General features: G+C 41.7%; 25 protein-coding genes across 29 annotated transcripts in view; 21 read left to right on the forward strand and 4 right to left on the reverse strand.

The window, feature by feature from the left end:
- Positions 1-79153: 79153 nt before the first annotated feature.
- LOC307058503 (UPF0415 protein C7orf25 homolog) lies at positions 79154-80794 on the reverse strand (the record flags this gene model as incomplete). Its single annotated transcript, XM_079712000.1, has 1 exon — positions 79154-80794. The coding sequence occupies one exon, from the start codon at positions 80792-80794 to the stop codon at positions 79529-79531; it is 1266 nt and encodes a 421-aa protein (XP_079568126.1). The 3' UTR covers positions 79154-79528.
- A 5774-nt stretch (positions 80795-86568) lies between these two features.
- Positions 86569-97159, reverse strand: PSMA2 (proteasome 20S subunit alpha 2). Of its 2 annotated transcripts, none has more exons than XM_079711645.1 (8): positions 97104-97159; positions 93235-93311; positions 92064-92196; positions 90502-90624; positions 89680-89761; positions 88104-88177; positions 86938-86995; positions 86569-86850 (listed from the first exon to the last, which is right to left on the reverse strand). In XM_079711645.1, exons 1-8 carry the CDS (start codon positions 97142-97144, stop codon positions 86734-86736), a joined length of 705 nt encoding a protein of 234 aa, XP_079567771.1. In that variant the 5' UTR covers positions 97145-97159; the 3' UTR covers positions 86569-86733. The 2 variants fall into 2 exon arrangements, with proteins under 2 accessions (XP_079567771.1, XP_079567770.1); XM_079711644.1 differs by having other exon boundaries at positions 90502-90609; positions 97104-97153.
- Positions 97160-97383: 224 nt separating this feature from the next.
- Positions 97384-102496, forward strand: MRPL32 (mitochondrial ribosomal protein L32; the record flags this gene model as incomplete). Its single annotated transcript, XM_079711997.1, has 3 exons — positions 97384-97513; positions 99111-99292; positions 101721-102496. The coding sequence occupies 3 exons, from the start codon at positions 97384-97386 to the stop codon at positions 101973-101975; spliced, it is 567 nt and encodes a 188-aa protein (XP_079568123.1). The 3' UTR covers positions 101976-102496.
- Positions 102497-194985: 92489 nt separating this feature from the next.
- Positions 194986-815969, forward strand: HECW1 (HECT, C2 and WW domain containing E3 ubiquitin protein ligase 1; the record flags this gene model as incomplete). Of its 3 annotated transcripts, none has more annotated exons than XM_079711607.1 (28): positions 194986-195042; positions 572619-572943; positions 583114-583221; positions 608698-608792; positions 645229-645304; positions 654221-654390; positions 702021-702163; positions 705160-705260; positions 706891-708222; positions 713265-713366; positions 718268-718418; positions 726079-726221; positions 728296-728417; positions 730573-730758; positions 743458-743592; positions 752270-752375; positions 753304-753400; positions 759347-759430; positions 759832-759941; positions 764760-764880; positions 765647-765760; positions 766586-766738; positions 799450-799548; positions 800226-800355; positions 804831-804977; positions 806566-806680; positions 808876-809074; positions 815858-815969. In XM_079711607.1, the coding sequence occupies 28 exons, from the start codon at positions 195013-195015 to the stop codon at positions 815967-815969; spliced, it is 4806 nt and encodes a 1601-aa protein (XP_079567733.1). The 3 variants fall into 3 exon arrangements, with proteins under 3 accessions (XP_079567733.1, XP_079567732.1, XP_079567734.1); XM_079711606.1 differs by lacking the exon at positions 194986-195042 and adding an exon at positions 196375-196497; XM_079711608.1 differs by lacking the exon at positions 194986-195042 and adding an exon at positions 498042-498086.
- On the forward strand, positions 227693-229210 carry LOC307057906 (germ cell-less protein-like 1; the record flags this gene model as incomplete). The annotated part of the gene is made up of 1 exon (XM_079711212.1): positions 227693-229210. One exon carries the CDS (start codon positions 227693-227695, stop codon positions 229208-229210), a length of 1518 nt encoding a protein of 505 aa, XP_079567338.1.
- On the forward strand, positions 235844-237361 carry LOC307057907 (germ cell-less protein-like 1; the record flags this gene model as incomplete). The annotated part of the gene is made up of 1 exon (XM_079711213.1): positions 235844-237361. One exon carries the CDS (start codon positions 235844-235846, stop codon positions 237359-237361), a length of 1518 nt encoding a protein of 505 aa, XP_079567339.1.
- Positions 243996-245513, forward strand: LOC307057908 (germ cell-less protein-like 1; the record flags this gene model as incomplete). Its single annotated transcript, XM_079711214.1, has 1 exon — positions 243996-245513. The coding sequence occupies one exon, from the start codon at positions 243996-243998 to the stop codon at positions 245511-245513; it is 1518 nt and encodes a 505-aa protein (XP_079567340.1).
- LOC307057909 (germ cell-less protein-like 1) lies at positions 252149-253666 on the forward strand (the record flags this gene model as incomplete). The annotated part of the gene is made up of 1 exon (XM_079711215.1): positions 252149-253666. One exon carries the CDS (start codon positions 252149-252151, stop codon positions 253664-253666), a length of 1518 nt encoding a protein of 505 aa, XP_079567341.1.
- LOC307057910 (germ cell-less protein-like 1) lies at positions 260296-261813 on the forward strand (the record flags this gene model as incomplete). The annotated part of the gene is made up of 1 exon (XM_079711216.1): positions 260296-261813. One exon carries the CDS (start codon positions 260296-260298, stop codon positions 261811-261813), a length of 1518 nt encoding a protein of 505 aa, XP_079567342.1.
- On the forward strand, positions 268443-269960 carry LOC307057911 (germ cell-less protein-like 1; the record flags this gene model as incomplete). Its single annotated transcript, XM_079711217.1, has 1 exon — positions 268443-269960. The coding sequence occupies one exon, from the start codon at positions 268443-268445 to the stop codon at positions 269958-269960; it is 1518 nt and encodes a 505-aa protein (XP_079567343.1).
- On the forward strand, positions 276591-278108 carry LOC307057912 (germ cell-less protein-like 1; the record flags this gene model as incomplete). Its single annotated transcript, XM_079711218.1, has 1 exon — positions 276591-278108. The coding sequence occupies one exon, from the start codon at positions 276591-276593 to the stop codon at positions 278106-278108; it is 1518 nt and encodes a 505-aa protein (XP_079567344.1).
- On the forward strand, positions 284739-286256 carry LOC307057913 (germ cell-less protein-like 1; the record flags this gene model as incomplete). Its single annotated transcript, XM_079711219.1, has 1 exon — positions 284739-286256. One exon carries the CDS (start codon positions 284739-284741, stop codon positions 286254-286256), a length of 1518 nt encoding a protein of 505 aa, XP_079567345.1.
- On the forward strand, positions 292884-294401 carry LOC307057915 (germ cell-less protein-like 1; the record flags this gene model as incomplete). Its single annotated transcript, XM_079711221.1, has 1 exon — positions 292884-294401. One exon carries the CDS (start codon positions 292884-292886, stop codon positions 294399-294401), a length of 1518 nt encoding a protein of 505 aa, XP_079567347.1.
- On the forward strand, positions 301029-302546 carry LOC307057916 (germ cell-less protein-like 1; the record flags this gene model as incomplete). Its single annotated transcript, XM_079711222.1, has 1 exon — positions 301029-302546. One exon carries the CDS (start codon positions 301029-301031, stop codon positions 302544-302546), a length of 1518 nt encoding a protein of 505 aa, XP_079567348.1.
- Positions 309173-310690, forward strand: LOC307057917 (germ cell-less protein-like 1; the record flags this gene model as incomplete). The annotated part of the gene is made up of 1 exon (XM_079711223.1): positions 309173-310690. One exon carries the CDS (start codon positions 309173-309175, stop codon positions 310688-310690), a length of 1518 nt encoding a protein of 505 aa, XP_079567349.1.
- On the forward strand, positions 317318-318835 carry LOC307057918 (germ cell-less protein-like 1; the record flags this gene model as incomplete). The annotated part of the gene is made up of 1 exon (XM_079711224.1): positions 317318-318835. One exon carries the CDS (start codon positions 317318-317320, stop codon positions 318833-318835), a length of 1518 nt encoding a protein of 505 aa, XP_079567350.1.
- Positions 325467-326984, forward strand: LOC307057919 (germ cell-less protein-like 1; the record flags this gene model as incomplete). Its single annotated transcript, XM_079711225.1, has 1 exon — positions 325467-326984. The coding sequence occupies one exon, from the start codon at positions 325467-325469 to the stop codon at positions 326982-326984; it is 1518 nt and encodes a 505-aa protein (XP_079567351.1).
- Positions 333612-335129, forward strand: LOC307057920 (germ cell-less protein-like 1; the record flags this gene model as incomplete). Its single annotated transcript, XM_079711226.1, has 1 exon — positions 333612-335129. One exon carries the CDS (start codon positions 333612-333614, stop codon positions 335127-335129), a length of 1518 nt encoding a protein of 505 aa, XP_079567352.1.
- LOC307057921 (germ cell-less protein-like 1) lies at positions 341761-343278 on the forward strand (the record flags this gene model as incomplete). Its single annotated transcript, XM_079711227.1, has 1 exon — positions 341761-343278. One exon carries the CDS (start codon positions 341761-341763, stop codon positions 343276-343278), a length of 1518 nt encoding a protein of 505 aa, XP_079567353.1.
- On the forward strand, positions 349906-351423 carry LOC307057922 (germ cell-less protein-like 1; the record flags this gene model as incomplete). Its single annotated transcript, XM_079711228.1, has 1 exon — positions 349906-351423. The coding sequence occupies one exon, from the start codon at positions 349906-349908 to the stop codon at positions 351421-351423; it is 1518 nt and encodes a 505-aa protein (XP_079567354.1).
- Positions 815970-837131: 21162 nt separating the features above from the next.
- STK17A (serine/threonine kinase 17a) lies at positions 837132-875727 on the forward strand. The gene is made up of 7 exons (XM_079710892.1): positions 837132-837429; positions 847613-847825; positions 859410-859554; positions 870924-871050; positions 874205-874253; positions 874341-874520; positions 874965-875727. The coding sequence occupies exons 1-7, from the start codon at positions 837230-837232 to the stop codon at positions 875287-875289; spliced, it is 1239 nt and encodes a 412-aa protein (XP_079567018.1). The 5' UTR covers positions 837132-837229; the 3' UTR covers positions 875290-875727.
- An 11180-nt stretch (positions 875728-886907) lies between these two features.
- Positions 886908-896363, reverse strand: COA1 (cytochrome c oxidase assembly factor 1; the record flags this gene model as incomplete). 2 transcript variants are annotated; one of them, XM_079711371.1, is made up of 5 exons in its annotated part: positions 886908-886937; positions 888042-888143; positions 889004-889080; positions 894046-894194; positions 896279-896363. In XM_079711371.1, the coding sequence occupies 4 exons, from the start codon at positions 896361-896363 to the stop codon at positions 888044-888046; spliced, it is 411 nt and encodes a 136-aa protein (XP_079567497.1). In that variant the 3' UTR covers positions 886908-886937; positions 888042-888043. The 2 variants fall into 2 exon arrangements, with proteins under 2 accessions (XP_079567497.1, XP_079567496.1); XM_079711370.1 differs by lacking the exon at positions 886908-886937 and having other exon boundaries at positions 887840-888143.
- A 103795-nt stretch (positions 896364-1000158) lies between these two features.
- BLVRA (biliverdin reductase A) lies at positions 1000159-1060156 on the forward strand. The gene is made up of 8 exons (XM_079710970.1): positions 1000159-1000201; positions 1014889-1014921; positions 1037065-1037186; positions 1039963-1040082; positions 1041612-1041709; positions 1054115-1054222; positions 1056285-1056456; positions 1059795-1060156. Exons 2-8 carry the CDS (start codon positions 1014910-1014912, stop codon positions 1060051-1060053), a joined length of 891 nt encoding a protein of 296 aa, XP_079567096.1. The 5' UTR covers positions 1000159-1000201; positions 1014889-1014909; the 3' UTR covers positions 1060054-1060156.
- Positions 1060157-1117710: 57554 nt separating this feature from the next.
- Positions 1117711-1125818, reverse strand: POLM (DNA polymerase mu; the record flags this gene model as incomplete). The annotated part of the gene is given in 18 exon segments (XM_079711814.1): positions 1117711-1117797; positions 1118028-1118069; positions 1118072-1118258; positions 1118260-1118426; positions 1118526-1118615; positions 1118755-1118763; positions 1118766-1118902; positions 1120229-1120273; positions 1120276-1120348; positions 1122128-1122199; positions 1122834-1123000; position 1123003; positions 1123139-1123237; positions 1123966-1124036; positions 1124039-1124148; positions 1125452-1125735; positions 1125737-1125796; positions 1125798-1125818. Coding segments are annotated over 18 exon segments (1722 nt in total).
- Positions 1125819-1145480: 19662 nt separating this feature from the next.
- AEBP1 (AE binding protein 1) overlaps positions 1145481-1153433 on the forward strand; it is a gene marked incomplete at its 5' end in the record, with an annotated part of 9556 nt that continues 1603 nt past the window's right edge. The window contains 18 exons of the mRNA XM_079711696.1: positions 1145481-1145733; positions 1147372-1147713; positions 1148249-1148311; positions 1148439-1148510; positions 1148666-1148800; positions 1148878-1148943; positions 1149637-1149714; positions 1149837-1149920; positions 1150038-1150085; positions 1150725-1150834; positions 1150912-1151051; positions 1151387-1151471; positions 1151571-1151715; positions 1151819-1151904; positions 1152063-1152186; positions 1152454-1152650; positions 1152740-1152919; positions 1153132-1153433. The exon at positions 1153132-1153433 is cut by the window's right edge and continues 50 nt beyond it. Of these exons, the coding sequence (XP_079567822.1) occupies positions 1145481-1145733; positions 1147372-1147713; positions 1148249-1148311; positions 1148439-1148510; positions 1148666-1148800; positions 1148878-1148943; positions 1149637-1149714; positions 1149837-1149920; positions 1150038-1150085; positions 1150725-1150834; positions 1150912-1151051; positions 1151387-1151471; positions 1151571-1151715; positions 1151819-1151904; positions 1152063-1152186; positions 1152454-1152650; positions 1152740-1152919; positions 1153132-1153433 (2510 nt within the window). The remainder of the gene's footprint in view (positions 1145734-1147371; positions 1147714-1148248; positions 1148312-1148438; positions 1148511-1148665; positions 1148801-1148877; positions 1148944-1149636; positions 1149715-1149836; positions 1149921-1150037; positions 1150086-1150724; positions 1150835-1150911; positions 1151052-1151386; positions 1151472-1151570; positions 1151716-1151818; positions 1151905-1152062; positions 1152187-1152453; positions 1152651-1152739; positions 1152920-1153131) is intronic.

A 1153433-nucleotide genomic window follows, 5' to 3' on the forward strand; every position in this document is an offset into this window, starting at 1 on the left:
GCCTGTCGGAACTGTGGAGTCCTGTGGAACCTACATTGTGATTTACATTTAAGGACTCATCTATGGCCACTATCTTGCACAGGTAGCTCTGAGCATGGCAGAATCGAGGTTCCAAGACATTCAGATGCCTCCATTTCTTGGGGTGGCTGACATACTTGCTCAGGGGTTACTAGTACCTCCCTGCCTGCCTGCACTCAAGCCCAATGTTCTGCTTCCTCTCAGCACTGATCCTATACCTACATGCTGCAACTTAGAAAAAATTTTACCTCAAAAGGTTTGAGCTTTTAGGTCAACCTTTGTATAACCTTCAGGGAATTATAAAATATCTTTGTTCTTCTGATTTCAATATTTCCTTTTTCATGCCCTCTAGGATTCAATCAGGAAGTATGTGTGGGACACTAGATTGCTAGGGTCAAAGTTGTTTCCTCTTGTTAACCATGAACAACAAAGCAAGGGTTATGGAGATCTATGTATATACATACACACATACATATACATTTTCTCCTTATTAGATTGTGTTCACATCTTTACAGATTTGGACTTTATTACTAAAGAAGACATTACTATACTGAAATAAATCATAAATCCCTAAATTTCAAGTGCTTACTAATAAAAGTTTATTTCTTGTTCACATCACAGTCTGACATGGCTCTGGTGACTTTCTTTGCTGCTTACTGTCCAAGTGGTGATTCAGCAGTTCAGACTGCTTGCATTTTATAATTCTAGCATCTTAGAGTCCTCCACTTCCAGCTACACAGGCAAGAGAGAGTGTGAAGAGTACACACCTACTCAACTGCCTCAGACAGGAAGTAGCACATCTCTTCCTTTCACATTCCCATTGGCTGTAACACAGTCACATGGTCCAAAATTACTGCAAGGAAGATTGGAAAATGAAGTCTTGTGTACTCAAGAGGGACACATGGATGGGTGAGCATCATGCCAGTCTCTGCCCTCAAATTGTATAACCTCTGGCCCTTTAAATCCTAGAACCAACTCTGCTAATTCCACACATCCATTCACACAGGAATTTCTCATGTCTCTACCTTCAAAATATTGAGAATATAACTCTTGATCACCACTTCTATTGCCCTCGCCATGGTCCCAGCCTCCATCATCAATCTCCCTGACAACTGCTATAGGTTCCTTACTGGCTTTGTTGCTTCCACCCTTGCCCCCCACAATCTGTTCTCAAAACCAGCCAGAGTAATCACATTAAATCGGAGTCAAATTATGTCATGCCCCGTTTCGCTGACAGTGAAATGTTCTTCAGGGTCAACATCATTACCATGGCTCCAAAGTCCTTCACAATCTGCTCCCCCTTTACCTCCAACCTTATCACCTACACTTATTCCCTTTATGTTCCTCTAACACCCAGTATGCTCCCACTGGAGGACATTTGCACTGGCTGTTCCTCCTTCCTGAAATGCCTTTCCCCTGGATATCTGCATGGCTAATTTCCCCTCCTCTTTCAAGTCTTTGCCCAACTGTCACCCTCTCAATGAGGGCTGCCCTGGCATACTCAGCCCCCATGCTGTTACACTCCCCATTCCCATTTCCATACTTTATTTTTTCATGGTGCTTATCCTCTTCCAACATACTATATAACTTATATATTTATTTTACTAACTGGCCCACAATATTCACTAGAATAATTGCCATGAGAACAGGGAATCTTGTTTGGTTCACAAGTCCCTAGAACAGCACCTGGCACATAGCAAGAACTCAATCAATATTATCAAATAAATAAGTGAATGAATCCTGGTACCTAATGGGCCTAGTGATGGATCCCAGAATCTCCTTTTCAATATTTCTACTAGAGGATGTAATACAGGAAAATAAATCTCCTTCCCTAATATCCACGAATTCCCAGACTAGATATGTCAATTAGACTTTTACTATGACTTTCACTAAAATTCATCAATCATCCATGATTGTCACATTGCTAATGTCATTTTGTAGGTTTCTGGAGTTTTTAAAGTTCTTTTTCAGTTTTGACTTTGACTCTGCCAGTGTAGCATATTTAGATGTTAAGATGTTCAAGGCAAGGATTAAGGCTTTCAACTTGATTAGTACATAAAGGGATTTAATATAATTCGTAGGATACCAGTGTTGGTGATTTTTTAAATAAACATTTTAGCATTTCTCTTAGCCTTTATGTCTACGCAGATTCTCTTCTATATATAGACCCAGGCCAACCAAACAAAAGGGGTAAGCTCAGGAGAGTGGAACGTTTTCTCACCCACCCAAGGTCCCCTGTGAACCAGCCCTGGAGAACAACCCTAGCCATACTGGGCTGCGAGAACCTCATAAGTGAGCCTCCTTTTATCTGGAAGAAAGTTTGAAAAACAGACCAAATGGTTTCAAGACCATTTCTCTCTCTTTTCCCAACAGGCTGGGTCGCTAGTGTCTGGACACAAGCTGAGCATTACAGTCATTGTTTTAAATAAGGGGCCCCTTTGATCTGGTTTAAAAACACAAACAGAAGGACCTTTGTCCAATCTGAATTTGACATGTGTCCTTTGATTCTGTAAATAATCAAATTTGAACATAGTGTTATAACCACAACTGCAAAGTGTGGCATGAGGCAAGTTTTTATTATAAGAAGACAATTTGCATCTATTAAGCAATATTTTTCAACAATACAGTCTTGTTTCTGAGACTCTTAACATTCATCAGTACAATTTATTTCTTTTTCTTTCCCATTCCCATAATTCTCAACAATAAAGGAAAATCTATTTTAAAAAGTTCATTTTCCACAGAGACAAAAAAAATATTTTCAAAAGAAACCAAAAAACCAAAGTTATTCAGATCAGTTCAATCTGCGTCTTCTGGACAACTTGACTATTGAGGGCAGAATGATTAGTTAAAAGGCTTTTCGTGGAGTCCAGAGGTTAGCACTGTCTGGATATCATCATGTATGTGAGACACTAGGCCCAGGGAAAGAAAAGCATTGCTTCTGTGGGAAGTTAAGAAAGTGTCTACTTTCAACCCTCTCAGCAAAGGTAATGCAGGCCAGTAAGCCTACTTTCTGGGGTCTTTTGGTCCCTGGATTTCTAAGCCCCAGGGCCCAAGAGAGGTTACAACCTTGAGCCCAAGCTCCCCAGAGCACCAAGGTCATTTCTAAACTTGCAGGGTGAAATGTATTTAAAGCCCTTCCCCAAAGGGAGCTGCAAAAGTTAGAAGTTGTTTTACTGTCAGGGTCAATTTATATTCGAAAGAGTGCAGGAGATGGGGTCTTTGCCCAAGGGACTTCCTAGGAAAAATAGAATTGACCTATTTTTAAGGAGAATGAATTCCAGAACTCAGTCCTTGGGACCCACTCCCCTCCCACATCCGTTCTCTATTCTTCCAATGGAGGAGAGAAGTTTCTGCAAACCACTTCTGCTAATAACAATTGTCACCCTATGTACAAGGAACTGCCAGGAACCCTGGCGCCCTTAACCCACATCATTAACTCCAACCAGACAAAGACCCTCACTGCTTTCCAGTGCAAGAGTTTAAATCTCAAACGTAATTATGCATGGGGCCTTGGCTGACTCAGGTATCAGTGTTAGCTCTTATTATTTCTATTTTAATATTAACCTTTAAAATGTTTCTGCCTTCCTAAAGTGCTTATTCATATAGAATAATCATTTGATATAGCTTAGACGGGGACATTGCAGCTTTTTTTAACACCAGAAATTCTGAAACTTAAAGAATTAGGCTTCCCCATAAAGGCTACGAAGTGTGAACCAGTCCAGGAAATAGGGAAACAAGACTTAGATGTTTCATTGCACGTAAAGCCAATCACAATTACAGAAAATATGATCCTGAATAACACAGTATATGGTTACCAATAAGACAAATACGCTAGAACCATATGGGCCTGCTACAAGTTTAATCATGCAGGAGATTTTATGAAGAGGTGGATGTCTCAATTCTTTACCCCATTTTGGAATAAAGAGCTCATCTAAACAGCTTCAGTATGTGTTGCTTTCTTTTATACTCCAACAAGAGAACATGTGATAATACTTCGAAACAGTAAAGACCAATCTACATAAAAGTATGTGAAAGAAGTCTACCCACCTCTGTTCTTTCAGTAGCCACCAAACTTTGAAGCCAGTAAAAGGAATATTTCTTGCAAAGAAGGTAAATTACTATGTGTTTCTGGAAATCTTCATCGTGTTTCTTTTAAATCCTGGAGACCCAAGATCAGCTTTGTGTCCCTGGGGATTTACTTCTATTTGCACTAGAAAAACACAGTGGTCATCTGTGATGCTTGCCCTTTTGGACAGAATAAACACAGCACCACTGATCCTTTGAACACTTGATGGAACCCAATGAAACACAAGTTTTAAATATATGCCTCACTTCCTTTTTTAGTATTAGATGCTTAGTACAAGGGTCAGACTTCTACAAAGGATACAGAGTAATCTTCTGAACTGTTTAAGGCATCAAACTCCCCTGTGGAATCCAGCTCTCCCCTTTAGCTCACTACTTCTGTGTACATGGATCCTCCTTCTCTGTGCCCTAAGGAGAGACTGGCATAGTCCATCTCCTTATTTTAGTTGTTAATTGGCCAACCTGGGTTCTAATCCCTGTTTGGCCACTAACCAGCAGCATTCTGGGGTCTGTCAAGTTTGCTTTTATGGGTATCAGTTTCTTCCTCTCTGAGATAGCAAAATAGAGCCAGATGAACATGAATAACGCCTCCGGAACTGATGGTCTGTGGTTGTTTAGACAACTGTGTGCATGTGTAATTAATTAGTTCTTAATAAGGACATGGACCAAATTAATGAAATCCATGGTCAGTGAAGTCATTTCGGAGCTGCTCTAAAAACATTTGTCCAAAGGTTTCCTGTGTAAGAAAGAAAGTAGAATGTTCTTATTTTCTTTCATATAGAAAATGATAATATGAAAATACATGAAATTCACAATTACCTAGAAACTAGTTTTGTTTTATTAATGTGGCTCAAATCTGAATCACAGATTAAAAATGTATCCATTTGGTGAAAGGATTTATCCCATTATGAAGTAAGGATATCTCCATGAGAAATAGTCATTTATCCCTTAGAATGAATAAGTTTATCAGTTCATTTTCTAAGAGAAACTTCAGAGACAAAAAAAAGCAAGAGAGAACTTTCTAGGTAAGAGAAAATCCACAGGAGTGCAGACTAGTGTGACCTGGGACCAACCTGGCCTCTGCACAATTTTGCCTGAAGTTGGTTTGAATCATAGGAAAAATCATAATTTCCATTTGTTTCTCTTTCTTCTAAACTAAATGATTGTCCTGTCATTTTGTCACTAGAGCAGGGACATGAATATGCAGCTTCTGATTCAAATACAGTCAAATTGACCCCAGGTTAAGGCTTGCATGAGATTCTTAGCAAAATAACCTCTTACCTAATTAGCTGGTACACGTAAACTAATTAGAACTTTACCCCCTGCCAGTAGGAAATTTGAGAAATTTGGTCCAAACATGGAAAATCTGATTTCACTTGTGGGAGTTGAGATGCCAGCAATGGAGGGAAAGAGACGGATTGATTCAAGTCACATGAGAAGGCTGGTGTGCCTTGCTTCCATTACATCATCCATTAAGAGGGCTGCACTGCAGACTTGACAGGTCACCCTCCCCGCATGATGAAATGGAAGAAGTGATCAGACAGAGAATTAATTGGTGCACGTGTGCTTGGCCATAGCGTTAAATGTTTATGGAGTGTTTAGATGACATCAAGGTAAAAACAAATGGTTGGAGTCACATGGCTAAGCCATGGAGTCACTGAAGTGAGTAGCAGAGCTGCTGCCTTGTATAAAAGTCTTCTGGGGATGGAAGGACTCTGAACTTTTCATGAGTAAGGATTATGGGCAGGACATCAAGCTTCACACCATAGGCACTGGAGTCCAGATATGTGGCCAAATAAATTCCAGATCTGCCCTCTAATTCTGCCAGTCTCTGTCTGACATTGGGCAAGTTAGGTTATCTAGTGCAAGTTTGACGTGGTTATCCTGAGACTCCATTGAGGCAATGAGTAAAAGTGCTTTTTTCCTTTCTTTGTTTTTACTAATTTCATTATTACTTTTATAAAAAGTATGCATGTGTGTTACATACATTTCAAACAATATAGAAAATTTCAAAAATAAAGCAACACATCACCCAAATTCTTATGTTACAGAAATGATCTGTGTTAAACTTTGGTAAACATTCTGTGCCTGTATGAACAGCTTCATTTTGTTTACTAAGTTAATTACTAAATTAGTTGCCCAGAGAAGAACACAGCATTTGCTTTAATCTAAATTGTCTGGCTCTGTTGACCAACTTTACAAAAGTGTTGCTAAATTGCTGTCATATATTTAGAGTAAAATCTGTCACAATGCCCAGTAAGATAGTTTTCAAGTAGCATCTCTGCCAACCGTAAGGTTCCACAGAAGTACTTCCACAAATACTTGATTCAAGTTTCACTTTTTAAATATTTTTCAATTTTTTTTAGAACCTTCATTTTAAAAACCCAACTTCAAGATTTACCTACCTGTTACCATTCAGGTAAGTTAACTGGATTTTCCTAAGACTAAAGAGTAAAGTTACTTCTGCCATCACTGTTTAATTGAATGAAGAACATTCCAAGATTGAAGGTGAACAGTTGCAAAGTGTACAATTTTCATTACTAGATTGTGTGAATACAAATTTTCTCAACACTCTGTAGCCCCTCAAAATGTAAATATTTAAAGTACTTTATGACTGCAACTTGCAAGCATAATATCCAAATATTAACTTTTGTTATTGCTATCCTTGATCAATGTGATAATTTGGAAATGTTTTTAATTGTACTAAAATAACTTTATGCTAATCAAAATTTGGCAAACATCCTTCTAGATATCTCTCAAAGATAAAATGATGGATGGATGCAGGAATGATGCCCCAGTCATAGGCTATTTTTATGTATATGTAATATTTCATTTAATTCCCTCAAATTTAACACATAACAAAGGGGAATCTAAAAGGATTCTAAAGGAATCTAAAAGGATTCCTTCTAAAGGAACCTCAGATAAATTTTTGAAAATGAAATGTATAAATTAATCTGTGTATTTTAAAGAATTATACTTATGTCAATATATCCACGTGATATCACCCAGGTTAAGAGATTAAAACTCTCTGTGGGGCTTCCTAGATCACATTCACATCACCTTCATTACTTTTGTAATGATCATTTCCTTGTTTTACTTAGTAGTTTTACTGTATATGGAAGCATCTCTAAACAATATTTGTTTAGGTTTGCCAGATTTGAATATAACGTACATGGAATCATACTGTATGCACTAGTTTGTGGCTTACTTCTTTTGCTCATTATTATAATTCTAAGATTCATGTATGTTTATATGGATAGTTGTAATGCATTCATTTTTGATGTTGTATATTATTCCATTATATGAACATACTACAATTTATTTTTCCATTCCTCTGATTATGATCATTTGGGTTTTCAACTATTGGCTAATATAAATCATGTTTCCATGGACATTTTGAGTAGTCTCTGGCCTATGAGTCCAAGAGTGTCTCTAATATCTATTCTTCAGGGTAGAATTGCTGAGTTGTTTGCTGTGCAAACATTCTACTTTTCTAAGTAATACTGACTTCTTTTCCAATATTCATCAATATTGGATCAATATTCATCAATATTGGACCAGTATTCACTCCCACGAGCAAAGAATAAGAGTTTCCACTGCTTCCCAACCTCACCAGCACTTGGTATTGTCAATCTTTTAAATCTATTGCAACCAGTAAGTATACAATACTGTTGCTCTCTGTGGCTTTAATTTGTACTTGTCTGATTACTGAAATTGAGTTTCTTGCCATATACTTATTGGTCATATTTTTCCTCTTTTGTTAAGAGCTTGTTCACCCTTTTGTCTATTTTTCTATTGGGTCGTTGGTACTTATTACTTATGAATTTAAAGAAATATAGATAGATGATTAAATGATTGTTTTATAGATGGCTAGATAAATATCTCTCTCTCTCTCTCTATCCCTCTCTGTATGTATAGAGAGATTCTAGATACTAGTTTTACCAGTTATTAAGCTATTATCTCTTATTTTCAAATCTATCTTTTAATACTTTGTGAATCTAGGGCTATGTATTAGTTAGCTGCTGCCATGTAACAAATGAGTCCAAAATTTAGCAGTTTTAAATAACAGACATCTATTATCTCCTAATTTCTGTGGACCAAGAATCTGGGCATAGCTGAGCTGCATGTTTCACTGTCTCTCACAGAGCTGCTAGCAATGTGTTAGCTCAGGGTCTGGGGTCTCATCTCATGGCTCACCTGGGGAATGGTCCAATCCCAATCTCATTCAGTGGTTCCATTTTTCACAGGCTATTGAACCACAGGTCTTATGTCCTCACCTGCTCTTGGCTGGAAACCAATCTGTTATTCAACATATGGGTTTCTCTCACATGGCAGTTTTCTTTATTAAAGTATGAGAGCCAAGAAGACAATAGATAGATGGAAGTCCCACCAGAAATGATATCGGGTACCTCTTGCCAAGTTCTAGCAAGTCACTAGGTCCAGCCCACACTCAAGGAGAGGGTATTATACAGGTGCATGAACACCAGATGCAGGGATCATTGGGAGACATGCCAGAAGCTCTTATCCCAGACTGGGATTCTACATTTCTTCATTGTCAGTTGGTTCCTATTAAGGTCCATCAATATAGGGCCCTAGAGGAGGTAGGAAGGCCAAAGTGGGAGAGAATCTTGCACCTTTCGATCTCCTGCCGTTCCTATTAGTGTCACTGCAGCAATGGCTCTTCATCTTGGAAGCAGCAGTTAGAACGAGTAGCAGTTAGTTACAATCTCTAGACTTTTCTATACTCCCAGAACCAGTCTCATCACACCTTCTCTTATGTACTAACACCAGCTGGGCAGCATCCTCTCATTAGAGGGTAGAACTCTAGCACCATGAAGCCCCTCTTCCAAGCACCAGCTTGAGAGCCCACCTCTTCAGAGGTCTGAGTTCCACCTTCCCCAGCCCCTTCTCCCAGCTCGTAGATTCTGATCATCCTGCCACTTCCCTGGATCCCGCTGCCCTAAGGGTGATAGCTGCTTCTTGCAGTTACTACCTCTACATCACCTCGGTATTCCCTTTTTCACTTCTTAGGTCTCCCATACCTATTTAATCAGGTCCCTATATTAAACAATTTCTGTTAAAACATCGAGTGTGGTTTCTGACTGATACCCTGATATCTTCACCCAGTTTGAGGGATTTGAAACAGAATTCAAAGTGCCCCTTTTCTTCAAAGACTCACAACTTAGTGAGGAAATAATGCATAGGCACAAACATCTATAATACAAACAGAAATTGATTGTTGCCATAAAAAATCTGTAAGTAAAGAGTTTTAGGGGTTTAGAGGAGGAAAAAGGTGCTTCTGGCTAGGAGAAGCAGATAATCTTCATAAAGAAGGGAGGATTTTAAATCCTAAAGTGTGGGGGCTTCCCTGGTGGCGCAGTGGTTGGGGGTCCGCCTGCCGATGCAGGGGACATGGGTTCGTGCCCCGGTCCGGGAGGAACTCACATGCAGTGGAGCGGCTGGGCCCGTGAGCCATGGCCGCTGAGCCTGCGCATCCGGAGCCTGTGCTCCGCAACGGGCTCAGGCCACAACGGTGAGAGGCCCGCGTACCGCAAAAAAAAAAAAAAAAAAAAAAATCCTAAAGTGTGGTTAGTCCTTAAAAGGAACAAAAAGAGGAGGGAGGAGCAAGAGAAAAGCAAAAAAGAAACCATAACAGGAAATAAGGTTTGGAAGTTAAGTATAGAGAAAAAAAGAGAGCTTGGTCTCTACACCAGTGTTGTCCAATAGAAATATACTGTGAGCCACAAATCCAAGCCACAAAACTAGTTTTAAATTATCTAGCAGCCAAACAAAACAAAAAGTAAAAAAATAAATAAATTGAAAGGAATTATATGTTATTTAATTCAATATATGTAAAATATTATTTCAATTGATAATTAGTATAACAAGCACTAATGAACTCTACATTCTTTCCCTTATACTAAGTCTTCAAGATCCAGTGTGTTTTTACATTTACAGCACATCTTAGTCTAGACTAGCCACATTTCAAGTACTCATAACCACATGTGGCTTTTGGCTACCATACTGGACAATGTTGATCTAAACAACAGGGAACTGTGGAATGTTTCTGACCAAGGAACCACTATAATCAGGGAAGCGCTTAGAATTTTTAGTATGGAAAAATGGTTTATTCAGTGGGCAGACATTTACTGAGTACCTGATATCTAATAACAACACTAAGAGACCTACTATTTACTGAGTGCATAGATGTGTTTAACAACCACTAAATACCTTTAAGTTTTTTATAGAGAGAAATTAGATGCCCTGCTCTAACAATGTCTTCAGTTATTTTCTTTAAAACGTTAGTTGAATTTTATAAATGTAGTGAGAGGCTTGTCAAATTTCTCAAAATAATTAAACAAGAAACCTTGAGTTTTCCAAAGAGTGTTCTCCTTAGCATTAAGGTTATAAAGCTGCATTCTGGATTTATGCTTCCTGAATATTGTAGGATCTGTCTATCCTCCTACTAATCCTCTCCTCTAGGGATCTTTAATATGGTGATTACTGACATTCCTACTAAAATGATAAAAATACAGGAAATGTCATTTTAATGATTGTGGGTTTCAGCCTTTCCAAGTTACAAGATATAAATGAGAATTATTTACAAGTGGAGTGCACTTCCCCCTAGGAATTCATTTGGTTCACCTGGATTTATGGACTCAGTCTGTTTTCCATTTCATTTTATAAACGTTAAGCTAGCTATTAAGATAGGAAACACATCCAGGTAATGCGGGGAGTGAGGTCAGAGCCAGCTCTGTCCATAACCGCAATGCTCACGTCACTGATTTCATTTAATCTTGGTAGATCAGTCACGAGACTCTGTGTCTTATCTTTTAACATTTGCTATTTATTGTTCTCCTACAAAAGGAATAATTCCATAATTTTCCTCAAATCCTTTTTGGAATCAAAACAGGAATAAACAATCCCCAAACTTCTGTAAGTATTAATGGCATTGCCCTCATACTTTCAGTCTGTTTGAGGATTCGGTAAATGTGTTCTTTCCATGTTTGGGGTCAGGTCACCTGGGATTGTGATAGGACAATGGAATCTGGGTTCCGAGTGCAACTTCACTATCGTAGGCTTTGCTAAATAACTCTGGACCTGGCCTTGATCATTGGTGGCAGAGAGGAAGGGAAGCAGAAAAGGGAATTGAAAGTATTTCTAAACTGCAAAATGTACCATATATGTGAGGTGTCAGTTAATATCAGTTCTTTACTTTTAAGTACATTACAACCTGCATGGGAGAAAAGTCTTATTTGTGTGGGAGAGAGTAAGACTGCAGGAGGGAGACCTACTGAGGAGGGAGCATTATTGATAAGAGCTTGAACTAATGCCTGTGAGAGTGGAGAGGTGGGGTCGTGCTAAGGACAGCTGACCTTGATACAAACTCAGCAATGGATATGATGCTAACAGACAGTGTGGTGGCTTCAAGGATGGCTTCTCTCTAGGTTTTCTCACTTTGGCAACTGGGTACATAGTTGTGCCATTCTCCAAGAGAGAATCATGGAGCAGGAGTGAATTTGGAGTCTAGGGGTGAAGAGGGAGCATCCGTGGACATGATGGATTCAACATTGTGTAGGGTGAGATGCCCAGGGGACACACAGGAGGAGACTGCCACAGCCAACTGGATATATACGCCTAGAATTCAAGGGACAGGTCTGGGCAGAAAATACTGGGTGGGCTGAAAAGTGCTTTCAGTTTTTCAAGTAAAAATAAAAGACACATTTTTCATTTTCACCAAGAACTTTATTGAACAACATATTCACCCTTTTGTTCCACTACCTTCTGCCATTTTTCAGGCAACTTCACAATTCCATCTTCCCAAAACTTTTTATCTTTTTGAGCAAAGAACTGTTCCAGGTGCATTTTATAGTCTTCCAGGGAATTGAAATTTTTTACATTAAGACAATTTTGTAAAGACTGAAATAAATGGAAGTCTGAAGGTGCAATGTCTGCTGAATATGGCAGACGAATCAGAACTTCCCAGCCAAGCTGTAACAGTTTTTGTCCGGTCATCAAAGAAACATGCACTCTTGGCATTATCCTGATGGAAGATTATGCATTTTCTGTTGACTAATTCCGGACACTTTTCATTAGTGCTGCTTTCAGTTGGTCTACTTGGGAGCAGTATTTTTTGGAATTAATCGTTTGGTTTTCCAAAAGGAGCTCATAACAGAGGACTCCCTTCCAACCCCACCATATACACAACATCACCTTCTTTGGATGAAGACCGGCCTTTGGTATGGTTGGTGGTTCATTTTACTTGCCCCACGATCTCCTCCATTCCACATTGTTGTACAGTATCCACTTTTCATCACCCATCGCAATTTGTTTTAAAAACGGAATGATGAAGCTTCCCTGGTGGTGCTGTGGTTCAGAGTCCGCCTGCCGATGCAGGGGACACGGGTTCGTGCCCCGGTCCGGGAAGATCCCACATGCCGCGGAGCGCCTGGGCCCGTGAGTCATGGCCGCTGAGCCTGCGCGTCCGGAGCCTGTGCTCCGCAACGGGAGAGGCCACAACAGTGAGAGGCCCGCGTACCGCAAAAAATAAATAAATAAATAAATAAAATAAAAACGGAATGTTTTCATTATGTTTAAGTAGAGAATCGCATGTGGAAATATGGTCAAGAAGGTTTTTTTTTTGCTTAATTTATGTGGAACCCAAACATCAAAGTGATGAACATAACCAAGTTGGTGCAAATGATTTTCAACACTTGATTTGGATATTTTGAGTATGTCGGCTATCTCCCCCGTGGTATAACGTTGATTGTTCTTAAATATTGTTTTGATTTGATCACTATCAACTTCAACTGGTCTCCCCGACCATGGAGCATTATCCAGCGAGAAATCTCCAGCACGTATCTTTGCAAACCGCTTTTGACATGTTCTATCAGTCACAGCACCTTCTCCATGCACTGCACAAATCTTTTTGTGTATTTCAGTTGCGTTTTTACCCTTCTTGAAATAGTAAAGCATAATATGCAGAAAATGTTGTTTTCTCTTACATCTTCAATATTAAAATGGCTACACAAAAATTCACCAATTTTGATAAGTCTTTTTTTAAATGCATGCTGATATGAGAGCTGTCACATACAATCTAACAAAATTGTTTCAAATGAAGTTAAAGACAACTAAGTGCTACGAGAGCTATGTGACGGAAAAAACCGAATGAATCTTTTGGCCAACCCAATATATACTTCAGAATCAAGAGGTGATTGAAAGCATGAAAGTGGATAAGCACTCCTGGGAGATACATGTAGAGACAGAGAAGAAAATGGAGCAAGGACAAAACACTAGCAAACCAGTATTTTAAGGGAGGGAAGAGAAAGAAGAGCTCACAAAGGATTCTGAAGCTGTTAATGCCACCTCTTCCCCTGCCCACCCACACCTGAGTTCATTTTCCTGTTGAGCTGGCCTCTTCCCACCTCTTGCTTCATTGTCTGAGGGCCCTCTCTGGTGCCAGAAGAACTGACTCAGCTAGCACAGGGCATCTCACAGGTGCTGAGAACTTAATGAACTCAGGTAGAGAAATAATCCAGATTCCCATCCTTGGTGGGTCAATTCTGACATGTGTTCCACAGGGTTCACCTAAGGCCCATGGTGCCCACTGCCCCAACCTGACCACTAACACCCCTTTCATTGACTTGTTTCCTGTCCTATTTCGCTTTCCCCATTTCCTTGTTTGCACTTCCTGGGATCACTTCCCAAATAAACAACCTGCATTCTCCCTCCACCCACCCACCCCCATCTCAGAGTCTTGGAGGGAAAAACTAAACTAAGAGAGAAGGAGAGACCAGATAGATAGGAGAGAATCAATAGAGTCTGGTGTCTTGGAGGGGGAAAAGTGGAAGGACAATTTCATGAAGAAATTGATGAATAGTGCAAAATAGTGCAGAGATACTGAGCCAGGGAAGGACTGAAAATTTTCTCTGAATTTAGCAGCTGGAAGGTGACTTCACCAAGAGCATTTTCAGTAAAACAGTGGGAGTAGCAGGCAAATTTGGGGCACCATTGTGTGACTGTGAGTTGAAAGAGAGGAGACAGCCATAAAAGGAGGAGAAATGGTAGGAGCTGGAGGGGAACGTGGGTGAGGGGGGGAAGTCTTGTTAAGTTGTTTAGGATGGTATGGATGGAGTGTGCCCAACAAGAACAGGGCACTAGCAATGGTGCCAGTAGAGGAGCGTGGGCCATTAATAGAGCACAGAAGGCCCTTTGAGGAAGAGTGAAAGGATGGAATCCAAAGTGGAAATCATCCATCTTGGACCTACCTTGCCTCCAACACCAGACCAAATTATAGATGTACACAGAGAAACTTTGCAGTGGGTAAGAAATAGCGAAAGTTCCTAACCTGATTTCTATGTTCTCAGTAAAGCAGAAGACCAGTCATCAGTCAATATCTATAGCAGAGATGATTAGAAACGGAGCTTTGAAATCAGTGGTGAGGTTTGAAAAAGCACGTGTGGGAACTCAGTGCTGCAGACTGTATAGATGCACAGAAGGACAACCAGGAAATACGGTAAGTCCCCTGAATCCAAATCTCCAAGTTGCGAACTTTCAAAGATCCAAACGTGCCCCTGGATGCCAGCTGTTATACTGCACTACTGTACTTTTCAAGGTACTGTACTGTAAGATTAAAAATATTTTATTTTTTTGTGCTTGTTAGTCTTTTATGTATTATTTGTGTGAAAAGTATTATAAACCTATTACAGTACAGTACTATACAGCAGATTCTGTTAGTTGGGTACCTAGACTAACTTTGTTGGACTTATGAACAAACTGGACCTACAAATGCACTCTCAGAACAGAACTCGTTCATATGTAGGGGACTTACTGTACTGAGATCCTTGCAGGGCTGAAGAATGTGAAGGCCTGGTGGCCTCGATTCCTGAGGTTTGGTTCAGCAACTGAGAGACAGAGCCTAGAATCCTAAAGGATGTACTTATTCAAATGGGCATAGAAGTATATGGTTGTATTAGGCTTCTCCACAGAAACAGAAACAAGAGCATATGTGTGTGTGTGTGTGTGTGTGTGTGTGTGTGTGTGTGTGTGTGTGTGTATAAAAGAGAGAGAGAGAGAGGGACCACATTTTGCAGGGCAGGCCAACAGGCTAGAGACCCAGAGGAGAGTTAATGTTGCAGCTCCAGTCTAGAGGCTGTCTAGAAGCCGAATTCCTTCTTCCTCTGGGGTCCTCAGTCTTTTTCTTTTAAGTCCTTCAACTGATTGGTGAGGCCCATGCACATTATGGAGGGTCATCTGCTTTACTCAGTCTACTACTGATTTGTTTATTTATTTATTTAAAAAGATTTTTTTTGATGTGGACCATTTTTTTAAACATCTTTATTGGAGTATAACTGCTTTACAGTTTACAATGGTGTGTTAGTTTCTGCTGTATAACAAAGTGAATCAGCTATATGTACACATATATCCCCATATCTCCTCCCTCTTGCGTCTCCCTCCCACCCTCCCTATCCCAGCCCTCTAGGTGGTCACAAAGCACCGAGCTGATCTCCCTGTGCTATGCGGCTGCTTCCCACTAGCTATCTATTTTACATTTGGTAGTGTATATATGTCCATGCCACTCTCGCACTTCGTCCCAGCTTACCCTTCCCCCTCCCCGTGTCCTCAAGTCCATTCTCTATGTCTGCGTCTTTATTCCTGTCCTGCCCGTAGGTTCTTCAGCACCATTTTCTTTCTTTTTTTTTTTTTTTTTAGATTCCATATATATGTGTTAGTATACGGTGTTTGTTTTTCTCTTTCTGACTTACTTCACTCTGTATGACAGTCTCTAGGGATGTGGACCATTTTTAAAGTCTTTACTGACTTTGTTACAACATTGCTTCGGGATGTGGACCATTTTTAAAGACTTTACTGACTTCGTTACAATATTGCTTCTGTTTTATGTTTTGGTTTTTTGGCTGCGAAGAATGTGGGATCTTAGCTCCCCGACCAGGGATTGAACCCACACCCCCTACACTGGAAGGCGATGTCCTAACCACTGGACCACCAGGGAAGTCCCTACTACTGATTTACATGTTAATCTCATCTAAAGAAATACCTTCATAGTCAGACAAAGACAAATATTGTATGATATCACTTATATGTGGAATCTAAAAAAACTAACACAAATGAACTTATTTACAAAACAGAAATAGACTCACAGACACAGAAAACAAATTTAAGGTTACCCAAGAGGAAAAGAGGGAAGGGTAAGTTAGGAGTTTGGGATTAAAATGCACACACTACTATGTATGGAGAAGATAACCAACAAGTATAGCACAGGGAACCATGCTCAATATCTTGGAATAACCTATTATGGAAAGGAATCTAAAAATGTATATATATATGTGTGTGTATATACATATGTGTGTGTGTGTGTATAACTGAATCACTGTGCTGTACACCTGAAACTAACACATTTTAAATCAACCATATTTCAACAACAACTTTAAAAAAGAGATAATAGAAAACATTTTTAAAAAGTGATTAGAAAAAAACACCTTCATAGCATCATCGAGACTGATGTTTGACCAGGTATCTGGGTTCTGTGGCCTAGCCAAGTTGACACATAAACTTAACCATCACAATGATTATAGTAAGCGAGTGATTGAAATTACGCCTAAAAGCCCACACTGATTACATGTGAGAGTGCAGCAGGAGAAAACTGACACCCTGAGGGAAAAAGTAAAGGGTTCAAGCAGTTTCTCAGGGTTGTCTGTGGGACCTGGACCAGAACCACCTGGAGGTCTATGAGGTGCAGACTTCTAGTCGCTGCCTCCATACCTAGGCAACTGAAATCTATGGAGGCAGGCTTTAGGGAACTGCATTTTTCCAAGCTTCTCGGGTGATTGTTACCATCATTGAAGCTTGAGAACTCCAGGATTAAAGGGGAATTGCTCCTGAAGCTGCCAGATAAGCGTGATGGGAATAAAGGAATTAGGAGAGTTTTTTACATGAGACACTGTGTCCAAACTGCAGGATGTTAATATTAAAGGTTGACAGCCTGTCCAGTTCCAGGATGAGGCCGTGGCTATGCATGCCTAAAATGAAGGTGAAGTTCAATGTGGCTGCCTTTGTCAAAGAATTCTGCTGCTAAGTTGTTGCCTAGGTCATCCACTGGCCATTGGAACTGGCCTGGTTGATGGCAGGATTGAGGCTGGAGGATGGATGACCAACGCATTAATAAAGAGAGAAGAGGAACCTAAAGGGATGCCTTATAGCTACAAGCACAGAAGGTGTGCTACACCATCTTCTCTCCTGACCTCTCACTGTGCTAGCCATGGGAAGGCGAGCCCCGCTGAAAAATCAGCAGAGGAAGCAATGTCCTTGGGGAGAGCCGATGACAGTAAAGAGTCAGCAGACAGCAAGGGAGTTTGTTTCTATTGGAACAGGGGTGACAGAAGGCACCAGGGAGAGTTTGGAGGGAAGTAGGAAGTTAAGAGGAAGGAATAGAAAAGGGGGTGTCTGGAGCATTAGGAAAAGCTAAACAACCAGTGGGTCTTTGGGGCAGAGGTGAAATATGACAGGATTGGGGGTCTGCAGGATTAACTGCAGTTGCAGTTCCAAATGGAATTTGGGATTTAAGAAAAGTCGATGCTGCGTAAATCCTCAGATTATTTCATTAAATGATGGTTACGTCAAATTGGCCTTGCCCTGGGTTCCAACTAGAAGAAGCTATTTTGGTCCCCGGGGTAAACCCTCTCCCAGGTGTGCAAGTGAAGGTGATGGTTAGTCCCCAGGACTTGGGAAGCTGGCTTTGGGAAGAGGGATGAGAAGAGAACTTCAGACGGATGAGGAAAAAAAAAAAAAAAAAAAAAAGCATGAAGGTGAGAAAGAGCAAAGCACGTTTAGACCATGGGGCCAGATATTCAATAGTTGGCCACAGACCCTGCCATGCTTTGTCCTCATTAGATTCTCCTTTTTCTCTTGGATGGTGAACGCTGCCTGGCACGGGTAAGGCAATTTCCTCAGAACTGCCTGTGTGCACAGAGTGGTGCAGGGCTGTCCTCGGTATCCTGGGAAAGGGAGAATAAAAAGGAGACCTCCTTTCTCCACTGGTTTCACCTCTGAAGAATGATGAGCCCAGAGAGGCTGAACAGGACTCTGGGGAGGCCATGTCCCCAGGACGCAGCCACATACCCAGCAGCGATGCCTGATGGCTTTCCCAAAAGTCTTGGCTGTTTCTCAAAGCATGAGAACACCAGTGTGAGCTCATTTGAACCTGGCTGAAGGGAAACGATGTGCAGAAGAATTTAGGCAAGTTTTTTCTTTTCCTCTGCCCCAGAGACAGCGATGTTGGCATTATCAACTGTGAAAAAGGGAAGTCCATTTGAGAATTATTATTTATATTCATCTCAACCAAAAGGACGGTGGAAAGGACTCATGTTGCTTTGATGTGTAATATAAAAGACTCAAAAATAGTTTTTAAAGAATTTTCATCAAATTCTTTAAATAATAAAACCGAATAATTATTTGGTTCTCCTGTGAAGGAAAATATAAGGTACTGAGTTTTAGTTCATTACACATCATCCTTCAACTAAGTTCACTTGGGACCCAAGAAAACATTTTTAGTTTTCCTATATTGTGAAATCTGTGATATATGCACCTATTTAACATGCCTAAGTAACTCAGGAATGCGTGTGTGTGTGTGCGTGTGCATGCACATGTGCATTTACACTTTAACAATTAAAGAAAATGCATTTGAACAATGTTTATCAAACAGTTGAATGATACATTTCTTTCTGGGGCCCTAAACCAGATAACCAATGGGATAGGAAAGTCACAATGGATCTGAGGCCCCTGGTTGGACTCCAGCTCTTAACAAGGGCTGATGATGCTGACAATAGTGATTTATGTATCACTCGAGATTTGTTAAATCAGATCATACGAAGGAAAGGAAGGTAATAAAGAATGTGTGTGTAAAAGGAAGCAGAATCAAGGGAAGTTTTGAGACAAGTAGCTATGTAATTCTTTCCTTAAAAATTCCTTTTGATGTAAAAGGAATTTGTGACCTCCATCTGCACTAATCAAATTACTCCAAATAAAACTGCTCAGGCACTGTCTTAAGGGCCCCTTATTAAACACCCAACCCCATGAATATAAAGGGAGCACTGAATTTTAAAATGGGACGTGTGGACAAGGAATCGGAGACATGAATTGCTACTAGCTATGCCAGTGACCATTCTGCACAGCCTTGTAGGCCCTCATCTGTAAAAGAGAAACAACGGTGTGCATCTTGCCTCCACTACAGGGTTGTTCTCAGAAATAAGTGAGACCTCTTTTAACTTCTGAAGCACTCTGCAAATGGAAGGGATTGTGGTTATTCCATTATTCTTTGGAGTTGCACTTATCATTTGCAGAAAAAGGCACTGGGCATGAGCTGAAAGATAAAGTTGCAGTCCTCCTAAGCATCGGAGCTCTTCTCTGCTTGGCCACCTTTTACCACTCCTGCAGCTAAATATAGAAGAAAAGACTCCAAGGCAGAAGGTGGAGACAAATTCTTAGGCTCCTCTTCTAACTTCAAGATTCTTGGCTTTCTTCTTCATCCCCATGTTTGAATTATTAGGTAGCAGACATGCTGTCAAAAGACTGGGTAATTATCTGTCATTTCCCATGTCTGAAGGCAGCCTTCCACCTCTGCGGCTAGATGGATAATCTGTGCTTGCATTCCAAAATTTATTATATTTGGATTTTATGTGGGTGTGCATGGTCCCTCGAGGGAGAAACCTCAAGAAACCTCTCTTCTCCCCCCCCAACCTCCCCCCCGACCCACAGCCCCCCCCCCACAGACTCACATGTACCACACACACACACACAGACTCACATGTACCACACACACACACACACACACACACATGCACACACACTCCAAAGCAGGGCTCTGTGGACCAACAACTGACCCCAAAACTTTGGATATTTTTTCATTAATCTTTCAACTATACATCTGTGTTTGTACTCTCATTTTCACATCATTTTCTAACCCAATCAATGTTTGGTCATATGCAATCAAGTGGAAAAACAAAAGCCCAAATACTAATGGATCTCTTCCTTAAGCTACCATTGCTCTTTGCAAAAGATTATCTCATTCTTTAGAAAATATTATGGTAATAGCTTTAGAGCTGAAGATGTCCTTTAGAGACCTGTTCATTAAAGGCAAAAATCAAAAGGCTGATTCAGTAGAGACTACGTGTTGACTTGTTTTCCCACCTGTAGAAATGGATTGACAATGATGTACCTCTGCCTCTAGTCTGGTTCTCTCTGGGACCAGTAGCATGCCTTTTTAAGACAACTTGTAGGTGTTGGAAGGAAAAGTCCCTCACTCATTCTGAAATTCTATCCAGATAAAGTCCCTCATTCATTCTGAAATTCTATCCAGATAACAGGAATCATGAATAGCAATCATGTATCTACTTAGAACAAATAATGAATGTATCCTCTGAACCAACTATTGAAGGCTCAGAGTGTGCTAGGCCCTGAAAAGATACAGATGAAAGATGAAGTCACTGGCTGTCCAAGATGTACACACGTGGACAGTCAGCACAGTGATTGCTGATGTACAGCAGAGCAAAGGCACCTCTCTGCTTAAGAGCAGGAGGAGTGGGACAGGGGAAAGAAATATTGAAGGGAGAACCAGAACTTTTCCTGCAGACACAAGAACTGCAGCTCTTGCATGAAGGTATAACAGAGCATCAGAAATTTGAGAAATGGTTAAGAGTTCCACATGGCTTGAGTATAAGACTCCATCATCTGGAGGCAGGCAGAGGTCAGATCATAAAGACAATGCACACCATATAAGGACTTGAAGCTTCATCCTTTAAGTCAACAGTTGTCACAGTGTGGTTCTTAGAGCAGCAACACCACCTGGGATCTGGTTAGAAATGCAAAATTTACTGTTTGCAGATGACATGATACTATACATAGAGAACCCTAAAGATGCTACCAGAAAAATACTAGAGCTAATCAATGAATTTGGTAAAGTAGCAGGATACAAAATTAATGCACAGAAATCTCTTGTATTCCTATACACTAATGATGAAAAAGCTGAAAGTGAAATTAAGGAAACACTCCCATTTACCATTGCAACAAAAAGAATAAAATACCTAGGAATAAACCTACCTAAGAAGACAAAAGACCTGTATGCAGAAAATTATAAGACACTGATGAAAGAAATTAAAGTTGATACAAACAGATGGAGAGATATACCATGTTCTTGGATTGGAAGAATCAACATTGTGAAAATGACTCTACTACCCAAAGCAATCTACAGATTCAATGCAATCCCTATCAAACTACCACTGGCATTTTTCACAGAACTAGAACAAAAAATTTCACAATTTGTATGGAAACACAAAAGACACTGGATAGCCAAAGCAATCTTGAGAAAGAAAAAAAGAGCTGGAGGAATCAGGCACCCTGACTTCAGACTATACTACACAACTACAGTAACCAAGACAGTATGGTACTGGCAAAAAAACAGAAATATAGATCAATGGAACAGGATAGAAAGCCCAGAGATAAACCCATGCACATATGGTCACCTTATTTTTGATAAAGAAGGCAAAAACATACAATGGAGAAAAGGCAGCCTCTTCAATAAGTGGTACTGGGAAAAACTGGACAGCTACATGTAAAAGAATGAAATTAGAACACTCCCTAACACCATACACAAAAAGAAACTCAAAATGGATTAAAGACCTAAATGTAAGGCCAGACACTGTAAAACTCTTAGAGGAAAACATAGGCAGAACACTCTATGACGTTAATCACAGCAAGATCCTTTTTGACTCATCTCCTAGAGAAATGGAAATAAAAACAAAAATAAACAAATGGGACCTAATGAAACTTAAAAGCTTTTGCACAGCAAAGGAAACCATAAACAAGACAAAAAGACAACCCTCAGAATGGGAGAAAATATTTGCAAATGAAGCAACTGACAAAGGATTAACCTCCAAAATTTACAAGCAGCACATTCAGCTCAATATCAAAAAAACAAACAACCCAATCCAAAAATGGGCAGAAGACCTAAATAGACATTTCTCCAAAGAAGATATACAGATTGCCAACAAACACATGAAAGAATGCTCAACATCATTAATCATTAGAGAAATGCAAATCAAAAGTACAATGAGATATCACCTCACACCACTCAGAATGACCATCATAAAAATCTACAAACAATAAATGCTGGAAAGGGTGTGGAGAAAAGGGAACCCTCCTGCACTGTTCGTGGGAATGTAAATTCATACAGCCACTATGGAGAACAGTATGGAGGCTCCTTAAAAAACTACAAATAGAACTACCATACGACCCAGCAATCCCACTACTGGGTATATACCCTGAGAAAACCATAATTCAAAAAGAGTCATGTACCACAATGTTCATTGCAGCTCTGTTTACAATAGCCAGGACATGGAAGCAACCTAAGTGTCCATCATTGAATGAATGGATAAAGAAGATGTGGCACATATATACAATGGAATATTACTTAGCCATAAAAAGAAACAAAATTGAGTTATTTGTAGTGACGTGGATGGACCTAGAGTGTGTCATATAGAGTGAAGTAAGTCAGAAAGAGAAAAACAAATACCGTATGCTAACACATATATATGGAATCTAAAAAAAAAAAGGGTCATGAAGAGCCTGGGGCAAGACAGGAATAAAGATGCAGACCTACTAGAAAATGGACTTGAGGACACAGGGAGGGGGAAGGTTAAGCTGGGGCAAAGTGAGAGAGTGGTATGGACATATATACACTACCAAATGTAAAACTGATAGCTAGTGGGAAGCAGCCACATAGCACAGGGAGATCAGCTCGGTGCTTTGTGACCACCTAGAGGGGTGGGATAGGGAGGGTGGGAGGGAGAGAGATGCAAGAGGGAAGAGATATGGGGATATATGTACATGTATAGCTGATTCACTTTGTTATAAAGCAGAAACTATCACACCATTGTAAAGCAATTATACTCCAATAAAGATGTTAAAAATAAATAAATAAAGTTTTTAAAAGTCTACAGAAGAACTTATCTACAAAACAGAAATAGAGTTACAGATGTAGAAAATAAACTTATGGTTACCAGGGTGAGGGGGTAAGGGGGGAGAGGGATAAATTGGAAGATTGAGATTGACACATACACACTATTAGATAAAAAACAGATAACTAATAAGGACCTACTGTGTAGCACAGGGAACTCTACTCAACACTCTGTAATGGCCTATGTGGGAAAAGAATCTAAAAAAAGAGTGGATATATGTATATATATAACATTCACTTTGCTGTATTCCTGAAACTAACACAACATTGTAAATGAACTATACCCCAATAAAAATTTAATATATATATATATATATATATATTCCATATTCAACAAGATAAACACAATGCACAAACATAAGGCTCTTGACTTGGAATCAAATTAAAAAAACACAGCTACACAAGTTGTCTTAAATATAGACTTATAAAAGGAGATTAGTTGAGATTAGTTGAGAATATACTCTGACTTGATCAAAAGTGTGTTGCTCATTCTTGATCTGGCTTTCAACCTGGCTGACACTGCCAAATAGGGCAGCAATGGCCAATGAGCAGAGGAGAAGCCCTGGCTCACACATGGCTCTGGCCCTAGCCCCTCCATCTCTAGGCCCACCTGCTACCAAGGTGATTGCTGCCAGCACACCTGGGGAAAGTCATGACTTGTGTTCACATCAAATCCAGATCTCCTACCAAAGGCACTGGGCACACACAGACTGTATAGGACACTCCTACATAAGGACACCCCTTCTAGACCACAATAGGTACCTATTTCACCTAATTTCATACAACAAAGAAAGTTAAGAAAATGAGAAGACAGAGGAGTTTGTCTTATCGAACGAGCAAGAGAAAACCCCTGAAAAAAACAACAAATGAAATGGAAAAACAATTTACCAGATAAAAAATTCAAAGAATTAGTAATAAGAATGCTAACTGAAATAGGGAAAAGAATAGATGAACATGGTGAGAATTTTAACAAAGAACTAGAAAATATGAAAAAGAAACAGTACTAAAGAATACAATGCCTGAAATGAAAAACACACTAGAAGGAATTAACAGCAGACTAGCTGATACAGAAGAAGGCATAAGTAATCTGGAAGACAGAATAATGGAAATCACCCAATCAGAACAGAAAAAAAAATTTTTTTAATGAGAACAGCTTAAAGGATTTCTAGGGCAACATCAAGTGTACCAAGTTCACACTATAGAGGTCTCAGAAGGAGAAGAGAGAAATGGGGGTTGAAAGTGTATTTGATAAAATTATGGCCGTAAAACTCCCAAACCTGAAGAAGGAAACAGATATCCAGGTACAGGAAGCATGGAGGATCCCAAAGAAGATGAAACCAAACAGATACACACTAAGACATGCCACGAAAGTAAACTGAATTGAAAAAGAGGAGACAGACAGGATCTCAGACTTTCTTCATAGGCAGGACATGGGGACACAGGTAAAGTTGTATCAGTGGTTCTACACTTCAAGTCAAGTGAGACAGACCATGGGGCCTCCCAAGCTCTCTCCAGAAAGCTGCATTTATAGTGAAGGAGGGAGCAGTTCACAAGGCTCTGAATGACAAGTCCTCAAAATGTTTGCTCCATTTCTGCGGCTTAGTAAGCAATCCCTTGAAAGCAAATTTGGTTCCCCAGGCAAGTTCGTACCAAGAAAGGGGGGCGTGGGCACCACTGGGAAAACACTGTCTCTTTGGCTTACAAACTTGGGGTTAGCCTGAACCACTTCCCTTGAAGTGAACTACCTCTGGGTGAACTGATAAATTGAGTGAACGAGCCTGGGGCATGAGTACCTCGTCCCCCAGACCCTGGACCCATCAAGATGCTGCATCTCTAAGGCTCTGATAGACTGTCATCCTCTTTGCATCCCTTTACAGCACTCGTGCTGATGATTTCCTCATCTTAGGGAAAAGGGATGTTAACTTCAAGATGATGCATGAAGGAGGCTGGGAGAGTCCTATTAAATTCAGCATCAAATGGATAACTTTTGGATCCCTTTGCCTTAGCAGAACAACTGCTTCTTTGCAGTTCATTTGGTTGAGCTTGGAGTCTCTGCATCTGGTTTGGTCCGACTTTAGCTCATTTGATTTTCTGTTGTTCAAAGATCACATCTGTGCACTTGACATCCGCCCACCGAATGCTACTTCCAGCTCTGGGTCCTGCGGGAGACAGTGTTCCTCCTAATCAGAGCTGATGCTTTGATGGTGAGAAAAATGGGCATCGAATATTCAACAAATCTATTCTTTGGCACCTCTTTTAGCCTTTATTAAGCCTAATGTGAACAAGGGTAATGTGAAGTCTAATAAATACAGAGGACAGGGAAGGCTCTTGTTGGATTATGGCCAGCCTTGCTTCCCTCTGTAATAGGGCATTTAATTGCTTGTTTATTGATTACACTGTGTGTGCCACAGTGGCCTAGCTTGCCAAGAAGATAACATTATGTGAATCCAGTCTTTTAAAAGAGAGCAGGGAAGGCTCAAGGAGTAATATGCAAGGAAATTAAAGATATTTTCTTCAAAATCTTTTCCACTGAATACCATTTTTCTCAATTTTGGAAACGAAATTTTTTTAACTATCCCATGTTTGCCGTGAATTAAACTTAGCCTTACAAATTGGGTGCCTGAGCATGTGGTTGTGGGTTTGACTATGTGTATGCATCTGTAGCATCTAATTCTTTTCCTTGATTGCTTGCTGTTCTGGTCATATTTTCATCCATTTCTTACCCCACAGACTTTTGTGGTATGTAAATAGTTCCTACTGACTTCAAGTGGAAATTGTCATTTTAGAGCTAAATTCCATTAGCATTGGTGATTAAGAGATTCACAGGCCCTTGCACAACAGACTTCAAGAAATCAGAGATATTCCAATTTCAGGACTATTAAAAACTAAGATTAATCTCTATAAAGAACTGTTCTCTTCCATAGTAAGTATTTGGAGCTTAATGATCATGTATTTATTATTTAAGTAGCTTTTAACCAAACACTGGAATGGTTCCATTCAAAATGTTTGGGGCTAGTTTAATACATCATTTATTTAATCCAATGACACAAGCATGTTCTTAACAGGTATATATTTTATTCCCACCTCAAGGCACAAAGGAAAGAGGGAGACTTGGCTGATCTCTGCCCTGGAGCCCAAAGGCATGGACCAATGACACATGGGCCTGTTTGGTATACATTTGGTTTTCATCTTCTTGAAATAGTTTTGTAGCCTAATAAAAAAAAAGAAACTACATTTTTATATCAGGAAGTTAACTGGCTGTAGTGGAACAGAAAGAGGGTTTTTCATTTTTCACTCAGTTATTTTAAGGGCATTAGAGCAATAATGTCCAACACTCCGTTAGAGTGATAACAAAAAGCATTGATTTGATTCAGTATCTCTTATTATTCATCATCTAAAATACCAAAGGCCGACACCTACACATGGTTTCATGACATATGTAAAGGAAGGAACCATTTTCTAGAAAGCAATAGGTCTTCCACAGTATAATGTGCCCAGGTGGCCATGATACCTTAACCAACACCTCAAGAAGAAAAAGTAAATGGTCAAGGTTGCTTTCATGTATAAACTACCATGAACTCTAATCTGGATGCTTGCTTAAGGATTTGGAGTCCAGGATACCTCCCACACAGAATAAACTTAAGAACCAGTTTGAGTTCTTGAGAAAGGGCAGCCCACAGGTCTTGCCCACAGGTTTAGCTCAGGTGGGCAGTCACAAGTTCATACCTTCTAGGCTTATGTCTGTTCCTAGGAGTCCACAACCACAGGTGGGATAGGTCTAAATACTTGGACTAGATGTTAAGCTCTTTAAGGTACCAGCTAATAAGTACCATTAGAAGCATTTCTTTTTTTTTTTTTTATTTGAACAGATGAATAGCTAGTGACTTTAAAGCCATTGGCACCAAAATCTTTGTTTTTTTTAAATTTATTTTATTGAAGCATAGTTAATTTAAAATGTTGTGTTAATTTCTGCTGTACAGCAAAGTGATCCAGTTATAAGTGTATATATATATATATATATATATATTCTTTTTCATAGTCTTTTCCATTATGGTTTATCACAGGATATCGAATATAGTTCCCTGTGTTATATGGTAGGACCTTCTTGTTTATCGATTCTATATATTATAGTTTGCATCTGCTAATCCCAGATTCCCAACCCATCCCTCCCCTATCCCACCTACCCGTTGGCAACAAGTCTGTTCTCTCAGCCACCGTTCCTTCTCCAGAATTGTTCTTGTTTGGAGAGTCTGGAACCCATGATCAGTGCTCTGACCTAGAAGCAAAACCCATCACGCTCACAGGTCACTGGCCAGAACTAGTCACGTGACCCCACTGAAGTCCAAAGGACCAGGACGTGCAAACTGCAAGGCAGTCGGGAATATTTGGTGAATTACATGAATGGCGCCATGGAAAGTTTGTTGCATTAGAAGTATTTCTTCATTCATGAGTCCCAAATACAACCCAGAACTTGGCATTCAGAACCCCCATGACCCAGGTATTTAAAAGGCTTGCCACTTCTCTGCTCAATCAGACATCACCTTTACAGAGGTTTCTTTATTTGAAATAGAAAAGTTGATGTCCAGGAGAAAGCAGATGTCTCAAGAAAAAACCATAGTGACCTAATAACAAGAAGGTAGTATTATGTAGACTGTGTGTATCTTTCTTATTTGGGGGAATCCCAACAATGCCAGTGCCTCTCCGCCATCCCCTTTGGGAGTGTTGTAAATAAGAAAGGAGACAAGAGATTCTAACACCCTTGGAGAAAGATGTTCTACCTCCATAAAATGATGGCTACCAGTAAGTACTTTGTGTGTGGCCAGGCACTCTTCCTGTTGTCTCCCACCTTTACAGTGATACCAGAAGGTAGCTAGTATTCCCATTTTAGAGGAAGACACTGAGGCTCAAAGAGGGGAAGTGACTTGTCAAGGCCACATGGACTAGAAAGCAGAGGATTACAAGTCCACCTGAAGATGATTCTAAAGAACAATAACAGTCATTCTCTGTGAGCTTCATTCTCACCTTTGTGCCTGGAAAAAGGGGAAAGAAACCACCCCGCCTTTCACAGATGGTCCCCTCGAAGACTATTTTTTGTTTCCTACTAACTCCTGACCCCACCCATGTGGCAAAAGGATAGGCTAGATGGAGCTGAGTGAGAGCAGGAGTTGGGAAGCAGGTGAGTGGGGAGAATCTCCTCAGTCTTGGAATTCACGTGGCTGCTTTGGGGGAGCTCCAGGTCTCTCCTCACAAGACCTGATGCCTCAAAACATTCGACAGTGGTACCCAGTAAGTTCATACGCTGTGGGCCCCCTAGTCCCTTGTGAGGTGCCCTTTGAGCACAACCTGTTGGATGACAGTATGGGAGATTCTGGTGTTGTCATCCGCACGTATTGTGCACAATGCTCTGTAACGTCAGGATTGATCAGGAATAGCCTCGTTAACTGTGGAGCCTGTGGGCTTTGTGTTTCTGCTTTTATTTGGAGGTTACTGTGATCTTGCCCCTTCTTCTCTGCTGGAAAGTAAGGACCATGAGGGGCCAGTTACTGACTCTGTGTTCACGCTGCAGCCCCCTAACTGCCCCTGACACACAGGAGGCACTCGCTACCTATTTTTGGATTCATGAACAGATAAATGAATTTATCCCATTGCTTAGCCCAGAGAAAGCAGGAGCCAAAATGCTTGTTCTATAAGAGAGTAAGCAGTTGGAATAGGCTGCTGGTTAAGAAACAGCCCAGTGGTCTTTTTTTTCTCATTCCTAACACATGGTCCTGGTGGGTCAGCAGGAGACTGTGCTTGTTACGGTCACTTGGGACACCAGGCAGAGGAGCAGCCACCATTCCTTCTCCAGAATTGTTCTTGTTTGGAGAGTCTGGAACCCATGATCAGTGCTCTGACCTAGAAGCAAAACCCATCACACTCACAGGTCACTGGCCAGAACTAGTCACGTGACCCCACTCAAGTCCAAAGGGCCAGGACGTGCAAACTGCAAGGCAGTCGGGAATATTTGGTGAATTACATGAATGGCGCCACTGAAAGTAAATGAAACAGTAACTCAACCGGCATCAAAGCGCAGTATGGAGATTCAGACAGAAGGCCATACCCATGGATGTGGACGCAGGTGAAGATGTAAGAAGGTCAGATGGGCTGCATTCATCCCAGCTTTCTCTGTAAGCTGTGCAAAGGCAGCGATGTCTCATGGCAACAGCCCCACTATGGAGCCCAGTAACTGATACTCAGGAAGAACTCAAGTATTTGCTGAATGAATGAGCACACAAAACAAGTGAATTCTGCAGATGGAGTAGAAACAGAGAAAAGTTGAAATGGTGTTGTTTCATGGGAGGACCCAGGGGTCATGCATCAGCCACATCAGAGAGCTCATTTTCCCTGTCCCAGAGTCAAAAACTATGGCTCCACGGGGTCACACACACAAGGCTGCAGAAACCCAATATCCTGGATAACAATAGGCTGCGATCCCAAGTCCTGGGCTGGCTGCCAAGGGAAAACCGCCCTTCCATCCTGGAAGCTGTTCTGCCTTCTCAGATGGGGGCTGGATCAGGTGCCCCCTCCCATCTCTTTCCAGCTTCAAGATGCTGTGATTCTCTGATCCTGGTTTTGGCTCTAGCACGGCGTTGTATTCTTTTGCTGAGGTCATTGTTTGTCTTACCACATAGCTGTAGCAGCCTCGTTTTATAAATGAAGGAACAAAGAACAAGAAAGTTCACAGAGAGTCCAATCTCACACCATGGATTTATGACAAGGGCAGGACAGTGAAACAGGATTCGGAAAGTTAACCTGAAGTCAACCCACAGGATGTCCTAGGCCTTGTCTCTCAGCATCAAACCACCACTTGGAAGGTGCTGGTGAGAAGCTTTGAACACATGCCTCAGATCTGGAATTACACAGGCCATTCGATGCACCAAGCCAGGTTGGGATTTCAAGTTCAGCCAGGCTGCATGAAAATTCATTCTAAAGTTTTAAAAGGGGAGAGGCTACGGATCCATGCAGCAAATTTGGAGGCAGTTCAGTTTGGATAGAAAGCTCCCTCTGCTGGTTCAGAGTCCTTATTCTTTGCCTGAGAAGAGTCCAGTATATTCCACCTGGAGGTCTGTGTCCAAGGCCATGGGATCATTAGGATGGTGATGTAACAGGGAAGAACAAATCTGACTCCTATTAGATCTGTTTCTTTTACTTTAACCTTTGCTTTCTGTTGCTTTTGTTACAAGTTAGTCACTAAAAGGATGTTGCCTAGAGCTACAAGCATACATAATGGCCCGTCTCAGGAAACCCTGCCCCCTCTGCCTGAATATTAAACTAAAATACAGTAAGTCCCCTACATACGAACAAGTTCCATTCTGAGAGCACGTTCGTATGTCCAATTTGTTCATAAGTCCAACAAAGCTAGGCTAGGTACCCAACTAACACAATCGGCTATATAGTACTGTACTGTAATACTTTTCACACAAATAATACATAAAAACAAACACAAAAAATAAAGAAAACATTTTTAATCTGACAGTAGAGTACCTATTCTACTGAAAAGTACAGTAGTACAGTACAACAGCTGGCATCCAGGGACTGGCATCAAGTGAACAGGCAAGAAGAGTTACTGACTGGAGGAGGGAGAGGAGGTGGGAGATGGTAGAGCTGAAGGATCGTCAGCAATAGGAGATGGAGGGTGAGCTGCAATTTCACTGATGCCTGACGTTGATGGAACGCACGTTCTCATTTGTGAAAGTTCGCAACTTGAAGGTTCGTATGTAGGGGACTTACTGTACCTTTGTTCAGCTCCCAGGGAAACATCCTTATCCTGCCCACCTATGAACAGCTGCAGGAAAGAAGAAATTAACACATCCCTTCCCTGAGTCTGGCAAAACCAGGAGATATTTGCAAAACTTATGGCCTTTTTACTTTACCTCCTCACCTCCCCCTCTCTCTGTTCTATAAAAGAAACTAGCATCCAGACCCCAGTAAGATGGTCCTTCGGGACACTAGTCCGCCATCTTCCTGGACTCCCAGCTTTCTGAATAAAGTTGCTATTCCTTGTCCTAACCCCTTGTCTCCCGATTTATTGGCCTGTCAAGTGAAGAGCAGAACGAGCTTGGACTTGGTAACAGCGAGTGTGTGCTGGATTAGCAAGTCCTGGAATGATGGGTGATGGGTCAGAAAGAAAAGCCAAAGGAAAAAGGAGCAAGTAGACATTGGCCAGGGAAGAAAATGCTACTGATGTTGCCTGAGCTGCTTCTAAAAAACATCTTTTAAAAAAGACATGAATATATGTCGACCGAATGTAAAATAGCTAGTGAGAAGCAGCCGCATAGCACAGGGAGATCAGCTCGATGCTCTGTGACCACCTAGAGGGGTGGGATAGGGAGGGTGGGAGGCTCAAGAGGGAGGGGATATGGGGACATGTGTATGCATATGACTGATTCACTTTGTTGTACAACAGAAACTAACACAGTATTGTGAAGCAATTATACTCCAATAAAGATATAATAAAAAAAAGACGTGATATGGTATTTTTACAGATTTAACACTCAAATCATCTCTTCCGTCCCACAGCTCACTCCAACTGAGGCATTTTGAGCACAGATTATGTTCTCAAATAATTTTCTTAGGAACTTATAGTAAATAAGAGCCCAAGCTAAAGTTCGTTCTGGGAATCTGTCAGCCTTGCAGTGTTTATCATGGTGGGGATAGAGACCCTGGCTCAGAGGTCTGGCAACGTCCGAGGGATCTGGAGGAAAACAATCTGTTTTGTGGTTGAACAGAAGGCTTCCATCACCTGCACTGCTGTTTCAGCAGAGGTCAAAACCTGCCACACACACACACACACACACACCTCACATACACACATACCATATACACACAATCACACGTACGCCACACGCCACACACTCATATTCACACCTATCACTCACTCACACACACTTGTACACACAGGCACACCACACGCACACACACAAACAAGCGCCTTGATGTTTTCCAAAGTTTTTAAGTGAGCATTCTCCAGTTAAAAGCTGGGATTTAGTCTGGTCATTATTCCGCACCCCTCCCTGCCCGAAGATCTTGAATGATGACTTCTGAAAGATCTGTCACTCCTGAATAACTCATTTCTAGGGAGGTCACTCTAACCTCCGAAATGGCTTGTCTGGGGAGGAGGATGCTAGAAATCACTGGGTCTAGTGAGGCCGGTTTTGCAAGTAGACGGAGAAGGTGCATAACAACTTGGGTAGAATTTCCAGAGTCCCCACGAGGGTCTCAACCTCTCCTGCCTTCTTCCTAACGCCTGAAATACGGAATTTAAGCTCCATGTTTTTGACCTAAAACCATGTATCCCTTTTAAGTATTTTTTTATGTTTAAAGTTGAGGAATCATTCGTACCTAGAGCATTGACTCTTAAAGTTTAGGGCACTGAGAATCAGCTCAAGAGTTCGTTAAATATACATGCTGCTATATATAAAATAGATAACCAACAAGGACCTAGTGTATAGCACAAGGAAGTATACTCAATATTTTGTAATAAGCTATAAGGTGTAGAATATGAAATATATATATATGTATAACTGAATCACTGTGCTGGACACCTGAAACTAACATGATATTGTAAATCAATTGTACTTCTGTTAAAAATTTTAAAAATAAAAGAAAATAATAAAGAAGACTTTAAAATATAAAAAAGAGTCTGTTAAAACAAGAACCTGATCCAAGTCTTAACTGGGACTGAGGGACCTCAGTCTCCTAAGTGCCCTGGATGATGCAGTTATACGCAACCTGTGGACTGTTGTCCAAGACAGTGCTTAGAGCAAGAGTTAAAGCCCTGAGATTCTCTCTTAAGAAAGGGGGGAGGGGGGAGGGAGGGGAAGCAAGGGGAGGAATGAACCTAAGACAGTGGGCATCTAATCAAAAGAGAAGTTGGTGAGGGGGTGACAATCCCAAGTGGGAGAGAATTTCTGGAAAGGAGAGCCATAAAATTGCTAACCAGAGCCCTGGATCACCTTGCGGTCTTGCTGAGAGAGGACGGGGTTTCCTGCTATTGGTGATTAGCAGCCACTCTTCCTTTTTGCCATAGTACACTGAGCATTGTGCTACGAGTCAGCTTTGGGCTAAGTTCCTGATCACTGGCTCCTCTGAGGAACGATGAATCCGGCCACCTCACAGTTAGGACACCGAGGTTCAGCCTCTTCTCCAGGGCTAAGTATGTTTGCTCTGAGAAGAAGTCTGTGCCATCTAAATGTCCTAAACTGGGGCTGCTCACACAGCTGTAAATGGAGTCATTACAATTTTTCCCCTGCTTTTACCACCAACAGGGACTATTTCTGAATAGTAAACCAGGTTTTAAACCGCAGAGCAGTATCCTATGAATGCCAAGACATCCTTCCGAGGTTATCTTTAAGCCCTCCCTTTAAAAATGAAGAATCCAAAGCCTAGATGGGGCAAAAGACGGAAGCATCTGACACACCACCCCGCCCCACCCTTTGTGAACGCTGGACCAAGAACCGAAAAGCACATGCATAGAAGACATGAATTTTCACAATTTCAATGAGGAAAGAGGCACATATTTGTAAACATAATTCCATTAATTTTTATAACAAGAATACTCATCGATATTTTCACTATATCGTTTAGTTTTTTCCAATGAATACATTTATTTTGCTCATAAAACCAGTTCTACAGTTAGAAGTTTCCAGAATCTATAAAATAGATACAAATCAATTATTTTAAAAAAAAAAACAACAATGACATTCTAAGCCAAATGGATAAAGTCTTACTCTGAATTTTTCATGAACGATACATTGATTTAGCCCTGTCCTCAAGACTGAAGTTTTCAAAGATGAAGGCCTGCCTTTGCTTAAATAAAGTAGGAAATATTCTGAGAAGCATTTATAGCCACCACAATAGACTCTTTAGAATCAACTGTGAAATACATTAACTTCATAATTGCTATTAAGAGTTGCTTCGCTGTTTTGATCTTTGAATGGGGAAACTCATCCCAAAATTTCTGAAAGAAGAGAGCAGAGGAGGAAACACAAAAGTGCTGAAATACATTATTGATCAAAATATTCCATTTGATTTTTTTTCTTTCAATTGAAAAACGTAAGCTCCTAATTTGGAGAAAGGGTATGAAACTTCTCTGTCCTTTCCTAAATGCGTCTGCCTTCCTGTTAATTACACACGGAGAGGCTTTTGCTATTTCATGAATGACTTTGAGGCTTTGCAGGTGGGTAGGGGTATCAGGCAAGAAGTTGACTGAATTCTAGCCAGTGACCCCAGTGGGCCACCTTTAACCACAGGTACAGATTATAAGGGAGACTTCATAGCGTAGTGAAGGGGTTGACATCACAGAGAGCCTATGTCTCTTAGATTCGTTTCATCTAACTGAATTCTTCTCAGTGAAAACCTGCTACCCCCATTCACTTAGATGAATTTTCCATTTCTTTCCTTCATACAATATTTAAATGTCTTCTCACAAGCCATAAAGACCTTGAATTGACATACTTCTGCATCTTTTTCATATTCTCCCTGTTAGGACCACATTACTTTTATGAATAATAAGATTGAATCGAATTGAATCCTAGTTATAGCATAGTTATTAAAAAACAGCCTTTGTAACCAAATTTCCATGAGTTGGAATCCCAGCCCTACCATTTCCTGGTTGGGTGACCCTGGGCAACACACTTAAGGCCTCAGGGCCTCAGTTTTCTCATGTGTATAAGCCATTATTGGGGGATTACTGTGAAGCTTAAGTAAGTTAATATAGAAAAAAGTCCTTAAAAATAGCCCCTGGTACATAGGAAACATCTATAAGCAGTAGCCATGATTGTTAATCTTTCATGAGGTCCCAGGTTGAAAGGCCATTCTACTGATGGAACATCTGCACATTTTTTAATCATAAACCATCAGCCATAGATGGGCCTGGTGAGAGATGTCTTGTATAGGCTTTGTATATTTCTCTAGTGATAACTAATCTTACTTATGTTGGTAGAAAAGAAGCAAATTATCATGAAGCAAAACTATTCAGGAGAATTGCCCTGCTGTTACAAAAAGCTCTAATGGGCCTTTTGGTTTAGCCAAAGTTCAATTTCTCCAGGTGTAGCTGCTACCAGGGAATTCTGAGGCTTAGGGGAGGGGTGGACCTATGGACGGCCCCACTCTATGTCCATTACACACTCTTCTAGAGAGCCTTTCCTTCACTGAGGTGACACGCATCCATACAAAGTTTGGAAGGTGGCAGCCAAGATCTTCAAGTACAGTGGCCCTTACTCTGCAGTGGCTGAAGCAGAGATCCCAGCACCTTGTCCCTGACTTTGTCGATGTCGAGATTCGACAATCGAAAATGTTGCTTTCTTCCTTGCTCCACTCAAAAGTTTTTTCTGTTTGTTCCCCAAGCCATGCACAGTCTGGAGCAGTGGTTCTCAACCAGGGTGATTCCCCATCCCCCAGGGGACATTTTTGATTGTCCAGAACAGTGTCCGGCTGGAGGAGAGGGGGGAGCTGGAATATTACTGCCATCTAGTGAGTAGATGCTCTTAAACACCCTACAAGATGGCCCTCCTCAACAAAGAATAATCCAGTCCAAAATGTTGAGAAACCCCAGAAAATCACACACTGCGCTCAGTATCTGCTTGTTAAGTGGCTCTTCAGTTCTGTGAGTTGTTTGTATTTAATCTACGAGGTGAAGAGATAACAAGTATGAAAGTGGGATTTGGTGGTGAGCATGAGAGTATTGTAAGGAGCAGAAAAACTTCTGGGGTGTCTGTATCTTATTAGTTTATTGATCAGTTAATTGGTCAGTGGTGTCCATTTCATTCGAGTGAGTGATTCTAATTTTTGAACGCTATGATCTGTAGGGGAAAAAAAGTGGTCCTAATCTGTTCCAAGAGAGGAACAATGGAGGAAATTTCGATTCTGTTGAAAGGTTCCCTAGACCCTCACCACTCAAAGTGTGGTCCAGAAACCAACACCACTGGTACCACCTGGGAGTTTGTCAGAAATGAAGATGCCCATTCCCTCCCCAGAGTGCATTTTAACAAGATCCCCAGGGGGCTGGTATGCACATTGGAATGCACCGCATAGGCAACACCAGCAGGTGTGTATGGACTGGAGAAACAACTTTTCATTGGCAGGTCCCTAGATATAAAATTGCATCATTTCATTCTTTAGCTCCCTGGCCAGTAAAAGGCAACATTTCAAAATCAGACACATAAATCAGTGTAACTTCAGATCCGATTTGTTTTTATATCTGATTGCTGCTTAAACACCAGTGGCCCAGAGCACATCCATTATTTCTTTCTCCCTCTATTAAGTATTTAATGATTTGCAAAGAAGCTCCCAAGAAGATGCCACTTAAAGAGACCCTATGGTCCTATTGTAATGTGAGTCATTACACCCATTATTGTTTCAACATTGCAAGATAAATGTTTAGATACCAATGTTAGGTGTACTGTTCAGTAATGTAAAAGGCTGTCCTATAAGAGAAAGGTTATATTTCCTCCTCAGCAGAAATATTCCCAGCACCATCACGCACCCACACACACCTCCTCAACACCACTCCTTGCCTTCCTGCCCAGTGGGATTTTGTGGGTGGCCCTTAGCATCCCTCATAGCACTTTGTACCTTCTGATCACACAGGCTGTGGTTCCACAGGTCACTAAGTTACTTCTGCAGGGATTCAGCAGGAATGTCTACAAAGGGGGTAAGACCGCGCTAGAGGCAAATGGGTGATTGCATACTCTTTCCCAGAGACCAGGGGTTTTATGGAGCAGTCTCATGAGTTGAAGGGAAGTTGAGTGGTAGGGCTTACAGGACTCTCCACTCCCGCTCCAACCAGAGCACTTGTATTTGTAGCTGTTCTAGAGACTGGAGTGTGTAAATCTCATTTGAAAAGTGCATACTACTGTGATTAAAAAAATTTGAAGGACACTGGACCAGATGATTGCTAAGATCTAGTCAAGATCCATCCTTCTATAACCTAAAGAAGAACAAGTAGTTACAAAACATGAAAAACTGCTTATCCTCAACGATAACCAAATGCAATTCCATTTTTCCCAAGAGTTTAAAGAAAAACACCCGCATTTCACCAAAGTGTGGTGGAACAGATATTCATGGATAAGAGTGACGGGGTTATAACATGATATAAAATTTTTATGAGTAACTGGACAATATGTGTCACCATCCATAAAAATATTCATATCCTTTAATAGAGAAATTCCATATCTTTAACTTTTTCATGGAGAAATAATTCAAAATTCATTTAAAAATTATATGCACTAACATATTTATTATGGTGCTATTTATTATTTTCAGAAAAACAGGAAATAATCTAAGTTTCCAAAATAGTGCAATTATTTAAATATAATTATGGTAACTATGTAACAACATAATGTTTATGACACCATGTTAGATTAAGAAAAACACAGTACTGAAAATGTGTAAACTATACTTTCTAAAATTTCATTATGTATAGGAAGAAAGCAAAATGCTCACAGTAGTTATACAGGTGATGAGAGGATCGTTTATCTTTTTTCTTGTCATTATTTTCTAAATTTTGTACAATTCAAATATGTTATTTTAAGATGAAAACAAGTCTTTTGGAAGGAATCTAAACAGATTTCAGTGACCACCATTAAAGAAGTATCTTTAAGCTTTCATGTAACACCACTGCCACTTAATATTAAAAAAAAATAGTCCTTGCTCTCAGTCAACTAAACGAAGAATGCAGTGTGGTGAGGTAAGTGTGAACAGATATGTGTACACAGCACTGCATGTAGGGGTCCCACAGTTGAGCCTCAGAATATATTACCTGCATTTTGATGATGTGATACACAAGAATACTTCTACCTGCATTCATTTCTTCCTTTGGGATCTTTGATTTTTTTTTTTTTTTTCAAAAGGCATAAGAGTGCTGGTCACAGGCTTGATTTCATGTACATATATTTACATAGGCAATGGTCCCAGTCCTACTTCTGGGGATTTTTATGAGTGTGAGAAATAGGGTCAAAGAATAGAACTTTGGATAGTAAGGAATCACTGCACTGGGCCAAACTAGAAAGGTAAAACAGGGGTGGAAGAAGGTACCTTCCCAGAGGGGAATAAACATGACAAAACAGGGACAAAGATGGCACCATGTTGGAAACTTGGAAATCTACTGGTCTCAGGTGCCCTTCCATCTGGACATGGCCCTTTTAGGTTCATACTTATGAAATGGACTCCTGCCTGATTTCATAAATTGAAGGTTTATTATATGCTTACCACTAATGTATTGAGAGATGAGAAGTGGGAAGGTGTTTACCTTAACAAATTTATCTGAAAACAGAAATGTTTTAGACGTTAATCTAATGGATAAAACCAGACCAGCGAACAGCTCACATGTTCCCTTATTTGGACTTCTTCCTCATTATTTGTTTGTTTTCACAGCGGCATGATGCTTGATTTCATTAGAAGTAGGGTATCTAATTACTATCTAGGATTAAAATGATCATCCCCAATTTACTATTTTAGGGTGTGAGGTAATGGCCTATATTAATGTGTATCTGGTTCTATGCTAGGCTCTTTATGGGTTATCTGTAAGCTAGAAAAGATCATCCATTTTAATCTCCATAAAAAATGTATTAGATAGATGTTATTCATTCCATTTTACAGATTAAGAGACAGAGGCTCAAAGAGTCTAAATAACTAGGCCATGGCTCAGAGCTAATAAGTGGCTGGCCATGAGCTGGATTTAGGTTGTCAGTGAGCTTGATGCCCTTGCTTCTTTCCACAATGTCAGGCCACCCTCTGTAGTTGAGTTGGCCTCCCCTTAGGTTCCATGAGGAAACAAGTGCATCCAATGCCCAGACTGAGCAGAAGTCACCAGTCCCTTGCTGACTGCACTGTCCCAGCAGTACTGGTTGGCCATACGAAGAAAAAGATGCAAGGATAGAACAAGGCACACTGCTGCTGGATCTCACCAGCACATCTACAAGTGGGTTGATAATGCCCGGTCCTCTTCCCCTCATGACTCAGGACATGAAAAGCATAAAATGTCTGGCACACCCAGCTTATGGCCTTAAATATCCTTTCTCACCAAAGGAACCAGGAGTCCAAGATGAGCCTGGGACATCTTGCCTTACCAAATAGCAACACAGCTCTTGGTGACCACTAAGATCGTGACAGAAGTCAACCTGCATAAGCCCCCACCTGGCAAAGATAACGCAATAACTGCAATGGGTTGAAACAGATCAAATATGTTTAAAATCCATAATTCATAGCGATGCAACAACATAAACTTTATTGGTCACCTTTGGTGGATGCTATGGAATGAACACATTGTTGAGAAAAGTGGTAAATAGAGAGAAATCCTCCACCATTTACCCATCTTTTCTGTATGATCGAACCTAAGTGAGCCATGTAGTTGATGAGGGGCACAGTCTCTTTGTAGAAGTATTCCAGCTAATAAACAGAAAAAGAATTGCAGTATCATTATTTAGCAACTGCTCAGTATTAATGAATCCAGGCTATGGTCAGAGAGATAATTTGCATCTAACCAAGCCTATAACTCTAAACTCCCAATAGGAATTGTAGGGGATAGGAAAACATGTGAAACAATACAAGAACAAAAGTCAAGTCAAGAACAAAATCAAAACTGTGGGAAGTTCTCCAGGACGAAAGACCCAGTTTATTTAACAACAACAGAAAGGACATATAGATCCTAAGAGACATAAGAGAAATACCACAACATATGGACTATATCTTGATTGTGATTAAAACAAACTATTAAAAAATTTACAAGACAAACAGGAAACTGTGAGCACTGACTAGATATTTGATATCCAGGAATATTAAGGAATTAATGTTTATTACTTGGGTAGAATAAAATATTATGACTCTCTTATAGAGGTACATAATGAAATATTCAGATGAAATGAGAAGGTTTGGTCTGGACTTGGGTTCAAAATAACATTGAAGAAAGTATAGTTGAAATAAGATTGTCCAGGTATTGATAATTACAGTTGCACAGGATATACATGAATAAGTAATGATCCATCAGGTTCACTGTACTGTTTTCTCTGTATATGTTTGAAATTTTCAATAATGAAAAAGTTTTCAAAGAGCTCAAGAACCCTTATAAAATAGCGTCTTTTCCCCCTTCCAAACTTGGCGACAAATTCTATTTACTGATCCTGTAAAAACAGAACATATGCAGTCTGGGATGTACTTGCAAATTTTCTTCTGCTTCAAAGATGACCTGTTCCACACAGGCCATTTCCACAAAGCAATCTTTGCAATATCTGCATTGTCTTCCTACGTATCTTTAAATTGACACTGATTTCTAGTGACACAGCCCGTCTCAAATGACCATCTGGTGTACTTGTTAGAAGAGGGGTCATCCATTTGGTTAAAATGTGGTTCTGGTCCTGGAGCCGCCCAATTAATATTAGAGGGGCAACTAGACTAAGCAGAAAAGGACTAAAGCGCCCCCGTGTGGCCAGTACAGGTTAAAGCAAGCCGTGCCTTGCTTAACACATAAAAGCGGCTGGATGCCTCCTTATCCCTTTCTGTCCTAAGACGGCAGATCTTGTACGAGAGCGCACTCTGCCAGGTCTGATACACTATTTAAAAAAAAAAAAAGATTTATTTATTATTTATTTTATTTATTTTTTGATGCATCGGGTCTTAGTTGCGGCACGCGGGCTTCTCTCTAGTTGAGGTGCAGGAGCTCAGTAGTTGTGGCGCGCGGACCTAGTTGCCCTGCGGCCTGTTGGTTCTTAGTTCCCTGACTCGAGATCGAACCTGCCTCCCCTGCACTGTAAGACGAATTCTTTACCACTGGACCACCAGGGAAGTCCCAGGTCCGATACACTCTTAAATGTTAACCAAGATCTCCCATCCTAATTGTAATCAAAAATAAATTACCCTCCTCACGGATACACCAGAAATACAGCTACACGTGGAACAACTCCTACAGAACACCTACTGAACGCTGGCAGAAGACCCCAGACCTCCCAAAAGGCAAGAAACTCCCCACATACCTGGGTAGGGCAGGGCGGAGAGATTCCCGCACAGAGGATCGGTGCCGAGCGGCACTCACCAGCCCGAGAGGCTTGTCTGCTCGCCCGCCGGGGCGGGCGGCGCTGGAAGCTGAGGCTCGGGCTTCGGTCAGAGCGCAGGGAGAGGACTGGGGCTGGCGGCGAGAACTCAGCCTGAAGGGGGCTAGTGTGCCACGGCTGGCCGGGAGGGAGTCCGGGAGAACTCTGGAGCTGCCGAAGAGGCAAGAGACTTGTTCTTCCCTCTTGGTTTCCTGCTGCGCGAGGAGAGGGGATTAAGAGCGCTGCTTAAAGGGGCTCCACAGACGGGCGCGAGTCGCGACTGAAAGCGCGGAGCCCAGTGACGGGCGTGGGACGCTGGGGCTGCTGCTGCCGCCGCCAAGAAGCCCGTGTGCGAGCGCAGGTCACTGTCCACACCGCCCTTCCGGGAGCCTGAGCAGCCCGCCACTGCCGGGGTCCCGGGATCCAGGGGCGGCTTCCCTGGGAGAACGCACGGCGCGCCTCGGGCTGGTGCAACGTCACGCCGACCTCTGCCGCTGCAGGCTCGCCCCGCACTCCGTGCCCCTCCCTCCCGCCCGGCCTGAGTGAGCCAGAGTTCCCGAAGAGGCTGCTCCTTTAACCCTTTCCTGTCTGAGCGAAGAACAGACGCCCTCCGGCGACCTACACGCAGAGGCGGGGCCAAATCCAAAGCTGAGACCCGGGAGCTGTGAGAACAAAGAAGAGAAAGGGAAACCTCTCCCAGCAGCCTCAGAAGCAGCGGATTAAAGCTCCACAATCAACTTGATGCACCCTGCATCTGTGGAATACATGAATAGACAACAAATCATCCCAAATTGAGGAGCCAGGAGTCAGTACTGTGCCCCTGAGGTGGGAGAGCCAACTTCAGGACACTGGTCCACAAGAGACCTCCCAGCTCCACATAATATCAAACGGCGAAAATCTTCCAGAGATCTCCATCTCAACACCAGCACCCAGCTTCACTCAACGACCAGCAAGCTACAGTGCTGGACACCCTATGCCAAACAACTAGCAAGACAGGAACACAACGCCACCCATTAGCAGAGAGGTGGCCTAAAATCATAAAAAGTCTGCAGACACCCCAAAACACACCACCAGACGTGGACCTGCCCACCAGAAAGACAAGATCCAGCCTCATCCACCAGAACACAGGCACTAGTCCCCTCGACCAGGAAACCTACACAACCCACTAAACCAACCTTAGCCACTGGGGACAGACACCAAAAACAACAGGAACTACGAACCTGCAGCCGGCAAAAAGGAGACCCCAAACACAGTAACATAAGCAAAATGAGAAGACAGAAAAACACACAGCAGGAGAAGGAGCAAGATAAAAACCCACCAGACCTAACAAATGAAGAGGTAATAGGCAGTCTATCTGAAAAAGAATTCAGAATAATGATAGTAAAGATGATCCAAAATCTCGGAAATAGAATAGACAAAATGCAAGAAACAGTTAACAAGGACCTAGTAGAACTAAAGATGAATCAAGCATCGATTAAAAACACAATAAATGAAATGAAAAATACTCTAGATGGGATCAATAGCAGAATAACTGAGGCAGAAGAACGGATAAGTGAGGTGGAAGATAAAATAGTGGAAATAACTAATGCAGAGCAAAATAAAGAGAAAAGAATGAAAAGAACAGAGGACAATATCAGAGACCTCTGGGACAACATTAAACGCACCAACATTCGAATTATAGGGGTTCCAGAAGAAGAAGAGAAAAAGAAAGGGACTGAGAAAATATTTGAAGAGATTATAGTTGAAAACTTCCCTAATATGGGAAAGGAAATAGTTAATCAAGTCCAAGAAGCACAGAGAGTCCCATACAGAATAAATCCAAGGAGAAATACGCCAAGACACATATTAATCAAACTGTCAAAAATTAAACACAAAGAAATCATATTAAAAGCAGCAAGGCAAAAACAACAAATAACACACAAGGGAATCCCCATCAGGATAACAGCTGATCTCTCAGCAGAAACTCTACAAGCCAGAAGGGAGTGGCAGGACATAATTAAAGTGATGAAGGAGAGAAACCTGCAACCAAGATTACTCTACCCAGCAAGGATCTCATTCAGATTTGATGGAGAAATTAAAACCTTTACAGACAAGCAAAAGCTGAGAGAGTTCAGCACCACCAAACCAGCTTTACAACAAATGCTAAAGGAACTTCTCTAGGCAAGAAACACAACAGAAGGAAAAGACCTACAATAACGAACCCAAAACAATTAAGAAAATGGGAATAGGAACATACATATCGATAATTACCTTAAATGTAAATGGACTAAACGCTCCCACCAAAAGACACAGATTGGCTGAATGGATACAAAAACAAGACCCATATATATGCTGTCTACAAGAGACCCACTTCAGACCTAGAGACACATACAGACTGAAAGTAAGGGGATGGAAAAAGATATTCCATGCAAATGGAAACCAAAAGAAAGCTGGAGTAGCAATTCTCATATCAGACAAAATAGACTTTAAAATAAAGACTACTAGAAGAGACAAAGAAGGACACTACATAATGATCAAGGGATCGATCCAAGAAGAAGATATAACAATTGTAAATATTTATGCACCCAACATAGGAGCACCTCAATACATAAGGCAAACACTAACAGCCATAAAAGGAGAAATCGACAGTAACACAATCATAGTAGGGGACTTTAACACCCCACTTTCACCAATGGACAGATCATCCAAAATGAAAATAAATAAGGAAACACAAGCTTTAAATGATACATTAAACAAGATGGACTTAATTGATATTTATAGGACATTCCATCCAAAAACAACAGAATACACATTTTTCTCAAGTGCTCATGGAACATTCTCCAGGATAGATCATATCTTGGGTCACAAATCAAGCCTTGGTAAATTTAAGAAAATTGAAATTGTATCAAGTATCTTTTCCGACCACAATGCTATGAGACTAGATATCAATTACAGGAAAAGAGCTATAAAAAATACAAACACATGGAGGCTAAACAATACATTACTTAATAACGAAGTGATCACTGAAGAAATCAAAGAGGAAATAAAAAAATACCTAGAAACAAATGACAATGGAGACACGACGACCCAAAACCTATGGGATGCAGCAAAAGCAGTTCTAAGAGGGAAGTTTATAGCAATACAATCCCACCTTAAGAAACAGGAAATATCTCGACTAAACAACCTAACCTTGCACCTAAAGCAATTAGAGAAAGAAGAACAAAAACATCCCAAAGTTAGCAGAAGGAAAGAAATCATAAAAATCAGATCAGAAATAAATGAAAAAGAAATGAAGGAAACAATAGCAAAGATCAATAAAACTAAAAGCTGGTTCTTTGAGAAGATAAACAAAATTGATAAACCATTAGCCAGACTCATCAAGAAAAAAAGGGAGAAGACTCAAATCAATAGAATTAGAAATGAAAAAGGAGAAGTAACAACTGACACTGCAGAAATACAAAAGATCGTGAGAGATTACTATAAGCAACTCTATGCCAATAAAATGGACAACCTGGAAGAAATGGACAAATTCTTAGAAATGCACAACCTGCCAAGACTGAATCAGGAAGAAATAGAACATATGAACAGACCAATCACAAGCACTGAAATTGAAACTGTGATAAAAAATCTTCCAACAAACAAAAGCCCAGGACCAGATGGCTTCACAGGCGAATTCTATCAAGCATTTAGAGAAGAGCTAACGCCTATCCTTCTCAAACTCTTCCAAAATATAGCAGAGGGAGGAACACTCCCAAACTCATTCTACGAGGCCACCATCACCTTGATACCAAAACCAGACAAGGATGTCACAAAGAAAGAAAACTACAGGCCAATATCACTGATGAACATAGATGCAAAAATCCTCAACAAAATACTAGCAAACAGAATCCAACAGCACATTAAAAGGATCATACACCATGATCAAGTGGGGTTTATCCCAGGAATGCAAGGATTCTTCAATATACGCAAATCAATCAACGTGATACACCATATTAACAAATTGAAGGAGAAAAACCATATGATCATCTCAATAGATGCAGAGAAAGCTTTCGACAAAATTCAACACCCATTCATGATAAAAACCCTGCAGAAAGTAGGCATAGAGGGAACTTTCCTCAACATAATAAAGGCCATATATGACAAACCCACAGCCAGCATCGTCCTCAATGGTGAAAAACTGAAACCATTTCCACTAAGATCAGGAACAAGACAAGGTTGCCCACTCTCACCACTCTTATTCAACATAGTTTTGGAAGTTTTAGCCACAGCAATCAGAGAAGAAAAGCAAATAAAAGGAATCCAAATTGGAAAAGAAGAAGTAAAGCTGTCACTGTTTGCAGATGACATGATACTATACATAGAGAATCCTAAAGATGCTACCAGAAAACTACTAGAGCTAATCAATGAATTTGGTAAAGTTGCAGGATACAAAATTAATGCACAGAAATCTCTGGCATTCCTATATACTAATGATGAAAAATCTGAAAGTGAAATCAAGGAAACACTCCCATTTACCATTGCAACAAAAAGAATAAAATATCTAGGAATAAATCTACCTAAGGAGACAAAAGACCTGTATGCAGAAAATTATAAGACACTGATGAAAGAAATTAAAGATGATACAAATAGATGGAGAGATGTACCATGTTCTTGGATTGGAAGAATCAACATTGTGAAAATGACTCTACTACCCAAAGCAATCTACAGATTCAATGCAATCCCTATCAAAATACCACTGGCATTTTTCACAGAACTAGAACAAAAAATTTCACAATTTGTATGGAAACACAAAAGACCCCGAATAGCCAAAGCAATCTTGAGAACGAAAAATGGAGCTGGAGGAATCAGGCTCCCTGACTTCAGACTATACTACAAAGCTGCAGTAATCAAGACAGTATGGTACTGGCACAGAAACAGAAAGATAGATCAATGGAACAGGATAGAAAGCCCAGAGATAAACCCACGGACATATGGTCACCTTATCTTTGATAAAGGAGGCAGGAATGTACAGTGGAGAAAGGACAGTCTCTTCAATAAGTGGTGTTGGGAAAACTGGACAGGGACATGTAAAAGTATGAGATTCGATCACTCCCTAACACCATACACAAAAATAAGCTCAAAATGGATTAAAGACCTAAATGTAAGGCCAGACACTATCAAACTCTTAGAGGACAACATAGGCAGAACACTCTATGACATAAATCACAGCAAGATCCTTTTTGACCCACCTCCTAGAGAAATGGAAATAAAGACAAAAATAAACACATGGGACCTAATGAAACTTAAAAGCTTTTGCACAGCAAAGGAAACCATAAACAAGACCAAAAGACAACCCTCAGAATGGGAGAAAATATTTGCAAATGAAGCAACTGACAAAGGATTAATCTCCAAAATTTATAAGCAGCTCATGCAGCTCAATAACAAAAAAACAAACAACCCAATCCAAAAATGGGCAGAAGACCTAAATAGACATTTCTCCACAGAAGATATACAGACTGCCAACAAACACATGAAAGGATGCTCAACATCTTTACTAATTAGAGAAATGCAAATCAAAACTACAATGAGATATCATCTCACACCAGTCAGAATGGCCATCATCAAAAAATCTAGAAACAATAAATGCTGGAGAGGGTGTGGAAAAAAGGGAACACTCTTGCACTGCTGGTGGGAATGTGAATTGGTACAGCCACTATGGAGAACGGTATGGAGGTTCCTTAAAAAACTACAAATAGAACTACCATATGACCCTGCAATCCCACTACTGGGCATATACCCTGAGAAAACCATAATTCAAAAAGAGACATGTACCAAAATGTTCATAGCAGCCCTATTTACAATAGCCCGGAGATGGAAACAACCTAAGTGTCCATCATTGGATGAATGGGTAAAGAAGATGTGGCACATACATACAATGGAATATTACTCAGCCATAAAAAGAAATGAAATTGAACTATTTGTAATGAGGTGGATGGACCTAGAGTCTGTCATACAGAGTGAAGTAAGTCAGAAAGAGAAAGACAAATACTGTATGCTGACACATATATATGGAATTTAAGAAAAAAAAAGGTCATGAAGAACATAGGGGTAAGACAGGAATAAAGACACAGACCTACTAGAGAATGGACTTGAGGATATGGGGAGGGGGAAGGGTAAGCTGTGACAAAGTGAAAGAGCGGCATGGACATATATACACTACCAAACGTAAGGTAGATAGCTAGTGGGAAGCAGCCGCATAGCACAGGGAGATCAGCTCGGTGCTTTGTGACCGCCTGGAGGGGTGGGATAGGGAGGGTGGGAGGGAGACGCAAAAGGGAGGGGATATGGGAACATATGTATACATATAACTGATTAAATTTGTGATAAAGCAAAAAATAAAAAAAAAAAAAAAAAAAAAAAAATAAATTACTTCTCTTTGGAAGAGAACAACAATCTCCAATCATAATATTTCTAAAAGGTTTGGATATTTTGTCTGTTTGTGGTCTTACGCGTTAGCTCCTGCAAATGTCTTAGGTGATTTCTACCTCTTTGGCATATAAAAAGGTGTAGACACTTTGTTCTGCTTCATAGTAAATTATTAAGGGGTCCAAATAGAGAAGAATCCTAAAAAATAATAGTGTAAAGGATCTGACTTTCTCCGAGAGGGCACTCCATCCACATACATGAATGGGGCAACCTCAAGGCAGCAGAAGGAGCACGGGCCTGGGGATTAGAAAGGGAAAAAAGAGGGATTGACCGCTCTGGACTCAGTCCCCACAGCAGCTCCAGGGGGCCGATGTTTCTGTCTTTGTGGTACAGACGGGATGTGACCCGCCCAGGAACACACGGCAGAGCAGACATACAAGCCCAGCTTGCCTCACCCAGTCACATCCCTTCTGCATCTGCTGCCAGGGAAGCTCTCTCGGACTGTGAGGCCTTGGGCAGGTTATGAGCACCCTCGGCCTCCATTCTTTTTTGCAAAATCGGGGCATCGGGCTAGATGAGCATTCCATTCAAAGGCCAAACCTTTATCGTTTCTCTAATGATTGAAACTGAAATGTGCTCAGAGCCAAAGTTTAGGAAAAGCTTGTTCGGTGGCCACTTTCCTAGTCTTGCGACAAATGCCAGGGCAAAATTCAGACTGAACACACGCCAAATGGGGTGAATGTGGGTGCCCTTCCATCCTTGTTCTTTGGGTTCCGCCTCCAGCAAAGATCCTGTTAGGTCGGTTTAGCCAGAATCCCCTTCATCCCCGATGTTTCCTCTTAGTAATTTTCCATCCACTGGCCCCCACGCTGCTCCTTCACTAGAAATCCCCGCTTGCTCTCACTGTGTATGGAATCAAGCCCGCTTCTCTCCTGAGGTCACTTTTCCCCTTTTGCAATAGTCCTGAATAAAATCTGCTTTTACACTTTCACTACTGCCCGGCTCTGACACAAGCCTCTCCCCTCAGATTGCTCTGTGCCAAGGGGAGCCTCCTGCTCAAAGTGATGTCCCTCTTTGGGAAAAGATCACACCAGTGACCCAAAGAGGGGCACAGAGACTGAGCCCTGGTGCCTCATGTTGGGCAATTCTGAAGGGCTGCCACTGCACCAGGCTCCCCAGCCTCAGCTGTGCATTGAATTTTAACTAGACACTCTGCAAAACCCTACTCTATTCACTCCGTGCAGTATTGACGCCAAGGGCACCCCCCAAGAGACCTCCACGGGCCCACAAACCTCCATCTCTGGCAGCACTGAGGGAATGAAAGCCAGGCTGCGGGGTTCCAGGAGCCTGGTGTCTTAGTGGTGTGTGTGAGACCTGTATCTCCCTGGCAGGGGTCCGCATCTCTCAAGTGGGAGTAGTATCCAGGGGTAGGTTTCTTGTAAGAATTATTGATAAATGGGACTTTGTCATAAGGGGTTTAGCTTGGTGCCTAGCACAGGGAAAGTGGCTCCGTAACTTTCTGTTCTTATACTATTAGCATTAGGTGTTGATGATGACAATGATGATGATGATGATGAATGAAAGTGAATGGCTTCATGTTCCACCCCAGCAGATTCACGATCTCTATTCTATCCAAGCTTGACCTAACCCAGTGGTTCTCAAGCTGTAGCAGAATCACTGGGGAGGTAACGGGTGTGGGGAGGAGATGCTTGTGACCAGTGCAGATATTGGAGCCTAAATGTCTCTTTCAGTGAGTCTAGACAGCCAGGGTGAGAAAACGGCCTCAGGAACACACCCTCCTTTGGGTGAGACCACCCGACCCCACCTACAGACTCAGCTGGCCCGAGGATCTAACCTCAATCTGGAGGGGACAAACTGGTATTTCCATACTACCAGCCAACGGACAACCTTGGGCTCCATTCTAGAAAGTGGGCTTCCACATGATTCTAGATACAGTGAAGAGAAAATGCATTTGTTGGCAGCATAGGTAAGTGTAGGTAGGGAACGTAATGGAGTACAGTCACTCTGGAGTTTAATACGCTCATCCTTCGGGATCCAGAAATCCCCCTTCTGGGATGTACCCCAAGAAACTCTCATGAGTCGGTTCTTAGGCACATCAGGATTTTTATCTCAGAGTTACTTGTATTCATGGGAAGTTGGAAGCTACCTAGAGGTCCATCGCAGGAGAAGAGATAAGGAAGTAGGACAGATGCCCTTAGAAGCAATAAACTAAACGTGACTAGAGCAACACGGATAGTTGTTTAATGGAGTACTGAATGAAAACAGCAGGAAGAGAAACAAGAGCTTTCACCTAGTTTTAGTCATATTTCCTAGAAGTTCGTACACACACCAGACAGCACAGAAGCAAACCTGACTGAGCTCTACTCAGGCTGCTCCCTTCCCTTCGAGAAGGTACCTTCTCCAAGGACCCTCTGTGAGAGCACTCCTGGCCGTCCATCCATGCCCAGGGTTGGCGATTAGGCCTGCCCAGCTCCAGGTCTGAGAGTTAACTAGTAAAAATGATACAGATCTGTTCAAACATGCCTCTCTTTTTTTTTGCGGTACGCAGGCCTCTCACTGTTGTGGGCTCTCCCGTTGCGGAGCACAGGCTCTGGACGTGCAGGCTCAGCGGCCATGGCTCACGGGCCCAGCCGCTCCGCGGCATGTGGGATCTTCCCGGACCGGGGCACGAACCTGTGTCCCCTGCATCGGCAGGGGGACTCTCAACCACTGCGCCACCAGGGAAGCCCCAAACATGCCTCTTAAAAAGCATGCCATTTCCCAAGCAGAATCGGGAGAAACCAGGCTAAGAAATGAAACAAATGACCAAACAGAAAAGAAAATATACTCTAGTTAATCTGAAGAAAGGCTGGGTGAACTAAAGGAATGAAAAGCAGCCCAGGGCCCAGGATTTGTCTCCCGTACCCCTTGGGGGAGCCGAGGGAGCCGTTATAAGTGTCCAGGTAACTCAGGTGCCCTTGCTCCTAGGTGAGTTCCAGGGTCTTTGGGCTTCCTGGGTGTCATCATCCCCCTGATACCATATGATCAGCTGACAAAGCATTCTGGCCGGCGAAACAGTCACAGGCTTTGATAAAGACTAATACAAGTTATCTGTTTTAAATATAGTAGTGTGTATATGTCAACCCCCAAACTCCCAATTAATTCCTCCCCTCACCTTTCCCCTTTGGTAACCATAAGTTTGTTTTCTAAATCTGTGAGTCTTAAAATGAACAATTGTTTTCATTTTATTTTTAAATTGATTGTATAGCACAGGGAACTCTGTTCAGTATTTTGTAATAACTTAAATGGGAAAAGAATTTGAAAAAGAATAGAGGGATTTCCCTGGCGGTCCAGTGGTTAAGACTTCACCTTCCAATGCAGGGGGTGTGGGTTCAATCCCTGGTCAGGGAGCTAAGATCCCACATGCCTTAGGGCCAAAACACCAAAGCATAAAACAGGAGCAATATTGAAACAAATTCAATAAAGACTTTGAAATGGTCCACATCAAAAAAAAAAATCTTTAACAAAAAAAAGGATACATATAACTGAATCACTTTGCTGTACACCTGAAACTAACATGACATTGTGACTCTACCCCAATATTAAATAAACATTTTTTAAAAGACTAATACGAGAGGTTCCCCGTCATTGTTGTCTTGTGAGTTTTGCTTATGGCAATTCTGCCCATCTCTGGCTCTTGCCACAGACGGGACAATCTACAGATTAACAGTGTTGAGATCCAATGATGGGCCATGGCAACAGGATGCCTGGGGCCAGGATGTCTCCTTTACTGCATCAGGTACCACCCACCTTTATTGGATTCATGGCCATCCCCCAGACATTTCCCAAGGTCCTACTGTTTTAGAACTTGACTTACTCATTTCACTTTTCTAGCCAAGAACAAAATCCGCTTGCCTCTGAGCTGAGACTCAGTAAGAATGCCAGGCCATTTTTTCTTTCTAGCAACATTTAACCAACCAAATCATTTAGAAAGATTTACTTGGGATAATCTCTTCACATTTTCTAGCCTTTTTTTGGAACAACATTCGTCATATTGTGGGCACTTAATAAAGAGTTATTGGCTGTTTATGCCTGATTTTGATTATTTTCCCATTTTCTATGTCTGTCTCCATTCAACTTTGCCAAGGAACCTCTTCCCCAAAAGCGCTGTAATTTCACTGCTCAGCCCTATCATCACATGTTCCCTGCCTTCCTTCCACCCTCGAGATAATCTGGAAATAATATACTGTTTTGTTTAACTTTGTTTCCCTTGCTATCCCGGTATGACTTTTTCTGATGCTTGGTGATACACCTAAGGGTTGACCACCTACGCTCTCTATCGATGTTGGATCTGGATAAATTTCATTACTTGGTGTCCTTTGGCCCAACGTACAATAAGCACCTATGAATAAGAAGGTTAAACCTGAAGAAGATAACACGCACCAGAATCTCTTAAAAGAAAACGACATGCCTCTTGGAGGTGTAAAAACCATTGAGGAGGAACCAATGTTAAAATTTCCTAAGTTCATACGTACATATGTACGGTATGAGTCACCCTCTTCTAAATTTGCAAAAGTTCCAATGTGCACTCAACTTCTTAAATAAGAATATCTCGATGCCCTGTACCTTGTAGACTTAGCTTTTTCAGTTTCTTTCCTTTCACCTCCTAGAGCTGGATATACCTACTGATTTGTCTACTGACTGATGTGACCAGGATTTTAAATCAAGGTGATGCTGTTGAATTGTCCACAAGACACACATGCGCCTTGTAGATCAGTGGCTGTTTGCATACGTACGGCTGTGAAATAACCCCCTCCTCTCTCGAAAGCCGAAGAGGGTCTCCTGCCTGGCCCACACCCTGCTAACCTACCTACAGACTCAAGCCCACCCTCACCTGTCACCATCCTTACACTTCTTTGGTTCTGACCCCCAGGTCCTGGGCCAGGTGCATCTAGTCTTCTGAAAGCATATCTGGTGGAAAGAGGGGAGAGGAAGAAAGAGAGGAGACGATGAAAGGAGAGAGGGAAGGGAAGCCCCTCCCCATTCCCCTTCTCTGACCCCCACTTCAGTGCTGTCCTCAGTAGCAGCCAGAGGAAGAGAGGGGAGGGAGGAAGGCAAATAGGAAAGAGAGCTGCACCCACAGAGGAACTCCTTTGAGCCCCATTCTCTGCAGCCTCATCTGCCTGCCCCTCACTTACACCTCTAGAACCCAGCCAGGCCCAACCCCGGGACCCCCAACCAGTGTTTGGGCATGAAAGTGCCCGCGCCACCCCTCTGCCAGGGAAGATGTCCTCCCGCTCTCAAGGCAAACCTCCCAGCACAATCTGCAAATGACCTTTTGGAACAGTGCTTTGTATTGTAAATAGGTACTATTTATATTCCTCCTTAACTTCTGGTATGCATATTTTTATACTTTCATTCACCTATTATGTAGAGCTATTTGAGTCCATCAGTGTCCTTATTTACTTTTGAAGACAGGCTCCATCATTTTAACCATATTTCTGTTTTTAAAAACCAACTGTCTTTTTTCTATCTACATTTTTATAATAACATTTGGATAATTTTATTGTTAATGTTCTTACTATTACAAATGTTCAAATTACCATATATATATGTACATATAAAACACAGTGATCTTCATATATATGAAATTTACATATAAGAGGTTATGTATATTACATATATTTTTTATGTATATAATATATATTATATTATATATGTAATGTACAAAAAATGACACAGAAAGACTGGAAGAAGGTACTAAAATGTTAACTATAGGAGTAGAACTATGGAGTACTTTGAAGTCCTTTCTACTTTATGTGGTTTCCAAAGTTCTTGTTAATACACATGTTACTTTTATACTTGGAAAAATAAAAATAAACATAATAAATATTTTAATGTATGAATGTCTGTTAACGATGAAATCTTGGTTGAAACAAATAAAACCAGGGCACTTTTAGAAACAAAATTTTCCAAATTTGGATTTTCAGAAACAGAGTTATCTATTACTATTACAATGCTTTTAAATATGACAGGAATTTAGAAACTGTCAGAGTAGTAGAAACCTATAATTAAAAGACAAAAGAAGTTATCTTTCCAGGGATTATCTGTAGTAGTAGGAAAAAAAATCTAGCTAATTCTTAGAAAAACAAACCCTTGTCTAGATAGATCTCTCAAGTAATAGGAAGTGTCCGTTGAAGTCTTACATCTTGGTGAATTTCCTGATTTAAAGATACATGTACATTTTCATCATTTCTGAAGCGTATATGTGTTTCTAACTCAGAATCATGAGGGTTCCCATCCTGCCTGGTTATACCTGTTTGCAGCAGAGCTGTGTTTGCAGCAGATGGTGAGATTGGGAGTGAGCAGAAAAGAATTAGGAGAGCTGGTCCCTAGTCTAGCTACGGGACCAAGGACCCTGTCGCTGTGGGTTTGTCACTTACCCGCCCAGAGCCCCAGCTTCCTCATCTGAAAACTGAGTCCACCGTACTAAACATCTTGGTGTGTTGCTGTGAATCCCACACCTGTTCCAGGGAACCATCTGAACTGGTGACCGTGGTGTGTGGCCATAACTTCTCTGTCCCTCTCCCTGAGAAGTACACAGTTCTACGGGAGAGTGCAGAGGCACTGGGAGCAGACAGTACCCTCAACAAGCTTTGGGAAAATGCTTCAAAGCACAGAAGAGCCACAGAGGGCAACCATATCATGTGATACGAGGGGCTCTGACAGATGCAAAAGGAGAGACTAGAGAGAGGGAAATGTCCTTGGAGGAGACATTTATTGGTCTCCTTTCCCAAAGTCATGGGCAGTTGAAGGAATAAAGTGACAGCATTACACAAAGAAGTGCCCATTAAGACCAGGGATGCGCTAGGGCTGGTCATGGTGTTTGGGGAAGCTAAGACAGAGAGGTGGCTGGTGAAGCCCCCGGTGAAGATCTTAAAGAGGCCTGCTCAGGTATAAACTATTATATATAGAATGGATAAACAACAAGGTCCTACTGTATAGCACAGAGAACTATATTCAATATCCTGTGATAAACCATAAAGGAAAAGAATATGAAAAAGAATGTATACTGTACAGCAGAAATTAACACAACATTGTAAATCAACTATACGTCAATAAAATAAACTAAAAATAAATAAATAAAATAAAATAAATTTTTTTAAAAAGAGGCCCACCCAGAACATCGGCCCAGCTCCTGTTTCCTCTCAGTGATGCAGAGGGGCCGTGGGACATGATGAGAGTTTCCGGTTCATGGGCGGGTGAAGATCCATAGCGGCTGTTGGGTCCTCAGACGCCCTACTAAAATATTGTGATAGGAAAGCTGCTGGTAGAGAGATCCGGGATGTAGGTGGTATATATTTTCCCAGGTGCAGGATGGGATTAGAGCAAAGAGAAACGTGAAACCTTTCAATAGAGCACACTGGGCTGGTCATGGCAGGGACATCTCCAACCAAAGGGTTAAAAGGTTGCTATTATGTCTACAGAGCAAGACAAATCCCCTAACAACTGAGATCCTGTAGAGGGATCAGATGTACATTAGGACCTGCGGATGTCAACAATCATCTTTCAAAGGAAAAATAAAGTGCTCATAAACCAAATTCCCTCACTCACATTTCCTGAATATCTAATCCAGAGGGCTAATTGGTGAGCCTTTTCACAGCGCCTGTCTCCATGCCCTTTTGACTTTCCTTTTGTTTATTTAAAGATGTCTTGAATAATCTTCCTAAGGTGTTCTCTGACAGAATCAGCAGGATCAAGTAACAATCTCACAGGCTAAGGGATAGAACGATTTGGTTGAACAGATAACAAAAGCTTCATCAAGGAAACCAAAATTACTTCGGTGGAACAATGATTCTAAATTCATTCTAAGTGAATTCTTATGGATTTCTTTTCATGTATGTGACAAAGGAGACAGTCTGGGGTTTTTGCTTCCTGTCTAGTAAAGTGAGAAATAATTAAGGATCACACGAAAGTTTATTTATTAATATTACAAATTTTATGGAAAATAGATTGCTACTTTGAGACTGGACCACAAAATTTCTTCAGTGGTATTCTAAAATTTCAAGGAAAGAGAACTCATAAAACTTTCAGAAATGGGCACCCACTGGTTCTAAGGGTGGTAGTGGGGTTTGTCTTTAGAAAGGCTCTTGTTTTATCCTTGGTTAGGCCTCGTTCTTGTAGAATAAAAGGCAGATACACAGTGTCTTCACTTGGCATGAAGGTAAAAATCTCTGGAAAGGAAAAGGTACATTCCTACAGAAATAAATTATAAATAAATAAATAAGGAAAAGGTACATTCCTACAGAAATAAATTATAAATAAATAAATAAATAAATAAGGAAAAGGTACATTCCTACAGAAATAAATAAATAAATAAGGAAAAGGTACATTCCCACAGAAATAAATAAATAAATAAGGAAAAGGTACATTCCCACAGAAATAAATAAATAAATAAATAAATAAGGAAAAGGTACCATTCCCACAGAAATAAATAAATAAATAAATAAATAAATAAATAAATAAGGAAAAGGTACATTCCTGCAGAAATAAATAAATAAATAAGGAAAAGGTACATTCCTACAGAAATAAATAAATAAATAAATAAATAAGGAAAAGGTACATTTCTATAGGAAACAAACCAACATTTTTCTCCTGTGAAGAAACTGGCCCTTTGGTCTAGGATGCCTGAAGACAGGTTTTCGGAGCTGATATGATTAATGCTCAATGTATATGTATTTTAATGGGGGAGAGGGAGGAGGAAGCAAATTCCTAAGCGATGTCTGTAGAGTTTCACTCTTTTGCCATGATAATGTAGCATCTGAGATGAAAATACCTAGAGGGATGTATAACCAAATGGTTGACAGAGAATATCCTTGAGGGTGAGACTAAGAAGGTCTTATTTTACATCTTTCTGTAAAATCTTCAATTTCTGCCCCCTGGACTGTGCATCTTAAAGCCCAGTGTGCCTCGGAGCCTGGGCCATTGGGCCACTTGGGTGACAGAGGTGACCAGGTCCAACAAGGACCCAAGAAGGTGAGCCTGCTGTCCTGAGAGCCCGATCGCTGCAGTTGAGAAAATGCTCTGAGCACTGGGAACAGTCCAGACCCCAGGTGGCCTCGGGAATGTACTAACTAAGGCAGGAGAAACTATGAACTAGATTTTGGAAGAAATATGCAGTTTAGGGAAGAAGTAGGAATGGAGCGTAGCTCAGAAGACACACCTCATCTATTTCCCTCACACCTCTGCCTTCTGGACACATGCTCTCAGACAGAATAAATTTGGAGATGGTTCCCCCATGCCTCACGAAGGAAAGATGGAGGGAAAGGTGGGTGATGAATGATTGCCCGGGCTGTGTCAACTGAAAAGAAAAAGCACCATGTGAGAGTTGTGAGTTAAGTTTTACTTGGGGCAAAATGAGGACCAGAGCCCCGGAGACTGCATTTCAGATAGCTCCGAGAAACTGCTCCAAAGGGGTAGGGGGGAAGGTCAGTGTTATATATGGTTTTAGTGAAGGGCGCACGCGCGCATGTTTTCGCAGAGGCTTGTTGCTGGTCACGAGGAACAGATTTGCCGTGAATGATTTTAGTGCTTTTCTAGATATGAGAAGATGCAAGAATTGGGCTCATAAAATCCTCTCCTGCCCTGTAATAACCTATATGGGAAAAGAATCTAAAAAAGAGTGGATATATGTACAAGTGTAACTGATTCACCGCGCTGTACAGCAGCAAGTAACACAACATTGTAAATCAACTTTACTCCAATAAAAATTAAAAAAAAAAAGATTCACCCCCCCCCCCAAAAAATTCCTCTCCTGAAAATATCTAACTATCTAAAGGCCTGTTCTGCCAGTTTTTCCCAGAGCACAGGGTGCCTCATTCCTGATCTCCACCCTGAACTCCTTTCAGGGTGTGTTGAAAGTCAGCAGCTGCAGCAGTTTGTGACCTAGTCCTTTTAGAGGCAGATGGCAACTGCCAGTTTGTAGTTGGCAGCTGGCTGAAGTCACAGGCATTATGAATGAAACACAAGATTAATTATCAGCTGCTGGAGCAGGATGACTCAGGGCCGCAATCCCTCCAGCCTGCATTTGATGTCTATATCATTTCTAGCTCAGCACCTGAATTGAGTTGCTTTCCAATTTGAATTTGAGTTTTCTCTTTCCTAGTCACCCCAAACCCTCTGGAGAAGCTGACATTTTCAGAGCGAATGAATTTATGTTCGAGTTCTTAAAAACATAGTGCTTTTATACTCTAGTTGACGTTTGGCAGCCAGACATCTTAGCATGTATTTTGCTTGTATTTTGCGATGATGATTCTGCAGTTGAAAAAAAGTTTTCTATACTTTCCGACTTAGGAGTTCATCGATAATAAAATTTGTTCAGTATGACTTTGTTTCTTCCTTAATGAAAAGATTCTTCTTGAATGAAAAGTTTATTCTCTGTGTTGCTGGCTCGCAACTGTCCCATCCCTGGCTAAGCATAGAACACGTCAGTCATCTGAACCACTGTTTGGAGAGATGTGAGCAAGGAAAAGCAAGCATGGTAAAAGAAATTTCTTGAAATTTAAATATGTTGGGTTGACTATCATGTATTTCTGTTGATTTCTAGTTATAGGAAAGATTATTTCCCCTCTCAGGACACATTCAGATACAAGTGCCGTATTTATGGAAAGACATTGCCTTAACATAACAAATGCCTTACAATGTACAAATTTGGTAAATTCATTATTTTCCAGACCTGGTTATCTGATCACTTGTATCAACATTTAGAGGCCAAGAGCAATTCTTATAAAAGGAAATGGAGGAGGGCGTGCATTAACTGGACCATGTGATGCAAGCATGATTATTTTTTTATTATTGAAGTATAGCTGATTTACAATATTGTGTTAGTTTCAGGTGTACAGCAAAGTGATTCAGTTATATATATATTCGGATTCTTTTCCATTACAGGTTATTACAAGATATTGAATATGGTTCCCTGTGCTATACAGTAGGTCCTTGTTCGTTATCTATTTATATACAGCAGTGTGTGTCTGCTAGTCCCAAACTCCTAATTTATCCCTCCCCCCTTTCCCCGTTGGTAAACATAAGTTTGTTTTCTATGTCTGTGAGTCTGTTTCTGTTCTGTAAATAGATTCATTTGTATTTTTTTTAGATTCCACATATAAGTGATAATCATATAATATTTGTCTGTCTCTGTCTGACTTACTTAGTATGATAAATCTCTAGGTCCATCCATGGCAATATTTCATTTTTTTTATGGCTGAGAAATATTCCATTATGTATATACATCTTCTTTATCCATTCATCTGTTGATGAACACTTAGGTTGCTTCTGTCTCTTGGCTATTGTAAATAGTGCTGCAGTGACCACTGAGGTGCATGTATCCTTTTGAATTAGAGTTTTCATCTTTTCCAGGTATATGCCCAGGAGTGGGATTGCAGGATCACATGGCAACTTTATTGTTAGTTTTTTAAGGAACCTCCATACTATCCTCCATAGTGGCTGCACCAATTACATTCCCACCAACAGTGCAGGAGGGTTCCCTTTTCTCCACACCCTCTCCAGCATTTATGATTTGTAGACTTTTTAATGATAGCCATTCTGACAGGTTTGAGGTGAAGCTGTAGTTCTGATTTGCATTTCTCTAATAATTAGCAATGTTGAGCATCTTTTTATGTCAGGCGTGATTTTTAGTGAAAGCAAACTTTTCCTAAAATAGCTTGTCATTGTCCCTTTTCTCTGACTTAATTGCCTTGATTTAGGAATGGGATAAATGCAATTGAATGAAGAAAATAATCTAATAGAGAGTCATGTTTCATTTGTTGCTGTCATTGTTATTTTTCAGCATTATCTCAAACTCTGCCACCTGAGAACCTAAGTCCAATGCTTACAGAAGAAAGCACTATTCCATCTAGGCAAGGCTCAACAGATGATTACACTGTGGTTATGTAGCCAGCTGAAAATGAAGCAACCACGGATGGACCATCTGCCCTCTCCCCCAGGAGGCCAGTCAAGAGTCAATCCAGCAACCAGACGTCAGCAATGTCATCGACCTGGATGACATGATGGCTGCTCAGAGGCCAGCAGTGCCACTGAGGAAACACCAACAGACCCACCTGGGAGTTCCATTGCCTGTAAGCACACGCTGCTCCCTGACTTTAGGTAGGGACTCCTGGTTGACACTCTAGATTTGTTCTGATCACCCTATTTTTGTCGGTTTTCCCTCTTCATTCATGTATCTTTTACAATCCACCAGTCTGCTTGGCTCCCACCCTACCATCCTTGATAAAGATGGAAACAAAACAACCACTCTGCTGTGGTCAAGCCATCACCTCACCCGGTTCTCAGAAATTCAAAAATCAGTAGGATTTATTAGCATCTCCCATTTGATTTTCTTCTTGCTGAATTTTCTTTAGAGCTGTAACCTTGCTCTACTGTCACATTCTTGTCTTTGGAAAGAATGTTCTATGTTCTAGAAATCAGGCAGGCAGAATATATGTTCCCTATCTCCAATACACATTGTGCAAAACAGAAAGAGAAAGGGACACAGCAGAGAATGCATAGGTCCCTTTTTAGGGGCAGAAGTAAATTCACTTTCTGCTCCTTACTCACACGATGCCCATTTGTTTATCTTTTATAGACTAGGATCACGAGAATCTTCAACAGAAGAAATGCCAAGAGGGCTAGAATCTCACCAGATGGTGGCATTAATAATGGAACAAACTAGAACTGACGACAGAGACATCAAGTCTGAAAATGACAAAGAATATGAAGACTGTGAGATGGCTCCCCCCTCCCAAATTCTGCCTCTTGCCAAATCGTTTCATTTCTTCCACGTTATCCGTGGTAAAATACGGAACACAGAATCACGCATCATATCCAAAAATGCTCTGCTAGTGACATTGTATGGTTCACTCCTTTTTGTCATACATGACTTTAAATAATAAATTGATGGGTATTAAAATCACAGAACATTTAATAGGAGCTTATTTTACTTGTATCACCACTTTGATTCAAAAAAGGATTTAAGGTGGTTTATAAGGTGAAAAGGAAAAAGGGTAAACAAAGGCCAGAACTTTACCTAGAATCAGAACTGAAGTAGATCTCTAGGAATGAATGCCATGTAGTTCCCCTTGACCCACCTGGGTGACTCTAATGTGTGTGGCATCTCTCCCACCACCATCTAACCCACGCACTCCCCTGTGGTTGGGCAGAGGTAAAACTCAGAATTTAGTTAGCAGATGGCAAGCTGCACACATGTAGATGAACAGTCTTGAATCTGGAGACCAAGATCCATTTGTACCTCTCTGAATTGTTTGCCATCAGCATTGTAACTCCCCTGACCCACATACAACTTTCCTGCCCACAAAAGTCCCAACTTCCCCCAGACTCCACACTCCCCACCCCCAAAGACACACAGACATATAGGAAAGGTATCCCAAGTCCATGTACTCGTCATCACAGACACTGAAAATGACCCTCATCAAAATTGTTAGGATCCCCTAACAATACCTACCCTGTTCTGGAAGCTGTGTGGTCATGCAGTGCCATTCCCAAGGTCCTCTACTTGCCATGTCTGAATTATTGCCAGAATTATGACCAGGAGTTAAGGAAAGGGGAGTAATTAGTTTAGGATTCAAACAAAAATCAGAAGGAATTGGAATTCTCAAAATGAAACGTAGTTGAGGTGCAAAACAATAAAGGGTCGAATGATGCAAAAGAAAGGGTTCCAAAAGTTTGGGTGTGTGCATGCACACACACGTGTGTGTGTAGCATATGTAGTATATATAAATGTATAAATTATTCCAAAAAGAAATGATCAGCATGAAAATTCAAAGCAATCATATGTAAAATATACAAAAAGTATGACAACTAGCAAGAACTGTTGGTTACTAGGCCTTATTATGTGTCAGATTCTGCTTTAAATGCTGTCCATACAGTGTCTTATTTCATTTTAATCCTCGTAACAACCCTGTAAAATAGATACTATTCTTATTTTTCAGATAAGGAAACTAAAGCTTGGTGAGGTTAAGTCACTTGCTCAGGGTTCACGCCAAGAGTAGCAAAATGAGGAATCAAATCAGGGCCTGCCTGCCTCCCAGGTGAGGTCTGACCATTACCTTGTGCTGCCTCCCAGTGGCAAGAGCTGGTAATTACCAAACATGAATTCTAGCTGTTCCTCCTTCCTTTCTCTAAAACTGTTTCTACCTATCAGATGAGATGGGTTGGGCAAAAATGATCTCCAAAGTCCATTTTTTATCCATTCTTCACTGCACCAGATTTGCAAAAATATGTCCACGTATCAAATCGATTCTTAAGTATCCTGACCTCATGACCAAACTGATGGCAATTTATTCAGCCCGGAATTTATAAATTACACATTATGACTAATTTGTGTCACCTTTGCATTCTCGGCACTGGGAACAGTTGTCTTTCACACCAGAGGGTCTCAGAAACGACTAGCACATCCACAGGGACCTATGTAAGACCATTAAGCAACCTCCACACTTGTCTTTTTTGGGAAAAGGAAAGAAAAACTGGGGAAAAAATGGAGCTAATGGAGCTAGAATTGAAGTTAAAGATAATTTATTGAGTTCACTCTGTTTTATAAGTGATTAAATTAGGCCCAGAGATGACATCTTTGTTATATCGATATTGGTATTACCAGTATTATTATTACTATTGTCATCATTTTCATCTTCTAAGGGTCCTACTGGCTGAGAATTCTTCCTTCTTTATTCACTGTGAAATATCCCAGGAGAAGAAGTGTCAGAGGCTCTTGCCTTTTTTTTCTGAGCTGGAGGTTTAGGAACCACAGCCCTCTACCCTCTTTTAGTCCCCACTCCACACACACACACACACACACACACACACACACACACAACTCATTCAGGAATTCCACCCTTAATCTTTAGATTATGGACAATTATTTTCCTTAGTGTATACAGTTTTGAGAAAAAATTACTCACAAAAACTTGGGGTGGGGGGACTTCCCTGGTGGCGCAGTGGTTAAGAATCCACCTGCCAATGCAGGGGTCACAGGTTCGAGCCCTGGTCCAGGAAGATCACACATGTCACGGAGCAACTAAGCCCCTGCACCACAACTACTGAGCCTGCACTCTAGAGCCCATGAGCCACAACTACTGAGCCCGTGTGCCACAACTACTGAAGCCCACATGCCTAGAGCCCATGCTCCACAACAAGAGAAGCCACCACAATGGGAAGCCCACGCACCACAACAAAGAGTAGCTCCCACTCATCACAACTAGAGAAAGCCCGCATGCAGCAACAAAGACCCAATGCAGCCAAAAATAAATAAATAAATTTATTAAAAAAAAAACTGGGGGGAGGTTTTGTATTTAAAGGAAAAAAACCATGCAACATGTACACAAACGTGTGCGTATGTATAATTGCTATGTCTGTGTTGTAGGTATGTGTTGTCTTTGCTATACACCTCACTGGTAGAAAGAGTTGTCATCAAAGAAATAAGACAAAATGCTCCATTTGAAATTAATTTTACTTTGGACTTGTAGTCATTTTCTATGACTCCCTAAACCCTCTGGTAACATATCTGACAGGTGGAGGAGAAAAAAAAAGATTATTTCCTGAAATGAAATCTTTTGGATTAAAAGTGTTTATCTCCTGGGATAATCCTAGTGTCTAAATTGGAAAATCTTTTATACTGATGTCTGTATTGCTTTCTTCTTAGAAAGATCCAAAGAACCAGCCAAAACTCTGCAAAGAGATTGAAAAGAATAGATCACATCCAAAGAAGTCCTTTCAAAATACAATGAAATGAGAAGATAATGCCCCTAAAACCTGCATGGAGTTCAGTAATGAAGAAAAAATGGGAGAGTCATTTAGTTAGGCCTGGTGGAATTGCTCCCAAGCTCAGAGTCCTCCACAGGATCTTTCATATCTGGTTATAGATGAGAAAAAGTGTGAGAAGGATCACACAAGAAATTTTGGAACCAAGCCTGGAAGTGGTGTATATCACCCCCACCCATATTCCATAGCCCTGTCTAACTTCAGAGGAGGCTGATAAATGTGCTTCCATTGTGTGCTCAGGAGAAAAAGTAAATAGGGTTTGATAAACATAATAGCATTTTCCCAGTCACACACACACACACACACAAACAAGTTACAAAGTAGAAGATTTAGCAATACATTATAAATAAAGGACTAACGTCCATCATATACAAAGAGTACCTATAAGTCGATTAAAAAAAATAGAAAAACATAACAAGAAAAATGCTCAAAAAATGTAAAGTAATTCAAAGCAAATGAAGTATAAATGGCCAATAAAGCCATCAACAATCTCACTCACAATTAAATGTATATTCCTTTAGAATATTTAAAAAGTTTTAATCAGATTTATTAAAAATTTCAAAAGTATAATACTTTGCATTGATGGGTATGTGGTGGGTTAAAGACACCTTCAGAAACGAGTTACACAATTGTAAACTGGTACAATTTATTGGAGGACAATTTGGCAATAAGTTTCCATTTCAGTTTTAATACTTTCAATTTATTTTGGCAATAAAATTCAATTTCAATTTTAATACTTTAATTCTATTGTTAGGAATTTATGTTTAGGGCAAGGTAGGGTGTCCAATTTGCCCAGGACAGCCTAGTTCAACAGGGACATCCCTGTTCTCTTACCATCTTCTTTTATTTTCAGACGTTTCTCAGCTTAGACAATAAGTTACATGACACTAGCCCTATCAAACCAAAAACCAAACATGGACAGGATCAAGGTAATTCACAAGTAAATGAACTGCCTACCAAAACAAAATTGAACAGTTTTTAGAGGAAGAACCTCTATAACTCATAATCTATAACGTCCAGCAAAAAAAAAAAAAAAAATCAGTAATTACTAAGCAAGTGGAGAAGCAGGAAAAAGTTACAGATAATTGGGAGACAAAATAATCAATAGAAACACATCAATAGAAGGTCCAGATTTGGGAGTTAGCAGACAAGGACTTAGTTAAAAAATATTTTTACTGGATTAAAATATGAGAAATTTTATCATATATCTGTATATATTATATATATGTATTGTGTGTTTTCCCTTCCCTTCTTTTGAATGTATCTTTTTGGATATATTCATCCACATGCATATAAATTACACATAGGACATTTACCACAGACCATATTGTAGGCTCATATAGCAAGTCTCAACAAATTTCAAATGATTTAAATCATACATTATATATTCTTTCACCATAATGGGATTAAATGAGTACTCAATAACAGAAAGTTAAATAGAAAAAGAAAAGGAACACTTGGGAATTAAAAAATATTTTGAGCTAAAAGATAAAGAAAATACAGTAAACCAACACTTATGGGATGCAACAAAGGGTGCTTCAAGGAATATTAATAGTTTTAAATACATATAAAAAAGAAAAAGATTGGAAATCACTCATCTAAGCCTCCAACTCAAGAAATGAGGGAAAGACCAGTAAATTAAACACAAGGATAAAAAAAGGAAGGAAATAATAAGTGTAAAAGCAAAAATCAATGAAATATAATATGGAAAGTCAACAAAACCAAAAGTTGCTTCTTAGAAAAATGTAATAAAATTAATAACCCCTAGCTAGACTAATCAAGGGAAAAAGAGAAGAAAATACAGGTGATCACTATCAGGCATAAAATAAGAAATATCACACCATCTTACAGATATTAAAAAGATAATACAAAGATACTGTGAAAAACTTCATGCCAATAAATGTGACATTTTTATGTCAATAACTTAGATGACATGAAAAAAATCTTTGAAATCCCAATTTACTGTAACTGGCACAAGGTGAAATAGAAAATGTGAACAATACTGAATCTGTAATAACACATATTTTTATTCAAAAATCTTCCCACAAAGAAAACTTTAGGCAAGATGGCTTCACTGGTGAATTCTCTAGAATATTTAAGAAAAACCTAAGACCCATCATAACCAAACCCTTAAAAGAAAGAGAGAAAATAAAAAGAGGTAATCCATTCCAATTTATTTTATGAGGCCATCAGAATGCTGATTCCTAAACCTGTAAATAAATACATTATAAAAAAGGAAAACCACAGGCCAATATATTTTGTGAACATAGAACACAACTTTAGAAAATCAAATGCAGGTATATGTAAAAAGAATAATACATCTTGACCAAATGGGGGTTATTCCAGAAATAAAGGACTAGTTTAACATATGAAAGCCAATGTAATTAATAACATTAACAAAATAAATGAGAAAAATCAATAAATGAGAAAAATGAGCAAAATTCAAATAAACCTACAAACAGACTATTGATAATTAAGAAATTTATCAAGGGTCCTGGATCACTATACAAAAATCAGTTGTATTTCTATATGAGAGAGACAAACAAGCAGAAAATAAAATTTAGAATTACCATTTACCATAGCATCAAAACATAACATATCTCTAAATAATCTAGTGAAAGATGTATAAAATGTCTACACTGAAAACTGCAAAGCATTAATGGGAATTTTTTTAATAGACTTAAGTAAATAGAAGGGTGTACCCTAATCATTGACTGGAAAATTCAATGTTGTTAAGATATCAGTTCTCCGAAAATTGATTTATAAATTCAGGGCAATTCCAGTAAAATACTAATCGTTTTTCTTTTTTGTTGGGGAGCTGGGTAGAAATTGATAAGCTGGTTCTAAGATTTATATGGAAGTGCAAAGGACCTAAAATGCCCAAGGAAATACTGAAGAAGCAGAACAAAGCTAGTGCATTTAATCCACTAGATACAAAACATACTAAAAAACCACAGATATTAAGACAATACAGTACTGTTACTAGAATACACAAAGAGACCAATATAATAGAAATAAGAGTTCAGAACAGATGCACAAGTCTCCTGCATCTCATTTGTGAGGGAAAAAACTCCACTGCAATTCAGTGGGAAAAGGTACATGGGGCTGGGTCAGTTGAACAACTATACAGAAAAAACAAACAAACCTTAACCCCCTACCTTATACCAACCTAAATATAAAAGTTGAGGCAACTTATAAAAGAAATATAGGAGAATAATACAGGAGAATATCGTCATAAGAGTAGGCAAATATTTCTTAAACATGCAACAAAAACTACTAATAAAAAATAAAATATAATTAAATTGGACATCATTAACAGAACATGAATTCATGAAACAACACCACAAGACAGTGAAAAAGAAAACCACAGAATGAGAGGAGATATGTGCAATACATGCTTTAACAACAGACTCATATTCAGAATATATAAAGAATTCCTACAAATTAATAAGGAGACACAGACAAGCCAATTAAATGATAGGCAAAACACTTGAACTTTACCATAAAAGAATATTAAAGTGGCCAAAATAAGCACAAAAGTTGCTCAATATCATCAGTAAGAAGAATTACAAATTAAAAGGACAATGAGTTAACACTTTCCATTCAGTAGAATGGCTAAAATAAAAAGACTGAAAATACTGGGTGTTTGATAGTAATGTGGTATAACTAAAACACTTACATTGTTTCTAATAGCATCAATGTATATAACCACTTTGGAAAAATGCTTGGTGGTACTTTGCAAAACTAAACATGCATATACTCTGCAACCCAGCAAGTCCTCTTCTAGGTATATACCTAATAGAAATGAGTGCATATGTCCTATAAAATACACATAAAACAACATTCATAACAACTTTATGCATAATAACTAAAGGCTGGAAACAACAAATTTTCATCAATATTACAATGAAAGTAAATTTTGTGTCCATACAATAGAGCCCTAGAGAAATGAAAGATAACTACTACTACATGCAACAATATTAATGAATCCTGAGGAAAAAATATTGAGTAACAGAGGCAGAAACAAAAGAATACATAATGTATTACACCATTTATATAGAATGAAAAACAAATAAGACCTATCCAGGTCAGAATAATGGTTACTTCTAAGGGTAATGTTTCTGATTGGAAAGAATAATTAAATAAGCAATTGGAGATATTAAACAACATCTCAGAAAATAGATAAACAATAAGAAGAAAATAAGAACTGACCTAATTCGGTTAAGAATTTGAGATAAAAGACAAAACATCTCAGAAATAAAGATTAAATTACTAGGTGCCTAAGGGAGAATAGGATGACCAAAAAAAACATCATAAGGGACATCGCAAATAGAAATCACAAGTAGGAATGAGAAAAGCCAAGAAAACGGAGGCAGAGAGAAAAGAATGCAAATCAAATCTAACACAAATATAAGTAAAATACCCGAAAAAGAAAAATGAAATACAAGAAGTAGAATTAATATGTAAAACTATAATTTAAGAAAGCTTTCCTGAAAAAAACGTACTAAATCTATATATTAAAAAGGTATAACACATATATGAAAACAGACTCCAAGTCATAACCAAAGAAATTATTATAATTTATAGAAAAAAATCTTATGAACCTCCAGGGAAAATGACCAAGTCACTTACCAAAGGAAGAAAATCAAGCTGGCATCAGGTTTCTTGACAGTAACATTTCCCGCAGGCATATAATGGAGAAACATCTACAATAAAACAAGAAAAGAAAGTGTTAAATGAGGCTTTTATAACCAACCAACCTTCCTTCACATATCAAAGCTACAGAAAAACAGTTTTGAACACGCAAAACTCAGGGGATATGACCCATGAGCTCCTTTTGAGGAAGCTCATACTTGGAAAAACTGGTAAAAGGAAATTAGTAGTGAGCATTAAATATATTTAACTGAAGATCTAAGACTAAAACAAAGGTGAGAATAAGGGAGAAAGAACAGTATGTAAACATTAAACCACCTGACAAAGTAAAAACAGCACAACTTAAAAAGGAGCAAAAAAGAAAGGAAAAAGTATGATTAGTTCCTTGATTTACTTGTAAATAAGTGTTGGGAAACAGATTATATCATTTCAAGCTAAAAAAATAAAAGAACAAGAGCCAGATAGCAGAAGGAGGGGGAGAGGGGAGAAAGGATGGAAAGGAGGGGAGGGGAAGGGGAGAAGAACTGAGGGGAGGGGACGGGGAGACAAGGAAGAAGGGGAGGAAGGAATGAAGGAAGGAAAAAAACATGAAATGAGTAAAAACGGGTTTCTATTGGGGTGGAGGGAAATGATGTGAGAGAGAGAGAGATAGAAACAATATTTTTCTGATGACACATTTATATAGTTTTCACTTTTGAACCAAAATTTACATATTTTAAAGAATAAGATTATTATTATTATTTTTTTTTTTTGCGATACATGAGCCTCTCACTGTTGTGGCCTCTCCCGTTGCGGAGCACAGGCTCCGGATGCGCAGGCTCAGCGGCCATGGCTCACGGGCCCAGCCGCGCCACGGCATGTGGGATCTTCCTGGACCGGGGCACGAACCCGCCTCCCCTGCATCGGTAGGCGGACTCTCAACCACTGCACCACCAGGGAAGCCCTAAAATTAATTTTTAAAACTCTAAAATCAATAGTAAATGATACTAGTGAACCTAACTAGATATGTAATTAGTAACATAACACTGCAAGGAAAAAAAATAGTTACATGACTTTAAAACAGTACTTTAACCATATCTCTTTAATAGGCTATAAGGACAAGAACTACAAAGAAATATTCACATTTATTTAGTGACTTTATTATAATCAGTAATAATAGAATTTTGAAATTTTTAATGTATATTGTAGCATAAGTCAAATAAGCAATCTTGTTAGGAAGAAAAGATCTTCAGAGCAGGAGAAAAGAGTTTGAAATTAATATTAAGTAAAATCTTATAATATTGATTTAATTTGATGACATCAATATAATTACTCTGAAATATGTAAACATTTTCATCTTTATGCTTTGAAAGTGCCCAGGAGAAATGATGCCCTAGCCATCAGAATATTGTTTTGAAATGCCATTGGTTATCTCTGGTAGAATAGTACAGGTAATTTTGAGACATCTCATTCTGCCAGAAAGCAAGAAAATGAAGATAATGTAATTATATCAAAAAGACACAGGGAACTCAAAAGGGTTCCTACTGGCCAAAGTTTGAACAACTTAAGCATCAAAAAGCATAATAAAAGGGCAACATGAGAAATCCTGTGGTGATGGATATGTTCTATATCTTACTATGCTATTGTACTATAGTTTTGCAAGATGTTACTACAGTATTGGGGGAACTGTGTAAAGGGTACATGGATTCTGTCTGTATTATTTCTTACAACAGCACATGAATCTATAATGATCTCAAAATTTAAATTTCTATTTAAAAAAGAATAATAAAAATAAGAATAGAGCAGAAATCAATGACAGTGAAAACAGGAAATCAACAGAGAAAAATCAGTAAAACCAAAATCTGATTCTTTGAAAATATCAACAAAATCAATCCCTCTAGCCAGGTTAACTAAGAAAAAATGGAGGAGTTCACAAATTAACATCAGAGATGAAAGAGGAGACATTACTACAGAACCCATGGACATAAAGATAAGAAATGAACACAGTGAGCAACTCTATGCCACAAACGTTATAACCTAGATGAAACAGACTATTCCTTGAAAGATACAATCTGCCAAAATTCTCACAAGAACAGACAACATGTATAGGCATGTATATATGTATGTATATATATGTGTGTATATATATATAAAATAAATTGCTTCAAGAATTAATAACCTTCCAAAACAGAAAACACCCAGCCCAGATGGGTTACTGGTGAATTCTATCAAACACTGATGGAAGAAATTATGTTAATTCTCTACAATCTTTCAGAGTATAGAAGCAGATGGAACAATTCCTAACTCATTATATGAGGCCACCTTTATCCTAATACCAAACAAAGATAAAGACATTATAAGAAAGAAAAACTGCAAACCAATATTTCTCATGAACACAAATGCAAACATTCTCAAAAAAATTAGCAAACTGAGTCCAACAACATATAAAAAGAATTACACACAATTACCAAGTGGGATTTATCCCAGGTGTGCAAGGCTTGTTTACCATTCAAAAATCAATTAATATAATCTATCAATACACTAAAAAAGAAAAATCACATGATTATATCAATAAGTGCAGAAAAGCATTTAACAAAATCTAACACCCATTTATGATAAAAACTCTCAGTAAACTAGGAATAGAGGGAAGCTTTCTCAACTTGATAAAGAATAGCCAAAAAAATCCCACAGCAAACATCATACTTAATAATGAGAAACTCAAAATTTTCCCAGTAAGATCAGGAACAAGCCAAGGATATATCCTCTTCTTTTCAATGTCATACTGGAAGTCCTAGCTCATGCAATAAAATAAGAAAAGGTAATAAAAGGTACACAAACTGGGAAGGAAGAAATAAAACTGTCCTATTTCTCAGGTAACATGATCATCTATGTAGAATATTTGAAAGGATTAGCAAAAAAAAAAAATCTCCTGGAAATAATAAATGATTATAGCAAGACATCAGAATACACTTTAATCTACAAAAGTCATTCACTTTCTTATATATCATCAATGAACAAGTAGAATTTGAAATTAAAAACACAATACCATTTACATTAGCACCCACCAAAATTAAATACTCAGGTATAAATCTAACAAAATATGCATAAGATCTATATGAGGAAAACTACAAAACTGATGAATGAAATCAAATATCTAAATAAATGGAGGGATGTTCCATATTTATAGATAGGAAGACTCAATATTGTCAAGGTATCAGTTTATATCAACTTGATGTATAGATTTAATGCAATCTCATTCAAAATCCCAGCAAGTTATTTTGCATATATCAACAATCAATTCTAAAGTTTATATAGAGAGGCAAAAGATCTAGAATAGACAAAATATTAAAGAAGAATAAAGTTGGAGGACTGAAACTACCTGACTTCAACACTTATTATAAAGCTACAGTGATCAAAACAGTGTACTATTCACAAAGCAAAAACCTAGACTAGATACACAAATGATAAAGAGAAAGGAATCTAGGCACACTACTACAGAAAATCAACCAATCACAAAGGAAGAGAGCAAAGAAAGAAGAAAGGAAAAAGGAATTACAAAACAGTCAGAAAAATTAACAAAATGGAAATAGTAAGTTCATACCTAATAATAATTACTTTAAATATAAATGTACTAAATTCTCCAATTAAAATATATAGAGTGGCTGAATGGATAAAAACAAACAAACAAACAAACAGAAAATCAAGACCAAACTATTTGCTGTCTACAGGAGACACAGTTCAGCTTTAAGTACACACAGAGCTTGAAAGTAAAGATATGGAAAAATATATTCCATGCCAACAGAAATGAAAGAAAGCAAGGGTAGCTATACTCATATCAGACAAAATAAACTTTAAGCCAAAGACTGTAAAAAGATACGAAGAAAATCATTATATAATGATAATGATATCAAGAGGATATGACATTTGCAAATATTTATGCACCCAACATAGGATCACCTAAACATACAAAGCAAATATTAATGGACCTGAAGGGAGAACCAATCACACTCTTTGGTATTTGCCAAAAGGAGTTGAAAATTTATGTCCAAACAAAAACCCACACATGGATGTTTATAGCAGCTCAGTTCATAATTGCCAAAAGTGGTAAGCAACGAAGAGGTCCTTCTCTAGATGAATGGATAAACTGTGGTATATCCAGGCAATGGAATATTATTCAGCACTGAAAAGGAACCTGCTATCAACTCATGAAAAGACAGGGAGGAACCTTATATGCCTAATACTACGTGAAAGGAGCCAGTCTGAAAAGCCTGGATGATTCCAATTATATAATATTCTGGAAAAGGCAAAGCTATGTAAGCAGTAAAAAGATCAATGGTTGCCAAGAGTTTGGGGGAGGTTGGAAGGAGGAATGAATAGGTGAGGCACAGAGGATTTTTAGGGCACTGAAAACACTCTGTAATACCATAATGATGAATACATGTCATGATACATTTGTCCAAACCCATAAAATGTGCAACACCAAGAGTAAACAGTAATATGAACTATGGACTTTGGGCGATTATGACATATTATTGTAGGTTCATTAATTGTAGCAGATGTACCATGCTGGTGGGGGATGATAATGGGGGGGGTTGTGCATATGGGGGTCAGAGAGTATGTTAATCCTTGAACAACACAGGTTTGAACTGCACGGGTCCACTTATATGCAGATTATTTTCAATAAATAGGAACTGCAGTACTACACGATCTGCAATCGGTTGAATCCTTGGATGTGGAACTGCCTATAGAGAGTCCCGACTATAAAGTTATACATGGATTTTTGATTGCTTGGGGCTCAGCACCCAAACCCTTGCATTGTTCAAGGGTCAGCCAGCTATGGGAAATCTATGTACTTTATTAATCTCTGTATCTTTACCCTCTCAATTTTGCTGTGAACCTAAAATTTCTCTAAAAAAACATAAAGTCTTAGTGAAACCGAGCAGGACCCTGTGGGGCTCCTGGGCACAAAAGTCTTTCCATGTCCCCTGCACAAGTCTTTCCATGTCCCCTGTTTCTTATTTGTATGAAATAGGCTTCCTTCAGCCTCCATGACCTTCCCTGAATTCCAAAGGGCAGGTTCAAATAGTTGCCAGAGTAGTGAGGGGTTGAGGAGACAAGGGAGGAGCCGTCAAGAAAGAAGAGTGCAGCCTTGGGGCAGGGTCCTGGTTCCTCCTCAAGGGATACCTAACACTACCTCAAGGATACCTAACACTATCTTTGAGCCCTTCTGCAGAACTAAAACCCCCACCAAATGGAAGATGTTAACTACTTAATGAAGCATTCTTTATTCCAGAGAGAAGGTCACAGAAGACCATCACAAAACCACCTGAAGCCAGATGACCTCTGGATTGAAGGAATGCAGGCCTTGCAGGCACCCTGATCCTTATCAGCAGCCCTGCTCCTTGACTATAATACTCCCCACAAACCCCCCTGGCTCGGGACACACTGTTTTGAGGGCATTAGCCCGCCTTTGCCTGGAAAAGCAATAAAGTTATTCCTTTCTACTTCATCCAAACTCTGTCTCCGAGATTCAATTTGGTGCCGGCATACAGAGGCCAATTTTCGGTATCATTAGTAAAAAATAAAATAAAATGAAATAAATTATTATAACAAAAAAGAAGTGTAATTGATTTGGGCACATTTAAATATATAATAATTCATGAGTCCAATATGGTACTCACAAAATAGAATCTCCCTCCAAAAAATTCATTGCTGTTATTGAAGGTGACTATTATACCAATCCCATACTCTGAAAACCATTAATTAGAGAAAAGGAATTAAGGATACCCTGACATTCAAGAAGAAACTATATTTCAGAGCAACCAAATGGCCCCAGCTCATACGGAAATCTTTCCAGTACCCTTATAGAAGAATGATACCTAATAAGTGTAAAGGAAATGGTAAAAGTGGGAAAATCACCATTTTGTCACTCTGAACGAAATAATTGATTCAAGGTTATAATGATTAATGCATGCTAAAATCATTAGGTGAAAGGACAATGGGGAACTGAATATTCACATAATGCAAAAGTATTATTTCATAGTTAATTTACTAGTCCCAAGGGGAAAAACATCACTTTACAATGGAAAGTTCTGGCTGTCACCACTTTATTCAAAGGGACAATACTTAACATTACTAACAGTGGAACAACCAGATATGATATGACCCCTGGTGTAATGCTAATGAAGAATACAGTATCACCTATAAAATATTTAATCCAGCTTTTAGATCTCATTTCCAGTTTACAGGAAATAAAATTTACCACCAGAAACAATTAGATAAATCAAGAATATAGGATATCCTGTAAGACAACAGTCCTGGTATCTTCAAAAGCCAAAGTCATGAAAGAGTGAGATTATGTGTTAAATCAAAATAGAATTATGAAATATTAAAGCCAAAAGTAACGCCTAGTGTTTGACTGGATCCTGGTTAGACAGAACCCCTGACATCAGAATATGAACTGGGCATTAGATGATGTTCAGAATTATTGCTAATTTTCTTAGGTGTGCTCATGGAATCATCGTTGTGCAAAAAAATGTTCTTTCTGGAACTGAATACTGAGGGAGGTATAGGTAAAACACCATGGTGTCTGTAATTTATTTTAAAATATTTCAGCAAAAGAAAAACTTAAATAGGGCAAAATAATAACACCTGTTTAACTGAGGTGATGGGTATATGAATGCTCATACTCTATTCTAATTGTTTTTCTGTACATTTGAAAACTGTATTTATTGCTTCTCTCCCATTTTGTCTATTCTTCCTTTTGGGGACAAATAAACCATAATGGCAGTTAGAAATATTTTCTAATACACGAAAGGAAAAGCCAACTCCAGTGGCTTAAATAAATCAGGGTTTTATATTTTCTCTCAGCAAGAAGTCCTGAGGGAAGCTGACATCAGCACCAGAGTCTATGATGTTCCCTCGGCCTTCCTCTCATCCTTGTAAAATCATTTATTCAGTCACAAAATGGTGATTTCCCCGACTCTACTGTTTCCTTGGCGCACTAGCTATCATTCCTCCACGGAACAAGCCTGGCCATTGCCCAAATCAAACCAGGAAAAAGACGGAAGGAAGAGGAAGTAGAACTAACAGACTTCCCCCGGGTCTCACTGGCAAGGATTTCAGGCTGAGAGAGCAAGGATGTGGGTGCTTCCCGCCCCTACAGGACAGACAGGCAAAGGCAGGGAGAACTTGGACCAGGTGCAGTCTGCCGGCCCCTGCTGTCTGCTGTGACCTTTGTGGACCTCACTATTTGTCCTCCAGGTCTCAGCCTCTCGGATTTTTCCATCCTTTTACTTCTTTGCTGCATTCTGGGAAATTTATTAAGAGCTATGTTTCAGTTCAGAATCTTTTCTTTAGTTTTGTCTGATTGACTTTTTTGAAGTTTTTTTCTGAACTTCTCATTTTAGTGAGGCTTTTTCTATTATGAGAACTCCCGATTGCTTGTATTCTCTCCTTATGGTTTCTATACTTTACCTTCTTAAAACATTTTTTATTTATGTGGAGACGGATTTCTGATTCCATAATGCCAGGTCGGGGGAGGTCTTCCCCACAGTGCACTCCTGGCCCTTCTCCCCTTCTGGGAACATAGAGTCATTTATTGGACCACCTGGGATGCTCCGCTCATCTCTGCCCTTTTCCTCTTGGGAACAAGCTTCCCACAAGTGAGGTGTCCTCTGCACCAGACAAGCTCTCCCATCACACGCCCAGCATTACTTGTGCCTGGGTGGGTAGCGTCTGCCTAATTCTGGGGTTCAGCCCACTTTCTGCAGATATAAACCACATCCTCCATCTTAGCTACATGCAGTGTTTTGTCACAGATGGTATTTTAGCCTCTATCTGCCTCTTTGACTCATTCCTCTTTTTTTTTCTAATAATATACGCGAGAAACACGTCAAAACCCCCCATATTTACTTTATATTATTTATCAGATTATTTTACTATGACCTTAAGTTGTTGAGGAACTTTGTGTTGCTGACTCACTGGTGGTGGAAGATTTCCTCACATGATTTCACAATGTCTCACTGAAAGCCCATCCAAGCAAAGCTTCATTTCCATTGGACTCTGTGAAGCTTGGGAAACTGAAGTGTCCCACAAGTCACGAATGATGCCATGAGTGTTTCTGTGAGGTATCTGAATGATAGTACTTACCTGGGACCCATTTTTATACTAATTTCACACGCCTGGGCCTTCCCCATGACGCTCCTAGCAGAGCACAGGCTGGACTTGACATCCCTCAGGCTCCTTTTCTTCCACTCAGAGCCACTGGAGTCACATTTCCTTGCTGTCGCCCTGGGCAATGTTTACAAGATCCTTTTTCTCAGGGACTTCAGCCTTTCCAAGATTCTGGCTTCATGCAGGGAGGAGTCTTGGGGTTACCTCTTTACCTCAAAGTAAGCCTCCTGCCTCCAATTTTATTGCAGCATGGAGATTAATCCCCAAGTCCCTAATATTTAAGTTGGGGGGTTCGTCTCTGTCTTTTATCCTCTGGCAAACAAGATTCCCACAGGGTGAGGTGTTCTTTGCCTGGGATTGAAATTTTCAGGCAACTTTCTTTTTTAGGATATCTTGTTTTAGTATCAGAATCATGCTTATATTCCACAAAATGAATTTGAAAACATTCCCAATACAGTAATGATCTGAGACAACCAGCTTGCAATTACACAAATTAAGATACAGCCCCCTGGCTGCACACCTTCACAGGACCCTGTCCTCAAGCAGGAGCAGCCCAAGTCCTCATTTGGGGGTAGGAGAGGGCGAGTAAATGGAACATCACATCCTACCATACTAAATATTTCCACCCCACTTATGGGGTATTATTTTTTTTAATTGAGGTGAAATCCACAAAACATAAAATTAACTGACTTAAAGTGAAAAATTCCGGGCTTTAGTACATTCGTAATGTTGTGTAACTACCATCTCTATCATATAGTTTCCAAAACATTTTCATCACCCCAAGTTGTTTAGGGCAGAATTGGCATGATACTTATGTGTCAGATTCAGTTTGACCATATTATTTTTTAGAGCAAGGAGATTATTTGATATTTAAATGTAAGCAAAAACTTACCTAAAGAAGTTAATTGGACCTGGACATTTTTTGGAGGTCGTTAATTAACTGCTTGAACAATCTTCTCAAGGACTATGGGTTAAATAGGTTTTCTAGTTCTTCCTCAATTTTAACTCATATTTCCTAAGAATATCATCTGTTTCACTGAGGTTTCTAAACTTACCAAAATAGTATCTAGCTATTGTATATTTCCCTATAATTAATTAGGGAAATTATAGCTTCTCCAAAGCTGTTTTATATCCTTCTTGGTCTTACAGCTCTCTTATGTTGTGCTTTCTGGTTTTTATGCTTCCCTTGAGAATTCTTTTGACTTGTCTTCTCTTATATGGACCACATTTATTCTCCACCCTTGCCCCTCATTTGGAAGTGATTCAGCTTGGTTTCACTTCTAGTATCAGTAATATTTCCTGTTTGATACCTGCAACTATATTGCTCTATGGCAAACTGTGTTTGACATGACAGGAACTTGATAAATGTTTATTAAATGAGTGAGTATCGCATCAATTCTGCCTTGAACACACCCAGCATATACTACATTCCACCATATTGCACTAACTATCATTATAATCCTATCTTTCCTTCCATTAATTCTTCCTCCACACTACAGGTCTTTGTTGTTTTACTAAGAGATTTATGACCCATAATCATGACCCACCCTTTCTTAAAAATGGCCAATGGCTCTCTAATGCCAAACTCTTCAGAGAACTTTGCCTGCTTTTCTACTTCACTTCCAGTTTTATAAACTGTCCACATGAGCCCTGTCTCTGAACAGGCCCTCATATTCACACTTCTGTACCTTTCCAATCCACTCCCTGTACACTTCCTGTTGTCTCACACCCAACCCCTCAGAGGTCACTGCCTCTCTGACTTCCTGTCCCCATAGCACGAATTACTCCCTTACTCTGTTCCCAGTCTTTTAAACGTAACTCTTTTAGAAAATTTAGCACATTAATTATACTTCAATTGTTTCCTTCCATTTCAGACGAAGAACTCCTTAGACCAAAGAGCAATTATTCATCTTTTATACCAATAACTGTTAAAATGCTTGGTACATAATAGTACCAAGTAATTAGTACTTTAATAGGTGCTTGAAAAGGCCTAAGCCCAATTTCTAACACTAGACAATTTCTGCTGCAGTGAAAGTTAAATCTACCTCTCCACACTAACTTGGAGCCCCAATCGCAGCCTTTTCCCCTAGGAAATGTGTTGAGTTAGTTATAGAATCTCTCCCAGGAGAAACCCCCCTATACAATTAATTTTGTGTTTCATTTCATGGGCCCCGACAATCAAGTTCCACCTGCTCAACATTGTGGCTGGAAATTGAAGTTTCCCTACTCACAGAAGAGGGGCTGGCTCAGTGGAAAGGCCAGGCTGTGAGAACACAAAATCAACTTCTAATAATGGCTCCCACACTTAGCACAAGTTAACACTTCAGCTTTAAGACTCAATTCCCAATGTTTTAAATGTGAATACGTGCCTACTTTGCTAATTTCTCCTCACTGCACATTCACGAAACACCTAGCACAATACGGACACAAAAATTTCTTTTTAATTACAACTGTGTCATGAAACAGGCATGGAATCTCCCTACCACTGTTTCACGAGAGAGACGTAATAATGCAGCTGTCCCTTCCCACTTGCAAAAGGAATGAGAAAAGTAGTATTCATAATCCAAATACTGCTAATGTGGGGGCCATTTATATCTAAAAGTAAAACCTATTATTTTATATAATTCTTTTTCAATATATTCAAATTAATATTTAACCTTAAACACCTTAGGTTTGTAGTAGTGTGACTGTTGTCTATCTTACCACGATGGTGTATCAAGAGATTCATGGGACTCCCATGATCAGAATTCCCTTTATTTCCTTCTATATTAATGTCCTCTTTGTAAACATAACCACCAGACTGCACCTGACAGATAGCAATCAAATAAGTGTCTTTTCAATAACAGCCATAACTTTGGAATCTAAAATCAATGGAAAACTATTACCTCCCAGCCTCAACCCATATCGATTGCTAAATCAATATAATGAAAAACAAGCTTCAGAGGTTTCTCCAGATATTTAATGCAAGATGCCATGTAGCCACAGTCCAAGAGATGCGGTTACCATTAGGGGAGTGGTAGCCCTACTGAATGAAACAAATCAAAACACTGTGATACAGCTACAAGCCTTATATAGATGTATTTCTGTTCTAATTATAATGTAGCCAGTTTGATAAATAAGGTTGCCTCTTGTGCTTTTTTCCTACTTTAGGTTATATACCTTATAGATGAGACAGACAGTCAACCTGACTGGTTTAAGAGCTCTAAAGAGTATTATTTTTACTATAGACCTTTTTTTTTTTCTTCCAATTAAGAATGGGAAGACACAGCCTTTGGTATAAATAACTTATTCCCATGACAGTATTTAAAGGATATCATCAGTGTTTGTTGGCAGTTGTGCAGTCTTTTGGTAAGGGGGTAGCTAGGGCCTCTTTGCTCTCCGTAAGTGCTCTGGGCTGATGGATAAACACACTGAACTTAACACCCTGGTTGTTGGCAGCTCTGACAAAACCACTATTGGCAGTCATTGTGATGGCTTTTAGGGTGTCTCCTGTCCCAAAAATCGTTAATGAGCGGCTGTTGATTTTTGAACTGGACACTAGTTTCAAGGCACGCTCAGAAGGCTGGTCTGGGACCACATTAATTCGCTTAATTAGCATAGCAGCCCGCTCTCTCTCCCCGGGTCCTCCTAAGGTATCTAGGATAGACTGAAAGTCCTTGACTGCAGATTCGCAGGCAAACAACTCCTTGTCCTTCATAAATGCCTCCAGCTGTGGCAGAACCTGCTCTTTCCTCTCTTGCTCTGCTTGTTCGGTGAGCACTTTTTCTCTGAAGATAAAGCGGCAGCCTCCGTAGCTGAGGGCGGATACATACGTGATTAAAGTAGTAATGTCCAGGTTGGCTCTTGTGCACACGTCAACCTTGATCTCTGTTGGAAACGCGACACTTGCTAGGATGTTTTCTCGGTCTACTCTGGTCACCCGCAAAAGTTCGGGGCCATCATCATCTGATTCGCTCTCACTGGCCTGGAGCTCTTCACGGGGCTCTAACAGAGAGTTCACGGCTACTATGTCTCCCCTCACAGATACACCCATTTCTTTCAGCTTCTCGGCCATGGGGCTGGAGACACTGTTGTAAAATGCGAAGACGATGTGAGGGTTGCTGTACTGTACCGGCTGCTGGTGACTGGCCTGGAGGAAGTCTTCAGCCTGCTCAACGATGCTTTTGTCGCCATACTGCCCCCGGCCCAGCCAAATGTTATGTAGAGCTTCAGCCTTCCGGCCAATGGCTTTCACCCAAGTATGACCACCATTGGCAACGACATCCACCACAAGGGTCTGCTTTTCGCCCAAGGTGTCTGTGTAACCAAAGACATGGAGAACGCTGACCACGTCTTCCAGGTTTTCTGCCGATTCCACGATGGCTCTTAGGTGTGTCAGGTTAGTGCTCTGTAGATGGGACTCCTTAATGGCTACTTTCCCAGCTTCTACCTTCTGTAGGAATTTTAATTCTGCCTTCAGTTTGCTGCACAGCTTGGCACTACCTTCGATGCCACCTTTTCTTGACCTGGAGAGTGATTCTGCTCTCTTCATCAGTTCCTTGGCTATGGCGATCCGTTCAAAGAGCATGGAGTGTGCAGACATGCTGACAGCATTATGCCTTTCCTATGAAAAGAAACAAATCAACCGCAAGCAATTCTTTGCTCAGGATTCTAAGACTTCAATCGGACCACAAAGATTATGGAGGCCGGGTCTATGAATCTGGGATTCTGCGTGTCTGATTCTGGAGTGACTCCCTCCTCTGAGAGCTAAGGAAAGGATGATAGCTAGACTTCTGAACTGCTCCTTACGTCCGCTGGGTTCTAACACTCTTTGCGCCTTCACTTCTTCAGCTTGAAGGTCATGGGATCCACAGTATATCCCGGGTTAGGATAAAATGCAGGGGGCTGGCAACCTGCTACATAAAGAACTCCCTTATAAGCAGCCTTACTGTTCGGTTGTCGAGAAATTTTAGTAGAAGGGTCAAGATAAAAATGATTAAAATAAAAGTATCCACACAGACGAGCTGGTGAACAAACTGTCCAAAACAGGAGACTCTCTCCTCAATTGACCACGCTAACCTTCCATGAGTGGGTCTCCTTCAACCTGCTGCCTCGTGATTTCCCAGGGGCACACGGTACACACGCCCAGGAATCCAGACCGCCTCGTACCTGCATGTGACGTCAACCCAGCCCATTTCTAAAGACCGAAGGCGCCCACCAACTTGGCTCCCGCTCCCACTCCGAGGAAAACGCCCGAAGATAAACTCCACGGAGCAGCCCGCGGCGGCCCGGGAGGGCGGGCCTGAGGTCGGCGGGGCCTTCCGGGCGGGCATCCGGCCCTGCTCGGTCCACCTGCAGCGCTGGCCCCGTCGGGCAGGCTCGGGCTCCAAGAGCCCCCACGGCCAGCGCCGGGACGGAGGCGCGGGCGGAGGGCGCTCGGCGGCTCGGCGCCCGCCACCCACCCCGCCGACCCGGCCCAACCCCCTCCCGGCCTCGGAAGGGGCGCCCGGCCCCCCCACCCCTCGCCCCTTCCCCGGCTCCTCACCTGCTGCGCCCAGGACCACGAGCGCGAACAGGCGGGCACGTGCGCGCGAGGCCGGGACCCGCAGAGTAACCTCACTGGGCAGCCCCCAACCCACTCCGGCCTCCGCTGCTGCTCCGCGGGCGCGAGCTCCGCCTGCGCCAGCCCCGCCGCCTCGGGCTTTTCCCGCGTCACGTGGCCCCGCGCCGGGTGACGCCGAGCCCACTATTCCCAGGCGGCAGCGCGGCCTCCAGAGCGGGGCTGACGCTAGCGCGGCGGCCATGTTTGTTGAGGGAAGAGGCTTCTTCCACTCCTGCCGCGAGGCGAGCGCGGGGCGCGCGGCCCCGCCTGGCCCCAGGAAAGATGATCTCCCACTGGGGCACCGGCCGCTCGATCCCCAGCGAGCCAGGCAGGCTGAACCCGTATCCTAGCATCTAATCATGGTTAGACTTTGCCTGGGGCGGCAGTCGGTGCATTTTGGTGGAGAAAGCCTCCCGATCGCGCCCACCTCCTCTCCGCGGGTCAAGTACACCGTTTTGCTATCAGGCTCAAACCCCTACGAGTGCCAGACAGTGGTTGTCGTCTTAGAAAAAGTTTGGCTCATTTTAACAGAAAACTGGCTGGAGAGGCTTGTCAAAGTTTTCACAGCTGATAAGTGCTGTAGCTGGGATTTCTGACCCCACCCCAAAGCACTTGCCACTGCGCCATCACGGGCTCTCTCCATTAGAAAGTGTCATATTAGAGACGCGCTACCTTTCTGAAGAGGACAAACGATGGGTGACTGGCTTCTGAAGGGCTGGGAAATTGATATTTAGCTTTAGTAGAGTGTCCAGAGTCACCCATAAAGTAAGGCTAATTTAAAAAATTTAAGAGGACTTTAAAATTAATCCCATGTCTGCCTGCTCCTTTCCTAAACCTTACTTAAATGACAGGAAAGGAATAAACCCACAAGACTAAAAAGAACAAGAGATGATTGCACATGAGATATGTCGATACATTTTTCAAGACAAAGAGCAATAATGACACTTATTTAATGCTTATTATGTGGCAGGCATTGTTCCAAGTGCTTTTCAACATATTTATTCAATCCTCTGAGCCTAAAAGATATGGTTTAGAGTTAAGTCCGCCAGAGAGAGGTTATTTGAAGCCAGGAAGCCTCTCTGTGGAAGTACTTAGCAGAGAGAAACTGCATCAAGTGATTCACAAAGCAGGACCCCAGAAAGGCGCTGAACTACAGATGCCTGGAAGGAAGGGGTGGGGGGCAGTGAGGAAGGGCTGAAAGTGGGCGTTGCTTACATGTTGTATAAGGAACAGACACCAAGTCCTCTCTCCCGTCCTGTGGAGCTGGGACAGTTACCCATCCTTCTCCAGGCAGAAGTCGAGTTTATGATGTTGAAGACAGGGAATCAAGAGGGGTTCGAGATACATTATGAAAAGAGTTTAAGTTACGGTCCTGAACAGTAATATGCTGTCGGAACGCTGGCACTCCTGTCCCACTCCCCTCATCACCCTCTCCCTCAAACCCTTTTTCTCTGGAGAAACAGAGCAAATGAAAGACCACAGAGAAATGGTTTATAGGTGCTGATATTCGGCATCCCCCAGTAGGTAGGTTTGGGATTCACAAACACAGCACTTCCAAACATTTTTGTTTGGAATCTAAAGGAAACAGAAAGCAGAACAAAAAAAACATTTTTTTTTAAATATCTTTAACTAGCATCCTCAGATAGAAGATATTTCAGCCATAAATCAAAGAATTTTGTTTTTAAAGGGGAGATAATGGAGTATAGGAAAGAGTTCTTCAAAATTAAAAATATCCCAAATCTTAAAAACATCAATGGAAAAGAAGAGTGTAAAAATCTACTAAAAAGTAGAATTTAAAAAATAGGTGAAAAATATAGCAAAAACAAAAGGCTCCAGTATCCAATTAATAGGAGTTTAAATGTGGAGACATTTCTTTCTAACCTAGAATTTTTAAACCCAGCCAATCAAGAGACAAGAGGAGAAGAAAGAGTTTCAAAGACGCAACCAGCTTGGATTAGAGCAGAAAGAGAGAGTTTCAAGAAACTTCTTGGAATGGTGCTGGGGGAGAGGGGCTGCGAAGGGTTGGGTGAGAACTGTCAGATTACCTTGTATCTGACAGTGAGGAAAACTGTGCAGAGGGTTTTGCAATGCCGTTAGGGGGTAACTGGCAAGAATTAGTGACAGCTACAGAGAAAACAAAGCAAAAAAGCGAGGAAAAGCAATCACAGTATACTTACATACCCCTAATAAAAATCTTTTATGCCAAACATTGTGATCTAATTAAAGCAGAAGGGAAGTGAGGGTGGTATAAGAGTTCTAAATTCTATTCTTGCAGAATAAAATGGTTATATGATGGCTGACCTTCAGGAATCCAGAAATAACCATAATAAGCCTACTGTTTTGAAACACAGGAGTACCTGATGGAATACTTAAAATGGGAAAAGTGATGAAACTCAGGGACAGGGCCTCTGATCAAGTGTTAAAAGTTATCTGACTTTTAAAATAGGCTCATGCTTAGGAAGCTATCACTTAGTTGGCAGGCAGGTATTGCTGGTTCGATAATAAGGTCCTTGAGAGCAGGGTCAAGGGAGGAGTCTGAACTGAAGGAACCGTGTGAGGCAACGTGACATTAATACAGGACCACTGGACTGGGTTTCAGGAAATTAGGATTCTAAACCAAAGGAGTTACCAACTGTTACATGTTCTCAGGCACTTCACTGAGTATCAGCTTGTGTTTCTTTACAACAGGGGCTCAGAGCTTGCCTACATTAGCAAGGAGACGCGTGATAAAGAGCTGAAGTTAAGGCTTAGAGTTGGCGGTTTCAATCCATGAACATAGTCGAGCAATAGATGAAAAATCCTTTGATCACCTTTCTCACCTAATCAGTGCCCACTAAGCCAGCACTGGATAATTATAAAGATCAATATTACTTTTCTTCCTTATTTCCGTTTCCTTTTCAACTCCCTCTTCCCCCCCACATGTGTGAATTTTAAACATTTCCATGTTTCACCGCTAATAATTGTTTTGCAAACTTGGATTCACGGTTCAGTGGAGGAACTGGAAGAGAAAAACAAGTGGAGGCAAATTTTTTAAGATACAAAAATATTGGACCAAAAATGGAGAGGGGAATGTATATTAGGAGCATTATGATACTTAAATAAGATTAAAAGAAGCTAGAATCCACTGGCTAGAAATGACAGAAGAGTCGGAGAACATTCAGGGATGCATAATGGGTTCTCAGACCAAAAACCTGAGTTGCCCAAGAACTGGAACAAAAGGGGACAACTGAAAATTAAGGTCAATGAAAAGAACAAACTGAGAACCAAGGAAGTTCTAGGCAGCTTCAGCTGAACTGGGCTTTGTACTTAATGGGGCAAGAGGCAGAGAATAGAACCTGGACACAGATCTGCTTCAGCTAATTCTTCCTCTCTTTATTCCATAGGACTTACTGTGTTAGCACCCAATAAGAACCTCCACGTGCTTTCTTTTTGTCCTAAATAAAAATGCCTTTACTCTTCCCTTCTTTGATTTGTAGAATTTTGGCATTCCTCTGGTTTCTTAATATTGGACATTAGAGAGAGCCTAAACAAATTCAAAGGAGCTAAAACTTATGGGGTACTTAACCATTAACCTCGCCAGGCCTTTCACTTGCATAATCAAGTTTAGTCCTGAGAAAACACTAGAGATAATTACTTTGTGCAGTCACTCGGCCAGTTAAGTGGGAGAGTTGAGACCTAACTCCAAAAACCATTCCTTTTTAACACTAAGTTCTCCTTCTAGTGTGCTGGATTCACAATGTACCAAGGGCCGACGAGGAGAGACTGTTATGTTAAATGAGGCCTTCAAGACAAATGTCTAGAAATAGGTCAAGTTGGTATCTCCCATCATAACGCTTCAGCCACTACAGGGGTGTTACAGTGACAGCGGGTAGAACTGGGAATCCCGACAAAAATGCTCCAAGATAAGGCTCTTGCCTAAAGAGCCAAACTTGGCTAGATCATAATCAAGATCTTTTGAGCCACATTTAAATCACAGATATACCCACGATCTCTTTGTTCGTAAGAACAGTGACATTCATAAACTCTATGTTCTGTGAGCAAGACTAATGACATGATTTCTCTTATCCTATGATGCCTTAAAAACAAAAAAAGAAAACTAAGTGCTATGCCCTCACATATAATGAAAACAGGCTTCAGGTACCCCATTATCTGCTTGCTTCTATGAGCCTTAATTTGCAGTGAAGGTTCTGATTACACTGAGATTACATGAACGAGGGAGAGACTTAAGCCATAATTTTGACATTTAAGTATTAGTATTTTATTTCCAGCACTCATGTTCATCCTTGAGTTAAAAAGATTTAGTAGATTCTAGGGGGCTCTTTTTAAATACATTTACCTACTTGCGATGGAAAAACCAACAGGAACTAGCACACCATTTTTTATGTATGTACATAATAGATCTCCTATAGGAGACTGTTTGGCTTAGCACTCTTGGCAGCTCCAGAGCAATCTCACAGAGTATGCTAGGGTTTCACTGACCCACACTTAATGGTGCCTGAAAAACATCTATGCTTCCACCTTGTCTCAGAATCCATGAAAGTCTGCAGATTCTCCCAGCTCTAAAAGCAGTGATGTTTACCGAAATCAGCGTTTTGCTTTACTGAAGCAGATATCTGACAGCAAAGAGAGTAACAAGATTTGACTTAACCCAAACTGCATGAGGACCAAAGACAGTTTCACCATTCTGCTTTGTAATGTAGTTTCCAGAAATCAACTGTGATGAAAAGCAGGATATAACTATGTTAAAATTTTACTAATTTCTAAAAAGCAGGAAGTTGAATTTAACGGTTTATTATGATTTATAAGTCTCATTTTAAAAACATCAGTCCATCAAACCATGTAGAAATAAGTATGCAAAAAGTCTGCAAAACAAAAACATACTTTAAACATGTTTCAGTAGAGAGGTTATCTGAAATTCCAGATTTTCAGTCCCTTCACTGTTATGCAATGGCAGCCAGGTAATCCTTAACTTCAGTGGGAGTCAGCCTCCTAAATCCGGCTTCATTGCAGATGCCAACTTCTATGTTATCTTCTGTCATCTGCCCTTCAAAGCTTTCCTGATCAAGAGGGAGGGAAAAATTTCAATTTTCTAAGCAGCTAATTATACAACCACTACAAATCCAACTGTTAGATAATGAACTAACCTTTAGGGTTAATATGGCTGTATGAATGGCATCTTCAAGTTCCAGATCTTCATTATATCTGAAGAATTTTTTGAAAAAAAAAACCCAATGATTTACGGCACTGTTAACATTATTTATGACTATGTAAACACAATGAGAGCAACAGAGTAAGATTTCTTAAACATCTAAAACACTCTTAAAAATATTAAGTTACAGATGAATTCTTTTCGTCACCTCACTGAGCTAGCTGCCCCGATAAGAAAGTGACAATTATTTGGTGTGCATTCCCGACATCATGAAGAGCGTAACCCTAACGTGAGTTTATTTTAGTAAACTTCCTTAAGTATAAACATTTTAATACAATCAGAGTGTGGTGGCAATATTATAACAATTTATAAAAATAAAGCAGAGAAATCAGACTTTTGCTAAAATTTCGTATGTTTTTTATGTTTGGAAGACTCACTAATATGTAAAAGGAAAAAAAATTGCTTTAAAATCCTAAGCTTATTTAAATTTACCAATTAATCCCGAGTCTAAGATTTTTAAATAATCTTAACATGAATATTATGTGAAAATGTACCGAGAAGGTTCATTTGGTGGTTAAAATCAATTGCGAACCCTTCCCATTCAAAATGTAGGACATTTTTTGGTGGGCTACAATAATGCTGAGACTAGAATACAGCTGGAAGTAAGTGAGAGCAGCCTGCTGTGCTGAGAGGACAGATTTTTACATATCGCTCCACTTTTTATCAAGTATATACATCACAACTTTAATCCACCATCAACACCGGGTTTGGCTTCGCAATTTTTTTTTTTGTAATTGTCAAAATGTAAGCTGTTATCACTTACATCATTTAGAAATTTTCCTCCCCAATTTTTTTACTCCAAATCCAATGGTCTTTTTTTTTTTTTTTGAGATAGGAGGAAAAATGAAGTAAAAAAATAAAAATAATATTTAGGAAAAAAAGCATGAGAATGCAGAAAGAGAAGTTCATAAGAAATGAATATTACCACTTAATATATTGAAGGCCGGGGAGCCAGAGTAGAGAAAAGTTTGTTTGTTCTATCAGGTAAATAGGCTTGAATACACAGTCATACAACAAATTTGTTTAGATTCATGATATTATTTAAAGAGAGCTGAAAACTGTAAAGTAAGTTTGCTAATGAATCTAGTTTTATGAGCCCACCTTTTCTCAAGGAAAGTTTTCCCATTCACATAGTTCTTTCCCATTGCTGTGGCTTTCCAGGCAAAGTAAGCTCCCTAGTCAGGAAGGGAAGAGGAAAAGAACATTTTAAATCATTAACCTAATTACTTAGGATGCTGACATTTATGTCTCAGTTCAATAATTCGTCTCTAACTTCTAAGGTCACAAAATATTTACTGGAATGCAACGGAATACGTCATAAAATACGTTAGTGGGATAAATAACAAAAAGGCATGAAGGAACTTTTGGAGGTTATGGAGAAGTCCAGCATCTTCACTGTAGTGATGGTTTTCTCAGGCATTTACATACATCAAAAACCCATCAAATTGTACACTTTAAATATGTGCAACTTACTGTACAAAATTTATGTAAAAAAAAAAAGAAACTGAGGTTAACTTAGAGCAAATAATCAAAAGTAATATTGTAGCTTACTAGGATTGAAGGGCTCTAGAAATCTGTCATATATATCTGAAAAATGGTGACCAGTTCTTCATCAGCAGCAGCAAATAAATTAAAAAGACACAGCTTTGCATTAAAATTTTTCAAAGGTGTTGATATTTTGTAATCTAATGTTGAATGAAAGCAGCAGCAGTATGTCCTATATAACATGACTCATCTATTGAAAAAATACATACACACACGTACACAGAGACACTGAAAGAAACAGACCAAACATATTTTAAAAGAAGCAACTGCCTTTTAGACACAACAGGGGAAAAAGGGCAAAAGGTGAAAGCTGGATGCCAGTGATGCTGGCTCTGCTACCTCCAGGAAAGGAAGGTAAGAGGGCATGTCATTTAGCTTCAGAAGCTCAGATATGGGGTAACAGACACTGTCAAAGTTCCCTAAATACTTAATTCTTCTGATTTAAGTAATAACCAATTTATCTTTTTTTTGCCTTTTCAGATTACAAAGCCAGTCTGAATTGAGTGAACTTGCCATTATCTACTGACCTATAAACTATGAAAGATCAGTTTCTAAGCACGAGTTTTTTCTTCCAGGTCTCCTCACAGCAAACATGAGTGACAGATGTGAGACGTGTGGAGGAGTGGTACCCTCTACGGACACCTGCTAACCTGAACACCAATCTTCTGCTTTAGAGCAGACAACTCACCCGTTTTGCAAAACATCGAATTCAAGATGGACATCAATATTTGTACAGGAAGAGTCACACTGAAGTCAGCCCCAAGATTAAACTGACTGCAAAGGGCACTGCCCCCACCCAGACCCTTACCTTTAATTATAATTTTTTAAAAGTAAAAGAATTCCACAGATTTAAAGAGACTTGATAACAACTATTTCAACTAATCATTCAAGGTATGTGAAGTCAAGCAACATACCAGAAGAACACGGGGAGCAGAACTAAAGTAGCTTCCTTATCAGAAGACTGAATTACCAACCTTTTAAACGTGCAAGTGAATATATACTACTTCTAAAGCCCAAATGAAAAACAAAAAGAGAAAATACTCTACTTTTTAAGCTTTTTATGGCTTCTATTTTTACTAGATATTCAAAGAGCCCTTCGACAAATCCCTCAAATACATCTAATGATACTTACAGATGGATCTGACTGAAATAAATATGGTCGTCCCTCATTCCAACCACAAATAAGTAAAGAAACTCCAAATGGACGAACACCACTGAAGAGAGAGAAATGAAAATTACTTGCCATCTTCATGGTGTTAAAGTCAACCTAAGCTAAGAATTTATTAATACCCTCAAGTAAAGCAAGTGATCAGGTAAACCGAATTAGACTTCTATAAGTTCCTTAAAACGTATTTAACACCATTCTAAACAAATCAATTCAAAATGAATCTTCTTTATGGCACTGAGGAAAGACAGTCAAATCATTTTGGTAAATGGAGTGATACAAACATCGGGGTTAATAAGTGTGGAGTAACAGTGTCCTAACAAAATGACACATTTCAACAAACGCAGCTTTTCCACCGGCTTTACAAATCACCAGCTACCTCATCCGTGTTCACACCCAAGCTGAAGAACACTGGAATTAAATAAACACGGATGTGTCAAAGAGTTATTGCTTTCATCATGTGCTTATAATCATTTCTGGTTAGAAGATAAATTTGGAAGCAGCAATGACTGTCTGCCCATACAGAAATGTTTTAATTACTAGCAAAAGGACTTTATCTAGAAGTTGGTTTCTGCTACTATACGAACAGCAAGAAAACATTCCCATTTTCTCTTTAAAAAAATATTGCGGGTCCAGTTAAGATCAGAAATGTTCATCATAGTGATTTTTTCCACTGAGTAAGGAAATATAGGAATACTAAGCCCTCTTTTAAAAAAAAAAATACGTCTACTCATAAAATGATTTTTTTTTCTAATTCATGACACATTTCAAGTAATAAAATCAACCTACCCTGACTGGGTGTATTCTTGCATCACGGAAGCTACTCTCTGTACCAGCTGAGCTGTGGGAATGGGCTCTTGGTAAACGAGATAGTATTGTTGAGCTAGTTTTCGAGCTCTGTGCACAAGCACTCTGACAAACAGAAAAGAAATAAGATTTAATTAAAATTCAGATGCTTTACTATCTAAAGACTCATTCTCCTTCTATAGGCATATACCTATAGCACAAGTTTGACATGTATCTCTAATAGCAGCTCTTAGCTCTAAGCCAGTCTTGTTCTTACATCTGATTATGGTTAATTTACAAGAAAATATCAGAGCGTCACTGAGGAGACAAACCATAGATGAACAAGAACAAGGCAAAAGGAAGGAAACTATGGACTGGGGGGTACCCATTAGCTTAGTAGCCACGGCTCTAGCGTATGCAAGAACTTTATAACTCGCCACAGCGTCTTCAAGATTGTGCCCCCCTTATCCCAAGGGCAGGCACCCTGCCTTTTTATATTTCACTCCAGGCAACAGGCTAATACGCACACACACACGCGTTCAGGCATATTTTTCTCACTCGGCCTCAATCTTGTTCCACAGACTGGAATTCAAACAGATTATGAACAATAATTCCAGAGATTAATGAACAACGTGAAACTAATTATAACGTAAAATAATGTAAAATTTGTCAAAAGTGTAACAATTAAATATACTAGCAAGAGAAGTAGGATTTACCTTTACCTGCTCGTGTACTAATCTGAGCTCAGCACATTATCCCTCTGAACTATTCTCCTGTGGTGTCAGTTTATTCTGTGAGTGCTAGTGCACTGCAGTCTCCCTTCCGTGCAGTGGTAACAGAACCCACTGTAGTGAATCCTGATCACGTGCCAGTGACACTGGTGCTTTTCCTAACTCATGAAATTTTGACTCTACCTATCTTACTCCACAAAATCAAGAATGAAGTAATAATATTCCTTTTGCTTCTTAAATGACAAACAGAAAGCTGCCAATCTCTTTAAACCTGCTGGTACCCTGATGTAACAGGATTACTCTCTTCCTGTGAAATATCAAAGGAGTGATTATATAAACATCTGGATCCAGACTGGCTGTCATACTCCACAACTTTCAGTGGCCTTTTGAGAATTCTGTCCCTTTGCTAAAAACAGAACTAAATAAAATGAGGTTAACTCTGGATGGTATGCTTTCTTTTGCTGTCAGACAACTTTTTAAAAATATAGCTTATTATGACATGTATTGCTTTTTTTGTTTTTAAAATACATTTAGAGAACAGCAAAGCCCTTGCTGAGCCCTTGGATGGTAGAAGAGGGATTATGATCAGAAGGGAAAATCACTGAACAGAGATGAGAGGGGTAAGTATCCATCTCCTCTTTTACAACTGAGTGGCACTGAGTTCTTCTCCTTCAAATAAGCCCCAGTCTGTCTCATACTGGCAAACTAAGTTCAGCTGCCAACAATGAGAAGTTGGGAGATTAAAGGAAAAACATCCTTTGATTTTTCCCCTCAAAGTATAGATTACAAGGAATTCACGAGATGGTGAGAAAAAGAACAAAGGGTACAAGGTACCTGTAATCTGGGCCCATGCCGCTATACACCAAACCTATATGCTTGGTGATTGGTTCCACTTTGTGGACACTTCGCTCGTCATACAAAATGGATTTCTGTTTCTTCTCAGTTGCCAAGACCACACCATTTGCAGCTTTAAAAAAAAAAAAAGACTTAAATGTTATTTAAAGACTCTGCTTCAACAGTTTTCTAGTTGTGGAAGCATTTCAGCCAAACTCCTTTATTTCTTCTTAGTTATAAAACCTTTTCTTCTGGATTTCCATATTAAAATTACCCAAGGAAAGGTAAATCACCTTTCCCTCACTGGTCATCTCTATCGCACTAAGACATCCCTCAGCTACAGGTATTACACAACTTTTCTCAAGAAAAGTCCATATGTTTTAAGATAACGGAATTCTGCCTACTTGGCCTACTGTTCTTATAATCTGAAATTTTACAATCAATGATATGTTTTTTATAAGTTATCTTTAAGTTTTATGATTAACCTTTTCTAAGTTATGGAAAGAGTAAAAACTGCCAGAGAACAGTGATACATAATCAGTGGAAAAAACAAAATACTCAGTTTTCTGAATAGGAAAGACTGTTTGTGGGTTATCACAATAGATAAAGGTGCTATATTTATTTTGAAAAAAAAATTAATCATCTTCTTTGGCTTATTACTTTCTTTAAACATCAAAATACTGTAGATTAACAAAAAGAACTGTTGGAACTTCCCTGGTGGCGCAGTGGTTAAGAATCCGCCTACCAACTCAGGACAGGGGTTCAAGCCCTGGTCTGAGAAGATTCCACATGCCATGGAGCAACTAAGCCCGTGCACCACAACTACTGACCCTGCGCTCTAGAGCCCGCGAGCCACAACTACTGAGCCCATGAGCCTAGAGTCCGTGCTCCGCAACAAAGAGAAGCCACCGCAATGAGAAGCCTGCGCACCGTAACAAAGAGTAGCCCCCGCTCGCTGCAACTAGAGAAAGCCCGCGCACAGCAACAAAGACTCAACGCAGCCAAAAATAAATAAATAAATAAATTTATAAAACAAAAAACCCCAAAAGGAACTGTTAAAAAATTATGCTACCACAGCTTTTTACTTTTACATTAATTACCTACTAATTCCAAAAGAACACATTATGACAACTAATAACAGTAATCTGAAATGAATGAAGCATTTAATTACCTTTAATTCCCACTGAAGGGGCTCCTCCAGCTACAGCAGCCAAAGCATATTCAATCTGGACAAGTTTACCAGATGGGCTTAAAGAGAAACAAAGGTATTGCTAAATTCACATTCTCAAATACTTATTAGAGGAACACCTCTGAGAAAGGGCAGGTAAATAGGCCAAATCCATTAATCAGCACCAAGGAATAGCTGGGCTTTGAAAATTTATCATGAAGTTGTACGGAAACTAAGTTTATTCATAGTGTAACATTAATCTCTTTCCTTAGGTTGTTTTTTCTTGTCTGCCACTTAAAGCAGCATCATTACTGTTGCCTTTCACCACTTACCAACCTTGTGACTTTGGGCAAATTACTTAATCTGTGTCTCAGTTTTCTCATCTGTAAAACGGGGATAATAGTAGTATAGTAGTTACCTATCAATATTTCAAAGGTTGTTGTGAAGATTAAATGAAGCGATGCCTTTTGTTTCTGGCACAAAATTAGCAGCAAGCAAATACCAAATAGTAATATTATTAAGAACATGTATGTGTCTGTTAAATACCAAATAACAGCAAACAATCCATGTGGGTGGAGTTAAACATTTTATAAAGCAGACATGGCCTAAGACATAAAACCTAGATATCAGTCACAACAAAGCATTTGCTATATATTACAAAACTATTTTGAGATGCCATGAGCTGGTTAAATACCAAATAGTAATATTATTAAGAACATGTATGTGTCTGTTAAATACCAAATAACAGCAAACAATCCACGTGGGTGGAGTTAAACATTTTATAAAGCAGACATGGCCTAAGACATAAAACCTAGATATCAGTCACAACAAAGTATTTGCTATATAATACAAAACTATTCCGAGATGCCATGAGCTGGTTATACTTAACATTTCTGGTTCCATGAGTTTGGCAGCCAAATGCTACTAGCTAGGCCCAAACTGGCTTTTTAGGTCACATTTTATTTCGATCTAGCTGTTGAGTTAGAACAATTACTATAAATGTCACCAACCTTTCTATTTTATTGACAAAGTCCTTGAATGAAAGTAATTTGTCCAAAGCGACACACAGCTAGGTCCACATCTCCAGTCTACTACTGAAAATATAATCTTCAGTTTCAGAAGGTCATCTATTTTATCTTCACAAAATTATAGATACTCTCTTTGTCACTCAAGTCTCAACTCACACCATCCCACCTTGCTCCAGACACACAACTACTCTTAACATTCAAAGACCCCTCTGACAAGCTAACCCCTCTGTCTGCAATGCACTTCACCACTGTCTGGTGAACTCCTTCCAAGTCATCCTCCACCCCTTAGTAGAAATGTCATGTCCTCAGGGAAGCTGCCCTGACTACCCAGACTAGGTTGAATCCCACACACTCACACCTATACTGTCCTATGCTTCCTCTTTGGCTAAGATTCATCATACTTGAATTATTTTTTCAACATTTACAAAGTGTAAGCTCTGTTCAGTCAGTACTCCAATACACAGCCTATGACCAGGTTCCTTTGACTGACAGACACACATCTAGACCTATTTAAGGAATAAGCCTATAGGGGCGGCAGTTTAAAGACTGTTAAATGACAAAATTAGCTGACTTGAGCAGAATAACAGCAATAAGCATTTAAATTTTTTAAATTAGGTTGTACTTGTTTTCCTTTAATGGTCCCTATTTTGATAATCATATCATGACTTTCTGGGTCCATCCAGCTTTCAATTATTCTTCAAGACCTAGTTCAAATACCTTTTGGGACATTTTAAAGGATTAGGTAAACTTAAAAGTTAGCTTTTCTTCTGTGGCCATAATCACACATATACACTTCTATCATTGCATCTTTCTGTATGAAAGCTCACTAACCTGGGAGCTCACCGAGCTATCAACCGTCCTTGTATTCAATCATGCCACTACCCAATTCCAAAGCACCAGCATCTCTACCAGGGATAACTGAAATAGCCGTCTAACTAGTTTTCATCTTTTCCATTCTTACTTCCCTTCCCTCACCCGGAGTTACTTTTGTACCATGTCATTCCCCATTTAAATCCTATAATAACTTCTTGGTTCACTTACAATAAAAGCTCCTTACTCTGGCCTACAGGGCCCTGCAAAATTGGCCTGACCCATGCTCACTCTCTGCTCATTATACTCTAACACACTGGCCTTCTTATCAGTTCGGTCCTTCTCAACTTTGGCACTTTCATACATGCTCTTCCCTCTGTCTGCAACTCTCTCTACCCTAAATCTTCGAACAGTTGGCTCCCTTTCATCTTTCAGTCCCCCAGCACACTGGTCTTTCCTGACTACCCAGTCTGAAGTTTTGCTCCTTCTTTCTCCCTCTCTTGATAAAAATTCCTGAGTAAAGGAAAAACATTCTTCAGAATGCATTAGTAGGCACCCATATGTTTATCCACTTATTGTCAATATCCCCAACTAAATGTAATCCACAAAAACACCTCCTACAGTATAGTCTCTTGTCATTCCACCTTTAGTAGTTTAACTCTGAGTACAACAGGCTGGAAACAAATCTTTTAATCTAAAACAGAAATGCACTATCATGTTAAAAAACAAAAGAGTGTGTTTTAATAAGGAAATTTACTATAGAAAGATTCAGTCCCTGCTAACATATGGTTGTTTTATGTTTCGGCTCCACTAGGATTACACTCTCTTAAAGACAAAGGTCCAGGTTTGCTTTGTTCACGAATATGAACAGTAACTACTTGGCAAACATTGCTCCCTATTGTTGTATATGATGAGACCTTTTATTAAAAGAAAGGTATTTTAGCATTTTAAGAAGACGTCGCACAGTAATGGAAAGTGTATTAAATTTGTCGTCAGAAAGAACCCAGTCTGAATGTTAACTCAGCTACTCACCTATGACCAGGGACGAGTTATTTAATTTGCCTGAGCTGTGGTTAGCTCATCTGTAAGGTGCTGAGATAATTTATCACAGATGGTAGTCCAAAGAGATGGACTAAGCTCCACCCACACAGAAAGTCCTCAACAAGTCAGATGCGGCCCGCCTTCAGCAGTCAGATAAGAATACATTTTAATTAAACGGGGCATCACTGGTCTGTAGGAAAATGGCCAAATTGAATCCTTCCCCAGTCGATTTATTAAATCCTTTGGTGACGGTCTTCTTACATTGGGAATGATGATAGTTTAACTCAAGTTTACTTTGAAAAATATACTTATCTACCTGTTCTAAAATAAAAAAGCCTACAATCTTTTTTTAAAATAAATATAACCCCTTCCCAAAATAATAGCCAAAACGCAAATGTAGCCTAGTAGTTTGGCGCCTACAAAAACTAGAGAATAGAAAGATAAATAACGCTTTCACTTTCAGTCCTTAAGCTTCCAGTAGCGGCACCAAAGAAAACGAAAGCGGGAAGAGGTTTCGAGAGACATTAGTGACAAACGGAGACTAAGACTCGGACCAAACTGTAAAGTTAGGGCTTTCCGAGAAAAAGGGACCCCATAGCTCTGACCAAGATTCCGAGCTCCGAATCAGGCCTACTTCGGTCAGAAAGGAAATCTTGAATTCTGAACGGGACACCCGGAGACAGCTAATGCAAAGCTACTTTCTTCCCTAATCTCCAAAGCTAAAGAAAATCCCTGGGTGAGGGCCTCAACCTCCAGCAGCGTCAAGGTCGGTCGCCCCGGACCCCCCAACTTGCGTTCCCACGGCCCCCAGGCACTACTGCTCCCCAGGCCGCGGGAGGGCCCTGCAAATGACTTTGCAAAGTTGCATTTCCACCCCCATTCCCTACTGGGCCCTCCGGAACCACCAAGCCAGAGACCAGGACGGTAAAAACCGGGTCAGCAGAGTTCCTGCAACCTCGGTTACGAGGAGGACCTCCGGGGCCCCTTCCATACCTGAATGTAGTCAGCGAAAAGCTGTAACCACGCTCCGCCATCTTTACCCGAAGACCCAGCGCACCTCCGCACACATGCGCACTGCGGCCCGTTTCCTTTCATTTCCCCTCCCCGCGCCTTCCTTTCCCTCTCTCTGATTGGAGGAAAGTCAGAGACGCTCCAGGGGCATGCTGGGAGTTGTAGTTCCAGGTGCGCGTTTGCCCGACTCTGCGTCTGTGCGCATGCTCGACGTAGGGGCGGGACCCAGCGGTCCGGTGGGCGTGGTTTACGGACGAGCAACATGGCGCCTGCCATGCTGATGCTGAAGATTCCGCCGTGGCCCGCAGCCCAGGGACTCCTCCGGAACTTTTGGGAGCAACTGCAGCGGAAACTTCGGCAGAGCCGGCCAGGCTTTCCCAGTCCTCAATGTGGTACGTAAAGAAAGCCTCCGTGGATGGGCTTCCCTGGTGGCGCAGTCGTTGAGAGCCCGCCTGCCGATGCAGGGGACGCGGGTTCGTGCCCCGGTCCGGGAGGATCCCGCATGCCGCGGAGCGGCTGGGCCCGTGAGCCATGGCCGCTGAGCCTGCGCGTCCGGAGCCTGTGCTCCGCAACGGGAGAGGCCACAACAGTAAGAGGCCCGCGTACCGCAAAAAAAAAAAAAAAAAAAAAAAGAAAGCCTCCGTGGAGAGGGATGGTGCGGAGGGGACCCCAGGCAGAGTGGTGGGCACCGCTCGTACTCTGCCCTGCTCCCGCGTCCTGATATTCGGCCACGCGTAGGGGACATTGTCCCGGACATGCACTTACTTAGAAACAAGAGACACCTGTTTTTGCTCCCCAGTCCCCTACAACTAAGGGGAAAAAAAGTCCTCTGATCGTCTCATTCGTACACAGAATGTAGCCGAAGCTCATTAGCTTAACATCAAGGGACGCCACTATCTAGATTCTCTTATCTTTCCTTTCCAGTCATCCCACCCCCTAAAGCAATTTGCTCTCTGTGGCGTTTGAGCTTTGTGCAGTTGAATCCGGATCCCATGTTTTCCCCGGAAACTGATTTTAAAGGGAAGTGTCTTGTTTGTTAAAATTGTCATTGCTTTGACATTTACATTCCACTCGATTTCCAAGGTATCCCAAACATAATAATGATAATACCCAGGCAGTCTGAACCGTGAGGCCCCTATATGTCAAAGCCTACATATGCTTCCTGAGATAATCTCCACAACCATCCCATTAGGTGTCTCCACTTTTCAACTGAAGAAGTAGGCTCAGAAAGGCCTCAAGGTCACACAGACCTTCCAGAGTCTGCGCTATTACATCAGGCTATGCATAGCAATACTTTTAGATATATTGACAAGGAATACCAGTTGTTAAGTGTTAGACAGCTTTGTATATTTTTAAGAGTTCCTAAAGTCAAAAGAACTGTTGCAAGTCTGAGGAATATAGCAAAGAGAGGGTAAAGGAATCTCTCTGATTTTATAAACAATTTTAAAAACAAAAGTGAAATGTTGATGGTCACATAAATAAATTAATATTCTACAAAGAGTGATGAGCTAGTTCTTTTCCTTAGAGAGCTGACGGGGATTGAGATTAAATATTATGAAGAACGAAGTGACTTAAAGGGCCTACCAGGATATGACTGAGGAGCTAACCCCATTTGAATGTAATATAAAACGGCAGTCAACAGTTATCTCAGTGCCAGTAGGAAGTGGATTTTGGAAATCTCAAGCTTAGATTTATTCATGTTTACTACTAAACCCCTGAGTTCTGTATTATGAGAAACTCTTGGTAGAATTTAACCGATTCATTTAAGCAGGTGCCACTAAGAAAAATTCTGTGTTCTTTAAAATTACTTTATGTATGAGCTTTACTATATTTCAGTAGCTACTAAGGTTTCCTGTTAAATGCCTGTTGAATGTAATATTTTATATGTGCCTTTTGATATATCATTGTTGATTGTTAAGGAGAATGATACCTGTAAATGGTCATTTAGAAGTTAGAAACTGATTCTGTATCTCCGTGTTTGTTTTGTAGAACCAGCATTAGCGGTCCAAGGTCCAGCTATGTTTACAGAAACAGCAAATGATACCAATGGAAGTAAGGAGATTTCCAGCTTTTTGGAGAACATCTTTTGGATGGCAGCTCCCAAAAACAGACGCAGCATTGAAGTTAACAGGTGTAGGAGAAGAAACCCTCATAAGCTTATTAAAGTTAAGGTAATATGGTGATTTTTGTGGGTGTGCTTTTTCTCATGTCCACCACTGCATATTCTCTTGTTTTATTCACATAACTCATGAGTGAATTATTTTCAGATCTTACATGTCTACCTTCCTCTGGCCTAAATTAAATACAATATTCTCGTTATGTATGTGTGTGTATCTACTGTCTTGTAGCCTAAGTCTTAGGAACATAGTCACGGAGGGAGTTTAGAGTCTGGACAGAGGACTGGGCTGTTAAGAGTCTATGTGACTTTTGTATTGTGAGCTGTGCCAGTCCTAATCTGTGTGATTTTGAACCATATATGAATAAACATTTTAACTATGGCAGACCCTAAAATTAAAGTCAGAAGCATAGATCTATTCGATTATGGGGTTTTACTAGCCCTTACAGATTTATTCTTTTCTTCACTGTATCCAGTAAGGTACTGTGAAGGAAAATCCTTAGATAAGTAATAAAAATAGCTAATATCTATTAAGTGCTGATGATGTATCTAAGCGCTTTACATGAATTTTCTCATCATATCCTCACAACAGCCCTCCAGAGTAAATATTGTTTTGCTCAGTTTTAGGATGAAGAAACTGAGGCAAAAAGAATTTGCCTGTGGTCCCAGACTTAAAAGGTGAAGCCAGGATTTGAACCCTAGCAGTCTCCTATTGAAGTCACATTCTTCTCTTGAAACTTAGTGTGTGTTCCGATCCTCAGACAGTTCTAGATCTCAGTGCTCCCTCTCCCTCACCCCACCCACCATGTCCCATGGGTACACTTTCTTCATTGATCTAGTAACAAAAATTTTAGCGTTTCTTACCCTTTTTGTTTTTTTTTTTTTGAATTTTATTTATTTTTGGCTGCGTTGGGTCTTCGTTGCTGCGCGTGGACTTTTCTCTAGTTGCTGTTGTCTTCATTGTGGTGCTCCGGCTTCTCATTGCGGTGGCTTCTCTTGTAGCGGAGCACAGGCTCTAGGCACGTGGGCTTCAGTAGTTGTGGCACATGGGCTTAGTTGCCCCACGGCATGTGGGATCTTCCCGGACCAGGGCTTGAATCCATGTCGCCTGCATTGGCAGGCGGATTCTTAACCACTGCGCCACCAGGGAAACCCAGCGTTTCTTACCTTTGATCTGTTAATTTAAGGCTTTAACAGCCGTGATTTGAGTTCCTGTTTACTCCACGGCATTCCCCAGCAGTGGGGCAGTACAGATGGAACTCAAGGACAGAAAATGGACTTTCATGAGCCTCCATGTTCAGTATTAAACCAAACCCTTAGAACTTAAGCTCTAAAGTATTATTGATTCACAGTTGGGACCAGACTTAAAATGTGCAACTGAAAAATACTTCATTAATTGAGGCACCAGTAATTCATACAGTTTGAGAGAATTTAAGAGTTTAGGAATGAGATGTTACATAACTTCCCTGACTTTGTTTTTTTCTGAGGGAAAAGAATAGCTCTCGTCTTGTGCATTCATTTGCTTTGGTGAATTGTTTTCTGCTACATATTGTGTGTTAGGCTGAGGGATTTGTTAGGAAAAGGGCACCAAGTGACAGTGGGTATTTTTTCCATACCTCGAAGTTGGATGTGCGATCCAGTTTCCAGGTATTGGAGTAAGATGAGAAGTCGGTGAGGCAAATGATTTGCAAGGTTTTTTGTTTCTTTCAGAAAATGGAGTTCTTTTTGTCGTCTGCCTCACAGATGTTTGTAGATTAATCTTTGGAAGTGCTCAGAGTTTCTTTGATGTTCCCGTTTACTATTTTTCTTTATATTTCAAACCTACCTTTAGAACACAATGAAAGGACTTCTTTAGAGGTTAGAATTGTCTTATTAAAGTTGGGTAGACATATAAAACTCATGAAAATACCCTCAAATTGTAATATATAGGGAGTTTTACATTAAGGAATAATCAGTGTTCATTTATAGGAAGAAAACTCACACTGCAGACCAGCTATACTTCATATAGGAATTTGAATTACACTCTGATGACCAGGGGAAGCCAACTTGTAATGTGTTTACCATCTTGTTCTTCCCAGGATAGACTGAAAGAAAAAGTGAATTCCCTTTACCTTGGTGTCTTATTTAAGATGCTGGCTGTGTGGTTCACCCCAATGTGTTGATGGGCTCCTTATCAGATGTTTAGTTTTTGAGGATGGGGGAATGGAGTACCGTTTCACATAATAAGACTGTTGTATTTAAGTAAAAATGTACCAGATTCAAAGTCGGTAGACCTGAGTTCTAGTCCCAATTTTTCTACTAATTCAAATCAGTGTGTGTCCTCAGTTTCCCTATTAAAATGAGGTTGAACTGGGTGGTCCTGTGACCTTGTGCGGCATGGACATTCCAAGAAGGTTTACATATAAGCCTCATTCCTGTCGGTGATGTGTGTGTTATGTTGCCTCTTGTTAAAATGTTGTTGTTTGGTTGGTTTTTTTTTTAAGAACAATATAGACGTTTGTCCTGAATGTGGTCACCTGAAACAGAAACACGTCCTCTGTGGCTATTGCTATGAGAAGGTGTGTAAAGAGACAGCGGAAATCAGACGACAGATAGGGAAGCAAGAGGGAGGCCCTTTCAAGGCTCCTACCATGGAGACCACGGTGCTGTACTTGGGGGAGACACCCTCCAAGCAAGACCAGGGCAAGAGGATCATCGAGCGAGACCGGAAGCGGCCATCCTGGTTCACCCAGAATTGACAGCAAACGTGTTTCGAGAGGATAACTTCATAAGACATTTCTCCTGAAAAAGAGGAAAATTCTTTGTTTTTATGTTGGTTGTGTGCTTGTTTTTAAATCATCAGCATAGCCTAAAACATTCTTTATAAGCAGTTAGTTTTCTGCGGGTAATTTGAAGAATGCATCAGGAGTAAAGTCTGAAAATGTTTGTTTATGCAGAGGCTCAATGGATTTATGTGTCTGTTTCTAATATACTATGAAGTTTTAGTGAACAGAATTTTCAGGACAGAAAAATAAAACATAATTTAAAATTCATAGCCAGAATTATGCGTCTGGGCTCTGGTTTTGTTTGTTTGCCACTGGTTTTACTTACAAGAATACTTACACAAATGCTTTTGTTTAAGTAACACCTGAAAATAGGTTATTTAAATTCTGGGTATCACTTTTTTAAGACGGTAGATGTGTAGCAGTAAGAAAAAGTTCGTTCTGTTTGGTTTTTTTGTTTGTTTGTTTTAGCAAATTAAAATGGCCTTTGTATGGCACTTTATAGGAGACATGTTCATTTACTTAGAAGTAGTTCTTGACATTTCACATTAAATCAAGGTATCATTCAGAATTCATTAGATGGCTCATGAGATCTGTAATTTGTAGTCTGGGGAGAGAGATTTTTTAAAGGAGATGTGAGTGAATTCAGTAGCACACAGAAAACGTGCTGAGGGGGTTGCCCTTGCATCTTCCTTCTAGGATGACCTTTTAGTTTATTTCACATTTCATCATATTTATCTCTATAGCAATGGCCTTTTTAACTTAACGCAATTCATTTCATATTTCCATCTCCTTCCCCCATTCCTGTGTCCACCCTGAGTCCAAGGTTTGCTGTTTCCTGCCTCGTTGAAAAAAATAATAAAAGTGAGGTAGCGTATTAAAACACAAAGTAAGAGAATTGTAGTTGAATGGAAAATTAATAGACAAAATAAGATAAAGCCCAGGGATATATTCAAAACAAAATGCATGCTCCAGTAGCCTGAGTACTTACAAGAATTAGGCAGTGAATTCAACCCTGAACTTGCTTTGCCTTGAAAAGGACGTCCATTGATAAGTCTCCACAAGAGACATAATCCAGAAGTATACCTCTATCCTGGTACTGAGGCCTAAGGTAAGTTTTGCCCCTGGGACTTCATGAGGACTCTGATGGGGTCATCCATGTTAACATTCCTAGAAGTAAAATGACCAGTATCATGTGGTACAGTACAGATCGATGATATATTGGAGTGCAGTTCAGTGAAAGCAAATCCTTAAATCTTCCAAAGTACCGGAGTCCCAGTAAATAGCTCTTTAAGACTTAGCTCCACCCACACATAAAAAAAAAAAATTCTGCAGGAATTGTTGTCTGCCTATTCTTATTAAGGCAATCCTCTGCACATACTGATTTTTCCTCTGACAAGCCTTAGAAATGCCTAGTGTCAAACTTGAGGCAGGTATACTTGGAAGCTAAGGCTAAAAAGTACACACCTGAATCTTCCACCACCTACTCAGCATCTCAGTTGACTATCTTAACAGGTTGCGAAGTGTATGTCTGGGTAACGTATTGTCCACTGATTTAGCAGAAAGCTACACAGATGAACCTACTGAGAATGTGTGGGCAGGTCCACTTTTCTGTTTGCTACTCATGGGCAGATAAACATCAAATGCATCCCCAAATTAGCAAAGCCAGATATCTGGTTCATGTCAGAAAGCCATGTCATTAGGGAAAGTGCCTATCCCTTTTTTTGAAGAGGTTGTCCCCACAAAGTTATCTTTATAACAGATTATATCACTTAATACCTCCATTTTTTTTTACTCTCAGGAAAAAGAAAACACATGAGTTTGAATAAAATCATTTACATAACCGATTCGTTCATGTTCTGAACAGTAGAGATGAACTTCATCCCTACCTGTCTGCGTCGTCAAGATGTTGAGACATTACTTTTGGAAGGAGGGGTCCAAGTTCTGTTTGGGAGAGGTGGGTCAGGAGGTGATGTCCCCTCTGAGCTTGGTGACAGTCCCCTCCATCTTCCTGTCTCCTTTAGCCAGTTCCTAGCAGATTGCCAGATGCTGAAGATCTAAGCGCCTGACTTCACTGCATCTCCTAGCCAGGGTCCTCCTTCAAACCCTAATCATCTCTTTTCCGAGCTGTTACAATGCCCTTTCCAATTACTGGTTTCCAGTCTTCTCATATTTCTCATTCATTTTAATAGTTTTTCAATTACAAAATTAATACACCACTATAGTTAATGAAGCAATGCACAGTATATAAGCGAAAAGTGAAGAATTGTTACTCTACCGCTATGGAGTATATGCTTCTAAATGCCACACTCTGCCACGTGGTGGTTTCTGAAACACTTCTGATCGTATCGCTCCCTGGTCAAAACCAGACTCCTAATGAAACCCTCTCTGGTGTCCTCACGATCTGTCCCAGTCTTTGTGCCCACCTCCCAACACAGCGAGGTACACACCCCACACCTCAGTTTGTTGAAATCATAACCACGTGTAGCAGAGCTTGTGACGCCCTCCTCAGCACGCATCACCCCCCCCATCCCCATTTGGGCCCACTCTGTCCCACCTCACTGAGTCTCCCTCTCAGACCCCCTCACTGATTGCTTCTCTCCCCCCCAACCTCTTGAGAGTGCCCAAGGCTCCATTCTTAGGGGTCTCATACACTGTTACGACTTTAAACGGCAACTCTATCTTGACGCCTTCCAATTTGGTGTGGGCCAAATTTCTGGCACGGGCCTCTCCCCTGAACTCCAGATTCATATTCAATTGTGTACAGTAAGCCCCCTACATACGAACCTTCAAGTTTCGAACTTTCAAAGATGCATCAGCGCGTTCCATCAGCGTCAGGCGTGAGCGAGATTGCAGCCTGCCCTCCATCTCCTGTTACTGACGATCCTTCAGCTCTACCACCTCCCACCTCCTCTCCCTCCTCCAGTCAGTACTCTTCTTGCCTGTTCACTGGATGCCAGCCCCTGGATGCCAGCTGTTGTACTGCACTGCTGTACTTTTCAAGGTACTGCACTGTAAGATTAAAAATGTTTTCTTTATTTTTTGTGTTTGTTTTTTTATGTATTATTTGTGCGAAAAGTATTATAAACCTATTACAATATACTACTATATAGCCAATTGTGTTAGCTGAGTACCTAGGCTACGTTTGTTGGACTTAGGAACAAATTGGACTTATGAATGTGCTCTCAGAACAGAACTCGTTCGTATGTAGGAGACTTACTCTGCTTGGCCTTCCAGTCGAATGTCTAACAGATGTCTTCACTCAGTGTCTACACTCAGAATCTTTTCTCTCCAGGTCCTACAATTCCCTGCCCTCCCATCCTGACCACAGTCTCCTTCATCTTGGTTGATGGCAAGTCCATTCTCCTAGTTGCTCAGTCATCCTTGACTTTGATGTCTCTCTGTCTCTCTCTCTCACCCAATCTGTAAGCACATCCACAAATCCCACTGGTTCTACATTTAAAATATACTTAGATTCGGACCATTCATCACCACCTGCACCACTACCGCCCTGATCACAGCCCCCATCATCTTGCCTAGAAAACCAAAGTACCCCACTAACTGGTCTCCCTGCCACCACCTTGATCTCCTATAGTCTATTCCCAACACAGCAGCCAGAATCCTTTCAAAACAGGTCAAATCATGTCTCCTCTCTCTTCAAATTCCTTTATTCAAAACCTTAACTCAGATGAAACATGCAGATACATACATGAGGATTTTTGCTTTACGTGATCAACACAAACACACACACAAACATATGTATATATACAAATTCCTTGTAAGTTTTGGTAAATCAAAAATATTTTAGGTATTTAGAATGACCTCTATTTAAAGAAGTTGTGATAAATCTTTTTAATATATGAATGATTTTTTTCATAATTCATGTGGTATGACTTAAACTCAAGATTTCCTCTCAAAAGAAGTACAAAGAGTAGGGGCCTTGCATACATCCCCGGTATGGAGATCATTTTAACACTCTCCTCAGAGAACTAATTCTTATCCCTACTGCTACCCTCCCATACGCAGTTGTTATGTTTCAGGGACAGGATTAGTCCCTCAATATCTCTAAATCTGTGCTTTGGGACTCTACGGTCTATGATTAGCGTTTCTTTTCCTGGCACACACACTGAAATAGATGATCTGTCTTCACTGCAGCTGGTAAGAAGCAATGTCATCCCGTGGCCTATATCGGTGCCTGGCATCTGAATTTGTGCCTCCGGAACAGAACGGTGTCTCTTGCAGGAGCTGTCCTCACTCGTCTCGACAGCAGAGGGCGACCGAGAGAGAGTATGTTCCTGGTGCCCTAGCGGCTGCCCCAGCCCACTTTTCGCCGGGCTACTTTTACCGCCTGGGAAGCACTTGCAGTGGTCGAGCCTTTCCGTCACCACCAACGCCCCCCGCCCACGCTGTCCCACTGACGTCCTGTGCCGTCCACTTCGCCACGTTTGGGAAGTCGCTAGTGACTGTTAAGGATGCTATTTGGAGCAAGGACGGAAGGAAAGCTAGAAGGCCAACCTGTTCCGGTCTCCTGGATCCTGTTTTTTTGTGTTTTGGGTGCTTTTTTTTTTCCTTTTTTTAACTTTTTATTTTATATTGGCGTATAGCTGATGAACAATGCCGTGTGCGCTTCAGGTGCACAGCAAAGTGATTCAGTCATACATACAGGTGTATCTATTCTCTTACAAATTCTCCTCCCATCTAGGCGTCACATAATACGGAGCAGAGTTTCCCGAGCTACACAGCAGGTCCCCGCCGGTCATCCATTTTAAATACAGCAGTGGTACATGTCGATCCCAACCTCCCTAACTATCCCTCCCCCCACTCCACCCCGCCCCCCACGACCACAAGCTCGTTCTCTAAGTCTGTCTGTTTCCACCTCGCAAATAAGTTCACCCCCGTCACCTCTCTTTTAGATTCCGCACATAAGCGACACCACCTCGATCTCTGTCCGACCCACCCCACCCAGCACGACAATCCCCAGGTCCATCCATGTTGCTGCAAACAGCACCACCCCTGTTATTCAAGCTCAGAGCCAGCTTGGCAGTTCAGCCTGGACACGCAGTTCGGGAGGTACCACAACTTACCAGGCATCCCGAGCCGCCTCGCTAGGGGGCAGCAGGTGAACTGTACTGAGTCAGCTCCAATGAGATCAACACCCATAGGGCTCGGCAATGCTGGGACCTGCCTGCTTCCACCAAAGCCATCCGCGTGTGGAGAGCAGCCAGGATTTCTTCACGGGGAGACAGCGCTGTCTGCAACGCTGAGCCCAGGTGCTGGCTGCTGTCCTCTGCCCTGGCCTTTAACGATGCTCTCCTGCGTGGGAGCGCGCCTCCACCCTCTTTCCCGACCCCACGCCCTCGCAGTGCATGCAGCCTGCTTCGTGATCAAATTCTTTCCAAGAGCTTTTTGCAGGGTAAAAGCTCAGAACGCCACTACTTGGTAGTTATCTCTCCAGTATTCTCTAATATTAACATTTCAGTGGCTAAAAAGAAGTACCGATTTTCTCATTGCCATTGCTGTAATCCTGTAGTTCTCAACGAGGGGCGATTCTCTCCTCGACCCTGGGGATGGGAAATGTCTAGTGACATTTTTGGCTGTCACCACTTGGAATGGAGGAAGAGGGGAGCTACTGGTTTCTAGTGGGTAGAAGAAAGGGATGACACTAAACATTTCCCCATCAAACTCAATAAAACTAATTTTATTTTGAATAAATATGTGAAAAGAAAATAGTTTCGTTTTCTAGAAGTTCCACTTTCATCTTATCTTTTCCGTACTTTAAACTCTCAAGATAACCCTCAGCTCTAAGCCTCCAGGTCTAATTTTCTTATTGCTCTCCAGGCCCATATATCCAAATAATACCAGGGATTTCCATTAGAATGTTACCTCCCAGCCTTACCAACTCTTCCAAATCTTTCCCCCAGAATTTGCTTCTCTGGTAGCCTAGTTTGGTTCACTTATTCATTCAACAAACATCTATCCTGTCTAATATTTCTTTGCAACTATAGCACACTCCTGCTTGGCTAAATGACATCTCGGGATTAGCACATGGAAAAACTATTGATCACCCCTCCAACCCATCCCCATCAGCCAAACCTGTACCTGACCCAAACTTTCCCATCTTGATAACAGTCATTGCCTCGTGCAAAATTGCTCAAGCAAAACCCTGGTCATTCTTGATTTTTCTCTTCCCTTCTCATTGGACCTACAATTCAAAAGCAACTCCTCTTGACTTTACCCCAATGACATATCAGAGACCTGAGGCAATTGGTTTGGAGCCATAGGCAGGGATGCAAAGAGAATGATTAGGGAGGGGCAAGAATGGGTCTTGGGCAGTAATCTAGGTCAGAGATGATATAGTACAGACCAGGATGGTGGCAGTGGACATAGAGAGAACGAGAGGAAGTTGAGATGTATTTCAGAAACAGAATAGATGGGACTCTGATTACGAATCAAGGATGATTCCCAAGTTTCTAGCTTGAGCAACACAGGAGATGTGATTAGGAAACCTGTGTGAGGTGAAGGCAGGTTATGGGGGAAACTGAAGATGCCCATTTTTGACAAGATTTTTTTTGAAATACTATTGGACCTCCAAGCTGAGATATAGGGGCAGCTGATGGACATGTGAGTGTGTAAAGTCAGAAGCAGTCAGCACATGGAATTTTCTTGTGGGATCTTAGTTCCCCAACCAGGTATCAAAACCGGGCCATGGCAGTGAAAGCCCAGAATCCTAACCAGAAGGCTACCAGGGAACTCTGCCAGATGGGATGTTTTTAAAGCCATGGAAATGAACGGGATTATCCAGGGCAAGTATTCAAGAGAGAGAAGAGAACCATAAACTGAGGGGGAAATCAGGAGATGTTGTCCTGCCACAGATCCCAAGAGCGGAGAGCATGTTGAGGAGAGGAAGCCATCCATTCTGTCAAATGTGCCTGGAATGAGGATCGAAAAGGGCCCAACGATTGCGGCAAATGGAATTGGTTTGTGACATGACAAAAGCGATTTCATTTGTGTGTTGGTGGCAGAAGCCAGATTGGAGTGGGCTGAAGGCTAGATGAACTGAGGATATGGAGGCTGTGTTCCTAGACAGTTCTTTGCAACAGTCATCCTCTGCAGGGGAGTAGAGAAGTGAGGCAACAGCTGGAGGAAGGGTGGGGATGGAGGGGCCAGTGTGTGCGTGTGAGTGTGTGTGTGTGTGTGTGTGTGTGTGTGTTTTGAAAACTGAGAGAGCAAACATATATTTATGCTCATGGGAATTATCCAGTAAAAGAGGAGACTGTTAGGGCTTCCCTGGTGGTGCAGTGGTTGAGAGTCCGCCTGCTGATGCAGGGGACACGGGTTCGTGCTCCAGTCCGGGAAGATCCCACATGCCGCAGAGCGGCTGGGCCCGTGAGCCATGGGCGCTGAGCCTGTGCATCTGGAGCCTGTGCTCCGCAATGGGAGAGGCCACAACAGTGAGAGGCCCACGTACCGCAAAAAAAAAAAAAAGAGGAGACTGTTGGCAAAATGATGGAAAGAAGACAGCCAGACAGACAGATAGAGGGAACTAACTGTCTTTAATGAAGTGAGAGGATGGGTCCAAGGCTCACTCTTCAGAAAGAGGAATGCACCCTCTAACCTAACATCTGAAGGTTAAACCAGGAGGAAGACCTGGGACAATGTTGCACCAAGTTCGTATCAAGGAAATGGTTTTGCTCATTAAAAATAATGAGTAGAACTATATAAAAAATAGATAATCAACAAGGACCTACTGTATAGCATGAGAATTCTACCAATGCTCTGTAATAACCTATATGGGAAAAGAATCTGAAAAAGGATATATATATATATATATATATATATATATATATATATATATATATATATATGACTGAATCACTTTGCTGTATTCCTGAAACTAACACAACATTGTAAATCAACTATACTCCAATATAAAATTAAAATAAAAAAATGAGTAGAGAGTAGTTGTAGTATTAATGGGGAGAAACTAAAAATTGGTTTTGCAAAGGAAACAACAGTTGCAGCCTAACTCTTTTGAATCCCCAGGCTGGGAGCCACATGTATGATAACTTTTCTTAGGTTTTATTTTTATGCTTATGACCTTATTCCATGTTGTCAGATTAACAAAAATCATTTCTTCAACTTTCCTATGATTTGATTTTTTTTAATAGCAAAGCTCTACTACATCTGGAATTAATTTTGATATGTGATATATTGACAGAATCTAAAATGATTTTTTTTTTTAACCCTCGGGTGTATCACTGATTTCATCTTTAGAGAAATGTCTATTCAAGTCCTTAGCCCATTTTGAATCAGGTCGTTTGATTTTGTTGTTGTTGTTGTTGAATTGTGGGAGTTCTTTATATATTCTGGATATTAACCCCTTATCAAATATATGGTTTACAGATATCTTCTCGTGGATTGCCTTTTCACTCTATGGATGGCATCCTTTGATGCACAAAAGATGAATACCATTTAACATTTACACACTTTTCTAGTATAAATTCTTACATATGGTAGGGTCTGTCTCAGGCTATTCCTTCCCATTTCTGTTCGTGAACCACAACCATGCCATTTTAATTACTGCCACGTTATAATGCATTTTCCTGCATGGTAAAGGAGGTATCTCCTCCTTACTCTTCACTGTCTCAAAAAAAAATAGCTCTATATTTATTTTTCAGAACAGACTTTAGAATCACTTGGGCCAGCATTATATTCATTGGGATTTTGCTTGGGATAATATTAACCCTAAAATTTAATGAATTTGGCATATTTAGTCTTTCTACATAACATGGTATTTTCTATATTTATTTCATCTTATTTCCTACCCTTAATTAAGATTCTCTGGTTTTCCTCATACAGATCCCATGCATTCATTGCAAGGGTCAGTTCAATGCCCTTGACCCAAAATGCTGGCAGTGTAGAGGAGACTGTATCTTATTAGTCAGCCAGTGGAGCTTCCACCTCCATCAGAGACGTCCTATTTACCAGAGTAGCCGAAGAAGCCAAAAGAAATCTGAGAAGCCTGTTGCATTTCCATACTTTTCTGGAATATGCCTAGAAGTCTGGGTCTCTGAATCTGCCCTCACAACAGCCCAATCTATAATTTTGCTTTTCCCATTTTCCTGCCATTAGACTTAGATGAAGCAAATAATTCCATTTGGTCAATATATTGATGATTTAATGGCCGGTGTTATGTGTCATGTGTCATTCCAGAGGCTTAATGGTTATTTCTGCTGATACAATCTTCCAGAATATGAAGGCCAGGGACATCTAAGTGTATACTTTGAGCTAGCATCGGATGTGGTTGACAGGAGATAAAAATGAGGACGAGGAAAGATAAATTCTCAAACCCTTTTAAAAAATTATTATTTCCAGTTAACACTATCATTCGAAAACAGTATCAGTCTTTATATTAAACTCAAAACCATTTTCTTGTGACTTCCCTGGTGGCACAGTGGTTGAGAGTCCGCCTGCCGATGCAGGGTACACAAGTTCGTGTCCCGGTCCGGGAAGATCCCACATGTCGCGGAGCGGCTGGGCCCGTGTGCCATGGCCGCTGGGCCTGCGCGTCCGGAGCCTGTGCTCCACAGCAGTGAGAGGCCCACGTACTGCAAAAAAGGAAAAAAAAAAAAACCATTTTCTTCACTATGATGAGGGACATTTAATGAACATCTATTATATGTCAGACATTTTACATACGTTATAAATATCTTTAAAATAACATTGCAGAGTAGATATTAATCACCACAGCTACTGTTTGTTGAGTGTCTACAATGCATGAGGCCCAGTGCTAAGTGTTCTACATAGATTACTTATTAAACTTTTATATGGCATATATTGCTGGAAAATTCTAACTGACATTTTTTTCTGTGATATTTCCTTGTGTCTGATCCAGAAAGCCAGATATTTTAATTTCTCAAGGAAGGAAAAACAGAGAGAAAAAAAGGAAAGCTTTTAAAAATCCTGGTCTTTAAGGAAGAAAGCAAAGAACTGATTTGGGGAAGGCACATGTTAGTAAATAAGATTCCTCGTCCCAAGGACTTGATAAATGCCCTGGGCCAGAGAGCAGGAGTCTGAGAAAGTTCCCTGTGCTCTGCGCCCCAGCTCCACCCCATCCCCAGTCAAGCTCAACCCTTGGAGGGAGGCCTAGAGTCTTCCTTTTTGGGTGCAGACTCAGGGAGGCTGAAGGGCTCCAGGGAAGAAGAGAGGAGCCACAGAATGTCTGGTCCTGACTGTGTTGCCAACAGCAACCAAGGGTGATAGTCCAGGTCACGTGGATGGAAGACCAGAGGGCCAGACAGGGTGACGGCTTCTCAGTGGACACTGAGAGCCTGTCTGCCCTGTCTCCCGTCACTTGTTACTAGGTAAGGCCTCCAAAATCTCAAGGGAAAAAAGGAAAGCACCCCTGAGAAAGATAGGGTGCTGCGTGTGTATGGGGTTGGGGGGGACCTGTGAACCCTGAATCAGCAGCCGGGTCTGTCCCCTGGCGGAATGGAGCCTCACCCTGTGATGTGAGGTAGACTCAGGTGCAGAAGCAAGGCCTGGCCAGTGTCAGACCAGCAAAAGGGCTACCATTTGAACCTCAACTGGTTCTAAATCCAAAGCCCTAGGGGCTTATTTGCAGCAACATGGATGCAACTAGAGATGATGACACTAAGGGAAGTAAGCCAGACAGAGAAAGACAAATACCATATGATAGCACTTATATGTGGAATCTAAAATACGACACAAATGAACCTATCTATGCAACAGAAACAGAATCACAGTCTTGGAAAGCAAACTTATGGTTACCAAGGGGGAGGAAGGTGGGGAGTGATGGGTTGGGAGTTTGGGATTAGCAAGTGCAAACTATTATATAGAGAACTGATAAACAACGAGGTCCTACTGTATAGCACAGGGAACTGTATTCAATATCCTATGATAAACCATAATGGAAAAGAATATGAAAAAGAATGTAGGTATATATATATATGTATGACTGAATCACTTTGCTGTACAGCAGAAATTAACACATTATAAATCAATCATACTTCAAAAATAAAAAATAAATAAAGAGAGGGAGAAAAGAGTGCAATGTTAGGGGTTTATCACTGTGATAGACCGCCCTGGGGTTTACAGACAGCAAAAATGACACACACGGGCTTCCCTGGTGGCGCGGTGGTTGAGAGTCCACCTGCCGATGCAGGGGACACGGGTTCGTGCCCCGGTCCGGGAGGATCCCACATGCCGTGGAGCAGCTGGGCCCGTGAGCCATGGCCGCTGAGCCTGTGCGTCCGGAGCCTGTGCTCCGCAACGGGAGAGGCCACAACAGTGAGAGGCCCGTGTACTGCAGAAAAAAAAAAAAGACACACACTTACCCACAGCCTGGAGCTCACAGTGGGGAGGTCGAGTCTGAGGCCAGCTTGGGCTCCTCCTCGCGGCCTCCACAGAGTTTGTGTGTGCACATCTTAAAGCTGCACCCTCTAATTCTTAGAACAAATGTTGGCCAGCTTCCCAGATGGCATATGGATATTTATAGTAGAATTTGTTCAAGCTTGAAAGGAAATGCTGTGTCTAATGGCTTCATTTGGAGCTCACGACATTCAAGCCTAGACTTACCCGAGATCACAAAGCTAATGAATGTTACACGTGGGTCTAGAACTGTTTACCTGGATCATGATCCCGGCCATACATGACTTTTCAAATGTTCATTCTTTTAATAACACAAATACCAAACGTCATCAGAAATTGAGGTGATGAGACATTCTCACTGTAGCTTCTGGAGGTAACAATACTTCTTTTCCCATGGTTATGATACCAGTTTATACAAAGAGTAGTAGGTATAATAGACCTGGTGATTTCCTTCTAACACTAGGTTTACCATGTTGAATGGTGCAGGTGTAGAACATTTCCGTCATTTCAGAAAGGACCATGGGACAGCACTGCTCTACAGAAAACTGATCAAGGAGTAAAATGGATTTGATGGAGTTCACTCTGAATACTGTCAATTTTCAAAGTCTCCTTAATGTCAAAATACTGGGGTTAACACACCCTCTACCCTTCTCTGTATTTTATACTTAAGACAATATTAGTTAAATGAATGATAATTTACAATTCCCCAGGCTTACATGTGAAAATCCATCTCACTGTGACATCACCAACACTGAAGACATTTTACAGATGTGTTTCTATTTTATGATCTTTTCTTCAAAAGAAGCAACTTCTGTACTTATTTATAAATTTTACCCTCTTTTCCTTGTTCAATTCATTAATCAGAGTTTTGCCTTTATTATTTCATAAATATCCATTTATCTAAATAGAGGAATGGATAAAAATAAAATTAGTCAAATCTAAGTATGTTTTTCATCTGTTGTCATAGTGTAGGAGTAATGAGTTAAAGCTTTCCATGACAATTGAGTTTTTGAAGTTTTCTCCTTGTGTTTTGAATATTTAAAAATTTCTTGTAATGAAATGCTATTTTTCACATGGTAAGAAACAATAGAGAGATCATACATATACTTTAACTCAGTTTCCCCCAATGGTAACGTTTGTAAAACTGTAGTGTAATATCACAACCAGAATATCAACATTCAAACAATCCATAGATCTTATTCAGATTCTTCCAGTTTTACTATACTTGTGTGTGTGTGTGTGTGTGTGTGTGTGTGTGTGTGTGTGTGTGTGTTTAGCTCTAAATAATTTTATCAGAGTCAAGATACTGAACAATTCCATCACCACAAGGACCCCTCTCCTGATTTATATTTTAAATATGGAAGATAGTTACATGATTCAAAAATGAGTACTGTATATTAAGACATAATTAGAGAAGTCAGCCTTCCATCCATATCCTCTTAACTCTATTTCCTCTCTTTCATTATCAATAATTTTTTAAAATTTTGTTCTTGTTTTATTCTTTCACTGTTTTTCTGAAAATGTAAGCAAATACCTATATCTCTCATACTTCTCCCCCTTCTTTCATGTAAGAACACAGAAGAAATAAAGTTTTCTTAACACTTGACTTTTCTGCTTAATAATTGTATCTATTGGGATAGGCTAGGGTCTGCCTATATTAAAACAGCACTGAAATCTCAGTGGTTTGAAACAAACAAACAAAATCCACTCTTGTTTCTACATTCCCTCATTTCCCTGATTACTGTTTGAATCTGCCCTTTGGAGCTCAGGGAAGGTCTAGGAGGCTGAAGCCTTTTTCCTGCAGACAAGAAACGGGGGACACAGAAAGGCTTTTGTGCCCAGGAGGACCCTGCAGCACCCTACTCAGCTTTATGACCACAAAGCGCTGCTTTGGGGTTCTCAGAGTTTTTAGTGAATATCTGGGTAGATGGCCCAAGGTCTTATAAACCATTTAGAGGTTTAAAAAGGAGGGAGTCTATATTGTCCTAAATGTTATAACTCACTAGCTCTGAGTCTCAATCACCGATTGTTGTGGTTTTACAAGATGTCTACAATTCTTTGCCAATCTCCCCCTCAGAAGGTGGAGCTCAGTTCCTCTCTGCATGGGCATGAGTGGGACTTAGAGATTTAATTCTAGCAAATGGAATGTGCAGACGTGACAGTAGGTGACTTCTGAAACTAGTCATAAAAAGCATCATGGCTCCTTCTTGCTGTCCTGAATCACCCATGCTGGGGGAAGCCAGCTGCCACTGCATGCAGTGGCCCTGCAGAGGGGTCTCTGTGGTGTGGAGCTGAGGCCTCCTACCAACAGCTGTGTGCCTGAGCCGGATTCTGGATCCTGCAAGATAGTCAGTGTTTATTGTTTTAAGCCACTAAGTTGTAGAGTAATTTTTACTCAGCAATAACTAACTTTACCCCAGTGAAGAAGTATTTTTCAGGGGGAAACAAAGAAAGACAGTGGGTCTGCCTGGATGGGGGTCAGGATTGGGTCTGAGAGGAGAAGGCCATGGAGAGGTGGCCCTTCACTGGTAGAACCACTCAAGGACGCCACCATGGCCGAGCCAGTTTCTAAGTCAGGCTTTCTCAGTTCCTTCAACTGCATTTTCTTCATAACCCATAGATGATCAGATTCTCAGTCCTGGTGGACGGATGGTAATGACAATACCTCTCATTCACTAAGCAATGACTCCATGCTCAGCATGGTTCTGAGCACATTATGTGTATGAAGTCACTTACTCTTCACCCCAACCCTCTGAAGTAGATTTGCAGGTGTGGAAATGCAGTTACAGAGGCTTCCCTGGTGGCGCAGTGGCTAAGACTCCTCGTTCCCAATGCAGGGGGCCTGGGTTTGATCCCTGGCCTGGGAGCTAGATCCCACATGCATGCCACCACTAAGAGTTTGCATGTTGCAACTAAGGAGTCTGCATGCCACAACTAAGGAGCCTGCGAGCCACAACTAAGGAGCCCACATGCTGCAACGAAGACACAACACAACCAAATGCATAAATTAAATAAATATTTTAAAAATAAGTAAAATAAAGAACAAGTTAAAAAAAAAGAAAGAAACTGAGTTACAGAAAAGTCAAGTCATTTCTTCCACATCACAGACCCAGGATGGGTAGGTTCCAAGTCCGGTTAGACAGGCAGCAGGGACCATGCTCAACCATAGTTCTGTGCAGCAAATGAGACTAATCTGTCTATAAGAAGAACAGCAATTTAGTAATTAGTGATGATCGTGATGGGAGCCCTGTTTCCAATGATCCAAATACTTCTCCTGCAATTTAGGGCACCCCTCTTTGCAGGAACAAGATACTAGATGTTCAAAAAAGAGCATGGAAGCTCTGGGGGTGGTGGAATCGCTCTGGGGATGTGGAATCACAAAAGAGCATGGAATCACAAAAGAGCATGGAAGCGCTGAGCAGTGGTGGAATCGCTCCTCCCTACACAGGAGATCACCTTTCCAGGGCCATCCCTGTCCTCACAATTAAGGGTCTTTCCCTCTGGGACTGAGCTTCTGTTCATGTGGATCATCCTTTTATGCTGCAACCACCTGCTCTCCCTGAGTGTCTGGGAGTAACAGCCTGTACCCGCCGAGTGAAGGTTAGACCAACTCTTGAAGTTCAGAGGTCAGATCTGAGATCTGAATTTGAACACATGGAGCCTTGAAGAGGTGAAACAGGGTGAGATTATTCAGAAGCTTAAATGCCAGCCTGACAAGTTCAGCCTTTATTCTATAGGCAACTACTTTCCCCAAAAGAATCTTTCACATTTCTCAAAATGTGAAGGCTCTCAGTCATACTGTGTAAGTGGCCTATGAGGGGGTAATCAAGACACAATTTAGAGAGGAGGAATTTGCTTTTCTTTTGTTTGGAATTTGCTTTTTTTCTGAAGAAGTGCTTGAGTTCACACGCAGCACTCTGGGAATACTTGGTTTGTGGGATGGGGACAGGGGAATTCAGAAGGTGTACTCTTGAGAGGAAATAAAAGGATGTGAGGATAAGGGAAGAGAAAAAGAAGGAACTAAACTTCAGACATAAACAAAGACTCAAACCTAAGGTTAGCTTGATATATAGATGACAAAAGAGGCTGGGCTTATATCTGCAACCTAACCTCAACTCTGAACTTCATCTCCACCTACAGATCCAACAACCTTCTCTAAGCTAGTATGTCCGAAAGAAAATCCTTGACTTTTTTCTCCTTCTGTCTGATCTTCTCTTCCTTCAGGCTTCCCTCTTTCAGTAAACACTAGCATTATTCATCTAGTACGTCCCCCACTCTTGAAGTTATCCTTGTCTCCTTTCCTACCACATGTCCAGTCTTTCAGCAAAGCCTGTTGGCTTCACCTTCAAAGTACAGCATGAACCTAACCTTGCCTGTCTCCCCTCCACCACTCCTATCCTGGTCCTTCACTGGCTTACTGTGATTAACTCATAACTGGCTTCCTGGTTTCTACTGTTACCCCTATAGTCCACTCTCAGTTGGAGTGACTCTTTTGAAACAGAAGTCAGATTATGCCCCCTCTGCTCAAAACCTCCCTGTGGTATCCATACCTTATCAGAATGAAATGTAAGCTGCTATTTTTTTTAAAGTAAATTTATTTATCTATTTATGGCTGCTTTGAGTCTGAGTTGCTGCATGCGGGCTTTCTCTAGCTGCGGTGAGCAAGGGCTACTCTTCGTTGCGGTGCGCGGGCTTCTCATTGCGGTGGCTTCTCTTGTGGTGGAGCACGGGCTCTAGGCGTACGGGCTTCAGTAGTTGTGGCTCGTGGGCTCTAGAGCACAGGCTCAGTAGTTGTGGCGCACAGGCTTAGTTGCTCTGCGGCATGTGGGATCTTCCTGGACCAGGGCTCGAATCTGTGTCCCCTGCATTGGCAGGTGGATTCTTAACCTCTGCGCCACTAGGGAAGTCCTAAGCTGCTATTTTTGACCCACAAGGCCATACCTAAGTCTGTCCATCAGCCACCTACGCTCTCAACCACTTTCCCTTTGCTCCCTGTGCCCCAGATTTTGTGTCCTTTTTGTTCCTCACACATGCCAAACCTGCTCCATCCTGGGCTTCGTGACATGCACTGCTCCCTCTGCTTGGAAGGCTACCCAGAAGTCTGCCCTAAGACCTCTAAGAGAGGTGTTCCCGACTCCTGAGACCTCAGTTCCCTTCCATGGCTCACAAGCCCTTTGCCTACTGTCATCCCCCTGGATGTATTACAAACAGACTGTTTATTGGTCTGTGAGCCTTCCTGCCCCTAGCTGGCTAGCCTCTTGAGAGGCAGGATTTTGCCTGTCATCTCCCTGTTGTTGCCCGTGGACCTTGACTAGTAACTGACACATAGAAGGCAACTTAATGAACCTTGTTTGAATGAATGACTGAATGTCATCGTTTTGCACTGTGAAGCATAATGAATGTGAAATGATGCAAGAGAATGAAGACTCACAATAGGTCAGCTTACTAGCTATTCTCTTAATTCCCTGATCGATGTCAGACAATGAAAATTTCTGGCTGATCAGTTGAAGCTACTGAATGTCCTTCCTCTCAAGTCTTGTCCTAATCAACTCATTAAACTAGGGGAGGCACGTTGTACATCTAACTGAATGGGTGCAAACCAGACATGAAAGGACACAAATGTATAGCATGTGGGTTGCAGTTAATGCAGAAAAGGGTAGTGTTAAGTAAAGACAAGGGAACAATGACACATTCTCTGCACTGGCAGATCTATACACAATTACAGGGCATGAGGAATTTCATTTCTGGCAAAAGAGAGATCAGAACAAAATGGAGAGGGCATGACTGGCACTCTTTAATTCTATGCCTTTATGTTTTACCTCCCAACTGTGACCTAAGGTTATAAATCAAGATAATAAAAGCTGATGAAGGCATCGCCCTAATTTTCCCCACAGGGGAGGTAAAGGAAGATGGAAGAAAGCACGAAAACAAAACCTCTCTGGCAGAAACTCCTCATTACTTTTCATTTTATTTCCTGTCATTCAAAGACAACTGCAGTTTTTACTTGTCTGAGAGGTTACAGAGGAGATGGAGCCTGGGATCAGATCATAATGATGGAAGCCACAAAGAGAATGTATCTTTTAGAAAGAGGTGTTCAGAAGGGTTCTCAATGATGCTGCAAATCTTGTGCACGGGACCATTGTGCTTAAAACACAACTATCTGGGACTTCCCTGGTGATCCAGTGGATAAGACCCTGTGCTCCCAATGCAGAGGGTCCGGGTTTGATCCCTGGTCGGGGAACTAGATCCCACATGCATGCCGCAACTAAGAAGTCTGCATGCTGCAACTAAAGATCCTGCATGCAGCAACTGAGACCCAGAGCAGTATAAATATTTTTTTTAAAAAAGTAAAATTAAAAAGCACAACAATCTGGGGTTCACACCCGGCTCTTAGACAGGAATGAACATTCCTAACAACTTTACTTTTGGAGGTTTAGATGGAGGGGTCAGAAATTAAACCAAAGTTGGAGGGAATTAATCTCCAGCTTAGCAGATTCCTTGCTAAATATCTACCTTCTGAGGTTCTACAGTCAAAAGGGAAGGCATTCTGGAGACTTAGCTTTTCCCCCTTTCTTATTAAAATGATAGAGATATTTTAAAAAATAATAGTAAGATATTCTCTACAACAGATAACAATAGGCCTTTATATCCAGAGATCTCCGGAGTGTGCTTATAAGTCACTTTTATCTGTCATGAGAAATAGGAGGCAGATGCGTAATACAGGTGATCTCTTCGATGCCTTCAAAATAGGAAATTTGGGACTTCCCTGGTGGTCCAGTGGTTAGGTCTCCGCACTTCCACTGCAGGGGGCAGAGGTTCGATCCCTGGTCGGGGAAATAAGATCTTGCATGCTGCTGTGTGGCCAAAAAAAAAAAAAAAAAGGAAATTTTAAGCTTCTCTGAAGTCAGAAAGTCACTCTATAAAATTAACTTAAGCAAATAATTTCTATCTGCAAAATTTCTCCAGAGCTTCCAATGAAGAGTAAAATCCACACCAGAGTTCTCCTTCCTTGTCCTGCCTTTGCCTCCCTGGGTGGAGGTCATAGTAAAGATGAAGTAAGAGGAAAACAGGCAAATTAAGAAGCCAGGGCTTGAATAATGCACAAGCTGGAGCGTCCACTTTGGAGCAAACAGGAGCTAGCTGTGGCTTGTGGGTCTCCTTCTGCTTCAAGAGCAGGAACCAGGGATCCCTCTCTCATTCATGGCCAGCAGGCTGCTGATGCTTTGAGAAGCAGACCACGGGGTAGGGCGTGAACTCAGTCCTGGCTCTTCCCTTGCTTGTTAGTTCAGTGATCACGAGCCTCAGTTTCCTCGTCTGTCAGTTACATAAATTGTTTAATTAAATAATGCATAAATGTACCTACTGCATAGCAGGTGCTCCATAAATGCCTGTTTTCTTATCTCCTTATTACCTTTACTAAGACACAGGATGAAGGGCGCTGTGGACTTGGCGTGGTGAATTCACCCTCAAAAGATCATAAAGCACGTTACTAGTTGTACCATAAAAAGATTCTAATAGGGAGATTAAAGGAGGAGACACCAGCTAGAGAAATCAAAGGCTTCCCGGAAGTAGTTTTCCAGAAAGCAGCTCGGGGCCCCTGTGCCTGGTCTCTCATTCACATTCTCTTGCCTCCCAAACTCCAAGTTCAGCTTTCATCTTTTTTTTTTTTTTTTTTTGCGGTACGCGGGCCTCTCACTGTTGCGGCCTCTCCCGTTGCGGAGCACAGGCTCCGGACGCGCAGGCTCAGCGGCCATGGCTCACGGGTCCAGCCGCTCCGCGGCATGTGGGATCTTCCCGGACCGGGGCACGAACCTGTGTGCCCTGCATTGGCAGGTGGACTCTCAACCACTGTGCTACCAGGGAAGCCCTCAGCTTTCATCTTGATGCAGTTCCACCTTTACTCCCCCAAGCATTTGATGCTCACATTTCCTTTATGAACTCTGGATTCTCCAACTATTCTATTCCTTGATTTCTCCCTTTCTCCCAGGTGGCAGTTTCCTCTCCCAGCCCACAATCTGAGACCCAACCTCACTCTGGCCACGTGGCCCTGCTACCACCTTCCCTTCAGAGAGAATAATCTCTTCCAGTAGTTAGAGGCAACTAGAAGTACTAGGTACAATAGAACGAAAGCCAGGCTTCCATCCCCATATCATAAATTTGCCTTTGTATTGGCTGCTGTGGCCATATGGGTATAAGGCCTAAAATGTAAACACCTTATTGGGGATTTGAGTGATAACTAAATCTTGAAGATGTGATTTGAAATCATCACTGTCCTTTGAGTGCTTCAGAGTTTAAGAAAGCGTTCTGTTAGAATCTGGTAATATTAACTGAGGCAAGAGCTTGTCTTCAGTCAGATGCAGAAACTGTCTTTTGGAGGAACCAATATTGTTACAACTCACACATGCAAAACTGTATCAAGTCAGCAATCTTTCGACTGCTTCAACTTAAAAAATTAATTCTATTTCTCAAGACCTGTGAGGAAGATAAAGAAATAGAGAATAACCTTGCCTTGCCAAGAAACTGCTGTTCAGTATTAGATGTGGTAGCAAGTAAAGGGGAAAAAAAAAATAAAAAGAGAGAAAACAAATGCCTGGCTGATAAAAAAAAATGAAACTTTGCCATTTGCAACAGCGTGGATGGACTTGGAGGGTATTAGGCTTGGTGAAATAAGTCAGACGGAGAAAGACAAATACTTTCTCATATCACTTATATGTGGAATCTAAAAAGTAAAACAAACTAGTGAATATAGCAAAAAAGGAACAGACTCACAGATATAGAGAACAAACTAGTGGTTACCAGTGGGGAGAGGGAAGGGGGAAGGGGCAAGAGAAGGGTAGGGGATTAAGAGATACAAACTACGAGGTATAAGATAAATAAGCTACAGTACAGGGAATATAGCCAATATTTTATAATAACTATAAATGGAGTATAACCTCTCAAAATTGTGAATCACTATGTCTTACACTTGAAACTTATATAATATTGTAGATCAACTGTACTTCAGTTTAAAAAAACCTGCCTGGCTGAACAATGTTAAATTATTTACTACACTGTGCTCACTCAGTGGGAGTCTGTATGAAACATCGTGCTATTTTTAAGCCTAAAGTAATTTAGTGATTAACATAAACCCTTAGAAATTCTCCCTACCCAATATCAAGAAAATAACCCAACTTTCTAAATAAATCTCTATACTGAGAATTAAATGTGCATTAAATTAAAAGCCATGGAGAAGCCTGTCTCTGGCACTAGGGCCTACCACCCTCCTTTCCCCTAATATTGAATATATCCCAAATATAGTTCTCGAATCTCTGGTCCTCTCACCAAAGCATCCTAACCTAAGATCTGCTCTACCTTTGCGGCCCCATGTTCAGACCAATCACCCTCCTGATCTGGGTCAGCTTTTCCAATTGCTTTTTAGACTTGGACAGCAAACCACACTCAATGTCTACCATTGAGAATCTCTTCCTAACACTGGTGTTTCTTCCTGGATACCACATCTGCCCTCTTGCATAACACCAGAATCTTGACTCCTTTATCATTTATGGTAGAAAGGGAGACACTGCTAGTTTCCATCCACTTGGGAAATTCTCTCTCCCCTAAATCCCCTTTGCTCTGGCCATTTCTAGGTCACACCACTGGGCACCCCCAGAAAAAAGCCATGGCCCAAACTCCCCTCTACGTTTCGGTACTCATGCCTAATTTTCAGTACTCAGTATAAATAAATCGTAGAGACCTCATTTTTCCAGTGGCTACATATTACATTCATTGATTTTGATGTCTTTTTCAAAAATTTTATTTTTAGAATTCTAAAATATACACTCTTGGAAATAAAAAGGCAAAGGTATTTGGGTATGTTCCAGTAAAATATTCCCCACTATAAATTTTTGGAAGACTGAGTACTTTTCCATAAGTATCTTCTTTTCAAAGCTCCTTTTGGTTTCCTAGGATTAGTCTTACATTGAGAAAAGGCATCAGTCCCTTTCTGTCATAATTGGTAAAGATCTAATATTTAGGGTTTTTGTAAATCTCAGAGATTATGTAGACTTTTCATTGTTTTCCATTTAAACTTTTTACTTTTTTTGCCCTGTCTAGTTGTGAAATGAACTAATGTTATATGAGACTATGCCCTTAAATGCTGTCAGCACTGGACTGAATTCCAGCAAATGAACACTTAAAACTCAGTAACTCTTAGTAGTAGATGGGAAATAATTTTTTTAAAAAACACAGAGTCATTAAGAGAGATATATATAGGCAAGAAATCCCAATCTAACCCCCCCCACCAAGTTTTTCTCTTTTTAACATCTTTTTAAAATATTTATTTACTTATTTGGTTGTGTTGGGTCTTAGTTGCAACAGGTGGGCCCCTTAGTTGCAGCTTGAGGGCTCCTTAGTTGTGGCACATGGGCTCCTTAGTTGTGGCATGCATGTGGGATCTAGTTCCCTGACCAGGGATTGAACCCAGCCCCCCTGCTTTGGGAGGGCAGTGTCTCAAGCACTGCGCCACCAGGGAAGTCCCTTTTTAACATTTTAAAATACATAGACAACTGATTGTAAATGAATTCACTTGCTTTCATCAGTTGTGTTCGCTGGGAATCATTTTCATTGTAAGTCAAGAAGAAGAGAACATTAAACGCTGAATAAAAAGTAAATGTTACTTTTCTTGCATCAAAGTCAGGAGTATTTTGAGGGGCAGGGGGCAGCTAGAGCATTGATACTTCAGTGATTTGGGAGAAGGGGAGCCGTAGAGCTATTCTGAACATCAAAGGAGTTATTCCTAATAAACTTTACTTTGTATTAACCCACATTTAACAAGACTGGAGCTACTGAAGAATGACACTGTAAGAAGATGCTGAAATTCGATTTTGATCAGCTACATGCTTTCACGACTCAACTAAGAATATCTGTAGAATTAAATACTCATGCACGTAATTGATATTCCTAACAATTTACTCTCAAGGACACATTTCTGTTGATAAGAAACCTTCTCTCCCCCACCGAAAGAAAGTGGAATTGCCCCATGAATTATGAATAGGCTTCCTCCATGTTCAGCTCTTTGATAGTATCTGATGGGACCACTGCTCTGAAGCACCTTTTAATGCATTTGCTCCTGAATTAGTAATAGGTTTCCAACCTCAACGCACTTGCACCCACGTTCAACCTTTCATTGTACAGCAGACTGAGTCGAGATTTGATATATGACTAACACAGCTCCCCTTTTCTTTATTCCTTTATTTTTAAAAAAATGTCACCAAAAGATGCAACATGAATGTATAATGAAATGAATGCTTACAGTACTTTAGCATGACAAGAAATGCTTTTATTCTCCCCTGGAGTCTTACTTTGAATTTACTTTAATGTTAACTAGGCTGATACAACCCGTTCACTGAACCATGTCGTTTTCGGTTTCCTCTCCTGCTTCAGAATTCGTTTGCTCTTGAAAAACATCCAGATGAAATTTGAGAGAGAAAAGCTGATTCTTTTGTCATTTAGAAGGGAAGAAAAGTATTGGCTAAAAACAGAACTGGCTTTTAGAGCCTGAGCATAGACTACAGTCATTAGGTAGTTCTCAGCCAAACCTGGAATAGTGCTGGAAAAGAACCGTGTGAATCACCTTTGGCATGAAAAGAATGTAGGGATGCTTCCATCCACCTTGAGATTCTGACTCAGGAAGCCCAGAATGCAGCTCAGGCATCCAACTGAGGGATTTTTATTAAAAACAGACATATTGGCTACTTCCAGAAGAAAAATTTGTTCTCCTCTCAAAAGAAAGAATGACATTCTGGAACAAGGAAATATTGTTTATGGAATGTTTTGGATCATGGTCCTCTGCTTATACAACTATTACTGTCCAAATTAAAATTCACCTGTAATGTGGGATATAGTGTCCTAGCCAACTTTATTTATTTATCTTTAACCTCCCTCTATCTTTAAATCAACAAATACATCTATTTAGTTTTATACTTAGATTTCCCCTATTCTGTAGGTTTGGCAATACAGATACTGTAACTGGACCCTATGCCATTTTCCCTTCTGTTCTACTTTATATTTCCTACATTTAAAATACTGTTGGTTTCATGTTAATGATCTGGAATGTGTTTTTTTTCTACTTTAATCAAGCCCCTGAACCTTCTATTACTCTATGACTTACTGGAAAAGTTTTATAGAAGGAAAATTTAGGGAAAAAAAGAGGGAGTATCGCCACTCTGTGCTGAGGGCTCATCTGCCATCACCTCCCTGTTTATCCCAGGAAATTAGAGAAACAGCAGATCACCCCTCATGGTAGTAAATGTCCATTGTCTTCAGGGGTTTTCTGTTTCAGTCCTGGGTATGATATTACAGCAAAGTTGTGAACTTAACCAGCTGCCTAGAAGTAACTTGGATGAGTGAGAGTCCCAGGCCACTGGAACCTGCAGGGTAAATGTCTCCCAGGCTACTTCAACCTTGACTGCAAAGAAGGGTGAAAAAGGAAAGTCATTTCTCAGGAACACTGGCTCTCCCTCTTTCTATTAAATGTCTTTGCACTATGGAAAATGATATGAAAAACGTAAGAAAGTCTGGAGCTCTGAGGCCTTAAAATATTTCCCTTTGATGCTCAGTATAAGTTACCTAAAGGCCATATGTATTTTAGACCTAGATTTCTGAAAACGAGTGATCACCAGTGTGCTATGCATGGTCGACCCTATGAAGAGAAGAGCTTGATTTCCTTACCGTCATTTTATTTTATATTTGTTTCCCTTTACTAAAAGTTTACTTGGATCTCACCATGATGACTCTTACACATCTGATTGTGAAATTAATAAGGACCAAGTTCAGATTAATATTTTGAAACATCAGTCAAATAATGCAAACTCTTTTCTCGAAAGCCTGTTACCCTCGATGGGATTCCTCAGCGTGAGCTCCACGCTGTAAAGTGACTCTGTGGGAACTCCCCTCCCTTCCTGTTTCTCCCAGTGCGTGTTTGCTCTGGATGCTCTGCCGGTTTTGTTTTTCCACGGGTCTCCTTGAGGCTTTGCTCCTTTTGGATCTACTTTCTCTTACATCCATGTATCTAAATTAGAAACGTAAAATTCCTCATGAAAATAATGCCCATGAGAGAGAGAGAAAAAAATCTTTAATGAGAACTTTTGGAAAATACGGAAAAATCCAGAATCAGTTAGTGCAAGTTATTTTTCTTTGCTTTTGTTCTGATTTTTAATTTAACTATGTTGATGTTTTATGTACCACTGTAAGCCACCTTAAATAAATTTTGGGATGAGGTAAGGAGAATATATATACAGTATATAATTGTAAGAGCAAAGATTTACATAGTACTTGATACATGCCAGTCATTGACCTACGAGTTTTCTACATATTAACTCATCTACCTTGCTACTGCCTCATGGACTAGGTGCAATTATTACAGGGTTTCTACAGATTAGGCAGTAGAGACGTAGAGCATTCAGTACCGTGTGCACGTCATACAGCTAGTAACTGGCAGAGCCAGGATTTGGACCTGAGCCATGTAGCTATGGCACTGACATCCTGACCACTAAGCCACACCCCCAATTCACAAATATAATACTCAGTTAACAGCGGAACTCAGACATGGAGATCTGGGGCCTTTTCGACTAACTGTCAAGAACTTCGATATAGTTTTAGTAAAATGAATTGTCAAAATCTCAGCAGGCTGTTTTGGTAGAGATGAACAACTAATTCTAAAATGACTTTGGAAAAGAGTAAGACAAATATCATATGATACCACTTATATGTGGAATCTCTCAAAATGATACAAATGAACATATCTGTAAAACAGAAACAGGCTCATAGACATAGAAAACAAACATGGTTACCAAAGGGGAAAGGCGGGGAGGGATAAATTAGCAGGTTGGGATTAGCAGGTACAAACTACTGTATATGAAACAGATAAACAACAATGTCACACAGTATAGCACAGGGAACTATATGCAATATCCTGTAATAAACCATAGTGGAAAAGAATATGACATTTATATATATATATAACTGAATCATTTTGCTGTATACCACAATATTATAAGTTAACTATATGTCAATAAAAATAAATAAAATATAATGACTCTGGAAATGTAAAAGACCTAGAATATCTAAAGCATTCTTGAAAAAGAACAAAACTGGAGGACTTAGACTCCTTGACGTCATGAATTACTATGAAGCTACAGTAATCAAGGCAGTATAGATTTAGACAATTTTATTGTAGTCAAATTTATCAATTTTTTATAGCTTGTGCTATAATGCATATAATATAAAAATATGTCCTGTCCAAGAATTCTTTGCCTAGATCAAAGTTGCAAAGATTTTCTATGATGCTTTCTTTTGGAAGTCTTATACTTGAGCTTTTATGTTTAAATAACATGCCTATCCTACTCCTTGACTTTATAAGTTTAGTCCTTATTGATTGACTGCCTAACGATTGGATATTACAATTTAGACCTTCTAGCCCTCGAACCCTTCCCCACTACCCCACACTCTCTCCCGCTCCTTCCACGTTTCAGTACAGTTTCATACAATATTTGGTTGAATCTATACTAATTATTTTTCTTTCACTGTTACATTTCTTTTCTTATATATGTTTTTGTTTTCCTGGATTTAATCATTACCTTGTTTTTTCATCTGCTTAATTTTCTGTATGCTATTGTTAAATCTTGCCAAAGCCCCAAAGCTTTAAAAGCTCTAGAATTCCTCAATACATTCACCAGTCATCAGTTAGGAAATCTACCAGCTCCTGGTTTCTTTTCCGACACACTCCCAGGACCCTTTGTTCACCTCCTGTCAGATCTGTCTTTTTCTCTCTCAGCACTGATGGCAGCCTGGCTCTCTTCTTCAACCTCTTCCTGAAATTGCTCTTGCTCTATCGCCTTGAATCCTCTCTCTTTTGCATCAGATGAGGTATCACTTTGTACTAACTCATTTTAGGAAGGATTAGTTCAGTTTCTGAGAAAGAATACAAGGAAGCAAACTGAGACTTCACAGGTCTAAAATTCTGTGTTCCACCCTCACACTCCATTGACAACATAGTTGGGGTAGAACTAGAAGGTGGTAATAATGTTCCAGAGACAGGAAGGCTTCCAGCATTGCGGTCGTGAAGCACAACAGGATTCTGATCCCTGTTCCTTTACTTAAGCTTATCTTGTTTGTTTGTTTCCAGGAAACTTCATAATCTTCTCTTTACCTCTTGTGTTCTGAAATTTCACGGTAATGTGCCTTAGTGTGGGCTATTTTGAAGGGGCCCTTGTGATCTAAACGTCCTCCCATTCTGGAAAACTATTTCATTGTCTCTTTGTGAATATGTTCCCATGCACTTTCTCTCTTTTCTATTTTCAGATTTACTAACCATTCAACGCACACCTTCATGGTTGATCCTCTATCTTATTTATTTTCTGTTTTCTATTTCTTTGTCTTTCTAGGAAATATACTGGACTTTATATTCCAGAGTTTTGTTTTTTTTTTTGGAATCATATTTTGATTTTCTAAGACATGTTTTTATTCTGTGATTTTTTCCTTTTATTAAACTTTATTAAGAATTGTAAAGCAACACATGAGAATAAGTGTATAAATAATAAATGTTCACCTTAATGAATCATTATAAAATAAGCCCCCTATACCTACCAGTCTAAGTAAGAAATAGAACACTGTCAGCTGCCCCCGTATGCTCATACATACTCCTCCCCAGATATAATCTCCTTTTACTCCCTAAATGTAACCACTGTCGTGACCTTGGGAACGGCCATTTCCTTGCTTTCTTTAGAGTAATAGTCATCACATCATGCATTCTTAAAAACTACAGCTAAGTTTTGCCTTTCTTTTTTTAACATTATATAACTGGAATTATACTATATATGTTATTTTTAGTCTTTTGCTCTACATTATGTCTGAGAAATTCATCCATGTTGCGTGTAAGTTCATTTTTAGTCTTTACAGCATTCTATAAATATGCTAGAATGCATGAATCCTTTTTATAGTTAGCTATCACTAACTATTTTATAGTTAGCTATCCTTTTTATAGTTAGCTATAGTTTATCTATCAATGGGTAGATATTTATGTTAGACATATACCTAGGAGTGGGATTTCTGGGTCATAGAGTCAGCACATCCTCACTTTAGTAAAGAAAATCAAAGTGTTTGCCAATATGTTCTCCCAATTCCCACTCCACCCAACAGTGTGAGTTCCAGTTGCTCCTCACCAACTCTTAGACTTGTCAACTTCCTAATTTTAGCCATTTGAGGAGTGTGAGATAGTAATTTATTGTGGTTTTAATGTATGTATTCTTGATGACAGATGATGTTGTGATTCACTACCTTTTGTTCACGTTTCAGTTAAAATTCACTAGAAATTGATACTATAGATCGTGTGAGGGCAAGGTCAAGTTTTTTTAAATGAGGATATCCAATTATCTCAGAGCCATTCATTGAAATCTGTCCTTGTTTTCTGCTCTGTAGTACAGTTTTCATTACAGTATAAGTCAAGTGTTCATGCATACATGCTTCTGTTTCTGGGCTTTTGATTCTGTTGCATTTGTCTGTTTGTCTTTCCATGCAGCAATTCCACTCTATCTCAATCACCACACCTGTATTATGTCTTCATATTCGATAGAACAAGTATTCCCAAACTCTTCATAGCAATTTTGAAATCTGCTCATCAAGTTTCACCTATGCACACACACGCAGAAACAATACTTTGGTGTTTTTATTGGGTTTGCATTGAATCTCTCAATTTGGGTGAGATATTTGCAATACTGAATCTTCCATTTCATGAACACAATCTATATCTCTATTATAAATTAAGTTTTATAATTCTTTCGCAACACAGTATTATTAAATTTTTGCTTAGAATTCTTCAAAACTATTTTAAAAGATTAATTCCTAATAATTACTTTATTTTGATGTTGTTGTATATAATATCTTATTAAAATTTTATTTTTCTGTAAAATGTTGCTAGTATATGGTGTTGCTATCATATATATTTTCTACCTGGGCTGCTAGTATAAGGAAATACAATTAGCTTTTGTATATTGGCCTGTGTCCAGCAGTCTTTCTAAATCCATTATTTTTTAAATTAATTTTTATTAGAGTGTAGTTGCTTTGCAATGTTGTTAGTTTCTGCTGTACAGCAAAGTGAATCAGATATATATATATATATATATATATATATATACATATATATATATATACCCCCTCTTTCTTGTACTTCCTTCTCATTTAGGTCACCACAGAGCACTGAGTAGAGTTCCCTGTGCTGTACACTAGGTTCTCATTAGTTACCTATTTTATACATAATAGTGTATATATGTCAATCCTAGTCTCCCAATTCATCCCCCCCCCACCCCTGGTACCCATATGTCCATTCTTTATGTCTGTGTCTCTGTTTCTGCTTTGCAAATAAGTTCATTTGTATCATTTTTCTAGATTCCACATATAAGTGATATTATATGATATTTGTTTTTCTCTTTCTGACTTCACTCTGTATGACAGTCTCTAGGTCCATCTACGTCTCTGCAAATTGCACAACTTCATTCCTTTTTATGGCTGAGAAATATTCCATTGTATATATGTACCACATCTTTATCCATTCTTCTGTTGATGGACATTTAGGTTGCTTCCAGGTTCTGGCTATGGTGAATAGTGCTGCAATGAACATTAGGGTGCAGGTATCTTTTTGAATTATGGTTTTCTCTGGGTATATGCCCAGGAGTGGGATTGCTGGGTCATAGGGGTCATATGGTAGTTCTATTTTTACTTTTTTAAGAAACCTCTATACTGTTCTCCATAGTGGCTGTATTCATTTACATTCCCACCAACAGTGTAAGAGGGTTCCCTTTTCTCCACACCCTCTCCAGCACTTATTGTTTGTAGATTTTTTGCTGATGGCCATAATGACTGGTGTAAGGTGATACCTCATTGTAGTTTTGATTTGCATTTCTCTAATAATCAGTGATGTTGAGCAGTTTTTCTTGTGTTTGTTGGCCATCTGTATAAACCCACTATTGATTCTAATAATTTATCTACAGATGATTCTGAATTTTCTACATATTCAACCATATCATTAAGTATGATATTAGCTCTAGGAGTTTGTAGATATTCTTTATCAAACTAAGGAAGTTCTCTTTTACTTTTAGTGTGCTAAGAGTTTGTATTATAACAAAATGTTGGATTTTACCAAATCCTTTTCATGTATAATATCAGTCAGCCAATGTCATAATAATGCTGTTTAGCAAACCACAGCAAAACTCAGTGGCTTGTGACAACTGAACAACTGATCTACACTGGGCTTTGCTGGGTTTGGTTGGTCTCAGAACTGACCATGAATTGGGCTCGAGTCTGTTCCTCATGTTTCTCATTCTGGAAACAGCAAGCTTTTGGGGGCATATTCTTAGCATGATGACGGCAGAAATGCAGGAGGGCAATTCCAACTGTTCAAGCACATTTTAAGTCTTTTCTTGTATCACATCTACTAATATCATATTGGTCAAAGTAAATCACAAGGCCAACCCCACAATGTGGCAATGACAATAACTAATCGTGGCAGATGAGTACAGAATTGAGATCAATAAATCAGTCTACCATAATCATTTATTGAGATTATTACACAATTTTGTTAATGTGGCAAATTACATTGATTTTTTTCTAATGTTCAGCTATCTTTGTATTCTTGGAAAAACTAAAGTTAATTTTGATGTTTTATGATTTTTTATATTTCACTGAATTTGGTTTGCTAATATTGTATTTAGGATTTTTGCACTGATGAACATGAGTGGTATTAGTTTATAATTTTCCTTTCTCATAATATCTTGGTCAAGTTTTCGTAACATAGATATGTTTGCTTTATAAAATGAATTGGAGACTATTTCCTCTTTCCTTATATTCTGAAAGAGTTTACATAAGATTGGAATTATTCCATACATAAATGTTTGAAGAATTCCCTTTGAAGTCATATGGCCCTTGTGATTTGTCATGAAAGGTTCAAGTTACACATTCAATTTCATTATTAGTTACAGAATTATTCAGATTTCTATTTCTTCTCATTTCTGTTTTTTTTAAGATGGAACTTAAAAAATAATTTCCCGTTACATTTAAAATTTTAATAATATTCATTTATTACATTTATTTTGTAGGATTTATAGTGATGTTTGCCTTTCCCATCCTTGACATTGGCTGTTTTTGTACTTGTTCTCTTTTTTAATTTAATAAGCCTCCTCCAGGGATATATCAATTTTACTTATTTTAAAGAAATGAATTGTTGTCCATTAATATAAATAAAAATCAGGTTAAATTAATCTATGGTGTCAGAGGTCAGGCTAGTAGTTTCTCTTGAGAGAGTAGTATGGTAGACATCAAAGATGCTGGTAGTACTCTTTTGACTTTGGGTGTTGATTACAAGAATGTTCACTTTGTGAAAATTCATTGAGCTGTATAATTATAATATGTGAACTTTTCTGTGTGTATAATATTCTTCAATAAAAATCAACTTGAGGGCTTCCCTGGTGGCACAGTGGTTGAGAGTCCGCCTGCCGATGCAGGGGACACGGGTTCATGCCCCAGTCCGGGAAGATCCCACATGCCGTGGATTGGCTAGGCCCATGAGCCATGGCCGCTGAGCCTGCGCATCGGAGCCTGTGCTCCGCAACGGGAGAGGCCACAACAGTGAGAGGCCCGCGTACCACAAAAAAAAAAAAAGAAAAAAAATCAACTTGAAAAACAACTTTTGGTTTGTTGAATTATTTGTATATTTATTTTCTATTTTATTAATTTTTGCTCTTATCTTTATTACTCACTTTTTCCACTTTTTTGGTGTGTTTTCTGATTTATTGATGTAGTTATTTATTATTTTCTAGCATTTAGAGTTAAAATCTTCCTTTTATGCACAGCTTTTTTCTCACAGGTTTTGATGTGGACTATTTAATTAACATTTATCTTGAAATATTTTCTGATTTTTATTATTATTTTCTCTTTAATTTCAACTTGATTTTAATTCCTTACTGCCTTTCTTTCTTTACCTTTAGATTATTTATAAACTTTTTCTTAATTTCAAAACACATGATGTTTTGCTAACTATATTTTATGTTTTATTTCTAGCTTAATTGCTTTGTGGTCAGAGAAGGTACTGTATGCTTTTAATCTTTTGTGATTTGTAGAGGCTTGTTGCTTTATGACTCAATATATGATCAATATCTGTAAGTGGTCCATTTGCTCTTGAAAATGATGCTCATTCTGCAGTTGTTGGATGCAGTACTCTATAGATGTTCTTTAGATCTGATTTGCTGATTATATATTCAAATCTAAATTTTTACTGGTATTTTCCCTATTTGTTTTATCATTTATCACTAATTGTCTATTTATCCTTGTAATTCTCCCACTTTTTCTTGTATGTATTGTAATGCTATGTAATTAGATATTTTATTATTTTGAAGTGCCTCTCCTCCTATCTAGTAATATCACTATGAATTTGCCTTGAAATCTACTTTGATATTAATATTGCTATTTCATTCTACTTTGGTTTATGTTTACATGAAATATTTTTCCTATTCATTTATTTTCAATTTCTCTGTATCCCTGTGTTTTAGGTGTCTCCCCTAAATTGCATATAGACTTTTTTTTTATCATACTTATAAGCTTTGTCTTTTATTTGAGCTATTATTCTTTTATATTGAGTATAAGATACAAATAGTACATTTGTATATTATATTACATTTGAATATAATTCTCTATATAACCCTTATAATGTCTATTTTTCTTACTTATTCCATATTCTCTTGTCTCTCTTTTCTTAACTTTTATTGGATTAAAAAATTATTTCATTATTTTGGCAGTGTGGAAGATATGCCCTCTTATGATTCTTTTAGCAGTTCTTCCTGAGATCACAGCATGCATCCTGACTCATCAGAGTTGTACATTACTCTGCAGTTTTACCCTCTTCCTGGGTACTGCAAGAACATTAGAACACTTTAGTTCAGTTTATTCTCCTGTTGTGCAATTTTAAGTCTGCCTACAATAGAAACCTTATGAAAATAATAACATAAGTCAGTATTAGTTTTGATTAATCTATATATTTATTATTTTCATTTCTGCATCTTAAACTTTCTATCTGGAATAAGTCTTCTTCTGCCTGAAGAATATCCTTTAGTTTTCTCTCTAAAACTAGATCTGCTAGTGATGAATTATTTCAGTTTTTGTTTGTCTGAAAATATATTTAATTCACCTTCATTTCTGAAGGACATTTTTGCTGCAAAATCGGATTCAGAACGTTGCAGATACTCTCCCATTAACTTTAGACATCCTTGTTCTTTGGAAAGTAAATTTTCTGACTGCTTCTATGATATTTTTTCTTTTATTTTCCCTTGTCTCTCTACCCCACCCCCCCTCGGCCACCACTGCCCCTGGTGTTGCTCTGGTATTTTTAGGTATGGATTTCTTTTTATTTTTCTGGCTTGGGTTTTGTTTGAAATTTTTGAATCTGTGAATTGATGCTTTTCATTTGTCTTGGAAACTTCAAAGCCATTATGTTTGTTAGGACTTTTAACTGTATTCCCTGTGTTTCTTATCCTCTCTTTTGTGTTTTCCATCCTTTTATTTTATGCTTTCTTCTGGATATTTTTCTTCTGATCTTTTAACCAATTCACTAATTTTCTCTTCAAATTTTTCTAGCCTTCTGTTAATTCTAACATTGAGTTCTTAATTTTAGTTATTATATTTAAACTTTTTTCTGTAATTACATTTTGTTGTTTTTAAAGACATGTTATTTTTTGTTTTCTAGATCTATGAAGAAATAGTCAATCCTGTGGTTTAGCTCCTAATCCAGAATAAGAAGACTGATTTTAAACCTAATAGTTGCAATGTCTGGAGCTACAGAGCTGTTTCTACTGCAGTTTGTTTCTGCTGATTCTCCTTTATGTAGTATTGACTCTGATTGTGACTTATTTATTTTTTTGGAGATGGAGAGGGGCATTTCAAGAATTGTATTTAAAATTTTGTAGAAGTAACTTGAAACCTGGGGTCATATCATTTTCCTCCAAAAACAATTTTTATTTACTCTTGCCATGTCCCTGTAGGGTCCTAGCAATCCAGATTACATCAATTCATTTTCAGAATTGGCATTTCCAGGCCACTCAGATGATTTGAAGATGGGATGCAATGTGAATGAGCATTTTCTTCCAATTCTCCCTCCCTAGGGTACAACATTTTAAGACCCACCCCAGAGCATGTGGAGTTTACCAGGGACCTCAGCTGTAGTAGTCTTGAGCTCTTACTTCTTCCTGAATACTTTCTTCTCTCAGACTCTGTGAAAAATGCTGTGAAAAATGCTGATTAGACTGTCAGGTACCTTGTGTACATTGGCAATGGTCCCTGGGCAGAAAGGTATTCCAAATGATGGGCTTATCTTTCTTGTTTTCTGGTTTTAGGTTTTTTTTTGCTTGGTTTTGGCTGCCTTCTCTGAGACTTGACTTAATTATCTTTACCTTCTTGTCAGGCCTCTGATAACTTCAAGCAGATTTATTTTACTGTGGTAAAAATATACATAACATAAAACTTACTATTTTAAATATTTTGAAGTGTCCAGTTCAGTGGAATTAAGCTCATTCACACTGTTGTGCAACCATCATCACTATCCATTTCCAGAACTTTTTTTTATCATCCAAAAACTGAAACTCTGTGTCAATTAAACAATAAGTTCCCATTCCCTCCTCCCCCAGCCACTGGTAACCACCATTCTGCCTTCTGTCTCTATGAATGTGACTATATTTTGTACCTCATATAAGGGGAATAATAATATTTGTCCTTTTATATTTGGCATATATTTCACTTAGCATAATATCTTCAAGGTTCATCTATGTTGTAGCATGCATCAGAATTTCATTCCTTTTTAAGACTGAATAATATCTCATTGCATGTATACCACATTTTGTTCATCCATTCATCCATCAATGGACATTTTGGTTGCTTCTACCGTAGCTATTATGAAGAATGCTGTTATGAACATGTTGTAAATATCTCTTTGAGACCCTGCTTTCACTTCTTTTGGGCATATACCCAAAAGTGGAATTGCCGGATCATGTAGTAGTTTTATGTTAGTTTTTGAGGAACTCCCATATTGTGTTCCACCGTGGCTGCACCATTTTACCTCCCCGTCAACAATGCACAAGAGCTTCAATTTCTCCACATCCTTCCAACACTTGTTTTCTGGTTTTGCTTTTTAAAAAAAAAAAAAAAAAGCCATTCGAATCGATGTGAAATTGTACGTCATTGTCATTGTCATTTGCATTTCTCTAATGATTGATGATGTTGAGTATCTTTTCAAGTGCTTATTGATCTTTTGTATATCTTCTTTAGAGAAATGTCTATTCAAGTCCTTTGCCCTTTTTTGAATTGGGTTGTTTGTTTTTTGTTGTTGAATTTTAGAAGTTCTTTATATATTCTGGTTATTAATTCCTCATTATATATGTGGCTTGCAAATATTTACTCCCATTTTGTGGGTTGCCTTTTTACTCTATTAATAGTGTCCTTTGATATACAAGTGTTTCTTAAATTTGAGGAAGTCCAATTTATCTATTTTTTTCCTTTGTTGCCTGTGCTTTTGGTGTCATAAACAAGAAACCATTGCTACATCAAATTTCATGAAATTTTTCCCCTACGTGCTCTTCTAAGAGTTTTATAGTTTTAGGTCTTACTTTAGATCTTTGATCCATTTTGGATATGGTATAATGTAAGGGCCCAACTTTGTTCTTTTGTATATGGATATCCAATTTTCCCAACACCACTTGTTGAAAGACTGCCCTTTCACTATTGAATGGTCTTGGCACTCTTTTCATAAACTATGTGTGAAGATTTATTTGGGGATTTTCTATTGTATTCCATTAATCTACATATTTGTCTTTATTCCCGTACCAAACTGTTTTCATTACTGTAGCATTATAGTAAATTTTGAAATCAGGAAGTGTGAGCCCTCCAACTTTTTTCTTTGTTCTCAAGATTGTTTTTGCTATTTGAGGTTCCTTGAGATTCCATATGAATTTTAGGATGGAATTTCTATTTCCAGGAAAAAAAGTCATTGAGATTTTGATAGAGATTGCATTGAATCTGTAGACCACTTTGGGTAGTACTGGCATTTTAACAATTTTAAGTCTTCCAAGTCATGAATATAAGATGCCTTTCATTTATCTTGTCTTTTTCAATTTCTTTCAGTAATGTTTTGCAGTTTTCAATGTACAAGTCTTTCACCTTCTTGGTTCAGTCAAGCAGATTTTATGTATTTCTTTTCCAGCATTCTAATTCTCTTTAATGTAAGAGTTTGAATAACCTCTAATTTTTCTTTTTTTATATAGCACTTTATTGATATTTCATGATATTTTATTAAATTTCTGTCTGGAACACACACTTGCATATACACACCTATGTGTACACATATGCATGTAACTTTCACATGTTCCTTGTGTTGTCATTATTTTTTCTGTTTGGTTTTCATCTCTGTTTTTAATTAGAGAATTATTTTCTCATATGACTAATTCTCCTGGACTGTGCATTGTTACTTAAGAGTGAAGCATGTAAAAACTGATTACAGTATTTTTATGTGGTCATATCTTGTCATTTATTTCTAAGTGGAGTAATCTGGCATGACACTTGCAGCTTTATGGAAGGTGGCTTCAGAAAGGACCTTACAGGCTGAGATGTGCTATGACTGGACAATTGATCTTCAGTCTATCCAATCTTCTAGTAAAATTTCAGGGATATATTGGGTTTGCATTTCAGTCTTGACTTATACCTGGTGATCATGTGGATTTGTAAGAAGTTTGCAGAACGGTGATGTAGAACTGGGTTATAAGAAGGGTAAACCCTGTTAGGAGAACTGGGTCGTCCTTCCCTCATGCATGGCAAGTGATAACAGCAGCAGCATGTGACCTTTTAAAGAACACTTAAGTGTCCCAAGAAACTTTCATTTCCATCTGAACTCATGCTATATTGTCCTTTGCTCATGTAATTATCTCTCTAATTTTTCATATTTGCCAAATTTTAATGAAATTTTACATCCTCTAACTGTGTCTCTCTATCTTTATATCAATCATGCTGGCGTCACCATTTAGTAAGTAGATTTTCTCTTAATCTTCCTGCTTCATTGTGCCCCTCACAGTTACCTTCTGCCACACCTGTTGCCTCTGAGTTCTGTGCCACCTGTGCTCTATTCCTTCAGAGAGTACATTTCCCTTCTTATGCTGGGGTAGGAGAGGGGAAGTCACCTGACTGTGTGGGGATACGAGTTAGATCTATGGGTCTAGACATTTCTTGCAAAGGCTCTTCATAAATCCTCCTGTATTTAGTGTACTCCCCACCCATGGCTCCAGTTCCTGGGTCTTTCTGGAGTTCTGTGACACAGTCTGCTTACTTCTCAGCCTTCTTCAAACACATAGGGTTTAACTTTCTCTGCTAGGTAAGTTGCCACTTTTTCTTCCCCATTTCATCTTCCAAAAAATGTATTGATATCCCTCAACTGCTACCCTTTTCTTTCCCATTCTGTTTTCCCTTATGGGTTTATATGCTTTTACTTTATTTCTCCCATTCTGATGGGGTCAAAGAAGAGAGTAGCAGTAGTGTGTGCTTAAGCTCCCAGGTTTAAACTGAAGCCTGCTTAGTTCTCTCAACAGCACTAAGAATAACTGTGCTAATTTTATATATGAAATTTCATGGCCACTCAATTAGTAGGGGGTGAAGCTACATTTGGAACATGTCTGTCTGACGCTAAAACGTATGCTATCATTGTATACATAATATCCTTGCCATTATAAGACAGCTTCTCCTCTAATTAAGCAAAGATTGCATTTAAAGAAAATATACCCATTAACTTATTGCAGAACAGCCTTAGGCAAAATCAAAATATTTTACTTTTTTCTCCTGTTAAAGAAGGAAACTTATGCCAAAGTCTTCGAGTAATAATGCATATCTCAGAAAAAATTCTTTTAACTCACATGGGTTTTACATCTTCATTGTTGCATGTAAGAATTATTACTCAAAATAATACCAATAATGGAAAGTACATATCTGTTTATTAAACTCAGTATGCATCCCAACTTTCAAAGAGTTGATATCTTGCATAATCACTAATTATATTGCAACCTCTCTCTCTCTCTCTCTATCTCTAAAAGAGAATGTGTATTTCTTTTAGTTGATGTAATGTCAGAAGGCAAAATAGCAACAATTAATTCTTGGAATGCATGTGCTTTGTCCAGTGACAGCAGCCACTGGAACTATTACCTAAAAGTCAAGAACCAGAAGGTTATGTGGACATTTTTCATTCATGAAGACTCATTGTCTAAACTGTACCTTCTAGGTTTTAGGTAACAAAACCAAGGCTGGCAGTGCAGGTGATTACTAATTTGTTATTTATTCCACCAGGAAAGAGAATGATGGTCTCTTATTCTACGCCTCTCAAGACAGGAAATAATAAATTATAATGTGGTGGTTGATTGCATGGACTTTGGTACTTAATTGAAATTTGTTCAAATCCTGGGGCCTACTAGTTGTGTAACCCTGGTGAATAATACATCTCTAAACACAGAGCTGCCTTATTTAGAAAATGTGGGCAATAAGAATAGTGTCTACCTCAGGGAGTTTTTGTAAATATTAAAAGAAGAAATGCAGGTAAAGGATTTAGCATGGTGTCAGGTACATAATCAGAATGTAGTAATGGGCAAGGGCGATTACAAAAATCAAACGTTTTCCTGGATAGACCCTTAGAAAAGCTAGTGAAATGAAGATAAACAGAAAAAGTAGAAAGTGGTTATAGGAGAAACAAAGATCTATTGAGGACTACTGCACACCAAACATCGTACTAGTTACATAGCTTAATAATTTCAGTCCTGCAATAATTCTGAGTTGTACGGTGTCTCCCACTCCCCAGAGAAGGAGGAAAGTAAACTGGGCTCACGTGGAAGTGGAACTGGACTTCAGGTTCCTGCCTGCCTGACTCTGACATCTGTTCTGATCCTTTACGTCATGCGCTTTGCTAAAGCCGGATGCTAAATTGACTTGAAGTCAAGTCATCTGTGTATTTGTAATCTATTTCTGGTTATTTCACTAATCATATGTTATTATGTATACAGTACAAAATTAATTCCTCCTTCTTTCTTTATTCATCCTTAAGGAGGGTGAACAATAGTTGTCCCTTTCTCACGGGGTATTAAAAGTAACAATTTCATGAGTTATTTTAGAGGACAAGTCCCTAGATAAAAAGAATAATCAAAATTTAGAACAAGAAGCGCTTTAGAGATTGCTGGGGAGAACCTGCTCAGTCCACAGAGGAGGAGGCCTAGGTTTAAAGACAAAAGCATTTGCCCAAGTTCTGAAAATGAGTATTTGGAGGGTGGTTGTCTTCTCTGCTGGTGAGGCTTGGGCTGAAGCAGAGAAATAGTTTTCCTCGTGGAAGGCAGAAAGACTGGCTGAGAACAATAGGTCATACATTCTTGTGACTCTTTGAAACAACCACTCATCTTCAGGCATCCTTCCCTCTACCTGGAGGAGAGAAGCAGCGTAGCTCACGTCTGTGGTCACCGACATGTGGTTGACCTCAAGATTTTCCGATCCATTCTTGCAAACCTTCCTCTAATCTCACCCATAGCTAACCAAAATAGTTTCTAATATTTACAGTGGACTTATTATGAAGTATTTATAACATATAAAATGTATCTAGTGCATGGTAGTTCTTTTATTTTATTGATCCTTTCCTCTATTCTTTAATATTTCCCTTGGCCAGCAGAGCCTAGGCAATTGGGGTTTCAGTGCATCCACAAAACTGCAGAAGAGACGTGTAATTATCAGAAGGTTGGATGTGCAGTAGATAGCTGTTGAGAGATCACAAGACCAAAAACCTATCCTAATGATGCCCCAAACCAGATATGTGTCTTCTTTTCCAATATCTACAACCTCTTATTTTTTATTGAAAAGCAAAATAAGCAATCCTGTTAATTCTTTCAACAGATGCCTATTCTACTTTTAGCTTTGAAAAACAGCCTGTCAGCCTTACTAATGATCACAGTGGAAACAGAATATGATTTCTTTGATCACTTATGGATGGGGAAGGAAACCGGCTCCCAGCCCTGCTTCTCCAAGCAGGATATGCTGTTCACAGTGCACAGGGGAGGAATTACGCTTCTTTTTGTGCCCATAGTAGAAAGTGAACGGGTGCCAGGCTGTGCACACATTAGCAGAATACAATAAACACAAGTTGCTGACTCGACCTATTGTGCTGAGTGCAGCAGAATCAAGATAGGACCATTACGATGGGTCCTATGTTCAAAGATGAGGAGAACTGTGAAGACTTACATGCTACATTATTTTTTAGTTCTGTAAATTTGAAACTAATTTACTCACACATACATAATCCTATCATTAAACACTAGGAAAACACATCTTAAAAACCCATCTAACCCCAAAGTTAGATGATAGCCCACAAAACACATTTAATTGTCAATTCCAGGCTTAGAAAAAGAAAATGCATGGACATATATACACTACCAAACGTAAGGTAGATAGATAGTGGGAAGCAGCCACAGAGCACAGGGAGATCAGCTCGGTGCTTTGTGACCGCCTGGAGGGGTGGGATGGGGAGGGTGGGAGGGAGGGAGATGCATGAGGGAAGGGATGTGGGAACAGATGTATATGTATGACTGATTCACTTTGTTATAAAGCAGAAACTAATAAAAAAAATTTAATTATAAAAAGAAAAGAAAATGCAATAAGCAGGAAGACATTAAATAAAGAGTATTGTAAATAGGTTTCACAGCAATCACTTGAAAAGGTAATTATTTTCCAAAGCAGTTCACATTGTATCCCTTCCATTAAGGACATCACAGCGGGGAGTTGTGACATCTTTCTAACAAAGTCATCCTAGGTATTCAAGCCATTGTTTTCTAATAGCAAAGCCCTTAATCCTGCCAACCTATTTTCTAATCTTGAATGGCAATACAGTTAGTTTGTAAAGCTGGAAAGAAATCTTGCACAGTTGACTAATTATCTAGGACGCCAGGGCAATTCTTAAAGGAAGGAGTGTTAATTCTCAGGCCCCTCTCAGTAAGCCTCTGCTGTTGTTTTTCTTGCATCAAAGTAAACAGTTCATGTATCACTATAGGTTAGAGTCTCTGAAGACATTTTCCTTCTCAAAAAAAAAAATGCCTTTGAAGAATTTAGGCTACACACAGTCCCCTTAATGGTGTATTGCACAAAGTGATTATGCACACAGAATCATTACCTTTATAAGGAAGTTTGAATATTTTTGGAATGAAGGTTGTTGGTTTTTATTTTGTTCTGTTTTTAGTTACTCCAGGTACTATTATGATAATGCCATGATTGAAGATAGTCTTAGGATTTCACCATTCGGGGTTAATTTATTATCTTTTACACCCAAAAGGCCAGTTAAAATTAAATTAATAAAGCATAAGTCATTTCTATCTCCGTCCACCCCACAAGTTTGGTTAAACAGGACCAAAGCTGACAGTTAGGGATCAGAAACTTTGCTACTTGCCCACCAGGCAAGCCAGGCACCTGTAAGTGTTTTGGTAGTAGCAGAAATGGGGAGGCTGTACATTTTCTTACACACTTTTAGTTAATGACTGATTGCATTTGGGGGAGTATAATATTTTGCCTCATTTATCATGGCATTTTAATCAGTCAGTCAATAATTAATAGATATTCATTGAGATAATTTACAAGGCACTATAGGAAATACAAATCATGAAGAGTAATTCCTACCCTCAAGAAACTCATCATCCCTTGTTCTAACCAATGCAAAAGAAAATAAATACTTTGTACCCTTCAGGTTCCAGATCAGGTCAACAGTCTTTTGGAAAATCTAACCAGAATTAATCCAGAAATGGAAAAGAGAAGCTGGTTTTAGCAGACAGGGGGAAATAAGCAGTTCTGGATGCATTTATTTGAAGTGAGGGAGGTGGAGCCATCTAAATGGCAATATCCTCGAAGACGCTGAAAATAGGAAATTGGTGATCACATGTGTCTATGGACTGGATACGTACTAATCAGGATGGAGTGATCAAAGTGCAGGGGAAGAAAGGCTTTCCTTCTCCCTTCCTAACTTCTGTAGCTGGCTCTATAAAAGAAACTGACAACAGGTAGATGAACAGGAGAAAAAGTAGACACATTTATTATTTTTTAATATTACATACAAGGGGCATCACAGGGGAAAAATATGAATATGCAAAAGAGATTTGAGAGTTTATATACCTGTCTCAATAGAGGAAGGAGAGAAGAGATGTAGGCAATTTAAAGGAGGGGAAATGATTTTTAGGAAAGATGAATGGCCCTTAACAGAATAGATGGGAGGTATGACAGCATGTGACAAAGCGTGTCTGGATGTGGTGTCAACTTCTAGTCTCCTCTCTGGTGATTAGTTCATCTTCCCTCGTTGATGAAACTTCCAGGGAGGGGCTTTATGACAATTGAGTTCCTTTTGGAGGATCAGGTTTTAGGCAGATGAGGGGAGTTTAGAAAAAGAAAGCCTCTCCCTGCATTTGCTGTTTTTCAAGTGTCTTCAGCTCAAAATAATCAATATACCAAAGTGGCACATTCAGGGGTGGCATGTCCTGAACTCCTCCTGAAGAAAATAAGAAAGTGGACAAGGACCTTGAGCAGCCAGGTACAGTGAGAGAAAAACAGATGCCCTCGGATAGGGCTGCAGGGCAAGGCTGTGGCTAGGGGGGAGGAAAGAAGAGAAGGCAGAGAAGTTAAAGAAAGAATAGTTGTTTCCATGCTGGGCTTCCAATTTCCCTCGAGTTCTGATTAGTCATAGAGCCCTTCGATGATGGTCGCCATAGTTATACAAACAGTGTTTGAGAGATTCAGAAGATCAAGGGCCAAGAAGTTATCCACTTAACCTTAGTGACCATAGTGAAACAAATAAAGGACTTCTCAATTACTAACTGTAGCTTTGCATCCGTCCAAGATGTTGGTTATTTCCATGGGCAGAGGTACTAATGAGACCATGATTAAAGATGCAGTCTCTGAAAAGGATATTTATTTGCAGAGTATTCTCTAAGCTTTGGGTAATAATTAAATAAGCAAGTTAAATAAATTCAAAGCTCTGTGACATGGTTATGTGGGATGCTGGAGAAAGAGGCAGATGAAGGAGTTAAGTACAAATCCACTCCAATCAGGAAATAAAAGACACCTCCAAATATATGTCCTTGCATGACTTTTTAGCACGTTCACTTAAACTATAGAAAGAAAAGATGTTCTCTGAGTGCAGGATGGCATTTTATTTTGGTGTCTATAAGCCAGTAGTGATTTCATGAAATTTACAACTCTTTCTGTAAATCTTCCAGCAGCTCATTTTTGAAGGGATGTTTCGATTTCTCAGCCTTCTTGCCTACTTCTTTAGATCCAAAAAAATGAGGTCTCTATCAGAGTGAATATTTTCTGGGGCACTGTGGCATAATTTTAAGTCGGACAAGTTAAGCCACAGCAAGCTGTGGGAAGTCATTTCGGAGGGATATGGAAATGGGGAGAATCTGGCTAAATGTCACCATGTTGCAGTACCTGAAGTAGCCCAGGAGACCATGCACTGGGATACATTCTGCCGTCTATCCCAAGCAATACTATGTTCTGCCTTTTTAGGTGATGTACACTGCATGCCCCGGCCACGTCTTTGTGCTTCACTGCTTGCTTTTAGTCCCCACTCATTCTGCTCATCTCAGAGTACAAAACACCACAAGGACTTTACCAATTGGAAAACACTTTAATTAATCTGGAGGAAATTACATTTTCACAGATTGTATTTATCACTGTCAAAAGAATAAGCCAAAATATTATTTAACAACTTTGACCCACCAATTAACATTTCTCTGAAAGAGAAAAGGATTCTTTCCACTCTATGCAAGTGCTCCAGTGTGGCCTTTCATGATGTTTTGAGGTTAAAAGTGAGGCTTTTGAAATTAAGGGGCAAAGGAAGGAGACTCCCGTTTTTAACTACATGCTCTGTGCTAGATGTTGTAATTGATGCCTCAGAGATATCATTTCTATTTATTCCATTTGTGGGGAGATTTAAGTATATTTCTGCAGTTGGCAGAAATTTCACTTTTATTCAGGGAAGTAATCAATGGATTGGAGATGACCGGAAGGACAGGGTGGCATTGAAAAAAATAATTGGAACCAAGATACATTTGACAGGCAGCATAGAATTGATGAAGGTGAGAGGCATCGTAGGTCAACATTCACAGTCATCTCTAAGAGCAAGCTTGTTTAATGAGGAAATACAGTAGCAAATGTTGGTTGGCCAGATCCTAATTAGGTAAGAGGAAACGCAATTAAACCTGCATTAAAGAGGACAAGGAGAGTAAGAAATGAATGATGTAAAAGGAAGATTGACAAATTGAGAACGTAGGCATTGTCTAGCTGCTCTCCAAATGGCTGTGTAAATTTACACTTTCCCCAGTTGTGAAAGAGAAGCCTTTCCCCCAATTTTGTCATTGCTTGATGTCATCGAACTTGAAATTGTTTACCAAACTCAAACTTTATCTAGGCTGTTAGAAGTCAGTTGCTTCTGCTGAGGAATAGCTGGATGAGGCTCAAAGCGGGATTCTGGGGAGCTGGCATGGTTTTGCTCTTGATCTGGCTACTGGTTACACACTGAGGTTCAGTTTATGGAAATTTGTCAGGCTGTACAATTAGGATATGTACATATATTATACTTCAAACAAAAAGTTTAAAATGCTTGACAACCTAAAGTATCATGTTACAGTTTTAATCTGGGATCCCCTAATTACCACTGAGATTGAACATCTTTTAAATTTCATTGGTCTTCTGTATTTCCACTCCATGCATTGATCCAAAAAGATCTCAACAAATCATAGTGAAATTTTGATGTTCAAAGTTAAAGAAAGACTTTAGCAAAGCATTCAGACATTCACACACAGAGACAACACACACACATACACACAAACAACCCCACATATAAATTAAAAATTCTACTTCAGCCTAGGAAAAAAACTCACTTAACTTACCTACAATGAAAAAAAATCAAGCTTATTTCAGATTTCACCTTCACAATATTACATGATATATAAAAATAAAACCAAGAGAAAACAACAGAGATATGATCACATATGAAATAATTTTGAAATATACCTCATATGTAACCTTCCTATAAAGATTTATCAAAACATATTCCAGTTCATTGAAAAACTAATAAAAGAATAGCAAAATTTTGGTATAAGTAAATTGCAGGTTTATATAAATGTTGTAGGCACAACACTAGCAATGAAATATAGAATTTAAACTAGTGCATATATCAAAAATCATTCTTATAAGTAAATAAGCTCCAGAGAAAATAAACTATAGAGAACATATAACAAAAGATACAAAACAAACTAAAACGGAGAAGGAAATTTAAAAAGCGAAAGCAAAACCAAAGCAGGAGGAACAACAGTAAATTCAAAACTTGGCATTGTGGGCCATCGGCATGAACGCGAGAGTCACTGCGGACAACGGAAGGTTGATAAAAAAAATATTGAAAAGTTTCTTAATTATCCAACCTCAGGGTTTCCATTCCAAACTGGGTCCCTGGTAAGGAGAGAAGGGAAGAGGAGCATTTGCAAGAGAGTCACAATCCTCTTAAATAATTGGAGGTCAGTGGAGAAAAGAATGTGAGCAGGTGTTCCAGGCCCTGGTGGCTTGTCCAGCCCAGCACAGCCCACCCCCGACCCCATGCTGACATTTGCTGCTCTAGTAAGTCATTAGTTAATATAAACCAGGCACCAGTTTTGCAGGTCTAGGAGGCAGGACACAGCTACAAACTGTAACACTATTGAAAGACCAGGAGCTGAAGAAAGGTTTCTAGATTCTGTTGTGGAATTTGGCCATCCCAGTTGAATCTCCATCTCTTGGTAGAGCAGTTGGAGATCCATGGACAAAATGCAGGGAAAGGGAGTATGGGCTCTATTTAAATGGCTCAGGGAAATTATCTGTAAATGGTAAAAGGACATTTAACCTCCTTAGGCTTACTTGGTGGGCAGAAGAAAGGCACTCCTCAAAGTGAATTTGGGGTTAACTGTGTCAAATCCTTCCTAAAAGGTGGATAGTGAGGACGAGGAATTGTAACTGAGCAGGACCCTATGGGGTCTTCCTGGGACAGGTCCCTCCCCCTTATCCTCTGCTTTTGCTCCTCTCTGAAGTACTAGATAACAGTATGTGATGCACATCCCCTGAGTTGTTTTACAGATGCTAAAACCCCCCACCAAATGGAAGAGTTTAACTACTTGATGACCATGAGCACATAGCCCCCAGGCCTCCTGGAGCCTAAGGACTGATAAAGTTAACCCCTGTGACAATGCCCTGTTCTGATTGACCATCAGCCAATCAGAGAATTGTGCAGAAGGTGATCACATACACTGCGGACCCCACCCCCAACCTGGCTTTTAAAAATGCTTTGACAAAACCCTTCAGGGAACTCAGAGCTTTTTAGGGCATGAGCCACCCATCTCCTTACTTGGCCCTGCAATAAACCTTTCTCTGCTCCAGACTCAACGTTTTGGTGTGTTTGGCCTCACTGTGCATCAGGCACACAAACTTGCGCTAACAGAATCAAAAGCAGAATTTGAGAGCTTGAGATGGTGCTGAGAGCCAGCCCTTTCTTCCCCACAAAAATTAATGAATATATGATGGTATTCCGACATTTTGCTTCTCACAGTACAACCCCAGAGGTGTCTGAAACAACAAAGTCCCAAGACTGAAGGATTCCTACGTCTGGGAAAGGTGGACTCTGATTACCAGTGTGAGGGCATGGAAACTCATTCTGAGATACGGAATATTTCCTGCCATATCAGTAACCAAAGAATGTCACAGTCATCAGTGATTGCAGCCACAGCCTATGGTGAGCTGGGGAGCCCTGGGAGAAATCAGAAAGGAAAAAAATACCTGCCATCTAGCAGCCATCAGACTGCATCCACTCCCTAAGGTGATCCCTGAGGAAATTCAGGTTGTGAAAACACAGGATACTGGCCCCAGAGAGCTGAGATGCATATGAAAGGAATGATTTCAGGAAGCCAGACTCTTGCATCTTCCCATACATAGAAAAGTGCTAAGTTCCTTAACTTGGGATATCTGGTTTTCTTTAATTAACAGTAATCTTTTGACATTCAGACTACCTGCCCTTTGTTGCAAAACTCCTATATATCCTAGCTCTCCACTCACCTCCTCAGAGCCGGTCTCTCAGGGTTGCTTGAGATGCTACCTCCCGGGCTTTAAGTCCTAAAAATTCCCTCCGAATAAAACATAACTCTCAACTTTTAGGTTGCGTGTATTTTTTAAGTCAATGTTTCTGTAATGCATTTTCTTTGCTGCTGGATTATTTCTGAGTACAGACCATGAATGGGGGTACCATTCATGTTTATTGAAGCTATTTAGAGTATTTTGGAGTCCATATCCAAAGACCATTTATGGAGTTCATGGCTGAAAGGAACAAACTAAAAACTAAAATCAACAATATGACACCTGTCAATTTTCCAGGGAATCCCTGGTCAAGAAGATGCAGATCTGGTGGGATGAGAGAAGGAAACAACCATAACAAAAGCTTACAGTAAAAATGTTCGGGCCTGAACATACTCCAGAAGAAAAGTGAGATCTGGAATGAAAGAGGATGGTCCCAGAGAAGGAACACGCAGGAAGGAGAAATGCCAGGACGCCAGCTGCAGGCCAGAACTCTGAAAATGTTAGGGGGAACACTGACTAAAACCACCTGCCCTGGCCAGACCTGATAGTTAGCACTCACATGAATTATCTTAAATAGGAGGTCCTGGTAGAACTAACAAGCTACCACCAACTGGTAGAATTTGATAAAGGTCAAAAAGAGAGAGGAGACGCCAGTCCATATGTCCTACCAACTTCCCAGAATCCTTCTTACTGGAATGCATCTTGGCTGAGCAATGCATGCACCACCAGGAAGGACCCTGAGTCAGAATGATTGGCCAGAGACAACGTGGAAACTAATCCCATCACCATAAAACCCAAGACTGTGAACCATATGGCAGAGCAGTTCTCCTGGGTTCCCTTACCCTGCTGCTCTCTGCTAGGGCGTGCCTTCCCACTAAAGTTTCTTGTTTTGTCAGCACGTGTGTCTCCTTGGACAATTCATTTCTGAGTGTTAGACCAGAGCCCACTCTCGGGCCCTGGAAAGAGTTCCCCTTCCTGCAACAGAAAGAATGCTGGAATATACTCATTTGTGGAATGCATCTCTAGGAAAGAGAGCAAAAGAAGTTGCCTAAGATGATGACTGAGAATTCTGTTTACAGCAGGCCAATGTCAGCAGCTTATTCTTAGTTACAAAGGAAGAGATCATATCCATCACACAGAAGCTCAGGTGCCACAGAGAAATGGGTCTGCAGAGTCCATGAACAGCCCAAGTGTGCAGGTGATGTGGGGGCTGGGAATCCAGACTCCTTGAGAGCCTGTAAGCACCATCTCAGCAGCCTGGGGGGCTAATAGGCCACACCTCCCTGCAGTGATGCCAATTTGCAAGACAGCTAAAGTCATACACCTTTCTCCCTGCCTCTTTCGAACCTTGCAACCTTCCCAAATGTGCTAGAACAAGAGACTTAGATGGAAACTAGAATATCAGTGAAAAAGACAGTGGGTTGAAGTTCTGGAATAAGGAAATTCAGAGTGTAAAAAACAGAGCAAATGAAGCAAAAACAAAGAAATAATAGAAGAAAGTTTTGAGAATTCAAATAACAGAGTGTGGTTTTGATTTATTATTTGCCTTGAAAACAAAAAGAGACTTACATCTAAATGTCTTGGTGACATTTCAGATTTTTAAAGATCAAGGACACAAACAGTAAAACCAAGTTAACTTCAGGCTCTAGCTCCCATCTTCTGTGTAATAGAATCATGCCAAAATAGTGGAACAAAATCCACAGAGTTTTGAGGGAAAAGGGAGTGGCCCAGAGTTCTAAACGGAGACACTTTATCATCCCAGCACTAGGAAATGATAAACATATTCTGATACATGCCATAATTCAGAAAGTGGAACACCCTTGTCATATTAAAAATGTCCAAGAAGGAAGTAAAGGAGATGAACACTAGCAATACCAATGAAACAAAGTCCTCATTGAATAATTGTTGTTTGGATGGTTATATGTAATTAAAATGTCAAAATGTTTTGAAAGAGAAACTACAGAGTGAAAAGCCTAAGTGTAACACCCTAGTTTAAAAAGCTGAGATAATTCTAACACAATCTGGGAGGTAAGGAAAAAAGAAAAAGTGTAACGCAAGTTAAATTCCTCATATGAGACACTGAGGCTTTATTGATAATATTAACAGGGCAAGAAGGGTTTACATATTTTTAATGAAAGATGCTCTTGAATAGACTACGAGTAGAATGTATATTCTCCAGATCAGTAGAAAGATAAAATATGGTACACCTCCCCCAAGCCCCCACAAAACCACAGGAATAGTGAAGAACAGAACAACAGAGAAGCATGACACACAATTGCATTAACTGAGATAAAGTGCAAATGGGTCAAATTCCATCTTTAACAGAGATTGGTTTCCAATTTGGTCAGACAAACAAAATCTAGTTAAATATTATTGTCAAGAAACTTGTAAAACAAATTGAAGCAAAAAAAATATTTTAAAGAGATGGACAAAGATACATCAGAAAAGCACAAATAGAAAGTAGCATGACAATATTAATATCAGACCAACTAGAATGAAGGGAAAGGGAAGCACTGGAAAAATGGGGGCCATTTCATAAATCAAAGGCAGGACCAAAAATAAAGACATAATTGTCAAGAATAATGAAAGGGCCAACCAAACACAGCACTAAAAGATACAGAGCCAGTTCTCCTAGTAAATCTCCTCAGATGAGCAAAACTGGAAACAGTGGAGAATTACCTGCTCTTAAATTAAACAATTCTATTATTTGGGTTTTTTTAAAGAAATTATTAACATTTAATTCTATTTTCTTCTTTATGTCATCTTTTATCCATTTGCATTTTCTACATTGTATTTCTGAATGCTTAACCAAGTGTTTTTTTTCTTGTTTAATAATAAGAATATTTAAAGTCAGGAATTTTCTTTTAAGTATGACCTAGACCATATCCCATTACATTTGTAAATGTAGTATATTATCTAATAGTCTGTGATTTGATTTTAATTTTCCTTTTTCTTCAAGCTTTATTTAGAAGAGTCTACTTTTAATTCCCTACTAATTTTATTTTTTGAATTAATTTGAGTTTTTTCATACTGTACTCAGAGATGGTGACCTGAATAATTTTTATAAATAGTTCATGTAAATTGAAAAAATACATTCTCTACTTGCAACATGCACCATTCTTGTTTATCTGAATTTTCTTAGTTTTCCACAATGAGCATGTACTATTTTTGTCAAGAGAAAAAAGATGTTTAAAATTTAATTGACATAAAAATCCTTTTGGTCATATTTAAATGATAGGTCTGTCAGTGGAAAGAGATGTTGTAGTTCTTTACTTTTTGATCTAAAAGTTCAGAAACAATTCAATGAAGGATATAGTGCATTACAGTTTTATATTGCAGGAATTAAACCCCAGATGTCAAATTACACTTTTGGAATATATTATAGGAAAATTCCCCTCCACACAATCACAGAAAAACTACTTTGGCTATATAAAATGTCCAAATTTTGTTGTTTTGATAAAACAACTATGAATTGACATGTTTAGAGCTATATTAGGTCTCTTTTAGAAAACAAAGCTGAAATCAGTGTGATCTTCTGCTTCTCTATTCTTTTTCCGTGAAACACACCTTGAATTGTTGGGCTTAGTACAATGTCCTTTGAAAACCATTTACCATTTCAAGACAATGCTTTTCCAAATCACGCAACTGGTATATTGGAAAAAGACTGCATAGAATATCAATCATTACATACAATATAATTGCACATGCGATGAATACTACTTAAAGTCTTTCAAATATAAACTGCATATGTATAAACACGATATGGGAGAAATACTGATAAACAATCCCAGAGACTGTCCATTACAATTATAACACATTAGAAGAAATGAACAAATCTTTAGTTACATTTGATTGCACTCTAAGTTGCTTGTTTGAAATGCAAAATGAACTTTTCCATTTAAGAAAAAATACCTTCAGGCAAGCTCAAGAAGCTCATTTAACCCACAGTTCACTGAGCCAGGTCAATAGATGAATGAGAGCAGGTTTCAGGGTGTTTCTACTGGAGAACGTGCTTGACTGGAGACCAACTGGAAGAGAGGGGGTGACCTATCGCAGCTCTGGTGGGCTCCAGTGGGCAGGTCCTGGGAAGACCTAAATGGCTTCTCAGGAGAAGCTCATTCTCTGTTGCACCCCTTCCTCACCAAAAGTTTTGATGCTCTGCTTGTTTCTCCCTCATCCCTATCTATCAGTGGCTTTTCCATGGCTCGAGGTGGAAGCCAGTTGTGATCAACTTCTCTTTTGATCTTTCTATTTTTTTTAATTTTTAAATTTTTTTATTTTTGCGGTACGCGGGCCTCTCACTGTCGTGGCCTCTCCCGTTGCGGAGCACAGGCTCCGGACGCGCAGGCTCAGCGGCCATGGCTCACGGGCCCAGCCGCTCCGCGCCATGTGGGATCTTCCCGGACCGGGGCACGAACCCGCGTCCCCTGCATCGGCAGGTGGACTCTCAACCACTGCGCCACCAGGGAAGCCCGATCTTTCTATTTTTAAAAGAAGCATAGAAACATTCTGTTTTCTAAATAAATGTTTATGGGGATGTTCACACATATGTAATTCAGAATAGAAGTCTGCCTGATGTTATATATTCAGCTATATGAGGTATATATATATATATATATATATTGTTTAATTTATTTTTTTATTTTTGGCTGCATTGGGTCCCCGCCCCTGTGCACTAGCCCCCCTCCGGTTGCAGCGAGCGGGGGCCACTCCTCGCCGCAGCGCACGGGCTTCTCATGGCGGTGGCTTCTCTTGTTGCAGAGCACGGGCTCCAGGCGCACAGGCCTCAGCAGTTGTGGCATGCAGGCTCTAGAGCACAGGCTCAGTAGCCGTGGCACACGGGCCTAGCCACTCCGCGGCACGCAGGATCTTCCTGGACCAGGGCCCGAACCCGTATCCCCTGCATTGGCAAGCGGACTCCCAACCACTGCGCCACCAGGGAAGCTCCCAATGAGGTATATTTTTGAGAGCCCTTTCCACCTGGATGTGTGGAGCAGAAGTGGAGCTACCAGCCTATCTTCAGGAAAGTCCAAGGGAATCCTACATCATGAGTGTGAGCCTGGATAAACATGTCCTCAAAATATACTTAAACTTACTCAAAATGAAGCTAGACATGAGACAAAGGGCCCAGTAGCACACCTTCATGAGAACCAGGCCCTCTCCCAAGGCAGGCAGGGTTCCAGGGGAAGCCAATCAAAATGCTGTGTGCACCTGCCTCTGTGCCCTTCCTGTGGGAGGACAGGGCGCTCTCCAGGTGTCACACCAGCACTGACCTGCACCTGTTGCCCGAAGTCAGATGATATGCATGCATGTCCCATTCTAATCACGCTCATGGTTCTAGAACGTTGACCCTCTTGCCAACACTCAAGCTATCATGTCTTCTCCCTTGAGTGTTCTCCTTTCTATATGAATCGTTTCCCTTCTTAAGAGTTCCCATTACAGACCTGGTCACCCTCCACCTCTTCAATGTACCATGTTAACAATGTACCACCTTAAGTGTCACAGGGTCTTCCTTCCCACTGCATCTTCTCTGTGCTTTCATTTTTGAACTATGTCACCTCTTTCTTCCTCTTTCATCATAACGCCTGATGGAGGTGAATGTCTAAGGCCACAGTTCCCAGGAAAAGAAGAGGGGATGGAATATCCATGCCTGGGGGCAGTGCAGGGTCTTGTCCAGGGTAAGGAAGCCCACTGCTTGCAGATTATGTACCTCTCTTCTTCCAGCCCCCTGCCTCTAACATCTAGGCAGAGATGTTGGTGATGGCAGAAGTCAGAGGCTGGCTGAGAAGAGAGGAAGGACATCAGGAAGGAGACCAGGACTGAGGAAAGAATGGAAAAGTGATAGAAGAGAGGGGATGAGCTAGTGACAGTGAGAGAAAGAAACCAGCGTTCCTTCCTGCTTGCAAAATAGAAGGGTAAGGAGAACAGACAAGGTAGTAGTCGCCCAGGCAGCCACATCTAGCAAGGCTTGAAAACTGGTGTCAGGAAAAGTGAAAACTGGGACAGGAGGGCTGCTGCAGTAGCAAGGTGTCAAGATGGAAGAACCTTCATCTTCAACTGTTCTTCTCTAGTGACAACGGTCATACTGAGTGTGGCCTTGTGAAGGGAAAACACCAAGCCACTGGGTTCGTGCTACCTTGAGTGACTCGTGTATATTAAATTTACATAACCCTCTGTCCATTGTAAGAAATGAGTTTGGGACATGATTGTCACTGCAGTTAATGGTTAAACGTGATACATATTCCCTGGTGTAATCCACAGTCAAGGAAGATTTGTTGTCAAGGTCTTTCAGGTCAGTGACAGTAGGAAAGAATCTTACAAAAGAAATTGCTGACTCAAGATGGCTCTTTCTGCTTCTGAAGAATTAGGTTTTCCATTGCTGATAAGAAGAACTCTTGATGCAGGTCTTGTTGAGATTATCCTAGTTGTTGTTTAAGTAACTGTGAAATTTGAAAACTATCCTAATCATTGAATGGAGTTTGAAAAATGATGCATTCTTTTCATATTTTTAAAATGATATCTAAAATTTTTCATGTTAAATAGTTGCAAAGATGTGATTTCTGACATACTGTACGTTGACATTTTAAAATAAAACTGTTACATTGCTCTGATAAATATGGAATATACTATAAAAAATGAAATAAAAACACTTGCAGTTTGATACCCAACAACATTCATTTTTAAAGCACTTGAACATTTCTTCAACAGTCAGAAAATTTACAGCAGCCACTTCCCTCTTAAAATCATATTTCTATCACAGTTCCCCCACAGAATTGTATCCTAATACAATTTTTATGCTTAAAAATCTTTTATCCTTTACGCCATCAGATTTCTTTGAAACAAAAATAGGTTCACATATTAAAATTTATTTTTAGTATCCTATATTAAAAGTCCCTAGAGTTAAACTTTCTATTTTAAATGGAGCAATTATTATAAGTCAAAATACCTTAAACCTATAATGAATTTTTAAAAATATTTATTTATTTATTTATTTGGCTGCATCGGGTCTTAGTTTTGGCCCGTGGGATATTCGTTCCGGCATGCGGGATCTTTCATTGCGGCTCGTGGGCTTCTCTCTAGTTGTGGCGCGTGGGCTCTAGAGCACTTAGGCTTAGTTGCCCCGTGGCATGTGGGATCTTAGTTCCCCGACGAGGGATCGAACCCGCGTCCCCTGCATTGGAGGGTGGATTCTTCACCACTGGACCACCAAGGAAGTCCCTATAGTGAATTTTGATAAATAATTTTTAAACATGAAAAGAAAAATTTATTAGAAATGCAGATTTTAATGAGATGGGTTGGAGGGAGCTTATGAGGCCTTCGTTAAAGGTGACTTTCCTAAGAGATATTTGTGATTGTTCCTTTGCCTGGAGCCCTAGAGATTTGTACACCTTGAGCCACTGTACCAGAATCAGATTCCAGATGGGTGAATCTTCTGTAAGATACATGAAAGGAAATCTTGATAGGGGATACAAGAAAACATTGATGCTGCAGGTGAGTTCAGAATTGGGAAAGAATTCATATGAATGTTGAGGTTTGAAAATTGATTCCTTTGAAGTCTTCATGGGAGCCCAGAGGACATGAATCTCAAAGAACACAGCTGCTCCAGGCTAAGGGTCCCCAAGGCAAGTGGGATACGGCCCAGTGGGGAGTGGAAGGAAAGTATTACAACTCTTTATTTTTTAAACTCCCACTTTTAATATTCCACTTTTTCTACAGTGTAGAATATTTTGAGTATAATTTCTAATATATTGATAGAATAGAACATGGGAGAAAATGTGAAAATCCCTTCTCTGGGGCAAGTCAGTCATGAGCATGATTATAGAGTCACATGAATCCATCTTAATCTGAAGAAATATCTTGCTTATGGCTGAGGTCTGTGGGGCAGGATTTCTCAAATAAAGGTCCACAGACATATCATGGGGTCTGTGAATTCTCTAGTATATAAAGTGTGTTTTCATTTAATGACAACTTGGAACAATGTAACTGCAGTGCAGTCTGGACAATCTGGATGATAACTTTCTCCCAAGACCTCTGCAAGATTTTGGTGAACATGTCCTCCATGTTATAAGAGTCATGATTCTTGGTCCTGTTTTTCTCTATCTACACCCACTCCCTCATGTCTCATTCTTTCAGCCTCTTGGTTTTAATGACCATCTTTACACGCACCAACTCCTAAATTTATATCTCCAGGCTAGGCCTCTCTCTCAAACTCCAGACTCTTGTACCCGGGTTATTCTCCTCTTGGAAACCTACCAATGGTCCTAAAGTTAATTGGATCAGGACCAAATACTTTATCTCTCTCCCCACACCCTAAATCTGCTCTACCTGCAGCTTCCCCACCTTGGTTTCATGGTTATAAAAGAGCCAAACCCATAGGGCATTTATACCTAACTTCATGTTTGTCATAAAAACTGGATCCCAACAGTCTTCATCTGTCATCTATCGTGCTTTGGGACAAATTCCACAAGGAAAAAGATAAGGAATAGGCTTTACTGAGAAAAGAAAAAAAACTAACAAGACCAGATTAACGCAAGAGAAGTCATGGGATATCCCACCTTCCTATGCCCCATGGAGAGGAAAGCCCAGGCACCCTCTGGAGCTCGTGTCCCAATAGAGGGACCTTCCTTATGTAGGTCTTCCTCTTTATATGGCAAGTATGGGATGCAGACCCTCAATGGGGATAATCAAACCATTAGTGGAGATGTGGGTGCAGGCTGTCTGCAGGAGTGGATCTGCAAAGGACAGCCCAGGCCCTGCTGTCGGGAGAAAGGAGCTGCCAGCCACAGGGGAGAAGGGTCCCCCAGTCCCTGCTTGCTCATCACCCAGGCAACCCAGTGTGTACACACTACAACTCTGCTCAGTGCATCACAATGTTCATTGTGTTTTAAATAACAGTATAAGAAAAATAATTTAAATCAATAACGGGTGTCTGTTACTTTCCTTTGATGGCTTCTATACAATACTCAAGTTTTTAAAGTGCTGCCCAATGAGCAATGTTGTTTAAAATAGCCTCACCTACCAAGATATTTTAATTTACTATTGACAAATATTTTAGAAGACTTGACCACTACACAACACCAAGTAAACCCTCCACTGCAGGGAACTGCATTTCTGGGACCTGGGATGAGTGTATAGTAGAAGTAAGCCCCTGCCAACTTTCTCCTTCAAGGCAGTGCTATTTTCCTTGGAGAGTTCTTCTGGGGCTTTGAGGTTTTCCAAAGATCAAGCTAATGCCAATCAAGGACCTTGTCAGATAGGAGTTGATTCACCTCTGATTTCATATTCAGACATAACCATCTTACAATGCAGTCCGCAAAGAATGTTTTTTTATTTGTTTGTTTTTAAGGTTTTAGAATGTGTTTATTAGTTTGTATGGATTATTAACTTTCCTATCATTTAGGACCTATTTACTACAATACTGTGCTTGAAACATACTATGTTATGCCATAGTTCATAAATCATTTGACATAAAAAAACTCATGGGGAAGTTGCAAATGAACAAGGAGAAATTTACCTGGGAAAATAAAAGTAATGACTAGAAAGCCATAAAAATCATAACATCCATTTTCTTCCACAAAATTGGGCTCACGTATGATACATATTACTTTGCTCCTTCCTCCTGTTGTAACTGAGTTTTCAAAAAAAAATCGACACTATTTGCATGCTCTCTTATGAGTTCATACAGATCCATCTAAGAACGTTTTCTCCTCACCACAGGAATTGCCAGCGGCTTAACTGAAGACCTGACTTTTGTATATCACCTGCTCCATACATCTTGCACCAAACAAGGGCAACGAAATCAATGAAACTTGCATTCTCTGAATTAAGGGTTTTTTCAAAAAGTAATTACTCTTCAAAAATGGTGTCTGTTTACCTGATGGATGAAAATTCTAAAGGATAATTTTATCCCTTTGGTTTTCCCCTTAGATATGTTAAGGGACTATTCCAGTCTCCAATATGTAGGATACTTTTAAAGTCAAGATGACCCATTGCTCGTCCAGTTAGTTAGGATGTATTCCCTTGGTTCCCAGGAATTGGTGCAAATATTGCATTTCCTGAAGAAACAATTGTCTTCTCCATGGGGCATATTTCCGTTCCTTTGTTCATTATTTTGACGCTGCCACATCAATGAAAATCTTGTGCAGTTAGCTAGAGTTCACCTGAAGTCTGTATACCTTTCTCAGGAAGCTTTGTTGCAAGTTACTCTTTATGATTACTTTGCATTTTATAAGCATAAACTTTTCAATGAAGGATTTGCTTTCACCATCCCTTTATCTGGGTAGTGTGTTTTAGAATAACATGCTACAACTGAAAATGCAACCTAGCTGGTAGATATTCTCTCGACTTCTGGCAGAGAAATCAACCTCAGCTCCATCAGACAGACACTCATCAGCTCTGTGGTTGAGCATTGATCAAGGCAATAACTCATTTTATTTGTAAAGCCCTTTGGCAGATTACAAAGCACTTTCCCCTATGATTCAATTTGTTCTTTCCAATAGCCCTGGGAAGAATCTATTGTTATTTCTATTGAAAGGATGTAGTTAATCAAGACTTAGAGAAGTTGAAACTTACCCTGGTAATAAGTGACAAATGAGGAATCAGTGGCTTCTGATTGTGAATCCTGTGCACTTACCCTGTGTCATCTTACCTTGTGATACAAGCGAGGCATAAAGTGAAGCACAAGCTTTCTACCAGCTGCTCTACACACACAAGCTAACACCGATGATGACCCCCAATTGGCAAAAGTTTGAAATATACCTCAGATACACCACCATGCAGTAATCTCATAAACAAGATGATTATCGTTCTACTTAGAAAACCTGTTGGAGTGAAAAATAATGCCAATACTTAAACACCCCCTGAAGGTTTATAGTGCTTGAAAAATCTATTTTAAAAAAATCATTTATTTTTTTATTACTAATTTATTCTAGTACTATTCAATTCCCCCCTGAAGGATTTCTGGTGGAGAAGAAGATTGATTTACAAAGCCCAAATAAATCACATGCAAATTCATATTAAATATCGTCAATGCAGTTTCTGATATACGGCAATTTTGTGCCCTTGGGCCATAACTACCTTCGACAAGTAGGCAAGAGATGAAAGGAAACAAAATGGATGACCTTAAAATCCAGCAGCTCTCAGCAAGGTTGGAAGTAGGATGAGGTGAGTGAAACACTGGCCTTGGGTTCAAAGTTTAAGGGATGCTAAAAGACTCAGTAATGAAGAAAAATAATACTTTAATGCAATCTTCTGAAAAATCAAATGAATGGTAAATGTCCATGATGAATAAAATATTAAAAATTTAAATAAAACCAGAGTCAGCATTCCTGGTTTTCCCTTTTGCTGCAGGCTCCATTATGGCTTGACACTTGGTGAGACACCGTTACTAACCCTATCTTCATTTACAGTTTTGACATTTCATTCATGATGAATTTTTTGTATACATTTTGAGTTTTCAAAAATAATGCACTAAGGACTTCCCTGGCGGTCCAGTGGTTAAGACTCCCTGCACTTTCAATGTAGGGGGCGTGGGTTCAATACCTGGTGGGGGAACTAAGATCCCACATGCCATGGGACATGGCAAAAAAAATAATGCATTAAAATATTATTTACAAAATTTTCACGCAAGGCCAGTGTCTACCTACCTTACCCTGATCCTACCTCTCAATATTCAAACACTCTCTATCCCTGGATACCAACATCAGTAATAACCCTTGGTCTGTGCATGTCGTCATGAGCATGGAGATGTTAGCACCTCCCCCAGCATTTTCAGAGCCCCTCCACTCACCAGACCCTTCATCGCAATTGAGACTGTGTTCTCTTAGATACAAACAGTTGAGGAAACCAAGCAAGCAGCAGGCATATAACAAATGCCCCGCCCACAGATTCCCAGTGGACCACAGAATGGGTAATCACACAAACTCGAAGTTTCTCCTTGCTCAGCATGTATTTCTTTCTGTGACTTCACGAATGAAATGCAAACACACTATGGACTAAGTACACAAGATTATTTGCAGCTCTGCATATGCAACAAAAAGGCCTTTAAAAATATTTCAGCTGAAGTTCTGTCCTTTAGAGTCTCTAAGGAATATTCAACACAAACAGTCTCTCAAAGACCAAACAGCTCACAGGAGAATCTCACACAGGGACGTGTGTTGAGTACCGCAGAGCTGTCAAGATCAGGCCACACAGACTGAGAGGCAGGAAGCCAGAAGAGCATTATTGAGCCCCTGCCACACAGGTGCCCAGCACTGTAGGAACCCTCTGTCTGTGAGGGTATGTGACTAAAGTGTGCGGAGGTGGGAAATTAGAGAATGCAGTTAAGAGAGTAGGGTGAACAGGATTTTAAGAGCCAAGATGATAAGTATGAGAACCTTGACTGAGGAAGCTCTTATAGAAGATGTTACCCAACCAAACTTGTGTCTCCAGCAAAGCCAATCTACTGACACTTGGTTGTGGTGAAGGAAAGTACAGCATCTATTGTAGGGCCAAGCAAGGAGAATGGGCAGCTCATGCTCCAAAGACCCAAATTCTCTGATGGCTTTCAGGGAAGGGTTTTAAAAGACAGTGTGAAGGAGAAGGTCACAGGGTGTGTGATCAGCTCATGAACAATTCTCTGATTGGTTGATGGTGAGGTAACAGCGTGATATTTTGGGGATCTCAGTCATCAACCTTCTGGTTGCAACTGGTCTAGGGTCTACACACTGGTGGTCAGCATGCAATTAACTTCTTCCACCTGGTGGGGGTTTTAGTATCTGCAAAACAGCTCAAGGGTATTGTTCAGAATATTATATATAGCTCTTAAGGAGGAACTAAAGGTCTTTGACTTTGTTTTATGGCTAAACTATCATTTTGTCTTGCTTGAATGTTTTCCTTTGTTTCTGCATTTTCTCACTTCTCTGATTAAATTTGCTCTTTGGAACTTGGGGAAGGCCTAGGAAGCTTAAGCTTTTCTACAGACAAGAGGCTGGTGGGAGATACAGGGGGTGTCTGTCCCTGAGAAGGCCCCACAGGGTCCTGCTCAGTTTCAAAGATGAATGGCAAACTTGACAAGAAGAGGGGTCATGCCACATCTGATTGCTGGACCTCAGTGACTGCAGACCACGGGCTGGTCTAGGTCTACGGGACATTGAGGGACTTGCTTCCTGTACTCCTGGGCCTTTTCAGACAACACACTCCCCCTCTTTTATAATCATGAGATAGCGATGAGCATGAGAGAATAAGGTAACATTTGACACCTGTGCTGAAGGAGGGATTGCACAAGACCCTAAGAGGCCAAGGAGTCATGGCCCTGTCAGCTCAGGCACCATGCAACCAGCTGCAGAGGGGCTGTGCTGGAGACCTGGGTGATTGGACTGAGCAGGCTTGGGGTTTGTGCATCTCCAGTGACCCCAAGTGAGAAGGAGGCCAAAACGCTGGGTAACGTGACAGTCCAGATGGGGAGCCTCAGGGTCAGCTCATGCAGCTGCCTCATTTCTTTCCCACAGCAAATAGAGAGGTGGGAATTTTTATCCCTAAATTACAGAGAAGAAAGCAAATTCAGATAGGTTCATCAGCTTGTTTAAAGTCATGCAATGAATAAGTGGTAGAAGTGAGACCCAAATACATCCATTTGACCTCAAAGACCATGATCTTTACACCATATGACACAGCCTTCAAAACTTCTGCTGCAAAAGTGCTTAAAAAATAAACAAATCCGGGCTTCCCTGGTGGCACAGTGGTTGAGAGTCCGCCTGCCAATGCAGGGGACATGGGTTCGTGCCCCGGTCTGGGAGGATCCCACATGCTGCGGAGCTGCTAGGCCTGTGAGCCATGGCCGCTGAGCCTGCGCGTCCAGAGCCTGTGCTCCGCAACGGGAGAGGCCACAGCAGTGAGAGGCCCGCGTACCACAAAAAAAAAAAAAAAGAAAGAAAGAAAAAAATAAATAAACAAATCCTTAAAGCAGTAAGGCCATTTTAAAATAGAGAATTACTGTCAGCAAAGAGCAACAACAACAAATAATCAAGCTCCAAACTGGCAAAAGGTCAGTAAGAATCAATGGCCTCCAATTAGACTGATGAAGTAAAAGATATCAATGAGGCTTGACAATGCTTTGAATTCATAATGACCTTGTTTTCAAACAATGGAAAGACACCAACTTTGATATCAATTCAAAAATACCAACTCAAGATGCTTAGAAGAAATAAAATACTATTAGGACATCCCAGAAGCTTTCCTCTATAGTCTATATTTTTCATGCAATTTGCTATAAAAGATTTTTAAACTTTGCTCTTTTTTTGCAAATACATTTCATTGCCATTAGGTTAGCATCAAGCACTGAATATATAAACCAGAAATAAGTTTAGGTTTTGGACTGAAATACCAGATATTTTAGGGATTTTACAGTAGAGTTTCCAAAATCTAATTCTACAGAACAGAATCAACATTTTATGATTTTGGCATAAATGGGATTCCATTTTTTTGTTCACTATCAGTCAGGAAGTCAAATTAAAATAGGTACTGTTGCAATAAGGATATGAACAGAGCCTGTGGCAGCCATGAGAATGCCTCTCACAGCCTCTAAGTGCAAGAATTATAGCTGACCAGTAGCCCAGCTACTTGTTCGGAAATTCATTGCCTTGTATGAGTCAAAGCCATGCTTCCCATGGGATGTTTCCAGCCAGCAAATGAGCACAGCAGGAATATTAAAGTAGGCCCATTTGGGGAGAAACGGGACTCCTTTGACAGGCAACTGTCCTTTAAGTTCCCCACCCCGACCTGGACAGTCTTGCTGCATGTTCTTTATGCTGGATGCGCCAGGGTCTGGACCGGGTCCCACACAGTCTTCCTTCCCTCTCTCCTCTTAGAGGACAGCCTTGCAATGCAATCTGATAGCTCTCTTAGTTTTTCCAGCTCCCTCTCCATTTTCTGTCTATTTCATCACCGGATAAAATCTTCACGTGTTTAATCCCGTCTCGGTGTCTGCTTCTCAAAGGACTTGGACAAACAGAGAGCATAAACATGAGGGGAAACCAGGATAGCTTTTTTTTTTTTTTTTGCATTGATTTCTAAAGTTTTAGAACTCAATATAGTTCCTCCTGCATAGTAGGTACTCCATCAAATTTGTCAAAAGAACAAATGAATGAATGAATATTATGGTAAAAATCGCATGGAATGCATAGCTTCTAATTGCTACCCACCCTTATGTAGTTGCTACACTGTTTCATTCCTAGGGGATAGTAAATATGTCTAATGAAATCTTTGGTTTAGAAAAGTGTCCTAATACTAGCTGGACACCAAATACATTTTAGGCATTAGATTAAAAAGTGTTTCAGTTCACTGCTTCAGTATTGATAACATATCAATCCATGTTACTAAAAAAGAAGTAACAACTACTTCTGTTCTCTTACTTTTCCTGGTCACTTGGAATATTATCATGTCCTGTATAGGAGGCTTGGAAACTATGCTTCATTTCCTAAAATAGCGTGAAAACATCAAATCTATGTTACCACCAACTGAGTGGGTGCCTTGGAAACCATGCTGGAGATTTTGCTCTCCAGTAATGATCCTTTTATTCTCACTGGCAATTCTTAGGAGTCTCTCAAATCCAAATGTTATCACAGTTTAGCCTGAGCAGAAAATAAGAGTCCCTTGAATGATTATCTTACGGTTTTTAATAAAGTGCTTTCTCACTTTCATAGAAGCTAGACAAAGTTAATTATCTTGGATTGGAGAAGCCATTCTCTGTCCTCTTTCCCCTCCAAACACTAATTAATATTAATGAGTAAAGGGATAAAATTACTGAGTACTTATATAATTGTGCTAGTGGATCATTTCCATAGGATGATCCTGATATCCAGATAAATAGAAATAAATGTGGACCATCAACCAGGAGAGGGTCGACAGACTTTGGTGTCGATTTCACCAAAAACCCAAAGAAGGCCCTCCCCATGTTGAGGGATGGATTTAAGAAGATAATTGTACAGGACCTGATTGATTTACTAAAACTGATGTTCCCCTTTTCTCTTCCTCTTACTGCTTGCTTTGGTTTTTTTTTTTTTTTCCATTTGGCAGGAAGAAGCAGTGGGATTTGATATTCTGCCATGCAGATTGTTTTAACTCTTTCAGACGCAAAGCCTTCAGGCTTTTATCTCAACACTTCAGGAGGCCAGGAAGACAAAAAAGAGCACTATATTTTTTCAAGTTCTTCAAAGGGAGATGTCAAAGAATGCAAAAAAGATGGAAAGCTGTTTGGAAGTTTAACAATCACATCGAGATTTTTTAAAAATGGGGCCCAAGCTCCTTTGGCTGCTCCCGTGGGCAACTAAAAGTCATCTTCTGAAAATGTCTCAAGCCTGATTTGAGTTGAGAAGGTGTTTTCAGCATATTAAGTAGGCTTGCTGTGCCTTGAGACAAAGGAAACCACAGTCACTAGGGAATTACATCACCCAACTGTCTAACCTTCACTTGCTACTTCTGGTACCCCAGGTACCGAAATCTGACCCGGAGATGTTTCATAAGTGTTACACATAACTACTCTCCCACCGAATATTTAAATAAGGCATTTGGTAGAAGTGTTAAGTCTGAAAAATGAGAAATGATATAAGAAAACAAAGAGAAAGGCGTCTTCTAAAAGGAAATCTATTGTGTTAGGATAAAAACAATAATAATTTGTAGTGAAATGTATACACATTCATAAAAGCTATAATTGTATTTAGTAAGAAGCTTTATAAAGAGAGGGAAAGTTTTGTGTGGAGATACATACTTAGAGGGTTTAAGTATCTTTCTTGGTGAACAAGATAAATAGAAAGACTATATGGTTCACTGACAGAGGAAAAAGATTTTCAATTATTCTTACAACTAGCTAAGAACATGGTCAGAGCTCATCCAAATAATGGGGTGGAAACTCCTCTACAATATTTAAGCTCTACAAGTCTCCCTCACGACTGTCTTTGTTAGATTCTAGCCTCATTGAGAGAGCCAGTCATAAATGAAGAGATTCTAAATAGGGTGGGGACCGAGTTTAGGAAGGGTTTGAGGGATGATCTCGGGGTTATAAATAAAAAGAGTGGAGTGAGGCTTGAGTAACACAGATCTGCTGTGTATCCCACTGACCTAGACAATCAGGGCAAATTGACAACCACGTCGCTGCGGGGGAGAAAACCTACAGGAAGGTGTTGGAAGTCTTCTCCGATGAGATGGCCTTTGTGAACTGTGCTAGCAATTTAGGAAGCTTGCTACTTTGACAGTTCTCCTTGTCCTGTATTTTTTCCAAAAGGGTTTAGAACAGGTGAGCCAGGGAGTTAACACTTCATCTCATTTTTCTTTTCTACCCTCTGAATTTCTATTTAAACAAAGTTGGACCACAGGTCACAAGTCAAGTCTAACCCCAAAAAGTGTTGAAAGAGAAAGAAACTATACAGAACCAGCATTCGTTTTCATTAAATGCTAATGATACCAGCATTCTGTTTCTGAAAAAATTTTTTTTCTCTATGCCATGCTATAAGAATTCATAATAATTCCCTTGAGGTCAAGGTTAACAGAATAAGTGAACAGCAATAAAGAATAATTTCAGGGGCTCTAGAATTGTTTTCTGGTCCTATTACCCTTTATTCCACAATTAAAAACAAGGTTTAAAAAGTGATTATTTCCAAGAGAGACAATATTAAATTCATACTAAGTCAATGACAAAAAAGTCTCCACTTTAAAAAATAAAAATATGAAAAAGCTCTTCACGTGCCTCTATGCCTTTGTTCATGTGTTGAAATTCCCTTCCTTCTTATTGTTTCCCTGTTGAAAGCTTGGCTCAATTCTGAGTGAAATATATGAAACCTACACTCAGTTGATCCTTGTGTTTCACTCTCCAATCCATTGCCATCTGATCAAGAATATATATATGAATATATATATATTCATATTCATAATTTGTAACTGATGGATCAAGAAAAGAGAAAGGGAGAGAGATAGAAGCACAAATAAACAAAATTAGGAATGAAAGATGGAAGAGGAGAATAACACTGCACAAATTAATGCCAACACACTTTAAAATGTAGACAAAATAGACAAATTCCTCGAGCAATATGACTTAACCAAACTAACTCAATAGAAAGAAGGAATATTTCTATAAGCACTAAAGAAACTAAAGTCTTCCTATAAAAACATCAATCTCAGATGGTTTTACAGTCAAGCTCTACAAAATATTCAAAGAACATATCTCTTCAATCTTATACAAACTTTCCAGTGAATCAAAAAGAGGGAAAATTTATTTCCCAATTAATTTTGATACCAAGTTCAGAAAATGGCACTGAGAAAAAAGATTTATAACCTAATGTCATTCATAAACCTAGATGCAAAAATCCTAAACAACTAATAGTAAGCAGAACCTAGTGATGTACAAAAATAAATAATACAACACAGTCAAGTGAGATAAATTATTCTAAGAAATGCAAGGATACAATTAAGAAGTGATTTCATGGAATATTACTCAGCCATAAAAAGAATGAAATAATGCCATTTACATTGGATGGACCTAGAGATTATCATACTAAGTGAAATAAGTCAGACAGAGAAAGACAAATATCATATGAAAGGGGCGGAGGGATAAATTAGGAATTTGGGCTTAACAGATACATATTACTACATATAAAATAGATGAACATCAAGGACCTACTGTATAGCACAGGAAATTGTATTCAATACCTTGTAATAACCCATAGTGGAAACAAATCTGAAAAAGAATATATATATATGTATAAATGAATCACTTTGCTGTACATCTGAAACATTGTAAATCAACTATACTTCAATTAAAAAAAAAACCAGCAACAATGATTTGTTATTTCAAAACGTGGGAAATAACCCAGATATCTACTGACTAGAGGATGAAAAAGATTATTGTGGAATAGTCACATGAAATATCAGTTAGTGAAAAATGAATATTTTGCAGCTAAATGAAACAAAATTAGTGAATCTTAATAATTATTTGACTTAAAATGATGGGCAAATACAAATCAAATTATAGAGAACTATATTAAGTATTATAATATTTTTTTAAGGCTCAAAAACAAGTAAAGGTGAACAGCATCATGTTTAAAGATCTATGTGTACATGGAAAACTAAAAGATTTCAGGGTAGTGGCTACCTGTGGTGAGGGAGGGAAGAAGTGGGAGAGTGAAAAATCACACTCATAACTTCAGTGGTACCTGGGAAGGTCTTAGTTCATAATATGAACACTGGACTCATGGTGTTCATTTTATTGCTATGCTTATAGCTTAAATAAATGTTATTTAAGTTAAATTCAATTATTGTATGATAAAAGTAAGCCAGTGAGTGAGAAACTATTTTTTAAAAATATAGCATCTGGTTTGGAAAAGAATTTACTAGTTTTGGGTTCTAAAATACCTTGAAAAAAATGTTTAACACTTGAAAATGAAATTTAAATTTGCATTGCATAAAGACTATTTTCTCCCTTTTAGTTGATAATTTTCCCTCTGAGGATATCAGTGCACATCAGGGTGGTAAAAATTTGCAGAAGCAGTTTCCTTTTGAGATTGTATTACAGTGCTCTGAGCACTTTTAGAGGGATATAAAGAGAAGATGCCTTCTTTTTGAGAGTATTAAAGTTGCTGTGTTAAAACTATGGAAAACAATCTTCTATGTCCTTTTTTGGAAGCATTGATGCTTTAGGACATAATTATCATTCCCCTTGCACTTCCCATTTCTTAAAATAAAGTTTTTTTTTTTTTTTTAAATAAAGATTCACCTGTTGGTCCAGATCTGTCAAATCTGGTTTAATTTTCTTTTCAAATTCATTTTAGTGCCATGGTTACTATATGGACCAATGAGTATAACAGATTAAGATGAAGTTTGTATAAACTGTATCGTCATTGAGATTTTTAAAAAATCATATTTCTGTGTGTTGGGCAGCAAAAGAAGACAGCTACATGATCTGACACAATATAATTAAGATTATTAGTGGTATACTTTATAGATGTTTGACACATTTTTTCCTCAACATGTTCGGTATTTTTATTGAAAGTATCTGGTATCCCAGTTGCCAGCCTTGTTTTCCTTTAGCCCATATTTCCTTACCTAGATATTTAAAATATAATTTTATCTTATTTATTGATATTATATTTGTGAGTATCCTTAAACGTCTTTTAAGATTTCAGTAAATGAGTAAAATAACTGATAAAATACACTGTATACCTATACCTATATCTATATGTATATTTTAAATCAGCAACTAAAAATAATTAAAGTTGGCAGAGTCATTTTACCTAAGGAAAGGGGAGCCCCTGTTCTCTCCTGGGGCATATCTAGAGTGAATTCCAAGGTGTGGTTGAGAAAAACAGGATGGCTGAGTAGCCAACCCTTGGGACCCAAGCCTGACCAATGGATAAAATGATGAAGAAACCCCACCAAAATACTGGTGTACTGCATAACTGCATGGTTGTAAACTTCTATAAAAATGAACATGGGAGAATATAAATGCTTGACAGCAAGGAGGACCTTAAAACAACAGAGAACTCAGAGGGCAGCTGGCAGGAGAGAACCCATACTGACTGAGCATCGTGTGCTGAGACCCACTAGTTAGTCACCAGGCACATACAATCATCAGTCTCCAAAACAACTCTACAAGGTAAGCATTGCTGTTCCGATTTTTCAGATGAGGAAACTGAGAATTAAAAAGGCAAAGTAACCTGCCTAAGGTTTCAGACCATGTTTTGTCTTATGAATTTTACACTATCATACAGGGTGTAAGAAATATAATCTTTTCTTATTTTCTAAATCAAATTGAATTGCAGTGCTGGCTCCCTGACTGCCCTAGGCTCATACAAAAGTCCCAAGGGAATTGTGCCATCCAAAATAATTCCTGTGGTCTTTGATTCACATTGCTAACCAGAGATGAGCTACTATTTGAAGCCTCATGATGTCTTGAAAGCAGCATAGCAGTAAAAGTTCTTTCCATAGTCTGGGAACCTCGGTGTCTGATAATTAGTCTCCCCAGGGCCCCACACACCACTTCTTCTGAGCAGCCCTTCCCTGTCCAAGCTCCCAGGCATTTCAAGAGAAGGAGCTGGCTTCTAAGCCCCTTGCTCTCTAAGATGGTCTTAGCCCTTCCACTTGAATACTGTTCCCCAAACTCTGCATGCATTCAGAAATCGCACTGTTTACAATAGCCAGAACATGGAAGAAACCTAAATGTCTATCAACAGAGGAATGGATAAAGAAGATGTGGTACACATATACAATGGAATATTACTCAGCCATAAAAAAGAATGAAATAGTGCCATTTGCAGAGACATGAGTAGACTTAGAGACTGTCATACAGAGTGAAGTAAGTTGGAAAGAGAAAAACAAATATTGTATAATATCACTTCTATGTGGAATCTAGGTAAATGATACAGCTGAACTTATTTGCAAAGCAGAAATAGAGATACAGACGTAGAAAACAGATGTAGAGAACAGACGTATGGATATCAGGGTGGGGGGGAGGGGGGTGGGAAGAACCGGGAGATTGGGATTGACACATATACACTACTATGTATAAAATAGGTAACTAATGAGAACCTATTGTATAGCACAGGAACTCTACTCAATGTTCTGTGGTGACCTAAATGGGAAGGAAATCTAAAAAAGAGGAGATATATGTATATTATAACTGATTCACTTTGTTGTACAGCAGAAACTAACACAACATTGTAAAGCAACTATATTCCAATAAAAATTAATTTTAAAAAAAAGAAGAAAGAAAAGAAGAAAGAAAGGAAGGAAGGAAGGAAGGAAGGAAGAAAGAAAGAAAGAAAGAAAGAAAGAAAGAAAGAAAGAAAGAAAGAAAGAAAGAAAGAAAAAAAAGAAAGAAAGGAAGGAAGGAAGGAAGAAAGAGAGAAAGAAAAAAAAGAAATCACAGCCACAAGAGAAACCAAAATGCAGGAAATGGGAGTATCATAGTGGCTGCGTTCTGGTAGGTATTGTTCCCACAAATTAAAAATGTACTTCAACACTACTGCACTCTAGATATGATATTATAGTTTTATACAGAGTCGTTTTGCCAGATCCTATCCATGGGTTCAAAGATTAAGAGCAAGAAAGTTTGGGGAAAATGATACATTAATGTAATCCCAGAAAAATGTCAATTGGGCAGGGTAAATTGGCCTCACAGGTGTTGCCCATCACCCAGCCTCTGCTGTACATCTATCTGTGGGGTGGGTTTCATCCAATTACATCAATATATCCAAAAGTACAGTTTCAGGAATCTGATACTATCCCACTGTGTCACAACCTGTTTGGCAGTTGGTCAGCATATTTGCTGGGTACATTGTGTAGGAAATACAGATCAATAGATGGAGAATATATAGGGGAAATAATGTGATTATATCTATGCTTCATTAAGATCATTCATTGGGTTGGATGGACTTGACGTGGTAGATACTGAAAGCAGAAAGACCAGAAAATCTTTTAAAACATTCACAGTTGTTCCTTATTATTTGCTGATTCCAAATTTAGAATTCACCTACTTCCTAAAATTTATTTGTAACCCCCAAATCAATCCTAGCAGCACTTTCGAAGTCATTCGCACACATGTGCAGAGCCACAAAAAATCTGAGTTTCCAAACATGCATGTTCCCAGCTGAGATTGAGTAAGGGGGTGCCCTATCTTCTTATTTCAGTTCTTATACTGTAAACTAGTCCTTTTTGCAGTCTATTCAGTGAAACGTTTTGCATGTGTTGTGTTTTTGATGGTGATTTCTTTGTTTAAAGTGATCCCAAGAGTAGTGCTGAATTGGTGTCCAGTTTTCCCAAACATAAGAAGGCTCTGGCGTGCCTTATGGAGAAAATATGTGTGCAGATAAACTTCATTCAGGTATGAGCTATAATGCTGTTGGCCATGAGTTCAATGTTAGTGAATCAACAATAAATGTTAAACAAAGTATCTTTAAACAGAAAGTCACATAAAACAAGGCTATGTTTGATCAGTTGACGAAATGTTGTACCAGAAGTTTGCAGGGACACGACCCCGTACTTCCGCTAGGAGCAATGGTTTAGGATTTACTAATTCGATGTCAAGGGCAACTTTATAAACATAACTACTGTGACTAACAAGAACAGACTTATGTCCATATAAAAATTTCATCTGTTATTTTTATTTGAAACTCTGTTTAAGAGATCTTTTTCTTAAACATCTGAAATTTTAAAAAAAAAGAAAAAAGAAAGTCTGGCAACAACACCTATGGACAGTGAAAAGGGTCAGAAAGCAAGTTAACATACCCCAGTCTGCAAATACCCCTTACTCCAGGATGAATTCAAACTATCATAGGGGTAGGGAAGGGAGTGCTAAGGAAAAAGTATGCAGAATCCAGCAAATGGAGTAAAATCACAAAGTCTCAGAAGAAGCTCATATCATTGAAACCCTTTTACTCAGGTATCTTTTATATCAGGAGATTTTTACAAAATTTTCTGTACCCTCAAATCAAATTGAAGACGTGATCTCTAAAATAAATCCATAAGGAGAGAACAGCCTGAGAAAATTTTAAAGGTGCAGAGTGAGATTGTTAAGGTAGGAAAGTCATGCAAGGAAACCCAAAATACATCAGAAGAATTAAAGCACGTGTGATGGCAGGAAATGAAGAAGGAAATGTGTTACCACAGAGTAAATAACATGAGGAGCAAACCTGGTTAAATCTCCCAGAGTGCAAGACAAAAGGAGAAAAACATAAACATTACAAGGGACTGTAGAGTCTGTATATGATATGCAGAGAACAGAGATCCACCTAAGGAATTACAGTTCCCTTAAGCAAGAAACACAGACAAGTGAAAAAAGCAATTAAAATTAAAGACATCATTTAAGAAAACTTTCTTTAGCTGATAAAACATTAAATTATAAATCTTTTCCTCACAATATTCTAAGCAAAAATCAAAAGAAAGAGACTTATATCTAGACAATTCTTAAGAAAAAAATTTGAAAGTTGAATCATATATATATATATTACAGGCACACCTCGGAGATATTGCAGGTTTGGTACCAGACAACTGCAATAAAGCAAATACTATAATAAAGTGAGTCACACAAATTTTGGGGATTCCCAGTGCATATAAAAATTATGTTTACACTATACTGTTGTCTATTAAGTGTGCAATGGCATTATGTCTAAAAAGAGTGCACCTACCTTAAATTAAAAATACAAAAAAAATTGCAATAGTAACATCAAATTTAGGTCACTGATCACAGATTACCACAATAAACATAACAATAATGAAAAAGTTTGAAATATTGCGAGAATTACCAAAATGTAACACAGAGACAAGAGGTGAGCAAATGCTGTTGTAAAAATGGCCCCAAAAGGCTTGCTTGATGCTGGGTTGCCACAGACCTTCAATTTGTAAAAAACATAGTATATGCAAAACACAATAAAGTGAGGTTTGCCTGTCTATTATCAATTTATGTTATATTAATAAAGAAAGTAACAAGAATTGCATGGGATGGGAAGGAAAGAAACTTGAAACTTTACAGAGTCCTCAGCTTAAGTAGCATGGATAAAACATGCTCTCCGTACAATATTAGAGAAACGTAAAGAACACTTGATAATTGAAGGTAACTGTATTAGACTTAGTAAGCAACAGGTTGCTGTAGCAAAATCACAGTAGCTTAGCACAGCAGAGGTTTATTTCTTTACTCACCCAAAGGCCAATGCAGATCTTCTGGTTGGATGGCCCTGCTCGGGAATTTGGGCTTCTTCCAACCATCCTGGAGAACATCACTTCCAGCCATGCAGAGGAGGAGAGAGAATGTGCATGAGGAAGACAGTGCTGGCTATTTCATGGCCAGGGCTGACGTTCGATGGGTAGTCACAAGGTCACAGCTGATGTGGGTTGGGGGAGGGACAGTTGCTTGAAATGCAGTTAGTTTCGAGTCCAGGAAGGAGAGTAGAACTAAATATTGGTAACCCTGGCCTTCTTTGTCACAATAATCAATACAGTACATGTTTACCTTCCAAAATACTACAGTAGACAAAGAAAGGTTAAGAAAGTGTGGTCCATATAGCCACCCATAAAAAATAGAAAGGACAGTATGCTCTGTAATCACATTTTTTAAAAAGCCAAGTTTAGGGTACTGGAGGGTGAGAAGCCATGAAGAGGAAGGAGACCAGACAAAAGCCTTTACCAATAGCCAAACATATGAGTGAGGTCTTTCTGGCCCAGCCAGCAGCCAAATTGCCAGTTGACTTCAAATGCATGAGTTAGCACAACTGATACCATAGTGAGCAAAAGAATTTTCCAGTTGAGCTCAACCCAAATTGCCAACACATATAACTGTGAACAAATAAGTAGTTAAGATATTAAACTACAAGTTTGGGGGAGGTTTATTGCACAACATAGGTAACAGATATGATGATTATATAGACTATTCATCTCAAAACCAATTTCTGGAGAGCTTTCTGTTGCCAACCCCAGTGGAGTAATGAGGATCAGATTTATTCTCCTTTCTTAAGTATTTACAAAGACAGACAAAATATAGGAATCAAAGATTTTCAAACAGCTGATAACAAGCAGCACAGAACCCGACAGAAGAGAAATAAATGAGATAAGCCCAAAGATTGTCTCATCTTATTGCCCAGAGAGAGTTTCCAGACTGCAGTGCAGGGAAGGGAATAGGACCTGGAAGTCTCCCTAAGGTAAGGAGATAGACTGAGAATTCAAGATTTGAGAGAGGCTAGAATTTACAGAGCAAAGTACCAGAGAGTAGGGACCTGCTTAGAGAAGAGAGAGCTGTACAAAGAGGGAGCTCTGGAGATCTACAGAGGGTTTCCCTCAAATCTCCAGCTGAGCACTAATCTGCACACATGTGTGAGGAAACTACCCAAGGTAGCTGATGAAACAACTAGGTGCTGATGAAACACCTACCCAAGGGGATTAGAAGGGACAATCCTGGGAATTCACAAAGGGCCAAGAATAGTTTGCATTTTTACCAACCAAAGTAGAACAACTATATTTCATATGTTCAAGTAAGAGGAACAAAGAATGAGCATGTGAAGGAGAGACATGGTAAGTGTAAAAAAAATCCCAAATTAAGCTTCTGAAGATGAAAAATTCAATGTCTAAGTTAGAAAAAAGAATATAATGGAATGAACAGCAAATTGGACACTGCAGAAGAAGATTTAGAAAAATAAATGAGGCACCAATAATATGTGGTAGCATTTCAAGCTGCCAAGTACACATGTAATGAAATCTACAGAAGGGTGGAAACTTGTATTTGAAGAAACAATGGCTGAAATTCCTCCAAATTTGGTGAAAGTATAAACCCACAGACTCTAAAAGCTCAGTGATTCAAGCATAAGAAATATGAAGAAAACTTCGCTATGGAAGATCATATAATCAAATTGCTCAAAACCAGTAATAAAGAGAAAATTTTGAAAGCAGCCAGAGTAAAAACAGATATATTGTGTACAGTGGAACAAAACTTGTGGGTGACAGTGGACTTCTTATTGGGAACAATATAAGCTGTTACAAACCAGAACACAGTGGAACAATATCTTTAAAATACTGTACACACTGTTATATTTAAAATAGACAACAACAAGGACCTACTGTATGGCACAGAGAACTCTGCTCAATACTCGGTAGTAACCTAAATGGGAAAAGAATTTGAAAAAGAATGGATACATGTATACGTATAACTGAATCACTTTGCTGTACACCTGAAACTAACACAACATTGTTAATCAATGATACTCCAATATAAAATAAAAATTTAAAAAGATACATTTTAAAATACTGACAGAAAAACAACAAAAGCAGAAAACACTGTCAACCTAGAATGCTATACCTAGCAAAAATGTCTTTTAAAAAACAAAGGTGAAATGAAGAGTTTTTCAGATGCACAAAACCTGAAAGAACTCACTAGTAGACCTACAGTTCAAGAAAATGAGCAAAACAGCTAGAATGCATACAATCAGAAGGAATAAAATAAGAAGAGATGGAAGACTCTCTAAGAGATCAATGATTTATAATTGATGTAAATGTTTTAAACTCTACAGTTAGATGACAAAGAGCCTTGGATTGTGTCCCCAAACAAATTCCAACTATTGTTGTATATGAGATTTTATCACAGTTTAAAAAGAGGTTCACAAATTATTTAATACTTCTTCCCAAATGTGGAGACTAATTCTCCTCCCCTTAAGTGGAAACTCAGTGATTTGCTTCGGTGAATAGAATGTGGCAGAATCAATAATGTGTAACTTCTGAAACAAGATGTCAAGAGGCTCTGTGACTTCCTCCCTGCCTGTCTCTTGGATCAGTCCCAGCAGTGGAAGCCAGCAGCCATGCCATGAGGATACACTTAAGCACACTTATGGAGAGGTCCAGTGGTGAGGAACTGAAGCATCTTGATGGCAACCAGCACTAACTTGCCTGGCATGAGAGAGAGCCATCTTGAAAGCAGATTCTCCAGCCCTGGACTAGCCTTCAGGTGACTGCAGCCCTGGGTGACATCCTAACTATAACCTAATGAGAGACCCTGAGTCAGAACCACACAACTAAGCCACTCCTGAATTCCTGACACACTGAAACTGTGAGATAATAAATGGGTACAGTTTAAGCCACTAAGGTTTGGGTAATTTGTTGTGCAACAATAAGTAACAAATACAAAGTTAAAGCAAACAAACCTCAAACAAAAGGATACATTAAACCTATTACAATGGCTAAAGGCACATCAGGGAAATGCAAACCAAAACGTGTTTGGGATCACGTTAATGTTAGTTGCTGTAGTCTTCAGGTCAAAATCCAACATCCCCTTTATATCTGAATCTGGAAAGGAGATCTAAACACTACCTAAGTGGGGTTTAGTCTGTGATGTAATTCATCATTGTCCGAGACAGGAAAATGTATATGGAGAGAAAGGGTTGGTATTCAAATTTTCTCAGATCTAGAAGGCTTGCTTCCTGCTGCTGCAGGGTGAGGTGGGAGATACGCTCAGAGAAAGTTAGGTAAATGTATGCTACTTGTTAGTAGTCAGGGTCAAATTGGATCATTTTTCTTTTGTAAAAACTGAAATTTAAAATGAAGGTGTAATAGTGAATTTTGATGTGCCTAATAATATGTTGGGAAAGTATATAAAGCACAATTAGAAATACAAGGAGACTTGACGAAAAATACAAGATTAGTGGTAAACTTTGCCCAATCCAAAAGGCAATTGGAGCAACCTAAAAATAGTTGTCTTGGAATGACTTACTGTTCCAACAGTTTATTAAAGGAAACTGGCCAGCGATTGGCCATTGGAGAGGTCTGCGGAGCTCAAGGCCAAGACCTAGTGCTCTCATGGGCCCTCTCTCCCCTGAGTGGGTGAGGCTACTTCACATAGACAGCTTCCTGGGCCCAAAGCAAGGTGTCTGCAAGCACTTTGGCAGAAGAGGTTTTTGGAGTTTCCCCAGCTAAGCATGAAGAGTTTTTTCCAGCTAAGCATGAAGAGTGCCACTGTTATACAGTTTCTTTTTATGTTGTTCCCTTTGGCATCTGTTTTGGTTCAACCCTCTGTTTGGGTGAACTTGGCCACCTTGCTTTAAGCATCTCAGCCAACTCTTGCTTCTGTACATCAATGGTGTTCTATAAAAATGAGTAATTATATAAAGTAATATATGTGTGTGTTATGCATCAAGAAATTAGGGGGAAAAGGATAGTTATATCTAAATATAAAGCTATCCATAAAATATTGTCTATGATGAAAAACAACTGGTAAATCTAGGTGATGGATAGATGGATTTTTTCATTGTACTAGCCTACAAACATTTTTTTATAGGTTTGAATTTTTAAACTAAAATTTTGGGGGGAAAATTCTACATGTTACAAAAATAATAATCCAAGATATGGGGGGGGTGGAGGAGGTGGAGAAATGAAGGTAGACTTTGAACCAAAATTGACCTTGAACTGATAACTGTTAAAGCTCCGTGGTGGGTACATAAGGATTCATTATAGTATCTTCTCTATTTCTATATATGTTTGAGATTTTTCCACAATACAACCTTAAAGGAAAAACAATTTGTTGACTGAGTATAGTAGGAGTCCATGTCAGTAAAAGCAAGCAAAGATACAAAGAAAGAATATATGTTTCAATGAGTATGTATGAATAAGGTATATAGCATGCTGTTAATACTGGTTACCTCAAAGGGATGGGTAAGGGGTCAGGGCGAGAGCTAGCTTTGTTATACATATTTACATATGTACATATATATACAATAATGTTACTATTTGACTCATTATGCAACATGCATGTATTATTGTTATAATTTTCAAAGCTCAAAAAAAGAATTAAAAAATGGTGCCATAAAGGGGAGCGGACCTAAATGTTTGCAGGGCTTTGTAGACGATGTGAATGTGTGACAAAGCCTGGGAATTTGAGAAACTGTAGCAAACAAGAATGAACCAGCTCAGTTAAGAAGGAATCTACCCTATATGTCAAAACAAACACCACCAGTTTTCAAGCTCTGGACAGAGGCTTTCTCCATATATCCAACATAGGTAACAACAAACAGTGTGACAGCCTTACTAAGCTGAAAGGGCTTCTCTCACACACCCTCTAAAGATAATTCATTTGCAATCTCTATAACTTATGTTCATGGACCAGAAATCAGTTCTAGCTGGCATCTCACAGCTTTTAACATACTAACTTCAACCTTTGACATTTTCTAAGATGTTCACTCCAGAAGAGACACAAACCTGAATAGATCAATAATCATGGAAAACTTTGGGAATATTGCCAAAGAACTGTCCCAAAATATGCTGGACCAGGCTGTTTTATTGGTCATTTAGTCCAATCCCTTCAAGAACAGATGATGTCTCTGTTACATGAGTTTCTCAAGGACCTAGATAAAATTGGAAATCTTCCCAACACATTTTGTGTAGCTCTGAAAACCCTGACAGAGTTAGCTCAGAAAACTACTGGCCACTCTTGATGATAAATATAGGTACATATGAACAAGTTGAAACTCAGGACTATATTTAAAGAATAATGCACCATAGCCAACGAGAATTGACTTTCCAGAAGAGCAGTATTGGAGACTCTAATATATATATATATATATATTTCTCTTTAATAGATTAAAGGAGACAACCCATTCAATAATTTTAATTAAAGTGGAGAAGCCAACTTTTTGACTGTGTGTGGGTGACCACCCAGCATCAAAACCATTTTCATTGGTTTGGCGAATCCTGTACCTTGTGAGTATTGGTGTGAGGACGAAGACGAAAGCAGCTTCTCCTGCATCCAGGGCATGAGTACATGTCCTAGGATTAGCCATCCACACTGACACTGGGTTTAAATCAAAATTAAGTAGGTAAAGCAAAGAAGTAGGGGCAGTGTTGGTATCATGCCCCAGCTCTGGGGCTGCAGGGTAGCTGTGCTGGGAATATCACCTGGGTCATCTGGCATTCAGAAGTGATCTTATTGCACTGGTTCATGCAATGATTTGGGGGTCATCTTGGTGATGTCCCCCAGTTCCTGAGGACTTTGCAGGCCTGGTTCCCTTCCCTGGGCATGGTTGGGCTACCCAGGATCAGTCAGACTTAGTTTTACTTGGACCTGAGATCCTTGAGTCACAGAGGTTGAAAAAGTATTTGTAAAATTATTCATCTATACTGATTTTAAAATAAATACATAAACTTTAATAAAACCAAAATTAAAAGTGGCTTGTTTAATGCAATAAATACCTACCACCTATATTGTAATTAATAGGGAAATACTGAAAATATTCCTAGGTAAGCTGGGACGAAGTGAGAGAGTAGCACTGACATATACACACTACCAAATGTAAAATAGATAGCTAGTGGGAAGCAGCTGCATAGCACAGCAAGATCAGCCAGATGCTTTGTGACCACCTAGAGGGGTGGGATAGGGAGGGTGGGAGGGAGATGCAAGAGGGAGCGGATATGGGGATATATGTATATGTATAGCTGATTCTCTTTGTTATACAGCAGACACTAACAAAACATTGTAAAGCAATTATACTCCAATAGAGATGTTAAAAAAATAGTCAGGACAAAGACCAAGCCTGCTGTCACTGCAGTTCTCAATGTGTTTGAGAGGTATTAACCAATGCAGTAAGAAACTGGAGGGGGCTTTCCTGGTGGCACAGTGGTTAAGAATCCACCTGCCAATTCAGGGGACACAGCTTCAAGCCCTGGTCCAGGAAGATCTCACAGGCCACAGAGCAACGAAGCCCATGAGCCACAACTACTGAGCCTGCGCTCTAGAGCCCGCGAGCCACAGTTACTAAGCCCGTGTGCCACAACTACTGAAGCCCGTGGGCCTAGAGCCTGTGCTCTGCAACAAGAAAAGACACTGCAATGAGAGTGGGAAGAGAAGGGGAGCAGGCTGAGAGCGCATCTCCCATTCTGGCTCAGACCTTCCCAAGAATTTGAATTCCAACTCTTGTGTCTCAGGTCCTCAGCGAGGCATATTTGTTCATCAGAAAGATGGAACATATTTTACAGAAGAGTTGGCTTGATTTATGACTAAAATGTTTAGACACATATATATGAGTTTCCATTTGAAATCTGCCTTGTCCCTTGTACATTACAGGTAGACAGATAGCTACCCAAAACCCAAGTGGTAGAATGAGCTTGAGGCTAGAATTGGGGGTGCCTCTTCCATTGTCATGAGAGAGAATTAAGCAGCTGTGGGTGTAAGTCAGGAAACTTGTAGGTGTCACGATAGAAGTGGAGAGAGGTCCCGTCTGGCAGATTCTTTTCCGTTAAAGAGTTGAGAATTGTCCCTGTGGATGAATAAAGTGTGTTGGCTAGGGACTTTGAGGAGTGATGAAGGTTTGAATCATGTTAAGAAAAGAAGAAGTATGACTAGGGAGATAGTTTTCTCACCTTCATTCTCCCTTAAAAATGCCATAAATATTTTTTCGTATCTTACATAATCTTTATAAATTATCATTTTCTGCTTCAGCATAATAGTCCATTTTAAGAATGTGCCATATTACTTTTAACAAATCCACTATTTTGGATTTTTAGGTTGTTTATAATTTTTTTCATTACAAAAAAATACTCCCTTAAGCATCGCCAGAGATAAGTAGTTAAATATAGCTTAGATATGTTTCCTACAAGGGAAATTTGGGAATCAAAGGATAAAATTTTGAATGCATTGCCAATTTGCCTTCTACAAAATTTGAACCAAATTCTCCTCCTTCTATTCTATACTATAAAGAGTGTCAGTTTACCACCCCCATCACCAAAATCAAATATTTTTCTTTTTACTTTATCATTAGTATCAGCAAATTTCTTAGGCAAAATGATCTATCATTATTGTTTTGTGTTTTTTTAAAAGATTTATTTACTTACTTATTTTTGGCTGCGTCAGGTCTTAGTTTCAGCCCCCGGGATCTTCGTTGAGGCATGCAGGATCTTTCACTGTGGTGCACAGGCTTCTCTCTAGTTGTGGCATGTGGGTTTTCTCTTCTCTAGTTGAGGCGCGGGAGCTCAGTAGTTGTGGCACGCGGGCTTAGTTGCCCCGTGGCATGTGGGATCCTAGTTCCCTGACCAGGGATTGAACCCACGTCCCCTGCATTGTAAGGCAGATTCTTTACCACTGGACCATTAGGGAAGTTCCATCATTATTGTTTTTAAATTTGTTTATCTTAGATTACTAGTTAGGTGGAACATTTTTCATGTTTTTTAGTCACTTGCAATTCTTTCATATCTAGATTAATTTTTTTCTTTAATAGATCACTCTTTTTTCTCATCAATTTGTAACCTTTAAATATGGATTTCTCCATCATATGGGTGACCAAAAAAGTTGCCTAGTTTTTCTTACCATATGCATTTTGCATTTATGCTCAACTTACAAAATTCACTTTGCAAGATGAAATTTGAGGGAAAAAGAAGGTTTCTTGAGACTGTTGTTTTTAAAAAGATAGTGAGAACATAAACTTTTTTCCCCCAAGGTTTTAGAAAATTATGCTCTTCAGGGAAAAAAAAGCATAAATTCCAAAATTAATCTTTGCATGCATATTTCTAATTATAAGAGTGCTATTTAAGACACATTGCTTGTCTTCTCCATTTGACAAAGGCAAATTTTGAGTATAAGTCACTTCTGAGAGCCAAAGAAAAAGAGGAGCGTGGTTCCCCAGGAAGGCTCTGCCAGGACGTTGGCAGTACATGCTCCCAATATTCCCTGGGAGAGAAAATGTGCTGTTCAACATGCATAGAAACAGGACTGTCACAGATGGGCTTTATGTCTAAGAGGAAGCTCTGAAATCTGGATGTTTTTGAGGCATGGCTAGAAAAGATGTCATGTGGATCTTCTCTCAAATCTCTCTGATACTATCTAGGCTTCTCTTTTCATACATTGTGTATATATAAGTGTAGGTGTATGTGGAGAAAACATGGGACTCAGTCTATTTTGATAGTCTCTAGCTAGAGAGGTATTAAATTAAATATGGAGTCAGAAATTAGGAACAAAATGGGATTTTGTAGGGAGTTCTATTTTAATCCTGCAGTAGGGTTTTCAAATAGCCCCTGTCCAGCCCCTAGCTGACATTCTGTGACATTATGCTTCTTTACTTTATTCTTTCTGGCAACTAAGAGACTCTTGGGCCTGTATATGATAAGTATAATGAAAACAAAAATGATTAACATACACTGAACACTTATTTGTGCTCGGTAGACATTGTTCTAAGTGTATTTGTTTAATCATCGTTACAAACTTTATGCTGAGGACAGTATTATTATTCTCATTTTCAAATGAAGGAAACTGACACAAAGGTTGAAAAACATACCCAAAGTCACTTGAGCCACTTTTGTTGGAAATAATTAGAAAAAGAAGGAACTGGGCTTTAGGGCTACATAAGGTGATAAAGTATGGCAGAATTTGAGAAGTTTTTACCATGGGATAAATAAACCTTGACCTTTGAAGAGTATTCTTGCATCGTCATAAAAGATTTGGCAGAATGTGCTTAGGAGGTACATCTCTGGGACTACTGGAAGATAACAAGAAGTCATAAAATCAGAAAAGTGTAAGAGAAAAAAGTTTTTATTATTTACAATCTGTGTAGTTGATAACAAAGGTTACGAGTTGAGTAGCAGCCTTTCCGGTTCGGCTGAAGAGTTTGTGTGGGAAAGTTCGGGAGTAAGAGTTAGCAGAAAGCTGAATTGCTGTCTACAAAGGTGAGGAGAAAAACTTTTGGTTTCCAAGGCAATCTGGGTGGGAGGAAGCGCAGAACAGAGGGAAGAGAAGAGTCAGTGGGATGGGGCAAAGCTCCTGTGACAGGGTACCCCAAAAGATTATTTTTTATTTATTTTATATTGGACTATAGTTGATTTACAATGTTCTGTTAGTTTCAGGTGTATGGCAAAATGATTCAGTTATACATATACATGTATCCATTCTTTTTCAAAGTCTTTTCCCATTTAGGTTATTATAGAATATTGAGCAGAGTTCCCTGTGCTATACAGTACATCCTTGTTGGTTATCTATTTTAAATATAGCAGTGTGTACATGTCAAAAAGAATTTTAACAAAGAGATTGTTAAATGTTGATTCAGGAAATGTTCACAATGCCACCTCTCCTTCCCACAACCTACCCCCAACATCCAGAAATACTTTTGTCAGTAGATGTTTTTTGTTTGTTTGTTTGTTTGTTTCCTTTTCGGTTATGTGAAGAACAGCATCACATCTGTGCATTATGAAAACACACGGAAGAAGTTGTCCATGGCCAGAGATGCCTGTGAAGATGCAAGCACACTAGCAATTTGAAGAACCCTTGAAAAGGCTTTGAACTTTCTCAGAGTGTGGAATTAGAGTTTGAGCCAATCATGAAGATATAAAGAACCATAATGAACAGAGGTTCCACATGACATCTAGGTCACGAAGGTGTTGAATATTTGGGTGAAGATGATGGCAGTGAAAGAGGATGGGTACCTTTTTGGATACACACTATTTGCAATGAAGCAAAACAAATGTATAACCCTCTCTTTGTAGGTGCACAAGAATGATATCCTGGGGCTTCCCTGGTGGTGCAGTGGTTGAGAGTCCGCCTGCTGATGCAGGGGACACGGGTTCGTGCCCCGGTCTGGGAAGATCCCACATGCCGCGGAGCGGCTGGGCCCGTGAGCCATGGCCGCTGGGCCTGCGCGTCTGGAGCCTGTGCTCCGCAACGGGAGAGGCCGCAACAGTGAGAGGCCCGCGTACCGCAAAAAAAAAAAAAAAAAGAATGATATCCTGGCTGGGTTTTTTAATTGCTTTGGAATTCTTTAACAAACTATCCACTTACAGCACACTACAAAAAACCAGAGGTCTCTAGGCAGGGTTTTGGGAAACCCTTAGGTCTTTCAGACGCAGGGCCGGCGCTGCTGAAAATCAGACCTAGGATCTTATTGTAAGATAGTGATGCAGAGGATCCTTGATAGGTCCCTTATGTCAAAGTTAGGTCTCTGATAAGAAAACAGTGGGACCCTGAGAACTGAGAATGAGATATTTGGTTGATTGCCCTAAAAGTCCCAGGCATGGGACAATGTCCCTTGTTAGAGGAGAGAAGCTTCCCCAGCTTAAGGCCTTGCAGAGGTTCACCTGACACGGGTTACAAGATGACGCTTATCCTTCATCTCCTGTCCTTGTCTCCACTCTGATAAATTAGGGTCAAGTACTAATGATCACTGTCTATCTTCCAGAAGGAAATAGGTTTCACACTGAAGGAATTGCAGGACCTGACTAATGTGTACCAGCAAGATCTGAGATTTTGCAGTTGAGACCTAGGAAGAAATAACCAGAAAATATTTATCCTGTGGAGGAAAATGTGAGGGAATGCGAAAGTTTTCATATAATATGTGGAGTATAAAATGTCTTACTTTAGATGTTCTGGAGGTTTACTTTGTAGCCTGGTATATAGTCCATTTTTATAAATGTTTCATGGCTGGTTAAATAAAACACATCTGTTTGATTTTTAAAACATTTGATATATGTCTCCTACTTGAGATTTTCCATCATATTTTTCTAACCATATGTACTTTAAATTTCCCTGGGCAGTCTACCTTGATGGCTGGAGACATGTTAAAGTCTCCTAGAAAAACATATTAGGAACAAATATCTGTGCTTAACACTTGTAAACATTTTGATAGAAGGCTACTCTCTACATTTTGACTTTTAAAACTTCTTATAGATAATTCATATCGATGTAAAATTATTTATTATGCATTTTTTTGCTTTGTTGGTATTTTTAAGGCTGGAATTTTGCCTGTTAACAGGGTCACAAATGTTATTTTAATGTATTCACTTGCTTATCCTAATTTGTCTACTGTTCGTTTTAAATTTATGCTAGCATTTTTAGGCTTTTAATATATGCATATATAATTTATATATGTGATATAGTTTGTTGTATTTTGTTTTTGAAGAAGTTTAATAGGGGAATTTAACCCATTGGTTTTAAATGGGGTAACTTCTATCAGCCCAAAACAGTATGCTTAACCTCAATTCTGTCATTGTTTTATGTTGTTAAGAATATGACCTATTATTTGTTTCTATCTTCTGGATGAAGAAACAATTAAAATTTTGTTTTAAATTCTACTATTTATGCAGATAAAATCCTGTTTTAAAGTCCACATTTAAGTAGTCGAATCCCAACTTTATTTTTTATTTTTTAATTATTTTTGGCTGTGTCGGGTCTTCGTTGCTGCACGTGTGGCGAGTGGGGGCTACTCTTCGTTGAGGTGTCCAGGCTTCTCATTGCGGTGGCTTCTCTTGTTGCAGAGCACAGGCTCTAGGTGCGCGGACTTCAGTAGTTGTGGCACATGGGCTCAGTAGTTGCTCCGCGGTATGTGGGATCTTCCCAGACCAGGGCTCGAACCCGTGTCCCCTGCATTGGCAGGCGGATTCTTAACCACTGCATCACCAGGGAAGTCCTGAATCCCTATTTTAAATTCTTCTATGATTTGCCAAAAAAATTTTGATTAACTATGTACTTTTTTAATTATCAGAATCAAAACAGGAAATACAGTATATCATTACCTCCCACCTGACGTTAATTTTGTTGTCCTTATCAAGCTAATTTATCATCACACAATTGTTATTTTATGATTTTTTCTTACAGATCTATTTCAATAAGAGGTTTAAAAAAAATTTTTTTGCATTTGATGTGATTCTATTTACTGAAGTCACACGGAACTCTACATATTTATTTGGGTAGTCCTGCATTTCTTCATTTTCACTTAGATCTTGCTGCCTTGATATGTCTTAGAGGAATTATTTTGGGAGGGGAGAACATGAGTGTTATGTTTCTGAATTCCTCTGTATCTTGAGATAGCTTCTGTCACTTTTGCAAGTGAATAACTTGAAAAGATAGAGAATTTTTATTTACAAAATATTTTGCCCTCCCCAATGCTCTTTCATTGTGTTTTAGCATTTGATGTTGCAGAGTAGAAATCTGAGTCCAGCCAGACTTTGTTCACTCCTTTGTTTTACTTCTGTTTCTAATCTGGCAACCTGTATAATTTTTTTCTGTATTGATGATGATTTAAAATTTAGCACATATTTAGGTGTAGGATTTTTATTCTTTTGAACAGAAGAATCCTCTAGATTTGTAGACCCAAGGATTACTTCATCCTGGGAAAGATTGCTTCTAAAATGTTTTTGATTTTTTGGTTCAAGTGTTTCCCCATTCTCCCAAGGAATACATAACAGTTTTAAGGGTGGAGCTCCTTTACCTGCTATATATGGCTTTCATTTTTTTCCTCTCATTTGTTTCATTGTCATTTCCTCTAGAGTTTGACACTTTTCTCAGGGTTATCTTTTATATCATTATATCAATCTTTTTTTTTCCTGTAGTGTCTTTTCTCCCCTTTCAGTCTCCAATATGGATTTTCAGTCTGTACCTGCATTTGAAGTTTTCTTACATTTTTATTGTTTCTCACTCTCCTTTTTACATCTCTACCTGCATCAGATTTTTTCTCTTTTTATTTCCTTTGTCAACTTCATGAAGGTACCTAGCTTATACCTTCTAAGTGTGAAAAATGTTTTTTAAGTAGAAAGTCATTTCATAGATATGCTTTTTAATTTCTAAGAACAATGTTCTCTCTTTCTTTCACTAAAGTATACTTTCAGAACTCCCATTTTTGTTTTCGGATTGTTTGTCTTGTGGCCAGAGGCTTATCCAGTTTCAGTGGACATGGGTTGGCTAGAACATTCTTAGCCCTGTCATTGCTCATTTGATGGTTTCAGGATATAAACCTGAAAGTCAGATGTGGGTGCACAGTTTCCACTTAATATTCAGAAACTTGCAGGTGACCTGGGCGTGCAGGATTGTGGTTAAGTGTATGCTTCCTTTGACAGCTCATGTTATTTAACTAAATTAGAGACTCAGTTTTCAGTTTTGTTGAACAGCATGGTTTATTTTAGTCTGTACTCCTACTGCAGAATCCACTGTTTCCACAGCTTATCCTGGCTCAAGCTTAGATTGTAAAGCTTTTATCATGGATAAATAAGCATTCTGGAGAGCAATGCATTGATGGCTGGCCATTCTATTCTTTGTTATGTCTATTTTGTGAAATAGAGATCTGAATAGATGCATAGAGGAAAAAAAAAAGGAGGCAGTTGCAAGATTTTCTTTAGCTAGTTCAGAGACTGCAGAAAAACGGGGGAGGGTCCAAAGTTTTATCTTACTTTATTTGGTGTCATATGATCTATGCTAAAGGATGGAACTTGTGAAGTATAGTCCAAGAATGTACTTCTCAGTCCTTCATATCAAGGATGTACTTGTTCAAATCCAAGATCTTGGTCAATGTGGTCTTGTCTCTTGTTTCTCATAAGTCACTTTTTGGGCCTCAATTCTCAATCTTTCTTTATATTCATACCCTTTACAATGGGACCTCACAGTTCCTCCCATCAAGGGGTGGGATCTATTTCTGTTCCCCTTGTGCCTGGGCTGGCCTTGTGATGGGCTATGGTCAATGGGAGCCTAGACTTCAGAAGCTTCATGTATTTCTGCCCTCTCTCCTCAGCCCCAGCCACTGCCATGAGAACAAGCCTGGACCAGTTTGTGAGAAGATGAGGGGTCACTTGGAAGAGAGTACCGTTGCCCCAGACCAAGTTGTCCGAGATCAGCCAGCTCTCAGGAAACCTCCCAACTGCCCATATAAATGAGCCCAGCTGAGATCAGCTTAGTCTGGCCCAGAGCAGCAATTTACAGCCAATTTATAGACTCATGAGAAATAATATATGGTTGTTGTTTTAATCAACTAAGATTTGGGATGTTTGTTTTGCAGCAACAACTAACTAATACACCCACATTTAGACACATGAGTTGTTTAAAGATCTGTGAAATAAGTCACAAATTTCTCTTCAGATAAGTTGGAACGATTTACTTTCTCACCAGCAGAAATACACTGCACCCTAAGTAGCAATTATGCTAAATGTGTACTTTTTTTTTCTTTGACTGCCCTGCGTAGCATGAGGGATCTTAGTTCTCCAACCAGGGATCAGACCCGTGGCCCCTGCACTGGAAGTGCAGAGTCTTAACCACTGGACCACCAGGGAATTTCCTAAAGGTATATTTTTTAGGTGCAACCTAATTAGTGAAAATGGTCTGTTAATTTGCACTTATTTGATTCATAGGGGTATTTTAAATTTTTTTATGCATTCATTGTTAATTTTAAATCATCTGTCAAAGTTTTTGAATGTCCTTTGTCCCATTTTTCTCTTATACAAATTGACTTTTAAAAATCTTTTTGAACAACTCTTTACATATTTTGAATATCTAACTTTTGTGCAAACACTTTAAAACTTAGTCATATGCATTACAGCATGCTGGAATCTTCAAATGGATTTATAAAGAGCTTTATTAATAGATCAAGCTAAGGAACATTAAATACTCATGTATGTTAAGCACAATGCTATGAACTTCACATTTGTTATCCCACATAACCTCAACAATTTTTAAGGTAAATCATATAAATAAGTCAATTTTATACATAAAAGAAAATTGAATTTAAATAAATTTTTGAAGAACACAGAACAAGTAAATAGTAGAATCACATTTTAAAACCAGATCCTTGGAGAGTCCAAACTCTTCACCACTATCCTCCTTTCCTAAATGGAGGCATTGCACTTCTGAGGAAAGGGAAACCAGTCATATCATTTTTTTTTCTGTCTGGCTGTGTTTCAGTGTCTAATCCATGTTTCCTAATCCATGAAGGATTAGTGAAAATCCTTCTGGAGTGAGATAACTTGTTGATAAACATTCATACCTCATAATGGTCTGCCACTTTTCTATGTCTTGTGCTCTTTAAGAAGTATTTTGATAGAAAGGTGGGTGAAGGCCAATTAGTCAACTGCCATCCTAATCTGACACTTCTGTTATCAAAACATTACAAACTTGAAGTCACAATGTAAATTTTGCTTTGCTGTATATATAAATTAGAAATATTGTTATTTTACTTCCTGACTTTAAAATCCTTATGGTTCTTCATCACTTACAAAATTAATTCTAAAATCTGGAGCAGGGCATGTTTGACCCATTATAATCTGTCCCAAATCTTTCTTTCCAGTTATCCCTGACCCTACTCTCTCTTTTCTCCAGTTAATTTGAGCTCTTCTTCACCATTTCTCAAGTATATTCTATTCGTTCGGTCTCTGTGCTGTTCTTTCTTCTTAGGATGCACTTCTCCTTTTGGTCTTTAAACAAACTCCTGTTATTCCTCTAAAAGTCTCTTACTGGAGGCATCCAGTTTCCCTGGCCATAATTAGCAAGCTCACTCTTGTTACACTGACAGCACACATCCGTCTTAGCACTTACATCATATTGTACTTAACTATTTAACTTGACCACACATTTTTTGCTCTTTAAATATTATTCATCTTCCAACTGAAGCTCAGAAAATAATGAATTATTGAATGAATTAATAACATTAAAATATATTCAAGAAATAGAAAAGGTAATACAAAAAAAGAAACAAACAAAAGGCATATGGATTGAAAAAGAAGAAATAAAATTCTCTCTATTCACAGACAACATAATGTCTATACTGAAAATTCCAAGAGACCTACACAAAAGCTCCTAAAACTAATAAATGATTTTAGCAAAATCACAAGATACTAAGTAAATATACAAAAAAAACCCCCACATTTTTTCCCTGTTCTAGAAATGAACAAGCCTGTATTAATCATGTTTTTTATTTTCTGTATTTCATGATGTTTTGAAATCTTAGGGGCCTTTTTGTCTGGGGAGAGATCCCCTCCCAGGACTAGTTAATTCCTAGAGACAGCAAACAACTTTCCTATGAGTACATCTTCCATATACAAACCAACTAATTCTGAGTCCATGCTCCCTGCCACCTCCTATGTCTAATTCTCACACATCAAGCCAATATTTTTCCTGCCCTAAGTCACTCCAGGGCCAAGTACAGAACAACCCAAGATTACCCCTCTAGCCCAGAGCCCTCTAAAATTATTCACACTATCAAATCCTAAATTTGTTCAAATTTGCGTGGTCTGATTCTTCTACCCTTTCCTGCAGAGAACAAAATAGATGCTCTGGACCATGCTCTCCTCTTGCCCCTCTGCCTCCTGATTGAACCCTGTGCTTCCCCACGTGGCCCCTCATGGCTCCTGTTTCTAGGGATCTGTGAGTATAAACTTCTGCCTTCTTGAAAATCATTTTTGTGTCTGCATGTCTGCATGTCCATAACTGATCAAAATAAATCCCAGATACATTTTAATACAAGTCAAAATTCAAAATTAAAATCAATGCCTTTTACAATAGCACCAAATAAAAGAAATTCTTAGGTATATGTCTAACAAAAAAATGTGTAAAATCTGTGCGCTGAAAACTCCAAATACTGATAAAATAAATCAAAGAACCTAAATAAATACAGAAACATACCATGCTTATGGATTGGAATACTATAAGAATTTGGAAGATTGTTAAAATTTCAATTTTTCTGATATTGATCTATAAATTTAACACAATCACAATCAAAACCCCAGCAGAAATTTTTTAGTAGATATTGAAAAACTGATTCTAAAATTTATATGGAAAGGCAAAGATATAAGAATAGCCAAAATAATTTTGAAAGAAGAAAAACAAAGTTGGAGGACTCACACTATCTGATTTTAAGGCCATATAAATCTGTGTAATTAAGATAGTGCAGTATTGGCAAAAGGATAGACAGATCAGTGGTACAGAATAGAGATTCCAGAAAGAGATCCATACAAATTTGGTCAATTTAGTCTTGAAAACTTACAAAGGCAATTCAATCAAGAAAAGATAGTCTTTTCAATAAATAGTTCTGAGATAATTGGACATCTTTATGCAAAAACAAAAAAAAACCCCATGCCTTCACTAAAAAATAATGAACCAAAGACCTGAGTGTAAGATATAAAACTGTAAAACTTGTAAAACAAAACATGAACAAAACTCTTGGGTTATTCAAAGGGGTTTTATAATAGATATGATGCTAAAAGCTTGATTCATCAAGGAAAAAAGTTGATAAATTTAACTCCATCAACCTTAGAATCTTTGCTCTGTGAAAGATGCTACCAAGAGAATGAAAAGGTATGCCACACACTGAGAGGAAATATTTAGAGATCACAGTCTGACAAAAACCTATATCTAGAACATAGAAAGCACTCTTGAAACTCATAATATGAAGGGAAATAACTCATTTAAAAATGGGCAAAGGTTTTAAACAAACACTTCAGCAAAAATGGAAAATAAGCACTTATGAGGATGTTCATCCTCACTGGTCATTAAGAAAATGCAAATTAAAATCACAGAAAGATTCTACTACACATATGCAGCTGCCTGCATTTCAATAGGACAGAAATTTTCTTGAATATGCTACAGACATTTCTGGCTGCCTTCTGACGTTGCCATATTCATCTGGGGTGCCCTTCCTTCACTCTCCTCACCTGCCAACTGCTACTGATCCTTCAAGACTCAAGGTGGGCACCATTGATTCCAAGAAGTCTGCCCTTGGAACTCCAGCCTCACTCCCTTCACCTGGGTCTGGATTAGTGGCCTTTGTAACCTGTGATGATGGCCCTCCATTTGACCTACCATTTCATCTATCAAATATGTGGTGCTAACTGGTTTAATTAAAGATGTTAATATTCTCAACTCTGATCTCCATGGTCAGAGATTCCATCTTTAAAGTTACATCCCCAGAAATTAGCATATTACAAATGGTAGACTGAGTGAATAAATTCACATAAGAAAAGTCCAATGCTTCTTCATGTAATCTCCGGCTCTGCTTGACCTCCCTGACCCAAAACCACCCCAAGGTTTTCATAGCTGCCAAGACAGCCACTGCCACTCCTCAGCCATGTGCAGGTATAATCACCCTTCAAAATTAAAATCCTTTCATCAGAGGAGGCCTGCTTTCTCTGGTAACTTGCTCAGCTGACCAAGTCAGACACCTGCCCTCTGGGTTATTATCCTAAGCCTTAGGACCAGAGAGGTCTTCAAATGATAACTTGGTATCATTGGCTAGAGTTAGTCCTGCGTCGATAGACTGTGTCAGACTTGACAGCAGGAGTGCAGTTCCAACAGCTTGGTCCTTTCCCTCCCTTAGCCACAGGGTATTTACTTCTGACATTATGATGAAGGTCTGTTCCCCAAGGTGAAACCCCTGGTCAGCCCAAGTCATAGCTTTCTCAGCACAGTAGGCACCACTTGCCCTGTTTGCTCGCCTTTCCCTGCATGTAGCCTGAGATGGGCAGGCATGCCAATCCCTCCCTGCATCCTGCTGGACCCTGAGTTACAAAAGCTGGGAACATGGGGATGTACTGGCATCATGATAGTACACGGCGTTTCTATATGCTTCTCCAAATGCCCTCACCATCTTTTTTTTTTTTTTTTTTTTTTTGCAGTACGCGGGCCTCTCACTGTTGTGGCTCCTCCCGTTGCGGAGCACAGGCTACGGACGCACAGGCCCAGCGACCATGGCTCACGGGTCCAGCCGCTCCGCGGCATGTGGGATCTTCCTGGACCGGGGCACGAACCCATGTCCCCTGCATCGGCAGGCGGACTCTCAACCACTGCGCCACCAGGGAAGCCCCCCTCACCATCTTATGCCATTATATGAGGTTAGTATTGTTGGGGGCATTGGGACTGTGACATTACTATTGTATTTTAACAGTTTTTGGAGTATCTCAGAAGCTTGATAAATGTGATTAATAAATGGATGGCTTTAAAATCCATGGCAAGTCTTGTCATTTCTCCACCAAATATGCCTCACTTTAAGGTTAGGGTAGCTGAAGTCAGTTAACTTTAGATTTGAGGTCTTCTGCCGGCAATGAGACCTTAAGGAAATTATAGAGCCCTATGTAGCCTTGCTTTTCTCCTCTGTAAAATAAGATGATGCTATTATTCCCGGACTGCAGTGGGACCGTGAGGAATAAATGAGACCATGTGAGGTGAGAGATAAACAGGACAAAACACAGGAGTGTACGTTGCCATTGCACTTGGCACGTAGGAGGCGCTTGACAAATGTGAAACTTTGTGTACTTCTGCTTTCATATCTTTTGCCTTCAGTATAAGAAAAGAAACTCTCCAGAGGAAAATAAAGCCCATCTCAGGATTGTTACATCAATAATCTTTAGGAGAGACGTTGACTTGTCAAGTTATCTCTTTGATAGAGAGAACAGAGAGAAGGATCTCTGAGCCAAGTTGATGCTTCATCACTGAAAACAATGAGGTGAATATCCTGGCAATTAATTGACATAAAGAATTACCCTTTTTCTTTTTAAATTTGGGAAGAATAACTTACTAGTCTTTTCCAAAATCTTGTCATTGGTCTTTTTTTTTAATTATACAATTTTTAAAGGTTATTTTCCATTTACAGTTGTTATGAAATATTGGCTTTTTAAAAATTAACTAAAGCCTTTATTGTGGTTTGGTGATCCTGTGCCAATTTAGAAACCATGGATGCTGATTAATGCAGAGTTCTCTTTTTCATGCAAGTCTCTGGTTGGAAACATCACATGGTTGGTTGATGCTGCTGTTCACTGCTTCAGCCTGCTCTAGTCTATTCTTGGAGGGTTTTCTTCATCTAGGAGTTGATAATAATTGAAGTGTAAAAATCTCTTGGAGAAATGTGTGCCCAGCTTTCTGCATGGATCCTTAGCTGAGGTTTGAGATCTAGGGGCATCAGGCAAAGAGATGGTGTCTCTCAGGGAAGGCGGAGGCCTGGGCACCCCCATCGCCAGGGGAATGTGCGGAAAGGGAAGGCTTGATGATGTGTGTGCCTCCTTGGAGAAAGGGGTACAGCTGGTGAAGCTGCCTTCACATCTTCCAAGGTTTCCACTTCTGGAAAGTTCTGGTCATGAGAGAGAAATCAAAACCAAGAGGCAGGTCAGTGAAATGAGAGTCACTGAAAAGCAGCCCATCATACAGTCTGGGACTTGGGAGGTCTGTCCTCTGGTGTTCAGTCAGGAGTCTGGAGTCAGGGTCTTTTGTTTAGTTTAGAGATTGCATTTGGCATATGGGAATAAAGATAACTTCTCAGGATGTGAAAGACATCTACTGTAAAGGATGCTGGGCAGGAGATGGAAGAAATAAAAAAAAGCATTGTGAAGAATGCAGTTTGGTCAGGAAACCACAGACTGTGGAGGTTATGTCTTTCCAGTTGCAGCATTCTGACACCGTGTGCAGTTTAATGTAGAACCCAGTTTGAAAGCTAGTCTTGCCCAACAATAGATTTTCGGGGGGGGAGGGCGGGGAGCGATTTTCATCCTTTGCCTTTGTAATTACCATGTATCGTGTGTTTGCGGTGCAAATACAGGACGGTGCCCAGACATGTGTGAGTGCTCACAACGGTGCATAACGTAGATAAGGAAAGTGTGTAAGACAGAGGCCAAGAACACCTGTCATAGGGTACCTGCTGGGGTGTCTCTACCACATCCTTTCTGAAAGCACTGTTTGCACACACACAAAAGGGCTGGGGCTGGGGCTGGATATGCCCAGTACGCGTGCTGGGGGTTGGAAGGATGGGACCTGCGGTAACAAGAATCAATATATATTTACGGCGGGGGCGAGGGAGGCGGGTGCGCGGAGGCTGCAGGGCGGGGCAGCGCTAATGAGCGCAAGCCCGTCTTGTGGTTGGTTCGGGAGTCTGGTACCCACAGAGGAGCAGGCAGAGAGGGAGGGGATGCGGGCGGGAGGATAAAGCGATGAAGTGCGCCGCGTTACCGCGCATCAGGCGCGGTTGTTGGAGCAGGAATACGGTGCGTCTCTGACCCAGCCGGCCCTCTCCTCGCGCACACACTCACCAAGTCATACGCGCCCCTCCGCCGTGGCCGTGGACGCCGCTCTCCCCAGGCACCAGGAGCTTTACGAGAGCGGGTGAGCGCCCGGGTCATCCCCGCCCCCGGCAGGTCCCCAGCGTCCGGCGCGCCAGGCAGGGCACGTGCGCCCCCCGGCTCCAACCTGCGCGCGGATGGGAGCATGATCTGTGCCCAGGCCGGGGCTGCCAAGGTAAGCGGGCTCCGGGCGGGGACTCTACCTACCGCCCCTTCCCCCGCCCTCCTCTGGGCGGCTTCCCCGCCGCTCCCGAGGCCCCGTCAGCGACCTCCCTCCCTAGGGCCCTGGATCCACCCTCCTCCCCACCCTCTTGCTTCTCCCGCGAGGTTCAATTGTCAGCTTGGGGCGTGCCGCCACCCGGGCTGGGCAGGCATCCCCGGGTGGCGACCCCGGCTTGGGTACGGCGGGCACACCGGGCCCTCCTGCCGGGCACGCAGAGAAACAAAGAAGCCCCCAAGCGGGTTCGCGGCGCCTCTCCCTCCCTCCCTCCCTCCCCGCCGGCGCCCTCCCAGTGGTGAGGAGGTATCAGGGGAGGGGGCGGAGAGACGTACGTAATCCCCCTTCCCAGCCCACACCCACCCCTTGTGAACCAAAGCCCTGGATTTGGGGTTTGCCTCGGGCTCCCTTTTGGGTTGGACAATTGTGTCCCAGGCAATGCCCTGGGTTAGCCGAGCGAGCGCCCGCAGCCCCGCAGGTGCTCGCTGGTGCTGGCTCAGGGGGCGCGTGGCAGGTGCGGCCCCTGCTCCCCTGGGTGGTGGCAGGCGGGGAGGTTGTGCGGCGCATCCAGGCTGCTCCAGCGCCGCCCCGTCCCCGGCCGCTCAGCCGGGCCTGCCAGCCGAGTTTCAGCTGGAGCTGCCGGTCATTTCGCCTACCGTATTGCGACCTGCACACAGGCGGGGAGGGAGCCGCTGGGAAAAACGCGTCCGGTTCATTTTTGGCTGGAGGTGCGTTTGTTCCTGCCGCTACATTCCTGGATCGTGACAGTGCAGCAAAATCCGAGGGCTCAAACCTTGTGGCCCCTCCGTCACCCGTTTCTCCAGGGCCTTCGGATTGCTCTGCCTCTTTGATGTCCCGGCCCCTTGGCAGATTTGCAGTGTGTGGGTGCGTGATCTGTCTGTCTGTCTTGCAAACAGAGGCTGGGCATCCTAAGTTCTTCCTGCCGAATTTCAGCGCGTGGGGTGATCTGGCAGGGACACAGGCTGCAGAGCTGCCCGGCTTCTTGTGGTTCCAGGCACAGCGCGCCCCAGTCTGCATTGGGCTGACACCAGCTAGCGTGTGGGGATTTTCCTAGTTGCTGAAGATATTATTTGACGTTGCTGTAGTTGTGTGCCTACTTCTCTTGGGATCTGCAGTGGTGCAATTCTCCTCTTGTTTTTATTTTTTTTCTCTTTGAAGAGGGAAAGCTGTGTTCAGCAGAAATGGATACAGGAAGAGCAGCATAGCTCAAAGACCAAGGGAGGCATCGTCTCTCTTTTCCTGGAATTTAAACGCGATTTAGGAGGGCAGATGCCCTACCCGAAAAGGCCAGCCTTTAAAGACCCCGGCAGTGTCGTGGCCCAAGGCATCTCAAAGCAGGTGGCCAGATCTGCGTTTCTCATCCGCGGACTAGCTCCGGCTGTGGCTCTTACGGTAATTCATCCTAGATCGGGGATTCATTTTGAAAATGTGTGTTTTCCACTAAGAAGGGATTAGAGTCCACATGTCTACCCGGTATGATGTGTGTGTCTGTTTGGTAGAGAGATAGAGTGTGCTAGAATTTCCTGTTGTCCTCTCCTGTTTCCTCCCTCCTCTGGAGTGTGGCATTGAGAAAACATAGCACTATTTTAATTCCTAGACCTACAGGCATGCCAGACTTCAGAGTGTTTTGCTTAATAAACCATGTTCTGACTAATTCTGGGATCCCAGGCTAGTGCAAGTTGGCAGCTTTGTGGAATGCTGGTTGTTTTTGTCTGGGGTACTTATTTCATGAAGGCGAATCACCTAAGTTTGTTCAGACTGTGACATTACTGGCTGGGTAAGGAGACCACATCCCAAGCTGGAACAGCCTATCAAGGCATCAGTATTGAGGGACTGCAGCCGCTGAGATGTGTGCGCAGAGCATCACTTGGTTCCTTTTACACTTCTGGCTTATAAGGATGGGTGTTTTCAAAGATTGTTTTAAGTTTTACCTTCTACGGTACTTGCATCAGATATGACTGTTAATATAGGAAATGCTAAAAGGCCAGATGTGACCATGGGAGGGCAGGCCTCTGCCGTCCCCTTCTTATCTGTAACGTAAGTTGGACTAGTTGATTTCTGTGGTTCCTTCCAGTTCCAGCATTGTATGATAATGGTAGAGAGGTAAGAAAAGTCACCCAATTTAGCAAGGCTAACTATAGCCCAAAACTATACGAGCAAACCACGGGTTGATTATAGAATGTATGGTTTATTTTGACACCTACATTTTTTTACCCCAGCATCTGCATTTTCCCCATAAATGCAATTAGCCAACAATTCAAACAGGTCATTTTTCTTTCCGCTATATCAAGAGATTTAATGGGGATTGGGGGGACAGAGAAGAATGTTGAATTAATTGGATAACAGATTTTCTCCTTATTGTGGCTTCATTATCGATTCCTGTCCCATCTCTTGTGGATAATCGAGAATGTAGCTTATTTCCGATCATTGATTTTGTTTGTCTGCTTTGAATGAAAGACTCTGGGTAGCTGTTTAATCCTACATAGCAATTGTCAGTAGCATCCAACTTACTTTCCCTGATCGAATTTGGTGTTGCTCATAAAACTTGCTAGGACTGTTGGCTGTTATAAAAATGATAAGGCAACAATTATTTTAAACAGGCAAGCAAAGTGTTTTCATGTGCTTATAGCAATTTTTACAATTTAGGGGTAGTTGGGGGTATTTGGTTAATGACATATGCTCATCCACACAATTTTCCCCAGTAGTGTGCTCTCTTTTTTTTTTTTTTTTAAGTTACGAACAAAATAACATCCTGGAATAACAGTACCTGCCGAGCGTAATGTATCACTTCCGGTCTTGTTTTTCCACAGCCTTTTCATCCACACCGCTAAGGCATCACCTATCATATTGCAGTTACATGAGTTGTGAACAGGCACAGTCCCCTGGTGTCACTCCTGGTGAGCTTCTTGAGGACAAGGGCGTTGTTAAATTCATCTCTCATCTCTCTGGCACCTCAGACTTTGCCCTGAGCACGGTGTGTTCTCAGGAATATTGACTGAGTGGGTTTCAGGTCAGGAAAATATCCTCTACTTGTTTAAGCAGGAAGTAGGTGGGAATTCTTCCCTTCGTGAATCAGATGGACGAATCAGAGAGGTTATGTAAGACGCTGAAGGGAACCAGTGAGCCGGGACTCAAATCCAGGCAGAGAGAGGTTCCAGCCCCACCCTCAGTAAAAAGCCATGTAGACTGCAAGTTCAGATCCTGCAGGTTGGGGCTCTTTATTTTTTGTTTTATTTTTATTTTTTAAATCTTTTCTTTTTTACTTATTTTTATTTTATTTTTTAAACTAAAAGCATTTTTTTAAAACTTTTTAAGACCTGGATTGTCCATTTTGACAAATCGAGCTGAGACAGAGAGAGTGGGGAAACCCCAAGCTGACCACTGCTCTGTTCTTGGTGTAGCCTTAGAAGGAAATGTGTCCAGCCCAAGCACTTTGTCCTCTTACCTGCATGTACACAGAAGGGATGAGCACCCCTCAGCCCTCCTTCTCTCCACGTCTTGGTCCCACCACCCAGAGCTTGCCAGGATGATGGAGTCATCCAGGGAAAGCCACTGATGGACCCATTGTTTGTTCAAATCACATTTAACCACCTTCAGCTGAGCTTCTGAAACAAACCAGCAGTTAGCCCATAGACAACCCTTGTTGCTGGCCAGCCCACCCTGACGGGATCTCCCATCAGAGAGACCCCTGCTTCTCTCCCATCACCTCCTTCCTTTCCATCTTAGAAAACAGGACAGGTTATGGTTAGGAAACCAGGAAGTTAAGTGCCCACGTGTCATTTCTAAAATTCAGTCCTGGGCATGTTTGCTGTTCATAGACTTTTAGAGGAAAAGGTGTGATATATTCAGAGGGGTGTTTATCAAGACACTTTTCCTCTCTGAGGTTTACTTTCTTCTTCCTTAAAAGTAGGGAGTTGAACCAGGTAATCCCAAAGGATTAACGCCATGATTCTGTGATTGTTTTTCTTGGTTTATGCAATTGTGTCAGTTGGAGAGCAAAAAATATCAGCGAGAATTTAACTTTGCGATACATAGAGTAGAAATACTTAAGGCCACATATGTCAGCTTCTGGTTATCTCATAATCCCTTTGAGCCCTCTGTTAACACTCTTCTTTATAAGTATAGTAATTCTTTCTTATTTGTAAAACTTGCTGTATTAAAGGCAAAGGTTTGTGGCAGTTCCTGATCCCAGTGAGGAGGGCAGTGGTGGAAGAACACATCATCTCCAAATCCTGGATCAAATTTTAGAGTTTTAGGGTTTGATGGTCAAATGTTCCAAGAGCTACTGTAAAAGCATTTTTATTCTGGTCATTGAGTGTGTCTCCCAGCTGAGTAACTAACTCTTGCATTCAAAAGTATTCCCTTTTTATGGCTGAGAAGAACCTAGGGGTAAGACAGGAATAAAGACACAGACCTACTAGAGAATAGACTTGAGGATATGGGGAGGAGGAAGGGTAAGCTGTGACAAAGCGAGAGAGAGGCATGGACATATATACACTACCAAACGTAAGGTAGATAGCTAGTGGGAAGCAGCCGCATAGCACAGGGAGATCAGCTCGGTGCTTTGTGACCACCTAGAGGGGTGGGATAGGGAGGGTGGGAGGGAGGGAGACGCAAGAGGGAAGAGATATGGGAACAGATGTATATGTATAACTGATTCACTTTGTTATAAAGCAGAAATTAACACACCGTTGTAAAGCAATTATACTCAAATAAAGATGTAAAAACAAAAAACAAAAAACAAACAAACAAACAAAAAAGTATTCCCTGAGGGCTTCCCTGGTGGCGCAGTGGTTGAGAGTCCACTTGCCGATGCAGGGGACACGGGTTCGTGCCCCGGTCCAGGAAGATCCCACATGCCGCAGAGCAGCTGGGCCCGTGAGCCATGGCCACTGAGCCTGCGTGTCCGTAGCCTGTGCTCCGCAATGGGAGAGGCCACAGCAGTGAGAGGCCCATGTACCACACACACACACACACACACACACAAAAAAAAAAGTATTCCCTGAGATTCATCCAACAACGTCCCTTTCCACTTCTGTCTGCTTCTCATTTTGCTCTTTCTTGGTTTTTTTCCTCCTTAACTCTGCTGATCTCCTATCCCACCCATAAAACATATGCCTCTAGTAGCACTGCCCACCCTGCCCCACCAAATGCAGGTGTCGAAGCCTCATAACTTTCCTCCTTGTCGCAGCCTTTCCTTTCTTCATGAGTTTTGCTTCTCAAGTTAAGATACAAAGGGGGGTAGAGGCAGACCTGCTCGTCAGCTCATTGGGCTTATAGTAGTTGTGTGTGCCTCACAGACTTTCTGACCACCGGGTCTTTCTGTCTTAAAGCCTCCTTAAGCACTTCAGGAAACAAAGCACTAGATAGATGTTTTATATATCTCACTCCATAATATTTGGATGTGTGGGTATCGGTAAGTGGCTGTCACGTTCTATAACATGGGCACTGTAGGGAAAATAAGTAGTTGGTGTGGGATGACAATAATACTGCTGCTTCTTGGCCAGACATCCCAAGGACCACTAAGCTCCCAGGTCACTGGAGAAAACATCTGGATTCCATAGCAACAAGTGATGTGCGCTGTTCACAGGATTAGTTCAGAACCCACCTGATTTATTGGCCCCAAGTTTGAAGCACACGGGAGGACTGAAAAATGAGGAAATACTGTACAGTTGGGCTCTGCTGGTGTTATCAGGCACCTATGGCATTGCAATATCTTGGGGAGAATTCAGTGGCTGGAGCTTAAACCGGTATTGGAGGGGGGCAGGTGGGGAGAGCTGGGAAAGGACGCCATCTGTGCCCATGATGACGAATGTTATCATGGAGACTTCATGCGGGGTCCCTTTTATATATTTAGTAGAGCAGATTTTCCCTTTCACACTTTCTAGATCTATTTGTATGGCACAGATGTCAGGGAAATATCATGCGTGTGAAAGAAAAAAAAAAAAAAACAAGGACCAGAATTCACATCCACGGCCGCGGATTGTAATTCAATCACTTTGTCCTTAAATCGACACCCATTTAACTTGTACAAACATTTCCTGCTTTTGTTTTCAGGGTTTAAGGCACAGCAGTTTCAGAAACAGAAATCTCAGTCCTACACATTATTGAAATTCAGAGATTCAGGTTAAGGGGAGAAAAAGATGGGGAGACTAGAAATAAACACATTAGACCTTGCTTGCTTACTGTCAATAGCAAAGCTAATGGACCCACGAGCTATTCATCATCTTCCTTCCTGTAATACACTGACCAGCCGAAAAACTACAGAACACAATCAATAGATTTTTATCCTTAAAAGGACTTCCCTTTTTCTTTACTGTTATTCCTAATCGCCTTTGCCATAAAAACTTAAAACTACTTAATTAACAAATGTTTCCCTCTATTCTGAGCACAAGTTATTTTTGTGGAAACATGGGTTTTCTCCACTCTCTCCATCTCAGGCTGTTAAGACACATTTTAATGTATAATGTTTGATTTAGACAAATAACACATTTAACACACATGTAGATTATGAAGCAAAGCAAAACAAATACCCGCCATGCAGCCTGAGACCAGAGCACCGTCCGTTCCTTTGAGGCTCTCTTGGTGCCCCTGTCTCATAGCTCCCTCGGCCTTTCTCGGCAGCACCCCAGCCAGGCTCCTGTCCCCATCCATCCCTTCCACTCTTCCCATGACAGTCACCAGTGCTGTCTGCCCTGTGGAGGACAAGACGGTTCTCCATCTCTCAGCCGCATCTCGCACCGAGGACCACTCCCTCTTTCTCGAGCCCCTGGCTTCTAGGACACTGGGTTCTCCAGGTTTTCCTGCTGCCTCTTTGGGTCTTCTTTCTCAGGCATTCTTGATGGCCCCTGAAGTTTTATCCCTACTGACCTACTGAATTTTGATCTCTACATGATGGAATTCTGCAGGACTTGGCTCTCAGGTCTCTTCGTACCTATATATTCCCGCCTTCGGTCTCAATACTGCCTTTATGCTGATGACCGTCAGGTTGTTTCCCGAGTCCTGACTCATTCCCGGAATGCCCGACTTGAATATGCCACCACCAGCACCTCCCCGTGAATGCCACGCATTCTTAAATTCATAGTGCAAAACACAACTCCGGATTTTCACTCCCCAAACCTGCTTCCCCTGCAGTGATCTCTGTAAGCGGCAGCTCTGTTTTTCCAGTTGCTCAGGCCAAATGCCCGAGTCCCCTGATTTCTCTCTCTCTCTCTCTCTCTCTCTCTCTCTCTCTCTCACCCAAATCTAGTTTTCAGTAGATGATTCTTCTTCCACCTCACCCACTCCATCCAGGACCACCACCCCTAACTAAGCTACCACGATTGCTTGACTTTTGCACTTGACTCCTAACCAGTTTCCTGCGTTTCTTGCCCATCTGCAATCTAGTCTCTATACAGCAGCCCAAGTGATCATTCAGTCACTCAATAAATATTGACTAAATATCTTCCATGCATCAGGCATTATTTTAAATGTTGGCATGTAACGTAAACATGACACAAACAGTCACAAATCCCTGTTATATCTTTGCCCACAATCCCCCAGTGGTTCCATCCTGCTCAAAATGAAATCTGGACCCCTTACTTGGCCTCCAAGGCTCTATATACCTGGGCCTACAGCTCCTGCCTCACTCTCTCTTCATCCTGCTCACTGGGCCCAGTCTCGTGTTCTTCCTAGAATATGCCAGGCACATCCTCATCTCACACGCTGTTCCCTCGACCGAGGGGATCTCTCCCAGCTCCCTGAACTTGCCCCCTCAGTTAATGAAATAGCAAACCTTCAGGAAGGCTTTCCTTGACCCTCTGTTTACACTGTGCCATCTACCTCCCCTCTTTCCTCACACCTCTTAGGACCACCTGCTTTGTTATGTATTTTCTTTTTATTTTTTGAATTTTATTTTATTTTATTTTTTCAGACAGCAGGTTCTTATTAGTTATCTGTTTTATACATATTAGTGTATATAAGTCAATCTCAGTCTCCCAATTCATCCCACCACCACCATCCCCACCCCCGCCTTCCCCCCTTGGTGTCCATATGTTTATTCTCTACATCTGTGTCTCTATTTCTCCCTTGCAAACAGGTTCATCTATATGATTTTGCTAGATTCCACCTATATGCGTTAATATACGATATCTGTTTTTCTCATTCGGCCATACGTCACTCTGTATGACAGTCTCTAGATCCATCAACATCTCTACAAATGACCCAACTTCGTTCCATTTTATGGCTGAGTAATATTCCATTGTATATATGTACCACATCTTCTTTATCCATTTGCCTGTCGATGGGCATTTAGGTTGCTTCCATGACCTGGCTATTGTAAATAGTACTGCAATGAACATTGGGGTGCATGTGTCTTTTTGAATTATGGTTTCCTCTGGGCATATGCCCAGTAGTGGGATTGCTGGATCATATGGTCATTCTATTTTTAGTTTTTTAAGGAACCTCCATACTGTTCTCCATAGTGGCTGTATCAATTTACATTCCCACCAACAGTGCAAGAGGGTTCCCTTTTCTCCACACCCTCTCCAGCATTTGCTGTTTGTAGATTTTCTGATGATGCCCATTCTAACAGGTGTGAGGTGATATCTCATTGTAGTTTTGATTTGCATTTCTCTAATGATTAGTGATGTTGAGCATCCTTTCACGTGTTTGTTGGCAATCTGTATATCTTCTTTGGAGAAATGTCCATTTAGGTCTTCTGCCCATTTTTTGGTTGTTTGATTTTTTAATATTGAGCTACATGAGCTGTTTATATATTTTGAAGATTAATCCTTTGTCCATTAATTTGTTTGCAAATATTTTCTCCCATTCTGAGGGTTGTCTTTTCATCTTATTTATAGTTTTGTTTGCTGTACAAAAGCTTTTAAGTTTCATTAGGTCCCATTTATTTATTTTTGTTTTTATTTCCATTCCTCTAGGAGGTGGGTCAAAAAATATCTTGCTGTGATTTATGTCAAAGAGTGTTCTTCCTATGTTTTCCTCTAAGAGTTTTGTAGTGTCCAGTCTTACATTTAGGTCTTTAATCCATTTAGAATTTATTTTTGTGTATGGGGTTAGGGAGTGTTCTAATTTCATCCTTTTACATGTAGCTGTCCAGTTTTCCCAGCACCACTTATTGAAGAGGCTGTCTTCTCTCCATTGTACGTCCTTGTCTCCTTTGTCATAGATTGTTGACCATAGGTGCGTGGGTATATCTTTGGGCTTTCTATCCTGTTCCGTTGATCTATATTTCTGTTTTTGTGCCAGTACCATAATGTCTTGATTACTGTAGCTTTGTAGTATAGTCTGAACTCAGGGAGCCTGATTCCTCCAGCTCCATTTTTTTCCCTCAAGATTGCTTTGGGGTCTTTTGTGTCTCCATACAAATGTTAAGATTTTTTGCTCTAGTTCTGTAAAAAATGCCATTGGTAATTTGATAGGGATTGCATTGAATCTGTAGACTGCCTTGGGTAGTATAGTCATTTTCACAGTATTGATTCTTCCAATCCAAGAACATGGTATATATCTCTCCATCTGTTTGTATCACCTTTGATTTCTTTCATCAGTGTCTTATAGTTTTCTGAGTACAGGTCTTTTGTCTCCCTAGGTAGGTTTATTCCTAGGCATTTTATTCTTTTTGTTGCAGTGGTGAATGGGATTGTTTCCTTAATTTCTCTTTCTAATCTTTCATTGTTAGTGTATAGGAATGCAAGAGATTTCTGTGTGTTAATTTTGTATCCTGCAACTTTACCAAATTCATTGATTAGCTCTAGTAGTTTTCTGGTAGCATCTTTAGGATTCTCTATGTATAATATCATGTCATCTGCAAACAGTGACAGTTTTACTTCTTCTTTTCAAATTTGTATTCCTTTTATTTCTTTTTCTTCTCTGATTGCTGTGGCTAGGACTTCCAAAACTATGTTGAATAATAGTGGTGAGAGTGGACATCCTTGTCTTCTTCCTGATCTTAGAGGGATTGCTTTCAGTTTTTCACCATTGAGAATAAAGTTTGCTGTGGGTTTGTCATATATGGCCTTTATTATGTTGAGGTAGGTTCCCTCTATGCCCACTTTCTGAAGAGTTTTTATCATAAATCGGCACTGAATTTTGTCAAAAGAGTTTTCTGCATCTATTGAGATGATCATATGGTTTTCATTCTTCAATTTGTTAATATGATGTATCACATTGTTTGATTTGCATATATTGAAGAATCCTTGCATCCTGGGATAAATCCCACTTGATCATGGTGTATGATCCTTTTAATGTGCTGTTGGATTCTGTTTATTAGTATTTTGTTAAGGATTTTTGCATCTATATTCATCAGTGATATTGGTCTGTAATTTTCTTTTTTGTAGTATCTTTGTCTGGTTTTGGTATCAGGGTGATGGTGGCCTCATAGAATGAGTTTGGGAGTGTTCCTTCCGCTGCAAATTTTTGGAAGAGTTTGAGAAAGATGGGTGTTAGCTCTTCTCTAAATGTTTGATAGAATTCAGCTGTGAAGACATCTGGTCCTGGACTTTTGTTTGAGAAAGATGGTGTTTGCTCTTCTCTACATGTTTGATAGAATTCAGCTGTGAAGATATCTGGTCTTGGACTTTTTTTTGTTGGGAGATTTTTAATCACAGTTTCAATTTCGTTACTTGTGATTGGTCTGTTCATATTTTCTATTTCTTCCTGGTTCAGTCTTGGAAGATTATACCTTTCTAAGAATTTGTCCATTTCTTCCAGGTTGTCAATTTTATTGGCATAGAGTTGCTTGTAGTAGTCTCTTATGATGCTTTGTATTTCTGCAGTGTTCGTTGTAACTTCTCCTTTTTCATTTCTAATATTATTGACCTGAGTCCTCTCCCTTTTTTCTTTCTTTCTTTTTTTTTTTTTGAGGTACGTGGTCCTCTCACTGCCATGGCCTCCCCCGTTGCAGAGCACAGGCTCCAGACGTGCAGACTCAGCAGCCATGGCTCACGGGCCCAGCTGCTCCGTGGCATGTGGGATCCTCCCGGATGGGGGCACGAACCCACATCCCCTGCATCGACAGGCAGACTCTCAACCACTGCGCCACCAGGGAAGCCTGGTGCATATATATTTATAATAGTTATATCTTCTTCTTGGATTGATCCCTTGCCTTGATCATTATGTAGCGTCCTTCCTTGTTTCCTGTCACATTCTTTATTTTAAAGTCTATTTTGTCTGATATGAGAATTGCTACTCCAGCTTTCTTTTGATTTCCATTTGCATGGAATGTCTTTTTCAATCCCCTCACTTTCAGTCTGTATGTGTCCCTAGGTCTGAAGTGGGTCTCTTGTAGACAGCATATATATGGGTCTTGTTTTTGTATCCATTCAGCGAGCCTGTGTATTTTGTTTTTTTTTTGTTTGTTTTTTGTTTTTTGTTTTTTGTTTTTAAAATGAATAACCAAGTGTTTTAATGGACATCAGATGATCAAAACAACAAACCCTGGGAACATAGAAAAAATATAAATAAAGATATGAGCTGAACTTAATACAACAGAAAACGTATAAAATTGAGGTGATTTAGTAAGTCCAAAGAATATTCTTTGAAAAGATTTAAAAGACACACTTTGATTAAGGAAAACAAAAACATAAGTAAAGAATATACAGAAAGAATCAGGACAATGTTATAGCAGAGAATATATGAAATGCAAGTAAATTTGAACATTTCTGTAAAGGGGACCATTTCCTAGCTACTAAAGTTGACCAAAACTGACACAAGAGGAAATCATTGAAGGTCATCATGTCTGCCCTTGGCATTCTCGGAACGCCCTGGCCTCAGAATGCAGCATCGGTAGTCCATGGTAACCTTTCCACTCAGGCCGCACTCTTTGTTGAAGTGTGTGTGGAACGTGTCCTCGCAGTACACCTCGCTGCACAGCTAACCATAGGACTGGGCATCGTACCTTCCTGCCAGGTGACCGAAGTTCGCAGGCAGATGGGTCCCTGGGACCAACGCGGAGAGACTCCTGCCCTGACCACAGTTCGACCACAGCTGCTGCCCCAGATCGGGGGCCGCAAAGCAGCCCTGTCTGAATCCCCTCCCTCTAGAGGGAGTATTGGACCAACACTTCTAAAAAATGGGGTCCTTGCGGGCAACTCATCGGAGGGACACAAATAAATCTTTGCCGACTTTCTCCTGAAGCTTACGAGCGTTCACACTTAAGCCTGTTACAATGTCAGCTGTTTAGCTAAACATGAGCTCATGATCTAAATTTACACAATAATGAAGAAATCAGCTACAAGTGGAGACAATCAGCAAAAACAATCAATATGAGAATTAGTTTCCCAAGGCCATCCATCAGATGTTGGAATAATCAGGTGCAAGGCAGAAAATATACATAAAACTGGAACTGGAACAAGGAACAAGGATGTTTTCAAAGACTGGTAGGATCTCTAAAACATTTGTAAATTACATGTCATTGATAAAGCTAAATACTCAAAGGTTGTGTAATACAACAGATTAATCATTGAGAAGAGTGAAATTATGCAGTTTTGAAAACTATGGCAGGTCAGATTTTCTGCCTAATGATATAAGAAGATTTCTCTCAAAAATACACATTATTTCAAAGACTTATTGGCTGTGAAATAAGTTAAGGGTATTTCAAATGGCTTGTCTGCAAAGAAAGGTGAGATGTAGGGAATCACAGAAAGTCGAGGGGAAAATATGTCAATATATACATTGCTATATGGTGAACTAAGCCTTAGGCCAGCAACAATGGAGAGGACCTGACTCTTAGAAACTTACAAGTAAGCTGGAATCTTCAAAAGTTCAAATCTTTCTAAGTAAAAAGATTTATTAAAATGAATAACCAAGTGTTTTAATTGACATCAGATGATCAAAACAACAAACCCTGAGAACATAGAAAAAATATAAATAAAGATATGAGCAGAACTTAATACAACAGAAAACGTATAAAATTGAGGTGATTTAGTAAGTCCAAAGAATATTCTTTGAAAAGATTTAAAAGACACACTTTGATTAAGGAAAACAAAAACATAACTAAAGAATATACAGAAAGAATCAGGACAATGTTATAGCAGAGAATATATGAAATGCCAGTAAATTTGAATATTTCTGTAAAGGGGACCATTTCCTAGCTCTTAAAGTTGACCAAAACTGACACAAGAGGAAATCATTGAAGGTCATCATGTCTGCCCTTGGCATTCTCGGAACGCCCTGGCCTCAGAATGCAGCATCGGTAGTCCATGGTAACCTTTCCACTCAGGCGGACCTCTTTGTTGAAGTGTGTGTGGAACGTGTCCTCGCAGTACACCTCGCTGCACAGCTAACCATAGGACTGGGCATCGTACCTTCCTGCCAGGTGACCGAAGTTCGCAGGCAGATGGGTCCCCGGGACCAACGCGGAGAGGCTCCTGCCCTGACCACAGGTCGACCACAGCCGCTGCCCCAGATCGGGGACCGCAAAGCAGCCCTGTCTGAATCCCCTGCCTCTAGAGGGAGTATTGGACCAACACTTCTAAAAAATGGGGTCCTTGCGGGCAACTCATCGGAGGGACACAAATAAATCTTTGCCCGAGCCTGTGTATTTTGGTTGGAGCATTTAATCCATTCATATTTAAGGTAATTCTCAATATGTATGTTCCCATTACCATTTTCTTAATTGTTTTGGGTTTGTTTTCATAGGTCCTTTTCTTCTCTTGTGTTCCCCACTTAGAGAAGTTCCTTTAGCATTTATTGAGCTGGTTTGGTGGTGCTGAATTCTCTTAGCTTTTGCTTGTCTGTAAAGCTTCTGATTTCTCCGTTGAAGCTGAATGAGATCCTTGCTGGGTAGAGTAATCTTGGTTGTGGGTTCTTCCCTTTCATCACTTTAAGTATATCATGCCACTCCCTTCTGGCTTGTAGAGTTTCAGCTGAGAAATCAGCTGTTAACCTTATGGGAGTTCCCTTGTATGTTGTTTGTTGTTTTTCCCTTGTTGCTTTTAATAATTTTTCTTTGTCTTTAACTTTTGTCAACTTGATTACTATGTGTCTTAGCATGTTTCTCTTTGGGTTTATCCTGCCTGGGACTCTCTGCACTTCCTGGACTTGGGTGGCTATTTCCTTTCCCATGTTAGGGAAGTTTTCGATTATAATCTCTTCAAATATTTTCTTGGTACTTCCTCTCTCTCTTCTCCTTCTGAGACCCCTGTAATGTGAATGTTGGTGGGTTTAATTTTGTCCCAGCGGTCTCTTAGGCTGTCTTCATTTCTTTTCATTCTGTTTTCTTTATTCTGTTCCATGACAGTGAATTCCACCATTCTGTCTTCCAGGTCACTTATCCATTCTTCTGCCTCAGTTATTCTGCTATTGATTCCTTCTAGTGTAGTTTTCATTTCAGTTATTGTATTGTTCATCTCTGTTTGTTTGTTCTTTAATTCTTCTAAGTTTTTGTTCTTTAATTCTTTGAGGTCTTTGTTAAATATTTCTTGCATCTTCTCGATCTTTGCCTCCATTCGTTTTCCGAGGTCCTGAATCATCTTCACTATCATTATTCTGAATTCTTTTCCTGGAATGTTGCCTATCTCCATTTCATTTACTTGTTTTACTGGGGTTTTATCTTGTTCCTTCATCTGGTACATAGGCCTCTGACTTTTCATTTTGTCTATCTTTCTGTGAATGTGGTTATTGTTCCATAGCCTGCAGGATTGTAGTTCTTCTTCCTTCTGCTGTCTGTCTTCTGGTGAATGATGCTATCTAAGAGGCTTGTGGAAGTTTCCTGATGGGAGAGACTGGTAGTGGGCATAGCTGGCTGTTGCTCTGGTGGGCAGAGCTCAGTAAACTTTAATCCACTTGTCAGCTGATGGGTGGAGCTGATTTCCCTCCCTCTTGGTTGTTTGACCTGAGGTGACCAAGCACTGGAGGCTACAGACTCTTTGGTGGGGCTAATGGTAGACTCCAGGAGAGCTCATGCCAAGGAGTACTTCCCAGAACTTCTGCTGCCAGTGTCCTTGTCCCCACAGTGAGGAGAGCCTCCAACACTAGCCGGCAGGTCTGGTTCAGTCTCCTATGTATTCACTGCTCCTTCCCCCTGGGTCCTGATGCACACACTACTTGTGTGTGCCCTCCAAGAGTGGAGTCTCTATTTCCCCAGTCCTGTCAAAGTCCTGTAATCAAATCCCATTAGCTTTCAAAGTCTGATTCTCTGGGAATTCCACCTCCCCTTGCTGGACCCCCAGGTTGGGAAGCTTGACATTGGGCTCAGAACCTTCACTCCAGTGAGTGGACTTCTTTGGTATTATTGTTCTCCAGTTTGTGAGTCACCCACCCAGCAGTTATGGAATTTGATTTTATTGTGATTGTGCCCTTCCTACTGAAACTGTGCACCTCAGATTTGGACTTGAACCCACAGGCCGGGACTTGAACCTGACCAAAATCCTGACTGGGACTAGAACTGACACGGCTGGGACTCAAAGCCAGCCAAAACCCACAGTCTTCCAACTGAGATCAAACACCTTGTTTCATGACTTAATGAAGCTCAGGTTCTTGATGTCTCATTGAAGAAAGAATTCAGTGAGAGACAAAGTGATAGGTAAGAAGTGGATTTATTTAGAGAGAAACACACTCCACAGACAGAGTGTGGGCCACCTCAGAAAGTGAGAAAGGCACCAGGGTATGGGGTTGTCAGTTTTTATAGGGGTGGGTAATTTCATAGGCTAATGAGTGGGAGGAATGTTCCAGCTATTTTAGGAAGGGTTGGGGATTTCCAGAAATTGGGCCGCTGCCCACTTTTGATCCTTATGGTCAGTCTTGGAACTGTCATGGCACCTGTGGGTGTGTCATTTAGCTTGCTGATGTGAGCTTGCTGATTCTGAGGCTCAAGGTGTAGTGGTAAAAGTTGACTCATCCACCATCTTGGATCCATTTGGTTCTAATCAGTTTATGTCATGTCCTCTGTCTATGTCATTCTTTCAAAGGTTGTGCCCTGCCTCCTTCCCTCCTGTTTCACTACCGTCTCATTTCAACTTCTCCTTTGTCTTTGCATGTGGGGTATCTTTTTTGGTGAGTTCCAGTGTCTTCCTGTCAATGATTATTCAGCAGATAGTTGTGATTCTGCTGCTCTCACAAGAGGGAGTGAGCACATGTCCTTCTACTCGGCCATCTTGAACCAATCCGTTGTTATGTATTTTCTTTCTTATGTGTCTATTGTCTGTCTCCCCTTCTAACTTGTAAACTCATTCAGTCAGGGACCTGTCTCTTTGCCCAGTGCCTGGAACAGTGCTTGGAATATACTGGACATCCTTTACAGGATAAAAATCCCTTTAGAATCTGCTGGATTCGAGTTTGGATGGTATTTTTAGGCTTCTGGATCCTCTGAGAATACTTTTTCTTTTCCGTAACTATTTCCCCCACTCCTCAAGGTGGGCATTTTGTTGGTACTGGGTCTCTGTGTTGTTTATCCTGGCCAGTGTTCTCTGACAGTTAGAGCTCCAACTTGTCTGTCTTTGCTTCCTCCTCAACATCCAACAGGCAGCCACTTGTCACTCAGTTATTGTTGAATCGGTCCCTCCTATTTTTTTTTTTTTTTTTCGGTACGCGGGCCTCTCACTGTTGTGGCCTCTCCCGTTGCGGAGCACAGGCTCTGGATGCACAGGCTCAGCGGCCGTGGCTCACGGGCCCTGCCGCTCCGCGGCATGTGGGATCTTCCCAGACCGGGGCACGAACCCGTGTCCCCTGCATCGGCAGGCAGACTCTCAACCACTGCGCCACCAGGGAAGCCCCCTCCTATGTTTTTGTTTTGTTTTGTTTTTTAGCATCTTTATTGGAGTATAATTGCTTTACATTGTTGTGTTAGTTTCTGCTGTATAACAAAGTGAATCAGCTATACGTATACTTATATCCCCATATCCCCTCCTATGTTGTTATTGTTGTTGCCAGGACTTGATAAAACTGCTCTCTGCCCTCTGGTCTCTGCCTCCTCTGGGCCACTTGACTTTGTCATCTTCAATGTGAGCCTGCCATTCCTGTGTTCAAAACCCTGGGAGCCACCAAAGTCTATGCAATAAAGAACCAGCTCCCCAGGCTGGCCTCATAGGTCTGTGGGTTGTGGCCTGCCCTGTGCCCAGTGTACCATTTGACTTCAGCGACAGCGAAATGGATCTTTTTTCCATTTCTCTAAACATGCTCTGTGCTTTCCTATAATTACGTACCTTTTTCCTTATGCTTTTTCTACTCTTAGATTCCCCACTCCTCTATAAATCTACCCATTTTTAAGATCTATCCTAAACCTCACCTTGTAACAGAAGCCATCACTCAGTCTCCCAATAGATATGACTCTCCCACACTGAGCTTCCTCTGTGATGGGTATCATTGTATGCTCGTGACTAACTCTCCTGCCTTTTAGTCTCCCTACCAAATGATGACTCCCCAAGGTTAAGACTGTGTCACATTTATCTTAGTATCCTAAAGACACTTGTCCCAGTATCAGCCACTGCAGGTACTTCTCTGAACGTTAAATGAATGAGTTGAGAAGGTCTGTATTTTATTACTTCTAGAACAGCATTATACATCATGTGTGCATCCATGGAATGCGTATCATAATGGTAAGTAGAACAAGGAAGAGGTGAACTCTACAGGACAGGAATTTCTATCTGCTTTGTTCATTGATTCTCCTAAGTGCCAAGAACAGTGCTCGGTAACAGAACACAATAACTATTTAAAGACTGAATGCAGTTTACAGCTGGATGGCATCTTCAATTTCCAATATCCTTGTTATATGAATGAGCAAAACTGTGGACTGGAGAGGCTCTCCTGAGATCACACAGCTGGACAGGGAACTTGTTTTCTTCCATGAATAGTGTCAGAGCTGAAGTAAGAATGCCTGTTATCCTTTTCCAACACTGGTGATGCTCACCACTGTTGCTTCCTTACCAATACTGTGTGAGGGACTTCCTTCTTCAGAAGAAGCCTAACTTTTTAGATCATTTGAAAGAGGCAACAAAGTAGAAACAGCAGAATTTCAAAGGACTCGGAGACAACGTGTATTTGTTCCCACACTGGTTCTCTTTCTGCTTCTGTGGTCCATTCATTTTGCAAATGCAGATACCTGAGCAGATGTGGACCCTTGACTTTGGTGGGCTGTGCTTGGGACTCTTGCTTAAACTTGGATCGATGAGGTGGTCAGTGTGTCTCAGAATCTCTGCAGTGGTAGAAATAATTGGCAGTGAAGTTATCCACTCACAATTTCAATGGGGGCCTTATTGGCAATGCTACTCCCCATCTTTACAAAACTTCCAATGGCAATCTAGCACAGTTTCTGATGAGATATCTCCCACAGGAACTTTGTGAACATTCACCATCCTTTTGTTGCAAGCAAGTAAAATTTATCTTTCTTAGAAACATACATTCAAATCATAATGTGACTTCCCTGAGAAAAAGAGTTGAAAGTCACAAATTGTTATTTTCATCCTTTTCCCAGGATAGAGGAAAAATATCACCATATGCATACTGTCACACAGAGTGAAGTAAGTCAGAAAGAGAAAAACAAATATTGTATATTAACGCATATATGTGGAAGCTAGAAAAATGGTATAGATGAACTTATTTGCAAAACAGAAATAGAGACACAGATGTAGAGAACAGACGTGTGGATACCAAGGGGGAGTGGTGGGATGGATTGGGAGATTGGTATTGACACATATACACTACTATGTATAAAATAAGGAACTAAAAGAACAGACTGTATAGCACAGGGAACTCTACTGAATGCTCGGTGGTGACCTAAGTGGGAAGGAAATCCAAGGAAGAGGGAATGTATGTATACATGTGGCTGATTCACTTTGCTGTACAACAGGAACTAGCACAACATTGTAAAGGAACCATACTCCAATTAAAAAAAGTTAAAAATTAAAAAAATTTAAAAAAAGGAGGCTTTAGGCTTCTAATGAGAAATTTGACCAAGTGACTGTTGGATCACAAACAAAAATAAAAATTCATTATATGTATGTATACACACATTTATATATGCGAATATATAGAAATATATATGACAGAAATATATGTATATATATTTTTTAAATCCTTGTAAACTGTTTTCCAGTAATTTTCAATTACTCATTCACTCAGAAGACATTTCTTAAGCTTCTGTTATATGAGTATTTATGTTGTGTGTATAGTATAATATATACATACTATTATATGAGTATTATAAAAGTGTTTTTGTTGTGTGTGAGATTTTTCCATCCAGGCAAATCTGTTTACAGTTTAAGGTGAAAATGTGCAAAAGACGGGCTTCCCTGGTGGCGCAGTGGTTGAGAGTCCGCCTGCCAATGCAGGGGACACGGGTTCGTGCCCCGGTCTGGGAGGATCCCACATGCCACGGAGCGACTGGGCCTGTGAGCCATGGCCACTGAGCCTGCGCATCCGGAGCCTGTGCTCCGCAACGGGAGAGGCCACAACAGTGAGAGGCCCGCAAACCGCAAAAAAAAAAAAAAAAAAAAAAAAAATGTGCAAAAGACAAAGCAGAATTAAATCCCTGACATGGAGAAACATCTAGTTGTAGAAGGCAAACTGAAAAAGTTGTGTCCTTTAAGAGTGATTATTTTATTTTTCACACTATTAATGGAGCACCTATTATATACCAGACAGTGGACTGGGAACTGGATTACCGTGGTGAATAGATACACAGTCACATTCTTAGAGTGAGGTCCTCAAATTTACAGTATTGCTTCCTGGTCATTAAACAGACATCACCCTTGTCAGGGCCTTAGAACTTACTTACTATGATATTCTTTGATTAAGCTTAGTTTTACCAAAATTGAATGCTCCTGTCATTGATCTCAGGCACCTTAGGGCCAAGACACTGAGTCTGTTACCTGAGAGCTCACTGTTGTAGGAACATGCTCCCCTCCTGACTTGAAGCTTTGCCACAAATTTTCCTTTTCCCATTGATCCAGAGAATCTTCTGGAACAAGAAACACTTTTCTTTTCTTATCATACTCGCCACATGCTCTGGACCCACAGGCTCCCAGGACCAGGTGAAGTGAATGGCCTGGCTTGGTGCACAAGTGGTGTCTGATATTCACAGACTACACTGAACGCCAGGCCCCAGCCTGCTTGCCTACCTTATGCTGTGAAATAGTGATATCGAAGCTCTTCAGGTGGGGTGGGATGCTGGTTGGGAGAGGAGTGGAAGCAAGATGACCAAAGGCCAGATGCTTCTCTCTAGAGGTCTGCGTCTTGCTCTTGCTTTAATGGTGTAGATGATGCTAACCTGGCATCGTTTTTAGTTTCTTGGAGAAAGCATTGAATGAAGCATTTCATCTGGATAGAGAAAGTTCAGGGTTTACAGCAAGAGAAATAAAACAAATCTAAACCTACATTGTATGGGAGTGGGAGTGATTGGGGAGGGTAGGAATTGGGTAGGAGAAGTGTCAAGCGCACCCATAGTTCTGTGGTCCTGACCTCTCCCCTTTTCCAGGGTTCATTTTTCTCTACTGAATAGTGTAATGGATGTGCTATTTTTACAGAAACATTAAGCTTTGGGACAGGATTTTTTTCTTAATTTTTAGAACTCTCGCCTTTGAAATTTCATTTTAGAGGCAAAAGAGTGAATGGCTTTGTTTTTACATTTAGCATGTCTTGGTATGAATTTGCAAATTGCTTTTGAGAGATCCAGATATTTTATTTTTCAAATCTATTTTGTTTCAAAGTGTTATTAGCAGGTGGAACTCATGACTTCAGGCATTTTTCAGGCAATGAGCTCAGTGAGATTTGAAAATTAGCTAAGCCATTTATAGATTCATGGAATGCTGGCTGGGCAAGGAACCTAAGCCATATCCCACTTAACCCCCTAATATTTCACGTGATGAAACAGCCAGCTCCAGGGTCACAGAACTTACACGTGTTAAACCTGAGATGGGAAGCTGTCTCTGGGCTCCTGGCTCAGTGTTCTGCAGCATTCTTTGCTAGCTCATCTAGATCAGAGCAGGAAACTTGGATATCCTTGGGGTCTGGGCAGATGTGGGTTTCAGGGTTGGGGGGGGCGGGTAGGGGGACTGGACCAGGAGCTCATGCTTGTTAGTCAGCTTCAAGCCAACTGTTGGCATGTGGATGGTGATCCAATGTTAGTAATTCTTCTGATTTTTCTAAGAAAACCAAAAGACTAGATATTTAAGAGAAATGTTATGATTTCAAGATTTTTTTTACTAAGTGAATTCAATGATTTTACAATACTCAGTGGGCCCATCCAGGCATAACTGTAAATCTCCAATTTTCAACTTCTCCTCTAGGAAAACTGTGTTTTGAGGATTTCTAAGGTGGAAAGAAAGGACCATGATCATGGCTTCAAATATTTAAAATCTGAAAGGTGGCAAAGGTACTTGCTCCAAGTCCAGAAAACAACTAGTGGGCAGAGGATATTGGCTCAATCATAAGTATTTTCTGTTACTCAGAATTATTATTTTTTTTTTGCTTTATAACAAATTTAATCAGTTATACATATACATATGTTTCCATATCCCCTCGCTTTTGCGTCTCCCTCCCACCCTCCCTATCCCACCCCTCCAGGTGGTCACAAAGCACCGAGCTGATCTCCCTGTGCTATGCGGCTGCTTCCCACTAGCTATCTACCTTACGTTTGGTAGTGTATATATGTCCATGCCGCTCTTTCACTTTGTCACAGCTTACCCTTCCCCCTCCCCATATCCTCAAGTCCATTCTCTAGTAGGTCTGTGTCTTTATTCCTGTCTTACCCCTATGTTCTTCATGACATATTTTTTTCTTAAATTCCATATATATGTGTCAGCATACAGTATTTGTCTTTCTCTTTCTGACTTACTTCACTCTGTATGACAGACTCTAGGTCCATCCACCTCATTACAAATAGCTCAATTTCATTTCTTTTTATGGCTGAGTAATATTCCATTGTATAAATGTGCCACATCTTCTTTACCCATTCATCCGATGATGGACACTTAGGTTGTTTCCATCTCTGGGCTATTGTAAATAGGGCTGCTATGAACATTTTGGTACATGTCTCTTTTTGAATTATGGTTTTCTCAGGGTATATGCCCAGTAGTGGGATTGCTGGGTCATATGGTAGTTCTATTTTTAGTTTTTTAAGGAACCTCCATACCGTTCTCCATAGTGGCTGTACCAATTCACATTCCCACCAGCAGTGCAAGAGTGTTCCCTTTTCTCCACACCCTCTCCAACATTTATTGTTTCTAGATTTTTTGATGATGGCCATTCTGACTGGTGTGAGATGATATCTCATTGTAGTTTTGATTTGCATTTCTCTAATGAGTAAAGACATTGAGCATCCTTTCATGTGTTTGTTGGCAGTCTGTATATCTTCTTTGGAGAAATGTCTATTTAGGTCTTCTGCCCATTTTTGGATTGGGTTGTTTGTTTTTTTGTTATTGAGCTGCATGAGCTGCTTATAAATTTTGGAGATTAATCCTTTGTCAGTTGCTTCATTTGCAAATATTTTCTCCCATTCTGAGGGTTGTCTTTTGGTCTTGTTTATGGTTTCCTTTGCTGTGCAAAAGCTTTTAAGTTTCATTAGGTCCCATGTGTTTATTTTTGTCTTTATTTCCATTTCTCTAGGAGGTGGGTCAAAAAGGATCTTGCTGTGATTTATGTCATAGAGTGTTCTGCCTATGTTTTCCTCTAAGAGTTTGATAGTGTCTGGCCTTACATTTAGGTCTTTAATCCATTTTGAGCTTATTTTTGTGTATGGTGTTAGGGAGTGATCTAATCTCATACTTTTACATGTCCCTATCCAGTTTTCCCAGCACCACTTATTGAAGAGACTGTCCTTTCTCCACTGTACATTCCTGCCTCCTTTATCAAAGATAAGGTGACCATATGTCCATGGGTTTATCTCTGGGCTTTCTATCCTGTTCCATTGATCTATCTTTCTGTTTTTGTGCCAGTACCATACAGTCTTGATTACTGTAGCTTTGTAGTATAGTCTGAAGTCAGGGAGCCTGATTCCTCCAGCTCCATTTTTCGTTCTCAAGATTGCTTTGGCTATTCGGGGCCTTTTGTGTTTCCATACAAATTGTGAAATTTTTTGCTCTAGTTCTGTGAAAAATGCCAGTGGTAGTTTGATAGGGATTGCATTGAATCTGTAGATTGCTTTGGGTAGTAGAGTCATTTTCACAATGTTGATTCTTCCAATCCAAGAACATGGTACATCTCTCCATCTATTTGTATCATCTTTAATTTCTTTCATCAGTGTCTTATGATTTTCTGCATACAGGTCTTTTGTCTCCTTAGGTAGGTTTATTCCTAGATATTTTATTCTTTTTGTTGCAATGCTAAATGGGAGTGTTTCCTTGATTTCACTTTCAGATTTTTCATCATTAGTATATAGGAATGCCAGAGATTTCTGTGCATTAATTTTGTATCCTGCAACTTTACCAAATTCATTGATTAGCTCTAGTAGTTTTCTGGTAGCATCTTTAGGATTCTCTATGTATAGTATCATGTCATCTGCAAACAGTGACAGCTTTCCTTCTTCTTTTCCAATTTGGATTCCTTTTATTTCCTTTTCTTCTCTGATTGCTGTGGCTAAAACTTCCAAAACTAGGTTGAATAAGAGTGGTGAGAGTGGGCAACCTTGTCTTGTTCCTGATCTTAGTGGAAATGGTTTCAGTTTTTCACCATTGAGGACGATGCTGGCTGTGGGTTTGTCATATATGGCCTTTATTATGTTGAGGAAAGTTCCCTCTATGCCTACTTTCTGCAGGGTTTTTATCATAAATGGGTGTTGAATTTTGTCGAAAGCTTTCTCTGCATCTATTGAGATGATCATATGGTTTTTCTCCTTCAATTTGTTAATATGGTGTATCACGTTGATTGATTTGCGTATATTGAAGAATCCTTGTATTCCTGGAATAAACCCCACTTGATCATGGTGTATGATCCTTTTAATGTGCTGTTGGATTCTGTTTGCTAGTATTTTGTTGAGGATTTTTGCATCTATGTTCATCAGTGATATTGGCCTGTAGTTTTCTTTCTTTGTGACATCCTTGTCTGGTTTTGGTATCAAGGTGATGGTGGCCTCGTAGAATGAGTTTGGAAGTGTTCCTCCCTCTGCTATATTTTGGAAGAGTTTGAGAAGGATAGGTGTTAGCTCTTCTCTAAATGCTTGATAGAATTCTCCTGTGAAGCCATCTGGTCCTGGGCTTTTGTTTGTTGGAAGATTTTTTATCACAATTTCAATTTCAGCGCTTGTGATTGGTCTGTTCATATTTTCTATTTCTTCCTGATTCAGTCTTGGCAGGTTGTGCATTTCTAAGAATTTGTCCATTTCTTCCAGGTTGTCCATTTTATTGGCATAGAGTTGCTTATAGTAATCTCTCATGATCTTTTGTATTTCTGCAGTGTCAGTTGTTACTTCTCCTTTTTCATTTCTAATTCTATTGATTTGAGTCTTCTCCCTTCTTTTCTTGATGAGTCTGGCTAATGGTTTATCAATTTTGTTTATCTTCTCAAAGAACCAGCTTTTAGTTTTATTGATCTTTGCTATCGTTTCCTTCATTTCTTTTTCATTTATTTCTGATCTGATTTTTATGATTTCTTTCCTTCTGCTAACTTTGGGATGTTTTTGTTCTTCTTTCTCTAATTGCTTTAGGTGCAAGGTTAGGTTGTTTATTTGAGATGTTTCCTGTTTCTTAAGGTGGGATTGTATTGCTATAAACTTCCCTCTTAGAACTGCTTTTGCTGCATCCCATAGGTTTTGGGTCATTGTGTCTCCATTGTCATTTGTTTCTAGGTATTTTTTAATTTCCTCTTTGATTTCTTCAGTGATCACTTCGTTATTAAGTAGTGTATTGTTTAGCCTCCATGTGTTTGTATTTTTTACAGCTCTTTTCCTGTAAGTGATATCTAGTCTCATAGCATTGTGGTCGGAAAAGATACTTGATACAATTTCAATTTTCTTAAATTTACCAAGGCTTGATTTGTGACCCAAGATATGATCTATCCTGGAGAATGTTCCATGAGCACTTGAGAAAAATGTGTATTCTGTTGTTTTTGGATGGAATGTCCTATAAATATCAATTAAGTCCATCTTGTTTAATGTATCATTTAAAGCTTGTGTTTCCTTATTTATTTTCATTTTGGATGATCTGTCCATTGGTGAAAGTGGGGTGTTAAAGTCCCCTACTATGATTGTGTTACTGTCGATTTCCCCTTTTATGGCTGTTAGTATTTGTGTTATGTATTGAGGTGCTCCTATGTTTGGTGCATAACTATTTACAATTGTTATATCTTCTTCTTGGATCGATCCCTTGATCATTATGTAGTGTCCTTCTTTGTCTTTTCTAGTAGTCTTTATTTTAAAGTCTATTTTGTCTGATATGAGAATTGCTACTCCAGCTTTCTTTTGGTTTCCATTTGCATGGAATATCTTTTTCCATCCCCTTACTTTCAGTCTGTATGTGTCTCTAGGTCTGAAGTGGGTCTCTTGTAGACAGCATATATATGGGTCTTGTTTTTGTATCCATTCAGCCAATCTGTGTCTTTTGGTGGGAGCATTTAGTCCATTTACATTTAAGGTAATTATCGATATGTATGTTCCTATTCCCATTTTCTTAAGTGTTTTGCGTTCGTTATTGTAGGTCTTTTCCTTCTGTTGTGTTTCTTGCCTAGAGAAGTTCCTTTTGCATTTGTTGTAAAGCTGGTTTGGTGGTGCTGAACTCTCTCAGCTTTTGCTTGTCTGTAAACGTTTTAATTTCTCCATCAAATCTGAATGAGATCCTTGCTGGGTAGAGTAATCTTGGTTGCAGGTTTTTCTCCTTCATCACTTTAAATATGTCCTGCCACTCCCTTCTGGCTTGTAGAGTTTCTGCTGAGAGATCAGCTGTTATCCTGATGGGGATTCCCTTGTGTGTTATTTGTTGTTTTTGCCTTGCTGCTTTTAATATGATTTCTTTGTGTTTAACTTTTGACAGTTTGATTAATATGTGTCTTGGCGTATTTCTCCTTGGATTTATTCTGTATGGGACTCTCTGTGCCTCCTGGACTTGATTAACTATTTCCTTTCCCATATTAGGGAAGTTTTCAACTATAATCTCTTCAAATATTTTCTCAGTCCCTTTCTTTTTCTCTTCTTCTTCTGGAACCCCTATAATTCGAATATTGGTGTGTTTAATGTTGTCCCAGAGGTCGCTGAGACTGTCCTCTGTTCTTTTCATTCTTTTTTCTTTATTTTGCTCTGCAGCAGTTATTCCCACTATTTTATCTTCCACCTCACTTATCCGTTCTTCTGCCTCACTTATTCTGCTATTGATCCCATCTAGAGTATTTTTTATTTCATTTATTGTGTTTTTAATCGATGCTTGATTCATCTTTAGTTCTTCTAGGTCCTTGTTAACTGTTTCTTGCATTTTGTCTATTCTATTTCCAAGATTTTGGATCTGGGAAATAGAATCTTGGATCATCTTTACCATCATTATTCTGAATTCTTTTTCAGGTAGACTGCCTATTACCTCTTCATTTGTTAGGTCTGGTGGGTTTTTATCTTGCTCCTTCTCCTGCTGTGTGTTTTTCTGTCTTCTCATTTTGCTTATGTTACTGTGTTTGGGGTCTCCTTTTTGCAGTCTGCAGGTTCGTAGTTCCTGTTGTTTTTGGTGTCTGTCCCCAGTGGCTAAGGTTGGTTTAGTTGGTTGTGTAGGCTTCCTGGTGGTGGGGACTAGTGCCTGTGTTCTGGTGGATGAGGCTGGATCTTGTCTTTCTCGTGGGCAGGTCCACGTCTGGTGGTGTGTTTTGGGGTGTCTGCAGACTTTTTATGATTTTAGGCCACCTCTCTGCTAATGGGTGGCGTTGTGTTCCTGTCTTGCTAGTTGTTTGGCATAGGGTGTCCAGCACTGTAGCTTGCTGGTCGTTGAGTGAAGCTGGGTGCTGGTGTTGAGATGGAGATCTCTGGAAGATTTTCGCCGTTTGATATTATGTGGAGCTGGGAGGTCTCTTGTGGACCAGTGTCCTGAAGTTGGCTCTCCCACCTCAGAGGCACAGCACTGACTCCTGGCTCCTCAATTTGGGATGATTTGTTGTCTATTCATGTATTCCACAGATGCAGGGTACATCAAGTTGATTGTGGAGCTTTAATCCGCTGCTTCTGAGGCTGCTGGGAGAGGTTTCCCTTTCTCTTCTTTGTTCTCACAGCTCCTGGGTCTCAGCTTTGGATTTGGCCCCGCCTCTGCGTGTAGGTCGCCAGAGGGCGTCTGTTCTTCGCTCAGACAGGACAGGGTCAAAGGAGCAGCCTCTTCGGGGACTCTGGCTCACTCAGGCCGGGCAGGAGGGAGGGGCACGGAGTGCGGGGCGAGCCTGCAGCGGCAGAGGCCGGCGTGACGTTGCACTAGCCCGAGGCGCGCCGTGCGTTCTCCCAGGGAAGCCGCCCCTGGATCCCGGGACCCCGGCAGTGGCGGGCTGCACAGGCTCCCGGAAGGGCGGTGTGGACAGTGACCTGCGCTCGCACACAGGCTTCTTGGCGGCGGCAGCAGGAGCCCCAGCGTCCCACGCCCGTCTCTGGGCTCCGCGCTTTCAGCCGCGACTCGCGCCCGTCTGTGGAGCCCCTTTAAGCAGCGCTCTTAATCCCCTCTCCTCGCGCACCAGGAAACCAAGAGGGAAGAAAAAGTCTCTTGCCTCTTCGGCAGCTCCAGAGTTTTCCCGGACTCCCTTCCAGCTAGCTGTGGCACATTAGTCCCCTTCAGGCTGAGTTCTCGCCGCCAGCCCCAGTCCTCTCCCTGCGCTCTGACCGAAGCCCGAGCCTCAGCTTCCAGCACCGCCCGCCCCGGCGGGCGAGCAGACAAGCCTCTCGGGCTGGTGAGTGCCGCTCGGCACCGATCCTCTGTGCGGTAATCTCTCCGCTTTGCCCTACCCAGGTATGTGGGGAGTTTCTTGCCTTTTGGGAGGTCTGGGGTCTTCTGCCAGCGTTCAGTAGGTGTTCTGTAGGAGTTGTTCCACATGTAGCTGTATTTCTGGTGTATCCGTGGGGAGGAAGGTGATCTCCGCGTCTTACTCTTCCGCCATCTTACCCGGAAGTCTCCACTCAGAATTATTTAAGAGGAATGTGGCATGAGTGTGCCAGGGTGCCACTGAGCAGAGGTCACTGGGCCCTTTGTTGGGATGCTGGATGGAGGCCTAGGGTACCGGTACTTTCCACGACCGACTTGGTGATAAACTCCAAGGTTGTTCTCTAACTGGCTTTGCAGTCATCCTGGGATTCTCCTGCTGGCTCAGTATGCCATGGGAAATGGGTCAAAAGCTTTCAGGGCAAATCCAGTGAGATAAAATTATGTGTATATACCTCTCATTCTTTCTTTTTCATATAAAACCCCATCAGCTTGATTCCTTCTACCAAGGGATTACTTTCTAATTTCCCCATAATTGCTCTGTTCTCTCTTGTCCATGAAACATTGTGCAAGCCTTCTTCTCCTTCTACATCCCCACCCACCATTAGGAAAATTCCTCTTTTCTTGATTTTTGCTACACCACCTCAAAAAAAATTTTTTTTAATACAGCATGTATTTATCATTATCTAGAGCAAGGGTCTGAAAACTAGGGCTAGCTTGCCTCCTGTTTTTGTACAGTTTTATCAGAGCACAGTCACATCCATCATTTATATGTTTTCTATGACTGCTTTCTCTATAGCAGAGCTGAGTAGTGAAGACAGAGATCATAAGGCCTAAAAAGCCTAAAATATTTACTAACTGCACCTTTAAGAAAAAGTTTACTGACCCCTGATCTATATGAAAATGATTATACCAGATAGATAATCTGAAAACAAGAAAGTGTACAAAGGATAAAATAACAACCACCTGCAATGACCAGATGTAACAACCGTTGGCTTTTCAGTGTATTTTAATGCATATATACATTATAAAATTGAAACCACACTATAAACACAATTTTGTGTACATTTAACAGCAGATGAATTTTCTCGTCATACAATTTTTAATATTCTACATCTATGCTATATTAATTGACTATATAATACTCCATGTATATATCTATTATGCAACGATTTTTTTGGGGGACTGCACCACCACCAGCTTCTGGGACCTTAGTTCCCCGATCAGGGATTGAACCCCAGCCCTGAGCAGCGAAAGCACAGAGTCCTAACTACTGGACCACCAGGGAATTCACTATATTATGCATTATTCTTATTGTGGTATTTGAGGTATGTTTTACATATAAAATTTTATTTAATACGTCTAAGTGCTTATGTGGGAAGTATTATTAACTCCATTTTACAAATGAGACCTGAAGTGTTTCTGTGGCCAACTCACACAGCTCTCTGATAAACGACACTGTATTTTCAACCACTCAACGCTTACAGGACACTGAAGTTAAGTTTATACTTTTGTTTTGTTTTTGTCAGGGGATTGCATATTAGAAATATTGCATTAATGAATATCAATGAACATAAACCATTCATTGCATTTCACATTATTTCCATAGAAATGATTCCCCAAAGCAGAACTGATGAATCTAGAGGTACATTGAGGTTTCCTTAAACACACTGAAGAGTTGCTTTTCAGAAAAGTTGTAACAACATATGCCATGTACCAACGGTCTGTGAGGTGCCAATCTCCAAATATTAAGTACCAAGTACTATGATTTATCCATTTTATTTTTGCTCTTTTGTCAAGGAAAGAGGGGTGCTGCAGGCTGTCTCTCTGTAGGTAGTTGTGACCAGGTGATTCCTCTGAGAGTGACTTCTGGGAAAGATGTTTTTTTCTGGATGAAAAATAACAGGCTCGGTTGGCACAAGTCTTTTCCCTTTGCCCTTCCACTTCTTCCAGCCGAGGACAGGAAGCTGCAGGCTAGGAATAGCAGGCAAAAGGAAAGTGGCCTGGGGTCCTGGGTCCCTCTGCGTACCTCACGGGAAAAATACCCCAGATTATGAAGTGTCTGATGCTGGGGTTCTCATGCTCAGGCAGGTGCCATCCTATCCACTTCCAGTGAAGGGACAAAGGGACAGTCAGGCTGTTTCTGTAAATCCTCTATACCTGTATTTTACCAACACCTCCTCCCCAGGCAAGGTCTTGGTGCTTCATTTTCCAATTTGTATGAAGTCTTTATTATTATAGATATTAACTCTATCATATTTGATGTGGTTGTAATGTGTCTTTTAATTTTATTTATGATGACTTGCTGGTTAAGCTGGTGATCTTCAGATGTCTGCAACAAAAGTTACAGTTGGTCTTCACAATTAATAATAGGGACAAATTCCTGTTTCCCAATAACCTGTCACTTAGTTGTTTTATCCTCCACTGTTTCCTTCTCAGAATCCGTTATCCACCGGGGACTGCAAATCCGTGACTTTCCAATGATCTAATTCCTTCCACGTTTATTAGAGGCCATTCTTCTGTGAAAAAGAGCTTTCCCTTTTTTTCTGCTCTCTTCTTTTGGGAGGAGAGAAATCACTGTGTCCTAGTAGATTTTTATTTACTCAGTGTGATATAATCAATTACATTTGTGATTCTTTTTGATCCTCAAATTATCCCAATTTTGGCCGGTGGGAGCTTTTATGTTATTTCAAACACAAGAATTGAATTTCTTGTGTAGACTCCATATATAAGTGATATCATATTTGTCTTTCTCTGTCTGACTTACTTCGTCTAGGTCTATCCAGAATATATTTATGCTTAAACATGAACAGAATGAGTTTCCTATTCATAGATTTGGAAGGAAAACATATGTTTAAGCAAGTTTTTAAGTGGCTATTTTCTGAGTCTTTTGATTTCTGGGGGGTATATTTCTGTTACTTCTATAAATAGTTTTTGGACTGTGACTATTATTTTTGTGTAATAACTTTTGCCCCAAGAACCTTGAGATATTATTTTGTGATTCTCTACTTTTGGAGATCATGGATAAGCTTGAGGATAGCCTCAATTTATATTCTTTCTAGATAATCTTTTTTTTTTAAATTTTATTGCTTGGATACTTTTAGGATTTAAAAAATAGAATTAGAGCCTTTTGCCAAGATATCCAGGAATATAGGTCTTTCTTGCTATTGTTTTTATTGGACTTTACTGGAAACATGTTGAAATCTTCTGATTTGCATTGGAAGAAATCAGCACAGGACAATCTTCATCTGTATATTTTTGTGACTTGGCACTGCTCCTTTGTCATTCATCTCAGGAATTTTGTTATAGGCTGCTCTTTGTCAACGGATATCCCCTCTCTCCTTTTTCTTTACTCATAGAACACTGTTTTAATTTTGGAATGGTCTCAGTTTAAAAGCTCTATTTCCCAGTCTTCCATGCAGGTAAAAGTAGTTATATGACATAACTGAGTCCAGTGAGATATATTTGGAAGTCATTGGGTGGGGGCCTCTGGGGAAGCTCTGTAAGGGAAGCCGACTCATTTGGTGTGCTGCATTTGCTCTTCCTTTTCCTCCATATTCAATCTGGAATGTGGTTATGGTGGCTGGAGTGCCAGCAGCCATCTTGCAAGCTGGGGAAGAGAGCCACACACTAAAGATTGTGTAACATTAAAGATGGAGAACAGTATGGAGGTTCCTTACAAAACTAAACATAGAACTACCATATGACCCAGCAATCCCACTACTAGGCATATACCCTGAGAAAACCATAATTCAAAAAGAGACATGTACCAAAATGTTCATTGCAGCTCTATTCACAATAGCCCGGAGCTGGAAACAACCTAAGTGTCCATCATCGGATGAATGGATAAAGAAGTTCTGGCACATATATACAATGGAATATTACTCAGCCATACAAAGAAACGAAACGGAGCTACTTGTAATGAGGTGGATAGACCTAGAGTCTGTCATACAGCGTGAAGTAAGTCAGAAAGAGAAAGACAAATACCGTATGCTAACACATATATGGAATTTAAGAAAAAAAATGTCATGAAGAACCTAGGGTTAAAACAGGAATAAAGACACAGATCTACTTGAGAATGGACTTGAGGATATGGGGAGGAGGAAGGGTAAGCTGTGACAAAGCGAGAGAGAGGCATGGACATACATACACTACCAAACGTAAGGTAGATAGCTAGTGGGAAGCAGCCGCATAGCACAGGGAGATCAGCTGGGTGCTTTGTGACCTCCTGGAGAGGTGGGATAGGGAGAGTGGGAGGGAGGGAGACGCTAGAGGGAAGGGATATGGGAACAGATGTATATGTATAACTGATTCACTTTGTTGTAAAGCAGGAACTAATAAAAAATATAAAAATAAAATTAATTAAAAATAAATAAATAAATAAGAAGTTAATTATGGAAATTAAGGTGCCTAGAGGACAGGGCTGGGACCAAGATGTAGTTCTCCATAAAGGACTAATCACTAACTGTTTTAGATGGGCAAGAGCGAATTGTGTTCTTGAAATTAATGGGTAAAATTCGCACACAAAGGCCTCTGTTCCACCATCATCCTATGAAGGGAGCCCGAGAACAATCATCCCAGGAGGGAAAGATAAACAGAGTGGAATCCCTGGTACGGAGTGCCCTTACCCGGCGGGGTGGGGCCTAGTGGGTGTGGCTTAGCGTGGCGTCGTCCTCTGGAGAGACCGTTAGAGCAAACGTCATAGTACCCAGCATCACTCTGGGCTGAGCTCGTGCCCGCGGCAACGGCACCTGGAGAGGAAGCTTGGCCACTGCACCACTGAGGTATAGGCCATGGGAGCACGAAGCAGTCGGATGCCATGGCACTGGTGGGGGCGTGCCCCAGAGGAGCCAGGTGCCAGTGCGGGGATGGAGGAGGCCGAGGAGGCAGTAGCGGCAGAGAGAAAGGAAGGGAAGGAGAGTGAAAAGGCCAGACCCGCCGCCCGTCAGAGGAGCCGCAAGCGGAAGACAGGCCCAGGGGGGCCGCTCACAAAAGAGCCCCGCCGGAAACGTGCTAAAGATCATTCAGGGTCCATTTATGAGGCACTCTTCCTGAGAGGAGAAGGGAGCGACGTGCGGATCTGCGCACTGGGGGAGGAGTGGAACTTGCATAGGGTCTACTTGTGCCAGTCAGGGTTCTTTGCTAGCATGTTCAGTGGCGCTTGGCAGGAGACAAACATGGATACTATAGAGTTGCAGATGCCTGACGAGAACATTGATCGCGAGGCACTGCACGAGGCTTTAGGTTCCCTGTACCGAGGCTCCATTCTCATCCCACCCGGTCGAGTCGTCGCCATCCTGGCCACAGCCAGCATGCTGCAGCTGGACCAGGTGATTCAGCGGTGCGGGGAGGTCATGAAGGAGACTGTCAGTGCCCAGACCGTGTGCAGCTACTACTACTCTGCTGAAAGCTACGGACTCCAGACCATCAGGACCGTGTGTCTTCAGTGGCTGCTGGACAACATGATGAGCCTGTGTAGTGAGGGGCTATTGCGAGAAGTCCGCCTGGATCTGATGAAAGAGGTCGTTGCCTCTTCACGGCTCTTTGTGATGGGGGTGGAGATGAACGTGTACATCGTGCTGAAAACGTGGACGTTCTTGCAGCTGCAGCCGACATGGAGGGGCCCGCGCAGTGCCCTATTGCCTGACACCAACTCATGGTTTGCCAGGTCCAGGAGGGATTCGGAGGGCACCCCTTTCCTGGAGACCGAGCAGGGCAGAGCCTTCGTGCCAGTGTTCCAGCAGCTGCGGCTTGCCTACATAATGTGCGACCCGATGTCAGCACACGTCATCCACCAGGATGCGCTGATCCCTCCCTCTTGGTTGTGTCCCTTGTACAGTGAGCATTGCCTTGGCCCCCTCCGGGCTGAGCAGACCAGAATTGTCCGGCCCATGGGCGTCTACGTGTCCGACCCCCAGGGGAGAAGCATGCGGTGCGGGAGCCAGCTCCACAGGGACGAGCTGTGCAGCTGGCGGTGGGAAGGCTTCAAATTCTTCTGGGACCTGGTGCTGCGCTACGCCAACCAGCGCATCATTTGCCGGTGCAGCGCACGGAAAAAGTCCCGCAGCTTCGGGGTCAGTCTCCTCGGGAGGAGAACGGTCGCGTTCCGCCTGCGCCTGTTCTCCTTGGACAGGGATGGGAGAGCCGTTTTCAGGAAGGACACAGAATACCAGTTGCTTTCCCTGAGACAGAATCAAGAGCTAGAGGTAATGAACCTGGAAAACCAAGACGTGGTTTTCCCCATATATGTGGCCTGTAACTTCCTGTACCTCCACCGAGGGGAGCGTTTCCCAGGGCGTTTGCCCCTGTAAAGCAGCTCAGAGAACTGAGCAGCTCTTTCCTGGGGTCAGGGACAACCAGCTTGGTCCAGATGCCAGCTCCTTCTGTGGGACCAACCAGGCTTGCCCATCTCTGGTAACCAATTCTGTCAGAGGCTTTGTTGAACTGTAGCTCATAATACTTGAGACTGTTTACATGAGCATATGAAGAGGACAAATTTTGAAGCCCCCCAAACTCCTCGAGGACTCATTTGGGCTGTTAACATGGCAACCTGTCCTGCTGGTTTAGGATCCATGGGCACCAGCCCCCGCCCTGCCCATCATTTCTGTGAAGACAAAGAGCTATTGACTTTAAAGAGAAACTCTGAGCCTACCTACTCTACTACTCTTAGTGAAACTCTGTTAATATATGTGTTTCCTTTAGTTTGATTAAGTGACTGTTAAAGTAAAAAAAAAAGAAGTGTACAATTTAGTGGTTTTTATTATATTCACACTGTTGTACAAACACCACTACTAATTCCAGAATATTTCATCACCTCAGAAGGAAACCTCATACCCATTAAAGGTCACTCCTCAATCTTCCTTTCCCCCAGCTCGTGGTAACTACTAATCTACTTTCTGTCTCTATCAATTTGCCTACTCTGGACATTTCATATAAATAGACTCATACAAATATGTGTCCTTTTTTGTCTGCCTTCTTTCTCTTAGCATAACTTTTCAAGGTTCGTTCATGTTGTAGATATGTCTGTGCTTTGTTCCTTGTATGGCTAATAATATTCCATTGTATAGATACACCACATTTTGTTTATCCAGTCATCAGTTGGTGGACATTTGTGTTGTTTTCACTTTTTAGTTATTGTGAATAATGCTGCTGTGAATATTCATGTACAAGTTTTTGTAAGCTACTATATGTAAAATAGATAACCAAGAAGGACCTACTGTATAGCACAGGGAACTATATTCAATATAGTTGAATATAGTTGTAATAACCTATAATGGAAAAGAATCTGAAAAAGTTTTATATATATATAACTGTAAAAGTTATATATATATATATAAAACTAAATCACTCTACTGTACACCTGAAATATTATAAATCAACTATACTTCAAAAAAAAGTTTTTGTGTATATACCTAGGAATGGAATTGCTGTGTTATATGGTAACTTTATGTTTAGGTTTCTGAGGAATTGCCAGACTTTTTTCCCAAGTGGCTGCACCATTTTACATCCCCCCACTGGTGTATGAAGATTCCAGTTTCATCACATCCTCACTAATATATGTTACTGTCTTTTGAAAAAATGTAGCCATTTTACTGGGTGTGTTTACTGCAATTTCATTGTGGTTGTGATTTGAATTATCTAAATGACTAGCAATGTTGAGCATCATTTCATGTAATTATTGGCCATTTTTATGTAGTCTTCAGAGAAATAACTATTCAAATCACTTAACCATTTTTAAGTGGGTTATTGTCTTTTTGTTGTCAAGTTGTAAGAGTTGTTTATGTGTTCTGGTTAATTTCAAGAGTTCTCGAAAAGTTGATTTAGAATATTTGTCAGTGTTCTCATGGCTTTTACGAAGGAAAATATTTTCATAGGCCCTAGCTCCACCATTCCCAAAGGCCTTCCCTAATTAGGTACTTTTTAAAAAATAAATTTATTTATTTATTTATTTATTTATTTATTTATTATTTCTGGCTGTGTTGGGTCTTTGTTGCTGCATGTGGTTTTTCTCTAGTTGTGGCGAGCAGGGGTTACTCTTGGTTGTGGTGCGCGGGCTGCTCATTGCAGTGGCTTCTCTTGTGGCAGAGCATGGGCTCTAGGCGTGCAGGCTTCAGTAGTTGTGGCTTGCTGGCTCTAGAGTGCAGGCTCAGTAGTTGTGGCTCATGGGCTTAGTTGCTCTGCGGCATGTGGGATCTTCCCAGACCAGGCCTTGAACCCGTGTCCCCTGCATTGGCAGGCAGATTCTTAACCACTGTGTCACTAGGGAAGTCCCACTAATTATATACCTTTAATAACCAATCACTGGAAGATAATTTGCAAGCTATATAACTGCCAAAGGATTCATAACTAGAATACTAACAAACGGATCAAACTGTATGGTAAATATTTAAAAACCCAATAGAAAATAGATAAAAGTCATGAACAGACATTTCACAAAATAAGATATAATAATGGAAAAGTAAAACATGAAAAAAATGTTCAATATCATTAGCCACTAAGGAAAATGCAATTAAAACCATAATGATATGCACCTATCAGAATGGCTAAAATAAAATAGAATATTGACAACGGCAAATGCTGGTGAAGATGCAGAGAGTTTGGATCACTATATGTTTATGGTGGAACCTATAATAATACAGCCATGTGGAAAGGAGTGTGTCAGTTTCTTTTAAAACTAATTATCATATGACCCAGCAATTACACTTGTGCATTTATCCCAGAGAAACAAAAACCAACGTCCACACAAAATCCTGTATGTGAATGTTCATAGCAACTTTATTTGTAATAGCTGAAAACTGGAAGCAACACAAATGTAGTTCAGCAGGTTGATAACTAAACCAACTGTGGCACATCCATACCCAGAAATACTACGCAACAATAAAAAGGAATGCGTGTAACAACGTGGATGAATCTCAAGGGAATTTGGCTCAGTGGGAAAAACCAATCTCAGAGTGTTACATTATGTATGATGGCATTTATGTAACATTCTTGAAATAACAAAATTATAGAAGTGGGGAACAGACTAGTGGTTGCCAGCTTTTATGGATGGCGAGGATGACAGGGAAATGGATGTGACTATAAAAGAACAATACATGGGATCTTAGTGGCGATGAGACAGCTCCATATTGTGATCATGGTGGTAGTTACACGAATCCATACATGTGATAAAATTACAGGGACCTTCACACACACGAGTGCATTGTAAAACTGATGACATCTGAATAAGCTCTGTAGATTGTACCAATGTCAATTTCCTTGTTTTGATATTGTAGGATAGTTCCCATTGGGGAAGTAGGTAAAGAGCACACAAAGTTCTCTGTACTCTCTGCATCTTCCATGAATCTATAATTATTTCAAGACAAAAATATAAAGAAATCAACCAGAGAAGACTTGTGCTTAGTCCTACAGTTGTAATGTTGCCCTCTACATTCTGATAGCTTCCCTAAAGTGGAGAGAAGAGGTGAGAAGGAGTCAGAGCTAGTAATCAGGAAATTGAAGGGAACCACAATAGATCCATTTGAGTGAATAGCATGGCAGAAAGAAAGGTTCAGAAACTCCACCTTCTGTGATCAGAGAGTAAAGTACAAGGATAATGGAATAATGGGGGAGAGTTGGGAGACTCTAAGTTTGCTTATTTATGTGTCTTTGTTGTTAAAATTTTACCTGTAAATGTTTTAATAGTGGATTTCAAAATGACAGTCTCTCAACCTGAATATCAATGTACATAAACCATTCATGGCCTTTCACATTATTTCCATAGAAATGATTCCCCAAAGCAGAACTGATGGATCTAGAGGTACATTGAGGTTTCCTTAAACACACTGAAGAGTTGCTTTTCAGAAAAGTTGTAACAACATATGCCATATACCAACGGTCTGTGAGGTGCCAATCTCCAAATATTCAGTACCAAGTACTATGATTTATCCATTTTATTTTTGCTGTTTTGTCAAGGAAAGAGGGGTGCTAGAGGCTGTCTCTCTGTAGGTAGTTGTGACCAGGTGACTCCTCTGAGAGTGACTTCTGGGAAAGATGTTTTTTTCTGGATGAAAAATAACAGGCTCGGTTGGCACAAGCCTTTTCCCTTTGCCCTTCCACTTCCTCCAGCCGAGGACACGAAGCTGCAGGCTAGGAATAGCAGGCAAAAGGAAAGTGGCCTGGGGCCCTGGGTCCCTCTGCGTACCTCACGGGAAAAATACCCCAGATTAATGAAGTGTCTGATGCTGGGGTTCTGACACTCAGGCAGGTGCCATCCTATCCACTTCCAGTGAAGGGACCAAGGGACAGTCAGGCTGTTTCTGTAAATCCTCTATACCTGTATTTTACCAACACCTCCTCCCCAGGCAAGGTCTTGGTGCTCCTGTTTCCAATTTGTATGAAGTCTTTATTATTATAGATATTAACTCTATCATGTTTGATGTGGTTTTAATATGTCTTTTAATTTTATTTATGATGACTTGCTGGTTAAGCTGGTGATCTTCAGATGTCTGCAACAAAAGTTACAGTTGGTCTTCACAATTAATAATAGGGACAAATTCCTGTTTCCCAATAACCTGTCACTTAGTTGTTTTATCCTCCACTGTTTCCTTCTCAGAATCCGTTATCCACCGGGGACTGCAAATCCGTGACTTTCCAATGATCTAATTCCTTCCACCTTTATTAGCTGCCATTCTTCTGTGAAAAAGAGCTTTCCCTTTTTTTCTGCTCTCTTCTTTTGGGAGGAGAGAAATCACTGTGTCCTAGTAGATTTTTATTTACTCAGTGTGATATAATCAATTACAGTTGTGATTCTTTTTGATCCTCAAATTAACCCAATGTTGGCCAGTGGGAGCTTTTCTGTTATTTCAAACACAAGAATTCAATTTCTTGTGTAGATTCCATATATAAGTGATATCATATTTGTCTTTCTCTGTCTGACTTACTTCGTCTAGGTCTATCCAGAATATATTTATTCTTAAACATGAACAGAATGAGTTTCCTATTCATAGATTTGGAAGGAAAACATATGTTTAAGCAAGTTTTAAGTGGCTATTTTCTGAGTCTTTTGATTTCTGGGGGGTATATTTCCCTTCCTTCTATAAATAGTTTTTGGACTGTGACTATTATTTTTGTGCAATAACTTTTGCCCCAAGACTCTTGAGATATTATTTTGTGATTCTCTACTTTTGGAGATCATGGATAAGTTTGAGGATAGCCTCAACTTATATTCTTTCTAGGTAATCTTTTTTTTTTATTTTATTGCTTGGATACTTTTAGGATTTAAAAAATAGAATTAGAGCATTTTGCCAAGATATCCAGGAATATAGGTCTTTCTTGCTATTGTTTTTATTGGACTTTACTGGAAACATGTTGAAATCTTCTGATTTGCATTGGAAGAAATCAGCACAGGACAATCTTCATCTGTATATTTTTGTGACTTGACACTGCTCCTTTGTCATTCATCTCAGGAATTTTGTTATAGGCTGCTCTTTGTCAACGGATATCCCCTCTCTCCTTTTTCTTTACTCATAGAACTCTGTTTTAATTTTGGAATGGTCTCAGTTTAAAAGCTCTATTTCCCAGTCTTCCATGCAGGTAAAAGTAGTTATATGACATAACTGAGTCCAGTGAGATATATTTGGAAGTCATTGGGTGGGGGCCTCTGGGGAAGCTCTGTAAGGGAAGCCGACTCATTTGGTGTGCTGCATTTGCTCTTCCTTTTCCTCCATATTCAATCTGGAATGTGGTTATGGTGGCTGGAGTGCCAGCAGCCATCTTGCAAGCTGGGGAAGAGAGCCACACACTAAAGATGGTGTAACATTAAAGATGGAGAACAGTATGGAGGTTCCTTACAAAACTAAACATAGAACTACCATATGACCCAGCAATCCCACTACTAGGCATATACCCTGAGAAAACCATAATTCAAAAAGAGACATGTACCAAAATGTTCATTGCAGCTCTATTCACAATAGCCCGGAGCTGGAAACAACCTAAGTGTCCATCATCGGATGAATGGGTAAAGAAGATGTGGCACATATATACAATGGAATATTACTCAGCCATACAAAGAAACGAAACGGAGCTATTTGTAATGAGGTGGATAGACCTAGAGTCTGTCATACAGCGTGAAGTAAGTCGGAAAGAGAAAGACAAATACCGTATGCTAACACATATATATGGAATTTAAGGAAAAAAATGTCAGGAAGAACCTAGGGTTAAAACAGGAATAAAGACACAGATCTACTTGAGAATGGACTTGAGGATATGGGGAGGAGGAAGGGTAAGCTGTGACAAAGCGAGAGAGAGGCATGGACATACATACACTACCAAACGTAAGGTAGATAGCTAGTGGGAAGCAGCCGCATAGCACAGGGAGATCAGCTGGGTGCTTTGTGACCTCCTGGAGAGGTGGGATAGGGAGAGTGGGAGGGAGGGAGACGCTAGAGGGAAGGGATATGGGAACAGATGTATATGTATAACTGATTCACTTTGTTGTAAAGCAGGAACTAATAAAAAATATAAAAATAAAATTAATTAAAAATAAATAAATAAATAAGAAGTTAATTATGGAAATTAAGGTGCCTAGAGGACAGGGCTGGGACCAAGATGTAATTCTCCATAAAGGACTAATCACTAACTGTTTTAGATGGGCAAGAGCGAATTGTGTTCTTGAAATTAATGGGTAAAATTCGCACACAAAGGCCTCTGTTCCACCATCATCCTATGAAGGGAGCCCGAGAACAATCATCCCAGGAGGGAAAGATAAACAGAGTGGAATCCCTGGTACGGAGTGCCCTTACCCGGCGGGGTGGGGCCTAGTGGGTGTGGCTTAGCGTGGCGTCGTCCTCTGGAGAGACCGTTAGAGCAAACGTCATAGTACCCAGCATCACTCTGGGCTGAGCTCGTGCCCGCGGCAACGGCGCCTGGAGAGGAAGCTTGGCCACTGCACCACTGAGGTATAGGCCATGGGAGCACGAAGCAGTCGGATGCCATGGCACTGGTGGGGGCGTGCCCCAGAGGAGCCAGGTGCCAGTGCGGGGATGGAGGAGGCCGAGGAGGCAGTAGCGGCAGAGAGAAAGGAAGGGAAGGAGAGTGAAAAGGCCAGACCCGCCGCCCGTCAGAGGAGCCGCAAGCGGAAGACAGGCCCAGGGGGGCCGCTCACAAAAGAGCCCCGCCGGAAACGTGCTAAAGATCATTCAGGGTCCATTTATGAGGCACTCTTCCTGAGAGGAGAAGGGAGCGACGTGCGGATCTGCGCACTGGGGGAGGAGTGGAACTTGCATAGGGTCTACTTGTGCCAGTCAGGGTTCTTTGCTAGCATGTTCAGTGGCGCTTGGCAGGAGACAAACATGGATACTATAGAGTTGCAGATGCCTGACGAGAACATTGATCGCGAGGCACTGCACGAGGCTTTAGGTTCCCTGTACCGAGGCTCCATTCTCATCCCACCCGGTCGAGTCGTCGCCATCCTGGCCACAGCCAGCATGCTGCAGCTGGACCAGGTGATTCAGCGGTGCGGGGAGGTCATGAAGGAGACTGTCAGTGCCCAGACCGTGTGCAGCTACTACTACTCTGCTGAAAGCTACGGACTCCAGACCATCAGGACCGTGTGTCTTCAGTGGCTGCTGGACAACATGATGAGCCTGTGTAGTGAGGGGCTATTGCGAGAAGTCCGCCTGGATCTGATGAAAGAGGTCGTTGCCTCTTCACGGCTCTTTGTGATGGGGGTGGAGATGAACGTGTACATCGTGCTGAAAACGTGGACGTTCTTGCAGCTGCAGCCGACATGGAGGGGCCCGCGCAGTGCCCTATTGCCTGACACCAACTCATGGTTTGCCAGGTCCAGGAGGGATTCGGAGGGCACCCCTTTCCTGGAGACCGAGCAGGGCAGAGCCTTCGTGCCAGTGTTCCAGCAGCTGCGGCTTGCCTACATAATGTGCGACCCGATGTCAGCACACGTCATCCACCAGGATGCGCTGATCCCTCCCTCTTGGTTGTGTCCCTTGTACAGTGAGCATTGCCTTGGCCCCCTCCGGGCTGAGCAGACCAGAATTGTCCGGCCCATGGGCGTCTACGTGTCCGACCCCCAGGGGAGAAGCATGCGGTGCGGGAGCCAGCTCCACAGGGACGAGCTGTGCAGCTGGCGGTGGGAAGGCTTCAAATTCTTCTGGGACCTGGTGCTGCGCTACGCCAACCAGCGCATCATTTGCCGGTGCAGCGCACGGAAAAAGTCCCGCAGCTTCGGGGTCAGTCTCCTCGGGAGGAGAACGGTCGCGTTCCGCCTGCGCCTGTTCTCCTTGGACAGGGATGGGAGAGCCGTTTTCAGGAAGGACACAGAATACCAGTTGCTTTCCCTGAGACAGAATCAAGAGCTAGAGGTAATGAACCTGGAAAACCAAGACGTGGTTTTCCCCATATATGTGGCCTGTAACTTCCTGTACCTCCACCGAGGGGAGCGTTTCCCAGGGCGTTTGCCCCTGTAAAGCAGCTCAGAGAACTGAGCAGCTCTTTCCTGGGGTCAGGGACGACCAGCTTGGTCCAGATGCCAGCTCCTTCTGTGGGACCAACCAGGCTTGCCCATCTCTGGTAACCAATTCTGTCAGAGGCTTTGTTGAACTGTAGCTCATAATACTTGAGACTGTTTACATGAGCATATGAAGAGGACAAATTTTGAAGCCCCCCAAACTCCTCGAGGACTCATTTGGGCTGTTAACATGGCAACCTGTCCTGCTGGTTTAGGATCCATGGGCACCAGCCCCCGCCCTGCCCATCATTTCTGTGAAGACAAAGAGCTATTGACTTTAAAGAGAAACTCTGAGCCTACCTACTCTACTACTCTTAGTGAAACTCTGTTAATATATGTGTTTCCTTTAGTTTGATTAAGTGACTGTTAAAGTAAAAAAAAAAAGAAGTGTACAATTTAGTGGTTTTTATTATATTCACACTGTTGTACAAACACCACTACTAATTCCAGAATATTTCATCACCTCAGAAGGAAACCTCATACCCATTAAAGGTCACTCCTCAATCTTCCTTTCCCCCAGCTCGTGGTAACTACTAATCTACTTTCTGTCTCTATCAATTTGCCTACTCTGGACATTTCCTATAAATAGACTCATACAAATATGTGTCCTTTTTTGTCTGCCTTCTTTCTCTTAGCATAACTTTTCAAGGTTCATTCATGTTGTAGATATGTCTGTGCTTTGTTCCTTGTATGGCTAATAATATTCCATTGTATAGATACACCACATTTTGTTTATCCAGTCATCAGTTGGTGGACATTTGTGTTGTTTTCACTTTTTAGTTATTGTGAATAATGCTGCTGTGAATATTCATGTACAAGTTTTTGTAAGCTACTATATGTAAAATAGATAACCAAGAAGGACCTACTGTATAGCACAGGGAACTATATTCAATATAGTTGAATATAGTTGTAATAACCTATAATGGAAAAGAATCTGAAAAAGTTTTATATATATATAACTGTAAAAGTTATATATATATATATATAACTAAATCACTCTACTGTACACCTGAAACATTATAAATCAACTATACTTCAAAAAAAAGTTTTTGTGTATATACCTAGGAATGGAATTGCTGTGTTATATGGTAACTTTATGTTTAGGTTTCTGAGGAATTGCCAGACTTTTTTCCCAAGTGGCTGCACCATTTTACATCCCCCCACTGGTGTATGAAGATTCCAGTTTCATCACATCCTCACTAATGTATGTTACTGTCTTTTGAAAAAATGTAGCCATTTTACTGGGTGTGTTTACTGCAATTTCATTGTGGTTGTGATTTGAATTATCTAAATGACTAGCAATGTTGAGCATCATTTCATGTAATTATTGGCCATTTTTATGTAGTCTTCAGAGAAATAACTATTCAAATCACTTAACCATTTTTAAGTGGGTTATTGTCTTTTTGTTGTCAAGTTGTAAGAGTTGTTTATGTGTTCTGGTTAATTTCAAGAGTTCTCGAAAAGTTGATTTAGAATATTTGTCAGTGTTCTCATGGCTTTTACGAAGGAAAATATTTTCATAGGCCCTAGCTCCACCATTCCCAAAGGCCTTCCCTAATTAGGTACTTTTTAAAAAATAAATTTATTTATTTATTTATTTATTTATTTATTTATTATTTCTGGCTGTGTTGGGTCTTTGTTGCTGCATGTGGTTTTTCTCTAGTTGTGGCGAGCAGGGGTTACTCTTGGTTGTGGTGCGCGGGCTGCTCATTGCAGTGGCTTCTCTTGTGGCAGAGCATGGGCTCTAGGCGTGCAGGCTTCAGTAGTTGTGGCTTGCTGGCTCTAGAGTGCAGGCTCAGTAGTTGTGGCTCATGGGCTTAGTTGCTCTGCGGCATGTGGGATCTTCCCAGACCAGGCCTTGAACCCGTGTCCCCTGCATTGGCAGGCAGATTCTTAACCACTGTGTCACTAGGGAAGTCCCACTAATTATATACCTTTAATAACCAATCACTGGAAGATAATTTGCAAGCTATATAACTGCCAAAGGATTCATAACTAGAATACTAACAAACGGATCAAACTGTATGGTAAATATTTAAAAACCCAATAGAAAATAGATAAAAGTCATGAACAGACATTTCACAAAATAAGATATAATAATGGAAAAGTAAAACATGAAAAAAATGTTCAATATCATTAGCCACTAAGGAAAATGCAATTAAAACCATAATGATATGCACCTATCAGAATGGCTAAAATAAAATAGAATATTGACAACGGCAAATGCTGGTGAAGATGCAGAGAGTTTGGATCACTATATGTTTATGGTGGAACCTATAATAATACAGCCATGTGGAAAGGAGTGTGTCAGTTTCTTTTAAAGCTAATTATCATATGACCCAGCAATTACACTTGTGCATTTATCCCAGAGAAACAAAAACCAATGTCCACACAAAATCCTGTATGTGAATGTTCATAGCAACTTTATTTGTAATAGCTGAAAACTGGAAGCAACACAAATGTAGTTCAGCAGGTTGATAACTAAACCAACTGTGGCACATCCATACCCAGAAATACTACGCAACAATAAAAAGGAATGCGTGTAACAACGTGGATGAATCTCAAGGGAATTTGGCTCAGTGGGAAAAACCAATCTCAGAGTGTTACATTATGTATGATGGCATTTATGTAACATTCTTGAAATAACAAAATTATAGAAGTGGGGAACAGACTAGTGGTTGCCAGCTTTTATGGATGGCGAGGATGACAGGGAAATGGATGTGACTATAAAAGAACAATACATGGGATCTTAGTGGCGATGAGACAGCTCCATATTGTGATCATGGTGGTAGTTACACGAATCCATACATGTGATAAAATTACAGGGACCTTCACACACACGAGTGCATTGTAAAACTGATGACATCTGAATAAGCTCTGTAGATTGTACCAATGTCAATTTCCTTGTTTTGATATTGTAGGATAGTTCCCATTGGGGAAGTAGGTAAAGAGCACACAAAGTTCTCTGTACTCTCTGCATCTTCCATGAATCTATAATTATTTCAAGACAAAAATATAAAGAAATCAACCAGAGAAGACTTGTGCTTAGTCCTACAGTTGTAATGTTGCCCTCTACATTCTGATAGCTTCCCTAAAGTGGAGAGAAGAGGTGAGAAGGAGTCAGAGCTAGTAATCAGGAAATTGAAGGGAACCACAATAGATCCATTTGAGTGAATAGCATGGCAGAAAGAAAGGTTCAGAAACTCCACCTTCTGTGATCAGAGAGTAAAGTACAAGGATAATGGAATAATGGGGGAGAGTTGGGAGAGTCTAAGTTTGCTTATTTATGTGTCTTTGTTGTTAAAATTTTACCTGTAAATGTTTTAATAGTGGATTTCAAAATGACAGTCTCTCAACCTGAATATCAATGTACATAAACCATTCATGGCCTTTCACATTATTTCCATAGAAATGATTCCCCAAAGCAGAACTGATGGATCTAGAGGTACATTGAGGTTTCCTTAAACACACTGAAGAGTTGCTTTTCAGAAAAGTTGTAACAACATATGCCATATACCAACGGTCTGTGAGGTGCCAATCTCCAAATATTCAGTACCAAGTACTATGATTTATCCATTTTATTTTTGCTGTTTTGTCAAGGAAAGAGGGGTGCTAGAGGCTGTCTCTCTGTAGGTAGTTGTGACCAGGTGACTCCTCTGAGAGTGACTTCTGGGAAAGATGTTTTTTTCTGGATGAAAAATAACAGGCTCGGTTGGCACAAGCCTTTTCCCTTTGCCCTTCCACTTCCTCCAGCCGAGGACACGAAGCTGCAGGCTAGGAATAGCAGGCAAAAGGAAAGTGGCCTGGGGCCCTGGGTCCCTCTGCGTACCTCACGGGAAAAATACCCCAGATTAATGAAGTGTCTGATGCTGGGGTTCTGACACTCAGGCAGGTGCCATCCTATCCACTTCCAGTGAAGGGACCAAGGGACAGTCAGGCTGTTTCTGTAAATCCTCTATACCTGTATTTTACCAACACCTCCTCCCCAGGCAAGGTCTTGGTGCTCCTGTTTCCAATTTGTATGAAGTCTTTATTATTATAGATATTAACTCTATCATGTTTGATGTGGTTTTAATATGTCTTTTAATTTTATTTATGATGACTTGCTGGTTAAGCTGGTGATCTTCAGATGTCTGCAACAAAAGTTACAGTTGGTCTTCACAATTAATAATAGGGACAAATTCCTGTTTCCCAATAACCTGTCACTTAGTTGTTTTATCCTCCACTGTTTCCTTCTCAGAATCCGTTATCCACCGGGGACTGCAAATCCGTGACTTTCCAATGATCTAATTCCTTCCACCTTTATTAGCTGCCATTCTTCTGTGAAAAAGAGCTTTCCCTTTTTTTCTGCTCTCTTCTTTTGGGAGGAGAGAAATCACTGTGTCCTAGTAGATTTTTATTTACTCAGTGTGATATAATCAATTACAGTTGTGATTCTTTTTGATCCTCAAATTAACCCAATGTTGGCCAGTGGGAGCTTTTCTGTTATTTCAAACACAAGAATTCAATTTCTTGTGTAGATTCCATATATAAGTGATATCATGTTTGTCTTTCTCTGTCTGACTTACTTCGTCTAGGTCTATCCAGAATATATTTATTCTTAAACATGAACAGAATGAGTTTCCTATTCATAGATTTGGAAGGAAAACATATGTTTAAGCAAGTTTTAAGTGGCTATTTTCTGAGTCTTTTGATTTCTGGGGGGTATATTTCCCTTCCTTCTATAAATAGTTTTTGGACTGTGACTATTATTTTTGTGCAATAACTTTTGCCCCAAGACTCTTGAGATATTATTTTGTGATTCTCTACTTTTGGAGATCATGGATAAGTTTGAGGATAGCCTCAACTTATATTCTTTCTAGGTAATCTTTTTTTTTTATTTTATTGCTTGGATACTTTTAGGATTTAAAAAATAGAATTAGAGCATTTTGCCAAGATATCCAGGAATATAGGTCTTTCTTGCTATTGTTTTTATTGGACTTTACTGGAAACATGTTGAAATCTTCTGATTTGCATTGGAAGAAATCAGCACAGGACAATCTTCATCTGTATATTTTTGTGACTTGACACTGCTCCTTTGTCATTCATCTCAGGAATTTTGTTATAGGCTGCTCTTTGTCAACGGATATCCCCTCTCTCCTTTTTCTTTACTCATAGAACTCTGTTTTAATTTTGGAATGGTCTCAGTTTAAAAGCTCTATTTCCCAGTCTTCCATGCAGGTAAAAGTAGTTATATGACATAACTGAGTCCAGTGAGATATATTTGGAAGTCATTGGGTGGGGGCCTCTGGGGAAGCTCTGTAAGGGAAGCCGACTCATTTGGTGTGCTGCATTTGCTCTTCCTTTTCCTCCATATTCAATCTGGAATGTGGTTATGGTGGCTGGAGTGCCAGCAGCCATCTTGCAAGCTGGGGAAGAGAGCCACACACTAAAGATGGTGTAACATTAAAGATGGAGAACAGTATGGAGGTTCCTTACAAAACTAAACATAGAACTACCATATGACCCAGCAATCCCACTACTAGGCATATACCCTGAGAAAACCATAATTCAAAAAGAGACATGTACCAAAATGTTCATTGCAGCTCTATTCACAATAGCCCGGAGCTGGAAACAACCTAAGTGTCCATCATCGGATGAATGGGTAAAGAAGATGTGGCACATATATACAATGGAATATTACTCAGCCATACAAAGAAACGAAACGGAGCTATTTGTAATGAGGTGGATAGACCTAGAGTCTGTCATACAGCGTGAAGTAAGTCGGAAAGAGAAAGACAAATACCGTATGCTAACACATATATATGGAATTTAAGGAAAAAAATGTCAGGAAGAACCTAGGGTTAAAACAGGAATAAAGACACAGATCTACTTGAGAATGGACTTGAGGATATGGGGAGGAGGAAGGGTAAGCTGTGACAAAGCGAGAGAGAGGCATGGACATACATACACTACCAAACGTAAGGTAGATAGCTAGTGGGAAGCAGCCGCATAGCACAGGGAGATCAGCTGGGTGCTTTGTGACCTCCTGGAGAGGTGGGATAGGGAGAGTGGGAGGGAGGGAGACGCTAGAGGGAAGGGATATGGGAACAGATGTATATGTATAACTGATTCACTTTGTTGTAAAGCAGGAACTAATAAAAAATATAAAAATAAAATTAATTAAAAATAAATAAATAAATAAGAAGTTAATTATGGAAATTAAGGTGCCTAGAGGACAGGGCTGGGACCAAGATGTAATTCTCCATAAAGGACTAATCACTAACTGTTTTAGATGGGCAAGAGCGAATTGTGTTCTTGAAATTAATGGGTAAAATTCGCACACAAAGGCCTCTGTTCCACCATCATCCTATGAAGGGAGCCCGAGAACAATCATCCCAGGAGGGAAAGATAAACAGAGTGGAATCCCTGGTACGGAGTGCCCTTACCCGGCGGGGTGGGGCCTAGTGGGTGTGGCTTAGCGTGGCGTCGTCCTCTGGAGAGACCGTTAGAGCAAACGTCATAGTACCCAGCATCACTCTGGGCTGAGCTCGTGCCCGCGGCAACGGCGCCTGGAGAGGAAGCTTGGCCACTGCACCACTGAGGTATAGGCCATGGGAGCACGAAGCAGTCGGATGCCATGGCACTGGTGGGGGCGTGCCCCAGAGGAGCCAGGTGCCAGTGCGGGGATGGAGGAGGCCGAGGAGGCAGTAGCGGCAGAGAGAAAGGAAGGGAAGGAGAGTGAAAAGGCCAGACCCGCCGCCCGTCAGAGGAGCCGCAAGCGGAAGACAGGCCCAGGGGGGCCGCTCACAAAAGAGCCCCGCCGGAAACGTGCTAAAGATCATTCAGGGTCCATTTATGAGGCACTCTTCCTGAGAGGAGAAGGGAGCGACGTGCGGATCTGCGCACTGGGGGAGGAGTGGAACTTGCATAGGGTCTACTTGTGCCAGTCAGGGTTCTTTGCTAGCATGTTCAGTGGCGCTTGGCAGGAGACAAACATGGATACTATAGAGTTGCAGATGCCTGACGAGAACATTGATCGCGAGGCACTGCACGAGGCTTTAGGTTCCCTGTACCGAGGCTCCATTCTCATCCCACCCGGTCGAGTCGTCGCCATCCTGGCCACAGCCAGCATGCTGCAGCTGGACCAGGTGATTCAGCGGTGCGGGGAGGTCATGAAGGAGACTGTCAGTGCCCAGACCGTGTGCAGCTACTACTACTCTGCTGAAAGCTACGGACTCCAGACCATCAGGACCGTGTGTCTTCAGTGGCTGCTGGACAACATGATGAGCCTGTGTAGTGAGGGGCTATTGCGAGAAGTCCGCCTGGATCTGATGAAAGAGGTCGTTGCCTCTTCACGGCTCTTTGTGATGGGGGTGGAGATGAACGTGTACATCGTGCTGAAAACGTGGACGTTCTTGCAGCTGCAGCCGACATGGAGGGGCCCGCGCAGTGCCCTATTGCCTGACACCAACTCATGGTTTGCCAGGTCCAGGAGGGATTCGGAGGGCACCCCTTTCCTGGAGACCGAGCAGGGCAGAGCCTTCGTGCCAGTGTTCCAGCAGCTGCGGCTTGCCTACATAATGTGCGACCCGATGTCAGCACACGTCATCCACCAGGATGCGCTGATCCCTCCCTCTTGGTTGTGTCCCTTGTACAGTGAGCATTGCCTTGGCCCCCTCCGGGCTGAGCAGACCAGAATTGTCCGGCCCATGGGCGTCTACGTGTCCGACCCCCAGGGGAGAAGCATGCGGTGCGGGAGCCAGCTCCACAGGGACGAGCTGTGCAGCTGGCGGTGGGAAGGCTTCAAATTCTTCTGGGACCTGGTGCTGCGCTACGCCAACCAGCGCATCATTTGCCGGTGCAGCGCACGGAAAAAGTCCCGCAGCTTCGGGGTCAGTCTCCTCGGGAGGAGAACGGTCGCGTTCCGCCTGCGCCTGTTCTCCTTGGACAGGGATGGGAGAGCCGTTTTCAGGAAGGACACAGAATACCAGTTGCTTTCCCTGAGACAGAATCAAGAGCTAGAGGTAATGAACCTGGAAAACCAAGACGTGGTTTTCCCCATATATGTGGCCTGTAACTTCCTGTACCTCCACCGAGGGGAGCGTTTCCCAGGGCGTTTGCCCCTGTAAAGCAGCTCAGAGAACTGAGCAGCTCTTTCCTGGGGTCAGGGACGACCAGCTTGGTCCAGATGCCAGCTCCTTCTGTGGGACCAACCAGGCTTGCCCATCTCTGGTAACCAATTCTGTCAGAGGCTTTGTTGAACTGTAGCTCATAATACTTGAGACTGTTTACATGAGCATATGAAGAGGACAAATTTTGAAGCCCCCCAAACTCCTCGAGGACTCATTTGGGCTGTTAACATGGCAACCTGTCCTGCTGGTTTAGGATCCATGGGCACCAGCCCCCGCCCTGCCCATCATTTCTGTGAAGACAAAGAGCTATTGACTTTAAAGAGAAACTCTGAGCCTACCTACTCTACTACTCTTAGTGAAACTCTGTTAATATATGTGTTTCCTTTAGTTTGATTAAGTGACTGTTAAAGTAAAAAAAAAAATAAGTGTACAATTTAGTGGTTTTTATTATATTCACACTGTTGTACAAACACCACTACTAATTCCAGAATATTTCATCACCTCAGAAGGAAACCTCATACCCATTAAAGGTCACTCCTCAATCTTCCTTTCCCCCAGCTCGTGGTAACTACTAATCTACTTTCTGTCTCTATCAATTTGCCTACTCTGGACATTTCCTATAAATAGACTCATACAAATATGTGTCCTTTTTTGTCTGCCTTCTTTCTCTTAGCATAACTTTTCAAGGTTCATTCATGTTGTAGATATGTCTGTGCTTTGTTCCTTGTATGGCTAATAATATTCCATTGTATAGATACACCACATTTTGTTTATCCAGTCATCAGTTGGTGGACATTTGTGTTGTTTTCACTTTTTAGTTATTGTGAATAATGCTGCTGTGAATATTCATGTACAAGTTTTTGTAAGCTACTATATGTAAAATAGATAACCAAGAAGGACCTACTGTATAGCACAGGGAACTATATTCAATATAGTTGAATATAGTTGTAATAACCTATAATGGAAAAGAATCTGAAAAAGTTTTATATATATATAACTGTAAAAGTTATATATATATATATATAACTAAATCACTCTACTGTACACCTGAAACATTATAAATCAACTATACTTCAAAAAAAAGTTTTTGTGTATATACCTAGGAATGGAATTGCTGTGTTATATGGTAACTTTATGTTTAGGTTTCTGAGGAATTGCCAGACTTTTTTCCCAAGTGGCTGCACCATTTTACATCCCCCCACTGGTGTATGAAGATTCCAGTTTCATCACATCCTCACTAATGTATGTTACTGTCTTTTGAAAAAATGTAGCCATTTTACTGGGTGTGTTTACTGCAATTTCATTGTGGTTGTGATTTGAATTATCTAAATGACTAGCAATGTTGAGCATCATTTCATGTAATTATTGGCCATTTTTATGTAGTCTTCAGAGAAATAACTATTCAAATCACTTAACCATTTTTAAGTGGGTTATTGTCTTTTTGTTGTCAAGTTGTAAGAGTTGTTTATGTGTTCTGGTTAATTTCAAGAGTTCTCGAAAAGTTGATTTAGAATATTTGTCAGTGTTCTCATGGCTTTTACGAAGGAAAATATTTTCATAGGCCCTAGCTCCACCATTCCCAAAGGCCTTCCCTAATTAGGTACTTTTTAAAAAATAAATTTATTTATTTATTTATTTATTTATTTATTTATTATTTCTGGCTGTGTTGGGTCTTTGTTGCTGCATGTGGTTTTTCTCTAGTTGTGGCGAGCAGGGGTTACTCTTGGTTGTGGTGCGCGGGCTGCTCATTGCAGTGGCTTCTCTTGTGGCAGAGCATGGGCTCTAGGCGTGCAGGCTTCAGTAGTTGTGGCTTGCTGGCTCTAGAGTGCAGGCTCAGTAGTTGTGGCTCATGGGCTTAGTTGCTCTGCGGCATGTGGGATCTTCCCAGACCAGGCCTTGAACCCGTGTCCCCTGCATTGGCAGGCAGATTCTTAACCACTGTGTCACTAGGGAAGTCCCACTAATTATATACCTTTAATAACCAATCACTGGAAGATAATTTGCAAGCTATATAACTGCCAAAGGATTCATAACTAGAATACTAACAAACGGATCAAACTGTATGGTAAATATTTAAAAACCCAATAGAAAATAGATAAAAGTCATGAACAGACATTTCACAAAATAAGATATAATAATGGAAAAGTAAAACATGAAAAAAATGTTCAATATCATTAGCCACTAAGGAAAATGCAATTAAAACCATAATGATATGCACCTATCAGAATGGCTAAAATAAAATAGAATATTGACAACGGCAAATGCTGGTGAAGATGCAGAGAGTTTGGATCACTATATGTTTATGGTGGAACCTATAATAATACAGCCATGTGGAAAGGAGTGTGTCAGTTTCTTTTAAAACTAATTATCATATGACCCAGCAATTACACTTGTGCATTTATCCCAGAGAAACAAAAACCAACGTCCACACAAAATCCTGTATGTGAATGTTCATAGCAACTTTATTTGTAATAGCTGAAAACTGGAAGCAACACAAATGTAGTTCAGCAGGTTGATAACTAAACCAACTGTGGCACATCCATACCCAGAAATACTACGCAACAATAAAAAGGAATGCGTGTAACAACGTGGATGAATCTCAAGGGAATTTGGCTCAGTGGGAAAAACCAATCTCAGAGTGTTACATTATGTATGATGGCATTTATGTAACATTCTTGAAATAACAAAATTATAGAAGTGGGGAACAGACTAGTGGTTGCCAGCTTTTATGGATGGCGAGGATGACAGGGAAATGGATGTGACTATAAAAGAACAATACATGGGATCTTAGTGGCGATGAGACAGCTCCATATTGTGATCATGGTGGTAGTTACACGAATCCATACATGTGATAAAATTACAGGGACCTTCACACACACGAGTGCATTGTAAAACTGATGACATCTGAATAAGCTCTGTAGATTGTACCAATGTCAATTTCCTTGTTTTGATATTGTAGGATAGTTCCCATTGGGGAAGTAGGTAAAGAGCACACAAAGTTCTCTGTACTCTCTGCATCTTCCATGAATCTATAATTATTTCAAGACAAAAATATAAAGAAATCAACCAGAGAAGACTTGTGCTTAGTCCTACAGTTGTAATGTTGCCCTCTACATTCTGATAGCTTCCCTAAAGTGGAGAGAAGAGGTGAGAAGGAGTCAGAGCTAGTAATCAGGAAATTGAAGGGAACCACAATAGATCCATTTGAGTGAATAGCATGGCAGAAAGAAAGGTTCAGAAACTCCACCTTCTGTGATCAGAGAGTAAAGTACAAGGATAATGGAATAATGGGGGAGAGTTGGGAGAGTCTAAGTTTGCTTATTTATGTGTCTTTGTTGTTAAAATTTTACCTGTAAATGTTTTAATAGTGGATTTCAAAATGACAGTCTCTCAACCTGAATATCAATGTACATAAACCATTCATGGCCTTTCACATTATTTCCATAGAAATGATTCCCCAAAGCAGAACTGATGGATCTAGAGGTACATTGAGGTTTCCTTAAACACACTGAAGAGTTGCTTTTCAGAAAAGTTGTAACAACATATGCCATATACCAACGGTCTGTGAGGTGCCAATCTCCAAATATTCAGTACCAAGTACTATGATTTATCCATTTTATTTTTGCTGTTTTGTCAAGGAAAGAGGGGTGCTAGAGGCTGTCTCTCTGTAGGTAGTTGTGACCAGGTGACTCCTCTGAGAGTGACTTCTGGGAAAGATGTTTTTTTCTGGATGAAAAATAACAGGCTCGGTTGGCACAAGCCTTTTCCCTTTGCCCTTCCACTTCCTCCAGCCGAGGACACGAAGCTGCAGGCTAGGAATAGCAGGCAAAAGGAAAGTGGCCTGGGGCCCTGGGTCCCTCTGCGTACCTCACGGGAAAAATACCCCAGATTAATGAAGTGTCTGATGCTGGGGTTCTGACACTCAGGCAGGTGCCATCCTATCCACTTCCAGTGAAGGGACCAAGCGACAGTCAGGCTGTTTCTGTAAATCCTCTATACCTGTATTTTACCAACACCTCCTCCCCAGGCAAGGTCTTGGTGCTCCTGTTTCCAATTTGTATGAAGTCTTTATTATTATAGATATTAACTCTATCATGTTTGATGTGGTTTTAATATGTCTTTTAATTTTATTTATGATGACTTGCTGGTTAAGCTGGTGATCTTCAGATGTCTGCAACAAAAGTTACAGTTGGTCTTCACAATTAATAATAGGGACAAATTCCTGTTTCCCAATAACCTGTCACTTAGTTGTTTTATCCTCCACTGTTTCCTTCTCAGAATCCGTTATCCACCGGGGACTGCAAATCCGTGACTTTCCAATGATCTAATTCCTTCCACCTTTATTAGCTGCCATTCTTCTGTGAAAAAGAGCTTTCCCTTTTTTTCTGCTCTCTTCTTTTGGGAGGAGAGAAATCACTGTGTCCTAGTAGATTTTTATTTACTCAGTGTGATATAATCAATTACAGTTGTGATTCTTTTTGATCCTCAAATTAACCCAATGTTGGCCAGTGGGAGCTTTTCTGTTATTTCAAACACAAGAATTCAATTTCTTGTGTAGATTCCATATATAAGTGATATCATATTTGTCTTTCTCTGTCTGACTTACTTCGTCTAGGTCTATCCAGAATATATTTATTCTTAAACATGAACAGAATGAGTTTCCTATTCATAGATTTGGAAGGAAAACATATGTTTAAGCAAGTTTTAAGTGGCTATTTTCTGAGTCTTTTGATTTCTGGGGGGTATATTTCCCTTCCTTCTATAAATAGTTTTTGGACTGTGACTATTATTTTTGTGCAATAACTTTTGCCCCAAGACTCTTGAGATATTATTTTGTGATTCTCTACTTTTGGAGATCATGGATAAGTTTGAGGATAGCCTCAACTTATATTCTTTCTAGGTAATCTTTTTTTTTTTATTTTATTGCTTGGATACTTTTAGGATTTAAAAAATAGAATTAGAGCATTTTGCCAAGATATCCAGGAATATAGGTCTTTCTTGCTATTGTTTTTATTGGACTTTACTGGAAACATGTTGAAATCTTCTGATTTGCATTGGAAGAAATCAGCACAGGACAATCTTCATCTGTATATTTTTGTGACTTGACACTGCTCCTTTGTCATTCATCTCAGGAATTTTGTTATAGGCTGCTCTTTGTCAACGGATATCCCCTCTCTCCTTTTTCTTTACTCATAGAACTCTGTTTTAATTTTGGAATGGTCTCAGTTTAAAAGCTCTATTTCCCAGTCTTCCATGCAGGTAAAAGTAGTTATATGACATAACTGAGTCCAGTGAGATATATTTGGAAGTCATTGGGTGGGGGCCTCTGGGGAAGCTCTGTAAGGGAAGCCGACTCATTTGGTGTGCTGCATTTGCTCTTCCTTTTCCTCCATATTCAATCTGGAATGTGGTTATGGTGGCTGGAGTGCCAGCAGCCATCTTGCAAGCTGGGGAAGAGAGCCACACACTAAAGATGGTGTAACATTAAAGATGGAGAACAGTATGGAGGTTCCTTACAAAACTAAACATAGAACTACCATATGACCCAGCAATCCCACTACTAGGCATATACCCTGAGAAAACCATAATTCAAAAAGAGACATGTACCAAAATGTTCATTGCAGCTCTATTCACAATAGCCCGGAGCTGGAAACAACCTAAGTGTCCATCATCGGATGAATGGGTAAAGAAGATGTGGCACATATATACAATGGAATATTACTCAGCCATACAAAGAAACGAAACGGAGCTATTTGTAATGAGGTGGATAGACCTAGAGTCTGTCATACAGCGTGAAGTAAGTCGGAAAGAGAAAGACAAATACCGTATGCTAACACATATATATGGAATTTAAGGAAAAAAATGTCAGGAAGAACCTAGGGTTAAAACAGGAATAAAGACACAGATCTACTTGAGAATGGACTTGAGGATATGGGGAGGAGGAAGGGTAAGCTGTGACAAAGCGAGAGAGAGGCATGGACATACATACACTACCAAACGTAAGGTAGATAGCTAGTGGGAAGCAGCCGCATAGCACAGGGAGATCAGCTGGGTGCTTTGTGACCTCCTGGAGAGGTGGGATAGGGAGAGTGGGAGGGAGGGAGACGCTAGAGGGAAGGGATATGGGAACAGATGTATATGTATAACTGATTCACTTTGTTGTAAAGCAGGAACTAATAAAAAATATAAAAATAAAATTAATTAAAAATAAATAAATAAATAAGAAGTTAATTATGGAAATTAAGGTGCCTAGAGGACAGGGCTGGGACCAAGATGTAATTCTCCATAAAGGACTAATCACTAACTGTTTTAGATGGGCAAGAGCGAATTGTGTTCTTGAAATTAATGGGTAAAATTCGCACACAAAGGCCTCTGTTCCACCATCATCCTATGAAGGGAGCCCGAGAGCAATCATCCCAGGAGGGAAAGATAAACAGAGTGGAATCCCTGGTACGGAGTGCCCTTACCCGGCGGGGTGGGGCCTAGTGGGTGTGGCTTAGCGTGGCGTCGTCCTCTGGAGAGACCGTTAGAGCAAACGTCATAGTACCCAGCATCACTCTGGGCTGAGCTCGTGCCCGCGGCAACGGCGCCTGGAGAGGAAGCTTGGCCACTGCACCACTGAGGTATAGGCCATGGGAGCACGAAGCAGTCGGATGCCATGGCACTGGTGGGGGCGTGCCCCAGAGGAGCCAGGTGCCAGTGCGGGGATGGAGGAGGCCGAGGAGGCAGTAGCGGCAGAGAGAAAGGAAGGGAAGGAGAGTGAAAAGGCCAGACCCGCCGCCCGTCAGAGGAGCCGCAAGCGGAAGACAGGCCCAGGGGGGCCGCTCACAAAAGAGCCCCGCCGGAAACGTGCTAAAGATCATTCAGGGTCCATTTATGAGGCACTCTTCCTGAGAGGAGAAGGGAGCGACGTGCGGATCTGCGCACTGGGGGAGGAGTGGAACTTGCATAGGGTCTACTTGTGCCAGTCAGGGTTCTTTGCTAGCATGTTCAGTGGCGCTTGGCAGGAGACAAACATGGATACTATAGAGTTGCAGATGCCTGACGAGAACATTGATCGCGAGGCACTGCACGAGGCTTTAGGTTCCCTGTACCGAGGCTCCATTCTCATCCCACCCGGTCGAGTCGTCGCCATCCTGGCCACAGCCAGCATGCTGCAGCTGGACCAGGTGATTCAGCGGTGCGGGGAGGTCATGAAGGAGACTGTCAGTGCCCAGACCGTGTGCAGCTACTACTACTCTGCTGAAAGCTACGGACTCCAGACCATCAGGACCGTGTGTCTTCAGTGGCTGCTGGACAACATGATGAGCCTGTGTAGTGAGGGGCTATTGCGAGAAGTCCGCCTGGATCTGATGAAAGAGGTCGTTGCCTCTTCACGGCTCTTTGTGATGGGGGTGGAGATGAACGTGTACATCGTGCTGAAAACGTGGACGTTCTTGCAGCTGCAGCCGACATGGAGGGGCCCGCGCAGTGCCCTATTGCCTGACACCAACTCATGGTTTGCCAGGTCCAGGAGGGATTCGGAGGGCACCCCTTTCCTGGAGACCGAGCAGGGCAGAGCCTTCGTGCCAGTGTTCCAGCAGCTGCGGCTTGCCTACATAATGTGCGACCCGATGTCAGCACACGTCATCCACCAGGATGCGCTGATCCCTCCCTCTTGGTTGTGTCCCTTGTACAGTGAGCATTGCCTTGGCCCCCTCCGGGCTGAGCAGACCAGAATTGTCCGGCCCATGGGCGTCTACGTGTCCGACCCCCAGGGGAGAAGCATGCGGTGCGGGAGCCAGCTCCACAGGGACGAGCTGTGCAGCTGGCGGTGGGAAGGCTTCAAATTCTTCTGGGACCTGGTGCTGCGCTACGCCAACCAGCGCATCATTTGCCGGTGCAGCGCACGGAAAAAGTCCCGCAGCTTCGGGGTCAGTCTCCTCGGGAGGAGAACGGTCGCGTTCCGCCTGCGCCTGTTCTCCTTGGACAGGGATGGGAGAGCCGTTTTCAGGAAGGACACAGAATACCAGTTGCTTTCCCTGAGACAGAATCAAGAGCTAGAGGTAATGAACCTGGAAAACCAAGACGTGGTTTTCCCCATATATGTGGCCTGTAACTTCCTGTACCTCCACCGAGGGGAGCGTTTCCCAGGGCGTTTGCCCCTGTAAAGCAGCTCAGAGAACTGAGCAGCTCTTTCCTGGGGTCAGGGACGACCAGCTTGGTCCAGATGCCAGCTCCTTCTGTGGGACCAACCAGGCTTGCCCATCTCTGGTAACCAATTCTGTCAGAGGCTTTGTTGAACTGTAGCTCATAATACTTGAGACTGTTTACATGAGCATATGAAGAGGACAAATTTTGAAGCCCCCCAAACTCCTCGAGGACTCATTTGGGCTGTTAACATGGCAACCTGTCCTGCTGGTTTAGGATCCATGGGCACCAGCCCCCGCCCTGCCCATCATTTCTGTGAAGACAAAGAGCTATTGACTTTAAAGAGAAACTCTGAGCCTACCTACTCTACTACTCTTAGTGAAACTCTGTTAATATATGTGTTTCCTTTAGTTTGATTAAGTGAATGTTAAAGTAAAAAATATTAAGTGTACAATTTAGTGGTTTTTATTATATTCACAAAGTTGTACAAACACCACCACTAATTCCAGAATATTTCATCACCTCAGAAGGAAACCTCATACCCATTAAAGGTCACTCCTCAATCTTCCTTTCCCCCAGCTCGTGGTAACTACTAATCTACTTTCTGTCTCTATCAATTTGCCTACTCTGGACATTTCATATAAATGGACTCATACAAATATGTGTCCTTTTTTGTCTGCCTTCTTTCTCTTAGCATAACTTTTCAAGGTTCGTTCATGTTGTAGATATGTCTGTGCTTTGTTCCTTGTATGGCTAATAATATTCCATTGTATAGATACACCACATTTTGTTTATCCAGTCATCAGTTGGTGGACATTTGTGTTGTTTTCACTTTTTAGTTATTGTGAATAATGCTGCTGTGAATATTCATGTACAAGTTTTTGTAAGCTACTATGTGTAAAATAGATAACCAAGAAGGACCTACTGTATAGCACAGGGAACTATATTCAATATAGTTGAATATAGTTGTAATAACCTATAATGGAAAAGAATCTGAAAAAGTTTTATATATATATAACTGTAAAAGTTATATATATGTATATAAAACTAAATCACTCTACTGTACACCTGAAACATTATAAATCAACTATACTTCAAAAAAAAGTTTTTGTGTATATACCTAGGAATGGAATTGCTGTGTTATATGGTAACTTTATGTTTAGGTTTCTGAGGAATTGCCAGACTTTTTTCCCAAGTGGCTGCACCATTTTACATCCCCCCACTGGTGTATGAAGATTCCAGTTTCATCACATCCTCACTAATATATGTTACTGTCTTTTGAAAAAATGTAGCCATTTTACTGGGTGTGTTTACTGCAATTTCATTGTGGTTGTGATTTGAATTATCTAAATGACTAGCAATGTTGAGCATCATTTCATGTAATTATTGGCCATTTTTATGTAGTCTTCAGAGAAATAACTATTCAAATCACTTAACCATTTTTAAGTGGGTTATTGTCTTTTTGTTGTCAAGTTGTAAGAGTTGTTTATGTGTTCTGGTTAATTTCAAGAGTTCTCGAAAAGTTGATTTAGAATATTTGTCAGTGTTCTCATGGCTTTTACGAAGGAAAATATTTTCATAGGCCCTAGCTCCACCATTCCCAAAGGCCTTCCCTAATTAGGTACTTTTTAAAAAATAAATTTATTTATTTATTTATTTATTTATTTATTATTTCTGGCTGTGTTGGGTCTTTGTTGCTGCATGTGGTTTTTCTCTAGTTGTGGCGAGCAGGGGTTACTCTTGGTTGTGGTGCGCGGGCTGCTCATTGCAGTGGCTTCTCTTGTGGCAGAGCATGGGCTCTAGGCGTGCAGGCTTCAGTAGTTGTGGCTTGCTGGCTCTAGAGTGCAGGCTCAGTAGTTGTGGCTCATGGGCTTAGTTGCTCTGCGGCATGTGGGATCTTCCCAGACCAGGCCTTGAACCCGTGTCCCCTGCATTGGCAGGCAGATTCTTAACCACTGTGTCACTAGGGAAGTCCCACTAATTATATACCTTTAATAACCAATCACTGGAAGATAATTTGCAAGCTATATAACTGCCAAAGGATTCATAACTAGAATACTAACAAACGGATCAAACTGTATGGTAAATATTTAAAAACCCAATAGAAAATAGATAAAAGTCATGAACAGACATTTCACAAAATAAGATATAATAATGGAAAAGTAAAACATGAAAAAAATGTTCAATATCATTAGCCACTAAGGAAAATGCAATTAAAACCATAATGATATGCACCTATCAGAATGGCTAAAATAAAATAGAATATTGACAACGGCAAATGCTGGTGAAGATGCAGAGAGTTTGGATCACTATATGTTTATGGTGGAACCTATAATAATACAGCCATGTGGAAAGGAGTGTGTCAGTTTCTTTTAAAACTAATTATCATATGACCCAGCAATTACACTTGTGCATTTATCCCAGAGAAACAAAAACCAACGTCCACACAAAATCCTGTATGTGAATGTTCATAGCAACTTTATTTGTAATAGCTGAAAACTGGAAGCAACACAAATGTAGTTCAGCAGGTTGATAACTAAACCAACTGTGGCACATCCATACCCAGAAATACTACGCAACAATAAAAAGGAATGCGTGTAACAACGTGGATGAATCTCAAGGGAATTTGGCTCAGTGGGAAAAACCAATCTCAGAGTGTTACATTATGTATGATGGCATTTATGTAACATTCTTGAAATAACAAAATTATAGAAGTGGGGAACAGACTAGTGGTTGCCAGCTTTTATGGATGGCGAGGATGACAGGGAAATGGATGTGACTATAAAAGAACAATACATGGGATCTTAGTGGCGATGAGACAGCTCCATATTGTGATCATGGTGGTAGTTACACGAATCCATACATGTGATAAAATTACAGGGACCTTCACACACACGAGTGCATTGTAAAACTGATGACATCTGAATAAGCTCTGTAGATTGTACCAATGTCAATTTCCTTGTTTTGATATTGTAGGATAGTTCCCATTGGGGAAGTAGGTAAAGAGCACACAAAGTTCTCTGTACTCTCTGCATCTTCCATGAATCTATAATTATTTCAAGACAAAAATATAAAGAAATCAACCAGAGAAGACTTGTGCTTAGTCCTACAGTTGTAATGTTGCCCTCTACATTCTGATAGCTTCCCTAAAGTGGAGAGAAGAGGTGAGAAGGAGTCAGAGCTAGTAATCAGGAAATTGAAGGGAACCACAATAGATCCATTTGAGTGAATAGCATGGCAGAAAGAAAGGTTCAGAAACTCCACCTTCTGTGATCAGAGAGTAAAGTACAAGGATAATGGAATAATGGGGGAGAGTTGGGAGAGTCTAAGTTTGCTTATTTATGTGTCTTTGTTGTTAAAATTTTACCTGTAAATGTTTTAATAGTGGATTTCAAAATGACAGTCTCTCAACCTGAATATCAATGTACATAAACCATTCATGGCCTTTCACATTATTTCCATAGAAATGATTCCCCAAAGCAGAACTGATGGATCTAGAGGTACATTGAGGTTTCCTTAAACACACTGAAGAGTTGCTTTTCAGAAAAGTTGTAACAACATATGCCATATACCAACGGTCTGTGAGGTGCCAATCTCCAAATATTCAGTACCAAGTACTATGATTTATCCATTTTATTTTTGCTGTTTTGTCAAGGAAAGAGGGGTGCTAGAGGCTGTCTCTCTGTAGGTAGTTGTGACCAGGTGACTCCTCTGAGAGTGACTTCTGGGAAAGATGTTTTTTTCTGGATGAAAAATAACAGGCTCGGTTGGCACAAGCCTTTTCCCTTTGCCCTTCCACTTCCTCCAGCCGAGGACACGAAGCTGCAGGCTAGGAATAGCAGGCAAAAGGAAAGTGGCCTGGGGCCCTGGGTCCCTCTGCGTACCTCACGGGAAAAATACCCCAGATTAATGAAGTGTCTGATGCTGGGGTTCTGACACTCAGGCAGGTGCCATCCTATCCACTTCCAGTGAAGGGACCAAGGGACAGTCAGGCTGTTTCTGTAAATCCTCTATACCTGTATTTTACCAACACCTCCTCCCCAGGCAAGGTCTTGGTGCTCCTGTTTCCAATTTGTATGAAGTCTTTATTATTATAGATATTAACTCTATCATGTTTGATGTGGTTTTAATATGTCTTTTAATTTTATTTATGATGACTTGCTGGTTAAGCTGGTGATCTTCAGATGTCTGCAACAAAAGTTACAGTTGGTCTTCACAATTAATAATAGGGACAAATTCCTGTTTCCCAATAACCTGTCACTTAGTTGTTTTATCCTCCACTGTTTCCTTCTCAGAATCCGTTATCCACCGGGGACTGCAAATCCGTGACTTTCCAATGATCTAATTCCTTCCACCTTTATTAGCTGCCATTCTTCTGTGAAAAAGAGCTTTCCCTTTTTTTCTGCTCTCTTCTTTTGGGAGGAGAGAAATCACTGTGTCCTAGTAGATTTTTATTTACTCAGTGTGATATAATCAATTACAGTTGTGATTCTTTTTGATCCTCAAATTAACCCAATGTTGGCCAGTGGGAGCTTTTCTGTTATTTCAAACACAAGAATTCAATTTCTTGTGTAGATTCCATATATAAGTGATATCATATTTGTCTTTCTCTGTCTGACTTACTTCGTCTAGGTCTATCCAGAATATATTTATTCTTAAACATGAACAGAATGAGTTTCCTATTCATAGATTTGGAAGGAAAACATATGTTTAAGCAAGTTTTAAGTGGCTATTTTCTGAGTCTTTTGATTTCTGGGGGGTATATTTCCCTTCCTTCTATAAATAGTTTTTGGACTGTGACTATTATTTTTGTGCAATAACTTTTGCCCCAAGACTCTTGAGATATTATTTTGTGATTCTCTACTTTTGGAGATCATGGATAAGTTTGAGGATAGCCTCAACTTATATTCTTTCTAGGTAATCTTTTTTTTTTTATTTTATTGCTTGGATACTTTTAGGATTTAAAAAATAGAATTAGAGCATTTTGCCAAGATATCCAGGAATATAGGTCTTTCTTGCTATTGTTTTTATTGGACTTTACTGGAAACATGTTGAAATCTTCTGATTTGCATTGGAAGAAATCAGCACAGGACAATCTTCATCTGTATATTTTTGTGACTTGACACTGCTCCTTTGTCATTCATCTCAGGAATTTTGTTATAGGCTGCTCTTTGTCAACGGATATCCCCTCTCTCCTTTTTCTTTACTCATAGAACTCTGTTTTAATTTTGGAATGGTCTCAGTTTAAAAGCTCTATTTCCCAGTCTTCCATGCAGGTAAAAGTAGTTATATGACATAACTGAGTCCAGTGAGATATATTTGGAAGTCATTGGGTGGGGGCCTCTGGGGAAGCTCTGTAAGGGAAGCCGACTCATTTGGTGTGCTGCATTTGCTCTTCCTTTTCCTCCATATTCAATCTGGAATGTGGTTATGGTGGCTGGAGTGCCAGCAGCCATCTTGCAAGCTGGGGAAGAGAGCCACACACTAAAGATGGTGTAACATTAAAGATGGAGAACAGTATGGAGGTTCCTTACAAAACTAAACATAGAACTACCATATGACCCAGCAATCCCACTACTAGGCATATACCCTGAGAAAACCATAATTCAAAAAGAGACATGTACCAAAATGTTCATTGCAGCTCTATTCACAATAGCCCGGAGCTGGAAACAACCTAAGTGTCCATCATCGGATGAATGGGTAAAGAAGATGTGGCACATATATACAATGGAATATTACTCAGCCATACAAAGAAACGAAACGGAGCTATTTGTAATGAGGTGGATAGACCTAGAGTCTGTCATACAGCGTGAAGTAAGTCGGAAAGAGAAAGACAAATACCGTATGCTAACACATATATATGGAATTTAAGGAAAAAAATGTCAGGAAGAACCTAGGGTTAAAACAGGAATAAAGACACAGATCTACTTGAGAATGGACTTGAGGATATGGGGAGGAGGAAGGGTAAGCTGTGACAAAGCGAGAGAGAGGCATGGACATACATACACTACCAAACGTAAGGTAGATAGCTAGTGGGAAGCAGCCGCATAGCACAGGGAGATCAGCTGGGTGCTTTGTGACCTCCTGGAGAGGTGGGATAGGGAGAGTGGGAGGGAGGGAGACGCTAGAGGGAAGGGATATGGGAACAGATGTATATGTATAACTGATTCACTTTGTTGTAAAGCAGGAACTAATAAAAAATATAAAAATAAAATTAATTAAAAATAAATAAATAAATAAGAAGTTAATTATGGAAATTAAGGTGCCTAGAGGACAGGGCTGGGACCAAGATGTAATTCTCCATAAAGGACTAATCACTAACTGTTTTAGATGGGCAAGAGCGAATTGTGTTCTTGAAATTAATGGGTAAAATTCGCACACAAAGGCCTCTGTTCCACCATCATCCTATGAAGGGAGCCCGAGAGCAATCATCCCAGGAGGGAAAGATAAACAGAGTGGAATCCCTGGTACGGAGTGCCCTTACCCGGCGGGGTGGGGCCTAGTGGGTGTGGCTTAGCGTGGCGTCGTCCTCTGGAGAGACCGTTAGAGCAAACGTCATAGTACCCAGCATCACTCTGGGCTGAGCTCGTGCCCGCGGCAACGGCGCCTGGAGAGGAAGCTTGGCCACTGCACCACTGAGGTATAGGCCATGGGAGCACGAAGCAGTCGGATGCCATGGCACTGGTGGGGGCGTGCCCCAGAGGAGCCAGGTGCCAGTGCGGGGATGGAGGAGGCCGAGGAGGCAGTAGCGGCAGAGAGAAAGGAAGGGAAGGAGAGTGAAAAGGCCAGACCCGCCGCCCGTCAGAGGAGCCGCAAGCGGAAGACAGGCCCAGGGGGGCCGCTCACAAAAGAGCCCCGCCGGAAACGTGCTAAAGATCATTCAGGGTCCATTTATGAGGCACTCTTCCTGAGAGGAGAAGGGAGCGACGTGCGGATCTGCGCACTGGGGGAGGAGTGGAACTTGCATAGGGTCTACTTGTGCCAGTCAGGGTTCTTTGCTAGCATGTTCAGTGGCGCTTGGCAGGAGACAAACATGGATACTATAGAGTTGCAGATGCCTGACGAGAACATTGATCGCGAGGCACTGCACGAGGCTTTAGGTTCCCTGTACCGAGGCTCCATTCTCATCCCACCCGGTCGAGTCGTCGCCATCCTGGCCACAGCCAGCATGCTGCAGCTGGACCAGGTGATTCAGCGGTGCGGGGAGGTCATGAAGGAGACTGTCAGTGCCCAGACCGTGTGCAGCTACTACTACTCTGCTGAAAGCTACGGACTCCAGACCATCAGGACCGTGTGTCTTCAGTGGCTGCTGGACAACATGATGAGCCTGTGTAGTGAGGGGCTATTGCGAGAAGTCCGCCTGGATCTGATGAAAGAGGTCGTTGCCTCTTCACGGCTCTTTGTGATGGGGGTGGAGATGAACGTGTACATCGTGCTGAAAACGTGGACGTTCTTGCAGCTGCAGCCGACATGGAGGGGCCCGCGCAGTGCCCTATTGCCTGACACCAACTCATGGTTTGCCAGGTCCAGGAGGGATTCGGAGGGCACCCCTTTCCTGGAGACCGAGCAGGGCAGAGCCTTCGTGCCAGTGTTCCAGCAGCTGCGGCTTGCCTACATAATGTGCGACCCGATGTCAGCACACGTCATCCACCAGGATGCGCTGATCCCTCCCTCTTGGTTGTGTCCCTTGTACAGTGAGCATTGCCTTGGCCCCCTCCGGGCTGAGCAGACCAGAATTGTCCGGCCCATGGGCGTCTACGTGTCCGACCCCCAGGGGAGAAGCATGCGGTGCGGGAGCCAGCTCCACAGGGACGAGCTGTGCAGCTGGCGGTGGGAAGGCTTCAAATTCTTCTGGGACCTGGTGCTGCGCTACGCCAACCAGCGCATCATTTGCCGGTGCAGCGCACGGAAAAAGTCCCGCAGCTTCGGGGTCAGTCTCCTCGGGAGGAGAACGGTCGCGTTCCGCCTGCGCCTGTTCTCCTTGGACAGGGATGGGAGAGCCGTTTTCAGGAAGGACACAGAATACCAGTTGCTTTCCCTGAGACAGAATCAAGAGCTAGAGGTAATGAACCTGGAAAACCAAGACGTGGTTTTCCCCATATATGTGGCCTGTAACTTCCTGTACCTCCACCGAGGGGAGCGTTTCCCAGGGCGTTTGCCCCTGTAAAGCAGCTCAGAGAACTGAGCAGCTCTTTCCTGGGGTCAGGGACGACCAGCTTGGTCCAGATGCCAGCTCCTTCTGTGGGACCAACCAGGCTTGCCCATCTCTGGTAACCAATTCTGTCAGAGGCTTTGTTGAACTGTAGCTCATAATACTTGAGACTGTTTACATGAGCATATGAAGAGGACAAATTTTGAAGCCCCCCAAACTCCTCGAGGACTCATTTGGGCTGTTAACATGGCAACCTGTCCTGCTGGTTTAGGATCCATGGGCACCAGCCCCCGCCCTGCCCATCATTTCTGTGAAGACAAAGAGCTATTGACTTTAAAGAGAAACTCTGAGCCTACCTACTCTACTACTCTTAGTGAAACTCTGTTAATATATGTGTTTCCTTTAGTTTGATTAAGTGAATGTTAAAGTAAAAAATATTAAGTGTACAATTTAGTGGTTTTTATTATATTCACAAAGTTGTACAAACACCACCACTAATTCCAGAATATTTCATCACCTCAGAAGGAAACCTCATACCCATTAAAGGTCACTCCTCAATCTTCCTTTCCCCCAGCTCGTGGTAACTACTAATCTACTTTCTGTCTCTATCAATTTGCCTACTCTGGACATTTCATATAAATGGACTCATACAAATATGTGTCCTTTTTTGTCTGCCTTCTTTCTCTTAGCATAACTTTTCAAGGTTCGTTCATGTTGTAGATATGTCTGTGCTTTGTTCCTTGTATGGCTAATAATATTCCATTGTATAGATACACCACATTTTGTTTATCCAGTCATCAGTTGGTGGACATTTGTGTTGTTTTCACTTTTTAGTTATTGTGAATAATGCTGCTGTGAATATTCATGTACAAGTTTTTGTAAGCTACTATGTGTAAAATAGATAACCAAGAAGGACCTACTGTATAGCACAGGGAACTATATTCAATATAGTTGAATATAGTTGTAATAACCTATAATGGAAAAGAATCTGAAAAAGTTTTATATATATATAACTGTAAAAGTTATATATATGTATATAAAACTAAATCACTCTACTGTACACCTGAAACATTATAAATCAACTATACTTCAAAAAAAAGTTTTTGTGTATATACCTAGGAATGGAATTGCTGTGTTATATGGTAACTTTATGTTTAGGTTTCTGAGGAATTGCCAGACTTTTTTCCCAAGTGGCTGCACCATTTTACATCCCCCCACTGGTGTATGAAGATTCCAGTTTCATCACATCCTCACTAATATATGTTACTGTCTTTTGAAAAAATGTAGCCATTTTACTGGGTGTGTTTACTGCAATTTCATTGTGGTTGTGATTTGAATTATCTAAATGACTAGCAATGTTGAGCATCATTTCATGTAATTATTGGCCATTTTTATGTAGTCTTCAGAGAAATAACTATTCAAATCACTTAACCATTTTTAAGTGGGTTATTGTCTTTTTGTTGTCAAGTTGTAAGAGTTGTTTATGTGTTCTGGTTAATTTCAAGAGTTCTCGAAAAGTTGATTTAGAATATTTGTCAGTGTTCTCATGGCTTTTACGAAGGAAAATATTTTCATAGGCCCTAGCTCCACCATTCCCAAAGGCCTTCCCTAATTAGGTACTTTTTAAAAAATAAATTTATTTATTTATTTATTTATTTATTTATTATTTCTGGCTGTGTTGGGTCTTTGTTGCTGCATGTGGTTTTTCTCTAGTTGTGGCGAGCAGGGGTTACTCTTGGTTGTGGTGCGCGGGCTGCTCATTGCAGTGGCTTCTCTTGTGGCAGAGCATGGGCTCTAGGCGTGCAGGCTTCAGTAGTTGTGGCTTGCTGGCTCTAGAGTGCAGGCTCAGTAGTTGTGGCTCATGGGCTTAGTTGCTCTGCGGCATGTGGGATCTTCCCAGACCAGGCCTTGAACCCGTGTCCCCTGCATTGGCAGGCAGATTCTTAACCACTGTGTCACTAGGGAAGTCCCACTAATTATATACCTTTAATAACCAATCACTGGAAGATAATTTGCAAGCTATATAACTGCCAAAGGATTCATAACTAGAATACTAACAAACGGATCAAACTGTATGGTAAATATTTAAAAACCCAATAGAAAATAGATAAAAGTCATGAACAGACATTTCACAAAATAAGATATAATAATGGAAAAGTAAAACATGAAAAAAATGTTCAATATCATTAGCCACTAAGGAAAATGCAATTAAAACCATAATGATATGCACCTATCAGAATGGCTAAAATAAAATAGAATATTGACAACGGCAAATGCTGGTGAAGATGCAGAGAGTTTGGATCACTATATGTTTATGGTGGAACCTATAATAATACAGCCATGTGGAAAGGAGTGTGTCAGTTTCTTTTAAAACTAATTATCATATGACCCAGCAATTACACTTGTGCATTTATCCCAGAGAAACAAAAACCAACGTCCACACAAAATCCTGTATGTGAATGTTCATAGCAACTTTATTTGTAATAGCTGAAAACTGGAAGCAACACAAATGTAGTTCAGCAGGTTGATAACTAAACCAACTGTGGCACATCCATACCCAGAAATACTACGCAACAATAAAAAGGAATGCGTGTAACAACGTGGATGAATCTCAAGGGAATTTGGCTCAGTGGGAAAAACCAATCTCAGAGTGTTACATTATGTATGATGGCATTTATGTAACATTCTTGAAATAACAAAATTATAGAAGTGGGGAACAGACTAGTGGTTGCCAGCTTTTATGGATGGCGAGGATGACAGGGAAATGGATGTGACTATAAAAGAACAATACATGGGATCTTAGTGGCGATGAGACAGCTCCATATTGTGATCATGGTGGTAGTTACACGAATCCATACATGTGATAAAATTACAGGGACCTTCACACACACGAGTGCATTGTAAAACTGATGACATCTGAATAAGCTCTGTAGATTGTACCAATGTCAATTTCCTTGTTTTGATATTGTAGGATAGTTCCCATTGGGGAAGTAGGTAAAGAGCACACAAAGTTCTCTGTACTCTCTGCATCTTCCATGAATCTATAATTATTTCAAGACAAAAATATAAAGAAATCAACCAGAGAAGACTTGTGCTTAGTCCTACAGTTGTAATGTTGCCCTCTACATTCTGATAGCTTCCCTAAAGTGGAGAGAAGAGGTGAGAAGGAGTCAGAGCTAGTAATCAGGAAATTGAAGGGAACCACAATAGATCCATTTGAGTGAATAGCATGGCAGAAAGAAAGGTTCAGAAACTCCACCTTCTGTGATCAGAGAGTAAAGTACAAGGATAATGGAATAATGGGGGAGAGTTGGGAGAGTCTAAGTTTGCTTATTTATGTGTCTTTGTTGTTAAAATTTTACCTGTAAATGTTTTAATAGTGGATTTCAAAATGACAGTCTCTCAACCTGAATATCAATGTACATAAACCATTCATGGCCTTTCACATTATTTCCATAGAAATGATTCCCCAAAGCAGAACTGATGGATCTAGAGGTACATTGAGGTTTCCTTAAACACACTGAAGAGTTGCTTTTCAGAAAAGTTGTAACAACATATGCCATATACCAACGGTCTGTGAGGTGCCAATCTCCAAATATTCAGTACCAAGTACTATGATTTATCCATTTTATTTTTGCTGTTTTGTCAAGGAAAGAGGGGTGCTAGAGGCTGTCTCTCTGTAGGTAGTTGTGACCAGGTGACTCCTCTGAGAGTGACTTCTGGGAAAGATGTTTTTTTCTGGATGAAAAATAACAGGCTCGGTTGGCACAAGCCTTTTCCCTTTGCCCTTCCACTTCCTCCAGCCGAGGACACGAAGCTGCAGGCTAGGAATAGCAGGCAAAAGGAAAGTGGCCTGGGGCCCTGGGTCCCTCTGCGTACCTCACGGGAAAAATACCCCAGATTAATGAAGTGTCTGATGCTGGGGTTCTGACACTCAGGCAGGTGCCATCCTATCCACTTCCAGTGAAGGGACCAAGCGACAGTCAGGCTGTTTCTGTAAATCCTCTATACCTGTATTTTACCAACACCTCCTCCCCAGGCAAGGTCTTGGTGCTCCTGTTTCCAATTTGTATGAAGTCTTTATTATTATAGATATTAACTCTATCATGTTTGATGTGGTTTTAATATGTCTTTTAATTTTATTTATGATGACTTGCTGGTTAAGCTGGTGATCTTCAGATGTCTGCAACAAAAGTTACAGTTGGTCTTCACAATTAATAATAGGGACAAATTCCTGTTTCCCAATAACCTGTCACTTAGTTGTTTTATCCTCCACTGTTTCCTTCTCAGAATCCGTTATCCACCGGGGACTGCAAATCCGTGACTTTCCAATGATCTAATTCCTTCCACCTTTATTAGCTGCCATTCTTCTGTGAAAAAGAGCTTTCCCTTTTTTTCTGCTCTCTTCTTTTGGGAGGAGAGAAATCACTGTGTCCTAGTAGATTTTTATTTACTCAGTGTGATATAATCAATTACAGTTGTGATTCTTTTTGATCCTCAAATTAACCCAATGTTGGCCAGTGGGAGCTTTTCTGTTATTTCAAACACAAGAATTCAATTTCTTGTGTAGATTCCATATATAAGTGATATCATATTTGTCTTTCTCTGTCTGACTTACTTCGTCTAGGTCTATCCAGAATATATTTATTCTTAAACATGAACAGAATGAGTTTCCTATTCATAGATTTGGAAGGAAAACATATGTTTAAGCAAGTTTTAAGTGGCTATTTTCTGAGTCTTTTGATTTCTGGGGGGTATATTTCCCTTCCTTCTATAAATAGTTTTTGGACTGTGACTATTATTTTTGTGCAATAACTTTTGCCCCAAGACTCTTGAGATATTATTTTGTGATTCTCTACTTTTGGAGATCATGGATAAGTTTGAGGATAGCCTCAACTTATATTCTTTCTAGGTAATCTTTTTTTTTTTATTTTATTGCTTGGATACTTTTAGGATTTAAAAAATAGAATTAGAGCATTTTGCCAAGATATCCAGGAATATAGGTCTTTCTTGCTATTGTTTTTATTGGACTTTACTGGAAACATGTTGAAATCTTCTGATTTGCATTGGAAGAAATCAGCACAGGACAATCTTCATCTGTATATTTTTGTGACTTGACACTGCTCCTTTGTCATTCATCTCAGGAATTTTGTTATAGGCTGCTCTTTGTCAACGGATATCCCCTCTCTCCTTTTTCTTTACTCATAGAACTCTGTTTTAATTTTGGAATGGTCTCAGTTTAAAAGCTCTATTTCCCAGTCTTCCATGCAGGTAAAAGTAGTTATATGACATAACTGAGTCCAGTGAGATATATTTGGAAGTCATTGGGTGGGGGCCTCTGGGGAAGCTCTGTAAGGGAAGCCGACTCATTTGGTGTGCTGCATTTGCTCTTCCTTTTCCTCCATATTCAATCTGGAATGTGGTTATGGTGGCTGGAGTGCCAGCAGCCATCTTGCAAGCTGGGGAAGAGAGCCACACACTAAAGATGGTGTAACATTAAAGATGGAGAACAGTATGGAGGTTCCTTACAAAACTAAACATAGAACTACCATATGACCCAGCAATCCCACTACTAGGCATATACCCTGAGAAAACCATAATTCAAAAAGAGACATGTACCAAAATGTTCATTGCAGCTCTATTCACAATAGCCCGGAGCTGGAAACAACCTAAGTGTCCATCATCGGATGAATGGGTAAAGAAGATGTGGCACATATATACAATGGAATATTACTCAGCCATACAAAGAAACGAAACGGAGCTATTTGTAATGAGGTGGATAGACCTAGAGTCTGTCATACAGCGTGAAGTAAGTCGGAAAGAGAAAGACAAATACCGTATGCTAACACATATATATGGAATTTAAGGAAAAAAATGTCAGGAAGAACCTAGGGTTAAAACAGGAATAAAGACACAGATCTACTTGAGAATGGACTTGAGGATATGGGGAGGAGGAAGGGTAAGCTGTGACAAAGCGAGAGAGAGGCATGGACATACATACACTACCAAACGTAAGGTAGATAGCTAGTGGGAAGCAGCCGCATAGCACAGGGAGATCAGCTGGGTGCTTTGTGACCTCCTGGAGAGGTGGGATAGGGAGAGTGGGAGGGAGGGAGACGCTAGAGGGAAGGGATATGGGAACAGATGTATATGTATAACTGATTCACTTTGTTGTAAAGCAGGAACTAATAAAAAATATAAAAATAAAATTAATTAAAAATAAATAAATAAATAAGAAGTTAATTATGGAAATTAAGGTGCCTAGAGGACAGGGCTGGGACCAAGATGTAATTCTCCATAAAGGACTAATCACTAACTGTTTTAGATGGGCAAGAGCGAATTGTGTTCTTGAAATTAATGGGTAAAATTCGCACACAAAGGCCTCTGTTCCACCATCATCCTATGAAGGGAGCCCGAGAGCAATCATCCCAGGAGGGAAAGATAAACAGAGTGGAATCCCTGGTACGGAGTGCCCTTACCCGGCGGGGTGGGGCCTAGTGGGTGTGGCTTAGCGTGGCGTCGTCCTCTGGAGAGACCGTTAGAGCAAACGTCATAGTACCCAGCATCACTCTGGGCTGAGCTCGTGCCCGCGGCAACGGCGCCTGGAGAGGAAGCTTGGCCACTGCACCACTGAGGTATAGGCCATGGGAGCACGAAGCAGTCGGATGCCATGGCACTGGTGGGGGCGTGCCCCAGAGGAGCCAGGTGCCAGTGCGGGGATGGAGGAGGCCGAGGAGGCAGTAGCGGCAGAGAGAAAGGAAGGGAAGGAGAGTGAAAAGGCCAGACCCGCCGCCCGTCAGAGGAGCCGCAAGCGGAAGACAGGCCCAGGGGGGCCGCTCACAAAAGAGCCCCGCCGGAAACGTGCTAAAGATCATTCAGGGTCCATTTATGAGGCACTCTTCCTGAGAGGAGAAGGGAGCGACGTGCGGATCTGCGCACTGGGGGAGGAGTGGAACTTGCATAGGGTCTACTTGTGCCAGTCAGGGTTCTTTGCTAGCATGTTCAGTGGCGCTTGGCAGGAGACAAACATGGATACTATAGAGTTGCAGATGCCTGACGAGAACATTGATCGCGAGGCACTGCACGAGGCTTTAGGTTCCCTGTACCGAGGCTCCATTCTCATCCCACCCGGTCGAGTCGTCGCCATCCTGGCCACAGCCAGCATGCTGCAGCTGGACCAGGTGATTCAGCGGTGCGGGGAGGTCATGAAGGAGACTGTCAGTGCCCAGACCGTGTGCAGCTACTACTACTCTGCTGAAAGCTACGGACTCCAGACCATCAGGACCGTGTGTCTTCAGTGGCTGCTGGACAACATGATGAGCCTGTGTAGTGAGGGGCTATTGCGAGAAGTCCGCCTGGATCTGATGAAAGAGGTCGTTGCCTCTTCACGGCTCTTTGTGATGGGGGTGGAGATGAACGTGTACATCGTGCTGAAAACGTGGACGTTCTTGCAGCTGCAGCCGACATGGAGGGGCCCGCGCAGTGCCCTATTGCCTGACACCAACTCATGGTTTGCCAGGTCCAGGAGGGATTCGGAGGGCACCCCTTTCCTGGAGACCGAGCAGGGCAGAGCCTTCGTGCCAGTGTTCCAGCAGCTGCGGCTTGCCTACATAATGTGCGACCCGATGTCAGCACACGTCATCCACCAGGATGCGCTGATCCCTCCCTCTTGGTTGTGTCCCTTGTACAGTGAGCATTGCCTTGGCCCCCTCCGGGCTGAGCAGACCAGAATTGTCCGGCCCATGGGCGTCTACGTGTCCGACCCCCAGGGGAGAAGCATGCGGTGCGGGAGCCAGCTCCACAGGGACGAGCTGTGCAGCTGGCGGTGGGAAGGCTTCAAATTCTTCTGGGACCTGGTGCTGCGCTACGCCAACCAGCGCATCATTTGCCGGTGCAGCGCACGGAAAAAGTCCCGCAGCTTCGGGGTCAGTCTCCTCGGGAGGAGAACGGTCGCGTTCCGCCTGCGCCTGTTCTCCTTGGACAGGGATGGGAGAGCCGTTTTCAGGAAGGACACAGAATACCAGTTGCTTTCCCTGAGACAGAATCAAGAGCTAGAGGTAATGAACCTGGAAAACCAAGACGTGGTTTTCCCCATATATGTGGCCTGTAACTTCCTGTACCTCCACCGAGGGGAGCGTTTCCCAGGGCGTTTGCCCCTGTAAAGCAGCTCAGAGAACTGAGCAGCTCTTTCCTGGGGTCAGGGACGACCAGCTTGGTCCAGATGCCAGCTCCTTCTGTGGGACCAACCAGGCTTGCCCATCTCTGGTAACCAATTCTGTCAGAGGCTTTGTTGAACTGTAGCTCATAATACTTGAGACTGTTTACATGAGCATATGAAGAGGACAAATTTTGAAGCCCCCCAAACTCCTCGAGGACTCATTTGGGCTGTTAACATGGCAACCTGTCCTGCTGGTTTAGGATCCATGGGCACCAGCCCCCGCCCTGCCCATCATTTCTGTGAAGACAAAGAGCTATTGACTTTAAAGAGAAACTCTGAGCCTACCTACTCTACTACTCTTAGTGAAACTCTGTTAATATATGTGTTTCCTTTAGTTTGATTAAGTGAATGTTAAAGTAAAAAATATTAAGTGTACAATTTAGTGGTTTTTATTATATTCACAAAGTTGTACAAACACCACCACTAATTCCAGAATATTTCATCACCTCAGAAGGAAACCTCATACCCATTAAAGGTCACTCCTCAATCTTCCTTTCCCCCAGCTCGTGGTAACTACTAATCTACTTTCTGTCTCTATCAATTTGCCTACTCTGGACATTTCATATAAATGGACTCATACAAATATGTGTCCTTTTTTGTCTGCCTTCTTTCTCTTAGCATAACTTTTCAAGGTTCGTTCATGTTGTAGATATGTCTGTGCTTTGTTCCTTGTATGGCTAATAATATTCCATTGTATAGATACACCACATTTTGTTTATCCAGTCATCAGTTGGTGGACATTTGTGTTGTTTTCACTTTTTAGTTATTGTGAATAATGCTGCTGTGAATATTCATGTACAAGTTTTTGTAAGCTACTATGTGTAAAATAGATAACCAAGAAGGACCTACTGTATAGCACAGGGAACTATATTCAATATAGTTGAATATAGTTGTAATAACCTATAATGGAAAAGAATCTGAAAAAGTTTTATATATATATAACTGTAAAAGTTATATATATGTATATAAAACTAAATCACTCTACTGTACACCTGAAACATTATAAATCAACTATACTTCAAAAAAAAGTTTTTGTGTATATACCTAGGAATGGAATTGCTGTGTTATATGGTAACTTTATGTTTAGGTTTCTGAGGAATTGCCAGACTTTTTTCCCAAGTGGCTGCACCATTTTACATCCCCCCACTGGTGTATGAAGATTCCAGTTTCATCACATCCTCACTAATATATGTTACTGTCTTTTGAAAAAATGTAGCCATTTTACTGGGTGTGTTTACTGCAATTTCATTGTGGTTGTGATTTGAATTATCTAAATGACTAGCAATGTTGAGCATCATTTCATGTAATTATTGGCCATTTTTATGTAGTCTTCAGAGAAATAACTATTCAAATCACTTAACCATTTTTAAGTGGGTTATTGTCTTTTTGTTGTCAAGTTGTAAGAGTTGTTTATGTGTTCTGGTTAATTTCAAGAGTTCTCGAAAAGTTGATTTAGAATATTTGTCAGTGTTCTCATGGCTTTTACGAAGGAAAATATTTTCATAGGCCCTAGCTCCACCATTCCCAAAGGCCTTCCCTAATTAGGTACTTTTTAAAAAATAAATTTATTTATTTATTTATTTATTTATTTATTATTTCTGGCTGTGTTGGGTCTTTGTTGCTGCATGTGGTTTTTCTCTAGTTGTGGCGAGCAGGGGTTACTCTTGGTTGTGGTGCGCGGGCTGCTCATTGCAGTGGCTTCTCTTGTGGCAGAGCATGGGCTCTAGGCGTGCAGGCTTCAGTAGTTGTGGCTTGCTGGCTCTAGAGTGCAGGCTCAGTAGTTGTGGCTCATGGGCTTAGTTGCTCTGCGGCATGTGGGATCTTCCCAGACCAGGCCTTGAACCCGTGTCCCCTGCATTGGCAGGCAGATTCTTAACCACTGTGTCACTAGGGAAGTCCCACTAATTATATACCTTTAATAACCAATCACTGGAAGATAATTTGCAAGCTATATAACTGCCAAAGGATTCATAACTAGAATACTAACAAACGGATCAAACTGTATGGTAAATATTTAAAAACCCAATAGAAAATAGATAAAAGTCATGAACAGACATTTCACAAAATAAGATATAATAATGGAAAAGTAAAACATGAAAAAAATGTTCAATATCATTAGCCACTAAGGAAAATGCAATTAAAACCATAATGATATGCACCTATCAGAATGGCTAAAATAAAATAGAATATTGACAACGGCAAATGCTGGTGAAGATGCAGAGAGTTTGGATCACTATATGTTTATGGTGGAACCTATAATAATACAGCCATGTGGAAAGGAGTGTGTCAGTTTCTTTTAAAACTAATTATCATATGACCCAGCAATTACACTTGTGCATTTATCCCAGAGAAACAAAAACCAACGTCCACACAAAATCCTGTATGTGAATGTTCATAGCAACTTTATTTGTAATAGCTGAAAACTGGAAGCAACACAAATGTAGTTCAGCAGGTTGATAACTAAACCAACTGTGGCACATCCATACCCAGAAATACTACGCAACAATAAAAAGGAATGCGTGTAACAACGTGGATGAATCTCAAGGGAATTTGGCTCAGTGGGAAAAACCAATCTCAGAGTGTTACATTATGTATGATGGCATTTATGTAACATTCTTGAAATAACAAAATTATAGAAGTGGGGAACAGACTAGTGGTTGCCAGCTTTTATGGATGGCGAGGATGACAGGGAAATGGATGTGACTATAAAAGAACAATACATGGGATCTTAGTGGCGATGAGACAGCTCCATATTGTGATCATGGTGGTAGTTACACGAATCCATACATGTGATAAAATTACAGGGACCTTCACACACACGAGTGCATTGTAAAACTGATGACATCTGAATAAGCTCTGTAGATTGTACCAATGTCAATTTCCTTGTTTTGATATTGTAGGATAGTTCCCATTGGGGAAGTAGGTAAAGAGCACACAAAGTTCTCTGTACTCTCTGCATCTTCCATGAATCTATAATTATTTCAAGACAAAAATATAAAGAAATCAACCAGAGAAGACTTGTGCTTAGTCCTACAGTTGTAATGTTGCCCTCTACATTCTGATAGCTTCCCTAAAGTGGAGAGAAGAGGTGAGAAGGAGTCAGAGCTAGTAATCAGGAAATTGAAGGGAACCACAATAGATCCATTTGAGTGAATAGCATGGCAGAAAGAAAGGTTCAGAAACTCCACCTTCTGTGATCAGAGAGTAAAGTACAAGGATAATGGAATAATGGGGGAGAGTTGGGAGAGTCTAAGTTTGCTTATTTATGTGTCTTTGTTGTTAAAATTTTACCTGTAAATGTTTTAATAGTGGATTTCAAAATGACAGTCTCTCAACCTGAATATCAATGTACATAAACCATTCATGGCCTTTCACATTATTTCCATAGAAATGATTCCCCAAAGCAGAACTGATGGATCTAGAGGTACATTGAGGTTTCCTTAAACACACTGAAGAGTTGCTTTTCAGAAAAGTTGTAACAACATATGCCATATACCAACGGTCTGTGAGGTGCCAATCTCCAAATATTCAGTACCAAGTACTATGATTTATCCATTTTATTTTTGCTGTTTTGTCAAGGAAAGAGGGGTGCTAGAGGCTGTCTCTCTGTAGGTAGTTGTGACCAGGTGACTCCTCTGAGAGTGACTTCTGGGAAAGATGTTTTTTTCTGGATGAAAAATAACAGGCTCGGTTGGCACAAGCCTTTTCCCTTTGCCCTTCCACTTCCTCCAGCCGAGGACACGAAGCTGCAGGCTAGGAATAGCAGGCAAAAGGAAAGTGGCCTGGGGCCCTGGGTCCCTCTGCGTACCTCACGGGAAAAATACCCCAGATTAATGAAGTGTCTGATGCTGGGGTTCTGACACTCAGGCAGGTGCCATCCTATCCACTTCCAGTGAAGGGACCAAGGGACAGTCAGGCTGTTTCTGTAAATCCTCTATACCTGTATTTTACCAACACCTCCTCCCCAGGCAAGGTCTTGGTGCTCCTGTTTCCAATTTGTATGAAGTCTTTATTATTATAGATATTAACTCTATCATGTTTGATGTGGTTTTAATATGTCTTTTAATTTTATTTATGATGACTTGCTGGTTAAGCTGGTGATCTTCAGATGTCTGCAACAAAAGTTACAGTTGGTCTTCACAATTAATAATAGGGACAAATTCCTGTTTCCCAATAACCTGTCACTTAGTTGTTTTATCCTCCACTGTTTCCTTCTCAGAATCCGTTATCCACCGGGGACTGCAAATCCGTGACTTTCCAATGATCTAATTCCTTCCACCTTTATTAGCTGCCATTCTTCTGTGAAAAAGAGCTTTCCCTTTTTTTTCTGCTCTCTTCTTTTGGGAGGAGAGAAATCACTGTGTCCTAGTAGATTTTTATTTACTCAGTGTGATATAATCAATTACAGTTGTGATTCTTTTTGATCCTCAAATTAACCCAATGTTGGCCAGTGGGAGCTTTTCTGTTATTTCAAACACAAGAATTCAATTTCTTGTGTAGATTCCATATATAAGTGATATCATATTTGTCTTTCTCTGTCTGACTTACTTCGTCTAGGTCTATCCAGAATATATTTATTCTTAAACATGAACAGAATGAGTTTCCTATTCATAGATTTGGAAGGAAAACATATGTTTAAGCAAGTTTTTAAGTGGCTATTTTCTGAGTGTTTTGATTTCTGGAGGGTATATTTCTCTTACTTCTATAAATAGTTTTTGGACTGTGACTATTACTTTTGTGTAATAACTTTTGCCCCAAGACTCTTGAGATATTATTTTGTGATTCTCTACTTTTGGAGATCATGGATAAGTGTGAGGATAGCCTCAATTTATATTATTTCTATGTAATCTTTTTTTTAAATTTTATTGCTTGGATACTTTTAGGATTTAAAAAATAGAATTAGAGCATTTTGCCAAGATATCCAGGAATATAGGTCTTTCTTGCTATTGTTTTTATTGGACTTTACTGGAAACATGTTGAAATCTTCTGATTTGCATTGGAAGAAATCAGCACAGGACAATCTTCATCTGTATATTTTTGTGACTTGACACTGCTCCTTTGTCATTCATCTCAGGAATTTTGTTATAGGCTGCTCTTTGTCAACGGATATCCCCTCTCTCCTTTTTCTTTACTCATAGAACTCTGTTTTAATTTTGGAATGGTCTCAGTTTAAAAGCTCTATTTCCCAGTCTTCCATGCAGGTAAAAGTAGTTATATGACATAACTGAGTCCAGTGAGATATATTTGGAAGTCATTGGGTGGGGGCCTCTGGGGAAGCTCTGTAAGGGAAGCCGACTCATTTGGTGTGCTGCATTTGCTCTTCCTTTTCCTCCATATTCAATCTGGAATGTGGTTATGGTGGCTGGAGTGCCAGCAGCCATCTTGCAAGCTGGGGAAGAGAGCCACACACTAAAGATGGTGTAACATTAAAGATGGAGAACAGTATGGAGGTTCCTTACAAAACTAAACATAGAACTACCATATGACCCAGCAATCCCACTACTAGGCATATACCCTGAGAAAACCATAATTCAAAAAGAGACATGTACCAAAATGTTCATTGCAGCTCTATTCACAATAGCCCGGAGCTGGAAACAACCTAAGTGTCCATCATCGGATGAATGGGTAAAGAAGATGTGGCACATATATACAATGGAATATTACTCAGCCATACAAAGAAACGAAACGGAGCTATTTGTAATGAGGTGGATAGACCTAGAGTCTGTCATACAGCGTGAAGTAAGTCGGAAAGAGAAAGACAAATACCGTATGCTAACACATATATATGGAATTTAAGGAAAAAAATGTCAGGAAGAACCTAGGGTTAAAACAGGAATAAAGACACAGATCTACTTGAGAATGGACTTGAGGATATGGGGAGGAGGAAGGGTAAGCTGTGACAAAGCGAGAGAGAGGCATGGACATACATACACTACCAAACGTAAGGTAGATAGCTAGTGGGAAGCAGCCGCATAGCACAGGGAGATCAGCTGGGTGCTTTGTGACCTCCTGGAGAGGTGGGATAGGGAGAGTGGGAGGGAGGGAGACGCTAGAGGGAAGGGATATGGGAACAGATGTATATGTATAACTGATTCACTTTGTTGTAAAGCAGGAACTAATAAAAAATATAAAAATAAAATTAATTAAAAATAAATAAATAAATAAGAAGTTAATTATGGAAATTAAGGTGCCTAGAGGACAGGGCTGGGACCAAGATGTAATTCTCCATAAAGGACTAATCACTAACTGTTTTAGATGGGCAAGAGCGAATTGTGTTCTTGAAATTAATGGGTAAAATTCGCACACAAAGGCCTCTGTTCCACCATCATCCTATGAAGGGAGCCCGAGAGCAATCATCCCAGGAGGGAAAGATAAACAGAGTGGAATCCCTGGTACGGAGTGCCCTTACCCGGCGGGGTGGGGCCTAGTGGGTGTGGCTTAGCGTGGCGTCGTCCTCTGGAGAGACCGTTAGAGCAAACGTCATAGTACCCAGCATCACTCTGGGCTGAGCTCGTGCCCGCGGCAACGGCGCCTGGAGAGGAAGCTTGGCCACTGCACCACTGAGGTATAGGCCATGGGAGCACGAAGCAGTCGGATGCCATGGCACTGGTGGGGGCGTGCCCCAGAGGAGCCAGGTGCCAGTGCGGGGATGGAGGAGGCCGAGGAGGCAGTAGCGGCAGAGAGAAAGGAAGGGAAGGAGAGTGAAAAGGCCAGACCCGCCGCCCGTCAGAGGAGCCGCAAGCGGAAGACAGGCCCCGGGGGACCGCTCACGAAAGAGCCCTGCCGGAAACGTGCTAAAGATCATTCAGGGTCCATTTATGAGGCACTCTTCCTGAGAGGAGAAGGGAGCGACGTGCGGATCTGCGCACTGGGGGAGGAGTGGAACTTGCATAGGGTCTACTTGTGCCAGTCAGGGTTCTTTGCTAGCATGTTCAGTGGCGCTTGGCAGGAGACAAACATGGATACTATAGAGTTGCAGATGCCTGACGAGAACATTGATCGCGAGGCACTGCACGAGGCTTTAGGTTCCCTGTACCGAGGCTCCATTCTCATCCCACCCGGTCGAGTCGTCGCCATCCTGGCCACAGCCAGCATGCTGCAGCTGGACCAGGTGATTCAGCGGTGCGGGGAGGTCATGAAGGAGACTGTCAGTGCCCAGACCGTGTGCAGCTACTACTACTCTGCTGAAAGCTACGGACTCCAGACCATCAGGACCGTGTGTCTTCAGTGGCTGCTGGACAACATGATGAGCCTGTGTAGTGAGGGGCTATTGCGAGAAGTCCGCCTGGATCTGATGAAAGAGGTCGTTGCCTCTTCACGGCTCTTTGTGATGGGGGTGGAGATGAACGTGTACATCGTGCTGAAAACGTGGACGTTCTTGCAGCTGCAGCCGACATGGAGGGGCCCGCACAGTGCCCTATTGCCTGACACCAACTCATGGTTTGCCAGGTCCAGGAGGGATTCGGAGGGCACCCCTTTCCTGGAGACCGAGCAGGGCAGAGCCTTCGTGCCAGTGTTCCAGCAGCTGCGGCTTGCCTACATAATGTGCGACCCGATGTCAGCACACGTCATCCACCAGGATGCGCTGATCCCTCCCTCTTGGTTGTGTCCCTTGTACAGTGAGCATTGCCTTGGCCCCCTCCGGGCTGAGCAGACCAGAATTGTCCGGCCCATGGGCGTCTACGTGTCCGACCCCCAGGGGAGAAGCATGCGGTGCGGGAGCCAGCTCCACAGGGACGAGCTGTGCAGCTGGCGGTGGGAAGGCTTCAAATTCTTCTGGGACCTGGTGCTGCGCTACGCCAACCAGCGCATCATTTGCCGGTGCAGCGCACGGAAAAAGTCCCGCAGCTTCGGGGTCAGTCTCCTCGGGAGGAGAACGGTCGCGTTCCGCCTGCGCCTGTTCTCCTTGGACAGGGATGGGAGAGCCGTTTTCAGGAAGGACACAGAATACCAGTTGCTTTCCCTGAGACAGAATCAAGAGCTAGAGGTAATGAACCTGGAAAACCAAGACGTGGTTTTCCCCATATATGTGGCCTGTAACTTCCTGTACCTCCACCGAGGGGAGCGTTTCCCAGGGCGTTTGCCCCTGTAAAGCAGCTCAGAGAACTGAGCAGCTCTTTCCTGGGGTCAGGGACGACCAGCTTGGTCCAGATGCCAGCTCCTTCTGTGGGACCAACCAGGCTTGCCCATCTCTGGTAACCAATTCTGTCAGAGGCTTTGTTGAACTGTAGCTCATAATACTTGAGACTGTTTACATGAGCATATGAAGAGGACAAATTTTGAAGCCCCCCAAACTCCTCGAGGACTCATTTGGGCTGTTAACATGGCAACCTGTCCTGCTGGTTTAGGATCCATGGGCACCAGCCCCCGCCCTGCCCATCATTTCTGTGAAGACAAAGAGCTATTGACTTTAAAGAGAAACTCTGAGCCTACCTACTCTACTACTCTTAGTGAAACTCTGTTAATATATGTGTTTCCTTTAGTTTGATTAAGTGAATGTTAAAGTAAAAAAATATTAAGTGTACAATTTAGTGGTTTTTATTATATTCACAAAGTTGTACAAACACCACCACTAATTCCAGAATATTTCATCACCTCAGAAGGAAACCTCATACCCATTAAAGGTCACTCCTCAATCTTCCTTTCCCCCAGCTCGTGGTAACTACTAATCTACTTTCTGTCTCTATCAATTTGCCTACTCTGGACATTTCATATAAATGGACTCATACAAATATGTGTCCTTTTTTGTCTGCCTTCTTTCTCTTAGCATAACTTTTCAAGGTTCGTTCATGTTGTAGATATGTCTGTGCTTTGTTCCTTGTATGGCTAATAATATTCCATTGTATAGATACACCACATTTTGTTTATCCAGTCATCAGTTGGTGGACATTTGTGTTGTTTTCACTTTTTAGTTATTGTGAATAATGCTGCTGTGAATATTCATGTACAAGTTTTTGTAAGCTACTATATGTAAAATAGATAACCAAGAAGGACCTACTGTATAGCTCAGGGAACTATATTCAATATAGTTGAATATAGTTGTAATAACCTATAATGGAAAAGAATCTGAAAAAGTTTTATATATATATAACTGTAAAAGTTATATATATATATATAAAACTAAATCACTCTACTGTACACCTGAAACATTATAAATCAGCTATACTTCAAAAAAAAGTTTTTGTGTATATACCTAGGAATGGAATTGCTGTGTTATATGGTAACTTTATGTTTAGGTTTCTGAGGAATTGCCAGACATTTTTCCCAAGTGGCTGCACCATTTTACATCCCCCCACTGGTGTATGAAGATTCCAGTTTCATCACATCCTCACTAATATATGTTACTGTCTTTTGAAAAAATGTAGCCATTTTACTGGGTGTGTTTACTGCAATTTCATTGTGGTTGTGATTTGAATTATCTAAATGACTAGCAATGTTGAGCATCATTTCATGTAATTATTGGCCATTTTTATGTAGTCTTCAGAGAAATAACTATTCAAATCACTTAACCATTTTTAAGTGGGTTATTGTCTTTTTGTTGTCAAGTTGTAAGAGTTGTTTATGTGTTCTGGTTAATTTCAAGAGTTCTCGAAAAGTTGATTTAGAATATTTGTCAGTGTTCTCATGGCTTTTACGAAGGAAAATATTTTCATAGGCCCTAGCTCCACCATTCCCAAAGGCTTTCCCTAATTAGGTACTTTTTAAAAAATAAATTTATTTATTTATTTATTTATTTATTTATTATTTCTGGCTGTGTTGGGTCTTTGTTGCTGCATGTGGTTTTTCTCTAGTTGTGGCGAGCAGGGGTTACTCTTGGTTGTGGTGCGCGGGCTGCTCATTGCAGTGGCTTCTCTTGTGGCAGAGCATGGGCTCTAGGCGTGCAGGCTTCAGTAGTTGTGGCTTGCTGGCTCTAGAGTGCAGGCTCAGTAGTTGTGGCTCATGGGCTTAGTTGCTCTGCGGCATGTGGGATCTTCCCAGACCAGGCCTTGAACCCGTGTCCCCTGCATTGGCAGGCAGATTCTTAACCACTGTGTCACTAGGGAAGTCCCACTAATTATATACCTTTAATAACCAATCACTGGAAGATAATTTGCAAGCTATATAACTGCCAAAGGATTCATAACTAGAATACTAACAAACGGATCAAACTGTATGGTAAATATTTAAAAACCCAATAGAAAATAGATAAAAGTCATGAACAGACATTTCACAAAATAAGATATAATAATGGAAAAGTAAAACATGAAAAAAATGTTCAATATCATTAGCCACTAAGGAAAATGCAATTAAAACCATAATGATATGCACCTATCAGAATGGCTAAAATAAAATAGAATATTGACAACGGCAAATGCTGGTGAAGATGCAGAGAGTTTGGATCACTATATGTTTATGGTGGAACCTATAATAATACAGCCATGTGGAAAGGAGTGTGTCAGTTTCTTTTAAAACTAATTATCATATGACCCAGCAATTACACTTGTGCATTTATCCCAGAGAAACAAAAACCAACGTCCACACAAAATCCTGTATGTGAATGTTCATAGCAACTTTATTTGTAATAGCTGAAAACTGGAAGCAACACAAATGTAGTTCAGCAGGTTGATAACTAAACCAACTGTGGCACATCCATACCCAGAAATACTACGCAACAATAAAAAGGAATGCGTGTAACAACGTGGATGAATCTCAAGGGAATTTGGCTCAGTGGGAAAAACCAATCTCAGAGTGTTACATTATGTATGATGGCATTTATGTAACATTCTTGAAATAACAAAATTATAGAAGTGGGGAACAGACTAGTGGTTGCCAGCTTTTATGGATGGCGAGGATGACAGGGAAATGGATGTGACTATAAAAGAACAATACATGGGATCTTAGTGGCGATGAGACAGCTCCATATTGTGATCATGGTGGTAGTTACACGAATCCATACATGTGATAAAATTACAGGGACCTTCACACACACGAGTGCATTGTAAAACTGATGACATCTGAATAAGCTCTGTAGATTGTACCAATGTCAATTTCCTTGTTTTGATATTGTAGGATAGTTCCCATTGGGGAAGTAGGTAAAGAGCACACAAAGTTCTCTGTACTCTCTGCATCTTCCATGAATCTATAATTATTTCAAGACAAAAATATAAAGAAATCAACCAGAGAAGACTTGTGCTTAGTCCTACAGTTGTAATGTTGCCCTCTACATTCTGATAGCTTCCCTAAAGTGGAGAGAAGAGGTGAGAAGGAGTCAGAGCTAGTAATCAGGAAATTGAAGGGAACCACAATAGATCCATTTGAGTGAATAGCATGGCAGAAAGAAAGGTTCAGAAACTCCACCTTCTGTGATCAGAGAGTAAAGTACAAGGATAATGGAATAATGGGGGAGAGTTGGGAGACTCTAAGTTTGCTTATTTATGTGTCTTTGTTGTTAAAATTTTACCTGTAAATGTTTTAATAGTGGATTTCAAAATGACAGTCTCTCAACCTGAATATCAATGTACATAAACCATTCATGGCCTTTCACATTATTTCCATAGAAATGATTCCCCAAAGCAGAACTGATGGATCTAGAGGTACATTGAGGTTTCCTTAAACACACTGAAGAGTTGCTTTTCAGAAAAGTTGTAACAACATATGCCATATACCAACGGTCTGTGAGGTGCCAATCTCCAAATATTCAGTACCAAGTACTATGATTTATCCATTTTATTTTTGCTGTTTTGTCAAGGAAAGAGGGGTGCTAGAGGCTGTCTCTCTGTAGGTAGTTGTGACCAGGTGACTCCTCTGAGAGTGACTTCTGGGAAAGATGTTTTTTTCTGGATGAAAAATAACAGGCTCGGTTGGCACAAGCCTTTTCCCTTTGCCCTTCCACTTCCTCCAGCCGAGGACACGAAGCTGCAGGCTAGGAATAGCAGGCAAAAGGAAAGTGGCCTGGGGCCCTGGGTCCCTCTGCGTACCTCACGGGAAAAATACCCCAGATTAATGAAGTGTCTGATGCTGGGGTTCTGACACTCAGGCAGGTGCCATCCTATCCACTTCCAGTGAAGGGACCAAGGGACAGTCAGGCTGTTTCTGTAAATCCTCTATACCTGTATTTTACCAACACCTCCTCCCCAGGCAAGGTCTTGGTGCTCCTGTTTCCAATTTGTATGAAGTCTTTATTATTATAGATATTAACTCTATCATGTTTGATGTGGTTTTAATATGTCTTTTAATTTTATTTATGATGACTTGCTGGTTAAGCTGGTGATCTTCAGATGTCTGCAACAAAAGTTACAGTTGGTCTTCACAATTAATAATAGGGACAAATTCCTGTTTCCCAATAACCTGTCACTTAGTTGTTTTATCCTCCACTGTTTCCTTCTCAGAATCCGTTATCCACCGGGGACTGCAAATCCGTGACTTTCCAATGATCTAATTCCTTCCACCTTTATTAGCTGCCATTCTTCTGTGAAAAAGAGCTTTCCCTTTTTTTCTGCTCTCTTCTTTTGGGAGGAGAGAAATCACTGTGTCCTAGTAGATTTTTATTTACTCAGTGTGATATAATCAATTACAGTTGTGATTCTTTTTGATCCTCAAATTAACCCAATGTTGGCCAGTGGGAGCTTTTCTGTTATTTCAAACACAAGAATTCAATTTCTTGTGTAGATTCCATATATAAGTGATATCATATTTGTCTTTCTCTGTCTGACTTACTTCGTCTAGGTCTATCCAGAATATATTTATTCTTAAACATGAACAGAATGAGTTTCCTATTCATAGATTTGGAAGGAAAACATATGTTTAAGCAAGTTTTTAAGTGGCTATTTTCTGAGTGTTTTGATTTCTGGAGGGTATATTTCTCTTACATCTATAAATAGTTTTTGGACTGTGACTATTACTTTTGTGTAATAACTTTTGCCCCAAGACTCTTGAGATATTATTTTGTGATTCTCTACTTTTGGAGATCATGGATAAGTGTGAGGATAGCCTCAATTTATATTATTTCTATGTAATCTTTTTTTTAAATTTTATTGCTTGGATACTTTTAGGATTTAAAAAATAGAATTAGAGCATTTTGCCAAGATATCCAGGAATATAGGTCTTTCTTGCTATTGTTTTTATTGGACTTTACTGGAAACATGTTGAAATCTTCTGATTTGCATTGGAAGAAATCAGCACAGGACAATCTTCATCTGTATATTTTTGTGACTTGACACTGCTCCTTTGTCATTCATCTCAGGAATTTTGTTATAGGCTGCTCTTTGTCAACGGATATCCCCTCTCTCCTTTTTCTTTACTCATAGAACTCTGTTTTAATTTTGGAATGGTCTCAGTTTAAAAGCTCTATTTCCCAGTCTTCCATGCAGGTAAAAGTAGTTATATGACATAACTGAGTCCAGTGAGATATATTTGGAAGTCATTGGGTGGGGGCCTCTGGGGAAGCTCTGTAAGGGAAGCCGACTCATTTGGTGTGCTGCATTTGCTCTTCCTTTTCCTCCATATTCAATCTGGAATGTGGTTATGGTGGCTGGAGTGCCAGCAGCCATCTTGCAAGCTGGGGAAGAGAGCCACACACTAAAGATGGTGTAACATTAAAGATGGAGAACAGTATGGAGGTTCCTTACAAAACTAAACATAGAACTACCATATGACCCAGCAATCCCACTACTAGGCATATACCCTGAGAAAACCATAATTCAAAAAGAGACATGTACCAAAATGTTCATTGCAGCTCTATTCACAATAGCCCGGAGCTGGAAACAACCTAAGTGTCCATCATCGGATGAATGGGTAAAGAAGATGTGGCACATATATACAATGGAATATTACTCAGCCATACAAAGAAACGAAACGGAGCTATTTGTAATGAGGTGGATAGACCTAGAGTCTGTCATACAGCGTGAAGTAAGTCGGAAAGAGAAAGACAAATACCGTATGCTAACACATATATATGGAATTTAAGGAAAAAAATGTCAGGAAGAACCTAGGGTTAAAACAGGAATAAAGACACAGATCTACTTGAGAATGGACTTGAGGATATGGGGAGGAGGAAGGGTAAGCTGTGACAAAGCGAGAGAGAGGCATGGACATACATACACTACCAAACGTAAGGTAGATAGCTAGTGGGAAGCAGCCGCATAGCACAGGGAGATCAGCTGGGTGCTTTGTGACCTCCTGGAGAGGTGGGATAGGGAGAGTGGGAGGGAGGGAGACGCTAGAGGGAAGGGATATGGGAACAGATGTATATGTATAACTGATTCACTTTGTTGTAAAGCAGGAACTAATAAAAAATATAAAAATAAAATTAATTAAAAATAAATAAATAAATAAGAAGTTAATTATGGAAATTAAGGTGCCTAGAGGACAGGGCTGGGACCAAGATGTAATTCTCCATAAAGGACTAATCACTAACTGTTTTAGATGGGCAAGAGCGAATTGTGTTCTTGAAATTAATGGGTAAAATTCGCACACAAAGGCCTCTGTTCCACCATCATCCTATGAAGGGAGCCCGAGAGCAATCATCCCAGGAGGGAAAGATAAACAGAGTGGAATCCCTGGTACGGAGTGCCCTTACCCGGCGGGGTGGGGCCTAGTGGGTGTGGCTTAGCGTGGCGTCGTCCTCTGGAGAGACCGTTAGAGCAAACGTCATAGTACCCAGCATCACTCTGGGCTGAGCTCGTGCCCGCGGCAACGGCGCCTGGAGAGGAAGCTTGGCCACTGCACCACTGAGGTATAGGCCATGGGAGCACGAAGCAGTCGGATGCCATGGCACTGGTGGGGGCGTGCCCCAGAGGAGCCAGGTGCCAGTGCGGGGATGGAGGAGGCCGAGGAGGCAGTAGCGGCAGAGAGAAAGGAAGGGAAGGAGAGTGAAAAGGCCAGACCCGCCGCCCGTCAGAGGAGCCGCAAGCGGAAGACAGGCCCAGGGGGGCCGCTCACGAAAGAGCCCTGCCGGAAACGTGCTAAAGATCATTCAGGGTCCATTTATGAGGCACTCTTCCTGAGAGGAGAAGGGAGCGACGTGCGGATCTGCGCACTGGGGGAGGAGTGGAACTTGCATAGGGTCTACTTGTGCCAGTCAGGGTTCTTTGCTAGCATGTTCAGTGGCGCTTGGCAGGAGACAAACATGGATACTATAGAGTTGCAGATGCCTGACGAGAACATTGATCGCGAGGCACTGAACGAGGCTTTAGGTTCCCTGTACCGAGGCTCCATTCTCATCCCACCCGGTCGAGTCGTCGCCATCCTGGCCACAGCCAGCATGCTGCAGCTGGACCAGGTGATTCAGCGGTGCGGGGAGGTCATGAAGGAGACTGTCAGTGCCCAGACCGTGTGCAGCTACTACTACTCTGCTGAAAGCTACGGACTCCAGACCATCAGGACCGTGTGTCTTCAGTGGCTGCTGGACAACATGATGACCCTGTGTAGTGAGGGGCTATTGCGAGAAGTCCGCCTGGATCTGATGAAAGAGGTCGTTGCCTCTTCACGGCTCTTTGTGATGGGGGTGGAGATGAACGTGTACATCGTGCTGAAAACGTGGACGTTCTTGCAGCTGCAGCCGACATGGAGGGGCCCGCGCAGTGCCCTATTGCCTGACACCAACTCATGGTTTGCCAGGTCCAGGAGGGATTCGGAGGGCACCCCTTTCCTGGAGACCGAGCAGGGCAGAGCCTTCGTGCCAGTGTTCCAGCAGCTGCGGCTTGCCTACATAATGTGCGACCCGATGTCAGCACACGTCATCCACCAGGATGCGCTGATCCCTCCCTCTTGGTTGTGTCCCTTGTACAGTGAGCATTGCCTTGGCCCCCTCCGGGCTGAGCAGACCAGAATTGTCCGGCCCATGGGCGTCTACGTGTCCGACCCCCAGGGGAGAAGCATGCGGTGCGGGAGCCAGCTCCACAGGGACGAGCTGTGCAGCTGGCGGTGGGAAGGCTTCAAATTCTTCTGGGACCTGGTGCTGCGCTACGCCAACCAGCGCATCATTTGCCGGTGCAGCGCACGGAAAAAGTCCCGCAGCTTCGGGGTCAGTCTCCTCGGGAGGAGAACGGTCGCGTTCCGCCTGCGCCTGTTCTCCTTGGACAGGGATGGGAGAGCCGTTTTCAGGAAGGACACAGAATACCAGTTGCTTTCCCTGAGACAGAATCAAGAGCTAGAGGTAATGAACCTGGAAAACCAAGACGTGGTTTTCCCCATATATGTGGCCTGTAACTTCCTGTACCTCCACCGAGGGGAGCGTTTCCCAGGGCGTTTGCCCCTGTAAAGCAGCTCAGAGAACTGAGCAGCTCTTTCCTGGGGTCAGGGACGACCAGCTTGGTCCAGATGCCAGCTCCTTCTGTGGGACCAACCAGGCTTGCCCATCTCTGGTAACCAATTCTGTCAGAGGCTTTGTTGAACTGTAGCTCATAATACTTGAGACTGTTTACATGAGCATATGAAGAGGACAAATTTTGAAGCCCCCCAAACTCCTCGAGGACTCATTTGGGCTGTTAACATGGCAACCTGTCCTGCTGGTTTAGGATCCATGGGCACCAGCCCCCGCCCTGCCCATCATTTCTGTGAAGACAAAGAGCTATTGACTTTAAAGAGAAACTCTGAGCCTACCTACTCTACTACTCTTAGTGAAACTCTCTAAATATATGTGTTTCCTTTAGTTTGATTAAATGAATGTTAAAGTAAAAAAATATTAAGTGTACAATTTAGTGGTTTTTATTATATTCACAAAGTTGTACAAACACCACCACTAATTCCAGAATATTTCATCACCTCAGAAGGAAACCTCATACCCATTAAAGGTCACTCCTCAATCTTCCTTTCCCCCAGCTCGTGGTAACTACTAATCTACTTTCTGTCTCTATCAATTTGCCTACTCTGGACATTTCATATAAATGGACTCATACAAATATGTGTCCTTTTTTGTCTGCCTTCTTTCTCTTAGCATAACTTTTCAAGGTTCGTTCATGTTGTAGATATGTCTGTGCTTTGTTCCTTGTATGGCTAATAATATTCCATTGTATAGATACACCACATTTTGTTTATCCAGTCATCAGTTGGTGGACATTTGTGTTGTTTTCACTTTTTAGTTATTGTGAATAATGCTGCTGTGAATATTCATGTACAAGTTTTTGTAAGCTACTATGTGTAAAATAGATAACCAAGAAGGACCTACTGTATAGCACAGGGAACTATATTCAATATAGTTGAATATAGTTGTAATAACCTATAATGGAAAAGAATCTGAAAAAGTTTTATATATATATAACTGTAAAAGTTATATATATATATATAAAACTAAATCACTCTACTGTACACCTGAAACATTATAAATCAACTATACTTCAAAAAAAAGTTTTTGTGTATATACCTAGGAATGGAATTGCTGTGTTATATGGTAACTTTATGTTTAGGTTTCTGAGGAATTGCCAGACTTTTTTCCCAAGTGGCTGCACCATTTTACATTCCCACCACTGGTGTATGAAGATTCCAGTTTCATCACATCCTCACTAATATGTGTTCCTGTCTTTTAAAAAAATGTAGCCATTTTACTGGGTGTGTTTACTGCGATTTCATTGTGGTTGTGATTTGAATTATCTAAATGACTAGCAATGTTGAGCATCATTTCATGTACTTATTGGCCATTTTTATGTAGTCTTCAGAGAAATAACTATTCAAATCACTTAACCATTTTTAAGTGGGTTATTGTCTTTTTATCGTCAAGTTGTAAGAGTTGTTTATGTGTTCTGGTTAATTTCCAGAGTTCTCGAAAAGTTGATTTAGAATATTTGTCAGTGTTCTCATGGCTTTCATGAAGGAAAATATTTTCATAGGCCCTAGCTCCACCATTCCCAAAGGCCTTCCCTAATTAGATACTTTTTAAAAAATAAATAAATTTATTTATTTATTTATTTATTATTTCTGGCTGTGTTGGGTCTTTGTTGCTGCATGTGGTTTTTCTCTAGTTGTGGCGAGCAGGGGCTACTCTTGGTTGTGGTGCGCGGGCTTCTCATTGCAGTGGCTTCTCTTGTGGCAGAGCATGGGCTCTAGGCGTGCAGGCTTCAGTAGTTGTGGCTTGCTGGCTCTAGAGTGCAGGCTCAGTAGTTGTGGCTCATGGGCTTAGTTGCTCTGTGGCATGTGGGATCTTCCCAGACCAGGGCTTGAACCCGTGTCCCCTGCATTGGCAGGCAGATTCTTAACCACTGTGTCACTAGGGAAGTCCCACTAATTATATACTTTTAATAACCAATCACTGGAAGATAATTTGCAAGCTATATAACTGCCAAAGGATTCATAACTAGAATACTAACAAACGGATCAAACTGTATGGTAAATATTTAAAAACCCAATAGAAAATAGATAAAAGTCATGAACAGACATTTCACAAAATAAGATATAATAATGGAAAAGTAAAACATGAAAAAAATGTTCAATATCATTAGCCACTAAGGAAAATGCAATTAAAACCATAATGATATGCACCTATCAGAATGGCTAAAATAAAATAGAATATTGACAACGGCAAATGCTGGTGAAGATGCAGAGAGTTTGGATCACTATATGTCTATGGTGGAACCTATAATAATACAGCCGTGTGGAAAGGAGTGTGTCAGTTTTTTTTAAAACTAATTATCATATGACCCAGCAATTACACTCGTGCATTTATCCCAGAGAAACAAAAACCAATGTCCACACAAAATCCTATATGTGAATGTTCATAGCAACTTTATTTGTAATAGCTGAAAACTGGAAGCAACACAAATGTAGTTCAGCAGGTTGATAACTAAACCAGCTGTGGCACATCCACACCCAGAAATACTATGCAACAAGAAACAGGAATGCGTGTAACAACGTGGATGAATCTCAAGGGAATTTGGCTCAGTGGGAAAAACCAATCTCAGAGTGTTACATTATGTATGATGGCATTTATGTAACATTCTTGAAATAACAAAATTATAGAAGTGGGGAACAGATTAGTGGTTGCCAGCTTTTATGGATGGCGAGGATGACAGGGAAATGGATGTGACTATAAAAGAACAATACATGGGATCTTAGTGGTGATGAGACAGCTCCATATTGTGATCATGGTGGTAGTTACACGAATCCATACACGTGATAAAATGACACGGACCTTCACACACACGAGTGCATTGTAAAACTGATGACATCTGAATAAGCTCTGTAGATTGTACCAATGTCAATTTCCTTGTTTTGATATTGTAGGATAGTTCCCATTGGGGAAGTAGGTAAAGAGCACACAAAGTTCTCTGTACTCCCTGCATCTTCCATGAATCTATAATTATTTCAAGACAAAAATATAAAGAAATCAACCAGAGAAGACTTGTGCTTAGTCCTACAGTTGTAATGTTGCCCTCTACATTCTGATAGCTTCCCTAAAGTGGAGAGAAGAGGTGAGAAGGAGTCAGAGCTAGTAATCAGGAAATTGAAAGGAACCACAATAGATCCATTTGAGTGAATAGCATGGCAGAAAGAAAGGTTCAGAAACTCCACCTTCTGTGATCAGAGAGTAAAGTACAAGGATAATGGAATAATGGGGGAGAGTTGGGAGAGTCTAAGTTTGCTTATTTATGTGTCTTTGTTGTTAAAATTTTACCCTGTAAATGTTTTAATAGTGGATTTCAAAATGACAGTCTCTCAACCTGAATATCAATGTACATAAACCATTCATTGCATTTCACATTATTTCCATAGAAATGATTCCCCAAAGCAGAACTGATGGATCTAGAGGTACATTGAGGTTTCCTTAAACACACTGAAGAGTTGCTTTTCAGAAAAGTTGTAACGACATATGCCATATACCAACGGTCTGTGAGGTGCCAATCTCCAAATATTCAGTACCAAGTACTATGATTTATCTATTTTACTTTTGCTCTTTTGTCAAGGAAAGAGGGGTGCTGGAGGCTGTCTCTCTGTAGGTAGTTGTGACCAGGTGACTCCTCTGAGAGTGACTTCTGGGAAAGAAACTGAATTCTGGATGAAAAATAACAGGCTCGGTTGGCACAAGTCTTTTCCCTTTGCCCTTCCACTTCTTCCAGCCGAGGACAGGAAGCTGCAGGCTAGGAATAGCAGGCAAAAGGAAAGTGGCCTGGGGTCCTGGGTCCCTCTGCGTACCTCACGGGAAAAATACCCCAGATTATGAAGTGTCTGATGCTGGGGTTCTCACACTCAGGCAGGTGCCATCCTATCCACTTCCAGTGAAGGGACAAAGGGACAGTCAGGCTGTTTCTGTAAATCCTCTATACCTGTATTTTACCAACACCTCCTCCCCAGGCAAGGTCTTGGTGCTTCATTTTCCCATTTGTATGAAGTCTTTATTATTATAGATATTAACTCTATCATATTTGATGTGGTTGTAATGTGTCTTTTAATTTTATTTATGATGACTTGCTGGTTAAGCTGGTGATCTTCAGATGTCTGCAACAAAAGTTACAGTTGGTCTTCACAATTAATAATAGGGACAAATTCCTGTTTCCCAATAACCTGTCACTTAGTTGTTTTATCCTCCACTGTTTCCTTCTCAGAATCCGTTATCCACCGGGGACTGCAAATCCGTGACTTTCCAATGATCTAATTCCTTCCACCTTTATTAGCTGCCATTCTTCTGTGAAAAAGAGCTTTCCCTTTTTTTCTGCTCTCTTCTTTTGGGAGGAGAGAAATCACTGTGTCCTAGTAGATTTTTATTTACTCAGTGTGATATAATCAATTACAGTTGTGATTCTTTTTGATCCTCAAATTAACCCAATGTTGGCCAGTGGGAGCTTTTCTGTTATTTCAAACACAAGAATTCAATTTCTTGTGTAGATTCCATATATAAGTGATATCATATTTGTCTTTCTCTGTCTGACTTACTTCGTCTAGGTCTATCCAGAATATATTTATTCTTAAACATGAACAGAATGAGTTTCCTATTCATAGATTTGGAAGGAAAACATATGTTTAAGCAAGTTTTTAAGTGGCTATTTTCTGAGTGTTTTGATTTCTGGAGGGTATATTTCTCTTACTTCTATAAATAGTTTTTGGACTGTGACTATTACTTTTGTGTAATAACTTTTGCCCCAAGACTCTTGAGATATTATTTTGTGATTCTCTACTTTTGGAGATCATGGATAAGTGTGAGGATAGCCTCAATTTATATTATTTCTATGTAATCTTTTTTTTAAATTTTATTGCTTGGATACTTTTAGGATTTAAAAAATAGAATTAGAGCATTTTGCCAAGATATCCAGGAATATAGGTCTTTCTTGCTATTGTTTTTATTGGACTTTACTGGAAACATGTTGAAATCTTCTGATTTGCATTGGAAGAAATCAGCACAGGACAATCTTCATCTGTATATTTTTGTGACTTGACACTGCTCCTTTGTCATTCATCTCAGGAATTTTGTTATAGGCTGCTCTTTGTCAACGGATATCCCCTCTCTCCTTTTTCTTTACTCATAGAACTCTGTTTTAATTTTGGAATGGTCTCAGTTTAAAAGCTCTATTTCCCAGTCTTCCATGCAGGTAAAAGTAGTTATATGACATAACTGAGTCCAGTGAGATATATTTGGAAGTCATTGGGTGGGGGCCTCTGGGGAAGCTCTGTAAGGGAAGCCGACTCATTTGGTATGCTGCATTTGCTCTTCCTTTTCCTCCATATTCAATCTGGAATGTGGTTATGGTGGCTGGAGTGCCAGCAGCCATCTTGCAAGCTGGGGAAGAGAGCCACACACTAAAGATGGTGTAACATTAAAGATGGAGAACAGTATGGAGGTTCCTTACAAAACTAAACATAGAACTACCATATGACCCAGCAATCCCACTACTAGGCATATACCCTGAGAAAACCATAATTCAAAAAGAGACATGTACCAAAATGTTCATTGCAGCTCTATTCACAATAGCCCGGAGCTGGAAACAACCTAAGTGTCCATCATCGGATGAATGGGTAAAGAAGATGTGGCACATATATACAATGGAATATTACTCAGCCATACAAAGAAACGAAACGGAGCTATTTGTAATGAGGTGGATAGACCTAGGGTCTGTCATACAGCGTGAAGTAAGTCGGAAAGAGAAAGACAAATACCGTATGCTAACACATATATATGGAATTTAAGGAAAAAAATGTCAGGAAGAACCTAGGGTTAAAACAGGAATAAAGACACAGATCTACTTGAGAATGGACTTGAGGATATGGGGAGGAGGAAGGGTAAGCTGTGACAAAGCGAGAGAGAGGCATGGACATACATACACTACCAAACGTAAGGTAGATAGCTAGTGGGAAGCAGCCGCATAGCACAGGGAGATCAGCTGGGTGCTTTGTGACCTCCTGGAGAGGTGGGATAGGGAGAGTGGGAGGGAGGGAGACGCTAGAGGGAAGGGATATGGGAACAGATGTATATGTATAACTGATTCACTTTGTTGTAAAGCAGGAACTAATAAAAAATATAAAAATAAAATTAATTAAAAATAAATAAATAAATAAGAAGTTAATTATGGAAATTAAGGTGCCTAGAGGACAGGGCTGGGACCAAGATGTAATTCTCCATAAAGGACTAATCACTAACTGTTTTAGATGGGCAAGAGCGAATTGTGTTCTTGAAATTAATGGGTAAAATTCGCACACAAAGGCCTCTGTTCCACCATCATCCTATGAAGGGAGCCCGAGAGCAATCATCCCAGGAGGGAAAGATAAACAGAGTGGAATCCCTGGTACGGAGTGCCCTTACCCGGCGGGGTGGGGCCTAGTGGGTGTGGCTTAGCGTGGCGTCGTCCTCTGGAGAGACCGTTAGAGCAAACGTCATAGTACCCAGCATCACTCTGGGCTGAGCTCGTGCCCGCGGCAACGGCGCCTGGAGAGGAAGCTTGGCCACTGCACCACTGAGGTATAGGCCATGGGAGCACGAAGCAGTCGGATGCCATGGCACTGGTGGGGGCGTGCCCCAGAGGAGCCAGGTGCCAGTGCGGGGATGGAGGAGGCCGAGGAGGCAGTAGCGGCAGAGAGAAAGGAAGGGAAGGAGAGTGAAAAGGCCAGACCCGCCGCCCGTCAGAGGAGCCGCAAGCGGAAGACAGGCCCAGGGGGGCCGCTCACGAAAGAGCCCTGCCGGAAACGTGCTAAAGATCATTCAGGGTCCATTTATGAGGCACTCTTCCTGAGAGGAGAAGGGAGCGACGTGCGGATCTGCGCACTGGGGGAGGAGTGGAACTTGCATAGGGTCTACTTGTGCCAGTCAGGGTTCTTTGCTAGCATGTTCAGTGGCGCTTGGCAGGAGACAAACATGGATACTATAGAGTTGCAGATGCCTGACGAGAACATTGATCGCGAGGCACTGCACGAGGCTTTAGGTTCCCTGTACCGAGGCTCCATTCTCATCCCACCCGGTCGAGTCGTCGCCATCCTGGCCACAGCCAGCATGCTGCAGCTGGACCAGGTGATTCAGCGGTGCGGGGAGGTCATGAAGGAGACTGTCAGTGCCCAGACCGTGTGCAGCTACTACTACTCTGCTGAAAGCTACGGACTCCAGACCATCAGGACCGTGTGTCTTCAGTGGCTGCTGGACAACATGATGAGCCTGTGTAGTGAGGGGCTATTGCGAGAAGTCCGCCTGGATCTGATGAAAGAGGTCGTTGCCTCTTCACGGCTCTTTGTGATGGGGGTGGAGATGAACGTGTACATCGTGCTGAAAACGTGGACGTTCTTGCAGCTGCAGCCGACATGGAGGGGCCCGCGCAGTGCCCTATTGCCTGACACCAACTCATGGTTTGCCAGGTCCAGGAGGGATTCGGAGGGCACCCCTTTCCTGGAGACCGAGCAGGGCAGAGCCTTCGTGCCAGTGTTCCAGCAGCTGCGGCTTGCCTACATAATGTGCGACCCGATGTCAGCACACGTCATCCACCAGGATGCGCTGATCCCTCCCTCTTGGTTGTGTCCCTTGTACAGTGAGCATTGCCTTGGCCCCCTCCGGGCTGAGCAGACCAGAATTGTCCGGCCCATGGGCGTCTACGTGTCCGACCCCCAGGGGAGAAGCATGCGGTGCGGGAGCCAGCTCCACAGGGACGAGCTGTGCAGCTGGCGGTGGGAAGGCTTCAAATTCTTCTGGGACCTGGTGCTGCGCTACGCCAACCAGCGCATCATTTGCCGGTGCAGCGCACGGAAAAAGTCCCGCAGCTTCGGGGTCAGTCTCCTCGGGAGGAGAACGGTCGCGTTCCGCCTGCGCCTGTTCTCCTTGGACAGGGATGGGAGAGCCGTTTTCAGGAAGGACACAGAATACCAGTTGCTTTCCCTGAGACAGAATCAAGAGCTAGAGGTAATGAACCTGGAAAACCAAGACGTGGTTTTCCCCATATATGTGGCCTGTAACTTCCTGTACCTCCACCGAGGGGAGCGTTTCCCAGGGCGTTTGCCCCTGTAAAGCAGCTCAGAGAACTGAGCAGCTCTTTCCTGGGGTCAGGGACGACCAGCTTGGTCCAGATGCCAGCTCCTTCTGTGGGACCAACCAGGCTTGCCCATCTCTGGTAACCAATTCTGTCAGAGGCTTTGTTGAACTGTAGCTCATAATACTTGAGACTGTTTACATGAGCATATGAAGAGGACAAATTTTGAAGCCCCCCAAACTCCTCGAGGACTCATTTGGGCTGTTAACATGGCAACCTGTCCTGCTGGTTTAGGATCCATGGGCACCAGCCCCCGCCCTGCCCATCATTTCTGTGAAGACAAAGAGCTATTGACTTTAAAGAGAAACTCTGAGCCTACCTACTCTACTACTCTTAGTGAAACTCTCTAAATATATGTGTTTCCTTTAGTTTGATTAAATGAATGTTAAAGTAAAAAAATATTAAGTGTACAATTTAGTGGTTTTTATTATATTCACAAAGTTGTACAAACACCACCACTAATTCCAGAATATTTCATCACCTCAGAAGGAAACCTCATACCCATTAAAGGTCACTCCTCAATCTTCCTTTCCCCCAGCTCGTGGTAACTACTAATCTACTTTCTGTCTCTATCAATTTGCCTACTCTGGACATTTCATATAAATGGACTCATACAAATATGTGTCCTTTTTTGTCTGCCTTCTTTCTCTTAGCATAACTTTTCAAGGTTCGTTCATGTTGTAGATATGTCTGTGCTTTGTTCCTTGTATGGCTAATAATATTCCATTGTATAGATACACCACATTTTGTTTATCCAGTCATCAGTTGGTGGACATTTGTGTTGTTTTCACTTTTTAGTTATTGTGAATAATGCTGCTGTGAATATTCATGTACAAGTTTTTGTAAGCTACTATGTGTAAAATAGATAACCAAGAAGGACCTACTGTATAGCACAGGGAACTATATTCAATATAGTTGAATATAGTTGTAATAACCTATAATGGAAAAGAATCTGAAAAAGTTTTATATATATATAACTGTAAAAGTTATATATATATATATAAAACTAAATCACTCTACTGTACACCTGAAACATTATAAATCAACTATACTTCAAAAAAAAGTTTTTGTGTATATACCTAGGAATGGAATTGCTGTGTTATATGGTAACTTTATGTTTAGGTTTCTGAGGAATTGCCAGACTTTTTTCCCAAGTGGCTGCACCATTTTACATTCCCACCACTGGTGTATGAAGATTCCAGTTTCATCACATCCTCACTAATATGTGTTCCTGTCTTTTAAAAAAATGTAGCCATTTTACTGGGTGTGTTTACTGCGATTTCATTGTGGTTGTGATTTGAATTATCTAAATGACTAGCAATGTTGAGCATCATTTCATGTACTTATTGGCCATTTTTATGTAGTCTTCAGAGAAATAACTATTCAAATCACTTAACCATTTTTAAGTGGGTTATTGTCTTTTTATCGTCAAGTTGTAAGAGTTGTTTATGTGTTCTGGTTAATTTCCAGAGTTCTCGAAAAGTTGATTTAGAATATTTGTCAGTGTTCTCATGGCTTTCATGAAGGAAAATATTTTCATAGGCCCTAGCTCCACCATTCCCAAAGGCCTTCCCTAATTAGATACTTTTTAAAAAATAAATAAATTTATTTATTTATTTATTTATTATTTCTGGCTGTGTTGGGTCTTTGTTGCTGCATGTGGTTTTTCTCTAGTTGTGGCGAGCAGGGGCTACTCTTGGTTGTGGTGCGCGGGCTTCTCATTGCAGTGGCTTCTCTTGTGGCAGAGCATGGGCTCTAGGCGTGCAGGCTTCAGTAGTTGTGGCTTGCTGGCTCTAGAGTGCAGGCTCAGTAGTTGTGGCTCATGGGCTTAGTTGCTCTGTGGCATGTGGGATCTTCCCAGACCAGGGCTTGAACCCGTGTCCCCTGCATTGGCAGGCAGATTCTTAACCACTGTGTCACTAGGGAAGTCCCACTAATTATATACTTTTAATAACCAATCACTGGAAGATAATTTGCAAGCTATATAACTGCCAAAGGATTCATAACTAGAATACTAACAAACGGATCAAACTGTATGGTAAATATTTAAAAACCCAATAGAAAATAGATAAAAGTCATGAACAGACATTTCACAAAATAAGATATAATAATGGAAAAGTAAAACATGAAAAAAATGTTCAATATCATTAGCCACTAAGGAAAATGCAATTAAAACCATAATGATATGCACCTATCAGAATGGCTAAAATAAAATAGAATATTGACAACGGCAAATGCTGGTGAAGATGCAGAGAGTTTGGATCACTATATGTCTATGGTGGAACCTATAATAATACAGCCGTGTGGAAAGGAGTGTGTCAGTTTTTTTTAAAACTAATTATCATATGACCCAGCAATTACACTCGTGCATTTATCCCAGAGAAACAAAAACCAATGTCCACACAAAATCCTATATGTGAATGTTCATAGCAACTTTATTTGTAATAGCTGAAAACTGGAAGCAACACAAATGTAGTTCAGCAGGTTGATAACTAAACCAGCTGTGGCACATCCACACCCAGAAATACTATGCAACAAGAAACAGGAATGCGTGTAACAACGTGGATGAATCTCAAGGGAATTTGGCTCAGTGGGAAAAACCAATCTCAGAGTGTTACATTATGTATGATGGCATTTATGTAACATTCTTGAAATAACAAAATTATAGAAGTGGGGAACAGATTAGTGGTTGCCAGCTTTTATGGATGGCGAGGATGACAGGGAAATGGATGTGACTATAAAAGAACAATACATGGGATCTTAGTGGTGATGAGACAGCTCCATATTGTGATCATGGTGGTAGTTACACGAATCCATACACGTGATAAAATGACACGGACCTTCACACACACGAGTGCATTGTAAAACTGATGACATCTGAATAAGCTCTGTAGATTGTACCAATGTCAATTTCCTTGTTTTGATATTGTAGGATAGTTCCCATTGGGGAAGTAGGTAAAGAGCACACAAAGTTCTCTGTACTCCCTGCATCTTCCATGAATCTATAATTATTTCAAGACAAAAATATAAAGAAATCAACCAGAGAAGACTTGTGCTTAGTCCTACAGTTGTAATGTTGCCCTCTACATTCTGATAGCTTCCCTAAAGTGGAGAGAAGAGGTGAGAAGGAGTCAGAGCTAGTAATCAGGAAATTGAAAGGAACCACAATAGATCCATTTGAGTGAATAGCATGGCAGAAAGAAAGGTTCAGAAACTCCACCTTCTGTGATCAGAGAGTAAAGTACAAGGATAATGGAATAATGGGGGAGAGTTGGGAGAGTCTAAGTTTGCTTATTTATGTGTCTTTGTTGTTAAAATTTTACCCTGTAAATGTTTTAATAGTGGATTTCAAAATGACAGTCTCTCAACCTGAATATCAATGTACATAAACCATTCATTGCATTTCACATTATTTCCATAGAAATGATTCCCCAAAGCAGAACTGATGGATCTAGAGGTACATTGAGGTTTCCTTAAACACACTGAAGAGTTGCTTTTCAGAAAAGTTGTAACGACATATGCCATATACCAACGGTCTGTGAGGTGCCAATCTCCAAATATTCAGTACCAAGTACTATGATTTATCTACTTTACTTTTGCTCTTTTGTCAAGGAAAGAGGGGTGCTGGAGGCTGTCTCTCTGTAGGTAGTTGTGACCAGGTGACTCCTCTGAGAGTGACTTCTGGGAAAGAAACTGAATTCTGGATGAAAAATAACAGGCTCGGTTGGCACAAGTCTTTTCCCTTTGCCCTTCCACTTCTTCCAGCCGAGGACAGGAAGCTGCAGGCTAGGAATAGCAGGCAAAAGGAAAGTGGCCTGGGGTCCTGGGTCCCTCTGCGTACCTCACGGGAAAAATACCCCAGATTATGAAGTGTCTGATGCTGGGGTTCTGACACTCAGGCAGGTGCCATCCTATCCACTTCCAGTGAAGGGACAAAGGGACAGTCAGGCTGTTTCTGTAAATCCTCTATACCTGTATTTTACCAACACCTCCTCCCCAGGCAAGGTCTTGGTGCTTCATTTTCCCATTTGTATGAAGTCTTTATTATTATAGATATTAACTCTATCATATTTGATGTGGTTGTAATGTGTCTTTTAATTTTATTTATGATGACTTGCTGGTTAAGCTGGTGATCTTCAGATGTCTGCAACAAAAGTTACAGTTGGTCTTCACAATTAATAATAGGGACAAATTCCTGTTTCCCAATAACCTGTCACTTAGTTGTTTTATCCTCCACTGTTTCCTTCTCAGAATCCGTTATCCACCGGGGACTGCAAATCCGTGACTTTCCAATGATCTAATTCCTTCCACCTTTATTAGCTGCCATTCTTCTGTGAAAAAGAGCTTTCCCTTTTTTTCTGCTCTCTTCTTTTGGGAGGAGAGAAATCACTGTGTCCTAGTAGATTTTTATTTACTCAGTGTGATATAATCAATTACAGTTGTGATTCTTTTTGATCCTCAAATTAACCCAATGTTGGCCAGTGGGAGCTTTTCTGTTATTTCAAACACAAGAATTCAATTTCTTGTGTAGATTCCATATATAAGTGATATCATATTTGTCTTTCTCTGTCTGACTTACTTCGTCTAGGTCTATCCAGAATATATTTATTCTTAAACATGAACAGAATGAGTTTCCTATTCATAGATTTGGAAGGAAAACATATGTTTAAGCAAGTTTTTAAGTGGCTATTTTCTGAGTGTTTTGATTTCTGGAGGGTATATTTCTCTTACATCTATAAATAGTTTTTGGACTGTGACTATTACTTTTGTGTAATAACTTTTGCCCCAAGACTCTTGAGATATTATTTTGTGATTCTCTACTTTTGGAGATCATGGATAAGTGTGAGGATAGCCTCAATTTATATTATTTCTATGTAATCTTTTTTTTAAATTTTATTGCTTGGATACTTTTAGGATTTAAAAAATAGAATTAGAGCATTTTGCCAAGATATCCAGGAATATAGGTCTTTCTTGCTATTGTTTTTATTGGACTTTACTGGAAACATGTTGAAATCTTCTGATTTGCATTGGAAGAAATCAGCACAGGACAATCTTCATCTGTATATTTTTGTGACTTGACACTGCTCCTTTGTCATTCATCTCAGGAATTTTGTTATAGGCTGCTCTTTGTCAACGGATATCCCCTCTCTCCTTTTTCTTTACTCATAGAACTCTGTTTTAATTTTGGAATGGTCTCAGTTTAAAAGCTCTATTTCCCAGTCTTCCATGCAGGTAAAAGTAGTTATATGACATAACTGAGTCCAGTGAGATATATTTGGAAGTCATTGGGTGGGGGCCTCTGGGGAAGCTCTGTAAGGGAAGCCGACTCATTTGGTATGCTGCATTTGCTCTTCCTTTTCCTCCATATTCAATCTGGAATGTGGTTATGGTGGCTGGAGTGCCAGCAGCCATCTTGCAAGCTGGGGAAGAGAGCCACACACTAAAGATGGTGTAACATTAAAGATGGAGAACAGTATGGAGGTTCCTTACAAAACTAAACATAGAACTACCATATGACCCAGCAATCCCACTACTAGGCATATACCCTGAGAAAACCATAATTCAAAAAGAGACATGTACCAAAATGTTCATTGCAGCTCTATTCACAATAGCCCGGAGCTGGAAACAACCTAAGTGTCCATCATCGGATGAATGGGTAAAGAAGATGTGGCACATATATACAATGGAATATTACTCAGCCATACAAAGAAACGAAACGGAGCTATTTGTAATGAGGTGGATAGACCTAGAGTCTGTCATACAGCGTGAAGTAAGTCGGAAAGAGAAAGACAAATACCGTATGCTAACACATATATATGGAATTTAAGGAAAAAAATGTCAGGAAGAACCTAGGGTTAAAACAGGAATAAAGACACAGATCTACTTGAGAATGGACTTGAGGATATGGGGAGGAGGAAGGGTAAGCTGTGACAAAGCGAGAGAGAGGCATGGACATACATACACTACCAAACGTAAGGTAGATAGCTAGTGGGAAGCAGCCGCATAGCACAGGGAGATCAGCTGGGTGCTTTGTGACCTCCTGGAGAGGTGGGATAGGGAGAGTGGGAGGGAGGGAGACGCTAGAGGGAAGGGATATGGGAACAGATGTATATGTATAACTGATTCACTTTGTTGTAAAGCAGGAACTAATAAAAAATATAAAAATAAAATTAATTAAAAATAAATAAATAAATAAGAAGTTAATTATGGAAATTAAGGTGCCTAGAGGACAGGGCTGGGACCAAGATGTAATTCTCCATAAAGGACTAATCACTAACTGTTTTAGATGGGCAAGAGCGAATTGTGTTCTTGAAATTAATGGGTAAAATTCGCACACAAAGGCCTCTGTTCCACCATCATCCTATGAAGGGAGCCCGAGAGCAATCATCCCAGGAGGGAAAGATAAACAGAGTGGAATCCCTGGTACGGAGTGCCCTTACCCGGCGGGGTGGGGCCTAGTGGGTGTGGCTTAGCGTGGCGTCGTCCTCTGGAGAGACCGTTAGAGCAAACGTCATAGTACCCAGCATCACTCTGGGCTGAGCTCGTGCCCGCGGCAACGGCGCCTGGAGAGGAAGCTTGGCCACTGCACCACTGAGGTATAGGCCATGGGAGCACGAAGCAGTCGGATGCCATGGCACTGGTGGGGGCGTGCCCCAGAGGAGCCAGGTGCCAGTGCGGGGATGGAGGAGGCCGAGGAGGCAGTAGCGGCAGAGAGAAAGGAAGGGAAGGAGAGTGAAAAGGCCAGACCCGCCGCCCGTCAGAGGAGCCGCAAGCGGAAGACAGGCCCAGGGGGGCCGCTCACGAAAGAGCCCTGCCGGAAACGTGCTAAAGATCATTCAGGGTCCATTTATGAGGCACTCTTCCTGAGAGGAGAAGGGAGCGACGTGCGGATCTGCGCACTGGGGGAGGAGTGGAACTTGCATAGGGTCTACTTGTGCCAGTCAGGGTTCTTTGCTAGCATGTTCAGTGGCGCTTGGCAGGAGACAAACATGGATACTATAGAGTTGCAGATGCCTGACGAGAACATTGATCGCGAGGCACTGCACGAGGCTTTAGGTTCCCTGTACCGAGGCTCCATTCTCATCCCACCCGGTCGAGTCGTCGCCATCCTGGCCACAGCCAGCATGCTGCAGCTGGACCAGGTGATTCAGCGGTGCGGGGAGGTCATGAAGGAGACTGTCAGTGCCCAGACCGTGTGCAGCTACTACTACTCTGCTGAAAGCTACGGACTCCAGACCATCAGGACCGTGTGTCTTCAGTGGCTGCTGGACAACATGATGACCCTGTGTAGTGAGGGGCTATTGCGAGAAGTCCGCCTGGATCTGATGAAAGAGGTCGTTGCCTCTTCACGGCTCTTTGTGATGGGGGTGGAGATGAACGTGTACATCGTGCTGAAAACGTGGACGTTCTTGCAGCTGCAGCCGACATGGAGGGGCCCGCGCAGTGCCCTATTGCCTGACACCAACTCATGGTTTGCCAGGTCCAGGAGGGATTCGGAGGGCACCCCTTTCCTGGAGACCGAGCAGGGCAGAGCCTTCGTGCCAGTGTTCCAGCAGCTGCGGCTTGCCTACATAATGTGCGACCCGATGTCAGCACACGTCATCCACCAGGATGCGCTGATCCCTCCCTCTTGGTTGTGTCCCTTGTACAGTGAGCATTGCCTTGGCCCCCTCCGGGCTGAGCAGACCAGAATTGTCCGGCCCATGGGCGTCTACGTGTCCGACCCCCAGGGGAGAAGCATGCGGTGCGGGAGCCAGCTCCACAGGGACGAGCTGTGCAGCTGGCGGTGGGAAGGCTTCAAATTCTTCTGGGACCTGGTGCTGCGCTACGCCAACCAGCGCATCATTTGCCGGTGCAGCGCACGGAAAAAGTCCCGCAGCTTCGGGGTCAGTCTCCTCGGGAGGAGAACGGTCGCGTTCCGCCTGCGCCTGTTCTCCTTGGACAGGGATGGGAGAGCCGTTTTCAGGAAGGACACAGAATACCAGTTGCTTTCCCTGAGACAGAATCAAGAGCTAGAGGTAATGAACCTGGAAAACCAAGACGTGGTTTTCCCCATATATGTGGCCTGTAACTTCCTGTACCTCCACCGAGGGGAGCGTTTCCCAGGGCGTTTGCCCCTGTAAAGCAGCTCAGAGAACTGAGCAGCTCTTTCCTGGGGTCAGGGACGACCAGCTTGGTCCAGATGCCAGCTCCTTCTGTGGGACCAACCAGGCTTGCCCATCTCTGGTAACCAATTCTGTCAGAGGCTTTGTTGAACTGTAGCTCATAATACTTGAGACTGTTTACATGAGCATATGAAGAGGACAAATTTTGAAGCCCCCCAAACTCCTCGAGGACTCATTTGGGCTGTTAACATGGCAACCTGTCCTGCTGGTTTAGGATCCATGGGCACCAGCCCCCGCCCTGCCCATCATTTCTGTGAAGACAAAGAGCTATTGACTTTAAAGAGAAACTCTGAGCCTACCTACTCTACTACTCTTAGTGAAACTCTGTTAATATATGTGTTTCCTTTAGTTTGATTAAGTGAATGTTAAAGTAAAAAATATTAAGTGTACAATTTAGTGGTTTTTATTATATTCACAAAGTTGTACAAACACCACCACTAATTCCAGAATATTTCATCACCTCAGAAGGAAACCTCATACCCATTAAAGGTCACTCCTCAATCTTCCTTTCCCCCAGCTCGTGGTAACTACTAATCTACTTTCTGTCTCTATCAATTTGCCTACTCTGGACATTTCATATAAATGGACTCATACAAATATGTGTCCTTTTTTGTCTGCCTTCTTTCTCTTAGCATAACTTTTCAAGGTTCGTTCATGTTGTAGATATGTCTGTGCTTTGTTCCTTGTATGGCTAATAATATTCCATTGTATAGATACACCACATTTTGTTTATCCAGTCATCAGTTGGTGGACATTTGTGTTGTTTTCACTTTTTAGTTATTGTGAATAATGCTGCTGTGAATATTCATGTACAAGTTTTTGTAAGCTACTATGTGTAAAATAGATAACCAAGAAGGACCTACTGTATAGCACAGGGAACTATATTCAATATAGTTGAATATAGTTGTAATAACCTATAATGGAAAAGAATCTGAAAAAGTTTTATATATATATAACTGTAAAAGTTATATATATATATATAAAACTAAATCACTCTACTGTACACCTGAAACATTATAAATCAACTATACTTCAAAAAAAAGTTTTTGTGTATATACCTAGGAATGGAATTGCTGTGTTATATGGTAACTTTATGTTTAGGTTTCTGAGGAATTGCCAGACTTTTTTCCCAAGTGGCTGAACCATTTTACATTCCCACCACTGGTGTATGAAGATTCCAGTTTCATCACATCCTCACTAATATGTGTTCCTGTCTTTTAAAAAAATGTAGCCATTTTACTGGGTGTGTTTACTGCGATTTCATTGTGGTTGTGATTTGAATTATCTAAATGACTAGCAATGTTGAGCATCATTTCATGTACTTATTGGCCATTTTTATGTAGTCTTCAGAGAAATAACTATTCAAATCACTTAACCATTTTTAAGTGGGTTATTGTCTTTTTATCGTCAAGTTGTAAGAGTTGTTTATGTGTTCTGGTTAATTTCCAGAGTTCTCGAAAAGTTGATTTAGAATATTTGTCAGTGTTCTCATGGCTTTCATGAAGGAAAATATTTTCATAGGCCCTAGCTCCACCATTCCCAAAGGCCTTCCCTAATTAGATACTTTTTAAAAAATAAATAAATTTATTTATTTATTTATTTATTATTTCTGGCTGTGTTGGGTCTTTGTTGCTGCATGTGGTTTTTCTCTAGTTGTGGCGAGCAGGGGCTACTCTTGGTTGTGGTGCGCGGGCTTCTCATTGCAGTGGCTTCTCTTGTGGCAGAGCATGGGCTCTAGGCGTGCAGGCTTCAGTAGTTGTGGCTTGCTGGCTCTAGAGTGCAGGCTCAGTAGTTGTGGCTCATGGGCTTAGTTGCTCTGTGGCATGTGGGATCTTCCCAGACCAGGGCTTGAACCCGTGTCCCCTGCATTGGCAGGCAGATTCTTAACCACTGTGTCACTAGGGAAGTCCCACTAATTATATACTTTTAATAACCAATCACTGGAAGATAATTTGCAAGCTATATAACTGCCAAAGGATTCATAACTAGAATACTAACAAACGGATCAAACTGTATGGTAAATATTTAAAAACCCAATAGAAAATAGATAAAAGTCATGAACAGACATTTCACAAAATAAGATATAATAATGGAAAAGTAAAACATGAAAAAAATGTTCAATATCATTAGCCACTAAGGAAAATGCAATTAAAACCATAATGATATGCACCTATCAGAATGGCTAAAATAAAATAGAATATTGACAACGGCAAATGCTGGTGAAGATGCAGAGAGTTTGGATCACTATATGTCTATGGTGGAACCTATAATAATACAGCCGTGTGGAAAGGAGTGTGTCAGTTTTTTTTAAAACTAATTATCATATGACCCAGCAATTACACTCGTGCATTTATCCCAGAGAAACAAAAACCAATGTCCACACAAAATCCTATATGTGAATGTTCATAGCAACTTTATTTGTAATAGCTGAAAACTGGAAGCAACACAAATGTAGTTCAGCAGGTTGATAACTAAACCAGCTGTGGCACATCCACACCCAGAAATACTATGCAACAAGAAACAGGAATGCGTGTAACAACGTGGATGAATCTCAAGGGAATTTGGCTCAGTGGGAAAAACCAATCTCAGAGTGTTACATTATGTATGATGGCATTTATGTAACATTCTTGAAATAACAAAATTATAGAAGTGGGGAACAGATTAGTGGTTGCCAGCTTTTATGGATGGCGAGGATGACAGGGAAATGGATGTGACTATAAAAGAACAATACATGGGATCTTAGTGGTGATGAGACAGCTCCATATTGTGATCATGGTGGTAGTTACACGAATCCATACACGTGATAAAATGACACGGACCTTCACACACACGAGTGCATTGTAAAACTGATGACATCTGAATAAGCTCTGTAGATTGTACCAATGTCAATTTCCTTGTTTTGATATTGTAGGATAGTTCCCATTGGGGAAGTAGGTAAAGAGCACACAAAGTTCTCTGTACTCCCTGCATCTTCCATGAATCTATAATTATTTCAAGACAAAAATATAAAGAAATCAACCAGAGAAGACTTGTGCTTAGTCCTACAGTTGTAATGTTGCCCTCTACATTCTGATAGCTTCCCTAAAGTGGAGAGAAGAGGTGAGAAGGAGTCAGAGCTAGTAATCAGGAAATTGAAAGGAACCACAATAGATCCATTTGAGTGAATAGCATGGCAGAAAGAAAGGTTCAGAAACTCCACCTTCTGTGATCAGAGAGTAAAGTACAAGGATAATGGAATAATGGGGGAGAGTTGGGAGAGTCTAAGTTTGCTTATTTATGTGTCTTTGTTGTTAAAATTTTACCCTGTAAATGTTTTAATAGTGGATTTCAAAATGACAGTCTCTCAACCTGAATATCAATGTACATAAACCATTCATTGCATTTCACATTATTTCCATAGAAATGATTCCCCAAAGCAGAACTGATGGATCTAGAGGTACATTGAGGTTTCCTTAAACACACTGAAGAGTTGCTTTTCAGAAAAGTTGTAACGACATATGCCATATACCAACGGTCTGTGAGGTGCCAATCTCCAAATATTCAGTACCAAGTACTATGATTTATCTATTTTACTTTTGCTCTTTTGTCAAGGAAAGAGGGGTGCTGGAGGCTGTCTCTCTGTAGGTAGTTGTGACCAGGTGACTCCTCTGAGAGTGACTTCTGGGAAAGAAACTGAATTCTGGATGAAAAATAACAGGCTCGGTTGGCACAAGTCTTTTCCCTTTGCCCTTCCACTTCTTCCAGCCGAGGACAGGAAGCTGCAGGCTAGGAATAGCAGGCAAAAGGAAAGTGGCCTGGGGTCCTGGGTCCCTCTGCGTACCTCACGGGAAAAATACCCCAGATTATGAAGTGTCTGATGCTGGGGTTCTCACACTCAGGCAGGTGCCATCCTATCCACTTCCAGTGAAGGGACAAAGGGACAGTCAGGCTGTTTCTGTAAATCCTCTATACCTGTATTTTACCAACACCTCCTCCCCAGGCAAGGTCTTGGTGCTTCATTTTCCCATTTGTATGAAGTCTTTATTATTATAGATATTAACTCTATCATATTTGATGTGGTTGTAATGTGTCTTTTAATTTTATTTATGATGACTTGCTGGTTAAGCTGGTGATCTTCAGATGTCTGCAACAAAAGTTACAGTTGGTCTTCACAATTAATAATAGGGACAAATTCCTGTTTCCCAATAACCTGTCACTTAGTTGTTTTATCCTCCACTGTTTCCTTCTCAGAATCCGTTATCCACCGGGGACTGCAAATCCGTGACTTTCCAATGATCTAATTCCTTCCACCTTTATTAGCTGCCATTCTTCTGTGAAAAAGAGCTTTCCCTTTTTTTCTGCTCTCTTCTTTTGGGAGGAGAGAAATCACTGTGTCCTAGTAGATTTTTATTTACTCAGTGTGATATAATCAATTACAGTTGTGATTCTTTTTGATCCTCAAATTAACCCAATGTTGGCCAGTGGGAGCTTTTCTGTTATTTCAAACACAAGAATTCAATTTCTTGTGTAGATTCCATATATAAGTGATATCATATTTGTCTTTCTCTGTCTGACTTACTTCGTCTAGGTCTATCCAGAATATATTTATTCTTAAACATGAACAGAATGAGTTTCCTATTCATAGATTTGGAAGGAAAACATATGTTTAAGCAAGTTTTTAAGTGGCTATTTTCTGAGTGTTTTGATTTCTGGAGGGTATATTTCTCTTACTTCTATAAATAGTTTTTGGACTGTGACTATTACTTTTGTGTAATAACTTTTGCCCCAAGACTCTTGAGATATTATTTTGTGATTCTCTACTTTTGGAGATCATGGATAAGTGTGAGGATAGCCTCAATTTATATTATTTCTATGTAATCTTTTTTTTAAATTTTATTGCTTGGATACTTTTAGGATTTAAAAAATAGAATTAGAGCATTTTGCCAAGATATCCAGGAATATAGGTCTTTCTTGCTATTGTTTTTATTGGACTTTACTGGAAACATGTTGAAATCTTCTGATTTGCATTGGAAGAAATCAGCACAGGACAATCTTCATCTGTATATTTTTGTGACTTGACACTGCTCCTTTGTCATTCATCTCAGGAATTTTGTTATAGGCTGCTCTTTGTCAACGGATATCCCCTCTCTCCTTTTTCTTTACTCATAGAACTCTGTTTTAATTTTGGAATGGTCTCAGTTTAAAAGCTCTATTTCCCAGTCTTCCATGCAGGTAAAAGTAGTTATATGACATAACTGAGTCCAGTGAGATATATTTGGAAGTCATTGGGTGGGGGCCTCTGGGGAAGCTCTGTAAGGGAAGCCGACTCATTTGGTATGCTGCATTTGCTCTTCCTTTTCCTCCATATTCAATCTGGAATGTGGTTATGGTGGCTGGAGTGCCAGCAGCCATCTTGCAAGCTGGGGAAGAGAGCCACACACTAAAGATGGTGTAACATTAAAGATGGAGAACAGTATGGAGGTTCCTTACAAAACTAAACATAGAACTACCATATGACCCAGCAATCCCACTACTAGGCATATACCCTGAGAAAACCATAATTCAAAAAGAGACATGTACCAAAATGTTCATTGCAGCTCTATTCACAATAGCCCGGAGCTGGAAACAACCTAAGTGTCCATCATCGGATGAATGGGTAAAGAAGATGTGGCACATATATACAATGGAATATTACTCAGCCATACAAAGAAACGAAACGGAGCTATTTGTAATGAGGTGGATAGACCTAGGGTCTGTCATACAGCGTGAAGTAAGTCGGAAAGAGAAAGACAAATACCGTATGCTAACACATATATATGGAATTTAAGGAAAAAAATGTCAGGAAGTACCTAGGGTTAAAACAGGAATAAAGACACAGATCTACTTGAGAATGGACTTGAGGATATGGGGAGGAGGAAGGGTAAGCTGTGACAAAGCGAGAGAGAGGCATGGACATACATACACTACCAAACGTAAGGTAGATAGCTAGTGGGAAGCAGCCGCATAGCACAGGGAGATCAGCTGGGTGCTTTGTGACCTCCTGGAGAGGTGGGATAGGGAGAGTGGGAGGGAGGGAGACGCTAGAGGGAAGGGATATGGGAACAGATGTATATGTATAACTGATTCACTTTGTTGTAAAGCAGGAACTAATAAAAAATATAAAAATAAAATTAATTAAAAATAAATAAATAAATAAGAAGTTAATTATGGAAATTAAGGTGCCTAGAGGACAGGGCTGGGACCAAGATGTAATTCTCCATAAAGGACTAATCACTAACTGTTTTAGATGGGCAAGAGCGAATTGTGTTCTTGAAATTAATGGGTAAAATTCGCACACAAAGGCCTCTGTTCCACCATCATCCTATGAAGGGAGCCCGAGAGCAATCATCCCAGGAGGGAAAGATAAACAGAGTGGAATCCCTGGTACGGAGTGCCCTTACCCGGCGGGGTGGGGCCTAGTGGGTGTGGCTTAGCGTGGCGTCGTCCTCTGGAGAGACCGTTAGAGCAAACGTCATAGTACCCAGCATCACTCTGGGCTGAGCTCGTGCCCGCGGCAACGGCGCCTGGAGAGGAAGCTTGGCCACTGCACCACTGAGGTATAGGCCATGGGAGCACGAAGCAGTCGGATGCCATGGCACTGGTGGGGGCGTGCCCCAGAGGAGCCAGGTGCCAGTGCGGGGATGGAGGAGGCCGAGGAGGCAGTAGCGGCAGAGAGAAAGGAAGGGAAGGAGAGTGAAAAGGCCAGACCCGCCGCCCGTCAGAGGAGCCGCAAGCGGAAGACAGGCCCAGGGGGGCCGCTCACGAAAGAGCCCTGCCGGAAACGTGCTAAAGATCATTCAGGGTCCATTTATGAGGCACTCTTCCTGAGAGGAGAAGGGAGCGACGTGCGGATCTGCGCACTGGGGGAGGAGTGGAACTTGCATAGGGTCTACTTGTGCCAGTCAGGGTTCTTTGCTAGCATGTTCAGTGGCGCTTGGCAGGAGACAAACATGGATACTATAGAGTTGCAGATGCCTGACGAGAACATTGATCGCGAGGCACTGCACGAGGCTTTAGGTTCCCTGTACCGAGGCTCCATTCTCATCCCACCCGGTCGAGTCGTCGCCATCCTGGCCACAGCCAGCATGCTGCAGCTGGACCAGGTGATTCAGCGGTGCGGGGAGGTCATGAAGGAGACTGTCAGTGCCCAGACCGTGTGCAGCTACTACTACTCTGCTGAAAGCTACGGACTCCAGACCATCAGGACCGTGTGTCTTCAGTGGCTGCTGGACAACATGATGACCCTGTGTAGTGAGGGGCTATTGCGAGAAGTCCGCCTGGATCTGATGAAAGAGGTCGTTGCCTCTTCACGGCTCTTTGTGATGGGGGTGGAGATGAACGTGTACATCGTGCTGAAAACGTGGACGTTCTTGCAGCTGCAGCCGACATGGAGGGGCCCGCGCAGTGCCCTATTGCCTGACACCAACTCATGGTTTGCCAGGTCCAGGAGGGATTCGGAGGGCACCCCTTTCCTGGAGACCGAGCAGGGCAGAGCCTTCGTGCCAGTGTTCCAGCAGCTGCGGCTTGCCTACATAATGTGCGACCCGATGTCAGCACACGTCATCCACCAGGATGCGCTGATCCCTCCCTCTTGGTTGTGTCCCTTGTACAGTGAGCATTGCCTTGGCCCCCTCCGGGCTGAGCAGACCAGAATTGTCCGGCCCATGGGCGTCTACGTGTCCGACCCCCAGGGGAGAAGCATGCGGTGCGGGAGCCAGCTCCACAGGGACGAGCTGTGCAGCTGGCGGTGGGAAGGCTTCAAATTCTTCTGGGACCTGGTGCTGCGCTACGCCAACCAGCGCATCATTTGCCGGTGCAGCGCACGGAAAAAGTCCCGCAGCTTCGGGGTCAGTCTCCTCGGGAGGAGAACGGTCGCGTTCCGCCTGCGCCTGTTCTCCTTGGACAGGGATGGGAGAGCCGTTTTCAGGAAGGACACAGAATACCAGTTGCTTTCCCTGAGACAGAATCAAGAGCTAGAGGTAATGAACCTGGAAAACCAAGACGTGGTTTTCCCCATATATGTGGCCTGTAACTTCCTGTACCTCCACCGAGGGGAGCGTTTCCCAGGGCGTTTGCCCCTGTAAAGCAGCTCAGAGAACTGAGCAGCTCTTTCCTGGGGTCAGGGACGACCAGCTTGGTCCAGATGCCAGCTCCTTCTGTGGGACCAACCAGGCTTGCCCATCTCTGGTAACCAATTCTGTCAGAGGCTTTGTTGAACTGTAGCTCATAATACTTGAGACTGTTTACATGAGCATATGAAGAGGACAAATTTTGAAGCCCCCCAAACTCCTCGAGGACTCATTTGGGCTGTTAACATGGCAACCTGTCCTGCTGGTTTAGGATCCATGGGCACCAGCCCCCGCCCTGCCCATCATTTCTGTGAAGACAAAGAGCTATTGACTTTAAAGAGAAACTCTGAGCCTACCTACTCTACTACTCTTAGTGAAACTCTCTAAATATATGTGTTTCCTTTAGTTTGATTAAATGAATGTTAAAGTAAAAAAATATTAAGTGTACAATTTAGTGGTTTTTATTATATTCACAAAGTTGTACAAACACCACCACTAATTCCAGAATATTTCATCACCTCAGAAGGAAACCTCATACCCATTAAAGGTCACTCCTCAATCTTCCTTTCCCCCAGCTCGTGGTAACTACTAATCTACTTTCTGTCTCTATCAATTTGCCTACTCTGGACATTTCATATAAATGGACTCATACAAATATGTGTCCTTTTTTGTCTGCCTTCTTTCTCTTAGCATAACTTTTCAAGGTTCGTTCATGTTGTAGATATGTCTGTGCTTTGTTCCTTGTATGGCTAATAATATTCCATTGTATAGATACACCACATTTTGTTTATCCAGTCATCAGTTGGTGGACATTTGTGTTGTTTTCACTTTTTAGTTATTGTGAATAATGCTGCTGTGAATATTCATGTACAAGTTTTTGTAAGCTACTATGTGTAAAATAGATAACCAAGAAGGACCTACTGTATAGCACAGGGAACTATATTCAATATAGTTGAATATAGTTGTAATAACCTATAATGGAAAAGAATCTGAAAAAGTTTTATATATATATAACTGTAAAAGTTATATATATATATATAAAACTAAATCACTCTACTGTACACCTGAAACATTATAAATCAACTATACTTCAAAAAAAAGTTTTTGTGTATATACCTAGGAATGGAATTGCTGTGTTATATGGTAACTTTATGTTTAGGTTTCTGAGGAATTGCCAGACTTTTTTCCCAAGTGGCTGCACCATTTTACATTCCCACCACTGGTGTATGAAGATTCCAGTTTCATCACATCCTCACTAATATGTGTTCCTGTCTTTTAAAAAAATGTAGCCATTTTACTGGGTGTGTTTACTGCGATTTCATTGTGGTTGTGATTTGAATTATCTAAATGACTAGCAATGTTGAGCATCATTTCATGTACTTATTGGCCATTTTTATGTAGTCTTCAGAGAAATAACTATTCAAATCACTTAACCATTTTTAAGTGGGTTATTGTCTTTTTATCGTCAAGTTGTAAGAGTTGTTTATGTGTTCTGGTTAATTTCCAGAGTTCTCGAAAAGTTGATTTAGAATATTTGTCAGTGTTCTCATGGCTTTCATGAAGGAAAATATTTTCATAGGCCCTAGCTCCACCATTCCCAAAGGCCTTCCCTAATTAGATACTTTTTAAAAAATAAATAAATTTATTTATTTATTTATTTATTATTTCTGGCTGTGTTGGGTCTTTGTTGCTGCATGTGGTTTTTCTCTAGTTGTGGCGAGCAGGGGCTACTCTTGGTTGTGGTGCGCGGGCTTCTCATTGCAGTGGCTTCTCTTGTGGCAGAGCATGGGCTCTAGGCGTGCAGGCTTCAGTAGTTGTGGCTTGCTGGCTCTAGAGTGCAGGCTCAGTAGTTGTGGCTCATGGGCTTAGTTGCTCTGTGGCATGTGGGATCTTCCCAGACCAGGGCTTGAACCCGTGTCCCCTGCATTGGCAGGCAGATTCTTAACCACTGTGTCACTAGGGAAGTCCCACTAATTATATACTTTTAATAACCAATCACTGGAAGATAATTTGCAAGCTATATAACTGCCAAAGGATTCATAACTAGAATACTAACAAACGGATCAAACTGTATGGTAAATATTTAAAAACCCAATAGAAAATAGATAAAAGTCATGAACAGACATTTCACAAAATAAGATATAATAATGGAAAAGTAAAACATGAAAAAAATGTTCAATATCATTAGCCACTAAGGAAAATGCAATTAAAACCATAATGATATGCACCTATCAGAATGGCTAAAATAAAATAGAATATTGACAACGGCAAATGCTGGTGAAGATGCAGAGAGTTTGGATCACTATATGTCTATGGTGGAACCTATAATAATACAGCCGTGTGGAAAGGAGTGTGTCAGTTTTTTTTAAAACTAATTATCATATGACCCAGCAATTACACTCGTGCATTTATCCCAGAGAAACAAAAACCAATGTCCACACAAAATCCTATATGTGAATGTTCATAGCAACTTTATTTGTAATAGCTGAAAACTGGAAGCAACACAAATGTAGTTCAGCAGGTTGATAACTAAACCAGCTGTGGCACATCCACACCCAGAAATACTATGCAACAAGAAACAGGAATGCGTGTAACAACGTGGATGAATCTCAAGGGAATTTGGCTCAGTGGGAAAAACCAATCTCAGAGTGTTACATTATGTATGATGGCATTTATGTAACATTCTTGAAATAACAAAATTATAGAAGTGGGGAACAGATTAGTGGTTGCCAGCTTTTATGGATGGCGAGGATGACAGGGAAATGGATGTGACTATAAAAGAACAATACATGGGATCTTAGTGGTGATGAGACAGCTCCATATTGTGATCATGGTGGTAGTTACACGAATCCATACACGTGATAAAATGACACGGACCTTCACACACACGAGTGCATTGTAAAACTGATGACATCTGAATAAGCTCTGTAGATTGTACCAATGTCAATTTCCTTGTTTTGATATTGTAGGATAGTTCCCATTGGGGAAGTAGGTAAAGAGCACACAAAGTTCTCTGTACTCCCTGCATCTTCCATGAATCTATAATTATTTCAAGACAAAAATATAAAGAAATCAACCAGAGAAGACTTGTGCTTAGTCCTACAGTTGTAATGTTGCCCTCTACATTCTGATAGCTTCCCTAAAGTGGAGAGAAGAGGTGAGAAGGAGTCAGAGCTAGTAATCAGGAAATTGAAAGGAACCACAATAGATCCATTTGAGTGAATAGCATGGCAGAAAGAAAGGTTCAGAAACTCCACCTTCTGTGATCAGAGAGTAAAGTACAAGGATAATGGAATAATGGGGGAGAGTTGGGAGAGTCTAAGTTTGCTTATTTATGTGTCTTTGTTGTTAAAATTTTACCCTGTAAATGTTTTAATAGTGGATTTCAAAATGACAGTCTCTCAACCTGAATATCAATGTACATAAACCATTCATTGCATTTCACATTATTTCCATAGAAATGATTCCCCAAAGCAGAACTGATGGATCTAGAGGTACATTGAGGTTTCCTTAAACACACTGAAGAGTTGCTTTTCAGAAAAGTTGTAACGACATATGCCATATACCAACGGTCTGTGAGGTGCCAATCTCCAAATATTCAGTACCAAGTACTATGATTTATCTACTTTACTTTTGCTCTTTTGTCAAGGAAAGAGGGGTGCTGGAGGCTGTCTCTCTGTAGGTAGTTGTGACCAGGTGACTCCTCTGAGAGTGACTTCTGGGAAAGAAACTGAATTCTGGATGAAAAATAACAGGCTCGGTTGGCACAAGTCTTTTCCCTTTGCCCTTCCACTTCTTCCAGCCGAGGACAGGAAGCTGCAGGCTAGGAATAGCAGGCAAAAGGAAAGTGGCCTGGGGTCCTGGGTCCCTCTGCGTACCTCACGGGAAAAATACCCCAGATTATGAAGTGTCTGATGCTGGGGTTCTCACACTCAGGCAGGTGCCATCCTATCCACTTCCAGTGAAGGGACAAAGGGACAGTCAGGCTGTTTCTGTAAATCCTCTATACCTGTATTTTACCAACACCTCCTCCCCAGGCAAGGTCTTGGTGCTTCATTTTCCCATTTGTATGAAGTCTTTATTATTATAGATATTAACTCTATCATATTTGATGTGGTTGTAATGTGTCTTTTAATTTTATTTATGATGACTTGCTGGTTAAGCTGGTGATCTTCAGATGTCTGCAACAAAAGTTACAGTTGGTCTTCACAATTAATAATAGGGACAAATTCCTGTTTCCCAATAACCTGTCACTTAGTTGTTTTATCCTCCACTGTTTCCTTCTCAGAATCCGTTATCCACCGGGGACTGCAAATCCGTGACTTTCCAATGATCTAATTCCTTCCACCTTTATTAGCTGCCATTCTTCTGTGAAAAAGAGCTTTCCCTTTTTTTCTGCTCTCTTCTTTTGGGAGGAGAGAAATCACTGTGTCCTAGTAGATTTTTATTTACTCAGTGTGATATAATCAATTACAGTTGTGATTCTTTTTGATCCTCAAATTAACCCAATGTTGGCCAGTGGGAGCTTTTCTGTTATTTCAAACACAAGAATTCAATTTCTTGTGTAGATTCCATATATAAGTGATATCATATTTGTCTTTCTCTGTCTGACTTACTTCGTCTAGGTCTATCCAGAATATATTTATTCTTAAACATGAACAGAATGAGTTTCCTATTCATAGATTTGGAAGGAAAACATATGTTTAAGCAAGTTTTTAAGTGGCTATTTTCTGAGTGTTTTGATTTCTGGAGGGTATATTTCTCTTACATCTATAAATAGTTTTTGGACTGTGACTATTACTTTTGTGTAATAACTTTTGCCCCAAGACTCTTGAGATATTATTTTGTGATTCTCTACTTTTGGAGATCATGGATAAGTGTGAGGATAGCCTCAATTTATATTATTTCTATGTAATCTTTTTTTTAAATTTTATTGCTTGGATACTTTTAGGATTTAAAAAATAGAATTAGAGCATTTTGCCAAGATATCCAGGAATATAGGTCTTTCTTGCTATTGTTTTTATTGGACTTTACTGGAAACATGTTGAAATCTTCTGATTTGCATTGGAAGAAATCAGCACAGGACAATCTTCATCTGTATATTTTTGTGACTTGACACTGCTCCTTTGTCATTCATCTCAGGAATTTTGTTATAGGCTGCTCTTTGTCAACGGATATCCCCTCTCTCCTTTTTCTTTACTCATAGAACTCTGTTTTAATTTTGGAATGGTCTCAGTTTAAAAGCTCTATTTCCCAGTCTTCCATGCAGGTAAAAGTAGTTATATGACATAACTGAGTCCAGTGAGATATATTTGGAAGTCATTGGGTGGGGGCCTCTGGGGAAGCTCTGTAAGGGAAGCCGACTCATTTGGTATGCTGCATTTGCTCTTCCTTTTCCTCCATATTCAATCTGGAATGTGGTTATGGTGGCTGGAGTGCCAGCAGCCATCTTGCAAGCTGGGGAAGAGAGCCACACACTAAAGATGGTGTAACATTAAAGATGGAGAACAGTATGGAGGTTCCTTACAAAACTAAACATAGAACTACCATATGACCCAGCAATCCCACTACTAGGCATATACCCTGAGAAAACCATAATTCAAAAAGAGACATGTACCAAAATGTTCATTGCAGCTCTATTCACAATAGCCCGGAGCTGGAAACAACCTAAGTGTCCATCATCGGATGAATGGGTAAAGAAGATGTGGCACATATATACAATGGAATATTACTCAGCCATACAAAGAAACGAAACGGAGCTATTTGTAATGAGGTGGATAGACCTAGAGTCTGTCATACAGCGTGAAGTAAGTCGGAAAGAGAAAGACAAATACCGTATGCTAACACATATATATGGAATTTAAGGAAAAAAATGTCAGGAAGAACCTAGGGTTAAAACAGGAATAAAGACACAGATCTACTTGAGAATGGACTTGAGGATATGGGGAGGAGGAAGGGTAAGCTGTGACAAAGCGAGAGAGAGGCATGGACATACATACACTACCAAACGTAAGGTAGATAGCTAGTGGGAAGCAGCCGCATAGCACAGGGAGATCAGCTGGGTGCTTTGTGACCTCCTGGAGAGGTGGGATAGGGAGAGTGGGAGGGAGGGAGACGCTAGAGGGAAGGGATATGGGAACAGATGTATATGTATAACTGATTCACTTTGTTGTAAAGCAGGAACTAATAAAAAATATAAAAATAAAATTAATTAAAAATAAATAAATAAATAAGAAGTTAATTATGGAAATTAAGGTGCCTAGAGGACAGGGCTGGGACCAAGATGTAATTCTCCATAAAGGACTAATCACTAACTGTTTTAGATGGGCAAGAGCGAATTGTGTTCTTGAAATTAATGGGTAAAATTCGCACACAAAGGCCTCTGTTCCACCATCATCCTATGAAGGGAGCCCGAGAGCAATCATCCCAGGAGGGAAAGATAAACAGAGTGGAATCCCTGGTACGGAGTGCCCTTACCCGGCGGGGTGGGGCCTAGTGGGTGTGGCTTAGCGTGGCGTCGTCCTCTGGAGAGACCGTTAGAGCAAACGTCATAGTACCCAGCATCACTCTGGGCTGAGCTCGTGCCCGCGGCAACGGCGCCTGGAGAGGAAGCTTGGCCACTGCACCACTGAGGTATAGGCCATGGGAGCACGAAGCAGTCGGATGCCATGGCACTGGTGGGGGCGTGCCCCAGAGGAGCCAGGTGCCAGTGCGGGGATGGAGGAGGCCGAGGAGGCAGTAGCGGCAGAGAGAAAGGAAGGGAAGGAGAGTGAAAAGGCCAGACCCGCCGCCCGTCAGAGGAGCCGCAAGCGGAAGACAGGCCCAGGGGGGCCGCTCACGAAAGAGCCCTGCCGGAAACGTGCTAAAGATCATTCAGGGTCCATTTATGAGGCACTCTTCCTGAGAGGAGAAGGGAGCGACGTGCGGATCTGCGCACTGGGGGAGGAGTGGAACTTGCATAGGGTCTACTTGTGCCAGTCAGGGTTCTTTGCTAGCATGTTCAGTGGCGCTTGGCAGGAGACAAACATGGATACTATAGAGTTGCAGATGCCTGACGAGAACATTGATCGCGAGGCACTGCACGAGGCTTTAGGTTCCCTGTACCGAGGCTCCATTCTCATCCCACCCGGTCGAGTCGTCGCCATCCTGGCCACAGCCAGCATGCTGCAGCTGGACCAGGTGATTCAGCGGTGCGGGGAGGTCATGAAGGAGACTGTCAGTGCCCAGACCGTGTGCAGCTACTACTACTCTGCTGAAAGCTACGGACTCCAGACCATCAGGACCGTGTGTCTTCAGTGGCTGCTGGACAACATGATGACCCTGTGTAGTGAGGGGCTATTGCGAGAAGTCCGCCTGGATCTGATGAAAGAGGTCGTTGCCTCTTCACGGCTCTTTGTGATGGGGGTGGAGATGAACGTGTACATCGTGCTGAAAACGTGGACGTTCTTGCAGCTGCAGCCGACATGGAGGGGCCCGCGCAGTGCCCTATTGCCTGACACCAACTCATGGTTTGCCAGGTCCAGGAGGGATTCGGAGGGCACCCCTTTCCTGGAGACCGAGCAGGGCAGAGCCTTCGTGCCAGTGTTCCAGCAGCTGCGGCTTGCCTACATAATGTGCGACCCGATGTCAGCACACGTCATCCACCAGGATGCGCTGATCCCTCCCTCTTGGTTGTGTCCCTTGTACAGTGAGCATTGCCTTGGCCCCCTCCGGGCTGAGCAGACCAGAATTGTCCGGCCCATGGGCGTCTACGTGTCCGACCCCCAGGGGAGAAGCATGCGGTGCGGGAGCCAGCTCCACAGGGACGAGCTGTGCAGCTGGCGGTGGGAAGGCTTCAAATTCTTCTGGGACCTGGTGCTGCGCTACGCCAACCAGCGCATCATTTGCCGGTGCAGCGCACGGAAAAAGTCCCGCAGCTTCGGGGTCAGTCTCCTCGGGAGGAGAACGGTCGCGTTCCGCCTGCGCCTGTTCTCCTTGGACAGGGATGGGAGAGCCGTTTTCAGGAAGGACACAGAATACCAGTTGCTTTCCCTGAGACAGAATCAAGAGCTAGAGGTAATGAACCTGGAAAACCAAGACGTGGTTTTCCCCATATATGTGGCCTGTAACTTCCTGTACCTCCACCGAGGGGAGCGTTTCCCAGGGCGTTTGCCCCTGTAAAGCAGCTCAGAGAACTGAGCAGCTCTTTCCTGGGGTCAGGGACGACCAGCTTGGTCCAGATGCCAGCTCCTTCTGTGGGACCAACCAGGCTTGCCCATCTCTGGTAACCAATTCTGTCAGAGGCTTTGTTGAACTGTAGCTCATAATACTTGAGACTGTTTACATGAGCATATGAAGAGGACAAATTTTGAAGCCCCCCAAACTCCTCGAGGACTCATTTGGGCTGTTAACATGGCAACCTGTCCTGCTGGTTTAGGATCCATGGGCACCAGCCCCCGCCCTGCCCATCATTTCTGTGAAGACAAAGAGCTATTGACTTTAAAGAGAAACTCTGAGCCTACCTACTCTACTACTCTTAGTGAAACTCTCTAAATATATGTGTTTCCTTTAGTTTGATTAAATGAATGTTAAAGTAAAAAAATATTAAGTGTACAATTTAGTGGTTTTTATTATATTCACAAAGTTGTACAAACACCACCACTAATTCCAGAATATTTCATCACCTCAGAAGGAAACCTCATACCCATTAAAGGTCACTCCTCAATCTTCCTTTCCCCCAGCTCGTGGTAACTACTAATCTACTTTCTGTCTCTATCAATTTGCCTACTCTGGACATTTCATATAAATGGACTCATACAAATATGTGTCCTTTTTTGTCTGCCTTCTTTCTCTTAGCATAACTTTTCAAGGTTCGTTCATGTTGTAGATATGTCTGTGCTTTGTTCCTTGTATGGCTAATAATATTCCATTGTATAGATACACCACATTTTGTTTATCCAGTCATCAGTTGGTGGACATTTGTGTTGTTTTCACTTTTTAGTTATTGTGAATAATGCTGCTGTGAATATTCATGTACAAGTTTTTGTAAGCTACTATGTGTAAAATAGATAACCAAGAAGGACCTACTGTATAGCACAGGGAACTATATTCAATATAGTTGAATATAGTTGTAATAACCTATAATGGAAAAGAATCTGAAAAAGTTTTATATATATATAACTGTAAAAGTTATATATATATATATAAAACTAAATCACTCTACTGTACACCTGAAACATTATAAATCAACTATACTTCAAAAAAAAGTTTTTGTGTATATACCTAGGAATGGAATTGCTGTGTTATATGGTAACTTTATGTTTAGGTTTCTGAGGAATTGCCAGACTTTTTTCCCAAGTGGCTGAACCATTTTACATTCCCACCACTGGTGTATGAAGATTCCAGTTTCATCACATCCTCACTAATATGTGTTCCTGTCTTTTAAAAAAATGTAGCCATTTTACTGGGTGTGTTTACTGCGATTTCATTGTGGTTGTGATTTGAATTATCTAAATGACTAGCAATGTTGAGCATCATTTCATGTACTTATTGGCCATTTTTATGTAGTCTTCAGAGAAATAACTATTCAAATCACTTAACCATTTTTAAGTGGGTTATTGTCTTTTTATCGTCAAGTTGTAAGAGTTGTTTATGTGTTCTGGTTAATTTCCAGAGTTCTCGAAAAGTTGATTTAGAATATTTGTCAGTGTTCTCATGGCTTTCATGAAGGAAAATATTTTCATAGGCCCTAGCTCCACCATTCCCAAAGGCCTTCCCTAATTAGATACTTTTTAAAAAATAAATAAATTTATTTATTTATTTATTTATTTATTATTTCTGGCTGTGTTGGGTCTTTGTTGCTGCATGTGGTTTTTCTCTAGTTGTGGCGAGCAGGGGCTACTCTTGGTTGTGGTGCGCGGGCTTCTCATTGCAGTGGCTTCTCTTGTGGCAGAGCATGGGCTCTAGGCGTGCAGGCTTCAGTAGTTGTGGCTTGCTGGCTCTAGAGTGCAGGCTCAGTAGTTGTGGCTCATGGGCTTAGTTGCTCTGTGGCATGTGGGATCTTCCCAGACCAGGGCTTGAACCCGTGTCCCCTGCATTGGCAGGCAGATTCTTAACCACTGTGTCACTAGGGAAGTCCCACTAATTATATACTTTTAATAACCAATCACTGGAAGATAATTTGCAAGCTATATAACTGCCAAAGGATTCATAACTAGAATACTAACAAACGGATCAAACTGTATGGTAAATATTTAAAAACCCAATAGAAAATAGATAAAAGTCATGAACAGACATTTCACAAAATAAGATATAATAATGGAAAAGTAAAACATGAAAAAAATGTTCAATATCATTAGCCACTAAGGAAAATGCAATTAAAACCATAATGATATGCACCTATCAGAATGGCTAAAATAAAATAGAATATTGACAACGGCAAATGCTGGTGAAGATGCAGAGAGTTTGGATCACTATATGTCTATGGTGGAACCTATAATAATACAGCCGTGTGGAAAGGAGTGTGTCAGTTTTTTTTAAAACTAATTATCATATGACCCAGCAATTACACTCGTGCATTTATCCCAGAGAAACAAAAACCAATGTCCACACAAAATCCTATATGTGAATGTTCATAGCAACTTTATTTGTAATAGCTGAAAACTGGAAGCAACACAAATGTAGTTCAGCAGGTTGATAACTAAACCAGCTGTGGCACATCCACACCCAGAAATACTATGCAACAAGAAACAGGAATGCGTGTAACAACGTGGATGAATCTCAAGGGAATTTGTCTCAGTGGGAAAAACCAATCTCAGAGTGTTACATTATGTATGATGGCATTTATGTAACATTCTTGAAATAACAAAATTATAGAAGTGGGGAACAGATTAGTGGTTGCCAGCTTTTATGGATGGCGAGGATGACAGGGAAATGGATGTGACTATAAAAGAACAATACATGGGATCTTAGTGGTGATGAGACAGCTCCATATTGTGATCATGGTGGTAGTTACACGAATCCATACACGTGATAAAATGACACGGACCTTCACACACACGAGTGCATTGTAAAACTGATGACATCTGAATAAGCTCTGTAGATTGTACCAATGTCAATTTCCTTGTTTTGATATTGTAGGATAGTTCCCATTGGGGAAGTAGGTAAAGAGCACACAAAGTTCTCTGTACTCCCTGCATCTTCCATGAATCTATAATTATTTCAAGACAAAAATATAAAGAAATCAACCAGAGAAGACTTGTGCTTAGTCCTACAGTTGTAATGTTGCCCTCTACATTCTGATAGCTTCCCTAAAGTGGAGAGAAGAGGTGAGAAGGAGTCAGAGCTAGTAATCAGGAAATTGAAAGGAACCACAATAGATCCATTTGAGTGAATAGCATGGCAGAAAGAAAGGTTCAGAAACTCCACCTTCTGTGATCAGAGAGTAAAGTACAAGGATAATGGAATAATGGGGGAGAGTTGGGAGAGTCTAAGTTTGCTTATTTATGTGTCTTTGTTGTTAAAATTTTACCCTGTAAATGTTTTAATAGTGGATTTCAAAATGACAGTCTCTCAACCTGAATATCAATGTACATAAACCATTCATTGCATTTCACATTATTTCCATAGAAATGATTCCCCAAAGCAGAACTGATGGATCTAGAGGTACATTGAGGTTTCCTTAAACACACTGAAGAGTTGCTTTTCAGAAAAGTTGTAACGACATATGCCATATACCAACGGTCTGTGAGGTGCCAATCTCCAAATATTCAGTACCAAGTACTATGATTTATCTACTTTACTTTTGCTCTTTTGTCAAGGAAAGAGGGGTGCTGGAGGCTGTCTCTCTGTAGGTAGTTGTGACCAGGTGACTCCTCTGAGAGTGACTTCTGGGAAAGAAACTGAATTCTGGATGAAAAATAACAGGCTCGGTTGGCACAAGTCTTTTCCCTTTGCCCTTCCACTTCTTCCAGCCGAGGACAGGAAGCTGCAGGCTAGGAATAGCAGGCAAAAGGAAAGTGGCCTGGGGTCCTGGGTCCCTCTGCGTACCTCACGGGAAAAATACCCCAGATTATGAAGTGTCTGATGCTGGGGTTCTCACACTCAGGCAGGTGCCATCCTATCCACTTCCAGTGAAGGGACAAAGGGACAGTCAGGCTGTTTCTGTAAATCCTCTATACCTGTATTTTACCAACACCTCCTCCCCAGGCAAGGTCTTGGTGCTTCATTTTCCCATTTGTATGAAGTCTTTATTATTATAGATATTAACTCTATCATATTTGATGTGGTTGTAATGTGTCTTTTAATTTTATTTATGATGACTTGCTGGTTAAGCTGGTGATCTTCAGATGTCTGCAACAAAAGTTACAGTTGGTCTTCACAATTAATAATAGGGACAAATTCCTGTTTCCCAATAACCTGTCACTTAGTTGTTTTATCCTCCACTGTTTCCTTCTCAGAATCCGTTATCCACCGGGGACTGCAAATCCGTGACTTTCCAATGATCTAATTCCTTCCACCTTTATTAGCTGCCATTCTTCTGTGAAAAAGAGCTTTCCCTTTTTTTCTGCTCTCTTCTTTTGGGAGGAGAGAAATCACTGTGTCCTAGTAGATTTTTATTTACTCAGTGTGATATAATCAATTACAGTTGTGATTCTTTTTGATCCTCAAATTAACCCAATGTTGGCCAGTGGGAGCTTTTCTGTTATTTCAAACACAAGAATTCAATTTCTTGTGTAGATTCCATATATAAGTGATATCATATTTGTCTTTCTCTGTCTGACTTACTTCGTCTAGGTCTATCCAGAATATATTTATTCTTAAACATGAACAGAATGAGTTTCCTATTCATAGATTTGGAAGGAAAACATATGTTTAAGCAAGTTTTTAAGTGGCTATTTTCTGAGTGTTTTGATTTCTGGAGGGTATATTTCTCTTACATCTATAAATAGTTTTTGGACTGTGACTATTACTTTTGTGTAATAACTTTTGCCCCAAGACTCTTGAGATATTATTTTGTGATTCTCTACTTTTGGAGATCATGGATAAGTGTGAGGATAGCCTCAATTTATATTATTTCTATGTAATCTTTTTTTTAAATTTTATTGCTTGGATACTTTTAGGATTTAAAAAATAGAATTAGAGCATTTTGCCAAGATATCCAGGAATATAGGTCTTTCTTGCTATTGTTTTTATTGGACTTTACTGGAAACATGTTGAAATCTTCTGATTTGCATTGGAAGAAATCAGCACAGGACAATCTTCATCTGTATATTTTTGTGACTTGACACTGCTCCTTTGTCATTCATCTCAGGAATTTTGTTATAGGCTGCTCTTTGTCAACGGATATCCCCTCTCTCCTTTTTCTTTACTCATAGAACTCTGTTTTAATTTTGGAATGGTCTCAGTTTAAAAGCTCTATTTCCCAGTCTTCCATGCAGGTAAAAGTAGTTATATGACATAACTGAGTCCAGTGAGATATATTTGGAAGTCATTGGGTGGGGGCCTCTGGGGAAGCTCTGTAAGGGAAGCCGACTCATTTGGTATGCTGCATTTGCTCTTCCTTTTCCTCCATATTCAATCTGGAATGTGGTTATGGTGGCTGGAGTGCCAGCAGCCATCTTGCAAGCTGGGGAAGAGAGCCACACACTAAAGATGGTGTAACATTAAAGATGGAGAACAGTATGGAGGTTCCTTACAAAACTAAACATAGAACTACCATATGACCCAGCAATCCCACTACTAGGCATATACCCTGAGAAAACCATAATTCAAAAAGAGACATGTACCAAAATGTTCATTGCAGCTCTATTCACAATAGCCCGGAGCTGGAAACAACCTAAGTGTCCATCATCGGATGAATGGGTAAAGAAGATGTGGCACATATATACAATGGAATATTACTCAGCCATACAAAGAAACGAAACGGAGCTATTTGTAATGAGGTGGATAGACCTAGAGTCTGTCATACAGCGTGAAGTAAGTCGGAAAGAGAAAGACAAATACCGTATGCTAACACATATATATGGAATTTAAGGAAAAAAATGTCAGGAAGAACCTAGGGTTAAAACAGGAATAAAGACACAGATCTACTTGAGAATGGACTTGAGGATATGGGGAGGAGGAAGGGTAAGCTGTGACAAAGCGAGAGAGAGGCATGGACATACATACACTACCAAACGTAAGGTAGATAGCTAGTGGGAAGCAGCCGCATAGCACAGGGAGATCAGCTGGGTGCTTTGTGACCTCCTGGAGAGGTGGGATAGGGAGAGTGGGAGGGAGGGAGACGCTAGAGGGAAGGGATATGGGAACAGATGTATATGTATAACTGATTCACTTTGTTGTAAAGCAGGAACTAATAAAAAATATAAAAATAAAATTAATTAAAAATAAATAAATAAATAAGAAGTTAATTATGGAAATTAAGGTGCCTAGAGGACAGGGCTGGGACCAAGATGTAATTCTCCATAAAGGACTAATCACTAACTGTTTTAGATGGGCAAGAGCGAATTGTGTTCTTGAAATTAATGGGTAAAATTCGCACACAAAGGCCTCTGTTCCACCATCATCCTATGAAGGGAGCCCGAGAGCAATCATCCCAGGAGGGAAAGATAAACAGAGTGGAATCCCTGGTACGGAGTGCCCTTACCCGGCGGGGTGGGGCCTAGTGGGTGTGGCTTAGCGTGGCGTCGTCCTCTGGAGAGACCGTTAGAGCAAACGTCATAGTACCCAGCATCACTCTGGGCTGAGCTCGTGCCCGCGGCAACGGCGCCTGGAGAGGAAGCTTGGCCACTGCACCACTGAGGTATAGGCCATGGGAGCACGAAGCAGTCGGATGCCATGGCACTGGTGGGGGCGTGCCCCAGAGGAGCCAGGTGCCAGTGCGGGGATGGAGGAGGCCGAGGAGGCAGTAGCGGCAGAGAGAAAGGAAGGGAAGGAGAGTGAAAAGGCCAGACCCGCCGCCCGTCAGAGGAGCCGCAAGCGGAAGACAGGCCCAGGGGGGCCGCTCACGAAAGAGCCCTGCCGGAAACGTGCTAAAGATCATTCAGGGTCCATTTATGAGGCACTCTTCCTGAGAGGAGAAGGGAGCGACGTGCGGATCTGCGCACTGGGGGAGGAGTGGAACTTGCATAGGGTCTACCTGTGCCAGTCAGGGTTCTTTGCTAGCATGTTCAGTGGCGCTTGGCAGGAGACAAACATGGATACTATAGAGTTGCAGATGCCTGACGAGAACATTGATCGCGAGGCACTGCACGAGGCTTTAGGTTCCCTGTACCGAGGCTCCATTCTCATCCCACCCGGTCGAGTCGTCGCCATCCTGGCCACAGCCAGCATGCTGCAGCTGGACCAGGTGATTCAGCGGTGCGGGGAGGTCATGAAGGAGACTGTCAGTGCCCAGACCGTGTGCAGCTACTACTACTCTGCTGAAAGCTACGGACTCCAGACCATCAGGACCGTGTGTCTTCAGTGGCTGCTGGACAACATGATGACCCTGTGTAGTGAGGGGCTATTGCGAGAAGTCCGCCTGGATCTGATGAAAGAGGTCGTTGCCTCTTCACGGCTCTTTGTGATGGGGGTGGAGATGAACGTGTACATCGTGCTGAAAACGTGGACGTTCTTGCAGCTGCAGCCGACATGGAGGGGCCCGCGCAGTGCCCTATTGCCTGACACCAACTCATGGTTTGCCAGGTCCAGGAGGGATTCGGAGGGCACCCCTTTCCTGGAGACCGAGCAGGGCAGAGCCTTCGTGCCAGTGTTCCAGCAGCTGCGGCTTGCCTACATAATGTGCGACCCGATGTCAGCACACGTCATCCACCAGGATGCGCTGATCCCTCCCTCTTGGTTGTGTCCCTTGTACAGTGAGCATTGCCTTGGCCCCCTCCGGGCTGAGCAGACCAGAATTGTCCGGCCCATGGGCGTCTACGTGTCCGACCCCCAGGGGAGAAGCATGCGGTGCGGGAGCCAGCTCCACAGGGACGAGCTGTGCAGCTGGCGGTGGGAAGGCTTCAAATTCTTCTGGGACCTGGTGCTGCGCTACGCCAACCAGCGCATCATTTGCCGGTGCAGCGCACGGAAAAAGTCCCGCAGCTTCGGGGTCAGTCTCCTCGGGAGGAGAACGGTCGCGTTCCGCCTGCGCCTGTTCTCCTTGGACAGGGATGGGAGAGCCGTTTTCAGGAAGGACACAGAATACCAGTTGCTTTCCCTGAGACAGAATCAAGAGCTAGAGGTAATGAACCTGGAAAACCAAGACGTGGTTTTCCCCATATATGTGGCCTGTAACTTCCTGTACCTCCACCGAGGGGAGCGTTTCCCAGGGCGTTTGCCCCTGTAAAGCAGCTCAGAGAACTGAGCAGCTCTTTCCTGGGGTCAGGGACGACCAGCTTGGTCCAGATGCCAGCTCCTTCTGTGGGACCAACCAGGCTTGCCCATCTCTGGTAACCAATTCTGTCAGAGGCTTTGTTGAACTGTAGCTCATAATACTTGAGACTGTTTACATGAGCATATGAAGAGGACAAATTTTGAAGCCCCCCAAACTCCTCGAGGACTCATTTGGGCTGTTAACATGGCAACCTGTCCTGCTGGTTTAGGATCCATGGGCACCAGCCCCCGCCCTGCCCATCATTTCTGTGAAGACAAAGAGCTATTGACTTTAAAGAGAAACTCTGAGCCTACCTACTCTACTACTCTTAGTGAAACTCTCTAAATATATGTGTTTCCTTTAGTTTGATTAAATGAATGTTAAAGTAAAAAAATATTAAGTGTACAATTTAGTGGTTTTTATTATATTCACAAAGTTGTACAAACACCACCACTAATTCCAGAATATTTCATCACCTCAGAAGGAAACCTCATACCCATTAAAGGTCACTCCTCAATCTTCCTTTCCCCCAGCTCGTGGTAACTACTAATCTACTTTCTGTCTCTATCAATTTGCCTACTCTGGACATTTCATATAAATGGACTCATACAAATATGTGTCCTTTTTTGTCTGCCTTCTTTCTCTTAGCATAACTTTTCAAGGTTCGTTCATGTTGTAGATATGTCTGTGCTTTGTTCCTTGTATGGCTAATAATATTCCATTGTATAGATACACCACATTTTGTTTATCCAGTCATCAGTTGGTGGACATTTGTGTTGTTTTCACTTTTTAGTTATTGTGAATAATGCTGCTGTGAATATTCATGTACAAGTTTTTGTAAGCTACTATGTGTAAAATAGATAACCAAGAAGGACCTACTGTATAGCACAGGGAACTATATTCAATATAGTTGAATATAGTTGTAATAACCTATAATGGAAAAGAATCTGAAAAAGTTTTATATATATATAACTGTAAAAGTTATATATATATATATAAAACTAAATCACTCTACTGTACACCTGAAACATTATAAATCAACTATACTTCAAAAAAAAGTTTTTGTGTATATACCTAGGAATGGAATTGCTGTGTTATATGGTAACTTTATGTTTAGGTTTCTGAGGAATTGCCAGACTTTTTTCCCAAGTGGCTGCACCATTTTACATTCCCACCACTGGTGTATGAAGATTCCAGTTTCATCACATCCTCACTAATATGTGTTCCTGTCTTTTAAAAAAATGTAGCCATTTTACTGGGTGTGTTTACTGCGATTTCATTGTGGTTGTGATTTGAATTATCTAAATGACTAGCAATGTTGAGCATCATTTCATGTACTTATTGGCCATTTTTATGTAGTCTTCAGAGAAATAACTATTCAAATCACTTAACCATTTTTAAGTGGGTTATTGTCTTTTTATCGTCAAGTTGTAAGAGTTGTTTATGTGTTCTGGTTAATTTCCAGAGTTCTCGAAAAGTTGATTTAGAATATTTGTCAGTGTTCTCATGGCTTTCATGAAGGAAAATATTTTCATAGGCCCTAGCTCCACCATTCCCAAAGGCCTTCCCTAATTAGATACTTTTTAAAAAATAAATAAATTTATTTATTTATTTATTTATTATTTCTGGCTGTGTTGGGTCTTTGTTGCTGCATGTGGTTTTTCTCTAGTTGTGGCGAGCAGGGGCTACTCTTGGTTGTGGTGCGCGGGCTTCTCATTGCAGTGGCTTCTCTTGTGGCAGAGCATGGGCTCTAGGCGTGCAGGCTTCAGTAGTTGTGGCTTGCTGGCTCTAGAGTGCAGGCTCAGTAGTTGTGGCTCATGGGCTTAGTTGCTCTGTGGCATGTGGGATCTTCCCAGACCAGGGCTTGAACCCGTGTCCCCTGCATTGGCAGGCAGATTCTTAACCACTGTGTCACTAGGGAAGTCCCACTAATTATATACTTTTAATAACCAATCACTGGAAGATAATTTGCAAGCTATATAACTGCCAAAGGATTCATAACTAGAATACTAACAAACGGATCAAACTGTATGGTAAATATTTAAAAACCCAATAGAAAATAGATAAAAGTCATGAACAGACATTTCACAAAATAAGATATAATAATGGAAAAGTAAAACATGAAAAAAATGTTCAATATCATTAGCCACTAAGGAAAATGCAATTAAAACCATAATGATATGCACCTATCAGAATGGCTAAAATAAAATAGAATATTGACAACGGCAAATGCTGGTGAAGATGCAGAGAGTTTGGATCACTATATGTCTATGGTGGAACCTATAATAATACAGCCGTGTGGAAAGGAGTGTGTCAGTTTTTTTTAAAACTAATTATCATATGACCCAGCAATTACACTCGTGCATTTATCCCAGAGAAACAAAAACCAATGTCCACACAAAATCCTATATGTGAATGTTCATAGCAACTTTATTTGTAATAGCTGAAAACTGGAAGCAACACAAATGTAGTTCAGCAGGTTGATAACTAAACCAGCTGTGGCACATCCACACCCAGAAATACTATGCAACAAGAAACAGGAATGCGTGTAACAACGTGGATGAATCTCAAGGGAATTTGGCTCAGTGGGAAAAACCAATCTCAGAGTGTTACATTATGTATGATGGCATTTATGTAACATTCTTGAAATAACAAAATTATAGAAGTGGGGAACAGATTAGTGGTTGCCAGCTTTTATGGATGGCGAGGATGACAGGGAAATGGATGTGACTATAAAAGAACAATACATGGGATCTTAGTGGTGATGAGACAGCTCCATATTGTGATCATGGTGGTAGTTACACGAATCCATACACGTGATAAAATGACACGGACCTTCACACACACGAGTGCATTGTAAAACTGATGACATCTGAATAAGCTCTGTAGATTGTACCAATGTCAATTTCCTTGTTTTGATATTGTAGGATAGTTCCCATTGGGGAAGTAGGTAAAGAGCACACAAAGTTCTCTGTACTCCCTGCATCTTCCATGAATCTATAATTATTTCAAGACAAAAATATAAAGAAATCAACCAGAGAAGACTTGTGCTTAGTCCTACAGTTGTAATGTTGCCCTCTACATTCTGATAGCTTCCCTAAAGTGGAGAGAAGAGGTGAGAAGGAGTCAGAGCTAGTAATCAGGAAATTGAAAGGAACCACAATAGATCCATTTGAGTGAATAGCATGGCAGAAAGAAAGGTTCAGAAACTCCACCTTCTGTGATCAGAGAGTAAAGTACAAGGATAATGGAATAATGGGGGAGAGTTGGGAGAGTCTAAGTTTGCTTATTTATGTGTCTTTGTTGTTAAAATTTTACCCTGTAAATGTTTTAATAGTGGATTTCAAAATGACAGTCTCTCAACCTGAATATCAATGTACATAAACCATTCATTGCATTTCACATTATTTCCATAGAAATGATTCCCCAAAGCAGAACTGATGGATCTAGAGGTACATTGAGGTTTCCTTAAACACACTGAAGAGTTGCTTTTCAGAAAAGTTGTAACGACATATGCCATATACCAACGGTCTGTGAGGTGCCAATCTCCAAATATTCAGTACCAAGTACTATGATTTATCTACTTTACTTTTGCTCTTTTGTCAAGGAAAGAGGGGTGCTGGAGGCTGTCTCTCTGTAGGTAGTTGTGACCAGGTGACTCCTCTGAGAGTGACTTCTGGGAAAGAAACTGAATTCTGGATGAAAAATAACAGGCTCGGTTGGCACAAGTCTTTTCCCTTTGCCCTTCCACTTCTTCCAGCCGAGGACAGGAAGCTGCAGGCTAGGAATAGCAGGCAAAAGGAAAGTGGCCTGGGGTCCTGGGTCCCTCTGCGTACCTCACGGGAAAAATACCCCAGATTATGAAGTGTCTGATGCTGGGGTTCTCACACTCAGGCAGGTGCCATCCTATCCACTTCCAGTGAAGGGACAAAGGGACAGTCAGGCTGTTTCTGTAAATCCTCTATACCTGTATTTTACCAACACCTCCTCCCCAGGCAAGGTCTTGGTGCTTCATTTTCCCATTTGTATGAAGTCTTTATTATTATAGATATTAACTCTATCATATTTGATGTGGTTGTAATGTGTCTTTTAATTTTATTTATGATGACTTGCTGGTTAAGCTGGTGATCTTCAGATGTCTGCAACAAAAGTTACAGTTGGTCTTCACAATTAATAATAGGGACAAATTCCTGTTTCCCAATAACCTGTCACTTAGTTGTTTTATCCTCCACTGTTTCCTTCTCAGAATCCGTTATCCACCGGGGACTGCAAATCCGTGACTTTCCAATGATCTAATTCCTTCCACCTTTATTAGCTGCCATTCTTCTGTGAAAAAGAGCTTTCCCTTTTTTTCTGCTCTCTTCTTTTGGGAGGAGAGAAATCACTGTGTCCTAGTAGATTTTTATTTACTCAGTGTGATATAATCAATTACAGTTGTGATTCTTTTTGATCCTCAAATTAACCCAATGTTGGCCAGTGGGAGCTTTTCTGTTATTTCAAACACAAGAATTCAATTTCTTGTGTAGATTCCATATATAAGTGATATCATATTTGTCTTTCTCTGTCTGACTTACTTCGTCTAGGTCTATCCAGAATATATTTATTCTTAAACATGAACAGAATGAGTTTCCTATTCATAGATTTGGAAGGAAAACATATGTTTAAGCAAGTTTTTAAGTGGCTATTTTCTGAGTGTTTTGATTTCTGGAGGGTATATTTCTCTTACTTCTATAAATAGTTTTTGGACTGTGACTATTACTTTTGTGTAATAACTTTTGCCCCAAGACTCTTGAGATATTATTTTGTGATTCTCTACTTTTGGAGATCATGGATAAGTGTGAGGATAGCCTCAATTTATATTATTTCTATGTAATCTTTTTTTTAAATTTTATTGCTTGGATACTTTTAGGATTTAAAAAATAGAATTAGAGCATTTTGCCAAGATATCCAGGAATATAGGTCTTTCTTGCTATTGTTTTTATTGGACTTTACTGGAAACATGTTGAAATCTTCTGATTTGCATTGGAAGAAATCAGCACAGGACAATCTTCATCTGTATATTTTTGTGACTTGACACTGCTCCTTTGTCATTCATCTCAGGAATTTTGTTATAGGCTGCTCTTTGTCAACGGATATCCCCTCTCTCCTTTTTCTTTACTCATAGAACTCTGTTTTAATTTTGGAATGGTCTCAGTTTAAAAGCTCTATTTCCCAGTCTTCCATGCAGGTAAAAGTAGTTATATGACATAACTGAGTCCAGTGAGATATATTTGGAAGTCATTGGGTGGGGGCCTCTGGGGAAGCTCTGTAAGGGAAGCCGACTCATTTGGTATGCTGCATTTGCTCTTCCTTTTCCTCCATATTCAATCTGGAATGTGGTTATGGTGGCTGGAGTGCCAGCAGCCATCTTGCAAGCTGGGGAAGAGAGCCACACACTAAAGATGGTGTAACATTAAAGATGGAGAACAGTATGGAGGTTCCTTACAAAACTAAACATAGAACTACCATATGACCCAGCAATCCCACTACTAGGCATATACCCTGAGAAAACCATAATTCAAAAAGAGACATGTACCAAAATGTTCATTGCAGCTCTATTCACAATAGCCCGGAGCTGGAAACAACCTAAGTGTCCATCATCGGATGAATGGGTAAAGAAGATGTGGCACATATATACAATGGAATATTACTCAGCCATACAAAGAAACGAAACGGAGCTATTTGTAATGAGGTGGATAGACCTAGAGTCTGTCATACAGCGTGAAGTAAGTCGGAAAGAGAAAGACAAATACCGTATGCTAACACATATATATGGAATTTAAGGAAAAAAATGTCAGGAAGAACCTAGGGTTAAAACAGGAATAAAGACACAGATCTACTTGAGAATGGACTTGAGGATATGGGGAGGAGGAAGGGTAAGCTGTGACAAAGCGAGAGAGAGGCATGGACATACATACACTACCAAACGTAAGGTAGATAGCTAGTGGGAAGCAGCCGCATAGCACAGGGAGATCAGCTGGGTGCTTTGTGACCTCCTGGAGAGGTGGGATAGGGAGAGTGGGAGGGAGGGAGACGCTAGAGGGAAGGGATATGGGAACAGATGTATATGTATAACTGATTCACTTTGTTGTAAAGCAGGAACTAATAAAAAATATAAAAATAAAATTAATTAAAAATAAATAAATAAATAAGAAGTTAATTATGGAAATTAAGGTGCCTAGAGGACAGGGCTGGGACCAAGATGTAATTCTCCATAAAGGACTAATCACTAACTGTTTTAGATGGGCAAGAGCGAATTGTGTTCTTGAAATTAATGGGTAAAATTCGCACACAAAGGCCTCTGTTCCACCATCATCCTATGAAGGGAGCCCGAGAGCAATCATCCCAGGAGGGAAAGATAAACAGAGTGGAATCCCTGGTACGGAGTGCCCTTACCCGGCGGGGTGGGGCCTAGTGGGTGTGGCTTAGCGTGGCGTCGTCCTCTGGAGAGACCGTTAGAGCAAACGTCATAGTACCCAGCATCACTCTGGGCTGAGCTCGTGCCCGCGGCAACGGCGCCTGGAGAGGAAGCTTGGCCACTGCACCACTGAGGTATAGGCCATGGGAGCACGAAGCAGTCGGATGCCATGGCACTGGTGGGGGCGTGCCCCAGAGGAGCCAGGTGCCAGTGCGGGGATGGAGGAGGCCGAGGAGGCAGTAGCGGCAGAGAGAAAGGAAGGGAAGGAGAGTGAAAAGGCCAGACCCGCCGCCCGTCAGAGGAGCCGCAAGCGGAAGACAGGCCCAGGGGGGCCGCTCACGAAAGAGCCCTGCCGGAAACGTGCTAAAGATCATTCAGGGTCCATTTATGAGGCACTCTTCCTGAGAGGAGAAGGGAGCGACGTGCGGATCTGCGCACTGGGGGAGGAGTGGAACTTGCATAGGGTCTACCTGTGCCAGTCAGGGTTCTTTGCTAGCATGTTCAGTGGCGCTTGGCAGGAGACAAACATGGATACTATAGAGTTGCAGATGCCTGACGAGAACATTGATCGCGAGGCACTGCACGAGGCTTTAGGTTCCCTGTACCGAGGCTCCATTCTCATCCCACCCGGTCGAGTCGTCGCCATCCTGGCCACAGCCAGCATGCTGCAGCTGGACCAGGTGATTCAGCGGTGCGGGGAGGTCATGAAGGAGACTGTCAGTGCCCAGACCGTGTGCAGCTACTACTACTCTGCTGAAAGCTACGGACTCCAGACCATCAGGACCGTGTGTCTTCAGTGGCTGCTGGACAACATGATGACCCTGTGTAGTGAGGGGCTATTGCGAGAAGTCCGCCTGGATCTGATGAAAGAGGTCGTTGCCTCTTCACGGCTCTTTGTGATGGGGGTGGAGATGAACGTGTACATCGTGCTGAAAACGTGGACGTTCTTGCAGCTGCAGCCGACATGGAGGGGCCCGCGCAGTGCCCTATTGCCTGACACCAACTCATGGTTTGCCAGGTCCAGGAGGGATTCGGAGGGCACCCCTTTCCTGGAGACCGAGCAGGGCAGAGCCTTCGTGCCAGTGTTCCAGCAGCTGCGGCTTGCCTACATAATGTGCGACCCGATGTCAGCACACGTCATCCACCAGGATGCGCTGATCCCTCCCTCTTGGTTGTGTCCCTTGTACAGTGAGCATTGCCTTGGCCCCCTCCGGGCTGAGCAGACCAGAATTGTCCGGCCCATGGGCGTCTACGTGTCCGACCCCCAGGGGAGAAGCATGCGGTGCGGGAGCCAGCTCCACAGGGACGAGCTGTGCAGCTGGCGGTGGGAAGGCTTCAAATTCTTCTGGGACCTGGTGCTGCGCTACGCCAACCAGCGCATCATTTGCCGGTGCAGCGCACGGAAAAAGTCCCGCAGCTTCGGGGTCAGTCTCCTCGGGAGGAGAACGGTCGCGTTCCGCCTGCGCCTGTTCTCCTTGGACAGGGATGGGAGAGCCGTTTTCAGGAAGGACACAGAATACCAGTTGCTTTCCCTGAGACAGAATCAAGAGCTAGAGGTAATGAACCTGGAAAACCAAGACGTGGTTTTCCCCATATATGTGGCCTGTAACTTCCTGTACCTCCACCGAGGGGAGCGTTTCCCAGGGCGTTTGCCCCTGTAAAGCAGCTCAGAGAACTGAGCAGCTCTTTCCTGGGGTCAGGGACGACCAGCTTGGTCCAGATGCCAGCTCCTTCTGTGGGACCAACCAGGCTTGCCCATCTCTGGTAACCAATTCTGTCAGAGGCTTTGTTGAACTGTAGCTCATAATACTTGAGACTGTTTACATGAGCATATGAAGAGGACAAATTTTGAAGCCCCCCAAACTCCTCGAGGACTCATTTGGGCTGTTAACATGGCAACCTGTCCTGCTGGTTTAGGATCCATGGGCACCAGCCCCCGCCCTGCCCATCATTTCTGTGAAGACAAAGAGCTATTGACTTTAAAGAGAAACTCTGAGCCTACCTACTCTACTACTCTTAGTGAAACTCTCTAAATATATGTGTTTCCTTTAGTTTGATTAAATGAATGTTAAAGTAAAAAAATATTAAGTGTACAATTTAGTGGTTTTTATTATATTCACAAAGTTGTACAAACACCACCACTAATTCCAGAATATTTCATCACCTCAGAAGGAAACCTCATACCCATTAAAGGTCACTCCTCAATCTTCCTTTCCCCCAGCTCGTGGTAACTACTAATCTACTTTCTGTCTCTATCAATTTGCCTACTCTGGACATTTCATATAAATGGACTCATACAAATATGTGTCCTTTTTTGTCTGCCTTCTTTCTCTTAGCATAACTTTTCAAGGTTCGTTCATGTTGTAGATATGTCTGTGCTTTGTTCCTTGTATGGCTAATAATATTCCATTGTATAGATACACCACATTTTGTTTATCCAGTCATCAGTTGGTGGACATTTGTGTTGTTTTCACTTTTTAGTTATTGTGAATAATGCTGCTGTGAATATTCATGTACAAGTTTTTGTAAGCTACTATATGTAAAATAGATAACCAAGAAGGACCTACTGTATAGCACAGGGAACTATATTCAATATAGTTGAATATAGTTGTAATAACCTATAATGGAAAAGAATCTGAAAAAGTTTTATATATATATAACTGTAAAAGTTATATATATATATATATAAAACTAAATCACTCTACTGTACACCTGAAACATTATAAATCAACTATACTTCAAAAAAAAGTTTTTGTGTATATACCTAGGAATGGAATTGCTGTGTTATATGGTAACTTTATGTTTAGGTTTCTGAGGAATTGCCAGACTTTTTTCCCAAGTGGCTGCACCATTTTACATCCCCCCACTGGTGTATGAAGATTCCAGTTTCATCACATCCTCACTAATATATGTTAATATCTTTTGAAAAAATGTAGCCATTTTACTGGGTGTGTTTACTGCAATTTCATTGTGGTTGTGATTTGAATTATCTAAATGACTAGCAATGTTGAGCATCATTTCATGTAATTATTGGCCATTTTTATGTAGTCTTCAGAGAAATAACTATTCAAATCACTTAACCATTTTTAAGTGGGTTATTGTCTTTTTGTTGTCAAGTTGTAAGAGTTGTTTATGTGTTCTGGTTAATTTCAAGAGTTCTCGAAAAGTTGATTTAGAATATTTGTCAGTGTTCTCATGGCTTTTACGAAGGAAAATATTTTCATAGGCCCTAGCTCCACCATTCCCAAAGGCCTTCCCTAATTAGATACTTTTTAAAAAATAAATTTATTTATTTATTTATTTATTTATTTATTATTTCTGGCTGTGTTGGGTCTTTGTTGCTGCATGTGGTTTTTCTCTAGTTGTGGCGAGCAGATGTTACTCTTGGTTGTGGTGCGCGGGCTGCTCATTGCAGTGGCTTCTCTTGTGGCAGAGCATGGGCTCTAGGCGTGCAGGCTTCAGTAGTTGTGGCTTGCTGGCTCTAGAGTGCAGGCTCAGTAGTTGTGGCTCATGGGCTTAGTTGCTCTGCGGCATGTGGGATCTTCCCAGACCAGGCCTTGAACCCGTGTCCCCTGCATTGGCAGGCAGATTCTTAACCACTGTGTCACTAGGGAAGTCCCACTAATTATATACCTTTAATAACCAATCACTGGAAGATAATTTGCAAGCTATATAACTGCCAAAGGATTCATAACTAGAATACTAACAAACGGATCAAACTGTATGGTAAATATTTAAAAACCCAATAGAAAATAGATAAAAGTCATGAACAGACATTTCACAAAATAAGATATAATAATGGAAAAGTAAAACATGAAAAAAATGTTCAATATCATTAGCCACTAAGGAAAATGCAATTAAAACCATAATGATATGCACCTATCAGAATGGCTAAAATAAAATAGAATATTGACAACGGCAAATGCTGGTGAAGATGCAGAGAGTTTGGATCACTATATGTTTATGGTGGAACCTATAATAATACAGCCATGTGGAAAGGAGTGTGTCAGTTTCTTTTAAAACTAATTATCATATGACCCAGCAATTACACTTGTGCATTTATCCCAGAGAAACAAAAACCAATGTCCACACAAAATCCTGTATGTGAATGTTCATAGCAACTTTATTTGTAATAGCTGAAAACTGGAAGCAACACAAATGTAGTTCAGCAGGTTGATAACTAAACCAACTGTGGCACATCCATACCCAGAAATACTACGCAACAATAAAAAGGAATGCGTGTAACAACGTGGATGAATCTCAAGGGAATTTGGCTCAGTGGGAAAAACCAATCTCAGAGTGTTACATTATGTATGATGGCATTTATGTAACATTCTTGAAATAACAAAATTATAGAAGTGGGGAACAGACTAGTGGTTGCCAGCTTTTATGGATGGCGAGGATGACAGGGAAATGGATGTGACTATAAAAGAACAATACATGGGATCTTAGTGGCGATGAGGCAGCTCCATATTGTGATCATGGTGGTAGTTACACGAATCCATACATGTGATAAAATTACAGGGACCTTCACACACACGAGTGCATTGTAAAACTGATGACATCTGAATAAGCTCTGTAGATTGTACCAATGTCAATTTCCTTGTTTTGATATTGTAGGATAGTTCCCATTGGGGAAGTAGGTAAAGAGCACACAAAGTTCTCTGTACTCTCTGCATCTTCCATGAATCTATAATTATTTCAAGACAAAAATATAAAGAAATCAACCAGAGAAGACTTGTGCTTAGTCCTACAGTTGTAATGTTGCCCTCTACATTCTGATAGCTTCCCTAAAGTGGAGAGAAGAGGTGAGAAGGAGTCAGAGCTAGTAATCAGGAAATTGAAGGGAACCACAATAGATCCATTTGAGTGAATAGCATGGCAGAAAGAAAGGTTCAGAAACTCCACCTTCTGTGATCAGAGAGTAAAGTACAAGGATAATGGAATAATGGGGGAGAGTTGGGAGAGTCTAAGTTTGCTTATTTATGTGTCTTTGTTGTTAAAATTTTACCTGTAAATGTTTTAATAGTGGATTTCAAAATGACAGTCTCTCAACCTGAATATCAATGTACATAAACCATTCATGGCCTTTCACATTATTTCCATAGAAATGATTCCCCAAAGCAGAACTGATGGATCTAGAGGTACATTGAGGTTTCCTTAAACACACTGAAGAGTTGCTTTTCAGAAAAGTTGTAACAACATATGCCATATACCAACGGTCTGTGAGGTGCCAATCTCCAAATATTCAGTACCAAGTACTATGATTTATCCATTTTATTTTTGCTGTTTTGTCAAGGAAAGAGGGGTGCTAGAGGCTGTCTCTCTGTAGGTAGTTGTGACCAGGTGACTCCTCTGAGAGTGACTTCTGGGAAAGATGTTTTTTTCTGGATGAAAAATAACAGGCTCGGTTGACACAAGCCTTTTCCCTTTGCCCTTCCACTTCCTCCAGCCGAGGACACGAAGCTGCAGGCTAGGAATAGCAGGCAAAAGGAAAGTGGCCTGGGGCCCTGGGTCCCTCTGCGTACCTCACGGGAAAAATACCCCAGATTAATGAAGTGTCTGATGCTGGGGTTCTGACACTCAGGCAGGTGCCATCCTATCCACTTCCAGTGAAGGGACCAAGGGACAGTCAGGCTGTTTCTGTAAATCCTCTATACCTGTATTTTACCAACACCTCCTCCCCAGGCAAGGTCTTGGTGCTCCTGTTTCCAATTTGTATGAAGTCTTTATTATTATAGATATTAACTCTATCATGTTTGATGTGGTTTTAATATGTCTTTTAATTTTATTTATGATGACTTGCTGGTTAAGCTGGTGATCTTCAGATGTCTGCAACAAAAGTTACAGTTGGTCTTCACAATTAATAATAGGGACAAATTCCTGTTTCCCAATAACCTGTCACTTAGTTGTTTTATCCTCCACTGTTTCCTTCTCAGAATCCGTTATCCACCGGGGACTGCAAATCCGTGACTTTCCAATGATCTAATTCCTTCCACGTTTATTAGCTGCCATTCTTCTGTGAAAAAGAGCTTTCCCTTTTTTTCTGCTCTCTTCTTTTGGGAGGAGAGAAATCACTGTGTCCTAGTAGATTTTTATTTACTCAGTGTGATATAATCAATTACAGTTGTGATTCTTTTTGATCCTCAAATTAACCCAATGTTGGCCAGTGGGAGCTTTTCTGTTATTTCAAACACAAGAATTCAATTTCTTGTGTAGATTCCATATATAAGTGATATCATATTTGTCTTTCTCTGTCTGACTTACTTCGTCTAGGTCTATCCAGAATATATTTATTCTTAAACATGAACAGAATGAGTTTCCTATTCATAGATTTGGAAGGAAAACATATGTTTAAGCAAGTTTTAAGTGGCTATTTTCTGAGTCTTTTGATTTCTGGGGGGTATATTTCCCTTCCTTCTATAAATAGTTTTTGGACTGTGACTATTATTTTTGTGCAATAACTTTTGCCCCAAGACTCTTGAGATATTATTTTGTGATTCTCTACTTTTGGAGATCATGGATAAGTTTGAGGATAGCCTCAACTTATATTCTTTCTAGGTAATCTTTTTTTTTTATTTTATTGCTTGGATACTTTTAGGATTTAAAAAATAGAATTAGAGCATTTTGCCAAGATATCCAGGAATATAGGTCTTTCTTGCTATTGTTTTTATTGGACTTTACTGGAAACATGTTGAAATCTTCTGATTTGCATTGGAAGAAATCAGCACAGGACAATCTTCATCTGTATATTTTTGTGACTTGACACTGCTCCTTTGTCATTCATCTCAGGAATTTTGTTATAGGCTGCTCTTTGTCAACGGATATCCCCTCTCTCCTTTTTCTTTACTCATAGAACTCTGTTTTAATTTTGGAATGGTCTCAGTTTAAAAGCTCTATTTCCCAGTCTTCCATGCAGGTAAAAGTAGTTATATGACATAACTGAGTCCAGTGAGATATATTTGGAAGTCATTGGGTGGGGGCCTCTGGGGAAGCTCTGTAAGGGAAGCCGACTCATTTGGTGTGCTGCATTTGCTCTTCCTTTTCCTCCATATTCAATCTGGAATGTGGTTATGGTGGCTGGAGTGCCAGCAGCCATCTTGCAAGCTGGGGAAGAGAGCCACACACTAAAGATGGTGTAACATTAAAGATGGAGAACAGTATGGAGGTTCCTTACAAAACTAAACATAGAACTACCATATGACCCAGCAATCCCACTACTAGGCATATACCCTGAGAAAACCATAATTCAAAAAGAGACATGTACCAAAATGTTCATTGCAGCTCTATTCACAATAGCCCGGAGCTGGAAACAACCTAAGTGTCCATCATCGGATGAATGGGTAAAGAAGATGTGGCACATATATACAATGGAATATTACTCAGCCATACAAAGAAACGAAACGGAGCTATTTGTAATGAGGTGGATAGACCTAGAGTCTGTCATACAGCGTGAAGTAAGTCGGAAAGAGAAAGACAAATACCGTATGCTAACACATATATATGGAATTTAAGGAAAAAAATGTCAGGAAGAACCTAGGGTTAAAACAGGAATAAAGACACAGATCTACTTGAGAATGGACTTGAGGATATGGGGAGGAGGAAGGGTAAGCTGTGACAAAGCGAGAGAGAGGCATGGACATACATACACTACCAAACGTAAGGTAGATAGCTAGTGGGAAGCAGCCGCATAGCACAGGGAGATCAGCTGGGTGCTTTGTGACCTCCTGGAGAGGTGGGATAGGGAGAGTGGGAGGGAGGGAGACGCTAGAGGGAAGGGATATGGGAACAGATGTATATGTATAACTGATTCACTTTGTTGTAAAGCAGGAACTAATAAAAAATATAAAAATAAAATTAATTAAAAATAAATAAATAAATAAGAAGTTAATTATGGAAATTAAGGTGCCTAGAGGACAGGGCTGGGACCAAGATGTAATTCTCCATAAAGGACTAATCACTAACTGTTTTAGATGGGCAAGAGCGAATTGTGTTCTTGAAATTAATGGGTAAAATTCGCACACAAAGGCCTCTGTTCCACCATCATCCTATGAAGGGAGCCCGAGAACAATCATCCCAGGAGGGAAAGATAAACAGAGTGGAATCCCTGGTACGGAGTGCCCTTACCCGGCGGGGTGGGGCCTAGTGGGTGTGGCTTAGCGTGGCGTCGTCCTCTGGAGAGACCGTTAGAGCAAACGTCATAGTACCCAGCATCACTCTGGGCTGAGCTCGTGCCCGCGGCAACGGCTCCTGGAGAGGAAGCTTGGCCACTGCACCACTGAGGTATAGGCCATGGGAGCACGAAGCAGTCGGATGCCATGGCACTGGTGGGGGCGTGCCCCAGAGGAGCCAGGTGCCAGTGCGGGGATGGAGGAGGCCGAGGAGGCAGTAGCGGCAGAGAGAAAGGAAGGGAAGGAGAGTGAAAAGGCCAGACCCGCCGCCCGTCAGAGGAGCCGCAAGCGGAAGACAGGCCCAGGGGGGCCGCTCACAAAAGAGCCCCGCCGGAAACGTGCTAAAGATCATTCAGGGTCCATTTATGAGGCACTCTTCCTGAGAGGAGAAGGGAGCGACGTGCGGATCTGCGCACTGGGGGAGGAGTGGAACTTGCATAGGGTCTACTTGTGCCAGTCAGGGTTCTTTGCTAGCATGTTCAGTGGCGCTTGGCAGGAGACAAACATGGATACTATAGAGTTGCAGATGCCTGACGAGAACATTGATCGCGAGGCACTGCACGAGGCTTTAGGTTCCCTGTACCGAGGCTCCATTCTCATCCCACCCGGTCGAGTCGTCGCCATCCTGGCCACAGCCAGCATGCTGCAGCTGGACCAGGTGATTCAGCGGTGCGGGGAGGTCATGAAGGAGACTGTCAGTGCCCAGACCGTGTGCAGCTACTACTACTCTGCTGAAAGCTACGGACTCCAGACCATCAGGACCGTGTGTCTTCAGTGGCTGCTGGACAACATGATGACCCTGTGTAGTGAGGGGCTATTGCGAGAAGTCCGCCTGGATCTGATGAAAGAGGTCGTTGCCTCTTCACGGCTCTTTGTGATGGGGGTGGAGATGAACGTGTACATCGTGCTGAAAACGTGGACGTTCTTGCAGCTGCAGCCGACATGGAGGGGCCCGCGCAGTGCCCTATTGCCTGACACCAACTCATGGTTTGCCAGGTCCAGGAGGGATTCGGAGGGCACCCCTTTCCTGGAGACCGAGCAGGGCAGAGCCTTCGTGCCAGTGTTCCAGCAGCTGCGGCTTGCCTATATAATGTGCGACCCGATGTCAGCACACGTCATCCACCAGGATGCGCTGATCCCTCCCTCTTGGTTGTGTCCCTTGTACAGTGAGCATTGCCTTGGCCCCCTCCGGGCTGAGCAGACCAGAATTGTCCGGCCCATGGGCGTCTACGTGTCCGACCCCCAGGGGAGAAGCATGCGGTGCGGGAGCCAGCTCCACAGGGACGAGCTGTGCAGCTGGCGGTGGGAAGGCTTCAAATTCTTCTGGGACCTGGTGCTGCGCTACGCCAACCAGCGCATCATTTGCCGGTGCAGCGCACGGAAAAAGTCCCGCAGCTTCGGGGTCAGTCTCCTCGGGAGGAGAACGGTCGCGTTCCGCCTGCGCCTGTTCTCCTTGGACAGGGATGGGAGAGCCGTTTTCAGGAAGGACACAGAATACCAGTTGCTTTCCCTGAGACAGAATCAAGAGCTAGAGGTAATGAACCTGGAAAACCAAGACGTGGTTTTCCCCATATATGTGGCCTGTAACTTCCTGTACCTCCACCGAGGGGAGCGTTTCCCAGGGCGTTTGCCCCTGTAAAGCAGCTCAGAGAACTGAGCAGCTCTTTCCTGGGGTCAGGGACGACCAGCTTGGTCCAGATGCCAGCTCCTTCTGTGGGACCAACCAGGCTTGCCCATCTCTGGTAACCAATTCTGTCAGAGGCTTTGTTGAACTGTAGCTCATAATACTTGAGACTGTTTACATGAGCATATGAAGAGGACAAATTTTGAAGCCCCCCAAACTCCTCGAGGACTCATTTGGGCTGTTAACATGGCAACCTGTCCTGCTGGTTTAGGATCCATGGGCACCAGCCCCCGCCCTGCCCATCATTTCTGTGAAGACAAAGAGCTATTGACTTTAAAGAGAAACTCTGAGCCTACCTACTCTACTACTCTTAGTGAAACTCTCTAAATATATGTGTTTCCTTTAGTTTGATTAAATGAATGTTAAAGTAAAAAAATATTAAGTGTACAATTTAGTGGTTTTTATTATATTCACAAAGTTGTACAAACACCACCACTAATTCCAGAATATTTCATCACCTCAGAAGGAAACCTCATACCCATTAAAGGTCACTCCTCAATCTTCCTTTCCCCCAGCTCGTGGTAACTACTAATCTACTTTCTGTCTCTATCAATTTGCCTACTCTGGACATTTCATATAAATGGACTCATACAAATATGTGTCCTTTTTTGTCTGCCTTCTTTCTCTTAGCATAACTTTTCAAGGTTCGTTCATGTTGTAGATATGTCTGTGCTTTGTTCCTTGTATGGCTAATAATATTCCATTGTATAGATACACCACATTTTGTTTATCCAGTCATCAGTTGGTGGACATTTGTGTTGTTTTCACTTTTTAGTTATTGTGAATAATGCTGCTGTGAATATTCATGTACAAGTTTTTGTAAGCTACTATGTGTAAAATAGATAACCAAGAAGGACCTACTGTATAGCACAGGGAACTATATTCAATATAGTTGAATATAGTTGTAATAACCTATAATGGAAAAGAATCTGAAAAAGTTTTATATATATATAACTGTAAAAGTTATATATATATATATAAAACTAAATCACTCTACTGTACACCTGAAACATTATAAATCAACTATACTTCAAAAAAAAGTTTTTGTGTATATACCTAGGAATGGAATTGCTGTGTTATATGGTAACTTTATGTTTAGGTTTCTGAGGAATTGCCAGACTTTTTTCCCAAGTGGCTGCACCATTTTACATTCCCACCACTGGTGTATGAAGATTCCAGTTTCATCACATCCTCACTAATATGTGTTCCTGTCTTTTAAAAAAATGTAGCCATTTTACTGGGTGTGTTTACTGCGATTTCATTGTGGTTGTGATTTGAATTATCTAAATGACTAGCAATGTTGAGCATCATTTCATGTACTTATTGGCCATTTTTATGTAGTCTTCAGAGAAATAACTATTCAAATCACTTAACCATTTTTAAGTGGGTTATTGTCTTTTTATCGTCAAGTTGTAAGAGTTGTTTACGTGTTCTGGTTAATTTCCAGAGTTCTCGAAAAGTTGATTTAGAATATTTGTCAGTGTTCTCATGGCTTTCATGAAGGAAAATATTTTCATAGGCCCTAGCTCCACCATTCCCAAAGGCCTTCCCTAATTAGATACTTTTTAAAAAATAAATAAATTTATTTATTTATTTATTTATTATTTCTGGCTGTGTTGGGTCTTTGTTGCTGCATGTGGTTTTTCTCTAGTTGTGGCGAGCAGGGGCTACTCTTGGTTGTGGTGCGCGGGCTTCTCATTGCAGTGGCTTCTCTTGTGGCAGAGCATGGGCTCTAGGCGTGCAGGCTTCAGTAGTTGTGGCTTGCTGGCTCTAGAGTGCAGGCTCAGTAGTTGTGGCTCATGGGCTTAGTTGCTCTGTGGCATGTGGGATCTTCCCAGACCAGGGCTTGAACCCGTGTCCCCTGCATTGGCAGGCAGATTCTTAACCACTGTGTCACTAGGGAAGTCCCACTAATTATATACTTTTAATAACCAATCACTGGAAGATAATTTGCAAGCTATATAACTGCCAAAGGATTCATAACTAGAATACTAACAAACGGATCAAACTGTATGGTAAATATTTAAAAACCCAATAGAAAATAGATAAAAGTCATGAACAGACATTTCACAAAATAAGATATAATAATGGAAAAGTAAAACATGAAAAAAATGTTCAATATCATTAGCCACTAAGGAAAATGCAATTAAAACCATAATGATATGCACCTATCAGAATGGCTAAAATAAAATAGAATATTGACAACGGCAAATGCTGGTGAAGATGCAGAGAGTTTGGATCACTATATGTCTATGGTGGAACCTATAATAATACAGCCGTGTGGAAAGGAGTGTGTCAGTTTTTTTTAAAACTAATTATCATATGACCCAGCAATTACACTCGTGCATTTATCCCAGAGAAACAAAAACCAATGTCCACACAAAATCCTATATGTGAATGTTCATAGCAACTTTATTTGTAATAGCTGAAAACTGGAAGCAACACAAATGTAGTTCAGCAGGTTGATAACTAAACCAGCTGTGGCACATCCACACCCAGAAATACTATGCAACAAGAAACAGGAATGCGTGTAACAACGTGGATGAATCTCAAGGGAATTTGTCTCAGTGGGAAAAACCAATCTCAGAGTGTTACATTATGTATGATGGCATTTATGTAACATTCTTGAAATAACAAAATTATAGAAGTGGGGAACAGATTAGTGGTTGCCAGCTTTTATGGATGGCGAGGATGACAGGGAAATGGATGTGACTATAAAAGAACAATACATGGGATCTTAGTGGTGATGAGACAGCTCCATATTGTGATCATGGTGGTAGTTACACGAATCCATACACGTGATAAAATGACACGGACCTTCACACACACGAGTGCATTGTAAAACTGATGACATCTGAATAAGCTCTGTAGATTGTACCAATGTCAATTTCCTTGTTTTGATATTGTAGGATAGTTCCCATTGGGGAAGTAGGTAAAGAGCACACAAAGTTCTCTGTACTCCCTGCATCTTCCATGAATCTATAATTATTTCAAGACAAAAATATAAAGAAATCAACCAGAGAAGACTTGTGCTTAGTCCTACAGTTGTAATGTTGCCCTCTACATTCTGATAGCTTCCCTAAAGTGGAGAGAAGAGGTGAGAAGGAGTCAGAGCTAGTAATCAGGAAATTGAAAGGAACCACAATAGATCCATTTGAGTGAATAGCATGGCAGAAAGAAAGGTTCAGAAACTCCACCTTCTGTGATCAGAGAGTAAAGTACAAGGATAATGGAATAATGGGGGAGAGTTGGGAGAGTCTAAGTTTGCTTATTTATGTGTCTTTGTTGTTAAAATTTTACCCTGTAAATGTTTTAATAGTGGATTTCAAAATGACAGTCTCTCAACCTGAATATCAATGTACATAAACCATTCATTGCATTTCACATTATTTCCATAGAAATGATTCCCCAAAGCAGAACTGATGGATCTAGAGGTACATTGAGGTTTCCTTAAACACACTGAAGAGTTGCTTTTCAGAAAAGTTGTAACGACATATGCCATATACCAACGGTCTGTGAGGTGCCAATCTCCAAATATTCAGTACCAAGTACTATGATTTATCTACTTTACTTTTGCTCTTTTGTCAAGGAAAGAGGGGTGCTGGAGGCTGTCTCTCTGTAGGTAGTTGTGACCAGGTGACTCCTCTGAGAGTGACTTCTGGGAAAGAAACTGAATTCTGGATGAAAAATAACAGGCTCGGTTGGCACAAGTCTTTTCCCTTTGCCCTTCCACTTCTTCCAGCCGAGGACAGGAAGCTGCAGGCTAGGAATAGCAGGCAAAAGGAAAGTGGCCTGGGGTCCTGGGTCCCTCTGCGTACCTCACGGGAAAAATACCCCAGATTATGAAGTGTCTGATGCTGGGGTTCTCACACTCAGGCAGGTGCCATCCTATCCACTTCCAGTGAAGGGACAAAGGGACAGTCAGGCTGTTTCTGTAAATCCTCTATACCTGTATTTTACCAACACCTCCTCCCCAGGCAAGGTCTTGGTGCTTCATTTTCCCATTTGTATGAAGTCTTTATTATTATAGATATTAACTCTATCATATTTGATGTGGTTGTAATGTGTCTTTTAATTTTATTTATGATGACTTGCTGGTTAAGCTGGTGATCTTCAGATGTCTGCAACAAAAGTTACAGTTGGTCTTCACAATTAATAATAGGGACAAATTCCTGTTTCCCAATAACCTGTCACTTAGTTGTTTTATCCTCCACTGTTTCCTTCTCAGAATCCGTTATCCACCGGGGACTGCAAATCCGTGACTTTCCAATGATCTAATTCCTTCCACCTTTATTAGCTGCCATTCTTCTGTGAAAAAGAGCTTTCCCTTTTTTTCTGCTCTCTTCTTTTGGGAGGAGAGAAATCACTGTGTCCTAGTAGATTTTTATTTACTCAGTGTGATATAATCAATTACAGTTGTGATTCTTTTTGATCCTCAAATTAACCCAATGTTGGCCAGTGGGAGCTTTTCTGTTATTTCAAACACAAGAATTCAATTTCTTGTGTAGATTCCATATATAAGTGATATCATATTTGTCTTTCTCTGTCTGACTTACTTCGTCTAGGTCTATCCAGAATATATTTATTCTTAAACATGAACAGAATGAGTTTCCTATTCATAGATTTGGAAGGAAAACATATGTTTAAGCAAGTTTTTAAGTGGCTATTTTCTGAGTGTTTTGATTTCTGGAGGGTATATTTCTCTTACTTCTATAAATAGTTTTTGGACTGTGACTATTACTTTTGTGTAATAACTTTTGCCCCAAGACTCTTGAGATATTATTTTGTGATTCTCTACTTTTGGAGATCATGGATAAGTGTGAGGATAGCCTCAATTTATATTATTTCTATGTAATCTTTTTTTTAAATTTTATTGCTTGGATACTTTTAGGATTTAAAAAATAGAATTAGAGCATTTTGCCAAGATATCCAGGAATATAGGTCTTTCTTGCTATTGTTTTTATTGGACTTTACTGGAAACATGTTGAAATCTTCTGATTTGCATTGGAAGAAATCAGCACAGGACAATCTTCATCTGTATATTTTTGTGACTTGACACTGCTCCTTTGTCATTCATCTCAGGAATTTTGTTATAGGCTGCTCTTTGTCAACGGATATCCCCTCTCTCCTTTTTCTTTACTCATAGAACTCTGTTTTAATTTTGGAATGGTCTCAGTTTAAAAGCTCTATTTCCCAGTCTTCCATGCAGGTAAAAGTAGTTATATGACATAACTGAGTCCAGTGAGATATATTTGGAAGTCATTGGGTGGGGGCCTCTGGGGAAGCTCTCTAAGGGAAGCTGAATCATTTGGTATGCTGCATTTGCTCTTCCTTTTCCTCCATATTCAATCTGGAATGTGGTTATGGTGGCTGGAGTGCCAGCAGCCATCTTGCAAGCTGGGGAAGAGAGCCACACACTAAAGATGGTGTAACATTAAAGATGGAGAACAGTATGGAGGTTCCTTACAAAACTAAACATAGAACTACCATATGACCCAGCAATCCCACTACTAGGCATATACCCTGAGAAAACCATAATTCAAAAAGAGACATGTACCAAAATGTTCATTGCAGCTCTATTCACAATAGCCCGGAGCTGGAAACAACCTAAGTGTCCATCATCGGATGAATGGGTAAAGAAGATGTGGCACATATATACAATGGAATATTACTCAGCCATACAAAGAAACGAAACGGAGCTATTTGTAATGAGGTGGATAGACCTAGAGTCTGTCATACAGCGTGAAGTAAGTCGGAAAGAGAAAGACAAATACCGTATGCTAACACATATATATGGAATTTAAGGAAAAAAATGTCAGGAAGAACCTAGGGTTAAAACAGGAATAAAGACACAGATCTACTTGAGAATGGACTTGAGGATATGGGGAGGAGGAAGGGTAAGCTGTGACAAAGCGAGAGAGAGGCATGGACATACATACACTACCAAACGTAAGGTAGATAGCTAGTGGGAAGCAGCCGCATAGCACAGGGAGATCAGCTGGGTGCTTTGTGACCTCCTGGAGAGGTGGGATAGGGAGAGTGGGAGGGAGGGAGACGCTAGAGGGAAGGGATATGGGAACAGATGTATATGTATAACTGATTCACTTTGTTGTAAAGCAGGAACTAATAAAAAATATAAAAATAAAATTAATTAAAAATAAATAAATAAATAAGAAGTTAATTATGGAAATTAAGGTGCCTAGAGGACAGGGCTGGGACCAAGATGTAATTCTCCATAAAGGACTAATCACTAACTGTTTTAGATGGGCAAGAGCGAATTGTGTTCTTGAAATTAATGGGTAAAATTCGCACACAAAGGCCTCTGTTCCACCATCATCCTATGAAGGGAGCCCGAGAGCAATCATCCCAGGAGGGAAAGATAAACAGAGTGGAATCCCTGGTACGGAGTGCCCTTACCCGGCGGGGTGGGGCCTAGTGGGTGTGGCTTAGCGTGGCGTCGTCCTCTGGAGAGACCGTTAGAGCAAACGTCATAGTACCCAGCATCACTCTGGGCTGAGCTCGTGCCCGCGGCAACGGCGCCTGGAGAGGAAGCTTGGCCACTGCACCACTGAGGTATAGGCCATGGGAGCACGAAGCAGTCGGATGCCATGGCACTGGTGGGGGCGTGCCCCAGAGGAGCCAGGTGCCAGTGCGGGGATGGAGGAGGCCGAGGAGGCAGTAGCGGCAGAGAGAAAGGAAGGGAAGGAGAGTGAAAAGGCCAGACCCGCCGCCCGTCAGAGGAGCCGCAAGCGGAAGACAGGCCCAGGGGGGCCGCTCACAAAAGAGCCCCGCCGGAAACGTGCTAAAGATCATTCAGGGTCCATTTATGAGGCACTCTTCCTGAGAGGAGAAGGGAGCGACGTGCGGATCTGCGCACTGGGGGAGGAGTGGAACTTGCATAGGGTCTACTTGTGCCAGTCAGGGTTCTTTGCTAGCATGTTCAGTGGCGCTTGGCAGGAGACAAACATGGATACTATAGAGTTGCAGATGCCTGACGAGAACATTGATCGCGAGGCACTGCACGAGGCTTTAGGTTCCCTGTACCGAGGCTCCATTCTCATCCCACCCGGTCGAGTCGTCGCCATCCTGGCCACAGCCAGCATGCTGCAGCTGGACCAGGTGATTCAGCGGTGCGGGGAGGTCATGAAGGAGACTGTCAGTGCCCAGACCGTGTGCAGCTACTACTACTCTGCTGAAAGCTACGGACTCCAGACCATCAGGACCGTGTGTCTTCAGTGGCTGCTGGACAACATGATGACCCTGTGTAGTGAGGGGCTATTGCGAGAAGTCCGCCTGGATCTGATGAAAGAGGTCGTTGCCTCTTCACGGCTCTTTGTGATGGGGGTGGAGATGAACGTGTACATCGTGCTGAAAACGTGGACGTTCTTGCAGCTGCAGCCGACATGGAGGGGCCCGCGCAGTGCCCTATTGCCTGACACCAACTCATGGTTTGCCAGGTCCAGGAGGGATTCGGAGGGCACCCCTTTCCTGGAGACCGAGCAGGGCAGAGCCTTCGTGCCAGTGTTCCAGCAGCTGCGGCTTGCCTACATAATGTGCGACCCGATGTCAGCACACGTCATCCACCAGGATGCGCTGATCCCTCCCTCTTGGTTGTGTCCCTTGTACAGTGAGCATTGCCTTGGCCCCCTCCGGGCTGAGCAGACCAGAATTGTCCGGCCCATGGGCGTCTACGTGTCCGACCCCCAGGGGAGAAGCATGCGGTGCGGGAGCCAGCTCCACAGGGACGAGCTGTGCAGCTGGCGGTGGGAAGGCTTCAAATTCTTCTGGGACCTGGTGCTGCGCTACGCCAACCAGCGCATCATTTGCCGGTGCAGCGCACGGAAAAAGTCCCGCAGCTTCGGGGTCAGTCTCCTCGGGAGGAGAACGGTCGCGTTCCGCCTGCGCCTGTTCTCCTTGGACAGGGATGGGAGAGCCGTTTTCAGGAAGGACACAGAATACCAGTTGCTTTCCCTGAGACAGAATCAAGAGCTAGAGGTAATGAACCTGGAAAACCAAGACGTGGTTTTCCCCATATATGTGGCCTGTAACTTCCTGTACCTCCACCGAGGGGAGCGTTTCCCAGGGCGTTTGCCCCTGTAAAGCAGCTCAGAGAACTGAGCAGCTCTTTCCTGGGGTCAGGGACGACCAGCTTGGTCCAGATGCCAGCTCCTTCTGTGGGACCAACCAGGCTTGCCCATCTCTGGTAACCAATTCTGTCAGAGGCTTTGTTGAACTGTAGCTCATAATACTTGAGACTGTTTACATGAGCATATGAAGAGGACAAATTTTGAAGCCCCCCAAACTCCTCGAGGACTCATTTGGGCTGTTAACATGGCAACCTGTCCTGCTGGTTTAGGATCCATGGGCACCAGCCCCCGCCCTGCCCATCATTTCTGTGAAGACAAAGAGCTATTGACTTTAAAGAGAAACTCTGAGCCTACCTACTCTACTACTCTTAGTGAAACTCTCTAAATATATGTGTTTCCTTTAGTTTGATTAAATGAATGTTAAAGTAAAAAAATATTAAGTGTACAATTTAGTGGTTTTTATTATATTCACAAAGTTGTACAAACACCACCACTAATTCCAGAATATTTCATTACCTCAGAAGGAAACCTCATACCCATTAAAGGTCACACCTCAATCTTCCTTTCCCCCAGCTCGTGGTAACTACTAATCTACTTTCTGTCTCTATCAATTTGCCTACTCTGGACATTTCATATAAATGGACTCATACAAATATGTGTCCTTTTTTGTCTGCCTTCTTTCTCTTAGCATAACTTTTCAAGGTTCGTTCATGTTGTAGATATGTCTGTGCTTTGTTCCTTGTATGGCTAATAATATTCCATTGTATAGATACACCACATTTTGTTTATCCAGTCATCAGTTGGTGGACATTTGTGTTGTTTTCACTTTTTAGTTATTGTGAATAATGCTGCTGTGAATATTCATGTACAAGTTTTTGTAAGCTACTATATGTAAAATAGATAACCAAGAAGGACCTACTGTATAGCTCAGGGAACTATATTCAATATAGTTGAATATAGTTGTAATAACCTATAATGGAAAAGAATCTGAAAAAGTTTTATATATATATAACTGTAAAAGTTATATATATATATATAAAACTAAATCACTCTACTGTACACCTGAAACATTATAAATCAACTATACTTCAAAAAAAAGTTTTTGTGTATATACCTAGGAATGGAATTGCTGTGTTATATGGTAACTTTATGTTTAGGTTTCTGAGGAATTGCCAGACTTTTTTCCCAAGTGGCTGCACCATTTTACATCCCCCCACTGGTGTATGAAGATTCCAGTTTCATCACATCCTCACTAATATATGTTACTGTCTTTTGAAAAAATGTAGCCATTTTACTGGGTGTGTTTACTGCAATTTCATTGTGGTTGTGATTTGAATTATCTAAATGACTAGCAATGTTGAGCATCATTTCATGTAATTATTGGCCATTTTTATGTAGTCTTCAGAGAAATAACTATTCAAATCACTTAACCATTTTTAAGTGGGTTATTGTCTTTTTGTTGTCAAGTTGTAAGAGTTGTTTATGTGTTCTGGTTAATTTCAAGAGTTCTCGAAAAGTTGATTTAGAATATTTGTCAGTGTTCTCATGGGTTTTACGAAGGAAAATATTTTCATAGGCCCTAGCTCCACCATTCCCAAAGGCCTTCCCTAATTAGATACTTTTTAAAAAATAAATTTATTTATTTATTTATTTATTTATTTATTATTTCTGGCTGTGTTGGGTCTTTGTTGCTGCATGTGGTTTTTCTCTAGTTGTGGCGAGCAGATGTTACTCTTGGTTGTGGTGCGCGGGCTGCTCATTGCAGTGGCTTCTCTTGTGGCAGAGCATGGGCTCTAGGCGTGCAGGCTTCAGTAGTTGTGGCTTGCTGGCTCTAGAGTGCAGGCTCAGTAGTTGTGGCTCATGTGCTTATTTGCTCTGCGGCATGTGGGATCTTCCCAGACCAGGCCTTGAACCCGTGTCCCCTGCATTGGCAGGCAGATTCTTAACCACTGTGTCACTAGGGAAGTCCCACTAATTATATACTTTTAATAACCAATCACTGGAAGATAATTTGCAAGCTATATAACTGCCAAAGGATTCATAACTAGAATACTAACAAACGGATCAAACTGTATGGTAAATATTTAAAAACCCAATAGAAAATAGATAAAAGTCATGAACAGACATTTCACAAAATAAGATATAATAATGGAAAAGTAAAACATGAAAAAAATGTTCAATATCATTAGCCACTAAGGAAAATGCAATTAAAACCATAATGATATGCACCTATCAGAATGGCTAAAATAAAATAGAATATTGACAACGGCAAATGCTGGTGAAGATGCAGAGAGTTTGGATCACTATACGTTTATGGTGGAACCTATAATAATACAGCCATGTGGAAAGGAGTGTGTCAGTTTCTTTTAAAACTAATTATCATATGACCCAGCAATTACACTTGTGCATTTATCCCAGAGAAACAAAAACCAATGTCCACACAAAATCCTGTATGTGAATGTTCATAGCAACTTTATTTGTAATAGCTGAAAACTGGAAGCAACACAAATGTAGTTCAGCAGGTTGATAACTAAACCAACTGTGGCACATCCATACCCAGAAATACTACGCAACAATAAAAAGGAATGAGTGTAACAACGTGGATGAATCTCAAGGGAATTTGGCTCAGTGGGAAAAACCAATCTCAGAGTGTTACATTATGTATGATGGCATTTATGTAACATTCTTGAAATAACAAAATTATAGAAGTGGGGAACAGACTAGTGGTTGCCAGCTTTTATGGATGGCGAGGATGACAGGGAAATGGATGTGACTATAAAAGAACAATACATGGGATCTTAGTGGTGATGAGACAGCTCCATATTGTGATCATGGTGGTAGTTACACGAATCCATACATGTGATAAAATTACAGGGACCTTCACACACACGAGTGCATTGTAAAACTGATGACATCTGAATAAGCTCTGTAGATTGTACCAATGTCAATTTCCTTGTTTTGATATTGTAGGATAGTTCCCATTGGGGAAGTAGGTAAAGAGCACACAAAGTTCTCTGTACTCTGCATCTTCCATGAATCTATAATTATTTCAAGACAAAAATATAAAGAAATCAACCAGAGAAGACTTGTGCTTAGTCCTACAGTTGTAATGTTGCCCTCTACATTCTGATAGCTTCCCTAAAGTGGAGAGAAGAGGTGAGAAGGAGTCAGAGCTAGTAATCAGGAAATTGAAGGGAACCACAATAGGTCCATTTGAGTGAATAGCATGGCAGAAAGAAAGGTTCAGAAACTCCACCTTCTGTGATCAGAGAGTAAAGTACAAGGATAATGGAATAATGGGGGAGAGTTGGGAGAGTCTAAGTTTGCTTATTTATGTGTCTTTGTTGTTAAAATTTTACCTGTAAATGTTTTAATAGTGGATTTCAAAATGACAGTCTCTCAACCTGAATATCAATGTACATAAACCATTCATGGCCTTTCACATTATTTCCATAGAAATGATTCCCCAAAGCAGAACTGATGGATCTAGAGGTACATTGAGGTTTCCTTAAACACACTGAAGAGTTGCTTTTCAGAAAAGTTGTAACAACATATGCCATATACCAACGGTCTGTGAGGTGCCAATCTCCAAATATTCAGTACCAAGTACTATGATTTATCCATTTTATTTTTGCTGTTTTGTCAAGGAAAGAGGGGTGCTAGAGGCTGTCTCTCTGTAGGTAGTTGTGACCAGGTGACTCCTCTGAGAGTGACTTCTGGGAAAGATGTTTTTTTCTGGATGAAAAATAACAGGCTCGGTTGGCACAAGCCTTTTCCCTTTGCCCTTCCACTTCCTCCAGCCGAGGACACGAAGCTGCAGGCTAGGAATAGCAGGCAAAAGGAAAGTGGCCTGGGGCCCTGGGTCCCTCTGCGTACCTCACGGGAAAAATACCCCAGATTAATGAAGTGTCTGATGCTGGGGTTCTGACACTCAGGCAGGTGTCATCCTATCCACTTCCAGTGAAGGGACCAAGCGACAGTCAGGCTGTTTCTGTAAATCCTCTATACCTGTATTTTACCAACACCTCCTCCCCAGGCAAGGTCTTGGTGCTCCTGTTTCCAATTTGTGTGAAGTCTTTATTATTATAGATATTAACTCTATCATGTTTGATGTGGTTTTAATATGTCTTTTAATTTTATTTATGATGACTTGCTGGTTAAGCTGGTGATCTTCAGATGTCTGCAACAAAAGTTACAGTTGGTCTTCACAATTAATAATAGGGACAAATTCCTGTTTCCCAATAACCTGTCACTTAGTTGTTTTATCCTCCACTGTTTCCTTCTCAGAATCCGTTATCCACCGGGGACTGCAAATCCGTGACTTTCCAATGATCTAATTCCTTCCACCTTTATTAGCTGCCATTCTTCTGTGAAAAAGAGCTTTCCCTTTTTTTCTGCTCTCTTCTTTTGGGAGGAGAGAAATCACTGTGTCCTAGTAGATTTTTATTTACTCAGTGTGATATAATCAATTACAGTTGTGATTCTTTTTGATCCTCAAATTAACCCAATGTTGGCCAGTGGGAGCTTTTCTGTTATTTCAAACACAAGAATTCAATTTCTTGTGTAGATTCCATATATAAGTGATATCATATTTGTCTTTCTCTGTCTGACTTACTTCGTCTAGGTCTATCCAGAATATATTTATTCTTAAACATGAACAGAATGAGTTTCCTATTCATAGATTTGGAAGGAAAACATATGTTTAAGCAAGTTTTAAGTGGCTATTTTCTGAGTCTTTTGATTTCTGGGGGGTATATTTCCCTTCCTTCTATAAATAGTTTTTGGACTGTGACTATTATTTTTGTGCAATAACTTTTGCCCCAAGACTCTTGAGATATTATTTTGTGATTCTCTACTTTTGGAGATCATGGATAAGTTTGAGGATAGCCTCAACTTATATTCTTTCTAGGTAATCTTTTTTTTTTTATTTTATTGCTTGGATACTTTTAGGATTTAAAAAATAGAATTAGAGCATTTTGCCAAGATATCCAGGAATATAGGTCTTTCTTGCTATTGTTTTTATTGGACTTTACTGGAAACATGTTGAAATCTTCTGATTTGCATTGGAAGAAATCAGCACAGGACAATCTTCATCTGTATATTTTTGTGACTTGACACTGCTCCTTTGTCATTCATCTCAGGAATTTTGTTATAGGCTGCTCTTTGTCAACGGATATCCCCTCTCTCCTTTTTCTTTACTCATAGAACTCTGTTTTAATTTTGGAATGGTCTCAGTTTAAAAGCTCTATTTCCCAGTCTTCCATGCAGGTAAAAGTAGTTATATGACATAACTGAGTCCAGTGAGATATATTTGGAAGTCATTGGGTGGGGGCCTCTGGGGAAGCTCTGTAAGGGAAGCCGACTCATTTGGTGTGCTGCATTTGCTCTTCCTTTTCCTCCATATTCAATCTGGAATGTGGTTATGGTGGCTGGAGTGCCAGCAGCCATCTTGCAAGCTGGGCAAGAGAGCCACACACTAAAGATGGTATAGTAAGGGCTAAAAAAATGTTGGGTCCTGGTAAGGTAGCTGCCCTACCAGCCCAGATTTGTCATTTCTGGACTTCTTGCTACAGGAGGGAAAAATAAACTTTTCTCTTGGCCAAGGCACCATTAGTGGCTTGTTTTGTTCAATGTGTTTGAACAAAATCCTTCTCTGATAAACAAATACCTCTTTCATAACGGTAAACTGTCTACAATTATCATATTTTCACACATTGCTTTTTCTTTTGACCCTATCTTTTGTATTCTTAGAGAGCTTTTTGTTTCTTTTTTACCTCTCTAATTTGAATTTTCACTCCAAAGCAGACTTTATTTCTATTGTTGACTTTTCGTTTTTCTTGCTATATTTTTGTTGTTATTTCAACTTGCATTTCATTCTGTTTCTTCTTATCTCCGAATTTAAGTTTCCTCTGAAATTAAGTTTCTTATGTTCTTTTCCACCTCATCTTTCATCTGGTCTCACAAGGCCTTTCATGAATTTATGACATTTATTCAGAATGCAAAATACACTTTAGACTTTCCTATTATTTGCTGTAGCTCAAAGTATGCTTTTCCCTGAATCTTTAGAGTCATACTCCCTTTATCTACCTGTTACACATTTTTGTTTCAGTTTATTCACCCTTGGACAGTAGAACCATCCAGGCTGATGTTTACCAGATGACTAGCGGCCCATGTTCCTGTCAGCTCTTCTCACTTCTATGTGAGTTCTGCCAGAATCAGAGGAGTCCCAATGTTAACTAGGGGTGTGCTGAGATACATAGCTCCAGCCATATTTTAGTGCCTCCTTGGCATTTCTCTACTGGAGCTTATCTCGTGGGACTTACTTTGAATAAGTAGCTTCCCAGCATTGCTGTATGTGGTTCTTTTTTCACTGGCATTGGGTTTGTCCCCACATAACAATTCCCGGGATGTACTTGCAAGGATTTTCCTCTTCCTTCCCAAGGGAGGCCAATTCCCATCCCAGGGTAGAGCCTTGGTGATGCTACTCCTATAACCAGAGGAGGCCGGTACTGAACCCAAGTTCAGCTGCTTACTGCTCAAAAGACCAGTACTTGAGAGACAACAGTTGGTGGGAAAATTTACTTTATTCAGGAGGCCGGCAACCTGGGGAGATGGTGGAATAATATCCTAAGACCACCTCCAAGTTGCTGGTTAGGAGGTTTTAAAGGCAGTATTGAGGGTGCATGATCAGCTCGTGCACAATTCTTAGATTGGTTGGCATCAAGGCGAAGTTTCAAGCATCTTCTGGTTTCAACCGGTGTGGGGCCTACATGCTTGAGATCAGCAATTTTCAACTGGTGGGGGTCTGCTTCCTATAAAACAACTTGGGAATGTGTGTCAAACCTTTATCTATATTGTTCAGGGAACCGGGAGTTCAGTGACTCTGCTCTGTGGCTGGTTTATAGTCTAAATTGTTACCAGTTTCCCCGCCCAGCAAGGGTACTGTGTTTCTACATCTTCACATTTCCTTATCATTAAATCTTGAGCCAGCCTTTTGAGACTCAGGGGAGGCCTGGGAGACTAAAGCTTTTCTACAAACAAGAGGCAGGCAGAGGACACTGGGTGGGGTGGGGTGGACGTCTGACCTGGGAAGGCCGCAGAGGGTCCTGCTTGGTTATGCTTCTTTGTTGAGGAACTGCCCTTTCCTCCCTTTGACCTGTGATATCAGGTTCAGCCACCCTCCGTGGTTGAATTCCACTCATCCACCCAGTGTTACTTCCCTCTGCTCACCAAAATGGATACTCAGCTCAGTATATCTTCCTCACGTCCATTCTATACTCAACCTCAACTCTTAGATTATATTTATGATGTTTTTACCTGCTTGGAATGCTTTCTGCAAGAAAGTTAGATCTTTCACCAAGTTAGATCTTATATGCCTGATGATGCTCCCTCAGCTGGGTTGAAGTATAGGGAGGGAGGTGACCTCATCTCCCAAAAGACGTAAAGAGAGAGCACTCAGGGAAGAGAGCCAGTAAAAACAGATGACCTGAGGAAGCAATTCCTCCAGTGCTGGAGGAGCCAGGCACATTTTCTGGCAGCGTGTGGCTCTTGCTTCATCTCTGACATTGGGTGGTACGCTACAGGTGGAAGCTCCCTCTGCCTCCCCCGTTTTCTTCAACGTTACCCCCTGAGCAGATCACAGTTTTGTAATCCAGCTTATCCACACTGCAGCTAAGAGATATTTCTTCCAGGGAGCTAAAAATATTGGTCAGTATCCTCAATACCCAGGGCTGTACTTTCAGGACCATTACCCTCAATGGAAGTCCACACTCACCTCTGTTTTGGTGGTGGCCAAATCCAGCCCAGGATTTTGCTGACCTAAGCCTAATCCCACTGAGATTTCAAGGCATTTCATCTGAGAAATCCTCTTATCGTTTCAAGTTTAATACGTCTAAAGCCCAATTTATGACCTCCTTATTATGACATTGTAATTCTCCCATCCCTTAAAACTTGACCCATGACCAAGTTAACATTTTGGAGTTAAGCATCAGACACAAGAAGTATCACTCTCTAAATGCCGTTGAGATTGTTCCAGAATTTCACTTTCCATCTTTTACATTCTCATTGCTTTTCCATTCTCATTCCATTCTCATTGTGCAGGATTTAATTACTTCATGTATGAATCACCGAAGGAGAATTTCTGCTCATCTCCTTCCTAATGTCTCTTCTCCCCTCCCTCTCAAGAGACAGATCAATTTCAGGTTGATCTTCTCTTAGGCAGAGCTTCAGTGATGCTACTACTTTGCTGAGGAACTGCCATTTCCTCCCTTTGACCTGCAGTATCTGGTTCAGAGACCTTTCATAGTTGAATTCCACTCATCCACTCAGTGCTACTTCCCACTACTCTCTAAAATGAATACTAAAAAATAAAATATAATAAAATAAAATGATACTCATCTCATTAGTCTATTCCACATGTCCATACTATACTAATCATCAGATCTTAGATTTTACTTATGACTTTTTTCTAGCGGAATGTTTCCTGCATTTTTTATCACCAGATTAAATCTTACCCCTACTCAAAGACTCAGCTCAAATACAGCTGTCAGTTTGGACTGACCGCTACTTTTTTTTTTTTTTGTAATGATTCTGGTCATTATAAACTAAATAAGAGAGATGTACACATTTGGAAATTATTTCAGTGGATTTGTATGTGACTTTTTTTTTAACATCTTTATTGTATAATTGCTTTACAATGGTGTGTTAGTTTCTGCTGTATAACAAAGTGAATCAGCTATATGTATACATATATCCCCATATCTCCTCCCTCTTGTGTCTCCCTCCCATCCTCCCTATCCCACCCCTCTAGATGGTCACACAGCACCGAGCTGATCTCCCTGTGCTATGCGGCTGCTTCCCACTAGCTATCTATTTTACATTTGGTAGTGTCTATATGTCCATGCCACTCTCTCACTTCATCCCAGCTTACCCTTGTATGTGACTTCTTTCACATCACGCTCACCTAAGTATCTTATTTGTGCTATTCCTAAAAAGAATGTGCAATAAGTAGGCCTTTCCCCCCACTAGCTATAAGTGAGAATAATAACCATCGCACTTTGAGAGGTAATGTAAGAAGATGTTAGTCTCTGCAGTTGAAATTGTGCTGCTCAGGTTGGCATAACCCAGTTGCACAGGGACTATTGGGATGTGGGGTGAAATCATTTTATGCTTTATACTTTTTCAGCACACGTGTGCAATGGTTGAATCTGTGCTGAAGATTAAATATTTCTTTATTAAAAACACAAGTTTCTGGGGGTTTTCATTTCTGTTTGTTTGTGGGGTTTTTATTGTTGTTTTGTTTTCTTTCTTTTGTTTGTTTTGTGTTCCTAAAGCACAGATTGCTCTATCACTGCTAGTAAATTAATCACAAATGACCAAGTGGCTTTTCTTCTGGAAAGCAGGACTTTAGGGTCGCTTTGGTGGAGTTCGTTTATCATGTCCTTTTCCCCACATTTCTGGTTCCTGAACTGCTGTTACAAAAGGCCTAACTTTTCTGTCTGCATATGTACCTGCCTGCAGAATATATTTACCAGCCACACAGAAGCATCATCTTCCTGATTTATGTCTATAACATTTGCTTTTAAATAAATTGGATAACTCGGACAGTGGTCTGTGCTATAGTAAAAGACCGTCCTCTCTCTTAGACCAAGTGACCCACTGTTAGGACAGCATTTTCCAAAGCCCTTCCCATAAAACTGCTTTAGGATAAAAATAGAGCTTATTCATTGTGAAAAGACGGGGCGGGGGGCGTAGGATTTCCGAGGTTGATAAAAGGCGGTGTGAACAAAAGGAAACAGGTTTCTGTGCTGCAGGACTTCTCAGTGCTTTTGGCAGACTGGTGCAGGTACTATTGGGGAACTGTGCATCTGGGAGGGGTCCAGTGAGGTGACCACAGAGGGTACTAGAGTGGCATTCCAGAAGTACCTGGCATGAGGCTTTTTTCCTTAAAAGAATATCTTTCAGAGATAGTGTTTAATGGAAAACACCGGGTCAAACCTCAGCCTGGGCTGTTACAAATCCTGTCATCAAGGGAGAATTAGAGATTTGCTAGAGTTTAGCCTCTAGTTTGGCTCAGAAATGCTCAGAGGACCCTCTTCATAGCATACGTGTGTTGAAGATTGCATGTTAGTCCTGTGGGCAGACCATGCTGGGGGAACCCATTTCCTGCATAGACACTCCTGTTTTGCTATGTTATTACTGTCACATTTTCTCTTTCATAACACTCGGTATTTCAGTTTAGAGGAGGGACCTTACAATATTGAAATGCAGACCTCTTCGGAGGAAGATTTTATTCAGCTGGTGCTGTGAGCTTGGAGGAGGGACCCCATGGGCCCCAAGGGGACTTCTGAGAAATGAGCGCTAATTGGTTACTGATGGTTCACGGAGGGAGGAAAGGTCAGGCTGACTCTTCCTGTGTTAGAAAAAAACCACAAACTGGATTCTGCTGCTGCAAAGGTGAAGCACTGACGCTGCAGTTGGAAACAGTTGCTGGGCTAACGTGGACCGGCACAGGAAGCAGAGAGGGCGGAGCTAGTCCCTTCTTCTTTCAGCCTCCCTCTTCCCCTCTGGCATCTCCTATTGGCAGTGCCTGCGCAGGCGCCAGGTGGCAAAGCAGAGACGGGGTGAGCAGTCTCCGCTCCAGCACCACAGAGTTTAGAAGGGTGGGAATGGAGTCGAAAGACAGCTCAAGACCTGGCAGATCACCCCGGTGAGTTCTCAAACTTTTGCTCATTGCCAACGGGACAGGTGAAAACTCAGAGCTTGTTGTACCTTTGATTAGCATTTTTTCTCATTGGGGCCAAGGTTGAATACCTCCTCATTTTTAGAATTGTTTGATTTTCCTTTCTATGAACTATCTTTTGATATGCTTTGTTCAAGCTTCTTTTTCTTTGGTCGTCGTTTTTATTTCTTAGACATGAAAGGAATTAGGGTTTTGAATATAATATGAGTTGGAAATACTTTTCCAGGTTTGTCATTTATCTTTTGATATAGGGTGGCTGTTCCACGTGTGCATTTTTATTTTTACAGAGTTGAGTTTTATCAGTATTTTCTTTTGTGACTTCGAGGTTTTTCTTCACCTGTAGAAAGACCTTTCCAACTTTAAGATTATAAAAATGTTCTTCCATTTTTTCCCCTAGTGCTTTTATGGTTTTGGTTGTAAAATTTAAATATTTGATCAATTTGGAATTTTTCCTATTGTATAATGTGAGATATTAATCCAAATGTGTTTCCTTCTTCCTGATTTACCATCCAGATGTCCCAACATCATTCATTGAATAATCCATATTTTCTCCACCAATTTGAAAATTCACCTTTATTATGGTTTAAAAAAATTTGGGGGGGTCTATTTCTGGACTTTACTCTGTTTTTCAGCTATGGCTACTCATGTATTAGCACCGCACTCTTAATTACTCTAGCTTCATAATATGGTTAAGTATCTCCTACAGCAGTTTTTTCCTCATTATTTTCCCCTTTTAGAATCTTGTTTGTTCTTGATTTTTCTTCTGTAGGAGAATTTGAATCAGCTTCTCTAATTTTAAATCCTATGGGTAGTTTCATTGGGATCACATAAAAATACAGATTAAGAAAGTGCTGAAATTGTTATCATGTTTATCATGTTGAAATTGTTTTCATGTTAAGAACATGGTATACCTTTCAATATCTTTTTATTCTTTTGCATATTTCTTCAGTATATCTCAAGGTGCGTGCCCTGCCTTTTTTCTCCTCATTTGCAGTCGTGTGCATCTTAACTTGGTGTCTTCCCACACCCCAGTTTTACCTCCAGTGCATACGGTGGCCACACTTCATATATTGTGCTCAAAGTTATAGATATTTTGTGGTTTAATTGAAGATGGAGTTTGCCTTTTTGTTTCCTTGTTGCTTTTGGGTGACTCATGAGAGAATAGAGGGAACAGCTTTTTCCTCTCATTTGAAAATCGGATGCTATTTCATTTACATGGTTAAACACTCTGGGATTCCTTCACATTGACTGCAAGAAATCCGGTTTTTATCACCAACTATTTCTGGGAATCTCTGGAATGCGAAATAGTTCACAAATATGCTTGGAATATCATTGCCTCCTCAGCTGGGCCTCTGTCTCTCAGGTACTCAACCATCTGCAGTTAACATTGCTCTATCTCAAAACCAGGTGTTACCCCTTTCACCCATTCCACCTGATATCAGCCTGTTTTCAGCCCTCAGGTAAATATTTCCTTGAGGGTACATGTTGGTATTCCCAGGAGTAACAATGATTCCAGATTCTTAGTTTCCATATGTTTGCTTTCCTGAAATTGATCTGCCTGAGAATTGCCAGTGGTCTGTAGATTCTCGCTTCCAACTTCTCCTTTCACCCTTCCTCTTTCACATGTAATTAAGGAAAGGCATCTCTCTCACCCATTCTAGATCTTACTATGTGCATTGGCTTGGGAGTGGAAAAGCATCTAGGGAGCAACCAAGCGGGCACTTCAGGATCCTGGTGCTTGTTGAGAAAGCAAATGGCTGCAGTGATTGCCGTGATTGCCTTTTGCGACTCAGGTGTTTCCAATTCCTGGCTTTTATTAAAGCTGAAGGAAGACTTAAAGAGATTGTCCATGGATAGGCAATTTAAATTAATCTGTTGATTGAATACTATGTTTTTTGTTTTGTATGTAGCTTGTAAAGAATTAAAGAAAGTGAAGGATGTTAGTATAATTAAGCTCCTTGCATTTGCACCTACTTCTATATATGAACAGTTGTCTCAAATGCTTCATAAAAGCGTAAAATTGATGATAAATTGTCTCACTTTAGTAATGCAAAATGTTCATCTCTGTATATATAAACTAATTTCTTTTATGAAGTATAGTTAATTTACAATATTGTGTTAGTTTCAGGTATACAGCAAAGTGATTTAGTTACATATATATATTTTCAAGTTATTTTACATTATAGGTCATTACAAGGTATTGAATATATTCAATAGTTCCCCGTGCTATACAGTAGGACCTTGTTGTTTATCTATTATATCAATATATATTAGTGTGTATCTTTTAATCCCAAGTTCCTATTTTATCCCTCCCTGTCCCTTTCCCCTTTGGTAATCACAAGTTTGTTTTCTATTTCTGTGAGTCTGCTTCTGTTTTGTACATAGATTCATTTTTATTATTTTTTAAATTCCACACCTAAATGATATAATATTTATCTTTCTCTCCCTGGCTTAGTATGATTTTCCCTAGGTCCATTCATGTTGCTGTAAATGGTAATATTTCATTCCTTTTTATGGCTGAGTAATATTCCACTGTGTGTATATATACTACATGTTCTTAAGCCAATCCTCTGTTGATGGGCACTTGGTTTGTTTTCATGTCTTGGCCATTGTAAATAGTGCTGCTATGAACATTAGGGTGCATGTATCTTTTCAAATTGGAGTTTTTATCTTTTCTGGATATATACCCAGGAGTGGGATTGCTGGATCATATGGTAGCTCTACTTTTAGTTTTTAAGGAACCTCCATACTGTTTTCCACAGTGGTTGCAGCAATTTACATTCCCACCAACAGTGTAGGAGGGTTCCCTTTTCTCCACACCCTCTCCAGCATTTATTACTTGTAGTCTTTTTGATGATGGCCATTCTGACCAGTGTGAGGTGGTGCCTCATTGTGGTGTTAATTTGCATTTCTCTAATAATTAACAACATTGAGCATCTTTTCATGTGCCTATTGGCCATGTGGATATCTCCTTTGGAGAAATGTTTATTTATATCTTCTGCCCATTTTTTGATTGGGTTGTTTGTTTTTTTGATATTAAGTTGTATGTGCTCTTTGGATATTAACCCCTTATTGTGTCACGTCATTAAGTCTTTAAGCCATTTTGAATTACTTTTGTGTATTGTGTGCAGGAGTGTTCTAACTTCATTGATTTGCATGCAGGTATCCAGCTTTCCCAACACCACTTGCTGAAGAGATTATCTTTCTTCCGTTGTCATATTCTTACCTCCTTTGTTGAAGATTAATTGACCAAAGTGTATGAGTTTATTTCTGGGCTCTATTCTGTTCCGTTGATCCATATGTCTGTTTTTGTGCCAATTCCACACTCTTTTGATTACTATACCTTTGTAATACTGTCTGAAATTTGGGAGGGTTATGCCTCCAGCGTTGTTCTTTTTCCTCAGGATTGCTTTGGCAATTCTGGGTCTTTTGTGGTTCCATATAAATGTTAGAATTATTTGTTCTAGTTCTGTGAAAAATATCATGAGTAATTTGATAAGGATTGCATGAAATCTGTAGATTGCTTTGGGTAGTATGGCCATTTTAATAATATTAATTCTTCCCATCCTAGAGCATGGGATATCTTTTCATTTCTTTGAATCATCTTCAATTTCCTTTAAAAATGTTTTATAGTTCTCAGCATACATCTCTCACCTCCTTGGTTAGGTTTATTCCTAGTTTTTTTTTTAATTAATTAATCTATATTTTATTTTTGGCTGTGTTGGGTCTTCATTGCTGTGTGTGGGCTTTCTCTAGTTGCAGTGAGTGGGGGCCACTCTTCATTGCAGTGTGCAGGCTTCTCATTGCAGTGACTTCTCATGTCGTGGAGCATGTGCTCTAGGCTCGCGGGCTTCAGTAGTTGTGGCATGTGGGCTCAGTAGTTGTGACTTGCGGACTCTAGAGTGCAGGCTCAGTAGTTGTAACGCACAGGCTTAGTTGCTCTGCGGCATGTGGGATCCTCCAGGACCAGGGCCGAACCTGTCTCCCCTTCATTGGCAGGTGGATTCCCAGCCACTGCACCACCAGGGTAGTCCCCCTAGGTATTTTTTAAATGAGATTTTAAAAGGGATTTCTAAAAACTTTTTGATATTTCATAGGTAGTGTAAAGGAATTCAACAGATTTCTGTAGGTTAATCTTGTATCCTGCCACCTTACTGAATTCCTTTATCAATTCTAATAGTTTCTGTGTGGAGCCTTTAGGGTTTTCTATATAGAGTATCATGTTATCTGCATGTAATGACAATTTTACCTCTTCTCTTCCAATTTGGATACATTTTATTTCTTGTCTGATTGCTGTGGCTAGGACTTCCGATACTGTGTTGAAAAGAAGTGGTGAGAGTGGGCATCCTTGTCTTGTTCCAGATTTTAGCAGGAAGGTATTACGCTTTTCACCATTGAGTATTATGTTGGCTGTGGTTTTGTCATAAATAGCTTTTATTATGTTGAGATATGTTTCCTCTATACCCATTTTGGTGAGAGTTTTTATCATGAATGGGTATTGAGTTTTATCAAATGCTTTTTCTGAATCTACTGAGATGCTCATGTTGTTTTTGTCTTTTCTTTTGTTGGTGTGGTGTATCACATTGATTTGCATTTGTTGAACCATCCTTGTAACCCTGAGATGAATCCAACTTGATCATGGTGTTTGATCCTTTTTAGGTGTTGTTGGCTTCAGTTTGCTAATATTTTGTTGAGGAATTTTTGTATCTATATTCTTCAAAGATATTTTCTTTTTTGGTAATGTCTTTGCCTGGTTTTGGTATCAGGGAGATGTTGGCTTCATAGGATGACTTTGGGAATGTTCCCTTTTCAATCTTTTGGAAGAGTTTGAGAAGGATTGGTATAAGTTCTTCTTTGTATGTTTGGTGGAATTTCCCAGTGAAGCCACTGGTCCTGGACTTTTATTTGCAGGAGTTGTTTTTTTGTTTTTGTTTTTTAATTACAGATTCTATTTCACTTCTAGTGATCAGCCTGTTTATATTCTCTAGTTCTTCTTGATTCAGATTTGGTGGGATGTATGTTTCTATAATTTCTTCTAGGCTGTCCAATTTGTTGGCATGCAATTGTTCATAGTATTCTCCTATGGTTTTTTGTATTTCTGTGGTATTGCTTGATATTTGTTCGCTTTCATTTCTTATTTTGTTTATTTGGGTCCTCTCTCTTTCCTTCTTGGTGAGCCTGGCCAGAAATTTGTCAATTTTATTTATCCTTTCAGAAAACCAGCTCTTGGTTTTATTGATTTTTTTCTATTGTTTTTTAATTTCTATTTTATTTATTTCATCTCTGATCTTTATTATTTCCTTCCTTCTGCTGACTTGAGGTTTTTTTTTTCTTTTTTCTAATTCTTTCAGGTGGTAGGTTAGGTTGTTTGAGATTTTTCTTGTTTTTTGAGGAAGGCCTGTATTGCTATGACCTTCCCTCTTAGGACTACTTTTGCTGCAACCCATATGTTTTATATGGTTGTGTTTTCATCATCATTCGTCTTGAGGTATTTTTTAATTTCCTCTTTGATTTCATCATTAACCCACTGGTTTTTTAGTAGCATGTTGCTTATTTTCCATGAAATCATTTTTTGCCCCCTTGTTTCTCTTTTTGTGGTTGATGTCTAGTTTCATGCTGTTGTGGTCAGAAAAGATGTTTGAAATAATTTTTATCCTCTTAAATTTGTTGAGGCTTGTTTTGTGTCCTAGTGTGTGGTCTGTCCTAGAGAATGTTCCATGTGCACTTGAAAAGAATATGTTTTCTGGGGTTTTTTTTGGATGTAATATTCTTAAAATATCACTTAAGTCTAACTGTTCTATTGTGTCATTTAGGATCTCTGTTGCCTTATTAAGTTTATGTCCGGAAGATCAGCCCATTTATGTCAGTGGGGTGGTAAAGTCTCTTACTATTATTGATTTCCCATCAATTTCTCCCTTTATGTCTGTTAGTATTTGTCTTCTGTATTTTGGTGCTCCTATATTGGGTGCATATATGTTAATGAGTGTATGCTTTTGTTTCTTAATGTGTGTCTTGGATACCCTGCATCAGAATCACTTGGGGGATCCTAATTTAAAATATAGATTCTGCCCTCCAGTGTATGTCCCTGGGATCTGCTCCCTGGGAATTGGACAGTGCTGTGGATATTGCCTAAAATCAGCATTTTAAAACAAGTTCCCATGGGTAATTCTTGCACACACTTCAGTGTTCCTCTAGTACAGCTTTGTATCCCATATAGAGACTTCTTAGAAATTTATTTACACAGAGAATCCACTTCAGGGAAGGGAGCACAAGAGACTAGCCTGGGGGAGTTAGCTCCTCCTTGTGCCAGGATGATGGGCTGTTTTTCTAAGGAAACCACCCTGCCTCGCTCTGTTCACACACAGAGCCAATGAGTCCTCTTAATTTCAGCCCAGGAATGACACCAGCCTAGCTCCCCACCATCCCACATCCCCTTCCTAAAGGCCTGGCTTCTCTTCCCAGCAGATGTGCCTTCCACCTTTCTGTTTTACCCTTGGAATTTGAAAATCATCTTTTGGATGATCTGTCAAGCTTAAACGTTACTTCTTTTAGGACCCAAATTTCAGCATCCTCTTCTTCACTTTGTGTGCCTTGTGCTCAGAAATGAGGGGTCCTTGCTTGTCTGGATCCCATTCCCATCTGTCAGGGGTGTGATGGAGACAGAGGACCAGGTGCTGAGGGTGAGGTCCACTTAGGATGATGGATGCTGCATTAGCTATACTTGGGCTCAGCAATGTGTGCTTCAGACTGGAGAGTGGAAGGACATTTTCAGATGCCAGGTCTCACCTCCCAGTTTGAATCTGGGAATGTGATTGTAGGAGCCTGGCCCCTGCACCCTTATGCAGCTGTTACTTCAACTGCCTGAAGAACTTTGGGGAAAGTCTTCCTGGCCACTAACTGCTTGTTCGATCTGCAAAAAGTGCATGGCCATTCCAAGTACACTGACAGGGGAGACTGAGTTATTTGCCTTATTTGATTGCTACCTTGGGGTGAGCAAAAGACCAAGCACTGGCCTCTCGCCACTCCTCCCCCTGCAAGCTCAGCATGGATGATGATATTGCCACATTGATGGTTGACAGTGGCTCCAGCATGTGTAGGGCCAGCCTTTCAGAAGATCATGGCCCTGGAGCCATCTTCCCTTCCATCATGGGCAACCACAGCATGACTGTGGGCACGGGACAGAAGGACTCCTAGGTGGGTGATGGGGCCCAGAGTAAGAGGGAACTCTACCCTGAATAGCCCATCAAGGAGAAGGTCTAACATCACATTATAAAGCGAGTGTATGTGGCCCCCGAGGAGCACCCCATGCTGCTGACTGAATCCCTCCTGAACCCTGAGGCCAACCAGGAGAAGACCCAGATCATATTGAAGACCTCCAGCACCACAGCCACGTACATGGCCATCTAGGCTATGCTGTCCTTTATGTCTCTGGCCTGTGCCACAGGCATGTAATGGAGTCCAGCAATGAAATCCCATACTCTGTGCCTATCTACGAGGGCTATGCCTTTCCTCACACCATCCTGTGTCTGGACTTAGCCAGGACCTGAGGAACTGCCTCACAGAGCTTTTCCACATGACCAAGCAGGGAATTGTGCAAGACATCAAGGGAAGCTCTGCTATTTTGCCCTGAACTTGGAGAGGAGATGGTCACTGCAACCTCCAACTCCTCCCTGGAGAAGATCTGTGTGCCTTGAAGGCCAAGTCACCACCATTGGCAACAAGTGGTTCCACTGCCCTGGGGCCCTTCCAGCCTTCCTTCCTGAGCATGGAATCTGGAAGCATCCATGAAACTACCCTCAACTTCATTGTGAAGTGTGACATTGATGTCCACAACATGTGACATCTTTTCCAACACAGTGCTCTCTGGTGGGACCACTGTGTACCCAGGCTTCGCCAACAGGATAGAGGAGATTCCCACTCTGACTCCCAGCATGATGAAGACTGAGATCATCACACTTCTGAGTGCCCTGCATGGGTTGGTGGTTCCATCCTGGGCTCACTGTCCACCTTCCAGCAGATGTGGATCAGCAAGCAGGAGTTCCATGAGTCTAGCCATTCCACTGTCCACCAAAAATGCTTCTAGGTAGACAGTGTGTTACAATCTTTCTTGACAAAACCTGACGGGCAGAAAATGAGATGACATTGGCATGGTGTATTTATTTATTTATTTAAATTTATTTTTACTGTTGGTTGACTCAGGATTTAAGAAGTTGAATGGTGAAGGTGATAGCAGTCAGTTGAAGTTGCATCCCCCAAAGATCTGCAATGTGGCTGAGTGTTTTGACTGTCCTTTTTTAAAGAGTCATTCCGAATATCATGAGATGCATTGTTATAGGAAGTTCCATACCTTCTCAAACACCTCCTCATGTCTCCCTAAGGAGAAAGGCCCAGGCCTCACCCAAGTTCACTCAGGGGAGGGTGATAGCATTGCTTTTGTATAAATTATGTAATCCAAATTTTTGAATATTCTGCCTGAACACTTGCTCTTTTTATTTTGTTTCAGTTTGAATGATCAGTCATCATGACCCCTATTTTGTCATCCAACTTTCAGTGTATGAAGATTTTTGGTCTCCCAGGGAGTTGGCTGAGACTTTTCAATAAAAGTACACACCTTAAGGGAAAAGAAAGACTTGACCAGGGTCCTTTAGCTGTAGTTGGGGGCAGGCTGCTCCAGGTTCTACCTCATAGTCACAGCTAAAGCAGAATGAGTTACCTCTATCATTGCCCCCATATTTAAATTTAATTAATTAACTTAATTAACTTAATTAACTTTAATTAATTCTTACAAAATTAATGGGTCAGGGCACCTGAAGCTTCTGTTTTTTTTCCCAGCCCTCCCACCCCTGCCCCTGCCGCCAACCTTTTATTCTGTCCACCCACTTGGACCTGTATTTTCTCCCTTACAATGCCTCAGCCTGGACTCACTGCCTGGCAGAATGGCTTCACATGCCCTGGGGTAGGAGTGGGTTTTGCTTTTCTCCACAAAAGCCTGGCATGTTGAGTGACCACACCCTTCCCACCGAGAACTGCAGAGGACTTGCTCAAACCCCTCATTACACATCATTCCCAACTGGAGAGACAAAGTACCACATCCCTAGTGCTTTGAGCAATGGGTGCAAGTCTCAGGGTTGAGATCAGGGTAGATTCAGGATGTAATGCAGTGTTTAGCCAAGTTCTGGTCTGACCTGCCCCACTGCCTGCTTGAACCTAACCTGCCTTCATGGATATGGAGATGGAGGCAGCTGCTGTGTGGCCCATGAGCCATACATCCACAGTATGTGCCCAGAGGTGGAGCTATGTTTCATTGCCCATGATGTCCCTGGCTCCTGGTCTTTCTTTCTTGTAAACCCTGAGCCCCTACCCTCATCGGGAAGCCCCACACTCTGCCTTGTCTCAGTGTTGTCACCAACATTGACTCTGAAATCCCCTGAAAGCTCTCTTCTCCTTTTTGTATCTCCACAATTCTTGTCTGATCTGCTACCCCCAGGAGGGGTCTTCTGCCAGGGTGGAGGGGAGAGGCATCCTGTAAGGAGGGAAGCTGTGAGACAGAGCTCCTAGGTGCCCTTGTTATCAAGCCAAACACAGGCACAAACACCGATGCCACCTCATGTGGATTCACCAAGCCCCACCTGATCACAAAGAAGGAAACAGGACACTTTGCTAGGACCAGCTGCTATTTCTGCTTGCCCAGGGTGTCGATCTTCATGGAGCTGGTAGCCCACCTGCTGCTCTATCCACAACCATCGTGCCCTCAGCTGGCTCCATCACCTGCTGGGCTGGGAGGAAAAGCAGCCCATGGGAGCACAGTAGGGCCTCCCCTTGCACTCACTGGGGAGTCCTCTCCCTCCCTGCTGGTTCGGGGTAGGGAACTGTGAGGAGTGGTCTGGCTCCTCTACTTTAGCCCTTTCAGTGCAGTCAGTGGGAAGTACAGGACTTGCCCCCAAGGAAATAGTGGTTACTCTGTCACCTCCCTGATGCCTCAGCTTCTCCCTCCATCACCTTGGATGATGCTGACATGTCGGCACCTGGGACATCACTACCAGCTCTATCTTTCCCTTTGGCAGTGTCCACTTCTCTGATAATCTTTGAATGAGTGACCTGGTTTTGGACTTTCCACCCCTTTGTGGGTCCCTCACTCCTCCCTGGTTGCCTCAGACTCTCTTCATCGGGTCATAGACCTCAGCACTGTTACAACGTACAGATCTGTGAAGCAGCTGTCAGAGTGGATGAACGTGGAGGTCAAGAGTGTGAACTCTCCAGCCATTTTTAGCCATGGGCCTTGGGCAAGTTTAAAGCTTCAGTTTCTTCCTCTGTAAAATTGGAATGATTCTTGCACTCATTTCCTAGGGTTGTTATTGGCTTAAATGAGGAAATACATGTAATGTGATTAACATTGTGACTGGCCCTTTAATAAGTACCCTTTAATAAGTATCAGTAATTGTTCACTATTACTAGCAAGTGCTCATTCTACGCTCATCTTAATTTACACACACGTGTCCTGAAGCTCCTTGGACACAGGCTGAGAGGAAAGAAAGTGTCAGATCCAGTGGGAGACTTGGTGCTCTCTGAAGAGCACTGAAGCTGACGTCAGGGCTTTCCCCTTTTATCTCCTAATAAGTTAAGGTTTTATCTACTGCACCTTGAGGTTTATCTTCCAGTTCCTAGTTTGAAAAGAACTGTTAATGAGCTCAAACACACATATCCTCACTCACCCCCCCAACACACACCCCGAAACACAATGAACCACTTAGTGATAGAACATGTGAATCAGAATTTGAAGAGGGTACCACTATTTCTTAGCAAGTTTAAATCTTTCTAAAAACTTTTTGTAACTTAATAAAAACACACACACACACACACAAAACATACATGAATTTGGGAGATGCAGTGTTTGGCTGAGAGCAGTGGTTGGTCCTGGGCTGGCCCAGATCTGGTTGACAGTTTAATTTTTTTGTCACTTTATAACTCAGGGAAGATGCTTCTGAATTTTAAAAATATTTCTCAGCTTTCTCATCAAAGGACAACTCATTCATTTAAATATTGTAGACCTCACTTTCCTTTCTGATTAGGTGTCAGTAACTTTGCCTTACTAGCCTGGTTAATCTACAAAGTAGATAGAGGAGCACGTAAGGGATATGTGGAGACCTTCTGCTATTGGCAGTTTCCCAGGACATTCTGAGGGTTGGTTTATTTATCCTCATTAACCCTGAGAAGGCATGGCCCTGGGGCTATATATGCATAGTGTGGCTTATCCTATTTGTTAAAAGGAAGCCCCTTATGCTGAAAACTCAGCCTCTGTGCACTGGTGCCAAATTGAATCTTGGAGATAGAGTTTTGGGTGAAGTAGAAAAGAATAGCTTTATTGCTTTGCCAGGCATAGGGAGACACAATGGTCTCGTGCTTCTCAAAACTGTGTGTTCCAACCTGGGAGGATTTGGTGCGGAGTTTTATAGCAATGGTTCAAGGCTGGGGTTGCTAACAAGATTAGGGTGTGTGCAGGGCCTGCACTCCTTTAATCTGGTCTCAGTAGGTCTCCTGATGAGCTTCTCTGGTTCCTTTATTCTGGCTTCAGGTGGTCTTCTCTGGAATGAAGGATGCTAACATCTTCCATTTGTTGGGGGTTTTAGTTCTATAAAAAGCTCAGAGATATTGTTATGTGTATCCCTTGAGGCAGAACCAGGACCCTGCCCCAAGGCTGCACTATTGTTTCTTGGCTGCCCCTCCCTTCCCTCATTAGCAACTGTTCAAATATGCCCTTTGGAACTCAGGGAAGGTCATGGAGGCTGGAGTCTATTCCCTACAAACAAGAAATGGGGGACACAGAAAGGCTTCCATGCCCAGGAGCCCCACAGGGTCCTGCTCGGTTTCACCCCCACACCTCCATTCATCAAGCCCAGGATACAACATTGCATTCAGTCCATTCATGCCTTCTTAGGCTCCTCTTCTTGTGACAGTATCTCACTTTCCTTGTTTTTGATGACCTTGACAGTTTTGAGGAGTACTGGTCAGGTATTGGTAGCATGTCCCTCTGTCTGAACTTTCTCCTCATGATTAGCCTGGGGGTATGTTTTTGAGTTGGAAGACCACAGAGGTAAAGTGCCATTTTCATCACATCATATCAAAGGTACATGCTGTCAGTGTGACTAGTTTGTCACTGTTGATGTTGACCTTGATCAACTGCCTGAGATGGTGCTTGTCAGGTTTTTCCACTGTAAAGTTCCTCTTTCTTCCCCTTTCCACACAGTGCTTTTTGAAAAGAAGTCACTATGCACAGCTCACACACAAGGAGTCGGGAGTATGCTTCACCTCCTTGTGGGCAGAGTACCTACATAAATTATTTAGAATTCTTCTCCACAGATCTGTCCCTTCTCCCCCACTTATTAGTTGATTCAATCATTTATGTCAGTATGGACTCGTATATTTATTTTATATTTCAAGTTATAATCCAGTGATGCATTATTTTTTTTGTTGCTCCAATTGTCCCAGATTTGGCCATTGGGAGCTCTTTCAGTTGACTCCCATGTCCTTTTGACATGTCCACCATTGTGTGCATTTTTTTGTGTTTTTTTTGATCATTTCCTTACTTTCTGGCACTATAAAAGACACTCAGGGGGCATCCCTGGTGGTCCAGTGGTTGAGACTCCATGCTTCCGAGGCAGGGGTATGGGTTCAATCCCTGGTCAGGGAACTAAGATCCCACATGCCACATGGCGCAGCCAGAGAAAAAACAAAAAAAGGCACCCAGGCTCATCTTGAGTCTTTCCTGTTTCAGTCCTAGAATCAGCCACTTCTCCAAGGAGGTGGTTTCTTTTATTGGAGAATGAAGTTAGACATTAAAACCTGGGTCCTGGGTTTTATGGCATTTTTGATGCATTTTATGGCAATTAAGTCTTATTTAATAAAATTATCAATATTTTACTTACTACTTTCTTGCTTTGCAAGAAGCACAAACTTGAAATGCCTTCTTTCTAAGAATAGATGGATGGATGACATGAATTTTGACATAAATAATATGCACATATGTCCTTTTAGTTATTTCTTGGCTTTATTTTTTAACATTTGAATCATTAAATATATGAGATGTGTTTTTGGTGCATGGCATAAAGTAGATATTCTACATTTTTCCAAAATAAATTACTAGTTTATCCTCAATAGGATTTATTTTACACTTTTTAAGTAATTTTCACTTGGCCTTTGAATCTTGAGATGTTGATTGACTGGATTATGGGTTAAGCTGTGTGAACTCAATCTAATCTCCTTTTTTCTTATATCTTAATGAACAGTTTCTAGATGCAATGGCTGTGTGTCTTCTTGCTGTGAGTGTCCCTCGTCTTGCTTTAGCCACTTGTGAGCTCTTTCAGTTGACTCCTCTGGAAATCCCTTAATGGAAAAGTCTATTCTAATTTATTGCCACAGAAGATAACTTCAAACTCTCCACTGCCCAAGCGTTATCAGGGTGTGGTTGTGAGAAACAGGGCACATAAAACATTTCCTGAAAGATCTATGGTCTACTCAACACCTGTTATTCTCCAGGTTACCCCAAGGGCAGAAAAGAGTAAAAGAAAACTAAGTAGATGTGGACCTTGGGTCTACTGATTTTTGTCCTTTGTAGACTTGATCTTATGTTGGTTTTTGTCCCATCCTTGCACTGTGGGCTGCTGTGAGAACTAGCCACACTGAAACACGCTTGGATTTATCATTTGGGGACTTTAGGAAGGAAGATGGGGTCCTCTCCATTACTCTGTATCTCCTTCCTGCTGGCCTCTGGAAGAATTCTTGTCAGGCTTGTGGTCCAGCAGAAACTTTCCCAAGGTGGTTGGTGATTTGTTTTTTATCTTATGGTCAGTTTCCTCAATCACACAGTATGTTCCTCTATGGTTTGGCTGATAGGAAACTGAGAGCCACATCTGTGGTCCATTTACAGCAAAATATTTGCCTCTGACTGAATTTTACCATCTTGCTTCTAATGTTTGGATTGTCCTTATTTCCTTTTCCATTCAATGTTTTTTAAAAATATTTTTTTTATCTCTGGCTGCATCAGGTCTTAGTTGTAGCACGTGGGATCTTTCACTGTGGTGCACAGGCTTCTCTCTAGTTGTGGCACGCAGGCTCTAGAGTGCATGGGCTCTGTAGCTGCAGCACGCAGGCTTAGCTGCCCTGTGGCATGTGGGATCTTAGTTCCCCGACCAGGGATCAAACTTTCGTCCCCTGCATTGGAAGACGGATTCTTCACCACTGGACCACCAGGGAGGTCCCTCCATTCGATTTTTTATAATGTTGGATTTAGGGTTTCTCTAACTCAGTACCATTGACATTGTGGGCCAGATAATCCTTTCTTGTGTGGATCTGCCCTACGCTTTGTAGGATGTTTAGCAGCATCCCTGGCCTCTGCCCACTAGTAACAACCCCACTCACCCCCAGTTGTAACAAATAAAAATTTCTCCAGACATTTCCAGATGTTTCCTGGAGAACAAGATAGCCCCTTGGTTGAGAACCATTGGATTATATGTATTTATGTCATCACTAAAATATTTTTGGCTATAAGGCAATGTACAAAATGCTAAATTAATAAATAATGAAATAAGCATTAAGCAGGTGGAAAAAAGCAGGGAATGGTGTATTTACATATGGACCTAGAAATTAGAGGCTTAATAAGTGGCCCCAGCGTCATTGCAACAGTTCCGAACCCCTGGGGGTATATTCACCTGGTGGTTCCAGAGCAGAATTTGGTGCCGTGTTTTTAAAGAGAGAAGCTTCTGAAGTAGAGAAATAGGAGCAGTGTAATGGACAAGCTTCTCTGGGTACAGCCACTCCACTCATTTACAAACCAGGAAGACAAGTGGGGCAGATCAGCAGCCCTCAGTAGCAGGGTACTGGCCAAGCCCCACGTCCACACACGGTGGGGAAAAACCAGGGCAGAGAACATGAGTTGGTCATAGAGATGATCAAATCGGGATACAGAACTGGGTTATTTGGCATTCTGTGGTCAGGGGCCTTATTGCTTCTAACGACTATGTTAAGGCTGCTTTATGTGCTAGTAGAATGGGGTACCCCTTGAGGAACTTGCCTCTGGCCAGGAGTAGGTAATGGAAATTTTGTACTTTTAAAATTTTCTGTGAAAGACTATTTAGGTTGCCTGTCAGCCAAGGAAATCTTTAGTAAGCTTTCAAAGCCAGGGCTCCAGAATAATAGGTAGTGCCCAGGTGAGCATTTTAACGTGCCTGTTCTGATTTTTCTCATGTTAATGAAGACTTAATCATGTAGTAATGTGGTGTGGGTGTGTGTTTTAACAACACTTCAGGCTAAGAGAGCTTTCATCAGAGTAAATAATTGAGCTTTACACAATTTCTGCCTGTTGAGATAGTGACAGAGTGCAATTTTGCCCTTTTCTTGAAGAAACATGATTTCACTTGGCTTTCAGGCACATTCCTTTGCAATAGAAACACAATGTAGTTTTCCTTTTGTTATCACAGAGAAACATTTAAAGGTGCTTTTAGAAGCAGGGCTGTAAAACTCAATTTCACATTCTTTGTGATTTGGATGTCTGGAACTTGCTGACACCTATCTGTGGACCTTTTTGTATCAAGGGTAAGCAAAGCGTTGTCCAGGAAACAGCTGTTCAATTTCTTTAGTTTAAAATCAGGTCGTGTCTTTATATTTTTTTGTTGTTAGAAAGCAACTGGTGACCTTCCACCTCCCAACTCCAGGGTTCTCCACTGATGGGTAGTCCTTGATGGCACTGTATCAGGATTCAAATATTAGGAGAGTTTGGATTGAGAAGGGACCAGCCACTGGCAACAGTAATTTTGCCAAACTGGTGTTTTGGTTAATTGCACAGTCTTGTTTAGTTTTCAGTCTTCCCTATTTGACAGCAAGCATTGTTTTGCTGCACTCTACATTTCTATAACTAGCACTGTGCCAGATGCATTATAGGTGTTTAATACATATTTGGGTCAATTTGTATTTAGTGATATGGACAGTATGCAAAGGTTATCCCCAAAGCATAGCAATCATATTCATAATAGTTGTTCCTGATTCTTAAGAATCTATTTTGTATCATATGGCAGTTTGCACCCTAGAAATGGACTCTGAGATGGAATTGGGTGTTTAGGATGTTTAGCCGAGTGTGCCTCTGGAGCTGAAGTGGTTGTCAGCATTGTAATGTGGGACCAGAATGACTGGGCCTTGATATTCCTGTCTTTGGATACGGGTCACCACTGGAAGGGCCTGACCTTGGGTGAGGCAGCTCTCTACCACCGAGACAGACCCTGGAAGGGCTGAAGACACAGCTGAAGGCGTGTATGGATAACACCCCCAACAGCTGGGCCACATCTGCATGCACATCTGGGTCTGTCAGGTGCCAGCTTATTCCACCAGGTGCTTTCCACATGCTATCTCTTGTCTTCACTGTTATCCTTAATGTAATTTAATATTTCCATCAATTTACAGATAACAGAAACTGAAGTTCAGAGAGGTTGACTAGCTTGCCTAAGAATGAATAGATAGGTAGGTAGATAGGTAGGCAGATAGATACAACAGTGTTAAATATTTAAATTCAGCTCTGAGCTCAAAGCCTGAGTGCTCTCGATTTCTTTTGGGAATGGGTCAACCAAGTTAGAAGAGGAGCATGAATTGGGAGTCACGAGACGGAGTGTTGGCTGCCTCTGCCACTCATTCCAAGTGTGACCTCAATTATCAAGTCCATTAATGTGGAGCTAAAATGAGCTTTGAAGCACATGAATCACTCAAGAATCTTGTTACATGAATCACTCAAGAATCTTGTTAAAATGCAGAGTCTGTTCCAGTAGGTCCCGGTGGGGCCTGAGATTCTGCATTTCTAACAAGCGCTCAGGTGATGCCAAAGCTGCTGGCATCTGAGATCTCAGAAGACCCTAAGTCTCCTCCAGCTCTGAAACTCAGTGGGTCTCAAACATGTGGGGACAGCTCTTCCTTACAGAAGAATTCCAGTCGGTAAATATAGAAGAAATAAAGGAAAGAGAATATCACCGAGCATCCCAATAATAATTGTTTCGGGTAGGATCTGTGGATGGATGCTAAAATTAGAAGGTGAAAGTTTGAGGAGGAACATGATATTTGTATACTATCAATGCATCTCTCACCAAGTATTTACTGATTACAGAGGGAAAAAAAATAAGTTTATAGCAGACATCACCTTAATCAAGTGATCAAAGTTGATATCACCACTAGTAAAACATGTTGACCTCCCCATAGGATGCACTGAGAGGAGTGCATCACTAGCAGGCATACTTGTGCAAAACACACAACCTCAATCTAATCATGAGAAAATATTAGACCCAAATTGAGGGATATTCTACAAGACAACTGACAAGAATTCTGTAAAAGTGTCAAGGTCATGAAAGACAAGGGAAGATGGGAGAATTGTTACAGATTACAGGAGGCTGAGGAGACATGACAAATAAACTGGGGGAGGGGGGCCTCAGATTGGATCTTGGAACAGAAAAAGGACAGTAAAACGTGCAAATGAATTCTTTAGCTTATAGTATTGCACAAATACTTAGTTTTGACAGGTGCATCATGGTAATAGTGTAAGATGTTAGCAGTAGGGGATACTTGCTAGAAGATAAACTGGAACTCTGTTCTATTTTTGCAACTTTTCTATGTGCCTAAATTATTTAAAAATAAAAAGTAAAAAAAAAAAGAACAAATCTATGGGTATACTCTTTAAAACTTTTTTCCAACATTTTTATATACAAAAATGCTCATACAGTAGATTTGTTTAGACTTTAGATTTCATTATCATATCACTTGCAAATGATGATGATTTTGCTCTTAAGTTTCTATTTATACCTCTTTTTCCCCCAAAAAAGCTAGAACTCAAACAATTCAAAACCATTGTGGCGATCTTAGATACCTTGGTAGCTTTACTGACTCTGGAGACCAGTCAAAAATAATAACAAACATCTATTGTGTTTACTGCAAACCAGGCACTGTGCTAAATGCCTCAAATGCCTTATCTCATTATTCTTCTCAACAACCCTATTATTATCTTGAATTTACAGAAAAGGAAATATTTAGAGAAGTAAAATAGCTTGCTCAAGTTCACGTAGTAATTTTTAAAGCCAGGATTTGAAGCAAGGTTATCTTAGTCCAGGACCTAAGCTTTTAGTTACATGTCCTGCTTAATAATATTAACAATTGATTTCAGATATATTTATTTTTAACATGGAAGGGTAGCATCACTGAACCACCATTTTAAAGATGAGAGCAGAATGACCAAGAAGTCAATCAGTGGCTTTTGATCCTCAGACTAGTACAGGCCAAGCAGGGAGTCCAGAGAAGATGGGTGTCCTGGGTGACCCTGCAAACTCCTGCCCTTGAGCCACTGAGGTTGGGAGGGTGCGGTGGGAGAAGAAGGACTTTGATAGTTGTCCCTGAGCAGCCCCCATGGACAGCTGTAGTCTCACCCCCAGCTTTACTTGGTGGCTGCCTGGCTAGGTACATGGACATGGGTCTGGGACCTGGCTGGCTCCCACCTGGGTAGAAGACAGGAGGTCTCCACTGACTCAGCACTTGCACAATAAATACACAGAGGGACTTCCCTGGTGGTCCAGTGGTTAAGACTCCATGCTTCCACTGCAGGGGGTTCAGGTTGCATCCCTGGTCAGGGAACTAAGATCCCACATGCCACAGGGCACAGCCAAAAATTAAAAAAAAAAAATTAAAAATAAATAAATACAGAGAAAAGAAAAAGAAAAATTGGTTCTTGGTCTCTTCCCAGACTTCCTCTGGGTACCCACAGCTCTGACTGCACAGATGAACCTGTGGTCCCAATCAGGCTAGGGGAGCCAGTGGGGTTGAGAGGCCAAAAAGACCTCAGCAATTTGGACAGAATCCCTAACTCAGCACAGCAACCTATGTCTTTTCACCTCCAGGTGACACTCAGGGAGGATAACAACATTTATCTCAGATTATTTTGGGGTTTACATGACAAACTTTATATTATTTAGCACTGTGCTTGGCACAGAGAAAGATTGCTTTACACTTTCCTGTGATAAACATGGGCAAACAATAAGGAATCTTTTCTTTTTTAAACTGGAAGGTTTTTTTTAACTTTTTATTTTATGTTGGAGTAAAGTAGCAGGGCAAATTGGTGGGGATGTTGATTGTTCAGAGAAAATGCATTAAATAGAATTAATCTAACCAGAAGAGACATTTAAATACACCCCAATTAGCAACCTCGAGGAAAGTTGAGGGGGATATTGTGCCAAAAAAGTAGACTGCTATGAAAAAGGAAATTGAAAATTTGATTGCTGAAAGAGTCCCACCAATATTGGCAACAAATACCAATTAAACACTGCTAAAAATTGAAGTGGGGATTTAGAAACTAATTTGAGGAACATTCACAGAACATAGAGTGAAAATATAAATAAGTAGGAATTATAAAAGATAAGTGAGAGGATAGATTTAGTGTATCTAACATATGTTTATTCCCCTCATCCACTCTAACTTGGAGCAGATGGGGAAGTAGTAATATTTAAAGATATATAAAAGAAAATTTATCTGTACTAAAGAAAGATTTGAGGTTTCTGGTGAAAAAGTCCTCCCAAGCCTATATAAGGTATTGAAAAAGACAGATAACATATACATATCCTAACAATATGTTCTAATTTCATGGGTAAAGAGAAAAATGCTATCAACATTTAAATTTTTAAAAAATGGAAGAGACCAGTAGTGTTGTCAGATAGCTCATTTGTCACGCTGCCTGCTGACAAAGGAACAAGATTCATCAGGATTGTGGACCTAGAGTACTTCATAGAGACAAGCCAGTACTTGTACAGCACAAAAGAAATACACCTTGTGACATGTCAATTCTTAGGAAATAGTCTATCAATGTATTATTTCTGGAAAAAATGTTCATTAAAATCCATTGGAATATAGAACCAATGAAAGGGAAAGTGCATGCAGGAAATAGGTATAAGCACTGAAACTGGTAATCTCATAGGTAAGCCAAAATATGTTTTGAAACGTGTGGAACTTTAATATAACTATGAACAAAAAAATCCTTAAATAAGACACATAAATTAACATCATAATAACAATCTGGAACTGAGGCTCCATATGATTTTTTTAAAAATTACATGGTGGAGAGGCAAATATTTCATTTTTAATTTTTGAGAGCTTTATTTACTGTACTGTTACTTTTACAGACTCTGTTTTTTTAATAAAGATTTATTTATTATCTATTTTTATATTTGTTCTTCTTTCATGGACCAACTCTCTCATATAAAGGCATACCATTACTTTTTTTGTTGTTGTCATTAGTTTTCTTCTGCTTCTTGATGTTTGTTTCTTCCAAGTTCTTTTAACATGCCTATTTGTTTTCATCTCTGTATTTCCTGTTAGAAGCTTGCTTAAAATATCTGGTCATCCTTGGTTATCTGGTCACATTTAAGAATGAGACAGTCTATCAGTTGGCGAACCTCACGTTTGGAAGAGCCCGCTAATCCTAACATCTGTAGGTATTTCCCTCGGGCTGGTCATTTTCTCCTGGAGAAGAAGCCTCCAGACTTCTTTCTATGGGTCAGAGCTTGACTTCCAGAGTTCTGGGAGCTGGGACAGACAGAGGTCAGCATCCTTTAGTTCAGTAATGCACCTCTCCCCTCTTCTGTGCCTGGTGCCTCAAAAACTGGGGGTTCTTTTCAAAATTTCCTCTGAAAATAAACTTTCTACTTATTGCTGTGGTGGGGAAGAGGCCGTCTTACTCTACATACACTTTCCCCTGTTATTGGCCCCCTCTTCTTCTCTCCCTTTCAGTTCGGGAACTTTCTTTGATTCTGTGATGTGAATTGGCTTGTTTCCTACTGACTGCCCTTTCTTTGGGCTAGTTCTTTGCTCTCTGCATTTTATTTTTTAAATCACTTATCCCCACACTATCCAGTATTCAAAAAAATATGTGGATTATCTCATTCATTGTCGTTATCTCTTGTATTGTTCCTGTGGCTTTATGGCTTTTAAAGTCTTCTACTGCTTTCTCATCAGCTTGGAAGGGGGGGGCAAAGCTAAGATAGTGCATTCATTCCCTATTTATGCATATTGATGAATTTAGGAGTAACATTTCCACAAAAAAGCTACCCCCCTCCCAAAGAAAGTCCCATTGTGATTTTGATTGACATTACATTAAATCTGTATGTTATTTTGAGAAAAAAAAAAGATTTCTTTTTACTATCCAGTTTTCCCATCTGGGAACATTGATGAATCTATATTCAGCTCGAGCATCCTCTGCAGCATCTTGCAGTTTTCTCTGTATGGGTCGTGCTGATCAAAGGATGGTGGGGACTGAACAGACTTTGAAGAGGCTTTGAAGAAGGACAAAGGTTCCTGGCCTGACTCTGCTGAGAGCTGTGTCATCTGACGGTTTACTCAATTGTCCTGACCTCATTTTCCACTGGTCCCAGTGGGGCATAACAGCCACCTGGTGGAGTTGTGAGAATTAGGAGGAGTCTGTGTAAAAAGCATACAGAATTGAGATAAAAAGTAATAGTTCTTTTTTTTTCTTTTTTTTTTTTTTTACAGCATGGTCTCCTTTCTCCATGGATGCAGTACTCCCATTTTTTAAAATGTTTATTTATTATTTATTTCTTATTAGTCATCCATTTTATGCACATCAGTGTATACATGTCAATCCCAATCTCCCAATTCACTCCACCCCCACCCCCTGCCACTTTCCCCCTTGGTGTCCATACGTTTGTTCTCTACATCTGTGTCTCGATTTCTGCCCTGCAAACCAGTTCATCTGTACCACTTTTCTAGGTTCCACCTATATGCGTTAATATATATTTGTTTTTCTCTTTCTGACTTACTTCACTCTGTATGACAGTCTCTAGATCCATCAACATCTCTACAAATGACCCAATTTTGTTCCTTTTTATGGCTGAGTAATATTCCACTGTATATATGTACCACATCTTCTTTATCCATTCGTATGTCAATGGGCATTTAGGTTGCTTCCATGACGTGGCTATTGTAAACAGAGCTGCAGTGAACATTGGGATGCATGTGTCTTTTTGAATTATGGTTTTCTCTGGGTATATGCTCAGTAGTGGGATTGCTGGGTCATATGGTAATTCTATTTTTAGTTTTTTAAGGAACCCCCATACTGATCTCCATAGTGGCTGTATCATTTTACATTCCCACCAACAGTGCAAGAGGGTTCCCTTTTCTCCACACCCTCTCCAGCATTTGTTGTTTGTAGATTTTCTGATGATGCCCATTCTAACTGGTGTGAGGTGATACCTCATTGTAGTTTTGATTTGCATTTCTCTAATAATTAGTGATGTTAAGCAGCTTTTCATGTGCCTCTTGGCCATCTATATGTCCTCTTTGGAGAAATGTCTATTTAGGTCTTCTGCCCATTTTTTGGATCGGATTGTTTTATAATTTTGAGCTGCATGAGCTGTTATATATTTTGGAGATTAATCCTTTGTCTGATGATTCATTTGCAAATATTTTCTCCCATTCTGAGGGTTGCCTTTTCGTCTTGTTTATGGTTTCCTTTGCTGTGCAAAAGCTTTTAAGTTTCATTATGTCCCATTTATTTATTTTTGTTTTTATATCCATTATTCTAGGAGGTGGGTCAAAAAAGATCTTGCTGTGATTTATGTCAAAGGGTGTTCTTCCTATGTTTTCCTCTAAGAGTTTTAGAGTGCCCGGTCTTACATTTAGGTCTCTAATCCATTTTGAGTTTATTTTTGTGTACGGTGTTAGGGAATGTTCTAATTTCATTCTTTTACATTTAGCTGGCCAGTTTTCCCAGCACCACTTATTGAAGAGGCTATGTTTTCTCCCCTGTATATTCTTGCCTCCTTTATCAAAGATAAGTTGACCATATGTGCATGGGTTTATCTCTGGGCTTTCTATCCTGTTCCATTGATCTATATTTCTGTTTTTGTGCCAGTACTGTACTGTCTTGATTACTACAGCTTTGTAGTATAGTCTGAAGTCAGGGAGTCCGATTCTTCCAGCTCTGTTTTTTCCCCTCAAGATTGCTTTGGCTATTCGGGGTCTTTTGTGTCTCCATACAAATTTTAGGATTTTTTGTTCTAGTTCTGTAAAAAATGCCATTGGTAATTTGATAGGGATTACATTGAATCTGTACATTGCTTTGGGTAGTATAGTCATTTTCACAATATTGATTTTTCCAATCCAAAAACATGGTATATCTCTCCATCTGTTTGTATCATCTTTAATTTCTTTCATCAGTGTCTTATAGTTTTCTGCATACAGGTCTTTTGTCTCCGTAGGTAAGTTTATTCCTAGCTATTTTATTCTTCTTGTTGCAGTGGTAAATGGGAGTGTTTCCTTAATTTCTCTTTCAGATTTTTCATCATTGGTGTATAGGAATGCAAGAGATTTCTGTGTGTTAATTTTGTATCCTGCAACTTCACCAAATTCATTGATTAGCTCTAGTAGTTTTCTGGTAGCATCTTTAGGATTCTCTATGTATAGTATCATGTCATCTGCAAATAGTGACAGTTTTACTTCTTCTTTTCAAATTTGTATTCCTTTTATTTCTTTTTCTTCCCTTATTGCTTTGGCTAGGACTTCCAAAACTATGTTGAATAATAGTGGTGAGAATGGACATCCTTGTCTTGTTCCTGATCTTAGAGGAAATGCTTTCAGTTTTTCACCATTAAGAATGATGTTTACTGTGGGTTTGTCATATATGACCTTTATTATGTTGAGGTAGGTTCCCTCTATGCCCACTTTCTGGGGAGTTTTTATCATAAATTGACACTGAATTTTAACAAAAGATTTTTCTGCATCTATTGAGGTGATTGTATGGTTTTTATTCTTCAATTTGTTAATATGGTGTATGACATTGATTTGCATATATTGAAGAATCCTTGCATCCTGGGATAAATTGCACTTGATCGTGGTGTATGATCCTTTTAATGTGTTGTTGGATTCTGTTTGCTAGTATTTTGTTGAGGATTTTTGCATCTATATTCATCAGTGTTATTGGTCTGTAATTTTCTTTTTTTGCAGTATCTTTGTCTGGTTTTGGTATCAGGGTGATGGTGGCCTCATAGAATGAGTTTGGGAGTGTTCCATCCTCTGAAATTTTTTGGAAGAGTTTGAGAAGGATGGGTGTTAGCTGTTCTCTAAATGTTTGATAGAATTCACCTGTGAAGCCATCTGGTCCTGAACTTTTTTTTTTTTCTTTCTTTCTTTCTTTTTTTTTTTTTTTTTTTTTTTGCTGTTCGCGGGCCTCTCACTGTTGCGGCCCCTCCTGTTGTGGAGCACAGGCTCCGGATGCGAAGGCTCAGCGGCCATGGCTCACAGGCCCAGCCACTCCACGGCATGTGGGATCTTCCTGGACCAGGGCACGAACCCGTGTCCCCTGCATCGGCAGGCGGACTCTCAACCACTGCACCACCAGGGAAGCCCTGGTCCTGAACTTTTGGTTGTTGGAAGATGTTTAATCACAGTTCAATTTCATTACTTGTGATTGGTCTGTTCATATTTTCTATTTCTTCCTGGTTCAGTCTTGGAAGGTTATACCTTTCTAAGAATTTCTCCATTTCTTCCAGGTTGTCCATTTTATTGGCATAGAGTTGCTTGTAGTAGTCTCTTAGGATGCTTTGTATTTCTGTGGTGTCTTTTGTAACTTTTCCTTTTTCATTTCTAATTTTATTGATTTGAGTCCTCTCCCTCTTTTTCTTGATGAGTCTGGCTAATGGTTTATCAATTTTGTTTATCTTCTCAAAGAACCAGCTTTTAGTTTTATTGATCTTTGCTATTGTTTTCTTTGTTTCTATTTCATTTATTTCTGCTCTGATCTTGATGATTTCTTTCCTTCTGCTAACTTTGGGTTTTGTCTGTTCTTCTTTCTCTAGTTCCTTTAGGTGTAACATTAGATTGTTTGAGATTTTCCTTGTTTCTTGAGGTAAGCCTGTATTGCTATAAACTTCCCTCTTAGAACTGCTTTTGCTGTATCCCATAGGTTTGGATCGTCATGTTTTCATTGTCATTTGTCTCTAGGTATTTTTTTATTTCCTCTTTGAGTTCTTCAGTGACCTCTTGGTTATTTAGTAACGTATTGTTTAGCCTCCATGTGTTTGTGTTTTTTATGTTTTTTCCCTGTAATGGATTTCTAATCTTATAGCATTGTGGTCAGAAAAGATGCTTGATATGATTTCAGTTTTCTTAAATTTACTGTGATCTCTCCTGGAGAATGATCTGTGCACACTTGAGAAGAAAGTGCAATCTGATGTTTTTGGGTGGAATGTCCTATAAATATCAATTAAATCTATCTGGTCTATTGTGTCATTTAAAGCTTGTGTTTCCTTATTAATTTTCTTTTTGGATGATCTGTCCATTGGTGTAAGTGAGGTGTTAAAGTCCCCCACTATTTTTGTGTTACCATCAATTTCCTCTTTTAGAGCTGTTAGCAGTTGCCTTATGTATTGAGGTGCTTCATATATATTTATAATTGTTATATCTTCTTCTTGGATTGATCCCTTGATGATTATCTAATGTCCTTCCTTGCCTCTTGTAACATTCTTTATTTTAAAGTCTATTTTATCTGACATAAGTATTGCTACTCCAGGTTTCTTTTGATTTCCATTTGCATGGAATATCTTTTTCCATCCCCTCACTTTCAGTCTGTATGTGTCCCTAGGTCTGAAGTGGGTCTCTTGTGGACAACATATATGTGGGTCTTATTTTTGTATCCATTCAGCGAGTCTGTGTCTTTTGGTTGGAGCATTTAATCCACTCACGTTTAAGGTAATTATTGATATGTATGTTCCTATTACCATTTTCTTATTGTTTTGGGTTTGTTTTTGTAGGTCCTTTTCTTCTCTTGTGTTTCCCACTTAGAGAAGTTCCTTTAGCATTTGTTGTAGAGTTGGTTTTGTGGTGCTGAACTCTCTTAGCTTTTGCTTGTCTGTAAAGCTTTTGATTTCTCCATCAAATCTGAATGAGATCCTTGCTGGTTACAGTAATCTTGGTTGTAAGTTCTTCCCTTTCATCACTTTAAGTATATCATGCCACTCCCTTCTGGCCTGTAGAGTTTCTGTTGAGAAATCAGCTGTTAACCTTATGGGAGTTCCTTTGTATGTTATTTGTCATTTTTCCCTTGCTGCTTTCAATTTTTCTTTGTCTTTAATTTTTGCCAATTTGATTAGTATGTGTCTCAGCATGTTTCTCCTTGGGTTTATCCTGTATGGGACTCTCTGCGCTTCCTGGACTTGGGTGGCTATTTCCTTTCCCATGTTAGGGAAGTTTTCGACTATAATCTCTTCAAATATTTTCTCTGGTCCTTTCTCTCTCTCTTCTCCTTCTGGGACCCCTATAATGCAAATGTTGTTGCATTTAATGTTGTCCCAGAAGTCTCTTAGGCTGTCTTCATTTCTTTTCTTTCTCTTTTCTTCATTCTGTTCCACAGCAGTGAATTCCACCATTCTGTCTTCCAGGTCTTCTGCCTCAGTTATTCTGCTATTGATTCCTTCTAGTGTAGTTTTCATTTCAGTTATTGTATTGTTCATCTTGTTTGTTTGTTCTTTAATTCTTCTAGATCTTTGTTAAACATTTCTTTCATCTTCTTGATCTTTGCCTCCATTCTTTTTCCAACGTCCTGGATCATCTTCACTGTCATTATTCTGAATTCTTTTTCTGGAAGATTGCCTATCTCCATTTCATTTAGTTGTTTTTCTGGAGTTTTATCTTGTTCCTTCATCTGGTACGTAGCCCTCTGCCTTTTCATCTTGTCTGTCTTTCTGTGAATGTGGTTTTTGTTCCACAGGCTCCAGGATTGTAGTTCTTCTTGCTTCTGCTGTCTGCCCTCTGGTGGTTGAGGCTATCTCAGAGGCTTGTGGAAGTTTCCTGATGGGAGGCACTGGTAGTGGGTAGAGCTGGCTGTTGCTCTGTTGGGCAGAGCTTAGTAAAACTTTAATCCACTTGTCGGCTGATGGGTGAGGCTGGGTTCCCTCCTTGTTGGTTGTTTGGCCTGAGGTGACCCAACACTGGAGCCTACCTGGGCTAATGGTGGCCTTTGGGAGGGCTCACGCCAAGGAGTACTTCCCAGAACTTCTGCTGCCAGTGTCCTTCTCCCTTGATGAGTCACAGCTGCCCCCCACCTCTACAGGAGACCATCCAACACTAGCATGTAGGTCTGGTTCAGTCTCCTATGGGTCACTGCTGCTTCCCATGTGTCCCGATTTGCACACTACTTTGTGTGTGCCCTCCACGAGTGGAGTCCCTTTTTCCCCCAGTCCTGCTGAAGGCCTGCAATCAAATCCCACTAGCCTTCAAAGTCTGATACTCTAGGAATTCCTCCTCCCGTTGCCAGACCCCCAGGTTGGTAAGCCTGACGTGTGGCTCAGAACCTTCACTCCAATGGGTGGACTTCTGTGGTATCAATAGTTGTTTTTACTATTTATTAGCATAAGTACTTCCAGATCCGTGTGTACTTATTCTATGTTTTTGTTTTTACAGTAAGTGGGAAGTTTACTTTTAATATTGTTAAGTGTTCTTTGATAGTTGTTAGAAAAGCAATTTCTCTTTGGAGAAATACCTTTAATCCTGATGTGTTACTTGAATTCTGTATCAATTCTAATAGCATTTTTTAAAACAATTCTTGGGTTTGCATTATGATGAGGAAATGCATTATAATGAGGAAATTTCCAGAACGCCCTCTATTTGAGTGCAGGCAGGCAGGAGTGCAGGCACCCAGCTATGCTGGGGTGTTTGTTAATCACATCTCCAATCAAAGGCCAGGTCACAGTCCTGCCAAAGGTCTCTCTCTTCTCTCACAGCTACTGTCATTGGTTGGTTCTCAGATGTATTTTTGCAGAGTAATGTTTCTTACATAGTGAAACAAGTTGAATGATATTCTGTGGAAATATTAGGGGTTATCTTTTTTCTTTTTAAAATTACATAAATTTTAACATGTAAAAGAAGGAATTTAACCTCTGAAGTAGAATATTAGAACACCTCTGAATCTACCTGGGTGCACCTGTTCCTGACCAGGGTTCTTGGACTCCTTAATCAGTAGCAACTGATAAGGTGCCAAATGATAAATTTAGGCAAGGCTTTACTGGGACTCATGATGCAGCACAAACAAGAAATCAGTTCCCTTGCCCACTCTCTGAGGTGGGGAGGGCATGGCTGGTCCCTTAAATGGGGTGAGTGTAGGGGCAGATCCATGGTCTGGGCCAGAGGGGTGGCTTGGATTGTCTACTCATCCCTTTGATGGTGCTGGGTGCAGGAATCATTCACAGTACCCTGCTTTTGCTCCGGACCCCTCAGAGTTGGCAGTTGTGTTTTTGGTCTTTTTGTGTCTTGTTGTTCATAATTTGCCTCGACTGTGCATGTACACAGTTACTTTTAGTCCCTTAAAGGTTCTTTGGATTCTGCTGCTGGAGGAGGTGTTTGTCCTGGTGTAAGCATTGCAGCAAAGGGTTCAAGGTCCCGGCCTGTCTCACAGCCCCCTCCCGTCTGGTCCTGGAGGAGTTTTTGTTTTTCATGACCTTCTAAGGGGTACAGACTGCAAACCAGAGGCTGTGGCTTGAAGTCCTTAGTGAGTCTGCCTTTTGCTTTCAAACCATGAAGTACATCCATGTACCTAACAGCCTCTGGGTGGCTGGTTAACTGTTAGCATAACCTTCAAAATAACAAACCTGTATGTTGCTCTACCAAATGAGATAACATAGAGGAAAGTTTGTACAAAGTATGAAACTGCACATCAGTGTAAACATCCTTATGAAGATGCGCTGTACTGACGTCAAACTTAACAGCTTTTTCAAATGTCCTCAAGGGCATAAAATTGTTTTAAATAAACAATAAACAAAGAACACACCAAGAGAGTTAGGATCCATGGCAATTGGAAATGGGAAAAACAAAGAGGACTTTGGGCACCAAAAAAGGTTTAAAACTCACTGGGGACATTTTTTTTGGGTAAAACACAGCATAAAAAGAACACATAGAAAGTGTAAAGTAAAATTAGTGAACAGGGAAAACAAATCTATGTTTTAAGAAATCTGAGTTTATTAAAAATGGCTATGCAGTGTTTATGGAAATTGAATTGTATTTTGGCAAAAGAATTGTAAATATATATTATTTAAACGTGTGAAGATAATTTAAACATGCTGGTTGATAGATTTATTGGGTCTGTATTCCTATGAGTCTGTATTCCTATATTCGTTGAGTATTATTGTTTTGCTCTTTCTCTATGATAATTTTTATTATCTCCAAGATAATAAAAGCGGGCAGGCATTTATCATGGGATACAACAAACACCTGTTTTATGAAATGGACTTGGTAGCAACCCTTGCACTCCCTGGCTTGCTGTGCTCAGATAGGTCCTGCCAACCTTGTGTGCCTGGCATCATCTCACAGGTGTGACGGTTAATAAATTTATGAATGAGCAGGAGAAGCATGTGCTCAATAAAGTCCTTTTTTAAAAAATAAATTTATTAAATTTATTTCTTTTTGGCTGCATCGGGTCTTCGTTGCTACGCGTGGGCTTTCTCTAATTGTGGCGAGCGGGGGTTACTCTTCGCTGTGGTGTGCAACCTTCTCAGTGCGGTGGCCTCTCGTTGCAGAGCACGGGCTCTAGGCACGTGGACTTCAGTAGTTGTGGCATGCGGGCTCAGTAGTTGTGGCTCACAAGCTCTAGAGTGCGGGCTCAGTAATTGTGGTGCACGGGCTTAGTTGCTCCGCAGCATGTGGGATCTTCCTGGACCAGGGCTCGAACCCATGTGCCCTGCATTGGCAGGCGGATTCTTAACCACTGCGCCACCAGGGAAACCCTCAGTAAAGTCTTTTATTCATGGATGAAGCCACTTGAACTGGCAAGAAACATTTCACTTGTCCCTTTCTTGTTTAAGTGTTTAAAACATTAAATCCAGAATGAATCCTATGGCAGCTAGACAAGAAGAAAATTAGCAGCTGCAGTTAAGTACCTAAGAACATTTAATTAGGGAATGTAAATTATACCAATTCTGAGCTCTGATGAAAAAGATAGATAATTAGAGAGGTTTTCTTTAAAAATTACTTTTTAACAAAGTTATAAAAGAAACACATGATATCAAAAGCCTAATACATGAAAGACTACCATATAAAGAAAAAATTTTATTCATTCCAACACTCTAATATTTTGGTGCACTTTCCTTCAGCCTGAGGCCAGAATCTATGGCTTAGTCATCCTCATAACCCTAGCATCTCTCAGGTATCTGGGCCAGATCAGGTCTCAGTAGAGGTTCACTGAATCAAGTGAATGAATTATGGGGTGCCCTCGAGCCATTTTTTCTTCTCTCATCTTTCTTATTGGCCATTACTAATCAATGGTTATTTCTTTTGTCTTTGTACCTATGGAAAGATGAAACTAGGGAATAAAATTTATAATAAATATGGATTAGCCACACATGATGAAGTAGCAGTAATAGATAGTTCAGCAGTGACACAACTGTAGTGTCAGGGAGATATATAAAACGTATCTATTTCTCTGTTTGGTTCTTGTTAGTACCCAAAATGATAAACTGACATTGTAAACCATCATCAGTGAGGAAATGTATTAACAAGTACTAACTAACAACTTCATGATTCATTCTTGAAACCTTTTGTGGCAGTCCTTAATGTAGTCCTCAGATATTTCTTGCTTTCCATCTCCCAGGCCTGGGGTAGGATTGTACTTCCCTGCCCGCGGAAGTTAGGTGTAGCCATATGACTTACACTGGCCAATGGGATATGAGTGGAAGTGATAGACATTACCTGTAGGGTGAGATTTAGGAGGCTCTTCACCACATTCTCTTCCACACAGAGGTATTTGGGAAAGCATATGTCACTCAGAAGCTACCATCAGTGTCTGTTCCTGATAAAGAGACCTCCCCTGCCAACCCAGATTTGACATGCAGTGTGATTCAGAAAAGAAACTTTGGTTGGATTCAGCCAATGAGACCTGGGGTTGCATGTTATTTGTTACCACAGTGTGATTTAGCCTGTCCTCACTGATACATGTTCATTCACAGCTAATACACACCCATTCACAGTGGGCATTGTGCTAGGCATAGCAGAAGCCCATGCTAGTAAAATATGCATCTTTACTTTAAAGGAGTTTACCTTCAAATAAGAGAGGCAGATGCACAAAAAAGAGCCAGTCAGCCTATATAAGTACAATAAGTCAAACATTTATAGGATGGATTAAACGTTGTGGAAGATGTTGCTTCAGGTACAGTGGCTTGAATTAAACATCTTTAAACTCATAGTTTCATAGTTGAAAACAAATTCTTACCAGTAGCTTCTGTCAAATACTCAGAAGATATTTTATCAGCAGATTCATTCCTCTGGCTGTACTAAGACTAGAGTCAGAAAAAATGGAAATGTTTTCATATTTGATATATAAATTTTCTCTGGACTATTAAAGTAATAATTTTCACTTACCTCAACATGAAACCATCATCTGCTCTTAAGCTAATTAATTACTGTGTGAAATTATGCAGTGAACTGCTCTGGCACAGGGTTTACTTTTATAAGGATAGAATTGATATGTTCTTTTAAAAATCAAATTCACTCGCATCGGCAGATATGTAGAGCACAGATTTTGGCCTTTTTCTGATCTGATGCTTGCTCCCCCACTGATAAGATGTGAAGTCTTAGGCTAGTTACTCTCATGTGTAAGACTTTTAGTTTTCTTATTTGTACAGTAGAAGTAAAGCTCCCATCTTTGAAGCTTCTTTTGAGGATTGATTAATTTAAGGCAGGAAGCACTGTGTTCACATGATTTATGTATAGTAGTCACTCAAGAAATTTTATTAAACAGTACTAATTCGTATTGTTACTCATTACATTTTCTCTTTCTATAGTCACATTGTTTCCAGCATTCCTTAAAGTTAAAAGGCAATAAATATTGACTCATATGGGTGTGTATTATTCATAAACAATAAAGTCAGGTATTAGAAAGACATACTGGTTTTCTAATGTTCTTTGAGATTCCTTTATTCATGATTTTGTTTGAGTGCCTTAACTTTTATTCTTACATGTTTATTATAGAACTTTTAGAAAATATAGGCAAGTAAAAAGAATCAAGTAACAAGGAAATAGAGACAAGCAAAAACAATCAAGTAATAAGAACTTACCCATTATCTCAAGACCTAGAAATAACTACTATTAATACTTTAGTAGATGTCCTGCAAGCATTTTTTCATGTATATCTGTGGGTATACACAAAATATGTATGATATATATTTTTAATGAAAAAGGGATCATATTCTGCGTTTCAAAAATTTGATATTTCATAAACACCTTCCACATGAGTATTTTGCATAATCCTTTTCCATGGCTGCACGTGCTGCGTATCTTCAGTTGCCCCTCCAAACCCTCCTCTACCCTTTCATCCTGCCTGTGCCTGGGGACTTGCTGGAGTGGACCACATCAGTGGGCTCCCCTACCTTCTGGGTTCATCCAGTGGGGACCCCCAGCAGGAGATCAGCAAGAGGAAAGCAAGCAAGGCAGAGGTATTTTTTCTACTGCTACCCTGCTATGGGGTCCCTGGGGGTTTGCTGAGTCCCCCACCTAGGTCACAGTCATTCCCATCCAGCTACCTCTCTCTGGGTTTAGTTACATCCCCTCCAGGCATAAGAATGCAGCCCCACTCTTATCAGTCTCAGCACCACCTCTTGTGGTTAGCTCACTTTTGTAAATGGTCCCTTTTAAAAATTCTTCAAACTACCCAATTTGAGTGTCCCATCCTTTTCCTCCTAAAACCCTTGATTTACACACAGCAAGAGGTTCTCAAACTGTAGTGTGCACATATCAGAATCACCTGGAATATTTCTTAAAACAGAGATTGCTGGGCATAACCCTCGAGATTTTGTGATTCAGTAGGTCTGGGAAGAGCCAGAGAACTTGTATTTTTAACAAGTTCCCAGATGTTCCTTGGAGGGGCCACATTTTGAGAACCATTGCACTAAACATTTGTTCCACTGTGTGAATCTGACAGTTTACTTAACCATCCATTTTCCCTTATCAAGTAACTCTGACATTCATATCCTTTTAGGTAAATTACACACAGACCTGTTAGTTTCCTTCAAAAATTTTCCTAAAAGCAGAACTTGGGTCCATGTGTATGCAAATTTTTTTTGGTCTTTACTGCCAGGTTGCCCATCGGAAAGTTTTTATAAACTTAAAATCCTACCAATATATAAGAAAGTATGCATTTCTGTGTATCTTTGCAAATACAGTAGAGCATTTTTATCATTCATTAAAATCCCCGCCAATTGATAAATGAGAAAATGAAACTATTGTTTTACTTCAAGTTATTTTGGTAACCAGTGAGATTAATCGGTTTTTCATATACTTTTGTCCATCTGCACTTATTGATTTTTGGGTGGCAACTTCATGACCTTTGCCCATTTTTCTGGGTGTCTATTTGTTTTATAATTTCAGATACTCTTTATTTATAATGAATATCAACCTTTGTCTTTTATACATGTTTTCAGAATTTCCCCCAGTTTCGTGTTTGGCTTTAGATTTTGTTTATGATTATATTTCAAAGAATTTTTTCCTTTCTTAGAGCTCTCAATCCTTCACTTTATGGTGTTGGGTTTTAGCCTTATGGTTAGAAAACAAAAACCACCTTTACCCCCAACAGGATGTAATTATCTCCCTGTGTTTTTTACTAATACTTTTGTTGATTTCTTTTTATGTTTCAATGTTTAGACTTTATTTTGAGAAGACAGAGATATAGTTTTCCCCCCATAAATGTCCTAGAACCACTTGTTGGATAATTCATCCATGCTCCATTATTTGGAAATGCCACTTTTATCAACTACAAGGTCTTAAACGTATTAGGGTTTGTACTTAGAATTTCTTTTTGTTCCATTCATTTGTCGACCCTGTCTCACTTTTAACTAACTGACATTTAAAATATTTTAATACATTTCATTAATTTCGTTTCCTTCCCCCGCTCCCCAAATATCTTTAGCAATTATAATGGCTTACTACTTCCAAAGAAAATGTTATTTTGTCTCACCTCAGAGAATCCAAAAAACTGTATCAAATGTCACCTCAATAACAAGTTCTTTCTTTCATGAGTTTCAACTCTTCAACTGTTCCGGATCAGGGTTCTGCCCCTTTGTCCATTGATTTCATTTGTTTTATTGTGTTTACCTTATCCAATTTATTTACCTTATTTAATTTTTGTAACTTGTCTCTCCCTCACTTATATAGCTAATTTTTCCTTCTGTATCTGCAGTTTTCTTGAGGGGATGTGGGCTCCGGGTGTGTGTGTCCCCTGACCCAGGTCAGGGGGCGATGCAGGGCTGGAGGGGTTGGCGGGGCCTTTGAAAGCTTGGGATCCAGGGCAGGGGTCTCTCATACCAGGTCCAGGTGGGGCTGTTTGTCCTGACTGATTGAGAATAAAGATTGGGCATGAAGGGTGACAAAATAATTTAATGTAGTGTCACCTTTTCAAAAGGTGCAGTCATTTATTGGTTTCTATGATATTGTTTTTTGAGATTACTTTGGGTTTTTTTTAAATGCTATTATACAATTATTTTCTCATTATTCTGTTTAATGGCATTCATATCAATAACGTTTTAGACTTCGCCTGTGAATGAGAAGAGCGAGCTGATGAAGGGAAGGTTGGCTAGACACTGTCAGAGGTGCTGAGGGCCAACCTGGAGGCTTGGAGGAGAGAATAGTCAGCACGTGGTTTTCCTTGGGCTTCTCCCTGGTTCACTCTGCTCAGCTAAGCACGTCCTATTTATCATCAACCTCTCCACCCAAATACTCTCTGGCCCCTTTTTCTGCTTTACATTTTATTCCATTGCACTTGCCATCACCAGATAGACAATATATTTTCTTAGTTATTTTGTTTATTGGTCCTATTGTCAACAATTTAATTTATTGTCTGTGTCCTTTACCAGAATGGAAGCTTCATGAGGCTTGGGTGTTTTGTTTCCTTCTCTGTGTATCCTCAGCATTGAAAACAGCACATATAGGTGGGCTCAAACATATTTGACTCAGTGATTGAAAGCCTGGACCCTCTCCTGCCAAGAGGTGCCCTGTGTTTTCTACGCACACACACGTATACACAGAAACACATACACACACTCCCTTCATCAGGCTGAGACTTCATCAACTTTAAGGACTCAACGAATGGGCTCCCTCTTCCGGGAAACTCTCTGTGTTCATCTCCTCCTTCAGGCTGGTTTCCCCTCTCAGATGTCCTGTCATAACTGTGTGAGCAGTGCTGCCTTGGACCTTCTGCTCACTACCTGCCTCACCCTGTGTGGCTGGCCCATCCCTGAGAGCAGACTGGTTCTGGAGCCTCTAGATCCTTGTGTATTATAGTGCTTCGCTCATAGTCCTGGTCACTATCTGTTCAATGAACTAATGCAAAACTCTGTAAAGTTCTTAAATCGAAACCATCACCAGTGGATGAATGATGCAGGGAGATATATTTTCTCTTGTTTTGATTAAGAAGGAGCTTTCAAAGACAGCTTTCAGGTAATGCAGGCTTGTGAGGTAGTGAACTCCCTGTTCCTGGAAGTATTCAAGCAGAGGCTGAAGAATAGCTGTCAGCGGGTTTTGTGGACGTGATTCCTACCTTCATTCTCTTGGAGGGTGAGGTCCCTGTGTCACTAAGATCCAGTGATTCTGTTATTCCTGGCTAATTAAGTTTATGTTTTAAAAATCTTCCCTTCATTTTTCTCCTTGCCCTAGTTCCCTTTATTCATTACTCTACAGAGCTTGTTTGTTGTGTTGCTTGAGTGCGTGTGTGTCCTCTAAATTATGAGTGCAGCTACCATCCATCTCCTGGTAGTTCCTTGGGAAATGCTGCTGCCTTTCATCTGCTTGCAGCTTGCGAAGCCCATTTGTCTTTATTGAATATGCAAATGTGATGGAACCATCTGCCACTTGCTCTGTGATCTCTCTTTTTTCATAAACGATGCAAGGAGAAAAGTGATTCCACGTTATTAAACACCACAAACAGTTGGATGTCCATTTCAGCGAGCGTCAAGATTTATCAATTAGGATGTTTACCTCTTTTATGATTGAATCGCTTTTTGCTAGTTTTTGTTTGCTTCATTTTGTTTTACAAAACAAATTAAAATTTTAAAAGGAAATAAATCCAAGATAATTTAAAACACCTATAAATGTATTGGTTTCCTATGGCTGCCAGAATGAATTACCACAAACTTGGTGGCTTAAAAATGACAGAAATTTATTCTCTCAAAGTTCTGGAGGCCAGGAGTCTGAAATCAAGCTGTCACAGGGCTGTGCTTCCTCCCAAGTCTCTGGGGAGAATCAGTTCCTGGCGTCTTGTCACTTCTGATGGCTTGAGGAGTTCCTTGGCTGGTGGCTGCATCAATCCCATCTCTGTCTCATGGTCACATTGCATCCTCTTCTCTCTGTTTCTCCTCCCTGTGTTTCTTACAAGGACACTTGTCACTGGATTATGGCCCACTTGGATAATCCAGGATGCTCTTCTCATTTCAAGATCCTTAACTTAATTACATGTGCACCTTTTCCCCCAGTATGGTCACACTCACCATTCCCATGGATTAGGATTTGGACATATCTGTTTGGGGGACCACCATTCATGCTACTATGGCAATAAGCCAGGAGAACTTGTGGGGAGAAAAGGAAACTGAATGAGGTCTCACTTGGAGATCCTGGGGATGCCACTTTCTACTGAGTTAGTGGTCTCTATTAACAAAGATCCCATATGACTGTAATAGTAATGTGATAATAGCAGCTATAATTTATGGAGCATTTGTTATGTGCCAGGCACTGTTCTGACTCACTTTACTAGCAACACCTCAGCTAATTCGGGTCTGTGAGGAAGCAACTATTATTCGTGCTGTCTTATAGTCTTAGAGAAGTTAAGGAACTTGCCCAAGGTCATGTGAGCAGTAGGTGGGCTAGTCCCATTTGCTAGATTCCAAGTCCTGTATTGGTAACCATGACCGTTCAGCACAGTAACAGATGCCATCCAGCCTCCCCTGTGACCTGCACATGCAAAGGCAGGGGAGGAAGTAGACTAGGAGTGGGGTGGCCCAGATTATTTAGAGAACAATCTCGAAGCCTTCTACTGTGTCCTGTCCCTTGGGAAGGGCTCCCAGTTTAGAGGAAGCAAAAAAACCCAGCTGAGTTTCCAGAACAGTTTCCTTCCATTGCCAAGCTATTGGAGAAAGAATGCAGAGGCCATCAGATTTGTCATTGGTTTGGGGATACCAAATAAATATGGTCTTGGGGAGGGCTGTGAACCAGATATGGAAAGGAGACACACACACACACACACTCCTGTCCTGTGTGCAGTGACAGGACTGCGGTCTGTCTGCCAGCCACCTCCCTCGTTCTGTGTGGAGGGAGATGCCAGGAAGAGTTGGGAGATGGAAGCAGGTACTGCTCCAGTCTGCATCCCTAACCCACCATGACCGAGCTCTGGACCTCCCATCTGAAGGTCAAGGCCACCGGACAGCCTCCCCTGAGCTTGCTGTGGTCACCACTGACCCGTGGACTTGCACATGCTCTGGGTTTTCTTTCCCTTCCTGGAAGGGAGGCCACGGACCAGGCTGGGCTGTGAGGGGCAGTCAGCATGGGCATCTTGTCCGTAAGGACTGGAGACAGGGATTTGGCAGTGAAGGCAGGAGGAAGAATGGCTGCTCCATTGCCATTCATTATTTCTCGTTTGTTTTTGTGATTGATTTATACCTCAGTTACTTAAAAAAAAAAAAAAAAAAAAGAGTGGCGCCATCTGACAAAAGGTACAGCAACAGCCAAAGGTGGAAGCCCATTTCTGAACAGTGAGGCACATTTCGTTTCCGTTTGCACAGAGGGGGAGCCGGCCCCCAGGGTCTCCTGCATGTGCCACGACCTTGGTCCAGTCTGGTGACCTTGGCTGAGCCTAGCGTGGAAGGAGGGAGAAGAAGTGATGGAGGAGGCTAGAGGAGGAGAAGGCACGCCATAGTGTGGTAGAGTTGGGGGCCAGGCACAGACCCTTCTTTACAGAGTCAAAAAAGATGCCGAGAGTGCAGCAGCACTTACCTGCTGCTTTATTTCGATGCTGTCACACAGTCCGCGGGTCATGACAATAAGAACTCATTATCAGGGGGTGTCTTAGGAGTGAGGACTCCTGGTTGGTAGCAGAAGAAAGAACTGGCCCCTTCCCGTCTGTGAGCTGGGAATATATCTGTCTATTTTTAACCACTCACCTGCTTTGGAACCTTTCCACTTTTTGAGAAATACCATAAATTAGTCTAGTTTGAAGTTTGGCTTTAACGTCAAGGGTTTCTCAGTCCCTAAATAATGAAAAGAATGAAATAATGAAAAGGAAAGATTTTCATTTTTCACTGGCACGTATTTCAAATGTGGCTACAGGTCATTGCTGAACTGTTTGTGATGTTTATTGTGTATATATGCGTGTATATATAAAATTAATATGTATATTTTTTTCCTTTTCTGAAGTTTGCAGACTCATGTGTCCAGAGTTGGAGATTTCCAAAACACATTGGTAGCCACTTATATGAAATTTCTAATTTTAATACACTATGTATGAATTATGTTAGAATATACATACCATGAGGTTACAAAATTAAAAAATAATTTCAAGGAGTCTGGACTTTTGGAAATGTGCGTGTGTGTGTGTGAATGAATAAAGCATCTTCTGACATCCAGTCTTCTTTCACTATCACAGGTTATTAATAACAACTCAACTGATTATCCATAAAGGTATAAGAGGTTTATTCTGTGAAGTTTAGATTACTTTGAGAACATTGGAATGTTTTTCCTTTTGCTCTTCGTGTGTTTGAAAAGGACATGGCTTTCCTGTACAGGATTTTTTGCATTTCTTTGAAGTTTTTAATCCACAGACAAGAATTGTGAGCGTAGTATAATCATTTAACTCTTTTGGTAGTGGTTTCCCTATCAATAAATCATGCCAGCAATTATGAAAGCATGTTATGAGCTTTATATTCAGACAAATAAAGTTAGAGACTATGTCTACCAATCAATTGTGCCAGATGTAAGAAACCATGTTGTAAGCCACTGACATGTGTTGAGATTCTGGGTCCCAAAAGGAGACCTCCCTTCTAACTCCTTGCCCATTCATTCATTCAGTTTTTCAACCAGTGTTTATGAGCACCCACATGGTTCAAAGCACATTTACAGTCACTGGGACACAAAGATGAATGGTACATGGGCACAGGCCTTACCATCTGGTGAAGGAGATTGGCAAGGAATCGGATGATTTTAATATGCTAAGTGTTAAGCTAGAAGCTGCCCAGGATATAACATTATCTAGTCTAAAAGAGGGAAGAGATATGGGGATATATGTTTATGTATAGCTGATTCACTTTGTTGTACAGCAGAAACTAACACACCATTGTAAAGCAATTATACTCCAATAGAGATGTTAAAAAAAATAAAAGAAACACCTAATCAAACTGCAAGGCAGAGATGCATGATGGAAGGTTGCCTGGAGAAGCTGACATCTGAGCCAAATCTTCGTTATTATTGATATTTTTAGAAAGGATGGCAGTTAACCACATTTTTTTTAAAAAGCTTTCCTTTACCAAAAAATGTTAATAATTATTTAATTCACATTACAGATTGTATATTACATTTCAGATTATGTTTTATAGATTATTATAGATGGTTAGTTACTTGAGAGAAAGTATAGTAGGAACCTTTGCCCATTAGAGAGTAATAAGGAATTAAGGTGAATGAGCTTAATGGTTCTGTAGTCATTCTGTGTTGAGTGGAGCTATTCATTTGAATTTTTTTTTAATTGAAGTATAGTTGATTTACAATATTATATTAGTTACAGGTGTGCAACACAGTGGTTCAATATTTTTATAGATTATACTCTATTTAAATTTATTACAAAATATTGGCTATATTCCTTGTGCTGTACAATATATCCTTGTAGCTTATCTATTTTATATGTTTGTATCTCTGTTTTCTTTCGTTCTTTTTTTTTTTTCTTTTTTTTTGCGGTACACGGGCCTCTCACTGTTGTGGTCTCTCCCATTGCAGAGCACAGGCTCCGGACGCACAGGCTCAGTGGCCATGGCTCACGAGCCTAGCCACTACGCAGCATGTGGGATCTTCCCAGACCGGGGCACGAACCCATGTCCCCTGCATCAGCAGGCAGACTCTCAACCACTGTGCCACCAGGGAAGCCCTATTTTATATGTTTGTATCTCTTAATCCCCTACCCCTATTTTGCCTCTCTGCTCTTCCCTCTCCCCACTGGTAACCACTAGTTTGTTCTTCATATCTGTGAGTCTGTTTCTTTCTTGTTTTATTCATTCGTTTGTTTTACTTTTTAGATTCCATGGATAACATAGAGTATTTGTCTTTCTCTTTGTCTTATTTCTCTTAGCATTATACCCCCAAGGTCCATCCATGTTGTTGCAAATGGCAAAATTTCATTCTTTTTTTTATGTTCAGCAGTATTCCATTGTATGTATGTGTATACACACACACACACACACACACACACACACCCAATGTATCACATCTTTATCCATTCATCTGTTGATGGATGCTTAGGTTTCTTCCATATTTTGGTTATTGTAAATAATGCTGTTATGAACATTGGGATGCATGTATCTTTTCGAATTAGTGTTTTCATTTTCTTCGGATATATACCCAGATTTCTTGATCTTAGAGAAGAGTAGAAGTTACCAGATGCCAGGCTGGGTGGTGGGGCCAGGAAAGGCAGCACAGGAGTGTCTGGTCAAGAGTGATGACAGGAGCATCTGCAGAGTTCAGAAATGGCCCAATAGGAAGGCCAGAGGTTCTGGGCAGCCACTGAAGGATGCTAGACAGGCAAGAGGCATGATCAGAGAGGGGTGTTTCAGAAAGATCCTGGTGATTACACTCTGATGGATGTGGATTAATTTCCTAGGGCTGCTATAACAAATTTGGTGTCTTAAAACAAGAGGAATTTATTCTCTCATAGTTCTGGAGGCCAGAAGTCTCATATCGAAGTATGGGTAGGGCCATGCTCCCTCCAGAGGCTGTAGGGGCGAATCCTTCTATATTGTCTTCCAGCTCCTGGGGCCCCCAGGCGTTCTTTGGTTTATGGCAACATCACTCCAATCACTGCCTCTGTCCTCACATGGCCTTCTTCCCTGTGTCTTTGGGGCACTTCCCCTTTTATAAGAACACTAGCTATTGGATTTAGAATCCACCCTAAATCCAGGTTGATTTCATCTAGAGATCTTTAGTTAATTCATCTACAAAGACCCAGTTTCCAAGTAAGGTCACACTCTGAGGTTCCAAGAAGACAAGAATTTGGGGGCACACTAGTCAATCCACTACAGATGGGAAGAGGTTGGAAGAGATTCAGATAATCAGATTCTAGAAGGACCTGGGAAGATATTATAAGGAGGCACCTACAAGGGGAAGGAGTGAGAGCTTGGGTAGGCAGGTTTCAATAAGAGTGTGTTTAGGTAGAATGAGGGAGGAAAGTTTAAAAAGAAGGATGAATGCTTATGGATTACAAATACAATCTTCACAAAATTTGCTGTCTACACATCTAGGTGTTTTCTGTCATTTAAGTCCTAGCTCATATGCCACTCTCTCTAATACTTTTTATCCCTCACTTTATGGCTAGCACTGTGCTAAGAGTGTTGCTAGCATTATCTCATTTAAGTCTTAAACATTCTTCAGAAGCAGGTACTATTGTGATCACCCACCCCATTTTAAAGATGAAAACACTGAGTCTTGAAGAGGTCAGGTGACTTGCTAGGAAAGAAATGTTGTAACTGGGATTTGAACCAGGCAACGGCACTCCAAAGCCACGGCTCCCAAAGACTCACACATCACATGTTACCACAGCCATCCCTACCCCCCACTGGTAAAGTTAGTCTTCCTTTCTTTGAACCCTCATGCCATGTGGTCTGTAGTTCTCTTTGGGCCTTTGTCAATTTCTAGCTAGTTTATTTTTATATATAGATATGTGTACATGTCCTGAGGGCAGGATGTGGACCCATTTCACTTTTGCCTGGTGCCCCCAGTGTCTTACACCCTGCATTGCACAAAGATCATATTCATGAGTGTCCACTGAATAAAGGAATAATAATAATCCAGAATACAATTAGATGTCCTGCCTGTGTGAGAGAGAGACAAGGAAACATAGAGTTATTGAACGGTATGTTGTGTGCCAGATAGAGGTGAGCATAAGGACCTTGAGATGTGCCTAAGAGGGGGGCACTTACCTCAGACTTGCTGGGGAGGGAGAGGGTAGGTTCAGAGAAGGGCAGGTTCCTGGGCCCTGAGGTCTGAGCTGCACCTGGAGGGGTGGGTAGAGGTGGCCCTGGATGGTTCCAGGCAGAGAGAGCAGGGTCTGTTTGGAGCCCTGCATGTGGCTCAGTATAGCTGAAGGCAGGGAGGGAAGGATGGTGGCCAGAGATCAGCTTGGTCGGGTAGGCAGCGGCAAGACCATCAGAACTTTTTCTTTGTGCTGAGGAGTTTGACCTTTATTCAGAGGAAACAGTGGAAAGACTTTAAAGAGTGGAAGAGTCAAAGGATCAAACTCAAGTGTTGGTGAGAGCTCTCAGGCATCCTCATGGTGGAAGATAGGCTAAAAGGGGATGAGACTGGAGGAAGGAGGGTCAGCTGAGAGCCAGCTGTGTATCTAGGAGGAGAGTATGGGCAGTGAGAAGCCAGGGGTGACAGCCCAGGTGTAGAGAGGGGACGAGAAGTGGTGACCAGGGACTTTCCCGGTGGTCCAGTGGTTAAGATTCTGCACTCCCAATGCAGGGGGCCCAGGTTCGATCCCTGGTCAGGGAACTAGATCCCACATGCCACAACAAAGATCCCACACACAACAACAAAGATCCCACATGCCACAGCTAAGACCCAGTGCTGCCAAATAAATAGATTTTTTTAATTAAAAAAAAAAAGTGGTGACCATTAGAAAGTAGGATCAAAAGAACTTGGTGGCAGAAGCGGAGTGGGCCTGGAAGGGTTCTCAGAGCAAAAACACATCAAAGTAACTGAAAGCCCATTCAAACATCAGCAAATTCATTGTTTCAAACAGCAACTTTGTGTAAATCTATTTTAGAAAGATTTCTGTGAAAAGATGAGAACACTTAACTAGTTCTTTCCAATGTCCAAGCACTCTTTTGAAGTCATGTCTTTCTATCTAATTAACAACTTGTAATGATTTTATCTTGGCCATGACCTTGCATGCCTATCCTGTTTCATCAGCCATGTCTCCATAAGGCTTTAGCTTAATTGAAGGGTATAGGATTTGAGTTTTTCTCACTGAGCTTCGAGGTCTCAGGAAAATCAAGGATTGTAGCTAAATATCAGTTTCTGTGTCTCTGAACGTTTCAAATATAACTATGTTGGCTCTGTCTATCCAGACAAAACCATTGACTGTGGGAAGGATGTGGAAGGCAAAAAACGACAACCGCACAAACTGTCTATGAGAGTTCCATGTTAACCCAAGTAATATGTTGTGGTACATATAAGTGACACTGTATCATATTATAAGCATCCTTTTAGTTAATGTTTGTCATTTTTTCTCCTTTCTGTATGTAAGAGCTGGGAGAGATGGTAGCAGGATTCCCACATTGTCAGGTTATGACTGTCCAAACACTACTAATTTTTATGGGACTGCAAGAAGTGTGACAAATGACGTTGTTGCTACATATGTGCAAGTCACTATGAAAAAAAAAGTGGGGGTGGGGAAAAGGAGGGGTCAAGATTGACTTATGATGTGGGCCTCAGGGGAGCAGCATTTGGGAGAAAGGGAGTTAGTGCTTTGGCTTGGGGCTTGGTGAGCTTGCAGCTCTGTGTGCAGTTGTCGGAGGGGCTGGGTTTTGCATCCTGGGCTCCCTGAATTGGAGGAGCTGTCTGAATAGTAGGAGGCCTTCACTCTGAAAGAATGAATTTTAGAGTTTGGGGCAGTTTTGGAAATCACCGATTTGGGAAGACCTTCTTAAACAAAACACAAAAGCTATACCTTGAAGGGAAACACTTGGCAAATTTGACTTATCAATATTGAAAGCTTCTGTTCAAGAGAGTGTAACAAAAATAAAATATAAGCAAAGAAGAGGGACGTTTTTTCCCCAGAGAGAGTCTGGGAGAGACTACTTGCAGTACATACGCATGTAATTGTCAAGTTATTTATGTACTATTCAATGGGGATAAGGGACACATTTGTATATAGAGATACAAATGAGCAAAGGAAATGGAAAAGCAATTCTCAGAAGAAATAAAAAGAGTCAATGATCATATACTCAATATTACCTGTAATTAACAATATGCAAGTTAAGCAAAAAGAAATATTATTTTACTCCCACCAGATTGCTGAAATAAACAGTTTAAGGAGGGCAGGAAATTTGTGTTATCACCACAGAAAAATACAAACCAAATTGAGAATAAACTGAAATGGTTATTTCTGAGGGCAAAGGGAGGTGGTTGTTAGGGAAACCCTATTTTTATCTGTAATGTTTAAATTGTTTTACTAGGAGAATGTGTTCATGCATTACTTGTCTATTTTAAATTAATAAAGAAAGGAATCATTGCCTCTCCTCATTTTGTGTTATTGGATAATTACAAGGAATCATGATTTGTGTTATTCATTGTTAGATTCACAGCAGAAAAATTAGGACTTTCATTACCAATTCTGTTATCTTTCCATTCCATTTTAAGGATTGGTGAGATGGAATCTGGAAATAAAGGAAATACCAGTTTCCGGAGGGGAAATATAGTGTCTAGAGCAGGGTTTCTCAAGAAGAGTACTATTATTTTGGACTAGGCATTTCTATGTCATTGGGGGCTGTCCTCTGCAATGTAGGATGTTCATCTGCATCCTTGGCTTTTGCTGATTCCCAAACCAAACGGGTCTGCTTGACTGCACGCAGTAAAGCCAATCTACTGACACTGGGTTGTGGTGAAGGAAAGTGCAGTGTTTATTGCAAGTGCCAAGCAAGGAGTCGGGGCAATTAATGCTCAAGAGACAGAACTCCCTGATGGGTTTCTGGGAAAACCTTTTAAAGGCAAGGTGAGGAAGGGACGTTGCATGGTGTGTGATCAGCTCATGCACAATTCTCTGATTGGTTCATGGTAATGGGCGTGTCACAGGGGTTAATGTTATCCATTTTCAGGTTCCAGCTGGTCTGGGGGCTACGTGTTCAAGGTGATCATGTAGTTAACTTTGTCCATTTGGTGGGGGTTTCAGTATCTGTAAAACAACTCAGAACTGTGCATGACTGTTATCTATGTCCTTCAGGGAGGAACTAAAGATTCTGTGATTGCTATATTGGCTGATTTACTGTTTAAATTGTTATGAGTTTTCCTGGCGCAACTGCTATTTTTTTGTTACTATATGTTCACATTCTTTCAATCATTAATTCTTGAGCCAGGCTTTTGTGACTCAGGGGAGGCCTGGGAAACTAAAACTTTTCTACAAACAAGAAGCAGGGGGAGGACATGGGAGGGTCTGTCCCAGGAAGACCCCATGGTGTCCTGCTCAGTTACATACCCATCTCCCAATTTGGGACAACCAAAAATGTCTCCAGATATTGACAGATCTCCCCTGGGTGACACACCCATTCCTCCAAGGAAAGCCACTGGTCTAGGGAAAGCCCAGAAAAAGAACTTAAGCATCGCACTTAGCCCAATTCCATGTCCACAAGAAAAAAGTATAATGGACTTAATTTTTGTATACAGTACTTTGCTATTCCCTAAAACAACAGCTGTTATACATTCCTTGACAAAATTATATTTATTGCTTTTTTATCTTTGTATCTTAGATACACTCCCCACGCCCAGGTAGGGGCAACTTTCCACTTGCCAAGGCTTGGTAGGTTTTCACCCTCCAGGGTAGCTCAGAGTGGTGCAAGTACAGAGAGGAAGTGGTTATTTTGTCTGCTGAGCATCATCAGAGCCTCAGGACAGATGGTCATTCCAGTGGACACACTTGGCTTCTAGTCATATATGCATTCAGGATCTCGGTTGTAACAGAAACCCACACAAACTAGTTTAAGCCAAAAGATGGGGTCAGCCACCATAAGATTACAGCTTGTGGACAGACCCTGAAGGGAGAAGGCACAGGCAGAGATCAGAGAGCTGGAAAACAAAGTCAGTGATAACAGGGGAACTTGTCAGCGGCATTAGGGATTGTGTGTGATTTGTCCAAAGGGAAGAGAAGGTGTTAAGTCTCGGATCTTCCAGGCCTGGAGGCTGGGTCGGGGAGCAAGAGCAGGGTGAGGAAGAAGCCACTGAGGAGATGCCAGCAGCCAATGAGAGATGAAAGTAGTTCTGATCATGGTGCCAGTGGGGACACAGCAAGTGTGCAGATCCCAAGGAAATCAGACGATGGGTTCAGCTGGAAATGGGGCTGGAGCAGCACATATGCAGGACAAAGGTCCTTTTGCACACAGGGAGGAAAGGAGAATATTCCTGCAAAAGATTACGCAGTAAGGGGAACATTAATGAAACCAGCATCCTTTAACTTAGAGAATGTGATACCATCAGGGATTGGTATGCATTCACACCCATTTATAAAAGGTTGGCAGGTGGGCTAGACATGAGAGTGCAAGCATGAAAAGCCCATGTATTTGTATTTGATTCTTCCTTTCCTCAAATTTTAGTTTTAAAATAAAAACACATGAAAGTCTGTGATTTTATTTTTAAAAATTAAGTGGTTGACTTTCTTATATGGGATGAAAATTATGACTCTACAATCAAGGAGTTCCAAAACGATCCTAAGTGATGGGAAAGGTAATTCACTCAGTGTTGAGCCACTCTAAATCACTAGTTATACACACACACACACGTTTAAGTTCTGTTATGTTGTTGTTATAAAATCTCATTTTTCAAGTCATATTTCTTAAGGTCCTGCTCAAAGTTTGAGTAAACATTTAAAATTTAAGCATCATGCTTTCAGTAAAGCCACTATGCGCTGGCCAGGCCACATGGATAGGACACTTATGAGCCCCGCTCAGACAACCTGGTGGGAAAATGCAGTCTCATAAAATATAATTCAATGCAATGGACCATAACAGAGATATGAGAAACAATGGAAGGAAAAGGGAGGGAATTTTAGCTCATATCCTAGAAAAATCTCCAATTCTGAAATTTTGAAGAATTTCCTGTGAATGATAAACTATCATACTTGAAAGTGTTTAATACAGACTCTTCCTCAAAGGCTCTTACCCTTCTCCCTGTTGTCAGCTGCACTGCAGGAAATCATTTCCAGGAAGATGGCTCTTGTAGGTAATAAAAGTAAAATACTTTTTGGGTATTTCATCTGACAGCTTTTGAGATTAGTTTAATGTTATTTGTGTGCTGTGAGCTTTAAGTTCCAATGAGTTGAATATTTGAGCAGCTGCAAGATTTTTACAGTCACTGAGTGTTATTTATGTCCATTACAAGTGAAAAACAAGAAAACTACAACTCTTAGTATTTTCATTATGGGCTTTAGAGACTTAGGATTTTTTAAATAAATTCTTTCACATATGCCTGTGTTTGAAATCAAACACATACATACACACTTACAGACAGGGTCAAATTATACTTATGTACTAATTAAACTATTATTATATTCACTTGAATGTAATGTGTTCATTAAGGTTCAATGTTACTTTTATACACATGTTTTAGGTTTGAGGAAAATAAACAATCAAAAGAGACATGAGATGCTTAGGGCTCAGCCCTTCTCACCCTATTCCACTCTCCCAGAGCTCAGAATCCTCTTAACTGGCACAGATCCCTGTAGGGAACCAATGTGACAATTAGAAAGCTGCCCTCGTTATAAGAGGCTCAAAGGAATACACGGTGTTGGGAAATACTTATTTTCTCAGCTGCATTACAAGCAGTCCTTGGTCACAGCATGAAGAGATTCTGTAGAAAGCCATGTGTGCAGTGAAAAGGATGTTTTTTAACTCAGGATGGAACAGATGAGTAGTTGGAGGACACAAACAACTAGACCATTTCACTCCTACCTGGGTTGTTTGTTTGCTCTTGTTAAATCCCGAACTGGGCCTTGAAGTACCCACTGTTTTGGGTTCTTAACCCTGATTCCCTCCAAGGCAGTGATTCACACTCTATATTCACAGAAGTCTCAGGTCCTGGGGAAGAGTTCAGATCTCCCACCCCTTACAGCTGAAGGTTCCCTAGTTCTCTGTTTGATATATTTTGGTTTTGTGTAAAATTTAATCTGAAGCTAGGGTTCTCTGGGGAAAAAATAAAGACAGCAAACCCCAGATTTCAGATGTAAGTGACCACCATACCTGGGCCACCTGAGAGTGGTCCTCAGGTTGGCGATAAACTAGGCATGGAGTGGAGCTCTTTATGTAGTGAAGAAAGCAATAAATCTTGGGACTCAAGAAGACACTAGCCTTCTTATGGACAGTCAGATGTAAAGTTCTGATATGATTGTTACTCCCTTGGCACCAGTGACCATATGTTGCCTTCCAGAGGATGTCCACTCCTAACCTTGTGTCAGGAAAACAATCAGATTAAATTAAGTTACCCAGGGTGTGGATGACTCACAGTATAACGACCACCACCTACCTCGATGCCTGTTATTTTAAAAGAATCCTGATAAGTGGAATTTCAGGTAGGCTCAGAAAGATGGCATAAATGTCCTACTGCATAGGGAGGTGGTTTTTATCCTAGTGCCTGACAAAGCCCCAGTGTCTGAAGCATCATCTTTGCCACTGGAGAATCCATGGAAATCTCTTTTGAAGAAGCTGGAACATTATTAATCTGGGTTTCCTGGGTCATGATGGATAGGTGGTCTCAGAGCAGTGCCCCCTCCCAGCCCACTCCCCAAACACTCTCTCTTCCTTAGCTTCTGCAACTGTTCTGTTCCTCACTCCAAACTGTCTTTGTTCTGTGTACTGTTGATATGACCAAGATATGACCCCCAATTCCTGCTCTCCTGCCTCAGTCTTCTCCCAGTGTCAGCCTGGACCAAGAAATAACTCTCCAGCCCTACCTTGGACCTTCTTAGGTGCTGAAATGAGCCCTCAGTCTTCAGAGCTTTTTTTGCTCATAAAACAAGATTTTCAGCTCACAATAACAAAAACACCTCTAGAGAATTTTGTTTCCTTATTGCCAGATGCACAAAGTTTTTATTTCAACCAACTCAATGACACATGGGGAACACTATCAAAATGCCTCTTCTGGGCTGTCCATGGATAGTAAGTAAAATAGAATGATTTAAAATAGTTGACATTTGCTCTGACCTCAAAGCAACTCAAATGGTATACACTTAATTTCTTGTGATCATGTTCTGTTGTTGTTCTGTTTAAAATTTTTATTTTATAATCTTTGGGAAAAAGAAATGTATGTATATGTAAGTGATGAGGCATATTAATGAAACCAACCCATCTTGCAATTTAAGAATTAGAACAGCTGAAACCGTTACCAAACTCAGGTTCAGCTGCTCCCACTTGAAAGCCAGTACTTTCAAGAGACAAGTGTTGGTAGGAAAGGAAAGTTTGCTTTATTCAGGAGGCTGGCAACCTGGGGAGAAGGCGGACTCATGTCAAAAAGCCAACTTCCCACTGTTGATCAGGGGGCAAGAGCTTTTAAAGGGGAGTTAAAGGAGTGTATAGGCAAAGGCAGGGGGCTATGTGCAGAGCAGCACAGTCAGCTCTGACAGTCCCCTTGAAATTAGTCATGCAGTAGTCTGATCAACATCATATTGATTGTTTTAAGTACAGATAATCTTCAGTTCTAGGGTCAGTTTGTTCCCATTTTCTTGAGGCCAGTTCTGGGAATTTTGTAAGATGAAGCAGCTATGTCATGGCTACAGTCTGGTCATCATGTAGTTAACATCTTCCACCTGGTGGGGGTTTTAGTATCTGCAAAACAGCTCAAAGAACATGGCCCAGAATATTATCTGTAGCCCTTGAGGAGGAACTAAAAGTCCTTGACTTTGCTTAATGACTAAACCATTATTGCTTTGTCCTGTTTGATTGCTTGCCTTTGCTTCTTCATTTTCTTGCTTCTCTGATTAAACTTATTCTTTGGCTAAAGTTCTTCTACAGACAAAAGGTAGGCAGAGGACATGGAGAGGTCTGTCCTGGGAAGGCCCCGTAGGGTCCTGCGCAACTGGGTAGTTTTCACAACTACCTATGTGCTCTCCTCGCCCATCCTCCTGATTTCCTGACATCATTTCCCCAATATTTTATTGTGAAAATTTCCAATCACATAAGAAGGTTAAAAGAATTTTAGTGTGAACATTTCCATTTTTAAAGTAAAACTTCTTCTGGAATGTTAAAGACTGAGTTTCAGTAACAAAATATTCTATCAATACTGGTCGATTCTTGTTCAAGTAGGTAGGAGATTCCTTCACCTTATAGATTGTGAATTTTCAGATGAAAGCCTTTTTATAAACACAATAAATCACTGCCAAAATGCTACTGATTTGAAGGCAAGCAGAGTAAATCTACTAACATTTGCCAGATCTCCTCCATGGTGTAAGATGAAATATTTTAGGAAGATCATGAAGCTTTTATGTAACAAAGAACTCATGGGGGTGCTGGGGTGGCAGTTTACTCACTTCCTTTCCATAAACTGTCCATTTTGATAAATGCAGTCCTTTCCTGGAGGGTTTTTTGATATTCTAGTCCTTCTTACAGTCATACCTTATTTTAACAGTCTCTGAGCTCTGCTGCCTTTTCAATATCTAATTATGTCTCAAGTTTTATTTTTCCCTTGTCCCACCAGAGCACATTGCCTCTTAATATTCACAGTGGCTAATGGCATGCTCACATCTGAGTAACCTTTTAGATAATTCTTCTCAGGGAGCCACATAATATTTTCTTGGCATAATATTTATGTATTTTGCAAGTATTCCTTGAGGAGGAAAAATGGATTACCTGATGGAGATGGTATTTGCAGATAGAGTGGCAAAGTGGGCAATTACTGATAAATGACAGTGGACCTTTTGTAACCCTGGATTCAATTCTGGAGTCCATTACTGTGTGCAAAGTGCTTTGTGCGGGCACTATAAAAGAGACCCCCAATGTCTCCTTTTGCTCTGCCATATTTTTTTTCAGGAAGAAGAGACAAGCTACAGCCAGAAGACCTATACAATGGAGCTATAGTGAGGGGCTGTGAAGCAGCTGTTGTTTTGTATTTGGGGGCCATTTTTCAGTATGTGTGTGTGATGCTGTAGAATAGGAGTTCTTCCTCTGGGGTCTGGGGACCTCTAGATCAGAGTTTCTGGAAGTTTGTGTAGAGGCCACTTGCATTAGAATCACCTGGCAGTGCCTGTCAATAGGCAAGTTCCTGGGCCTCACCCCAGAGCTCCTGGATTACTATTTTGAGGGCTGGAGTTAGGGAATTTGCATTTTAAACAAGCCCTTCTGGCTGTTCTTTATTGTACAATGAAGTTTGAGAACCACTTCTTTAGAGTTCCAGGGTCGGAAGTTTCCTGAAATTGTATGCAAATATTCTGGTGATTTGCATCTGAACATTTTTCCATGATGATTAAAATATTTGGAACTACTACTATAGAAAACAGAATGCTTGGGCCCTGAAGGAATTAATACTACCTTTTTTTATGATTTGGGGTTGAGTGGCTTGACTTCCATAGTAAATGGCACCCAAAGAGGCTTAATGGCTCAGAGAACTTGGCAGAACCAAGCCCTAGGGCTCCCCTCTCTAGTCCATAGGTGATGAGGATTTTCCCAGTTATTCTACCAGTTCTTAGTTCTTGTCACGTTACCCCTCATTCAAAAATTCCCTGTGCTTCCCACTAAGTAATGAGTGTTTCACCTGATACAAGAATCGGGCTGGGCTGGGCTGGGCTGGTCCCTAAGCAAGTTGTTCAGTATATTCCGCCCTGCCGTCCTCCATGTGCTCTGTCATCCACTTTATTCTGCATGTATTGCAGTGTCAGACAATCCTGAGCTCCAGCCATGGCACTGCCATGTGTCAGCTGTGTGATTCCAGGCAAGTAACTTAATCACACTGAGCCTTAGTTTCATGGTTAGTAACATGAGAATGATTGCACGTGCCTCAGCAAATCTCTGGGAGTATTAAACAAGTCCATGCAAACATGGAGCTTAGAATGCTGTCTGGCACACAGGGAAGAGCACAAATGCTGGCACCTTTGCTCTTGCCCCTCTGCCTTTCCTCTTCTCTGCCCCCTGCCTGTCCATCTCCTTGAAGTCTTCTTGGATCTCCCCATTACTCCCCCCTGCAGGAGGTGCTCTCTCCCTCTCTTAAATACTGGTAACATTTTATTCTTATCTTTCTTTGGCATTGACCACTCCCTACTTTGTGTGATTTTTTTTTTTTTTTGCCATTTTTGTACTCAGCAACTTTATTTTGGAATAACTTTTTATTTTAGTTTAGTTTTTAAAATAAAAAAACCGTGACATGTTTTTCAAAATTCTGTTGAAAGTATAAATAATTTTTTCATTTAAAATTATAGGATGGTGTGATGGGGTACTTATTATCTCATCACTTTGATAAAATGTCTGCTCCATACATATATGTCATTGTTTAGAGTAGAAGATATCAGATTTCACAGGAGAAAATTTTTTATTTGGAAAACTTAACTAGACATTTAGTTCTTGACAGTTTGTATCAAATGTGCTGTTTCCTTTTGGTGGGCCGTTCAGGTAAATGGCACTTGAAATGCCTTTTGAGATATCTGAAGTTAAGTGAAAAGAGGAAAAATAAGTCAAAAGTTATCACAAGGTGTGTGACTTTTATGTACCTGTCTTATCTCCCCTGCTCCCTGTGGGCAGGATTCCTGTCTGATTATCCCCAGGGACACAGCCAAAAGCCTTCTTGCACATAGAAAGTACTGAATTGGAAGTTGGTTTGTTTTTTTTTCTTTTTTAATTTTTATTGGAGTATAGTTGATTTACAGGGTTGTGTTACTTTCTGCTGTACAGCAAACTGAATCAGTTATACATACACATATACATATAACCACTCTTTTTTAAGATTCTTTCCCCATATAGGTCATTACAGAGTATTGAATAGAGTTCCTGTGCTATAGAGTAGGTCCTCATTAGTTATCTATTTTATATATAGTAGTGTATATATGTTAATCCCAATCTCTCAATTTATCCCTCCCCACCCCTTTCCTCCCTGGTAACCATAAATTTGTTTTCTACATCTGTAACTCTATTTCTGTTTTGTAAATAAGTCCATGTGCACCATTTTTTTAGATTCCACATGTAAGCAATATCATACAATATTTGTCCTTCTCTGTCTGACTTGCTTCACTCAGTATGACAATCTCTAGGTCCATCCATGTTGCTGCAAAGGGCATTATTTCATTCTTTTTTATGGCTGAGTAATATTCTATTGTATATAGTACATCTTCTTTATCCATTCCTCTGTTGATGGACATTTAGGTAGAAGTTAATTTTAATGCTAGTCATAATAGATGGGAATTTAGCATGTCTTCCATGTTGCCCATGAATTTGGTGGAGTAAATGAGGGACTTTGTAACCCAGAAGACATTATCAAGTATCAAATGATTCTACAGCTTGGCCTCCAGACATCTGTCTACCAATCATCTGTCTTATATAATAGTTTATGTCTATTGAATAGCTGTTTGGTGTTTATTATGCACTGGTCACTCTAAAGCTCTACCTCATCTAATCCTTACAAGAGCCCTTTGACACGGGTTCTCTTACACCTGAATTTAAAAGTGAGAATGTGGAGGCTTAAAGAGGTGAGGAAGAGGTGCCCAGGTTCCCACAGTTAAAGATTGTACAGCTGTTGACTGAAAAAAAAAAAAAAGAAAAAAAAACCCCCAAATAACCCAAAAGTTGAGAACTAGGGAGGGTGGGATGGAGGCTCAAGAGGGAGGGAATATGGGGATATATATACGTATAACTGATTCACTTTGTTGTACAACAGAAACTAACACAACATTGTAAAGCAATTATACTCCAATAATGATGTAAAAAGAAAAAAAAGTTGAGAATTATGTTTTATTTAGCAGACTTTCTGAGGACTTAAGCCCGGGAGACAGCCTCTCAGTTAGCTCTAAGGGACTGCTCTGAAGAGGTAAGGGACGAGCTAGGATATCTAGGAGTTCCTGAAAAAAGAAGAAGAAGAAAAACCTCAGGTAGTGGGAACATCAAAAGATTACTGTTAATTAAAGAAAACCAGACACCTCAAGGTAATGAATTTAGTGCTTTTCTATGTACTGGAAAATGCAAGAGTCTGGGTTCATTGAAATCATTCCTTTGATGTGCACCTTAACTATTTAGGACCAGTATCCTGTTTTCCCCTCAGGGTGTACAGTCAGTGGTGGCTGCAGTGGCTGGTGGCTTGATGGCTGCAATATCCTTTGTTTACTGATATGGCAGGCAATGCTCTTCATCCACACAGCCAAGCGTAGCTCACGCTTTGAACTGCTGCACCACTCTGATGCCCCCAGCCCTGTCCTGGGCCACTCTGACTAAGTCCTGCAGAGGTCCTTTCATTGTATATTCTTTAAATGAGAGAGGGCTCAGTGAAATGGAAAGCTCAACTGAAAAAGTGGCGTTTTCAGAACTCTTTCTGAAAATATCTTCTTCCTGGAGCATAATACCTGACTTAAATTAATGAAACCATGAACATAATATTGTCTAGAGGATAAGGCCCCAGAGAATAGCAACCAGTTTCTTGGAAGTGCCAGGCCTTTTACAGATATCACCAAGAGAACAGAAAGCATTTTCTCCAGAATAATTCATCCACTTTTCTCCTGCAATGAGAAGCCATCAAAGTTGTTGGCACTCAAAAGAGATTCTTGCTTTCCATGGAAAATAATACATGGAAAATAGCCATCCTAGGATGCTGGAGAGAGTGGCTGACAGCTCCACCGAAGGGCTCCAGTTTGAATCAAGCTGTATTATTTGTGAGACATCAAAGGTGAAGCTGAAATCTACTGCGCTGAGAGCAAAGGAGATTGTAACTTCACGTTCTTACTCTCAGTCTTAGAGCTCCAAGTGCGTTATTAATGCCAACCTTAGCTTGAGTTGTACTGTGCTTCAGTAGAAGTTCCCTGTGTGTGAGAGCCTAGGTGTGATATTCAAATTGAACAGTTTTTATATTTTATTAGTACCCGAACCCCTTAGTGTGGCTATGTTCACCCATTAAAATGAAGACCAGAGGTTACTTGGGGAAATTTTATATATGCTTTGTTTGTTTGGCTGAGAGATCAAATATATCTACATGCAAAAATGATACTTCCCATTTTAAAAACAGATGAATATAAAAAGTGTGTTTTTCATATATTTAGTATTGTGTATTGTCCATATTAAATACTGCAGCATAGACTATGATTACCTTATTTATATCTTAGAGAAGTTAGGTCACAACCAGATTCTCCTAATCAGAAGCCCATACCTCAGGGTTGTGTAAAAGCACAAAAGTTCTTTACCCGGAGCATGGCTGAACTTTATTTATCGCCATCCAAATCAGTCCTAAAAGATTCGTTAATTAGCACAAGGGATGTTAGGAGTAATTGTTCATTGGTGAAATGAGTAAAGGTCCAATTTGACCTGGAAGGTTTTACAGTCACCTTTGCCTGCAGAGGGTAAAATAATCAGACAAAGGCTGGGGACATGACCAGTGTACAGAGCAACTTGTATGACTGTGTGAGCCTGTGGGTGATGAGTGCTTGCTTCCAACTGAGATGGAGCTTTCCTACCACTGCACCGTGGCCCCTGGTACAAGCCTCCCTGGTTCCATCCCCTCTGATGGCTAGAGGCTATCCAAAGGACCCAACAGTTTTGAGTATCCAAATCGACTTAGGCTTGTTTGCACCAAATATATTCTTCTTTCTGTATGTTTTCAGTGCCACTTTGGCTGTAACTTTCAAGGGCACCTCCCCAGACATCCCTGAAGTTCACATACAAAACCCCTGCCAGTAGTATACAATTATCAATTATAAAGTGAAAGCAACTCTCACTCCATCTTTATTTTAATACAGGTTTCACCAAATATTTATCAAGTGTCTACTAGGCTCTGTGAGGGTGGGTGCTGGTTTGTGAAGCAAAGGATGTAAGATGTGGTCTTTGTGTACAGGTGCTCACCTGTCATTTACATTTGGCCTCACTGCTTAGGTTACAGTTGAGGTCACAGTAACACTGGCCTCCTAAATCTTTCCCCTGTGAAAACAGCTTCTGCCACAGGCCCTCCATCCTGCAGATCTGGATGGATCCTGTAGACCCATCTGCCTGGAGACTAGATACCTGGTTCTCCTGCCTTGTTCTTGTGCTCCTGCTCCTGCCCTCGGGTAAAGATGCCCTAACATACCTGCCCCTAAGCATAGTCCCTGCCAATCAGTGTTGGTTTATTTTTAAGAAAAATAATTTACGTATCGTAGTCAGCGTTAGTTAGTGTCACTGGTATACTGATAAATGTTTAAAAACTGCCTGTTTTTTAAATATACACACATTTATTGAAAAGTTTACTGATATAAAGGATGTGTAGCAAACATCTTACAAATTATAATGAAATATACAAGCTTCTTGTTGTAAGTTCTATAAAGTCAATTGATTTTCATGGAAAGTTTATGTTCATTTTTGCCAAATTTTTGTATCCATAGTCAGCCTATGGTTACACCTGACAGATGAGTGAATATTGTTTGATATTTTCATTTAGTTTAACTAGAAAGACAAAAGTGAAACAATGAAGATGTGTATTAGACCCTCATTCATTCATCCATGATGAACTGGATAAATTTTTTTGAATACTGGGAGAATATTTCCTCAGTTTTGCGCTATTCCAAATGTAGCAAGTATAGAAAAGACACATTTCAATCGGCATTATTAACATCTTCTCCATCACTTTCTAAAGAATAGACAATTTTTAAAAAACAATAAACCAAGTCCTGATTTGTAGCATTTATCAATTCCAAGGGTGTAAACACTCCCACCATGGCTGATTTCCAGGTACCAGTGTGATCCCACTGAACAAGCATTTGGGAAGAGGTGTACACTGTCAGATCATTAATTAGAATTTCTACCGTATAGATTCAATACACAAAAAGTACCTCAAAAGCACAGATAACAGCATAAAGTAGTAAAATAATTAGGATATCATGAATGTTCAGTATTTATTGCCTGTTTTTTTTTTTATCATCTTTATTGGAGTATAATTGCTTTACAATGGTGTGTTAGTTTCTGCTTTACAACAAAGTAAATCAGTTATATATATACATATGTGCCCATATCTCTTCCCTCTTGCGTCTCCCTCCCTCCGACCCTCCCTATCCCACCCCTCTAGGTGGTCACAAAGCACCAAGCTGATCTTCCTGTGCTATGCAGCTACTTCCCACTAGCTATCTATTTTACGTTTGGTAGTTGTATATATGTCCATGCCACTCTCTCACTTTATCACAGCTTACCCTTCCCCCTCCCCATATCCTCAAGTCCATTCTCTAGTAGGTCTGTGTCTTTATTCCCATCTTGCCCCTAGGTTCTCCATAACCATTTTTTCCCCTTAGATTCCATGTATATGTGTTACCATACGGTATTTGTTTCTCTCTTTCTGACTTATTTCACTCTGTTTGAAAGACTCTAGGACCATTCACCTCACTACAAATAACTCAATTTTGTTTCTTTTTATGGCTGAGTAATATTCCATTGTATGTATGTGCCACATCTTCTTTATCCATTCATCTGTTGATGGACACTTAGGTTGCTTCCATGAAGCAACTTAGGTTGCTTCTGCATACAGGTCTTTTGTCTCCTTAGGTAGGTTTATCCCTAGATATTTTATTCTTTTTGTTGCAGTAGTAAAGGGGAGTGTTTTCTTAATTTCACTCTCAGATTTTTCATCATTAGTGTATAAGAATGCTAGGGATTTCTGTGCATTAATTTTGTATCCTGCAACTTTACCAAATTCATTGATTAGCTCTAGTACTTTTCTGGTAGCATCTTTAGGATTCTCTATGTATAGTATCATGTCATCTGCAAACAGTGACAGTTTTCCTTCTTCTTTTCCAATTTGGATTCCTTTTATTTCTTTTTCTTCTCTGATTGCTGTGGCTAAAACTTCCAAAACTATGTTGAATAATACTGGTGAGAGTGGGCAACCTTATCTTGTTCCTGATCTTAGTAAAAATGGTTTCAGTTTTTCACCATTGAGGATGATGTTGGCTGTGGGTTTGTCATACATGGCCTTTATTATGTTGAGGAAATTTCCCTCTATGCCTACTTTCTGGAGAGTGTTTGTCATAACTCGGTGTTGAATTTTGTCTAAAGCTTTCTCTGCATCTATTGAGATGATCATTTGGTTTTTCCCCTTCAGTTTGTTAATATGGTGTATCACATTGATTGATTTGCGTATATTGAAGCATCCTCGCATTCCTGGGATAAACCCCACTTGATCATGGTGTATGATCCTTTTAATGTGCTATTGGATTCTGTTTGCTAGTATTTTGTTGAGGATTTTTGCATCTATGTTCATCAGTGATATTGGTCTGTAGTTTTCTTTTTTTGTAGTATCTTTGTCTGGTTTTGGTATCAGGGTTATGGTGGCCTCGTAGAATGAGTTTGGGGGTGTTCCTCCCTCTGCTATTGTTTGGAAGAGATTGAGAAGGATAGGTGTTGGCTCTTCTCTAAATGTTTGATAGAGTTCGCCTGTGAAGCCATCTGGTCCTGAGATTTTGTTTGTTGGAAGTTTTTAATCACAGTTTCAATTTCAGTGCTTGTGATTGGTCTGTTCATATTTTCTATTTCTTCCTGATTCAGTCTCAGAAGGTTATGCATTTCTAAGAATTTGTCCATTTCTTCATGGTTGTCCATTTTATTGGCATAGAGTTGCTTGTAGTAATCTCTCATGATCTTTGTATTTCTGCAGTGTCAGTTGTTATTTCTCCTTTTTCATTTCTAATTCTATTGATTTGAGTCTTCTTCCTTTTTTTCTTGATGAGTCTGGCTAATGATTTATCAACTTTGTTTATCTTCTCAAAGAACCAGCTTTTAGTTTTATTAATCTTTGCTATCATTTCCTTCATTTCTTCTTCATTTATTTCTGATCTCCTTATGATTTCTTTCCTTCTGCTAACTTTGGGGTCTTTTTGGTCCTCTTTCTCTAATTGCTTTAGGTGTAAGGTTAAGTTGTTTATTTGAGATGTTTCTTGTTTCTTAAGATAGGATTGTATTGCTGTAAACTTCCCTCTTAGAACTGCTTTTGCTGCATCCCATAGGTTTTGGGTTGTCGTGTTTTCATTGTCATTTGTTTCTAGGTATTTTTTAATTTCCTCTTTGATTTCTTCAGTGATCTCTTGGTTATTAAGTAGTATATTGTTTAGCCTCCATGTGTTTGTATTTTTTACAGATTTTTCCTGTAATTGATATCTAGTCTCATAACGTTGTGGTTGGAAAAGATACTTGATAAAATTTCAATTTTCTTAAATTTACCGAGGCTTGATTTGTGACCCAAGACATGATCTATCCTGGAGAATGTTCCATGAGCACTTGAGAAGAATGTGTAGTCTGTTGTTTTTGGATGGAATGTGCTATAAATATCAGTTAAGTCCATCCTCTTTAATATATCATTTAAAGCTTATGTTTCCTTATTTATTTTCATTTTGGATGATCTGTCCATTGGTGAAAGTGGTGTGTTAAAGTCCCCTACTATGATTGTGTTACTGTTGATTTCCCCTTTTATGGCTGTTAGCAGTTGCCTTATGTATTGAGGTGCTCCTATGTTGGGTGCATAAATATTTACAATTGTTATATCTTCTTCTTGGATCGATCCCTTGATCATTATGTAGTGTCCTTCTTTGTCTCTTTTAATAGTCTTTAGTTTAAAGTCTATTTTGTCTGATATGAGAATTGTTACTCCAGCTTTCTTTTGATTTCCATTTGCATGGAATATCTTTTTCCATCCCCTCAATTTCAGTCTGTATGTGTCCCTAGGTCTGAAGTGGTTCTCTTGTAGACAGCATATATATGGGTCTTGTTTTTGTATCCATTCAGCCAGTCTATGTCTTTTGGTTGGATCATTTAATCCATTTATATTTAAGGTAATTATCAATATGTATGTTCCTATTACCATTTTCTTAATTGTTATGGGTTTGTTATTGTAGGTCTTTTCCTTCTCTTGTGTTTCCTGCCTAGAGAAGTTCCTTTAGCATTTGTTGTAAAGCTGGTTTGGTGGTGCTGAATTCTCTTAGCTTTTGCTTGTCTGTAAAGGTTTTAATTTTCCATCAAATCTGAATGAGAGTTAATAGAAACATTTCAGACATTACATGAAATTTCTAAAAATCTTATATGTTCTGGTATAATGTTATAAGTCATAATTCTAGTTATTACTTTAAAATGTATATCTCAGAAATAACTAAATTTTCTTGTCAATTGCATTATTATGAACTTTCATCAAATCTTTAACCATAGTCATTTTTAAGTCTTTTGTCATTTATAGACAGTGTTGGGTGTACTCTGATGCTTTTGCAAATATGTTCCTATAAAAGGGTTTCATCTTCAAGGAATTCGTGGAAAAGACTCTGACAGTACAGGTTTCTGGTAACTGACTATACTGCTGAACTGAATGAATAAGCATTTTGAGAACTCTAATGGAAAACTGATGAACTCATAAAAGTGCTAACAGAAGATCAAGATGAAAAAAAATCGATTACATGGAACTGAGTGAACTGATGAGGATGATTATAATTTTTTTGACTTTCTGTGACTCAGAGGCAAAAAATATACAAATCAATTTTCACTGCAAAAGTAAAGGAGCTGTTACAATGGAGGATTACTGGACTGAATGTCAATATTATGACATAGTATGAGTGTGTTTCGTGTTTGGTAATTGCAATCATTGTTGCTTTTCTTGTGGTCATCCATTTACAATGCTTGGTGTCAGTCTGTTTATCTCTTGTAAAAATAAAATACAGTGTGTGTGTGTGAAAAAAAAAATCTGAATGAGATCCTTGCTGGGTAGAGTAATCTTGGTTGTAGGTTTTTCTCCTTCATCACTTTAAATATGTCCTGCCACTCCCTTCTGGCTTGCAGAGTTTCTGTTGAGAAATCAACTGTTAACCTTATGGGGATTCCCTTGTGTGTTATTTGTTGTTTTTCCCTTGCTGCTTTTAATATTTTTTCTTTGTATTTAATTTTTGATAGTTTGATTAATATGTGTCTTGGTGTGTTTCCCCTTGGATTTATCCTGTATGGGAGTCTCTAATGCTTCCTGGACTTGATTAACTATTTACTTTCCCATATTAGGGAAGTTTTCAACTATAATCTCTTCAAGTACTTTCTCAGTCCCTTTCTTTTTCTCTTCTTCTCCTGGGACCCCTATAATTTGAATGTTGGTGCATTTAATGTTGTCCCAGAGGTCTCTGAGATTGTCCTCAATTCTTTTTATTCTTTTTTCTTTATTCTGATCTGCAGTAGTTACTTCCACAATTTTATCTTCCAGGTCACTTATCCGTTCTTCTGCCCAGTTATTCTGCTATTGATCCCTTCTAGAGCATTTTTAATTTCACTTATTGTGCTGTTCATCACTGTTTGTTCACTCTTTAGTTCTTGTAGGTCCTTGTTAAACGTTTCTTGTATTTTCTCTATTCTGTTTCCAAGATTTTGGTTCATGTTTACTATAATTATTCTGAATTCTTTTTTAGGCAGACTGCCTATTTCCTCTTCGTTTGTTAGGTCTGGTGGGGTTTTGCCTTGCTCCTTCATCTTCTATGTGTTTTTCTGTCTTCTCATTTTGCTTAACTTACTGTGTTTGGGGTCTCCTTTCTGCAGCTGCAGGTTCGTAGTTCCTGTTGTTTTTTGTGTCTGTCTCCAGTGGCTAAGTTTGGTTCAGTAGGTTGTGTAGGCTTCCTGGTGGAGGGGACTAGTGCCTGTGTTCTGGTGGATGAGGCTGGATCTTGTCTTTCTGGTGGGCAGGTCCACGTCTGGTGGTGTGTTTTGGGGTGTTGTGGCCTTATTATGATTTTTGGCAGCCTGTCTGCTAATGGATGGGGTTGTGTTCCTGTCTTGCTAGTTGTTTGGCATAGGGTGTTCTGCACTGTAGCTTGCTGGTCATTGAGTGAAGCTGGGTCTTGGCATTGAGATGGAGATCTCTGGGAGATTTTCACCATTTGATATTACGTGGAGCTGGGAGGTCTCTTGTGGACCAGTGTTCTGACCTTGGCTCTCCCACCTCAGAGGCTCAGCCCTGATGCCTGGCTGGAGCACCAAAGGCCTTTCATCCACGTGGCTTTTGGGAGGTCTGAGGTCTCCTGCCAGTGTTCAGTAGGTGTTCTGTAGGAGCTGTTCCACATGTAGGTGTATTTCTGATGTATTTGTGGAGAGGAAGGTGATCTCCACGTCTTACTCTTCTGCCATCTTGAAGGTCCTCTCAGTCCTTCACTTCTCTAGGAGTTCTTCAGCAGTCCAGAAACCTGCAGACACCATCTTCACCCGCACCACTGAGGATAGGGGAAAACTCACTAAAACCCTATTACCTGTTTCTTTAATACAAAAGATTTAATTTTAATTTTATATAATTTAATTTTCATAGTGATTTCATGGTTTTAATTAACAACTGGCATGCAGAATTCCTGAAAATTTGACAGTCTTCTCTCACAAGCCAGTGTGAACTGGTTCCAGCAAGCCAGAATGGCATATGGGTTAAGTCATGCATTTAAGAGTCCTCACACATGTTTGCAGAAGAGGATGGGCTTGCTCTAATTGATAGGTCCTGGATAAGGAGCAGTTGCCAGGGCTTCCCTGCTCAAAGGTCAAGAGTAGGATCATCCTCAGAGAGCTTCTCTGGGAATTTCATGCTTTGAGATCCTATCTTTCTTGAGTGAGAGGGTCCCATTAGAACACTCCTTATTTGACTTCTTTCTATCCTCTACAGATGATGTATTTGCTTATTTTAAAAATAGGTCTAACAGTTTGTGTTCATTATCTATTTCTGCTTTATATATTGCCTAAAATTTCGTAACTTAAAATAATAAATACTTATCTTCTCACCCAGTTTCTGAGAGTGGCTTAGATTAGATGTTCTGGCTCAGTTTCTCATGAGGTTGCAGTAGAGATGTCAGCTAAGACTGCAGCATCTGAAGCCTGGCTGGTCCCAGAAGATCCACTTCTGAGATGACTCATCACACGGCTGCTTCCCTTGTTGTTTAGACCTCTCCATAAGGCTGTTTGAGTGGCCACTGCTTTGGCCAGAGAGAGAGATCCCAGACAGAGGAGGCAGGAGGCTGTGACGACTTCCATGACCAGGTCTCACAAGTCACACACCATCACATCAGCTTTATTCTGTTCATTAGAAGTGAGTCATGATGTTCAACCCACTCAACGAAGGAGAAGTTAGGCTACACCTTTTGAAGGGAGTGTGAAGGAGTTTGTGCACATATTTTGAACCACCACATACCATAGTTTTAGATAACTTTAGTCCATTTTGTTATTCTAATCTATGCTTTCAAATTTTAGGATTTTTATTTTACTTTTTAATAGTTCATTGCATTATCTGTATTTTGTTCTTATAGACACTGTTACCTTTTATTCATTCTAAAGTCTTGTTTATGACTTTTATCACTAATACTTCTAACTCCTTATACTTTCCTTGTTTATCTCCATTAGTCTGTCTTCTTGATTTGAAACTTCCAACTATTTTAACTGTTGCAGACAGACCCAGTTTAACCAAAACAGGTTCTTGTGATAATTGTCAGGTCTTTGATGGTTATGGGTAACCTCTGACACTTAGAGGTGAGTAGGAGCTCTGGTATCTCCAACAGGCACACTAAGGAGTGATGTTACGACAAAAGGAAGTCTTAGACTGAATTGGGCCACATGTGCAAACATATATGAGCAAGCAGGCACAGGTACAAAACAGCTGTATGTCCTGTCTGTAAACTCAGTGAAGACTCCACCTGCTGCCCTTTCACAATTCTAGCACACACCTGGCAAGAAAGACTAATTCTGGTGCAAGCGTAGCATATATCCTGATGACAGGATGAGCTAACCTGTGGTGGGATCAGGAGAGAGAATGCTCTGTGGGCACAGGACTGAATGGAGTTCTAGACTTAGGTTGTCTCCCCCAAGGGGTTTGTTTTCCTGGCTTCTTGGATTCTTCAGTCGCATTCATGCCAGGTTGGAAGTGCCTGAACAATACTTCCGGTCAATGAACAATTGTTTCCAAATCCCATAGACCAATTAATCATCTTTCTAATGCAGATTCAGGGATTTTTGAAGAACAGTCATATTCTGAAGACTCTTCATTACAACCCTTCCAATGCTAGCTAACTGCTTCTTTTGAATGGGAAGCGGGGACTTTGAGTCAGGGAACTTCAGGTGTCAAATAACTACCCCTGGGTTATAGATTAAACTCAAGCACACCATCTGTACTGAGGTGTGTTAAAGTTAATTGCTGAAACATAACATAAAATTTAGTTTCTTAAATTTATTTTTACCTTACATATTAATCATTCCTTTTATTCTCTTTATTGGGTTCTTCCTACCTTTAACTTTGCAGTCACTTGTTTTTTGTTTTGCATGTTTTTAATCTCACATTTACTTAATATAGGATTTATTATCTACATTTTACTTTTACTGTGAAATTGTTTTTGTAATCACAGGCAGTAAACATGGAAAGCATAGGCCACACTATAAACTGTAGAACCTGAAATATTTCTTTCTTTTCTCTGTCTCTGCGGCTGCCCTCAGAATCTCCTTAATGAATTTAATCAGGAGAATTAAACAGAGATTCTCCCAACACTCCCCCCCACCCAATTTCATCATATTTAACCATGGAGAGCTACAGATTTAAAAGTTTGTAGGCCGATAAAATTCTCCCTTTGTCAAACATTTATTTGAATCATTGAAGTTTTATTATGTGTCATGTTTCACACCTTTTATCATCTAAATTCTGTAATGTAGTCACAGTTCTCCAGAGAAACAGAACTAATAGGATATATATAGATAGATATAAGAGGAGATTTATTATAGGCATTGGCTCACACAGTTACGGAGGCTGAGAAGTTCTACAATCTGCCATCCAAAAGCTGGAGGCCCAAGAAAGCCAGTAGTGTGATTCAGCCTGAGTCTGAGGGCCTGAGAACCAGGAGCTCTGGTGTCTGAGGGCAGGAGAAGATGGATGTGTCAGCTCACAAAGAGCAAGAATTTGCTCTCCTCTGCCTTTTTGTTCTATTCAGAGCCCCAGCTGGTTGGCTGATGCTCAGCCCCATTGGTGAGGGCTGATGTCTTTACTCCATCTGCTGATTCAATGCTAGTCTCCTCCAGAAACACCTTTACAGACACACCCAGAAATAATGCTTTACCAGTGATATGGGCGTCCCTCACCCAATCACGTTGACGCATAGAGTTAACCATCTCGGTCACCAAATTACCGCTAACTCTACACTCAGAGTAAGAACACTGTCTTGGTCAGAATGGACTATGTTCTGCTGCAATAAACCTCAGAATCTTAGAATGTCAGAGGTGTCTCCTCGCTGGCTGAGTCCCTTTGATGTCACTGGTCTCTGGGCCAATGGGAAAGAGAGTGCTCTGGCAAGTCTCACACTAAACATTAGATGCTCTTGCTGGGAATGACATGTGTTATTCCTCACAACTCATTGACCATAGGAGCCTTCTGCCTCCATGCCACAAGCGGGCCAGAGCCATCCTGCAGGTGTCCAGAAGCAGGAGAATTGGAGATGTCTACCAAAGGCACAATGTCTACCTCTGTGCCCTCTTACGATGTTGTTAGGGTTAAAAATCATTCACAAAAATTCATCAGTGAATAGTAGTTATGATGGCAGTACTGGTGCTTTTAAACAGTCTACATTTAAACCACTCCCTGGTTTAGTAGAAGTTCTTTCTTTCCTCTGTCATACATCCTGAGTGGTGCCCACAGTGTGATGAGCACTCAGCTAACCACACTCACTTGCGTCCCTTCCCACTGGTTGAGTTGAATGCTTCCAAAGAGTCAGCTGAGTGTTCTCCCAAACTTGCCAGTTATGCTTACTTGTTATAATTACATGTTCAGTTATATAGTACATAATACTATAAAATATGAGGACAGAAAGAAGCATGGATGGATCTCTTTAAAAATTGCTACTGAGATATGTAAAAGCTACATCAGTGCTGATCAAATTTTAATGTGCATACAAATCACCCAGAGATGGTGTTAAAAGGCAGATTGATCCTGCAGGTTTGGGTGGGGCCTGAGACCTTGCATTTCCAACTAGCTCCCAGTCGACAGTGATACTGCTGGTCCACAGATCACACTGTTAATAGCAAATTATGAGACAGTTACAAAAGCTAATTGGAGCATCATTAAAATCTGGAAGGATATGATTTTCAGGTTACCCTTCTTGTGCTTGAAGTTCTCTATGATCTTGTTGCACTTTATAGAAGCTGGACGTGGGGAGCATGGAAATTGCATGAGATCTGGCTGTGCCGCAAATGTTGTGTGAACCTCACTCCGGAGAAATAGTCAAAGAAAAGACCTTGACCCTATTATGAAAAAATAGATGTTTGGGGTTAAGAATAAAAGTTTCTGGTGCTCATTTGTTTTTCAGTAATTCCCTACTCAAAACACTTTTCCCACTAACTGACCAGTCATGTTGGAGAAGAGAGCTTCTACCATATTACATGGAGTGCACGGTTACCAATGGAAGGTACTAAGACTTTTCAGCAGTCAACCAGGCTCCAACCAGATGCATCTGACAAAATCTCAGGCAGGACCACCTCATTGCTGAGTTCCAGGGGTACCTTTTCCACAGAATATGATAGCAGACCTGCAACATGCCTTGAACCTTGGAGCTTTTTGTGTATTGCTTTGTTTTCTAATACAGGGAAGATTATTAACTGTGGTAGATATTCAACGCTTCAGGGTTACTCTGAGGATAGAAGGAGCTGAGCTGAGTGGATTCAAAGCAAATAAATGCTTTTCACCCTGACATTTCCTTCACCCTGACTTTGCCTTCACCCACCCATGGTCACTGCTGGGGAAATGTATTTCATATTTTCATAGTTAGAGTAGGAAGGGGAGGGAGAATGAATTTTACAAGTAAATCCTGATAAGCCTGAGGGATTTTCAAAAGAATAATGACAATGAAATGCATTAGTGCGGGGGAGCCATGGGCTGAGAATTATTTCTCATAAAGTATTCAGTTGGTCAGTGATGTATTTACAACAAGAATAATTTCAGGTCCTCATCTTCTAGAGTGTGTCCAAGGACCAGAGAGCTTGTAGAATAAATTGAGAAATGTCCCCTCTACCGCCCATCCCAGTTGGGGTAGTCTCATGGCTTACAAACAAACCCATCTGCACACACAGCCTCCTCCCATGATACTTACCCTCCATATTCCAAACTCTGCTCTACCTTGTTCAATTCCACTAAGTTTGGAAAGGATCATTCTACACAAACTGTTTATTTATTCCTGATCTAGGTCCAGTCTTGGTTTCTGACTGCTGATTGGTTTACTGTGTGAGTTCACATCAAATCCCAAACTTGAGTCTGTCTCAACTATCATTCTTGAGACTAGACTAGACTAGAGGAGAACATTTCCCTTTCCGTATGTCACGCAGGAAGGGACCTCAAAGCAAGTACCTACCAGGCAAGATATTCCAGAAGTCACAAAACAGAAAGGCTCAAAGACCGAATTAAGATGCTTGAATCCCCCCAAGTTTAATAAATCTACTTAAAACACAAACAAGGGGAAACGATGGGGTAGATTAACATTCTTGGGGTAGGAAATCAGCAGATAGGGCTACACTACCTAAATCCTGGACTAGTAGAGCTGATGTGTCCTGTCTCTCTATCAAAGCAGCCTTCCCCAGTGGTGCCAGAATTGGGCTTGAGCAATGGGGCCCACAGGCTGAAGGTGCCTGGGAACATTGACGCACCCTTGCTCTGTGGGAGAAACATGGGAGCAAGTATGGCTAACCCATGGCTGTAGCTTACCAGTTAGCCACGAAACAGGAAGTTTCTAATTGTACTTCTTGGGCAAAGCATGTGTGGAACAAGAGCAGGGGCACAGTGGGTGTCACCAATGGACGGTTGATGTCAGGGGTGACCTAGGTGTCAGCTCTTGACTCGGTCTGTCCATCCATTCCTAACTTTGAGTAACATCTACGTTGGTGCCATTATATATTCCATTTTCTATGCATTTTTAGCATTATGGGTTTCTAACTTACTGTATTTAGCACATGCTAAGAATTCTATCCATGCCTCATGAGCCACTTGCTTAATCATCCTCTTTACTTAACATATACTATGCGTTTCTCCTATAGCTCACAAGCCACTTGCTAACTCACCCCCTATGCCTTACATTGCTTATGCATTTCATCCATTTTATTTGCTTTTCTTGTCTCTTTAGCTGAACTGAATAGTCTCAAATGAGACGGCAAATTCACATAATGCAGAAACATAAGAGAACTGATGGAAAAGCACAATGTGAAAAATACATTTGTGATGGCTTAGCCTGAAATTGCTGCTGCTTTAACAAATGGTCCATTAGTGAAGATTCTTTTTAAAGAAGTTCTTCAACTAATTCTCCTAATTGTAAGTGAGACATGTTCATTTTAGGAAATTGGAAAATACAGAAAAGTATAAAGAAGAAACAAAAATCATCCTTGATGGCACTGCCTTGTGATAACCAATGTCAACTTTTGGTGTGCTGTATTTTTTAGTCTTGTTTTAGTAGACATCTTTCCTCAACTGTTAAGATTTTACATTTATTTCTATATCCTGACTTTTCCCTACATATTACAACATACGCATATTCCTATCTTACTATATATAAACTCTTGATAAGTAATTCATCTAGTGCAAATATATCTTTTTTAGAGGTTGTAACTCAATAAATCATGTCCTTCTTTTTGGATTTATTGAGTGTTTTGGGTTTTCTATAATGTACGTAGCACTGTGTGAATGGATTTATGAATAAGACTTTTTTGCTCTTTCATATTATTTACAAAGGATGGTGGTAGGATAACTAGTTGAAGGCGCCTAAATATTTTTAAGGCTCTAGAGATAGATATGCAAAAATTACACTCCATTAGGGTGTTGCAGTTTACATACCCATGTAATAGTTCCTAAAGCTAGAAAGGTTGGGTTGAGGACATAGTCTAATTTCTGCGCTTAGTGGGAATTTAATCTTGTGTTAAATGCTGACCTAACATGAGATTTGTCTCTGTCCTTAAGAATCTGGGGTACTCTGTCATTCTTCTCTGATCAGAAACAGTACATGAAACACTACAACCCCAGTGTGTGTGCCCCCCGCCCTGCTCTTCCTTTGTTCCACAAAACCTCACCGAATTCAGAGATGATGTCTTTTCCTTGGTTAGCTGACCTCCACCCCTGTTTTTTAAATTCATTATGGTGACCCAGCTCTGTGGGTACAACCAGGCAAATGCTTCAACAGGAGGGGAGGTGGTGTTTTAACCTATTATTACTTTCCACGAGCCAAAAAGGTGGGCTGTGGTAACCAGCATTCAACCTTCTGCTGGCTCTCGTGAGGGGGGTTCAGTGAGGAAGTTTTCTCTGCAGGGAACATTGAAAGAGCAGCAAGCCTCTTTTTTTAATGAGGGAGAGGGTTTTTTTTCAAAGGAGTTTGGAAATCGCTGTATTCCCCTTGTTTGTTGCAACAGGTCTGATTTGTTCTCTAGGTAGAGGGACAGGCAGATGGTAAAAATGACTTGAGAACAATAGATAACTGTCACCTGTTGTAGGTGATATGCTGGGCTGCTGGTGTACTTGGTGACTTGAACCCAGGGCCCCTGGGTGGAGCCGAACCCTTCTCCTCCCTGCTTCACACTCTGCTGCTTCAGAGGACAAAGCCCTGGGGGATGAGTTGCTCCTCAGGCTGGCACCATCAGTGCTGTGATTGTGGGAATCATTCCTAATGACAAATGGGTGGCTGTTTCCCTTCCTCCCTGATACTATTAGGAGATAGTCCTTTCTGTTTGTTTCTTAATTTTGACATTTTGTAGCACTTCAATTTTTTGTATTTTAAAGTTTTTGGTATTTTGTGGGTATTTTAATTCAAAAAATAGACTGGATCTCTATCTTCACCTGATTTTATCTTTTTTTATTAATTTTTTATTGGAGTATACGTGATTTACAGTCTTGTGTTAGCTTCTGCTGTACAGCAAAGTGAGCTAGTTATACATATACATATATCCACTCTTTTTTAGATTCTTTTTCCACATAGGTCATTACAGAATATTGAGTAGAGTCCCCTGTGCTATATATTAGGTCCTTATTAGTTATCTATTTTATATATAGTAGTGTGTATATGTCAGTCCCAATCTCCCAATTTATCCCTACCTTTCCCCCAGTAACCATAAGTTTGATTGTATCTTAACCCAAACGTGTCTTACTATTTCTAAGACAATTATTTTATTAAATATCTAGGGCCCAGATGGGATTTTTCTTATTCAGTTGTTTTGCTTTGCAGGGAGTGAATCACACTTTGATGACAAACGGCCAGCCCCTCAGTGATGACCTAATTCAGCATTTGTGCTGTCCAAGGAAGGGACTGCCACACGTGTCCTAGCTGTTTGGCTCTGACTCTTGGGGGTAATTTTTTGTGCACGAAGTCTCTTGCCTCCTTGATTCAACACCCTCAGAGATGCAGCTGCCCACTCAAGGGTCAGAGCCACCCTGAATCAGAGATGTGACTGGGCTCAGATTGAGATGCTAGGAGTGTGGGTTCAATGGCTTCTTTCACCATACACATCAGCTAGGAAGTCACTTCTGCTGGTTTTTAGTTAAGTTTTAGAGTTAAATTGCATACCTTTATTTGTTGAAAATGTAAACCCACGGTGGTTTTAAAAGTCACATAAAGAATAGTTTGTGAGGGCTTCCCTGGTGGTGCAGTGGTTAAGAATCTGCCTGCCAATTCAGTGGACACAGGTTCGAGCCCTCGTCTGGGAAGATCCCACATGCCATGGAGCAACTAAGCCCATGCGCCACAACTACTGAGCCCGCGTGCTACAACTAATGAAGCCCGCACGCTTAGAGCCCATGCTCCACAATAAGAGAAGCCACCACAATGAGAAGCCCGTGCGCTGCAACAAAAGGTAGCCCCCGCTCGCCGCAACCAGAGAAAGCCCGTGCACAGCAATGAAGACCCAATGCAGCCAAAAATGAATATATACATTTATTTTAAAAAAAGAATAGTTTGTGATAGTTTATATACACATACATGCATTCATAAGAAATTACTTTTAAAAGAGTTTTATTTTTCCCCTCCACTTGAGCTGTTTTTTTATTATTTTTTTATTTATTAGTTTCTGCTTTATAACAAAGTGAATCAATTATACATATACATCTGTTCCCATATCCCTTCCCTCTTGCAAATCCCTCCCTCCCACCCTCCCTATCCCACCCCTCCTGTCAGTCACAAAGCACCGAGCTGATCTCCCTGTGCTATGCGGCTGCTTCCCACTAGCTATCTACCTTACATTTGGTAGTGTATATATGTCCATGCCTCTCTCTTGCTTTGTCACAGCTTACCCTTCCCCCTCCCCATATCCTCAAGTCCATTCTCAAGTAGGTCTGTGTCTTTATTCCTGTTTTACCCCTAGCTTCTTCATGACATTATTTTTCTTAAATTCCATATATATGTGTTAGCATACGGTATTTGTCTTTCTCTTTCTGACTTACTTCACTCTGTATGACAGACTCTAGGTCTATCCACCTCATTACAAATAGCTCAATTTTGTTTCTTTTTATGGCTGAGTAATATCCCATTGTATATATGTGCCACATCTTCTTTATCCATTTATCGGATGATGGACACTTAGATTGCTTCCATCTCCGGGCTATTGTAAATAGAGCTGCAATGAACATTTTGGTACATGACTCCTTTTGAATTATGGTTTTCTCAGGGTATATGCCTAGTAGTGGGATTGCTGGGTCATATGGTAGTTCTATTTGTAGTTTTTTAAGGAACCTCCATACTGTTCTCCATAGTGGCTGGACCAATTCACATTCCCACCAGCAGTGCAAGAGTGTTCCCTTTTCTCCATACCCTCTCCAGCATTTATTGTTTCTAGATTTTTTGATGATGGCCATTTGGACTGGTGTGAGATGATATCTCATTGTAGGTTTGATTTGCATTTCTCTAATGATTAATGATGTTGAACATTCTTTCATGTGTTTGTTGGCAGTCTGTATATCTTCTTTGGAGAAATGTCTATTTAGGTCTTCTGCCCATTTTTGGATTGGGTTGTTTGTTTTTTTGATATTGAGCTGCATGAGCTGCTTATAAATTTTGGAGATTAATCCTTTGTCAGTTGCTTCATTTGCAAATATTTTCTCCCATTCTGAGGGTTGTCTTTTGGTCTTGTTTATGGTTTCCTTTGCTGTGCAAAAGCTTTGAAGTTTCATTAGGTCCCATCTGTTTATTTTTGTCTTTATTTCCATTTCTCTAGGAGGTGGGTCAAAAAGGATCTTGCTGTGATTTATGTCATAGAGTGTTCTGCCTATGTTTTCCTCTAAGAGTGATAGTTTCTGGCCTTATATTTAGGTCTTTAATCCATTTTGAGCTTATTTTTGTGTATGGTGTTAGGGAGTGATCTAATCTCATACTTTTACATGTACCTGTCCAGTTTTCCCAGCACCACTTATTGAAGAGGCTGTCCTTTCTCCACTGTACATTCCTGCCTCCTTTATCAAAGATAAGTTGACTATATGTGTGTGGGTTTATCTCTGGGCTTTCTATCCTGTTCCATTGATCTATCTTTCTGTTTTTGTGCCAGTACCATACTGTCTTGATTACTGTAGCTTTGTAGTATAGTCTGAAGTCAGGGAGCCTGATTCCTCCAGCTCCATTTTTCATTCTCAAGATTGCTGTGGCTATTCTGGGTCTTTTGTGTTTCCATACAAATTGTGAAATTTTTTGTTCTAGTTCTGTGAAAAATGCCAGTAGTAGTTTGATAGGGATTGCATTGAATCTGTAGATTGCTTTAGGTAGTATGGTCATTTTCACAATGTTGATTCTTCCAATCCAGGAACATCATATATCTCTCCATCTATTTGTATCATCTTTAGTTTCGTTCATCAGTGTCTTATAATTTTCTGCATACAGGTCTTTTTTCTCCTTAGGTAGGTTTATTCCTAGATATTTTATTCTTTTGGTTGCAATGGTAAATGGGAGTGTTTTCTTGATTTCACTTTCAGATTTTTCATCATTAGTGTACAGGAATGCCAGAGATTTCTGTGCTTAATTTTGTATCCTGCTACTTTACCAAATTCATTGATTAGCTCTAGTACTTTTCTGGTAGCATCTTTAGGATTCTCTATGTATAGTATCATGTCATCTGCAAACAGTGACAGCTTTCCTTCTTCTTTTCTGATTTGGATTACTTTTATTTCCTTTTCTTCTCTGATTGCTGTGGCTAAAACTTCCAAAACTAGGTTGAATAAGAGTGGTGAGAGTGGGCAACCTTGTCTTGTTCCTGATCTTAGTGGAAATGGTTTCAGTTTTTCACCATTGAGGACGATGTTGGCTGTGGGTTTGTCATATATGGCCTTTATTATGTTGAGGAAAGTTCCCTCTATGCCTACTTTCTGCAGGGTTTTTATCATAAATGGGTGTTGAATTTTGTTGAAAGCTTTCTCTGCATCTATTGAGATGATCATATGGTTTTTCTCCTTCAATTTGTTAATGTGGTGTATCACGTTGATTGATTTGCATATGTTGAAGAATCCTTGTATTCCTGGAATAAACCCCACTTGATCATGGTGTATGATCCTTTTAATGTGCTGTTGGATTCTGTTTGCTAGTATTTTGTTGAGGATTTTTGCATCTATGTTCATCAGTGATATTGGCCTATAGTTTTCTTTCTTTGTGACATCCTTGTCTGGTTTTGGTATCAGGGTGATGGTGGCCTCGTAGAATGAGTTTGGGAGTGTTCCTCCCTCTGGTATATTTTGGAAGAGTTTGAGAAGGATAGGTGTTAGCTCTTCTCACTTGAGCTGTTTTAAGCATGTAAGTGTATGAGCATGTTTGTGTGCGTGTATGTTCATTTCATAAAGGCATCTGCTCATTGTAGGATAGCAGTGAGCTATTTAGAGGACAAGTTCATCTATCTTGAACCCATTCATATAGTCCAATAGATCCTTAAATAAAAGGAACATGTCTTAAATAAAATGAAAATGTATTATTAATTGGAACATAAAGACATTTCATCCCTGGCCCCAGTATACCTTTCTATAAGGTGACATAATCAAAAGTACAACTTTTAGAAAAATATTTCTTACCCTGTGTACATTCAAGAAAATTAGGAAGGAAGAGAAAAGAAGAAAGAAGAAAACAGAAAAGCATTTCTTTGGGTGGGGTGGGTATCGGTGAGGCTCACTGTCTTACGATGGGAGGCACTCGTTAAGTGAGGGGGTGGGAGCAGAAAACCCCTTACACACATTTTCTGTATAATGACTTCATGCAAATTAGAGCAAGGCACTGTTTCCTGAGAGCTCTTTCCTGCCATTTGTGGGAGGGTAATAATAATATGCTTCAAAGCCTTGATATCTGCTGGGTGAATGTCTCCCCTGGAGGTATGCATGGACATCTGGGTGGCTGCAGGCGATGGTCCTGAAGAGAAGGCAGAGGGGTCAAGTCACAGAGCAGTTGCTATGAGTCTTCTCTCTGGTCTTCCCCAGGTCCCCCAGCCCTGAGCAGTTGCTCCATTTTCTGAGCTCCTAAATCTATGTAGGGCTCTGCCCAGTGAAGAACAGGTGGGACACATGATTGAAGAATCATCAGCAGGACTGGTGGTCACTGGGAAATGATGGGGCAGGATGGGGAGGTGGGGACCCTCTCATCAGGGCAGCTCCTTCCAGGACTGGCTCTGTAATTTGTGGGAGCCAATAAGACATGAAAATGTGGGGTACCTTGTGAAAAATTACCCAGAATTTCAAGGTGGTGATGGCAGAGTGGGGTTCTTCCAAGTGCAGGTGTGGGTCCCACATCCATGAGGTCTGTCCAGGATCCTAGTGCTCCCTTTCAGCTGTCACTGCCTCATGCAGTCTGAGCAGCAAAACCCACATCTTCATGGTTCTGCCCCTGGGCCGTCCTGACCCTCAACATACACACACTCCTCCCAAGGTCACTTTGGGCCACAGAGGATTGTAAAATGGAACCACACTTTTCCAGCAGTCTTGCCGAGAAGACCCAGCTGGGTATTATCTCTCTAAAGGTTCTAACGGTGTGCTTCCTCCCTTGTGTCTGTTCAGTAATGTTAAATGCTTTCCCTTCCCAAATCCAAAGCCCTGCATGGCTTCATAATGTCTCTAGAACAGAGTCCAAGCATTCCACCTCAATGCTCACAATCCTGCAGAACCTCATTCCATACTCCCTCCCTCTACTCCCTTCTCCAGAGAAGCTAAACTACCTCTCACTCAGGGACCATCTCTGTGCTTTCCTTCTGACACTCGGAATGTTCTGTGATGAAGGTGTGTTTGCCTGTCCTCATCTCTCCCTTCGGCTCACAAATGTTTTCAGCCCACACTGTGTATCTCTTACTGAGTATTCTCTGCAATAGTGCTCTTTCACACAAGTCCTCCCTAACAGAATTTTTTAAACTGTGAACTCTTTTGCACTTTTAAATTGGCATTCAAAAAATGTTCTTCATTGTCTAAACAATTGCAAGGTATATCATTTCTTATTTTACTGTTGAGATTTTACAATAAAACTCTTATTTTGTTTTAAAATATATACCCATTGGAATCTAAATATTATAGTACTTCAGTAGTCATCATCATGATTTATAAAATACTTGTAAAGTTTTCCTTTAACAGTTGGACATCTGCATTACTCTTTGCTCTCTGGAACTCATATTTCTAATTTCTTTGACTTCATTGAATTTTACTCTAATATAAATATAGTTTTATGCAGGGAAGTCTTATTGATCATTGTGTCATACTTTGCTGCAACAAAACTATGTACATAAGTAGGAATTAAGTTTCCTTAAATTCCTTGTGAACATAAAGTTTTTCTATGTGTTAAAAATATATGAGTTGATATATTGTTACAGTTATTAGTACACAGTAGATCACAACATAAATGTATTATAAATCTTTATTAAGAAAAATATAAAATTGTATTAGAACTGCATCTCAGTGAGTAGGAAACGGTGTGTATCTCTCCAGTGTTCTTGTACCCATGGATGAATATTATCTCAGTGCTAACTGAGACAGTCATCAATCCTGCACATTTAAACAAATTTTCCAGAGTTAAAAGTAATGGGAACAATTTTCAGCTTTAATTCTGTTCAGTTTTAGAGACATGGTTATAGTAATAATCTGTGAATGACATAGAGAAGAAGTCACTCAATGTTACTCAGTGTTTTTAAACTCCTTCTAGGGTCCATGGCAAATATCACAAAAATTATTTTTTTTTAATTTTTGTTGGAGTATATCTGATTTACAGTGTTGTGTTAGTTTCAGATATACAGCAAAGTGAATCAGTTATACATATATCCATTCTTTTTCAAATTCTTTTCCCAAATAGGTTATTACAGAATATTGAGTAGAGTTCCCTGTACTATACATTAGGTTCTTATTAGTTATCTATTTATATATAGTAGTGGTTCTATTATCTGATATTTGGATTAGATTCTTCTTCAATTTGTTTCTAAAGGTATAGTCCTTTCAAAAGGACTTGAGTGGCCCAGTCATCAGAGTCATTTATTTCCCCAGTTTCTGGAACGTGTAACAAAAAAGGCTTTCCTAAATGAGTGTTAGTTATACCAGTTACTCTTTCACTTAAATGCACCTTCTATAACTCGATCTGTATAGTTAGAAAGGGTAAGATTGAAATATTCTTAACTTAATGTGCATCTGATAATGTGATACAGTGTTTTTTACTCTTATATTTTTAATGTTTTTATCAAAAACTTCAAAGTTGACAATTTTAGCTCACTAATGTTGTAGGAAAAATGGGGCTTGAGAAGATGGTCATGTCCCAGGTCTTGAGTGAGTCCCTGGGATGGGCCACTAAGTGAGGGTCCTTGGCTTCAGGCAGGAAAGAATTCAAGAGTGAGACATAATAAAGTGAAAGCAGTTTTATTCAGAGAGATGCACACTCCATAGACAGAGTGTGGGCCTTCTCAGGAGAGAGAGGCAGCCCCAGGGCATGGGGTCATCTTGGAAAGTGAGAGTGGCCCTGAGGTATGGGGGTGGTTAGTTTTGGGGGGCTGGGTAATTTCATAGGCTAACGAGTGGGAGGATTATTCCAACTACTTTGGGGAAGGGGTGAGGATTTCCAGGAACTGGGCCACTGCCCATTTTTGGCCTTTTATGGTCGGCTTCAGAACTGTCACGGCAGTGGGGGGCGGGGACCTTCCAGATGGTGGAGGAGTAAGACATGGAGATCACCTTCGTCTCACAGATACATCAGAAAAAAATCTATATGTGGAACAACTCCTACAGAACACCTACTGAACACTGGCAGGAGACCTCAGACCTCCCAAAAGTCAAGAAAATCCCCATGTACCTGGGTAGGGCAAAAGAGAAAAGAAAAAACAGAGACAAAAGACTAGGAACAGGACCTGCACCTCTGGGAGGGAGCTGTGAAGGAGGAAAGGTTTCCACACACTAGAAGCCCCTTCAGTGGCGGAGACGGGGTGTGGGTTGGGGGGAAGCTTCAAGCCACAGAGGAGAGCGCAGCAACAGGGGTGGGGAGGGCAAAGCGGAGAGATTCCTGCACAGAGGATCGGTGCCGACCGGCACTCACCAGCCCGAGAGGCTTGTCTGCTCACCCGCCGGGGCTGGCAGGGGCTGCGAGCTGAGGCTCAGGCTTCGGTTGGATCCCAGGGAGAGGACGGGGGTTGGCGGCGTGAACACAGCCTGCAGGGGGCTAGTGCGCCACAGCTAGCCGGGAGGGAGTCCTGGAACATGTCTGGACCTGCCGAAGAGGCAAGAGACCATTTTTTCAGGGTGCGCGAGGAGAGGAGATTCCTTCGCCATCTGCCCACAGAGGGCAGAGCACCGCCTAAACGAGCTCCAGAGATGGGCACAAGCTGCAGCTATCAGCTCGAACCCCACAGATGGGCATGAAACGCTAAGGCTGCTGCTACTGCCACCAAGAATCCTGTGTGCAAGCACAGGTCACTATCCACACCCCGCGGGAGCCTGTGCAACCTGCCACTGCCAGGGAGACAACTTCCCCAGGAGAACACATGGTGAACCTCAGGCTGTTGCAATGTCACGCCAGCCTCTGCCACCGCTGACTTGCCCTGCATTCCAATTATGACTACCGTACCCCTCCCTCCCCCTGGCCTGAGTGAGCCAGAGCCCCATAATCAGCTGCTGCTTTAACACCCTCCTGTCTGGGTGGGGAACAGATGCCTGAGGGCAAACTACACGCAGAGGTGGGGACAAAACAAAAGCTGAACCCCAGGAGCTGTGCAAACAAAGAAGAGAAAGGGAAACCTCTCCCAGCAGCCTCAGGAGCAGCAGATTAAATCTCCACAATCAACTTGTACCCTGCATCTGTGGAATACCTGAATACACAATAAATAATCCCAAAATTGAGGCAGTGGACTTTGGGAGCAACTGTAGACTAGGAGATTGCTGTCTGTGACTGATTTGTTTCTGATATTTATATTTATCTTTGTTTAGTTTCTAACACTGGTTATCATTGGTGGATTTGTTTATTAGTTTGGTGGCTCTCTGCTTTTTAAAAAAATTATGTTAATAATTTTTTTTAGTTTTTTAATTTATTATTTTTAAAATTTTTTATTTCTTTCTTCCTTTTCTTCTGAGCTGTGTGGCTGACAGGGTCTTGGTGCTCCAGCCTAGTGTCAAGCCTGAGCCTCTGAGGTGGGAGAGCCGAGTTCAGGACATTGGTCCACCAGACACCTCCCAGGCCCACGTAATATCAATTGGTGAAAGCTCTCCCAGATATCTCCGTCTTAACACTAACACCCAGCTCCACCCAATGGCCAGCAAGCTGCAGTGCTGGATGCCTCATGTCAAACAACTAGTAAGATAGGAACACAACCACACCCACTAGCAGAGAGACTGTCTAAAATCAAACTAAGTTCACAGACACCCAAAAACACACCACTGGAAGTAGCCCTGCCCAGCAGAGAGACAAGGTCCAGCCACACCCACCAGAACACAGGCACCAGTCCCCTTCACCAGGAAGCCTACACAAGCAACTGAACAAACCTCACCCACTGGGCAGACACCAAAAACAACAAGAACTATAAACCTGCAGCCTGTGAAAAGGAGACCACAAACACAGTAAGTTAAGCAAAATGAGAAGGCAGAGAAACACACACCAGATGAAGGAGCAAGGTAAAAACCCACCAGACCAAACCAAAGAAGAGGAAATAGGCAGTCTAACTGAAAAATAATTCAGAGCAATGATAGTAAAGATGATCCAAAACCTTGGATATAGAATGGAGAAAATACAAGAAACGTTTAACAAGGACCTAGAAGAACTAAAGAGCAAACACACAATGATGAACAGCACAATAAGTGAAATTAAAAATTCTCTAGAAGGAATCAATAGCAGAATAACCAGGGCAGTAGAACGGAAAAGTGACCTAGAAGATAAAAATAGTGGAAATAACTACTGCAGAGCAGAATAAAGAAAAAAGAATGAAAAGAATTGAGGACAGTCTCAGAGACCTCTGGGACAATATTAAACACACCATCATTTGAATTATAGGGGTCCCAGAACAAGAAAAGAAAAAGAAAAAGTCTGAGACAATATTTGAAGAGATTATAGTTGAAAACTTTCCTAACATGGGAAAGGAAATAGTCAAGTCTAGGAAGCATGGAGAGTCCCATACAGGATAAATCCAAGGGAAAAAATGCCAAGACACATATTAATCAAACTATCAAAAATTAAATACAAAGAAAAAATTATAAAATCAGCAAGGGAGAAGCAATAAATGACATACAAGGGAATCTCCATAAGGTTAACAGCTGATCTTTCAGCAGAAACTCTGCAAAGTAGAAGGGACATTTAAAGTGATGAAAGGGAAAAACCTACAACTCAGATGACTCTACCCAGCAAGGTTCTCATTCAGATTCAACAGAGAAACTAAAACCTTTACAGACAAGCAAAAGATAAGACAATTCAGCACCACCAAACCAGCCTTACAACAAATGGTAAAGGAACTTCTCTAGGCAGGAAACACAAGAGAAGGGAAAGCCCTACAAAAACAAACCAAAAACAATTAAGAAAATGGTAATAGGAACATACATATCGATAATTACGTTAAATGTAAATGGATTAAATGCTCCAACCAAAAGACATAGACTGGCTGAATGGATACAAACACAAGACCCATATATATGCTGTCTACAAGAGACCCAATTCAGACCTAGGACACATACAGACTGAAAGTGAGGGCATAAAAAGATATTCCGTGCAAATGGAAATCAGAAGAGCTGGAGTAGCAATTCTAATGCCAGAAAAAATAGACTTTAAAATAAAGACTATTACAACAGATGAAGAAGGACACTACATAATGATCAAGGTATCAATCCAAGAAGAAGATATAACAATTATAAATATTTATGCACCCAACATAGGAGCACCTCAATACATAAGGCATGTACTAACAGCCATAAAAGGGGAAATTGACAGTAACATAATCATAGTAGGGGACTTTAACACCCCACTTTCACCAATGGACAGATCATCCAAAATGAAAATAAATAAGGAAACACAAGCTTTAAATGACACATTAAACAAGAAGGACTTAATTGATATTTGTAGGACATTCCATCGAAAAATAACAGAATACACTTTCTTCTCAAGTGCTCATGGAACATTCTCCAGGATAGATCATATCTTGGGTTACAAATCAAGCCTCGGTAAATTTAAGAAAATTGAAATCATATCAGGTATCTTTTCCAACCACGACGCTATGAGACTAGATATCAATTACAGGAAAAAACCTGAAAAAATACAAACACATGTAGGCTAAACAATATGCTACTAAACAACCAAGAAATCACTGAAGACATCGAAGAGGAAATCAAAAAATACCTAGAAACAATTGACAATGAAAACACAATGGCCCAAAACCTATGGGATGAAGGAAAAGCAGTTCTAAGAAGGAAGTTCATAGCAGTACAATCCTATGTCAAGAAAAAAGAAAAATCTCAAATAAACAACCTAACCTTACACCTAAAGCAATTAGAGAAAGAAGAACAAAAATATCCGAAAGTTACAGAAGGAAAGAAATCATCAAGATCAGATCAGAAATAAATGAAAAAGAAATGAAGGAAACATTAGCAAAGATCAATAAAACTAAAAGCTGGTTCTTTGAGAAGATAAACAAAATTGATAAATTATTAGCCAGACTCATCAAGAAAAAAAGGCAGAAGATTCAAATCAACAGAATTAGAATTGAAAAAGAAGTAACAACTGACACTGCAGAAATACAAAGGAACATGAGAGATTACTACTAGCAACAATATGCCAATAAAATGGACAACCTGGAAGAAATGGACAAATTCTTAGAAAAGCACAACCTTCCGAAACTGAACCAGGAAGAAATAGAAAATATAAACAGACCAATCACAAGCACTGAAATTGAAACTGTGATGAAAAAGCTTCCAAAACCAAAAGCCCAGGACCAGATGGCTTCATGGGCGAATTTTATCAAACATTTAGAGAAGAGCTGACACCGACCCTTCTCAAACTCTTCCAAAATATAGCAGAGGGAGGAACACTCCCAATCTCATTCTATGAGGCCACCATCACCCTGATACCAAAACCAGACAAAGATGTCACAAAAAAAGAAAACTACAGGCCATTATCACTGATGAACATAGATGCAAAAATCCTCAACACAATAATAGCAAACAGAATCCAACAGCACGTTAAAAGGATCATACAACATGATCAAGTGGGGTTTATTCCAGGAATGCAAGGATTCTTCAATATATGCAAATCAATCAATGTGATACACCATATTAACAAATTGAAGTTTAAAACTATATGATCATCTCAATAGATGCAGAAAAAGCTTTCAACAAAATTCAACACCCATTTATGATAAAAAATCAAACCCTCCAGAAACTAGGCATAGAGGGAACTTACCTCAACATAATAAAGGCCATATATGACAAACCCACAGCCAATGTTGTTCTCAATGGTGAAAAACTGAAACCATTTCCACTAAGAGGAGGAACAAGACAAGGTTGCCCACTCTCACCACTCTTATTCAACATAGTTTTGGACGTTTTAGCTACAGCAATCAGAGAAGAAAAAGAAATACAAGGAATCCAAATCAGAAAAGGAGAAGCAAAACTGTCACTGTTTGCAGATGACATGATACTATACATAGAGAATCCTAAAGATGACACCAGAAAATTACTAGAGCTAATCAATGAATTTGGTAAAGTAGAAGGATACAAAATTAATGCACAGAAATCTCTTGCATTCCTATACATTAATGATGAAAAATCTGAAAGAGAAATTAAGGAAACACTCCCATTTACCACTGCAACAAAATGAATAAAATACCTAGGGATAAACCTACCTAAGGAGACAAAAGACCTGTATGTAGAAAAGTATAAGACACTGATGAAAGGAATTAAAGACATTACAAACAGATGTAGAGATATACCATGTTCTTGGATTGGAAGATTCAACATTGTGAAAATGACTGTACTACCCAAAGCAATCTACAGATTCAATGCAATCCCTATCAAACTACCACTGGCATTTTTCCCAGAACTAGAACAAAAAAATTCACAATTTGTATGGAAACACAAAAGACCCCGAATAGCCAAAGCAATCTTGAGAATGAAAAACGGAGCTGGAGGAATCAGGCTCCCTAAGTTCAGACTATACCTCAAAGCTAGAGTAATCAAGACAGTATGGTACTGGCACAAAAACATAAATATAGATCAATGGAACAGGATAGAAAGCCCAGAGATAAACCCACACACATATGGTAACCTTATTTTTGACAAAAGAGGCAAGAATATACAATGGAGAAAAGACAGCCTCTTTAATAAGTGGTGCTGGGAAAACTGGACAGCTACATGTGAAAGAATCAAATTAGAACACTCCCTAACACCATACAGAAAAATAAACTCAAAATGGATTAAAGACCTAAATGTAAGGCCAGACACTATAAAACTCTTAGAGGGAAACATAGGCAGAACAGTGTATGGCATAAATCACAGCAAGACCCTTTTTAACCCGCCTCCTAGAGAAATGGAAATAAAAACAAAAATAAATGGGACGTAATGAAACTTAAAAGCTTTCACACAACAAAGGAAACCATAAACAAGATGAAAAGACAACCCTCAGAATGGGAGAAAATATTTGCAAATGAAGCAACTGACAAAGGATTAATCTCCAAAATATACAAGCAGCTCATGCAGTTCAATATCAAAAAATCAAACAACCCAATCCAAATATGGTCAGAAGACCTAAATAGACATTTTTCCAGAGAAGATACACAGATTTCCAGCAAGCATATGAAAGGAAGCTCAATATCACTGATCATTAGAGAAATGCAAATCAAAAGTACACTGAAGTATTACCTCACACCAGTCAGAATGGCCATCATCAAAAAATCTACAAACAGTAAGTGTTGGAGAGGGTGTGGAGAAAAGGGAACCCCCTTGCACTGTTGGTGGGAATGTACATTGATACAGCCACTATGGAGGACAGTATGGAGGTTCTTTATAAAATTAAAAATAGATCTACCATATGACCCAGCAATCCCACTACTGGGCATATACCCTGAGAAAACCATAATTCAAAAAGAGTTATGTACCACAATGTTCATTGAAGCGCTATTTACAATAGCCAGGACATGGAAGCAACCTAAATGTCCATCAGCAGAAGAATGGATAAAGAAGATGTGGCACATATATACAATGGAATATTGCTCAGCCATAAACAGAAACGAAATTCAGTTATTTGTAGTGAGGTGGATAGACCTAGAGTCTGTCATACAGAGTGAAGTAAGTCAGAAGAGAAAAATAAATACCGTATGCTAACACATATATATGGATTCTAAAAAAAAAAAAAATGGCTCTGAAGAACCTAGGGGCAGGACAGCAATAAAGACGCAGATGTTGAGAATGGACTTGAGGGCATGAGGAGGGGGAAGGGTAAGCTGGGACGAAGTGAGAGACTGTCATGGACATATATACACTACCAAACATAAAATAGATAGCTAGTGGGAGCAGCTGCATAGCAGAGGGAGATCAGCTCAGTGTTTTGTGACCACCTAGAGGAGTGGGATAGGGAGGGTGGGAGGGAGACACAAGACAGAGGGGATATGGGGATATAGGTATACGTATAGCTGATTCACTTTGTTATACAGCAGAAACTAACACACCATTGTAAGGCAACTAAATTCCAATAAAGATGTTAAAAAATGTTGATAGCAAAATTAAATTAAATTAAATAGAATTGTCATGGCACTGGTGGGTGTGTCGTTTAGCATATGCTAATGTATTACATGAGTGTATAATGAGGCTCAAGGTCCACTGGAAGTCAAATCTCCTGCCATCTTGGTCCTGGTAGGTTCTAAGCAATTTTTGTCATGTCCTGTTCTTAATGGTTGTGTCATTTTTTTAATGGTTGTGCCCTGCCCCCTTCCTTCCTGTCCCAATGTTACTTAATTGGTAAAATAGTCACTTTTAACCAAATATACCAAACAATTAGCCAAGTCAGATTTACTCTGTGTCAGAAAATTTTATCTTCCTATTTTTTTAGATTCACACAGTGTGTTTTCATACATGTTGCTGAGACAGCCATCTCACTTTTGAATTCTCCTTCAGAGATAATTACATAGATAAGACCCCGAGCTTTGCTACCAATCTCTTGTTGATGAAATAAAGCCCTTCTGCCACCAACATTTTGCATCAGGCTCTTTGCTTTGCTCTTGTGGGAGTCTCTCTCAGGAGTATCATATGTAAAATAGAAGAGGCAGGGTCTTTAAAAATTATTACCACTTTGCCTCCCATTCGATAGTACATCTTATTACCGAGTGTGGCAGCATGAGCTAAAATACTCATTTCTGACTCTGTGTTTCTGTGCTTTGACCTTAACAAAAATAGTTATAAAACCTTACCAAAGCACCTTGATTGAAATAAGCTTCAGGAATATGTTCACATTAATCCTTTGTTTTCCAGGAGGTTTTATATCCACAGTCAATGTAAGATTCATGGTCGGAGACAGATATACCTTTGGTTTTTTGGAACATGGAAAGAGTGCATTTGTGAAATGGGAAGTGTGTGCAAACCCAGTTTGAAGACTGAGAACATGCTGTGACAGCCTTACTCTAGACTGGACTCAGATTCATTACACACTGGTTCCTTTTCATCAAGATCTCCTTTGACTCGCCTGTTTGAGTCCCTCCTTCGTGCTGTGCAGAGTTAAGGGAGTGGTTACTTAGAGGGCAATCCAAAAGGAAGAGACGGTTACAGTCACTGGTCTCCAATGTAGGGGGTTTTGGAAGTTACAAATGCAGATTTCTGGGTCTTTCTCAAGGGGGTGATAGGTGAGGTCACAGCAGTCCACGGGTCTGTAAAGGTGACGTGTGGTGAAGAGACCCTGAATGTGCAGGGCAAAGTGTGCTTTGTGTACACCATGGAGGAAGGACACCTCCTTTCTATGATGGGGGTCTTTCTGTAAACCTGTCATATTGTTGGGATAATTATTGTAAGAAAAATAGTAAGGCCAGCATTAATTCATCTTTATGTTTCCCATGGTAGATTTGTGACTCGTAGTACATAATTGGCTAAAGTTATTATTTTCTTCACAAACTTTCCAAATCTTTTTCCTACACAAAGTCTCCAGAAAAAACTCAGCAATTCTCCTAAATGCTAGGCTAGAGAATCTTAGAGCATTTGTTTTCCATGACTTATGTCTAGAGAACTGTCTTGTGTGGAAAGAAATATTTATGCCAGATTCTTGCTACTAGGTGGAAAATGTGCATAAAGATTTCACTAACATTGTAACATAAAGGCAAAAAGAAAACGCCAAAGTGTCCAAAAATATTTAGGAGATTAAATTACGGCACATGTGAAATGAGTGTAGAACTCTGGGATAGAAGCTTTATTTATGAAAGCTTCAGAGAGATTTGTAACAAGGCTTCTATGTAAAGAAGGGTTTTAATAATAATAAAAATAATACTTAGCCAACATTGAGCTATTCGTTATGCTCCAGATACCATTTTAAGCACTTACTCATTTAATCTTCACAGTAACTCTAAGAAGGAAAAGTAGGTGCTGCTAAGATTACCATTTTACAGATGGAGAAATCAAGGCATGGAGGTTAAGTAATTTGCCAAAGAATACCTAGCTTGTCAGTGGCAGAGCCAGAATTTGAACACTCAGATTCTGGTTCTAGAGTCTGTACTATGCACACTGCCTTAGCAGATTTTTCATACGTTTCAGTGAAGATCTGTACCCTACAGGATCCTTCTCTCATCTTTAAAAAATTGTGTGCATATTTTGGAGTTTTGTGGGTACTAAAAATACTATAGCATTAATGACAGTGATTACAGAATTGAAAAGTATCTCTAATTTTCTATATTCCTTTCTAGGTACATATATACTCATAATTGCTGTAAGATTATAATTATAGGATAGATAAAATTTGGCTCCCTACTTTTTCTACTTACTTTATTTCAAATACTTTTATTTTGAAACATCATCTTTTAATCATTCTGATAGTTGTAAATTGCTTCAGTAAGTTGATATTCCATAATCTATTGAGACTGTCTTCTCTTGGTTTCCTTTTTTGTGTGATATTGCAAATAACGTTGCAGTGAACATCTCATACATTATTTCTTTTCTTTCTTCTGGGTTGCTTCGTAAGGATAAATCCCCAGGAGGGAGATTACTAGACATTTTTAGACTTTTAGATAAGAACTTTTTTGTTGCTTGCAAAAAAAGAAGTCCCATTACTTTTCAAATGGATGGCTATATGTAGTCATCAGTAATGTAGTGTGCTATCCATTCCTCCACAATCTCACAAGTGTTCATGTATTTTAATGTTACAATCCTTTTGCAAACTGTACCCCATTTTCTTAAGTTACACATACTTTAATAGCCTACATGTTTGACTAACACATAGTAATAGCTTGTATTCATTGTTTTAGGTGTGTATTGCTGAAAAAAGCACAAATTGAATTATTAATAAAGTCTCTTTGTCTTACCCAAAGGATTTATTTTGAAGTAATCACAAATGAAGTTTCATTTAACGAGAATACTGATTGTGGCTATTTAGTTCAGGGTATGAATAATTCCTGCAGTTCTTGGCAGATTATGGTTAGAAATCTTTTACCTACCCCTCCATCACAATAAATATTTTTGCTTTCTTCCACAGTAGGTGTCAAAGCAGCTACTTTTGTTGCTCTATCATTGTGTAAGTCCATCCTTATGACAAGGAAATCATTGAAAAAGGCTTGAAACTAAAAATCATTTTGCACGAATCATGCATAGTTTATTGAATAAACAAAAGAAATCTAAAGCAGTGAGATCACTTCATTTTTTTTATTTGCTGATTTTGTTTGAGAAACGCTAACTCATGTCCTTTGTGGATCAGTTTGTCCAACACTTTATTTTTTGCAAGATGACAGTTAAAGGAAGCAAGTCACTATCAGAGTCCAAATGAAATGAAAAAGAATATTATACTCATTTATTCAGTATGCAAATATTTATTGAGCACCTTCACTCTTCTGATAGCCAATTGTACAAGACAGGCATGGTCTTGCCCTGATGGAACTTAGAGCCCAGCTGGGGCTGTCAAAGAAAAACAGAGCTGGACACTAAAGGCAGTGAGACAGATTTTATTCAGTACTACGGCAGTAGGAGAGAGACCTTAGTGTAACCTGAGCTCAATTTTCTGCCAAAACAAAAGGCAGAAGGCCTTTCGAACCTGGGATGTGCTAAAGGAAAGGTAATAATGATGTTAAAGGGGGTCGGGCTATATGATTAGGCCCCTGGATTTGTTCATTGGTGCTTATGTGGAGGAGAAACAGCTTCCTCATCTCTTTAGGGCAGGAGGTAGTTTTGCAAATTGGAGCAAGGCAGCCATAGAAGTTAGGGTCTTAAACCCTCCCACAGAAACTGGGAGAAAGGAGTATCTCCCAGCTCTCTGAATTTCAAAGACAGCTTCTAGGATCTCGAGGAGACATTTCTGGGTGGTAGAAGGTTTACATCTAAAAGAGGCAGGGATAAGATTTAGAATAGCAAGCTTTCTAAAGAAGTGCTTTAGGCTAGAACAAACAATAAATTATTTCCGCCACATTGTGTTTTCTCAGGCAGGCATTTAAAGGGGGCTGGAGTCATCATCATAGGAACACAACCTTGAGGTGATAGGAACTGTGCTAGTGTTTGTTCAGATCTCTTAATGTTTGTGTGTGGGAGGGGGTGTGGTGACAGTGGACAAAATTGTTTGTGCTGAGTGTTGCACTTCTTATAGACCAAGGTTGAAGCCTAGTGGAGAACTGGGCTCAGGAGCCTAAGTAAATTTTGGTCAAGGAAAGAGTCTTTTAAAGAGCCAATTAAAACAAGGCTTATTGTGTCAGTGCCAGGAATGGTGTGCAAGTTGTACACTGCACAACTCTAGGAGTTCCACTTATTTCATAGCCTTTGTGAATGACTACCTACCCCTGAGTTATTCAGTGCACAGCCTGCACGGCCACATGCAGCAGTCCTGTGAACACAGCTTCTTTTGATGGTAAAAGAATTCCCAGTTGGTTCTTTTCAGTCCCGTCTTTGTCTGTGGGCAAGGTTCCTCCTGTCCTATCTCCACCCATGACATATAAGTCCCTCATTCTCTTTTGAGGGCATTAGACTGTTGGGCTATTTGTGGTTCAAACTACTGGGTGGGTGGGTCCATTCACTGAGCACAGTTCAGCCCCAACTTCCTTTCATCCTGTCCCTTGGTCCTCCAGGGAGAAGGTCTTTACTTACCTTCCCATCCAGGACACCCCCTGCCCCCTGCCCTTTCTACCTGGAGAGTAAAATCTCTATAAGCAGACATTGTCTGACCCCTACAACTGGGCCTCCTTCCTATCTTCTCTTCCTCTTTGCAGTGGCGAGAGCAAATTAAAGAACACAGGAAATACATAGATAAATACACCTAGATAAGACTCTGCTAGAAGCACTTACAAGGAACAGATTTAAGGGTTCTGGTGAGAAAGTAAGGGAGCTCTGGAAGCAAGGTACCGGGACACATCAGCCAGTCTGCAGCAGAGACACAGGAGTCTTCCAGGAGGCATCGGTGCTTCCACTTCCGTAAAGCAGGGGTAGGTAGGCAGAAGGGAGGAAGGCACAGTGCAAAGGGGAGGGCTGGCTGGAAAAGCCTGTCATGCTTGTTTTTGTCTTCCTTCCTTCTTCTTTCTATTGAATCAGTCACATTTTCTTTATAGTTTTCTCCCCTCCCCCCCAGGAAGTAATGTGTTCTGTTTCCGTTCTTTGATTGGTTAACTTTACATTTTTAAGAGGCATGGTTCACTTTACAAACACTAAAACTCATTCATCTCTGCATTGTCCTCTAACGACACAAAAGCCTTAAAATGCCCAGCTCCCCTCCTCTGTCTGCCATATTTGGCACTGCTTTTATTTTCTTTTTTCATGAACTTCCAAGTCTGGTCAATTATCATTATTTTTAGTCATGTCACATTTAGATGAACCAAAGTGTTTGCCAGTTTCTGTGATTCGTGCGGTGTCTTAAATCCAATTCACTTATAGATTCAATATCCTGTGTGCTGGTATCATCTGTAAGCTATTTAGAATGGGAAAAAACTCTGTTATATCTGAAAGTTAACCCTTGCTCTTGAATTACAGACTTGCTAAGTATATAATTCTAGGCTAGCTGCTCTATTTCTCCTTGGCACTTTGAATATATCATTACATTATCTTCCAGAGTCTTTTGTTGCTTAGGGGAAAAAATGTACTTTTGTCTAATTGCCATTACACTGTAGATAATCTTTCTTTTTCCTTTTGGTGATTTTTAAATTATTTATTTTTGCACTGCAGATTCACTGTGCTGTATCTGTAGATTAATTTATACTGATTGGGACTCACTGTGCTTCTGCAAATTGTAGGAATTATATCGTTTTTCACATCTGGAAATTTCTCCACTGTCGTTCTTTCAAATATCACCCCTCCCCATTTTTATTCTAAGTTTCTGGAACTCCTGTTAATACATAGTATTATTTTCTTTCTCCGCCCCCCCCCCATTATTTAAACCTTATTTTCCATATCTTTGCTTCTTACTGCTGCTTTCTGGGCGATTTTCTCATACCTTTCTTCTAACAGACTGATTCTCTCGGGTCTCTTCAACCTGTGTGTTGATTTATCTGTTTTCATGACTAGATATTTCATATGTAGAGTTTCTTTGCCTCTTTTGCAAATCTACTTGTTCTTTTTCTGTAGGATCCTGTTATTATGATTTGTACCTTCCTTTATCTCTTTGAATAGTTTAAGGTGACATTCTTAATTTGTTAAAAAACAAGATTCAACCAAGTAAATTTGAAAATCTAATTGGCTTTATTCAATCATTCATGAATCAGGCAGCATTCTACCTAGCAAGCAGAGGGCACTCCAAGGAGGGGTACAAAATGGAAGGTTTTTCAGAAAGGAGGGTGGGACAAGGGAATTATTAGCAAAAGAAAAGAAAGGGTTATTTCGGGCCAGGTCATCTCTTTTTGGGGGGAAGGGAATGGCACACATTTTATCATACAGAAGGCCCACATGACAGGTTACCTCACTGGTGCTGACCAGACAATTCCAAACTGGTTGATTAAGATTGCATTTCTGGGGAAAGTTGAAACTACAGTTAGGTTAGGTATTAAATCTAGGTTTGGTATCATGAGTTTTAGCACAAGTGATGCCATTTTGGGCCCACGGTTTTCCTCTTTAACAATTCCCTCTTTTGATCAAAGCTTTCAGCCTGAAAGATGTGATCAAAATTTAAGGTATGAGTGCCACTCTCAGCTAAGGTTCTCACAGCTTTGTTGATCTTTGGTGAGGTATCCAGAGGTCATGATGTTTTTGCTTAATCCCTGGGATGTTCACAGGTTACAGTTTCAGGTTCACGTCTTTAAGTCAATCATTCTCTCTGTTCTTTTTCTGATGTTCCAGTCTTAGGGAGATCATTTGCTTGGTAGTTAGCAGCTGCAAACATGCATTTAAAGCTTTTGAGAGAATATAATGCACCAGGGGGATTGTTATGATTATAATAAACAGGATAATTCCCAATGTTTATAGTTATCAGGGAGGAAATTTTCCTCTCTCCTTTTTGGTTGTTCTGGCTGGTGTAAGAATTAAATTGACATGACACAGGTTAACAAGAGAAAATCAAACAAAAGTTTAATAACGTGTGTACATGGGAGAGAGGAAGGAAAACTGAATAACTCACCAAAATGTCTGAAACCTGTACCTTAAATACTATCTTCAGCTAGAGACAGAAGAGGATGTTGGGGGTAGTAGTTTGGGACCTCAAAGGGGAGAGAGGCAATTGACATGGAAGTGGAAAAGCAAATGTTTGGTAAAAAAAATATTTGCTGGGCTATGCAGAGACAATGGGACACATAGGAGTTTTAACAAACAGACTTTGCTGGGTTCCTCTTAGTTCATACTATAGGTATCTACACACCTAGTTCATACCATAGGTATCTATGGGGATAGCTCCCTTCCTGGAACAGGTCCTCCGTCTGCATTTTTAGGCAGTTAGGGGGAAGGTCAAAGGATCTTCTTGAGTCTTTTGGGCCTTGTTTTCAGCTTAAAATAAGGTTAAAATAAATCCACATGCTAAAGAGACATTTTGGGGTGGCAAATTTTGTTCCCCTACAGAGTTCACTCCAAAACCATGGTCCCCAAGACCAAACCAATCAAAGAAAGACCCTGTTGAAAGGAGTCACCCTTTCCAGCCAAGTGGCTTGCTCAATGATCTTATGTAGCTGAGTTTCAATTTCTCCAGGAGTGTTAATGCAGATAGAGCAGGCGATGTTGACCACAGCACAGACACCTCCTTGCTTGGCTAAAAGAGAAACAAGAGCTATCCTATTACCAAGAACAGCTTTGACCAGAGAGTCTAGTGATTTTTGCTGGGCAGCTAATACTTTAGCAGCAGATTCTGCAATACTTTTAAGAGTTAAGAGTCAGGATCATATTCTCATTTGTATTTATTCCCCAACAGGGAAATATGGCCTTGCCAAAGGATGTGGGACCTGAACAGTGAATGCCTCCTGGTAGGTCCTTTCTAGAACAGGTAGGGGCACAGTTAGATAATCTAAGAGGCATTGTCTGGTTATGTGACAGCCATTTAGGCATTTATAGGCCCAAAGAAAATGATAGCCACACAGACAATGGCTTGTCAGGGCACAAGACATTTCTTTGAAAGTGGCACTGTTAATGGATTCACAAGAATTTGTTGCATTTGCCCATTCAAGCTAGGTGTCAGTTAGATTTTTATCCTAACCTGAAATTAAAAGTTTTTATAAATTCCAGAGATTATCCCCCTGAGCCGGAGAGTTATGGATGATGACATTATCTTTCCAGGTCAATGCCAGAGGAAAGGAAAGAAAGAAAAGAAGTTTCATGTTTAACTAAACTGTAAAGTCTTGATCTGCCATTTTGAGCGGAAGCAGTCTACCTCAATGTCAGCCAGTTTTCTTCCTAGTCATTTGTACTTGGAGGCCTCCAGGTTTGTGTAGGACCAAGGGTCAGGTGGAGTCCTCCTTACCTGTGAGGTGTGCACCCAAGGCTCAATACCTTCTAGTTTTGCAGCAGGATCAGTGGTCAGAACGGGACTTGAGGGCTCCCTTTGTTCTTAGTGATTCTAAATCAAAAGGGTGGGAGAAAATTGGAAACATAAATTTTGTGAGTTTTAGCCAGATATGTGAGGAAACTAGAAGAATTCAGGATCCAGTCCAGTTTACAGGTATATAACAAAACCTCAAAGACAGTTAACAGGACTAGAAGCTAATGTCTACAAAGGTACGAGCATAACTCTTCTCTCCTCAATTACCCCGATCTTTTACCAGAGATAATCACAGTAAAACTGATTTGTTTATATTTAACTTGGCCTGATGATTTATATAAATGCAGTAAGACTATCATTGACTGTGTAAGTTCTTTTTAAGACTGCTTTGTTGGAACCCCATAGGCAAGGTACCTACCAGGTCAATTTTTCCAAGTGTTTCCTCCAAGCTGTCTGGTCATATCTGAGTCTATGCACACCTCTCTCAAATACGACATTCCAGCCAAAGCCTTGGTAATATAGCCAATGTTTCTAATTGTGTCCTATTAACAAGGAGCATGACAGTAAGAATGAATACTCACTAAGAGTTTCTGAATTCTGGAGGATCAGATAGGGAGAAAAAGTAAATGTTTCATCTTTGTTCACAAAGGTATATCTTACCATATTACTGATAGCTTAAGAGGAAAGATTTCTTCAAATCTGGGAAAAACATTAAAGAACCAACAATATTTGAAAGACAAAGTCATAAAAATTATAATTATCCTTATCAGTTAATTCTTATCAGTTACATTCATCCTTATCAGTTACATGTTATTCATTCTTGTTCTGCTTGAATCCAGTTCTCTTGATCTTGCCTGATGATGGAGAGTGATAAGGGTAGCGATAATTCCTACATTTGCAAGGTTTTTGCTAAAACTCAGATGATTTGCCCAGTGAAGTGGGTGCCTCGATCACTGGAGATTGTGGAAGAAACACCCCAAGTGGGAAATACATTTTCTAACAATTTCTTTACTACTGTGAGGGCATCAACCTTGCGGCAAGGGAAGGCTTCAACCCATCCAGAAAACACATGTACAATGGCAAGAACTTATTGATAACCCATCCTGGGTGACAGTTGAATGAAGTCCAGCTGCAGGTGCTCAAAGGTTCCAGAGGGAAGAGGTCTGGGGACAAAAATAGTTTTTCCAGGGTTAGGGACCTTACAGGTCAAATATTGCTGGTAAACTGTTTTCACAATCTTATAGACATCTCCCCACCAACATCTATTCATAATTTGAGTCATCCTAAATGCATTATGGCAGATGAAAGAAGGCAAAAACAAAAAAATGGCATTTCCCAGGAAGCTGGGATGAACCAAGTGGCTGTCTTGAGTTTCTGAACTAGTTATTGAATTGCAGCCATTGTTTGCCCACCTTAATTTCTCTGATTCAGTAGCAGACTGTTTCTATGTTACAAGGACATCAGGACAGCTAAAGTCTGGCAATGAGGGGCCATTTTTTTTTTTTTTTTTTTGCAGAAGCAGAATGAACTTCATCCACACATGCTGCAATCTTTATAGATTCTGTTGCTGCTATCTTTGCATGAAAGTCATCCAGGGCATTTCCCTGACACTCAGGTTCAGCCCTCTTAGTATGAGCCTCAATTTTGATGACAGCAATTTCAGCAAGTAAGAGAACAGCAATAAAAAAAATCTTTTAACTTGTTTCACATTTTTGATTGGAATTCCGGAGGATGTAAGAAAAAACTCTTTGTTTCCATAATATCTCCAAATCATGGATGACCCCAAAGGCATATTGGCTGTCAATATAAATATTAATAGTTTGTCTTCTGATAACGGGCATGTCCTGGGTAAGGGTATGCAGCTCTGCTTGTGGGGTTGATTTAACTTATGGGATGTTTCCCCTTTTGAGTAGGTCATATCGGGTAGTAATAGCATAACCAGCTTGAAAATTCCCTTTTTTGTTTCTACAGTATGACCCATCAGCAAACAAGATTAAATCAGGATTGGTTCAAGGGGTGTCTCGTAAATCAGGATGCAGTGTCACAAAATGGGACGTTGTTACCTCGCAGTCATGGGGCTTCCCTTCACCAGGGAGAGATTGTAACATAGCAGGATTAGGAATGCTGCAACATTTAAGATGCAGATTAGGAGGTGGAAGCAGAAGGATTTCACGGGAGTTTGGTCTGCTTTCAGAGAAAAGTTGAGTCAGTTCAGAGTTAAGACTTTGGACAGTGTGAGGACTGTATAAATAAACATCATTTCCTAGGGATAGATCTGCCGAGGCTTCTACTAACTTTGCAGTTGCAGCAATAGCCTTAAGACAGCTGGGAGAGGCGTGAGCCACTGAACCAAGCAGAATGCTGCAATAAGCAACAGGCCTATGTTTATTGCCATGTTTTATCACCATGGTCTTGTGAGCATTCCCAGGGTTTGGGTATCTCTTCCATCCACAAATCGGGTTAAAGGTTTTGAATAGTTAGGTAGCTCTAAAGCAGGTGGTTCTTGGAGTACTTGTTTTAGTCTTATAAAAGCCTGCTCATATTTATCTTCCTAAGGAAAGAGTTCAGGGACTGAAACTTTAGTAAGTTCATAGAAGTTAAAAGAAAGCTAATAGGAAACTAATAGAGAAAAATTAGGAACCCATAGTCTGCAGTAACCAGCCAGACCTAGAAATCCATGAAGCTGGCACTTAGCTGTGGGTCTAGGAAATTCTTGGATTGGTTCATTTCTTTTTGGAGATAGCTGGATTTCTTCAGCACTTAGTTGATGACCTAGGTAATTAACAGTGCCTAGAGATAATTGTAATTTTCCTTAGAGACTTTGTGTCCTTTTACAACTAACTGTTGCAATAAATAAATGGAATCTTTTATGGACAACTTTTTGGTTACTGAGCACAGCAGAGAATCATCTACATATTGTAAAAGGGCCGATTTCTCAGGGACTGGAGGGTGCTTACATCTTAGTGGAGCACTTGGGAGAAATAAGGGGCCTCAGTGAGTGACTGAGGCATGAGTGTCCAGGTATATTGTTGATCCTTCCAAGTAAAGGTAAATAGACATTGGCTGTTGGGATCTACAGGGATGCCAAAAAGGGCAGGACAAAACTTTACAGCAGTGAACCCTTTTGAGTCAGGTAGATGATTAGCCCCTGGGCGATTAAGTCTTCTACTGTGGGTGTGAGGCCTTATGTAACCTCAGGCTTTAATGGGTATTGAGGTAATTGACAGAGAATTTAATCATGTGTATCTGAATCTTTATAGTTTTTTAACTTTTTACTCTTCAAATATCAGTATTAGAAGTAACCCACAAATTTTGGGGTACCTCAACTAAATCAGGAGACTTTTGTTGAAATTCTTCTTCTACATCAAGGACAGACAGTAAGGAACATAAAAGAGCAGGTTCAGGTTGGTGAAGTGAATTCTAAGGTTAGAATTGGAGGTAAAACACATCAGTCTTTTAAATTTAGACAGGAGACCTTTGCCTAATAGACTGACTGGGGCTGTTTCACATAGTAAAAAAGGAATTTTTTTTAACATCTTTATTGGAGTATAATTGCTTTACAGTGGTGTGTTAGTTTCTGCTGTATAACAAAGTGAATCAGCTATATGTATACATATATCCCCATATCTCCTCCCTCTTGCATCTCCCTCCCACCCTCCCTATCCCACCCCTCTAGGTGGTCACAAAGCACCAAGCTGATTTCCCTGTGCTATACGGCTGCTTCCCACCAGCTATCTATTTTACATTTGGTAGTATATATATGTCTATGCCACTCTCTCACTTTGTCCCAACTTACCCTTCCCCCTCCCCATGTCCTCAAGTCCATTCTCTACATCTGCGTCTTTATTCCTGTCCTGCCCCTAGGTTCTTCAGAACCACTTTATTTTTAGATTCCATATAGATGTGTTAGCATACGGTATTTATTTTTCTCTTTCTGACTTACTTCACTCTGTATGACAGACTCTAGGTCCATCCACCTCACTACAAATAGTTCAATTTCGTTTCTTTCTATGGCTGAGTAATATTCCATTGTATATATACCCTGAGAAAACCATAATTCAAAAAGAGTCATGTACCACAATGTTCACTGCAGCTCTATTTACAATAGCCAGGACATGGAAGCAATCTAAGTGTCCATCGATAGATGAATGGATAAAGAAGATGTAGCACATATATACAATATATACAAAGGAACGTGTTTTTAGTAAAAGGTCCCAGAGTCATTTGTGTTGATTGAGATAAAAATTCTCTCTGAACTTTATTAGATACCCCCAGAAACCTCCTTTTTTACTTTTAGGAATTTCTTGTTCTATTAGTGTGGGGTTTAAAGTAGAAAGCATAGCTCTGATATCAACTAGAATCTGGCAAAATTTCTCGTTAATTTTAATTTTGACTTCCCCTTGGCTGTTTAAGGAGATTACTGGTAATAATTTCCCAGAGAACCCCTCGGAGCCCTGTCAACTGTGGGAGGAGCCCACATGGAGGCCCTCTCCTGGAGATAGATGTGAGGGCATTTGAGAGGAATTTGTATAGGACCTTTGAGGTCTATCTCTTTTTCCAGCGTCCCAGTTGATTACAATTGAGACACCCAGTGTTTTGATGATGGCCCCCTGGGGAATGCAGTGCAGAAGGCCTACGCGTTATTTTGGGTCTCTGGCCCTGGTAGCTGTAGAGCTATTAGCCTGGCGGATTTTTGTTTATGATCCTGCTCCAGGGTCCTTTTAAAACGCTCATCCATAGTCATGAGTTTGGTCAGGCCCATGGCTTCCCATCCTATTTTCTGCCTTTTTATTGATCTATTAATCTCAGGAGACAATCCATTTACAAGGAGGGCATCTAGAGCAGCCTGGGTAACCTTCTTTATTTTTTGGAACCCAGGATGCCAAAAGAAGAGGGCTTCCAAGGGGCCTTTAAAGTTGGCCAGTTTCATCTCTCTTTTGTTTGCATGTTTGAATGATAGACCAGTCAGTGCAGGCAGGGAAGACTCTAGGAACGGCTTGTAGAAGTTACTTGCTATTTTTCGAACCCTTTCCAGTTGAGGATCTTGAATATCATCCTTGGGGGCTTGCCATCTTGCTTCCTGAATCCATTTTGGGGGCCTTCTCCAGGTCCTACCAGCATGTGCACAAGCTGATAAAGATCTGGCAATCTGGAGGCATAGCCCTGATTGATAATAACTCTAAATTCTTCAAAAAACTTTAGGGGTTCCTCCCTAGGTTTAGGAAATTCTTTAACTATTCTCTTAGTTCAGTCTTTGACCAAGGTATGCAAGATACCTAAGGAGGTTTGTCTGTGACCTTGGGGAGTTTTTTATTTTAAATGCCAACTCTCTAATAGTCTCTTTGGAGTCGAAAGGCAGTTCCGACAGAGAATTAGTAAAATGTGAGTACTCCAGTACTCTGGTGAAAAGGAATGGGGAGGGAGCAGCAAGAGTCACATAAGTCCTATCATCTTTTGTTTTTGGTACCTCTTGTGCCTTTCATTTTTCATTAGCCTTTGGTAATGAGTCTTTTAATGAAGCTGTTTTGGAATCTTGAAGGCTTCTGTAAGCCTCTGCATACCAATTAAAGTAGGCATCCAATCTATCTGTCAAGTTTGGGATTCCTTGCTCTCAAGTGTACTTCCTTTTTTTTTTAACTTTCAAACATTTTGATAGTGACTTGAGAGTCAAGGTTCTTTTCCTCTGAAAATTATATTCTCGGTCTGGATTAGGGAGAGCACAGGCATGGGCCCGCACCACCCTGGGCTAAGTGAAATGATCACGAGACACTAACACCAACTTCAGTGTCATGTCAGAATGCACAGGGTAGCCCAAGGAGACCTCGCATTTGGAAAAATCCAGACAAGGCCCACTGCAGTTCTTGTGGTACCAGTCGCCAGGTCCTAGACATCACTTGAATATCCCATGGGGAATCTTGAGAAGGAAGACATCTGAACATAGTGATTCCCTATAATTGCTTTTACCTGTTGCTGGCCATGACTCCATTCTGTCAAAAATGGGTGACACTTCTGGTTTTTGGTAACAAATAGTTGAAACTTATGAGAACAAAAGTAAAATAAAAATACACAATAGAAACTGACATCCCCTAAAGCAGGGTTTCATGGAACTATTGACATTTTAGACTGGATAATTCTTTGTCATAAGGGACAAATGTGTTATAGGATGTTTAGCGACATCTTTGACCTCTATCCAATAGACACCAGTAGCACCCCACAGCTATAACAACCAAAAATGTCTCCAGACATTGCTAAAAGTCCTCTGGGAGCAAAATCACTCCTGGTTGAGAACAACTGCCCTAAAGAATGACATGCCAATGGCAGTAAATTAGGATAGGCTTTTTAGTACAGCAAATTCTTATCTCACATAGTTATCTACAATGGTCATGATTTCATGCAGCTCTTCTTTCTGTACGAAATAGCTTTTAGACACATGATGATTTTAAGTTGGGAACCAAATGGAGCTGGTTTGTTTGGTGTGGCTTCACGTCCTTGGGTCACGTGCAAAAATATATCCTATCAGCTCTCCAGGTGTAGCTGAAGACAGGAAGGTTGAGCTATTTATCTTTGTTTTTAACCTCTTTATTGGGGTATAATTGCTTTACAATGGTGTGTTAGTTTCTGCTTTATAACAAAGTGAATCAGCTATACATATATCTATATCCCCGTATCCCCGCCCTCTTGTGTCTCCCTCCCACACTCCCTATCCCACCCCTCTAGGTGGTCACAAAACACTGAGCTGATTTCCCTGTGCTATACGGCTGCTTCCCACTAGCTATCTGTTTTACATTTGGTAGTGTATATATGTCCATGCCACTCTCTCACTTCATCCCAGCTTACCCTTCCCCCTCCCTGTGTCCTCAAGTCCATTCTCTATATCTGCGTCTTTATTCCTGTCCTGCCCCTAGGTTCTTCAGAACCTTTTTTTTTTTTAGATTCCATATATATGTGTTAGCATACTGTATTTGTTTTTACAGTTTCTAGGTCCATCCACCTCACTACAAACAACTCCATTTTGTTTCTTTTTATGGCTGAGTAATATTCCACTGCAGATGTGTGCCACATCTTCTTTATCCATTCATCTGTCGATGGACATCAAGTGCACTTCTTAAATGAACAATCCTGTCTAACTGAAATGTTTCCCAAAATGACATTGTAATTCTAGGTTTTTAGTAAAATCTTGCCCTCTTGTTAGATACCTGCAACTTCCAGGACTATAATTGTTAAACATAAAATAAGCAGATGTGTTGGAAGGTGCCGCTCTCAACTCTTTGAATATAAAGTGTCCCATTTCTTTAGCAAGGCCTTTATCTACTATCTCCCTGAAGCCTCCTGCTGGACCTAGTACAGTCCAAACCAGACCCAGTTCCAACCCAGACCCAGTCCAGTTCTTAAATCAGACTCAGTTCAGTTCTCAAGTTGGACCCAGTCCAGCTCTGCCAGTAACCACCACCAAATCCCATGTAACTTTGGACTGGGGAAGGGGTTGAACCCAGCATACCTCAAAGTATGGTGACAGCAGACTGATTCCGAACAAATGGAGACCTGCAGCTGCCACCAACAGTTCCCAATTATGTGGAATTGGGAAGGATTCCTAACAAATGGGGAACTACAGCAGCTCCCAACATGGAATCTAGGGACAGAATTAAGGCCTGAGGTTTTCCACTCAAAAGCTCAGGAATTGTGGTCTGAAAAGGCAATTAGATCCAACACTTGAATGCAAAAATAGTGGGGATCAACTGAGAGAAACTTACCAACAGCCCTTGGAAATGGTGAAAAAGACAGTGACCTCGAGCACGGATTCAAGGGCACCATGCCTGCATTTCTTATTGTCCCCAAATGTCATCAGAAGTTTGATTCAGTCCTGATCCTGCCACCAAGCTGTTAAAAAATAAAATTTAATTGGATCGTGTAGTGCTGTAATATTTACTGTTGGAAAAATCTGCATTTCAGTGGGCCAGAGCTGCTCAAACCTATGTTCTTCAAAGGTCAGCTGAATTTTTTTTTAATGTTTCTCATTGTGGGTTTTTTTTTAAATTTATTTATTTTAATTTATTTTTGTTTGGCTGCATTGGGTCTTCGTTGCTGTGTGTGGGCTTTCTCTAGTTGCGGCGAGCGGGGGCTACCCTTTGTGGCAGTGTGCAGGCTTCTCATTGTGGTGGCTTCTCTTGTTGCGGAGCACGGGCTTCAGTAGTTGTGGCATGCAGGCCTTGGTAGTTGTGACTCGCAGGCCCTGGAGTGCAAACTCAGTAGTTGTGGCACACAGGCTTAGTTCTGTGGAATGTGGGATCTTCCCAGGCCAGGGCTCGAACCCGTGTCCCCTGCATTGGCAGGCGGATTCTCAACCACTGCGTCACCAGGGAAGTCCTGGTCAGCTGAATTTGAAGCAGGTAGGGCAGCATCAGGAGTGGGAGGCAGGGGCCTCTCATGTCAACTCAGCTGGCCCTGTTGCATGAGGCCTCAAACTGTTTTATGAAGCTGGCATAACATTGACATCAAAGCTGCCAAGGCTTCCTGATAATCTTGACCACAATGCTGTCGTGATGAATGGTTTCACGATGGCGTGGGGCACACTGAAGATGGATGCTTCCCTGTCACTGCTGCTGACTCAGAGCAGATGACCCCTCCCAGGCAGATGTCCTAAGTCAGTGACTGTGGGTATGTGACGTTCTCCAGACACAAGAGGCATCACTCTGCTTCCTGAGTGGCTCCTTCTGGATTCCAGTTCTCTGTCTCTTTCAGGCTGATGTGTGTTTCTTTCTCAGGGATATGTCAGGGCTCCTGTCTGCTCTGTGAAGCCCTGTAATATGTGTGAGGGAACCTCTCCCCCTCTCTCCTGTGTCATACAGATTGGAATTAGCAAGAAGAAGCCCCCACCCCACTTTTTTTCTCTATGAGAGAAGTTTCAGTTGGAGGGTGAGTTTGCAGCCAGGATACAACTGGGAAAATTTTGAGGAAGATGTGGAGAAGTGAAGCCCAGAGTATAAATATCTTTCTACAAGTCTGCTGAGAAGGGAAGAGGATAAACTGATTATTAGGGTGAGAGGAACGTGGGAGAGGAGTGAACATGTTTGAAGGCAGATGGGAAGGAGCCAGAGTAAAATAAGGCTGAATTTCCAGGCGAGTGAAGGACTAATAACAACACAAAGTCACAGAGGAGGACCAGGACTGGTGTTCTGCCGTGGGGTGATCTGACGTTCACAGCCCCATGGCGTCTCCATTTAGGGTGATGTGGTGGATGTGTCGGGGGCGGGGGGGTGTGACTGCATTAAAAGAACCGCCTCAGCTCTGACTATGGGCTCTTCTCCCAAAGGGGTGGGCAGAGTTGAGAGAGATTTGAAATCACTGTCTTTGATTTTTGACTTTATGGAGCCAACAGTCCCTGGCCTGGCTGGAGTCAGCCTCCTATGGGGTCTGATTTGGGGCTTTCCTCAACCACAGGACCCCTGCAGCCTGTTAGTCTGCCTGGGTCAGGAGACCCAGTTCTGGAGGCTGGAAAGGCTAAGATCAAGATGCCGGCTGATTTGATTCCTGGGAAGAGCTCCCTTCCTGCTTTGTAGACGGCTGCCTTCTTGCTCTATCTCACATGGCAGAGAGAGAAAGGGCTCCGATTTCTTCCTCTTCTTCCTACAAGAGCACTAATCCCATCACAGAGGCTCCACCCTCATGACATCATCTAAACCCAATAGCCTCCCAAAGACCACACCTTCAAATACCAACATTAGAGATTGGGACTTCAACATATGAATTTGGGGGGAAATACATTCAAACCATAGCAGAGTGAGTATAGGAAACCTACAAGGCCCTGGGACAGCTCTTGTAGAATATTAGAGACTCGGACCATCTAAAAGACAGAATTTGTGCATGCTCGGGGAAGGCTCATAGGGGACTCAAGAAGTATTAAATAGTGTGTGTGTGTGTGTGTGTGTGTGTGTGTGTGTGTGTGTGTGTGTGTGTGTGTGTTGGGAAGGCAGGTAGGCTAAAAATCAGGATGGAAAAATCTAACCTTTACACTTTTATATGAATGCAACTTGCTTTTGGCTTATTCAAGTAGTTCCCACTTTTTAAAAATTTTTATTGAAGAAGAATTGATTTACAATGTTGTGTTTCTGATGTACAACAAAATGATTCAGTTATGTATCTATTCTTTTTCAGATTCTTTTCCATTATAGGTTATTACAAGGTATTGGTTGTCATTCCCTGTGCTATACAGTAGGACCCTGTTTATCTCTTTTGTGTATAGTCGCGTGTATCTGCTACTCCCAAGCTCCTGATTCATCCCTCCCCCTCCTTTCCCCTTTGGTAAGTGTGTTTTCTATGTCTGTGACTCTGTTTCTGTTTTGTAAATAAGTTCATTTGTATCGTATTTTAGATTCCACATATAAGTGATATCATATGATATTTGTCTTTATCTGACTTACCTCACTTCGTATGATAATCTCTAGGTCCATCCATGTTGCTTCAAATGGCATTATTTCATTCTTTTTAGTGGCTGAGTAGTATTCCATTGTATATAAGTACCACATCTTCTTTATCCGTTCATCTCTTCATAGACATTTAGGTTGCTTCCATGTCTTGGCTATTATAAACAGCACTTCAATGAACATTGGGGTGCATGTATCCTTTCAAACCATGTTTTTCTCCAGATATATGCCCAGGAGAGGGATTGCTGGATCATATGGCAGCTCTAGTTTTAGTTTTCTAAGGAACCTCCATGCTGTTCTCCATAGTGGCTGCACCAACTTACATTCCCACTAACAGTGTAGGAGGGTTCCCTTTTCTCCACACCCTCTCCAGCATTTATTGTTTGTAGATTTTTTGATGATGGCCATTCTGACTGGTGTGAGGTGATACCTCATTGTAGATTTGATTTGCATTTCTCTCATACTTAGCAGTGTTGAGTATCTTTTCATGTGCTTGTTGGCCATCTGGATGTATCCTTTGGAGAAATGTCTATTTACATCTTCTGCCTATTTTTTTTATTGGGTTGTTTTTTTTTTATATTGAGCTATATGAGTTATTAAGCAGTCCCCACTTTTAAGTCCCTTCTGAAATGTCCCACCTTTCTTTTCTGCAAATCAGTGAACTAATCCTTTCAGTAAATGTTTATTTGTGATGCTTTGTGCCAGGAGGGACCACAGATGCGGGGGTGGCTGAGATTGTCTCTCCTCAGGGAACTCACAGTCTCATGGAACAGTTGTTCTCAAATTGGTAAACATGATTCAAAGTGGGGGTTAAAGAAGACTTTCCAAGGAATACTCAAGCATGAATATTTTACAGAATTCTGTTCTCATACCATCAACTTCTCTCTATCCTTTTCTAAAATTAATCTGCTTGGATAAACGTGGGTTCACAATGTCTTTTCACAAAAAGGAGGCATTCCCCACACCTACCTCAGATCTCTTACCCTGGTGTATAACCCATAGACTGTAAATTTCAAGGGCATCAAACAGAAAGAAAACCTTTTTTAAAATAATAAATCAAGACATCATAAACCCTCAGAGCATCCCCCCGCTATTGCTATCTTCTAAGTTTCTGTTAAGAATGAAGTGTGGTTTTGGAAAGGGGATGCTTGGCCCTGCATGTTTGCGGGGTTCTGAATGCATCAGATACATGGTCTGTGGAGTAAGGGTAGGTTTCATTTTAATGACTTTTTCTTTTCCATTCTTTGCCTGTAGTGAAAGAAGTTCTTAAGGGAGATTTACTGGGGATCAAAGCAAAAAGAGCTTCTGTACAAAATAATGAAACTAAAAAACAGGCCCACCCATATTTAAGTGTAATCACTTCTTCACATCTGTCCTCAGTACTCACCCTGAGAGCCAGGCATTCATTCCAGATGTTTCCTGGAACAATCAGCATTTTCAAGGCTATTAAATAAAATTCCTGAATGTAACTTTTACCTGGCTTCTCTCATATTAGCAAAATGTTATTAATTAAGGCAGTCAAAACCTAGTTTTTCAAATCATATCATACTCTTTCTTTACAAGTGTTTGTCATGTTATGAAATGTTTACTATCTTCTTCCTGTTACTAGTACTACAAAATTTGAATATATGCTAGCTGCTAGACTGATTATTTTTAGCACTGCATTCTTTTCACTTTTTAAAATAGATGTAAAAATTTTAATAACTATGTCTAATGAAATTATTGCAGTTATTTTGGATTTTTGTAATAAATGAGACTCATTTAATTGTCCTTCAGAGCCAAATCATATAACCACAATTACAGAAAGAATGCCAAGGCTATGATCATACTCTACTCTTCTCCAAGAACTGGTCATTTCAGCTGCAAATTACATTGCACTAGAACAAATTAAGAAAGGAGAATAATTTAGTCTCTTGTTTGTATAACTTACTTTAAAAAGGCTAAATATATTAGATCTATATCATTTTAATCTTACTGGAAGTTTTTAGTAATCTAACTTACAAATTGCATCTTTCAACTTATTTCTACTCATGTTTATAATATTCTTTGAAATGTACATTAGCACATAGATTTCAAATTTTAAAATGAGGTCAGACATTTTTTGGACCAAAAAAATCTAATTTGGGTAATTGGTTTGACAAAGAGAACTGGCTTTACCACTTATGTTAGATGGTAGATATTTTCCATAAATAGAATGATCGAAGGTATAGCTCGAAGATGATGACAAAAGTATATTTAAAGCATAGATTGATATAAAATAATTTTTTTCTTTTTATTTATTAAAAAATTTTTGTAAACATCTTTATTGGAGTATAATTGCTTTACAATGGTGTGTTAGTTTCTGCTTTATAACAAAATGAATCAGCTGTGCATATACATATATCCCCATATCTCCTCCTTCTTGCGTCTCCCTCCCACTCTCCCTATCCCACCCCTCTAGGTGGTCACAAAGCACTGAGCTGATCTCCCTGTGCTATGCAGCTGCTTCCCTCTAGCTATCTATTTTACATTTGGTATGTATATATGTCCATGCCCCTCTCTCACTTTGTCACAGCTTACCTTTCCCCCTCCCCATGTCCTCAAGTCCATTCTCTATGTCTGCGTCTTTATTCCTGTCCTGCCCCTAGGCTCTTCAGAACCTTTTTTTTTTTTTTTTTTTTAGATTCCATATATATGTGTTAGCATATGGTATTTATTTTTCTCTTTCTGTCTTACTTCACTCTGTATGACACTCTCTAGGTCCATCCACCTCACTACAAGTAACTCAATTTTGTTTCTTTTTATGGCTGAGTAATATTCCATTGTATATATGTGCCACATCTTCTTTATCCATTCATCTGTCGATGGACACTTAGGTTTCTTCCATGTCCTGGCTATTGTAAATAGAGCTGCAGTGAACACTGTGGTACATGACTCTTTTTGAATTATGGTTTTCTCAGGGTATATGCCCAGTAGTGGGATTGCTGGGTCATACGGTAGTTCTATTCTTAGTTTTTTAAAGAACCTCCATACTGTTCTCCATATTAAAAATATTGTATTGGTAAAAGTGTAATGAAATTAATAATATGTAAATTTCCCCAACTTTTCATGAGTTAATCAATTATACCTCTAAGTGAAAGTGTAATATTGATCCCCTGATAAATCTTGGTAAACTTTTTTGTATACTTCCCAGAAAGTGAATAACTCTGATGAACAAATCTTTTCCAAGTCAAGTGTTTTCCAATTCTTTACTTTCACCAACCTGAAGGAGGAACTAATTGAGTTGTTGGCATATGATAATTAAAGATAATTTTGAAGAGGGATGACTATGAGATTTGGAGTATAAATCTTGGGAATAGTTCAAATATGTGTAATATTGCTATAATAAAATCATTTTCACTCATCTATGTATATTACTAATATATGTTATTGCTTAATTCTATAGTCATAATAATAATAATAATTTTTAAAAGGAATTACATTAACTTGGAAGCCTGACTCATTCTAGCAATGTCATATTAGTCATGGATACTTGAGCTTCTTGAAGAGAAATGACCCTATTTGTATGATTAAGGGATGCATTTCTGATAATGTTTTAATGTTAGTAATTTTAAAAATCAAATTTATAATATATTTATTTGGATCAGCTGTATCCTGCTGATAATAATTTTAACAACAATAATAATCAATTACCCAACCTGGAAGAAATTATTTAACAATTAGGGCTGGGGATCATAGGAATTTTTAAAATTAAATTTAAATTTATATACATACTTTGTTACAGAAAAGCATAATTAATAAAAGAGTTTACATCATAAATATATAACATTAGGATTAAATTATTTCAGGGAATTGGAAGGGGACTAACAAAAGGTGTAAATTTTCCATGTTTTAAGCATCAAATGAATATGTTTGATTCTGCTGGATACATTTAAAAGAGAGATATAACTATTTTATTTATAAATATCAATAATTATAATATACCAGAAATAGGATCCTTTGTAATTTAAATTTTTGATGAAAAATTTTCTATTTCAACCTAAAAATGTCCACATGATTGCAGTTTTTAAAAAATTTTATTGAAGTATAGTTGATTTACAGTGTTGTGTTAATTTCTGCTGTACAGTAAAATGACTCAGTCATACATATATATATGTATCTTTTCATATTCTGTTCCATTATGGTTTATCACAGGATATTGAATATAGTTCCCTGAGCTATACAGTAGGACCTTGTTGTTTATCCACACTATATATACTAGTTTACATCTGCTAATCCCAAACTCCCAATCCTTCCCCCCCCACCCCACCTTGGCAACCACAAGTCTGTTCTCTATGTCTGTGAGTCTGTTTTCATTTCATTAATAAGTTAATTTGTGTCACATTTTAGATTCCACATATAAGTGATATTATATGGTATTTGTCTTTCTCTTTCTGACTTACTTCACTTAGTATAATAATCTCTAGGTCCATCCATGTTGCTGCAAAAGCTATTATTTCATTTTTAATGATTGAGTAATATTCCATTGTATATATTATATATATACCACATCTTCTTTATCCATTCATCTATTGTTGGGCATTTAGGTTGTTTCCGTGTCTTAGCTGTTGTAAATAGTGCTGCTGTGAACATAGGGGTGCATATATCTTTTCAAATTATAGTTTTGTCTGTGTATGTGCCCAGGAGTGGGATTTCTAGATCATATGGCAACTCTATGTTTAGTTTTTTGAGGAACTTCCATACTGTTTTCCATAATGCTGCACCAATTCACATTCCTACCAACAGTGTAAGAGGGTTCCCTTTACTCCACACCCTCTCCAACATTTATCATTTGTAGACTTTTTAATGATGGCCATTCTGACTGGTGTGAGGTGGTACCTCATTGTATTTTTGATTTGCATTTCTCTAATAATTAGCAATGGTGAGTATCTTTTCATCTCCCTATTGACCATCTGTATGTATTCTTTGGAGAAATGCCTATTTAGGTCTTCTTCCCATTTTTCAATTGGGTTGTTTGTTTGTTTTTTACTGAGTTGTATGAGCTGTTTGTATATTTTGGAAATTAAGCCCTTGTCAGTAGCATCATTTGCAAATATTTCCTCCAAATCTGTAGATTGTCTTTTTGTTTTGTTTATGGTTTCCTTTGCTGTACAGAAGCTTGTAAGTTTGATTAGGTCCCATTTGTTTATTTTTGCTTTTATTTCTATTGCCTTGGGAGACTGACCTAAGAAAACATTGGTATGATTTATGTCAGAGAATGTTTTGCCTATGTTCTCTTCTCAGAGTTTTATGGTGTCATGTCTTATATTTAAGTCATTAAGCCATTTTGAATTTATTTTTGTGTATGATGTGAGGGTGTGTTCTAACTTCATTGATTTACATGTAGCTGTCCAACTTTCCCAACACCACTTGCTGAAGACTGTCTTTTCCCCTTTGTGTATTCTTGCCTCCTTTGTCAAAGATTAATTGTCCATAGGTGTGTGGTTTATTTCTGGGCTCTCTATTCTGTTCCATTGATCCACATGTCTGTTTTTGTGCCAATACCACACTGTTTTGATGACTGTAACTTTGTAGTATTGCTGAAGTCTGGGAGGGTTATGTCTCCTGGTTTTTTCTTTTTCCTAAGGATTGCTTTGGCAATTCTTGGTCTTTTATGGTTCCATATAAATTTTAGGATTATTTGTTCTAGTTCTGTGAAAAATGTCATGGATAATTTGATAGGGATCGCATTAAATCTGTAGATTGCTTTGGGTAGTATGGCCATTTTAACAATATTAATTCTTCCAATCCAAGAGTATGGGATATCTTATCATTTCTTTGAATCATCTTCAATTTCCTTTAACAATGTTTTATAGTTCTCAGTGTATAAGTCTTTCACCTCCTTAGTGAGGTTTATCCCTAAGTATTTTTTATGAGATTTTAAAAGGTGTTTTTTGACTTTTTCTTTCTGATATTTTATTTTTAGTGTAAAGAAATTCAACAGATTTCTGTATGTTAATCTTGTATCCTGCTACCTTTCTGAATTTGTTTATCAGTTCTAGTAGTTTTTGTGTGGAGTCTTTAGGGTTTTCTATATATATTATCATGTCATCTACATATAATGACAATTTTACCTCTTCCCTATCAATTTGAATACCTTTATTTCTTTCTCCTGTCTGATTGCTATGGCTAGGACTTCCAGTACTTTGTTGAAGAGAAGTGGTGGGAGTGAGCATCCTTGTCTTGTTCCAGATTTTAGCAGGAAGGTATTAAGCTTTTCACCATTGAGTATTATATTGGCTGTGGGTTTGTCATAAATAGCTTTTATTATGTTGAGATATGTTCCCTCTATACCCACTTTGGTAAGAGTTGTTATCGTGAATGGATGTTGAATTTTATTGAATGCCTTTTCTGCATCTATTGAGATGATCGTGTGGTTTTTGTCTTTTCCTTTTGTTGACGTTTCACATTGATACACAATCAATGTATATTACATTGATTGATTTGCATATGTTGAACCATCCTTGTGACCCTGGGATGATTGCATAGTTTTTAAAAAATACATTTAATGGTTATGTGACCAGGATGTTTGAAAAAAACAAAGAAATTGTAATAGAGCCTACACAGAAATAAAAAACTTTCACATGGTTCCTTAATTAATGTAAACACCATAAGTGTATAGCACATATCTCAGCCAGTAGGTAAATGAAAGCTTCCCATAGTCACTAATAACTGAACTGGGACTAGAAAAAGGAGGGGAGGGGCCAACCCTAAGCAGATGATGAAGCACAGAGAGTAAGACCCTTTTAGGGGAGCTGGAGGTGCCCAGTAATATTTGCACTGTGTAGGTATGCAGGTACGGTGCAAGCAAAGTTTATTCAGCAGCATCCTATACGTGGTCACTGAGGTAGTCTCCAGTGTTTTGTAATTACAGTGAGACTGCAGTGGATACCCTCATGCATCTGTATTTTCATATTCTGGAAGCAAATATTCAGTTTACTTTCCTAGAGGTGGGATTGCCGCATGGAAGAGCAGTGGATCCTGGAGAGCACTCACTCAGACAGCGGCTCATAAGAAAAACTGCTACTCTTTCAGGAATTTTTGGAGCCTGTTAAACCATTGATAATGTGAAATCAATATGGTAGGGACTTTACACCCCAGAAACCAGCTAACACCACCTGCCACCCCAGAAAGCCAGTTTACCAGCACACCACCGGGGTAAAAGTGCCAAACTCCCCTCCATTCATGTATTATTTTTCTTTAAACATATTTCTGGATTCATTTTCTGTATCTTGATTTAGAATTTTTGCATAATTTACCTTAAGAATGCATAGACTTTAATCTTTGAAGGAGGGTATGACATATACATTGCTTTTTAAATAAATTAGGAAACTATCTTGTACCTTCTGAAATAGAGAAATTATATAATTATTAATTCCTTGAATTTATGAAATAATTTTTCCGGAAGCAAAAAACACTTGAAAATTGTTTTGAGTTTCTTCCATATTTACAAGTCTCAGTATTATTTATTTCAGAAGGAAAGTGTTTAGAAGAAAAGTCAAATTTTCAGAAAAATTAACCATTTCATCAGGATTTTGGAATTTATTTTATTAGAACTTTAGGTGCCTTTCTTTTATCATTTCAAACTACTTTTCCTACCAACAATAGTAACTATAATCTCCTTTCATATTACTAGTTTTGCATATTTGTTTTTTCCCTCTAATTTTTCTTTTCTCAAGTTGTGTGTGTGCATGCTTGTATGTGTGTGTAATTCACATAAGTATATACACACACATATTTATTTCTCTAGCATTTCTAGTTTTTCATATATATATTTCTAATTTTTCTAGTTCCTTTTTAGTTTTTCAAATATATTCTTTTTTGTATACATATATGTACATATAAAATTAAACAGAATAAAGCAGACAAACAAGATGAGTGATACGAAAGGAAGTTATAACTACCACTGATAGGGAAAACAGCTTTTAAAGAATAAAAGAAAGCTATCTAAAGGTCTTGGGTAATTTATGTATTTATCATAAATAAATAACATATTCAGGAAATGATATATTCAAGTAAATTTCCTGAATAATGTATATGCAAAACACTAGACAAACTGGAGTTGGGCTGTTTAATTTTCCTGCCCACATTTTCCTTTTCATTATTCTGTTGTTATCATTGTTAGTGCATCAGTCAGGGTCCCATCAGGAAATGATGGCAAACTCAAAGCAGGCAATTTGAGGAGACTTTAGTAAAGGGACTGGAGGAAACCACTCCATGGCCGAGTGAGCACAGGATCCAATGTGGGAGGAACGCAGAGACGAGTGGAGAGGGTCCCCTGAGGGGGCCGGGACCTCGAGCCAGCTCACAGCTGGCAGTGAGGGGTCTCAAGGACACCTCTAGCCTCACACTTCTCCCTCCCTCCAGGCTCTTGCAGTGCTCACAGTTGGCTGAACCGACTGGACCACAGAAGGCGAGGGAGACCATTAGTTCCTCCACTCGGTCAGGCAGAGGAGGTGGGAGAAGAGAAGCAGACAGAAGATATCCCTCACATTTGTGGTCCTCCTCAATTCATTTTTCCTGCTCTCTTTGGGTTGACTCTTGCTTTTTTCCCCTAATTTTAAGAAGTGTGAGGATTGAATGCTCAGTTCATTTACTTATCTTTTTTTTGTTTTATCACAAAAGCAATTAAACTATACAATATTTAATTACCAATCCTGTATAGGAACTGACCAATCAGAATTGAAGGATTGGTAATCCCAGGGGAGAGGCTCAGAGTGGTGCTATTTGCCAACCCACTGAAAAGTGTTCCCATGTTTTGACAGTAAGATGGCCAAACCAGTAAGTGTTGGCTGGATGCCAGTCCTATTTAATGCTACTCATTCTCCTCTTGAGAACAGTTCTGTTTGTGTTCCTTTTCATCGTCATTCATTTCTAAAGTCTGTAACTGCAATTTAGAATTCCTTTTTCACCAAGAAGCTATTTGAGTTCTTAGTTTTAAATTGGTTGAGGTATCGTTAAAATTCAAACTTGGATTATCAATATCTAGCCTAGTTGCTTTGTGGTCAGAAAATGTCATCCATACTCATGCTGCATTTTGTAATTTATCCAGTATTTGTGTACGACCCTTGTATAATTGATTTTGGTAAATGGCCCACAGATATTAGAAAACAATGTCTGTTCTTTGGTTGTCAGGATCTTGAAAGCTTTCCTCCATAGCTGGTTGTGGTCTTTGCTGTCTCAGATGACATGTAGGGACAGTGTGGGAGATCCGGGAAGAGGAGGGGGTTAAGCAGAAACCACTGTGGTTTCTTCAAAATGCCTGACGCCCATGAAGGAGAAATGTTTTTCCAGTGTTTTATGGGAGTAGACTTGGGCCCTCTGAGTCAGAGAGAAGGCAGACTTGGAAGTCACATGGGTGGGTCTCACCATCATTTTGTGTGATCTTGGTTTTATGAGATGAAATTTGAATCTGGTGAGATGAAGCAGGTTTTTAAGACCTTAAAGTTCTCAGCTATGGCAGCAAGCAGTCCATCCAGCTTAGTCATCAGCACTGTTGCCTTTTTCTATGTTTTCTGGGCCACAATCAGCTGAAGACATTGCCAGGTCCTGCTTTCCAGATGCTTTGTCAGCCCAGAGACAAAGGTCTCAGCACACATCCTGCTTGCCTTTAACAGAGTGACAAACACTGTGCATTTGTCACACACTTAAAGCATCCCTGGACTAAAAGCATCCTTGGACTAGCTATCAAGGGAATACTGTTCAAAATCTGGTCACAGTGGAATTAGAGTCCTTTATGGCACCTTCTGAACACTCCTACCCTGATCACACTTTCCTGTTTGTGTCCCAACCCTAGACCATGCACCGGTTTTAATGATAGCAGCTTATTACCAATTACACTATCAAATTGGCCCCTGATCTAATAAAAAGAAATCTTTAAATTGACTAGAAAAATTTGAGACTCACTTACTTTTATCTTCTTTCTGTGTTTTGCTTCGTAGACAATTTATGCCTGAATTCTGATCCAGAACCCAGTACTATAAATTGTAGTTGAGTCTCAGATTTGTAAAATATATTCTTGGCTCTAGCTAAATGAAGTCCCCCCCTGGAATGGAGATAAGAAATAAGAAACATGTTTCTTCCTACTTTAAAATGCATGTGTTCTGTTAAATAGGATCAGTGTTGGATTATGGTTGAATGTCTATATCAAATTAATGAGATCTATTGCAGCTTCTTTCCATTTGTATGTGAATCTCAGTGTGCTAGAGAAGAAGGTATGTCTTATTCCCTCTAGAATCATTGCTTTCAAGGAAGAGGAACCTATTTAAATTATGAAAAACAAAGTAGAGAAGGAACGGTGTTGTAAAATCACATGACAGATTCCCTTGCAAAATCATAATGGGCATAGGTTCCTTTCTAGTTTTCTTTCTGGACTGTATTCCTTTGCTTGTCCCTGTACATGTCCTTGTACATGTCCCTGTACATGGCCCTGAGGTTTGGATGACCTCACAGAACACCCACCACTCACGTATCTTAGAATTGTCAGGAAAGGAACTCTTGCTGGTTACTGACCAGCCAGTTAATTAGTTGGTGCCACGTCCATCTCTGGGAGTCAGTGTTGGTCCAGGAGTGGTGTCATCCAGGGCAAACCTGGCTTCCAGCAGCTGCTCCTCATGGGCATGGAGAGGGAGGAACTTCCCAGAAGAGGAGAGTCTGAGCTGGAAGGGCAGGCAGGGAGGCTTGTGCAGTGTACGGGCAGGAGAGGCAGAGTACCACCAAGCCCTAGGAGGAGCTTTATCTTCCTCTCTGGAGAAGACCTGTGTAAATGGCCCAACAGATTCTGTGTCAAAAAGGGTTGTGAAGCTTTCAGAACAGAATTATGCAGGCGAAAACTGATAAGTCATCTTGTATTTTTAACTTAAAAAAATCAATATCATGATGTTGGACCATTCAACCTAAGGTATATTTAGGTCGCGGATTGAATTTTTGTTTCTGAGCAGCAACATGATCTGAGAGAATGGTGAGAGGAGTCAGGAGGTCCTGGTTCTTCTTTTTCATGCAGCGGCACTGAGTCACCTTGAGAACCCTGCTCTTAACTTCTCTAGAACTTGGGCTATTTTTTCCAAATAAGAGGAACAGATGTGTCATGGATTTGAAAATGCCAGTGACTCAGGATAGCACGTCTTGGTGGATGGCCTTATCCTAGGAGCACCTGGGACCTGATGTGTTTTGGTGGAGAAGGAAAAGAGGCAGGGAAAGGGGTGTGGCTGGGCTCAGGGAAAAGCCTGGCTACAGTGTGCCTGTGACACTGCACACATCTCAGTGTCCCCATAGGCATTTTACTGATGGGCTGTTGCAGCCTAAGTCATTGTCTGGATTGATGGTACTTGATGAGCAAAGTTCAAGGTGAAGAAAATGTCATGTTCAGTAGCTGGGAGAAAATCCCCAGCAGGGCTGGGAGGTGTATAGGGGAAGGTTCTTTTGGATGGAGGACTTTGACACAGCCTCAGTCAGTCAGACAGCCCTCCAGGGCAGTGCTTCTCAGGAAACTGAGACAGACTCCGGCAGTGAGTTCTGACACCAACTATCTGGAGCTGGGTCACACTTCACATGTTACGGCCTCCATCCACCACTACCACAAGCTTGGGACCCCAAGGTCACTTACACTTATGACCAACTAGCTACAAATTCAGGAGTTCTCACTACCTCTTCCAGTTCACTGATTCACAAGAATGACTCAGAACACAGGAAAGTGCTATCCCTAAAATTAGTGTTATTACAGCAAAAGGATACAAATCAGAACCAGCCCAAAGAAGAGACGTATAGAACAAGGTCTGAGAAGATGACAAGCACAAAGCTTCTAGTGTCCCTTCCATGTGGAGTCACGTTGGGTTACCCTACCAGCACATCACTGTGTGACAATATGCAGAGTACTGCCAACCAAGGAGGATCACCTGAGCTTTGCTGTTCAGAGTTTTTATTGGGATTTCATTATTTGGCAGGATGGATTGAATCGTGGGTCCTGTAGTTGAACTTAATCTTCAGCTACCCCCACCTCCCCAGATGTCAGGTTGATATCACATGACTCAAAGCCCCAGCCCTCTAATCACATGGTTGGTCTTTCTGGTGTGACCAGCTCCCATCCTGAGTCATCTCGTTAGTGTAAATTATCTGGGGGGCCACCATCAGTAACCTCGTTAGCATAAACTATCAGGGCCTACCACGAATAGCAAGGACAGTGCTGTCACTTGAGAAGTTTCAAGGATTTAGTGTCTTCCTCCCACAAGCTGGAGACAAGGGCCAGCCACATTCTTTATTACACAGGAACCCCTAGTCATTTTTGGCTGAGCAGGCAAATGAGGGAGTTTGTTGAGGTGCAGGTGACAAGGTATGGTCCCAGACAACCAGATATTAGCTTTAAGGCAGCAAACAACCCTTCCTTCCCCCAGGCCTTACCCTAGGATGAAGGAGAGGGGGAGACCAGCTTCTTACGCACTTCCCATTATGGTGCCCCTTGTCTCTAAACATGGGCAGTGCTGGGCCATAAACTCACAGGCTTCACTGTGCATAATCAGATGTGGCTGGTCTCACAGAAGGAAGTCATGAGCAATGCATATTCATGTCAGCTCCTACACCCCTAGAGGGACATTTGTGTGCATCATTTGGTGGCCAGCTATCCAAGATGCTGTGGGCTTGCTGAATGCATTAAAGAATCTTTCTTCAAGGGCCTGGAAGCACTTGGAGCACTGTTTATAGGTCCCCTATCAAATAGAGGGGTTAGTGGTTAATTACGTTGACTAAAAAAATATGCACAACCTAAAAGTCGAGAGTTATGTTTTATTTGGCAGGAATTTTTAGGGCTTCAAGCCCAGGAAGCAGCATCTCAAGTAACCCTGAGAGAACTGCTCCAAGGAGGTAAGTGGAGAGCTAGGATATATAGGAGTTTTGCAACAAAGGGCAGGTAGTCGGAACATCAAAAGATTACTGTTAAATAAAGAAAACCAAAAGTCACAAATTAAGGAATTTAGTGCTTTTCTGTGTATGGGAAGATGCAAGAATCTGGACTTGCTGAAATCATTCCTTTGATATGCACCTCAGCTCTCTGGGGCCAGTACCGTGTGTTTTCACATCCTGAGTTTCCTTAGGGCTCACCATAGGGAGTGGCTGCAGTCTGATGGCTGCTAGATTTCAGGTATTCTTTCCTTCCTGAGTTTCCTCAGGGCTCACTGGCTCACGTTGGAGGGCTGCAATCGCTGGTGACTGTGACATCCTTTGTTTACTGATACAGCAGGCAGTATTTCATTTATCAAATACCTGGGCTTAAAGGCTAAGGGAATTTGGACAGACAGTTGCCAGGGGTCCCATTTCATGTGCCCTAAAGAATGTAATGGCACTTGGTACCACCTTAGAGGATTAAGGAGAGTCTGTGCTTTCTGATGCTGAGTTTCCAGGTCATTTTATATTTTGCTGTCTTGGGACAAGGATGACATATATACCAATCAATCAGAGAAGATACTCTAATTGAAGCCTGTTTGCCTCCCTAACTCTGGTGAGAACCATGACTTTTTTCTCCCCTTAACCTCTGTATCTCTTGAAGCCTCTAAGGCCAAGCCTCATGCATAGTTAAGTGCTCCGTAAATATTTGCTAAATAAAATGTCTGGAGAACTAGCTTTTAATAGTCGAGTTGACTGCATTTTATCATCACACATGATGATGCCAAACGACTTTTGTAGAGATGATTATACAGTATAGATCCTTGCTGCTTGAAATGTGGTCCTTGGACCAGATCCTGTCTTCACCTGGGAGATTATAGCAATGCTGAGTCTCAGGCCCCCACCAAACCTACTTAATCAGAATCTACATTTTTACAGTTCTGTGGGAAGTTCATATGCATTTGAGTTTAAGAATCCCATTCTAGAACAGTGTTTCTCAACCTTAGTGGCAATTAGAATCCCAGAACAATTAAGTCAGACTTTCTGTGGGTGAAAGCCAGGCTTCAGTATTTTTCACGGTTCCCCAGGAAAACCACTGGGGTAGAGCATTGCAGGTTAGGGGGAAGCAGCCTTGATCAGTTTGGACAATCTGGTGTTTTGATCTGAAATCAGATGCCACCATGATGAACTGAGTCACCTTTCTTTCCAATAAAGTCTGGTTCCATCTCTGTATCTCACACAACTTGTAAAATTATAGAACATTCATGTCTAGAAGGTGCTTTGTGTATGAGGGATTGCACTGGGGGCATGTTTAAGATGAGCTATTTTCGGGCTTCCCTGGTGGCGCAGTGGTTGAGAGTCTGCCTGCCGACGCAGGGGACACGGGTTCGTGCCCCGGTCTGGGAAGATCCCACATGCCATGGAGCGGCTGGGCCCGTGAGCCATGGCCACTGAGCCTGCGCGTCTGAAGCCTGTGCTCCGCAACGGGACAGGCCACGACAGTGAGAGGCCCACGCGAAAAAAAAAAAAAACAAAAACGATAAGCTATTTTCAAAATGTGGACTTTGAAGTGGGTGGTTGAAGTGATTTGAGGAACAGCACAAGAAATTTGAAGTGCCTCTGTCTAGGGTCAGATCTTTTAATAATGCTTTCTTCTGCTGCCACTCCTGAATTAGAATCTGGAGAAATTGTTTTTCTTCTATAAACAGCCAAGTTCAGTGGGGGGCAGCTTGCACAGATGCTTCAGTTTACCAAATTAATCTGGAAACCTGATCTGTATGAGGTTTGTGACCTTCAGTTTATCTTCCTGTAGCCACGGAGTGACCTTCCCAGCCACCTTGACTTCTGTGTCTCCTTTGCAGATTCTTCCTCCTTCCCCTGCACTAATGGGGGTGCCTCAGGGCTCCATCCTTGACCTCCTCTCTTCTCTGCACCACCCTGATGATCCCATCCAGTCTTCGGACTTTCAGTTTCACCTATGTACTGATGACTTGCAAATTTTTATTCCCATCTCACGCCTCTCCCCTGAATGCCAGAGTTGTTTTTCTTTCTCCACCTGGATGTCTAATAAGCATTTTCAAACATAAAATGTCCAAAACTGAACTCCTGTTTTCCCCTCAAACCCTGCTCTATGCCCTTCCCCATCTCAGTTCCTGGCAGATCCATCCTTATAATTTTCTCGGGTCAAAAAATGGAGTCATCCATCTCTTGCTCTCACACTCCATGTGCAATCCAGCAGCAGACCCTTTGCTTCTCTCTTCCAGGTATGTCTAGAATCCAGCAACAACTTCTCATCACTGTCCTAGTCCACACCAACATTTCTCACTGGAATTATTGCAGGGGCTCCTAGTTGTTCTCTTTCCTTTTCTTCTTGGTCACCTTCAGGCTGATCATAGCACAACGCTCTGAGGGGGGCCATTACAACTTCTCTGCTCAGATCCCTTTGATGGCTTCCTATCTCTTAGGAGCAAAGGCAGAGTCCTTACTGACTCATGAGATGCTACCTGAGTGCCTCCCTCCCTCCCCTCTCCATCTGCATCTCCAGCCTTCTTCCTCAGTCTCTGCTCCAGCTTGCCTCCAGCACAGCGAGCTGGCATGCTCCCTCCTCTGGGTTTTTACTCTCGCCATGACTTTTGCCTGGAAAGCTCTGCCCCTAGACAGTCATATGGCTCTCTCCCTCCTTCCTTCCCATCCATCGTCCTCCACTGCCCCTTCTAGGATTCAGCCCTATCCCAGCACACCCCCGTGCCCACAGTCCCTATCTCATGTCTGTGCTCTCTTTCCCTCCATAGCTCGCATCAATTCCTACAACACTACATTAGTCAATCATTTTTGTTCATTATCCGTTTTCTCGCTCTAGAATGTAAGCGCCATGATGGTGGAAAAATGAGTTTCCACTGTTTGATTCACTGTTGTGTTCCTAGAATCTAGGAAAGGCACATAAAACAAATGAATGGAAGTAATATTTGCTGTTCAAAGAAAACTAAACCCATTTAATGTAAAGCATCATGTGTGGATCACCCAGTATTCACCAGGCCCTACTCCAGTGGCATAGGTCAGTAAGACATTAGCCATGCATCTATGAGCTAGAGACAGCACCCTGTGAAAAGGGACACAGGTAAGAAGTGTTTGTGGAGTCACTGGACAGCAGGATGGAGTGTGGTATGCAGGCAGGAGTAGCTGGGATAATCCTGGAAAAAGAAGGGTGAGGCCAGCCGGTGGAGGGTGTTTGTAGTGCTGGCAAGTTTGGATTTGATCCTTAGGCAACGGGGGACCATTAAGTGTTTTAAGCAAAGAAGTAACATGATTAAGTTGGTGGTAGGTAAATACCTCCAGTGGAATTGTGGGAGGATGAGGGAGAATGAAGGCCAGCTGCTGAGATGCTGCAGGTTTGTCTAGGGCCTGGCAGTGGAGGGAGGAGGATCAGGGGACTTGCAGAGATACTAAAGGGTGATGGGCCTGTTTTTAATAGCCAGAGTCCTGACTGGGGAATGAGTCATAAGCACTAGTAATATGAGAAATAGAAATTAAACCCACAGTGATATGCTGTTTCACATCCATCCAGTTAAAAACAAAGAAGGCTGACAGTAGGAAGTTTGGCAAGATTGTAGGAACATGGGAGCTACCCAGACAATGGGAGAATAAACTGGTTCTGCCCCTTGGGTGAGCACCAGGGCCCCATCTGGCAAGGTGTGGGATGAGAAGTCTTCCTGTTCCAATGAGCCCATAACCGTGTATGTTCTCGGGAACTTCTCATACATGTGCATGATGGGCTGTGGGTAAGAAAGTGAGATTGCTTGTAATAGCAAAAGAAAAAAAAATGGAGACAACCTAAGTGCTAGTCAGGAGGAGACTAGATAAATACATTTTGGAATACACATCAATGAGATATTATAGAATGATTAAACCGGAAATCGACAGCTATGTATTAATATAGGTAAATATTCCAAATATAAAGTTGTTATTTCTAAAACGTGAAGAACTTCTTTTCATACTAATGTGAAATCATTCATGCTACCAAAAAGGTTAGTTAAAAAGCATGAGTAATAATAGAAAATTCTGTCAATTTTCTATGAGGTCAATGTAGAATATGCATAGGATACAGTGATTACCAATAGAATATGCCTCTGGTTTGCATTATTAGATTATTTTTCTATGCAGACATGAAAAGTCAAAACGCTGCTAAATATCATATTTTCTTTTGTAAACCAGATAATAAAAATAACATGTTTTATGTGAATTTAGGGAACATTAGGGTTAAAATGGAAAGGGTTTTGAATAAAAATTAAAAAGCTATAAGCTCTGTCCCTGGTTCTGTTCTTCTTCTTAATGCAACTTTGCTCAGATTTATAAACTCCCCAGTATTTCTACTGTTTGTTGTTTGTTGTAAAATGAAGACAGGAAAACTTCCCTGACTCCGATGGTATGACGGTGAGACAGTATCCAGGCTTGTAAAGTACAAGTGCCTCTATGCTTGTTGCCATTAATTCACTGCCCAAATGCTGTTGTTGTTTTTAATCTTACTGAAGTAATAGATTTCAAAATAACATTGTCACTCAACCGAAAGGTCAGTAAAACAGTCTGAATTTTTTATGCATGGACCAAAACAATTAATGTCTGTGTTACTCTGGGTCCTCTGAGCAGCAGGTGCCGTGGTGGGGAGGAGCCTGGGGGGTGGCGCCATGGGGGGGTCTGGAAGGCAGAGGGACCATCGTGAGCCACAGTGTGACGCTAGGAGTCACCTTTCAGAGGAGCCTTTCCTCTCCCAAGAATGGGCCCACCCTGGCATCCCCTGCCATAGCCAGTCCTTGGTGGGAGTTGCTTGTGGAGGCCTGGCCTTGGGACTGTGTGAAGGTCATGGGTTCCACCTCCAGCTGTCAGAAATCTGAGAGCTATGTTTTCACGGCTGCTACAGTGTCATGAAAACTACCTATGATCGTGTTTTGTGTTTGATGACCATAACTGCCCTTCCTCATAGCAAAATGGCATTAAAAATATATTCATCTAGATGTTATAAGATGGAACTTAATGTCTATTTCAAACTAATGGCCAGTGGTTCTGCTTTATGTTAAATACATTCCTGTCACTGTCAGAAACAATGTAAAATTGATGGACCACCATTTTTAGTGATTATTTAACATTGATCTTGAAGTTTTGGCTAATGAAGTAAGATATAGAGCCAAAGCTCTAGATGCTACTACAAAATTAAGAACAAAATGATAATTATTTTTAGAGATATGATTGTATACCTGTGAAATGAAAGAGAAATACCTAGTTAATTGAATTATTAAGACAGTTTACAAAGTTAATACTCAGAATATAAAATTAAAAAGTCATTTAAAAGCCTCTTATTCATAGTGATAATGAAAACATAAAATATCCATGCACACTCATGAAGAGCAGAAAGTAAAACTCTAAAACTGTAATGAGAAACACAAAAGATTTAATTAATCTACAGACACCCTGTGTTCTTTCGTGAGAAAACTGAGTATTTTAAAGTTGTTGATCTGTTTCATGTTAATTCATATACTGGTCACAATGTTATAATTAAAATATACTCCATTTTCCTGTTAATTAAAATATTTTATTGATTTAAATTAATAAAATTATTCTAAAATATTCTGAAAGAATAAACAGGCCAGGAGAGGTGGATTTTAAGAGGGCGAAAGAGGAGGAATGAAGTGAGATGAACATTTCCATATTTAAAGCTTCAATAATGAATACAAATGTGGTCCCAACTCCAGGAAAAACAATAGCTCCATGAAAGTGCGTAACTGAGAGTCAGTTCTAACACATGGAAAATGTGATACATGATAAGGAGCATCAGGTGTCAGTAAGGAAGAGGAATGTTATTCCCATGCTCCCAAATAAATTACAAAGAGCTGAGGTTTTCACAATAGTGCCATAGTATACTAGGTGGATGCAGGAGGGACAGAGGGGAGGGCTTTCTAAGATTAAAGGCGTTAGAAGGAATCAGAAAGAAGAGTTTTAACTACATAAAATTGGAAATCTTCCATTAATATGCAAATACACAAAATTCAAAGGTAAATAATACACTGGGAAAATATTTGCAACACATTTGTTGGACAAAAGCTGAATATTTTAGGGTGCACAGAGCTTACATTCTTAAGTAAAAAATAACACCCCGCTTCAGCAGATGAGCACTCAAAGAGCAAGATCAGACAGTTAACAAAAGGGCAATAGAAGGCTGAAAGTATAATCAGGAGATAGAACCATGAGAACACCCAGTGTTGGTAAGTGTGTGTGGAGACAGCACTCTACGGACTGTTACTTGGGATATCAATTGGTGAGGCCTTTGCATAAGGCCACTGGCCAGTACGTAGCCATGGACTTTAATCCAGCCATACTCATTCAGGCCATAATTTTTCCTGCACAAATAACGCAAAATGCAGAAAATATTTTTTTGTGCATGCAAAGATGTTTGTCCCATCATTATTAAATAGCAGAAATATAAAAACCACCTAAGTGTCCAAAATAGGGAGCAAGGAACTAAATTACAGTATCTTTCTCAAAGACATCCATTAAGATTTATTTATGAAAAAATCTTAACAGCATTGGAAATGCTTATATTTTATTGAAAACTTGGAATATAAAATGATATAGACAATATGTCTTAAGACAAAAGAAAAGGGAAAAAATAACTGCAAAGAATATACTAAATTGGTTAACAGTGATAGACTCGGGATTATGGGGGTCATTTTTTCTTCTGTTTTCTGCTTTTTATAGTGTTTGGATTTTTCCACTATAAAAATGACTTATAATTTTTTAAAAAAAGGAAGAACTAACAACGCTGTGTTGAAATCAGGTGTAAAATGGCTATAATTTAAACTCAAGAGGAATTTAATTTTTACTCACTTTCTGGCAAATAAGCTGCATTTCCATCATTGATTGTTCTCACCTTCCTTAAAATGAAGTCTTTGCAACCAGCTGACACCAGGCAAGAGCTCAGTTTTTACAAATGTGCTTTACAATGTAGTGGCATTAGTGAGACTCATTATAAAATCCACTGCCATGGAAAATATTCCTCAAAAGACAAAATTCAAAACTTCTGTTAAGAAAGAGGATAGGACCATGAAAACAATAACTGATTCAGGCAAAAATAATTAATGGATGCTATAGGAAGTGGGTGAAAGTTTAAGTAGTAATAGTGTATTTACATAATCTCAAAGTATCTCTCCACAAGGTACTTACAATTACAAAAGATAAAGTAGTAACTTCACAGTGGAGAAACCTGGCAGACACCACCTTGACTAAGTAATCAAAGTTAACATCACCAGAACTGGGACTAGTGACAGCATGTGCATCAGATATGGTGCACAGAGAGTGAGCATGGCTTCCCTGGTATTCCCGCCCAAAGTGCATAATCTGAATTCGAGTCACAAGGAAACATCAGACAAACTCAAGGTGAGCAACATTCTACAAAATCACTGGCCTGTACCCTGGAAAACTATCAGTGTCCTGAAAGACAAAGAAAGACAATTGAGTGTAACATGTGATCTTGGATCTTGGATTTTGCTTTGCCATGAGGGACATTACTGAAAAAAGTGGAAACATCTGAATAAGGTCTGTAGATCAGATAATAGAACTATGTCAATGTCAACTTCCTAATTTTTATAATTGTATTATAGTTATGTAAGGGAATTTCTTGTTTTTAGGAAATATACACCAAAGTATTTAGGAGTAAAGGGGCATCCTGTCTACAGATTCCTTTTTCTGAATGATTCAGGAAAAAAATAGATATGCACACATATGTGTATATATAAATATGCACAATCATATAAATTATATATGTGTATATATACACATATATGCAGAGAGAGAAAGGAAAAACAAATATATCAAAATATTAATGTTTGGAGAATCTGTGTGAAATATTTTAGATCATTCATTGTAATATTCTCGTGACTTTTCTGAAAGTATTTTAAAAATGTCAAAATTAAAGCAGAAAGTGGCCAGTTGATTGCCTGCTCAGCCAAGCGTTAGTACATCTTCAGGACCCTGGCGGGAGTATAAAGACCCCTTATCTCTTAAACTTGACACACCTTTTTCTCACTGAGCTCTCTCTGTCTTGTTAGACAATAGGTGCCATGTGTCTGGTGCTGTTAAGGCCTTTCTTTCAATTTTCCCACCCGTATCTGTTGACAGGGCTAGGGAGTAGTTACAGTTATAATCCTCATGTACAAGTAAGAAAACTACCATTTAGAAAGGTTAAGTAACTTGCTCGAGAACCTAGAGCCAGAAGTGACAGAATGAGACTGAACTTGGGTTCCTCCACCTCCCTCTGCTCTTCTGTCTGTTCCACATCTGGAAATCATCTGTCTCTCTCATCAAAACCCTTTCAGTGTAACTCTTTTTACCAATCTAAAAACATCTGCGTGGTCCCTGCACACAACGTGGATTCCCAGCGTTGATAGGTACCAGGGCATGTTACCTCACTTTGCTCAGTGTCCCACCACTAAAATCACGTTGAAGTCTTGCCCTAAAACCCCTTAAACTATTGGATTTTGGATAGGGAAAATGAAGCAGTGAGCTATTTTGTTAAGTCTGTAGATTTGAGATCCTTTGAGCTCTTTGGCTTGATATGAGCAATCTCTAACACACTCTGGCTCTGTTTTGTCAGAAGCCTCTCCTGGCCATGGTAGACGGTGAGAAGAGACCAGACACTAACCTCTCCTGGCAGGTCTCCTCTTACTCCCTCCCTATTCCAGCTGCTATGATGTGAGACTGCTCTTCATTCTGAAGTATAAATGCCTCCAGGAGGACCCAGTTTAAATCTGTTAAACTCCAATATTATAATTGTGTTAGTGCCCTAATTCGGACTTGCTGTTTGCCAGCTAAGAGATTGAAAAGGACTCAAGACAGCAGATTCAAGGAGGAGAAGTAGACCTTGGATGGGGCTAGAGGCTTACTTCCCCTGGTTTTCTATGCTTTGGCATAAAAACTTAATAAAATACAAGAATTTAACTTATGAGCCCTTAACAACAACACAGCATTGCAGCTGCAGAATTGAGGCCAACCTTCCTCTCTTATGAGCAGAGAATGCTCTCCTTGTGGGAAACATCGAGGAGGAGATAGACTATGGGTCCTGACATGACAACTATTGGAAGAAATTTGATCTGGGAGTTGACAGTAACTGGGGAAAAATGACCATAAAGAGTTTGGAGTTTCAGTGAAAGAGAGAAACCGGCCAAAAACAAAAAGAAAAAAGAAAAAGTAGAGGTCTTGGTTGATTGGGGTGGTTTGAATGGGACACAGGAGAGAAGAAAGATGCCTCTTAGATCGTTGCCACCTTGCAAGTCTATATTTATACCGAAATCTCTCCCCAACTCATGAAATATAAGAAGACCTTTCTTTCAAAGAAGGTCAGTTTAGGGAAATGCCAAGTGCTGGTTGGCATAGAATCATCAGGATGAACAACCTCCCACTGAGTAGTAGGGTTCAATTCAGAAGAGGGGTAGAAATGGAAGCTGGGTGTGCACTGCATTAGCCTGTTTTGCTGGTTATGTTGAGAAGCACACATCCATAGAACTTTCTTCTGCTGCTTGGGCTGTGAAATAAACACGCACAAGATCTCAAGGGCTTCCTCCACAAGGGTTTATTTCTCACTCATATCACATTTAGGCTGTGGGTCAGCTGCAGCTCACCTTCACTTTGTGGGTTGGGTTCAGATGTGCTGCATATGTCTTCTTTCTTCTGAAGTGTAGGCTAAAGGCACAGCCCAGTCTAGAAGTAGAACATGCTGCTGTTGCGGGAGAAGCAGTAAGAGCAAGAGGCTGGTGTAAACTCATGATGCCTCTTAAAAGGCCTCCTGTGATGCTCAGAAGTGAATATCACAGTTGGTTGGCCGAAGCATATTACATATTACATGGCCAAGTCCAAAACCTATGAGGTGGGTGTGTATACTCTCCCCACAGGCATCACGGGCAAGTCCCATGGCAGGAGGGATGTATGATGCCCCTGAAGAGGAGAATGAAATGATTGATGGATGGATTATGATGATAATGTGCTGTATAATAGTGAATGGTACTACTGTCACAGCCAGCTCTCCTTTTATTAAGTTATACCTCTACTTGTATTTATTTATTGTGACAGAAAACATGAGGTTTCCAGATCAGAAAACAGACTGTTTACCATAGCAATCTTATCATCATTTCCCCATGCTCAGTTCCCCATGGGGTGAAGTGATGGGAGCCAGATGTTCCCTGTACATACGGGGGTTTGTGCCACAGGAGAGAAACCTGGAAATTATGACTCTCAGAGATTATACAGGAGGTGCAGGCACATCTGGCCCTCTTACCCTCTGGAGAGAAAAAGGAAGGACCTTTGTTCTGGAATATAAGGAAATCTTCTCTGGGAAGACAAGGCAAAAGACTCTGGGTTTACAACCCCTGGAATGTAAACAGATGTCTCCAGAGGAGGTATGACTGTATCTTTCCAGAGATCTCTGTCCTTGGGGTAACCACCTATAATCCTTTAACCCAGATGCCAGTGCTCTCTGCTCAGAAAGTTGAAAATATTCATAGAGCGTTTTTCCTGGCACTCGAGCTTTTTAACCTTCTGACTTTTGTTGCTTAGTTTTAGTAGACCCAAGCTTTCAGAGTTGTGGAAATGAGTCCCCATCGGTTCACAGTTCTCAGTGGGTAAATATTCCCTTTGGCTGAAATACTGAGACCAGGTCCAAAATCTAACACTCCTTCTCCCTGCCCAGCTGGTTGGCATTACGGTGTTGGATATTACATTTGGAAACTCTTTTTATGTCTTTGTACATCATCAGTGTGGGCACAGTACAGTTGGATATTATCATTGCCTCAGAAGCCCTCAATACCTTATTATCGAATGATTTATTTACATTTAGCCCCCAGGAGTTTTGAGATGCTATTGTGGAAAAGACAAGGTTTGGCCACACGCAGTCACATATATCTGGGTCAGCGTATGCCTGTGGATTTTTTATCTTTAATGGATTATGTATTCAAAGGAAAGCTGCTATTGTTTGTTTTTCAGTGTCTGAGAAACTCATTTATGTGTCTGTGGAGTCTTAAAATATTAGCCAGTGGAAAAAAACAAGACTGAAAAAAATGGGGTGACATCCAGTTACCAAGCTGACTGATGGGTCGTGATAGATTTTACTGGATGCCTCTCTCTCCTCCCAGAACAAGTTCCATAAAAATAATTCTATGAAAAGCTTCCAAAAATGATGCAAAACGATACTGTCCTGAAACCCAGGAATGGTGATCAATATATCTGACTCCAAGACTGATTTCCAGGATACAAAGTGGGACTGGGACCCTGAAGACCAGGGCCAGACCTCTGCCTGCCTGCACACTCCGCCTGTCCTCGGTAGCTCCAGGCCTGTACCAACCAACCTCCTAGGCTCCATTTGCTCCACTCTTCCTGTTCTCCTTTGCGGTCTTCCACTCCCAAAAATGAGCAAAGCTGGAAGTGTTTATACAGATACAATGGGCATAATAAGAGCTATGATGCCCCCAGTAAGAAAAGGCAGATTCAGAGATAGATGTGAAACAGATTATAGTTTCTGGCAAGAGGAGGAGAAGCTGCTTCAGATTATCCAGAAATCAGCTTCATTTTAGGAGTCCGATGAGCAGGTAAGGAACAGCTAGCATCCTTCCTCAGCCTGCCAGAGCAGGTTGTGCTAGACAAACACAAGGTTAGTTAGAGACGTTACAAATTCAATGCAATGCAGCCTCACCAGTAACAGCTCTCCTCCAGCTACAATCCTGATCAAATTCTCATGGCCCCCTCTGCCCCCACCCTGATCGTGCTACCTTTACATCTTGCCTGGATTCTTGCAAGGTCTCCCAACTTCTTCCCTTGGCCTCTCTTCAGTGTGTTCTTAAACCAGCAGCCAGAGATACCCTGTTCATTGCCAGCCAGGTTGTGTCACTCCCTACTTAGAGCTCTCCAGTGACTCCCCACCTCGCTTTGTGTGGACACCAAAGCCCTTCCACTGAACTAGGAAACTTACCACCAGCCAGCCCCTCATCACATCTTCAACTTTATTTCCTACTATTCTCCCCTCTCTTCTTTTCACTCTGGCCACATTGGCCTCCTTGCTGTTTCTCAGAAGACCCAGGCACTCTCTACCTCAGGACCTTTGCACTTGCTGTTCCCTTTACCTGGAATATCCTTTCCCTGGACGTCTCATTGGTCACTTCCTTTTCTTCCTTCCAGTCTTTACTCAAAAATCTCTCCATTTTTGAGAAACCCAGTCTAAAATGTCACCTCCTACCTACATCTTAACACTTCGTTTCTCATTTCTTTCTTCTTAAAATTTCCTACCACCTAACTTGTATCTTACTAATTTATTATGATTTTTGTTGTTCTCTCCCTCAAACATGAGCTCCACAGCCAGGGCTTGTAGTCTGTGGTTCACTAACATTGCCTCATTTCCAGGGCCAATCCCCTGCCAGACCCATGGTCCAGGCCCAAGTCTTGACCACACTTGTCTCTCCAAGGCCTGGCCACAGGACACCTGCCTCAGAAGACCTGGACAGGGAGAGTGCTCACCTGGAACTGGGCAGAGCCTTGCCCAAGGGCATGCAGAGCTATGCCCCTTAAAATGCTGCAGGAAGAGGCAAATCCCATCCCCAAGGGCTCCTCCCTGGAGGGGGACCCCACAGAGACCCACTGCCCCTACTCCAGCCCTGGCTGCAGGAGAAGGAGATTTGGGCCCTCCCTAGAGAGGGGCATAGGTGGGATTCTGCCCTGCCTGGCTTTTGGTGGTCCCCAGACCATGCTCCTGGATGGGGTGACTTAATGCATAAAACCTTCTCATATTCATCTGTTAGTTTAATCCAACTAACAATATCCATGTGATGTTTATGTTCTAGAAAGTGGCACTTGAGTGTAAGTATGAAGTTCCACTGAATCTTGGGCAGGGATTGTGGCCAGCACTCCCTGGGCCCCCTGCCTTGTAAACCCATGGTTGTAACCATGATGCTCTCATAGGTGTCTTCCATGTCCCATTGGGGCCATAGCAACCCAGCTCTCCAGATTCTAGACAGATAAAAATGCAAGCACAGCTAGGAGATTTTTGAGAAGAACTTACTTCAAAAATTAATGAAGGAGGTACTTGTGCTACCCAATGAGATATATTATTATAAATATTAACACATAAGTTTATATGTTTTAGTCTATGTAAACTGATGCACACCTGAAAACTTTGTCAGTATATGAGTAGAAAAAAAACATAGAAGAGATTGATAATCCTGAAATACATGTGAGTTTGTAACAAACTTAGTATATTCTAGCATATTAAATAATTGCTTAACTAATAGCACTTGCAAAACTATTGGGGAGACAGAAGCCTAAAATGAAAGAGATAGTAAATAGAATAAGCCACACACAAAGGTAACTTTCAGAAAGATTAGGCTATAAAGAGGAAACTTAAAAAGCGAAAAAGGGTGTCTGTTTACCTGAAGGGAGGCTGGGGCTTCAGAGGTGACAGGAAGAGAGAGAAGGTACATTCTCCTCAGTGTCTTCACGGTATATATGACCAAAATAAATTTTAAATCACTGAACAGAAACTGCCTGGACCCTCCTTGGCTCTTCAATTCAGTGACCTGAGGCATGCTGTGTATTCAGTTTATCTGTTCAGTGTTTCTTAACAGATACACTAGGATGTTGGTTCCTTGAGAGCAGGGACCAGGTCTGTCTGACCTCTGAAGCCCGGTGCCTGGGTCTGAGTCCTGGCTCTGCTCTGTACGCTATGTGTGACGTTGAGCACATGACATAACCTCCCCATACCTCAGTTTCCTCATGTGTAAAATGTAGACAATACTAGCACTGCCCTGTGGGGTCTTTGTGAGGACTGAGTGAATTAGTATACATAAAGCACTTCAAATGATGCCTGGCACATGGAAAGTTATATAAATGCTGGATGTTAGCTTTCATCACTGTATTTTCCAGTGCTGAAGTGATGCCAGGTACATGGTGAATGGTCAGTAAGCGCTGAATGACTCTGAGCCTGCTTTGCTATAAGGCACGTCTCTGACTGCCTCAGGCTACAAGCACATCCCACCCCTCAAAGACAACTGGTGACAGATTTTGAAAATAGAGGCAGAAAAGCAGTTCACCAGCCTTTTTGTTTTTCTTCTGCCACTTGGAGCATGAAAAAGCACTGAACAGGACAAAGTCTGTTTGCACACCCGTGATGGGTAAGTTAAATGAGTTATTGAATCCAATGGAAGCGAGTCCCTAGTTGCTGAGGGCAGACTTAAGCCCATATGTTTTGCATAATTCTGTCCCATCATACTGCTTACAGTACAAGGGAAATGTTTTGATAGTCTGTCACTGAACTCTGTTTTTAATGAAAACATCCTGGGATCAGCTATTATTCTTAGAAGACGGCTTTGTTGTGGTCAGTCAAGTATGGAGTTCTATTCTGAGCGTTGCCTCATCACAGATGTCCTTCGATGCAACGTGAAGGTTGGGGAAGAGTGAACAGCCCTGGCTGAGCAGCAGCAGGAGCTCACAGCACTGGGAGGGAGGGAGTAGTGGGGAGAGGACCCAGCCCATGGCCATGAACGCTGACCCTAGCAGAAGGGCTGGCTGCGGGCTGCCCCGACCCTGCCCTCCCCACCTTGGCTGTAGGACTCAGCTTTACTCCTCCTCCTGGCACTGTCCCCTCTGCTGCTCAGAGTTGGGGTCTGAGGAACAAGGTACGGGGACGGGGGAGGCCGCGCCCACGCGTTTATGTTGCCTGGTCACAGAGCTGGAACTGCCTCTCTGAGGACACACTGGCCATCTTTGCAAACAGTCTTCCTTAGAACCAGCGTGAGTCTATCAGGTTGGGAAGAAAATGTCAGATGGGAAGTTCTGATAGTAATAATGCATTATGGTTAGTAGAGATTTAGTCAGGGGTAGGCTGCAGAACTAGAGAAATATATGAATAAATGAAAAATTAAAATATGTTAAGATGAGTGTTAAGAAAATGAATAAATACCTCACTGGCTATGACACCAAGTCCATGCTCTTCAAGTAAAGCCTGACCTGTTTGGCAAAGCCTTTTTCTTCAATTTAAGAGAGATGATCTATAAGAAAAGAGGGGCCTAAGAAATTGGAAGACATTGTAAGTCAGTAATGACAGAAAATGATGCTCTTCAGTACTGGCTCATGAAGAGACCTCCTCCCGGGAAAACAAATTCGATGATAATAAAACCCTTAAGGTTATGTGATAGTAAATCTTATGTCTCCTGAGCATTTAACTGAGATCCAGACAAGGGAACAAAAGAGATGAGTTCGGGATGAAACAAAGCCAGTCAGATGGTAAAAACAGTAGTGCTGATGGGCTCATGGTCACAAAGTTGAACACAGGACCAAACAGCCGTTTGTTTCAGCATCCTATCCTCATTGTTGTCAGCTGATGAGTCCTTGCGATGCCAACAAGAGGGGGTGATCTAGTGAAACTACTGAATACTTGTTCTTGAGATCTCCCAACAAGAATCGTTTTCTTGGCTTCCCTGGTGGCGCAGTGATTGAGAGTCCGCCTGCCGATGCAGGGGACACGGGTTTGTGCCCCGGTCCAGGAAGATCCCACATGCTGGGCCCGTGAGCCATGGCCGCTGAGCCTGCGCGTCTGGAGCCTGTGCTCCACAACGGGAGAGGCCACAGCAGTGAGAGGCCCGCGTACTGCAAAAACAAAAAACAAAAACGAAACAAACAAAAAAAGAATCGTTTTCTTAAATTAGCAAATGTAATTTTTCTGGTCTCTAAAAAGAAATAAGTTTTTTATAGTCTCATTCAAAACATGTACAAGGGAATGAATTCATCCTTCCCAGGGAGTCTGGTGTGGTATACTGGGAGATTCCCCCAGGGGCAGGAATGCATATGCACGTTATTTCTTCCTCTATTGATCTGCTCATTCACTCAGTCAACAAATATTTATCAGATGGTGGTCACTGGGCTAGGGTGTTTGCAGGTGATAAAAAGGAGGGTATTAGATTTTCTTGAGGGCTTGAGGCTTCTGAAATGGAAACTGTAGGTCTTTAAATGTCTCTGCAACTTGGCATCCCTCATTGGAACTCAGCAGATCCTAGGTGTCAATCATCCATACTGAGGAGGAGTTAAAATGATTGATAGTCATGATGGTGGGGTGATTGAACTAGCTGACCGGGTTTCTGAAGATATGAGATACATCCATTTAAAGGTAGTGTAAATTCTTTTTCAGTAGCACAAACCTCCTTTGAGGGCCAGCAACTCTGGGGCTCCTTTCCCGTGATGCCCACCTACAGGCCAGAAGGACCCGCAAAGACCTGGCCACCCAGAAGGTGGCACCTTGGTTAGACTTTCCTCAGAGGGCTCCTTAGAAATGAGGAACCCAGTGCCAACCAGAATCTCTGGCTTTCTTCAGGGATGAAGTTATGAGTGACTTTTCTTTGTATTATCTCTATGGCTTGGCTTTTTAAACAGCAAATGTACACTGTTTCTATAATTACAAAAAAAGTTTTAAAACTATGTCATCTTGTATGTTGCTCACTTTTATCCATTCCACCTGTGAATGACCTTGATCTCTTCCTCAATAATCCCCCACTTATCAGATGCTGACAGAACGGAACAGGAGGGAAGCAAAACTAAAACAAGTTTGTTTTAGCACATGATAAATCACCGTGTGGTCTGAGGGCCAGTGTCATGCTTTCTGGATTGGGTTTTTAATCTTAGCCCATTTGGATTGGGGCAGGATCAATATTGGCCCTGGAGTAATATCTTAACTGGTTTATTTGATTTTTAATGATGGTGACTTCTACCCGGGTGACATAGTAGCGGAGGCACAGTGTCCCCACCTTTCCATATTTCACAGCTTTTGCCACCTTTCAGCCTTGACCGATAGAATGGCACTGTCGGAGGTTTTTTAACAGGGTGCTAGTGTGGATGCCAGGGGCTTGGAGAGCTGACACAGGGACCCATGAAGGAGCAGCTCGTCGAGCACTGTCCTTGCGATGCAGTCCCTGCTCTCCTGGGGCTTCTACTGCAGGCACTGCTGCCGGGGTCTTCATATGTGTCCTTCCCACTTGACTTTCCTGCCACTCTGTGCGCTGGGCTCCAATAGTGTTCCCCAAGGGTCACAGCCCCTGGAGAGCAATAGAAGAAGTGGCTAGAGCTGCATTAAATCACTGGTGCGTTTGAAGGAAGAATTGTCTAATCTCAGGTTATTTATAAGGTACAACTTTGCTGATCACTAATACGTTCAACTGTCATTTCTTGTGGGGTTTTCTCTGCTTGAAATCTTTGCACTCATTCAAGGGAAGAGCCCCTGTGGATTTGTAAAGCTTAGGCTAGTTGAAAGCAGAGGATAGAGACATGTCTGGTTGCTTTCATGTAGACAGGTCACTTGGTGCCCATTTCATTCCTTAATTTCCTTGAGCTCCAGCTTATTCCTGAGGGGAGAGGGTTCTCTCTGGGTCCTCTTTGGTAGGGTGGCATGGAATTTGGGGATCTAGAGATGGGTCCTTTTTCATCTCGTTCACTCTGTTTATAAAGTCTCCACTTCTGCTCTCTTCCTTCTTTGCCAGAGTCAAGCTTTGCAGTTACACAGTTAGTAAACTGTAAGAAAACAATTTACGGTAAACTGTAAAGTGAAATACACCAGTATCTCCAGGGCTAGGCGCTAAATAGGTAATGTCTAATTTGAATGGTTTTTTTTTCTTTTCTTCTTAATCTCCTAATGTGTGTGTGTGTATGTGTGTGTGTGTGTTTGATTAATTGGATCAACATTTGGCTTAGGGCAGATGCAACAAAAGCCTCCTTTTATACCTTCTAAAGTCTAGACTGTGAGTTCCTCAAGGGTGGACACAGTCCCTGATCATTCATTCATTCATTTGTCCAATTCTCACTGCACCTAGAGAGCACTCCTTGGACAGCCCCAGCTCTGAGAATTCCAGGTCATCTTTGCAAGACAGATGTTAAACAAATTACATACCTAGTTCTTTGGAATTATTTTCAAACCTGCTAAAATAAATACAGAATTCTGTTCCAGCGGCATATGTTCTGGCCGGGTGTGAGAGGTGGGGCAGGGTGGTCCCAGGGAGACCAAGACCTGAAGGTTGTGGAGAGGAAAGGGCTGAGGGAAGCATGTTTCAGACAGAGGGAACAGCATGCTGCAGCCTCCAAGAAAAGAGAGGCGAGTGTCTCTGAAGGCTATGAAACTCCCCGAGTGGCCAGAGGGTGGGGAGAGGGGGAAGCAGCGGGGCTGGGGAGGAAGCAGGGCCAGATCCATTTGGCACGTTTGTCTGCAGTTAAGTCTCGAACTGGTATTTAGCACTTTAGCCTAAAAGAAGTGTGAAGCCACTAAAGCAAGGAAGTGGCGTGGTCAGATGTTCCCTTTTTAAGAAGCATTCTGCCTGTTGCAGAGAATGTCTTTGGGGTGGGGTTGGAGACCAGTTAGGATCAACTGAGCCTGGGAAGGAAAGGGAGGCTTGGGCCATTACGGAGGAGGTAGAAATGGTGAAAAGCAGATGGATCTAGAATGGTTAAGAGGAACCAGTGAGTGAACTGGGGGCTTGGTTGGATGTAGAGAATGGTCTGGGGGAGAAAGAGGACCTGAGGTGGATGCCAGAGTTCCCAACGGGAGACCCAGTGGATGAGGAACCCTTACTGAGTCAGGCTTGAGAGTAAAGATCCTGAGCTCCTTTTGCCCTGTGTTGGGAGGGCTCTGAGAAGTCCCAGTGGATGCTGGGTTTGGACTTCAGATGAGAACACTGAACTGTCAACGAAACGTGGATGTTGTCAATATTCACAGAGTAATCGAGGCCAAGGGTGGGAATAGGGGCCCTCGTGTGGATATAGGAGGGTCTGGGGACTTCCAGCATGGGAAAGACTGCAGATGCAGCTCATCTGGGAGCAGCCTAAGGGGCAGCTGGGAGGCCAGTGGTCATGTCAGGGGAAGGGGCCTCAGCCACGCAGAGCCCAGGAGCGCCCAACGTGACGTTGGCATAGAGCAGAATCTTAGAATATGGAGGATGAACCTCTCTCTCTTTCCTATTCACATCTGCTTGGACCAGGGACGGGAAGATAATCCAGGCACACAAAATGCAAGCTTGCAGCTCATTTCTTACATGAACCATTTATCAGCAAAGCTTCAGGTTTCACTGGGGTTTTGGAAAGCTGGATCACATATCGCTTTCTTCTGGAATAAGGCCATATTGATTACTCTGACCACAACTTTACCTTCAGAGGAAGATGAGTGAATAAAATGAGAATTTAAAACTCAGGAACCAAAATGATACCCAGATTAAGAGGACCCTGGTGGAATACCAGCAGCAATTTTCCTACACCTGGCATCTCTCTGTTTAAGTCCTAATTGTTGACGTGGTTTCTCTATTTAAAGTGCTGATGGCGTGACGAGTGACTGACATTTGGGGTGACACGCTGCAAGGGGATGGGGCTTCCTCTTGAGTCTTTCACATCTGAGTAAATGCCTGAGTGACTAAAGGCGCCTAGATAAGTCAGTGACATTTTCAGCAGTTTAACTGCAGATCTGGTTGTTTTCTGGTTGAGGGGGTCTTACGAGTGGAACGTATCTAAGGATGCTTTTAGGTAGTTTTCTCAGAAGGCTGGGGGAACAGAACTTTCCCTCCCTTCAGATCCCACATCCCCAAATCCTTGTTTCCTGAAAAGGAAAAATAATGTTTTTTTCTAGACTCATGATTCTTACCCCTTAAATTTTAAAAATCCAAGTCAAATGATTCACGGCATAAAATAAGGCTGCTTGCTACAATTTGTCCATTTTTTTTTTCAAAATAAGTATGATCTTCGTGTAATCTTTCCTTGTACATGTCCGCTGCCCAAACCAGTTCTCTTGGCGGGGGGCGGGGGGCGGTGGCAGAGTGTTCTTCACGCGGGTGATATCGCTGATTTTGTTTGCTTGGGATACACGCTGAGTTAACCTCGTTGGACTTTTCCCCAGGAATTGATGCGCGTACACGTGGTGGGTCATTATGCTGCTGCACCTGTGTAGTGTGAAGGTCAGTGTGTTTTTCTGATTATAAGAACCCATCCATGTCATTCCATTATAAACCCACTCCACTCATAATGGAATGTGCCTCAACCCGGAGCCCTTCGCGATTGCCCCAGCCCAGGAGTTCTCTCGAGTGCAGCCCTGACATTTGAGATCCATCACCCACCCGCCTCCCCCACTGCCTGCACCCACCTCGACTTTGACTGTGCTCCATTCTGAGATGATGTGGTTTGCATGTCGAGTTCCTCTTGTGTGATGTGAATGTCTAGTTGTCACAAGTGAATTTGTACCTGGAAGCGAACACTCTCTGATGGTCCTTCCAAAATCACAGCTGAGAACTCTGCTGGGCTGTGGGTCATTACCTTACAGTTGATATGGACACAGAGAAATATGCCTGGAGACCAGAGCAACGATTTCTCCTGCTGACTCAGAGTCGGGCCAGCTGCTGGGAGGTTGTCAGGTCATGGCAAGGGGCCTCGAGCAGCTGGTGGCTCTCCCAGAAGGACCTTCCTCCAGCCCCCTCAGACTTCCCTCCAGGTCCTCTCCTAGCACCGCACAGTTTTATAATTTTCAGTGGCAGCCCTGGTTTGTAATAATCACAGCTCACATTTACTGGACACCGTGCATCATGATTTGTATAGTATGCTTTTCTTGCGTGACTTCCTCTCCACTCATAACAATCTGAAGAGGTAGGTACGACCGTTGTTCCCATCTTATGTATGAGAGAACTGGGTCACTGCTCTAAGTCTCCTGGTGGGTAAGTGAGGAACACGAACTCAAATGCGGCCAGCCTCTCTGAGCTGGACTCCCGGCCCCTGATGCTGCTCTGGGAATATGCACACAGCCAATCTTTAGATGAGGCTTTAAAAAAAATAATAATAATAAAAGCTCACATCTGCATAGCTCTTCACAAATTTACTAAGCACATCCACACGCGGATTCAGCTAATCCCTGAAATAACCATGCGGTAAGGAGAGGGAAGTGGGGGATGTTTCGTGAGCATCCTGGTCTTGCCCAGCTCGCAGGAGGAAGAGAGAGCCTCAGACTCAGCTCTTCTCTTCCACCCCACCCCCAGGGCACCACTTCCAGAGCACCCAGAGGGGAGCTTTCTTAATTAGTGAGTTTTGAGGAACGCACTTAGAGACAAGCATTTAATGTGTTGTATTCAGGAAGCATTAAATTAGGGCTTAATCATGTGCTGCGAAATGTCCAGGGGCGGTCACAGTGCAGTGACTTTAAATGCCCTTTTCTTATTGCACGTCCCAGTTGGTTGTGCTGTCAGCACAGTTGCTTTCTCGAAGTTCACTCAGTTATTCCCGCCCCTCGTCTTCCCCAAGTGGAGAACACTTGACTTTTGCTAAGAGAAAATTTTCCCCGATGCGCAGCTCTCTCACCCGTTTACATTCCCCTGGGACTTCTGAATTTTCTTTTTGGCTGTGAAGACATAGTGAGAAGTATTTTTAAAATATCACATAGTTCCTTTGGGTGCATTTAACATTCTGGGAGAATGCCCCCCCACCTTTCCTCTTTCCAAGACTAATGTCCTTGGCAAGTGGAGGGCTTCCCTGTCCTAGGGAATCTCAGTTCCTGTGTGTCTTCAGATACAAACCTTGCCTCGAAAAAAACCTCTCTGAATCCAATAGCGAAGCTACATGGGATACACACATCATCTCAGGGGATTTTATTCAGTGATGCAGGAAACACAAGAGTCGAATATTCTCCCCTGACATTTATGTGAGTGAGCTGTCCCTGATTAACAGGGGAGAGAAGACAGCGATCACAACTGATGCTCCCAAGGGACTTAGTTTGTGAAATGTGAGCATAGCCACAACCTCCTGCACAATGGTGACGCTAGAAACCTGAGGGGACAGACCAGCTGCCTTATTTCCAGTTGCCGTGGAAACTCACTTTAAAATTCCCTGCCCCAAACGCTGCAAGATAAAGGAAATCTTATGGCCCCATAACTTTTGCCTTCTTCGCTTAAATCTTCAAAGTCGAAAACGATCCTAAGGTTTTCTACACCTCTCTATAATATTTTCCAAGAAGATTCACCATGTTGCAAAATGAGTCTGCAGCATTACTGGCTGGATTTGCCAAAATATCTGGAGGTGAACTAGGGATCATTTAATTGAGCATTTAATGTAGATATGCTTTTCAGCTTCTGGAATGGTCCTCAGCAGGATAAATGCTCATCTCTGGAAGAAGATGAAGCATTCATGCTAAAACCAGTGGTTCTCAACCAGGGTACCTCTCAAACCACTAAGTATAGCTTTGCATGTAGACTCTGGGCATTTGCATTTTGAAAATGTCTTATAGGCACCTCTGGTTGAGAACCACTGGTTACAGCTGGTGGGAACTAAGTCTCTCTGTGTCTGTGAATAAGAGAATGGGAAAGAAATCTACACTGCCTATCTTTATGCTACAAAGAGGATCTTCTTGCTCAAAGATAGCCTGTCAATGTTCCTTTTCAGAAAAACAAACAAAAAAACCTCAGGCTTTACACGTTACAATGACTAGCATCTCTGCTTGTCAGGTCCACGGGGACGTAGATGCTGGTTGTTCAAGAGAGAAGTAAAGCCTGGGAGAGAAGAAGGAAGTAGAATCAGGCTGGGGCCGCAGCCTCACAGTCCTTTCCAGCCTGGTGACCCCTCAGGAGCAAAGCCTGCCTGTTTTGAGACACCCATGTTGTGTGGGATCAACCAGGCCCTTGTACACTCTCATAGCTCAGGGCCCCCTAAGAAGACCACGCACACCCCAAGGCTGAGGTGGGCCTGAAGGAGTTGTCTAGGTGTCCGTTGCCACCCTCCTAGCCGCCGGGCGAGGAGTCCTTTCTTAAAGGAGTATCAGAGCGGCTCATCTGCAACGCTCTCCAAAGACTCCAGAAAATCTGTTCTTCTGGGCTTTTCAGAATTTGGTCAGAAGCAGCTGGAGTAGAGACAGCACTGAGATATGGTCCTTTGCTGGAATTTACTGCCTTATGTGGAAGGTTGGGAAGGGAATGGAAGAAATAGGGAGAAAAGCATGGCTCATTAGATTTCTCTCTGGATCAGGGCATGTGCTAGGTGGACAGACTTAGAAGAACAGGGCATTAAAATTCCAGGGATCTTAAAACTTCTCCTGCCGAAACTGAAGCCCAGAGAGGTTGTGTGTTATCCAGGATCACCCAGAGATGGCAGGGCCCAGGGGCGCCCCAGGCTCAGTCCCGAGCTCCACTCAGCTTCCTGTCTGTTCATGACTGCACACCCCACAGACCCGTGTCTGCTCACGACTCCTGATATGGTATGTTCCTGACCCACTGCTTCTCCTTGACCCCAAATTCTGTATGATAAAGGACACCTCATGGCTCCATAACTTTTGTGTTCTTGTTTACATCTTCCAAACTGAAAAGGATCCCAGGATTTCCTACAACTTATCCCCACCCCATCATGTCCACAGGGGTGAGCTCCGTGTCTAAAATGTATTAGTAGACAAAGGTGTGAATCCTTGGGCTTCTGAAGCCCGCAGCCGGCTTCCTTAAATTTCCTCTATATCTCTGTCTTGCTTTTCAGTTACGGTATCACCCAGGCATAAAGCGAAAAAGTCATCAGAAGCCTTCAATTCCACCCCACAATTTGTCATCTTGACACCAGTAGAAACTCAGTAGATCATTCATTCTCTACACGTATTGATTTGGAAACTCAATTAAAAAGCTGACTGTTGCCCTCCCCCTCCCCCGCCTGCTTCTCAGTTCCTCCCCTACCCCAACCTACCCCATTCCACCCCAAAATAGCCTTCAATTTCCAGAGTCCTAAGCCACTGTATTCCAATGACTACTGTAGCTAAATCTCCCTGCATGTGAAGCCGCAAACTTTCAACTTCACTGAGTTTCAACTTCACTGAGACCACCATGGTCTCCCCTCTAACCTTTCTCTGGTCACTGCCTTCAGTTCAGCCCTCCTGGACTATGAGAGATAAATAGTGTGATGCCCACTGCTAGTGAGTGAGCTGGGTCATGTCCTTGGCAGAGTCAAGAAACTATGACAAGGAGACCAATAGCCTTGGGTGAGTCTGGAAGGGGTCTGACCTGACAAAGGATGTCTTCTTCAGGGACTGCTTGCCTCTGCCCAACAGGTGATGGGCGCCCCTCCCTCCCCCAAAGTCAGATCATCTAGGGAGCCTTGGTTCTCCCTGTACCTGAAGGGAGAGCTCTACCACCAATATTTTCCCATTAGGAAGCAGTAGCCTCAGCCCAGAGATAAGACTGCCATGCTGACTTGCTCACAGCCTGTCCCAATGATTGTTCTGAGCATCATCCTGATGCAGCAGCCCCAGAGGACCAGACCATGCAGGCTCAATGCCCAGCAGGGCCGGAGCTGCAAGCACAGAGTGAGGACAGGGCATTGAACAGCTTTTTGGTCTGCTCTATAGAAGGTGTCTTGTTTTGAATACATAATCTGTCCTGTTCTTTTGAAGTAAGTGTTTTTACAAAAGGTCTGGACTGCCCTTTAAACATATTTTTTTCTCACTGAACAGGAAATATATTTCTAGTCCTTTTGTGGATTCAACTTTAGAAAGGGAAATTGGTAGAGGAAGGATGCTTTTGTGTGAAATTCAAAGACTGGTTTAAACTAGGGCATGCACATTGCATAGCTATTTTCCTCAGACGGCAGGTGGCCAAAAAACATGCACGTGTGTCTGTTTTGAGCTTTGTTTATTTGAAGTAGTGTATAGTAAGTGGTTTTGTTCAAGCAAAGGAGTGCCAGCTTTATAGGCAGCCACAGATGAGATGCCCCTCTTGCTGGGTAGTGCCAGATTTAGAGCCAGAATTTTCTTTTTCAGAAAGAACTAGAAGTTCCCCAGCATTGCTTTTTATCCCCTCATGTCCAGTTTGTGTTGTGCAGAATTCTTAGAGAATGCAGCGTTGCTAATGTCCTGCTTCAGTCTCAGTACAGCACTGTGTGTCAGCAGATATGGCTCCTGGGTCTGTTTGTTCATCTATGCTTTCTTAATGAATGTTCTTGTTTTACACGATTTCAAATAATAAGTCAGTATTTTCATGATCACAGCTAAATACACATCACAAATGGATGTGTATTTGCTTTTCTCTCTTGCAGATTTTTTAAAACAAAGTAGAAGTAGGATTGGGAGTATTTTATTCTCCTTCAGATTTTCGGATAGACGTTATCCTGGGTCACCCTGGCCGAAAGCAGCCTCATGAACCACTAGTAATTGGACGTCAGACTCTGGAGTAAAGGCCCTATGCCACAAGTTCATCCTGGCTTCGATGTTTTAGATGGAGGCATGTACCAGTCATTTATTATTCACTGGGCACCTATTAAGCAAGCACCTACTACGTACCAGACATGGTAGAGGTGTGGAGGAGACAGCCAAGAACAGACAGACAAGCCCCAGCCCTCATGAAGCATTCATTCTAGTTGAGGGGAGGCGTTGTCAGAAAATGAAGGTCACAAATAAGTTTATAACATGATGTCAGGAATGGACAAGGGCTAAGAAGAAAGAAAGAACAGAGTAAAGATGGATGGAGAAGAGAGGGCTTGGGGACACCCTGTGTTCACCTGCTCTGCTACTGCATCCTACCTCTGGGTTCAGTCTCTGAAAACCCATGCTGTCTCTGAACTTGTGTAAAAATATAGCCCCATGGTCACCACCTCTACACTCCCTAATGACATTATTTTTATTTAGCTGCCAGTGGCTTTATTTATTTATTTTTTGGATGTGATTTTGTTGATGACTTTAAAAAATGGATAATTTTATATAAAATTTTCGAATCATAGCTCCTTTTGAAACAAAGCAAAAGCTCTTGCAGCCCTGGACTCATGTTCTGCTTGGCAGTGGTGGGCAAGAGCTAAATGAGGGGGTCCCTGTTAGGACCTTCTGATCGTCATTATTCTCACTTAGCTCGCCTCCTGTTGGCCTCTGAAGGCAGCCATGGTTCCAGCCCGTTTTGTTGCCAGCCCTGCACATGTGCAGGGCAGTGATGTCTCCAGTATCAGGACCCTTCCTTACTGGATGGGCACTGTGAAACTTTCTCTTCCTTCCTTCCCCACCAATCACTTTCTGTAGATTTAACTCTCTTTGCCTGCTGCAAGGGACTGTCAGGGTGTTGCCAAGCTCACATAGTCCCAGGTTAAGTTGGAGAAGCCATCTAGTCAAAGAATGAGCCCCATCCTTTTGCAATCCCAGAGTGCTTTCATTTGGCCCATCAGAGCAGGAGACTTAATGCAAGTCACCACACCTAGTATATTTTCACTCTGGACAGTCGCAGGTCTTAGAGTTACGGTTTCATTACACTTCCGCCTAGTTAAAACGCAAGCTCATTCTCTGGTTATTTCATCTTTTGTCCCTTAGACAATTCCACCAACAAAACCTTCCCCAGACTTGAACAAAATGCATTAACCAAAGCACATGCTTTGTTCCAATTGTTGTTTATTTTCATTTCTATGTGGCTTTTCAGAGTACCATGCCATTCATCACCGGACAGGTAGGGATGTGACCACAGCAACTACAACAAGCAGTGTCCCCTGAGCTAGACGGGGCACGTGCCATGGGAGCCTTGGCTCATGGGGTCCTCCCAAGAAAGTCAGCGTTCAGCAGCACCCTCCTTCTTGTTCCAGCTGATCAACGAGTGTTGGCCTAGAATTCACTCATTTGACTTATACAGACTATTTCCAAATGTATATAAATAGCACAACCGTATGTTTGTAAGCCCTCTAATCAATGTTTAAATGTACTTTTTACTTAAATGAATAACCTTTCCCTACTCCATAGTAGATAAAAGAGTCTTTGTTGGGCCATGCGTCCCCTATGTTGCTTCTCTCATGTCAGAAGCATACCTCTGAGTGTCCTTCACACTCAGTATCCCCATCAGTGACGGGCAGTCTGAGGCCTCACTCATCAGGCCTGTGCTCATTCTTCTGAGTGGATCTCCTCATAGCCACCCTACGGTTACAATTGCCTATACCCAGGAGCCAGCAGCTTTAGCACCCTCTGGGAGCTTAGAAATGCAGACTGTCAAGCCCACTCCAGAAATACTAAATCAACATATGCGTTTTAATACAATTCCTGGGAAATTCACGTGGACCTTTAAGTAGAAAAAGCATAGGCTTCCACTACTGCCCTGGGCCCCATCCACTTCCCCTCACAGCCCCTTGTACAAAACTCCTTCAGTACCAAATGGACATTCTCTGATCAATGGTTATGAGTTCCCTGCAGTCAAACACAGACCCACACATTTTGTGATCTTAATTTTTATTAGTTATTACATTCAGCTATAGGTAAATGCTACCATATCATTAGCAACTGGCCACAGTATAAAATATCCTTGGGAACTAAGTCATTCATATGAAACATTTAAATGGTCATTAAGGGAAAAGTAATCTTGCAGTATAGTTTAATAGTGGAGGTAGACAATTAAAGTCATTAAAAGACAGTTGTTCAGTTAAATAGATTGTTATTGCCAGGCAGGCAAGACAGAAAAGTGCTTAAGAGCTGACGGATTTCCAGTGGCTAGCCTGGGTTAGGGTCCAGCTTTGCTCCCAGCTATGCGACCTTGGGGAAGTTACTTAGCCCAGTCATTCACAAGTCTGCCTGCTCAGGATAACCATCTGTAGAGCTTGAAAACAAATTTCCAGCTGCCTGGGATCCATCAGTAGAGTCCCTGCTTCAGTAACTTTTATGTGAAACCCAGGTATCTGCATTTTTGAAAAGTCCTCAGGTCATTTTGATGCACAGCTGAGTTTGAGAACCACTGGCAACTTCATGGAGCCTGTAACCCCTCTTTTCTCAAAGGAGGATAATAAAAGAGCAGTCTTGTGGGTTGTTGAGAGAATTTAATGGTAGCATGAAGGGAAAAGTCCCGTCTCATGCCTGACGCACAGTGGTGGTCCAACAGCAATAGTGATGATAATGATGATGACGGTGATGCTGATGACAATGATAATGAAGGTGCTGGTGGTAACAGTGATGATGATGCAGGCTGCATTTACACACCATCTGGATATGTACAAATCTACATTCTTTATGAGCTTCACTTTATATATGGGCCTGTATAGAGGTCCATTAACAAATTGCCAGATTAAATATGATTATTTTATTATGGCTGCCGGTAGTTCTGCAGCAGGCTTGAATCTACACTTTTAATAATTCTGTTTTACATTTGTTCATTACTTTCAAATTTCCAAGTGCTTTAATGTCCATGACTTTCCCTCCAATCATAAGCGGTGGACAGAGCTGTCACAGGAACGTATCCTCATTTGATAACTGAGGAAACAGGCTGAGGGAAGCAAGGGGCTTGCTTAAAGCTGCCCACTGAACAATCTGGAATGGAGTTCAGGTCTTTGGACTGAGGATCTGTGTAGAAAGATCGCCGTCTCTCTACCAAAAGCTCATGTTAAGGGGAATTTTCCAGGCAAATCTTGACCGACTGTTAATAAGTCTCCCCAGGTTAGATTAACAATTGTCTGGGAATATCTTTGTTTCCTAAGTCAGGTTCCAATTTCATCTTATCTTCGGGTCTTTTCAAATCTGAGGAGACCAAACACAGAGGATCCTTTTTTCACTGGAGAATCAGTGACCACGAAGGGTAAACTAATAGAGTCTCACTTAAGTGAAAAATAACACAATGTAGGCAATTGTTAGAAGAAAATATGACATGGTCCACTAACCTTATATTGTAGCACGTGTATCTGCAATTTTTCATGAATTCCCTCAAGTAATTAATTTTATGAAATATTGCCAGGTGTTCTTTTCTGCTTTCCCAGCCCTCTTGAAAATATCTGACATACCAGACAAGCACTCTCGCTGGAAAGTTATGTCAAGGAATTCAGCAGAATATACTAGAAAATGCACATGTCAACATTAAGTCAATATACAATCTAATGACATCATACACACAGGAACTCAATAAAAACCTCCTTGTCTCCTCCACTGCTTTCTTCAGCAGACAGTTCAGGCCCCCAGCTGCCCTGGAACATGCTATGTGAAAGCGGGCGGGGATCCAGGCCCCTCTCAGCTCTACCTCCATTGAATTATCATTTCTCTCCTCCCACTTCCGACACTGGTCTCCCTCCCCAAGAAAGAGTCACACTCTACTTCCTTGCAAACCACAGAACCAATGGTACCTGTTGTCTGTCTACATTTGTCTCCACCACAGTCACTTATACCCCTAAGATCCTTAGGTGTTACTAGAAGGAGGGGTATTTAATTGCTTTCTCTGGGATCACTTTGTCTTTCTTCACTGGGCTGCTCAATAGCATCTCTATTCACTCAGTACAGTAACCCACTCCCTTCTTTATTGCAGACATGTGTGGAAAAGTACAATGACAAGTCAAGAAGGAGAAACACAGTGTCCTATTAATCAATACAATGAGTTAAAAATTAGAACCCCAACTCTATATTATTTAAGAATTAGGGCATCTAAAACCTGAATAAGTTTGCCCAATGGGATCCAAGTTGCTAGCTCATTTGTATTCATTCCTTATCTGGAATTCTACTTCCGAGGAAAAAAGTTTGAAATAATAACAACTGAGGAGTCAAGTAGTGTTTCAGATACTACATTGCCTTGAGAACTTCAGTCACCACTGTATGCAGCAAGATTTATTCCACAAATATGTACTATTTAACATGTATTATTTATTCATAAATATTTGTGGAGTGGCTACTATGGGGCCAGATGCTGTGCTAAGTGCAGGTGATAAAATGGTGAGCAAAGCCAGCCCTGACTTTCCAGGCTTACAGTCCAGTGAAGGGGAAACTCATTCAAATCATAGCCAATAAGGGTTTTCTGAAGGCAAAGACCATAGCTCTGTGAGCACGGACAAGGGGAGAACTTTACCTGGATTTAGGAAGTGTCCTTGAGGAAGGGATGCTGCCTTGGAAACGGAAACATGAATTGTAGTTGATTAGATAAGAGAGGATAGTATCTCTTCCTTATTACAAAAATTGATGTCATCTGCTTCTAAGAAAATCTGAACCTCATTATTTAATATAGACAGGTATAAAAATAAGACAAGCAGTACTTTTTGGTTGGTCTTTTCTAGAACCATCTTTTTAATTTTCAAAGTGTACTGCTCATTACCTTGTATACCAGCTCCTATTATTAGATAGGTAGATTTTGACTCTTTGCTCTGGGCAATTGCTTTTCAAGTTATTGCATACTCTAGGTCCATAACATAGTAGGCGCTCGTCAATATTTTGAGAGTTTTCAAGGAAAAGAATAATGACTTTTTATGTGCTTTATCATACTACCCAAAATAGTGAATGGGAAGGGTGAGTATGTTGGTCATAAAGCTATATGTGGTGTAAGAGGCCTACTGAGCACTGTAAAAAGGAAGAATTACAGTTCAAGCCAAGTAAGAATATAATAGAATAAAAGATGAGCACCAGAGTAATTTCTCCTGATTAATAATACCATAGTAAAATACTGGAATAATTAGTAAGTAATACATTAGCCTAACATGTACCAAGGGAGTGATTAGTTCAGTAAGAGCTGCTGCACTAAAAGCAACATTTCCTAGGACAGATCCTCCTTTATCTCCCTTCTCTCTGTGGTTTCTCTTTCCCCCCCAAAAAGGAAAGAAGTGTATGTAGATAATGTATTGTGAATTGCTTGTTTGGTTCCATTTGTGCTATCTAAGGCTTCATTTCAACCTGAGTCTAAACATTTTAGTATACTTGATACAGAAGTCAGGAAACAAAAAGGAAAAATGTCTACTCTCTTCCCCCTCCAGATTAGCAATTTGTGTTACAATGATTACTACTAGGTGTTTGCTCATTCTTTCCATTATTCATGCATTCTGTGAGCCTTTACTGATTTCTGCATTAGGGGCTGTGAGGCATCCAAGGGAACAAGACACAAACAGATGTTTACATAAAGACAGTATATGTGTTAACACTTCAAGGTGAGGTATCAACAGTTGTTCAAAAAAGGGTTCCATGTTCACGTAAGCCTGGGAAACACTAGGTCGAACCAACTTCATCTGATTTCTTAGCTGAAGGACCTCTCAGAATGTTTAATATGTGACGAGAAGGGGTTTTAGAAATGCAGCATTTGTATGGCATTTTTTTAAACATACCATCTACTAACATGATTCCTTGAGTATGCTCTGGGAATGTTCATCTAAGCAGTTGAGTGAGACTCTACCTTCTGAGTAAGGAAACTGATATTAGCAGGGCAGGTTAGGGCCTCAAGCAAGAGGCATGGGGTATAGGTCAGAGTTCTAACTCTGATGCGGGCTTAGCAGCAAACCTCTAGTGGCTAGGAGGTAGAAAACTAAGATAGAGCATAGTCATCTAGACCAAGTCGACTTAATGGGGATTTACTTTATTTACATTATTAATTTTATAATTTTAATTAGTAAAAGTAAAAGCACTGTGTTGAGGGTCAGTAAGTTCCAGGAATTTCAGCATTGTGGATAAAGACTCCAGGCTCTTGATTCAGATATTTTTTAGGTTTATATCCATGTTTTACCACTGCTGATTTATATGACCTGAGGCAAGTGACTTTACCTCTTTAAAACTCATTTTTCATAAGTAAATGGAAATAATGATAGCAATATGAATTGTAAAGAACATTGTGGCATTTAAATGAGATAACATGGGAAAAGCACTTAGCTCAATACCTGGCACATGACAAGATTTCATTCAGTGCTCATTACTTACTAAATGCTCATTAATCCTCCCAATTCTCTGAGGCAGATATTGTCTTCTCTGTTTTATGGATAACAAAACTGGGACTCAGAAAGTTTAATAAGACGCCAGGATCACACATATAAGAAGTAGTGGGGCTAGCATTTAGCACAGGGAGATTAGCTTAATGCTTTGTGACAACCTAGAGGGGTAGGATAGGGAGGGTGGGAGGGAGGCTCAAAAGGGAGGGGATACGGGGATATATACATGTAGCTGATTCACTTTGTTGTACAGCAGAAACTAACACAACATTGTAAAGCAATCATACTCCAATAAAGATGAAAAAAAGTCACAACTGAAAATAATAATAATAAAAAAATAAACTCAAGTTAGTTTAACTCCAAATCCCATGTCTTTTCTAGTATAACGTTCTAATATGAAGCGCAGGGGCATACAGATACTGGGACTAATTATAGACTTCATTTGCAGCTGGATATTAATCAGGAATGGCTCCAAAACTGGACTAAGCTAGCATAATTGAATAGGAATATAGACAGGCAGGACAGACCCAGACTCTTTTTGGTGTATTGGCCCAGGAAATCTAGAAACACTCCACTTGTCCAGTAGGAGTCAAGTGTGATTGAAGGTGTCATATTTACTTGTTAAACAATGTATGCTCATAGAGTTGTCATTGGCACTGACCTAACTTGTTGGCAAAAATAGTTGTGTGTGTGTGTGTGTGTGTGTGTAATCAAAATTTGTGAGCTAGGCAGCAGTTATATTGTTGAGGGTGGGAAGTGGCTTCTGTAGGATGAAAGCTAGGATAGAAAATCCATACATCTAGCCATGGGAGATGCAGCACAGCTTTAAATCAGCTCAGCTCTTAGCAAAATATGAATGATCCATTCCTCCTCTTAACCTCCAGATATAGGAAAGAGTTGGAACTGTAATGGGAAAACAAACAGACAAAAAAATAGTATACTTTAGGCTCCATTGTTCTTATATAAACAGTGTTCCATAGATAATTTGGAAGATTATAAAACATGCAAAGAAGCAAGAAAATGTGATAAATCAACAAAAAAATCTATCAGTGGAAGCAGGCCCATAGATGAACCAGGTATCAGAACTAAAGATAAGGATTTTAAAACATCTATTGTGAACACATTCAAGGATTTTCTGAAAAAGAAAGCTAGAATGGATGAATAGATGAAGAATTTCAGCAGAGTAATGGAAAGTATAAAAAAAGAACCAAATAGAAGTTCTAGACTAAAAATATCTGAAATGAAGAAATAGATTAAGTGGGTATCTCAGTCTGCTTGGGCTACTAAAGTAAAATACTACAGAATGGGTGGCTTATAAACAACAAAAATTTATAGCTCACAGTTTTGGAGGCTGGGAAGTCAAGACCAAGGCATGGGCAGATTTGGTATCTGGTGAGGGGCTACTTTTTGGTTCATAGACAGTTATCTTTTACTTGTAACCTCATATGGTGGAAGGGATGAGGGACCTCTCTGGGGCCTCTTTTATAAGGGCACTAATGTCATTTATGAGGGCTTCACACTTATGATCTGATTGCCTCTCAAAGGCTGCATCTAATACCATCCTACTGGGGACTAGGTTTCAGCATATGAATTTTGGGGGGACACAAACATTCAGTCTGTGGCAGTGGGCCTAACAGAAGAATAGAAACTGTGAAAGAAAAGATCAGTGAACCTGAAGGCTGGTTAGTAGGTATTGTTCAAACCAAAACACAGAGAGAAAAATATTGTAAAACACTTTACAAATCATCAGTGACCTGTGTAGTGGCCTAACACACATGTATTCAGAATTCCAAATTGAAAAGAGAGACAGAGAAAATGGACCAGGACATATATTTGAAAAAATAACATCTGAAAATTTTCAGATATCATGGGAAAATATCAGACTACAGATCCAAGATTTCAGTGAACTCCACACAGTAGAAATATAAAGGAACCACACCTAGGCACATCACAGTCAAATTTCTGGAAGCCAAAGATTGGGAAAATATCATGCAAGCAGTCACAGGAGAAAAATAACACATTACATACAGGGGAACAATGACAACAAAAAAAAGATGGCTGACTTTTTATCAAGAACAATTGAAGTCAGAAGACAATGGAAAGGGATCTTAAATTGAGAAAGGTTGTGTGGAGGAAGAATGCACAATGCTCTGGGGACAAATAACAGACAGTATGACCTAGTCAAGGGGTCAAGAAAGGCTTCCTCAAGAAAGTATCATCTGAGCTAAGATCTGAAAGATGAGATGTTAAGTAGGCAAGAGTAGGGAAGATGTTCCAGGTATGTGCAAGTTCCTGTGGCAAGAGAAAACATGCTGCATGGAAAAACTGAAAGGTCCAAAGTAGGTGGAACACAGATATCAAGGAAAAACATAGGAGCCAGGCTAGCTGTTGCAGGCCACAGTATTGACTTCTGTTTTCACTTTAAGAAAAAATGGGAAGATCTTAAAGAATTTTAAGCAGGAGGGATTATTTAAACATTATTTAAACATGTCTGTGTTTTGAAAAACTCTTAGAACGCTGGATAAAGTAGAAAGACACAGATGTGGCTGAGGAGAGATCAGGGGGCCATAAGAGTCATTCCAGTGAGAAATGGTGGTGGCTTGGACTTGGGTGGTATTGGTAAAGATGGAGAGAGATGACAGTCTGACTCCAGAGAATGTGTTCCTGACCATTATGCCAAGTTGCCTGTGAGACAGCATAAAGATAATGAGTGTCAAGGGACTGAGGCATTTATTGAGTGGATATAGGGAGGGAACTCAGAAGAGAGATTTGGGCTAGAGGTGAATATTTGAAGCTTATTGGCATTGAGTAGGTAGATTGTCTTGGGTGTAGGTGAAATTGCCTTTTCTCCTTAAAAACCTTATGTCTAGAGTACCAGTTTTGCTGCTGGGCTCTGCATAGCATCCCAAGTATTCTCTCTGAATGGGGCAGAACAAGCAGCATTACTTGAATGTCTTCTTGTCATCACGGTTACAAGTCTGCACCTGTCTGCTTCCCTCTAGTGACCCTTGGAAGCTCTACCCCACGTGCAAGGCATTTTAACCCCTTGTGTCCCGGCTGCTTCTGGTGGGGCCTCAGGACCAGGCAGCTTTGTGACTCTTGGAATATGTGGCACAGGTTACAACTTCCACACCAGTTACACAGCATCTTCATTAAACAGGAGGGATAACCACACCAGCAGGCAGACAAGCCAGAAAGTGTTTTCTTCCACACCAATGCTGTAGTTTTTTAACAAGTTGCTGTTGACAGAATTAACACTCAGATTTCATGAATTTTAGCCGTACTAATTATATCTTTATTGTGATGGTGAGGGGCCCATCACTAGTGCTTCTGTTTTGTAACAAATCAGTAACTGGTAGATTTTTATTTTTCAGTGTTATTTGTTTATTCCTTGCCTAGCCAAATTAGCCAGTAAAAAATCTACAAATCTAAGAAATTGATAAATATTTGAAGGTACAAGAAAGTTAGAAAATAATAGCTATCAGTGACTGAATAATGTCCACACATCAGCTATGTTATTTTATATGATGTAACATTCACAGCAACCAACAAGTTGTCAATGATATCATCATTTCATACATGAAAAAACAGATTCTGATAAGTCATGGCCCTTTTCCAAGAACCCATAACTACTGAGGTAGAGGTGAGGTTCAGACTCAGGCTTTGTGGGGTCCAAACCTGAGGTTCTGTTCCCTATGTTATGATGTCGCCAAATAAATCTTGTAGTTGACCCTTGAACAATATGGGGGTTAGGGGTGCCAACCTTGTGTGCAGTCAAAAACTTGTAGTCGGCTCTCTGTATCTGGGGGTTCTTCCATATCTGCAGTTGGGTTCCTCTGTATCCACGGTTCCCCATCTGGGGATTCATCCAACCATGGATCATGTAGTACAATAATATTTATTACTGAAAAGAATCCGCATGTAAGTGGGCACACACAGTTCAAATCCATGTTGTTCAAAGATCAATTGTATAATTAGTTAGCAGTTGTCTTATCAGAACTAAGTTATGAAAATATAAGACCTAGTTTTCTCCCCCAAAGAGTCTTCAATCCAGTAATGAGGTTAACATGCATTCTTAGGAGAAGTAGACTATTAAAAATAATTACTTCATAGTTAAAAATGCCATTTCCTGCTTTGTTTTCTCTGAACAGCTTCTATAGGTAGAGCAAAAAGACTGTATAAGTAACTGCCACCAGCCCTGGGAGATAAGCAGGACCAGTATCTCTGTTCATGGTTACATGGACTTTCTCCCCACCCCCAGCTCCTCCTGCCATACATTCACATCCATACCCTCCGATGCAACCTCTTATATACGGTTACATTATATGTTTGTTGAAAAAAGCAGATTACACATCTGTATGCAAAAGTTGCACTAAAAAGACTAGACACCAAAAGAACAAGAGTGGTTATTGAGGGTTGGTAGGGTTTTGAATAATTTTTCTCATCTGCATGTCCTGATACTACTTACCTATGTAATAAAAAGAAAAGAATACAATTTAATTTCCACATTCTAAAGAGGGAAAATTTATTTTTTCCCTCAGAGAGGAAATCGTAATTTCACTAAAGCATCTAAAAACATTAAAGAGACCTCTGCCTCTTCAAAGAGACGTACAGGTGTGGATTTTCATTAATTTACTAGTAAACACAAAGAATTATAGGAAATTACAAATTATTGTCAGGAATAGTACTCCAGAGCAAGTCATCTATTGCTAAAATATTCTGAGCTCTGTTACCAATAATGAAAACAGGGAGAAATACTAGGGAAGAGGGAAGGGAGGGAGGAAAAAACGAGAGGAAGAGAAAGAGGCTCTAGGATTTATTTTATTCTTTCTAGTATCATTTTTTTAAGCTTAAGCTCATATTTTTCCATAACTTACATTTCTTTTTCACTATTTACCATTCACAAAATACAAGAAAATGATAAAATGCATAAATCTAAAAATTTTGTTCTTTGCTTTTCTTAAGGTATCTGCCTTCAATAAGAAACAATTACTATTATTAAGAAATAAATATATCTAAAGTCTGCTTTCCTTTCATGAAATATATTATTATGAAGGTAATTAGTCTAAATGACTTGGTATATTAAACTCATCTCTCCATTTCTTCTTATTTACCATGAAAACTTGAGCACATAGAAGCAAAATTATATTGTTCATATAATAAAGAAATTGGGAAAACAAAGTGGACAGAAAGTAGGTCAGGATAAATAGGCTATTTGTGGTAACAAACAACCCCCAAGGTCTCAGTGGCTTAAACAAATATTATGTTTGCTCACCGTATTCCTAGTCCATGGTTCTACTCTGCTCGTGGTAGTCACTGTGGGTCATGGGTGGCAGACAGCCACCATCTCCAGTGTTGCCAGCTGCCATCTCAGAGGAGAGAGAATTCTGAAACGTTTTGCAGAGACATTTAAACACCTCAACATGAAAGTGACACACAACTCCTTGGAGGTTATTGGTCCAGTGGCCCTCCTAACCACAAGGGGACCAGGAAATGACATCCTACCATGTGCCTGGACAGCTGAGGAAAGACATGTTTGGAGAAGGGCACAGATTTTACCACTGAAAGGAAGCATACTAGATAGAAACCCTAGTATCAGGTAATATGTGTTGAAATGTACATAATTGTTAATATTCTACTTTAACCTACAAAAACGGCAATTTCATTAGACTCACACTAATAAGATTAAAACACATTGTCTTTCTCCTGACACAAATTCTGACACTAAATATGTGCTTTTCCCATACCAATTCTCTGACACCAACTGCGTGTCCAAAAGTTCTTCAATTGTGACACTCCTGGAGAAGTGCAGACCCTACAGACTCAGTCCTACCTCAGGCCCCACTGACAAATGGCATACCCAGGGTACCCTTCTGCAGGCCAACTATAAATTCTGCCAGTGAAGTATAAATTTTGGGGTTCCCACAACTCCTTCCCCTGGGGTTCGATAATTTGGTAGAATGACTTACAGAACTCAGAAAAGCACTATACCTATTATTACAGTTCATCATAAAGGATACAAGTGAACATCCAGAGGTACATAGGGCAAGGTCTTGAAAGGTCCCAAGCATAGGAACCTCTGTCTCCATGGAGTTGGGGTGCATCACCCTCCTGGCATGTGAGTGTATTCACCAACTTGGAAGCTGCCCTGAACCCTGTCATTTAGGTGTTTTAATGGAGCCTTCATCATGCAGGCATAATTGATTACATCATTGGCCATTGGTGACTGAACTCAATTTCAGCCCCTCTCACCTCATTGCAATCTGAAACTTTCAACTCTCTAATCACATTTTTGGTTTTTCTGGTGACCAGCCCCCATCCTGAAGGGGCCCACCAGAGTCACATCATTAGCATAAATTTGGCTTTTGTTGAAAGGGGCTCATTGTGAATAACAAAAACTTCTATCATGCAGGAAATTACAAGGGTTTTAGTTGCTCTGTGCCAGGAACTGAGGACAAAGACCAAATATATATATATATTTTTTTTTATTAAACCACAAACCTCTTACAAGAATTAACATAAATAAGTATCTCCTAAGAACAGAAAATTCTCAAACTGAACCAAACTACAGAATTTATCTATATTGTATTTAAAAGAGATGGGTATAAAAATAAAGTTGAGAGAAAAGTGAGAAATTAAAATAAAATCTTATATCAAATCAAGTACTTTTTGATGGGAAAAAGTCCTTAATGCAACAACAATGATAATATTTTATTGATAAAAGTTAATCTCTATGCTCTGAATAATATCGCCTTTAAATAGCTAAAGCAAAAAGTGCACAAAATGAGCAGATATGTACTTCTTTTGAGAGTTTTAACTCATTCTTTGGCATACTAATATGAAATGAATGATATTGCATAGAAATCAAATGTAATATATAAAATTTTAAATTATACCAGTTTCCAGTTCTGTGTGGCAGTTTCTGATTCCACATTTAAGGAGCTTGGAAGTTGCCACCCTATCCTAACAAATAAAAACTGAACAGACTGAAAAATCAGCAAGTCAGCTTGGATCTTTAAGAAAAGGGAAGACACAGGGCAAACCACTGCCCGCAAGACCAGAGAGACAGACTGGTAAATACAGGGAGTCATGGCTTACCAGAGTAAATGGAAACAGCCACAGCAACCAGTGCTGGGGTAGAAAAACCTGAACTGATGCAGGCTCAGTGTGGATGACTCTGAGAATTAGAAACTCTAGGGACCTAGTCTTAGGGGGACACCAACAATTTTGTGAGATTTGTCTCCAGGAGCTCAACCAGGTTCTGACAGTAAATATCATGGGAAAAAAACCCTTGTGCTTCTGGCAGGAGCAGTGCAAAAAGAACCAACTTGAATTATACCAGAGCACTTTGTTCTTCTTAACAAAGGCCTGCTCTCGGTGGAAACTACTTAACCAGAGTCTAAGCTGCTGAGGTGTTATCAGAGCCTAACCGACCTGGGAGAAGAGAAATACCCAACTTCAGCCCACTCTAGCCATCCTGTCCCACCTAAACGGGGAGAAAAATAGAAACATTTGTGAAGTTCACATTTCAGAGATGCAGTCTCCCTAAAGGCTGAGACCTAGTCACAGAACTATAGAGCATGTCCCCTCTCCACATACCTCGCCACTATATTACTAAAGGCCTGTTAACGGCAGTTACTTGTACCCAGCACATCATGTCCAGCTCTGAAGAGAAAAAGGACAAGTCATACTAAAAGCCAAAAGCTACAATTTGAAGAGACTGAGCAAGCATCAGAAGCAGACATGGCAGGAATGTTGGTATTATCACACCTGGAATTTAAAACAACTGTGACTACTATGCTAAGGGTCCTAATGAATAAAGTAGACAATATGCAAGGACAGATGGGCAATGTAAACAAGAGATGAAATCTTAAGAAGGAACCAAAAAGAAATGTTAGAGATCAAAATCACTGTAACAGAAATGAAGAATGCCTTTGACAGGCGTTTTAGAAGACTGGTCCTTGCAGAGGAAAGAGTCTCCGAGCTTGAGGATATCTCAATGGAACCTCCAAAACCGAAAATAAAAGAGAACAAAAACAAATAAACAAAAAACAGAATATCCAAGGACTGTGGGGCAGCTACAGATGGTGTAACATATGCGTAATGGGAAACTGGAGAAGAAAGAGAGAAAGGAAGAGAAGAAATTCCATTGTCATTGTCACTGAAATAATAATGACTGAGAATTTCCTCAAATTAATGTCAGACACCAAAGCCAAAGATCCTGGAGGCTCAGAGAACACCAAACAGAATAAATGCCAAAAGACCTACACCTAAGCATATTATATTCAAACTATAGAAAATCAAAGATTACTCTGAAAGAATCCAGAGGAAAAAAAACACCTCACTTATAGAGGAACAAAGAAAAGAATTACACCCAGCTACTTCTCAGAAACCATGCAAGCCAGAAGAGAGTGGAGTGAAATATTTAGTGTTGAGAGACAAAAGCCACCAACCTAGTATTCTGTACCCTGTGAAATTATCTTTCAAAAATGAAGAAGAAATAAAGACTTTCTCAGACAAACAAAAATGGAGGGAATTTGTCGCCAGTGGACCTGCCTTGAAAAACATGTTGAAAGAAGTTCTTCAGAGAAAAGGAAAATAACATAGGCCAGAAACTCAGATCTACATAAAGAAAGGAAGATCTTGAAAGAAGGAATAAGTGAAAGTAAAATAAAAAATTATTTTTCTTATTCTTAATCGATCTAATAGGTAACAGTTTGTTCAAAATAACAACATATTTGATTGTATATGCTTATGTGCATATCTTATGTGTGTGTGTATACACATGCACACACCTACATGGTTCTGCTTATGTATGCTTATATACAAGTTAATGAATGACAGTAATGATAGAAGGGAGGAAAAGGAAGAATTAGGATTATTTTGTTATTATAAAGTACTCACACTACCCATGAAGTGGTATAGTGTTATTTGAGAGTGGATTGAGATTAGTTGAAGTGTACATTGGGAACTCTAGGACAACCAAGAAAATAACTGAGAAAAAGAAGTGTAACCAGTAAGCTAAGAAAGGAGAAAAAAATGGAATCATACAAATTGCTTAATTAAAACCACAAAAGACAGAAAAAGAGTAGAACACAAAAGTAGGAACAAAGAACAGGGCAACAAATATGGTAAATATGAATCCAGATATATCAGTAATTACTTTGAAGATCAGTGAGCTCAATTTACCACTTAAACGTCAGAGATTGCCAGAATGGATCAAAAAACCAGACCCAACTATATGTTGTCTACAAGAAACCTACTGTAAATATAATTGAAATGTAGATTGAAAGTAAATGGAGAAAAATATAGCATGCTAACACTAATCAAAAGAAAGTAGGAGGAACTGTAGTAACTTCAGATGAGCAAACTTCAAAGCAAGGAAAATTATCAGGGATAAAGAAGGGTATTACATAATGATAAAGGGGTCTATTCTCCAAGAAGACAAGGCAGTCCTTAATGTTTATGCACTAAACAACAGTGTATCAAACTACATGAGACAAAAACTGTTAGAACTACACAGAGAAATAGATTAATCTACTCTCATAGTTGAAGCTTTCAACACCACTTTATCAGAAATGGACAGATCCAGCAGGCAGAAAATCAATAAGGGCAGAGTCGACCACAATAACACCCTCAGTCAACTGGATTTAACTGAGATCTATAGACTACTACATCCAACAAAAGCAGAATACACATGCTTCTCAAGCTCATATGGAACATTCACCAAGATGGCCCACGTTCTGGGGCATACAACAAACCTTAAAAAATATGAAAGAATAGAAATCATACAATATGTACTCTCAGACCACAATGTAATTAAAATAGAAATCATGACAGAAAAATAACTTGAAAATCTTAAAATGCATGGAGATTGATAAGCAGTTCTAAATAACATGAGTCACAGAAGAAACCTCAGGATAAATTTTAAAATATTTTAACTATTTGAAAATGAAAACCAACTTATTAAAATTTGTGGAATACAGCAAAAGCAGTGCTTACAAGGACATTTATATCATTGAATGAATATGTTAGAAAAGAAGAAAGATCTAAAATTAATAATCTCAGTTTCCACCTTATGAAACCAGAAAAAGAAGAGCAAGTTGGGCTTCCCTGGTGGCGCAGTGGTTGAGAGTCCGCCTGCCGATGCAGGGGACACAGGTTCGTGCCCCGGTCCAGGAAGGTCCCACATGCCGTGGAGCGGCTGGGCCCGTGAGCCATGGCCGCTGAGCCTGCGCGTCCGGAGCCTGTGCTCCACAACAGGAGAGGCCACAACAGTGAGAGGCCCGCGTACTGCAAAAAAAAAAAAAAAAAAAAAAAGAAGAGCAAGTTAAATCCAAAATAACAGAAGGAAAAGAAAGATAGAAACTAGGGCAGAAATCAGTGAAATTTAAAACAGATAATCAATTGAGAAATCAATGAAACCAAACGCTGGTTCTTTGAAAATATAAATCAGTAAGATTCTAGCCAAGCTAACTAAGAAAAAAAGAGAGAGAACACAAATTACTAATATCAGAAATGAAAAAGGGGGCATTATTAAAGAACACAAGGACATTAAAAGGATAATAAACACTATGAACAAATGCCTACAGATTTTATGGTATTTGTTCATACTATTCCTTTATTATCTTTTTAATACACAATCTGCACCCACAAATTTGAAAACATAGATGAAATATACCAATCTATTGAAATACAATTTTCCAAAACTAACACATGAAGAAATAGACAATCTGAATAGGCCTGTATATATTAAAGAAAGTGAATCAACAATTAATAACCTTCAAAAACAGAAAGCACCAGGGCCAGATGGATTCACTGGTGAATTCTACCAAACAATTGTTTAATTTAATTTTTATTTTATATTGGATTATAGTTGATTTACAATGCTGTGTTACTTTCAGGTGCACAGCTAAGTGATTCAGTTATATATATACATATATCCATTCTTTTTCACATTCTCTTCCCATATAGTTTATTACAGAATATTGAGTAGAGTTCCCTGTGCTTTACAGTCGGTCCTTGTTGATTGTATATTTTATATATAGTAGTATGTATATGTTAATCCCAAACTCCAAATTTATCTCTCCCCCCGATGTTTCTCCTTTGGTAACCATAAGTTTGTTTCCAAAGTCTGTTTCTGTTTTGTAAATAAGTGCAATTGCATCATTTTTGTTTTAGATTCCACCTATAAGTGATATATTTGTCTTTCTCTGACTTACTTCACTTAGTATGATAATCTAGGTTGCTGCATGTTGCTGCAAATGGCATTATTTCATTCTTTATATGGCTGAGTAATATTCCATTATATATATGTACCACATCTTCTTTATCCATTCCTCTGTTGATGGGCATTTATGTTGCTTCCATGTCTTGGCTGTTGTAAATAGTGCTGCCATGAGCATTGGGGTGCATGTATCTTTTTTGAATTATGGTTTTCTCAGGGTATATGCCCAGTAGTGGGATTGCTGGGCCATATGGTAGTTCTATTTTTAGTTTTTTAAGGAACCTCCATAATGTTTTCCATAGTGGCTGCACTAATTTACATTTCCACCAACAGTGTATGATGGTTCCCTTTTCTCCACATCCTCTCCAGCATTTATTGTTTATAGATTTTTTGGTAATGGCCACTCCAACAGTGTGAGGTAATACATCATTGTAGTTTTGATTTGTATTTCTCTAATAATTAGTGATGTTCAGCATCTTTTCATCTGCTTTTTGGCCACCTGTATGTCTTCTTTAGAGAGATGTCTATTTAGATCTTCTGCCCATTTTTGGATTACGTTGTTTCCTTTTTTGATATAGAGCTGCATGAGCTGTTTGTACAGTTTGGAGATTAATACGTTGTCAGTTGCTTCATTTGCAAATATTTTCTCCCATTCTGTGGGTTGTCTTTTCATTTTGTTTATGGTTTCCCTTGTTGTGCAAAAGTTTTTAAGTTTAATTAGGTCCCATTTGTTTATTTTTGTTTTTATTTTCGTTACTCTAGGAGATGGATCCAAAAACATATTGCTGCAATTTATGTCAAAGAGTGTTCTGCCTATGTTTTCCTCTAAGAGTATTATAATGTTCGGCCTTACATTTAGGTCTTTAATCCATTTTCATTTTATTTTTGTGTATGGTGTTAGAGAACGTTCCAATTTCATTCTTTTACATGTAGCTGTCCAGTTTTCCCAACACCACTTATTGAAGAGAATGTCTTTTCTCCATTGTATGTTCTTGCCTCCTTTGTCATAGATTAATTGACCATGGTGCATGGGTTCATTTCTGGGCTTTCTATCCTGTTCCATTGATCTATATTATTGTTTTTATGTCACTGCCATACTTTTTTCATTACTGTAAGTTTGTAGTATAGTCTGAAGTCAGGGAGCCTGCTTCCTCCAGCTCTGTTTTGCTTTCTCGGGATTGCTTTGGCTATTCGGGGTCTTTTGTGTTTCTGTACAAATTTTAAGAACTTTTATTCTAGTTCTGTAGAAATACCATTGATAATTTGATAGGGATTGCCTTGAGTCTGTAGATTACCTTGGGTAATGTAGTCATTTTGACAATATTGACTCTTCCAATCCAAGAACATGGTATATCTTTCCATCTGTTTGTGTCATCGATTTCTTTCATCAATGTCTTATAGTTTTTAGAGTACAGGTCTTTTGCCTCCTTAGGTAGGTTTATTCCTAGGTGTTTTGTTCTTTTTGATGCGATGGTAAAGGAGATTGTTTCCATAATTTCTCTTTCTGATCTTTCATTGTTTGTGTATAGGAATGCAAGAGATTTCTGTGCATGAATTTTGTGTCCTGCAACTTTACCAGATTCATTCATGAGCTCTAGTAGTTTTCTGGTAGCATCTTTAGGATTTTCTATGTATAGTATCATGTCACCTGCAAACAGTGACAGTTTTACCTTTTCTTTTCCAATTTGTATTCCTTTTATTTCTTTTTCTTCTCTGGTTGCTGGTCTAGGACTTCCAAGACTATGTTAAATAAAAGTGGTGAGAGTGGACATCCTGATCTTAGAAGAAATGCTTTCAGCTTTTCAACGTTGAGAATGATGTTAGCTGTGGGTTTGTCATATATGGCCTTTATTATGTTGAGTTAGGTTCCCTCTGTGCCCTCTTTCTGGAGAGTTTTTATCATAAATGGGTGTCAAATTTTGTCAAAAGCTTTTTCTACAAAAATTTAAGGAAGAAATTATACTACTTCTCTACAATATCTTTCAGAGGGTAGAAGTAGAGGAAATAATTCCCAACTCTTCCTATGAGGCCAACATTAGCCTAATACCAAACCCAGACCATGACCTTATAAGAAAAAAAAAACTTACAGACCAATTTCTCTCATGAACCTAGATGCAAAAACCTTCAACAAAATTGAATCCAGCAATGTATAAAAAGAATTATACCACAAAAGCAAGTGAGACTCATCCCAGGTATATAAGACTAGTTCAACATTTGAAAATCAATTAATGTAATCTATCACATCAACAGACTAAAAAGGAAAAATCACAAGGTCATATTAATAGATGCAGAAAAAGCATTTGACCATATCAAAAATCTTTCATGATAAAAACTCTCAGTAAACTAGGAATAGAGAAGAACTTCCTCAACTTGATAAAAGAATATCTACAAAAACCTACAGGTAACATCATATTTAATGGTGATAAACTCAAAGCTTTTCTACTAAGATTGGGAACAAAACAAGCACATCCCCTCTTATCACTCCTTTTCAGTATCATACTGGATGTTCTAACTTATGTAACAAGACAAAGAAAGGAAATAAAAAGTATACAGATTGGGAATGAAGAAATTGTCTTTGTTCACAAATGATGTGACTGTCTATGTAGAAAAAAATCTACAACAACAATAAAAAAAATCAACAACAACAAAAAAACTGGAACCAATAGCAATTATAGCAAGGTGGTAGGATACAAGGTTAATATGCGAAAATTCAATTGCTTTCCTATATACCAGCAATGAACAAGTGGAAATTGAAATTAAAACCACAGCGTCATTTACATTAGCACCCAAAAAATTTAGATGTAAATCTACAGCATTGTACAAAATCTATATGAGGAAAACTGCGAAACTCTTACAAAAGAAATCAAAGAAGAACTAAATAAATGGAGAGCTATTCCATGTTCATAGGTTAGAATAGTCAATATTGTCAAGATGTTAGTGCTTTCCAACATGATCTATAGCTTAATACAATTCCAATCAAATTCACTGCAAATTACTTTGTGGATACTGACAAGCTGATTCTAAACTTTATACAGAGAGGTAAAAGACCCGGAATAGCCAACACAATATTGAAGAAGGAGAACAAAGAGGACTAATGATACCTGATTTCAAGACATTTTAAAGACAGTATAATTTTGGTGAAAAAATAAACATATAGATCAATGGAATACAATGGGGAGCCCAGAAAGAGACCTACATACAGGCAACTGATCTTTGACAAAGGAACAATGATAATATAATGGAGCAAAAATAGTCTCTTCAACAAATGGTGCTGGAACAACTGGACATCAACCTGAAAAAAAACAAAATGTACCTAGACACAGATCTTACATCTGTCACAAAAATTAACTCAAAATGGATCATAGAACTAAATGTTAAATGAAAACTATACTCCTAGGCTGGACCAGGAGGAAGATGGCGGAAGAGTAAGACGCGGAGATCACCTTCCTCCCCACAGATACATCAGAAATTCATCTACACGTGGAACAACTCCAACAGAACACCTACTGAACGCTGACAGAAGACCTCAGACCCCCCAAAAGGCAAGAAACTCCCCACATACCTGGGTAGGTCAAAAGAAAAAAAGAATAAACAGAGACAATAGGATATGGACGGGACCTGCACCAGTGGGAGGGAGCCGTGAAGGAGGGAAGGTTTCTACACACTACAAGCCCCTTCGAGGGCGGAGACTGCAGGTGGCGGAGGGGGAAAGCTTCGGAGTAGCGGAGGAGAGCACAGCAACAGGGGTGTGGAGGGCAAAGCGGAGAGATTTTGGCACAGAGGATCGGTGCCCTCAGGCACACACCAGCCCGAGAGGCTTGTCTGCTCGCCGCCAGGGCGGGCGGGGCTGGGAGCTGAGGCTCGGGTATCGGCTTTCAGTCGGAGCGCAGGGAGAGGACTGGGGCTGGCGGCAGGAAGAGAGCCTGAAGGGGTTAGTGCTAGCCCGGAGGGAGTCCGGGGAAAGGGTCTGGAGCTACCGGAGAGGCAAGAGACTTTTTTCCCTTTTGTTGCCTGCTGCGCGAGGAGAGGGCATTCCCCTCCCTCCCCCCTGCCTGAGTGAGCCAGAGCCCCCGAATCAGCGGCTCCTTTAAATCCTTTAAACCCGTCCTGTCTGAGCGAAGAACGGACGCCCTCCGGCGACCTACGCGCAGAGGCGGGGCCAGGTCCAAGGCTGAGACCCGGGAGTTGTGAGAGCAGAGACAGGGAAATCTCTCTGTGCAGCCTCGGAGGCAGTGGATTAAAGCTCCACGGTCCATTTGATGTGCCCTGCGTCTGTGGAGTGTATGAATGGATAGCGAATCATCCCAAATTGAGGAAGTGGACTTTGAGGACAAGATTTAAGACTTTCCCCCCTTTTTACAACGAATTATCCCAAATTAAGGAGGTGGACTTAGCAAGATTTCAGACTTCTCGCCCTTTTCCTCTTTTTACAACGAATTATCCCAAATCGAGGAGGTGGACTTGGAGAGCAAGATTTTTGATTTTTCCCCCTGCTCTCTTTTTGTGAATGTGTATGTGTAATCTTCTGTGTAAGATTCTCTCTGTATAGCTTTGCTTCCACCATATGTCCCAGGGTTCTATCGGTCCGTGTTTTTTTGTTTTTTTCAATAATTACTTTTTAATTTTAATAACGCTACTATATTTCATACTTTATTCTATTTTACTTTACCTGCTCTTTCTTTTTTTCCTACCTTCCCTTCCTCCCTCCCTCCCTCCGCTCCTCCTTTCCTTCTTTCTTTTTCTTTCCTCCCTCCCTCCCTCCCACCCTTCTTCTTTCCACTTTCTTTTTCTTTCCTTCCTCCCTCCCTCCCTCCTGTCTTTCTTTCTTTCTTTCCTTCCTCCCTCCCTCCCTCCCTTCTTCCATTCACTCTTCCTTTTGCTTTCATTCCTCCCTCCCTCCCTTTCTTTCCTTCTTTCTTTCCATCCTTCCTCCCTCCCTCCCTCCCTCCTTTCTTTCTTTCTTCCTTCCTTCCTTCCTTTCTTCCCTTCTTCCTTTCTTTCCCTCTCTCTTTCTTTCTTCTACTAATTCTTTCTTTCTACTTTTTCTCACTGTTATTCTGAGCCGGGTGGATGAAAGGCTCTTGGTGCTGCAGCCAGGAGTCAGTGCTGTGCCTCTGAAGTGGGAGAGCCAACCTCAGGACACGGGTCCACAAGAGACCTCCCAGCTCCACATAATATCAAGCAGCGAAAATCTCCCAGGGATCTCCATCTCAACACCAGCACCCAGCTTCAGTCAATGACCAGCAAGCTACAGTGCTGGTCACCCTATGCCAAGCAACTAGCAAGGCAGGAACACAACCCCACCCATTAGCAGAGAGGCTACCTAAAAACATAATAAGGCCACAGGCACCCCAAAACACACCACCAGACGTGGACCTGTCCACCAGAAAGACAAGATCGAGCCTCAACCACCAGAACACAGGCATTAGTCCCCCCCACCAGGAAGCCTACACAACCTACTGAAACAACCTTAGCCACGGGGGACAGACACCAAAAACAACGGGAACTACGAATCTGCAGCCTGCAAAAAGGAGACCCCAAACACAGTAACATAAGCAAAATGAGAAAGCAGAAAAACACACAGCAGGTGAAGGAGCAAGATAAAAACCTACCAGACCTAACAAATGAAGAGGTAATAGGCAGTCTACCTGAAAAAGAATTCAGAATAATGATAGTAAAGATGATGCAAAATCTTGGAAATAGGATAGACAAAATGCAAGAAACAGTTAACAAGGACCTAGAAGAACTAAAGATGAATCAAGCATCGATTAAAAACACAATAAATGAAATGAAAAATACTCTAGATGGGATCAATAGCAGAATAAGTGAGGCAGAAGAACGGATAAGTGAGGTGGAAGATAAAATAGTGGAAATAACTGATGCAGAGCAAAATAAAGAAAAAAGAATGAAAAGAATAGAGGACAGTCTCAGAGACCTCTGGGACACCATTAAACGCACCAACATTCGAATTATAGGGGTTCCAGAAGAAGAAGAGAAAAAGAAAGGGACTGAGAAAATATTTGAAGAGATTATAGTTGAAAACTTCCCTAATATGGGAAAGGAAATAGTTAATCAAGTCCAGGAGGCACAGAGAGTCCCATACAGAATAAATCCAAGGAGAAATACGCCAAGACACATATTAATCAAACTGTCAAAAATTAAACACAAAGAAATCATATTAAAAGCAGCAAGGGAAAAACAACAAATAACACACAAGGGAATCCCCATCAGGTTAACAGCTGATCTCTCAGCAGAAACTCTACAAGCCAGAAGGGAGTGGCAGGACATAATTAAAGTGATGAAGGAGAGAAACCTGCAACCAAGATTACTCTACCCAGCAAGGATCTCATTCAGATTTGATGGAGAAATTAAAACGTTTACAGACAAGCAAAAGCTGAGAGAGTTCAGCACCACCAAACCAGCTTTACAACAAATGCTAAAGGAACTTCTCTAGGCAAGAAACACAACAGAAGGAATATACCTACAATAACGAACCCAAAGCAATTAAGGAAATGGGAATAGGAACATACATATCAATAATTACCTTAAATGTAAATGGACTAAATGCTCCCACCAAAAGACACAGAGTGGCTGAATGGATACAAAAACAAGACCCATATATATGCTGTCTACAAGAGACCCACTTCAGACCTAGAGACACATACAGATTGAAAGTAAGGGGATGGAAAAAGATATTCCATGCAAATGGAAATCAAAAGAAAGCTGGAGTAGCAATTCTTATATCAGACAAAATAGACTTTAAAATAAAGACTATTAGAAGAGACAAAGAAGGACACTACATAACGATAAAGGGATCGATCCAAGAAGAAGATATAACAATTGTAAATATTTATGCACCCAACATAGGAGCACCTCAATACATAAGGCAAATACTAACAGCCATAAAAGGGGAAATCGACAGTAACACAATCATAGTAGGGGACTTTAACACCCCACTTTCACCAATGGACAGATCATCCAAAATGAAAATAAATAAGGAAACACAAGCTTTAAATGATACATTAAACAAGATGGACTTAGTTGATATTTATAGGACATTCCATCCAAAAACAACAGAATACACATTTTTCTCAAGTGCTCATGGAACATTCTCCAGGATAGATCATATCTTGGGTCACAAATGAAGCCTTGGTAAATTTAAGAAAATTGAAATTGTATCAAGTATCTTTTCCGACCACAATGCTATGAGACTAGACATCAATTACAGGAAAAGATCTGTAAAAAACACAAACACATGGAGGCTAAACAATACACTACTCAATACGAAGTGATCACTGAAGAAATCAAAGAGGAAATTAAAAAATACCTAGAAACAAATGACAATGGAGACACGACGACCCAAAACCTATGGGACGCAGCAAAAGCAGTTCTAAGGGGGAAGTTTATAGCAATACAATCCCACCTTAAGAAACAGGAAACATTTCGAGTAAACAACCTGACCCTGCACCTAAAGCAATTAGAGAAAGAAGAACAAAAAACCCCCAAAGTTAGCAGAAGGAAAGAAATCATAAAGATCAGATCAGAAATAAATGAAAAAGAAATGAAGGAAACAATAGCAAAGATCAACCAAACTAAAAGCTGGTTCTTTGAGAAGATAAACAAAATTGACAAACCATTAGCCAGACTCATCAAGAAAAGAAGGGAGAAGACTCAAATCAATAGAATTAGAAATAAAAAAGGAGAAGTAACAACTGACACTGCAGAAATACAAAAGATCATGAGAGATTACTACAAGCAACTCTATGCCAATAAAATGGACAACCTGGAAGAAATGGACAAATTCTTAGAAATGCACAACCTACGAAGACTGACTCAGGAAGAAATAGAAAATATGAAAAGACCAATCACAAGCACTGAAATTGAAACTGTGATTAAAAATCTTCCATCAAACAAAAGCCCAGGACCAGATGGCTTCACAGGCGAATTCTATCAAACATTTAGAGAAGAGCTAACACCCATCCTTCTCAAACTCTTCCAAACAATATCAGAGGAAGGAACACTCCCAAACTCATTCTATGAGGCCACCATCACCTTGATACCAAAACCAGGCAAGGATGTCACAAAGAAAGAAAACTACAGGCCAATATCACTGATGAACATAGATTCAAAAATCCTCAACAAAATACTAGCAAACAGAATCCAACAGCACATTAAAAGGATCATACACCATGATCAAGTGGGGTTTATTCCAGGAATGCAAGGATTCTTCAATATACGCAAATCAATCAATGTGATACACCATATTAACAAATTGAAGGAGAAAAACCATATGATCATCTCAATAGATGCAGAGAAAGCTTTCGACAAAATTCAACACCCATTTATGATAAAAACCCTGCAGAAAGTAGGCATAGAGGGAACTTTCCTCAACATAATAAAGGCCATATATGACAAACCCACAGCCAACATCGTCCTCAATGGTGAAAAACTGAAACCATTTCCACTAAGATCAGGAACAAGACAAGGCTGCCCACTCTCACCACTCTTATTCAACCTAGTTTTGGAAGTTTTAGCCACAGCAATCAGAGAAGAAAAGGAAATAAAAGGAATCCAAATTGGAAAAGAAGAAGTAAAGCTGTCACTGTTTGCAGATGACATGATACTATACATAGAGAATCCTAAAGATGCTACCGAAAAACTACTAGAGCTAATCAATGAATTTGGTAAAGTAGCAGGATACAAAATTAATGCACAGAAATCTCTGGCATTCCTGTACACTAATGATGAAAAATCTGAAAATGAAATCAAGAAAACACTCCCATTTACCATTGCAACAAAAAGAATAAAATATCTAGGAATAAACCTACCTAAGGAGACAAAAGACCTGTATGCAGAAAATTATAAGACACTGATGAAAGAAATTAAAGAGGATACAAATAGATGGAGAGATATACCATGCTCCTGGATTGGAAGAATCAATATTGTGAAAATGACTCTACTACCCAAAGCAATCTACAGATTCAATGCAATCCCTATCAAACTACCACTGGCATTTTTCACAGAACTAGAACAAAAAATTTCAAAATTTGTTTGGAAAAACAAAAGACCCCGAATAGCCAAAGCAATCTTGAGAACGAAAAATGGAGCTGGAGGAATCAGGCTCCCTGACTTCAGACTATACTACAAAGCTACAGTAATTAAGACAGTGTGGTACTGGCATAAAAACAGAAAGATAGATCAGTGGATCAGGATAGAAAGCCCAGAGATAAACCCACGCACATATGGCCAACTTATCTTTGATAAAGGAGGCAGGAATGTACAGTGGAGAAAGGAGAGCCTCTTCAATAAGTGGTGCTGGGAAAACTGGACAGGGACATGTAAAAGTATGAGATTAGATCATTCCCTAACACCATACACAAAAATAAGCTCAAAATGGATTAAAGACCTAAATGTAAGGCCAGAAACTATCAAACTCTTAGAGGAAAACATAGGCAGAACACTCTATGACATAAATCACAGCAAGATCCTTTTGGACCCACCTCCTAGAGAAATGCAAATAAAAACAAAGATAAACAAATGGGACCTAATGAAACTTCAAAGCTTTTGCACAGCAAAGGAAACCATAAACAAGACCAAAAGACAACCCTCAGAATGGGAGAAAATATTTGCAAATGAAGCAACTGACAAAGGATTAATCTCCAAAATTTATAAACAGCTCATGCAGCTGAATAGCAAAAAAACAAACAACCCAATCCAAAAATGGGCAGAAGACTTAAATAGGCATTTCTCCAAAGAAGATATACAGACTGCCAACAAACACATGAAAGAATGCTCAACATCATTAATCATTAGAGAAATGCAAATCAAAACTACAATGAGATATCATCTCACACCAGTCAGAATGGCCATCATCAAGAAATCTAGAAACAATAAATGCTGGAGAGGGTGTGGAGAAAAGGGAACACTCTTGCACTGCTGGTGGGAATGTGAATTGGTACAGCCACTATGGAGAACAGTATGGAGGTTCCTTAAAAAACTAAAAATAGAACTACCATATGACCCAGCAATCCCACTACTAGGCATATACCCTGAGAAAACCATAATTCAAAAAGAGACATGTACCAAAATGTTCATTGCAGCTCTATTCACAATAGCCCGGAGCTGGAAACAACCTAAGTGTCCGTCATCGGATGAATGGGTAAAGAAGATGTGGCACATATATACAATGGAATATTACTCAGCCATAAAAAGGAACGAAACTGAGCTATTTGTAATGAGGTGGATAGACCTAGAGTCTGTCATACAGAGTGAAGTAAGTCAGAAAGAGAAAGACAAATACCGTATGCTAACACATATATATGGAATTTAAAAAAAAAAAATGTCATGAAGAACCTAGGGGTAAAACGGGAATAAAGACACAGACCTACTTGAGAACGGACTTGAGGATATGGGGAGGGTGAAGGGTAAGCTGTGACAAAGCGAAAGAGAGGCATGGACATATATACACTACCAAACGTAAGGTAGATAGATAGTGGGAAGCAGCCGCAGAGCACAGGGAGATCAGCTCGGTGCTTTGTGACCGCCTGGAGGGGTGGGATGGGGAGGGTGGGAGGGAGGGAGACGCAATAGGGAAGGGATGTGGGAACAGATGTGTATGTATGACTGATTCACTTTGTTATAAAGCAGAAACTAATAAAAAATAAAAAATAAATAAAAAATAATTAAAAAAAAGAAAACTATACTCCTAGAAGGTAGCATAGGAGAAAATGTCAATGACCTTGGGTAATGTGAGGATTTTTAGATGTAAAACCAAAGGAATGATCCATGAAAGATATAATTAATAAGCTGACTTTATTAAAATTAAAATCTTCTGCTCTGTAAAAGACAATGTCAACACTGAAAAGAAAAGCTACAGACTGGAAGAAAATATTTGCAAAAGACACATCTGATAAAATACTGTTATCCAAAATACACAAAGAACTCTTAAAACTCAACTATGAAACCAAACAACCCTATTTAAAAATGGGTCAAAATCTTAACAGACACCTCACTAAAGAAGTTTTACAGATTGAAAATAATCATGTGAAAAGATGCTTCACATCATATGTCACTAGGGGAATACAAATTAAAACAATGAGATACCACTACACACCTATTGGAATGGATAAAATCCAGAACACTGACACCACCAAATGCTGGTGAGGATGTAGACCAGCAGGAACTCTCATTCATTGCTGTTGAGAATGCAAAATGGTACCTTTACTTTGAAAGACAGATTGACAGTTTCTTTCAAAACCAAACATACTCTTACCATAGGATCCAGTGATCACACTTCCTGGTATTGAACTTAACCAGTTGAAAACGTATATACATGCAAAAATCTGTACACAAATGTTTATAGCATTTTTATTCATAATTGACCAATCTAGTGGGGAAAACAGACATACACAACTAACTACAAATTAAGTAGAAGGAGATACACAATAGGCTATGACAGTGTGTAACAAGGGGCTCAGTAGTTAAGAGATGTAGTTTAGAGCCAGACCCCTAGGATTTGTATCAAAGATCTGCTGCTTTATTAGCTAGGAAATCTTTAACCCAGTGGTTCTCAACAAGGAGTGATTTTGCCCCCGTGGGGATATTGTAATGTCTGGATACACATTTGGTTGTTACAACTGGAGAGGCTGCTACTGGCATCTAGAGGGTAGAGGCCAGTAATGCTACTAAACATCCTGCAGTGCACAGGATGGTCCCCCAAATAATTATCTGGCCCAAAATATCAATAGTGCTGGTTGAAAAACCCTAGCACATTATGTGAATCTCAAATCTGTTTTTCTAGAGGAGGACTCTGAGAACCAGAGCCATATCTAACTGTCCACTATACCTTTCCACTTCAAACTCAATATGTGTCATCTTCCCCTGAAAACCTTGCCCCCTCCTGGGTTCATTTTTTTTAAGTAAATGACAACACCATCTACCCACTTGCTCACACCAGAAATCTGAGTGCCATTCTTTCCCTCACCATTGAAATCCTATATTTAATAAAATTCTGACAGTTTATCTCTTAAATATCTCCTGAACCCATCTACCATGCTCCTTGGTGGGACTTCTCCTTACTCTTCCAGCCTTCTTGCCATTCATGCTCCCACCCCCTCCTGTAACAAGCATGCTGGGAACATTTCATGTATATATATATTTTTTATTGACATATAGTTGATTTACAATGTTGTGTTCATTTCAGGTGGACAGCAAAGTGAATATATATATACACACATGTCACCAGGGAAATGCAAATTAAAACAACAATGTGTGTGCATATATACGTGTGTGTGTGTGTGTGTGTATTCTTTTTCAGATTATTTTCCATTATAGGTTATTACAAGATATTGAATGTAGTTTCCTGTGGTATACCATAGGGCCTTATTGTTTATCTATTTTATGTATAGTAGTGTGTATCTGTTAATCACAAACTCCTAATTTATCCCTCCCATTTTCCACTTTGGTAACCATAAGTTTGTTTTCTATGTCTGTGAGTCTATTTCTGTTTTGTAAATAAGTTCATTTGTATCATTTTTTTAGATTCCACATACAAGTGATATCATATGATATTTGTCTTTCTCTGTGTGACTTACTTCACTTAGTATGATAATCTCTAGGTCCATCCATGTTGCTATAAATGGCGTTCTTTCTTTCTTTTTTATGGCTAACATTTCATTTTATATATGTGTATATATATATACACACACACACACACATACCACATCTTTATCCATTCATCTGTCAATGGACATTTAGGTTGTTTCCTTGTCTTGGCTATTGTAAATAGAAGTTGAAAGATACAAATTAATATATAGAAATCTGTTGCATTTCTATATACTAACAATAAAAATATCAGAGAAATTAAGGAATCAACCCCATTTACCATTGCATCAAAAGGAATAAAATACCTAGGAATAAACCTACCTAAGGAGGCAAAAGACCTGTACTTTGAAAACTATGAGATGCTGATGAAGAGAATTGAACACTACATAACAGATGGAAAGATATACTGTGTTCTTGGATTGGAAGAATCAGTATTGTTCAGATGACTCTACTACCCAAGGCAATCTACAGATTCATTGCAATCCCTATCAAATTACCAATGGCATTTCATATTTTAGTCGCACTAAATCCCTTACAATTGGAATGTGTCATGCTTCACTGGCCACAGAGCACTCCTGTATTCTCCTCTCTTTGCCTGTAGCAGTCTGGCATTGTCTATGACCCACACACTTCACCTGATTAGCTCATTCCCATCTCGGTGTGGATGCCATTTTCTCCAGGAGGTTTTCTGTGATACTCCAGGCCTGGACATCCATCTCCTGCTCTCCCTGGCACTTCCCTAACATGCACAACACTTTATTTTAGGGTTACATGAAATTGAAACTTGGAACAGATTTGGGTTAGGAAGACAATTTCAATACAGGAGTGAATGAAGCTGGAGAGGATACTGAGAGAGCTAAAGAAAATTAATGGATGGAAAGGACAAGTCATCTGTGAATGCAGCAAATCTAAGGAATAAGCAGTATATAGAACACTGGGGTGTTTCTGGAGCACTTATAAGTGTGGTCAAAATCTAAAATGTCTTACAACATGCAGTTGGTCTAATGTAACTAAGAGAACAAAGCAGTGGTTCTGAGCAGGGAGATGGAGGGTGAGTTGCCCAAAGGGGACAATTGGCAATGTTTGGAGAAATGCAACTTTCTAGAAACATACAGCCCACCAAAGTTGAATCAAGAAGAAACAGATAGTCACTGTTTGCAGATGACATGATACTATACATAGAGAATCCTAAAGATGCTACCAGAGAACTACTAGAGCTAATCAATGAGCTTGGTAAAGTAGCAGGATACAAAATTAATGCACAGGAATCTCTTGCATCCCTATACAATAATGATGAAAAATCTGAAAGAGAAATTAAGGAAACTCTCTCATTTACCATTGAAGCAAAAAGAATCAAATATCTAGGAATAACCCAACCTAAGGAGAGAAAAGACCTGTATGCAGAAAACTATAAGACACTGATGAAAGAAATTAAAGATGATACAAACAGATGGAGAGATATACCATGTTCTTGGATCGGAAGAATCAACATTGTGAAAATGACTCTACTACCCAAAGCAATCTACAGATTCAGTGCAATCCCTATCAAACTACCAATGGCATTTTTCACAAAACTAGAACAAAAAATTTCACAATTTGTATGGAAACACAAAAGACCCCGAATAGCCAAAGCAATCTTGAGAAAGAAAAACGGAGCTAGAGGAATCAGGCTCCCAGATTTCAGACTATACTACAAAGTACAGTAATCAAGACAGTAAGGTACTGGCACAAAAACAGAAACATAGATCAATGGAACAGGATAGAAAGCCCAGAGATAAACCCACGCACATATGGTCTCCTTATCTTTGATAAAGGAGGCAAGAACATACAATTGAGAAAGACACCCTCTTCAATAAGTGGTGCTGGGAAAACTGGACAGCTACATGTAAAAGAATGAAATTAGAACACTCCCTAACACCATACACAAAAATAAACTCAAAATGGATTAAAGACCTAAATGTAAGGCCAGACACTATCAAACTCTTAGAGGAAAACATAGGTAGAACACTCTATGACATAAATCACAGCAAGATCCTTTTTGACCCATCTCCTAGAGAAATGGAAATAAAAACAAAAATAAACAGATGGGACCTAATGAAACTTAAAAGCTTTTGCACAGCAAAGGAAACCATAAACAAGACCAAAAGACAACCCTCAGAATGGGAGAAAATATTTGCAAATGAAGCAACTGACAAAGGATTAATCTGAAAAATATACAAGCAGCTCATGCAGCTCAATATCAAAAAAACAAACAACGTAATCCAAAAATGGGCAGAAGACCTCAATAGAGATTTCTCCAAAGAAGATATACAGATTGACAACAAACATGAAAGGATGCTCAGCATCACTAATCATTAGAGAAATGCAAATCAAAACTACAATGAGGTATCACCTCACACCAGTCAGAATGGCCATCATCAAAAAATCTACAAACAATAAATGCTGGAGAGGGTGTGCAGAAGAGGGAGCCCTCCTACACTGTTGGTGGGAATGTAAATTGATACAGTCACTGTGGAGAACAGTATGGAGGTTCCTTAAAAAACTAAAAATAGAACTACCATATAACCTAGCAATCCAACCACTGGGCATATACCCTGAGAAAACCATAACTCAAAAAGGGTCATGTACCACAATGTTTATTGCAACACTGTTTACAATAGCCAGGACATGGAAGCAACCTAAGTGTGCATTGACAGATGAATGGATAAAGAGGATGTGGCACATATATACAATGGAATATTACTCAGCCATAAAAAGAAACAAAATTGAGTTATTTGTAGTGAGGTGGATGGACCTAGAGTCTGTCATACAGAGTGAAGTAAGTCAGAAAGAGAAAAACAAATACCGTATGCTAACACATATATATGGAATCTAAAAAAAAAAAATGGTTCTGAAGAACCTAGGGGCAGGACAGGAGTAAAGACGCAGATGTAGAGAACGGACTTGAGGACACGGGGAGGGGGAAGGGTGAGCTGGGATGAAGTGAGAGTTGCACTGACATATTTACACTACCAAATGTAAAATAGATAGGTAGTGGGAAGCAGTCACATAGCACAGGGAGATCAGCTCGGTGCTTTGGGACTACCTAGTAGGGTGGGATAGGGAGGGTGGCAGAGGGAGACACAAGAGGGAAGGGATATGGGGATATATGTGTATGTATAGCTGATTCACTTTGTTATACAGCAGAAACTAACACAACAATATAAAGCAATTATACTCAAATAAAGATGTTTAAAAAAATAGTAAAAAGAAAAAATTTAAAAAGGATCCTGACTCATAAAAAAAATAATACTGATGGAATAAAAATCTCTTTGAGTAAAAAACATATTACACAATAAATGCTACTGATATTAACTACTTTGAAAAACCCTAATATATATTCCCTCCTTTAGCCACACACCAGGCCCTAGTAGATTTCAGTTAAATATAAATGTGAAATCATAAAAAGTCAAAAGGCAATATGGTTGAATATTATCTTGAGTTGGGGAAAGAGAGAGGGAGTGATTCCAAGCATAAAATAACAGAATGATAACAATGGAAAAGAAATCCAGATATTTGCCAATATAACAAACTCTCTGTAAGTTAAAATAAAAATACACCATACACAAAATGAAAAGACAAGTAAATACTGGGGAATTTTGTCATATGTATTGAAAAGTCTGGATAGTAGTAAGTATGCTTTTACGATAATAAGAAAAGCAGTACAATCCTATTTCAAAAATAGGAAAGACATGAGTCATCTTTCCATTGGTTATTCGTTTGATATATATTTATGTATCACCTACGATGTCCCAGACACTGTGATGGGTTTGAGTCACACATGTGAAAGATGATTAAAGCAGTGAGAATATCTTTAGCCATACTAAAAAATGAAACACAAATTAATGAAAAATACTCTGCCATTTTGCCTACCAAACTAAAATTTTTATACGATACTACTCAATGCCGTTGAAGATGCACTGGGACAGGCACTCAGAAAATGCAGAGGACGTGTCAGTGAGCCGAGTTCTGCCAGCCTTTAGCTGGCAGTGTGGCAGGACACATCAAGGGTATGGCTGAGTTACTGGGGTCCTCGGAGAATAACATAACAAAATGCTCAGATACTGGTACAAAAAATAAGCTGTAAGTTGTTTATTTGCAGTATATTTACAATAGTGAAAAATTAGAAATATCTTACAGAATCCAACAAAAATATTACTTAAAGTAACACCATAACATGGAATAATGTATAAGCTTTATAAAACAGATTTCCAAATAATATTTAATAGAATAAAAATTGCTCATGACATGTTACATAAGTCAAGCACACTATTATTGCTGTATGCAGCACAATGTTTTTTGGCTGAGAAACACATATGCTTGCATTGAAAATAGTTGGGAAGGAAATCCCTGATGTATCAAGAGTATTTACTTATCTCGGGGTGATGAGGCTTGAGGTGTTATTTTGTTCTCTGTATGCTTTTGTTTGTAAGCTATTTATAATTAACTAGCATTGTTTTTATCATAGAAACTGTGAATATGGAAGAAATAGTATTAAGTTTTGGAGAGGCAAGAGGAGGAAGTAATGTAGATGCAGGAAACATCTGCCTATATTATGGAGCTGCCTTGCAGCCTGGTCATTAGTTCATCCCTCCTGATTACTTAAACAATCTCTTTCTTTCCCCCCACTCATCCCCACCCATCACTTGCACACACACACACACGCACACGCACATGCGCACACAAATCCAGTCATTGTTCTTTCACTGAAGAGGTAGCTTTAGGCTTATTCAATCAAATGCTTTATAGCATTTTTGCCAATATCCTGCTAATTGATCCAAGGAGCCATTTCCTCTAGGGATTTATAGCATTTTATGGTGTCAGATTTTATTGAATTTCATTACTGGATTTTTGTTGTTACAATTGTTTCATAGATTGAGATCTGTTCTAGGGAATGGCATTCAGTACTGCTGCTGGAAGGAGGCAGAGGCAGTTTTCAAGAACTGATTGTGCATAAGACCCCTTGTCAAAGGGCTCGCTCTAGTTCCAGTTGATGGAGACCCTGTGGTGAGAAGTGACCCTTTATTTATCTTGTTGTCTGTGTAAAGGATAGCAGAAACAGTGGGTAATCATGTTACATAACAACCATGCGATGAACAGCTTGTTTGGATCAGTCTAACAGACTGACTTACTGCCTGGCCTGTTCTTTAGAGGTGTCTAAAGGCCAGCAATATTGATTGCCACGTCAAGACTCATAACTCCTGGTACAAGTGACTCCCCTGAGAATTCCCCTTTTGTCCTAGCAAGTGACTAGAGACCCCCAGTGTTGCTGCTCACACTTTGTCACTGATTTAAAAAATATTCAAGTGTCTCACACAGTGGCATGAAGAATTTAAGTAGATGTTAAATTTAATTTTTTTTTAATTTTATGTTATCACATGTTATTTGAAATAAAATGTAGGCAGAAATTCATATGACTTTTTTTAAAATTGTGATAATTAGCCCTTTCTTCTCCTATATGAAGGAGAATTCTATCATCTTTATGTCATTATAAATTTTATTATCTTTTTATAACTTTTTATTTTATATTGGAGTATAGTTGATTAACAATATTGTGTTAGTTTCAGGTATACAACAAAGTGATTCAGTTATACATATACATGTATCTATTCTTTTTCAAATTCTTTTCCCATTTAGGTTGTTACAGAATATTGAGCAGAGTTCCCTGTGCTTATACAGTAGATCCTTGTTGGTTATCCATTTTAAATACAGCAGTGTGACAATGTCAGTCCCAAACTCCCTAACTATCCTTCATTATAAATTATTAATCCTAATAAAATGTGGGAGTTTTTTGGATGATGCTATTTATTTTTGTATAGCTAGGTGCCTTAAGCCAAATGTCTTAAGGGAACAGGCCAAGAATGCTAGGAATGTGTGGAAGTGCGGGAACGTCTTCCAGGAACACACGTGTCTACTGACATATTTATTCCACATTTGAAGTAGACCTCAAACTGAAGCCAATTAATATTTGATAGTATGTGCAGAATTATTTGCTGGGGAGTGATTCCTATTCTTGGCACATGTTCCAGCTTTTCTATTTTCTGTTTTGCTTTCCCTAAAGTGCAGTCAACTAATCTGAGATGCACAGAATTCATCGTAGCCTTCCTTTGCCCACGGAGTAGAAAGTTCGTTCAGCAGAAACACAAATATCTCTTATCCCACTTTGTCAAGTTCTCTTTGTCTCTCAGAAAACATCAGTTAGATCTTCTGAGTGTTGGCTGGAAGCTTCATTTGGGGTTTCTCTTGGGTTCTCAGGATGCTCAGGGCTCTTTTTTCTCCTCCTCTTCTGGTCCTGCCCGTCTTCTCTCTCCATATAATGTAGGAACAGAGTTTATATTTGTAAAAGGAAAACCAATCCATTAATTACTTAAAATGTGACAATGAATAAATCTCCATCATCTCCTTCCCGTCCTCCTCAGGTGATGGATGACCCCGCGTCATACTTTCTTGAGACAATTGAAAGGATCAGAAAAACCTTCCTGCCTTTTATGGTAGAAGAACTGCCCATGGTCCTCTCTAAACCACTTGTGCACTAGACCCTTCCCTCTGTCGCCTGCTGAGGACACCACCCCAGCACGCCCCTCCATCTCTGTGAGATCACTCCCAGCTCTTTCTCTCAAATCTCATCTCATCACCCACGTCCCTCTCCATTTCCCCACCATCTCCTCCTCCCCCTTTCAGCAGAACTTCTCCAGTCAGGTGTCTGGATTGCCTGCAGCTTCCCTCCAGTTTTCTGCTCAAGCTTCCTTAACTCAAGCTCTTGTTAGTCATCACTAGTCTCCACTTTGGAAAATCCATTGGTCAACTTTCAGTTCTCACCTTCCTGCACTTGACACAGTTGACATCACCTTTCATGAAATGCTGCTTTCTCCACTTCCAGGAAAACATCCTTTCCTGGATTTTCTCCTAATTTGCTGATTGCGTCTTGGGCTCTTACCCTGACTCCCCCAGACCTTGAACTGTGGGCTGCCCCAGGGCTCAGACCTCAGTCCTCTCCTCCTGTCTATACACACACGTCCCCCTTTGTGGTCTCATCCACTCTTACGACTACAAAAACATCTGTAGGCTAGTGGCTCCCACGTTTCTAAGTCCATTTCAGACCTTTCCCCTGAACCCCAGACTTGAACTCAGCTCCTGCTTGAGATCTCCAATAAGATGCCTAACAAACACCTCACATTTAAACTCTCCAGCCGACATCCTCATCTGCTCACCAACCTCCTCTGGTCACAGTCTCCCTGGTGTCAGTTGATGGCAATTCCATCCTTCCTGTTTCTCAGGCCAAAAACTGTGGAGTCATCCTTGACTCATCCTTTCTCTGCACCCCACATCCAAACCTCTATCCTCAAAAATAGATCATTTCTCAGAACGTCCACTGCTACCCACCCTGGCCATCAGCATCTCTACCCTGATTACTGTAGCAGCTTCCTAACTGCTCTTCCTGTTTCCACCTTTGGCACATATGGCTACACATCCACCAGCATGTACCTTTTCAAACCTAATCTGGAGCATGTCGCTTCTCTGGTTGAGCCTCCCATGGCTCCCAAAGCCGGTTCAATGGCCTACGAAGCCCTGCATGATCTGGCCCCCTTTCCTTGCTCACTGTGCTCCAGCCACATGGGCCTGCTTGCTGTCCCTCCCACACTCCAGGCCTACCTGCCTGCCTGGGGGTTTTTGCTTGGTCTCCCCTCTGCCCCGGATGCTCTTTCCCCTGATGTCCAGGTGGCCTGTTTCCTCTCCTCCTCAGACACCACCTCCAGGAGGTCTTCTCAGACCACCCCATTTAAAATTGAAACTACCCTCACTCCCTTTCCCACCTTGGCTTTCTCCACAGGCCTCGTCCCTTTCGAATATGGTCTATAGTTTATTTGTCTTACTTATGGTCTCTCCTCCATGAGAATTTAAGCTCTCTGAAGGCAGAGGTTTTTCTCTGCTGTTTGCTGCTGTATCTAGTATGCCTAGCACAGTAGGCACTACCAAAATTAGTTGCATGAATGAATAAATCCAACGGCTTTCAGTGATTAAGAACGAGGACATGGGAGTAGATACAAATTTTATTCCTTTGAGTTGGGTCTAGACTACATTTCCTACTCATTTGTCTCAGATGCAACATTTACAGTGGACTCAAGGTGCAGGTATTCGATTTGAGGTCTAAATAAGGGCACTTTCTTTCCAGCTGAGGGGACTCTGTGTTAATGAGCTAAGTTCCATTTTCATGAACTCATTTTTTTTTTTTTTTTGCGGTATGCGGGCCTCTCACTGTCGTGGCCTCTCCCGTTGCGGAGCACAGGCTCTGGACGGGCAGGCTCAGCGGCCATGGCTCACGGGCCCAGCCGCTCCGCGGCATGTGGGATCCTCCTGGACCAGGGCATGAACCCGTGTCCCCTGCATCGGAAGGCGGACTCTCAACCACTGCACCACCAGGGAAGCCCTTCATGAACTCATTTTGAATAGCAGGATAGTCTTAGGCTTTTGTAGTGCTGCCTTTTTCTTCCTTCCTTCCTCCCTCCCTCCCTCTCGCTCCCTCTCTGTCTCTTCCTTCCTTCCTTCCTTCCTTCCTTTCTTTCTTTCTTTCTTTTTCTCTTTCTTTCTTTCTTTCTTTCTCTACTTAATGCATGAGACAAATTCTAAAATAAACATTTGTATAAGTACTAGCAGCAAACTGCTTCTTTGTATCCTTTTTTTTTTTCTGGTGTGGGAGGGATTATCTCCCACTTTCAATTAAGTTGAAAAAAGCATTTCGAAAAAACTGTGATTAGTTCATCACCAGAACCCCTGGACTTCCACTGGATCATGTCTGACACCCTCAAAGGCTTTCCCACTGATTTAGAACAAACTGCAGGTCTTCTCAGCGGTCCCATACCACCTGCCCCTGCTCACCTCTGCTCTAGGGCTCTTTTCTTTGTTCACTGTATGTGGCCTCACTAGTCTTCATTCAGCTCCTTGAACTGTCAAGAAATCCCATCTCCTGCATCTTCACCCGTGCTCTGCTTCTGCCTAGAAAAGCATCCCCTTCCTGATTTACCTCGTTCCTTTGCTCTTAGGTCTCAGATGATGTGTCACCTCTGCAGAGAGGTCTTCTCTGCCACTGTCTCCAAGGCATCCCTCATCTTGAATCTCTTAGAGCAACTGATCTTCCTCCTTTGTGGCACATTGCAATTCCTAAGTGTATATTTATGTGTGTGTTTATGTTTATGTTATGTTTTATAGCTTAGGGAAGGCTTGACTGCCTTCCCTAAGCTATAAGTTGCCTGAGGATGGGGCCATGCCTGTGGTGTTCAGCCGTGTAAACCCAGCAGCTGGGTGACTGTCACAGTGGATGCTCACTGGGCACTTGACCTTGATCATGAGTCACCAGCACTCTCTCCACTGGGTGTGCGCAGCCCATCGGGGATGCAGAAGAGAAGATCAGAGTGGGGTGGGAGTGCATCAAATACAGAAAGGGAGTGGTGAGTGCAAGGACTCTGGCTCCTGGGATGAGTCTATCCCAGATGCTGAGTCAGGACTGGGCCTCTCTATCCCCTCTCCCCCAAGGAGACAGATGCTTAAAGGAGAGCACGCCTCCTGTAACTGACACCCCCAGCAACAGAGCCCACCTTGTTTTCTCTTTCATTGATGAACTGTAGCTCCTAGTGACTGTAAATACAAGGAGACCGGTTTCACAAATTTAACCAAGTAGTAGAAGAGCACGCCCAGAAGACTTCTGGGAGAAGGTGCAACCAATCATGCTAATTCTAGTAAAATGAGAAAGCCAGTGCCCCCTCTCTGGTATCTGAACTGGGTCATCATTTCACTTCACGTGAAGTCTTGGTTCATTCCTTTTACGTCTTAGTTGTCAGAAAGACCATAAACACCAAAACCTGAGGACCCTGAAATTCTTGAAGGAAAAAACAAAAAACCCAGCCAACTAGTTCCCTAATCTGGAAAATTACAGTATTGGTCATGAGGACTAAATGGTTTTGAGGAACAGGCAGAAGATATATGAAAGGGGGAAGAAAAGCCCATTAGAGGAAGACTGGACATGTAATCCAAGTGCTGGGCTTTCATGCATCGTTGATGCAGTATTTTCTTTACCCCATTTTGTTTGAGGCTCAGTCTGTCCCCTGAAAATCGGCATTTAAGATTGCTGACAGCTCTGAGATTCTGGGATCCCAGGCTGAGAGAATGGAGGATGGGAGATTTCTGACCCTCTTCTCTCGTGCTGGGATAGATTTGGCTGCTCCTTTGGCACAGCATTTCTGCACCTCCTGTCTGACCAGCTGCCAGACCATCCCCCGATTGAGAGAATAGCAAAGAGTGATGTTGAGAGTCTCTTCACAAGCCTTTGGCCCCCTCCACGGCAGAAAGCTCCAGCTGAATAACTGGCATCGTGCATCACCATCTCAGGCTCAGCTCTGATCAGTGCATCTCATGCTCCCTGACTCCCGGCTTCCTGTTTCCTATAGAACTAGTCCCTCCCCTTAGCTTGGTCTCCAGGCTCTCCACCACCTGTTCCAACAACAGCTGACATTGACAGGACACCTGCTGGGTACCAAGCTCTATACATTAGCCCTAATTTTCAAACAACCTTATCAGGGAAATAGGATTTTTTCCCCATTTAGAGATGGAAAACCTGCTCTTCAGGATGATAAATAACTTGTATGCTACAGAAATAGTAAGTGCAGAGATGGAATTTAAACCCAGGTTGGACTCCAACATCAGCTCTTTCAAGTTCGCAGCTCCCTTCACAGCCTCAGCTCTTGAGCTGTACCTCTGTCTGCTCTCCCTCCAACATACCACACTCTACCAGCCAGACTGCTCACTGTGCCTGTTCTAGGTCTGCCTGTAGAATGTGGCTCAGACCTCATCCTGCATGTGCAGTGTATTCAGAGCCCTGCCCCACCAACCCCTCTGTCCATCCTTCAAGGCCCAACACGTATGACACCTCCCCCATGGAGCCTTCTATGATTTCCTCTGTATCCCATCCTTTCCCTTCCATCTGTCATTGAACAATGTGACTTTTCTACTGCTCTCTGCCTCAGATTATGGTAGTGTGATTACGTAGTTACGTGTTAATGTCTACTGCTAGATTGAGGGACCTTTATTTAAAGCAGGAGCCATGTCTTACTCAGCTTAGATACCCCACATCCCTCTCATGGATGTTTGCGTGTCTCTCATGCCCTTCTAGACAGGATGCCTGATGGCCACACCCCGCCAATTGGCAGGCACATCACCTCAGCAAACAGAGTGGGAGGGGCGTAAAGGCAGGTGGTGTGAGAAGTCATACAATCACAAAGTGACGCTGCTGCACCACATTCTGTCTGGCTGATTTCACTGATAAGCTGAGATCTTCCTTCCCTGGCTGCCACCCAGACCTCGGGAAGCTGTCAAGAAGGGTCAGGACTGCCTCCCTTACAGTTACTGTCTACCCCCGCTGATGTGCTTCTTTCCTGGTTTTTAGTGTTCATGAGCATCTCGAATCCGACAACTTGCCCACCCCAGAGCCCAGCAAGAGTCAGAATGGAGGCCCACATACCATATGGTTAAACGTTTGGAAGTTATAAAGCTAGATGCAAAGGGTTCAATATAAGAAAATGAATAAATATTATTAAATGTATGTTTTAAATTGTTAAGTAAAATAAATATCAAATGTATATCAAAGTTATCTAAATAGAGCTGATTTTAAAACTCTCAAAAATTAATTACATTTCATTAAATATTTTACAAGGCCATCTGCCGTTCTAGCCTTTAATGGTTATCTAATTGCCAATGGAAAGAATCATATCATGCTTCACACATGTTATATCTAGAAAAGAAGTACTCACAGTATGGTCTGGGGGACCCCAAGGAGTCCTCAAGAGCCTTTCAGGGGGTCTTTCAGGTCAGTACTAATTTCATAGTAATATCAAGACTTTATTTGCCTTTTTTACCTCACTCCTCTCATATGTGCTCTGGAGTTTTTCAAAAGCTTCATGATGGATGATATCAGCAGTCTGAAGTCAGAATCAAACATGAGAATCCAACTGTCTTCTATTACTCCAGACCTTAAAAAGAGTAGCAAAAATGTAAACCGCCACAGTTTCCACTATTTTTTATTTTGAAAAATATAATTATTTTGCATAAAATGTTATCCATGTTAATTTGTTTGTTATTGTTGTTTTAATGAGTTAATACATATACTTAAATATTTCTCAGTTTTAATTTCATATATAATATGATAAATGTTGATAGGTATAACCCACATAAATAAAAGTCATTTGGGTTCCTCAATAATATTTGAGGGTGTAAAGCGATCTTGAAACCAAAATACAGAACTGTTGAATTAGAGCTACAAGAATACCATTTTAAGAGTAACAGGTATTGTTTAATGATGTGAATGTCCCACAGACTCTATCCTACTAGGTCCTGAGACCCCTAGGACACTGAATTGGAACAGGAAAAGAAGCAAGAGCTTGACCCTGCTGGGAAAGGATCCTTTATTATGCAACAATCTATGTTCTTTATGCTCTCTGATAGACACATTTGACAAGTTAATGAAATCTTCTTCACCTCTTATCTGAGCACTTCCCTGTTCAAATCCTCCCCAAAGCAGAGGCTACTTCCGGGTCAGCAGTGGAACAACCACCTGCCCCCTTCCTGGTGCTCAGACACAGTGGCTACCCTTAGAGTGAAGGACCTGGGGAATACAGGTGGGGAGCATGTCCCTGGGGTCTGGGGTCCCCAGCAGTAGGGACTCTCCTGTGTTTGGGACTTGTGACTTCTCTAAAGCAGAGTCCCAAGACTCAGAGCCTTTCTTTTGGGTCTGCAGGCTTGCCTACTCATAGGTCATCTTACTATAAGAAGTGGGAGGACCGTTTTCCCCAGGATCTGAAATAATTTTCATTCTATTCTGAATTAAACAATAACTTTATGCGATACATTCACAAGCACTATTCCGTTTTCTTCCCACCTGAGAAGTCATAGTATTTATGTTTTGATGTTACAAATGAGGAAATGGAGGAGGTAAGAGAGGAATAGATTTGCCCAAGATTGCAAGTCTAGCAGGTGGTAGAGCAGGGACCTTAGCAGGCTTTATCATTCAGAATCTTGAAAGGCTCTGATCTTGTTCAAGCTGTGTTTTATTCACATTTGTCTTTTTTGTGTATGGATTTTTTTTCTTCTTTTAAGGCTCTGATTTTTATTTAAATTTATTAAACTTAGTTATATGAAGTTAGTATAATTTTTTGTTACAAAATGAGCTGGCTCTTTTTAAAAAGAGCAGGTTTACCAGTAACTGGGAATTGCTGGGAAAATATTTATAGACATAGTGTAATTAATTCCTTGAGCCTTTAAGACAAAGGCAGGGGATGGGGTTCAGGGAAGGGATATAGGTCATTGTGAGAGCTTCCCAGGATTAGATGTTTAGACAAACTGAATCAGAGTCTCATATGGGGAGCTTTGAAAAAGTGGGATGCCCAGGCCAGTTAAGTTCGAATATCTGGGGGTGGGAGCCAGGTATGAGCCCCTTAGGCTACTCCAAGTGCTTTCTGGATTGACAACCAGTGGACTAGAAAGTCAAGAAACATCCCTGCAAAGATCACTGGGGTTCCCTGAAGTTCACAAGTCATATGCTGCTTGGATTCTATTTATTGGAAGTACAGTCAGGAATGAAGTTACTCAGAGTCACAAAAAATAAAGGACTCAGAGTAGGCTGGAGAAAAAAACAAAACAAAAAAAAAACAACAAATACTGTGGCAGCCAACTTTAATCTCTTTAATCCCAGGAAAATGCTTAGATGTGGAAGAATAGATTGCACTGAAAGCACCAGGAATCCAAACTGGCAAAGGTCAGTGGTCTAAATGCAAGAACTGGGGAGAGGTCTCTTAGTCTATGGTCTGTAAGTCTATACTTACACCCTGCAAATTAATGAGGGAGCACAGAGGTGGGATGACAGAGACCTTGAAGCTGTGTCCAGGAGGGAAAGGACAGACCAAGGGCAAATATATAATTGCCCTTGGTTCCAAGGGAAGACCCTGAGGAGTGGGGGGGGTCAGGGAGGGCAGGTAGAGAAGCAAATTGAACAGAGATGGGGTGAGAAATCAGCACAGTCCAAACAGGCTGCACTGGCGCTGACTGCATCACAAATTATGAAGCCCAGTGAAGATGCTGCCAAGACCAACCCATCCTGCAGCCATGGGGAGCCCATAGGACACCTTCCTTTAGACTGCAGCTTGGTTGGGTCCCCTGAAGAGTGTAGCACAGCAGGAAGGCTGGCTGTGGCATTTTCTGCTCTTGCTTCCTTTCTCCTGATTGTTCAGTTGATCACAGCTCAGTTTCTGCCCTGGAAAAAGTAAAGTCAGTTTCATTGTACATTTATATTTATATTATTTGTAGATTTATGTATTTCATTATATGTATATTTATAAATATTTAAGAATATTTAGCAAAAATGTTGACAAACTGTAGGCTCTCAAAAATTGTAGCTGCTATTTTTTCGTTACTATTCCTATTGGCAGATACACAGAGTTTCTGTTTGGCATTCTTAAAATGTTTTGTATCCAATAGAAATCCAAACTGACACCCCTAAGAGGAGCATCACTAGCCATCGTCACCCAGAATCACACCGTTTAGCTCTGCTGGATAGTTGTGGTGTTCTGGCTGCTTATTACAATTAGAAGGTCATGGACAGGGTTTAGAAAATTCCATGATGCTGCACAAATGCCTGGCGTGAAGAACCGTGAACTTCCTAGGGTGGTCCTTTAACGTCTCCATACTAATTAAATGGGAAAGACAACAGATCTGCAAAGGATTTACAACCATGCTGGCAGTAACACTCATTTATTTACCCACTCAAAAGTTATTGAGTGATTTGCTGTGTCCCGGGCAGCAGGGAGATACAGGAGTGAACAAAACAGTCCTGGCTCTCAGGAAACATGCCTTGTCATGGAAGAAGGTGGACAATGAACAAATGGATGCATATTTGTTGGTCAGCAGTATTAAATGCTATGAAGAGAGCGCAGGGGGAAGGGGAAAGTGAGTGAACGTCGGAAAAGGATGGTACTTGCTGCAGGGAGACTAGGGATGAGCATATGAGTAGGTGATGAGTGATGCTGGAGTGGAGCCCTGAGGGAAGGGAGATGGAGAGGTGTAGATCCTGGAGGAAGAGTATCCTGGCCAAGAGAACAAGAAGGGTAGAGGCCCTGTGTCACAGCTGTGATTCGTGGGCTGGAGAAATAGTCACGAGGCCGGGTCTGCTGGAGCCCAGGGAGGAGGAGGAGAAGGATGGGAGCTCAGGTTGGGGACTTAGGGTGGGAGGATACATCATGGAAACCCTGAAGCCGTGGTAAATGTTTTGGATTTAAACTGTGGTAGAAGGAAACTATTGAGGGTTTGGCAGAAGGAGACGTGATCCAACTTAAATACATCGTTTAAAGCTTGCTCTGGCTGTTGAGTGGGAAATAAAATGTCAGGTGGAAGGAGAGAGACCCATTAGTCTGGAGGAGACCCTGGCAGCTGAAGTTAAGAAGATGGCAATTGGGGGACAGGCTGAGAAGTTGCCGGTGGCAGGGCCTATTCTGAAGCGAGCATTGTTGGGATTTGTGCCGAGCTGGATCGGAGGTGTGAGTGGGAGAGGCAAGGATGCCTCCAGATGTTCAGCCTGAGCACCTGGAATAATGGAGTCACCACCTCCTGAGATGCAGAAGAGCAGACCAGGGCCTGGGTTGACCAAGAACTTGTGTTTGGACATACTGTGCTTGAGATGCCTATTAGAGATCCACGAAGGTGTAGCTGGTTGGAAGGGAGGACCCACCAGCATTAATTGGATGATTTTCTGCATGTTACACATGGGGACATTCTCCCCAAGTCTTTTCTCATGGGGAGTGTTGTATTAACATCTCTCTCTTAGGGCTTACACAGCTGAAACCACCGGGACTGAGCTTCGTCAGTGAAGGGAGGGGTGGGGGATTAGTGGACAGGCCATAGTGAAGGCTGATAGATGCTAGAGTCACAGGATCTCTGGCAAATTACATGCATTGAGGTGACACTGTCAGAATCTGGGGGAAGAGCAGGGAGGGAGGAACAGGGTGCCCGTATGTATTTGGAAAAAAATCCCCAGGGAGTTCTGGTAGTATTTCTCTTGCTTGCTCTTTTTCTGGGAACATTGTGATAAAGTTTTCCAAATCTTCTTCTTGATGAGAAAATATGCAGTGTGTTTGGAGTAAATGAAAGTTTAGCTGGGAAAGGAAATACACAGACTAGAAATCGAGGAGTCGCAAGACTGAGGTCCGAGGCTCCACTTTGCTGCTCTTTGTCTCTGGGACCCCAGGCAAGTGCCACCCTCAGAGCCCAGCTCCTCCTCTGATGGGGACTATGATCTGTCTCCCTGGCCACCACCACCGGGAGAATTTTTAGACATGATGGCTGAGGAAGCCTCTTATAAGTTGGCAAATGCTGTGTGAAGGATTGCTATTTCTTTTCACCCACCTCTTCTATCAGACTGGTTTTGCTAGAAGTTCACGGTCATCTTGTTACCGTCCACCCTGCCTGAAGAATGTGTAATGGCATGTTCTTCCCCACTGGAGATAATGAATCCCAAAGACAAACTCCCCTGCCCACATTCGAGGCTCCCCAAACCTGGCCGCAACCTGTCTCTCCCGCCTTATCCTCACCTTCCAACTAGGTCAATACCCCACTATGCTGGGCTTGATCGGATGTCAGCTTCACACGGGTGGAGCTTTCTGTCTCTTTAGTTCACTGGTTTATCCCATTGCTCACAACAGCGCTGGCTAATAGCAGGCATTCAACAAATATTGTCCAATGAAGGAATGGGGTGCAGTCTCCCAGTAATGCTGTTCCTATGTGAATGGTAGCACCACCCAGTGGGATTGGGCTCTAGCCCCTTTCTGAGACCTCCTCGATGTTCTCACTTGCCACGAGGTCATGGGCTAGAGCAGAAGAGAAGGAGAACATGGAGACAGTTATTAAACCACTGTTGATGCATCAGGCATGTGCAGGATTGATGGGGCCCACAGGTGGTGCAGGAGAGGTAGGTGGAAAGGTCATAATGTCCAGAGCCCATAGTGACAACTGGCAGGTCCATGCAGGTAGACTATCCTTGAAACCCAACAAGGAGTAACCGGTGTGTGAAGCACACAGGGAGTCTAGGGAGGCCACATTTGGGGATCCAGGCTGGCTGTTGACATGGTAGAGGTCTGAGAGCTGATGGTGAGACTGAACTTCCCTGTCCAGGGAGAATGGCAGGACAAGACAGGGACCCAGTTCCAGAGGTTAAAGGAGAGGGATAAGGTTTCCATCAAGACAAGAGGTAAGAATACTCAGTAGTAACATGTACCATTGCCAGGAGCCCCCCTGGACCCAGTACCTCACCTCAGTTCTCTTTACTTCTTATAACCATCCAGGATAGTTGTCCAGCTGGTGAAACTGAAGCTCAGAAAGGAAGGAAACATTAGGACTTTCTGGCTGAGCATAGCTGGCTTATGACCGCATCGCTAGTCAGTGATAGAGCCACTGCTTTGCACAGGTGTGTCCTGATCCAAAGCAAGTGCTCTTTCCTCTGTATCTCATGTGGCTCCAGGGAACCAACCACAGTCACAGGGGGCCAAAGTAGAGATAAGCTACAAGACCAACCAAAGCCCAGTTAATAAGCAGGTCACAAGGTCACAGCAGAATAGAAGCAAATTGGAATTCACGCTGCGTCACCAAAGTTCCCCTCTAAGGACTAAACACAGGGGTGGCCCAGAGCCTGAGAGGGAGCTCGGTACCACCAGCAGCAAGAGGAGAGCTGGAGGACAGAGCTGGGCAGGTTTCGAGCTTGGATGACACCCTCCTTCACCCAGCACTCCCCACACCGCCCTGCACTCTTCTGTGACTTTACCATGAATGCAAGGAAACGTTTTCCAGGGAGCTGTGGGCGCTGTGCATTCAACTCAGCTCTTTTGATGGTACAAGGCAAACTCTGGATGTTTGTATCAAATAATGCTCTGTTGCTGGCGTCTGGACCTTCCCAAAGTCCAGTCCTCAACCTTGGGCATCACATGCTTTAGGGCGCTCTCAGATCTAAATGTGTTTTCTGGTGTGGCAGTGGGATTTTGTTTCTCTAAGTTAGAAACAACTTTAAGTGCATTATATAACCTTTAAACCCAGAGGGAAAAAGTCTAACGTACATTAAAGGAGAAACCTCTCAGTGCCAGCTGGCCAAAACTTACTGCTGCATCTCCTGTGGCCTCAGATGCCCTAGTATTTCCACATGTCCCTCACCTCTCTTTGAGAGCAATGTACGCACCCACACGGGTGACCACAACAGGAAAAACCTTCAAGACAAGGGCAACAGTCCTACAACCAGCCTTTCTGAGGCCTGGGAGTGGGTGGTGGGAGGGAGGGTATTTCTGAGAGAGCATTTTCTGGGCAGAGAGAAGTGGAGTGACTCAGAGAAATCCTAGGGGATTGGCTGCCACTGTTGCCGTAAAACTAGCTCCTTCCAGTCCCACAGGAAGCAGTCTTATATAAAGCCAAGCAAACACAGAATATTCCCTTCGCTAACACCTGGCTCCTTAATCCACATTCCAGTCCAATTCTGGCTGTGGCAATGACTCTCTGAGGAGAAGGAGGTCAGGTCTTATTTTGCTGAGTCAAAGGAAGCTTGGAGAGAGCCAGTGATTTGTTTAGGATCACACAGCAGGTAGAAGAGTATTTATGCCCAAGTTTGACTTCAGAGGCATTCTCCCCCAATCCCTTGCATTTATACTACTGGGAAGGATGTTCCCTTGCTCTGCCATCCTAGATGCTGGCAGCAGGACTCACTGAAGACCATACGGGCACTGGACCCAGATCAGCCCCCTCTTGGAGGTGAGGCTTTCCATAGAATACAGGGAATACCAGAGGACAGGGAGGTGGCCAGAGGCAAGAGTGAGGCTGGGTGATTAATGGAGGAGGATGTCTACATGACACATATATTTTCCAGCCCCTCTGAAGACTCTCAAATCAAGCTTTGTTTCTATCCAATTATCTCTCCATCTCATAGCCCTAATCAATAGTTCTTACATCATTGTGGTGAGAGAAAAACAAGTGATGGTAAGCCCATTCATAGCAGACAAACAAAAAAAGATTCACTAAATTGGTTTTAAATATTAATGGCATCTGTGACATCACTATATTGTTTTTAATTATTTTTAAAATCTCAAATCTATAAACAAAATGCTGCTTTTAACTTGAATATTTTCACTGATATGTGGTCATGCTAGCTTAACTAGCATTAATTATAATAGAGAAAAATCAGAACAATCTAAATTTCTAAAAATAGAATTTGTGTGATAATTATTATAAATATATATGTGTTAAAATATTGTAGTTATTAAATTTTATATATTTTCATAACAAGGGGAAATTCTTATATACTGTAATAGATAAACCTAAAAAGCACAATACGAAAAAGACTCAATAGTTTTCCAGGGAGGACCTCCAAGATGGTGGAGAAGTAAGATGTGGAGATCACCTTCCTACCCACAGATACATCAAAAATACATCTACATGTGAAACAACTCCTACAGAACAACTACTAAACACTGGCAGAAGACTTCAGACCTCCCAAAAGGGTCTTGGTGCTTCAGCCAGGTGTCAAGCCTGAGCCTCAGAGTGGGAGAGCTGAGTTCAGGACATTGGACCACCAGAGACCTCCTGGCCCCATGTAATATCAATTGGCAAGGGCTCTCCCAGAGATCTCCATCTCAATGCTAAGACCCAGCTCCACTTAACGACCAGCAAGCTCCAGTTCTGGACACCCCATGCCAAACAACTAGCAAGACAGGAACACAGCCCCACCCATTAGAAGAGAGGCGGCCTAAAATCATACTAAGTTCACAGACACCCCAAAACATACCACTGAACAGGGTCCTGCCCACCAGAAAAACAAGATCAGCCTCATCCACCAGAATACAGGCACCAGTCCCCTCCACCAGGATGCCTACACAAGCCACTGAACCAACCTTACCGACTGGGGGCAGATATCAAAATGAACGGGAACTATGAACTATGAAGTTCATTTTTATGAACTATGAAGTCTGCGAAAAGGAGACCCCAAACACAGTAAGTTAAACACAATGAGAAGACAGAGAAACATACAGCAAATGAAGGAGTAAGGTAAAAACCCACCAGACCAAACAAATGAAGAGGAACTAGGCAGTCTACGTGAAAAAAAATTTGGAGTAATGATAGTAAAGATGATCCAAAATCTTGGAAATAGAATGGAGAAAATACAAGAAACATTTAAAAAGGAGCTAGAAGGACTAAAGAGCAAAGAAACAATGATGAACAACACAATAAATAAAATTTAAAATTCTCTAGAAGGAATCAATAGCAGAATAAACGAGGCAGAAGAACAGATAAGTGACCTGGAAGATAAAATAGTAGAAATAAATACCATAGAGCAGAATAAAAAAAAAGGAACGAGAAGAATTGAGGACAGTCTCAGAGACCTCTGGGACAACATTAAATGCACCAAAATTCGAATTATAGGGGTCCCAGAAGAAGAAGAGAAAATGAAAGGGACTGAGAAAATATTTGAAGAGATTATAGTTGAAAACTTCTCTAATATGGGAAAGGAAATAGTCAAGTCCAGGAAGCACCAAGAGTCCCATACAGGATAAATCCAAGGAGAAACATGCCAAGACACATATTAATCAAACTATCAAAAATTAAATACAAAGAAAAAATATTGAAAGCAGCAAGAGAAAAGCAACAAATAAAATACAAGGGAATCCCCATAAGGTTAACAGCTGATCTTTCAGCAGAAACTCTGCAAGCCAGAAGGGAGTGGCAGGACATATTTAAAGTGATGAAAGGAAAAAACCTACAAGCAAGATTACTCTACCCAGCAAGGATCTCATTCAGACTCGACAGAGAAATTACACCTTTACAGACAAGCAAAACTTAAGAGAATCCAGCACCACCAAACCAGCTTTACAACAAATGCTAAAGGAACTTCTCTAGGCAAGAAACACAAGAGAAGGAAAAGACCTACAATAACAAACCCAAAACACTTAAGAAAATGGTAACAGGAACATACATATCAATAATTACCTTAAATGTAAATGGATTAAATGCTCCAACCAAAAGACATAGACTGGCTGAATGGATACAAAAACAAGACCCATATATATGCTGTCTATAAGAGACCCACTTCAGACCTACAGACACATACAGACTGAAAGTGAGTGGATGGAAAAAGATATTCCATGCAAATGGAAATCAGAAGAAAGCTGGATTATCAATTCTAATACCAGAAAAAATAGACTTTAAAATAAAGACTATACCAGGGCTTCCCTGGTGGCACAGTGGTTGAGAGTCCACCTGCCGATGCAGGGGACACGGGTTCGTGTCCCGGTCCGGGAAGATCCCACATGCCACGGAGCGGCTGGGCCCGTGAGCCATGGCCGCTGGGCCTGCGCATCTGGAGCCTGTGCTCCGCAATGGGAGAGGCCACAACAGTGAGAGGCCCGCGTACCGTAAAAAAAAAAATAAATAAATAAATAAAATAAAGACTATTACAAGAGACGAAGAAGGACACTACATAATGATCAAGGGATCAATCCAAGAAGAATATATAACAATTGTAAATATTTATGCCCCAACATAGGAGCACCTCAGTACATAAGGCATGTGCTAACAGCCATAAAAGGGGAAATTGACAGTAACATAATCATAGCAGGGGACTTTAACACCCCACTTTCACCAATGAACAAGTCATCCAAAATGAAAATAAATAAGGAAACACAAGCTTTAAATAGCACATTAAACACGGTGGACTTAATTGATATTTATAGGACATTCCGTCCAAAAACAAAAGAATACACTTTCTTCTCAAGTGCTCATGGAACATGCTCCAGGCTAGAACATATCTTGGATCACAAATCAAGCCTCGGTAAATTTAAGAAAATTGAAATCATATCAAGTATCTTTTCTGACCACAACGCTATGAGACTACATATCAATCACAGGAAAAAAATTGTAAAAAATACAAACAAATATAGGCTAAACAATATGCTACTAAACAACCAAGAGATCACTGAAGAAATCAAAGAGGAAATCAAAAAATACCTAGAAACACATGACAATGAAAACACAATGGCCCAAAACCTATGGGAAGCAGCAAAAGCAGTTCTAAGAGGGAAGTTTATAGCAATACAATCCTAGCTCAAGAAAGAAGAAAACTCTCAAACAACCTAACCTTACACCTAAAGCAATTAGAAGAACAAAAAAAACCCAAAGTTCACAGAAGGAAAGAAATCATAAGGATCAGATCAGAAATAAATGAAAAAGAAATGAAGGAAACAGTAGCAAAGATCAACAAAACTAAAAGCTGGTTCTTTGAGAAGATAAACAAAATTGATAAACCATTAGCCAGACTCATCAAGAAAAGAAGGGAGAAGACTCCAATCAACAGAGTTAGAAATGAAAAAGGAGAAGTAACAACTGACACTGCAGAAATACAAAGGATCATGAGAGATTACTACAAGCAACTATATGCCAATAAAGTGGACAACCTAGAAGAAATGGACAAATTCTTAGGAAAGCACAACCTTCTGAGACTGAACCAGGAAGAAATGGAAAATATAAACAGACCAATCACAAGCACTGAAATTGAAACTGTGATTAAAAACCTTCCAACAAACAAAAGCCCAGGACCAGATGGCCTCACAGGCGACTACTATCAAACATTTAGAGAAGCACTAACACATATACTTCTCAAACTCTTACAAAATATAGCAGAAGGAGGAACACCCCCAAACTCATTCTACCAGGTCACCATCACCCTGATACCAAAACCAGAAAAAGATGTCACAAAAAATGAAAACTACAGGCCAATGTCCCTGATGAACAGAGATGCAAAAATCCTCAACAAAATACAGGCAAAGAGAATCCAGCAGCACATTAAAAGGATCATACACCATGATCAAGTGGGGTTTATCCCAGGAATGCAAGGATTCTTCAATATATGCAAATCAACCAATTTGATACAACATATTAATAAATTGAAGGATAAAAAACCATATGATCATCTCAATAGATGCAGAAAAAGCTTTCAACAAAATTCAACACCCATTTATGATAAAAAAACAAACCCTCCAGAAACTAGGCATAGAGGGAACTTACCTCAACATAATAAAGGCCATATATGACAAACTCACAGCCAACGTTGTTCTCAATGGTGAAAAACTGAAACCATTTCCACTAAGAGAAGGAATAAGACAAGGTTGCCCACTCTCATCACTATTATTCAACATAGTTTTGGACGTTTTAGCTACAGCAATCAGAGAAGAAAAAGAAATACAAGGAATCCAAATCAGAAAAGAAGAAGCAAAACAGTCACTGTTTGCAGATGACATGATACTATACATAGAGAATCCTAAAGATGCTACCAGAAAACTACTAGAGCTAATCAATGAATTTGGTAAAGTAACAGGATACAAAATTAATGTGCAGAAATCTCTTACATTCCTATACACTAATAAGGAAAAATATGAAAGAGAAATTAAGGAAACACTCCCATTTACCAATGCAACAAAAAGAATAAAATACCTAGGATTAAACCTACCTCAGGACACAAAAGACCTGTATGCAGAAAATTATAAGACTCTGATGACAGAAATTAAAGATGATACAAACAGATGGAGAGATATACCATGTTCTTGGATTGGAAGAATCAACATTGTGAAAATGACTCTACTAACCAAAGCAATCTACAGATTCAGTGCAATCCTTATCAAACTACCAATGGCATTTTTCACAAAACTAGAACAAAAAATTTCAAAATTTGTATGGAAACACAAAAGACCCCAAATAGCCAAAGCAATCTTGAGAAAGAAAAACAGAGCTAGAGGAATCAGGTTTCCAGACTTCAGACTATACTACAAAGCTACAGTAATCAAGACAGTATGGTACTGGCAAAAAAACAGAAATATAGATCAATGGAACAGGATAGAAAGCCCAGAGATAAACCCACGCACATATGGTCTCCTTATCTTTGATAAAGGAGGCAAGAACATACAATGGAGAAAGACAGTCTCTTCAATAAGTGGTGCTGGGAAAACTGGACAGCTACATGTAAAAGAATGAAATTAGAACACTCCCTAACACCATACACAAAAATAAACTCAAAATGGATTAAAGACCTAAATGTAAGGCCAGACACTATCAAACTCTTAGAGGAAAACATAGGCAGAACACTCTACGACATAAATCACAGCAAGATCCTTTTTGACCCACCTCCTAGAGAAATGGAAAAAAACCCCAAAATAAACAAATGGCACCTAATGAAACTTAAAAGCTTTGCACAGCAAAGGAAACCATAAAAAAGATGAAAAGACAACCTCAGAATGGCAAAAATATTTGCAAGTGAAGCAACTGACAAAGGATTAATATCAAAGGATTAATAATGCTCAATATCATTAATCATTAGAGAAATGCAAATCAAAAGTACAATGAGGTATCACCTCACACCAATCAGAATGGCCATCCTCAAAAATCTACAAACAACAAATGCTGGAGAGGGTGTGGAGAAAAGGGAACCCTCTTTCACTGTTGGTGGGAATGTAAATTGGTACAGTCACTATGGAGAACGGTATGGAGGTTCCTTAAAAACTAAAAATAGAACTACCATATGACCCAACAATCCCACTACTGGGCATATGCCCTGAGAAAACCATAATTCAAAAAGAGTCATGTACCACAATGTTCATTGGAGCTCTATTTACAATAGCCAGGACATGGAAGCAACCTAAGTGTCCATCGACAGATGAATGGATAAAGAAGATGTGGCACATATATACAATGGAATATCACTCAGCCATAAAAAGAAATGAAATTGAGTTAGTTGTTTGTAGTGAGGTGGATGGACCTAGAGTCTGTCGTACAGAGTGAAGTAAGTCAGAAAGAGTAAAACAAATACTGTATGCTAACACATATATATGGAATCTAAAAAAAAAAGATTCTGAAGAACCTAGGGGTAGGGCAGGAATAAAGACACAGACATAGAGAATGGACTTGAGGACACAGGGAGGGGGAAGGGTAAGCTGAGACGAAGTGAGAGAGTGGCATGGATATATATACACTACCAAATGTAAAATAGATAACTAGTAGGAAGCAGCCGCATGGCACAGGGAGATCAGCTTGGTGTTTTGTGACCACCTAGATGGGTGGGATAGAGAGGGTGGGATGGAGACACAAGTGGGAGAGGATATGGCGATATATGTATATGCATAGCTGATTCACTTTGTTATACAGCAGCAACTAACACAACAATGTAAAGCAATTATACTCCAATAAAGATGTTTTTTAAAAAAAGCAGAATACAAAAATGTGTGGTCTCAATTATCTAACAAAATGCATAAAGAGAAATGGAAGGAAATATTGGCAGGTGACCACTCTGGTAGCCTCTGAGTGGCATGGTTATGGGTGTGTGAATTTTTTTTAATTTTTAATTTAAATTTAATTAAATTTAGTTTTTAATTTTTGTGTATTTTTCAACATGTTAGCATGCATCATTTTTATACTCAAAAGTCCCAACTCTGGGCTCCCTCAGGTCCTCGGAATTTGCAGAATATGGCTTGACTTTTCTTGATGCCCAGGAAAGGCTGTGGCAGTGTCTGCCGAGTGGTGAAGGCACGGTCTGCGGCCCTTACAAGAGACACCCAAATGTTCAGCTCTGAGGTCAGCAACGCAGCCTGAATCTGAGGTGGGGCGATTGCAGCTAAAAGAAGTGCTAGGGACAGTCTCTGCTTTCCTCCACCACTGGTGCTCTCAGGTCCAGAGCAAACTTTTCCATGTCACTTTCACTTGACAGGTTTATGGCCCTTTCGACCACTCTAGATTGAGAAATGAGCCCGGATGTGAACTGAGGCTGGTGAATTCATTTAGAAACGAACCGTTCCAAGGTTCTTCCTGGCACCTCTAAAGAGCAGCCTTCAGGGTGTACTTGGCAGCCTCTGTAGCTCTGCCTCTGGCTGGAAACCACCTCCTTCTGCGTCCCCTGCCTCCCTAAGTCTGATGCATGCTTTCAAGGCACTTAATGCACAGTTGTTAAAATATCCCAATGGCCACCTCCTCTTTGCAGCTTTCTGTGACCATCACCCATTAGAGACAGTGTTGGACCCTTTTGGGGGATGGTTAAATTACAGTTGTCTGAGCCCCACCCCAGTCTGCTGAGTTAGAATCTCTATGAAGCCAGGCCATTTGTTTTATTTTTAGTTTTGTTTTCTTCTCATACAGTCAGCTTTTACTGCCTCAGTTATATTGACCAGGGATCATGTGTTAAACAGCTAGCCCAGAGCTTTGCAAAGACTAGATATTCAGTGGATATTGTTAAACAGAATTGAATCATATACGATCAAAGCAAGGGCACAGTTCAGTCCTGGTATTCAAGTCCTTGTCAAAATGCCACAATTACTTTTGTTTATTTCTGACACTTCCTAATCAGCAGATGGAAACATTAATTATAGAGACTGCTTTTTATCATCTTTCAGATGGTTTTTGCATCCTATAAAATGGAGGCTATGTGGAATCGGTCTCCCTTTGCTGTGTGTGGCCAGTATTCTCTAGGGATAGTGCTGATGTGGCAGCCAAGAAGAGAGATGGCTCAGAAAATACGCAGAAGGAACCATTCACCAAAATGGTTTGCAAGGCTTTCTAGTCACCAGTCCCAGCAAGGATCCTTCCCATACCTCCCCCTTCCCTATAGGTAAAAATGACAACTGCTACCCAGATTTCGATGGGTATCCCAAGACAGAGAAGTATTTTCTGAGCTACATGAGGTAGCTACATTTGGTTTGGCTCTAAGCATCCTTTTTCAGTGTGTTGATAACATGTCCATTGAAACACATATAAAATAGAGTCACTAGAAAGCGGTGATTGCAGTATTTTTCTTAAAAACCTAAATTGGGTAGGACTTAAAGTACGTGTCCTGGATCCTCTATATTATGTTTGGGCAGGCACCATTCTCCCTGTCAGGAAGACCCATCCTACTCCGGCCCTGCATTTGTGTTTCTTCTTGGCAACGCTTACTTTGGCAGCTGGGGAGATAAGACTCCAGAGAATACCCTGGGCTGCTGTTAGTTTTTCATACGAGTGTGACCTGGCTTTCCAGGGCAGATATAAGCCATAGTTATACTCTGATTCATTTTCCAGTGTTTGACACGTTCATTTGTTGACTGAATGAATAAATAAATGAAGATGGTCTGGGAAATGCAGTCTTAGCAGTTAAATGCCACACTGACATGTGGCTTTAACGACCTTGGAGTAATTTTAATGAAGAGTAAAATGCTGGCCTCTGATGGGTGGGTCCTAATTAAGCTGCTGACATGGAGTGTGTCATCTTCCCAGGACTAGTGGGGCTGAGACTGTTGCCTGCAAAGAACAAAGCTAACATCTTGGAAATGGATGCATTTAAGACTCATTACCATGAGTCTTTCTTCCTCAGAACTAATGTTTACCATGTGGTGCTTTCTTCCTCAGAACTAATGTTTCGTCTTGAACAGCCTTTCAGAAACCTGAATTACTTCATTTTTTCATTTTCCTTTTAATTCCGCTGTCTCTTGGGTCTTTGCACAAAAGCTTAATGAGCAGTTTGAATGGCAACCCAGGCAGATGACAGATTCTCTGTCGCTGTCGCCCCACGAAGTGAGAGCTGTGTCTGCTGCTCCCACATCCCTGGAAGGATACAAAACTTTCATCTCTGATGTTTTCTGCCTGCGAGGGAAAATGGAAAATTAGAGATGTTATCTGAATAATTAATTCCAGCCTCAAACGAAAAGAAATTCTAAAATATCTAGATCATTGAGACTTCTGAGTTTCTATTTGTCCCAGTGTAGGAGCCTTGTCTTTTAAGTAATTGAAACGGCAGTGAGTGCCCTGGAATATATTACCATATCATTGAGACCCTCGACTTCTAGGCATCAGCTTCAGAGTGAAAACTGTCTTAGCCAGTTGATAATCATCTAGTTTGCCTTCTGGTGATGGCTATAGAGAGTCTAATTAACTTGTATTAAATTTTATGTAAACCCATACCATAATATTGAGCAAAGATTCCCCCAGGAACTGGTGGGACAGGCAGTGGCGTGTGTCATTCATTGTGGCAGCTGCATCTTTTCTGTATCACAGACAAGCTCAGGTGATGGTCCCAGGCATCCAAGCGAAAGAGATGACTATGAGAAAATCATTCCTTTTCTGTAGTCTGTAAAACTGAAAATACTCTCTAAAATCCCCAGCAGACTACAGCTCTTGCCCATGAGTTCAAAGGCTCCAAGCTGCCTCGATTGATTGTCCCTTCTCTTTAGTTCTGAAAAATCCAAAAGATTAATTGGTATGACAAACATCAGAAGGGACTTTCTGTGAAGGCTGTTCAAGAATTTCAGTAGCGAAAAAAAAAAAAAAGAATTTCAGTAGCAAGTGTGACGTGAGCATGTTTAAAAGGTAGTAGCTAAGTTTCTTTTCTCCGCTGGGTTGATTTTCCTCCCTATCATTTCATCACCTAATTCCTTTTTAATAGCACCAGCTGTCTCTTATTTCCTTCTTCTTCCACAGATAACCCTTGATTTAAGCCATCTCTGCTGGTCCTCATCTTATAGCCTCGGTGCTGAGTTGGTGCAGCGTGCAGTGGATAAGAGAATGAGTGACAGCTAGAATTGGAATTGAGTAATGTGGGCTACAAATATCACAGAAGTGGCCACAAGAATGACAAGGAAGGAACTTGGGAAGGAATGTATTATCCAGGATATGAACTGCCTTTTTCACTTCTCAAGGGAGGCAGAGGGAGGGATATGAAACAGAAATAAAGAGAGACCAGATGCATTTCATTTATATTGCCAAATGCTATTTATGTTTTACTCTTCATTTCTGCCCTAAGTTGTCTTCCAAAAGTGGTCTTAGGTATTGAATTTATATCAGGTCTGGATGTGTTCTTCCTGGGCATGTTGATAACAGAAGCAAAGTGCTGCTGCTAGTTCAGTTCCTCTGTGTCCTGATAATGGGTCTTTATGGTCCATGGTCCTAGTGACTGGCACCTTTGTTAGAGCTGGAGTCCAAGATGGTGCCTTCCTTTGTCCTGATAGGTGATCTGAAAAAGGAAGTGCTGACAACCTCCCGTACTCCTGCGGTGACAGCTGTGCAATATCCATCAACCCTCCCAGTAGCTTCCCCTAGTAGCTTGGCAGAAACTTCTAGCAAGTTGCTCCTGAAGAAAGTTGTTCAGTAACATTTTCACAGCATTTGTGGAAGCACAATGTAGGTGACCCCGCTACTGGATCTTCTCCTATCTTCAGAAGGTCTCACTCTCCCCAGAAGAAATGCCCCTCTCCTTACTTTGTCATACAGGGCCTCCAAATCAGTCTTGTCTCTAGTCCAGCCTCATCCCTCCCACTGCTCCTGCCCCAAGCATCCTGGCTCTGACACACTGGCCTTCTTCCTGTCCCCTGAACACGCGTGGATGGGCTTTATAACTCTCATGCCTTTGCATATATCCCTTCTGCCTAAAATATACCTTCTCCACTTCTCCCTAAAGTCTTAATTTCCTTCCTCATCAGACAAAATGAGTAGTTCTCTCCCTATCCTTTGTATCTTCCCAAACTTGTTGGTTTGTCACCCTGTGCTGAAATTATTGCTCATGCATCTTTCTTAGCACTAGATAGAAGCTAGACCAAAGCCTCATTCCCAGTGTGGTACAGATCACATTGTAAGTATTCATGTGTGTTAACATACATATTAATTGGCTCTGGTCACCACTGGTAACATTACTTTGCTATATAACCAGGAAGGATAGCCTTTGTACTGAATTCTATGGCAAGATAAGGTTACAAATACAATATGTTCCACAAAGTTGGTCTAATTCACTCTGTATTGATGTGTTGGGCAAGTTTTGCAAATGAAGAGTGCAAAAATCCTGAAATGTACTTCTCCCAATTAGTTCTGAGAAGCAGAGTATTCTGGAACGCATGCTACTAAGTGATGCAAAGTTTTCTGACAGTGAAATGGGACACAAGTGCCATTTGTCTTAGAATGCGCTGCGCGGTACGTGACACTGCCGTACTCCAGGGTGACGGCAACGGTGGTGAGATCCCAGTAGAAACAGGCCATGTGTGGTACCTCCGAGGTCTCCATGACTGTGCCTTCAGATTGCCCTTCATTTACACACCCTTTCAAGGACCCAGGATGCATGTTGTTCCTTTACTTCTCCTCCTCTCACAATGCGACTTAGTGCCTACGTTGCAGATGGTACTGAGGGTTTAGACTTCAGGGACCATCTGACTGGTGCAGCTTCTCCCTCCACATGGACTTGACTTTCAGAGTTGCTTTAGCACGAACTCCCCCAGACACAGCAGGCTTCTTGCGCTCCTCCTCATTGCTGCAGGGTGATGCTTCTAAGGTGAGCGAATTGTTGTGTTTCCCAGATCAACTCTCTCCTGTGGCTCCCCATCCTCCAAGGGAGGAGGTCTTTTGTCTTGTGTGGTGTGGGAGACCCGCCTCCCACTCTTCCAGCTGTGCTGCCTGATTCTCTGGCAGGCAGCTGGGAGAAGCTCTGCTCAGCCCAGGAGCACACCATGCTTTTCTGTAAAGCTGTGCCTTTACACACCGAGTTCCCTCTGCCTGAATTGGATCGCCCTCTGCCCTTGCCCAGCTGGCAACCTTCTTACCCCTCCTTCCAAATACTGCTTCGCTGTTCCGCCACCTGGGAAGTCCTTGCCAGCATCTGTCTCCCTCCCACGCGGGACCTTGCCGCCCCCGTCACTGCCCTGGCCACTGTGTCATAGTGGACTGCCTAGATGTGCGCCTCCTGCACAGGACCCTTTGAGGAGAGAGCACCGTTTAATTCATGTCTCCTCCATACTCAATCCTGAGCACAGCGTCTGTTACATACTAATGGCTCAATAAACATTTGCTCGTTGAACGGGATAAAGGAAGGGAGAAGAAAACCAAGAGTTTACTGAAAAATCCACCCAACTATGCTGGGTCCAACCTTCCAGGGGGAGGAAGAATTTAAAAGAAAGCATCTGTAGAGCACCCCGAACCTCCACAACAGATAATCACTTACTTTTCAGTATTAAGTCCAATACGTGTGCAAACTTAGCCCCTCATTTGAAATCCTCCTGAAAGGTCCTTCTTACAGCTGTATTCATTGTCTGGCCGCATTACCGATTAGCTGGCAAATCTGATCAGGATCCTGAAAATAGGAGGGAAACACACGGTGCCTCACGTTCTCCACAAGCCCAATGTCCCTGCTGAGGGAGGCAGGCCGTGGGCCTCGGGTTCCCTCGAGACTCTGCTGCTCACTTGCTGTGGTCGGTGCTGATGCTGCCCTTTGGGGGGCCTCTGCTTCTAGCGGGCAGGAACAGGGCTGGGCAGGACCTCCCACGACTCACTCTGGGAGTGTGCATGACTCTGTTTTTTGGGTTAGGTTTGGGAGACAGGACTGTCACCAAGCAGGCGCCCTGGGTATGGGAGAGACTCCGTCACCCCAGTGTCCTGGAACCTTGCTGAGTTCCGGGAGTGGAGCTGCTGGGGGTCGGGATGTTCCTCATAGCTGCCCAGTGCTGGATGCCAGGAGGAGGACACTGGTGACATGCAGACGTTCCGCTCCCCTGCACTCCCACCAGGGGCCTCCCTAGTGGTCAGCAGGGTCCCTGAGAGCTTGGGTGCCCTGACCTGGCCTGACCATCACTGTGGTTCTGGGAGATGAAAGTATTTCCTTTTCTCCTGCAAGTGTCAATAGGTAAAGAAGGAACTTTACCAACATCCATCAGGATGGGACCCTCTTGAGGAAGAAACAGACCTCTTTAACATTGAAAAGGCAAAGACAGGACCTTTTTCGTATCTGGGCGTGCCGATTCATTCTCTGTCTGTCATCTGTCTGTCTGTCTCTCACAGACACACGCGCACACACACACACACACAGGAATACCACTTTCAGGGACCTTTCCTTTCAACGTAGAACAGAAGGAGGTGCTAGGGATCAGGGCTTTTCTCCTAACAAACATGGGAAGGCCCCCTACCTCCCACCTTCCTATCTCCCCTCAACTCCAGCCCCTGCCCACTGTTCCGGCTACACAAACTGCCCAGATTTTGACAACTTGGTTCTTGAACACCTCCAAGCATAAGCCTCCAGAGCGACCCAGAGCTTCACCAAGAAATTCCATACTTGACCACAGCGGTGAAAGGCACCCACCCAACAAAGCCTGGCAGGGCGTCCTGCCCACCCCTCTTAGGTGCTCTTAGGTGTGAGCAGAGAGAAGTCATCTGACCCACAAACAAAGACTTTCCTCCCCGTAAGTGGGGCCCAAGGGAAGAGGGGTGGGGCTGAGCAGCTCTAATAGACGTATTGGGGGACTTGGTCCTCAGTGAGAAGGCTCTATGTGTTCCTAAAATAATGTGTTGACTGTCATTTTAACAAGTCCCATGTCTTTTAAATCCTGACCTCCTAGGCGGATATTCCCTGGCTTGGCTTGCTTTGCTTATTAAATTTTTCTCTGCCTAATGTTCCCTTTCAGCCGGCAATGTGTGGGATTCTGTTTCTCCTTCAAAGAAAAGGAGCCCACACAATTTAGTTTATGTAACTCCACGATACTCTTGTGCACAATGGCCAGCATAAAAGACAGGGTTTTCAACACATGGCTTTGAGGCTAAAAGCACGGTTTGGAGGCACAGTGTCAGGGACGGGTGCCCAGGAGCTGAAGAGTTGGACAGAGATGATGCTATCATAGCCTCCTCCCACTCTCCTCCTGAGACGTACACAGCCATCTGGTGGGGTCACCTCAGCCCCTCACACCGACCTCTGTCCCACAGTCTCACTCACAACAGCAGAGATAGGAATGTACGGACGGGACTCAGATCTCAGGATGTGAGGCGGAGAAGGGGACCAACCAGGGGCGGTATTACACCTTGTCCTCAACTCTCCCTTCTGACCAGTGTCATTCGGGAACTGGTAACTCGGGGGATTCTGGGCACCGAAGTCATGTGCTTGAGCCAAAAGAGGCACTGAGATGGTTTCCTGAGGTCAGGGAACAGAGCATCACATGGCGACCCCGAGACAGAGGAGGCGGGCACACTCCAGCCTGCATCCCACACACGCCCACTCATTCATTCATTCACCGAACATTCACTGCATCCTTGCCCTGCACTACTTTAGCTGGAAATGCAGACCTAAAGGAACTAGGCAGGGACCGCACTCTCTTGGCGCCTGCGTCTTAGTGGGGGGACACTGATGAGAAGTGGTTAACAAGACAGTTGCAGAGAGAGCATGTCCGTCAGGCTCTGGTTTACTTGCACTGTCAATGAAAATAATCAATAAACAATCTCTAGTAGGAATAGAGAAGAATTTTATATGAGCCAAACTGAGGACTATAGCCCAAAAGGCAGCCTCTCAGACAACTCTGAGGAACTGCTCCGGAGATGGTTTTCAGCACAGTTTTATGTCTTGTTAGAACAAAGAACACCAAACAAGTCAGGGATACATTCCTTCAAGGTTTCCAGGAAAACAGATCAGCAGGTACACAGAGAGTCAGTATGGCCTTGGCACCTGGGAAGGGAGTCTTACCATGGAAGGAGGATCAGCATTGGCATCCAGGAAGGGAGGCATTTAATCTTTATTTTAACACAGGCATTCTTTACTTCTGGTCAATATGCCTTTTTCTTTAATAATTAAAGCAGATGTACAATGTATGTTTGATAGGCCACAAACAGGCTGTTCTGGTTAGCATAAAATTCAAGTTAACTCATGTACAAGCCAGAATGACTTCCCCGCATCTCAATATGTGAAAATTTATTTTATCAGCATCAAGGCCAGAGAGGGAGATTCAGGATTGAGAACAGAGTTGAAAGCAGAAGGTTTGGGGCATCAGTGGTGCAATAAGCCAAGGGGACTTTTGAATGTGATCAGAGGCAACAGTATCTGAACCCATGCGTTCAGCCCCTAATAAACTCTCTTTGTATTATGACCTCAGCTTTTGTCAAAGACTTATCCAAGTAATCAGCCACTACATTTGTGATTTTAGAAAAAGATATTCTTTTAAGATATTGTTCACCACATCATGTAGTGTCTGTCCCCTACATAAAGTTAAAAATGAAGCATCTTATTACGAACTTGGAGGGAGAAAAACATTCCAATATTCTGATCATGAGAATTACATTTTCCTTTATCTTTTTGGCTGCCAAGAATCTCAGAGGAGAATCTGAGTCTCAATTATTGCAACTTTATCTTCCCGTGTTTTAATTTGGAGAGAGTGCTTACAAGTGGTCAGAGTGCCCACTTATAATCACACAGAATGGCTCAAATCCCTATTTCCTGCTGCAAGAGGCATGATCTTGGGAATGTTTATTAACCATCTGAGCTGGGTTTCTCACCAACATGGGGAGAGTGATAATTGATAGGGTTTTAATAAGATAATGTACCAAGTTCCTTGCATAGAGTAAATGCTCCTAATATTATTACCCTTTTTCTTATTGCTACTTCCCGATTTTTGTCTGGTTTATATTTCTCTATTTCCTTGTACATTTCTTTTGTTGTAAATTTTCTCAAATCCACTGTAGAAAGAGACAAGTTATATAATTTTTTTAAGTTCCATTACCCCCCTGTTGGCATAACAAGATCTGAGTGTAGGATAAGAAAGCTTCAGGCAGCTATTTGCTCAAAATAAAATCTGTCCATGAACTCAAATAACTCTTATGTTCTTTCTCCTGCTAAATAATGCCAGTTTCTACAACCTCGTCTTGTATGCTTTAATGAAGTTTCCTTCAGGGCCTATGTTTTCCACTCACAGTTTTTGATTTCTGAGTGTAGAGGCAATTTTTAAGAATCACTTTCTCTATTCTAGATATGCCTTCTGTCCACTTTCTTTTCATTTCTGAGACAGCACTCACTCACAGCTTTATATTCCAAATCAGAAACGCTTTTAATGACTCTGTCAGTTAGAAATGGACACAGCCGAATCTTTTGTCTCCCTATGTTCCTCAAATTAACAACAACAACAAAAAAAAAGGATATATATAGCAACTTGTTCCTTTCCTAGAAGTGATGGGTTTTTTTTGCTTTTAAGATTCTATCTCCTTCTGGAAGGTTTTGTTTTTGCTAATATACTATAATGCATACTAAACAGATTAAACACACAGGCCTATTCCAAGATTTAAAAAAATAATCAAAGAACATATCACTTAGTTCAAAACATTTCCACAATTACAAGTTATTTAAGTCAGAAAGCAAAACAAGTAAACAAAACATCATTGTTGGATCCTCAGAGACAAATAGGAAACAAACCAGCACATGGAGTCTCACTTCCTAGTAAGCAGAACACAATGTGATCAGATTGTTTCCAGCATCTCACACGTTGGTTCACTCACTGGACCTACTTTTTCAAGGGTCAATTAAAATCTATGCCCAGCATAGCCCATAACTAGGTGCCCTTGATTACAACCAATAATTAGACAATTATAATGTTACTGAAACTGTTACTAATATTCTTGTGGTTTTCTTATCCATGTCTATTACCTATCACCAGTGTAAGAGAAGATAAAGGGCATTTGAATTACTTGATGGGATGGAGAAAAAACTGGGAAAACTTTAATGATACAGTTAACTTCTTCTACATCCATCAAGTGGGAGAGCCTGGAGAAAGAAGGGAGATCTCTGTCAGACAAGATTTGCCTGAGAGATGAAGAAGAATTGTGAGGTTGTAAAACATTGGAATCACTGTCTAGGAAGAGAGTGGTCTTTTGTCCAGGGCTATTTAAAAGCAGGACAGATGCTCATCTATCTTCCACAATTCAGATGTGAAGGGAGAATGATTCAATTGCTTCTTCCACCCGGATGAGTCTATAGTGTAAACTAAACACGTGTGAAGACCTGGGGGAAACATGGCCACAAAGGAACCATGCATTGGGAACCAACTATCCGCCTGCTGCATTCCAGAAGCAGCTGTTGTGAGCATTTGACAATAACACCTGTTTAGGACACGACAGCTTAAAGTTTGATGTTAGCCTTCTTCCTAGGTAACTTTTTTCTATTTTTTTCACCTCTGCACCATCTACTACTAACTTATCACATTGTTCTGTATCTTATCTATTTGTATTAGTCATCTTAAGCCCTTTCTGGACCAAGAAGGGACATAATTGAATAAAATAAGTTCTATGAATTAAACTTTTTAGCGCTTTTCTCTGTGTGTGCCAGATGTCATGCAGTTCCAGCAGGAAACACTGGCCTCAGGGCCTTCATGGTTTAGGGAAGAACACAGACAGGTCAACTAGCAATAATACAATGAGAATCCTTGTAGGGCAGTGGGATTCCTGTGGGATCATGGAGCATAAAGCCCCACTCTCTTGGGAATGGGAAAGGATGTAAGGAGAGGTTATAGCAGAGCTGGTGCTGGGGCATAACCTCAAAGCAGAATATAAATCCTGCCTGCAAGTATGAGTGGGGAGGATGTGGGCAAAGCTGGGGTGAGGTGAAGGGAGGGTGGTCTTCAAGGAGCAGCACTGAGGCCGCCCTTCCAATACCAGGCAAATATCACTATTCCAGTCTAGTAAATTACTGACAAATGTCTTCCTTGACTCATGTTTCCTTCTATGCTTTTGTTCCCACCATGTGGACAGTGTTCACTGGTGTAATTTGACAGCGTCTGGTTTCCACGGAATTCTAATAATAATACCATGGCAGAAGTGTCTTCAACAAAAGAAAAGCGCTCTGTAGTCTTTTTTGAGGCCCTGACTGACACGACATGGATAAAAATCTCTCAGCCTCAACATGAATGCAAAAATATCCCACTCAGGCAGTAATCTGACAAATAAAAGGTTTATTTACCCAAAAAGCAAAAGGAAGATTTATCAAAAAACTGGTAGATAGGACACCTTTCCAAACATGCTAGCCTATTCAATGTTTGCAACTTCAGTTTTGTAAGAGGAAACCTGGAGGGTCATGACTAGGAATGATTTGTAGGTTTGCTGTTGAATGACTTCAAATGTGAGTCTCTGGGGACAACATGAGGAGACCCTTGGCCATTGAGGGAGCCTGGCTGACTGCCCAGGACCTCTGTTTCAGTAGTATTGAATATTTTAGTAGTAGATTTTTATTTATTGAGCACTCACTATAGTAAGAGCTTGGCTTGCATTATCTCATTAAATTCTGACAGCAACCTATTTACAGATGAGGAAATAGAGAACTAGAGAGATCCAGTAAGTTGTCCAGGGATACACAGCTTGGAAACTGGGAGGTGCTGCTCCAAATTTGCCCATAGTTTGGTCTAACTCATAAGATATACTTGATTATCTCATTTAATCCCAAGTAGTCATTTTTAATCTCCATGATAATACTGTAAGATGCTACTAGTGCACATAAAGTACGTGTAAACTGAAGAAAGGTTATGCTCTAGCAACAGCCTTCCTTGTTTTGGAGGTTTTACAAAGGTCTCTGAACAAAGCACCCTGGTGGATGGTCAGGTTACTGGGATCCTCCTGGAGCTGCCCTGAAAAGGCAGGATGCCTGTCAGGTGGCTGGGCTGTCCGTATTTCCTGGGCTCAAGGCTGTGCCTGTCTTCCTGAGAGGTGGACTGGTTTCCAGGAAACACCGTGGTCCGTCTATTTTCATACTGTTGCAGTGACGAGCATTTTTTTTTTTAAACATAGGACATATGGTACCAATAGTGTGATGAGATGCTTTCTGAAGTCTGGCTTTTCCACCAATAGTAATTCCATGGTTACCACCAGTGGGGCTAGAAAAATTCCTAATGAAAGACTCAGATAATGAATGAATAGGCCCGCCATATGGCCATTAAGGCCCAAGACTCCAAATGCCAACGCTGTGCTTAATCAGGTTAACAGACTCTTTACAAATGCCCTGGTCTTGGAAGTTGGAAAAAGTATAGGCCTAAATTACTGCTAAATAGACTTATATAATCTGAAGAGTAGACTGGTGCTGGGGTCTGCTCCTTGTGGCTGGTAAACAAAAAGTCAATAACTTGCATTTGATTGATGTGTATAATTAGTTACAGTCTCTGGGATCTAAACTGCATGATTCAACACATTTTAAGGCCTTAATCTTCTCTTCTTGAAAACAAAAGATTTATTGTTGTACAACAGCATGTACTTTTATAGCCAGGAACCCCAAAAATGTACATTTAAATCCCAATTGTAGTATACTTTGATGAAGTCAAAATCACCCTTGCTTGTTTCAAAAAAGAATCCCTTGTTCTAATTCCATAGGATGCCCCTTTCCCCATGTTTTCAAAGCTTTCTGCCTCCAAAACAATCGAGTCATTGCTCTGCATCAGCTCAGCTAGTTTTAAGTGCTCCATGTTGTAAACAATAAAAAAACATGCATTTTTTCCTCCACAGATGCAATGTTTTCTACAATAACATTGGCTCTGAGGGAGACATGGTCCTCTGAGATTGGGTTTTAGTGAAAACGGTGGTGTTGGAAGATTACTAGGATATCTGAGATCCTTATATGAATTTCAGGTGGTCCAGAGACATTCTATAGAGTGAAAAAGCTGTAAATGGAGAAAAAGTGACTGCCTCACCCAGCAGGGACCGCCTCTAATTCTGAGCTATGTGTAGGGTCTTGAATGCCGCAGGGGTCACTAAAATGTGCAATGGTAATAACCATCATTTACCCTAAAGAAGGGTAAAATTGGATCCAATTGAATTTATGCTGGAGAACTCAAGAGATGGCACTTTGATTGGGGGCAGTCACACCTCCAGGGCCATTCTGCAGACATTCCTGACCTTCTAGTACTAAGCAGGCTAGAGGAGGCTGAGACCCCAGCAGAGCGCAAATGCACGGCCCCTTGGTGAGTGTGCATTTAGTTCTTGCCTTCCCCGCGTGAACCAGAGCTACAGCATTGGCCCCGAGGAAGATGCTCTCTGTCTATTTCAAATCTTCCTAAAAGGGCTGCTCTGTCCCAGCTGGCTTCCCCTCAGCACATCCTCCCTTCCCTATGAAAACAGTGACTGACAGTGTAGCCGGCATCTCCCGCCCCTGCTGACTGTCTGTTTACCCCGACAGAATCTGTACCAGAACAGGTTCTTAGGCCTGGCTGCCATGGCATCTCCATCCAGAAACTCCCAGAACCGACGCCGGTGCAAGGAGCCCCTCCGCCACAGCTACAACCCGGGCCAGTTCCACAGCATGGCCATTAGGACCGGCCCTCATGGCGCTGTCACCATCCCCCGCTCCACCAGCGACACCGACCTGGTCACCTCAGACAGCCGCTCCACACTCATGGTCAGCAGCTCCTACTACAACATAGGGCACTCGCAGGACCTGGTGATCCACTGGGACATAAAGGAGGAAGTGGACGCTGGGGACTGGATTGGCATGTACCTCATTGGTGAGTAGAACAGCACTTAGTGCCACGGAAATAATGGTCTTAGCAGTGTGGTTTGGGCATCCAACAAGTACGTTAATTCATAATTCACTTTTAAGGATGCTTTACTATTTCAGCAAACTCGATCATTTCATTAAAACGCACAATTCACAATCAAACGTGTTATACACCACATTCTAACACACAGAGGACCGCACATGAGGCTTCACCTGCCAGCTCTATTCAATGGAAAGGAATCATGAGATAGCAGGACAAGGTGTGGCTGAACACAAACGTCATTACCATTTGCAACTATAGAAGCTCTTCTGCTTATGAGTAAGTTAATATGAGAAGCTTGTTTTTAAATCCATGTGTCTGTAAGACCAAAGCAACACCGTATACGCAACCAAGGTATGCACATGTATGTGGGGTAATTTCACTTTAGTTTTCAACATAATCGTAGACCTCTTTTCACCTGCTCTTTCAAGATTCTTACTGCTTTGTATTCCAAAAACATCATGGATGATACAGACAGTGAGAGCAGGCACACCACAGGCTAAGGAACAGTTGTGCTGGCTGAAAGGAGAGTGACTGGAGAAAATAAATCTCACAAATTTGAAATTATGAAGAGAAATTGACTTGAAAATGTATTTCATCTATTTTACTTGGTGGAATCAGATGTGGTGAAAATGGACACATCCACGCTGGTAAATCCACAAGTGAAGGTTGTAACTGTTGGTGGGGTGAGGGGACGGTTCAAGTTCAACAGAGGCCAGGCCTTCTGCATTCAGTCTGTACAACGAAACATTTGCACATTCAGACACACAATACCAGATTTAACATCATTGACTATCAAAGACACCAGAGGATTGTTATGAGTATTTTACAACCCGGGTCATTTTTATGATAAAATTCGGGGGCTCTAATCTGACTAACTAGCTGTCAGGGAAATTTCTTTGGCTCTTTTGAAGGTTTTGCCATCAGTTTGGTTAGTGTATTTACAATACACACATTACTGTAAAGATGGAAAAACATAATTTTTGAAATTGTTACACAACTAGTGGTTACTCAACTAAATTGGACTTCCAAACAGGTAATATTTAATTGGCTTTAAAAAATAGTTCTGGAATCGGTGTTTGAGTACCATCAATCTCAAACAGAGCCTGCAAAAGAACAGACCACCAAGCACATTTTGTTTAGTCCATATTGTTTTAAATTTGGTTAGTTGTCAGTATTTCAAAAAGTAGAGATTTCTCGCTGAAGTCCACCTTTCTAGCTTTTTGTGCAAAAGCTCTCAGTTTGGCTGACTGAGCCCATAATTCCTGTGGCTCTAGTGGGCTGGGTCAAGCATTAAATTCCCCCTTTAAACTAGCCTGCACCCTTCAGTTTTGTCACAGGCTCCTTGCCACCTATCCCTACTTTAATGATGATGGTTACTTGTTCAGCACCTTAGGCAATTATATTTTTGGCCCCAGATCTAGTTTTGAAGCAGCTCTTCACAGCTGTACCTTCCTGCAGTGGTGTCAGTGGCATTTATTTCTCAAGTCAAGGAATAGCTGGAGTACAGCGTGGCGGGGGAAAGGTGGATACCTTCATCCATGGGGAAGGGATGGATGGATCTTGAGCTCAGCCCTAGATCCAGGCTGGGGTGTAGATCTGGGATAATTGGCCCTGAGAGTAGAAGAATTCACTCGTGGATTGAGTGTAGAAAGAAAGCACCAGAAGGTCCCTATCAGAGAGGGGGCAGAAGAGGAACTCAAAAAGGAGATGGGGGTGAGATGGAGAGGTAGGATGAGAACCAGGGGACCATGTCATAGAAGACGAGAGAGAGGGTGTCTGAGGAAGGAAGGGGTGGTCGGCGGGATGAAGTGTCCGGAAGCTCCATGAATGAACAAGATCTGGTGTTCACATGACATTTTGACTGAGACAGAAGTAAACACGGTTCATCCTCTGAGAATCTCAATTTGACAGTGTGTTCTTCTCACAGTAGCTGCACATATATAACTGTGAAGTGATTTAATGCAAAATGCCAACACTTTCGGCAGAATAGCATTTCAAAAGCAACTTCCAAATCCAAAATTCTCCGTGAATCTTAAAAGTTCATCATTGGTGGGTCCTTAGTAACTCACCTTCCAGATTTGCCATGCCTTGCTAAAGAACAAATCATAGAGCTCTGTGATTTCATCTGATCTGTCATTTCACAATTGAGGAAATGCCAAGTCAGTGGTTCCCAATGCCACACAGCTGCCTACCCTGGCGGCAGACCCCACAGTGACCTTGAGGACGTCTTGGCACATTTGGGTGCAATATCACATATGGGCCATTCCACATCAGTGGGCAACCTAAATGTCCCCGTGAGGCCCGATTTATGATGCTTTCAGCCCTAAATGTCCCCGTGAGGCCCGATTTATGATGCTTTCAGCTCTGCCCTTCAGAGCTCTCCGGACAAATGTGACTTTTCTCCTGCCATAGTGAGTGAGATATCTAGATTTGGAAGGGGATGTGTGGCCCTGCTCACTGACACTGTCACCGAGTCACCAGTGCTGTCTTCAGCCAGGAACCCAGCAATGGGACAATAAAAGTATTACCATTACTTTCACAGTGAGTTTGCATTTGGTTGCCCTCACTTATGGAGTGATTCCTCAATTGGAGGAGCATGATGAAGTTTTCTCTCCCCTAGCGACACAGAAAGGGGAAAGATCCTGGGGTTTCAGTGACAGCTTGACCTGGCTTAGAATCATACTCTGACACTGTCTGGATGTGTGGCCTCAGCCAGGTAGTCATCAGAACTTCAGGCTCCTTATCTTCAAAACAGAGAAATAACTTTCTCAGGATCAATGAATGGAATTGATGAGATACTGTGCATTTACTGCCTGTTGATCAATAAATGTGTCTTGATTTAACTTGTCAGGTAGCTCTAGTCTCTGGATGCATTATGGCAAATTGCCCTAATTCCCAGGCTTCATTCAGCTTAACCATGGCCCTTAGACGTGTGCTCAGTTGTTTCAGTTGTATGTTATAGACAAAAGCTTCTTACCAAATCCACAGGGACCTGGAAAGAGATCTTAATTGTCAATAAACAGGCAGAAGCTTGTGATTTGGTCAAAAACAAGTACTTAGTGGCAGATTTGCTAGTCATCAGTATTCCTAGGAAATAGTTTTACAATTATTCATTTAGTGATGCCTACTTGAATTTGACAAGTAAAAGCTAATTATTTGTGAGTCCTATACTTAGTGTTAAAGATTCAGCACACTGAGGGAACAGTATTGTATAACTGGGTTAGGATACATAAATTGAAGAATACAATTAAGACGTCTAACCATAAGAATGCTAAATTAATTAGAGCAGATCTATTCAAGTATTTTTCACCTCTTCATTTTACGTTCCAGTATTTTAAAGACTTTAATATCTTAAAACCCTCTTTAGGATGATCAATTTTTTTTAATAGCCATTCCTTTGACTCTGTTGGAAGGAGCCCTTATTAAAACTGCTGAAACATGAAGCAAGTATGCAATTAAAATTATGAAAATATAATTGAATAGGTAAAGTAGGCATAATATGCTCATAATTCGCAAACCTTCTTATAAATTTAGCATTTTAATAAATCATATCATTATTATACCATGCTATACCATGCTACCCCTATACCATGCTAGAATTTGCTCAGTAATTTAAATCATAATGAAACTAGAGTACATTCATGCATTTAAATTTCAACAAATCAAGAGGTGATAACTCAGAGCAAAATTAAGATTTAAAATTTCCTAAAATGGCATCTTTGAAGGATCGCCATAGACTGGTGCCTGAGGACATATATTCCCTTCCATACCTTTTGGTTGCCTTATCTGTGTGAGGTTAGAGATTATGGTCTGTAACAAACTGATTATTTTTTAAAATTTTTGAGACTTCTTCTGTGACCTATCCCTGCTCAATGTTTATAAATATTCCATGTATGATCATAAAGTGTATTTTTGTTGTGAATAAGCTTCACTCTATCTATCTACCTATCTGTCATCTATCTAGAGATAGAGAATATCTTATATATAGAGAGATATAGATATCTTATACATAGATATCAATATATACAAAGGTTTAATATACGTGTATATAATATTTATATATAAATATTTTTGTTATATAAATATACAGTGGTAACAGTCCCCATAGAACCATGCAAAACAGGACACAATTCGGATATGTACAAGTTTCAGTTCATAGGGTAACTCACAAAGCAAGGATCCTCTCTCTCTCTCCCTCTCTCTCGTGTGTGTGTGTATTTAAGTTCAATCACATAAATTGTATATTCTAATTTTCTGTCTCTTCCATTTTTTGAATGGAGTGTCTCAAAATCACTAGCCAAAAATTTTGTTTTAATTGATTCATCTATTTCTACCTTTGCTTCTGTAAGTTTTATACTGTGCAGATTTGATGCTGATTACTAAGTGCATGAATGTTCATGATATTTACATCTTTTTCCTCTACAGTTTCTTACAGGTTATTATTACAGATCTGCCTGTGCCCCTTGTGCTATTCTTTGCCTTGAATTTTGTTGGGTTTTTTTTTTTTAACTATTTAAGGCTGCTAGCCTCTCTGTTTTCTTCTGCTTCATATTTACTGGATCTGTCTTTTCTTTATTTTCAACCTGTATCTTTTTTTAAGTGTAGCTCTTTGTGTGTGCTTTTTTATTCTGATCTGGGTGTCTCTGACTTTTAATTGGCTAGAATAGCACATTTATATTTATTATATTTACTGTTCTATTAGGACTTATTTTTGCCATCTTTCTTTAGATTCTTTATTTACTGTGTTTTCTTTTTCTTTGATTCTTCTTTTCTTCTTTCCATTAGATCTGTTGATTTCAAAGTTATACATTTTTTATTGTTCTTATGGACTCCTTTTAATCATAGTCCAGTGGGTCTCAGTCAAGGATAATTTTGCCTCCCAGTGGACATTTGGTAATATCTGAAGACATTTTTGGATGTCACATTGTAGGGGGTGTTTCTGGCATCTGCAAGGTAGAAGCCAGGGATGCCACCAAACAGACTATAATGCACAGGACAGCTCCCCCGCAACAAAGATAACAGAGTTATCCAGCCCAAAATATCAACAGTGCCAAGGTTGAGAAGCCCTGTCTAGACCACCATATTCACCCCCATTTATTTTTTTAATCTCATCAATATCTCTTTTTCCAACAGACTAGTAGTTCATCCTAGTAGTTTCATATTTCTTTGGTCTTCCAGGACTTTGATTTTCCAGATATGGACACTTTTCCTTTTATCCTCAATATCCCTTAGTCTTTCTTGTATATTTTTGAACTTTTTTTCTAGAAGTGTTTCTCAATCAGATCTCCAGCTTCCTAATCCATTTTTCACCAAAACTCATACACTATAGTAGGATAATGCAGTGATGGATGAAGGCATGAATATAATAGCCACATGAATAGCACTCATATCCTACACATTAGTTTCAGTGGATTTCAGTTATCACTCCATGGGGAAATAGTTCTATGGTTAAATAAGGATGGAAAAATCTGCCTACATTGCCCCACTTTAGAGACTCACAATATATGTTAAAGGTTTGAGAAGCTTGGAGTAAGCAGCACACTTTACTTGGTGTAACCCAGCATTTCCTATACTTTCTTGAGCAAGAAACACTTCCTTATTTCACAATATTTGCCTGTCAGGTGTTCCACTGTGGAAAACCACACATTAGGAGTTATGGGAATTTATAGAATAAGTACAGAAACCCAACCCTTGCCCTTAAGAAGCATTTAATGTGCTGAGCCTTAAAATGTAATGATTTAGGATGAAAGCTAAAATTTTCTCTCTGGCTAGGCACCTGCACACAGAAACTCCCAGAATGCTTCCTTACGGACATCAACTCTTGAAGAACTGAAGTTTTTCTTGTACATCAGGCACTCTATTAGCATATAGAAGAGCTGAGGCTGTGCTTCCTAATTATGGCACAACCAGTGAGAATACTTGTGTTCAAAGAAACAATCTGAGGGAAAAGCCACAGAAAACAGAGTGGCACTGATTTTTCGGGCCTCCCCTGCCATTTATCCTTAGATTCCCTTCCTCGTACAAGAGAACAGAGATTCTACATCCTTGGCTTTGTACTGTGAAAGGCAAGTAGATTCTCCCCAGATCTCCTGGCCTGCTATTTGGTAAATCCATAGTCTAGAGATAGTGGGAGAATCCTTGGAGATTTTTCTGAGATTGGTTATCAGAAGGCACAAGTTCCTCTGCGTAATGGAAGCAATGTTGTATTTTTTTCTGTTGGGCTTAGGTAGTGGATCAATTCTTCCTTTAATTGCTTCTGTGCTCACTTGCCCATTCTGTTCTCAACAGCAATAGTCTTTGTTGTATACCTTTCTATTATAGATTAAAGTGTAGGAAGCAGAGCTCTAGTTTTCATTTTGAAAACAAAGCAAGAAAAATAATCCTGGTTTCTTAGATGTGCTTGTTTCTGTAAGCTTCACTAGAACTTTGTGATTCAAAATTTTGCAAAGATCTTTTCTCTATTGTAAACTGTGGAGCAGGAGGTAGGATTCTTCATACTGGAAGAAAAAAGTATCATCCAGCAAATGCAGTCTTTTTTTGAGAAACTTAATACATCTCTATATGTTTTGTACAGAATGAGTAATGTGAAAACTTTAAATAGTACTGGCCTAAGCTAATATTTCAGGTTACTAGTGGTTTTGCACAGTATCATGGAGCTTTGCCATAGAGGGCCGTATTTTTAGCCCATACTATAAATATAAATAGCTGCTTATTCGATGTCTAACACTGTTCTGAGACCATTACCTGTACTAGTTCATATATTGCTCACAACAGACTTTGAGGTTGGGATTAATACTATCCCCATTTTGTGGTGAGGAAGCAAAGACACAAAGGGATTAAGTATAATGCCTAAGATCACATATCTAGTAATGGTACCCTAACTACTTCTCTCAAGGCGGCTGCAGGTATCCCTGTAATCACATAAACATTGCTCCTACAAAAACTTGTACCATGACAAAGGATGCAGAAAAGGGAACCTCGCAGTAGGGAGCCAGGGGGCTGCCATTCCTCAGTGTGATGGAGGGCAAGGCTTGGTCCCCATCATCCATCCCAGTCCTCTTCTCTTCTCCAGTGCCTTCCTCTAGTGTAGACTCTGGTCCCTGAAAATTAGGTCTCTCAGACTCCTGTGCAGCCATGTTCCAGATGCAAATTTGGTCCCTTCATTTAGATGCACCTGTGCAAGTTTGGGAAGCTGGGTCGTTCCTCCTGATGTTTAGCCTGTGGTTGCCACAAGCATGGCTCTGAGAAATTAAGCTTTTCTATCACGGTGTCCTAGCGTCCCCTCACTCGCTTCCTGGCTGTGAACAGGCAGCCCTGTGTTGGTGGCAGGAGCCTACTCAGCTTGTCACTAGCTGGTCACTCTCTTTGTGGGTGGAGAGGCAGTTGCTGAGGCTGTGCCTAGCATCCATTTATCTAGTACCTAATTCTCTGCATAAAATCCCTTAGTGCATAAAATATCTGGTCTGATTCTGTTCCTGCATCTGACCCTGACAATACACTTGGATTCCCAAGCAGATTAGTAACTTCTAACAATTGGCAATACATGCCTTGGGGGAGGGAGCTGGCCTCTCAGCACAGATGGTCCAGGCAAGAATACAGACTCTTCTATTTTCTTGTGTGATATTTGCTATGAAGTGTTACTGTTATAATAAAGGAATGGGATACTCATTAGGACCAACTGGCAGCCTCTGAAAACGTGCTTAAACCTGTACAGAGAAATGCATCTTGTTGTCTTTAAAATGTGTGTTACTTTGCCATTCTCTTTGGTTTTTTCTGATTCCTCCCACTTACTCACGCCCATCCTTTTTTCATTTGTGCCCTTGTGGTTCCTTGATATTTAACCCATTCTTATACCCACTATCTTCTAATGAAATTGCCTGTTTTCTTGAATAAATCCTCAAATCTATTCAGAACTTCCTGAGAACATAGGCCCTGTCTTGTTCAGCAGTATATCCCCAGGGTTTAGCATAATAACTAGAGTGGAGTATAAATACTCAATATACATTTAGCTAGTGCATGAATGAACACCCCTTTCTAGGTGTTACTCTATATGGATACCTGACCGTGACTATTAAAGTGAATATTCTGGTGATCAGAGTGGATAAATTCAGGAAAATACCTCTCCTTGGAGAATTGCCATAATGAGGTAAATTTCTATCTGGGTACTGAAGACCTAGAGAGCTAGGAAACATTATGCCTTTTCTTTGCAGAAATGAGGCAATTACTGTAAAAGACGTATTATGCAATCATCTTAGCAACCCAAACAGGGCTGTGAGCACACACTGTGATTATAAAGACAGACAAATTTTGCAAACAAGTGATTTTCCAAGGGATACAAACAGTTCCTGCTGTTAATGAGGCAGAGACGGTGTTACTCTGCCTGATCGTCTCGGCCAGAGAAGAGGCAGCCAAAAATGTGCAATCGACTTAGCAGGTCACAAGCATGTTTACCAGTCATCTCACGTAATCCACGCCCCCCACCCCCATGAGGTCCCAGTTATTACCACCCCCCATCTCGCAGATGAGGACCTGCAGCTGTAGAAATGACAGTATTGGTAAATGGCGCAAAGGTCCTTGGAGCTGGGTCCTTTCTCTATAAGCTCTGCCCTCTTTCACCTCCTCCTCTGTTTTCCAAATCCATCCAGATGCAGGAAGTAAACCTCAGAATACCTCAGCTGCAAAGAGGGCAACCATGACCTAGCCCCTCTCTGCAGAGCTGGGGCTCTGGGCCTCCCCTCGGGAGCTCCTGAGTTCTGGCTGTCCCCCCAACCAGCGCAGTGGATTTGGACTCTCAAAACATGGTTGTCTCACAGCTTCAGATCCATTTAGCTCAGATGGTTCCTTTCTGGGTGAAGTGGGAACTGCAAGGGCCCCATCGAAGATTAAGGTAAAATTCGTATCCCTGTCTTCGCCTGCACTGAGAACATGAGGTCTGGAACCAAGGGGGAGGCAGTCGGCTCGGTCTTCACAGATCTGTCCTCTCTAAGGATGCTGCCTTGCTCTCTGGGCACCAGCTTGAAGAAGGACATTGATGGGTTGCAATGTGACAAGCAGAGAAAGGGCAGGAGAGGGGAGGAGCACAGTCCCCACCCCCCGCAGCTCCTCTCAGCGCTCGCACAGGATAAGGTCTGCCCCCCTCGGGCCTTGGACACCCCATGGGGGCCTTGCTCCACCCTTCACACACCCACCCTCCATCCCCACCCCGGCAGCGCCTTCTCATCCCTCAGCTCTCCCCTGACCCCCTGTTGGCCTTTCTACTTGTAGCTTCTTGTCAGAGCAGTCCGTTCTTTTCCTTCCTCTCCCCTCTTACAAGTTGTAATAATGCACTTATTTCTTTACTTAGTGTTTAAAGTCCGTGTCCTCAGTTGTTTGTGGTTTTAGTTCAGAAAGGTTTTGCCCAACACCGTGGCCCCTGTACCTTCCCAGCGTGGCAGATGGTTGGATCTCGATAAGTGTCTGTTGAATGAACAGATGAATGCATGGCTGCATGAAGGATGGATGGATAAATTCATGGATGGTTCCCAAGTGTTGGATGTTGATGGGTGTCCACACTGGAGAAGAGATCATATAGGATGGAACCCATGAGAACAGGGCCCCAGATAGAAAGTACAATTGGATGTTTTCTTTATACCTCGTTCTCACACCCAAATAGGGACCAGTTAATGAAATATTTAGGATGGAGATTTTCACACTGAGATTCCTCAAGTGTAAGAGCTATTCAAAAGTGAAATGAGGGAACTCCCTGGCGGTCCAACAGTTAAGACTCTTGAGCTTCCACTGCAGGGGGCTTGGGTTCGATCCCTGGTTGGGGAACTAAGATCCCGCATGCTGCGCAGTGCAGGCAAATAAAGAAAAAAAGGGAAATGAACTGCTGTAGCAGCAATTTTTTCTGTTTCTGGAGGTGTTCAAGAACCAGTTAGATGATCACTTGCCAGGAGTGTTGAGGAGAGGGGAAGAGATTCCTGCGTTAAAATTCTAAAATTAGAATCCTCTGATTCTATGATTCCAGGTGCTTTTTCTTCTGTTGAGCTGGAGGTGGCATTAATATCCTTTGCTCTTTTATTATTTTTTCCTAAATCTGCTGTTAGCTGATGTGTTTCTCTACTCTGCTTTCTTTCTTTCCTGGGAATATAGATGAGGTCTTGTCGGAAAACTTTCTGGACTATAAGAACCGTGGAGTCACTGGTTCTCATCGGGGCCAGATCATCTGGAAGATTGATGCCAGCTCTTACTTTGTGGAGCGTGAGTACCTTTCCCATTCCTGTTGCTCGGGATGAAGCGGAATTCAACTGCTTTTTTCTTGTGCTGCATTGCCTCACTTAGAAATGTGCCATATGTAAAAGATGTGGATTGAATGAGGTGCTTAAAAGACAGTGAGTAGTGAGCTGTAGAGCAGTTGGGTAACAGCCATCCACACCAGCCCGTGGCCCTTAACTTTCTCTCCCTGGCTCCTCCAGGCACTTTCCAACTTTGTGATGCTTGTCCCTTCTGTATCCTGTTGTCCAGTTTGGGCTTTGCTTAACGCAGTTCTTCAAGGCTTCTTGTTCCCCAGTGTGTTGGGGAATTCCTCGGGATGGGAATGATACATTACTACCACCAATCTGTTTCTTTCATTCCTGATCTACTGACATTTCTGGATGTATAAACTCATCATCATGTATCTTATTTTATAGTTTCTAAAATTTTCCGCTCTCTTTGAAAATAAGTCATTTTTGCAGTTATGAAAGGAATTTTTCATAGGTCCCATACTGGTGCATGAGGAAATATCTACATGGGCCTCATATTTGCCACCCAAAGGAATGCACGGACTACCTATAATGTACCCTTTCCCCTCCCACATGGGTACTGGAGAGTGCTAAGTGCACAAATCCCTTCATGCATTTTCTGGTTCATAGCAGGTATTCATTCAGCATAACACTTCTGAAAGGAAATGGAATAGTCTATTGTTCCAGCTGCCTGGTTCTCAGAGGAAATGACACATGGCCAGGAACCTAAAGTTGTCTATTTTTTAAAAAATATTTTATTTATTCGTTTATTTATTTGGCTGAATCGGGTCTTTAGTTGTGGAACGCGAGATCTTTTGTGGCGGCATGCAGGCTTCTCTCTAGTTGTGGTGCGCGGGTTCCAGAGCATGCAGGCTAAGTAGTAGTAGCGGCACGCAGGCTCTTTAGTTGTGACATGCAGGCTGAAGAGCTCGTGGGCTTAGTTGCCCCGTGGCATGTGGGATTTGACCAGGGCTTGAACCCACGTCCCCCGCATTGGAAGGCGGATTCTTAACCACTGGACCACCAGGGAAGTTCCCCTAAAGTTGTCTATTATCATTTGACTTGTAGCTCACGAAAAACTATCCTCTAGCATGTTTTGCTCCCATTCTTTTCCAGATGAAAACTCTCATTTTCATTCACTTAATAAACATTTTATAAGACCTACTGTACTCCAAAGAATAGAGATTGGAGATGAAAGCCTCAGTGTCTGTCCTCTACTTATGGTGTCTCTGCTCTGGGAAATGACAAAAATGCCCCTTGTTTTGCATTCGCACGTGCAGAATGAGTAGACAGTCAGGAGGTTTGATACTATCAGATGTAGAGGCGACAAGACTTTATGTTATGTGGTTGCTGACCCTTGACTTTGTGTTAAGCATGATGAAATTCCCAACAAGAGAGTTCCTTTTCCTTAATACTTACCTCCCCAACTCTGGCTCTTCTGCACTCTAATCCATCCTGCATGCTGATTCCAGACAAAATGCCTTAAACGCAATCCTGCTACCATGTGCCCCCAAGCCTCATGGCTGCGCTTTCATGCTACATCAGCTGAAACCTCTCTGCCCAGCTGCCAAACCCCAACAAAACTCACCACATCCCTCAATCCTACTTCTCCATCCTCCCCAGCTGGCCCTCCTTCGCCCTAGTCATGCCAGCATCTTCCCCTATCCCACAGATGGCATCATTTATCACAAAGAACATGGCCAGGCTTGATGTGGGGATAAAGAGATGGGCTCCAGCTAGTGGTACCTAATATGACTTCCCAAATGCCAGTAAGAACAAAAGAGGTGAAAACTTGCAGTAGCGATGAATATTAGACATAATTGTTGACTGTATGCCCCAGTCTACACTGGAAGTTCAGTGGGAGAGTCCTTCCTTACTACATACCCATTTTGTTCTTTTGGGTTTTAACTAAATGAGAAATAGACATAATTCAGGGTCATAATACAGTATCAGCTCAAAATGGTGCAGGCATAAACACACCTTGAAGGGTTTTTTTTATCTTTTTAGAGTCAAGGAAATAAGTATTAAGGATAATATGAAACCTCATGACTCTGTCTTCATTCTGCATGAGCCAATGTGAAAAAGTGGGATTTGTGTGTAAATTAATCTAGCACTAGTACCATTCCTTTCAAGGCAGTTCTCCAAGATTTCTGGGACATATAGAGCATTTCCTGTACATTCAGCTCAAAAAACAAGCCATTTAACATAATTATCTTCATGAGCAGTATGAAGACACACTTTAAATATCATTAGACAGGTATTATAATGTAAAATCAGCTCTGTAAAATACATAAAATGTTGTCATAATTGAGTGAAAGTGTATTCAAAGTTGGTGAAGTTCCAACGTCTTAGAATAAACAGATAGTTTGCCAAGTCATATTCAAAATAACTAAAAGGGGCTTCCCTGGTGGCGCAGTGGTTGAGAGTCCGCCTGCCGATGCAGGGGACACGGGTTCATGCCCTGGTCCGGGAGGATCCCACATGCCGTGGAGCATCTGGGCCCATAAGCCATGGCCGCTGAGCCTGCGCGTCCGGAGCCTGTGCTCCACAACGGGAGAGGCCGCAACAGTGAGAGGCCCGCATACCGCAAAAAAAAAAAAAAAAAAAAAAAAAAACTATAAGTTCAGCGCTTTAGAAAACTGACATGTTTTCAATATACCTCTTGGACTAGCGATACCTCAGTGCTTTCAGAAAATGGATGAATTTCCATTTTTGCAAATGTATCAAATGAATGAATAATATACTAAGAATGTATTTCTGTACAAATGTAACAATTTGTCAAAAAGTAAAAATTCATTGAGACAAAGCTTAATTGAGTTTGCAAATGATTGGACTGTGGACTCAGGGCACACAAAAAAATCCGATAAATTAAAACAATAGTGAATTATAGGAGTCTGAATGCATTAAAACTGTATATAATGCTTTTGAGTCTGAACGCATTCAAACTATATAATATGCTATAAAAATTTATATTTTTAATGTGAAATAATTTGCATTTTCAAACCTGTTTGATAGAACAAGTACCAAATTAAAGAACAGGAAGAGACTGGATGTACAGAATGTTCTAATGTAGCTATCAAAGTGTATGCAAATCAAAGCATCAAAGATCCTCTTGCTATAGTATAAAAATGCAGAATTCAGGCCATTATCCAGAAGGTTAGAGAAGTTTGTTACGAATCACAAATAAGCTCTTCACGGTCTCTAGGTAGTAATAAACACATTAATCTAATTGGTAAATTAGACGTTCTTAAAATAAAAATAATTTTATAAACTTTGAACATTAAATCTTGAAGTACAACAGAAGATCATTCTAAGTGGGATTTAAAATAATAAATGAGGTTTTGTTTTGGTTTTTCCATTTTTCTCTTTATTTTTACCTTTTATTACTTCCTTTTATGAAAGTAGAGGTATATCACTGATTGCCTGGGATCTATTCTAATAGCACATTTCTTTCAGAGTTATGACTCAATTTAGAATTAGGTAATTGCTATTGATTTATATGATTTTTTAAAGGTCTGATTAAATCAGATTTTGAAAGTACCCCCAAATTAGAAACATTCAAAACAGATACTTTCTGTATTCTCCAAGAAGCTACAAGCATGATAAAATACAAAAGAAAATAACTCCTGACTCGTTTCCTATAGTCCCTGCATAATTTCTCCCTGGAGGGCACTTGGCTATTTGACTATAGTAATAATTGCTGTAATATGAGAACTGTAAAGATGCAAATTTTAACACTGACAAAAGAAAGAACTAGTGAAATTTTAGCTTTACCTATCCTGACAAAATCTTACAATGTTGTATTGTTATAATAACTCACATGTTATATTCTAATGCGTGCAGTTGGGCTCAGCGGGCCAGTCTCAAGCCTTCAGGAGCTACCACAGTCTTTGTTGACTGTGTGCTCCCAAAACAAACTTATGGTTACCAGGGGGTAAGTGGGGGGGAGGGATAAATTGGGACATTGGGACTGACATCTACACACTACTACCTATGAAATAGATAACTAATAAGGACCTACTGTATAGCACAGGGAACCCTACTCAATACTCTGTAATGGCCTATATGGGAAAAGAATCTTAAAAAGAGTGGATATATGTATATGTAAAACTGAATCACTTTGCTGTACACCTGAAACTAACACAACATTGTAAATCAACTATACTCCAATAAAAGTTAAAAAAGAAAGAAGTCCTTCAGAATCAGGGCTTGCCTTGCAGAGAGGTATTGATTCTGCCTGGAAGGTATCTTTATTTTGATCTCTGGCCCAGACCTGTTACGTGTAGTTCCCTGTTCATTGTCACTCCCCATTGCTAGCAGAAACAATAGAGTAGTGGGTCTGGAAGGACAACGGATTATGGCCAAGAGAGTTTCTCCCAAAGGGACCACCTTTCTCTACCCACCCTTGTGTCAAGTCATGTAATCACGGTCATGATCGCAGCCTTCTCACAGCTGTCCCGGCATAAACCAGAAATCTGCAATCATTTTGACTGCTCTGTTTTGCCGTGGCTTCCTGCCCACTCCGTACCACTGGTCGTGCATCGCCTGCAGCTCAGACCCTCAGGTTCAGCCCCTTCCCCATCTCTTCCCTCGCTTCCAGGTTCACACTCTGACTGCTACCTGCTCTGATTTCATCACTCCTTGCATTTGTCAGAAGAGCGAACCTCAAACCCCTTCTCAGTACATCATTTCCCAATCCTTTTCCATCACGTCCTCCCAAATTAAAAAATAAAACACAGTGGCCCCTGATTACACATAACAGCAAATCTAAGCACCTAGTCCTGCTGTAAGTTTTTTTTTAATTTTTATTTTATATTAGAGTATAGTTGATTAACAAAGTTTTTAACAACACCCCTTGAGAGTGGCAAGGTGAAATATACACAGGTCAGGGGGCAGAGTTTGCCTCCTTTCCCCACCCTTCAGCAGGTGGCTTCCCAGTGAGAGGCCCGTGGGCTCAGTATCTACCTGGTGTGGCCCTTGGACTCCAAGGCTCTGTTTCTTCATCTCTAAAAGGAAGTTAATGTACAATCCCCACAGGTGACCCCGTGAAGACTGAGAAAGCACACGTGAAGGGCCAGGCACGTGTCTGGTACAGCCAGGTGTGTGGTATAATGAGAAGGCTTTGAATTAGGGATTGCAGTGCATTTCTCCTCTGGGAATGGACATGGTGGTGTCTTGGTGACAGCCGTGAACTGAATGGCTTATTCTGGGAGTTTCCTGTGGGGAAATCCTTTGCAGGATTTTTTTTTGCAAAAAAAAAAATCCTTTGCAACTCCTTTTTGCAAATCCTTTTGCAAATCCTTTGCAAAAATCCTTTGCAACTCCAAAGTTGGAGACGGATGGGCACTGAAGGAAAGCAAGGCTCCAGGAGAACTAGCTGACTCCCCTGGTTAGCACTTTTGGCTGGTGCTTTCTCCTCTGCAGCAATGCAGCAGAGCCAGGACAAGCCGTGCTAGAGCCAGAAGGCCACCCAGATCTGCCCAGAGCAGCCGCAGGGATCCCGTCACGTCAACAATCCAGATGGTTCAGGTGACACGTTGGTATAGCTTTTTATTTGAACCTGGACATATTTCCACCAGGACTGCTCTGGTTTTAGAACTGGTATGGCTAAGAACTGCACTGTGGGCTGCCATTTTCAATCACTGTTTTGTTGTTCCCGAGGATCTATGTCTCCTTTTCTACTGCAATATATGTTTGAGTCATAGGCTCTGTGAAAGTCTACTTGGAGAGACTAAATTGAAAATGTGTATCATAATCTTATGACAGTCATACCACTTCACAAAGGTGTTCCTTTAGGAACAAGTGCGCCTCCATAAATATTTGCATGATAATGGCTATTTTATTGTTATGCCATCTTAATTTTACTATAGAATTCCCTGGAAGCCATGACTACCCCCATCGCTTATCCAGGTTCACACTATCCTAAAGAGAAACCATGGTCAAAATTGCACTCTACACAATCATAAAGTAATTTCAGTATTGCTTCTGTTCTTACTTGTCTTTCTTAAATCTTGAGAAAAGAGTCTACAGTTCACAGCAACACTCCTAAAATGCATTTCCTCTTTCACCTGTGTCCTTTTGCCACACAATTCCCCTGGTGTTCTTCCCCGCTAAACTTCTCCATAAACCTTCCTCACCACATGCCAGTTTTCTTCCTTCCTTATTTCCAGCACATTTTGCTTTAAAAGCCTAAATGAAGCAATCTTGCTAGAGAGAAGCCTCCTGGAATGGTAGAAGGAGGAACCCAAGCCACCAAATACACAATCACTCACACTTTAGCAGACCAGAGTGAAATGGTTGGAAATATTCATACAGTAATAATGTCTGGGCTGCCAGAGGCCAACATAAAGGTGCAGTGGTTCTGACTGAAAGGGACCAATGAGAAAATGGAAGTGTTGCAGTGGGAGGGCAGGGGTCCAGGTGGGAAGACAGGACATAGGAATGAGGGGACACACACAGCAGGCTCATCCTCAGTTCACCCAAGGTGAGGAGCCCAACTGTTGTGTGAAACCATCTCTTACTAGGTCAAATAGTCCATTACATCTGGGGCATCAAAATGCATCTTTAGTCCATAGATTAAATATCAGACCATTAAAGAGTGACTAAGAATTTTTACAGAAAACAGCTAGAAAGATACAACCAAATCATTCAGTTCAGATTTGCAGCAATATAGATAGAGCTGACTTCTAGTTTGATGTGTGTCAGATTCTCCCAATGAGATGAAACCTCTAAACCAGCATAGAAAAAGGGTCAAAGGCCTAATAACCCAAACTGAGACTTTTCTACATTTACCTTGAGTTTCCATTTCAGTAAGAGAACATACAGCCTCACCTGCCTCTCTGAAGCCTACAGTGCTGGAGGCCTGCTGGGGACTGTGCTGGTCTCCAGGGACTCTGATCTAGAGGTGAAGGCTTGGTCCCTGCCCGCCGAGGCTCTCACATTGCAGGAGGGGGAACAAGCACCTCCTTCTTTTTGTCCTGTGTCAGTGAAGGGGACCACCAAACCTTGCTTTGGGGCCCAGAGTTGATCACCACCCACGGATAAGAGGAGCCAGTAGGTGGACTTGGCCAGTGGGAAGGAAGGACTGGCATTGGGGGCCAAGACGTAGAGAGATCATTCTAGGCAAGGAACAGCACTTGCAAAGGCATGAAGGCATGCAGAGGTGAGAGTTGAGGGTGGAGTCCTGAGAAAAAGGAAGAGAAGGAGAAGGAGGAGGAAGGGATAGAGGTTGAGGAAGAGAGGTCATTGAGTGTGGAGGGTTAAGTATGGCCACAGGTTCCTTGGCATTCCTCTCATCAAGAGGCCCGGTCCCTGTCCCCTCCCCTTGGGCCTGGGAGGGCTCTGTGACCCTGCCCTGGTTTCCATGCTGAAGTGATGCTGTGTAGCTTCCAGGCCGGGCTTTCAGAGACTGGTAACTCCCACTTCCTATCTCTTAGAACACTCGCTCTTGGAGCCCTGAGACAGCTGTGCTTTCACAGTGGCCATGTGAAAGTTTGCATGGAGACAGCTGCTCCAGCCATCCCCACCCAGGGCACAGCAGAGGGCCAGCCCAGCTGTTACCCATGGCAACAGCATGCAAGACAGCAAGGGAAAGCTGCCCAGCTGAGCCCAGTCACCCCACAGAACTTTGAGAGATGATAATACAGAGATGTTACGTTTGGGGTTTGATTGTTACACAGCAGTAGTAACCATAGCATCAGGGGATCCAGATGAACAGGGCCATGGAAGTCAAAGGTGGGAAAGCTATCAAAGGGAGCATCGTCAACAGGACCTGGTGAGTGCCATCAGAGGACTCACGGGACATGTGGTCTAGCATTGCATGGCGGAGGGTTGGCACATGGGGCTTGTGGTGATGTATGCCAAAAAAAATAATTTAAGGAGCTGATGAGAAAGACTGCAGGCTGAAGAGTTAGAATGGCCAGTTCAGATTGATTCTGGTCTGGGCCATGAAAGTCCCTAGTCCCAGGAAACCTCTCACACAGGAACAGTGAGGGCCCCCCAGTAAATCTGTGTCTACAGAGAAGAGGCAAAGTGTGTGAAGCATCCTCCAGGACGGGTGGCTGTGAGAGTGACTCTGAGGGGGCAGCATGAGAAACAGAATGGAGATGGGCTTGAACATGTGTAAGGACTGAATGCAATGAGCCTACAAGTAAGTGCTCTCCTTTATTTAGGATATCCTGTGTCCACTTCTTGGCAAGGATCTTACATTCTTTAAAATTTTTTTTTATTTTTATGCAAGTTTTGAAGGTTACTTTCCATTTGCAGTTATTACAAAATATTGGCAATATTCCCCCTGTTATACAGTACATCCTTGAACCTATCTTATACCCTATAGTTTGTACTTCCAACACCTCCCCCCTATATTGCCCCTGCCACTGGTAACCACTAGTTTCTTCTCTATATCTGTGAGTCTGCTTTTTTTGTTATATTCACTAGTTTGTTGTATTTTTTAGATTCCACATATAAGTGATATAATACGGTATTTATCTTTCTCTGTCTGACTTATTTCACTTAGCATAATGCCCTCCATGTCCATCCATGTTGCTGCAAATGGCAAAATTTTATTCTTTTTTATAGCTGAGTAATAATCTATTGTGCATGTATATATATGTATACCACAGCTTCTTTATCCATTCATCTGTTGATGGACACTTAGGTTGTTTCCATGTCTTGGCTATTGTAAGTAATGCTGCTAAGAACATTGGGGTGCATGTATCTTTTGAATTAGTATCTTTATCTTTTTCAGATATATACCTAGGAGTGGAATTTCTGGGTCTTATGGTAGTTCTGTTTTTAGTTTTTTGAGAAACCTCCATACTGTTTTCCACAGTGGCTGCACCATTTTACATTCCCACCAACAGTGTACAAGGGTTCCCTTTTCTCCACATCCTTGCCAACATTTGTTATTTGTAGACTTTTTGATGATAGCCATTCTGACAGGTGTGAAGTGATATCTCACTGTGGTTTTGATTTGTATTTCCCTGATGATTAGCAATGTTGAGCATATTTTCATGTGCCTGTTGGCCATCTGCATTTCTTCTTTGGAAAACTGTCTATTCCATTCTTCTGCCTGTTTTTTAATCAGATTGTTTGGGCTTTTTTGATGTTGAGTTGTATGAGCTGTTTATATATGTTGTATATTAATCCCTTTTCAGTCATATCATTTGCAAATATTTTCCCCCATTCAGTAGGTTGTCTTTTTGTTTTATCAATTGTTTCCTTTGCTATGCAAACCTAATTAAGTTTAATTAGGTCCCATTTGTTTATTTTTGCTTTTGTTTCCACTACTTTAGGAGATGGATCCAAAAAAATACTGCTGTGATTTATGTCAGAGTGTTCTGCCTATGTTTTCCTCTAGGTTTTACAGTATCCAGTCTTACATTTAGGTCTTTAATCCATTTTGAGTTTATTTTCATATATGGTATTAGAGAATGTTCTAATTTTATTCTTTCACGTGTAGCTGTCCAGTTTTCCCAGCACCACTTATTAGCTGCCTTTTCTCCATTGTATATTCTTGCCTCCTTTGTTGTTGATTAATTGATGTGGGTTTATTTCTGGGCTTTCTATCCTGTTCCATTGATCTATGTGTCTGTTTTTGTGCCAGTACCATATGTTTTGACTACTGTAGCTTTGTAGTATAGTCTGAATACAACCTTTTATTTTATGCTGATAAGAGCACCATGAGCTGGGTGCCATCACCATTGCATTTGAGGAGAAAACAGTCTCAGAGACATGGTAGTCTTTGTGGCAGGTGGTGGAGCTGAGATTTAAACCAGGCTTATCTGCTTGTGCTCGTCAGCCCAAGGGAAGGGTCTATGGGCATGCTGGAGATGCGGGACACAGAAGGGACGTTTAATGAACTGAGGCCCATGAGGAGTTGGAAGGAACAGGATGCAGAGAACAGTTAAGGAGTCCAACATTTCCTGGAAGCCCTTGACCCACTATGGACTGCCAGTCTGAAGTGTGGGTGGGGCAGGATGGGGACAGAAGAGAGGGAAGGAAAAAAATGTGTTATGCTGACCACTCTATGGTGCCCCTTTTCCTAATCAGAAGGTAAAGAAGATGACACAGGAAGAACTCAGGAGTGATTTTCACTTATACAGATATGGTGGGGTCAAATTAGAACTCTACAGAACAGTTTCTCTCCATCCCCCTCAAAGCCACTCAATACATAGAATGAATCTCTTTTACTGTAAGTTGCAGACACATGGAGCTAGAAACAACCAGGGCTGCAGAGGCCCTCCATATCTCTGCCTCCAGAGAGGGCTTCAGCAAAATAAGGAGGGAGTATTGTGCCCATTTTAATCTTCATGAGATGGGGACAAAAGCTCTCTCATAAAGGCCTGTGGCAGGCCAGGGCAGACAGAGGCCAAATTGGCAGGAGAGTATGTGGGGCAGACAAGAGAAACTGACCTAACTAAGATGCCGTGTCTGGACCTACAGTCAGGTATCTGAAGGGCATAGCAAGCTCATTGTCATATGTCCAATTAGACACGGCAGATGGGAATGAGGTGGCTGCAGCCATCCCAGGAGGGTGGCCTGTGCTTGTCCCTGGGGAATCTGTGCGTGACTCACAAGATCCCACACCTGGGCTGTCATTTGGGGTAAGGCTGCTGTCCTGAATAGAGGACTAATAATAGTAATAGCAGCAACTAACTATCTCTGAGCTCTCCCAATGTGCCAGGTACCATGCTGAGTGCCTCATACATCTTGCCCCATTTAATCTTCATGAAAACCCTAGGTGGCAGGGGGTTTTTTTTCCCCTTTTTTAATAAGGAATCTGAGGTCCAGGAAGATAAATGTAACTGGTCTAAGATTCACAAGTAACAAACAAATGGTGGGGTCAGGACTTGAACCCAGGCAGTCTGACCTCTGAGCCTGCTCTTTAGCCACCATGATGTCCTGATAAGACTAAAGTTGGCCAGAGGGTCCCCACCACTAAGGTGGAGATTCGGTGCAGAGTTCTGATCCCATGGAGGGCTGGATACCAGGTAATACATTAGATAGAATTCTGAAGTTGGAGTCAGTGCTGGGGGCTTTCCTCCCGGAGTGATTGGCAAGGAAATTATCTGGGCATCAAAGTGGGAACCCATTTGTCACTGGGCTAGCAAATCCTTAACTAGAGGAAGGAAAGTCAAGATGGTTAACATGGCCTTCCTCCCCTCCAGATGAGTCTGAGTGGGGGGCTCCATAGTCCCCACCATAAAGAGCTGTGAGAAAGTCAAACTAGAAGACAGAGGCTATCCAAGGTTTCAGTCACTTCCTCCCACACAAATCCAGAATCTCCTTCATTTCAATGTATTTGTTAGATGTGTATAAATCCAATTTGTGTACACATTTTTTAAAGTATTACTTATTCCCTCTAGAAACTTTGAGGAAAGTATCAAACATCATAATTTCAGCAAAAATAACATTTTTAAAGATTTTTGTTGTTGCTGGTAGCACCTCCCCTTAGAGGGGTTTAGTAAGTATTTATTCAGTTAATGAATGAATGAATGAAGCTAGTGCTCAAAACACCTGTGCAGGAAGCAGGAGACTTGTGCTCAAGGGCTACAACCATCATGTCTTATCTTTCCCACCGATGGCCCCTGAGCCATCAGGACAAAGAGGCAGAGAAACACAGATGGAGGGCAGAAGCCAGGAGGTCTCTGGTCAGACCCACAGCAAGAGGGTACCACAAAGAGAACAGAGTCAACTAACCTACCCAGCTTCCTGGAGTATGGAGGTGGCAGAGAGGTACCACCTTTCAAAGCAGAGGACTCTGCTCTCTAGTGAACACAGCCCAGTCCACACTGGAAATCTCACCAAACACTGTAGCACCTCCTCCCTTGATTCGGGCCCAGGAACTGGACGCTAGAAGAGCCGTGGGAAGGGGGAATCTTCCCTTTTTCCACTTCATTCTTCTCTTTTGACCCCCTGAGCCTTTCAGCCAAGTCTTTGGTCATGCACAGCTGCAGAGTTCTTGGTGAGGACAGAGAGCCACAGAGGTCAGGGTGGTCCTGCCTGCACACCGTGTGGACCTTCCCGGACACTCATCACTGCCCCCATACGTACCTGGAGCCAGTTCAGAGGTCACCCCCAGGAGTCTCTGACATTAGCCAAGATAGGTCTCTAGTCAACTCCAAGGCCATTTTCAAATGGTGACAACTATACTGTCCACACCAGCTTTGGACAGCCAGGAAAGAGTTCAGAATCCAAATAATATGGAAAAAGTGAAAACTCCTCACAAATTCTCATGTATCACACTTGCCCAAAATTCCAGAGTTGACATGGTACCCAAGAATACTGCAAAACCCACCAACACCCACAAAATCGAGAAGATGCAAGCAATGCCTCATCCATTGCAGCAGCTGCTAATCTAAGCCATGTTTCCCTCTTTCCAAGCAAAACCAGAGTCTGCAGCAGCAGCTGGTCCATATTTATGCCCACATTGCTATTGCCAGCTGTTACTGGAGGGAAGAGGGCAGACAAAACGCAGAAAGGAAAAAGGAGCCAATTGTCTTTAACCTTCACCAGAATGAATGCCAGTTTCTCCCAGGTTGCTCAAGGCCAGTGAGCTGAAAATCCAAACCAGAGAACTCGTCTAATAAGTGGGGAATTGTGTCTTATGCTTCCATCTCCTTGGGAAAAAAATAGAGTTATAAATACTGCACCCTCTACCAGAGAATGACATACAGGAAACACTCCTACTTTTATACAAAATCTATAAATTTGAGCCCATAGACTTAAAGCCTTTTCATGGGACTCCTATTCCTTATATTTAAGACCTGTTAGTCTCTTTCTCTCTCCATGAATAGTTACCCTTTGAAAAATAGAGATTTATTTTACAGTGTGAGTTTTCTGTAACAGAGAACACAAATTTCTAGTGAAAACTAAACCTTTAAGACCCAGCTGAGCCTTTAACAAAGGAAAAGATAAGTAGTAAAAGAATATGAAATATTTTTCAGAGGGGGAAGAGTGGATTATGTCAAACTTAAAAAATAATAATAATAGAAGGGAAACAGTAAAAAGAGTACGGGAACATGGAAAAGAAATAATAGTTAAAATAACCTACGATTAGACTTCATCCTTTTCACTAGCCTAATCATCGGCAGTTCCCAAATTGGAGAAAAATACAGGCAAACTCAATGTTAAGAAACATCAAGACCAGTTAAATGGAAGTCCTGGGTACTTGACACAGATGAAGTGACCACAGTGACCTTACAACAGTACAAAGGACATGCTTACAAGGGTTGGACTCTTGAAAAAAGACCCAGCCCGCTCTCCGGGATGGAGATGGGCAAGACTTCCTTCCGTCTCCATCTTTCGGCTCCAGCTCAGCTCCCGGCTGGACCTCCGGTGGGGTTTCCGGCTGCGCAGCCCCTGCAGCGCCCTCTGTCGGCAGGTCCCCGGAGGCCAAGCGAAGAGTAGCAGGAAGAGCATCCTCAGCGTGCTGCTGACACCGGCTGCGGCTGGACAACAGGCAGGAACATGGAACTCAGCAAAGAGATCAGGAAAGGTGTCCTGAGAGCCCTCATACGAAACACGGGAGGATGATACGAAGCTTATAGGACGCTCCAAGTTGTCAGTGGGCACCAAGCTAAACTGAGTGCATGATGGGAATAATTTCATAAAGCCTTGTTTTTGTACCTAGAGGAAGGGTAGAAGCGAGTAAGTGGTAGAGTCAGTACCATACAAGCAACAGCCTGAATTCGGTGTGCAGAGGGTCGTCTATCACCTCTTCCACCTCCACACACTTTCCTCCAGGACGGTTCTTGGTCATCTGGTATAGACACATCGCTGAGCCTACCCAGAAAAAGATGCTGAAATTTCCAGTTCAGCTGAGTGGCCTACACATTCTAGACAGAAAGGGAGCCCCTGCCAGCTGAACAAAGGCAGCACCGTTAACCTGCGTTAATAGTTCCCAGGTTTTACAGGATGGCATCTGTGCCTCCTTCATCACTTTTCTTCTCTAACAGCCCTGACACTAACCTGCCCAGTCAAAGCATCTCATGTCGGCAGACCCTTCCCGGTTGACCTCCACAAATCAGCCAAATATTCAAGATCAGTGCCTCCACTCAGACATGGTTTTTTTCTCAAGAGGCAACAATTCCAGTAAACTCCAAACCTGCAAATGTTTTTTTTTTTTTTCATGAAACCCACACCAATGGAGTGCAGTGTTCCTTTTTCAGAAAAGGAACTTGCTTGTTGTAAAGGCTGCTTTTTTGGTGTCAGAGATCCCTTAGAGGGACCCAGCATCCAGTTAGTGTATCCCAGGTCAGAATTGTTGACCTGAAACAAATAGACTGCCAGATATTTCTGCAGCAAAGATCATTTATTCAGGATCAGCAGAGAATTGCACCCACATTTCAGGGTCTGCAACCACAGTGAGCCACTTGCCAGTCCCCCTACAGCAAGGGCAGGAGAACACTTTTATAGAGAGGATAAGGAAGTCAGAAGGGCTGTAGTAAACAAAGAGTCCATGGCTTTTCATTGGCTGAGTCCTTGCCAGGAAAGCAGAGGAGGCTTTCTTCTTCCTGTTGGGCTCTGCTATCACCACAGGGCGAGACAGCTCCCCTTTCTGGTTTCCTAACTCTATTTAATGTAGATTTCTGTTTATTAATTTTTTATAGAATCAACTGCAGCTGAGAAAAGCAGCAGCCAATCCGATATGCAGCATGCCAGATGGCCTAGAATTTTTATATGTGCTTTGAGTTACCAAGTTCTACGTGCCAGGAAGCCAAAATGGTGGGTGGGTGGGTGCTCTCGGGGCCCAGAACTACAGGTTTGAGTGTTCCCAGGCTGCAAAATTCTGCCCATAGAAAACTATGGTCATTCAGCCCCATCTGCAGCTGACCACGTTAGTCCCAACTGAGCATCAAATTGTGAGAAACTTTAACCATGTCTCCTAGATTCCAAGGGAAAACTGGGCAGGGAGAAAAGAGAGGCACCCTGAGAGGAAAGGGGGAATCCAGGTAAGAGCAGTTTTTTCCCACTAGGATGGACTCCTATACTTCTTGCCAAGGAAGCCTACCCTTGAGGATTTCACCTTGTCATGCAGCCCATTCGCAAGATTAAAGCATGGTTGCCTGCTACATAACTCCAGGAGAGCCATTTCCATAGACTTCTGTGTGAATGGTGCCCTTGGAGTTGGTAACACCTCAGTCCTGTTAATAAGGTCACAGAATATCTGGTGACCACATATCAGAAATTATACCCTGCCTCGTACTACCATTCCTAAGATCTGTGTGTGGCCAAGGATATACCTGGTTAGCCCAAAGGGTTACTGGAACCCTCCCAGCCTCCTGAACAGCCATGAGTTTGAGCTCTGCCCTTCTTTACCATGAAATTGTGTTGTATCTCATGCTCCAATATCATGAAACCTGTTCATCAGTTACATCTTCTAAAATAGCCACCTGACATTCATTTGTGGCTCTCACTTCCATCCAGTTTTAAAAGGTGATATTCAAAATCCTCTCCCTGACTATAAAGGGTTCATTTAAAAGTCATGCTGAGATTGCATGCCCCCTCCACCCCACACTCTCAAAAGCCCTACTCTTCATACATCAGACCGACCCCCCAGTATATCCTCACACTTCTTGGCACCCAATCTGGAAAAGGTTGGCTAATACCTAACAAAAGTATGTACTTCCCAGAAACACCTCTGGAACACCCTCTAGCAAGTCAAGAGCTGACTCAAGACATATGTAATCAGCACAGGATATGGGGAAGGGTCTCCGTATGGCCCTCTGCCTTCACGCTAGGAGCCATACTTCCTACCTTCTGGAGCTCTTCAGTATGGTAGTCTGTCAGTCTACAGCCTTCTGGTTTGTGTCCTATCTCAGTTCCAGGCAACTCAGTCCTCCACCGTCTGACCAGCCATGACCCTCCCCTCCACTTGGACTGAAAAGCAGAGACCCACCCCAGTAAGCCAGGATTTGGGACAAAAATGTATGACAGAGAAGGCACTTGACTTTATGGTCTGTATTTGGCCTTGGAGGATATGTTGGGAACCCCCACCTCAGCCTGAATGCCCCAGGGCAGCTCCGAGACAGCTCAGCCCACTCCATCAGGAGGGAGGACTGCTAAGAGTGCCAGCAGCTGTGCAATACCCTGTTTCATTTCACATACACGTTAATCCTCTATGCTTCACTGGGCAGGGATTTTAAATTTTATTAGTCTTTTCAACGAACCAACTTTTGGTTTTCTTGATCTTCTATATATATTTGTTTTCTGTTTAATTACTTTCTGCTCTTTTTTTAAATTATTTCCTTCCTTCTACTTTCCTTGGGCTTAATTTGTTGTCCTTTTTCTAACTTCTTGAGATGGATTCTTAGCTCATTTTTTTCTTCTCTGTGTATGCATGTAAGGCTGTAAGTTTTCCCCTTAGCAGTTTGTTTGTTTGGTTTTGCTTTGTTTTGGTAAAATCCTAAGTGAAGCACAAAACACACATAGAAAAGGGCATAAATTTAAATGCAGAGTTTAGTGATTTTCAGAAAGTGAACACATCCATGTACACAGCGCCCAAATCAAGAAGCAGAGCCTAATTCACATGTCAACCTGTTCTGTTTGCCTCCTTCCTTCTCTCTGGGATCATTTTCCTCCTAACAGAAAGAGCTCACTTTTAGTATTGCTTTTAGTGAAAACTTACTGGTGATAAATCCTCTCCATTTTTGTTTGTCTGAAAACCTCACTATTTCACTTTCACTTCTGAGCAATGATTTCATGAGATACAGAGAATTCTAGGTTAGCTGTTCTTTTCTTCAGCACTTAGGAATGTCATTTCTCTGTCTTCTGAAAAATCAAGTTTAGTGTTTTTGTCTTTCCTTTGAAGATAATGTAGGTTTGGGTTTTTTGTTTGTTTGTTTGTTTTTTGCTCTGATGCTTTTAAGACTTTTCCCTTAGCCTTTGGATTTCAGGAGTTTAACTACGACATGCTTACAAGGGATTCTTGTTTTTATCCAGGCTTGAAAATAAGTTATTGTCTCCTCAAAAGTTGCCTTTGCCCCACCCATTCCACTGTGTCCCTTATTCTCTCCTCTGTCCTTTCCATCCTCTTTTCTCTCTCTTTCTTCAATCTGGATATTTTCAATCAACCTATGCTCCACTTTACTAACCCTCTTTCTGCTGTATCTGATCTGCGGCTAACCCCATGTATGGAGTTCTTAATTTCAACTCTTCGGTTTTTCAATAATTAAATCCCCATTTGATTCTTTTCTGTTGGTTCTAATTTTCTGACAAAGTCTGCACTTCATTTTCTGCATGTATAAATCATAGTTTCCTTGAGGTCTTTGTCTAATGACTTCAATATCAGGATCCTAGTTCCATTTTCTTTCTTGCTTTTGGTCATTTGCTTCTGTCTCTTATCATACTTGGTAATTTTCAGTTGCCGTAAACTGGGTGTGGAATATTGTAGATACTTTGGCGATGGCATCTTCCCTCAGAAGATTTTGCTCTCCCCTCAGTGAGGTTGTTGGGGTGCTGGTGGCCTTGACCCCATAAGAGGATGAGCTTAGTGGAGTGCAGTCCAGTCTTGGTAAGCCTCAGTCTCCCTTTAGCTAGCCCTCTTCCTAGAGATCCCTCTCCAGGTCTTTCATGGAGAGCCGAGGGTTTTCACCTGGGACCCTTCCCTGACTCTCCTTGCCAGGTCTCCTCAGTACCAAGAGACAGAAGATTTCGGCTCACTTTTCAGATGTTTTCATGATGCAGGATTCAGCAAATGTCTGAGGGGAAACCAGCTGGCTACTTGAGGTCTCAGATCCTTCACTCTGGCCCCAGAGGGCCACAGCAGCTCTCCCAGTTTCCCTGCCACCAGGGCAAAGGGACTGCAGGTAATCAGCTCGTCTCACCAGTACTCCCTCAACTAGAATTTGTGGTCCTTGTTGCTTCCATTATTCTGCAGTGCTTTAAATATTTTGTTTTAAAAAAAAGCTTATCTAGTTGGCAGCAGAAACATTAATCTGCTACAATTACTCTATCCTAGCAGGAAGAGGAAGGCTCTAATTGCCTTTTAGCAAACACTCCATATGTGGTGATCCCAGAGAACAGAAACACTGTCTAGGGGGTGATAATAACCAGCACTGAAATAGAAAACAAAAAGCATTTATTGGATTGTTTTTGAGTTTGGATTTGGCCTTGTAACACCCGAAATAAGTACTTCCCATAAAGTAAAGTTCTAGCATCATTTCACATAATGATTCATTTTCATCAATCTCCCACGTTTGCTGTGGTACCATATTTGAAGCATTAACATAGGATTTATGCTGCTGTTCTAAATAGGAAATTAGTCAAATAATATACAGTTCTTGATATTAAAAAGATGCACCAGTTAACACAATTGAAAAAAAGTTACAATTAACCATTTTTCATTCAAATAATCATAAGTTAACTATTAGAGAAACATGATTTTATCACATGGCAATTTTTATGTTAGGCAAATGTGGAATACCTAAAGATGCAAATATCTTCTCTGCTCATTCCAAATTTATGACTTTATTTTCTTCACTTATTTTCCAATTTTGTACAAAGTGAATATAATTAGTCCATAATAAAGCTTTCTATATCATTTCTGGAAGTGCAAATCCAAGTAAGATTATATCTTTACCAAATTACAAAATTTTGACAAATCAATATGATATTCTCTAATCTAATAAGGTGACTTTTTCTGTTAGAGTCATATATTACTTTAATGAGAATTTTACTACAAAAGATATCATCTGAGAACCAAATAGAAACACCATGTCTTTCAGGGCTGCTTATAGGAGAGCAAAGTTTTTTTGGTAAAACTTAATGTGGCTTATACACTTATATAATGCTCTTCTTTTGAATGAGGTATTGGATTCAAGTTGCTGAGATTAAATGTAACAGAACAAACGTGTGTAAAAGGTGACTGCTTCATTTTGGATTTGGTCTAAAACCAGGGCCCCCTGCGTGAAGCGCTTTAAAACTCTACCTTAATGAGATCCAGCAGGCAATATCAACTTTAAATTAAAATACCTTTCCAATGTTATATCTTTACATATGTAGTAGAATCTGCAATGTTAGATGCCTTGTCAATGCACTGACAAGTGCATTCCATTTGTTAAGAAGCCCTTCACCCTTCCTTTTGTCTTGATCAAAAGTCACAGCCTTTCTCTAAGCTGCTTATTTCTTAAAACCCATTTAATTCATATTTTTAAATAAAAAACCAAGTACAAACGAACATACTGCCATGTAGGATAGACTGGGAGGACCTCAGGTTTTATACTATTAATGTTGATTATTTCTTTGAAAGAACTGCTCTTGCTGTTTCCTCTTACTGAAGCTAAATGTCCTTCAGACTCAAAGTTTAATTTATATCTTATTATTGTATTGTTTCTTGATCTTTTTGATCATTTGAAGATATTGTACTTTCCATTACTCCTTCTAGATTACTACTGAAACTGTTTCTTTCACAGTGATGATAGCTTCTTGAGTTAAAATTGGGTTTCCTGGATTTTGAGGATGTGGTTTACATTTGTCTCACGTCTATTTTGCAAATGAAATATTCATAGACTTCGGTTCATTGTTCTTGCTAAAGAATGTTACTTACATAGATAATTTGGTTCCTTTTACACAAATAAGTGATTCACAATGGAAGACATTTTGCTAATGCACTGATCCATATGTCTGTCTAGGTCATCAACTCTGATCACACTTCCGTTCATGAGATTTGGGCATTTCTGCACTGCAGACATTGTAACGTATGGATAGTTAAAAACTTGCTATGAAGTTCAGATATTCGTGGTGCTTCAACCTGTGCAATGTCTGGATAGCAACAGGAGTAAGCACCTTATTCTTAACGAATACTTTTACCAGTTGCAGAATTCTCTGTTGGCAGTTATTTTCTTTCGACACTTTGAAGCTGTCATTCCTTTCCCTTCCATTGTTTCTGTTTATGTTGAGAAGTCGTCTGTCAGTCTAACTGTTGCTCCTGTGAAGGTAACCTAGCTCTTTTCTTCATTGGCTGATGAAGTGATCATTTTTCTTCTTTTTTGAACTTTTACAGTGATGTCTGGATGCTGTGTCCCTTCTGGATTCATAGGGCTTTTTGTATCTATAGCTTGATGTCTTTCATAAATTTTGGAGAATTTTTAACTTTAGCACTACTGTCTCTCTCTCTTCTCCTTTTGGATTACAATTTACAGATATTTTAGACCACCCCCTAGTATCACGTATGTTTATTATTTCTCTTCAATATTTTATATCCTTTTTCTCTGCATGCCTTATTCTGGATTTCTTTTTCTGACCTATGTTCCAGTTTCCTAAGTTTTCTCCTGTATTTTTTTAAATCTGCTTTAAACCCACCCATGGAGTACACTATTTCAAAATTGTAGTTTTATAGATCCAGAATTTTCTGTTTGGTTCTTTTTTAGAGTCTTCATTATTTGCTGATATTTTCAATCTTATATTTTATTTCTTTGAATGCTTTAAGTATATGATCATTAAAGCTTGTGTCTGATAACTCCAATATCTGAAAACCCTATAAGTCTATTTATAGTGCCTGGTCTTTCTATTGGTATTTTTACCAGTAGAAAAATACTCTGCATGTGCCTGATCAATTTTAGTTGAAAACTGGACACTGTAAATGAAAACTTATGGAGATAATTTGAGGCTTAGAATGGGTTATTTTCCTGCTGAGAGGATTTGCATTTCCTTCTGGGCTATACCTAGCAATCCAGAATAACCTCAATTGAATTTCAAGACTTAAAATGATTTGAAGAGCCAGGGCTGGTGTATTTCTCTGGTATCTGTTCTGCTGTTCAGGGCTCCAACTTGAATCATGAAGGACTCAGCCGAGTCCTCCTCTTTGGCAGGCTCTGAACTCTTTAAGTTTTTATCCCCTTAGCCCTGCAATCTGTCAAAAATTCTTTTCACCTTCCCAGCCTCTCAGTGCATTTTTCTGGAATCAACACAGGCCCCCCACCAAGGGAAACAGCAGAAGTTTTCTTCTTCTGGATCTTGTCTTCAATATTTTCCATTGTCTTTCTAGGTCTCTGATGTCCTCAGGCAAGGATTTCCAGTTTTAGGAGGAAACAATTACTGATTCCTAATAAAATTTGAATTTGAGATAAACAGTGAACACCTTTTTTAGTTTTTTGTCCATTGTAATAATTGGGACAGACTTATACTGAAAACTTATTCCCTGTTTATCTGAAACTCAAATTTAAGTGGGTGTCCTGTATTTTATCCAGCAATCCTACTTCAGGCAGATTTATTTCCATATTTTTCCAGCTTGTCTAGATGTTCTCTGAATTACCTAGTACATCATCACTCGAAGTGGGAGTTCACTTGTGCTAGCTGGTCAACAATCTAGCATTATTAAAAAAAAAATTTTAGAGACAAATTACCAAATGAAAAGTTAATATGTTTGCTTAAATCCTAGCTGCCATGAACTACATGTGTGACCTTGTATAAGTGGCCTTACATTTTGGCTTCATTTTCCTTAGATATAAAATAGGAATGATAGATGACATTTATTGAGGCCTTGTTATATGCCAAGTATTGTGCTAAGCACTTTTTTAAAAGGTTAATAATAATTACCTGTACTTCACAGGGATTTTATGAGGGCCAAATTAGAAAATAGTATGAATGGTCTGGTGCATACTAAGAGCTAATTAACTGTTAAGACCAATTTGTTATAATTTTTAAACTAAATCGAATATTATACTTACACCAGGGCTACTACCATCCTTACATACTGATGTCTCAAGTGCTACAACAGGCCTACTAATCCCTAAAAAATGGAGAGGAAGAAAAACAATAGTTTTCTTGTTTCTTTAAGTGATACTATAAGTAAAGTGAAACAGTCTATACTTTTTGAATACATGCCCACCCAATAAAAATTATAGTTGTAAACACACAGATTTGTAGAGGTAGAAACTTCAGTATTATGCCACTTTGTGAATGAGCTGGTCACTCGTGCCCAAATCTGAAAACAAATCATGTGCCAGGCAAAAGTAACCAAAATGTCATAAGGAGATTTATTTCAGGTCCACCATTAATCCACGAGATTTTAAGATGTCAACCTCTTCCTCTGGAAGGGCAAGGACTACACCCATTGGTGAGTGGAGCATGGGCTGGATTTCAACCCCCTACTCACCCCTTGGCTGGACAACTTTTGTAGGACGTACCTGAACAACTATACAAGACAGTTCTGTTGATCGTAAATGAATATACAATGAGGAAGGGCAACTCTTATGTGTTGACTACTTCATGCATACTAGGCTTCACACATTATTCCATTTGCTGTGTACAACAGCCATACATGAAACAATACATACAAAGCTGGCAATGGTATCACCATTCTACATTAAATCTAAGGCTCAGAGAATCTATATAACTTACTCTGTTAATAACGGGTAAGTCAAGAACTGGACTTACATCTATTTGTTCCCACATTCCTACTCTTTCCTTAGATCACTGTGCCTTCTTAAACTTCTGTTACTACATACATAATGACTCAAATAAGCAATAAAAACTATTATAACAGAAATGCCTTGTGTTCAGACTTTGAGAGGATTTTTGAATTATTATTATTTTAACTAGAGAAGCAGAGGAAGATAGAAATACCTACCATCGGTCCCATTAGATGAAGTATCTGAAATAATAACCAACAACCCTCTAATATTTCTTGGCCTTTGAACCTTGATACTTTTCTCAGAGGCAGCAGTAATAGCGAAAATGTAGCAATGTCTTTATCTATACTTGAATCTATTCCAAAAGTCATGTAATATTAGGCCATAGAAAATTCTTTATGAAGAATTAGGACCCACCAGGACACTGTACCTGCTCCTGCATTAACAGTAAGGTAGTGGAGTCAATCAAATGAAACCAATAGTTCATCAGTCATTTTTTAACAGGCATTTATAGAGAATCCCTACACTACATGACACTGGAAATATAAAGATAAATACCACCTAGTCTCCTTCTTCTGCAAAAACTCAGTGTGGGGCTAATCAAACAGATGAGTTGAGTGTAACTGTCACCAAAGTAGCATGGAGTTTTGCGAGATGAAGTAATCTTAATCCATAAAACAAATCACTTGTATATTATATTTTTGCATGTGTTTTAACATTTGTGGGTGACTTCCCTTCAGAGCCCATCCCTAAATAAGAAATTTTAAATAATTTAATATCTCTTTCAAGTCTGAATAGGAAATCATTTTAAATTACAGGAGATATTTAGATTAAATAAAAGGAAGATCCATTAATAATCAAGTTGCTAAATACTGGAATAGACTCTTAAAAAGCTTAAGAAAAAAATACAACCTTTGCCAGTGATTTTTCAGAAAAAGATTACAATACTTTGAAGGTTTCCATGCATTCTTGGCTCTAAACATGAACTGACCTGCTCACCTAGCAAAAGGATTCAATACAAGACTGTATATAACTTCCCTGACCTTTTTTACTCCAAGGCACTGGAATAATTTTCTTTGACAGGAAAGCTAGTACTTTCTTTCCAGGATGCCTGTTATATATAATTTCCTTCTGTGCAACTAAACTTGAGGTGAGGTCATTCGGCCCCTCCATGCCGATCTTGCTGGCACCTACAGGCACAGTAACTCATATTCTGAACTGCACTGACTCGGTGTGGTTACCTGGCCATATGGCTCACTGCTCATGGTCCCTCCATGATCCCTAACCTACAAGTACCTGCCTCTCAGGCTGAGACACTAGTAGATCTAGGTCTGTAGACCTAATGTGGGGTGCCTTGGAGAATATGGAACTGTTATAAGATTGTCCACCAAGAGCTTAAAAGGCAACCACAGATATGCAAAATCACTGCAGGGAAAGAATGAAGGGAGGAAACAAAAAGTATTGACATATGTAAAGTAAGAATATGTCCACTAAAAGGTAAACACCCAGGTATCATCCAGGCAGTGGGAAGTCTTAACAACTACAATTCAATAGATTAAAAAAAAAACTAAATACAAATGTCTAATTAAAATCTGATAAACAATGTTTAATCTCACTAGTAAATAAATGATATAAAAATGAGATGCCATCTTAAAGTATATTTAATTGATAATGTTCAATGTTATCAAGGATTCAAGAGATGATCAGAGTTACATTTTCTGGTGGATGTATACAGCGCTTTTTGGAAAGCAGTTTGGCCACGGGAAGGGAGAATCCTTAAAATAGTCCTATCTTCTAAGGAAGAATATTGCAATTCTCATATCATTGATATGATATATAGAAAGAAACCTTTCCACATTAGCTAGGTTTAGGTTCAACTACATATAATAGAAAATCCAAAATAAGAACAACAAACAACATAACTGTGATCTATGAGGGAGGCTACAAAACGTAGTTCTTTATCTGGGCATTACCACCCAAAATAAAATTGAGATTCAGTCATTAAGGAGGAAAGGGAGAATGAGTTTTGATAGAGAAGTAGCAATTTTTGCTCCATTATCCTAGAGAGCAAACTTGAACTTAAAAATAATTTTCAAAAAGGCATTAATTTTAAGGGAAAATCCCAAATTTCCAAGATCAGGGAAGTATTTCCAAGTTACAAATTGATTCAATGATTCCATAGAACAAGCAATGTTATCTACAAAGTTTGGAATTAGTAGTTGAACATGCTTATTTAATAATGTTAACTTCAAAAAAAGATTAAAATTCATTATTAAAGTTCATACACTCACGTATGCAAAAAAAATACCCATAGAAGATTTTTTATACTCTCCTGCATTGTCCATATTTTCCATAATGAACATTAAAATGCTTGCTAAGAAAATTGTAGACATTAGTTTTAAAAACATTATAATTGGAGACAAATCCCCATATTTGAGAACCAGGACCTCTAACTGGAGATTCCTCATGTTGTTTCAAACAAAATTAATGTAAGGGACTAAGACAAAGCCTGGTAAATTTTTCAAATTTAAAGAAGAACATACTATAAACAGTAAATTTGGAAAAGCAGGTCACCTTTCAATGAACCAAACTCAGGTTGGCCACAGATTCTTTTCTGTACAAAATGCCAAAATGTTATGGAGTTTCAGCATTATTGTCTAGTCATCATCATCAGAAAATATGCCTCTCATCCATGTATTTCTGTAACTTCTGAGTCTTCCTTCAGATCACCAAGATGCTAATCACAGTGAATTCAATAACAGAAAATTACAGAAGAAACAGATTGGTACCACCTGAAATCTTAGAACTGAGAGTTTAAAAGCAATAACTTCTAATGGGATAGGATGGATGCTGAGAAGTCTAAATGATGGATTTAACTTGGGTACAAAATGCTAAAACCAAAACAATTTTGGATGATGGATTTTCAGAAAGAAGTTGGACCTGTTCATGAAGCCACAAGTGAAGCGGGGTTATCAGGTGTGGCTGCCTGGCTCATGGGAGGAATTGGGTAGAAGTTCCTGGGGGAGTCCTCTCTGGCCATGGCTTCTCTTCCTGGGTTATACCCTACTTCTCAGTACCATTTTATTTTTGTCTTTCAGCTGAAACTAAGATCTGCTTCAAATACTACCATGGAGTGAGTGGAGCCTTGCGAGCTACCACCCCCAGTGTCACCGTCAAAAACTCAGCAGCTCCTGTAAGTCCTGTGTCCTCCTCTTTGGTCAGAACTAACTCTGGTGCTTCTTTACTTTCCTGTTCTGTTCGTATGTTTTAGTGTGTGTGAGCGTTGGGCGTAGGGGTGTGCACACACATATGGAGATACGTTGATAGATTATAAATAGGTAGACAGACAGACAGATAGAAACGCATCTCAAAATCCTGAAGAGGAATGAGATCCAAAGTAAACTTATTAGAAGGCACGCATGCCAGTTTTTGTTAGAGAAATGTCAGGCTTCAACAGATAGCCAGATATTTCTAATAGACTCATGTGTAATAGCAGTGAATGATAAGTCTCTCTTTGGAACACATTTTTTTTTAATTCCTTTGTGTTAAATATTTGATTTTCTGTATGTTTCAAATTTTTTAGGCTTTTAAGTAAATTTCTGGAATACAATTTATGATTTTAGACTGATTTTAGTCATAGAATTATAAAATGACAGGCTTAGAAAAGACTAGAATCTCTGATCCTTTTTTTTCTTTATATAAATGAGGAAAGTGTGCCCAAAGAACTCAAGTAATGTACCTAGGGTCACACAGTTAGCTAGCTATAGATCAGGGATTTAAATCACACCTTCTGTTCCCTACTTTGTGGCTCTGCTTAGTTCTATGGTGATAAATGCCATCTCTTCCTCAATCACAGTCTCGTTTTTACCTCTGTTGTGCTTCTTACCTTAGTTCTCCATACATCAGATGAGGCTAGCTGAAATCTCCTTACAAATGGCATTCCTTTTCCTTTCACGTAACTTAAAAATGACTGACTTGGGTAGGCTGAACAAAAACCACTGAAGACTTTGTCACGCTAGTGCAAGTAAAAAAGATTTGGGTCTTTCTCCTATGTAAAAGAGAGAGAGAGAGAGAAAAGAAAGAAAGAGAGAAATTCAAATGAAATATGAATGATTCAGAAAGAACTTCGGCTCTAAAAGATACTATTTGCTGTTTCACAAGTCATTTCTTCCATGTGCTGAAGAGGATTGCATTGAGTCCTTGGTGGGAACAGTAAGACAAACAGGCTTGAGGACCAGGAGCCCATCTGCTTCCATTCTGACAGATGGAGCAGAAGTGGACACCGAGCTGGAGCAGAAGGAGGGTGGGAGTGGACAGGGCTTCCCGTGAGGGGACACACGGCGGGAGGGGCAGGGAGAAGAGAGGGAGGGACCAGCCACACTTTTCCCCGGCCCCACCATTTCTCCCTACGCTCCCCCTGCAAACTGGAACGTGATGTCTGTCATTTTACTGGGTGGGTCAGGACTCTGAGTGTGAGAATCTGAGGCAGTATCCCCAGAGTGCCGGACCCCTGTTTCCAGACCCATTTGTAAGGCCCATCTTCCAAAGAGCGTACACAGAAAAGCTGAAGCATGTTGCCAGTTGTTCAGGTAGGAGCGAGGGCTAAATGGAGGCAGTGAAGCTGGGTCTGAATCGAGCCAGAGGCAAGGTGGATTGAGGTGGACAAAGCAGGAATGCACTGAACACACAACAGAGAAGGAAGAGGCTGGAAGTGGAGTCTAGCTGGTTCAGACGCAGGCTTGGCCAGCTTTCCCCTGGCAGGCTTGGCCGGGGCAGAGAGTAATCTTCCCACTGCTTCGTCGGTGATGAGTCCTGTGGCAGAAGAGAGCATGCATTTTCCTGCAAGAGAGTATTTTAATGTGCATTTGGGTTCTGTAATAGTTAAACTCTTGGTGGCCCTTATTGCTTTGTACCATGGTGTACTTTTCAAAGGCATTTTACTTGCATTATTCTAGTTGATTCACAGCACAGCTGTGAGACAGGCGGGAAGCATTTCTTGGTTAAGTGACCATTGGCTATATGCTAATGGAGCTTAATTAAATCTAGCCTTTGCTTTCTGCAACTCAGTTCAGTGACTGATATAATGTAGCAGACTTCCAGGTTGAATAAGCCTTTGCAGTTTGGTCTGGGACTTAAGCTCACTGTTTCTAAGAGGAAATTGCTGTTCAAGTTTTCCAAAATCAACTTGTCAATAAACTTTGAGTATCCATTTTTAAATTGAGGATGGCTGGTGCTGCACTAATCTCTTATGAAGAGTTGTTTCTCTATGGCCATTATATCATGTCCCAAAAGTCATTGTGTTAGTTTGTGGCACTATGCTAAAACCGTAATTCTTTGAAAAGGAAGGAAAAGATTCCAATTTTCCTTTAGTATAACAAGCACTTCAATGCTTTGAGCAGAACTGGGTCTCAATATGTGTGTTTCTTTTCTCATTTCCCTTTATCTTTCGCCTTTGTTCTACTGACATCTGTTGAGGTCCCTGTGATAAAAAGAGGTTGTCATTTATCTTTCAGCGACTCTCATTTATTTATTAGTCTTAATTGTATATCAGACACTGTGATGAGTAAGGGTCATAGAGATCCATGTCATATAAGCTGTGTCATAGAGGAGGCATAGTTATTCTGTTATAAATGATTATACTATCTGAAATGTCCAGTACTGGAGTATGAAAACCCACTGTGCTGTGTGCAGAGAAATCAGTGAGTTGGTGCCTGCAACCACTGGGAAGGCTTTCAGAGGAGGTGGTGTGCAGGCTGAGTCAGGCAGCATGAATAAAAAGCACTTTGCCAGGTTTGGAAGGGAAGTAAGGCCCAGGCTGGACAGCATGTGCAAGATCACAGGGTTATGAAATGTCACAGGCCTGGTGGGGAACAGACCTAATTGTGTCAGGTCTAAAGAACATATCACTTACTTCATTTTCTCCATATATCACCCTGCATTTTGTTTTTCATGGATTTTGTATCTTACTGGGAGCACTTAGCATGTGCTTTATATTTTTCTTCTATTTTCTGTAGAAAATCATTTTCAAAAGTAAGCTCTTCCTCTCAATACTTTTGTCCAGGCTCTCTTCCCTTTGTGCTTCACAGTCTCTGAATAAGCCTCCTTTTTTCTCCTCTCCATTTATACATCAAGGGACAGAAATCTATGCATAAATAGTCCTCAGCTCAGTGCACTCTCCACTGTGAACCTTCAAGCTTCTGCCTCCAGGTCTGTGTCTCGACAGGAGGTTGTTATATCCGCCCTTCCCTCTGTGAGACCATCACACATCCTCCGATAGGTGGGTATCTTCTGGACGGGATGAGGGCGCTCCCTCTGCCTGCTGGGTTCTCCCATAGTGCGGAGACTCAGACGCATCCGTAGTTGTTCTCAGTATAAGTTCAAAGTCCTGAGCCTCGTTTCCAAGACTTGCTCTGAGGAGCAATCACTTGGCACTGCAGTGGCCACCACGTTTCCCTTGCCCCCAGAAGTGCTGAGACCTGGTAGACCTCTGGACACAGAAAATAGGTGGCTGTTGGAGTGATGACACCTGCAAGCCCAGGGGGCGGGGCCCAAGGAGCAGGGGAGAGACCATTAGAGTGAGGGGGCAGGCAGAGGATGAAATGTTCCTACCTTCTTTGGGGCCAAGTGTTGAGGGTCCCCCAGATTGAGAGGCCAGACCAGGTGTAGCCCAAGAATGTATTTCCTACTCTGTCTTCATCAATGTTAAAAATTGTGGAAATCCCTTCAGGATTTCATTATTCTGGATGGTTCTTTTCCTTCACATTGCTATTGTCTATCTATTTACATAGTCTGTACTTCTAGAAATTGGAAGTGAATGTTTCAAGTTTTTCTTCTTCTTCCACCATTTTAATCCAGTGTCTCTGAAACCAAGCTTTTGATAATAATTGAACAGCATAAAGTTCAAAGTAAAGTTCTCTGCCAAAACTTGAAATATCTTTCTGTGAGTTCATGTTCACAGGTTCATTTGCTTTGTCAGACCCCTAAGCAAAGGTAGAGTTGATATACTCAAAAAAAAAAAATCAACTCAATAGGACATTTCCTTGGGAATGTAGGTTAAATTCATACTCTAAGGTTTTTCTCCACAAATAGTCTGGGTCTCCTGCAACAGACAAATAGGTGATTAATAACCCCCAAACTCTAAGTCATTAAGGTTGGCAATAGTAATATTTGTCTTGAGAGTTTTAAAAGCAGATCTTTCAAAATGTATTTTAAATCATAATAAAGCAGCTGTGGAACAGCTAACTTAAAGTTATGAAACCAGCTGGAAAATACTCCAACAAAATTAGTTGCAAAATTAATTCACAGGTGACTGATGTGATCAGCCATCTAGAATTGTTAGAACATAAGCCAGTGAATTTGGAAGGCACCTGGGTTTTGTAATAAATTATCTTGTGCCCTTGTATTTGGCAGAGATTAAGTGGCAAGACCTGTTGCCAATGGAAGGTGCTCTTGGTAAGCATCGATCACAATGTATCATCCATTTGGGGTGAAGGTCTCCCAATTTACCAAAGAGTCCCCTTCATCCTGTGTGTCCACATAGAGTCTCAACTTCACCCCAAAATGTGTCAAGAGGGAGAATCAAAAAAATTAATGGAGGAGGGCTTCCCTGGTGGCACAGTGGTTGGGAGTCCGCCTGCCAATACAGGGGACACAGGTTCGTGCCCCGGTCCGGGAAGATCCCACATGCCGCGGAGTGGCTGGGCCCATGAGCCATGGCCGCTGAGCTTGCGCGTCTGGAGCCTGTGCTCCGCAACGGGAGAGGCCACAACAGTGAGAGGCCCGCATACTGCAAAAAAAAAAAAAAAAAAAAAAAAAAAATTAATGGAGGAGCAGAGAGTTTATCTTCTCTTTTTTTTTTTTTTTTTCGGTACGCGGGCCTCTCACTGTTGTGGCCTCTCCTGTTGCGGAGCACAGGCTCGGGATGCGCAGGCTCAGCGGCCATGGCTCACGGGCCCAGCCACTCCGCGGCATGTGGGATCTTCCCGGACCGGGGCACGAACCCGTGTCCCCTGCATCGGCAGGCGGACTCTCAACCACTGCGCCACCAGGGAAGCCCTATCTTCTCTTTTTAACAGGGATGCACTGTACTACTCTAGGGAAGGGGGCCCCAGCATTGAGATCTTCCAGAGACTGGCCAGTGATCTTCACAGCCCCCCAGTCAGAGACAGCCTTAAACAAACTTCTGGACAGAAGCATTTCCTAACAGTTATTTTTTCACCATTTCAGTTTTTAATGAGTTATGCTATGTAAAGAATCGCCTCTACACAAGGAAAGAGGAACTTGAGGAAAGTTTAGATCCATTTTCCTTAAATCATCAGACAACAGTGCCTGGTAAGGATTTAGTCAGAATCAAGCCTTTCGTGATCTCACCAGATTCACGCCCTACAATCGTATCATATTCTTAAATCTGCCCTCATTTCCAGTCCTGATCTGGAAACCTGGTCCCATGACATTTTGGGAAGATGACATGATATTTATTTTATGACTTGGATTTTGTAATAGCCATAGGAGCCTTTTATGAACTAATTCTGTTTTGCCTGTTGCCTCGCCAACACATTCATAATTTATTTTTTGCAGCATGTCAAGCCAGGCACTAAAAAGGAACTTCACCAGCGATCCTATGATAAGACAAAAGTCTAGGACTTAGCCCCTAATATTCTGAAAATTGGTTTCTGAATGAAATAATCCGTTACACTAAGACTGCAAGAAGTCTGAAGCAATTGCACAGTATAATATTCTATTTTTTCATTTCTTTCCTTCGTGTATATTTCTGTTAGACTTTCCTTAGGGGAGAATTTAAGGGAATATTTTGATTTGTAGAAGCTATCAATCATATGCTACAGATAAAACGTGATCAGTGTAAAGTCAAGTGCTTAAGCTAAAATTGCACACAAGATTTATTTACATGCAAGGGATCAGTGTTGCCCGGACATTTACTGGTGAGCCTTAGAATGGTTTTGTGAGGCAGTATTTGACAAGATCTCCTGGCTATTGTAGCTTTAAATTCTGTCTCCATTCCACAAAGCTACGGGTGGAATGGGAACAGAGTTTCTAAGGGAGATAGAGAGGTTGACAGTTAGATATTGACATAACATATAATTTCTTCTAGCTGAGAATCCACAGCCCCATTTCATCCCACTCCTAATTTAGCAAATTGATTTATGGTGCTCAGAGTCTCCTGCCTCTGATATTCTTTCCCCAGAACCCACTCCCACTTCCTCAGCACCTACCCCCCTGCCAGTACATGCAGTACTATGATCCCCCAACTTTGGAGGTCTGCTTAGCACATAGTTATTTTGTGCATCTTTGTGTAGCCTGTGGCTTCAATAATTTTTTTTAGTGAATATGTGTGAGTGAGCTCCTCTATGCTAATTACTAGGTATAGAAAACTGAACAAGATAAATCCCCATCCACATGAAGTCACCTGCCTGAGATGGGACAAGTGAGTAGTGGGGAGAGAGATGAGAAAAGAGGCAATGACAAAGGACTCTTCCATGTGCCGTGTTAGTGGATGTATAGGACACTTTGGGAAGAGCAAGGATGGGTAGGCCCAGAACATGATGGAGGGCTTTCTAGATGGAATAAACCCAATCATCTGCACACCATAGCCGTGATTCCTGATCAAGCCCTTTATTTTTTCTATGCCAATTTAACCCAGAGTGTGAGAATCTGCTATTCACATGTGTAGCTTCAGCAAAAGTCCCTTGAGGTTTTGATTAAACTAAAGCAGGGTGATATTTAGATGCTTGTATTTTGGTTAACACATCAGATGGACTCACTCTTCTAAAAGAGAAAGAAGGACAAGGGAAGTCACAGCCACAATAGGCATCCTCTCTTGGAGGATTTACCCAGGCCCTGCCCACAGTCACCCCTCCCTAAGAGGCACCCCAGACGTTCAGATCCCATCCTGGCCCAAGATTAAGAAATTTGTTCAGTTTTAGGGGAAGAGGTTCAAAATTCACTCTAACGTGGCATTTTGGGGTCTTGAGTCTGGAGTTGTTGTTTCCTGATAAAGTTTCCCCACCAGCCTCATTTCAGCTTAAACAACAGATGTTTATTTCTCACAGTTTTGAAGGCTGAAGTCTAAGATCAAGGTGTCCATAGGGGTGGTTTCTCCTGAGGCCTCTCTCCTTGGCTTGCAGACCACTGTCTTCTCACTGTATCCAGAAATGTCCTTTTCTCTGTGTGTCTGCATCCCTGGTGCCTCTTCCTCTTCTGATAAGGACACCAGTCCTATTGGATTGGGGCCCCACCCTAAAGACCTCATTTAACCTTAACTACCTCTCTAAAGGCCCAGTCTCCAAATACATTGGGAGTTAGGGCTTAAATATATGAATTTGGTGGGGGGACACAATTCAGTCCATAACAGAGACCCACTGTCTCCTTGGGTTGACTTGACAAAGTCTACCCCAGCCATCTGCTGCAGTCTCTGTGCTCCAGGAATAATCATTCATCTATCTATCTTTTAATTGTTATTAGACAGACAGACAGACACACACACACACACACACACACACACACACAGAGGATTTGATTCTAATTTTCTGGGACTCTTAATGAAACAACACTGGAGAAGACCCCTGATCTAAAAGAGCCAGTCCTGTCTCCCTGGTCATATAAATATAAATATACACATACTTATATATACACATATATGTTTATATACAGTTATATATATTTTATTTTATTTTATTTTTATTTACATGAACTTCATCATTTCTACACAATCCAACAAACCAAACATATACTCATCCATTACAATACTTAACCATGAAACACTAGAGATTTTTTAAACTAAAATGAGGACCAAAAATAAGTATATAGGATGTCACCATTTTTAACACTTAAAAAATACGCAAATAATATATCCTCTTTGGAAATATTTATAAACAAAGAGAAAAAAAATCACTCATAATCCTACCACTCAAAGAACCTCAGGAACTTGCAGAAAGGAAGGACTTTTGATTGACTCTGGCCTTAGAGCCAGCATTTGGAATAAGGTTAACAAGTGTCACAGTGAGAGGGTGGCCAGCCAGTACCTGGCTCCGTGGACCCTCCGGGCCACTGGCACAGTGGCTTTTACACAGAAAGTGTCCGATAAATGGCCATCAGGTTGACAAAAGTCTGGCTGAAAACACTCTGGTTTAAACCCTAAATAGCCTTTCTAGAAAAACACTTTTTATTAACATTTCACTGAAAGATAAGAAATCTCAAATTATAAAGATGCTGATTCCAGATTTGCGTCTTTCAGCTCAAGTGTTCAACTCAGCAGTCACACTCTGGGAAAAACATTCCTTCAGGGAAAGAGTCTGAGAGAAGGTAAGTTCTTCCTTCCCAGGGACCTCACGGAGCTGACATAGTAAATTAAATCTGACCTGTGAGCAGAGAGAATGAACGCAGGGTATCAAGCATCCAGTAGGTCAGAGATACTACCTGGGATTGGCAGGTAGGCCCAGGTCCTCCCCACCTCAAGCAGGAAAGTAACCCCCTGCCCACACGGGTTGAGATGCCAGCTGGAGAAAAGGGCAGCCCAGGTGGTCTCCTCCCCACCCCCAGAGGGCCACCCTCCATTACACCCACCACATTTCAGACCTAATTAAGAGTTCCACAGTTATCCTGTACAGCGAACTGACATCAGTGCTTTCGTCTTTCTTGGTCTATGAGGAGATCAAAGTTCAGGTTGACTAACAAGAAGATTAACACTGCTCTCCTCATTTCTTTGGTTCAAAACACATGACCTACAAGACTGGCCTGAGGAACAGAGCCATCAAATGTGCTTACTCAAGGGTTCGGCGCTCTCCCTGCCCCTCACAATAATTAATCTTGTGTCTGGTAGATCATTAGGTCCTACCCCTTTCAACCACCTGAACTGGGCCCCAGATTTAAGGTACTTTGGCTGCCCGGGGAGACAGGGCCCACACTTTTAGATCAGGGGTCTTCTCCAGAGCTGTTTCATTAAGGAGTCCCCCAAACTCAGGAGCAAACCCGTGCATTCTGATGCACAGAGATAATTTTTTTCTCCTTTGGAGTTTTCCTGGGTTGCTCTTAACAAAGGTAGCAGAAGCCCTTAAATGAGTGAAGTCCTCAGGCATATGCCAGGGTGTAAAGGCCCCTGTCTGTGTTCAGCCAAGGGGAAGTCAGAATTATCAGGCAGCCCTAGGATCCGAAGCAGAGTCTGACCCTCGGGATCTTCTTATACCTCTCCCAGGGCTGTGGACCATTTCCCTGCCCACGTTTCTGACTGCAATTAACTTTTACGAAAAATGGCTGCTCTGTCAGAACCTAAAGAGGACTGCATTTCAGAGGAGGTTAGTAGAACCTTAGCATTAATGCTTCAGTTTATGGGTACGGCTATTTGTGCACCCAACTAGATTCATTTACACAGTCACTAACAGGTTGTTTTAGAGAATTCCCTGAGTTTAACTGGAGTCTTTCTAATTTTATCAGCCTATTTGCATGTTACACTTTCAGATTAAAAAAAAAAGCTTGCTTGCTTAAAATTGGCAACATTAACCTAAGATTTTTTTTCTTAATCTAGCTACTTGAAGTCATTATTCTTTTTCTTTCTAGACCCTTCCTAGCAATTGCTAAGTCTCCTTAGTTGCCTTTTTTTAACGACTTAGCCAATCTGAGGTGATTTTGCTTTCCTGGGTGCACAGTGACTACTGGTGAGGAAAGGGGGAGACTTGTCAAGGAGGAGGTTTATTCAAGCAGGAGAATCAAACTTTTCAACGAGTTATTTATAACCTGAAACAATCCTGTGGTTTATGGGTGGAGCTCCCTCAGATAACCTGCCTTAGGAAGATTCTGCATTGCGCCCTCAGACATCCCAAGTATGCATTGTTGAAATACTTTGAACTGAAAAGAAAGTATGGACAACCTCCATTCCAGGTGTAGGACATGGGGGTAATTATTGCTTATGGGTGGGGGAGGGCATGCACACACACAAACATGCTGTCTACCTTGTTGGACGTTAGTCCACCTTGTAGGACTAATAAGAGTAGGAAGTGAAGATCACACTGAAGTCAAACAGAACTGGATTCAAATCCCTGCTCTCGGATTTCCTAGCTGTGGGCATTTGAAGGGGGAGAAAGGGACCGTTTCAGGCCAGTTGGATACCCAAACCCAACAGTTACATGGGCATTTTTTGCCTTATTCCTTTTTACACTCAGTTGTCACTCTTAGAATCCTTTCTTGAATAATACAGAAAAAGAATGGAATAATGTAATGGGTAATACCATTTTCTCATAATCTTTCTTCTTACTTGGGTTGTGCAAATTAAAATGGGACTAATGGCATTTCTCATTCACTTAGCGAGCATTTGTTGCCAAATGTTAGAGAAAATACCCCACTGCCCTGTATTTCCCAAACAGTAAAGCAGAGATACCAGAAAATGAGTTCATCCTCCTGACCATCAGGATTACTCATGTAGAATTAAGGTCCAGAAGTAGTAGTTATGGGTCCAGAGTCCTGTCCTCCACAAGTCTAATCCTGTATATGAGCATAAGCAAAAATCAGTGACTACTGTTCTTATTACCCAGACTGGTACTATAATATGCAGCTGAGAGATAATTCTCTTATGATTCTTGATGGCTTCCGTATTCATATAAAAGGGACGATCCATCCCACGCTCTGGCTTCTCAGTTCCTAAGGCCAACCTACCTCAGCCGTCGACTCCCGTGGTTCTATTCTAGGTCTTCCCAACACCAGTGACTGCATCGCTTCCAAACTCTCAGATCCAAGTACACCACTCATGGACCATCATCTCTCCCCTTTGAAGCTCACTTCTTTGCCCACAATCTATTGATCTTAACTACACGACTGCACCCATGTTTCACCTCCCTCCTTAGCTGAGATTCCTCCATATATAACTTGCCCCTTTATATCTCTGTCACTCTCACCTGGCAAAGTCCAACGTTGGTTAAACCCATTCTGTCTACCCTTTACTTGTTCTAGGCAGCAGAAGAGCCTTTCTGACCACAAATCTCAAGGGCCCTTTAGCACTGCCAGGAAGCACTCACCTTTCCCACATTGAAAGAAGGCTCTTTCATAGTTTCTTCTTTTTCCTCAAACCTATAGCACTTGTCCCCTCTCCACCATCAGCTGATGACCTGCCTTCCTTTGCTGAGACACTGGAGGCCATCAGAACCCAATCAACTTGCCTCAGCACTACCCACTCTGCTAACCTGTCTGCACGTGGACTCACAGGCTCTGTTCTTTCTTGTTCCCACCGTCTCAGGTCAACCTCTCTATTTGTGTGCAGGATCCTAGCCTATCTTGCCTTCTAAGAAACTCTGGTCCTGAGATCTGTCTCCTGCATAGTCAATTCTCCTCTCTGCTGGAACTTTGCCATCTCATCACGTGACATTTCTGCTCAAAAGTGGCTTTTTTCATACAACATTCTTTCCATAGCCTTCAAGTCCTAGATGGCCTGCTCCCACCCACTGCTGTCTCCTCCTTTTCCACTTATTTCCAGCCTCACTAGTTGTCTTTCCCACCCCTGAATACAGCAAGCAAGTCTGCCCTCAGGGTCTTTGTATTTCATGCTGGGAGCATTTCCCCCAGGTACTGAAATGGCTTACTCCCCCTCTTCATTTAGGATTTTTCTCAATGTCAAAGGCCTCCTCGGAGTGGCCTCCATAACCACCCAATGTAAAACAGTCTCCACCCACCTGCAGTCACTCTCCAGGCTCCATTATGCTTTGTTTTCACTCATGGTGCTCATGGTGTAATTTCTGTGTGTTTGCTCCCCCTATTAAAGTATAGCCTCTAAGGTCAAGGATGCGCCTGCCTGTCCTATTCAGAGCTGTTTCCCAGCACTGGCTAGAACAATACCTGGCATGTGGTAGGCCCTTCATAAAACATTTGTACCCAATAGGCATGGGTCCAGACCCTGGCTTGGCCACTTAACTTGGTGGCCTTTAACTTCTCTGAGGCTCAATTTCTGAATCTACAGCAATATAGATGGGTGATAAAAATAGGACACGCTTCATCAGGCTGTTAAAAGGTTGTCTGAGGATGAGACGAAATGATGCCATGGATGCTCTCAGCATTTGCCCAGCATGCAGTGAGGATACAGTAAGAACTGATTTGTATTATGAGTCTCATTAGCTGACCCTGTAACTGTTTGTGGGTCTCCTTCACCTCTCTGGTTGCAAAATACATAGATTTCAGTGAAGCTAAATGCATATTTAAACAATATACAGAAACGTTGAAAGTGCCAAAAATAATGAGTTACTACCCATAATTAAGGGTTTAATTCCTTCATTCAAGATGTTTTCTTTCTTTTTTTTTAACATCTTTATTGGATTATAATCAAGATGTTTTCTTTAAAGGAATTCACTGCCCCAAGAATAGTACCTGTGAGATGGATGGATGGATGGATGGATGGATGGATGGATGGATGAACGAGAAGTAGTTCAAAATGATGCCTGAACTGTGGATTGTAGTTTAACAAATATATGTGGGAAAAGAACTAGGTCAGAAGTACTACAGATTATTTCTAGTGCCCAAGTGAATCTTTTGCTTAGAGACCTTGTCTTAGAAAATCACAATGTAACCAATGGGAGGGTGGACCTCGGCTTCCCACACAGCCCCTGGAAAGACAGAGGGCATCGGTATGAGGTTCTTGGATGCTGACCAGTATTTAAGGAAACAGCAAGAATTTTCCTGCCATCTGAGAGAAGGGGAGGTACCCACTCACCACGTGATCCAGCAAGTTGTAGAGGGCAGGAGCCTCCACGATGCATTTGGAGGTAAGGCAGCTGCTGCTGTGAGGGGATGAGGGCCCTGAGATGGCAGCATGCCTGGGGGCTAACAAGCCCATCTGTGGACCTTAGTGGGCTTGGCTTAACTTCTCATGGAAGATGAGTATCCCTGTGCCATGTCACGGGACGACAGACATTGCACTAGAGAGAGACACACATTTTGCCTAGAACCTAGGTATATTTTTCCATGGGAATACATCTTAGAAATTTTAAAGCAAGTCAGTGAGGGGGGAATGGTTTGTATGAAAGCAAAATCATTCTATAGGCATCTTTTCAGGAACATCTTTCATTCTGTGAGGAGTAAATATTGTTGCAGTCTCACCACACACTCTTGTGGGTGAACCCTGTGCATCCCTCCCCGGGCGATCCCTCACGTTGCCTGTCTATTCAGACAGAGGGAGTGGGTGGCTTCAGAGAGCTCTGTGCAAAATGCAGACCTTGTCTTTCACTGAACAGACTCTGTGATCCAGATGGAAAGGCAGCTGACATACTTCATATGATCTAACTTACCCAAAGGTTTTGCAGTTCATTAATTTAAAAGCTGTTTTTAAAAAGTAGAATTACAGCAGTTTTTCTTCTCTCCAACCTCATAGACTTAGATGCAAAGACCTAACTCTTGTCACTCCTCCATCCTTAGCTGGACTTGCTGGTGGTAAAGGACAAAACCAGTGTCTGAAGGACAGTGATTTTGAAGAAGTTCATAATTTGTAAAAAAAAAAAAAAAAAAAGAGATGCTAAATTTAAAGAGAGTACAAAGAAAGAGATTGGCCAAAGGGCTCCTTTCTTTTCCTCAACACCCTCTTCCAATCAGTCACCGAATTCCATCCATTTACCACGCAATGGTACAAGCCTCTGCTCTGCCCTCCTAACCATACTGTCAAGACCCTCTTTAGGGTTTGTCTGGACCGTTACAGCTGTCTCCAGATTAGTCCTCTGCCTCTATCTTGTGCTTTCTAAATTCATGGTTCTCAGCCTGGGGTCCACCCTGGACTTGATGTCAAAAACTCGGCCTTGTGCACTGGTGCTGAATCGAATCTCAGACAGAGTTTTGGGTGAAGTAGAAAAGAATAGCTTTATTGCTTTGCCAGGCAAAGGGGGACACAGTGGGCTTGCGCCCCTCAAAAACTGTGTCCCCCAACCTGGGAGGATTAGGGAGGAGTTTTAGAGCAGTGGTTCAAGGGTGGCATTGCTGACAAGATTAGAGTGAGTTGCAGGGCCTGCACTCCTTTACTCTGGTATCAGGTACTCTCTTGATGAGCTTCTCTGGTTCCTTTAATCTGGCCTCAGGTGATCTTCTCTGGAATGAAGAATGCTGACATCTTCTATTTGTTGGGGGTTTTAGTTCTGTAGAAGAGCTCAAAGGTATTGTTATGTGTATCCCTTGAGGGGGAACCAGGACCCTGCCCCAAGGCTGCACTATTGTTTCTTGACTGCTCCTCCCTTGTCTCTGCATCCCCTCTCTTCCCTGATTAGCAACTGTTCAAATCTGCCCTTTGGAACTCAGGGAAGGTTATGGAGGCTGGAGTCTGTTGCCTATAAACAAGAAACGGGGGACATGGAAAGGCTTCCATGCCTAGGAGCCCCAAAGGGTCCTGCTGGGTTTCAGACTCACCTGGAGAGCTTTCAGGATTGATGCTGGTCCACCCCCACAGGGTCTGCCTCCCCTGGTCTGGAGAGGCCCTTTGCCCCTACAGAAAACCCCTGCACTGTGGTCTCTAGGCTGTCGTGCAGTGAACCTTCAGAGCACAATCTAAACATTGCAGTCCCCTGTCCAGAGCATCTCTGATTATCTTAAATGAGTACATGTTACTTCTTAAATTTTATCTTTTTTTTAAATTGGGGTATACATGTTCTACAATGCTGTGTCAGTTTCTGCTGTACAACAAAGTGAATCAACTATGTGTATACATATATTCCCTCCCTCTTGGACCTAACCACCCCCCCCCATTCCACCCATCTAGTTCACCACAGAACACTGACATGAACTCCCTGTGCTATACGGCAGCTTCCCACTATCTATCTATTTTACACATGGTAATGTATATATGTCAGTCCTAATTTCCCAGTTCATCCCACCACCCCTTCCCCCACTGTGTCCACACGTCCATTTTCTATGTCTGAATCTCTGTTCCTGCCCTCCAAATTGGTTCATCTGTACCATTTTTCTAGAGAAAGCAATGCTGCCCTGCCTCAAACAGCTTTCCTCCCCCATGAGCTGACAAGTACTTGCCCTATATTCAGCCTGATCCCTAACTCCCTACCTGCTTCCCCTGTCTTCTGATGGAACTCCTCAAGAAATTCTGCCCACCCCCACCTCCCTGCCCACATCAGCCCTGTGACCCCTCATCCCAGGATCTCTAACCATGGCCACCCATTCCAGGATCTCTAACCATGGTCCCTCATCCCAGGTCCATGGGCCCTAAGATCAGCTCCGAAGTGAGCTGAGGGAGATGCACTCATCAGCTCTCTCGTCTGCCAAATGAAGGGTGTAGACGTGAACATAATGTGGAAACTCACTGCACTGTTGCTTTTATTTTTTCTTTATTTCATTAAGGCTAGGTTTTGCTTGCAAAATCATTAAAAGAGCAGATTGACATGAATTTGTTGGAAAACTGAGGATAGAAGAATATGGACAAGACTCCAAGCGTATTAAGTTAATCCAGATGAATGTGGCACAGCAGACAGTGCATTTGTGGTCCTGAGGTGTATATTTATAATACAGTCTGCCTTAGCAGAAAAATGATCTAGCCATAGGGAAAGGGCTGAGAGAGCCTCCAGAACTACCTTTTGGTCACATCTCTTTCTCACAGCCCGCCAAGCATGTTCCTTTATTGACCTCTTTGTGCTTCATGTTTCTGGTCGGTAAAGTAAAGAATCAAATATTAGACAATCTGCTAACATAATTCTTAATAATAAAAGGTCAGAGGTTAAAAAACAACTAACAATATGAATAATAATTGGCCTAAGTTAGAGCACTTACTATGTGCCAACCTTCATGCTAAGTGTTGTACATGCTTCATCTCATTTAGTTCTCAGGAGAACTCAGTGAAGTAGTTCTATTCTGGCCTCCATTTGTTAGAAAGGAAAACTGAGAATTAGTGGAATTGATTGCCTGTCTCTGGGCTTCATGGTATGGCGAGGAGCTGGTAGAGAAAGGGGAGTACCAACCAGCTCGAGTTCTCAACACCATATTGTATACCTGCCTATCACAACCTCCATAAATGCCCAGACTGTCCATCTGTTCACTCCAGATTCAGGAAACTCAACATCCATTCCTGAATTTTTCATCTCTTTTCAAAGTAGGAATAAACATTAATTGGTTATTATACTATATAAAATCATCCTTAAACCAATGGCTAAGATCAATTTTTGGTTAAATACCAGAGTAGGAAACAAACTGTGAGAATGACATCATCAAGATGCTGGTATAGGAGACCCCATCTCTGTCCCCCTACAAAGATCAACAATTAGACAGCTATCCACTAACAAACACAGCTCTGGGAGATCTGTGGAGTCCACTTAAGAAACTTAAGCAACATAGTCAACAGAAAACCTGAGAATAATCACACAAGAAGAGAAGGAAGACAGCTTCATTTGCCTGCATCATCCCATTCCCCAGGCTGGCACTGCTCAGCACCAAAAAAGAACTCCCCAGCTAGAAAGAGTTCTCCTCACTAGGAAAGGGAAAGCAGAATGAGCAACCACCTTCTCCAGGCTTTGGGGGCATCACACAAAGATGCTTCTTGGCTTTCACTGCACCCAGACAAGCAAAGTCAAGATGGCTAGAAGCAAGGAAGAAAAGCAGGATCTACCAATAGCCGCCATGAGGTGGGAGTGATTGTGGTTCACAGTGGCCTCCTCTATAAACAAACCCAGAAGCTTTTACCAATGAAGAAGGAACCAATGACCAGCACACCTGCAGTGGAACCACTGCAGATTTTAGCAGCTTTTGCCCCACAGGTATTCGTGTTTTCTCATGCAAACTATCTGGGTCCCTCCCTGCCCCTGCCAGAGCCTGGGAACCACAACAGGAGCCAGCCCAGGCCTCTGAGGATGCACAAGTGTAAGATGCCATCCTCTACACCCTATGGCTGACCACCATCGTGCATGCACTCGAGGCTGGCTCCTCCAGCTGTGCACCTGCATGCTGCCAGCCTGACCCTTGTTATCAGCCTGCACTGTGTGCACACACTCAAGGGGAGATCATACAGCCACAGGAGAGCACGACTAACAGCCAAAGCCCCCACAGCTGCTTGTGGGCCCAAATTAGGCACTGGTTTCTGTCACTGGCCTGCAACACTGTGCTTACCTGAAGCTAGCCCCTCTAGCTGTGCACCTGTACACCCCTCGCTTGACCCCCCATCTCCTGCTTCCACTGCTGTACACTCGTGGCAAGATTCAGCAGGAACAGTAATATGTACTGAAAGCCACAGCACCCACAGTTGGCCCAAGCCCTTGCTGCCTGCCTTGGCCCTCACCACTACATGTGTGTCTGCAACTGCCCGCTGCCACTACACAGCACCTGCAGTTGCACCTCACAGTTGAGTGTGTGCACACCACTGGCTCTAGCCACCACCACTGTGTGCCCTGGTCCCTAGCTGCTGGACCTGGAGAGACTTCTGAAGACCACAATAGCCCTGGCAGCCACAACAGATGCCCCCCCAACAGTGATCAGTGAACCAAAAAGTTGTCAATGCTGTGAACCCCAACAGCCTGGGCCAAAGAGACACTGTGTCCCCCTAGACTCAGAGCTTCCAAAAGCCCCTGCAGTTACCACCCTGCAACACTAGACCTGAGGTCACAGCATGCTCCAGCATGTTCCCACCCACAGGTGAAATTCTTCCCTTACCACAGTTAGTCTATAGAGTCTGGAAGAGATGATTGCTTCTTAAATTGCACAGACCCCTATGCAAGGCTACAGGGATCATGAAGAACCAGGGGAATGTGATTCCACCAAGGGAACACAGTAAACCTCCAAACTGGCCCCAAAGAAACAGAAGTCTAAGAATTACCTGGCCAAAATTTCAAAATGATTGTTCTAAAGATACTCAGATACAAGAGAACATAGATAAGTAATTCAACAATATCAGGAAAACAATACAAGAATAAAGTAAGAAATTTAACAAAGACTTGGAAAACATAAAAAAGAACTAAACCGAAATTTTGGAGTCGATGAATACAATGACTAAACTGAAGAATACAATAGAGAGCAGACTTGACCAAGCAGAAGAAAGAATAAGTGAGCTTGAAGACAGATCAACTGAAATTATCCAGAGGAGCAAGAAGAAAAAAAGAATGAAAAAGAGTGATGAAATCTACATGATCTATGGGATACCATCAAAAGAACCAATTTACAAATTATTAGAGTTCCAGAAGGAGAAGAGAGAGAAAAGGCAGCAGAAAGCTTATTTAAAGAAATAATGGCTGAGAATCCCAAATCTGGGGAGAGATTTGTATTACCAAGTTCATGAAGCTCATCAAACAAAATCAACTTTAAATGATCCTCTCTAAGACACATAATAATAAAACCATCAAAAATCAAAGACAAATTGAATTTTAAAGCAGCAAGAGAAAAACTTGTTAACTTATAAGGGAACACTCATAAGGCTATCAGCAGATTTCTCAGCAGAAACTTTAGAGGCCAGTAGAGAGTGGGATGATATATTCAAAGCACTGAAAGAAAAAAACTGCCAACCAAGAATACTTTACCTGGCAAATCTGTCCTTCAGAAATGAAGGCAAAATAAAGACTTTTACAGGCAAACAAAAACTAAGGGAGTTTATCACCTCTAGACTTGCCTTACAAGAAATGCTTGAAAGGAATTCTTTAAGCTGAAATGAAAACATGTTAATTAGTACCATGAAAACATATGAATATATGCAACACACTGATATGGGTAAGTATATAGTCAGATTCAGAATAGTCTAATACTATAATATAGTGGAGGGTTAACCAGATAACTTTAGGATAAAGGAAAAGGACAAGAGTATTAAAAATAACTGTAGTTACAATAATTTGTTAATGGATACACAATATAAAAAGAGGTAAATTGTGACATCAAAAACATTAAAGACAAGGGGAGTAAAAGGGTAGAGTTTTGTATACAATCAAAGTTTAGTTATCAGCATAAAATAGACGGTTATATCTATAAAATATTTTATGTAAGCCTCACGGTGACCACAAAATAAAAAGTTAAATTGAATTCACAAAAGATAAAGAGAAGCTCAGAGCATACCACTATAGAAAATCATCAATTCACAAAGGAAAGCAGTAAGAGAGGAAGAAAGGAACAAGGGAACTTCAAAATAGCCAGAAAACAGTTCATAAGGTGGCACTAGTAAGTCCTTATCTATCAATAATAACCCTAAATGTAAGTGGATTGGATTCTCCAATCAGAAGACATAGAGTAGGATTTTTTTTTAAGGCACATCTTATGTGGCCAACAAGAGACTTAGCTTTAAGGACACACATAAGCTCAAGATAAAAGAATGGAAAAAGATATTCTATGCAAATGAAGCCAAAAAAGGGCAGGGGTAGCTATAATTATGTCAGACAAAGTAGACTTTAAGCCAAAAACTCTAACAAGATACAAAGAAGGTCATTATATAAAGATGAAAATGCCTATTCATCAAGAAGATACAACAATTATAAATGTATATGTACCCCCAACATTGGAGCCCCAACATATATTAAACAAGTACTAACATATCTGAAGAGAGCAACAGGCAATAATACAATAATAGTAGGAAACTCCAATTCCCTAATTTCAACAATGGATAGGTCATATAGATAGAAAACCAATAAGAAAATGTTGGACTTGAATCATACTTTAGATCAAATAGAACTAATGGACATATATAAAACATCCCATCTAGCAGTAGCAAAATATACATTGTTCTCAAGCACACATGGAATATTCTTCAGGACAGATCATATGATAGACCACAAAGGTAGCTTAGCAAATTTTAAAAGATGGAAATCATACCAAGTATCTCTCTTCCAACCACACAGGTATGGAACTAGAAATCAGTAACAGAGGGAAAGCTGGAAAATTCACAAATACATGGAAATTGAACAACACATTCCTGAACAACCTCTGGATCAAAGGGAAATCAGAAAATACCTTGAGACAAATGAAAATGGAAATATAACATACTAAAATCTATGGGATGCTGCAGATATGGTATATATATATATAATGGAATATTACTCATCCATAAAAAGGAATGAAATTGGGTCACTTGTAGAGATATGGATGGACCTAGAGCCTGTCATACAGAGTGAAGTAAGTCAGAAATAGAAAAACGAATATCATATATTAATGCATATATGTGGAATATAGAAAAATGGTACAGATGAACCTATTGCAGGGCAGGAATAGAGATACAGACATAGAGAATGGATGTGTGGACACAGTGGGAGAAGGGGAGGGTGGGATGGATTGGGAGATTAGGTTTGACATAAATACACTACAATGTGTAAAATAGATAGCAAGTGGGAACCTGCTGTATAGCACAGGGAGCTCAGCTGGGTGCTCTGTGATGATCTAGATGGGGAGGATGGGAGGGAAGTCCAAGAGGGAGAAGATATATGAATACATATAGCTGATTCACTTCATTGTAGAGCAAAAACTAACACAACATTGTAAAGCAATTATACTCCAATAAAAAAAAATCTGTGGGATGCTGCAAAAATGGTTTTAAGTGAGATGGTTATAAAAATAAATGCCTACAGTAAGAAGAAAGAAATATATCAAATAAATAAGCTAAATTTATATTTAAAGGAACTGACCAAAAAAAAGAGCAAACTAAGCCCAAAGTTAGGAGAAAGAAAGATATAACAAAAATCTGAGCATAAGTAAACCAGAGACCAGAAAAACAATAGAAAAGCCTAACAAACTAAAAACTAATTTTTTGAAAAGATAAACAAAACTGAGAAATCTTTAGCTACACTAAGAGAAAAAGAGAGAAGACTCAAAATCAGAAATGAAAGAGGAGACATTACAACTGATACCACAGAAATACAAAGGATAATAAGCCACTACTATGAACAATTTTACACCAACAAATTGGATAACCTAGAAGAAATGGATAAATTCCTAGAAACATACAACCTACTGAAACTGAATCATGAAGAAATAGAAATTCTGAACATATCAATAATGAGTAAGGAGACTGAATCAGTAATTGAAAAACTCCCCAAAGAAAAGCCCAGGACCGGATGATTTATCAATTATTTCAATCAAACATTTAAAGAATTAATGTCAATCCTTTGCAAACTTCAAAAAAAATTGATGAGGAAGGAACAGTTACAAACTAATTTTACAAGACTAGAATTACCATGATACCAAAGCCAAATAAGGACACCACAAGAAAAAAAAGCAAAAAAAAAAAAAACTACAGACCAATATCTCTGATGAATATAGATACAAAAATTCCCAACAAAATATTAGCAAATATAATTCAACTGTACATTAAAAGAATCATACAATATGACCAAGTAGGATTTATCCCTGGGATGCAAATATGCAACAGTATGCAAATCAACATATGCAAACCAATCAATGAGAAACACAAACAGAATGAAAGATAAAAATCAAATGATTATGTCAACAGATGCAGAAAACACATGATGATAAAGAAAATACAGCAAATAGGGCATAGAAGGAACATACCTCAAGGTAATAAAGGCCATATATAACAATCTCAGAGCTAACATCATACTCAATAGTGAAAGGTTGAAGGCTTTTCCTCTAATATCAGGAACAAGACAAAGGTGCCTAGTCTCACCAACTCTATTCAACATAGTACTGGAGTCCTAGCCAGAGTAATCAGGCAAGAAAAAGAAAAGACATACAAATTGTAAAGAAAGAAGTAAAATTGTCTGTTTGCAATAACATGATCTTACATAGAGAAAATTCTAAAGACTATACCAAAAAACTATTCGAACTAGTCAATTAATTCAGTAAAGTTACAGCATACAAGATCAACATACAGAAGTCAACTGTGTTTCTATATATTAACAAAATATATAAAGAAAGCAAAAAATCCCATTCACAGTAGCATCAAGAACAATGAAAAACTTAGAAATGTATTTAACCATGTTATAATTATATATTTCCTTAGTGACCCATCTTTGATTCAGTAAAGTTATTCAGAAAAGAAAAATACATTTAACTAAGGAAGAAAAAGATCTAACTGTACGCTGAAAAGTACTCAATTTTGATGAAAGAAATTAAGACACAAATAAAAGACATTCCATGCTCATGGAGTGAAATAATTAATTTTGTTAAAATGTCCACACTACTGAAAGCCACTTATAGATTCATTGCAATCCCTATCAAAATTCTAATGGCATTTTTCTCAGAAATAGGAAAAAAAATCCTAAAATTTGTATGGAGCCACAGAAGACTCCAAATAGCCAAAGCAATTCTGAGAAAGAACAAAACTGGAGGTATTACGCTTTCTGATTTCAAACTATACTACAAAGCAGTAGTAATCAAGAGTATGGTACTGGCATAAAAATAGAAACAGACCAATGGAACAGAAATGAGAGCTCAGACATAAACCCTTGAGTATACAGTTAACTAATATTAGACAAGGGAGCCAAGAACACTCAGTAGGGAAAGGATGGTGTTTTCAATAAATGGTATTGGGTAAACTAGATAGCCACATGCAGAAGAATGAATTAGACCCCTATCTTACACCACTCACAAAAATTAACTTGAAATGGATTAAAGACTTAAATGAAAGACCTGAAACCATAAAACCCCTCAAAGCATACATAGAGAAAAAGCTCCTTGACATTGGTCTTGGCAATGATATTTTGGATATAACACCACAACAACAAGCCACAAAGTAAAAATTACTAAGTGGGACAATAATAAGTCCCACATACGAAAGAGTTCCATTCTGAGAGCACATCTGTAAAGTCCAGTTGCTTGTAAGTCCAGCAAAGCTAGCCTAGGTACCCAACTAACACAATCAGCTATATGGTACTGTACTGTTTTAGGTTTACAATACTTTTCACACAAATAATACACAAAAAACAAACACAAAAAATAAAGAAAACTTTTTTTTTGGCTGCGCTGCACAGCATGTGGGATCTTATCTCCCCAACTGGGGATCGAACCCACGCCCCTTGCTTTGGAAGCAGGTAGTTTTAACCACTGGACCTCCAGGGACATCCCAAAGGAAAATTTTAATCTTACAGTACAGTACCTTGAAAAGTACATTATTACAGTACAACAGTTGGCATACAGGGGCTGGCATCAAGTGAACAGGCAGGAAGAGTTACTGACTGGAGGAGGGAGAGGAGGTGGGAGATGGTAGAGCTGAAGGATCACCAGCAATAGGAGACGGAGGGCCAGCTGCAATTTCACTCACAACTGACATGGATGGCACAGGTTCTGGTTTCTTGCTGGATTCAATTCTATCTACCCTCTTGAAAAACCGGTCCAGTGATGTCTGGGTAGTAGCTCTATTTTTCTCATTATAGATGACACAGTAGCACTGGATTGCATTCTGAACGGCTGCTGTAACCTTCATGTACCATTCTACATTCAGGCCCTATGCCTCAGAAACTAACAGTGCCTCCTCAAATAAAGAAAATCCCCTTGCTATTTCCTGCATCATGAATCTCTTCCATTCTTCAGTTACTTCTTCCTCTTGTCTCTCTTAGTCCTTTCTCTGGGCTGCCAATTCCATCAGGTCTTCATTAGTAAGCTTCTCATGTTGCACAACAAGGAGTTCAGTGAAGTTGTCCTCTTGCAGATCTAGCTCCAGCTTCTTGCTGAGTGTCACTAAGTTGCTGAAGATCTCTTTGGACTCATCTACCTTCTGAAATCCAGGAAAATCATGAACAAACTGTGGGCAAAGGTTCTTCCAAACCCCATTCACAGTGATGGCCTCACTCCACTCTCGATTATTTTCACTTTTGTTTCCATCATTATCGTTTGGCACTTCTTAGCAGTACCAGCTACATCACTGCTGCTTTGATGCTTGCTTCCAGACATCCTGGGCTTGAAATAAAGATACTGTACTACTGTACCCTATACAATACAGCAAAGTACACAAAGCACAACCACTTGTAGAGGATGCATGCACGTGACAGTGTACGCCAGACACGTGAACTAACTTACGTGATTGGACATGTGAATGCACGTTCGCATCTTTGAAAGTTTGCAACTTTAAGGTTTGTATGTAGGGGACTTACTGTAACCTTATATACTCTTCCGCAGGCCACCAACAGATTATGGGGTTTTTTTACGTAAAAAAAAAGAAAGTATTTTTAATTTCTGCAAGGTGTTTCACTAATGAATACATTGTAATTTATCTAACATTCCCTTATTGATTAACCTTTAATTCCCCCTCCAATCTTTTGCTTTATATAAACAAAGCTACAGTAAATTCACTTTTATACACAGTATTTCACACACAAATAAGTAAAGCTGTGATAAGTTCCTAGACGTGAAATTAATGGTCAATTGCCAGCTTTCTTGGGTGTATGCGTGTGTATCAATTAACATTCTCCCCAATAATGTATGAGGCTACCTGTGTCTCCACACCTTTATTCACTGTACCAGTTAAGAGCCAATTGGACGCCATAACAATTACTTAGAGTTTCATATGAATAATTGTTAAACAGGTATAAAGCTGTTAAGAAAACAAGAGAATCCTAAGGTATCAGGGAGGTAGCAATTGCAAAAAGCAGCCTCCATCTGTAAGGCGGGAGGAGCAAGTGAAGAGATTGAAATAATCAACTTAGAAGCTTAGAGGAGGGACCTCACAGTATTGAAACGCAGACCTCTTTGGAGGAGGATTTTATTCAGCGGTGCTGTGAGCTTGGAGGAGGGACCCCATGGGCCCGGACATGACTTCTGAGAAGGTTACTGATGCTTCACTGAGATGGAAAAGGTCAGGCTGAATCTTAAAGTGCTGGAAAAAAACCCAAAACTGGATTCAGCTGCTGCAAAGGTGAAGCGTTAACACTGCAAGTGGAAACAGTTGCTGGGCTAACGTGGACCGGCACAGGAAGCAGAGAGGGCGGAGCTAGTCCCTTCTTCCTGTTTCAGCCTCCCTCTTTCACTCTGGCATCTCCTATTGGCAATGCCTGCGCAGGCGCCAGGTGGAAAAGCAGAAACGGGGTGAGCAGTCTCCGCTCCAGCATCACAGTTTAGAAGGGTGGGAATGGAGTCGAAAGACAGCTCAAAACCTGGCAGGTCACGCTGGTAAGTTCTCAAACAATTTGCTCATTGCCAATGTGACTCAGAGCTTGTGAAAACTCAGAGCTTGTAGTCTTGATTAGCATTTTTTCTTATTGGGCCTGAGGTTGAATACCTCTTAATTTTGAGAATTCCTTGATTTTCCTTTCTGTGAACTGCCTTTTGATATGCTTTGTTCATGCTTCTTTTCCTTTGGTCGTCGTTTTTGTTTCTTAGACATGAAAGAAATTGGGCTTTTGAATATAATGTGAGTTGGAAATACTTATGCAGGTTTGTCATTTATCTCTTGATATATGGTGGTTTTTCCATGTATGCATTTTAATTTTTCCCAGAGTTGAGTTTATCAATGTTTTCTTTTGTGACTTCAGGGTTTTTCTTAACCTGTAGGAAGACCTTTTCAACTTGAGATTTTAAAAATGTTCTTCCACTTTTTCCCTAATGCCCTTACGATTTTGGTTTTAAAATTTAAATATTTGGATTTTTTATTATATAATATGAGATATTAATCCAAATCTGTTTCCTTCTTCCGGATTTACTATCCAGATGTCCCAACACCATTTTAATATTAAATAATCCGTATTTTCTCCACTGATTTGAAAATTCACCTTTATTATAATTCCTGTGTGGTTTTTAAAAGCATTTTTGGTCTATTTCTGGACTTTCTAGTCTATTTTGTTGCTATGGCTATTCATGTACTAGTACCACACTGTTTTAATTACTCTAGTTTCATTATACGGTTAAGTATCTTCTATAGCATTTTTTCCTCATTATTTTCCCCTTTTAGAATGTTGTTTGTTCTTGATTTTTCTTTCTCCCATAGGAAAATTTGAGTCGGCTTCTCTAATTTTGAATCCTATGGGTAGTTTCATTGGGATCATATAAAAATAAAGATTAAGAAAGTGTTGAAATTGTTATCATGTTGAAATTGTTATCATGTCAAGAACATGGTATACCTTTCAATATCTTTTTCTTCTTTTGCATATTTCTTCAGTATATCCCCAGGTGCATGTACTACCTTTTTTCTCCTCATTTGCAGTCCTGTGCATCTTGACTTGGTGTCTTCCCACACCCCAGTTTTACCTCCAGTGCATACGGAGGCCACACTTCATATCTTGTGCTCAGAGTTATAGATTATTTTGTGGTTTTATTGAAGATGGAGTTTGCCTTTTTGTTTTTCTTTTCCTTGTTGCTTTTGGGTGATTCATGAGATGATAGGAGGAACAGCTTTTTCTTCTTATTTAAAAGTTGGATGCTATTTCATTTACATGGTCAAATACTCTGGGATACCATCATATTGACTGCAAGAAATCCGGTTTTTATCACCAACTATTTCTGGGAATCTCTGGAATGAGAAATAGTTCACAAATATGCTTGGAATATCATTGCCTCCTCAGCTGGGCCTCTGTCTCTCAGGTACTCAACCATCTGCAGTTAACATTGCTCTATCTCAAAACCAGGTGTTACCCCTTTCACTTATCCCACCTGTTTTCAACCTGGGGTAAATATTTCCCTGGGCATATATGATGGCATTCCCAGGAGTAACAGGAGCAATGATTCCAGATTCTCAGTTCCCATATGTTTGCTTTCCTGAAATTGATCTGCCTGAGAATATGCCAGTGGTCTGTAGGTTCTCTTTTCCAACTTCTCCTTTCACTCTTCCTCTTTCACACATAGTTAAGGAAAGGCATCGGTCTCACCTATTCTAGATCTTATTATGTGCATTGGCTTGGGGGTGGAAAAGCATCTAGGGAGCAGCCAAGCAGGCACTTCAGAATCCTGGTGTTTGCTGAGAAAGTGAGTGGCTGCAGTGATTGCAGTGATTGCCATGTGCAACTCAGGTGGTTCGAATTCTTGGCTCTCATTAGAGCTGAAGGAAGACTTAAAGGGATTGTCAGTGGATAGGCAATTTAAATTAATTTTTACTGATTGATTACTATGTTTTTGTTTTGTACATAGCTTGTAGAGATTTAAAGAAAATGAAGGACATTACTATAATAAAGCTCCTTGTATTTGCACCTACTTCTATATATGAACAGTTGTCTCAAATGCGTACATAAGAAGGAATAAAACTGGTGATAAATTGTCTCACTCTAGTAATAAAAAATGTTCATCTGTGTAGATATAAAATACTTTTTTTTATTACAGTATAGTTAATTTACAATATTGTGTTTCAGGTATATAGCAAAGTGATTCAATTATATATATATTTTTTTTCAGATTATTTTCCATTATAGGTTATTACAAGATATTGAATGTAGTTTCCTGTGCTATACAATAAATCCTTGTTGCTTGTCTACCTTATGTAGTTTGTATCTGTTAATCCCATACTTCTAATTTATTCCTTCCCTCCCTCCCTTTCCCTTTTGGTAACCATAAGTTTACTGTGTCTGTGAGTCTGTTTCTGTTTTATATATACATTCATTTGTATTATTTTTTAAATTTCACATCTAAGTGATATATAATATTTGCCTTTCTTTGCCTGACTTACTTCACTTAGTATGATATTCTCTAGGTCTATCCATGTTGCTGCCAATGGCATTATTACATTCTTTTTTATGGTTGAGTAATATTCCATTGTATATTAGTACACCACATCTTCTTAAACCAATTGTCTGTTGGTGGGCACTTGGTTGTTTCCATGTTTTGGCTGTTGTAAATAGTGCTGCTATGAACAGCGGTGTGCATATATCTTTTCTAATTAAAGTGTGTGTGTTTTTCTGGATATATGCCCAGGAATGGGATTGCTAAATCATGTGGTAACTCTATTTTTCGTTCTTTTAGGAATCTCCACACTGTTTTCCATAGTGATTGCACCAATTTACATTCCTGCCAACAGTGTAGGAGGGTACCCTTTTCTCCACACCCCCTCCAGCATTATTATTTGTAGACATTTTGGTAGTCATTCTGACCAGTGTGAGGTGATACTTCATTGTGGTTTTGATATAAATTTCTCTAATAATTAGCCATGTTGAGCATCTTTTCCTGTGGTTGTTAGCTATCTGTATGTCTTCTTCGTAAAAATGTATATTTAGGTCTTCTGCCCATTTTTTGATTGTTTGTTTGTTTGTTTGTTATTGAGTTGTATGAGCTCTTTGTATATTTTGGATGCTAACCTTTTGTTGATTTAATCATTTGCAGATACTTTCTCCAATTCCATAGGTTGTCTTTTCATTTTGTTGATGGTTTTCTTTGCTGTGCAAAAGCTTATAAGTTTGATTCAGTCCCATTTGTTTATCATTGCTTTTAATTCTTTTGCCTTGGGAGACTGATCTGAGAAAACATTGCTATGATTTATGTCTGAGAATGTTTTGCCTACATTTTCTCCTAGGAATTTTATGGTGTCATATCTAATATTTAGATCTTTGAACCATTTTAGGTTAATTTATATATTTGGTGTGAGGGAGTGTTCTAATTTCACTGATTTACATGTAGCTGTCCAGCTTTCCCAACACCACTTACTGAAGAGACTGTCCATTTTCTCCATTGTATATTCTTGCCTCCTTTGTCATAGACTAGTTGACCATAGGCGTATGGGTTTATTTCTGGGCTCTTTATTCTGTTCCATTGATCTATATGCCTGTTTTTGTTCCAATGCCACACTGTTTTGATTTCTGTAGTTTTCTATCATTGTCTGAAATCTGGAAGGGTTATGCCTCCAGTTTTGTTCTTTTCCCTCAGTATTGTTTTGACAATTCTGGGTCTTCTATAGTTCCATGTAAATTTTAGGATTATTCTAGTTCTGTGGAAAATGTCATGGGTATTTTAATAGGGGTTGCATTAAATCTGTAGATTGCTTTGGGTAGTATGGCCATTTTAACAATATTAATTCTTCCAATCCAAGAGCATGGGATATCTTTCCATTTCTTTGAATCATCTTCAATTTCCTTTATCAGTGTTTTATAGTTTTCAGCATATAGATCTTTTACCTCTTTGGTTAAGTTTATTCCTAGGTTGTTGGGTTTTTTTAATGTGATTTTAAATGGGATCTTTTTTTTTTAACTTTCTCATTCTGGTATTTCATTGTAAGTGCAAAGAAATGCAACAGATTTCTGTATGTTAATCTTGTATCCTGCTACTCTGCTGAATTTGCTTATCAGTTCTAGTAGTTTTTGTTTGGAGTCTTCAGGGTTTTCTGTATGTAGTATCATGTCATCTGCAAATAATGACAGTTTTATCACTTCCCTTCCAATTTGGATACCTTTTATTTCTTTTTCTTGTCTGATTCCTGTGGCTAGGACTTCCAATACTATGTTGAAGAGAAGTGGTGAGAGTGGGCATCCCTATCTTGTTCCAGATTTTAGCAGGAAGGTTTTCAGCTTTTCACTGCTGAGTATAATATTGGCTGTGGGTTTGTCATAAATGGCTTTTATTACATTGAGATATATTCCCTTTATACTCACTTTGAATTTTATCCAATGGATGTTGAATTTTATCAAATAGTTTGTCTGAATTTTGGATGTTGAATGGATATTGAATTTTATCAAATGGTTTGTCTGCACCTCTTGAGATGGATCAAGAATGGATGTTGAATTTTATCAAATGGTTGAATTTTATCAAATGGTTTGTCTACATCTCTTGAGATGATCATATGGTTTTGTCTCTTCTTTTGTTACTAAGTGTTGTATCACATTGATTTGCCTTATGTCAAACCATCCTTGTGACCCTGGAAAGGATCCAACTTGATCATGGTGTATGGTCCTTTTTATGTATTGTTGGATACAGTTTGCTAATATTTTGTTGAGATTTTTTGCATCTATATTCATCAGAGATGTTGGCCTGTAATTTTCTTTATTTTTAATGTCTTTGGTTTTGGTATCAAGATGATGGTGGCTTCATAGAATGACTTTGGGAGTTTTCCCTCCTCTTCAATCTTCTGGAATAGTTTAAGGATTGACATAAGTTCTTCTTTTAGAATAGTTTGAGAAGGATTGGTATAAGTTTTTCTTTGTATGTTTGGTAGAATTCCCCAGGGAAGCTATTTGGTCCTGGACTTTTGTTTGCAGGGAGTTTTGTTTGTTTGTTCATTTTTTGTTTTGTTTTGTTTTTACAGATTCTATTTTGCTTTGTGATTGGTCTGTTCAAATTATCTGTTTCTTCTTGACTCAAGTATGGCAGGCTATATGTTTCTAGAAATTTGTCCATTTCTTCTAGGTTGTCCAGTTTGTTGTCATAGTAGTCTTTTATGATTTTCTATATTTCTGCAGTATCAGTTATTATTTCTCCTCTTTCATTCCTTATTTTGTTTATTTGGCTCCTCTCTCTTCTTGGTGAGCTTGGCTAGAAGTTTATCAATTTTTTTTGTCTATTCAAAAAAGCAGCTCTTGGTTTTATTGATCTTTTCCATTTTTTAAATTTCTATTTTATTTATTTCCTCTCTGATCTTTATTATTTCCTTCCTACTGCTGACTTTGAGTTTTGTTTGTTCTTTTTCCTGTTCTTTCAGGTGTTAGGTTAGGTTGTTTATTTGAGATTTTTCTTGAGGAAGGCCTCAAGATTGTTTCTTGAGGAAGGACTGTATCGCTATGAAGTTGCCTCTTAGAACTGCTTTTGCTGCATCCCATAAATTTTGTAGGGTTGTGTTTTCATTATCATTTGTCTCAAGGTATTTTCTGATTTCCTCCTTGATTTCATTGTTGATCCGTTGGTTTTTTAATAACATACTGTTTAGTCTCCATGTGATTGTGGGTTTTTTTCCTCTTTTTCTTTCTGCGGTTGATTTCTAGTTTCATACCATTGTTGTCAGAAAAGATGCTTGAAATAATTTCTATCCTCTTAAATTTGTTGAAGCTTGTTTTGTGTCCTAGTATCTGGTCAATCCTAGAAAATGTTCCATGTGCACTTGAAAAGAATTTGTATTTTGAGTTTTTTGGATGTAGTGTCCTGCAGATATCAATAAGTCCAATGGCTCTGTTGTGTCTTCTAGGATCTCTGTTGCCTTATTGATTTTCTCTTTGGAAGATCTGTCCATTGATGTCAGAGGAGTATTAAAGTCTCCTACTATAATTGTATTCCTGTCAGTTTCTCCCTTTACGTCTGCTAGTATTTGTTTTATATATCTAGGTTCTCCTGTACTGGGTGCATATATGTTAACAAGTATAATATCCTCTTCTTGTATTGATCCCTTTATCATTATAGAGTGTCCTTCTTTGTCTTTCTTTCCAAACTTTGTTTTAGAGTCGATTTTGTCTGATGTGAGTGTTGCTACCTCTGCTATCTTGTTGTTTATATTTGCATGAAATATCTTTTTCTATCTCCACTTTCAATCTATCTGTGTCTTTTGGCCTAAAGTGGATCTCCTGTAGGCAGCATATTGTAGGTTCTTAGTTTGTTTATCCAGTCTACCATTCTGTGTCTTTTGATTGGGGTATTTAGTCCATTGACATTTAAAGATATTATTGATAAGTATGTATTTATTGCCATTTTAAACCTTGTTTTCCAGTTGATTTTGTAGTTCTTCCTTGTTCTTCTTTGAACGAAATTTTGTTCTTTTCATTTTTCCTTTTGTGGTTTGATGGTTTTCTTTTGTATTAAGCTTGAGTTCCTTTCTTTTTTATTTTTGTGAATCTATTGTATATTTTTGATTTGTGGTTACCTTGGTTTTCAAGTGTAACCCATAGCTATATCTACTTGATTAGACTGATAGTCATGTAAGTTCAAACACGTTTTTTTAAAATCCATATTTTTTAACTCCCTTCTCCCACAGTCTGTGGTTTTGATGCCCTATTTTACATCTTCATGTTTATCCTTTTACTATTTATTGAGGTTATGATCACTTTTACAAAAATGTTTTTTTTTTAATCTATGTACTGGCTTATTTAAGTGATCTTTTGTCCTTTTATTTATTTGCCTTTCCTATTGTGATTTTTCCCTTTCCTATAGATTTTTGCTTCTTTTCAATTTAGAGAAGACCTTTCAATATTTCTTTCATGATAGGTTTAGTATTACTGTATTTTTTAGTTTTTGCTTGTCTGAGAAATTCTTCTTCTCTCCTTCTATTCTGAATGATAATCTTGCTGGGTAGAGTACCCTAGGTTGCAGGTTTTTCCCTTTCAGGACTTTGAATATATCATGCTACCCCCTTCTGGCCTGCAAAGTTTCTGTAGAGAAATCAACTGATAGGCTTATGGGGGTTTCCTTGTAACTGACGCTTTGTTTTTCTCTTGGTGCTCCTCTCTTTATATTTAACTTTTGCCATTTTAATTATGATATGTCTTAATGTGGGTTTGTTCGTGGATACCTGTTTCCTTCTTTAGGTTTGGGAAGTTTTCAGCCATAATTTCTTCAAATACATTTTTTCATTTTCTATCCCCTTCTCTCTTTCTTCTCCTTCTCAAACCTGTATTATGTGTAAGTTGGCACACTTCATATTATCCCATAGATCTTGTTCATTGCTTTCATTTTTTCATTTGTCTTTCTGTCTGCTGTTCTGCTTGAGTGATTTCCATTATTCTGTCTTCCAGATCACCTATTCATTATTATGCACTATTTAGTCAGCTGTTCATTGCTTTTAGATCAGTTTTTATCTTGGCAATTGAGTTATCTAATATTGATTGGTTCCTCTTTATAGTTTCTAGTTCATTGTTACAGCGATCTGCATTTCTATTGGTAATATTTATTAATTCCTTTAGTGTTTCTGTTACTTCCTTTTTCAACTTGGGCTCCAGTAGCCTGGAGAGGTATTTCATTTTTGTTTTTTCAGGGGATTTTTCTTGTTCTTTTAATTGGGAGTAGTTCCTCTGCTTTTTCATTTCTCTGTCTCTATGAAGTTAAGAGAAATAGTTATCTATTGTGGTCTTGAAGTGCTGTTTTTATGTGGGAGCATCCCTGTGTAGATTGTGTCAGTCCAATATTTTTGGGAGCATCCCTGTGTAGATTGTGTCAGTCCAATATTTTTGGTGTGAGGGCTATTTCCTCAGTGTGCTGACCATTATCCCCTTGATAGGAGGTGTGATTCATGTGGTATCCAGAGCTGCAGATATTGGGTGGGTCCTCCTCTTTGCTGCATGGCTGTCACAGCCTTGTCAGGGGCAGGGTCTGCTCCCTAGTTGTTGGAGTAGAAGCCCTGAGGGTTGGGTTTCATAAGGTTCCATTGCTGTATGTCCTATGTCCCCAAGGAGGTGAGCACAGAATCCATTGAGGCCCATGTGGTCACAGCAAACCTATGCAGTGCCCATGCAGGTATCTGAGGTTTTGCGCATAAGCAGCCCAAGGTCACATCCGTTTCTCTGTTGTATTCATCCCAGACCCTAGTGCTAGGCTGGCAGTGGGGCCGGGGCATTGTGACTGCAGGAATTGAGGTGGTTGTGCTGCTACCTGGGACCCGGGCTGCCTCTATGGTAGGGCTCTCCCTGGACCTTTTCACCGAGATCTGGCTCCAACCTGCCATGTGAGGAGTGCACCCACCAGGAAACGAACCTCTGCATACTCCTCCCCAGGGGCTGCCCACCAGGGAAACTGACATCTGAGTCCATTATCAGCCTTCCACAAAGCCCACCAACAGTCAGAGTCGCACTTTGCGACTGACAGTGGGGCTTCATTGGCGGACCCGTGCCCCACCCGGCACCACTCTGATAGTAGGGCTCCAATGGTGAATGCACATCCTATCTCAAGTGCACTAACCATGGCAGCCTGGACCACACTCCAGGCCCTCTAGGCTGTCTCCGCGCAACTAGACCAAGTCCTCTCCCAGGGTTCTTCCACCCGAGTTTTAGTGCCTAGCTGATGCGTGTACTAGCAGCCCCACTCAGCATGCATTTTGGGCTGGGAGGTACAGAGAGGTGGCAGCCATCAACACCAGTCTCTCTCTGCCCTTATTGCTAGCAAGCCAGCACACAGACACTCCTTGCAAGTGGAGTACAGGCTCCTCCAGCTTCCTATCTGTCCCAGCAGACCTCCCAGCAGACAGGGATTTCTCAGAGCAAGAGCCTTCCTGTGCGGACACTCCCTCCTTCACAGATCCCTTCCAGGACCACCAGTCCCATCCTGATGCCTTTTATTTTTATCCTACCCAGCTACATGGGGATCTTTCTTGCAGCTTTGGTTGTATAAGGGATCTTCTACCAGTTTCCAGTTGGTTTTCTGTGAGAATTGTTCTGCATGTAGATGTAATTTTCACTGTGCTTGTGGGGGAGGTGAGCCCCACACACTCCTGCTCCACCCTCTTGATCCCCCCTTCCCAGAAGATTCAGCCTTGAATCTGTTAAACCATTTTCCAAGTAGGCTTGGTTGTGGAAATAAGTTGTGTGCAAAACACGGTGACACTGTGCACTGCGTCTAAGAGGGGACATCAAGACCCAGTGCCCAGTGCTTGGAATAACAACTGGGCATCAGACAGGCTGAAAAGCCAAGGGAATGTGCAGCCCTGAGAAGATGAGCAATTCCCTGATGTTCCCCTCAGTCTTAGGTTGTTCCAGGGTGAGACTATTTTTCCTGAGTTTTCACACCATTTTCACAGTCAGTAAATGGTAGAGCATATCTCTGTAATGCAGCAGATTTCTGAACCTCAGACCAGCCTCTGGAACTCATCTTGAGCAAAAAGCCAGGATGCAAAACCTTCTCAAACATCTTTACTTCCTGGAAAATGTTTATCATCTGTTGCCTCCCCCTTTGTATCATCAGTCTGGCGCTGAGATGACTTGATAAATAATGTTAGCAAAAAGCCATGAGTTAGGGAAATGTTTATGAAGTTTTAAATGTGTGTCTCCCCTCTGAACTTAGTAGCTTCTGAAAAATATACATTATCTTTTTGTCTACAGGCTTGTTTTGATGCAATAAATATGAAGGACCTTTTTGTAAATGCCTTGAATTTCCAGCAGAAAAATATTTAAATACGAGGGATCAAAATTATGTTTTAAATAAGAAGGAACAGATGTACTATTCTTTGTTATCATTGCAAGTTTAAGCTCATTTAGACTAGCATGAAATGTGCAGTTTAATCCTACCTTTTAAACAGTGTAAAATCAAGGCTCTATTAAAAGTATACTTTTTGTTGTGCCCTCAAGGAATTTATATTCTGAGATGGAACAAGCTAGATGTTGACATCTTTAAACTAGAATTAGGAAGTGTCAATTGTAATTGTCCCACATAGGCAGGTACATCACTGGAAGGGAGTGTGGCCAGCCTGCCCAAGTCTCCCATGACCTTTGCTCAGGCATAGATTTGAAAATGAAGAAAAGTCCTCAACATGAAGGAATTTTGAACCCTGATTAGGCCCATGCACATTGGCCACTTTGAGAGCTAAGAGAGTTGTCCAGCCTGAGGATGCAGTCTCTGTACTGTTGACCTCTGCTGCTCGGGGTCAGCCAGGCAAAGAGCAGAATAAACACAGACTGGGAAGGAGCAGGCTGTCCATTGTGAAGAGGGCTGATACTTCAGCCCAACCAGCATTCTGACTCACCCCATTCCATATGTCACCCACATTTGTTCCCTCTGCTGGGCAGCCCAGCATCCCTGAAATGCCTCCTGCACGTGGGCCTAAAAGCAGACATACTGAGAAGATTGGCACACGAGCTGCAGCCGAGCATGTAGGCCCACCAGGGGCACCTGCTTTATGAGGAGGTGTTCTAATAATCCCTTTGTATTCTTCTTGGGAGAAAGCTGTGAGCCCTAGTGATGCCCGGTCATTACTCCCAGTCTCATATAAGGCAAGATGATGGTCACATCCAGTCACAACTCTTCCAGCATCAAAAATACTGAGAGGCAGTAGAAAGAGAGCAAGCCCACAGAACCTCGAAACAGAGAGACTTTGAGTAAGAGGTCATCGAGTTCTCCATTTTTTGCTTCTTCAGTGCAGATTATCTTCTAAAAAGTGGACACTGTATGGATTTGCTTAATGCTCAGATTTGTATATTATTTTCTGCAAATATATAACATATGCAAAGGTAACTCTGCCTTTGAATAAATACTCAGAATCATTTCTAAGTAAAACTTGCCTAGAAGAGAATGGAAGCAAGGACTCTAGCTGCTTTGATTAATCCATTAACAGATAAATATTGAGCAGTGATGGAAAGTAAAAGATTTTGGCAACCTGGTTTGCAAATATCTACTAGACGAAGATAACCCATGTAACAACTGTGTTCTGAAACATCCCAGGAAGGCAGTTAAATAAAGAGACCTCAGAATAGCTTCTTAATGCCATGCTCGGTCTCCTCCCTAATAAACAGAATTTCCTGGAAATCTCTAGGTAGTAATACAGATCAGAAGGAATGAAGATACAGCAGTTTAACACTATTCTTTGCTAATGGAAACGTATTGTAATTACAACAGTAAACATCTATTGACCTATCATTCTACTGCCTTAGGGTCTGCTTTAATAAATACCTTTTGCAAATTTGAATGTGAAAAGGCCTTGTTTACATAAGTGGTTATAAAGGGGCTCTAATATTAAAGTAATTATTTTTGTTGATTTCCATTTCTCTGAAAAGTACCCCTCATCCCCACTAGCATTTCCCACTCTATTACTGGGAAAGACATTAGGTTGCTAAAAGCTTCTTTTAATCAGTAGTAGCCTAATGAAATCACAATGCTACTGTCTTTGTATTCTGTAGCTACAGAAATAACTGTGATTAAGCATGTTTGTATTGAAGTGTATCTATTTCAATGCTTTCTTTGCTTGTCTCCCATTTTCTGTCTTCTTACAGATTTTTAAAAGTATTGGCTCTGATGAGACTGTGCAAGGGCAAGGAAGTCGGAGGCTGATCAGCTTTTCTCTCTCAGGTATGTATTGCTCATATGAAGGCCTTGTGGAGTGAATAAGAATGTCAGTCAACAGTCAGGAGACCCCTTCAATTTGACTCTTATCTGTAAGTTACTCAACATCTCTGTGCCTCAGTTTCTCCATCTGTAAAACAAAATTTTAAAATATCCGCTCCATTCCCCTGTTGCTAAAAAATATGCACAACCTAAAAGTTGAGAGTTATGTTTTATTTGGTGGGAATTTTTAGGACTTCAAGCCGGGGAGGTAGCATCTCAAGTAATCCCGAGAGAACTGCTTGGAGGAGGCAAGGGTGGGGCTAGGATATATAGGAGTTTTGCAACAAAGGGCAGGTAGTCTGAATGTCAAAAGATTACTGTTAAGTAAAGAAAACCAGATGATCTCAAGTTAAAGCGTTTAGTGCTTTTCTATGTTTGGGAAGATGCAAGAGTCTGCATTCCTTTGATATGCACCTCAGCTATCTGGGGCCAGTATCCTGTGTTTTCATATCCTGAGTTTCCTCAGGGCTCACCAACTCACTATGGGTGGTGGCTGCAGTCGCTGATGACTGTGACATCCTTTGTTTACTGATATGGCAGGAAATATTCCATTTCTCACCCTTTGACCTCATAAGGGTACAAGAGGATTCAATAAGGAATAGATGCATTCCTTAGATGAGGTGAGATGATGAGAAGAGAAGCTGCCATTCTACTTTTCCTTCATGGCTAACTAGCAGTAATTGAGAGTTTATAAAGTGGAGGTAGGGGCAAGAAGCAGCTAGCAGACCCTTGACCTAAATAAAATCTCACATGAAATCCAGTTGGTAAAACAGATTAAAAACTGAGCTGCTCAAAAAAGTACACTTGTGGAAAGATCAGTGAAATCCAAAAAAAACCTGTCATTTAGTTAATCATAATTAGTTAATAGTTAAGAGTAATTTAGTTTATTTTTTAGTTTTCATCATGTACCTTATTTCTATAACCTGTTAACAGTAAGGGAAACAGGGTAGACTCTTCTTTGAATCTAAAATAATTTCAAAATTAAAACTATAAAGAAAAACTGAGTTGCTCTGGCTAAAATGATATACAGAGTTCAGAGCCCCATGCACTCAATTTCACCCTAAGTGGTCTTTGTGAAGACACAGTGGCATGAAACTGTAGGACACAGAACTGTTCAGCACAGTTTGAAAACTATTGCTTAGCTTATTATCAAACCAACAAATATTGTAGGCCATAAATATCAGAGATCTGAGATCACAGAAATGAAGTTCATGAGTGTCCTTGGGAGATGGACGGTCACCTGAGGCTTTTCATGTCTAAGTGAGCCCCCAGTAAAGCAAACGTGTGTCTAAAAATCCATTGATAAGTGGTAATAACAAGGTTAATATACAAAAGGTCAGTCTCTTTCCTATATACCAGCAATGAACAAATGGAATTTAAGTTAAAAACGCAATACCATTTACATTAGCACCTCCCCAAAATGAAATACTTAGGTATAAATCTAACAAAATGTTGATATGTACAAGATGTTTATAGGGAAAACTACAAAACTCTAATGAATTAAATCAAAGAACGAAATAAATGGAGATATATTCCATGTTCATGGATGGGAAGACTTAATATTGTAAATATGTCAGGTCTTCCCAAACTAATCTATAGAATCAATGCAATCCCAATCAAAACTCCAGCAAGTCATTTTGTGAATTCTGACAAACTGATTCTAAAATTTATAATGAGAGGCAAAAGACCCAGAATAGCCAACACAATGTTGAGGAGAATATCAAAGTTGGAGGACTGATGCTACACAACTTCAAGACTTACTATAAAGCTGCAGTAATCAAGACAGTGTGGTACTTGTGAAAAAAAGAAAAAAAACAGAAAAATAGATAAATGAAATAGACTAGAGAGCCCAGAAATAGACCCCCATATAGTCAGCTGATCTTTGAAATATGAGCAGAGACAGTACAGTTGAGCAAAATAGTCCCTTCCACAAGTGGTGCTGGAACAACTGGACATCCACATGCAAAAAAAAAATGAATCTAGACACAGACCTTATACCCTTCACAAAAATTAACTCAAAGTGGATCATAGACCTAAATGTAAAACACAAAACTATAAAACTCCTAGAAGATAACATAGGAGAAAACCTAGATGACCTTGGGTAGGGTGGGGCCTTTTTAGATACAACACCAAAGACACAATGCATGAAAAAAAATTGATAAGATGGACTTCATTAAAATTAAAAACTTCTGTTCTGCAAAAGACAATGTCAAGGAAATGAGAAGGCAAGCCACAGACTCAGAGAAAATATTTGCAAAAGACACATCTGATAAAGGAAAGTTAATCCAAAATATACAAAGAACTCTTAAAACTCAACAATTTGAAAACAAACAACCCAGTTGAAAAATGGGCCAAAGATCTTATGATCTTGTCAGACATCTCACCAAAGAAGCTATACAGATGGCAAGTAATCATATGAAACGGTACTCCACATCATATGCCATTAGGGAAATGCAAATTAAAACAACGACTAGATACCAGCTATGTACCTATTGGAATAGCTAAAATCCAGAACACTGAAAACACCAAATGCTGGTGAGGACGTGGAGCAAAAGGAACTCACATTTATTGCTGGTAGGAATGCAAAATGGCACAGACACTCTGGAACACAGTTTGGTAGTTTCTTTCAAAACTAAACATTCTCTTACCGCATGACGCCATGATCACATTCCTTGGAAATTACCCATATGGAGTAATTTTCATACAAAAACTGAACACAGATGTTTATAGCAGCTTTATTTATGATTGCCAAAACTTGGGAGCCATCAAGATGTCTTCCAGTAGCTGAATGGATAAATAAACCATGGTACATTCAGATAATGGAATATTATTTGGTGCTAAAAAGAAATGAGCTATCAGGCCATGAAAAGACATGGAGGAATCTTGAACGCATGTTACTCACTGAAAAAAGCCAATCTGCAAAGGCTACGTACTGTATGATTTCAACTATATCACACTCTGGAAAAGGTAAAACTATGGAGATGATAAAAAGATCAGTGGTTGCTGGGAGATAGGGGAAGGAGAGATGAATAGGCAGAGAACAGAGGATTTTTAGGGCAGTGAAAATACTCTGTATGATACAGTAATTATGGATACATGTCATAATGCATTTGTCAATGCCCAGAGAGTGTACAATGCCAAGAGTGAATTGTAATGTAAACGATGGATTTTGGGAAAAGAAGTAAAGTATCTCTCAACTGTGATTATGATGTGTCAATGTGGGCTCATCAGTTATAACCAATGTACCACTCTGGTAGGGGATGTTGATAGTGGGGGAGGCGATGCATATGTGGGCAGGCAGTATATGGGAAAATCTCTGTACTTCCTTTTAATTTTGCTATGAATCTACAGCCACTCTAAAAAAAATTAAGTTTTAAAAGAAACCCACTGACAACATTAGCATGTGTCTGTCTAGGTTTAAGAAGAAAAGAAAAAAGAAGAAACAATACTTTTGTATTACTAGGACAGAAAACTAACAACTCCTGATTTGTCATTCTTATGTTCCCATTGAAATGCTTGATAACAATTATTTGTACAAACCTTCAGAAACAGTAGAAACAAGGAAAACTACTCTACTGTCTGCCAGAAATGAAGAATTTTCACTAACCAAAGCTCACTAAAATCCTAAAGCCTAAGAGGGATGCCATACAGGATGGACAGCATGGGGCTGGGGAAGGAGATGAAATATCCATTCACTGGTTCCCATTTTGGCTCTACCATGTAGACATGGGCTCACAGACTCACCACAGGAAAGGAAACCACATCCCCCCCCCACCACCAGCTTGGTTCAAAAAGCTACTTTATAAGGTGATCAGGATGGACTCATCACCTACAGCCCCCAATATATCATTTTTCTTACACTTATCTCAAGGAAAAAATTGCCAGCAATGAAATGTGACTGGAGATGTAAAATTAGCAACTAAAGAAGCAAGCCTGGAATGGTCATGGAAATATAATACTTAGTAGTTGAATATGTATATGTTTAATTCACTACATCTGTGAAGGAAAAATAAAAGTAAATACTGCTTAAAGTAGCATAATAAATTCCATGCCTCAAAGAAAGATGAGATAAAAAGATCATCAAATCTACAAAGCCCACAAAGTATCAAAAAGTTGACTAGATGCTGGTCATCTCCAGGTGTAAAAGTAGGGACGAGGATTCCAATAGCATCTCGTTGGACAACCAAACTAACTAAAGATGGACAATACCAGGGGTACACAACCTACTCATGGATAAAGAATAGACATTGTAGCTTGAAGAATGTGTGGAGAATAGATTGTACCTTAAAAAAAAAAAACGTTGAAGGACATAACACTCAAGTGGAATAAGACAAGTATTTTGTGGCAAATATCTGCTCAAGAGAAATAAGGGATTTATCACTTGTCTGCTTGTACTCTCTATAAAATACAGGAAAGTGCAGGACCTATTAAGTAAGAGGTCTAGGATGAAGAAAAATGGTAAGGGATTTCTTTGAAGTTCTTTGAAGCTAAAAGAAAGTCAAGTGTATCTGTTTGCTGTTGCTGCTGTAATAAACTACCACAAAGTTAGTGGCCTGAAACAAAACATGTATTCACTCAGTTCTGGAGATCAGAATTCCAAAATGAATCTTAAGGGACTAAAATCAGGGTGTTGATAGGCAGGGCTGGTACTCTTCTGGGGTCTCCTGAGAAGAATCCACTCCTCATCTCTTTCAGGTTCTAGAGTCTACCTGCATGTTTTGGTTCGTGGCTGCATCACTCCAATCTCTGCTCTGTTGTCACATCACTTTCTCCTCATTTTGCCCCTCCTTCCTCCATTTTATAAAGACTCTTATAATTACATTGGGCCTAACTGGATAATCCAGGCTAATCTCTCCATCTCAATAAAGATCCTTCACCACATCTGCAAAGTCCCTTTTACCATGTAAGGTGACATATTCACAGGTTCCAGGGATTAGGTTATGGTCATCTGTGAGGGACCATTTTTCTGTCTATCATAGTCAAGGAGAGATTTAAAATAAATTCTAAAAGGTGCAATCACAGAATTCAAAGTGAGCTTTGAGAGCTTTTAGAAAGCAGTAAGAGCATACTCACCACTACAGAATTAGAATCAATGATATGGTAGACTGACTTGAGATTCACTCCTAGAAAACATAGAAGGGTCAGACATAAAAAGGATAAGGAAGTAAAAAGATGGATGACATATACAGAGCCAATACATAGATATTTAATGCTTTTGATGAAATGATCAGAACAAATTGAAAGGAAATAATAGGAGAAAGGTTTCTTGAGTTGAATGTGATTTTGAATCTTTAAGTTAGACTATAAGGTGCTAAGAAAAAAAATGTATGTACAGAGACCAACATCTAGACAAATGCCAATTTTTTTAAAGAAATTTTCAAATGCAGACACAGTAGACATCTGAGTGGAAAAAGCATGATACTTACAAAAGAATAAACCTCATGTTAATCTCAGACTTGTCTTCTTATCATACAGAATGCTAAAATCATGAAACAAAGGCTACAGAGTTTTAAGGGTAGCATGTTTTAGCCGAAGATTTCTGTGCCCACCAGGTTGTCATTTATGTAAGAAGGCAAGAGAAACACATTCTCAGGTTTGCTAGGGCTCAAAGAACTTCACCTTTGCATCTTATCTGAAAGTAATATGTGAACATCCACGCCAGCATACAGAGAGATAAATTTAAGAAAACTCAAGAACTGGAGATGCTGCATATAATTGGACTGCTTTTCTTTTTAGAATTTAAAATGAGAAATAACCAGAAAGATAGATCTCGGAATTGTCTCCTCTGGAAATTTTCCAGAATGGAGTAGCATGTCAAAGCAAGATTGTTGATGCAAATGCTTTACTTCTCAAATCTGTTTATATATTCAGTTTTTTACCACTCCTTGGTGGTAATAAATTTCCTGTGTAACTACTATCCCTTTAATTTTCAGTGAATTAACACTACAACCTTAAAAATCATAAATGCAAATATAGATTTTTTCACAAGTATTTGAGACAATTTAAATATTCAAAATTACCACGGAGCCAAATAATTAAATACTATATACTGTTCAAGAATTATGTATACAAAATGTTCTAAAAGACATGGGACATCCTTATGGTATAATCCAGGCAAAAGAAAAAATTTAGGGTACAAGTTTGTATATACAGTATGGTCGCAACTATGCAAAGAAAATTACTGAAAGGCAATAAAGAAAAAGTCTAGCAATGGTTGCCACTATGCAGTACAATTTGAAATAATTTTAAAATTCTGTTTCTTTTCCTTCTATGTTTAAAAAAGTTACAGTAGGCATCATGTTTATCATCAGAACAAAAAACAATGCAGGAAAAAATGGGGGGAAATTAAGTATTTTCCCATTAATATATCATTTACTGTTGGAAAATCACAAAACTCTGTGTTCTTATAGACATCCATTCCATTTCTTCATAGTTGAAGAAATTGAGGCCTGAAGAAGTTTTTTTCTAGAGTTACAAAGTTCAATAGAGAGTGTTCCAGAACTAAAATCTGGATATACTGATATACAGCCAAATGCTCTTTTAACTCCTAATTAACTCCTTATTGCAGCAGTTTTCAAACGTTTTTACTCCGTGAAACATATATTTTTATAAGTATACAAATTGAACTTAAACTATAAAAGCTCACTGAAGGGCATGAAAGGAGGCATGAAAAAGTGAAGAAACATATGTTCTTGAATAGGAAGTATTGTAAAGTTACCATTTTTCCCAAAATTAATCCATAGATTCAATGCAATTCCAATCAAAATCTCAATTTTTTGGAGGGGAACTGATTAAAAAATTAAAAGATTAATCCAGAAGAATAAATGTGTGACTGGTAAAGAAAGATGTTTTCTTTTGGGAAGAAAACAAGAACAATAAAGATAACTAGACTTATCAGGTATCAGATGTATGATAAAAACATTATGCAGATTTAGACAAGTTGTTTGATGGAAGAGAATTTTTTAAAAAGACCCATTTATGCTTGAAAATTTGACCTATGCCAAAGTTGTCATTTTTATAAAAAGGTAATATCACATAATGGTTATAAACACAGACTTTGGAATCAAAGAAGCAGGTTCAAATTTCATTCCTGACATTGACCAACTCTGAAGACCTGGTCAAGTTACTTAACTCAGAAACCTCTATTTTCTCTTGCTCAAATTAGGGATGTAATAACTCTCTTGTAGGGTTTGTGGTTACGATTAAATCAGATAATGTATTTGAAGGGCATAGAATGGTCCCCAGAATTTAGTAGCTAATCAGTAAATGACAGGCAGTAATGGTGGAGGTGATGAAGGTGATGATAGTCATTATTTTATGATGGGTAAATCTATGTCTGTCACACTCTGGGCCATATTCCCCAACACCACCCCCAGATTTGATGGTTTACTGGGAGAACTCAGCATGTAGTCATACTCGTGACTATAATCAATAGTCAGTTACATTGACTATAATCAATGTAATCAATTACATTGAAAAGATACACAGCAAATTGCGGAGGAAAAAGGTGCCTGAGATGAAGTTTGGAGGAAACCAGGCACAAGTTTCCACCAGTCCTCTCTCACTGGAGTCACACAGCTAGGGTTTATTTCTCCCAGCAACAAGTTGTGAAATACTATGAAATACTATATACCAGGGGAGCTCATTACAGACTCAAGAGCCCAAGGTTTTGATTGGGGGCTGGTCATACGGCCAAAGTACTCCTAGCACCTACCAAAATTCCAGACTCCCAGAAGAAAAACAGGTGTTCAGCATAAACCACATAGTTTGCACAGACACTTGAGGCACAGAGAGCCACTCTTATCAATTCTTTGCTCTTTTTTTTTACCATCTTTTTTTTTTTTTTTTTTTTTTTGGCGGTACACAGGCCTCTCACTGCTGTGGCCTCTCCCGTTGCAGAGCACAGGCTCCAGATGCACAGGCTCAGTGGCCATGGCTCACGGGCCTAGCCACTCCGCGGCATGTGGGATCTTCCCGGACCAGGGCACGAACCCTTGTCCCCTGCATCAGAAGGCGGACTCTCAACCACTGCGCCACCAGGGAAGCCCTCTTTGCTCTTTTAATCCTCACCTTTCTCTTTATTTCTTCTGATGCACTGTCTCCTTGCTCAGTGAAAATCATATTTATTGTGAGGCTAGAGCCCTTGTTTTTCTGTCTTCACTTTGAAGAAGTGGTTCCTGCTTCCCTGGTGGCACAGTGGTTAAGAATCCGCCTGCCAATGCAAGGGACTTGGGTTCGAGCACTGGTCCGGGAAGATCCCACATGCCTCGGAGCAACTAAGCCCGTGCGTCACAACTGCTGAGCCTGCACTCCAGAGCCCATGAGCCACAACTACTGAACCCATGTGCCACAACTACTGAGCCCATGCACCTAGAGCCCGTGCTCTGCAACAAGAGAAGCCAACGCAATGAGAAGCCCACGCACTGCAACAAAGACCCAGTGCAGCCAAAAATAAAATAAAATTCACCTGGACCCACTGAATTTTCCAAGTTGGATTTCCTCCCTCAGTGTGCACCAGGTTTCCCGAGGTGACCCTCAGCCCCTCACCCCAACCTGCCTGAGGAACGCCAGAAGCCCAGACCACTAGGGGCCAACGGTCCTCTCTTGAAAAGCATAGCGACCACTATGCCAGTCTTGACTTATTACAGGCACTTCTTAACCAAAACAATTTAATACAGTAAATGTTCATTTAAATCAGTAGATGTTCAGTGTAATGGGTTCTGGAGACATATCAGTCTATATTTGTAATGAGGTGGAAAATGGTCTAAAGTTTGAGAAACTTTTTACATGTTTCAGATGGACTCTTCTCCTTGTGTGAGGCCTAATATAATCTTTAACCTTGCTAAAACACATGAAATTAAAATATCCTCTGTTTTATAGATTTCCAGGCCATGGGGTTGAAGAAAGGGATGTTTTTCAACCCAGACCCTTACCTGAAGATTTCCATTCAGCCTGGGAAGCACAGCATCTTCCCTGCCCTCCCACACCACGGACAGGAGAGGCGATCCAAGATCATCAGCAACACCGTGAACCCCATCTGGCAGGCCGAGGTGAGTGCCCGGGCCCTGAAAAGGAGCTTAAGGGACAACAGAACGGTGGACCCTGAAGCCCACATGCTACTCCCTCCCTCCTTGGAGCCCCAAACTCTGCTGCTAAGTTCATGGTTCTCTTGGTCCTGGAAAGTCACCATGTTCTCTTTGGATTACAACTCCTAGAGATCTTGATTAGTCTCACAGCGTGGGACAATGAAACTATTCATTGCAGCTGCACTCAGTAGCCATACACAGTCAGCCTTCTGTATCTGCAGGTTCTGCATGTAGGGGTTCAACCAACCTCGGATGGAAACTATTTGGGGAAAAAAAAATTCCAGAAAGCAAAACTTGAATTTGCTGCACACAGGCACTATTTACCTAACATTACATTGTATTTTCCACTATTTACACAGCATTTACGCTGTATTAGATATTGTAAGGAATCTGGAGATAACGTAAAGCATACAGGAGGATGTGTGTAGGTTATATGCAAATTCTACGCCATTTTATGTAAGGGACTTGAGCATCCATGGATTTTGGTGTCCTCAGCGGGTACTGGAACAAGTCCCCCAACCTACCGAGGGACAACTATAATAGCCTCTTTCTCTGATCCTGAGCTTGCACCTGAAAGCAGGACAGGAGAAGGAAGTGATGTGTTTTAATCCAAGCATTCTCATTCTTCCCACGCGTGTGGTCCTTAAGCAAGAGTGCCAAATTTGGGCTTCCCTGGTGGCGCAGTGGTTGAGAGTCCGCCTGCCGATGCAGGGGACACAGGTTCGTGCCGCGGTCCGGGAGGATCCCACATGCCGCGGAGCGGCCGGGCCCGTGAGCCATGGCTGCTGAGCCTGCACGTCCGGAGCCTGTGCTCCGCAACGGGAGAGACCACAACAGTGAGAGGCCCGCGTACCGCAAAAAAAAAAAAAAAAAAAAAAAAAAAAAGAGTGCCAAATTTGAATTGTGTCCCTCTGGACCAGTTCCAGAGATTCTGAAACTGTCAGGTTTCCTAGGACAGGTAAATCAATAAGCCTTAAAATAACACTAAGATATGGGGTTGCATATTGTTTGATTTAAATAGACACGAAGGCTGATTCTTCATGCCATCTTTCTGGTTTACACAGTGCTAGGCAACTTGCTGGAGTTTCAGATAATTTGTTTTATCTGATACAGGCCCTTCTCCTCTCTTACGTGTGTCTCCACCACCAGGTGGGAGCTAGGAGGTTCCTCAACAAAGCCTCATCAGGCTCAGCCTCACAGTGACTAAGTCCTGTCCTAGAGAAACAGCAGAAAGTTGTCACACCCATTGACTGCCTAGCTCCCTGCTTTAGCTTGAGAGTATAACCTGCAAACTTCATGGCTTGGGAGACAGTGGGGTTTAGGGCATGGAAATGCCACAGTATATAATGTAGGGGTTAAAAGTACAGATTTGCAGTCACACAGACCTTGGTTCAAATCCCAGCTCGGCCAGTTGTATAACTTTGAGAAATCAGTTATCCTCAATCTGAGCATCAGATTATCCTCATCAGGCTGGTGCTGATGGAAATGTGTTACTACTACCCTGGGCACTCGCTTTGGGCAGGGTTCCTTCCTTTATTCTTCAAAGTAGCTCATATCTGATGCAGAACTTTCAAGCATCCTTGACAAGAAAGTGTAGATATTTGGGGCCAAAGCTTTTTCATTGTCTCTTAAATTATACCACCTACTTCCCAGGCTTAATTTAGCCTGGCCCAGGTTTTACAGAAGATCAACATTAGAGCTTTTAAGTGGCCATCAGGGAAATAGAGTTGTATTTGAACTTCTTACTACTTCGGTTATCAACGGACTCTAAAGCACCCACAGGACCGCTAGCATGGAATCATGAATCTTAAATTATTTGTTTCTTCAGTCCTGGCTGTTCTTGCCAATTATTTATGGACTTCTCACTCCATTCCTGGAGATAATACAAGATGCCACAGGAATTTATAGCACATGGAAAAAATAAAAAAAGAAGAAGCCTCTCCTGAAGAACTTTAGAGCAGTTTGTACTAAGACATTTAGTCATAAAGGTATTATAAGTCTCAGAGAACATTTATAAAATCCAGCACCATCAAAATATGTTTTGGCTAAAAATGTCAACTAGAATCCACTTTAAGTTCTGAAATTATTTCCGAATCTTTAGTTCAGATATACTTTGCTCTGCAAGGACACAGGCCAACTCTCCCTCTCCCTCTGCTCTTGACCTCCTTGTTCTTTCCAGTGTGCTGTGGCAAAGGTCAGCATCCTAAGATAAGTTTCACCACATGTCTCCCTGACAAAGCTCAGACTGAGGATAACTGATTTCTCAAGTTAAACAGCAAGTAACTGGCTGAGCTGTGATTTAAACCACAGCGTGGTTTGTGTGATTGCAAAGCTGTACTTTCAAACCCCTAAATTAGCTTACAGTGCCCAGAGCTCAAATGTGGGAGTCTCAGCCCCTAGGCAGAACATTCGAGGCCTCAATGACCCAGCATTGCTTACCACTTGTGTCAGTTAGGGATGCCTCAGGCTCTAAGCTAGAGGAAGCCTGGTCACCTGTGATATTTCTCACAAACCAGAAGTCCAGAGGGAGATGGTCCAGGCAGTGCAGCTACTGAGTACGGCCACCAGGGACCCAAGCTCTCTGGGTCTTGCCACTACACCTTAGCAGGTGGCTCTCATCTTCCTGTCTTAAAGCCTCAAACCCAAGTTCCAGGTAGGAAGAAAGCAAAAAGGCCAAAGAAGCTTTTCCCTTGAAAGGCTTTGAATTACTATCCTGTAAGAGAAGCCCTATTACCTATCACAGGACCTCACCTGGTTGGGAAAATCTAGTGTTTCGCTTCCCTGACTCTCTAGTCGGGAAGGCCGGGGACTAGACAGTTGAACATAGGTGTTGAATAAACCAGTTTATAGTGTCTGCAATGTGCTTCGGCTTTACTCTCCATCACCTTTTACCTCCAACATTACACTAAGACCACTCTTAGTAGCTGCTGTCCCCCAGTGCCCCTTGTGCTTTCACATGGCTGCATAAATTGTGTCTTTGCTTATATCTACCTAAACTGTACATCCTCAACTAATCCAACCAGAGATTCCAGTTCATCCATCAATTCTCAGCTAAAATACCACCTCCTACCTGGCACCCCATCCCAGGCCTCAGAAGGAAAGTGCTTCCTCCTCTTTGCTCCTTTGTCCAGACCTCTACGTAGTGTCTTCTATTTGCACAGCTGTCTTCCTCACGAGACTTTGAGCTCTTCAAGGAAAGGACTCACATCCAATTTATCTTGATACCGCCAGTTCCTGGACCTAATACTACTAGGTTCTATAGGGATTACTATGCCAAGCAGTGTTTGAAACATTTTATATAATTAACTCATTTCATCCTCACAACAACCCTATGAAATATGTACTATTATTATCCCATTGAAAGATGAGGAAACCAAGGCACAGAGAAGTTAAGTGAATTTCCCAAGGTCACACAGCTGATAAATGGCAGAACCAGAATTTGAACCAGTTCAGAGCCTGATACTGGTCAGTTTTGTGCACAGGTGGTTGTGAGTAAATTCTGGAGAAAGTATCCATAGCTTATATCAGATACTCAAAATGATCATTATACCTCCTCTTATTTCAGGTTAAAAAAAATCAGTTAAAATTGACAGCACTGTCATACAGAGTGACGTAAGTCAGAAAGAGAAAGACAAATACCGTATGCTGACACATATATATGGAATTTAAGAAGGAAAAAAATGTCATGAAGAACCTAGGGCTAAGACAGGAATAAAGACACAGACCTACTAGAGAATGGACTTGAGGATAGGGGGAGGGGGAAGGGTAAGCTGTGACAAAGCGAGAGAGAGGCATGGACATATATACACTACCAAACGTAAGGTAGATAGCTAGTGGGAAGCAGCCGCATAGCACAGGGAGATCAGCTCGGTGCTTCGTGACCGCCTGGAGGGGTGGGATAGGGAGGGTGGGAGGGAGACGCAAGAGGGAGGGGATATGGGAACATATGTATATGTATAACTGATTCCCTTTGTTATACAGCAGAAACTAACACACCATTGTTAAGCAATTATACTCCAATAAAGATGTAAAAAAAAAATTGACAGCATTGAGTGATAAGGCCAAAGGCAGTTATCAAAAGCTTAAATTGGTCTTTCTAGCTAATCACATGAGCCCCTCCTTCTGGAAGATAAGTTTGAAGGATAAATGAATTTTTTTTTAAATGGAGGAAAGCAAGGTGAAGTTCTCATGGCTGATTATTAATTCATTTAAGAAATATTTATTGTGCATGTACTCTGTAGTAGAAATGGAAGCAGCAGGAAGGACACAAAAATGATTGATAGATAAGACCCTGCAGGCTAGTGGAAGGAGAAAATACAATGAAATAAATGTCCTAATCAAGGTGTGGACAGGACGCTGGGAAGCACTGAGGGAAGATCTCACAGAGGGTGTGCTCTTGGACTTGGGTCTTGACAAGTGGCAGGATATTTGGGGGAGGGGGAGGGAATTCCAGGATGGAACAACATATGCAAAGGTACCAAGGCATCCACAGACACTTAGGGGACTGTTCAGAAATGTCATGTGGGTGGAGCTTGTGGTGTTCTCAGATAAGAGATGGCAACTGGGCTGGGCTTATGTCAATCATGCATATCTGGCGTGGTTTCCTGATTCCTTACAAATGGAAGCTAATGTTGGCTCTGGGGTCTCACATTGCACCGTAGTGAGTGAAATGAAGATTCCCTGTTCCTGCAAGATTCATGCAAGTCTTTAACTCTGTATGCAAGAAGGTAAATGAGAACTAAACTGTCCTGCTTTCCGTATTTGTTGATTAACATACCAAGGATGTTCAGTGAGAAATAATCGAAGTAGCCTGCACTTAAGAGCAAGAATACCCTTGAATGTATAGTTTAAATGCTCAATTTATTTCTTTGATTAATGTTGCATTAAGGTCTTACATGGTTTTTTTCAAATTTATTCAAGTTCAAACTGGAAACATTTTTGCTAATTAAAACATGATAAATCTGAGAAAAAATAAAGTTACTGTCAGAAGTTTTAAATGAGGAGGGAAAATGGAAAGAAATACATGTTAAACATAATGCAAACTAAAGAAATTTAAAAGAAGACTTCCATGGTGATTGATTTATCTCCTCATTTTTATTACTGTAATTAGAAACTGTTTTCACTCCGGGAACACTGTCCTTGACTTTTAGGTCTGTTTACTCTCCAGTATGGATATAATGAGCATTTATAAGATTATAGCTTCACAGAGAAGTTAAACAGAAACAGCAGCAACTAAAGTGTCTCGGTTATCTGTTCAGAGTGCTTATGTAGACTGTATATTTGTACCTCTAAGTAAAACAGGGAACTCCTAAAAGCAGAGTCTCAGAAACATCAAGCAGATCGAGAAAATATTAAAATCAGGCCTGGGGCCCTGGTGTATAGTAATCTCTACCCCATTCTCCCTGTCTCTGCCCTCAGAGCTGGGTGGATTAATCCCCATACATGCACTATCGGCTACTCCAGTCTGGTCATAAGATTAGAAGATTAGGTAGATAAGGCCTGGCCTTGTGGAACTTACATTAATGTGAGAAAAGCAAAACAAAATAAATAACAAGATAATTTCAATGGAAGACAAGTAACATGAAGGAACCATCACATCATAATATGATGTGTTTGATGGAAAAGAGCTGCCTTAGATAGCGGTGGTCCAAGAAGGCCTTTCTGAGTTGCTGTCATGTGAACTGAGAAGCCAGACATACAAAGACCTGGCTGGATGTGCATTTCAGACAGAGGAAGCAGCCAGTGTGAAGTCCTGCATATAACGAGTTTGGATGTCTAAGCAGGAAGGTTACGGTGGCTGGAGGATGGCAAGTGCGGAAGGGATGGGGTGGAGTCTAAGACGAAGTTGGAGAGAGAGGCAGGGACCAGCATCTTGTCAATTCTGGAAAGTGGTTTGGATTTTATTGTAAATGTGGTAAGAAGCCATTGGAGCAGGGAAGCATCACACTGATTAAAATTTTATAAAAATGGTCCTGCTGCTATGTGTGGATTGGATTATAAAGAGGCTAAGATGAAAGCAGTCGATTTCGCTTCTGGCTCTCATGGAGCAGCATGTTGGCACACTAACACAAAAACACCTAGAAAAGCCAGATAAAATACAAAACTTAAAAAATGGTGATGACATCTGAGAATGGTTTAAACAACCAGAACTCATGTAGTCAGGCTCCTGGAGAGAAAGGAATTGCAAGTGAGCCAGCTTTCTGCTACTACTTTTTAGAAGAGGGATAAGAAAGTAGGCAAAAAGCTACTGAAGGTCAAAGAGGAGTTTGCTGTAATCTCACAGTACTGAAAAGGCAAACTAGGAGTTCTGGATCCTCCAAGGAGGAGGTGGCCTAGAAAACCCCAGATTCTCACGTGGACCCCTGGCTAGCTAAGTACAAGATCAGGGCCAAGCTATGGTAGAAAACTTTAAGACAGCTCAGACAACTCAGTCCCTGATTAAATAAAATAATCTGACCCAATAACAATAAAAACAGACACATGGAGATTTATTATTGGAGTTATTAGACATAGATTTTAAATACTTTTTATGTGTTTTTAAACTTAAAAAGCTAGACATAAACAATAAAACAGTAACTATAAAATGCCCTAAATTAAAAATTAAGCAGGAAAAGCTCCTTAAAAATCTGACTCAAAGAAGAAATCACAACAAAAACTAGAAAATATTTTGAGCTAAATAACAATGAGCATATGACATATCTAAACTTGTGGGATGCAGCTAAATTAGAAAAGAAGAAGAGCTGAATATCAGTGTTCTGAGTTTCCATGTGAATAAGCTACAAAATTAAGAACAAATCAAACAAAAAGAGCAGAGGGGAGTATACTAGTATAATGAAGATAAGTGCAAAAATCACTGAATTAGAAAACAAATGCATAACAGAAAATTAACAAAAATCAAAATGTGTTCTTATATTTATTAAAAAGATAAGAGAATATTATAACATTTATGCTAATAAATTTGAATGGAAAATTCCTAGAGCACCATATCTTACTAAACTGATAGAAGAATAAACAGAAATGCTGAGTAGTCTTTTATCTCTTAAGGAAATTTAGTATGTAATTTAAAACATTTCTACAAGGAAATTCCTAGGACAAGGATTGTCACTATTGAATTCTCCCAAACATTTAATGAAATAACAATGATCTTGTAGAAATTCTTTCAAAGAAAAGCAAATTGTTTTAAGAGGTCAGCTTGTTTTATAAGACCAACAAAACTTTGATACCAAAATCTGACAAGGTCAATACAAAAAATGCAAATTACAGTCCAAGCTCTCTCATGAAAATCTGTGCAGTTATCCTAAATAAAACATTGGCTTATTGAATCCAGGAATATAAAAAGGCTAATACTTTACCAAATTGTGTTTATTCCAAGAATACAAATACTAAAAAAAATCAATCACTGTAGCAGTTTCTCTCTGGCACCAGTGAACTCATCATTTGCTGAACTCCAGCTGAACAAAAAAGGGAGTAACTAGTTGTCTATGCTATGGTTTATAACGGGCAGACTCCCCACAAATCTGCCAATGGTAAAACACCCAGGAAGCAATTAGACACAAGACTTGTTCACAAAAGTGTGCCAATGTTACCAGAAGTTCACCTAATTTCTAGTTCATGAACTTCCCTCCAGTATCTGGTATAATAACTGCTTAGGACTCCAACCAGATCTGCACTTCCAGATCACTGCTATTGATTTTTTGTTCAAAGTCACCAAGTTGTGTGCTCCACACAGCAAATGTGCCAAATGATAACCAGTTAGGAAAATCACATGTGGAGAATGTGCTTAAAAACTATTGATACCATAATGGTAAACATTTCATTCTCTAAAAAAAAAAAAAAAAAAAAAAAAACAGCAATCTTCCTGTTATTGGTAATTGTGAGTATCAGAATTTTTGTGTGTGTGTGTGGTATGCGGGCCTCTCACTGTTGTGGCCTCTCCCATTGCGGAGCACAGGCTCCGGACGCACAGGCTCAGCGGCCATGGCTCACGCGCCCAGCCGCTCCGCGGCATGTGGGATCTTCCCGGACCAGGGCACGAACCCGTGTCCCCTGCGTCGGCAGGCGGACCCTCAACCACTGCGCCACCAGGGAAGCCCAGAATTTTTTTTCTTAAGTATATAACTGCAAATAGGAAAAAAGTGCACAGACGCAGGCTTTGGCATTGTTTCTTTGATTTTTCAATTGTAGTTTTTTTGTTTGCTTTTTTTTGTCTCTAATATGCCTTTCATGATTATTTTTATCTTTATTATATTTATTAGGAGATAACTTACATAATAAATACAATTAATTACATACAAGTGAAAAAATGCATTCATTCAAAACAATTTGATGAGCTTTGACAATTTTAGATGCCCATGAAACCACACCACATTAAAGACACAGAACATTTCCATCGTTCCCAAAAGATTACTGGTACCATTTCACAGTTCCGACCTGATTTCATTCCTGGCCACTGTCAAATTCTGAACTATTTCTTTTATCATAATAGATTAGTTTGCATTTTATATGAATGGAATCCTACAGTATACATTCTTTTCTTTCTGGCTTCTTTTGCTCAGGATAATGTTTTTGTATTCATCTATGCTGTTGCATACATCAGTAGTTTGTTCCTTTTACTGCTGAGTACCATTCAGTTATATGGCTCTGCCATATATTGTTTCTCCACTCACCTGTTAATGGACATTCAGACTGTTTACAGATATTGACTATTGTGAACAAAGCTGCTGTGCACATGCAGGTACAGTCTTTGTCTCAGGAAATACCTAGGAGTGGAATGGCTGGATCATTTTGGTAGGTGAGAACTTGCCAAAAAGTTTTTTACAGTGCGATTGCACCAGTACACATTCCCACCAGCAGTGTTTGAGAGTTCTGATTGCTCTGCATCCTCATAAACACTTGGTATTCTCTTTTAATTTTAGCTCTTCTAATAGATGTGAAGTGGTAACTTACTGTGGTTTCACTTTGCATTTCTGTGACGACTAATGATATTGATCATCTTTTCATGTGCTTATTGGCCACTTGTATATCTTCTCTTAAGAAGTATTTGGAGATGTCTAACTTACTGAGATTTGAGAGTTCTTTATGTATTCTGATTCAAGTTCTTAGTCACACATATATTTTACACATATTTTCTCCCATTCTGTGCCTTGCCTTTTTGTTAATGGTGTCTTTCAAACAGGAAATGTTTTTTATTTTTATAAAACCCAGTTTATTAAGTAATTTTCTCTTATGATTCATGCTTTCTTCATTCTATCTAATAAATCTACCAAAGTTAGCAAAGATAACTACTAACTTTCCTCTAAGGGTTTCATAGTTTTAGCTTTTTTTTATATGCCTCTAGGATTCATTTCCAGTTAATTTTTGTGTATGGTATGATGTAAGGATTGATGTTCATTTCTTTCCATATGGATGTTGAGTGGTTCCAGTACCCTCTGTTGACAAGACTTTCCTCCTCCTTGGACTGTGTTGGTACCTTTACCAAATTTCCATTGAACAAATATGTGTGGGTCTGTTTCTGGGCTCTCTATTCTATTTCATTGAGCGATCTGTCTTTCATCATTATGACTCTGTCATGATTACTGTAGCTTTCTGGTAAATCTTGAAACCAGTAGTAAAAGTCTTTCAACTTTGTTCTTCATTTAAAAAGTTATTTCAGCAACTTTCGGTCTCTGGTTCCACATGTAAGGAACTTACAAGTTGCCAGTCCATCCTAACAATGATGAAAAGCTGAACAGACTGAAAAAATCAACATCTCTGCTCGGATTTATAAGAGAGAGGAGGACACAGAGTAAACTGGTCCCCAAGACTGAAGAGACAGAAAGGCAAATACAGGGAGTCATGGCTTTACCAGAGCAGAGACTCTCGGCAGAAACTACCACAGGAATCTGTGTCAGGGCAGGGAAACCCAAACTGTAATTCATGAATGGCTAGAGGCACATTGTGCACAATTTTGACAGTTAAAACTTCCAGGGGGATCCAGTTGTAGGGTGGAGATTTACAATATTGTGATATTTACCTCCAGGAGCCCGACTAGGTTCTCATAGTAAATATCAGAGAAAAATCCCCTCATGCTTCCAGCACGGGGAGGGGACAAGGAACCATTTTTTAAAATAAATCACAGCACTGTGTTCTTCTTAACAAGGCCTGCACTAAGGAAATTATTTAACCAGAGCCTCACCTGCTCAGGTATTATCAGAGCCTAACTGACCTGGGGGAAGGGAAATACCCAGCTCCACTCTACTCTAGCCATCCCGTCCCACCTAAGAGGGGAAAAATCTGAAAAACACTTGTGAAGTTCACAGACTAGATGCTTAGCTTCACTAGAAGACTGAGACCTAATCATAGGACTTGGAACACTTCCTCCTTCCCTACACCTTACCACCACTTTACTAAAGGCCTATTTACAGCAGTTTCTTTTATACAGTACATCATGTCTGGCTATCAAGAAAAAATTATAAGCCATACCAAAAGGCAAAAAAAAAAAATTGAAGATACACATCAAGCATCAGAACCAGACATGACAGGGATGTCATAATTATCAGACCAAGAATGTAGAACAACCATGATTAATATGGGAAGGGCTCTATTGGACAACATGCATGAACAAATGCGCAGTGTGAGCAGAGGGATGGAAATCCTAAGAAAGAACCAAAAGAGAGGATAGAGGTCAAAAAACCTGTAACCAAAATGAAAAATGCCTTTGACAGGCTTATTAGTGGGCTGGACACAACTGAGAAAAAACTTTGAGCTAGAAAATATATCAGTAGAATCCTCAAAAACAAAAACAAAGGCTGAAGAGAACAGAACACCCAAGGACTGTGGGGCAACTACAGTAGGAATAACATGTACATAATGGGAATACCAGAAGGAGAAGAAAGAGAGAAAAGAACAAAAGAAATATAAGAAACAGTTATGATCAGAATTTCCCCAAATTAATGTCAGATACCAAACCACAGACCCAGGAAGCTCAGGGAATACAAAGCTGGATAAATGCCAGAAAATGACACATAGGCATATCATTTTCAAATTACAGAAAGTCAAAGATAAAGAAAAAATCCTGAAAGAAGCCAGAGGAAAAACCACCTTTACCTACAGCGGAACAAAGATAAGAATCATATCTGAATTCTCACAAACAAAGCAAACAGGAAGAAAGTGGAATGAAATGATGTGAGAAGTGGTTGAGAGGAAAAAAAAAAACAAAAAAACACCAACCTAAAATTCTGTACCCTGCAAAATATTCTTCAAATGTTAAGGAGAAAAAAGACATTTTCATAAAAACAAAAATTGAGGGAATTTTGTTGTCAGTAGACCTGCCTTGCAAGAAATGTTGAAAGATGTTCTTTAGAGAGAAGAAAAATAAGTCAGAAACTCAGATCTATATAAAGGGTATCAAAGAAGGAGTAAGTGAAGATAAAATAAAAACTTTTATTTCTCTTATTTTTAGTTGATCTAACAGATAACAATTTGTTCAAAATAATAGCAATAATATATTCAATTATGTATGTCATGTATATATGTATTATATATATATGATTATGTATGGTATGTATAGATGAAATAAATGACAGCAATGATACAAGAAATTGAAGGAAGGAATTAGGATTATTTTGTTATAATAAGGTACTCACACTACCCATGAAGTGGTATAGTGTTACTTGAGAGTGGACTTAAATTAGCTTTAAATTTGTATTGCAAACTCTAGGGCAACCACTAAAAAATGCAGGGAAAAGAAAGAACAACTTAATGCTAAGAAATGAGATAAAATAAGTCATACAAAATACTGAATTAAAACCACAAAAGGCAGAAAAAGAATGGAAGACAAATGTAGGACTAAAGAACAAGTGAAACAAGTGAAATAGAAAACATTAATGAATATGGTAGATATTAATCCAACTATATCAGTACTCACTTTAATGCCAATGGTCTAAATGTACTAATTAAAAGACAGAGATTGTCAGAGTGAATAAACAACACAATCTAACTGTGTGTTGTCCAAAGAAACCCACTTTAAATATAAAGACACATATAGATTAAAAGAAAATGGATGGAAATAAATGTACCATGCTAACACTAATCAATAGAGAGGATGACTAAATACATTAATTTTAGACAAAGCACACTTTAAAGTAAGGAAAGTTATCAGAGATGAAGAAGGACATTACATTAATGGTAAAAGGGGTAAATTCTCTTAGGAGACATGACTCTTTTTATTTATTTATTTATTTTTAATGTGAAAAGATTTTACATTTTATTTTAATTGAGATATAATTGACATTATACTTCAGATATACACATAATGATTCGATATTTGTATACATGGCAAAATGAGCACCACAATAAGTCTAGTTAACATTTGCCACCATAACATAGTTACATACATAGTAGTGTTTTTTAATATAAGAGAAAAAAATGGAAAAGTAAATGTTATTCAGAGGGAATAAATTGTGGTCTAGTCATATAATGAAATATTATCTAGCAGATAGATTTTAAAAATAGGTTGAATGAAGAAAACTGAGTTGAAGAGAACTTTACTACAGTATGGTAGCATTTATGCAAAAAAATTAAAAACATAAAATAATACAAATATGTATATAACAAAAAAATAAAATATTAACTTCAAGGATATATGACATTTTTGAAAGCAGCTGGCTCTGGGGAGAGAAGAAAATGGATCTGGAGAGGGAGAATTTAAAGTACTTCCATTTTATTTATAACATTTTCTTCATAATATGCAAAAACCCACAAAAATGAGTTGGACAGAGGTATACTAAAATGTTAATAGGCAGTGACTATGGAAGGTAACATTTGGGGCAATATTATTCCTACACTTCATATTTTTCTCCATTTTTCAAATTTTCTAAAATAACCAAGTATTACTTTTGTAGTTATCTCCCCATTTTTAAAAACCATACATGTTATAGGCACAATCATGGCAGCCTCCATTTTAGAAGAAAAGCTGGGTAGCAGTCAGCATGGGACATGAGGAAAGCATTGTCACCTATACCTGATGTTCTTTCCTAGTCAGGTGAAAGCCAGTGGGCTTGAGGAAAGATGATAATTTAAGATGTTCTGACTTCAGCACTGCTTATGATTCTCTCCTTATTTTGTACTCAGTGCATTGAGAAAAGAGCATCTGGAGTCATGATTTTCATTAGAATTTTCCCTGGGTCACATCCAGGTTAATAAGATATGTGGGTGAATCCCCAATGATTATGTACATATTTAATGTACATGGTCTGTTTTTAGCCATGTTCAAAAATAAAGCTTTTTGGTACTCTTTCTAAATGTGTTATGCCCTATTTTTTTTCCCTTCTCAAAATCTTCTCACTCTCCCACACTTAGATCTCTTAAACAATTTCTCTGTTTCTACATGTCGTCTTTCTCATTCATAATTTTTTAAACCAATCAAGCCAAAAGGCAGCATATCACAATGTGAGCAATATGAACTTTGAAATTAAAAACCATGGGTTTCAGTGCAGGCTCTGCTTGCAGTTATTTGCATGACTGAGCAAATGACTATCTTTCTGACCTTCAGTTTATCTCTCAGTTGGAGACTGTATTGCCTGGACCTCAGGTGAATGACGTCACCAGAATAACCAGATCACAGGTGTCAATGTGATTTGTAAGCTAAAAAAATGCTGAAGTCAAGGTTTACCAGCTTTCTTGCACTAAATGGGTGGCTCCAGGATATCTAAGAGGGAGGAAGGGTCTAGACATGTCCTGGACAATCAATGAGCCAAACGATTTGTAGCTAGGTGTCCTTTGAAGCAAATTACTAATTAATCTGTGAGTATGTACATAGGACACATGGATGCTCAGGTGACCCATAACCATCCAAATCCATGGAGCAAGTCAGTGGCACTGATACTTATTCTTTTATAGCTTTATATTCTTCTATTCTTGGACTTCTTGACCCAAGTCCCATGGATTTAGTTGCATACTGCCACAATCCAAACCTATTGGAAATATAGCAATATTCATTCATTCATTCATTCAATTTTAAATTGAATTTTAAAAAACATTTTCTTACACTCCTGGCACTTGTCCTTGTGCAAAGAAACAGGCAATAAACCCAGCCAATCAGGAAACTATGTAAATTGTTAGAAAGTGATCTTTGCTATGTGATATGAGTGTAATAAGGCAGGGGGAAGGCTAGGGAGTAAAGGGTTGGACTGCCTTTCAAAAGGATGGTGTGGAGGCCTGGAGAAGGTGCCTCAGGCCTCCAGCTATAGGAAGTGTGTATTTGTTTTCTTTTGCTGCTGTAACGAGTTACCCCAAACCTTGCAGCTCAAAACAGCACACACTTAATATCTCACGGTTTCTGTAGATCAGAAGCCTTGAGTTGCCTTGGCTGGTTCCTCTGGTCTAGGTCTCACAGGGCTGAAATCAAGATACAGGCAGAGCTGGACTCTTATCTGTGGGCTCTGGAGGAGAATTTGCTTCCCAGCTCACTCAGGTCTTCGGCAGAGTTGGTTCCCTGTGGTTGTAAGACTGAAGTCCTCATTTCATTACTGGCTGTCAGCTGGAGTTCTCTCACCTCCTCAAGACTGCCTGCAGGGCTTCCCTGGTGGCACAGTGGTTGAGAGTCCGCCTGCCGATGCAGGGGACACGGCTTCATGCCCCGGTCCAGGAGGGTCCCACATGCCGCGGAGTGGCTGGGCCCGTGAGCCATGGCCGCTGGGCCTGCGCGTCCGGAGCCTGTGCTCCTCCCCCCACAGCGGGGGAGGCCACAACAGTGAGAGGCCCGCGTACCGCAAAAAAAAAAAAAAAAGGCTGCCTGCATTCCTGCAACAGCACAGAGAATCCTTCTCATGCTTTGAATTTCTCTGACAACCTTCTGCTACAGTTCTTCTGCCTTTAGTGGGAGAAACTGATTTGCTTTTAAGGATCCATGTGGTTAGATTGGTTTCTTTTCTTTCTTTTTTTTGCATTTTTGAATTTTATTTTATTTATATTTTTATACAGCAGGTTCTTATTAGTTATCCATTTTATACATATTCGTGTATATATGTCAATCCCAATCTCCCAGTTCCTCACACCACCACAACCACCTGCCACTTTCCCCCTTTGGTGTCCATACGTTTGTCCTCTACATCTGTGTCTCTGTTTCTGCCCTGCAAACCAGTTCATCTGTACCATTTTTCTAGGTTCCACATATATGCGTTAATATATGATATTTGTTTTTCTCTTTCTGACTTACTTCACTCTGTATGGGAGTCTCTAGATCCATCCACATCTTTACAAATGACCCAATTTCGTTCCTTTTTATGGCTGAGTAATATTCCATTGTATATATGTACCACATCTTCTTTATCCATTCATCTGTCAATGGGCATTTAGGTTGCTTCCATGACCTGGCTATTGTAAATAGTGCTGCAATGAACATTGGGGTGCATGTGTCTTTCTGAATTATGGTTTTCTCTGGGTATATGCCCAGTAGTGGGATTGCTGGGTCATATGATAATTCTATTTTTAGTTTTTTAAGGAACCCCCATACTGTTCTCCATAGTGGCTGTATCCATTTACATTCCCACCAACAATGCAAGAGGGTTTTCTCCACACCCTCTCCAGCATTTGTTGTTTGTAGATTTTCTGATGATGCCCATTCTAACTGGTGTGAAGTGATACCTCATTGTAGTTTTGATTTGCACTTCTCTAACAATTAGTGATGTTGAGCAGCTTTTCATATGCTTCTTGGCCATCTGTATGTCTTCTTCAGAAAAATGTCTATTTAGGTCTTCTGCCCATTTTTTGATTGGGTTGTTTGTTTTTTTAATATTGAGCTGCGTGAGCTGTTTATATATTTTGGAGATTAATCCTTTGTCCGTTGATTCATTTGCAGATATTTTCTCCCATTCTGAGTGTTGACTTTTCGTCTTTTTTGTAGTTTCCTTTGCTTTGCAAAAGCTTTTAAGTTTCATTAGGTTCCATTTGTTTATTTTTGTTTTTATTTCCATTACTGTAGGAGGTGGATCAAAAAAGATCTTGCTGTGATTTATGTCAGAGAGAATTCTTCCTATGTTTTCCTCTAAGAGTTTTCTAGTGTCCAGTCTTACATTTAGGTCTTTAATCCATTTTGAGTTTATTTTTGTGTATGGTGTTAAGGAGTGTTCTAATTTCATTCTTTTACATGTAGCTGTCCAGTATCTCCAGCACCACTTATTGAAGAGACTGTCTTTTCTCCATTATATATCCTTGCCTCCTTTGTCATAGATTAGTTGACCATAGGTGCATGGGTTTATCTCTGGGCTTTCTATCCTGTTCCATTGATCTATATTTCTGTTTTTGTGCCAGTACCATATTGTCTTGATTACTGTAGCTTTGTAGTATAGTCTGAAGCCAGGGAGTCTGGTTCCTCCAGTTCCATTTTTTTCCCTCAAGACTGCTTTGGCTATTCAGGGTCTTTTGTGTCTCCATACAGATTCTAAGATTTTTTTTGTTCTAGTTCTGTAAAAAAAATGCCATTGGTAATCTGATAGGGATTGCATTGAATCTTTAGACTGCTTTGAGTAGTATAGTCATTTTCACAGTATTGATTCTTAGAAGACATAACTCTTGATGTGTATGAACCCAAGAACAGAATGTCAAACTACATGAGGCAAAAACTGGTAGGCCGCAAGGAAAACTAGACGAATCCACTATCACAGTAAGAGACTTCAACACAACTCTCTCAGAAATGGACAGATTCAGCAGGAAGTAAATCAGTAAGGACCAAGTTGAACTCAGTATCACCTTCTGTCAACTGGATATAGTTGACATTTATAGACTATTTCATCCAACAACAGCAGAATACACATATTTCTTAAGTTCACATGGACTATATACCAAGACAGACCAAATTCTGGGCCTTAAAACACACCTTAACAAATTGAAAAGGATATAAATCACACAGTGTCTGATCTCAGACCACAATGAATTAAACTATAAATCAGCAACAGAAAGATAACTAGAAAATCCCAAAATACATGGAGATTAAACCACACACTTCTAAAATAAGACATGGGTCAAAGAAGAGCTCTCAAGAGGAAATTTTTACTGTTCTGAAATAAATGAAAATGAAACCACAACTTATCAAAGTTTGTGAGATACAGTGAAAGCAGTGCTTAAAGGGAAATGTATGGCATTGAATGGATCTATTAGAAAATAAGAAGATTTAAACTCAATAATCTAAGACTCCACCTTAATAAAGTAGAAAAAGAAGAGTAAATTAAGCCCAAAGGAGCTGAGGAAAAGAAATAAGAAGAATTATGACATAAAGCAATGAAATTGAAAATAGGAAATCAATTGAGAAAATCAATGAAACCAAAAAACTGGGTCTTTTAAAAGATCAATAAAATCAATAAACCTCTAGCTAGGCTAACTAAGAAAAAGAAAGAGAACAAAAATTATTAACATCAGAAATGAAAGTGGGGACATTACTACAGATCCCATGGAAACTAAAAGGATAATAAAGGAATACTGTGAACAACTCTATACCCACAAATTTGATAATCTAGATGAAATTGACCAATTCCTTGAAAGACACAATTTTCCCAAACTCACACAAGAGGAAAGAGATAATCTAAACAGGCCTATATCTGTTAAAGAAAGTGTATTAACAGCTAATAAACTTCCAACACAGAAAACAGCAGGCCCAGATGTGTTCATTGATGAATTCAAACAAACATTTAATGAAGAAATTATACTAATTTTATAATCTCTTTCAGAGGATAGAAGCAGAGGGAATACTTCCCAACTCATTCTGTGAGGTCAGCATTCCCTAATAACAAAACCAGACAAAGATATTACAAGAAAAGAAAACTGCAGACCAATATTTCTCATGAACATAGATGAAAAACCTTTAACAAAAGATTAGCAATTTAAATCCAAAAAAGCATAAAAAGAATTATGTGCCACAACGTAGTGGGATTTATACCAAGTATGCAAGGCTGATTCAACATTCAAAGGTCAACTAATGTAATCCGTCATATCAACACACTAAGAAAAGTCACATGATCATATCTATGGATGCAGAAAAAGCATTTGACAAAATCCAACTCCCATTCAGTATTAAAACTTAGTAAACTAGGAGCGGAGAAAAACTTTCTCAACTTGATAGAAAATCTCTACAGAAATCCTACAGCTAACAAAATACTAATGGTGATAATCTCAAAGCTTTCCCACTAAGAGCAGAAATAAGGCAACAGTGTACCCTCTCACCACTCCTTTTCAACATTGTACTGGAAATCCTTGCTAATGGAACAAGGCAAGAAAAAGAAGTAAAAGGTGTACAGATTAGGAATGAAGACTTAAAATTTTTCACAGATTATATGATTGTTTATGTAGAAATTCCAAATAATCAACAAAAAACTCCTGGAACTAATAACTGATTATAGCAAAATTGCAAGGTACGGGGCTAATATAGAAAAGTCAATTGCTTTTCCATATACCAACAGCGAACAAATGGAACTTGAAATTTAAAATATATGAATGAAATACTTAGGTATAAATCTATCAAGATGTGTACAAGATCTCTATGAGGATAACCACAAAACTAATGAATAAAATCAAAGAACTAAATAAATTGAGATATATTCCATCTTCTTAGATATGAAGATAATATTGTAAAGATGTCAGTTCTTCCCAACTTGACCTACAGATTCAAGGCTATCCCAATCAAAATCCTAGCAAGTTATTTTTATAGTATTGACAAATTAATTCTAAAGTTTATATGGAGAGGCAAAAGACCCAGAATAGCCAACACATTATTGAAGGAGAAAAGAAAAGTTGTAGAACTGATGCCACCCAACTTGAAGACTTACTATAAAGCTGCAGTAATCAAGACAATGTGATATTGCCAATAAATACATACGTACATACATACAAATAAGTCAATGGGACAGAATAGAGAGCCCAGAAACAGACCCCCTTATCGTCAACTGATCTTTGACAAAAGAGCAAAAGGCAATATAATGTAGAAAAGAAAACCTCTTTAACAAATAGAGCTGGAATGACTGGACATCCTCATGAAAAGAAAATGAATCTAGCCATAGACCCTACACTCTTCACAAAAATTAACTCAATATGGATCATAGACTTAATGGTAAAATGAAAAGCTATAAAACTCCTAGAAGATAACATAGGAGGAAACCTAGATGGGTTTCCTGGGTAGGATGGTTTCTTGGGTAGGATGATGCCTTTTTAGGTACCACACCAGAAACAGTCTATGAAAGAAATAACTTATAAACTGGACTTCATTAAAATTGAAACTTCTGCTCTGTGAAAGCCAATATCAATAGAATTAGAGGAAAAGCCATAGAGTGGGAGAAAATATTTACAAAAGAAACATCTGGTAAAGGAACATTATCCAAAATATACAAAAAACTCTTAAAACTCAACAACAAGAAACCAAACACCCTAATTTTTAAATGTGCCAAAGATCCTGACAGACTACCAAAAAATATACAGATGGCAAATAATCATATGAAAAGATGCTCCACATCATATGTCATCAGGGAAATGCAAATAAAAACAGTAATGAGATACCACTACACACCTATTAGAATAGCCAAAATCCAGAACACTGACAATACCAAGTTCTGATGAGGATGTGGAGCAACAGGGACACTCATACGTTGCTGGCAGGAATGCAAAATGGTACAGCCAATTTGGAACACAGTTTTGCGGTTTCTTAAAAGCTAAACATACTCTTATACCATATGATCCAGCAATCTAACTCCTTGGTATTTACCCAAAGGATCTGAAAACTTATGTCCACACTAAAGCCTGCACATGAATGTTTATGGAAGCTTTACTCATAATTGCCAAAACTTGGAAGCAACCAATATGTCCTTAGCAGTTGAATGGATAAATAAGCTGTTTTATATCCAGACAGTGGAATATTATTTTGAGCTATCAAGCCACGAAAAGACATGGTGGAACCTTAAATGCATATTAAGTGAAAGAAGTCAATCTTAAAAGGTTACAGACTGTATAACTACAAATATATGACATTCTAAAAAGGACAAAACTATGGAGACAGTAAAAAGATTAGTTGATTCCAGGGGTTTATGGAGGGGAAAGATGAACAGGCAGAGCACAGAGGACTTTTGGGAAAGTCAAATCCTCTGTATGATATTATAATGATGGATATAAGTCATACATTTGTCCAAACTAATAAAATATACAACAGCAAGAATTAACCCTAAGATAAGCTACTGACTTTGGTAATTATGATGTGGATTACATTTTATGATTCTTCATATGCTGAGTAATTCTGGATGATATCTTGAGCATTGAATGCCATGTTGAAGAGATTCTGCATTTTGTTATATTGCTTCAAAGAGTATGGAATTAATATGGCTTAAGCTCACATTTTCATGCATATGGTAAGCAGTAGCTCAGATCACAGTTCAGTTCTTTAAGCCCTAAATGCAAGCTGGCTTCATTTGCCTTCTGCTTTTATGGTTCTGGGATTGGCCAGAAACTTGGGCTGAGTTTATATACAGAATTTGCCTCTCTTCTTTCTAGTGTTCCACTTTCATTCTCTGGTAACACCGGTTGCCCTGGGCTCCTTTGCCTGGTTCTTCCAGCCAAAAAGATGATAGAATTTTTATTGGAGTTTTATCTCCTCTGCACCACTGTTACAGTGACTATAGCTTCATTCAGGCCAAAGACCCCAAATAAGGAGAACTTACTCCATGCCAGTTTCTTGTTTCAGTGAACAAATGCCCACAGTTCAACTGTAGAACAATTACAAACAATTCTTTTACATTTTTCTAGACATTGCCAGTATTTGGACTTTTTTTTTAAAGCAAGTAACAATAGTTGTCTGTCTTCTGTTCTTTATGTGTCCTATTAAAGTATAAACTTAAAGTCAATAAGAGAAACCACATTGACAACATAAGGAAAAAGATTGTATGTTTATTTCAGTAGATCCAGAAAAAATAGTTGATAAAATTTAATATTCATTCCTTATTTTTAAGAACTCTCAGAAAACTAGAAAATAAAAGGGAACTTCTTCAATCTGATACAGGATTTTAAATAATAAGAATAAAATTCACAGCATACATCATACTTGATAAAATGTTGAAATACTTTTCCTTGAAATTGAGAGCAAGACAAGGATGCACCCTTTAGCCACTTAGATTTAATAATGTACTAGCGACCCCAGCCAATGCAACAAGGCAAAAATAAATAAGTAAAATACATCAGAAGTGGAAAGGAAGACTGTGCTTACTCCCAAATAACATTGCTGTATAAGTAAACAGTGTAAAAGAATCAACAAAGTATTCAAATTAATATGTGAATTTAGTGATGTCACTAAATAAATAAAGGTCAATGTAAATTGCATTTCTCTAGGCAAATAGAAATTTTAAACAATTTAAAGATACCACTTACAATTGCATCAGAAAACATCAAATACCTAGCAATAGATCTAACAAAAAATGTGGAAGATCTCTATATTGAGCACTACAACATTTCTATGAAAATTAAAAGCAGTCTAAATAAAAGGAGAGATATTATATGTTCAAGGCTTAGAAAATTCAAATTGTTAAGGTGTCGATTCTTCCTCAGATTGATCTGTAAATTCAATGAAGTATCAATCAGAATCCTAAGAGGTATATTTAATCTTATTTGACATGCTAATTCTAAAATCTATACAGAAATAAAAAAGACTAAGAGTAGGCAAGAGAATCTTGAAGAAAAAAAGCAGAAGGACTTACACTACCAGATGTCATGACACATACAAAGCTGTAAGAATTAAGATGGTATGGCATTGGCACATAATAGACAAACAGCTAATAGAATTGATTATAATCCAGAAGTAGATGCACACACATATTGCTATTGTTTTATGACAGTGGTAATATTGCAATGCAGTAAGGAAAGGATGGCTTGTTCAAAACTTGGCATTGGGTCAGTTTGCTATCCATATAGAAAACAAATGAACTTTCAATGCAGTCTCACAAGATATACAAAAATTCATTCCAAATAGATTGTAAACCTAGATATGAAATAACAATAATTAATATAACAATAATTCATTTCTAATTCATAACAAAACATATGAGAATATTTCATAAATTGTGGAAGCCAAAATATTCTTTTTTTAAAATTGAAGTATAGTTGATTTACAATGTTGTGCTAATTTCTGCTGTACAGCAAAGTGACTCAGTTCTACACAGGTATACATTCTTTTTTTGTATTCTTTTCCATTATGGTTTATTGCAGAATATTGAATATAGTTCCCCATGCTACACATTAGGACCTTGTTGTTTATCCATTCTAAATGTAATAGTTTGCATCCACCAACCCCGAACTCCTATCCCGTCCCTCTCACTCCCCCCGACCTTGGCAACCATAAGTCAGTTCTCTATGTCTATGGGTCTGTTTCTGTTTTGTAGATAGGTTCATTTGTGCCATGTTTTAGATTCCACATATAAATAATATCATATGGTATTTGTCTTTCTCTTTCTGATTTATTCCCCTTAGTATGATAATCTCTAGTTACATCCATGTTGCTGTAAATGGCATTATTTCATTCTTTTGCTTATGGCTGAGTAGTATTCCATTGTATATATGTACCACATCTTCTTTATCCATTCATCTGTCTATGGACACTTAGGTTGTTTCCATGTTTTGGCTATTGTGAATAGTGCTGCTATGAACATGGAGATGCATGTATCTTTTTGAATTATAGTTTTGTCCAGGTATATTCCCAGGAGTGGGATTGCTGGGTCTTTTCTGAGGAACCTCCATACTGTTTTCCATAGTGATTGTACCAACTTACATTCTCATCAACAGTGTAAGAGGGTTCCCTTTTCTCCACATTCTCTACAGCATTTTTTATTTGTAGACATTTTAATGATGGCCATTCTGACCAGTGTGAGGTGGTACCTCACTGTAGTTTTGATTTGCATTTCTCTAATAATTAGTGATGTTGAGCATATTTTCATGTGGTTACTGGCCATCTGTATGTCTTCTTTGGAGAAATATCTATTAAGGTTTTCTGCCCATTTTTTGGTTGGGTTGTTTGTTTTTTTATTGTTGAGTTGTATGAGCTGCTTGTATATTTTGGAGATTAAGCCCTTGTCTGTCACATCATTTGCAAATATTTTCTCCCATTCCATAGGTAGTCTTTTCATTTTTTTTGTTTTTTGTTGTTTGTTTGTTTTTTATGGTTTCTTTTGCTGTGCAAAAGCTTGTAAGTTTGATTAAGTCCCATTTGTTTATTTTTGTTTTTATTTCTATTGCCTTGGGAGACTGACCTAAGAAAACACTGGTACAATTTATGTCAGAGAATGTTTGGCCTGTGCTATCTTCTAGGAGTTTTATGGTGTCATGTCTTATTTTTAAGTCTTTAAGCCATTTTGAGTTTATTTTTGTGCATGGTGTGAGGGTGTATTCTAACTTTATTGATTTACATGCAGCTGTCCAACTTTCCCAGCACCACTTGCTGAAGAGACTATCTTTTTCCCATTTTGTATTCTTGCCTCCTTTGTTGAAGATTAACTGACTGTAAGTGTGTGAGTTTACTTCTGGGCTCTCTATTCTGTTTCATTGATCTGTATGCCTGTTTTTGTACCAATACCACACTGTTTTTATTACTGTAGCTTTGTAGTATTGTCTGAAGTCTGGGAGAGTTATGCCTCCTGCTTTGTTTTTTTATTCCCTCAGGATTGCTCTGGAAATTCTGGGCCTTTTATGGTTCCATATAAATTTATGGATTATTTTTTCTAGTTCTGTGAAAAATGTCATGGGTAATTTGAGGGATCACATTAAATCTGTAGATTGCTTTGGGTAATATTGCCATTTTAAAAATATTAATTCTGCCAATCCAAGAGCATGGGATATCTTTCCATTTCTTAGAATCCTCTTCAGATTCCTTTATTAATGTTTTATAGTTCTCAGTGTATAATTCTTTCACCTCCTTCGTCAGGTTTATTCCTAGCTTTTGTTTAGTTTTGGGGGGTTTTTTGGTATGATTTTAAAAGGTATTGTTTTTTTACATTCCCTTTCTGATATTTCATTATTAGTGTAAAGGAATGAAACCAATTTCTGAATATTAATCTTGTATCCTGCTACTTTTCTGGATTCATTTATTAGATCTAGTAGTTTTTGTGTGGAGTGCTTAGGGTTTTCTATATGTAGTATCATGTCATCTGCATATAGTGACAGTTTTACCTCTTCCCTTCCAATTTGGATACCTTTTATTTATTTTTCTGGTCTGATTTCTGTGGCTAGGACTTCCAATACTATGTTAAAGAGAAGTGGTGAGAGTGGGCATCCTTGTCTTGTTCCAGATTTTAGCAGGAAGACTTTCAGCTTTCTGCCACTGAGTATTATATTGGCTGTGGGTTTGTTATAAATGGCTTTTATATGTTGAGATATGTTCCCTCTATTCCCATTTTGGTAAGAGCTATTTTCATGAATGGATGTTGATTTTGTCAAATGCTTGTTCTGCATCTCTTGAGATGATGTGGTTTTTGACTTTTCTTTTGTTAATATGGTGTACTACATTGATTGATTATCATATATTGAACCATCCTTGTGAAACTGGGATGAATCTCACTTGGTTGTGGTGTATGATCTTTTTTATGTGTTGTTGGATTTGGTTTGCTAATATTTTGTTGAGATTTTTTGCATTTATGTTCATCAAAGATATTGGCCTGTACTTTTCTTTTTTGGTGGTATCTTTGTCTAGTTTTGGTATCAGGGTGATGGTGGCTTCACAGAATGTCCTTGGGAGTGTTCCCTCCTCTTCAGTCTTTTGGAAGAGTTTGAGAAGAATTGGTATAAGTTCATCTTTGTATGTTTGGTAGAATTCGCCTATGAAGCCATCTGGTCTTTGGCTTTTGTTTGCAGGAAGTTGTTTTTTTTTTCACAGATTCTATTTTGCTTCTAGTGATTGGTTTGTTCAAATTATCTATTTCTTTCTTTTAACATCTTAATTGGAGTATAATAGCTTTACAATGTTGTGTTCATTTCTGCTGTATAACAAAGTGAATCAGCTATATGTATACATATATCCCCATATCCCCTCCCTCTTGCGTCTCCCTCCCACCTTCCCTATCCCACCCCTCTAGGCGGTCACAAAGCACTGAGCTGATCCCCCCGTGCTATGTAGCTGCTTCCCACTAGCTGGTGGTTGGTAGCTTTGGTAGTGTATATATGTCAGTGCTACTCTCTCACTTCTTCCCAGCTTATCCTTCCCCCTCCCCATGTCCTCAAGTCCATTCTTCTTGTCCTGCCCCTAGGTTCATCAGAACCTTTTTTTTTTAACATTGCATATATATGTGTTAGCATATGGTATTTGTTTTTCTCTTTCTGACTTACTTCACTCTGTATGACAGACTCTAGGTCTATCCACCTCATTACAAATAACTCAATTTCGTTTCTTTTTATGGCTGAGTAATATTCCATTGTATATATGTGCCACATCTTCTTTATCCATTCATCTGTCGATGGACACTTAGGTTGCTTTCATGTCCTGGATATTATAAACAGTGCTGCAATGAACATTGTGGTACATGACTCTTTTTGAATTATTGTTTTCTCAGGTTGTATGCCCAGTAGTGAGATTGCTGGGTCATATGGTAGTTCTATTTTTAGTTTTTTTAAGGAACCTCCATATTGTTCTCCATAGTGGCTATATCAATTTACATTCCCACCAACAGTACAAGAGGGTTCCCTTTTCTCCACACCCTCTCCAACACTTATTGTTTGTAGATTTTCTGATGATGGCCATTATGACCGGTGTGAGGTGATACCTCCTCATAGTTTTTGTTTTTGTTTTGTTTTGTTTTGTTTTGTTTGCAGTACGTGGACCTCTCACTGTTGTGGCCTCTCCCATTGCGGAGCACAGGCTCTGGATGCGCAGGCTCAGCAGCCATGCCTCACGGGCCCAGCCGCTCCGCGGCATGTGAGATCTTCCTGGACTGGGGCACGAACCCGTGTCCCCTGCATCGGCAGGCGGACTCTCAACCACTGCTCCACCAGGGAAGCCCCTCCTCATAGTTTTGATTTGCATTTCTCTAATGATTAGTGTTGTTGAGCATCCTTTCATGTGTTTGTTGGCAATCTGTATATCTTCTTTGGAGAAATGTCTATTTAGGTCTTCTGCCCATTTTTGGATTGGGTTGTTTGTTTTTTTGATATTGAGCTGCATGAGCTGCTCATATATTTTGGAGATTAATCCTTTGTCAGTTGCTTCATTTGCCAATATTTTCTCCCATTCTGAGGGTTGTCTTTTCATCTTGTTTATGGTTTCCTTTGTTGTGCAAAAGCTTTTAAGTTTCATTAGGTCCCATTTGTTTATTTTTGTTTTTATTTCCATTTCTCTAGGGGGTGGGTCAAAAAGGATCTTGCTGTGATTTACGTCAAAGTGTGTTCTGCCTATGTTTTCCACTAAGAGATTTCTAGTGTCTAGCCTTACATTTAGGTCTTTAATGCATTTTGAGTTTATTTTTGTGTATGGTGTTAGGAAGTGTTCTAATTTCATTCTTTTACATGTAGCTGTCCAGTTTTCCCAGCACCAGTTATTGAAGAGGCAGTCTTTTCTCCGTTGTATATTCTTGCCTCCTTTATCAAAAATAAGGTGACCGTATGTGCGTGGTTTTATCTCTGGGCTTTCTATCCTGTTCCATTGATCTATATTTCTGTTTTTGTGCCAATACCGTACTGTCTTGATTACTGTAGCTTTATAGTATAGTCTGAAGTCAGGGAGCCTGATTCCTCCAGCTCTGTTTTTCTTTCTCAAGATTGCTTTGGCTATTCGGGGTCTTTTGTGTTTCCATACAAATTGTGAAGTTTTTTGTTCTGTAAAAAACTAGTTCTGTGAAAAATGCCATTGGTCGTTTGATAGGAATTGCACTGAATCTGTAGACTGCTTTGGGTAGTAGAGTCATTTTCACAATGTTGATTCTTCCAAACCAAGAACATGGTATATCTCTCCATCTGTTTGTGTCATCTTTAATTTCTTTCATCAGTATCTTATAGTTTTCTACATACAGGTCTTTTGTCTCCTTAGGAAAGTTTATTCCTAGGTATTTTATTCTTTTTGTTGCATTGGTAAATGGGAGTGTTTCTTTAATTTCTCTTTCAGATTTTTCATCATTAGTGTATAGGAATGCAAGAGATTTCTGTGCATTAATTTTGTATCCTGCTACTTTACCAAATTCATTGATTAACTCTAGTAGTCTTCTGGTAGCATCTTTAGGATTCTCTATGTATAGTATCATGTCATCTGCGAACAGTGACTATCTGTTTCTTCTTGGTTCAACTTTGGTGAGCTGTATGTTTGTAGAAAGTTGCCCGTTTCTTCTGGGTTGTCAACTTTGTCAGCCTATAATTGTTCATAGTATTCTCTTACTTTTTTTGTATTTCTGCAGTATCAGTTGAGATTTCTCCTTCTTCGTTTCTTATTTTGTTTAGTTGGGGTCTCTCTTTTCATCTTGGTGAGCCTGGCCAGAGGCTTGTCAATTTTGTTTACCCTTTCAAAGAATGAGCTCTTGGTTTTGTTGATTTTTTCTATTGTCTTTTTAATCTCTATTTAATTTATTCCTCTCTGATCTTTCTAATTTCCTTCCTTCTGCTGACTTTAGGTTTTGTTTGTTCTTCTTTCTCTAATTCTTTTAGATGGTAGGTTAGGTTGTTTACTTGAGATTTTTCTTGTTTTTTCATGAAGGCCTGTATCACTATGAACTTCCCTCTAAGAACTGCTTTTGCTGTGTCCCATAGATTTTGTATGGTTGTGTTTTCATTGTTGTTTGTCTCAAGGTATTTTATTTCCTTTTGGATTCCCTCATTGACCCATTGGTTTTTTAGTAGCATGTTATTTAGTCTCCACATAATCATTTTCTTCTCATTTCTTTAACTGTGGTTGATTTCTAGTTTCATGCCATTGTGGTCAGAGAAGATGCTTGAAATAATATCTATACTCTTAAATTTGTTGAGGTTAGTTTTGTGGCCTAATATGTGGTCAATCCTTTGAAAAGAATGTATATTCTTGTTTTTTGGATGTAGTGTCCTGAAAATATCAATTAAGTCTAACTGTTCTATTGTATCATTTAGGACCTCTGTTGCCTTATTGATTCTCTGTCTGGAAGATCTGTTCATTGATGTGCATGGGGTGTTAAAGTCTCCTACTGTTATTGTACTCCTGTCGATTTCTCCCTTTATGTCTGTCAGTATTTGTTTTATGTATCAGTATTTGGGTGCTCCTATATTAGGTGCATATATGTTGATGAGTGTCACATCCTCTTCTTGTATTGATCCTTTTATCATTATATAGTTTCCTTCTTTATCTTTCTTTATAGCATTTGCTTTGAAGTCTATTTTGTCTGATATGAGTATTGCAACTCCCACTTTCTTGTCATTTCTGTTTGCATGAAATATCTTTTTCCATCCCCTCACTTTCAATCTATGTGTGTCCTTTGCCCTAAGGTGGGTCTCTTGTAGTCAACATATTTTAGGCTCCTGTTTTTTTAATCCAGTCTGTCACTATATGTCTCTTGATTGGAGCATTCAGTCCACTGACATCTAAGGTAATTATTGATATATATGTATTTATTGCCATTTCAAACCTTGTTTTCCAGTTGATTCTTTGTTTCTTCTTTGTTCCTTTCTTTTTCTCTTTATGGTTTGATGATTTCCTTTTATTTTATGCTTGTGTTCTCTTCTTTTAGCTTTTTGTGAATCCGTTGTATGTTTTTGATTTGTGGCTGCCCTATTTTTCAAGTATGTTAACCCCTTCCTATATCTGCTTGCTTCAGACTGATAGTCATATTAGCTCAAACACATTCTAAAACAAAGAAAAAGAATCTGCATTTGCATACTCTCCTTCTCCACATTTTATGATTTTGATGTCCCTTTTTACATTTTTATGTTTATCCTTTTGCTGTTCCTTGTGTTTATCATTGCTTTCACAAATAGGTTTTTTTTCTTTTTTATCTGTATACTGGCTAATTTAAGTGATTTACTTTCCAATTGGGATTTCCTCCTTCTTATTTCTTCTTGCTTCTTTTCTCTTTAGAGATGACCTTTCACTATTTCTTTACGATACGTTTGGTATTGCTATATTTTAGTTTTTGCTTGTCTGAGAAATTCTTTATTTCTCCTCCTATTCTAAATGATAATCTTGCTGGGTAGAGTATTCTAGGTTGCAGATTTTTCTCTTTCAAGACTTTGAATATTTTTTGCCTCTCCCTTCTGACCTGCAGTGTTTCTGTAGACAAATCAGCTGATAGCCCATGGGGGCCTCCCTTGTAATGAACTCTTTGTTTCTCTCTTGCTGCCTTTAGAATCCTCTTTATCTTTAACATTTGCCACTTTTATTTAATAGGTCTTGGTGTAGGTCTGTTTGCATTCATCTTGTTTGGGACCCTCTGTGCTTCCTGTATCAGGATATCTGTTTCCTGCTTTAGGTATGGGAAATTTTCAGCCATAATTTCTTCAAATACATTCTTAATCCCCTTTTCTCTTTCTTCTCTTTTTGGAATCCCTATTATGCATAGATTGGCCCACTTTATATTATCCCACAGGTATTTTATATTACTCTCATTTTTTTTTCATTTGGCTTTCTGTCTGCTGTTTTGATTGGGTAATTTCCATTAGTCTATCTTCCAGATCACTTATTCTTTCTTCAATTTTATTCATTCTGCTCTTCATTGCCTTGAGCTCAGCTTTCATCTTGGCAAATGAATTTTCTAATTTTTCTTGGCTCCTCCTTATAATTTCTAGTTCCTTTTTACAGTACTCTGCATTTCTGTTGATAGCCTGTCTTAATTCCTTCAGTATTTTCATTACCTTCTTTTTGAACTTGGTGTCTGTTAGACTGAGGAGGTCTGTTTCATTGTATGTACCTTCAGGGGAGTTTTCTTGGTCTTTTAACTGAGGATGGTTCCTCTGCTTCTTCATTTTATTTATATTTCTCTTAGTCTGTGAGTTTAGGAGAAACAATTATCTACTGTAGTCTTGGAGGGCTATTTATCAGCAGGAGCGTCCCTGTGCAGCTTGTGTGCATTTAATATTTCTTTGGCCTGAGGGCTGTTTTTGGTTTGGATGCTTGCCATCTCTTTCCTCAGTGTGTGCTGGCTGTTATCCCCTTGATAGGGGGCATGCAGGTGCACAGGTGCATGGCTTGCATGGGGCTCCCAGGAAGGCAGGGGCAGCAGTTGGCTTTCAGTCAGGTCACAGGTCCCTCTGCAGTGTCTGCAGTGGGTTGCATGCCCCCGTGAAGGAGGAAGCAGTGGTTGGCACTGGATCACGGGACCCTCAGCAGTGGTGGACTGTGCAGGCTCCTGGGAAGGTGGGGGCAGTGACCTGCACCTGATCATAGGAACCTCTGCAGCAGCAGCAGCAGTCCGAGACTGCCTCTGGAGTCCAAGATGGGAACAGCAGCTGCCGCCTGCCCCTGGAACTCGTGTAGGCAGTGCCCTGCCACCTTAAGTGCCAGGAGAAAGTGGCCTATAGTGGGTCCATCCCTCTCCTTGTCTGCCTCCCAACAATGGCACCTTGCCTCTCTGGTGGGCCCAGACTTCTTCCCAGACTCCCTCGGTTGTGGAGGACCACACCCTAGCCTCCTCAGGCTGTTTTCACCAACCCCAGTCCTCTCCCCAAGGTCTGACCTCTGAAGCCTGAGCCTCAGTACCCAGCCCCCACCTACCCCAGAGGACTGATCGGACAAGCATCTCAGACTGGGGAATGCTGGTCAACACTGACCCTCTCTGCATGTCTCTCTCCACTTTACCCTCAGCACACCTGTTGCTGTGTCCTCCAAGGCTCCAAAGCTCCCCCTCCATCCCCACCAGTGAGGGGACTTCCTGATGTATGGAAACCTTTCCTCTTTCACAGCTCCCTCAGAGGCACAGGTCCTGTCTCGATTCCTTTCTCTTTTTTTTTTTTTCTTTTTTCTTTTGCCCTACCCAGTTACATGGAGATTTTCTTGCCCTTTTGGAAGTCTGAGGTCTTCTGTCAGCATTCAGTAGATGTTCTGTGAGAGTCGTTCCACATGTAGATGTATTTTTTATGTATATGTGGGACAAGGAGGACTCCACATCCTACTCATCCTCCATCTTGATCCCTCCCTCAAAAATTCTTCAATTGAGCACAGAAAACATTAACCATAAAATAAAAGATTGATTAGTTGGACGACATTAAAATTCAGAATGTCTGTGCATCAAAACTCTACATTGGGGGCTTCCCTGGTGGCGCAGTGGTTGGGAGTCTGCCTGCCGGTGCAGGGGACACGGGTTCGTGCCCCGGTCCGGGAGGATCCCGCATGCCGCGGAGCGGCTGGGCCCGTGGGCCATGGCCGCTGGGCCTGCGCGTCCGGAGCCTGTGCTCCGCAGCGGGAGAGGCCACAGCGGTGAGAGGCCCGCGTACCGCAAAGAAAAAAAAATAATAATAATAAAAAAAAAAACTCTACATTGGGAGCAAGCCACAGAAAATATTGAGCTATTTCTAGATAGCAAAGAACTAGTATCTAGAATGCACATACTACCCCTACTACCCCTACAAATCCAAAAGAAAAGGGCAAAAACTAACAGAAAAATGGACCAAAGACTTGAACAGGCACTTCACAGAGGAGGATGTCCAAATGCAAATAAATATATAAAAAGATGCTCAACCTAATTGGTCATCCAGGACTAAAAATTAAAGATACTGTTGTGATACCACTGCACATCCCCCAGAATGACTAAAATGAAGAAGATCAATATCTAATGCTGGTGAGATGTGAAACAAATAAGACTCTTGTGCTGCTGATGCATGGTGAGGGGTGTGGGCACGTAGGTGGAGAAAGGGCATCAGTTAAGAGGCAGTGGAAGAAACTAGGTGGGAGATATTGAAGCTTGGACCAGAACAGTGACAGTGAATATGGAGAAGTGTAGATGTAACTTTAATTAGCTCTTATTACTCACTTTTGTCTACTGGGTCCCTTCAGTATCCCCCAGCTACAGTGCACTTAAAATAGGGCTCTGGTATGTGAGAAGAACAACAGTGCAGGTAGATCAGGGCAGCTTCTAGTGATGGGACTGGCTGTGAGTAGACACCAGTAACCCAGACATTACCGTACAGTTAACCAAACCACAAGCCACTGCCCTGACAACTTGAGTCAAGCATGAGCATAAACTCACAAGGGTCAGGCTTAGAGTATTCTTCTATATAGCCAGTAATATTAGGTTGTTTACCAGAGTTATCACATTTAATCATCCCCACATCATCATGCATAAATAAGAATGAGACCTACTGGGTGGGGAAATTGCCAAAACCTGATTGACTGAGCAGAGCAAGCAGACCAGCTTAGGCTAAAAGCATCCCCATCCTCCAGAGATAAATACAGGTGCCTGGCCAAGGCCCTTGATCCCCAGAAAGTAAGCACAATTGCTAAATGATTACTGTAATAAGCCAACCCTAATGAGCTTTAACCAAACTGATTGGTTTGAAATAGATTGTTAACTTCTGTCCTGATTGATTAGAAATTAAGAAGTAATTTAATCAGAAATTAAATTGCACTTTGACCTGGACAAGGGAAACAGGATCATAAACCCAAAATTCACTTTTATGGAAGAAAAGCATTCTTCAACATGCAAAGCTGGCACTGGCAGTGAGTGTGCAAGAAACCCTAACCAGCAGCCCTGCGCCAGGATAGTAGTTTTTAAAAAAAGATTCTTGAAGTTCCTTGATATAGACAACCATTATCTAAGCACCAAATCATTTCTTCCATTGGCTAAACTCTTATGAAAGGAACTCATGAATGGAACACCAACTTAAAAACATAAGGCATGCTACTCCAGTGGTACTGCCTCTGGTTCCCAGGTGATGCCTGCTACTGAACCTAGGACTCAGAGAGACACATAGTTTGATGTCCATTGGCTAAAGTATTCTTTGTACTTGTCTGTTAGCATCATTTTGCAGCCTCTGAAGAAATAAGATGGAAGTGGAGGTTCTGAGAGCAGCAGTAAAACCAAGTGCCTCCTAATTTCTCATGGAGGAATAGAGTGAACTGGATGAGGGGTTGGCTTAGGACACCATCCATGGGGCCAGTGATGTGCCGGAGGTGACTCATGTGGGCTCCCAGGAGCCACCATGCACATCTCTTCCCAGCTCCACATTTAGTGAAGTCAGCCAAGGTGTGAGTACTTACACCAAGAAAACTGGCAAACACTGCAAATCAGAGCTGGGTAGTGCGTCTCTCATTGACTGAAATTTGTTAAGCTAAAGACCAACACCAGAAGCGACATCCTATTTTGGCTGATACCAAAAATCAAAGGTAGGGCTAGAGTCAGGGAGAACCAATCTAAGTGGATTTCTGAGCATGCAGTCTTGAGAAAAATACAAGCCAAGCACAGATGAGCCAAAGAGGAGGATTTAGGAACCAGGAGAGACAAGGGTCAGGAACGATGGGGCAGGCAGGTGGGAGACGACCCAAGGAATTTCAGAGGAGGTATGCAGTTGCCCTTGGCATATCTACACAAACTGACCACATTTAAAGAATGAAAAAGAAATAGCCAATGGGGATTAAGTCATAGAAATGGCCAAATCCTTTGGACTCTATTTCCTTACACATTAGAAATTCCACTTCAGCAAGGTCCATTTCTGACTATGATTCCATCCTTCTGGGGGGTCTATTAGCAGGTTCTCATCTTTTTCTCCATCAGGATTGTCTTGCGGGAAGTAATGGCTGTGCCCAGTGAAAAATCTCGAGTTACATCAGGCTTTAATGTATTTAGCTTTCTCAGCTTTTTTCAGTGCTTTGGATAATTAGCCTAGAATAAAGTTAATAAAGAAATATGAACAAAAACCAACATAAACAGCAGCATTTTTAAGTTAAAAATATCAGGGAAAATCAGTAGGGTTCTTGTCATACTATCAATGACTTTAATTTGCAATTTTGTAATGACTGAATTTTTGTTTAGGTTATTGATTTCATATATTACAAAATTATTTTTATAGTAACACCATGATTAATTAGCTAATCTCATATTTTCTGAAATTTTGTTTATATTTGTAAAAAGCTTATGGTAAACATTTAGGCTGTATCCGTCTTTGGCTAAAAGAACATTACATTTGGGCTTCCGTTGTGGTTGAGAGTCCGCCTGCCGATGCAGGGGACACGGGTTCGTGCCCCGGCCTGGGAAGATCCCACATGCCATGGAGCGGCTGGGCCCGTGAGCCATGGCCGCTGAGCCTGTGCATCCAGAGCCTGTGCTCCGCAGCGGGAGAGGCCACAACAGTGAGAGGCCTTTGTACCACAAAAACAAAACAAAAAACCAAAAAAACAAACAAAAAAAAGAACATTACATTTAAGGGAGGCATTTAATGGATATGGGTATAACTTAGTATATTTGTGACAGAAACATACAGACAGAAGAAATACAGCACAAGTCCAATGACTTACAGTGTAATTAAAAGGGAATATTGTGCAGCCCACAGATAATATGGAACAGTGGATGGCAGATCCATAATGATTAAGTTAGCAATAAGCTTTCAAACCCAGCTAAAATAACCAAGAGAATATTTGAGAAGCAGATATTTTATATGCCTGCCAAACTACACACTATAGATTGGTGGGTGGATAGGTAGGTAGGTAGGTAGTGTAGGTAGATATATAGATAGATAGATAGATAAATAGATATTTGCTTAACGATGGGATTACATTCCAATAAACCCATCATAAGTTGAAAATATCTAAATACACACTGCCATATTTAAAATGGGTAACCAACAAAGAACTCTGCTCAATATTCTGTAACAACCTAATTGGTAAAAGAATTTGAAAAAGAATAGATACATGTATATGTATAACTGAATCACTTTGTTGTATACACTGGAAACTACCACAACATTATTAATCAACTATACTCCAATATTAAATTAAAAGTTTTTAAAAAAGAAAATAACATCATTTTTAAAAATGCATTTAATACCCTTAACCTACTGAACTTCATAGGTTAGCCTAGCCTATCTTAAATGTGCTCAGAACACTTACATTAGCCTACAGTTTGGCAAAATCATCTAACACAAAGCCTACTTTATACTAAAGTGGTGAATATCTCATGTAATTTGTTGAATACTCTATTAAAAGTAAAAACCAGAATGACTGTTTGGGTACAGAATGGTTGTAAGTGTATGGGTTGTTCACCCGTGTGGTCCAGTGGGAGCTGTGGCTGCCAGTGACCAGCATAGCGACAGAGTATCATTGTATCACACCTCACTACCCAGGCAAAGATCAAAATTCAAAACTCAAGGTATGGTTTCTACTGAATGCATATCACTTTCACACCATTGTAAAGTCAAAAATTCTAAGTTGAACCATCGCAAGTCAAGGAATGTCTGTATATACCATGATTTTTTTTTTTTTTTTTTTTTTTTTTTTTTTTTTTTTTTTGTGGTACGCGGGCCTCTCACTGTTGTGGCCTCTCCCGTTGCGGAGCACAGGCTCCGGATGCGCAGGCTCAGCAGCCATGGCTCACGGGCCCAGCCGCTCCGCGGCATATGGGATCCTCCCAGACCGGGGCACGAACCCGTATCCCCTGCATCGGCAGGCGGACTCTCAACCACTGCGCCACCAGGGAGGCCCTATACCATGATTTTTTATATTGCTACTGTATCTCTTTTTCTTAATCTGATGTCTTGACTTTTAATTATAATTGTAACCTGTGTCTGAAAAAAAGTCCTGAAAGTTTATGGATGGTAAACTCTCAAAGTCATTTTATATTTGAAAATGGCTTTATTTTTACTCCACTCTTTTTTTGTATGGTGATGTATCTTTTTTTAAAGTGTGCAATAGCATTTTTTTTAATTGAAGTGATTTGCAGTGTTGTGTTAGTTTCAGGTGTACAGCAAAGTGATTCAGTTATACATACATACATATTTTTTTTCAGATTCTTTTCCTTTATAGGTTATTACAAAATATTGAGTATAGCTCCCTGTGCTACATAGTAGGCCCTTGTTGGTTACCTATTTTATGTATAGTATTGTGTATAGGTTAATCACAAACTCTTAATTTATCCCCCCTTACCTTTCTCCTTTGGTAATCATAAATTTGTTTTCTATATCTGTGGGTCTATTTCTGTTTTGTATATAAGTTCATTTGTATCAATTTTATTTTAGATTCCACATATAAGCGATATCATATGATATTTGTCTTTCCCTATCTGGCTTACTTAACTTAGTAAGATAATCTCTAGGTCCATCCATGTTGTTGCAAATGGCATTATTTCCTTCTTTTCTATGCCTAAGTAATATTCCATTGTATAAACTTACCACATCTTCTTTTTTTTTTTTTTTTTTTTTTTTTTTTTTTTTTTTTTTTGCGGTATGCGGGCCTCTCACTGTTGTGGCCTCTCCCGTTGCGGAGCACAGGCTCCGGATGCGCAGGCTCAGCGGCCATGGCTCACGGGCCCAGCCGCTCCGCGGCATATGGGATCCTCCCGGACCGGGGCACGAGCCCGTATCCCCTGCATCGGCAGGCGGACTCTCAACCACTGCGCCACCAGGGAGGCCCTACCACATCTTCTTTATCCATTCACCTATCGATGGACATTTAGGTTGCTTCCATGTCTTGGCTATTGTAAATAGTGCTGCTTTGAACATTGGGCTGCATGTATCTTTCCGAATTATGGTTTTCTCTAGATATATGCCCAGGCGTGGGATTGCAGGATCATATGGTAGCTCTATCTATAGTTTTTTAAGGAACCTCCATACTATTCTCCATAGTGGTTGTACCAATTTACATTCCCACCAACAGGAGAGAGGGTTCCTTTTTCTCCACACCCTCTCCAGCATTTACTATTTGTAGACTTCTTGATGATGGCCATTCTGCCCAGTGTGAGGTGATAACTCAGTGTCGTTTTGGTTTGCATTTCTCTAATAATTAGCAATGTTGAACATCTTTTTATGTGCTCTTTGGCCATCTGTATGTCTTCTTTGGAGAAATGTCTACTTAGATCTCCTGCCCATTTTTTGATGGGTTGTTTGTTTTTTTGCTTTTTGTTTTTTGTCTTTTTTGATATTGAGCTGCATGAGCTGTCTGTATATTTTAGAGATTAATCTCTTGTTGGTCGCATCACTTGCAAATATTTTCCCCCATTCTGTGGGTTGTCTTTTTGTTTTGTTTATGGTTTTCTTTGCTTTTAAGTTTAGTTAGCTCCCATTTGTTTTTGTTTTTATTTCCATTACTCTAGGAGGTGGATCCAATGTTTTGCCTATGTTTTCCCCTAAGAGTTTTATAGTATCTGGTCTTACATTTAGGTCTTTAATGCATTTTGAATTTATTTTTGTGTGTGGTGTTAGAGAATGTTCTAATTTCATTATTTTACATGTGGCTGTCCAGTTTTCCCAGCACCACTTATGGAAGAGACTGTCTTTTCTCCATTGTATATTCTTGCCTCCTTTGTCATAAATTAATTCACCATATGTGCGTGGGTTTATCTCTGGGCTTTCTATCCTGTTCCATAAGTCTGTCTTTGTGCCATTATCATGCTGTTTTGATTACTGTAGCTTTATAATATAGTCTGAAGTCAGGGAGCCTGATTCTTCCAACTCCATTTTTCTTTCTCAAGGTTGCTTTGGCATTTGGGTTCTTTTGTGTTTCCATACAAATTTTGAGATTTTTTGTTCTAGATCTGAAAAAAAAAATTGCCATTGGTAATTTGACAGGGATTGCATTGAATCTGTAGATTGCCTTGGGTAGTAAAGTCATTTTGACAATACTGATTTATTCCAATCCAAGAACATGGTATATCTCTCCACCTGTTTGTTTTATCTTTGATTTCTTTCATCAGTGCCTTATAGAACAGGTCTTTTGCCTCCTTAGGTAGGTTTATTCCTAGGTATTTTATTCTTTTTGATGCAATGGTAAATGGGATTGTTTCCTTAATTTCTCTTTCTGGTCTTTCATTGTTAGTGTATAGAAATACAACAGATTCTATGTATTAATTTTGAATTCTACAGCTTTACCAAATTCATTGATGAGCTCTAGTAGTTTTCTGGTAGCATCTTTAGGATTTTCTACATATAGTATCATGTCATCTGCAAACAGTGACAGTTTTACTTCTTCATTTGCAGTTTGGATTCCTTTTATTTCTTTTTCTTCTCTGATTCCTGTGGCTAGGACTTCCAAACCTATGTTGACTGAAAGTAGCAGTAGTGGACATCCTTGTCTTGTTCCTGATCTTAGGGTAAATGCTTTCAGCTTTTCACTGTTCAGTATGGTGTTAGCTGTGGGTTTGTCGTGTATGGCCTTTATTATGTTGAGGTATGTTCCCTCTATGCCCACTTTCTGGAGAGTTTTTGTCAAAAATCATGTTGAATTTTGTCAAAAGCTTTTTTCTGTATCTATTGAGATGATCATACGGTTTTTATTCTTCAATTTGTTAATGTGGCATATCACACTGATTGACTTGTGAATATTGAAAAATCCTTGTATCCCGGGGATAAATCCCAACTGATCATGGTGTATAATCCTTTTAATATATTGCTGGATTCAGTTTGCTGGTATTTTGTTGAGGATTTTTGTGTCTATGTTCATCAGTGATATTGGCCTGTAATTTTCTTTTTCTTTTGTTTTGTGGTATCTTTGGCTTTGGTATCAGGATGATGGCAGCCTCATAGAATGTGTTTGGGAATACTCCTTCCTCGGCAATTTTTTGGAATAGTTTCAGAAGGATAGGTGTTAACTCTTCTCTAAATGTTTGATAGAATTCGCCTGTGAAGCCATCTGGTCCTGTACTTTTTTTGTTGGGAGTTTTTTAATCACTGTTTTAATTTCAGTATTTTTGATTGGTCTGTTCATATTTTCTATTTTTATTAAAATCTAGCACTTAGATTTTCTGCCAGAACAATAACTAAAATGGCTTGGGCACTGAAGGTACAATCTAGCATTCAGAGAGAATGCATCTTAGATTACACACAAGCTTGTATTATATTCCACTTTTGCAGCATCAATATGTGACTTCTGGTGGAAATACCTCCAGGAGTACCCAATCACTGATTCCCTCTCTTGTCAATGTTCATTTCCATATTCAAATTACACATTTCTGTGTGCATCCTTATTAACCACAAGAAAATAAATAACATGATCAAAACTATAGAGGAGATATGGAAGCAGAAGAAAAAACAGCTGTCTCTGTTGGTGGTTCCCAAAGTCAGAAAAGCCTTCACAGAAGAAATTTTATTTGAATGGGTGTTTAGAGGATGAGTAGGAGTTTGGCATGGCCAGGAAGTTGGGAAAGAACAACTTCTAGGAAAATAGTAAGCCTGTGAATATGTGTGAAAGAAAATGAGGTTGCCAGGGAATGAGTATAATAAGTGAAGGTGGAAAGATTGGCAGGAACCAAACGTGTCATTGGGAAATTTGGATTTCATCCCATGAGTGAGAAAAACATCAGAGGAAGTTATTCTGCAAGAGAATGAAAGGATCAAATCTGTGTTTCAGAGACATAACTTTACTGGCCACTGTAAGAGAAAAGCTGAAGACTGGGAGACCAGTTAAGAGGTTATTCCATGAGCAGGGAATGACATTGGCCAGTGGCAGCAGAAGTGGGGAGGAGAGAACAGACTCTAGAGAGTTTAGATTCAATGACTGATTGGATATAGGCTCCTAAAGGTACAAAGAGCATGCAGGGCTGACCAAGGTATGCAGTTGAGGAACTGTACAGTGAAGATGACAATTTACCAGCAAAGCCTGTGCAGACAGTGCTTCTTCTCTGTTAGGGGTACTATAAAGTAGACATAGAAAAGTTGATTAAGTTGTTTATGATCACACAGCAAATTTTGGTCTTCTTGGTTTTCAATCTAGTAATCTAATCCTATTCCTTTTTTATAGGCTTTGAAATGAATCATCTTCAGAAACAAAAGACTTAGAGATGTAGATGTGGTCCCCAACCTTTTTTACACCAGGGATTGGTTTCGTGGAACACAGTTTTTCCATGGACCAGGGAGGGAGGGGCATGGTTTTGGGATGATTCAAGTGCATTACATTTATTGTCCATTTTATTTCTATTATTATTACGTTGTAATATATAATGAAATAATTATACAACTCACCATAATGCTGGCAGAAGGCGGAGGTCAGGCAGTAATGTGAGCGATGGGGAGCGGCTGTAAATACGGATGAAGCTTCACTCACTCACCTGCCGCTCACCTCCTACTGTGCAACCCAGTTCCTAACAGGCCACAGACCAGTATTGGTATGTGGCCTGGGGGTTAGGGACGCCTGTGGTTAAGAATATGGATATAGATACAGATATAGGTAGAATACATGTAAGTAGTAAGTATAATACATACTTTTGTATTTGATGTATTTTATATATAGTATATAAGTATATAACATTACATATCTACAAGCACACACTTGCAGACCTTGCTTCCCACTCTGCCAAGCCTAAATCTTGGCCTAATTTTGCCACAGCAGTGCCTGCAAATAAAATTAATAATATTCTTTTCTGTGGCTGAGTTTTCTCAGTGCCTGATATGGAGATGGTGGAGGCCCAGTCAAGACCAGTTCCCTTGTTCTTATGCATAAGGAGAAATGTAAACTTTCCATATACCACAGATTTGTAAGAGCAGCCTTTATTATTCAAAGCAGTTAGATTCTCTGCAGATACAAGGCTCACATCTCAGCAGGATTCTGGCATGTCCTTCCTGGGGTAGAGTCAGGCTACGCACTGCTTGGAGGGGTAGATCTCCTCTGCCCAGAGTCCAAGAGCATCACCTCTTAATATAAAACCCTGTGACATTGCTAGTGAGAGAGAAAAACATTGCTCTTGACTCAATGATTGCTCTGCTAGTGAAGTTGTTTTCTATAGTTATCCTTGACTTTAGGCAGCCCTATTTTTGAGTATCATTTTCAAGCTCAATGAATAGTGCCACCTGAATTGAAAGTCACATACCATGCAAGTTTCTAAAGAAGAGTAGCTGCAGTTTGCATGCTCCATTTACTTCCTTCCTGCTTTCCTTCTCCTTGGAGAACCTTTGCACAGGAAGCGCTAAGCCTAGTCCATTTAACTTTCATTAGTAATGAATAATGGTGTTGGCTGAATCACACCAGGCAGCCTCTTGTGAACGGAGTTGGTGTTTTATTTTCCCCTTATGTCTGCAAGAGAAGAGAGGCAAAACTAGATGCCCCTCTAACTGCATATCATGACCTATTTCACACAACAGTTAGGACCACTCCTCCCCTACATCACCAGGCATCCAGTCTTGGGTTCGAGTTGGTATTCCTGCCTTACTCCTCAACATCCTCCTACCTCTTCAAATGTAACATGACCCGAAACAAGTCAACCATCCCTACCACTTCTCCCTTCTCAACCTTTCCTGACTTCCGTAAGTTTATGAGTGGACATAAATGAATCAACTGCACTTCTGCTCTCTCAGTCTGGGATCATCTTTTATCATACCTGCCCCTAAATGCCTAAGTGAAAATACTTTCCAAATCATGTTGAACATTTCTCTGAAACTTTCCACAACTATTTCTTCATGTTTGATTATAGTGTCCCCTCTCACACTGATGTCCTTATTGTTTTGGCTACATCAAGGCATTAATGGGTCCCATTAGTTACTCGGCTACAACTCGTCCTTTCTACCTGTGACACCGTCTTCCCTTTTTACCCAAGACCAACCATTCTCCTGGATGATCACAGAGTCCACATGAATGACCTAATTTCCTTAACGTCCTCGATCCTATTGACCTTTACTTCCATTTATCACCAGCCATCCATTCCAATGCTTACACCTTCAGTCATGTGAAAACATCACAAGCTCCCCAGCTGTCTCTTTACAACCTAATAGCCTTCCATAACCAACCCCTATTACCATCACTCTGTACCTTCATTGCTTTGGGACATTCAATCACTCAGCCCTTCTCTTCTAGCTATTAATCTTCCCACATGCCCTCAGTCTTGCAAATCCAGCCTTGGGAACTTGAGGTCTCTTTCTCTCCCACATGCCGTGGCTCTCACTGACATTTAGCCAGTCCACAAATCTGCCACCCCTTTCCTCCTTCCCTGCCAGGCTTCCTCCTCACTTCTCCGTTGTTTCACCTGGTCTGTCTGCCTCCTGGCCTGACCATCTGTGGACACCTCCTCAGCACTACTACAGTGACTTCTCTGAAATGCACATCTGAGTGTGTCATTTGCATAATTCAGTTCCATTGTTCCCAGATGCCTTTGGGATAAGTCTAGGCTCTGTCCAGGAAGCTGTTTGTGAGCTGGATCCTGCTTATCTATCCAGTTTCCTCTCATAACTTGACCCCTTCTATGATCCAGACACAGTGAGGCACCCACATGTCCCAAAGGGACCCGTGCACTCTGTGAACTTCAGCCTTTTGCCAATAGTGTCCTCTCTCCCTGGAATGTTCTTCCCACACCTTCTTCATCCAGCTGATGCCCACTTAACTGTTATGACCTAGTTAAGGCATCGCCTCCTCTGGGAAGTTGTCTCTACCTGTTCATTAGCCTTCTCCCCACCAACATTGCCACCCCTTCTCTGTACCTGTCCATCAGGCTGAGCCTTTGGGGACTCTTACCATGGAACTTTCTGTTTTGTCATTGTCTACCTGCAGCATAAGACTGCAAGCTCGTAGGGACGTGGTCATGTCACCAGCACCCAGCTCAGAGTCAGTGCTCAGGAGGTGTTTTTGAGTGAATAAGTAACCCTTCCCTTCTTCTGAGCCACTGTCTGCTTTATGACCAACATTCTCCTGATCTCTGCCTCACTTGCCCATTAAGGAACTGCTGCCATAGTTTAACATAATTTCCAATTTAATATTTCTTTTGGTTCTCTACTTTGTTTTTATTTCAGTAAGTTCAGTTTATGGAAATTCTGTTTATAGAAGATCTACCCCATGTCTTTTCTGAAGCAAGATAGAATATAATAAATAAATAAAGCATCTTATTTCTGTAAGTGGCCTATTGAGTAACAATGCAAACCAAAATAAATAGATACCCCCATATATTGCAACACTAGTCTAACATCTCTGTGGAAAATTGAAGAAGGTAGGCCTACATCGGTGGTTCTCAACAAGGGCAGTTTTGCCCCCAGGAGACATTGAGCAATAATTGGAGTCATTTTTGGTTGTCACAACTAGAGGGGTATTACTGGCATCTATTGGATAGAGGCCCACTACCATCTACTGCTATTAATAAGAATGCCAAGACCAAAAAACTAAATATTATTAAATATTATTATTAAAAAATAAATATTATTACATTTAATAGTACTACTAAGCTGGGATTTGAAGAATATGTTATGAATCACTGGGCTAAATATTCAGGCCACAGAGGAAGATTTAGATTTGATCTAAGAAATATTTTTATAGCAATGAGATTATTCTATGTTAAAATGGATTATTACTGTGGGAACTGTGATTCTCCACTCTGGTTGCATGGTAGAGTAACCTGGGAAGCTAGAAACACTACCAGTGCCCAGCTCTACCCCCAAAGGAATCTAATTTAATTAGTCAAGGATGGGATCCAGTAATGGGTATTTTTGTTAAAGCTCCCCCAGATGATTCTAATGGGAGCCAGGGCTAAGTACCAATGGCCCAAAACAAAAGTAAGAGTCCCACAACCTGTGCTGAAACAAAACCAAAAGGAGGCTTGATGCTGTAAGAATACTGTATGTGTCATTCCAGCTCATGCCCTGGCATTGGGCCTTGTACAGCTTTCTTCCTGCCAGTGTTGCCAATTATAAGAGGTCTGACAGTTGGTTCCTCAAGTGCAGCCAAGAAAGAGAATTCAGAATTTAATGTTCTAATGGAAAGGTGACTTATGGAACTTTACTCTCTGACCCTCAAGACACCAGGAGTTCCTTTATCTAGGATAGTTTCATGACTTATGCAGAGATAAGGAGCCATTTATTGATTGATTGGTCCAAGCATGGAGTACAGTTACCCTTAGATGCTCTCAAGCAAGAGGAGGAGGATGAAGTGGGAAATGGCCAGACTTCCAATCCCTAAGGATCCAGGATTGGCTTTTTCATTTGCCACATTGGTTTCTTTCACAGGTGAACTAGGATGCAAGGTGACAGAATTCCACCAAGAGCGGGGGCTTGGATCAGTAATGCATCTTTTTTTTTAATCCTTTGCAGATATAGTTCACAGATTTTTCTTTTGACCATTAACCAGGCCATTTCTCTGGATAGAAAGACAGAGTGGGCATTAGTAGTAGGAGACCTGTAGCTTTTGTCTGTGTCTAGGCATTTGAACCTGGCTTACGGATACTACAACACTTGTATAGACTTACTGGTGGTTAAGGTCCAGCTGAAATAAGGTCGTAGATTTGAAAGAAGTCCAATAATTAAAGAGCCAAAAGGAGAAGGAAATATTAGAGGATGAGGCAGGTAGAATCTGGATAGACCAGGAATGGAGAGGAAAAGATGCCGTTTAATCTTACACAACAGGAACCTTCTTTTCCTAGTCTATGGTTGAAGATGCTGAGGTTCAGTGAGGCCATGCATGAGAAAGTCAAGAACTTAGATATGCAGATCTAGGAAAAGAAGCCAAGTCCACCTCACTCCGCAAGTTCTTCAGGGGCGCAAAGTAAGAGCCAGGTCAGCAGCCAGACAAAATTCATCACCCTGGCCTCAGACTCAGGTGCAAATAGCTTGCTCAGGAATAGGCAGACTTTTATATTTTTAGAGCTGCTCACTGGTTCTTAAAAGAACCTGACCTGTATAGCACAGGGAACTCTACTCATGTTCTGTAGTAACCTATATGGGAAAAGAATCTGAAAGAGAATGGAGATATAGATATAGATATAGTATAGATATAGATAGATTAGATATAGATATAGATATATAACTGATTCACTTTGCTGTACACCTGAAACTAACACAACATTGTAAGTCAACTATACTCCAATAAAAAAATTTTTAAAAAAAGAAGAACCTGACCTAGCTTGAAGTTTACATGGACTCCAGTAACCATGGCATGGAAGTAAGGGCCTGGTGGGGAGTGGTTGATGCCAGCCATGAAGGGGTGGATTTGTGAAGAGAGGCTGAGAAGGAAATCTTTGTGGAGGGAGGAAAAGAACTCAGGATTTACCACCAAGTTTCAGAGAACGTTTTAGTAAGCTGACTTTCATGTCCTGTGCAGGCTGCTAGCGCCAGAAATACTCTTGTTTTAATAAAGGTGGTTACGTTTTTCATTATAAAAATAATACATGTCCATCACAGAAAGAAATGGGTGGGGGACATAATCTTACTTAGTAAAGCAACTGCTGTTGAAATTTGTTGTAATTCTTTCCAGTCTTTTTTCTATTCATTTCATTCACATTATTGTGATCATGAGCTACATGTTCCTTGCTCTTGTCAGTTAGCATTGGAAAATAAGCATTTTCTATCTTATTGTCATTTAATGTGTTATCATTGTAATTGTATATTTAGGTATAATCATAATATAAATTATTGTAATTTAGAAAATTAGAAACTATTCTGTCATATACATATACTACAATGTGCCTAGCCTATGGTTGAGCATTTAGGTTAGGAGATCCATTATAGTACACTTCAGAATGGAATTACTAGGCAGAAGAAATGGAAGTTTGGGACCCGAGATAGTTAGGGATGCTGGATGATCACAGGCCTTCTTAGAGGAGAATCAAACCAATTCCTGGGTTTGATCCTCAAGCTTAGCATGTCCGTAAATTCAGTTTTGTCAGTACCAAAAGTGATTGGTTCTTAGAAAATATATGGCTATTAAGTAAAACTAATTTGTAAAGGAAACTATAGACGCACCATATGGAGAGAGGGAGTGGAAGCCATTATTGCTGTTTGCCAAATATTTCTGTTCTCTATCTCCCAGACATATGGTAGGATCATACTTCCTATTCCCTATGGGTGGCTGGGGGGTGTGTCTAGTTGTGATGAAGACTTGGGTTTGAAAGTGAATACTTATTTGCAGGAGGAAAACCGTCCAGAGTTCTCTTTCCTGCTGTCACTGTGGCTGGCAGTGTTAGAGAGTGTGTCTGCTCCATCAGTCTGGCTCCCTGAGTGACTGATGAGCAGAACCCTCTGCCAGCCCACAATGACAGTGTGAGCAAGGAAAAAACTTTGCTACCATACATCACTGAGATGTGGAATTGGGTGGTTACTGCAGCATACCCCAGCCCATACTGACTGGTATGAAGGGGATATTAACATTGGTATGCCTGACCTATTTAACCTCTGAAATTAGAAATCAACTGAAGTGAAAAGAATGCTGTTAGGAATTAATCAGAATAAAAGAAAATAGTTATATATTTCAGCTGTTTCACAACCCTCAATTAAGGTTATATAACTTTTAATCACCTCCCCCCTCCCAGAGAGTCTGAGCTGGGCAATGAAAATATTTTCCTCTCTCTCCTTTTCTACACTTATTGATAGCCAAGCCAACTTCTGATGATAACAGTCTGCCTTTAATTGTCGTCGCCTTTATTTTAAAAGCCCTACAGTATGCTATTTAAAAAATGAACAGTTTACAACAGAAGGAAAAAGATCTGCTTTCTCTCCCCACCAACCCCACCATGAGCCCACATCCTCAAGTTCAGTTTGGATTGTACCCTCCAGGCATTTTCTCTGCAATTCAAAATACAAACAGAATCCCACTCTTCACATTTTTCTACATCTTGCCTTTTTTCACTTAATTTGTCAGGTATCATTTCATGTCCGAACATATTTATTTACCTATTTCTTTTGAATGACAAAAGAGTTCTCTGTTTCAAAAATTTACCATCCTTCATTTAGCTGGTTTCCTATTGGTAGGAGTACTTTAAATCTTTCCAGCCTTTTGTAATTGTTAATAATGCTCTATTGAACATTCTTATAAAAAATATGTATTTTGAACACTTGTACAAGTTAATCCAGAGGGGAAATTCCTAGAAGTAGAATTCTGGGTTGAAGGGAATTTGTAGTTTAACTGCCAAAAATTATTACCAGTTCCCTTCCCAAGGGTCCAATCAATTTGCATTTCCATCAATACAGTGTGAGAGTTCTTGTCCCTTCCCACTTTCCAGAAGGCAGTGTATGATCAAACTTTTAAAAATCTCTGCCATTATAATCATGAAAAAAAAGTTATTGCATTGTTGATTTGAAGTGCATTTCCTTAATTATAGGTGAGTTTTGCTTGTTCTTTCTTTAAGTATGTTGATACCTTCAGTCAAGTATGGTGAGGCCTGGGTAGCATTCTTTCCCTTTAAAGTGAGTTGATTTTATTATTTGAATCTCCAAGAATAACCTTATTTTTAGGGAATTCCCTGGCAGTCCAGTGATTAGAACTCCGCACTTCCACTGCAGGGGGGCACGGGTTCGATCCCTGGTCAGGGAACTAAGATCCTGCAAGCCAAGTGGCCAAAAAAAAAAAAAAAAAAAGAAAAGGACCTTATTTTTAAGCACTGAGAAGACATCTCATTGTGACCATTATTCATTTATTGAATAAACAGGGTTCGCAGCATTTCTAAAACCTTGAGATAGATAGATAGAGATAGGTTGAGATAGATAGATAGATAGATAGATAGAGAGAGAGAGATATTGCTGCTGGGGTGTTTGACAATGACAGCATTCAAAGCAGATGGACTGGGGACTGGCCAGCTCTCTCACCTTGCAATTAATTGATGCCACATGTGTTTTCATTGCAGCAATTCAGCTTTGTGTCCTTGCCCACTGATGTGCTGGAAATTGAGGTGAAGGACAAGTTTGCCAAGAGCCGCCCCATCATCAAGCGCTTCTTGGGAAAGCTGTCGATGCCCGTTCAGAGACTCCTGGAAAGACATGCCATAGGGTAAACCTTAACCAAGAGCTCAGTATCACTAGGCAACAGCCAGCAGGCCAGGCCCAAGGGAGGCAACAATACAGTCTCATAGAGACTTGAACTGAAAAGGTGTTGCTGTATTTCCTTGGCTTCTCCCATTAATTATGTTGTTGAGCTACAACATTTAATTAAACAGACCCTTCCCTTTCCCCTAGTTTGCATACCACTGGTTACTTATGCAAGAGAGTAAAAATTCCTAAGACACTATAGTGAAAAAAGCCCTTAATGCAGCATTTTTTCCTGTACAGATAGAAATTAAAATTTGTTTTACTACAAAGGATAACATTTCATTCATATGCCTGTCTTGTGTGTAGGATTTAATCATTTGTGACATTTCCATAACAAGATGAAATGCTGGGTTACTAGACCAGAGTGCCTTAGAAAACACTAGTATTTATAGAAGATGCTAGATAATATGTATGAAACTTTAAAAGCGTGAATCCTTATGGTGCAATCACAATTATGTTGCTTGCATAGTTCAGTTGTATATGAGAATATGTTTCTGCGTTTTGTATCTTCTACATTCGTGTCCATTCAGGGTTCTTATTAAACTCTGACCAGATAAAATCCTTGTACATAATATGTATTTCCATAGGTAATGGCAACTATATTTGAAAACACTGACTCTCTGGTCATAGATATGCCTCAATGCAATACTTAGAATGATATCAAAGGAATGAGGAAAATTATGCAGAATTTCCAAGGGTCTTAATTTAAAGCTCTTTGGATTTTCAGAAGGACTTTGGAATCACTCACAGTTATCATAAGGACATGTAATCAGAACCTGATAGCGTGTGTGCAGCTGTGTGCACATAGACACGTGTTAATTCTCAAGCCAAAGGGAGTTGACATTTACGAAGCTACCGTTGTGTGTCAAACAAGGTGTTTGCATTTTCCACTCAAACAAACAAAAATATACCTAAAGAACGTAAAGCTGTCTGTGGCACATAGGGACTAAATGATTCCAATCTGTTCATTTTTAAAATAGCAAACTGTATGCCTTTTAAAATAAAGGCAGCTCATGGGACTTCCTGGGCCGTCCAGTGGTTAGGACTCCACGCTTCCACTGCAGAGGGCGTGGGTTCCATCCCTGGTTGGGGAACTAAGACCCCCCATGCCGTGCTGTGCGGCCAAAAAAAAAATTTTTTTCTAAAATAAAGCTGAGAAAGCTCCCTCAATCCCTTGGCCTGTAACATGGCAGCCCTCAGCTCTCTGCCTGGCTGTCTGCCTCCCTCAAGTCCTCTACCCGTGCCTGCCTCAGCCTCACATTGGAAATATCACCGCTGCCTTGAGCCCTTTATGTGATGGTCCTGCCTCATGCCCCCAGCTGGATGTAAGCTATTTAAAGGCAGCGGTAGGCTTTACCTGCTGTGTATCACCAGCAGCACTTTTTACATGGGAGAGGCTCAAAAAATATTTGTTGACAAAGTGAGTGAAAAGCAAAGGAAAGAAAAACATGGAAAACAAATACAATGCATGATCGATTTAATTTTTGTCTCACTGTCTGATGGTCTTTAGGCCTCCTCTGATTCCAACGAGGTGTGGGGTTCAGGATCTCTTATGGTCATAGTAGACCTACCTCATAATATTGACCAAGGACCATGTCAATATTGTAGCTCATTCTATTTTCCCTGCAGATAATGCTTTATTTAATGGGCTTCCTAGAAACTCCAATCATGAAACCAGGGCTTCCCAAATAGAAATACTAAGTCAGTGGATCACTGGGATATATATTGTTTCATAATGCTGGTGCTTTCTAGGAAGAAACATTAAAACACTACCAGCCAGTGACTTATCTTTTTATTTGAATGTCACAAATGAATAAATGGAGTGAATACAAAATTATCTAAGTAACAACTGGTTTGGGAATATGTCTTTGTTATTATTGGATAGAGTAGATTTGTTCATTTCTGAATATCCCAAGGTAATCACTCTTCCTATTTAGGCGAAGGTAGGGGACCATGTGCTCTGCTGAAGCTGCATTGTTGATGAAACTATAATAGCAAAGTTTCAGGTTGATTTCTCCCTGCATAATTGTCTTCCTAGTAATTAAAAATTGCCTTGAGTAGGAAGAAGGAATGGTGCCAGAGTCCAGGGTAGAGTTTCAGAGTCTCTCTGTGGGACCCTGGAGTTGGTGTAATCAGAGGTCATGGGCCAGTGGACCCAGACCACAAGGCTTGCTTTGCTCCATTCTGCAGCAGGTCCCTTTCTGAACCACTCCACAGGGTCCCTGGTAACCAGGACAGCATCCTTCCATAGATATTAGATATAGATAGATAGATATCGCAAGACACGCATCTGCTGCTGGCACTGTCTATTATTAAGGGCATATTTGGGAAATATCAGCCTGCACAGGAAAAGCAAGCAAAGGATATCCATACCTTTTCTTTTTTTTCTCTAGAACACAGGTTGGCAAACTTTCTATAAGGAGCCAGATAGTAAATGTTTCAGGCTGTATAAGCCATATGGTTTCTGTCCCAACTATTCAGCTCTGCCATTGTAGCATGAAGCCAGCCCAGACAAGAAGTAAACTTAATAATAAGCAAGGTTGCATTCTAATAAAACTTTTATTTATGGAAACTGAAATTTGAATTTCGTATCATTTTCATGTCACAAAATACTACTCTTCTTTTGCTTTCTTTTCCAACTATTTAAAAATGTAAAAAGCTCATGGCCTTATGAAAACAAGTGATGGGCCAGATTTGGCCCATGGGCTGTAGTTTACTGATCCCTGCTTAGGAGTATTCGATAAGGATTTTCTTGAAGGTTTTCATTGCTGTTGAGCAGATGCACTTTCCCATCTTTCCCTTAGGACCATCTCGTATGTACCCGAGCAGATCACCACCTCCTAATAGCAGGGCCTCCCTGGGCTTGGCTGCTTCACCCACTGACACAGCAAGCACGCTGCGTGGTCTTTAGGAGGACAGGTATTGACCAGATCTGTGACGGTGCTTATTTCCTTCTAGGGACAGGGTGGTCAGCTACACACTTGGCCGCAGGCTTCCAACAGATCATGTGAGTGGACAACTGCAATTCCGATTTGAGATCACTTCCTCCATCCACCCAGGTATTTTCAGCATGTACTTTCATGTGTTGTCCTAGCCGAGTGTCATAGCATGGTTCCTTTCCCCAAAATACAATAACCATGGTTCTCTCCAGACATGTCCTAGGTTTTGTGGTTCTCTATCTGTCTTCTCCATTTGAGGCCTAGAAGCCAGTGATCTGTTCTGGAAGCCAGGTTGCTGCCCCCCTTTTTATGTTTTTTATTTTTGTTTTTTGGCCACACCACATGGCTCGTGGGATCTTAGTTCCCCGACCAGGGATCAAACCCGGGCCCCCTGCAGTGGAAGCGCAGAGTCCTAACCAGTGGACTACCAGGGAAGTCTCTGCTGTCCCCTTGATTGAGAGGCTCCTCTTCATTTGGTGACCCAAAGGTAGAGGGTTAGGTACTCGGGTGGGAATTGACAAAGAGGCCAACGTGGGTACGGAGCCATGTCTAATTTATCATTTTACTCCCAGCGTCCACATAGGACTTGCTCAATAGATATTGAATCATTACATACACGAGTGAGTGAATGAATGTGACACATGTCATAGTGTTGAACTGTAATTACCCAGTGGATTTTTACAATATCGCAAGAAAAATGGAAACTATAAGTTGGACAGAAAACTTGAGAAGCATCCCGTGTTCAGTTTTTCAGGCCAAAACGTATCTCCAAATAAGAATGATGAGATGCCTCTTAATTCCCCTCTTGCTCTTCTCCTACAACCCCCCTCGTAAGTGTAGATCACACTGAGAACTGTCTGGTCCTCCTGGGCCACATGTATAGGTTGCCATTCAAGCTAATAAAGCTTTTGAGAATTCAGGGTCTGAAGTTTATCACTGTCCCCTCATCAAACAAAAGTTGCACTTTTCTATGCCCAATATACAAAGCAGATTGTAAGAAAACACTTGACTCTTTCGTCCTTTCAAATCCAGCATTTTCTACATTCTGAGGATAAAACTGACTCTTCCTTCAGTAAGGACAGCTTTACAGTGCACCAGAGAGATTGCTTTTCTTCGATGAGTGAATAGCACTAGGGCTTGAAATGGGAATTCCTATGTAGATGCAGTAGAGCAAGTGGGGGAAGGTAGAGGTAAACCATGCTCGCTACTCCTTGAGTGGGTGCTTGGTATGGAGACCTGGTTTATCTTCCACTGCAGGAACCTCCATATGTTGGAAACCTTCCCGTCTGAGCCACTGAATGACTGTGATTGCTCCCATCATTGGCCTTTCCTTCTCTCTGGTCACCTAAGAACCCCATTCTGCCACCCTGGGGGACCCAGCCATAGTAAACACTCTGAACCAGTATAATTAGTCCTGCCTGGAGCCAGCAAGGAACTATAAACCGTGCCCCCCATCTCTGAGGTCTTCCATGGAGCAAACATTTATGTGCCCAGAACTGGGGTAATGCTAGGCTTTGGGCATTTTAACCAAAAAATGAAGTTCCTTGAAACAGAGTTCTCAAATATATCCTGACTGCAAGTTGTCCTTAACATAAGGAGAACTCCTTCTTGCAGTATTTTTAGCAGAGCTTTGGCCAATGGGAAACCCTCATCAACCCCTACATCCAATATCCTAAGGCAGAAATCCCTAGGATGGCTCAGTCCCCCAGAGCAGACTAACACTACAGTGACATTTTCTTCTTGTCCGCAGATGATGAGGAGATTTCCCTGAGTACCGAACCTGAGTCTGCAGAAATTCAGGACAGCCCCATGAATAGCCTGGTGGCAAGCAGCCGTGGGGAGCCCCCTTGCACTAATGCACCAGAGCCCTCGGGGACCTCAAGGCCGGAGCAGCTGACCCAGGACAGCGCGGTGGGCCCTGCAGGGAATGAGAGCCTGGAGCTTGCCAATCCGGTTGAGGCCGCCGCAGGTACCACGGAGGCAGGAGATGATGGCACGGTCTGTGTGAGGCCTGAGGGGGCTGGGGAGCTTCTGGCCCCCTGGCCAGAGGACACGGAGCCCGCCCTGAGCGCGGAAGAACTGGCCGAGCGGCTGGACCTGGGTGGGGAGGCGGCCCTACCCGGGCTGCTAGAGGACGGTGGAGCCCCGGGCAGCCCCGGGGAGCCAGTGGCCCAGGAGGCGGCGACAGAGAGCCGGGCTGGGGGGCAGGAGGAGGAGGGGGACGCGTCTGCCCTGGGGCAGGGGGAGGACAGGCTGCAGCTGCGGGCTTCGGTGAAGAGGAAAAGCAGGCCGTGCTCCCTGCCTGTGTCCGAGCTGGAGACGGTGATCGCGTCCGCCTGCGGGGAGCCCGAGACGCCTCGGACCCACTACATCCGCATCCACACGCTGCTGCACAGCCTGCCCTCTGCGCAGGGCGGCAGCGCAGACGACGATGGCGCGGAGGAGGAGGCCACCCTCAAGGATGCCTCGGAGAAGGAGGCGCTCAGCGAGGTGGACACGGTCGCCGCCGAGCCTCCTCCCCTGGAAGAGGATGGAGAGGCCCCCGAGGGGGCCACTCCAGGCACGGCGCCCCCGGGCCACTCGGGCTTGGCCAACGGCTCGGTGCCAGGTGGCGACACGCTCCCCAGCACGGGGAGCGAGAGCGACTCCAGCCCGCGGCAGGGCGGGGACCACAGCTGCGAGGGCTGCGACGCATCCTGCTGCAGCCCCTCGTGCTACAGCACCTCGTGCTACAGCACGTCGTGCTACAGCAGCTCTTGCTACAGCAGCTCGTGCTACAGCGCCTCCTGCTACAGCCCCTCCTGCTACAACGGCAGCAGGTTCGCCAGCCACACCCGCTTCTCCTCCGTGGACAGCGCCAAGATCTCCGAGAGCACCGTCTTCTCCTCCCAGGATGACGACGAGGAGGAGGAGAACAGCGCCTTCGAGTCGGTGCCCGACTCGGTGCAGAGCCCGGAGCTGGAGCCGGAGTCGGCGAACGGCGCGGGGTGGCAAGACGAGTCGGCTGCCGCCACCGGGAGCGTGGCCAGAACCGTGGAAGGTCTGGAGTCCCCCGTGGCAGGGCCAAGCAGTCGGAGAGAAGGTTAGACCTCACACCCGATCAGAGAGAAAATAGGACCACCAGGGGGACGCAGGTCTCACCAACATGGTTTCAAAGCAAGAGGGAGAGGATCAGTCCCAAATGAGGTTGCTGCAGCAGCTGCGTGTGCCTGTCCTGTACATACATGTGTGCATGTGTATATGTGTATGTCAGTATTCCAGACTGTGGGTAGCTGACACCCCGCCACTGCTCAGATACACACCAAGAATTACAGCTAGCTGGATGTGAGCGTATACTTGTATGTGTGCTTCTCGGTTTTAACTAATCACTGGTTATAAGATACGTTACCCTCTAGTCTTGACAACAACCAGAGCATCAAAGCTAGTATCAAATGATATAAGCAGGAAATGATCATCAACATTAGGTGAATAACGTGTCAGCATCTGCTGATCCCCAAAACTTATTTTTTTTTTTTTTTTTTTTTTTTTTTTTTTTTGTGGTACGCGGGCCTCTCACTGTTGTGGCCTCTCCCGTTGCGGAGCACAGGCTCCGGATGCACAGGCTCAGCAGCCATGGCTCACGGGCCCAGCCGCTCCGCGGTATATGGGATCCTCCCAGACCGGGGCACGAACCCGTATCCCCTGCATCGGCAGGCGGACTCTCAACCACTGCGCCACCAGGGAGGCCCCCCAAAACTTATTGAAGATTAGCAATAAGTGTTAATGTAACTGGAAGAACATTGAGATTACCCGTTTTAGAATTTAGCTAACCTGTGTACAAATGGATATGTATGGCCTACATGTATGTGTCATGATTTCTGTCTCCTCGATTCTGTTATTGTTGTTAGTTTTGTTTTGTGTTGTTTTGGGGGCCTGGGGGCTATTTTGGCTAATGGAAGGGAAGAATAACATGAATGTGTAAATCGCTTTGTCTCAAGTAAGATTCTAATCCAGTAGGTGCCCCCTTTAGTTTCAAAATGTATTCTGTCTTAACCAAAGACCTTCCTTCCTAGTCATGCCTGTGGAATCATATATAAAATTAATTTGCATTTCCTTATCCAGAATTGGGAACCACCTTCCAATCAAGTGACAGTGACATCAAGGGAAATCATTTAAAAGTCACATAATAATATGAAATAATTCAGTTGTTTTAAAAGAGAAAAATATAGATTTTGCTATTTTGCTGTTCTAATTTGTTTAAATTAGCCTCCAAACAAAATGCGTTGGTCTTGTCTCTAGACTGCAGGCTCATCAAGGGCCAGAGTTATAGCTTCTTTATGTTTGAATTCTCAGCACCTAAACAAATGCCTGGCACCTACAAATTTTTACAGGAACTAACGTGAGCTTAAAAGAAATAGTTTTAAGTACTTAACAATGCCCAATTCTACATTTTAGAGAAAGAAGGGGTGAGGGAAAGTGGCACATGGGATAAGGAGAAGCCCAAGGAAATTGGTAATAAAGAGACACAGGGAGGCAAACCATAGTGACATACAATATGGAAAGGCACCCATGAGTGTGAGAACGGTGTGGACAATTCCTTTCTTTAACAAGGTTGTTTTGAGTCCCTTCTTTGTTCTGAGCCAGATGCTTTGTGCTGGGCACAGGAAGATGGACCAGCAGTAGATCTGTGTGGAAGGAACTCAATAATTACAATAGAATTACAAATAAGTATATTACAAGGAGTTTGGGGGATACACCCATACAACGGCACAACCCGGAGCTGCCAGGGATGTTTAGACCAAAGTTCAGCAAATTTTTTCTGTAGAGGGCCAGATAGTAAAAATTTTAGGCTTTGTAGGTCAAGAGGCAAAATCAAAAAACTCTTCTCACCCAAGGGGTATTTTTAAAAACAGTTTTACCTTCAGAAGTGTAATAACCATTCTTAGCCCAGAGCCATACAAAAACAAGGCTGGATTTGGAGTTTGTCAACCCGTTGTAGCCAATGGGTATACTTTGACCTCCATGTTGGGAGACAGTCCACACATGGGTAATTGAAAATGTATACAGTATACATTGATATAAAAGCATGTTTAACAACAACAACAAAAAAGACACTGCCCATGCCTTTGAGGGCCTAACAGTCCAGCAGGGGGAAGCCATCCCCTTAACTGAAAGGACAGGAAAGTGTTTCAGGGCCATAGTGGAAGTCTGTGTTTGTAAAGAAATTTCTAGCTTCCTGAATTTTTTGAAGATTGTAAACTCGGAAAAAGTTAAGAAGCACCTACATGCTTCACTGTTGTGGTTACCAAGGGCAATATAAGGATTCCTGGGAAGGACTGTTGATCTCATGAAAGCTGTACATACCTTGGCATGTGACTTCCTCCAGCCAGTTCTCTCCCTTGGTAGTGAGTCCCCGGGGCTAATGGGATAGGCGTGGCAGATCTGTCCCCTACTGACCACCATGTTTCCAAGAGCACCTGCTCAAAGAAAGCACATGTGCCTGATTATATGCATGTGTGCCCTCTTCTCCCATAAGAGTCTGGTGCCCCCTCACCGTGACTTTGAAGATTGCAAATTCTTGCCCCAGGTTAGCCAAGGTAGGTGTACTATATACATGCCCACGCAGATGAGTCTGCAGCAGTTTGTGGAGGATGTCTTCTTTATCTACTTTTTGCTGCTTTTCCCTCCATAAAAACCTTTTTTTTTTTAATCTCGACATAAAATGGTTTTTTTAAAACCTGCCGATCAAATGAAAAAAGTAACATAATATGATTATGAGCTCAGCCCTGCCATCAGGCTCCCCTGGGTTTATATTCAGTCCCCCCACTTCCCAGCCATGACACCTTAGCCAAGTTACCTAACTGCTCCAAGCCTCACGTGTAAAATGGGTGCAACTGTAGAACGTACCCTAAGGGGTTATCGGAAAGATTCAATGAGATGATTCGTATGAAGCGCCCAGCCTCTCACTGAGTGAGGGTTCCTCCAGGTAGATGAGCAGCGAGGCTCCCTTTTAAATTAGAATAAGTTTCCTTCTCAGAAGGTCTAGCAGGTCTGACTCTTGCTTTGTGTTTGAGGCGAAGGGGATGGTGTGGAGCCGCGGCCTCTGGCAGAACAGAATTGCTTCCTTCCTCTGTGCGCTCCATTCATTCCGTTGGCTGAGAAGCATCAGTCACATCATTGAGTTTGCTTGGGGTTCACAGGCAGGTGGGGTCAGCTCCATTAACTCCAGCAAGTAACAATATTATGTTTCCACTAGCTTGGAGGAGTAATTAACCTGATTGGTTGAATTAATTATGATGAGGTAAGTTTGTTGTTGTTCTTTTTTTTTAAGAAACTAAATTAAAAATGCAGCAGCTGGTGACATAACAACTGTACCATTGTTTTTTGTAGTTTCTGACACTAAACATATATAAAGACAAACATGAGTGTGGTATCCACTAAATTCAGAGCTCAGCTTTGAAACAGGAGTCAGTTTGCAAGGAGCTGTGTGCTGGCATGAGGGGCACCTTCCTTGACTTTCCTTAGTCTCCAGGGACCCCAAGAATTTCAGTCACACACCAGAGTTTGCACAAGAAATAATGTTATATATTTAACATTTAAAAGGACCCTTTGTTCCTGAATACATCCCTGGTTTTGTTTTCCAATTAGCTCTAGGAATTAAATGGCTAAATTAAATCCACCTAACTTCCTTCCTAGCTAATTTCTTTTATGTTTTTAAATCAGTTCTGTGGATCTAGAGTGAGAAGAAGTAAGCATCCTTTCCATGTATGGACATTCTGGGGAATGTTTTTGAAATTTGAGATCCCACGAAGATCTTAACCACTGTTTTTCACAGTTTCTCTCTTTTTGGCCCAAGGAAAAACGGAACACTTGGTATTTGCATCAGCCAGTGGAGGGTAGAGAAAGGAAAAGGCCTGACCTTTGTCCTCTGGCCAACAGGGGCTACTGTGAGAAATCCAGGGTGGTGTTAGTGGGGGGTTTACCAGGCTGAGAGCTGTCTCGTGGCCTGGGCCCTTCTAGCTCCCCAGAGATCCAGAGCAATTGTCTCTGATTATGTGACCCAAACAGCTGGTGCTGTAGGCCTTCCATCCACATGGCCAGTCTACAGGCAGTGTTACCAGGACCTGAGGACATCATGAAATAGGAAGTGCATTGTACAGCACTGTTCAATTCATCATAAGTCTGCCCGAGAGTAATATTAGCGGTGTCTGTTATCATCGAGGGTGCGCATTCTGTGGATATGTTTATTTCTAAAAGTTCTCCATGTCTGTCTTTCTTCTTCTGTCTATCCCACTTCTGTGTTTCAAGTTTTCCTGTCTCGGTCTTCCTGCCTCTTATCTACTTCCTTCGTCTCTTGTCTTTCTCCAGAGCACCCTGGCTTATCAGATTCTCCCTCAGAATAATCTGGAACAATCACAAGATGCCAGAGCTCCTTGGCTCCATACCCCAGCCCCTAGCTTCCATACTACAAGAAGTTACCTTCTTGGCCCACTAGTTCCTTAACCCCATCTCAGAAAGGCACCAGCTAAGAGTTTCATTCCAAACACAAAATCTCTGAAAGAGGGCCTCTGGGTAGCCCTCCGATGAAACCTCTTCAGACAAGGAGCTGTCATTTTGCACAGACCCCTTGAACTTTTACAAGACCTTATAAAGGCTGCCTTTCCCTCCAAAAGGCCTGTTTCTTTTCCTGGGCTAAACTCAGGCTCTGCTCATTTTCTTTTGTGTCCCTTTCTGATGCCACCTTCCCCTCAAGAAAATTCAGGAGGTTACAGAATCAGACCCCAATCCTATCTATTGGTCTGTTGTGGTACAGATCACAGCCATGGAGTGTTTGGCTGTTTTTTTCGAGTTTCTTAAAAAATATAGTTCCCTCTATTCACTGGCTCATGAGTGACTCTGTATGTGGCAAACTGACACAGAAAAAAAATCAATTGCCTGCTCTTTTTTTTTTGAATTTTATTTATTTTTTTATACAGCAGGTTCTTATTAGTTATCCGTTTTATACATATTAGTGTATATATGTCAATCCCAATTGCCCGCCCTTTGGGGTTTTTTCTTGCAGTAGTTTGTTTTACAGTCATGCTTTTTTGCTGACGTTGCCATGGCAATGAATGAATCTGAATGTCTTGACTATCTTGTCCGTAGGTGAATGTCCTATACTCCATAATTCCCAGCCAGTAAGCCAGCTTCCTTCCTTGAGGCCTGAACATCATCACTACCCAACAATCGATGAGCCTCTTCCACCAAGTAAGCTTTAGTTTTGAAAATCTGTGTTCATAACTCTTCCCATCAAGTCTAAGCAGGTCAGTATGAACTTTGTATATAAACATCCAAACTCTTCCTCCACTCCATACCTCACACTGTGATCAAAAACCAATATGGCTCCTACCATAGAAATTTGTTGGTTGGTTGGTTTTTTGTCGTATGGTTTCAGGATGTGATCTTAATGAGAAAACCCAGTATTTTCAGCACCCTTCAACTTCTGAAATGGAGAGCATTTCTTTACAAGACTTGACTAGGCCTTGCAAACTGTTCGTAACCCTTAATTCACAAATTTATATTTAAAAGTTTGCAGTTCAAGATGGAATAATCCTATTATTCTCCATGGGACCTTTTATGGTTCAAGCATCTCCACGTAATAAAACATTTCAACCCATCAGGACCCATGAACTTGCATTTTCCTTACTCTAATTTGTACCAATAGGTGACAGCCTCAAATTTTTTCTGTAGTTCTTAGAGGTTTCCAGGCAAAATATCATCTTTAGAGATAGAATTCAATAGCACATTCTCCTGGTAACTGTAATGTGTAATTAATAATTATCTAACTAGTCATTTGAACTTGGGAAAATCAATCTCAGTGACTCAGTTTTCTTATTTGTAAAGTAAAGCTTTAATTTTCTCATCTGCTAAATGCTAGATTTGGACTAGGTAGTCTCTAGATATCATTCCAGTGTTATTTACCCTTATAATATTCCCTTATATATAACATTTGTAAGAAGGAAATGACACCCCAGACATTATATATTCACTTAGCATCAGATATGTTCATCCCTGTTTTGGTTTGGGCTCATTTTTCAAGCAAAGATAACCTTTAAAACTTGATAAATTTTACAACTGCAAGATCTTTCCAGGATGCAAGGAATCAGTGTTTCTTTACATTCTTTTGCCTGTGCTTACATTAAGCCATTACAGTTTTGAAAGAAGAAAGGTTTATTCCTTAATTCATCTATTCTTGGCAATGTGATATATTTTACATTTACACCATTCTTCTATTCAATTGTAATTTATCAGTGATAAACAGTGTCTTTAATATGTAGAATAACTTAAAGGAGTACCGCATTTGTTTGGAGAGACCAAGACAAACATTATGTTCTTTAACTTTTGATGCCTGATTTCTTTCTTTACACATTGATTTATGGATATTCCATAAATGAATAGTAAAATTCCAGTGTCACTAGAGGTACTTCCTACTTAGAAAAATACCTATAGCGTGTTCTCTCCAAGAAAGGAACATTTTCTCCACAAGAAAAAAACCTATCAGTGGGTGTGTAGATGAATTGACCTTCAATCCATGCAAGAGTAATAACTAGTTATACATACAGATATTATAGATAATTGAATATAATATATTCTGTTTTAAAGAATTGCTTTATATAAGCTACTTTTTATAATGAAAACAAATTTCTTCCAGATAGGTTTCAATTTTCTGTCCATGTGACACTGAAAAATATTAGAAAAGTTGGTAGTGAAGCTAACAACTGAATTTTCTTAATCTCACATAGTACATGGATGACTTCATCAGATAGTTATTCATTGAATAAGTATTTATTGAATGCTTACTCTATGCAAGGTACTGTTCTAGGTAAGCAAAAAAGGCAAAGATCCCTGCCCTCAAGGAGCTTACAGTCTAGGCTGGTAGAGACAGATAATAAACAATAAAAAGAATAAATGAAGAAATAGTGCAGCACGTTAGATGGTCTTAAGCGCTGTGGAAAAACAAAAGCAGAGCAGGGTAAGGGGAATCTGGAGCATGTGGTGGTGGCTGGTTTGCCATTTTAAATAGGGTGGTCGGGTACACTTCGCTGACAAGGCAACATTTGAAGCTAGACTTAGAAGTGGTAAGAGGGTTATTCACCCAGGTATTGGGGAAGAAGAGCTTTCTGAGCAAACAGAGCGGCCTGCCTGGTGGGTTTGAGAAACAGCAAGAAGGTCAGCGTGTCTGGATGGAGCAGATTTGGGAGCGAGGAAGCAGCAGGTGAAGAGGTCCGTCTATCAGGGGCCCAGATCCCCTAGGGCCTTGTAGACCACTTAAGGGTTTTGGCTTTTACTGTGGATGAAAGGGGAACGTTGTAGGTTTTTGAGCAGAGACGTGACATTGCCTAACTTAGGACTTAAAAGGTTTTCTGTGTTGTGAGGAGGAAAAATAGAAGCCTGAGACCCAACATAAGGTTCTTGCAGGTGAGAAACAGTGGTGGCTTGAGCTGGCGGGGAGCAGAGAACGTGGTGAGAAGTGGTCAGATTCTGGCCAGATATTTTGTGGGTGGATTTACTGAAAGATTGGGTGTGGTGTGTGAGATAGAAGGGTCAAGAATGACCTCAAGAGTTTTAACCTGGAAGGATGGAGCTTCCTTTAACTGAGAAAGGAAGAGGTGGCTGCAGATAGAGTGGGTTTGGGTGGGAATGAGCTGAAGCTTGGTTTTGATCGTGTTAGATTTGAGATGTCATCCAGGTATCAGTGTCGAGAAGACAATGAGATGCAACTGAAGTTCAAGATAAAGGTCTAAACTACAAACATGGTATTGCACTTGTTAATGTAAACGTACAAATTTACAGGCTTTTCTTGGTATAATAATTAAAATAGGATACATTATTAGGCTCTACATTGTTCTTAGACTTCATGGAAAATATATAGTTTAATATCTGACAAGGCTCCCCAACCACAAATGAATGGACACACGTGAATGACTCTAACTGTCCCAAGGTCATCCATAAAGGTATCATTTTCAGGAGTCTGTTTTGGCATCACAGGGCCAAGTCCATCGGACATGCTGAGGCCTGAAGTTCCATTCAGAACATGTTTTCTTTATGCGATACTGTTTATACGTGAAAGCAAATTCTTTACAAAGCAACCCAGAAAACACACTTATAATCTCTAATTGCGCTTAGCTATTATTTTCTGATTATTTATAAGAGTTTTAATTAGCACTCTGCCTTCCAGGTAGTTAATGTATTGACAAGAGGCCCTAACTGTCTGGCTTGCCATTCTTTTCCATGAGTGCCTTGGAAATATTGAAACTCATAGAGAGAAATTATTATTATCGCTGCACCATCCTTGAGTTATTTTCCTTGGAGAATCTATGAGACTGGAGGCTTGTCTCTGAAGGAATCCTTCCTTTACTGTGGGCACCTGGAGGGCAGGAATGTGTGTTAGTCAGCAATGTGTCCTCAGGACCTGGCATGGTCTCTAGTTCATAGGAGGAATTTGTTCAGCTGAATTGAGTAACACGATACTCTTCAAAGATTAATGCTCATTCTTTGTTGGATGACAGTCATGTTGGGTTCAAGAAAAAAAAATGGTAAAAAAAAATGCCCAGTTGCTGCTAGTTTGGAAATCACTGAAATTTTTTAATGTTTGCCTCGAGATTAATTACCTAGTAGTTACACAAATATACAATTTCATCAATGAGCTAATTAGCATTTACAACTAACAGTTGACAACTGGATCATCTAGTAGTCAATTTTAATCACAACCTTCTAGAATATATTTATACAATCTGACCACATTTTTTTTTCTTCAATTTGTCTTATAAGTTGAATTTGGTGTTTTCTGGTATTTTTAGTTTTCCTTGGGCATTATTTGGCAATCCCTCAGGTAGATGTCAGACATAAGCCATAATGTTCTCAAACAGCTGAACCACACACATATCCAACCATAACTATACCAAATATATTGAGTTTTTCATTTTAAAAACAATTGGGAGTTGCTATGTCATTACCTGAATGATACTTTTTCAATAGAATTGTTAAATATCTGACCTACTCCCAAAAGCTATGGCTTTTCTCACTTAAAAGCCTGAATGGTTTTCCTCATTTGCAGTCATTTTTGCTTTTTCTTCTTTAGTCTAACGTATTTTTCAGCATAACTTTATCATGAAGCTGTTATTTCCACCACAATTTTACATGGGGAACCTAAAAGCTTTGCGCATCTCTGTACAGCAGACATTGCTCATCTTTGTTAAGCTCAGGTGTGTACATATGACTTCCAGCTCTCTCAGTTTTGAGGACTTTTTCATCCTATCACCCCAGCCCAGCTCCTACATTTATCAAGGACTGTATCATCTATGCTTCCACCTTTTAGTTTGTTGCTGTTGTTTAAATTTGAGAAGTAAAGGAATTTAACTTTATCTTGGGCTCCCTCTACTGTTTGGGATAGTTATTTATCAACAAAGATATTTCAAAGCTAGTTAATAGTCGTGACTGGTTTTGTTTTGGTTGAGAGATATTTGGCAGCCACAGGTGGGTTGAACAAACACTGTGAATTCACAACTCTAAGTATGAATGTGTCCATTCTTTCTCTCAAGAGGAATGGCAATCAATTAAGGCTGCTAAGTATTAGATAGAGGTTATATGAAGCTGCACATACATACGGTGCATTTTAGAATGTAGTCAAACCTGGTTTTAATATGAGGGCCATTATTCCCTTCTGAGCAGCCATCCTCCATCAGATTTAGCAAAGAAAGGATTTTTCCAGCATCAGAGTGTCAACTGTCACCGGAGGACATTTCCAGTCTTCCAGCTGTCATTTGAGTAGCCAAGAAAATTGACAAGATGGAATTTTTTAAAGAAGGAAATAAACATTCCATTTTCTCTTTAGAAATTGTTAGAATTTTAACACAGGTCATACTTGAGTAACCCCAGTTACTGTTTAAAATGGCCCAGCAGAGAATCTGAGTCCCATGGGCTCTTTCCTGGAATGCCAACTCCATGCCAATGCCTCAGAGGTCACCCAGGTGCTCTGGGCAGTGCTTGGTCTTCAGCAAGTCACCAGTGGTGAGTTCTAACTGCAAAAGACCTGGAAGTGGTGTCTGTTTCACATGGATCCGTAGTTTGTCCTTGATTTTTCTTTTTGCCTTTTCGTCATGCTCTAGACTGGGAAGCTCGCATTGACAGCCACGGGCGGGTCTTTTATGTGGACCACGTGAACCGCACGACCACCTGGCAGCGTCCCACATCAGCAGCCACCCCCGACGGGATGCGGAGATCCGGGTCCATCCAGCAGATGGAGCAACTAAACAGGCGGTGGGTGATCAGCATGCGGTGAGCCCCTATAAAGCAGTGAAAGGAGAAGGGCAGCTAAAGAAACCCCCTTTTATACTTTGCTGCTCAGATTGTGTGAGGAAACTGCAAAGTAATTAACCCATTCATAGTTAGTACCTGGAAAGCTAGATTTAAAATTTGGTGAGGAGACAAGCTAAGCCTAAGTGTCATTTAAAGATGGGGAATCCTCTTGACGACCCAGGCTCGAACACAGGTGTTCTTAGCCAAGGGCCCATGGACCACCCCCAACCAGGTATTCACTGAGGGTGTCAGTGTTCCAGGAACCATCCAGAAACTATATGCAAAATTATACATGGATGCACATTTATCTACCAGACTCATACATATCTGTCATAAGATTCTCAAACAGGTCCAGAACCCAAACAGTTTGAAAATATTCCAAGGATAGGTTTAACAGAATACTAAAAGCTGCCTGGAGAAAAAGCTGTCTCATAAATCTCTATATTCATGCCTACCCTGGTCCCATAATTGCTATATACTCAGAAATATACATTCTTAAAAAGGTTTCATCATAGAGAAGCATTTAAAAATACTTTTTGAGAATTGTTTTGTCTAAAAACTAGACCCCTTACTAGTTTTTAGTAAGTATGTAAAGATGTCATTTTGTTTTCAACATGCAAATGAAACCCTAAACAGCACCTCTCCCATGCCATAAGCTAGTACGAGCATCATACCCAATATCTTGCTTCTTTAAGACCAGGGCAGTGGCTTTTGGATACTTTTAGTAGCCAGGAGTGCAGACTGCAGGCCCAACTTCATTTGTATCCACATGAAGTCTTCCTAGTGTAAAATAAAGGAAAAAGGTGGAGAGGGACTAAAAAGAGTAACTAACTGGGTTTGGGGGACACAGCTATTGATAACAAATACCCTTTGAAAGTTAACTGTAACCTCCAGAAAAAAAAAAAGTAGACAATTCAATCCTGTTAAAATTACACAGAAACAAAAAATTGAACTTCTGGTTACTGTTGTTGTAGAGAGAGAAGTATGCTTTAGGTGAAAATCACCAGGGGTTCTTTTATTGCTTGAGCATTTGGAAGACATTTGCTTTCCATTTTTCCCCATCAGTACCTGAGTGTTTAAGTCATTAATAAGAACCATAATGGGTTTTCATTGGCAGTGTATTTCTCTAGTCATTCCCACAGAAAGAAAGCATATTACAAAGAAGAACATATTAAATATAAATGCACCAAAATCCATGGGAGTGTCCTTTCATGGTGATTGCAGCAAGACTCCTACAACTAAAAATGCAAAGGACAGGGCTTCCCTGGTAGCGCAGTGGTTGAGAGTCCGCCTGCCGATGCAGGGGACACGGGTTCGTGCCCCAGTCCGGGAAGATCCCATGTGCCACGGAGTGGCTGGGCCCGTGAGCCATGGCCGCTGAGCCTGCGCGTCCAGAGCCTGTGCTCCGCAATGGGAGAGGCCACAACAGTGAGAGGCCCGCGTACCGCAAAAAAAAAAAAAATGCAAAGGACACAGCAAGCTCATTTTACATAGAGACTGTGTTCAGATGCCATAGGCAGAAATAGCCTCAAGGTCTGTCTTGCCAGACAGATAAACTGAAATAATTTACCAGACTAAGAAACACAGAGAGCAGCCTCAGTCTATATCTACAAGAGGTGTAGTTTGAACACTAAAACAAAACAGTAAACCAGAAGCAGAAGTAAACACCTTGACCCGTGACATAAAAATCCTTGGAAGTTCGTTCACGATGTTCAGGCTGTATAATATAAAAATGAGGCCAAATCCATCCTGAACCAGGAGAAGTGTGCAGGCTTTGATGTGTAAACTCCTGTGCCCTCCAGTGGAGCTGAACATGCTGAGAGAGACCAGACTTTGCTGAATATCAAGTTGTATTTGCTGCATCCATGTGGACAGATAAAAAGAAAAGGATCTGAGCGATTTGAGAAAGTGCTTATTTCTTGTGAAAAATCCTACCTAGGGAAGGTCAGATAACCTTCAGATAAGTATTCAGGCTCTTCAATGCTTATTTTAACCTATTGCTTTCAAGCATTTAAAGTTTTCCAGTGATTTGGCCTGATAATGGCAGCCACAGAAGGTATACTGTCAGTCTTTTATCCATCACAGATGTGATCACACACAGGGGGGCATGTGTTTGGTTAGCAGGAGAAATTTACCCTCATCACCTTCTCACAGCAAGATGGAAATATTTCTCAGTGTTGCAAGAAGGAGTTTCTCTTGACTCCTGACAGGGTGATTGTGAAAGGCAAATGTGTTTGTGCAAGGAGATGCACATTGCAAAATGCAGAGTGGACAAAGTAGTGTGCGGTGACCACATTCCCTCGGCCACCCCCTAAGTGGCCTTTGTGGCTTTGCCACACGCTTCCACTGCAGGAAAGTCCCTCATTGCATGCCTTCCACCTGGCACTCATCTCCATCCTGCAAAAGCCCAACCCGAATGTCACATGGTCCCTGGAACCTCCCCAGAGCTCTCCGCACAGAGCCAGTGGCCAGCTCCTCTGCAGCCCCATGACTGATGGCCCATCATGCCTGCCACTGGTAACTGTTCTTACCTTCTTTCTCATTCTTCTGTGTCCCTCGTCCCAGTGCCTGGATGGGGCCAGAGTTTACCAGGACCCAGTACGAGACCATTTCCCGAGTTCATTCCTACACGTTCAAAATATCCTGAACGAACTAACTCTACCTTCTTCGCAAATATTTATTGAGGAAACCGAAAATATAAATACATAGTCTCATTTTAAATCATCAACTCAAGTGTGATGTTTTACTTATTTGGATAAAATTATTATACTATTGAGAAATGCAAGTTTTAAATAAGAAAAAAAGAGGCTTATAATCCTACTGCCCGAAGGATTAGCTTTTTTAAAAAAATTAACTATCTTCAAATTTCATATGCACAGTCCTTATACAGCTATAATGATAATATAGCTTTATGTTCATTTTTCACTTCCTACATTAGAAGCATTTTCATATTGCTACATAGTCTTAAGATTATCACTTAAATGATGGTATTCCAATGAACAAATGTAATTTAGTTAATTTGACATATTGTTGGATGTTTCACTTATTGCTTTTTATCACTATTTTGGATAAGGCCCAAGTGTATGTAAAATATTAGGATTGTCTTAGAGTGTTTCTTCAGGGTTATATTCCCAAAAGAGTAGGCCAAGAGAGATCTGCGTGGTTTTGGTATTTGATATCAATGCTTAAATGTTTTCTAAAGTGTGTTTCTACGGGTTTACTTTGCTAGCAACAATACCTTGCCTTCCATCTCATCTTTTGGTGGGTTTTTGCTGACTTAAGTGATTCTCCTCGTGTTTTGGTGCTTCTTACATTTCACTTCTTGGAGGGAAGGTCAACTTCTATTTCCATGAGCTTTTCTTTTACCAATTTTATCTCCTCCCGTGAGAATTGTCTGTTCCTATAGGCTTTGTTTGTTTGGTTTTTGTTTGGTTTGGTTCAGCTCGGTTTGGTTTTGGAAGGTTTCTTTATTTCTGGTTTGGTTTTGTGTGTGTTCCTCTGCAAATTAGACATTCCAGCTGACTTCCTTACCAATTTCCATAAACCCTATATAATATAAATATTTAATCTTTTTCTGCAAAAAATTAAAGTGTGAAGGGGGGACATTGAAGGATAATTTTTTTTTAATTTATTTATTATGTATTTATTTATTTATTTATTTATGGCTGTGTTGGGTCTTCATTTCTGTGCGCGGGCTTTCTCTAGTTGTGGCGAGTGGGGGCCACTCTTCATCGCGGTGCACAGGCCTCTCACTGTCATGGCCTCTCTTGTTGAGGAGCACAGGCTCCAGATGTGCGGGCTGAGTAGTTGTGGCTCACGGGCCTAGTTGCTCCATGGCATGTGGGATCTTCCCGGACCAGGGCTTGAACCCGTGTCCCCTGCCTTGGCAGGCAGATTCTCAACCACTGCGCCACCAGGGAAGCCCTGAAGGATGATTTTTGATGAAATAGAAGAGAACCAACTCTCTGACCCCCTCTCTCATCTTTAGAACAAAGAGAGCCTCTGAGGCTGCAGCCCTGCCCTTGCTGGGTGATCATCCACCAACTGCTGTGTGTCCTGCTTCCCCAAGACTGTCCTGACTTCAGCAAAGGCCAGGGGTTGGGTCTGGCACCTGGGATTTGAGGCTGTTGACTTAGTAAGGCGTGAGATAAACCAGGTGCAACTTAGGACATGTGAAGCAGTTTGTGAAATTGCTGACATTTCCATCAAATAAGGTTATATTTACTCGTTAAAATTCTCTTCAGTGATCACTGCAATTTGGGAAGTAAAAGAGAGGCTACAATGTGAGGTTTGTCTAAGCCCTTTCCAGGCGTCTGTTGCTGAGTAACAAAGCGCCCCAAACTTAGTGACTTAAAACAACAATAACTGATTATTATCACCATTATCATCATAAGCATCATCCTCTCTCATGGTTCTCATGGTTGACTGGGTTCAGTGAGGCCCTGCTCTGGGTACCTCATGGTTGCAGTCAGAGGGTGGCTGGGCTGGAGACTCGCATATCTGGAGGTTGATGCCAGCTGTTGGCTGGGATCTCAGCTGTGATTGTCAACCAGAGCACTTCCACATGGACGTTCCATGTCGCCTGGGCTTCCTCACAGCATGGCCTCTGTGTTCCATCACAAGCTGTCACTTTCATTATTGTCTGTTAGTCCAGGTAGCTACAAGACCTTCCCAGGTTCAAGGGGAGGGGACATTGATTCTACCTCTTAATAGGAGAGTAGTCAGGTTCTGGAAGAAGCTGTGGACTGAAAATATTGTTGAGCCACTTTTGGAAAATGCAGCTTGCCTTGAGCCACTTAGGGGATCCTCCAACAGCAGCTTCCTTGGCCTTTGGTAGTCCCCCTTCCTCCCCCAGGTCAAGGTCACAAGCTTAGGCGGCTTCTCATTGGCCCACTGAGTACCCCACGCGTGGCTGCATTACTTGAGTTCCAGCAAAAAGAACATCACAGACAGACAGCCTGCACCTTCCCCACAGCCTCCCTGCCACAGGCGTGTGGAGGGGTAAATAAAAGCAAGCGTTTGTCTCTCCGATTCCTTGCTCATCCCTACCCCTTCCACATTTTCTCATAAGAGGCCTTCTCAGGAATGCCTCCCAGTAAGTGCTGCAGGCAGAGCCATCTTCCGCCAGGTGTCAGGAGCGAGTGGCTGAGTCTCTTTAGATAAAATAAAACTTAAAGAAAGCCCCGCACCAGAGAGCCTCAAACCTAGATGTAGATAACACCACCTGAAGAACTTGTTAGAAATGCAGATTTCAATTTTGCCCCAGTTTCTGTAATTATAATAATCACCCAGTTGATTCTCTGGCAAGTGGTCTGGAGACCACACTTGAGAACAAAACCCCTCTTTGTTTTTTATTTTTTTATTTATTTATTTTTTGCCAGGTGGCATATAGGATCTTAGTTCCCTGACCAGGGATCGAACCTGTGCCCCCTGAAGAGGAAGCGTGGAGTCCTAACCACTGGACCGCCAGGGAAGTCCCCAAAACTCCTCTCTAAAGGTCAAGGAGAGGTCACTAGTCTTCAGAATCCCTGCCATGGAAGACCTTGTCCGTGTAATAATACCTTCCCCATGCCCCCACCTTGGATTGCACGTGGCAACCTGGCTATTCGCTGCTCCCTGGAGGCTCCCTCCTCCTCCTCTTCACGCCTCTTCCTCCACTCCCACGTCACTTCTCTGAGCACAAGACCCATACAGCAACGCTCCCCTGGCTATTGTTACTTGTGTGACCTCAAGGACCTCCAGGTCAACATGTCCAAATCCACACTAAAATCTTCCCACCAACCTGCCCATCCTACATGGTCGTCATCAGTACCAGCACCTCCACCCACCTGCTCTAAGCGGGCGCCTTGAACTTCACAGTTGTCTCCTCTGTCTTCCCAACCTCCATACCCAGTCAGGTCCCAAATTCTGTTGAGTCTACATGTAAAGTTATTACAAACTCTGCCACTAAAGATCTCGTCAGTCTGACCGCTTCCCTCATTCCTGCTGTGCCGTGAGGAAAAGGGAAGCGGAATTCCTGTCCTGTGCCCTGGTAGGGCTGAGAGACAGCAGGCAAATCAAGGTCATTTAGCGAGGAGGAAGAGGGGCTTCAAAGAGTGAAGGAAGCAGAGCTGAGCAAAAAGGAACAAGGCAGCTGGACACCTGCCTACAAAGCACAATGTGAATTAGGCAGGGAGGTTTAGGAAATTTCTGTGAGTGTTTTGTGGGCAGATATAGGTGATCTTCGTATCCCTACAGAATGTGGGTGTTCCCCACCCCCAGCAGCATCCTTTGACACCAGCTTTTTCCACCACCCCTGCCTGGTTCCAGGCTTCTGCATCTCCAGCCTGGAGTGATGCAGTAGTTCTCAACTGCTCTCCCCGACTCCAGGGTCTTCTCCTCCCATGCCCTCCACACAGGTGGGGGTCAGTATAGAACTGGACCTGCCTCAGTGGCGGTTCTCAGAGTTGGTCCCTGGACCAGCAGCAGTAACTGCATCACCTGGGAACTAGTCAGAAATGCACATTCTTGCCTCCCCCCACCCCACCCCTGGACCTGCTGAATCCGAGAGACGCTGGGGATGGAGCTCGGCAGCCTGTGTTTTCACAAGCCCTGTCGGTGATCCTGATGCAGCTCAAGTTGGAGAACCTAGGCCTAGAGAAAAACATTCCAGCCGCCGCTGGGCACCTGCTAAGCGCTCCCTGCCACCCCTGCTGGTTCCCTGGCACTGCCCAAGGCCTACACATCCTGACCCTACCACCAACCTTCTCGGAGTTCTCCCAGCTGAAGCCTTTTGCACATGTTATTTCCTCCATGTACCTTCCCTACAAGCTCCCCGACACGTCATACTCTGACTTCAGAACGCATGTGCCTTGGGTGTTTCCTCGTCTGTGTTCACACCTCTTACACACCTAGGCCAGCTCGTTCACCTCACTAGAGTCACGGTTCATGTGCATTTCCCCTCTTTGTTCTTTCCTGACTGTGAGCGTTCAGAGGGCGAGATTGCATTCCAGTCTTCTCTTTGGTCTGGAAGTCCAACGCAGAGCCAGACACACTGGAAAAGTCAGTAAATATTTAGTAAGCACCTGGTTAGGCAACTGACTGGCCAACTGACTGATTCCCCAACTTGGAAAAAAAATCAAAGGAGCCTTCAAGTAAGCAGAGAGCATTTATTTGTCTGCCAGTGTGTTTTTAGCGTGTAACCTTTGCACACCCCTTGCCAGTCCTGTCAGTTACCTGTTAAATAAAAACAAGTGAGTAGAACTTTTATTTTAGTTTGTAGACTTATCACCGTCAGGGAGAGGTGCTTTGATATCTTAGTTGTAATGTTTTAAGTTCCTTCCCATACCATTATTTTAGATTTAGCTTAATTTCATTTAATGCAGGGTGATTTTTTTTAAGTCACCATACATGCAACTCATCACAGCTTACAAAACAAAAAGAAGTCAAATCATCCAGAGATACTTGTAGTGTTAATTGTCTTGGGTACCTTGTGGGGATTTTGAACATTTCTTTCCTGACGTTTCTTGACATCCAGGACAATTCTTTACTGATTTCCCCACTTATCTGATTCAGAGCATCAGCCCCTCAACAAGCCATCAAACCAAAGTTAACTCCTGTCTTTGCACTTTCTGACACAAAGGTACCAAAATATTCAGCGAACCATTGCTACAGAGAGGCCTGAAGAAGATTCTGGCAGCCAAAGTTGTGAGCAAGTCCCAGCAGGAGGCAGCGGAGGAGGTGGCGGGAGTGATTCAGAGGCTGAATCTTCTCAGTCGAGCATAGGTATGCAGGATGGGCCCAGACTCCTGGGATGCGGATGGGGTAAGGAAAGCGGGGCATGGGCGAGGCCCAGCAGGAGAAAGAGGCTTGGCACCAGCAGGGTAAAACAGACAGAAGTTTCCCACCAGGAACGTAAAGGAAAAGTGGATTCACAGTGAAGAGACCTTGCACCTATGCATCAAGGCAATTTTTTTTTTTGGTGGCTTAATCATTTCTTATTAAGTAAATTTATTCGTTGGTGTCCTAAGGATGTTTTCCACTTATAAATAAAACATGCAATAGGAATTCATGGTCTGCTTCCAAGGGAGCCACATGACAACAATAGGAAGAAGACTTGTTTGCATTTAGAATAAAATACACAGCAGAAACTAACACAACATTGTAAAGCTATTACACTCCAATAAAGATGTTTTTAAAAAAAATAGGAAATCGTAAAAAAAAATTTTTTTTTAAAGAATAAAATACATTCCCCCCTCAGGGAGGAACCTGGGAGTAAAGAGAACTGGCAGGCTTATGACTATACATGGCCACCTGGGAGCATTTTTTAGCAAATACCATCAGCATCCACTAGAGGGCTCTGGTGTTCATTTCTTTGAATCTGCCTGAGTGGAACTCAGATGAGAATATTCAAAAGGCGTTAAGAGATTGACTTCTTTTTTTTAATTGGAGTACAGTTGATTTACAATGTTGTGTTAGTTTCAGGTGTCCAGCAGAGGGATTCGGTTATACATATATATTCTTTTTCAGACTCTTTCATTATAGGCTATTACAAGATATTGTATATAGTTCCCTGTGCTATACAGTAGGTCCTTGTTGGTTATCTATTTTATATACAGTAGTGTGTATCTGTTAATCCCCAAATTCCTAATTTATCCCCTCCCTCCCTTTCCCCTTTGGTAACCATAAGATTGTTTTCTCTGAAGAGATTGGCTTCTGCTTTTTATACCTGTAATAGCATAAGATTATTACTGTAACATCCCAATAATCCAGTTTCTTTTTGAATTGGGTAAATGATGGCAGATTGACGGCTCTAGAACATTCGGAGCAAACAGCCATGTGCTTCCTGTACTGCCAGGTCTCAGCTCTCTCTGCAAAAGCAGAAGAGTGGACATTCTCACGCCCTCTTTTAAATATGTATGTACACAGTTCCACCAACTATTTTAATTGCCTCCATTCTATTCATTTTATCAGATATACTAACTAAACTGACTAGCTTATGTATTTCTATTATTAATTTCTATTAATCTCTGAGAGAGGTAGTAAAGTGATGGAGTAATTAGAAACATTAGGAAAAAGGAAGAGAAAATTTCTTTCTGGGTTTGGTATTGGATCCAGTGGCATTTGCTGTATAACAAGCCATCCAAAGCTTAAGCTCACAGCCATGCATTTAGCCCTTAATCCTGCAGGTGGGCAATTTGAGCTGAGCTCTGCTGGGTGGTTCCTCAGGCCACTGGGCTTACACGTGCATACTTGGTCAGCTGTGGAATTGGCTGCAAGCTGGCTGGCCTGATGTGGCCTCAGCCGGGGCGGCTTGTCCCCGCTCCCCATGGCTTTTCATCTTGCACAGGCTGTTCTCGTGATGAGGGAGAGAAAGTGGGGACCCACAGGCCTCTCAAAACCCTGGCTCAGAACCTCTGGCAAATTCTGTTGGTTAAAGCAAGGCACAAGGCCAGCTCCATTCAACAGGGTTGCAAAGTTCCATACCAATGGGGATGCAGGGAGAGGAAGAATTGTGGTCCTTTCTGCAAACAAATTATCATAGCTGTGGTGAGAAACTCATAAAGAAAGTAAGAAAAAAGTCATTGGGATAAAAGGGACGAGGTATTCAAGGACTTGATCCTAACTGCAGTTGTACAGGAACACTCCTAGGAAATAATGATTCTTAACTGACAGACACCGAGTGATAGGACACCTGGCCCTATCACTGTGACAGCTGGTCGGATCACTATTCAAAACAACAGTCCTCTCCAGCTGTGCAGGTGAAGGCTTGTGGGCTGCTGGTGCCACAAGAGAGAAGTCCTCTATTTGAAACGATCTTTTCCCAATGCCTTTAGTTGCTTTGCTTCACTTTTTCCAGATCTGAGGAGAGATGGGTCACTTTCTCCAGTGAACTCACAAAAAATCACCTTGCTGCTGCAGTCTCCAGCTGTCAAGTTCATCACCAACCCTGAGTTCTTCACTGTACTGCACGCCAATTATGTGAGTGTTCCCACACACAGAAGGGGCCTGGCCTGGCTTCCAGCAAGACCTGAAACACAACTTTGCAAAGTTATTGGATAGATTAAAGAGGGTAGCATTTTAACTAAGGCAAGGAAAAAAAAAAAAAAAAAAAGATGGCTCTTTTTTGCTCTCTGTGAGTCTCCCAAAAAGGAGAAAAGCTAGATTTGGAAATGCTGTAGCTTCTGTGGGTTTTTGTTAGGTTCAGATGTGTTCATATCAGTGAAAGTGAGTTGGAAACAAAGATGTGTTTTTATTATTGTTAAAATTTTTAAGGAACACAATTATGAAGTTGACGGATTCCCTTCAGCCTGAAGCATTTTATAAAATCACTTTCATTAAAGAAATTTTAGAACAGATAAATAACTAGGTTTCCTTTTCCTATAATTAGTTTTTCAAGTAACATGCTTAAGGTAAATTTGATGTGATTTTTACATATGTAGTTTTTTCATTTCTTTTTTTTTTTTGTATTGTCGAGGAAGCAATGACATTATATTACTATAGTCATTACTTTTTTTTCATTCGACAAGTGTTTCCTCCAGTTCAGGCACAGATCTAAGTGCTGGCGTCATAAAGACAGATTAGGGTGACACCTGCTGAGCAGAAGCTCCTCATTTTCTGGAGCAGCAGACGTGCAGAGATGCATCTAACGTGACAGGACAGCGCCTGACCTCAGGGAGGAACAAGGTGCTCTGGAAACACAGGGAGCGGTCCTGAGGAGGTGACTGCTGAATTCAGTCCCGAAGCTTGAAAGTGGGAGGGGCAGAGGTTCCAGGCTGCAGGAGGAAGGACTCAGCCTGGGGCTGGGCCCAGTGGGGCTGGAGCGTGGTGACGGGCAGAGCTGGGAAGAGGGCGTGGAGGGGTGAGCAGCAAATTGCCTGGTACGTCATGGCAAGGAGCCTGGATCTACCTCAGTAGGCGAGACAGGAGCCAGCAGTCTCAGATGTTATCATCAGTTACATGATTCAGTGTTTGAGGAATTCTTTTCTCTGGCAGAACTGCGGGAGAGGGACTGAGGGGGCTACGACTAGAGGCTGGTTCAAGCGCTCAAGTGAGCGATGATCAAGGGCTGCCCTACGGAAGGGGCTGAGAGCAGAGAAAGAATGACTCTGCTCGGGAGATATTTCAGTCGCTCTTGGGGCCACTGTGATCGAGGGGGATGGGAGATGAGGACTCCAGAAAGTGAGTCCTCTCTGCTTCGGGCCCCTGAGTTAGGTGGTCATGTCCCCAGTTAGCAGTAGTTTGATTAAGGGATGCAGGCTATGGCACGGGACGAGGGACCAGTTTTGAGCAGGTTATATTGGAGAAGCCTCTGGGACCTCCAGTGGTTAGAGCCAGAGCAGCCGCCCAGGGGTGCGGGGCGGGGGAGTCACGAAGGGGGACAAGGATGCCAAGTAGTGATGCCCTCAGCACTGGGCACCAGGTGGCCCTGAGCCGGAAGGAGCCACTGTCCCAGCCTGCTCTGGCTGCGAGCAGTCTCTCCTTGAACCACAGACGCACCAGCCCCAGGTAGCATAAAATGCTTATTTGGAACAATTAGAAACTCGTGAAACTTTCTTCACTTCTTCTCATCCCCCAACCCCTCCACACACACACACACGTGCGCGCGCGTGTGCACACACACGCACACACACACACACTCACAAGTTTTTACCTAGCAAGGAGTGGCAGACCTCTGAAGGTCAGCCCTAAATCCGCAGGGAACCTTAATTAATACACCCTGCTATAAAGACAGCTAAGATGGACCACGGGCGCACCTGTGCAGTCAGAGGAGGCAGCCGGACGGAGAGGAAGGAGATGCTCAGAGAGTCAGAGGGACACTTGGGAGAGCAGAGACCCGCTGGGACGGGAGGAGGGCAGCTCTGAGATGCGGGGCAGGTCGACAGCGTCCAGGATGCTGAAGCAGTGGTAGAGCCAGACCGCCCGGAGGTCCGTGTGTGTTTACGGGGGGGCAGGCGTTTACTTCTGCAGCAAGAACTCTGCTTCCGAGCTCCACACCCCACCCCCAGCGCCCAAGGCTCACAGTAAATCCCTGTGTAGCAGTCACGTCACATCCCATTAAGGTGCTCAAAGTACACCTGGTCTGTGTTTCTCCTAATCCCCACTGCCTTCCCCATCGGCCCCGACCCCCTCTCAGAGTGCCTACCGAGTCTTCACCAGTAGCACCTGCTTGAAGCACATGATCCTCAAGGTCCGTCGGGACGCGCGCAACTTTGAACGCTACCAGCACAACCGGGACTTGGTGAATTTCATCAACATGTTTGCGGACACTCGGCTGGAATTGCCCCGGGGCTGGGAGATCAAAACAGACCAGCAGGGAAAGGTGAGCGTGACTGCAGTGGGGGGCCTTCCAGGTGAGCAGGCAGTGAGGAGGGAGCGTGGGGAGGGCAGGGAAGGCTGTGCCTGAGACGTGCCATTGGCCACCAGGAAGGAAGGAGGGGTAACTACCCACACCCGGATTTCTGTCTTGTGATGTGTGGGATGTTTTCAAGCATCCCTGGCTCTGCCCACTGGTGCCAATAGCACCTCCACCAAGTTGTGACATTGCTGTGTGTTCTCTGGGTGGGGAAGGGGTGGGGTGTTGGCGGTGGGGGGACAGTATCACACCCAGTTGAGATCTGGAACTGGTTTTAGGTTTGGAACGTGAAACCAGATTCTGTTCCATGACCTTTCTATTGTTTTGCCTCCTTAGACAGCTCACTCTCAGGGAATGAAATTATTAGCTAACTGGGAGTGACATTATTAGATTACTCATTGTGATTTCTCTAATAAGCCTTGAGTTATTAAAACAGCCTGGCAAACAGGGACTGGGTGAATTGTGCCCGTGCAATGTTATTGGCTTGCATTTTGTGTTCGTGTGACCTTAACCAAAACTGGGCTTTCCCAGGGATGCTCTAGAAGCCTAGCTGAGTCTGCTAAAGCGAGGATGCTTTTCCTTAATCACCATCAGTCATCTCAGCGTACTTATAAGACAAGGCCAAACAGTTTACCAAGGAATTGTCCCTGTGTAATCTTTTACAAACTTTGGTAGAGAGAATCCCTCCCTCTTTTAGTGGCAAAGGAATCAGAAGTGTTGCCAGTAGACACATGTCTCAGTGGGAAACTGCATCACACAGCTCCTTTCCTCTGTGACAGTGAACATGCAAAGCCACGGTTCCCCAAAGTGGGCTGATGGGACATCACCGTGCCCTGGGAGCCAGAAATCCCCCCACAAACATTTTATCGTGCCTAAGAACCTGGGCTCTCTGGAGTATGGGAGGAAAGATTGTGTCCACTAATTAATGCCAGTCCGTCAGTACAATGACTCGCTATGACCAGCTCTGTAGTCGGGGATGAACTGGGCGAGAGGTGCCTCATGTATGCAAAAAGCCACCACAGCCAGATTTCGTTCCCCAGGACTTTCTTGTTGACTGGATGTTGCCTCCACTGGGAGAATGACGGTGACACATGGTCATTTTCATGGTGTGGTGACAGCTTTCTATGCAAAAGAAACAGAGCAGGTTCCAGAACCCTAGTCCATCTTCTTGTTCCTCGCTCGGCCAGTCTGCTTCTTTCTTTATTGACATGTGCAGAGTCAACAGCCTTCACTTTTAGTGTGTACTGTGTAGGAAGAAGAGGGCTGGGGCTGAGCTGTTTGGTGTCTTTGAATAAACTGTCATCCCCACAAGGAGGACAAAATGGCATCTGACTCATCTGTTGTCTTGGAAATCTGAGGAAGGTGGACAGAGCCTCCGCCCAACATCGGTGGAGATTGCATGTGAGCCTCAAGTTGGCTCCAGGGCTGTGCTGAGGAGGATGGTTATTATCCAAGAGGTGGTGGGGCTTCGGGTGGTGAGACAGGTGAGACCCCGTCTGCGGCAGGCATGAGATGGAGGTGGCCTCTACTAAGGACTGAACACATAACAACAAAATAAGAAGGGACCTCTGAAGACCTACTACTACATGAAGGAAACAGAATCTTTATCTTGAGAAAAAGCATATAATTTTCTTCAGAAAATAGAAATGAATATTTTAAAGATAATCTGCTTATTATACATAGAATGGCACAAGACCATATGACTTCTGTTGAGCAAAAAGAAGCCACACACAGAAAACAATCCGAGAGGAAACAGACATAAGAAAACCGAACCAGCATGGGATCTAGCAATCCCACTCTGGGTATTGATCCAAAAGAACTGAAATCAAAATCTCAAAGAGCTATCCATACTCCTATGTTCTTTGCAGCACTAATCAAGTAGCCAAGATATGGAAACAACCTAAATGTCTGTTGATGGATGAATGGAGAAAGAAAATGTGGTGTATACATACAATGGGGTATTACGTAGCCTTAAAAAAGAAGGGGATTCTGACACATGTTCCAACATGGATGAACATGGAAGACATTATATTAAATGAAATTGGTTAGTCACAGGAGGACAAAGATTGCACTATTCCATTTATACGAGAGATCTGCTCAAGCTCATAGAAACAGACTAGAATGGTGGTTGCCAAGGGATGGAAGCAGGAGGAAGTGGGGAGTTTCTGTTCAGTGGGTAGAGAGTTTTTGTTACACAAGATGAATAAGCTCTAGAGATCAGCTATACAATATGGTACCTATAATTAACAGTACCGTACTATACACTTTAAAATTTGTTACAGGGACTTCCCTAGTGGCACAGTGGTTAACAATCCACCTGCCAATGCAGGGGACATTGGTTCGAGCCCTGGTCCGGGAAGATCCCACATGCCACGGAGCAACTAAGCCTGTGCACCACAACTACCGAGCCTGAGCTCTAGAGCCCATGAGCCACAACTTCTGGGCCTGCATGCAAAAACTACTGAAGCCCACACATCTAGAGCCTGTGCACCACAACAAGAGAAGCCACCACAATGAGAAGCCTGCACACCGCAACGAAGAGTAGCCCCCGCTCGCCACAATTAAAGAAGGCTCGCATGCAGCAGTGAAGACCCAACACAGCCAAAAATAAATAAATAAGTAAATTTTTAAAAAAATTTTGTAAGAAACTAAAACTCATGATAGGTGTTCTTACTACAATTAAAAACAAGAAAAGAAAAGGACGTGGGCTAAATAAATGTTTTAAGATTGCAAGGAACAACAAAATGTAATAGCATAGGGATAAAACAGAGCAGAACGGACACTATGTAAAATCACATCATTAATATAGAATATGAACATGGAAACAGCCCCCAAAGCACAGGGAAAGCACCAGATTGCAAACAGTGAGGTATAAAGTGGGAAAAAAATGTAAAAACCAAAAAAAAGAAAAAATATATTTCTCAGCAAGAACCAGTTTAATATTGACCAATTTAATAATACAAGATCCCTCAAGATCCCTTACCAATGTGCTCTGCTATATAAGTTACATATTTACTTGATTTACTGTTTTGTCTGTTTCCCCTGGCAGAATTTTAAGCTCCTTGAGAGCAGGGATCCTTGTGTTACTCATTGATGAAACCTCTAAGGGCCTAGAATAGTGCCTGGCACATAGTTGGCCCTCAATAAATCTCTGTTGGATGAATGACTTATAGATGTTCTTCAAGAAGAAATCAGAATACAGTAGCAATAAGTAAATATTAAATATATTAAATTGGTAAATATTGAAAATACAACTTTGATCTATAACAAACGGTTCGGGTGGGCAGATTAATTGGACTCACTGAGCTACAGTAAAATTAATTAAAATAAATGCTATATCTACACATACTCTGGAATGTCTTTAGAGATTTTTAAAATCTTATCAATATACAGCCATGATAATGTGAAAGTTATTTACAAAAGAATTAAAATAAGACAGGCTTCAAATTTCCCATCCATGAAACTAAACTGTAGAAACCCAGAGAGCAATGACTACAGGTTATTGATGAGAAAGGTAGTAGCCCAATAATCCTATTTCCAGAAAAATTGTTATCATTGAAGTGTGAAGACAGTAGGGAAAAAAACCTCATGTACAAGATTTCAGAGCTCACCCTACTCTTTTGCCTGCCCTAAGAAAACACCAAAAACCATTCTCCAGATGACTCACAAATAAAGCAGAGGAAATCAATAATGGGAAAATCATAGCATTAAAAATTATGGTGGTGGGTATTTAAAATCAATCAAATCCACAAATATAAGTGTAAATAATTGCTTTAAGATTTTAATGCTTTAAAATATATTGGAAAAGGCTCAGTAAAATATGGGAAAATATGTATAATAAAAATGGAGTATGTGTATAAGAACAATCTGGACCAATATCCACAGACCAGAATTAAAAAGATAAGGAAACAGGAAGTGGGTTGGTGAACAGGGCAAGGAAAGTTGTGCTAAGTTCCTAGTTGGGTGTAAGGGGGGTCAAAGCGGATAATTTGAAAAACAATGGCTAAATATAGTTATTTGACAAACTTAAAAGGCAACCATTGTACCATTTAAAGCAAGAGTTTTCTCTTTTGAATTCCTACAAAAGATAAAATCAAACAAAATACAGTTGATGTAACAAAACGCACAAAAAAACCCACAAGGAAGGAAAGAAAATTAAATTAATAAAATAAAATAACAACAGTAAAGCCAGGCATAACAGTTGTGGCAGCAGGTGGAAACAGGATGAACTTAGTATTCCTAGTAAGAAATAGTATCTCCTTACCAAAAGGAGATACTATCAGATTTGATAGCAAACAAACCCAGCTTAAAAAGAAACATACCTAAGAAATGATTCAGAAAGTTTAATAGTAAAAGAATAAATATTTAATATAGTGTGAAAACAATAACAGAAACATCAGTGGTGGTGTATTAATATCATACAAAGGAGAGTTGAAATTCAAATCTTTAAAATGGAGTCAGAGAAAAATTTTATATTAATCAATGGTTCAATTAAAATAAAGATACAATAATCATATACACCTTGTGAACCAAAGAACAAAATACATATTATATAAAGAAAAATTTATTTTTCTTTTCTTTTATTTAAATTTAATGCAATCTCTTTCAAAAACTTATGACCTTAATTGCATACAATTTTTATCTGTCAAGTGTATCTCAATAAAGGTGGAAAAATAGAGCTTACATGAATGGGTAAACAAAATGTGTTATATGCATACAATGGAACATTTTTCATCCTTAAAAAGGAATGAAAATCTGACATGCTACAACATGAATTAACCTCGAAAACATTATGCTAAGTTAAATAAGTCAGACACAAAAGGACAAATATTATATCCCATATGAGATATCTAAAATAGTATTCATAGAAACAGAAAGTAGAATAGAGGTTACCAGGAAGTGAGGGGAGGAGGGAATGAGGAGTTATTTTTTAATGGGGCCATAGTTTCAGTTTTGAAAAGTGAAAAAATTTAGAAGATGAATAGTGGTGATGGCTGCACAGCAAAGAGAATGTACTTAATGCCACTAAATTGTACACTTAAAAATAATTAAAATGACAAATTTTATATTTTACCACAATTTTTAATAATCTTTTATTTTTTTAATTGAAGTATAATTGACTTGCAATATAATAGTTTCAGTTGTACAACATAGTGATTCAATATTTTTATAGCTTGTACTCCATCTACAGTTATTATAAAATAATGGCTATATTTCCCTGTGTTGTACAATATATCCTTGTTGATTAGTCATTTTATACATAGTACATTGTATCTCTTAATTCCCTACCCTATCTTGCCCCTCCCCCCCTTCTCCCCACTGGTAACCACTAGTTCGTTTTCTATATCTGAGAGTCTGTTCCTCCTTTGTTATATTCATTAATTAGTTTTATTTTTTAGATTCCGCATATAAGTGATAACATACCGTATTTGTCATTCTCCGTCTGACTTACTTCACTAAGCATAATACCCTATATGTCCATCCATGTTGTTGGAAATGTCAGAATTTCATTCTTTTTTATGGCTGATTAGTATTTCATTGTGTGCACGTGTGTGTGTGTGTATACACACACACACACACACACACATACATAAATACACCTCATCGACTTTATCCATTCATCTGTTGATGGACACTTAGATTGCTTCCATATCTTGGCTATTGTAAATAATGCTTCTGTGAACACTGGGGTGCATGTATCTTTTGAATTAATGTTTTCATTTTCTTTAGATATATACCCAGGAGTGGAATTGGTGGCTCATATGATAGTTCTATTTTTAATTTTTTGAGGAACCTCCATTCTGTTTTCACAGTGGCTGCACCAATTTACATTCCCATCAAGAATGTACTAGGGTTTTCTTTTCCCCACATCCTCACCATCATTTGTTGTTTGTAGACTTTTTGAAAATAGCCCTTCTGACAGGGTGAGGTGACATATCTCACTGTGGTTTTGATTTGCATTTTTCTGGTGATTAGCAATGTTGATCATCTTTTCATGTGCCTGTTGACCAACTGTATATCTTCTTTGGAAAGATGTCTACTCAGGTCTTCTGCCCATTTTTTATTATTTTTTTTATTTTTATTTTTTTGTGGTACGTGAGCCTCTCACTGATGTGGCCTCTCCCGTTGCGGAGCACAGGCTCCAGACGCGCAGGCTCAGCGGCCACAGCTCACGGGACCAGCCGCTCCGTGGCATGTGGGATCTTCCCAGACTGGGGCACGAACCTGTGTCCCCTGCATCAGCAGGCAGACTCTCAACCACTGTGCCACCAGGGAAGCCCTGCCCATTTTTTAATCAGGTTCTTTTTTTTTTTTAATATTGAGTTGTATGAACTGTTTATATATTTTGGATATTAACCTTTATCAGTCATATCATTTGCATATATTTTCTCCCATTCAGTAGGTTGTCTTTTTGTCAATGGTTCCCTTTGCTGTGCAAAAGCTTTTAAGTTTAATTAGGTCCCATTTGTTTATTTTTGCTTTTCTTTCTTTTGCCTTGGGAGACAGACCCAAAAAAATATTTCTCCAATTTATGTCAAAGAGTGTTCTGCCTATGTTCTCTTCTAGCAGTTTTTTGGTTTTAGGTCTTACATTTAGGTCTTTAATCCATTTTGAGTTGATTTCTGTATATAGTGTTAGTGAATGTTCTAATTTCATTTTTTTACATGTAGTTGTCCAGTTTTCCCAGAACCTCTTATTGAAGAGACTGTTTTTCCTCCATTGTATATTCTTGCCTCCTTTGTCATAGATTAATTGACCATAAGTACATGGGCTTATTTCTGCACTCTCTATTCTGTTCCATTGATCTATGTGTCTGTTTTCATGCCATTACCATGCTGTTTTGATTACTGTAGCTATGTAGTATTGTCTGAAGTCAGGGAACATGAAAACCTTGTTCTTTTTTCCTCAAGATTGCTTCTGCAATTTTGGGTCTTTTGTGGTTCCATATAAATTTTAGGATTATTTATTCTAGTTCTGTGGAAAATGTCATAGGTATTTTGAAAGAGGTTGCATTAAATCTGTAGATTGCTTTGAGTAGTATGGAAATTTTAACAATTCTTCCAATCTATGAACACGGGATGTCTTTCCATTTCTTTGTATCATCTTTAGTTTCCTTCATCAGTGTTTTATAGTTTTCAGAGTATAGGTCTTTCACTTCCTTGGTTAAGTTTATTCCTAGGTATTTTATTCCAAAAAATTGAAGAGGCAGAAACACTCACAAAATCATTCTCAGAGGCCACCATTACCCTGATACCAAAACCAGACAGACACTATGAAAAAAGAAAATTACAGGCCAATATCTCTGATGAATATAGATTAAAAATGCTCAACAAAATACTAACAAATCAAATTCAATAATACCTTAAAAGAATCATATACCGTGATCAAGTGGGATTTATTCCAGGAATGCAAGGATGGTTGAACATCCACAAATTAATGGGATACACTACATTAACAAAAGGGAGGATAAAAATCACATGATCATCTCAATAGATGCAGAAAATACATTTGACAAAATTCAGCATCGATTTATGATAAAAAACGCTAAACAAAGTTGGTATAGAGGGAACATATCCCAACATAATAAAGGCCATTTATGACAAACATCCACGTCATACTGTCACCCACAGCCAACATCATACTCAGTGGTAAAAAGCTGAAAGCTTTTCCTCTAAAACCAGGAACAACACAAGGATGCCCACTCTTGCCACCTGTATTTAACGTAGTGTTGTAAGTTCTAGCCACAGCAACTAGACAAGAAAAAGAAATAAAAAATATCAAAAATTGGAAGGAAAAAAATAAAATTCACTATATACAGATGGCATAATAGTATATATAGAAAATGCTAAAGTCTACCAAAAAACTATTAGAACTAATAGAGTTCAGTAAATTTGCAGAATACAAGATTAATATATAGAAATATGTTGCTTTTCTATACACTAATAGTGAACTATCAGAAAGAGAAAGAAGAAAATAATCCCATTTAAAATCATACCAAAAAGGATAAACACCAAGGAATAAATACAATAAAAAAAAAGAGCTTACAACATCTTTTCAAGATCCTATGGACCATTTTTCTAAGTGATAACATTCTATAACACAAAGAAAACAAAAAAGCAGAAAATACTCAAGTTGCATTCCATGGCCACAAGCAATAAAGCCAAATTTTAAATAACGAATTTAAAAACAACCATCAGGGGCTTCCCTGGTGGCGCAGTGGTTGAGAGTCCGCCTGCCGATGCAGGGGACACGGGTTCGTGCCCCGGTCTGGGAAGATCCCACATGCCGCGGAGCGGCTGGGCCCGTGAGCCATGGCCACTGAGCCTGTGCTCCAGAGCCTGTGCTCCGCAAGGGGAGAGGCCACAACAGTGAGAGGCCCGCCTACTGCAAAAAAATAAATAAATAAAAAAATAAAAATAAATAAAAATAAAAATAAAAACAACCATCAGAAACAAAAACTGGGCCAGTTGGAAATTTAAAACAATATTCTATATGACTATTGGGATTTAAATAAAATTAAGACTTAGAAATCTTTAAGAAATTATTGAAAATGCAAGAGAGTAGTACTTAATAAAGCATGAGATAAGAAAGCATGTACTCAAAGGATTAGCAGCACTGGTTTTTATTATCAAAGAAGAAAAATAAATATAAAATATAAGCTTCCAAATCAATGATTTAGAGAAGATAAAAAAGCAACAGTAATTAAAGCAGAAATGTATTTTAATGTTTATTTGAAAAAAATAAAAGGCAGAAGTGTATGAATTAGAAAACAATGTAAGAAATAAATGTAAGAGTTGTAGAAGAGAAATAAATAGTAAATAAAATCAACAAAATGAGATGTAGCAGGTGCAGGGAAATTTTTAAAAGGAAAAAAGAAAATACATTTCTTTCTTTATTTAACAGATAGTTAAATAAATGTTTGATATCACAGAAAATCTAGAAGAATAATTTTCAATTATATATATATATATACATTTGACTTGGTAAATATAAAAAATTGAATAGACTTATAGAATAATTTGGAAAATGTATCAGTGAATGCATTTCCCACTCCCAGATATCTTCATGCTCTACTCCAGAACATGGGAAAAAATGGAAACTGCATAGTTTATTTTATGAAGCCATTATAACTTTGCTTATGAAACTAGGCGGAAAGCAAAAACTGTTGCCCCAAATTTAGTACATCCATACCATAGAAAGTAATCAGCAATGAAAAAAAAGAGAATGAACTGCTGATACATGTAACAACTTGGATGAATCTCACGGAAATTATATTGAGTGAAAAAAGTCAATCTCAAAAGGTTACATACTGTATGATTCCATTTTTATAGCATTCTTGAGGTGACAAAAATACAGAAATGGAGAACAATTATTGGCTAGGGGTCAAGGATGGAACAGGGTAGAGGAATAAGGAAAGGAGGTAAGTGTAATTGGAAAGGGCCCCATGAAGGGTCCTTATAGTGATTGAACTGTTCAGTATCTTGACTGTGGTGATGGATACATGAACATGATTAAATTGTATAAAACTAAACGTACACAGATGAGTACTAGTAAAACTAGGGAAATCTGAATTTTTTAAAAAACTATACACAAAATTCACTTGAGTTCCAAAAAGCTCATATTTAAAAATGAAGTTGTTGAAATCAAAGTTCTCATGTCATGCATTCATGAATTGTGCTCACAAATTGTTGAGTTATGTATTATACATAATACAGTGCTACAGCATGAGCAGTTCAGAGATAAGTAAAACACTGTCCTAGCAGATAGAAGTTTATACTCTATTTGGTGAAGACTATAATTAGCATAACAAAAAATAAAAATAAATAAATGCTTTTGAAACAAATTAAAAACAAAAAAATTAAAATGAAGTTGAATTTGACAGTATATTAAAAGAATGACCCACCACAATTAAATAGGTTTTCTCCCAAAGATATAAGGGTCATTTACTACTAGTAAATCTATTATCTCTAGTATTTTAACCAATAGTTTATAGGAGGAATTTCAGTTGATCATTTTAAGAAATACTAGAAAAGTACCTGATAAAAATGAAATACACATTTATGTTTTAAAAATAAAAGTCTTAGGAAAGTAGGAAAGTAAATGTGTCTTCATGACAAAATAAAGGCTCCCTTAATATAATGAACCACGTCCTGTTTTACAATTGGACCCTAGTAAGTTTTCCTATCAAAATACAGAACAAGAAGATTGCAGCGGCCGTATCTTATTTAACATTGTTTTGGAAGTTCTCGCATGTATTACAAAAAAAGGAGGCAAAAGATAAAAGAGCCCTTGTGAAAAAGGAGACAAAATTATCATTATTTGCCAGTTAAAACTATTTTGGAAATTAATATCAGTTCATCTGGAAAAGTGAAATAAACAGGCAAGAATACCTAAGAAAATTTTGGAAAAGATAAATAATGAGAGGAAACTTGCCCTACAGACATTAATAATTGGAACAGTGAAACTCCCACAAACCATTGGAACAGATAAAATATTCCTGAAACACACCATGGTATTTATAAGAATTTATATTTAATGAAACAATAGAGAATGGGTGATTTAGAAAAATAAGCCCTTGGAGAAAAAAATCCAATTACAACTTCACATCATACCAAAACAAGTTTCCAGAAACGATTAACCCACCAAAAATAAAGCTAGAAAAATATAATTAAGCATTTAACTGACCTCTAGCTAGAGAGAAATAATTGAGAGATTTGTATACATAGTAACCTAAAAAATCCTGTGTATTAGAAAACAAAGCCAATGAAAATCAAAAGCAGTTTGAAGGCACATGAGTAAGCACGTTTAAATTAAAGAAAACCTTAACATCCTAACAACAAAAAAGGGAAAAGGCAAAGTAGACAACACTCCAATGAAGAAATTGACCAATAAACTTAGGAGAAAATGTTTGGCTTCCCTTATAATTCATCATTATTTACCATTCAACATTTCTAAGAGTTCTTTCCAACACTCAGCACTGGCAAAGTCCGTGAAAAGGGTTCATGGACTTTTGGTAAGATGACAAATCTGTACGGCTCTTGTGAAGGTAGTTTGTTAATATGGATCAGTAAACATAAATGTTATCCTAATTCTTAACCCAGTAATTAACTTTTAGGAATTTATACTAAAAAATTACCACATATACATATATATAAGGAACCCATTTAACTTTAATGTATAAACGTTGACATATAGTTGAATAATATCTCCTTTTACTATACATTAATTTAGCTTATACTTGCGTGTTTAAAATCTCATGTAAACATGTTGATAAATGTTGGATTTTTTCCCACTCACATTTCATCCTTATTCAGATTCTTGTATTTTTTTATATCACTGGCATCATTTTTTGAGCATCTAACACAGTGTTTCAGGGGACATCATTTCAGTCCCCTCTGCGTTGTTGGACATACAGCTCTTTTTTGGCTCTCTGTGGGAAGCTGTTCTGGGAAATTTTATTACCAGGCACAGATACTAATTCACATGATTAGTATCTGTGAATATTTTTGATCTCCCTAATGAAACCCACTTCCTGTGTGACATTTTATAGAGCTTTTGAAAAGATTCGTTTACAGTGAGCCTTGTTTACAATACTTTAAATCATAAGCTCATATTCACTAAGAATAATTTCTAAATCTGTGTAATATTTCTTGGCCTACTTCTGTCAGATGACACCTGAACATGTCTGAAACAAGTACTGGTTGAGGTCATTTAAGGCAAAGATATCGTTGCCAAATATTACACTTTGCTCAGAAGAGAGTATTTGAAAGATTATTTTCTGGTACAGAAGGTTTTGAAAAAGAAAAAAATAAGTATTAATTTTCTCTTTTGTGAAAGGTAACTAATTTTAGTTTTAAAGAATGACTTTTGTCACATATTGGAACTTATACACTGATCAGACGTGCCACAAAGATTTGTACACAAGAGTGTTTATTGAAGCATTATTATAAAACAGTAAAAAGTCAAGTGTCCAAGGATAGAGGGTACTGAAATTAATTATTATTCATTCATCAAACTGAACACCATATAATCAATAAAATTCTGTGTTAAAAGAATACTTAATAACATAGGAAAATGCTCATAAAATAATAGGTGAAAAAATCTTACAACAACATTGTAGGTGCTGATGTGGGAAGGTATGTATATATTTGTATATTTGCATAGGAAGAGAAAAAAATGGAAAACATTCACCAAAATATTTCGGTGATTACCTTTAGATTGTAATACTTGGGATGGTTTTAGCTACCTTCTTCCCACGTTTTTATCCTTTTCAAGATTTTTTCTCCGTGAGACTATGCTAATCCTATAATCAAAAGAAAGAGCATTTATTTAAAAAATAAATAAGCAAAATGCTCTACAAATGATTAATTACTAGAATGATTTTTATCCATGAAAGGCTCTATTTCTCTTATTTTCTGTGATAGGTAAGGTGCTAGGCTCGCTGTTCTGTGACTCCACCGTGTAAAGTGATTATCAGCCACTGGCGTTGCTTCTTTGAACTGCTGAGCAAGCAGAAGCAGAGGCATCTTCCATCTAGTTTTGAGTAGATGAAAAGGAGGGACACACGTAAACACGATGACTGAGCCCTGGAGCGCGCGCTCCCAGGTATCACTGGCTTCATTTGGCTGGTTCTCATGCATGTGCTCTTTCCTGGTCTGTCCATAGTCTTTCTTCGTGGACCACAACAGTCGAGCTACCACTTTCATTGACCCCCGAATCCCTCTTCAGAACGGTCGTCTTCCCAACCACCTGACACATCGACAGCACCTCCAGAGACTCCGAAGTTACAGCGCTGGAGAGGTAACCCCCTCTCCCCCTGCCCCACCGTTCACAGGACCATAGACTCTGCCTCTCCTGGTAGAGCCAGGATCTAGGGTTGTCTGTTCCTCCAGGAGCTGAGCCATATCCGTATGCTCTTTAGAAGAGTGGGTGATGACTCGGGGCACCCACTTTGTGCCCTAGACCCATCTTCAGATTGCCTTCCTTCTGCCTTCCCTTTTGTCCTACACAATCACACTACTGAAAAATCGATCGAGTTTAAAGGAGACTGAAAATGCAGTGTCAGGACATCCCTACACGTATGACTGGAGAGGTGCTTCCTCGGGCCCACTGGTCACGTGTAAATTCTTAAAAGACCGTGGAAGTGCTAGGCAGCATATGACTGCTTTTAAACTTCTACCTCTCCCTGGATCCTGGAAAAGACTTCAGTAATGCATTCGTGGACTGAAAACTGGGGGAATCAACTGGGCCACATGAATACTCTGTTCCCACCCTACCATCTGCTCTTCCCTGATTTATATTTTCTTTCACTCGACATGATTACCTTCTGCTGGGCTGTGAAAGGCTGCCCCCTTTCTTTCTTTTTTTTTTTAACTTTTTATTTTATATGGAATATAGTTGATTAACCATGTTGTATTAGTTTCAGGTGTATAGCAAAGTGATTCAGTTATACATATACATGTATCTCTTCTTTTTCAGATTCTTTTCCTATAGCTCAGGGAACGCTGCTCAATATTACGTAACAACTTAAAAGGCTGCCCCCTTTCTTAAACATCAGGTTCCTTGCCTTTCTTAATTCCTGTTTCTATATCCCATACCCTTTCCTGTTGTCCTTTCTCAAACCAAAACTCAAAACATAGCTCTCTTCTATTGCTAATCAGCTCTTGATATTAATATAAGCAAATCCCTTTATGTCCTCACTGACATTTCCCGAGTAGCTACACCTTCTTTTCATACAAACCACCAGGATCTCAGGAGATGTGGGCTCTGAAAACTATTTCCCATGAAGCAGCTTGTAGAGTTAGATTACCATGAGGTTAAAAAATGAAGAAAGTGGTATAGGAAGCAAAGCTCTTCTCAAGGGAAGAGCTTGTTGTTTTAATGAAAGCTTAGTGTACAAAAAGAAAATCTTTACTGGTTTTTCGGGGGACTCATCTGTATACATTGAGAAACATAACTATTTCCAACCAAGGGTACTCATGGTTTAAGGCCAGTGTGATAAATTGAATTTTTCTTTCATGGAGTCATCTTAAATATCATTGTTTTAAGATGCTACTGAATGCATGTTAACTCTGCATATACGTAAAATATGTATGTGACCATGCAGAGAGGGAGTATTATACCTCCCCAAGGGTTTTGTGGGTTTCAGGACCCTTCAGATACCAGGCACTCAGCAGCAGACACATTCACAGGCTACAGAAAGCCAGGCCTCCACTTCTCAGCTCAACACATATAGTCCCCCTCCCTTTTATAACACATCAGAAATTTCAAGATGTATTGTCTTGATATGATAACGGATAAATTCAAAATTCTGCATCAACTTGAAATATGCCATTTTTATGTATTTAAAATGTCCAAGCTCTTTAATATTATTAAGGTAATTTCAGTGTTAACATAGAGTAACTGCATAAGATAAAAGAAGCTCAGTACCGCAGACAGATTCACCACGGTTAATTTTTTTAAAAAGTCAGTCACTCAATGCAAACCCTAAACGTATAGATCTGTTACACATATATGAAATTAACCTGAAAATGTAAATATTAGAGCCTTCCTGTTGAAAGAACAAGATTAAGATCGTGAGCATCACTTGCATTCCTTGTTCCAAAACATTTATTTGATGTGATTGACTAGCCCAAACACAGTCACATTGAATATCAATATTAATAACAAAGTGCCATCTGCATCAAGTCAAGAAAGACTAACACATAATGACAAAAGGGTGTCAGTGTGCGTCAGCCATCTGGATGCTTCCTAATTCATTCAATCTCCAGCTGACTGTCCATCAGGTTTTTAAACCCCTGCATCCCTCTGCCCAACCTCTCTCTGCTGGTAGCTTTTCACTGACACAAGGGAAAACCAAGAAAAGCAGCCAAGAGAGAAGCTGGGAGGCAGAGGATATCTGACCCAGAGGCAGCGCACCAGAGAAAACAGAGACCCAGCCTCTGTGAAAACAAATACCTGGTTCCTCCTACTGTGAGAACGCACAGCCTAGGGGCTGAGGAGTCAGGAGGACCTGGGTATAAAAATAGAGAGAGGGGTGTGGCAGAAATGTTAATTGTGTTTGCTGTGCCACAAACATTGATTAAGTGCATGGCCTGCTATGAGCACTGTGAAATGCAAAGATGTATGAGATACGATCCCTGTCCTGGAGAGATTTGTATTCTATATTTGAAGCCAGGCCAAAAACACACGCAGAGTTAAGTAACAGGAGAAATTAGAATACAATTGAGTGCCAAGAGAGCCCCAACCTGGGACTTAGGTTAGGACAAATGCCACAGAAGTTCAAAAGAGGCCAAGGAAAAGTATCTTTTAAAAGAAGGTACTTGACCTAGACCTAGAAAAATCGGTAAAACCTAGCTAAGTACAAAGGCAGAGGAAGGACAGCCCCACAGAGAGCACAGCACAAGCATCGGTGCCGAGGTGGGATTGAGAAAGGTCTGCAGAAAGACAAGGAATAAATAGTTCACTGTGACCAGAATAGTAGGTTTCCACTTGGTTTTTGTCTTGGATTTTGGAAAGCTTTGAATGCCACATGGAAGAGCTGGGACTTTTTTATGAGTCCATTGAATGAATTTGAGAAGAAGAATATGATGATTTATATGTAAAAATGGGCTTTTAGAGATCAGTTCACCCATTGCTTCTCCAAAGGAGAAGACTATTGGCAATTTGGGATGGCAGTTCTCGGATGCATGGAAGCATCCCTTGCCATTGCAGGATCTTTTCTCCTGGTCCCATCCATTAAATTTCAGGAATGTCCCCGCCTCACCAGTTACTATGACAACAAAAACAAAACAAAATAGCCCTGAGCATCTCCAAACTCTCCTAGATGGTAATTCCACTCCAGTTAAGAATTGTATTTCACAGTCAAGTACACTGAAATATCAAGAACTCAAGTCACCCAGGGAGTTCAGGACCAAAGTCCAGATTTCCCAACTCCCAGTCCAGCGTAAACTCGTATTTTTAAAGAAGACAGTGATGGCCAAGAAGAGGCAGAATTGTGGCACAGAGAGATTTGAGAGAGAAAGACCATGAGAGGCCACTGCCCCAGACCGGGTAGAAGGTGATGAGGCCCTAAGATGGGGTGACAAAGAGACAGCAAAACCTCAAGGAAGTCGAGGGGTGTGGAGAAGGGGTACCTGGGACTTGGGTTAGCAGATGGGAGTCCCAGCTGTGGCTTCTCCACAGAGGTGCTGTGTGTCATTGTGCCTTCCTTCCCTTTCCGGGGCCTCAGTTTCCCCGTCTGCATTTGGAGACAAGGGGACTGGATGGCCACTGAAGTCCCTTCCAGCTCTGTGGTTCTTAGAGTCTGTGAGGCTTGATTCACAGTCCCAAAAACAGCTCACAGGTAAGATGAACAGGAAAGCCAGGTGGGGAGGCTGGTAGGTGTGCCTTTAGGTAAGTTGATGATGAGTATGGAAACAGCAGGACAGCCGATTAGAAATGACAGCTAAGCAGACGGACATATGAGACTCAGGAATATCAGTGAACTATTTCCCTAATCTGCGATTTTTCTGTGTCACCTCTCATGGGCAATGGGGAATTCACTATAGATGTTTCTTAGACCTCAGCTTTAGGAACCAATTTTTTCTTCTGTTCACCTTTGTGAGCCATTTTTTGAGTGTTGCCCAGGAGTTGATCTTTTTTATCCATTGCATTTAAGGATGGAATTAAAATCAGTGTCTAGGGACTTCCCTGGCGGTCCAGTGGTTGGGACTCGGCGCTTCCACTGCAGGGGGCCGTGGGCTCGATCCCTGGTCGGGGAACTAGGACCCCGAAATGCCGTGCGGCGAGGCCAAAAAAAAAATCAGCTTCTATATTCAAGATCCTAAATGGTAAAAATTCCCCCTCAAAACCCCAACAATGGGTTATTAATAGAGACACTGCTCAACATCTTTTGAATTAGCCTTTACCTCACCTGAAAATTGTTCAGGCCATTTCCTGAAAGCAGTTGTCAGGAATATATGATTTTATGCATAAAAAGATCATTATTTGACACTTTAACAGGTTTTTTTTTTTTTTTTTTTTTTTTTTTGCTGTACGCGGGCCTCTCACTGCTGTGGCCTCTCCCGTTGCGGAGCACAGGCTCCGGACGCGCAGGCTCAGCGGCCATGGCTCACGGGCCCAGCCACTCTGCGGCATGTGGGATCCTCCCGGACCGGGGCACGAACCCGTGTCCCCTGCATCGGCAGGCAGACTCTCAACCACTGCGCCACCAGGGAAGCCCTAACATGCATTTTAATACAGTGGCACATCTGTGTGCAATATATTTAAGTACCAACAAAACAGGCTTGGTTTCTTCCATGGTGTCCAAATGGAATTGGACATAGATAGATGGAAGGAGCACATAGGGCCATAAATATTGGATCCCATCTCTCTATCAATAAGGAAATCACGGAAGGTCAAATTTTGTCTTGTTTATACTGCAGTTTGCAGTATAAATTAACGTTGATAAGGAAGGATAGCAGAACACATAATGTTAATTTCTTTCACACACACCCCCTTATCTTGGTCAGGTTAGAAAATCATTAGTGATAGAAAATGTCTGGAAGCGTACATATAAAAATGCTTAACAGTAATTGCCTCAAGGAAAGGGCAGGAGTCTGGGAGGAAAGGAAATTGACTTTTCACTCTCAAAGCAGAAGTCAGTGTGAGTCATTCTTTGCAGTGAGCTGCTCTTACGACAAAAGTCATTGCATCAGCTCTGATGACAGAGGCCATCATGCAGGAAGCTGGCCTTTGGGGAGGGTAACTTTTGCACTGTGTTTTAAAATCGGTCGTTTTCCTCTTGATTCCATGTAACCTATACTTGATTACAGGTTTGTTTGGAAGTTTGTAAAATTCAGACACCTGTGAAAATTCACTTTTGAATTATAAACGGTGTATAGTGAGTGTAGAAAATACAAGCACAGATGGAAAAGAAGTTAAAAGGCAGGTACAGTCCCCCATCTGGAGACAATTCCTGGTGAACATAGAAGTAAACAAGTGAATCATACTGTCTATGGTTCTGTATCTTCCTTTACCATTATAGTACATTGTAGATAGTTTCTATGCCATTAAAATTCTGCTATACTTTATCATATGGATCTGCCATAATTTAACTCAGGCCTTTCTCTGGGCATTATGTTTATCACCCACTTTTCGCTATTTTAAAGATGTTGAAAAACTCAAACATAGATCTCTCTTTTCTTTCCAAACTTTGTTAATGATCCATTTTTAGAGTACAAAAGGAATCTAGAGATGAACGTAGATTCATCACTTGGGCTTTTCCTCTGAACTTGCTATTTTTTATTATCCGGTCTCCAGTGTTTTCAAGAGAGCATTAGCTGATTATTAACCCAAATTCAGTCTAAAACCTACAATTTTCAATCACAGATTTTTTTTAAAACCACCAATTTACAATTCCAAATTACAACACAGAAGAGAAGCTTGTTTACCAGTCACTGAAAACTATTTTCTGAGCATATCTATTTTGTGTTGTCTGGAGAGCTAAATGTTTGAAGTTTGCACATTTGCAATTATGATTAAAGCTATCTCAACATCAAAAGGGAAAGAAATTTTAAAAGTAGTCACATGGGGCTCTCTTCTCTCTGTCTCTCTCTCACCCTCACACCCACACACACAGCCCTGCCTGGAAACCCCAGTAAGACAAAAAGTGTCAAATTCTAGGGAATTCAGTGAGTCATATCATCTTGGTTTTAAATAGAAATTCCATTCTTCTAGGTATTTTCAGTAGTTAGGAAAGCAAATGTTAGCATCATGTTTGCAGTGAGATCCGAATCAGTCACTCAGTTGATGTCAGACATCCCTCAAAATGGAGCATTTAGTACCACTTCTGGGCCACAGAGATCCTAGTACATACCAAGTTCTACCCAATCTTAGAATATTAGAGCCTTCTTTAGCCCTACCTGAATTGTCTCCATCCCTGTAAATTCCTGGCCCCTGGTTGGAGAAGCACGTTTCTATTCAGCCCTCCCATTCTCAGGTTCTCTCGCCTGTAAGCCATCCAGTACCACTTTACAATCACCTCCTCTATTCTTGGCCGATGCTTCAGTGGCTTGGGGACCCCACAAACCCCAGCTCTACCCTGTGTTGTTTCCTCCATCTCACTCGTGGCATATCCCTCAGCCAGTCACCTACCTTCAAAGTAGCTGACCTTCCTCTGTTTCTGAAGTCTTTCAATCTGGCTTAGTTTTGCCAGTAAGTAGGTGACCTCAGAAGTAGGCACCAGTTTTCCCTAAGGCATATCTGCAACACCTGAATTCCCTATGTCCCCCCAGGAAGAGAAGTGAGCCTCTTCCTGTTTCAAAGCCTTATTTCCAGGCAACTACTGACAATTAGCCACTTTTGCTCGGGGTGTGACTGCGGGCATCACCCAGGTTCAGTGCACAGCCAAGCCTTCTTGAGTTCCGCTCTCAAATCTATCTGCTTCCCCAATTTCTCTCTGTAATTCATCACTTGGATAATCTTCAACTGAGTGGTTTTTGAGATTCCTGTCTTTACAGCATCAAAAAATATTTTAAACACACATTAAGGCAGACTGACACAGTTCCCTTGAAGGAAAAGAGATATTTCAGTCCCGGAAAGCCTTTATGTATTTATTAATTCATGGAGAAAAAAGAAATATGAGACTCACTATTGCATGTAAGCCATCAGCAAACCTTTCTTTCATCACTTTGTGTTATAACCATATAACCAGAAAGTGCTGTTGTAGAAGCACTGGCATCTAAATCTCAGTGGCTGGCTACACCCACTGAACAGAGCTGGGTGCTAATGGCATCAAAGTGAGAAGTCACCCAGAGTGGCACAAAATCTATTCCCTTGTCCCTCAAGTGAGCCATGGGCAAAGAGAGGGATCTGGAGAGGAAAAGGATGGATCTGTATCCCTACTAATTCCAGAAGAGCAGTTCAAAGACTGCCACATACAGATAGCGAACTGGTAGCACATCTCATACGAAAGATGTTATTCTTTTTATTATTATTATTATTTTATTTTATTATTATTATTTTTTTTTGTGGTATGCGGGCCTCTCACTGTTGTGGCCTCTCCCGTTGCAGAGCACAGGCTCCAGACGTGCAGGCTCAGTGGCCATGGCTCACAGGCCTAGCCTCTCCGCGGCATGTGGGATCTTCCCGGACCGGGGCACGAACCCATGTCCCCTGCATCGGCAGGCGGACTCTCAACCACTGCGCCACCAGGGAAGCCCGAAAGATGTTATTCTTGTCTGTGTGAGACATGAAAGTAGGGCCTAAAGGAAAGCCAGCAATTACCATTTCTGTAATTAGGAAACCCTAAGTAATCTGCCCTACTTTGTCATCTGCAATATCACATGTGGCCTAGTCTTAAGTGCCCACTTTGAGACTGACCTGGGCCTTTCTGGGGTTTGGAGCATAGGAGCTCATCACCTCTCCTGAATTCTGTGTGAGTGAATTCTGGTCTCAGAATTTTCTTTCCTTTTTCTGTCTGGATGTTTGAGCCCTTTATGAGTATCTTACAATATCATCTTCAAAATTCTTAAATATTTTAAAGCCTATTTTGGCTACTTTGCCAAATATCATAGAATGAGTCATAATCTACACCAAACCCCGTATATCTGGTGAATGTACTCCAATGTGGAAAATCTCCAGTGGGGTGCCTTGGTTTAAATAGCTTACCCTGTGAGGGTCCTTTAAGGAGCAAAATATGTATGGAATCATGGTAGAAACTCACTGTCATGCTCTAGAACGTAGGGAATTTATATAAATTTTAAATCAAGCTAAATTAAAGTTAATCATCACAAATATCAGTTTTAAGCTAAGCAAATTCCATATTCCATGAAGTTATGTCAGAATGTCCAACCCAAACCAAGATATTGGATGCAGGTTAGTAGTATGGGGAAGTAAAAAAATTCTTTGCTGTCAGTCATCAGTAAGTATCCTGGTTCTATCTCTTACAGTTGAAAGTTTTGGAAAGACTTAATTTTCTCTGATCCTCAGATTCCCCATTTGTAAATGGGAGTGAATAATGCTTATCTTGCTGAATTTTGTGAGGATATGAGATACTATGTGAAGAGTAGCCAGCACAGTGGACGGAAGAATAGGCACTAAACAAAGAAATGCCATTTGAGTGTAATAAACACTATTTAAGAAAATGAGCCCATTCCACATTCAGTTATGAAGTTCAGTGCTGCTTCTTAGAGATGAAGGTCATAAACCTACCTTACCAATAATATTCATGTAGAATTTATTTACATCTCTTTAACATATTTCTGATGAGAAATATTTCTTAGTCTATTCAGTGTATTAATGTATTAATGACCATTCTACTGAGTCATTTTTTTTAACTTGCTTATTTTCCATCACTTTGAGGATTATAACTTCATTGCTTCTTTCATTTAGGTGATGTCAGGGCCTTTTTACCCCTCGTTTTGAAAAATTAGTTTCCAAAGATCATCTGAAATGGGTGAGATTTCTAACGCTAACAATTTTATTTTGCAATTAGGCCTCAGAAGTCTCTAGAAACAGAGGAGCCTCTTTACTGGCCAGGCCAGGACACAGCCTAGTAGCTGCTATTCGAAGCCAGCATCAACATGAGTCACTGCCACTGGGTATGTATCACGCTTTGTGAACCCCTGGATAGCCTTGTGTTTCTTATCGTGACTCCTTTAATATTCAGGGCTCTGTGTTTTCTTTTTCCGCTCTTATGGTATAGTCCACTCCCCTACCCTTTGTTCCCATCCCCCGCTTGCCCCTTTTCCCTCTCCCTTCCTCCTCACTTTGTCCTTCTCTCTCCCCTTGCCTCTCTTCCCTCCCCTCTCTTCCAGACCGTCATTCCCCCCACCTTGTTTATTCCATTCAGTGATTTGTTAGCTGGGTCCCAGGAGAGCATAGTTTAAATGAGGTGACGGATTTTGTTGCTTTTAGATGCACTTTTTAATTTAGACCTCTCTTCCCATGCATGTCTGGGGATAAACTGGCACAGTCTCCATTCCTAACCTCAGCTACCTCTTTCCAAAACACATGCCACTTGTATCAAGGGAAATGAGGTGAGAGAGTCTAAATGGATTTGGATGTTTTCATTATCACTATTGGGAAATCAACGGATGGCCAAAGTCATTAGTGCAAGTGCTCAGAAAAGGTTTTCTTTGAACTCATAAAGAATCTTTTGCCATAATAACTATGGCAAAATGACAAAAGAAGTCAGAAAGAACAGAGTAGTACTCCCCTCATGGGAGATCTATTTTATTCTCCATCTGTTCACCAGGGGATGAGTTAACACCCAGTTAAGTTCCTAGAATATTAAAGATAATTAACTTAGATCTTGTTCACTTTGGGTTTGATCTTTTAAAAATAATCATACCATTATGTCACAGAAAAAGAAAAAACCCTCAAGAGCTTACATTTTTTGATGAGTTTGCTCCCTGCCTTTTCAACTCCTCCATTAAATCCTGGTATCTAGCTGCCATTTTCCAATCATGAGCAAAATTATCTCTGGGCTGAAGACTCAACCACAACTTGTGCTTTTGTCTGTTTCAGCATATAATGACAAGATTGTGGCTTTTCTTCGCCAGCCAAACATTTTTGAAATGCTGCAAGAGCGTCAGCCAAGTTTGGCGAGAAACCACACACTCAGGTAGGGGCCTGTCTACCACCCTCTACCTACAGGTCTCTCCTGCTGGTTTTCCAGGTGGGGCAGCCTCTGTGGAGAGAGGGCAGACACTTAAGATGTGTTTTATTCATGCATTTAAATTATAACCTGAATATTTAAAATGAAGGATCCAGGGGTTTCTAATGTTCTCAAAAGTGTTGCAATCAGAGATAGTTATCATGCCAGGTTACCTATTATTCTTATGATGCTAAAATGATTTCCATTAATTTGGAGAGAAGCATGGAAAGGGAGCAAAATAGTTTTCATCAAAAAATTATTTATGTAAAGCACCATATAAATTATTTTTGTTTTAAGAATATAATTGTCTGATGGTACACCAGATATTAGATGACTATATTCAAAAATAAACCAGCAAACAAAAAGTACCATATGTGTTCTAACACCTTAAATCCTATTGTCCATTACGGTCCTTTCTGAATGAGTGTCTCTGAAACTCTGAATCACTTTATTTGGAAGGGAAAGCCACCCAAAGTGATGAAAAGAGAAAGTATCCTCTGAACTTAAATCCCACTTTCTCACCAAGATATTCAAGTACTACCCAGCATTTCAAAAGCTGGAGATGCACAATGGTTAAGTGTGTCCACTCAGAGTTTGAATACTTGCTCCAGCACTTAGGGACCAGTGATGGAGGCATGTCATTTAATCCTCTACCCTCAGCCTCCTCATCATTGAAACAGGATCACAATGTGGGCACCATTAAGATGCTTCACTGGGTTTGTGTATAAAGGACCAGTCAAGGTAGGCAGGGATGCAGCCAGTGACTGCCCCTAACTCCTCACCTCCCATCCGGTGGTCTTTTGAATCTGGCTGACAACTATAATCCTCTACTTTGACCTCCTCAGTGAGTCACCAACACCTAAAAATAACCTCTTTGCTAGTCATATCTTTATTAATCCTGCCAGGATGGATCACTCACTGTTCTTTTCCCCTCCATCACCAACCCCATTGACACTTCTTTTCCCTGTGGTTTTACTCTGTGCAAATTAGAACCTCCATCCTCCCAAATGCCCATCATCTCAATTCCGCCCTCTTTCTTCAGCTTCACATCTAAACATTTATCTCCTCGCTTTCTTCCAGCCCTTCTTTTCTCTTCTCCCTGCCATGGCCTAGGTTTGGATCCTCATCATCTCTCTCCCGGACTTGGCAGGGATCTCTTAAGTAGATACTCCCTATCATTCTACTATAAAAGCTTCCCGTGGAGTAACCTCAGGGCTGGCCACCACAGTGGCTCTCAGACTCTCTTTCAGGGGACCTCAGAGCAGCTAAGGACCCTCTCTGGAAGTTAGTCCTTGAGGAAGTACACCACACAATAGCAGGAAGAGGGCAGAGACGGGCATGTGATACTAACCTCATAGTGAGTAAGGGGGCCGGCCGGCACCCTGTTCCAGACTGGGCCGCTGACCCTCACCCTTGCAGGGCCTCTGGTCAGCCCTGCCTTTCTTCTAATCCCTGCTCTGCCCACCCTAGCCAGGCCACTGAGCAGTTTAGGCCAGATTTGTGACTCAGGGACTCTTGCCCACCTCATGAGGTTTTGAGGCCATATGAAAGAGGCTATTTATGTAGATCTGCTGCAGGTTTTCCTGCCTACCCATTAGGGTAAGACCTTCGTTTCATGGAGGGGGAGGGAGGTGGAATCTGAGCATAGTTAGAGAACTTGTGAAAAATGCACCAACTAATAAAATTGGCTTATTTACATGGGGTTTTGGGGGCGGGGGGGAATTCTTTGTTCAGTTCCTTATGAAACTATGAGCTCCCTCTCCAAAAAGGAACTGGTTTTGATGGAATCTTTCTTACATCAGAGCTCGTGCTAAGGAAAGATGGAAACCCTCTCTCATAAGAGTGGAATTCATTGCAGTTGAAGAACTAGATGAACTATATTGAGACACTTCTACAGCTTTTCTCTCCAGGATTTCAAAATTCATAAACAAATACTTTCAGTTTCATTACTCAATACCAACAAAATAATGCCCCCAGACAAAAGCTTCCCATGGCTCCTGTTATGTATGTAATAAAGTCAAGATTTCTAAGCACAATTTCCATAGTCTCCTAAGACTGGCTCTAATCTAACTCTCCACCATCCTGTGCTCGTATTTACTTCCTTCTGGTGTCTTCCACCACCGTCAAACAGCCTGTGCCCTCTCCTACCCACACCCTTCCTGGAATGGCTTCTCTCTTAAAGGCATTTCAACCCATTTTCAAGGCTCAAGTCAAACGCAAAGTCTCGGTGATCTAGGCAGACTTTAGTAGTTCTTTTGCTTTGATTTAATAGCATTTGTTTTTGTACTTCTAAGATATTTTTCCATTAACCCTTGTCTTCTACCATGTACTAATGTCTTCCTACAACACTGGAAGTGTCTTAGGGCAGGGTCTGTATCTTCTTGGTCTTTGAACCACTGTTGCCTCAGAGCCTGGTTCCTCTACTCTGAAGATAAGAAACACTGATTACTTTTTGAGTGAACAAAAGGACTTTAGCCTGACTGATGATCACTTCCACTTGTGGTCAACTCTGCCCAAGTTTTATTACTGTGCCCCGGAAGGCAGGGCCATACTCGGCCCATTCGTGGGCTGCTCTCTGGCTCACGAATGAGCTCTCTGGCTCATAATTTAAGGGAATTTCCAAGGGATCTTCAGAGGTGTTGTACTACCTGAAAACTTTCTGACACATCACTGCTCTTGAACATTTTTATGTTACAGATTCTACCACTAAATAAGGAGTTCACTGCTTACTTTTGGGAGAAATGTGAGCTTCCAAAAGGCCCTAGAGTCCTGTTTAAATCATTTTTAAAGTAATAAAATTAATCCCCTGTGTAAAAGAGTAGAATATGTTTCTGAAGGGAAGTAAACAATTTCAGCACTGTTGTGTAGTATCATGTTATAACAAAATCTAAGAAACTTCGGGGTTTTTTTTGCAGTGTGGAATTGTACAATTATGATTATCCATATGTGGGTGACTTGGAATTAGGGAATATTGGAACTGGAAAAAAATTGGAAATTAATGTAGAAACTAATAACCTTTTTAAGGTTAAGGACTCCTTTGAGAGTCTGATGAAAGCTTTTATAGACTCTCCTCCATATATAAACATAAATCTTTGCATATAATTTCAAACAGTTAATGGATCCTAAAGGACCTGTAGACCCCAGGTTGAAAACCCAAAGAGTTCATCAAAAACAGAAAGCCCACAGTGGCATCAGAAACTGACTAAGAGGTCATGGAATCAAAAAGGCAGAACAGGAGCAAGAGTTTGCTCTTCAGGGTGTCAGGCTTTAAGAATCCAAAAAACAGGGCACTGAGCCTATGACTATGCCTCTGCCTGTGCCTAGATGTGGTGTGAGGGTGAGTCAGCTTGACTTTAAAGATCCAACAGTTGAAAGGAAAACCTCCCCTCCCCATGACCCTGCCCAGAGGAAGAACTTACTGCTTCCTCTGTGGTTCCCACATGGGGACCATGACCCCATGGTCATGGCTATTCTCCAGGAGCCATGGATCCACTGTCTTGGGTTTGCAAAGCCAGTCGTTGGGTTAGAGGGTGGAGGATGACTTCTCAGAAAACTGTGTTCAGCAGAAGTAGTGAAGCATAAGGAAACCACATGGGGAGAGGGAAGGCGGAGGCATAAAACGCAGGGGTTAATGACATCTGTTAAGTTTAAGGGTCATGGTAGCAGTCCTCATTCATCCTTTCGTTCCTTCAACTAGTGCTTTTATTGAGCAGCTATTCTGAATCAGGATTGTGTGAGGGCTGTGTACCCAGTATCTAAGCCAAACAGACATCGGTCCTACTCTCATGGGACTTACTATCTATTGAGGAAGACAGATAATAGACAAGTGTGACTTTTTTTAAAGCCAAATATATAGCTATAGATTGTATTATGGGCCATGAAGGACATAATCAGAATTGAGTGATAGTGATGGAAGGATGGCAAGGATTTCCTTGTGGATATTGAGTTTTAAGGTCTTTGAGGCCACAAATGAAGATGTCAGGATGGCAAGGAGGCAGGTGGCTCTACTGACCTGAGCTCTGAGGGGAGTTTTCCTGATGGGATGCATGTAAGAGAGGCGGTTGGCATTCTCACCCTCAGAGATCTCCCCCAGGTCTCAGTGCCTTTGGTCTGGACCCAGGGACATTTGGAGGCCCCTCAGAACACTAGGTCTGCATGAGATTTTCACATACATGATGGAGGGTGTAATGTCCCATGAAGAGCAACCAAAACTCTCAGAAAACTCTGCTTGGCTTTCTGATATGTGTATGTGGTCTGAGTAGATAGGGTGATGGTAGAACCACTACAGAGGGTGCCACTTCCCGTGGATGGGAAGGGTGCTCTCCTGCCCTCATGGACTTGACTCTCTTTGGACTTTGTTTCCCCAGGAACCCAGGGAATAAAGAGTGACCCCCTAGAATGTTCTCTCCCTTTTTCCCCAGGCAAGGAGACCAGGGGCTTGCCCAGATGCAGGTCCCTTGGGGCAGCAGGGTGACCTGCCCCAGGGACATTGCCACTGGGGGAACACATCAATTTGAGAGTCCTTCGTGGGGCTGCAGTTGGTAAACCAGAGGAACAGGGTCCACGAGAATCCTCCAAACAAGAGGGCTGTGAGATGCTGTCAGGATTGGAGGACAGTGCTCAGGCACATGGAGTCAAGGGCACAGAGACGTGGAGGGAGAAGCAGCTGGTGAAGGAGGCTTGGTGCTTGTACCCTTGGCCAGGCTTCCACCTCCTCCCTGAAAAATGATGTGTGGACAGGTCTGCTCCAGTTTCCAAGTCCCTGGTCAGAGGAGCCACTATGAGTACCCACAGGTTTTGGAAATAGCCTTTACTGCAACAGTACTCTACCCATAACTTCAGGTTGGACCACAGTGCATTTCTCTGTTTAATCCCATTTTGTGTATCTTTGTAGAAGCCAAAAAGTTTCTCTTGTCTTCTTAAAAATACCCACACCAAAAGGTCAAGTTCATTGTATTTTTACCTGAAAATTTGCAAGTTATGATGAAGATTTGGATTCACATTACTATAATCAGAGAGAGAAAAAAGTTGTATCTATAGTATTTTTATTAATAGATTTATTTTTAATCTTTCATTAGAGGAAACTGATTAAACGATATACTAGACCACTCTTTATTAATTTCTTACAAGTACATGTGATTCTAAAATCATCTCAAAAATTTAAACAAAGAAAGAAAAAAGTGAAATATTTTTAAAAAATCAATCCTTAAGTCTTCTCAGATTTCTGCTGCATCTCTTCAAGAAAGGGGAAAAACTTTTAACTTCTTTGAAGCATACCTACAAGGGAATGATTCTTGGCCATAGTGTTTGTAATCTTTGAATATCTGAATATCAGAGAAGCACATTACAAAGTTCATTTGATCAAAAGAAATGCTATTTATCCATAGACTTACTGGAATTATTTTGCCAGGTTGGAGTTGGAGGTTGTGAAAAAGTCAGAATGCACGAGTTGTAATTAAACAGAGAGAAATTGATGCCTATACTCAAATTGACCTGGGAGACTCTCATGTATTCTGGGGCCAGACCCTCTCTGGACCCAGTGTGGAGTTAATTCATTTTCCATCAGGCATAAGGTTTCTCAGGAGACACCTCGTCACTCTTTCTTCCCATGGCTTCCAAGATGCCATGAACCCACAACAGTCCTCCCCAGCTCCACTCCCAACTCTGTGACTCTCTGAGGACCTATCTGTGTTGTGCTCCTTGGCTTCTGTCCCCGTGTGAGTCTGAGGAAAGGTGATCCCTTGGAGAGCATCATGGGAACCTGCAATATGAACTTAAATACCTCGAAATACTCTGGACATTAGAACATCACTTTTCAGCCCTATTGGAAGAGAAAGGGGGATCAGAATGGGGTTCATTCCTTAACTTATGCATCGGTGTGTAATTCTTATTTTCCTTCCCACATTATTCTAGGGAGAAAATCCATTACATTCGGACCGAGGGTAATCATGGGCTTGAAAAGTTGTCCTGTGATGCAGATCTAGTCATTTTGCTGAGGTAAGGGGCTGAGCCTGAAACAGTTCTGGAAAAGCAACTGGAAAAGCTGCTCTGGGCAGTTCTCCAGGACAGCCCAGACTGAAACACTCGTTGCTTGTTCTAGAATATTCTAGTGGCTGCAACTGAAGTAGGGCTCCCACCCTTATACCTGCTATTCACCTCTTTCTCTACATGTAAGACTGGGGTATCAAGAGCTACATATGGTACTTGATGGAGACCTTGTTGTAGGATTAATTAGGGTTTAAAATAACAGGGAGAGTTTGCATTCCAGAATGTGCCCATCTAAATGAATCTAAGTGCTTTCGTTGTCTTGTGAGAATTGTAACCACTCTTAACCCAATTTGTGAACATTCTCTCATGGACAGAGAACTAACTTCTTAATTTTTTCTTTTACTTTGCAGTCTCTTTGAAGAAGAGATTATGTCCTATGTCCCCCTGCAGGCTGCCTTCCACCCTGGGTACAGCTTCTCTCCCCGCTGTTCGCCCTGCTCATCACCTCAGAACTCCCCAGGTAACTTGAGGGTCTGGCATTCTGTCTCATGCAAGTGGCCACCTGTGTCTCCACCTGATGAAGGTGCCCTCTCTCCCTTAGTCCCCTCTCAATTTTCTGATCATCTGCACATTAAGTTGGGTGTTGACACAGTGCCACCTGTTTTGGTAATGACCCCAAGCTATTATGTGTTTTGCATTTTTAATGATTTGGAAACATTTTTCACTAAACCAATATTTCATGACATGAAAATTATATGAAATTCATGTTTTGGTGTCTATCAATAAAATTTTATTGGAACCCAGCCACACCCATTTATCTATATATTTTGTGTCAACTTTCATGCTACAACAGCAGAGCTGAGTAGTAGCGACAGAGACCATATGGCCCCAAAAACCTAAAATATCTACTATCTGGCCCTTTACAGAAAAAGTCTGTGGACCCCTGCTCTAAATTACTGTTTTGTTCTAAAACACACTCTCTGAGCATTTAAAAGGGAAGAGCCCTTTCTGGAACATTCTGCCTCATGAATCAGAATGTTATTAGATACCAATTTGAGTAACTTTCTGTTAAGTTGTAAAGGAGTTACTAGGTTACGTACTTACTAGGGACCACCAGTATGCCCCCATGAAGATGCCAAAGAAGTTTTTAACATGATGTGAAATTGTTTCCCTGAAGTTTTCTTTGTGTATTAGAATGAATTTAGAATTAGAACTCATGATATTCCTTGTGGGTATTTTCCATTCCAAATGAGGAAATATATATTGAACCGTTTAGCGAAAAAAGAAGCTAGTATTTCCTGGGTTCATCAAGATAATTAGCTTCAGTCAAATCCGTACTCCCAAATGGGATCCAGATATTGAAGAGTTTTTCCCCATTGTCTTGGTTTACAAGATCACATTGTCATGGGTGTTTGTGGCCAACCCAAATCTATTTTTATAACTTTAAAATTTAGTAAAGGAAGTTAGTTGAAAAATCTAGTAACTTCTTATCTTATGACCTCCAGAGTTAGAGTTCAAACTTGGCTTTTGAAGCCAGGGGGAAATGGAGAAGAAAAACAGAATTTAGCAATATACTCTGTCCCCCAGAAAGGATGTCTCATTCAGCTAGTGTCACTCAATACTGCCATAGGTCTCTAAAAGTAGAATATCTTTTCATTTGTTCAGAATGACCCCCGTCATGTTGTTCAGAACTATCTCTTAGAGGTAGTTTCGCTAATTCCTAAAATCTGTTTTTAAGCCAGTATCTCCTTGTTATGCCTTCCTCCAAACAAGTACATCAGTAGCATTGCTGAGGAAATGTCCCACAGGTGCTGCGTCTGACATATAGCATAACTGAGATGACACGGCTTGGGAAAAGGAGGACCAGGAGCTTTGTCAGAGCCAGCATCCAGACAATCAGTTGTTTCCAGTGTGCACAGGATGACTTCCTTCTGGGGAGCAGAACCTTCCATCTGGGGGACCTGTTGGTCTGCATGATGATCTGCCATCTTGTTGTAGAGATGGTCCCAGCCTGATAACATGTCTACATCTTGGTCCAAACCTTTGGCAGTAGAGTGTCTACGTACCTTTGGTATGTAGAGTATCATTACACGGGGGAGATATCATACTGCAAATAGAAAAAATAAGAGAGTCAAAGAGTTACTTGCTCACTGCGAATTATTTGGATAAGTTTTATAAAAGGAATCAACCTTCCTGATACAGATGTTACTGACACCATGAATGCAAAGAATCATCCAATTCACGCTGTCAAAGTGCTTAATTCTTTACTCTCCTAGCTTTGACCTTGGGGTCCTAGACTATGTATGTATGTATGTAAGCCAGATATTTTGAAGTTAAACTTTACAATTCCCATTTTTCTAGACCTTCATGACATTTACCTGGGGCAACATAGTGAATCATACATGCCAAAGCACTCTGTAAAGCTTAAATTATTAGAAAAATGCATCGTAGCGACCATGGGCCATAGTGGTAGTACCAGCAGTAATGAAAGTTGTATTATAAAATATACTGTAATCTGATGGCAGAAAATTATACTTGCACCTACAGACTTGTATTCTAGTTCTACCTATATCCTGAAACGGGGTATCTCAGCAGAGACTCTTTCCTTTTCAAGTGGTGGCTGTTGGTTCCCCCCACACCTCAGATGCTGCAGGACTCGCTGGTGAGACTGGTGCCACTGGTGCCCTGTGTGCCTCCCTGCTAACACAGATCAGCTGTATCTCTGCCCCTAGTTGCTGTCATCCACCGACCTTTTTCTCATTCTTAAAGACTGTGGCACCCGTCTCACCATCTCCCTCTCCTCCCCAACTCCTTCCACCATCCTGGATGACATCACCATCCACAAGGGCACCCATGCAGTTCCTTGGCCTCCCAGTTTCTGGGCTTCCTTGTCTGCCCTGACCTCCTCCTCCTCAACCACTGGTCCCACAATCCCCTTCCTGCCTTGTTGTCATCTCTGACGTCACTGACTCAAGCATCCTACGCCCATCCAACGTGCTTATTCAGCTGCTCTCCCTGGTACCACCCTGTGCCCTCATCAGGACCTCCAGTTCACGGACGCCTCTCCTTTCTAACTGCCTCTCCCTCATCCAGCATAGACTCCCTGGTTCATCTTTTCTTGACAACGCCCTGAGCTCCCCCATCCTCTCCATTTCATTGACAGAGTTCCACTCCTAGGTCACCTTACTATCTGCTTCCCCTACATCTGTAATCAGGCATTCTTGGGCAAATTCACCTGACAAGGCAGATTATCAATTATAAATTAATCATCTCTCCACCTCACATGGACCTTAAACACCCAAAAGAAAACTCAACCACATTTCCCTGGTAAACGTACGCTCTTCTCTACTGCTATTTCAAACGTTGCCGCTCCTCTCAAACTTCCAGCCCCTCGGTCTCTCCTGGCAAATGACGTGCCTTCTTCCTTCACTGAGAAAATTGAAGCCCTTAGACAGAAGCTGTCTCAAATGCCTGCTGCCTATCTTACAAGCCTACCAATGCTGCCACCCCCTGTCCCCCTTCTCACCTATGCATTAGAGGGGGCGTCTTCACTAAGGTCGCGGCGAGCTCTGGGCACCCAGTCCTGTGGGTAATTCTCAGCCCTCCTCCTGACCTTTCAGCCACATTTAACACTACTGATGGCCCCTCCCCTTAAGTCACCTCTTCAGTTGGCTTCTGGGACACAAGCTGTAGGCATTTCATCTACGTCTTTGGCCACTTTTGCAGACTCATCCTTCCCTTCCTACCATCCTCAAGACTCTGTGCCAGGTTTTTTTCTCTTCTCTCTCAAGCTATGTCTTTTTCCAATCAAGCATCCAAGCGTACTGCCATCAGAGACCAAGCTCATGATCTCACCCATCTGTGCTTCTTCCATTTGTCCCCATCTCAGTGAATGTCACCACAGGCCATTCCATTATGATGTCTGAAACCCACCTGGGCCTCACTACCAATATCCAGTTCATTGCCTCCTAAACACATCTCCAATCTATCTTCTTCTTCTTCTTTTTTTTTTTTTTTCGATGTAGTCCCATTTCTCATCTCCAGTGACACCACCCTAGTACAATGCAGGCTGTCTAAATCCACTCTGGGCCTCTCTGGTGTTTTCTCTCTACTGCAGAAAGACTAAGGTTTTCATAACTCAAGACACATCACGTTGGCCCCCACACAATGGCTTTCCTGTTGTGCTTAACATTAAACAAAATTGTTTAATACAGTGTACTTTATCCTGTTTGATCTGCCTCCTGCCCACCTCTCAAGGCTTGTTTTGCATCACTCCGGTCCTCACACCCTATGCTCCAGATAAACTGGAACACCATTTTCCATCCTACCACGGTACCTTTGCATGTGCTGGTCCTCTACCTAGATTGCTCTTCTCCCAGCTCATCTCTTCTCTTAAGTTAAATGGAAGCCCTTCCTAACTCACTCAGTCTAATTCATGCCTACTTATTCTTCAGCTATTCCCCAGGGAAGCCTTCCTGAACTTGGCCAGAGTATTCTGTGATCTCAAAGAACTAAGTTCCTTTCCTTCATGGGTAGGAATCACCTCAACTTATAATAATATTCTCATTTCTGTGAGTTTGGTTGTATCAGTTTTATCTAGATTATAAATTCAGTACCTGGAATATAAACTAATAAATAGTTATTGAAGAGGCAAACCATGATCAAAGCCATCTGTGAAACTTAGAGAAGAATGTTATTTTGTCCATTCCTTTTTTCATTAAAAGGTATATAAAGATAATAAAGCATCTACAAAGCACACTAGGTGATACAAAAACTCTCTTCTGTAAAGAGTAAGGAATTATTATTAATAATATTATTATTATTAATTTTGCTTTTATAGTGCAAGGTAATCTGATATAAACTCCTACATGCTCTGAGGCCTAATGGACATGTATATTTATTTTAGCATCAATATAGTTAGAGAAATACAAAGCACACATATATTACAATCCTAGTTGCTTCATTATAGTTATAACCACTTCTTATAATATAGTAACTTACAAGAGTCTAGTTTGATTTATGTTGTTTTAGAATATTCAAGCATAACTAAGCCAAGAAATATGCTCATCAAGGTATTCTGAAGAGAAATACAACTTGAAATGGAGTGGAAGACATAAATATTTATTGTCATCAGAATTCAGTTTTCTCTTTATTATATTATACCTGTTTATTATAAAAGTAACTGAGGGAGTGATAGAAATGAAGGGAAATGTCTTGGAGAAGGAAAACACGAAGATGCAGGAATGTGCTTCTGGTTGGCCCTTTCTCCTCCGTTGCCCTGCATATTTGTTCTTCAATAAAAAATGATGACCTTCAGCCTGTGTGCTTCTCTCTGCAGGTTTACAGAGAGCCAGTGCAAGAGCCCCTTCACCCTACAGGAGAGACTTTGAGGCCAAGCTCCGCAATTTCTACCGAAAACTGGAAGCCAAAGGATTTGGTCAGGGTCCAGGGAAAATTAAGTGAGTGCTCCAGTGCTTGGCACTGAACTCAGATGGTAGATGTTTCTATCCTTTTCTCCCCTATAACTTGGTAATATATGTTTGGAGATTGGATACCATGGTGTAGTATCAGTCATGTTCATAGAAGGGAGGAAAGAAAAAGTTAGGAAGTTGGAAAGAAAAAGTTAGGAAGTTGGAAAGAAAGAAGAAAGGAAGTTAAGAAATTGGAAGGGAGGCAGGAAGAGAAGAGAAGGGAAGGAGAGGGAGAAAGAAAAGTAGATTTCAAACAAAACCATATATAAAATCAATGGTAGACCTTTTCAGAAAACAAGGAATCTTGAACTAAATTTAAAAATCATATGTTTCCCTTTACATATTCTTGGGACAAATTTACCTACTCATTAGTCAAATAGCTTTGATCTTCGGATCTAAGTAAAGAGTTGTGGTCTTTTTCCACTTTGGGTTTATTATTTTCATCTTGAAAAGCCAAACCCAAACTCAGGAATCCAACTTAAGAGATTCTTTTTGGAATTGATCAAAAAGAATCCTAAAGGTAGTCCAACATGATGGAATGTGTCCCATTATGAAAGTGCACGTTGTCCTTGTGCTTTCCTGGTTTTGAAAGGAGTGTCAACATAAGGCCATAGCTGAACTGACGGAATCTATACCTTGTTGGAGAGGCTAGGCAATGAGACCATCAGCCTGGGTCCCCACAGCTCGCCTAGAACACTCCCTAACATTGGAGCCCGAGCACCCGCTCACCACCCTCATGATTTCTCCTTTCCAGGCTCATCATTCGGCGAGACCACCTGTTGGAGGGAACCTTCAATCAGGTTATGGCCTATTCCCGGAAGGAGCTCCAGCGAAACAAGCTCTACATCACCTTTGTTGGAGAGGAGGGGTGAGGCACCAGCGCTTTTATGGAGACACCTTAGTGTGGGTAGACCAGAGGCCCCAGATCCTGGGTGATTCTTCTCAAGAAGGAGCAGGATGTCTCTAAGCCTTTGCCCCAAGGTGATTCTGATCATGTCCTCCCAGGAGGCCTTTCTCTCCAGATGTTGCCAATCTTTAGGTTTCATGTTCTCTAAAAGCCTAAGATGATTGGCATGTTCTAGAGTCTGAGGTCACATGGTCAAAGTATAAGCCAAAAATACAAACCTAAACTACTGCATCTTTACTTTCTCATGTGGGTACCCTTCTGAGTTTCTGATCAAAGAACTCTTCCCCCAAGAGTGCACATATATAACTACATACCAAATTTTTCATATAATTTCAGTGATTTCTTGGCAAGCCATCTCAACCGTGTAGGGCAAGCCCACCCAGGAGGGCATAGCAGAATGAACTTGAAAGTGTTTTCAATTCATACACATGCACACATGCACCATCACAGGAAATTCTTTTGTACCTCCTACAATGAAGTCCCTGTTTTGAATAGGCCAGTTGTGTGTTTAACCCAAAAGGTATGATATGATTGAGGACAAAGGTTAAGGAACACTGCCATAGCATTGGTGCATGGCCATCTAGTAAGGACATCATCCCCAAACCAGTCACTGCATTCTCATTTTCTACAGCCAATTATACTTCCCTTGGGATCCACTGTAAAGAGCAGAGGCTGCTCTCTGCTTTCCCAGCACTGACTCTGAAAGGACAAGCTAGCCCCTGCGTAGGGACAGGTCCCTGGCCTCTCGCACGTAATGAGCTTCCCGGGCCTCTGCTTCCTTTGCAGCCTGGACTACAGTGGTCCTTCGCGAGAGTTCTTCTTCCTTTTGTCTCAGGAGCTCTTCAACCCTTACTACGGACTCTTCGAGTACTCCGCCAATGACACCTACACCGTGCAGATCAGCCCCATGTCTGCGTTTGTAGAAAACCATCTTGAATGGTAAGAGCTGGAATTTTTACTTTCTCGTGTTGGAAAGTTCTGGTCTTTCTTAGTCAGAAGACAGTGGTGTTTCTTGAGGGCCACTGTGTTTGGAGCAGCGGCCCGATATCATGAGGGCTGATGGGAGTGAATAACAAGGCACTAGAGCGAAGGTTCTCTGCCAGTCTTCACTCAGAATACAAAATAAATTACTAAAGACATGCAAATTTCCTATCAACTGCAAATTGATGTAAGATACTGTCATTGCCTTCTGAGGAGATGTGAAGGTAAGTAGACATAAGTTCTGAATGTTGATAATTCTACTAAAATCCTGAGTCCCCTGCAGAGGCTTCTTGAAGGTATTTGTAGGAAATTCTCTGATTTGGACCAATGGCTTTCACACTGTGGCCATCAGCTTCTGTATCTTGCTGTAAAATAAGTCTGTTGGGTCAGATGATCTCTCAGCATCCTTCTGACTTGAAAATCCAATATCTCTTTGGTCCTCTCTTCTTGAGACATCAATTGCCACTTACTGAAATGAGTAAGAAGATCAGTATCAGTCAATTCTGTGTAGTTCTGTGGGTGAGATACCTCAGATATGGGTGTTAGAAGTCTCCAGAAAGCTGCATGGGACATCAAGGATGCCTGCACTTTCCTACTGTGTCACCACCACACCTGACTTGAAAAGTACCCCTGACTTCACTGCAGGAGCTCCTGCCATGAGGAGGGAAACAAGTCTCGGAAACTGCTGATGTGGGTTCTTGTCTGACATTGCTTATTGATGATGTGTCAAGGGGCTGCTGGTGAAGGGAGCTTCTCGGGTAACACCTGGGCCTGCTGGGCGTATGGCCCAAATCCCCATATTTTGGTTTTACGGCAACAGAACAACCCATCTGTGCTACGGCTGCCAGCTATAGCCCATGACCTCTCTCTCCAAACACTCTCAGCTTTGAAGTTCTTTTATTATTTTTTTTCATTTTTTAGAATTTATTTTATAGAAGTATAGTTGATTTACAACATTGTGTTAATTTCTGCTTTACAGCAAAGTGATTCAGATCTATATTTTTTCTTTTTCATATTCTTTTCCATTATGGTTTATCATAGGATATTGAATATAGTTCCCTGTGCAATACAGTAAGACCTTGTTGTTTATCTTTTATCTATTCTATATATAATAGTTTGCATCTGCTAATCCCAAAGTCCCAATCCGTCCCTCCCCCTCCAACTCTCCCCCTTGGCAACCACAAATCTGTGCTGTATGTCTGTGAGTCTGTTTCTGTTTCGTAGATATGTTCATTTGTGTCATGTTTTAGATTCCACATATAAGTGATATCATATGGTATTTGTCTCTTTCTGACTTACTTCATTTAGTATGATAATCTCTAGGTCCATCCATGTTGCTGCAAATGGCATTATTTCATTCTTTTTTATGGCTGAGTAGTATTCCATTGTATGTATATGTGTGTGTGTGTGTGTGTACCACATATTCTTTTTCCATTCATCTATTGATGGACATTTAGGTTGTTTCCATGTCTTGGTTATTGTAAATAGTGTGCTATGAACATAAGGGTGCATGTATCTTTTTGAATTATAGTTTTGTCCAGGTATATGCCCAGCAGTGGGATTGCTGGATCATACAGTAGTTCTATTTTTAGTTTTCTGAGGAACCTCCATACTGTTCTCCATAGTGGCTGCACCAACTTACATTCCCACCAACAGTGTAGGAGGGTTCCCTTTTCTCCACACCCCATCCAGCATTTGTTATTTGTAGATTTTTTTTTTTTTTTTGCGGTACGTGGGCCTCTCACTGTTGTGGCCTCTCCCGTTGTGGAGCACAGGCTCCGGACGCGCAGGCTCAGCGGCCACGGCTCACAGGCCTAGCCGCCCTGCGGCATGTGGGATCTTCCCGGACCGGGGCACGAACCCGTGTCCCCTGCATCGGCAGGCAGACTCTCAACCACTGCGCCACCAGGGAAGCCCTGTTATTTGTAGATTTTTTAATAATGGCCATTCTGACCATCGTGAGGTGGTACTTCATTGTAGTTTTGATTTGCATTTCTCTAATAATTAGTGATATTGAGCATCTTTTTATATGCCTACTGGCCATCTGGATGTCTTCTTTGGAGAAATGTCTCTTTAGGTCTTCTGCCCAATTTTTTTATTGGGTTGTTTGCTTTTTTGTTATTGAGTTGTATGAGCTCTTTATATATTTTGGAAATTAAGCCTTTATTGGTCACATCATTTGCAAATATTTTCTCCTGGTCCGTAGATTGTCTTTTCATTTTGTTTATGGTTTCCTTTGCTGTGCAAAAGCTTGTAAGTTTGATTAGGTCCCATTTGTTTATTTTTGCTTTTATTTCTATTGCCTTGGGAGACTAGCATAAGAAAACATTGGTACGATTTATGTCAGAGAATGTTTGCCTATGGTCTCTTCTAAGAGCTTATGGTGTCATGTCTTGTATTTAAGTCTTTAAGCCATTTTGAGTTTATTTTTGTGTATGGTGCGAGGGTGTGTTCTAACTTCACTGATTTGCATGTGTCAGCTCTGAAGTTCTTGAGCTGAAGCAGGCGTGTCTGCATCAAGTGTTACAGTGGGTCTCTTGACTCTCCGCAGGTGAAGAAGCAAATGTGGCCCTTTGTTGTTCCTTTTCCTGTAACTTATCAAATAAGGGGATGATGAAACCTGGGAGGCAGAAACACATAGATGGGGCAGGCGGAGCAGGAAGTGGCCACTGAGGGGACTTAGGAATGAGAATCAAAGGCCACATCTAACTTAGTCACGTTCAGGCAGGGTTCATCCCAGCAGTGGAAAGTGCCGTACCCCATGCCACAAGAATATATATGTACACAGATTATACTTCATATAATCCCTTAATTCTCTTAGTCTGTGAGCATGAAATTTAAGATGGTGTCTTGAAGGTCATGAATTAGAGTCAGGAAATATTTTCATCAAATATCGTAGCATATAGGAAGGACTATGCTGGGTATTGTGGGATACCTCCATTAATTAAGCAATTGTAAATCAAGCATGTGCTATGTGCTAGGAGGATACAAAGACGAAGTGAATGAGATCTCCTCCCTCAAGGGGGGAGCATGTGAGTAAATCAATAATTCTACTACAATATCTTAAATGCCAGGTTATGCATACATAAAATGTGTGTGTGTGTGTGTGTGTGTGTATGTGTGTGTGTGTGTGTGTGTTTGAGAGAGAGAGTGCCCCCAAGATGCATATATGAGACTGGGAATTGTATTAAATCACAAGGGAAAATGTCTCACTCAGCCCAAGGCAAGGGGTGGGGGAGTGGGGAGTGAAACCAGGGGATCTCATAAAAAGAGGGGATAATTGTGCCATCTTTTTTTTTTTTTTTCTAGAGAGAGTGGGTATACGAGCCAAGCCTTAAGGGGAAGTTGAGTAGGAGACTAGGCAGAGAAGGGGAGAAAAGACGTTTTGAGGATCCAGAATTGGAAGCAAGCCTCAAAAGGCGTGGGAGGGAATAGAGTCTTCGGCAAACAGTGTAGATGGATCAGAGCCAAGAATGGCCTTTGGGGTTGTGGTGGGAATGAGGCTGGAGACGAAGAGAGAGGCAGATGGTCTCATCCCCTAGGGAGAATGCTATCATTGGATTTGTGTTTTCAAAAAGTAAATCTTGCTGTAATGTGGGGAAATTTTTGAGGAGGGAAGGCTGGAAAGAGCCGAGACCAGCTCCAAAGCTGTTGATACGTCCTGGGGAGAAACAGATGGTCAAAACTGAGGCAGAGGCAGGGTCTGAGAGAGGAGGGGACTGACTTTGGGAACTTCTAGGAGGGAGAAGAGACTGAACTAGGTGGTTCACTGGTTTAATGTTGAGGTGAGGGGGAGAGAGAAATATAGAATAAGTTCAAAGTTTCTGGTTGCACCATGCGATGGATTGGGACCATTCACTGTGATGGGAGTTATGTGAAATAGATGATACTTAGAGGAAAGATGAGGAATTCACCCTTTGACACATAGAATTTGCAGTTTCCCTTATAAATACACACGGATGTATTAGTATGTAACTGGAATATGGCCCTGGGGAGCATGAGGGGAGCTGGGCTGGAAACTGAGTTTGAGAGACACCAACACAGCCGGAGTGGCTCAGCCATGGGAGGAGATGGGAGCTCGCAGAGAGGTGGCCCATGCTGATGTGTCAGCGACGGGCAGAGCCAAAGGTCCCTGGGGGGAGCTAAGAAGGAGTGGCCAGGGACTCCCCTGGTGGCACAGTGGTTAAGACTCCACGCTCCTAATGCAGGGGACCCGGGTTCGATCCCTGGTCAGGAAACTAGATCCCACATGCATGCCGCAACTAAGAGTTCGCATGCCACAACTAAGGAACCGGTGAGCCGCAACTAAGGAGCCCGCGAGCCGCAACTAAGACTTGACGCAACCAAATAAATGAATAAATATTTTTTTTAAAAAAGAAGAAGGAGTGACCAGAGTGCTCAGCCTGGGAGGAATGGGACAGAGAAGGAGGTGCTCCGACGAGGACCTGCCGAGGGCGAAGAAGGCAGTCTGAGAAGGTGGAGGCCATAGGAGGTGTGCAGGCAATAGAAAGGGGTCCCCAGGGGTTCAGAGCCCAGGATTGGAAGGACAGAGCTTAGGACATCAGGGTAGGGAGAGCGTTCAGATGACCAAGGGAGCTGCATTTGGATGGTGGCAGAGGTTCATGGGGGTAAGCGCCCTGGCGGCGTGAAGGGAACCCAGCGTTCTGGAGGAAACCTTGGGATCCAGCGTGTCTCAGCACAGATGCAGGGGAAGGCCACAGGCAAAGGCCTGATGAGAAGCACAGGAGAAACGCTGGACTTCTGGCCTGCTCAGTCACTTTCCACCAGGGAAGCCACCTCGCCAACTGCCCAGCCCATGTTTCTTTCGTCCTGACTCTGCTGTCTCTGACCATCTCTGGCTGGAGCAGGCCGTGTCAATATGTCTGTTACACTTCAGCGCTTGGAGAAAGGAAACCACAGGGATGTTTTAAGAATTAGCAAAGTTCTCTGGATGGATCCTTTATAAAGGTCAAAGGCCCGTAGTGCCTGGCCCAGAGGTGCTAGTTACCCTCTGTCTTTGCAAAGGAAAGGACGTGAGGACTTTCACCCGCTGAGGTTCCCGCTCACGTTGAGAATATTTGCTGTGTAGCCCAGAAGCAAAATGGCAGGTACCTTTCTGAGCAACTAGCAATCTAAACAGAGCTCACGCAGGTGAGAGCTCCCTTTTCGCTCAACGTTGGATGATGAATTGTTATGAAGTGAGCCGGGGCCTCCCCTCTGATCCGAGGCTCTGACTCTGAACCTCAGTCCCCTGAGCCCTGGGCTGGCAGAAAAGCCAGGATGCAGAGCCAGCACTGGTCCCAGATGGTACCACGACCCTCACGCGGGGTCAGACTCTTGTCACATCAGTGCTTCAGAGGTCCTGGGGGAAGGAAGAGGGTTTCCTTTGGGCATCACTGCCACACAGAGAGAACTTGAGCCACTGGGTACGAGCCTGCTTTAGCTTTGAATGGGAAGCCCTGCTTGGCTGTGCGTGGCTCAACCAGATGGTAACGCTGCAGTTATTCCTTCTGTGTATTTTCCTACAAGCCGTCCTGCACCTTGGGGCAAATGGTCTTAACAAGAAAACCGAGCGCCCCTGAGTGCTGGGCCGTTTTGGCAAAGGGCACGCAGGAGGGCTCAGCACCTGAATGAAGTCACTCCGGGCCTTACACAAAGCGTGGGCAGCAAGTGGGTGCTGAGACCCCTGCCTGAGGCTTTGTCACTGTGGTTCCTGCAGCCAGGGGTCGATGCCACTGAAGAAACCTGACTCCCGAGTTCTCAGTTCTGTTGCCCAACCGGGTGCCAGTCCCCACCGGCAGGGTGGGCAAGGCTGCGGCTGATCTCAGATGTAGTCGCCTGGCCCTCCTTCCTTCTTCACTCCCCCCTGGGACCCTTTATCCCGTGATCCACGTGGGCTGTGAGGAAGATGACACTTACTATGACCAACACATCACTCATAAGAAAACAGAGACCAAAAGATTACAGGGCTCATCACAGTCACAGCCTTGACATTGTAAAGCTAGAAGTTGTCCCTAATGCAGGACAGGCCAGGGCGGGAGTCTGCCTGGAAGGGGAGTGACTTCTGGCCCCTGCCCTCCTCTTCCCTCTGCAGAGAGGCCCTGCAGACCAGAAATAAACAGGGAGAAAACTGATCAGCTTTACAGGATTAAACATCACCCAGGATGGAAACATTGCTCGGGTATGGCTGGAAGAGGTCATTTTGTAAATTATTATTCTGGTTCTTTATCTTTTCACTGGCCCTTCTTTTGTGTCCCACACTCTGTTTTGTCTGTTGTGTCCCCTTTAAAGAGTAAGCTCCATGAAAGCAGAGATGGGTCTGTCTTATTTTACTCTGGCACAGGCCTGGCACTTTGAGGTGTTCAAAATAACACGTCATTGACGATTGGGTGACTAAGTGAGAATTGTTCCACAAGCCACACCAGCCACTTCCTTGTACCAGGGCCGTTAAGACAGAGGGCTCGTATCTTCCATGTGCAATTAATTGCTCAAAGGTCGCACTTTTATTTGTCATCTCTGGTTTTAAAGCCCTTACAGTGTCATCAATAAACACACATGTCCCCTGGGAGCTTTGCACTTAGCTCTGCACGAGGTCCACACTCAGCTTGTTACTGACACAGTGCCTGCCCCCTCTCACACTGGCACCTCCAGGCCAGGCAGTACCCCAGAGATGGGCAGAGAGGCCTCTGGCACCAGGTCCTTCTCCTGCTAGCTCCTCCTTGACTGTAGCTACTTGAAATTCTCTGCTTCCTGCTCCCTGTGTGTGGGTTTTGCATACCCTGGGATACAGCCCCGAAATCAAAAGCCCGCATATGGGGCATAGCGATTCAACCTCCTTCCCTTTATTCCTAGTCAAGCGTCGAGAGATACTAATATGAATAAATATGGTGACATTTCTATATACACACATTAAGTAAACTGGAAAAAAAATCTGTTTTTTTGAACTTCAGCCTAAAAGGTATTCCTGTAATTGCCGTTTCATTACTTATTTGTATTACCCAATTAAGTGGTATGGACCCTGCTGGGACCCTAGCCCCCACCAGGCTCTCTGCAGCAACAGGGGAGGGTTCTTTTTCCGTTTGGTTGGAGCAGCCAAATAATGAAACCAAAGCTGAGAACGACACAGCACAAGCTTTATTCAGTAACCAAAGAATGGAGAAGCAGGAACTAAGTTCACAGATCAACTTCTCACCCACCAGGAAAGAGATTTAATTTTTTGGAGTAAAGACAAAGAGAGGAGGAATGAGGCTAATGATGGAGAGATTTATGCATTAGTCTACTGGGGAAGAGGCAGGGCTTTTTCAGGGGAGTGGGATGCCACGCCCTTATCCTTTTTTGGTCCTTAATGTCCGGTCATGGCCAGGGTAGTTGTGTCATTTAGTATGCTAATATAGTAAAATCAGTGTCTAAGGAGACTCAAGGTCTTTTGGAGGTCAGATTCGTTTCCATCTTGGTCCCAGCTGGTTCCATCTGGGTCTTTTGTTTGTTTGTTTGTAGCTTCCTTTCTTATCTCTGGACCCTTTAACTTAAAGATTTATGTTAATTCCTGCTAAAGGCGGGGGTTGGCAGGTTTTGAACAAAGACCTGGAGCAACTGTGGCAGCATTTGTACCACTGACTTTCCCAGTTGATAAGGACCCTGTCAAAATCAGCAAGGGTAACACTCATGCCAGGTAAGAGAGAGGAGGTGGAGCTGGAACCCCGTTGGGCCTCCCAAGGGAGCTGTGGTCACAGATGGACGCAGCCCTGCCCCCCACTGGGAGGGGCCGGGAAAGAGCACAACACCCTCTTCCGTCCCACTGGCCAAGCCAACCATGCACAGAGGGCACAGGATCTCCAGCTATGGCAGCCCATAGCAGCCTGTCCCCAAGGTCACAGAGCAGGACAGAAAATTGTGGGAAACCCATGAGGAGTGTAGGGCAGGGACTGAAAATAACCGGAGGAGCCTCTACCATTCAGGACTTTCAATCCATCCACTAGAAATATTACCATTTGCTAAATTGTATGTGTCTTTGACCGAGAAATCTTAAAGTAATATTCTAAATTCCATATCTTCATTCTTTGATTATGATTGTCATTTGCAGATTAGTGAGGTGCTCATATGATGATCTTTTTATTCTTTTAATCACCATTGCATGTTCATTTTATGTCCCTGGAGATACAGAAGTTAATATAAAACTAAACAATGAAACACCCATTGAAAACTTCTTAAACATGCCAAGCACTGTTCTAGACACTTCCATCTAACAGCACTATAGCCCAGATACTACTTAGTATACTGCTTTTACAGATGAAGAAAATAAGGTGCAGATATAACCAAAATCACAGAGATAGTCACAGACCAAGCTGGGATTGGAACCCAGGAAACCTGGCCCCAGTGTCAGGCTCTAGCCCCCTGACTAAGGCAAAGTCAGATATTTAATTGGGCAAATTACAATACGATGTGGTAAATGCTATACATACGTCTATGGTAGAACTTATCACATTGCATGGTAATAAGTATTAGGTACAAGGAGCTTTAAAAATGATGAGGGCTTCCCTGGTGGCGCAGTGGTTGAGAGTCCGCCTGCCGATGCAGGGGACACAGGTTCGATCCCTGGCCCGGGAAGATCCCACATGCCGCAAAGCAACTAAGCTCGTGTGCCACAACTACTGAGCCTGTGCTCTAGAGCCTGTGAGCCACAACTACTGAGCCCGCATGCCGCAACTATTGAAGCCCACGCGCCTAGAGCCCGTGCTCCACAATGAGGGAAGCCACTCAAATGAGAAGCAGCCCGTGCACCGCAAGGAAGAGTAGCCCCCGCTCGCCGCAACTAGAGAAAGCCCGTGTGCAGCAACGAAGACCCAACACAGCCATCCATAAATAAATAAATAAATAAAATTTTAAAAAAAGAAAAAAAATGAGTGAGAATAGTTAGTTGGCTGGCAGAGATGGGAAGAGGAAACTTCCAGGGAGAGGGCCCGAAATTCATAGCAGGATGGCAGGTGAGCAAGCAGATGTCAGTTGGATTTGGCTGCAAAATAGAGAAAGAGAAAGGCTGTAAGGCACCTTGTGTCAAATAGGGAAGTGCATTTAATGGCATCCAGGGAGTTTGGATTTTATCACAAAGATGACGATGTATTTTTTGGGGGGTGGAGGAATGTCTTGATCAGGTCTGTATTTTAGAAAGTCAACTCTGGTTATAAGTAGGTGAATTGGAGTGGAAATGGGGTTGTCATTTAAGTGGCAGTTCTTTGAAATAGTTCTTTGAAAAGAGGAGAAAGTATCAAACTAGGGCAGAAAGCTATTTCATAAGAAGGATGAGCAAATGAGCAAAACTTGGTAATGGATTATAGACAGTGGTGGGGTTCAGTATATGAAATTTCCCACTTGCATAAAATGATGTATATGAAAATACCAGGTCAAAAGTTCTCATCTTTTTTTTTTTTATTTATTTTTGGCTGCGTTGGGTCTTCATTGCTGTGCGCAGGCTTTCTCTAGTTGCGGCAAGCAGGGGCTACTCTTTGTTGTGGTGCACAGTCTTCTCATGGCGGTGGCTTCTCTTGTTGCAGAGCACGGGCCCTAGGTGCACAGGCTTCAGTAGTTGTGGCATGTGGGCTCAGTAGTTGTGGCACATGGGCTTAGGTGCTCCGCAGCATGTGGGATCCTCCCGGACCAGAGCTCGAACCTGTGTTCTCTGCATTGGCAGGTGGATCCTTAACCACTGCACCACCAGGGAAGTCCTCTTATCTATTTTTAATGGAGGCATAAACAACAGAACTATAAATGTGAAAAGCTCCAAACTTATTTTTATATCTAATAAATTATGAATAGAGCAAAATGCATATACTTTCTAATCATTATGCTTGAATAGAAAAGATTCACATTCCAGCTGAAAAATCTCCTCTAAGGGCCTTCCCTCAGCACTCATTTTAAAATAGCCCAGACATTTATAACTCTCCAACTTAACATCTTAATTCATTATATTGACAGAACTTATCGCTCTCTGAAATAAACTGTATTTATAGATTTATATTGTATACTTGTAACTCATTACTGTGTGTCTCTCCCCGTGAAAGTCTGAGGTCTTTCCTAGTCACAAACATGGCACTCAGTAAATGAGTGTGGAAGGAAGGAAAGAAAGAAAGAAGGACAGGAGGGATGGAGGGAAGAAGGGAGGGTGGATGGATGGATGGATGGATGGATGGATGGATGGATGGATGGTTTCAATCTCATTTCAATTTTTAGTTCAGAATATTTGTAATTCAGAAAAACGGGTCATCGTCAAGTATCATTTAAGTTCTACTAGATGTTCTCTCTGAAATCACCACTGGAAATTCTTTTTCTGTTTCAATGATTCTGAATGCCACTTTTCCCAGAGCAAATCTAAGATGCGCTAAACAACTGAAAGAGGTAAACTTCTGTATTTTGAGGAAGAGTGCCAGAGTGTTGACGGGCTCTGTTCGTTAAGTATTAGCATGTATCATTTTAAGAAGTCATGGTGATGTGAGTCACTCTTTACATAATCGTCAGTGTAAGAAGAATTTTCAGAAGCCAGGGTTCAAATCTGACGCTGTTTAATCCGTTTCTGTGCAACCACCAGAAGGTCCATTTGCTCGTTTCATGTCAGTGATGGTGACAGATCTAACCCTCCTATATCATAACCAGAAATCCTGGGACCTCTCTAGCCAAAATCTCCAAGAACCTTTGCTAACTGTGAACCAGACTCCCCCATGTCCTTCTATCCCTGCTCTGACCTCTCCCTTTCCAAGCAGACACTACCTGGGTGGCAAAAACTTCTGTTTTCAGGTATTTACCAAGAGGAGGGGGAGGCGGGAGGGAGGCTTCTTGGAGCATGTTTAAAGTTTGGCCAAGTGGGTATTAAGTATAATTGCAGAGTTTTATGGAACTTAAGAAGTCATGGATAACACACTTTAAACATCCCTTACTGTATCTGCAGAGTCTGAATTAGTAGGTAGAAACCACAATATCGCGAGATTCCATTGGATGTCTCCTGGCCCTTCAACCCCCAAGGGCCCCTCCTGAGAGAAGAGCTCAGTGTGTCATTTTCATTTGAGTCAAGGGTCAGATAAGCTCCGCCATGCCACGTCATCCCAATAGCAGCCCCCAGGTTCCTTCCTAGGCACCTACAAGAGCTTGCCTGGTTCCATCTCTGGCTGAATCTGAGTAGCCTTCCTAGCAATGCCTAGAGAGTCTCAGGGCACACATTAGCTGAGAAGGCACCATAAAATGTGCGTGTCTGGTTGTGACTATGTCCACTTCTTAACATAACTTTCTTTAGAACTTGCGAGAAACTTCTAGTAAAGCTTTCAAAACAGTTAGCGAGAACACTCTTTTTCAACGCTTGCCTTATGCAGAAATAGGCCTAAGGATGTACGAGATTTATATGACAAAGGTGGCAGTTCAAGTCAGTTGGAAAAGAACGGACTGTATAGTCAATGAGGCCAATATAACTGGCTCTACAACCAAAAAAATTTAGGTTAAATTCCTCTCCAACTTGAAAGCACATGTAAAAAATGTAACAGTAAGATTTCTTCAAAAAACTCTAGGTGACTTTCTATATATTCTAGAAGATAAACATTATTGAGAACAGAAAACAAACTCAGGAAACTTTGAGTGGTAGAGGCTTTTTCACTCAAGATTGGAACCCTGGAATCTAGCAAAGAAAAGGAAAATATATTTGAATATATAAAAATGAAAATACTTTTTATGGCAAAAATACCATGAATAAAGGCAAAAGGCAAGCTTTGATTTTGAAAAATAATCTTTGCAACTCAGGAAAATCAGAGGCTGAAAATCTGCAATATAGATTTCAAAGAGCTCTTCCACCTTGAAAAGAAGAGGAGAAACAACTCTAGAAAAATCAGCAAAGAAAATGAAAAAAGCTGTTCAGAGAAGAAAAAATCCAAATAATCACCAAACCCATAAAAAGAATTTCAATTTTATCAGTGGCCAGGGATATTTAAGCAAAATAAAGAAACAATGATATATCACTTTGTAACAATCAAATTGGCAAATATTAAAAAGAATCATATGTCCTCTTTTCAGGAGGACATGGGTGAAAGTTTATTCTCTTCCATCACCAATAGAAACATGAATTTTGAGAGCCTTTTTTAAAAACACAAGCAACAATATATACTAAAACTTTTAAACCCATATACCCTCTGGCCCATGAATCTCTCTCATAGAAACAAAAGCACTGCTATAAGGACTCTTATAATAACAGCTAATATTCTTGAGCCCTTATTATGGGCCAGGTATCTTTGCAAAAGCTCTACATGAGTTGCACATCCTGTTATGATCTCCCTATTTTACAAATGAGGAAACTGGTACCCATAGAGGTTTAGAACTTGCCCAAGGTAGCATAGCTAATAAATGGCAGAGCCAGGAATCCAACCCAGGCAGCATGGCTCTCCAGTGCAAACTTTTAAAAGCTATCCTATCCTCCCTAACAAAACATACCAGGATGTTTATTTCAGTATCGTTGGTAAAGACACAAATGTAGAAGCAATCCAGGTGTCCATCAGCAGAGACCAGTTAACTTCATCACAGCAGCTCCACACTGCACCATTATATGAGGAGTAAAAGAGCTGAATTAGAATCTTACCAGATGATGGAAGAGGATTTCTTCAAGATATTGTTGAGGGAAGAAAAGCAGAAAACTATGAACAACACAATTTAAAAACCAAAAAATAATGATGCAAAACCTGTACCTGTATGGATATAGATATGTAAATATAAATAACTTAGTATGTGATTACATGATTTAGAGGAAAACTATGGAAGGATACATCTTAGTCAGCATGGGTCCCAGGAGATGAGATGAGGAGAGAGTAGCCAACCAGGCCAGAAGGAGACAAAACTAATGATAATAAAAAAGTATCTACGAGCATATTAATGAATTGATATAAAAATTACAAGTGTGTATACATTTTTAAAAATAAATCCCTAACGACTGAAATGCCATTTGGTACAAATGGCTTAGCTAAGTTATTAGAAAGAAACAAGTGTCTTAGACATGAATTCCTCAACGCGCCCTCCGATTTCTGAGGACCCGATGCTGGTCGCACGAACTGCTGGGCAGTCAGTGAGCCTCTGGTGTACTAGAAATGCCACACAGATGCACTCCCACCTCGCTCACTCTACCTCTGGTGTCTTCCACTCTCCATCCCATTTGCCCTCCCTTTCCTCAGCCCCCAAATCTTTAATAATTCTCAGTGTCTACAAAATGAAGTCCAGATTCCTCAGATCCTCAGGGACTCCCCAAGGTGCAAGATCACCTGTCTTGGGACGCCATCTACCTCTCCCGCCAGCTCTTCTACCCAGTCCCCGCGCTCCTCTCCCTTACAGGCCCCATCATTTCCTCTGTTCTCTCATTTAAGGGTGGGTCCACGTGTCACCCACCCTTAAAGCCCATTTAAAATACTTTATAGTTCTCTTGTGACTTCTTTCCTGAACTTTCTTCTGAAGAGTAAGTTCATCTTCTCTTGAGTTCTTTTTTTTTTTAATATTTATTTATTTGGCTGCACCGGCTCTTAGTTGCAGCATGCAGGATCTTTAGTTGTGGCATGCATGCAGGGTCTAGTTCCCTGACCAGAAATTGAACCCGGACCCCCTGCACTGGGAGCGTGGAGTCTTAACCCCTGGACCACCAGGCAAATCCCCTTGAGTTCTTTTAGAAACAAAGGTATTCAGACACTTTTAGCTGAAACCTTGCTTTCCAATGAAATTTATATTCAGTCCCAGTATCTAGGACAGAAGAAGGTGGAGCTTGTCTCCTTCAAGGAGTCTGGGGGCTGGTCATTTGTCCACTCAGACTCTTCTTCCTCCCCGCCATCTTTATGCTTCTGTGCAAAACAGTTTGAATAAAACACCACTCTGGGATGTCTGCATTTCTCATTCCATCTCTCCCGGGCTACTCTGTATTGTAAGGATTCGTGCTAGCTTCGAAACTGGATCAAGCAGCAAGCACGTTATCGCCCCTTGCAACCAGCATGGTTTCTGGCATACAGGCAGCCCCCTTCAGTTCCTGAGGCAGGGTGCCACACAGCCAGAGGAGTAAATTCCTGCTGCAACTCTCAGCGGCTGTGTGACCCTGGGCAGGTTTCTCAACCTCTCTGAATCTCAGCCTCCTTTCCCATGAAAAGGTGATAACAGTGCCTATTCTGTGTGATGGTCGTAAGGGTCCTGGAAAAGTGACTGGTACCCAGTAGGCGTTTAACAGATGTGGATGCCATCATTCTGTCCTTGAGTGTATGTGTGTTTTTTTTGTTTTTTTTTTTTAGAAGATGTTGGGGGTAGGAGTTTATTAATTTACTTATTTATTTTTGCTGTGTTGGGTCTTCGTTTCTGTGCGAGGGCTTTCTCTAGTTGTGGCAAGTGGGGGCCACTCTTCATCGCAGTGCGCAGGCCTCTCACTATCGCAGCCTCTCTTGTTGCGGAGCACAGGCTCCAGACGCACAGTTTCAGTAGTTGTGGCTCACGGGCCTAGTTGCTCCGCGGCATGCGGGATCCTCCCAGACCAGGGATCGAACCCGTGTCCCCCGCATTAGCAGGCAGACTCTCAACCACTGCACCACCAGGGAAGCCCTATGTGTGTATTTTATAGGGACATCAGAAAGTGTTAGAGAAAGCTAGGTTGGTTCCCTTGATCCCAGGTTTCTGAGTCTTGGCACTATTGACATTTGGGGCCAGATGATTCTTTATGGTGGGGACTGCCCTGTGCATTGGAGGATGTTGAACAGCGTCCCTGGCCTCTGCCCACTAGGTACAGTCCCACCACTACCACCACCCCAGGATTGTGACAACCAAAAGTGTCTCTAGATATTGCCAAACTACGTACTATTGAGAACTACGGCTTTAATGTTCCCATAAAAGCTTGGAAAAAGAAATGTGTCACGTGGCTGACCAAGGGCAGCAATATTTTTGCAGGATTAAGAATATTTCCCTGGCCTATAGTTCTATAAAAAAAACATGTTCATATTCAACATCTCTGGTTCCTGGACCAGCATAACCCAGCCCCTGAGCGGGGACGGGGCAAGAGCCACAGTGTAGTCAGGCTCCTGAGCTGAGTCCATGCTCTGATTCCCTTCAAGTCCATCCAGAAGAGAACCTCCCACTTGCTTCCTCTTTTTTTTTAATACCCTTTATGAGTCGTTTCAAACATATACAAACAACAGACATGTCTAATGCTCTTATCACCCAGTTTCAAGAACTTGTACACTTCTCCAGACCTGATTTTTGATTTTTTTAAAGTAAAATTTACACGTTACATGCACAAACTTTATCTGTATATTTTTGACAAATGTATGTACATTTATATCCTACATCCTTATAAAGATATGGAATTTTTCCGTCACCTCAAAAATCTTCTCATGGTCCTTCCCAGTCTATCTCTGACCCCTCTCAACTCCATGAAACCACTGAATAGATATTTTCAGCACCTGTTTTCTTTGTATGCTCTAGAACTTCATAGAAATGAAATAGTCCTCTTTAGTGGTAATTCTTCCACTTGCTTTTTTTTTTAACATCTTTATTGGAGTAGAATTGCCTTACAATGGCATGTTAGTTTCTGCTGTATAACAAAGTGAATCAGCTCTATATATACATGTATCCCCGTATCTCCTCCCTCTTGCGTCTCCCTCCCTCCCTATCCCACCCCTCTAGGCTTCCCAGGACGGTTGCCTCCCCGACTCATTCAGGGACAGAGCTTGGTGTGACGCCACGCCCCTTGGGAATCAGGATTCCCACAGCATTCCTGGGTGGTTGGGAGGGTAGAGGGCAGGGAGTGTTCAGGCAGGTGGTTTTGCCACCTGCCCAGCGGCAGGCCACCCTGTCCCCACAGGCCTGCATGTGCAGGAGGGCCAGATGCCACGCCTCAGTCTTCCCACAGACCAGGAGGGAACAATTACAGAGCAAACAACTGGCGGGGATGTCAGGACCAAGCCCAACCCACGATTAGCTGTAGAGATGGGACACTAGCTTAGGGCCAAACCCTGAACTCAGCTGGCAGGAATGTGCACCCAGCAGAGGGAATGCAGACCGCGCCGGGCGTGGCGTGGGAGCGGGGAAATGTCATTCTGTACGTACAGGGAGCTGCGAAGAATCAAGACTGCCCTTTTCCCAAATAGTGACTGCAGAACAGCTCCATAGCGGGGACGTGCTTTTTGCTGGCACTTGCCCCCGCTGTTTGTACTGCTTTCACATTCCAAAGGGAGCTCTGTTTGTTTTAATTTGTATTAGCCATCTGTAGACCTGATCACTGCTTTTTCTGGAAGCTCAGTTGGGTGGGGCACCTGGAAGGGTGCAAGGTTTTTGAGGAGACAATGAAAGAAGAAAAGGAAAGACTTGTACGGCACAGGTGGAAAGAGAAACTGAAACCAGGGCAGCCCTTCGTCCTCTGGACTGGAGGGAAACACGTGGCAAGTGTCACCACCTACAGGTGGTGACACAAGAAGGGGATTAGCTTGGGACAAAAGGAAGAACCCCTCCCCTATTTAATGGGACAGGAGGAGGCATGGATGCAGGTCACTGGGCTGAGAGGAGGCCAAGCAGGACCCTTCACACCCTCTGCTTTTGGAAGAGACAGGTCTTTGAACTCCATCCTTCTGTGGTGCCCACGCATAGAGCACAGTGACTGTTGCCTAAGTCAAAACTTCACTTCCGACTTTCATGCCATATTTTTCCATCGTAAAAACAAAAAAAGGATGAGGGACTTGGAGTCTGTGGTCCTCAAACTTTAGTCAGCAACTACAGAGCTTGTTTTAAATGCAGATTCCCGGAGCTCACCCCACAGAGAGTCTAATCTCCAGGCACCTATATTCGAACAAGCATCCCAGGGAACCTGATGCCAAAGGGAGGATCGCCACCCTTGGAGAAACACTGCCACAGATGCTGGCGGCGGCTTCAGGAGCCCTCCAGAGAGTGTGAGAAGAAGAAAGCTAGATGTGGGTGCAGTTTTCACACAAAGAAATGAAATCATCCCAGCCAGAAACAACAGATTTTCACTCCATTTACCAGTACGTGAGAAGTTAGAAAACATGAAGGTCCAAAGAGGAAGGCAATAATATTGGGTAGAGAATGGAAACACATATTGTGTGGGAATATGAGTATTTAATGCACTTAAATAGTGAGGATGAGAAAGGATAATTGTTTTTAATTAATCAAAGTTACAAGCATAAGGAAAAAGGAGTATCTTTGAGATGAGTTTTTAAAATATAATAGAATTTAGCAATTATGGAGTGCTTTTTCATCTTCAAAGAACCTATTAACATTAAAGTACTCTTTTCTAAAATTCTCCCTCGAGGTAGGTAAGCAAAATTGAACATTATTATCCCTTATTTGTAGATGGGGAGAGAAAAGTGGAGAGGCTGTTTCAACCTAACATTGGAAGGACTTAAAAAAAAAAAAAAAAGTTCCCACCATAGAGATCTGAGTTTCCCACCTTTAGCTCTCCTGGATGCTTATATTATTGGACAAGAAGTCACAGCACGTTTTGTATAAGTGACCACTGGTGGAGGTGTGAATAAGCTTCTGTGCTGCACAGAGGCGGGAGATGCCATTTCCTGTTCTCCTAATTTCCCTGGTGTGTTAGGATTTAAACTGAGCAAAGGTTTCAAAAGAATCAAAGTTAATTAATTTGACCAGGCTGTTTACATTATCTTACTTCAGTGTCCTAACATGTAACCTGGGGATTAAAAATTAGGCTTCGATTACGTGCCTCAAACTTTTTTGTGGATACACTACTGCTTGATTAAGTAAATGGAAATGGATGCTGCCCCCCTTAAAAATTTGCTTTGAGGACAAAGGAAATGAAAATACTCTAGTAACAATACAAGCCCGGGAATAAATTACAATATGTAGTTAATATCATGGCTGAGAAATCCTTACGCTTGACCCTTTCTAAGTATAAAAATGTTAAAAATTGGAACTATTGGTTAAGTCATTGAAAGATGTACTTTCCAAGAGGTGTGTTCATTTTCTGATTTGTTTAAATACCAAATAGAATTAAGAGAGTCAGCACCTCGTCTTCAAAAGACTTTTTGTCTGTTGGAAGAGCTTTTCTAAAAACATAAGTTATGTGAAAATACAAAAGTTTATCTTCTGTCTAGCCTCAATTTCATTAGAGGAAATATATATTCAGAGCAGTGGGAAGGGTTGAAGAGTTTTACAGCAACAGAATTTGGAATGAATGGAGGGCCAGGGCCAGGGTCAGGGTCAACCACCTGGAATGGATTTCCTAAGTTAAGAGTAGTAAAGCTGTCTGGGAAAAAAATGTATTGAAAAGGACATTTGCACAGGTGGACCTGGGACAAAAGTTCAACCCTAGTCAAGTTGAGAACAGGATCAAGGTACCTAAATGGTCTCAGGATCTGAGAAGGAGAATAATTGGTGGAGACGTATAAATCTAATGATTAGGAACATCATTGCAGAAGACACAGGGGAATCACTCCAGACATCTAAGAAAATGTGTGACATAATCCAGGAGACAGACCCTCAGGCACAGGCTGGGAACAGACCAGACAGATGCCTTGGGACCTCTGGGGCACAAAGGGGCAAGAAGGACTTTCAGGTTTCAGATGATGAATAGCAAACGTAGACTCCAAGGTTGGCTTTCCTTACTATCCAGACTTCTAGGGACTTTCTCCTTATATTCTCATATCAAGGAATATCAACTAATTCTATGCTATAATGAAAAATATAATCAGTCGATGAATCTTCAAAACAATCAAGCTAAATAGAACATAGTCGCAAGCCCTGACATCATGTTGATTCATTTATATATTGTTTATGCTTCCCATACTTTCCCTCTACCAATACAATTAATTCAGAACCAATTATTTAGATAGCTTCAAGTATTCCTGGTATGTGGTTATACCAGTACGTATGCTTTTGTGTAGCATGAGAACATGATGTTGTCAGAGCCATTATTGTTTTGCCAGTCAGGTGGAAATTACAGAATGTCATTTCAGTTGAGACTTAGGTAGTAGTTCAGTAATTCTAATAATTTCCTGAACCATAATGTCACTAGTCTGTATGCCCCATGGAAGCTTGGGAGCCTTGTCTGTTGTGCTCTAAGTACCCCAGCAACTAGACAGTGCCTCAAAAATGGTGGGTACCTCAATATGATTTGTTGAAAGATTGAATGAATGAATGAATGAATGAAAAACCTAAAAGTTGGTTTAGGTTATATCAAATTGATTATTTTTTTCACCTGACTCAGTTTTTGTGTAATACTGTGCATTGCTTAATGAGTCACAGGTAGAGAAGGACACAACACTTAAAGGGTCAGTAGGGCACTGTGGGTTTTGCCTGGATCACAGTGACACTGTTATTCCTTTATTCTCTGGTCTTTGCAGCTCAGATAATTAAGACCTTTTAAACCTTCACCTTCCTGTTTTACCCAGTTAGATGAGGATATAGCAGATCTCAGAACATTTCAGTTATCCAGGCAAGCAGCATGTTTTGGTCAACTTTCCTATATAATTCTGGGCATGGAACCAGAGTCTATGTCTTAATGAAAATTAGATAAATTCTCCTCTTGCATGAAATTAAAAATATGACTTTAGTGGGTCAACTTATAAACTCTACAATAATAGGTTTAGTGATAAATGTCCAAGAAGATGAAGGAAGAGGGGTGTCCTTTGCATTGGGTACTATATTACTCTCCAAAAGCTACCTTAGCAAATTACCACAAACTGGGTATTCTCCATTCTAGAAGCCAGAAGTCCAAAACTGAGGTGTCAGCAAGGACATGTTCTCTGTCCAGGCTCTGGGGGAGAATCCTTCCTAGCCTCATTCAGCTTCTGGTGGCTCCAGGCCTTCCTTGGCTTGTGGCTCCATAACTTCAGTCTCCAATTCTGTCTTCACATGGCATTTTCCTCTGTTTCTGTGTCTTCTCCTCTTCTGTCTCTTTTAAGCACATTTGGCAGTGGATTTAGGGCCCACGTGGATAATCCAAGATGATCTCATTTTGGGACCCTTAATGATATCTGCAAGGACCCTTTTTCTTTTTTTTTTTTTTTAATTATTATTATTTTTTTTTTTTGCGGTACGCGGGCCTCTCACTGCCGTGGCCTCCCCCGTTGCGAAGCACAGGCTCCGGACGCGCAGGCCCAGCGGCCATGGCTCACGGGCCCAGCCGCTCCGCGGCATGTGGGATCCTCCCGGACCGGGGCACGAACCCGTGTCCCCTGCATTGGCAGGCGGACTCTCAACCACTGCGCCACCAGGGAAGCCCAGGACCCTTTTTCTTAAGGTCACAGGATCCAGGGTTGAGGAAGATGAAGCATCTTTGGGGGGCACATTCAACCCGCTACAGATACAGATAATCTGCATAATATACTTCTAGAAGAGCTTTCTCTGAACGGGAGGCGCCCATTTGGCCCACCATGTTGCCATGTTGAGGAATAAGCAGCCCTGGTCTTACTCCTTTGCCCCCTGCAGGGCTGATTTTAGTGAAAGGCACTTGGTCTAGACACATTCATTTCAGTTCTAATTAGCAGTCAGAAGATCATATCCTGTCATTATGTTGTGTTGGCAGGGTCTCTTTCAGGACAGATGAAGAAAACTTCAAGTTTTCTCAGCTAATTTGCAGTGCTGTTTCCACACACAGGGAAGCTATGAAAGCCAAATATAAATCAGGCCTTGCATCTACAATATTTAAACAATTTGAGGGGGGTTGAGGGAGGCGATTCTTTACCCATGCCTTGAAACATTATCTGAGTAAAGGTGCTGAAGAGAATAGACTTAACTTCCTACTGTATAGCACAGGAAACTATACTCAACATTATGTAGTAACCTATAAGGGAAAAGAATCTGAAAAAGAATAGATATATGTATATGTGTAACTGAATCGCTGTGCTTTACACCTGAAACTTACACAATATTGTAAATCAGCTCTACTTGAATAAAAAAATTAAAAAGTATATATATATATACTAGTTTAGATTAAACAACAAAAAAAAACTAACTTTCCTAGCCCCAGTGACCTTGACCTACATTCCACTCCAGCCACCTGCTCCCACAATGGCCCTCCCAGCCTCATTATCACCCAGAACTGTGCCATCTCTGAAATTGACGACTCTAAAATCCCTCCATCCATCATTCTACAGACAGTGCTCCCACCTCCTCCCACTACCGCAGCTGCTCACCAAGTTCATTTACACCTCAGACTCACCATCCCCTGCCCATCTGGCATGGTGTCCTTCACCCCAGGCCTCCTGAACACCTCCTTCCCCTGTACACAATTCCCCCTCCCCTCCACGCTTACACCCCATCTGATGGGCAAAACGCCACGTTGGATCAGTATCATAACTCACTCTCCCATGTTCAACACCGGAGCTGTTTCCTGCACCTCTAGCACCAGAGAAAATGAAATGATCCTGAGAGACGGTACAATCCTAAATCATGCTCTCTGACCTCAGCAGGTTCTACAGCAAAGCTCACCTGTCCTTTGATGCATCTTTCATTCCACTGGCCTGAAAGCCCCTACCAACCAGACTCCTTCACTTTGAGGAGATGCCTTCAGATCTTACTGAAGTGGAAACTCTGAGGGGACCACCTCCATTTCCCACCATGACTACAAATACCCACTCGACCCTACCACTTCCCTGCATCGCCCTTCTCCCGGTCCAGGCAGATGTCCCACTGAGGCTCTGGCTCCATCTGTTCCCATCTCCTCCATGCCCTTACTCCAGAAATTTTCTCTTTCTCATCTGTCTTTATACTTTACCCTCTCCCCCTGCTTATGGCTCCTTTCCCTCATTCTCTCCTTCACCTACTGAAATCTGACATCAGTATTCACCAAAATTGCTCTTTCCTTGAACAGTGGAGACCACCTAATTGCAAACTTAGTGGACTAGTATCCCTCTCTACCTTAACGGAAACATCACTGCAGTCGATATGGACTCCTACCTCAAAGTCTACTCCCTTAGATTCTGAGACACCAATGTCTTCTAGTTTTCCTTGTATCTCTATTATATGCAAATAAACATATATAATTTTATCACATCAGTAACTTACATTCATTGTAAAAAAATTTAATATACATAAGGAAGTAAGCCCACCCAGAAATAAATGCTATTAATATTTTGACTTAAGTAAGTCCTTCCATGCTATTTTGTTGGATGGATGGATGGGTGGATGGATGGACAGACGGATAGATGGAAAGATATAATTTTACATAAAATATAGCAATGGAATCAAAGTAAACTTCCATAAAGTTCTCTCCATGTCAAACTATGAATTCTAAATCTATGTTTTTATCCTGACCTCTCTGCTGAGCTTCAAACTCTTTCAGCTTTTATCCCTGCTAAATATCATCAACTTGATCCCCCTCGAAGTTAAGATCTAATCTCTCCCAGGAGCCACTTCCTGTCATCCTTCTCTTCCCCTTCTGCTCACATGAAGCTCCCTGTCCTGCCAATTTTATCTCCAAAATGTTCCTCACAATTCCCTGGACATACTGTAATACCCTCCCCTCTGTCCCTCCCCAGAACTATCCCTCACATGGCTGCAGGCTGATTTCTCTAAAATCCCAAAGCAAGCATGTCACCCCCTTGGCTTAAGCCCTTCAGCGGGTCCCCATTCTCTACAATTTAAAGGCTGAACTCGGGCTTCCCTGGTGGCACAGTGGTTTAGAGTCCGCCTGCCGATGCAGGGGACACGGGTTCGTGCCCCAGTCTGGGAGGATCCCACGTGCCGCGGAGCGGCTGGGCCCGTGAGCCATGGCCGTTGGGCCTGCGCGTCCGGAGCCTGTGCTCCGCAATGGGAGAGGCCACAGCAGTGAGAGGCCCACGTACCGCAAAAAAATAAATAAATAAAAAATAAAGGCTGAACTCGTTGGCATGGAGAATAAGACCTTCCAGGACCTCCCGCTGCCTCTTTCTTCAGCCTGATCTTGCCCCTTCTCCCTCTTTCTGCTCTAGTCATCATGAATTTCTTGCTGTTCTAAACATATTCCATTCTGTTTCCTGCCTCTTTCCTCATATGATTTTATTTTCTTGGAAAGCCCTTCCCTGCCTTCTGAAGCAGACTAATTCTCTACTCATTCTTCAAAGCTCACCTCAGTCATCACTTCCTCCAGGAACCCACCTAGATTTAATCCCTCCCAAGTCAGCTAAGTCTCCCTCCTCTGGGTTTTCACACCTCCCGTGCCCTCTTCTACAGCACGTGCTACGTGGTAATGAAATGCTGCATTGCTAGATCTCTCCCCCTTACCGAACTGTACATTCTTCAGAACGAACGTTTACCTTCATATCTTTGTACACACCTGGCACAGAGGAGGCACTCGGTAAATTTGTTGAGATTAAACATGCATGAACACACTGTCATTTCTCTCACATTTAAAAACAAATCCAAGCTTCCTTTGGTGTCACACCCTCCTCCACCTACCACTTTGATTCACAGCTCCCCTTTAAAGAAACATTCCTACAAAGAGTTATCTGTGCTTACTTTCTCTGCTTTCTCTTCTCCCATTCTCTCCAGCCTTTCCTCCCCTTTCCCTCCACAGAAACAGCTCTCATCAGGGTTGCCAAACCCCGTGGGCAACTCTTGGACCTCCTATTATTTGATCTCAGAGGCACTTGACACAGTCGGTCTCTGCCACTTTCCTGAACACTTTCTACATCCCTTGGTTCCCATCCTAACTCATCCCCTGTTCCTGCTCAGTTGCCTTTGTTGTCAACTTCCAGATCCCTGGATGTTGCACTGTTTAGGACTCAGCCCTTGGTCCACCGCTCCAACTGCTCATACTTCCTTGGTGATCTCATCCAGCTTCATGGATTCATGTAGCTCCATCCTCATGACCCCCCATTAACATCTGCAGCCTGGCCCTGTTCCTGGAAATCCTGACTGATGGGTAAAACTGCCCACTCAACAGCTCCGCCTGGATATTTAGTAAGCATCACAAACTTAATAGGTCTAAAGGAGAACTCTCAAGTTTCTCTTCCAAACCTTCTCTTCTGGTGTTTCCCATCTCATTAAATGGCACCACCATCTACGCAATTGCTCTGGCCCAAGACCATGGACTGTCTTTGATGCCTCTCTTTTTCTCACGTCTCCCATCCAATCCATCAGCAAATCCTCTTGGCTCTGTCATGAAGATACATCCCGAATCTGAGCTCATCACCTCCACCCCCACTACCCCAGAGTAATCTGCTATCACCTCCCACCTGGGTTACTGCAGGAGCCTCTAAACTCCTGCGGTGTCTCCTGGGAGTGTCTCTTCCCACGCTTGCCAGCCTCACCTCTCTCCCTGCAGCATCCAGAGTGATCATTCCCAACATCAATCAGTTCATCCCATCAGCCCTACAGGAGACCTCCAGTGGATTCCCATCACGCTCAGAATACAATCCACACTCCTTCCCATGCCTGCCAAGCCCTGCATGACCTGTCTCCTGGGGAATGTCTCCAAACTCATGTTCTCCCATCTTCTCATTCTCTCTCTGGTGTCCAGCCACTTTGCCCTCTTTATTGTTATTCAAGCAAACCAGATATGACCCCACCTCTGGCATTGCTGTTCCCCCAGCTTGCAATGCTCCTTCTCCTGGAAGCTCACTCCTTTTCTTAATTCAGATCAGACATCATCCCCTCAGAAAGGATAACACAACCTGGTACATTTTGGAGGAATTATTCTCCCCTCCCATCCTTTTCCCAAGAGAGACCTAGAGCCCAAGTTCTAGGCGGGAGTCTGAAATGATATTTGGTGGAGTCGGAAGGCACACTTAGAAATTAAGGGAGTGATGAAAACTGCTCAGATATGCGCAGAGTGGAGCACAAAGCCTGGAGGTTGTGACCTTCACTTTGGGGGGATGGGTGGTACTGGCGTCTGGTGCGCAGAGGCCAGGGTGGGTGTGAAACACCCTGCAGGGCACAGGACAGCAAATGTCAACTGTGCTACAGTTGAGGAACCGGCTCTGTTCTTCGGAGGACCGCAAAGACCTCTTAAAGGACCTTAACCCCTGCAAGTCCTGGTCCATTGCCAGGGAAGCAGTGATGGGAGGAAAGCCGGAAATGAGCAGGGATGGAAAACATGACTGCCGCAGAGAAAACCTTCTAGAACTCAGCTGTCAGTCTGCAGGAGGTAGGCCGTGCACAGGTGGGTGCAGTCCCAGAGTCATAGCTTGGGAGACAGGCCATTGTGACGGTGGTCTGGGGGCATTCAGGCCTGGGGGCAGTTTTAGAAGCCCTCTGGCTTCACTCAGTGACCAACAAAATGTTTTTGAGCCTCTGGTATTTGCCAGTGCACTGCTGGTTCTGAAGGTGTTTGTGCTCCGGAGGATACCGTGGTGTTTGGAAGAAGCCATCAAGGTCTGTAGCCTGTGTGCCGGGTTTTGAGCAGACCTCAGTGTACTGCCAGCTGTTCTTGTATCTGCCTCAGTCCCCCATCCCCTCACCAAAGGCAGCAGGGCCAAGCACATTGTCACCAAGTGTCCAGCTCTTTACAGCTCCATAATACACTGTCTGATGCCCTTTCCAAGCAGGAAGACCCAGAGATGGGGCCAGCTTTGGGTTCCTCAAGACTGAAGCTGGTACAGGGAGTATCTCTGATGCTTAGCGGTGATGCATGAAAAGATGCAGAAGCCAAGAATCATACAGAGAGAGACTGATGGCTTACAGGTCAAGAAGAGCCTGAAAAGGTCACCGGAATGAAAGGACACCGTGAGACAATTATCAGGGGCACAAGTTTTATGCCAGGTGATCAAACTACCAGAAAGACCACAGCAGAACCTTTCAGACTTGAAATGTTGCCTGGGCACTGCAATGAGGGTGTTATCCCATTTTTATATCACTTTCATATAAAGGGGTTAACTAGAAGCCTTTTTAAAGGGTTTTGTGGCACGATCCAAAATGTCTTTCCAGAGTAATGAGGTCTTTTTTTTTTAATGTTATTGAAGTGTAGTTGATTTACAATGCTGTGTAATTAGGTCTTTTATTTTCTTCAGTTGGCAAACCATCCTGCTTTCCCTTCCATAAATCTGACCTGTGGACAAGACATCCCTCTCCCAAACTTCCCGGCTAAATTTTTTGCCATTACGCAAACTGCTTTTGTTTAAAGAATCAGTTGAAAAGTACACCGTAAATCATTACATCCTACCTCCTGCTAAAACATGTTCCTACACAAAGTTTCATTAGAGAGGTGGAAGAGGGAGACAGAAAGGGAGAGAGAGACCTGCTAGTTCAGGTTCTGGGTGTGAAACATTCATCACATTTGCCCATACATTGACTCCATGACCTCAAGTCTTCTCTGCAGTTTGGTCTTTCTGTCCATCTTTCGGGAGAGAGACCTACTCTAGATATTGGAAATGTGAACAATTAATCTCATCGAACAAGCTTCAAATGATGTTTCAGGAATTTTCAGTGAGTTTGTACAGTTTATCCACTGGAATCAAACCAAATGATAACTTTTGATTTGATTCAATTCAGCAAATCTAGACTGTGCCCTCGCCTGTAGCCAGGCACTGCGATACAGGAGTGATGTCTGTAAGCAAAGCAGAAGTCTGCAGTTCTGCAACAGCAGGAAAGTGCAGGCTAGTCCACTGGTCAAGTCCACATTCTCATGCTTTTTTTTTTTTTTTTTTTTTGCGGTACGCGGGCCTCTCACTGTTGTGGCCTCTCCCGTTGTGGAGCACAGGCTCCGGACGCGCAGGCTCAACAGCCATGGCTCACAGGCCCAGCTGCTCTGCGGCATGTGGGATCTTCCCGGACCGGGGCACGAACCCGTGTCCCCTGCATCGGCAGACGGACTCTCAACCACTGCGCCACCAGGGAAGCCCCACATTCTCATCCTTTGATCAGGCCTGGATGTGTAGCCCTAGGAGCCTCAGCCTGGAAAAGGGATCAGGCATGCCAGTCTCTGGATAAACACCCAGGTAGACTCACCTCCACTAGTCCCTGGGCAAAGCCTTTCAGCATCTTAGCAGTTGCCCTATAGAGTAGGTACCATTATGATCCCATTGTGCAGATGAGTAAACTGAAGCCCAGGGATGATAAGCAGCTTGCCCAAAGTCACACAGGTCAGAAGAGTTAAACCGAAGCAGCCTGACATCAGAGCTTGCAACGTGGTCCTCTCCACTATACTGCTTTTCTTGGATTATTGGCAAACAACCCAAAGAGTAATGAATCAACAAACAGTAACCCTCTCAAGGGGAGAGTCAAGTCTTTGCTGGGCCTTTTAAACCAGGTGGGAAGATGTGCTGGAAATATGTGAAATTCCATTGCCTTTGAACGCTCACTGCAATGTGCAAAACCGAGATGGAAGTGAGATAAACCTTTGCCAGTAACATTGGTTGCTTTCAGATTTCCTGCCGTAATCTCCCTCAGCATCATTAGGACAGCTCAGAGTGGCTGCAGTTGCTTTTATCCGAGGCAACTCAAGTTAATCTCCCAGATGTCTGCTGAGGTGTTGATGAGGATGCTTGAAGAGTGACATCTGCCCATTTCAGAGGTTCTCCCATGGTCCCAGAGTTGACTGGCTGTATGCTGTCCCCTTCCAATACCTGTGAGCAGATGCGTAAAGATGAAAACCACTTAGGTTTCCATCAGTGTGGGAAGGGCCAAACCAAGCATAGAACATTCAGAAAATGAAATACTTTGGAGTCTATTAAAATTAGATGATGAGGGCTTCCCTGGTGGCGCAGTGGTTGAGAGTCCGCCTGCCGATGCAGGGGACACGGGTTCGTGCCCCAGTCCGGGAAGATCCCACATGCCGCAGAGAGGCTGGGCCCTTGAGCCATGGCCACTGAGCCTGCGCATCCGGAGCCTGTGCTCCGCAACGGGAGAGGCCACAACAGTGAGAGGCCCGTGTACCGCAAAAAAAATAATAAAAATATAAACTGTTTTTGTTTTGTTTTGCTTAAATTATCTGGATAGTTTCTGCAGTGATCAATCCAGAGACTAAAGAAAAGGACTTTCTTTCCATCTCCTAATTCCTACACATTTCCAACCAATGTTGACAAAAAGCACAATCAGTTTCCTAGCAAGCAGTTGTTCAAGCTGGGTGAGGTAAATAAAGGAGATGTACAAGCACTGGAAGATGTTTTCTCGTGAGAATGTCAGGGCAATTCATCAACTGGGAAAGGCTTTCCATTCCCATCTCTGCCTTTTAAGCTGTTGTTTGGATTTGAATTGTACAGTCCCTGTATTATGCTCTGTACAAACACATCCCAGATCATAGTTCATCTCTCTGGAATATATTTTACTGTATGTACTCGACTGGCTGTGAGCCATCCTGTCTGTGTTTATATAAAGCCAAACCACATTAGCATGGATTGCTTGCACAGCTATGAAAAAATATCAAGGGCTTACTCGTTGCCCACATCAGCCTGTGAAACCAATATAATTTTGTCTTTAGAAATTCCATCTTATGCCTGACCCCATTCAAAGCAAATAAACAGTTCTCAATGGGTGGTCTGCATTGCAGTCCTCGTGCTGAAAACAGCCCCATCTGCCACCCTCCATCTGATCCCAGCCCCTGGTGGAGAGGCAAGCCACAGTGATCCTAGCTTCAAAGTGCTGAGCAAGACACCAGACTCCTCCCCAGACCCTGCTTTCCTGACCACTCAGGATTGGTGCAGGGTGGACATCCAACCTGAGTTGGGACAATCACGGAATCATGCTGGAAATTTGGACCTAGGTCAGTGAAAGTCAAGTTGGTCTCTCTAGGGGCTTGAACTCCAGGCTGAAAAACATGAGCAGTGTTGGCAGTGAGAGAGAAGAAAGGAGCAGGTATGCACAGAGAGGAGGTAAGGGGAGACACTGGATGAGGGAGGGTGAAGTCACCCCAGTACCTGACGCTCAACTGCATTCCTGACTCTGCCTTTCTTGAGACACTGCCAGGACCTTATAATGAATTCCCCCTTTGGCTTAAACTAGTTGAAGGTTACTTGAATCAAAATATTCCTAATTAGCACAAGGAGGTATTGGAAGCCGACATAAAATAATAATAGTTATCACTTGAAGAGTGCAGTTTTCCAGAAGAAGAAATGAAGAATAGGTGGTTAAGTCCTGGCACAAGGTCACACACCAGGCAGCCTGGCCCCTGGACCAGAGGATTAACCTCACTACTGTCCAGCTTCTCAAACTGGACACAAAGGAAAAGGCTTGCTCTGGCTTCTGGCAGGTATGAGTCAGTTTCCCCAGTGTACCACTTGCCCGGGGCTAATTATTGACCCTAGATTTCTTGTAAAATGAAGATAACCATAGTCATAAAGTAGAGTAGCAAAGATCAACGAGATAACATAATATGTGTTGGCCCAATAGGCATTCCATAAACATTATTTCTAATCTGTTTCCCATTTTTCACTTGTAATGAATTACAGTGACTAGAACAGATGGAACGTTGTGAAGGGTGGTGGTAACCAGCATCCCGTATTTTTATTGTCAGATATGATGCTGAGATGAGTGTTCTTCATTATGTAAGGAAGTATTCTTCTATTCCTTGTTTACTACAAAGATTTTTTTTCTTCAGAAATTGACAGTGGATATTTTTTTTCTTGGTCCCCTGTTACCCCATTTTTTTAAATTTTTATTTTATATTGGAGTACAGTTGACTTACAATGTTGTGTTACTGTCAGATATACAGCAAAGTGATTCAGATATATATATATATAAACACACACACATATATATATAAAATCTTTTTCAAATTCCTTTCCTATATAGGTTATTACAGGGTACTGAGTAGAGTTCTCTGGGCTAGACTGTAGGACCTTGTTGATTATCTATTTTATATATACTAGTGTGTATATGTTAATCCCAACCTTGTAATTTATCCCTCCCCACCACCTTTCCCCTTTGGTAACCATAAGTTTGTTTTCTAAGTCTGTGAGTCTATTTATGTTTTGTAAATAAGTTCATTTGTATCATTTTTTTACATTTCACATATAAGTGATGCCGTAGACGGTGAATATTTTCAAGTAACTTTTCAGCTTCTAACCAAAAGAAAAGAAAAGCCATATGATTTTTGTCTCTTGACATCGTTATTAATTTTAATAATAGAATGCCTAATAGTAAATTGTCCTTAGTGTCCTAAAATCAAACATCCTTAGTCATCTGGCATTATTCAGGGAATGGACTGGTACTTTCTCTTGTGTTTTATTTATGATGTTTTTAATGTATAAGTGAGATGTCTTTAGTTTCCTTTCCTTTACTCTTTTCCAGATTCCATTTTGTGGTTATGGTAGCTCATAATGATGAAGTAAGAAGTTTTCTACCCTTTTCTGGTTTCTGGAGCTATTTAAATAGTAGGGGTGTTTTCTGTCCATATATGGACAGTCCCAGCATCAATTTTGAACATAGTCCTTTTTCCTCAAAGTTTTCTAGTTTACACTATGGTCATTTGTCTATTTAAGTTGTTCTTCTTGAATAGATTTGAATAATGTGTATTTTGCTGGAGAATTTACAGTTTATTGAGATAGTCCCTTTTTTGACATTGAGCTGAAAATAGTATTCTCATGTAATATTTTTATCTATTCCATTTCTGCAGACACTACTGCCTGCTGAGATTACCACTTCTCTTTACTAGGCCTTTCAGGGCCACCTCTAAGTGAGAGAGGTTCTTGGCAGGCACCTCTGTGTTGACGTTTGCTCTCTTCCCACTGTGGGTGGTCTCACCGTCTCCACCACATGGCCACAGCCCCACATCATGTTAGGAGCATCAGTTGTGATACCTCAGAGTCCACTAGAGTGGGTAAGCCTGCATGGAGTACGCAGGATTGTGGCCGCCATGTTGGGGACCCGTTGGTTATTGGGGTATCAGGAAGGAGTGCTGGGGGATGCAGCACCGATGGTGTACCCCGGCCTCAAGGACTGTAAGATGTTCAGCTGTTCCATGAGCCTCCCCATCCATGGTGCCCCTTTAGCACCTTTACATTCTACTCACCTCTGGTCTCCCTGGAGTCAATAATATTTACATGTTACTTCACGCAAAAAGAATCGACTCCTTCCAAAATGGCAATTTGAAGTGCTGCTTCTGATTACACTTATTACAGGATCTGATCATCTATTCTTTTAAACCATTTTTATAGCAGTTACAGAGTACAAAGTCTTTTGAGTCTAAAAAGAACCTCATGAAAGGTCATGGCTTAGTTGGAAATTCCAACTGGGAGGATCTGAGAAAAGTCACAGCTAAGTCTCTGCTTAGGTGAAAATCTACTTAGCTAGGAAGAGACAGGAGAGACCCCAATCATGGAGGTAGGCACCAGGGATGGACAGAACACAGGGTGAGGGAACCAGCATGCTAGACCAGGCAGATGGGAAACTGGTTTAAGAGCAGGGCAACAATGGGACCAAGCCCTTGGGAGCCATGGCATGCAGCTAGGCAGATCACCAGCAAAACTGCCAGGAAGCAGTTTGCCCCAACAAGGTTTTAAATCAGTGAAGGCCCTTACATCTGGAGGTGACCAGGTCTATGTGATCAGTTCCTCCCAGCAGAGACCTTGTTCTTCATGTGTGACGATGTAGGCTCCACTTACCGCTTACCACAGCGGGATTCCACGTACTTCTCCCCACTGACCGTGAGCACGACCGCCATATGTGATTCATACTTAAGTCCCCCACCTCCCAGCATAGGGTCAGGCACACATTAGACCTCCAGGTGGTATCTTTGGAGTGCTCGAATAGGTGAGGATGCATGGTCCAGAAAACTTTCCATATCCTTAGATTCAGATTCTCAGGTTCATTGCTGACTGTTTGCACTATTTACAATAGCCAGGACATGGAAGCAGCCTAAGTGTCCATCGACAGATGAATGGATAAAGAAGATGTGGCACATATATACAATGGAATCTTACTCAGCCATAAAAAGAAAGGAAATTGAGTTATCTGTAGTGAGGTGGATGGACCTAGAGTCTGTCATACAGGGTGAAGTCATAAAAAGAAAAACAAATACCGTATGCTAACACATATATATGGAATCTGAAAAAAAAAAAAAAAAGTTCTGAGGAACCCAGGGGCAGGACAGGAATAAAGACGCAGATGTAGAGAATGGACTTGAGGACACGGGGAGGGGGAAGGGTAAGCTGGGACGAAGTGAGAGAATGGCACTGACATATATACACTACCAAATGTAAAATAGATAGCTAGTGGGAAGCAGCTGCATAGCACAGGGAGCTCAGCTCATGCTTTGTGACCACCTAGAGGGGTGAGATAGGGAGGGTGGGAGGGAGACGCAGAGGGAGGGGATATGGGGATATATGTATATGTATAACCGATTCACTTTGTTTTACAGCAGCAACTAACACAACAATGTAAAGCAATTATACTCCAATAAAAATGTTTTTTTAAAAAGTGTTCAAAGAAAAAAAATAAATAATTTTTTTTTTTAATGCTGACTGTTTGTCTAGGGTCCCACAATTCCCCTCCACCAGCTCTTTTCATCACTTAGGTCCTTATACTCTCAGGTCTGAGAAAAGGATTCCAGCAAAATGATTCTATTTGGGTACTTGGGGGAGAGGAGGGTTCCTTTGTACATACCAAGTTCATAGCCATTGTTTATGGTAAAGAATAAGAAGAATGGGTGCCTCCATTGTGTCATCAATTGGCAAATTTTTCAAGCAGCTTAAGATGAGTACTATGAAGAAACACATCAGATAACAGTACAAATGAAAATATTTAACAGTGTAATTTCCCACCTGCCCTTCAGTTGCTCTGCCTTGTCTGTGTTCCAGGTTCAGGTTTAGTGGTCGAATCCTAGGCCTGGCTCTGATCCATCAGTACCTTCTGGACGCTTTCTTCACAAGGCCCTTCTATAAGGCACTCCTGAGACTGTAAGTGTCCACCCGGCCCTGCCTGTGGGACCAGAGGCACTGGCCTCTTTGGCACCTCTGACCCTTTTGTCCCTGTTTTTCCCTAATCATTCCTGTTAGGTTTATGGTGATTTACTTTTCTGAGTGCTTAGATATCACATAAACCTTTTAGTCCAATAAAAATGCATTTGGAGATTTTATGTAAGCATAGGAGAACATCATATAACAGATATAAACAGTTTATATAAATATAGTAACATTACAAGCATTGCATGAAACTACTAAGTAGAATTGATCTTTCCTTGTATGTAAGTCATTATGCTGTGCACCTTAAACTTATACAGTGCCATATGTCAATTATATCTCAATAAAAATGGAAGAAGAAAAAGAAAAAAAAAAGAATTGATCTGTCTATAATTTAGTTATTTTCAAATGATACTCTTCTCCAAAGGCCATGGAGAGCCCCTGAGTCAATCATTGTTTTGTGTTTATTATTGTAAACATTTTAAAATTTCCTTTTCCAATAAAAAACTACTGAATGAACTAAAAAGATTCATCAGTATATTCAAAAGTATCCAATTGTTAGAATACATCTGTGTCGCTTTAGCCAGGAGTGACATAACCACATTTTGGCATGAGGTCTGGGCAGCTATTTATTGAAACAATCCGTTTACCTTTCTCCCTTTGAATACACCCAGGCCCTGTGATTTGAGTGACCTGGAATATCTGGATGAGGAATTCCACCAGAGCTTGCAATGGATGAAGGACAACAATATCACAGACATCCTCGACCTCACATTCACGGTTAATGAAGAAGTTTTTGGCCAGGTTTGTGAGATGTGGGTCTTGGAAAAGACATTTTGGTTTTTACTGTGGGAAATTCACATACCATGAAATTTACCATCTTAACCACGTTGAAGGGCACAGTCCATTCAGTGTGGTTGGGTAGATTCACAGTGTTGTGCAGCCATCTCCAGAACTTCATCTTGAAAAACTGAAGCTGTGTCCATTAGACAGTAGCTCCCCATTTCTCCCTCTCCCCAGTCCCTGGCAACCATTCTACTTTTTCTCTCTCTGAGTTTAGCTACTCTGAGTACCTCATATAAGTGGAATCATACAGTGTTTGTCTTTTCGCGACCAGTTTATTTCACTTGGCATAATATCTTCAAGGTTCATCCACGTTATAGCATGTGACAGCATTGTCTCCTTTTTTAGGGCTGAAGAACATTCCATAGTATGTAAATACCATATTTTGTTTAGCCATTCATATGTTGATGGACGCTTAGGTGGCCTCCACCTTTTGGGTATTGTGGATAATGCTGGTGTCAACACAGGTGTACAAATATCTGTTCAAGTCCCTGCTTTCAATTCTTTTGGATATATATACCCAGAAGAGGGATTGCTGGATCACATAGTAATAGGATGTTGTGTTTAAAAACAAGGACTGTCATTCATTTAAGATATAATTCTTTGAGGACTATTCCCTTTATTAAAGGTCCCCATGTCTTCTTTTTCTTGTTTTGACATGGATCTAGTTTATAGAGTTTTTTGAAAATCACATGTGATAATGGATCAGAAAGCATTTTTGTAACGTGTGCAATACATCTGTAAGGTATTTCTCTTATCTGTGCAACTACAATAATACTTCTTTTATCACTAGCATCCAGATATTTACTTCTCCAAAATGCATATACTTCAGGACTATTTAATAAGATAAGCTTCCCATTTCTTTTTCGACCCGTGTTTATATAACATTGAATTTTCTGGGTTACGGTTTTATCAGATCAACCACAGCCTGAGCAGATTTAGCAATTAAGGTTTTGAGAATATCATTTACGAGAGGTTCCATGACGTGTGTAATTTGTCATGGAATGTTGTGAAATTAAGCTGGTTTACTTTATAAGTACGTTGCATGACTGTGGACGGCATGCTGAGTCCATGGGTGAGAGCTACCCACTGAACCTTGCAGACCTCCCATCACCCACAGCTTCAGTCAAGCATCTTGGGGCTTCCCTGGTGGCGCATTGGTTGAGAGTCCGCCTGCAGATGCAGGGGACACGGGTTTGTGCCCTGGTCCAAGAAGATCCCACATGCCGCAGAGTGGCCAGGCCCGTGAGCCATGGCCGCTGAGCCTGCGCGTCCGGAGCCTGTGCTCTGCAATGGGAGAGGCCACAACGGTGAGATGCCCGCTTACCGCAAAAAAAAAAAAACCAAGCATCTTGGACAGGTCGTGGAAAATGTCACTGTTCTGGTACATTGCCTGTGTGTAAACATACCTCTGAAGAATATTCTCTTCTATATTTGACAAAAAATTATTTCTTACAACTATATGTTGTAAATATGTTCAAGAATATACGATTCACTTAACTGTCTTCCTGTATACCAAAGGAATGTGTAAAATACACTATTCCTCTGCATGACTACTTTTTAGCCCATCCTTTACATTAGCCCTATAGTAGAGGGTAAATTTGTAAAATAAACACAATTATTTAGCAAAATATATTAAGACAAATGTGAACCCATCTTAAAAAACCTTTAGATCCCAAACCTAACGCTTTATGCTAAAATAAATTCCATGTGGGTGAAAAAGCTGAATGTTTAAAAATACCACAAAAAAATGAAAATGACAGGATTTTCCTTTTTAATCTTGCAGTAAGGAATGCTGCTATAGATGTGACACAAACTGTCAAAGTCGTAAAGGAAAAGATTGAGATAGTCAACTAAAATTACTTTTTTAATACGGCCTGGCAAAAATACAACATAAAGTAAAAATGGCATAATATTTACTACATTGTAATGCATAAAACAGACAAAAGGCTATTTCTTTCAATATAGGAAGAGATTCTGCAGATCAGTAAGAAATGATCGACAACACAGTAGAAAATTAGCAAAGAATATAAGTAGATAGTTCCCAGGGAAGGAAATACTCACCCTCATTCACTATTTTTTTAAATGTAAATTAAAGCATTGTGAAATACCATTTTCCCTCATGAGAATATCAAGAATCAGAAAGCTTAGCAGTATTCTATTTTGGAGATGGTGTAGAGAAACAGGCACTCTTTACAGGGGTGTAGGTGGGAGTAAGCAGAAGTTTGCTTCATCCTCTGTGAAAGGCACCTTCGTGATATCTATCCTCATTCTAAATGCACCTGCCTTTGACTCAGCATCCACATCTAGAAATTTGCCCTACAGACATATTCACATCCAATTGAAATGACTAATGGCTTCGGATCTTCATTGCAGCATTGTTGATCATTGCAAAAGATCCGAACCAACCTAAATGTTCAGCAGTAGAGCATTGGTGAAAGAAATGATGATTCATTCACACAGTGGAATAGTGGGCTAGTAGGATGTGTGGTCTGACACCCCAGCCCATCCATTTACATATAAATCATAAACAATAAACCGCGTAGTATAACAACAACAAAGAAAGAATAAGACAGGTCTAAATTGGTATGAAACAATGGTCAAGGTGTATTTTTAATTGAAAAAGTATGATGATGAACAGTGTGTATAATATGCTACCGTTTACGGGAAAGGAGATGCTCTATACGTATTCCCTAGTGTATACACTGATACATGTATACATCCCTAGTGTATACATTCCCCTTCCCTGGAAGGGAAGGAAGGGTGATTTTCTCCAAGTAGGGAGATTGTATGGCTAGGAGATGAGGTGGGAGGGAAACTTGCTTTTCGTTGTATGGCCATTGATAGCACTTAAGTTTTATTCCATGGACACAGGAAGAAATCAAGTAAACTACGAATGACTAAACACATAAATTAGAGGGAAAAAATAACATTGAAAATAAAAGGAGCAATTCTTCAGGTGTATATAGCATAGGAGTTGAACAACTCAGAGAAAGTTCAAAATGTTCCCAGTGATAAAAATAAGGATGTGTTATAGATCTAGAATAATATCCATCTGTTTAAAGCTTCAACGATCCTGTTTCTTTTCAAATGAGGTCACCAAGAATGATGATTTTGGTTTCAGAAAATCGAGTCTCAGCCCTTCTTTTGGCAAGTTATGGAGTGAAGAGCAGACAGACAGATGCAGCTGAAAGACACCATAGGCTTTTCCTGGGTGTGTTCGTTAAGATTAGGTTTCAGCTGCTAATGAAGAAACCCAATGACCCTGCGGAAACTAACAGTATGTTTTTCTCTTACATAAAAGTGTGGAGGCAGGCAACCCAAGGCTGCAATCCCTACAGTGGCCACCTGCACTCATGACCCAGATGCATACAGTGCCCCAACCATCACGTCCGTGTCTGAAGTAGCAGGACAAAGGGGCATAGCCCCTCCCATTAAGGAGGCCCCCTGAAAGTGCCATACAACACCCCCGCTTGTACCTTATTGGCCAGAATTTAATTACATCACACAGTTAGTGTCAGGAAATAGCCTTTAACTGGGCAGCTAAAATCCAGAGGCTCCAAAGAATATGGATCTTGGGTGGCAATTATTGTTATAATTGGCAAGTATTTAATATTTGCCCTACTCACCCAAGTGATAGAAGAAAATGTAATCAGCAGACTCTGTGAACTGTTTTGTTTAAGTACCTTGTCCATGAGTGCCAAATATATACATATATTTTTTAATCAGTAACTAAGTACAGTTATGCCTCATTTTTCTTACAGCATTGAGCAGCAAGGTGAACCCCTTAAGCAAATTTAAGATAACTGATGCTAATCCCCTTCAAACACCAACACTTTTTGATAAAAATGTCTAATATGTTATGTGCCTTCTTGCCTTTCAAAACAATAAAGCACAGATCATCACTTTTCTTGTTAGCTTGTCCTAACAAACATGCATCTTCATACTACGTGGCAACTTCAATCTCTGTTTCCTTTCTCAAGGTCAGGCTGTCACTCTTCAGCCACTCTTATACCTGGCTGCAAAACTATCCTCCCACCCTCCACTATTTTCTTGCCAATGATCTGCTGTGGTTGGGGAAGAATTTGGCTGTTAAGAATTTGATCTAATTTGGATTTGGGACAATCAAGTATGTGACTATAGGATAGGATATTCCAGTCCATTTAGGGACAACCAGGGGCATTTTTCTTTTATTTCTATTAAGCCTCTTGAGTTAAAGAAACACATTTCCTCTTTATAAAACAAAAATGCTTCTAAGGTACTGAAGTATCTGCTTAGAACAACCAGAACCTTTCTAGTAACGTCCAGGAAAGGAAAAAGAACCAAGAAGGTAATGATGCCAAATGCTTGTGAAGAGTTCATCCTCCTAAAATCGATCTGTCTCCCTGCAAGGTAAGCTGAGTCAGCAAGCATCATGATCTTTGTTTCCCCACAAGGTAACGGAGAGGGAGTTAAAGTCTGGAGGAGCGAACACCCAAGTGACAGAAAAGAACAAGAAAGAGTACATCGAGAGGATGGTGAGGTGGCGGGTAGAGCGCGGAGCGGTGCAGCAGACGGAGGCCCTGGTCCGGGGCTTCTACGAGGTGAGACCCAGGCCCGGCAGGCACGCCAGGCCTTCGCCCCCGACACAGCTTGTTAGGAGAAGGGAGAGGAGGAGCAAGGCAGGAAGAGGGCTCAGCTCTACTCACCAGCGTGCAAAGAGGGCCTCCTGGGGATAGAGGGTGAGGGGTCAGAGTTCTCTGGGAAGCCCAGCTCTCGTGGTCTCACAAAACTGGCATTGGTGGGGCCCTGCTGTGCCACCTGTGAAAACACATGGCACCTCCTGCCAAGACATGTGCGTGTTGCATCTCCTTTCACTCAGTGAAATAAAAATGAGTGAAATGAAGGCACTGGAGGGCACTGTCCACTCTCGCTTGATTTTTATTTTCTTACACAGGCAGACCTCGGAGATACTACAGGTTTAGTTCCAGACCATGGCAATAAAGCCAATGTCACAATAAAGCGAGTCACATGAATTGTTTGGTTTCCTAGTGCTTATAAGAGTTCTGTTTACACTATACTGTAGTCTATTAAGTGTGCAATAGCATTATGTCTAGAAAAAACAATGTACATAACTTATTGAAAAAATACTTTATTACTGAAAAAACTAACTATCATGTGATGATGCAGTGTTGCCCAAACCTTCAATTTGTTAAAAAAAACACGGTATCTGTAGAATGCAATAAAACAAAACACAATAAAAGGAGATATGCTCCTAGTGTCACTTTGTGGCACATGATCCATGCTGAGATGGTAACTCAGGAGGACAGTGACTTATTATGGGATTGTACGAAATCACGTGTGTGAAACTTTTGAAAATTATAAACCCTATAGAATTTAAAGAATCTTTCATTCAATTAAAAAAAGTTTTTTAAAAAAAAGCATCAGAGATCAATAGTAATCAAAAAAAAAAAAAAAGGACAGTGACAGCTGCTAGCTTTCGTGTGCACCAAAAATTGACATGGTTAAACTTTTGCAATTTAGAAACAAGGGTTTGGGTGTTGGAAGGTTTTCTTTGCTGCTGTGATGGAGAACAGTGTGGGTGACTGGCTGGTCCGCTGGTTTGATTAAAGGAGGTACCCACTGCAGGTGTTCAGTTGTACCTGATACATTGGGCAAAAAGATGTAAAGCCAGAGCTCAGAACCCTAACCAAGCAGATCTTCCCAGATCTTTGAAGGAGGAAGGCGGGAAGTAAGGGGAGAGAGGAAGGAAAAGGCAGTCATTTTAATATATAATGTCCATTCCTAGGAAATAAGTCCTAGTTTGATGTAGAGGAGAGGATCCCTTTATGTAGCGGAGAGGAGTCCAGGGACTTGGACGTTTTGCCTTCAAAAGGCAATGTTATTTGGAAACTTAAATGTGACTATGGAAGGCCAAGTCAGGCTAATTCATAACATCATTCCGAGAGGGAGTATCATAGTAGTGCAAAGCAGCAGACTTTTTTTGAGTTCCCAGCTCATGAAGGGGTTGTGTCTCAAAATGCTCATGATTTTGAACTTAAACATGATAGCACATTGGGGGAAAAAGTTGTAAACAATGGTCAGCCTCCCAGCTTAACCCACAGAAATAATAATGAATGTAACCTCTCAAGGAGGTTGAGCCTGGAGGCTGAGGCCTAATGTGGATTTCAGGTGGTGGACTCGAGGCTGGTCTCCGTGTTCGATGCCAGGGAGCTGGAGCTGGTGATTGCGGGCACGGCAGAGATCGACCTGGTCGACTGGCAGAACAATGCTGAGTACCGGGGAGGTGAGCGAGCGGGGCTTGTTGACCGGCTCTCAGGGACACAATCCGTCACTTCTTAACAAATGTAATTGAGGTGAAACTGACATAACATGAAATTAGTCATTTTAAAGGGTGGCATTTAGTGCACTCACAATGTGGTGCAACCATCACCTCTAGCTAATTCCAAAACGTTTTCCTCATTCTCAAAGGAAACCCTGGACCCATGAAGCAGTTGCTCCCCCATCCTCCCACCCCAGCAAACCTCAGTGTGCATTCTGTCTCTGTGGATGTACCAGTGCTGGATATTTCATGTAAATAGAAAGATACTGTATGTGGCCTTTTGGGTCCAGCTTCTTTCACTTAGTAAGGTTTGTTCACGTTGTAGTATGATTCACTACTGCATTCCCTTTTATGGCTGAATAATGTTCATATATATATTCCATATGTAGTGATAATATAAATATAAAATAATATCACTTTTTGAAGGTTACAAAAAACTTGGCCTTACTTCAGTACGTGTGCAAAGTAGGCTCTGGTCCATGCCTTCTGCCAGCTTCCAACCTAGACTTTCCTTTGGGTGACAGTAATCCCTGCTGGTCGTCTCTGGCATAACTCGGTGGAGATGCGTTCCAGAGAACGCCACCATCCACAGGCCATCTCCAGAGCTGGGTCATTTGCTGGCATGAAAGTGTGTTCTGCTCCCTGTAGAAGTGAAGCCCTCTTCACGTCAATCCTGGTTTGCTGCAACACGGTTCTGTCATCTCTCCAAATCTAATGTCTAACCCCTCCTAGTTATTCACCTCCACGCTGCCAAACCAGCCTTCCTGAATCATTTATTTTGATCAGGCCGTTTCCCACCCCACAAAACAAGCAAGCCCCTTATTACTTAGAAACCTTTGAACGTTCTTTAAGCTGAAAATCCTTTCTTCATGTAAAATATTACAGAGAAACCCCTATCAATATAATAGAGGGTGAACAAGGGACCCATCATCTAAGCCCACTTTGTCTCCCCGGTACACTCAGCGGTGTAGGAGGAAACCTCTGTGGGACCACTAGGCCCTTCCTGGCTTGGTAGGAAAGCCACCGACCTAAGGTGTCAAGTCACATTGTCTCTGCCTAGCTATTAAGGCCTCTGAGGCCCCAGCAAGGTCCCTTCAATCCTCAGCAGAACCCCCTCTATGCTGGTCTAGTCGGCTTGCTGTTCCCTGCATATTGATTCCTCATTCTTTTTTTTTTTTTTCTTTTTGCGGTACGCGGGCCTCTCACTGTTGTGGCCTCTCCCATTGCGGAGCACAGGCTCAGCGGCCATGGCTCACGGGCCCAGCCGCTCCACAGCATGTGGGATCTTCCCAGACCGGGGCACGAACCCTTGTCCCCTGCATCAGCAGGCGGACTCTCAACCACTGTGCCACCAGGGAAGCCCAATTCCTCATTCTTGTCATTCTCTATTTCCCCTCCTGCACTCACACAAACCCTTCACATGCTGAACTCACACCTCCCTTTCCTTATGAAGTTTTCCTTCTTTCTGCCCCAGTCCACATAGATCTCTGCATCTTTGAGTGTTTCGTGCATTTGCAGTCAGTGGGGAATCATTTACCTTATCATAAGTGATTGCTCCAAGCTTGGTTTCCTCACTGTCCTGTGAGAGGCCCCATACTACTTCCATGGGCCCAACTCTTTGCGGCCCAGGGCTGATCGGGGGGCAGCGGTTCCAAGGGCACTTGGAGAGCCCGGCGTCTTCCGTTGGCCAAGTTTGACATTCACCTCCAGCCTTCCTTAAGTCCTAGACGCTCCACAGTATGTGGGTCCCAAGAGCTAAGACATCAGAACAAAGACAATACCAGGAAATACCATATTCGTAGAGAGCTTTGTCTCTTCGGAACCCCAAAGATCTCTACGAAGCCTCGTCACTCCTTGTCTACATTTATATCAGGCAGGAAAAGGACTCCCGGGGTCCCAGTTGTTTAAATAGAAAGCAGACATCTCTGAGGACATCCCTCACAGCATACAGCCTTTTTATAAAGTGCCTATTTTCTAAACAGGCTTTTTGTTTTTAAATTTGAGTCAGTTATACAAATTGTTTTAGACCTACCTCAAGGCCATCAGGAGAGAAATCAGCAGATCAAGGGCTGCTCTTCAGTTCTTGGCACACCTGATGTGTATTTCATCTCCCTCCTCCCCTCTACACATCCTCTCGGTCTCCCTCCCGCTCCGCTCAGGTTATCACGATGGGCACCTCGTGATCCGCTGGTTCTGGGCTGCGGTGGAACGTTTCAACAATGAGCAGAGACTCAGATTACTGCAGTTCGTCACAGGAACGTCAAGCGTGCCCTACGAAGGCTTTGCAGCCCTTCGAGGAAGCAACGGGCTTCGGCGTTTTTGCATAGAGAAATGGGGGAAAATTACGTCTCTCCCCAGGTATGGAGCTCCTGCCCGCCTTTGGGAAACCTGCCGAAGACGGCCAAGTACGCTTTGTTATTTGAGCTTGGGCACTTAGCCGTTGGGGTGGAATTCTTTCCTGCCACCCAAAGGATTGTTCTGTGAGTCATCAGTGAAAGGTGTGGGTGAGAAGTCTCGGGGAGGTGCATCTAGACCATATTCTTAGTGATTTTTTGATGGCTGATGGTACTTGGGCTAGTGGTATCACGGTCCATGTGTCCGTCCTACGTAGCCCAATTTAATTTAAAGAGGAATGCCTCATCTGGGGGAGGGTCCAAAGTGGCCCTGCCAGCACTGTGTCTGGACTTCTACTGTTACCCACCCGGGTTCTTGGACTCTTTCATCAACAGAAATTGATAAGAGGCCAGACAAATTCAGGAAAGGGTTTACTGGGACTCGTCCCCAAGGCAGGGTGGTGAGCTGGTCCCTTAAATGGGGTGAGGGTGGGGGCCAATGGCTGAGTGGGGCCAGAGGCCAGGCTTCGGCGCTCTGCACACCCCCTTGGTGGTGCTGTGTGCAGGGATCATGCACAGTCCCCCGTTTTTGCTCCCAGCATCTCAGAAGTGGCAGTTGGTTTGTGGCCTTTTTGTATCTTATTGTTCATAATTGCCCCTAACTCCCCATGCCTGCAGTTATTTTTAGTCCCTAAGAGTTTCTTTGTGTTCTGTTGCTCAAGGGGATGTTTGTCCAGGTGCAGGCACTGCAGTAAAGGATCCCAGGTCCCAGCCTGTCTCACTATGGCGTAGCACTGGATACACTTGATATTCCCTGGAATAGTTAGCATGTACATGTTGCATTTTTCCTACTATGTTTCAAAATGTATGCAGACAAGACCACGTATATATCTCCGGTCTCTCTAGTGGCTTCTATACAGTAAGCTGTTGATGAAATTATTGTAAGATAATGCAGAAAAAGTAGGCACTAGGGCTCCAAGCAGTTTAACAGAATGAATTCCCTGCACCATGAGTTTTCATCCCAACACTCCCTTGGTCCTTTCTGTGCCACTTTGGGTAGCATATTCCTCATCAGTGAAATAAGGAGCACTAAAGAGATACTTCTGTCTAGGTACTATAGTAATAAAACCTGCTCAGCAAACATAAGATTGATCCACATTATTTTCTTCTACTGTGATATTTTCTAATTATAACAGACGATTCGTATTTAGTTCAGCTGTATTTCTGCGTGGCCTCCCAGACACTTTGCTCAATCCCTATTGTGGAAGGATTGACTGAACTATAATTTTCATCTAGCTTTCCTAGACTTTCTAGCATCCCGGAGATAATTCACCTGATGATGGTGAGTATTAGCAGGCCCAGGAAGCAGAGTGCATGCCCAGCTGGTTAATAACAGCCTAAAGTGTTGGGGCACTTTTCAGCCCTGGCTTCACCCACTTCGATCAGCAGACCCTCAGTGCCCATTTGCATGGTTCTGCTGAGCACTGAACCTGCTGAAGGAAGTCTGGCAAGAAAATAAGGCTAAAAAGGCAAGATTTCCATTTGTCGAGTTTAATGATAGATTTGGAGGATGAGGTTTTTTGGAAACATTTGGCTCTTACTTTAGAGGAGTGAATTTGAGTCACATTTGATGATTCTCTCGTAGTGAGCACCTCAGTGTGCACCTGAAGGAGGGCCTGAGCTACAACAATGCACCTGCCCAGAGGGGCTTACAGTCTAGGGAGGAACTGAGCGGAAGAGTAAGTCGTTACAGCCCCAGGTGGAATCAGAGGGACACTAAGAAGGGAAGATAAAAGCAGGATGCTGTGAGTATGTAGAACAGAGACCTAATCCTGATTGAGTTGACAGGAGACGATGACACAGAGAAGCTGGCATTTAGGTGAGCCCTGAGGGGCAAGGAAGGGTGGAGGAGATTCTGGGCTGAAGCCACAGCAGGAGCAAAGCCTGGGGGTGGGAAGGGTCAGCTGTGTTCAGGAAAGATCACCAAGCTGGCCTGGAGGACAAGACGTCCAGTGCGACACTCGCAGGGGACGCAGTTGATAGAGTTTGGTGGGCCACGGAGAGAAGACCCCGCTGAGGAGTCTGTTTTACTCTTTAGGAAGGGGAGGTCATTGCTTTTGTCATTTGGGGTCAGAGATTGAGTCTAATTACATATATGCTCTGGGAAGCTTTGAAATGTTCATTGATCCTATCAACCCACACAGAGAACTTATAGGGTGGACGTCAGGCTTATGAACAGGCTCAGCACATCTGGGCCAAGGCACTCCTAAAAAGGCTGCTGCCCCGCAAATCCCAGAGAGGGTTCTTGGGGGAAGCAGGGACTTTGCCGTAGGCCAGAAGGGCCCCAGGAATCAAGTGCTGAGATGCCTCTAAGGGGACAGCGAAGATGACCCTCTGAGTAGCCTCCCTTGTGCATTTTCTGAAGATCCAAGAACCTAGAAAGTGTCACCTATGTGTGGAGAGAAAGAAATAACCTCTGGACTCCAATAATGGTACTTCGGAAAGACCTGGCCTGGACACATGGCAGGTGATAGAAGCCTGAGGCAAGCAGGAGCACCGAGCACCCTCAGGGTGACCCAGGACTCCCCAGAGACCGTGAGCCCCGTGTACAACCCACGCTCTGATGAGCTGCATTCTCCTCAGACCTTCCCTCTAGAAAGGCAGCTGGCTTCCAGATGAGGGAGCATCACAGCAAAACCATACATCAGGCCAAGTCCTTGCTTTCCAGAGTGTGTGGGGATTAGAACAAAGGACTCTGAGGGTAGAGGTTTCTAGGCTATAAGTTTACAGTGCCTGATGAAGAAACTTCATAAACCACCATCGCTGGAGCATAAGAGAGGTGAAATGGTCATGGAGGTTGGGGTCAAGGGGCTGGCAGACCAGGGTACTGAACAGTCAACCAAGTGGATTCAGATGCTACACAGTCTGGTGGGAAGACCTGAAAATGGAGAGCATTTAAGCCAAGTACCAGAGATTTTAATAAATGTGTTACCCAGAAGGTCAGAAGGTATGGAAGGTATATCTAGATCACTGGTGGTCAAACGTGTCTTAACTACAGCCCACAGAGAGAAGGACCCTTCACATCCCAGCACAGTACATGCATAGGTACTCCTGTGTGTGTATCTGAAACACATGTTCTTCAAAACAATACTTCATCCTTATTATCTGCAGGTAATACACTATTTTCTACCCTATCCTATTTCATTGAAATAAAGTGCCAGACAAAACCTGTAGTTTTGGGGGAAAAAAATCTAAATGGTATGAGATTCAGAGGAACAGAAATTTTTGATCAAAGATTGAAAAGTAATGATGTAGGATTGGCAGTGGGGAGTGGAAAAGTCGCTCATCCATCCACAGCCCAGCATGCGGCAGGGTGAACGGTGACCATCTCGACTCGAGTACTGAGAACCGCATCCAGAGCTTGGAGGCCACATCCAGACCCGGAGGTGGGAGAGTTTCCTTACTGTGGAACTTGACAAGGAAAGGCTTGGGAGGAAAGAAAACTCGGGAGCTAGTCAGGGGAGACCCAGCACAGGCATCGTGGAGATAAGATAAAGGAGAGGAGAAAAACCTTAGGGATTTACATTTAGAGTAGGGACCAGGGGTAACAGAATTATGAGTCATGGGCGGATTAAAAGGACTAAAATCCTAACACAAACATGCTTCCGTGCAGATGTAAACTGAGCCCAAGCCCGGGATGAAGGTGGAGGCCTGGTTAAGTTAGTAGTTGGCTTACTCTATAGGGATGGTTCTCAAGGGGGGGAGGGCAGGAAAGAGGTGATTTTGTCCCCCCAGGGGACACCTGGCAATGTCTGGAGACATTTTTGGTTGTCGGGGAGGAGTCCTCCTGGCTTCTCTCAGGTAGAGGCCAAGGATGCTGCAAAATACCCACAAGACACGCAACAGTCCCTCCCGGTGAAGAGTCATCAAGCTCAAAGTGTCAATAGTGCCGGGTGGGAAGCCCTGCTCTGTAGGTTGTCGGGCTACAAAGGAGGCCTGAGGGAGCCATTGGGAGTCCCTAAGAGAAACTGACAGCCACTGAGAAGCCATCAAGAAGCCAAGGGAAGGGCTTCCCTGGTGGCGCAGTGGTTGAGAGTCCACCTGCTGATGCAGGGGACACGGGTTCGTGCCCCGGTCCGGGAAGATCCCACAAGCCGTGGAGCGGCTGGGCCCGTGAGCCATGGCCGCTGAGCCTGCGCGTCCGGAGCCTGTGCTCCGCAATGGGAGAGGCCACAACAGTGAGAGGCCCGCATACAGCAAAAAAAAAAAAAAAAAAAAAAAGCCAAGGGAAGAGAGATGTTCAGAGGAAGAGCTGTCAGATGCTTTCAAAGAGCTTGAGGAAGTGGGCATAGAAAATGTGCCTCTGGATTGGGGAATCAAGAGGTCATTGACAAACTTGGAAAAGAGTAGATTCAGCAGTGATAGAGTGAGAACCTGTCCGGAGATGGAGGCCGTAGTTGGGCGGTGGAAGAAGATGACTTGAAAAGGAGTCACACTTAAAGAACTGGCCTCACAGCCGCACGTGGTAGCGATGCTGCCTCTTTCCACTGTTGGCTCGTAACCAAGCTTAGAATGGCCTCTACTACAGAAGGGCAAGACTGGCTTTGGTACTGTCTTGGTGCACATTTTAATCAGTAACTTGGAAAACCTCGAGGAGACAGATCGACTGTGTAGATGACACAGGTTAGAAGTATCACACGTAGTACTGTGATGGACCCAATCCAAATCCAAAATGATCTCAAAATGCTGGAACCCTAGAATAACACCGACAGAGTGGAATCCGACACGACACAACTGAACAGATCCAGTGGAGTTCCAAAATATCAACTTCACAAATATGAGATGAGGCTGATTCATTTGCTTGCAGTCACGTGGAAGAGGCCAAGGGTCTGAGGTCCCCACAAGGGTGACACAGTTCCTAAAATCATGACTGCAGTGGTGGTCGCATTATTATTAAGAGACCCTGATGCTTAAATGATGATTCATGGTTTATGAAAAGCATTTATGGGCTGTCCTCACACCAGCCCTCTGAGGTGCATGGAATATGTATTATTATCCCATTTTATAAGTGAGAAAACTGAGGCTTAGAAAGATTCGTTGACTTTCCCAAGGTTATAAAGCTAGTCAGTGGCTGGACTGTGACCAGAATAGAGGTCTTCCGAACCCTGGTTCCAGACTCTGTCCACAACCCCACCCCACCTGGGAGCACTGGGTCCAGTGCCCAGGTAATGAAGTAAGCAGGTCCTCCGTGCTGTCAGGACCACACGTGGAGAGCAGCGAGGACTTCGGAATGAGGAATCAAATCGTGATTTGATTGTGTTCATTCATTCTACATTACGAACTAGGATTTATTTAAGAGTTAACCAGGCCTATAGATTAATGCAGTAAGAGCAACTCTCGAAGAAACTCTGGGTGTTCAGACTAGGTCTTGAAGAGGGGCCATTTGCTAATATTTTCAGTTCCCAGAAATTATCTTTTACAGAATTAATCTGATCCCAACTATTTTCTAAATAGGATTTTTTTTTCTGTATTATTTCCACTTGGGAGTGACAGTTAAAATGATTAGATAAAGAAAACCAAGAAGATGCTGTCTGCCCGTATCCTGCCTCTGGCTAATTCAGCCAGTTCCAAAAGCACACTTGGCATTTTTCTGCCCCTCTTAACTTGGTTAGCAGGGTCTGGTCCTGGTCCATGCATTGGCACATAGCAGGGAAAGCCATTCTTTGTCTAGGCCAGACACTGGCCCACATAGATGGGCCCGCAGGATGAAGTACATGACAAAATAAGCAGAACCCAGGTCAGGTGGCACTGGGATGCTGCAGGCATCCAGAGAGGATTATCCCCTAAGCTCAGCTGTTCTTGGAAATGCAGCATCTCTGCTTCAGGTTAAGCAGGCCCCACTATGAATGGTAAAGGAGTCGGACTGTCAGTGCTCCATCACACCTGCCTTGATGGAGCATTGGATCTCGAGAGTTCCAGGGCATCCGTTGGCACCTCTAGGTCAATGCACAGGGTTTACAGAGGCCCAGAAACCAGAGCTGGGCAAGGAGACTTGGGAACACAATCCTCTAATACTAATTATGTTCCTTTGCTTGCCACATCCAACTTCATCTCTCAGTTGTAAAATGTCTCTGGTTTGCTAGTGCAGTGCTAGTATAGCGTGGTTTGCTTCCAAATGCAAACCCACCCCTCCAGTTTCTAGATATTCCAGTCCCTCAACTGGTCTATTCCTGTCTGGAAGGCTGTGGTTCTCTTTTTTTTTTTTTTTTTTTAATTAATTTATTTATTTATTTATTTATTTATTTTTGGCTGCATTGGGTCTTCGTTGCTGTGTGCGGGCTTTCTCTAGTTGCAGCCAGCAGGGGCTACTCTTCATTGCGATGCACAGGCTTCTCATTGCGGTGGCTTCTCTTGTTGCGGAGCACGGGCTCTAGGCACGCGGGCTTCAGTAGTTGTGGCTCTAGGGCTCTAGAGTACAGGCTCAGTAGTTGTGGCGCACGGGCTTAGTTGCTCCGCGGCATGTGGGAACTTCCCGGACCAGGACTCGGAACCCGTGGGCCCTGAATTAGCAGGCAGATTCTTAACCACTGCGCCACCAGGGAAACGCAAGGCTGTGCTTCTTAGTTTGCAAGTGTGTTATGGTGGTCCTAAAACATGGTTCTACCCTCTTTAGATTCACTTTTGATTCACAGATTCAGACTGATCACAGAACTAGCCAAGCCAGTTGTACCATTGAAACAAACAAACTAGCCAAGCCAGTTGTACCATTGAAACAAACACCTTGACCAGACTTTTCTCCTCCATTCAGGGCACACACATGCTTCAATCGATTGGATCTTCCACCTTATCCCTCGTACTCCATGTTGTATGAAAAGCTGTTAACGGCGGTAGAAGAAACCAGCACCTTTGGACTTGAATGAGGAACTCAAAACTTTTCCTGGCCAGTGACATCATCCTTTCCCTTTCCCTGAATCAACTCTCCTTTGATTTTGGTATTCCATGATTTTTGTTTTCAAACCAAATCAGGATTGACGAGCTGTGCATGAAGCATTGCCTTCTTCTAAGATCTTACCTTCAGGCTTATCTCCTCTACTTTCAATGAACTGCTAGCCTGTATGCAATATTTAAAAACAAACAGCTGTCTCAAGGTCTGTGTATATCTCCACATACCTCCATTACTGACAATGAAATATGAATGCAAGTTATGCTACACTTGACCAAATGGTAATAAATGTTTACTTCCATTTCTATGATTTAAGGGGAAATTTGAGCATTAAGCATTCCAAGCTTTTCTACACCCATCTCTTCTGAGCAGAGCCACCATTTTTAATAATTTCTAGCAACAAACTCCAGAATAGGAGCTGATCAACTCTTTCTTTTCCTCCCATTCTACTTTTTGCCTGGGCATCCAATCCATCCAAAAACAGCAGTGGCAACACCACAATTTTGATACATTCAACTCATGATTCGTATGTGGCATCGGTCCCATCACCTGGAACTAGCCTAGACATATGGTGCAAATATTACACTTTCCAACCAATAATAACAGCAAGAAAAACACCTCCTGCTTATGCAACACAGGGCATCCCAATGGTTGTGGGGATTGTGGCTCGACTTGAGTTCAGAGAAGTCCCGGGAAGGGAGGGGGGTGCACCCCCCGTGAACACCCACCACCCAAGAAGCACAAACTTGTGCACAAGTCCAAGAAGGAGATCTTATTATGTAGCATAAACAACGAGGCTTCTACCCCCATTGTGTTGTATAGAACGTGTTGAAGCAAACAGGAGAAAGAGGAGAAGGGCATTAGGGCATATTAGAAGGACATATTCAGTTGGTTTGAATGCTTGAGTTCTGTACTGTTTCTTTTGCTTTGTTCCATCTAGCCCCAGGTCTCCTTCCCAGAGGAAGAAAAACGTCCTGATAATCTCATGACTTTTGTTCAAGCCAAGTAATTACCTGTTTGGCAAACAAACTTTTATTTCAACTTTGATAGTGTTTTCATTTTTTCATGTTTTTCTTTTTCCTTCATCATGGTGTTCAAATTCCTTTGCATCTGATTGTCCACAGGGACCACACTAAATCGGAAGCTGCAGAGAGCGATGGTGCTTGTTAAGGATCAAGGGCAATATAATACATCTCCTTCCTCCGTAGCAGTCATCCCTGGAGCAAAGACCTAACCCCCCAAAGGGCAATATAATACATCTCCTTCCTCCATAGTGGTCCTCCTGGAGCAAAGACCTAACTCCCCAAAGGCACACTGATTTGTGTCAAAATAGGGATCCAGTTTCTTTTAGCATTCAGTAAAGAGACGTCTCAGAAAACGTAGTGTTTTCAGAACAACAGTTGCAGGCTCCAGGGACAGCCTAACCTCTCAATTACATCTGCCATAAACCCAAACATGATGGTCATTTGCTATTTGTCTAGCCTTGTTATCATGTCGTCTGAAATATGTCACTAATGAAAGTGTTTTTCTTCACTGGGAAAAGAACTGTTGAAATGTCACATTGTTGTCCTTCAGTATATTAAGCAAGGGAGAAATGTGAGAAATGTGGGAAAGTTAATTTCATCCAGAGCCATGTCTAGTGCTCATAATTGGTTTGTGTCCAGACAATGTGTTAATTGTGCTCCCTGCACTGTAAAAGGAAACATTCCTTTAGTAGAAATTAGAATGCTCAGCACCCCTTGCTGCTGTGTACATGTTGTCAATCAGGGAATATATATGTTACAGAAATCTGGCCTTCTGTTGTTGTCTAAAAAGAATATTTACCAAGATAGGATGATGGAATGTGTAAGTTACATAATACAGAATGAGGGATCTGTAAAATTCAGGACACATTTCAGCATGTGGAAAGTTATGGATTCCAGTGGAGCTGCTATTTATGAAATCAGGACATAAGGATGATGCAGATTGTTTCACCATCCTATATAGAATAGCATCTCTGGTACAGGGGGCATCTTTCATTTTTAGAATTTGGTGTTAGATGTATGTAAATACTCAATCCAAGCATTCAGGTCTTCTTTTCAGTACTTATATTAGAACATTGGCAAGGGAGAAAGCTGTTCCAAAGATGGAACCTGCTCCCGGGGAGCTTCACAATTTACACAAATATCTAATTAATCTGTTAATTAGATTAATTGATGACTATTCTTCCCACATACAGGAGGAACAAGGTAGCCTAGAAGTTATATATAGATAGAAAACTTGGGCATGAATGGTTTTCAACTAACTTTTCCTTATTCCCACCCCATGCCATGGCTCAGATATATCCCACAAAGCGTCACAGGGGCACTATTTCATAAAAGTATAAAATTCCAGAAAGATATACTGGTGTCAGAGTCCCTGAAAGAATGCGAAGTGTGCTTAATAGGGTCCCAATTTCCATTACAGCCTTGCACAGAATCCCTGAGGAAGGAAAACAAAGAGAAGAGGACAGACAGTTTCTATGGAAAAATCTTTATTTCTCTTTGTCCCAGATGATGTTTCTTTAGTTAATATTCCCTCATATATGAGGCTGATTTTTAAATTATGTATAACATTATATATATATAGGTATATATATATTTACACATATAACAAAACAGCTATAGGACTCGATTGTGCTATTAATTTCACCAGGTGGAGGTGCAACCACCCCAAATCATATAATTCATAATGGACAAGATAGATCTCACCCATTTGTTACCTTGTGTAAATTTCTTTTTAACTTAAAGTATTAGTTTTCTCCATGGAGGCATAGTATAAAATTAATCATTTATAAACCACTATTTCCCTAAAACAAGATCTTTTAGAGCTATTTTTTTTAATTTATTTTATTTTTGGCTGCATTGGGTCTTTGTTGCTGCGCGTGGGCTTTCTCTAGTTGTGGCGAGCGGGGGCTATTCTTCGTTGAGGTGTGCAGGCTTCTCATTGTGGTGGCTTCTCTTGTTGCGGAGCACAGGCTCTAGGCGCACAGGCTTCAGTAGTTGTAGTGCACAGGCTCAGTAGTTGTGGCACACGGGCCCAGCTGCTCCATGGCATATGGGATCTTCCTGGACCAGGGCTCGAACCCGTGTCCCCTGCATTGCCAGGCAGACTCAACCACTGCGCCATAAGGGAAGCCCTAGAGCTATTTTTAGTAAGAGTGTATTACCTTTGATTGGGAGACAAATAAGAACAATAAATAAGAGAATACTTATGCTTCCATTAGAAAAAATGCTTCAAAAATACTATGAAGTATTTATGATAATTTCATGGATATCCCATTTTATTCTATCATATGAAGGTGATAATCCTAAAAACAGAAATGGATTCTGCAGAATCAGGAGAAGTACTATAAAACTACTCATTTCTTTGTCATCCCTATGTCTATAAATTGACCGTGGTTGTGAAAATTTTTTATTGCTATCACGATTGTCATGCAGTGAGAAAATTAAGAAAAAGTGCTATATGATTTGTTGGCAGGCTTTAAATATGCAGAATCTCAATCTTTTTCTCTTCTAATACATGACCATGTGTGCTTTAACAGTAAGTGCATTTGTGTGGCCAGCCCATGAGCTGGACCTTCCAGAACAGTTCTAATGTTACATCTGTGGCACCATCAGTCTGTGTGTCAAACCACGTGTCCCAAATTTGGGTTCAGAAAATTTCTCAGTTCACACAAATGTTTTCCCAGTCAAGATGAAACACTTTCACATGAAAGTAGTTAGAAATTTACATAACAAATGTGGTGCTTTATTATTATTATTATGTACTTCAGTGTTCATTCTTAAAACTACTGCAATACTATATCATCAAAATCTGGGATGGATGTTCCAGCCATCGTAAAGTCCAAAAGAGAAAGTGTTATTTTCCTGTTAGTGACATGTAGTCCCTTTGTTCTAGTAGAAAAAAAGGTGCCTAGAGGTAATATTTAGAGTAAATATTGTTCCATTAACCTACTTCCTGAAGCTTCCAATCTACCTAAGGAAATGTCTATAACGATTTTGTTCAAAGTCTTTGTTTTAGTCAATAGCAGGAGAAGTCCTTGTTCTTGGGTTGATTTTGCTTATATTGACAAGAGAAATGTCACGTAATACTCAGGCCGAGCTATCTCTTCCATCCTGCCACCTTCAAGGAATGTCAATAAACACTTTGGTATGGCATTGTGTGTGCTCCTTATTGCAAAGAGAAGGCTAGGGTCATTCATAACAGTTTGCATCATGCTCATGCCGGGTGTACGCAATGAAACAACACAGAAGACTACCAGCTGCTATGGTAAGTACTCCCCGGGAAGATTATTTATCAAAAAAGTGTAAGTAATGTGCTTACAAATCCACAAATAAAGGGACAACTTTTGTAACAAGTTCCTGGTGTATGCCTATTAGAACGGCACACAAACTATGGGATTTTGTGAGTGTGCTTTATATCAAATCAGGCATACACTGGCTTGTTGAATTCCTCCCTGTTTGAGATGCTTCTACAAAGGCTTCAGGCCACAGCCTGACACCCGGTGTGACCCTAAGACAAGGTTTAGCTCTAGGCAAAAGTGTTGAGTCCAATGGCAAATACCACAATGATATTCTCTCCTTATTACCTCCTTCCAAGTCTCAAAAAGAAAACCATGTGGCTCTCACTGGGTGGTCAGAAGCTGATTTATTCTTTGAGAAAAAATATTTTATTATTAGAAAAGAAGTATGGGTAGAATTGAGAGAAGGAAAAACCTGAGAAGTCTCACTGTTGCATTTTTATACCCATGTTGGGTTTACGTGAGACTCATTCAAACTGAAAATAATTTTTCTCTTAAGATATAAGAAAAAAATTATCTTAGACCATAATTGACAAAGAGGAGTAGATGATATTATCTTGTGTTTTAATCTGATCATTATTCTGAAATCAAAATTAAATTTCAGATCTCCTGATTTCTGTGGCCATACTTTCCAATACACTGTGCTGACCACTCATTAATTATATACTGTAAAAAAAATTGACATGTATATCTTATATTCAAGATGTGATTTAAATATGTTTATAGAGGATTGTTCTCTAGCAGAATAAATGAAGGGAGTTCTGGAAAGTCAGGCGAACCTTTATCAGTGCCGCAGGAATTATCATGTTTATAGCTGGGAACAGACCCTTAGATACTTTTGTCTGACTAGTTTATCTTGGAAACAAGGAATCTGAGACCAGGAGAGGTGATTTGCTCAAGCCACTAAGCTTAATCTTGGGGACAGAAGGTATGCCCTGTCACAGACTATCCCTTGGGGTCCTGGGCCTCTGGACCTGGCATAACTATTAGGAAATTTGCCAGGAGGGTAGAAGAAAGGGAACCAAGATCCACCTGGGTCCATAGGGGATGCCAGGAATCCACAGCTAATGTGTATTCACCCTCTGTATGAGTTTGCTGTATAACAAAGTATAGTATAACAAAGGACTACAAAGGGAGTGGCTTAAACACAGCTAGAAGTCCAAGATCAAGGTGGTGGGGTTGGTTCCTTCTGAGGCTGAAAGAGAATTTGTCCCCTCCGTCTCTTCTAGATTCCAGTGGCGTCTTCTAGATTCGCAGTCTTTGGCGTCCCTTGGCTTGGAGATCTCTGCCTTCATCCTCGGGTAATGTTCTTGCCTTCTGTGTGTTTGTGTGTGTCTGTGTGTCTGTGTTCAAATTTCCCCTTTATATAAGGACACCAGTCATATTGCCTTAGAACCCACCCTGTGATCTCATTTTGTAACTTGATTACCTTTATAAAGACCCTAACTCCAAACAAGGTCACATTCTGAGGTACTGGAAGTTAGGACTCCAACCAGCTTCTTTGGAGGATACAATTCAATCCATACCATCCTCCTTCCTGCCACACTAATCAGTGTCATCAGCCCCAATAGTAATAGTAATAATAATAAAAGCTATCATATTTAGAACCACACGATTCACCACAAATTTACTGAAGGCTTTTTAATTGCAATAATAATAATCATGGAAGGAATAAAATTGCTACCTATAAGTTACTGCTATTTAAAATAGTTTAATCAACTATATTTCAATTTTAAAAAATTTTAATAAAAATAATGACCAAGTTCTATTAGTCCCTTCCCAGCTAAATTCTTATTGTTTTTGCTTTTCTCAAAAGTAAACATTAAAACATTTTTATGATCATTTTGCAGTATTTAAATAAAATAGAAATACCTTATCTATAATAAAAAATAAAATAGATTAATATAGTAAATCAATAATTAATATTACAGGAAATTCCCTGGTGGTCCAGTGGTTAGGACTTTGTACTTTCACTGCTGATGACCTCGGTTCAGTCCCTGATCGGGGAACTAAGATCCTTCAAGCCTCACAACATGGACAAAAAATAAATAAATTTTAAAAATAAAAGATCCACTTTTTTAAAAAACTAAAATTATAGTATCTGTTTAATCAATGGATTAATGAAGATGACTGGGATCACAGTAAATTTTTCACTACTTAAAAAAAAGAACTGGTGCTTTTCATGTATTGGGTTGGCCAAAAGGTTTATTCAGTTTTTTCCATAAGATGGCTCTAGTAGCACTTAGTTGTCTTTAACTTCATTCGAAACAATTTTGTTAGATTTTATGTGACAGCCATCATATCAGCATGCATTTTAAAAAAGACTTATCAAAATTGGTGAATTTTTGTGTAGCCATTTTAATATTGAAGATGGAAGCAACATTTTTGGCATATTATGCTTTATTATTTCAAGAAAGGTAAAAACACAACTGAAACACACAAAAAGATTTATGCAACATATGGAGAAGGTGCTGTGACTGATCGAACATGTCAAAAGTGGTTTGCGAAGTTTCATGCTGGAGATTTGTTGCTGGAGATGATGCTCCATGGTCGAGTAGACCAGTTGAAGTTGATAGCGATCAAATTGAGACATTAATTGAGAACAATCAACGTTATACCACGCGGGAGATAGCCAACGTACTCAAAATATCCAAATCAAGCGTTGGAAATCATTTGTACCAGCTTGGTTATATTCATCGTTTTAATGTTTGGGTTCCACATAAGTTAAGTGAGAAAAACCTTCTTGACCGTATTTCCATGTGTGATTCTCTACTTAAACGTAATGAAAACATTCCATTTTTAAAACAAATTGTGACGGGCGATGAAAAGTGGATACTGTACAACAATATGGAATGGAAGAGGTCGTGGTGCCAGTGAAATGAACCACCACCAACCACACCAAAGGCCAGTCTCCATCCAAAGAAGGTGATGCTGTGTGTATGGTGGGATTGGAAGGGAGTCCTCTATTATGAGCTCCTTCCGGAAAACCAAACTATTAATTCCAACAAGTACTGCTCCCAGTTAGACCAACTGAAAGCAGCACTTGACAAAAAACATCCAGAATTAGCCAACAGAAAATGCATAATCTTCCATCAGGATAGTGCAAGACTGCATGTTTCTTTGATGACCAGGTGAAAACTGTTACAGCTTGGCTGGGGAGTTCTGATTCATCCACCGTATTGACCAGACATTGGACCTTCGGATTTCCATTTATTTCGGTCTTCACAAAATTCTCTTAATGGAAAAAATTTCAGTTCTCTGGAAGACTGTAAAAGGCACCTGGAACAGTTCTTTGCTCAAAAAGATTAAAAGTTTTGGGAAGACGGAACTATGAAGTTGCCTGAAATACTGGCAGAAGGTAGTGGAACAAAAGGGTGAATACATTGTTCAATAAAGTTCTTGGTGAAAATGAAAAATGTGTCTTTTATTTTTACTTAAAAACTGAAGGCACTTTTTGGCCAACCCAGTATTGCCTTAGCTACATTTATATCCCCATCCAAAACTGAAAAAAAAAAAACAAAAAACAAAAAACAACCCTGAAACAGAGAAGTTAATTTGCCCAAAGTAAATGTATGGCCAAGATTTGAACAAGGAGCTTGGCTCCAGAGTCCAAGCACTCAACCACCACTACCCACCACCTTCATTCCGTTAAGCATTTTTTGAATATTTATTACATGCTGGGTCCTGTGCTTAGGAGTCTTTGCCCTCAGGGAGTCCATCGTCCAGCAAATAACACTGCATTCTTCACCTTCATTTGAGATTTGGCCCCTGTTTTTAATATGCATAGTCCCTCTCCCATTCCGCACCCCAGCCCAAGTAAGATGTGATGTCCTTGTAAAATAATAATAATAAATAAGCAAAATGCTATGGGGAAAGGGAACAGAAGCCATTGGCTCCACTGGAGAGGAAAGTCAGACAGAAATGTGTTTATAATGGCGGCAGGATTTGAGCATGTATAAAATTGGGGAAAATAATTTAGGTTTATCACCGAGAGGGAAACATGTTGTTCTTCCTGAAACAGTAAACAAATAGAGAAGGGCCTAGAAGTGAGTAAATCAGCCTTAAAACCTTCGCATCTTGAAGAGCTGGGAGAACATAGAGATTTTTTTAATGTCTGGAAACTCTGAGTGAGTGTTAAAACTTGTTTCATTAGCCATCTCCTCTATGCCCAAGAACTTGTATTTCTTTTCCATTTTATTTTCATTTTATTCCAAGGAGTGTATGTTATAGAGTTTTCTTTTTGCCTTTATAGTTACATAATTCCTATTACTTTTTTTAATTGAAGTATAGTTGATTTACAATGTTGTGTTACCTATTATTTTTTAAATGTAATAAAAATTGGGTCACGACTTTTATCCAAACTTTTATATTTGCCCATGAAAAGAGATTCTCTTCTTTCAAGCTTATTCCTTGGTAGAAAAAATTAAATAACAATGGGGACTATCTCTTTTCTAAGGTTATAGTAGATCATAAAATGGAATTCATCATCCCTCCCTATAGCCACACCCTTTTCCAGACTCCTAACTCTGCTGTCACCTCCTACTGGGATCCAAGCATTCTGACCTACCTGCTTTGGCCAACATACTGCAAGCAGAGGCTTCTAAAGTATTTGCACAATTGAGCTTGGCTTCTCTCTCTTGCTGCTCTCCTGTCCTGAGGAGTGCATGCCTGGTGTAAGAGGAGGATGAGAAACAGGGGGAGCCCAGCTGAGACCAGGCTAGATCAACCAACAGCCAGTTGACCCCCAGGTATTAGGGCAAACTCAGCCAAGATCATGAAAGCCACCCAGCCAAACTCCAGCTGAGACATGGTTACATGCCAGTGATATTTTATGATTGTTGTACATTGTTACGGTGGCAATAGATAACTGATTCAAAGACCATTAGGCATCCTTTCCTTTCTGGGATAACTTTTGAAACCAAGCATTGAAAGTTTGGTTTAACCTTATTATACATGGTGGCCACTGTTTAATTTAAATTAATAATGATGCTGAAGCGAGAAGAGAAATTGGCATATTTATATGAGCTCAGCAACAAAAAATTATAAAATACGTGAGGAACTGCCAGATAGAATGAACAAGGGGAAATTGAAATACTACTGCAATCTAAAAGAGGCATAAAGTAAGTACTTTGAAATGTTCAGACAGAGAAGAAATAAAATATGTAAATCAGGGATGGCAGATTATAAACTTAGAAAAAGCAGGTATGAAAAGAACAATACTGTGTCTTTGCCTTTTTTTTTTTTTTTTTTTTTACTGGAACAAGCCACTTGAACTCTTTAAGTATTTAACATATGAAAAAGTGTAGCAGCTCATGGCACTTGAAAGATATAGCTTCTAAAATAAGTGAATCTATATTTTTCATATATTTGTTTATAAAATGTAGTTTTGCTATAATTATATGGTACAAACAAATATTGCTCAGTTGATATTTATTTTGTAGATTAAACTATTAGGTTGAGATAAGAATGCTGAACTTCTACCCTGTGAACGCTGAGCCCCAGCTTCCAAAAAGTTGATGTGTAGTTGCTTAATCAATGTCATTCAAATTTGTTTTTGTTATAAGAAGTATAGTTTTTTTCCTTGGTGTAGAAACACACATAAATATGATTTGGTTTGTTAATTATTGTTATTAATTTGTTTTGGTCAATTTTATAAATAATTTATAAATCAAAATTCTTTGAATTTGTAATTCAGTAAGCTTCATTTATTTTGAGGCTATGTATAATATGTATATAAGTTAATGATGGTTGGGTCTCCTTGGTGGCTTGTTATTTTACAAATATGTAATGACCGTCTTACCCCCCAACAATATTCACCTAAAATTCTTTTGTCTTCATTTTTAAGAGTTATTAAGGATTTTATGGATATCCACATCCTACCTATTGTGTAGATACCCATAAAAATATTTACCCAACAAGCAGAAAATACGCATTCTTTCCAAGCACAAAAGCATTTCCTAAATAAATAAATAAGACTATAGACAATGTCTCAATAAATGCCAAAGAAGCCATAGTCCCACATTCTCTGACCACAATGCAACGTAATTAGAAGCCAATAGTTTTAAAAATTATTTACCACAGGATTATAACAAAACACTAGATACTCACGACTCATGAATATCACTAAAACATCTCTTAGACTTTATATCCAACTGGCCCATGAACATCTCTATTCACTGGGCTGAAAAACAGGTCAAACTTGTATCAGTTAAGGTTTTGATCAGGGAAGTAAAGTCACTCTGAATGATACAGAATAAGGACTTTATTATAGTCCTGGACCTTACACAGCTGTGGGGCTGGTGAATAAATCTATGGAAGCTTTTGCAGACAATGGTTGGTCTGAATCAGGAAGAGAAGCCAGATCTGCAGCAGGGGAGAACCAGGACAAAGGAAGCTCACAAGGATGAGCTGAAACCCATGAGAACAAACCAGAAGCTGCCTCAAGAATGTCGGTGACCTGTTGAAAGTGATGGCTCCTTTCATGATGGAGCTACACACATACCTGACCCAGGATTCAGAGAAACTGCAAAAAGAGATCCTTCTCTCAAGCTCTTCATCTAATCCACCAGCAATTCTTGCTGGACCTACCTGGAAAGAATTTCCATTGCTTTTCACCAATTCCATTGCCACCTCCCTTAGTCCAACCCACAGTGATTTCTCATCTGTATTATTGTCAGTCTCCTAGCTGGCCTTCCTGGATCCAGTTCACCACCCTACAGTCTATCCTCCACACGGTAGTGAGAATAATCCATATAAAACATGTTAAATTACAACACTCCCCAGATAAAGCCCTCCAATCGTTTCCCATCAGTGTATAAATCCCTACGTGACACGCCTCTGGCTACTTTGCTTATATCTTAGCTCTCTCTCCCAGCCAAACACCCAAACACCCTAACACCCTAGAGCCTTTGCAGTCATGATTTACTCTGCTTGGAATTCTCTTCCCCTGTGTGTATGCAAGGTTCTCTCCCTCTCTCCATTTAGGTCGCTCTCCATCTTTCACCTTCCCAGAGAGCCTTTTTCTGTTCAACAAATCTGAAGCACAGTCTCCAGACCCTCCCAATCTCATTTTCTTGTTTCATGTTTTTTTATACTACTTTATCTCTACCTGACTTATATCTCTATTTGTTTATTGTGCCTCCTCCATAAGAATGTAAATTCCAGAGAAGCAGGGATGTTGTTTTGTTTACCCTTATAACACCAAGGCCTAAAACAGTTTTGGCTAAATATCAATGTAATGAATTAATTTAGTTAATCAAATTTAATTAATCACTGGATATTTCTTGAATAAATGAATGAATTTCATACAGGGTATAAAAAATTAATAAGACTTTCAGTTTCTGTTTCCTCATGTAAGGAGCTTGTAAGTCATCACTTTGTCCTAACAACTCATAAAAAGCAGAAACAGACTGAAAGCTCAACTCTTCTTGGCTCCATAAGAGAGGGGAAGACACAGAGTCAACTGGAGCCCGCAAGATTGGAGAGACAGATGGACAAATATAGGGAGTCTTGGCTTATCGGAGCAGAGACTCTCAGAAATTGCCACAGGAGCCAGTGCTGGAGGAGGAAACGCTGAACTGTAATCGAGCAATTGCTGGAAACTCAATGTGAACAAATCTGAGAGTTAAAAACTCCAGGAGGACCCCACAATCATAGGGAGGTCTCCACAATCTTGTGAGACTTATTTCCATTTCAACCAGCTTCCCACAGCAAATATCAAAGAAAAATACCCTCAAGCTTCTGGCAGGGAGAGGGGAAAAGGAGCCATTCCGAAACATGCCAGAGCACCTCGTTCTTCTTAACAAGGCCAGCCAACAGGGGAAACTAGTTAAACAGACCCTAACCCGCTGGGGTCTTTCCAGAGCCTAACTGACTTCAGAAACGGGAAATACCAAACTCCAGCTTACTCTAGTCATACTCCCCCCACCTAAGGAGGGAGAAAAAAACAGAGCAACACTTGTGAAGTTCACAGTCCAGAGGCACAGGCTCACTAAAGGACTGAGACCTGATCATGGGACTGTAGAATGCGTCCCCTTGCCCCACACCTCACCACCACGTGACTAAAGGCCCATTTGCAGCACTTCCTTTTACACCACCTCATGTCTAGTTATCAAGAAAAAAATTACTAAACATACTAGAAGAAAAAAAAAACAAAAACACTATTTGAAGAGACAAAGCAAGCATTAGAACCAGACATGGCAAAGGCGTTGGAATTACCAGACTGGGAAGTTAAAACAACTATGATTACTATGCTAAGGGTCTAATGGATAAAGTAGACAACATACAAGAACAGATGGGCAATGTAAGCAGAGAGATGAAAATCCTAAGACAGAACAAAAAAGAAATGCTAGAGATCAAACACAATGTAACAGAAATGAAGAATGCCTTTTATGGGCTGATTAATAGACTAGACGTGCTGAGGAACGAATCTCTGAAATTGAGTATATCTCAATAGTAACCTCCAAAACTGAAAAGCAAAGAGAACAAAGACCAGAAAAAGCTAAACAATATCCAAGGTCTGTGGGACAACTAAAAAAGATGTCATGTGTGTAATGGCAACACCAGAAGGAGAAGGGAAAAAGGAATAGAAGACATATTTGAAACAGTGATGACTATAAAGTTTCCCCCAATTTCATATCAGACCAAACCACAGATCCAAGAAGTTCAGAGAACCAAAGCAGGATAAATGCAAAAAAATAAATAAATAAATAAATTACACTTAGGCATATCATTTTGAAATTACAGAAAACCAAAGATAAAAGATCCTGGAAGTAGCCAGAAGGAAAAAAACACCTTAACTATAGAGGAACAATGATAAACATTACATCCAATTTCTCCTCAGAAATGAAGAGTAGAGTGAAATGTTTGAAGTGGTGACAGAAAAAAATCCACCAACCTAGAATTCTGTACCCTGCAAATTATCCTTCAAAAATGAAGGAGAAGGGCTTCCCTGGTGACGCAGTGGTTAAGAATCCGCCTGCCAATGCAGGGCACACGGGTTCAAGCCCTGGTCCGGGAAGATCCCACATGCCGCGGAGCAACTAAGCTTGTGTGCCACAACTACTGAGCCTGTGTTCTAGAGTCTGCAAGCCACAACTACTGAGCCCACATGCTGCAACTATTGAAGCCCATGTGCCCTAGAGCCCGTGCTCCGCAACAGGAGAAGCCACTGCAATGAGAAGGCCATGCACCACAACAAAGAGTAGCCCCCACTCGCCACAACCAGAGAAAGTCCACGTGCAGCAACGAAGAACCAGCACAGTCAAAAATAAATAAATAAATCTAAAAAAAAAAAAAAGAAAGGCTTTAGAGAAAAGGAAAATAATATAGGTCAGGAACTCAGAACTGTATAAAGAAAGGACAAGCATTGAAGGACAAATAAGTGAAGGTTAAAGTCAAGTCCACAGAGGAACAGGGCCGCTTCTGTTCCACAGCTGGGACCACGGTCAGCAGGCCTGCCAGTGGTGCACGAGCCTGTCTTCTCAAGGTGGCCCTCCTCAGTCCTGGGCTCCACTGAGGTTTCACAACCTCCTTCCTGGATCCCAGGAAATGTGGGCTGGGAACCTCGCCCTCCACCATATTGCTAATGTCACCAGTGCCACACTGTCTTTTTTTTGTGTGTGTGTGTGGTTGGACCATCATTTATTTATAATTTCCCCTTCCACTTGGGCATTTTTTTTACATCTTTATTGGAGTATAATTGCTTTACAATGGTGTGTTAGTTTCTGCTTTATAGCAAAGTGGATCAGTTATACGTATACATATGTCCCCATATCTCTTCCCTCTTGCGTCTCCCTCCCTCCCACCCTCCCTATCCCACCCCTATAGGTGGACACAAAGCACCGAGCGAGAGAGTGGCATGGACATATATACACTACCAAATGTAAAATAGATAGTTAGTGGGTACCACACTGTCTTGATTGCTATAGCTTTATAGTTTGTCTTGAAGTTGGGTAGTGTCAGTCCTCTGACTTTGTTCTTTTCCTTCAATATTGCGTTAGCTATTCTGAGTCTTTTGCATCTCCATATGAACTTTAGAATCAGTTTGTCAGTATCCACAAGATACTTCTTTGGGATTTTGATTGGGATTGTGTTTAATCTACAGATCAAGATGGTGTTATTTTGAGGCCTCAAGAAAGTACAGGTAAATTTTTAAAAACAGTGCCTAGAATACATTAGGGAATTAATAAATGTTATGTCTGGCTGAACCACCTTGCATAGGAAACAGAATTTAGGAATTAAAGCATTCCTATGTCAGGCCAGTAAAGGCCAGTCCAGTAGAAAATAATTACTTCTGTTTCCAGAGTCTTTGCAGAATATAAAAGGCTGAACTTTACTCTCATTTCCCAAGAGGAGATCATCAGAAATGATTTTGTGAGCATGCCCATTAATCTTGTTTTCTACTCTGTATCTTCAGACCTCAGAACTGTAAATCATAGAAACTAAACCTAGAGTCCACTATAAGATTGATTTTCTTTCCCCTTTTATTTTCTAGAGCTCATGTGGTTATTTCCTCTAGGCATCTTCTTCATGAGTGTTTAAATGAGAAGTTAGGAGACGGGATTCTAGGCTCCTGTGCTGCTGATGCTTCCTTAGATGTGTAGGCTCTTTTGATGATGCTGTTGCCTCTTGCTCAAAGATTTCCATCAATCTGTTATGTATTTTGCATAATAATAATTCAAAACTCCAAACATTACAGTCGATGAAATACCAATTATATTACATTTTCAACCAATCTGAAGTGGATCCACATTTTCTCTCTTGAGCTGACATGCTCCTTTTAGAGTTTGCACTGTAAAACACAGAATTGCAGAGAATTTCATTCAATTCATGAAAATATTTGTTATGCTTTTCATTAGCTCGTCTACATTTATTAAGATATTTAGTTTTCTTAATCGATAAACACCTCAGAAGTCATATAGAAAGTTTTAACCTGGGAATTGAGTTGCCCATTTATCAATATTTCAAAGTGTGTTAGCTGATCATTTCATTAGATTCCACAACATTCACTGAACAGCTATTGAATGACATGCTGTAGCTGCTTCACTTATGTTCTCTCAGATCCATGTGCTTTCAAATCTGAACCCTCAAATGTGTGTAAATTTGTATGTAGTATCACAATAAATCCTCTCCCCAAAGTTATCTTTGATAACTCTGGTAGAACAATTGTCATTCTCTCATATGTCAACCTTATTTAGAAAGGCTAAATGGCAAAGGAAAAGAGAGAAGAGATGACCCTAGTGAGTTGCTCCTTCCTAAGCTAAATTCTGAAAAATGAAAGAATTAGTGAAAGGTTAGTGAAAGGTTAGAGTCCAGTCTTACATCTGACCTAAATGCTAATTTTAGCACCCAAATGAGAAGTACAAATCGATCTTCTTTAACAGCAGAAGTCAAAGGATATTATGTTGTTTATCTGAAATGCTGATCTCAAACGCATATTCATCCTCAGAGAGCTTAGATCTGTAACTTACACATAATTTCCCAGACAGTGCTCTGGTATTTAAAAAATAATCGAAGTTTGGACATACAACAAGCTTCAATTTGAAGTAGGAGAAAGAGAATGTGATTTAATCCCTCATCAGTAGATGGAAAGGTAGGATCAGCTGGGTAGGTGTGAGTTGTGTTTAAAATAGTGGCATTGACATATATACACTACCAAATGTAAAATAGATAGCTAGTGGGAAGCAGCCGCATAGCACAGGGGTGTGGGATAGGGAGGGTGGGAGGGAAACGCAAGAGGGAGGGGATATGGGGGTACGTGTATATGTATAGCTGATTCACTTTGTTATACAGCAGCGACTAACACAACAATGTAAAGCAATTATACTCCAACGAAGATGTTAAAAATAATAATAATAACCCATAGTCCATGCCTGGATGGCTGGACTATGGAATGTTTATTTTAAAAACAAAGCTTAAAATTTTTTTTCACTTAGTTTAGTTATAGAAGTAATATAATCATCTAAAGACATTTGGAAATACAAAATATAAAAGAAAATTACTCAACAGTAGTCACACACCTCAAAAAGAATCACTATTAGAGTGCTAATGCCATGTCACCTCTTTTCAATGCACTTTAAAAGTATATATACAATAGAAACAATTTTGAATCATTCTTTTTTATAGCTATCATTGCAAAACAAGTATAGGGTGGTGTGATTAATCCCTGTGAAACTATTGCATAATGACATATCAAGTAAATATATCATAATTCATTTAATTATTTCCTACAGAGAGACATTTAGAGTGTTGCATATTCAATTCAACCACATTTATTCATCAGTATTTATGGAGTTTCACTTATATACACTGAGATACAGAAATAAATGGTCTCTGTCCTCTCTAACTAGGAAAATAGAGAATTATACACTTAGAACGCAGTTTGATAAAGATAAGTTCAGGTTGATATGGAAGCAGGGAGACCAGACTCTTACTCTGGTAGAATGAGGTTAGATACCCTATAGAAAGTGATATCTGAGTTCTTGGAAAAGTGCAGAAAAACACAGATTAGAACAAAAGAAGGAAATAAAAAGCACTTATGTTTTTATTCTTCCTGTCTTTCCATCCATCATCACTAGTGATGGGCATTGAATTACCTTAAAATGTTTTGCTAATTTGACTCACAAAAATGGAACCCCATTGGTTAATTATTTTTTATTTTTTTAACATCTTTATTGGAGTATAATTGCTTTACAATGTTGTGTTAGTTTCTGCTGTATAACAAAGTGAATCAGCTATACATATACCTATATCCCCATATCTCCTCCCTCTTGCTTCTCCCTCCCACCCTCCCTATCCCACCCCTCTAAGTGGTCACAAAGCACCAAGCTGATCTCCCTATGCTACGCGGCTGCTTCCCTCTAGCTATCTATTTTACGTTTGGTAGTGTATATATGTCCATGTCACTCTCTCACTTCGTCCCAGCTTACCTTTCCCCCTCCCCATGTCCTTAAGTCCATTCTCTACATCTGTGTCTTTGTTCCTGTCCTACCCCTAGGTTCATCGGAAACTTTTTTTTTTTTTTAGATTCCATATATATGTGTTAGCATATGGTATTTGTTTTTGACTTTCTGACTTACTTCACTCTGTATGACAGACTCTAGGTCCAACCACCTCACTACAAATAGTTCAACTTCATTTCTTTTTATGGCCCCATTGGTTAATTTATAATTTCTTTGACTTCTAGCAAATTTAAACATTTGATATGAGTTTATTATATTTGTCCCTTTAAAAATTACTTTTTATTTTCTTATTGTTCTATACAGTTCCTATTTTATTTATATGTAGCCACGGCTTAATCCCTTCGTTCTTCTGCATCCCTTCAGACATCTCCACAATTTTATCTGGGATTATTTTCTATCTACCTAAAAACCTCCTTTTAGAATTTCCTTTAATGTAGGTCAGCTGATGATCTTAATGTTTGTCATAAAAATGCCTGTATTTTACTTTCAATTTTGAAGAATATTTTTTACTGGGTAGTATATAATCTACATCACCAACTAATTTCTTTTAGTATTTTGAAGCTAGCTGAAGGTCTTTAGGCTTCCAATTTGTCTTTGAGAATAAGCTCTTGATCTTACTGTTGCTCTATTGCAGGTAATATATCTGCTTCCTGTGCCTATTTTTTTTTTGAAGATTTTTCTCTTTGTCTTTAATTCTCAGTAGTCTACTGTGATCTGCCTAGGTGTGGTTTTCTTTGCTTGAAATCCTGCTGATATTCACAATGTTTCTTGATTCTGTGAGTTGTTGTCTTTCATTCGTTTTGAAAAATTCCTGGCCACTATCCTCTAAACTATTGCTTCTTTTTTTTCTCTCCCCTCTCCTTCTGATGCTTCAATTACATGTGTGTTAGAACATTTTAACACATACCTTACATGCTTTACAGTAAGTCCCCTACACACGAACCTTCAAGTTGCGAACTTTCAAAGATGCAAACGTGCGTTCACATGTCCAATCACGTAAGTTAGTTCACCTGTCTGGCATACATTGTCATGTGCGTGCATCCTCTACAAGTGGTTGTGCTTTTGTGTACTTTACTGTACAGTACTGTATAGACTACAGTAGTACAGTATCTTTATTTCAAGCCCAGGATGTCCAGGAGTAAGTGTAAAAGCAACAGTGCTGTAGCTGGTACTGCTGAGATTCACGACTCAGGAAATAGCAAGGGGATTTTCTTTATTTGAGGAGGCACCGTTAGTTTTTGAGGCACAGGACCCAAACGTAGAACGGTACACGAAGGTTGCAGCAGCCGTTCAGAATGCAATCCAGTGCTACCATGTCATCTGTGATGAGGAAAAAAGAGCTACTACCCAGACATCACTGGATTATTTTTTCAAGAGAATAGATACAATTGAATCCAGCAAGGAACCTGAACCTGTGCCATCCACGTCAGGCGTGAGTGACATTGCAGCTTTCCCTCTGACTCCTGTTGCTGACGATCCTTCAGCTGTACCACCTCCCACCTCCTCTCCCCACTCCAGTCAGTAATTCTTCTTGCCTGTTCACTTGATGCCAGTCCCTGGATGCCAGCTGTTGTGCTGTACTACTGTACTTTTCAAGGTACTGTACTGTAAGATTGAAATGTTTTCTTTATGTTTTGTTTGTTTTTATGTATTATTTGTGTGAAAAGCATTATAAACCTATTACAGTATACTACTATGTAGCCGATTGTGTTAGTTGGGTACCTGGGCTAACTTTTTGGACTTAGGAACAAATTGGACTTACGAACCCGCTCTTGGAACTGAATTCATTCATATGTAGGAGACTTACTATATTCTCTTTTCTGAACATTATGTCCTCTTATCTCATGTTTCATTTTGCATAATTTTTGACCTATTAAGTTCACTAATCAGGTTCACTAATTTTTTCTTAAGTTGTATCAAATCTGTTATTAAACCCATCCCTACTCGGTCATAGTTTTAGTTTATGGGGTTTTTCCCCCCAATTCTACAAAGTCCATTTTATTCTTCTTTGGAGTTCTCAGTTCTATGCTGAAATTCTCTATCTTGTCATTTAATTTCTTGAAGATATGAAACAGAATTATTCAAAAAGCTGTCTTTAAGATTCAGTATCTGGATCTCCTGCTTGCTTATTTCTGTTTTCTGTCTTTTCCTCTTAGTTTTTAAGATAATTCTTTTTGTGTGCCCCTTTAAACATTTTTAAATGTGCCACACATTGTGTATGAAATACTGTACAGATAATGTGTGGCTCTGGATGATTGTGTTTTTCTCCAGAGGGATGATTGTGTTTTTCTCCAGAGGGATGATTGTGTTTTTCTCCAGAGGGGTTTTACTATCGAGTTTTGGAGCTGTTCTTCAGTCCTTGGGAGGGCTGGTCTATTTCATTTTTTATCGATGCTCCTAGGATGTAGCACTCTGGGGTGCCAAGGGCAAGTCTAGTGTGTTTACCAGCTCTTTCTCCTTAGTAGGTCCTAAACTCCAATATTTCATCTCCCCCGCCTGGTGAGATGCCTAAAGTCCTACTTATTTTCTCACCCTTTCAGTCATTGCTTTGGAATTATCCAATGCCTCGTGGGAAAGTGGTGCCATTCTGGGCTGTCCTTCTTTCCAGGATCTTAGTCATCCAAGTTCTTGCTGCTTTTGAAACTCTCTGATGTTTCAAGTAGAGGACTGTTTTAATTTTTTTTTTCTAATATTTCTCAGTGAGAGTATTGATCACAAGTAGACTAGCTCATCTTCGCAAAACTCCGAGCAGAGCAGTGACATGATCTGATTTAGACTTTAAAAAGATCACTCTGGTTGCCTTGAAAATAAACTGTGTGGAATTGGGGAGGGAGAAGGATGGAAGCAGGCAATCCAGGTAGCGAGTTATCACAATAATCCAGACAAGAGATAATGCTAATTGTGGTCATGTGGAAATGATTCTGGATATATTTTGAAGGTAAAGCCAAGAGGATTTACTTATAAATTGGATGAGGGTATGAGAGAAAGAGAGGAGTCAGTGCTGACGCCAAGGTTGTTGCCCTGAACCACCAGAAGGATGGAGCTACATTTACCGAGGTGGGGAAACTGGGCAGGAGTGCATTTGTGAAGGATGATCCGGACCTGACTTTTGCTCGTTACGTTTGAGATGCTAATTTGGCATCTAACTGGTGATGCCAACTGTATACTTGAATATATGAGTCCGAAGTTCAGAGAATGGTTGGAAGCTGGAGATAAAAATTTTGTAGTCATGAGCATACGGATGTAATTAAAGCCACAAGACCGGATGAGAGCACCTCGAAAGTTAAATATAGAGAAGACTGCAGACAGTATAATAGTGCCTGTTTCATAGGGCTGGTGTGAGAGCTTAAAAATACTTATCCACCTCTTGCCTCCGCGTCCTCTTCTCAACGTGGGAAGGAACCAGCTGCCCCGGGCAGCTTCCGCGTGCTGTACAGCAGCCCTGACCTGAGTCTCATCGCCCCTCCTGACCCGCCCAAGGGAAGGGATCGTGAAGCTCTGGCTGGCAGCTCCTACGCCTTTCATTAACGGAGGGCTCAGGTTTGCAACTCTCTAATGCTCAGCAGGTGCGTAACTGGCTGATGCAATGGGTCCTCCAACTAGAAGGGTGGTGCTGTTGGTCGCCTGCAGACTGCCCGGGCCCACCCCGAGGCCGCCCGCCAGGCTGCACCTTCTCCCCCTCTGCTGCAGAGGGCGCGCGTGAAGCACGCGGCGCTCCGGCCCCGCGGAAGCTCAGCAGGGGCCGAGGGGAGGGGAGGGGCAGGGCCGAGCGCGGGGCGGGACCGGACGACTAGAAGGCGGGCGGCCGGGAGGCAGCTGGCGGCACTCTGTGCGCGGAGCGAGGGAGAGCGGTTGGTCTCTTCAGACGTTCTCGAGGTAGCTGGAGGCGGGGCCGTGACCCGCTGGCAGCTCCGAGCGAGCCGGGCTGCCGGAACGAAAGAGCGCCCGAGCGCCATGATTCCTCTGGAGAGGCCGGGCAGCGGCGGCTCTTCCCCGGCCGCCGCCCCCGGCTCGGGTCGCGTCGGCCGGGGTCTGAGCACACCGCGCCGGCTGCCGCCCCCGCCTCGCGGGCTGCTGACGGAGATCCGCACCGCGGTGTGCACCGAGCCCTTCCAGGATGCCTACAGCCTGAGCCCGGGCCGGGCGCTGGGCAGGTGAGGCGGGCGAGGGCCGGGCGGGCGGGGAGCAGATAAGTGCGGGAGGCCGGCGGGGGCAGATAGCGCGCCGGAACCGGGCACAGACCTGGGTGCGGGCGGCGATTAGGGCGGTAGGGCCCCCCCCGGCCACCCTTGCGCGCGCCGCGTCCCCCGAGCCGACGCGCTCCGCCGGCGTGTGCTGTACCCTGGGTAGCGGCCGTGAGAAAGTCTCCCGCTCGGGTCCCCGAGAACCTTGACCCCTTCCTCTGCTCCGGGCCTTTCGGCCTCTGTGGTCCTTGGCTCGGTAACTTAACGAGACGGCATGGGAACCACGCTGCGAACCTTTACCCGCGGCGGCGAGTCTGAAGCCAGAGCAGAGGTGTGAAAGCAGCTCTGGTTTTGCCCCTGGAACTTGTGGGTTCCTGCTTCTCCCTCTGCGGCTGTGACAGAGCAGAGAGCAGAACGCCGAGCGTGACAGCTTCCTTTGCACCAGCGCTGGGCGGACTTCAGTCAGCCGCCTCCTGCTGACTTCAGTTGCGGTTTCTTGGGTTTGTGCTGCTTTCGTTCTGAAATGTTGAGGTCCCTGCGCCATTTAAGTTCATATCGGTTTCACTTGTGGGCTCCGGGCCCTCGTCTGACTCTTTCTCTGCTGAAAACCGGCCCTTGCCTTCTCTTCCCCTCCCCACTCTTGCTCTGTAGGGGTCGGGAGGGCTTAGAACTCGGTCTCTCTTTAAAATTGCACAAGGTGGAGGCTGTTTGGATCCTTTACATCTTGTACGTTGAAGAGAGGTCCAAGAGTGTGATAGGGGTTTGGGGACCGACTCCCTTTTTCCTTGAGAACAGTTGGAGAAGTTGTCAAAAGCACAGGCTTTTTGGGGCCAGACCCGAGCTCAGATCCCCACTCTGCTTGCTCTGTGTGCCTTTGGACGGTGACTTAGACGCCCCAGCCTCTCGTTTCCCACCCATAAAATCAGCATAGTGACAGTGTCTCCGTCAGAGGTGTCGTGAAGATGCGGTGGCTGTAAAGCACAAGCCACTGGGCCTGGCACATAGCACATGGTTGCAAAACCGCACCATGTTGTAATGGGGAAAGGGCCTGACAATTATAACAGCCTTCACCTGGGGCTCTTGGAAAACGAAGTCCTTGTAACAGTGATTACAATGTTAAAAACAAGCTGCCTTACAAATATTAAGGTAACTTTTAGAAATAGTTTTTTTGGCGAGGAAACCTACCTTAAAAGTGTCTTATTTATTCCAAATGTTACAAGGAGAAACATCTTTCTGGGACAAGCTTTACTTCACTGTGCTAGGCGCTAATTAACTTGATCTGTGCACACTTTATGACAAAGGAAGAGGTAAACAGCTACTGACTCATGTAGGTGTTCTAATTGGTCAAAATTCCAGACATTCTGAAGTAACCCTGATTTCTTGAAGAAGGAACACTAGGACTCTCCGTTGTTTGGTTGTCTGGCTTCATTCCACAAAACGAGAACATATTACAAAACTGAAATGTCTTCAGGTGGCAAGCACTGTCTTGTAGACTTTGCGATAAATTATTTAATCTGAAAAAAAGTTGATTTGCGCCCTACCAGCTGTGTGACAATTCCTCCGGGAATGTTTTAACTTTCATTTTATTCTCTATTATAAAATTAGCTCGCCTATAAAGTGTGTTTGTTTGAAGGTTATGACATCTTCTACATATCTCTTCCTATATAAATTTCTTTACATAAGTAATAATTCCTGAAGCAGCAGAACAATGAAGTTAGATAGATACTTGATATGAGAGCCTAAAACTGAAAACGAAAACGAATGTATTTGTTTCTTTTTGATTCTCTTTTCATCACGGAGAAGTGTAATGCAGTGGTCAGGAACATGGACTTTGGAGTCAGTTGAGTCTTGGCTCTTTACTTACTAGTTACGTGCACCTGAGTAAATTACCTAACCATTGATAGCCTCATAGAGTTGTTGCGAGAACTAAATAAATTAAAAACATCTGTAGCATAAAGGCTGTACTTAGCTTCCGGGGTGCACTCAAAAAATGCAATTCATTGTGTAGCTCAGTGAATGGTATTTTACATGTAACCAAAAGGCAAAAACAGGAAAACGTGCACGACCTCAAAATACTTCTTGTCTGTTGCAAAAGTAATAAAACCTCATTCCAAAAGACAAGAGAACTGTTCAGAAGTCTCAGGAAGTAAAAGCTGTTTTGTGTTAGAAGCTCTCTTTGTTTAAGGTTTATAAGTTTTGCCTGTGTCTTTTAGTTTTGACATAATGAAGTGTGTTTATGTGTATTCCTTTCTGTAGTAAGATAGAAAAGTTGCATCTTTTTCCAACTCTTAACTCTGGTTGCATTTCTGATACAACGAATCGATCTCATGCTGATACAGAACTTAAAAATTACTCATGTTGTATTTTAACGATGTGGTATGAGAAACAAAGATCTATTCATTTTGTTCTATGACCTTTCATTTAGTGGAAAATGTTGAAGAGGTGTGAAGAGCTAACTGTTCAAACACAGAAACAGTTCTTTTGGGAGTTCCCATTATTTTATCTTACAGAAATATAAAGCTTTCAGTGCAGTGGTTGTTTGGCGAAAACATTTTAAGTGGTCGATATTGATTCCATAGTAATGAAAGTATGTAATGTTGATTATTTTAAGAAATGTCACATTTCTTTCATATCTCCAGCAGAGTCCATGGCAACCTAAATGTGGGTAAATATATGATGTAAAATTTGCTTTTATTGCTGGAAGCTTGACTTATTATTCCTGAGGCTTGTTACCTTTCTCTGAGGCAGGACAGGTGCCAGTGGAAACCACAGTAATGACGCGAGGCACAGGAGCCATGACCTTGAGTTCTGAGAATTTTTTTCAAAGTGTTGACTTCTCGAGTTCTAACCGATAGTGTAGGAACAGAAAAATGTTTCCAGGAATTTTAAATTATACTAATTCCACATCAAATGATTTGGCTAGTCCTCAACTTGAACATTTTTTGACATACTCATACATTTTATCTTAAGAAAAAAGAGACCTTTAAAGCCAAAGGAACGTCTTTTGTTTTTTATATTATTACATACTCGTAGTTGATGTTTCCTGTGGGGGGAAAAAAGGTATAAATCTGAGTTCTCTGCTGGAACGGGTCCTTCATAAATGTATAGGGGCTATACAGTTTTACAGGTGCTTTCACTTGCATGATCTCATTTACTTCTCATCACAAGCAGGTTTGGGAAGTCCCCTTTTTCGGATGAGAAAATCAAGACACAGATAGATTGAGTCTTGTGAGAATCACCTGAGCTGGGACTCTGAAATCACTTCCATTTATACCACAGATGTTTCTCAAAGAACAATCCGTAGTCTATCTTGTGGCTAAAGCAATTTCCCATCGTTTTTATGAGAGGACAGGTTAATGAGTTCCAAATTGGAGCAAACCCTGCCCAGCTTCGGTGTCATATGCTTCCCTCCCCGGTTCCACCTGGGTCCTTGGACTCTTTAATCAATAGCAATGGATAAGAGGCCAGAGGAGCATTCCAGGCAAGGCTTTACTGGGACTCCGTGCTGCAGCAGAAGGGAGCGAAAACAAGAAGCAGGTGCCCTTGCTCGCTCCCCAAAGGGGGGGGGGCGGGGCGGAGCTGGTCCCTTCAATGGGGTGAGGGTGGGGGCCGATGGCTGGGTCGGGGTCGAAGGGAGGCTTCGGTGATCTGCTCACCCCCTTGCTGGTGCTGTGTGCAGGGATCGCATGCAGCCCTTTTGCTCGCAGCTTCTCAGAAGTGGCAGTTGGTCTGTGGCTTTTTTGTATCTTATTGTTCATAAATGACCGCACCTGCGCATGCGTGCAATTGTTCTTAGTCCCTTAGAGTTTCTTTGTATTCTATGGCTTGAGGAGATGTTTGTCCAGGTGCAAGCACTCAGGTGAAGGGTCCCAGGTCCCAGCCTGTCTCAGCCGGGCCTTATGGTAGACAGGGACGTCCTACCTCATTATCCTCAGAGCGGTTGGGAGTAACAAAAACAAGGAAGGATTTTTATCAGAGAATTAGAGGATGTTCGAGGATGTTCGAAGGGGATGCACAGGTGGATGTGTTTCAGGAGGTGGGTGTCCTTTACCTAGATTCCTGTCTGTAGGTAATGGCTTCAGGTTTAGTACCTTACAGCTACTTAAGCATATGCCATAAATTGTAAGCTGCAGTTTCTTTAGAAATAAAGACCCTTGTTAAATAATACTATCCATGTAGAAATTGCACCTTGTTTTAGGAAAACTGTTATTTAAGATTTCTTGGCAGTTTAAAATTAGTTTGAAAAATATTTCCAGTTTTGGATAATCCAGTATTTTTGGATGGGTAAAAACAGTTGGCTATGTTTGTGATTCAGCAGCAGACATTACTTAGGAAATATGGCTCCTGCTCTAAGGCAGATGCTTCATTAAGTCAACTGTTTTAATTTTGAAAAGTTGGGGCTTACAGTGTTAAAAGTAAAATCTTAATTTAAAATACATAAACCCTCAACTATAGTCCAACATAAAATAAAAATTAAATTTAGAAAGTACATAAACTTAAGGATTTAATGAATTTCAGCCTCTTTACAAAACTACAATAACAAAATTTTATAAAATCTGATTATTGAACCAAGTGCATTAGAAAGTTAAGTAGTTACAGTCATTGATTCACCTGTTCAGGAAGAGAAGAAGGAACCCGACTTATAGAGGGAATTTATGCATCAAGTAGAGAGTTCAAATTAGATCACCTCTAAAACTCCTCTGTTCTGTATGATTATTTTTTTTACAAATTATCATAGATCTGAAATTAATGCCCCAAACAATAAAAATAGCTGCTGTGTACTGATTACTGATCATTTGCTGGATGCTACACACTTTGGAGATGTCATTTTGTTTAGTGTTCACTACCCTGCGAGCTTAGTGCCATCAACCTCATTTTACAGGTGAGCAATCTAAGACTCAGAAAGCTTGAGCAAAGTGCCCAAGATTACAGTTACCAGGCAGAATTTAAAACTGAGTCTGGCTTTTAAAGCCTTACCTGTTCTTGTCACTTATGTCAATGTCTGATCTGATGGACTCACTGATTTTTACACTTAGGGTCAGCAGATAGTTTGTTTTTTGTTGTTTTCCTTTCAGAGGTAAGGAAGACAGATCTTTTCTAGGTCTTTCTTGAACGGAACTTCTTTGCACTTAAGGCATAACCCCAGTGCTATTAAGCAAATACTGTACTTGCATATTGAGCACATAAGGCTCGTTGGTAGGCTCTGGAAATTATTCCCAAGTCTAACAAATCAGTCACTGCTCCCTTTATAGGCAAGCTGACATGCCACATGGGAAAATCTTATGGGGAAAATAACATTTGAGCTGGGCCTGAAAGAACGGGTGGAATTTTACTACTGGTAGTGATGAAAGATACTCCAGCCATTGGCAAGAAAACAAATAAGCACAGTGCAGAAAAATGCAATGAAAAAGAGAAAGGCAAGTAGTCCATTGTGGCTAAAATATTAAACCTTATGAGGTTAAGTTGCCATAGAACTTTTCTTTAACAAAATAGCATGAACAGTGTATGTACTCAAGGTGTTATCTGATGTCATATTTGAGCACCTGCCATGTGCGGGGCTCTATACATGGAGATGCAAAGATGAATAAGAGGCCATGTTCCTGGAACTCATCCTCCAGCCAAGGAGACAGTCTTAGGGCAACAAATTCTAATATGTCAGACCAACTTTAATAGAATACAGGGAGAAACAAAGCACTTTACTGTAATCTATTATAGAATCAAACCTGGAACCTCAGAGGTCACTTTGATTTTGCTTCTTCTATATACCACTCAAATTAGCATCTACAGTTTTTTATCTTTGCCTGAACCTTATATATTGTATTATCTGTTCACCTTTGTGTGGCAACCCAACACTGGAATTTATATTTGGAATCCATCTAGTAAATGAAGTTCTCTTTACAGAGAAAAGCACCTCAAACTTCTCCCATCCAAAACCTAACACTCCCCCTCCCTCGTCCCCCTCCCCCGCAAATCCGTTATCATTCTTCTAATCTTCCTCTCAGTGGATGGTACCACATCACCCAGTACCCAGGTTAAAAAACTCCAAGTCATCTTCTACTTCCACCTTTCCCTTCTGCCCTCATCTCTGCCTGCAACTCAGCATGTCAGGAAGTGCTCACGGATCTTGACCTTGAATGTCTTGTAAATGCATTCTCTCTTCCCAGCCTCCACTGCTGGTACTTCCGTTCAGACCCCTTACCTTGAATTATTTTCTTGGCTTCCCTAGTTTCTAGTTAACACTTCACAATAACTCTCAGACCTACCTTTTAAAACATTTACCGTACTTAAAAAATTCTCATAGGTGCCCATTTTTACCCGGAGAAATAAAGCACAAACTCCTTAGCGTGTCATACCTGCCTACAGGTCCCCGCTGTGCCTTCCCAAGCTCTACCCATTGGGCCCTGGTAAAGCCCAGCCCTTGTTCTGAGGAAGCTTAGACTGGTGGGTCTGACTCAAAATGTCACTTCCTGTTGTTATCATTGTTTATCCTTCCTTTCTTACCACCCTGGAATGGGTTATCATTGAGTTCTGAAATGTATTCATTTCTGATATTCCCCCCCCCCCAAAAAAAATGAGTAATGAAAATCTAAGTTCTCAGTTTAGTGTATAAGAGTGAACTATAGATGTTTGTGAAATGAGTGAAGAGCTCGGAAAACTGTAACAACGATGTAATCTGGGAAGAATTTCGGGCAAGTCAACAAAGAAAGTAGATGGTGCCCTTTGAAGCTCATCAGTCTCAAGCCTCTGCATGTAACTGTGACCCCTGGTGTCAGAGAAACGTTATTTATTTCATGCTTTGGAGAGCCCTCAGTACCTTAGAGTTGAGGTACAATCACAGTTTTTACCATGAAGTTGTGGTAAAGCATGCATACTAGAGCCCCTGTGGGTGTGGAATTTAGGGACACTGGGACAGTGTTCATTCTTAGTGTGTTCACTAGGACCACCCACCTTGACGGCTGAGTCTCACAGTTCTGTGTGCTGCCGTGGCTCTACAGAAAGAACAGTTCCCGGAAACCTCGTTTCATCTTCTGACTCTGAGGAGTTTTAAGGGCTCCCCTCCCAGTCATTCAGAGATGAAGGCAGTGCGCGTTTCCTCAAACCCTTGTGATCTGCTGCCTTGCTGTCAGTTTCAGTGGTGTGCAGTATCAGAATGGCAGAAGAGTTTCCTTCAACGTGGAATAGTGCACGGGTTGGCAGCCTACTGCTGGCTGCCTGTTTTTGTAAAGCTCGCCAGCTATATAGAATGATTTTTACATTTTTAAATGATTGAAAAAAGTCAAAAGAAAAGTCATATTTAATGATATGGAAACTATGTGAAATTCACATTTTGTGTTGGTAAAGTGTTTTTTTTTTTTAAACCCAGCCACCCCCATTCATTTACCTGTTGTCTCCAGCTGCTTTCACTCTACAACAGCAGACTTGAACAGTAGTGATCAGACTGTCTGGCCAGCAAAACCAAAAATATTTGCTGTCTGGCCCTTTACAGAAAAGTTTGCCCACTCCCAGTATAGTGTGTGATACGGGGGAAAGAAAAGGGTAGACCTGCAGCCATGAGGAATGCTTCCTCGAAAACAAAGGTGGTGTCAAGAGTAGTGATTGGAGTGGGAGGAGAGCCGTGGGACCTACTGTGGTGACCCAAAGAAATGGGTGCCTGGCCACAGACATCAGGTAAGTTTAGGTCTCTCCCCTGTGTTTGCCTCTGGCCCCTGAATTAAGCAATGGTTCTTCTGTAGCAAGGATTCCCAGAGTTCACAGGTTAGTGACCTGTGGGATCCTTTTCTCTGTTGAGTGTCTGGTCTTTGGAAATATACCTTCAGGCCAGATAGGTAAGAAGTAGTATTTTACTACTACGCAGTACTGTTGCCTTGAATGTTAGATATGGTAGCAATAGATATCTGTGTTTCATGTGGGAGTACTTTGAGGGTAGTTCAACCCAGCCATTTCTAATTTAATAGCAAGACGCTTGTTGTCAATTATGTTGGTCAGTTTTTTTTTTACAAAATAGGCTTTCTCTTTTTTCTCTTCTTTTGAAACTTCAGAAATATAGGTATAAAAAAATCAAACCATTGATGATTTTTTCCTCTTCCTTAAAGGAATCCAAAGATCATTAGGAACTTTTTAAAATTCAGTGGAGATGTTATTAGCCTAATGATTTTGTGGCATAAAATAAAAAGAGGTGTTAGTCTGTAATGCATAGTTTATTGTTTAATCTCTAGTAATCTGGAAAAGTCTTTCACGTTTCTGTTGAACACAGAGAACTTTGTTCTGAATTAAGGTGCTATTAGGTAGATTGCCACCTAATTGAACATCCGTAGGGCTGTGCCTAAGGATTTTTTCATGTAACATTTTTATTGCTGATGGTATAACAGAACTACAGAGGGCATGAAAATCATGGTTAGCAGTAGCTAAGAAGGAAGAATTAGTCCTCAAAATTACATCAGTAGTCTAAAATGCCGGGCCCAAACCTAGAAAGTAGAATTTAACAGAGCAAATTAAAGCCATGCATCGAAATTTTTAAAATATATTTTTAAACCATAGTATGAGGACGCTGGCTTGAAAAAATCCAAGAGGAAAAAGATCTAGGTCGTTTATTTTATTTATGAAATATGGAAAACCTGTCAAGTGTTTTTAAAGGCATATTAAGTTGTATTGTGCCAACATCAGCAAAATAATAATCATGTAACACTTTGATGAGATTATACTTGGCACAGTTGCTTCAGGTTCAGTTGGCACATTTTTCCAGCAGTTCTATGAGTCATGACAGTGAGGCGATCCCAGAGCCCTAAGGGGATGAGGAATGATTAGCTGTGTCCAGTACCTGATAGACTGTCATGGGGGGGTCTTCTATACTGCTCAGCAAAAGACCAGGACTACAGCCCTTCACTTGAAGCCAGGTTTAGGCTTGTAATGAAAGCCTTGTTAAGAATAGTATGCACCCAGGAGTGGAAAAGACTACCTCACAGTTTGAAAGAAGACATGGCTTTGGCATTTGGCACTAGGTTAAAAAAAAACTATATGATTTCTGAGTTGCCTTCCAACTTGAGTATTGGATATTTATGGGTGATGATTATTACAACTTAATGATTTGTTTGATTACTAATATTTTTTTGAGTACTTACTATGTGGCAAGTACCATGCTAAGCAATTGACATGTATTATATTCTTTAATTCTCACAACAGCGCTGTAAAATAGATTCCGTTTGTGTCCTCTTTTATAGATTAGGAAAATGAGATTTTTCTTAAATAAGAGGTTAAACAAATTGCTCAAGGTTATGCATCAAGTGAGCGGGCAGAGCCGTTTTGGGGATTCAAGCCCACATCTGTCTAATTCCAGACCTTATCCCTTAATCAATATGCTATACGTATCCCCCATGTGACTTGTTTATTAGTATAATAGCATGGTAGTGGAGTGTATCAAAGTAATGTTTGTTGTATCTGTCTTTATAGGAAAACTAGACATTTCCAGCTGATGCAGTAGTTGAAATGATGTCATATAAATGATATCCCTAACTTTCGTAACTTTGGAAGGTGATAGTGTCCTCTTAGAGTCACTTAGTGACAGTGAAATTCATTATTTTAGAATTCTCATAACCAGTTTCTCTTAAAAAGTCAAATGGCTTTTTTAAGATTTAAATCATTTTTATGTATAAATGTGTGAAAAATTAAGTTATATTTATATATAATGCTGCAAAAAAATATTGGCTTTAATATTTGGTTCTGTATTTAGAAGAATGAATCTTGCAGATTTACACATTACATTTTATTTGATTTGAGAGGTGTTTCCCAAGTTATATTGCTACTTTTTTTTTTTTTTTTTTTTTTTTTTTTTTGCGGTACGCGGGCCTCTCACTGTCCTGGCCTCTCCCGCTGCGGAGCATAGGCTCCGGACGCACAGGCTCAGCTGCCATGGCTCACGGGCCTAGCCGCTCCGCGGCATGTGGGATCTTCCCGGACCCGGGCACGAACCCATGTCCCCTGCATCGGCAGGCAGACTCTCAACCACTGCGCCACCAGGGAAGCCCTATATTGCTACTTTTATGATTGCATGTGACCTAAATTTGAATATCCACTGATGACTGTTGGGAAATTTTATTAAAATTTATCATCTCTGAAAAGTCAGTTTTAACAGTGAATGTGTTTTGTTGAATTCTAGGGGGAAATTTGCAGTGGTGAGGAAATGTATAAAGAAAGATTCTGGAAAAGAATTTGCAGCAAAGTTCATGAGAAAAAGAAGAAAAGGCCAAGATTGTCGGACAGAAATAATTCATGAAATTGCTGTTCTTGAACTAGCACAGGACGATCCTTGGGTCATTAATTTACACGAAGTCTATGAGACGCCATCGGAAATGATCCTAGTTCTGGAATAGTAAGTATCGTCTCCCTTACTGAGTTTGTTTCATAGTCCACACTCCTTTATCGGTGCCACTCATCTGTGATAACGTGGCAGGCCCTGGTTCTTTAGAAATCTGAAGATTTTCCAGAACTTTTTTGTGTGTTCTTCTTATTCATTTGACATATCCCAAATTTGCAAGGATGCATGTATGTTATGTTTTTCATTTTCACTCTTTAATGAAATTCCTTTGAAAATAAGTTCTTATGTTCTTATTAGAGGCTTTCTTAAGAAGGTAAGTGGCACCAACATAATATTAAAATAAAAAGCATTTTATAATCCCTTATATGTCCATATAGTCTAAGTTATTAATCCTTCTTTCAGAAATGATTGTTTTGATTCATACCATGTTTCCAATTTGGGTAAATAAGTAAGGACAGCAGAGAAAACAGCTTTGGAAAATGAAGGACAGTTTTTTCTTCTTAAGAAATCCTATTTTCTTCTCTGCTTCTCCTGCCAAAGGAAAAGATTGATAGATTTGAGTACATTAAAAAGCATTATTAGTACATAATATGAACACAAAATGAGAAGACAGACTCAGGGAAAAAACAGTTCTAATATCTGTTCACCCAAAATGATTAATATTTCTTTCATATATAGCTAGATCTTACCAATATACACAGAAACATGAACCTCCCAGTGTAAAAAAAAAAAAAAAAAAGGACCAAGAAAGGATATAAAGAGAAATTCCACACAGAAACCTGTGTAAATGGCCTATACATACGTGAAAAATATTGATTTTTACAGTTTTTATAATGTAAATTTAAAAATAAGTTTGCTGATTTCTCTCTATGTAAGATCGTCGGATATCATGAAGAAAAGTGATATTCATGGCTTGGATCATCTCATTTATACTACAGGTGGGAGTATTACCTGGTGTAACTCTTCTGGAGAACAGTGTGGAGTATGTATCAAAAGCCCTAAAAATATATATACTCTTTAACCCAGCAATTTCACATACATAAATTTTTTCACAAGGAGATAATCAGGCCATTGTGCAAAGATGTATTACAAAAACGTTTAGTGCAGCAGTATCTACATAACAAAAAAAGAAATCTAAATGTTTAATGGTAAGAGGTTGGTGAAATAAGTGATCATGTCATGAGATGGATTGCTCTGCAGTCATTTAAAAAGATATGGTAGATAAAAATGTACTACATAGAAAGATGTTTTAAAATACTAAGTTAAAAAAAAGAAACGTTACAAAATGTGTCTATTATTACCTTGTTTCTATTTAAAAGTTTATAGAGGGAGAAGTCTGGACGGCTAAAATAGTGTGTTCCTCTTGCTAATATAATTCAAGAGCATTGTGTTTATATATTTTAATTCAGTAATTTCACTTGTAGGAATCCCTTCAAAGAAAAAATAAAATGTGAACAATGAAAAGCATGAAAGTGTTTTCCATTGTGTATTTTTAATTATAATAGAAATATCCACAAATGATCAAATGCTTAAGAAATGTAGTCGCTGTGGATTATATCTCCGTGCAGTTGTTTTCCAGTTGTAAAAAAAATAAATAAATAAAAATAAAAGGTTGGTTGAGAGGATTTTGGTTTTCGGTTTGTCCTGGAGAGGCTCGAGCTAGGATTGGAAATTGATCCGGAAGAGACCCTCCAGCCATCATCTCCTCATTCCTCTCCCGTCCTCACAAACCTGCTCTTCAGCCTCCGCGCAGGTCTTCAATCTTCCGTCTGCTCCTGCCTTTTCTTCCATTACATTCCCTTCCCTTCTGTGGTCATTACTGCAACTAGTCCCTCACCAGCGCCTCACGTTACTTCCTTCTTTCTGTTGCTCTCCCTCTGCAACTCCTGCCCGTTTGAAACGTGGGACGCAAGCTGTGTGTCCCTCCTCCTGCCCGTTCTTGGGAGTACTTGCGTAGTCTTCAGTCTGCTTATTACGAGGGTGAGAGTTGTATCCTCAGCTGGGCTCTTGGTGTACTTGGGTAATTCTTTACCTAATCTCTCATCCCCTTCTTTTACCATCCCCGGCAGGCGGGCAGGAGCTAATCAAAACCTTGACCACACTTAACTGTGTCACCCACTTCCCACCTGTTAGACACCGAGGCTTCTCTTCCTTTATGGAGGAAATAAAGGCCATCAGACACAAGCCTCAGCATCCCTCTCTAACTGCTCTCACCTGCTTGCCTTCTGTTCCGAGGAAGAGATTCCACTCCTTAACTCGAAGGCTAGAACTTTGACATATGTTCTTTAATCCTCTTCCTTTTCTAGGACTTGAGTTTTATGTTTTAGTCACTTATCTAACCTCTCTCTCTCAGAGTCCCTCTCCTCTAGTGATTCTTTTCCCTCCATCTTCCAAGATTTCAGTCACTTCTCTCCTAAAATACCTGGTCCTCAGCTTTGACTCTTTCTGAACTAATGTCCTGCCCTTTGCTTTCCTTTACTGCTGTGGTCTTTAAAGGAGTCGTCTGAATTTACAGCTTTCCTCACCTTCCAGTCAATTTTGTTCTACTTCATTGATCCATCCATCTGCTCGTGTGCCGATACTCCATCACTTTTCAGTCCAATGCCATCTGCTCTCCTAAAACTTTCATGAGGTCATCAGCCCTGTTTGCCAAAATCGATCTCCTCATTTTAGTGTTCATTGTACTTCTTACTCTCTTTAAACACTTGGTATTATACCTCCCTCTCTTGAAATTATGTTCTTCCTTGGCTTTCATGGCCCTCTTTTATTTTTTAAATCTAGAGCCTTTTCCCCTTCATCTACTTTATAAATATAAGTGCTCCCCACAGTTCATTAGTGTTACTCTGGTCACACATTTATATTCTGCACGTTTACCCTGGATGATAACAATCCATTTTTGTGGCTTCAGCTATTTTTTACATGCTGGTTATTGCTGGTTATTTCCAAATCTTTATCTCCAGCATCAGACCTTTCCCTCAGCTCCAGCTGCTCTACTGCATGTCCCTGAATCCACCTACACGTTATGACTGATGCACGATCAATATGTTTTCACCCCTGCATTGCTGCCCATGTTTCTTTGTTCCCCACTTCCAGTGGTATCCCTGTTTCTTTCATCACTCAAGTAGAAACCTTGGGTCTATCCTTGATTGCTTTGTCTCATTTAATGCTTGTGTATAATGAATTACCAAGTCTTCCACTTGAACCTCTCCCCGGCTGGTCCCTTTTTCATTGTGTTTGCTGTTTCTCCTCTGTGTTGGGTCCTCTCTCTCGCATGGACTTTCACAGTAGCTGCTTAGCTGATCACTCTGGCTTCAATTCTAGGGCATCCCTCAGGCTCCTGTTGGATAGGTGACCTACATGTAGATGTGGCAATATTATTCCCTTGCTTAGAAATCTTTGGTAGCTTCTGTTGCTTCCATGATCATGTTTCTAGAACTACAAAACAGTATGATTTGGCCACAACTTTTTGTGTTCTACTTTTTGTTTGAAGAGGAAGTCTTAGAATTAGACTTTGGACATTGAGATATCAGAATTCTCGGCCATGTCAACAGATTGTTGTTATGGAAACAGGCAGGTTCATGATTACTGTATTACTCATTCCACCTGCCATGTGCTCTGGATACTAAGGTGCTGGTAATACGAAAGTGAAAATAGCATAACCCCTTTGTTCCAAGTGCTATAGTTTAGTGAAAGAGATAGAAATGATGGCAACAACCTTGGTGTTTTACTAGAATTCTTGTTAGTTGCTGTGGGAACATAGATGAGGTGTAATAGTCGTAGTTAAGAATTTACTATGTGCCAGGCACTGTGCTAAATCTTCTCTGCCAGCTTTGTATACATCATTTATATGCTTCATATACATTATGTATACATTTTAGTTTTAAATTTTCTCCAGCTTTACAAGATGTGATTGACATAGAACATGCTGTAAGTTTGAGGTCTGCAACGTCTTGGTACACTTGTATCTTGCAAAATGATTACCACCAGCGCATTAGCTAACACCTGCATCACGTCACGTAATTACCATTTCTTTTTTCTGGTGAGAACATTTAAGATCTACTCTCTTAGCAACTTTAAAGTATATAACACAGTATTATTAACTGTAATAATCATAGTTACATTAGATCCCCAGAACTTGCCTTATAACTAGAAGTTTATACTCTGACCAACAGCTCCTTTTTCCCACCCGTAGTCCCTGGTAACCACATTCTAATCTCTATTTCCATTTGAGTTTGCCTTTTGTAGATTCCACCTATAAGTGATATCATACAGTATTTGTCCTTTTCTGTGTGACTTATTTCACTTAGCATGATGCCCTCAAGTCCCATCCACATTTTTGCAAATGGCAGGATGTCATTCTTTCTTGTGGCTGAACAATATTCCATTATAAATATATATATGTACACCACATCTTCTTTACCCATTCATGTTTTGACAGACACTCAGATTGTTTCCATATGTTAGCTATTGTGAAGAAGCCTGCAGTGAACATGGGAGTGTAGATATCTCTTCGAGATCCTGCTTTCATTTCTTTTGGATACATACCCAGAAGTGGAATTGCTGGATCATATGGTAGTTCTATTTTTAATTTTTTGAGGAACCTCCCTACTGTTTTCCAGAGTGGCTGCACCAGTTTACATTCCCATCAACAGTGCACAAGGGTTCCCTTTCTTCCACATCCTTGCCAACACTTACTGTCTCTTGCCTTTTTGATGATAGCCATCCTAACGGGTGTGAGGTGATGATAGCTCATTGTGGTTTTGATTTGCATTTCCCCAATGATTAGTGATGTTGAGGACCTTTTCATGTGTCTTTTGGCCATTTGTATGTCTTCTTTGTAAACATGTCTATGTAGTTCCTCTGCCCATTTTTTAAATTGGAGTATTTGGTCTTTTGCTATTCAGTTGTATGAGTTCTTTATATATTTTGGATACTAACTCCTTATCAGATATATGATTTGCAAATATTTTCTCCCATTCCGTAGTTACCTTTTTATTTTGTGATGATTTCCTCAGCTGTGCAGAAGCTTTTTAATTTGATGTAGTACCAGTTGTTTATTTTTGCTTTTGTTGTCAAATCCAAAAAATCATTGCCAGGACTGATGTCAAGGAACTTACCCGCTATGTTTTCTTCCAGGAGCTTTATGGTTTCAGATCTTACATTCAAGTCTTTGATCCATTTTGAGTTGACTTTTGTGTATGTGTAAGGTAGGGGTCCAGTTTCCTTCATTTGCATGTGAATATCGAGTTTTCCAAATACCACTTATTGAAGAGACTGTTCTTCCCCCGTTGTATACTCTTTATACTTTATACTTCTCTTTATACTTTGTTATAAGTTAAATAATGATATATGCATGATTTTATTTCTGGGCTTTCTGTTCTGTTCCATTGATCTATATGTCTGTTTCTATGCCAATACCATACTGTTTTGATACTACAGCTTTGTAATATATTTTGAAACTGGGCTGATGCTTCCAGATTTGTTCTTCCTCAAGACTGCTTTGGGTATTTGGGGTCTTTTGTGGTTCCATACAAATTTTAGGATTGTTTTTTCTCTGTGAAAAATGCCATTGGAATTTTGATAGGAATTGCATTGAATCTGTAGATCACTTTGGGTAGTACGGATATTTAATAATATTAATTCTTCCAGGCCACGAGCAGAATATCTTTCCATTTATTTGTGTCTTCTTCAGTTTTTTTCACCTGTGTCTTAGTTTTCCATGTATAGATAAATCATTTCTTGGTTAAAAACATTCCTAAGAATTCTATTCTTTTTGATGTTATTGAAAATGGGATTGTTTTGTTAATTTCTCTTTCTGATAGTTCATTGTTAGTATATAGAAGAAACACACTGATTTTGGTATATTGATTTTGTATCCTGCAACTGAAATTGTTTTACTTACAAATTTTAGAACAAGATTTTATATGTGAGAAAAAAAATTCAGAATAATAATCAACCTAAGATCACACCACAAGTAGCAGAGCCAAGATTTAGCCCAGGAGTGTGTGATTCCAAAGCTTTTAGCCGTGCACTGTGCACCTTTACTCTACCAGAGAGGCTAGGGAGTGCTTCTGAAGGAGATATTTAGCGTTATATACCAGCCATCATTGCCTTACTTGGGATTTTTCAGGTTGTTTGGACTGCGTCCCATGCTTTTCTGTCTGACTTCTATTCTACCTCATCTCCTGCTAGTACTTCTCCAACCTCACCCTGCATTCTAGGCACACTTTTTTTCTCTCTCAGTACTTAAAGATATCATTGCATTGTCATCTGCCTTGCATTGTTTATGACAAGAAGTCTGTGTTGATTCTTGATACCCTTGTATGTGTGCCTTTTTAAAGATTTTTCTCTTTCACACTGGTTTTCAGCAACTTGAGTATAATATGCCTTGATTTTCTTTGTTCATCCTGCTTGGGGTTTACTGAGCTACATGGATCTTTTAGTTTTTATCAGATTTGGCGATTTTTCGGCAATTATTTAAAAAGATATTTTTCTGCCCCCACCTCTCTCTTCTCGTTTCCTCAATACAGTGTGTTAAGCTGGTTGATGCTGTCGCTCAGGTCCCTAGGGTCCTATTTATTCTCCGCCCCACACCCCCGTACTTTAGGTGGATGGTTTCCATTTCCGTCTTCAAATTTGCTGATTCTTCTATAGTGTCTGATCTGCTGTAAAGCCTGGCCAGTGAAATCTTCACTATAAATATTGTATTTTTCATCTCTAGCAATTCCATGTGGTTCTTTTCATACCTTCCATCTCTCTCCTTGTTGTGTTCATATTTTACTTTAAATCCTTCAGTGTATTTATAATACCTGTTTTAAAGTCTTTACCTGCCAATTCCATCATCTCTGGGTCTGTTTTTATTTTCCTGTTAGTTGTGAGTTGTAAGTGGTGGCATTTTCAGACGTCTAGTGTTTTTTGGAAGGATGCCATATATTTAGAATGGCACAGTGCTGGGTGGATTTTATGATCTTCCACTAAAAGAATGGTGATGTTTGTTTTGGCAGGCAGTTAAATTACTTGTGGATCAGACTTACTGGGCAGGTCTAGGGCTACTTTAGCCTTTAATAAGGCTAAAATATGGCATTCTGGGGGGTCTGCTGAATGCCCCAGGTGCTTAGCATGGTTTTTCTACTCAAACTGGGTAAAATTCAGATATCTTATTCTGTCCTTGGTGAATGCTAGGGCTTGTTCAGCTTATGATTTCCTGGTAGTTCTTTGCCTGACCTCACAGTTTTATCCAGTGAATGTGCATATAAGTACCTTGTCTAAGACTCTGGGATACAACTAAGCAGATGTCTGCAGGTCTCTCTCTGTGTAGAACCCTCCTCCCTGGTCCTCTGCCTGTACAAAGTCCAGCTGCCTTAGCCTTGTCAAGCTCCCTTCCTACCTCCTCAATTTAGCAAGGCTGCTGTTCTGCTTGGGATCCTCCCCAGCCCTGTACCACATGCCGTAAATTACCTCCAAGTAGAAAGAGCGCAGGGTTCAGCTTGCTTGTGCCTCCACCTCAGGGATAATGGTCCTAATGGCCTGTTGTTCTTATGTCTGAAAATAGTTGGTTCATATACTTGGCTCATTTTCTTGTTGTTTATGGGTAGATGGCAAGTTCCGTACCATTTGGGTGAAAGGGGAAGTAGCTGCTTATCCTTCTGTGAGTGTACCAGTTATTTGTCACACCAACAGGCCCTTATACATGTGTCCACTCTGCCTGGGATGCACTCCTGCCATTCCATCTAGTGGATTCCTGTTCATTCCTGAAGGCTCAGAATGAGTGTCATCTTTCTAAGATTTTTTTTCTCTTTCCTTCCAATTAATTGCTCATTTGCTAAGTTATCAAATCACTTGATAGATAACTTCACACTCATGTGTATTTGTGCATACATATTCCTAAAATAATCTTTCATCTTTCTCTTCCCAACTAAAACTCAATTTATCTTTCTTGCCCTAGCACATAGCACAGGGCCTCTAACATTTGATTGATATTTGTTGGATTTGAATAGTTAGGGAGTAGAGATCCAAACTGGGCCTCTACATGGGATAGAAATGGAAATGCTGGTTTAGGTAGAAAAAGGAGTGTTTTGTGCCTAAGGTTGTGATCCAGCTAAGGTGCAAGCAGCCAGGGAAAGTCAGTTACACTTAGCTTCTAAACATCATTTATATGGCTCTGAATAATGTTGACAAAGAGATACTTACAACTTTCTGAGGACCACTAACTAGAAAACTGAAATTCACCGTTCTTAATATTTTATGTAAAAATCATTATGGTGTAAAAGTTTTTGAAAAGCCCTTGAGCTAATTGTTTTGTAAAACCCTTGAGTTAATTGTTTTGTAAAAGATATTTGTGTAAAAAGTTAAATGAATTCGTTTCTTTGTCATTTTAAAGTTGTGGAGAATAAGCACTGCTGGAGTAAAGTGTACTGTAATAACGCTGTGGAAGTCTTGCTGTAGTGAGAGGGAGACATAGCAAACTGTGCTGCTTGAGCACACACACAAAGGTGTGAAGCACCTTCCTTCACACACAAACTTCTGTGTGAAGGAAGGTGCTTTGTGCGAAGTAGTTGTTAATATTCTTGTGTTTTCTGTTACCATACTTGACAGATGCTTTTAACATCTCAAGTTGTTCCTTAGTAAAATTTTACTTGGTTCCATTAGTTAATATGACAGTTAGTTAAATGGGTCAGGCTTAAATGTAAGTAGGGTGAGATGATATGATGGTCATACGTTGTACCGAGAGGGTATGTTAAGTCTTACTGATCGCTCAAGGCTGGCTTTTACAGTTTTTTTATTACAATAGCCTGTATTTGAAGTACATCCTTGAAAATTTTTAGAAAACTAGTTTTGCGCTTCACATTTTGTGCTTATGTGAACTGCTTAAATTCTTGGGAAAACAGAGAGGAAAACCCTTTTGTTAAAGCGAGAATGGGTAAACGTCATAGTGGAAAGGACGAATAATAAATTGTTCTTAATATTTTTTTTTTTTTTTTTTTTGCGTTACGCGGGCCTCTCACTGTTGTGGCCTCTCCCGTTGCGGAGCACAGGCTCCGGACGCGCAGGCTCAGCGGCCATGGCTCACGGGCCCAGCCGCTGCGCGGCATGTGGGATCTTCCCGGGCCGGGGCACGAACCCACGTCCCCTGCATCGGCAGGCGGACTCTCAACCACTGCGCCACCAGGGAAGCCCTGTTCTTAAATTTTAGGTGAAGAAATCCTTGTATTTATGTAAATTGACCGATATTGAATTTTTTTGTGGGTGGTAGTGTTGAGCTGAGAGGCCCAGAGGACCGTAAATTGAGACTGGCGAACTTTTGCAACCAAAATGCATTTGTCTGTCTCAACTGAGGAAAATAGGCAGTTCTGAGTGTAGCCTTCATGTGCAGGGGACTCCATGGACTGCACGTCGCATCCTGCTGCATCTCTAGCTGCTGCGACTGAGTGGACTCAGCTCATGCTCACTAGCTGCCTGCTCACAGTGTTCAGCACTGCCAGGCTGTCACTGATTTACTCCTTGGTTTTGTTGTCAGTGCTCACCCTTTCCTTTCTTATGAGTTATGCATCACTTTAGCTTTGCCTGAATATGTGATGGCCATTTTACAGTTAATTACATAAAAATTGTTTTGATGCTTTCATGTATGGTTTTCTCATACTGTAATTAAAATATAATTGTCAGTTGTATAGGTTTAACCAAATGAAAATCTGAATCAGCCAGCGAGTTATTTTCTTTCACTCTCACCACGTACAGCTTTTCAGCTAAACTTAAATAGGTTCTTAGCTGACTTCGGTGAAAATTTTTGTTTCCTTTTATAGACAGAATTTGGAAAATAGATTGCCCTAACAAAAAAAAAAGGAAGGAAAGAAGGCTGGAAGGAAAGAACTAAATTATCTTATGAAAAGGAAACGAATGAGTAGCTTTTGTTTGACAGTAGCATGGCTGTTTGGAGTTGCGTATTTCACATTAATTTTTATAACAACTTCATGGAAGCAATCTAGTCTTTTTTTTTTTTAAGCACAAAGGAAAATTTGTGATAGGACATGAGCTGTCATTTATGGTAAGAACAAATTGTTAAAGTATGGAATTTCTGCTGAAGGGAAAGAAAAATTGTAAATAATTTGTTTCTTTTACTTGCAAAATTATTCAGAGGAAAAAAAAAAAACTGAAGCGCTTTGGCCAGAGGGTGGAAGAAAGTTTAAGTCCGTACCACTCTTTTGGTGAGCCTAGGTCATATCTACTGAAATTTCAAAAGCACATTCCTTTCACACCAGCAGTTTCATCCCAGTATCTACGTTGAAGACTACTTACTGACACAGGAGCTGACAGGAACCTTCACACACCTTCTCATCACAACATTGTTTATAATCATGAATAATCAGGAAAAAAAAAACCTAAATGTCCTTCAAAGGGGAATGGCTAAATAGACTATGGCTTTTCAATTCACATGGTTGCAGGAATTAAAAATTCTGAGGTAGGACTTCTCTGGTGGCGCAGTGGTTAAGAATCCACCTGCTGGGCTTCCCTGGTGGCGCAGTGGTTGAGAGTCCGCCTGCCGATGCAGGGGACACGGGTTCGTGCCCCAGTCCGGGAAGATCCCACATGCCGTGGAGCGGCTGGGCCCGTGAGCCATGGCCGCTGAGCCTGCACGTCCAGAGCCTGTGCTCCACAACGGGAGAGGCCACAACAGTGAGAGGCCCGCATACCGCAAAAAAAAAAAAAAGAATCCACCTGCCAATGCAGGGGACATGGGTTGGATCCCTGGTCTGGGAAGATCCCACATGCCCCAGAGCAACTAAGCCCGCAAGCCACAGCTACTAAGCCTATGCGCTGCAACTACTAAAGCCTGCGCCTTCTAGGGCCCCGTGTGCCGCAACTACTGAGCCCACGGGCTGCAACTACTGAAGCCCGTGTGCCTAGAGTCCGTGCTCCGTGACAACAGAAGCCACCGCAACGAAGAATAGCCCCCGCTCGCCGCAACTAGAGAAAGCCCGCCTGCAGCAATGAAGATCCAAGTCAGCCAAAAAATTTAAAAAATAAAAGATAAAAATTATGAGATAGATATAAAATTATCATCATGGAAAAGACTCTTAAGGCATGTTTAAGTAATTTTAAAAAGTAATAGAACAGTATCAGTTAGAATGTTGCCATTTATGTGTCTTTAAAAATCCAGAAAATTAATATTTTTGTATGCATTTAAATATATTTTAAAAATCTGGAAGGATGGAGTACACCTGAGTGATAACAGAGCTTCTAAATGTAGCTCTGGACTGGGGGAAGGGTCTTCAATGGAGGGCATTTGCTTTATTTGCATTATTTGCATTTTTTACAAAAACAATGTTTTTATGTATTCTGTAACTAAAAATTCTTGAGAATTTTTTTTACTTGAAAATATGTTCATATATTTTACTAGTAACGTTTAGTTCTTGAAGTTCTGAAGCTGATGTTTTTATTTAGCTTTGGAAATGCTAATCTGAGCTTAAACTTTTACTTAAATATTGGATTTCAGCAGGTAGATGGACGAAATTTTACACACATTCAAATTATAGTCTATGTAAATAAAGATACCTACTGTGTCTAAGTACTAAGAACAAAAAGGCTATTTTTAATGAGTCCTCTTCCTTTCTATTGAAAATGTGCTTCTCATCTTCTCTAGTGCTGCTGGGGGTGAAATCTTTGACCAGTGTGTTGCAGACAGAGAAGAAGCCTTTAAGGAAAAAGATGTTCAGAGACTCATGCGGCAGATTTTAGAAGGCGTTCGCTTTCTACACGCTCATGACGTAGTTCATCTTGATTTGAAGGTAAGAGCTGAATTACTGTACAGTTTTGTGGTTGCTGGAGAATGACACTCTAGATGCGAGATATCTCACAGTGGTTTCCTCCAATATTTGTCAGGTTTGTGTGTTTTATTAGGTAACAAGGGTATAAGAATTGAGTCATAACTTGTATCCTTAGCCAGTTTTATCAGGGAGAGAATGCATATGTGCATACATAGAAAGATAAATAGTAATACACTGCCCCGGAAATGGAGCTTCGAGGGTATTGCTGGGGTAGGTGAAGGCTTCCTGGTGGAGACAGGGCTTGAGCTAGACCTTTCCACAAAGTTAGGATTTAGATAGGTAGAGAAGAATAGGAGAAAGTTAACTCAAAAGAGTTAGGAATACTTGTGATGTGTTTGGACAAAAGTAAATGGAAAAGTTCCTCTGGAATTGAAAGATGACGTAGGAGATATTGAAAGTTGAGAAAAGGCCAGATTCCCGGGGTTCCCATGTCACGGAGTGATAGGTGATTTTTGAGCAGAAATATTTGAAAAGCAGTGTTGTGGAAAATTCGGCAGGCAGCAATAAATAAAATAAATTAGGGAATGAAAGCCATCAGAGGCAGGTAGATTTTTAATTTGAAATTGTCAAAGGAGGAAGGGAGGAAGGAAGAGAGAAAGTACAAAGGGTGGCGTCAGTCACCATCCTTTCAGGTGACGCGGACGCCAGCTGAAAGCAGGGCAATCGAAAGAGGAACTTTCATTGGCTAAAAAGTCCAGGGTAATTCTGGCTGCAGTTACAGCACTATTCATTCATCCAGATATGCCAGCACTTGGTTTTTCTTCAGTTCTCAGCTCTACCTCCTTCAAATGGCAATAAAATGGTGGGGAGTTAGATGCAACCGTTTTTTAGCCTCACAACTGCCCTGAGACTCAGCAGGAAAGAGCTGCTCTCAGGTCACTGGCTTGTTCAGAAGTCCTGAGACCCACTCAAACCAGCTTAGATCAACCCAGAAAGAATTGGTGCACTGGTCCAGGGTGCAGGGCTTTGATGGCCAGGCCAGTGCCATCGGTGTCATATGCACCCACCTAGAGGGGTCAAGCCCCGCTCCCAGCCCAGCTTTGATGTGGACTGAGAGTGGGGAAGGGATGGGTTCTCAGACCAGTTCCGTTTCTCAAAGACTAGAGAATGGGCGCTCAGGGGAAAAACAGTAAATGTCCACCGCAGGTATTCAGAGCATATTCCTTCAGGCAGCTGAGGAGAAAAGCATCTAAGACCCTTGTTGGTTTTCCCATGGTTGCTTCCCTATCAAGTCCAGGTGGGGCTTTGTGGAAGTGAGACAGTCCTCTAGCACAGAACACACCCCAGGGACTCCGGCGCCTTATCAGCCTTGTCAGCCGGAGGAGAGGGGGTGAGGAAGGAGGGTAACCCGACAGGGCCGAACCCCCGGACCCCAAACCACTTTCCTCTCCTGAACTTCTGCGGCCTCGTCTCACTCACCTGCCCATCCACCCTGACCCCTGCTGTCGTATGCTTCCAGCAGAAAGGAGACGCTTTCGGCAGTGGCTCTCCAGCTTTGACCCAGGTCAGGGTCACCTGAAAGGCTTGTTAGAACAAATTGCTGGGCCCCAGCAAGTTTCAGATTCAGGGCAGGGCCAGGTGATGGCAGTCCTGCAGATGCAGGTGCCACTCAGACAGCTGCTGCTGGATGGCACACTCTGTGACACCTTATACACACCATACTGTACACGTACCATACCGTACACATACCGTGCTGTATACATACCGTGCTGTATACGTGGCAGTGTTTAATCTCTTTTGCACGAAGGAACACTCAAGGAGGAGTGTGCAGTGTATAACCAGGAGGTGACTCCGTAAGTAAACTTGATCAAATTCCATTTGAAATTAGATGGAAAGGTAATAGGTCCTCCTTCAAATGCTAGTTTCCTACAGAAAAATACAGGGGAAAGGAAATTATTTGGAAACCTTCTTGTTCTTTTCTGAAAGATGCCAATATTTCATTAACAGTCCTTTTTTTCTCCGGGACACTGATTTCTTAGTATAGTGTCTAAAGTGGGCGGTTACAACACAGTAGAGTATGGGAGTGATAGTGCCATTTTTTGAAGGCAGGTGTGGACATGTGTGCACCCACGAGCAGTCCCAGCAGGCTGATGCTGCAGTGGCCTTGGAGATCACCTAGGTGAAACCCTCAGAGCATACGCAAGGGAGCTGGGGCTTTGCTTTTTCCCTTTAGTGCATCGTATGCATTAGAAATTCAAAGATCCTGGGTGCGGGACACGGCCACCGTGCTTCGCTCGGGAACACTTGCCAGGAAGAGATGGTCTCTGCAGTCCAGACTTCAGTGGACTCAGACTTTAAGAAGCCTCAGTTAGTACCAGCCGTGAGGAAAACGTCCCCAAAGTAATGTCTGTGCTAAGCCTTCTCTCATGTTTGCTTTTACACACTTAACTTTGTAAAATCATACATTTATTTCTATGACGTTTTGCTAGTTTTATGATGTAAAAACGACCTCCAGGAACAGAACACCAATTTAAATAATATTGCATCTATAGGAAATGAGCTTTCGATTATGACAGCTCCACCTACGACATTATTCAGAAAAGGAGCTAATTAGGTAGCGAGTCAGACAGGTTGCCAACACCGTGTGTCATGCATCTTTGATGTTACCTGAAAGAAGTCAAGGGTGAATTTTAAGTTCTTGAGTACCAGGTTCGACTGTGTATTTACACAGTGAGATTATATCCCTGTCTCCCTAATACACTCAGTATAAATTGTATCCTTTCTCCCCAGTGCACTCGGTGTAGAATTCTTTCCAGCTTTAATAGAGGCTTTGATGATGGGCCTTGGATGTTGGAAACAGGACTTTCCATGTTTCCTAGACCCAGAAGAGCTAGAGGACCAGGTGGCCTGGAAGGTTCTCAGCCTGTCTTCTGCCCTCACACTCTGCACACATGCAGTCAGACTTGTTTCTCAGTGAACTCTGGAGGGGAAAGGTTGGAGATGGGGCTGGAAAGGCAGCAGTGCAGACGGGAATGATTTCTATCAGAAGGTCATTTCCAAGTTGACTTCCATGTCCCCCGTGAGTCTGGACAAAGAGAGTCTACTGTCCTGCATCTTTTAACAACCGTCTGCCCAGTGGCGATTTGTGTATAATGCTGACTCTCAGTCTCTATCAGAGCTTGAAAGACGAAGCTATAGAGCTAAATGTGTTTTCTTACGTTTTAATTCTGTGAAAAGTGATAACCCCAGTATATATGGGAACTTTGAGTCAGTAGACCATTTATTCCCCATTATGGTGAAAATGGGCAATTCTTGTCCCAGAGACAGAAGTTAGTTAGAATAGCTATTATAGTTGCCTCTTTGAAAAGTGGTAATTGACAGAACGGGAAATACACTACTCAGTCCGGTCAGACCCCAAACAGTCCGTTTGCCAAAAGACTGATTCGCTGAAGACTCTCAGCCAGACGCAGGCAGGCCTCGGAGATGTGGCAGGTTTGCTTCCAGACACCACAGTAGAGTGAATATCGCAATAAAGCGAGTCACACGATCTTTCCCAGTGCCAAGGTCACTGATCACAGATCAGCACAGCAAATATAATGGAAAAGTCTGAAATACTGTGAGGATTACCAAAATGTGACACAGAGACACAAAGTGAGCAAATGCTGTTTGAAAAGTGGTGCCAAGGCTTGCTCGACGCAGGGCTGCCTCAAACCTTCAATTCGTAAGAAACGAAATAGCTGCGAAATGCAGTGAAACAAAGTGCAGTAAAACGAGGCGGGCCTGTATCTTCAACTGAACATGGGAAGTTCTTTGAGGAGTAGCAGATGCAGATGTTGGGCTGTTTATGCATCTACGAAAATTGGAGACACTGAAGTGTGTGTGATTAAGGGAGAGCCCATTCCTTTGCACGTAAATCATGGCAGGACTGACGAGTCTCAGTAACATCACCTCTGCCAGAGTCAGGACAAGCTCAAGTCTCAAAACCATCTCAGTCATTTGGTAGCTAGTCATGGGCGTAATGGCCTGCTTTTACATCAGTCAAGGGGAGGACTGACCAAAAGGGGCACAAACAAATCCAGTCTTAAAATCCAAGGCTGTGTGTGTTCCGATGGTCTTGTACTGGTCACATCTTCCAACGGTTCTGTGCTAGGTATTCAGTCATTAAACCCGTCCACCCTGTGATATGTGTAATGGGAAGTGGAGGAGCAGACCAGGCATTAGAAGCTGGAACTTTCCCATCTGAGGTTAAATTGGTCACTGATAGTTTAAGCGTCAGTGTTTTACTGGAAAGAGGGGTAACAGGTAACATTTCTAAACAGTTTCCCAAATTTATTTAGACAGGATTATTAACCTATTTCTGTACTCTGACCTGGGTTTTAGTGCATAAAAAGTCAATTTACTTGAACTTTCGTGGGCTGATAAAATGTTCCTTAAAATGCTGTCCATGGTACCTTTAGCCTTATTGAGCAGATTAGCCTCAAGTCTACAATGATCTCATCCAATGGTGATTGCTCAGTAAATGGTAAATAGATTATGTACAGAAGTGAAGATAGGGCTTCCCTGGTGGCGCGGTGGTTGGGAGTCTGCCTGCCGATGCAGGGGACACGGGTTCGTGCCCCGGTCCGGGAGGATCCCACATGCCGCAGAGTGGCTGGGCCCGTGAGCCATGGCCGCGGGGCCTGCGCGTCTGGAGCCTGTGCTCTGCGGTGGGAGGGGCCACAACGGTGAGAGGCCCGCGAACCACAAAAAAGTGAAGATACCCAGATAAATAAAAGGATTCCCCCACGAAGCTGAGAAATAAGGTTTTAGGAGCAGTTCTCTACTCCCAGTTGTCGATTTGGGACAGTTTGTACGTTTCCCATTTATTCCACTCTCATTACCTCTCTGTGGACCTTGTTTTTTTCTCTCTTACCACTTGGGATGCATGCATCTTAAATAGAATTAAGTATTGTGAGCCGCAGCCTCTGTCATGAACTGGATTCCATAGAAAGGAGGTCTAACTAAGCTGTAAATTTAAAGGTACTTATCTTTGTTTTTAGCACATATTTTCAGAAACTGATGGAGATTATAGTCTTATATTTTATTTAGAGGAGTAAGGTCTACTTTAAAAACATACCTGTGGGGGCTTCCCTGGTGGCGCAGTGGTTGAGAGTCCGCCTGCCGATGCAGGGGACGCGGGTTCGTGCCCCCGTCCAGGAAGATCCCACATGCCGCAGAGCGGCTGGGCCCGTGAGCCATGGCTGCTGAGTCTGCGCATCCGGAGCCTGTGCTCTGCAATGGGAGAGGCCACAACAGTGAGAGGCCTGCATACTGCAAAAAAAAAAAAAAAAAAAAAAAAATACCTGTGGTCAAACCAGGGCACAGTTGGGCGAGAGGACATAATAAATGTTAACTGTGAAGTTCCAGAAAGCTGCAATTTTATGAGACGTGTGTTTTTTCTAGCAATCTCTCTTTCAAGGGTTTAATGTCTCTCACTTTGGCAGATTATGGATGCTGTGACTAAGCCTTGATTGCAAATACTAAGGTAACCTTTTAATAATTTGGTCACACTACTACAGAATTTACTACATTACCACAAACCAACTAGCTTTTGCATAATAACTAAAGAAAGCATTTCCCATGGAATGTAAAGAGTAAACAAAATGTAAGGGAAAGATGTTTAATCTACTTTAAGGGAACAAATGGTATTTAAAAACATTCCCAGAATGAGCACGTCTTGTTAATCACAAATGAACCTTAAGAAGATCTGGTGATTAGCAGTATTTCTCTTGGTGTTTTTGATGTACTGGGAAAGGCAAAACATGTGCAGTGATGAATGTCTATTCAGAGTCAGACTCCTCTCATCTAATTTGCCTCAATGATGTTTGATTGTACTGTAGTATATCAATAATGTAATACAACTAAAATTGCCTTGAGAAGTCTGGGGCCTCATAATCATGATGTTACATAGGATTTTTTCCTGAAGAAATAGCTAGAAGCTAAGTAAAAAAGAGAATGTTGGCTTTATAAGGAAGTTTATGTTACCAGAACCTCTGTAGTTACTTTGCCATTGAAAAGAGAAATTGATTCTAACACTGATCAGTTGAGCTTCTCAATCTTGGATGGGGGGTGCTTTATCTGGTTTCGGTATTTATAACCATTGAGCACGCGTCTGCAGTGGAAACTTCTACAGTGACAGCAATTTGTTGTTTTGGTTTTTCATTCAGTTTTAAGTTTTTACTGTAGCCAAAACTGTCTGTGATTTAAAAGAAAAAGACAAAACAGGTTTTTATACAAAATTAGAGATGATACTGAGCCACAGTGTGGTTGTTTGACTATAGGCAGAAAAGTCTTAGTTATTTTGATGAATTTGTTTTCAAAACAAACTATCATTCCATAATTGCATAGTGATAGTAAATTAGGACAGTGGGTAAGAGACACTAAGAATTCCCTGACCGTTTCTTGGGGTGTCATTGCATCTTTTTTTTCTCCTAAGGAGTTTAATGCTGCACCATCAACCCAGTGCCACTGGCCACGTGGTGCTTTAGAGCACTTGGAACGTGGCTTGTCTGAACTAGGTTGTGCTCAGAGTGTGAAATCCACACCAGAGCTCAAAGACTTAGTGTGAAAAAAAGTAAACTATCTCAATAATTCTCCCTATTAATTACATGTTGAAGGTATAACCTTTTAGATATATTGAGTTAAATAAATACATTTAATTTCACCTGTTCCATTTTACCTTTTGTAATATGGCTACTAGGAAATTTTAAATTACCTTTCTGTAGGACAGCACTGGCTTCAAGGGTATCAGAAGATATTTAAGCCAAAACAACCTGTACTAGATCTCTTAGCCTTTCCATTTGTTTTTCAGCCTATTGGAAGCTAGTTTTTTCTCCCACCATTTTACTAAAAACTACCTTCTCTGAGTTCTTTCATGGTCGTCATTCTTCCCCTTGTCCATCTGATGGCGCTGTTCTCCCTGGCTTTCCTGCTCTAATGGTTACACCTGGGTTCTCGCTCTCAGACCAGTGTTTCTCCTCTTTCCTGACTCTTGCTGTTTACCCCAAAACGTAGTTATCAGCCATCCTGCCTCTCGGCCCACTTCTCTTCTTGCTGTACACTCTTCCTCTCGTTTACTTCCGTGCTTTTAGTCTTTCCTATGTGCCGCAGGCCCCCAAAGCCATGTCCTTGGCCTTGCCGTCTCTCCAGGCTGAATTTCCAGCTGCCCTGGCTGGTCCTGAGAAAGTTGAAGCGATGGTCCTCTCTGCGGACCCCGTGTGTCAGTCAGCGAATGACACTGTGCCCTCTTCCTGCCCGTACACGGCATCAGTCACGATGGCCGGTGGATTTCGCCTCTGTTAGGTGTAAAATTTCTTTCCTTTCATTCCATGCTTCATCATATCTTCCTCACTCTGTGTCTCTCCCTCTAGAGACTTTTAAAAACAGGCTAAAGGCACGTTTTTCAGAAGGCTGTTTCCAGCCGCGTGGTTGTATTTGACAGTCCCTTGCACATCGTGCTGTGTGCTGGCTCCCCTGTGTACTTTGGCCTGCGGTCTTGTCCTTCCCTGGAATGTCCTCCGTCCCTCCCCTCGCACTGCCTTCTGCCAGGCACTCCTGAATGGCCCACAAAGCCCTGCGAGTCCTGTCCCCCAACCCCATGTCCTTCCAGCCTCACACCTGCCCCTCACCTCTGTGCTCGTCTTCAGCTCGCAGTTCTTCCCTCTGCCACACCCAACCCCGAGAGGCTGCGCCGTGACTGGCTCCTTCCTAACATTGGTTTGCCCTCAAATATGCCACCTCCGGGAAGCCTTCCCTGACTGCCCTGGAAATAGCATCCGCACACACACATGCCTGACGGGCACTCTCTCGCTCCTTCCCCCACTCTGAGTTCTCTGTAGAGCTTAAAACAACCTGAGGTTGTATTATTTATTTGTACTTATTTGGCCCTATTGGAATATAAGTCTCCAAAGGAACGGAGGACTTGTTTTCTGCCATTTCCTCAGGTCACAGCTCACTAGGCAGTCAGTAAAACTTTGCGGAATAAGTGGTGAAATCCTTTTTCCCCGTCAGGGCTGCTGCCGTACCTCCTCGGGAACCCTCCAAGGCAGAATCATTCCATCTTGTTCATCTCTTGCCTGAGTGCTTTGTCAACTGCAGCACCTGAGCTAGTTGAGCCTGACAGGCCCATCTGTCTTCTGTTCTGAGTATGAACTCAGGACAGTAGGGGCTTGGCATTGCTCATAGTTATGGTACCACCTGTCCTGACAGAAAATAGAGCCCCTTTAAGGGTTTCTTTGTAGTTAGTCACCTTTCCTCTTTTCACTTACTGGGCGAGTGTCAGTGCGGGCCTGCCGGGTGCCGGGGCCCTGAGCCCGGTGACGTCACCATGGCCAGGACCGTGGCTCCTGTTCCCACGGAGCTGTAGCCTCTTCCCCTCTGTTTCTGAATCCAGACTGAGATAAACCTACAAGCATCTTCATAATAGAAAAGAGTAGGCCGGATGGCTGGCTCGACAGTAAGACCCGTTTCAGAGGGAGGGCCCCCCTGTACCTCAGCATCCTCTGTCGTAGGGCAGCCCTTCACGTTGCTGCTTCACTGCCGTGCTGGGTCTTCTCGCCAAGTTGACAGTAGGCAGAGCAGAACAGAGAAGAGCGTCCCAGGTGGCGGGGGTACGATGACAGAGATGCTGTTGAGAGAGAGAGCATGACAGGTGTGAGTGGCCAGCAGGGAGACCGACTTTCCCTGAGCCCGGAGAGCAGGTGGGTGACAAGTCTGGACAGCCGGGCACGAGCTCGCCCTGCCTGGGGCTTGTGGACCCCAGTGAGCAGCTGGGAGGTTATCATAGGAGCAGAGGGAAGCTACTGAAGGGTTTAGGCAGGGCGGTCACCGATCAGATGTACAGAGGACGGAAGACCCTCCTGGCTGCAGTTCGGGCAGCGTTCTGCTGCAACGGAGGAGAAAGTGGTGGAAGCTCAAGGTAGTGTTCTGTGGGGGGGGGAGGGGCAGACAAAGTCTAGAAATGCCTACGTCTAGGACTTAACGTCACTAGGACGTGGTGACGCGTTAGCTCGATGGCGAAGGCGCTGGGGAGAGAGGCGAGACAGAGATGCCCCTCGGCGTTGCGTCCTGCCGGCTGCAAGGAGCATCCACCGCGCTGCCCGCGGGGACGCGAGGAGAGTCTGATCTGGGAGGAAAGCAGGAGTCTGACTTGGGCATGTTGAATCGGAGGCGCCTCTGAGACATCAAAGGGGAGAGGTTAGGTGAAGGGACCTGAGCCAGAGAGAGAGGCTGTGAGTCCAGAGGGGCAGATGGTCGTCGGCCTTGGGTGCAGGTGGAGGTGCGGGGTGGGAGTGGGGCGAGGAGAGGGGGAGCCTCCAGATCAGGCCCTGGGGGCCCAGCAGTTAGTGGGCGGGTCGCAGGAGACGGACCAACAGCAGCAGCCGGGGAGTTAGCAGGAGAACCAGGACGGTGTTCTGGAAGCCAAGAGAAAAGGAGCTGGTGGACAGGGAAGGAGCAGCAACGTCAAGCACGGCTGAGACGGCGCTCAGAGGAGAGCCCTGAGGGCGCCCTTGGCTTTGACCTGGGCGGCAGACGAGAAGACGGAAGTCGGATGGAGCGGTTGGGTGGAAGTGGCAGGAGAGGACCGTGAACATCACTGCCACCCTCTGGAGAACCGCGTGGCGGAGGAGACTGAAACTCCTGTTAACAGAACAACGTGTCTTGTACGAGACGCCGGGGAGGCGAGAGGGGCCGGCGGAGGGGAGGGCAGAGAGGGCTTCGCAGAGGAGACGCCACCCCGTGCTGGAGGGAGCCGCGAGGATCAACTTGCCAGGCAGCCGGGGAGGGGCCTTCCCGAGCAGAGGCCTGAGGTGTGGGCCGTGTGTCCTGTCGAGGGACGACAGCCTGACTGATCTGGAGCGCAGACTCCCCGCAGAATGGTGACAGGAGAGTCATCTAGAAAGGGAGGGAGGGGCCGGAGCACGGAACATTCTGGACGCTCTAGTGAGGTACTTTATTGGTGCCAGTGTCCTCAGTTCACCTTTGGAAGTACTCTTAACGGCCAAAGACAGTAAGCGCCGACCCATTCTGAAGCGTGCATAAGCCTCTTTCAAATCTCATATTTTATTTTAAAAATTGGGATGAATTTTACATTCTAGTCTGTAATGTATCAGCTTGACTTTTTATGCAAAGATGTCCGAGTTATTTTCAGCTGAGCAAAAATGACTCCAGGAGCGCGAAGCTCATTGGTCCTCTGGGTGGCGCTTACCACCGCCGTGGACATCCAACCCGCCCCGACCCCACTGGAGTGTAGCTCTTGGCGAAGAACAGCCAGACGACCACAGGGAGAGTGTCACGATCAGACTTACAGTATGGGAAGGTTGTCGTACGTGCAGGATGGGTTGAAGGTGGGGAAATTAGAGACAGGAGGGTAATGAGATCCCAGATTTCATGCAGTGGGAATATTGAGATCTAGGAAATAGAATTCGCATGACTGGTGACTTCACTAGATGTGGAAGTGGTGGAAAATGAAGGGTACAGAGAACTTTAGGATGACTCCCCAGTGTCTGACTTGAGCACTGAGGCTGGGGATACAGAAGAGAGCAGTGGGTTTGGTGCCCGACGTGTGTATTGCATTGAAGGCCTTGCCAGGCGAAAAGATCCGATTTCAGTTGGCACTGTGAGTCCGGAGAGGGCTTAGGGTAGAAGTGATCAGCGTGTAAGTGGCGGCTAAAGCTTTGATAGTAGATGAAATTGCTGAGAAATAGAACGCAGAGTGTCAGGAGAAGAGCGCCAGCCAGCAAGAGATCCTGGGCAACACCACTATTTAAAAGCAGAGCAAAGAAAACAATCGTGAAAAAGATGGAGAGGGAGCTATAGAGGGAGGAATAGATCCAAGAGGGAATATAAGGACGACCAGTAGCTCCAAATTGTCCCGCTGTCAGTGCCTGCAGGACCCCCACTGGACTCGGTGGGCCTTCTATTATTAAAGATATTGTGACCTTAGTGAGGGCAGATGGAGTACAGGGGGCAAATCCCGATGCAGCTGGATTGAGGTGACCTCGCTTTCAAGAAGCTGAGCTTTGAGGGAGGGAGTGTGTTGGCCAGAAAGAGATGCAGGGTCATGGGGGGAGGATTTTTTTAATTAAGTGGTTTGGTTTGGTTTTTAAGATGGGAATAGATGCATAGTTACGTGCTGACGAAGAGCCGGTATAAGGGAAGAGATGGTACGAGGCCTGCTGCCTTACACATGGGAAGTATGCTGTAAAAACAGCTGTCTGACGAATGACTGTCTACTGGTAAATTTCTCGCTCTCGGTTCCACAGGTGAAATTTGTGTTTTATGGGCTACCCGCTCTTTATGCTCTTCATATGCAATCACGGCTTATTAATTTGGGGGGTGTCATTTTGTAGCCCCAGAATATTCTGCTGACAAGTGACTCTCCACTGGGTGACATTAAGATAGTTGATTTTGGTCTTTCAAGAGTACTGAAGAACAACGAAGAGCTCCGGGAGATTATGGGCACCCCCGAGTACGTGGGTGAGTATATTCCTGAGTGCTGCGTGTGTTGTGTGTGGGGCCAGGCATCCCCTTCACTGGGGAGCTCCCATGTGGCGTGGTGAGTGGGGGGGCCTGCCGTCCACTGTGTTGAAATTCTACCGTCAGAGATCCCTTCCTTTGTATTAAGTTAAAAAATGGAAAACTTTATAAAGAGTAAGGTACCAAATTGGTGGTCCCTTTCCTGGAGGGCTAAGAGAAGTTGAAGGGATTGCTTCTAAAAGGAATAGGAGAGGATGTCAGGTTATCTGAGGGTGGAAGGATATTTAACAAGTAAGGACCTTTCAAGAACTTCAAGTTGGTAGAATAAACACTGTGAAAGTCATTGCAAGCCCTGTGATTGCATAGATGTGGGAAACAGAGAGGGCATTCTGCTGGGTTGATGCAGGGCTGAGAGCTTCTGGCAGAAAGAAAAAGGAGAGAGCAGCTGAAGTGATGAACCATGGCTTCTTGGTTTGGTAGAAAAAGCGGTAAACTATGACTTTTTGGAAAGACTGGAAGGAAAATGGAGCATAAAAGAATTAGTGGTTGGATGAGGTTAAAGAAAAAGAGAGATTCCTGTAGAAGAGCAAAGCAGTAAAATAATTTAAAGGTGTGGCCAGGGATTACAGTTTTATCATTTAAAATTTCAGAGTAGAAAGGGCTCTTTGTGATTACAAGGCCTTGGATGTTGCTCTGGAAGGTCAGCTTCTTTGGACCAGGAGGTCGAGAAGCATGGGTGCCAGGCCGGTAGGGTCCTGCACATCAGTGTGGAAGTTCCCCGGGGTGATGGCAGCCCTGGGAGGAGGAGGGTGGCTTTTGTGTCCGTAGGTGAGAGCATCATTGTGACCAGGAGTAGAGAAGGCTGTGGCCTGGGCCTGGGGGGAGGAAGAAGATTTGCCTGAGGGCAGAGGTGTGAAGTGGGCGGACAGGCAGTCTCCTTCTAGAAGGCCTGGGGGCGTGGCAAGAAGAAGGTGAAAGGAAAAGAGTAGTCCTTGAAGGAGCCCAGGATGCTGGGAATTTATGTAGGAAGGAAAAAAGGATTCCAGGGGGACACAGAAAGTCCCGGGGGACAGGTCGGGTTGAGGAAAACAAAGCTGTATGGCAATGACAGTACAAAAAATAATTTGAAGTTTTAAAATACTTTCTGAAGTCCTACAGGTTGAAACAGCAGATCCTTTATTAATTAGGTAATAAAAGATATCGCAGGCAGAAAAACACCCTTCAAATATGGTGTGTTTTTTGTGGACTAGAACACAATTTCCAGTACGCCGACTGGTACGTCTCATGACCGCTGAGTTAGTGTTAGGAATGTGGCTTAACATGCTGCTGCTTCAGGAGAAGCACCCGTGATGAACGGGAGGCCTTGTCAACTGGAAGAAGCTCAGGAGACTGCGGGCTGAAGGGCTGTGGGCCCAGATGCCCATAGGAATTATTGCCCTGAATGAGTTTCTGTGGGGTTGTTTTGTTTCCCTCCGATGCTTTCTGCTCTTTGGTAAATTCTAAATTTTCTACCAAGAGTTTTTTTCCCTCCAAAAAAACAAAGCTGTGTTCTTTATGATAAAAGCAGTACAAGCCCAACCCCAAAAAAACTACAAATAACTCAGAAGGATATAATACAGAAAAACAGGCGGCGCTCCTGTCTCTTCGCCTGGCCTGCCTTTTAAAGGGGACCCTGTGCCCCCAGCCCCGCCCCAGCCTTTCATACGCAGAAAGGGCTGCCTGGGTGTGTGCCCCTCTGCACTGGCCAGCTGTGGGACCTCGGTCCCCAGACCTCTCTATACCTTACGGTCCTCTGTCCACGAAACGAGGCTGTGGAAGTCCTACCTCACTGGATCTGCTCCGTCACACTCTCACGTCAGCGCTCAGCACGTAATAAACACTCAGAAAAGGAAGCTAATGTTATTTCCTTCCCCGCTCCTCCCACTATCTACTGCTCTCTAGGCTCTGTTGTACTTTTTCCCCTCCAGTAATCTGGATACTCTGCATTTGATTTTAAATTTCCTGGTAGTATCTTTTAAAACTTTTTTCTGTTTTCTTTTTTTGGCCGTGCCGCATCACTTGTGGGATCTTAGATCCCTGACCAGGGATGGAACCCGTGCCCCTTGCGGTGCAATCCTGGAGTCCTAACCACTGGACCGCCGGGGCACTCCCTCTTTTACAACTTTTAAATAACATTCGTAGCCTCTGCTTCTCAGCTCGACAGCTTCAGACAGAAGTGGGGAAACCAGGATCCCCTACACCTCCCCCTCTCCTGTTCTAGGGGAGGCTTATCTCCCACTCCTAATGCATGTGCAACTTTGAGTGTTTTGGTTTTCCCTAGAACATTTTCATTCCCTTTTTTATTGTCATTACCTCAGTTTTTTAGGCTTTGATCTGTTTTTAAATGGATTCAGTACTTATTGCCTGTCTTTTCATAGCCTAGTCTTCCTATTTCTATACTTTTGAAAAAAATCGTTTTTTGGTTGACTGGATCATACCAGTGAGCAGTCTTCAGGGAGGATTTTCCTGAATTTCCCCTATGTCCTTGCACACTTGGGACTGTCTTTCTGTTACTTCTCTGGCTGGCAGCAGTCTAGTTAGATATTATCAAAGCAAACTTTTTCTCAACCCTGTAGGTTGTGTTTGTTGTCTGTGTGTGTGACGCATGTCATCCAAGGATGCCCAGGTTGTTTCTAACCTTGTTGACTGTGTTAACGGGTGGGCATTTTAAAAGCTCACTGCAGCCGCAGCATAGAGAGCAGATCAGAGGGCGGGACCAAGTGGGGGTCAGGGGGCACGTGCTGTAGACTGGGGGCCGGGGAGATCACGATTTAAAAGCGGGAACCTGATGCTTGATTAGATAGAGGGTGTGGGAAGAGGAAAGTGTAAAAGTTGCCAGTTTATATGGCAGTAGTTATGTATTCAAATATTAAAAAAAAAAAAAAATACTAGGACCCAGCATTGGAGGATAGAGGTGCAAAAAGTAAGCAAGTTAATTATAAACATCTAGTTAGACTTTACAGTAATGCATATTAATTTGACTTATAACATGAACTTATTTCATCTTAGCCCAAACCTTGACAATGTCTTAGTTTGGTATTTAGATTTTTCTAAGAGCAAATCTGGCAATTTTTTTTTCACAAAACTAAATGTTTTCTTTTGTTTCTGATGCTAGCTCCTGAAATTCTTAGTTATGATCCTATCAGCATGGCAACGGATATGTGGTGAGAATTATTTATGATGAATTGATCAAATTAGTTTCAAGAAATGAATATGATACTAATTTTTCTTACATTTTCCTTCTGATTTAGGAGCATTGGAGTGTTGGCATATGTCATGCTGACGGGAGTATCGCCTTTCTTAGGCGATAATAAACAAGAAACGTTCCTCAACATCTCACAGATGAATCTGAGTTATTCTGAGGAAGAATTTGATGTTGTGTCTGAATCAGCTGTTGACTTCATCAAGACACTTTTAGTTAAGAAACCTGAGTAAGTATTCGTTAATATTGATCTCTATCAATTTTCGAGCAATCTGCTCTGAACAAAAGCAGATTAACAACTGAAACCCCAAAATAAAGACATGAAAGTGTAGACAAAACTAGATGAAACCTTTGACTTCTTACATCTTTTGAAAGAAAAAGTGGCAAAAATGAAGATGTTTTTTAGAAAATGTGAACTGCACCTCAGTATAACGGATATTTGCCATCTGTTCTTGGTTTTTCAAAGGGGCTTTTCAGAGATAACTTAAAATACTATTTTTCTATATTGTGGGGAACGGCATTTGCATGCAAATGCTAAAACTTTGTTTTATTCAGGAACCACAGTAAGATCTTTGTGGTTCATACATCCCAAAATATAATACCTTATGCTCTAAGTTATAGTTGAGGCTTTAAACTACTTCATCCTAATTGTAAAATGTGTATCTTTATCCAGAGATCGCGCCAATGCTGAGGAATGTCTGAAACATCCATGGCTAATGCAGAGCAGTGCTCAGGAACCTTCTCTCAAGGTGAAAGGGGCATTAGAAGAGGCACAGGCCCTCCAGGAAGGCGATTCTGTGCCTGAAAGTAATTCAGATACTCAGAAGCCAGAAACTGAGGAATCCGTCGTCACAGAGGAGTTGATTGTGGTTACTTCATATACTTTAGGACAATGCAGACAGTCTGAAAAAGAGAAAATGGAGCAAAAGGCCATTTCCAAACGCTTTAAATTTGAGGAACCTTTGCTGCAAGACATTCCGGGAGATTTTATCTACTGAGCAGTATTTCCCTTTAGAACTTTAAGATTTCTGCATTGGAAACATTATTTATGGACTTCTGGCCAAATGGTACATGTGCTGAAAGTGGATGACCAGGTGTCACTGGGAGAAACTAAAATAACTTTGTCAAACTTGTGGAGTTAGAGAAATCAAGCCAGTTTTATAAAGTTGCCAACCAGGAGGTTTAACGGGTAAAGTTACCTTTTTCAAAGTTCTTTTTAAGAAGGGAGATGCTTGAACCTTTTATTTCTGCATCCTGTTTCTCCAGAATGAGAATTTGTATGCAAAGATATCTGTAGTCACTTTCCTTAAAAATCCAAGTAAAAGTGCCAAAATTAACATCTTTGTAAATCTGTTTTGCATTATTCATATGTATATCTATATCTGCATATATGTATGTTGATATCTTTACTAAAATTGATACTTTTTCACTTTGGATTTTTTGAGGGGACTAAGATTTTAATTTAAATAGGTATTTTGCAAATTTTTGAGACCTAGAATAACATCCACTAGTTTAATAATGTCTTATTTTTATATTTTATTACTGCTTTATGTTGACTTGATTTGGCTTCTGTTGTCTGTTTTTTTTCCTAATGCTTTGCAGCCCTATCAGTGAAAAACCCTGGCTAATTTTCTTTTTTTTTTCTTCAACATCACTAGTAAGAGTGGTGGTGATTTTTCACCTCTGAAATTGTTCTGGTTTTCAAGGTCAAGGTTAAGTCACCCTGTAATGTTAACCCAGTGTCGGCTCCGCGTGTCCCTCATCACACCTTCTTGTCTACCCTCTTTCACAGGCTGCACCCCTGCCGCCTCCTCACAGGCTTGTCGCCTGCCTCTTGCGAGAGGCAGTGTGATCTGATCAATACGGTGGTGCTTCGGTCAGTGAGAGGACGCTATTAAGTTGTTTTTGTTAATAAAATCCCCAGGAATCGGGGAAGAAATATAAAGCACATTCATGCTGGCCATCGAGCCTCTGCTTCTGTTGAATTTCATATTAGCCCCCAAGCAATACTAGGAAAAGTGGTAAAATGCCAGAATATTTATAAACCTTTACTTTGTCCATAAACGATTTGACATTGGAGACTTTGTCATTAGGGAGGTACCCTAAGACTTGTAAGATTTATAAGAATATACTCAGTAGCATTTAATTGACTTAGGATTGAACACTTCAGCTGTATCTGGGCCCACAGTGAACGAATTCCTATTTTAAAAAGTGGAAATGTAAAAGCGTATGCTGTATAACTTAAAGCAACTAAATATTCTTCTTACACAGAACAGTCTGAGAGTCCTTATTTATCTTTATTAGGTGCTTGTATCGGGTGAATACAACTTGTCTGTGACTTGTGTGCTGTGTGCACACAACGTGTGCTCTGTACCGTGAGCTACTTGGACCCATCCCTTCGCAGTCTGCTAGGGTGTCACGTGGTGCTTTCTTCCCAGCCTGGTTGCTCTGATGTCAGCCTCAGAACCATGGGAACCCCTAACCATCTGTTTTCAAGTGTGTGTAGGGTACTGGGCTGGACTTTCCCATGCGTGGTCTGCACGAGCTCCCAGCCCTGCCGTGCAAGTGTCGCAGGCCCTGTATTGTTCCAACACCATCAGGTGAAATTGATTAGGCAGTTCGAACCCTCGGTTTGCACTGTTTTCTCACTAAACTGGCATATTGATTTATACAGTTTCTTGGAAACGAGCATTTCTAAACAAGCTCTATAAAGAGGAAGAGGAAATTCTGCTACAACGGCAGTTTTCAATGAAAACCCATGGCCACAATGCTAAAGCCTCAGGTAAGTCTTGAAAAGAGGTAAAATACAATTTTAGGCAAATTTTTATAAATACCTCTGACAAAAATAGGGAGGTGAGAAAAAAAATATCCACTATCTGAATGACACATTTTTATACTTGATGGATTTATTCAGTTTTAAAATCATAATCATGTGGACAAGTTAGACTTTTTCCAAGCCATTTTTTATACTGTATTCATAAGACATTTAATATAATTGCTGTATTTGTAAAAGAAAAGAAAAAAGACGTGTTTTCTTTTAGCTGGCCACTTTGCCATTTGCAGTGTGCAGCTGTCCTTAGCTGCTCTTGGTGACTTGAATTTAGAATTAATTATACACTGCTTTTTTGGAAGCACTTGCACTGGTAAAGGGATATATTGATATTTTTTGGTGTCTGTCGTATAAATAGAGCATGAAGAGTCTGCACAGTATTGGACCAAATCTTTGTTAATTACTAACCAACTAGCTCTGTTAATTTTTCTTTTCACTTGTTTACAATGGACTAAACTATTCATATCCATGCAATTTAGAACTCCAGTTTTAATTATAATAAAATTCAACGTTATAATATTTTAGCTTGAGAAGTTGTTTATGAAATATGCAAAGTGTAAGTGGTTTTAGTCAACTGGGAAATTGTGTTTTAATGTTTCATTTTGTTGTTTTCACATGAAAAGTAGGAGAATATGGCTTTCTCTCGTAGTTACAGAGGCAGGTCAGATGCTAACTGTGGTGTATCTTAAACTTTTCCAACAGACCTCAGTTTGGAAGAAAGTGTAGGAGAGAAGAGGTCGCTTAGAGACCGTTGGACACGAGGTGAATGCTGTGCGGCTCCGTCCATGGAGGTCTGAGCAACATCGCTCCCTGCCACCGACATGGATCATCTCAAGGTACCAAGAAACAAATCCTAAATACATCTTAAGCTCACACTTGGAGAAATTTGAATTAGACTGATAAAATTAAAAATACTATTGTTCAAGATCATTTAGCACTTAGGACCTTCAATTTGTTACAGAATTAAAAGAGCTGGATTAAAAACGTTAACCTCAAGAGCCTTAATTGCGAACTATTGTTTTATTGTCAGAGGGGATATAATTTACAAGTAATGAAGTGTACAGCTCTAAATCTGTACCAGCCTCTCTCGAGCTTGACAAATGCACGTATTCATATAGAGGGAATTACATGGCACGTCCACCCTGCTGTGGCTTTCACTCAGCCTGATTTTGAGACTCATACATATTGGTGCTTGTATCAGCAGTGTGTTCCTTGTTGTTGCCATGTGGTGCTGTTTGAACACACCAGTTTATGTAAAACCATATCTCTGTTCATGGACCCCAGGGCTGTTGCAGGTTTTGTCTCTTATGAATAAAGCTGCTATAGATATTCTTTTTTCTGTTGTGTTTGTTTGGTGTTTTTTTTTTTTTTTGGCTGCATTGGGTGTTCATTGCTGCTGCTGCATGCGGGCTTTTCTCTAGTTGCGGCAAGCGGGGACTACTCTTCGTTACGGTGCGCGGCCTTCTCATTGCAGTGGCTTCTCTTGTTGCGGAGCTTTCGGAGCACAGGCTCAGTAGTTGCGGCATGCGGGCCCTAGAGCATGCAGGCTTCAGTAGTTGTGCTGCGCAGGCTCAGTAGTTGTGGCGCACGGGCTTAGCTGTTCCACGGCATGTGGGATCTTCCCGGACCAGGGCTTGGACCCGTGTCCCCTGCATTGGCAGGCAGATTCTTAACCACTGCGCCACCAGGGAAGTTCAGATATTCTTGTCCAGGGATTTTTTGTGGACACGTTTTCATTTCTCTTAGATTAAATAGGAGTAGAATTTCTAGGCCACGGGATAAATGGATATGTAACTTTTTAAGAAAGTGCCCAACCGTTTCTAAAGTGATTATACCGTTTACCATTCCTGCCAGCAATATATGAGAGTTCTCATTGCTTCACATTTAGTGCTGGCCACCGTTTTTTATTTTAGCCACTCTCATGAGTATGTGGTGGTATCACAAGGTGGTTTAATTTGCTATTCCCTGATGACTAATGAGGAACAAACACTATTTCATGTGTTTGTTGAACCATTTTTGTGTCCTTTTTCTCCCTTTTTATTAATTGGATAGTGAGTTGTGATAATCTTTTATATATTCTGGATACAAGTCCTTTATAGGATTTACATGTTAAAAATATTTTTTTCCGACTGTGGGTTGTCTGTTTTCTCAACAGTGTCTTTTGATGAGAAGGTAGCTGTAATTTCGATGAAGTCCAATTCATCATTTTTTTTTTTTTTTTTTTTTTTTTTTTGCGATACGCGGGCCTCTCACTGTTGTGGCCTCTCCCGTTGCAGAGCACAGGCTCCGGACGTGCAGGCTCAGCGGCCAGGGCTCACGGGCCCAGCCGCTCCGTGGCACGTGGGATCTTCCCGGACCGGGGCACGAACCCGTGCCCCTGCATCAGCAGGCGGACTCTCAACCACTGCGCCACCAGGGAAGCCCCAATTCATCAATTTTTGTTTTATGGTTAATACTTTCTGTACCCTCTTTAAGAAGTCCTTACCTACCCCAAAGTCATGAAGATTTTTTTTAATCTTTATAGTTTGAACTTTTATGTTCAGGCCTGCGATCCACTTTACACTTTTGTCCCCTTTGGTGTTAGGTAGGGGTCCAGTGTCCTTGTTTTCCGTATGAGTATGTAGTTGTTCCAGCACCATTTGTCAGACAGGTTTTCTTTTCCCCACTGAATTGTTTTGCTGTCCTTGCCTAAACTCATCTGACCGTGTCTGCGGATCTACTTCTGCACGCTCTTCTGGTTCATTCATTTATTTGCTTCTTTTGTCAGAGCTTTGTAAGTCCTGATGTCAAGTACAGTAGGACTTCCAATTCCTTCATTTTTGAGATTGTTGTTTATTCTAGGTCCTTGGCATTTCTGAAGAAATTTTAGTGTTGGTTTGTCAACTTTTACCAAAATCACCCCCTAAAAAAGCCTCATGGGATTTTGTTTGAGATTCATCTAATCTATCAATTTGACTTTTTAACAGTTCTTCCAGTCTATGAACATAGTGTGTATTCCCGTTCGTTTATTTCATTTTAATTTTTCTCAGCATTGTGTTATATTTTTCAGTGTAGAGTCCTTGTACATCCTTTGCGAACTTTATCCCTGTGTATTTTGTTATTTGATGCTATTGATTTGGATGCTCTGTTTTTCAGTTTTGGTTTCTGATACTCCAAATCCTCCAGTGGTCAGTTTTAGCTCACTGTGCTTAATCAGACCTATGTTATAAATTATTCAAATAAAAATGAGTGTACTTTTCTTTTGAAACTCTTCATTTAAAGTCTCGGCCTAAAGTTTTGTTGGTAAGAGTGGAAGTAAGTCTGCTGAATTGAAATTCATGGTAACAAGATTGGGAAGGAATAACATACCCTCCTCTAATTCTCTCAAAGTAGAGAGGAGGTAATAGAATCTCAGAGGGTTTGCCCAGGATCTTAACAGCTGCTGGCAAAACAGAGGGTAGAATCGTTGAGCTTTCCAGGGCTTTTACCTCAGTGGAGTCTACCTTTGGCTACATATTAATGTCCATAAACAATCATTTTTTAAAATTATTTTTGTGTAGCTTGACTGTGGATGAATTTTTGTTAATGACTGGATGAATTTTGTTAATGACTGGATGAATTTTTGTTAATGACTGGCTAGGTAACCTGAGATTAGGCTGGTACAGAGGTCAGCACATTATGCCTTTGTGGCATGTTTGGTAAATGAAGCTTTCTTGGAACACAGCCTGTTCATTTACATTTGTCTACAGCTGCTTTCATGGGAAAACCTGCAGGGTTGAGTAGTTGCAACAGAGATCTTATGGCCTAATCAGCCTAAAATAGTTACTCTCTGGCCCTTTACAGTATAAGTTTGCCAACCCCCCTGCCAGGCTATTGTAATCTAAACATATTTTAAATAGGAGATATTTCCTATTTCAAACCAGTACTGACACAGTTCTTGGGGGAGCAGTTCATTTTACATGGCAGAATAATCTTAGGACTTTGCATTCATTCTTACAGTTTTTATTAAAACAAGTGAGTTTTATCTACTAAAACTAAACTATTTTTACTAAATATGTCATCAGCAATAGTATAACAACATTTTTACATAAAAATGTTCTCAGTTTCAATACACTGATCGGTTTTCATGAAAATTAGTATCTCTTGGTTATCTCCATTATTGTAAAGTGACCAGTTTTCTAATAACTTGTGAGAGAAATGTACCTAGAAGAAAAAAAAAAGATATTTAGGAAGAGAGATGTTTAATCCTCAGAGAGCTGGAGATTATTCAGGAGGGAAGGATTATCACCTCATCTTTGCCCCTTTCAAAGCAACATATTCAGTGTCCTTGTCCTACACCTTAACAATTATTTCAAAATACAAAGTTTTTAGACTTAAAAGGAGTTGGAAAGATAGTAGTACAGACACATCTTATGTAGTTGTAGTACAGTACTAAAACCAGGAGACTGACATCCAAGCAGTGCGTGTGTATAGTTCTGTGCCGTTCTATCACATGTAGTTTCCTGTAACCACAATTTAGATACAGAACTATTTCATAGCAACAAAGATGGGTTGATGTCAACATTTTAGCAGTTCAGGTAAATAGTACATCAGACAATGTTATACGTTTTGTTTCCACCACCAAACGATTCCTGAGATAACTCAAGAGGAGAAGGAAAGTCCATCATATTTACCCACGTTTCTGCTCTTTCCACTGTTCCTCCTTCCTGATGTTCCAAGACTTTTTTTTCTAAACATTTTCTGTTTCAAGAACTTCCTTTTGTCATTCTTTTAAGGGAGGTCTATTCAAGCAAATTCTTTTTGTCTTCTATCATCTGGAAAGTCTTTATTTTTCCTTTGTTCCTGAAGAATAATTTTATTAGCTGCAGAATTCAGAGTTGACAGTTCTTTTAGAACTTGAAAAATTTTGTGCCATTTTCCTGGCCTCCATGGTTTATGAGGAGACAGCTATCATCTGAATTATCTTTCCCCTATAGGTAAGGTGGTATTTCTGTCTTGCTGCTTTCAAGCTTTTTTCTTTGCCTTTAGTTTTCAGAAGTTTGTCTTATCATAGATTTCTTTAGGTTTATGCTGTTTGGGTTCCACTCGGCTTCTTAAATATATAGATTTATGTCTTTTGCCAAATTTGGAAACTTTTCAGACGTTCATTCTTTCAAATGCTTTTTTCAGCCCCACCTTTCTCTTCTCCTGGGACTCCGATGACATGAATGCTAGATTTTTTTGTTATAGAACCACAGGTATTATTGTCAGTCTGTTCTCTCTGCTCAGATTGGGTAATTTCTATTTTATCTTCGAGTTCCTGATTCTTTCCTTCTTTTCAAGTTGAGATTTTCCTGGTTCTTGGTGGTTTTCTATTGTATACCGGACATCTGGTTTTACGTCGCGGGACTCTGGATCTTGTCTAAATCTTCTGTTTTAAAAGCAGGCCTTTTCTGACACCGCCATACTGGTGGGTGAAGCGGGGGTATGTACACTGCCTCCTCACTGCTGCCAGTTGGGGTGAAGGTCCAGGTTCACCACTTGGCCTCTTTTGACACCCAGGCAGGGGGAGGGGTACCTCCTTACGGCTTCCCACTGAAGAATAGGGGCTCCACTGATGCCGCGGGGGGTGGGAGTATCAGTGGGCAGGAAAGGAGGGTGTAGCTCCCCTGGGCCTTCTCCGCCACCACACCCCACAGAGGACGGGGGCCAGAGGGGCGGGCGGGGAAGGCCTCGTTCTAGCTGAGTAAGGGGAGCAGGTCTCGGCTCTCCACCTGGCCTTTGTTGACAGGCTAGGGTAGGGTTGGGGCCATGTTTTTTTCCATGGTGTCTGACCAGAATAGGGCGATTACTGTGTGAAAGTTCTTTAGCTTGAGAAAGCAGGCTTTTCTTGGCTTTTGTTGTCGCAGCCATTGGTGTTTCTAGGCTGCTGGTTTCACCAGCACCTAGTGTGGGACATATGAGGCAAAAGAAAGCCCAGGGAACTCACTGCTGTTATCACTTGGGTCCCAAGGTCCTTAGCCAACCTGCCTTCTTTTCATTTTTCAGTGTGTTTATTTGATAAATGTCTAGGGTTTTAGCTGTGCTTAGTGGGAAGAATAGGGAAACGTGTGTCTACTCCATCTTGTCCCTCCTGGGGGTTTTTGCTTTTTACAGTTGACAGTAGGAGAACTCCATTCTGTGTATTTGAGATTTAAGCAATTTAGTAAATACACCTCGGATTATGAGAGCCAGGTTTCTCTCTCTGTTGGAGAAGGAGTGACAAGTATGGAAAGGAGGAAGTCTCCAGTGAGTGAGTGTGTGTGTGTGTGGTGTGTGTGTGTGCGCACGCACGCACGTGGGTGCTAACACTAGACCACTGAATGTAGTTTAAAATTTCTTGAGGTTCCTTTTTACCATGAGGATATATCCCACCAAGGATGTTGAGTCAGAACTGTTTGAAAGTCACTTGAAATATTTCTTCTCTATATTGTTCATTTGTTTCAATATTTTAAGAAGTATTTTAAAGATTTTTTTCTTTGTGATTTTATTTTTAAATTATGTAAAAACAAAATAGCATGATTTCAAAGTCAAAAGTGTAAAACAAGGTACATTCAGGAAAGTACAGTTTCCATCCCTGTTTCCTACTTACATCCCCTGGCCATTTGTTTACTTCCCCAAAGGTAACTACTTGTATTGATTTTAGTTACTCTTCCGTTGTTTCTTCTTGAAAGTAGAAGCTAACACATGCATACATATACACATGCATATATAAAATTCCTTTTCACAAGTACAGACTCCTCAACTGTATGGAAGTCAAAGTTTATTTAACCCATTCTCTATCGATGGATACTTAGGTTGTATCTGGGTTGTTTACAGTTTTTTGTTACAAATAGTGTTACATTAAATAATCTTACATAAATGGCATTTTGTATTTTTTGCCAGCGTACTTTGGGATAAAATCTTAGATGTGGGATTGCTGCATAGAATGGTAAGTGTATGTGACATTTTTCTAGATATTGTCAAATTCCCTTCCACAGGTGTTGTTTCATTTTGTCTTTACACCAGCAATTTAAAAATGCTTATTTCCCCACAGCCTTTTGAGAAAATAGGTTCTCAAATTTAGGGATTATTGCCAATTTGCTAGAAGAAAAATGCTATCTTTCTATAGTTTGAATTTATATTCTTTTTAAGAGTGAAGTTGACCCTTTTTTTTTAATGTGTTTGAGTCACTTGCATTTCTTTTCTGTGAATACATAATATCTTTTGCCCATTTTTCTATTGGGTTACTGTTTTCTCAACTTTCACTCTTTAGAAATTAGGGATATTAACTTCTGTGATTTAAATTGTAAATATTTTCCCATTTATCATTTGCTTTTTGCTTTGCTTTTGGTATTTTTAGACATGCAGAAGTTTGTTTTTATACAGTCAATTTTCCTTATTCTGTAACGAATCATGGTTAGGTTTCTCCACTTCTGGGTTATAAAAGAATTCACCCATATTTTTCTGCTAGTGCTTAGATGGTTTCATTTTTACATTTAGATCTTTTGATCCAATTGGAACGTATGGTGAGCAGTGGATCCAATTTCATCTTTCTGCATATGGCTATCAGGTTGTTCCAACATCACTTTTCAAATGTCTTCCTCTCCCTCCCTGATTTAGATGCTGCTTTACCATAACCAGATTTCCATATGCACGTCTATATTTTCATTGCATTGTCTCTTAATGTGCCAGCACTTCATTATTTTATTTTCAAATATGTTTTAATGTCTGTAAGACTAGCCCCCCTCCTTACTCTTCCTTTGCAGGGATTTCCTAGCGATCTTTGCTTATTTCTTCTTCCAAAGGAATTTATAATTAATTAGCTTGTCTAACTTTTAAAAATCCCTGGTATCACATTAAATTTAACTCAGGGAGAACTGACATCTTTATGATGAAGAATCTTGCCATCCAAGAACATGGTGTGTCTTTCCCTTTGTCCAGTTCTACATTTGTACCTTTCAGTAGTGTGTTTTAGCACCTCTCATATAAGTTTTGCAGATTTCTTGCTCACTTTTTTCTAAGTAGTTTGTTTTGGTTTGCTTTTTGCTATTTTAAATATTGTCTGCTGTCCATTACTACTTCTAATGGTATATTAAATGCTGTTCATTATTAAATGAAATGTGATCTATGATATGGAGGCATGTTTCTAATATTTTCAACTCCCACTTTTGAACCCTGGATGGTAAAATGTCAGTTTTTCTGTACACATTCCTGACAGCACTTTGAACTGAGCAACTGCTGAAGTCGGTGGAAAGACCAGCCTGGATGGTGGACAGGTTACCGAGGAGGAGAGGCTTTTCCCATCATCACCCTCTCACCTCCTCCTTGAACGCCCCCCAACCCCATCACAGGGCCTCCTGTGGATACAGCGTCTTTTGCCCAAGCCTCCCAACAAGCAGTATAAACACTGCCTCGCCTGTAAGACCAGCGATTGGTAAGTATTTATTCATAGTTTTCACACGGACAAACTGAAAACAGCAGAGTCGAGCAGCCTTCAGAAAGCCCTGTGGAGCCGCTGTCAACGGAGCATCGCCCTGGCCTTCCTGCTGTGCCAGAGGCCACCATTGGTGCAGTGCTGGCTGCTTCAGGTGGGTGTCATTCAGTTTAGCTTCATCTTTGCTGAATGCAATTTCACCAAGACTGGGAGCAGTAGAACCTGTCTCATCAGGTATTACTAAACCCCTGGATTGGTGAATGGGGAACGGTTGGAAGGAAGAGAAGCAGGGGGAAGCCAAATCTCAAAAAATGGGATAAATGACAGTAAAATCTGATTTATTTGAAAGTCGTACAGGTCTTGTCAGTATAATTCAGCACAGTCTCTTAAACCTTCCTTAACAGTAGAATCATATACTTACTCCAGAACCTGATGGCTACAAGCTCAATGCAAAATGCTAATGCTGGCATTCACGCTCTGGTCCCTCACCTGTCCAGGGCTTGCTTTTACTGTATCTTCAGCTAACCTATACACTGGCCAAATGGCAGATCTTCTTTCTGGAGCATAGCTCACACCTCCCCTGCTGAGGCCCGTTTTTTCTATTTGCAAGGCAGCCTCCATCACGTCTGAAATCTTAGATCTCAAAGCCCATGAGGTCACCAGCCCACCAAGAGGGAGGAGTGACCTGACTGGCCTCCTGGATTCCTCCTCATCGGTCTCTCTCCTACCTCGTTTTAGCACCGCTGCTTGGAACTCTTCTAGTCCAGTATTAGGTAAGCCGCTTGTGAGCAGAGACGATACAGCATCTGAGTGAAGGCACGTGGGAGTCCTACTGCCATGTGTTGGCTGTAATCGCTCTGCTGCAGTCTTCATAAATCTGTAATTCTTACAATTCTAGTGAAGCCCTTTCTCCAGTCACCGCTGGGCTGACTCTATGGGGTGTGCTGGGAACACTTGCTCAAACAGTGAGAAGTCTCCTTTGCCTCTGATGATGTGCATCATCCAAGATGTCTTCCAGGTCATTACTGGGAGTCCATGGCTGAATCACAGTGATTACTGGACACACAGGAAGTAGTGGGCTGCAGGTATACAGCATTGCTTCAAGAAAAGAAAGGACAATGTCTATTGCAAGGACTGGGTTCCAGCCTGTTCACAATCAACCATAAAGGCATTAAGAAGTACATGGAAATAGGCTTAACTGGAAAAAATACCCAAGATGGTGACTTTCAAACAGAAATCAAGGATCTTTTCACTACATACTACTTCCTGTCAGTTGGGTTAGGAAAGCCTCTTCATACAAATTGTACACAAAAACTGTTACTTGCTTTTACTTCAGAACAGATGGTCCACTCAGGCCCTGGTTTTCTGTGGCTTGGCCATAGCAAGAAAAAATCCAGCAAACACTGAAAGTAAGTAAAAGCTGTTATAGAACAGTCAGGTATGAGGCACTATATAAAGTGACATGTATACAACAGAACGGTACATAATGGTTAAAGAATAAAGCAGCACAAAAAAGACTACAGATTGTAATATTTATCAACAAAAGCTCTCAGGGAAAGAAAGTCTTTTTCACTTCATGATCTATTCAAAGAGCATATTTTTTAAAGAAAGAAATTACAGAACGGAAATAACTTCTAACGACGAAAGGCCTTGTACTCTGTACTGGCATATTTAAGCTTAATCTTTTCTGAGAGGCTCCCCTCCAATGAATATTAAGAATACAGTAAAGGAGTTCATGAATGTCCTTTACTGAGGGGGTTAAATTGGCCTTTTCAAAGCAAAGGTGGCAGATTTCTGGGGTTTTTAGGCTCTGGTGCTCAGAGGGAAGGAAGATGAAACCTACAGGTAAGATTCTCTACTATATGGTTAAGTTTTGTGGAAAGAAGATGTGTAAGGGCCTGTTAGCTTTAAACTAACTTTCCTATGTTTCACATGTGCTTCTGTACATATAAATACTTTAAGCTTTCAAAATGTTTGGATTAAAGCAGTTATTTTGTAAATCTTCAGTCAGGCAGACAGTTGGTGACTAAAACAAGAAAATAAAAACAACAATGAAGCAAAAATTAATAATTTCCAAGTGCTTTAGATACATCCACAAGCTACTTAACATAGAACGACTAAACAGAAGTGCTTGTTCTCCCTCGGCATTCTGCGGTTAACAATTAAAACCCTTTTTGGTACCAGAAAACCTTCTCATTGATAGGGCTGAAAGCTGGGGTAGGGGGAAGAAGAGGAAAAGAGATGAGAAATCAACATTATTAATACTGATTCCTTTTATTCTGTGTTTTGCTTCTATACAGAGAACTTTCAAATTAATTCTTATAAATTATAGTAACTTTCTGATGAAATTAAAAACTTCAGCAAGGGTCACTGGTCAAATTAGACTGACCCTGAGATCACTGTATGCCCGCACGTGCAGCCAGCCCGACCTGGGGGCTGGCCTGCAGCCATGGGGGCGCACCTGGTGAGGAGGGAGGCCGGGCTAGGAGGGGCTGGTCTTTGATCACCTTCACTCCTTTTTCAGCTCGTTGCTGTTCTCCCCACTGGGCTTGAACAGGGGAATCTGCTGGCCATCCTTGAGCTCTAAGACGACCTCCTGAAGGTTCCACCTGAGAGAAACCAAAAGTATAGTCTCTAATCAACAAAACACTGAGGCAAAAGACAGACATGGTTTAAAAGGAAAAAAGCAGTTGTTAGGAATGTCTTAAGTTTTTTAAACACTGTTTTATGTTGTTAGCAGTATGTTAACGTTTTAACCTTCTGTTCCAGGCTCACGTTATTTACCCAGCATCACCATGAAGGCAAGTTTTAACAATGAATGGCTGGCACCAGGGAAAAGAAGGAGCAGCTCGCTCCTCCCCATTTCCTGATCCCCCCCACCCCCGACCTTCAGCTCCTGGCTGGAAGCCGGCCAGCTCCTCCACTAATCCCAGGCTCAGGGGGCAGTGAATCCAGGGGAGCCAGGCAGGGGCTGCCTGCTCCCTTTGTCCTTGAGAATTAAAACACATCCTGGCTAAACAGCAAAAATCTCTAAGAGAGGCTTCCCGTGGGGGAAGCGAGTGAGTGTAGCTACTGGCAACCAGACAAGAAAATCCAATTAATGGGGTAGAGAGCTTATTTAAAGAATGTGACGAATAATTCTGGAACAGGAACCCATGCCTTTATTCATTTGTAACAACGGAGGCAGCCGTGTTGGAAGCTGTGACAAAGCATCAAGTTATGGCAGACCTAGACCACTACAACTGTAAAGTTGTTCAAATTCAGTAGCGTGCACTGGATAAAATGTCTGGACTGAGCTTAAGGGCCCAAGTAGTGGCATGCTGTCCAAGCTGTGAAACTTCTCAAGCTTTGAGAAACTAATCCTTACTGCCACAATCATATAATCATGTAACTAAATTGAAAATGGAAATCGTTTCCATCAGAAGGTTCTGCTCCTGCCACTGGATTCCCACCCACTTTCCCATCATACCTCGTAAAGGGGGCATCTCTGGACGAGCTGACATAGAGATAGCCCTCTGACTTGGGTCCAGAGACAGGAATCTTCAACTGGGGGTATAAAATGAGAGAGGTAAGTGTATATAGTGCTGTCCTCTCAAGAGAGAACCTATGAAATCCAGTGATTATCCACAGAACCTGGTTGTTTTCGAACTTGAGCCTAGCTGAAGAATTCACCTTATTTTCCATCTGGCTCCCTTCAAATGCCCTGCCCCTCTTTGGATGGCCTAGTGAGGTCAGTGGCAGTGCTTCTATCTGGCAAGGAGACCTTATGTGCCAAACTCAATGCTCTGAGTACTTGCAATGATTATTTTAAAATCCACGGTTAAAAAAGAACTACCAATATGTGCAACAACATGGATGAAGGTCAGAAACATGCAGAGTGAAAGAGCCTTACCCAAGAGTATATAATGCATGATTCCATGTCTTAGACCAAACTAGGTTGGGAAAAAAATGTCAGAAAGTGCCTCTGCTGGAGCTGTGGGGATGTGAGAGGACCAACTGGGAAGAGCATGAGGCAGCTCTCAGGTGAGGGAACAGTCTACACATAGGTAGGGGCTTGAGTTGCACAGGTGGATGCATTTGTTAAAATTCATCAGGACAGTTAGACGTGCACCTTTCACAGAATGTAAATTTTACCTCAAAAAATATATATTAAGCTCTAGTTAATGATATATATGGCTTATGTATTTAAAGGTGAAGTGTATGGATATTTGAAAATAATAAGAATAAGACAGGTTCAAGAACAAATAAGGTAGAGCTAGACAAACAGGTATGGGATAAAGCACACTGAGCAAAATATTAGTTACAGAATCCAGGTAGCAGATATATGGGTTCCACAGCATAAATTCTTTGATATTTTCTGTATGTTTGAAACTTTCATAATAGGAAAAAAAAACCCAAAAAACAAAAAAAAGTCCACTGTTTAATAAAAGGGGGAACTATTTCTAGCAAATTGGTCCATACTCTGACCTGGACCATAAAGCAGTTCTAAAAGGAGAGCTGATAGCAATACACACCCTCCTCAAGAAATAAAAATCTCAAATAATCTAACCTACCACCTAAAGGAGTCAAAGTCAGCAGAAGAAAGGAAATAATAAAGATCAGAGAGGAAATAAATAGATCAAAAAAACAACAGAAAAGATCAGTATAACCAAGAGCTGGTTTTTTGAAAAGATAAATAAAATCAACAAACCTCTAGCCAGGCTCACCAAGAAATAGAGAGGACCCAGATAAAATAAGAAATGAAAGAGAAGGAATAACAACAGTTATCACAGAGATACAGAATCATAAGAGAATACTATGAAGTTATATGCCAACAAATTGGACAACACAGAAGAAATGGACGAGTTTCTAGAAACATACTGTCTGCCAAGACAGAATCAAGAAGAAACAGATAATTGAACAGACTGATCACTGCAAGTGAAACAATCTGTAATTTAAAAATCCCCTGCAAACAAAGTCCAGGACCAGACGGCTTCACTGGGGAATTCTACCAAAGTATTCTAAAAAAAACTGAAGAGGCGGGAACACCTCCAAATTCATTCTATGAGGTCACCAGCACCCAAAACCAAATCAAGACACTACCAAAAAAAGATAATTACAAGCCAATATCTCTGATGAATATAGATGCAAAAAAACTCAACAAAGTATTAGCAAACCGAATCCAATGATACATAAGAAGGATCATACACCATGATCAAGTTGGATTCATTCCAGGGTCACAAGGATGGCTGAACATATACAAATCAATCAAATGTGATACACATTAACAAAAACCACATGATCACCACAACAGATGCAGAAAAAGCAGTTGATAAAAATTCAACAACCATTCATGATAAAACCTTTCACCCAAGTAGGTATAGAGGGAACACATCTCAACATAATAAAGACCACTTATGCCAAACCCACAGCCAACATAATACTCAACAGTAAAAAGCTGAAAGCCTTCCTGCTAAATTCAGGAACAAGACTGCTCACTCTCACCACTTCTATTCAACATAGTATACTGGAAGTCTTGGCCACAGCAATCAGACACACACACAAAGTATATAAATTGGAAGGAAAGGTAAAACTCACTATTTGCAGATGACCTGATACTCTATATAGAGAACCCTAAAACCACCACACAAAAACTATTAGAAGTAATAAATGAATTCAGCAAGGTAGCAGGATACAAGGTTAATTTGTAGACAACTGTTGCATTTCTTTACACTAATAATGAAATATCAGAAAGAGAAAGTAGAACAGTCCCATTTAAAATCGCTTCAAAAAACATAAAATACTCTAGGAATAAACTTAACCAAGGGGGTGAAACACCTATATGCTGACAACTATAAAACACTGAGAAAGGAAACTGAAGAGGATTCAAGGAAATGAAAAAATATCCCACACTCGTGGATTGGAAAAATAGTTTAAATGACCATACTACCAAAAGCAATCTATAGATTTCGTGCAATCCCTATCAAATTACCCATGACATTTTTCACAAAACTAGAATAATCCTAAAATTTATATGGAACCACAAAAGACCCAGAATTGCCAAAGCAACCCTGAGAAAAATGAACAAAGCTGGAGGTATAACACTTCCAGACTTCAGGCTATACTACAAAGCCTCAAAACACCACGGTATTGGCACCAAAAGAAAAAGATCAATCAATGGAACAGAATAGAGAGCCCAGAAATAAACTCACACACCTATGGTCAATTAATCTACAACAAAGGAGGCAAGAATATACTACAGAGAAAAGACAGTCTCTTCAACAAGTGGTGCTGGGAAAGCTGGACAGCTACATGTAAATAAATGATATTAGAACATTCCCTCACACTATATACAAAAATAAAATCAAAATGATTTAAAGACCTAAATATAAGACATGATACCATAAATTACCTAGAAGAGAACACAGGCAAAACATTCTTTGACATAAGTTGTAGCAATATTTTCTTAGATAAGTCTCCCAAGGCAAAAGAAATAAAAGCAAAAATAAACAAATGGGACCTAATCAAACTTAAAAGCCTGTACACAGCAAAGGAAACCATCAACAAAACAAAAGGATAACCTATGGAATGGGAGAAAATATTTGCAAGCGATGCAACCGACAAGGGGTTTATACCCAAAATATACAAACAGCTCATACAACTCAATAGCAAAAAAACGGGCAGAAGACCTAAATAGACATTTATCCAAAGAAGACCTACAGATGGCCAACAAGCATATGAAAAGATGCTCAATATTGCTAATTATTAGAGAAATACAAATGAAAACCACAATGAGGTATCACACCAGTCAGAATGCTATCATCAAAAAATCTACAAATAATAAATGCTAGAAAGGGTATGGAGAAAAACAAACCCTCCTACACTGTTGGTGGGAATGTAAATTGGTGCAGCCACTATGGAGAACAGTGTGGAGGTTCCTTAAAAAACTAAAAATAGAGCTACCATATGATCCAGCAATACCACTCCTGGGTATATATATGGAAAAAACAAAAACTGTAATTCAAACAGATACATGCACCCCAATGTTCATAGCAGCACTATTTATAATAGCCAAGACATGGAAACAACCCAAGGGCCCATCAGCAGACAACTGGCTTAAGAAGATGTGGCATGTATACACACATACATACACACACACACACACACACAAAATGGACTATTACTCAGCTATGAAAAAGAATGAAATATTTCCATTTGCAGCAACATGGATGGACCTAGAGAATATTATGCTTAGTGAAATAAGTCATACAGAGAAAGACAAACACTATATGATATCACTTATATGTGGAATCTAAAAAATAATAAAAATGAATTTATTTACTCACAGACATAGAAAACAAATTTATGGTTACCAAAGGGGAACGGGTAAATTAGGAGTATGGGATTAACAGATACACACGACTATATATAAAATAGATAAGCAACAAGGATTTACTGTATAGCACAAGGAACTATATTCAATATCTTGTAATAACCTATAATGTAATATAATCTGCAAGAACAAACAACTGAATCACTATACTTCAATTAACTTTTTTTAAAAAATCATCAATTATCCTTATCAGAATACTTGAGCACGAATTGCTTTTGTAGTTAGGGGGAAAATATCTCTAATAAAACTATTTCCATTAAAAATAATAAAAACAACAAAAAAAAACAAACTAGGTCAGATCAGCTCACTCTTGTCCTCCAAATATTTCAGGGCTTCTGCTTGTCACAAGTGCACACACCTCACAAGATGATGTCACAGCCCTCTGGTCGCCTCAGCCCATTCTCCCTGCCCACACCCTCCCTGGGCAGCTGCACCTCTGCTGAGGACACACTGCCAGGGAGCACAGCAATGTGCCTTCGTGTACAAGCTGCTCAGCATGGCCTTCCCTGTCATCACAACAACCTCCCAGGCCACTAACCTCTCCCTCCTAGGCCTCTACTAAGGCATCTGCTTCACCCTGTCTTATGCTGGCATTTTAAACTATAAACTCCCTGAAAGCCTCTGCATCTCTGTATTCCCCACACAACTGAGAATCATTCCTCCAACTCAAAACATATTAAACAGAAGAAAAAAACACTTCTTATATTCAGTTGAGTTTTATCAGTTGAACTATAAAAGAAGATAAGATACAGCTGAAAAAATGGACTGGCATTCCATGGAAGCAATGTAAATAAGCTTTAAAACTAGAGTTTAGGTGTATTTCAAGTTCAAAGCTGAAATACTGGCAAACCACCACTGATCATTTCTCTACAACCTCCCTTTCAAGAAGGCGACCTAAGCACAAACAGGGCTTTCCGTGCCACATCAATTCCCCAGAAAGGAAAAAAACTATATGAAAATAAATTAATCCATAATGCTTTTTTAAACGGTGCTAGGTACCGCCTAGCGGCAGTTGTACGTAGTGGGTTTTCCCATCCCACATCTTTCTCCAGCTTCCTCTAAGACTCCTTCCGGAGGACAGCAGCCCCTCCTCAGCTCAGTAGGCACCCGGCCTGCAGTTCGCAGGGGGAGCACGTTACCTTTGCATCGGCAATGTCCACGAAGTTGTACTTGTCGGTGAGTCGGAGATAGTGAACGTTGAGAGGAGTGCCCAGAGCTTCCAGTGCCTCAGGGTGGCTGTGCAGATGCTCCAACGCCAGCTGGTAATAGGAAGCCCTGGAAAAAGTTTCTAAGGGGGAAAGAAAATGGTTACTTTTTTTTTTTAATTGAACTTGGTCAGGTATGCTCTCCCTAGAAAGTGAGATGATGTAATTCACGTACAACATGGCAACAGAAACATGAAATTTATGGGTGGAATTATCATTAGGGGCCATCTACTCTGAACTGTCCATTTCAGAGACTCCAAAACCAAAACATAGGAAGTCAGCATCTGCAGGGATGTGGCAGATGACCTTGAGCAAGGTACTCCACCTTTCTGTGCCTCAATTTCTTCATCTCTTATTTCCTCACCTCATTCGTTGCCTCTCTTCTTCGTCTAAGGGGTCTGATCAGATCTCCTCTAACTTTTCTTTCAGTTCTAAGTCCTCTGGTTCCATGACTTGCTCAAAGTGATACAGCTAATCCGAGGCAGAGCTGGGGCCAGAATCTACGCCTTGACTTCTGAACACTGCTCCTTCCACTAAGAGGAAGGTCCCGATAAACCAGCATAAAATAGACCACAACAACAACAAAACCCTCAGGCCACGCAACAGGACATGAAAACGCTAACCTGTCAAGTTTATAGATGGATGCCAACATTTCATGTAGATAAAGCTTACCAACTGCTCTCAGCCTCAGGTATCCTTGGCCCAAAGGCTACTAGGAACTCCAGGAAGCACCTCCCTGAAAGTGTAAGGTGGGACAAGCTGCCCCATGGAGACAGCAAAGGACGGTGAGCTTCCCAAGTAAGGTTTTGTGTTCGGCAACAAGACAGACTTCCCTCTGTAGGCCCAACCACAGTAATGGACTGGGAAGGCGGCTTGAGCCTGCAGAGGCCAAGGAGAATGCCCCTCCAGCGCTGCTTCCCAGGAGAGGGGATGCTGCAGGCATGAACGAGGTGCCAGCCCTGAGGAGAAGCAGAGGCTGGCTCCAGACGGTTCATCTTCACTGAGCGATTTCTCAGTATCCCACAAGTTGTGAGATTAATGTTTACAACATCCTCGCACACAGGCACTAATATTACCCCTCATCACATCGATAACTGAGGCCCAGGAAGAAGCCAGAGCCCCCCATAAGGCCACACAGCTAGTCTAGAGCCGGAGTTGGCTGCAGAGCCCACTGGACTATCGCTGTCAGCCAACCCCGGCCTCCTACAGGGGAAAGGCTGCCGGGCCCCTGACCCCTAAGTGTACTCATTCCTGTCAGGTCCTGCCTCCGTCCCTTTGGCAGAGGGCAGGGGCTGCTGGGTTGTTCCGGTCTGAATTATCCCTGGGAATGCTCATCTCCGGCCACCTCCAGACTCGGAGACCTCTGGGCTCGCCCTGAAGGAAGGTGGGGAAGAACGGGTGGAGGGGCCGTGGCCGCTTGCCTGGCTGCGGGTGATCCTCACATCCTGGCAGGAAGTAACAGCGCTGTGGAGTCAGGGTGAGAAGCCAAGCTGGGCGGGCATAAAAGATCTTCAAAGAAAGTCAGTCTAGAGAAAACTACTGCTGCCGCTTCGCAACCAGTAGCCTGGAAATGCCCTTAAATGTCTCGGCTGCTCACAATAAGGCTGCTCACAATAATCGCCGCCTGTCTTTACAAATTCAAATTTGGGTGCAGAACGCTGGAAGCTGCATCTGCCAGGATTTCGCCAGCCTGGACACTGCTTTTATTTTCTGCTCTTGCCAGAGTCCGCTGCGCAAGGTCCCGTCCTCCACTAAATCAACAGCAGAGAATGGCAAGGCAAACAGGCCGAGGACACTTGACAAAGAGCCAGTTTTCCACACCTGTGAACCATCTGGTGTCCCCCTTCCCTCTGTTCTTTCTCTAATCTCAGAAATCTTCATGGATCTACTGCATGTGCACTGGAGTGGAAGCCCATCTTGCTTTTTTGAGGCTCCTTATGCAAATGGGTCCTATTCCTTTGATTTGTTCTTGTGGCTCCTGGGAAAACTGGGATTACAGGATAAGAAGGAAGCTATAGCCAATGGAACAGCGTACTGGCTTCTAAAAATAGTCCTTTCCTTCTTTCTCTAACCTGCTGAAAGCATCTGAAGTATTTCCTTTGATGGAGGAACGGGGGCAAGAGAACTAGGAGGCGGCCCTGCCTCGGGCGCTTCATCGGATACTTACTCTGTATCAGGTAGTACAAAAGGGCGTAGCCCCCGCTAGCCGCCACGCTGGTAAAAAAGATCTGTTTCCCCAGAGGCATTGACATCCTGCTTCCTAGAGACTGAACAACAAAAGATGTGAATTTATGGTTAGATTCAGGTTCATGCCAAGGGCCGCTGCCTGGATTGGACCCCACAGGGAAAGGAAAGCTGAGGAGGAAGCCAGCAAGGGGGCGAGGCCGCCTTCCCTTTCAGAAGGCCAGGGCCGGTTCTGGAGCCCAAGCCAAAGTGCCCTCCCAAGGGTGGCCCGCATCCAGGACCCAGGCCATGGGGGCGAAGGCTGAGCACAGAGCCGGCATTCAGCCCTGCTGTCCTGAGGGACAGAACGCAGCCTGTGTGCCAAGTCCCGCACGGCCAGGAAGTACAACCACTTTGTCTCACGCCGGCTGGTAAACAGGAAGCTTATCCTTTTGTTGCAATAGCTGGGCTTGTAAGCCTCCGAATGGGCCGGAGCGGTCTCTGGCTGCTTTCTTTCATATTTTGAAAAACGTCCCACCCCCTGGATGAGGACACTGTGGTCCTGACTTTCAGGCTTAATGAAGAGATGGAGAGGAAGGAGACAGCTCAGCAAATTCAGGGCACCCAACCCAGCCGGCCTAAACTCCCATCCCCTGAAGGCCAAGTGGGACTAGAAGCAGCACGTGGGTCTTGATGGCACCAACTATTCTCCTTCCTGGTGGCCTTTTAACCACCGCTCACACCTAGGCCTTTCTGGAAAGTGTTTGATACCTGGCCATAAAGCAGAGGAGGACACTGGCTTAGATGAGTCACAGTTCACATGCACGCACAGCCAGACAAATCACATACATGAGCAGACCCTGAGAAGCGAGGAACACACGGCTCGGCCGACAGGCAGCCTCAACCCGGCTCCAGCTAACCTCACCATGTGAGCCAAGCCTGGGTGGATCTTCCGATCTCTCAAGAGGTCTTTTATGTAAAATTGCCTGAATTCTCAATGTTGACAGCCAATTAAAAAAAAAAAAAGACCAAACAGAATACGCTTGTGAGTCAGGTTCTCTGTGGGCTTCCAGTTGGCTCTGACCACCCAGGCTGCACCAGGGCATCCTCACCCTAGGTAAGGTAATTCCTCTGCCCTCTTTGCTGACATTTCTCAAAAAAAGTAAAAAATTAAAAAAAAGATTTGGGCAGAGATGGAAATTCCAGGTTTATATAAAGGAAAAGATAACCATAAGTATGTATGTCCCCGTTTGCATATTTAACCTTAGATTGTATGTGCTTCTTTAGAAAACAAAGCCTCTGATGTGACCTACAGGGGTGGGCAGTGCAGACCTAGGGATAACGCTAGTGCCTCCACTGGCTGATTCGAGTCAAGGTAAACACATTCTCACTATCTGCTTCTCCACTTTCTAGAATAGGAGAGTAAGAACAACTGCCTACCTATCATTTCTGAAACCTGAAGGGAAGTGAGTCCTGAAGGGAAGAAGGCCTGTTGGAGAAAGTTCCTCGTGGATACTCCTTCTGGGAACTGATCATTAAACACCCCCTCTGACAGGGCTAAAGTCGACCAGTTCTACACAGAAATATCATCAAATCCAGGGTTGAGATAAATCGAATTAAAGAGGGTGAAGTTTCAGATCATTCCTGTATTATTTACTTATATACCGTTTTGTTCAACTAAGAAAAAGGTGCCGAACCCCCAAATCAATGTTCTCCAGCTGCTGTGGGAGTTTTGGCTGTGCTGCAGAGTAGGTAAGAGTATTTCTCAAAGTTGAGGGTCAAGTCAATTGCAGTGATGTGATCTAGGAAAAGCCATTTAGTCTCATAAGGAAAACGAGCAGAGCATCTCCAAAGAATGCATTAGTCAGACCTTGCTTAACCCGCAGGAGAGCTCAGCAGGGTGGGGCAGCGAGCAGGAGTTACGCACGGCTGCCCGCACGGCTGCAGCTGCTAAAGCGAGCATGAGAGACGAGGGAAAAGTCGTCCTACACAATTCAGCGACGAGCCACCCCATCCCCTCACGTGGCCTTGCAGCCACAAGTGAGCACTGAAGACCAGGTGAACCCACAACCATCTGGGGAGCGACGTTCATCTACTGTCTGACTTGAGCACACCCCGGAGGCTTCTGATGCGGAACTTGGCCCCAGAACAGCCATTACCTTTTGCCACTTCGTAGCCCAGCTTCCTTGAAAATCATCAAAGGAAAGTTGCCCTGCAATCAGACAAAAACTTTACATTAAAATCACTTTTTCAGGGACTTGCCTGGCAGCCCAGTGGTTAGGACTCCACGCTCTCACTGCAGAGGGGCCTGGGTTCAATCCCTGGTCGGGGAACTAAGATCCCACAAGCCGCACGGTGCAGCCAAAAAATAAATAAATAAAATCACTTTTTCAAACCCAATTCTTTCTGGTTTCTAGTTTTACACAGCCAAGATTTCTTACCAGTCTAAGCTTTGGAGCATGAAGGAAGTTAAGTTGAAGTTCTGAAAGGAGCCTTGTCTATATAGGGCCCTGGTGGTTCCCTCTTACTCTTCTGCCATAGTAGGAAGAAAAAACAAAGCCTGCTGGTTTCCTGTCTGTGTACCGTGCATGTTTTGCTGCAGCAACCAGAAAACTGGTGTGGGCGGGAGATGGTGTGGGACCGCAGCACATATAATGGGACCAGTCCACAGACACCGACACAAGATGCTATCCATGTAAGCTGTACTCCAGTGGACTAAAACAGCATCTCAGGGTTAAAAAGAAACAACAGTATACTAAGTGGATATGTAGCCCTTTATGATACTGATAATAGGTAACACTCATATCTCTTGCTATTACGTGCCTGGTGATATTCTAAGTGCTGCGCATATACGAGTTCACTGAATTCTCACAACAACCCCATGAAGTAGGAACTACTGTTATCATCCCCATTTTACAGACCAGTAAACTGAGACACAGAAAGGTTAAGTAACACGCCCAGAGTCACACAAGTAACTGTGTAAGTGGCAGACCTGGGATTCAGACCCAGGCAGTCCAGCTCCAGGGCTATGCCCTCACCCACCATTACACACTGACTAAGATATCTGTGATTTCAGAGACACTGAGATGTGAAGGAAAAAAAAATGTCTTGGCATTACAATATATTCATAACGTTCAGTGCAGAAGGCCTTGTCAGGTATGCCTTCCCTGCTATTTTTCCAGACAAAAGCGTGGCAGGTATTTCACACCTTTGCTCTTCCTTTAGCTTATTAGCAAATGGTTGTTGAGGACCTGCCCTGGGTCAGACAGACGGTGCTAGCGATACAGACAATTCATACAAATTCCAACACAGACGAGGCCACGGAGCACAACCGCACAGTCAGGCACACCCACCCCTACACACACACACACACCCCTACACACACACACACACACACACACACACACCCCACCACTCACAGGGTAAACGGCCTAGACTCACACACTCATTAAGATGGGTTTCCAGCAGTTGGAAGTTGTATACAGTGCCTTGTTCTAATTTGCACAAAGGCGCCCACGGGCGAGCAGCCCGGTTAGTGTGCCCCCATGTGTGCACCAAGAGAGGAAGCAGCACCCAGGAAGTGGTCGGCCCTGCCTGGAGCGGATCAGCAAAGGTTTCACAGGGGAAACCGACTCAGCAGAAGGAGGTGCAGGGGTGGGAAGAGGGCTTCAGATTCGCAGAAGTGACGAGCAGAGGGAGGTCGGAGGGGCAGAAACGAGAGCTGCGGGAGGACAGGGGGCAGAAGGGGAGCCACCGGAAACCACGGGGTCTAGAAGCAGAGGCGGTTCCTGCTCAGGAAGGCCCTCTACCCTGCGCTGCTGGGTCCGCTCTGCAGTGAGCAGCTGCAAGGGAGGCGGGGGGGCGAGCAGCCAGGCGACTCCTGCGACAACTCAGACCAGCGCAGTAAGACTGGATCAAGAGGGCGGTTTCTTAAAATATTTAGGATCGTTCTCATGTATGTGCTCATTTGTACACCAACTTCTTCCAAAAAGGATGAAGGGGCTGACAAGGACATGCGTGTCAGAAGAGATGTAAATAAATGGATGAGGAAATGAAGACAAGTGGAAAATAATTTTAAGAAGAGAAACACAGCTGGGGTAAAGTTAGTGTCCCAAATTACACACTGTCACCCACTAGACATTTCCTCAAGGTGGCCACGGATTTGACACTGAGCTTCCTATCTGCTCAGCAGAAAAGGCAGCCTCAGCATCTACAAGGTCCTGAGCATCCATGGAGGATACCACACCTGCTAATAACACACCAAGCCTGAGAAAGATCTCTCCCACACATGTTCAGAACGGGAATCTCTCAAGTGGCTGGTGTTACAAACAGCATCCCCAGATTTTTTTTCTTTAAGTTCATAACTTTCAAATGACTATTTTTTATAACATTTCATAATGAAAACCACAATCACAGTCCACGAAAAAAACATAAACAGAATTTTACAAGTGTCCCAAGCAGTGAGGACTCAGTAGGAAGCTCTGCTGGGCTACCCTGACTCCGTGGAGAGGTAAGGCAGTCGTGATCTACCTGCTCTCCATTTGCCAAAGCGGGGTGAAGGGACTGGGGTGGGAGGCGAGAAAGGCGCTCAGTCTCTACTCCTGTTTAACCAGCTTCAGTTTACCTGCTCCGTCAGCTAGCTTCTGAATAGAGTGTTCGGCAGGCCCTAATCTCACAGAAAAAATTCAAAAAGGTGCTGTAAAACTAGAGATAGACTTTAGGCTACCTCTAAGAATGTGACATTTTAAAACTAAGCTTTTTTTTTTGTTTGTTTTTGTTTTTTTTTTTTTTCGGTACGCGGGCCTCTCACTGTTGTGGCCTCTCCCGTTGCGGAGCACAGGCTCCGGACGCGCAGGCTCAGCGGCCATGGCTCACGGGCCCAGCCGCTCCGCGGCATGTGGGATCCTCCCGGACCGGGGCACGAACCCGTGTCCCCTGCATCGGCAGGCGGACTCTCAACCACTGCGCCACCAGGGAAGCCCTAAAACTAAGCTTTTGATAAGAATTGGAAATATTTAAACTTGATGTGAAAATCTGCTAGAAACTTGAATTCAATTAGTCTACTACACAGCCAATTAAGAAAAGAATTTTTTTTTGCTTTACCATTAACCAAGAGGAAAGGGTCGCGACCCATTTTGAAAATTACGGGACTGGTTAGCCACAGGAAGATGGAACAAAGTACAGGCAAGGTCTCTCCAGAAAGCAGTCCTAAGGAGCTCTGCTTTGATGTACGAAGGGTGACTTCAGCCTCCAAAGGCCAACGGTCTACAAACTTTTTTCAAAGTACTGAATCCCTTTCTAGAGCCAAAGGACAATCTGTTAGACAGCTGCGGGAGCTGGCACAGGGCTGGAGGGCCCTCCTGGCTGCCTCCCCTCGAGTCCCCCACCAGATGAAGGAGGTCTACAGAATATCACTAGGGCGATGAACAGAAGCACCCCTGAGGGTTCCAGCCACAGGCAGGATCTGACCTGGGAAGAGTAGAAGCAGCACCGTGGTGCAATCTCAACCTCTGTGCACAGCAGAATCACCCGAGGAAGCAGCTCCGCGTCACGAAGCTATTCCACACCAGAGCTATGACATGCATCTGTCTGACACCGGAGGCCCCGGTCTTTCCATTGAGTGACGAAACACACATTACAGACCACAGATTTCAGAACAATCAGCTTCTCATACAAGTGATACGTGCTGTCCAAAAGCCACTCCAGAAGTTCACAGGTGCCACTGTATCCCCAAGTCATAATTTCAGGGGTCAAGACAGGACAAAGAGACATAAAATCCACTCAGGAGGAGAAGGAGAGACAGGTGTTCCCTATGTGTTGAATGACACTGCCCACAGCTACTGCCACTCCGAAGGACTGCACATCCTTCCAGCCTTTATGAAATGAAACCGTGACGGGGAGGGAGGGCAGAGGAGGGGAGGGAATCAGGCTTCAGGAAACAGACATGCAAACATTAAGGCAGTTAGAATTAAAATTAGAGTGAAAGAATAAGGAAGGAATAAAGCCAAAAAGACCGAGAGAGGCAAAAACAGAATTTAAGAAGTGGGAATAGCAAAAAAGAAATAAAACAGGGCTAAACTTTCAAAGAATGAAATGTATTATATTTGAGATAAGGGAGACAAAAAAGGCTAATAACAAAACCCAAAAGTATAACAGCATGCAAGTAAATGTGATAAAAGATTTTTTTAAAAACTAAAAGAACATAAGTATTCTCATCAAAAATAAATAAATAAATAAATGTTAAGGGATGGATTTGTTAACTAACTTGTTAGAGGGAAACCTTTCACAGTGTTTACGTCATGTGTATCAAATCACCACAGTTGTATACTTTAAATATCTTACCATTTGGGCTTTCCTGATGGCCGCAGTGGTTGAGAGTCCGCCTGCCGATGCAGGGGACACGGGTTCGTGCCCCGGTCCGGGAAGATCCCACATGCCGTGGAGCGGCTGGGCCCGTGAGCCATGGCTGCTGAGCCTGCACGTCCAGAGCCTGTGCTCCGCAACGGGAGAGGCCACGACAGTGAGAGGCCCGCGTAACGAAAAAAAAAAAAAATCTTACAATTTTATTTGTCAATTATATCTCAGTAAAAATGAAAAAAAAAAAGGTGATTATGTTAAAATGAGGCCAGTAGGGTAGAACTCTAATCCATTATGACTGGTGTCCTCATATGAAGAGGAAGAGACGCCAGGGATGCAGGTGCACAGAGAAAACCATGGGAAGAAGGAGACCCCCTGCAAGCCAAGGAGAGAGGCCTCAGAAGAAACCAACCTGCCAACACCCTGGTCTCCAACTCCCAGTCTCCAGAACTGTGAGAAAATAAATTTCTGTTGTTGAAGCCCCTTCCCTCAAATTAAAAAACTAAGAAGGTAAGCATTTAAAACATTAAGCATAGAAACATTAGTGCCAGCTTACCAGTTTTGGCTCTGGAGTCTTAGAATAACCGAAGGCTTCTAGAGGAATAATCTCTCTTCGGAATTCAGGATAATCACAGGCAAGCACCCTGGCACGAGTCAACTTACCCCCTTGGTTAAGTTGAGTTAAGAATGTTGAGGGCAGGTGGTGGTGGTGGGATGAACTGGGAGATTGGGATTGACATGTATACACTAATATGTATAAAACACATAACTAATAAGAACCTGCTGTATAAAAAATAAATAAAATAAAATTTAAAAAATATAGTTTAAAATAAAGGCAGTTAATTGTAAACAAACAAAAAAACCTACAAAGACACACAAAAGAGGAGACAGAAAGTAGAGCCTACTTTGAACAAAAACAATTTACTCAAATCTGGGAGAAATTTCCACTAATTACAGTGTCAGTGAAGACAGAGACACACTCCAGTGGCCAACTGCAGCCCCGCCTCTGAAGGGTAAGAGCACAGTTGCCAGGAAGTGCATGGGAAGAGGGTGCAGCAGCCCTTCGCCTCTCTCCACCCCGAGCCCAGAGTTCCTGGGTTTGTAGCAATCAGGAAACAGGCAGCCAGCCCCTGAGTGGGTGAGTCCTCACAGCCACTCTCCCTACCCCATCCGGAAGTTCTTTTTCTATATCCATTCCGAGATTACAATCCTAATCAGTACAACCCCACAGTAAGTAGACACAGGACTGGCAGTGGCAACAATTCACTCCAAGAAATAAAATAAGATGGAAAAGAGCATTGATCTAGACACATAATTAGTTACTGAAAGACACTGCCCGTACGAACCAAGTACAACAGGAATAAAGAGACATCATGCTAAGAAGGAAATGGGAAAAACTCAGATAAGGAGATTTCAAGGAAACTTGAAAATGCAACAGCAGACCTGACATTAGCACTGGAGAAAAACAGCAGAATTAACATGGCAGAAAAGCTGAATTCATAATGAGGAAGTTACATTCAAGACGTTTTCCCATAATGTGGAATGAAAGAGCAAAAATACAGAAAATGACAAATGTGAATTTTATAGAATTAAGATCTACCAAACCTGATCATTGTAATTGCTGTTAAATGGAAGAAGAGACAAAACAAAATTATACTAGAAGAAAACTTGACAGAGTTGAAAAAAGACAAAACTGCAGACACACAGTGTTCCAGATCCATTTGCCATCCCTCACTGGCAAAAACTTTACATCACATGAAAAAAAAAAAAAAGAAGAATCCAGTGCCCTAAAACGGTATACCCATAAAGGACAATGAATTCCCAAAGACAATGGAATAATAACAATAAAGTCCTGAGAAGCACAGAATGTGATCCAAAAACACTGTAACCGGGAATTCCCTGGCGGTCCAGTGGTTAGGAGTTGGTGCTTTCACTGCCGAGGACCGGGGTTCGATCCCTGGTCGGGGAACTAAGATCCCTCAAGCCCCCTCCCCACCCCCCCAAAAAAACCAAAACAACTCTATAACCAATCAAACTGTGTGAAGACAGAGGAAGGCATTATAAATTTGGAAAGAACTCAGGTATTATATAATCTACATAGCCTTCCTGAAACATTAGTTAAGATATACTACATTTCATCAAAAGATAAATCCAAACTCCCTAGAAATAATGGTATATTATAACTGACAGCATGCACTGAGACCAATTAAATTAATTAGATCTAAATAATTATTGTTTATACAGTTACAAAATGAATGAAAACATCTAAAACTTTTTAAAAGAAATAAATTTATAATATGGCCTAAAATTCCACATAATAAATATAAAGTATAAGTAAAATCATGCTGAAGGCCTCATAAAAGTACTATTATTTTCCTTGATGTTGATAGAGAAATTAATAGAATTAAAAGCATGATGCAAATTCACTACAGGAAATAAAAGCCTTAGCCATAGGCACAATATCACATCAATTAAAATAATAAACGTGAAGGATTTAGACTCTCATATTGTGGTAGGTAGGTTCCCAATTTGTCCCTCAGTGAACCACACCTCCTGGTGTTTACATCCTCTCACATGAACCTGGGCTGGCACTAGGACTCATTTCAGCCAACAGAATGAGGCCAAACTGATGCTGTGGCAGTTCCATGCCTCAGCTTGAAGGAGGCCTGGCCTTCCACTAGCACTCTTGGGAGTTCCAAGCTGTCATCTAAGAAGTGTGGTTACCCTGCCCTGCTATAGAGATCACATAAAAAGAGTAAGTGAAGAGGCCACTTGGTAAGGGAGAGGACTGAGACTAGATGATAGATAGATAGACAGACACACATGCCCCACGGTTCCAAGATCCCAGTTGAGCCCAGCCATCCTTCATGGACATTCCAGTCTAAGTGAGCCACCAGATGACTACAGTACCAGCAGAATAACCATGGAACAGAAGAACCATCCAGCTGTTCCAACCATACATCATGAGACTTAACAAGTTTAAAGCCACTAAGTTTTGAGATGGTTTGTTATGCAGCAATAGAAAACCAAAACATCTTTTAAAAGCTTTTCTAGGGACTCACCTGGTGGCCCAGTGGTTAAGAATCCGCCTGCCAATGCAGGGAACAGGGGTTCAAGCCCTGGTCTGGGAAGACCCCACATGCTGTGGGGCAACTAAGCCCGTGTGCCACAACTACTGAGCCTGTGCTCTAACGCCCACACGCCACAACTACTGAAGCCCATGCGCCTAGAGCCCATGCTCCACAACAAGAGAAGCCACTGCAACGAGAAGCCTGCGCACCGCAACGAAGGGTAGCCCCGCTCACCACAACTAGAGAAAGCCCGTGTGCAGCAACAAAGTCCCAACGCAGCCATAAATAAATAAATAAATAAATCAATAAATAAATAAATAAATAAATAAATAAATAAATAAATAAATAAATAAATAAATAAATAAATAAATAAATAAATAAATAAATAAATAAATAAATAAATAAATAAATAAATAAATAAATAAATAAATAAATAAATAAATAAATAAATAAATAAATAAATAAATAAATAAATAAATAAATAAATAAATAAATAAATAAATAAATAAATAGCTTTTCTAAAAGGATTTTTTAAAAAAACAACTCCTTCAAATATACGTCACTTTTAAGAGCAAAAATTTAAAAAGCAATGAAAGGCTTAAAAATGGAAGACTTGGCATATTCATACAAGAACAAAGCAGAGTGGAAATATTCAAAGAGTAGAATTCAAGGCAAAAAGCATTAATTAGGATAAAAACAGACAAAAATATAATAGTTATAAAAATTAATGGCAAACAACATAAAACTAAAATATACAGCCAAAAACAACTAAAGAAAAAATATTTTTAAAAAATTGGAAACAACCACAGTAGGAGACCAACATATCATTTTCCATCTTTTACAAATCCAGTCAACAAAAAGCAATCAAGAACAGGGAATTTGCATAATTTTTTTAACCTTGCAAGATTCAACGTGTATGCATGTATACATATTTGAACACAGTGAGATTTTCCAGTGTCTAACAGGCAGCATTCATCCCATAAGGCTTTGTAAACATTCTCCTGTTCTCACCACCCAATCCTGTGACTACTTCCTGGAGAATAAATCTGTACAACTCTTGAGAGGGTAAAGCAAGTGTAGATCAGTAATTATGTATCTTAAACCAATTAATCTGAACCACTGGGGAAATCCATCTCATACTACTACAAGTGGCTATTATCATTAATTTTGAAGATTAAAATGGTAAAATTTTGACATCGAGTTTTAAATAAGATGGGAGAACTTAAATCAGCTTAATGTCATTTTCAGTAAGACTAAAACAAACTAAAAACGTTAACAGTTGTTATCCATTCAGTCAACAAATATTTGTCAACTGCATCCAAAATACCAGGCACCATGTTGTGCATTGGAAATACAGAAGCAAACAAGACAGTTAGTTGTTCATGGATTCTACACTGTAGTGGGAGGAGACAAACAATAAACAATAAGACTGTTTTAGTTAGTGATAAATACTCTGGAAAAAATAGAGTGTTCAGAGAATGAGAAGACAAGCCACAGACTAGGAGAAATTATTTGCAAAAGATGTATCTGATAAAGGACTTTTATCCAAAATATACAAAGAACTCATAAAACTCAGTAAGACCACAATAAGAAAATGAATCACCTAATTAAAAATGGGCAAAAAATGTGAACAGTTCAACAAAGACATAAAGATGACATAAGCATATGACAAGATACTCAATGTCAAATGTTATTAGGAAATTACAAATTAAAACAACAATGAGATACCATTAGGCACCTATCAGAACTGCTAAAATCCAAAACACTGACAACACTAAATGCTGGATGTGGAGCAACCACTGCCGGTGGGAGTGTACATCCACTCTGGAGGACGATTTTGCAGTTGCTTACAAAACTAACCTACTCACCTACTTACACACATACATACATACATGTGACATGCTAGAAAGTGAAAGCGGGAAAGAGCAGTTTTAGCTGTGGAGTGAGGGAAGGCCTCCCTGCCAAGATCTGAGTTGAGACTGAACGAGTAATCTGAAGACCCAGGGAAGGGCAAGTAAACCAGGCTAAGGCCCTAAAGCAGCCACCGGCTTGGTCTGTTCAAGCAGCAGAAAGCAGGCTAGTGTGGTAAATGAGGGCTGGCAGGGTCTTCACCACACAGATCTTTATAGGGTATGGTGCTGTGTCTGAATTTAATTCCAGGTATAAGGAGAAACTGCTGAAGATTTCAATCAGGGGATGACATGCTCTGGCTTGGTTTTTTGTTTTGGGGTTTTGTTTGTTTGTTTGTTTCTCTAGAAAGGGCAAGAAGGAAGCAGGAGGTCCAGTTAAAATGTCTTCTGTGGTGGTCCACACCAAAGGTGATGGCAGTGGACTAGCTGGTAGCAGTGGAGATGCAAAGAAGTGAACAGGTGTCCGAGGTGAAGCACAGTAACAAGGCTGAAGGACAAGGCGCGCAGCAGAGTGATTTCACAGAACTGATCATTGTCCTCAAACCTCCTCACAGATATTGAGCATTCAAAACTACAGTGCAGTTAGAATTTAGAAATGATAAAAGAGTCTTGTAGAATAAGCTTTAAATAGTAAACTAGGATTTCTAAATCTCATGATGTCTCATCTGTTTGAACAAAATACGTTTCAAGGCCATTCTCTTAAAGATGTGAAAACACAGCAACAAGATATTCAGTATTTTCTGGCATCCAAAACTTCATATAATAGACTCTGATTCGTAACTATTTTGCAAGTGAGTATGAGTAAGGCAAACCCTATTAAACATTTACTTCAGCATTTCTACTGAAAGCCTCCATTTTAGAAAAAGAATTCAGAAAAGTAAAACAATTCGGTATCAGTGATTAGATTCAGAATCTGGGAGGCTTGTGGTTGACTCTACCACCCCTGAAACCCTCCCTTTATTTGACTCAACCCTCTACCTATTTTCCTTTCACCTCTCTGGCCACTCCTCTTAAGTTCCTTACTGCAATCTGTAGTCCTCTACCTGTCCTATATTCTCCCTTATTCTATGTTACGGGCTGAACTGCCTCCCCCTCCACCCACCACAAAATTCATACGTTGAAGCCCTAATACCCAGTATCTCAGAATGTAATTGTATTTGAAAATAAGGTCTTTAAAGAGGTAATTAAGTTACAGTGAGGTCTTTAGGGTTGGCCCTAATCCAATTATGACTGGTGTCCTTATAAGAGGAAATTTGCACAGAGACATGTGGGCAAACAGAGAAAGGACCACGTGAAGACAAAGGGAGAAGATGGCCATCTTCAAGCAAAGGAGAGAGGTCTCAGAAGAAACAAAAATTGATGACACCTCTAGAATTGTGAGGAAATAAGTTTCTGTTGTTTAAGCCACCCAGTCTGTTGTACTTTGTCGTGACAGCCACAGCAAACTAAGACACATTATGTCCCCACTTCCACCCCCAACTTCTGTCCCCGTCCCAATCTTCACCTAAGATCTTATTCAATGACTTGAATTTGGGTCTACTAAGATGATTCCCAAATCTCTGTATCTAGGCCAGGCATCCCTTCTGTGCTTAAACTAAACCTCTATTAAACACTTACACATATCCCCAAGTGAGCTCCTTCCCCTACCTTCCCCTCTGCTGTGCCAGCTCTCCCCTTCCTGCATTCCCTACTGCGGTGGATAGAACCAATCCAGGTGCCTAAGTAAGGTACCTGGGAGTCATCGCCATAAAAACAAAAATAGCTACCACATAATTACTAAACATGTGAGAGCTTTACATGCATCTCCACAAAAAAACGAGAACTCTCATATACTGCTGCTGGAGTATCAGTTAGTAAAAGCACCATAAACTACTGTTTGACAATATCTATTAAAGTGTACACATACATACCCAATAACGCAGAAATCCCACTCCAAGATATATAGAAAAACATACATACGTACATGCATCAAAAAGCACACAAATGTTCCTAGCCATGTTATTTATAATAGGCCCCAAATAAGAATATCCTCAATAACGGAATGGAGAACAAAACAACTGTTGTATGTTCACACAAGGACACACAGTACAACAATGAAAGTGAACAAGTGAGAATAAACCTTAGAAACACCATATTGGGCAAGAGAAGTCTGGATCCCAAATATTGCACGCTGAATAATTCTCTGTGCATATTTTTCCTCCGCAAAGGTGGGGGGGGCAGGTAAAAAACACACAACACAGAATGTCATCACCAATAAGGCAGAGTAAGAGACCCCAGCCTCCATCTCCCAAAAAAGAACAATCAGACAGCTATCCGTGAATGGAAATCGCTCCTGGAGAGCTCAGGAATCCACTTAAGGAGCATCCGCAACATAGTGGATGAAAAAGCCTGAGGATAACTGCACAAAAAAGGTAAGAAGAAAGTTTGACTTTGCCTTCACCAGCCCATCCCCCAGGCCAGCACTGCTCAGTGCCAAGAGGGAACTCCCCCATCCGAGACAGTTCTCCTTGCCAGGAAAAGGAAAGCAGGTGAGTGACTAGCTTCCCCAGCCTTTCAGGGCATGGCACACAGGACCTGCTGCAGTTTCACCCCAGCAGAGACAAGCAAAGCTGACACGTATGGAGAGAGCTCGGAACAGGAAGAAGGGCCGGGGCTACCAATATCAGCCATGTGGCAGGAGTAACACAGTTCCCAGTGGCCTGCTCTGCAGAGGATCCCAGCAGCTTTCACCAACAACAGGCCCGGTGGACACTGCAGAACTGGCAGCCTTCATCACTGAGGACCTCACTGTGCACCCCAGCAGACTGCTCCATAGAGGACCCCAGTAGGTTTCACAGCTGAAGAAACCAAAAGGCAGCACAGCCTGCTGTAGACCCCCTGCAGATTTCACCACTGAGATTTTCACGCACAGGTTTTCACTTTGACAACAGGGCTGGAGTCCCTCCCCATTCCTTCCCCACGACTTCCCGCTTGAGCCCAGGATCCTCCCCTGCAGCCAACTCAGGCTGTTGCAGCTGCGTGCAAGCAAGACACCAGCCTTGGCCCCTGCAGCTGACCCTCCCCGATGCGCCTGCCCCTATGGCCCTTGCAGCCACACGTGTGCACACCAACAGCTAAGGCCCACATAAGACTCTGACTCTTGTCACTGGTCTGCACAGCTGCACATGCTGGCAGCCAGCCCCTGCAGGCCACTGGCGCCAACTCCCATCACAGGCCTCCAACGCCATGCACATGCCTGCGGCAAGCCCCTGAAGCCACACAAGTGTATGGTGACAGCCCAGGTCCCCAAAGCTGCTCAGGCACCCAGAGCAAGCCCCAACTCCTGTCACTGGCCTGCACCTCACATGTGCCCAAGAGAGTCCCAGCAGCCACACCTCTATGCTCACCAGCCTTGATTCCAGATACCGGCTCCAAAACCATGCATGCCCCATGGCTAGCTCCTACAGACTCACAAGTCAACTCTAACAGCCAGGTCTCCTAGAGTTGGCCCCTGACCCTGCTACTGAACCTCTGACCTTGCCACTGCACATGTATCTGCAGCCAATCCTGCCCACACAGGCACCTGCAGCAGCCCTCGCAGCCAAGCATGTGGCACCAACTCTGGCCACCACCACTGCCTGTCCTGGTACGTAGCTGCTGGACCTACAGACACTGCTGAGGACCTCAAGAGCCCTTGCAGACACTGTGGACTGCCTCTGGCTCTCACCAAGGATCACACAGTTGTCGGTGCAGTGGATTCCTGCTGCTTGAACTGACAAGATACCATGCGCCCATGGGGCCTGCAGATGCCACACGCCCGTACACTTGGCACCCTGCACCACTAGACCCAGGTTTACAGCGCAATCCAGTGGGCCCCCACCTGCAGCTGAAGGTCTTTCCTTAGTGAAGTCAGTCCATAAAGTCTAGAAGTGACTGCTTCTTCAAATACACAGATACCTACAGCAACCAGAAAGAAACAAGGAAAAATGACACCATAAAAAATTCAGTAAATTTCCAGTAACTGACCTCCCCCCAAAACGGAGATAGACAAACTGCCTGACAAAGAATTCAAAAAACTGTTATAAAGATGGTCAGAGAGCTACAAGAGAACACAGATAAACAATTTAATGAAATCAGGAAAACAATACAAGAACAAAATGAGACGTATAACAAAAAGATAGAAAACATAAGAAAGTACCAAACAAATTTTGGAGCTGAAGAATACAATCACTGAACTGAAGAATTCAACAGAGAGCTTCAACAATAGACTAGATCAAAAAGAAAAAAGAATCAATGAACTCAAAGACAAGTCATTTGAAATTATCCAATCAGAGAAACAAAAAGAAGAAAAAATGAAAAGGAATGAAGAAAGCCTACAGAACTTATGGGACACCATTAGAAGAAATAAACAAGGCATTATGGGAGTCCCAGAAGAAGAGACAGAGAAAGGGCAGAAAGCTTGTTTAAAGAAATAGTGGCAGAGAACTGCCCAAAATGGGGAGAGATTTGGACATCTAAGTTCTTGAAGCTCATAGATCTCTGAACAATTCAATCCAAAGATAACTTCTCCAGGACACATTATAACTTTCAAACTTAAGAGACAGAGAACCTCAAGAGCAGCAAGAGAAGCTTGTCACTTACAAGGGAACCCTCCTCACACTATCAGTGGCCTTCTAAGCAGAAACCTTACAGGCTGGGAGAAAGTAGGATGATATAATCAAAGTGCTGAAAGAAAACAATGCCAACCAAGAATCCGTTATCTAGCAAAGTGGTCCTTAAGAAATGAAGGAGAGAGAAAAAGGTTCCCAGACAAAAAAAAAAAAAAGGCTGAGGGAGTTCATTATCACTAGGCCTGCCTTAGCAAAAATGTTAAAAGATCTTCAAGCTAAAAAGTAAGTACACTAAATAGTAACATGAAAACATATGAAAATATGAAAGTTAAGTAGTCAAATTCAGAAAACTCCAACATAGTGGTATGTTAATCACTTAACTCTAGTATAAAGGTTAAAGGACAGAAGTACTATAGTTACAACAATTTGTTAATGGATATACAGTATGATAAGATATAAGCTGTGACCAAAAAAAACCCTATAAAATGTAGGGAGAGTAAAAGGGTAGAGTTTTTTGGTATGTGATTGAAATTAAATTGCAGTAACTTTAAAGTAAACTGTTATATCTATAAGATGTATTATGAAAGTCTTGTGGAAATCACAAATCAAAAACCGACATACATACACAAAAGATTTTTTTCTCTTCTTGAAAAAGGGAGCCAAAGTGTACCACCATGGAAAATAATCAATTGACAAAGGAAGAGAGCAAGAGAGGAAGATAACAATAAACACCTATATTTTTTTAAAAAGATCTCAAATAAACAACCTAACTTTATATTTCAGGGAATTACAAAAAGAAGAACAAACTAAGTTCAATGTTAGCAGAAGGGAGAAAAGAGCAAAGATCGGAAAAGAAATGGATGAAACTGAGACCAGGAAAAAAATAGAAAGGCTCAACAAAATTATGAGGTGGTTTCTTGAAAAGATAAACAAAACTGACAAACTTTTAGCTAGACTAAAAAAAAAAGAGAGCAAGAAGACTCTAAATAAAATTAGAAATGAAAGAGGAAACATTACACTGATACTACAGAAATACAGAGGATCATAAAGATTACTATGAACAATTATATGCCAAAAAATTAGATAACCTAGAAGAAACAGAAGTTCCTAGAAACACACATCTACCAAGAATGAATCAGGAAGAAAGAAAAAACCTGAACAGACCCATGAGTAAAGAGATTACCCATAAGTAATCAGAAACCTCCCAACACAGAAAACCCCAGGACCAGACCACTTCACTGGCAAATTCTATCAAATATCTAAAGAGAAATGAATGCCACTCTTTCTCAAATTCTTCTGAAAAGTTTAAGAGGATGGAAAATATCAAAACTCATTCCACCAGGCCAGCATCCCCCCGATTCCAAAATCTGATAGTGACACTACAAAAAAAGAAAACTAAAGACCAATATCCCTGATGAATACAGATGTAAAAATTCTTAACAAAATATTAGCAAATTGAATTTAAGAACATATTTTAAAAGGATTATATACCATGACTAACTGGGATTTATTCCTGGGATGCAAGGATGGTTCACCATTCACAAATCAATAAATGTAATAAATCACATTAATAGATAATCATAGGATCATCTCAACAGATGTAGAAAAAGCATTTGACAAAACATGACACCCTTTCATGATAAACACCCTCAGCAGATTGGGTGTAGAAGGAACATAACTTCAACATAAGAAAGGCCATACGTAACAGACCCACAGCTAACATCATACTCAACAGTGAAAACCTGAAAGCGTTTCCTCTAAAATCAGGAATAAGACAAGGATGCCAGCTATTAGCAATCCTATTCCACATGGTACTGAGAGACCTAGCCAGAGCAATTAGGCAAGAAAAAGAAATACAAAGCATCCAAATCAGAAATGAAGAAGTAAAATTGTCATTATTTGCAGATGATGTAATTTTTTATGTAGAAAATCCCAAAGCCTCAAGTCTAAAACTGCTGGAACTAATCAACAAATTCAGTAAAATTGAAGGGTATAAAAATCAACACATAGAATCAACTGTAGTTATGAAGAATCAAACATCTGAAAAGAAATAAAGAAAATTATTCTATTCACAATACCATCATAAATAATAAAGTACCTAGGGATAAGTTTAACCAAGGAAACAAAACTACAACACCTTGTTGAAATAAATCAAAGAAGAAACAAATAAATGGAAAAGTATCCCATGTTTATAAATAGGAAGACTTAATATTGTGAAATATCCATACTACCCAGAGCCGTCTATACATTCAACACAATCCCTATCAAAATCCCAATGACATTCTTCACAGAAATAGAACAAACAATCCTAAAATTTGTAGGGAAGCACAAAAGACCTCAAATAGCCAAAGTCATCCTGAGAAAGAAGAACAAAACCAGAGGTATCACACTTTCCGATTTCAAACTGTACTGCTAATCAATAGTAATTAAAACAGTGTCGTTTGGCATAAAAATAGACACATAGGCCAGTGGGACAGAATAGAGCCCAGAATTCAGCCCCCACAAATACAGTCAACTCATATTCAATAAGGGAGCCAGTACACCCAATGGGGAAAGCATAGTCTCTTCAACAAATGGTGTTGGGAAACTGGATAAACACATGCAGAACAAAAAATGGAAAGTGGACCCCTATCTTACACCATTCACAAAAAACTAACTCAAAATGGATCAAAGACTTTGACATAAGACTTGATAACACAAAACTCCTAGAAGAAAACACAGGGAAGAAGCTCCTCAACGTGAGTCTTGCTAATGATTTTTTAGATATGATACCAAAAACACAAACAACAAAACCAAAAATCAGCAAGTGGGACTACATCAAACTTAAAAGCTTCTGCACAGCAAAAGAAACAATCAACAAAATGAAAAAGCAACCTACAGAATGGAAGAAACTTTTTGCAAGCCATATTTCAGATAAGGGGTTAATAGCCAAAATATATAAAGAACTCATACAATTCAATTTTTAAAATCCAATTAAAAATGGGCAGGGGGGGCTTCCCTGGTGGCGCAGTGGTTGGGAGTCCGCCTGCCAATGCAGGGGACGCGGGTTCGTGTCCCGGTCCAGGAAGATCCCACATGCCGTGGAGCGGCTGGGCCCGTGAGCCATGGCCGCTGAGCCTGTGCGTCCGGAGCCTGTGCTCCGCAACGGGAGAGGCCACAACAGTGAGAGGCCCACGTACCGCAAAAAAAAAAAAAAAAAAAAAAAAAGGCAGGGGAACCAAACAGACATTTTTCCAAAGAAGACATGCAAATGGCCAACAGGTATATAAAAAGATGCTCAACATTACTAATAATCAGAGAAATGCAAATCAAAACCACAATGAGATATCATCTCTACCTGTGAGAACTGCTATCATCAAGAAGACAAGAAATAACAAGTGCTGGTGAGGATGTGAAGAAAAGGGAACCCTTGTACACTGTTGGTGAGAATGTAAATTGGTTTAGCCGCTGCAGAAAACAATATGGAATTTCCTCAAAACATTAAAAATAGAATTACCATAAGATCCAGCAACTCAGCTTCTGGGCATATACCCAAAGAAATGAAAACAGGTTACTGACGAGATATATGCACTCCCATGTTTACTGCAGTATTATTCACTATAGCCATGATAGGAAAACAACCTAAATGCTTGTCAACAGATGAATGGATAAAGAAGATATGGTACGTTATGTACGCATGTATATATACCATAAACACACAATGGAATATTATTCAGCCACGAGAAAGGACACCCTGCCATTTGTGACAACATGGACAGACCTTGAGGACATTATGCTAAGTGAGATAAACCAGACAGAAAAAGACAAATTAGACAAATACTGTATGACATCACTTATATGTGGAATCTAAAAAAGCCAAACTCTAAACAACAGAGAGTAAACTGGTGGTTACCAGGGGATTTGGGGTTACAGAATAGGACAGACTACCTTGCTTAAGGGCACAAACTTGCAACAGTAGCAAATAAGCCCTGGATATCTAATGCACAGTACAGTAAATATAGACAATATTGATCAAACTTGCTAAGAGAGTAGCTCTTAATTATCCAACAACTTAGAAATGATAATTATGTGATGTGACAAAGGTGCTAAACATTGCTACAATGGCACTCATATTATTAATATATAAATGTATCAAATCAGTATGTTGTACACCTTAAGTTTACAGAATGTTGTAAATACATTTTACAACATTTTACAACTTAGTGTATTTTCAAATACACTTCAAAAAAAACAAGACAGATAATGACAAATGTTGGTAAGGGTGTAGAGAAATTGAAACTCTTATACACTGCTAGTGGAAATATAAAAAGGTGAAGCTGCTGTGGAAAATAGTTTGGTAGTTTCTCCAAATGTTAAACATAGAGTTACCATATGACCCTGCAACTACACTCCTAGGTGTGTACCCTAAGGAACTGAAAACAGACATTCAAACAAAACTTACACAAGTTTAAACGGGGAGAAAATAATTCTTAAACCCTAACCACCCAAGAAAAGTATTCAGAACATATAAGTGAATCCTACAAACCAATAAAAAAAAGAACAAACAACCCAAAAGAAAAAATGAGCAAGAAATATAAACAGACATTTCACAGAAGACTTATGGCAGTAAACATATGAAAAAGTATTTAGTCTCATTAGTTTTCAGGGAAATGTAAATGAAGACCATAGAATAGCACTGTATGTCCATCAGAATGGCAAAAATTAAGAAGCAGGAAAATGGAAAGTGTTAGCAAGGATGGAGATCGTTGGCAACACCCATATACTGCTGATGGAATGTAAACTGGTACAACCACTCTGAATCACCATTTTGGATATCATGTAAAATTCAGCATTCACATATCCTAAGACCCAATAATAGCAGCATTGCTCAAAATAGCAAAAATCTGGAAACAATTCGGATGCTCAGAGAAAGGCAAATAAATAAACATATGATGATGTATTAGCAGAAAGGAATATTAGACAATAAAAAAAATGAATGACCTACCATTAAAGGCAACAACATGTAGAAACAAACAAACAGAAAACAAGAATACATGATAATTTTTTTGTAAAACCGCAAAAACAAGCAGAACTATACTATATATTGCTTAGGGATACATAAATCTGTGATTTTTAAAACATTTTAAAAAGGCAAAGAAATGATCAACAAAATTGAAGATAGTAGTATTTCTGATGGGGAGGTTAGAGGGTAGAATGGTAGCGGAGTTTTGTAAAACTTGACCTCTACCCTATTAGGGTCTCCAGCTGGGCCTGAGAATTAAATTGACTTCAGACAGATTAAAAGGAGAAAAGCATACACATTTTATTTTTTCATGTACATGTAAGCATTCACAAGAAAAACGAAGACCCAAAGAACTGGCAAAACCTAAGTGTTTATATATTAGGTGAACAAGGAGAGGCAACGGTGGAAAAGACCAGAGACAGACAGGAGTTATTTTGACAAGGTTTGTTTGCACAGAATGCTCAGTCTCAACTCCCGGCTCTGGTGATAAGAGTGCTTCCTCCTGGTATGGTAGGCAGAGCATCTTACACTTTCGAGTTTTATCTCCTGCTTTCAGGAAGAATGGGGCGGGGGCAGGACAGGGGCTGGGTAGTCAGAGCACCCTTCTTGCACCTTTTTTCAATTGCCTTTAGCCCACAATAATCCTTATGCCAAAGTGGCATATTTTGCCATTCTTCAATAGTGTCGGTTCTCATGTGTTCTTACACTGGGTGATCAGTTCACAAAAACCCGTAACTTACATATGTGACACACAGATTCTTTTGCATGTATTGAATAGTACATATTTTTAAAATATAAAATAATTGTATATTAGCTCTGTGCCAAAAATATAGTAAATACTCAAGAAATATTAACTATTTTTATTGTGAGGGGAAAGTACTTACATAAAAGTATAATAGAATTCCATCGTGTATATGCTGCATGGTCTCAATAAAACAGGACTTATTTTTTATGGATAAAAAATAACGAGGAAATAAACCAAATGTTCACAATGACTCCTTCTGGAAGATGAGAGGCAGAGGAAATGACTTTTTTCTGGATCTCCATGCTTAACTGTACTTATACATCTTCTGCATGTTTAAATTACTAAAGAGTGACAGCAGAACCAAATAGAACAGTCAATGAATACAATGTCTGACACGTATTATGCACTTAACAAATATCTCTTGGATAATAAAGAAAAGTAAATATCTAACGTCTTCAGTCTTATCAAATTACTAAATGGTTTTGCTTCGCCATTTTAGCCTAGCGATGTGACTCTAAGACCAATACAGGATATATTTTAAAGGTCCCACACAGGCCCTTGTGCTACTCTACACAGCTTATCCAATTCTCACTCAGTTGGCATCTCACGAAGACACTGCAGAAACACAGGAGTGGGGCTAAATACATACTCCGTTCTTCGTTTAATCTCTCTGGGCCTTTGTTACCCCAGCTGTAAAGCCCAAACAGTACTGTTATGAAGAATAATGGAGATTATACCATAAAAGCAAGCTGCAGAGCGGCTGGGCCTGTGAGCCATGGCCGCTGAGCCTGCACATCCGGAGCCTGTGCTCCGCAACGGGAGAGGCCCCGACAGTGACAGGCCCGCGTACCACCAAAAAAAAAAAAAAAAAAAATTCACTTCAGAGTGAACTTTTCTTCTATGTATTGTACCTTCCTAAGAAGACTCTGTTTACCTGCAAGGAGAAACTGTATGTTATTTGTGTTGGATTCAATATAATACAATGTGTGGCAAGTGGGAAGCATTTAATATACATCAAAGACTATTTCTTTCTTGTTCCAAAAGTTAAAGGCCTTCATAAATCTCAACAGCTTTAAGGAAGTGTTGGAGTAATCACCCTAAACATGTAAAACTGCTGACGATCAAATTGCTGTGGGCAATTTGATAATAAGCCACTCCTTGTGTTATGAAAGAATGAACCTAGCAACATGCTTTCTCTATGATTTCAGCCTGATGTAATCCTAAAATTGGAGAGTATGATTTGTGACAAGTGGACCTGAGTCAACGACAAGATTTCCTTAATGAATAGGCTTTATTGAGCTAGTCACTGAGGGAATAAATATGCCCAACTCAGTATCAGGACTTATCTTCAGGACTTGTAAGGGCAGACTTCCCGTGACCACTCCCATTCCAGCCCAGACTGTGCTCTCTGCATAGCTGAACCATGGCACAAGTGTTAGGTAGGTCAAAACTGTTGATAAACTGATAAAATGTCTTGGTTGAAGTTAATTTTAAAAGTTAAAGGTCATCAGCCAAGTTTATTTTTCAACAAATACTACACTCTGCATTTTTCATAGATACCCCCTATACAAGAATAACCCTTCATGTTTTTTCTTCCACAACACACATAATACATGACATCTACAAGCACAAATACCCTGCCAGGCTACAGAATAAGTAAGTACATTCACTATATTGTAACACCATCTCTTTCTCCCCTGCTCAAGGAGGCAAGTAGAAAATTACTGTAAGATTAAGTGTAAATCCATCCTAATTCGTATTGTAAAAGTAAAATAATTACAGAGAAAGGTTATACTTTGAGAGAGAAAAAAGGGCTATTGGTACACAGTTCAAGAAGATTTACATGAAAAATCTTATCAAAGAATCCTATAATGAATTTAAACAAAGCCAAATGTTAATAAACATCCAACTAAAATCATTAATGCACTGCTTTGCTGATTCCTTTAATATTAAGAGCCCCTCAACAGATCTCTGAAAATTACTACTTGTGAATACTGACTGCTTCTAGCTCTCCCTTTTGGAAATCCTGTACTTGCCTATTCATGAACAAAGAAGAAATTTCTAAAAGAAATAAAATGAAATATTAGCAGTGTATCATCTGAAGAAGTATGATTAACATTTACTTTGTTACTAAAATTTTTTAAATAGGGAGGTTGCCCCTCCATCCACCCAATTAAACATGATTAAATAGGTGACATATTAAAATCTAGGCTCTGATCCTTACTCGTGATTGGGGGAAAAACTTATAACCACTAAAAGGAGATGGGAATGCTTTCATGATTCCCATATTCTTGGTAGAAAATTACATCTTTGTTTCTCTCACTAGTAATTCAATTCTAAGTAAGATTTATAACCTAAGAAGATGAGATTTAGACTAATGAATTATTTGGTTATTAAAAAATACATATGCTGATAAGCTGTACCTTTTTCCCATGAAAACTGCAAAATTGCAACCAAACAGTATTTAAAAGCTAAGGATAGGGGCTATATCCCTCCACATGTTTTATAGGATTTAGGGTATCACTTGTATTCTCATTCAAATTGATTTAAAACATTAATGAATTTTCCTATTTCCAATACAATGGTGAAATGTTTTACACATCCTGTTGGAAACAATAATCTGTAAAAGTGCTTAAAAACATCTTTCAAAAGCACTGAAAAGCATCTTTCGAAAGTACTGAAAAGTAAGAAGACAGTAAGAATTTATCAAGTCAAAACTAAGAGGGGATTTCAACAAATGATGCTGGGAAAACTAAATATTTACATGCAAAGAAAAAAAAATGAAGGTGGACATTTACCTTACACCATATACAAAAACTAACTCACAATGGATCAAAGACCTAAATGCAAGAGCTAACACTATAAAACTCTTCAGAAACATAGGGAGAAAGCTCCATGACACTGAATTTGGCAATGATTTCTTGGATATGACACTAAAAACAAAAGAAAAAAAAATAAATTGGACTACATCAAAATTTTAAACTTTTGTGCATAAAAGGACACTATCAACAGAATAAAAAGGCAACCCACAGGGGCTTCCCTGGTGGCGCAGTGGTTGAGAGTCCGCCTGCCAACGCAGGGGACATGGGTTCGTGCCCCAGTCCAGGAGGATCCCACGTGCCGCAGGGCGGCTAGGCCCGTGAGCCATGGCCGCTGGGCCTGCGCATCCGGAGCCTGTGCTCCACAGCGGGAGAGGCCACAACAGTGAGAGGCCCACGTACCGCAAAAAAAAAAAAAAAATTAAAAATAGAACTAATATATGATCCAGCAATTCCACTCCTGGGTATATACCCAAAAGAAATGAAAGCAAGGACTCAGATATTTGTACACCCATGTTCAGAGCAGCATAATAAACAATAGCCAAAAGTGGAAACAACTAAAGTTTCCAATCAATGGATGAACTGCTAATCAAAATGTGGTGTGTGTACACACACACACACACACACACACACACACACACACTGGAATATTATTCAGCCTTAAAAAGGAGTGAAATTCTGACACATGTTATAACATGAACCTTGAAGACATTATGCTAAGTGAAATAAGCCAGACACAAAAAGACAAATATTACATGATTCTACTAATATGAGGTACCTAGAATAGTCAAATTCACACAAAGTAGAAGAGCAGTTACCAAGGGCTGGGGTGAGTGGGGTAAGGAGGATATTATTTAATGGGTACGGTTTCAGTTTGGGATGATGAAAAAGTTCTGGACGTGGATAGTGGTGGTGTTTGCACAACAATGTGAATATATACTTCATGCCACTGAACACACTTAAAAATAGTTAAAATGGTAAATTTTATGTTATGTATATTTTACCACAATTTTTTAAAAAGTGAAATGGGAATGAAAATTCAGCATGGAAAGCAAATTCTGAAGCCACATTTCCTCTAAAGGGTCCTTGCTGATCTTGGAAAATTAGAACCTTTGTTGTGACTGATTCTCAGGGGGACAGATACAGAAATAAACCTGAGGGCCATCTCACCTAAGACCCTCCCCACAATAAGCTGGAATCCCAAAGGGCTACATCCTTAAATAAGAATCTGAAATCTGAAGCAGATTATAACCTAGGATCAAACTGCTTTTCTCAAACTTTAAACTTGGTTTATAACCCATCCCGGATTAGAATACTCCCAAAGTGTCTATCAGAAGCAAATGCAAATTTTCTAAGTACCTACCCTGTGGGCCAAAAAATAGTCTTAAATAATTTTTCAAATGTAGTATCGAGGGCCCAGTCAAGGATAATGGAATACACAGGAAACTAAACAGGAATAAGAATAAGCAGAAACAACAGACAGAAAAAAGTGGTCAGGAAATAACTTGAGAAATTGGAAATATCAGATGCAGACAAAAAAAAATAATTGTTTTTTCTGTGATAGGATAAACAAAAGACAAGTTGGAGTTTTTAGCAGAGAAGTGAAAACTATACACAGTGACACAGTTTGAAAACAGAAAAAAAAACAGAAAGTCAAGAATTAAAAATAAAATAACCCCAATTAAGAACTGAATAGAGAGGTTTAAAAGCAGATTAGATGCAACTTAAAAGATATTTAGTCAATGGGAAGGCAGGAGAAAAGCCTAGAGGTATGCTAGAGCTGGCCTGAATCAGCCTGTGAAAGCCAATTATGTGCAGCTCCTTCTAACTCTGCCTCAGTGAAGTCACGTTGGTTGCCTGAAACTGCCCTTGCGAATATTTACACTATGGAAATCAACAACTGCTACAAATCAGGGCTTTTTTTCCCCCTGGAGAACCAGTTTAACAGCACATCACTGGAAGCAACCATACAGAATTCAGGACAGAGAGACAAAAAGATGATGAATGCATGACAGAGGGTAAGAAATGTGAAGAATACATGAGAAAGTCCAATATATATTTAATTGGAGTTTCAAAAGAAACTGAAGAAATTGAAGAACAAGAGAGTGGCAGGTGAGAAAATGGCTAAGATTTTTCCAGAGCCAATGAAATCACCAAATCATAGCTTTAAGAAGCCCAATGAATCCATTACAGGATAAATAAAAAGAAATCTGCAGTGAAGTAAGACTGACCACTGTACCATTAGAGTAACCTATTTATTTTTTAACCTATGAATTCTTTTCTTTAAAAATTATAAGTGTTACCAGAATTCAGGCAGGTGGGGATTTATTTTCATTAATTTTACCCAGAACACAATGAAGCCTCCTACACTTCGGACCTGCAGATTCAGAACCTTGTTACCTCAAGAAAGTCTTCCTCCACTTTTATTTTTCGCTTTTGTTACATTTATTCTGATCTCTCCCTTAGAAATACCTTATTCTCCTCTCTCTGTCCTCAGTATCTGTCGTCTTTACCCTCGTCACTTCACTTCCCTGTCATCATTTTCTCCTTATTCTGGACAATCTCAAATACTCAATATAGGATTGATTCCATTTTCCACAGGATCAGCTCTGCTCTTTACAATTGCCATTGCAGATTTTTATCCCGCTATTGCATTTTCAGGTTTTTTGTTTTATTTTTGGCTCCTCTTAAAATCATTTCAGCTCCTCTTAAAATCTCATTCTGATTTTTTCTTATGACTTTGTTTTGATTTCATAGAGGTCATATTTTTTGCTCTCTTGCTAAGAATAAAATCTTACATTTCCACAAATATCTTCTGTATACCTTAATAAATCGTACAGAATGATTCTTAAGCCTTCCCTCATCATCTTTGGGTAATGGTTCCCTTCTTTTATGCTACAGATTTCTCCCATAATTTCCATAAAGATTATTACCTTTGCAAAAAGAAAATGTACAATTTTTAAATGGCAGTCTACAGATCACCCTTGATTCCTGCCACTATCCATTGGATGGTGAAATTTTGCTCACATCTTGAATTTGGTCAGGTTTTGTGTGTACAGGCTGATGAACACAGGCCATGGCTCCATTTATAATACTCGGCAGACAGTACAACTATGCTGGACTGATCTAGGATCTTCTGTGATTCTCTCATATTATGAGGAGAATTTTGTTACTATAACATCAGGAACATGCTGCAGTTTGTCTTTTAACAGAAAAAATAAATGTTAATCTGAAACCCTAAGAGCACAACTCTTGCAGGTTTCCTCTTAACACCACTTCTACAGCTGCATCGCATCCCTGGAAAGCAATATCCTAAGTTTCCTTTCATTCTCTTCCATACTACATATTGGAAACGTTAGTCTATGAATGGATACACAAAGAATGGTGCTGAAGGTAGTTTGGAGGAGTTGAGAGTGGGGAAGATAAAGGAATCTCTAGTCAAGTTAACTGGCTTGTAATATGTCATGAAATACAAAACATGAAGGAAACAGGCTTCCAACAGTCATCCACGGTAACCTTCATCTTGGAAGTATGAGTGAACAATGGGAATAGATCAAAGCCTCTTTCTAACTTCTCCTCCTCATCTAATTTTATTCTCCTGTGTTAGAAGTCAAAGCATAAATATACCACTAAGGCTTTCTCAGTCTACTCCAACCTCAATGTAGTAATAAGTAGTTAGCAGAAATGCCTCTAAAACTAAGAAACAGTTGATTGCTACTTAACTCTTTGGTGCTGTTATGGGACTATCTGAGTAGCTTAACGGGAAGCTGGAAGAAAGCATGTAACACATAGCTAGCCTAAAGTCAACATTTTTAAATAAGTACATTTTTTAAAACAAAAAAACTGATATTTTAATCTCTGTGTTTGAACATATAGTCAACTAAAATATGGTGACAGGTATTAACTAATACAGAAAGAGTGAAATAACTAGAATTCTTTCACAACAGGAAGATGAAGATCAAGACTTACAATGACCGTATACATTTTTAAAGACCTATGACAATGATTTTATACGTGGTGATGTAGACACTGATTTCTTCTCCATATCACTTAAAAGTCTGAAAATAGTCATTTTAGTATGATTTTTTAAAGTTCTACTCTAATCACTCTACCCAGTAAACACAGAATTTGTTATTCCAGAAGGTGCTCAAAGGCAATGATATAAACAGCACTTAATTTAATTTGCAGATGATAGCTCTAAATAGGCAAGTAAGGAAAGCTAGGCTTATTTTGAGGACATGTCCTGACCATACCTGCTGATATTCTTGAGAACAATTACCAGAACCTCATCCCCTCAAATGTGGAAAAAAAATTCAAATTCGGGAAAAGCTTCATTCTTTTTCCTTTTTACATATCACGATAAACATTTCATTAATAAAGTCAAGGTGAGCTCACTATTTCTTATTGGACAATGCTCCCCCAAACACTTAGTGTCTAATGGATTTCACTTAATGAATAGCTAACATCTAATGAACCCTTACTGTGTGCCAAGTACTTTACTAAATGCTTTACATAATTAACTCATTTCTCTGAAGGAATGCTATTATTACCATCAGCAGTTTAAAGATAGGAAACAAAAGGGACACAAAAGTCAAATAATTTGCCCAGCTTTTCATTCCAGTTACTACTGCTACATCACAAATTACATCAAATGTAGTGGCTTGAAAAACGATTTTATCATACATGAAATCTGTAGGTCAAGAATTCGGACAGGGCACAAAGGTAACGTACAATGTCTGAGGCTACAACTAAGACGACTCAAAACTAGGGATGTCTCAGTGGCTGGGGGTGGGAGTCATCTGGGGAAATTTTCACTTGCGTGTATGACTGTTGATGCTACTGTCATCTAGAATCTCAGCCGGAGCTGTAAATTAGAGCACCTACATATGGCCTCTCTTGTGTCCTGGGCTTTCTTCACAGCATGGAAGCTTCAGCATAGCAGGACATCTTGCATGGCAGCACAGAGATCCAAGTGCAAGTGCCCCCAAAAACAAGGTGGCGGCTAAATTGCCTTTTCCAACCTAGCCTCAGACATCGCTCAGCACTTGTGCCACATTCCATTAGTCATAGGCAAATCACAAGCCTGTGCTGATTCAAGAGGAGAGGATAGAGACCCCTCCTCTCAACAGAGGAGTGTCAAGGTCACAGCCTATAAAGAGCAGGGGGCTGTAAGTGCAGCCATCTTTGGGAAATACAACATACCACCAGTGTATTGCAGAGATTCACAGTGCGTGTTCTTAACTACCAAACCCAACTGCGAGCTCAAGAAGTGGCACTATATACAGTGCTTAACAACCAAGCTCTTGACCTAGTCCAAAAGTTTTTGTGTAGCATGCAATGCCATCTGGAATCTGGAATGGGCAAAGGGACCAAGGGGAGGGTGAGTTCTGAAGAGGCTTCTTTTGGCTATATTCCCTTCATGTTCATCCCCCCTCTGGAAGCCATCAGTGAAAACAGAGGATTCTCTACACCACCAAGAAAAATGAAGAGTCTCTTATAATTTCTCCACCATGATAGTTCCCAGGGGTGGCCAATTCCATCATAAAAATCAATTTAAGTGTTTCTGAAAGATGGCAAGGGATGTCCCATGGATATCCTCCTCTCACAGACTTGACTTTTGGTCTGTGCACCATCATCTGGTCATCTGATGTCAAATATTACAGACTTAACCCAAATCAGACCTTGATTCCTGAGGTCGCATTTAAAACTGCCACAAGATCCATTCTTTACAAATAAATCAACAAATAGTTCATATTCAGATGGGAATCTATAAGCCTAAGAGCAAGTTTCCAGAACCTTTTTTAGGGAGTAGAGGAGATGGAGGAGCCATTCAAAACAAGTAATTTTTATATCACTTTATTTCATATACATGTGGTATAATCAAAGCTTACCACTGATTCCACTGCCAATTTCAAGGGTTTTGGATAAACTAAAGCACAATTGAGAGACTGGAGAATCAGGCTGTTTAGAGACTCTCCAATGTTAAATCTTTCAGGATCAGATCCCTGGCATAAAGCCAGGCAAACAAAAGGTACAAACTGACTCACTGGACTAAAAACCCCCCCTTCATTAGCCACAGAGGAAGAATGATGTTTTAAAGTGGTACAGTTATTATGTGGGTTGTGAACAAATACCTCCCCATTAACAGTCCCTCAGAACACTATTCTGAAAAAGTTTGGTGTTACCAAGGAATTTCATGAAATCTGGTGGGGGGTTTTTGTTAAAAATAATAAAATCGGGCTTCCCTGGTGGCGCAGTGGTTGAGAGTCCGCCTGCCAATGCAGGGGAAGCGGGTTCGTGCCCCGGTCTGGGAGGATCCCACATGCCGCGGAGCGGCTGGGCCCGTGAGCCATGGCCGCTGAGCCTGCGCGTCCGGAGCCTGTGCTCCGCAATGGGAGAGGCCACAACAGTGAGAGGCCCGCGTACCACAAAAAAAAAAAAATAATAATAATAATAATAAAATCATTGTCTTCAATAAAGTGTTGGTTGATACAAAGGGAAAAACCAAGAATGCCTTCCCTCTCTTTTGGTTTACACCCTAGGTGAAGGCATGAAAACACAGTCAGCTACAATGCACTCGTGGTTTATTTACAGAGAAACACTCTGGCAAAATTAGCATAACTGGTTAAGTGTTACTTATTTGGAAATACTGGTGTAGCAGTAATTTAAAAAAAAAACTGCTTTACCAGTTTAACTTTAAAGAAGTCAGGTCAAATTTTCATTTTGAATAAAATTTCAATTGACACAGACAACTTGAGCTGGACTATTAAAACAACCAAACAGCAGAGGAGACATTTAATGAATAAACTCCCCTATTAACACTTTGTCTACATGGATTTTTCCAGAGGTACTCTGTTCTGGCTACATGAGGCTGGCTTTGTTTCTTTCAATAAATTAGAGAAGGGCAAAAGGTGGGGAGGGGAATGTGACAATCACACTTAATCCACACCAGGCCACCATATGTCACTTTTGTCCTTTGCTGGTTCATTGATTATTCATGAATTCACTACCTGAAAAATGTTATATTTATCTTTACAGCCACAAGGCTGTCAATTCAGTTCCAAGTATGCCTGCCTTTGTTTTCAGTGAAATGCACACTTTGGGAGAAGGCAGCCTTTTGTATGACACTGCCCTATGCTATAAAACAGGTATAAAAAAAAACTGATACAATATAGGTGAGTTTCAATGTTGATACTGACCTGAACATTGTTATTATTTTGTAATGACTGTTAGATCAAAAGAAAAATGAAGCAGTCTCGGCTTTTAGAGCCTTTGGCCTCTAAAGATTTCCAGAGAGGCCCTAAATCCTACTCCCTACTGTATTTTGTTATCAATGGTCTTACTGTTTCCATTTCTTTTCTTCTTTTATACCTGCTTGTTTCTGGTAAGTATCCTCTGCTATTATGTTACCTGCTCAAAGCTACCTGAGTTCCAACCACTGCTTCTCTGGGATGCATTACATCAGTTCTAGCTCAGAATCTGCCTGAAAGTTTCCTTTTCCCACATACAGTCATTGCCTTGAAGGATTCCACAGGTCATTTGAATTCCAACTTGTTTGCCAGCACATAGAGAAAACATACTTTTAGAAAGGCAAAGAGACACTCAGCTTTCAACACTACCTACCAGACAAGAAGACAGGGAAGATAAGCTTGCCTAAAGACATTTTAAATGCTTCCCTGATGGCTTCAAGCTTAAAACTACTACCACAAATCCATCATCTTTGTCCTGAGGGAGAAAAGTCAGAGGGAGAAAATAGATTAAAAATATACTTGCATCCTAAAAATTCTGTGAACAGCTTGAAGGATAAAAAAGCAAAGTGAAATCTACACTCCCAAATTACTGTCATTTCAAAGTTTTGTGATAATAAAGCCAAAAATGTAAAATTGAATTTAATTTTCCCTAGGTGTGCTCAACAACAATTTTGACATGAAATGTCAAACATGTGATAAAGGTTCTTTAACAGTTAGTGACTGAGGGTAAAGACCTAATCCAAAGAGAAAAATAGCACTTCATAAATAGTTCCAACAGATCGTGCATTCTTCCATGTTTTATTTCAATTAATCTTTTGAGGATACCTCAAGGTCTCTTTCTAATTCAAGAATGTGATTAAGACCTGCACCTCCATTAACAGCAAAATGAGGCAGACGGAGCCTTAATACTTCAGAACTCCACTATGATGTAAGACTAAGTCATCAAATTCCTAACATGATTAACGTATGAGATCAGTGTTCATGTCTAAAAAGACAAAAGAAAAAAAAGATTCAAACACAGCTTGACTGTTTTCATGTTTTAAAAAATAATTTAATCGCAGAGATTTATTCATGTTAGTGCCTGATTGTTTTATAGGACTGTCTACCTTCAGAAGCCCCTAACCTGTTTGTTCTTTACCAAATGCACCACTCCTTGTTCAGTCATCCAGGATCGAAACCTGGCCTCTTCTGTCGCCCTGCTTTCATTAGTCAGGATTAAGTTCAACCACATACAACGTGAGCAAAAACAAACAATCAGACAAAGCCATCAGCTTACACAAGACAAAAAGTAATTGTATTCTCACAAAAAAAGACGCCCAGATGTAGTCAGGCCAGTGTATTCTAGTTCACAGCGCCGGGCCCTTTCCCTCTTGATGACGTGCCGTTCTCAACATGTGCCCTCCCCTTCAAGGTGCAAGATGGCTGCTTGAGTGCCTGCTATCGCATGCCCATAACAGCCAGTATGGGGAGGCAGGGCTCAATCCTTTTAATAACACTTTCTAGAAGTTCCACACAGCACTTCCATTTTCATCTCACTAGGCTGAATTTAATGATAGTCACATCTAGTTACAAAAAAGACTTGAAAATGCAATCTTTTCATTGGGTAACAATATATCCAACTGAAAATTAGGGTTTTGTTATACAAAGGAAGAAGGAAATGTTTGCCAGAATGAGCACAGTCAGTCTCCAGGATTCTTCTCTCTTACTCCCCACATCCCGTCCTCTCAGCTCATCACCATTATTTAGCTAAGTCAACCCTATCAGCATGGTTGTAATTCACCTATCATCATCTCTGCCTGAACTATAACATCCTAACTGATCTCCCTAAGCCAGGCGGAAATCAGCTATTCCATTTGGTCACAGAAACTAAAGAAAAGCGTGGGAAGAGACATGTGAGTGGGAGGCACCATCACTTCTCCTTCAGGCTCATAGAAGCCACCCTGGCAAAGGAGGAACTCTGCTCTTCCATGCAAACGTATTAAGGCCCCTAGGGAAAGACAGAGAGACTGACTGCAATCTGGTGTCTGTGTGATTGTGGAGAATCTTGCTGGGTGGTTAGAGATCAGGGTCTTCACAGAGCAGGAAATCATCTGTACCTCAAAAAACACTTCTCCATGGGCAGAATCAAAAAATTATCAACACAGAATTCTATACTCGACACAAATATTTTCCACAAATGAAGGCAAAATAAATACTTTTGCAGAGAAATAAAAGCTGACAGAATTCACTGAAAGCAGACTTGCACTATAAGAAATTTTTTTAATTGAAATATATTTGACATGTAACTGTGCAAATTTAAGGCGTAAAACATGTTGATTTAATATTCATATTTGGAATACGATTGCCTTTGTAGCAATAATCAGCACCTCCATCACATTACCTAATTATCATTTTTTAGTAGTTGGAATAATTAAGTTGTCTCTTAGCAAGTTTGATGATTATAATACAATATTATCTATATTCTCTGTACTGTGCATTAATTCTATAGGACTTATTTACTACCTGGTGCAAGTCTGTCCCCTTAAACAACATCTGTCCTATCACCCCTACCTTCCATCCTCTGGTAACCACCATTTCACTGTCTTTATGAGTTTGGCTTTTCTAGATTCTTCGTATAAGTGATATCATACAGTATCTGTCTTTCTCTGACTTATCTCACTAGAAATACTAAAGTTCTTCCAGCAGAAGGAAAATATCAAATGGAAATTTGGAACTACAAAAAGTAATAGAAGCCTACAATGTAAAATACATGGCTAATTGTTAACGACATTTTTGTCTCATTTTTAATCTTTTTAAAGGTTAACTGAAGTGACGCCAGCAAGATGGCACAATAGGAGTTTTCTACTGTCTTTTCCCCAAAGACCAATGATTAGGACAATCACCTACCGAGAAGAATGCTTCTGTGCAACTGCAGAGTCCAGCAGAGAAGTTCCAGCACACTACGGGAGCAGAAACAGCAGAGATTAGATGCAGTGAAGAAGGTAAAAGGAACATATTACCCCCTCCCCAAGGTGGTACGGCTCAGTGCCTCTCGCCAGCAATTTCTCCCACCAGGGAAAGTGAGAGCATGTGAGTGAGTGCCCAGCTCCCCCAGCCGTACAGGGTGCTGCCAAAGGGGCCCACTTCTTTCCTGCCCCATCCAGGGCACTGAGGTGCGCTGAACAACGAGAGTCAGGGAGGGGCTGAGAGAACAGCTGCCAGAGCCGGGAATGTGTCAAAGGGACATGGATCCTACTAACCATTTCGAGGACAGCATCAGGAAGCCCACCCCTGAGCTGCTGGGGACACCTCCCCTGCACTTCCCCATCTGTGCACCTCACTCACACACACTCCCACCCAGTGGCAGGCTCCCCATGCGTATCCCCCCTGCCCCACACTTTCAGTGAAGGGATGTGTTCAATGCTCTGCATGCAAATAAAACTGTGTTTAAAGAGATGTAAATACAATGGAATGTTATTGAGCCATAAAAAACAAGGACATCCTATCATTTGCAACAACGTGGACAAACCTGGAGGACATTATGCTAAGTGAGATAAGCCAGACAGAGAAACAAATATACTGCCTGATCTCACCAATATGGAGAATCTTAAAAGGAAGTTGAACACACAGAAACTGAGTAGAAGGGTGGTTGCCAGGGGCTGCAGTGGGATGGGGAAATGGGGAGAGGTTGGTCAAAGGGTACAAACGTTTAGCTGTTAGATGAATAAATCCTGAGGATCTATGTACAGCATGACTACAGCAAACACAGCACCATGTACAGCATGATGACTATATTCTGGTATTATATAACTGAAATTTGCTAAGAGTCGATCTTAAGGGTTGTCATACACACACACACACAAAGTGAGGCAATGGTTGTGTTAACTTGATTGTGGAAATACTTTCACAATCTATACAAATATCAAATCATCATGTTGTACACTTTAAATATGACAGTTTTGTCAATTATACCTCAGTAAGGCTGGAAAAAAATTGGCTCTTTAAAGCAAACTTAATAATAATAAAGTATGTGGGTTTATAACATGCAGAAATAAAATATATGATAAAAATAGCACAAGATGAGAGTGCAGAATGGAAGTATATTGTTGTAAGATTCTTGTGTGAAATGGTATATTACTTAAAGGTAAATTAATAAAGTTAGATATATAAACCCTAGAGTAACTACTAAAAATAATAAAACAAAAGGTATAGCTAATCAGCCAATAATGGAGATTAAATGGAATCACAAAAAAATACTCTATTAATCCAAAAGAAAGCGGAAAAACATGAAGAGGAACAAAGACGAGACACGTAGAAAACGGAGAGCAAGATGGCAGATTTAAACTTGATCATACTGAAAATAAATGTAAACTGTCTAAACACTATCCTTAAAAGGCAGAGAAATGGGCTTCCCTGGTGGCGCAGTGGTTGAGAGTCCGCCTGCCGATGCAGGGGACACGGGTTCGTGCCCCCGTCCAGGAAGATCCCACATGCCGCAGAGCGGCTAGGCCCGTGAGCCATGGCCGCTGAGTCTGCGCATCCGGAGCCTGTGCTCTGCAATGGGAGAGGCCACAACAGTGAGAGGCCCGCGTACCGCAAAAAAAAAAAAAAAAAAAAAAAAGGCAGAGATTATCATAATGGATAAAAGAATAAAAGCAAGACTCAATGATATACCATCTGCAAGAATTAGTTGGTCAATGACACTAATGTTCCTAAGGTCTACAAAAATATAAAATAGCCTCTTCCCTATACCTGGGAAATTACTGGATAGTGCAGGAAGGAGGGCCCAGAAAGGTCCTCATTTCACAGTGGGTCAAGAAATTTTGCGTCAATAAAAAATTTCGCTGCCAGGGAGTGAACAAATGCAGAAAGTCAGAATTATGGATTCTGCCTTTCTGGCAGCCCTAGCATAGAATGTGCTGAGAAGACAGACACTTTGGGTGAATTCAAGCCTCCCAGCCACATGGAGAATAACATTAATTTGAAAAGGCTGGGGGAGTCAGTTGTCCTAATTCATAGCACACTGACCCACTGAGGCTTCTGCAAAATCAAGCCCCCAATACCAATTAACTCTACAACAGTCATTGTGCAATGAGAAAAAACTTGGTGCTGTACCAAGTCAAGGATTACATCATTTGCAGGAGCTAATAGATGTGTTGGCTACATCCTGGCAAGTAGGGCTATCAAACATGCACTTCAGCCTGCTGAGCAAGTCAGCCCAATAAAATAGGTAACCAGACAATGGCCCAGCATTTTCCTCCTCTGTAAAGTAGAAGCAAGATATACATTTCACTCAGTCTCTTTCATAAATAGGAAGATATGAGCAACTGCATTTTTTGCCATACAGGTAATTTCCCTGATAAGCATTACAAAGTGACAAAAAAAAATTTCTTAAGGGTTAGGGCAGGGCGGTTAGCACTACTGGATCAGCCTGAGCTTGAATTCCTGGAAAGTAGCAGACAACAACAGAATAGTTTCAAAATTTTACGTAGCCTCTTAACATGGATTGTGGTTTTTAAAGCCAATGAGCAAATAGTGAGGAGGTGTGTCTTAAGGATAGTCAGAGCTGAGTGAGAGTAGACAGTCTTACAGTGGGTTGTTTTACCCAAGTATCTAGGTGACAAACATGGAGCCAGGATTCATAAGGGAAATCAAGGCAGTCAATGAAATAATCAGGTGATGAGGGAAGCGGGAAAGCCAAGTGGGTGACTTTTTCTGAGGAGCGGTATAAATGCTTGCATTCGTTTTCTATGGCTATTGTAACAAATTACCACAAACTTAGTGGCCTAAAATAACACAAATTTATCATCTTACAGTTCTGTTAATCAGAAGTCTAACACGGATCTCACTGGGCTAAGATCAAGGTGTCAGTAGGATACATCTTTTCAGGGGGCTATATGGAAGAATTTGTTTCTCTGCCTTTTGCATCTTGTAGAGGTCGTCCTCTTTCCTTGACTGTGGCCCCTCCCTCCAACTTCAAAGCTAGCAACAGCAGGCCTAGTCCTCACACTGACATCTCTGGTTCTCTCTTCCAATTCCCTCTTCCACTTTTAGGGACCCATGATTACAGTGGGATCACCAAATTAATCCAGGATAATCTCCATATTTTAAGGTCAGCTGAACAGCAATCTTAACTCCCCTTTACCATGTAACCTACCATATTCAGAGGTTCCAAGGGTTGAATGTGAACATACTGGCAGGGGTGGGGGGATGGCGACCACATCACTCTGCCCACCACAGTGCTGCCAGCAGCTCTCCATAGGGACTTCTCTACTCATTTCCATGAATACAGCAATGTTGTTTAAAGAGGGGAAACAGCACAGATTCAGGGAAATACAGGTAGCCATTGTGATTCCAAGTCTGTGATTCTGTAGATCTTCAGGAAGAGGTGTGGACAAGGCTGCCAAGAAAGCATCAACAGTACTGCAGATTGGACTTCCTCAGAATAGAGTGGCTGGGAAACTTAGTGCCACTAACAAGCACAAATACACAAAAAAAGGGGGGGTGGGGGTGGGGGGTCAGGGGAGGGTCAGGGTTTGAGTCCAAGATGTGGCACTAACTGCAAGATCTTACTTAGGCAAGTCACTTAACTGCTGTGTCCTACTTTCTTCTTCTGTAAAATGAAAACATTGATTTAAATTATCTTCTAAAGTCTCTTCCAAGTCAAAGTGCTATGATGTAATGTAATAGGGGAGAAAGGAAATAAGGAGACCAGAAGTTTACTCTCCTTAAATTTAAAACCAGGGCTTAGCATTTCATCTTCCCATGGGAATGGAGAATAGCAAACTTTTTTATTTTGAAGCCAAATAAATGATACCTTGAAAACACTAAGTATGTGGGAAAATCTGACTCTCTATAGCATCATTTCTTAAATTTTTTGACTAATCCATGTAAATTTCAAAAGCCAACAGATGACATATTTTGATGATTCTAATCATTAAAATATATAAAATGATAATATTATACCATTAGGAAAAGAAAGAAAATCTTAGGTTAACCAATCTTTGGTGTTGGGGAGGAAGGACTGGGAACAGTGGAGGAACCAGTTCCTAGGAAGCAGGGAGTGTCATTCAGGACAAATTATGAGTTATGAAACTGGTAACTAACATATTAATAAACACCTAGAACACAACCTTAAAAACAAAAAAATTAATCAAATGCCCAGTCTACATGATTTCAGAATACTAATTTTAAAAAGATAAAGTATTGAAATATCCTATGTAGTTTATCCTTATTACACAAGAATATTGCCCCATGATATGTGAATACTTACTGACTGTAGCAGTTCTCAGGTACTCAATATAACTCAATCTCCAGAAACAATACCTAGGGTTTTTGCCAGAAAGAACTGATTATAATCATTAACATCCTACACAAATGTACCAGAGGAATACAGAAAAGTATAAAGAATTACAGTCAACCTAAAAGTAAAGGAATATCTCCTCTAAAATAATAATCCAGATATCCACTTTTTGGCCTCAATTAATACTTACATAAATATTAGTAAGGTAGGCTTTGGGAATTCAGAAATAAATCCATCTGGGTAATTTATACAGTGAAAAGAGAGCTACAGGGTTTGTATGTACATGACTGCCTGTTCTAAATGGTGAATGTGTAAAAGAAAACTAAGTGGAGCCAGCAGTCTAAGGACATCATAGCTGGAATTAGGGCTACAGTATTTACAGAGGGATCCTGGAAGGAAAGTTGTGGTTCTGGTGACAATGAATTAAACATTTGGAAACCTAAGCCCCAGTCCCCATATTCTCTAAAGGCCTAGGTTTGCTCACCTGTAAAATAACAAAGTTCTAGTATTTGAGAGGCTAACAGCTATTTTTCACATTTACTGAGGGCAAATATTAAGAAGCAGGCGTACACTGTCAAATGAACGCCTTATGATGGATAAGGGAATAATTTTACATTAGAAAGTTTTGTTAAATATTGCAACATGCCATCCAAAGAGCCTGTAAATTACTTTTTTGTTTAATAGTAGAGCAGTTTTAGGTTCACAGGCAAGTTGGGCAGGAACTGCAGAGAGCTCCCATGTATCCCCTGCCCCCATACACACAGCCTTCCCCACTATCAACATCCTGAACCAGAGTGGGACACTGATTACAATCAATAAACCTACAGTGAGACATCGTCATCATCCAAAGTCCAAAGTTTACATCAGGGTTCACTCTTGGCATTAACATTCTATAGGTTTTGACAAATGTATAACAACATGTATCCACCATTACAGTATCATACAAAACAGTGTCACTGCCCTAAAAGTCCTCTTGATTTTGCCCATTCATCCCTCCCTCCCTGCCAGCCCCTGGCAACCACTGATCTTTCTACTCAAATTACCTTGTTTTAAGGTCAAAGGCTTTCCTAGGACAAAGGTGGGAAGACTTTCTATATGGCCATTCAACATCCTAAGCTGTCTTTACTCACTGTCATACAACGTCACAGAGCACCTGAGCTTCGTCACTATTATAACAGTACAGTATAAGGAAACTCCCAGGAGAATGAAAATATTTCACTCAAGAAATTTAATAGTAGTAAGTTATTGGTACATTAATTATAACAATACTCTGATATTGTACTCCTCTAAACTTCAAAGAATTTTAGAGAATGTGGTACAAGGTGACTAGTTGAAAGCAAGCAAGCAGTATTTTTGTCCTTACCATTTTTTCCCAGTGGTCTTTAATATTTATGATGTTATTTTCAATCTTTATTTTTCAACAGGTGATAAAGGTATAGCTAAAATAAAAGAAACTGGTATTTCCTGCTCCTGATAGTAATAAAAACCTTCATCATAATGTCCTACCAGCTTCTGCTTCCCGGCTTTCCATCAAGAAATGAAAAATTAAATTCACTGTGTGGCTCATTCTACAGATCAAAACTCCAGATTTTATAATTTTTTTTTTAACAGCAGTGGTCAAAATACTGGAAATCAACAGCTGCCAAAAAGCAGGACCTGGCAATTTACATCCATGAGACATACGTCACAGTTAAGAAAAACCATGGTGGCCATTCCTCAGAGCTCTTCCCTGACTCAAGCCTGACTTAGGGCTTGACTAAGGGCTGTTTTGCAAGCCCTAACCCTAGACTCAGAACCACAGTCAGGCAGGTACAGAAGACCCAAACTGCCCTGGATAACTGAGTGAGGCCCTCGTCACCTAGAGCACGTTTCCACTTGCCAAAAGAGCTCATTTCCAGTGAGACGGGGGGATAGAGCTGATGAGAGAGAAGGCGGAAAAGACCATGGTCTCTTATGGGTCTCCAACTACAATACACTGCCAGGAGGCCAGTTTTCAGATGAAGAGTTATCTTGGATTTTCAAGCCATTTTCTATGTACCATGTATCATTTTGGTTCACCAGATAACCTAAGGCAAGTACACTTTGATATGAAATCTTGTTGTTCAAGGCAGGCAGCATAAGATCTGATTTTTATTAAAATTTATTTATTTTTGGCTGCGTTGGGTCTTCGTTGCTGCGTGCGGGCTTTCTCTAGTTGCGGCGAGTGGGGACTACTCTTCATTGCAGTGCGTGGGCTTCCTATTGTCGTGGTTTCTCTTGTTGCAGAGCACGGACTCTAGGCACGCGGTCTTCAGTAGTTGTGGCTCGCGGGCTCTAGAGCACAGGCTCAGTAGTTGCGGCGCACGGGCTTAGTTGCTCCGTGGCATGTGGGATCTTCCCAGACCAGGGATCGAACCCATGTCCCCTGCATTGGCAGGCGGATTCTTAACCACTGTGCCACCAGGGAAGCCCAAGATCTGATTTTTAAAAATCAAATCTTCCCTAGCAGAGGGGACAGTGACTAGAATGGGTGGGGGAACAAGTGTGGCTTCTGGATGGCTAGTAACGTTCTGTTTCCTGATTTGGGTGCTCATTAGATAATGTGTGCAGGTGCGTACTTTTATCAGTATTCATGAAATACGTCAATAACAAGCTCACAGCAAAACAAAAATCAAACATTCAGCAATAGAAACAGAGAGTAATAGGTAAGAATAGGCAATTCACAGAAACTCAAAAGGCCAATAACCTCTGAAAAGAAGTCCCACCCCTCTCGAACTCCAGAATCCTTTCCCTAATGCCCTCAGAAATACCTCTATCATCCCCAATTACTCAGCCTTTTCTCAGACATTCCTGCCTGGGACACAACCCCGGCTGCACATACAATCACCTGGGAGTTTTAAAAAATTACCTAAGCCTGAGCTCCACCTCAGACAATCTGAGTCAGGATCTCCAGGGGCTGGGACCCAGGAAATGGTATGTTTACAAGCCCTCCCTGGTGATCTAAATGTGCAACAAGGGTTGAAAGCCACTGCCAACTGAAACCTGGCTCTCCCTGCAGCCCTCTTCAGTCCAGCTGTCTTTATTCTCACACTCCTCCCCCAACTAGGCTGGAGGCAAGAGAGATGCTCTTGTTTCTCACTGCCACTTCCAAACCACCGTCACACCCGCTCCCTATGATTCCAGCTTTCAATCGCACACTATCAGACCACACCGTCCCTAATTCTCCTGCTGCGGTCATCAACATGACCCCCCAACCTCACTCACTAATGGTTTTACCTCGCAGCTGTGATACTCTCTCCAACACTGTTCTTATCAAAATGCATAATTTAAGAAATCAAAAAATACCTTGAGACAAAAGAAAATGGAAAAACAACATAACAAAACTTATGGGATGTAAAAAGAAATGAAATTGAGTTATTTGTAGTGAGGTGGACGGACCCAGAGTCTGTCATACAGAGTGAAGTAAGTCAGAAAGGGAAAAACAAATACCGTATGCTAACATATATGTATATGGAACCTAAAAAAAAACTGGTTCTGATGAACCTAGGAGCAGGTCAGGAATAAAGATGCAGACGTAGAGAACAGACTTGAGGACACGGGGAGGGGAAAGGGTAAGCTGGGATGAAATGAGAGAGTAGCACTGACATATATACACTACCAAATGTAAAACAGATAGCTAGTGGGAAGCAGCTGCATCGCATGAGGAGATCAGCTAGGTGCTCTGTGACCACCTAGAGGGGTGGGATAGGGAGGGTGGGAGGCAGACGCAAGAGGGAGGGGATATGGGGTTATATGTATATGTAGAGCTGATTCACTTTGTTATACAGCAGAAACTAACACACCATTGTAAAGCAATTATACTCCAATAAAGACATTAAAAACAAACAAAAAACAAACAAAACTTAAATGCCTACATGAAGAAACAAGAAAAATCTCAAATGAACAACCTTACATTACACCTCAAGGAACTAGGAAGGAAAGAACAAACGAAGCCCAAAGTTTACAGAAGGAAAGAAATAAAGATCAGAGCAGAAATAAATGAAATAAAGACTAAAAAGACAATGGAAAAGATCAATGAACCAAGAGCTGGTTCTTTGAAAAGATAAAATGGACAAACCTTTAGCTAGACTCATCAAGAAAAAAAAAAAACCTTTAGCTAGACTCATCAAGAAAAAAAAACAAAAAAAGAAAGGACTCAAAGTTCAAAATGAAAGGGGAAATGTTACAATCAATATCACAGAGATACAAAGGATCCTAAGAGACTACCATGAACAATTATATGCCAACAAATTTGACAACCTAGAAGAAATGGATAAATTCCTAGAAACAAAATGATGATTTAAATAGCCGCACAGGTGATCCCTGACATCCTCCTCTCCTCTCAGAATCTGGTCCTTCACTTGACTACAGCTATTCATTCACACAGTCATACCCTAGAACTTGTCACAGCCAATAACTTGACGCCCTCCACAATCTCAATTTCCAGCATCCTACTCTCCAGCCACCCCCTCATTTTTTCAGCTCACCTCCTCAAATATCTTTACTCCCCTACTTTTTTTTATACAAATTTATTCATCTATTTATTTATTTTTGGCTGCATTGGGTCTTTGTTGCTGTGCACGGGGTTTCTCTAGCTGCGGTGAGCGGGGGCTACTCTTCGTTGCAGTGCACGGGCTTCTCATTGCAGTGGCTTCTCTTCTTGTGGAGCACGGGCTCTAGGCACACGGGCTTCAGTAGCTGTGGCACACAGGCTCAGTAGTTGTGGCGCACGGGCTTAGTTGCTCCACAGCATGTGGGATCTTCCTGGACCAGGGATCAAACCCGTGTCCCCTACATTGGCAGGCAGATTCTTAACCACTGCGCCACCAGGGAAGTCCCTTTACTCCAGTATTTTAAGCCCAGTTCTACAACCCATTGATCCTACCACCTTTTACTGTCCTTCACCCAACCTAGAGTCCATGGTCCATCATTACAATCCCACTCTTTTGAACACACCCTCAACTATCTTGACCCCTCTTCCTCTATTATTATCACCAGGCAAACCCCAATCCTAGATAAATCCTACCTCCACCTTATCTGCACAGGTGAATTGTTTAACTCTGCTGACTGACCTCACTATATACCGATGACCACTGACTCCAAGTGGGCCACGCTGTGGCCTTGTAATCATAGACAATTTCTCTATTGTCCTGAATGATTAGATCACACCTTTTCCTCTCATCTCATTTCTACACCTCCTTCCCCCTCCCAGGCTTCTTAATTCACTGAGAAAATAAAAGCAGTCAGAACCTATCAGTTTACCTACATTTGTGCCAAAGCACTCTTGCCTTCCCTTTGCCACCATGGATGTGCTCCTATTAAAACCAGTCCCTCCACTGTATGCTACATCCCATCTCCTTTCATCTGCTCAACCTCATTCCAGCAATTCTCCCCTCTCTCTTATGCATCATCAATTTCTCCCTCTTTACTGTATCACTCGCCCCTATCTTTGAAAAAACTTTCTTAATCCTGTGTTTTCTTCTAGCAACAGTCCCATTTCTCTACTCTGCCATGGAGAGAAATTCTTCAAAAGAGGTGTCTATTTTTGCTAGCTCCAAATTCTGTCTTCCCATTCTCTGAGGGTATACCAACCTAGTCTTTTTTTTTTTTTTTTTTTTGGCTGCTTTGGGTCTTCATTGCTGTGCACGGGCTTTCTCTAGTTGCAGGGGGCAGGGGCTACTCTTTTGTTGCAGCACACAGGCTTCTCATTGCAGTGGCTTCTCTCGTTCCTGAGCACAGGCTCTAGGCGCACAGGCTTCAGTAGTTGTGGCACGCAGGCTCAGTAGTTGTGGCTCACAGGCTCTAGAACACAGGCTCAGTAGTTGTGGCGCATGGGCTTAGCTGCTCCGTGGCATGTGGCATCTCCCCAGGCCAGGGCTTGAACCTGTGTGCCCTGCACTGGCAGGCAGATTCTTAACCACTGCGCCACCAGGGAAGCCCCACCAACCTAGTCTTTATCTCCTCACTACTCCACAGAAAAAGCTCCTGTGAAAGTCTTTAATGACCTCCATATTGTTAAAACCAAAGGTCAAGTCTCAGCACTCACCTTACTTGATCTATCAGAGCATATCTGACATCACCAACCAATCCTTCTTTGAAACAGATTCCACACTAGGCTTCTAGGGCACTACTTGCTCTGGTTCTCCTCCTCCCAACCGAGCACTCATTTTTCAGTCTCTCTTGTTGGTAAGCGTCATCTTTCTGACCTCTGAACATTGGGCTGACCCAGGGCTCTTCTCGGACTTCTTTTCTATCTCCACATTCATCCCTTCATCCAATCTCACAGCTTAAACCCCTCCTCTATGCTGACATCCTTGCCTCTAGCTCAGACTTCTTCATATTCCAGACTCATGTATCTACCTGCCTCATCAACATCTTAACCTAAATGCTAAGGAGGCATCTAGAACTTGCTTGCCCAAAATCAAACTCCTGAATTCTCTCTTCTCCCCAAACCTGATTCTCCCAGGAATCTCCTTCAATGAATGGCAACTCTAACCTTCCCACTGTCCCGGCCAAAAACTTTCATACGTTTTCTCTCACATCCCACATATAAAATATCAGCATACCTTGTTGACTCTGCTTACAAATATATCCAGACTGTGAACACTTTTCATCACCTTCATCTCCACCCTGGACTAAGTCACCATCATCTTGCTTGAATTATAACGACTCCCTAATTAGTCTCCTGTTTCTCCCATTAGCCTCTCTTACAGTCTCCTCTCAGCACCACAACACTCTATGATCCTTTTAAAGCCTATATGAGACAATGTCTCTCCTCTGTTCAAAATCCTCACATTTCAGATGGTAATCACATTCAATGTAAAAGACAAAGTCTCCATAATGGCCTATGAGGCTCACTATTCATTCTCTCACCTCACCTCCTACTACCCCCTTGCTTACTGTATTTCAGCTGCCCTGGCTTCCTTGTGATTCTGTGAACATGTCACACACAAGGATCTTCTCATTTGTTATCCTCTCTGCCTGGAATGTTCTTCCTCCAGTGATCCACAAGGTACTTGCTCTCTTCTCTCTCTCCACAGCACTTATTACCATCTAAGATACTGTGTATTTTCCTGTCCATTCATTTTCTGCCTCCGTTTACTAGAATATAAGCACAGGGGACTTAGCAGTACTCAGTTCATCCGTTGTGTGAATGAATGGTACTTATGCTCACTAATAATTAGTAAAGTGCAAATTAGAGCAATATGAAAAGTCATTACCTACCAATCATATGCCAAGAATTTAAGTCTGATAAAACCAAGAATGATCGGAGCATGGAACAGAAACTTTTATACACCAGTGGTGGGAGTATAATGCAAGTACTTTAAAGAACGATTTGGCAATATCTAGTAAAGCTGAAGATGCATATACCCTTCAACCCAGCAATTACACTTCTATGTATATATCCTAGACCCTAGGACCCACAGAAACTCTCTTACAAGTACACAAGAAGATCTCTGCAAGAATACTCACTTCCATGTTGTTTGTAAATGCAAAACAACCAGAAATCTAAATACCTACCCACAGGAAATGTATAAATCATAATAGATACATATAACAGAGTACTATATAACAGCTAAATGATTAATGACCAACCTACAAATATCAACATGCTTGTTAATATGCTGAACGAATGAAAAGCAACTTGCAAAATGGTAAGTATTATAGTATGATGCTATGTGTGTGTGTATATATATATATACACACACATACATATACACACACACATATAATTGAACATATGTAATTGAAAACACAGAAAATGAACCAATCTTGTATGTAACTATATTTCTATATAATAATATATATCAGGACAGTGGTTACCTGTGAGGAGGAAGGGAAGAAGAGAGAAAAATAGAATCAGGGAGGATTATACAGGGTGCTTCAACTGTACCTATTTTGTTTTATTTCTTAAAAAAGAAAAGCCTGTCAAGTAGGGGAAAATATTAGAATTTGACAGAAGTAGATGACAGCTATATGGGTATTTGTTAAGTTATTCTCTAAACTCTTCTGTAATCGTAAAATATTCATAATTTTAACAAAGTATATTACATTCTAAGAAAACTTATATGATTAAAATTTCCTATTTCCAAACTTCGTAAATAATAATGGCCAGCTTCTTCTAATTGAAATGAATGGTAAGGCTGCCAGGGCTTCTCTGAAAATTCTGGAATTCCACAAGAAGAGGGTTGGCTGCCAGCATACTCACTCTTCCACCTCCGCTTCCTTTGCTTAAAAAGACCTTCGAGTGGCATATTTCTATTTAAATATTAATCATCTGTACACACTACCACATAAATACACCCCTAGGGAGGGTTGTGAAGTGGAAATGCAATTTGAAGCAGACACAGCAATCGGCACCAAGACCCATGTGAGTTTCTAAAATCACCAGTTGGTACAGATGACTGATGTAAAGGTAGATAACTACTCTTTGACTTAGAGCCTTAGGCTTCTGAATTACAGTAGGACCGGTGAGATCTCTTCTGTTTTCTCAGACCTTTTACCAAAATTAGAAAGTGCCGATGTAACTTGAACTCAGAAGAAAAATTCTCAAGATCACTTATTAATTAGAATAATACAGGATAAAGATCCAGGAACATTAAAGCATAATCTTTAGGAAAATTCATGATTGCAAGGTCAAAACAAAGTTGTGGAATCACATATAATATGAAAAACTAATGTTTAGCCCTTAGATAAATCAGACAGGTTAATTTCACTGACAGCAACACAACCAACTTGCTCTTATAGGCAAGACTGTTTTTAAAAATCTCAAACGTGAAAACTAATACACAATTTGCAGAAGCAAAGGCATAAACCCAGCTGACTGGTATAAATGACAAACCTCTCCGTGCTACGGTTTCCTTACTGTAATACCCTGTACTGAATACTTGCCACCCACTAACATTTACACAGAACCTTTGAGAATCACAGGACAAAAGGCAATGCAAAACCTGCTTTATAACCAGAGTGAAGGTTTAGAGTTGATTCACTAGGCAGCCATGAGCTGAAAATGATGAGGCAACTAGCACAAGAACAACTCTATTTTTCTAATTATTTGTATAAACTGTGTTAGTGGCTACATGATGTGAATCATCAATAGCTTGCCATACTTGTGATTCGTACTTGGTTGGGTACGTGGTTTCCAAGGACACTGATCTAAACTAGGATGTGCTTTTAAAAGCCCGTTATCAGCCATTACCGATTAAATAACTAATCTTCACAAGGAGATACTGCTTGGAGGGCACACCAAGCACACACTTCTACCACACAAATGTTCCGTCTGTATGAGGGCTGACATCCATTCTGAAAAGCGTCTGCACGTTTGAAAGTCAGAAGCCCTCACCACCATGACCGCTTTATATTAGCTTAAACGTTTTTGCAACTGTCCACCAGAAAGTTTCAAATTCCGCCAGGGTTTATTTACACTGAAGAGACATCTAGAGCTTGGGAAAACTCAACAGCAGCACGGGTTAGAAAAGCTACAATTATATCCTGACTGCCTTCATCAAATTATAGGAGCGGGAAGTGAAGACACTGAGACACTCACTGAAGAACCAACCCTTAAAGGTGAATCCTGCACTCTGATACACGAGGATCAAACGCAGAAGTCACACATACCCCTTCGCTTAGTAAATTTTACAGGAAGAACAATGGGGAGTGCATAGTTCATCCTGTCAGGAGACAGTCGATGCACCTTTCTGGATGCAACCGAGGTACTTATTATAATTTAAAGTTCTTAATTCACTTTATTAATTACAGAGTTAATTATGTCTGTGTAAAGGGAACCGTGGGCTTTGCAGAGTCAACTTGTTATTGTTTTAAAAAAAAAGTGAAAACTTTTTTCTCTAAGTACTAATTAGCATGGGTGTGTTTTATATTCGCTCCTAATACAGTTTCCAATCTTGAAAGATACCACAGACAGCACCACTGTCACACTGTCACAAAAAGGAAATTTTAAACAATTCTGTTAGAAATGGTTTAATTGATTCATTATGTCCTGGAGAGAAGCTTATTTGATATCTTACAAGTAATACCACAGCTATTTAGAATGCTGTTAACATCCCAATACCTAATTAGCATATCATACAGGCTATCACTTCAGAATGAGAACTATCTTAGAAGTCCTGGCCAAAGGCATTCGCGAAATAAGTTGAAAGAGAAATTGGGCAGGAGGTGGGGAATTCCTGGGGCATGATTAGAGTCAGCCTGACTTTCCAAATACACAAATGCCAGGGCATGGGACTATTTTAGGTACATTTTTGGTCTGCGCTTTTGATTCTTCATCTGGTAGATCTACGTTAAGGATTATAAATATATTTATATAGCAGTATTTAACATCACTTTGTAAGCACTTAAAGGGCAAGGGAAAACTTAACTTCTGCCTCTTTAGTGTCCCTCACTAAACAAAAATCAAGACTATGCCAGCAAATCCAGGATGCTCTATGATTCTGATGGATCTTGTCCAAATTAGGCTCTAAATATTTAGCATATTTAGCATCATCTGGTGGCCCATTTATTCTTTAAATTGGAGAAGGAAGTATGGACCATAATAAGTAATGTAAAACCTCAAATCAGTAATAATATCCCAACATCAGTGTAAATTAACGCTTTTGGAGTTGTTCAATTTGAGTCATAGATACATGGTTGTATGTTATCCTAATTTTGTCTATGTATGAAATTTTCCATAATAAAAGAACAAAAAATGCAAGCCTCTGAAAGTAGCCTGATTCGTCTCATGGAAAAATTCTTTAGACCCACATTCTAACTAATTCTGTCCTCAGACTGCAAATATAATTTCTGGTAACATCAGAGAAAATAACTAGCAGAGAAGCCCTGATAAGTGTTCCAAAAATGTAGGATGATCCCTGAACGTAAATGAGGGGAAGAAAAAAACTTAAATTTATAGTTTAATACTCAAGCTCATACTGATCTTGCTGTATTTTATTACAGTAGTTCCATTTTAAAAAATGGGATGGCTAATGTTCTTTACAGTTTACAAATGTAGTAAGTTAAGAAAATGAAGCCACAGCAACATTGGCTTCTGCACCCAGAACAAATCCCTCTCTACTAGGTGCTCGGTAAAGAAGTACTTCTCAGGTTATCCTAGACTCAGAGGCGTCCCCCGCCTCGAAGAAATTATAATATGGACTAACGTATCATTATATCAACAGCAGTAATGAGCTTACTAGGCCGATACATCCTGCCTACCTTACCTATTTTCATTTCTACAAAAGAAAGCTACAAACAAAACCAAAAAGCTTATGTAGACTCAGAACAATATATGACTATGAAGAATCTTTTTCATAAAAAGTTAAAATACTTCTTTACCACTAAATTATTTTTAAGGAATAAAGTGTGAAAACTCTTTTAGTAACTAACAAATAAAAGTAGAGAACAAATTTCATCTTTTATATTATTGAAAATTTCATCTTTTATATTACTTTTATACAAATGCTTAGAGTATTTTGATTCGAAAGCTAAAAATGCATGTAGTAATATTAGAATCTTCAGTGACCCTTTATTCTCCATACCTTGAACCTGTTTAAATTCTGGTTTGAGCCCCTTATTTATTCTATGAGCCTTCCTAAAGCATAATCTAGAAAAGAATGTTACTTAAATTTAGTGGAGAAAATAGAGAAATTTTACATATTTAAAAAAGTATGAGGGGAGAGGGGACAGGACTAGATAAGAATGACCATTTAACTGTATTAGGAATACTGGTATGCAGTAAGATATTTTTTAAAAAGAGGAAAAGATTTTTTAATATCACCATTATTAATACGAATTGATATAGCTGATATGACTGTATAGGAAGATAATACAAAGAAATTATTCAAAACCATTACCAAAGAATCAATGAGGTTAATCGAGTGTGATATAAATGATAATCATAAAAGCCAACGTTTTTGTAAATGCGCAGCAATTAGAAGAAATTTGAAAACAATATTCCATTTGCAATTTGAAAAATAAATATATTAAAACTTTTTTAAATTTAATAGAATGTATATAACTTTTATAAAACCACAAACCTCCTGGGTTAAAAATAAGGTTTGAAACAATAGAAAAAAATACCCAAAAAAGTGATAGCTTCCACTCTTTACAATTAAGACTTTTCTACAATGAAAACTAAAACAACAAATGTGTCATAAGAGTTTCATTGTACTTGTCATCTTTAAAAAAAATTATACTGTTTGTAGGTCACACGGAAACTTGGAGCATCTGAATTTTCAAGGGCAAAGTCACTTTCTGTATGTGTGCTGGCTAAAACGGCCCCTATCTAATCTTTAAAGAGTTCAAATTTATATCATCAAGCCCCAAATTAATCATTATTCAAAGGACATATGCAAATGCTAACAAATGAGATGGAGAGATAAGGACAATCTCGTACTGAATATTTACTGGGCATTATAAAGCTGGGTAGTTCTTTTCTTATTTTTCTATTGAAGTTGAACACAAGAAGAAAAGAACGCAGAACATAAATGTTCAGCTCAGTGAACAAGGACAAGCAAGCATCCATGTAACCACCATGGAGGTGTAGCAACAGAGCACTGCCAGTACCACAAGTCCCCTCCTGATCCTCCCGATCATTAACCCCTTCCTCCTCTCCAAGGGGAACTATCATGACTTGTAAACACTGGGATCATAGAGTATATATTCTTTAGCATGTGGGTTCTCTTGCTCAACGTTATGTTTTTGAGATACATCCATTTTGCTGTGTGAGCTGAGTTTGTTCGTTTTCGTTTACAGTATTTTATTTCTAGGCAGGAACATATAATAATTTACTTACCTACTATATCACAGATGCACATTTTCCACACCTCCCCAATATGAAGCGAGACCAAATAATGCTGCTATAAGCATTCACATACATACCACTGGGTTGTACCATTCCTGTGCAGAGTGGAACAGCAGGGTCATAACGTATACATACATTCAGCTTCAACACTGCCAACTAATTTACCCAGGTGGTTGTACCGATTTATATTCCAGCAACAGTGTATGAGAACTTCCTTGCCCATATTCCTACAAACTATTGTTAGTCCTTTCAATTTAGTGTTCTGGTAGGTGTGTAGTAGTTACATGCCATTAGGGTTTTAGTCTGCATTTCTCTAATGACTTGTGGTCTTGAGCACCTTTCTTATTTTTACTGGACATTTGGCCATCCTTTTGGTGAAGTGCCTGCTCAAGTCTCTCACTCGTTTTTCCTATTGGGTTGTCTTTTTCTCACTGATCTGCAGTGACTCCTACCCCCACCCTACTGGCACAGCCACCCCTCACCTCCAAGGAACCGTAACTCCAACAGGGACGATACTACCACAATGAAGACCCCCGTGGGCAAGTACTAGTCTGCGTCATCTCACTAATCCCAGCCCTGTGTGGTGTGTTCTGTAACTATCCCTATTTTAGAGATGAGGCAAAAACACACAGCCAAGAAATGAGAGAGCCCGGGTTCAAGTCCAAGTCTGCTCTGGGGATCCCAAATCAGGCACCCCTCACTGCTCTCCTGCCACCATGTGCCCACACAGTCTCACTGCTCACCCAGGAAGCCTCTTGGCTGCCGAGCACACTCCCAGGCCTGTTCCCTCAGTATGCTAAATCCTATCATGCCTTTATTCATCCCACAAACCCTGTGAAAGGAAAATCAAAATGAAGTCGGTATTGCTAACAGAGCTCTCTAAAATGGAGCCAAGAGGCCACCAAGAAAGTTGAGACTTATACATGTCTCAGCCCAGATGGAAGAGCTCTTTGTCAGACTGCTGCCAATATCTTCTCCCACTCTGTGGCTTGCCCTTCCACTCTCTTAAAGGTGATTTGTGATGAACAGAAATTCTTGATTTTAATAAAATCCAGTTTATAATTTTCCTTTTGTAGTTAATACTTTTTGTGTGCTCTTTAAGAAAACTTCACATACTCTAAGGCCACATATTTTCCTATACTGTCTCCTAAAATATTTATTGTTTTGCCTTTCACAAATAGATCTACAATCCACTGGGAATTTATTTTGAGTGTGATGTGAGACAGGGGTCTTGTTTCACTTTGTTCCAAATGACTATACATGATGCTCTAGCACCATTACTGAAATACAACATTTCCACTGTTCTGTGTCACCTTTCCCATAAATCAAGTGTCTGTATACACATACACTTGTTGCTGGATTCCTTATTCTCTTCCACTGACCTACTGAACCAAGAGTATTGTGTATCCTTGTACCAATAGAACACTGTCTTTATTAACCTAGCTTAATTTTCATTAAAAATCTTGAGACCTATCAAACAAGTTGTTCCACTTTGTTCTTGAAAAGTGATGGGCTTTTCTCAGCCTTTTGCATTTTCATATAAAAGTATCTCTTTTAATGAGTGTCACAACCCTGTATGTAACTAAATCTTATCAACCCACTTTAAAAAACATGGCAAAGCAACCCTAAATAACTTATATAACTTGACCGAGGTCATAAAACTGCACAGCCTAGATTTGAACCCAGGAGTGTGTTTGTGCAAAGGGCACACTTTACAATATCCTGCATGCCTATAAACTTACACGTGAAAATGTTAAGCCTAAAAATAAACACAAGTAAAAATAACAATAAAGTATCATTTTACTACCTATTCAACTCATTATAAGTAACGTTAAGATAACTAATTCTACCAATGCTGGCAAATTTATTATGAAATTGGTACAACAGTACCAATTCTGCCAATAGAAGTGAAAATTACTACAATCCTTTTAGAGTTCTAAGAAACTAACAGTGATTACTACTAATAAAGATACAAGAGAACTTGATGTCCTGAAGGATTGATTTAGTTACTGCCTGCTTAAAGCCCGATTGTTATAAAATGTGGGTCATGTCTCACTCCCGTTCTAGCACTATTAAGGAGATGAAATGGATAGATCTTTGGTAGGTAAAGGAGAGAAAAGATTCATGGACAATTCCCAAATGTCTGGCTTGAGCAAAGGGTACTCATAGAATTAATACTCTATGAACTAATATTTCTTTAGCAACTAGGCACTGTGCTAAGTGCTTGACATAAATTATCTCATCTCATCCTGCCAACTCTAGCAGGTATTATTGCTGCCCCAAATTACAAATTAAAAAAAAATAGGAACAGGAAAGAAAGTACAGGATATCAGATCTTAACTGAAACCTTCAGTTGCTAAGTCCTTTCCACCATAACAAACTGCTAATAACCATGTGATATCTATTTCACAGCTGGGCTGAAAAACCAGATTTTCCACTGGGGAATATACAAGTAACTGGAAAACAACAGCCAGGCAGCTGTCAGAATTTCATTGTAACTGAATGTAGTAAGTCACATGGGAGCCTTTTGACATTATAGCCCCTAGCGAAGTCACCTTTGAAAACAATACTACATTTGTTTGCTTGGGGTTTTCTGCCTAATGCTGGCACTGTAAGCTTAAAAAAAAAAAAAAAAAAAGATGTTAAGATCTTTAATCTATGTTAGAAATCATGTAATAGCTCACCCCACACTTTTTACAATCCCACTACAGTGACAGCAGAAATCTTGGGATTTGGTTTTTAACATATTCTGACACAAATTAAAACTAGGTATTACATGTATAAACAACAAGATCCTACTGTATAGCTCAGGGAACTATATTCAATATCCTGTGATAAACCATAATGGAAAAGAATATGAAAAGAATATATACGTGTATAACTGAGTCACTCTGCTGTAAAGCAGAAATTAAACACAACAGTGTAAATCAACTATACCTCAATAAAATTTTTAAACAACAACTAGGTATTACAGACTCATGAAAAGATAAGGGATCATTATGATACACCTTGGTATAACTGGGCAGAAGAAAATAATTTTTTTATATACATAAGAGGATTGGAACTACAAGTAGGGAAGAAATGGATCTGCTTCATTCTGTACTCTTTAGACCACATTAGTAATACTGAGCAATACACTTACTCAATCAGAGTAACAATTTTTATCTAAGAGTAAGATTTATAATGTAGAGTCCTAGAAATTATTTACAGTTTCTATTTCATTGGGTCTGAAGATGGGGCCTAGAATCTGATTTTTTAAATGTTTCTAGAAAACAGCCAGAAAACAATTAACAAAATGGCAATAAGCACATACCTATCAACAATTACTTTAAATGTAAATGGACTAAATTCTCCAATCAAAAGACAGTGGCTGAACTGATTTAAAAAAAAAAAAGACCTATCTAAATGCTGCCTACAAGAGACTCACTTCAGATATGAGAACAAACACACACTAAAAGTGAAGGGATGAAAAAAAAGATAATCCATGCAAATGGAAACCAAAAGAAACCTGGGGTAGCCATACCTAGACAAAATAGGCATTAAGACAAAGACTGTAGTAAGAAATAAAGAAGGCCATTACATAACGATAAAGGGGTCAATATAACAAGAGAATACATGTGTAAATACTTATGTGCTCCCACCACAGGAGCACATAAATATATAAAGCAAACATTAACAGACCTAAGGGAGAAATCGACAGCAGTACGTTAATAGTAGGGAATGTTAATACCACACTTTCACCAACAGATAGATCATCTAGACAGATAATCAATAGGAAGCACTGGCCTTAAATGACATGCTGACCAGATGGACTTACAGACATATACAGGATATCCATCCAAAAGCCACACAATACACATTCTTCTCAAGTGGCATTGGAACATTCTCCAGGATAGATCATATGTTAGGCCTCAACCAAGTCTTTAAAAAATTAAAAAGACTGAAATCACATCAAGCATCTTTTCTAACCACAAAGCTATGAAACCACAAATCAATTACATGAAGAAAACTGGAAAATTCACATATTTGTGGAGATTAAACAACATGCTGTTAAATAACCAACGGTCAAAGAAGAAATCAAAAGAGAACTCAAATTACCTTGAGACAATGAAAACGGAAATACAATTTATCAAAACTTACAGGATGCAGCAAAAGCAGTTCTAAGAAGGAAGTCCATAGCAATAAATGCCTACATCAAGAAACAAGAAAAATCTCCAAGAATCTAACAAGACACCTGAAGGAACTAGAAAGAGAAGAACAAATGAAGCATAAAGTTAGCAGAAGGAAGGAAATAACAAAGATCAGCACAAAAATAAATGAAATAGACTAAAATGAGAACAGAAAAGATCAATGTATCCAAGAGCTGCTTTTGTTAAAAGATAAACAAAACTGACAAACCTTAGCTAGACTCACCAAGAACAAAGGAGAGAGAGCTCAAATAAATATAATCAGAAATTAAAGAGAAGATATTAAAACTGACACCACAGAAACACAAAGGATAATAAGACTACTATGAACAATTATATACCAACAAATTGAACAACCTATAAGGAATGGACAAATTCCTAGAAACATACAACCTAACGAGACTGAGTCACGAAGAAGTATCAACAGAAAACTGAACAGACTGATTGCTAATTAGGAGATTGAAATATTAACCAAAAACCTCCCAACAAACGAAAGTTCAGAACCAGATGGCTTCACTGGTGAATTTTACAAAACATTTAAACAATACCAATCCTTCTCAAACTATTCCCAAAATAATCAAAGAGAAGAGCACACTTCCAAACTCATTTTACGGGCCAGCATTACCCTGACACCAAAACCAGACACGGACATCACAAGAAAAGATAATTACAGGTGAAAATCCCTGATGAACACAGATTCAAAAATCCTCCACCAAATATTAGCAAACCAATTCAAAAATCCATTAAAAGGATCATACACCATGATCAAGTGGGATTTATTCCAGGGCTGCAAGGATCACACAAACCAATCAATGTGATACAGCACATTAACAAAATGAAAGATAAAAATCTTATAATCATCTTAATAGATGCAGAAAAATCATCTGATAAAATTCCACATCCATTTATGATAAAAAAAAGAAAACTCTCAATGAAGTGGGTAAAGAAGAAATGTACCTCAACATAATAAAGGCCATATATGAAAAGCCAACAGCTAACATTATATTCACGGTGAAATACTGAAAGCTTTTCCCCAAAGATCAGGAACAAGGCAACGATGCCCACTCCAGCCACTTCTATTCAAGAGTATTAGAACTCCTACACAGAGCAAGAAAAAGAAAGGCATCCAAATCAAAAGGTAAATCAGAAAGTAGAACTGTTACTTTTTGCAGCTGACATGATATTATATAGAGAAAACCCTAAAGATGCCACCGAAACACTGTTAAAACTAAGAAACAAATTCAGTAAAGTTCCAGAATACAAAACCAATAATAGAAAAAAATCTATTGGTTTCTATACACTAATAACAAAATATGAGAAAGAAATTCAGAAAACAATCCCATTTACAATTGCATTGAAAAGAATAAATACCTAGGAGTCAATTTAACCAAGGAGGTGAAAGACCTGTGGACTGAAAACAATCTAAGACATTGATGAACGAAACTGCAGAAGATGAAATTAAAGAATGGAATGAAATAATATCCCATGTTCACTGACTGGAAAAATTAGTATTGTTAAAATGTCCATACTAACCAAAGCAATCTACAGATTCAATGCAATCCCTATCAAAATTCCAATGGAATTTTTCACAGAAAAAACAATCTAAGATTCCTATGGAACAAATAGACAAAAATCTTAAGAACAGGGCTTCCCTGGTGGCGCAGTGGTTGAGAGTCCGCCTGCCAATGCAGGGGACACGGGTTCGTGCCCCGGTCTGGGAGGATCCCACATGCCGCGGAGCGGCTGGGCCCGTGAGCCATGGCCGCTGAGCCTGCGCGTCCGGAGCCTGTGCTCCGCAATGGGAGAGGCCACAACAGTGAGAGGCCCGCGTACCGCAAAAAAAAAAAAAAAAAAAAAAAAAAAAAAAAAAAAAAAAAAAAAAAAAAATCTTAAGAACAAAGCTAGAGGCATCATGCTCCCTAATTTCAAATCATATTACAAAACTATTGTAATCAGAACAGTATGGTACTGGCATAAAAACAGACACATAGATCAATGGAACAGAATACAGAACCCAGAAATAAACTCAGGAATATATGGTCGGTTATTTTACAACAAAGGTGCCAAGTATATACAGTGGGGAAAGAACAGTCTCTTCAATAAATGGTGTTGGGAAAACTGGACAACCACATGTGAAAACAATGAAACTGGAACACTATCTTACATAACACAAAAGTCAACTAAAAACGACTAAAGAATTGAATGTAAGAATTGAAACCATAAAATTCCTAGAAGAAAACATAGGTGGTAAACTCCTTGACATCTGTCTTGGAGATGATTGTTTGGATTTGACACCAAAAGCAAAGGCAACAAAGGCAAAAATAAACAGTGGGACTACATCAAACTAAAAAGGTTCTGCACAGCAAAAGAAACCATCAACAAAATGAAAAGGCAAGCTGCCAAAAAGGAAAAAATATTCCAAATCATGTATCTGATACGGAGTTAATATCCAAAATATATAAAGAACTCATAACTCAATAGCAAAAACAAACGATCTGATTTTAAAAAATGGGCAGAGAATCTGAATAGACATTTTCCCAAAGAAGACATACAGATGTCCAACAGGCACATGAAAAGCTATTCAACATCACTTAATCATCAAGGAAATGCAAATCAAAACCACAATGAGATATCATCTCACAACAGTTAGAATGGCTATTATCAAAGAGACAAGAGAGAAGTGTTGCAGAGGATGTAGAGAAAAGGGAACCCTAGTGCACAGTCAGTAGGAAAGTAAATTGGTGCAGCCACAATGGAAAATGGTATGCAGATTCCTCAAAAAAATTAGAAATAGAACGACCATATGATCAGCAATTCCAATTCTATGTATTTATCCAAAGAAAATGAAAACACTAACTCAAAAAGGTATATGCATCCCCATGTTATTGCAGCATCATTTACAGCAGTCAACATATGTAAACAACCTAAGTGTTCCTCAATGGATGAATGGCTAAAGAAAAGGTCACACTCACACACACACAGGAATATTATGCAGCCAAAAAAAAAGAAGGGAACCTTTCCATTTGCAAAAACATGGTTGGACTCTAATGGCATTACACTAAGTGAAGTAAGTCAGACAGAGAAAGACAAATACCATATGATCTCATTTACATATGAAATCCAAAACAAAAAAAGAAGTTCACAGATACAAAGAACAGACTGGTGATTGCCAGAGGCAGGGGGTGGGGGGTGGAGGGTGGGCAAAATAGATAAAGGGGCGTCAATAGGTACAAACTTCCAGTTATAAAATAAATAACTCATGGGGCTGTAATGTACAGCAAGGTGACTACAGTTAATAATACTGTATTGCATATTTGAAAGTCACTACTAAGAGAGATCATTTTGCAATATATATAAATATCAAATCATGTTGTATACCTAATACCAATAAATTGCTATATGTCAACTATATTTCAATTTTTTTTCCTTTCACCTGGTAAGAATCACTTTATTAGATCAAGTGAAAGTCTCAGGAGTATTATAAATGGAATTGTAAGAGGAGATGCAGGCTGGAAGAAATGGGCCTTTGCAAACAGATCAACTGAATCAAGCCCGGAAGTCAATGAATTGCATACCATCATGTAATAGTGATAGATTTAAAAAATAGCTTTTTTTGAAAAACTATGTATTAATTGTGTACACAAATAAATAGGAGTAAAACTTAGTTTCCTCCCTCAGGAGATTATAATGTCATTGGGGAAACAAATATATCAAATGGCTATAAAACAAGGCAGAATTAAATAAATGTTTAAAGCAGCAACAAGGTATGCATTGTAAAAATGTAGAGGATAGGGCTATCATTCTCCATATGAACATTCCAAGGATAATACAAACACAATGACCCAATATAGAACTCATCATTTTTGCCCAAAACAGTCTACCTCCTATACTCTATCTCATTCTATCTTTACTCCTAAATTCTTTTTTTTAATTTAACTTTATTTTTTTATACAGCAGGTTATTAGTTATCCATTTTATACATATTAGTGTGTACGTGTCAATCCCAATCTCCCAGTTCATCACAGCACCACCCCCACCCCCCCAGCCACCTTCCTCCCTTGGTGTCCATACGTTTGTTCTCTACATCTGTGTCTCAATTTCTGCCCTGCAAACCGGTTCATCTGTACCATTACATTTCAATTTCAAAAAAAGAAAAAAGTTTCTATTTCATATGTATCAAACACATATAATCCTATATATATATGCATATAAAAAGAAATTAATACAATAAACTCCCATATATCCACTGCCCCAGTTTTAAACATTGTTCTTTACCAGGACCTTAGAAGCCCCCCGATCTCATCGTCTTCCCTCCCCTAAGGTAACTGTTACCCTGACTTCTGACTTCTGTGTTAATCATTCCCTTGCTTTTCAGATTAGTTTTGCCTTTAATACACATATACGTACATACATATATAAATATATATATATCCCTGAACAATATATTTTTGGTTTTTAAAAACAATAGAAATCACAAACCTAGATACACAAGGGCATGGTACCCTTACAGATGAAGGACAGTAAGGAAGGATAGGGAAAGATAAACTGAACAGTCTCTGTGTCACTGTCCAGTTTCAGCTTTCCAGAAAGCTAAGAGAATTCGTCTCTGGAAAAGTTATGAGTTATGAGGCCAAGTTATGAGGCAAAGACATGAATCCTGGAAAACACAGGTCAACCACAGTCAAGGCTTCTAGCTGGGTAATGCAGGCTAGTATCATTGACCTTACAACAGAAATACAGATGAGAGAGCAGGCTCTGTTCATCTTTTGTTTCTAAGCTCACTATGGCCACCCACCAGAACTTAGCAGTAGGTCAAAGCAGAATATATCTGAGAGGTGAAACAAGTATCCTCAGCTGAGCCACACATGGGCAGGGCATGAGGGGAAAGCTGGAACTTCCGTAGTACATAGTCAAGACAAGCTAAGAACAGATAAATTCTGGATCAAGCTCACCAGAGTATTCTGTCCTCAGGTTAAAAAGACAACCATGACAGCAAGCACCTTGGTAATTCTGCCTTAAACATTTCTAGGTCCTGATGCACAGCCCTCCAACTGGAGTGGTTGCCCTCTATATACAGTACACAGCCAGCACCTTGGAATCTCCTAAAAGTAGCTCTGGGGATTCCCCTCACCTCCCTCCTTCTTGGATCTCCTGTTTCCTATACCCCACTGTCTTCCTTTTTCTTAATTTACTCTCAGTTGGTGTTTCTCATTTCTCATTCTCCAATAGTTTTTTTTTTTTTTTTTTGGCCACACCACACAGCTTGCAGGATCTTAGTTCCCCAAGCAGGGACCGAACCCACGCCCTCGGCAGTGAAAGCAGAGTCCTAACCATTGGACCACCAGGGAATTCCCTCCAGTAGTTTTTAATAAAGGGGACAAGAGAAGTAAATATTTTCAGACCTTGCATGTCTGAAAATATCTTTATTCTAGTTGGCCATAATTTGGCTGAGTACATACTTCTAAGTTCAAAATCACTCTCCAGAATTTTGAAGGCATTGCTCCGCTGTTTTCTCATTTCTAGGTTGCTGCATAAAAATCCAAAGCCATTCTGATTCCTTATCCTTTATACATAACCTGTTTTTTGCATACTAATCCTTTATACATAACCTGTTTTTTGCATTCTCGAATCATCTCTTTGCCTCCCAGTGTTTCGAAGTTTCCTAATGACACACCTTAGCATGGGTACATTTTCACTTATTCAGTCGGACACTCAGTGGGCACACTCAATCTGAAAACTCTAACCTTCAATTTTGGATAACTTTCTTGAATTATGTATTATTTTCTCCTTTTCATTTCCCCTATTTTATCTGGATCTTCTTGGTATGGGTATTGAAATTCAGGAATAGTCTGCTAAGTGTTCTTTTATTTTCCATGTGTCTTTTCACTCTACTTTTTGGGAGATTTCCCAAACATTATCTTACAGTGCTCCTAAAATTTCATTTCTACTATTTTAAATTCTTTTCTTTGTTTTCTGATTATGCCTTTTACAGAATCCTCTTTTTACTTCCTCCTCATCTCTTATCTCTTGTAATATATTAATAACAGGGAGAGGTTTTTTTCCTCCTTGCAAAGTCTCTTCCAAGTGCTTTTCCCTGTTTATCTGTTTCAGTTCCCATCTTTCATCTTCAATATAAGAGGCTTTCCTCAAACAACTGGTAATACTTGGGTGTTTGCTTATGATTAAGAGCAGAGGACTGAAAAGCTTGTAATTGAACTTGTGGGTGGGGCTTGGGTGTTTAGATCTTCAAAGAAATTCATGTCAGGTGTTTTCTCTAGGGCTACTTAGAAACCCCTGAGAATATTTCAATCGCCTATTGGCTACCAGCATTCTATGAACCTAGAAGAGAAATGGAGATGAGGGTGGGAGCGGGGGCGGGGCAATGCCCCCAGATTCAGTATGCATAAATCATTTATTCTTCCATTTCCATCACACTTATGACTTTTATTTCCCAATATTATTTCCAAATTCTTTGGGATTTGGAAACAAGAAACCGAACTTTCCCAAATCACAAGTTATTCTCTATTTTTCATAAGACTTCACTTATTTTTAAATAATAATGAGTGACCGTAAAAATACATAATGAATCATTTTTCTGCAATAAGGTTATAATAAATAACCTTTTTAAAATAATGAGTGACCATACAAATACATAATTAATCATTTTTCTGCAAATAAGGTTATAATAAAAGTTTCAAACGTTTTGTTTCTTAACAAATCTAGTAATAAATCCATGCACACTTATTATGAACCAATATACCGTGGTAAGATTATGTATCAGAAAAACGTAAAAATGATCTCTATCTGAATTAGTCATGGGATGATAAAAGACTTTAGGAGAGAGTGATATCATCACAATGGCGGAACAGGAGTTTTCTACTGTCATTTCCCCAAAGAACACCAATTATGATAACCACCCACAGACAAAAGAGCCTTTGTAGAAATCCAGGAGTCCAGGAGAGATGTTCCAGCACACCATTGAAACAAAAAAGACCAAAACTACCCTGTGAGGAGGGTAAGAGGAAATGTTTGACTCAATGTACCATCTCTCCCACACGGGGGCAGAGCTCAGTGCCAAGAGAGCCCTTCTTGCCCAGTGATTTCTCCTGCAGGGGAACATGAGAACATGTGAGTGCTTGGCTTCATCAGCTGTGTGGGATGCTGCCAATGAGGCCCATTTCTCTGGCCCCATCCAGAATACCGAGTTGTGAGCTCAGCGCAGTGAGCGGCTAAGAGAAAAACAGCCAGGGGTCAGTAGTGAACATCTCAAAGTGACAGAGATCATACTAACCACTTTGTGGACTCTATTATAGGTCTGCCCATGAGCTACTGGGAATGCCTCTCCAGTGCATACCCACAACTGGCTCCTGGGCACCCCCAGCACCCCATATGCCTCACCCATAAACCCTCCCACCCACAGACAGCTCCCTGCATGCTCCCCATGGCAGCAAGAGCAAGCCTTTGCAGATGGCTAGTGAGCATGCCTAGAAAGCCAATTTAGGAGAAACCACAAACTTGAACATTGAGCTCTGGCCTAGGGAAAGCAAAAGGGAGGCTGTCAGCACCCACTGAGCTTTGTAGGACCAAGAGAAGGCATACAAGCTTAAGAATTCTGCCACAAGAGAGTACAAGGAATGTGGAGCAAGTGTACGCATAGAAGACGTATGAGAAAGGCTCAGAATCCCTAATGGGTAACAGAAGGTATTTCTTTCTAAAAGCCACTCAGTAAAGACTGGAGGAGGTGACTGCTTCTTCAAATGTGAAGACACAATGCAAGATTTCAAAGAATATGAAAACTCAAGAAAACATAACAATACAAAAGAAACAATATTCTCTAGTAGCCAAACCCAAAGAAATGGAGAACAGCAACTTACACAGTAAGAATTCAAAGTAGTTGTTTTAAGGAAGTTCAGGGAGCCACAAGAAAACATAGAAAGACAATTCAATAAAATCAGGAAACAAAACTTTTTTTTTAAAGAAGACAAGTTTAACAGAGTGATAGAAATTAAAAAGAACCAAACAAATTCTAGAGCTGAAAAATACAATGAATGAAATGAAAAATACAAACAGATTCTAGAGTTAAATGTTAATTCTTAATTAACTGTCCTGTTTTCCTGAAGTAAAAACTTAATTATTGATATTTTCCAGCAGACGATCTTTACGTCCTATTATAGCACAACCCTGCCACCTTCTGGAAGGAATCACAAGGAAAATGTTTTTATTCCTAATCCAGTTTATGAGAAAGTCTGCAAGTTTCCGAAAGAAAATGAAAAGGGATTATGTTTATTTTATCCTTTTTAGCCCCATCACATTTGGATAAAAATCACTGGTAAAGAGGGAAAAAAAGGGACACAACCTTACTGTTTCTCTAAATAAAAAGCACAAAATGACATTTACTTTTTTGGTTTTGGTTACCTGGGTGAGGGAAAGGTGACAGTGAAGAGACAGCACACGGGAGTTTCTGAGGTGAGGTATATACCTTGGTTATAGTTGCCGTCACACAAATCTATACATGTATTAAAATTTACAGAACTAAGGGGCTTCCTGGTGGCACAGTGGTTAAGAATCCACCTGCCAATGCAGGGGACACAGGTTCAAGCCCTGGTCCAGGAAGATCCCACATGTGGCGGAGCAACTAAGCCCGTGAGCCACAACTACTGAGCCTGCGCTCTAGAGCCCACGAGCCGTAACTACTGAGCCCAGGTGCCACAACTACTGAAGCCCACGCTCCTAGAACCCGTGCTCTGCAACAAGAGAAGCCACCGCAATGAGAACCCTGTGCACCACTACGAAGAGTAGCCCCCGCTCGCCGCAACGAAAAGCCTGCGTGCAGCCGCGAAGACCCGACACAGCCAAAAATAAAGTAAAATAAATAAATTTATAAAAAAAAAATTCACAGAACTAAACCAAAAGGTGAAACAACTTTACTATATGATAATTTTTTAAAAGACAGATACAGACTAAGAGAATAAAAATAATGCCATATGCTTATAGAAAGGAGGAAAAATCATAAAGTTAAAATGCAAAAGTATTCACATAAAATTCAACAGTTTTGCCATTTATAGCCCAAAGGCCTGTGAGCCCAAATAAAATCTGAAAGGTCCTAATCTGACATAAGCATGTTGAAATATTTAAATACGGACCTGGAAGTGTTTCTAAAGGCTACTGACGTACACTAGAAGTAAATCACTTTGTCCCTAGTATCGATAAGTCTGATGAAAGGTAACAAACAATCTATTACCAAAAACTAGGAATTTATATTCACCTTTGTCTGGTAACCTCAAAAAAAAGTCTTACAAAGGCATTTTTATGTGATTGTGTTTTGCCTTACTCAAAGAGCTGAGGCATAAACAGGCCAAGGTGGGTACTCAGCATCTACGTAATCTTGGTATTTGCTGGATGCTAGGGAAATCACATACAAATCTAAGTTACATTCAAGTTCCAAGAGTCTGGAGCATCCAAATCCATTTGGGGACCTTTCTAGTGCATCTGTAGATGCCAAATGCCATAAGGTGCCAAGAGCCCACAAGATGGATGATCAGGTGAGAGCCCAGATGACAAATGGACCCAAACTGAGAGCGAAAGTCACATTAACATATTTGTCCCTTCCATCTCTCCTGATAGTACGCTTGCTGTTTACCATGGGGTATGGGCTGTAACAGTGATGAGGAAATATTAAACAGGAGTTTATGAAAGATGTTGCAAATGAGGGGAAGGGGAAGAGAGAGGGTCTGGCAGGCATGAGATCTTAGTTTTCTAGGATTTGGTTGAGTCATACTGTTGTCTGTTTATCTACACTTCCCCATGTATCTCAGGGAGGCCAGTTACTGAGAGGGATCCCCGTACCCAAAACAACTTACACTTCCAACATCAGGGGAATCGTTGAAAAAATACTTGTACAGTAATAAAAGAATAACAGTGGCCATTTCCCATCCTTCACTAGTTAATGACATGGATATCTTTGCTCCGGCGGAGGTGAACTTGCTTGTCAGAAGCAGCAGTATTCACAGCATACCTGAGTAACTGCCAGAGTATCCAACTAAAGCAGCAGAATGGTAACAGAACATTCCAGAACTTTGCAACAATACAAGTATGTGAACTCACCTCCATCTTACCATCTGCCATGATGAGTAATTTGCCCAAAAAGACTGAATACACAGAGTTAACAAAACAAAAAAAAAAACAGGGGCTTAGATCATAAAGAGGTTTAGGATTTGGGAACCTATCCAGATAAACCTGTTATTTAATCTGAATTCTAGTACATAATTTTAAAACTCCAAGATCTCCAAGTCCTAAGACAAAAACCCCTACATCCCTTCAACTAGGAGATGGCTCTTTGAATTTATATTTTTAGAAAAGTAAATGTGGTAATTAATACTTGCCTAAATTACACAGTTTATTTAAATCTCATATTTTATGTGAATGACAAAAAACACTGAAGCATATGAATGGTTCCTCAAAATATTAAACAGAGAATTACCCTATGACCCAGCAATTCCACTTACGGTACACACTCAAAAAGAGCTCAAACAGATAACTGGACCAATGTTCATAGAAGCACTATTCATAATAGCCAAAAGATGTAAACAACCCAAATGTCTATGAACTAATGAATGGATAAACAAAATATGATATATGCATACAATGGAATATTATTTACCCTTAAAAAGGAAGAAAATTCTGCAATATGCTACAGTATGGATGAACCTTAAAGACATTATACAAAGTGAAATAAATCAGACACAAAAGGACAAATATTTTATGATTCCAGAGACAAAAGGTAGAATGGTGGTTACAAGGGGCTGGAGAGAGGGGGGAATGGGGAGTTATTATTTAACAGGTATACAGGGTTTCAGTTTAGGAAAATGAAAGTTCTGGAGAGGATGGTGGTGATAGTTGCACAACAACATGAATGTACTTAATGTCACTGAATTGTACACTTAAAATGGTTAGAATGCTAAGTTTCATGTTCTGTACATTTTACCACAATTTTTTAAAAAAAAACAAACACTAGAGCAAGAAACAGAGTCCTCCTAACAAATCAGGCCATAGGGAAACAATGAAGCCCTAGATATTGCATGTAAAATAGAAATGCAAATTTTCTAAGGAGCTATGGTATATAGCTCTCCTCAGTTACTCAAAATGTTCAGAGATCCTAAAAATACCTGAATTACTACTACCTTTAAACCAATGAAATGAGAAAAACACCAAAATAACGTTAATAGGATTTTATAAAAGTACTGTTCCCAGGGCCTCCCTGGTGGCGCAGTGGTTGAGAGTCCGCCTGCCGATGCAGGGGATACGGGTTCGTGCCCCGGTCTGGGAGGATCCCATATGCCGCGGAGCGGCTGGGCCCGTGAGCCATGGCTGCTGAGCCTGTGCATCCGGAGCCTGTGCTCCGCAACGGGAGAGGCCACAACAGTGAGAGGCCCGCGTACCACAAAAAAAAAAAAAAAAAAAAAAAAAAAAAAAGTACTGTTCCCAGCATGCCCCAAACAATATAGAACCAGCAGTTACATTCAAGCTCTGCACACATAAAATCTTCAAATAAACTTCTGCTGGCATGTAATAAGTACCTACTATTTGATGACCAACTGTCCAATACAGCTGTCACAAATCTAATGCAGTAGACTAAACATGACGATGAGAACAAGGAAATAACTTCTAGGGGTCTGTCTGAAATAGAAAATTAAATGAACCAACAAAGCTGAAGCAGATTTTAGCATATTTTTCAAGGCAGAGAGATAGGGAGGCACAAGTGTCTGAAACAATGAATGCTCTATAGGCACACCTTAGAGATATTGTGGGTTCGGCTCCAGAACACAACAACAAAGCAAATATTGCAATAAAGTGAGTCACACAAATTTTTTGGTTTCCCAGTGCCTATAAAAGTTATGTTTATACTATACTGCAGTCTATTTAGTGTGCAATAGCATCGTATCTTAAAAAAAGCCAATGTACATAACTTTAAAATACTTTATTGCTAGAAAATGCTAACCACCATGTGAGCTTTCAGACAGTTGTAATCTTCGTGCTGGTGGAGGATCTTGCCTTGGTGTTGGTGGATGCTGAAGGCTGGGGTGGCCGTGGCCATTTCTTAAAACAAGACAACAATGAAGTCCGCCGCATCGATTCACTCTTCCATTCCCAAATGATCTCTATAGCATGCAATGCTGTTTGACAGCATTTTACCCACAGTAGAACTTCTTTCGAAATTGGAGTCAATCCTCTCAAACCCTGCCACTGATTTATCAACTAAGTCTATGTAATATTCTAAATCTTCTGTTATCATTTCAACAATCTTTACAGCATCTTCACCAGGAGTAGATTCCATCTCAAGAAACACTTTCTTTGCTCATCCATAAGAAGCAACTCCTCATCCATTAAAGTTTTATCATGAGATCACAGCAGTCCACTCACATCTTTAGGCTCCGCTTCTAATTCTAGCTCTCTTGCTCTTCCCACCACATCTGTAGTTATATCCTCCACTGAAGTCTTGAACCCCTCAAAGTTATCCATGAGGTTTGGAATCAACTTCTTCCAAATTCCTGTTAATATTTTTGCCTCTTCCTGTAAATCATGAACGTTCTTAATGGCAAGTAGAATGGTGAATCCTTTCCAGAAGGTTTTCAATTGACTTCACCCAGATCCATCAGAGGAATCACTATCTCTGGCAGCTCTACCCTTACAAAATGTATTTCTTAAATAGTAAGAATTGAGAGACTTGAGAGTCAAAATTACCCCTTGATCCATATGCTGCAGAATAGTTGTGTTAACAGGCATGAAAACCACATTAATCTCATCGTACATCTCCATCAGAGCTCTTGGGTGACCAGGTGCATTGTCAATGAGCCGCAGTACTTTGAAAGGAATCTTTTATTCTGAGCAGTAGGTCTCAACAGTGGGCTTAAAACAGCCAGTAAAGCATATTGTAAACAGATGTGAGGTCATCCAGGCTTTAAAGAGCACATTTAAAGAGCACAGGCAGAGTAGATTTAGCATAATTCTTAAGGGCCCTAGGATTTTTGGAATGGTAATGAGCATTGGCTTTAACTGAAAGTCACCAGCTGCATTAGCCCCTAACAGTGTCAGCCTGTCCTTTGAGGCCAAGCATTGACTTCTAACTATAAAAGTCCTGGATGGCATCTTCTTCCCAGATAAGGCTGTTTCATCTACGTTGAAAATCCACTGTTTAGTGTACCTACCTTCATTAATTATCTTAGCTAGATTTTCTGGATAACTTGCTGCAGCTTCTACATCAGCACTTGTTGCTTCACCTTGCACTTTTGTTATGGAGACGGCTTCTTTCCTTAAACCTCATGAACCAACCTCTGCTGGCCTCAAACTTATCTTCTGCAGCTTCCTCACCTCTCTCAGCCTTCACAGAATTGAGCAGAGTTAGGGCCTTGCTCTGAATTTAGGCTTTGGTTTAAGAGAGTGCTGTGGTTGGTTAGATCTTCTATCCAGACCACTAAAACTTTCTCCATATCAGCAGTAAGGCTGTTTCACTTTCTTATCATTTGTGTGTTCACCGGAGTAACACTTTTCATCTCCTCCAAGAACTTCTTTGCATTCACAACTTGGCTAACTGTTTTGTGCAAGAAGCCTAGCTTTCAGCCTATCTAGGCTTTTGACACGCCTTCCTCACCAGCTTGTCATTTCTAGCTTTTGACTTAAAGTGAGAGAAGTGCAATACCTGTTTTCACTTGAACACTTAAAGGCCAATGCAGGGTTGTTAATTAGCCTAATTTCAATATTGTTGTGTCTCAGGGAATAGGGAAGCCCAAGGAGAGAGAGAAACAGGGTAACGGTCAATTGGTGGAGCAGTCAGAACACACATAACATTTCTCATTTAAGTTCAGTGTCTTATATGGGCACGGTTCACGGCACCCCAAAACAACTACAATGGTAACATCAAGGACCACTGATGACAGATCACCATAACAAATATAATAATAATGAAAAAGTTTGAAATATTGTGAGAATGACCGCAATGTGACACAGAAACACAAAGTGAGCAAACGCTGTTGGAAAAATGGCACCAATAGACTTGCTTGATGCACGTTTGCCAGGGACCTTCACAGTAAATGCGAGGCACAATAGAATAAAGCACAATAAAATAAGACCTGCCTCTAAAGTTAAATATAGTCCCATGGACTCAGATGTCACACTAACCAGGGAACTACTGTGTCGGTTTCTGTAACTCCCATCATTTCAGAATAGCATCCCAAACTACATCAGTACCCCAGAAGCCTTTTAAAGGAAAAGACTGACAGTCTTTGACTATACAAAAATGTAAAGCTTAGCATAGTAAAAGATACAAAAACAAAGTTTACAAGCAAATAGACTGAAAATATCTGCCCCATATCTAACAGTCAGTAGGTTAATATCTCTAAACAAAGAACTCCTACAAATCAATACGGAAAAGACAAAAACTCAGTAGGGAATGGGAAAATTATATAAACTGTTTCCACTTGCTTAATTTTTCAAATCTTAAAATGCTGCTCACAGGTTCTTCCCATCATCTTTCCTGGGCCCAGTATTTCACACATAGTAATTCACTCTAAATTACTCCACAGATCTATAACATGGTCTCTAGGAAGAGTAAAAATTAACCTCATGTGTTTTCCATTTACAGGAACTATAGCATAATCCACATGACTGTCATATATCTGATAAGGGACTTGGACCTAGAATATATAAAGAACTCTTACAACTCAATGATAAACAGCAAATAGCCTAATTTTTAAATGGGCAAAGGATAGGCATAGATATTTCTCCAAAGAAGATATACAAATGGCCAATAGCACAGGAAAAGATGCTCAACCGTCATTAGCCATCAGGGAACTACAAATCAAAACCACAATGAGATACCACTTCACACCCACTAGGATGGCTAGAATTAAAAAAAAAAAAAAAAAAAGAAAGCAGATAACGACAAGTGTTGACAAGGATGGGAAGAAATCAGAACCTTCATACACCGCTTACAGGAATATAAGATGGTGCAGCTGCTTTAAAAAAGTCTGGCATTTCCACAAAATGTTAAACGTAGAATTCCCATACAACCCAGCAATTCTACTCTTGGGTATATACCCAAGAGAAATGAAATCATGACGTTCACACAAAAACTTGCATATGAATGTTCACAGTAACATTATCTGTAAGAGCCAAAACAACCCAAATGTCCATCAACTGACCAATGGATAAATAAATTGTGGTATAGCCATACAATGAAATATTATCTAGCAATAAAACGGAATGAAGTGCTCATACATGCTACAACATGAACATGAATGTTAAGTGAAAGACAATCAAAAAAGGTCACATACTTTATGATTTCATTTATATGAATTGTCCAGAATAGCCAAATATATATTCAGTAGACTAATAGTTCCTTAGGTCTACGAGTGGGGTGGGGTAAGGAGGAAATCAGGAGAGCCTGCTAATGGGTACAGGGCTTCTTTTGGAAGTGATGAAAATGTTTGTGTTTTTTTTTTTTTTTTTTTTTTTTTTTTTGTGGTACGCGGGCCTCTCCTGTTGCGGAGCACAGGCTCCGGACGCGCAGGCTCAGTGGCCATGGCTTACGGGCCCAGCCGCTCCACGGCATGTGGGATCTTCCCAGACCGGGGCACGAACCCGCGTCCCCTGCATCGGCAGGCGGACTCTCAACCACTGCACCACCAGGGAAGCCCCTGGAAGTGATGAAAATGTTTTTAAATTGATTGGGGTGTTGGCTGCACAACTTTGTGAATGCACTAAAAATTTATGTGTATTTTATAATTCTATGGTATGCGAACTACATCTCAGTCAAGCTGTTATTTTTCAAAAGGACTATAGATTGGGTTGGGGTTTTTTTCCGCATTATATCCCCAGCTCCTAAAACAGTGCCCGCAATATCAGGAATTCAATAAATCTTGACTGAATGGAAAAAATAAATTGCCAAATGTGGGTAAACCATTATAAAACTCTGTCATAGCCAAAGAGATGAAACTACTGCAGGTTGGCATGACAGGGGATATACAGTGTGTATGTGTGCTTCCATGAAAGGAGATGAGACTGAAAAACTCAGCAGAATCAAGACCTTGAAGGGTCTTGAAGGCAGCCTAAGGAATTTGTATTATCCTGAAACAATGGGAAGACCAGTAAGATTTTAAGCAGAGGATTAACACGGTCAGATCTGTGTTTTAAATGTGTAAAGCCTAGGTAGAGAATTGCTAATTCTATCCAAAGGTGAAGTAGAGAAATACCCCTCAGGTGAGAGTAAGGAGGAATTAGGGGAAGAGACCAGGAAAAGCAAGAAGCAAAATATATTTATGGATTTTTTAAATTACACACAGCTACCAAGCGCTCGTGCTCTCTCCCCCCTCCCTCTCACACACACACACAGGCACAGACTGATTGACAATCATACACACACTTACACAAACACCTGAAAATCATTTACACTGAAAATCACTTCTATCGTCAGCCCCTGTATGGAGCTCAAATGTGACGAGACAAAAACTATGAAGACCACCGAGCCAGAAAATTCCTTTCTACAATCATCTGGGCAAGGTCCTCCTCAGACTGTTGTAACTTAGGACCACCGACAAAATGCCCAGTTCCACCTCTTCGACAGGACCCCACCTCTTCACAAATGTGCTCCTGGGAACGCTCAGCAAGGGCCACAGGGCTAGGCCGCCGTTAGCTACAAAGCGGGGCGGGGGAGGAGAACCTTGTAGCATCCCGAGGCGCTGAGCCCACCACGGGCCCCCAGGCGCCAACCACGCTGTTGCGGGAGGTGGCGACCCGGCGACGACAGCAAGGTGGCCCCTGAAGGGCTCCCCCTGCAGCAGTCCACCCGGCGTGCAAACGCGGCCTTCAGGACTACGGGAACAAAAGCTTCTGGGGTGAGAGGAACCCGACTCTGTCTCCCGCGGGGACGCTTACCTGTCCGGCGTAGAAGTACCGCGCCGCGGCAAGCGTGAGGACTCCTTCCGGGCGTGGGGCGTGGGGTAAAAGCCGGCGGGTGGGTGGGGTAAAAGCCGGTGGGTGGACACGCTCCTCGAGGAGCAGTCGAGACTTCCGGCGTAGCCTCCTCGCGCGGCTAGAGAGTCGGGACGCGAGTGTAGCTGGAGGAGTGCTGATCCCCCCAGGGCTGGGTCCAGCGCTGAAATTGATTTAGCGGCCAGGCTTCTCGGAAGCTCGTACGCCAGCCGGGAAGGGGTTTGTCTCCTCAAATCTCCGTTTTTTGTTTTCTGCGCCCCGTTAGCCTGCAACATACATTCAGTCCAGCAGCGGTTACCGAGGAAATTTAAACCGCTGTTTCGTGTTGTCCCTCGCAGGGATCTGGTGCTTTGGTTCACCTCCAAGTATGCGAAACCCCGGGCCATATGAGCCCGGCTCTGGCACTAAAGTCCATCTTGCCCTATTCGGCTGAGCAATTTGGCAATACTCATTTTTTTTATTCATTAAATATTTATTAAATTATTACTGTGCTCCAGGTAATGCATTGCTAAGAAAAAAACTGTAATATTCTCTGTTCGCATGGAGTTTACTAGTAAAATGGATTAATAGTAGTATTTCCCTAATAGATTTGTCCTGAGGATGTAAAGCGCTCAGAATAGTCTGGCACTTTGTAAGTGCTCAATAAATGCCAGTTATTATTGTTTTCATCTTGGTCATTCTGGTGCTATCGTCACTAGTAATAACGTCATTCTTTACTTTTTCAATGTCAAGCTTGCAGTGTTACCTACGACCCAGGCCCTTAGACTCTTTAATCAGTAGAAATTGGTAGAGGCCAGAGGAGAATTCTAGGCAAGGCTTTGTGGGGCTCCTGCTGCAGCAGGAAGGAGTGAAAACAAGAAATAGGTGCAGCGGAGTGCGATGCTTGGGTCTTTTTTTTTTTTTTTTTTTTTTTGCGGTACGCGGGCCTCACGGCTGTGGCCTCTCCCGTTGCGGAGCACAGGCTCCGGACGCGCAGGTTCAGCGGCCATGGCTCATGGGCCCAGCCGCTCCGCGGCATGTGGGATCCTCCCGGACCGGGGCATGAACCCATGTCCCCTGCATCGGCAGGCGGATTCCCAACCACTGTGCCACCAGGGAAGCCCTGCTTGGGTCTTTAAATGGGGTAACAAGGAGGGCAGGTCCATGGGCTGGACAGGAGGCATAGTTTAGGTGGTCTGCCCACCCCTTTGGTGGTGCTGTGTGCAGGGATCATGGGCAGTACCCTTCTTTTGCTCACAGCACCTCAGAAGTGGCAGTTGGTTTGTGGACTTTTTGTATCTTATTGTTCATAATCGCCCCAACTGTGCATGTGTGCAGTTATTTTTAGTCCCTTATAGTTTCTTTGTATTCTGTTCCTCCAGAAAATGAGACCAAGCACTCCAGTAAAGGGTCCCAGGTTCCAGCCTATCTCACAAGTACCTTTCCTCCACAAATTAATGAGTCTCACAATTGGTGGGTCACCTAAATTTGATGTGTTCCATAACCAGACTAACCAAGTTTAGTCCAAGGCAGTGGTCTTCAAATTCTTGATCACACATCTGCATTAGAAAACTAGATTATATACATGTACTATCTATGGTATTGATATGATATTGATTCATGCTTACAAGAAAGTTTCCAACACGTTCTCCTCTTGACATGGAAACTTCTAGCCCAACACTGACACTGGCAGCCATTTGGCAGCCCCAAGGGAATAAAGCTGATGCTGAGGACCAATGCATGAAGTGATGGATTATCATTCCAAACCTGGAACTCACTCTCTTTCTGAACTTCTTGTAGGGATATCTAATACATTTTCTTATTGTTTTCTGATAGATAGTATGATGATTAAATAAGTTAAAATAGAGGTGGTAATGTTAGTGCTCAAAATGTTAGTTATTACTACGATGCCTTATTGTTTGGAGTTGATTCTTTTAGATTTTCTAGGATTGCAATCATATCATTGAAATGGTTATAGTTTTACCTAGTCCCTTCCAAATTTTCTACCTCTAATTTCTCATAGCTAATTACATTAGCTAGTATTTCTGGTAAAAATATTTAATAATAGTGAAGACAGTGAGCTTCCTTGTCTTATTCCTACCTTTAATGGGATATTGCTAGAATTTTCCCACTAAGCATGTAGCTAGTTGTGGGGACTGAGGTACATATCACCTAGCATGTTAAAGAAGTGTCCAGCTATTGAAAGAAAACAGGGAAAATTTTGACACAGATACTTTGAGAAAACAATTGAGCAGTCCATTACATCTTGTCATAAAAGTAAGTGCAAACTAGACATTATTTACCACAAAGACACTAATAAAATTAGCATTAGCTAGGTTGGAATGAATGTCCTTTCTTACCTATCTTACATACTATCATCATGAAATTGAGCCCTGACTAGTTTGTTTATAAGAAATTCCATTGTAATTCCCTCAGTTTTAAACCTGGAAAAGTTCTTTGCAATCTCTAACAAAATGTCACCTTTAATCCAAAGTCTATGCTTGCTCTATATGTTTTGTATGGGAAATCACATGGATCTACTATAGTTTTGTTATAAAGTTGTATCAGTTCAAATATGCTGGTTGTTGAAATAGGGACGTTTTATAATGATAAAGAGGTTAGATCATCAAGAAGATATAATAATCCTAAACTTCTATGTAACTTATAGCGGAGGTTTGATATATATGAAACAAAAACTGAAAGAAGAATTAGAAAAATCAACAATTACAGTGGGTGATTATAACGTTCATCTCTCAGCAATCAATAGCACTAGATAAAAACCTCAGTAAGTATACAGAAGACTGGAACAACATTATCAAACAACTTGACCTACTGATGTTTATAAAACACTTCACAAAAACCAAAATATACTTTTATAAGTGTACAGAATACTCATTATTATGCTGGTTCGTAAAACAAGTTTCAATAAATTTAAATAGATTGAAATCATGCACAGTACGTCATCTAACCATAATATAATTAAATTAGAAATCAGTAGCAGAAAGCTATTTGGGAAAACTCCAAGTATTTTGAAATTAAACAACATATTTCTGAATAACCCATGGGTCAAAGAAGAAATCACAAGGGAAAATATTTTAAAACATACCAAAAGGTATGGAATGCAGTTAAAGCAGTGCTTAGAGGGAAAAATTATAACTTTGTATGTTTATATTAGGAAAGAAGGAAAGTCTAAATTAAATTATTTAAGCTTCCACTTTAAGAAATCAGGGAAAAACAAAAATAGAGAAAAGGAAATAAAGACAATTTTGGAAATCGACTGAATATAAAAGCTGGTTCTTTTAAAAGTTTAGTAAAATTGGTGAACCTCCAGCTTAACTGAGCAACCAAAAAGAAGGTGGGAGGGCTTCCCTGGTGGCGCAGTGGTTGAGAGTCTGCCTGCCGATGCAGGGGACACAGGTTCGTGCCCCGATCTGGGAAGATCCCACATGCCGCGGAGCAGCTGGGCCCGTGAGCCATGGCCGCTGAGCCTGCGCATATGGAGCCTGTTCTCCGCAACGGGAGAGGCCACAACAGTGAGAGGCCCGCATACCGTAAAATAAAAAAAAAAGAAGAAGAAGAAGGTGGGAGAGACGCAAATTACCAATAGCAGGAATGAGAGAAATCAGTACAGGTCCTATAGACATTAGTAGGAAAAATAACAGGTGCTGCTTCCATTAATAGTTGAGTACTTCCCATGGAACCAAGGCAAAAACTGCAAACTATGAACCAAATAGAAAAAAATAAGCCCCTGAAGATACAGGAGAACACCAAAAAAGGCATATACTGGAAAGGAGTCAATGCTTGTGAGAAAGAAATGGGACTCAGTGAGTTTTCCATTTTTATGGATTTTCACTTGAGGACAGGCCCCAGTTGTCACCCTCAGTCTTACTGGCTTGAAAAACCAGAAGACAGAGTATGGGACAACTACAACAGCTGGAAAGTAGGAGGACATCCATAAAGGAAATCCCAAGAAGGAGAGGAGTCAGGTAGAAGACCAAATTCTGTGTATAAACTGCCCATATTTCCAGCTGACACCTGAAACACATGTGTGGAGCAAATTTTTGAGCTATCTAAGCCTCAAAAACTGAATACAGACATCAACTGAAGTCTGGTAAGAATGACAGAACTGAAAAGAGAAGTAGACAAATCCACAATAACAGTTGGAGCTTTCAACATTCTTCTCTTAGCAATTTAAGTTCTAGATTAAAATTTAGTAAAGACATAGGATATCTGAATAGCATTATCAACCACCTTGACCTTATTGATATCTCATAGAACACCGCACTCTTTAGAATATACATTCTTTTTAAATGTACATGATTTGTTCACCAAGATAAACCATATGCTAGTCTATGAAACCAGTCCCAATAAATTTTAAAAGACTGTAATCAGGCATTATATTTTCTAACAATAATGGAATTAAATTAGAAATAAATAACAGAAAAATATCTGGAAAACCCCAAAATAGTTGGAGATATTTAGGGGGCAATTAGAGCTTTAAATAATACTTGCTTTAAAAGAGAAGAAAGGTGAAAATCACAATCTGAGTTTCGACCTTAAGAAGCTATAAAAACTGGTCAGCATCATGGCATTATGAGATGCTCCCTTTGCCTCTCCCCATCAATCTACAACCAGTAAAACATCGATAACTCAACAAAGGTGCCTCTACCGAACACATCAGGATGCCAGAGAATTCCACACATCTGTACACCTAAAGGTGGGTGGATGGAACAAACAGAAGTGGTGGAACCAGGGAAACAGAAAGGGTGATGTCTGTGACCCCAGACCCCCGGCTGCAAAGGTCGGACCTGCAGCCCCAGAGAATCCAGTTGCATTGGGGATAGTGCTCATGACACTGGCCTCCCAGCTGCAGCGGTGACTTCAGCCACAGGGAACCAGAGAGCAGCGACAGCAGGGCCTGCAACCCTGTCCCTCCAGCCATGGAGGTGCCTGTAACTCAGGCCCCCACCTGCAGTGGCTGTGCCCACAAACCCAACCACCCAGATCATGGTAGAGGCACCTGTGACCCTGGTTCCTCCCCCACCCTCCACCTTCCCTCACAGCAGCAGGAGACCCCAGATGCAGCAGAGGCACCGCCATCTTGGTGCCCCAAGCAGCTTTGCCAGTGACACTAGCAGCAAAGGCACCAATGACCCCAGAGGCACAAGCAGCCACAATGAGAGCACCAAGCAACAGCTCTGAGAGTACTGGTAGAGGGTGGAAAGTGCTGATTCTCAAGCAGGCAGCTCAGGTAAGAGAAACCAAAAACTTGTGCTATAGCACCACCTACTGGGAAACAAAAGAAAGGCCCCTAATGACTAACCTGTTGAATCATTAGGGTCACGTAAAACAAACTGGCTGAGGAGCAACTCATCAAGCATCATGAAAAACCACGGTAACATGGAATATTGTGAGCTAACTCATAGAGACTTCAAAATAGTTGTCATGAAGAAACTCAAGCTACAAGAAAACTCAGAAAGGCAGTTCAATGAACTCAGGAATAAAATTAATGAACAGAAGGAATACTTTACCAAAGAGGTTGAAACTCTGAAAAAGCACCAAACAGAAATTCTGGAGCTGAATAACTCAATAAATAAGGTGAAGAACACAACAGAAAGCATTGGAAATAGAGCAGACCATATGGAAAAGAGAATTAGCAAGTTCAAAGATAGAAACCTAGAAACGATACAGGTAGAAGAGAAGAGACAATTAAGATCTTAAAAAGAAAAGAAATGCTATGAGAACTATCCAACTCCATTAGAAAGGGAAACATTAAGGTAATGGGTATCCCAGAAGGAGAAGAGAGGGAGAAGGAAGCAGAGTTTATTTAAAGAAATAATAGCTGAGAACATCTCGAACCTGGGGGAGGAACTGGGTACACAAGTCCACGAAGCTAATAGAACACCTCAATGCAAAAAGACCTTCTCCAAGACACATTATATTAAAACTGCCAAAAGTCAATGACAAAGAAAGAATTTTAAAGGCAACCAGGGAAAAAAGGATGGCAACCTACAAATGAACCCCCATTCGGCTATCAGCAGATTTCTCAGCAGAAATTCTACAGGACACACGAGAGTGGAATAACATACCCAAAACATTGAAAAATAAAAACTATCAGCCAAAAATACTCCATTCAGCAAAGTTATCATTCAAGATACAAAGAACAAATAAAGGCTTTCCCTGCCAAACAAAGCTGAGGAAATTCATCAACACTAGACCTGCCTTACAAGAAATATTGAAAGGAGCTCTTCTACCTGAAACGGAAAGGCAAAAGTACACGAAACTGTGAGTAAGGTGATAAATACACAGGAAGAATCAGAAAATTGCAGCTCTATATCAGAATAGGTTATTAAACAGTTACAGCATAAAGGTTAAAAGAGAAAAAGTAGTAAAAAAAATAACTATAGTTACTTCAATTTGGTAGCAAACTCACAACATAAAAAGGGAAATTTTAAGACAACAAAAACATAAAAGGGGAAGAGAAAAAGGATCGAACTCATATAAGAAAATGAAGATATCACCAGCAGAAAAAAGACTACTTTATTTATGAGATGTTTCATATAAACCTCATGGCAACCACAGAACATAAATCTAGAGCAGAGGCACGATGCATTAAGAAAGAGAAAATTGAGAAAAACATCATAGAAAAACCGCTAACTAAAATGGCAGACAGAAATGCAAGGAAAAGAAACATTGAGATATAGAGCAACCAGCAGACAAAAGATAAGACGGTCCCCATTTATCAATAATCACTCTGAAAGCACATGGATTGGGCTTCCCTGGTGGTTCAGTGGTTAAGAATCCGCCTACCAATTCAGGGGACAGGGGATCGAGTCCTCGACCAAGAAGATCCCACATGCCGTGGAGCAACTAAGCCCATGTGCCACAACTACTGAGCCTGCGATCTAGAGCCCACATGCCACAACTACTGAAGCCCGCGTGCCTAGAGCCCATGCTCCGCAACAAGAGAAGCCGCTGCAATGAGAAGCACACGCACAGCAATGAAGAGTAGACCCTGTTCCCCACAGCCAGAGAATGCCCACGCACAGCAACAAAGACCCAGTGCAGCCAAAAATAAATAAATAAATAGATGTAAAAGCACATGGATTGAATTTACCAATCAAAAGACACAGAGTGGCTGGATGGAGTAAAAAGCAAGACCAACCTATATGCTTCCTCCAGGAGGCTCATCTCAGCTCTAAAGACAGACACTGGCTCAAAGTGAAGGCATGGAAGGTGATACTTGAAGTAAATAGCAGCCAAAAGAAAGCTGGTATAGCCATGCTTATATCAGACAGAACAGACTTCAAGCCAAAAAAAGGTAACAACAGACAAAGATGGACATTATATAATAACAAAGGGGACAATTTATCAAGAAGAAATAGTAGTTATTAATATTTATGCACCTAACATAAGAGTACCAAAATGTATATAAAAAGGGAGAAATTGACAGTAACACAATAAGAGTAGGGAACTTTAACATCCCACTTACATCAATGGATAGATCATCCAGACATAAAGTCAACAAGGAAATACCAGTCTTAAATGAAGCATTAGACCAAATGGGCTTGATAGATTTATACAGAACATTCCATCCAATTGCAGCAGAATACACATTCTCCTCAGGTGCATATGGAACATTTTTAAAGAAATAATAAATAAATAAAGTTGCAGAGTACAAAGTGAATATACAAAAATCTGTTGCCTTTCTATACACTAACAACAAACTAGCAGAAAGGGAAATTAAGAAAACAATCCCATTTACAATCTCAACAAAAAGAATAAAATACCTAGGACTAAATTTAACCAAGGAGGTGAAAAACCCCATACACTGAAAATTATCAGATATTTTTGAAAGAAATTGAAGAAGACACAGAGAAATGGAAAGATATTTTGTGCTCATGGATTGGAAGAATTAACATTGTTTAAATGTCCATATTACCTAAAGCGATCTACAGATTCAATGCAATCCCTATCAAAACCCCAAATACATTTTTCACAGAAATAGAACAAAAAATTCTAAAATTTATATGGAACCACAAAAGACCCTGAATAGCCAAAGCAATACTGAGAAAAAAAGAACAAAGCTGGAGGTATCATACTCCCTGGTTTCAAATTATATTACAAAGCTATAGTAATCAAAACAGCATGGTATTGGCAGAAAAACAAACACATAGATCAGTGGAACAGAATTGAGAGCCCGGAAATAAATTCACATATATATGAGCAATTGATTTAAAAGAAAGGAGCAAAGAACATACAGTGGAGAAAAAATAGTCACTTCAATAAATGGTGTTGGGACACTGGGTGCAAAAGAATGAAACTAGACCACTATCTCACACCACACTAAAAAATCAAAAAATGGATAAAAGCCTTGAGTGTAAGAACTAAAACCATAAAATTCCTAGAAGAAAACTCAGGCAGTATGCACGATGACATATGTCTAAGCAATATCTTTCTAGATATGTCTCCTCAGGCAAGGTAAACAAAAGCAAAAATAAACAAATGGGACTACATCAAACTAAAAGCCTTCGGCACAGAAAAGGAAATTATCAACAAAATGAAAAGACAACCTACTGAATGGAAGAAGATATTTATAAATCATATACCTGATAAGGGATTAATATCCAAAATACATAAAGAACACATACAACTCAACATCAAAAAAACAAGCAGTCAGATTAAAAAATGGGCAGAAAGCTGAATAGACATTTTTCCGAAGAAGATATACAGATGGCCAACAGGAACATGAAAAGACACTCAGCATCACTAATCATCCGGAAAATTCATATCAAAACCACAAGGAAATATTACTTCATGCCTATTAGAATAGCTCTTATCAAAAAGATAAGAAATAACAACTGTTGGAGAGAATGTGGAGAAAAGGGAGCCATCATACACTGTTGGTGGGGAATGTAGATTGGTACAGCCACTATGGAAGACAGTATGGACATTCCTTAAAAATTAAGGGTACAACTACCATATGATCTAGCCATCTCATTTCTGAGCACTTACCCAAAGAATATGAAAACACTAATTTGAAAAGATATATGCACCCTTATGTTCATCACAGCATTATTTACAGCAGCCAAGATATGGAAACAACCAAAGTGCCCATCTATGAGTGAATGGATAAAAAAATGTTCTATACACACACACACACACACACACACACACACACACACACAAAATAGAATACTACCCAGCCATAAAAAAGATGAAATTTTGCCATTTTCAACAATGTAGATGGAGCTTGAGGGAATTATGCCAAGTGAAATAAGTCAGATGGAGAAAGACAATATCATTTCACTCACACGTGGAATCTAAGAAATAATAAATGAATGAATGAATGAATACAAAAACAAACACATAAGTACAGAGAACAGAGTAGTTACCAGTGGGGAAAGGGATTGGGGGGAGGTTGAAATGGGTAAAGGAGGTCAACAGTACAGAACCTAAATTTTGGGTGGTGAGCACACCATAGTATATACAGAAGTCAAAATATATACTGTACACATGAAACTTATATAATGTTATAAACCAATTAAAATTAAAACCTCAAAAAAGAAGCTAGGTAAATTAGAGCAAGTAAAGTCAAAGAAAAGAGAAGGAAGTTAATAATAAAGATAAAAGCAGAAATCAATGAAAAATAGAAAACAAATAGCAGTATATTTATAAAAACCAAATATTAGATCTTTGACATATCAACAAAATCCATAAATTGCTATCTAGACTGATTAAGAAATAAAGAAAATACAAATTCATAATATCAGGGATGAAAGAGGAGTTATCACTATAGATCCTACAAACTTTTAAAATTCTGAACATGGGATGAACTTTTCAAGACATCCTGAGATGAGGGAAGAGGTTAGTTACAGGATGTGGGCCACTTCAGGAAAGGAGCATGGCCAAAGGTGAGACAATGCTCTTCCACTATGGCAATTGCTGAAGGGAGCTCTTAGCAGGTAGGGTCATGAGTCCTTCATTCCAGGCTGGGTACTCCAACAGCCACCGTCCACAAATGAGGCAAAGAGAAACGAATTTGGGGTGAGTCCGGTTATACTTAAGATACATCAAGTGCTGAACAAAAGAACAAGGAAAAAGTAAATTAGGCAAAACTGGCTGGAAGCTGTCCTAAAAAAAAAACAGGCAGGATTTAGACAAAGGAAGGGAAGAACAGTTCCACCTGAGGAAATACTGGGAGACAAAGGACAGAGGTAAGAAAAGGAGCACCTAATTTCTAAATTATATAAACTTTACGTGGATTGGCAAGTAATGCATGCTGTCTTTTTTAAAACTTTGATTTTGAAATGACTATAGATTCACAGGAAGTTTCAATAAAAATGTAAAGGAAGGTCATGGGCACCCTTCACCCAGTTTTCTCCAGTGATAACATCTTTTGTAACTATGCTGCAATATCAAAACCAGGAAACTGGCATTGGTATAATCCACAGAGTTTATTCAGATTTCACCAGTTTTATATACACTCATTTGTCTGTGTTTGTGTGCATGTGTGTAGTTCAAAGCAATTTTATCACATGTTTAGATTGATGTTACCACCACCCCAGGCAGGACACAGTACAGTTGCCTCACAAGGATCCCTGGTGCTGCCCTTTCATAGCCACAGTCAATTCCTTTCTTTCCTGCCCCACGCCCTCTCTGTAACCTCTGGCAACCAGTAATTTCTTCTCCATCTCTATAACTCTGTGGCAAACGTGTTGTCTTTTCAGTTAAAATGTAGCTTCAATCACACTCAGCATTATTTTGCAAGAAACTTAGTAGTATCTTCACCTTGGACTTTTAAAACTTGTCAGGAATCTTTTCATTTAGTAGTCAGATTTTCCAAGACAACTTATACTAAGGTTATGGCAACCCAACTGTCTTTATATTTCTATCCTCCAGTTCTTCTTCCCTCTTACTCTGAAAGATCATTTTATCAAATACTTTACAAAATACCTGTGACCATCAGGTGTGAGTGGCTTTACTCATCAGATGCGAACGGTTTTCATCTTTTCTTAAAAGCTTACTTCACCACATCTTCATTGAGCCTCTCTGCCCCTCCTAAAGCACAGGGGTTTTTACTCATCTCTATTGTGGAGACTTTCTCTGAAAATAATCCCTCCTTCTCTAAGATGGTTATCCACACACACCCTGCCCTCCTTTTTTTCTTTTTTTTTTTTTTTTTTGCTGTACGTGGGCCTCTCACTGTTGTGGCCTCTCCCGTTGCGGAGCACAGGCTCTGGACGCGCAGGCTCAGCGGCCATGGCTCACGGGCCCAGCCGCTCTGCGGCATGTGGGATCTTCCCGGACCGGGGCACGAACCCGTGTCCCCTGCATCGGCAGGCGGACTCTCAACCACCGCGCCACCAGGGAAGACCCCTGCCCCCTTTTAACTGCTTCTTTTTATGTGCATGAATGTTTTTTAACCCTATTACAAATCAGTATTGAGTATCCAGGTCAGAATAAGTTCCCAGCCACAAAGGAGTCGCAGCCTAGCAAGGGAGATACAACCTGTGCTAAGAGCTTAAACTCATCCAGGCCATACCAGTGTGACCCTACTGGTTGCCAGATATCAAAATACTTCTGTGCTGGTTGATAAATAGCTGATGTCATAGACCCTGTGCCCCTCCCCACCCCACAGCAACCTTTGGTACAACCAGGTCCTACCTCTGAGACCCACCAGACATCCCTATGATCCGGCAAACAAAGGCCTGGAATTACAGACAGCTCTGTAATGATATTTGGAATATCACTTTACCCTCTACCACTAAGTACAATAAAGTATGATAAAATGCTGTATTGGTGATTTAAACAAAGTGTTATAAAAACTCAGAGAACGGAGTACTCATTGAAGTGGGACTAAGAGAGACAAGAGCGCGTCTAGGAAAAGTTTGCAGACTTCCCCACTTTTGACTAACAGTAGTAATAATAAATACCATTTATTAAATGCTTACTATGTCATAGGCTCTATGCCCAATACCATTCATAAAGATTTACTGTATTTATTCCTCATAAAACCACAAGACATATATAATTGCAGTTCCACTTGACAGATGAGCAGTGTTGATCTTCAGCCAATTCGCACTGGTATAGCTCAACCAGTTATTCAAAGCCACCTGTTCTGATGGGTCACAGCATTTGTTGTGATCCGTCAGCACCAGGACTCCACCAGTTATTAAGAATTTTGGACATCACCCCAACAAATAAGAAAACTGACACTGAGAATAAAACAGCTGCACAAGATCACATAATAAACAGCAAAACTGGGATTTCAATCCAAGACTGAGGAACTCTAAGTTCATGCTTTCTTAACTACAATTCAAGTATGAAGACAACTTTAAAAAATAAACCATTCATAATATGTTTCCTTTCTTTATATCTTCCGGAAAAATGACAGTGATAACAACAGAGCAAACAGGGTAGGAAAGCCAAAACCCTACAGACAACATCAACAAGCTAGGTGACTGGGTATTCCCACAAACTCTCAAATTTGAGTAGGTAGGAGTCAACCTCCCACAAAACTCACATGGTGTCAGCAGCAACACAGGGAGGTCTTCTGAGGGCTGGAGAGCCCCCCAAATTACCACAGGTATTCTTGGCCACAAGGCCACATGTCACAAGGTCACAATGCTCACAAGGCCAATCTGAGAACGGCCAAAACTCAATACAGCTTTGCAGACTCCAAGTCCCAAGTAAGAGAGAGCAGGATGGCTGGAGCAGTCTGAGCCCTACGAACTCTCAAATTTAAGTGACCCAAGTTTTCTTACAGGGCAAAGCCCATCTTAAAGAGAAACTGCTGGAAGTAGAATTGAGCAGAGCACACTGATCAGGTCAGGAACGGAAAGAGCAAAGAAACAGAAGATACACTCACGGGGGAGGAGGAGTACTTTATGAAAACAACAGAAGAGGGAGCTCTAGAACTGAGAGGTTAGGAAAGTTCTGACTTCCTCTGCTAGGAGAGAAATACTCATCTCGCTTAAATATGAGCAAGCAAATAGATCACACAGTTGAACCTCATAAAAGTTACTATGAGAAAAAAAAAGGAATAAGCAGAATAACACCCCTACAGACAATGAAGGCACACTAAAAAAGTGCCCACAAATGGATGAAAACATAAGCTTATATTCTAAAATAAGCCAAAAAATGAAATGTTAGCCAAAGCTTTCTGAATCTGCTTTAAAACAGTAGCAGCAGCAATAACTACAGATTCAGGAAGCTCAGTGATCTCCCAGGTCTTTCAGGAAAACACACTTAGGCATGTCATAATCAAATTACTAAAAACCAAAAGAGGAGAAAATCTTAAAAATAGGAAGAGGAAAAAAAGGACACAAGCATAAGAAAAATGGCTGGTTTCTCTTCAGAAAAAATGGAGGCCAGAAGGAAACAAAACATACCTAGTGTGGTGAAAGAGAAGAAACTCAACCTAGAATTCTAGATTCATACTTTAAAACCTCCTGCACTCTTGGTGAAAGGAAATACAAACTGAATTTATAAAATTAAAAAGAATGATAACGAAATCACCACATATTGAAATCTATGGGACGCATGTAAAGCAGTGATCAGAGGGAAATCATTGTACTAAACACTGTTAATCAAAAATTTTTAATTAAAATAAATGAATTAAATTCCCAGATCAAAAATAAGGGAAAAAAACACACTAAACAAAACCAAAAAAAAAGCAATAGAAGGAAATAAGGAAGATAAAAGCAGAAATTAATGAGGAAGAGAATAGAAAAGCAGCAGACATAAATCAAAATCCTATTTTTAACAGCTTTATTGAAGTATAATTAATCATATAATACACTCATTTAAAGTGTACTATTCAACGGCTTTTATATATTCACAGAGTTCTGCAACCATGACCACAATCAATTTTAGAACATTTCATCACGTTCAGAAGAAACCCCCCATCCCTTAACTGTCACTTCCCAATATCCCCACCTACCCTCCCAGCCCTGGCAACCAGTAATCTACTTTCTGTCTCTATAGATGTGCCTGTTCATGCCATTTCATAACAAAATCATACAATATGTTGTCTTGGTGACTGGATTCTTTCACTTAGCATAATATTTTCAGTGTTCATCATTATAAGGTAATGGTTTATGCATGCTATAGATTAAAAGAGAAATAATCAGAGAGGCTGAAATAAAATTATGCATACGGATGTTAACTGTGTCATTCTTTAAAATAAAAATTAGAAAATTGCCAAAATGTCCAATGGTAAGAAAATGATTCAGTTGACCTAGCATACCCTTAAGACAGAAGATTACACTGCCATTAAAAAACGTTACAAATATGAAATGAAATAGGCACAAAGCCACTTATTTTGGCACTATTTGTATTAGTAAAGACTGGGTTTTACTGAAATATCTTATTAACTAGAGACTAGTCAAATAAATTATGATGCATCTGTTTTATGAAGTTCTGTGCATCTATAAAAAGAAATAATGAATATCTCTTCACAGGGCCAGTCGATCTCCATGATATAGTGTCACAAAAAAAAAAAATCAAGAGTCAGAAGGGAGGGCTTCCCTAATGGCGCAGTGCTTAGGAATCCTCCTGCCAACGAAGGGCACACGGTTCGAGCCCTGGTCCGGGGAGATCCCACATGCCGCAGACCAATAAAGCCCGTGCGCCACAACTACTGAGCCTGGGCTCTAGAGCTCGTGAGCCACAACTACTGAGCCTGCGTGCCACAACTATTGAAGCCCGTGCACCTAGAGCCCATGCTCCGCAACAAGAGAAGCCACAGCAATGAGAAGCCCGTGCGCCACAACGAAGAGTAGCCCCTGCTCGCCGCAACTAGAGAAAGCCCGCGTGCAGCAACGAAGACCCAATGCAGCCAAAAATAAAATTAATTAATTTTTTTTTAAAAAGAGTCAGAAGGGAATGGATAATATGCTATATTTTGTATAGGAAATGGGAGGGGGAGAGAGATGAATATGTATTTGCTAATATTTTAGAAAAAAATAAAATCTAATCATTTAGAGGAAGTGAGGGAGGAACAAAGGAAAGGAAACAGGGATGGAAGCCAGACCTCTACCAGATTTTATTGTTTTTATTTTGGAAACAAGTATTATTTCACATAATTAAAAGTCAAAATTAAATTTTAATATCTTTTTAAAAACCTGTTTAAAGCAAAATTTGAACAAATGAGTCTAACTGCATAAAGTTAGTGGTATAACCCCTTTCAGAAAAATTATTATGACTTCAAAGCCCTGTATTTTGACTGTACATCTAAAGGAAAAACACCTGCAAAGATATCGTAAATTGAATTCAGTTGGTTTGTATTTGTACTAATATTGTTATTTTGAAGCTATTACAATAGCTTATATATATATATATAATATTTAATGTCTGCATGTGTATTGGGATAAAATCAAGTAATTAATTACATTAGTGTTGTTGGGAAACAATTTTTTCACAATAAGAAAATGAGATGCAAAAACAAAATCAAAGAATTAAAAACTTGATATCTTTATTCCAATAAAAAATATTGTTATAAGTACAGGATTTATTTATTTTTCTTTTCCTAAATAAATACATATTTCCTAGCCCTGTCCACTAGAAAGGCCTAGAAATAATGACAATCCACTAGCAATGAATACCTCTAGTGCTTAGATTGTGGTCACATATTACTATTCCTTCTGAAAAGAAACCAGATATGGGACAGGGAATATGAGAAATGTACTTGGGATATTTCATGATGTTTGAAAGCAAGGGAGCTATCAAAAACTACTGGAGTCATGTTAAAAGGACACAGATATCAATGTGACCTGGCCAAAGATGAGACAAATTTGAAAAATAATGACTATATTGAATCAAAACGCATTAAGTATATTAAAATCCATGAATTTCTAGTGATACTTTAAAAATTTCTTTCCAGCTTTATTGAGTTATAATTGACATATAAAATTGCATACATTTAACATGTACAACGTGATGATGTGATATACATAAATCTTGTAAAATGATTATCATGATAAGGTTAGTTAACACTTCCATCACTCCCCATAATTAGGTCTTTTGTGTGTGGTGAGAAGAGTTAAGATCTGTTCTCCTAGCAACTTTCAAGTTTATAATACAGTATTGTTAACTGTAGTCACCAATCTGAACATTAGATCCCCTTATAACTGGAAGTTTGAACCCTTTGACCAATCACTTCATTTGACTACATCACCTCCTCAGCCACTGGCAACCACCATTTTACTCTGTTTCTATGAGTTTGGCTTTTTTTTTAGATTCCACATGTAAGTGACGCCATGCAGTATTTGTCTTTCTGTGACCGACTTATTTCTCTTATCATGATGCCTCTAGGATCCATCTACACAGTCACAAATGGCAAGATTTCCTTCTTTTTTATGGCTGAACAATATTCATATATATAATGATTATACATATGTAATTTTTTTTCTTTATCCTTTTATCCATCAGTGGACACAAGTTGCTTCCATGTCCTGGCTACTGTGAATAATGCTATGGTGAATTATACGGTAGTTCTATTTTTAATTTCTTGAGGAATTTCCATACTATTTTCCATAATGCTGTATCAACTTACACTTCCATCAACAGTGCACAAGGGTTTCCTTTTCTCTACATCCTCACCAACACTTGTTATCTCTTATCTTTCTGATAACAGCAATTTAGCAGGAGTGACTGATATCTCATTGTGGTTTTGATTTCTATTTCCTGATGATTAGTGATGTTGAGCACCTTTTCAGGTACTTGTTGGCCATTTGTGTGTCTTCTTTGGAAAAGTGTCTATTCAAGTCCTTTGCTCATTTTTGGATTGGATTATTTATGTATTTTTTGCTACTGAGTTGTATGAATTCCTTGTATATTTTGGATATTAGCTTCTTATCAGATATATGGTTTTAAAATATTTTTCTCCCATTCTGAAGGTTGCATTTTCATTGGTGGATTGTTTCTTTTGCTGTGCATAGTGATACTTAAAACAAATTCTGACCCCTATTGGGGTTGTTAGGGCACCAACAAAGTATTCTGTAAACAGAATAGAAATAAATAAATAAATAAGCATTCACCTGCCTTTCCTCTACATATTATATTTCACCTGAAGAGGGGAAATTCTTCTGAATAGAAGAATTTCAACTAATGAACGCAAGAAGAATGATAGGTTTAGGAAATCACCTGGAATAAGATAGGCAGTTGGGCATAGAGGGTTGGAGCTCAAGAGAGAAATGAACCCTGGCAGTTCACATTTGGAAGTCATTAGGATATGGTGTATGACAAAAGCCTTGGGAATCTGTGGGACTCCAGGATGGAGTAAAAGAGAACCAAGACTGTAACTGGTGCTATTACCTATATGAAGGAATGGGTGGAGGAAAGATAACTAGTGAGGACAACTGAGCTGAATTGGTCAGGGATGTATGAAGAGAAACATGCAAGAATAGATTAGTGGTACTAAAGCCAAGGGGGAAAGGAAAATGAGAAGTTGAGGGAACACCCTTGTCCTTTAAGGAAATGATATGGAAATTGTATGAATCACATACTTCCAACTAGAACTTAATCTCATGGCCACATCTTGCTGTAAAGGATATGAGGTAATGTGGTCTGTTCTGGGCAGCATGTGCCCAGCTAAAGTTTGGGGCACCAATAGCAGGAGAGTAGATATTGGGTTGATTAGTAGTTTCTACCACAGTATTCAATTTAAGGCCTATTATGATTACTGGGTGGATATCTACTCCAAACAATTAAAGAAAAAGTGGTAGAAAAATCCATTTTCCCAATGCAAGTGATAGGAGATAGATGCATTTCCAAATGTGGCTTAAATCAAAATTAAGATTTGAGTTTGGAAAGACAAAGAATAAAGCTGAGAGTTAAATGAAGAAAGTCATGAAAATCATGAAGAAGTTAATATTTTACCACATCCTGATATCCTAGAATTGAGGGGTAACCTTGAACCTTAAAGGAGGTCTAAAGTGGAACGGTGGGTGGGGGTGACGGGTAAGGCAGTTAGAAGAACAGGGCCAGAGGAGATTTGCCACAGCCTGGTCTGGAAGACTGGTTGGATACACAGCCAAGAATTTGAAAGCAGAGGGAAGAGCAGAACATCTGCCCTCATGGAGTCAGCACTCTCACCAGAGCCAAAAGGGAAGTCTGAGTTAGGGGATGGAGGTGCAAGACACAACAGAGGTAGCTAATACTGATTGTTTAGGAGGCATCATCCTCAAAACGAGTGTATGAACATTTAGTGTTTCTACCTGCCCCAAACTCATTTCCCTTGATCTTGATACTGTTCCTGTTTCTTGAGAAAGCCCCCTCCCCCTACTGAGTCCACATTCTTTATGTGGAGCATAAGACCTCATCCTCCCAAATCAAATCATTGCATTCCTCTGGAATAGAGATTGACACAGAGGTGGGTATGTAATCTACTGAGAATCAAGGAATTTATGGGGCTCGAAAAGTAAAGCAGGGACTCTTAGTCACAGGTCTTGAACTTGGGAGGATATGAATAAAATGCCTTCTGTAGCCGTCAGGGAGATTCTGTCTAAAGACTGAGCCAACAAGGAGTAGTTGATTGATGTAGACAGAGAAACCAGGTTCTGGAACATTACTCACAGAATTGAGCCTGGCACCGCCTGAAGCCAATGCTACCTTCAGAAATTTGTTATTGTCACAAGCCAATACATGCTCTTTTTGTTTAAGCCATGGTAGATTGAGTTTTCTCCCACTTTTGACAGAAAAACATCTAATGCTGCTAGACAATTTAAATACATCGTATCATTTAATTTCACCATGTGATTCATAGGTATTATTATTCCCATTTTATACAAATGAGGTAACTAAAACTTAGAAAAAAATTTGGAAACTGTCACAAGATGCACAGCTCATTGAACCACGTTTCGAACTCATATCTAGTTCCAAACCCTCTACAACAATACAGTTGAGGTCCTCTTACTCGTGTAGTCTGCATGTAAATGACCAATTAACCAAAAGAATCAAGGGAGAGAATTACTTTTAAGTGATATGCATATATCTCACATATTTTAACTTAAAACACATAAATGTATATTTGTTTGCCAGTCTTTTCTATAGATTCAAGGCATTCATTTGAGTATATGACTGATGACTAGAGTTTTATATCATCTTTCTTGCATGAACCACACCAGGCATCATGAAAGATTTGTTTTTAGCAACTTGAGGGCAGGACCCTACATTTTTTTCTTCCAATAAATTACAGTTGCTTGCCCACATCTAATTCAATAGCAGGTTTTTCAAAGACTCACTTCTATCAAGTCTTTCAAAGCATTCAGCTTACACCTTCTTGCATTAATTCTTTGGTTGACACGTTTAATTAAATTACATAATTACAATAACTCATATAACTGGCATTGGTATACGCAGACTGTAGTAGCTTTGTATGGGCTGCCATAAGTAAATATCACAAACTGAGTGGTTGAGAACAACACAGATTTGTTGTTTCACAATTCTGGAAGCTAGAAGTCTGAAACCAAGGTATCAGCAGGGCCATGTTTCCTATGAAACTTTAGAGGATGTATTTTTCCTTGCTTATTACTAGCTTCATATTGTTTGCTGGAAATCTTTGGTGTTCTTGGCTTGTAGACATAATGCTACAATTCTCTGTCTTTACGTGGCCATCTTCTTCCTGTGTACGTCTGTCCAAATTTCTCCTTTTCATAAGAACATTGGTGATATTGGCTCAGAGCCTACGCTGAGGACCTTATTTTCACTTGAATACCTCTGTTGTTGAGACTCTATCTCCAAATAAGGTCACGTCCTGAGGTACTGGGAGTTAGGACATCAACAGATCTTTTTTAGGGGACACAATTCAACCCATAACAGTCCACCCACGACCCTGATGCTTGCCCAGCTGGTGGGAACAAAAGTGGGTATGCCATACCAGAGCTGCGAGTATTTAGCATTGGTAATTACATTTTGCAGGGAGAAAAGAAAATGTGGGTCAGCAAAAGGAGTCAATAAAGAATCCCAAGGTAGGTTACAAAGGAAGATGAAGCGGGTGGAGAGGTAAATTGATGGGGCAGTAGTTGAACCATTTTTCTGGGTAGGCAATTGAAACAGCACTTGAAATCACTGCTTCCTTTTACAGAAAGGCGGTAGGTTTTCCTAAGCAGTATCCTCTGGGAAGGGAGGGGTCCCTCCAAATCTTAAAGGAGATCCAGATGGGCACAAGGATTTCTTCTGATATAATAGAAAATATGGTAATCCCTTCCCAGCTGTGTGTTCCCTACATCCATAATTTTAGAATATGTAGATATATTTCTGATGTCCTCAAACGTCTCCTGCCTGTGTACAAATACAGTCACATTTGCATTTACTCTCCGTTTTTTTCTAGCTGACCATTCCTACTTACACATGCAGGACTCTATGCAGTGTCCCCCTCTTCTGGTGGTATCTCAGAGGGGTTCATAACAGGCCAATGCATGCAGGATACTGCAATCTCCTGCCTCTGTCTGAGATTCTTCCAAAACTACAACGTCCTCAGAGCAATGCCATCTAGAACTGTTTCTTTCACATGTTTTCCCAGTACTTTGTATCAGTGCTATAGAGCATGTGCTCAATAAATATTTGTAGAATGATGGACTCCATTATGCCCTTAGACGGCAGAGAGAGTAAGACCCACCAAACATTCCATTTGATCCCCCATATTTCCTAGCCAGTCATGGAGTTAGATGGAGCCATGAGACTAATTCTAACCAATGGGTTATATAAGGCCTTAAAATTGCACTCAGATGTCCTTGGGGAGAGGGAACTGGAGCTTGGAGCCAACGTGTTTTGATCTGCCCTAAAATGAAGTTATCACAGGTTGGGCTAAGGCTACAGGGACCTTTGTATTGGGAGAGGCTTAGGAAAATATAAAACTGAGTAGTTTAAATAGAGGTTTCTTCTGAAAACTTTAACCACTCTGGTAATCTCAGTGATTCTGCACTTCTGGTAAGGGACCAGAAGTAGAAGTCATTATCTCTTGAGTCTTAAAATCAAATAGGTCTTGACATTTGGATGGAACAAAATGCAGGGGGAAAAAATACCTCTCACTTGCAAACTTTCTCCAATAGAGTAAAATGAATTTATAAGCAACTTGCTGATTCTGTGAAAGAGAGAGATCCTGAAAGGGTTCTGACTGGCAAGAAATAAAAAATGGAACCTAATTGAACAGTTCCTATTAGAAGATTTTGAGACATTACATACATGATCTTAATTTCGGACTGCGATTTTTACAAACTCTTTGGAGGTGACCTTCACCAAGGACCTCTCTCCAGAAATTCTCCTGCTCTAGGCAGATGTATTGTAACTCCTTCCTCAGTCCCTACAAATCTGACATTTACCTCCAGCTTCTTCCTGAGAGGATCCCTCTGCCCCCCTAGGCAGCTTTATTGGACTGGAAGCAGGAGGACTGTCTCTTCTGAATGTCCCACACCTGACCATGAGAAACATGAATGCATCCTATGAACCAACCCTCTGTGCGTGCTGACCAGCTCCAGCAGAGCGTCACACTGCTAGCTCTGCCACCCCAGCTGTCCGCAGCCTGTCTTTCCCAGGTGAGAGTAGATGACAGTCCAGAGAGTTCTTCAAGTTACTGACACACTTATCAAGTTCCCCAAGCGGTCTTCTGGAAGCCTGGAGGCATGACATGAGGGAAATAGGCTGGCTGCAGCTTCCCTCAAACCGGGAGAAGGGGAATTCACAGCACAGCAAGAACGCATCAGAGTTTTCCTCACCAAATCATCCCTCCCTTTTGAGTCCTTATATCCTCGGAGATCTGGTCCTAGAATTGCACATCTACTGTATCCTGATGTCTTAATCAAAATCTATAAAAATCTGTCATTCATAGGGGGAAAAAAAGAGCAAAGGGAATGACAGAGAAATGGAGCTGGAGCCCTAACGCAGCTCCTTATTGTTTAATGCTATTGGAGTGGGGGCTTCCTACTACTTGTGGCCTGAGGCAGCCTGCTACTGTCCCCTGCAACCTATCACAAAGTCCTTCAGGTTGGAGAAGGTTACTGCTTTGTATCATGGGAAGTTCTTACTCAAGAAAGGAGTAGAAAATGAACAAAAAAAATCAGACTACACAGGGATTAAGATAATTCATGACCCATCATTACAAGAAGGTTAGGGTGTTGGCAGTCTCGTCCTTACACGCTACACTCAAGGACACATGTGGCCCCTCTCACAGACTCTCCCAAAGTTCTTCTGGGTGTGCTCGTCTCAGCAAGTGAACACCTGTGCGTTTTGCCTAACCAGCATCTCTTCTCCTAGAAACAGAACCCAGCATCTCCTTGTGGGGAACCACTTCTTCTCCATGGGGTTTATTTAAAATGATCTCACATTCGGACCCCAGAGTTTGGCTTATGATCTAGGCCTTGCCAGTGAAAATGTAGCATATCTCTGGTGGCAGCTTTTTTTCTTATTTTCAAGAAAGGGCATATCATGGCCCAAGAGGCAGGGGTAGGTGGATGGAAGAGACAGATAATAAACAATAATCATAGTAAATAAATAAATAATAGAGTATATGAGGCGATGACAAGGGCTATGAGAAGAATTAAGCAAATTAAGGAAGTCAGGAGGAGGGCAGGTGATAATTTTGAATAAGGTGGTAAGGGTAGTTCTCACTGAGATGGAATTTGAGCAAAGATCAGGAAATGGGAATTAGCCATGCATTCCAGAGAGGGACCAGCTAGTGCAAAGGCCCTACAGCAGAAGCCTGCCTGCCTGTTCAAGGAATAGCAAGAAGGCCAGAGTAACTGGATCAGCCAAGGAGAGGAGAGTAGTATTCAGGTTGCAGGAGTAATGGAGGAGCACATCGTCTAGGGCCTTGAGGGGCGTTGTGAGAGTTCTGGCTTTTACTCTGAATTAAAGGGGAAACCACTGGACGCTTTGAGCAGAAGAGGGACATGACCTTTCATTTTTTCAAGGTCACTCTGGCTACTGTGTGGGGATAAACTACAGGAAGGCCAGGAAGGAGAAGACTTCAGTGACTCAGGTGGGAGATGAAGGATGTACGGTAAGAAGTAGTCAGACTGTATATGCTAGGAGACTCTATCCAACAGAATTTCTTGGCCCATGGATGTGGGATGTGAGAGAAAGATGAGTCAAGGATAACACCAGGTTTTGGAGCTGAACAACTGGAAGGATGGAGTTGGTAATAATATGGGAAGAGTAATTAGGGAAAAGATCAGGGGCACAGATTTTGACATCTTGAGATGTATTTCAGATATCCAAGAGGAGATATTAAGTAGACCACTGATAGAGGAGTATGGAGTTCAGGACACAGGTATGGGCTGGGGATAAAAATTTAAAGCCAAGATAAAAAGACTTGCCTTCTCTCTTCTCACTTAGTTAAGCAGATTTGCCAGGTCATAGGATAAAGGGTGAAAACTCTTTGTTGAGGGAAATACCAGTCAACCTAACAGGTCAGAGTCCTGATTCTGGGAAGATAGTGGAGTACGAAGCACCAAGAATCTGTCTCCCCACCTAGAAAGCAATTATACTGTCAGAATCTGTCTGAGGAACTCTGAGGTCTGCTGAAGGCTTTCAACTTCCAGGGGAAGATTTGGACGGTAAACAGTGGTTAATTTCAGTCCATTTCAGCTCTTAGCACAGTAGCAGCTACCCATCCCCCATCCCCAGCTGCATGGCAGTCAGCTGTGTACATGTGGCTGGAGCAGCTTACACACAGGTTGCAGGAGTCAGGAGCCTGTCCTCCAAATATCTGTGCTCTGATCACTGCTGCTTATGATCATAGAAATGTAGTCAAAGAGGTGGGCTGCCATTGTCGTTTCACCTCCCTTCATTTCGGCAAGCCCCTCCTCCCCAGCTGAAGTGATGTCCAGGGGTTGAAAAGGGCCAATGCCCTTCCCCCCCACTGCCGTTTTTGCTTTTTCCCCCTTTGGGAGCCAGACATTAAAGACTAGGACATAAAAAACAACTGCCTATAAAGGGGAAAATTGGAAAGTGAGCACACATGCCCAGGGAAAGGCTCACAAAAGATCTGAGAAGACCTTAAATTTACACCTTAGGCTGATCCTCACAACACAGACAACCTACAACAATTAAAAAATAAATAAACAAAAACAACAACAATAAGAGAAATCAGTAAACCCTGGGGAAGGGGGAAGATCTGATTTCCAGCATTACTACATTATTAGATTCAAATAATCAAAGTTCTACAAAAAAATCACAAGGCGTACAGAGAAACAGAAAAGTATAGCCCATTCAAAGGAAAGAAATCAACAGAAATTGTCCCTGAAAAAGACCTAAAGATGGATATACTAGACAAATCTTTAAAACAACTGTCTTAATGATGCTCAAAGAACTAAAGGAAGATGTGGAAAATGTCAAGAAAACAATGTGTGAGCAAAATGGAAATACCAATTCATAGAAAGCCTAAAATGAAATAAAATAGAAATTCTCGAGCTGAAAAGTACAATGACTGAAATAAAAAAATCATGAGATGGATTCAAAGGCAGATTTTAACAGGCAGAAGAACTTGACAGGACAATTAAAATTATCAAGTATGAGGAACAGAAAGAAAAAATTGAAAAGCGAACATAGCCTAAGGGACATACAGGATAATATCAAGCAGAAGAATATATGTATGTGGGTGTCCAAGAAGAATAATAGAGAAGGAAAGGGGTAGAGAGAATATTTGAAGAAATAATGGTTGAAAACTTCACAAATTTGTTGAAAGACATGAATATAAACATCCAAGAAATTCAACAAACTCCAAGTAAAATGAACTCAAAGAGATCCATACCAAGATACATATAATCAAACTTACAAAAGCCAAAGAGATAATCTTAAAAGCAGCCAAGAGAGAAGAAAATCATCACATACTAGGGATTGTCAAAAAGATTATCAGCAAATTTCTCATCAGAAAACTTGGAAGCCAGAAGTGGGCTGATATATTCAAAGTGCTAAAAGAAAAAAAAAGATATCAATAAGAATCCTAAATCTGGCAAACACTATCTTCAAAAGTGAGGAAGAAATCAAGACAATCTCAGATAAACAAAAACTGAGGGAGTTTGTAACCATTAGATCTGCCCTACAAGAAATGCTCAAGGGAGTCCTGTAAGGTGAAAAGAGGACACCAGACAGTAACTTAAAGCTGTATGGAGGAATAAAGATCTCAGTAAAGATAAATACAAGGGCAATCATAAAAGCTATATCACTGTAACAATGGTTTGTAACTGTACTTTTTGTTTTCTACATGATTTAAAATAATTATTAGTTTATGTTTTGGGGCACATAATCTATAAAGTTATAATTTTGTGACATCAACAACTGAAAGAGGTGGAGATAGAGCTGTAAAGAAGCAGAGTTTTTGTATGTTATTGAAGTTAAGCTGGTATAAATTAGAATGTTATAACTTTAGGATGTTAAATGTAATCCTCATGGTAGCCACAAAAAAAAATAGCTATAGACTATACATAAAAGGAAATTTAAACATTTCACTATCAACTAAACACAAAAGCAGATAGCAATGCAGGAAATGAGAGACAGAAAAGCTATAAGGCATATAGAAAACAACTAACATAATAAGAAAAGAGCCTCGGGACTTCTCTGGTGGTCCAGTGGTTAAGAATCCACTTTCCAATGCAGGGGAAAAGCGGTCAACCCCTGGTCAGGGAACTAATATCCCACATGCCGCAGGGCAACTAAGCCCATGAGCCACAACTACTGAGCCCACACGCTCTGGAGCCTGAGCACCACAACTAGAGAACCCACATGCTGCAACTACTGGGCCCGTGTGCTCTGGAACCCATGTGCCACAACTAGAGAGAAGCCCTCACACCGCAACGAAAGATCCCTCATGCCACAACGAAGATCCCACGTGCCGCAACTAAGACCCAATGCAGCCAAATAAATAAATAAAAATCAATATTAACCCCCCCCAAACCCAAAAGAGCCACATTATCAATAATTACTTTCAATGTAAATAGCTTAAACTCTCCAATCAAAAGACCCAGATTGGCAGAATGGATAAAAAAATATGATGCAACTATATGCTGTTAACAGGAGATGCACTTGAGATCCAAAAATACAAACATGTTGTAAGTGAAAGAATGGGAAAGATAGTCCATGAAAATAGTAACCAAAAGAGAGCAGATATGGCTGTAATAATATCAACAAAATAGACTTTAAATCAAAAAAGATATAAGTAACAAAAAGGACATTATATGTTAATAAAAGATTCAGTAAAGCAAGAAGATTTACTGATTATAAACATATACACACCTCATTACAGAACATCAAAATATATGAAGCAAAAACTGATAAAATTGAAGGGAGAAATAGACAGTTCTACAACAATATCAATAGTTGAAGATTTCAATACCCCACTCACAATAATGGCTAAAAAAAAAGGCAGAATATAACTAAGGAAATAGAGGACTTAACACAATAAACCAACTGATCTAATAGTTATACACAGAACACTCTACTCAACAACAGACTACGCCTTCTCAAGTGCACATTGGACATTTTTCAGGATAGACCATATGTTAGGCTGCAAATTAAGTCTCAGTAGGTTTGAAAAGGTAGATATACAAAGTATCTTCTCTGACCACAATGGACGTAGTTAGAAATCAATAAAAAAAGAAAATTGGAAAATTCACAAAATTGTGGAAATTAAACAATATACATTTAAACACCCAATGGAACAAGAAAGAAAATATAAGGGAAATTAACAAATACTTAGAGATGAATAAAAATGAAAACATTACATACCATAACTTATGGGACTCAGCAAAGGCAGTGCTAAAGGGGAAAATTATAGCCATAAATGCTTACATTAAAAATGAAAAAGATTTCCAATCAGCAACCTAAATTTACAACAGAAGGAACTGGAAAAAGAAGAACAAACTCAAAGCTAGCAGAAGAGAGGAAACAATAAAGATTCAAGCAGAGATAAATGAAATAGAGAATATAAAAACAATAGAGAAAATCAATAACACCAAAAGTTAGTTCTTTTAAAAGATCAGCAAAATTGTCAAACCTTTAGCTACATGGACTAAGAAAAAGAGAGAAAAGACTCAAACTACTATAATTAGAAATGAAAGTAGTGACATTACTACTGATTCTACAGAAATAAAAAGGATTGTAAGAGAGTACTATGGACACTTGTACAACAACAAATTGGAGAACCTAAATGAAATGGACAAATTCCTAGAAACACAAAACCTCCCAAGACTAAATTATGAAGAAATAGAAAGTCTGAAAAGACCTATAACTAGTAAGGAGATTGAATCAGTAATAAAACTCCTCTCCCCACAAAGAAATGTCCTAGACCTGATGGCTTCACTGGTGAATCCTACCAACATTTAAAGAAGAATACTAATTCTTCTAAAATTTGCAAAAAAAAGAAAGAAAGAAAGAAAGAAAGAAAAGGAGGGAATACTCCCTAACTATGAGCCAACTATTACCCTGATAACAAAGATAGACAAAGGCACCCTACAAAAAGAAAACTACAGATCAATATCCCTTATAAACATTGTTGCAGAAATGCTCACCAAAATACTAGGAAAACAGAATTCAGCAGCATATTGAAAGGATTATACACCATAACCAAGTGGGATGGTTCAACATATGAAAATCAATCAATGTAATGAAGGGGGAAAACCACATGATCACTCCAATTGATGCAGGAAAAGAATTTGAAAAAATTCAACATCCTTTCATGATAAAAATACTCAACAAACTAGAATAAAAGAAAACTACCTCATCATAATAAAAGCCATTTATGAAGAACTCACAGTGAACATCAGACTCAATGGTGAAAGACTGAAAGCTTTTCCTCTAAGACCAGGAAAAAGGCAAGAGTGCCCACTTTCACCACTTCAATTCAACACAATACTGGAATTCTAGACAGTGCAATTAAGCAAAAAAAAAGAAAGAAAAGGCATCCAAATTGGAAAGGAAGAAGTAAAGTTATATCTGTTCATGGATTATATGATCTAATATATAGAAAACCCAAATCCACAAAAAAATACTGTTAGAACTAGTAAATTTTCAGCAAGGTAGCAAGTTATAAAGCCAACACACAAAAATCAGTTGCATTTTTATACACTGACAATGAGCTATCTGAAAAGAAATTACAAAAACAAGTCTATATATAACACCAGCAAACTGAATAAAATACTAAGGAATTAACTTAACCAAGGAGGTGAAAGATTTGTACAATGAAAACTACAAAACACAAAACATTGCTGAAAGAAATTAGATGAGATCGGGTGCATTCAGGGTGGTATGGCCGTAGACTGAAAGAAATTAAAGAAGACAAATAAATGGAAAAGCATCCCATGTTCATGGAGTGAAAGATTTAATATTGTTAAAATGTCAATAATACCCAAAGAAATCTACAGATTCAAAGCAATCCATGTGAAAATTCCAACAATGTTTTTTGCAGAAATAGAAAAACCCACCTTAAAATTCATGTGGAATTTCAAGGGACCCCAAATTACCAAAACAATCTTGAAAAGGAGCTAAAGTGGAACTTTACCCCTGATTTCCTGATTTCAAAACTTATTACAAAGCTACAGTAATCAAAACGGTGTGGTAGGGCTTCCCTGGTGGCACAGTGCTTGGGAGTCTGCCTGCCAATGCAGGGGACACGGGTTTGTGCCCTGGTCCAGGAAGGTCCCACATGCTGAGGAGCGGCTGGGCCCGTGAGCCATGGCTGCTGAGACTGCACGTCCGGAGCCTGTGCTCCGCAACGGGAGAGGCCACAACAGTGAGAGGCCCGCATACTGCAAAACAAAACAAAACAAAACCAAAAAAACGGTGTGGTACTGGCATAAAGACAGAGATATTAACCAATGGAATAGAATAGGGAACCGAAAAATAAACCCCTGAATGTGGTCAAATGTTTTTTGGCAACAGAGCCAAGGCCATTCAATGGGGAAAGGACAGTCTATTCAACCATTGTTGCTGGAAAAACTGGTTATCCACAATGAAAAGGAATCATAGGGAACTCCCTGGTGGTCCAGTGGTTAGGACTCCATGCTTCCACTGCAAGGGACACAGGTTCAATCCCTGGTCGGGGAACTAATCCTGCATGCTGTGTGGCGTGGCCAAAAATAAAAAAGAATCATATACAAAAATTAGCTCAAAACGGATCAAGGACCTAAATGTAAGACCTAAAACAATAGAAGAAAATATTTCATGACACTGGATTTAGTAATGATTCCTTGGACATAACACCAAAGGCACGGGTAACAAAAGGAAAAATAGACAAACTGGACTTCATGAAAATTTAAAAATTTTATGCATCAACAGAGTAAAAAGGCAACCCATACAATGGGAGAAAATATTTGCAAATCATATATCTGACAAAAGATTAATATCCAGAATATATAGAGAACTCCTAAAACTTAACAACAAAACTTAATAACCTGATTCAAAATGAGCAAAAGACTTGAATAGATATTTCCCCAAAGAAAAGATACAAATGGCTAATAAGCACATGAAAAGATGCTCAACATCACCAATCATTAGGGAAATGCAAATCAAAACTGCAATGAGATACCACCTTACACCCATTAGGATGGCTACTATCAAAAAAATAGAATATGAGTGTTTGCAAGGACATGGAGAAATTGGGACCCTGGTGTACTACTGGTGGAAATTGGTACAGTCACTATGGAAAACAGTATGGTGTTTCCTCAAGTCATTAAAGATAGAATTACTATATGATTCAGCAATTCCACTTCTGTGCATATACCCCGAAAGTAGGGTCGCAAAGAGATATTTGTACACCCATGTTCATAGCAGTATTATTCGTAATAACTAAACCGTGGAAGCAACTCAAGTGTCCATCAGTGGATGAACGGAAAAGCAAAACGTGGATATACATACAATGGAATATTGTTCAGTCTTAAAAAGGAAAGAGATTCTGCAGTATGTTTTCAACATGCATGAACCTTGGGGACATTATGCTAAATGAAATTACCCAGTCAGAAAAAGATACATACTGTATGATCCCACTTATATGAGGTGCTTAGAATAGTCAAAATCATAAAGACAGAAAGTAGACTGGTGGCTACCAGGGGCTGGGGGCAAGGAATAACAGGGAGTTATTGTTTAATGGGGATAGAGCTTCAATTTCACAAGATGAAAACAATTACAGGGATGGACAGAGGTGATTTTTGCACAAGGATGTGAACGTATTTGATACCACTGAACTGTACACTTAAAAAATGGTTAAGATGGAAATTTTATGTTATGTGTATTTTACGAGAGAGAGAGGGAGAGAGAGAGAGAGAGAGAGAGAGAGAGGAGAGGAGAGGAGAGGAGAGGAGAGGAGAGAGGAGAGGAGAGGAGAGGAGAGAGAGAGAGAGAGAGAGAGAGAGAGAGAGAGGAGAGGAGAGGAGAGGAGAGGAGAGGAGAGGAGAGGAGAGGAGAGAGAGAGAGAGAGAGGCTTCCCTGCCTGTTCCACCTGGGCCGGGGCTAGTAACCCTAAAAGGATCGAGCGGGTTCCACGTGGTGTGAGTGGGGCCGGAGGACTGGGCTGCGATGCGCACCACTAGCGGACAGGGCACACCGAGCACAGCCCCAGACGCCTCTACAGGCCCGAGAGCACGCGCCTAGGGCTCCCCCTCCCCTGTGGACGCGCGCCCTCGGCCCACTCGCGCAGGGACAGGGCAGGAGCTTGGGTTGCAGACACTGCCCGGACAAGTTCACAGCCAGTCCTGCGGGTTCCGTAGGCCAGCAGAGCGCTGGGGCCGTGCAGTCCCCGGAGCAGGCGGAAGGCGGGACCCCTCCCCTCACCCCACTCCCCCGCCCCGTTTCTCCTCCTCCTTCCCCGGCTCCCCTCCCCCCGCGCCCCCGAGTCCCGCAGCCGGGCAGCCAATCCCAGCCGCGCTCCTGCCCGGCTGCTCAGGGTGGTGGCACGGAGCCTGGAGGCGGTTTGGAGAGCTCAATCTTTGCGCCCAGCGGCAGGTAAGGTGCGCGGGGGGGATCTGGGTCGCGTCGGGCTTTTCTAAAACCGTCAAGCAGGAGCCTGAAAACTGATGCTAGTGGGAGAGCCGTCACCCGCCCCGCTGCCGGGCCCACGAGCCCTCGGCGCCGCCCACCTCGCCCCGCCCTGGCCCGGCGCGGAGCTGGCGTTCTGGACACTCCGCTGGCCCGGGATCTCGACGTGCTCCCCAGGGAGGGCCTGTCTCAAGTAAACAAAGACCAACTATTAAAAACATTACATCTATGTTTCATTTGTAAAATGGTGATGGTTTCGGTTTTTATGCAGAGGTATTCGGCTCCTGCTGAGGGCGGGTGTCGAGGGCTCGGCCGGAAGGGAATCCGGGGACCCGCCGCGCTGGGGTTCTGCTCCTCGGTAGGAACCCTGCGTAGGTCCCTTAAGCTCTCCTGGCCGCGCTCTCCTCTTTGGAAACTGGAAAATCTTATTATTTCAGATGTTGTTCTGAGGGTTACATGAATTAAGTGCACTCTTAAAAAAAAAAAACTAAGGCTGAGCTCCCAGCAACAACAGGGTTATCTAGACACAGCTATTTTAAAGTACTGATAACCCTGAATTGTTCCACAAAGGAACTAAGGTAGTTTGCAACAAAATGACGTAGAATAGTAACAAGTCAACATAGAATAAATGTAACTGGATATTGGGAGCAGAGGTAATGTAAGACAGAAAATAAGTCCAGGGGAAAAAATAAAGTGTGAACCTGCTGTGAAAATGGAAATGTTCTGTATTTAATTAATTTACATTTAAATAGTGTGTGTCTATATGGAAAACAATATGGAGGCTCCTCAGAGAACTAAAAATAGAATTATCATATGATCCAGCAGTCCCACTCCTGGGCACATACCGGGACAAAACTATAATTCAAAAAGATACGTGCACCCCATGTTCATAGCAGCATTATTTACAATAGCCAAAACGTGGGAACAACCTAAATGTCTATCGACAGGTGAATGGATAAAGAAGACGTGGTGCATATATACAATGGAATACTACTCAGCCATAAAAAAGAGTGAATTAATGCCATTTGCAGCAACATGAGTGCAACTAGAGACTATTATACAAAGTGAAGTTAAGTCAGAAAGAGAAAGACAAATACCATATGATATCACTTATATGTGGAATCTAAAATATGACACGAATGAACCTACCTACAAAACGGAAATAGATTCACAGACATAGAGATCAGACTTATAGTTGCTAAGGGGGACGGGGAGGGAGAGGGATGGACTGGTATTTTGGGGCTGGTAGATGCAAACTATTACATTTAGAATGGATAAACAACAAGGTCCTACTGTATAGCACAGGGAACTATATCCAGCCTCCCAGGATAAACCATAATGGAAAAGAATATTTAGAAAAGGACTGTATTTATGTGTATAACTGAGTCACTTTGCTGTATAGCAGAGACTGGCACAACATTGTAAATGCACTCTACTTCAATTTAAAAACAGCGTGTGTCTAGTGGCTGCCTTATAGGACATTGCAGGTCTATATTGTTTTTCTAGTTGAGTCTCAGATTTGTCTCTAGGAAAGTAAACTTGGTCATTTGCATTGTTCCTGTCGTTTGAAACATACTTCCCTCATTCATTCCTCAAATAGGAATGGCCTTGGAGGAAGTAGAGCCATTCCTTATAATTAGCTAGAAAGACAGCTTTCTGTACTTCATTATTAGAGCACCCTGATATATTGCCATGTGAAAGTCTACTCAGTTGAGGAACTGGGGCTGGGAGGGATGGAGTCAGTGAATATGGCATAATTTATAACTTTTTTTAGAGTTTTGAATAAAAATATAAATGTTACCTTTATAGCAAAATTTAAAATATATAGATAAGCAAAAAGAAACAATCACTAAAAATTTCACCACTCAAAGACATAATTGCAGTTAAGATTTTCATGTGTATATTTCCAGACCTTTGCCCCATGTAGCCATTTTATTTTCCTTGGTAGGCCCCAAAGTATCAGCTCCCTCCAAGAAAGGAAAATCCAGTCTGGGGGCAAGGGTCGCTTTTATCTTAACCTTTGGACCTCTCAGGCCAGCACCTGGCTCCATCCGAGAAGGTCACCATCTCCCTAATCCTCCTCCCGTACTTCTGCCAGTGGCCTGGCATTGGGGCAGTGGTTATAGGCATCTGAGAGAGCATTTCGGAGAGGAGGAAAGTCACAGCTGTGGTTCATTCCGCATGAGGAGTAATCCAGGGTTTCTCATCCTTGGCACTGTTGATATTTGGGGCTGGATAACTTGGTTGGGGGAGGGCCGTCCCGTGTATTAGAAGATGTTTAGCAGCGTGCTGGCTCACCCCCCCGCCCCTGCTTCTCATCACGACAATCAGCAGTGTTGGTTGAGACCACTTGGGTTAACGGAAATTGCTAAATTATTCATGACGCGCACTAAAGAGGTTCATATTCCAGTTTGCACGTAGGAGAAGGACTGAGATCGAAAGAGAGGCATAGCTTAAGCTAAGGAAGCTGTTTAGTCCTGGCTGTACGATTCATTTACGGTGAGATTTTGGTGGGCAAGTATATCAGTTAGGATGGAAACAGGAAAAAACCCACAAAAATGCAAGACACTTTTGAGGGGACTCCATAGAAGAGGGGGTAGGATTTGGGGAACCAGCAAATGACATTGTGACACCGGGGAGGACGGCTGGCGGGGTGCCATCCCCACCCTGGCCAGAAGGGGCAGGGAAGGGAGTGGGATACCAGAGCTTGGAAGTGGGGGCCAGGTGGGGGGGATGGGAGCCCTGGAGGAGCAGCCGCCCTCCAGGGCTGCTGTGGCCCTGGCAGAATGCGGCCACTGTCACAGCAGCAGCCCAGCAGATGGGGGATAAGTTCACCAGCCTCTCCCTTTGTTACGAGTCCAAGTTCGTACTGTTCAGCCTCATGACAGGCCACTAAATTGAGAGCTAAAGTGTTAGGGCAAGGAATAGCAGCTTTTTTGGAAAGCCAGCAGACAGAGAAGATGGTGGACTTGTGTCCCAAAGAACCATCTTACCCCCAAGTTAGAATTCAGGCTTCAGAGGGGAGGGGGTGTGGCAGGTTGTTGCGAACTTCTTGGTGGGCCAGACCGGGAAGGGGATGTTCTTGCAGCTGTCCAGGTAGGTCTGCTGTAAACCTCCAACAAGAGGAATGTGATTCTCTGTTGTGCAACTTTTTATCTCTGTATGAATGAAAATTGTTATACCTTTAAAGGTCAAGCCTGGGAGGCAGAGCCTTGAGAATGTGCTATCATGTATATTTCAGGCTGTAGGCAACATTCTTTTACAAAGTAGTAGAGCCAGCATGAGGAAGCACAGGCAGCAGAGCGCAAAGGTGAGAGCTAAAGGAATAGATCCAGTATGGAGTCAGGTTTGTTCTTCTCTGTTACACCTTTCCCCTTCTGTACCCACGGAGCTCCTCCTCTGGCCAGTCCCTAGTGGAAGCTGGAGGGTGAAGCAACCCAGGTGATGCAGCCTGGGGAGGTCAGCCAGCTCCCGAGGGGGTGGGAGCAAGGCCGATGGAGAGCCACCAGAACCACCAGTAGCATGTGACCTAAAGTCTTCTGCCTCTGTAGAATGAAAGTTTGAGGGCTCTAACTCTTAAGGGTTACCAGGGGAGGAAAAGGAGATAGGCAAAAAATGTTTTTTGAAAATTAAAACATATAACACACGCAGGCCACTGCTGCTTCTGACCTCTGACTCTGTTTCAAGCAGTAAGGTCAAGCCATGCTGTTTTAGCTACTGCAGGATTTTTTTTTTTCCAGCTTTACTGAGGTATAATTGACCAAAAAAATCTGAGATAAAGTATACAGTGTGATGATTTGATATACAGATACATTATGAAAGTATTCTCTCCAAGTAAATTAACACACATGTTTACTGGTTTTGGTTTTGGTGAGAACATTTAGGTTCTACTCTCAGCAGATTTCAGTTATTCAAGACAGTGTTATCCACTACAGTTACCATTAGATTCTCAGACCTTATTCATTTTGTAACTAAAAATTTGTGCCCTTTTATCAACCTCTTCCTATTTCCCCTATACCCCAGCCCCTGGGAACCACTTTTCTAATCTCTGTTTATGTGAGTTTGGTGTTTCTTTTTTTTTCTTTTAGATTCCACATATAAGTGATACCATGCAGTATTTGTCTTTCTCTGCCTGGCTTATTTCACTTAGCATAATGCCATCCGGGTTCATCTATGTTGTCAAAAATGACAAGATTTCCTTCTTTTTTAAGGCTAAATGTTTTTCCATATAGTGTCATCCCTTGGTATCTGCAGGGGATTGGTTCCAGGAGCCCCCGTGGATACCAAAATCCTTGGATGCTCAAGTCCCTTATATAAAATGGTATATTACAGTGAATATAGTTGGTTCTCCCTATCTGTGGATTTCACATCCTAAGATATGGAGGGCTGACTGTATATGGATCACATTTTCTTTTTCCTTTCATCCGTCAACACTTAGGTTGTTTCCAGGTCTTGGCTGTTGTCATAATGCTGCAGTGAACATGGGAGTACATATATATCTCTTCAAGATAATTATTTTGTTCCCTTTGGATATATACCCAGAGGTGGGATTGCTGGATCATACAGTAGTTCCATTTTTAATTTTTTGAGGAATCTCCATGCTGTTTTCCATAGTGGCTATACCAGTTTACATTCCCATCCACAGTGCACAAAGGTTCCCTTTTTTCTACACCCTCACCAGCATTTGTTATCTCTTTTCTTTTTGATAATAGCCATCCTAACGTGTGAGGTGATTTCTCTTTATGGTTTTGATTTCAGTTTCCCTCATGATTAATGATGTTGAATGCTGAAAACCTTTTCGTGTACCTATTGACCCTTTGTATGTCTTTGGAAGAATGCTTATTAAGTTTCTCTGCCCATTTAAAAAAAAATTTTTTTGGCCGCAGTGCGTGGCATGTGGGATCCTAGTTCCCCAACTAGGGATCGAACCCATGCCCCCTGCAGTGGAAGTGCAGAGTCTTAAGCACTAGACCGCCAGGGAAGTCCCTCTGTGCATTTTTAAATTGCATTTGTGGTTTTTGCCATTGAGTTGTATGAGTACCTTGTATATTTTGGATATTAACCCCTCATCAGATTTGTGGTTTGCAAATATTTTCTCCCATTCCATGGCTTCCTTTGCTGTGCAGAAGCTTTTTACTTTCATGTAGTCCGACTTGTTTATTTTTATTTTTGTTGTCTTTGCTTTTGGTGTCAAATCCAAAAAAATCATTGCCAAGACCAAAGTGAAGGAGCTCACCCTTTATGTATTCTTCTAGATTTACAGTCTCAGATCTTAGGTGGTGCCATGCAAACTTAAGGATTGCTTTTTCTATTTCTGTGAAGAATACCACTAGAATTTTGATAAGGATTGCTTTCAATCTGTAGATCACTTAGGGTAGTATGGACATTTCTTTTTTTTTTTTTTTTTTTGCGGTACGCGGGCCTCTCACTGTTGTGGCCTCTCCCGTTGCGGAGCACAGGCTCCGGACGCACAGGCTCAGCGGCCATGGCTCACGGGCCCAGCCGCTCCACGGCATGTGGGATACTCCCGGACCGGGGCACGAACCCGTGTCCCCTGCATCGGCAGGCAGACTCTCAACCACTGCGCCACCAGGGAAGCCCTGGACATTTTCATAATATTAATTCTTCCAATCCATGAGCACAGAATATCTTTTCATTTTTGGGGGTCTTTTTCGATTTCTTTCATTCGTGTCTTACAGTTTTCATTGTAAAGATCCTTTTTTAATTGAAGTTTTGTTGATTTCTGCTGTACAGCAAAGTGATTCAGTTATATATACATATACATTCTTTTTTATGTATTCTTTTCCATTACAGTTTATCACAGGATATTGAATATCGTTCCCTGTGCTATACAGTAGGACCTTGTTGTTTGGCTCAGCCTTTCTTACCTGTTTTGATGTGGATATTTTCTCATTCACCAGATATGTAGGAGTCGCTAAGCTAGTTTCTGGATCTCTTTCAGAAGGGATTGCTCGGGCTTCCCTGGTGGCGCAGTGGTTGAGAGTCTGCCTGCCGATGCAGGGGACACGGGTTCGTGCCCCGGTTCGGGAAGATCCCACATGCCGCGGAGCGGCTAGGCCCATGAGCCGTGGCCGCTGTGCCTGCGCGTCCGGAGCCTGTGCTCCGCAACGGGAGAGGCCACAACAGTGAGAGGCCCGCGTACCGCAAAAAAAAAAAAAAAAAAAAAAAAAAAAAAAAAAAAAAAAAAAAAAAAAAAAAAAAAAAAAAAAGAAGGGATTGCTCCCAGTGTAGCTGTACATTCAGTGTGTCTGTGGCAGAAGAGGAGCTCAGGAGCCTTCTATGTTGCCATTTTGGTCAAATTTACTGCAGGATTTCTTTAAACTTCTTAACCCTGCATATTCCAACTCAGTTGTGCTGTTTGGTGCACTATTATAAAACATATCTTTGCTGGTGCCTGAATAAACAGTTGGATATTTTCTATATATCTTGTACAGAATGATTTTTCTTGTAGCTTAACTGTTTACTTTTTTTTAGTTACCATAGAAACCACATCATAATACCTCAGAGTTTGAAAAGGCCTTATAGTTTCTCACCTGATATCTGAGAATGTGCAGCATCTTAAAAAAAAATGCCTGAGAAATATATACATGTATCAAATTATCATAGGTACAGCTTAAACTTATAGGATGTTATCTGTCAATTACATCTCTATAAAGCTGGAAGAAAGCTGCATAGGAAAACAAAATAGGCACAAAACAGCAGAAAAGCATCATGTGCTCAGTGTAGAGCATAACATGATTTATGCAATTAACATCAAGGTCACAAATAACACACTGTGAAATCTTGCTTATAAAAAAAAATCTTGACTGATCTGCTAAGGAAAGAAAATACATTCTTTCTAGCGAGTTTTTAAATTGTTAAAGACAAAAGTTATATTTACAGGGATTCCTTCTGGGTGGAAGATTTATATTCCTTTGGCCCCCACCACACACACCTGTCATTTGTGCTGTGCTCGGATGTTCCAGCAGTTTGTCGTTTCCAAAAGCACTTGGCCACGGGCTTCCCTGGTGGTGCAGTGGTTGAGAGTCCGCCTGCCAATGCAGGGGACACGGGTTCGTGCCCCGGTCCAGGAAGATCCCACATGCCGCGGAGCGACTGGGCCCGTGAGCCATGGCCACTGAGCCTGCACGTCCGGAGCAAAGCACTTGGCCAGAAAGAACTAGTCTTTCAGCAATAGGAGACCAAGGTTTTGACCTGGACTTTCTGGGGGATCAGTGCCTAATGACATGTATGGGCCCCCCTGGAATGTCCTGGTATCACCCCACTTTTAAAATTTAGTTGCACTGCAGTTGCATTGTTTGCAATTATTTGAGTTAATAAGCTGCTCTTTTAAAGAATGGACACACACTGGTAAGCCTAAATACAGGATACCAGATGTTCATTCCTTAGTAGGAGTGCTTCGACTCCTGGTATAACATTTCTCTTCTGTTATATCAAGAACACTCTCAGTAAAAGGCAAAAGGTTTTGAAATGGCCACGAGGAGGAACAGGAGGTACATGGAGCAGGTGGGAGGGGCTTGAAAGTTGGAGTGGGAAGGACAGTGCCTTCTGTTTGGAGAGAGTGCCACAGAAAGCTTTGCCTGTTCAGCACTGTTGTGCCTGGCGTCTCAGGGCAGCAGCTTTACTAGCTCTGATAACCTGAGCTTTGTCCTAGTTCACGTGTGTCTGTCTGCCCCTGGGAGAACCAGAAGAGAAGCTAATAACCAACCTCCAGTTAACCAAGCCAAACATGGAAGAAAGCTAAAGCAAAGGAGAACAAAATAATAGAAGTGAGTTAGAATTTATGGCACATCAGCACTGGAAGAGTGTGTAGGGGTCATTTAACTTTGTCTGAGCTCATCCCTCCGACCCCCAGCATTTTCAAGGTGCAGGAACCAAGTTGCTCAGAGACCATGTGCCCTGGCCTCTGTCACAGAGCTAGTGGGTACCCAGGCCAGGTCTAGAACTAGTCTCTTTTTAAAAAAAATTATTTTATTGAAATATAGTTGATTTACAATGTTGTGTTAATTTCAACTGTACAGAAAGTGGTTTAGTTATACATGTATACACATTCTTTTTCATATTCTTTTCCATATGGTTTATCACAGGATATCGAATATAGTTCCCTGTACAGTAGCACTGTGTTGTTTATCCATTCCATATATACTAGTTTGTATCTGCTAACCCCAAACTCCCAATCCATCCCTCCCCTACACCCTCTTCCCCTTGGCAACCACAAGTCTGTTCTCTATGTCTGTGAGTCTGTTTCTGTTTCGTAGATAAGTTCATTTGTGTCACACTTTAGATTCCACATATAAGTGATATCATATGGTATTTGTCTTTCTTTTTTGAACTTACTTCACTTAGTATGATAATCTCTAGGTCCAATTCCCAGAGGGTAGCTTGTCTGCTGCAGGAGATACGGGGGAAGGAGAAACCTATTTGAAAATGCTTTAAGCAGGTTATTTATGCAAAAGTGTTGACTTTTTTCCTTTAACTGTCTAGTGAACCACTGCAGCCTGAGCTGTTGTTTGTAATTATGCAGTAATTCAGGAACTAACTTGAGATTCTTCTTTTTTTTTTTTTTACATCTTTATTGGAGTATAATTGCTTTACAATGGTGTGTTAGTTTCTGCTTTATAACAAAGTGAATCAGTTATACATATACATGTGTTCCCATACCTCTTCTCTCTTGCGTCTCCCTCCCTCCCACCCTCCCTATCCCACCCCTCTAGGTGGTCACAAAGCACTGAGCTGATCTCCCTGTGCTATGCGGCTGCTTCCCACTAGGTATCTGTTTTACGTTTGGTAGTGTATATATGTCCATGCCACTCTCTCGCTTTGTCACAGCTTACCCTTTCCCCTCCCCATATCCTCAAGTCCATTCTCTAGTAGGTTTGTGTCTTTATTCCTGTCTTACCCCTAGGTTCTTCATGACATTTTTTTTTTCTTAAATTCCATATATATGTGTTAGCATATGGTATTTGTCTTTCTCTTTCTGACTTACTTCACTCTGTATGACAGACTCTAGGTCCATCTACCTCATTACAAGTAGCTCAATTTCGTTTCTTTTTATGGCTGAGTAATATTCCATTGTATATATGTGCCACATCTTCTTTATCCATTCATCCGATGATGGACACTTAGGTTGTTTCCATCTCCAGGCTGTTGTAAATAGAGCTTCAATGAACATTTTGGTACATGACTCTTTTTGAATTATGGTTTTCTCAGGGTATATGCCCAGTAGTGGGATTGCTGGGTCATATGGTAGTTCTGTTTGTAGTTTTTTAAGGAACCTCCATACTGTGCTCCATAGTGGCTGTACCAATTCACATTCCCACTAGCAGTGCAAGAGTGTTCCTTTTTCTCCACACCTACAAGCAACTCTATGCCAATAAAATGGACAACCTGAAAGAAATGGACAAATTCTTAGAAATGCACAACCTGCCAAGACTGAATCAGGAAGAAATAGAAAATATGAACAGACCAATCACAAACACTGAAATTGAAACTGTGATTAAAAATCTTCCAACAAACAAAAGCCCAGGACCAGATGGCTTCACAGGCGAATTCTATCAAACATTTAGAGAAGAGCTAACACCTACCCTTCTCAAACTCTTCCAAAATATAGCAGAGGGAGGAACACTCCCAAACTCATTCTACGAGGCCACCATCACCCTGATACCAAAACCAGACAAGGATGTCACAAAGAAAGAAAACTACAGGCCAATATCACTGATGAACATAGATGCAAAAATCCTCAACAAAATACTAGCAAACAGAATCCAACAGCTCATTAAAAGGATCATACACCATGATCAAGTGGGGTTTATTCCAGGAATGCAAGGATTCTTCAATATACGCAAATCAATCAACGTGATACACCATATTAACAAATTGAAGGAGAAAAACCATATGATCATCTCAATAGATGCAGAGAAAGCTTTCAACAAAATTCAACACCCATTTATGATAAAAACCCTGCAGAAAGTAGGCATAGAGGGAACTTTCCTCAACATAAGAAAGGCCATATATGACAAACCCACAGCCAACTTCGTCCTCAATGGTGAAAAACTGAAAGCATTTCCACTAAGATCAGGAACAAGACAAGGTTGCCCACTGTCACCACTCTTATTCAACATAGTTTTGGAAGTTTTAGCCACAGCAATCAGAGAAGAAAAGGAAATAAAAGGAATCCAAATCAGAAAAGAAGAAGTAAAGCTGTCACTGTTTGCAGATGACATGATACTATACATAGAGAATCCTAAAGATGCTAACAGAAAACTACTAGAGCTACTCAATGAATTTGGTAAAGTAGCAGGACACAAAATTAATGCACAGAAATATCTGGCATTCCTATATACTAATGATGAAAAATCTTCTTTTTTCTTTAAGTGGCTTCCCCTAGAGAGACATACCATATATTTCTGGGTGGGAAAGCTGAATGAGTGATCCTAATTTAATTTACAAATTTGATGCAATCATAGGCACAGTTCCTATGGAAATTTTTTTTTTTAACTTGACAGAGCTATTCTAAACTTCATCTAGAAGTCTGAGCGAGCAAGACTAGATAAGAATACTGAACAAGTTAGTGAGAGAACTTGAACTACCAGAGAGCAAAACATATTGTAAAGCCACAGTCAGGTAAACAACATATTATAGGCATGGGAAGCCGGGTCAGTGGCACAGCCCAGAAGGTGAAAGAATAACCATATGCATAAGAATTTAAGTATGAGCCATTGGGGGAAAGAATGAAAGAGTCAGTAAATGATGTGAGAACAACTCAACTATTTGGGGAGATTACAGGAGAGTCCTATCTCATGCCATATACCAAAATATAATTTAGATTGATTAAAACTAAACATATAAAGGGGAAAAAAGTTAAAAATCTAAGTGAAAATTAAAATGCATATGTCTTTCTAAACATAATACTAAAAGTCAGAAACTTAAACGCTTTTAGGCTTTTAAATATTATTTAAAATATTTTCAATATTGTTAAAAATATTAAACCCTTGAAATAAAAAACAAACCAAAGTAAATCTTCTTGCACCCCAATGTTTATTGCAGCACTATTTACAATAGCCAAGACATAGAAGCAGCCTAAATGTCTACCAATGGAGGAATGGATAAGGAAGATGTGGTACATATATACAATGTAATATTACTCAGCCATTATAAAGAACAAAATAATGCCATTTGCAGCAACATGGATGGACCAAGAGATTATCATACGAAGTGAAGTTAGTCAGACAGAGAAAGACAAATATTATATAGTATCATTCATATGTGGAATCTAATTTTAAAATGATACAAATGAACTTACTTATAAAACAGAAACAGACTCACAAATTTCTAAAACAAACTTAACAGTTACCAAAGGGGAAACGTGGGGGGAGGGATAAGTTAGGAGTTTGGGATTAACATACACACACTACTGTATGTAAAATAGGTAACCAACAAGGGCCTACCATACAGCACAGGGAACTCCACTCAGTATTTTGTAATAACCTATTATTATGGGTAAAGAATCGAAAAGAGAATGAATATTTGTATGTGTATAACTGAACCACTTTGCTGTACACCTGAAACAAACACAACATTGTAAATCAACTCTATGCCAATAAAAATAAATAAATAAAAATAAAATACACTAGAGTACGGGGAAAAAAGTAAATCTTCTTGTTACAGGGTTAGGTCTTAGATCTTTTAGAATGTATTAAATGTAGAATAAAGTTCTCCCTGGGTTCTGTTCAGACTTAAACGGGTCTTGGCAAGACAGTGGGGAGGAAGGGAGAGATGTGTGATGGGCAGGGAGGGTGCTGAAAGGTGGCCTGGGGTTGCTGCCTACCCCAACAGTGCCATCTTATTACAAGGGAAGTTGAAAGTTGGAGAAGATGTATGGAAAGAATCCTGGCCAGGATACCCCTGTTGAACGTGCTTTATAAGTAATAATGCAATTCACCCTGGTAATCGACCGCTGGTGCCTAAGGTGGTAAGGTTTCTAGGTGGGGTCCTTTCTCATCCATGTGCATCTCTGCAAATTGGTTTGGTTTTGTTTTGCTTTCCCCAGATTCTGTGGGAAAGGTAGTAAAGTTCATAAGTAATGTTTTACTGACTTTTTATAGGAAACCTTTTCTGGAAGTTGTTATTAGAAAGGGAAGGCAAGCAGCAGTAATGTTTCTACAAGAACAAGGACTCAGGGCAATTTAGTGATTTCTCCTGTGGGGACTGGAGACAGAATTGGAAAGCAGTGGTTATTACAAGATACTGAATATATCAAGAGTTCCCTGTGCTCTACAGGAGGTCCTTGGTTATCTATTTTACATATAGGAGTGTGTATCTGTTGATCCCAAACTCCTCATTTATCCCTCCCCACCCATTTCCCCTTTGGTAACCATAAGTTTGTTTTCTGTGTCTGTGAGTCTATTTCTGTTTTGTAAATTAGTTCATTTATATCATATTTTAGATTCCACATATAAGTGTGATATCTTATGATATTTGTCTTTCTCTGTCTGACTTACTTCACTTAGTATGATCATCTCTAGATCCATCCATGTTGCTGCAAATGGCATTATTTCTTTCTTTTTTATGGCTGAGTAATATTCCATTGTATATATATGTACCACATCTCCTTTATCCATTCATCTGTTGATGAATGTTTAGGTTGTTTCCGTGGCTTGGCTGTTATTTATATATATATATATATATATATATATATATATATATATATCACATATATGTATAATATATATATAATATGTATGTATATGTGTATATATAACTAAATCACTTTGCTTTACACCTCAAACTAACACAGCATTGTAAATTAACTGTACTGCAATAAAAAGGTTAAATCTTGAAAAACAAATTTTTAATTAAAAAAGAAAAATGGGGGCTTCCCTGGTGGTGCAGTGGTTGAGAGTCCGCCTGCCGATGCAGGGGACACGGGTTCGTGCCCTGGTCTGGGAAGATCCCACATGCCGCGGAGCGGCTGGGCCCATGAGCCATGGCCGCTGAGCCTGTGCGTCCGGAGCCTGTGCTCTGCAACGGGAGAGGCCACAACAGTGAGAGGCCCACATACCGCAAAAAAAAAAAAAAAAGAAAGAAAAATGGGAAGAAGTGGAATTGCTAGGTCAGAGTTCGCTTGCTCACATTTGGAATTTTAATAGATGTTGCTAAACTGCTGTCTGTAGAGATGATACCTACCTATAGTTCCCCAGTAATAGGTAGGAGTTCCCTGGTGGTCCAGTGGTTAGGACTCTGAACTTTCACTGCTGGGGCCTGGGTTCATTCCCTGGTTGGGGGACTAAGCTGTGCGGCAAGGCCAAACAAACAAACAAACAAAAAATCAGAGATATTTGACCAACATGTGGCAAATGTTTTGATCTCTATCAGTGTGACACAGCATCTAGGTAAAGTCATTTCACAACTGAGGTTGAGCACTGTTTTAAGAGTCACCAGATTTTCCGTTTTTGGGAATCAGAGAGCATTTTAGAGCTGGAACAGACCTTAGAGATGAAGTCCAGCCATTCAGCCTACACATGGAGAACCTGTTTGGCTGTGGTCACTTGGCTAGTCCATGACTGAAGCCAGACCAAACCCCAGGTCTTTTATTTATCATAAAAGCTCTCTGGGTGTGTGTAAGACAGCCCTGGAAAGGTCTCTGGGGCAGTCTGGGTTTGGCTCCATAGCCAGGAAGCTGGAAGTTACTGCACAGGGCCACAACACCATGACTGTAAGGCCAAGTGCTTTAACTCACCCTGAACTTCAGATCCCTCATCTGTAAAATGCAGTTGATATTAGCCTTTTTGCCAAGGTTTCAAAGATTAGGATTCATGTAGATAAAGCAGCTGACACAAGTTGTCTCACAGCTGTTATCATCCTCCTCATATTTCGTTATCTGACTTCCCCACCCACATGTAGGGGACACTTAACACTAACATTCTTTTTTTTTTTTAAGTTTTATTAGGACACGGCCAGACCCATTTGTTACACATTGTCTGTGGCTCTTCCCGTGCCTCTTTCTCTTTTTTTTTAATAAATTTATTTTATTTATTTATTTATTTATTTTTGGCTGCGTTGGGTCTTCATTGCAGTGCGCGGGCTTCTCATTGCGGTGGCTTCTCTTGTTGCGGAGCACGGGCTCTAGGTGCTCGGGTTTCAGTAGTTGTGGCACACGGGCTCAGTAGTTGTGGCTTGCGGGCTCTAGAGCACAGGCTCAGTAGTTGTGGTGCACGGGCTTAGTCGCTCCGCGGCATGTGGGATCTTCCCGGACCAGGGCTCGAACCCGTGTGTCCTGCGTTGGCAGGTGGATTCTGAACCACTGAGCCAGCAGGGAAGCCCTGCATCATTCTTTTAAGTATACAGAAGCATCCCTTCTAGTATAAGAGGGGGACCTTGGGGGTTGGCAGTGTTCTTTAGAGAAACATTACTGGCGTGATGTCCCCAGGGGGGCCAGCGACCACCTGCCGGTGTCAGATCAGACACTGGCCTGGGTGCCCTCACTGGAGGGCACAAGGTGGTGAAGGCATTTGGGGAAGATGGGACCAATGGGACAGGAAGTGGGGGGAGAAGGGGGGTGGCCAGGGAGAGTGTCGGCAGGGAGTTTGAGGAGGTGCCACCAAGGTCCTGAACCTCTGCTTTTGTCTTCGCAGCTCCTGCAGAAAGAGACCAAGATGAACGCGGAGGTGAGTCCTCTAAAAGGACCCGTTTAAGGATGCTTTTTTTTTGTAGTGTCCCTCATCTCTCCTTCACAGAGTGTCTTCTTTCCTCCAGAGTTTTCGGAAACGTCAGCACAAACTTGAAAACGTGTCCCCTCCTTCCTGCCACCACACATGGCTCCAGGTGATATGGGAAGAATTAGGCTCCTCTGAGTTCTTATCTGTGTCAGTCCAGCTTCACTTAGATTAGGATTTATCTACTTCAGTTTATCCTGAAACAACACTCATGGGTTAGGGGTAGAGTGGGCCGGGCCCTGGGGGCTGCTGGGCCCTTGTGTTATTCTGGGGACACTTAACTCTGCTTACAAGGACCTTTCTCTGCATCATCTCCCTGTCGTCTCACTTCCACCGAACCTGTTCTTCGATCCAACGAGATACCTAGTCTCTTTGTCCCTTTGTTGTTTCCTGACCCATCAGCCCCTCCTGCTCTCACTCCCTTCCAGGTCCAGCGTAGATCGTGGGGTCCATCTCTTCAACTGCTATTGTGCTCACATCTCCAACTGCTTCTCCCCTTGTCCTCTTGATCCCCCATGGCCAACCCAGAGGCTGTCCCCACAGGATGGTGGTCTTGGGTGAGTGGCACAGCTTCATGCTGTTTGCGGCTGGCAGAGGTCTCAAAACCTCATCTGGGTGCTCAGCACGCCCACCAGGCCCCCTCCGGAGCCCCAGGCATCCCTCTTTTCCTTTGCCCTAAACAGCCAGGTCTGGTCTTCCTGACTCCTCCCGGCTCCCTCCTCACTCTTAGCACCTGGGTCACCTTTTACTTTACAGAGAAAAACTGGAACCATCAGCCATCATCTCTCTCAACTCCTGACTCCCTGGTTGTCTTGTTCCTTTTTTCATAGTGGAAGGGATGCTTCTCAGTGACAGAGCTCCAGGCTGCGAGCACAGGAAAACGCAGTTTAAGGTGGTTTTTATCCTGGAAGTCCAGATGGAGGGCAGGCTTCAGGGTGGGTTGATCCAGTGGCTCAGCCATCTTATCAAGGACGTCCAGGATCTTGTCATCTCTCCACTCTCATCCAAGTGTTGGCTTCATCCTCGAGCTAGCGTCCCTCAGGGTTCTAGGATGGCTGCCAGCAGGGGTTGGGACTACGTGCTTCCTCATTCACTCGGAGCGGGAGAAAGACGTGGCTTCCTGCAGCTCTCCCGGAAAAGTGGGAACCTCCTTTCCTGAAGCCTCCACCAAACTCCTGCTTAGGTCTTGCTGGCCAGAACCAGGTCACATGCCCATTCCTGGACTAATTAGTGTGTCAGAGGAGCCAGGATTTTGCCAACTGGCTGAGACTAATCAGTCCCACCTGGTGCAGCTTCCCCCTCTACCCCAGGGCTGGATCTGGGAAGAAGGAAGGCGAGTGGACACTGGGAAAGGACCCATTGCATCCCATCCCAGACATTTCTGGTGAAAGCGTATTGACTGAAAAACACGCACACCTAAAAGTTGAGAATTATGTTTTATTCTGCTGACTTACAGAGGACTTAAGCCTGGGATACAGCCTCTCAGGAAACTCTGAGGGACTGCTCCAAAGAGGTAAGGGACAAGCCAGGATATATAGGGTTTTTTGCCCCCCAAAAAAACCCCAGGCAATTGGAACATCAAAAGATTACTGTTAAAGGAAAACAGACATCTCAAGTTAATGAATTTATCACTTTTCTACGTATGCGAAGACGCAAGAGTCTAGGCTTATTGAAATCATTCCTTTGATAGGCACCTTAGCTATCTAGGGTGCCTGAGAGCAGTATCCTGCTCTTTCTCCATCCTGAGTCCCCTCAGGATGCACCTCGGGGGCAGCTGCAGTGGCTGAGGGCTTGATGGCCTCAATCGCCTTTCTTTACTGAAATGGCAGGCGACACTCTTTGTCCACACTCTGAATTGCAGACTCTGCTGCCTGTTCAGACCTTGTACCACCTCCCTGATTACCTCCTTGACCGGCTGCACTGTTGGGCTCATTTCTACTCGGTCTTTCCCATCAACATTTCCAACTGCTTTAGTTTTAGTTTTTACTTTCTTCAGAACAAAGCAACACATGAGGTCCTGTCAAGCTACCGTAATCCTATTTTTCTCATTCCCTTCAGAAACTCATCTTTAATAGTAGTTTTTGATATAATTCAAAAAGATACGTGCACCCCTATGTTCATAGCACTATTCACAGTAAACAACCTAAATGTCCATTGACAGAGGAATGGATCAAGAAGATGTGGTACATACATATAATGGAATACTACTCGGCCATAAAAAGAATGAAATAATGCCATTTGCAGCAACATGGATACAACTAGAGGTTATCATACTAAGTGAAGTGAGTCAGAAAGAGAAAGGCCAATAGCATATGATATCACTTACATGTGGAATCTAAAATATGGCACAGAAGAACCTATCTACAGAACAGAAACAGACTCACAGACATTGAGATCAGACTTGTGGTTGCCAAGGGGGAGGAGGGGAGGGAGAGGGATGGAGTGGGAGTTCGGGGTTAGCAGATGCGAACTATTATATACAGGATGGATAAACAACAGGTCCTACTGTATAGCACAGGGAACTCTAGTCAATGTCCTGTGGTAAACCATAATGGAAAAGAATATAAAAAAAAGAATGTAGATATGTGTAAGACCAAAAAAATAGCTTTTAAAAATTTTAGTTGTTTAATAATGTCAATACACAGACCTCGTACAAAACTCAAAAGGTATAAAGAAAACGTTAAATAGTCAAAAGCGAGTCTCCCAACAACCCCATCCACCCAGCCTCCTCCACCCCAGGGCTGGCCTCTCTTAACCATTTTCTGGGGCCTCTGCCGCCTTATCCGAAGGCCCTGTAACTCACTCTAATTCTCATGTTCTTGGAAGTTGTGAAAAAAAAAAAGAGTAAACACTTAGCATTAATATGAAGCTCATAGAACCTGGCCTGGTAAGAATTCTATCAATCATCAGCCACCCGTTCTGTTCTATAATTTTGACCTTCCCTTTGGTGCCTTTTCTCTCTCAGCCTTTTAAAAATATTCCCAGACCTCGGGTCCCCCTCTCACTACTCTGCCTTCTCTTCTGCCTTAAACACCCTGTGACCACCTTCTAGTGGTGGTGGTCTCCCTTCTCACTTCCCTCTCCTGTCTCATCCCAGGGCAGCCTGACGTGGTCCTCGCTACTCCAGTAAAACTTCTCAGAGCTCTCTCTCTGGAAGTGATAGCTCCCTCATGTGAATATCCATCACCCTTCATTCATCACTTCTTTTGTTACCTTCCGTTCTTTGACTTGGAGTAGAACTGTCTGTGTGCCTTGTTCATCTTCGCATCCCCACAGCACCTGGCATGATGCCTCAAACACCGTGTTTCCTCACTAAATGGCAGTTGACTAAATGATGGGATGATTCAGAGACTGTTTAGTCATCTTGTGATACATTCCAGAGCTTGGGTGGATCAGGAAAAATGTAGAGGAAGGAAAACTTGCAGAGACTTGAGGCTGGCTGGAGAGGGAGGGAGGAGCGGGGTCTCAGCCGTAATCAGCCCTTTGGTCTCAGAGGATTTGTCCAGTGCAGGAATGACTCCCAGGATTTCCAGCGTGTCAGGACAGAATTTGCAGAGCCACTGGCCTTTGCCCGGAAGTTCAGAGCACAGCCAGTCAGGTGGGGTGGGTGGTTGGAATCTAGCACAGAACATGATGACGCAGGTCAGGGTGGGACGGCCAGGTGGAAATGCCCAGTTTGCATTTCTTCCTGGGACTGGAGCTTGGAGGGGAGGATGGCTCGCAGCACATGATGTGGGAGACTTCAGCATAACGGTGGTCCTGGAAACCTTAAGAGTGCGAGACATCCCTCCCCCACTCTGGGAATATGGGGAAAAGAGAAGAACAGAAGGACAGGATCGAGCACTGGGGAATGTGCAACACTAGGGCGCAGGATGAAGTGTGAGAAGGAAACCTCGCCGTGAGACGAGGGAAGACAGGGAAGGAGCGAATTTAAAGAAGGTCCCCTTGAGTGTCAAATACGAGTTGAGGTCCAGGAGAATGCCGCTGAGGGAAAGCCCTTGAACTTGGCAGTGAGAAGATCTGAGATGCCCTGTGATACGGCAGAGAGGTGTGGTAGTGAAAACCAGCTTACAGTTGGGCTAGAAGGGTGAGTGGAGGAAGCAGATGCGGCCCGGGGGTATGAGCAGCCAGCTGATTTGGGGGCAGTGGACAGGCCACGGGCAGGGACGGAGCGCACTGAAGACCAGGCAGCAGAGGCCGCCCAGCTCTGTAGCTGGAGCCTAGGACAGGAGCAGCGAGTAAGCCCAAGGCTGTACAAACTGTAGAGCTCTCATCTGCTCAGAGCATCCCTCGGATTTGTATATCTATTTTAAGTGTTTGTATTTTGGATAACATGCATTCACATGATTCAAAATTTTAAAGAATTTAGAAAAAAAAAAAAGATTTACTCTGGGAAGACCTCTTCTTTCCCAGCTACTCTGTTATGCTCCCAGGCAACCAGTGCTACTGGTTTCTTGGCTATCCTTTCAGAGAGATTCTAAACATATACAAGTATTTTTTCCCTTCAGCTGCCTCGCCCCCTTGTTGTTTTTTTTTTACACAAACTAGAGCACATATCTTACACTGATCTGTATTTTGCTTTCCTCAGCCAACAATATATCTTGGAGATAGGTCCCCTCCAATACATAAAGAACTTCCTTGTTCTTTTTTTTCTTTTTTGCGGTACGCGGGCCTCTCACTGTTGTGGCCTCTCCCGTTGCGGAGCACAGGCTCCGGACGCGCAGGCTCAGCGGCCATGGCTCACGGTCCCAGCCGCTCCGCGGCACGTGGGATCTTCCCGGACCAGGACACGAACCCGTGTCCCCTGCATCGGCAGGCGGACTCTCAACCACTGTGCCACCAGGGAAGCCCCCTTGTTCTTTTTTACAGCTGTGTAGCATACCATAATTGTATAACCAGTCTGCTATTAACAACATATACATTATTTTCAGTCTTTTGCTGTTACAAGCAAGGCTGCAATAAACCTGGGTCATTTTACTTGCATATATGCTTTAGAAATGGATTTCTCTGAGCAAAGAATATTTGTGTGATAAACATTGCCAAGTTGCTCTCCACAAAGGTTGCCTGTTTTTCTCTCCCTTTGGCAACATACAAATATGCCTGTTTTCCCAGGCCAGCCAGTGTGTTATCAAACTTACTGATTCTTGTAAACAAGTGAAAAACATTAGGTTGTCCCTCCTGACTATTTGAAATCTTCATACCCCATCCTGGAGTGGAAACCCAGCACCTGCCCTCAAACCTCCCACCTTGAAGTTCTATAGTGATTTTACATTTTCTTCTACTCTCCTCACCTCAGAATAATTTTTTTTTTTCTGAGTTGGCAGTACATGTGTTCTTTTTTTTCGGTACGTGGGCCTCTCACTGTTGTGGCCTCTCCCGTTGCGGAGCACAGGCTCTGGACGCGCAGGCTCAGCGGCCATGGCTCACGGGCCCAGCCGCTCCGCGGCATGTGGGATCTTCCCAGACCGGGGCACGAACCCGTGTCCCCTGCATTGGCAGGCGGGCTCTCAACCACTGCGCCACCAGGGAAGCCCACTGTGCATGTGTTCTTAATCCTAACTTTCTCTAAATTCCATCGTCAGATCTTGAGCTCCAAACACTCAGCTTCTCTGAGTCCAAGACAGGGAGAGCAAGCTCACTCTGTGACTACCATTTGGTCCCCAATTAATTTTTGAGTCACTTTGCTGTTCCTTATGTCTGTCCCTTTTCTGCTGTCTTGAAACTGCTGCTGTTCCTTTGTTCCTTAAAATACCACCTCTACAGGACTGGATATACAGTGCATTTGATCAAGGGTTCAAGACAGCAGAGCACAGCAGACAACTGAAATGGAATTTTAGACATTCTGGCTTCTAGAAATCCATTGCCCACCTGTCTGCTGGGCATGTCTTACTGCCTTCTTTCTTGCCATACTTCAGCCTTCTCATAATCTGTGTGCACGTTCACCTTCCTGCTCATCTTTTTTCCCCTTTCCTCTGCTTTCTGCTGGTTCTCACTGCCAAAGTTTTAGCTACTAAATTGCAGAGCAGTTTAGCCATCTCTTTGACTTGTTTAATCTCCTATAGTTGGGGATTTTCCAGTTATTGTTCTAATTTCTAGTTTAATTCCATGTGGTCTCAGAGCAGACATTGTATGATTTCTGTTTTTTTAAACTTGTTGGGGTGTATTTTATGGCCCAGAATGTGGTCTGTGTTGGTGAATGTTCCACGTGTGCTTGAGAAGAATGCGTATTCTGCTGCTTCGGGGTAAAGTAGACTATAGATGTCAGTTATGTCCAGCTGACTGATGCTGTTGAGTTGAACTATGTCCTTCCTGATTTTTCTGCCTGTTAAACCTGTCCATTTCTGATAGAGGGGTGTTGGAGTGTCCAACTATGATTTTGGATTCATCTGTTTTTCCTCGCAGTTCTATCAGATTTTGCCTCATGTAGTTTGGTGTCCTGTTGTTAAGTGCACAAATATTAAGGATTATTATGTCTTCTTGGACCCCATTATTATTATGTAATGCCCTTCTTGCAACTAACATAGCTATTCCTGTTTTCTTTTGCTTATAGTGTTAGCATGGTATATTTGTCTTCATCCATTTACTTTTTTAAAAAAATTTATTTTTTGGCTGCGTTGGGTCTTCATTGCTGCGTTTGGGCTTTCTTTAGTTGCGGCGACTGCGGGCTACTCTTCGTTGTGGTGCACGGGTTTCTCATTGCAGTGGCTTCTCTTATTGCGGAGCATGGGCTCTAGGTGTGCGGTCTTCAGTAGTTGTGGCACACGGGCTCAGTAGTTGTGGCTTGTGGGCTCTAGAGCGCAGGTCCCGTAGCTGTGGCACACGGGCTTAGTTGCTCCGCGGCATGTGGGATCTTCCCGGACCAGGGCTCGAACCCGTGTCCCCTGCATTGGCAGGCAGATTCTTAACCACTGTGCCACCAGGGAAGTCCCATGCATTTACTTTTAATCTATATGTGTCTATATCTAAAGTGGACTTCTTGTAGACAACATATAGTTAAGTCTTGTTTTTTAATCCACTCTGACAATCTTTATCTTTTAACTGAGTTTGTTGCCAGTAGACCTATCTTGCAAGAAATGTTAAAAGGATTTCTTTAGAGAGGAAGAAAAATAATACAGGTCAGAAACTCAGGTCTAGCTAAAGAAAGGAAGAAGGATTAAGTGAAGGTAAAATAAAAACTTTATGTTTCTTATTCTTAATTGATCTAAATAACAATAAAGGGGCTTCCCTGGTGGCGCAGTGGTTGAGAATCTGCCTACTAATGCAGGGGACACGAGTTCGAGCCCTGGTCTGGGAAGATCCCACATGCCAAGGAGCAACTAGGCCCGTGAGCCACAACTACTGAGCCTGCGCGTCTGTAGCCTGTGCTCCGCAACGAGAGGCTGCGATCGTGAAGAGGCCCGCGCACCGCGATGAAGAGTGGCCCCCGCTTGCCACAACTAGAGAAAGCCCTCGCACAGAAACGAAGACCCAACACAGCCAAAAATAAAATATAAATAAATAAATAAATAACAATAAAATAATAACAGCAACAAAGTATTCAATTATTTATGCTTATGTATATACTTTATGTATGTATTTATATGCTTATGTATGCTTATACATAAGTGAAATGAGTAACAGCAGTGATACATAGGACAAGAAGAAGGAATGGGATTATTGTGTTATTTTACAGTACTCACACTATCTGTAAAGTGGTATAGTTATTATTTGAAAGTGGACTTGGATTAGTTGTAAATGTATACTGCAAGCCCTAGAGCAACCAATAAAAAAAGGAAGTATAACCAATATGCTAAGAAAAAAGAGAAAATGGAATCATAGAACATGCTCAAATTAAATCACAAAAGGCAGAAAAAGAGTGGAAGAGAAAAATAGGACCAAAGAACAAAGGCAATGAATAGAAAACAGTAACAAGTATTAATCCACCTACATCAATAATCACCTTGAACGTTAATGGTCTAAATGAGTCAGTTAAAAGATAAAGATTGTCAGAGTGGATTAAAAAACAAGACTTAACTATATGTTGTCTACAAGAAGTCAACAAACTCCCTCAAATTTTTGTTTGTCTGAGAAAGTCTTTATTTCTTCTTCACTCTGGAAGGATAATTTCATAGGGCTCAGAATTCTAGGTTGGTAGTTTTTTTTTCTCTCAACACTTTAAATATTTCACTCCACTCTCCTCTTGCTTGCATGGTTTCTGAGGAGAAGTTGGATGTAATTCTTATCTTTGTTCTTCTGTAGGTAAGGTTGATTCCCTCTGGCTTTTGTTTTTTTCTTTTTCTTTGGCTGTGTCACGCGGCATATAGGATTCTAGTTCCCTAATCAAATTTGCGCCCCCTGCAATGGGAGCACGGAGTCTTCAACACTGGACCACCAGGGAAGTCCCGTCTCTCTGGCTTCTTTCAGGATTTTTTTCTTTATCTTTGCTTTTCTGTAATTTGAAAATGATATGCCTAACATCATTTTGCAGGGGTGGGGGGGTATTTATCCTGTTTGGTGTTCTCTGAACTTCCTGGACCTGTGGTTGGTTTGGTGTCTGACATTAATTTGGGGAAATTCTTAGTCATTACTTTTTCAAGTATCTCTTGTGTTCTTTTCTCTCTTCCTTCTCTTTCTGGTGTTCCCGTTACATGTATGTTACACCATTTGTAGTTGTCCCACAGTCCTTGGATATTTGCTTCATTTATTCAGTCTCTGTTCTCTTTGCTCTTCAGTTTGGCGGGGTTACTACTGAGATATCCTCAGTTTCAGAGATTCTTTCCTCAGCCATGTCTAGTCTCCTAATAAGCCCATAAAAGGCATTCTTTGTTTCTGTTACATTGTGTTTGATCTCTAGCATCTCTTCTTCATTCTATCTTAGAATTTCCGTCTCTCTGCTTACATTGCCCATCTGTTCTTGTGTGTTGTCTGCTTTATCCATTAGACCCTTAGCATAGTAATCATAGTTGTTTTAGATTCCCAGTCTGGTAATTCCAACACTCCTGTTATGTCGGTCCTGATGCTGCTCTGTGTCTCTTCAAGTTGTGGTTTTTGTCTTTTGCTATGGCTTGTCATTTTTTTCTTGATCGCCAGACATGATGTATCATGTAAAAGGAGCTGCTGTAAATGGGCCTTTAGTCATATGGTGGTGAGATATAGGGGGAGGGGAAGCATTCTCCGGTCCCGTGATCAGGTCTCAGTCTTTTAGTGATCCTGTGCCTCTGGACTGCGAACCACACAAGTATTTCTCAGTTGTTTTTTTCTTCTTCCCCTCTTAGGTGGGAGAGTATGACTAGAGTGGGCTAGAGTTGGGTGTTTCCCTTCTCCCAGATGGAATTCTAGAGTAGTCTGGAGTTTTGTACAGTGGACCCTCACACATCACCGGGGTTAGAGATGCTGACCCTCTGTGCAGTTGAAAATCTGCCTGTAACTTACAGTCGGCCCTCCATATACATGGTCCCTCCACATCCACAGTTCTGCATCCACAGATTCAACCAGCCACAACTGTGTAGTACTGTAATATTTACTTTAAAAAAAAATCCATGTGTACGTGGACCTGCACTGTTCAAATGCATGTTGCTCAAGGGTCAACTGTTTTTCCCTTCCCTGCAGTCAGTTAGGCTCTGATCATTCCCCAGCAAGTTAGGGTCTGGTTAGCTAGTTTCCTGTGAGGGCAGGCCTCATTAGGAAGAACAGCACGCTCTGGTGTATTTCAGAGTGGTGCTTTCTCTCCCACTCCTGCTGGAAGCACAAGGGGAAAAGTATTTACTGTGGAAACCTGGTCAAGCTCTTGGAGGTCAATCTCACAAAATTGAGAGGGTCTCCCTGTGACTGGGTCCCCCTGGAGTTTTTAGGTCTCCAAGTTGTCCACCCTGAGGCCCCAGCGACTCATCCATGACAGTTCAGGCTTTCCTGCTGGTTCTGGCGTCTGGTTCCTGTGGTGGCTTCTCCTCTTGAACCTCTGCTCCGCTAAGTTATTCTCTTCATTAGTGCCTCTGTCTCTCCAGTCTTGGGGGCAGTGGTTTGCCTTGTGTCCTCACCTCTCTTACGGATCCTGGAAGGCTTAGTTTTAGTTAGTTTTCCAGTCTGTTTAGCTGTTTATTCATTATCAGGATCGAGTAGCAACTTCCAAGCTCCTTCCATGTGCAGTGGGAAACCAGAAGCCCTCACCTCTTTGATCTGCAGTTCCCTTTCAGAACATGCCTCGAAGAAGCCTCACGTCAAATGAGTAAAATGGTCTAGCAAAGTCATTTTTCTCAAAAACAAAGTTCTTTCCCACAGAGGAACTCAACTGTTGATATGTCAGCATTTTCACCCATATCTTGTCCCTTTGTGTCAGTTTTGCAAAGAATGTTGTCTAAACCAAACTCAGAAGCACTTTCAGTCTGACACCATGCCAGCCAGGTTTTGTACACGTTTGTGTGTATTGTTAATTACTAAAATAGAAAAAGTAACTTGGCTTCTTACAGATAATGAAGCTGTTTCTTAACCTCATGGCTCATTTAAAGCTAATAGAAACTTATGTTCCTGGTTATTTTCTGGAATGTAGTAATTTAGTAGTTAATCTTAGGAAGGCTGTAAATACTCAGCCTCATAAGGAGATTGCTTGTTTCCTTTTCTGGGTGAAAGAAGAAACAAATATTTGATCAGGTGTGTGTGTTTTGGCTGTTACAGTACAGATTTCTCTAAAGACTATCTTTCTGCTTTTTGTATATGAGACTGTCAACAATTAAAACTAAGAGGGTAAACTTGTAACCCAGAAGGTACTAACTGGGCTAAATTGCCTGTTGTCAGTTGGGCATTGTGGCCTCTCTTTCCTACACTCTCCCTGACTCAAGGAAGACAAGCCTGGAACTGCATTGCCCACTGGTGCATTTCATGTGTGAAGTTGGCCAGTTAAAAGCAGTCTTGGGAGATTTGGAAGGCTGAAGAAAGAGAGACTGTTATTGAGAGAGCACAGTTGCTTCTTCCCAGCTGCAGGCTGAAAAAGGCTGCAGATGCTTTCCCCGAGGTCTTGGCATCCAGGCAAGCTCTTGAGAATCACTTGCTTCAGTACAGCAGGGAGATGGTCAGTGATGGCTTCTCTGGCTTTAGCTCCCCAGTGGTGGCAATGGTCATGTAACCCAGGGGTCCCCAACCCCGGGGCCACAGACCAGTACTGGTCCACGGCCTGTTAGGAACCGGGCAGCACAGCAGGAGGTGAGTGGCGGGCGGACGAGTGAGTGAAGCTTCATCTGCTGCTCCCCATCGCTCCCCATCGCTCCCCCATCACTCCCAGTCGCTCCCCCATCACCCCCAATCGCTCCCCCATCGCTCCCCGTCGCTCCCCATCGCTCCCCCATCGCTCCCCATCGCTCCCCGTCGCTCCCCCATCGCTCCCCCATCGCTCCCCGTCGCTCCCCGTCGCTCCCCGTCGCTCCCCCATCGCTCCCCATCGCTCCCCCATCGCTCCCCCATCGCTCCCCATCGCTCCCCGTCGCTCCCCGTCGCTCCCCCATCACTCCCCATCGCTCCCCCATCGCTCCCCGTCGCTCCCCGTCGCTCCCCGTCGCTCCCCCATCGCTCCCCGTCGCTCCCCCATCACTCCCCGTCGCTCCCCCATCGCTCCCCGTCGCTCCCCGTCGCTCCCCGTCGCTCCCCCATCGCTCCCCGTCGCTCCCCGTCGCTCCCCCATCGCTCCCCCATCGCTCCCCCGTCGCTCCCCGTCGCTCCCCCATCGCTCCCCGTCGCTCCCCGTCGCTCCCCGTCGCTCCCCGTCGCTCCCCGTCGCTCCCCCATCACTCCCCAGCTCCCCCATCGCTCCCCGTCGCTCCCTGTCGCTCCCCCATCGCTCCCCATCGCTCCCCGTCGCTCCCCGTCGCTCCCCCATCACTCCCCATCGCTCCCCCATCACTCCCCATCGCTCCCCCATCACTCCCCATCGCTCCCCATCGCTCCCCATCGCTCCCCGTCGCTCCCCCATCACTCCCCCATCGCTCCCCATCGCTCCCCATCGCTCCCCGTCGCTCCCCCATCACTCCCCAGCTCCCCCATCGCTCCCCGTCCCTCCCCGTCGCTCCCCCATCACTCCCAGTCGCTCCCCCATCACTCCCAATCGCTCCCCCATCGCTCCCCGTCGCTCCCCCATCGCTCCCCCATCGCTCCCCGTCGCTCCCCCATCGCTCCCCATCGCCCCCCGTCGCTCCCCCATCACTCCCCATCGCTCCCCATCGCTCCCCATCGCTCCCCCATCACTCCCCAGCTCCCCCATCGCCCCCCGTCGCTCCCCGTCGCTCCCCCATCGCTCCCCGTCGCTCCCCATCGCTCCCCCATCGCTCCCCATCGCTCCCCATTGCTTCCTCATCACTCCCCCATCGCTCCCCATCACTCCCCCATCACTCCCCATCTCTCCCCATCGCTCCCCATCACTTGCATTACTGCCTGAACCACTCCCACCCACCGTCCTTGGAAAAATTGTCTTCCATGAAACCGGTCCCTGGTGCCAAAAAGGTTGGGGACCGCTGATATAAGCCTCTAATTCCCCGTGTTAAAACTCTGTGCTTAGAACACATTGAATGGTTTCTCTTTTCCAGACTGAATCCTGACTGGTACCTTGAGGGGTTTATGAGTAAGTTGTGGAACAACAGTAGTACAAAGTCTGGGAGAGAGGAGGTGGAAGTAACTGCTGGAAGGTTCTCATGTGTGAAATGGTACGATGTTACCTTAAGGCAGGCTGTGCTAAGTAAAATATGTATCATATAAAGGCCTTAATAAACCACTAAAATCGTTACAGCTACTAGCCACCGGGTGAGATTAAATGGAATCATTAGAAATACTTTATTCATCTGAAAAGAAGTCAGAAGTAGAGGGAAAGAAGCACAGATTGGACAGATATAAGACAACAAGACAGTAGATTGGAACCCAACCATATCCGTAATCATAGGGTAAATTGTTTAAACACTTCACTGAAAGGCAGAGATTGTTAGACTGAATAAAAAGCGAGACCTGACAATATGCTGCCTACAGGAAACTCACTTTAGATATGAAAGCACACATTGGTTAAAAGTGAGGGGTTGGAAAAAAATGTACTATGCTAACACAAATCAGCGGAAACTGGGAGTAGATTGATGATATCTACTTTGATGATAAAATAAATTTCAGGGCAAAAAATACTACCAGGAATAAAAATGGTCATTTCAGAATGATAAAGTGGTTAATTCATCAAGACACCATAACCACCCTAAAAATTTATATTCCTGATAGTAGAGCTTTGAAATACATCAGTCAGAAAGTGATAGAACAGTAAAGAGAAATACACAAATCTACAATTATATTCAGAGATTCTAGTACCTATTAATGATTGATAGAACAAGTAGACAGAAAATCAGTAAGTATATAGAAGACTTGAATAACATTATCTACCAACTTGATCTAACAGACCTATGGAACAGTCCAGCCAGCAACAGTAGAATACACATTCTTTTTAAGTGTGCTCAAAACATTTACCAAGATAGACCATATTCTGGATCATAAAACATGTTTTTAAAAATTTAAGGGTTCAAATCATTTAAAGGATGTTCTCTGACTCATATTTCTCTGGAATTAAATGAGAAACCTGTAGTAGAAAAATATCTGGAAAATCCCTAAATATCTGGAACTAAATAACATACTTCTAAATAATCCATTGACCAAAGAGTTAATCACAAGGGAAATTAGACAGTATCGTTAACTGAATGAAAATGAAATCATGACATTTCCCAGTTTGTGGGGTGCAGCTAAAGCACTGCCATCACAGGGAAATTTATAGCACTAAATGTCTGTTTTTGAAAAGAAGAAAGTTTTTGAATGAATAACTTAAATTCCCAACCTCAGAGTTTTTTTTAAAAGAGCATATTAAACCCAAAATAAGCAGAAAATTTGAAGTAATAAGGATAAGAGCAGAAATCAATGCAATAAGGAAACAAAAAACAATCAAGAAAATCGGTGAAACGTAAAGATAGTCTTTTGGGGGTTTTTTGAGATTATTAGAATTGACAAAACTCTAGCCAGGCTGCTCAGGAAAAAGAGAGAGAAGACACAAATTACCAATATCAGAAATGAGAGAGAGGACATTACTGCAGATTCTACAGAGAGTTAAAGAATAATAAGAGAGTACTGTGAATACCTTTATGGCTAGGAAAGAGTAATTTAGATGAAATGGGCATATTCCTTGAAAGACTCAGACTTCCTAAGCACTTTGAAAAAGAAGTGGCAACCTGAATGTATATATATTCCAACTATACCTATTCAATAAATAGTCTCTGTCATTGAAACCTTTCCACAGAGAGGAATTCTGGATTGAAGAAGCAGGCTGCTATGATGTGAACTGCTTATATAGAGAGGCATTTGTCAGGAACTTCAGGTGGCTTCTAAGAGCTCTCCATCCCACAACCATAAGGAACTGAATTCTGCTGACAACCACATGAGCTTGGAAGAGAACCCTGGGCTCTGGATGGGAACGTAACCTGCCAGCTCCTGACTGCAGCCTAGTAAGACCCTGGGCAGAGGACTCCGTTAAGCCACATTCAGATTCCAGACCCTCAGAAACTGTGAGATAATAAATTTGACAAAGGATCAGAATGCTCTGCTTGGGCAGACGCCTTCCTGATCATTTGCCACCGAAAGATGATCAGAAAACAAAATGAGTGTCATATGGTTTATCATTTGTGTATTTTTCGTGAACTCATCCCAGTACTCCAAACCCAGTGCCAACAGAGAAAGCCAGGAAACGCCAGCATCCAGCAGCAATTCTAGTCCAAATGATTCAAGATCAGCCACCCCATCATCCAGTCAAATCGTGTCTAGAGCTGCCAGTTCTTCCTCAGAAAGACTGAGACAACACACGCTTCCACAAGCACAGATGGATTCCCATATAGTTATCTGTTTCCACACGTAATACAAAGAAACGTAGACAACCAGTTTCTCGAGCAGGCTGTTCCAGCTAGATTGCCAGTGTATCTTGCTTTTAGTCCATTGCAGATACTATGGTGGCAAACATTTGTATGCTCATTAGTAATATGTGATATTTTGTACAGTGTCAAGCTGCCGTTTCAGCCCAGGCCACATCAAACGCCAACCCAGCCCAAACTACTGCTTCACAGCCTCTACATTGGCACATGTTCCTGGAGAAGAATCGCCACCGGCTCCAAACTCAGTGGTCCAAGAAAGCTAACCCATGAATGAGAATGCTAAACAAAGAAGATGTCACTTTGAGGCTGGCTGGATTGGATGTACATGTCCTCACAAGCTGCAGTTCTCTTTAGCATTGTGTATTTCTTTTCTTCCTTTAGTCAATTTACATGGTAATGGAAGCCATGCCACTGCTTGATGTACAGCAAGTTGGATGATTTCCTGTTAGGCATGAGGAGGTCAGCCGCAGGCTCCCTAAAATAGTGCCAAGTTAAGGGTGATGGGAAACAAACAATCTAAAACTTGAAGATGTGGGTCATTTTATGGATGATGGGCTTGGCGATGAGGGTGGGAGTGGGGAAGGTGCAGGTGAAGGAGCCAGTGCAACTCAAAGACCTGGATTAATGGTTTCAGCTTGATCTTATCACCACCTTCTTTACTTCACTAATGCCAGAGGGCCACCCCCTGTCAAGAGTTAGGCTTGAAAAACCATGCCAGCTGGAAAGGAGGGTTTGACTTCAGGAAAATGTTTAAACAGTAGTGAAATTTAAAAGTATATATGAGTATGAAACCTTTTTATTATTGTGAGATTTTTTTTCCTTTAAGCTCATACATATGAATATTGTAAGCACAAATGGATTACTAATTGTATGATTTTTTTAAAAAAGACTAACAGAACATAGTGTTACAATATTGGTCTTCCAGATTTTATTCATTTCAATTATGTATATTATCCCAAGACAGACATATTTGTGGGTCTTATTTCTTTAAAGAGCTGCTTCATATATAAATTTCTATAGTTGTAGATTGACCATTCAGTGTGTAATTTAATATATTATCTATTTTCTGTGAATTATTCTGAAAGTTTCAAATGAATGATCTCACAGTGTTTAGTAAAGAATGTTATTTACCTAAAATGTGCTAGTAGCAACTGGCCCAGCCCTAGAGCCAAGAAACTTATCAGTAATCTTAATTTTATTGGATAAAGGAAACCTATTTTAAGGGCATGTATTCCATCAGTTGGAATTCATACCATAAAGAAAAAGCAGTTCTTTAGTAGAATTAACAGTGATATAAAATGTTTTATACAGGCAGTAAAAAGGGAATACTTTTATAGAATCAGAAATACTAGAAATAATTTGGCATTACAAGAAAAGAGAATTACAGACCAGTAACTCTCATGAACACAGATGCAAACTTTTTTTTTTTTTTTTTTTTTTTTTTTTTTTTGCGGTACATGGGTCTCTCACTATTGTGGCCTCTCCTGTTGCGGAGCACAGGCTCCAGACGCGCAGGCTCAGCAGCCATGACCCACGGGCCCAGCCGCTCCACGGCATGTGGGATCTTCCCGGACTGGGGCATGAACCCATGCCCCTGCATCGGCAGGCGGACTCTCAACCACTGCGCCACCAGGGAAGCCCCAGATGCAAACATTTTTAATAAGATTTTAGCAAATAGAATCAACAATATATATAAAGGATAATACATTATGACCAAGTGAGGGTTATCCTGGGAAAGGTGTCACTATATCAACAGACTTGAAGAAGAAAAAAATCACAAAATCATCTCAATAGACATAGAAAAGGCACTTGACAAAATTAGACCATTTATGGATTTAAAAATGTAAGCAAAATATGAATAAAAGGAAATATCCACATCCTGATAAAGGGTATCTACAAAAAATTCTACAGCTAAGATAATTCTTCTTGGTGAAAAGACCAAATGCTGTCCTCTAAGATTAAAACGTGAGCAAGAATGTCTGCTCTTGCTACTCTATTCAAAATCATACTGGAGGGCCTCCCTGGTGGCGCAGTGGTTGAGAGTCCGCCTGCCGATGCAGGGGACGTGCGTTCGTGCCCCAGTCTGGGAAGATCCCACATGCCGCGAAGCGGCTGGGCCCGTAAGCCATGGCCGCTGAGCCTGCGCGTCCGGAGCCTGTGCTCCGCAACAGGAGACGCCACAACAGTGAGAGGCCCACGTACAGCAAAAAAAAAAAAAAAAAAAAAAAAAAAAAAATCATACTGGAGTCCCACCCAGTGCAATCAGGCAAGAAAAATGAATAAAACACATACAGATTGGAAAGGAAGAAGTAAAACCGACTCTGTTCACATCTGACTCTGTGGTCTATGCGGAAATCTAATGGAATCTACAAAAAAGCTGCTAGAAGTAATAAGTGAGTTCAGCAAGGTTACAAGATGCCAAGTCAGTATACAGAAATCAACTGTATGTCTATATACTCACAATGAACAATTGGAAATGGAAGGTTAAAAAAATACTATTTATATAATAGCACTAAAAATCATTAAAAAAACAAGTATAAATCTAACAAAATATGTGCTAAATCCATATACTGAAAATGACAGAATGAAAGAAATCAGAGACCTAAATAAATGGGGATATGTACCACGTTCATGGATTAGAAGATTCATTATTGTGAAAATGTTGGGTTTTTGCTCAAACTGATCCATATATTCAACATAATCCCATTCAGAATCCTGGCAGGAATTTTTATTTTTTCATTTTATTTTATTACAAAGCTGAGTCTAAAATTTATATGTAAAGGCAGGAGAACTATAATTTTGGAAAAGAAAAAGTTGGTGGATTCACAGTAATGGACTCCATACTTACCATAAAACTATAGTGGTCAAGACAGTTTCCTTTTGTACAAAGGTACAAAGGCATTTCAATAGAAAAAGGATGGTATTTCTCATTAAATCATATTGGAACAGTTGGATATCATATGCAAAAAAAAAAAAATGAACCTTGATGGCTTCCAGAGATGAAGGCACATGAGCTGGGTTTAAAGTCCTGGTACATTTAAATACAGGTCTGGCATAGCCCTGCCTAGTTGTAGATAGTTGATACAGCCTGTGGAATGAATACATATACTAGAAGCTGCCTCTCTGCTCTAAAAAAATTTCTTAAACTGATTCTTACCTTACTCCATGTGGAAAAATTAATTCAGAACATAAACTATAAAAGTAACTAAGGACTTCCTTGGTGGCGCAGTGGTTAAGAATCCGCCTGCCAATGCAGGGGACATGGGTTCAACCCCTGGTCTGGGAAGATCCCACATGCTGCGGAGCAACAAAGCCCATGTGCCACAACTACTGAGCCTGCACTCTAGAGCCCACGAGCCACAGCTACCAAAGCCCGCGTGCCCTAGAGCCCACATACCGTAACTACTGAGCCCTTGCACCGCAACTACTGAAGCCCGCATACTCTAAAGCCTGCATGCCACAACTGCTGAGCCCACGTGCTGCAACTACTGAAGCCCACGTGCCTAGAGCCCGTGCTCCGCAACAAGAGAAGCCACCACAGTGAGAAGCCCACGCACCGCAACGAAGAGTAGCCCCCGCTCGCCGCAACTAGAGAAAGCCCGTGTGCAGCAATGAAAACCCAACAAGACCAAAAAAAAAAACAAAAGATAACTAAAACTAAAGTAAGCTAAAACTGTGAATCTTAAACTATAAAATGTCTAAAAGAAAACATAGAAGAAAATGTTTGTGACATTGGAGTAGCCAGAAGAATGATCCATTAAAAATTTTTTTTGATAAGTTGACTTCATCAAAATTAAGAACTTTAGCTCCTAAAAAGTCACTCTTAAGAAAATGAAAAGACAAACTACAGACTAGGAAAAGTTGTTTGCAAATTACGTATCTGACAAATGAATTGTATCAAAAATATATAAAGAACTCAAAACTCAACAATAAGAAAATAAACAACCCAATTAAAAGTGGCAGAAGATTTGAACAGACACTTTACCAGCAAAGATTTATAGACGGCAAATAAGCACACGAAACAGTGCTCAACATCACTAGTCATTAGGGAAATGCAAATAGAAACCTCAGTGAGAGACCACAACACACTTGTTATAATTAATGGCTAAAACAAAAAGAGGAGAAAACCTGATAATACCAGGTGCTGGTGAGAATTCTGAACAGCTGGACCTCTCAGACATCAGTGGCGAGAATGCAAAACAGTATAGATGTAAAGGTACACTTTGGAAAAACTCAGTTTGGCAGTTTCTCATAAAGTTAAGCCTACACTTGCCATATGACACAGCAAACTCATACCCAGGCATTTACCCAAGTTTGAGAACTGTGCTGACACAAAAAGTAGGACATGACTATCTATAGCAGCTTTATTCATAGTTGAATTATGAATTCATTTGAACTGGAAGCATCAGAAATGTTCTTCAACTGTGAAATGGATAAACAAGCCATTATGACTAGTACTTAGTAATAAAAAGAAAGAAATGATTGATACATGCAACAACATAGGTGAAAAATGCATTGTGCTAGGCAGAAGATAGACTCAAAAGACTACATATCGTATGATTTCATTTATATGACATTCTAGAAAAGGCAAAACTATTGGGATGGTAAACAAATCAGTGGTTGCCTGGGGTTGGGTAGGGGTTGGCTACAAAGGGGCACAGGTAATTTTGGAGGGGGTGATGGAACTGTACTGTATACTTTTTTTTTTTTTTTTTTTTGTGGTACGCGGGCCTCTCACTGTTGTGGCCTCTCCCATTGCGGAGCACAGGCTCCGGACGCGCAGGCTTAGCGGCCATGGCTCAAGGGCCTAGCCGCTCCGCGGCATGTGGGATCCTCCCAGACCGGGGCACGAACCCGTGTCCCCTGCATTGGCAGGCAGACTCAACCACTGTGCCACCAGGGAAGCCCCCCCCTTTTTTTTTTTTAATTGGAGTATAGTTGATTTACAATGTTGTTTTAGTTTCAGGTGTACAGCAAAGTGAATCAGTTATACATATGCATGTATCCACTCTTTTTTTTATTTAGATTCTTTTCCCATATAGGCCATTATAGAGTATTGAGTAGAGTTCCCTGTGCTATACAGCAGGTTCTTATTAGTTATCTATCTTATATATAGTAGTGTGTATATGTCAATCCCAGTCTCCCAGTTTATCCTTCCCCACCCTTATCCCCTGGTAACCATAAATCTTTTTTCTACATCTGTGACCCTACTTCTGTTTTGTAAATAAGTTCATTTGTTCTATATCTTGACTATGGTAGGTATATGAGTTTATGTTGGTCAAAACTCATAGAACTGTACACTAAAATGGGTGGGTTTTATTATATGCAAAAAAAAAAAATCTAACTGATAGTATCAGGAAAAGCTTCATAGAGTGTAAGATGCCCAAGTCTTAAAAGCTTTGAAGGTGTGGACATCCACCCTGTGGACAGTGGGGAGAAGCTCGTTCCAGGCAAGGGGAACAGGATTTGCAAAGACTTAGAGGGAGCAAACAGTCGTGTGTGTTCTGCGTACTTTGAAATTGTTTGGAAGGTCAGAAGCCTAAAGTTACACAGTGGGGGAGTTGACCAGAAGGCATTGCTGGAGAAGCAGGCTGGAGCTGAGTTGTGAAAGGCCTTATGTGTTTGGTAAAGAACGTGGACTTGGATTTTTTTTTTTTTCCCTTTAGTTGGTATCCTACAAACTGTCTTACAGTTTGGGCTGCTGTAATAAAGTACCACAGAAATTTCTCTCTCGCAGTTCGGGGTCTGGAAGCCTGAGATCAGGCTGAGATCTGGCGGGAGGGGTACCCTTCTGGGCTGCAGACTACCGACTCCTCATCCTGTCCTCACGTGAGCGGAGAGCAGGGAGAGGAGGAGGCATGCTCTCTCGTGACTCTTAGAAGGGCACCAACCCCATTCATGCAGGCTCCACCCTCATGACTTCATCTCATCCTAATTACCTCCCAAAAGCCCTATCTCCTACTACCATTATATTGGGGGACAGGGTTCCCACTTCTGGGGGGGGACATAATCATTCAGTCTGTAACAGCTGGGAAAATGAAGGGCTTTAATCAGGGGAGGGGACTTAGTTTTCATCTGAAGCATCTCCTCTGGCAGGCCTGGGGACCACACATGGGAAGGGTGAGACCAGGTGGTGATTTGTCACGTCATCAGGCAGGAGGCAAACAAGTCCTGGGCCAAGACTAGAGCAGTGGACGCAGGAAGAGGGGTGGACTCATTGGGAAATGGTGACACCCAGATGACAAAGGTGAAAGAGAGGGGCTAGATGCTAGCGGCTAGGGAGACATTGGAGTTTCTATGCTTGGAGACATCCAAGAAGAACTGGGTTTGAGGGATGTGTAGAGATCATTTTTATCAGTTTGGATTATAGTGAGTTGCTGTATAACTTGAAAACGTCGACTTGATTTTTCATTGTAATACTATACGCATCCAGCCTCCAGCAGTGTACCTGAATAATGAGTAAGCTGCCACAGTAGGGTGGGAGTGACATGGATTGGAACCCAGAAAGCCATGGTGAGGAGTCTGAGTAAGGTGACTGTGGCCGGTACCCATGGGCCCTGTCTGCCCACATCTCACTGAGCAGCTGTGGCCTCTGAATGACTCCCTGCTGTATCAGATTCGCACGTCCACAGGAGGAGGTATTTGGGGAGGACAGCGGTGCCAGGCTAGGACTGGGTATGGCTTAAAGAGGAAGATCTCTCATCCTGGGGGAGGTGGCAGTAGAAGTGGAGAGGCTTTTCCGTGGATGACACAGGTCAGAGCACCCACAGAAATGTTCTGGGGGGAACTGACTTCTCTCCGAGCCCACGTTTCAGGGAGTGTCTCATCCCCCCCTTACCTGCTGCGGCTTCCTGTGTGTTCTGGGTTGGCTCCTTGCTTGCTTGTCTGGACCCTGACTGGTCCTGCCCACATGTCTTTGTTTTGCTGCGCCTTGCTAGACGCCTGGACTGTTTTTTTTTTTTGCGGTACGCGGGCCTCTCACTGTTGTGGCCTCTCCCGTTGCGGAGCACAGGCTCCGGACGCACAGGCTCAGCAGCCACGGCTCACGGGCCCAGCCGCTCCGCGGCATGTGGGATCCTCCCGGACCGGGGCACGAACCCGTGTCCCTCGCATCGGCAGGCGGACTCTCAACCACTGCGCCACCAGGGAAGCCCTGGACTGTTTTTAAACTCCATGATCCTTTGTGTTTCAGCCCGAGAGGAAGTTTGGCGTGGTGGTGGTTGGCATCGGCAGAGCTGGCTCCGTGCGGATCCGGGACTTGCGGAATCCACACGCTTCCTCGGCGTACCTGAACCTGATTGGCTTCGTGTCCAGGTGGCTTTGCTTTGTGCCTTGTAATTCACGGGAAGCCCGGTGAGATGGGTTAGGCCTTGGGCCACGCAGCTCCTCCAGACCCAGGAGAGAGCGAGCCAGCTCCAGGGTCGTTCCAGGGAACCATGCAGGGTCAGCCCCACAAGATCACAAGTTTGGACGGGTCTGGGAACTGAAGAGTAACTAGACCTGCAGCTGGGATGTACAGTGAGTCAGCCCAGCGTACCCGAATAATGAGCATGACCACCCTCAGCTCCTCCGTCGAGGGGACTGCCGTCAGAGGTAGGGAAGATGAGCACAGGGCCTGACGGTTACTGAAGGGGCACAGTGAGCACATGTGGGTTGTCCTGAATGAAGGCTTTAGGTGTGATACATCAGTTACCATGTAACTGTCACATCAGTTACCATGACAGCCATCCATGCAGGGCCCTGGGCTTTCCGAGCCTGACCAACTATTTGACGTAGATGTCAACCCACCTGACAGATAAAGAATCTGAGCCACAGAGAGGTTAAGTAATTTGCCTGAGGTCACACAGCTGGAAAAATCTAAGAACTAGATGTCAGCACAGGTCTGTCTGATTCCAAAGCCCATCTTTTAAACACCATGTGTTCTTTTCCCCTTTGATAATTCTGAGCCCCGCTTTTAAGGAGTATCATTTATCTCCTGTAACTCAAAACCGAACTTTTCAGCACGTTTCTTCTTCCCTGCCTCACCCTCAGCTCCTTCCTCCACCCCGACCACTTCCTCACTTACACACCATTCACCAGACTAACGCCCTGTAACATCATTTATCAGTAGTCATTGGGAACTAGAGGTAGGCCCTGTGTCGGCAGGTGATACGGCAGAGAGCAAGTCAGGCACGTGTCTGCTTCCTAATGCTTTAGAGAAATCAACTAAATATCAATACGTAAACAGAGCATAAGTAACTATCCTGACGGTCCACGTGGAAGTTCTTTCAAATTTTAATTTATGGGACCTGCTTTCTTCCAATTTGCCTGTCTCGAAACCTGGCCCTTCCTTAAGGATTTAAAGTGGCGACACCCAGAAGTGCTGGGAATCTGCCCTCGGTCAGTCTTCCCCTCCCAGTAAGATTCTAAGGGAGAGCTTCTCTGGTGGCACAGTGATTAAGAATCCGCCTGCCAATGCAGGGGACATGGGTTTGAGGCCTGGTCCGCGAAGATCCCACATGCCGCAGAGCAACTAAGCCCGTGTGCCACCACTACTGAGCCTGTGCACTTAGAGCCTGTGCTCTGCAGCAAAAGAAGCCACCGCAGTGGGAAGCTCGCGCACCGCAACAAAGAGTAGCCCCTGCTCGCTGCAACTAGAGGAAGCCCGCGTGCAGCAACGAAGACCCAACGCAGCCAAATAAATTGTTAATTAATTAATTAATCTTTAAAAAAAGATTCTAAGGGAGCAGCACAAACGGGAGGCTTGACATTGCGATTAGCCGGCACCGTTCTCCTGCTGCTCCCGCGCCTGCGGCTGGGATCGTGCACGGCCTGGGCTCCGGGCTGAAATGGGACCTCCGCCCCCCCTGCAGCCCCGCCCTCGGCAGCTGGCGCCGTGACTGCTGCAGCGGGAATGCCGGACCTACCCAGGTCCCTCGGGAGGACGGCCAGCTCCCCTCCATCCCGGCTTTACCGCAGCCCTGCTGTTACTACGCTGTCCCCTTCTCACGTGCCCTGTTCCTCGCGACCTACCTGCTAAGTCCTGTCACCTCCCCAGGAAGCCTCTCCTGAAACCCTGAAACTTGGGGTTCCTTGCCTTCCTTGACTCTTCACCTGTGCCCCCGGCACGGCATTCCTCCTGTTACTCTTGTGTTGTTGTTATAGGTGTGTACGTGTCTCCCTCCCTCTAGCTGACTGAGCTCACTGGAAGCGGAGGACTCTAGTCCGTTCCCCACATACTCCCTACAGGGAGGGCACACAGGAGACAAGCGGGAAGCACTGGTCAGACCGAGCCATGTAGGTCGGTGGTCCCCACAGGAAGAAACCCGCCGTCATGTCCTTCCGCAGCCACACTTCCCCAGGGGCTCTCTGGCTGCTGCTCGGGTGGGGCTCTGAGCTGGCCCGAGCCTCCCGCCAGCTGCCCCATCTCCTCGGTGGCAGCCGCCGTTGGAGGACTGCTACTCTCCAGCCTCTGCTCTGGGACGGTGCGCAGACAGCCAGGGCTCCCAGCTCTCCTGAGGTGGGGGTCCTTCTGGATGTGTAGGAGCCGGGAGGCTCAGCTCCTGTCCTGCCTCTGCTGCTGGTTAGCCATGGAGCCCCTGCCTCTCAGGGTTTTGTCAGCTCGGCTGTAAATGAGGCAGTGACACCCACCTTCCACTTGACCATCACAGGCCATGAAGGAGCTTGAAGTCACACGGCCGTTTGTCCCTTAAAGGTGTTAGTGTCTTGGATTTGGATTAGGTTAGGCAGTCCTGGTGTTTGGCCAAGTGCTTGAAGTTGGCAGTGACCGTGGAGATCGTGTCTCATGAGAGTACAGGAGATCAGTTCTTTTTATCTTAGAGATGAAGTAATGCAAAGACTCCCATGTCATATGGGCTGTTAGCGGTGGTGTCGGCACTCAATGCCAGGTCCCCGACTTCACCCCAGAGGCTGTGTTTCTCGCTGCATGCTGAAAAATGCCCTGGAAGTGGGAGGCAGGAAGTTCATTGCTTCATTTCCAAAAGTCAATCACCAGGAAGTAGTTGGGAGATGGGGAGAAGGATGGCGCTCATGTGTTCTCAGCCGATGCTCTGCCTGCTTTGAGCTCCACTTGTCTGTTCCTCTCAAATAGACGAGAGCTGGGGAGCATGGATGGGGTGCCACAGATGTCTTTGGAAGATGCTCTTGCCAGTCAAGAGGTTGAGGTTGCTTATATCTGCAGTGAGAGCTCCAGCCACGAGGACTACATCAGGTGGGTGTTCAAGTCCTTGCGTTGCACGGTAGTGCGGGACGATAAAAATGCCTGGGCAGGCTGACATCTAGCAAAGGGGTCTTAATTATTGATGGGAAGAACTACATTGGATCCATGACCTTTAAAAATTGTCAAAATGTGAACTCTCACTCTGGGTTATAAATGTATAAGGACATGAAAAATATTGTAGAACTACTATTTATTTAGTACACCATAACTTAAAACATTAGAAACATTAACAATTAAAGTATCTTATTTCTTTGTAAAAAAAACTTACTGAGTGTGGTTTGAACAGTGCCTGCCTTTTTCTGGTGGTTTAACTTAGCCACCATCTTTTCTGTGCCTTGGAGAATTGCCATAGTCCTTTCGGTTTCCAACATTTTATCCTTTGCCCTTTCAACAACATGAAATCTCTGAGAAGGTCTCTAGGAGTTGCTTTAATATGAAGAGTTTTTGCCACGAGGTGAGTAAGGAGATAGTGGTGGCATCAGAGTGGGGCGATCGTGTTATTCGTAGAGCAGGAGAAGTGAAGTGTTCCCCCGCCCCACCTTTGAATGCAGAGCCTAGAGCCCTCCAAGCATTTGGTAGGACTGAGCCTGGAAGGAGAAGCCCCACTCAGGACCTGGCAGTTGACAATGCAGGGCCAGCCGCCCTCAGAATCTCAGCTTCCCTTCTGGGTCCTTACATCAAACTACAGCTGCTTCCACCATGCCGTTCCCCAGAGTCAGCTGCCCCTGTTTATCAGGCCCACTCTGAGTGTGGACAGAAACACCTTTCTGTGGTTCCCCTTAAACTTCTGTGGCGCCAGAGGGTATGTCATTAACAAAGTGATCATGTAATTCCCGTGCTTACCAATGTCTGTTTCCTAGAATATCTAGAGAATAAAAGCCAGACTTCTGAGCACAGCACTCTGCATCCTTTACATCAGGCTCCCAGCCACTTGTAGGACCTAGTTTTCCCCCCACTCCCTGTAGCCCACTCCCCTGCCATGCTGAAATGCTGAAATTCACACCACGTCCCAGTGGACAAAGCCCCATAAACACCCAAGCCCCTGCATATGCTGCTCAGAGTGAAACATCCTCATCCCCTGGCACCTGGGAAATGCCTGTTTATACTTCAAGACCCAGTACAGAGCCTTAGTGAAATATTTCCCAATTGCCTCAGGCAGAACTGGCTGCCGTGGGTTTTTATTTGTAGCTGTCATGTGGTAATAGGCAATTTCCCTGCTAACGTGGCTGTATTTCTCCTCCAGAGTAACTGGTACATAGTAGCTGGTTGAATACGTGAGTAGACAAATGGGTGAGTGTTCAAATGAACACATGACTAGAAAGCCTTTCTCTTACCGCTTAGTAGAAAATCACGTGAGATGCAGTTCATCCGCCTCATCCTCTGGCCCTGACTCTCACCCGTGTTTCGTCATGACACATTTACATGGAGACTTTGGTGCATTTATAACATTCTGTTCTCTGTCACTTAAGTGAAGTTTAACTGAAGTGCATTTTCTCTGTATTTATCCCTTTTTCCCAAAGACAGTTCCTAAACGCTGGCAAGCACGTCCTTGTGGAATATCCCATGACACTGTCTTGGGCAGCAGCTAAGGAACTGTGGGCACTGGCTGAGCAGAAAGGTGACGTATGTTCTATGCATCTAGAGCACAGACCCTCTTCCTAAGAATTCCTGCCTCTAAGATTTCTGTGGTACCATCTTTATGCCTTTAAAACTTAACCCCATGTCAGATATGTTACTGGTCCCATGGGCTCCCACACCGCCACCCCACATCCCATACTGTAGGCACATAAAGGGGGCGTGTGTGGAGGGCCCACAGGGCAGGGGGATGGGTGGGAATTTGCAAACTTTTGTTCAAGACTTAGCTTCTTTTACTCTAATGAAAAGTATGAATTAGCTTCCACCTATGCTAGTGTTATAGATTATATATTATTAATATTTATATATTATTTTATATAATAATATATATAATATTTCATTTTGGTTTTATTCATGTGATAGTTGTATTGCTAATGGAAAAATGCCCAGATCAGGGTAATTGATTGTCTTATGTGCATAGTTTTAGTTTGCATTGTTTCTCAAGAGGAACACTGTTTATTAAATATTTATTATATGCCAGGAACTTGTAAACTCTGCTAAACACTTCATATGTTATTTTGCTTAATTCTCTTAGAAATCCTTGGAGGTAGGTATGTATAGGAATGTATGTATAGGAATCCATGGCTCAGAGAAGTTAAGAAATTGTGCCATCAATGGGGCATAACCTTTAAAAATTACAAATCTCTATATTGTATACCTGTGACTTATGTAATATTGTACATCTACTATACTTCAAAAAAAATTTTTTGTGCACAAAGCTAGTGATATGACCACTAAATGGGAGATGGAGATTTGGTTTCAGTCTCTCTGGGCTCTGAAGTCCACATTCATTCCTCTGAGCCATGCCGCCCTCCAGAGATTTTTCTGTTTTTATGGTAACTGGACAAGTCCCTCTACGGAGGCAATTAGAACTAACTAGAATGTTTGGGGATTAATGGAGCTAGTTAAATGAAGTTTAAGTCAAAAACTCTCTCTGTTTCAACATTTGCTATTTTAAATCTTTAACATATGAACAAAGTATGGTGAACAATTATAATGAAAATCACCAAAGAAAGCACCTTGTCCTTATCACCAGTGTAGATGGGTCACACCACTGAAACTCTTGATTGCCTTTCTCTAGTGCTAGGCCGTGCTGCTGGAGGACAGGGCCCATCTTTCCCCTCTGTAGCCCCAGCAGCTAAAGCTAAACACCGCCCAGAACTTGATAGGCCTTCAGTAGGTGTTTGTCGAATGAAAAGATGGATGAATGACTACTGAAGTGAGCTAGAGGTTGGGGAGCTCTGGGGCCGTCACCTTTGTATAGTATTTCTCGTGGCACAAACGTCCCTGGACAGAGTACAAGATGCCAAAGATTTCTTGCTAATTGCAAAGGAAAAAATGTCCTTTTACAATGAAGAGTTCTACTGTTACCATCCTAACCAAGTGATTGCTAATACGGGTAAGTATGAAATCACAAGCCATCTGGTGGGATGTGTGTAGCATAAATCCTGTAACTGAGATTTGAACCAAACTTCTCACTTCACAAGAAATACAGGGATGAAGGAACAAATTAAATGACACCAAAAAAAGATTAAGTGAACTAGAATGTGGAACACTTTACAAGATAACAAACTAAGTGTCTTCAGGAAGATAATGTCCTGTGCATAGTGACTTCCTTCCAAAGAGCACAAGATGGAAAGAAGGGGAAAAAGAGTTAACTCTACACAAGAGAAACCAAACACTACGCCTCAGCCAGATGACTGAGGTCAGTGTGAACGGTGATAAGTCATGTTAATAGGATGTACTTGTTGACTGAAAACAAGTAGACTGCCAGTTATTTCTCCAGCAAAGATGAGTTTATTCAGAATCAGCAGAGAATTATAATTTAAGGTCTGCAACCGTGGCGAGCCACGTGCAAATCCCTGCACAGCAAGGGCAGGAGAACACTTTTATAGGGAAAAGGAAGTTTGTGGGGGGAATAGTAAGCAAAGAGTCCATGGCCTTTCATTGGCTGAGTCCTTACCAGGACAGAAGAGGAGTCATCATCTTCCTGTTGGGCTCTACTATCATCGCAGGGTATGGGAGCTCCCTGTTTTGGTCTCCCAACTCTATTTAATGGAGGTTTCTGTTTATTAATGTCTTATGTATGCTTAATATAATGTGATGAGAATGGCCCATTACTTCTGTAGTTTTCCTGTCCAAAACACATAACCCCAGTCTAACCATGAGAAAAACATCAGAAAAATCCCAGCTAAGGAGCATTCTACAAAATACCTAAACAATACTCTTCAGAACTATCAAGGTCATTAAAAAACAAGGAAATTTTGAGAAACTTTCTAACCTAAGAAGGGCCTCAGAAGACATGATGACTGAATGTAAATGAAACACAAAGAGCACATTAGATTAAAACTATAGAAAACTGAATCAAATATGGACTTACTTTTTTAAAAATGAGAAAATATTGTTATATTGGATCCTGGTATTAGCTCCTTAAGCAAGCAGAATCTGGATGGCTTGCTTACAGATCATGAATGGCTTTGAAAAAGAGAAAAGCCCTTAACACCAAGAGTGACCTTTGTTCTCTAGGCAAGTATTCATAACTCATACTAGAACATCCATTAAGCAGCGTTTACATGATACTTATCACTATGTATGAGATACTGTCCTTGATAATAGGGGATAACAAAAAGATGACCCTTGCCCTTGAGGAGCCCACAGTGTCAAATGGTCACAACTAGCAGTATTAACTTAATCTTCTGAAAGTGAATTGAAACAGTAATTATAGCAATTACATTGTAGCACAGGAAGGAATAATCTTATTCAATTCAGCATACTTAATGTTATATCATTTTGGACGGCAAGAGTTATGGATAATTTGGGAGTGATGTCAGCAAGGTGGTGGAATAAGAAGCCTCAGAACCTCATTCCCCACAGAGACACCAACTTAAGAACAATATATAGACCAAAATACCTTAGCAAGTACTCCAGAAATCAGTTAAGTGGTTGCAGTACCCCCAGGCAAGCACAGAGCCAAGAAGAGCTGCATTGAAGTGGGTAAGAAAATTCATTGCATTTGCTCACCATAGCACTTCCCCTTCTAATTCTTAGATTAGAAGAATCTAAGGGGAGGAAAGGAAAGAGTGGAAAATGTGTCCAATGTTCTGGCTTCTCAAGGGCTGCTTGAAGGACTGATTTCTGTCTCTCATGACTGGGAATGCTGAAGGAAACAGTAGTAGACATTGGATGCCAGGGTCAGGGCAGCTAAGAACAAAGTGAGCACTGTAGTTTGTTATAGCACCAGGGAGACTGCAGTACTTTGAACAGACACCACAGGGAGCAAGAGATTACAGGTTCTTGAGAATAGGGGCAAGCCTCTTTAACTTGGAAATTACATGTGCAAGCCCAAAGAAGATACATCTCCAGAAAAGGTTTGAGTGGCCTCCAGAATTTCTGGCCTGGCTGATTGATGAAGGTCTTCCCCTGTACAAAGCAAGTCTGTAATGACTGGGAGAGGTGGCTGTTTTTTCAAATATTCAAATCTCAATACAGGCATATCTTGGAGATATTGCGGGTTCAGTTCCAGACCACAGCAATAAATTGAATATTACAGTAAAGTGAGTCACATGAATTTTTTGGTTTTCCAGTGCATATAAAAGTTAAGTTTACACTGTACTATAGTCTATTAAGTGTGCAATATCATTATGTTAAAAAACAATGTACATACCTTAATTTTAAAATACTTTATTATTAAAAAATGCTAACCATCATCTGACAAGGCAGGGTTGTAACAAACCTTCAATTAGTAAAAAATGCAATATCTGCACAGTGCAGTAAAGCAAAGTGCAATGAAACGAGGTTTGCCTGTAAATGATCACAAGGAATACAAAGAAACAGGGAAATATAGCCCACTTAAGGAATGAAATAAATCTGCAGAAACCAACCTTAAAGAAATGTAGATCCAAGAATTACCAAAATAACTGTCTAAAAGATGCTCAGTCAGCTAAAACAAAACATAGACAAGTAAATGAAATCAGGAAAACAGTGCATGAACAAAATGAAAATATATCAACAAAGAAATGTAAACTATAAAAAAGAACCAAACAAATTCTGGAGCTGAAGAATAAAATAACGGAGTTGAAAAATTCACAAGAAGGGTTCAACAGCAAATTTGATCAAGCAGAGGAAAGAACTGGCAAACTTGAAGATGGGTCATTTGAAATTTGAGTCAAAGGAGCAAAAAAAAAAAAAGAATGAAGAAAAGTGAAAAAGGGACCTCTCTGGCAGTCCAGTGGTTAAGACTCCACACTTCCACTGCAGGGGGCGCAGGTTCAATCCCTGGGGAAACTAAGATCCCACATGCCACGTGGCATGGCCAAAAAAAAAAAATGAATAAAACTTAAGGGACTTAAAGGACACCACCAAGCAGATCATTATATGCATTATGCAAGTCAGAGAAGGAGACGAGAGAGAGAAAGGGACAGAGAGCTTATGTGAAGAAACTATGGCCGAAAACTTCCTAAATTGGGGGGAGGAAATTCAAGACAATGAACTCCAACTAGAATAAATCCAGAGACCCACACCAAGACACATTGTTATAATGACAACTTGGAATAGAAAGAAACTACCTCATCATAATAAAGGCCATATATAAAAAGTCCACAGCTGATATCATACTAAGTGGTAAAACACTGAAAGCTTTTCCTCCAAGATCAGGAAACAAGGATGACCACTTTCACCACTTCTATTCAACATAGTACTGGAAGTTGCAGCCAGAGCAGGTAGGCAAGAAAAAGAATACTAGGCATCTAAATTAGAAAGTATAATCCCCCAAAACAAAAACAAATTTTAAAAAGTTACACATAATTTGGACATATCACTAGAGTTTAAATATTTAATGTAAAGGAGAGACATTTTAAGATATATTAAAAGCTCTCCACAGAAAGAGAAAATAAATTTATGTTGTACTGCTTCTGTTGGTAGGGGACAGAATTATAGAGATGGAGAGCTCATCTTCATATAAGAAAGAGTTTTCTAAGAACCATAACTGTTCCGACATATTTACCCAGGATGCCATAGAAAACAGTCCCAGCATTGGTTATCATATAGCTGACTAGCGCTTGGTTAAGGGTACTTTTTGCATTTTCAAATATCAGAAATGGAGTGGAAAATCATATTTTTGTTTTCATGGGCACATGTAAAATGAATCACTGTTGGCTCAGGGCAGTGCATGGCCTGCTGTTCCTCTATTTCTTCTCAGAATCAGTGTTTCTCCAGCCCCATCTGTCACCCCGCCAATCAGATGGGATAGCTTGCCAAGTCTGACACATTTAATAACAAGTGAGACAACTTTTTCTAGCATTTGTATTAATGGTTAAACTAGTTACAAAGGAAGACCTACCTCTGTGACACAAGAAGTTCTGAGAAATGTCTTATTTCTTTTACAAAAGCAGCTCTGAATAGGCCAACACCAAAGCCATTGGAGAAACTGAATAATAATTCTGGTACTCATCTCACTAAATTAATTACCTTAGGTCCTTATCCTTTTGTAAATTGAGATATAATTTCCTTATGATAAATTCAGAGATTTTAAGTGCAAAGTTAAATGAATTTTAACAGAGTATATACCCATGTAATTATTACTCCAGCCAAGATACAGAACATTTTTATTACTCCAGAAAGTTCCCTAGTGCCCCTTTCCTGTCAGTGACTTGTCCCCTCAGTGACATCAATTACCTACTACCAGACTTCCCTTCAGATTATCTCTCAGCTAGGATCTGAGACCATTCCTGTATTGCTCAATCATCAGTATAAACATCATGTCACATATATGCAAGGAAAAAAAAAAAAAAGGAAACAAAATGGTAACAGATTAGCTGGTAGAATTCTGGGTGGTTTTATTTTTTTCTTTATACTCTTCCACATTTTCTCAATTTTCTTCAATGACATGAATTCATGTTTACACTTTAAAACTAAAAATAAATATAATTTTGCTTCTACCATATGATCACAACCATGAACAATAATTCACAGCAGAATGACAAGAAAGAAGGAAATATACCAATATATCTTAGTAGTGGTTCTTTCTGGTAAATAGGATCATGGGTATTTTTATTTCTTCTAATTTTCCCCCCAAATTTAAAAACACTTATTTATTATTTCTGAGATACACAAAACACCCTATTTCAAAAGATGAGGGCAGAAATGGTTCTTTGAGAATTTCATAATATACTGCTTATGTCAGAAAGCTGCTGAAATCATGTTTGAGGAAATAAATGAGTCAAGAATTCAAGTCTATTAATTGCAAGTTGCCTTTTCATTTTCTCCTAAGAAGTTATATCTTATTTCATAATCCATGACTGATTCTGGCTTGCTGTCATATTTTTGGTGCTACAACTATTTATTTGGTTTGGTTTTTTTTTTTTGAAGATTATTTTGAAATAACCTCAAACTTACAGAAGAGTTGTGAATACAGTACAGAAAACTCTTTTTTCTTGAGAATCATGTGAGAGTAAATTGCCAACCTCATCCCCCAATAATTTCATGCATATATCCTGCAAATAAAAACAGTCTCTAGACAACCACATACAACCATCAAAATCAGGAACTGTTACCACGACACATTTTAACCAAGCTCACAAAAATCAAAGACAAAGAGAGAACTTTGAAAGTAATGAGAGGAAAAAGACTCATCACACACAAGGGAATCCTGATAAGGCTGTAAGCAGATTCTTCAGCAGAAATCTTTCAGGCCAGGAGAGAGTAGGCTGATACATTCAACATGCTCAAAGAAAAATATCAAATGAGAATACTTTACCCAGGAAAATTGTTCTTCAGAAATGAAGGAGAAATAAAGACTTTCCCAGACAAATAAAAGGAGAAAGAATTTATCACCACTGGACCTGCCTGAAAGGATGTTAACTAGTAACATGAAAATATATGAAAGTGTGAAATTCAATGCTAAATGTAAATACTGGGTTGGCCAAAATGTTCGTTTGGGTTTTCTGTAACATCTTATGGAAAAACCCAAACAAACTTTTTTGGCCAACCCAGTATATAGTCAAATTCAAAATATTACTGCAATGGTGGTGTGTAGGTCACTTTGAACTCTAGTATATAGGTTAAAAGACAAAAGTATTAAAAGTAACTATAGCTACAATATTTTGTTAATGGATACACAAGATTAAAATACATAAATTGGGACACCAATAACATAACTCGTTGGGGGGAAGCAAGTAAATATGTAGAATTTTTAAATGCAATTGAAGTTACGTTACTGTCAGCTTAAAATGGACTGTTATAACTATAAGATGTATTATGAAAGCCTCATGGTACTGTTAGTACCACCAAGCAGAAAACTGATAAAGAGAAAAGAATCAAAGGATACCATGACCAAAAACCATCAACTCATAAAGAAAGACAGTGAGGAACTTCCCTGGGGGCACAGTGGTTGAGAATCCACCTGCCAATGCAGGGAATACGGGTTCAAGCCCTGGTCTGGGAAGATCCCACATGCCACGGAGCATCTAAGCCCATGTGCCACAACTACTGAGCTTGTGCTCTGGAGCCTGTGAGCCACAACTACTGAGCCCACGTGCCACAACTACTGAAGCCCGTGCATCTAGAGCCTGTGCTCTACAACAAGAGAAGCCACCACAATGAGAAGCCTGCACACTGCAACAAAGAGTAGCCCCTGCTCATCACTAGAGAAAGCCCGCACGCAGCAACAAAAACCCAATGCAGCCAAAAATAAATAATTTAAAAAAAATAAAAAAGACAGTGAGAGGAAGAAAGGAACTATAAAACAATCAGAAAGCAGGTAACAAAATGGCAATAAGTTCTTACCTATCAATAATTACTCTAAATGTAAATAGTTTAAATTCTCCAATTAAAAGACAAAGAGTAGCTCAATTCATAAATAAGACTCAACTATATGCTGCCTACAAAAGACTCACTTACGCTTTAAGGACACTCATACGCCAAAAGTGGAGGGATGAAAAAATATTCCATGTGGATGGAAAAATACTCTGTGCACATGGAAACCAAAGGAGAGCAGGTGTAGCATATCACACAAAATAGACTTAAAGTCAAAAGCTGTAACAAGAGAAAAAGGTCATTATATAATAAAGGAATCAATTCCTTAAGAGGATATAAAAATTGTAAATATGTATGCTCCCAATACTGGAGTACCTAAACAGATCTGAAGATAAAAATAGGCAGCAATGTGGGCCTCCCTGGTGGCGCAGTGGTTGAGAGTCCGCCTGCCGATGCAGGGGATACGGGTTCGTGCCCCGGTCTGGGAGGATCCCATATGCCGCGGAGCGGCTGGGCCCGTGAGCCATGGCTGCTGAGCCTGCGCATCCGGAGCCTGTGCTCCGCAACGGGAGAGGCCACAACAGTGAGAGGCCCGCGTACCACAAAAAAAAAAAAAAAAAAAAAAAAAAAATAGGCAGCAATGCAATAATAGTAGGGGATTTCAATACCCTGCTCTCAACAATGGATACAATATCCAGACAGAAATACATTATGAACTCATGAATTTAAACTACACTTTAGACCAAGTTGCCTTACAGACGTATACAGAACATTCCAACCAATAGCAACAGAACACACATTCTTCTCAAGTGCACATGGAACATTCTCCAGGATGCATCATATGTTAGGTCAGAAAACAAATTTAATAAGATTAAAATCTTATTAAGTATCTTTTCTGACTACATGGTATAAAATTAGAAGTCAATAATGGGAGGAAAGCTGGAAAATTCCACCTATATATGGATTAAACAACACATTCTGAAAAAACAATGGATCAAGGGTAAATGTTTTAAAATTTTTGAGGTGAATGAAAATAGAAACACAGATGCAGAAATTGATGGGATTCAGCAAAAGCATTTCTAAGAGAGTAGTTTACAGTGATAAACACCTACATTAAGAAAAAAGAAAGAACTCAAACAACCTAACTTTACGTCTCAAGGAAGTAGAAACGGAAGAACAAACTTAGTTGATGGGGAGAAATAATAAAGATTAGAGCAGAAATAAATAGAGACTAGAAGGACAGTAGAAAAGATCAGTGAAACTAAGTTGGCTTTTTGAAAAGATAAAATTGACAAATCTTCAGCTAGACTTACCAAGAAAAAAGGGAAATGACTCAAATTAATAAAATTATAAATGAGGGAGGAGACATTTAACTGATACCACAGAAATACAAAGAATCATAAGAGACTATGAACAATTTATGCCAACAGATTAGATAATTTAGGAGAAATGGATAAATTCCTAGAAACACACAACTTACCATGACTGAATCATGAAGTAAAAGAAAAACTGAGCAGACCAATAACAATCAAGGGGATTAGGAGATCAAATAAGTCATCAAATACCTCCAAACATATAAAATCCAGATGGCTTCACAGATGAATTCTACCAAACATTTAAAGAAGAATTAATAACAATCCTTCTCAAACTCTTTCAGAAACTTGAAGAGGAAGGAACACTTTCTAACTCATTTTATGAGGCCAACATTACCCTGATACCAAGCCAAACAAAGACCCTACAAGAAAAGAAAATTACAGGCTGCTATCCATGGTGAACATAGATGCAAAAATCTGCATTAAATTCAAGAGTACATTAAAAGGATCATACACTATGAACTAGTGGGATTCGTCCCTGGGTTGCAAAGATGGCTCAACATATGTAAATCAATAAATGTGATATACCACATTAACAAAATGAAAGATAAATATATGATCATCTCAACAGATGCAGAAAAAGCACTTGACAGAGTTCAACATCCATTTGTGATAAAATCTCTCAACAGATTAGGCGTAGAAGGAATGTTTCTCAACATAACAAAGATGATACAGAGAACCCCACAGCTAACATCATAATCAATAGTGAAAAGTTAAAAGCCTTTCCTGTGAGATCAGGAACAAGACAAGGATGCCCATAATAACCACTGTGTGCTATTTTACATAGTAAGCTGTAAGCTGAAGCCAGAGTAATTAGGCAAGAGTAATAAATAAAAGGCATCCAAATTAGAAAGAAAATTAAAATTGTCTTTTTGCAGGTGACATGATCTTACATGTAGAAAACCCTGAACACTCCACTGAAAATTGTTAGAACTAATAAATTCAGTTAAGTTACAGAATACAAAATTACCATATAGAAATCAGTTGCATTTCTATACACCAACAACAAAGTATCTGAAAGAGAAGTTAAGAAAGAAATCTCATTTACAGTACCATCAAAAGCAATAAAATACTTAGGAATAAATTTAACAAAGGAGATGAAAGACATGTACACTGAAAACTATAAGACATTGATGAAAGAGATTCAGAAAGACATGAATAATGGACAGATACCCTGTGTTGTTGAATTGGAAGGACTGGTATTGTTAAAATGTCCATACTACCCAAAGCAATCTACAGATTCATTGTAGTCCATATCAAAATTCCAATGGCATTTTTCACAGAAATAGAAAAAACTACCCTGAAATTTGTATGGAACCACAAAAGACTTTAAATTAAAAAAGCATTCCTGAGATGAAAAACAAAGCTAGAGGCATCACACCACCTGATTTCAACCTATATTACAAAGCTGTAGTAATTCAAACAGTGTGGTACTGACATAAAAACAGGCACATAGATCATTGGAACAGAATAAAGAGCCGGGCATAAACCTATGCATATACAGTCTGCTGATTCTTGACACCAAGAACACACAGTGGGAAAAGGATAGTCTTCAATCAGTGGTGCTGGGAAAACTGGACGGCCACATGCAAAAGAATGAAACTGGACCCCTATCTTACACCATTCACAAAAATTATCTTGAGATGTATCAAGGACAAATAGAGCTGTTCAAAAAAAAAAAGGGCTTACCTGAAACTGTAAAGCTCTTAGAAGAAAACACGGGGAAAAATTCTTGACATTGGTCTTGGCAATGATTTCTTGGGTAAGACACCAAGCATACAGGAAATGAAAGCTGAAATAAACAAATAAGTCTGCATCAAACTAAAGAGCCTCCACACAGCAAAGGAAACAATAAATTGATACTTTACAGAAGAGGGAAAGTATTTGCAAGCTGTATATCTGATTAGGGGTTAATATCCGAAGTATAAAGAACTCAGAAAACTAATAGCCAAAAAGCAAATACTCCAATTAGAAAATGGGCAGAGGAACTGAATACACATATTTCCAAAGAAGACATTCAGATGGCCAACAGATATATGAAAAGTTGCTCGACATCATTAATCATCAGGGAAAATGCAAATCAAAACCACAAGATATCACCTCACACCTGTTAGAACTGGCTGTCATCAAAAAGACAAGAGACAAGTGTTGGCGAGGATATGGAGAAAAGATAACTCTGGTGCACTGTTGGTGAGAATATCAGTTGGTGCAGACACTATGGAAAAGACTGGTGGGTCTTCAAAAAATTAAAAATAGGACTATCACATGATTCAGCAGTCCCACTCCTGGGTATATATCCAAAGGAATTGAAATCAGTATATTGAAAAGATACATGTACACCCATTTTCATTGCAGCATTATGCACAATAACCAAGAGATGGAAACAACCTAAATGTTCTTCCAGAGATGAAAAGGATAATGAAAAACGTGGCTTATATATACAGTGGAATATTATTCAGCCATGAGAGAAGGAAATCCTGCATTTGCTGCAACATGAATGAACCTGGAGGGTATTATGCTAAGTGAAATAAGTCAGAGAAATACAGATACTGTATGGTTTCACTTATAGTGGAATCTAAAAAGAAAAAAAAAAGCCAGTTTCATAGAAACAGAGATTTGAATGGCAGTTGCCTTGGGCTGGGGGAAGGGGAAATAGGGCAATATAGATCAAAGGGTACAAATTTTCAATTATAAGAAGAAGTTCTGAGGATCTAATGTACAACATGGTTGTTATAGTTAATAATATGGAATTGTATACTTGAAAGTTGCTGAGAGTAGGTCTTAAGCATTCTTATCACACACACAAAGAGTGAACTGTCAGGTGATGGATGTGTTAAGTGTCTTGATCTTGATAATGATTCCACGATGCATATGTACGTCAAAACAGCACATTGTACACTTTAAATATATAGTTATATCTGTCCATTACCCCTCAATTTCATTTTTAATAACTTTTTCATAAAATTCATTAGGATTTTGATAAAAGTGGAAATAAATGTGTGTGTTCAGTCAGCCATCTTGAATCCAAAACATGGACATAGCATTTTTGAGCAAATTAAAAAAAAAATTTTAATATATATATATTTTTATCAAAGTATAGTTGATTTACAATGTTGTGTTAGTTTCAGTTGTATAGCCAAGTGATTCAGTTATACATACATTCTCAATTTTTAAAAATGAAAAAAAATACGAGGAAATTAACAGGATTTCGGATGACTGCCTTTTTTTTTCTTTTTTTTTAAACCCCATCCTTGTCGTGACAGGGAAAGTCTTGCATGAGGAGCACGTTGAACTCTTGATGGAGGAGTTTGCATTCCTGAAAAAAGAAGTGGTGGGAAAGGACCTGCTGAAAGGGTCTCTCCTCTTCACAGGTCAGCCCTTGGTGGGATCACAGGTCATATGTAACTGGTGAGGCTGGTGGAGGGTTACTGGGTTCTTTCTGAGCTCGCTAGGATGTGAGCTTGGATTCATTTCTGCTAAAGACGTTGTGACTCAGGGCCGATTTAATTTTCCCATGCACCCACAGACAATAAAAATAATCTATTTTTCTTCTTTCCTCAAATGAGATCTGATTGCTCAGTGGGCCTTGGGAAAAACATGTTAGAAATCTCAAGCACATTTATGCTTTTGGCCCAATCGATTAGGTAGAATTTTCTCTCATGAAATCTTGACGAGTTAGAGATTATTTTTCCACAGGAGGTTAAAAATGAAAGCTCTCTTTGCCAAAGGACCGAGAAGGTTCTTGGAGAAGAGAACATGTTTATATTTCTCTGTGGAGCAAATAGAATATGCATAGACCCTTTCTTCCTCCAACATGTTATCAGGACATTGGCTGTGGCCAAGATATTTGATCTACTATATATTCAGCTATTTACTTTATGTTGGTCATTCTTTGAGCACCTCCATTAGCAGAAGGAAATGAACAGCCTGGAGCCTCAAGGTCTGCAGTCTCCTTTGGGTGGACTCCTTGGATTTGTCTCCACCCTAAGGCATCTGGGCCACCTTTTCTGAGGGCTTTCTTTACAGAAAGAAAACCAACATTGTCAAGTGGTAAAACCATTCATCTGTTTGTGAGTTTCCAGAAAATATACAGTAGCGGAATCTCATTTCAAAATCCATTTTCAGGGACTTCCCTGGCGGTACAATGGTTAGGACTCCGAGTTTCCACTGCGGGGGGGCACGGGTTCAACCCCTGGTTGGGGAACTAAGATCCTGCATGCCGTGCGGTGCAGCCAAAAAAAAAAAAAGAATGGCACAAAATCCATCTTCATCCTTTAAAATGATGATATAATGAGAGTTGTGGAGACAATAATAACCATTAATCTGCACAAGGAACTGTGCTAAGTATGTGACATTATTTCATGTTAATTCATATGATAATCCGATAAAGTGGGTATTTATTACCCCCATTAATACAGATTTTTTTAAAATGAAGCTCAGAGAAGTGAGTAGCTTCACAAAGTTGACCCAACAGTTATGTGGCCGAGGCAGACAGATTGGAGCTCAGACTTGTAGCAGCTGTTCAGTCCTCTGCAAAGAACAAGAGCAGACAGTAACCAGCCCAGAGGGAGCTGCCTTTCCTTTGTAAGTTTCATACTTAGGTCCTAGTGATTTGAAACCACGTTGTCTATGAAACTTACAATCTTTGTTTTATTTATCTTTTTATTTACTTTGCTTGTTTTCTTTAGAACATACTCATAATTATTGGTTGTTTTACGTCAGTATCAAAGTTATAAGAAATCTTTGGTTTAAAGAGCAGTGTAACAGATACGAAGTCTTATAAATCTAGGTTATGTTTAAAATTTAGGCTGGGAAGAGAGGGGAGCAGTATCTTGACCAGGTTTCTCATACAGATACTCGTTGCAACATACTGTTGTACACGAGATCATGAAGTCTGAGGAAACACTTAACGCTGTATCAATTTTCTTGATATTGACTACTTTATAGGAATTACTGTTTTCTCCACAGCTATCACAATTCCTTCACTCCCTTATCGTTTACACAGACAGTTATATGGTATTTATAGGAATATAGGCTTGAGGGACTAAAATACGTTAATTCTTTTACTTCTTTAAGTCACTAACTGAAGGGGATATATGTTTACAGATATGTGTGTGTGCTGTGTGCATACACACACACACACACACATGTTAGAAGCCTAAAACATTTTTATTACCCTGTGGGCCAGAGGGACTGCAATTTCCAGCGAAATATTTTATTTTACCAACAAAGTGAATTTAAGAAACAGGAAAAAAGGGAGACGTTTTTGTGAAAGTCTCCATCAGAATTAGTCATCTTGCACACCCCCGTCACAAGGTAGGTTGTGTGTCCTGATCACCCAGCCACATCTGTTCGCTCCCTGTCACAGCCCCCATGCCCCCCAGCTGTCGGCCCCTCCCCTCCAGACCCCGCCATGTCTGTGATTCCCCACAGCTGGCCCGCTGGAAGAAGAGCGCTTTGGCTTCCCTGCATTCAGCGGCATCTCTCGCCTGACCTGGCTGGTCTCCCTCTTTGGGGAGCTTTCTCTCGTGTCCGCCACTTTGGAAGAGCGAAAAGAAGATCAGTATATGAAGATGACCGTGTGCTTGGAGACGGAGAACAAAAGGTAGGTCACGAGAAGCTGCAAGGAGAAGGCAATATAAGGACATCCTCGTGTGTTCACAGGGGAGACTATGGGGGACCCAGGGGCCTAGACCCGCACCTTCGACTCCAGAAGGGCCGTCTGCTTATGCCAGTGGAACAGGTGCTGAGATTTCACTTATGCTGCCTCATGCCATCCTCCCAGCAGCCCTGTAAGGTTAAGAGAAGCTTACAGATTTGAGCAGGTTGTCTGAGCCACACAAGTGAGCAGTATCCAGTTATGTCTATGACCTGAATTGTTTCCAACATTTTATGGTGAAAGATTCAGGCATTGGTGAGTTGAAAGAATTTTGCAGTGAGCGTCCATCCAGCTACCTAGATCTTACCATCAACATTGTACTCTGCTTGCTTGTCACATGCCCAACTATTTCTCAGCTTTATCACCACATCATATGTCATAATGTTGCCAAAACGCTGATTCTTTATTTTTCATACCAAGTCTTTTTTTATTATTTAAAAATGTTCAAGAGACTTTAAAATGGCCCAGAGACCCAAAGATGTTCGTGTCAAATAATGAGATCACACTGAGGTGGGGTCTGTCGGTTCCTCGATTGCTAAAGCCTCCGTTTGATCCTGGATCATGACACACCCTGATAATTCTGCTAGGTGGGTAGTGGTGATACCCTCTCATTCCCAGCATCTTCCGTAAATGGCCGTCAGTCCCCTAATGACGAAAAATGCAATCCCAGAAATAATACGCTTGCAGATTCTACTTGAACATCCTTCCTGTGTTATTTTTCGAAACCAAGTCCTCTACTGATCCATCTGGGAGGCTGAGATAATGATGCGTCCCATCTGACAGTAAATGTAGATCCTTCACCAGCAAACACCCTTCAAGATAAAGTGCCTCATACCAAGTCTTTTTAAACATAAGGAGCCTCTGCGAGTCATTTGCCCACACAGTTTAAGTTACAGCTGCCTTCCAGCAACCTAGTGGAACGGAGCAGAACCTCAGCAGAGGATGGGGAGGAGGGCAGACGTGACCTTGAAAGGTCACAATAAAAGGACCAGCAAGACCAGGATCCCTGCTTGAATTCCGGTTGTACAAGTACTAGTATTTGCTAACATTTACTGAGTTCCTACCATGTGCCACGGCCTAGTCCTTTTATAAGGATTTTCTCATATAATCTTTATACCAACTCTCTGGAGTGGGCATTATTATGATTATTATTATGACCACCTAGGAAACTATGAGGCTCAGAGAGGTTAAGAAACTTGCTAAGGGCACACAGCTAACAAGTGATTGTGTGTGAGAATCACGCTTAGGCAGCCTGTCTCTGGTCCCCAGGTGGTCACACCTTCTCCACAGAAATTGCACAGGAAGGGCACGAGAAGGGAATATTACTGAAAACATGCCAGGCCTTGTCTTCGTCCTAGTCCTCACCTGTCTACGAGGTTGGGTATCATTAGCCTCAGGTCCCAGATTATCCAGGAAAACCCAGTGCAGTTTACTCCCAAGCCCGTATTCTTCCCATTTTACCAGCAGTTTTCAAACTTTGTAAAAAAAAAAAAAAAAAAAAAGCATTAGAACACCTTTTCAACCCACATCTATATAGAAGAGGTACACGTTTCAGACCTCCTGTTGAAGCCAGTTGGTAGGAGTGGTGCCAGAGCCAGGCGTGCCCTGCCCCCCATGCCCTTGCCCTCCAGGGCAAATTCTTTAAGTTTTTAGGACCACAAGATGAAGTTATTCCGTCCACATCTCTCCTGATGGCTCCCCCTTTATGTACTTTAGGTCTTTTCCTCTTAAACATTCACCCCACACTCTAATGTAGGTCTGGGTGAGCTGGTTGGCTGAAGGGGAGGCCTCCTTTACCCAGGTTGGAGGTACCCCTGAGCTTCCTACAGCACCCAAAACAATCTTAAGTGACCTGCTTGGGCCCCTTTCTGGCAACTCCGCACTGACACCGTTACCCATATTATGGCCCGTGCCTCTAGAGGCGGAGAACAAACAAACCAAAGGTAGTTCCCCTGCGTTCCTTAGCCACGCTGATCTAGCCTGCCCACGCCGGGCCTGCCCCACTGCAGCCCACGGGGAGAGGAAGAGGGAATCCGAGGAATGGAGACAAGAGAAGGCCAGGGACCCTGATGCCTGCCCGGCCTTGAACCCTTTCCCTATTCGCCCTGAAAACTCCATTACTTAGAATGGCAGCCCACCCAGATTGCCTGTCCTTGACCCTGACTCTTCCCTGTAGTATAAGAAGAAGGAGGGGAAAGCAAAGAGAAGTAGCCAGAGCAAGTTCTCTCATTCCTGAGACTTCGTTCCCAGAAGAAGGAAGGAAAACTATATATGTGTACATGTGTGAAGAGGCTGAATGGAGGATATCCATATTAAAGTTGGAAAGAGCTTGAATATTTGGCAATAATGAAATATTGAATGAATTATATAATCAGTTGTCCCCATGGTATGCAGATAAAAATAATAATAGTATCTGTAGGATCATAAAAATATTTTAAAATAAACATAATTAAATATTAGTTATACTTTAGGATTTATATTCCATATACATATAGGCAAATATTTGAAAGGATTGTCTCAAACTGAAGATTTAGGCAAAAGAATTATGGATTTTTTTTCCATTGAAAGTCCTTAAATCAATGCTGTATTGTTTTTAGAATATATTTTTGAAGAGCAGATTTTATATTTTTCCTGTCACATTATTCAGTGAAGCTTCTAACTTTAGATCGAATCTGCTTAGGTTTCTCTGCTTTTCATTAAGCAGATAACACAGCTTTTATCTAAAGACAGAAAAGATAAATCCAGAAAAAGAAGAAACTTTAGAAGAGCGGGGTCTGTCCTATTTGAATTGTAGATTTTTGGGAGTGCTGACCTTGGCCTGAGGGGCAAATGTGAAATGGAAACAGGTGCTTTGTGAGTGGGCAGGCAGCATCTGGTCTTGGCATGTGCCTGGGGTCATAGACCTCTTTGAAAATGTGATGAAAGAACGCTAAGAATTCTTTCCCATAAAAATGCACATACACTTGGAAACAACAGTTTGCATAGGATCTCAGGTCTGGATCCTCCAGAAGGATCCAGTGAGATTCAGGGTAAAAACTCCTAAATAACAAACTGATACACCAAAACCTTTGAATTCCCCTGCCTGGTGGCAAAATTGCACAAAGGACCTTTGGGCAGTAAAGTTGCCAGCAGTCACCCATGGCGTCTGGGAGGCTGGTGGAGGTTGGGATGCAGCAGCTGCAGGGAAAACGGGCACAAAACGAGGACCTGGCACTGGGCACTCAGGTGCCAGCCCGCATCCACGTGCCCCTGTGACATTAATCCTGTGCCTCTTGCTTCCCCAGCCCGTTGACGTGGATTGAAGAGAAGGCGCCTGGCCTAAAGCGAAACAGACATTTAAGCTTCCATTTCAAGTCTGGGTCCCTGGAGAATATGCCCAACGTAGGCGTCAATAAGAATATTTTCCTGAAAGATCAAAATATATTTGTCCAGAAACTCCTGGGCCAGTTCTCTGAAGAGGAGCTGGCTGCTGAGCAGAAACGCATCCTGCGCTGCCTGTATCTGGCGGGAGAGATCCAGAAACACTGCCGCTCGAAGAAGTGAAGGGAGGGGGTAGCACGGCCCTGCCCAGAGGAGCCCTGAGCCTGATGTTTACCAAGAGTTGACCGTAATCTCTGTTCTAACCATTAAACGTGTCTTGGGTAAACAGGATTCGCTTAGTGTCACGAGCCGTGGTGGGAGTGATGCTTGGGTAGGGGCCCACGTGGTGGGGATGGAAAAAGAACCAACCTTGGTGGAGCGGCACAGGATGCTGTAGATGTCCAATTTCATTCATTCTTCCCAGCGGCCCTGTCGGACGAGTATTACCAGGCTTGTTTTCCTTAGTATATTGAAAAAATCTTGAAGCCACCCAGCTAGTAAATGACAGAACCAGCCTTTAAACCCCACTCATGGGCTAACGCACTGCAAAACAGTGCCGGGAAACCTCCTTCCTGCCGCCTTAAGGACTTTTATTCCCCTCCCCACCCCACCCCCACAGACTCTCACTGGGCGACCGTGCCCGGTGCTGGGGATCCTAAAAATGAATAAGACATAGCCGCTGCCCTCAGGAACTCAGTGTCAGAAGGGAAGCAAGTCACACAAACTGGTCATTGTAATGGAGGTTCAGGCTGTCCCTGGCCATCTGGAGAAGGGCTCAGGGAAGATGTCCAATCCAGGTCCTGATGATGAAGAGATCAGCTGTGTGAAGGTCAAAGAAGGGCTTTCCTGGCGGGGGTGGGGCAGTATGAACAGAGAAGTAAGAAGCAGCCTGGCCAGTGCCCTGGGACAGTGTCGCTGGAGCACTGGGTCGGGAGTGGGGAGTCCTAGAGAGCAGATCTGATGGTGGTGGGGGGCTTTGTAGGCCAGGTGAAGAGCTGGGGTGGTGTTTATCAGGCCGTGCAGAGGCATCGAAGGGGGTTGTTTAACGTGCCGGGGGCGTGGGGGGCGTGGTCCCGTTCCTGATTTAGGTCGAGCACTCAGAAGGCTGCCTGGAGAGGAGACCAGAGACCCAGGAGACGGCCAGGGAAGCCACGTGTGTTTGCACTTGGAGTCTTGTGCTTGTCTGGACTCGTGGCTCATGTCTGGTCCAACCTGCTTGACTTCGAGGCAGAGCTGAGTCCCAGGAAGCTGCTCTTTCGTTTCACTGGTGGTCCTGTTGCATCTTCTTCTGAGCTTGTGTTAGATTTCTTGCTTCTGTAAATGTCACCCTCTTGGTTTTTTCCCTGCTCCCCATTTGCTATTATGAGCCTTAACTAGTTTGGAAACCATGAGATGGAGGCAAACTCCGTTCTCTACCTCTGTTTCTATTATTCCATCACCAGAGTATCTCCTGGTAAAGCAGGAAAGTACATTAAATCTGAAAAGAATCCATAAGGTTATTCCTTCATTCGCCATGTAAAATAATTTGTAATAAATATTGGTCTATTCGTTCTTTTGTTTTATTATCACATCGAGTATCCCTCAAGACCAGGAAATATTGTATGCTCTATGTTTTTGTATGTTCTGCAGTATCTAGCATGAGATAAATGTTACATATTCAATGATTAAAATAGAGTGCAATAGTCTCTCCCATTTGGGCTTGATAACTGCTGTTTCAAAATATTGGCCCTATTTGATATTAGAAGTAGGATGGGGCTTCCCTGGTGGTGTCTTGGTTAAGAATCCGCCTGTCATTGCAGGGGACATGGGTTCGATCCCTGGCCCGGGAAGATCCCACATGCCGCGGAGCAGCTAAGCCCATGCACCACAACTACTGAGCCTGCACTCTAGAGCCCATGAGCCACAACTACTGAGCCTGCGAGCCACAACTACTGAGCCCATGAGCCACAACTACTGAAGCCTGCGCACCTAGAGCCCATGCTCCGCAACAAGAGAAGCCACCACGATGAGAAGCCCGCGCACCACAACAAAGAGTAGCCCCCCGCTCGCCGCAACTAGAGAAAGCCCACGCGCAGCAACACAGCCAAAAATAAATTTATTTTTTAAAAAAATGTAGGGTGGATGTCAAAGAAAACCAGAACTGGACAGTCAAGTGGTATAAGCAGATTTTATTCAGGACAATTGCAAAAGGGGAAAAGAGACCTTGGTATAGGGCTGGGCTCAGTTCTGCACACAGCATGGGCAAGTGGCAATTTATAGCCAAGGAGCGGGCTTAGGGGTCGGTGGATGGAAAATTCCTGAGGGGAAACATCAGGGGTGAGGGGGATTCTGGCTACGCCGACTTGACGAGATTCTTGCTGAAGGCAGCTGGCACGACTAGACACCAAGATGTGAGGGATGAGGCATTTGATCAGATACTGAGGGACTTAGTGGAAGTTTTGCTACAACTGGGTGATGCAAAGACAGTCGGGGAAGCCCGAAGGTCGAGGCCTAGCTGAGCACAGGGCTCAGAGCAGCCGGACTAAATGTGGTCCAGGAGAGAGTCTTCGTCACGGGCTGTGTGATTACTAATTGACACTGTTAACTGCTCACCTCCAGCCTGTTTTCTGTTTGGTCAAGAGATCCAAAATGAAAACATTAAGTTTACTAATCCTTGGAATTGCAAAGGGAGAAGGAAGAGGAGACGGGAGAAAACAGAGCTGGGAGAGAAGAGGGAGCAGAAGCCTCTTCCTCTTCTGCTTACAGCTACCCTCACCTTCCTCTGGGGCAGCTGGAACCATCCTGGCTGACCCCCCACTGACGTGTTTCCCAAACACTCCTTCCTCTGAAGGCCACGCCCCTAATCACAACTTTTCAAAGGAGCCACAAGTAGAATCGGAAAATACAACAAACTAGTGAATATAACAAAAGAAGCAGACTCACAGGTACAGAGAACAAACCAGGGAATTCCCTGGCGGTCCAGTGGTTAGGACTCCACACTTTCACTGTGTAGGGCCCAGGTTCAATCCCTGCTCGGGGAACCAAGATCCCAGCAAGACTCAAGTCCCGGCCAAAAAAAAAAAAAAAGAAGTGGTGTGACTTCCCTGGTGGCGCAGTGCATAGGACTCCGCGCTCCCAATGCAGGGGGCCCGGGTTCGATCCCTGGTCAGGGAACTAGATCCCATGTGCATGCCGCAAATAAGAGTTCGCATGCCGCAACTAAGGAGCCGGCGAGCCGCAACTAAGACCCGGCACAACTAAATAAATACGAATTAAAAAAAAAACAAAAAACTAGTGGTAACCAGCGGGCAGAGGGAAAGGGGAGGGGCTGGAAGTATGGGGTGGGGGAGGCACAAACTATCGGGGGTAAGTAGGCTCAAGGGTGTATTGTACAAACAGGGAGATAGCCAATATTGTTTAAAAGCTGTACAGGGAAAGTAGCTTTTAAAGTTGTATAAAAATTGGGCTTCCCTGGTGGCGCAGTGGTTGAGAGTCCACCTGCCGATGCAGGGGACGCAGGTTCGTGCCCCGGTCCAGGAAGATCCCACATGCCGCGGAGCGGCTGGGCCCGTGAGCCATGGCCGCTGAGCCTGCGCGTCCGGAGCCTGTGCTCCGCAACGGGAGAGGCCACAGCAGTGAGAGGCCCGCGTACCGCAAAAAAAAAAAAAAAAAAAAAAAAGTTGTATAAAAATTAAAAATTATTTTTAAAATAAATTAAAAAGATAAAAATACGATATATTCCTGCAAAAAAAAAAAAGCCACAACTATCCCTGAGCCATTTGGTCAAAGTACCCAAAAGATGGTGACCCTCCTGTGCTCCCTTGCCTTAAGGCTACCTGGACTTTCTTGGAAGGTCTAGTGAGAAGACGATTTGAGGGCTAAGATTTCAGAACAAAGTAGGCTTTCTGTTCAACTTGAAGGAAAAAGCCCTCTCTCCCACTGTACTAATGCTCATTAAGTGTTGGGGTTCCCTCTAGGAGGAAGGTAACTTACATAGTGCCCTTGACCCCTCTCGGCCCCTCACCTCCTTCTCCCGTAGTAACCTGCCCTGAAAAGCTGCGGGAGATATGAGGCAGCAAAGTCCAGCAGAGCCCAGCCACCCACCGATGCACCTGAGTTCTCCGCTTGCCTACACGAAGGTGGCTGGGAAAGAAACTTCCTTTGCAATGGGGTGGCCTGCAGCTTTGAAGAAGAATTAACTTACTCTGAGAGGACAGATTAGCAAACCTCTTTGGCTGTAGATCCCGACCGCATTCCCCAATCAGCTTTACTGGAATAAAACTGATTCTTTTTTTTAAAAAAAAAGCTCATCTCTCACCTGCATCTATAGCTTAATTGGTCCCCAAAATTGAAGAGAAAAAGGAAATGTTTCTTGCTGAAATCCCAGCAATGCGTGATTGCCTTATGGTCTTCTGCCTGAAGGAATCGAGTGGAAAAAAAAAAAAAAAAAGGAATACTTTAGCCCATGACACTAGGTTCCTTCAAGAGAAAGCTATTTGGGGGGAAATTCCTTGATAAGCCCGTGCACTAGTAGTGGTGACATTGGAGGTTGGGGGTTATAGGTGAGGGGACTCTAATGGAATGGACAGCCTTGGGGACCTAGGTTGTTGGGTTGAAGGGGAAAAAATAGACAAACCTCCCTGCAAAAGTCATGAATGGGAATTGAAGCGGGAAAGAAGGGAATAAGAGGTCCAAGAGAGCTAAACCCTTAACACTCAAGGTGTGGTGTGCTGACTGGCAGCCTTGGCTTTGGCACAGCCTGGGGGCTTCTTAGGCATGCAGATCCTCAGGCCTGCCCCAGACCTGCTAAACCAGAACCCGCATTTTAATAAGATGGCCTGGTGATTCCTGGGCATGCCCAGTTCTCTCAGCTTGTAGACTAGTAAGGAAGAAAACACTATTCAACTAATAAACGTCAAAGCACAACTATGAAAAATGCCACAAAGAGGATTTAAAAGCTTGTGTAGGGAGAAGACTTTCTGGGCAAGAAATCAGGGAAGGCTTCCCAAAAGAATGTGCCTCAACCCTGGAGGCTGAGGACTTGCTGCAGGTGCAGGCAGGTGAGGGAGGAGAGGGAAGGGCATTCCAGACAGAAGGAACAGCATGTGCAAAGCCTGTGTCCAGCCAGTACTGCCCCTGGATGGAACAGGTTCAGGCTCCTGAAATTCCTTTTTTGTTAATTCCAATTGGCTTTCAGCGTAGCTATTTTAAGTTGTGGAGTGAGAATGAGCTAACAAACATTTAGGAAGTCTTTGGCCGACTTTAAAAGATCATATGAATTACTATTGATTAAGCAAGCAGACGGGGGGCTGAGGGGGAAGTCAAGATGGCGGAATAGGAGGACGCGGAATTCATCACTCCTCACAAGTACACAAAGAATTCATCTGCAAATGGAACAGTTCCCACAGAGCGCCTGCTGGACTTTGGAAGTCCAGCAGAAGACTTAGCGGAAGACTAAGCGGAAGACTTTGGACACCTAAAAGAATGAAAGAAGAGACAAAGAAAAGAGGAAGCAAGCAACATGCTCCAGACCTGGTGCCCAGAGCTTACCTCCCCTAGTCCACTCACTCTATCATTCCCATACAAGGCCATACGGAGGAAGGACTTCCCACTCAACTTTTTAAAAAAAAAAAACAAAAACAAATGCCGAAACAGATTCAGAATTTAAGCCACGTGGCCAGGTTCTCTCACTTAAGTCTGGAGTCATCAAAGTACAGCCTGCAGGCCAGGTTTGGGGCTCACGGCCTGTTTGTGTAAAGTTTTATTGGGACACACTCACGTTCAGTGACATAGTGCATATGGCTGCTTTCATGCTGCAGCAGAGTTGAGTCATCGTGACAGAGTAGTCGTATGGTCCATAAAGTCTAAAGTATTTACCATCCGGCCCTTTACAGCAAAGGTTTGCCAACCCCCGTTCTGGATGGGGGAGCCCAGCATTGAGCTCAGGCCCCTCTGGCTGCACTTTTCTGTTTAGTCCCCCCAGGTGGCCATTCATGTCAAGGTGAAGGGTAGAGCCACTGTCATAAAGTCCAAAAGACAGAGTCTGGAAAGCGCAGTGAGCAAACAGAACACACTTCCCAACTTTCGTTGTAACTGTTCCTGGTTCCAGTATGTGTCAAAGATTCATCTGTTTGTGTTCTGCTAACATCTGATAGACCTACACTGTGTGTGCACTGCTGGTGCTGGGCTCCAGGGAGACTGAAGGGATGAAGACTTGTCTCCTGCCTCTGGATGCTGACGGCTTACTGGGGAATGGCTCACACCAGCTGGAGAGTTTGATGTCCTAGCACAGGCATCGCCTGAAGCCAAAGGACCCCAGGAAGGAGGGAGCACTTCTGCGTGGGACTTCTGGGAGAAAGTGGCATCTGGGTTGAGCCAAATAAGGAAGGAGGAAAACAAGCAACGTCAGGGATTTGACAGCACAGAGAGCAGGGTAGGAAGTAAGGCTGAAAGGCAGGAAGGGGCTGAGCCTGGAAGACTCCAGGGCCAGAGGGGGATGGAAGCTCAGGAGGTGGCCAGGAGGCTGGCTGCAGCCCCCAGGTACTCTGCTAAAAGGGGCTGACCTCGGTTAAAAAAAAAAAAAAAGTCGATGTCTCTGGGGTTCTGCTTCCTCATCTTAAAAGAAGGGGTAGGACCAGATCATCTTGAGTCCTTGCATGAAGGTTTTGAGCAAGAAGGTAACATGAGTCGAGCTGCATCTCAGGCTGATGGGCCCTGAGGAGAGAGGGGTTGGGATCCATGTTTCTCCCCAGGCAGGTGACTGCAAGAGGGGTTAACCCCTTGGAGAGAAAGAAGCCTTCACATAATGACAGCTGCATTATTGTACAGACACAGGACCAAGACACTGGAGTCTTCCATAAAAAGGAGGAGGCCCCGGGCTTCCCTGGTGGCGCAGTGTTTGAGAGTCCGCCTGCTGATGCAGGGGACATGGGTTCGTGCCCCGGTCCGGGAAGATCCCACATGCCGCGGGGCGGCTGGGCCCGTGAGCCATGGCCGCTGAGCCTGCGCATCCAGAGCCTGCGCTCTGCGGCTGGAGAGGCCACAGCAGTGAGAGGCCCGCGTACCGCAAAAAAAAAAAAAGGAGGCCCCAAGATCACTCTTTCCTGATGAATCTTGATCAACAGAACTGACCTTCATAGAAAGATTACTTGGGGAATTTCTATGGAGAATACAGGGGTCTCTGAAAGAATGAGTTTGTGCAGCTTCAAGGAGAAGCAATGGCGGTCAGATGTCAAGAGGCTGCAACTTGGGCCCAGGAAGTAAAGGGCTTTTTTCTTTATCTTGGGATCTAGAAAGCTCAGGCTTTCTAGAGGTAGGAGGAAAAGTTAGGCAAGAACGCAGAGTCGGGGCTTCCCTAGTGGCGCAGTGGTTGGGAGTCTGCCTGCCGATGCAGGGGACGCGGGTTCGTGCCCTGGTTCGGGAAGATCCCACATGCCGTGGAGCGGCTGGGCCCGTGAGCCATGGCCGCTGAGCCTGCGCGTCCGGAGCCTGTGCTCCGCAACGGGAGAGGCCACAACGGTGAGAGGCCCGCGTACCGCAAAAAGAACAACAACAGCCGCAGAGCACAGGGAGATCAGCTTGGTGCTTTGTGACCGCCTGGAGGGGTGGGATGGGGAGGGTGGGAGGGAGGGAGATGCATGAGGGAAGGGATGTGGGAACAGATGTATATGTATGACTGATTCACTTTGTTATAAAGCAGAAACTAATTAAAAAAAAAAGAACAACAACAACAACAAAAAAAAAAAAAGAACGCAGAGTCGCCTCCACGACCTCTGGGTTCACGGCCACCACTGCTACAGTTGTAACAACCGCCAACTCATGGAGGACTGACCCTGGCCAACTATCTTCGTGCAAGGCCTGGGCGAGAATGCTACGACTGAGTCTGTAGCCAATTACTTCAAGCAGATTGGGATCATTAAGGCAAACAAGAAGACGGGACAGCCCATGATTAATCTGTACACAGACAGGGAAACAGGCAAGCTGAAGGGAGAGGCAACAGTATCATTTTTTTTTTTAACATCTTTACTGCAGTAGAATTGCTTTACATTGGTGTGTTAGTTACTGCTGTATAACAAAGTGAATCAGCTATATGTATACATACATCCCCATATCCCCTCCTTCTTGTGTCTCCCTCCCACCCTCCCTATCCCATCCCTCTAGGTGGTCACAAAGCACTGAGCTGATCTCCCTGTGCTATGCAGCTGCAAGAAAAACAAATACCATATGCCAACACATATATATGGAATCTAAAAAAAAAAAAAAGTTCTGAAGAACCTAGGGGCAGGACAGGAATAAAGACGCAGACGTAGAGAATGGATTTGAGGACACGGGGAGGGGGAAGGGTAAGCCGGGATGAAGTGAGAGAGTAGCATGGACACATACACACTACCAAATGTAAAATAGATAGCTAGTGGGAAGCAGCCGCATGGCACAGTATCATTTGATGACCCACCTACCGCTAAAGCAGCTACTGACTGGTTTGATGGTAAAGAATTCTCTGGGAATCCTATCAAGGTCTCATCTGCTACCCGGCGAGCAGACTTCAATCGGGGTGGTGACAATGGTCGTGGAGGTCGAGGGCGAGGAGGACCCACAAGCCGTGGAGGCTATGGAGGTGGTGGCAGTGGTGACAGTAGCCGAGGATTCCCCAGTGGCGGCAGCGGCGGACAGCAGCGAGCAGGGTACTGGAAGTGTCCTAATCCTACGTGTGAGAACGTGAACTTCTCTTGGAGGAATGAATGCCACCAGTGTAAGGCCCCTAAACCAGACGGCCCAGGAGGGGGACCAGGAGGCTCTCATATGGGGGGTAACTATGGAGATGCTTGTCGTGGTGGCAGAGGAGGCTATGATCCGGGCGGCTACTGAGGCCAAGGTGGGGGACCGTGGGGGCTTCCGAGGGGGCCGGGATGGTGGGGACAGAGGTGGCTTTGGCCCTGGCAAGATGGACTCCAAGTGTGAGTACAGACAGCAGCGCAGGGAGAGGCCGTATTAGCCTGGCTCCTGAGGTTCTGGAGCAGCTTTCTTCCTGTCCCCAGTGTTACCCTCATTATTTTGTAACATTCCAACTCCTCATCACCCACGGGTTTTTTGAGTCGGACTGTGTAACCATATCTCTGGTTCCCATTAAAAAAACATTTTAGGGCTTCCCTGGTGTCGCCGTGGTTGAGAGTCTGCCTGCCGATGCAGGGGGACGTGGGTTCGTGCCCTGGTCCGGGAAGATCCCACATGCCGCGGAGCAGCTGGGCCCGTGAGCCATGGCTGCTGAGCCTGCACGTCCGGAGCCTGTGCTCCACAACGGGAGAGGCCACAACAGTGAGAGGCCCGCGTACCGCAAAAAAAAAAAAAAAAATTTAGTTGAAAAAAAAAAGCAGAGTCGATTCAAATGAGGGCGTGGCCACAGAAAAGCACGTCAGAAAGTGTTCACTTCCCAAGCCTTGTACTTCCCTTCCCGAAGCCCTGGCATATTTCTTCACACGGATGGAAGGCTCCCATGGCGGTGCCCACCTGTACCCTGTATGGGAACCGCAGCCAGAGGCAAGCGCCAGAGCCAAGAATCCTCCTAGGGTACTTTCTTTGCAAGGTAGTCATTCTACACCTCATTCTTTCCAGTTGGGGGCGCCAGAGACTTACCGGGACCAATGCTGACCCACCTCCAGTTTGCAGCCTAGCTAGCCTTGTCACTTTTCAAAATCACTGTCTGGTATGGTACTGGCACAAAAACAGAAAGATAGATCAATGGAACAGGATAGAAAGCCCAGAGATAAACCCACGCACATATGGTCACCTTATCTTTGATAAAGGAGGCAGGAATGTACAGTGGAGAAAGAACAGCCTCTTCAATAAGTGGTGCTGGGAAAACTGGGCAGGTACATGTAACAGTATGAGATTAGATCCCTCCCTAACACCATACACAAAAATAAGCTCAAAATGGATTAAAGACCTAAATGTAAGGCCGGAAACTATCAAACTCTTAGAGGAAAACATAGGCAGAACACTCTGTGACATAAATCACAGCAAGATCCTTTTTGACCCACCTCCTAGAGAAATGGAAATAAAAACAAAAATAAACAAATGGGACCTAATGAAACTTCAAAGCTTTTGCACAGAAAAGGAAACCATAAACAAGACCAAAAGACAACCCTCAGAATGGGAGAAAATATTTGCAAATGAAGCAACTGACAAAGGATTAATCTCCAAAATTTATAAGCAGCTCATGCAGCTCAATATCAAAAAAACAAACAACCCAATCCAAAAATGGGCAGAAGACCTAAATAGACATTTCTCCAAAGAAGACATACAGACTGCCAACAAACACATGAAAGAATGCTCAGCATCATTAATCATTAGAGAAATGCAAATCAAAACTACAATGAGATATCATCTCACACCAGTCAGAATGGCCATCATCCAAAAATCTAGAAACAATAAATGCTGGAGAGGGTGTGGAGAAAAGGGAATACTCTTGCACTGCTGGTGGGAATGTGAATTGGTACAGCCACTATGGAGAACAGTATGGAGGTTCCTTAAAAAACTAAAAATAGAACTACCATATGACCCAGCAATCCCACTACTGGGCATATACCCTGAGAAAACCATAATTCAAAAAGAGTCATGTACCAAAATGTTCAATGAAGCTCTATTTACAATAGCCCGGAGCTGGAAACAACCTAAGTGTCCATCATCGGATGAATGGATAAAGAAGATGTGGCACATATATACAATGGAATATTACTCAGCCATAAAAAGAAACGAAATTGAGCTATTTGTAATGAGGTATAGATGGACCTAGAGTCTGTCATACAGAGTGAAGTAAGTCAGAAAGAGAAAGACAAATACCGTATGCTAACACATATATATATGGAATTTAAGGGGAAAAAATGTCATGAAGAACCTAGGGGTAAAACAGGAATAAAGACACAGACCTACTTGAGAATGGACTTGAGGACATGGGGAGGGGGAAGGGTAAGCTGTGACAAAGCAAGAGAGAGGCATGGACATATATACACTACCAAACGTAAGGTAGATAGATAGTGGGAAGCAGCTGCATAGCACAGGGAGATCAGCTCGGTGCTTCGTGATCGCCTGGAGGGGTGGGATGGGGAGGGTGGAGGGAGGGATTTGCAAGAGGGAAGGGATATGGGAACAGATGTATATGTATAACTGATTCACTTTGTTATAAAGAAGAAACTAACTTAAAAAAATCACTGTCTGTGCTGCCACGGGCTGGAAGACTAGCTTTCAGCAGCTCAGAGAGTAAGGGATGATGTTACAGGCGTCTAGGCTCTCCAGGGACCCTGGACTCCTGTTCACAGCAGGACACTTGACTCAGATTTCCAGGAAAAACTAAAAACTTACAACTGAGACGCTTGTCTGGATTAGGGCGTGGGTAACCTCATCCTTGAGTAAAGGGAGTACAAGAAAATTCTCTGGAGAAGCTTTAGCCTCAAAGGAAGGACCAGACAGAGCCGAGTTGAACGGATGAACTTCTCGAAGCCCAGGGGGAGCAAAGGCCTGGGAAGCGCAGCCCGCCACCAGCTACAGACACATGGTGCCCCTGCTTGTAAAAGCGTCTCCGGATGGAGGCTGGGGTCAGGGGTGGAGGGAGGGGACACAGGTGCGTACGCAAGTCCACGGCAGACTTCGTGAGCTAACTACCTTGGATGTGGGAGAAGCTGGAGTTCATCACAAGCAATTAATGAAGTGCTTGGCAAGGCGGGGAGATGGGCGGGTTGTTTGGCGAGGAAACAGATGCCTAGGAAGAGCGGCACAGGAGGTCGGTCTCCCTTCGGTTTGACAGTTGGAACAAAAGAGAAAGCCACGGGACTCCAGTGATGAAATCTGCATTTACAGAAAGATGGTGTGAACCCACTGCCTGCTTTTCTGTGTCCCAAGGGATGAGGTGGGGGCGGGGGGGAAATGCTGCAGGGCAGTTCCACTTGGCAGGTCTTTCTCTGCCTCAGCACAGAGCAATTTTGTGCTGATTAATTGACCTGCACAGGCATCAGCTCAGTTTCCTGTTGCATCTTGTCTGCAGGCTGAGCTGCTTCTCCAGGCTTCCAGAACATGAATTGTTTTTCTGGGATAACAAAAAAGTGGTGGTGCTGTTTAACGAGCTCAGCAAAATATTGAAACCAATGTGACATACATGCAGGTTGAGAAGAATGGGTTGGTTTAAGTTCCAGAAATCCCAAGTATAAGAAGTGACATAGTGAAAACCCTCCCTCCTGTCCCTGTCCCCATCCACCTATTTTTCTCCTGTCTGCTGTCGTGAAGGTTACTGATGTTGAAATTAGCCTACCATTTTAACCACTTTAAAGTGTATGGTTCAGTGGCATTAAGTACATTTGCAATGTTGTGCAACCATCACCTTTATCCAGTTCCAAACCGTCCCCCAAAAGAGACTCTGTACCCATTAAGCAGCCACTCTCTGTTCCTCCCTCCCCTGTTCCCTGGTGTTGGGCTCCACCCCACAGGCTTGCAAGCCTCTTCATTGCCCAACCACAAGACTGAAGAAAGAGCCTGGAGACAACAGCAGAGACATCCATGCCTTATTGGACAGGGGACTCTCACTCATCTGGAGCAAAGGGTCCTAAAGGAACTCCCCCCGACAGGACGTGGCAGCAATCTTCGCTAATTGGGGGGAAAGGAGGCTACCATCTATAGGGGGAATTGACGTCAGGTTGACTCATCAGTTACCAGGGAAACCAGCGGCTGGGGCAGAGGGCAAGAGTGTAGGCAGTTACTGATTAAGCCTTATGATTAAGGGGATTCGATAGTCATGTGAGTAAAGCAGGAACTGGTCAAGCAGGGGACGTAAAGAGAGCAAGAGAACAGCCACCTTGAGTGGCCTGACCGTCCACTCCACCCGTACGGCACTCTACCCAACCCTTACAATCTTGTCCACCCCTCTCCCGCAATATCCCTGGGGTCAGGCAGGTAGAGGGTCACTGCAACCAAATACCACAAATGCACTACAGACACCAGCAGCTAGACAGTATCAAGCGTAAGATACCTATGCTAAAAATAGCCATTCACCCAGAGGTGGGCAAACTTTGGAACCAGATGCTAAGCGGGTCAATTTCTCACGGAAGTCCGGAGGAAGATGACAATGACTTCTCACTATAGACGCAGCAATGAGACTCATTTCACAGTGAGGCCACCCTTGTCGCCCAGCCCATGAACAGATTCCCTCTGCTCAGACTAGGGATGAACTGTAAGGCGTTCAACAGACACAGTACGGGGGAGATCACGACCATTAAAATGTGTCCCAAGGGACGAGCAGCCTGAGATAACACCACCCTGCCTGTGGCTTTCGTCCTGGCCTGCAGTACCATCCACCCATCTACCCTCAGTCCCCACAGCTGATGCTGAACGCTGGAGAGGTGGTGTAACCACAGACCACATGGTTAATAAAAGGGGGCTTCACTGGGGCCAGGGAGAAGACAGGTGAGATCGTTCAAATCCTATTCCCCACGAGGCAGCAAACCCAAATCACCGGGGACTTACCTGCCAGTCCCAGGCCATTTTACACTGTGTTCTCCTGGGGGTAGATCCCGTGGCCAGGGCAAAAGCAAGTTACCGTCCTGATCGATAGTTGGCAATGGTCCTTCGGTGGTCCATAGTTGACCCTGGATGGTGTTGACTAGTTGCCTCTGGGTTAACGTGGCTTAGCCACAGGGATGATTACTCCTGTGATGCTCAGCTCGAGTGCAGAGGGCTTGAGTTAGCCTCCTGGTCCACACGTTGAGAGCGGGTTTCAGTCTCTATTAAGTCGTCCATTCATCCTTTCATTAGCCTGGCAGTAGTGGGGTCATAAGGCAGGTGGAAGTACCAGCATATGTCTCTTTTTTTTTTTTTTTTTTTTTTTTGCGGTACGCGAGCCTCTCACTGTTGTGGCCTCTCCCGTTGCGGAGCGCAGGCTCCAGACGCGCAGGCTCAGCGGCCATGGCTCACGGGCCCAGCCGCTCTGCGGCATGTGGGATCCTCCCGGACCGGGGCACGAACCCGTGTCCCCTGCATCGGGAGGCGGACTCTCAACCACTGCGCCACCAGGGAAGCCCATATGTCATGTTTAATCAGCCCATTCCTGAACTTCCTGGTCAGTAAAGTGGGTTCCTTGGCCACTATCGATGTCCATGGGGGTCCCGTATGTTATGCACAGCTGTTCTAGATCCCACGCTGTTTTTCCGCGTTGCTTGATGACTCGGATAGACCTTCTGTAATGTCTCCCACCTGTTGTAACACACTGCAGACGGCATATAGCTGTTCCATCCCACTATATCGTTGCTCTGACCCCTTTCGTAGCTGGGACCAAGAAGCCCAAGGGTACTTATTATTTTGCCATTGCCTCAGGTCCCAACCAAACCCTTCCGGTTAACTAGCCACATCCAGTTCACAAGTCTATCCCTGAGTTAATAACCCTAAAGCCTGTGTCTATAATCGCTTAGAGGTGGTGGGTCAGGGGTATACTTGTCTTACAGGGCCAGATAACACCCAAACGTTTGATAGATAATCCAGGTCACTGCATTTTGTCTGTATTCACCAGCCATCCCCATGCAGTCAGATGAGCCACGAGCACCGGGCTGCCACTTTGAAAGTGGAAAGAGACTCAGACTTTCAGGCCCCACATGCTAGTGGACGGCCACCTTGGGATTTCCCCTACAACTCTCCATTCCCGTCCTTATGTCCTGACATCGCGGCGCTCCTGGGAGTTTCCTCGGCTTCCCAACTGGCTCACCAATTGTTGGGCTGCACCCCGCAGGCCTGCAAGCCTTGTAACTGCTCAGCCTCAGGGCCGAAGAAAGAGCCCGCAGACAGTGACAGAGACATCAACAGTTTACTAGATGGGGGATCTTACCAGTCCGAAGTAAAGAGTCCTGGAGCAATACTCCACCGCGTACGGCCAACAGCAAGCAGAACATGGCAACAACCCACACTGCTCTGGGAAGGAGGCTACCATTTATAGGGGGAATTGACGTCAGGTTGGCTCATCAGTTACCAGGGAAACCCCCGGCTGGGCAGGGAGCAAGTGCATAGGCAGTTACTGATTAAGCCCTATAATTAAGGGGATTGGATAGTCATGTGAGTGAAGCAGGCACTGGTCAAGCAGGGGATGTACAGGGAACAAGACAACAGCCATCTTGAATGGCCTGACCATACACCTGGCAACCACTAATCTCCTTTCTTTCTCTATGGATTTGTCCACTCTTACCACTGCATATAAATGGAACCATACAATATGTGGGCTATTGTGCCTGGCTTCTTCCACTTAGCATAAATGTTTAAATTAGTCTCTTATGTGTCCAACCATATTCAAACAAAAATGAATTCTGACATATGTTCTCCTGTCCCTTTAAAAAAAATACACAGAAATGGTAGCGTACTATTTTCACTGTCTGGGAAACTGCTCTTGGGTTCTTTGTGACAGGAGCTGGCTCTCCTACTTCGGAATCCCCTGGTGGCTTCATGTTCCCAAAATGGCAAGGGCTTCAGCTGGAGAATATTCTAAGCATCTTTGTGGAATCAGTCCGTGGCCGCTTGCATGGAGCAACCTGCCCGCTGATTGGGCCAGGCTGCTGGGATTGATTGTCCCACTGCCCAATGAGGTAGCAGACCTGCAGCCCAAGGCCCGCCCCCCATGCTATGTCGCAGAGGCTCCAGTGGTCCCAGAGCACACCCGGGCCTGACCTCCCAGGACTCAAAAAATAGGGGGAAAACCATTTACTTTAGGTCCCTCTGTGTTGAAAGAACAGTTCATTTGGAGTGGTAGAAGATTCCAAGTGAAGAAACAATTTGGGGGCCTCTGACTCACATTTCCTTCGCAACAGTTTCTTGATTTCAACACATTTTATGGACCAATTTCACTGATCTTTAGAACACCCTGCAGGTGTGGAGAGGGAGGGATAATCACTCCTAGTTCTGGGTAGAGGCCCAAGAGATGAGTCCGAGACATCAGAAGAGAACTGGGGTGGGGTGGGGCTTTTTTTAAGCCCAGGATGAGTATCATCGCTATCAAGATCAAATAGCAGGCATCTCCTAGGCAACTAGTAACCTTGGACTCTGGAATCTGGGCCTATCTAGGAACGATGAAGGAGTGAAGGATGACAGATCCAAGGCATCTTTCTTCAATGCACAAATGACTGGGTGAACGGGTCCATAATGGGGTGTGCAGGCTAGCTAGGGAGACGGAAAAAAACACAGAACATAAATAAAAATAGTGTAAGATAGCATAATCTCAATGTCAGTTGGTTGGTATTGCTGGGATGTTTTTGTAGAAGTGTCAGAGGACAGTTAAACTGAGGAAGGGTTGTATTTATGAAGGGTAGTTGAAGTTGAAGCCCAAGAGTTGAATCCAGCATTTGGGGGGACCTCCAGCTTATCCATTTTGTGGAAGGTAGCACTTTAAGGAAAGGAATATAAACTTATGCACAAAAAATTAGGTATAGAAGTGAATATTTATTAAAAATGATTTAAAAACCCCCACAAACTACAAATTTATAAATTCTGAGAAATTTCACATTAACAAAATCTAGAAAAATAACATACTATTTTTATTAAATAACTTTCTGAGACATTTCCATATTTTTTTCTCACATTTTTTGGAAGCATACTTTTTTAAAGAAAGATTTAAATTTTTTTAGAGCAGTTTTAGGTTCATGTCAACATTGGAATCACAAAGAATGTAGCTGGGCTTCCCTGGTGGCGCAGTGGTTGAGAGTCCTCCTGCCGATGCAGGGGACGCGGGTTCGTGCCCCGGTCCGGGAAGATCCCACATGCCGCAGAGCGGCTGGGCCCGTGAGCCATGGCCGCTGAGCCTGCGCGTCCGGAGCCTGTGCTCCTCAATGGGAGAGGCCACAACACTGAGAGGCCCGCGTACCACAAAAAAAAAAAAAAAAAAAAAAAGAATGCAGCCTTTTCAGACTGGCTTCTTTCTCACATAGTAGCATGCAATTAAATTTCCTCCATTTTTTTATGGTTTGAGAGCTCATTTCTTTTTAGTGCTGAATAGTATTCCATTATTTGGATGTACCATAGTTTATCCATTCATCTACTGAAGAATATTTTGCTTGCTTCCAAGTTTTCACAATTATAAATAAAGCTGCTATAAACATCCATGTGCAGGTTTTTGTGTGGACATAAGGTTTCAAATTCTTTGGGTAAATAGCAAAACTGTTGGATCATATGGTAAGAGTATGGTTAGCTTTGTAAAAAAACCACTAAACTGTCCTCCAAAGTGGCTGTACCGGGGCTTCCCTGGTGGTGCAGTGGTTAAGAATCCACCTGCCAATGCAGGGGACACGGGTTTGAGCCCTGGTCCGGGAAGATCCCACATGCCGCAGAGCAACTAAGCCCGTGCACCACCCCACTGAGCACACGCACCACAACTACTAAAGCCTGAGTGCCTAGAACCCATGCTCCACAACAAGAGAAGCCAGTGCAATGAGAAGCCCACACACCACAACCAAGAGTAGGTTCTGCTTGCCACAACTAGAGACAGCCCGCGCACAGCAATGAAGACCCAACACGGTGTCTTTTCCACAGCAGGTTTTTTATTTGAATGAAGTCCAGCTTATCCATTATTTCTTTCATGGGTCATGCCATTTGTGTTGCATCTAAAAATTCATCACCATACCAAGATCATCTAGATTTTCTCCTATGTTATCTCCTGTGTAGGAGTTTTATAGCTTTGCATCTGTGGTCCATTTTGAGTTAATTTTTGTGAAGAGTGTAAAGTCTGTGTCTAGATTTTTTCTTTCTTTCTTTTTTTTTTTTTTTTTTTTTTTTGCATTTGGATGTCCCGTCATTCTAGCACCATTTGTTGAAAAGACTCTCTTTGCCCTATTGTATTGCCTTTGCCCCCTTGTCAAAGATCAGTTGACTATCTTTGTATGGGTCTATTTCTGGGCTTTCTGTTCTGTTTCATTGATGTATTTTTTTGCCAGTACAACACTGTCTTGATTACTATACCTTCATAGTAAGTCTTGAAGCAGGTAGTATCAGTCCTCCAACTTTGTTTTTCTTTAATATTGTGCTGGCTATTCTGGGTCCTTTGCCTCCCCATATAAACTTTAGAATCAGTTTGTTGATCTACAAAATTATTTGCTGAGATTTTGCTTACATTGAATCTATAGATCAAGTTGGGAAGAACTGACATCCTGACATTATTGAATCTTCTTATCATTGAACAAGGAACATCCCTCCAATTATTTAGTTCTACTTTGATTTCATTCATTGGAAGTTTTTATATTCCTTATATAGATTTTGTACATATTTTGTTAGAGCTATACCTAATTATAACTTTGGTGGGGGGTGGGTGTTTATGTAAATAGAGTTGTGTTTGAAATTTCGAATTCCACTTGTTCATTACAGGTATATATAGGAAAGCAATTCCTTTTTTAAAATTATTTTTTTCTGACATTATTGAGGTATGATTGACAAATAAAAATTGTATATATCTTAGGCATACAACATAATGTTTTGATATATGCATACATTGTAAAACAATTAGCTTGATGCTAGCATCAAACGAATTAACATATGCATCACCTCACATCATTACCAACACTTGAGATCTACTCTCGTAGCAAATTTCAAGTATGAAATATATTATTATTAACTATAGTCACTATAATCACTATGCTGAACATTAGGTGTTCGGAAGTTATTCATCATATAACAGGAAGTATGCACCTTTAACCAGTATCTCCCCTTCCCCCTAACCCCAGTCACTGGTTACCACCATTCTATTCTCTGTCACTATGACATTTTTTTTAAATTCCTCCTATAAGTAATACCATACACTATGTGTCTTTGTCTGGCTATTTTCCCTTAGCTTAAAATGCCTTCTAGCTCTATAGATAGATAGATAGATAGATAGATAGATAGATAGATAGATGTATATATACCTCATTTTCTTTATCCATTCATCTGTTGATGGACATTTATATTGTTTCCATATCTTAGCTATTGTGAATAATGCTGCAATGGACAGATATTTCTTTGAGACATTGACTTAGCTTCCTGTGGATATATACTCAGAATGGTATTGCTGGATCATATGAATAGTTCTACTTTTAACTTTTTGATGCAGTTCCTCACTGTTTTCTATAATGGCTGCACCAATTTACATTCCTACCAACAGTTACAGGCTTTCCTTTTTCCCACTTCCTCACCAATATTGGTTATCTCTTGTCCTTTGGATGATAACCATCCTAACAGGTGTGAGGTGATATCTCATTGTGGTTTTGATATGCATCTTCCTGATGATAAGTGATGTTGAGCACCTTCTCATATACCTATTGGCCATCTGCACATCTTCTTTGGGAAAATGTTTAATAATGTCCTTTTATCATTTTTATTTTTATTATTATTATTATTTTATTTTTTTTTTTTGGCGGTACACGGGCCTCTCACTGCTGTGGCCTCTCCCGTAGTGGAGCACAGGCTCCGGACGCGCAGGCTCAGCGGCCATGGCTCACGGGCCCAGCTGCTCCGTGGCATGTGGGATACTCCCGGACCGGGGCACGAACCCGTGTCCCTTGCATCGGCAGGCGGACTCTCAACCACTGCGCCACCAGGGAAGCCCTATCATTTTTATTTTTATCTTTCAGTTTTAGTGAGATATAATTGACATACAGCACTGTATAAGTTTAAGGTATACAGCATAATGATTTGACTTACATATATTGTGAAATGATTACCAGAATAAATTTAGTTAATATCCATCACCTCTTATAGATACAAAAGAACGAAATGTTTTTTCCTTGTGATGAGAACTTCTAGGATCTACTGTCTTAGTAACTTTCAAATATACCATCCAGAAGTGTTAGCCATAGTCACTATTATACATTACATTCCCAGTACTTATTAATCTTATAAGGAGTTTCTACCTTTCAACCACCTTCATCCAGTTTCCCACCTCCCACCTCCGCCTCTGGTAACCACAAATCTGACCTCTTTTTCTGAGTTTGGTTTTATTTTTTAGATTCCACATTGAAGTGAGATCATACAGGATTTGTCTCTCTCTGCCTATTTCACTTAGCATCATGCCCTCGAGGTCCACCCATGTTGTCCCAAATGGCAAGATTTCCTTTTAATTTTTTGAGGAAACTCGATGCTGTTTTCCATAGTGGCCATAACAACTTACAATCCCACCCACAATGCACAAGTGTCCCCGTGTTTTGGTGGTTCTTCATGGTGGTATGAACAGTTCCAATAATAAAGATGTATGCACCCAACACCTCAGAACCTAAATATAGTTTGGGTGTATACATGTTTATTATTGTTATATCTTATAGATGTATTGACCCCTTTATCATTATACAATGACCTTCCTTTTCTCAGGTCATCATTTTTGTCTTGCGTATTTTGTCTGCTATAAGTACCCCCACTTTCTTTTGGTTTCCACCTGCTTGGAATATCTTCTTCCAGCCCTTCGTTTTGATCTGATATTTGCTTTAAATGAATCTCTTGGCAGCATATAGTTGGGTCTTACTGTTTTTTAATCCATGTGGCCACTCTGTGTCTTTGGTGAATTCAATCCATTTACATTTAGAGTGATTATTGATGTATAAGAACTTATTACTGCCATCTTATTGTTTTCTGCTTGTTTTGTATTTCCATTCTTTCTTTTTTTCTCTGTTTCTACCTACCATTGTAAATTGGTGGTTCTTCATGGTGGTATGTTCGGTTTCCCCTTTTTTTATGTTTAATGAATCTACTCTACATTTTTGCTTTGTGGTTACCATGAAGCTTACATACAACATTTCATAAAGAGTCCATTTTATGCTGATAGCAATTTATCTCTGTTTGTCATAAAGTACACACTTTGATTCTTCCCCTCTTATATTTTTTCTTTCTCTCTCTCTCTCTTTTTTTTTTTTTTTTTTTTTTTGCCACACCACACAGCTTTCAGGATCTTAGTTTCCCAACCAGGGATTGAACCCGGGCACTCGGCAGTGAAAGTGAAGAGTCCTAACCACTGGACCACCAGAGAATTCCTCGAGTCCTTCCCTCTTATATTTCTGATGTCACATTTTACCCTTTTTTTTATACTGTGTATTTGTTAATGAATTATAATAGCTACAGTTAATTTTAATATACTTTTCCTTTAACCTTTACACTATAGTTGTGTTTAACGCTCCATTCTATTATAGAGTGGAGTTTTCTAAATCTGTCTATATATTTTTCACCTTTACCAGTGTACTATATACTTTAGTATGTTTTCATGTTTCTGATTAGCATTCTTTTCAGCTTGAAGAACTCCTTTCAGCATTTCTTGCATCACAGGTGTAATGATAATAAACTCCATCAGCTTTTGTTTGCCTGGAAAAGTCTTTTTCTTTCTTATCTGAAGGATAACTTTGCCAGATAGTGTTCCTGGCTGTCAGTTTTTATCTTCAGCCTTTTGCATATGCCATTCTACTCTCTCCGGGCCCTTAGTGTTTCTGCTGAGAAATTCACTGATAGCCTATTCCTTTGTAGGTTACATTCTGTTTTTACCCTGGCTGCTTTTAGTACTTTATCTTTGATTTTTTTATAGTCTCATTATAATGTGTCTTGGAGAAGATCTTTTGTCATTAGATGATAGGGTGATGTATTAGCCTCTTGAACTTGGATATTCAGTCTTCCTCCAGGCTTGGGAAGTTTTCAGCTATTATTTCTTTAATTAAAATTAAAATTTCTGTTAAAGACCTAAATCTTAAGACCAGATACCATAAAACTCCTAAAGGAAAACACAGGCAGAACACTCTGACATAAATCATAGCAATATTTTTTGGATCTGTCTCCTAAAACAAAGGAAATAAAAGCAAAATAAACAAATGGGACCCAGTTAAACTTAAAAGCTTTTGCACAGCAAGGGTAACCATCAACGAAATGAAAAGACGACCTACTTGCAGATGATATGACTGATAAGGAGTTAATATCCAAAATATATAAAGAGCTCATGCAACTCAACATCAAGAAAACAACCCAATTAAAAAGTGGGCAGAAGAACTCAATAGACATTTTTCCAAAGAGGAAATGCAGATGGCCAGCAGGCACATGAAAAGATGCTCAACATCACTAATCATCAGGGAAATGCAAGTCAAAACCATGAGATGTCACCTCACACCTGCCAGAAGGGCTGTTATCAAAAAACCCCACAAATATCAAATGTTGGTGAGGATGTAGAGAAAAGGGAACCCTAGAACACTGTTGGTGGGAATGTAAACTGATACAGCCACTGTGGAAAACAGTATGGAGGTTTCTCAGAAAACTAAAAACAGAACTACCATATGACCTAGCAATTCCACTCCTGCACTAATCTGAGAAGATACATGCACCCTAATGTTCATAGCAACATTATTTACAATTGCCAAGATTTGGAAGTGGCCTAAGTGTCCATCAACAGATGAACGGATAAAGAAGATGTGGTGTTTATACAATGGAATGCTACTCAGCCATAGAAAAGAATGAAATTTTGCCATTTGCAGTAACATGGATGGACTCAGATGGCATTATGGTAAGTGAAAGGTCAGACAGAGAAAGGCAAATACTATATATATGATATCATTTATATGTGGAATCTAAAAAATACAACACACTAGTGAATATAACAGAAAAGAAGGAGACTCACAGATATAGAGAACAAACTAGTGGTTACCAGTGGGGAGAGGGAAGGGGGGAGGGGCAATATGGCGGTAAGGGAGTAAGAGGTACAACCTATTAGGTATAAAATGAGCTACAAGTATGTATTTTACAACATGGGGAATATAGCAAATATTTTATAATATCTGTAAATTGAGTATAACCTTTAAAAATTGTGAATCACTATATGATACACTTGCAGTTTATATAATATTATGCATCAACTATACTTCAAAAAATTTCAACATCCTTTTCCCTCTCTTCTCCTTCTGGATTCCTGATTATTCAAATGTATTTCCTTTCGGTTGAGTCCCATAGAACACGTAGGTTTTCTCCCCTCATTTTTATTTTTATTTTTATTTTATTTTTTTTTTTTTTTGCGGTACGCGGGCCTCTCACCGCCGCGGCCCCTCCTGTTGCGGAGCACAGGCTCCGGACGCGCAGGCTCAGCGGCCATGGCTCACCGGCCCAGCCGCTCCGCGGCATGTGGGATCCTCCCGGACCGGGGCACGAACCCGTGTCCCCTGCATCGGCAGGCGGACTCTCAACCACTGCGCCACCAGGGAAGCCCTCATTTTTATTTTTTATCTTTGTTCTGGTATAACTCTTTATTTCAAAATTCCTTTCTTCTAAGTCACTTATTCTATCTTCCATCTGCTCTACTCTGCTACAGATGCTCTCTGTTGCATTCTTTATCCCATTCATTGAATTCGTCGGCTCCAGAATTTCTGTTGGGCCCTTTTTTATATTTTCAATCTCTTTTACAAATAACTCATTTTGTTCATGTATCCTTTTCCTAATATCCTGAGCTGTTTTTAATTCTTCTTGTAGCTTATTAAGTTTCTTCAATACCGCTATTTTGAATTATTTATCAGATAGATTGCAGTGTGCTGAGACTTTGGGCTCAGCTGTTGGAGAATTGTTGATATCTTTTGGCGATGGCATATTTCCTTGATTTTTAAAGTTCTTTGCATTTCTGCATTGCTGCTTTAGCATTTGAAGTATCTTTACTTGTTATCTTTGATGAGGTACTGTTCCTTGGTGTTACTTCTCTGGGGAATCCCTGGTTTATAGGGGATTGACTTGCTCCACTCTTGTTCTCTCTTGTGGTAGAATTCTTACCTTTGTATTTCTTCTTGTTCTCATAAATCACCCAGCTGGCTGCAGGAAACCTCTCTTTTGTTTTCCAGAAGGTGGCACTGTAGCCTCAGTTTGTTGAGCCTCCCTTGTCCACAGACCTTGGTCCATCTTTCTGAGGGTATTCAGATTACCTAACCTGCTCTCACACTTGGGAGCACACACAAGGAGCTGGCTCCAGAGTTGGGGGTGGAGGGGAGGGAAGTGTGGGTTTAGCACTTGGAGCTTCGCGGTGCCAGTGGGGCCAGGGGAAGATCCTCCAGTGGATACTCCCAAAGGCTTGTGGGTGGTCCTGCTGAAGTCCTGAAGCAGCCAGCAGGACCTGTGCTCCTTTAATGCCCGTGGGTGTTATCATGTGCTTCCTTTCCTTTCTCCTCCCTCCCGCCTCCTTCCCCATTATGGAGGTCCCTCCTCAGAAATCCCAGTGCTGCTGTAGAGAAACAAGCTTCTCCAGCTACAACCTGCACAGCAGGGGGAGCCAGGCAGTCGCTCACCATTTTCACTTTCCCTCTCCTCCATCGAGAGGCTGCCGCTTTCAACCTACTCTGCCAGAGACATTGCTGCTACCGCTGCCAGAAGGCCAACCTATTACAGCTTTGCCCTGGGGAAGGAGGCTCCTTTGGCAAGCTCTACTCTTTCCCCTGCATCCAAACTCACCTCCACCCCACTCTGATGGCATGACAATTCTCCCTTTAGGCAGACTGGCCCTCCTCGAAGTCTCTACTGCCCATGAGTATCCACCTAGTTTTTTTGTTTGTTTTTAAATTTTTCTTTACTTTTGGCTGCACTGGATCTTTGTTGCTGCTCACAGGCTTTCTCTAGTTGCGGCAAGAAGGGGCTACTCTTCCTTGAGATGTGCAGGCTTCTCACTGCGTTGGCTTCTCTTGTTGTGGAGCACAGGCTCTAGGTGCGTGGGCTTCAGTAGTTGTGGCATGCGGGCTCAGTAGTTGTGGCACACGGGCTTAGTTTCTTCGCGGCATGTGGGATCTTCCCGGACGAGGGATTGAACCCATGTCCCTGCATCGGCAGGCGGATTCTTAACCACTGCGCCACCAGGGAAGCCCCTCCACCTAGTTTTGTACTCATCAGATTCCTTTTCACCCAATCACAGGGAATGGGGTGGGGGAGGCTTGCCGACTCCTTTGGATCCATAGCCATGACCGAGATCCAATGTGTCCACATACTGATGAACAGGTGGGTGAAAACCTCCTGGATGCCCAGGTGCAATGTGCAGAGGCACTTTCGTTTGGTTAAGGGTGCCCAAATAGTTATTAATCAAAGGGGAGAGAAAATAGGAACCACTCACACCACCTAGATGCTGACATCCAAGAACACTTGTAATAAAGGCATCTCTAAGAACTCCTTGCTTGCCGTGTTGAGAGCAGTGTTGCATCAGTGAATGGAGCTTATAACCTTTCTGCAGTGCATAGAGAGATGAGTTTAAGAACAACTGTAATAAAGGCGTTTCTAAAAACACAATCTGCTTGCCAAGTTGAGAACAGTTTCTATCAGTGAGTGGCAGGTACAGGCATCAGTGCATATAAAGAAGTGTGTGTGTGTGTGGGGGTGTTGTTTGGGGTTTTTTTGTTTTTGGCTGCACCATGTGGCTTGAGGGATCTTAGCTCCCTGACCAGGGATTGAACCTGGGCCACAGTGAAAGCATGGAGTCCTAACCACTGGACTGCCAGGGAATTCCCCAGAAGTGTTTAAATACACTTGTATTAAAGAAATTTTTAGGAACACTAACGCTTGCTGCATTGAGAACAGTGTTATATCACTGAATGGATGTTATGCCCATTCTGCAATGTATGTACAGAAATGTTTGCAAATGCTTGTAATAAAGATTTTTCTAAGGAACTACTTGCTTGCTGTGTTGAGTACAGTGTTATATCTGTGAATGAAAGTAGAACACGTTTTGTGATGCATGTGAAATGCTAAGAACAGTTGTAATAAAGATGTTTCCAAGTACACTTTTTTTGGCTTCTTTGACCACAGAGTTATATCAGTCGATGGAAGTGGAACACATTTCTCATTGAGAGATGTATTTGACAACATTTGTAAAAAAAAGATGTTTCTAAGAATGGCACTTTCTTTCTTTATGGGGGACAGTGTACACTGGTGAATGGGAATGGCACCATCTGCAATGTATGTAGAGAGTGTTTAAGAGCACTTGTACCACTATGGAAAACAGCATGGAGGTTCCTTCAAAAACTAAAAATAGAACTACCATGTGACCCAGCAATCCCACTCCTCGGCCTATATCTGGAGATAACCATAATTCGAAAATACACATGCACCCCAATGTTCATTGCAGCATTTTTTACAATAGCCAAGACATGGAAGCAACCTAAACGTCCATTGACAGATGACTGGATAAAGAAGATATGGTACATATATACAATGGAATATTACTCAGCCATAAAAAGAATGAAATAATGCCATTTGCAGCAACGTGGATGGACGTAGAGATTATCATACTAAGTGAAGTAAGTCAGACAGGGAAAAAAATATCATATGATATCGCTTATATGTGAAATCTAAAAAAAAATGATACAAATGAATTTATATACAAAACAGAAATAGACCTATAGACATAGAAAACAAACTTATGGTTACCAAAGGGGAAAGCGGGGGAAGGATAAATTAGGAGTTTGGGATTAACATATATATACTACTATATATAAAATAGATAAACAACAAGGACCTAGTGTATAGCACAGGGAACTATACTCCATATTTTGCGATAACCTATAAGGGAAAGCAATCTGAAAAATAATAGATATATGTGTATGTATAACTGAATCACTTTGCTGTACACCTGAAACTAACACAACATTGTAAATCAACACTACTTCAATTTTTTTAGAAAGTGAAAGCATCTAAGGCAACCGTAGCTATACAAAAACAAAATGAAACAAACAAACAAACAAAAAAACACTTGTAATACAGATGTTTCTAAGAACACTGCTTGCTTGCTGGAAAGAGAATAGTGTTATAAAAGTGAATGGAAATGGCACCTCTTCTACAGTGCATTAGAAAATAGTTTATGATCATTGTAATATGGATTTTTTAAAAGAAAGCTACTTGCATGCTGCCTTGAGGAGTGTTATAAAAGTGATTGGTAGTGGTAACATTTTGGCAAGGTGTGTAGAGAAATGTAAAATCATACTTGTAATAAAGCTGTGTCTAGTAACACTGCTTATTTGCTATGTTGAGAACAGTATTATATCATTTAATGGAATTTATACCTATTCTGAATATCATGTAAACAAGTGTTTAATAACTATAATAAAGTAAACAGATGTTATCATGAATGCTATTTGCTGGCTGCATAGAGAACTGCATTATATCAGTCAGTGCAAGAGGCACCCGTTCTGCAGCTCACGTTGAGAAGTGAAAGAACACTAATTACAAGATATTTCTAAGAGTGCTACATGATGCTGCACTGAGAACACTGTTCTGTGAAAGAAAGGAACAGTCACCCATTCTGCAATTCATGTAGAGAAGTGTTTGAGACCAATTGTAACAAAAAGGATTTCTAGAAATGCTCGTTTGCTGTGTTTAGAACAGTGTTATGTCAGTCAAAGTTATACCCATTCTATAAACATGTACAGAAGTGTTTAAAACACTGTAATAAGGTTGTCTGTGAAAGGCTAGTTACACTCTGCATTGAAAAAAGTGATACATCAGTGGAGGCAAGGGGCACTCATTTTGCAATGCATGTGGATAGGTGTTTAAGAACCCTTGTAATAAAGGCGTTTCTAAGGACACTACTTGCTTGCCAAGTTGAGAACAGTGCTTCTTCGGTGAATGGAAGTGGCACCATTTCTACAACGCATGTCAAGAAGTGTTTAGGGCTTCCCTGGTGGTGCAGTGGTTGAGAGTCCGCCTGCCGATGCAGGGGACACGGGTTCGTGCCCTGGTTCGGGAAGATCCCACATGCCGCGGAGCGGCTGGGCCCGTGAGCCATGGCCGCTGAACCTGCGCGTCCGGAGCCTGTGCTCCGCAACGGGAGAGGCCACAACAGTGAAAGGCCCGCGTACCGCAAAAAAAAAAAAAGAAGTGTTTAAAAATATGTGTAATAGGGCTTCCCTGGAGGCGCAGTGGTTGGGAGTCCACCTGCCGATGCAGGGGACATGGGTTCGTGCCCCGGTCCGGGAGGGTCCCACATGCCGCGGGGCGGCTGGGCCCGTGAGCCATGGCCGCTGAGCCTGCGCGTCCGGAGTCTGTGCTCCGCAACGGGAGAGGCCACAGCAGGGAGAGGCCCGCGTACCGCAAAAAAAAAAAAACGTGTAATGAAGATAATTCAAAAGGACAAATGTACCCCAGTGTTCATTGCAGCACTATTTACAATAGCCAGGATACAGAAACAACCTAAATGTCCAACAACAGATGAATGGATAAAGAAGATGTGGTACCTATATACAATGGAATATTAGCCATAAAAAGGAATGAAATTGGGTCATTTGTAGAGATGTGGATGGACCTAGAGACTGTCATACGGAGTGAAGTAAGCCAGAAAGAGAAAAACAAATATCATATATGAACGCATATATGTGAAATATAGAAAAATGGTACAGATGAACCTATTTCCAGGGAAGGAATAGAGAGGCAGATGAAGAGAATGGACATGTGGACACGGTGGTGGGGGGGAAGGGGAGGATGGGGTGAATTGGGAGATTAGGTTTGACATAAATACACTACAATGATAGATAGATACATAGATCTAGTTCCTACTAGATAGCTAGTAGGAACTTGCTGTATAGTGCAGGGAGCTCAGCTTAGCACTCTGTGATGACTTGGATGGGTGCCATGGGGGGGGATGGGGGGATGAGGCGGGGTGGGAGGGAGGTCCAAGAGGGAGGGGCTATAGGTATACATACAGCTGATTCACTTCATTGTACAGCAGAAACTAACACAACATTGTAAAGCAATTATACTCCAATAAAAAAATAAACTAAAAATATATTTTAAAAAAGATATGTCTAAAAACAATGCCCAGTAGGTGACTTGAGAGCAGTGTTACATCAGTGATTTGAAGTTATGCCCATTCATTAAGGCATGGATAGAATTTTTTAAGAAAAATTTTAGAAAGATTGTTCTAAGAACACTACTTGCCTTCTATATTGACAAGTGTTATATCAGGAAATGAATGTTATTAAAAAAAGAATGTACATATGTGTATAACATATATACAGCAGAAATTAGCACAACACTGTAAATCAACTATACTTCAATTAAAATTAATTAATTAATTTCAACTGAAAAAAAAAAAGGAAATGAATGTTATACGCATTCCACAAGGTAGGAATGGAAATTTATAGGAACACTTGTTACAAAGATGTTTCTGAGAACACACTGCATGCTGTATTGAGAATAGTGCACTGCCAATGAATAGACATCGTGCCCGTTCTCAAAGGTAGTTCAGAAGTCTTTCTGAACACCTATTAAGATGTTTCTAAGAATCCTACTTTCATCTGCCTTACAACACTGTTTTATCGGTGCATCAACTTAAAGAAAAAGGCACAATGTAAGAGTTGTGAGTTTAGGGACTTCCCTGGTGGCTCAGGGGTTAAGAATCTGCCTGCCAATGAAGGGGACACGGGTTCGAGCCCTGGTCCGGGAAGGTCCCACATGCCGCAGAGCAACTAAGCCTGTGCACCACAACTACTGAGTCTGTGCTCTAGAGCCCGTGAGCCACAACTACCGAACCCGTGTGCTGCAACTACTGAAGCCCACGCGCCTAGAGCCCGTGCTCCACAACAAGAGAAACCACCGCAATGAGAAGCCCGCGCACCGCAAGGAAGAGTAGACCCCGCTCGCCGCAACTAGAGAAAGCCCGCGCACAGCAACGAAGACACAACACAGCCAATAGTAAATTAATTAATTAATTAATCTTAAAAAAAGAGCTGTGAGCTTAAGTTTTATTCAGGGAGCTTATTGGGGACAGTGGCCGAGGAGACAGCCTCTCAGTAGCTTTGGGGGAACTGTTCTGAAGAGGTACGGAGGGAAGATAGTTTATATATGATTTGGGGCTAGGGAATGCTTAGAGCCTAGTATACATCTTGGTAAAAGATTACTGCTAGTCACAAAGAACAGACATCTCAAATGAATGATTTTAGTACTTTTCTATGTTTGGGAAGATGCAAAGAATCTGGGTTCGTTAAAATTCTTCCTGGGGCCTGACTATCTAAGGGATCTGCTTGTCCAAAGCACAGAGAATCCTGTGATCATCTTAATTTCCTCTAGGAGTGCACTGTCGGTCAGCAACTGCAGTGGGCTATAATTAGTCCTTGTAGAATTGGGTGGTGAGTGAAAACACTGTGTTCTTTGTTTACAAGTGAATGGAAGTGGCACCCATCTGCAATGTGTTTGGAGAAGTGTTTCAAGACACTCGTTACAAAGATGTTTCAGAGAATGCTACTTGTTTGCTGCATTTAGAATAGTGTTATATCATTGACTGGAAGTTATAAGCATCTGTAATTCATGTAGAGAAGTGTTTAAGAAAACTTGTAATATAGATATTTCTAAGAATGCTATTGCATTGAGAAAAGTGATAGTCATTTAATGGAAGTTATACTCATTCTGCAAAGAATGTACAGACATGTTTAAGAACACTTGTAATAAACATGTTTCTGAGAATGCTATATACTTGCTTGCTGTGTTGAGAACAGTATTATATCATTTAATGGAAGTTATACTTGTTTGGAAAGCATGTAAAAACGTTTTAAAACACTTGTACAAAAGATGTTTCAAAGAACACTACTTGTTCGTTGCATTGACAAGTTTTATCAGTGAATGAAAGAGACATATTCTGCAATGCATTGTAGATTAGTGTTTATGAACACTTGTAATAAAGGTGTTTCACAGAAACAGGCTCACAGACATAGAGAACAGACTTGTAGCTGCCAAGGTCTGGGGAGGGATGGATTGGGAGTTTGGGATTAGCAGATGCAAACTATTATGTATAGAAAGGATAAACAACAAGGTCCTATTGTAGAGCACAGGGAACTATATTCAATATCCTGTGACAAACCATAATGGAAAAGAATATGAAAAACAATATATATATAAATATATATATATCTGAATCACTTTGCTGTATACCAGAAACTAACTCAATATGGTAAATCAACTATAATTCAATAAAACTTTTAAAATATAAAAATAGGGATTTCCCTGGTGGTCCAGTGGTTAAGATTCTGAACTCTCAATGCAGGGGGCCTGGTTTGATCCCTGGTCAGGGAACTAGATCCCACATCCCGCAACTAAGAGCCCACGTGCCGCAACTAAGACACAGCACAGCTAAATAAATAAATAAATAAATAAATAAATAAATAAATATTTAAAAACAAAACAAAAGGTGTTTCAAAGAACACTACTTGCATGCTGCATTGAGAACATGGTTTTATCAGAGAAAGGGTAGCACCCATTCTGTAAGGCATGTACAGAATTTTTAAGAACACTTGAAATAAAGAGATTTCTTTTTTTTTTTTTTTTTTTTTTTTTTTTTTTTTTTTTTTTTTTTTTTTTGTGGTACGCGGGCTTCTCACTGCTGTGGCCTCTCCCATTGCGGAGCACAGGCTCCGGACGCGCAGGCTCAGCGGCCATGGCTCACGGGCCCAGCCGCTCGGCGGCATGTGGGATCTTCCCGGACCGGGGCACGAACCCGTGTCCCCTGCATCGGCAGGCGGACTCTCAACCACTGCGCCACCAGGGAAGCCCAAGAGATTTCTAATAACGCTACCTACCTGTCACATTGCGAGCTGAGTTACATCACTGATGGAAGTTGTAGCCGTTCTGCCAAGCATATAGAGAGTGTTGTTCAAGAGCCCTTGTAATACCCTCTTTCTGTTTTGGTGGTGGGCTGGTTGAAGATGGAACCCACTGGGGAAGGAAGGCCTAGCTAGGTCTTCAGCACCATGTGTGCCAGTCCAGAAGCAGCACTGTGAAAGCCTCTATAACATCCGCTGTAGACCCCTAAAACTCAAGGGGGCTTGGATTTGGACATTCTCAGTAGGAATAGTTAAAGGCTGATGAGATCATAAAGAGATGATGCCAGATGGTTAATAAATCCTATAGTTCAACTTGATTCATAGATAGAAGCTGGATTCACTTGATACCAGAGAAATGAAACTTCAGGAGACTAGATTGGAGTCTCACTTCTCTCCCAGCCTGGAACTCTTGGGAGGTGTAAGTCTTGGATATACAATAGACAGTAACAGTATTTTTGTTTTATGAATGAAGGTAGATGATTCTTCAAATTAAAGACACACTGACTTTTCTCACCAGAAATGGCTTATAGAATCAACTTGCAAAAATGTAAGATTCAACAACAACAAAAAAGAGTAAAATATTTTCTTCTATTATTCTTTGATTCTTTGCTAGATTGTAAACTCCATGAAAGCAGGATAACTTGCTTATCTGTAATGCCTGGCCCAGAATAGATACTCAAAAAATATTTGAAGTTAATTAAAATGTCCATAGAATTTTTCTTTGAATCTCTGGAAAATAACAACCATTTTAATGGCATTTCAGCAAGACATTTACATGGCATAACTGGGACTTAAATTTTGACTCTGATATATAAACTATCTGGATACCAATGAGACTACTTAATATCTGATTATGATGCTTGATCCTTTAAGAGGCAATGAAGAATGGCTGCCAAAACAATCTGTGTATATGAGGAATAGATATATAAAATCTTACTAATATTTAATAGGAAATCTTTTATTATGTACATTTTATTGGATATTTTTCATTGAGTTAAATTGCACATACCACTCAGGTATGACTAAAAAGTCTTTTTTTTTTTTTTTGCTTTATATTTAATGTTGAAATATTCTCAATTGTTTTGGCTAAACTATACTTCACAGACTTTTAAACCTGTAGAAAAGCAAAGACTATGACACTGGAGTAGACATAAAGCACAAAAAGGAAAGATTGATAATTTGTGTACACTAAAATTCAAACTTATGTTTGCATATCATGTAACTGACAAGGTCTCCATTTAAATCAAGAAAATGATCAAAGGATATGAATGGACAATTCATAGGTGAGGATCCCTGAGTAGTCATTCACAGGACAAGATGCTTTATCTAAATAGTAATAAAAGAATTCCCCATTAAAACAACACTGAGATACAATTTCACTGCCATCAGATGGGCAAATATGAAAACAAAGAAAAACAAAACAACCTCGACACTTAAACGTGTTGCTGAGGCTCACGTGGGCTCTCGTCTTTGCTGGTGGCAGTGAAATTTATGTTATTACTTTAGAGAACAGTTTGGCAACATCTAGGTTATTGGAAGATGCTTATACCTGGTCTTTGGGTATTATATTCTATAAGAATTCTTGACATGTGTACTCAAGGAGACATGTACAGAAAGTTCATTGCAGTTAATATTTTTAATTGTAAAAGCCTGGAACCAATATCCATTAGAAGAATGAATGAATAAATTGTGGTTTGTAGCATTTGGCTGTTAAAATGAATTAATACAAGGTATGTATATTAACTTTACATATCAAAAATAATGAATTAAAAAAATGGCCAACTGACATGTGTTGTGTGAGACGATTTAGTAGTTTTAGAACATGCAAAACAAAGTTTGATGTATATACATATATTAAAAGTATAAAAGCACGCATGAGAATGATAAACACCAAAGTCTGGCTTGTTTACCTCCGAAGAGGTAAGAGGAAAGTGGACTGAGGTGTATACAGGTGAAGCTTCAATTGTACCTGTAATTTGTTACCTCATTAAAAATTATCAAATGTGAGAAGGTTTGTGTTTATTAAAGCTGAGTGGTGGTCATTCCCCATACATTTTTGATATGCTTGATATTTAATAATAAAAACCAATATTTAAAAAAAAGAACCTTTGTAATAAAAATGTTTTTTAAGCATAATACTTACGTACATCATTGAGAACAGTGTTATATAAATGAATGGAAGTGGCACCCTTTCTTCAATGCATGTAAAGTGTGTAAGATCATGTAGTAAAAATGTTTGTAAGAACAGTACCTGCTTGCTGCTTTGAAAATAGTGCTGTATCAGTGCTTGTTTTAGCCAATATACAGTGCATATATAGAGGTGTTAAAAAACACTTGTATGAAAGGTATTTGTAAACACTTTACTTGCTTGCTGCCTTGATCTGTGTTATTGTAGTGTAAACCCTGACCATTTTTTCCCCTTTTTTGTAATGCAAGTGCCTGACTTAAGCTTAAATTGATGAGGCATCCACTTCCAAGATAGCCATCTTGAATAAACACACTGCCAGCCACACACTAGATATAGAGCCAGGCTGCCTTCCCCCACTGAGGCTCCTTTGTTTTAGAGATCTTGGTGGACTTCAATAACTGACCATTTGGACCACTTGCTTTTTTCTCCTCCTGTGCTTTAAATTTCCACTCTTACATTTTAAATTCACCAATAGTGAGCCCACAAAACCCTAGGCCTCCACCCTCAACCCCAATAAAAGCAGTACCCCAGGACTGTGTGCTATCTCTCTACCTGTGACCTCGCTGTGTGGTTCCAGGCATGCCATGTAATTTCCAGGTCATATAAGTAATAAACTTTTACTTTTTTCAAAGTTTCCTGATGGTTATTGCTGAATGGCATCTCGTAGTCATAAGAACCACAAGGACTGATCCAACTTCAACATTGGTTATTGATAGGCAGAGACCAGCACAAAATAGTTTTATTATTTAATGGAAGATCTACCATTTCTGCAAAGGATGTGTAGACGTGTTTAAGAACATTTGTAATAAAGATGTTCCTTAGAACGTTACTTGCTCTTTGCATTGAGAACCATGTTATACAAGTAAATGAGAGTCATACGCACTCTGTAATGCATATAAGGAAGTGTTTAAAAAAAAAAACACTTGTAATAAAGATATTTCTAAGAATGCTAGCAGCTTGCTGTGTTTAGAGCATTGTTATATCATTGAATGGAGGATATGCCCATTGTCGACTGAAAGAAAAATGCACGACCTAGAAGTTGTGAATTAAGTTTTATTCAGGGACCTTATAGCCCAGGAGACAGCCTCTCAGCTCTGAGGAACTGCTCCAAAGGGGCAAGGGAGGAGCTAGGATATGAAACCATGGGTATAGAGTCAAATCCATTTCACCTGCCTTCACTAACCAAGGTCGTTCAAGACTTAAACGTCTTCCATGTAGCCTAAACAATAAAATGTTTGCCTGAGTTGTTTTCCAGAAACTTGGCGTCAGCTTTGTCTACTTCACGCGGAGCTGGTTAAGACTGGATAGGGCGGGCTTCCCTGGTGGCGCAGTGGTTGAGAGTCCGCCTGCCGATGCAGGGGACACGGGTTCCTGCCCCGGCCCGGGAAGATCCCACATGCCGCGGAGCAGCTGGGCCCGTGAGCCATGGCCGCTGAGCCTGCACGTCCGGAGCCTGTGCTCCGCAACGGGAGAGGCCACAACAGTGAGAGGCCCGCGTACCGCAAAAAAAAAAAAAAAAAAAAAAAAAAAAAAACTGGATAGGGCATCACGCATGTCCATTCAGTGACCTTTTGACATCAGAGGGCTGAAAACTCCACCCTCAGATTGTGCTAAGCGCCTCCGTTTTGAACGTGCAGAGACCTGTAGTTTGGTTACACCTGCACAGGATGACGATTACCACACCTTTTTCCAATCACCTTTCCCCACACTCCCCCTGCCTCAGACTACCCTGTTGCTTTATTCTTTATCCCATAAATAACCCAAGTCCCTCGCCTTCAGGGAGATGGATGAGACTTGTTCTCCCATCTCCTCATGGGGCTGCCTTGCAAATATACCCTCTCTTTGCTGCAAATCTCTGCATCTCAGCGTTTTGGCTTGCTGTGCATTGGGCAAAACGAATCTAGTTTGTTAACATATATATGAACTTTTTTGCTAGAAAAAACATGTAGTCGAAAATCAAAAGATTACTGATAATCAAAAGAACAGACATCTCGAGTTAATTTTAGTGCTTTTCTATGCGTGGGAGAATGCATGCAAGAATCTGTGGTCATTGAAATTTTTCCTTAGATATCCATCTTAACTATCTAGGGGCCAGTATATCCAAAGCACAGAATGTTTGCTGTTTTTCCTCATCCTGAATTCCCCTCAAGGTGCACTGTCGGGGGTGACTGCATTGGCTAATGGCTTGATCCTTGTAGGACTAGAATGGATGGCGACATTCTTTTGTTTACACTATTCTGCATGGCATGTACATAAGTGTTTAAGAACACTTGTAATAAACTTGTTTCTAACTATTTGCTTGCTGTATTGAGAACAGGGTTATATCAGTGAATAAAAGTGGTCCCAACTGTGCAATGCATGTAGAGAAGTGTTTAAGGACATGTAATAAAGATGTTTCTAAAACTTCTACTTGCTTGCTGTGCTAAGAACAGTGTTATCTCTGTGAATGGAAGTGGCACTCGTTCTGCAATGAATGGAGACAAATATTTAAGATCATTAGTTATTATGCTGGCGAGGGTGTGCAGAAAGGGAACCTTCCTACACTGTTGATGGGGAAGGTAAACTGGTGCAGCCACTATGGAGAACAGTATGGAGGTTCCTTAAAAAACTAAAAATATGATCCAGCAATACCACTCCTGGGCATACATGCAGAAAAGATGAAAATCATAATTCAAAAAGATACATGCACCCCATGTTCATTGAAGCATTATTTATAATAGCCAAGACATGGAAACAACCTAAATGTTTATCAATAGATTGAGCATTTGTGTGCCAGGGAGTTTTAAGAGCTTTACCTATATTAACTAATTAAACATCACAATAATCCTATTAAAAAAAGAAGAAAGAAAATGTGGTATGTACACAATGGAATATTAGCAATAAAAAAGAATGAAATAATGCCATTTGCAGCAACATGGATGGACCTAGAGATTATCATACTAAGTGAAGTCAGAGAAATACAAATATTATAGGATATCTCATATGTGGAATCTAAAAAATAGTACAAATGAACTTACAAAACAGAAACAGACTCACAGACATAGAAAACAAACTATGGTTACCAAAGGAGAAGAGGGGGAGGGATAAATTAGGAATATGGGATTAACAGATACACACTACTATAGATAAAATAGGGGACTTCCCTGGCGGTCCAGTGTTTAAGACTCCGTGCTTCCAATGCAGGGGGCATGGGTTTGACCCCTGGTCAGATCTCGCATGCTACGTGGCACAACCAAAAAGATAAATAAACTAAAATAGATAACCAACAAGGACCTACCGTATAGCACAGGAAACTATATTCAGTATCTTGTAATAACCTACACTGGAAAAGAATCTGAAAAAGAATTTTCAGATAAAACTTTTTTTATATGAAAGTATAAATCTCACTGGTAAAGGTAAATATACAGTAAAGGTGGTGATTTAATCACATATAAATCTAGTATTAAGATTAAAACAAAAAAGCAGTAAAAATAACCATAACTACAATAATTAGTTAAGGAATTTACAAGATAAAAAGATGTAAAGTGTGAAAAAGAATATATATATAGAATATGTATATCTGACTCACTTTGCTGCACACCTGAAACTACACAATATTGTAAATCAACTGTAGTTTAATAAAAAAAAGTAAAGGTGGGCTTCCCTGGTGGCGCAGTGGTTGAGAGTCTGCCTGCCGATGCAGGGGACACGGGTTCGTGCCCCGGTCCGGGAAGATCCCACATGCCGCAGAGCGGCTGGGCCTGTGAGCCATGGCCGCTGAGCCTGCGCGTCCGGAGCCTGTGCTCCGCAACGGGAGAGGCCACAACAGTGAGAGGCCCGCGTACCGCAAAAAAAAAAAAAAAGTAAAGGTGGTGGTTAAATCACATATAAAGCTAGTATTAAGGTTAAAACCAAAGAGCATTAGAAATAACCATAACTGCAATAATTAGTTAAGGAATTCACAAGATAAAAAGATGTAAAGTGTGAAAAAGAATATATATATATATATAGAGAGAGAGAGAGAGAGAAGAATATGTATATCTGAATCACTTTGCTGTACACCTGAAACTATCACAATATTGTAAATCAACTGTAGTTCAATAAAATTTTTTTAAGTCCCTAATTATAAAGATTTTTCTAGAACTCTTTGTACTTGCTGTGTTGAGAACAGTTTCATATCAGTGAATGGAAGTTATACCTATTTTGTAATGCATGTACTCATACGTTTAGGAAAACTTGTAATAAAGATTTTCTAAGAATGCACCTTGTTTGCCACATTGAGTACAGTGTTATACCAGTTTTACCCACTCTAAACATGTACAGAAGTGTTTAAGTACACTTTTAATAAAGATGTTTCTTTAAAAAGTACTTGCAGCTTGCATTGCAAACAGTGTTGCTATCACTGAATGAAAGTTATACCCATTTTAAAATAATTTTTAATTGACAGATAACATTAGTTCCAGTTGTACAACATAATTATTTGATATTTGTATATATATTGTGAAATAATCACAACTCTAGTTAACATCCATTGCCACACATAGTTTCAATTTTTTCTTATGAGAACTTTTAAGATCTACTCTTAGCAACATTCAAATACACAATACAGTATTGTTAACTATAATCACCATACTGTACATTACATCCCCAGTATTTGTTTATTTTACAACTGGAAGTTTGTACCTTTCGACCCCCATCAACAGTTTCTCCTCCCAACCCCTGCCTTTGGCAACCACCAATCTGCTCCCTGTACCTATAAACCTGGGTTTGTTTGTTAAATCCCACATATAAGTGAGATCATAAGGTATTTGTCTTTCTTTGTCTGACTTATTTCACTTAGCATAATGTCTTCAAGGCCCATCAATATTGACAACAAATGGCAAAGATTTACTTCTTTTTTATACCCATTTTGTAATGCATGTAGAGAAGTGTTTAGCACACTAGTTATAAAGATTTTTCCAAGAACAGTACTTACTTGTTGCACTGAGAATACTGTGATATCTGTGATTAGACATTATACCTATTCTGTAATAAATATACAGAAGTGTTTAAGAACCCTAGTAGTAACGATATTTCTAAGAACACTGCTTGCTTGCTGTATGGAGAAGAGTCTTGTACCAGTGAACGGAAGTTATACCTATTCTGCAATGCCTGTAGAGAAGTTTCTAAGAACACTCATAAGAAAGAGATTTCCATTTTCATTTTAGACATTTTATTCAGAACTTTTATCCCCCAATCTTCTTTATCTTATATCATTTTGAAAACTAACCAATTGCCTGGAATAGTTATGTCTAAAGAAAAAGCAAAGTGACTATGGAGAAAACTTGAACAAAATAATTTTACTCACTATGAATCTGAGGAATAATATACATTACTACTACTTCTTTAATTCATTAAGCTAAAAAAATTAAGTTTTTTTTCCTGCACAAAATAAATGTGCACTGAAAAAAAAAAAGAACTATTCAAATTTTGGAGAGTCACTGGTTAAGAACTTAAAAATTTGGTTCCCTACATCTGACATCTGTTTGCAATTATCCCTTTGGCAGACTGTCAACACTCCAGGCAAGCCTGGGTTTACAAGCTGTGCTCTAAGAGTTAGCTGTTTTTAAAGAAAAACTGTATTACATTAATTTATAATATAGGCAACCATTTAACAAAAGTATGATTTGGGGTCTACTAAAAGACTTATTTTTCCATGTAAATTGATGAAAGATCAGCCAAATTAAAGAAAACTGCAACCATTGTTATTTGTTGCTTACCACCTGGGTGCATATAGTAGCAAAGAGAAGACAATGAATTCACGTGAGAGAGCGTTAGAGTGGGGAAGTGAAGCTTGAGTAGAAATTACCTACTAATCAGGTCTTCTTCTAACCCTGAAATTCTATGGTTCTGTGAAAGGGAATGAGAGACATAAATCATAAATGTCTATTCTGGTCCTTTGTCCAATTTTAAATTGGATTATTAAAAAGACAACCCTCAGAATGGGAGAAAATATTTGCAAATGAAGCAACTGACAAAGGATTATCTCCAAAATATACAAGCAGCTCATGCAGCTCAATATCCAATAAACAAACAACCCAATCCAAAAATGGGCAGAAGACCTAAATAGACATTTCTCCAAAGAAGATATACAGATTGCCAACAAACACATGAAAGGATGCTCAACATCACTCAACATTAGAGAAATGCAAATCAAAACTACAATGAGACCTCACACTGGTCACAATGGCCATCATCCAAAAATCTACAAACAATAAATGCTGGAGAGGGTGTGGAGAAAAGGGAACACTCTTGCACTGTTGGTGGGAATGTAAATGGATACAGCCACTATGGAGAACAGTATGGAGTTTCCTTAAAAAACTACAAATGGAACTACCATATGACCCAGCAATCCCACCACTGGGCATATACCCTGAGAAAACCATAATTCAAAAAGAGTCATGTACCACAAAGTTCATTGCAGCACTATTTACAATAGCCAGGACATGGAAGCAACCTAAGTGTCCATCGACAGATGAATGGATAAAGAAGATGTGCCACACAGATACAATGGAATATTACTCAGCCATAAAAAGAAATGAAATTGAGTTATTCATAGTGAGGTGGAAGGACCTAGAGTCTGTCACACAAAGTGAAGTAAGTCAGAAAGAGAAAAACAAATACCATATGCTAACACATATATATGGAATCTAAAAAAAAAAAATTGGTTCTAATAACCTAGGGGCAGGACAGGAATAAAGATGCAGACATAGAAAATGGACTTGAGGACACGGGGATGGGGGAGGGTAAGCTGGGACGAAGTGAGAGAGTAGCATTGACATATATACACTACCAAATATAAAATAGATAGCTAGTGGGAAGCAGCCGCATAGCACAGGGAGATCAGCCTGGTGCTTTGTGACCAGCTAGAGGGGTGGGATAAGGAGGGTGGGAGGGAGACACAAGAGGGAGGGGATATGGGGATATATGTATGCACATAGCTGATTCACTTTGTTAAACAGCAGAAAGTAACACAGCATTGTAAAGCAATTATACTCCAATAAAAACGTTAAATAAAATAAATACATAAATTGGATTTTTACTTTTTGAATTTTCACTTTTGCTATTGAGTTCTATGAGCTCTTTATATATTTTGGTTATTAATCCCTTATCAGATATATCTTTTGCAAATAGCTTTCCCCATTCAGTAAGTTGTCCCCACTTTTGTTTATGGTTTCTTTTCCTGAACAGAAGCTTTTTGGTTTGATGTAGTCTCACTTATTTTTTATTTTGTTGCTTATGATTGAGATGTGATTTCCAAAATATCATTACCAAAGGCCATGTCAAGGAGTTTTTTTCCTGTTTTCTTCTAGGAGTTTCATGGCTTCAGGACTCATATTTAAGTCTTTAATCATTTCAAGTTAATTTTTGTGAATGGTGTTAAGTTAGGAGTCGTTTCACTCTTCTACATGTGAATATTCAATATTCCCAACACCATTTATTGAAAAGACTGTCTTTTCTCCATTGAGTATTCTTGGCCCCCTTGCCAATTATTAGTTCACTGTATATGCTTGTGTTTATTTCTGGGCTCTCAGTTATGTTCTATTGGTCTATTTTTTATGCCAGTACCATATTGTTTTGATGCTTATAGCTTTATAGTATAGCTTGATATCAGGAAGTATGATGCCTCCTGTTTTGTTCTTCTTTCTCAGGATTTATTTGGCTATTTGGCTATTTGGGTCTTTTTTGTTCCATATAAATTTTAGGACAGTTTTTCTTTTTCTTTTTTTGTTTTTTTTTGGCTGTGCCATACAGCTTGTGGGATCTTAGTTGCCCGACAAGGGATTGAACCCAGGCCACAGGAGGGAAAACATCAAGTCCTAACCACTGGACTGCCAGGGAATTCCCTAGGACAGTTTATCTATTTCTATAAAAAAATATATCATTGGAATCTTGATAGGGATTGCACTGACTCTATAGATGGCTTTTAGTAGGAATGACATTTTAATAATATTAATTATTCCAATCCATGAACATAAGATACCTTTCCATTTATTTGTTTTTTCATTTGTTAATCTTAAAGTGTCCACTGGAGGGGCAGGGGCCTGTTGGGAGACTCTCTTGGAGTGGAGGCACTGGTGAGTGCCATTTTCCTGCTCTCACTCTACCTTGCTAAAGCCTGCAGGTGGTGGGCACCACTTTTTTTCTCAGTGGGTGCCATCTTACCCCCCAACCTGAGGGTGCCACCTTTGTGCTCTCCCTCTGTCTTGCTAAAACCAGGGGACCTCATCTTTGTTTTTTCTTTCTTTTTTCCTTGGCGAATGCCATCTCCACACTCTCCCTTTGCAATACTCAACGGTGCCAGTATCTCCCAGAGGGGAGAGTTGAGACATTCTGGTGTCCCAGTTTATTTATTTATTTATTTTTTATGTCTTGTGCCCCAGTTTTTGTAGCTGCAGCCCAGGGGACACCTCTTGTGTGTTTGGCTTTGGAGGCCAGGGGGACTTCTGTTCCTGGGTCCCACAAAACTGTAACAAAAGGAGAAATAATTCTTAGCAGACTACCACCCCCAGGGTCTACACAGACAGCAGACTAAAACACACCCCTGAGAGGCCTCTTTACTTGTCCTGGAGCTTCAGCCTGCAGGACAGGCTTTGTTTACCACACATCTAGAGGCTACAAAGGTGCTCTCAGGGAACATAAGCCAGGGGATGCTGTCTTTGTACTCATCCTCTGCCTTGCTATAGCTTTCTGGTATCTCCCAGAAAAGAGGTTATACATTTGTCTGGAGCCCCGGATTTTGCAACTGTCACCCAGGGGGCACATTTAGATCACTTGGTCCAAGGCCAGAGTTTACTATTACAGTCTCACAAGACTGTATTTATTTGCATACTTTAAAAGTTGCTGCCTGAGGGTCCGGATTCCAATCAGCCTAAAACTAGGTGCAGACTGAGATCTCTCCCTTTGGGGCACTGGCAGGTCTTGGCACACCCTCAACTACTGGAAGCTGTTAAAAATAAAATAGGCTGCTTGGACAATCGCAGAGATTTGAGAGACAATGAAGAGCTAGGGCAAGTTTGAACAATAAAATTTATCTCCTATACAAGAACACTCCTTTAAGATTAGAAGAGGTAGTTGTTTCATCTAATACACAGCAACAAATAAAGAGGGTCAAGCAAAATGAGGAAACAGAAGCACATATTCCAAATGAAAGAACAAAACAAAACCTCAGGGGAAAAAACCTTAATGAAATGAAGATAAGCAATTTAACTGATAGAGTTCAAAGTAATGGTCATAAAGATGCTCACTGAACTTGGGAGTTGAAAGGATGAAACAGGTGAGAACTTCAACAACCAGAGCAAAAATATAAGAAAGTACCAAACAGAAGTCACAGAGCTAAAGGATATAATAACTGCACTAAAAAAAATATTCCAGAGGGGTTCAACAGCAAAATCATCTAGTTTGCTAGCCAAAGAAATGATTAGTGATCTCAAAGACATGGCAGTGGAACTCATTTAATCAGAGGAGCAAAAAAGAATATAAAAAAGTGAAGATAGCCTAAGGGATGCACAGGACAACATCAAATGGACTAACATTTATATGTATAGGGGTCCCAGAAGGAGAAGAGAGAGAAAATGGAACAGAAAACTTATTTTAAGAAATAATAGCTGAAAACTTCTGTAACCTGGGGAAGGAAACAGACCTCCAGATCCAGCAAGCCCAGAGATATCAAAACAAGATAAACCCCAAAAGATCCACACCAACACCTATTATAATTAAAATGTCAAAAGTTAAAGAGAGTATCTTAAAAGCAGCAAGAGAAAAATAACTTGATATATACAAGGGAACCACCGTAAGGCTATCAGCAGATTTTTCAGCAGAAACATTGCAGGCCAGAAGGGAGTGGCATGATATAGTCAAAGTGCTGAAAGATAAAAACTTCCAACCAAGAATACTCTACCCAGGCAAAGTTGTCATTCAAAATTGAAGAAGAGATAAAGGATCTTCCAGATACACAAAAGCAAAAAGAGTTCATCACCACTAAACTGGCCTTACAAGGATTGTTAAAGGGACTTCTTTAAGCTGAAAAGAAGGGGAGGTAATTAGTAACAAAGAAAACATATGAAAGTATAAATCTCACTGGTAAAGTATAAATCTCACTGATATACAGTAAAGGTGATGGTTTAATCACATATAAAGCTAGTATTAAGGTTAAAACCAAAAAAAGCACTAAAAATAACTGTAGCTACAATAATTAGTTAAGGGATTCACAAGATAAAGAGATGTAAAATGTGACATCAAAAATATAAAATGTGGGGGTAGTAAAAATGTCAAGTTTTAGAATCTGTTGGAACTTAAGTTGCTATCAACCTAAAATACATTGTTATAAATATAAGTTATTATATGTAACCTTAATGGTAACCACAATGCAAAAACCAATAGTAGATACACAAAATATAATGAGAAAGGAATCTAGTATACCACTACGGAAAGTCATCAAACTACAAAGGAAGAGAGCAAGAGAAATTGAAAGAAACAGAGAAACTATAAAGCAGCCTAAAAACAAGTAACAGAATAACAATAAGTACATATCTATCAATAATCACTTTAAATGTGAGTGGACTAAATCCTCCAATCAAAAGACAGAGAGTGGCTGAATAGATTTAAAAAAAAAAAAAACTACCTATAGGCTGCCTACAAGAGACTCACTTCAGATGTACAGACACACACAGACTGAAAGTGAAGGAACTGAAAAAGCTGTTTCATGTAAATGGAAACCAAAAGAAAACCGGGGCATCTATTCTTATATCACACAAAATAGACTTTAAAACAAAGACTATAATAAGAAACAAAGAAGGTCATTACATAATAACAAAAGAGCCAATAACAATAAGAGGATATAACATTTGCAAATATTTATGTACCCAACATGGGAACACTTTAACTTTTAAAGCAAATATTACCAGACCTAAAGGGAGAAATAGATAGCAATACACTAATACTAAGGGACTTTAATACCCCACTTACGTCAATGGATAGATCATCCAGACAAAAAATCAGTAAGAAAACACCAGCCTTAAAAACACATAAGGCTGGCTTCCCTGGTGGCACAGTGGTTGAGAGTCCACCTGCCGATGCAGGAGACACGGGTTCGTGCCCCGGTCCGGGAAGATCCCACATGCTGTGGAGCGGCTGGGCCCGTGAGCCATGGCCACTGAGCCCGCATGTACAGAGCCTGTGCTCCACAATGAGAGAGGCCACAACAGTGAGAGGCCCGCGTAACGCAAACAAACAAACAAACAAACAAAAAAAACACATAAGGCCAGATGGACTTAATAAATATATTAAAATATATAGAAAAAAATCCATCCAAAAGCAGCAGAATGCATGTTCTTCTCAGGTGCACATGTAATATTCTCCGGGATAGATCATATATTAGGCCACAGAACAAGTCTTAATAAATTTAGGAAGACTGAAATCATATCAAGATTTGTTTTTGACCACAGTGGTATGAAACTAGAAACTGATTACAAGAAGAAAACTAATTCACAAATATACGAGGTTAAACAACATGCTACCAAATAACCAATGGGTCAACAAAGAAATCAAAAGAGAATTCAAAGAATACTTTGAGACAAATAAAAATGGAAATACAACATACCAAAACTTATGGGATGCAGCAAAAGCAGTTCTACGAGGAAAGTTCATAGCAATACATGCCTAACTCGAGAAACAAGAAAAATCTCAAAGAATCTAACTTTACACCACAAGGAACTAGAAAAAGAAGAACAAAACAAACCCCAAGTTATTAGAAGAAAGGAAATAACAAAGATCATAGTGGAGATAAATGAAATGAAGACTAATAAGATGATAGAAATAAATCAATGAAACTAAGATCTGGTTCTTTGAAAAGATTAACAAAATTGACAAACCTTTAACTAGATTCACCAAGAAAGAGAGGGAGAGGGGCTCAAATAAATAAAATCAGAAATTAAAGAGGAGACATTATAATTGATATGACAGAAACACAAGGGATTATAAGAGATTACTATGAACAATTATATGCCAACAAATTGGACAACCTAGAAGAAATGGAGAAATTTCTAGAAACATACAACCTTCTAGGACTGAATCATAAATAAATAGAAAATCAGAATATACCAATTAGTAGTAAGGGAATTGAATCAGAAATAAAAAACTTCCCAGCAAACAGAAGTCCAGGACCAGATGGCTTCACTGGTGAATTCTAACAAACATTCAAAGAAGAATTAATACCAAATGCTTTCTCAAATGTGTTCAAAAAATTGAAGAGGAGGGAATGCTTCCAAACTCAGTTTATGAAACCAGCAGTACCCAGATACCAAAACCAAACAAGGACACCACAAGAAAAGAAACTTACAGGCCAATATCCCTGATAAACATATATGCAGAATTCCTCAACAAAATATTAGCAAGGCAAATTCAACAATTAAAAGGATCACACACCATGATCAAGTGGATTTATTCCAGGCATTCAAGGATATTTCAACATCCACAAATCAATCAATGTATTAACCAAATTAACAAAATGAAAGATTTAAAAAACATCATCTCAATAGATGCAGAAAAAGCATCTGACAAAATTCAACATCCATTTATTATATAAACTCTCAATGAAGTAAGTATAGATGGAACATACCTCAACATAATAAAGGTCATATATGAAAATATCCAGAAGAGCCAAAGCAACTTTGAGAAAAAAGAACAAAGCTGGAGGCCTCATGCTCCCTGATTTCAAACTATATTACAAAGCTATAGTAATCAAAACAGTATGGTACTCGCATAAAAACAGAAATATAGATCAACTGAACAGAATAGACAGCCCAGAAATAAACCCATGCATATATGGTCAATTAATTTATGACAAAGAAACCAGGAATATACAATGGGGAAACGAAAGTGTCTTCAATAAATGGTGCTGGGAAAACTGAATAGCCACATGTAAAGAATGAAACCAGACCACTACTTTACACCATACACAAAAATCAACTCAAAATGGATTAAAGAGTTGAATCCAAGACCTGGAACCATAAAAATTTTTGAAGAAAACATAGGTGGTAAGCTTCCTGACATCAGTCTTGGCCATGAAATTTTGGATCTGACTCCAAAAGCAAAGGCAACAAAAGCAAAAATATACAAGTGGGACTACTTCAGATTAAATCTTCTACACAGCAAAGGAAATCATCAAAAAACGAAAAGGTGACCTACTGAATTGAAGAAAATATTTGCAAATCATATCTGATATGGGGTTAATGTCCAAAATATATAAAACATATTTAAAAGTTGTAACTATGTATGGTGATGTGTGGTAAACTAAGGCTTAACATGGTGGTCATTTTGCAATGTATACAAATATCAAATAACTATGCTGTCCACTTGAAACTAATATAATGCTATATGCCAATTATACCCCAATAAAACACTTTTAAAATTAAAAAATGGTATTCAGAAAAGATGCTGTAAAAGTGTTGATGATTATTCTCTATTGTCTAGATTCATTATACCTTGCTTTAGATCTCTAGGACTTTTTTGTTACTTGTTGCAAATTTGTACCCTTAAATATATGTCCTATCCCATCCCATCCCCCTTGCAACCACCATTTTACTCTATGAGCTTGGTTTTTAGAATTCACATACAAGTGATATCATGCAGTATTTGTCTTTCTCTCTGACTTATCTCACTTGTAACAAGGCTTATCCATGTTGTTGCAAATGGCCCAATGTAAAATAAATAAATAAGTAAATGTATATCGCAATTTCTTTATCCACTCAGCAATTTATAGGCACTTAGATCGCTTCCATAGCTTTACTATTGTGATAAATAAACATAGGATTGCATATATCTCTTAAATATCCTGCGTTCATTTTGAGGGGGTATATACCCAGAAGTGGTACAGCTGGATCATACAATAAATCTATTTTTTAATTTTTTCAGGAACTTCCATATTGTTTTTCACAGTGTCTGAACCAATGTATATTCCCACCACATGTACAAGTGCTTCCTTTTCTCCACATCCTCGCCAACACTTCTAATCTCCTGGTCTATAGTTTCCTTTTCTTCTGTTGGGCGAAATGGCTTTGGTATAAGGATAATGCTGGCCTCATAGAATGAGTTTGGAAGTCTTCCTTCCTCACAATCTCTTGGAAGAGTTTGAGGATTGGTGTCAATTCTTTTTTCTTTCTTTTTAATAAATTTTATTTATTTTTATTTTTGGCTGCATTGGGTCTTCATTGTTGTACGTGGGCTTTCTCTAGTTGCAGTGAGCAGGGGCTACTCTTCATTGCAGTGTGCAGGCTTCTCATTGGGGTGGCTTCTCTCTGTTGTGGAGCACAGGATCTACAGTGCAGGCTCAGTAGCTGTGGCGCACAGCACAAGCTTAGTTGCTCTGCGGCATGTGGGATCTTCCTGGACCAGGGCTCAAACCTGTGTCCCCTGCATTGGCAGGCGGATTCTTAAGCACTGCACCATCAGGGAAGCCCCTGGTATCAATTCTTTACATGTTTCATAAATAGAATTTGTCAGGGAAGCTGTCAGCTCCTGGGGAGTCTGCTCCTCCTGTATTGAGAGGTTGATTCCTGATTCAATTCCTTTTGCCATTATCGGTCTGACTTTCTATTTCTTCCTGATTCAGTTTGGTAAATGTTGCAGGAAATTTATTAATTTCTTCCAGGTTATCTAATTTGTTGTCGATTATTATTCATGGTAATCTCTTATCCAACTTTTTTCTGCAGTATCAATTATAATGTCTACTCTTTCTCTTATAATTTTTGAGTCTTTTTTTCTTAGTTTAGCTAAAAGTTTGTCAATTTTATTATTTTTTTTAAAACAGCTCTCAGTTTTGTTAATCCTTCCTATTGTTTTTCTGGTCTCTATATCATTTAGTTCAGCTCTGATCTTTATTTCTCATTCACTGAATTCTTCAGCTTCAGAATTTCTGTTTGGTCCTTTTTTATAATTTCAATCTCTACAGTAATTTCATTAATTTTATTCATTAATTTTATTCTTGAGTTCATTGAACTGTCTTCTGAGTTTCCTTGTAGCTTGTTGAATTTCTTCATAACAGCTATTTTGAATGGCTGAGAAAAAAAGCTGGCAAACTGGTAAAGTAGACTCAGCAAAAATTAAAACATCTGCTTTGAAAAATACACTGGTAAGAGAATGAAAAGATAATCTACACACTGGGAGAAAATATTTATGAATCACATAACTAACAAAGGACTTATGTACAGAATACAGAAAGAACTTTCAAAATTCAACAGTAAGAAAGCCAACGATTCAATTTTTTTTTTAATGGGCAAAAATTTGAACAGACACCGCACCAGAGAGAATATACAGACAGTAAATAAACCAGTGAAAAGATGGATGACATTGTAGACACTGGGGGAATGCAAATTAAAACCACAATGAGCTACTGCTACATACCTACTAGAGCAGTTAAATACTGAAAACACTAAGTGCTGGCAAGGATACAGACCACCTGGCGACTGGTACATGTTTAACTTACGTGTGTGGCTCTCCTCACTAGTGGACTGCAAAATGATACAGCTATTATGGAAAACAATTTGGCACTTCCTTACAAAGTTAAACATACACTTATCATAGAACCTGGTGATCCTATGTCATATTATTTACCCAAGAGAAATGAAAAGCTCTGTTCACACAAAAACCTGCATATGCATGTCTACAGGTGGTCTATTCATAATCACCAAAACCTGGAAACAACTCAAATGTTCAACAGGTGAATGGGTAACCTGTGGACTATCCATGGCATGGAATATTATGCAACAAGAAGGAGGAATAGCAGCAACTTAGATGAATCTCAAAGACATGTTGAGTAAGAGAGTCCAGTCTCAAAAGGTTACAAATAGTCAGGTTCTACTTACATGACATTCTGGAGAAGGCAAAACTGTAGAGACACAGAAAAACCAAATGGGTGGGCTTGGAGTCAGAGAGCATATGACCACAGTGGGATAGAATGAGAGGCTGTCCTGATTTTGGTGGAGGTGAATGGGTCTAAACGTGTGTTAAAACTCATAAACCTTTACACCAAAAGAGTCGAATTTACAGCATGTTAATTTAAAAAATATAATTTCTATGTGGTGATTGGCCAGGGAAGTTCTCACCTGATAAAGAGACTTTTGAGTTGGAAGATCACTTCCAGGTGGATAGTACAGCAAGGGCAAAGGCCCTATGGCAAGGAGCATGCCTGGGGATTTGAGGATGAGAGACCACCATGTGGCCGGCCCCCCCTCAGTGAGAGGATGAAACACCCACTGGCCTCATGGGCGTCTAGGATGGTTCAAGTAGGAAAGCAGTGAGGCAGGAGTGCACCTGCTCTTCACAGGGCAGTGGGGTTTGAGAAAGGGGTAGTGCAGGAGATAAGCAGGTGGAGGCCCCCAGGGGCCACTGTGAGGACTTTGGCTTTACTGAGAGGTGGGGATCCACTGGAGGGCTTTGAGCAAGGAGTAAAAGATACCATGTGACCTATTTTTAAGACTTTTGAGGACAGACCTTAAAGGAGCAAAGGTTGAGACAGGAAGCCTGGTTGGGAGATGCAGGCCTAACCCAGGCAGGAGGTGGTGGGTTAGCGTTGAAAGTTCTCTTTCTCCCACCTCCCTACCCTTGGGCCCTTTCTCCAGATGCCCCAGCACACCCTTTAGCCGGAGGTAGATTCCGAGCAGGCAAAAGACCCGCCTCCACCTCTCAGCTCAGAGGCCCTGAGGCTAGAAGCTGAATCAGGCACTGTGCAAAGCACTTGCCCTCCACTACCTCAGGCTCTATAACAACCACCCCAGAAACAAGCCCCATTCAGGTCCATGCTCTACAGGGGAGGAGCCTGAGGCCTCTGGCCAAGGGTCACAGAGCTATGATGCCCCTGTAAAAAATTAATAAACAGAAACCTCAATTAAATGGAGCTGGGAGATCAGAAAGGGAGCTCCCACACCCTGCAACAATACCAGAGCCCAACAGGAAGAAGAAAGAGTCTTTTCAATCCTGGCAACTACTCAGCCAATTAAAAAACAGGGACTCTTTGTTTATTACAGCCTCCCAACTTCCTTTCCCCCCTCCTTCCCTTGCCATGTGGGGACTGGCATGTGGCTCACTGTGGTTGCAGACCCTGAACTGCAATTCTCTGCTGATCCCAAATAAACCCATTTTTGCTGGAGAAATAACTGGCAGTCTATTTGTTTTAGGTCAACATTTTGGTGACTTGTACAGGGATCCAGAGAAGACCCCTGATGGGCTGGTAAGTAAACAGGTGCAGTACCCACATGAGCCCATTGCTGCTCTCTGATTTTCCCACTGACCCTGGAGTTTGAAGGTACTTCTCCTGGATCTGAGCTTCTGCCCTTTTGAAGCTCTCCAGGCTTTACCTGGGATCTGTTTTAAGGTCTTGTCCTTTCTGGATAAGGCCTTGTTCTGTACTCAAGTACTCATCTGATTTTGAAATCAGACTGTTCCAACTGGAACTGGCTAGGCTTCAGCCCATTCCTTTGGGAACAGAGGCTATTTCATCGGAACTGTGCCAGTTCAGCCTTCGGGCCATTCCTTTAGAATACGGGTTGTTCTGTTGGAACTCTGCTGAGAAGCCTTTGGCCTGGTTCCTCTAGGACCAACCTATTCCTTTAGAACTGGCTGGTATTAGGCCTGAAGGCTGTTAGAGATATTTGAACCATCTGGGCTGCAAGCTGTTTAAGCTGTAAGCTGCTTGAGCTGTTTAGACTTTTTAAAAATTATTCTCTTACTCTAGAGAAAAACTGCTGAAAAATGGGATCCCAATTATCCAAATATTTTGAGGGCAGCCCCCGCCCCCCACCTTACAGGGACTCTGGCTGATTTTTTATTTTTGTTAATTTATTTTTTGGTCATGCAGTGCAGCCTGCGAGATCTTAGCTCCACAACCAGGGATCGAACCCATGCCCCCTGCAGTGGAAGTGCGGTGTCTTAACCACTGGACCACCAGGGATGTCCCTCGGGCTGATTTTATGTTTAAAAACTGTAGCCTTTCCTCATGAGAATTTCTAACTAAATGGACCCACCTCACCAAAGGCAATCTAGAATATCGATGGCCATTATGGGGAGCTTACTTTTCTTAAAACAGAATTGGACTATCAGAGCCCTAAAATTTCCAAAACTGAATGGAATGCTTATTTTGATTGGTATTTTGAGGCTTCCAAACGTTATCAGCAGCTTAAAATTGACTTTCTGCAAAATGAGACTTTGAGGCAAACAAATGATTAAAAAGATAGAATGGCTCCCAAAGCCTCAGGCTCTTCCTCCTTGGCTGCTTTGTCCCGGGCTCCACCTCCAGCAACATCCTGTCTCCCTCCCTCAGTCCCTTGTGCTCAGGCCATGCCTCCAGTGCCATCTTCCTGCTCTTCTGGGCCACCTACACCTGCTCTAGCTCCTCAGTTCCCCATACTAATTCTCTCACTGAACTTCCCTTTTTCTCTAAAACTCTCCCCACTCGCTTTTCCTCTGAACTTATCAGACCCGTCCCTTTAAAATTAAGCCTCCTAGGAATCCAGAGACTTAAACCCTTAATTTCATATACTCCCTGGACTAAAGGTGAACTGTCAGCCACAGTCAAAGATTTTTTCAAAGTAACTGAAGATCCTCACAGATTTGCTGAGGAATTTAATATAGTCATTCAAACTCAGCAACCCGATTTCTCTGACTTACATCAGCTAGTTCATATGCTTGTCGGTGAAGGCCAGGCCCAGCATTGGATGAGAACTGCTACTTGGGAAAATCTTAAAAGGCCTTTAGAATGACAACCGGGAGACCACCCTGCTAACTTATATGATCAGGCTCAGGCAATTGCTAGACGACTTCATGGGGCAATTCCTGCAGCTTTTCCAAAGCCTGTTTATTGGAACAAAATGCAGGCTTGCACACAATAATCTAATGAATCTGTTCATGACTATTAACAACTGACTTCAGATTGTTTTTACAGAAAATTCTGATCTTCCTTCAGATGTTAATTCTACCCAGGCAGCTTTTAACTCTCTGTTTACTAGTGGGCTGAAGCAGGACCCTTCCCTTCTAGCAAAAAGGAACAGGATGGAATGAAAAACTGTGTCCACTCCAGATCTGGTTAATCTTGCAAACGAGTTCTCTCACTTTCTCAGAGGAGTCACCTAAAAGGGAGACAGCTAAAATCCTTTATCTTCAACTCCAGCAAATGAAGGCTCCTACATGAAACCAAAACCCTCCTAGTTTCTGCTATTGTTGCAAACAGCCAAGACTTCGGAAAAGAGATTTTACAAATTTAAGTGCTTCAGGCACCTTCAGTCTTCCAACCAGCTTTTCCACCATCCTCCCAATTCTCAACAACGGGGCTCTTCTCAATCCTCCCTCTTAACTGGCTTAGAGAAACGTTTCTCCAGATTGGGGGCGAATCGCTTCAGTCCTAATGGACACTTGGAGCCACACTCTCAAGGCTCAGCCCCAGTACTATAAAGCAGCCCCTGCCTCAGAGTAAACAGTTCAAATAGTGGGGATCTCCAACGAACCTCAACAGGCTCCTGTCTCTGAACCTATTCCGCTTTGTTTAGGCCCTCTGAGGGATACACACACTTTTCTTCTTAGTTCCTCCACCTCTATCCATTTATTATGCCGAGACTTCTTAGAGAAGCATCAGGCCAGAAGTTCTTTCTCCCAAAAGGGGGAAATAATTCCAGAATTTGACAGTAGTCATCAGAGTAAACAACAATGTGAATTAAACGACTCTTTGATATCTTTTATTGGCTCCATCTCTGATGATACGAGAGCTGATTCTGGAAACACAGATCATTTGTCCCTATTGAATCAGCTACCATCCTTTTTATGGGCAAAATCTCCACTGCCACTGGCAAAATTCACAGCACATCTCCCATCGAGATTCAAACAGATCTCTCAAAATCTCTTCCCAGAATTGACAATGTATAAGTAAAGAAGCCATCCCGGGCATAAAGCCCGTAATTGCAGATTACAAGGTTCAGGGCCTCATTAGTCCTTGTACTAGCCCCTGTAATACTCCCATTTTACAGATGAGGAAACCTAAAAGCCAAGGGTGTAGGTTTGTCCAGGACCTCCAAGTAATAAACAACATAGCTATCCCTCGACACCCTGTTGCTCCTTTCGTACGTTCCTAACAGTCATTCCCACAGGAGGTACATTCTTTACTGTAACTTGATTTATGCAGTGCATGCAATAACATTCCGGTTGGACCTACCAAATAACTTTTTGCCTTCACTTGAGAAGAAAAACTATTCACCTGGACAGTAATACCTCATGGTTTTACTGAGAGTCCTTATTTCTCATAATTCCTGAAGGCCGATTTGGATGAAACAAAGTTCCCTAGAGGTTCTACTTTGCTGCAACAGGTGGATGATTTGCTTCTTTGCTCTTTCTCAAACCTCCTCACAGGAAGTCATCATCCACCTGCTAACTTTCAGCCTTAAAGGGACATACAGCAGTGAGGATAAATTGCAGTTTGCCCCAAACCCAGGTTCATTGTTTACGGCATCTGATATCAGAACAAGGGCTACACTTCGTTCCGGACAGACTTCCTGGCGTCCTAAGTTTCTCTAAACCCAAAACTAAGCACCAACTGTGAGGTTTCCTTGGGCTAGTTGGTTATTGCCAAAATTGAGCTCCAAATTTCTCTCTCATGGCCAAACCTCTGTATGTTTTACTGAAGCACAACTCCAATCCAATTTTATGGGAAGAACCAGATGACACAGATTTTAAGGACTTAAAGGAGAGTTTGAAGAACCCACCTGCCCTTAGGCACCCCAATGATCAGATTCCCTTTTTGTATATGAAAAAGAAGGGAATGCCCTTGGGATACTCACCCCAAAACATGGAGACCACCGTCGACCCATAGGGTACTATGGCCAGCAACTGGACCCTGTAACACGGAAATACCCCTCTCGCCTCGAACCATCACGGCCGCCGTCCTTGTGGTTAAGACCGCTGTGAAAATCATTGTGGGATCTCCTTTCATCTTTTCTGGATCTCATGCAATAGCCCTCCTGAATTCTCATCACACTCAACATTTCTCAGTCAGCCATCTCACGCCTCTGGAGTCCTTTTGTCAGCTGCTCTTCACATAACTCTTCTACGCTGTAATACCCTTAACCCTGCTACTACTCTTCTCTCCTCTGTCACTGAGGAAGCCCCTCACAACTGCTTAACCCTGACAGGCCACCTCCTGACGCCTCATGATGATGTCTAGGAAATTTCAGTCGGTAACACGGACTTCTCACGTTCACTGATGGTTCTTATTTAAAAGGGGACAATGGCAGATATTGTGCTGGGGGTGTTACTGCAACTTCTTTTGATGTTGTTGAGGCAGCCTCTTTACCTACGGCGACTTTGGCCCAACAGGCTGAATGATATGCTCTCACACAGGCTTGTACTTTAGCCAAGGACAGAACTGCCAATATCTATATCGACAGTAGATACGTTTTCGGAGTAGCTCGTGATTTTGGAATGCTGTGGAAGCAATGTGGCTTCCCTATTTCCAGGAGAAATAAAATTAAAAATGGCCCCCGTGTTCAGGAGTTATTGGATGCAACACTTTTATCCACCCTTGGGTTATTAGTAAGATTCCAGGGCATTCTAAACTGGACTCTCTGGAAGCTAAGGTAAATCACCTTGCCGAAATTTCTGCAAGGAATCCCGCCTTTAAAGGAACCAGCTAAACAGCTAAGCTAAAGCAGCTAAACTTCTGTCATGGGCCAAAGGGATATTTCCTCAAACGATACCTTTAAAAACTAGCTCGGGAAGCCCAAAAACTGGCCTCAGGAAAAGAAAAACAAGATTGGAAATTCAACGACTGTTGGTTTGATAAAAAAGAGAAAGCTCTGGTTCAGACCAAGTAACCCAGTCCTAGCAGAGACTGTAAGATTCCCACTCCTCACCACTGTACATGCATTAAACCACTGGTCTGACAAATGATAGCCTTCATGAGTCAGTACTGGTGGGTAAACGCTAACCACGCCACAGAAAGTACCTACTCCTTGTTCCCCTTGTCTGAAGTACAACCCAGGGAAGTCTGTTTGTACTGCTCTTGGACATTTTAAATTGCCTGACGGATCATTTGAGATCTGGCAAATGGATTTCATACAATTTCCTCCATTTCATGGATGTAAGTATGTTTTAGTCATGGTATGTATGTGTTCACACTGGACTGGAGCTTCCCCTTGCAGATAGGTTACTACCTCTTCTGTGACTGAAGTGCCTTGGAAAAGATCATCCCTACCTGGAGAACTCCTCTTCAACTTCATAATGATAGAGGAACCCATTTCACTGGCCAGGTGCTTCAAAAAGTCTGTGCTGTTTGGCCAGTTTTACAACACTTTCGAAACTGCACTTACCACCCTCAATCCTCTGGTTTGGTCAAACACACTAACAGCATTATTAAGACTCAACTGGCAAAACGTGTAGAGGCCCCCCAAATACCTTGGTCAAACGCATTGCTGTTGGTCCTTCTAAATCATAGACCCACCTTTTTTGGAACTTTTACACCCTTTGAGGTAGTCACAGGATGCCCAGTGCACTTGGCTCCTGCCTCTTTTTTTTTTTTTTTTTGCGGTACGCGGGCCTCTCACTGCTGCGGCGTCTCCCGTTGTGGAGCACAGGCTCCGGACGCGCAGGCTCAGCGGCCATGACTCACGGGCCCAGCCGCTCTGCGGCATGTGGGATCTTCCCGGACTGGGGCACAAACCCGTGTCCCCTGCATCGGCAGGCGGACTCTCAACCACTGCGCCACCAGGGAAGCCCTGGCTCCTGCCTCTTTTGACCCACAACTAATAAAAAGAGAGATACTCCAATACTGCAAAGGCCTAATTGCTTCTATTAAAAATAACCATGTTTCGGTAAGCAACCTTTTCCCAGTGCACTCTTGGGAGATGAGGACCTTAAACATCATACCTTGCAACCTGGAGATTTCATCTCTTGGAAAAGACACCTCCAGAAGGACTCTCTTCAACCTTGCTGGAAAGGCTGCTATCAGGTTCTGCTAACCAACCCTTGTGCTTCAAAACTCCAAGGAATACAATTCTTGGATTCACATGACACACCTAAAGAAAGCACCAAACCCTGTCTGGACCTGTAAATCATCTGGTGACCTGAAAGTAAAGATTTCCCTGACCTGAAGCAGATGACATCCGATGAGCCAGCTTTCCAAAGATATTCAGACTAGGCCTGTTGGAATTTTGTCACCAAACCGTTGATTACATAAGGCTTCGGATAATCTCTACCGCTTAGGATCTTGGTAACACACGGACTTCAGATAAAAAGTGCCTAAGAGTTGTCCCTCTTACCCCTCCTTGTTACTTAAATATGACCTCAATAGATCTCCAATCTGTGCACTTTCCCTCTGATGTGGGACACTACACTCTGGAAAGGTCCTTCCTTGTACTGAGGGACAAAAAGACCCTGAAACTGGAAAGCCTGACCCAGATTAGTGATGCTTTCAGAGAAACATCTTGATCGAAAGGGGAAGTGTAAAAAGATTAATAAACAGAAACCTCAAGAGTTGGGAGACCAGAAGGGGGAGCGCTCATGCCCTGTGATGGTAGCAGAGCCCAACAGAAAGATCTCCTCTTCGTTCCTGACGAGGACTCAGCCAATGAAAAGCCATGGACTCTTGTTTACTGTAGCCTTCCCAAATTCCTTTTCCCCTCTGTAAAAGCGTTTTCCTTTCCATTTTTGCTGGGGACTTGCACGTGGCTTGCCATGGTTGCAGACCCATTCTCTGCTGATCCTGAATAAACCCGTTTTTGTTGGAGAAATAACTGGGAGCCTATTTGTCTTAGTTCCACATCCCCCACCCTCACCAACACCCCGTAGCTGACCTCTGGGCAGAACCAATACCCATGCTCCCCGGTCACCCACACCAGCAACACGTTCAGAAAATATGGCATAGTTTGTTCCACATGCTCATTTCATGACATCTTGAACTGGGTGTATGTTGGGGATTGGTGGTCCACACAGACAGGGCTCCCACTTGGGAGGGGTGAGGACTTGGGGCAGCAGTGCATCTTCCACCTGGAAACATTCAGGGACCAGAATACCCATAGCATCTGGCTCAAATGGCACCCTCCATTTCCAGAGAGTGGAAGTGGGGGCCAGCTAATAGAATCAGGCATTTCTCTGCTGAGGGGGAAGGTACTCAAAGCCCAAGAGTCTGAAGATGTCTTCCTCTGAAGCCACGTGGAAAAACGTCTTCTGCAACAGAGTGCAAGCATGAGTGCCTGGGAACCACTCCACCACCGCGGCAGCTTCCCGGAGACAGGTGTGGCGAGGAGGCTGGAAGGTCAGGCAGAGCCCAGCCCCGCGGTGGGGTGCTTCTTGAGGGCCCTGTGGGTCCCAGGCTGGAGGGCCCCGGGGCCGATGCAGACTGTGGGCCGGGCAGAGAGCCATTTTCCCCACCCAGGGCTCCCGTCCCAGCAACACACCTGCCCCGGATCAAACAGACCACGGCTATTCAGCCAGAGCCCTTCCGGCTCTCCTTCCGGCTGAAGCGGCGCAGCTCCCGCTCGAAACGTTGGGGGAAGAGTGACTTCATCAGCAGGGCCACCAACCCCAGACCCCAGGGTGGCCGCAGCAGCACACTCCCTACCTCGGAGCCAGTCCAGCTGAGTAGTGCAGAGGGGAACTGGCTGATGGGGGTGACCACCAGGTGGTCAGGGTGGGGCAGGGCCTCTGGGCGCCCCTACAGCATCCCCTGGGGGTTGTGGCAGGTGGAAAATGCAGAAAGTCCCCTCGAAGGCATCCATGGTGTGGCTCTGCCAGGGCAGGTGGGTGGGGTCATCTGCCTGCCGGCTGCGCTGGTGCTGGTGGTACAGGACAAGGTCCTGGGGGAGAGCAGACATGGCCGGGCACCACCATGTGGGGCTGCGACAGGACCAGGATCCTGGCAGGACCGTCAGCGGGGGGAGCAGGAAGCCCCTCACCTGCTTCGTCAGGCAGCACATCACTCTGGGCAGCAGCCCTGCCTCCCGGCCCTCCTGGGGGTGGGTGATGAGGAAGTCCACGTCGTGGCCCTACAACTTCCCCGAGGGGGCCAGTCTGACTCTCAGCCTCCGTGTTCTCCCGAATCCCTTCAGTGAGGGAAGGCCCACCTCAGTGGTCCCGCCTCAGACGTCTTCACTGGGAAGGGCCTGGAGCTGAGCCGGAGGGCACGTGGAGCCCCCTGACCTCCGGAAGCCGCTGGTCAGCGCGACCGTGGCCCCAGGAAGGGCCTGCCCCATGGCTGCCTCCACCGCCTGCTGCAGGGTCTCCACATCTGACCGCAGGATCGGGGTGCTCAGGTCCTGGTGGTGCTGGAGTCCTGTGGGCAGCACAGCTCTCCTGACCTGCCCAGCCCGGCCCTCTCTAGCTGTCTCCCACTACCCCCTCCTCTCCCTTAAATATCAAACGCTTATTTTGAAATAATTGTAGGTTCACATACAGTTGAAGGAAATAACAGAGATCCCCTGTGTCCTCTGCCCAGTTCCCCCCAGCAGTAACATCTTGCAGAACTACTGTAGGTCACACCAGAATTCTGATGTTGACACAATCAAGATACAAACTATCCCTTTCAATGCCTCGGTTTTCCCATCCATAAAACGGGCCCGGGAGGTGATAAAGAGATGTGAAGAAGATGGCTCTGCCGCTTATCAACACCTCACTCTAGCCCATATCCACCTCCTCCCCTGTCCGAGGGATCACTGGGCCTTCCACACACACAGCTAGGAGAGGTTTACGTGTGGGAATAAACGGCCCTGGGCAGGATGCGCGCTCAGTAAGCGCCGCGGGCCTCTCCTCCTGGGAGAGGAGACTGAGCGGAACCGACGGATGTCACCATAACGCTCCACTGGACGCACGGCTCTGTGGTCTCACTTCCTGCTGACCGACCAGGAGACTCTCCCAGGACCCCCAGCTGGCCTCCCCTCCCCCAGCCCCTGGGAGGATGTTCCAAGAGGCAGTGGGTGCTGGGCTGCGGGGCTCCTTCAGCAGGGTCCCCGATCCAGGCCACACGGAGAGAACGGAGAGTCTGCTCAACGCCTGCGACCTGCTGGCCTCACGCCAAGGAGCTCACGGGATCCCGTGCGTTACAGAGAACGTCATTCAGGCTCAGAGAAGTCAAGACTCAAGGCCACGGTCTCCTACCTAGTAAGCGGCAGAGATGGGACTCAAACCCAGGCCTGACAAACTCTCAAGTTCACGTTCTCTCCACCGCTCGGCGCCACCTCCCACTAGCAGGCTCCTCACGAGCCTCTCCACACTGGGCACAGGTCCCCACGCCATCAGCCAGTGGGCCAAGGCGCCAAGCAGCACACAAGCAAGTGTGCCCGGGGCCCGGGCTGCTCTGACATGCCCTCCCCTCTACGGAATCAGGAGTAAGGGGTACATGCCTGGTCCAGGTCCAAGTCTAACCAGGAGGTCCTGAATGTCACGGTGGCTACTCTGACCATTATTGTTCACTGAGAAGGGGCTGCACCGGGTCCTGACTCCACTGGGTCAGGAAGCCCACCACGTAAAGATGCCCGTCTTCACACTCACCCCGTTCCCTGACACACAGGCAGCCAGGAGCACATGCCATGCGTCAGAGCTAAGGGCTCCATGGTGTGGGAGGCTTTCAGGCACAGGTGCTTTGGGGAAGCCCAGGGCTCACCTGCTTTCTGCTGCCGGGTCAGTCTCTGGGCTGCTCTCAGAAGCCGTCCAGCGTCCGCAGCCGCCCCCGGTACCACCGGTCAGCGGTCCTTACCCCGAGCCCAGAGATGTGAGTGAAGAGCTGTTCGGAGGATGAGCACAGCACCTTGGTCAGGAGCAAGCTCTTACAGCGAGACGCGGATGCCGACACTGATCCGTGCAAGGCGTGTCCCAGGGCAGCACCACTGCAGCGTTACACAAGTGGCCTCATTAAGTCATCATCTGGCCGGGCAAGTGGCATCCCCACTCACATTCTTCAAGTTTAAGCAACCTGCTCAAGGCCACACAGCGAGTGCACAGACAGGACTCAAACCCCGAGCCCGGCCTACACAGCCCACCCTCACAGGGGACGGCAGGGAAAGACCCCACGTGCTCCCTCCCCAAGCCTCGGTGCCCTCCTCGAGCAGGGTCTCTCCCCAGAACCCATACAGTTCTAGCCTACGATTCCAACATCACCAAAGCAGGCGTCCTGACAGTCCATCCATTCACTGGGAAAACCACCCCATCCCACCCAACGGCAGCTGGGACTTACTACTGTGGCTTTGCCTCTTCACAGGCAGCAAAAAAGGGCAGTTAACAGCCAGGGGCTTGTTTTAGCAGGATCTGGAAGGAACAGGTTAGGGCTGGCTGGGGCTCTGTTCCAGGTTCAAACACGACAATGGCCACTGCCTGGCCACGGGTCAGCAGAGATGTCCAGGCCAGTGGAAACTAACTATGCTGCTGGAGCTGACCTCTCGTGGGGTGGCCAGCTGCCCTCACACGGGTATCCCACACACAGGGTGGGTGCTAGCAACTCACCTGTTTCTTCCTTGACTATAGCTCGTTGGACAGGGGTGGGCCCTTGCCCTAGGCCAGCCACTCAGAGCCCCTCCCCGGGGACTTCTGAAACAGAAGAGCAGGCCCAGGGGAGGAAGAACAGCTGGGTGGCGCTCGTGTCCCTGAGCCCCACTTCCTGCAGACCAGCTGTAGCCTGCCCTTTTGGGACTGTGCTGGCCATCCCTCCCTGGATCCCCTGAACCAAGAGCATGAACTGGATGGGAAAGAGGCTGAGAATAACCTAATCATGTTGCTTGTAACAGTAAACTTCTAACTGTTCACGTACTTCTCTCCTGGCCTGGATGCCTTCTGGGACTCAGGGGTACCCCGGGGGAGGTAGCAGACGGCTCTGCCCTCTCTCAGCGCTTCTCTAGCCACTAATTCCTGTGTTGCCTCCACACCCCTGAGCCCCCGCCCCCCGTCCTTCACACGGGGCTCCTCTCCCTTTTTGAAGCACCCCCCTCCTCCCCGACCAGTCGCTGATCTGACAACCTCCAGCCACAAAACCGGGGTGTCTAAGGAGCCCGACCGAGGCATCCACAAGAGCTCTGGTGGCTCCGTTATCAGACCGGAAATGGGCGGGACCAGTGGGAAGGTGCGCCGTGGACACAGGCAGGATGCCACCAAGAAAATGAGTACGTGAGATCACAAAGGTGGAGACACTGCGAGGGTGAGCAGCCCCACAGATGTAATGGTCCCCGTGGCACCCGGAAAAAGGTTCTGTTTTGTTCAGTATGCTCTGTGTAAAAGGCCAGAGCATGTGATATACTTGAGAATATGCCATCAATAGTCAAATAAGAACAGATGGTGCCGAGTGATCTAGAAAATTCCCTGTGCTCAAAACAAGCTTCTCGTCCGCCTCCATTTGGCTGCCTCGTGTATATCGGGTGTCGGCTAAGCTGCCAGTTCCTCAGTGAGACATTCTCTGACCCCGGGGGGGGACCCACCGCCCCCGCTTGCCACCTGACATGGCGTGAACCGTGTGCTGTGGCTCTGGGGGAGGACCGTGGAGCTCCATGCCCCTGCCAGGGGCTGCCCTGCATACCTTCATGGCCTGGTACCTCTCCGAGAGCCGGACTCTCTCCACCTCCTCACACACTCCGCGTTCCAGCAGCTCCTGTGGGAGAAGACAAAGCCTGACTGGAAAGAGGAGAGCTGGGGGCCCAAGGCCCAGCAGGGGGGCTTTGTGGGAGCAGGATCCCGGGGGACTTGGAAATGAAGACTGTGCCCAGGGAGCCTCCAAGCCCCGAGGGCAGGGAACGTGGGCCACCTCTCAGATAAATAACAAGCCGCAGGATACATAAACAATTGCTTTTAAAACACAGCTGAATTCAACAAGACTTCATTTAAAAGCATAAGTGAATTCAAAAGTATCTTTTCCATCATGATATATTCGCTCAGTGGTAAGTGTACAAAAGGACAACTTCACATTTTGGGTCCTCAAATACTTCGCTTTGTAAAAAGAGGTGCTCATGTTCAGGGGTCCTCTTCCACCATCCTGGACAGTCTGAGCTGATGAAAGTGGTGCCAGCTACCAGCCTGCCAGGCTCCCGGCAGTTCCCTTGGCTGAGTCCTCTCAGTCCCCCTAGGGCAGGTGCTGTGGTCCCAATTTACACGTAAGGAATCTGAGTGAAGAGGGTGGCTGGCCGCAGCTGGGCTCTGAGCCACCAAGCCACCTGCCCTCGCCAGGCCCTGAGCCTCCCTCGCCTCCCCACCGCAACCCCGCCCTGCTAAGTGCGGGGAGCACCGACCTGGACGACCCTGCACGAGTGTTCTCCAAAGTGGGCCAGGCCACGCAGCTGGCTCAGGGCCGTGACCGGGCTGGGAAGGGCCTTGAGCACTGAGGCCGCTCCGCACAAGGAGAGTTGGCAGCCCTCACTGCCGGCGAAGCCCGTGGCCTCCGCCGGCGTCTCCAGGCCTCCTGCAGGGAGGGGCCCGTGGTGAGGGGCAGGGATGGCGGGGTACCTCACCCCACCTCTCACCCCACCCCTCCCTCCAAGGCTGGGGCAGGGGAGGGCCTGGCCCCACCCAGGGAGGCAGGGGACCCAGGGCTCACCGAGAGGCTGGCATTGTGGTGTGTGAGGGGTGTGGGATGCTGGCAGGCACAGGGCAGCCTCCATGCTGGGCGTGGCGGCCCCTTCCTGCACACAGCCACCTGGGGAAGGGCAATATACAGGCCGCTTCGAGGCTGCAGGGTGGGCAGGGGCCAAGGAAGCCCCCCGGAGCCCTGCCTCTCCTGGGTGGTCACCTAAGGCTCTCGGGACAGAAGGGGCCGACTCTCAGAGGGCAAAACTGCCAGAGGCACGGGGTAGAGGCGGTGTCACCCTGCAGAGGCCAGAGCAGCAGGAGTGGCACCACCTGCCACCACACGTCTTGTATGTGCTCCAGCTCCCGGAACCCTCTCAAGCAAGTGGGCTGGGGTGCCTGTCATTCCCACTTCACAGACGGGGACACCGAGGCCTCGTGGCTCACAGGCAGAGTCAGGATTTGAATGCGGGCAGCCCTGCTCTGAGCCCACACCTGAAGCCCCCAGCCGTGCTCACCCAGGAAGCACTGAGGTGGGCTGAGACCATGAACCTCACAGCACCCCGAGGACGGCCTCCTGCTGGCTTCACTTGGGGTCACAGTCTCATCCACTTGGTAAGCAAGAAAGGCCTAAAGATGCTAAAAATAAGTGGATCTCAAGAGAGTTTGCACCAGTGGTGAGAGGAGAAGTGGGAACGGCCTGGCTTCCCAGGGCCCCTTGGTGGTCTGGGCTGAGCCCTCACCGCCCACCTCACGTGAAGGACACTGAGGCACTGCTGCCGTGTCACCTGTACGGCCTGAGCTCCGGCCTGCGCTGGGGCCTTCTCTGGGGCCCCACCCTCATCCTTCACCCGGCACCTCCAGGCGGTGCCGGCACTCCACAGGGACAGGCTGCCCGGCCGCCATGCTCTCCGTGAACCAGCTTACGCTAAGAGCACTGGGCAGGTGCATCCTGGGTGAAGGGCCGCCGTCCTGCGCTCCTGCTGGCAGACGGCCTCCTCTGCTGAGGTCCCCTCCATCATGACGTGTGTCACCTCTGAGCTGGGCGGAGGGAAGAAGAGGAAGTGAGGCCCAGAGCCCTTTCCCAGACCTGCCATTCTTCCTGCTTCACTCCATGCCTCCAGGCCTTTGCTGTTACTATCCCCTCTGCCTGGTGACCACCTATTCATTCTTCAGAAAGGCCTCCCAGCCCCTCCTCCTGGCAGACAAACATCTCCACCACTCCAGCATCTGCAGAGCTGTGTGTGGTTCTCGGCTCTAGCTATGATGACAAGACCAACCCTTTTTTGTGTTAACTTGTCTGTCTCCCTCTCCCCCCAACCCCGGAGGAAGGAGAGGCCAGGGGTACAGGGGCCAGGACCAGGAGGGGTTCTTCATCGAAGTGCTGGAGACAGACTGCTTGGGTTTGAACCTCAGCTCTGCCACACACTTGCTGTGTGCCCTTGGGCACATCGCTTATCTCTGTACTTTGATTGCCTCATCCACAGAGCAGAGATAATAACATATCTACTTTGCAGGGTTGCTGTAGAGATTAAATGAACTAATAAGCAAAACGGCTTAGACAGTGCCCAGTACACTCTAGGCCGTGGTCATCATCCTCTCCTCAGTGTGTCTGCTGCACCGCTGGGAATCGTTAACTAAGCTTCAGGAGGACTGGCCCCTGATTCACTTGCTCTTCAACTTCAAAACCATGGGAACCCTCCTCCCTTACTTTCAGCATTGCGTCTGTAGTGGTTTTGTTTTTGTTTGGTTTTCTTCTACTCTTTGAGCCTCACTCAAGTCACTTTCTCAGCCCTGAGGAGAGAAATCAGTTTAGCTAACAGGGCAAGATGAATTCACCTAAGGAAGGACTGTTAACCACCGCTACACTCACATGGCCCTTTATAAAGCCTCCGGCATACATTCTCTCCTTGTCCTACAGAAACACGCCTGGCCCTAACTGCTAACACCCTTTTACAAAAGAGGAAATTGACAGGAAGGTTATATGACCATGAAGTGCCAGGGCTAACCTGGATCCAAACACCTCAGGTGCCCCTCCTCTCCGGGGTCAGCTGCGTGGGAGTCGTTTCAGATCTCAATATCCTCAGCAGTAAGGAAACACCATATGTGAAAGTGGCTGGTCAGCTGTAAAGTTCCGAGCACGGGCATCTGTGCTCAGGCCATCACGCCACTCAGCAGCATCCCCCGGCCCACCGGGCGCGACGGCATGCTGATACCTATACGAGCGTGCCACGTTCCCCGGTGAGGCGAGGCCGTGGGCGCCGGACCCGCCCCGCACCCCTCGGAAAGGTCGGCCCTAGGAAGGTGGCCTCACCTGGCGGCGAGCTTCGCCACGACCGCGCACCTGTAGGCGTCCAGGACGCGGAAGCCCTTGGAGAGAGCCAGGCGTGTGAGGGAAGGCGCGCGGCTGCGGCCCATGCGTGGCTCAGCCAGGTAGACAGTGACCCCAGGGAAGCATGCCGCGGAGGAGGGGGCGGTGTCCGGGGGCCTGACCCGCGCTCGCCGCCGTTTTGGTAGCATTCGTGCCCTGGCCGCGGGCGGCGCCCGGCGAAAGCAGAGGGAAACTGGACAGAAGCCGGAAGGAAGGGGGGCCGAAGGCGGGCGGAAGCCGCACGGAAGCCGGAAGCTAGCGGGCGGAAGACAGCGGGCGGAAGCCGACTGGAAGGGGAAGTGGCGCCCGGCCCCACTCAAAGAGGCAGGCCCCGCCCCATGCAAATTAAGTCTCTGGGCGGACTTCGCCCTCAGGGTCGTTTGGAGCGAGGTAGAGGTCCCGGGGTTCCACCTGATCGGGTGTTCCGGCCTCTCAGCGCCAGAGGCCCCGCCTCTATGCAAATAGAACCAGAGCACACGCCTTTTATTTAAATTACCTTCGCGGAAAGTCCCGTCCCATCTTTGGGACCACCCAGGAGGAGAGACTGGGGTGGGGGGTAGGGGGGTGGGGTAAAAGGGGTGCGGGCAGGAGCTGGGAGGGAGGAGGAGGACGTTAGGGAAATCTCGGCGCGGGCTTGGGGGCTTCGTCCTCGGAGGCTAAGAGGGGAGATCGAGGTGGGGGTATCCGGGGATCCGTCCTCGGCGCGTCGGGGGAGGGGGATGTTAGTGGTGGGTCCTTGGCGGGTAGGAGAGGGATCCGTTCTCAGCAGGAGAGGAGTATCCGCCCCAGCCCCTTCTATTCGCCCCTGCTATTCGCCCCCTCCGACTGGGTCGGGCTGGACCGATGGGCCCCGGAAACCTGGCGGCGCGGGGCCCCTGGATCGCGGGCCCGGGCAGACGCGCGAGTGAGCGTGCTGGTGAAGCGACCGCTTCAAACCCCGGGAAAGGGTTTTCAGTCTTTCTCAATCGAATGGCGTTAAGAACGACTGGCCGGCCATTTGGAAAAATGGAAGTTGGCTCCCTCCCTTACTGCTTAACACCAAAATAAAATCCAGATGGATCAAATATTAAAATCTAAAAAAGAAAAAAAATGTACTGGGGAGTCGATGAATGTTTTTATGGTCTAAAGTATCACAATAAACCTGGAGACACTAAAGGAAAAGAATGATAAACTTGAAGACATACAAATTTAAAATGTATTTAAACATTAAAAGGCAAACCAGGGGAAGAGTGACACATTTTGAATTTAAATCTAATTCCTGTAATTATGAAATTGTCCACGGATTAATAAGGAAAACACGACAAGCAAGAACAACAGTAGGCAATTTACAGAGGAAATGCTACTCAGAAACATACCAGATTCCCTGACTCGTCCAATCAGGGAAGGGCAAACTTAAATGAGAGTATCTTCACTTATCGCATTATCCGACGTTTACAAAATTGATCACACATGAGGGAACTGGCAGCTTGTAGGAGGGACTTTTTGGAAGCCAATTTAGCAACCATAGCCAGAAAAATGAAAACAAAAATCTCACCCAGCAATTCCTTTTCCAAGGTTGGTATTGTGTCGAATCCCTAGACCTGGTCGGGAAAGCTGACATCTTGACAACATCAAGTTTTCCTGTATGTCTCATATTTTCAGACACTACGCTTTGGAATCTCTTTGTTATGCTATGTGATCTCCTCAGTCTTCCCTGGCTGCGACACAGGACTGAAGCAGGCTGGTGCCTCAGCCCAGGCCTCCGCTCAGCCTCCACACCAGCTCTCCACCTGCTCTCCTGGGCCCAGGACACACACTCTGGCTGGGAGGCCTGGGATGTGGCCCCTCTCTCATTTCCTGTGCTCGTTTCTCCTCCTGCCATCTGGGAAGGGGGAGCTCCCAGGCTCTCTGTAAGGAGTCGGAGTTCCCCATCTGTGGGTTCTGCCTTTCCTCAGAGAGCAGCAGCCTATCCCCTGAAACAATCCATTCTTCTTGATGGCCTCTGTCCCATCCCAGGCATCTGGGTTCTCTCTTGGGGTGGCAGAAGCAGCTTTTAATGACCCATCGCGCCTGAATACTTAAAACACTGGGCAACTTGCAAACATGAGGATTTCCACAGGCCCAGGGAGGTTTTGTGAGGCGTGATCCTCAGGGCCCACTGAGTAGAGGCCTGGGCACAGGTGGGCAAAGCCACAGCATCGATGGTTGGCGTGCTCCTCTCCGCCCCTCCCTGGACCACCAGGTCACTGTCCATCCAGCTGGGAAGTGGAGACCTCAGCCCTCTATCTCCAATAAACCTGGCTTGGGGTTCCCAGATGTCTAAGTCTCCAGCCCCCTGCTGCTGCCCACGCTGAGACCACCCCCCAGAAAAAGTCAGAGCATGCACAGATGATCTGGCTGGGCCCTCTCAGCTGCCCTGAGGGTTGCAGTCCTCCCTCGTGTTCTGCACTGTGCTTTCTCATGCTGTGTTTAGGATTAGTTTTACCCAGATGTATGAGCTTGCATTTTTCCAAGATGAATCTCATCTAGCTATTTCCTGTTCCCACTTCCAGTTCAGAAAAGGCCCCTGGGGGTGATTTTTCAGTCCTCGTGACCTTCATAAAACCTCCCCATGGAGCACCGTCTTTGAAGTCTGCTTCAGTGCTGTTGGCGCCTGTCCTTGGCCTGTGGGGCCCGGACTCTGCCTGGCTCTGAGGCCCAACCCCCCACCGATTCCAGTCTCCTGCGGGTTACTTGCCAGCTGCATTCCAGAGGGTGTGCGGTCAGCCTGCTGATGCTGTCAGACTGGAGCTCCTGAGGACCACTGGCCCAAAGTTCTGGCTTCTAGTGCTGCTCCCTGGACCTTCCTGAGCTACCCACTGCATCACTGTGGGTTTGGGCTATCTGGTGCATCAGTCTGCCCAGGCTGACAGAACAAAATACCACAGACAGGGCAGCCTAAAGAAAAGAAACATTTCTTATTGTTCCAGAGGCCGGAAATCCAGGATCAAGGTGCTGGCAGGCAGCTTTCATTCTGAGGCCTTCTCTCTTGGCTTGTAGGCGGCCACCATCTCTCTGTGTGCCCACACGATCTCTTTGTGTGCTCATGGAGAGGGAGAGAAAGAGATCTCTTCCTCTTCTTATAAGGCCACCAGTCGTATCAAATTAGGACCACACCCCTGTGACGTCATTTAACCTTATTACTCCTAAAAGCCCTTTCTCCAAATACAGTCACATTGGGGGTTAGGGCTGCAACATATGAATCTGAGGGAACACAATTCAGTTCATAGCAACTGGTGTATTTGGTCCTGTGCTGCTGTAACAAATTACCACAAACTGGGGGCTTGAAACCACAGAAATTTATTCTTGTAGTTCTGAAGCCTGGAATTCTAAGATCAAGGTGTTAGCAGGGCCGTGTTCCCTCTGAAAGCTCTAGGGGAAGATCCTTCCCACCTCCTCTAGCTCCTAGTGGCTCCTGGCATTCCTGGGCTTGCGGCTGCATCCCTCCGATCTCTGCTCCATCCCCAATGGCTGCCTTCCCTCTATCTCTTCCCCTTTTCTTATATATATATATTTTTTTTAATTTTTAATTTATTTTTACTTTCTGGCCATGCTGCATGGCATGTGGGATCTTGGTTCCCCAGCCAGATTCGAACCCGTGGCCCCTGCAGTGGAAGCACAGAGTCTTAACCACTGGACCACCAGGGAAGTTCCCCCACCACCACCACCACCTTTTCTTATAAAGGCATCAGTCATTGAATTTAAGGCCCAGCCTTAATTCAGGATGACCTCATCATGAAATTCATAATTACATCTGCAAAGACCCTTATTCCAAATATGGTCACAGTCTGAGGTTCCTCAAGGACATGAATTTGGCAGGGGGGCACCATTCAATCCACTACCCTGAGTCCACACCTCCGACCCAGGCTCAGCCCTGGACTCTGCTGACAGGTTCTATGGCCCATCATGGATCTCTGCAAAAATCCAACAGAGCTGCAGGATGTAGTTTCTGATACGAATAGATGTGCTTGTGCCAGGGACTGTGGCTTGCCATGGGTCTGCCAGGTTATGTGAGCAAAGGAGATGCTTTATTTTTGAGAAACTATACTGTCTTTTAAGGAAAACGTGGGTCCCTTTGCTTGTTGGATGGTGTCTAAGTCTGGTCGGGCAGCTATAATGAATACCACAGACTGGGTGACTTGAAAAAAACAGACATTAATTTCTCACAGTTGTGGAGGCTGGACATGTGGAATCAGGGTGCTGGCAGATTCAGTGTTGGTGAGGGCCCGCTACTAAGCTGCAGATTTTTCACTGTATCCTCATATGTCAGAGGGGGTGAGACATGGTGCCTCTTTTATAAGGGCACTAATCCCAGCTATGAGGGCCCCATCCTCATGACCTAATCACCTCCAGAAGGCCCCACCTCCTAACACTAGCACCTTGGGCATCAGGATTCCAACATGAGGATTTGGGGTGGCGGGGGACACAAACAGATGGGTTCTGTGTAAGAATGCGGTGGGGGGATTGGAGGCCTGGGGCAAGATCTGGAGTGGGAAGACTGGGCCAAGGGGTAGAGAAGAATCCCTGACTCCCTCCCACCATGGGGACTTGGCCTAAGAATAATGGAAAAGAGATAGATGTGTCCTTAAAATGAAGGCTCTTAGCATTCATTTGTCCAACCAGCCCTGACTCAGCATGGTTGGTAATCTCTAGGGGAAGGGTTAAGTGATCTGGAAGAATTACGAGAAGAGGGATGTTTGCTGAACCAAACTCCATCACAAATTGACACAACTGTCTACCCTTTCCACCACAGGTAATTCCATTGATATTAAGGCAGAATACGACATTATTACATTCTTGAGTAAATAGACCCAATGTCATTTAGGTATTTTCCAATTCACTACTGTTATTGAAATAAAACACAGATATGACTGTGGGGAGTTCCAGCTTATCAGCTTCAAGGAGAACCCTGGGCTGGAAAGTTTGGCTGAATGCCCAAGGTTATCATGGACGGTGGCCCATGGGGTGGAGGGTATTGAGAGGCCAGATAGGGAAGCAGCAGCCTGCCCTAGGATATGGGGCAGGTCAAGGTCAGAGTCTGTCCTTCACTGGAGGAAAGGGTTAGGGGAGGCAGCTCAGGAGGGTGTCTGTGGTCAGGGCCGCATGCAGATGGAAAAGGATGGAATCTGGGTATAGTGGGGCAGGGGGGATCCTAGTCAGTACAACTACTGACATTTATGGAGGGCTTGGTATAGGCCATGTATTGTGTTAATTATTTGTTCTATTACATTTTTATTCTCTTCCCAGTTGTATGGAATTGGTACTGCTATTATTTCCCCCATTTTACAGATAGAAGAACTGAGGCCTAGAGCCAAAGTACTCTTTCCAAGTTTACAGTGCACACAGAGGCACAATTATGACTTAAACAGTGGCTGTTTGACTTCTGAGCCAGCCTCTCAACCATTGATACAACAAAATTGTGTTGCGCCCCAAGATCTGCCCTAAGTGCAGGGGGTACAGATATAAGATGCACAGAAGGACCTGCCTTCATTCCATTTTTGTAGAGGCAAGACAGACAGACAAATAAGGAGAATGCACACGGTGCCGGGTGGTGCCATGGGGCACAGAGGGCATGGCTGAACCAATCCCTTCGGCGTGCACACCCTTCTCCATTCGTGCCTCTGATGCTCTCCCCGGCAAGAGGTGGGGTCTATCCCCTCCTCTTAATAGGGGGCCGGCCCTGGGACTTTCTTGGACCAACAGAAGGCAGCAGAAGCGATATCGTGGGATGCGTGGGCTCAGCCTGACGAGGGCTTGCAGCTTCCATTTCTGCCCTCTTGGAAGGCAACTGCCACGGAAAGAAGTTCAGGCTGCACTGTGGGTGCTGGGAACCACGTGAATAGAGAACCAGGAGCCCTCGGGACACCAGCTTCCGGGTGACGTCTTAAATCAGCGGTGCTAGATCATTCCTCAGGATTCTGTGAGGAGACTCCTGCACGTGGCATCAGCCGACTCCTCCCCCATGCAATGGCTCACAGAATGGTAAGGAATGATGTAGCACTGCTGCTTTAAGACAAATCAGCTTTGGGGCATTTTGTCACACAGCCACAGATAACTGAGAGGACGGGAGAAGGACAAAGTGCCATGGAGAGAACTAAAGTCGGGGCAGGGGGGGACTTCCCTGGTGGCGCCGTGATTAAGAATCCACCTGCCAATGCAGGGGACGTGGCTTCAAGCCCTGGTCCGGGAAGATCCCACATGCCGTGGAGCAACTAAGCCCATGCGCCACAACTACTAAGCCCACACGCCACAACTACTGAGCCCACGTGCCACAACTACTGAAGCCCGCGCGCCTAGAGCCCGTGCTCTGCAACAAAAGAAGCCACCGCAATGAGAAGCCCACGCACCACAACGAAGAGTAGCCCCCGCTCGCCACAACTAGAGAAAGCCCACGCGCAGCAGCGAAGAGCCAAAGGAGCAAATCATTAATTAATTAATTAATTAATTTAAAAAGAAAAAAGAAACGTGGTTGAGAGTTATCACTAATAACATAGGTTATGGTGGAGCGAGAGAGAGAGAGAGAGAGAGATTGAGAGGCAAGCAGAGGGCGTCCTTTCATTTAGAAGTACGCAGTAAAATATTTCCTGGTGAAATCATATGATGTCTGGGATTTGCTTCAAAATCATGTCGAGGCGGAGGAAAGGGTGGGACACAGATGTAACAAGATGGGCCTTGAGCTGAGAACTTTGATGACAGGGGTGGAAAGTTCGGCATTTCACCTCTCCACTTCTGGATATGTTTGAAATTTCAATAATAAAGTGTTTTTTTTAAGCCTGTGCACTTAAAATGAGATCAGCGTTCTCTGCCAGGAGCAGTTGTAAGCACTTTACACGTGTCAGCTCATTGAGGCCCAGGACATTCCTGTCAGTGGGTGACATCCACGTTCCCATCTTGCTGGGAAGGAGGGAGAGGCACAGAGAGGTCAAGTGACTTGCTGGAGCTTGCACAGCTGGTGAACAGCAGCCTTGGGGTGCTGTCTTGGAAAAACACCCCTGTGTTCTTCTTTATTCTCACATGACACTTCTGACACTAGATGTGTGGGTTTTCCACACCCAGCAGTTCTCCAGCACCAGCTGGGTGTCCTAAGTTCAACCCAATTCTGACACTGACCAGAGTTAGGGCAGACCCCCCTGGCCCCGCCTCCACTTCAAATGCCAACACTGAGTCCAGATTGTCAGCTGTGCTTCTGACCAACTGGCCATAAGCTGGGGTTCCCATGAATCCCTTTCTCCAATTTGATAATTTGTTAGAACAGCTCACGGGACTCAGGAAACAGTTTACCTACTAGATTACCAGCTTATTACAAAGGATATTGAAGGATATGAGTGAACCGCTAGATGAAGAAATAGACAGGGCAAGGTCCAGAAGGGTCCTGAGCACAGGAGCTTCTGTCCCCCTGGAGTTGGGGTGAGCCCCCATCATATGGATGTATTCACCAGCCAGAAGCTCTCTGAACCCCACCTTTAGGGATATTTATATAGCCAGCTTCATCACACAGGCATGATCGATCATTAACTCCATCTCCAGCTGGGCTGAAAGTTCCAAGCTCCTTATCATGGCTTGATCTTTCTGGTGACCAGCCCTGATCCTGAAGCCATCCAGGAACCCACTTAGAGTCACAGAACTAGAATAAAAGATCCTCCTTCCACCCAGTAAATTCCAAGGGATTTAGGAGCTCTGTGCCAGGAACCGAGGGCAGAGACTAATAATATATTTTTTTCTATCATTTCACAGATGTGACCCAAGGAGCCTAGCTCCATCACAGAACTCCTGGTCTATGTGTTTCCAAAACTCCTGGATGATTATGTCACAAACTGTTACTTGTTCTCTCTGGGGGATCAGACAGTTTGAAATTCAACAAAACTTATCATAATCAGTTTGTCATTTTGCCTACTTGTGTTTTCTAATTTTCCTGCAATGAGCACACACCGACTGCATAATAAAGAGATTTGTAATAAGAAGAGTTTTCTTTTGACTGTGCCACGTGGCTTACGGGATCTTAGTTCCCCAGTCAGGGACAGAACCCATGCCCCCTGCAGTGGAAGCTCGGAGTCCTAACCACTGGACCACCAGGGAAGTCCCAAGAAGAGTTTTCGATAGACCTAGAACCAGCAGCAGTGAGGCCCGGTAGGGGTGCTTAGCCCAGGGCTCCTGACCGCAGGGGTGTAGGCGTGGGGTGGGAGTCACCCTGAGACTTCCCAGGCCCCACCCCTGTTTCCAATGGCTCACAGTTGGCAGGGTTTCAGACCCAGCAGCAAGGTCGGCAGGACCGCCGTGTGTCCACCCCAGCACAGGCACTTGGGGCCCACCTGCAAGCCCTGCAAGCCCCGTGAGGAGCACAGGCTCATTTGGGGATGTGGCATCTCAAGGGGCAGGGGTTAGGGCAAAGTGGCTACCATCACATAACATCTGATCCTTTCGTCAAACCTGGAAGGGCTGGGGTCGCTGTCCCACTCCCCACGCACGCCCTGGGTGCATGTGCCCTTCCCCCTCACCCGTCCATCACTCCCACATCCACACAGCCAAGTTCACGGTCCCGGTGCCAGGACCGTGTGACCAGCTGTCCGAAGGGCAGGCCCCCATGCTGGTCTACCTCTCCTCTCCCTGTACCTACTTTCCTGTGGGCCTTCTTGGATTCCCACTCACCAGTTCCCAACCAGCAGGCTCGCTGACTCCTCCGTCATCCACTGGGCCCAGGTCTTTCAGGTCCTGCCCCAGCACCTTCCCCTGCTTGGCATCTCTGCCCCTCATGACCCCTCTGCCCTCCCCATCTCCACTCGGCTGCACGGTCCCACTGCCCACAGCACAGAACCCAAGTGCAAGTTGGCTTCCAGGGGTCTGCTGACCTACCCGGGCCTCACGCTGCACTCAGGCCCCTGCCCACGCTGTGCCCATCCTGAGATCCCCTCGGCTGTGCCCCTACAGCAGGGTCTTCGTGTGTCCAGTCCCCGCTCCTGGGTTACCGTCCCCTCCCTGCAGGGACTCACCTAGTTCAGCCCACTCACGCTTTCCTCCAAAAGCCTCTGCTGGTCCCCCGGTCCGGGTTGGGTCCCCTGCATGTCCCCCAGCCCACTGGCCTGGAGCATCTGTCTCCTCTGCTGGAGAGAAAGCTCCCAGGGCATGGGTCCTCCCTGTGTGGACTTGGGGTGGCCACGCCCACACATGGAGCCAGTCTACGGACACTTTCTGGCTGGGCGAGTCTTCCTGGCACTAAATGCGTGTATCCTATTCTTACTGCCCTCAGCGAGTGCTTCTTAGTAGGAGATGACCTTGTGCCCGAGGTGAGCCTGTGAGGCCCGGGGCTGGCTCAACTGAGCTTATACATCCCCGTGGGAGACCCTGAGGGCCGGCCTCGGAGGCCCATGGGATGGTGATCTCCCAGAATCCAGGTCTTTGGGGTTCTAGACATGGAGTCTGACCCCTTCTCTCTTTGGGATGGTGTTTGTACAAAGAACTATCAGTGGATGATTTAAAAGGTGGGCAGGGGTCTGGGCCTATGGTGGGTGAGGGCTGCGTGGTGTGTACTGGGAGGGAACCGGTGCTGCAAAGGCCACCATGGAAGCAGGGGAGGAGGACGGCGAGCCAGCCCGGAAGGAGGTCACGACGGGGCCTCTGGTGGCTCTGGGTGATCCCTGGGGCCTGGTGAGACTGCCAGGTGCAGGAACAGTTCCCTGGGACTGAGCAAGTGGAAAAATGAGTGTGAACAACTTCTTTGAGAGGCTTGGCTCTTAGGAGGAAGATCAGGATAGAGACGGCAGCTATGAGTTTCAACACTGAGAACTCTGGGCACTGCAGCGGCCTTGTGGGCTTTCTGACACTCCACGCTAATGGCAGGGGTTGTGGAGCTGGGGACGCATACCTGCTAGGGGTCTCCTTCCTCCTACAGAGCTGGTCAGCGCTTCTTGTTTTTGTTGGCTGGGCTTCTGGCTCAGGTCTGCAGACAAATATGCAAGAATGTGAATACCTTACACACAAACTGATTATAAAGTGGCTGATACCACGATGTGCTTCTTACACTTTCCTGGGATTTCAGCTTTCACACCTCCCTCTACCAGATGCTAGTTGTTTTGGTTTTTTTTTTTTAACACCTTTTTAAGATCTTAGCAATCTTACCAGACACAAAAGTAAAATAATATCAGCTGTAGGAAAGACTGTTAATTATCCCTCAGTATTTATTATCTCATTCTTCTTTAATAACAGAACTCACATTTAGCTGGCACAAGGCTGTCAGAAAAAAGACTACACTTCTCAGTTTCCCTTGCAGCTGGGTATGGCCGTGACTGAGTTCTGGCCAAGGCCAATGGAATGAACTTGGAGCTTTGTGTGAGCTTCTAGAAGAAGTTCTTAAAGGAAGAGATTGTGCCCTACTATGCCTTTCTACTGCCTGGGATGATGCAATGATGACTGGATCTCAAGCAGCTGTTTTGCATCATGAGATGGAAGCCAGAGGCTGAGAATGGAGGAGCAACAAAATGAAAGGAAGGGGACTCCGAGCTGGTCTTTGTCTTAAAGCTCACAGACAGGACCTGCAACAGTTATCGAGACCCCCTTGGTGCTCACTCACTGCCATTCTCTTCACCAGTGTCAGTACCACCCTCCGCTCAGTTCTGACTAGCTCCAGGACTGTTGTCTGTCTCACAAGATTCTGTTACGGTATTTATCCTGTATTTAGCCATTTAACAGATATTTACTCAGGGCCTCTGTGGGCCAGAGAGCTGTAGTAGGAAATATCACAGCCCCTGATCCCTTGGTCTTGCGACGCTGGCACTGCTGGTAGGGAGACAGATAATAAACATCTGAGATAAGTGTTAGCTATTGCTGAGTAACCAACCACCCAACTCAGCAGATTAAGACAATCACATTTATTAGCTCACCTGCCTGCCAGCTGTCTGGGCAGCTCTGCCCATCTGAGCCCAGCTTGGCTGGTCTCGCTGGTCTCCTTCTTGTGTCCCACTGGCGGTGGCAGCCTGTTTTGCATGGTCTCAGCTTTGTTCCCTGTGGTCTTGTCCTCCAGCAGGACAGCCCAGGTGTGCTCTCATCGTTCTGGAAGGTTGTGGGGAAGGGGAGAGAGGATGCTTCGAGTGTTTTTTCAAGGCTCTCCTTGGACCAAGTTTGTTCCTGTCCAACTGGCCAAAGCCACCACATGGCCAAGCCTGTAGTCAGAGTAGGAGGGGCCTACAAGGTTACAAGGCACAGGGCAAAGGGTATGGGCACAGGGAGGCCACTTAACTGGAGCCATTAGCACCATCAGTATAGCCCAGTGGGTCAATATGTCAGAAATAAAGTAGGGGAGAGGGATGGTTTGTTTTGGCAGATATAGGAGAGGGCTGAAGTTTTATGAAGGGAGCTGGGGATGCTTCAGTGAGAAGCTGGGAAGGACACTGCAGGCAGAAAGAACAGCAAACACGTCCCCTGAGGCAGGACGTGCCCACCTGTCGGTGGGATTTCCTCCCACTAAATCAGGAACGTGTTGTATTAGTCTGAGGGCGGGGTGGCCAGGGGAGGCTTTCTCAGGGGCTAATGCAGCACCTCATTCCCCAAAGCCCCTGTGGACAGGATGGACATCCCAGGCTCGTCACCTCCAGAGTCACATGCTTCACCCACCTTGAGGTCACAATGCACCTCAGGACAGGAAAATCTGTCCTTGGAGTGGCAGAGGGGTGCAGATGTTGGGGCACATGCTCATTTATGAGGCTGGCGTCCAGTTTCCCGAGAAGATGAGCCCAGGGCCTACCCAGGCCTCAGGTCCTCTTCTGGCTCCGGGGGAGGTGGCCAGTGCAGCCACATCTGGGCACACGGCCGACCCCTCCAGCGGCTGATTGGGATAAGGTATAGGGTGGAGTCCAGTTGCCTGGTCCAAGTCCCCTCTGGGAAATGCATCGAGCTGAAGTCCAGGCTGAAGTTCTGGGGTACGGAGGGGTCTGGGTGAACAGTGAAGGCTGGGCTGCAGGGGAACGTGGAGGCCCTCTGTCCTACCAGGCACCTGTGGGATTGCCTGTCAGGGCTCAGCTGCTTTAGAGAGTGTATCAGTCAGGGTTCCCCAGAGAAACAGAACCCGCAGGATACATATACATGTATAGAGAGAGACTTACTAGGAAGGATTGATTCACATGATTATGGAGGCTGCCATCTGCCGTCTGCAAGCTGGAGGCCCAGGGGAGCCAGTCGTGCAGTTCAGTGCAAACCCAAAGGCCTGAGAACCAGGAGAGCTGATGTCCGAGGGCAGGAGATGGATGTCCCAGCTCAAGCAGAGATTGGGGCTACCCACACTGGGGACGGCCATCTGCTTTTTTCAGTCCACTGATTCAGATCAGCGACTCTTTTTCGGAAACAGCCTCATGGAAACACCCAGAAATAATGTTTCACCGTTGATCTGGGCATCCCTTAGCCCAGTCAGGGGACACACAAAATTACTCTTCACAGTGGGATTTCTGATCTCTGCAGCCAAATGATCCTGCAGGACAGTGCTCAGACAGTGATTTCCTGGTACCGCCTCCACCAGGAGGGTTTTTTAAAAAATAAATTTATTTATTTTATTTTTGGCTGCGTTGGGTCTTTGTTGCTGCACACGAGCTTTCTCTAGCTGCAGTGAGCGGGGGCCACTCTTCATTGCGGTGCGAGGGCTTCTCATTGCAGTCGCTTCTCTTGTTGCAGAGCATGGGCTCTAGGTGCATAGGCTTCAGTAGCTGTGGCTCGCGGGCTCTAGAGCCCAGGCTCAGTGGTTGTGGCACACGAGTTTAGTTGCTCCGCGGCATGTGGGATCTTCCTGGACCAGGGCTCGAACCCGCGTCCCCTGCATTGGCAGGTGGATTCTTAACCACTGCGCCACCAGGGAAGCCCACCAGGAGGGTTTTAATCTTTGGGAAGTTGATATTGGAAAAGTACTACTCAGTGTATTTTAATTAGCATTTGCATAATTTTTCATGAGGTCAACATTTTTGCATATGTTTATTAGTGGCATGTGGGATCTTAGTTCCCCGACCAGGGATCGAACCTGTGCCCCCTGCAGTGGAAGCGTGGAGTCTTAACCACTGGTCCACTAAGGAGGTCCCCATTTATGTTTCTTCTTTTGTGAATTGGCCTATATCTCGAGGCTCACTTTTAAAAATGGAAACAAGTTCAAATTAGCTTTAAAAATGTAAAGAATGTTTTCCCTTAATCAAAGAATTACTATTTTTCAGGCACAGCTTTCTAGATTTTTTTTTTTTTTTTGCGGTATGTGGGCCTCTCACTGTTGTGGCCTCTCCCGTTGCGGAGCACAGGCTCCGGACGCACAGGCCCAGCGGCCATGGCTCACGGGCCCAGCCGCTCCGCGGCATGTGGGATCTTCCCAGACCGGGGCACGAGCCCGTTTCTCCTGCATTGGCAGGCGGACCCTCAACCACTGCGCCACCAGGGAAGCCCAGCTTTCTAGATTTATCTCAGTGAATCCTTGTGCCCTTTTCACAAGGAGCGATAGGGTCAGTATTATCCCACTGTACGGAGGAGAGAAACCGAGGCTTGGAGAGAGGCTCTGAGGCCACGGGCAGCTCCTAAAATGTTCGCTTTCTGACCTAGGGGTTGTGGACCTATTTCCAGTGTTCTGTTTGCCTGTTAATTTCATTTTCAGGATATTCGGAACAGAAAGCTAGCGCTTTTACACAACCAAAATTCTCCATCCTTCTACAGTTTCTGCTTAGAAAGACTTCCCCCACGAAGATTATAAGCACAGATTTCTGTGTTTTCTTTTACTACTTTGATAGTTTCTCTTTCAACACCTACATCTTCAATCCATAGGAGTCAATTTAGGTGAAGGTGGGAGGGATGATCAGCATACTTTTTTCCACTAGAGCCTGTTTGGAACCGGACAACCCTGGCTGATTGTCACATGACACTGCCACACGCGGCCCTTGTCCTCGTCCCAGTCTGCGGGCTGCAGAATTACTCAGGCACTGGAAGCCCGCCTCCCGCCCCTCAGCCCATCAGCCCCCCTGCGGCTGCGGTGACCCCCCAGTCTCCCGGGGGCTGGGTCCTGCGGTGAGTGGAAGGAATTCGGGTGAACTCTGCTCACTCAGCAGTCTGGGCCTGGGGAGCTGGACGGGGGCACCAGACTATGGAAAATCACATGTGGTTTTCAAGTTGCTGGAAACCAAGAAAATCATTCTGCCAGTTGTGCGGACAGCTAGACACTGTCTGGGTGACCCCAGGTCCCATGGCTTTGGGAACCACCCTCCTGGTGAGCCCGGCAGACTTATCCCCCGGTGTCGTCCAAACTGTAGACAAGAGGGCGTTTCCAGGGCCCTCCCCCGAGGGGGAAGGGCAGAGGGACCGGATGGGCCTGGGTCCTTCTCGCTTGGTCCCTCGAGGCCAACTCAGGACTCCAGGAGACTGGGAGGGGCTGGTGCCTGATCCCAGGGCCTGCTGTCCAGAGGCCCGGCTTCCAGAGCCTTCCAGGTACAACTCTGACCCCCACCTCACCGCACACACTCATTTGGGCCAGCTGGGCCGGGTCTGAGCTGCTGCCTCGGAGGCCACGGGAGCCTTGGAGGAGCTCTGCCGCTACTGCTCCCAGCCCCAGTGTTCTGCGGCTGCCCCAGTTAGAACTGGGCCACACTGGTCCTTTTGGCAGGTGAGTTTCCCACCTCTGCCCAGGCTGAGGCACCAGGGTGGCTCCTGGTGATACTCGGGCCTCAGCAGGAGGGGCTGGTAGCCCCGCGGCCCGGTGGGCCGGTGCCAAATGCTGTGTAATCGGATGGAAAAGAGCATTTGGTCTGGCCTCACAGACATGCCGTCACTGACATGCTGTGACCTGGACACATCACTTCTCCCTGGGCCCCAGTTTCCTTACTTGAAAATGGGGCAAGATGGCGCATATACTCTACGAGCATTAAAAGCACCATCACTGCCCAGCCCACTGTCCACGCGCTGGGACCTGAGATGCAGGCGACTGACTTGAGGAGTCTGAGCCCGGGGGACAGGGTCTCCGCCGCCGGGATCCCCCTTCCCTTTCTCCCACAGGGCAGGACTCCACTTCCCAGGGTTCAATGCCCTCCCCTGTGCCCTCTGTTCCGGAGGTCCAACCACTCACATCCTGTTTCCTCCGGCCTGAACATCTTCAGAGGAAGGATACCTCCATGATTGCTGGGTCTCTGGACCACGCTCAGGGCTGGACCTTGTTGAAAGCCCCGTGGAGACCTGCCCAGTGAACAAATGAGCCGCAGTCAGGGACACACACCCACAGACGCATGCTTAGATCGCTGGGGACCCAGAGTGAGGGGGCTGCTGCTGTGGCAGGGTAGGGGCGGGCTGAGAACTAGGAAGTGGAGGGTGATGAGATCATGGACTTTCAGGCTACAGTGACATGGGATGAGGCAGTCTCCTGCCGACAGGGCTGGCAGTCCTAGAAGGACGGCCTGGGGGCATCTTTTCAGGCACTCAGGAAGCTGAGGAGTGGTGCCCCTGGGTGCAGAGACTCTGCTGAAACCTTTAGAATGGATGAGTTCCCTGAGAGTCCCAGAGCATGGGTCTTCCCATTAGGGCCTGTATTTAGGGAGAGGCCACCCAGGGTTCGGGGCACCCTCCTCCGGGGACCCCCCTCATTCCCTGGACGCGGAGAGTGAGTGCTCGGATGGGGCCACGCCATCATCTCTCCATCTTGTGCGGAGGTGTGGTCACTAGGTTTGTAGTGGCCTCAGGGTTCCCACCCTGAGGCCTGGTGGGGAGGGGAACGGGGTCAAGGTCGCCTGGGGCCCACGCAGGGATGAGACTGACCCTCATGCCTCCTAAGGCTCCAGCCAGAGTTGCCTCGAGATCCAAACTGTCTGATCTGCAAAGACAAGAGGCTAACCTTGCTTGACCAGGCCTGTCTGAATGGGAGACCCTTCCTAACAGGGGCGGGGGCTGCTAGTGGTCATGGAGCCATTCCCCCCAACTTACAGCCTGAGAAAACCGAGTTATTCAAGGTCACAGTTTTAAGTGTGGCTTCTCGGATGGGCAGAAGGAAGCAGGAAAGCCCCTCTCCTTCCTGCTCAGGTCCATCCTGGGTTCTTCTTTTCATGCAGGAAGCTATCGCATCTGAAAGCATTAACAAGGCAAGGCTGACCTACAGCAAAGCTTCGATCTCTCATCCCTGTGGGACTGACCCCGCCATAGTGGGAAAAGGGTGGGTTCCATTTCCGTTCCAGCTGCTCACCCCCTTCCCAACGTGGGAAATTCTGGCTCCCCGCCCACCCCCGCCCCGCTGAGGGCATTACTGACAGGGGCAAAGCCCCCATGTGACAGCTTTGCCTACATGTCCACATTCCCCCACCGCCATCGCCCCCTGCACCCCGCCCTTCGCTGCAGCCCGCAGGGCCTCTGCGCTGCACCATTCCTCCCAGATGGGTCTCTGCAGACCTCTGCAATGCCCCTGCTCCTGACCCCAAGCACGGGCACCTCAGCCCCCAACCAGGGGTCTCTCCTGGGGACCTCCCACTCTGGCAGGCAGCCCTCCTGGCATATGGTTCTTTCTCAATGGCCCTCAGAGGTAAGCTCTCGGCCTGTGGGCTAAACAGGACCGACCCCAGCCTGGTCAGAAGTGAGAGTGCAGGCCACGCCCCCTCCTCTCCCCACCCTTGCATCTGTGGGCTCCACCAGGCTGACCCTCACAAGGCTGCAGGAAAACTCCACACACACACACACACACACACACACACACACACACACACCCATGTCAGGCTCCCCCAAGAACTCTGCTCTCCAACTCTGGAAGCAGCAAGGGTAGGTCCACCAGGGTGAGATGTCGCCTTGTCTCTGCCTGTAAGCCCAGTCCTGCTGCAGCCCCTAGGGTAGGCCTCACTCCATAGGAGGGAAAGGCCCAGCCTTCTCTTAGGAAGCTGGAGGTGAGGGGACCCAGGATGTCCAGCAGACTTCCAGACTAGCTCAGGAGAGCTCTTGGACATGGGTACAGACACCTCACCCATTGGCAGGGGGCCTGGACCCCAGAAGGGTGAAAGGCAGCCACAGGAGGCCGCAAGCTTCCCACCTCTTGGCCTGCCTCTTCCCGGCCTGGGCTGTTGCCCTTGGGGCGTTTGGTTTAGATGACAGGTCCTGATGGGCCTAGGTCTGCGGGATTTCCTGAGTGCAGGTCTTAAAGCTAAGCGGAGTCCCAGCCCTGCCCACCGAGGGAAGATACTGGCCCAGCAAAGAGAGCAGGCACTGCCCCCCTCTACCTGCCCAGACTCTCGGGTGGGAGGGGGCAGGGGGGCCCCCAACTCCCTGCCCACCCCACCCCAGAGCCCAGCTCCCCACAGGCCTTTGCTCATGTTTCTGTTGGTGACTCACTGTGACTGAGGAGAAGGCTCTTTCTATTTCTTTCTAATTTTCTGAGGGCTTCTATTTTCCCTGGCAGAGGATGTGGAGCCCAAATCTGATCCATGTGTGAGCCAGCTGAACTCGGGAGCTGTTCCCAGGGAAGTGACGTTCTATAGCCGCCACCACCCACCCCCCCAGCCTTGGGCCTCCCTATTTGACACACTCAACTGGGGGCAACAGAACAAATTCCAAGACAAAAGTTTCGAGAACGATGATTCAGAGGCTCGCAGAGGACATTTATGGGTAAGAGCTTTCTTCATCCTACTGCTGCCAGGACCAGCCTGGGTACACACGGCAGGGCGAGGACAGCACAGGGACAAGGAGGCCCAACTGGTGGTGGGGGCGGGTAGGGGGGCGTGCTCCGAGAGCCCAGGTGGGTCTTGGTCTCCTAAGGGAACTGACAAGAACTGGGAGCTGCTGGGTTGCGAGTGCTGAAATTGCGCTCGGCACAGCATGTGCAAAGTCCCTGTTTGGTCTGCGGCAGTGAGGCCACGGGGAGCGGTGAGGTTACTTGCTGTGATCAGATGGCCAGGAGGGCGGAGCTGGGATTTGACTGTAGGGACCAGCTCTTGACATAGTCCCACTACCTTTCTAAGTACAAACCAGTGAGCAGCGAAGGAAGGGCCTTGAAAGAAAGTGGTGAGAAAAGGGAGAGCCCCCTGGGTCCTGCCCCCAGTCCCAGGCTGAGCCAGCAGCTCCCACGACGCTCCCTGGCTGCTGCCTGTTCATCATCTCAGGCTCTCCTGGGTTTTCCCAACTGACCCAAACCTTGGCTCAGGGCTGACTGCGGCTAAGCTTGACCCATGGGCTCCAGGTGTGCTTTTTCTTGCTTCCTCATCCCATCAAGGAGGAACGTTCTGGGAGCTCTGGCCTTAGGTGTCATGCCCATTTGGGGCCAGCCAACATTTGCCCTTGGGGAAGACTTATGGAAACACCAGGTACACGTGGCATAACTCCCTAAGCCAACACCTATGGCAGACATTACTAATCGATCCTGGGATTCTCTGACTACCCCATGTACATGCCCCTGCTGAGGCTGGTCCATATGGTAGCTGGAGCTACGGTAAACACAGTTTTAAAAAACTGGGTTCTGGTAAGAGGAAGGAGAGGAACGTCTGTTTGTCCTGGTTGGGATCTCAGCTGTTTGGAAAGCAGTGTATCCCTAGAGGTGAAGAAATGTTCGTTGTTGCGGGGAAATAGTAAAAGAAACCGTAGGGGAGGGGAACCGACCGCAAACATCTGTGGCTCCTATTTGGGTGGTGAGTGAACTGTTCCTGTGGTAGGTCTCAGCACCCAGGTTCGTTGGTTGAAGGTACCCATCCTCTCTTGCCAGCTGGCCCATGTCCTCAGGGGTAGTGTCTGATCTCCTATGCCTTTGTGGCCCCTACATCTTCCACGCGGAGCTGGGCTCACACGCACCGCCCCTAAAATGTTCCCTTGATCTGACCTGGCTTCACCTGAGGCTGTACTATCTGCTAGAAGGGGACCACATAAGCCAGCTGCTGCCTCCCACCTCCGTGCTGGGCTCTTCATCTTGGATCCCTCCCTCTGCTGCTGGGAGTGCAGGAAGCCCCTGAGCTTGTATGGAAATTGCTGCGTGAGTGCTGACTCCCTCCACACCCCTGACAGCCCGTTCCTATGAATGACACATACAGTTTAATACAACTTGAAAGGCATCTCGTCCCTCCCTGCTCCATCTCTGACCCCCCCTCCAAACTTGACCTAGTATGTCAGTCCCTTGGGAGGGGAGGGGCAATCTTACATGGGGGCTCCTACCCCCAGCAGAGCAGTTAGCCTGCCTTGAGGGCGGTTTTGCACCTGTCCCCCTCACTAGAGAGTGAATTCCCAAAGGGTGGTCCCTCCCAGGGGGACCAGCACAGGGCCCGGCTCTCATGGACCGGGGAGGTTAGCTGGATGTCTGAATGAAGGCTGGTGACAGTTGGCGCCAGGCCAAGGCTCCAGAGGGAGGAAAGGATAGGTGGGGACACTTCTGCGGGTCCCGAGATGGGGAGGGTCCCCGAGGCCTGAGTTCGTGGCTTGGCTCTGCCATCAGGGGGTCCCGCTCACCTCCAGCCGGTTCTGGGGCATCTCGCCTCCAGTTCCCGTCCGGCTTGGGGGCGGTGTCGCAGACGGCGCGGGGCAGGGGCATCGGAGCGCTCCGACCCGCACCCTCTGGACTTCGCATCCCCTCCGACGCTCCCTCCCTGCGGCCCTCCTTCCAAGGCGCGGGCCCGGCCAGGGACACAGCCCGCAGTTCCCACTCCGGGAAGTGCCAAGCGCGCGAGGCGCCGGGACTGCTCGGCTCCCCCCGCAGCCCCTCCGTCCACGCCCGGCTCCTCCTCCTCTTCCTCCTCCTTCCCCGGGGGTGGGGGGAGCCGGCTCCGGAAGCCCCAGCACCCCCGCCCCGGCCGCCACTGGCGCTTTGGAGAAGGCGGTCCGCGCGGGAGCGCGCCACGCGGGACCTGAGCTCCCAGCCGCCGCCACCGCCTCGGAACCCCCAGACCATCCCTGAGCCCACACCGATCCCTGAGCCACTGCCCGTCCCGGAGCCCTCAGCGCCCTTCCCCGGAGCGCCCCCCCACCGCCCCTCCCCGGAGCCCCCGCCCGCCCCTCCCCGGAGGCCCACCCCCCGCCCCCCGTGCGGGCCGCGACCATGGCGGTCCTGCGCGGGGCGCCCCTGCTCGGCTGCCTCCTGGCGCTGCTGGCACTGTGCCCCGGGGGGCGCCCGCAGACTGTGCTGACCGACGACGAGATCGAGGAGTTCCTCGAGGGTTTCCTGTCGGAGCTGGAGTCCGAGCCCCGGGAGGACGACGTGGAGGCCCCACCACCCCCTGAACCCACCCTTCCCGTCCGCAAAGCCCAGACAGGGGGCAAGCCGGGGGCGCGTCCGGGGGTGGCCGAAGAGGGTAAGAGCACCGGGTAGGGGTGGCCCTTGGTGTGATGGGGGGCCTCGGGGAGCCCTGCCCCTCAGGCTTGAATGGCGGGCCTAGGTGGTGTCTGGCCGAGGTCCAGTCTGCCCAGCTTGAGGAATGGCTCTGTAAGGCACAAGAGAGCCCAGATATCTGGCGGGACACTGTGCCAGGCAGAGGTCAGTGCTGGCTTGGAGCTCTTTGGGTTTGGAGACGCATCCAGCAGGTCCACTGCCCAGTGGAACTGGGTCCTCCCAATCCGTCATGCACAGCCCCAAACCCCCAGAGGGACTAGACATGAACTAACTGGGGACTTTGCTGCCCCCTGCCCAGGTCAGTTTGAACGGGAACGGCCCTGCCGTCCTAATGGGGCCACTCAGTCTGATTGTGGCACACACTGGCCGTGCCCACACCACTGCCAGAGTCCCAGCCTCCAGCCTTCCCTGGGAAGGATCCCCAGCACCCTGCTGCCTGGCACAGGAGCACAGAGCCGAGGGAGGGCGTTGCAGAAGACCCTCATCTCCACAAGGCTTCCAGGAGCACTGGGCAGTAGTCCTGGGTTATTGTGAAAATTAAACGAGGTGATGCGTCACCAAAGCATTTAGCCTAGTGCTTCTTATATAATCAGTTGTCAATAAATCTTAGCTGTTTATTGTGACCTTCCGGAGGGTGGGCAAGGGTCTTGCTGATCTCTCTCCCAGGAGACTCCAGGGCACCATCCATCATTCCTGAGGTTAGCAGCCCCTCCCCTTCATCCCGCTCTAGATCTTTCCTGGCTCCTCCCTGGGACCCATCTCGGCCTCCCCCGCCATTCCGGTCGAGATTGCTGTCCCGGCCTCTTGCACGCTGCTGTGGCAGCTCTGTTTCTCCTGTCTGCGTTGTGTAGATTTTCCAGTATTTCGGTCATGTGGCCCCCATTCCTCCATTACATTTTCAACAGCATTTGCTCAGGGGCCTGGAGGATTCCTACAGGCAGCCCTAGGCCCTGCCCCTGCTTCCTGCCTCCCTCAGACTCCGAGATGGGCGAGCAGCTGCAGTGCCCACCAATCCCTCTGTCCTCTGTGTGGCCTCAGGACCCCCTATGGTTATGGCTTCCAACCCACCCCAGACTCCTTACCCCTGGATAGGGGATAGCCCATGAGTGTCCCTTTTCTTGGAAGCTTTTCTAGCTTCAGAGAGGCCCCGGGCCCATGCCGTTTACTTTGTGTGGCAGTTGGCAGGGATGAGACTGCCTCCCCCTTTAGACTGCGCACTCTCCCCAGGCCTGGATGGCTTAGTCACCTCTCTGCCCCTCTGTGCCCAGCACAGAATAGTGGGCCCTGACTGGCCAAGGGGCCGTATGGTGAAAGAGTGGATTGTGAGATGCTTCTCTGGAGGTTTTGGCAGATGGGAGGACGAGGGCCTACCCCCTGGGAAGCTGAGCCACCCAGGCCAAGGTGTGGTGGTGACAGAAAGCCAATCCCAGCTCTGCCATGACTGCAAGTGGCTTAACCTCTCAGTTTCCCCCATCTGGGAAATGCAGGACTAACAGCAGCCCCTCTGCCCAAGTTGCAGGCACCCTGCAGGGGGTGGGGGGGCACATGGGGCACAGAGGGGGTTCTTCATTGATTTTACCTGAGTCTGCATCTTGAACAGCACCTCCAGGAAAAGCCAAAGACAAAGGGAAGAAAGGAAAGAAGGACAAAAGCCCCAAGGCGACCAAGCAGCCCCCGGAGGCGTCCTCCAGGCCGCCCAAGAAGCCCAAGGAGAAGCCACCCAAGGCCACCAAGAAGCCCAAGGAGAAGCCACCCAAGGCCACCAAGAAGCCCAAGGAGAAGCCACCCAAGGCCACCAAGAAGCCTAAGGAGAAGCCACCCAAGGCCACCAAGAGGCCTCTGGCTGGGAAGAAGGCCCCCATCCCAACCCCCTCCGAAAGCCCGAAGTGGCCACTGCCCCCAATCGCCAGCCCCAGCCTCGAGGAGCTGCCCCAGGAGGGAGGTGTGTGCTGGCTTTTCTGAGACTGTGGGGCTCTCACCTGCTGGGCTGCAGGGAGAGGGGGCTGAGGGCGGGTCCCTGAGGCCTCTCGCAGACCCTCAGAGCCCCCAGACTGGGCGGACGCTGTGGCCTCGTTGTTGTCCGTCCCTCGGTGCCGCTCCTCCCCTGGGGAGGGAGGGCTTGGCAGCCTCGTCGGGGGGCTTGCTCTCCACCGTCCTGGTATCTGTCCCCTGGGCCCCGTCCAGAGCCACCTGCCCACAGTGTCGCTGGGCTCTGAGCCTGCAGGGTGCCCACCTGCTGGGGCAGCTTTGCGGCAGGTCCTCCCAGACAGCAGGGCCTGGGCTCCCCGGAAAGCCATCCAGCTCTCTGGGCCCCCCCGGAAATGCCAGCAGGGTGCTGAGGGCTGGAGCAGCCCGGGCCTCCCGGGAGTGAGCTGTTCAGGGAGTGTCGGCAGGGCCCAGGTCTCATGGAGGTTTGCTGTGCAGCCAGTGGTCAGGGCGGGCCTCCCGTCCACCTGCTCCTGGGGTTTGTGTTGCAGACGGGCCCCTCCCAGATCCCTGGCAAGGCCCAGCAGGAGAGACCGACGTGGAGCGCCAGCCTGGTGAGTGGGCGCCGGCCACCTGGCCTCAGGGGACCAACCGCCCTGGCTTGCTGGGTCTCCAGGGTGGGCCTGGGTGGCGGCGGCGGGGAGTGTCTTCAATGAGGTGGCCACAAGCGCTCTCCCTCAGAGCCGGAGGAGGAGACGGAGCAGCCCACGCTGGACTACAACGACCAGATAGAGCGGGAGGACTACGAAGACTGTGAGTAGGACCCTGCCATCTGCGAGGCCCCGCCGGCCCCGCCGCCCCGCCTCCCCGCCTGGATCCCGCCCCCGGCCGCCCGGGTCCGTGCCGTCCACCTGGAGGCCCCGCCCTCCCTGGCCTCGGCCCGGCTCAGAGCGCCCCCTCTCCCCCAGTTGAGTACATCCGGCGCCAGAAGCAGCCCAGGCCACCCCCCAGCAGGAGAAGGCCGGAAAGGCTCTGGCCCGAGCCCCCTGAGGAGAAGGCTGAGCCGCCCGGGCGGGGGTTCGAGGCCCCGGAGGAGAGGATCGGTAGGATGCGGGCAGGCTTGGGGGGCGGGGTGCCAGGCGAGGGGGCTCTGGCTCACCCCTGCCTCCCACCTCCACAGAGCCGCCTCTGAAGCCGCTGCCACCCAACTATGGGGACGGCTACGTGATCCCCGACTACGACAACAGTGAGTGCCTAGGGCCCCTGCCCTCTGCATCCCAAGGTCGGGCTGCCCGTACCTCCAGCTCGGTGGCAGTTACCTGGCCGCCCTCTCCGGCCTGGCCGCCCTCCCCGATCTCCTCCCTCAGGCTGGGTTTTCCTGGCTCCCGACTTCGCTCTTCCCCGCATCGCCCTGAGCCCCAGTGGGCTTTACTCCTGGGCCCCCCGAGCTCCGGTCCTGGCCACCTCTCGCCCCTGTCCCCTCGGGACTCCCATGCCACCTTCCGCTCCCTCCTGCTCCCGGCCCCTTTGGACCCCATTCCCCTCCTCCTGGCCCGGTCCCCATCAACGCCTTGGCCCCAGCTCAGCCCTCCAGACCCCCCTTCCCGCCACAGGTGCCAGTCGTCCTTCGGGGCATGTCCGACGTCCGTGCCCCACTCCCTGCCCAGCCTTTCCCCACCTTTCTCCGGGCCACGCCCTGCTGGGGGGCCAGGCTGGTGACTTCCCCGGGGTCTCGCTCACCCCACCTGTGCCCAAGCAGCCTCCCCCTCCAGGAGGACCCTCCCTCCTCGTCCCAGCCCGTCTGGACTCTTTAAGGCCCACCCTGATCTCACCTCCTCACCTTGTGCACCACGTGCCCGGCCCGGCCCCCTGGGATCCTGTGAAGCTAGGAGCCCCGGCTCGTGGTGGGCCATCTCATCAGGGCTCTCCCTCCCCACAGTGGACTATTTCTTCCGGCCTCCCAGGCCCCGGAAGCCTGACCCTGGCCTGGAAACAGATGAAGAGAAGGAGGGGCTCAGTGAGTGGAACCAGGCTGCCCCCAGCCCCCCGTGCCGGCCTGACCCCCACCCCACCTGCCCCCTGAAGCCCCCCTTAGCCCGAGGCTAAGCCGATAGGCCCTTCCCTGCTTCTACCCTTCAGAGAAACCCAAAAAGGAGGGCAGCAGGCCCAAGGAGGAGGAGACGGACGACAAATGGACTGTGGAGAAGGGCAAGGACCACAAAGGTGTGTCTCTGGGGGCTGGGGGCTGGGCCCACACAACCTGGGTCCCCGTGAGAGGTCCGCCAGACCCCCAGCTGCTCTGGGACGCTCAGCACCACCTCCTCCCTTTGTTACCCCCAGGGCCCCGGAAGGGTGAGCTGGAGGAGTGGGCTCCAGCAGAGAAACTCAGTGAGTGAGGCGCTGCGGGGGCTCGGGGGAGCGGGATAGGTGCGGGGGGCTGGGGGTGGCTCTGAGGGCTACAGCATGGCTACGAGCGCCGGGGCTGCCGTGGGTGTGTATGGAGGCTGTAGGGCGGCTGTGACGGCTCTGGGGCCGTGCCATGGCTGCAGGGTGACAGTGATGGGGCACGTGACCCACCTAAGGCCACACATTGGTCCCAAACCCGGATTTCCTGTTGGCACTCCAGGCCTCCAGGGCCCCTTCCTGCTCTTAAAGTCCTGCGATGCGAAAGGGAGAGGCCCTGGAGTGTCTCTGTCCTGGGCCTGACCCCAGGGGACAGAGCTCGGGGCACAAGGCAGGTGTGCAGATGGCCCCAATGCAGACAATGCCTGGGACTGGCCAGGCCCTGGGGTGGCTGTCCCTGTGATTTCATGTGAGCCCCATGGCCCCTTGGAGCTTGGCATCATCAGCCCATTCTCCAGAGGGGGAAGCTGAGGCTCAGGGTGGGGAATCACAGGCTGGGGCACAGCTGCCCGGACTGGCGCCCCCTAATGTGAGGGGAAGTGGGCGCTGGGCTCCTCCGTTCTGGGTTCGGTGGAAGGAGGGACGGAGCCAGGGGACCACCAGCCTGGGGTGCCATGTCCCCAGAGTGCCCCCCCATCGGGATGGAGTCGCACCGCATCGAGGACAACCAGATCCGGTCCTCCTCCATGCTGCGGCACGGCCTGGGGGCACAGCGTGGCCGGCTCAACATGCAGGTGGGTGTCGGGACGGGCCCATCTCCCAGCTGGGTAGGGGTTCCCTGCCTGCTCAGCCCCCCTGCTGTCCCCGACAGGCCGGTGACACTGAGGACGACTACTACGACGGGGCGTGGTGTGCCGAGGACGACTCTCAGACCCAGTGGATCGAGGTGGACACCAGAAGGGCCACCAAGTTCACGGGCGTCATCACCCAGGGCCGCGACTCCAGCATCCAGTAAGTCTGCCAGGCTCACAGGCACTTGGTGGGGGAAGGTGGCTCCAGGCACAGCTCTGAGTCCCGTTCAGAACCTTCCAGTGGGCCCTCCAGGATCCCCACCACCACCACCGCCACTCCTCGGTTATGGCCGGTTGGTTCCCTGGGTCCAGATAAGCAAACCAATGGCCCACGGCCACGCAGCGGGCATGGCAGCCTCTCCTGACATCCAGGCCAACACCACACACCTGCTAGCTCTTAGGTTCTTGGGCCCAGGAGAGGGGGCTCAGGCCGCCTGAGGGCCTGGACCTGGGGCGGGGAGAGCAGCCTTACCCTGACCACCGTCCGCTCCCCAGTGACGACTTCGTGACCTCCTTCTTCGTGGGCTTCAGCAATGACAGCCAGACATGGGTGATGTACACCAACGGCTACGAGGAAATGGTGGGCACCTGAGCCCTCGGCCTTATACGCCCCTCATCTGAACCGCAGGTGGGCTCTCGGCTGGGGTTGGGGGCTGCTCTGAGGCCTGCCTCTTCCCAGACCTTCCATGGGAACGTGGACAAGGACACACCCGTGCTCAGCGAGCTCCCGGAGCCAGTGGTGGCCCGCTTCATCCGCGTCTACCCACTCACCTGGAACGGCAGCCTATGCATGCGCCTGGAGGTGCTGGGGTGCCCCATGTCCCGTGAGTGCAGGGGGCTGGCAGGGGCATGGATGGGCAGCTGGGGCAACCCGCGGTGGGCTGGCAGGTGGCCAGCTCAAGGCCCTTGCCTGCCCACCCTCTGCAGCTGTCCACAGCTACTATGCACAGAACGAGGTGTTGACCACCGACGACCTGGACTTCCGGCACCACAGCTATAAGGACATGCGCCAGGTTGGGGTGCTTGCCCTGAGGCCACGGACTGGGCTCAGGGCTAACAGGGGAGCCTCCCCATAGAGCAGACCCAGGCCGTGGGAGAGGTGTGGTCACTGGGGGTGGGCTGGGGGTGGCGGGAGTGGGTGGGCTGCGTAACTCTGTGTCTTCTCTGGCAGCTGATGAAGGTGGTGAACGAGCAGTGCCCCACTATCACCCGCACATACAGCCTAGGGAAGAGCTCGCGTGGGCTCAAGATCTACGCCATGGAGATCTCGGACAACCCCGGGGATCACGAGTTGGGTGAGGGCCCCGACAGACCCCTGGAGGCCTGGCCCTCCCCACGCCCAGCAGATTATAGAGGCAAGGCCCTGGCACTGTAGCTGGGTCTGCGCCGTTGATGTTTCCAGCTCACCACCTCCCACCTGTCTTTGGAGCCCCTTGCTGGGCCCTACAGTCTTCAGCCACCCTCACCCCCCTGGGGGTGAGGCCGGTTTGGGTCCTTCCTCAGATCCCCTGGGCCTCAGGCCTCGGGAGGCTGCTTGGTTGCTGAGGCTCCTGCCCTTGCAGGGGAGCCTGAGTTCCGCTACACAGCTGGTATCCATGGCAACGAGGTGCTAGGCCGAGAGCTGCTGCTGCTACTAATGCAGTACCTGTGCCGCGAGTACCGAGACGGGAACCCGCGCGTGCGCAGCCTGGTGCATGACACGCGCATCCACCTGGTGCCCTCGATGAACCCTGACGGCTACGAGGTGGCAGCGCAGATGGTGGGTGGAGGGAAGGGGGTCAGGGTGGGGCCAGGGTGGGGCAGGGCTGGGGGTGGGCTGCTGATGCTGACCCCCACCGGCTCCCCCAGGGCTCAGAGTTTGGGAACTGGGCGCTGGGACTGTGGACCGAGGAGGGCTTTGACATCTATGAGGACTTCCCGGACCTCAACTCTGTGCTCTGGGGAGCTGAGGAGAGGAAATGGGTCCCCTACCGGGTCCCCAACAATAACCTGCCCATCCCTGAACACTACCTGTCTCCAGACGCCACGGTGAGGCCGCAGCCTGGCCAGCAGGGCCTGTGGGAGCAGCCCGGACCCTGGGGTCCTGGAGCTCTGGACTTGGGGGTGGGCTGTGGGTTACCCAGCCCGGGCGCTGAGACTGCAGGGCCTTGGAGGGACTGAGGGGGCACGAGTACCAGTATGGGGTCTACATGGAGGGTGACGGAGGCTGGGGCCCACACCTCACATACTGGCCACCCTAGGTGTCCACGGAGGTCCGGGCCATCATTGCCTGGATGGAGAAGAACCCCTTCGTGCTGGGAGCGAACCTGAACGGTGGTGAGCGGCTCGTGTCCTACCCCTATGACATGGCCCGCACGCCCAGCCAGGAGCAGCTGCTGGCCGCGGCCATGGCAGCCGCCCGGGGAGAGGACGAGGAGGAGGCATCTGAGGCCCAAGAGACCCCAGACCACGCCATCTTCCGCTGGCTGGCCATCTCCTTCGCCTCTACCCACCTCACCATGACCGAGCCCTACCGGGGAGGGTGCCAAGCGCAGGACTACAC

The sequence above is a fragment of the Hyperoodon ampullatus genome (assembly GCF_949752795.1).
Source record: "Hyperoodon ampullatus genome assembly, chromosome: 9".
NCBI classification, from domain to species: Eukaryota; Metazoa; Chordata; class Mammalia; order Artiodactyla; family Ziphiidae; genus Hyperoodon; species Hyperoodon ampullatus.

Bases quoted from the DNA above. Each gene is read 5' to 3' on its own strand.
- PSMA2 (XM_079711645.1), bottom strand. From the start codon at position 97,144: ATGGCGGAGCGTGGTTACAGCTTTTCGCTGACTACATTCAG. The intron at 92,197-93,234 runs GTAATTAAATGC...TTTTTTTTAAAG, and splicing joins CCCTTCAGTGGGAATTAAAG to CTGCAAATGGTGTGGTCTTG. The intron at 89,762-90,501 runs GTAGGTTGATTT...CTCTCTCTTCAG, and splicing joins CAAGAATACACCCAGTCAGG to TGGTGTTCGTCCATTTGGAG.
- STK17A (XM_079710892.1), top strand. From the start codon at position 837,230: ATGATTCCTCTGGAGAGGCCGGGCAGCGGCGGCTCTTCCCCGGCCGCC. The intron at 847,826-859,409 runs GTAAGTATCGTC...CATCTTCTCTAG, and splicing joins ATGATCCTAGTTCTGGAATA to TGCTGCTGGGGGTGAAATCT. The intron at 871,051-874,204 runs GTGAGTATATTC...TTCTGATGCTAG, and splicing joins GGGCACCCCCGAGTACGTGG to CTCCTGAAATTCTTAGTTAT.
- BLVRA (XM_079710970.1), top strand. The intron at 1,037,187-1,039,962 runs GTGGCTTTGCTT...CCTCTCAAATAG, and splicing joins CTGATTGGCTTCGTGTCCAG to ACGAGAGCTGGGGAGCATGG. The intron at 1,040,083-1,041,611 runs GTGGGTGTTCAA...TTTTTCCCAAAG, and splicing joins AGCCACGAGGACTACATCAG to ACAGTTCCTAAACGCTGGCA.